Raw genomic sequence first — 1,145,714 nt, 5'->3', positions numbered from 1 at the left:
GTGGTATGCTAGACAAACGTCTGAGTCTGAGGGCGCACAGCGAAAATCGGAGTTTCGTTATATGTTTGCCTCTATCGTTTGAAGAGAGATAGAGAGGTATATAACGAAATTTTAAATTTCGATTTTTGTGGCAGCCCTTCATTCATGGTAGGTAGCGTACAATCGGTGCCCTAATAAGTACCTAAGATCCTCTTTTCTACCTACCTACCTGTGTATTACATTACTTACAGCTAGTATGGCGACGTGGGTACTTATGTTGGGGCACTTACTGTCCTAGACAAACGTTTGAGGGCCTGCCGCTATTAAAATCAAAATGTTCTCTTGCATATTCGAGCAATAGAGAGGCTGGTGAAAATGTCGAGTAGGTATTGATTTTCGCGGTAGACACTCTGACAGTTTTCGCATATCCAACAATACAATGGTAGTACAAAACAAAACAAGCAAAGAGGTTTGTTTGTCTTTGTAATATTATTATAATGATTCAAATTGGCTACTCTTTATTTAAACGTCAAAGGGTTGTATTCTGCCCACTATTTCATTATCTATATATACCTACTTATAGTCTGTATATTTAGGTATTTAAATAAAAGTAAACAAAATCTACCCTCAATTGGCTCCAAAGCACATAATAAATAATAGTAGGTACTGCCGTACAGAAAGGAAACTTGCTACAAAACCGAAGTTTGACAGCGGTTCAGGGTCGAATCATGCTATCCCTTTCTAATATATGGCACTATCCCTTTCGGCTATTTAGGGTTGTCAAAATTCAAGTGATTATCTTATCTGTGGTCGTGCACGCAAAAGGAAGTCAAGTGGTGCCAACCCTAATAATTGCTCGGAGCAATGCTGAGCCGAGCGGAGCCGAGTTTGGCCGAAGTCAGGAGTTTCGCACCCCTGGTTGAGGGTAGATGAATATATACATTACACGATCAAAATAATGTAGGTTAAAGTCAGGTCGTTCAGTGTCAGATCCAGGCGGTTTTGTATTTGGTTGGTTAACCAATAAAAGTTATAATATAACTACCCGAAAATTTACAAATTATTTGTTTATTTTTATTTAAATACCTAAAGATAGAGAGTATAGGTAGGTACCTATTAAAAAAAAAACTCTCTAGTCTACTTAGGGGCTGTCCATAAATTACGTCATTGATCTTTGACGATTTTTGACCCCCCCTCCCCCTAAAAACATCCAAAAATCATGCTTCGAATGACCCCGTTTCCTCTTTCGTCATGCTATGCCCCCCCCCCCCCTAATTTGAAGTGACGTAATTTATGAATAGCCCCTTATATGCACACTCGAAGAAACTAGAAAATGGAAATATAGCCGGTCAAACAATTTTGTCAGTAGAAAAAGGCGCGAAATTAAAATTTTCTATGGGACAATTTTATTACCTACTTCGTGCCTACATTTTTTAAATTAGCCGCTTTTTTTACTGACGGAAATGGCTTAACAACTTTATTTAGCAACAGCCAATTAAAGTCGGATAACGCTCCTTAACTAAAATGACCTAAGCTATAATAGATAGGCAGCTGACAAATGGAAATATCTTACTATCAAAATGGCAAGACCTTAGGACATGGTAATAATCTAATAATGCAAATTAACTTACATCCAATGACGATAATGCGTCGTGACCCTTCTAGCTGCGCTACGCCTGTTCTGTGTCGGTCAAATTCCTATACCACAGACATAGAGCGAATAAACTACGTAAATTGCATTAACCACGGAAATTTGAATCATTAAATTCATGACGTCGAACTCTAAATGAAATTCTTAAAATATCGTGGTCCGCTCAAAAATCTAAAGATTGAGTGTTGGTGAGTTCTACTATGCCCTGCAGTGGATGTTTGGCTGATATGACGATGATAAGAAGATAGGTAGGTAGCTTTTTAAAAAATTACGCAACGGCATTTTGTTCCGTTCCGACTCAATATTTTTTTTTGCAGTGCATCTCGTGCACTACTTTCCTTCTATAAAAAAGGAAGAGCGCACGGGTAAATACCGTAAATACTAAATGTTAGGTACTCTGCAAAAAATGTGACGTTCTCAATCAAAAGGTACTACTTTGTCGCTTACTATAAAGAAGAGATTTGCTTGTATCTTTATACAAATAACCTATCAGAGCGTCCTTATAGCAAGCGACAGTGACACCTTATTTTGATTGAGAACGTGACAAATGTTGCCTTACGGCTCGGCCACGACATTGCGTGACCGGCGACGGCGGCGATGGCAACCATAGGTTGAAGCGAAACACAGCGATCGGACCTTTCGTTCCCACCCAGAGTTGGGCAAAGATTAACTTGAATAAGAATAAGAATAAAAACAGAAATTTTATTCTTATTCAAATCAATTTGAATTAGAATAATTCTTGCACTAGTTATTTTGTGACGTTTAGCGTCGCATGAAGTAGGTAGATTGCAAAATGAGACGAAAGAAAACTAACCAGAGTAAATTTTACGAAATATAATTTTAAAAAAAAATAAAAAAAAACTAAAGGAAAGACAAGGTCGTGGATCTTTTCTGAGCTGGCAATTAACAGTGGTGAAACGAGTCCTTGATAGGGGTCACTTCCCTGCACTACGTCGCAGAACGTCGAACTTGGAGGCGGCCGTCTTCAAAAAAAAAGGGTTCCGAATCCAGCACGGGAACCTTCCGGAACGAAGCGGAGCATGCGAATTCAGGTTGGTAGGTTCCGACTCCAACCCCAGACTTGGTCCCTGGAATTCCGGTAAAAATTGCCATTTCAAGAAAAGTCCAATTTTGTACAAGTGACTGCGACATCCGGATTTTAGGCCAAATTAATGCGCTAATGAGAAAGTAGGCTGGTGTAGTGAACCCCAAAGAATTAAAAGGTGATCAATGATGTGGCAGTCACAAGTAGAATCATCATTTTAAATTTAAAACAAAGAAGAAAGTGAAGTTAAATTTACTAAATGTACTTCTACAACTAAAAGCTTTATTAATGCATGTCAACTACAATTTGGCATGTAATTTTATACATTTAAATTAGAATTAAGCCTAACTTTGATTATAATCTACAAGATTTTTATAAAGTGGGTAGACTCATATTTCCAGAAGGTTCGAGAAGCTTGTTATTTCCAGCGTTATTTTTATAGGAAAATTACAGTTAATAAGCAGATAGTGATAGCCAAATGTACCCAGAAAGAACTAAATGAAAATGTGATGGCAAGAAGAAAATGATTCCTTAATTTACTACTATGAAAGTTATCTTTCTCTTAAAACTACAAAATATTCAAAACACTCACCCTATTTGGGGAAATACTGGAACTTAACACATTTAATATTAGAATAAATTTTACACCATATTAAAAATTTGTCACATCATGACTGTAAAATTGTATCCTTGAATTTAGTCGATTTGACCTCTCGCTGTCAAAGCCGTGGTAGCAATGTCTCGGACGCGTATGTGTCTCATTAGCTGGCCGGTTCACATCGCTTATCGCGAGCCGGGTGACGTAGTCCTTTGTATTCGCATCTAGTTTTACCTAATAGCAAATGCAGTCGTCAATTCTGTTTGTTCGTAGATTTATTTTGTATATATTAGTTTTCAAGGTTTTTGTGTATATTTTTTTAGATAATAAGTATGAAATGTGTATTATAGTAGTTTATAGTTATATTTAGGTTTAAGTTTATTTCTTATTTTGTAGAATTTTAATTGGAAATAACGGTAAACCGTTACAATTTTAGAATAAAATTAAGGTGAATAAATCATGTGACTTTTATTTTAAATGCGGAATAAAAAACAGAATAATTATTCTAGAAGTGAGGCTATTCTAACTAAGGTTTTATTCAATTAAAATGTTATTTAGAATTAAGTTAATTTTTGTAGTACAATTGGTTAAATTTTAATTTGATTTTCACCCTTCTATTTAAAAGTCGGATTGATTTGATATTTGTTACTTTAGTTTAGGTATAGGTACACATTGAAGAGTTCCGCTATACGCTATTTAGTTCTATCATCCGATCAGGGTGCTTAGCCAACATGCCAAACGTTGACGCTCCGTAGAGTTGCGCATAGTCTCTCTCTATCACTCTTACATATTAGTGCGATACAGAGACAGATAGCGTTTCGTTGTCGTAGCACTCGTAGCGCAAACGATTGGGTGCCTAGCTAAGATGCCAATTTTTGTTTTTAATTTAATAACCAAATCTTTGGGTACAATTTAGCTGTTCAGGGGGCCAAGCCAATATGCCAATCGCTTGCGCTCCGCCAACGAAGCGCTTTCTGTCTCTATCACTCTTACATATTAGTGCGATAGAGAGACATATAGCGTTTTGTTGTCGTAGCGCAAACGATTGGCATACTGGCTACGAACCCAAAGTGCCTAGCCAAGATGACAATTTTTGTTTTTAATTTAATAACCACTACACACACTAAACGCTATCTCTGTCTCTCTATCGCACTAATATGTAGGAGTGATAGACAGAAAGCGCTTCGTTGTTGGAACGCAAGCGATTGGCATGTTGACTAGGCCCCCAGAACGGTTAAATTTACCTGATGATTTGATTATTAAATTAAAAACAAAAATTGGCATCTTGGCTAGGCACCTTGAGTGCGTAGCCAACATGCCAATGGGTTGCGCTACTTCAACGAAACGCTACCTCCGTCTCTCTATCGCACTAATATGTAAGAGTGATAGAGACAGAAAGCGCTTCGTTGTTGGAGCGCAAGCGACTGGCATGTTGGCTAGGTCTCCAGAACAGCTAAATTTACGTAATGATTTGGTTATTAAACTAGCAAAAAGCAGAGCTTTGTAAGGGCTCGCGGAGTTTTTCTACCTAAACGTACCGGACCGCGACTTTGATCCAGTCCGAGGCTTGTTCCATGTTCGATCGAGTGGGTACGTAACAAGTCCGTTAAGGACGCAGCTATAAGCGAGAGCAAGAAAGAAATATACTAACCGGACCCTCGGTCGCTGTCCGGTACGCCTGTCTGTTACAGCTTTTACTTTGCCCATTAAAAACGTGTCCAGACGACAAAATCAAATTGCCAATATCATCCACACGTAATATACAATTTCATAAGCGCTTATTACATCCTAAACGGTCGCCCAGTACTTTTTGTAAAGAAGCCAACTGGCTTTCCTACATAATATTGGGTCAGCGAGCCAATGTCCTTGAATTTATTTATGCGTCCACACCACACAATTGAGCGTAAAACTATCCCGTCTGGACACCTACTGGCGGTAATCATGCTGCTCCGCACATAAACTTACGTATAATTTGCTCTCTTAAGTGCTCATCAAGACGAGTGAGATGACCAAAACAGCGTGTGCCTATGTTGCAACAAACGTGAGTTCCGCTAAATAGGTACTGCCAGGGTTCAGCTACAGCATCTCCCAAGTGCTCAAAAAATCGAGTCGGATGACCAAAACAGCGTTTGCCTATGTTGCACCAAACCTGAGTTCCAATAGGTGCAGCCAGGGTTCAGCATCAGCTCTATCTTGGGTACTACTCTCCTAAGTGCTCATCAAGACGAGTCGGATGACCAAAACAGCGTGTGCCTATGTTGTATTAAGCCCGAGCTCCACTAGGTACTGCCAGGGTTCAGCATCAGCTATCTTGGGTACTGCTCTACCAAGTGATCATCATGACGAGTCGGATGTCTAACCCAGCGTGTGTCTATGTTGCACCAAACCTGTGTTCCGCTAGGTACAGCCAGGATTCAGTATCAGCTCTATCTTGGGTACTGCTCTCCCAAGTGCTCATCAAGACGTGTCGAACTACTAAAACAGCGTGTGCCTATGTTGCACCAAACCTGAGTTCCACTAGGTACTGCGAGGGTTCTGGGTCATTTTGTTGAACTGCACGCCGACGTTGCAATTGGAGTGCAGTCGGCGTGCAGTTTCCATACAAGTTGCAGTCGGGTTGTAGTCCGTTTGTATCGGCCCAAAGTCACTGAAGTTTGTATTACCTAATATGCTTATCTTTATTTATAATTTTGAAAATACCCGATTTATGTTTGCTAACACAACACGACTGATCAGTTCATCGGCGTCACAGAAAAGAACATACGCGTAAATTGACCTCCGCAGTGAATATACAGCAAGATTGAATGTTTCAGTATTCACAAAAACTTAATTGCTAAATTGGGAATCAAACCCAACGAAGCGCGATGGGTCTGAATCCAAAATTTTAACCCACTTTTGTATTCATCGTTGTTAGCACATAGTACATTAGCACGAAATTTAATTCATAATTTTTCTAACAGATGGCGCTAGTAGTAATACAAAGTGTTATTTCTTTATTTTATTTTTTTATGCTTATAAAATTATAATTATATGTTTGATAACACATCTAGACATGAATTTAAATTACTATGTTAAATTTCAAACCTAACAGTGCTATAGTTTTTCCGTAAAGTGTACCACAAGAATGCATAGTTTGTCGAATAGTGATAGGGCTCGCTTCGCTCGCCCTAATTAAAAACAAAAATTGTCATCTTGGCTAGGTTCCTTGGGTTCGTAGCCAATATGCAAATCGTTTGCGCTACGACAACAAAACTCTATCTCTGTCTCTCTATCGCACTAATATGTAAGAGTGATAGAAACAGAAAGCGCTTTGTTGTTGGAGCGCAAGCGATTGGCATATTGACTAGGCCCCCAGAACGGTTAAATTTACCTGATGATTTGATTATTAAATTAAAAACAAAAATTGGCATCTTGGCTAGGCACCTTGAGTGCGTAGCCAACATGCCAATGGGTTGCGCTACTTCAACGAAACGCTACCTCCGTCTCTCTATCGCACTAATATGTAAGAGTGATAGAGACAAAGCGCTTCGTTGTCGGAGCGCAAACGATTGGCATCTTGGCTAGGCCCCTAGACCAGTTAGTAAATTAAAAATAATACGGTTACTGAAACTATGCGTTATGCGACAGTCAAGAAGATTTTATTCCATAAAATAGGTATAAATTAGACAAGAGACTAACTACTATTACATCTACCTAACTATACGTAATTAGTACCTATACGGTACCCGAACTACATTTTTATTCGTGGAATATTATTTCAATTAAAAATCATGATTATATTTATTTGATTAAGAATAAGTTATTCTCATTCAATTTTTTCTCATACGAATTATTCCCGACCAAAATTATTTGAATATTTTTGACGGGAATAAAATCGAGATGGTTATTATTCCTACGAATTCTTATTCAAATAATGATTTTATTCTTGAATGCCCAACACTGGGAATCCCACCTATGGTTGCCGCCGCCGCCGCCGCCGCCGGTCGCTCAATGTCGTGGCGTAGCCGTTAGTTAGGGTTCGAACGTACGATTTTGGTTTGAAAGTCACACTGAAATTCTATTTAAAATTTAAACTTGTTGAATGCGTTGCAGCATCTATTATATTTTAAATCTATGTCTCGAACACACCTTTCATTATGAAGTCAGAGCTATTAGGTTCGGCATCGGTTTCCCCTTGCCTCCAATAGCTATAATGTAGTTGAACTATCTGAATTGATTAAGAATTCTATAAGAGGCTATGAGCTCAGAGAACGTGGTATGCATTAGCGTCGCGTGAACTTTATGCTAAGTAAGCTTACGCACTTCAACTTAATTGGTTCTGTCTTTACGGCATATTACATTCACTAGCATAAACATTCTTATTGGAAAGGAAAATAGCCTAAAATCCTTTGAAACTTTGATCATCAATTCTTGGTTTTATACTTTGTGCAATTTAAAACGTGTTATTACTTTAAGAAAGGGAGTGACAAAGGCGGATACGTGACCTTTGAGAAATAACACAGCTGTACAGATTGTAAAATCGGCTGTTAAACTATTCTGAAATCTTTTTTTCTAATTTTGATAGGTACAGGATATTTTATCTGTCGTTTGCCATACTCTGCATGATAAAGTGTCGGTCATACTGAACAAATTTCCCTACGGGAGCGACCCCGACCCCGATATAAGGTCACTGTGGGCAAGTCCGTCTACAAGGCAAGTCCGTCAACACGTTATAACTTTTGAATTTGAAGGCGTATGCCGCTTTGGGGTCCAGTCGATTAACCAGTTGTTCGCGCTAGTTCCGTCTCTGTATAACAGACGGGGCCGTGACAACCAACTTCAGAGCAATCCGCCTAAACAAGTCATTTTGTGTTTTGAACTCGAAGTCATAGTGCGACAGCCGTTCGAAAAAAAATTGTTAAAAATAGTTTTTGAAAAGATTGTGCATCAGAAAGTAACGTAGGTAGCATAAGAACCAGCTGTCTTTATTCTATGTTTAAAATATCAGAAATTGCCTTAGTTTTGTAATTATACGTTTCACCATTTATCACATTAAAATTTGACTAAGTTGGAAAGCCCGTCTATTATGTAAAAGGCAAGTCCGTCATATACCGGACTTTCGTTAAATCAGAGATTACCAACTGTTTTTGCGACTTTAATATTATAACGATTTGATAAGATATCAAAAAATCCTTCTGACTTTGCGCATGATGTTACTTTATTAAGTTTTGATTTGAGTAAATTAAAAAAAAAACGATTAAAATTCGTTTTAAAATTACTATTGATCTTTTATTTAGGAAATCAAAAAAATAATTACGTGTAATTATTTGCCAAAAAAGGTTTACCACCCCATTTTCGTAGTATATGACTTGCCTTTGTATTAGAAAAATGGTGTTTATTTCGAACCTAAACCCTATATCAACAAGTTTAAAGTACACTTTTCATTGTCTTGATTTGTTCTTTTTAGCAATTTGACTACGAACATATACGCACCCAAAGATTGGCTGATATCATAACTAGATGGACTTCCATTAAACTGCACGGGAAGTCCGTCTACTCGCCGAATTTTAAAAAATACTATTGTTTTTTGCTTAATTTGTGTTTGAAATGATCTGTCACTAAAGCTAAACTATTAATTATTAAATTCTTCATCGTATGCGATTACAAGCGGTAACGTAGGTGAATAATTAACGGAACTAGATCACTCCAAAGTTAAAAAAAAAACAGAATGCCGGTCTTCCCCACATTGACCTTATCGATAAAGAAATTGGCTGCCCATAGAAAACATCAACCGAAATGTATGAATAAATATGGGTAATAGCACGGAGTCACCAGAGTGAGATACCAACTACCTATTCTCTTTTCAACAATACACATTCCTAATTAATTTTGTCTTTTTAAATAATCAGCTTAATGTTGCCACATCATGCCTTAAGAACAGACCATTTTTTAATTCAATTACTTAGTCATAATCTGGATCAGCTACAAGTAGGCTATTAATCAGCTGAGTAAATCCGCCCACCACTTTTGCAGTCATTAGGTCATTACTGTATGTAAACAACTCCATATATGCCCCAATACTCTTAATGACCTAACCGTTGGCACATCACAATAACCACAACGCAATGCCTAACACTTTCGTTGTCATGCTATTTTCTTAAAACGCAATGCCGTCATAGTTCTGACTGTGGTCTGATGACGGCATAAAGACTACGAACAGCTACTATTCTAATAGCCATATGAACTATGCTTCATACATACCAATACAAAATGAGCTCATGATACATAGAAGCTATGTCTACCTGGAGATCTTGCTTATAATGGTTTCCCTGAGGGGCGCTCAGTAAGAGATGGTCCAACAGTCAAGTAGTGACGTATAACTGAGGTACGGAAAAACACGGAAACATAAAGTCACGATGAAATAGTCGACTTATGTCCTCATGACTTATTTACCTATTCGTATTTATAATATATAATATTTATAATATAATTTTCATACACATGCAGGAGTCATTGGCAAACTATTTTTGTCGGCACATCGTAGGTACTACGGTGACATAGTATCAGGCATCAGCAGTGATTGATGCAATCTTCTCATAATATTTTTTCTACATAGATATTATCCCTATCCCTTGCTGTAGCTGATACTCTGTATTTACGAGGTTTTTGTTTTGTTCTTAAAAGTTGGTAGACCTATATATGTCATCAACGCCAAGTCAAAAATTGCACGTAGACAACCCATATAACATATCATTATCAAGTCGTGGCATGTACTTAGGGCACGAAATTTACTGACTTTATGTCAAGACCATGGCGGCAAAAAGTAACCTTAAGAAAATATTAAAAAGAGACGTATCAGGGCCACTATAGACATTATTACTCGCCGAAACCCTGACAAGCGATACAGGATAGTTCAAAGTTGAAGGGAAACAGGTCTTCCCGTTTCAAACACTCTGAAAGAAGCAGAAATCCAAGCGAAACGGAAAAACCTTAATGCAGTATTACAAAAGATAATCAACGTGAGCTATGCAGCAAAAAAAGCCATCACCTATTAAGCAAATAAACACTAGAAGTAATCTTTATACTTACTGAAGAACGAAAGATCTCTTCCTGCCTCACACAGTTAAATTTTAAACATTCAAGAAAACTCACTTGCAACCCTTATATTGTTGCAGGTATCTAAGGGCGACGGTCATTGCTTACCATCAGGCGATGCGTCTGCTCGTTTGCCTCCTATAAATCAAAACCGGGTCTCTATTGTTTCCCATAAAGTTTTAAGTCATAATGTATTGTTTGTCCGCATTTTCGTTAGTCATAATTTGTTTTGTTCAGAAACGCGTAACTTTTCAGGATTGGCATAAAACAAACCTAACCTAACATATCTATAGGATAATCTTATGAAAATCCTGAAAAGTTTACGGTTTCAGAATTATGACTAATGATAATCTGACAATCGTTACATTATGACTTTCAATGACAATGTCAAACAAAGGGATCCGATCAAAAGCTCTTAATACCAAGTTCAATAGAAAAATTCCCTAGATCTAAATACATATGGATATAAATACATATGGCCTTCCTTCGATCAAGATGATTCTAACCTTCGTGTAAGCATTTTCATCATAAATGCTCACGATCTTACATCTTACTTTGGATGAAGTCATTATCAAATTATCAGGGATAAGTCGTGTAACCTTCAAATGAAGTTGATGATGGATTGACATATTATTCGGTTTGTTTTGGTAATTTATTCTTCATTTGAAGTTTTTATGGAAGTTAGTGAAGCGCAACGTTATTTGGAAGAAAGGTAAGACAAAGTGGGTTGTTCCCACTGGGGTCCCTTTGTTTGACATATAGTTTTAAGTCATAATGTATTGTTTGTCACATTATCATTAGTCCTAAAACTGAAATCGTTAACTTTTCAGGATTTTCGTAAGGTTATCATATAGATAGGTTAGGTTAGGTTTGTTTTATGGCAATCCTGAAAAGTTACACGTTTCTGAACTAAACAAATTATGACTAACGACAACGCGGACAAACAATACATTATGACTTAAAACTTTTTTGGGAAACTATAGAGACCCGTTCCCACTATATCACCAAGTTTTTACATTGAGGATTTTTTTCTCACCCGTCCCCAGTGGTAACAACTGAGAAAAATTATTTTCAGTTGTTCCAAGTCACTTTGCTATCCTTTGGTGGAAGCTAGTAAGAATAACCCGATAAAGCAAGAATTTACAGGTGAGGTGGTAGAGCTTACTGTAAAAGGAAGATTTACTTTAGCGAAACTATAAAGGTTATGCATCTTATGTTTTTCAAATTAAGTAAACGTTGCTTCCAAAGGTTTTCTCAAACACCACATTATCGAGTTATACCGTCTTTACTTAAAGCTGTGCTTTAGAATCTAGACTTGACCGTATCGATCGTTACAACTCGTCCCAACACTATTCCAATCGTAATAAACGAATCATCGAATCAATTACAAAGTGATTGCATCATCGAAGGATTGAGTCACGGTCACGACGTCCTGCTGTAGGAGGATCCTAATCCTTGCCAAAGGAAAAACGAACTAAGCGTGTATTAAGTACATAAGTTAATAGTCCATTTTCCAATGAAACTGAATCCTTTTAGTCATCACACGGTGATGTGAACTCACTGTAATCTGTGAATTTTAACATCCAGCTAAACTAATATGACTCTTAGTGTGGTTGATTTAAAGTTCTCATGAATCATCGTTGACCGTGAATCTGATCTAGGTATACCAATCAGTTTTATTACTTAAACTATAGGATATTGTCCAAGACATTGTTCGCAAAGAATTGCATAAGCTACATCTCTCTGAACTCAAAGATAACAAGCGCAGCTGCGAAACAAGTCTAGATTTTGAGGAACGAGGAATTCAGGGTGTTCAGCGTAGAAAACCAAACATACCTACCTACCTCTATCTGAATCCTCTTTCGGCTCGATTCGAACTTTAAGATACGTCAAATATTACGTCTAGAGATACGATATGGATTAGATATCGTCGGTGCGAATAAAAAATTCGCTAAGTGTTTTTTTACGATTTTTTTATTTTGGCATATTTTAATTCCTTTTTTCAATTTCTTGTCGACCTATATAAATATTTTTTTATATATCTTTATTCGTTTTGAAAATAAGTAACAAAATTTGTACAAAAAAATAGCTCTTATGTGATTTTTTTAGCACATAACGAAATTAAATGCCTTGTTTTCCGTCGAGGGTGATGGCGATAATGTTGCACATGGCGATTTATTGACCCTAAAATCAGCTATGTGTCATTTCTCGTACTACGTTACTTTGGCAACAAATCGCTATGTGTAAACTTTACACAATATGACGATTTTAAGTGAACCAAATTGAAGTCGCTATGTAGCAAAATTCTGGTTAAAATAATTAATAAGTATTGTAAGAATTTACGAAAAAAACTGTTTATTTTCTTCATAAGTATCATGTAAAAAAAAACCATTGATCTATCAGAAAAAAAATACAGGTGCAACAAATATATTACAAATAAGAAAATAAACAGTTTTTTTTTGTCTCCTGAAAAGTAGCTAAAAAATACATGGCGATCTTTTTATTCGCACCGACGATATGTCAGTTGTCAGAATTGACGTTTTTGTTTGAAGTAAGTTTGATTTTGTGAACCTTATAGAAAATTTAAAATTTTAAGTCGTTGGACAGTCAAATCATCTCAGAACGGCTTTTTGCCAATAAACGTGTGTTATTTGTTATCTACCTAGGGGCTATTCATAAATTACCTCATTTCAAATTAGGGGGGGGGGGTCTGGACATCGGATGATGGTAGCATGACGTAGGAGGAAACGGGGTCATTCGAAGCATGATTTTTGGATGATTTTAGGGGGGGGGGGGGGGGTCAAAAATCGTCAAAAATCGATGACGTAATTTATGGACAGCCCCCTAGATACTTTTAGGAACACTAGTTTAGCTGTCAGAGATTAACACAATGTTGAAACTTCGTGCCTATTTACCTATCAATTTAATAATTACGAAACACAAACACAGTATGCTAATAATAGTAATAAATAATACAATAACAGGTAAAATCAATCAGACTGACAACGAGCCTTGACTAAACCCATGACAAATTAACACATCTAAAATGACGAAGGCTCGATTCGAAATAAACAAACTAATCTCGGAGGAACACGTTATGAATTTGATATGCAAATACGAGGATATTTAATTACATAATTACTTCATTAATCATTTTGTCACAATTTATTTTAAAAAACATGTTTATACAAATGCCGGAATTGCATTTATAAAATAAATATAAGATGTACTTACGTAAATATTCATAGATTTATAATTGCGAGTATTGCGATATTGCTCATATTATCGCAGAAAAAAATTGAAAAATGGTTTCCTTTCAGAACTTTACCAGAAATCATATTTCTCACATCACGTCGAAAAGATTAATTAACAAAAAAAGGGTGTTTTTCTAATCTAGCCAACCTAAGTGATTCTGATATCTACCTACAGGAAAAGTAGGTAATTCTTAGTATTTAGATCCAACGCTGTTCTACAAAATACTTTTTATTATACCAAGCGTCTTAACACATGTAAATACCTATAAGATTAATTTATAAGGTTCGATAAAAATAATACAGTATAATGAGTAACATAAAAAGATTAAAAACTAAATTTAAAAACTAAAATTAAAAACTAAAATTAAAAACTACCTAAAATTAAAAACTAAACTAATCTAAACTAAAGTAAATCTAAAAAAGGCCCCCGCGGCATTGTGCCAAAGATGCTGGCAGCATTCCCTCGCTGAATGGCAATACTAATGCGTTGCGAGAGAAAGCTGCCAGCTCTCTGGTCACCGGTGGTATCGGCCAGCTTTTTCGACAGTTCTTTAAAAAGAACATGAGCGCTTGGACCCCACGGCCCCAGTGTCTCGACACCGAATGCCACAAAATGGTATTGGGGGCCGAGACCTTGATACGCTGTTCTTAGACACACAACATGAGTGAATGCTTTTTTACAGACATTACAAAAAGTCATTAGTATCTTTCACTTTCCTCCTTTGTCACAGTCATTAATAATTTGAACTTTGAACACTTTAAATGTATTCCCATTAACACGCACGTGGCACCATAACTAGGAGGAACTCCCATAAAACATAACTTGACGTAATGTTTGTCTTAAGTATATTATTTTCACACGTTTATACTTAAGTTCACTCCGTATATTTGATTCAAATTTTGTAACTTACATTTAAACCGCTACCTAATGTCTAACTGTATTCAAATTTGGTATGAAATTCATTAATAGGTACTTCCTTAATTGTGATGACAATTCAGTAATACTCTAACAAAGAGTTGATTTGATGATGATGATGCAAAAAAACTAAAAAAGGCACACATATGACACATATATTATCAAGTTTGGGCTTACTATAATGTTCATGGCAAAGAGTTGCATGACATGAATTGCATGAGGCAGGGCGTCCTATACCTACCTATTGAATTATAAAATAATATTTTGATAGTTAACTCAAAAAATCTAATAGAATTACAGTTTTGAAAATCACAACCTGCGAAGGTTACCTAACTCAGTTTAACGACGTTAAAAGTATAATATTAAGTTGTTTGTCTAGTATTTGTACTTATAAAAAAAAACATACATACCTAAACTAATCCAAATTTGATATTGTAGGTCCACGAAAACCACATTAATCACTAATGGTAAAACAGTCTTCTTGTAATTTCAAATGTACGGAATCAATTTCGCTCTCACCTATTGAGATTCCATCAAATAAAATCAAACTTCACACATAGTTTCTTTGTTAGACATGTAACAATTTTAATATTTTCTCATTAACAGTCCATATGGTGTTGTCATCCTTCAGAGATTCTCCCGATTATTAACGGAGACGCCAAACACCCCTGCCAGCTAGATTTACTACTGCGCACAGAACATCAATTCTCGAAGTGACATATGTGAACTATGGGACGGGTGTGTGGTGTTACTTTGTTTCGTGTGGTTAGAAAATAAAAGGAATATTTATGTACCTTGACATAGCAACTTTTACTAGTAAGTTGCGACAATGATAATAATTCAATTACGGGGTTTTTCAGGTGTTTGTACCTAGTTTAATCCATTGTTGAAAATTATGTACTTACCTACTGTACAATTGGATTACTTTGTTATACATACAGAACAAATAATATGAATTATCAATGCTTATTGTGAATTGTGTTTTTGTGAATTTTAACGTTTATGAATCAGACATGCGCTGAAAACAATAAGGTAGTAGGAAAGGAAAGCAGTAAATATGCAGTAAACAAATTGCTCGAGCAATGGAGCTATGGAAATCTACAAGGGGATCCCGGGAAAACTTTTTATCTGTTACTTAATAGTAGTGGCAAAGAGAATAGATAGTATAGAGGGGTCCTGTCATAGTACATTTTGTAGTCACAGTAAATTTACTGCCATCTATCGACACACGACTAAAACTCAAAATGAAAACGTATAAAACTATCGAAAAAATGTATATATATGGATAAATGATTTTATTATTTTCATATAATTTTGACCCATGTTCATTCATTGATACCTATGTGTTAAAATTGTTCAATATAGAACGGTGTCGTCAACGCCATCTAGCCGACCATAGGCCAAAGGTGTGTGCGCCATCTATCCGAGAATAACTTTTTCTTGATTTCCGAGGCACGTTTTTTTCTTAGACTTTATTCATCTTATACGGAGTTACATATGTCTCTGGTAGTGGTATTGCCTACTATGTACATAATTTCAAGTACCACCTGCATACCAATTTTCTTAAAGTTGTATATCACTACACCTTATAAAACAAAGTCCCCCGCCGCGTCTGTCTGTTTGTGTGTTTGTATGTTCGCGATAAACTCAAAAACGACTGAACGGATTTTCATTCGGTTTTCACCTATCAATAGAGTGATTCTTGAGGAAGGTTTGTGTATAATTTGTTAACCCGTGCGAAGCCGGGGCGGGTCGCTAGTAGTTAAATATATTTATTTTCTGTAAAGTTTAAACTTTAAACACGCTGAGTAGTCGAGTTAACTTAACATGGAAGCCAAAATATAGTGCTAATAGCATCCGGCCGTCTAGTCTTGACTAAGCGTCGACCGCTCTTCGGAAAGTGCTAATGTATGTATCATTATAATGCACAGGAAATAAGCAATCCACGCGAATTACTTTACAAATAAAGGAAACAATGTAACCTTGTAATTAGCAAAACAGATGGTATGTGTGTCTAAACCAAGGCAGGAAACTCGATTGAGCTTCATACAGACTTACGACCTTTTTCAATTGGACTGGTTGTATTGAATATGACTAAATAATAACAATTTCCTGGGATTGTTCTGAGGAAATCCAATGGCAAGTGCATAAGCTTAATCATCGGGAGCTATCGTTTACCTAAATAGCTAATAAGTGAGTGTTAGGGAAGATTCAACCGCAATTTTTTCCATCGGGCATTCCACAAAAAGGTCTAGTTTGGCATGGACGTGACACGTATGGCAGCCAGTGGCGTAGCTAGCATGGGTGGCACCCGGGGCGGAAATTGTGGGTGTCACCCCAAAATTCAATCAAAATTGTAAAATATGTTTAATATTTTACAATTATAAAATTACGTTTAATATTCCATAGCTCACAATTTACTCCATCGCTTTCATTTTAGATTCCATGAACTCTCAATAGTCCACACCCTGGCGGGTGTTGCCTCTGCGCGCCTTCTATGACACGGGCAAGGACAGCATCCGCTCGGTGTAACCCACATTTCATAAGTGTCATAAGGGCATCTACATGTTGGCTTGGGCTCCGCGCATGCCTCCCAAAGGTCCGAGTCATCATTGTCCCGTAAAAGATATACAAATAATTTACGTAAAAAAAAAAACTTTTTTTGCCAAGTGCGCGATTTGAAAGAGATTCTGTAAAATCCCATTTCACTATGAATTTCAAATAGTCCAGAGTCACCCAATTAGAAACAGTGACATAGCTTCTCAATTACAGAAATAATCACATAATAAAAAAAAACCTTTCTGAATAAAAAAACCTACGAGGCGCCAACATATTATTGTTACATACCAGGAACCCCGAGAGATTTTAACCATGCATTTCTGAGGCCAAAATAAGGAAAATATACTAAAAGAATTTACGTCAATTTCGCCAAAATAAAATTGTTTTTCGATTTTTTGTACATAAAATGTAAATGTATGTAAATTTGTAAAACTGTCACCCAAAAATAATTTTAACTTTTTTTTGTCAATTATTTCTAATGCTAAAAAAACGAACTATAGATAGTAACACGCATGAGCACAAAGATATAGTATAGGTATATAGGTAACTAAGAGATGGTTGCATTGAGGTTAAGATCAAAGTGTAGGTACCGGTAAGTAATTATGACTCCATTCTAGAAAGAAGTCCAGCAGTCGAATGTTTCAGGAAATATTTATGTGGCGATGGCGTGTGTTTTGTTTGCATTTACGTCAGATTCAAATAAACACCAGGGATTTTGACATTTTTCATGATACTCTTGGCACGAGAAAATTAAAGGCTCACTTTAGCATGAACACATTTTTAACGTTTTTGAGCTGTTTGTTTTTTCCGTTTGTGTTTTTTTCGTTTTTGCGAACCTCGCGATCCCTAATCTAAAACGGAAGGGCTATTTTTTTATCTGGTTTGCGAGCGAATGTCCAAAATATACTTAATAGACACCCAAGTAAAAATTTGTGGTACTATGTAGTCGATACAAGACCTAAGAAGGTTGTATAAAGCCGAAATGGCGCATCTTATGTGCCATTCAGTGATATAGTAGACCTGTAGCAGTGTCAGTCGTGACGTTTTAGGTCTATACAAGTGATGTAATGCATGACTTTTGTGCTAATTTGTTGTCAGTAACGCCATTATATGTTAATTTATACTATAGTAGCATTTGAGATTCCATTATAGTGCTTGTTTTATACTATGTACCTATTTGAAATTCTATTATAGTGCTTTTTTAAACTATAGTAGAATTCATAGTTCTTTTACTACGCAATTTGCTATCAACTTTTCCATCAACTGTTGTGAGTGGTTTTGTTGTGTGTTTACTTCACAAAAACGGTACTAAGTAAAATGGTGATAAATAAAGACTTTATATTAATATGCGTCATTTAGATGTCGAACAATTCGGTCCTTAGTGCAAAAAGTATATGGGACGGAAGTTTTACCGTTAGAATAGTATTAGGTTAATGAGGAATTTTAAATGCACCCTCTATTTATTTATGTTTTTAATAAAATAATTTAATAAAATATTATGATATTCACCATAGTTACTACTATACAGCCAAAAAGTAAATCCGACGCTTTTATAGGCTAACTATAGAACTTACGACCGCCATATTCACCGCCATCATGATTAAAATTAGGGTTCCAAAAGAATTTTGCTGTGACCCAGTTGCACATACAAACTCTTTAGAAAAACATAGGAATTTTTTAAATTTGGATGTAGTCATTACTGTTGTTTTCTTTTTCAGTGTGATTGGTAAAAAAATGTGCTAATAATGGATGTCGATAAATATCTAGACCATCACGATTATATGCTTGTATTAAATCATTGATGATAAATCTGAACTACAATCACTAATATCACTGGGGTCTTTTTTATCAATTCATTAATATAAAAATATTTTGTACGGAACCACATTATGTGGCTTAGGCCTAAACTTATATAAGCAAGATATAAGTAGCCACTACAGATCAAATTTATCATTTACAAGTAAGTAGTCGTTTTCTACCTTTATGTATCTAACTCGGTTTATAAAAGACATAAAAACTCAGCTATAACGCTGTTGTCTTTTAAAAGAAAAAACAAAACCACTATACAACAGTTTTGTAATATAAAAGAGTCATTGTGACGTTTACAGCTATGAGATATAATAGGGATTTAAAAACTACTAAAGCGCTTATTAAATCTATAAATATATGTCCCAAAAACGCTACTATAGAGCAAAACAGTTCTATAATAGTGTTCATATGACTACTAAAGTATTATGTACTGTAGCAGTGATCTCTAAAGCCACTATATCCTGAAATCGTTGTATAGTTGGGTTTTTGTCACTGTAAAATCACAAAACTATAGCGGCTTGCAGGGAACCTTAATAGCGCAAACTACTAAAGTATTATGTAGGTACTATAGCAGTGATCTCTAAAGGCACTATATCCTAAAGTCGTTGTATAGTTGGGTTTTTGTCACTGTTAAAACACAAAACTATAGCGGCTTGCAGGGAACCTTAATAGCGCAAACTACTAAAGTATTATGTACTACAACAGTGATCTCTAAAGCCACTATATCCTAAAATCGTTGTATTGTTGGGTTTTTGTCACTGTTAAAACACAAAACTATAGCGGCTTGCAGGGAACCTTAATAGCGCAAACTACTAAAGTATTATGTACTATAGCAGTGATCCTAAAGCCACTATATCCTAAAATCGTTGTATAGTTGGGTTTTTGTCACTGTTAAAACACAAAACTATAGCGGCTTGCAGGGAACCTTAATAGCGCAAACTACTAAAGTATTATGTACTATAGCAGTGATCTTTAAAGCCACTATATCCTAAAATCGTTGTATAGTTGGGTTTTTTGTCACTGTTAAAACACAAAACTATAGTGGCTTGCAGGGAACCTTAATAGCGCAAATTAGTTGCATAAAAGTGATTCCAAATACTATTATATACAGTAATATTGCTCTATGGTGGTTATATTTGAACCTGTTATAGTACACGCCTATAACGGCCCTATAAAATGATGAAGTAAGCCTTTACATCAATTGCTTATATAATATATTAGCTGTATAAGCCTATAGAGCAAAAAGGAGTTGCCAAACGCTTTTATACGACAGGTGGTCACCTCTGAAACCTTAATACGACGTCTATACAAGCTTTTAGCGATAAAAACTAAAATTATAGGACTAACTAAAATGTAACTTGGGCACCGTTTGTCTTAGATAAATACGCGTATGTTCACCCAGCTTCAAAGGTGCATCATACCCACTTTACACTTGTGGATATACACTTTTGCGACTCGCTGTGTACAATGTAGGTACTCCATTTTGTAATGGAGTAATATATATTTTTTAATTTATTTACGTAAACAAACAGTCACTACAAGAAAGGCTTAAATATAAAGTATTTTTAACATTATTAGACCAAGGACTCTTTTTGCAGAGTGCACCTAAACTGTAAACAGATAAAAACAACTCACGACGCGAACTTATGATTTGTTTTTGTGCGGCGAGCAAAATAAACCTATAATGACATCAAACTTAAATTTAGACCTCAACGTAAGCATGTTGATTACAGTTATCGAATGTAATAGTTAATAGGGGCTGATATAATAGTTTGATAACAATAATGCCTCCAATTTGATTGGTGCGGTTCTTGGGCGTTCCGTCATCGTTTCTTGTCTTATGTGTATGGGCGTCTTCTATTCCGTATTTTTTTGTTTTTTTTTTTCATAATGATAATGAAATAAAATGTATTTGCTGTTCGTCGTCTGTCGATCCGTCTGACTTGATAACAAGCCGTATCCAAACAACCATTTTGAGATAGATATAAATAGGTCAGGTTAGTTTAAAACACCATGGAGGATGGCCATAAGTGATCGATGGGTAGGATGACAGGTAAGTATCATCTCATCTCCATATAATTTATAAACTAAAAACGCCAAATCTCGCAAAATTGTACAAATTGAGAAATGACACCTGTCAAGGATGACACCCTGATGGTAGGAACCCATTAAGTTTGAAAAACACTACACAGAACACTCAGAACGCAAATCCGATTCGCATTTGACCGGTTTTCCTAACAATTTTAACATTATGCTGGATAGCCTCTAACACAAAAGATTAAAGGGGTTAGATTTAGAACATATCGTCTTATCTTCAACATTCTAACACTGTACCCATACGTCTCGATAGATAAATCTCCTACGCATAGTTTCTTTGTCCCGTCAATATGTCAAGCGCGTTTACGCGGGTGTCGACATAATGTCAAATTTATCCTCAACCCTAACTTCTACTTTGACAGTAAATTATTGTCTAGTGTCAGAAACGAATGGTTAACGGGGAACAAAGAAGAATTGAGTGGGGAGATTAGGGAACAAAAAGAACAAAGGGCGAGACTTTGATTGAAGTTTGTTTTGTAACTATGGCTATTGTTCGTAATAATTAACTTCTCAAATTAATTTTGAAGCGGTGATGTTAATAAAACTAACAACTAATATAACAATATTATGTACGCTCCGTGACTGTTACGCCATTTAGGGTTCTAGCTAAATTTAACAAATGAACATTCCATATAACGTAAGTATGGAACAACCAATTTAGCTAGGAGCATAAATGGCGTAATGATCGCGGACCGTGATGGTACCTATTGACGTAGGTACGATTTCAAAATATAGAAAACATCTAAAACTAGTAGTTCGCCCCGAACTGAGAACTCGCGGTTAACCAAAAATTATATAGAGCCATTGATTTTGTTCATTGTTGCACCTACTTATTAGTTATTTACTCTGAGCCTCGGTGGAGCCGCCATTAACAGGCGTTCCCCTCTGTCGAAAATAGGCGGCCAATGGTCAACCACATGTCAACCATATGTATGGACTGACGTTTATCTGACATGGCTATTTTGACGTTACGGATACATTTACATTTGATGTGCCCTCCCCCGCAAAAAACGGCAGACTATTTTGTACCGAAAATTTTAGACATGGCGTCTCCGTTGGTTATCCTCTAAGCTCTGAGCCTACTTAGGTACTCGTATAGTGCGACAACGAAATAGTAGAAAATAAATGAGGGCGCCACTTTCTACGTAACTGTCACATTTTTGACGTAAAATGTTTACACATGGCAATTACATGAATGACGTTGATAATTCTTAACCAGAAATATCAACGTCAATATCAGGGGGGGAGGGGCATAAATAGCGTCTAAGTATGTTGCGAACGTAAAAAACTTCGACTTTGAAAAAAGGCTTTAGGGTATTTATTAATACACGAAAACAGATTAGGTACTTTTAACTTGACTGTTGATGTAAATAAAGTAGGTACCTATCATACACGGCTGGAATAACACACAATTGACCACGAAACAAAATTACACGCAGCAGGTTGTGAATCTACCCGCCATGATTTTTTCTGAATTTTCTGGTAATAAAGTTCTCAGCAACTATTTAATTTTTTAATTTAATTATCATTTATTCAAAGACCAACTGAGATCATTTTTGTTAGTACTTACGACTATGACTTATAAAATATTGTTAGTTTTATGATCTATATTCTATACAATGTCAGAGAAAAATAAATTAATCGAAATTAAAAAGAAATGAAATTAAATCAAAATAAAATATAATAATAACGACTTGATTAAATGAAAATAAATATTAGAGCATTAAATTACAAATTAAAGTTAATAATGTTAATTAATAAAAAATGTCAAAATATTGATAAAATGTCACTTCGATTAATTTCAATTACTGCGCTTTCTTATTTGGTTCGCCTCACAAGTTATCAGGTATCAGTGTACGTATTTTACATTTTGGTTTAGGTGTATAGCACAGCCATTGTTGAGATATACACAGTCTACACGTTCCGAGAACTGTTGGTTTCAGAATACTGTTGGTACTGGCGCGGATCCGGCGCACCAGGGATGTACATCGCTTGCGCATACTCGCGTAGAAACAGTCAACCCGCGCCTCGGCAAACATCCCTGAAACACTACAGTATCGCGGCAGCCCCATCAGTACCCTGAAAGCGTTATTGAACTGTACTCGAAGAGCATTGTACCGTGTTGCTGTGTAGTTCGCCCATAGGCCGCTAGTATATAGAGAAGTACTGAGCCTCTACCATCAGTTTTAACATTGACATAACGCTCACGTCTACGTAAGTTACTTTCTGTACATCTCGCTTGCACTGTTGCTCGCATATGCGAGTACGAGCGAGATGCATAGAAAGTAAATTACGTAGACGTGAGCGTATATGTCAATGTCAAAACTGATGGTAGACGTACAGTACGCTCTGAAAAGAGTGACCTTGACCTGTTTATGATGGCGTATGAAAACTTTGTTTCATTTAACATTGTAAAACCGTAAGTATTTTTATTTATCTGAGTTATGTCGTAGTACAGACAATAAATACGGTGTTTTAATGTTTTGAGTTTTATTTGACTAAGTTGTTTTTTTGGGACAATCGCCTCCATGGCAACGATGGATATACTTGGTCAAGCAGATCTTGTCAGTAGAAAAAGGCGGCAAATTTGAAAAATGTAGGCGATAGCGTCTCATAGAAAATTTGAATTTCGCGCCTTTTTCTACTGATAAGATTTGCTTGACCAAATAATCTGTTCTATCAGATGTTTTTTTGTTTTCATTTCATGCCCTGGATACAAGACTTCTAAGACGTTTTGCGAAATAAAGTGAAGCCATATTAAAAAAAGTATAGCGTTAAGTAAATAAGTAATATAGATGGCGCTATTTCTTTCGAATAAAGGGCTTTATATACGACTGTCCCTCCCCTGGATTTAAGTCACCATAGAAATAAAAATAAACTGTATCTGTGGCTAAGCCGAAATATTTCCTGTCAAATGTCAAATACTTACCTATATTATGTTTATTTTATTTTATGTTTATCTTGCTAATTATTTCAAAATAGTAAATTTAAAAACGATATTATAAAAGTGTAAACCGAGAACTTTCATTTGATACTAAACTCGACCATGTTTTGGCAAATAAAATGACCAGAATAGCAAGACCTCTCACAAACAGTTTTTTGGCCTTCTAAGCTCTTCACTGATTCTCAACCCCTCCCGCTCAAATCCCCGTACACCGCACCGCATGCGCCGTTAAGTGGGTTAGGTTAGGTTTGAACTGCGATCCTCACAGAACCGAACAAAAGTGGGTTGGTTAGGTTAGAACTGCGACCCTTACAGAAACGAAATGCTACTAGAAAAGTGGGTGGTTTTTACCTCCTTTTCTACATAGTGTACCATCTACCATAATCTTTCATCGGGCTTCATAGAAGTCGGTTTTTTTTTCTTAAAAATTATCATCTAATAATCTCAAGAATCAGTGCATGATTCAAACTTTACCGGTCGCCGTGGTAAGACCTAGGATTTACCATATCCGTGTTGGTAAAAGCCCGAAGTAAACTAGTACCGATCGGCATCGGTAAAAACTAGGATTTACCGGTAAAACCTAGGTTTTGCCGTACTTCTGGCTTTTACAGTAACATATACACCATTCAGTTTTCATATATAAAAATAAAATGTGATCGAGGTTAGAATTTCAGTTTTGACCCTACTCACCCCATTTTACGGTACCTATTTTTAATGGATTGACTTATAGTTGAGTGTGCTCAGAGCATAAAAAGGTCAACCACGGCGTTGCATGAACAAGAGATTTCCTTTGGCAGGATTGGTCCTTAGGACCCAAGGATGGATTTAAGAAGTGGAGCCACCCAGATTTTTGATGCAGGTGGGGGGTGGGGGGGTTTTAAGCGTCGGCGACGTCTGATGTTCATAATTGTTTAAGTTTAGGTTCTATGTCAAGTTTAGTATCATTTCCAAGTAAATCAAAGATGTAGACATAGATTTCATCTAAATCGGTTCAGCCGTTATTAATTCCCCATACAATCTTACACCTTCCTTTTCACTTTTAAGAGATTTTTTTTTGAATAAAAACTATCCTATGTTCTTCCCCGGGACTCAAAATATCTCTATACCAAATTTTACCTAAATCGGTTCAGCTGTTATTGAATCCCTATACAAATTTCCACCTCCCTTTTCACATCCTTAAAGGATGATTTTTGAGATTTAAAGTAGGCTATGTGATTCCCTGAAACTCGAACTATCTCTGTACCAATTTTAACTAAATTGGTTTAGCGGTTTAAGCGTTAAGAGGAATTAAAAAAAAGTATTATTTTCATATTTTATGTGTTTTTACTTCGGAATGGTGTCATTATGATATCAGAAATGAATTCGGCATCCCCGATTTATACGAAAACGATACCAAACTTGGCCTAGTAGCTTGAATGATATAGATATCAAGATCAAGTTGAGAGCCCCCCCCCCCCCTAAAAATTTACATCAAAAATCTCGGTGGCTCCACTTCTTAAATCCATCCTTGGGTCCTAAGGACCAATCCTGCCAAAGGAAATCTCTTGTTCACGCAACGCCGTATTTTAGGCCCAGCACCATCCGCTATTAATGTCTAAATGTGAAAAAAGCTTCAACATGGAAAGGGTAAAATTATATCAAATTCATGTTGGTTGCTTGAAATTGGTATCTTATTTTATTACTATTTTTTTTAATGGTTGATGTTTTTTAATCATATAGGTACCTACATTATTTAAATGCTAAATTATTAATAAAATTAAATGCAACTATCTTATTTACTTCTCCTACAACTCAATACGCTCCTAGAAGGATAATTGCACATGAAATCCCTGCAGCTCCTCTTACGATTTAAGGATGACTCACGCTAGACCGGGCCGTGCCCGGGCCGAGGCGTCCGACATGTCATTTTCTATGTCGGTTGATCGAAGATCACTTGGTGCTTTCCATAGAAAACGAAGCTCTAGAAGCTCCGGCCCGGTCTAGCATGAGTCATCCTTTAATTACCTCAATTAGGTTAATATTATGAACGTCTAGTAAGTAGGTAAATCCTAACTGACTGGCAGCCTACGAGTTAATCACCGCGATAGCACTTAAGACCGTGATAAGAACCTGACATTTCCGACAACTGCGATCAACATACTTGGCTACTACAACTACACATGGCGTTTCCTTTCAAAAGTAGCAAATTGAGTACGCACCTAACTAAAAAATTGTAGATGAAAAACATTCAGGTACGCCGTTTTCACAATTTTTATTCATTTATTATTTAATAAAGTACAGCCGTATTCTTAAATATAAGTCATAGCCCCGCAAAACTCGACATTGAGTATGACTGTGGGGTCATCAGCAATGATCGTACATTTTCCAGCATTTTTGGTGCAGCAGAGTGGTGTTAACGGAATTGGTATATATGTCGGCGGCAGATCGTAAAATCGGGCATATCGAGATATTCCTAGGCATATCATGAAAAGCCGCCATTTCATGATCTGACTAACGACTACCAGCCATATCGTTTAAACCTCAACGTTTGACGATTTGCCTGGCAACATTTAGGCATATAAAAAGTAAGGGTGTGATATTCCAGTCCAGCTTAGAACGGTATCCCGCCAGCTTTCGCCGACGCCGATATATACTCCCAGATATTATTAATTTATTTATTTATATATATATATATATATATTTTGGGGATCTCAGAAACGGCTCTAACGATTTCGATGAAATTTGCTATATGGGGGTTTTCGGTGGCGAAAAATCGATATAGCTAGGTCTTATCACTGGTGAAACGCGCATTTTTGAGTTTTTAGATGTTTTTCGAGCAAATCTCGGTCTCCCAGATATTGATAAGTTCTGTGTGTCATGTTTTTATAGTAAAAGTGGTTTTTGAATTTTGAATGAAGTTCTTTACTAAATTTTGTACTATGTACTCCTGCTACATAGCAACATAGGTACTACCTCCAGATAAATAGGTAAATGGGATTTTTTTTCTTAATCAATATGATTTGAAGATTGAAGGGGTAAGAATATCCTGTCATGCGTCATGCGAAAAGATTAAAAATTCTACTAAATAAAAAAATATATAATTTTAACCTAAAAATGTAAAGCTACTTTGGCTGCCGCAGTCAAATAAACTTTCAAGCTGAATCTATAATAATATTATAACTGCCTAGTTCTGATAAACATTCAAAATCACTCACGAAAATAGTAAAAGACAACTGCTGCAGCGATATTTCATTTCAGCTCACTTCTCACAATTTTAGGAACTCCAACAACAATTTATTTAAAAAAGTAGAGACTAAAGTGTCTGATGGCGACATAAAGGGTGCCGCCCGCTTGCTGTTTTCTGACGATGCAGTAGCCCCATCTAACTCTGACACCCTCACAGCTCTACACAGCAAGCATCCATCTCCAGCTACAAACCTTTGCCTGCCTGATCCCCCACTACCTGGTGATCCAAACCTTATTGCTACCACACAGGATGTCCTTGGAGCCGTAATGTCTTTCCCCAATGGCTCTGCGGGAGGTCTGGATGGCCTGACGCCTCAGCACCTGAAGGATCTCCTGTGCAGCGGTTGTGGTGAAACTGGCGAAATTCTCTTAAAAGACCTGACGGGTCTTGTGAATATCATGCTGGCCGGTCAGGTCCCAGACGGCATCAGGGACGTCCTGTATGGAGCCAACCTTTGTGCTTTAACAAAAAAAGATGGGGGCATCCGTCCCATTGCAGTTGGCGCCACGCTCCGACGTCTTGCCGCCAAAATTGCCTGCCGCTCCATCCTTTCCAAGCTCACCCCAGAACTTCAGCCTATCCAACTGGGGTTTGGCTCAAAAAGTGGATGTGAAGCCGCCGTGCATGCTGTGCGAACATTTCTTGAGCATAATGCAGGAGAGGTCCTGCTGAAGGTGGATGTTTGCAATGCCTTCAATTCCGTAGACCGGGGCGCCTTGTTGACCCAAATAAAAGACCAAATTCCTTTGATATATAAATTCCTTTGGCAATGCTATAGTTCGCCTTCAAAATTATTATATAAAACTAACTTTCTAGCATCTTCTGTAGGCTGTCAACAAGGCGACCCGCTCGGCCCGGCAATTTTTAGCCTCGCTATACATCCCATTATTAAGAAACTAAATTCAAAATTGAACATATGGTATTTAGATGACGGGACCCTCGGCGGCGAAGCGATTTCCGTCCTCGAAGATTTAAAAAAAATCAACATAGACCTGAAAGAAATTGGCCTCTCGCTAAATTTTTCTAAGTGCGAACTTTTTATTACAGATTCCTGTCCGGACAAGGAAAATACAATCAACCTTTTTAGACAACTCGCCCCTGGTATCAAAATTATAAACAAAGAATCGCTTCACCTCCTTGGCTGTCCCGTCTTAGACCAATCCTTTGAAAATTTCGTTGACTCAAAAATTCAAAATTTTACAGCGACATCACACCGCCTGGCCAAAATTAATCTACATTCAGCCTATTCGATCGTTAAGCATTGTGTTTTCGTTCCAAAATTCACGTATATTCTTCGCGGAACCCATCTTTGGAATCACCCCAATTTGGTCTCAAAATTAGACACATTAGTAGTTGAAACACTCACATCCATCTTTAACATCTCTTTTGACGAAAGGTCTTGGACCCAGGCTAGCCTGCCCATTAGGTTTGGCGGCCTGGGCATCCGCAAAATTTCTTGTGTATCTTTACCTGCGTTCTTGTCCTCGGTGCATGGTGCTCAAAGCCTTATAGGGAAAATACTAGATCCTTCTATTGGATCTATGGAGGCCGCACACTGCTCCGAGGCCAAGAACGTCTGGTCTATAACCTGTCCCAACACAGACCTGCCTGAAAATCCCTGCTCGCAGAGGCAGTGGGACGAGCCGATCTGTCAACTAGTACGGAAAAACCTTTTAGATACGTCACCTAGTTCGACAGACCGAGCTCGTCTCCTTGCGACTGCAGAGTGGGAGTCAGGGCTGTGGCTGCAGGCGCTACCCTCTCCAAACATTGGGACTTTTCTAGACAACACTACCTTCCGCCTAGCAGCTAGCTTACGTGTAGGGGCATCAACCAATCAGCCTCATCGCTGTCAATGTGGCACCACGGTGGACATTCTTGGCCACCATGGCCTCTCATGTGTTCGAAGCGCTGGCAGGATCCCCCGCCATGCCAGTATAAATGATGTCATCCGTCGGGCTCTTGTTAGTGCCAAAGTACCTGCAGTCCTCGAGCCCAGCGGTCTGGCCAGGGATGATGGCAAGAGGCCCGACGGATTGACACTGGTGCCTTGGAGCATGGGTCGGCCGCTAGTTTGGGACGCTACTTGCGTTGATACCCTGGCACCGTCCCATGTTCCAAGCACCAAAGATTCTGCTGGCGCTGCGGCTTCCTCAGCCGAGAGCCTCAAGCGCCGCAAATATGCCGCTCTGGGAAGCAGCTACATATTTGCGGCGTTTGGTGTCGAAACATTGGGGCCGTGGGGGCCAAGTGCGCGTCGACTGTACAAAGACTTGTCGGCGCGCCTAATAGAGGCTTCTGGTGACCAGAGAGCTGGCCACTATTTCGCCCAGCGTATTAGTATCGCCATACAGCGGGGAAATACAGCCAGCCTTCTGGGCACCTTGCCCGTTGACGGCGATCTGGGCCAAATTTTTTATCTTTAGATTTTTAAGTTTTATTATGTTTGTTTATTTCTTTCTTTGTTTTTAACTGCCTTAAACTGACCATTTAGGGGTCATCCATTAATTACGTCACACGAATTTCTAGGTTTTTTTACCCCTCCCCCCCTCCTTGTCACACTTGGTCACATTTGGCAAACCCCTCCCCCCTGGTGTGACGTCACATTTCTTCAACGAAATCGGCAAATATTTATTTGATATTTTATCAAAATATTTTTGACAAAAGAAATATTAGTAATTTTATAACCCAAAACTGATTAAGAAAGAAAATTAAACGAATAAAAACGATTATCGTTTCAAAACCTTGTTATTTAAATGATAATTAGCGTATAAAATAATTTAAATACATTTTCGGTCACTGATGAAGTTAAAGTGACGTCACAAAGTTTGTGACTCCCCCCTCCCCTTGTCACAACATGTCACATTTTCTTGACCCCTCCCTCCCCCTAAACGTGTGATGTAATTAATGCATGACCCCTTACGTACCTTTTATAAGCCCTTGTAAAAAAATTCAGAATGAGTCGACTGTCGTAAATACATAATTTGTACTCAAATGTAGCTACTTCGATGAATTGACTCATTATGCACAAAAACTTTATTATTTACCTTGTATACTTGAGTGATGTGTATTAGGTAAAGTAAATAATGTAGTCGTTATTAAAGGTAAGGTATTCCAAGGCTACATAGGTGTTCTCAAATTCAATTCTCGATTCATTCTCGGCCCGATTCGAACTTTAAGATACGTCAATTAATAGATCTAGAAACGATATGGATTAAATATGTCAGTGTCAAATGTCACGTCTCTTCAAACAAAAACGTCACTATTGACCAGTGTCAATAATAGTGTGTGTGTATCGTTTCTAGATCTATTAATTTTATTGACATACCTTAAAGTTCGAATCGGGCAGTCTATCGAGTGGAGTTAAATAGGGTGGACACGAACAACCCGAAAGATTAAAAAGAAACGTTAGGTCAAAGGTCAAATTTCGATATTTTACTATTGTAATGTTTTGGAATAAAATAATTAAATTTCTTTTGGGACCTACCTAACTTTTTTTTTATTTGTCTAATAACACTGAAAATTATAGTTTGGGTTATTCGAGCCACCTTGTGTTTTTGTAGGATTAGAGCCTCTACCATCAGTTTTAACATTGACATAACGCTCACGTCTACGTAATTTACTTTCTGTACATCTCGCTTGCACTATTGCTCGCATATGCGAGTACGAGCGAGATGCATAGAAAGTAAGTTACGTAAACGTGAGCGTTATGTCAATGTCAAAACTGGTGGTAGCCGTATAGGCATCTTTTCTGTAAACAATACGAAAGTTAAAATAACGCCAGTACACATTACGTTACAATTTCAAAGAATATAATATTGATAATATCACTCACTGAGTAATATTAATTTGTTAGCGTAGCTTACCTACATATTTAACTCTTTATGGTTCCGTAGCCAGAATGGTAAAAACGGACCCTTTTTAGGGTTTCGTAGTCACCTAGAAACCCTTATAGTTTCGCCATATCTGTCTGTCTGTCCGAGGCTTTGCTCCGTGATCGTTAGTGCTAGAAAGCTGCAATTTGGCAATGCATGATTTATGTATAATCATGCATTGCGACGGTAAAATAAAAAGTACAAAAAAAATTTTTTTTAGGGGACCTCCCATACAAAAAGTTTTTTTTTTAATTTTTATTGCTTTGTTCCGAGAGTGTGGGGTATCGTTGGATAGGTCTTTCAAAACGAATACGGGTCTCCTAAAACCATTTTTGATATAGTTAATATTTTCGGAAATATGCGCTCCGAAAGAAAAAAATATGTTTTCCCCCCCCTCTAACTTTTGAACCACGAGTCCAAAAAATATGAAAAAAATCGTGAAACAAGAGCTTAATAAATACTTTCAATGAAAAATATAGCTAATATGATCCGTCTAGTCGTTTTTGAGTTATAGCAAAAAAAATTTTTTTTCTTAGTAAAAAGACGAAAACAGTACAAATCGCTGCAAAGGTACTCCCTTATAATACATACCAATAGCCCCCGTTTGACCTATTTTGACAGAATGGTAACTACAAAACTCTACACTGAGCATGGCCCGACATGCTCTTGGCCGATTATTTAAAGATTGTGTGATTTCTACATAGTAGTTAATACAACTTTCCTAAATGGCTAATAGGTATCGAAAGTAAACTAGTAGTACTAAATATTATTTTGTGGAGTTAGGAGCAATAGTTCACTTTTTTACTTTACAAATATTTATTTGTCCGTGGTTTAAAGCCCAATATAATCTACACATTTAGCCGCGACAATAGTAATAAATACTTGCGCACGAGTGGACCAAGTTATTAGCTACACATACACATTCATAAACGAGTTACTATTTAAATTCAACCAAATGCATAAGCAAATACGGTATATTATACCTTGTCAATAGAAGAAGGCATTTCATTAATCATATGAACGACCCCTGATTTCAATGTTCAAGCAAAGAATCAACTTTAAAGCATTGCTTTAAAACTCTACCATCCTTACCTAAATAAGTTTTTATTCATCTCTACATTTCCTCATTATAAATTAAACTCATTCATTACATTAGCACTATAAAACAATTAATTATGTAGCGCCAATAAAATTTGTTTACAAATTAGAAACGTGATGAAGAAACGTTTATTTGAGTGGGCGATTTCTATAATTACAATTAAATAATTGTTTTTCTGACTTTACACGTGCTGCGCTCTAATATGAACTTTAATATTTTAGACATAAAACAAGTTTCCCAAACAAAAAAGGACAGTTAAAAAATTAACGAATACTTGAGCCGACCGGATCTGGCCGCCGGCGCCACGATCATTTTGGTTCGAATTCGCGCCATTATTTTTCTTGCCCGTTTCAGAACGTGCAACGTTTTCAGACGCTCCCCCTTTCATTCATCAGCTTTACAATCAATGAATGTGTTATTTAATAAGTTAAAATGAATGTCTAGATCGTTCCGTCTCTATTGATATCAGTTTTATCAAAAACTTTGCGGTTAATCGCAAATTGGACCTGTATTGTGGTAGGTAATCCAAAACGGCGCCGCCGCCAATCGCAGACAGCTATGTCGCGATATTCGCGCGCACCGATTGGTTGAAAATAACGTGATAGTTATTTTGGTGCTTGGCGAGTACGCGCGCGCGGACCGCGCATGTGTGCGTTGGAAGCTTGTACGCGGAATGTGGGTGTGTGCGTGTGTTGTCGAGGCGCGCGTTGGTCTGTTTACCGAGCGAGGCAGAAGCCGGCGCGCGCACTGAGCACGGACTCACGTGCGAACAAGAGTTTCCAGCGCTGCTGAATAGTAATAGCTTTCCATGGTGTTTTCCTTTCAGTTTATCGGTGCTAATTCGTTCCGGGCGTAAACTAAACATTGTGTGTGCCGTTCGGAAACTCCGGGTTTGATTTTCGTGCGGCTAATAAAAATTATACGTGTTTTCGGGCGGATGCGATGAATAAATTTTGCAAATCGAGTCTGTGTGTCGAAAAGTTTCGTGAGAGCTATGCTTTGATCGGTCGACGAGTGGTAGTGGATGTTGTCGGTGTTCTGGTGATATCAGTGAGCTTGAGGCTGTGGAGGTTGTTGCTGTGGCCTCTGGGACTTGGAGACATCAGTGTTGGGATCATCACACACTTGTTACTGCGCGATACTGCCGGCGTCTGAGGTAAATAAATACAAAACCTTCTTTCGCTAAGTGTTTGCTTAAACTAACACCGCTTTTGGTATTTTCTTACTGCAATCGCTAATCATTCTTATCTTTATTACTTTTATCCTTAACAATCCGCTTAATTTCGTTTTTAGGTAAAACAACATGTACCTATGTAGGTACCTAAAGGCTTTGCATGTTTGTATTTTTCACAGCAGACATTTTACGAGAAAACTTCAGTAAACATCATGGTACTAAAATCAACATACTAACATAATTTCATGGTCACTCTCACTACATATGCATGCTCATACATACAATTACAATTTCAATTGTTTTATTTCGCTTTGTTTTGTTGCCAATCGCTAAAAAAAAAGTAGTAGTCTTGAGTAGATAGAGTCGTTAGATTTTAACCAAACAGTTTTCAGAAATATTTCAGATTTTTTCATGAAGTTCATTATATTTGGATAAATAAATCAGCTTTTATATTAACTTTCTTTTGTATTGCTTTCATTTTGCTTGCAGGTTTTGTTTTTACGACTAAACACAAATTAACTACATGTTACACATACTAGGCATATCTATTGGTTCTGGTGAAACAGGAATCAAAACTCACAATGTAATTGCACCTTATTTCGGTACTAGTACCTACTATTCACTAGGGCTCTGAAGTTGTGGTAGTAATTATAATGTATAATTAGTGAGTTTTGGCTATCACATGACGAAATAGAGTCCGTCTAAGTTAACTTACCGACAGAACAAAGTGTGTATAATGCCATTATAAACGTTATATTTTCATAGAAATTTTCATTACATTTCCACAGTCATTGAAAATGCCACGCAGAATTAGCTTGGTTTGACTCTACATTATCTACTATAGTTGCCTGCCGCTAATTAGTCTTTGAGTCCTGTCATTCCAATAAAATATATACCAAAAGCGTCGTTTTTAGGGTTCCGTACCCAAAGGGTAAAAACGGGACCCTATTACTAAGACTCCACTGTCCGTCTGTTACCAGGCTGTATCTCATGAACCGTGATAGCTAGACAGCTGAAATTTTCACAGATGATGTATTTCTGTTGCCGCTATAACAAGAAATATAATATATTTGTTGTATAACAACACATATAAAATATAATCATCACATATTATGTGATGATAATATTTTATTTTCTGATGTTGACATGTAATATTTTAAGAATATTATGAATAAATGAGTATGAGTAATACTAAAAAGTACGGAACTCTTGGTGGGCGAGTCCGACTCGCACTTGTCCGCTTTTTTTTCACAGATAATGCATTAAATTAAAGCTGTTATAGGTCTCAAAATAGACTTATACGCGATGAGCAACAGTAAACTTTTCACCACCATTTTTTATTTAATTTTAACCAATATTTAATAATGCGGTTGCTTCAATAAACTGTCTAGTTCCACGAGTATGATACCAGGGTATAGAACAAATTTATAAACAAGCCGAGTAAACTTGAACTGTTAAACCATTAATCAAATACAAAATAAGTATATTCCATTGTCCAGGCGTCAATGAAGAGACCATACATACGTGACACGAATGTTTTAACGCCAATATTACCACGCGGTTGTAATAAATAACCAAGTATGAATAAATTATTTGCAATGCTTTATGCATAATTTATGTCATAACCGAAAATTAAAGGTTGAATTTTAGTTTCGCTTCTTCTCGACATTAACTTCGACGAAGTTGAATCCTTTTCGTGAAATCAAGATTAAGATATTGATCCTCGATTTTGAAATACTCTTGCTAAAATGCATTCTCAAGTCCTAACAAATGCTTTTGAGGGAACAGATGAGCATACCGGTCAAAATCCCCTCCTTTTGCTTCGCCGTAGTCGGGTAAAAAATTACTTTTATAACTACGATAAGCGTCTGTAGACCTTCATTATAATTTCAAAGGTAACAATCGAATATCAATTTGTCATACAAAAATCAGGACTGTAATTGTAGTACGCGTTCAATAAATCGTTATAATATGCGTGAGGCACAATTCTTTGTTTTAAATATAAAATGAAACAAACGACAAGCAACTGGAAACCGTATAGTCGACAGTCGACACGCACGCCGGGCCGAAAGAACAATGACCAAGTAAATAAATAATATTTTACGACTAGAAAAACCAAGGGAATTATTGTTCGTGGTCGAAGCGAGACTGTTGGTGTAGGTAATACTAGACATGAATAATTCTTAGAATAGTTAAAGGATACGTAAGAATCGGCGAGGATAAAGGGTGAAAGGTACCTAATAATATAAACATTGTTTTTTAGGAGAAAGGCAAGGAGAGCCTGGTTTTTAAAAAGGCAGTTAGACAAGTACTATGGGCGTAGCCAAATTGATAGAAAACGCTAATCGTAACTTAAATAATGAATGGAACTATGGTCTGTATCTTTAGGTACATATTTAAAAAAAAGTAAACATAGAAGCCATTTGAGCCAAATAATATACCTAGGTCAAAGTCAGGTCGTTCAGTGACTTATCCAGGTGGTTTTGTATTTGGTTGGTTAATCAATAAATGTTATAACTACCCAAAATTTTACAAATTATTTGTATACTTTTATTTAAGTACCTAAAGATACAGAGTATAGTCAGGTGACTTTCCTTAGCATCTGTCATCTCGATACATTGTTTCTTTTCGTTTGGCGTTTGTCGATGTATGATTTCCATACAGGCTATAACCACGAAAATCGAAGTTCGTAAATTGCGGGCATCTTTCTCTGTCACTCTAATTACGCCTTCATTGGAGTAAAAAAGAAAGATCCCCGAAATTTGCGAATTTCGATTTTTACGGCAGGGCAGGCCCCTTGGAATTTAACATACCTATACCGATTTAAAAACAATTACTACTATAAATAGTAACTATATACCTCTATAATACACTTTTACTAATGATAAAGCCTCGAAGTACAATGCAGTAGACAAAACAATAGGTAAGTAAGATTCATAAGGGTTTAAGAATGCCAGCTTTTTTCTCCAACCAATAATTTGCGAACCATTACGATATGAACGGATCATTAAAAGCGAGATCTCGTTTAGTTTCAATACATTGCGGCATTTTGATAGATCGACGAAAATGTCTGTGGCAAAGTCGGCAATGTAGTAAACGAGTTCTGAAATTTTGTCTAAACCTTTTACTCGTAACCCCCAAAGTCCTTGGTCCATTTGGGCGTTTCTAGGAACCAAGAGGGGAAAACGAAGTTTGATCATTATTCTTTGCAGTCAAATGGAAATTAAGGATCTTTTGGGTTTACCCACTGACTGTGGCCTCATTTAATTAAGCTTTTCTGACAATTATAGTAATGTCGCTGAATAATTAAAAGACCTAAAAATAAAGTGGCAAGTGTCTAGGGTCAAGCTATATTTGGCCAATGGCCTCGTGTTCATTTTAAATTTGTACGCGTTTTTAGACCACTTAGTACAATTATACCTACCACTTATTTCGGAAATATTAATAGATAGGTACTCGTAGTCTGATAATTACAAAATATTTGAAAAGCTCTAAATTCATTAGCGGTACGCAATAAAACAGCTAGTCATTGGCACTAAAAACATCTTACATCTAGACCAGACTCTACTTTTATGAAAAATTCTGTATAACAATCTTTGCACCTTCGAATTCGATAACTAAAATGAAAACAATAACTCCAGACCAAATTCCTGTTCCAAATAAAATTTGCTTGCCATATTAGGTATACAATTACACAGCGAATATCGGTAATAAATATAGTAAATTTATATTTTATGCCCCTTTCGCAGCTGCCGTTATTCAAAATGACGCACATCTTCATGTGCTATAGGGACAGGTAGTTATGTCCAAAGTTTTCCCCTTCGTCCTTCGTGTTGTGGTATGTTATCCTGGCCGTATTGCGCATTTTCACCTGATTTTAATGTTTAGCGGTTTTCCTTTTGCTACTTTGTTCTATTAACTGAAGCAAATTGTTTACAATTTGCAATGAGATTATCAATAGCTTTTGATGAATGTGATAATCTAATCGAAACTGACTTGCAAAATTTTGACGGATTTATATTACTTAATATCAAAGAATAATCGAAGTTGCCATAAAATGTATATGAAATAGACTTAAATAACCTAAGTTCAAGTCCGCTAAAATACCTATATACTCGTGGTGACGTATATTTGTGTTATACAGATATTTATGTGGGTGCTTATTAAATCTTACCGTAAAACGAGGTGAGTAGGTTTCGCGGGGAGAGGTGGGTTATGAATGGGGAGAGAAGGTTTGAGAGGGGGGTGAGAAGGGATTTTAAGGCTACTGCTACAAAAATAATGTATTCCAATTTAAAATGGAGCTATAGTAATACGCATAATAAAAAAAAGCGATCCAACAATCTTTCAAAATCACCTTTGTATGAAAACCCCTCTCACCCCAAATACGAGGCACTACGGGGTGAGGTGGGATTTCCTCTTTATCGTCAAAGTTATGAAATGGAACTACCCAAAATAAAATAAAAACTAAAATACAAACGTCCGGAACACTTATTATATACACCATTCAGTTTTCATATGTAAAAATAAAATGTTATCGAGGTTTGAATTTCAGTTTTGACCCTACTCACCCCATTTTACGGTACTTGTTTTTAGTGTTCCTAATCTGAGTTAAGGACTTGTAACATTAAACCCACGGATTTGGTACTTACAAGCCAAATAAAATTAAATATCCACCTGCATATAAATAAAAGATTGTATGAAGTGTTTAACACTTATTATTACTATTGTCTCCGATTCTCCTTTTCACTTTTGCACAAGATGGCAATAAATAATGAATTAGGTACTAATTTTCAGAGTTTTGTCATATCTCCATTATTTATTCGGTTTGCACTGTTTGCAGTTAATTAGAATTATTTTCTTTGACCAGCTGTAGGGCTAAGATGGTCGGCTCTTTATCATTTGTCACCATGCCTGTCAGCCTGTCACGTTCTAACAAATCTGTAAGTGCGAAAGTGACGCATGGCATGACAGGTGATAAAAATGCGACCATGATACCGCTTCTGACTGACTGGCACACAGGAAGACAAATTGCATAATAATCGGCTTGTTTACCGACTTTCATTTTATAAATGTGCCAAAGTCCAATAACATAAACCCCAATATCATAATAAAACAATCCATTCAAAAGAAGAAATTCGTAATTTACGTCGAGAACGTGACATATGCAGCCGTTTCGCGGAGTTGGACACTTCATGAATGGTCCTGCTCCCACGCGGCTGTTTTTATAGCCCACGGCTCGAAAATAATTGTTTTAACAGTGCTGTCCTCGGCCCCAATAGAGGTCGAGCGTGCATAGTGCACGAAGACAGGATAAAAGGAATTTTATGAATTCGATATTTTTCTTACTATGGTCTCTGATGTGGTTGCGCCTATGGTCACGTTGATCAAATGATAGAGCCAAGACAAATCATTAGCTTTTTTTAGTACTTTTGTTGGTGGCGTTTCGGAAAGTTCTGTTAATGCTGAACACTGCCAGAATGTTTCATCCTTTTTAACAATAATAATGTAATTTGTATTTGTGACACGCCTTTTGATTTGTTAACTCGATAAAATGTCTCTATACTGCTTTCGTGAAACTAATTTTCTTGTCGCTGATAGGACGCACTAATCAAGGTCGAAAACTTGGCATTGTTCTTTTAATCAACTGGTTATTTTCTTAAGAAATACCACGTATAATATTAAAATATGTGCATCCTTTCACACCAAGCAAATTACAATTGAATGTATGCATAACATTGTAGTCGTAATGCAAATTTGGTCCATTTCTGCAGTTGCACATGTTTTATGTTATAAGTGCACGTTGATAAGCACTCACCGACAAGGCCTCGGCGAGAATGAATGAATGATAATTAGACATGTTTGTTTTTAACTTAACACACTCATACATACGCACACATTGAGCTAAGAAGTCTAAGAACACGGAACTCACATATTTGAATGCCTAAATATTCAATTTGTGAATGTTTTTGTGCAAATCAAAACGTATGACCATGATTATGTATATTCATTTTTACATTTTCACATGTCTTCTTGTTTACATAGCTAACATCTACACTATGTATATGTATCATATATTCACAGAAAAATAGGCGTTAAACATACACTAATAAGGCCAGTATTACCTTCACACATACTTTTCGGCTAGGCAATACAATCGTGAGAATTATTTGTACAAAGTTTTGTTATTTTTTATCGAAACCAACACTTAATCACTTCCTACAGCTCAAAGGGCGGAAGTCAGGCGTTTAAAAAAATAATAAATTAACGCATTTGGGTGTTTCAATTTGAAGCCTCTCGTGCCCTTGACAGAAGGTCAATTTGGCTGGGTTTGGATACACGGTTACAACACACGTTATTAAATGCTATGAACGTTTGTTTACATCTTAGTCGTTATGTGTTCGTTAATTCTCAAGTAGCTGTCGAACACTTCACATGTGCCGAAGGACGTTTAGCGCCTACGCAGAAACTGTCACCTATCTTATCATTATCCAATAGTTCATACATTGTCCGTTTATTAGCACCTATTGCTGTGAATTATAAATGACATTAAGTACACTGTAGTCAATTATCATTAATGGTTCAGTTGCTTCAGGAAAGATGATATATATTCGCGACATGATTCATTTTGGTCTTTGAGTAGTTCCGAGAAACAATTCTATTTATTTTAACACCATGAAACATGTTTTATATACACTAATGTATACCCACACATTACAGTTTCAGTATACAATAACCATATCAAATTAGACATCTTTCTCTGCAACGAAACTTCTCGCTTAGGTATATTATGACACCCGTGGCGAGACATGTTTAAAAGGGGCGGTGCATTCCGTCGTAGTCAATTGAAAATCATTCTTCAAATCTTTTATCGTTTTTATCTTGTTATTCGTTGCGATATTCTGTTAAGCCGTCTTTGAAACTAATTAAAGGATTTTACTAAACCTTTATAAACCTATATCATTAACAGACTATCTTTTAAGCATGTCTACCGTCTACCTACTAAAGAGACTGCTTTACAATATTTTTTCTAACTATTGTCTCTTGGCTGACTGCGTGAACAACAACAAAAAATATTTGTACGCATCTTACCTACACCAACGAAGGTATTTAATAGTCCATCACATTACCATAGCCTTTAACGTTATCTTAACATTTTCAGTCGAGTTTATGGGACGTTTTATCTCGGAAAATTTGCACTTGCAAATGGCCGTCCGTTGAGCTGACCTGGGGTATTATTGCCATCGTTTATTAATCTTAGACGACTCGAGCGCTCAGCATCACCAGTATATAAAGCTTCCCTGATTGTGAACATTTTCTAAAGCTCTGGAGGTAACAGTTACACTGGTCGTGTTAAAGATTCGACTGGCTAGCGCTTGGTAAGCAAAGAAAACGCACGACCTGCTTGCGAGATCTCAAATATTGGCTCTCCGAGCAAACAGCCTTATCCGTCCGTTTACTTCGTTTATATGGTCAGATACAATATATATATATAGTGCTTTATAGCTGTCAGGAATTAGCGCACGTGATTTTTGGCTCAAGTAACGTGATAGGTTTATAAAAATATATCTAGCCAGTTATTAAATTTAATTTGTCTCTCTCTCTACAAATCGGCATATGTCTGCAGTCTGCGCATAACCCAGTCTTCGCTACACATACATATTTAAAAAAAATCCTATAATTCAAGCCTCAATCGACACTTTTATTTTCAAAATTATTAGCACAACATCTGCTACCAACACCTACCATAAATGCTTGTCACTGTTGACCCTGCCCCGATAGTTGCCTACTTCATATTCATTTCCAAACTGTAGAGGCGAAAAGCAGGATGCCAACTACATCTTATAGTTGGGCTAAATCTGACATTTTATATTTTTCTTCTTGTTTTGATTTATATTTTCGAACAAAAACAATATTGAACTTGAAATTGCCCCAAATGAACGTCTCGTTAGAGTCTCAAGGCCTCAATTTCTTGCTGCCGCGGCGGAAGCATACGCCAGCTGTAGCCCAAAACGTTTAAATAATACAAAGACTCACTTCAGAATGCGAATGTTTTATTTTCAACCGTACCACTATATGTTCAAGGTTCAATATTTAATGAAAATTTACGAGAGCTATTAATTTGTGTCTTAACATTTTACTAAATGTGAAAAAGGCTTATATCAGGGCGAGATTATTCACAGCTATGTCCTTATTAAGGTGTACTGCACAAACAATCACTTTTTAATTCTTCATCTTGCGTAATCATGCTAATTCTTTTTTATTATTATCTGTGGATGTTTTTTACTCGACCCCTGGAAGGGTGATATTAGCTGTTTATAGTATGTTTGTGTCTTGTGTTCCACTGTAGCGTCAAAACTTTGGTGAATGAAGAGTCGACTCGAGTTCAATTCGTTTTTTATGAAGCGGGTATCGTAGTTTATTTATTTAAAAAGTTTAGCCTGTTTTTTTTACACACATCAGTTGACGTTTTAAATTACGTGATTTTAGTGTTTCATTTACAAAAACTAAGCATTATGATGCTTTTTATGGGAAGGAAAGTAAAAAAGTGAAGTTATTTAATTCTTTCTTAATTGTATACCTACTAGCTAGCAACAAAACGAGACAGTGATGCTGATGTCTCTAAATTTTGCCCAACATTGTATCGTACTGGTATCGTAACATGGTGTATACGAAAGTCATTCATTTACTGCCTTTTCATATGACAGTTTTCCGCGTAATTTCGTTTATTTTCGGGCAACCCACTTTTAGGACATTTATCAGATCGTGCCAGGAGTTGACGTATTATATGGCCGTTATTTAAGACCCTGTCGCGTTTAGCTTTACTTTTCAAGATCCGAGATCCAATGTAAACATCATCAGGTGACATTGTACCGCGGTGACATTGTATGTGAAGTAAAATTAGGGTAATTTTTATTTTGTTTTAAAGGTATTATTAAGTCGAATAGCTCGACAATCTCGACATGTTTCTATTCAATTTTCGACTAGAGCTCGAGCTATTCGACTTAATAATACGTGAGTGATCCGTTAAAAATAATTTTAATATGTTTGAGTCTCACGGGAGTTTGATAGTTAAAAATGCATCTAGGAATGCCGGAAAAATTAAACAAGTTACTAATTTGCATTTGAAATGCATTAAAATTATAGCTAGTTAAAATGGACATATATTACATATGTAAGATGTGCAAGTTGCAAAAAGTTTCCAGAAAGATGCAAAAGTGCTCGTAAAATTTCAGGACAATTTCACAGAAAACAAAAGAAAACTTTCATTTTGGAAATGAAATATTGCGATTCCCATAAAAAAAAAATCCATGTAGAAATTTCTGACGGCCGATGTGTAATGTGTATTGACACAATATGGAAAATTTCATGAAATAACTGCAACGTGGAAAACGTGGATTGTAATGTCACGTGCCGTTAAAAATAATAAATAAATGCCACTAATTGGCCTGAATACCGAGTCAAGACGACAACATGAGTCTCAATCAGAAAACGTGTGAAATTTCCTATGACTTGAGGTCGATACGTAACAAGACCAAGAACACAAAGAGGTAAAACTAAAACCATTTCACTTGGTTTTTACGCTATACAGTGTGGAAAGATAAGTCGGGCCCTGGAGGGAAACTACCTTAAATCCTCAAGCTGGCTCATTTTACTTAAAGGAGATATTCCTTTATTTTTAAGTAACAAAACTGCATTCAAAGATTTTCTAAAACTCGCTTGCCTCGCCCGGGACTCGAACCGACTAAAAATTCAAAAAAATAAAAACTCACAATTTTATTCTACTAGTCGATACAGTTAATGTTAATGATAACATTTCTCCAAGAAACATTAGGTCTTACACTCGTCTGTCGTACAAAATATCCATAAAATCTAATATTTAGTACTCAAGATTTTTTTAGACAAGCCAAATTGAAGAAAAAAAGCAAAATACTTTGAATGCAGTTTTGTTTCTTTTTAAAAATAAAGGAATGTCTCCTTTAAGTAAAATGAGCCAGCTTAACAGAAAACCTTTCTCATGGACGGTAGTTCGGTTTTATCCATTTTAATTTAACCTTACATATAGACATTACTCATAATTGAGTCGCTTAACTTCACACTCGGGTAAATCCATCTATCAGATTATGCGATTTTGGTATGAAGACAAGATAATAGGGTAGATATTTGCTGAGAGGGTTGAATGGATTTACCGACACAAGTTAAGCGACACAATTATAGTTTAAAGTGACTTATTTATGATATCTGTTCGGCAAAATGTCAACAGTCCACGTATTTTACTTATATGCTAGATGAAAAGCATAAATGCCACTTTGGATTAAGGCATATGCACAGACGAAATTTGAGAAATAGATCAACCAGTCAAGCACCATTAAATTATTCTATTTAACAGCCGAAATAAATATGAAATAAAAACACGTACACCCTGTATACGCCCGTTCGAGTTTCCAAAGGTACATTAGAAAAAGAGGTGGGCACCTGCAATCTTAATCAATAATTAGACGGGGCATTCCACAAAAAAGCCTACTCTGTCAGAGACGTATCGTGTATGGCAGCTACCTTAGTAGCCTGCATCAGTATTATACCGGGTGTGGCCTGTAACACGAGCAAAGAATTAAAACATAGATTGTACTCCTCAAACGGTGACACTTTTGTTCAACTACTTTTAAAAATTATGAAGTATTTAGACGCCCTATTTTTCATACAAAATAAATATTATCTTCAATGGACGCCATCACCACGCCATATTATTGTGATTGACGTTGCTTGTCACGCCTTAAACATAACAAAATTCGCAATACATTGCGTCTTTGAATAAACTTTCAAGTGTATTAAAAATCAAACCACAAGTTATTTTTAAAAGTCGCTGAACAAATGTTGGTCAGTATGAGGAGTACAGCCTACAGTTTAATTTTTTGCTCATGTTACAGGCCACACCCGGTATACCGGTGAATTTAAAGCTAAGTTATAAAATATCAGCTTCTTAGCTTTATTACAAGTGTTAAAAAATGGCGTCATGTACAGTTAGCTGCGAAATTGCATGGAGAAATTATGAATGATTTACGGCTGATGGTACATGATACTTTTCTGGAATGCTCCAGACCACAGATCGGGTTACGAATGCGAGCTACTAATTAAAGTCTTTTTGAATGCTGTAAAATGGCAATTTTATTAGTAAATCAGGAAAAAGAAGTACCGGTGTAGATTTTGAACATAGAGTCCTAATCTGGCCAGGTCCGACAAGGAATGCAACTTCTTATTAACTTTTCTGAATATAGTCTGCCGTAGAATGCCAATTATAATAATAAACCAAGTTGAAAATAGAGACACCATGGTAGAATTGGACCTGGAGTCTTAATCAAAGGGCCTAACACGAAAATTGAAAATTTGTTATCTGCCTCTCTATCGCCCTTCTGTATAGAAGAGAGGACGTGCGATAGAGAGGATATCGTAGTTTTTCGCGGTCGGCCCCCAGGCCGCAACCGCAAGTCTTTTTATTGCCGCCTCTGAAATAGTAGGGTGGTTCAAAGAACATTTTAGTTTTATTTTCCGACGGGGCACCCTCTTTTTCTATTACTTACACTTAATATGCTGATAAAATACATCAAGTTTCGTAACTTTATCTCAATTACAAGGGGTGCTCATAACCACATTGAAATGTTGTATGTTGTAGGAAACCCAAAAAAAAGTATTTATTACTTATTCAGAATTTTATTTAAGTATCTGTTTTCACACTATTTGCACATTTGATTTATAAGTTTTGAAGTAGATAAACATTTTTCATTCTACTTTTTATAATTTTACAAAAATATTTTTTTTTAATTTCACCTACCTACTTATAAAAATCATAAAAAATAGAAATAATAATGTTTTTTTACTTAATAACTTTTAAATCACACTTTCAAATAATGTGAAATCTACTACTTACCTACATAAAACATTTTTTTTAATTTAGTTTATACAACTATGAAAAATTTCAAACTGTTTGAGCACCCCCTTGTAGCTGAGAAAAAATTACAAAACTTGGCGTAATTTGTCAACATAACAAGTGTAACAAAATGAGGTGGTGCCGCTTCTTCTAGCTAGAGTTTGAATTTTTCCCATACAAACGTGAACCACCTTACTGAATAGTCTGCCGTAGATTGGCTATTTTGCTAGTAGTTATCTAAATGAGAAAAATGTAGACATGTCTGTGTAGGATTGAATCGCTACGCCGCCACTGACCCGGTGTCCTAATCAGGCCACGGGTCGGGCTCGGAATGCCACTTCTTATTGGCGCTTCTAATGTACAGTCAGCTTTTAGATATAAATGTTATTTATTAAAACAGAAATTAAACAAATGATCATAAGTCTAAACCTAAATTAGCCTGAGGCATTGTTCCCAGGACACTGGCCGCGTTCCCCCTCTGCACAGTGAGGCTAAGTTTTTGCGCAAAAAGTGCTCGTAGGTCGCCAAACACCCAGACTAGTTTGGTAGAAATTTCTTTTACTAGTTCTTTGGTGTCTGACGACCAAGGACCGAAAGTTTAAATCGCAAGTGCCGTAAATACAGAAATCGTTTTCAAAAATGCAAAGATACAAATAAATACATATCATAATATGTTATAAGTACAATAAACAAAAACACATCTGAATTATTCCTGATCAGCATAATATATCAACCCACGAAAAACACACATTTAGACTCTATTCAACAATTACCCAATAAAGAAATGTGAATTAACTTTCAATGTTCTAATTAGCAGATTTATAAGGTCAGCAATACGAAAGTTGCACCCCTGGAATCGCTCGTCTATATTACGTAACATCTGACTGATGTATTGTCGAAACGTTTTCAAAATTTCAAAAATTCCACATGGAAAACATTCGGAAATTTCTCATATTTTTGTACGGGAATCGAAAGACTCTATTTCCATAATAAAAGTTACCCGTGTTTTCTGTGAATTTTTTCTGACATTTCTTAGAACCAACTTTTTGGAAACATTAAACATCAACATTTATTCAGCAAATAGGCCACAAGCGCACTTACGTCAACATTGAATTTACATACAAGCAAAAATAATAACAATTAATACATCAACAATTTCATAAACTTCCCGCAACATACAGATCAGGATGCCTAGCCAAGATGCCAATCGTTTGCGTTGTTACGACAACGAAACGCTATCTGTCTCTTTATCGCACTAATATGTAAGAGTGATAGAGAGACAGAAATCGTTTCGTTGTGGTAGCACAAACGATTGGCATCTTGGCTAGGCCCTCTGTAGCCGTACCTACGCTTATTTGCAACCATCCAAGTCCCCGCGTACTTTGTACAAGTACAAATTAAATTCTAGTTATAAACTCTTATAGAAATAAAAGAAAGTTCCAAATTCAAAAGCGCAAAAATTGGCTTGGGTCTTACGAGGCTGTCGTAAAAAATAATTGAAACTCTCTGGACATATTCAAATGAATGAATAGCTCGTACTGTACTGACTGTACCGCAGCCTTGCAAGCCATTTAGCCGTTTTATTTGGGATTGTAAAACGTTTGCTCTCGTTAAATGGTTATTAGCTCGAATTACCGGCGGCCGTGATTCGATACGTGATAAATGCATATGTTGATCAACGCGTTACTTACCCTGTGGGAGTAAGGTGACATTGACATGTCTAGAACCAAATGTAAGTCAACATAATATTATGCGAGGATGTCCTACGAATATATTTAATGCATTCGCTAAAGTGATTTAGATGGAATTCGGTATGCAGGTAGTTTGAGACCCGTGGAAGGACAACGGTACCTCGTTTTGATCAATCATTAACATTGTTTCACGTAGACGAAGACTCAACTTGATAACTTTATGCCACCTAAATTTTATGCAATACACTTATCTGCCAAATAAATATTCGTTTAAAAGACTATTAAGGACATCAACAGTATGCCAAAATATGGTTCTGGATTATAAAACTCTGCGAAGTGATTGTATGATAAATGATACTATTCGAAAGGTAATTCTACCAAACGACATTTCTGCCAAGTAACATTATGCAATACAAAAATATGACAAAACTTTCTGCAACACATTAGTAAACCATTTTTCATAGATGCTACATACGACTCACAATTGTAAAATTAGAAGTTCATATCGGTTTTAAAAGGAATTAAAATGTCCTTGAATTTGTCACTTAATGTTGCATATATATATCTACATATATATATGTGCACTGTGAATCTCTCTGTATCTGACCTACAAGGTCAGATAATAACGATAATCAACATTCAATGTAGAGGAGCATTCAATTTGTCAACTTTATAGGATATAAAGGAAAGTAGCTGTTGGTTGTTCAAGCGGTAGCAGAAAGCGCTGGTGGCCTAGTGGTAAGAGTGTGCGACTTTCAATCCGGAGGTCGCGGATCCAAACCCCGGCTCGTACCAATGAGTTTTTCGGAACTTATGTACGAAACATCATTTGATATTTACCAGTCGCTATTCGGTGAAGGAAAACATCGTGAGGAAACCGAACTAATCCCAACAAGGCCTAGTTTCCCCTCTGGGTTGGAAGGTCAGATGGCAGTCGCTTTCGTAAAAACTAGTGTCTACGCCAACTCTCGGGATTAGTTGCCAAGCGGGCCCCAGGCTCCTATGAGCCGTCGCAAAAAGCCGGGATAACACGAGGAAGATGATGGTTGTCCAAGCAGTTCAATATTGTTTCGACTTGTGCTAGTACATAAGTCTGACACTTGTGAATTGACGCAAAGACTGAACAACCGAAGTGGGTCGATAGCACTCTTAATTGCGATAAAAACTACGCATTCGATCATAAATTGTGTAATTATCTCGCTAGGTTCAAACGCGCCGGCGTCGCGACGGTAAATATGTCTTGTCAACTAGAATAGGTTAAGTGCGACAATTGATGAGCAAAACTAGAGCCTAATTAAGTACTTTTATAGTCCATTTTTGCTTAGATGCGAAATGTGTAGTGGTTTGGTTAAAGCTCGGGAATTTGTAAAGTCAATCGACAGTGTCGGTAATGAGGCGAACGGTTTCAGGGAGATTAATGATTTAATGACTTGAACAGATCCTGGTTGTGACCTTGTTTATGTAACGTTGTTATTGCTGGAGTTTAAAAAATCATCGTAAAGTTAGATTCTATTAATATTATATGTTAGGGTATAAATAATAAGTAACGTACCAAATGCTACAGTAGTATCGATCGTCCGTTGTTTACTTCGTGTTGTTGTCTTTTTTTTGCTACTACTACTACTAGTTTGGCGCGATGACCAATAATGAGTCTTGGCCTAACACAAGAGCACACCATTTTACCCGGTCCTGCGCGGATTCACGCCAGTTTTCACTGAGTGTGAGTGTGTGTTAATGAGTGTGAGTGTGAATTATTTCCTGCTATTGATATTATTTGTATGGGTAAAATTAACAGATTTAACTCATAAATAAATTATTTTGTAAATATACTGTAGCTTATAAGAAACAATACGAACCTAACAGTTAAAAATGCAATGTCATTCGGCACATCAGTTCTTAGAATTAAATTATGGAACTAAGAATGGTCAAATAAATACGACTACTGGCAGTCCGATACCGTTTGCCTTCCGAGATGCAATGCACGCGACCTTACGACAATTTTCAGTGAGTAATCCCTTCTTTAGTTATTAGTGTAAATCACAGTACGGTTACCATCAGTTTGTCACTGACATAAACGCCGTCGAGAATGTAATTTACTTTCTATACATCTCGCTCGCACTCGCATATTAGTGCAAACGGGACGTAAGAAAGTAAATTACGTTCTCGACGGCGTTTATGTCAGTGACAAACTGATGGTAACCGCACAGGACCCCTTTTGACCATCCCCGGTTACAACTTACAAATTAATTTTAAACAATGAACGAAATGGTCTGCGGCATGAATTGAATTTATAAACACCAAACCACAATTGCTAGATCCAAAATTAGGTTTACCCAAACTAAAGCCCAGACTGTCAAGGTCGTTGCAATGAAACCCATTGTGTTAGATTCAAACACATCTGTTATTCATGCCACGAACTAAACATATAGGTATCTTCGTTAGTAAAATGTATATTATCTATTACCATAGAGCATAGAGTGCTCACTCCATAGGTACAACATTTTTATTACTAAAACGCTTATTATTTTCGTAGTCGACATCTAGGGTCAAGTAGCGGATTTATAAGTACTGCTACTCGACAATAGATGTCGCGACAATAAAAAGTCTAAATGCTCAATAATTTTCAGCTAATAATTATTATAACCGGATTAACCGGAACTCTATGTATTTTCAACTCCTTCTGCTTCTAATATTAGTTGAAAATACTTTTCTTGAGTCGCGACACACGTGACATCTATTGTCGAGTAGCAGTACTGATAAATCCGCTACTAGAAGCTATAGTTAGTTTTTTTTTTTAACATTACAAAAAAGGTAAGTAAACAATCTTTACGTGTCATTTTATTGAAAAACACTTTTGAAAAATAAGTCACAGCAAATGTGTAACAATTATGAATCATATACGATTATTTACATTATTTTGCTTTCATAAGTTTTTTTCAATTAAAAGACGCATCAAGGTCGCGTAGTCTTTTTCTAATGCTAAAAAAACGAACTATAGATGTCGACTACGAAAATAATAAGCATTTTGATAACAAAACTGTTAGGAGTGAGCACTCTATGCTTACTTATAGCTCCATGCTATTACTCGTACAATCAAATATGTTATGAGAAACCAACTATGTCTATCGAGCCTTGGTAGTTTACATACTACCTACTACATTTTAGATTTCAAGTTTCACATAACAATATTGTTATGACTATAAAGTCCATTCAATTAATCTAGTAAGTGAATTACAGCAACTAATTAAAGTACAGGCCAAGTTTTATTTCGCTGTCGTTTTTGTTTTGTTGTTTTTGTATACAATTTGGCTGAGCTCCTATCCTCGTGCCGCCCAATGTGCATTAGGATGTACACTCAGTTTCGATGGAATGTCAACCTTAATTAAAAACAAAGTAGGTAGCATTTCATTTGTCTCGTAAAATTTTCGAACAAATGAAATTCAACCTAATTGAAAATACAACAAGATTCTAACTTCCATGGCTGTAATTTTGTATGGTGGGCGGCACGAGGCTATATCTAGGCGGAATAAATACGAAAAAAAAACTTGCCCCGAAAAAAACGTAGGTACCTATGTAATTTTTCTTAACTCACAGGAAGTATTTTTAGGACAAACGGTGAGTTTGCGCTTATATTGTACAAACAGCAACACTCCTAACTGTACATCGGTGGACCTTATACAAAAAGTATAAGGTCCACCGATGTACAGTTAACAGTGGGGGCGATGGTACAAAATAGCTCTTTCTATCCAGATTTTATCAAAATCTAACGAAAAAACAGGACAATAAAATAATAACCAGGCCAAGTATGAAAACCTATGATTTAAGCTTTGCATGAATTGGAAACTTTCGTACCTACTCAGCGATAACGATAAGCAAAAGGTCGAAATGTCGAACATATCGACCGAACCGCCTCTATTATAATTTGTCGGCAATGGTCCAAACTCAGATCAATACTTACAACTAGATGGAACGTTAACCCCAAGTTGAAATGCAGGTGGATTTGTGGGGCCTAATTTTGACGATCTACAGATAGTTTTTCAAGATTGCGCTCCTAAGGTTATACTGTCCCTTATCAAAGCAGATGCTATTATCAACCACGTACTGAACTTCAAACATGTGTATAATTTTCAAGTAAGACTGACATTCGATTGTCACTTTGAAACTACCTACATATCAGCCCGGTGAGGGTTCATAACTACGCTGCGAATTGCAGGTCGGAAATTACAGTCAGTTCAGTTGGTCGGATGATCGGTTAAGTTGTAGTCCGTATCATAGGTCCTAAATCATCGCTTTTTATCTTTGGGACAATTTTTGTAGATTTTTACACATAACATATTTGTTTTGTCAATATAGAATACTTATCAAAATAATTGATAAACTTACCAGTTTCAACCTCAGATATTAACGTTATCTAGTTTTAGTATAATCAGGTATAATGAATCCCTAGTTTTCGAGGGAAGCTGTTTTCTATTTAGGATACCTATCTTCATTTATTTTGCTCTCTCGTTGTGGTGTGGACATGTGTGGCAGATCAATAATCAAATAAATACGTATGCTTCATCTAGTAGAAGCTATCATGAGTATAAGTTAACGGTGCGATAAGGTCTGGTACAAACATAACGCCTCGTAAACGCATGAGGCCAATAATTTGTTTATAATGTAGTTGCAATGACAAGTTTTATGAGCCCTATCATTGTTTGCATACTAGTGACATGATAAGTAATTTAGTTAAAATGTATTAAAAGTTTCATTATTAACTATTCGCTTTAGATTACTAATTAACTAAGGTAAGGTAGGATAAGACTATCACCGGGGTAAAACTATCTTCTTCTTCTTCTTCGTTACACGTTTGACAGAGTGGTCGTGACCATTATGTAATCTTTTGAGCGACTCCCTTAACGACACGTCGCGCGTCGCCATTCCTCCCGTAGAGCTGCTTTCCATGAGCATTCGCTTACTGTGGCCGTCACACTGGCTTTGATTTGGTCGGTCTGACGGTAAGACTATCATCACTTGTATGGAATCCTCATACTGTTTGACTTGCCCCGAAATAAACTATGTTACTCTTACCCCACTTTACCTTAATGAATAATTGGTCCAGTTTAAATTTATTGATATCATGCTACTTCATAAAAAAGGGTAAACTTACTTTTGATTTTGGAGTAACGTTCAATATATACTTTTTTACTTGTAAAACTTTTAAACCCGCGCTATATTCATAATTCTAAATTTTATTCATTATTTTTTATAATACATCGTTAACATATTATTATACTCTAAGCTCTAGGTTATTAAGCTCTTCATTTTTTGGCTGTTCAACAAATTATAGCTACTTTAAATACGTTTAAATTATTCCTCGGTGCAAACGGCGTATCCACGAGATTTTATCTAGAATTTACGCTTGCAGTATAATCATAAATAATTATATCATCAGTTCATGTGATTATCCCTCATATGAACATTACGTACTGATAGATCGCAAATAATGTTTGTTATTAAAAAAATATTGCCATTCTCACCTTGTGAACAGGTGTGGCCAACCTCTGGTCCATTCCATTCACATTATAAAAGTGTTTGTACTGTCATCTGTCTGTCAGATGAGCGTTTAGTTTCAGTCCTGTTCATTTTGTGTGAAGGTTGCTTCTAGCACGAGCTGTCTGGAATGTAATATGTTGACGCTAATAAGCTTTTGAATCGCAAATTCATCACGAACTAATAGGTTATACATGGTAATCGGAGGCGTGAAAATTTAATGATTTGTTTAACTTCACCAAGTTTTGTACCTTTTATTTTTTTTACTTTGAGGCAAATAAAATAAGGTTTGAAACCTTATTTCATTTGGAACATGTCCGTCAAAAGACGGTTGTCATAAACAACTTAAGATTTAATAACATACTTGACATAATTGTCAAGACAGAACATGAGAACATTTTATATTATGTTAAACCTATTAAAATTATCTGTCAATACCAAATACGTACATACTTAATAGTTGTTTTGATAAATGTATTTTTAACTCACCTACCTATGCTCGAAGCTAATCTGTTTTATGTTTATCATTTTAAATATGTATTTAATATTACTTAATACGAACAAAAAACATCATATTTCAATTAGTTATAGGATTAATATTGTCACTTTACTTTATTTAATAAACGAAACTCCGGTCGAGGCTAAGTACTTTTTTATGGCACATTAAAGTGATAGCCGATTTACATTCGTGGCGCGGCTCGTGGCTCGGCTCGCGGCTCGTCTCGTGTCTCGGCTCGAGCTCGTAAGCTCGTCGAGCTAAAATGATTACACTCTCCCCTCGTGGCTCATCTCGTGTCTCGGCCACAGCTCGTAAGCTCCTCGAGCTAATCGATTTTAAACACAAACGACACGGTATAAGGTTTGTAACCGAATAAGAGCCGAACGCGAATGTAAACAGCAAGTGCGCGTCCCCCGCGAGCCCCTTTGACTCGAGCCCAAAAAACCGCTCCTCCACGCGAGCCCGGCGAGCGCGAGCCGAGCCGCGAGACGAGCCACGAGCCCACCGATTACACTCGCGTCGTTTCGCACGCGAATGTAAATCAGCTATAAAAATCACTACCTTATTTTCAAGAATGTCTCAGATAATGTAGAAGACGCAGCTTAATATATTCTGATGGGCCTATAAACATAAATATGTTAATTTAATCGGATATTGATTAATTGTGTTTAGATACGAGCCTTGTGGAGGATTGTGGGTTCATCTCAAGTATGTCAGCCTAGAATACTCGTGGATATTTAAAGGCCACAAGAGCGGAAGATATGACTATAAATTAATTGGTGAACAATACCAATGATTGTACTTATACATAATAGTACCTATGAGGTCAGGGACAGACAACCTTTTAATTTAATTCTGTCGTAAAAAAATATGAATGTGGATAAAAAATAACAACGTAAATTTAGTGAAATGAGGCGTATTTTGCTAGTGAATTTATTTTAGACGGCGGCAAGCCCTATTCATTATCATTACCAATGCCCCAGGGTCGCTGCAATATTTTCGTACTAGTTTCACAAACACGCTATTGGCCTTATTAGGTAGGTACTTATTTTTGTGGTATTCTCTATCTGTATTTATAACTAAGTACCTACTTAAAAATTACGTAATTATTCATACTCTGTAGTATTTTCGACTCATTTATTATTTTTTGGTTGAGCTATAGTGCTAGAGGTGTTTATTATAGCCAATATGCTATAACAATGTTTAAAATAATATGCATCTATACAATTTAAAAACAAACCTATATGATGTAACTCATAAGATGTTATAAAATAATATACTCATTATAAAAATAAACTTCGCCGAATTTCGTATGTTGGTTCTTCTGAAGACAGAGATTTATTGTTCCGTAGCGATGGTAATCTCTTGACATTCTTAAGAGCTTTATACGTTATGCTGTCCGAATTTAATGTAAAAATAATAATAACAGAGAATTTATTTTAGTATTTAATTTATACTTACATATTCATAATTGGAGTGATTTATTTTAAATATTTTATTCCTAATATCTTCTCTAATTGTTCATTATAATTCCCCAATGTACAAATTGGTACACTAAATTGGCTTTTCTATGATGCCGTTTGACACCACAATCGCATAAAGCACGCGGGTGCGGCATCAGTCAACACAGCGTTTGAATTTTTATTGCTTCAAATTATATGTTCCGAAACGTTAACTCGCTCACTAATGTGGCAACCGTAATTATATCCTCTACTAAACACGGACACATCCATGTACCAGAACAAAACTTATTAAGAACGAAAAATATAAAGCTTCCCATTAAAAAAATGTTTACAATATCTGTCAAAACTCATCCGCTATCCCTCCCACCAAAATAAAATAGAAACTGAAAAATCAGCGTTCCTCAAATTCGAGAACAAATATATATGTCGAAATTAATGGCATCGGAAACATTATAAGTTATACAGCGAAAATAACGGACGGGCCTTGAGCTATTTATTATTTAATAGTTATCGGGTGTGAAACTGTTCACTTTTGCGGGACACGTGTATGAACAGATCAAAATAACATTGTTCCAGAAAACTTTAAAACTGTAGCTACAGTTTGTGCTTAGTTAATTAATAGTAATGACACCCATTTGTTATCTGTAGTAAATTGAAGACGACGCGAAATCAAGCTCCATTGACTGTGCACGAAATGAAGGATTATTAGTGACTGTCTTTTATCAGAAATGAAGTGTCAGGCGAAGGCGAGTCCATTTATCATTTTCCCTAGTTCACGGCCATGCAGTGCCGCTGCAAATCTAACTGGCCGTTGAGCTTAGAGCATTTAATAACCGGAGTCGCCTTTAAGAGCTTAGCCCTCTACCGAAAACCTTGTACAATTGTGCAAACTTTTTTATGGACTGACGTTTATCTGACATGGCTTTTTGTACATTACGTACAAATCATGTACAACTAGCCATACTTTTGACATGCATCTTCCCCACAAAAATCGGCAGACTGTTTTGTACAGAAAATGACAGCCAAGGCGTCTCCAGTTACTAAATGCTCTAAGCTGTAGAGCGCCGTTTGGCGAAAAGCCAATTGGAGATTGTTTTGTTTTCTAAAAAAGTTAAGCTTATTTTGTAATTTAATAGTACGCGCCATATTGTTATGTAAGTTTAGAACGATAACGTTTGCAAAAACGTTCTATAACGTTTTTTACAAAAAAATCGAGGTCGTCTTCAAAATAAATACAGCACGTGTAGTGTATGCATATTTATATTGCGTAGGTATTAACATTTGCCGCGCTATTTTTTATTATAAATGAGATAATATATTTTTAGTTTTTGTTTGATATTTTTCTATCGTGGTCTTAAAAGTTAACTAGGTTTGTTATTTGAATGCCAATTGCGCCTGTTTTTTAATATTTTTAATAGGTATTTTAATAAACTTATTTTACTTATTAATAAATGTGGTTGTGAACTCCTGTGATGTATATAATTAATCATTTTAACTCCGCAGATTTGCCATGTAGATTTTAAGAAATTCATTTCATCTTCTTGTAATCCATCATTGGTTCAGCCAGTGGTGTAAGGAATAGTCAGTTGGGTGGTCCCCCCAATTGGCACTGTTCCACAGGTAAAGGTGAGAGTAATTACAAATCGCCATTCATCTTTGTGTAATTTTCTTGACACTATGGGTGGCACTGACTACATTTGATGGTTTACGTGACGTTAACTTCTCTTATGTGTGTGGCGGTCTAGAACCTCGGTCGTGCCGATAAAAATATTTTCATGAAAAAAAAGCAATACGATGACTAAAACTTTGGTCAGGATCCTCATCAAGGTAGACAGACTACAGGGTAAATTACCATATTAGTGTTTGGGAGAAACTCGAAGGTTTTAATTAGTGTACCTATTAATGATCATAATATCATATATTATGTTTATGTACCATTGTACCTACTTACTATAGAGTCTAGAATGTCATGTAAAGTTTACTAGATTCGGCCTAGTTTCTGTTTCAGAAACAAAGCCATTTAATACTAAGGTACTATCACGCTCCGCGATTGTTATGCCATTTATGGTCCTAGTTAAATTGGTTGTTCAATACTTGCGCTAGGGAATGTCAAATTTAGCTAGAACCTTAAATGGCTTAACATTCCCGTGTGGTGCCTGTAGGTACATTAAGTGTCCCAACCTAACCCAATCTGGGCCATTATAGACATTAAAGTAAGATATTAGGGAAGCTAGCTGGAAAAGAAACATAAAAATACCTATGATTAGGGCACCGACTGTACCTACCAGCCATTTTTCCATCCTATTTTTTTAATTAATGATGATATTTAAAATGACGACTTTTTGTTACAGGTAAGATTCTACGTGTGACTACTACGATGACCACGTAAATACCTACACTGCAAACAGTGTGGCAAGTGTATGGGCCGTTGTACACACTGCAACTTTGTGCAGCGCATTTGACTGTTGCGCGATTGCATTGCTACTGTATCTAAACTGAGGGCCATCCGCGAACCACGTTTTACGTTTTGCCTCCCTGTCACACTTACGTACAAATGTACAAGTGCGACAGGCAGACAACACGTCGAACGTGGTTTGCGGTAAAACATGGTTGTCACTTTTATCACTGCACAAAGTCGCAGAGTGTAAATGCCTAAGGAAATTGAGATTGCGCATTGCTGGATTCAATCACGGTACAATTTTAGTGGTAGATATTTTTTCTATTTATTGCTAGATTGGGCTAAACTGGAAAAATTCAACGTCAAAGAGAGATGGATGTTCGAAAAAATATATTTAAACGGTCGAATATACTAAATAACTGAATGAAATGTTATTTTTAATTTGTCATGTTTAATTATTGAACAAACATAGTTACATGTAGCTATTTTGTATTAAAACAACATCGGAAAAGATAACCACTAATAAAACACGATAACGTGCAAATGCCTTGTTTTATAGCTTTTTAATATCCAATCAAGGAGCTATAGATAATTACAGTCACATTGACTGATGATAATGATTTATCAGAAGTATTCGTCCCGCGAAAACGGCGGGCGCGCTGCCAGGCGCTTTTAATGCTGTTATATACCCATCGTATCGTCTGAAATTGTCCGATATAAGTTGATCCCCAATTCCACATAGTTGTTACGAAATACGAGGTCACACTATATAGGTTAGGGTTGAGTTTGTTAAGCGATGGGAAGAAGATAGGAGGAACTGGGTCGACATTCGATATCGTAGTAGATAAATATTATTTGTATTGCTTTTTGGATCATTTTTCATATTCCGATAGTTGACAGGTATAGACGCGGCTCCTGTGTATGTTTGTGACATTGTATAATGTTGACTCTAATTCCAAGCCAAATTAGCAGTTCGGAGAAATAGGAATAGAGCTTATTTTTAAATGAATCTATTTTATGAATAGAGTTGTAAAAAGTAGCGAAATAATCGTACTGTTAATGTTTCGCTGTTTATAACATTTGAAATAGGTAACCTTCAGTAACATATAACATAACATATGTATAGTAGACAATTAGAGTGAACACATTTTATGCCACTAGAAATTGCCGGGCCGTAAATTCGAAATGCTACCGCTCGTCTGTAAGAGTATAAGTATACTGTTTATTACTTTTAGTTTTGACTTTCGCTGTCTAATCGAATTGGTACAAAAATAACTAAAGCCCTGCTTTATGTAATACATTAGCAGGGTTTCCCTGCCTCAATAAACGCGGGCGCTGTGCCAACTAAACCAAAAAATACAAATTATTGTAAAATATTGCTAATGTTGTGATTTTTATATCAAATTAGAATTTCTATTCCTCGTTATTTGTTAAGGAACGTGATAAAATTGCCATTGCGTGAACCTATTAATCATCGGATCATTTAAAAATTTAGTTAGTTATTTGTAAAACTCTTAAATATCGTGCGGGTCGATTCCTTAGTTAGACGTACCTAGAATGAGACTGGAAACTGATTTTGATAAAAATATGCCAAAGTGTCTATATGATCACTGTTATAATAGTCAGTGATAATGATAATGGTAAAGTTTAATTCTAAATTCGCTTGAAACGATTGTCGTCGGAGAGCTCGGGTCATAAGAATACTAAATTACTGAAAAAAACTACAATTTCATATGTTACTCCCAAAATACCTACTTACCAAATTTGTATCTGAAACCACAGAATAAATAATAGTACCTATACAGAAGACTCACTCTCTAAGGGCCACTTGCACCATCCCACTAAGACGGGGTTAACCGGTTAAACCTGGAGTTACCATGGTTACCAATATAATTTGACACTTGGTTAACGGTTTAAGCGGTTAACCCCGGGTTAGTGGGATGGTGCAAGTGGCCCTAACAAAACGCGTCTGTTACGATCAGGACAGATATGGCCGCTAGGTGGCGACAGCGCCACGCGCGGCTTATGGCTAGCCACCAAAATTGGTGTGGAACGAATGTACTTTTAGCTACCTGTTTGCAAAGCGACTAAATCGCGGAGTGAGCCACGCCTGCTGAAACCGAGAAAGGGGAATGCCCCGTCGAATCATGTAACACTATCATATTCCAGTCATCAACATTATAATCCCTACAACCTTTCAAACAAATTCCAGCTCTGTATCAAAGTAATTAGGTTTCATTTCAAACGGTTCCTACTGATACCGGCTGTATGGATTTCTATTAGTATCGGATTTCAAGTCATAACAATAGTGATTCACACGAACACGCCTAGGAATCTGCGGATCCTGCAGCTGCAGGTATTCAGTAAACAATAAACAGACGGGTCATGACCTTTCCTATACCTTCGTATTTATTTTACACGTAACATTATTAATTTGGTACTTTTGGTAGGTATACTTTAGTGCGCCCTGTAGCCTGGGCGTAAGAATACGGCTACGGTATCCCCTGCCTGTCGTAAAAGGCGACTAAAAGGGGTTCTCGGGGTCGAAGACGGTCGCAGCTAGGGACTGCGACTGAAAAAAGAGGGGACCCACAAAGGGGCATAACGCTAGGACGGCACTGGCGCGTTCATTGGAGATCCCAGAGCCGTCCGAAATGCGCCGAGGAGGACAACTGGGAGGTTTTTAGTCGGTGAAAGTACCGACATAACCTCCGCGTTGTCCTTGCGGTGCGGAGGTATCCACAACGGATTTTCCTCCCAATAAATGATATTTACAAGCTAGATATTTTTGTATTTCATTTGAATCACAAAGCATTGTCGTATATAATTGCTAAATCAAAGCGTTAGCCCGGCGTTTTGCCACGAATCATGGGAGCCTGGGGTCCGCTCGGCAACTACCAATAACGCCAAAGGCCTACAGGACAATTTGAACGTACCTACAGTACAAGCGAAATGCACGATAAATAAATCACATGATTCAAATATCATTCTCATGTCAGTGTACGTTCAAATTGGCCTGCTAGGCACTATTAGTTTTCTTAATCAATGAGTATAGGTGAGGTCCGTATTTTCCTATGTACAATTGGATACCTAATGTAATACGATAGAGAATAGAGTTTTGCGAAATGTAAAAAGTTTTTTGTAGGTATGTATCTATTCACATTAGAATATAATACCAAATGTACCACATAGTATACAAGAGATATCGCGATCTAATATTTGGAACATTCTTAATATTAATTCAATGTTTCTAACCGTCCGCACCTGCCACACCTGTAACCAAATTAGGCTCTCGAATTGTTTACACATGTTTAAAAACATCGGCGCATCGGCCAGAGTATTTGTTTTGAGAGATTATCTATTGAAACCCTTTGTGTAAGATGATTGTCTTATTGTCTACTCAAATATTTGCATTAGTCTGTTGTGCAAAGGGATAAGAATTGTTTATTTATCATTGTTAGTCACTGCAAGATAATAAATACCTGGAAAATATCTTACAAGATTAGACTTACCTATCAATGGGTCTTACCTAGAGATGCCACGAATATTCGGCAACTATTCGGTATTCGGCCTATTCGGCCACTTCGCCGAATAATCGGTATTCGGCCGAATGTTGCCTACTATTCGGCCGAATACCGAATATCACAAAAAATAACCAAAAACTAGGTATATTTAATATTTAAAATGTATTCTTGGAAAGGTTAAATACGAAGGCTCATTTTAGAGCATTTGTTGATTCCAAAAAAAAAAAAATTTTATCGTGGGTCTGATTTGATTGACTCTAACGACATTCATTAATTATGTTCAACATAAAAATATATCTTAGCAAACGTTGTGCTTTGTTGGCGAACAGTTTTCGTAATAATTGTGACTCAAGTTTTCGCATGTCATGCCGAATATTCGGTCGCCGAATATTCGGTATTCGGCCGAGAGGGGGGCCGAATATTCGGTATTCGGTATTCGGCCAAATTCATTATTCGGGGCATCTCTCTTACCTAGAAGAGACTTACTTAAGTTATTCTAATACCTAATAAAATCTAAAGATTTATGAGGTACTTACTTACTAGAATCACTTAGGTGCCAACTAAATGACGATTGTTGTCAACATTATTTTCACACGATCAGTTTCTAAAATATGATAATGTAGATAAAATGCATAAAGCCACCTTATTTGTTCTCAAAACAGAAAGTAACGATATTCGCCCACAGACTAACCAAAACAAATGATATTTAAGCGTAAGCACCTTTAGTGGTTAGCGTAAACAAATGTTGTCTTGGGTTGAAAATTGTTATTGAACCAACGCTTTACTTTATTCAAGAAGCTGTTTTTATAACGATGAACTTCGGTTAGCAACAGTACCGTAGAGTTTCGTATCTTCGCCTGGATTTTGACACTTTTCCCAAAAAATCTCTCAAATTTGAAAGCATTTTAATCCGTTCAGACGAAAAAATGTTTTTTAGTACTCCCAACTATCAGTATACACCACTAAAACTTAGAATTTCATTGGTTAATTTGGTCATAAATGGCCCCAAAGGCAATAGGCGATGTTTGGGTATTTTTCCCAATCTTCGCCTATGGCATGCCTTGCCGCTAATACTTACTTTTCTGTGACTTACACATGTTAAGTCATATCTCCTTGGAATATGCTAATATACTATGAACCTTAACTACACCAGACTAGGCATATTTTTAAAAAACGGGGTAGTAGGCGAAGTTTGGTAACAGTCTGAAGTTGTTTTCATACATTTTCTATAATGAAGCTAGGGCTGCCAAAAATTAACCAACATGCCAAATAAAGGGGAGTAATGGTTTATAAGTTAAATAAAAAAAAATATTTTTAACAAAATTGTATAATTGTTGCAAAATTGTTGTTATTATCGTAAGTGTAAGTAAGTGCCAGCAAATCAACCTTATTTACACAAAGTGAGACATAAAGATACCTATTTGGTACCTACTCAACATCGGTAAGAGTAGAAATAAACATTTGCATATAGCGTAAACTAAAATAACCAAACATAAGATAATATTTAAATTTGGAAACAAGTAATGTCATCCACCAATGAATGTGGTACAAAAAATTTGTCAACCCTAGGGGTAGGCGAAATTTGGCAACAAGATGGACGCAAAGTACCCTCACCAATGTTTTATCCAATTGTGACTTCTAAACGTAAGCTAGCCATTAAATAATAGTTTCATATGAAAAAGAAATAGTTATAGGATATAATCATGTAAAAAGTTTATCATTACCGGGTCCAAATCACCGTTTAAAACTGAAGTTAAAACACTGGTTCAAAAAAACGTGTAGTCGGTGTCACGAAAAAACCTCACTAAAAGTCAACTGTGTGAAGTTAGCCGCAGATTGTTCGAAGAATGTTGACACCCGTAAAAAATACTTTGTATTTAACAGTTTTATTTAAGGCTTACATTAGAAACATTTTGTTAATGGCAACTTATGTCAAACTAGGCGAAAATAGGTAGCGCAGGCAAAGATACGAAACTCTACGGAACGTTCTCCTGTATTGTTCATGACATAAGTTTAAAATTGGCATGTAAATAAGATGTATTTTAGACCTATGTTCGTGTACTTTTTTCTATCGAGCGATAGTAAAAAAAATAGGATTCGAATCAATGAAGTTACTAGAGAAAGGCCTTAAGATTCCTATTGCATTATATCTATATATGTGTATTGTGATCTAAAAAAAGCTCTACAATGTTTCAAAAACTTCGCTCTCTGAACCTTAGCACCAAGAGGATGAAGCCGTCCTTTACTATCCTCATAATATAAACGTTCTTATATACTGTGTTAAATAGCTCGGACTTAATCGAAATTAAACTTTCGTGAGACATATTTTAAAATGTTTAGACGACAACGGTGGCGCGCTCAGTGCACGAAGTGCAGCCGCCGCGAGCACTCGAGCCTGAGGAAGGACCCCCCAAGGGCCCGAAACATGTCGCCAATAGCGACTAAAAATTCAAGTGAGTCAAACCGTTGTCGTCTAAACTCGGGGTTAGTAGCCAATTGGAATAAGACCCCTTTTATTTGTGACTAAACCCATGGTATAATAATATACTCCGCCTGGTACTCCATTCCGAGATTCGCGTATGACCTAACTGACACGCGCCTACGTCATCATGCTGTTTACAGGTTCTCAAACTTTGAAATGTGGGAGAATTTTAACCAACGGTGAAAATTATTTTAACGGCATTAATTTTAAGTTATTCATGTAGAAACATAGTAAAATAAAACAAATCTAATGTATTAAATTAAACTTTATTTATCTATACAAGACAAACGTTTAAAAAACTAATTCACAGTTACACATTAATTACCAAGCTTACGACGTGAAATGTTTGGAAAACACTGCGACTGCTGACACTGAGCGAGAAGGAAATAACAATTAACACGCGTTCGACAAGGATGACGGTCAGGGCATGAAGTTATCTAGATCCGAATTGTCAAATGTGCACAGCGCTATCCTCTGTTGCCAGTAGTATAAACAGAATTACCCGAAAGTCTGAAATTTCTTTCGTGAATCGGAAGATATTGCTAACGAGTAATTAAAAATGACGTGTTATTGTAAAATTTAAGCTAAAATACATATAAATGAAAATTATAAAATTATAAAGAAATATTTTAACTTATTAACCATAGGTATAATGTAGGTACCTACAGTTTACTCATTCGTGGCTGGTGTTGTTTAAACAGCTTGATTGTGGAGTAAAAATCAGTTGAATCGTCCATTTATAATACCTATATTATAATGACAAGATTCGATCTGTCACTCTAATTACGCCTTCATTGGAGTAAAAGAGAAAGATCCCCGCAAATTGCGAATTTCGGTTTTCGCGGTAGCCCCTCTGAGTAGGTACTGCCTACGTTCTCATAAAAGCCTTTCAAGTCGAACGCACCGCGGGGGGCGCATTGGGACACGTAACATGTACGTAGGTACCTTATTTTTATAAGATTATATATTGTTTGTCACTTCGGAGCGACAAGATAAATTTTCAGTATCATGACAACTGGTTTTTATCAATAAAATAGCTGTAATTACATGCGAGTTTATCGCACTAGGCCAGGGGTCATCGTTGTCGGCAATAGTCAATACTATTTCGGCTCAATTAGTTTGATAAAATATGATATTACCTTAGTAAGTAAGTAAATAACCTTAATTATACTGAAATTCGTGGCATTAGAAGTAAGATTAGTTGTCATATTAATAAAGGATAGAAAATCATATTTGAAAAATAAGTAGGTTTTTATTTACGGACAAAAATAACGGCGATGTCGTATTTACGATGAAGAATTGTTTTTATTTTTGTTCAACCGTTTGTTGTCATAATATGAACTCTTTTATAAAAACACAAAGAGTGGCCGTGAAGTTATCATGACATGTGATTTTTCCACACCCGCCCATGTCATGTAAGTAGTTTTATCAGATGTTACTAATGTTAAATAGATGATGAAAAAACTGTGAGATAAATAGTGTGTAGGACGGTATATTTTAGTATGAAGAGCATGTTGTTACTCAGAAACCTTTGCTAAACGCTACCAAAAAAACCAGTTAAAAGGTGACCTCTGACAGTGCTTACTTGTTACGAATTACAGGCTCAATTTATAATAGATAATAAGTAAAAAAATGTTTATTAAATGGCTGTGCAGATGCGACGCGTGATCAAAGAGTCATAGCTTTTATTATAATGCCTCTGATATACGAGAACCGGCCGTTTTGTTAATGCTTTATTGGTGTCGCGTCTCTCTAATGGTTGCATGTTTGATTTTTATGACGATGGAATCTTAAGGACACTGCTGTAAAAATAAGCAATCACACAAACAGAAGCTAGCTTGCTTGCAACATAATCAAAGCTACTTGCGGCGCGATTCGGGAAATGAATTAAAGATTCACTAGATATGAAATAGTAAAGATATGTGACGTTCCACGGCAAAAGGTACCATTTCCTCGGCTGAATATTGGAGCGGCGTTAATCTAAATATATAAACGTGAAAGACCTGACTGACTGACTGACTGACTGACTGACTTAAATCAACGCACAGCCCAAACCGCTGGGACTAGAAAGTCCAAATTTGGCAACTAGATTCCTTATAAGGTCTAGGGGTTCACTAAGAAAGGATTTTTCAAAATTCATCCCCTAAAGGAGTGAAATGGGGGTCCAAAGTTTGTATGGGAAAACAAGATTAGTTAGACTATTTTATTCCAAATTTCACAGGAGTATTCCTAAAGATAAATGAGTAAACACGTGTTTCAGGTTTTTTGAAAATTGAACCCCTAAGAGGGGGAAAAGTCCCCAATAGGGTTGATATCTCAAAATATCAATATGGGTATCGTTTTCATAGTATTTTGAGACGCTAATAACAAAAATGGCATCAAAATTAAAATTAACGTAGCCGAAGTGAACAATCATCTCCCTGGTGGGGGTGCAATGGGGTTGAAATTTCAAAATATCAATATGGGTATCATTTCCATGGTTTTGTGGGACGCTAATTACAAAAATGGGATCAAAATTAAAATATAACGTAGCCGACGTGAACTATGGCCCCTGGTGGGGAATGCTAATTACGAAGATAGCATAGACGGTTGTAACATACACGCTGATTTACAGCCACACGTGATCCAGACTTTTGAGAATGCAATGCCTTAAAGTAAATTTTTTTAGCTATTAGCTCAGGGAAAATTTCACTAATACCTACAATGGCTGTTGAATTGTTGGATATTGATGGGACCATGTTGGCTCACACCGTAGTACCTATAATTGGAGATGGAGCCTGTCAGGCCGCGTAGCCAAGATGCCAATCGCTTACGCTCCGTAGCGATCGAAACGCAACTGTCACTGTCGCGCTAATATGGAAGAGTTATAGAGAGACATAATGCTTTTCGTTGTCGAAGCGATAGCGATTGTAACCTTGGCTAGGCCGGCTGTTTCGCGCCATCTCCTATCTTCTGTATGATACGCAGGTGATGGCCAGGGAGGTGTGCGAGCAAATCGTTAGTCGCGTGGTGGCCAACTGGGAGGAGTTTGTTATTATGTCTCATAACAGTAACGGTGATAATTACTCCAGCTCCGTTGAATACTGCCTTGAAATGTCGCACCCGTTTACTTACGGTAGTCTCTGCGAGTTGGTAGCGGTCTCTCAAGTTGCCGTTTAATGTCGTCCGAAAAACTGTCCTTATATTTTTCCCAGAGACTTAACGGGTCACTCGGGTCAGTAAGTTGACAAAAAACTAACATTATTATGAAAAGTTCACGCAGCTTGAAGGGAGAATCGCACAACGCAGCTTCCTCTAAAGTTGAGTCCCAATGTTTATCGTCCTCTAGCAATCCAAGGGAGAATCACTAATGTAGTGTATAAGGAGGTGCTATAGGTACAAAAGGCTACAACTACATAAATAAAAAATATAAATTAAAAGGTGTTAGGTACAAAACGTACATTCGATTATATTAAATAAGTCGAGCTCGATTAATCGATATATTTACAATTCAGGTGTCTTCAAGTCAACAGTGAATACTGTGAATAAGCTTTTACTGAAATAGTGAGCTACACCTTCGGCCTTGTCATCACTTTCCAGCAGGTGAGACTAAAGCCGCGTATCCATTAGAGGCAGCCTCGGGTCGAGCAGCCTCAACTTGAAGCAAACAGCCTCAGTTTGAGGCTGCTCGCTCTGAGGCAAAGGCTCGAGGCACGTTGTGATCAGCTCGAGACGAATCGCCTCAGCTTGATCCGCAACGCAAGTTTAAAGCCAAAACGCGTCGATCGTCTCCATCAAATGCACGGCTCGGACTGAGGCTCCTTTGAGCACGGTAAAAAAACCGACAAAATATGGCTCGGCTCGCGGCCACGAATTTGCTTCGTGTCGCGGCGAGCCTCAGGTTGAGCAAGCGTCTCCACTTGCGCGGCCTCGGGGCGAGGCAGCCGCTCGACCCGAGGCTGCCTCTAATGGATACGCGGCTTAAGGTCAGTCACTGTTCAGTCCGTAAAAAAAAATAACAAAATTAAAAAAACTCTCCTGCGCGTGCGAAGCCGCGGGCAAAAGCTAGTAAAAGCGTAAGCGCCAGCCCTTCCCATAAGGTACCTTTGCCGTGGAACGTCACATATGTTTACTATTTCATATCAAGTGAATCTCTAACGGCTCGATTCGGGAAATGAATTAGAGATCCCCGCCGTCTGTCATAAAACAATAAGTTAAGCACTTTGAAGGACTCATGTTACGTTTTAGGGTTAGAGTTTCAAACAGACGCGCTTTCAGCAATTTAGCAATCATACCACGTGCGAAGTGAAAATGCAACTGCCGCTTCAACCCACCAATCACGGATCTCCATTTCCACGAGGCCACGCCCACACGCTGCGCACTGACACCGCTCTGTGTAAACTTAATTTATAACACACTTAATTGCGTAATTGCATATTTTCTGTGCACCAATAACATAGAGGTCGTCACGACAGCTTCTTCACGTATTTGCAATTTACGATTTAAGAGACAATCGACCATTATCGCGAAACGTTAAAGTTGATGTTTGATCATTATTATTATTGATACATTTTGTAGAATAATGAGATATTGATGGATGTTAAATGAAATAAAGTAATGCTTAAGCGCATTTATTTATGACTACACCTCTCGCGTCGAATGACGGCCCATATGACAGTTAATTTTTAAATGGAGTAGCTAATTTAATAATGTATTTAAAATTGTTTAAATTGTGCACAATAAAGAATATTACTACTACTACTTTTGTCATGTAAAATATTGGGTTAACAGTTTTTGGAAGAAAAAAAAAATTACTACTCTCATGTTACAGATTTTTTGGGAACATCGGCATTTTCTCTTTATACTTATCTTATTCCATTATTTATTTATTCCATGATTTATTTATTCCATGATTTATTTATATTACCTATAGAGAGAATGTTTAACTTACCTAACCTACCTCACGTTTTTCACTGACCATAAAACAGAAAGTGAAGTATTTGGGTCGAACGGAAAATCATTTTCTTGACGCGAAGTTACAATAAATTTGTCTCTACAGGATGTAAATAAATGTAGAGCCGATGAAAATATTTTTGGAGCTAAACATTTAGGTCATATCAAACGTCTTTAGATTATAACTTATAACCTAAGACATCGGAATATAAAGCTACTTTATACTAGAATATTTAGTTTTAATTATCATTTTAATAATAAACACATAATACCGCTTTAGTTTCCAATAATATCGGTTTAATCCAGAATTAGAAAGAGTAAAATGACAGCAGTATGAAAAAAAAAATTTAGTTGCAGTGTAAAAGTAGTTAAGTGTGTAAAAGTATTTAAATAATAAAGTCAGAAATACCTATTGAGAATTATACGATAACGTGTTAATATCGTGAAATACACGCCCGTAACTCTCAGTTATCCTTTAGGATTCGTACGAGTACAATTTATAATTAATTTACATTCAATTCGTAGGTATATGAGTAGGCATAAAGTTAGTTTCTTTTTTTATACCACATCCGTGGCAAACAAGCATACGGCCAGCCTGATGGTAAGTAGTCACCAATCGTTGACTCGTATGGTGTCACGATTTATTTGTAAACTAGGAACACTCCATGATTAATAACGATTGATAACGAGTCATTATATTTTAAGTTTTTTCGGCGTCCACCTATTTCCCACCGTCTATAAAGGTGAGCAGGTTATTATTAAACATCACAGTTATTTATTAATAATCATTAATTATTACAGAAAAATAATCGTGACATATAAAATGTATTGGGAAGTAGTAAATAATCACGACTTGGCAAGGTCACCACACCCATATGTCATTGTGTCGAGATGAGATAAATAAATCTATGTGTTATTTTATTCGATAATGAAATGGTTTGCCATCTGTGTCGGCACGAAGTTTTGAATATCCGAAGGCTGTGTGTATAGTCTACTCTAGATCGATAAATTAGTCTGGCTAGAGCTCAAAAATGATCCCACGTATACCTATTGTGCCGCGAGCGACTCAACTGTTACCTGCATAAATATGTTACTCTTCGAAGGCCGCAAAAATATGTGACACGCTCTTATGGCTCTACAAATAAGATCGTGTCAGATATTTTTGCTGCCTTCGTTGTGTAACATATTATTGCAGGTGACTGTACGGAGCACAGCATGACAACTTGACAACGTGAAATTTTGTAATGCCGAGGTAGATGTTTGACATACCTATGGAATTTTATTTAAGCCAATCACAACTTTTACTTTAATAGCGGAAAATTGTGTACAGATGTATGTGCATAATTGTTTTCCATCGTATTTTCTCGGAAACGTTCGTATTTGTCATGCTACTTCAGTCAACCTCAGTACTTTTTGTACCGAGATTGACTGAAATAGCAAGACACGATCGTACGTTACCGTGAAAAAACGATGGAAAATAATTATGCACTACATCTGTATTGGATATTATTCAAAGCTGCGTGCGGAGTATATTTTATAGAGAATGGTCAACTGTCAGTGATACGCGTCAGATCTTGTACCTATCAGTCGGATCAGTACGGTTACCATCAGTTTGTCACTGACATAAACGCTGTCGAGAACGTGATTTACTTTCTATACATCCCGTTTGCACTAATATGCGAGTGCGAGCGAGATGTATAGAAAGTAAATTACGTTCTCGACGGCGTTTATGTCAGTGGCAAACTGATGGTAACCGTACAGGTGGACCGATTTTTAAAGTCGGAACTGTAGTAAGAGCGTCTTATACGGGGTGAAATTTTAACCACCGTTCATACTCTGCGTAGTGTCTTTATAGGTCATACTGAACAACTTTTGTCATGGCGCCAATGCCGATCTCGGAAACAAAATGGTTAAAATATCACCCTGTATAATTCGCCGCTGATGGTCTAGCTAGACCAGTCATTAGCAATATTTTAGTAACTACTGTGTACATCAGAACAATACTGCGGAAGTTCCGTCGCAGATAAAATGTGTCATGTTAAAATTGGCAGCTGAAGGCAATAATATCTACTTATTGTTTTAATCAAAGCTCCACTCGGAGTTATCCACGTGATAAAAGCAAACGTGACTTTTATAACCGCGTGATTAAAAAGACAGACATAGATCACACTGACATAATTTCCACGCTGACGAGTAGAAAAGTGACCTTAGTAACTTTTTTGGTATCCCTAATCTTATTGTTATTTACCAAAACGTATTATTATTCATTAATTCCATCCAGAGACAGACAGTTATTCCAATTAAAACAAAATACGTACTTTTTAATTACAAAAGATACATCACTTTTTTAGTACGCAAAAGCGAAGTGGCGCCACAAAGACACAACAAAGCCAACTTGAAACACTTAAGATTCCCAATGAGCAGCATGACCCAATTTCAATGTCGCTGTCGAACAATAGGCTCACGAAGACACATTAACAGTAAGAGCCCGCGCGACCTATTAACATGATTATTGGGAATAAACTACAGTTCCATTGAAAATTGTATTACTGGACACAATCTGTGGTTCTGTGAATCTGAATCTGTGTGTGGATGTGAATCTGTGGTTTTAGTATCGTGCACTTGAACTAGTTTTGTACCTACTATGTAATTTATAATTATAATGTCGTTATTGTATAGTAATTTTCCTTAAATAGCGTTTCAATTATTTAGCTACTATCGTCTTATTTATTGACATGAATTTTAAAAAGCACATGCTTTTCAAAATTAGCGAGCGTACAGTACGTCCATCTTGATTTTGATATCGTATTAGTACAATATTTTAGGGGCATTCCATCAAAAGGTCTACTTTGTCGGGGGCGTGATGCTTAAGGCAGCTACCTACCTGAATAACCTGCAGAAAACATTATATACTGTTGAGTTTAAAGCTAAGTTATCAAATGTTACCAAGCCAAATACCGGCGCCTTAGCTATATCAGAAGTGTTAAAAAATTGCGTCACGTACTCGATACCTTTCTTAAATGTCCCAATAGACAGTTTTCTTATACCTAAGCCTACAATAATGTTATACCTACTTCATTCTATCCTCAACCATTTACTTAGATTAGCAACGGTGACCTACCTCCTACCTGTCTGAAGAACTAGAACTAGACCATTAAGTATCCCTTGATTAATGATAAGTAATAATGATAACTAATCTTATCTACTTCAAGTCAGTTATATTGGAATGCAGAATAACTACTGGAACTATTGGATACAATGCCCACTGGTTATTACAAACTATAAACACATCCATCAAAGTTTAACAAAGCCGTTTAATAAATTATTGTCGTATCAGGGCGTTGGAAGCATTTTACTACCATTGCACGTTTACGTAATGTTATGGTGCTAATTGATTTCCGCAACAATTTTCAAGGTTTTTGCATTTTTCTTTTGTTTAGTATTCTTGATTTCTTATCGCAAATAATACTGTGACGTGACGTTGGTTCGTAAAAGCGTAAAAGTAATGGATGCCGGAAAGATTTGATATGGCTATTCGCTGCATTACCATAGTAAAATTAATAGAGTTAGACCAAGACAAGTCTGCAATGATTTTGATAGCACACGCTGTGCAAGTGTTATTTATACGTCATAATTTTATAGAAGGTTGACGTTTTAAATAACAATTGCTTTGCGTGTGCTATCAAAATCGTTGCAGACTTTTCTTGGTTTGACTATAAGTACATAGAGTGGGGCTCTCAACCATCTATACACCGTGAAATTTAAGTGGTTGTTTTCGACTTCCCATAGAAAATATGCAATCAGCTGATCAAGTCTAGTATGGGAAGTCGAAATTTTTTTTTCACATTTCGACCTATGTTCCTTGGGGAAAGTTGTTCAGTATCATGTTCAAAATCATCTCGCTGCGGGAAAACAACCACTAAAATTTCACGGTGTATATACTTACCTACTTAAAGTTAGAAGACTGCACGATCTAGAAATAAATTTCAAAATTACATGGATTTACTCTACACTTCGTCAATATGATTTACGTACAAACCTTAAGTAACCTAATAAGAAGATAAATTGAGGTATCGTAGCAACAAAGATATCGGTCGTAAAATCAATTTTGATTACAAACATTAATTTAAACGACAGTCTATTGTTCGTAATCTGGTTATGTTCGTATATTAAGTTGCTTTCAATGGTGTAATAAGCGAGAAATCTAATACTGCTCTTAAGTGTGCTATAAATTGTTATGGAGAGCGCGTGTAATGCCGGGCACGTTGGAGCCTACTGCATTAGGGGATATTCAGTGCGGCAGGGCAATTTAACTAGTTAATACGTATGGACATGGACTTATTTTACAAATGTTTCAAGACCAAGAATAAGAATATATTTTTCACCACACCAGCTCGGAAAGGCTTACTTTGCACTTCAAATCAGTAATTCACATGTGAGGCATAGTAATCAAATGCAAATTTTGAGTTGTTTTTTGACATTGGAAATGTCTTTTCGTTCGCTCCAGTATACGGTCCGATTTCACGAAAAAGTGCGATCCCCTTATATCTCGGAAAGTTGTGAAGATATGATATTAAAAAATAGGCTCAAAAGACGCATAATCACAAGAGCTGTAAGGTGCAAAAATAATTATTCGAGAAAGTCAAAAACAAAAAAAGTTATGGTCGAAATAGTGAAAATAAAATTCAATTTTTTCCGAATTTTTGATTTTGGTGCTCGATAATTTGGAAACGAAGAATGATATCAAAAATTTGAGAAAAACGGCTCTGGACAATTTAGTCAGCTACAATTTGAGCCTAAAACAAAGACGATCGGGTTAAGGGTTTGCCCTGTAGCCTAACCTTAAAATAGTCAAAAAGTCAGAACGACATTTTTCACAGGACATTTATGACTTCATGTTTCGCAGAGTTCGTTATCGGTGTTTTAGTAGAGAGGATATAGCCTTTGGGGTCAAAATAATTCCCACAAAGACGGGGTTTGATGTTTTTAGTTCTTTGTGTGTATCTTTATGACATACTAAAAATATATCAAAATATATTCATGCAAAACGCATTTATTGACATTTGAAATTTGAAAAATCAAAAATAATATTAAAAATCGTGTGTGGTATCAAATAACAGGAAATTACACGCTAAAAAAGATTGTGAGATTGATTTTACAAAATAAAAATAAAAAACAAAAGTAGTGGCTTAAAAACTGAATTTTTTTCAATGTTGAAAGTTATTTTCTACACTGAAAACAAAACTAAACTATTATAGTTTTACACATCAAAATACATTGTGTAAAAGAAAAGAATATTTAATTCATGAATACTTATTTTTAATTATATTATATAATATGAAAAATATAGGCTCACAGGCTCTATATTTATTTAAAAGTTTTATCAATAAACTGAACGCACTTCAAAGGAGGTGATTGGCAGAATATAAAAAACAAAAAACGATTGTAGACTAGTCATCCGAATTTGCTCGATCGAATTCTTGGCCGGAAGTGAGATATTTGATATTAAAGGACTCTTTTTTTAGTATGTTGTAAATAATTCTTTAGTATGTTCTAAAACGGTGGCGCATAGCAAAAATGTTCTTATACATAAGTAATCTGCATAAAATTACCCACAAGAAAGATTCAGTACAATTTTTCGCTAGGATCAATATTCAAAGAGATATTAACGCGGGAAAGTTAATTATAATCACTTCTAAGGTCCCTTTTTTTTAGTTTTTCGTAAATAACTCGTAAACGGTGGCCAATATAAAAAAATGTTGTTAAATGTTAATAATCTACACAAAATCCTCTATAAAAAAGATTCAGTACACTTTTCGCAGGGATAATTACTTAAAAAGATAATAAAGAGTAATAAATTCTAAGGTTCCTTGTTCATACTTTTTCGTTAATAATTTGAAAAGTATGACTCATAGCAAAAAATACTTATACATAAATAATAAACATAAAATTTCCTACAAGAAACATATGGAACACTTTTCGATAGGATCAATATTAAAAAAAAAAATAAAGCAGCGAGTAAGTTAATTATAATAAATTTAAAAGTCCCTTTTTAGTTTTTCGTAAATAACTTGTAAACTGTGGCCCATAGCAAAATAGGTCATACTTTACAAATTATTTACGAAAAACTAAAATAAAGTGACCTGTGAATTAATTGTTATGAACTTTCTTCCTTTAATATCGTTTCTAATATTGATCCTAGCGAAAAGTGTTCTACATGTTTCTTGTAGGAAATTTTATGTTTATTATTTATGTACAAGATTTTTTTTGCTACGAGTCATACTTTTCAAATTATTAACGAAAAAATAAAAACAAGGAACCTTAGAATTTATTATAATTAACTTTCCCTCTTTATTATCTTTTTAAATATTAATCCCGGCGAAAAGTGGACTGAATCTTATTTGTAGAGAATTTTGTGTAGATTATTAACATTTAACAACATTTTTTTATATTGGCCAATGTTTACGAGTTATTTACGTAAATCTAAAAAAAAGGGACCTTAGAAGTGATTATAATTAAATTTCCGGCGTTAATATCTCTTTGTATATTGATCCTAGCGAAAAATTGCACTGAATCTTTCTTGTAGGCAATTTTATGCAGATTACTTACGTATAAGAACATTTTTGCTATGCGCCACCGTTTAAGAGTTATTTACGACATGCTAAAAAAAGGAACCTTTAATATCAAATATCTCACTTCCGGTCAAGAATTCGATCGAGCAAATTCGGATTCAGCGGGATCTAATTAGGGTAAAAAACCCGGTTGCCAAAAAGTAATATAATTTGCCAGTCGAAATCGAGTTTTACAAAAATATGACCAGTTTACAATAGTTTTTGTTCCATATATTCTGCCAAGCACCTCCTTTGAGGTGCGTTCAGTTTATTGATAAAACTTTTTAAATTAATATAGAGCCTATATTTTTCATATTATATTAATATAATTAAAAATAGGTATTCATTCATTAAATATTCTTTTCTTTTACACAATGTATTTTGATGTGTAAAACTATGATAGTTTAGTTTAGTTTTCAATGTAGGAAATAATTCTCAACATTGAAAAAAAAAACAGTCTTTCAGCCACCACTTTGTTTTTTATTTTTATTTTGTAAAATCAACTTCACAACCTTTTTTAGCGTGTAATTTCCTGTCATTTGATACCACACACGATTTTTAATATATTTTTTGATTTTTCAAATTTGAAATGTCAATAAATGCGTTTTGCATGCATATATTTTGATATATTTTTAGTATGTCAAAAAGATACACACAAAGAACTAAAAAAATCAAACCCCGTCTTTGTGGGAATTATTTTGACCCTTACATACAAATTTTCATACGACTCCTCTACTATTTGTTGTGAATTATCGGGATTATGACGGCAGAATAACACTTGCACTGCGTGGGCTTTCAAAATCGCTGCAGATTTTTCTTGGTCTAACTCTATCTATCCTGTTTGAGACGGGCGTAGATAACGCACTATTCGACAATCTATGCATTCTTGTGGTGGTGGAAATAGAAAGAGATAGAGGCAGAGGTAGAGGTAGAGGTAGAGGGAGAGGGAGAGGGAGAGGGAGAGGGAGAGGGAGAGGGAGAGGGAGAGGGAGAGGGAGAGGGAGAGGGAGAGGGAGAGGGAGAGGGAGAGGGAGAGGGAGAGGGAGAGGGAGAGGGAGAGGGAGAGGGAGAGGGAGAGGGAGAGGGAGAGGGAGAGGGAGAGGGAGAGGGAGAGGGAGAGGGAGAGGGAGAGGGAGAGGGAGAGGGAGAGGGAGAGGGAGAGGGAGAGGGAGAGGGAGAGGGAGAGGGAGAGGGAGAGGGAGAGGGAGAGGGAGAGGGAGAGGGAGAGGGAGAGGGAGAGGGAGAGGGAGAGGGAGAGGGAGAGGGAGAGGGAGAGGGAGAGGGAGAGGGAGAGGGAGAGGGAGAGGGAGAGGGAGAGGGAGAGGGAGAGGGAGAGGGAGAGGGAGAGGGAGAGGGAGAGGGAGAGGGAGAGGGAGAGGGAGAGGGAGAGGGAGAGGGAGAGGGAGAGGGAGAGGGAGAGGGAGAGGGAGAGGGAGAGGGAGAGGGAGAGGGAGAGGGAGAGGGAGAGGGAGAGGGAGAGGGAGAGGGAGAGGGAGAGGGAGAGGGAGAGGGAGAGGGAGAGGGAGAGGGAGAGGAGGGAGAGGGAGAGGGAGAGGGAGAGGGAGAGGGAGAGGGAGAGGGAGAGGGAGAGGGAGAGGGAGAGGGAGAGGGAGAGGGAGAGGGAGAGGGAGAGGGAGAGGGAGAGGGAGAGGGAGAGGGAGAGGGAGAGGGAGAGGGAGAGGGACAAAATAAAAACTTATACAGAGAAACATAAAAAAGAAAAAGTGCCACGAAATGGTCTCACCTCAGCATGTTGCTGGCGGCTGCTAGCAGATAGCTGATGCTGAACCCTGGCAGTACCTAGTGGAGCTCGGGTTTAATACAACATAAACACACGCTGTTTTGGTCATCGAACTCGTCTCGATGAGCACTTAGGAGAGTAGTACCCAAGATAGAGCTGATGCTGAACCCTGGCTGTACCTAAAGGAACTCAGGTTTGTTGCAACATAGGCACACGCTGTTTTGGTCATCCGACTCGTCTTGATGAGCACTTAGGAGAGTAGTACCCAAGATAGAGCTGATGCTGAACCCTGGTTGTACCTAGCGGAACTCAGGTTTGGTGCACCATAGGCACACGCTGTTTTGGACACCCGATTCGTCATGATGAGCACATGGTAGAGCATTACCCAAGATAGCTGATGCTGAACCCTGGTAGTACCTATTGGAACTCAGGTTTGGTGCAACATAGACAAACGCTGTTATGGTCATCTCTCGTCGCGTCAAACTGCTGTCAAGAAAATTTCATATCTTGCAGCAAATGGGCCGCTGCCGGTCACCACTTCTCGAGTTGACTACGGATTTGCCGTGTAATAATTTTCTTGTACTTTGAACATTAATATATCCTGCTTATTAATCGAAAAATGAAATATGTACCTATACTTATGCGCCACGGCGACAATTATTCAAACTTGGATACACGTGTGGAAATTTTGCAATTTGTTTGTTCACATGCGTTGTGTCCAGGATACTTGTGTTAGTCTAAGAATAAAATAATTATCATTCAACGTTGTAGTTTTATTTTGTAACTTTTTCCTTATCCAGACTTTCTCGTCGCTCAGCTACAATATTTTTTCGAATTCCGTAGATTCATTTCCAATGTGCTCGATAGTCGTGTGAGGCACGAAATCTGTGAATTTTTATGTTTGCTGGTAGAATTGACTTTTAAATGATGATTTTGGATGATAAATATTTAATAACATTCATTTGAATTTGATGTGGTTTGATTTTGTTTACATTTAATATTTGCTTCGGGTTGGTGTGGTAAAATATATTTTTTTATTACGTATATTTTTAATACTTTATTTTAATACTAAAATATACGTAAACACTCGAATAATTAACACCTCCTGTTTTTCTGGCAGCAGCTAACCTGTAAAACAACAGTTTCAGTTTGGTTTCAGTACAGCTGTCTGCCAATTCTCACAGCGACACATTCGGCCCGATTCGAACTTTAAGATACCTACGTCAAATATAACGTGTAGATACGATATGGATTAGATATGTCAGTGTCAAAAGTGATGTTTTTGTTTGAAAAAACGTCACCTTTAACACTGACATATCGTATCTAGACGTTATATTTGACGTATCTTAACGTTCGAATCGGGCCGACGGATTTGATCTAGGTACCTACACGTTTTGTTAGCTGGACATTCGAGAACTTGCGTTGATAATTCGAATAATACATCACGTATGAAGAGACCAATCCGCTACTATATTTAACATTAAGTTTATTATAACCCTACAAAAAAGCTAGGATGTTTTTCGGCTCCCATAAAGGAATGGTGACAGATCAATCGATTTCGCACTGAGCATGGACTATGCCGATTATATCATGCGCGGGTGGCGAAACTCGCCAGAGTGTGACTGCGGAGCTGCAGAGCAGACTATCCACCACATAATAGTCGACTGCCCTAAGAGGAAGTTTATTGGCAACCATGAAGACTTCCTCGCTCCTAGATAGTGAAGACGCAGCCCTATGGCCCAAGAAATTGGATATAGGTAGTTCTTTAATTCTTTTTTACTTCCTAATATTTTAAGGGACTCGAATCTTGCATGATTAAATAAATAAAAGTTTGAAATAATAAATGCTATTTTTGTTATTATTTGCTAAAGCTTGGGCAGCCGAGACGCAAAATATTGATTATTATCTTCTCGGACGGCCCCAATGCAATTAACGTGCCTCGAGGTCGCGCCGCATTGTAAATATCCGCTAGTTTATTGTTAGCATTTTGGGGTTCCTCGGTACTACTTTAGTAGTTAGAAAATATTTGCCAAGGTGGTAGAGACTTTTCGTTTTACCAGAGTAAATTAAGGACGACTCACGCTAGACCGGGCCGGGGCCGGGCCGGAGCTTCCAGAGCTGAGCTAGCGATCAGCCGTCATAGAAAATGACATGTCGGACGCCTCGGTGCCTTCGGTCCGGGCCCGCCCCGGTCTAGCGTGAGTCATCCTTTAATCACCGGAAGAACCTCAAGTAAATAATACTTAGCTCGATGTTCTTAAAATTGGCCAAAAATACTGAATATATAAGTAAGTATAGTTCTAGTCTCGTCTCATCGGAATCTAGACAAGTACTTTAACAGTCACTACCAGCTGTAGCTAATTAGAAAAACCGGGCAAGTGCGAGTCGGACTCGCGCACGAAGGGTTCCGTACCATAATGCAAAAAAAAAAAGGCAAAAAAAAACGGTCACCCATCCAAATACTGACCACTCCCGACGTTGCTTAACTTTGGTCAAAAATCACGTTTGTTGTATGGGAGCCCCATTTAAATCTTTATTTTATTCTGTTTTTAGTATTTGTTGTTATAGCGGCAACAGAAATACATAATCTGTGAAAATTTTAACTGTCTAGCTATCACGGTTCGTGAGATACAGCATGGTGACAGACGGACGGACGGACGGACGGACGGACGGACGGACGGACGGACGGACAGCGAAGTCTTAGTAATAGGGTCCCGTTTTACCCTTTGGGTACGGAACCCTAAAAATGCTTAATAAAATATATAAGAACGAGTTAATAGAATGTATTCGTCTGTATAAGTATTAGAAGGTAATATTATGTTAAGTGTTAGAAATATGGAACCCCGTGGTTGTTGTTTTGTAAAGTGGTTAGATATTGCGACTTAATTTCCTCCCAAAATATATAAACCAATTATTTTAATGAATAAAAGTTGTTGTAATAATCATTCAGATTCACTGCCACGTCACCTCAACTGTTGCAGTTGGTGTTGAATCCCAGACTGTATCAATAAACTTTACCCATAATACAAATACCAAATGTAAGCGCGACTCATCGCATCGCAGCTGATAAAACAACGACGGAACCCCACGCAATCAGATCATACACTTGACCAATTTTAGGGTTCCGTACCCAAAGGGTAAAAACGGGACCCTATTACTAAGTCAGACGGATAGCGCCGTCTGTCTGTCACCAGGCTGTATCTCATGAACCGTAATAGACAGATGAAATTTTCACAGATGATGTATTTCTGTTACCGCTATAACAACAGAAACTAAAAACAGGTAACTAATGGTAGGGAACCCTTCGTGCGCAAGTCTGACTCGCAATTGGCCGGTTTTTTTACGTCAGGCGTGGGCAAGAGTAACTTAATATTGATCGTCTTGGACCATCAACGAATCAACGTGTCAACATAATGAATCGGGTTTCCGCAATTTGTGTTATCAGTACTGACATTTGAGGCATTTGGGTGTGGGTCGATTAGATTGGGCGGACCACTATTTAGGTCTGGACGTGACGGCTAAATATTGAGTTTTTTGTTGACCATTGAAATGGCTTATTTATAGTTACACTGCCTATAACTATAGTACCCACTTGTAATATAAAGTATTTTTGTTACGAATTTTTTGCTTAAATTTATCGTAAGTAATAACAAAATGTTATCTTGAGTATAGGTATAGAATAGAAGAAGTAGGTACTTACTTCTTGCTTTACCATTACCAACGCGTTGTAACTTGAATTAATAACTGTCAATATTTGAGGTTCGTCCACATTAAAGGTAAATAAGTTACGCCTGCCTAATAGTAAGTGGTCACCGTGTGGCATGAACAACAAATAGATATTAGGTGCTACTGTCAACAGTAATATCTTACTCAAAACGTTTTTACCTGTTGCTGTTGATTGGATGCTGTATACAGTTAGCAGCAGAAGTTGCTGAGCGGGCAAGGTGTTCAAAATAACCTTGACGCGCTCTTATTCTCTTAACAATAAAGTCGCGTCAAGATCATTTCGAACACTTCGCCCGCTTAGCAACTATTGCTGCTGACTGTACTCTGACTACTGCTGGGCGGGCACAAAGCTATACTGTCTACCTAGACTGGCTGACCAGCTACTGAATCTGTTTATACATTTTTATTAAACGTTTCATAAAATACATGATCGCCAAACATTGCATCGAAGCTGTTAATGCCTGGACAAACATTGCAACTCGAATCAATAAAGCGATAGCCGTGGCAATATTTATTTACATTACATCAACCCGAAATATCGCGCGATACCTCACGTTTTTATGCTCGAGTGTTTGTTTTCATATTCAGGATTACGAAAGAGGAAAATTATTTCCGAACCTCCTAAAATGCTATACATATTTATTTGTTGTTTTTTATTTATTTATAAACTTATCATTATTGCATTGCAATCGTTAAACCATGAAGAAAAATCTTAATCTAAGGCAAGCTGGCAGATTTAGAATTCAAACGTAGGTACCTAATTAGTTATGAATCTTTGTTTCAAGTACCTAAGTATAATTTTCGTACTTATACGAGTATTCCAATTTTCATAAAATAAACTTGTATTCGTTATAAAAAAATAAACGGATATGATGCTCTATCAAGCTTTAATCCTTTCTAAAATAAAATACTACTTAAGTATATTTAAAATACTACTTTATAGGTAGCTGTCATTCTGCACTGGAAACTCGTTTTTATAAGTCCCATACTGCCCTGGACCGACGTTCAGAATTTAAAAATCTTTTCTTAATATTGATATGTTATAGATATATTTATTTACGTCTCGTTCGTACCAGTATGAAAATGCGGAGAAGACCTCCTGTAGCGGTGCAAGCTATTATACCCATCTCTAACCAAATATTTAGCTAAAAGCGAACCATCACGACACCTTATAAAACAAAGTCCCCAGCCGCGTCTGTCTGTTTATGTGTAATGTAATTATGTATGTTCGCAATAAACTCAAAAACTACTGAACGGATTTTCTTGCGGTTTTTACCTATCAATAGAGTATTCTTGAGGAAGGTTTAGGTGTATAATTTGTTAAGGTTTTGTAACCCGTGCGAAGCTAGTTATTAATATGACCACATGACCCGTAACTAGTCTTAATATCAGAGAATTCAGAGACCACATACACTAGTTAAGCTGAACCGTGGGGTGCGGTAAGCGCTGTGAATGTGATGCGCCCGCGCAGGAACTGGTTCCACGCCCACGAAACTCCAAAACCCGCTGGCATTTGCAAAAGTTTAAAAGTCGGAAATATAGTAGGTATATGATGACTGTCGTGTTGAATGAAGTTGTTTTTGTGGCCTGCGAGATGTGGTTTCTTTAATCCTAAATACACACATACTATAAACATATATGTCTAATTTTATACGTTTTATACAACATATTGTCTCACACTTGCCTATAATCTCTATAAGTTAGTTGCAATTGCAATAAATATGATTCTTTGCTCTAAAAAAATGTTGCATAAAAAATTACACAACTGGTAAATATACATAGATCACATACTTTTAATTAATTAGGCATTAGTAGCTTTTCTCACAGGTTTCAGAATATCTATGTAGGTAATAAAGGCACCTGACACTTGTAAGTACCTACATTAAATAGGTTGTACAATAACCAGACAAGTGCGAGTCGGACTCGGCCACCGAGGGTTCCGTACTTTTTAGTATTTGTCGTTATAGCGGTAATAGAAATATATCATCTGTGAAAATTTCAACTGTCTATCACGGTTCGTGAGATACAGCCAGACAGACAGCGGAGTCTTAGTAATAGGGTCCCGTTTTTACCCTTTGGGTACGGAACCCTAAAAACTAAAAAAATCCTAGAAACAATCACGTGTACTAAATGAGGAATTATGGTGGAAATGTACCTATACCTATAATTACTCATAAACATTATGATACATGTGAGAATTTTAAACATAGTACTTAGACAAAATGATCTCATGTTGACCACATTGTCGATTGATATAAATAATGCTCCGCTCTCATAATTCTAGGAAGCATGTATTTAAATACTGCGTAAAATGAAAATAATGGAATATGAAAGAAAACAATGCATCCTCAAGGAAACTATTGACTCGATTTTCACAAACATTTTAAATGCCAAAACCTTGTATTTCAATACCTATACACCTATAAGTACAAGTCACAGCACTTTTTCAGATAAATTCTCACTCTTTTAGGAGTCTTGGGTGTTGAATTTCATAAAATCTCATAGCGTAATTTTCTGCTCGTAGGTAATAATTCCTCAACAATCTAATTCCATGGCTATACCTATTCGCAAATTCCCAGGAGATTCCGCTAAGCAATTTTGGTTGAAGATGGGACTTGGCATGGGTTACACAGTCCCCAAAAATGAGATGCTAATAAAGCGAAATCTCCTGGGATTTGCGAATAGGTATGGCCAGAGGAATGAGTTTTTTCAGGAATGACCCTTTTATCTTCAACGGCTTTAGGATAGACAGACAACACACGATGTCTAAGTATCAAAAGCAACGGCACTATTTTCAATATACAGAATATTAACACACGCTTTCTCACCTTAAGTAAAAATCAATATTACTTATGTAGAGGAATCATCTAGGTAAATGATAAACAGACGGAAATTATATTTTATGTAAAATATTAACTGGCAGCAAAATTGCATAGGTAGGTACTAAAACTTATTTAATGTAAAAAATGCCATATTTTATAACGTAGCTTATGTAAAGTTATGATGATGGGATGTTAAATTAGACAGTCTGAATAAACAATAATCATAAATGTACCTTAAGTGTTTCTACTGCGTGAACCATAAATAAAGTTTAGTGCTATGATTTATTTTATTGCTTAGGTATATTAAGAGTGCAACTTAAGGTTCAACAAAGGCTAAATATAAATTTATTTCGTAAAATTTTCAAAATTCACCGAATCCAACGAAATGTTATTTATAAGAAGTTTGTACCTATTTTATTACATGTTTGCCTTGCTTTAAAATATTGTTTTTATTTTTCTCATTTTTCTTGTGACATGGATAGATTGGATGGTTCAGGCCACTTTTTCTAGACCATTTATTATACAATGTATCTGGATGATTACCATTTGCGTATGTTAGCAGCACTGACAATGCATAGCAATTTGCCTTATCTTGTGCAATCTGGCTTTACTTGACAAATGGGCAGTACTCCTGTAATTAGTCTGGGCTTTGTGTGACTCCAGGTATTATCATTTTATTGGTTTCCTGTCGTAAACGGTTCGAGGTCAAAGCGTGCAGTGTGATTACTGTGATCAATAGGATGCTGCATAGGTATTCGATGTGTGGATGGAGTTCTTTTTAATATATGTCTACAGAGATATCTACTGAACAGCTCTTATAAAATTTCTTCATTTTTTCATTTTCATTTTTAAAAGGGGTTTCGGACATCGTGTAAATTGAATTAAAAGTAGCCAGGAAATATATCTTAGGCTTCAAAAGCAGTAAATGTATACAGGGTGTTTCTGTTTATTAAGACACCTGCAATAATTTACGGGCAATAAATAAACAACCTGTATAAGTTGGTAAAATATAAAACATACTCAAAACGAATATAAGATAAAAGTATATATGTATCTCACGTTAAATTTAATGGTGGAATCTTTTATTAAATAAAGTGCCTAAATTATTAATGAAGATTATGACTCGAAAAAGGTTTTAATTTATTAAATATTAGGATGTATTTTTTTTTTTTTTCACTCTGTACAAACTGTTCCTGTTCACTGTTCCCAGTGGTACAAAATGATTATGACGAAAAATAAAATACGATTGCGATCTTTAGTTTTTAATCGTACATACATTGTGTGGAATTATAAAAACATTACACGATTTAATCTCCAAGCAATAAAAGTTATGTTCGACTAATCTAATTATTTATTTTATACACGTGTATGGCAATGGCTACTTGAACATAGAATGTAAAATGTAAATAAACAAATAAAACATGATATTTTACTAAAAATACTATTCAAGCATACACATTAACATTCTAATCGGCAACATTAATCGTGACTACACATATAGAAGTGCATAAATAGTAATAACTAAAGACATAAAATCGGTGAAGGCTGTTTTAAACTTATCTAGTATCTTTAATGTAAAGTAGTAAACACATCTACGTTATAATGTAGATACCTATCATTCGACATAATGAGACAAACTACAACTTAAACATTTTTTCATTTTCATTTTTAAAAGGGGTTTCGGACATCGTGTAAATTGAATTAAAAGTAGCCAGGAAATATATCTTAGGCTTCAAAAGCAGTAAATGTATACAGGGTGTTTCTGTTTATTAAGACACCTGCAATAATTTACGGGCAATAAATAAACAACCTGTATAAGTTGGTAAAATATAAAACATACTCAAAACGAATATAAGATAAAAGTATATATGTATCTCACGTTAAATTTAATGGTGGAATCTTTTATTAAATAAAGTGCCTAAATTATTAATGAAGATTATGACTCGAAAAAGGTTTTAATTTATTAAATATTAGGATGTATTTTTTTTTTTTTCACTCTGTACAAACTGTTCCTGTTCACTGTTCCCAGTGGTACAAAATGATTATGACGAGAAATAAAATACGATTGCGATCTTTAGTTTTTAATCGTACATACATTGTGTGGAATTATAAAAACATTACACGATTTAATCTCCAAGCAATAAAAGTTATGTTCGACTAATCTAATTATTTATTTTATACACGTGTATGGCAATGGCTACTTGAACATAGAATGTAAAATGTAAATAAACAAATAAAACATGATATTTTACTAAAAATACTATTCAAGCATACACATTAACATTCTAATCGGCAACATTAATCGTGACTACACATATAGAAGTGCATAAATAGTAATAACTAAAGACATAAAATCGGTGAAGGCTGTTTTAAACTTATCTAGTATCTTTAATGTAAAGTAGTAAACACATCTACGTTATAATGTAGATACCTATCATTCGACATAATGAGACAAACTACAACTTAAACATAAAATGTAAGGTATATTTATTCTCCTGTGGTCGCCTTTGATTTTGTTGTAGTTTTTGTTCGTCTTTAGGTATATTGTGCTAAAGGCCCGACAACAAACTTGAAACTCAATAGAACATGCAATGTTGGGTTCTCAGTTTGAACCAACATCGACGCCTATTTATACCTTAAGGAGATTGCTATATTGTCGAAGGAATAAATACAAAGATAAGTCCTATACAAGATTTTTTTTCTTATAAAAACTGCAAGAAGTTTATTGGTATCTATACTACCTATAGCAAAGTAATCTGTTATCCACAATCACTAGTGTAGATTTATTTGTGTCATATTTACTTCAAAACTAGTTTATTAATAAATATATCCTCTGGTTAATATAGTTTGGCCGGACACATTAAGGAACGTGTCCAGATATCGCCGATATTATTCTTCGAGCGCGCTTATAAGCGCGTATAAAAACGTCGGACGTCTGTTACCAATCACATTTCCTAATCTCCGGATACAACACGACGCACGAATTATAAATGGGTGGACTTGGCCTATTAGTTTATGTGAGACGAGAATAATATTAATGAAACTTAAATTTAAACATACATTTTAACATGCGGTTGCTTCCAGAGAGTATAAATTGAAAATCTTTTAAACGTTTTTTACGCGATTACACAATTTGGTTTAAGTACCTATGTAAGTACCTAGTTTAAAATCCCAGAAAATGATATAAGTACTTTTTATCCGGTTTTCAAAAGTAAAATACCTACCAAGTTAAGAGCATTTATTGCATTTAAACAAACCTAACCAAAACCACGACTTGATATGAAGTTTTTGCGTGTGCAGGAATGTATTGACTTTACATCAAGTCAATGGCGGCGAAAAGGTTTACGGGGTTTGAATTCTTTAGAAAATAATCCTATTTATAAAGTAATAATATAAGTAGACGATTTCGTAAGTGCGTTGTTGTAAAGCAGAAATAAAACATCAATAAATGTACTAACGCTACATAAATCAAATTAAAGTATTATATAAAAGTAACACAAAATTAGACACAATCTAATAATACATCCTTATCTTTGTAATAACACCTGTTTAACTATGAATAAAACGAACAAGTACCTGGTACTGCCAATATTATTCTAAGACCACAATATCGTGGGTGTTAAGACCGACACTTGAATTGCAAATATATTTTTTTCGAAGTCAGACGAGAAAATCGAAGGAACAATACGTTGCCAAACATCCTTTGTTCCGTATATGAGAATACCTATAATATACGAGGAGGCGCCGAATTAAAGAGTATTATAATAATGTAGATGTGACACATTGTATTAACTATAAATAACTTGAATGGAAAAAGCGATCCCCAATAGTGCAGGCCGCGTAGCCAAGATGCCAATCGCTTACGCTCCGTAGCGATCGAAACGCAACTGTCACTGTCATACTAATATGGAAGAGTGATAGAGAGACATAATGCTTTTCGTTGTCGAAGCGATAGCGATTGTAACCTTGGCTAGGCCGGCTGGTCCTTGATATCAATCATTTTTAAAATAATAAACCTAATAGAGTAACCCACTTTCAAGCTCCTTACATTCAAAAATGATGATACTGAAAAATCTAGATTTTCGAAAAAATAATATCGAAGTAGCTCATTACAAACATACGTCATAATAATTATGTTATAGGTAAGTATTTGAAATTTTCATCAAGTGTTAATTAGGATAATTTCCTTTCTGAAGAGCTCTAGTTATATATGTACATACTTACCTCAAATTTATTTCTATCTATTTCAATAAAACGTAAAGGATTGAATTAATAAATATAATTAATACCTATGCATATAGCCATACATATAGCTTTTATATTTAGGTCAGTGCGTGCAAATACAAGTGCTCCATTAAAACGCGTTTGTGATATTTAGGTACTTTTTCTAGTAATGCTTCAAGATTATATACACTGGCAGGAATATCAATAAAAAATTAGTTTATTTAATACCAAAAAATGAAAACTTGACACCTCAACAGAGATGTAGTTTAATGAATAATTGTTGAATCTATTAGGTATCACATAAATATAATATTTTTCTTAGCCGTCTTAATAAAACAACGAACAAACAACAACACAACTTGTCGTTTATTCCTGTTACATTACCGGTTTTCAATTTTTCAGTAGTAGGATAATACAATTATTGACAATTGTCACATCTGAATACCGTCAAACTTAACTCGTCTCTCTACGGCACGTTGCTCTATGGCCGGCTTATGGCGAACACACCCACCGGCGTACCCACGAGCCGAATTACGGCCGTCGGCCGCGACTGCCGCGAGTTTTTGTCCGCGGCAGTGTCAAGGACGCCTCTGTTGCCACGTTCCGACTACTCGGTTATATTTAACGTCGGTTAGAGAAAGAAGCGATGCTTTTTTTGTACATCTGCTTTGAAATGGCTTCAGTTGGGCATTTGTTTTTTTGCTGCGGTCACGTTTGAGAGGCGAATTTTGGGTAAATTACTTGTGTTCAATCTGAACAGCGTCAAATACAAGTATGTACTTATAAAAGGCAAACAAAGCGAGGGAGGGAATTGCAAATAGGAATCTAATTGCCTTAAGGCAATCTGTATGTATATGGATCTCTCTAGATATACGTAAAGATTTCCCGCCCGTCTGAACCTGTCAAATGTTTTAGGCGGAGAAATCTGTCAATTTTGCTAAACAGTGAGCCATAGATCGAAATAAAAACAGACTAACGTATTACTCCTAATTGCATGCATTAGTTAGTATACTGAAATTGATGTTACGTTGTTAGATGTTGTGTTGTATACGAATGAAAAGTGATCAAGGCCTCCAGTGCTCATGCCCAGTGCTGGGCTCGAGCATTCGCGACAGAAGCGAAGCCTGGCTTCTAGTGGTTATTTACTGGGTCACCCGATCACCCCAATAATTATTAAAATTATCTTTTTTTTACCAAGTTGTGTATGCATGTTAAAAATAATATTAAATTTGTATTGGCACTAGCTCTAGTTTTGAGCAGTATTTCAGTATTCCGGATATTGCAAGTCTATCAGCCAGAGGCTAGAGTGATTATCCTCTAAAAAGTGTAATGGCATCATGTTTATGTTGTGTTCGGCCAAATTGCTGGTACGACTTGGCTCTGTTTCTGATTACGTTTTACGTTCTGCCTCAATATTTCAGTATAATGTCACAACTTTTTGAATTGAAAGTAGTAAGAGTTGGTTTTATATTTACTAGTATTTTTTAACTCTAGCCGCCCATTGGGCTATAAAAAGGTGTCCCATTGCATTCTAATTTCAAATTTAATGTTGACAAATTAAAATTGCATTTTTCTTGGCATGTTTTGTTGTCTTGGCGACTAATTTAAAATATCTGGTAAAAAGCAGGGCTGAATATATTAATCTAATATTCTTGAAAGTCTTTGCTCAGTATCCACACAAAATGGGATTAGTAAAGAACCACCAAAGGGTAATTGTAAACCATAACAAAAATAGCTTCTCCACTTCTTCTTGTATTCTATAAGTTTTATATTTCAAGTGTTCCAAATAAGTTATATCGTTAACATTTAAAAATGTAATTAATCTATGTAAACTGCTTTTAAGGTAATTTCAAATTCGGAACGGCTTCTTAATTACGCTTCTAATTCCAAAATCGATCGATAGTCGTTGATTGAATGTTTACGACCATAAATAAATCCAGGTGGTCGTTTGATTGGGTAGATCTTCTCGATTCGATTCGATATTATTTGCATTCCAACTCGATTAGGCGTATCGAATCGGTAAACGTAGCCTTTAGACATTCATAGCCTTTACATACTAACTTTCATTGTGATTTATAAGGACGTTTGGTATTTTTTATTAGAATTAAACAATCAGAAAAAAAAAACAATAAAACAAACAGTTATAGAATTAATCAGAAACGTGAATAACTCTAAAATTCTACACTAAGAATTGCCAAAGAAGAAGAAACAAGTAGGTAACTAAGTATTTAAAAGCAACAACTCTGTCATCGTCCGTTGATTCTGCTTTGACTACGACGCAGGTTTCATCAGACTTGCAAACTTTTAGAAGCCAGAGAAACTGTGAGGACGATTGATGATAAACTAATGTTACTCCTAAATTAACGTCAAGTACATATAGGTCATTCGATAGCAATAGCTTGGCGTTCATAAGTAATGGAATATCACGCTAAATAACGCACCATGTCCCTGCGTAACAATACGCTAGAGGCCGATTCAAACTTACTCGAATAAAAAGATTCTTTTTTTTTAACGAACCTATAAGGTGTCCCACTGCTGGGCAAAGGCCTCCTCCCTAGACTTCCAATCCTCATTAACTGCAGCATCCGTCCAGTTACTGAGAAAGTCCGTCCGTCCAGTTACATTGTGGTACCCACTCCGTGGGTAGTTTAGCCCACCTCTGTGGGTGCATACGTCGTACATGGCCTGCCCAGTCCCACTTTAGCCTGGCGGTTAAATAGGATAATATTTAAATTTAATGTTAGGGTGCAGTTCCTGAGGGCCTAGGTACCGTGATCACCGCAGTTCGCAAATTGCGGGCATCTTTTTGTCTGTCACTTTAATTACGCCTTAATTGGAGTAAAAGAGAATGATTCCGCAATTTGCGAACTTCGGTCTTCGCGGTAAACCCTCTACTGGTCAAGTTTCGGTATTAGTGCGTGATGCCTTTTGTCTCCTACTACATTTTTCTGCGTAAACAAACACAAAGTGTGGGTGATCTCTAAGTTAGTTAATCGAAGATTTAAGTACTTTGACAGATGCATTGTATGGAAGTCTCTCATCAACATCGTGCGTTGTTTGACAGTTATTAATCGTCAAGTGTTATTTACCATCAAATGCGTCAAAGCGTATATTATAATATAATCACTATTGTAACTAAACAATAGGCCCTTGTTTTGGTCTCCATTTTATTTCGCTTAATCGTATTGTTGGAGCTTATGTGTTTTGTTTTGGCTGTAAAACGGTTTTTGTTATGCTAATCTTATTGTAATATGATTCGTTACACGAGTTTAAATAGAATTTAATGAGGTGGTTTGAAGTATGGAATCTATGAGTTTTCCTTGAAAATGTATGAGTGTGCAGTTTCAATAGACTCTTCAAAGTACATAAAAAACCGAGATTAAAGACATATTTACATACATATAAATAAACGAGGGAATGCTTCACTCATTTTGCTCTACCGACATATTGTAAAGTGGAGTATGTGAACTACCGCAATAATTAAAACCGGACAAGTGCGAGTTGGACTCGCCCAACGAGGGTTCCGTATTTTTTAGTATTTGTTGTTATAGCGGCAACAGAAATATCTGTGAATCATCTGTGAATTTCAACTATCACGGTTCATGAGATACAGCTTGGTGACAGACAGACGGACAGACGGACAGACAGACAGAATAGTCTTAGTAATAGGGTCCCGTTTTTACGGAACCCTAAAAACGACGAAAGAGCTTGTAGATGGTCTACGCCATATTTACCTTACTTACCTTTTCATAAAATTCATGTCCTTAAAAAAATCCCTCGCAATGTGTCACTTTACCTACACCTATAAAATCTGTATCAAGTTTTATACTATGATAGGTACTATACTTTTACACCGACGTTATTTTATACGCAAAGGAAAATTGAAAGCTAGCTTTCATTATCTTCCTTTCCACGGTGTTGTGAGCCGTCAACAATATTTACATTTTAATTTCGTTGTGCTCATCTGTACGTGTCGGTGTTGACTCGGTGACCCAGTTCGAACCCCGCCCTAGCCCGTCTGATTAATGGGACTCTATTTAATTGCATTATTCCCGAACATACTTAGAGTTGAAGTTTTTGTAAATTAAATTTTGGATAGAATTAACATCATCATACCATAGCACTTTGACATTAAAATTTAAACTTGAAATGTGACCGCTTTTGATACATATCAAAGTAAAAAAAGAATGTTTAAGCCCCTATAAGATTTAATCTTAGCAATAAGCAATCAAATTTCTTGCTAAAAAATTAAATAATCGAATAATTAAATAAAGTTTCCTACGAGGCTACACGTGTAAGGATGAATCAAAGCACTATAAACTGAAGTAGTATTTTTTTAAATATTCATAACTCAAAACGTGAATTGTCATGATTCATTTACCTAAGTAAATTAAACTAGAGATTACCTATTACTGCCTCATCGTGCGAAATATAAAATTCCAGCTGAAATTAATGTAGAAATACTGTAGGTAGGTAAAAAGTAGGATTTAACTGAAGAGGTAAACCGCACACATACCAAAGCGATAAATCCTACAGCACAAACATTGTTTGTGTTCTATCATTCAAATACATAGTAATGGTTCATTTCAATAATTCTCTAGCTGTAGTCAATGGCACGATGAGCAACTACGGTTATTAGAATTGAATAACTCAATCCTGTTGTTTCATTGAAAAGCGAATTGTAAAAAATAGATGTTTATGTTTTACTAGTTTCTATTTTATTTGTAATTGTAACTAATTTAATATTTTCTATGACAAATTGCGTTTCTATTTTACTTTTGTAGATAATTCGGGAAACTCTGACTATATACGAGCTGTGTTCTATGAGTTTGTTGCGATGGAACTTTAAGGGGATCCCATGCCCCGATGACCTTCGATCTGAATCCCTTAGTTTTCTAATGTTTACAAAAATCGAGATACAAGTTTGAAGAAAGCCGTTTGTCTTCTATCTGTAGTGCAATAAGTAGGAGATACGATTCAAAACTTGTCAAAAATCGATGAAAACCTCGGGTAGCCCCTTAACTTTTAAACTAGGCACGGTCAGTCAAGAAAGTGGTCTACCACTTTTCGACTCTATCAATCAGATGATAGAGTCGAAAAGTGGTAGACCACTTTCTTAGCTGACTTTACTTATCTTTGACGAGTAGTGTAAAGGGATACACGTGCTAACCACATATGTATTACTAATTTAATACTACCATGGATCATAGGTACTTACGTACACACCTACGCAAGGTCATAAGACTAAATCACCATTTTATTATATGTTACTTTATTGTACATAATAAAAATAACTCAAAGCACCTGTCAATATTTTAATATCTTACATACGCATTAAAATAACCTGTCAAGCGACTCCAAGTGGATGTTACAAAAACCATCTCCATTTTTACTAATTGCCTACAAAGTTGGCAAGTAAATACTCGACTAAGCACTTACCGCTCGACCTCGCTAAAGGAAGCTCATAACCTCGTTCCGAGCTTTCTGTCCTTGGCACTTTATTGCGCTTTTAAAATACGTCGAAGTTCCGTAACACATGGGTGCTTGGAAGTCTTTTTCGGCTCGATTCGGAAAATGAATTAGATTTCTACTAGACTTCAACAAGTTACGATACCTACGGATAATTTTAAGATATTTGTAAGATAGATATGTCAAATTTGACGTTTCCGCGATTTTGGAGGTCCTCTTGAACGATTTCGACAAGTTATGAATCAGATATCCAAGTCACATCTAGTCGATATCTAATGTAGATCTAGTTGATCTCTAAATCGTCTCAAGATCTTGTGATTATCTCGAAATCTGAATAGGCCTGTTTCTACGTCTAACCTGCATACTTACTTATTTTTACCTTTGATTGTCGCAAAATAATCAGCTAGTCCTTCCTAGTCGACAATTATTACAGAAGAATTTCGACTCAATAAAAATATGTATCAACCAAGCATTTAACTCTCTTAATAGCTTTGTAAATCAAGTTCGGATAGACCCAAACATTGATATTTAACTCCTTTTCTGTGTACCTACGGATCCTGACCGAGATTTTAGATTATTAGTCATCTTTTTGAATTTTTTTCGTGAACGATTTCTTCTGCTCTAGGTATACAGCACAACCGACGTTTAGATCCACTATTTTTGATCACCACTCACATATGAAAGGTTAAAAATAAAATTTTGAGTAGGTATATGAATATGTCCCGTCCTGGAAACAAGTTAAAAACCGTTTGTTTTTTTGTAGCAACCCAGTTGTTAAGTAGCTACAATCGTTATTTAGTTCACCAGCAGTCACACACCACACACACACACACACACACTCAGCACTCGCAGTAGTCACAACACCTTAGGTGCACGATTCTCGAATCCTACGCACACCGGACGCATAATTTTTCATTTCCCATAATCGGTCGCGGACGTCCTACTAACATGTTTGCATCGTACCGGAGCCTACGCGATTGACTCCGAAAGTTTGAACACCTATGGACATGATAATTATACCTACGCTTGTATAAAAAAAATGTAGGTACCAACGTAAATGGAGGATTTGTGAGTGATTAAGGTGATTGAAGAGGCGTTTTCAATATTAATCTACGATCTACATATTATTAGCATTACAACTTACACGATTAATTCAGTTAGGTACCTAATGAATCGTCGCAAGTGCCTAACTACCGTACTTACTTATGTCGTACCTATATTTTAATCTATGCAAATGTGTGCATGAATCCAAACGATATTTCTTTGAAGAAAACCTAATAAGTATAATTGTTTATTTTTTGATTTTTCATAGAATAATAAATGCATTGTTAATAATAGCTACCTATTTCTAAATCTATACAACTTACGTTTTTGCGTTGTGTTGCCTTAATATGGTAGGTCTTACTGTGAAAAAAAAAAACAAATGTCCTACGCCTACGCTCCGTAACGATTTAAGTATGTATACCAAAATGGACAAATTAAACCTTCCCTAAATTAGTTGAAAAATGTACCTTTATTTCAAATAAATTGGTGGGCATTATAAGTGGCAATTTGTTAAAGCATTCTAAATACCGTGGGAATACGATAGCTACTCTAACAATTGACTGTTGTTCAATTGTTTTATTTTTAAGTAATTTGGAAGTTAGCTGCCTATGGCGTGTTAATTATGCCATTAGTTAATACCAACCAGCGTTTGTTGCGCAGTTCAGTGGAATTATATTTTTTGTCATGAATTCTATAGACTTGTTGTAGGTGTAAGTAAGTTAAAAGCTAATTTGTAATGCGATTAGATTAATCTCCCGATTAGAGGATAAGGGCTAGCTGATTGCGCACTTAAGAAAAAGAAGGTGAACGTGATGTAGGTACAATATTGTAGTCATGTGGCATACTTTCTGATAAGTGATGATGATGAATTTACGGCCGATCAATAAGGTCTATTCTATCTATAGTTTTTTAATATTTTCCAGTTGATCCGTGTCAATGTCACCTATCACATAGAACAAATTGTAAGAGCCCAAATTGACTCGAAAAAATGATCAAATACGTATCATTATCAAAATATAGGTTACTTTCAAACAATAACATTACCGAGGGAGCCTATAAATGACGCATTCATATAAAACTCTCCCCTTTTTCCTTTGTGTCTTTGTTACCGACGCACGAAACTTAACCTGAGAGGGCGAGGGGTGAAAACGCGTAGAAAACCTGAAAGTTACAGACTAAACACACATCGTATTATTAAGAGTTTTCGCAGAGCGGGAGTTCATCATAGTTTTTTTACTCGTAAATGCTACTCTGTTAGCAGCTTCTACAGCATTTTATACTGTGGCATGTTGATCTCTAAAACTATTTTTTTGTAGATATTTTCAATTTACATAAATGGTCGTAAACACAACTGAAAATATAAGTAAGTGGTCACGCTCCCTCAATGAGTGACAGTACGGGGAGCGCCTTTTTTTGGTGCTAGTTTCCCATGCTCCATTTGGTAGTAGATTTGATCAAAGCAGATTTGACGTTATCCTCCCAATAATGCGTTGTCTATTTGATGGTGCAATTTCTCCTCGTCCAACAATGTAGTGGGTAGGGCTTGCATTCCGGAATTCCGGAATTTCGAAATTCCGGAATTTCGGACAAATTTTCCGATATTACAATTCCGGAATTGAGACCACTGAATATCGAAAATTCCGGAATTGGTTTAAGTACTTTTATTAGATTTAAGTACGTTTACTATTGAAAATTGCCAAGAGACTACACTATGCTGGTGGTATTAGCCGTGGCTGACAAAAGTCTGATGTCTAGCAGCATGCATTAACATGCCTCATTAACTTAACCATCGATTTTTTACTTTTGATTCTTGCTAAAGCCAAGCCATACATTTACTTGCCCAGAATCCTACCTACGCGAATCCTTTGAATAAAAATTTATTTTTCCATTTTTTCGGATTTTATTATTTTACACGTACTTAATAAGAAAATGCGGAAAATTACTTGTTTTCTCACCAGGCTCTAATGAAGAGATGATGAAATAATTTAGCCCATTTGGTTTCTCAATAAGGCTTGCGTTTTGGACACTAGTCGGCAATGTATAAAGGTAAATAGATATAGCCGAATAGGTACATAAATTTAATATGCACATAAAAAACAACCTTAATCCAGGAACAAATAATCGTTATACCTTATAACACAATAAATGCCCTTATCGAGAGCGGAACCCCATCAGGACCTTCATCTTCGTAAATAGAGCCACTAGGTAGTGTATGCGAAGCCGTTATATTTAGACATTATATAAAATTAGGCATCAAATGGTTTGCCAGCTTTCGTAGTTTCCCCAAATAAATACGCCGTATCATTGAAGTAAATAAAAGTGACCATAGTAATACGGTGCTAAAATAAGAAGTGCAAAGACGGAACTACTCAATTTATTAACATTTTTCGATTAATAATACTGCAAATTAAATTCCACTAAAACAATACTATCTTTAATAACCGTAAGTATCAGAATTTCACATTTTTTGTTGTTTTTGATTACAAAATCGGATAGAAATATGATTAGCCCTAATTCCGGAACCAGTTCCGGAATTCCGGAATTGGGACCCAATATCGAAAATCAGTTCCGGAATTGGAAACCGTCCGATATTGCAAGCCCTAGTAGTGGGTTTATGATCAGTAAGCCGTTTTACGGCGTCGCAACTATGTTTGTATTCAATCCGGAGAGTGCATTTTCTATTTTCACTCACATTATTTACGTAGAAGATGAAGGTGAAACCGAGTTTATGAGTTAGTACAGGTACAATGTATATCCTAATTTATTAAAATATGTATTAAATTTCTACTATACTTACAGGTTATTAAAATATGTACTAAATTTCTACTATACTTACAGGTTATTAAAATATGTATTAAATTTCTACTATACTACTTACAGGTGTAAGTATAGTAGAAATTTAATACATATTTTAATATATTAGGATATACATTGTACCTATACCAACTCATAAACTCGGTTTCACCTTCATCTCATCATGAACAGGTGTTCATATGCATTAAAAACCTCGAGCGAAAAGTTAAACTGTATACTTACCTAAGCAAAGATACCGCGTCCTTTAAAAACTATGAGATTATTTTGTTTGAAGCTGTAAAATTGTCCATGTATCTACTTAATAGAATTATTTGAATTTTATACAAACATGTAGGCAGGTAAATATGTTTCGATGTGATTTTACGTACATTGTTTCGATGTGTTTTCCTGGTTTGTTTATTTTATGCATCGCACGATTCTGTAAATATACTTAGGTAGGTACCTACTTGAAATAAAATAGAAATTCGTATAACAATGTAATCGACTAGCTAGACTACAAACAAAGTAGCACGGTGGAATATCAAACGATCTTTTCTTTCTATTTTTATTCTAAGCTTTAGCGCCAATGGGTCGAATATTAAAATTGTTTTACATACGATTTATTTTCGAAATCATACGATAAAATAGGTAGGCCTTTTTAGCTCTGGCTAAGCTTTTAATCGCTTACCAAGCAAGTCAAATCGAATAACCAATAAGTGCCCTGTTTTGATCACAAGTAATTGCTAAGGATCTAGACTCTAGAGGTCTCGATACACTAGGTACCATCGGCCGTAAAAGTACATGGCGACTTTATCAATTAATTCACTCAGAATTTTTCTATGCAATTTCGCAGCTCACTGTACCTTCCAATCGCAAATTATGGATATATTCAGAGCGGTAGGTATCAACATTTAAACATTATGTTGATTTGACATTACTAGTAGGTACAGCGTTTCGTCACAAATCGAAATGCACTGTGAGTAATATAAAATGAACATCCAATTTTACAAAAAGAAAATGCTGTTTACGGTTATTTATTAGTAGTAAAATTAATGTTCGAGCTTTCCCCGTTGACCGAACTTTATGAACGTTTGCCCACGTTATGTTTGCTCAGTTGTGTTTCATTTACTCATCAAACAACTAGTCGCTACTCGATGATGTATGAGATTTAATATTGCGTAAAATGTCCTAGAGGCATCGAGTTTTTGCAACCGAAAGTTTTACAAGGTTTCATATAAAAGTTCAATTCAATTTCGTTGAACACATTTGATCGAGCAAGAACTTTATTTGCATATAACTTTTTATGCAATCAGTCCTGGGTACTTTGTTTTGTATGTCAACTCTAAAAATATTTTAAACATTGCAATGCATTGCTAGGTTGGACTATATGACTCAATAGAATGACAAATGAGTCTTGAGTCAAGACACTTGTACCAATACCATATGTTGACTTTCATTATTAATTTGATCTAAAGAAAATAATTACCTAAATATTACTGCCACATTACACCTGCCCGTTTCCCGAGTCCAATAGATTTCAAGTTAATTTGCATGATTTATTTTAACTTTTGCGCTGTATTTAAGGTACAAATATTTGATAGATATACTATTTTTTTATTAGGCTGTTCCATTTTACATACTACTACCCAAGCATAGTAAGTAATTATTTTAGGGATTTAGATAATAGGTAGAGTAGGTACCTATCTAAATCCTTATAATGTATAATGACAATAACATACAAGGAAAATATCAATAGGTGTACATACATATATGTAGGTACATTGGGAACAAAATGATACAAGGAAAATTCGATGGTGTCTACGTTAATTAAAACAATGATTTCCACTTCGCACTCTCGTATGTTTGCGGTTTTCCACCAAAAACAAATCATGAAGATTCCAAATGCATTCAATTACCTAAAGCATATATTTCTGCGACACATTATCCTCCGTCGCGCGCAGAATAAGCAAACTCGCCGCAACTAGGTTACAGTTCTTTATTGTGTTTACGTGTCTTTGATATGAGATATACAGATATGCAGCAGGTCAAGGCGCCAGACAGCTTTCAACGCACCTATATATGGAAACATTAGCTCCTGTTTTCGCTAAGGACTTTTCGGTCACGACTTTAGACCTAATTTCCACATAATGGCTAGACTCCTTAATCTATGCGTGTCCTCGCATCCGGATTACAACCTCGTGACAATGAGCGACGCGGAAGAGCCGAGCGCGTCGTAAAAACGCGCTTAATTTCAATTTTATGGCACACATTCAATTGTGGCCTGTAAAAAAGCGTTTTATTGGAGTCGCATCCTGGCCCCGAGGCCGCGATGCCCAGATAGCCCTAATTAAAACCCGACGCGTACTCTTGCGAAAGAACTTGCGAAACGAACTCTGTCCTCTGTTTTACCGAATTGTTGACATTTGATTTTTATGGCCAGAACAGTGGCCATGTGGATATTTCATTACAACCAACTACGGAATTACTGTATTTTTAAAGGTTCATTCAGTTATTGCCCAAGTAAATTTATTTTATTTTGACTCAAATATTTGTAATAACTATACGCCTAGATTTAATAAAGATTTGACTAAGCAAAACCTGCTAAATATTTTATTAAATTACCTTCATCAAAATTTTCCGTTTGTCAACTAGTTGGACGGGTGATTAACGCAAATTTTTCTTTCATTTCAGATAGACCCGCGGCGTGCAAAGAAGACTAAAGTGCCATTCAACCAGTTTACCACAGAGTGATATTTAGCCTTAAACTAGCGTTAGTGTCAGTGATATTAAAGTGTTAATCTAGTTTTATATACGAACGTTACCAAAAAATCAGCGAAACTGGCTCCTTACAAGGATATAATGAATCAGTCGAGCATGAGCGCGGTGCCGATGATAAAGTGTGAAGAGGTGGCGTCGCCGGTAGGTGGCGCTGCTGGGGCGGATGACCCAGGCGGCTCGTACAACCTGAGCGTGAACCTCAGCGCGTCCGTCATAGGCCTCCTGACTGCGGAGTCTGCGAATACAACGTTGCGGACGCCGGAGATTGTGAACGATCTCATCACCATGACGAATCCTCTGGACCAGTACAACTACAGTGAGAAGACGTCAGGATTCAAGGTAATATTAATAAGTTTAACATTCGTATTCGCGCTTAATTCGCAGTACCTATCGCAGGTTTTTAACACCTAAAGTAGGAAAATGAAGCAAATTAGTTGAGGCTGTTATAATTATTCAATTAGACCGTATCGACAACCAACAATTACATTAATTACCGATTAATGCGTTTTGCCGGAAACGGTCTTGTCGGTCATATTTATGTAGTGTTACGCCTGTGTAAAGGTATTTATTATGTATGTGCCATCCCATATGACATAATTTTTTATAATTTAATATGGTTTAATATTTTGCGACTGTCATACAGATAATATTATTATATAATCCGGCAACGAAACCAACAGAACCGTGACTCAGCACAGCACCCGTTCTCTATTATTAGCCCTTACATTGTGTTGAGCAATCAAAATGCAAAGAGGTCCCTTAGTGCCTAGGCTATCTAACGCATGCAGATGGACTGTTTAAATGCAAAATAAGTGTTACAAGTATCTTGAAACTCTGCCAAGTAACAATCACATAACGTAGGCCAAGCGTCATGGAGAAAAAGGTCCTAAATGACGGCAGTTTCCTAGGAAAATAGATCATATTTTATAAAACGTGGACGGTCACGTGACAGAAATCACCACCCCTTTATAAACATTGGATAACACCAAGAGATGCCAACACGCTATGAGTTCATGCACCTTTTTGTTGCATTCCGTAGTTTAATTTCACAAAGTCGCATTTGTATTGCAGTTGCATCAACATACGTCATTTCTGCAGCTGAGTGCAGCAACATACGTTAAGCAGACTCAATGGCGCCTCCGTATCAGTTTATCTATATTTAGTTATCGTATAAATACACATTATTTGTACAGATTATCTCATACATGGAAGTGTTGTGAATGAGTATAATTATGTATGGGACGGGATGGCGCATTCAGAGCGTGAAAGGACAAAGGGGGCATATTATTTAAAATGTCATTTTGGGTGCATTTGGAGTCGACGCGTGTTATCTGATGATGTTTATTATGATAATTAAAGAAGGGTTCATTTAAACACTGGATGCAATTAAATATCAATCCTGAAATGATCGTTGCGGTTGAAATATATTTGCAATATCATATAATAAATCTTGCTAACTATTTAGTACTTAGCCGTATTTTAATGAATTTTTATTTTGTTACAAACAAAAATATAAAATATCTACATAATATAAGTTGTTGTACCTACTACCGTAAAACGGGGTGAGTAGGTTTCGCGGGGAGAGGTGGGTTATGAATGGGGAGAGAAGGTTTGAGAGGGGGGTGAGAAGGGATTTTAAGGCTACTGCTATAAAAATAATGTATTCTAATTTAAAATGGAGCTATAGTAATAGGTACGCATAATAAAAAAAAATCGATCCAACAATCTTCCAAAATCACCTTTGTATGAAAACCCCTCTCACCCCAAATACGAGGCACTACGGGGTGAGGTGGGTTTTCCTCTTTATCGTCAAAGTTATGAAATGGAACTACCCAAAATAAAATAAAAACTAAAATACAAACGTCCGGAACACTTATTATATACACCATTAAGTTTTCATATGTAAAAATAAAATGTTATCGAAGTTTGAATTTCAGTTTTGACCCTACTCACCCCATTTTACGGTACCTACCTTTATGAAACGGATTTGAGTTCAATATGATATTCTAAAATGACTAATAATAGAAGATAATGTTAAAAACCTGTCACGTAAAGTGACCAACTGATCACTTGCTACCAAGTGACTATCGCTAGTACCTATGCAAAGTGATAAGAGAAAGCCACAGTGAACTCTGTTGCATACAATGTGAACCTTTTATAGGATGGTAGTCGTTAAAATCGTGTTTTCCGTAATCTAGTAAACAGTACCTACAGAACCCCTGCCATACAACACCATCCAAATCTACATTTCGCCAATAATGCGACGTGGGTCTTTGCCGTCCACGTAGTAGATTTTCTTCTTCTTTAAAAAAGTGACTTCCATCAAATTTATGATTTCACCAAATGTGTGCTCATAGGGCATGACGTTGTCCAGTAATTTCATTGAGTAAAGTGATAGCTGGATACTTTATTCTATGCATTACGATGTTCGGGAACCCAGGTAAATTATTCTTGTCGTGTTTGGTCACGCTGCTACACCGGAAGTCGTTCCATTAGCCTGGACACTGTGAGACGCGGACAAAAAGGCTGAAATCCGAAACCACTGTCGTCCTATCCCATCAATTCTTGTGAAGTCGTCGTTTCCAGAAGGCCCGGTTTAATCGAAAATTAGTAGTTCTATTAGAATGTATATTGTTTCCATAGTTGTAGGATACAAAAATTCATTCCAAATAAAATCTTGTTTAGAGTGAACTTATTTTCTTAAATCAGTGATCAGGTCATCTAAATCCTTTGCGTTTCTCTTGAACACCGAATCCTGTGGATAATGCTTGTTATATAAGATGCTACTTTATTAGTTGCAGATATTATAACAGATGATACTTTACTTTAAAACAATTAACTTTAAATAGAAATTAAGATTTTTTTTTTTTGTTTTAATTTACCGAACAAAAAATTAATTATAAGGAAAACTGCAAAAGGTTATTAGGATGAAGTGACCAGACAGTTAGATGTTAGGTAAAAGAGGTACTAGAATCTGTTCAATGAGTTCACATAATTAATAATTACATTAACAGGGTGTTTTTACGTAGCAAATTAGTTTTTCAGTTTTCTCCAAAAAACATCGTAAAAGCTATAATGTTTCATACTTAAATATACTCCAGGAACCGAGTACTATCAGCTGTATAAATATCTACAACTAATAAGGTAGCACCTTATATAATTAAGGTAGATAAGTAAAAGTCCCAACTAAAATCACCATCGGCTAAATTGAAGAACGTCTTGTGAACAGTGATTTGTGTTCCAGAGTGCGAGCGGGAACGACTCCAACTCCTCAATGTCCAACGGCTCATCGGCGACTTCGCCAGCCTCCGGTACTCCGCCCAGCATACAAAAGGTACCCTAACTACATTTTATTCTAATATTAAACCTTTCACTCTCTCTCTTTCTCTGGGTTCCACACCCGATTATTTATTATGTGTTTATCCCAAACATTTTAGTCTTAAGTTTTAGATTATTTAATATTATTATTTTATAGTTGTTCACAAGTAATTCGTGGAGACTTATCGCATTAATTAGATAGATACTAGCGTTTAACGTAACAAAGTTTTCACATCAAAATTTAATAGCACTCTCTTATATTAAGTCTGTTTCCAATTTGAATTCGAATTAGGTTAACATTGCAGATTAATCGTGTAAAATTAGGATTTTCTGTAGGCCCTGACATAGATTCTCGCCAGATGTGCCTAATGAGTATGGATGCTTGAACTTTCAGTGATTGTTGTAAAAAATATGTAAGTAGGTAGGTGAGTACTTATTTTTGAAAATTGTCATTAATAATGTCAATTTTGTTAGGAGCTTACAGTTGATAATGACTCATTATTTACTCACATTAAGTATGTGATAAGATGTTTCATAATATGAAATTACAATATATGTACTTATTAAACCTTCCTGATCCTTCAAGCATTTTAACAATACTAAATAGGTAAGTTTCCTGAAACCGCAGCATCATCAATATTCATTTTCGAGCACACCTACAAAGAAAATTATAATCGTATGAATTCTTCAAATGATTTGAAATACCTTAGTTTACGATGCGCTCAGTATACTGGCATTACTGGCCGCTAATTGCCACAGCTTCGCACAAGGCTATCTTGTCCGCGTACGTTTGATCTTCTTCATGCCGGCCGCTGGCTGCTGGCTATCGCGAGATAATTATATGCGTATTAAAGTTAATAGGTAATATTCATGTTTGAACTTTGAATAAACAAATCATAGAATGGGTCAGTAATAGGTATAGGTCACATAATAGGGTTAAGAGCTTTGATATATTCCCTTACGAAATGTAGTGCCTATTAGGTAAATTATATCACTGCCAGGCGTGGCTCACTCCGCGATTTCGTCGCTTTGCTACAGGTAGCTAAAATTACATCCGTTCCGCCCCAATTTTGGGGAAAGCCATAGGCCGCGCGTGGCGCTGTCGCCACCTAGCGGCCATCTCTGTGCTGATCGTAACAGACGCGTTTTGTTAGAGAGTGAGTCTTCTGTACCTAGTACTGATATTTATTCTGTGTCACTGCTTAAGTACAACTTGACTTGGTTTCAGTGGTTTTGTAGGTAGATGAAAAGAGAATACTTGGGTGTCCCAAGGCATCTGTAGGTACATAAACATGCATGTACTTATTTATATTTATGTGATATAATTAACCTAGGAAAACGTATTATGTAGCTCAAAACCCTCTCAGTAAGCATTTATTTGAGTTTAACTGAGACATGACGTTGGATTTTGAAAATTAGGATAGTTTAAGGAAACCGTTGTGGTCACAGGTAAACTCATTAAAGATCTTGCGTTTAAGTTAAATGTCGTGCGTTGAATACCTTTTAACACCAGCCTAGACAATGAGCGGACGTTTAAAATATGAGAAAACGAAACAATTCTTCTCCACACAATGGTCATACAGTTATTACAATTGTAATGTAATTGACATATTAAGATTATTATGGTTTTTCAATCAGAACCTTGAATTTATCCTATCAAGGCAGATCATGAATCATACATTGCAGATAAAAAAACTCACATTAATTCAATAGGTAATGGCAATGATTGATAGAGAATCTCACGCATAAAAAGTGCAAATACATACATGTTGAATACTTAAGTATTAAAATGGTAGATCTAACTAGGGTTACGGAGTAGACATCCTGAAAAATATCTGGAAAAAAAACCTGACATAGAAGATTCATGGTGACTAATCCTGACATAGAAGATATAAGACTCATGTGACTTAGGTATATCAATTGTTTTTTACGACTCCGCTCATTTTAGTTTATTACCTTACTAAAATACAGAAATATAAAAATGTAAGGTACATGTTTAGGTAGTTTCTACTAGGTACCTTTGCTCAAATCGGTTCATTCATTTGAAAGCTATGATGCTACAGACACAAATCGATACAAGTTTTAGGTACCTTATGAGTACATATAATATGCACAATTAACTACAAAATTAAATCTCGTGTTCTAAGAACCCTTCCTCAGAACGTATGATTTCCAACCCAATCAATTATTTACAGGCTAAAGAAATATACTGACGTCTGGTAACCCTAGTCCCAATTAACTTAAACTGCTTCGCTCTCACATCATTGAAAAATGAGCTTAATTCTAATAGGCCTAAGAACGATGGCCATTACAAGTTAAGCTACTAGACCAGCAAAGTGATTTTACGACTATGTTATTATTTGCATACTCAATGTCCGGGTCTCGATGTCCTTCCATTGTTGGCCGGATAATAATCAGCCATTTTCTTTTTGAGTTGAACACGCAATTGCTTAATCTTTTATCACGATTTGCCTATTAATTGAGCTGTAGGTAGGTACATAGATTGCATCACAGCTCTAAAGTATCTATGACTTTATGGCGAGACAAAAATAATTTGATAATGTAAATATATTCATGTTTTACATCTAATTTCAATACATTACGTGAGATCCATGATGCTATTTACCTACTAATCGTAAAAAAATATTTCAATATTAATTGAATTCTTTAGCGGCAAGCATAATATTCTTAAGATGCGCAACTAAGCGTAAAACGCCACAAAGTTAGCAAATGCTGAAAGTACGTTACGGTTATTATATGTTTAGAAGTATTTTTTATACATATTTTATACAATATAGTATGGTAGGTCCACGACAGTTTTTACCTATGTCCATCGTTATAAGCATTTAATATTGTCCCTATTGCACTTTTATAGATACTTGATAGTAAGCGCAGACATTAAATACAAATCCCATAATGATAATTATTTTCAAATCCCATACTTAATGACACCACCGACTATTTACAGACAATCCTATAATATAATACCTGTGTTTTTGCCTTACAGACTTGCTCGGAACTAATAAAGGCTGGTTTGAAGCTGTCCATCGAATCGAAACGCAAAATGTCCGGCAGCGACACGGACATGGGCGTCAAGAGGATGAAGAGGGAAGACAGCGATGAGGACTATGACAGCAGTCACACGCACACGACTAAGAGCGAAGGGGTAAGCATTTGAAACGCGGCCAGGCGTGGCTCACTCCGCGATTTCGTCGCTTTGCTACAGGTAGCTAAAAGTACATCCGTTCCACACATGAATCTAGTATTAAAACTGGATCTGGCATGAGGGTGGGGATAACTGACAGAACTTATGTATCTTTCAGTAGGAGTAGCAGCGAAAGCGCTATTATTGTTTGTCCTTGTCACAGTCTCACATATTTTTTGTTCCCCGCCGTTTTTTTAGTATGGATTATGGTAATGAATTCGACCAATCACAGTGTCGCATTTGTGTATGTTTTGTCCCTCACGGAGGCATCCGTACACCACTTCTATATGATCCTACCTTCTATGGTTCCACACCAATTTTGGTGGCTAGCCATAAGCCGCGCGTGGCGCTGTCGCCACCTTAGAGACCATAATTATCTGTCCTGATCGTAACATACGCGTTTTGTTAGAGAGTGAGTCTTCTGTACCTAGTACTATTATTTATTCTGTGACGCGGCTGACATTATCATTATAAGGGGCATTCCAGAAAAGTGTCGGGTACGTGACGCAGTAAGGTAGCACAAAGTTCCGACGAAGATTTAATAATCTCTGTAGCCAAAATATTACGCACAGCGCCATCTTTTATTACCTACCTACACTTGTCAAGGTCTATTCTAATAAATGATTTAGCATCATTATAATTTTATGGACATTTTAATTACCTACCAATTAATTTAATTATGTGTATTACAAAACCGGCTTGAAGAAGTCACCTTTAAAGAAATAAATCATAGTAGATTCAGCAGTTTGAAAGCTACTAACGAAGCCAGATCTAATAAGTAGTTAGAAGGTTAGGTACATCCCTGTGTGCAAACAACTTACATTAAGCGTTCGGTAGAAAAATCAAAGGAACTTTAATCGCTACCTATTGATTTGATACATTTTACCTTTTCGAATTTCGGCGCTACCGACGTACCCCTGACATAACAATGCGCAAAGTTTAAAATTCAATTTCATCCATTCTGATAAGATTTATTTTCGCGTGGTATATAAAGTAGCCGTGGCGATTAAGGCGTTAAATTGATCTAAGATTGTTACTGCCGATTAAATATCACCTCCTGATTATTCACTGAAACTACAAGGTGTTTACTTTGTATTATCTCACTTGAAATCAGTTAATATATAACTTACTGCACGCTTGACCTTAAGCAAAAGGCTGTAAAATGTTTTATGACTAACCTAGTCCACTACTCGGAATAGACAGAAACGAACGATTGCGAATATCTTAACTAGCTTTAATGGCTACGGCGGCTGCATTGTAATGCACGGTGCTATTGAAGTTTTATAGCATCGTGCAAAGAAGGCTTGATTATGAATGCACTAAATATTATTCTCATGGCTTGTTAGACTCATCGTCCCGTGAACCAGTATAAGCGTGGTCTATGATTAGGCTTGCAGTTGGTAGGGCATCTTTTTATAGAAATGCGTCCGTACTTGAGCATGATTGCTTCAGATCGCGCGCTTAGTTAGCAAGTAATGCAAGGCTTAATTAGCAAGTAATGTAAAGCTCACAATCTACAGCAAAAATCCTTGTGCACTCAAAGCGCATTCGCTAGACTTGGCTATACTCTGTATCTTTAGGTATTTAAATAAAAGTAAACAAAATCTACCCTCAAATGGCTCCTTAAGCCAGTTGAGGGTAGATGAAAACATTACATGATCAAATAATGTAGGTTAAAGTAAGGTCGTTTAGTGACAGATCCAGGCGGTTTTGTATCTGGTTGGTTAACCAATAAATGTTACAACTACCCAAAAATGTACAAATTGTTTGTTTACTTTTATTTAAATACCTAAAGATACAGACTATAGGCCTTTACATAGAAGATCGGCCTAGCCTAGATGGCAATCGTTATTCGAAATTCATTTTCGTAGTCAGTACCCACCTATTGGTTCATTAGAGGCAGTGCACTGGGCAAGCGATTTCAATAACCGCCGCTACGTGTGAATTCACTTCCTCGATAGTACGTGGTTGTAAAATTACTATGGCGTCGGAATAATTAATTTAGTGTACAAACAGCAACACTCCTAACTGTCCATCTGTGGACCTTATGCCTTTGTTATAAGGTTTACAGATGGACAGTTAACAGTGTGGGCGATGGTTACCTATCACATCCGTTATTTGCACATCAGTCGCATTTAGTATTCTTAATCTCTTATAGGATCTTTAAATTTCATAAAAAAAATAATCGAATCAAGAACATACAATTAATTTTTATGTACGGTGCAGCGGGGCAATTTTGACTGCGGGGTAATTTCAACTAAACGAAATATCTTCCATGTTTTACATTATTAACTAGAGTCACACACAACACATCTTTTTCGCTATATGGATATATGTATATGGCACTCTAGTTAATATTGTAAAACGATATTTCGATTAGTTGAAATTAACCCGCAGTCGAAATTATCCCGCTGCACCTTAAAAGATAGTATGGGCTCGCGCTCCGAGCAATTTTAGGGCCTCTTCACTGTTTGGCCCGCCTCCGCATATGCAGTTTATAATATCAGCTTAAACTGAAAATTTTGACAGAATAAGTATGTATTTCACTGTTCACACATATTTTCATAAATTTCATACTAAAGGGTGTTTCCTCCTCAGCTTACCCCCGAAGACGAGGAACGGCGGCGGCGACGAAGAGAGCGGAACAAAATCGCAGCCACCAAGTGCAGACTGAAGAAACGGGAGCGCACCGTCAACCTGGTCTCTGAGAGCGAGGTTCTTGAGAACCAGAACATCGACCTGAAGGCACAGTTGAAGGTATATATCACCATTTCAGTCAAAAGACGCTTATTTCTTAGATGGATATAGGCCTACCCCAAGTTTTATAGGGCACATAGGGTAGATAGGCAAAGATCGCCGCTTCAAGATGATACTTCCACTTGCTAAAACGCTTTTACATTTCATTTATCACATTTTCCCGTTAATTTAAAAGTTGCAAAGATATTTTTGCAGCTGATACTTTGCCCTCCTGGACAATGACTTAAAGTCACAGAAGGACACATGCCGTTTATCACCTCAAATGCCCAAACACGTTATGTTATGGCTCGGGTCGTTAAGATAAGGCGAGATTAGGCTGGACGTCAATAGGGAGATTATGCGGATATTTACTTGGCTTGTTCACTTACTTTAAAACACAAGTCTGGAGCCTAGATACCGTTTCTACACGGTTTGTGAGAAATCGTAGATCAATTTTAAACAACGAAAACCAAAACTAAGATGTACAACGTATCACCAACATATTATTTTATCCCAGGTCATTACAATGTTGAAATTAATAAACGATGTTTTTTTTTTGTAAGTTGGAATTTAACTGAACTTTTATCTCTTCAGGACCTGGAAGTGGAGAGGCGGCAGCTCTTGGAAATGCTCAACGTGCACAAAGCCTCGTGCGTCAAGAACGGAGCGCGGGCCTCGCCCACGAACCCCAGCTACAACCTCGTCCGCTACGACACCAACACATTCCCCGCCTTCGAGCAGAGCCCCTACATCCGCCCCGAGTCGGCCAACATCCTCGCCTCGGCCACCAGCTTCCCCGGGGAAATAGAACCCATCGCGTCCATCGAGCCCCTCTACATGTCCCAGATCATGGAGGGCGACTACACCCGGCCCGACAGCGTGCTCAGCCTACAAACCAACCCTGACGCCTTCGTCACGACGGACGGCTTCATATCCAAGACCACAAACCTCCTCGTCCCGATCGAGTCCGAACAAGAGTACTACGATGCGGAGGCCAACTACAACCTGAGCACGCAGCAGTGCCATACGTACCCCGCGACCGTCCCCGACTCGCAAACCAAACTCAACAACGGCCTCAACGACGGCTGCCTGGTCTAACTCACGAGTATACGTATGTTTAAGCATTGAGAAATTCGGAATAGAGCGTCATCACCGTTGCAACTTTTACTTCACTTTATTTCTGTGTCCAATGTGATAATTTTTCATAACTTTGTCTTTAAAAGTGAAGTAAAAGCTGCCCTTTGTTCGTATTATATAGAAATTTAAGCTAAAGCAGGGATGGGAGGTATATTTCGAAACGAAGTCGTATGTCTACTGTGTAGAACAACAGCGTAGATTAGTATGGTGCCTGTATCGCGTATGACGAGTGGAACTAAAGGGTATTGGCGAAGATTACTCCGTATAGGTAGGTATCAACATTTTCATTTCAAATATTTCGACATTGTGACCATTTATTTATGTTATGTTTATTTTATTCCGCGTTGTGAAATAATAAAATTATTGCTTAACACTTCAATAGAAACTGTGAAACAGTTGATAGGTAGGTACCCCCTATTTTATTTTTACCTAGATGTTTAACTCTTAACATATGATTAGGTACCACTCGGTTATTTTTTTAAGTTAAATAATTTTGCTTTGATCTGTTTAATAATAAGTTTACTGGTTGAGATCTGATTATGTGGTGCAATATGAGAAATGAGATTAAATCGATGAAAGTATCTCACGATGAAAAAAATCTGCACGTTATAAATTGTTTAGTTGATTGAAGTGTGTATGAAATATCTTGCATAAAACAAAGAAAAAAACCTAAAATATTATACATCACATTAAAATATTTTATCTTCCAATAGGTAAATAGAATAACAAATACCTCCCGTTGATATTCCGAAATTATATTGTATTGTTGCTAAAATATATTCACAGATTATTAACGAATAGATTTATAAAGATGAAAACTTACATGATTTATATAAGTAGATAAGTGTTGTAGCTATACAAAAAATAATATTAGCGTGTAAGGTGCTTTAATACAAAATACAAGTGATAGAATATAAAGATGGCGTTATAAGGGAATAGTTATTTGTACAACAAGAGATCAAAGTTTGATATTTCTTCGAGTGCTTATTTTGAGTCCCGTGCAAGCGAAAGATTCTATAATAGATTCACGAGCGTAGCGAGTGAATCTAATTTAGAATCTTGAGCGTAGTAAGGGATTCAAAAGCGCACGAGATGTAAATAACTTTGATCTCGTGTAGTACACAAAATTTTTCACCCTAAGCAGTGAGAACATACCTTAGAGGGACAGAGATAATAGAACCCAAGTATATCGAACTTGTATTAGACCCCGCATGTTGAAATGACATTTGACTATAAAGGTCACTTGAATGTCATTTTGTCTCACTCAGTGAGCAAAATCGCATTTTGCTCACTGAGTGAGACACACTAAGTGAGCAAAATGCGATTTTGCTCACTGAGTGAGACAAAATGATTCAGTGAGCAAAGTCGCATTTTGCTCACTGTTTTTAAGAAGCAAAGTACCCTTGTTCGAGCTGCTGAGGTGAAAACAAAATTTAATGGCTTTATAAGTAAGGCATCGAATAATAAGTATCATACTATACTTATAACTATATATATTTGAATGTATCTCCGATATGAAACATATATTTGAATTCAACTAAACTGTTTTCCCCGTTAACCTTTTCGACGCCGTGTCAAACACAAAAGCTGTCATGCGGACGCCACGTCACCGAAGTGTCAAAACTGAAATTGAACTTTATGCATATGCACGTAGGTCTATGTTGCTCTGTGGTCAGTGACCGATTAATCAGTCTTTGGCGTTGAACCTGCGGTGCGGATATATCGGTCATTGGCGTCCAAAAGGTTAATTGAAGCGACGATCAGGGCCAATTTCTTTTTCATTCTAGCTTGTTACGACTATGCAAGTGTGAAAGAGAACTTTTACGACCCCTGTTGCCACTTGGGTTTGCAGTGAGCTAGTTATCATAGCAAACCGTTTTCTAGTTAGGTAGGTACCTACAGATAGAAGAATAGGCACCTATAACTAAGTTTAGCTACACGAACTTCTAAAGTTGCTAATTACCTACTTAGTAATGAAAAGAAGATCGTAGTATGTTAAATTTAAATATTTTAGACTAAAAACGTAACAGCCAGTCCTTCTAAAAATCAGGACTTTACAACACGTTATTTATAAAGAAGGTACTTACTTATGAATTTTGATTTAAAATATTTTTGAAAATTCAAAGAGCCTAATTCACGTAACATGCAAGCTGGTTTTGTGTAGGTCTTGAAATACAGTGTAGCGAAGACATGAGCCTTAAATGTTTGTACAAACGTACATGTTATAATAGTTTATTATATGGTGCCTTTGATTTAACACAACCAGGAATGAGTATTACCGTTTTGTTGTGAAATATGAATGTTATATTTTTGTACGATTTTACCATATTAAGCGATAAATGCGATTGTATCTGAGCTACCATTTGTTAAACCTTTGAACGTCACACCTACCGTATGCTGCGCCATCGTGAACCGTGTCAAAATGTACGAAGGTTGATATTGAGTTGAAGCTGCGCGCGTCAGTTGACGTCTTTGGCGATCAGACATTATAAGAAAAGTTACTTTTCAACAAATAATGAGATAAAATATTCATTGTGTAACCGGTAACCGGATTTATTGCTTTTACTGAGAAATAGCATTTTACGAGTACATTTTAAGAAATAAGTCCGTTAATGTACCTCTTAAATTTTAATGACTAGACAAATTGTGTGTGTGTGTAAAACTCAACAATTTTTTAATGTATGGAAACTTATGTGTTAGACTGGCAAACATTGAACTTATTGTTATCCGCAAAGTATAGAATTTGTACCGTGGAAATTCTGTACTCTGTGAGTTTGCCTTTTGACTCAAAAGTTTTTCCCCTTAATCAAAAATATACCTAATGATTTCTTTGTTAGCAACACACACTAGGGCTTAGTTAGGTATATACGGTTTAAAAACCATCATAAAACCAACTCCGGATCACAATACCTACATACATACGAATATTATACTCATAATAAATATGGTTTTAACTGTTTGGACGCCAAGAACGCCTAAAGTCGTCAGTAGTAGTAGTCGTCACAATCACAACCCTAAAAATAAGTGACACTTCTATATCACCCATGATGTTGGCGTGTGTCGGTTTATGTAAATGGCGTTTAAATGGTCAAGTTTCGTTAATTTGCATACAAAGTTAATTTAAGTGAGATTTACGTGATAAAATAGTAATTGTCTATGTTTACTGTAGCTCAGATACATGGTATTGCAGACCAATACTTACAGCAGTGCCTTTCGCGTATGGAACCAGTGCCCCTAGTCTTTTGGCCGCCGAGCCAAGTCGCGCAAGCATTTATTTTTATATTGTTGGTAATACAAATACATTGTGATAAAAGTTAACTTAAGCGTAGGTACACGCAAAAATACCTATTTATTGACAGCACAATTTTTAAGGGAATGTTATGGAGTTATGATTTCTCTTGTTTAACAAGAATGTTAGAAATGCAATGAGCTTGAATTCAGTTTATAAATACATTATGTCTTACTCTTTTTTTGACAATATTTCTTCGATTTAATTAAGTGTGGCATTACATATACATCTCGTACAGTTTCTGATTTTTCGCTGTTGTCACATTTGAATTAAATAGGGTGACTGCTATAGTTATTAGCCACTCTTAACAATAAGGCTTCAATTGGCTTGTTTCTTTCTGATTTGTTAGGAGTGTGCCAATTACTATAGCAGTCACCCTAACTTGTGCAAGTGTAAATACAAATTATATGAGTAAAGCTCATTGCATCTTAGAAGTGTGAAGGTACCGTCACAGTAATCTTACAAGTAAGATTAACTTTAGAGGGTATAGTAGCGTATAAGAAAGCTTTCTGTCTAAGCAACGAGTTGGTTAAGTTTTCAACCTTATTCACATATAAATAAAGTTCAAAATGTTAACCGCTGTTGCTACTTGTACCGCGTCTTTTTCAGTTACTAAATTATCTGTCCGAATGGTCAATTTCAGGGTGCATAGCAAGATGGCAATCGTTTGCTCCGAAGGTAATCTCTCTCTATCATTCATCCATATTAGTGCGACAGAGACAGTTGCGTTTCGTTCGCTACGGCGCAAACGATTGGCATCTTGGCTAGGCAGCCAGAACAGATAAATTGGTATCTTTGCTTGATAAGTATAAAAGTTTCATGAATTTTGGTTGTTATATAACTGCTAGTATTACACCTATTTAAGAGTTATTGTTGTAATATAGATGTATCTATTTATATTCCTTATTATTAATTATAGTTCTTGCATTTTGAACGATGACTGGAAATATCGTATTGAAATGGAAGAACTATAAGTCCCATTAGTCCCATGCAGATGTAGCGCATAATTATTATGCAACAATTATGCACTACATCTGTACCATGTACAACTATTTAATACATCTTTTTATGTCTATTATTAAATCATTATTATGCTTCTCTGTGAGTCAGATGGAATGGAATAGTACTGTTTTTTAAGGATATGTATATTTTTATAAATATAATATCACATTAAGGATGCGTTTCCACCATAGATGTGCGAGGATGTGTAGCAAAAGTTGTATTTGTTATCAACCAATAGAATATCGTCCACCCTGAGCGCTGCGCTGAGGTAAAGGCAGTGATTCTATTGGTTCATAACAAACGTTCTTCGCTACGCATCCTCGCACATCTCTAGCGGAAACATAGCCTAACGTACACATTTGGTACTATTTGTCACAAAGTGATTCTCATTATAAATTCTGTAAGACACATTGTTGAGACATTTTAACGCAGTTGTGAAATGTATATAGGTTTTGTAAGTGTTGTAAACATCACTTGTACCTGCTTCTTTAAACAATAAGACAGACAAAGCAAAATTATTGTGCTTACAAATATTAAAAAATAAATCATATATTGCATAGTTTTATGTTTCATTACATTTCCCCTCTTTACTGTCTTTACGGTTACCACCAGTTTTGACATTGGCATATTAGCTCGCGTCTACGTAAATTACTTTCTATACATCTCGCTTGCACTAATATGCGAGTACGAGCGAGATGCATAGAACGTAAGTTACGTGAGTGAATATGTCAATGTCAAAACTGGTGGTAGTGGTACTTACTTGTGCACGTTTACACTTACGTAGTTGCGGCTCAATATTGTGTATTTATAATAGAAAGTTGACATCCAACTAAAGTCCCATCCAACGAAGAATATCGTACATTGGCCCCCCAACCCCCCACTTCCTATCTCAATATCGCGTGTAGCGTATAATTACATAGGTATATTGCTGTCCCGACGATGATGTCGGCGGTCAATGCCACTGTACTGGGCGAACGAGACAGCAACATAATCATGCGCGTGCGATAAAGATAGGAAATGGTGTGTCAATGTACGAAATTCAGCGCGCATGGCGTCCTTACTTTACATCAGATAATACGCCATAAAGGTAAGTCTAATGTCTTAAAATTCAAACAAAATTTTAAGAAGGACAAACAAAGATTTAAAAACAGACAAGTTGTACTAGACTGATATATTTTAATATCACAATTAAGGCTTAGAACAAATATCTAGTCTTACTGCTATATGTACAAGCGCTAATACAATCATCTTGACATACGATAAATTAAACAATTGATACGCTACTTGAGTCATGAGTCATGACATGACAGATAAAATTTTACTTCAATTTATCAAGATTGCTTACAATGGATTTATGAAATACTGTTTGAGCTACGTGCTCGATAGCTAATAAACCGGCAAATACATAATCGAAACAATAGTAAAGAATTATTGAATATAGAAAATATGTTGTCTAACCCCCTTATTCATAAAACTTTACGGGCCTGATTTAGTTAAATTATGTTTTATCCCTTTCTAACAAATACATAAGTCAAAAGGACAGATAAAGACAAACGATTATTAGCTAATTGAGGTTTGTAGCGCGTTTATGAATAAGGGGTAAGAAGAAAGTGTTCCTAGTTTGACAGCTGAAATAGATAGCGCTGTACTGCGTCATGTTTTGTGATAACTGAATTGTCGAACGAATTGAAAAGTCAAAACTTCCAACACACAGAGTTACCGCATAATGTACGTACCCTTACAGCGCCATCTAGATTGTCAAATTCGAAGCAACAAATTTGTCTCAAACTTACACATCTTATACAAACAATGATTTTTTGACAACAGTCCAAGGGCCTAAGAGTCATATTCTAACCTTATTGGTTATTTTAGTCTCTCAAAAGAAATAACACCAATTGATATTAACCTAAAAGAAATCAGAGTCAGTTTATTCACGATTTACAACATGACATAGGGGATTTCGACTCACACTATAATTAGCAACCCTATCCAGCAGTAACAATTTAGTAATGCATTTTTTTTATACAGAAATATATATACATATAGGTACTACAACTTGTTCAGATAGGTATATAAGGTGCTACCTTATTAGTTGCAGATATTTATACAGGTAATAATAATCAGTTCCTGGAGTATATTTAAGTATGAAACTTTTTTTTTTTAAGTTAATCTCTTATAGGATCTTTAAATTTCATAAAAAAAATAATCGAATCAAGAACATACAATTAATTTTTATGTACGGTGCAGCGGGGCAATTTTGACTGCGGGGTAATTTCAACTAAACGAAATATCTTCCATGTTTTACATTATTAACTAGAGTCACACACAACACATCTTTTTCGCTATATGGATATATGTATATGGCACTCTAGTTAATATTGTAAAACGATATTTCGATTAGTTGAAATTAACCCGCAGTCGAAATTATCCCGCTGCACCTTAAAAGATAGTATGGGCTCGCGCTCCGAGCAATTTTAGGGCCTCTTCACTGTTTGGCCCGCCTCCGCATATGCAGTTTAATATCAGCTTAAACTGAAAATTTTGACAGAATAAGTATGTATTTCACTGTTCACACATATTTTCATAAATTTCATACTAAAGGGTGTTAAATTTCCTCCTCAGCTTACCCCCGAAGACGAGGAACGGCGGCGGCGACGAAGAGAGCGGAACAAAATCGCAGCCACCAAGTGCAGACTGAAGAAACGGGAGCGCACCGTCAACCTGGTCTCTGAGAGCGAGGTTCTTGAGAACCAGAACATCGACCTGAAGGCACAGTTGAAGGTATATACCACCATTTCAGTCAAAAGACGCTTATTTCTTAGATGGATATAGGCCTACCCCAAGTTTTAAAGGGCATATAGGGTAGATAGGCAAAGATCGCCGCTTCAAGATGAGACTTCCACTTGCTAAAACGCTTTTACATTTCATTTATCACATTTTCCCGTTAATTTAAAAGTTGCAAAGATATTTTTGCAGCTGATACTTTGCCCTCCTGGACAATGACTTAAAGTCACAGAAGGACACATGCCATTTATCACCTCAAATGCCCAAACACGTTATGTTATGGCTCGGGTCGTTAAGATAAGGCGAGATTAGGCTGGACGTCAATAGGGAGATTATGCGGATATTTACTTGGCTTGTTCACTTACTTTAAAACACAAGTCTGGAGCCTAGATACCGTTTCTACACGGTTTGTGAGAAATCGTAGATCAATTTTAAACAACGAAAACCAAAACTAAGATGTACAACGTATCACCAACATATTATTTTATCCCAGGTCATTACAATGTTGAAATTAATAAACGATGTTTTTTTTTTGTAAGTTGGAATTTAACTGAACTTTTATCTCTTCAGGACCTGGAAGTGGAGAGGCGGCAGCTCTTGGAAATGCTCAACGTGCACAAAGCCTCGTGCGTCAAGAACGGAGCGCGGGCCTCGCCCACGAACCCCAGCTACAGCCTCGTCCGCTACGACACCAACACATTCCCCGCCTTCGAGCAGAGCCCCTACATCCGCCCCGAGTCGGCCAACATCCTCGCCTCGGCCACCAGCTTCCCCGGGGAAATAGAACCCATCGCGTCCATCGAGCCTCTCTACATGTCCCAGATCATGGAGGGCGACTACACCCGGCCCGACAGCGTGCTCAGCCTACAAACCAACCCTGACGCCTTCGTCACGACGGACGGCTTCATATCCAAGACCACAAACCTCCTCGTCCCGATCGAGTCCGAACAAGAGTACTACGATGCGGAAACCAACTACAACTTGAGCACGCAACAGTGCCATACGTACCCCGCGACCGTCCCCGACTCGCAAACCAAACTCAACAACGGCCTCAACGACGGCTGCCTGGTCTAACATCTCACGAGTATACGTATGTTTAAGCATTGAGAAATTCGGAATAGAGCGTCATCACCGTTGCAACTTTTACTTCACTTTATTTCTGTGTCCAATGTGATAATTTTTCATAACTTTGTCTTTAAAAGTGAAGTAAAAGCTGCCCTTTGTTCGTATTATATAGAAATTTAAGCTAAAGCAGGGATGGGAGGTATATTTCGAAACGAAGTCGTATGTCTACTGTGTAGAACAACAGCGTAGATTAGTATGGTGCCTGTATCGCGTATGACGAGTGGAACTAAAGGGTATTGGCGAAGATTACTCCGTATAGGTAGGTATCAACATTTTCATTTCAAATATTTCGACATTGTGACCATTTATTTATGTTATGTTTATTTTATTCCGCGTTGTGAAATAATAAAATTATTGCTTAACACTTCAATAGAAACTGTGAAACAGTTGATAGGTAGGTACCCCCTATTTTATTTTTACCTAGATGTTTAACTCTTAACATATGATTAGGTACCACTCGGTTATTTTTTTAAGTTAAATAATTTTGCTTTGATCTGTTTAATAATAAGTTTACTGGTTGAGATCTGATTATGTGGTGCAATATGAGAAATGAGATTAAATCGATGAAAGTATCTCACGATTAAAAAAATCTGCACGTTATAAATTGTTTAGTTGATTGAAGTGTGTATGAAATATCTTGCATAAAACAAAGAAAAAAACCTAAAATATTATACATCACATTAAAATATTTTATCTTCCAATAGGTACATAGAATAACAAATACCTCCCGTTGATATTCCGAAATTATATTGTATTGTTGCTAAAATATATTCACAGATTATTAACGAATAGATTTATAAAGATGAAAACTTACATGATTTATATAAGTAGATAAGTGTTGTAGCTATACAAAAAATAATATTAGCGTGTAAGGTGCTTTAATACAAAATACAAGTGATAGAATATAAAGATGGCGTAATAAGGGAAACAAAATTTAATGGCTTTATAAGTAAGGCATCGAATAATATGTATCATATTATACTTATATATATATATATTTGAATATATCTCCGATATGAAACATATATTTGAATTCAACTAAACTGTATTCTCCGTTAACCTTTTCGACGCCGTGTCAAACACAAAAGCTGTCACGCGGACGCCACGTCACCGAAGTGTCAAAACTGAAATTGAATTGAACTTTATGCATATGCACGTAGGTCTATGTTGCTCTGTGGTCTGTAACTGATTAATCAGTTTTTGGCGTTGACCTGCGGTGCGGATATATCGGTCATTGGCGTCCAAAAGGGTAATTGAAGCGACGATCAGGGCCAATTTCTTTTTCATTCTAGCTTGTTACGACTATGCAAGTGTGAAAGAGAACTTTTACGACCCCTGTTGCCACTTGGGTTTGCAGTGAGCTAGTTATCATAGCAAACCGTTTTCTAGTTAGGTAGGTACCTACAGATAGAAGAATAGGCACCTATAACTAAGTTTAGCTACACGAACTTCTAAAGTTGCTAATTACCTACTTAGTAATGAAAAGAAGATCGTAGTATGTTAAATTTAAATATTTTAGACTAAAAACGTAACAGCCAGTCCTTCTAAAAATCAGGACTTTACAACACGTTATTTATAAAGAAGGTACTTACTTATGAATTTTGATTTAAAATATTTTTGAAAATTCAAAGAGCCTAATTCACGTAACATGCAAGCTGGTTTTGTGTAGGTCTTGAAATACAGTGTAGCGAAGACATGAGCCTTAAATGTTTGTACAAACGTACATGTTATAATAGTTTATTATATGGTGCCTTTGATTTAACACAACCAGGAATGAGTATTACCGTTTTGTTGTGAAATATGAATGTTATATTTTTGTACGATTTTACCATATTAAGCGATAAATGCGATTGTATCTGAGCTACCATTTGTTAAACCTTTGAACGTCACACCTACCGTATGCTGCGCCATCGTGAACCGTGTCAAAATGTACGAAGGTTGATATTGAGTTGAAGCTGCGCGCGTCAGTTGACGTCTTTGGCGATCAGACATTATAAGAAAAGTTACTTTTCAACAAATAATGAGATAAAATATTCATTGTGTAACCGGTAACCGGATTTATTGCTTTTACTGAGAAATAGCATTTTACGAGTACATTTTAAGAAATAAGTCCGTTAATGTACCTCTTAAATTTTAATGACTAGACAAATTGTGTGTGTGTGTAAAACTCAACAATTTTTTAATGTATGGAAACTTATGTGTTAGACTGGCAAACATTGAACTTATTGTTATCCGCAAAGTATAGAATTTGTACCGTGGAAATTCTGTACTCTGTGAGTTTGCCTTTTGACTCAAAAGTTTTTCCCCTTAATCAAAAATATACCTAATGATTTCTTTGTTAGCAACACACACTAGGGCTTAGTTAGGTATATACGGTTTAAAAACCATCATAAAACCAACTCCGGATCACAATACCTACATACATACGAATATTATACTCATAATAAATATGGTTTTAACTGTTTGGACGCCAAGAACGCCTAAAGTCGTCAGTAGTAGTAGTCGTCACAATCACAACCCTAAAAATAAGTGACACTTCTATATCACCCATGATGTTGGCGTGTGTCGGTTTATGTAAATGGCGTTTAAATGGTCAAGTTTCGTTAATTTGCATACAAAGTTAATTTAAGTGAGATTTACGTGATAAAATAGTAATTGTCTATGTTTACTGTAGCTCAGATACATGGTATTGCAGACCAATACTTACAGCAGTGCCTTTCGCGTATGGAACCAGTGCCCCTAGTCTTTTGGCCGCCGAGCCAAGTCGCGCAAGCATTTATTTTTATATTGTTGGTAATACAAATACATTGTGATAAAAGTTAACTTAAGCGTAGGTACACGCAAAAATACCTATTTATTGACAGCACAATTTTTAAGGGAATGTTATGGAGTTATGATTTCTCTTGTTTAACAAGAATGTTAGAAATGCAATGAGCTTGAATTCAGTTTATAAATACATTATGTCTTACTCTTTTTTTGACAATATTTCTTCGATTTAATTAAGTGTGGCATTACATATACATCTCGTACAGTTTCTGATTTTTCGCTGTTGTCACATTTGAATTAAATAGGGTGACTGCTATAGTTATTAGCCACTCTTAACAATAAGGCTTCAATTGGCTTGTTTCTTTCTGATTTGTTAGGAGTGTGCCAATTACTATAGCAGTCACCCTAACTTGTGCAAGTGTAAATACAAATTATATGAGTAAAGCTCATTGCATCTTAGAAGTGTGAAGGTACCGTCACAGTAATCTTACAAGTAAGATTAACTTTAGAGGGTATAGTAGCGTATAAGAAAGCTTTCTGTCTAAGCAACGAGTTGGTTAAGTTTTCAACCTTATTCACATATAAATAAAGTTCAAAATGTTAACCGCTGTTGCTACTTGTACCGCGTCTTTTTCAGTTACTAAATTATCTGTCCGAATGGTCAATTTCAGGGTGCATAGCAAGATGGCAATCGTTTGCTCCGAAGGTAATCTCTCTCTATCATTCATCCATATTAGTGCGACAGAGACAGTTGCGTTTCGTTCGCTACGGCGCAAACGATTGGCATCTTGGCTAGGCAGCCAGAACAGATAAATTGGTATCTTTGCTTGATAAGTATAAAAGTTTCATGAATTTTGGTTGTTATATAACTGCTAGTATTACACCTATTTAAGAGTTATTGTTGTAATATAGATGTATCTATTTATATTCCTTATTATTAATTATAGTTCTTGCATTTTGAACGATGACTGGAAATATCGTATTGAAATGGAAGAACTATAAGTCCCATTAGTCCCATGCAGATGTAGCGCATAATTATTATGCAACAATTATGCACTACATCTGTACCATGTACAACTATTTAATACATCTTTTTATGTCTATTATTAAATCATTATTATGCTTCTCTGTGAGTCAGATGGAATGGAATAGTACTGTTTTTTAAGGATATGTATATTTTATAAATATAATATCACATTAAGGATGCGTTTCCACCATAGATGTGCGAGGATGTGTAGCAAAAGTTGTATTTGTTATCAACCAATAGAATATCGTCCACCCTGAGCGCTGCGCTGAGGTAAAGGCAGTGATTCTATTGGTTCATAACAAACGTTCTTCGCTACGCATCCTCGCACATCTCTAGCGGAAACATAGCCTAACGTACACATTTGGTACTATTTGTCACAAAGTGATTCTCATTATAAATTCTGTAAGACACATTGTTGAGACATTTTAACGCAGTTGTGAAATGTATATAGGTTTTGTAAGTGTTGTAAACATCACTTGTACCTGCTTCTTTAAACAATAAGACAGACAAAGCAAAATTATTGTGCTTACAAATATTAAAAAATAAATCATATATTGCATAGTTTTATGTTTCATTACATTTCCCCTCTTTACTGTCTTTACGGTTACCACCAGTTTTGACATTGGCATATTAGCTCGCGTCTACGTAAATTACTTTCTATACATCTCGCTTGCACTAATATGCGAGTACGAGCGAGATGCATAGAACGTAAGTTACGTGAGTGAATATGTCAATGTCAAAACTGGTGGTAGTGGTACTTACTTGTGCACGTTTACACTTACGTAGTTGCGGCTCAATATTGTGTATTTATAATAGAAAGTTGACATCCAACTAAAGTCCCATCCAACGAAGAATATCGTACATTGGCCCCCCAACCCCCCACTTCCTATCTCAATATCGCGTGTAGCGTATAATTACATAGGTATATTGCTGTCCCGACGATGATGTCGGCGGTCAATGCCACTGTACTGGGCGAACGAGACAGCAACATAATCATGCGCGTGCGATAAAGATAGGAAATGGTGTGTCAATGTACGAAATTCAGCGCGCATGGCGTCCTTACTTTACATCAGATAATACGCCATAAAGGTAAGTCTAATGTCTTAAAATTCAAACAAAATTTTAAGAAGGACAAACAAAGATTTAAAAACAGACAAGTTGTACTAGACTGATATATTTTAATATCACAATTAAGGCTTAGAACAAATATCTAGTCTTACTGCTATATGTACAAGCGCTAATACAATCATCTTGACATACGATAAATTAAACAATTGATACGCTACTTGAGTCATGAGTCATGACATGACAGATAAAATTTTACTTCAATTTATCAAGATTGCTTACAATGGATTTATGAAATACTGTTTGAGCTACGTGCTCGATAGCTAATAAACCGGCAAATACATAATCGAAACAATAGTAAAGAATTATTGAATATAGAAAATATGTTGTCTAACCCCCTTATTCATAAAACTTTACGGGCCTGATTTAGTTAAATTATGTTTTATCCCTTTCTAACAAATACATAAGTCAAAAGGACAGATAAAGACAAACGATTATTAGCTAATTGAGGTTTGTAGCGCGTTTATGAATAAGGGGTAAGAAGAAAGTGTTCCTAGTTTGACAGCTGAAATAGATAGCGCTGTACTGCGTCATGTTTTGTGATAACTGAATTGTCGAACGAATTGAAAAGTCAAAACTTCCAACACACAGAGTTACCGCATAATGTACGTACCCTTACAGCGCCATCTAGATTGTCAAATTCGAAGCAACAAATTTGTCTCAAACTTACACATCTTATACAAACAATGATTTTTTGACAACAGTCCAAGGGCCTAAGAGTCATATTCTAACCTTATTGGTTATTTTAGTCTCTCAAAAGAAATAACACCAATTGATATTAACCTAAAAGAAATCAGAGTCAGTTTATTCACGATTTACAACATGACATAGGGGATTTCGACTCACACTATAATTAGCAACCCTATCCAGCAGTAACAATTTAGTAATGCATTTTTTTTATACAGAAATATATATACATATAGGTACTACAACTTGTTCAGATAGGTATATAAGGTGCTACCTTATTAGTTGCAGATATTTATACAGCTAATAATAATCAGTTCCTGGAGTATATTTAAGTATGAAACTTTTTTATTTTATTTTTTTTTATTGAGAAAACCAAACAGTCATATAAACCTATCAAAAATACAATACAAAAGATGTACTGCAACAAAAGATACAATAAAAAAAAGACCTGGAGGTTCATAAATTATAAATTATGTTAACTGTGTAAGTACAAATATAACTACTGCATATTAATATCAGATAGAAAAAACTGCTATCATACACACACACACTAACATTATAGCTTTTACGATGTTTTTTTGGAGAAAACTGAAAAACAAATATGCTACGTAAAAACGTCTTAGTTTCTATTTAAAGTTAATTGTTTTAAAGTAAAGTATCATCTGTTAGAATATCTGCAACTAATAATGTAAGCACCTTATATAGTCTAGTACTAAAGTACAGTTGAGTTCACAAACTTACAGAGCCAACGTTCCAAAAATGTATTTGCACGCCTCTAGGGTGGTATTATACCGGCCCAATTTATTTGTAGCGAAGTTAGATTTTAGATATATGTTACTTGTAAGACATAGATACAATATTTACCTATTCTTCTATGAAGACTTTTGCTCCGAATTCGGCTACCTGTAATCATTTTATTTTATTATATCAGAGCCATGGTATTTTTTTTTTATGAGTATTATGATTTTTTTATTTCAGGTACATAAATACAAACTAATCTATACTTATATAAATTGTCAAGTTTAAAGGAGACAAATAAGTTTTGACGAAAGAAAGTCCTCCAAGTTGCTACAAGACTAAGAAGCAGTTGATTTGATTTTGGCACTGTAGTTACTCAATAAAAGTCATAATATACTGTGGAACATGTGCAAAAAATTGTACACGGGGTTTCAAGAGGTTAAAAAGGTAATCTATGGATCTATGCACTAGAACAAGCTCTAAATACTATTTCTGAAAGCCATAATAATGAAATGAGTTTACACACGTTCCGCATGTGTTTTTCCCAATGTAATATTTCGCCGAATCCATCTTTTCTCAGAATTGTTAACATACTAAAGACTTCGGGCCCGTGCACGCCGGATGCGTGCGTGTAGACGTGCACGTGCACCTTATATGAGACGACCCAACGCTTGCATGACGTGTGCGTGCACGACTCCCAACGGTTTACCGCACGCGCACGTGCACAACTATAGTATAAACAACATTATTTGCGGTATTTGACGTCTGTCACTCACAACAGCAATACTACGTAAAATGTCTTGCACATCGAAATCACAAAGGAAAACAACTGCACTGCGAACGTTTACGTTCTACGTCTTTTTTTTTAATTTTAGGGTTGGCCGGACACCACCGTTATGAATCGGTAGTCGTCTAAGTAAGTCGATGTGAACGTTTCATTTTTCTTTTAATAAAAATAAGGAAAAGGTGGATATTTAACTGTAAATATGGATATATTTATCGTCACTTAACAGACAACTAATTTGACACAGAAATATCATAAATAAACTTTAAAATAGATCCCCAGTTAGTTTCAATTTTGACAATGGGTGCGACCTACTCGGTCGGTGTATTAAATGCATTTAGCTTGCGGGAAAACCATATAATTCTAGCTTTATTTAAATCTCAAATAAAAAATCATTATACGTCACAATTCGATACCTCAGTCTACGTGCCATCCAATCGTAATCGCTTGCTGTGACAATCGATTTGCGTTAGTTACATCTCTATATACGTCAGTCATAATGTGTCAAATACCGCAAATAATGTTGTTTATACTATACGCATACACAGCCAGTGTGCTCTGGCCTTTATTTGTTATTTATTAAGCAAATGTAACCCTAGCCAAATCTCTGTAAAGTGCTAAAAAGATATCACGAATATTTGTTTGAATTGAAGATATGACAAAAGATGATTTCGGCGACTATAATCAGCGGTAAGATGCGTATGAAAGAAACCCAAGTGAATCATGATCGCTAGTATCTAAAACAGCAATGTCATGAATTAATAAATATAATGAAAAGCGATGATAGGTAAAAGCGTCTACTAGAACAAGTAGATGTACTAAGCATGATTATTTCTTAACTAAATTCGTTAAATAAATGTACAAGTAAATATTTACAATTTGTTTAGCAAGTGTAGTCTTTAACTATTCACAATAAATAGTAGTTTTAATACATACAGACAAATAAGATAAGGCTACAAATATAATGACCACCAAAAAATACTTTGGTACCCTAAATAAAAAAATCATGCTTACCAAAAAAAATTACTGAACACCAAAAAAATAAGGCCTAAAAATACAAAAGTACCACCATTTTAATTACGACTGCACTTCAAATTGTATTCAAATACCAAATATATTGAATGATCACCAAAAATCATTAATGATCACCAAATCTTGAAGACCAAATTAATGCGATATTTTCACCTAAATAAACCACTATGATTACCAAATAAAGCCCCTCCCGCTCAACCCCCCGTAGCCCGCACCGCATACCTAGTATACCTACCTAACCTAATCTACTTTTCTAGTAGCATTTCGTTATGCTACTAGAAAAGTAAGTAAACTGCTATCAGTTAAGTGGGTTAGGTTAGGTTAGCACTGCGACCCTTACAGATACGAAACGCTACTAGAAAAGTGGATTAGGTTAGGTTTGAACTGCGACCCTTACAGAAAAGAAATGCTAATAGAAAAGTGGGTTAGGTTAGGTTTGAACTGCGACCCATACAGAAACGAAATGCTACTAGAAAAGTGGGTTAGGTTAGGTTTGAACTGCGACCCTTGCAGAAAAGAAATGCTACTAGAAAAGTGGGTTAGGTTAGGTTTGAACTGCGACCCTTACAGAAACAAAATGCTACTAGAAAAGTTGGTTAGGTTAGGTTAGAACTGCGACTGTTACAGAAATAAAATGCTACTAGAAAAAGGTGACGAAGTGGATTAATTAATTTAATAGGATAACGATATATTAAATATTTCCACATTTTTAATTAAAATTTGGTTACAATTTTTGTGATCATTTACTATTTTTACGTTTACAATAATTATTTTGGAGTCATTTGCTTTAGTAGGATAGCAAGATTTAAAAATTTGGTTATCAATTTACATTAAAATGGAGTTCTAATTTTGGTGGTCATTTACTATTTTTGGGTTTACAATGATTATTTTGGTGTCATTTTCTTTAATAGGATAGCAAGATGTAAAAATTTGGTTATCATTTCACATTAAAATGGGGTTTGAAATTTGGTAATCATGAACTATTTTTGGGTTAATAATGATTAGTTTGGTGTCATTTCCTTTAAAAGGATAGTAAAATGTAATAAAATTGGTAATCATTTCACATTAAAATGGTGTTATAATTTTGGTGATCATTCATGATTTTAGGGTGGTAAAATAGATTTTTTTAGTATTAAATTTTACTAAATCTGGTGATCAGTTAAATAGCAGCCATAAGATAATATGTAAGTAAAAATGTTTTTACAACTTTTAAAATTCACAAAGATTTTAATAAATAAATAATAGAAATAAAGTTTATTGTTGCTAATCGCGTTAGGTACGGTAAAATTGTTTTCTGCTAAATATTATGTAGTTTATCATTTGTATTATCACTAATATAATAAATAAGGAAACAGGAAATAAAAAATAAGATAATATCGGCTTATATATCTACCTTCATAATGCCAATAACTAACTTTATTACAGATAGATAGATCAAAAGATGCACAAAATTTCTCTCAATTGTGAACTTTAAATAATTAACCTGAATGAATATGTTAGTGATTAGATACAAGTTGCAAAGAGTTACAGCATAATGCAATGATACATGATAGGATGGCAACAAGATAAATGATTCCATGAAATATGTAGGTAGGTTAAATACAAAATGAACAAAATGCGTACGTGTCGGAAGCCAGAGTAATATCTCGCAGCTCCTCAAACACTGGCGACAAAGAAAAACCAAGTTTACCCTCAGAAATAAAAATTCAAGAGGTCTTGATGGATCTAGTGTCGGCACCTTAGAGAAATACTACACGATCGTGGACGGTAGGCTAATTTTAAATTTAGAATTAAGGATAAACTGTAGTTTACATCGTAATATTGGTCGTATAGGGAATATTACTGCAATGTTCAATTGCCAGATTGCAGCACTAGCACAAACCGTAAACCATATAGTAACTTATACATACTATGCCGTAAACAGTTTTTTGACAAGTTTTCACAGATTATTTGTTACGGATAAATATGACATGGATGCATCAAGGCAATTTGTTTACTGTTTGTGCTAGTAGCTCCCCCTACGCAGAGTTTTCAGTACCTAATATTGCCTTTTGTATCAAAAATCACTTTAAATTCGAATCAGACGCAAATATCATTCAAGTGTTTATTATATTTGTTTGTATCATACATTATTTTTCAAAATATCACATTTATTATCATCACTATCACGGTCCACGATCGCGAGTATGTGAACGGATAATGTAATCTACGAAAAACACAACGGGAGGTCCAGATGTAATCAAGAATTTTGAAAATCTAACTGGTTTTCTAAGGATATCGCCTCAAAAGTCGCTGGGCGATTTCGCACATCGCAATCGACAACGTCTTGCTTGTACCTACAGTCGCCATTAGATACATCGGAGCGGCCAAGGTGTTCACAAATATCTGAACATAACCTCTATTGTCAAGATGCTAAAGTGCTTGTTCAGATATTTTTGAGTACCTTGGCCGCTCCGATATATCTGTTGGCGACTGTGCATTGGTTGTAAAATACAAAGCTTATGCTCTAATTTCCTAGGATAGCGGTGCCGTCATATAGCGACCGTCTCCATACAAATACTGCGACATCCATATTTAGCCGTATTATTTAGTATGGAGACGGCCGCTATATGACGGCACCGCTATCCTAGGAAAACCGATCTTTACTGATACTGTATCGACAAGCCGGGTACGGCCCTGAGTATTATCATTTATCATTTATATTAGGTACTAGAGTGTACAGTACAGCGCGCAGCGGCTTTCGAGACCGACCGTACGGACCGCTTCACCAAAGTTGACGGGAATGGAATGAACTAAACGAATGTAATCACTAATCAATCTGCCAGAGTGACTTTCCGTCTCATCAGTTTGTAAAGTCAGCAATATATATATATATATATAATTGTCTGAGTACCCACAACACAAGCTTTCTTAGGACGTGGGACTCAATTTGTGTAAGAATGTCCGTATAATATAAAAATTTTACCTTCCAATAAAATTGTTATTATGTTTCCTTCTACGTCAGAGGTCTTCATTGAGAGAGTAACGCCTCCGGTGTCCGATAGATGCCGCTAGCGTCTATGTAGTCGCTCCGCCCCACGCCGTGACGTAGTTCCGCTTCCCCTTCCTGCGAACTGTTGCTCGCTTTCCGCGACTCGCCGCCATGACACATTGTTGAGGAGAAGTACCGTCGGCATAAAAGTAGCCTAGTAGCCTGCCAGGAAGGCATTACTCAGACCTCTGACGTAGAAGGAAACATAATAACAATTTTATTGGAAGGTAAAATTTTTATATTATGTGTTCCGTATTCTACGTCAGAGGTCTTCATTGAGACCTGTTTATTATCTCCTGGTGGCGAGTCAGCGGGCGCGCAAGCGTTAGGGCTACACCTACTGTCATGGAATTCAGAGAAAGAATAAATATATACGCCTTATTGCAACCCATGAAATCACAGTGACTCGTTATAATGATACATTACAGGAAAAAGAGAATTTAAATTGTAATCCCAGGTTCCAATCTGACGTTAAACTGGTTTGAGAGATTTCTCATTCGAAATCGCATCCTATCCGCAGAATCTCGGCGATAGAATCGTCTAAAGAAAAAGTCATGTTTCCAATTAACTTAAGCTAATTGGATAGTTTTCCAGCCAATTTAGTGATTAAGTACATCGTGGATCGAAAGCAATCGTAATAGGAGAGGCCGGCTTGGATGAGACTGGCTGGAAGAAATAGGCGCAGTGTCCCCTAACATTTTGTGTAATTCTCACAAATTGACGTACCCAGACTACCTACTTACTGGGTCTATACTTTATTCCGGAGCTTCTAAGAGTCCAGTCGGTAAGACACGTTATCTGGTTTAGAGCCGAATTTCGGACGCAAAATAATAGCGCGAAAGTTATCTATGCAATTGCCCGGGCTACAAAGTAGTAGAGTAAGGTCATTGACCCTGCGGCCTGATGCTAACAGTAAAAGTGCGGCAGCTCTTCTATATAGGTACGTTGTAGGGCTATTCAAGTTAGGGCAAATAATTTTTATTCGATTTCTCGCGTCCCAAGTTGGTGGTTTGGGAGGCGCTGGTCTCGCTATTAATAGCCTTGGAAGAAGGCATAGTGTCCGATAGGCTTATGAACAAGTGTCGTTCTGAAAGCTAACATGGACAATAGAAATAGATGTCTGAGATAGCTCGTTACTTCACTGGATATTAGAGGTACCTGGCAATCAATCTTAATTTTGATGCACCATGAAGACCATTTCTACATTGTGGGCGTACAGGCGGCCTAGACAAGGGGACGATCTAAGGAGTGCTCCCGGTACTGGTTTTCTATATAAACACAGTACCGGAACCGGGAATACCCGGTTCTCGCCATACAAACGATCACTTGAGTTTCTTTCTGTCTCTTTATCACTCTTCCATATTAGTGAGACACTGACAGGTGCGTCTCGTTTGCTACGTAGCGTTAGCCCTTGGCATGTTGCATGCATGCGCCAGTCACGCCAGTAGGTACATCAAGCGGACGTCACTCCTGATCCCGCCAGCCCGGTGTTGACCTATCTGACAGGAGCTACGCCTCGATTCTTAAGGTCGTTGACTCGTTAGGAAGGGCGGTCTGACGTTGTGTTCACTAGGACCGCCAGTAAATTGCAAGCTTACCACAGCTGCGTGAAGGTTCTCCTCATCACGCCGTCACAGGAAACAGACTAGGCTGGGAGGTGGAGACATCCATGCCAAGTCGTATCACCGGCAGCTGCCAAACACGTCATGGTAGCAGTTCAAAGAGTCTGTTAAGAAATACCGTGGCACAGTGCGAGGTCTCTCGAAAGCGGAGGCTGGCTAACAGGGCGCCTACCAGGCGAAGATATTCTCGGCGGCTTCTGGGCGCAGCTGCCCCTCTGGCGCGCAGTGACTTCTTGATAAACCGTCGCCCTCGGGAGTTGTACCGACCTGGTAAGTAGCAAGAAACCAGCGCGACTTGTAGACAATCTGCTGGCATCAGCAGTTTTTGCGACAGCCGTAGTAACGGAAGGGATGTAGTGTCGCCGTCGTTTTATGTATACTGTAACGGTCCGGTTGTATGTTTGTAGTACACTACTGTCGTCAGCGCTGCGCCGCTGCAGATGCGGCCCGTTAACGATTACTCTCCACTGAAAGGGCCTTACCTCGTACATTGTCTACCATTATTGGAGATTGTAACGGACTGCAGGCATAATATGAGGAGGGAAGTGGCACGAGGTTTTCGGCAGCTGTCAGAAGTGTTGCTGGGGACTGCGAAGGTGTCACCTTCCTCCATGAACTAAAGTTTGTGAATTTTAGACTATTAAGCATTGAGTCTCATTTCTGCTAGAAACTCGGCAGCAAGGCAGGCCTGTATGTCACGAAAAGAAAACTTTCAATCGGGGTGCTGTGCCGCGTGTCCCACGTGATGTCTAGGAGCGTGATGGTCTAATTCGCTTTATCCGAAGAAACGCCTATATTGAGCTAGTATAGGGGTATGGTACTGCCTGCTTTTAAGGAAATCGAACTGATGAAATCAAGTCTAAAAATCGATTTTGGCGCTTTGCGTAACAAAACTGTTTCGATAAAGTCGAAGACAGACAGATGCAAACTGCTGGAGTCCTCTTGGCCCCTTTCTCTTAGCACCGGAAACTCAAGCTTGTTCAGGCGCAGCGGGTTTATTTGTCCCATTTTGTTTATTAGGGGCTTGGCGAACGAGTTCGTCTTTGTAAGACGGAACTTAAGCTGGAGAGCGCGGGCAGCAGAGAGATAATTATGTGAGGACTGCAGACCTTTTCGATGCCTTCAACCGGTTGTGAGCGGTCGCACAGGATCGTGTCGCAAAGCTGCTCTCCGGTTGGATCGCTCGCTGGCCTCGAGACGTCGTAGGACCCCCGAAGCGGCACGGCTCCTCGTCGATCAGCACCTTTATGAAGCCCAGGGACGCGACGTATTTTCCTCTGGGTATCGACATATCTTACCGCTTTCAACTCCGGCCAGTCGAGTCACGCTAGGACGAGGCTCCTAACTACCTTGTCTGCCGTCGCCATCCTTAACCGAAACCAAGAGTTTAGCGGTCTGTTCGTGCTGTGGCACCATAACTATAGGCGCCTGCGTACCTCAATGGGACCATGTGGACAGGACAAAACTGATACCGTGGCGCCAGCGTCAGCTTGGTAGGCAGCATCGGCGACGGGTAAGTTCGCGGTGGTATTCTTGCGAACAGAACATGGGCTCCATTGCAAGGGACGACATCGTCGTAGTTGCAGCATCGGTGGGCAGCATCGGCGTGATTGTCGGCGCCATCATGGCAACCGCCGCCGCTCGGGAGGCGCCGGTGCATAAGGTGAGAGGCGCCTCGTGGTGGCCGGCTCGAGAGGCGCCATCGTGGCGGCCGGCTCGGGAGGCACCGGTGCGCGAGGCGGGCGGCGCTATCATGGCGGCCGCCACTGGCTCAGGAGACGCTGGTGCGTGAGGCGAGGACCCATCATGGCGGCCCGCTCGAGAGGCGCTGTCGCGTGAGGCGGGTGGCACCACCGTGGCGGCCGCCGCCGCCGGCTAGGGAGGCGCCGGTGCGTGAGGCGAGAGGCGCCATCATGGCGGCCAGCTCGGGAAGCACCAGTGCGTGAGGCGGCCGCCGCCAGGCTCGGGAGGCGCTGTTGTGTGAGGCGAGAGGCGCCATAGTGGCGGCCAGCTCGAGAGGCGCCGGTGCGTTAGGCGGGCGGCTCCATCGTGGCGGGCGGCGCCAACGTGGTGGTCGTCACCGCCGGCTCGGGAGGCGCCATCGTAGCGGCCAGCTCGGGAGGCACCGGTACGTGAGGCGGCCGCCGCTAGGCTCAGGTGGCGCCATAGTAGCAGCTAGCTCGAAAGCCGTGAGGAGGGCGGCGCCATCGTGGCGACCGCCGCCGCCGGCTCGGGAGGCGCTGGTACGTGAGGCGAGAGGCGCCATCGTGGCGGCCAGCTCGACAGGCGCCGGTGCACATGACGGACGTTACCTGCACGGGAGGCGCCGATGCGTGTGGCGGGCAGCGCCATCGTAGCGTCCTCCGCTGGTTCGGGGGGGTGAAGTGTGCGCGTGGCGGCTGGCTCGTAGTTGTACGCATCATCACGGCGACACTGTTGCCCTCGGCGGCGTCATCGTAGTGGCCTCCACCGGCGCGTAGGTCACCAGCGACGCTATGACGGACGGCAACCGACGGGCGAACGGCACCGCCGCTGTACTGTAATGTTTCCACTGCTTCCACGTAACTTACCTTCCTTCCACTTCGAGCAGTCGGGACGCAGGAGCGGTCCGCCTTCACCTTTGCGCCAGGACGGGATCGAGAGGTGTAATCCACCCGCGCCGGACCGCAGCAACAGGAGCGGGCGTGTTCTCTCGGAGTCTCGGACTGGAAGCGCCCGCCCCGCGACACCTCGGGCCCCGGCCCGCAGCGTCGCGGCGTCTCGGAGTCACCTCGGACGACAGCAGAAGAAAGTCGGCGGCGCCGGCGCGGCGCGCGACACGGGCGGGGGGCGGGGCGCCGGTGCCACGGGCGGGGGCTTCCCTGTCGCGTCGCTTCTGAACGCCAAATAAAACTAGAATATCATTAAACTGGCTCACCGGATGGTTCGAGACAATCCAAACCTCCTTATCAGTCCTATTGAAGCGCGGCACCCAACAGCAGCGCGCGAAGGCCCTCCGCCTCCGCGCCGCCCCGGGCGCCGTCCCGGCCGCCGCAGGCACGATGACCGCACGTTCCCTCTCCGAACGCGGAGCGACTTAAGTTACCACTTGTTGATAAAAAAAAACTACTGACGCACTTCCTACTTCGATCTCGAAAATGCGCGACCTGCCTGAGAACCGTGCCTGTCAAAGTAGGCATTTACAATGCGCAACTAACAACACGAGGTACTCCCAGGCTTGTTAACGGTAACGATTTTAGCAGCATGGTATGTAAAAATTCATTTAGCCAGAAAAATAAAAATAAAAAGTGGGTAGAATCGAAAAACACTTTCGATTGCGGGATCGCCAAAAGACTAATAATAGCGATCTCTGCTATATCTTACTATTTAATAGAACAAGCTTTGGTTCGGAAATTTTAAAGCACCATGCTGCAAAAATGTACGCAAAAAAAAAAAAATTTGCGGACCATCGGACAAGACGGTCGACGAAACAATGTGTCATGGCGGCGAGTCGCGGAAAGCGAGCAACAGTTCGCAGGAAGGGGAAGCGGAACTACGTCACGGCGTGGGGCGGAGCGACTACATAGACGCTAGCGGCATCTATCGGACACCGGAGGCGTTACTCTCTCAATGAAGACCTCTGACGTAGAATACGGAACACATAATATTTATTTATAATTTATTTTAAAATTGAGAGTTAATACATTTGTTACATGCGTGTAGTGGCAAATGTATGGTATTTTTCACAAAAACGCCAACTTTGGTGAACCGGTATCTAAAAGCCGTAACAGACTACCGCACCACACCGCGATCTTGGTGCAGTCAAAATATTTCTTTCTCGCTCTAACTTATAGCAGCGTTTTTAACGCACGTACGGCGAGCACCTTACACACTATCGATGCGTGCGCCGCACCGTACCAAGCTCGCGGTGCGGTAGTCTGTTACGGCTATAAGAATCTAAGTATTCTAAGTATATAATTTAGCCAATAATTGGACGCACCGTCTATAAAAAAAATCTAAAATTTAGTGGTGCCTTTATATTCCATAACAAAATTAATAAATCATGTAAAACTTACCATTTGGCACGTTTCGACCAATCTTTAGGCGTCCAATGCAAGCATTTCGGGTCTATCTTCAACGTTCGTTTCTCCATACTCTTCTCGTGTTGCTGCATAAGTTCCTGGATAAGTCGAGAGATATCAAATCGGGAATGGAATGCGTACTGGCCATCAATAAAATCGGCATGACAGAAAACTATTTTGAAAACACGTGCAAAAAAAAACAAGCGGCTAAGAAAAGGCTAAGGGCCGGTACAGACGGACGAACCCGACTGCAACTTTTATGGCAACTGCACGCCGACGTTGCAGTTGGCGTGCAGTTCCCATACAAATTGCCGTCGGGTTGCAGTCCGTCTGTATCGGCTCTAAGAGTGACACGAAGCAAGCCGTCGCCATACAGTCTAAGTTTCCCTCTCATTTTATAACGACATGCTAAAATGATATCTTCTTAAGGCCCAAGGTCCTACCTATAGTACTTATTCGTTCGATGAAATTTAAACCATATTCAATCGGAACAGAGTTGCATTTAATTTGTTTCGTTAAATATTCAAAGAAATTAAAATCAACCCTATTTCCTGCACTATAGGTTCAAATTTCATTGGCAAATTTTGGGTTAGGCTGGGCCTTAGGAGGATATGAAACTTGTCGTTTTAAAATGAGAGCGTAACTTTAATTGTATGGGAGCGCCTTATGTGACATATACGAAAGAATACTGAGACGTGTAAAGTAGTGCAAAATTATGACGCCGCAAATGTGATAGCTGAAGTTAATGACGTTTTACGACGCCATGCGTTTTATGGTTACAGGCAGCCGATTTTTGAAATTCGACCGCTCGATTTCGTGTATACATTTCGGACAATAATATCTTCTCATTATAGTCATTTAAATTCTACTAATATAATTGAAAACGAGTGGTCAATACCACTAGATCCCCAATTTCTATCGCTGGTATTTCAAAAATGAGCATTTTGCCGTTTTCCACCGATTTTCGAGTGACGAAATCGAGGGGTCGAAATTCAAAAATGCCGATTTTTGAATTTCGACCCCTGGATTGTTAAATCAATGACTCCAAATGTAGCGAATGCGCAGAGGGTGCTCATATGTAAGTATTCGCTTTATCTGACCGTCTAGCATGAGTTAAGTTCTCGCGCGCGAGCCCATACTTGAAGTCGCGCTTGATATATGGAGTCGCGCGCGTGAACGCAACTCATGCTAGCAGATCTGAAGCAACCATGCGTGCGCACTTGAGGCACATTCGAGCTGTACAGTCACCTACAATAATATGTCACACAACGAATGCCGCAAAAATATCTGACACGATCTTATTTGTAGAGCCATAAGAGTGTGTCACATGTTTTTGCGGCCGTCGAAGAGTAACACATTATTACAGGTGACTGTACAGCATCATCTAAACTTTCCAATTGTCGGCTACAATATTTTGCACTACTTTATGTGTCTTTGTACTCATTCGTCTATGTTACTAATGAATTTAGCAAACTCAGGCACACCAAAAACGCCAACTTGTTATGAGATTGTTTAAAGATAAGCTTATGTATTTGTATAACCCATTTACGATAAGCCATTTTTACATTGCGCGCCCCTCCAAGGCACTTACAGATGTAGCTCATAATTATTTTCCATCGTTTTTCACGGAAACGTACGAACGTGTCTTGCTATTTCAGTCAGTATAGGTACAAAAAGTACTGAGGTTGACTGAAGTAGCATGACAAATACGAACGTTTCCGTGAAAATACGATGGAAAAAAATTATGCACTTCATCTGTACGCTCACATCTACAGGGTATAGTCTGTAGATTTGTAACTGGCCCCGAACTACTAATCATTTGTCTATTGTTAAGTAAAACCGCACGTAATACTTAACTGCAAAAAAGGGCTTAGCTTAATTATTCTAATTGGCACTTGAGCGCGTGTAGGTAGGTAGGTACAAAAAACCAGTGTAGGTGCGCTCTCCGATAACGCGCCTTTGTTACGCATCTGGATGAGACATTTTAGACTGGTTCGACTCGCCAGCACTCAGTAACCATAGAGAATTACACGACCCTTTTTTTACAGGTAGAGGCACGTGCGGTTTTACTTAACAAAAGACGAAGGATTTGCGGCTCGGGGCCAGTTACCAATCGAAAGATTGTATAGAGAGGAGGCAACCCACACAAACACAATAGGCAGTACCAGTAACGTAGGTACGTTTGCAGTGTATGTGTGTTAGTGTGAGTTGCGTCTATGAGATGGGAAGGGGTGCGCAGTTTAATAATCGTGTACTTCTATTTCATACTTAAGACATCGTGCAACGCCATCTATTTATTTATTCGAGACTACTCGTAAATGTACTAACGTATGTCTAACTTCAACAAAAAGTACAAGCTTTCATTACAGACTATCTTAAATTATCTCATAAGCAGTTACAATATGACATATTCTTGCGTAACGAGTGGTAATAATGCGACAGGTTTTAAAATAAAACCACTCAAAATAAAGCTCGATTTTACTGATGGCCCAGTATAATTCTAATGCCGCGACCGTTTAAGAGCCAATTGAAAATAAATAATACCTAATTATCTTAAGAATTTTGAATTTATAACGATTTGTGAAATAAATAACATTGGATTCATAAAAAATGTGAATATGAATTTACATCATTTTTACAAACTGAACAATTTCTGCTATAATTTTAAAACAGCATTCTACTAAAATGTATTAGTTGTCACTTTTCATACATTCATGCATAAACATAAAGGTCACAAAAGCGACGACAATTCACGACACTAGGTATGTAAGGATAATGAATAGGACATAAGTATTATTTTTCCGTTTTGAAGTAAAATGATAGATTCGTTGCGTGCCAAATTACATATTAAGGGCTGTCAACCGGCACGTTCACTTTGTAGGTTTACGCCAACGAACTAGAATAATAACTTTAATGTAATATAAGAGGGTAGAGACTGCAAGATCCCACAGTCAAACCGTGTAAACTGTTTTGTGGGACATTGTATTTGTGTAAGCTGTATACTTTTATGTTAATAAATAAAAAAAACTACAGAAGTATGACTAGAGCCAAAGAGAATTTGAAATAGAGGCGGATTGTCAAAGAAAATTATGTAGCCACAGTAAACTTAGTGCCATCTTTCGACAGAAGATTAAAACTGTTAGAACGCCATTTGACTTTGATCCTTATTCTTTCACTGATATGTGTTAACTCGTTAAATATTAATATTAACGCCATGTACTCGACACTAGGCCAAAGGTATGGTGCAATCTTTTCGAGCGATGGCGCCATAACCTTCAGCCTACTCTCGAGTAGATGGCGTTAATATTAAAGGACAAACTATATTATTCCGTCGCTGGATGCAACTCAATAATAAACCACAAGGTGAATGTGACCTAAGACAGCTATCTTGTATTTTGACAGTCCTGCTAACGTTATTTAGCTAGCTAAGCTAAAAAAAAACTATTCACCCGACTATATAATTTAACTTGAATTTCACTATTCGTTCTCAATTCTGGTAATGAACGTTGACAGGTTGGCAAAAAAGAGTAGAAATTAAAAAGTGGCAACACTGTAGTGTCGTCCCGTTTTCTTATAATATATTGGTTCGAAAGGGACTACACTACAGTGGCCCTCTTTTTAATTTCTACTCTTTTTTGCCAAGCTGTAGAAGTAGGATTCTACTATGAAGGACTCTTGAGCGGTCGCGGCAAGTAGGGTAAAGGCAACACACAGCTGACCTGATTGACCGAGATGATGTACTGGCCCTTGTAGTAGTTGATCAGGTTAAGGTTCTGGAGCGTGCTTATCACGTCCTCCTTCTTAATACTGGTCAGCTCGCAGATTTCACTGGAAAAACGTAAGTAAAATATGTAGTTTAGTAATTTTTATAGGGCAACAGCGCTTGTGCATTAGTGGATACATACATTTCCGAAACAATGCCCCACACTAGGATTTAGAATCTTATCTTATCTTATCGTTTTCGGGGGCATAGGGATCTTTTGTGCAATTACCCCCTAGGAAAGATCCGTCAACTACTCAAGACCTTTTCCCGCCAACTCCATGTGCCGGATGATGGAGCTCATGGATAGCGTTTTAAAGTCCTTTAGTTCCAGATATCCTGCTCCAAAGTCCTTCATTCTTTGTCTGGCGAGGGCGTGACATTTACACATTAGGTGTTTTACTGTCTCTTCCTCTTCAAGATTAAGAATACTTAATGGTATTTGTTGTACTTATACCTTAATTTATCGTTATTACTAGTTACTCACTCCGACACAGTAACTTATACTATACGAGAGAAAACCCAATTGTGAGAACGGTTTCTTAGGTGAATCTCTATTATACTATATAGGTGAATCGTATATTAGGAGTAATAGACGACAAAATTGAGGATTAACTACTCGTTGTTTTGATACCTTTGTAATGTTCTGGTTGAGATCGGTTTTCCTAGGATAGCGGTGCCGTCATATAGCGGCCGTCTCCATACAAAATATTACGACATCCATATTTAGCCGTATTATTTTGTATGGAGACGGCCGCTATATGACGGCACTGCTATCCTAGGAAACCAGAGCTTTAGACATACTATTTAATATAACCAACAAAGATAGTTTTGCATTACAATATTTACAGGTGTCATAAAAAGGCAGAAGTGAAAAGTCCCTAACAAACTTACTTTATAGTAATTATAGGTTTTTCATTGTCGCCAACTGGTTTGCTGTGCATCAGAATGTCCAGGATGGTCTGTGCCCAGTAGCTCCGATATGAGAGGAGTCCCAAGTCTGAGAGTGGTTTCTCAGGTGAACCCGTTTTGCCTTCGAACTTGGACAGTTCGTAACCTGTGGAAATATTAACACACAATTAATTTCAGGTGACAAATATACCAGTCTAAGTAATAAAAAATAAATAGACATGTGGTTAAGGTGCAGTGAGTTCAGGTCCTTTTCCGAACGCTGCTCGCTGAGCACTGAGCGGACGGCCGTGCATGCCCGGGATCGCGAAATCGCGAATATCATTGTATTTAAAAAAAAAAATCAAAATATATTTATTTCAGAAATTAATATGACAGGAGAGGCAGTACAGTGATCCCCACACTAGGCTGAGCCTGTGACGTGGGGATCTTAGCGAAGTACAGAGTACCGACATGTCGCGGCTATTATTTTACCAGAATTATTATTAAAGCTACTACGTTAATAAAGTTATTTTTAGTTAATTAGGTACTTTAACAAGAGTAAAATATGCAAAGAGGTTTTTAAAGTTTCTAATAACCTCGGACCGCGTGGAAAGAATGAAGCTAAGTTTAGTTCAGGCGCTACCCTTTTTGTCTTCCGATATGAGTCCTAATAGTATGTATAATTCATTCTTTCACACTTTTATGGATCATTATAATGCGATATTCACCTCAAAATCGGTCGTAGTTAGTGGTGCATCAGTTTTTAGTGAGTGGGCTACTGCGGACTTACATCAAAGAAGACGTGAACTGTATGCCTTATATGAGGAACGGCGGTTTAATCAGAGTGATGAATTTAAAGAACATGTGAAGGAGTATTCGAAGAAGTTTAAAGTAGATTGTCATATAGCTAAGCGAAATTATCTAAGTCAGAAAATAAAAAGTAGTTCCGACATTGTTAAAGCAACCTGGAAAGTTATAAATGTGGAGACTGGTCGCTCTAAACACACAATTAAAGAGCTTAAACTAAACATTGATAACAAAATTATAGATTCCAATTTAGAAGTAGCTACAGAATTTGAAAAATTTTTCACCGAGGTACCAGTATCCACAACTAAGGATTTAAATTCATCACCCTCATCTGCTGTTACATTATTAAAACATAACGCTCCAGAGTGTTGTGGAGACCTTCATTTTGAACATGTTTGTACCTCAGATGTAATAAAGGCGTTTAAATCAATTAATGTCAAAAAAACTAATGACCTCTGGGGAGTCTCTGTCCATGCTGTCAAATCCTTAGTAGAAATTGTAGCGCCTGACTTGGTAGTTATATTTAACAACAGTGTTGATTGCGGCGAGTTTCCTGATCTAATGAAATATAGTAAAGTAATTCCTTTATTTAAATCTGGTAGCAGCTCTGACCCCACTAACTTTAGACCGATATCTGTGCTACCAACATTTAGCAAGATTTTTGAAAAATTAGTTCTTTCTCAATTAGTACGACATTTTAACGTTAATAATTTGATGCATAATAAGCAGTTTGGTTTTACACGGGGTCGCTCAACAACCGATGCCGGTGTTGAGCTAATTAAGCATATTTTCGATGCCTGGGAGGAGTCACGAGATGCTTTAGGTGTCTTCTGTGATTTATCTAAGGCCTTCGACTGTGTTTGTCATGAAACATTAATCAGGAAACTTCATTATTACGGAGTTAGAGGATCGGCACTGAATTTACTTAAGTCCTACTTAAATGGTAGAATACAAAGGGTCGATGTGAATGGACAGCGATCACCTGGGTCATTGGTCTCTATGGGTGTACCACAGGGGTCAATATTGGGGCCTTTCCTGTTCCTTATCTACATAAATGACTTGCCATTCCTTGTTAAGACCCACCATGATATAGTATTGTTTGCAGACGACACCTCACTTATTTTCAAAGTCAAACGACAGCAACAAGCTTACAATGATGTAAACAATGCCATTTCAAAAGTAGTAAATTGGTTCAATGTTAATAATTTATTGTTAAATGAGAAAAAGACTAAATGTATTAAGTTTGTCACTAGTAGTAACGTAAGGCATGTGCAAACAAGTGTCATTGTGAAGGATGAGGAATTGGAATTAGTTGATAGTACAGTTTTTCTTGGTATAACTTTAGATTCTAAACTCCAGTGGGGTCCCCATATTGCTACTCTTTCGAATAGACTGAGCTCTGCAGCTTTTGCAGTGAGCAAAATCCGTCAGTTAACTGACGTGAAAACAGCTCGATTAGTATATTTTAGTTACTTCCATAGCATTATGGCATATGGTATTTTACTGTGGGGCGGTGCTTCAGAGATAAATACCATTTTTGTTCTGCAGAAGAGGGCTATTCGAGCAATATACAAAATGAACCATAGAGACTCACTTAGAGATAAATTTAAGGAAATTGACATAATGACAGTGCACTGTCAATACATTTATGAGAATATTCTGTATGTACATAAAAATATTGTAAATTTTAGGAAAAATTGTGAAATTCATAATATTAATACTAGAAATAAACATAAGCTCGCAGTGCCCTTCACTCGGCTCCATAAAATTAAAAAATCATTCATGGGTAATTGTGTAAGATTTTATAATAAACTTCCAAACCATATTACTGAATTATCTATTAATAAATTTAAGAATTATGTAAAGCGTAAACTTATTTCTAAAGCTTATTATACCACACAAGACTACATGAATGATATTACAACGTGGGATTAATTGTTATTCGAAATGATTATTTATTTATTAGGCATATTTGATTAATGATGAGGAAATGGATATTCCGATGTAATACTATCTACTTCTTTTGTTACTTATGCTTTTTTTTTGACATTTAGATTTTATTCTAGAAATTCTAGACTAGTATTTTTTTATACAATCTTTTTAATGTTTGACGATCCTTTTGTGAAATTTTTAGTGTTAAATTTGATATGTATAATAATCCAATTTTATTATGGAATAATATTAACATCAATAAATTGCTCTGATAATTAGATTAAGATTAATTACGATTCATAAGAGCTTGTTGCTAGGCCTACATGAATAAAGTATATTTTGATTTGATTTGATTTGATTTGATTTAATAAAGGTAATATGATTTCTGGCTTATGCCGTAGACCGCAAGAAATTGTAACGGGAGAGCTAAAAGTTAAAAATTAACTTCACAGTAGTATGTTAATATTTGTTCATATACTTACTAAATTCTATTAGAAGTTTTCCATATCCTTTTCTTTGGTATGGAGGTAGAGTCAGTATACACGCTACATTGTAGTCTTCTGTACTTTCTTTCTCTTTTGAAAAATATCCTACTATGTGAAAACCTGAAAACAAAATGGATAAGCATTTATGAATAAAACTATGAAAAATTACCGTAAGCCCCAAACTAGGCTGAGCCTGTATCTTGGGGCTTACAAAAGAGTAAAACATTATGGTCGTTTTTATGCCAGGAAATTTAGACCCTTGCACAATAGGACATTGTATTTGCAATGATTTTCCGTCATAAATTATCAATCATCATAATTTTAAAGGATCGGATCGAGTGAAGGCATATCTCCGGGAGCTCGGCGTCAGTCAAACTGGCGTGAATCCGCGCAGGACCGAGTAAAATGGCATCTGGCTCTTGTGTTGGAGGCCAAGACTCATTTTGGGTCATCGCGCCAAACTAGTAAGTATTTAAGTATAATTTTAAAATATTTCATAAATACCTCTAGAGTCAAACTCCGTCATAACATAGAACAGGAAGGGATCAGTGTCGTAGTACAAGGTCTTGTGGTCGAGGAACAACTTGGCCAGCAGGCAGAGATTCTGCGCGTAGCATTTATTCTTCCGTCCGTCGATCTCGAAAAACGAGATACTGCCTTTGCGGTAGATCTCGTTGCCGGGAGGGTGTTTTAGCTTGAATTTAATATATTTCACACATACCTCTAGAGTCAAACTCCGTCATAACATAGAACAGGAAGGGATCAGTGTCGTAGTACAAGGTCTTGTGGTCGAGGAACAACTTGGCCAGCAGGCAGAGATTCTGCGCGTAGCATTTATTCTTCCGTCCGTCGATCTCGAAAAACGAGATACTGCCTTTGCGGTAGATCTCGTTGCCGGGAGGTTTTTTTTAGCTTGAATTTAATATATTTCACACATACCTCTAGAGTCAAACTCCGTCATAACATAGAACAGGTAGGGATCAGTGTCGTAGTACAAGGTCTTGTGGTCGAGGAACAACTTGGCCAGCAGGCAGAGATTCTGCGCGTAGCATTTATTCTTCCGTCCGTCGATCTCGAAAAACGAGATACTGCCTTTGCGGTAGATCTCGTTGCCGGGAGGGTGTTTTAGCTTGAGTTTAATATATTTCACACATACCTCTAGAGTCAAATTCCGTCATAACATAGAACAGGAAGGGATCAGTGTCGTAGTATAAGGTCTTGTGGTGGAGGAACAACTTGGCCAGCAGGCAGAGATTCTGCGCGTAGCATTTATTCTTCCGTCCGTCGATCTCGAAAAACGAGATACTGCCTTTGCGGTAGATCTCGTTGCCGGGAGGGTGTTTTAGCTTGAATTAAATATATTTCACACATACCTCTAGAGTCAAATTCCGTCATAACATAGAACAGGAAGGGATCAGTGTCGTAGTATAAGGTCTTGTGGTCGAGGAACAACTTGGCCAGCAGGCAGAGATTCTGCGCGTAGCATTTATTCTTCCGTCCGCCGATCTCGAAAAACGAGATACTGCCTTTGCGGTAGATCTCGTTGCCGGGAGGGTGTTTTAGCTTGAATTTAATATATTTCACACATACCTCTAGAGTCAAATTCCGTCATAACATAGAACAGGAAGGGATCAGTGTCGTAGTATAAGGTCTTGTGGTCGAGGAACAACTTGGCCAGCAGGCAGAGATTCTGCGCGTAGCATTTATTCTTCCGTCCGTCGATCTCGAAAAACGAGATACTGCCTTTGCGGTAGATCTCGTTGGCGGGAGGGTGTTTTAGCTTGAATTTAATATATTTCACACATACCTCTAGAGTCAAATTCCGTCATAACATAGAACAGGAAGGGATCAGTGTCGTAGTATAAGGTCTTGTGGTCGAGGAACAACTTGGCCAGCAGGCAGAGATTCTGCGCGTAGCATTTATTCTTCCGTCCGTCGATCTCGAAAAACGAGATACTGCCTTTGCGGTAGATCTCGTTACCCGGAGGGTGTTTTAGCTTACATTTGATCTGTTGACAAATTATAAAGGTAAGTTAGGGTACTCCAAAAAACCGGGCAAGTGCGAGTCGGACTCGCGCACGAAGGGTTCCGTACCATAATGCAAAAAAAAAAAACAAAAAAAAGCAAAAAAAACGGTCACCCATCCAAGTACTGACCACTCCCGACGTTGCTTAACTTTGGTCAAAAATCACGTTTGTTGTATGGGAGCCCCATTTAAATCTTTATTTTATTCTGTTTTTAATACATCATCTGTGAAAATTTCAACTGTCTAGCTATCACGGTTCGTGAGATACAGCCTGGTGACAGACGGACGGACGGACGGACGGACGGACGGACGGACGGACGGACAGCGAAGTCTTAGTAATAGGGTCCCGTTTTACCCTTTGGGTACGGAACCCTAAAAAGAAGATAAATCATGTTGTCAAAACAAGTTTTTGGTGCTGTGATTAAGTGTAATGGCTTTAGGTAAAGTTTTTTTTTGCATTGTCCGAATCCAACATGTTTCGTTCCTATTTTTTTGAGAGAAGCCAACTTGTGCTTGTAGCTCAATATAATAATATATTAAGGGTACTTACCAAGTGCCTTTCCAAACATTTTCTACTTTTCCTATATTTTAAACAGAAGTCGCATATGTATATGCAGGGGAGATTCACCATTTCCTGAAAAATAAAAAGTATGAAATTTAATGTCATAGATAGAGTTAGACCAAGATAAGTCTGCAACGATTCTGATAGCACACGCAGTGCAAGTGTCATTCATACGTCATAATTTCATAGAAGTTTGACGTTTGAAATAACACTTCCACTGCGTATGGCATACGATTTTGATAGCATACGCCGCGTATGCTATCAAAATCGTTGCAGACTTGTTCGGTATGACTCTAGTAACTTTTGATATATCGTGACACCGTAGAATGACATAATATTCATTTCAAATAAAACCGTAAAATGTGTTACTGAGGTTGAAATTTTCAATAAACAAAGGGTCTAGCAGGCTAAGGAAGGAGAAGTGGCCCCTGTGACGAATATCGGATTTTTATAATGTCATTTGTTGGCTATCTTATAATATAGAAACACCTTAACTTTCAGCCCCCTATCTTGAACCGTCACCGAGATAATGTCAAAAACGTCATTTTATGGACACATTTTTCAAAGTCGTTTTTCTCCTGAACTATATAAGGTAGAGCAATCAAACCAAATCATAGCTACAAAGAATGAGTAGGAGTATAACTCAGATATTTTTAAATATTTAATTCCCTGAAAAAATAATGATTAAAATGTCAGATAATTTTTTGACAGCTCTTTTCAACATTTAATTGTAAAGGTACACCTATGGAAAACATCACATAAACTGCAAATAGTATTTATCTGACCCCCCCTCCCCTTAAAATCCTCCAAAAATCATGCTTCGAATGACCCCGTTTCCTCCTACGTCATGCTACCATCATCCGATGTCCAGACCCCCTCCCCCCCCCCCCCCCTCCTAATTTGAAATGACGTAATTTATGAATGGCCCCTAGGCAACGAAATTAAACCTCATTTAAACAGAAAATCTCCTTCAGAATGAAAGACGCCTTTGATAGCTAAACACTTTCGTTGACATTTTGTTTTTTTTTTTAAGTATGTTGCACCAATTATATTGAATTGATTTTTCGCATGGTAGTAGCTAATACTATTTGCAGTTTATGTGATTTTTTCCACACGTGTACCTTTACAATTACTTGTTGAAAAGAGCTGTCAAAAAAATCTCGGACATTTTAATCATTATTTTTTCAGGGAATTAAATATTAAAAAATATCTGAGTTATACTCCTACTCATTCTTTGTAGCTATGATTTGGTTTGATTGCTCTACCTTATAGTTCAGGAGAAAAACGACTTTGAAAAATGTGTCCATAAAATGACGTTTTTGACATTATCTCGGTGACGGTTCAAGATAGGGGGCTGAAAGTTAAGGTGTTTCTATACGAGTATTATAAGATAGCCAACAAATGACATTATAAAAATCCGATATTCGTCACAGGGGCCACTTCTCCTTCCTTAGCCTGCTAGACCCTTTAGTCGATAAATTTAGTTGCTTCAATCACACTTTCTAGCGTAAAACGTAGATTTTAGTAGACAGACTGAAGTAATCTCATCAGAGAGAAAGGACTCTAAACAAACCCTATTTGTAGGGCACGAATATTAGAGTGTTATACGGGAAGTATCGCATTGAAAGTGTACAATGCCCTATCTACATACCCCTTGCGCTACAGAGAGCCAGTACCTGTGGGTATCTCGATGTTCTCCATGTGTCTGTCACATGGCCATGCCCTACAAGAGAGCGGGGTTGTCGTGGCCGTGTGGTTGGTTAAATTGTCACAGTCAGTAACTAAACCATCTACCATATATGGATATGTATTACCTGTGGGTAGGGCGCGAAGTACCAGGGTCTGATCCGATGCTTGCCGAGCTCTATCATCTCGATGTTTTTCATGCGTGTCACCAAGTCATCATGACCGTGCGCTACGAGAGAGCCGGACTGTCGTGGTCTCGTGGTCGGTGTGGCAGCGCCTGATGCGCTAGCCTCGCCTTCTTCCCCAGCCTCTGACTGTGAATAGTGGAAAAGTATTGTTAATTTAACATTCTTCTTGTTGTATAATTATTTGCTAGAGAACAATGATTTAATCATAACTCGGAAACCTTTTGAGCAAGTCACATAAGTCAAGGAATTAGTGGACTCAAAAACCATTCAAATAAAAATAAAAACATAAATTGTTTCAACACTGCTGGTAGAAATGCCAGAAATTCTATTGTGATTGATAAGTAAGGGGTTAATTTGTCTGAAGATGACCGATATAATTGATATAATTACAATAGTCTGCTCGGCTCTGGACTTCTTTAGTATGAGGGCTACAGGACCCCGGCACTGGAGTTCGCCCAAAATGTAGGTTTAACTACGCTAAAACTGGCCTAAAAGATCAATAATGCCTCGCCTTACACGGGTAAAAAGAATCTCACCTCGTTGTCTATGGAGTTAGCTTTCCGTTTTCTGTTCATCTTCTTGTGCAGCGCGGCGGCCAGCACGGCCTGGCCGTTGACGAGCGGAGGCTCGGCCAGCAGCGTGGGGCTCGCGGGCCGCGACACCAGCGCCCGCGGCTCCGCCATTGGCGTGCCGGGGACTGACACACAATCACATCATAAAACCATAGAGACAAAAAAACCGGCCTAGTGCGAGTCGGACTGGCGTTCCAAGGGTTCCGTACATTACCCAATTTTTACAATGTATTTTTTATATGTAAAACGCGAGTGAATTGCCTTTAAAAAATCCGTAGGGGTCGGATCAAAAACTAAGTAATTAGTCCGACTCACGCTTGACTGCAAATTTCTAATACGTTTTCCTGTCATCTATAGGTAAAGAACTATTTTGTAAATAATTTTTCAAAATTTTAGACCTAGTAGTTTCGGAGATAAAGGGGGGGAATGGTCATTTTTTGCCTATTTTTTTAAATAATATCTAAACTATATATTTTAAAATTACAAAAAAAAATATTTGAGATTCTCAAACTATGCTCTTTCATTTGATATGTAACACGATATAGTTTAAAAAACTTTATTTTTTAATTTTCACATTTACCCCCAAAAGCGGCCTCCATGTTTAAAATTCATTTGTTTACGTAAGATGTCCGTCTTTGGGTCACGAATTTACGTATGTGTACCAAATTTCAACTTAATTGGTCCAGTACTTTTGGAGAAAATGGGGTGTGACAGACGGACAGACGCACGAGTGATCCTATAAGGGTTCCGTTTTTTCCTTTTGAGGTATAGGTGCATATGGGCATTTAGTTGGAGTTTTTCTAGGTGGATCCACGTTTTCTTGTCACTTTTTGTTGTTGCGAGTCCTTACCATGATGAGCCATCTACCAAGCATATCAGAAGAAACTCGTACATTTAATCTAACAAACTATGCTATTGTACTCTGGATGATGGCACAGAATAACAACTAAAAATACTTAGTTGATCCACCAATTGTATTTTCTTATGTGCAATAAATATTAAATAAATAAAGTCTACACATATATTTATAATATGATAAAAACTACTCGCTTTTCCTCTAAAGTATAATCTACTATGCATTTCATGCACTAAGTATTTACGACACATCTAATTGCTTGATACTCTTGCCTACTACTATTACTACATAATTATTAATTACCTATAAATCACACAAACTAAACTACTTCGGTTTAAAATATTAATTCCATTTTAGACCAGTAAATAAAGTTTAAAAACACATTACACTAAAAATATCTACACACTAACTACTACCAGGTTAAGGTAAAATAAAATAGCAGCGTTAAAATATTCCTTATAGAATTATGGACAACCAATATTAAACAACAACACATATTGAAAAGTTACAGATAATGTGCGGACATACCAGGTGCATTTTTGTGAACGGAACCATTGAGCGCTTCGCCAAAATGTGTTCTTTCTGGGGCTTTGTGCTGTAACGGTGTCACACTAGCTTGTAGCTCTCTATTGGTATCGCTACTAGATTTCGGTATGTCATTGCAGACTCTATCATCTGCCAACAAAATATCACATTTACAGCCATAATATGACTTGCAATTTGCAAATCATAAGACACACTTTTTAATAAATGCCAGACACATAAATTTGGAAAACAAAGCCACTTATTTTGCCTGGGCATGAAGCATACGTGTGTGACAATATAGTGACAATTTTAACAATTGGCTGTAAAGTAAATACAAGGAATCAATCACCAAATAGCTGCATGCATGAACTAAAAAAAAATCATGCCATAAAACCTATGGCACCACTATTCTTTGCTTCTAATTAAAGTATAAGCATTAAATCTGTTGACATGTATCATTAAATATCATTAAACAGCTTGCAAAAGTATTTTATGAATGCCACTGTTACATGTACAAACAGATCATTAACTAACAGTTAATGAGTGCAAATATAAAAATTAAGAATAAAAGCCTTTACATGCAATCTTGTAATAATGTTCCCACACAAACTACCACTGCCTATAATTTTTTGCGTAAAATAGGACATTTTGATACAAGTGTGAAAAGTAGCAAATTCGCAATGAGTGGTGATAAATTAAAACACGACCAAAGGGAGTTTTAAATCGACATGAGTTGCGTTGCGATTTACCCATTCGCACATATTTTATAAATGATTGACAGTACATTATACCCCTTAAAATTTTCAACACAGGCACGTAAAGTGCTAATTACCGCACTATTGCAGTAAAGTAGCACCATATGTACTGTAAAACACCCTACATGTTACTCCATGTACCTATGTGTACAAAGTTTCATTCAATTTCATTTAGCAGTATTTGCGTGAAAGAGTATCAAACATCTACTACAAAAACTTTGACTTATCAACAAGGTCTGAATGTGCACACTTTTTAGAATTTTAGGTCCACGAACTCATTTTTCAGGCCCAGCTATTGTTGATATGTTGAACTGTTGATACCAATAGCTCAGTTTTAAATTTCCTTCATTCATCATTCATCATTCTAGTTATTTAATAATATATGTAAACGGCATTCTTAAAATATTTTTCGCAAAAGCAGATACCAACTACAACTATTATTAACTTAACTGTGCAAAGAACCATGTACCGGTGACTTTGAAACTAAAAACAGCAAAACACATACTAATAACATGAGGCATAATGCCACCTCCTGAACCAATGTGTGTCTTCTTCGGAGTGGTGGTCCCGGCGGGGGCAGGGGCTCCATCTCTCCGGGGGAACTGCACCTTGCGAGTATCCAGCCAGGACTCGGACACCCATTCATCAAGGCGCTTGTTGACTGAAATTTCATAATTTGGTTAATAAATACTTGCTACACAAAGCTATGGAAAATGTTTTTTTTTCTAAAACTAAATGTAAAACAGACTCCTATTCATTCCTGGCTCTCAACAATCAAAGGACCTAAAAGACCTAACTAGTTTGTTTGACCGATTGACCGAGAGTGGAGCGCTCTCTGTCGTGAACAAGCAGGCATAAGCCTACATTCAAGAGCATGATCACAATTTCCACAATAATCAAATATGAATGAATTTTAAACAAAACACAAACGTAGTAATTAGGTGGATTAAAATGTGAACTTCAAGTAGAGATTTACAGAACTGTTTATGGAGGGAAGAGAAAATAACAATGATTTTGTTTGATATCAAAACATAATAAAGACAACTCACAGTCAACATAATGCACGTAGTAGCCTCGTTGTCCTCGAATCTCTTTAATACTAATAATTTCTGCTAGAGGCCAGTCATTGCCTCCCTGCATGCGAACAGGCAATCTACAGCCTTCTACCAATGCAGCCTGGAAACAATTTGAGAGTAGATTTTTTTTGTCACAAACAAAGATAAATTATATATCATTCGAAAGCTAACTTACTGCTGAATCACAAAATGTAGTAAGTTCCTCATCGTTTTCGTTCATTATGTTAAATATTTACAATTAAATCCAAAAAAACAGAAGCCTACTGTCTAAGCAACTGTCAACACTAAAACGTCAGTTGAAAAAAATACCACAGCCAACATATGTTCATCAATAATACCAGTAAAAAAAGAAGAAAATACACTGAATCTCCATAACATGGCGGAAAAAAAATTAAAAAACCTAAAAATGTGTGAATTTCTTGTTGCAATACTCTTTTTTGGATTTCTTTTCAGCTTTGGAATGTAATTTTAGTTCGATAAAACAAATATTTATATCCAAAATAGTAAAATTATTTTAGTGAAATATACGGTAACTAGAAGACGGGGCAACTTCACATTTTTTTAAATTAAAACTTTCGATATTGTTTCGAAGATTCGAGATCATTCAGCCAGCTCTGGAGCAAATAAAAAACGGAAGAATGTAATTCCTATTTAAAAAAAACCCTAATGAATTGCTGAAAAAATAAGGTTAATGTTGGGTTTATAGTTAAACTATAATATCAAAATAAATAGCTGTTGAAATAAAATATAAGCCATTTAATTAATCAAAAAAACCGAAAAAATACAAGTGCGTCTGTCAATCATCACGAGCGCTCTCGCGCAATCAATGTTCAGATTATTAAAAAAAACACTGTAACCTAAAATTTTCAACAAATTTTAGTGTTCTAATATTTTAGTAAATGAAATAGTTTCCTAATTAGAAGCTATTACAGCGTAGTAAACGCTGTACCTGTCTGTGTTTAAGTTCCTACCACGTACCATTCAGCATGGCAGCCGAAATTAGTGAAGCCGATCAAATCAAGACGGTAGAATAATTGATTTGTATAATGATATCTCAATAACAAGAAATTTTCGATCTAACAAATAATTTTCCGAAAGTATATAATATTATATAAGCATTTGTTTGTTATTGTTAATCTTCGACTAAGAAGAACATTTTTTCGAATATTACTTACCTATAGGATTATTTATAAAAAATTAAAACTTTCAAAAGTAATATAATGTAGTCATAGTCATCTTTTTTCATTCCAGTTCAAGGATTTCCTGGTGCAATACAATAAACTGTCAGAACTGTGTTTCAATGACTGCATTCATGATTTCACTTCAAGATCTCTGAAGTCCTCTGAGGTAAATATTGCTTAGTCTTACCCCGAAATAAACATAGCAGGTAATATGTATGCTGAAATGTTGCAGAAGTCATATTTTTGCTAATCAGGTCTTGCTTGTGTTACCTTTCGTGACTTATTATCTTTGACCTATTTTTGTATTTCTTCATAACCAGAATCATATCCCTTAACCTGTCGTCTAACCAGGCAGGCAGACCCCACACGCGCCGGAGACCCCGTATTTGTTATAACCGATTTTTTTTTGCATCCAAGATAATTGGCAGGTAAAAAGCAGCTTTAACTCCAGCCGGGGTAGATAGAGGGGTGCTTTTTTTTGACAGCTTGTAGACGATAGGTTAATTTGGCCATGCCCAAAATACTGGACAAAACTTTTTGTATTTTTTCTATAGAATCATTGCTAGAGTTTGTGTGGAAAGAGAAGTCATTTAATGTATGGGATCCAATACATTCTATGATTCTTCTCTTGCGCACAGACTACTATTGGGTGCCAAGGGGTTTGAACTCACCATCATCCATGTTCACTGTAGATTTACTATAAGGGAAACTCACTATTTTCACAGATTTGTGTCAAATCACAGTGTCAAATTAAGGTTGTAACTTTTATCGTCCGTTCATTACATGACATGCACCGTCAAACTAGCTCTGTCACATCCAAGTGACATCAGAAATGGATGGCTTTATACATTTGTGCATGCACAGACTGTCCCTCCGGAGGGACAGTTAAAGTGTTAAATTCAACCCGTGTCCTGTTTAAACTCAACATTTTGGTGCAGTTACTGATCTGGATATGAAAGTTGTAGCATACATTAGAAATATCAATATATAAACCTATACCTCTAGAAACTTTTTTTTTTTTTCAGGATAAATGTACTTCAAACTGCATGGAGAAATACCTGCGAATGAACCAGAGGGTCTCCCAAAGGTTCCATGAATTCCAAATGATAGCAAATGAGAATATGCTCGCAATGGCCCAAAAAGCTGGGAACCCTAGCTAATTCCTGCTGAACAGACTCATCTAAGTAGTGACTTCAGTCTTAATTATTATATTTTTTGTTAGAATTTATTGTCTTCAGTGAAGACTAATAAAATTGTTATGGGTTAGAAATTTTGCTTTATATTTAGCCATTTTGTTCAATCATCCTTTAGCTGACAGCCCCACTATACAGTAATATTGGTTTCTGAAATATATTCTGTGGTTAATACTGAGGCTTGATTTTATAAACGTGTAGATCTTTACAAGCCAACAATCCAAAATAGTTAGTTTTTGTTATTTATGATATAAGTGCGGAAAGTAGGAAATACGCAACAAGTGGGGATAAACACGTCACGACCAAATCGACACGAGTTGCGAATTACCTATTCGCACGTGTATCGTACAACGTTTTGCAGTACATTATGGCCCGTTAATTTCTTGACAAGCATGGAAATTGCTTATTCCCGCACTAGTGTGGGAAAATAGCACCAGTGTTTTTGGAATTTTGGCCTGTGAATATGAATTTGACTGTATACGATGTTTGAAGAAGTGAAATGAGCCCCCGCTTGCCCCCCATGCTCCCGCGGCTGGACAGCCTGAATATCTAAGGTATTAACCTTTAAACGAGCAATTCGTGTTTATTTATATACTTACCTATATATTTCGGGGATCTCGGAAACGGCTCTAACGATTTCGCTAACGAAAGCTCGGTCTCCCAGATATTATTTACTAGCTTTTGCCCGTGACTTTGTCTGCGTGGAATTAGTGACAGCAGCTAAAGTAGGTATAGCGCCTGGATAATGCTAATAGCAATCATTCAATTCGCGCATTGCTTACTTCAATTAGGTATTAGGCAATTCATTAACTCTCCACTCCCCTTTGCACTCTCTCTTCACCTTCCCCGGGACTCTATCTCTATACCAAATTTCAACAAAATCGGTTCAGCGGCTTAAGCGTGAAGAGGTAACAGACAGACACACTTTCGCCTTTATAATATTAGTATGGATTAAGTACCTACAGCAAATGAAACAATTCGATGCTCGATGTATTAGAAATCTAATGTAAACATTGTGTCTACAGTTACGAAAATTGTACCTAGTTACCTAAGTAGCTATTTTACTTTCGATTTTGTTGTAGTCTGCAGCACAATTATCAGCACTGGGATCACGTCTGGTGGTGACAGTCTTGGCATTGTAATCTGCAGCACAATTGTCAGCAGTGGCATCTCTTTTTGTAGTGCCAGTGTTAGACGCGTAATCTGACACACAACAATTGTCCACAATTGCGACACCACTTTTGTGGGTGGAGCTGGCAGCATGCTGCCTTGAATTTAGCACCTGACTTGCATCTGATTTGAATTTTGTAGGATCGCTTTGTTGGGATGTAGAGCCATTATCATCAGCATTATCTGGCACACCTGTGCCAGGCGGCCAGGAATTACCGCACTTTCCATACATGCATAAAATACTCCTCTTTGGGCAAGGTCTGGAGCACGACGGCGGCGGAGTGAAGTCTAAAATAAACGAAGTCTGCGAACTCGTATAATCATATTGATAATTGTTGAATTTCGCCTCGATGCTGAATTTCGTTGTCGAAGAAGTGTCGGCGTCCGCGTTCAGTACGTATTTAAGCGGATAGGGGCCGCAAGGCGAATTGTCGAGGTTGGAAGGCTTCGTGCATATTTTGTATTTGCCTGCGTGTCTTATGATTCTGATTAAAGGCATTCCAGATGGGCAAGTTGATCCAGAGCAAGGAGGCGACGGGAAGCAGGGTTTAACGCAAGGCCTGGAGCAGGGTCTTGGGCACGGTCTTGAGCAAGGCCGGGAGCAGATAGATCTGGATGGGCATCTAGATGAGCATAGTCTGTTTGAGCATCTCGACGGGCAGATGGCGCAGATTGAGCCGTTGTGGGCTTCGATTCGGCGGAGGACTGTGCAGGAAACGTGGCCGGGCCGCCAACCACATCTTTGCTGTGAATAAAAAGCAATGATATTAATACACCTAGTGTAAATTATAATATAGTAGTAAATTATTAATATTATTATAGTAGTAAATTGTAATATTTAATTCATTCATGACTTAACTCTGACATGCCAAACCATTTTACTTTAGCTTATTTTTTTTTTATGTGCCATTTATAAGTATTTCTATTTTTAATTTTATTTGTAATTAATTGACATTGTTTTATTAAGATTTTTGAAATTTTATGCATGTAGGTACCTGATGATGTACCCTACTAGTAGTAAATGTAATTTACAAACATTTTGCATGTTGGCTTTATGTCGACTGAATACTGAATCTAAAACTGTATTAAGACCTAATTGTAACGTATTCTGGCAAATAAACATTTCTATTCTATTCTATTCTATTCTATTCTATTCTATTCTAGTGGCGTAGCGTGAACTAATCTAGCCGTGGACAAAGTCGCATCTGCGAGGCTCTTTCTTCTTCCTTCCTTTCTTTCGATGTGCATTCCCAAGGTAATAAAAAGGGTTGGCGCCCTCGGGGCCCGCCCTTAACTAAGTGCGAGGCCGTGGGCGAGGGGCCGCTTTACCCACGCCTAGCAACATCACTGGACATAACGATCCATGTAGTCCATAGCCATGTGGTAAGAATTAAATTAAGGCAACATTAGACCAATTATTGTCGCGGTTCTAGGGTGAGATCAAAGTACCCAAGTACAGGGTATTATCTAGTTTCTAGTTGACCTTTCAACTGCTATAAATATGAATAAGATGATACTTTTAGTTTCTTACAACCTTACTAAGAGTTGTGAACATATAAGTCAGTAGTAATAATAACCAAAACTGTGAAATTGTGAACCATCAATTTTTGCTACACCCTTTCTAGGGTCCATGTATATAACATCTGTACTATGGTATGCAAATAAAGATCTCTTATCTTAACACCTGTGGTGAACGCTCCACTAGCCGAGGACATAATTCGAACTGGCGTGTTCTACTTTCGCTACCTACCTAACCTACCTTGCCTTGTAATTGTTCCCAGCTTGTTTATTGGATAAAGGTAAGCATTTGACCACAAGCTCATCTGATGGTAAGGCTGCGTTTCCACCAGAGCCGTGAGAGGATGCGTATAGCGAGGGATGTGTTTGTTTAGAACGAATAGAAAATTGCCGACTAGAGCTGCGCTGAGCGAGGAGCAGCTCGTTAAGTGCGAATGATGTGAGCATGAATCTAGTATGACTAGTATATAACTGGATGTGGCATGAGGGGTGGGGGGAACTGACCGAACGGGATAGTCTTATGTATCTTTCAGTAGGAGTAGCAGCGAACGCGTTTGTCTTTGTCACAGTCTCATGTTTTTTATTCCCCACCGTAAATTTAGTATGTATTATGGTGGGCAACAAATAAATTCGACTAATCATAGTGTCGCATTGCGTATGTTTTGTCTCTCACGGAGGCACGCGTATAGCACATCTATAGGATCCTACCATCTATGGATGTGAGTGTTTTACCTGAAACCGAGGTGAAGATTTAGCGCAGTACATCCATCCCATATGTTTGGGCACGGGTCCAGGCTTGACATCCTCCTTCTCCAGGCATCTGTGCTTCGGCAGGTCGCATCGGCCGAGGCAGCTGGATGAGATTTTGGCTGCAAACAATTACGGCGATAGTATCTAGGTTCAAGCAGGGAAAACACTCTATACCTACCTGTACCTGACTATATCATGCAGACATTACCTATACCTTCGTTTTTATTCTCCCGGAATTAATGTAAACAAACTACTGTCACTGTCTTCCTCAAAGTAAGGGCTCGCAGAAAACCTTAAAATAAATGTAAGAAATGAATTATCTCAGAAACTATTAATTAATGATCACACCATTACATATTATTTGTAACATTCAAGATGGACTTAATCAGCAAAATAGCTAGAGAAAAAATTCACAATTTACTGTTATATGTTAAACCTAAGTATTCCTAGTTACCTAGGTTTAAAAATAAAATCCTTTACTGTTATAGACTTGAGAAAATAATAATTTTCTAAATGGATCCAGAAATGACAGATTTCTGCGGTAGCAATGAAGATTACATAAAAAAAAAAACAAAAAAAAAGCAAAAAAAAAGCAAAAAAAAAAACGGTCACCCATCCAAATACTGACCACTCCCGACGTTGCTTAACTTTGGTCAAAAATCACGTTTGTTGTATGGGAGCCCCATTTAAATCTTTATTTTATTCTGTTTTTAGTATTTGTTGTTATAGCGGCAACAGAAATACATCATCTGTGAAAATTTCAACTGTCTAGCTATCACGGTTCGTGAGATACAGCCTGGTGACAGACGGACGGACGGACGGACGGACGGACAGCGAAGTCTTAGTAATAGGGTCCCGTTTTACCCTTTGGGTACGGAACCCTAAAAACGGTCAAATTGATAACCTCCTACTTTTTTGAAGTCAGTTTAAATTAAAGACATTAAAAGAGGTTACGGGAGCACTCAATCTCCAAAGCTAGTGCAAAATAATGTTTAGCGCCGGTGAATCTCCACAGCGATACCAGTGCAATAAATAAAGTACCCGACAAAAGCAACTTTTTTTTTCCATTAATACCTACACCAAAATGTTTTATGTTATAAATAATTTAGTTTTTTTTAACAAATTTATTATTTCTGTAGTAGAATAAAAAAATATTTCTAAAAAATATGGAAGATATCGACAGTTTAAATACCTTGAATGCTGGAAAAGTTTTTTGTCACCGGTCACACCCTTGTTTACATTAATTCCGTGAGAATAAAAACAAAGGTATAAATCTTAAATGCAATAGTGTTGGTACCTATAAATATTACGATAGATTATTAGCTATAGTCTGTATCTAGGTATTTAAATAAAAGTACTTACACAAACAATATGTACATTTTCGGGTAGTTATAACATTAAGCCCACTTGCAAAGTTCCACTATCCCGGGGTTAAGCGGTTAAACCGTTAACCCAGTGTCAAATTGTACTGGTAACCATGGCAATTCCAGGTTTAAGCGGTTAACCCCGGGTTGGTGGAATGGTGCAAGTGGCGCTTTGGTTAACCAACCAAATTCAAAACCGCCTGGATCAGTCACTGAACGACTGACTTTAACCTGCATTATTTGATCATGTAATGTTTTCATCTACCCTCAATAAATGGCTCCTTAAGCCAGTTGAGGTGGTTCAGGGTAGATTTTGTTTACTTTTATTTAAATACCTAAAGATATAGTACTTACGAGGGTCGCACTGAAAGATTCGGGAATGGGACACTTAGAAATAACATAATAGAAACAGGCATATAATTTATAAAAATGTAACTCTTTATAAAACTTTTAAGGTATATTCCATTTGGTTGTCATTTGTATTTAAGAATTACTGGCAATTTGAAAATTGTATGTCGAACATTATTTGAATTTTTGGCCAAGTGATTTTTCGGATCATATTTTTAAACGGTTTTCAATATGCCCTCAGCGAACAAATAAAAGTTACAATGGGCTTCTGTTATTTTTTTATGAACTAGAGTTCATCGTACGCTCGTTTGCAGTTAAAATTAAATATGAAAGTCACTTTCATTTTATCCCATGGGTGATCTTAAAGAAGCATGTCATTCCAAAGCGACGTCAAAAATTAAAATCGCATTTGTGCTGTTAATTAAAAAGACTGCCAAAAAAGTTGCATATCGGCAGATTTCGACATTCCTAAATATTCATATGACAACAGTAAAAAAATCTTTTATATATATATATATATATGTAAAAAAACTTCAATTCCGTTGGCTACTCCACGAATTTCATACAAAACCACTAAGGCCCCAAAATCGCCATACAAAAAGGACTTTGGGATTATGAGCCGTGTGCATTACAGAATGATTACTTTCAAAAGAAAATTTATATGCGTGGTCAGTTTGAGTTTAAGTATGCATTACAATAAAGATTGACTGTCTAGATGCGACAGTTTTCTCTATTCCCGACATTTTCAGTGCAACCCTCGTATACAGACCTACCTAATAACATTTTACGTCTATTGGTATTAAGAGTCCGTCTACGCTAATTTGCGCAGACTTGGTGGTGTCAAAGAATGGAAGCACCATAGGTATAGGTACGAGTAGCATGACGCACCACTTGGAGTGCTAGTGCTACTCTAGCTCATTAACAGTAGCTGCTTATTAGCAGTGATATAAAGATGTTAAATGACATGCAGCCTATTATCGCTTATTATTATCTACACGGTCGCCGGGCACTTTTTGTGGGCAGGCCGGTCAGCGGAAGCTACCACTCTAGGTAGGTACCTACTATATGAACCTACCCTGAGAGCAGTTTTCCTTTCCACTTAATATCGGGACACCGGTAGCTATATATACCTACTTTACTTACAACTAAAAATAAATCTACTTCCCCAATCGACATTTCTAGTTGAGTTTAATAGGTAGTAAAAATATAAGTTAATGAATAATTTTGGCAATTCAAGACATTAAAATACATTTCAAACATTTATTGTTAACGATGTTCTGATATTTCGTGAAAACCATGGTGAGTTAAATTTTATACACCGGCCCCCTTTCGAAAGTGACTAGAAAAAGTGTCGATGTAATAAGCGCTTACGAGTATTACGGTAGTGTTTAGCAACTAGGGGCTAATTTTTGTCGCAACAATATTAGGCACTAGCTAAAGTTACAGCATTCAAAATGTAGGTAATACTTACTTTTGCAGGATTGACAGCAACAAGCCATTTTTGCGATAGGATTTTATATGGTTCCTATTGGATTCAGGATTCTATTGGGTTTGGATGGGATGGTTGGTTGGTCGGGTGGTGGATGGTATTGTTAGAGTAGAAAAGTGTTAGTCATGTTATTTGTTAAAACATTGCCCAGTAAAAGTTGTTTGGTCCACGGTCATAGTGGCAATTTTATGTTTATGTACATTTTAAGGTAAAATCCAAAATTATTACTTGTGTGATGCCTACATTCTGTTTGAAGTGTTATGTTTGACATAAAAAGATTTGTCATTGGAATTTATTTATTTTTCTAGAAGTTTTCAATATTTTAAGATTAGTTGTTGTTGAAGGTTCATTACGGGTTCAAGATGATCCATGTAATTAATGTAATAGATTAATAAAGTATCTGAGTCATGAGTCCACAATCCCTTAAGTTGATTTCTGTAGTTAGTAAAATAAGTAATCATGATACCTAGGTCGGTCGCTAGTAAAAGAATAGACAAGTCACACGCTAAGTACAGAGTCGTTTCAGGTTATGGGCCCAGCCCAGCACCCATCCCTATGTGGAACTTCAAACAATAAAACTCTTGTTTCTATAAATTCATCTATGTTATATTTCGAGTAGGTACTTACATCACCATTGATCGTACCATTAATATTACCATTTTTGGAGATACCACCAGAGAGACAGCGAGAAACGAAAATCGAAAATTCGTGCATGTTATACGATAGAGAGACAGATATGAATTTCCGTTTTTTCGTTTCGTTTTAAGATGTTCATGCACCTACTTGCTAATTTAATGCCTGACTGAATTTTGTGAAAAACGTGTTGTCATTCACGCTTTGACTTCTTACTTGTCTTGTTGTCATTTACTTTGACATTTTTGACTCTTGGCTTCGATTTACATAAACCTAATAGCAAACTGAAAACTTTTGTTATAACATATAAGGAGATGACCAATACGCCTATAATATCTAAATAGAAATGTTGGTATAGAGGTGTGTCGGCTGCCGCAGCTCTAAATGTGAAGTTACGGTGCCGTGCTGCGTACTCGGTCCAGTAGATTGCTGTGTCTAGCGGACGCATTGGTCGATCATGCCACGCTTTCGAAATCTGCTTCACTCTTTCTCTGAACCTGAAAAAAGGTAATAAATATTAAAAGGTATGTTAGGGAATGGAACAGGAGAGAGGAATTAAAATGATAGCCGAGATTGGGCGCCATGAGTTGATCATTATAAATAAAATAAGCATAGGGAGACAAATGTAGAATCTTACTTGGGATCTAAAACTTTTCGGAATGCTGCCAGCAGATTTTCTTTATTTAAATCCCTTATTTGAACTTGTACGCCTAGTCCACTTTCTTCTATGGCGGCTCCATTTGCTGGCTGGTCGCCCAAAACTGGCATGGCAACCATTGGGACTCCGTAATGTATGGCTTCAGTAGTGCTACCCATCCCGGCATGGGAGAAAAAGGCCAACGTATTTGGATGACCTGTAAAGAAACATTAACAAGTCTTATTTTAAGTGCGTTAGGGTTTTGGGTGAAACTTTTTGGGAGGCCGTTACTAAAGTTTATTTATGTTGTTAAATCGTCTTCGTCGATAGCGATACATTCCCGGTCACAAATAATAAGATCCTTACGGATAATACGGATTACGGACTTGGGAGAAGTTTTAGTAGGAGTGGTTTATTTTTTGATAATCTCTGATTTAACTGCAATGCTTTCATTTTTAACAACTCTGAATATTACTAGCTAAACAAGATGTTTTACGTCTGCAATCAATAGCATTATCAAAAAGAATAGATAGTATAGAGGGGTCCTGTCATTGTAAATTTTGTACTCACTGTAAATTTACTGCCATCTATCGACACACGACTAAAACTCAAAATGAAAACGTATAAAGTTATCAAAAAATGTATATATATGGATAAATGATTTTATTATTTTTATATCATTTTGATCCATGTTCATTCACTGATATCTATGTGTTAAAATTGTTAAATATGAAACGGTGTCGTCACGCCATCTAGCCGAGGATAGGCTAAAGGTGTGTGCGGCATCTATTCGAGAATGACTTTTACTTGAATTCCGAGGCACGTTTTTTCCTTAGACTTTATTCGTCTTATACGAAGTTACATATGTCTTTGGCATTACTAAGTACAAAGAAGTGTCAAATCTACTATGCTTACCCAAAATATCAATCTGAGGCAGCCAATTGCCAGTGTAAAGTTTATCCTGAGCTACAGCTAAAGTCTTGTTACTCCATTTCCAGATAAACCTTTGCGGCAGTTGGGCCATCACCTCCAAAATGCCCTGCACGTTATCGGGAGACAGCGACGTTGGGTTCACCACGGATCCGAAGCTTATATAAACTACGCCATGTTTCGCTCCTTCAACGAATGTCTTCAAAGCCTGTGTAAAAACAACGAAGAAAGGCTAATAACTCAGGTAACTGTAGCTTTACCGTTAACTTTACGGAAGAGAGCAAAAACTGTCTGCAAATGAAACAAAAAAATTAATACTGCTAATAGGTAGAGTCTGGCCAGCGAATCGTGGCACAAAAAAAGGCGGGAATTTCAATAAAAACCGCACTTGGCAATAAAATTACTATGAAATTAAATGACAGCTTGAAACTGACAGATTATTTGATACGAAAAAATGTTGTCATATAAAGAATTAAAAAAAAAATAGCTTGTGACACGATTCGCTGTATTTGAAAAGTATTTGAATTTATAGTAGAGTCAAACGAGTGTACACTATTAGTCAAAAATATATGAACTACTTGAAAGGTAGGTATATGATGCATAGTGCACTATATACCTATGTTCCTAGAGTTAGACCAAGAAAAGTCTTCAGCGATTTTGATAGCTCACGCAGTGCAAGTGTTATTTATACGTCTTAATATCATAGAGGTTTGATGTTTAAAATAACACTTACACTGCGTCGTGGGCTATCAAAATGGTATCGTCTTGGGTAGTCCCATTCGTTTTTCGTCAAGTTCTTAAATTAGTCCTATTCTGCTTTCGTCACTCATTCTACATTCGACACAATCGTCGGTGGCTTTCAATGTAGAATGAGTGACGAAAGCAGAATAGGACTAATTTAAGCACTTGACGAAAAACGAATGGGACGACCCAAGACGATACCATCAAAATTGCTGCAGACTTTTCTTGGTCTGACCAAGAAAAGTCTGCAGCGATTTTGATAGCTCACGCAGTGCAAGTGTTATTTATACGTCATAATATCATAGAGGTTTGATGTTTAAAATAACACTTACACTGCGTCGTGGGCTATCAAAATGGTATCGTCTTGGGTCGTCCCATTCGTTTTTCGTCAAGTTCTTAAATTAGTCCTATTCTGCTTTCGTCACTCATTCTACATTCGTCACAATCGTCGGTGGCTTTCAATGTAGAATGAGTGACGAAAGCAGAATAGGACTAATTTTAGAACTTGACGAAAAACGAATGGGACCACCCAAGACGATACCATCAAAATCGCTGCAGACTTTTCTTGGTCTAACTCTAGTGGCTGGTGCGCACAGACCCTAAAATATTGACTGATTAATGATCATCTTCAGCCCGATTTTTACCCGTTTACAGCGAATAAAGTAAAAAAGAAGGCTTATGGTTTTAGTAGTTACGATGTAAATGGATAGATTGGTGTGTATTTGTGTCAGCGGTTTCAGTGTAGCGTCAAAACTTTTTAATCAGTTTTTTATTTTATTATGAAGGGTTGAGGACAGGGTGTCAGTCTTTCGTTTTTACGACCCGCCTTACCTAGGCTTTTCACTTGTGATAGTTCAGATACTTACGCCAGCTAAAGATTTTGCCCTTGCGACGTGGTAACCGCCGACTTCAATTACATTAGGCGGGAAAAGCCTGGATCCAGTTAGCACAAAGTTGTGGTACACAAGAAGGAACTTCATCTCTCTAGCCAAATCTTCCAAAGGCGGAATACCATCGTAGTACTGAGCGAGGGTGTTCTGGTCGCTTCTTTGCGTTACAAAATAGTAAAGAGTTCTGAAGTAAACATCGAATAATAGTCTTTCTATTCTTTGGTAAAGCGTAGGCTTAGAACCTCCTTCTAAGAAGTGAAAAGGCACGTAGGCGGTGTTATATGGGATGCCTAGTCTCCTATAATGCCATGGCATTAGTATATGAGACATCATGCCGACTACGGGAGCGTTCAGTTTGTATGCAATGCCGAATGCGCAGTCGCTGTTGAATTGTTCAATAATTACCACATCGAATTTAGCTTTAGAATCAACTAAATCACGCACTCTTTTGTTCTTGAGCATCACTTCACAGTTCTCCTTACCAGTGGATGTTAAGAACAGTCCTGTGTTGAAGATGGTTTTATATGATTTTTCTATCGGCATCTCATCTTTGAGTATTTCTAAGGTTCCCGCCAAGCTGATACTGTGATAATTAGGCGGCGGATTCTTTTCCGGAAAGTGCGATATAACGGTAACATTATGTCCTTTATTAACGAGTCCTAGAAGATACACGCGGAACACTAAGAAATGGCTAGTTCCATGATACGGAAATATACCTAGAATGTTGAGAGCATTAGCGGTATGCGCTAGTGCGATAAGTAAAGTGAATGCCAAGCTGATTGACTTCATTGCATTCAAGGTCAAGGATGTAACAAAACACTTCTGCTAAAAACCTTTGTATTTGTAACTATACCCATGTAGTCAATGTCACTAAATTATAAAGTCAAATTTCAATTGTCTCACTAATAACTTATTCGTTTGGAACTGTTAAACGATCTTTTTGGGAAGTATGTATAACTGGTCAACGCGTGAAACTATACGTCGTTCGTGTCTTAGACTCGAACCAGACTGGCCATGGAAATGAAGCTCTGAGCCCAACATAATGATCGTAACGGTAAACATGTCGAGGGAGTGCTTGGGGCTTGCTCGTTGGGTTCAATACTCTTTTTGGGCGTATGAGAGTTGCTGATAATATTAGTGATAATTACAAATCATTCAATAATAGTTAGACCATGGTTATCTAAACAAAACAAGGGTTTTTTTTAGTTACTTGTTAGAGTAGGGTACTGTGACGTAACGTTTGGTTTAAAAGAAAATGAAGTTTACCAAGTGTACCCTAGGGATCGACTCTGCCCACCTTCCCCTACATACCGTGGTTTGCAATAAAAAAATACTTACTTACCACTATCATTAATGAACGTGGAGTTAATGATGGTCATTAGAATAATTACGAAACATATTTAAAGAATAAAAAGCCATTCATATCGGTTTATTAGCAAAAACTCTGGCACCCACATAATTAAAAAAAAAAAAATTTACATGCACTTTTTTAAATGCAACGTTACCTAGGTACTACTATTATGTTAAGCAAGACGCATGATAGATAAGTCAGGATTATTTTAATAGACATGCTTGCTTGGTGAATGATTTATTTATCGGTCTAGACGATATTACCTACATTGATAACATAATAAAATATATTACGTTACTAATCGCATGTATTTGTTTAAATTATCCTTATTTTTGTAACTAATAAGCTATACAAAATCCAGCCAAATCATTCAAGCAATAAAACATATTCACAAGGTAATAAGTAATATATAATACATTTAAATTATAAACTTTCAAATATCTGATACATTTATCCAATAATTAACAAAACTGCCAACTTGTGGGACAGCACGGAAACATTACTATCAATTAATTATTATAGATTTACTTTACTATAAGTACGAAAGACTACTGCCAGATCTCAAAGCCAGCTTGATGATGATGCTCTCCTGACCGTTTTCGGCCACAGCAACTGTGTGCTCTTGAGTAGGCAATTTTTAACTCGTTGTATTAGAGTGCAGCTGATCCACTCTCTGGTGCGCCCTTAGATGGCTCACGTACCCTATCTTCTTGCTAAATACGATCGCATTTTGGGCACGTCAGCACGCCACCTATATAGTTGTAGGAAATTGAGGTTGGCGGCCGAGCCTTAAGCTCATCTCGTTCTTTGTCGAGTTCACTGCGGCGTTCAGTCTCAAAACCGCTAAATCGATCATGAATGAGGCAGCTTGATAGGGATAGATGATCGATAGCAATTACAGATTTAGTGAAAATCCCTTTCCCGTGGGCCAGGTAAAATAAGCCCTTGTCAATGTTAGAAAGAACCAGCCATAAGACTGTTAAAGAACTTTTCATTTCTCATGATTTGAAAGAGGGTCATTGTTTATTTATGAAGCGGGTTGTAAGTGACGTTTTGGCTCTAGGGAGCTTTACTTTCCAGGTACTTTTTTTACGATAAGGAATGAAAATTCAGTTCTCAATGGATTTGTTGTATAATTTCCATTCTGACCCTTTTACCTAAATTGTTAATTGAAACTACCTACCTTCAAGAAATAATAACAATAATAACAATAATAACAATATTTTTATTGACAGTAAAAGTTTAACAAGCACGTTACAGTGAACCCCGCACTAGGCATGGCCTGTATCGCGGGGGTCATGATCATCACGAGTTACCAGTGATAAAAAAATATAAATATATTAAACATAAGAATAGGAATTAGGAAACACAATACTAAACATTATCGTCCTAGTCGTTCATATTTTGTCAAATACCCCATGTAGGTATTTTACTTAACTCGTACCTATTCGAAATAAAAAATAGAATGTTTAACACGAGTGAAAGGCACCCATTCTAACTCCTTGATCCTCATGGGTGCCTTATTTCCCGTGGTTAACAATCTATTATTGTAATAAACATCCAACTACGACCTCAATCCTTCTTTGATTTCGTTCTCTTTTCAAACACAAAGTACTTAATAGCGAAAACAAATGCATACAGATTAATAAACAAAATAATAATAATAGCCAATAGGACATCCAATCCCAAAAGTTGGTAGTAAGGCTTGCCTACTGCGGGTATTCGAAGCGTGGAATTTGGATGGCGGACGGCGTACTCCGTCCAATAAATGGCGGTGTCCATCGGAGACATGGGTCGGTCGTGCCATTCCCTGGAGATTTCCTTTGCTTTTCTTCTGAACCTAAAATCATGAGGAAAGCGTACACATGTGAATGCTGATTTCTAAGATTGAAATCTTGATAGAGGTTTCGCCAGTCACTATGATATAGTACCTATCCTATATATCTTTGTCTACATATTAGAAAAATTCTCTATGTCACGATTATGTAGTATTTATTTGTTAAGAATGACTATCCAATTTAGTTACCTGATAATTAAACTAATTGAAATGAATATGCCGTCCGTCGATTTGTTTCCACAAAAATGACGTTAATAGACCGGAAATAGGAAATCTAATAATGTAAAAACTCTGTAAAAATGTCTACTCTCTGCTCATTGACTGCCACAATAACGCACAAATGCATCAATTTTATAATCCAAGAACATAAACTATTAAGAGTTTTTTGACCAAAAAATACTAACTCTGGATCCAAAACGGTCTTAAATTTTTCTAGCAGCGCGTCTTTGGTAAGTTCATGATAGGACATGCGAACGCCAAATCCCTTTCTTTCCAAAGCCAGAGCGTTTACCGGCTGTTCGGCGAATACTGAGGTGAGAACCACGGGAACGCCGTGGTGTATGGCCTCTGTCGAACCCAGGAGCCCGCCATGGGAGTAAAATGCAACGACATTGGGATGAGCTGAAAAAATGTTTTTGGTTCAAAATTGTATTGCCTACTATTTTCATTATAGAGTTATCAAATGTTCATTAGAGTGACGCTACACTAGCCGCTGCGTCTAGTCAACTCTAAGGCTGCTGCTCGACACAAGGTTAGCGCAACTGCGCAGTGACACCATTTTCTATACATAATGCTGACTAGATGCCGACCCTCAAAAGACGCTGGTATAGGGTCGTTCTTAAAACGGCTGAAACGTACGACGTACGCAATGCCGATGAGTTTGTTTTGACGTACCTAGAATATCATTTTGCGGTAACCACTTCGACACGTAAATGTTCTTCGGATTCCCAGGCAATTGTTCCGCTCCCCATTTAAAGACAACTCGTTGAGGTAGCTCCGACAGCGCTCCAACTATGGCCTCCAGTTTATGCTTCGGCAGGCTTGTTGACTGTATCATTGAACCAAAACTTACGTATATAACTCCGTGTTCCGATTGTTCTATAAACTCTTTTAATTTCTGGAATAGGATAAGAAAGTGGTTATGTCAATGCTTTCTCGTTTAGATATGAACAAATAAATTATATGATCAAGTCAGTCCCAGCCTGAAATATTTTATCCACAAGATAAAAAAGACACCATTAACCCATTCGCCTATAGCGGTGTTCCGTATAATATACATATTCTTCCATGAAAAAAAAAAAAAGATTTTTATTATTCCAGGCGTTAAAAGGTTACACAAAATACCGCGTTGCCAAGGCAGTCAAAGATAAGGCCTTCGACTACTTACTTCGAAATGTTAAGTTTAAAAATAAAAATAATCTTTTGTTTATAAAGCCTTAATAATGAATAGCAGTTTCAAAATGTAGAGCTAGAGAAAGAGAGTCTAGTTAGTCTACTGGGCTGGCTGAGATGCAGGATCAGTATCGCCGTTATACGCGCCACCAGCATGTGCATCCGAGGCACATACCACCTCTTTAAAGGTCTCTGCCCACTACACCGTATCATACTATGACCGTGCTATGAACGTGTCAGACAAAAAAATATTCTTTGTATTAAAAAGTATGAGACTAAGCCCACTAGCCCGTTCCGTCACCGACCATACCCGTCGCGTGCCATGCACGGACCGTCAAAAATAGTCGGCGAGGATATTTTGCTGGTGCCGAAACGCTCCGCGCATGGCACGCAACGTTGCCAGAACGGTGCGTGCAGGCGGCGAAACGGTGGGCATACGGATTATAACCGCGTATGGTGACCGTTCTAAGCTCGTTATAAACGCGTTGCTATATTTCTTGCTCGCTCTTACCAGTCTGATAACTATTCGCTCGCTCTTTCTGACGAGTCATGCTCTCGCGGATAAAACGCGGGTACTACGGGGATGAAACTCGGATGCTACGGGGATTATAGGCGGATTCTATGGGGATGATGCGCGGTTACTACGGGCACTAAACCCGTTATGTACGGATATGAAACAATGTGGACACGGTGTAGTGGGCATAGTAGTCCGTATCGCGTTACATTCCGTGCCTGATACGTTCACAGCACGGTCATGGTATGATACGGTGTAGTGGGCAGAGACCTTAAGTCCACTGCCAGGTGGCTTGGCCCTTGGGTTTGACGACGGTACCGCCCTTCCACACATCGATTGAAACCCCTTTTTCTACCCTTTATTTTTCAATGTATATTTGCCTATGTACAGTCAACTGTAAAAATATGGGTGCACAAATCATCTCAAAAATATGTCCCATAGCTAAAGCGTGTCAGCGAATTAAGAACTATGGGACATATTTTTGAATAAGTTGGCTACACCCATATTTTTACAGTTGACTGTATCATTATACTTATATTAAATGTTAGAGTCTAACAGTTGGGTACTCACCTCAGGCAGCGGTTTCGGTTTGGCGACATGGTATCCTCCGACTTCTTTTATATTTTCGGGCCAAGCTTGAGGACCGAACATGGAATTGTGAATGTACGCAAGAAGTAACCTGATATCCTGCCCTAATTCTTCGAGCGGTGGGATGTCGTCAAAATACTCTGCAAGAATCGCCTGTTCCGCATTTTGATAGTATCGATAATACCAATTAAATGGTGGTGAAAACACTGTTAATAAAAATCGTGTTAAGAAATCTGGATTTGGCCAAATCTGTAATAGTTGATGGGGTACGCCAAATCGATCGTAATGAGATGGAATTACAAAATGCGACGTTAAAGCTACCACTGGGGCTTCCAATTTGTAAGCTACTCCTAGGGCACAATCACTGATGAACGCCTCAACTAGCACTAGGTCATATTTCGTCCGGGATTTCACTAATTGCTTCACAGCCTGGTCTTCCACTAGTATCCTGCAGTTTTCCACAACACTCTCGAAAACAAATTTTGTCAGTTCAACCTTCGACCATATAGTCTGCTCCATATTTACAACACTTTCAAATATTTCCTTTTTACCAGCCAAACTGATATCGGTGTAGTTCTGTAAGGGTTGTTTTTGAGGGAAATGCGATATGACTGTAACATTGTGCCCTCTTTTCGCTAATTCTCGGAGGTACGGTTCAAAAACAAAGAAATGACTCTTTCCATGGTATTGAAAGATTCCAAGTATGTTCAAAGATTCCACTTCATTTAAATTAATTGTTACTAATGCTAAGAATAAAGCGGTGACGATTTTCATTTTTCTAATCGGTTCCTATCCAGCAACACAATGATTAATTAGAGTCTAAGCAGCAATTGTTATACTATTTCGTTTGCTTTATCATGCCGATAACTGGAGATAAAAACAATTGATATAAATTGTATGTTCATTTTAAATTATATAATTATTGAACACGTGTACCTATAAGTAATTGAACAATACTGTTGTGATGCACAATGGTATTTTTTGAAATAATAGATATACTACTGCTAGAAAAAAGGGGAGCGGGTGCAGGCAGACCTTTCTGGCAAATTGAATCAAGTGCAGTTTCAACAGAATGATGCTTGGTGTTGTAGTCAGAACATATCCCTGTTAGTATTTATAAACACTCATGGTTTACTCCATGGAGTAGACCAAGGTTGTGTCTTGGCGCCAACTTTATTTGCTCTGTAATTTGATGATAACTTGGTACCAATCACATCATCCTTTCTAGTACTTTTCCGGGATTATGTCATGGTTTACAAAGGAGTCTAAAGGTCCCTCGGTAAACAGATCCCAAGAATTGCCATACGAACTAAATTTTGCGTCAGAGACTACTATCTTTCAACCCATAGTAGAAATCGGGCCTAATTTTGATTAGTCTGGTTTCTTTACGATGTTTTCTTTCAACGAAAAGCATGTTTTAAGAGCAACTTATTCACATCATCTTCTTACATTTTTTTAACAAATATTTGTGCCTATTTCATTTTTTACTGTCCCTGCAGCTGATATAGTTTAAGACAGGTCATCATCATTAAGTTGTAATAATGTTTATTAAATAATGCAAAGCTCTCAATTCTCAACAGTCATACAATTTTCTTCAGTTTTCGTATAAGTAGTGGAGGTAACTTGTTTGTAGAACGTGTAACATGATAGAACGTAGAACGTGTAACAAAGAAATGTAACATCATTATGAGTATTATGACTATTCGTAGGTACCTATATAAAATATCAACGTAATCATGACTAGGTTATCTTTCAACAGAACATAAACCCTTATTAAATAAAAATTGTGAATCTTTCATACATAATCCTAAATTTGATAGAGTTGTTCATTATTGCTTTTAACCGTCTTACGACTAAAAAGGTGTAGTTTGAGGATAATTTGGTAGATAATATAAACGGTGAAAGGCCGGTAACGATTTTAGCCGCAAAAATGTAAAATTGTTAGATTTCGTCGGTGAAATTATACATTTTTTGTTAACCAATAGAAATAACAAGTACTGGTTTCAATTAGCACGTCTTCTTATCTTCCATTTTAATATTTTTTTTTTAAACAGACTCACTAAATTAGTAATTATTTTTTGTCCCGCCCATCCACCTTTCGGGTGACAGTAGAGCTCCGCCAGAAGCATTCGGGTACGTGGGGTCGCTATTCCTGAACAGCTCGCCACAACCTGCCCTGCATTGTACTGGTAAAACCAGCGGGCGATGGTGTCGTCACATCCCTACGCCTGGTTATTATTATTATTATAATGTTTTGTAAATGCTTCCCCTCAAATCATTTGTAACATACGAGCAGATACAAGTGACAACTCTAAGGGTAGAATTGTGCTGGGCAAAGTTGTAAATAGTGTAACCCAAATGTGTTTATAACATTGCCCACTGCCATAATCTCCGAAACTATATAATGGGTCTAAAATCTTGAACAAAAAATACACAAAATATTCCTCTACTTACTTATTATATAAGAGTAAATGTCAGGAATACCTATTAGAAATCTACAGTCAAACGCCCGTCGGACTTATGAAAAAAAAAAACTTTGTTAAAAATTGTGTGATGTACGGAACCCTTTTGGAACGCGAGTCCGACTCTCATCTCACTACTTCTATAAAAATATTTAAAGAAATTAAACCAGCCAAATTAATCAATTTTTATGTTTATTTCTCAACAATATTTTGAGTAAATTCTATACTAACTGAAATAATAATAGTAATTATTAAAGAATGGGTCTGTTGACAGTACTAATGAAGAGACGTTACATTTGAAATTTCAGGATCAGGCGAAATAAATATGTAAATGTAAGAGTAGGTAGGTACGCGGTTAATCTCGTAATGTCAAAACACGTTAATAATCTAAATATTTCACCTCAGCTCTTTTAAAACAGTCAAACATTTATGCTGCATTCACAAAAATAAATAAATACTACAACCACAAACAAAACATCCTCCAGACTGAGCATAGTCGCGCTACCCCCTCTGCCACGCATACGGTAATTTTACTCCATGTTCGAGTCGAAAGTGTCTTTGTGTGACGTCCGTGTCTTTGAACGGATCAATCACGGCACGGGACTTCGCTCACCTCGCGCGCCCCCGCATTTTTGGCATCATCGGTTGCATGAAATAATTGCTCTAAACTCGGTCTAGAGGATTCCTAGTCTACGACTACAACACGCACAATGAAAATTTCACAAAACTATGCCTTCTTAGATTTCTTACTCTGCTTATTCGATTGCGTTTTCCTTAAACTAAACACAGATCTAATAACATAAATCAGAGCGTAGATTATAAATGTAAATATAGCTAAAACATCTAAGTTAAAGTATTTGTAGAGAGGCAGATCAGCCGCGGGCGAGCGGAAGTTGAAATCTTTGTTTCTGACCGCGTATTCAATCCAGTAGATGGCAGTGTCCATTGCAGACATTGGGCGGTCGTGCCATGCCTTGGAAATTTGTTTTACTTTACGCCTGAATCTGAAATTAAAAAAGAAGTAATTAATAATCATGTCATGGCACAGTTCAAGTCAAATGTTAGCATAAAAATACTTATAGAATACAAAACACAACGGAAATTAATCCACCAATGTGATTTCTCATTATGTTTTCACTTCCCTCGCGTGCACAGGATTTGCATTATGTACGTACAATGCGTTTGGCCAGTTGCGTTGCATTACAAAGTTACACCATGCTTAGTCAGTGGCCTTGATTGCAGGTTAGAATAAAGTAGCGAAACTATGTACTAAAATGCGTAGTTTTATTTTCTGCTAGAGTTAGACCAAGCTAGTTGTCAGCGATTTTGATAGCTCAAACTGTGCAAGTGTTATTTAAACGTCATTATTTCATAGAAGTTTGGAGTTTAAAATAACACTTGCACAGGGCTATCAAAATCGCTGTTAACTTAGCTTGGTATAACTTTACCTTGTGTAGGGTTTTCTAGACAGATAACAATACACTTACCCTGGATCTAAAATTATTTTGAATTTGCTAAGCAATTCTTCCTTAGTCAGGGTCGTAATGTCGATCCGAACGCCAAGCCCGCTCTCTTCAACTGCTGCTGCGTTTGAGGGTTGATCCCCAAAGATTGGCATGCCCAATACGGGCACACCGTGGTGGATAGCTTCTGTTGTGCCCAATAGACCACAATGGGAGTAGAAAGCTATCACGTTTGGGTGGGCTGAAATGAGAAAAATAAAATATTAGAATGAAAACATTATTTAGCTACCTTAAGCATTGATTGATATGATGACGATGATGATGATGTCATTAAAAATATACGACCAAGAAATACGGTAATGCTAATTTATCCCGTTCGTCGTAGTTGCGCGCAAGCATTAAACTTAACGTTGGTAGGTATATCAAGTTACTTGAGAACGCCTTTACCTCTATATTTCTAACAATATCAGGATCGAGACAAGGGCCTTTACATATTTTGTTACTTTATAAACTGCGCCAGTTTGAGATACAATCCGCTTCTCGTAGCTATTTAAACGTGTCGGAAGCCGGTGTTGCTCGAAGATTTAAACTAATGATAATAGCACCAAACCGTTTTACTTATTTTCGGCCTAGGTACCCTATGTATAATATGGTAAAGAAGGCCACTGACGAGCCTTCCAAATGGATGCCATTACAATGGATTCATCCAAATGGACTACTTCTTCCTCGCGTTATCCCGGCATTTTTTGCCACGGCTCATGAGAACCTGGGGTCCGCTAAACAACTAATTCCATGATTTGACGTAGGCACTAGTTTTTACGAAAGCGACTGCCATCTGACCTTCCAACCCAGAGGGGAAACTAGGCCTTATTGGGATTAGTCCGGTTTCCTCACGATGTTTTCCTTCACCGAAAAGCGACTGGCAAATATCAAATGATATTTCGTACATAAGTTCCGAAAAACTCATTGGTACGAACCGGGGTTTGAACCCGCGACCTCCTTATTGAAGACTTTCAATAAGGAGGTCGCGGGGTCGCACGCTCTTACCGCTAGGCCACCAGCGCTTTTTTGACATTCACGGACCGATTTTGGATTGCAGCCACGCTATTTGGACTGTTGGAAGGCTCGTCAGTGGCCACCTAAATATTTTTTCTTTTACTTACCTAAAATGTCGTTCTGTGGAAGCCAGTTAGAGACGTAAATATTCTTCGGGTTTCCAGGGAGGTTCGGTTCTTCCCACTTGAACACGATCCTCTGGGGCAGCTCGGACACGGCACTGATGATGGCTTCCAGCTTATCACGAGGAGTGGAAGTCGCCCGCAGCATCGAGCCGAAGCTGATGTAGATCACTCCGTGCTCCGCCTCGTCGATGAACTTTTTGAGGTCCTGGAAGGTTTGTGTTTTGTTATTTTATGGTAGGGTCGGTGCTCCAACTTAAGTACCCACGTCGCCATACTTATTGTATACAAAAGTGGATACGTATGTTAAGGACCGGCTGTACTAGTACATATAATTTACTACGAAAGGATGTGAAGTATTGGCATGAACTTTGAGGATTTTTAGACCAAGTCCAAGAGTGGGGAAGGGCAAGAGAGCCTCTCCTGGAATTCCGTAAGATGGCAAGAATTTCGCCCATTGGAGATGTATGTCCCGTGTCCTATAGTGGAGTAGAATAATCCGAGTAATCTGTATAATCGGCGGCGTAGCCGCGCCGTGTTATTAAAACCGTGGCCGTGTACAAAACTCCATAGTAGCCCATACAACATTGGAGACCGTGTCTAGACGCGGTTTAAAAACCGCGGATTTTTACGACAAAAATACGTGTGTGTACAAGAGGTCTAACTAGGCTTATTTTAACCTTTTGCATAGAGAAAAAATACATAGAGTGCTCACTCCATACATCAGTTTTGGTACCAAAAAGACTATTATTTTCGCAGTCGACATCTAGCATCGAGTAGGGGAATTATCAGTACTGCTACTTGACAATAGATGTTGCAACGACCGAAAAGTCTAAAGCTCAACAATTTTCAGCTAATATTATAACCGGATTAACCGGAACTCTATTTTCATCTCCTTTTGCTTTATTAGTTGTAAATTATCAATACAATTTTCGTGAGTCGCGACACTGGAGATTTCTAGTATTAAGTAGCGATACTGATAATTCCGCTACTCGATGCTCGATGTCGACTGCGAAAATAATAGTCGTTTTGGTACCAAAACTATGGATTGAGCACTCTATTCTTACTATATTTCTCTATGCCTTTTGCGAATTAATTAAAATAGAGACAAAAGGATTCTTGAGGAATATGTTCCTTTAAAAGTACTTAGTTTCAAAATACGTCAAAAACCATTAAAAAAAATCACATGTCGGATTTTACAAGCGCAGCGACGATAATTAAGACAAGTTTACGTGCGCTCGCGGTTTAATAAGTGGGACCAGGCCCCAATTTCACCACGGCTACAATTGTCAGTGACATATGTCGAGCGACAATTGTCAAGCGACAGGTGACATATTACAATTTTATAAAATATTTTCTATAGAAATACTTACAAACATGACAGGCATTTTGCTACAATTGTATGTAGGTATTACAATTATGTTGTGAAACAAGAATTATTTTTTCTAGTCAACATATTTGTAGAATTGTCGGTGAATCTTGACAGGAAATGAGTTATATGACGGAATTTCGTGACAATTGTAGTGTTTCTTGTGACAATTGTCATAAACTTAGCAAGAGAAATATCTGTTTTTTCCGATATAATAAAGTTTTTTTTAATAATACAACGATGGTGGCAAACAGGAATACGGCCCGCCCGATGGTAAGCGGTAACCGTAGCCCATGGATGCCTGTGACGTCAGCAACAGTGATGTTTTACAATTGTCGCACCTGTCACCGTGGTGAAATTGGGGCCAGGGGGGCTACCGCGAAAACCGAAATTCGCAAATTGCGGGGATCTTTCTCTTTTACTCCCATTAAACTGTAATTAGTGACAGAGACAGATGCCCGCAATTTGCAAACTTCGATTTTCGCGGTTATAGCCCAGTATTATTATCACCGACCTTAATGTGTTCTAATGTTACCAGTTCAAGTGTGGGCTAACATATCATTTGCCGTCGTTTGAGCTGATCTACCTATCTAATTTAAAAATCGTTTACCATGGTTGAATTATGGCTAGCTTCAAGGTGTATCATCTATCTTGAAAGCGATTATTGCGAAAAAAAACACCAGAATGTATACCTTTTCTGTATAAAAATAAATCGGATACCAAGCGAAATACCTGTTTACTACCATGGAGGAAAAATATTTCTATAATATAAAATATAAATAAAATATATATAAACATAAATATTTTTACATTGTGTCACTGAATAATAAAATCATGTCATCGCTTAATACGTATCTTATATAGCAACTAGTCAATTCGCCCATACGTCATCATTCATAATATGGAGTGTAGAAGTAAATAATAATAATAATCTAAGGGTGTCTGATTTACAAGATTGACATAAGTAATTGTATCTAGTTCTACATTATATAACGTCCATGAATGTGATTATTATATTTTTTCAATAAAGCCAGATGCAACTCTTTGTTAGGCAGTTTTTGACAATTTTACCAGTTCAATCAATATTAGTATTATACTTATACTAGCGACCCGCCCCGCTTCGCACGGCTTGACAAATTATACACTTAAACCTTCCTCAAGAATCACTTTATCCATAGGTGGAAACCGCATGAAAATCCGTTCAGTAGTTTTTGAGTTTTTCGCGCACATACATACACACAAACAGACAGATGCGGCGGGGGCTTTTTATAAGGTGTGTGAGCGTGTGTGACATGCGAAAGTAACTCTTTATGTCTGTTGGTTTGTTTGTTCGTCTGTCTGTACTTCAACAGCTGAACCGATTCAGATAAAGTTTGGTATGGAGATATTTTGAGTCCCGGGGAAGGACATAGGATAGTTTTCATCCCGGAAATCATATCTTAAGCAGGTGAAAATGAGGGTGGAAGTATTATGGAAGTGTTATATGGATATAGGTATTAATATTAACTGTATGCAGACGAAGTCGCGGGCAGAAGCTTAGTACAACATAAATATTCATAAATGTGCTAAGTAGATACTTAATTTAGATAAATTAAATTGCAAAATCGTTGTAGAGGAAAAAAATAACACATTATCGGCGGATAATGCATGATGTTATTCGCATAGCGATGCGATTCTAGGACAAAGATTTAAGTATTAACTATAAGTACCTATATTCCCCCTATTGACTAACGCTTAACAAAATGAAAGGAAACCTGTAAATGTATTAAGTAGGTACATTATTATCCTCAGATGTCGTTTTTTGGACTTCAGTGATTGCCTTAAGTCAACGAAGATTTATTGTGTGAACTTTCAGATAATTGGCAAATTTATGTCGTCGCCACACATGGTAGCGAGAGCGACGCGTGTGGCGTACTTATACCATGATTTAAGTTGCTTCATAGATCTGATACCTAGTCAGTTTTATTTAATTTTGAGCCTTGTCTGCCTTCAACGCAGAGCCGTTTTTCGTATATATCTATTTACTTTAGACAGGATTTGATCCTATAGTTCTAATGCGAGTCACAAAGACTAATAAGATCAAGGCTATGCATTCGTAGTTCAATTCACTTGTGCTTTTAAGTACATTCTCTCGTAATTTATTAATGTAAAGATTCTTGAGGTGAGAGTAAATGTAAATACTTACGCCAGATAACGGTTTTGGTACCGCAACGTGATAACCTGCAACCTCTTTAACATTTTCAGGAATCAACGACGACCCAAATAAGATCGGGTTCTTGTACGTAAGGTAGAACTTCATTTGTCTTCCCAACTCTTCCAATGGAGGCACATCATCGAAATATTGCGACAAAGTTTTCTGATCGGTTCTTTGAGCGTACCAATTGTATAAAGTATTGAAGTAAGCATTGAAGAAGAAAGCCTCAATGCGTTGGTACAGAGTTGGTTTAGTTCCCCCTCCAAAGAATAAACATGGGACATACGATGGGTTGAGGGGCATGCCAAAGCGATCATAATGCCAGGTCATCGGAGTATGTGAAGTCAGACCGACCACAGGCGCCCCTAACTCATATGCTAATCCCAGGGCACAATCACTTTGGAACTGCTCAACTAATATTACGTCAAACTTTGTTTTCGATTTCCATAAGTTTTGCACTTCTTTATTTTGCAACAATACTCTGCAATTATCCGTACCGCTGGTAACCAAAAATATAGCCATAGCTAAAACAGAGGAGTACGACTTTTCAATAGGAAATACATCTTCCAAAATTTCCACTGAACCGGCTAGTGAGATGTCGGTAAAGTTTTTGACTGGTTGTTTCTGAGGAAAATACGATATGGAGGTGACATCGTGCCCCCTTTTCGCCAGGTCGAGCAGCAACGGTTGAAATACGAAATAATGACTCTTTCCTTGATACGGGTTCACTGCTAAAATTTTCAAAGAGTTCACATCACTAACTGTTAAACTACACACTGAAATAGCAAACAAAACATTCACTATTATTTTCATTTTATAGGCGGTCTGTACCGCGGCAGGAGACTGACTGAGCAGCGGAAAGCGCAAATTCTATTTAAGTGCAATACAATTGTTTGTGTAGACGATCTTTTGATAATGAGCTTATATGTATGTATGAATATACATTTCACGTTGAGCATAATATATCAGTTTACAATGTGTCCTAAGTTGTCCTTATTCAATGATATAAAAATTTAATGATATTAACCCAATAATCTAACTTTTAAGTGCTCTTAGAAAAATTGCATTGGCAATAGGCAATTACTTATTATTATAAGTAATTTATTGAAGTGAAAACTTCTTTAGCGGCGCTGTGCACTTTTTGAGGTGGGGAAAAAATGTTAAACTCGAGACAGCGTAAGACGTAAGACGTAACCCTCTCTTTCTACCGCGCGGCGAAAATGTATGCCTGAGCCTGCTGTTTCGTTTAGGCGGCGCAGGGCGCTTGCGTGACGTCACGTGTGACGGACAATGTCATTGTGTTTCATTTAAATGCCATCTAGTGAGTTTCCCTCAAACTGGTATTAATATAACTGTAGTACTCACAGTGATGTGCTTAGGGGTTTCAAGTAATGCGACGAAATAATGCTAGATGGCGTTAACCTCAATTATACATAGTGCTGCAGACATATATATTGCACTAGATGGCGCTGTTATTAATATTTTGAGTTACAATGTCGTTGAGTTTTCACTTCTGCCGGCACTCCCGGAGTGCAACCCGTTGTTTTTTTTTATTCACTTCATCACCAAGTACCAACATGAAATCTCATGATTTTCGAAGCTTTAATTAGAACTGTCTGGAAATTTTATAGTACCTATATATGGTGCTACTTTATTACCGCACTGGGGGCCGATTTTTGAATTTCGATCGCTCGATTTCGTCACTCGAAAATCGGTGGAAAACGGCGAAATGCTAATTTTTGAAATACGAGCGATCGAAATTTGGAATCTAGTGGTATTGACCACTCGATTTCAATTCTAGTAGTAGAATTTAAACGCCTAGTAGTGGAGATATCATTTAACGAAATACACGAAATCGAGTAATCGAATTTCAAAAATCGGCCCCCTGGTGCGATAATTAGCACATTATTTCATATTTATATTACGTGACTATGTCGAAAATGTAAAGGACCATAATGTACTGTAAAACGTACGAACTTGTACGATACATGTGCGAATAGGTAATTCGCAACACCTGTCCATCGTGTCGAATTTATTACAACTCGTTGCATATTTCCTATTTTTCGCATCTACATGTATCGTTATGTATATTACGTTAGTAAGTGGATATCGTAGCCTATAGACAAATTTAGGTATCCCATGCGTGTTGCCGACCATCTAAAAACTTATACACGCCCATGGTCTAATAAAACATGGTCTTCTATTCCCAGAGTGACACGGGCCTACGTCACAATAACATTGCCACTTTATTTCAACATAACATGTTACATGGGTACATTATACCTATGGTTAATAAGTTAAAATATTTCTTTATAATTTTATAATTTTCATTTATATGTATTTTATCTTAAATTTTACAATAACACGTCATTTTTAATTATTCGTTAGCAATATCTTCCGATTCACGACAGAAATTTCAGACGTTCGGGTAATTCTGTTTACACTACTGACAACACAGGATAGCTCTGTCACATTTGACAATTCGGATCTAGATAACTTCATGCCCTGACCGTCATCCTTGTCGAACGCGTGTTAATTGTTATTTCCTTCTCGCTCAGTGTCAGCAGTCGCAGTGTTTTCCAAACTTTTCACGCCGTAAGTTTGGTAATTAATGTGTAACTGTGAATTAGTTTTTCAAACGTTTGTCTTGTATAGATAAATAAAGTTTAATTTAATACATTAGATTTGTTTTATTTTACGTTTCTACATGAATAACTTAAAATTAATGCCGTTAAAATAATTTTCACCGTTGGTTAAAATTCTCCCACATTTTAAAGTTTGAGAACCTGTAAACAGCATGATGACGTAGGCCCGTGTCAGTTAGGTCATACGCGAATCTCGGAATAGAGTACCAGGCGGAGTATATTATTATACCATGTACACGCCCCTTTCAAAACCTCTTAAGAACCTCTCGGCATGCATTCGGCAGTCAAGCCGTTCGCTAAAAGGAATTTGAACTTTGCCGGACACGCTACCGCGTATCTATATTACTTACTTTTATAGAATTATGAAGACTAGGTAAACAACTGAGTCACGTACCTAAATGAAAGTAACTTTAGGTGATTAAAATGATAAGATTTATAAGATAACGCGGTATTATCATGAATCATACGCCCGCGACTGTCAGCTTACTCTTTCTAATTCTGGATACTAAGTTGTTGATGTGATGTTAGTTGAAATTAGAGCGATGCTGCTAAATAAATTGTCAGTGTCTTATTTTTAATAGCTGCTATTTCTACCGAGACATTTTGCCGTGTGTACCTAAAGTCAGGTCCCCACAGAAAACCAGCGCCACGGTTTGCCGCGGCATTATGCTGAGTGGGATCCTATTTTAGCGTCCAAATGTCTTTTATGTCTGCATGCCTTTCTTTTTTCATGTACATTATAATATGTTGTGGCGTTAAAATAAATGTATTTCTTCTTTCTTCTTCTTCTAATGAATAGGGCAAGGCAATATTCATATTTGACAAAGCAGCGAACTAATTTTGAAATCAGTCAAGATTATAAAGAGTATGCATTGTCATCCTTACTAATATTATTAAAGTGAAAGTAACTATCTGTTTGTCCATCTGTCTGCTACCTCTATGTAGATTATGTAGATGACATTTGACATGGAGATAGTTTAAGACATAAGGAAGGACATATTCAATCATCATCATTATTCCATATAAAAGAAGGCGCAGGCAGACGAATGGACAGTTATACTGCCGTGTTCGAACTTCAAGATATTCACAAGAGACGACACGTACTAGATCCATTCTAGATACGTTATAGTTTAGATATCAACTAGTTCTCTTTTCCAGCGCAATTCGGGCAACCAATGTCACTTTTACGTTAGATAGAGTAAGATATCTATTAGATGTGAATTGGATCTCTAAGTCATATCCTGTGGAAATCGTTCAACAGTATCTCCAGAATCGCGCAAATGTCAAATTTGACAGGTTAGATCTTAAACATATCGTTATCGTATCTTGGTGATGTCTAAACGATGTCTAATAGATGTCTATTTCAAAATCCGATTCGGGCCCCTAGTGTCCCACTGCTGGGCAAAGGCCTCTCCCCTTGATTTCTCCGTAGAGCGTTAATCAGTAAAATTTGTTTAATGTTAGTTAGTGTGGCTGACGAGAGTAAATTCGACTTGACCGATTATTGATATTTACTGACCAAAAGCAACTAGAGTTAGACCAAGATAAGTCTGCAACGATTTTGATAGCACACTCAGTTATTTTAAACGTCAAGTTTTATGAAATTATGACCTTTATGATGTATAAATAACACTTGCACTGCGTGTGCTACCAAAATCGCTGCAGACTTATCTTGATCTAACTCTATAAAGCTATTAACGATTAATTAAAAGGAAAAGTCATTGTAAGGAATTTCTCGCGTTTTGTACACATATTTAATTACACAATAATAATAACTCCGTTGACATTTGTTGGGACGTCAGTCTTTCCGTGACCACAGCTGGTGCAACTCAGCTGAAACGTCGGAATTAAAGGTAAAAACAATGAAATTATATTATATAGACCCGTTTGTGTAATTAAATATATTAAAATATAATACAACACGTTAAGTACATATATCCAAAAAATGGTAAATATACCTACTAAAAATGTTTAAAGGTTCTCCCTAGGTATAGTCAAAGACATATGTAACTCCGTATAAGATGAATAAAGTCTAAGAAAAAAACGTGCCTCGGAAATCAAGAAAAAGTCATTCTCGGATAGATGGCGCACACACCTTTGGCCTATGGTCGGCTAGATGGCGTTGACGACACCGTTTTATATTTAACAATTTTAACACATAGGTATCAGTGAATGAACATGGGTCAAAATGATATAAAGATAATAATAGTTATTTGTACAACAAGAGATCAAAGTTTGATATTTCTTCGAGTGCTTATTTTGAGTCCCGTGCAAGCGAAAGATTCTATAATAGATTCACGAGCGTAGCGAGTGAATCTAATTTAGAATCTTGAGCGTAGTAAGGGATTCAAAAGCGCACGAGATGTAAATAACTTTGATCTCGTGTAGTACACAAAATTTTTCACCCTAAGCAGTGAGAACATACCTAGAGGGACAGAGATAATAGAACCCAAGTATATCGAACTTGTATTAGACCCCGCATGTTGAAATGACCATAAAGGTCATTTGAATGTCATTTTGTCTCACTCAGTGAGCAAAATCGCATTTTGCTCACTGAGTGACCCACAATCAGTGAGCAAAATGCGATTTTGCTCACTGAATGAGACAAAATGACTCAGTGAGCAAAATCACATTTTGCTCACTGTTTTTAAGAAGCAAAGTACCCTTGTTCGAGCTGCTGAGGTGAAAAATCATTTATCCATATATATAAATTTTTTCGATAGTTTTATACGTTTTCATTTTGAGTTTTGAGTTCGTGTGTCGATAGATGGCAGTAAATTTACTGTGACTACAAAATTTACTATGACAGGACCCCTCTATACTATCTATTCTCTTTGGTATAGTGTAAAACAATGTGAAGACGCCCGTCGTTTTGAAAACATAATCCTATTCCGTACAACAGAGACTTCCTTATACCAAAGAGTATTGATTGAATCAGAGTTACCGCAAAATGTATGGAGATGTACAGCGCCATCTCGTTTACCTGTCAAATTCGAAGCACGAACTTGTCTTAGATTTTACGCATCTTACTCAATCAATGTATCTTTGCTTATACCAATGTCAACGATTATATGTAGGTATATGCTCCAATGACGTCCGTAGACTGTGTACAACAAACAAATATGTAGTTTCGACTCGTAAATGGGTCCTAAATTATAGTTATGTTTTCAAAATGACGGGCGTTTTTTCCTAACCTTAGTTCTAATCAAGGATAATTAGGTACATTGTTTATCTCGCTTGTGCTAGTAAACAGGTACCTACATATCGGATGACTTGCAATCTATCAGATAGGATAAATGGATGGAATACTTACGCCTGATAACGGCTTTGGAGTCGCGACGTGATAACCGTTAACTTCTTTGACATTTTCCGGAATCAACGAGGATCCAAATAAGATTGGGTTCTTGTACAAAAGTAAGAATTTCATATCTCTTGCCAAATCTTCCAGTGGAGGCACATCATCGAAATATTCAGCCAAAGTATTCTGATCAGTTCTTTGCATAAATTTGTATAAAGTATTGAAGTAAACGTTGAAAACGAAGACTTCTATACGTTGGTACAGAGACGGTTTGGTTCCCCCTTCGAAAAACATAAAGGGAACATATGATGGGTTGTAAGGCATGCCAAACCGGTTAAAATGCCAAGGCATCGGAGTGTGCGAAGTCAGACCAACCACAGGCGCTCCCAACACATATGCCAATCCCAGGGAGCAGTCACTTTGAAACTGTTCTACTAATATTACATCAAACTTTGTTTTTGATTTCCATAAATTCTGTACTTCTTCATTTTGCAACAATTCTCTGCAATTATCAGTACCACTGGTAGCCAAAAACATACCGATACTTATTACGGTTTTGTATGATCTTTCAATAGGGAAGACATCTTCCAAAATTTTCACTGAACCGGCTAGGGAGATGTCGGTAAAATTTTTGACTTTTTCTTTCAGAGGGAAATACGAAATAGAGGTGACATCGTGCCCCCTTTTCGCTAGTTCCTGCAGCAATGGTTTAAACACGAAATAATGACTTTTCCCTTGATACGGATTCACAGCTAAGATTTTCAAAGAGTTCACATCACTAATTGTTAAACTGTATACTAAAGTTACTAACAAAAAAAACACTTTTATTCTCATTTTATTAGCGGTCCGTATCGTGGCAGAAGACTGACTGACGGGCAACAAGCGTAATGATAATATATACCTACATAGATGATTTCATGATAAAGAGTTCAACCAATTTTGATATTACGTTATTATGCTAGTCAATTGTGAATGGCTATCAACTTACAATATAATATTCACTGTCCTACCTCATGTTATCTTTGTACAAGGTTTCTATCTACGATTTTATTGTTTACTGAAGCGTTATAGTAAATGCTTGAAATTTCGATCATTAATTGTCATTGTTGCGCTTAATCTTAGATAATTACTTGAGTAATTGGATTGGCAATTAAGTAATTATGTTTTTAGGTCATGACGTCATTGACGATTAAATAGTCGCTAGTAAATTAAATATACCTATTGATAAAAAATACGTTAAGTATCCAGAAAGCGATTAAATAATTTGAATAGTTTTTCAATATTTCATGACCTTATGCATTATTTTCGAAAACCTTATTAGACCACCGAAGTTTGAACCCACGATATTAGACTACCTTAAATGTCGAAAAGCGTCGGAAAATTATATTGGAATTATGGGTGTAATTCATCAGATTTATCCGACATACGAAATTATCCGAATACATTACGAAAGTTTAAGTGTCTTCAAAAGAATCTTACTTCAATTTCTACAAGGAATGAATGCACATTTATTTAAAATTCGCATATTATCAGACTTTTCCTTTATAAGACGTCGTTTCGTAGGAGCCTAGTGAGAAATACTTGTATAACAGTTTTGAATGATTTACGGTTAGTTTCACTAGACTTATATCGACCAGGATATGAACCGTGAAATACCATACCGTGTTGTGTGTGGGGTGCGTATGTGTGTTGTGTGTTTCATACCGTGTATGAAATATCGGGAGCTCAAAAACAATACAAAAGGTAATCACGGTTCATATCCCAGTCGATATAATTCTAGTGAATACTTGTATTATATAGTTAGTAGGATATACGAGTATCAATGAAGGTTAGAAAAAAAGGGGTTTGAAGGAAGTTGGCATTGATTTAATTACTAAGAAGTTTTTCCATAATTATTATGTCTTGCATGCTCTTCCGCTCTGTGGGTTTTCAAGTACCTACATATTGGTATAAGCGCCCCAACTAGCAAATCTATGTGCTATAAAAGTTGAGAGCACGTTTTTATTTTCGCTTTTTGGTGCTATAAAAGGTGTAAAAACAGTCGAATAAAAGTCCTGTAAGCGTTTACTCAACGCGAAAAGGCGCACTTATACAGACTAAAAGTGTTATAAAAATCGAGTAAGCGCTGTATAAGAAGCAAATCGATGCTGCAAGAGTTGAGTAAAAGTGGATAAAAGCGCTTCTAGTGTTTTAATAGCAACGATAGTGCTTTTATTCGACTATTTGTTCTATAAACATTAGCAATTTACTATTACTCAGTGAAAGTGTTCTATAAAAGCAGCCGCACTGCTTTTTCTCAGCAAAAATGTTTCGTAAAAGTAGCCGAATTGCTTTTACTCGGCATTTTAAATGTGTAAGAGTGCAGTAAATGCTTTTATTCAACTAATATGTGCTAAAAACGATCTCAGGTAAGCGATTATATTACAATTATTTTATTATGTTTGAGGCCTAATCGTCTTCACGTGTCTAATAAAACAAAAAGGTACTTAAGTATTTTTTTACTGCTGTCATCCATGACATTTATTTTTACCGTGATTGTGTACATAAGTTTTTACTGTCTGTAAGTACACGTAATACAGTAAAACCTAGCGCGAAAAATACTTTATTGATAAAACCAAAGGCACTGGTTCATATATATTCATGGGCCGTCTATTTTCTTAAATTTCAATAAAAAAATATTAATTAAAATAAGTAAAAATTTGCTTACACGATCTAGTTTCTCTTATATCTCATTAATTCGACTATAAGTCGAGTAACTGCGTTTACTGCTACACTTATAGCACATGATGTCGCCATGTTTATGGATTTATAGTCCGGTGGCCGACTGCATGAAACCCTACCTGATAAAAAAATAGAAAAATCCTACTCTGTAGGGGTAGCTGACTTTTAGCAGCTTCAACTGCTCTTGGACGGCCGTGGCTTAACTTGGCAAATTTTGCGCAAGTGGCAAAAAAGTGGTACAAATATTCATCAAAAAACAAAAGTGGTCAGCTACATCCTGTGTTGGCTGGTTCCTGTGTCCGACCGAATTTGTGGTACCAAGTGAGGTACAATTTACCTCATCGAAAAAAAGAATGTCACTTGTATGGTAGGATAGCTGCCATTGACATTTTTTTTAATGCGGACGGACTGCAAAAGCTGCCAGGCTAAGGTGAGACCGACCAAGACATACGTCAACAAATTTAATGTAGGTATTACAATCAGTTTTTTTCATTCTATTTTTCGATGAGGTAAATTGTAGCTGTCACGTTGTACCACAAATTCGGTAGGACACAGGAACCTGCCAACACAGGATGTAGCTGACCACTTTTGTTTTGCTGTCCTCAATTCTATTATACGATGGGGTTTTTTTTTGATGAATTTTTGTGCCACTATTTTGCCATTTGCGCAAAATTTGCCAAATTAAGCCGCGGCCGACCAAGAGCAGTTGATGCTACTATAGCAAGCTATGGCTACTGGTGCATCAGAAGGTTTGTAGTTGAAGTGAAACGCTTTGTAGTATGTACAAGAATGATGATTTATTTACAAAACTCACGGTATTTATACACAATTTGAGAAAAGCAAGAAAGAGACGTATTTACAATAGAGTGAGATGGAGATATACGGTGCGCGGGCGCGTGCCAGAGCGAGAGCGCGCGCGTGCCACTGCGCAGGCGCGGCGCGTGCCGCGCTGGAATAAAACTAAGTTGACCGCCGGCGACAGTCCTTTCGCTCGCCGGCTGCCGTGGAGTAAACATCGCGTCGTCGGATCGCCGTGCCTCACTTCGCTGCTACGCGCTCGCTGATTGGAAGACACGACGAGATCGACGAGGATGCTGCAGGCTCCGGATATTAAACTGTCCTTTTCAGGACAATATAAAACTGCTCTTCTCAGAGCACGCAAACTGCCCTTGTCAGGGCACGTCCTGTTTCTCTGTTTAATCGCAGAGTGTCAGTCGATCGCAACTGTTCTTATCAGAACAATTCTGTGTTTCTGTTAAAACACATGATGTCAATCGAGTGTTCCCACAGGGTTCCCCCTCAAGCGAAGCGTACCGGCAGGCGAATAGTGCGGCCTCGGCGTGTTGTGCTCGTGCTTGTAGGTACTTGCGTGGTCGTGGTTGTGTCTGGTTCATCTCTTCGTTTCAGGATGCCTTTTTTCTGTTGTTGGTTGTTGTTGTTTTGTTGTGATGTCGGTAAACTCGGTAGTACAGTCGGTTGCGAAGTTTTGTTCGATGTTGTAGCTGTAGGCATTTTCGTTGCGATCGTTGTACTCGTCGTTGTAGGTATGTTAGGCGTTTTCGTTGAACTCGTAGCTGTAGGTATATTTGTTGCGGTCGTTAAGGTTGTAGGTATGTCCGTTGTACTCGTAGGTGTTTCTTGCTCGGTGTCTGCGATGATGAATGCGGGTTTTAAGCGGTCGATCGAAATATTCATCTGGCGATTAGGTAGCTGCAGAGTGAATATTTTGTCGTTGCGTTTTAGTACTCGGTAGGGTCCGTCGTAAGGTGCTTGTAGCGGCTTCTTTACGGCGTCAACTCGTACGAATACTTGTTCGCAGGTTTGAAGGTCACGATGCACGAAGATAGGTTTCTTGTTGCCATGCGGGATCATTGCTGTCGGTGTTAGGCTGTGTATGGTCGCTCGTAGTTTTTCCACGAAGTCGGAGTCCATGGTGACGTCATCGCGCGTAGGTAGTAACAGTTCGTCGGGTAGTCGTACACTGCAGCCGTAAGTGAGTAGGGCTGGGCTTACACCGGTGTCTGTGCGTAGTGCGGCTCGTAGTCCAAGTAGAACGCTAGGTATTGTGTCGATCCATGACTTGTCGTTCTGTAGCCTGGCCTTGAGTGCGGCCTTGAGACTTCTGTGGAACCTTTCAATCATACCGTTCGCTTGGGCATGGTACGGCGTAGTTCGGGTTCTTTCGATGCCGAGTAAGCGGGTGAGTGACGCAAATACTCGACTCTCGAATTGCCGTCCTTGGTCGGTCGTGATGGTAGCGGGGCAGCCGAAGCGGGAGATCCAGCCTTCGTATAGAGCTTTAGCGACGTTTTCGGCGGTGATCTCGCATAATGGTGTCACTTCGGGCCATCTGGTTGCGCGGTCAATCATAGTGAGTAGGTATCTGTGTCCGCTGGCGGCAGTAGGTAGCGGTCCTACAAGGTCGACGTGTATATGCTCGAACCTTGTAGTTGGCGGGAAACTTGAAATAGGGCTTGCAGTGTGTCGCTGGATTTTCGCACGTTGGCAGTGAACGCAGACTTTTGCCCATTTGCCTATATCGGCATTTAGTCCGGGCCAAAAGTAGCGTTGAGCGACGAGTTTGCGTGACGTTCTAATTCCAGGATGACTTATGTTGTGTACTGCGTTGAAAGCGGCACGGCGATGCTCTTCGGGTACGTAAGGTCGTAAGTGCGGCGTCGATGTTTCGCAGTAGAGTTTGACTGTAGTTCCGGGAATTGTGACTTGTTTCATCGATAGGTTGTCTTGCTGTGCGAGTGATCGGATGGTGTCGCTATCTCGCTCTTGCGCTCTTGCTAGTTGTTCGTAGTCGATAGGAGATGGACATGCGATGGCTTCGATGCGAGATAGGGCGTCTGCAGCGGCGTTTTGCGTTCCGGGTATGTGTCGTATATCAGTAGTGAATTCACTGATATACAACAGCTGACGGGTGCGGCGCGGTGATTCGTTGTTATTGCTTGTTTTGGTGAATGCGTAGGTGAGCGGCTTGTGGTCGGTGAAAATTATAAGTTCACGTCCTTCGAACATCTTCCGGAAGTGCTTCGTACTGAGGTATATTGCTAGTAGTTCACGGTCGAATGTGCTGTAGCGGGTCTGGGCGTCGGAGAACTTTTTAGAAAAGTAGCCGAGTGGTTGCCAAGCTTCGTTCACGAATTGGTTTAGCGATGCTCCCGCGGCTCTGTCGCTCGCATCGCTAAATATTGCTAGCGGGGCGTGGTGGGAGGGGTGCGCGAGCAAAGCGGCGTTTTGGATGCTCGCTTTGCACGCGTCGAAAGCTTCGTCAGCTTCGCCGTCCCAGCTGATTTCGGTCTTGTCGCGCTTCTTCGCATTGTGTAGGTATTTGCAGAGAGGTGCTTGAATTTGCGCGGCATTTTTAATGTTTTCGCGGTAAAAATTCAGCATGCCGAGGAATCTTCGCAGCTCATCGATGTTTTTCGGCTTAGGGTAGTCGATGATTGCTTGCACTTTCTCGGTAGGTGGTCGTATGCCGTCTTTGCTGACTTCGTAGCCCAGGAACTTGACCGATGGCTGTCCGAATACGCATTTCGACGGGTTGATAGTTATACCGTAGTCTTCGAGTCTGCTTAGTACGGCGCGTAGGTGCTTCTCGTGCGTAGCTTTGTCGGCTGACGCGATAAGTAGGTCGTCAACGAACGGGAACACGAAGTCGAGGTCGCGCAGTACTTCATGTATGAAGCGTTGGAATGTCTGTCCGCAGTTTTTTAGGCCGGGGCACATTCTTGGAAACTCGAATAAGCCGAATGGAGTTATGATGGCGCTCTTCTCGACGTCTTGCTCTGCTATTGGTAGTTGTTGGTAGGCGCGGTTGAGGTCCAAGGTGGAGAATGTTTGTTTGCCGGCGAGTTGGTAGGTAAAATCACGTATGCGTGGGATTGGGTAGCGGTCGGGCTTAGTAATTGCGTTAAGCCGTCGGTAATCGCCACACACACGTAATTCGCCATTTTTCTTCGGTACGACGTGAAGAGGTGATGCCCAAGGGCTTTTGCTTGGTCTGCATAGGCCCTGTTCCATCATGTTGGCAAATTCTTTCTTCACGAGTTCGTAGCGGTGCGGTGCAATCGGACGTGGTCTGCAGTGAAGTGGTGGTCCGGTTGTTTCGATGAAATGCTCGACGTTGTGTTTCGGGCTGAGCTTCATGGAGGTGAGACGAGTTGTACCAGGGTAGTCGGCAAGTATGTTGTGGTACGACTGTTGCACGTCTATACTGCGCACGGTAGGTATGTTTGCGGTACAGAGTTGTGCGTTCGTATATAGTAGGGTTTTGCCGTCGATCAGTCGTCTCCTGGTGATGTCGACTATGATGTGGTGGTAGTCCAGGAAGTCTGCACCGATGATTGGCTTCGATACTGCAGCGATGATGAACTTCCACCGGAATGGTCTGCGTAGGTTGAGATCGAGCTCCAGCGTCTTCTCGCCGTAGGTGGGAATAACTGTATTATTGGCGGCGTACAGTTGAAAGGGTAGGGGTTGCGCCTTCGTGCCGGGTGTTCTTGGCAGGACGGAGATGTTGGCTCCCGTGTCAACCAAGAAAACGAGCTTGCTGGTTCGGTCACGTACGAAAAGGCGGTGAGATCTTGTTGTAACGCCGGTTTCCGCCGCATCCAGCGTTACGTCTAGTTTTCCGCTGTTGATGGTGTTGCCGGTATCGGTTTGAAGCTGCACGGCTGTGCGCATTTCTGAGCGTCCATCCCGAAACGGCGGTGGTAATGGCAATACGGCATCGGCGAGCTTCTGCGGCTGCGTGGGCTTCGGTCTTGCGATTGGTTTCGTGGGCGCGATGGGAAACGGCGGTGCGAGCGGCTGTAGCGTTGATTATAGTTTTCGCGCGGTCTCGAACGGAGCTCGGCGACTTCGAGCGATAGCCGTCTAATCTCGCCGATGAGGTACTGTGCGTCGAGAGCTGATGTAGACGGTGGAGGTGTTGGTAGCGAAGGTGGTAAGACTGCGGGAGTAGAAACTGCGGCGATTTGGTGCGACGCTGATGTTGGCGTGTGCTCCAACATTTTGTCGGCGAGCAGCGCGAGGTCCTCTAACGTCGTTTTAATTTTGAACGCTTCGCTGACGGTGAGCACGGAGCGTACGTGTGGCGGGAGATGATCAAGCCACATCATCTGTATCGTTGTCTCAGGAAACTTCTCCTTGTTCAGCGTCTTCATCCGTCGTAACAGCTGACTGGGTTTCTGCTCCCCGAGCTCGACTTGGGATAACAGCTTCTTGGTCTGCGCGCTGTTGCTCTCCTCGTACACCGAGATGAGTCTGTTTTTGATGGCGGTGTAGTAATTCTCTTCGGGCGGGGAGTAGATGAGGTCGCTGATATTTTGAATATCTTGTTTTTCTAGCTGCGCGATAACCATCTGAGTGAGCTGCGCCTGGCTTCTCTTCAGCTCTGCCGTTGCCGCCTCGAAACTGCAGAACCAGAGTATTGGCTGGTCTCGCCAGAACGGTGGGACGCGCAGGGAGAGTGATATCGCCGCCACATCGTGAGATAGAAGTGCTGCTGCCGGAGATGGGCTGGTGAGGCTGCTGGCTTCTTCCGGGGCATCGCTTTTTTTTTCATCGTCGGGAGGCATCTTCTTGATTGTGATTCTTCTTGTCCAGAGTCGGTGGTCACCACTATAGCAAGCTATGGCTACTGGTGCATCAGAAGGTTTGTAGTTGAAGTGAAACGCTTTGTAGTATGTACAAGAATGATGATTTATTTACAAAACTCACGGTATTTATACACAATTTGAGAAAAGCAAGAAAGAGACGTATTTACAATAGAGTGAGATGGAGATATACGGTGCGCGGGCGCGTGCCAGAGCGAGAGCGCGCGCGTGCCACTGCGCAGGCGCGGCGCGTGCCGCGCTGGAATAAAACTAAGTTGACCGCCGGCGACAGTCCTTTCGCTCGCCGGCTGCCGTGGAGTAAACATCGCGTCGTCGGATCGCCGTGCCTCACTTCGCTGCTACGCGCTCGCTGATTGGAAGACACGACGAGATCGACGAGGATGCTGCAGGCTCCGGATATTAAACTGTCCTTTTCAGGACAATATAAAACTGCTCTTCTCAGAGCACGCAAACTGCCCTTGTCAGGGCACGTCCTGTTTCTCTGTTTAATCGCAGAGTGTCAGTCGATCGCAACTGTTCTTATCAGAACAATTCTGTGTTTCTGTTAAAACACATGATGTCAATCGAGTGTTCCCACACTACTAAAAGTCAGCTACCCCTACAGAGTAGGATTTTTCTATTTTTTTATCAGGTAGGGTTTCATGCAGTTGGCCACCGGACTATATTGAAACGACAACATGGCTGACTTGTGCTGTTAATGTAGTTCAAAACTCTTTAAAAGTACTCTAAGCTGAATACATTTTGAATAAAACCTGTAAATACACTTCAGCTCCTATAACAGCGGTTTGAACCCCATTACCCGAATTATGATATAAGCGCGCTGTTACAGCAGCATTGTTGCCAAATGGTTATTGGATTGCTTTTAATAAGCTTTTATAGCAACAGAGAAGAGAATTGAGTAACAGTTGTATTAAAGCGCCTTATTCAGACAATTAGCTATTCTATAGCTGTTATATGATTTTAATAGAACAATTATGCTGAATAAAAGTGATTTAGTAGCGCTAACTCAGCATTTATTAAAAGGTGGAATAAAAGTGCTAAAAGATAGTGCTATAAACGTTTATACGACATGATTATAGCACTAATTAGCGAAAATTGCTAAATAGTCGAGTTAACCGCTATTATACGATATATTGGTGTTTCAACAACCGTAACTCGGCTGTTATACGATTACAGGCTGAGTAAATCAATTCTTATACGACTATTTTGCTAGTTGGGGCAAGTATGCATGTAAGTCCTGACGTAATACCAGAGTTAATTTATGTACCGAGATTAGTATGTCTTCAAATCCAAAACAGCTAGACAAGAAGGTAGAATCTGTTCGGAAAGAGAAGAGTCGTGGTATGTATTGGGCCCCATACATTCCACGATTCTTCTCTTTCCGCACAGACTCTACAGCTAGCCAAAAAACATATTGGAATAATACATTACATTGAGAATACATTTTTATGTAAAGGTGATGTTTGGTTTAGATAGTAGGTATAAATAAATTAACCAACGTGTGTAAAGTAATATTTATTTTATTTTATGTAAATTACAAAAAAATTAACAAAATAAATTACCTTATATTATTTATTTAACGAGACTGATAAATACATAGGTTTCTTATAAAAATTGACAGTTCTTAGAGAATACTGGGAAGCAGATCATAGCGAATTAATGCGTCCAAAATTACATTTACCCATGAAAGTCAAATAAAAAAATTGAGCATTTTCCGAAATAGACAGTAAATAGGTATAGTAAGTAACTTGCAGTAAAAAAATTCTTATATTTTTACACTACAATTAAGATCAAGGCATAAATAAAGTGCATAAGACAAAATATAATCTACTGGCGTGTGAGATACCAGTAACTACCTATTTTTTTAGTAACTACCTACTTATTAGTATAGTTATAAACTGCTTACAGTTAAGCCTCTTTATTCCTATACTCGTTACATGTTTCTCCGAATCCTAAGGAAGGCAAATGCCACAAATGCAGAAAGATTCACACACCTACATAGTTTACATGTGGCATTAGTCATCAGTATAAAATCATACAAGCATACAGTTAAATAAAAGTTCTGTAAAATACACGCAACAACTATCACTTTTTCCTTTATATTCTGTACCTACTAGAAAATCTTCTAGTAATCAGAAAAGGCTGATTTGAGTTTTTTGTCAAGTTCAAGCACATTACTTTTGAATCCTCCCACTTTTCTTCATTGCTTCATTCGAATTTAACACGTTTAGTTCTCCTTTCCTCCGTCTCATCGCTGATCGTCTCAGAATTAGAACAGCAGCAGCACAGCGCCCCGACAATTTTGCGCAAAACGTAGCTCATAACATACAGTACTAAAGCTATGAAAGCCAAGACGTCTAGCTGTAGTTGCTGGTACCAGGGTTTGTTCACAGATGTCGCTTGGAGGTTCGGCGCGCCGTTGTATCGAGCGACGTACTCTGTCCAGTATACTGCAGTTTCTAGAGGCGACATTGGACGGTCGTGCCATACTCTGGACAGGAACTTAGCGTGTTGTTGGGTACTGGAAAAACAAAAAGAAATAATTTATTAATACCTAGTTCTTGTTTTACAGGAAGGGACATTTGGAAACACCTGACATTATGTTTGATCGACTGACAACAATATGTCGCATTATTAAGATCTTTGCATGAAATTGTGTAGCTAAGTAGTAAAATAAATAGGTAAAAACAAAAATAGCAATATTGCCAACAAACATTCTTAATTATTAGGATTACCTATAATTTATTTATTTATTTATTGGAAAACCAACAGCACATGAAACATATTCACAATATGTATAACAATCGGAGGCCAATTATAGGTTCTCACAGATAGAAATTACATAGAAGACAGCTTCGCTAAGTAAGTATATATAGTTTACAATTCTGCGTAGACTAAGCAAGTACATACATGAATTAAAAATAAAAACTATTGAAGAAAAAAATCATACAGACAAGATAGAAAGGTCAAGCTCACTCAAAGAATTTAAGCGTTAAAATACGTCGTATAGACTGCGTATTTATATTAAACACATCAATATCGTGCTCTCTTGACAGACTGTTAAGTGTTCTACCCGCGCGAATAAGGAAACTGTTTCGTCTGTAATTCGAGGATGCAAAGGGAACAGAAATAGGGGGATAATACCTTTTGACTCTATTAGGAGTGTTGAACATAATACTACTAAGTAGATCAGGACAGTCTATGTTGCCATTCGATAATGATAATTGTTTACAATTTACTTAACTAATTTGTTTATTTTGTAATTTGTAACGATTTGAGCATATAGGCATGTGATGTAGATACATCAAATCAAGTACATGTACAGTATACCTACATTAGGTATTATCCATGTAATGTAACAAGACACCTTTCTAAGTAAACACCTTTAAAATAGAATAGGTATCAATTCTACAAAGTTCAACCTTGTCTGCCATTGAGGAAGGTTACAAATAGTTTCATTTGTTCTTCAATCTAAAACCATTACGAGAAATTCAATCCTGAAAGATTTAATTGCGAAGGCCGGCTAAATGTTAATTAGTAAATTTAATTAAGTCAATGAAGTTGGATAACTGATAATATGACCATTAAATGAATAGGCTAGTTTCCTATAGAATAAATACATTATTTATCAGCAATCTTTAAATCAAATTTACGTAAATACACTTAATAAATAAGGCAAAGAATGATTAATGCGCTTTTAAAAATTCTAAAATAGACAAACAGTAGCTGGATTCGTCAATATATGTGTCCAAAGTTAAAACGGCCGTTTTTGTTTTGAGTTCCTAGATCGACGAAACCAGCAACATAAAAACTAGTTTGATGTATTCAAAAGGTACTTAAATACACAATACAGTACGTAGCGGCCCCCTTTTTTCAATATTTTTCGTTAAATTTAAATAATCACGATTATTTAGCTGTGGCCCTAGTGTGCACGTTGATAGGCTCTTAATAAAAAAAGATGACTGCTTACTTCGGATCCGAGGCCTCATTGACAGCATTCAAGAGATAATCCTTCGTCAAATCCTGATAACAGACGATGGTAGCCACTCCAGCCTCCTGCAGAGCTGCCGCGTTACCATACTGGTCTCCGAAGAGAGGAACAGCCACTACTGGTATACTTACCAGCATCTAGTGTTTCTTCTGTGCCGAGGATGAAACCTAATAAAAAAGATGGGCGCTTACTTCGGATCCAAGACCTCATTGATAGTATTCAAGAGGTAATCCTTCGTCAAACCCTGGTAAGAGACGACTGTAGCCACTCCAGCGTCCTGGAGTGCTGCCGCGTTGCCATACTGGTCTCCGAAGAGAGGGACAGCCACCACTGGAAACACCAGCGTCTAGTGTTTCTTCTGTGCTGAGGATGAGAGCTAATAAAAAAGATGGGTGCTTACTTCGGATCCAAGACTTCATTGATAGCGTTCAAGAGGTAATAATCCTTCGTCAAATCCTGGTAAGAGAAGACGGTAGCCACCCCAGCGTTCTGGAGAGCTGCCGCGTTACCATACTGGTCTCTGACGAGAGGAACAGCTACCACTGGTATACCAGAATCTAGTGTTTCTTCTGTGCTGAGGTTGAGAGCTAATAAAAAAGATGGGTGCTTACTTCGGATCCAAGACCTCATTGATAGCGTTCAAGAGGTTATCCTTCGTCAAATCCTAGTAAGAGACGACGGTAGCCACCCCAGCGTCCTGGAGAGCTGCCGCGTTACCATACTGGTATCTAACGAGAGGAACAGCTACTACTCTTATACCAGAATCTAGTGTTTCTTCTGTGCTGAATATGAGAGCTAATAAAAAAGATGGGTGCTTTTACTTCGGATTCAAGACCTCATTGATAGCGTTCAAGAGGTAATCCTTCGTCAAATCCTGGTAAGAGACGACGGTAGCTACTCCAGCGTCCTGAAGTGCTGCTGCGTTACCATACTGGTCTCCGAAGAGAGGAACAGCCACCACTGGTATACCAGCATCTAGTGTTTCTTCTGTGCTGAGGATGAGAGCTAATAAAAAAGATGGGTGCTTACTTCGGATCCAAGACCTCATTGATAGCGTACAAGAGGTAATCCTTCGTCAAATCCTGGTAAGAGACGACGGTAGCCACCCCAGCGTCCTGGAGAGCTGCCGCGTTACCATACTGGTCTCTGACGAGAGGAACAGCTACCACTGGTATACCAGAATCTAGTGTTTCTTCTGTGCTGAGGATGAGGGCTAATAAAAAAGATGGGTGCTTACGTCGGATCCAAGACCTCATTGATAGCGTTCAAGAGGTAATCCTTCGTCAAATCCTGGTAAGAGACGACGGTAGCCACCCCAGCGTCCTGGAGAGCTGCCGCGTTGCCATACTGGTCTCCGAAGAGAGGGACAGCTACCACTGGTATACCGGCGTCTAGTGCTTCTACTGTGCTGAGGATGCCGGCGTGAGAAATGAACGCCTTGACGTTTTCATGTTCTGTAAAATAAAATAAAATATTTTTTTTTTTTTCTAGAAGGCAACAAAAATCTTAAGGGGCCCACTGATTAACAGTCCGCCGGACGGTATCGGCCTGTCAGTTAGAACAAAATTTTGACAGTTCCGAACAACTGGCAGGCCGATACCGTCCGGCGGACTGTTAATCAGTGGGTCCCTTGAGTTTGAACATGGAGGCCAATTATAACTAATATTTTGATATCAATATTATGTCCGTTTTGTATCGTTCACGCGTGTATTTTGCTCGTAGGTACAGTCAACGGTAAAAATATGGGTGTACAAATCATTTCAAAAATATGTCCCATAACTCTTATGTCAGTGAATTAAGAACTATGGGACATATTTTTGAGTAAGTTGTCTACACCCATATTTTTACCGTTGACTGTACATAAATAATAGGCGCGAGCGAGACGTATGGGCGAATTATAACAAAATTACATCATATTGACATAAAAACTTATCGAATTGTCCTCCTGTTAATCGCAACATTGACGATTGTGTGACATGATAAAAACATTTAAAAATATGACTGTTTTTGGAGCAAAACTATATACATATTATATGAAGGGTACACGGAAAGAACATGTCTAGTCCATTTTTTTGAAAAATGACATTTTAATCTCAAAATGTAGAGCTCTCAATGAACTATTAGTAACAACTTCGGTTACCTGTGTAATCATAAATATAACTCCTTTTTTTTCTTACTTTAAAAACACCTATACACGAAATTAATATGGTTAATTATGTACATCGTTCCTTTCAAACCGCGATAACTCAAAATGTTGTCAGAGTGACTATTAGACATGTTCTTTCCGTGTACCCTTCATGTAATCTGATAACCTTTATTGTAAAATGTAAATGGTATCTATTCAATCTTATTTCCAAATTTTTTAAAGTCTATAGTTTATCATTTGCGTAACATTAGAAATACCTATACCTACATTACGACGGTACATTTAGTTCCAAAGTTCCACAGACTAAGATATATGTATTAAACTATATTTGGTGTTTATATATCTACTTATTATATATATTACACCATAAACCAACTATTATATTCTCGACCATGCGTTCGAGAGACACTTCTCTTAAGGACGCTCTGGAAATTAGCATAACTTAATCTAATGAGGTGGATAGATAATAATTATAACATTATCAATAATAGTGAAAACGTCGTTTATCAGTTAAGTGTATAGGTGCATAATTAATAGTTTAAAAGTGTTTTTTTTTTTTTATAAATCTTAATATATTTATTAATATACCTTTCGTAAGCTAAGGTGACTTCGTCATCACCTTATCACCTTTTTATTCGAATCCATTATTATTTTTAAAAACTAAAAAATATTGGTGATTTCTAAAGTCTGAATTATTGAATTGAAAGTCAATTAAATATTTTAAAGAAATAATTAGTTGTGATAAACTATCCATATCCGTTTCGTTTTTGTAGATACATATTAAATTTTTATATGTAACTATTAGCCTGGTTAGAGTCCCACTGCTGGGCAAAGGCCTCCCCTCGCTTCCTGAGGGTGCCGTGTTCATTTTTTTGTGACGTCATATAGCCTATAACCAGCGGACGGTTAAGACGATCCGAATGACATATCGTTTGTCAAATTATAATGAGTACTTTAGACGTTAGGAGGGAACAGATGAACATACATACATACCCACATACATACCGGTCAAAATCATAACCCTCCTTTTGCGTTGCCGTAGTCGGGAATGGTAAAAAACAACAATATATCCCATCTCAAGATAAAAAAAAAATGTAACTATTAGTGGAATGGCACTAACTTTAAATAAATTCAAGTAGGTACGAAAATAAATACGAGTACGTGGAGGAACTTTCTGAGCGCAATAAAATTGCTTTCAACGAGTGTATGTTTTTCATCAATAACGTCATGTTCGCAAATACAAAGTTTATTTGGAGACCGCGTCTCGTGTTTGCTATTTGAGGTGGTTATTAACGTGGAACTAAAAAGTAAGATAAGTAATCAAGCAGTGCAGTGGAAAGTACTGTCAACATTTTTATCATTAAGGGCATTTAGAAATAATTATGTCGATCCGATCTGCAACGTCAATTAAATTACAATACATATTGCACAGTGCACACCTCACATAGGGGGTAATTATACTCGTACTCGTACTCGAATATCAGCAAGCGGTCAGCAAAATGGAGCCATTGACACCTAATAAACCATGTCAAATTAATAATTTACTATAAAATATGTTGGACACAGTGGGCTCTGATTAATAAAAAAATAAATTAAAAAAATATGTTAAGAAAGAAAGAGGGAAGCTGATGTTGTTTAATTGATTTTAACCCGATTATTTACTGTTGTCTTTAAAATTAATGAATTTATTTAGACTCGCATAAGTTTATAAAAGTCTGTTATGTTTTCCTAACTCTAAAAACTCGGTTATGTTTTCCTTACTCTATAATACCTACTTATTAAGTAAATAACTCACTTAAAACATCGTACTGCGGGAACCATCTCATAGTCATCACGTTTCTTGGCAAATTTTCAATACTGCCTCCATCCCATTTCCAAAGTACTCTTAAAGGCAATTTATTGAAGGTTGATAACAGTTCACTTAGTTTTTCTGCTGGCATCGTCGAGTCCTTGGTTGTGGAGCCCAAGTTTACGTATATAACGCCGTGCTCCGCTTCGTTTATGAATCTTTCAATTTCCTGGAAAGATAGGGACGTTTTTAATTTACGTCAACTGTGGCGTGTGTGAGATGTTTCCTATTAAGATATTGGATGAAGATTATGTTCTGTTATGTTACTGAACGAAGTAAGTAATATAAAATCATAATGAGATTGTTGCATATTAATAACCCGGCACAGATAAGTGATAACTATTTTTTTCCTTGTATGGAATACCCCTTTAATTAATCCAAAAAAATAGGAAAGTGGGAAAGCGTAAAAAAAAAAACAACAATATTTCCCATCACAAGATAAATAATCTTTTATTTCACAAGGGGGTAAAGTTGTTGTTTAGCTCCTTGTGCTAATATTGGTGGGGAAGCGCAAAATCCCAAAATGGAACTACTAGCGCAGCGAGTGGTTTAAAAATGGAATCATGAGCGTTGCGAAGGGTGAAACAAACTTTAAAGCACAAAACTTCACCACATCAACGCAAAATACAAACTGTAAAACATGAAAAATCAAATCCAAATGAATCCAAAAGAATATTATGCTTGGATTTACCTATCAGTTGCACTAATGTACAGGCATGCTAAAATTGACTTAGGGGCTATTCATAAATTACGTCATTTCAAATTAGGGGGGGGGGGGGTCTGGACATCGGATGACGGTAGCATGACGTAGGAGGAAACAGGGTCATTCGAAGCATGATTTTTGGATGATATTAGGGGGGGGGGGGTCAAAAATCGATGACGTAATTTTTGGACAGCCCCTTACGAGTAGTGATAAAAAAAATATTTAGGTACTTTATAAAATAAGAATACACTCATTGTATTTAAATTAATTAATGCAGAAGACAAAATAATTAGTGAGATATACTTACAGTTGGTAATGCTTTAGGCGGAGTCACATGAATGCCACCGATATCAATCACGTTATCAGGCCTGGCAACACCGCCAAACACTGACTGATGCGTGTTTACAAACACCAAACTGGCATTCGCCGCGATGCTCTCCAAACACGGCAAATCATCTCCCAAATACTTGTACAAATATACGTGATCTGTCACTTGCGATCCAACGTAGTACACCCAATTGGCAATGTGATATAGAACATAGCTCTTCAATCTATCAAAGTACCAAGGATCCTTTCCATACGGAAGGCTAGGTAAAGGTACGGATGCGGAATTGAAATTGATTCCAAGCCTGTTGTACTGCCACGCTTGGACGGGCTGAGGATTGAAAGCGATGTACGGAGCGCTCAGATTGGCGGCCAATGCTATGCCACAGTCGCTGTTATACGACTCCACTAAAACGACATCGAAGCGAGGTCGCGTCTTTATCATATGCAGTACTTGATTGTTATTCATTAGCTTCTTGCAGTCGTCGTTGCCCGTCTTAGTCGACACAAGTGTTTCGAATGGCACTCGCGACACTTCATTCACGATCACAGATTCATAAGATAGTCCTTTGTACACTTGTTGATCACTTAACAGCACTTCTTTATACGAGGCTGGTGGATTGGGGAGTTGGAAATGTGTAATCAGAGTCACTTCATGTTCGCGCGTAGCTAACTCTCTAAACAAACCACGGTAAGTCAGATAATTATTCCGGTCCAACGATGGGAATATGCCGAGAATTCTGTAACAGTCCGCAACGAATAGGGTCGCAAGGAAATAGGAGAGAGCGTATTTTCCCATTTTTGCGGACGCGTTCGTTTTGTGGCACCGAGAATTGGTTACTAGGGCGTGAATTGATGCCGGCTTGCGTAGTTATCTAATAATAGGTAGGTATGAGGTAATCGTTGATGACGTGGTCATTTCGTAACGGATAAAAATACTGGTGACGACGCTAATGGTTTGACCATGACCTCGATTGTCGTGGAAAATAGTGAAGGCGTGATGCCATGCCGACGGCGCGGCCGATACTGTTTGAATATAATGTAGAAAGTTATGCGTACGAGTGGCTAATGTGCTTATATACTTGCAGATGAATTTTGATAACGGTATCTGCAGAGTGCAATGCTTGGACTATGACACATTTCATTGTTTTCGAGCTGTTTATCTACCTAAGTACTGATTTATTTAATTAGCCTAATTAATGTCCAAACTTTATCTTGTTGAATTACTTTTATGTATTGATGTGCTGCCAGAAAATTCCAAAATTGTGAAATTGCCACATGGGGATATTTCGGAAAACTCTAGTATTTTTGTATGGGAATAGAATTTATACTTTCCATTTATATTTATATAGTGAAATTTTCCTGAAATTTCCGTTAACTTTTCTAATTTTAAAGTTTCCTCAACTTACACATCTGTACTTTTAGGGTTCCGTTTCCTGAAGGGATTTCACGTAGACACGTGCCACCATCATATCCGTATAGGACGGAAACATCCCGGCGAAACCGTGACGTCACTAGACAATGCCCACCAGCATTACCATTCTGATTAAGATTCATGACTAATTAATGTAGTAGCGGGGTCTTAATAGTCCTTTGTACGATGCAAGTTTTCGAGGTTTGGCGTATAAATTGTAACACACAAAATATTGTAAAATCACGACCCAAATGATGGTTATTTTTTCTAAATTTGCCTTTTACCAGTGGATTGCACTTGATTAGTTGATTACACACTAGACTCAGAAATGCTTTCTAGAATAGAATAGAAATAGAATATAAATACTTTATTTGGTGTATGGTGGTGTGGTTTTCAGGGCAACTAGGGAAAACACAATAAAAATAAAAATAAAATAGAACAAAACCAAGCTAAGCAAAAGCAAGCTTTCTCTCTCTCTACTTTTTATCCACTTGGCACGGACTTCGCTATGTAAGACGATAGCGTTAGACTCAGCACACCTAAGTAATGAATGTTAATGAATACGGGTTTATAGGTAACAAAACCCATCTTGTAGGATTTGATTTTAGAATTTAACGGAACGCCTGTTGAAGCGTTCATAGTGCTATTATTATAAGCGAAATTTGCTATGAACGTCCACATTGAAATTATTTTGTTAGAAACTTATAATATAATATTATGTTTTTCCCATTAATTGATTAAAATTAATATAGAGAAGTTCTTTATAGTGAATATCTTGTTATTTCGATTGTATTACACTTACTTAACTTTATATTTTTACCCATAGTAATTAATGCTGTAATAGTTATTTACGATACAAGTGCGGAAAAGTGGAAATCCGAAACGAGTGGCGATAAATTAAAACACGACCGCAGGGAGTGTTTTAAATCGACACGAGTTGCGAATTACCTTTTCGCACGTGTATCGTACAACGTTTTACACTACATATGGCCCTTTAAACTTTTGACATACGCATGAAAATGTTTGAATTTATCACCACTCGTTTCGTATTTTCTCTTATCCGCACTTGTATCGTAAATAACTATTTCCCTCATAACATTATGCCTATGTGGTTTTACACACAGGTTTGAGCCTTTGATACGTGGGCGTTTTTTCTTCTCTTTTTTTTAATAATAAAATATATGTAGGTATATTATAATATTTATAATTATCAACGAAATAAAATAAAATGAGAGGCAAGTGTACATTTCACCCTGTCGCGTGTCGTAACCACGACGAGACACCGTCATATGGCTTTGCAGTTAGGGTTGTCAACTGTAGGTAGATATTAGTTTTTTTATAAAGGTGATTGCAAACAACCACACGACCCGCATGAAGGTATGTGGATGCCGTACCTGTGAAATTTGAAGTTGTTTTAAAAATCTGATAGATTGTGTCAGTGTCAAATTCCTATGAAAATATGACGTTTATAGTGCTCTCCCACACTTTGTCACTTCAAAGTCTGTGCAGAGAGTTGGGCGGTCTCTTTTTCAACTTTATTTGAATTTGGTTTTGGAAATGTGCCAAAGACATAAACATAAAATTGTTAACAGCATACTACATACTTCAATAATTAAATTACATTAGGTATAGTAAATAAACAAGTAAACGAACTCTCGTTAATAAAAAACAATGGCTACAAATATAATGACCACCAAAAAATACTTTGGTACCCTAAATAAAAAAATAATGCTTACCAAAAAAAATTACTGAACACCAAAAAAATAAGACCTAAAAATACAAAAGTACCACCATTTTAATTACGGCTGCACTTCAAATTGTATTCAAATACCAAATATATTGAATGATCACCAAAAATCATTAATGATCACCAAATCTTGAAGACCAAATTAATGTGATATTTTCACCTAAATAAACCGCTATGATTACCAAAAAATTTATACATATTACCAAATAAAGTAAACTGATGCCAAAATTACTAGCCCCTCCCGCTCAACCCCCCGTACCCCGCACCGCATACCTACCTTACCTAATCTAGGTTTCTAGTAGCATTTCGTTATGGTACTAGAAAAGTAAGTCAAACTGCTATCAGTTAAGTGGGTTAGGTTAGCACTGCGACCCTTACAGAAACGAAATGGTACTAGAAAAGTAGGTCAGGTTAGGTTTGAACTGCGACCTTTACAGAAACGAAATGCTACTATAAAAGTGGGTTAGGTTAGGTTAGAACTGCGATCCGCACAGAACCGAAATGCTACTAAAAAAGTGGGCTAGGTTAAGTTTCAACTGCTACCCATACAGATACGAAATGCTACTAGAAAAGTGGGTTAGGTTAGGTTTGAACTGAGACCCATACAGAAACTAAATGCTACTAGAAAAGTGGGTTAGGTTTGCTATCCTATTAAAGCAAATGACTCCAAAATAATCATTCTTCTAGAAACGACATGCTACTAGAAAAGTGGATTAGGTTAGGTTGGAACTGCGCCCCATACAGAACCAAACTGCTATCAGAAAAGTGGGTTAGGTTAGGTTTGAACTGCGACCCTTACAGAAACCAAATGCTACTAGAAAAATGGGTTAGGTTAGGTTTGAACTGCGACCCTTACAGAAAAGAAATGCTACTAGAAAAGTGGGTTAGGTTAGGTTTGAACTGCGACCCTTACAGAAAAGAAATGCTACTAGAAAAGTGGGATAGGTTAGGTTTGAAATGCGACCCTTACAGAAAAGAAATGCTACTAGAAAAGTGGGTTAGGTTAGGTTTGAACTGCGACCCTTGCAGAAAAGAAATGCTACTAGAAAAGTGGGTTAGGTTAGGTTTGAACTGCGACCCTTACAGAAAAGAAATGCTACTAGAAAAGTGGGTTAGGTTAGGTTTGAACTGCGACCCTTACAGAAAAAAAATGCTACTAGAAAAGTGAGTTAGGTTAGGTTTGAATTGCGACCCTTGCAGAAAAGAAATGCTACTAGAAAAGTGGGTTAGGTTAGGTTAGGTTTGAACTGCGACCCTTACAGAAACGAAATGCTACTAGAAAAGTGGGTTAGGTTAGGTTAGGTTAGAACTGCGACTGTAACAGAAATAAAATGCTACTAGAAAAAGGTGACGAAGTAGATTAATTAATTTAATAGGATAACGATAATTATATTAAATATTTGCACATTTTTAATTAAAATGTGGTTACAATTTTGGTGGTCATTTACTATTTTTGGGTTTACAATGATTATTTTGGAGTCATTTGCTTTAATATGAGATCAAGATTTAAAAATTTGGTTATAATTTTACATTAAAATGGAGTTCTAATTTTGGTGGTCATTTACTATTTTTGGGTTTACAATGATTATTTTGGTGTCATTTTCTTTAATAGGATAGCAAGATGTAAAAATTTGGTTATCATTTTACATTAAAATGGGGTTTGAAATTTGGTAATCATTTAGTATTTTTGGGTTAATAATGATTAGTTTGGTGTCATTTCCTTTAAAAGGATAGTAAAGTGTAATAAAATTGGTAATCATTTCACATTAAAATGGTGTTATAATTTTGGTGATCATTCATTATTTTAGGGTGGTAAAATAGATTTTTTTGGTATTAAATTTTACTAAATCTGGTGATCAGTTAAATAGCAGCCAAAAACAATTGGGAAGAACTTGCATTACTAACAAGTACTATGTACTTTATACCTAGTACCTACAGATGTAGTGCATAATTGTTTTCCATCGTATTTCCTCGGAAACGTTCGTGTTTGTCATGCTACTTCAATCAACCTCAGTACTTTTTGTACTGAGACTGACTGAAATAGCAAGACACATTCGTACGTTTCCGTGAAAATACGATGGAAAAGAATTATATACTACATTTGTAGATATATAATGTATTTATGGTTTTGTGGTACGCGTGTGATGAAAGTGTCAACCCTATTAATTTGATGGGGTATTCCAGACTGTTGGATTACTCGGAATTATGGTCGTTGTTTACGTGTAAGTTTGCCTTTTGCCCTTTTCTAGCCTCCATTGTTCTTTCCATCTGTATTTAGAGCAATCTAATGGGAGTGTTATATTACAGCTATACAAGGTTGTTATGCTTGAGTAATTATGTCCCATTTCAAATGCCATGGCCCGATATGCTTGAGTCACTATACCCCATTCTAAATGCCTTAGCAAGATTCTACTTGAGGCCTTCATTAGGCGTAAATAATACGAGTAGTGACAACAAAAAATATCCAGCAAAACCTTTTTTTGAGGGTACAAAAATAAAAACAAAAGTGCCCGATTTTACTTCACTGTAGGTAATACCACCACATGCTGAATTTGAAGAGCAGCTTGTAAAGCAATTATTAAACAATAGACCAACATTATGGTTCTCTCTGTGCAGTTCCAAGTGGAATCGGGCCATGGCATTTGAAATGGGATATACCCAACTGGGACCCAGCTGGGCACTTTTACAGTTGTAAACATAAAAATTATTTAAGCTTTAATATGTTTATGATGGTCAAATATCGTGGGTTCAAAAATGCAATGAAAAAAATGTCTAAAAATTAGGGCAGGATCTTTCACAGACAAGAAGTTAATTATCTAAATGTAATATATAACTGAGAGTCATTTTAATAAGGTCTTTATATAATGATAAATATTGCAGAACCATGAGTTAAAACCTAACTAAAAACCCTTGCTGGTCACGTAAAACCTTTACTGAAAACCGCAATCAGCTGAGATATCATTTATTACATAAATGGGAACATAAGGTTATTTGTATTCACAAATACATAAAGGAACAATAAATAATAACATCTGAATAAAGAATCGCATCACATTACAAGATTTATTCTCAAACAACAAAACGACACGTCCAATAAAAAAATGTAAACATTTATACGAAGAAAGATCTTAACAGAGCCTGAATAAGATCTCAACCCAGCGGTCTATTATATTCGTATTTGTAAGGGGCATTAGCAACCCCGGGCCCTACAACATAAAAATGTAATTACAACCAAGTTCTCGGGGCACTTAAATATAGATTTACCCTTTGAAGAGCGATTTGATGGGCCAGGAGAGGTGTGAGATCCATCATATCTCGATTGTGCGAGTTCTCAATTATTCCCTTCTCGGGTTTGATAACTTCATTCATTTTTCAAGCGACTGACGGGTGCATTTTGTTCGCTTAGGGGAGGTGCGGCTAAGTTTGACGCAATTTAATTGGGATAATATGTACTTTTTATAATTTGCATAATATGTACTTTTTATAATTTGCATTATTAGGTACCTATACTCTAAGAAAGTTTAAGAACTTTTGATTGTTAGCTATTTTTCGGCGGAAATAGGAATTTTATGGTCGATTGATTTATTCTCCTGCTGAGAAGTTAAGGCAATATCTTAGATAGAGCACATAGGTAGAAGTATAGGAACTAGGGAACATATCAACTTATTTTTATTAAACATTTTGGTTTGTGTTATTAAGTAGGTAATCACACTACTACACTATATGTAAATCTTATACCTTTAAATGAACAACTTGTATATTTATAAATTTTTATATTTCGGGGATCTCGGAAACTGCTCTAACAATAATTTGCTATATGGGGGTTTTCGGGGGCGAAAAATCGATCTAGCTAGGTCTTATCTCAGGGAAAATGCGCATTTTTGAGTTTTTATATGTTTTCCGAGGAAAGCTCGGTCTCCCAGATACTTATAAACTGAAATATTCCTCGGCAACTGGAGGGGTTGGTCACTTTTACTTCAGTACATGACATTTATTAAAGTTTATGAAGTTTAGGTTAGTTAGTTTACGAACTTTGTTTGTAATATTGTAATCTATTTTTAGGCGCGGAAATAGAAATAGGTCGGTCTATTAATTCGGTTGAGAAGTGAGGCCAATATCTTAGAGCACAGAAGTTTAGATTATTTTCGAGATAATGAGGCTGGTTCTCTGGTGAAATACATCTCATATTAACCTAGATATAGTAGAACTAAAAAAAATAGTAGAATTAATATGAGGTAAACGTTCGAAATGTTTGGGTTTATAGGATGAAAAGAGCTCACGAGAAAGGTACATATATTCGACTATACAAAACTATTCAGCTCACGTAAGATAAGGTCTTATAAAAACAAGTAATATAAGTTTTATCTCTTCCTTTTATTGAACAGCACTTATTTACGAGATATTTATAAATACCTAATTAGTATTTGTAAATACGTAACACCTCAGTCTATCTGTGTTGATATCCAATCCAAGAACTCGGTTACTCGGACATAAGCGGACGGGTATGATAACGTACAAAACTCCGCTCCGAAAGACGTTATGCCAATCTGGAAACAGAAAAATTAGGTAATCATTATTTATAGCTACGAGTTAACATTTTAGAATTTAACGTTTACAACATCTCAATCGTTTAACTCTTTGACAGTCCGATTGCTATTTCATAGTCCTAAAATTATTCCTACGAAAAAAAAAGATTATGATAGGCTGGTAATTTTTGCCTTAGTTACGTATAAAACGGATTGCGCCTTATAAATTGCGATAATCCGTAAACGTACTGCCTCCCATCATGCGCCGAGTACGTGACAGTTCCAACAGTCTGCTTCAGCTCATTCCTGGAAATCCTGCTGGTACACTCTGGAGGCACTCTGGAGGAGTAGGAGGAGGTTTACAATTTAATGTACTTAAATAATGATTTTAATTTTAATGTAATTGTATTTCTTGTTGACATGTATTTTTAAGTTTATTTTTAACTTTAATATGATATAGGTAGGTCATGTGATTATGTATGGGTATTTTTGCCTGAAATAAAGAATTTGATTGTGGTGGTGGTGAAATTAAAATAAATGTTTTAAGCGAGCTTCAGCTTTACTTACGTAAGTATACCTAAGTAGCGCTGGCACTTACGGATTTACCAGCGTACAAACAGCAACACTGTTAACTGTCCATCGGTGGACCTTATGCTTTTTGTAATAAAGTTTACGAACTGTCAGTTAACAGCGTGGGCGATGGTACGCAAAGGCTATTGAATCATTCAATAACCTAATTATTTTTTCCAGAAGAACATTCCGCCACTATGTCAATGACGTGACGCAGCTACCATAATCATCTACAACCTAAATATGTGGAATATTTATACCGTCGAGTTTAACGCAAGTTATCAAATGTTATTAAAGTTATCATGGTCCGGGTTCTTAGCTCGAAGTACAACCCCGTCCGGTGGCATCATGAAATGCATGCAAGTAGCTCAGTAAAAGTAGGTAAAAAAATGGAAGTAGAAACAACTTGTCAACTCGTTGAAGGTTTAATAAGGGTTCCTTTTGTACCTTTTTGGTACGGAACCCTAAAAACGGTTGAAGTTACAATAAAAATGCCAGTAGGCAATATTTTCTTCATTAGTTTCTTTACAACAGTAGAGGATAGGGCTTATTCAACAGGGCTTATTTCTCTAAGGACACCATACAAAAATAATACCTTTTAAAAAGACACTCCTCAGTTGTTGTTTTTTAAGTATATTGCTAAGATTAGACTTATCGATTTCAAACGACGCGTTGCGAAAATTTCAGTGGAATGCCCCCTCACTCACCAAAACAGTCCTTGAGTCGATCTCTAATACCAACGGGCCCCCAGAGTCGCCACCGCATGTACCCTTGGCACCCACACCGCTCGTGCAGATGTGCTGGCTCATGATGAAACCTCCGTACACTGCTGCACATTCTGCGTTACTGATCACAGGAACTGTCACTGACCTGACAGTTTGGAGTAACTCTATGTCTTCGTCTGAAATGGAAAATACCTATGGCAACATTTAATTAAGTTTGATGTTACATTTCTGAATTTAGATATCACATTATATTAAAGACAAGTCCTTTTATAGAGAACGCGTCCCTATTACCTTGAAAATAAAAGTTAAATGGGATGCTGTGGTAACTTATTGATCGAATGTTAATATTCCCGATGCACATGTTTTATTTGTCTAAGAAATGTAGCTAAATTGCATATACGTTCTTTTTCTTACCACATTAAATCTTCATGGGTCATGACACCATAATTATATTTATCAAGCAGAAATAAAGATTAAACGACTTGGCTTAATTTATATTTTTGGTAGTACCTACAAAGAACCTACAAGGATTAGTTTTGTTGACCGTAAGTACATCGCTTAAAATAGTCTAGCAACATTATTTTTCTCAATTTTTCAGTTCACAATAGTTTATCTCTTGTACTGCAAATTGGTTAACAGCTGAACTTTATTAATATTTAATTGCCTCAGATGTCGAAGAGTTTCCGTAAAATAAATTACTAACCGTCGCTTGTCATCCCGTAGCCTGAGGCGAGCGCCTGGTAGCCAGTGAAATCCATATTTACTTCGCCCCAAGGAAGGGCCAGCGGTTGGATCTGCGCTGGAAATTTTAAAGTAACAGCAAACTTTTAGTATTCAGTTTAGTACTAAACATAATAATATTTTACTTAATTTAAGGAGACCTTTCTTGTATAACTTGACACTAGGAGTAATTACTTGTGCAAGATAAATAACGACAATTAGTTATGAATATTATTGCTGCAACAACTTTATCAGTATTCCAATAATAATATAGTCTCTCCGGGATCCCTTTGTTTCCCATAAACTTATTGTTTCGAATTTCGATAGTCAGAAATTGATATCCATATAATTTATGGACATAAACATCAATAGTCATAATTTTTGTTAAGTATAACGTTTCATAGTTCTAATGTTAAACATCTATAATAGTAAACGCTATAATCACAAAAGTTATAAAATTGTTGAGTATAACATTCAAAGGTATATCAATAATTATTAAGAAATATTTTAAGGCATATATTTTATCGGACTAATGGTCGTCAATCATATCGTTTTAATGTCGTCTCTTTGTTTCCCATAAACTTACTGTTTCGAATTTCGATAGTCATAAAATGATATCCTCTAATATTCTAATATTTAGGATATTAGAGGATATAATATTAAACATTATGACTTTCAATAATTATGTCAAACAAAGGGCCATTTTTAATGACATCCTTCATATAAAGAAAAATGAAATCTGTTTCCTCAGGTAGGTTCGTTAGTTACCTTGTGTCCCTCAGAGCGGAAATAGGAGCCCCGCTAAGCGGGGCTCCGTCGACTCGTTGGCGGGATGAAATGGCTTAATAAACTACATGAAAAATAAGAAATGGCGGGAAATCAGTAAACCAAACAATAAAACATCTGATTCCTCAGGTAGGTTCGTTAGTTACCTTGTGTCCCTCAGAGCGGAAATAGGAGCCCCGCGAAGCGGGGCTCCGTCGACTCGTTGGCGGGATGAAATGGCTTAATAAACTACATGAAAAATAAGAAATGGAGGGGAAATCAGTAAGCCAAATAAAAAAAATCCCCAGGTAGGTAGACAAGCATGCAATTTGTTTTGTTTAATTTTATAACTATTGACAATATGACTAATAAAAATTGTGATGGAAAACGATGTGGTCTAAAAAAAATCGGAACTTAAAATTTAGAGAATGCAATAGATCCCCTACTTATCATTATAACCTGCAATAAAAGACCTTACAACGATTATTGTAAGCAAGTTTATTGCCTTCAATATTATGTAGTGGTATACCTTCTGGACTTTGAATATTATGAGTAACAAATTTTATGACTAACAATAATAGTGACCTGCAAAAATCGGAACTGCAATTTATATTGTTAAAATTTATGACTATTGACAATATGACTAATAAAAATTATGATGGAAAACGTTATGGACTGAATAAATCGGAACAAAAAAATTATGGGAACCAATAGAGACCCACCCAACTAGCAAATCTATGTGCTATAAAAGTTGAGAGCACGTTTTTATTTTCGCTTTTTGGTGCTATAAAAGGTGTAAAAACAGTCGAATAAAAGTCCTGTAAGCGTTTACTCAACGCGAAAAGGCGCACTTATACAGACTAAAAGTGTTATAAAAATCGAGTAAGCGCTGTATAAGAAGCAAATCGATGCTGCAAGAGTTGAGTAAAAGTGGATAAAAGCGCTTCTGGTGTTTTAATAGCAACGATAGTGCTTTTATTCGACTATTTGTTCTATAAACATTAGCAATTTACTATTACTCAGTGAAAGTGTTCTATAAAAGCAGCCGCACTTCTTTTTCTCAGCAAAAATGTTTCGTAAAAGTAGCCGAATTGCTTTTACTCGGCATTTTAAATGTGTAAGAGTGCAGTAAATGCTTTTATTCAACTAATATGTGCTAAAAACGATCTCAGGTAAGCGATTATATTACAATTATTTTATTATGTTTGAGGCCTAATCGTCTTCACGTGTCTAATAAAACAAAAAGGTACTTAAGTATTTTTTTACTGCTGTCATCCATGACATTTATTTTTACCGTGATTGTGTACATAAGTTTTTACTGTCTGTAAGTACACGTAATACAGTAAAACCTAGCGCGAAAAATACTTTATTGATAAAACCAAAGGCACTGGTTCATATATATTCATGGGCCGTCTATTTTCTTAAATTTCAATAAAAAAATATTAATTAAAATAAGTAAAAATTTGCTTACACGATCTAGTTTCTCTTATATCTCATTAATTCGACTATAAGTCGAGTAACTGCGTTTACTGCTACACTTATAGCACATGATGTCGCCATGTTTATGGATTTATAGTCCGGTGGCCGACTGCATGAAACCCTACCTGATAAAAAAATAGAAAAATCCTACTCTGTAGGGGTAGCTGACTTTTAGCAGCTTCAACTGCTCTTGGACGGCCGTGGCTTAACTTGGCAAATTTTGCGCAAGTGGCAAAAAAGTGGTACAAATATTCATCAAAAAACAAAAGTGCTCAGCTACATCCTGTGTTGGCTGGTTCCTGTGTCCGACCGAATTTGTGGTACCAAGTGAGCTACAATTTACCTCATCGAAAAATAGAATGTCACTTGTATGGTAGGATAGCTGCCATTGACATTTTTTTTAATGCGGACGGACTGCAAAAGCTGCCAGGCTAAGGTGAGACCGACCAAGACATACGTCAACAAATTTAATGTAGGTATTACAATCAGTTTTTTTCATTCTATTTTTCGATGAGGTAAATTGTAGCTGTCACGTTGTACCACAAATTCGGTAGGACACAGGAACCTGCCAACACAGGATGTAGCTGACCACTTTTGTTTTGCTGTCCTCAATTCTATTATACGATGGGGTTTTTTTTTGATGAATTTTTGTGCCACTATTTTGCCACATGCGCAAAATTTGCCAAATTAAGCCGCGGCCGACCAAGAGCAGTTGATGCTACTAAAAGTCAGCTACCCCTACAGAGTAGGATTTTTCTATTTTTTTATCAGGTAGGGTTTCATGCAGTTGGGCACCGGACTATATTGAAACGACAACATGGCTGACTTGTGCTGTTAATGTAGTTCAAAACTCTTTAAAAGTACTCTAAGCTGAATACATTTTGAATAAAACCTGTAAATACACTTCAGCTCCTATAACAGCGGTTTGAACCCCATTACCCGAATTATGATATAAGCGCGCTGTTACAGCAGCATTGTTGCCAAATGGTTATTGGATTGCTTTTAATAAGCTTTTATAGCAACAGAGAAGAGAATTGAGTAACAGTTGTATTAAAGCGCCTTATTCAGACAATTAGCTATTCTATAGCTGTTATATGATTTTAATAGAACAATTATGCTGAATAAAAGTGATTTAGTAGCGCTAACTCAGCATTTATAAAAAGGTGGAATAAAAGTGCTAAAAGATAGTGCTATAAACGTTTATACGACATGATTATAGCACTAATTAGCGAAAATTGCTAAATAGTCGAGTTAACCGCTATTATACGATATATTGGTGTTTCAACAACCGTAACTCGGCTGTTATACGATTACAGGCTGAGTAAATCAATTCTTATACGACTATTTTGCTAGTTGGGCAGTCTCTCCACTAGAACTATAGGTGTGACTAAACTCGCATGTCGTGTAATTTTATGTGATTGAAATTTTAAATTTAGTTCTTTCAAACGTCTTCAAGTTTTATGTTTATAAATTCATAGTTTATTCAGTATTCTAATTAACTTTCAAGTGTAATAATATTTTCAGAAAACACAGACTTACAAGAAAATACGACACTTGGCACTCTTATAACGGCGATGTCATTTGCTGCTGTTACGGGATTGAATCCAGAATGCGCAACCACATCTACTGCATCTATCCTTGTGCCTCCAAAAAACAGTTGGTTGGAGCCCAGGACAACCAGTATGGCGTCAGCTGTTGATCTGCCGTCAGAATAGCAGTGGGCAGCTGTGAGGATTGTAGTGGCAGAAATTATGGAGCCCCCACAGATAGAAAGATTGTTGAGAACTGCGATCATGAGACCTGCCTGAAATAATTAATTATAGGTACACATTTTTAATCACATTATAAGGGACCTACTGTTCGTGCCCGTAGGTGTCCTGGGGATTTATTCACGGAAACTACGGACAAGTCCATACCAGGGTGTAAGAAAGAACTGATGTGCTGGGGAAGGATGGACATGATTATAGGTCTGATATTTTGGACCCCTGTTTATTAACATTGAGAGGCGTAAGTGCTACCGACCATAACCAACTTCGGGCTATAGGTACTAGTTTGTCTTAGCCTTAACTAGTATCTTCTAACGCGCCCGGGCATATTTTTTTTGGCCTAGGACAAACTAATTTGGGCTTCATTATGACACTTGTAATATTCACTAACCAGGAGTTAACCAGTTAAACCTGGAGTTACCATGGTCACCAGTACAATTTGACACTGGGTTAGCGGTTTAACCCGTTAACCCCGGGTTAGTGAGATGATGCAAGTGGCGCTTAGGGATATGGTGGAGTTTATTATACTTACCTGATAAGGCACTGCATCGATTTCGGTCACTAACCCACCAGTAATCCGCTGCATGCTGATTTCACTTTCATGCTTCTTTATATTTTCTGCCAGTGGTATGCCGATATTTCGATGATAATCATATACACCAACGTTTGACGGTAATGAGTTGTAATTTATCCCGAAAGCATTTGTTACCACGGACATTAACATGATAAGTGAAGTGAGTTTCATGTTGCTGAACATGTTCTTCAACTTTGTTTAAATGTGAAGTTACGTTTTGTTGATAAAATAAATCAGAGAACTATTTTATGTTACAGTATTTTAAATTATATTGAAGACGTCTCAATGTTAGTGATCTGGGAGAATAAGTATTTTATCATGATCACGGCTTATCTTCTTCAGAGATAAAACGTGTGAAATTTTTAGGATATCTAGAGCACTACTTAGCTATGAAGTAGTATGACTAAGCAAGTGCATACTATAAGGTGAGAAAAAGAGCATTCTAAAAGCCACAATTTATCAATAACATTTACTTGATACCCCGCATTGGGCCAGCGTGGGGACTATAGCCCAAGCCCTCTCGTGCATGATAGGAATAGGACGCCTGTGCTCAGCAGGCTAATTATTAAGGCTGAATTATTATTACTTATAATTGTTATGTCATGGTGTGTACAATATATTTCTGAATGATGCTGTCTAAATTTGAAGACTAGAATTAAAAAAAAAAGGACCTATTAAAACATATCAAAATTTTTTAGGCGTCTTTGTCGTATCTTAGTGACCCATATGTGGAGCGCGGACTTGTTTTTATATGCAGGGGTGCTACGTTAGTAGTTCAGTGAAGACTAAAATTATTAAGTAAAGACATTTTACATATTTTTCGTTTTAAAGAGTTTTATTCGATCATTTTACGAGTATATCATAGTAATGGTCGCTTGAAGGACAGAATTTCGAAACCACTGGGAACACGTTGCGTTCCATGACTAACAACCACGGTCACTAATGTGTTACTTCCTCTGAACCAGGAACTGATAACTTCTCTAGTGCCCCATAAAGGCACTCAAACCTGTAACCTCAGTGCACTTAGCGACATAACGTACACGTGAGCTTAATTGCCTAATATTCTAGCATCATTACACAAATGACACATTTTAACTGAAAATCACGGTCCTTACGACCTTCTGCGTTTGAAAAGCAATACTACTTTCTTTTCAAAACCTCTTATCTTAGTCGCCAGTTTTTGAAATAAACGGTTTTATGCTGGATGTCATAAGGATTATTTTTGTAAATGACGTAAAAGAAAATGCGCAGTAAGTAAAATAAGTGGTGGATATTGCACTAATGGGGAGTGAGAAGTGGAGCATTTGTAATTTTCATGTTTCTTTATTAGTTTCAAATGTATATGTAGGTACTTAGTTATAATTCATTATATACCTACTTAATTAATTATAATGCGCTTTGTAAGAATAAGTATGTTACAATTATTTAGGTAGTAAACAATGAGAAAGAGTTGCTGCACAAAATATTTTTTATGATAAACTGATTGTACGTTGACATGGCTGTAGGTACCTATGTAAATCGTCCATGGCATAACGGAACATATATATTTTTGCATTGCATAATTATTAGAGACAACATTCATAGAAATAGCTAAAATAAAAAAGCACAGTTTCCTTTATATTCATCAGATATTAAAGTTAATTGACGGAAGTAATCCAAGGCACATGGGACGTGACTCTCGCGTAGCCAGCAGGCAGACCGATTGCGCAACCTTGAGATGAGCCGAACGATGTCACACCGATCTGAAAAATACTTAGTTAATAAGAACTTAGACAAGTCATGTAAACAATTTTACATAGGGTAATTGTGACGTTCTACGCAAAAGGTACCTTATGGCGGCTGGCGCTTACGTCGCATAGCGCCGCAATAATATTGGAGCGGCGTTAATAATAGCGTAAGCGCCAACCGCCATAAGGTACCTTTACCCGTGCGACGTCACAATTCGCCAGTAATTGGCCACATTTAGTAACTTTTTTTTAATCGTATGGCATAGTATGATAAACAGAAAACAAACAGTTATAAATGCAGATTAAGTCCAATCAGCCACTAAGTGGCCTCGTCGCTAAGGACGATCAGGTCTTCAGGAGGTCCGTTGGCATAGCGCGTTATGGGGCAATCCTCTATAATGTGCTGAATTGTTTGTACAGTCTCGCCACAAATGCAAGCCGGGGATTCCACCCAACCACAGCGGTGTTTGTAGTAAGCACAACGACCATGGCCAGTGCGAAGTCTGTTAAGGTTGCACCAGAGCCGTCTTGGGAGGTCAGATCCTTTAATTATGGCACCTGGGGTGATTCCGGAGCCCAGCTTTCCCGCCATCAATGAGTTCCACGACTGTGACCACTCACGCGAGTCACGCTTCAGGTTGAAACAACTATCGACAAGGCCCTTAAAGATACTGTAAGAGGCATTCCTAGATTTTAAGCGACAGTTGGCTGGGTTCAGAAACTCCGTATGAATTGGTAGGGCTGGGTTCTTTTGGATCCTTGCCGCTTCTCGTATCAGGGCCTCTTTCCTTCTCAAGTCTGGCGGAGCGATCCGAGAAAGCACTGGCAGCCAGTGGGAAGGGGTTGAGAGTAGCGTACCGGAGATGAGTCTCATGGCCCTATTCAGCTCAACGTCTATACTCTGGTGGCGTGGGCACTCCCCAACCATGCCGGTGCGCAATATAACTGGGCGCCCTAAACTAAAAATGAATTCTATTCACCTATAAACAGAATTCATTTTAGTATAAGCTTTTAATAACTGGCCAGCTTTCAATAACTGGCCACCTTATACTAAAATAAATTGTATTTATAGGTGAATAGAATTCTTTTTTTGGTTAGGGCGGCCAGCGACTGGCGAATTACCCTATACATGTTTTTTTATTTATTTCTCGATTTCATGAATAAAGCCATTATTCTTTCTAGAAATAAATTGCATCATTAAAAATAACCTACATATTATATTATATCTATTTCAATTATTATGAATGGAAAAGGATATCAATATTGCGCTTTGAAACTTTTCAGCTTTTCAGCTTATTTTTTCGCGAAATCTTTCGTCAAAAAAGGAATAGGGTATTTTCCTACTAGTCAAATCAGTTACTTTTTTAGAACTGTCAAAACGATTTGCTAATATAGAATTTGTATGAAACATTACATCGTGACGTCACGGTCAACTCACCTACTTTTTATATTTCTATCCGATTTATTAAATAGAACTTGCGTTTAAAAATAACTCCTATCTGTGTTTTTCTAATAATTATCTGGTGCTTTATTTCATGCATGTGGTGTAAAATAGTTTATTTTAAATACAGTATACCCTATTTAGCGAATAATCACAATTTTAGCATTTAATAAGGGTAATGTTAAATTATTGAGAAAAGGGAGAGTTTTCCTGCGAGATTGAATTAGAGATAAAATATATAAAACCTAGAAAGTCGATACAACTCAGTACAGTGGGCTCATTTTGCTCGCACTGCCGATTTCCGCTCCAGCAAAAATAAACTACGTAATTGAGGATCCAATTTAGGAAGGTCGTTGTCAAGGTGGGTCATCAACTAGGAGTAGGTAGGTATATAGATTTGGCTCGAGTCATATTTTTATTGGCATCGATCCTGGGCAGTTTGAGTCACCTTTACCCATCTCATACCCAACAAAACAAACCCATCTGTATCACTACAGAACAGCGGCAAAATTATTCTAGAGGCACCTAATTTCGGCACCTTTCAGGCATCATCATATCAAAAATTCAACATGGAAATTGAAGCAAAATAAAGTAGGTATACCTGTGTAGGAACGCCATTAATGTTAACAGCCAGAGGACCACCAGAGTCACCACTGCAAGTGCCTTGGCCGCCGGCGCCGCTGGTGCAAATAATTTTATCGGTGATGAAGGGTCTGTAGACTTCATCACATACGCTGTTGGGGATCACGGTGAGAGTCACGGCACTTAGGCGTTGAAGGATGCTGATGCTTCCACCTACAAAATACAATGACGGTTTTCAATTGTCTTTGGTTGATGGTTTTCAGTAACAAAGGAATTTTATTAAAATTTAAATATTATTATACAATAGTTTCGTAGGTAGGTATGTTGATATACATGACGTACCTACCTACATATATGCCGATTTAAAGTAGACCATTAAGGCCTGAGCACACATGCTTGCGTGTGCGTGACGTGCTGAAATGTTGGACCCGCACACGCACACGTCACGCAAACGGTGTGCCGTCTCTCATAAGAATCTGTGTACTACAACATCGCACGCGCACGTGCACGTCACGCACACGCAGCCGGTGTGCACAGGCCTTTATTATCATGTTGTAACACATAAATGAAGTTGTGTGAAGGTAGTTTTCACAGAACATATTAAAGAGGTTAGAACGGCTATCGCGCGCAGTTAGTATCGGAACCGGTGTCGCAGCTCGTTCCTCTCCACATTTCTACATTTCTCGCGCAACGGTAGTAAAAACTTGTGTGCCTGGTGAATGGATACGCCTCCTTTAGACAGATTTGATGTCTGGCTTCTTAATCTGAACTTTATTGTGGCGCAAAAGGCATGTTTACGTTTTTCGGTCAGCGCGGGCGAGTACTAGCATGCGAGCGTTTGCTCATAACCGGCGGCGACACGTACCCTGCTCGCATCGCCATTCTAACCTCTTTAATATGTTCTGTGGTAGTTTTCATATGTAAAAGCTGTTGGAACACAATTACCCACAGTGGGGAGCAAAGTAGGCACATTTTGTGGTCCGACCATACTGAACTGAACATACTATGACTTTGTTATATTACTTTTGTGATTTTTTCAAAAATTTCACATTTTAAGATTTGATAATATTTTGGTTCTAAGATTAAGTTATTTTTATTTATTGTTTTTTGACTTGTTTTTGTACCATATATATGAATAAAATTTTGGTTCTTATTTTTTTTACATAGGAATACATACCGTCGGAAGTTAGGCCGTATCCAGAAGCGAGCGCGTCAGTTCCGACAAAAAGATTTGAACCATCATTGAAAGGCAGAGCGATTGTCTGGATTACATCTGTAATTGAAAATTTTCAAATATAAAATAACCCCTTTTTCATAAAAAAAATACAAGACTCAATTAGTTAATTTATGTTGGATCCCTTTCTAACAAATAATGATGAAACACAAACGATAAATAGCTAATTGAGGTTTGAAATGCTCATGTTTATAAATACACACGAAACGTTTACAAGAGTTAGGTAGACCTTAAACTTGTCACAACCTGTTAATTTCTGTCATGAAACTCATGAACTAAAATATTTCTTAATTATAACTATATGTTACTTAATAACTTATATTTTGCTCAAATCTCCTTTATTTTGATTATTCCGGCCTATTAAACGTTTCATTTCGTGTCATTATCCTACCACAAATTTTCTATAATAGCTAGGCTGAACTTAATCCAGAATAAAATAGGAGGTCAAAGGGCTTAAGAAAGTCTACTAGATGTAAATGTAGAGAAAGGCCTTTGCATTAGTGGTGCATAGAAGGGGAGAAATAGCTTAAATAAAATAACCGGCCAAGAGCCAGTCAGACTCACGCACGAAGGGTTCCGTACCATTACGCAGAAAACGGCAACGGCCGTTTGTTGTATGGGAGCCCCACGTTAATATTTATTTTTCTTTGTTTTTAATATTTATTGTTATAGCGGCAACAGAAATACATCATTTGTGAAAATTTCAACTGTCTAAGCTATCAGTTCTTGAGTTACAGCCCGGTGACAGACAGACGGACGGACGGACAGACGGATAGCAGAGTCTTAGTAATAGGGTCCGTTATTTCCCTTTGGGTACGGAACCCTAAAAATAATGTGACAATCGTCAATATTCAAGGGACGATTAGTTTTACAAAGAAAGCTTACTAGAAAGGGTGACTGCAGGTATGCGAAGGATAGCAATATCATTGGCAATCGTTTGGGGATCCCAGTTAGGGTGGACCTCAACATCTGTTGTGGTGAGCCGCACTCCTCCGGTGAACAGCAAGTTGGATCCGTGGACAGTTTGGAAGGAGTTGGCAGTGATGAACCCATCGTGGTAGCAGTGGGCAGCAGTAAGCACACGAGTAGTGGAGATGAGGCTGCCACCGCAGACTGATGTCAAAATCCAGAGGATTGTGATGACGAGACCAACCTACGAGAAATATTTGTTCTCTTACAAATCTGCAGTATAACAACTAGAAAGAAATACTGTTTTAATATCTTTCAAGCGGGTTTATACCGGATGTACACATCACACACATGTGTACAAGAAATAATTACCTACCTAGTTTATAAGTTAAAGAATGTTATAGCGTTATCGACCAACAACAAGTTTAAGTTCACCAGGTTAGGTATAGCACAACTCTTAAAGAGTCAACAAGTAATGTGAAATAACATTAAACACAGTAAAAATAATGTTTTCATAAAAATAAAAGTGGATGTAAAGAGTCCTTAAAATAAATAAAACTAAAAATGTAAACAGTGGATTTTCTTCCCTAGATCTACCTAATATCATAAAATGACATGGAACTGTAATACAATAGTAGTTACTGACTGTGCCAGACAAACCATGTGGTTGTCTAACCAGCAAGAGTGTCTACTCTTGCTAACCAAAACTCAATTAAATAAAAAAACCGGGCAAGTGCGAGTCGGACTCGCGCACGAAGGGTTCCGTACCATAATGCAAAAAAAAAACGAAAAAAAAGCAAAAAAAAAAACGGTCACCCATCCAAGTACTGACCACTCCCGACGTTGCTTAACTTTGGTCAAAAATCACGTTTGTTGTATGGGAGCCCCATTTAAATCTTTATTTTATTCTGTTTTTAGTATTTGTTGTTATAGCGGCAACAGAAATACATCATCTGTGAAAATTTCAACTGTCTAGCTATCACGGTTCGTAAGATACAGCCTGGTGACAGACGGACGGACGGACGGACGGACGGACGGACGGACGGACAGCGAAGTCTTAGTAATAGGGTCCCGTTTTACCCTTTGGGTACGGAACCCTAAAAAAATAAGTAAGTTATTGTGAAATACCTACAATAGCGCAAAACAGCAAAAAATAGGCTGTAATGATACTGACCAACATTTGTTTGAGACTTTTAAAAATATTGTGTTTTGATTTTTAATACACTTTAAAGTTCATTCTAAGACGCAATGTTTTGCGAATCAAAGCAACGTCCAACACAATGATAAGTAAATGATAATAACGTACCTACATTGAAGATAATGTTTAAATTGTATGAAAACTAAAAAGTCTAAAGACTTCATAATACAATTTTTATAAGTTATTGAACAAAAGTGTCACAGTTTGAGGAGTGCAATCCATGTTTTAATTATTTGCTCGTGTTTCAAGCCACAACCGGTATACTTGTGTATAGAAATACAAAATGTATTTATATGCTGTTTGTCAGTGACTCATTGAGTCATGGTACAGTAGATAATAATGCAAAACTTACTTGGTAGGGAACTTGACTGACGTCAGCAATAGAACCGCCCACAATCCTTTGACCATCCAAAGTTAACTGTCCTTGTTCTTCGGCCAATTTGATCTTCCTAGCCAAAGGAATACCAATCTTTCCATGGTAACCTGTAGCAGATACCTCTGTAGCAGAATCTTCTGCGTATGAGGCAGCAAGAGCCAAAGTCAACAATACAGTTAACACCTTCATTATATCGAATTGTGTTTGTCAATATCGAAATCATTTATTTTATATGGTACCTTTATCTAATCTTTCAGACGAGTTATTAATTAACTCGGATTAAGAAATTTCATGCTCCGATTTGATCGGTGTACTTATTGGATGTGATTACATATTATCAAAATACAGTTGCGTAATATTTTAGCTCTAATGTAAGGTAAACGTACTAGTGTTCGACATGCTAATGCCCAATAGATGACACCTTGCTGTCACCTCTATTGACAATGACTTAAGTTTCAAGATGACATGTACTGCGACCGCGTCGAGCACCAGTACGTTTACCTAATAATGTAAGTTACCTATTTTATTTCATTGAAGATTTTTAACTTCAATTGATATAAATACAATGAAAAAAAAGCATAAAATAATACGGCCCGCAATGTAAAGCAACACACAAGTTACAAGATACGAGCTTTTTAAAGTAACTGTCAAGGCACTGCTGGACAAAGGCCTCGCCTAAGGATCGCCACAACGAACGGTCATTCGCTGCCCTCAACCACCGGTTTCCCGCGACTTTAACCAGTTTGTCGGTCCATCTAGTCTGGAGCCTTTCCACGCTGCGTCATAATCAATGCGTGGTAAGTAAATCATAATCAATTAAAATCTAACAAAACAAAACTTTCATTATTACGAAACTTGTAAAGACAAGACGTTGGCGCCATCCCCTTCATCAAGTATCTCGCGACCCACTTCCAGGCTAGGATTTCCCAGCGCTTACCTAGCGGAGGTATTCACACTTACGTACTAGAGGGCCTACCGCAAACCACGTTCGACGTGTTGCCTCCCTGTCACACTTACGTACGAATTTACAAGTGTGATAGAAAGGCAACGCGTCGAACGTTGTTTGCCACCACCAGTATGAGTTGCTTCGAGGAATAATTACATTATACCCATGCTCCCGGCAGCATGTTACTCAAAATTCTACCGCAGATCGCCGGGCGTGATCGACAGCAATGAATGTAATTATGTATATTACGCCCCTACCGCTGCCCGTAAATTAGGGCCAGGTAAATAGATTGCCGTAGGTATTTGACATGTTGCATTTAGCTGAAGGTAGGCTAGGAACTAACTAACCTGATTTGCTGGTCCTTTGACCGCTATTTGAGGTAACCATGAACAGCGGCATGAGGCTGCCGCAGCGGTATGAGCAATAGAGCGCTTATATTTTAGCGCTGCTCACGTGAGGGAGTGTCATTAATGTTATTATAAACGTCATATTTTCATATTTATGACATTGACTTTGTCATTGTAAATGCCATGTAAAGTTAGCTTGGTCCGTCTCTATGTAACCGCATAAGATTATACTTACCGTGGTTCGGCTAAAGGAGATATTCAGATTACAAAAGCAGCAGTTTGTTACTGCTACAGCGTTAAACAGCGCTAAACTGCACGCTGCACAGGCGTGGCTCACTCCGCGATGTCGTCGCGTCGCTACAAGTACATGCGGCCACACCAGTTTTGTTGTCTAGCAGTAGTAGTTGCCGCTCACCGTTATGGAACGGACAACTGCTCTCGCTTGCGCCACCTTGCGATCATATCTGTCGTAATAGATGCGTTTTGTTAGAGAGTGAACCTTCTGTACCTAGTACTAATTATTCTGTGGCTGCACCAGCAAAGCTACAGCAGTAACGCTACTTCCGTCATCTGTAACGCGAGTTCTTTCTTGCGCTTGGAATACTTTTCTAGGCTAGTGCAGTTCGCACCACACATGCACAGAAGTGTCAAAGTACACATCCCTTCATCTGCGATGGAATCGGGACGTAACCCCGTTTTTACGGGTGCTGAGGGCTTACTGCCAACATCGAACAATTGAAAATCCTAATCTCTATCGCTCTTGCGTATTCAAGCGACAGAGAGGCAGATAACGTTTTTTTTGATTTTTTGATGTTGACGGTAGGCCCTGAAGTTTTGAAATAGGATTAGGAATCATTTACAACGATGTTAGGCCCTCAGGTATTGAGTTAGGAATCATTTACTTACAACAATGCTCAAAACGTTGTGGTACAAAATGTTTAGTTAACTCAAATTCTAATGCAAAAAAAGTTAGCGCTACAATACAAGAACATTTATAAACTTATAAAATATCTATGTGCCCCGTTCGGACTCCCACACATTCAAACATACCAAATATAGGCAATAATGTAAGCTCAGTTCGTTTTAATTAGTTTCTTAACCCTTAAATGCATGATTTTTTCTTTTTGCTCGGAATTAATATATGTGTTACATAATTGTTTGCTGATTCTAGGAAAAACAGTAAAAAAAATATAACATCGATTTTCACTGCAGAAGTTGTATTGGCTAAATTATATTTGTGTAAATATATAATTATTAGTAAGAGATATAGGACAAATCTTACTATTATCAGAAAGATACACTATCAGTAATATACCTCTCATAAAGTTTTGAAAAATAAAATAAATACAAACCCCGAAAAATCTGCCCAAAATCACATACTTACTAAAAATCATCAACTTCTGGGTTTGTCCAAGTTTTCCGACATTTTGTCTTAAAACAAATGTAATTTTTATAAATTAAATTACTGCGTAAATTTATGTGATAAATCGGAAAATGGATTCGTTTTATTATTGAAATAATATACAAGAATAAAGAGAATTTGTCTAATTACGCATATAATTGGATGTTTTGGTTATGTACGATGCATCTCACACCATGCATTTAAGGGTTAGGATCGAATCTCACAAGGTGAAATCTTAGTTTTTACCAATACTATCTCTGTAATGAACTACCAAAGCGGGTACAGAAAAAAATACATACAACCGAATTCATAACCTCCTTCTTTGAGATTTGGAAGTCGGTTAAAAACAATAAAGAGACTGAGATAGTACAGAGAGAATTTATAATGAATACATACTTACAATTAAAACTGCACGTATCTCGCAAACCAAATTTTAGATTAAACCATATCCAACTTTCACCGCGAGTTCGTTTGCAGTAATTATTATTGTAATGGAATTTTATACTAGGTAATCTGCAGTGAGTTGAAACTTTAATCCCGACTGTATTCATATCGTACCCGCAACTTCATCTAACCGCCACTCTAATGAACCCTTTGATTCCCATCTCTTTGTGTGCACTACCCATACAACCATTTCCAGTCGCCGTTACGACGCGGTGTTGACACATCTTGTGTCGACACCGTCTGTTTCGGTCACAATTCCAGTCGCAGAGTCGTCGCCGTGTCGACACAGTTACCAGAAATGGGGAAGGGTCGACACATGACACAAAGTGACATAAAGTGTGGTCGCCGTGTGCACACATTGTTTCGGGTTTGCGACTACTTTATGCCAAAATCATTCGTTCATTCGTTCATTTTGTTCCTGTCAAATGGAAACTGTCAGATGGAAAAATACTTAAATAAAAATAAGTGACATTAATACGCCATCTCTAAAACGGATTACAAGACGTAATTATATATTGTTTGCATTTATATTACAATAGGACTTAAATTATTATGGGGAATTAAACTGCTCGAGTGATTTGATAAACTAAGTGTAATATAATCAACGCGCCACCACATTGTTTTAGTTTAGCCGGAAATGAAATTGTTTACTTCTCAGTGCCTGTGTTCATAACTATATTATTTGAAGCATTTTTAGTACTTCGATGCGTATACTATACTTAAATAACAGAAATAACGCTTTACATACTACGAAACTTGTTAATTATGATGTATAAATATGGTTTAAGGCTGAGAAATATTGCAGTCACAAAGTAGTTGCAATGTTTCGACTTTGTGTCGACTCTGTGTTGACACATGACACGCGCTGTCAAAAGTAATAACAAAGTTACTGGTATGTTACTGGATTTGCAAAATGGCTCCTTGTGTTGATTTGTTTTCAGATATTCTCAAAGTGTAAAAATTCCGTGGTCAGAGATGGGCATTAATCGATTAACTGTTTATTCGACTAATTCATGGAATAAAAAAAGTTAATTCTCAAATTTTAATCGCGATTAGTTTAGTCGACCTAACATAGATTGAAATTGAATTAATCTGAATATTAATCGAATAAATTATCGATTAAATCTCGATTGAAAGTTGACAGGCCATTTTTGTACGTAAAAATAATAGAAATGTCTTGCATGCAGATGGTAGCAAAACACTTTGTCATAAAAGTCGAGATGGGTGTCGATATATAGGTTTTAGGGAGTGCCGATTTCGAAAATAATGACCATTTTGGAATCCAAAATGGCGGCCATGCACTGTGTCATAAAAGTCGTCATGGATGTCGTTTTATACGTTTTAGGGGGCCCCAATTTTGAAAATGATGACCATTTTGGAATCCAAAATGGCGGCCATGCACTATGCCATGAAAGTCGTCATGGGTGTCGTTTTATAGGTGTTAGGGGGCGCAGATTTCGAAAATGATGACCATTTTGGATTCCAAGATGGCGGCCATGCACTATGTCATAAAAGTCGTCATGGATGTCGTTTTATAGGTTTTAGGGGGCCCCGATTTAGAAAATGATGACCATTTTGAAATCCAAAATGGCGGCCATGCACTATGCCATAAAAGTCGTCATGGGTGTCGTTTTATAGGTTTTAGGGGGCGCAGATTTCGAAAATGATGACCATTTTGGATTTCAAGATGGCGGCCATGCACTATGTCATAAAAGTCGTCATGGATGTCGTTTTATAGGTTTTAGGGGGCGCAGATTTCGAAAATGATGACGATTTTGAAATCCAAAATGGCGGCCATGCACTATGTCATAAAAGTCGTCATGGGTGTCGTTTTATAGGTTTTGGGGGGCACAGATTTAGAAAATGATAACCATTTTGGATTCCACTTTTATGACAAAATACGTAGCCGCCATCCTGGATTATAAAATGATCATCGTTTTCGAATTCTGCACTCCCTAAAACCTATAAATCGACATCCGTGACGACGCAAGTTATCTTTATTTTCAGATCTAACAAATTGCTACAGAATACAAAGGACAAAAAAGAAGCGAGGAGGTAATGAAACAAGCAAAAATACAGATGATTCCTCGACGCAATTGGGTGATTCTTAAATTGTCCAGATTTTTTTTGTCATAAAAGTTTTTATTTTTCACATATTACTCTCACAAGTTCCGTGACATTTCGACCTTGTAATTTTTTAAGTAAATGTTTTTGTTTATCTATGAGGATCTCACTAGAATAGTATAATCAAGGTATGTTTATATTTTATGAATGAAATAGTAACACAAAAAAAAAGTATATTTGTGTCTTATATTCCTGCCGAAGACTTTTATTTTACCTTTTCCTTCTACACAAGTTTGGCCAAGTAATAAGAATTTAGGGCTCTCAATTTTATTTTGACTTCTACAACAGTAAAGCTACGAGGCCATGTTTGGTATCGTTTTCGTATAAATTCGCAGTACCAAATTTAGTTAAGGTATCACATTGACACCATTCCGAAGTAAAAACATATAAACTTATTAAAATACTTTCTTTTAAACTCCTCTGCACGCTTAAACTGCTGAACAGTTTTAATTTAAATTTGGTACACATATATTTTGAGTCCCGAGACAGGATATAATAAGTTATCTCAAAAATCATCCTTTAAAGGTGTGAAATGAGGTGTAGGGGGGAATTCAGAATTGACTTCTTGAAGTTAATACTGTTTAAGTTTAGGTTTGAAGTCATGTTTTTTCATCATTTTTAACTAAATCAAAGATGTAGACCATCCCAAATTTCATATAAATCGGTTCAGCGGTTATTGATTTCCCGTACAAATTTCCACGCCACTTTTCACACCTTCAAAAGATGATTTTGGTTATAAGATCTATCCTATGTCCTGTTCCGGGACGCAAACTATTTCTATACCAAATTTCAACGAAATCGGTTCAGCGGTTAAGCGTCAAGAAGAGTTTCAAAAAACCGGCCAAGTGCGAGTCGGACTCGCGTATTAAGGGTTCCGTACATTAAGTCCGACTCGCGCTTGACTGCACATTTCTAATAGGTTTTCCTGTCGTCTATAGGTAAAGAACTATTTTGTGTATTCAGACGGACATACATACAGACGCACGAGTGATCCTATAAGGGTTCCGTTTTTTCCTTTTGAGGTAGGGGAGACCTAGATGAGTTGTGACAGAGGAGAGTTGTAACATTGTCGATTTTTTGGAATCTATTAACTAGAAACTAAGTCGCAACAGTGTGCGTTTGTTAGCTCGTAACTAGAACTAACAAACGCGCGCTATTGCGACCTAGTTTCTAGTTAATAGATTCCAAAAAATCGACGTTGTCACAACTCTCCTCTGTCACAACTCACCTCGGTCTCCCCTACGGAACCCTAAAAAGATTTATTTTTATTTTGTGGAATGGTGTCAATGTGATATCTTAAATGGATTCAGCACCCCAGATTTATACGAAAACGATACCAAACACGGCCTAGCACCTTCACTGATATAGATATATCAAGATAAAATTGAGAGCCCTAAATAAACTTTCCAGAGCGGATATCTCAAAAACTATTCAACATATCGAAAAAATTGACTGAATAAACTTGTAACAAATTAAATTAACTTTCATTTTGTATAAGTGGCCATGTCGCTGAGATGCATAGTTTCCGAGATATAATCGAAAAACGGGAAAATGGGAACTTCAAAGCCCCCTCTCTCCCCCCCGCTCAAGGGCTACGGCCGGGGACTTTTGATATGTTCACCTCCTAACTTGTCAAACCGAGTTACGGAGTCAAAAATTGTGTTCCGAGCATTTCCCTCTACAACTTTTAGAGCATTCGTTGCCTGACCTAAGTAGCTTATTGAATTTCTTTAAAAACTTTTCTGTAAAAGGTTGACGGGTGTTGGGTGTTTATATGGTTTCGGTCGATTATTATCATTTGCATTGCCCATGATGACTTACTAGAATACACACGAGACACTAATAGTAGTTTGACAAACCTTGGTTTTCAAGAGGTATTTTATATTGACATTTGCTGTCACAAATTTGCTGTCAGATTTAGTCGCAAACCGCACGCAAAGTGCACACAAATGTGTCGACACCTTGTTACTGAAAAGTGTAGACACGGCGACGACACTTTGTTTCGAAACAATTCTAGACACATTGTGTGGACTCTGTTACGACACATCTGACATTTAGTTACCACTTTGTGATTCTGCGACTGGAATGGTTATATGGGTATTCACTAACTCACTTACAAGTTTAGCGCTAAAATAACAGTTTTTAACTTCTATATTGTTTCAGTTTTGTAGACTTTATTAGGACTGTGATGACCTTGAGTGGGTACTTGAGTAGTGACACTAATAGTGACCCGGCCTATGAAGCCGATGGTCCCGGGATATTTGTTCCTGAGTCATGGGTGTTTTCTATGTATTTAAGGATTTATTACCTATATATTTGGTTGTCTAAGACAAGCCTTTTTAAGCTTACGGTGGGATTTAGTTAATTTGTGTAATAAAATAATGTCTTAAATTTATTTATTTATTTATTATAAGTATCTACAATTAAAACTGAGTACATATATAATAGCGCTAGAATTGTGACATTCATTTTTGGCCAACTTTTATAGAAAACCTACCTATGAAAAATAAAACTAGATATAATAATATTTTATTAGTAAATATATTTTTAAAGTTATTCTCTTGTTAAAAACTACATCGCACCCTAAAGCTCATACTCGGAGCTCATATATTACGCTTCAAGAATATGATACCTATTATGTATATTAAAATTCCAAACATACATCCACGTTGCTCTTATAAAATTACAATATACCTACTTGCTAAAAACGAAACAAACGAAAAAACGGTACGAGAAAAAAAGAGCGTCATAGGTTACACTTACCCGTAAATGGTATTACAAAAATGTCCGCACAGAAGGGGAAAAATATGACAACGCTTTTTTATATTAATTGCGAATTCTTTCCGCATTATAAGCCGGGTGCAGGAGAGTGTAAAATTTGAAAACAGACGAACGAGTTTTCCCTTTGTTTTTTCAAAAGAAATAGGTGGAGATAATAAAATGGCACCGGGAGCTGTGTCGCATAAGCCATGCCGATGTGGGGGCTAGGACAGGACACCTTTGTGTAAACAGTATTGCAACTATTTAAACGTAGATAGATTTATATTATAGTACATTACGATACAAGTGCGAAAAGTAGGAACGTGCGAAAAGTTTACGCACGTGTATTGTACAACGTCTTACAGTATATTTAAATTTTTGACATTGGCACGTATTGCCCTAGGGCGGTAAAGTAGCACCATATGTACTGTAAAGAAATTAAACACAATTTGACCACATGTGCCACGATGTATTGGTAATTGTCTAGCATGGCAACGGCATATCGTCATATCATATTACCTAAATACAGATTGTCTAAGTCACTTTTCTGAATATTTATTCGTATCAGATTATTTTAGAGTCATTTTTCTTAGATTTTTTATTTACATCCACCACTATTGTTCTAAATTAGTAAATATTACATTACTTCATTGCTGTTTTATTATGTGTCTTATCAAATATCGTGGCACATTAACGGCCCGATTCGAACTTTAAGATACGTTAATTGGATTAGGTATGTCAGTGTCAGATGTGACGTTTTTTCAAACAAAAACGTCACTTTTGATACCGATACATTTAATCCATAATATCGTTTCTAGATCTATTAATTGACGTAAGTATCTTAAAGTTCGAATGGGGCCGGGTTCGGGGGTTCAGTCCTCATCTACATGATTGTGTCACTAATACTAATTTATTTACGCCGTATTTAGTTTAAAGTTAAACATACAATTAACATAATAAATTTACTAGTTAAAATAGTACTAAATAGGTAAAATTGAAACGATCTCTTCAATTATGAATTAGAACACCTTTTTAAGGTGGGCATCGTTGTACTGTTTGCTAACATGTAGTATGTGCCATGAGCACGGAGCGGACACGTCCATAGAGACGCGAGTGTAAACTCTACTTAACCGTTCGTTAATCCAGTAACATGCTGGTTAAGTAAACATCAAGTAGTAAACATACATATATGGCATTTCTAACTAGAATAGTCTCCAGTTATTTGGGAATCAAACATGTAATAATACCTTTCAATGTGAATTTTACATTTTTTATTTTTTTATACCATTTTTTTATCACATAAGCGTACGTCCCGCCCGCCTAATTGTAAGCAATTCCCGCAGCCTATGGACGCCTACACAACTCAAACTGTGCGCTTTGCAGATTTTTTAGAAATTAGGATATATTCATTTATTCATAAAATTACAAACTTTACATGTCAAAAGGGTTATTAATTAATATATATATATTAATATATATATTAGGGTTATATGTAAGTAGTACATGTGGCACTGGCTATACACATTGTATGACATGGTAGTATTTTGTAAAAGAAAAAGCTACTCCATGCCACCCATGTCTATACTAACAGGTCAAGTTTAAAAGAGGTTGCACTAAATTTTCGACTACAGCGACAAATCCACATCGAAATACTGGGGCACTATTGTGGGTATTGTTTTAACAAGGGTACACTGGCGTTGCAAAAACATCGCGGTGCAGTCTGCTTCGTACTTATATAAATTAAATTTCCTACGAGTATTTTATCGTATTGGGGGCTTAGCTAAAATAACAATCGTATATCGATAAACGGCAAACATCATCATCTTCCTCGCGTTGTCCCGGCATTTTGCCACGGCTCATGGAAGCCTGGGGTCCGCTTGGCAACTAATCCCAGGAAGGCGTGGGCACTATTACGAGCGACTGCCATCTGACCTTCCAACCCAGAGGGTAAAAAATGTACTTATCGGGGCCTAGGTACCGCTGGAGAGACGAAATGCAGAAAGACCTTAGCGAACTCGGCGTCGTCGACTGGACGGAAACGGGTTTGGACAGAGTAGCATGGCGGTCTTTGCTGTCGGAGGCCAAGATCCACTTCGGGTCGTTGCGCCACAGCAGTAAGTAAGTAGGTAAGTATCGGGGCGATAGATGCTGCGAAAAGTCACGTGACAATTTCCATACATTATAGTTTCTTTTGGCGTTTTCTATCAACGATTGTCATCATGGCTAACCCCCCTGATACACTGGGTAGTAACGGTTGATCGATATGATTACAATTTCAACAGTTTATGTTTTCACATTATCGTTGCCGAAAATTTACAGTCTGTCATCATAGTTTTGGTTTTTTGGTGCCGATCTGAATCCCTAGCGTGAAGAGCGTTCGCGTATGCGTTAGGTCTATTTTTGTATGGGATTTTGGACAGCGCGCCAAGCGGGACGTTTTGGAAACTCAAAATCCCATACAAAATGACACTTAACGCAAACGCGTACGTCACATCACGCTATCGAATGAAATTTACACTAGGGGGCCTACCGCGAACTACATTCGACGTGTTGCCTCTCTATCGCACTTGTAAATTCGTACGTAAGCGGGACAGGGAGGTCGAACGTGGTTCGTGGTAGGCCCTCTGATACCGAGCTGTTTGGTGTGCGACAACCTTTAGCAATTTAAAAAGCAGTGTTGCTCGTAAATAGTTTAAATTTCACTTTGACGGAAAGCTCTGAAAGTTTTCTTTTGACAACTTTGTGAAGTTTTTTAGTGATTCAAAAGTTTGGAGTGCGAGTTTGTTATTGGATTTCATATTTCTAAAGTGGTTACAAGCATTTTTAACGTTTTAGGGTTTTATAGTTGTGAAAAAAATGTGGATAAATGCTGCCGTTGCTTGTAGGTTTATGATATAAAATAAATAAATAGGTAAATATAACAGGCTTTTATTTTGAAATAATATAACATTACGTTGATTGTTAAATAATATCTACTTAAACCTTCCTTATAACCTTCAAATCGAGAGTGAACAGGCACCTTCTGGGCGAGCTCGCTCCATCGTAGGCCACGTCTACGCCTCGGCTAGTCTGTGGCCATGAGTAAGCCTATTCATAATCAAAATTAAAACTACTTACCTTGGTAGATATCTGTCCACGTACTCTCTACGATGACCAACGATAAAATCGCGATCATCGAAGTCCGCTAATAAAAATAGTACGATTACGAAGCGTGTAGTGATAGGTCAATTGAAAAGCTACTTACATTAGCTCTGGCTTGCCCAATAGAGATATGATGTTCCACGTCCCGCCAGCGAGGCCAAAGTTGTACCTATTTTTATTTATACATACCTACATTTTACATTCTTGTCAGTTACAAATTTCTGCCATCATAAAGCACAAGTGCCAAACCAGTAATAAATTCGAGGTATCTGTGAAAGAAATAAATTAATCCTGAACATAATGCACCGAAACTGATTTTAATTAAGATAACTCTCTCCCGCCGTGCAGTTTTAAATGCATTCAGAGATGAGAATAAATGACCATTCCGACATATATTTATATATCTCTAGTACAAAAAGATAGCGAAATGACAAAGCCATGTACTTACTTCATGCATTTAAGAACGTTGAGTACGGGTCACATAACACTTTGCATTCCTAGTGAAGATTTGCTTATGCATATAAGATAGTTAAAAAAAAAAGTTTTCAAGATACCTAAACGTGTGAATATATTTATGATAATCTCAATATTGTGTAAAAATTTCATAATTTTTCGTTGGTAAACTTCGGAGATAAAGGAGGCGGGGAATGGTATTTTTTTCACATTTTCCTTTATAAGTCAAGTTTTACACTATGAAATAAAAAATGTTTTGTAATGCTCAATTCTCGCTCTTTCAAATGATATCCCACTCGACCTAGTATAGTACACTTTCAAATTTTCCCCCTCTTTATATTGGGCATTTTCCATAATTAATAAAAACAAAATACAAAATTACACTTCCAATGTGTTTGGGTTAGCGTTTATCATAACTATTCCAAATTTCAAATCAAATCGATAGCTTCAGTAGGTAGTTCTCGAGATATTTAGATGTGACAACGGACTGACAGACGGACAGAGTCGCACCATAAGGGTTCCTTTTGTACCTTTTTGGTACCGGAACCCTAAAAACAGAGTAATATAACATTATTACATTGACAACTTCAAAAATGATACGTTTATCTGATCATTTCCTTTATGTCTGTCGCCCAAATATTTGCTTCGATCGCATTTATTTTATGACAAGGAACAAAGCAAGTTTTATGGGACGTAAAATAGTAATTTTATGCCCAAGCGGCATAATTTCCCCTCCAGTTATTTGTAGCTAAGAAGAAATTATTGCCTCATAAATTTATTTGCTAATCTTTCCTGCTTTATGCTTTAGCGAATTTTCAATTGATTTTACTACGAGCCTCAATGCATATGTTCTCGACCATTTTCTGAGGTTATCCTTACAAAAATAATGTTTATATAAAAAAAAACAATGTTTGAGATTAATACTTATACTTAGTTTAATTTTAGATGGAAATTTCCGCAAAAAGGATTTCCGCAATGACAAATTTTTAATACAATAAATGTCAATTCTACTAAGCGAAATAAAATCATGTTTTTTTTCAAATTTTATTTGGGTAGGAACTCAACAGATGTAGAAAGCTTATTAAGCCAGGGAAAGCAACACGGCTCTGCCAATGTACTGCCAATTTTGCATCGACACCATGCATGCCGAAGTGCAGTAAGAATTAGGAAAGGACAATATTATTTAGATAAGGTTTTTTAAAAGTAAATTTTGTCAACATTTAATCTCATGCAATTTTATCATGCATTCAAAATAAACTAGATCAAACTAAGTCGTTGGATCTACATGTGTACAAATAATTAAAATAAATAAAACCCTTGTTTTTTACTAAAAGATCTGCATCGAAGCTGGTCTGCAGCGTTTGCTAACATTATAATGTTTAACCTACTATGAAAACAGGGAAAGTCGCCGGTGTAGATAAACAAAGGACTTTTACTATGACTATTCAGAACCAAAGGAGTTCACATTAAGCTCTCTCATCTGGTAAATGGAAATGCTGTAACAAGTATTAAATTGTATTTAATTAATATGGAAACAAAGTAATGTGTGCATGGTGTAGTAGAAGAGTAGTAACTTACGGATGCGTAGTTTTATAATTATAATAAATTTAAATAAGACAAAATTAAAAAAATAAATAAAAGGGGTTTACAAACAACATGAAGTGTTACTCTGTTGATTCTAAAAATCTAAAAGATAACAAAAAAACCAGTAGGTAGCCAGTTAAGTGTTTAACGATGTTATAAAGGTTTAGTTTATGCTATGTTAGATAATTTAATTTTTTTTTTCAAAGTCTAATTGACTCGGCTACCTAATTGTCATCTATTTTCTGATTTTCAGCTATTTCTGTTCGTATATGTACGCCCGCTGAACGTGCACCTGTCAACTACTTTAATTACGTCAGCTACTCGCTTCGAGCAGGCGTTTCGGACGTTGAAGGATCGGACTCCGCACATTAACCGGTACGGTAAGGACGAAAACGTACCACAACAATAGCTCTTACACCTTCACAATAAGGACCATCCCGAAACAGTTAATGAGGAAATACGGAAGGGGACCGGAGTAATCACTCCCTATTTGCGGATTCCCTTCGTATTTGTATTTGTCTGTTTTGAAAGCGCGTTTTCGGAATTTGGGGATTTTTGAGTCTAAAATAAATACTCGTATTTTGCGTGTGAAATGTTTATGAGTATGAGCTGTGGAAGTCCATTTTCATGATGTTAGAGCTGTCAAGTCACGGTTATCAAACTATTTATTTACACATTTTGGAACCTCGATGACATTGGCGTTGTGATTCTACAGTAATTCCCACAAACCTTGTTTTAGGTATTCGACGACAATATGTAAATTAGACTGATATTTAGGCGCATAAAAACATCCATAACTCAAGATTAGATGACTCTGCTCATCATCAAATAAATGACCTTACCATGATTCGAAACCCAGGATCTCCAGTTCCGTAAGCAAAATCATTACGGACCAGCCTGCAAACTTTTTACTCTATTTTGACAAACGTAAACCCTTTCTGCCGATAAGTATAAATAATGTATGATTATATTCATGAAGCATCCTTAGGAGGTCACAAATTCTTGGATTATCGCCAGTGGCCTGACGTGGATTTGTTACAAGAGTAGAAAATTCAGTGTTCACCCGCCTTAAGTCTTTCTTCAGAGCAGTAGTTTCTATGGAGCCATTTTAAGAAAACAAATTTTGTACAAGAAATCATAATGATATTACTTTCATTTTATCTTTGTCAGAAATGTTCTCTGCTGAAGTAAATGTATATATGTAAGTTTATTTGCTTCCACTCGCGACTTTGGCTGGGTAGAAGAGTGTATGTCTCTCTTAAAATAAATCAATTGTAATGTGTAGGTGAGCAATTCTCAAAAAGTTTGTACATTTCGATCACATCTTGGATTTCTATAAAAAATGGTATGCTGGTAAAGTACATGAAGCTGAACAACTTCCATCATATTTCCCAAAATGTCCCAGAAAGTTTATAAGAAACATTCCTTTTTTGTTACCAAATTTCCTTACACATTTGGTTTTTGAGAATTGCTCAGGTAACTAGTTTTCACTTTGCTTCTAGGTATAACTAGCTTTCATTTTGTATATGGGTAGTTTAGCTCAATGTGATTTTGACAAAGAATAGTAGGTACATATTTTTCCTCAGTCCTTCCGTTGACTATAAACACTGGGTTTGAAATCTCAGGATGTTTTTTAAAAAAATGATTATACGTGATATAATCCGTTTGAATTGTTTTACTATTGTGGTATCCGAAAACAGTATTAACTTTACTTTACTTTTGACGATGTATGAAAAGTTTTAAAATTCTTATCGACAACCAGTTGTTATTTATAAGTTACTAATGACTAAGGATTGTAAGTAATAGTTATATTAATTTGCAAAATTCTCTACTTTAAATGCGTACTTCAATTGACGACCCTATAGAATAAAAGTGGCAACTCCACAGCCTTTCCTGTTCCTACTATTCGGCATAGACAGGGGTGTACATCGGGAAACTGTCGGATTACGCTGGCTGTGGCCTCAAACGGAAACTTTTATCCTTCACCGTTTTTATATTCGCAGCGACGTATACATACTTGAGGAATTAAGCATACGGGACTTTTCGTGGCAACCCGCGCATACATTTTCCAACATTGAATAAGATAAAGCTGGTGTATTTCCGGATTTTGTAGTTCAGACACGCGAGATAGTTTTATACTGGCGTAGAGTCATTGAGGAGTTGCGAGGTTACACAAAAGTTGCTCTATGTAAATTTGGTCTTGGTACACGTGAAAGGCTTGGGAAATGGTTTTAGTTCATAAGTTCAAGTTACTTGATATAATAAGGTAACGTCATTGCCAATTCAAGAATGCCACATTTCCCTGTAACTTCACAATTGAGTCCTCCGCATAACTCCGCTCCGCAATGTCACTGAATAATTAAAAAAATGAATGATTAAAAACATTAAAGCCGGTTACTTTGCCAAGCGTGGGCGTAAAAGAAAATATTTTCTCTTGCAAAAAGCGGTAAAAAGACTTTATAATACGTCAAGGGTCATTACACGGTTGTTGAATTCACGGCACACGTGCAAACAACCTCTAAACGAGTAGGTATATGCGCACTTAGCTTTATAGCGAAATTATTTTCTTTAATGTGACAGTCATTAGGATAAACAAAGCTTGAACGGCCATTTGGAAATAGAGAGTAATTTACTCGGGCTTGTTAGGGTATGCGCACACTGGCATTAATTTGGGTCCATTCAGGCGGCGGGGATTTTGCTGATCACGGAATGACTAATAGGTGGACGTATGCGCTTAGCGCCCGTATTCGGGAGAAATGCCTCACGATTATTGTTTGTACAATGTGGTGTTTGCATTTTCAACATTGTAGGTATGTATTAGCATCGGAAAATACTACCTTTCGCCTAACTGTGAAGCAGATGCACAATTTTATATTCAATAAACAATTAAAAACAGCGGCACAAACTAGTACATACTACACTACAGACGACAGCGCTAGTCTACTTGTCGTTTCGTTAATGCTATTGGTCATAAACAGACCTATTGGCTTATTAAGGCACCGGAAGAAAAAGCTATTATGAAATGTGTTACCTACAGTACTCAACAATTTCTCGAACTTATTATTTATACATTACGAGAAGTATATTTTCCTCATTCTACTTTACTCATAACAGGACAAAAAGTTCGGTAAGTAAATTGCTAAATAACATAATCCATCAACGTATCTATAAATAACTACAAAAATCTGCACAAATATGTACAAAAATCTCCCCCATTGGACAAGGGTTGTTTTTCTCTTACAGTAATCTTAAGGATTTCAGTAGAGCACCATAATTAGGAATGATTTGATCACCCAAAAACCCAGCACAAAAGCTGCATAAGGGCTTGTACCGTACCTCCCTCACTCAGAGAAGAGTTATAAAAGGCCTATACAAGTATAGCCTCTTAAATGAGCTCGTGTGCAGCTCGCGGTGGTTTATTTTGACAATTATTTAATCTCTTCTTTCTACCGTGGGTTGGGTATTACCAAAGACATATGTAACTTCGTATAAGATGAATAAAGTCTAAGGAAAAAACGTGCCTCGGAAATCAAGAAAAAGTCATTCTCGGATAGATGGCGCACACACCTTTGGCCTTAGCTCGGCTAGATGGCGTGACGACACCGTTTCATATTTAACAATTTTAACACATAGGTAGATATCAGTGAATGAACATGGGTCAAATTGATATAAAAATAATAAAATCATTTATCCATATATATATGTCGCAGTCGGATCGTATAATCCGCCGTATTACATTACGGCTAGCCGTTTTCAAAAACAGGGGCGTTTTGAAATGCGGCGGTTTAACGATTAGCCGGATTGAATGCGGCTGAATGAGAATCCGCCGGAATGTATTCGGAGCCATACGTTCTTCAACACGGCTAGCCGTAATGTAATACAGCGAGTCATTAGCCGCCGCTTTGACAGTTTTTAGTTCCCATTTTTAACACCCGTGGCGCTGCCTGACAAACGCTGGGGTGTCCATCAAATCTGGAGTTCGTCGGACTGTTTCTTTTCAAAAAACATTTCTTTCGCAACTTAACTAGACGGAGCCCCGCTTCGCGGGGCTCCTATTTCTGAGCGGTTTGCCCTTCGGGCATGTGAAGCTACCTAACGAACCTAACCTACCTACCTATTGATTTAGTGAGACGTCCGTGAAAACATTACACTTTGGGGAAAAAAGCGTAGGTAGGTAAGTAGGTTAGGTTCGTTAGGTAGCTTCAGATGCCCGAAGGGCAAACCGCCCAGAAATAGGAGCCCCGCTTGCGGGGCTCCGTCTATTTAAGTTGTGAAGGAAATGTTTTGGAAAAGAAACACATGTAGTGCGGTGGGACCATGGTAAAAATAAATTAAATTGCAAACATTGTCAAACTCCGGTTACGTAGGCGACCGAAAGAACTGGTCACTCTACAATCTAAAATAGTAGTACGATGCGGCTAAACGTTGGCCGCCTTATTGAAGAACGTATCGCAATGACAATCCGGCTAATCGTCGAACCGCCGCATTTCAAAACGCCCCTGTTTTTGATAACGGCTAGCCGTAATGTAATACGGCGGATTATACGATCTGACTACGACATATATACATTTTTTTGATAATTTTATACGTTTTCATTTTGAGTTTTAGTCGTGTGTCGATAGATGGCAGTAAATTTACTGTGACTACAAAATTTACTATGACAGGACCCCTCTTTACTGTCTATTCTCTTTGGTATTACATAGGTAGGTAAAGCGAAAGCGAGAGCGGTGCACTATAAATAATGTTTCACCCGCATTTTAATCTGTCAGTTAAAAGGCTGACAGGTCTATTGAAAGGATGTACCACACTCAAGTTTTTGGTCCTTAAATATTATCAGTTGCATAAAGTACTATTATATTATAGTATCGCAATTGTATTTATTTGGAAAGAGGTACTGCAGATGGAAGCTTATTACGTTCCTCTACTAAGCGCATTCCTGGCGGCTTAGCACGGTCGCTTTTTTATCCCTTGTCACCATGCCTGTCACGTTCTAACAAGTATGTAAGTGCGAAAGGGACGCGCATAGTGATAGTCGATAAAAATGGAACCGTGCTGAGCCCGCTGGTCGCTTCCAGGTCAGCATTTGAACAAGCACTAGTTTTTATAAAACCGACTGCCTTCTCACTTTTCAATTCAAATAGAAACTAGGCTGTATAGGTAATGGATATTTAACTAGTTTCCTCACAATATTTTCTGTCTCTGGTATTAGCAGCGCTGGTTAACAGCACATAATATTTCGTATAAAAGTTTCGAGAAACTTACCTAATGTTAAATTTGTATAAAGCCAGGATTCGTACCCACAATCTTTGGTTTAGATATCGCATGTCTAACCTCTCAACTATCGGTGTTAGTTAAATAAATTAACTAGACAAAGACTAACATTATCAGTCAGTCATAACACGGACTACTGTCCCACTTCTACACCCTAATAATTATGTTTGCTCGCACCGTCCTTGAAACGCAGCACGACTCCAAACATTCATGTTGTACTCCCATTTGTACGTTAACACGATAGCGTTGTATTTCGACAATAATGCTACATAAATCAGTGTTTTTTGTGTCCATTGCCTTGTCCAGCGGAATAACAAAAGGATAACACGAAATGTGATTACTCAGCCACTGGGTACTTGCGTTTGCATGCTACGTCCTCCTGAACTATGAAATACAGCAGGTTCGACGTGGTGCGTATTTTTTTAATTGAACTTTTAACCTTTACTTTGAAATTTCATACTCTTTATTCAGCATCGCCGGGTATTCAATCTGTGCTATTTGCTATGCGTTTAACGAAAAATTAAAATTAAAATGATAGTATATAGAAAATTAAGTAGGTACCTACACTAATGTGGATATTTTTTGATTAGGTCACACAGCTATGATGATGATGAAATAGATCCTCTGGAAATGTATTTCACTTTGTTTTTTCTTTGACGGGGTTGACCGGAGTTTATGGCATGGCCGTTGTTTTACATAAATTGGTTGATTATGAAGTTATTTAATCTCCACTTGCATTTCAAATATAAAAAATTTAGGCTAAATAGGTAAGCCATTTGTGGGCGCTATTTCAATAAATGTCATAAAAAAAGGGGAACACTGCTCCTGCTGTAATTTGTCCACTACCCCGCGGTATAGTGAATTACTGGACACGGTCGCAGTGTCCCGTTTTTCAGGTGTGTCCCAACAAAACTGGGCAAAAACCCAGTCCGGGCACGTTCCGACGAGCGATGCCGTTACCGTTCGGACCTTGTTAACACACCATAACATGTTAGCTACAGCAGCACATAGTCTTTTTGGGAATAAACTGTTTCGGCTGACAGGACGCGAAATATTTTGTAAACTGTTGGCCCGGATAGCCAGAGTGATGCGTGCGAGTCGTAATTTACACATGAAAAAATACAGATTGGCGCGGTGTTGCCAAATCAATAATAAAATTCTGTTCTGTCGCGAAAATTTGAGCGTCGTGTAAAATTATCAATTGAAATCATCTACAACGTTTAAGTTCACATATGTAGATGCTACTGTATACAGCGTTTCTAGATATTATTTGTGATGTATTCAAACTGATATAAATTCCTTATTACAATACAACAAAGATATATGTACTGCTTCTGTCGTTGAGTGTACATTGCTTTGTTTTCTTCAAACGCCTACTGAGTAAGTTCGAGTCAAATGATCGGACGAGCTAATATAAATTGTACTCTCTCTTTGAACGCAGATCTCGAGGTCATGTTACACTGTGATTTGCCCGAGAATTTTGTTCTCCCTCGAACACACGGCCAGTATATTCTTGCAGAGATACACACACAAGTTACCGCCTGGATAGGGGCAACCCTAAATTGCTGTGCCAACAAATCTTCGGCTCTGCGATAGCACGCTTTATTTGGGTCAGGTTCGCAGTAAAGTACGCCCTCCTCGATAAGTGTCACTTCTAGAGGTACGAGGAGCTTGTGTTTTAGCACTAACAATGATTTAGCCACTTTGTGAGATATCGGTAAATGTTTTCACAGGTTTAGCTGAAAAAAGAAACTTACATATCAAGAAACAACAATGTATTATTTTAACAAACCGTGAATTGAATATTTTTTGAATTGTCTCAATAAACATGGAAGTACTAGATGAATGTGCCTGTGAGGCGAGGGGAGTGGTATACGAGCCTTTAATTTTGACTAATGTTCATACTTCGGTCTTTAGCTACAGTTCAAAGCAGAACAAAACGGCCGAGAGTAGAAACATTTTTATTTCTTTTTGACGGTTTAACCCAGTTTATATTATGGGTACAGCTGAATGCGCTTAGTAGAGGAACATAATAAGCTTCCATCTGCAGTACCTATTTTCAAATAAATACAATGCGTTTACGAGAAACTAAACTGCAAAACGTAATTCAAGACCAAAAAAAGTAAGAAATTTTGCCACTGCAATAATTTGTTTGTAAAATAGTAAATTCCTTTTGATAAATAATCACGCTAAGATAATTTATTTATTAGTAATTTTACTCCTACGATTTAAAAAAAATACTTTTATTTACTTATTTTTACATAAATACAAGACGCGCTAGTAAAAAGTGGCAACATTGTCTTACTTTTTTTGGTCTTGAATTACGTTTTGCAGTATAGAAATTATTTAGGTACGTTAAATACGTTAGTCATAAAATTCATATCATAAGTTTTCAGTTAAAATATTTTATACGCTTGTAATAATTAATTTCAATAGCGTATATCATTTCTATCCTAAATTGATATCAGATAATCAATAATAATTAACAAGTGTGGTTGGATGTGTTTAAATTAACGGTACCGTAAATTAACATTTTATGGTTTCTTGACATAAGTAGTAAATAGTTTAATTGAACTCATTTAATATGAACATACTTTCCACTTTCAAAACTTATATTAAAATTTGTCCGTTTATTATATACAAAGACGACTGCAATTATTCCATGATCCGAATCTGCAGGAAAGCGGGAGATATGGCGGAGTTGAACTAAAAGTTAAGATTTAAATTGGGCTGTGGTCCCCGCGTGGGGGAGCTCCTCATTTTGAGGGTTGTAAACCACAGTACCTAATACGTTCCTAGTCAATTAAACTGGTTCTTGATAAACGTGTTTATTTTCATCGGACATTGAAGGATGTTAAGTAATGTCTGGTAAGTTTTGTTGATTTTATTTAAGATAGGGCAATTAATTAATTTATTTATTTAAACTTTATTGCACAAAACGTAAAAATAATGTACAAATCGCGGACTTGATGCCCAATTTATTTAAAAATAGCGATGTTTAAAAACAGCTTATGCAGCATCATGCTGTCCTTCTCAAATACATTTAACTTGATAGGTATACAGGGTGATTTCGGGGTCGTGATCCAGAACCACTTTTTCTGACTCTGTAAATGATCCACATTATCATATGGTAGTATTTGATTAAAAGATAATTACTTGAATTATTCTTATTTTTCAAGTAAAATAATGTTATACTAAGTAATTATGGTCACCCTATGACTTTTGACATACGCTGTATAAAAAACCGACAAGACGTCACGTGAGTAGGGTCACCAAATTGTATGCAAAAATGTTTTTTCCTACTTGTCATCTGGAAAATAATCATCATTATTGGTGATAAACAATAATTAACATCATTAGGCTTATCTTTGGATTCTGTATGATGTCTGGGTCTCTTGCTCCACGACCCCGAAATCACCCTGTATTTCTCCCCGTAGCTGAAAATGTCCGTGTCAATATATCAATAGCAAAGTGAGGCTGTGTAAACGTTAGTAAATTTAATATTTAATCACATATTGCTATCAAGCTTCATAAATATTTGTCACTCTGGGAATATTCAAATATTATTCCATGGTTTTACGGTACACTAGACAAAGAATACATCTCTAATTTTATTAATGTTAAAATAATCTTTAAAATTATTGATTTTCGCGAAAACCTACAGGCATTGAGCCCGCCATTTGTACAATTTATTATACTATCATAAATAAATAAAATTGTGATTTACTTTTAAATTCTTCTTCAAATAGGTAAGTACTTACGTTTAGTATTTGTTTATAAATCTGTTTGGAGTAAATCAACCATGAGAGTAAGTGATAATATCAAGTTCGGAAGGTGACCTCAGCTTGAATGTATACTATCGTCGGTCGCTTTTTTCTTTTATCTAGCTAGGACTTATTCTCAAATAGCGTTAACCAGAAGGCTTAAGTGAATCACAGGCGTAGGTTCTAAAGTAAAAGTATTGTCATTTATTAATAACATAAAGCGCGGAGACGGCAAGATTGCCCCAGTTTGCCGGCGCAGTACTCATCTTGCAATCGCTGTTGCATTTTATTACTTTTCCATTTCCACTGGGGTTTCAATTTCCTTTCTCATAATTAATAGCCTTTCCACAGTGTACTGGCATTTTCTATTCCCCGACCGTTTACGTGAAAAGGCTTATCTTGGTTAGGGGAAAAAGGCCTTTACGCCCTTATGTTAAGAGGGAGTGAGCTGCCGCAGAAACTTTGCCGTGCAATTTGCGTTCCATCCACCAACTTATTACCTTTGGTTTTGTTTTTCATGTGCAGCTTTAGTTTCGAAATCGATTAGGAATCAAGTAACACTATTTGTCATTACCTATTTAACTTGTTATTAAATTAGAATATTTCATATTGAATTCGTTATATTAAATTATTCTACATTATTATCGATACAATTTGACCTTTTTACGTTAGGTAGGTACTCTATCTCGACCGATAGAAAATTCGACCCTGCAGAGCCATTCTAATTTGAAAATAGTGTCCTTATTTATGTTCAAAAAAGTGTCCTGAGCGACCCTAGCTCACTAATACCACTAAGTATGTATACGATATGAAAGCAAGATCGTATTTTAAAATTTCGAGTGTTTTCTAGAGTTTTATTTGCGAATTTACAGTTTAACGTGACATAAGATACAACAGTTGAGTAGTATTTACCTATTTTTAAATAGTGCATGTTTCATAACTTTCATAAGGTTCTTATTCTAAAGCGTTTATAACTCTTATCTCCCAATAAAAAAACTTAATCCCATTTCGGGACGCGGCAGAACAAAGACAATGAAATTTCACAGAAGGTACACTTATTTGAAAATTTATGGCTCGTAAACATGTCGTCACTTTACGGCCGTGACGCAAAACACGGAATACTTTATACATTCTTTACGAGCGTGTTAGTCGTCATTGCAAATGCCTTATATAAGAAAATTATAATACGCACGTGTATGGTAAAAGGAGGTTTTCCTTTGTTAAGAGGAAATTATAGCAGGCAAAAAACGAATTATATTACTTCGTTTCATCTGTATTCTTGTGCAATTTTGTCTTTATAAGCGGTGGTAAATTTAAATATTTTGTAGAGTTCAGTAAATAAATTCAATAAATTAATGCAGCCAGTTATCACTGAAGTAAGATGTGAAAAAAGTAAAAATACATCATTTATTTTGGTTCAAATAGTTGCGAACCGGAACTTAGCCCATATATTCCTAAAATTTACTGGTTCTTGGCCTATAGTTATATGTAGTTAGTAGGTAATAGGCTCCTTTCCCAGCCCATTTTGATACTAATAGGAGTTTTTCGAAAACAACCCATTATCCACGATTGTAGATACCTACTAAATGATTTTTTCTTTCATAAGGATTACTTAATCTCCACATAGATTTTCCTCTTAAGTTGCACTTGTAAGTTCCGGTAAGCATACCTAATATAGACGGAGGAAGCCGTGGATATGACGATAGAAAGCCGGGGTGACGTGGAAACGTGTGGCGAAAGCTATTTCCTCCAGTGGGCATCCTGCCGCTGAAGTTGCAGTTCGATTATGACTGTAGAAGTGATGAATTTATGAATTATTATCTATCCTATAGGCCTCTTTTCGAGTCATCATTAGGTGATCCTTAATATTAACTCACCTTGAGTCCTTACTCCTTTTTGAAGGATGAAACGACGACTCAACTTTTATTGTTTTGTTGGGTTCATAGAATCAATTATTGTTTATTTTACAAGATACAAGATATTTACTGATAAAAGTCAATGTTTTATCAATAACAAAATACCCATATAACAAATTTCTGTAATTAGCTATTACATATATTAACTAAGGCAGCGGCCGGCAACCTTTTAGCAGCCAAGGGCCACATAGCAGTTAACGAAGTGGACGCGGGCCGCATTTTGTTAATATTTATGACTTTATCAGACATAGTCATTTGTCAATATTACATACAAAATAGCCAGGGAGGCTCGCGGGCCGCTGGTTGCCGACCGCTGAACTAAAGTTTCAACTAAGATCAATGCTGCTACATCCGTCGGCTACAAATTCCGCACACACGCGTAGATTAAAGCAGTCAAAAGCAGATGGTGCTCTTTAATTGACAATAAAAAAAAACGCGTATGTACGGAATTTCCCACAGACGGATTTGACAAAGATAGCCATGACGTCTTTTACGAAAAAGAACAGGTCCGCCATCTTGGAATCTAATACATATGATCATTCATAATTCGCGATCACAACTTGGACGCTGGACGCACATTAAATATTGTATTATTGTACATTTTCTCAATAATTTTTAATTAATTGTGTTATATTAAACTATAGATGGTCAAGCAAATCTTGTCAGTAGAAAAAGGCGCGAAATTCAAAATTTCTATGAGACGATATCCCTTCGCGCCTACATTTTTCAAATTTGGCGCCTTTTTCTACTGGCAAGATCTGCTTGAGCAACTGTATTTCATTTATAATTTCATAATAATGAGATTATATTATTTCTCAAGTAAAAATTTCCTTATCTTTTATATTTTACTAACTTCGTCCCTGACCCATTTCTCTAAAGATCGTCATTTCGCTATGCCGGTGCGCTCGCTAAGGAATGCGATCGCTTTTCATATCAACGCGCCGCCGTGGATGTTTTCACACGTCAGCGCCTCCGATAGACTGCCTCCAGGTATTTTAAGGTTCCGTTGGAATAATCGTAAATCCTTGTACATATTTCTGAAGAAAGTTTTTTTTATCCCAACATTTATGATGTGAGTAGTGAAACAAATCTGATTCACACCGCACACTTCGTCAATATACTTATACAAGCAAAAAGTCTCATGCACGACATACTTACTGGAGTTGCGCTGCGGCGATGTTAGGGATGAAGCATTACGAAGGTTGTCGCCCATTAAATGAGTCCATGATTTATGGACTTATAGTGGGTATAAGCCCGCAGCTTAGATTTGAATATTATACCCTGAGTTTCTCAATAACTTACGCAATAGCAATGCACTGCCCACGCCTTTAGCTCTTAAAGTGCATAGATAACTAGTCACAGATAAGCTTGTTCGACCTGGCCTCATCAACACTTTGCATAAGGGAATCCGGGCCACGCAACTTCATTCAATACGTACATACCTACTTATAACGCAGGTCAGTAAACAACCTTTGAGTCTAGATCAAGTCCAGTTTGTTTTGCATTAAATTTATACTAGCAAAGACATGTTTATCTAGTACTTATACTACTACTCCCTATACTTATACCAAAGACATATGTAACTTCGTATAAGACGAATAAAGTCTAAGGAAAAAACGTGCCTCGGAATTCAAGCAAAAGTCATTCTCGAATAGATGGCGCACACACCTTTAGCCTATCCTCGGCTAGATGGCGTGACGACACCGTTTCATATTTAACAATTTTAACACATAGATATCAGTGAATGAACATGGATCAAAATGATATAAAAATAATAAAATCATTTATCCGTATATATACATTTTTTGATAACTTTATACGTTTTCATTTTGAGTTTTAGTCTTGGTATAAGCAAAAAGAATAGATAGTACAGAGGGGTCCTGTCATTGTAAATTTTGTAGTCACTGTAAATTTACTGCCATCTATCGACACACGACTAAAACTCAAAATGAAAACGTATAAAGTTATCAAAAAATGTATATATATGGATAAATGATTTTATTATTTTTATATCATTTTGATCCATGTTCATTCACTGATATATATGTGTTAAAATTGTTAAATATGAAACGGTGTCGTCACGCCATCTAGCCGAGGATAGGCTAAAGGTGTGTGCGGCATCTATTCGAGAATGACTTTTACTTGAATTCCGAGGCACGTTTTTTCCTTAGACTTTATTCGTCTTATACGAAGTTACATATGTCTTTGCTTATACCAGAGATACATATAACTCCGTATAAGATAAATAAAGTCTAAGAAAAAAACGTGCCTCGGACGGCCAAGAAAAAGTCATTCTCGAATAGATGGCGCCATTACCTTTGGCCTATTCTCAGCTAGATGGCGTTAACGACACCGCTTGGTATTTAACAGTTTTAACACATATCAGTGAAGGAACATGGGTCAGTATGGAACAATAAAAATTAAGAATCATTTATCCGTAAACATATTTTGATTATTTTATACATTTTCAATTTTATTTTAAGTTTTAATCGTGTGTCGACAGATGGCAGTAAATGTACCGTGACTACAAAATTGACAATGACAGGACCCCTCTATACTATCTATTCTTTTTGCTTATACTAAAGACAAATGTCACAATGACAGATACCTAAGGACAAACGATTATCAAGGGCTTGATTTGATAGACTTGACAAGCGTTTGTGAATAAACTAATCTTTAAACAAATTGTCATAGTACCTATTAGCTTTCCTCGTTATGATTATAGATGACGTACATTCTGATTGTTGATCTGCGCAGTGAAAACTAACTTTTTTTTGATACTATTTATTCTTTAAAGCTTGCCTATGTCGTTATCATGCAAGCAAGATTATAATCAAGCAAGATTCATCCTGAGGGTCGTGAAGTTGGAATCTCGACACAGTGTGAATTTTAATTCTTTTGTGCTGAGCGTTCCGACTGAACATCTAGCGACCTTCACCAAGGAGGAGTTTTGGCCGAAGGGTGTCAAGTTCCGGCGGTTCCGCGGCCGGCTCCCTGACACTGCGGGGATGCGAACTGCATCGCAGCCATAATTGTGTGTTTTTAGTTTTAAGATATATTTTGTAATAATATGTAAGTATGCTAGTTTTAAGGTATTTATTTATCTATGGGCCAATAGTAGCCTGAAAATAAATATTTTCATTCATTCATTCATTCATAATCAGTTTCCGTTGTTCGCTTAAGTGCATATTGCTCATAGTCATAATTGTATTCCGCTTCTAAACATTCGTCACAATGCCGTGTTACACTTTAAATAACACACTGTCCTATCGACGTCACAAATCTGTATTTTAGACACTAGAGTGTACATTCTAAAAGCGAATGTCTACTTTGAAGTGACAACATCCCACATCCCACCGAACTTTAAACATTCGAATCCTACGTAAGTTATCAATAATGGCAACAACTTCGCTGAAAATTTAACGTCAACTTCTTAATGAGGCCAAGAAAATTCGTGCATGCGAGTGGTGGAACTTAAACCGTGTAAACTTGTTCGTCGTCATTAAAAGTTTGGAAGATTTGTGCCAGGGCTAATTAGCCAGACACTCACGTGAAAAATGTGTGTGGAGTTTCCGTTTGAGTTTCTTTGTGTCATCTGTGTTTTGTTTTAATAACTAGCGACCGGACCCGGCTTCGCACGGGTTAACAAATTATACACCTAAACCTTCCTCACGAATCACTCTATTGATAAGTGAAACCCGCATGAAAATCCATTCAGTAATAGTTTTTGAGTTTATCGCGAACAAACACACAGACAGACGCGGCGGGGGACTTTGTTTTATAAAATGTAAGATGATGTAACGACTTAAAACCTTTAATGTTGTGTTTCTGTGTGTGATGATGAATAATTGTGTGTGCAACCTCGAGAAATAAAGTTGTTTGTAGCTCGAGCCTTAGAAATACTTGGTAGGTATGCGCAAGATTCTAGATTAGAATAATCGTATGCCCCTAGGCAAAATGCAAAATTAGCAAAAACCGATTTTGTTCCATTACAGATGTCAACTAGGTAACTAACGTCTTTATTGTTGTAAAAAATACCTTTAACACTTTTAACGGATAGCGATAGTAAACAAATTTCCTCATTAAATTTACTCTAAATTAGTTACACGCTACAGCAGCGGCTCGAACTGCAAGTAATTGCGAAGTTACCGTTTTCAAAATCATTAAATTTATAAGTTCGGAGCACATCCAAACTTAGTCTAAGTGGACAGCATGTTTCGGTTCAGGAGGCCAATTTAACTTGGTTTATTTACATTTACCTAACGATATAGTCACAATATTATAAATAGATACCGAGAGTCGGGTTATGAATGGGGAGAGAACGATAGGGGGGTGTGATGGTTTTTAAAGGCTACTGCTACCTAAATAATGTATTCCTATTATAAATGGAGCTATATTCATAATAAAAAAACGATTCAACAACGTTTCAAAATCACCTTTTGTATGAAATCCCATCTCACCCCAACTACGAGGGACTTTGTGTTTATCGTTTAAGTTATGAAATGGAACTACCTAAAATCATAAAAAAAAAACGAATATAAAAACGGCCGGAACTTTTAGGTATTCATAAAATTAAGTTTGCATAAAATGTAAAAATAAAATGTTATCGAGGTTTGAATGTCAGTTTTGTCCCTACTCAACCTATTTTACGGTACTTTTCTGAATGGTTCGGTTAGGATTCACGGACTATTAATGATGGTCGGTACTATTTTGGCGGGTTATTTGAACATATGGAGTGCTTTATACCACTAATTTCGAACAAGGGTTATATTTATATAACGATTCAAGTTCACAAAATTCCAAACACAGTGGAACGTCGATTAGGTACTCGAACTGCTAAAAGGTGATAACCCCCTTTACATCCATTTACCTTAACTGCCCTTACCAAATACAATTTTAAAATATAACAACGTGTTAACAGCCTTAAAACAAACATTATACGATATGATTTTAATCTCCGTACCTGTGTAAATGACGCAACTTTTTCGTCAACTTTTCGCAAGCGCTCTGATGTACCCCATAAATTTGGACCTTTTGGGACAAGTAATAAAGATTATTTTATTAAAGTATCCTTATGAGCAGTGTGTCACGATTGGCTCATAATTCTAGGACGTGCTAGGGATGCACTGGTCTAGAATACGGGGGCAAAAAGTTTAATTGTACCCGGATGGCGTGAACGTGCGCTAGCATGCGGAATAGGTATAAATAATTTTTGCTCTGAAATGTTCCGTTTGTCATCTCTTAATGTATAGAGATATATCGTCTAAACGAGCTCTGTGACATCGTTTTAAATTTTGAAAAATTAAATTTTCTGAATTTTACTCTGCGTAGTTTTAATTTAATATAATCGTCGACAGTAACGTTTCCTGTTTGAAATGAGGAGCTAATTAATAATTGACCATTCAATAGTTCTATTTTAAAAATGAAGACTAGTCTTGAATGCCAAGGTAACCACATTAGAGCCATAAGCCTCATTTTCGTCACACTAAGATTCTCATGGACAAGGTAGGTACCTTATAGTGACGTAAGCCAATGGGAAACATCATACATGTATATTCGAGGGGTGCGCGGTCAAACTCGATAAGTCTAGACATTTTTTCATTCAAATTAGAACAATATGTGACGTGCGTGGATTTCTTATTTGAATAAAAGAATATCTCGACTTATCGGGTTTGACTGCTCACCCCTCGATATATAGGTACCTATTAATTTTCATGCAGAATCAGTTTTTCTTATTATATTAATAGTCAAGTACGAAAAACTAGTAGGTAAGAGAGCTATAAATATATAAACAACCCGGTTCAAACCATTCAGCTCGAACTAATTACCATATAGAGACATATTAACGTGTTTCTAACGACCAACTTGCAGACGTCCAAAATACCACAAGAAAACAATTTAGCCAGCGCCCGCCGTAATGGCGAGGGTAGGTGCAAAAACGCTGGGAATGCGGCAGCTGACCCTCAGGGCACAGGGCCGCAGTTGGTGGAATCCTGGACCGATATGTTTGTACCAAACCATTGATTGGGTGCCCTGCGGCTCTTTTTAACGTGTCCAATTTTGTGACACCTCGGTGATTTCCACGACTTTTTGGGGATTTAACAATTTTTGGTATTCGGTAAGGGATTTTTGTTACTTTTTTTTTTTTATCTACATATTTAAAAGGAGCCTTTATCAATGAGACATGTCGGTTCCGTTGGGCCTCTACATTACATGATTTTTGTTACGATATTAGATTATTTAACGTATCAACTACATACACAAGATTTCCATAGCACGGAAGAAACTGATCCAGGACTGCTGCGAAATCGAAAAAATGTCGCTGTCCTAATAATAATAGAGTCCTTTTTATTTTTTGTGTTTCTTAAAGATTTTGTTCAAAATTATAGTGTCAGCACTTTTACGTTTTTCTTTACCTAACATAATTTATCAAATTACGCGTAATAAATGTTCATAGCAAAGATTAAAAAAACATTTTACTTCTTGTGTCATTATAAGTTCTAATTTTATCACATACTTATTAAATACAAATCATTTACCACATGACTGGGATGAGTTCTCGGGTTTCTTGCTAGTGTTGAAAAGCAACACTGTTTTTACTCGCCCAATAGTCTTTTGTTTAAATTTTCCGCTTTTAAAATATTTCAATATGTTTTGTGCCAATTTGGCATAAAACATATGATTAAATGTAATTTCAGGAATCACTGTATAGTGCCTAAATACCGAAACTATTGGTAATATCGGGACCCAGACTCCGTCTCTGAAACAGTCGACGGGGATTAATGGCGGCAGCAATTAAAGTAGTAAACAGCAGGTGCAGTGAGACGCGCCGGCACCCTCTCGAACAAACAAAATAGTGTGGCGAACCCGCGAGGAGCGAACTCGTGCTATATGGCGGTAAGTGACATACAACCAATTGGAGAAAATTGGCAAAAAGCGAGACTGTGACGAGGGTGTACAGTAATACGAGGTACATATATCGTTAATGTAAAGAATAAAAAACAGTGGGCCTAAAATACTACCTTGTGGTAATATTTTCGCATTAATGTGGAATATCGTCCAATCTACCCTGGATTAGATTTTTAGATTCGAATTTATTTGTTTATTTTTTATTTAAATAATAAGCATGCTTGCTCTTATAGCACAGTATTCCGAGAATACTAGTGTATGATTGGTGCGTCAAAAGCCTGTGACAAATCAAACAAAGCTGTCTGCTACAGGAGCCATCTTATTGCATATATATTCGTCTGTAACTAATATGTGCTTCAATGGCAATTGCGACTATTACGTGGGCCATACTGAAAGTTTCTGGATTCAGATATATGAGACGACTTATTTTTTCTAAGTGGCCAGTCCAGGAATTTTCAGTATGACCTAAGTATATTCTTTAATAGCGACATATGTAACAAATCAAAATAGAGTTGTTATTGAAACAAATCAAAATTGATACGCTGGAAAATAAACAAAACAAAGGTGATGTTACTAGCAACCGCCTTGTTTTTCATTTTTGATGTCCGTGTACCACAAGTATAAGAAAGTAAATGAGTAAACGGAACTAGCGGGTAATTCCGCAGGGCTTCTGAGCGAACTCCAGTAATGCGATACTGTTGGCGAACGAAATAATCTGTTTACGAACAAACATACATGCACCGCAGCACTGCAGTGAGCAAACTATCGTGATGGCGGAAGATATACAAATAACTAAGGAAAGTATAAAGTATTCAGGAATAAGATTGCAGTTGCTGAATTATGCCTTAAATGTATTTATACGTTTGATATCTGTTGGTTTATACACAATGACAAAATTCACCTAGCATAAACCTACTACAGTCATGAACTTCAATTGATAATAGAAAAAATCTGGTCCCAAGGTACTGTGCTTGCGTAATTTCCGGGAATGCCAGATATCTTTTTTACCACACCAAAACTGGGTGTATTTTTTGAAGCTGACGTTCAACCTTTCATTTCATTTCATTTCATTTCATTTCATTTCATTTATTTTGTTAAACATAGGAGCGTAGGTTTAATAGTTGGAAAGGCAATAGAAGAAGACACTCGCTTAAATGAACAACCCCAAGCTGTAGTACTATATGCACACTGTGTGTGATTAGCAAAGTGTACCATTAATTCATATGTTTTACAAGAGTATAAATGCTTAAAGGTACATATACACATGATGTATTATGTATGACTAAGTTGGAAAACAAAGGGGGCCTGCGGGCATCACTAGAGGGTGCTAATTTCCGTGATCCGGTGTTCACCTGCGGCCGGATGTGTTGGACAGCACCCGTGAACGATCTTCGCTATCCCTTATCTTGTTTAATCTAGTATTGCCTTTTATCGACATTTGATTTTAAAAACATAAAAGCCTCATCGCAGATCAGGATTCAGAATCTCCAACAATGTTCGAATCGAAAAATTTGATTGAAATTGAATCATATTTTTAAAATAACAAAAATCTTAATTTTCCCTATGAGTTGGTCCGATCGTAGTTTCTTTCGTAAAATCTGTTAGGTACGTACCTATGCAAAATCTTGTGATATCTGTTTGATATAATTATCAGCAGGGGCCCATTTGATTTAAGACATACATAAATGAGTATGTCCATCTTAAAGACATACCTACATTATGTCAAGTTCTCTCATAAAACAGACGAGGCCCATGAAATAAATTGAGTAGGTATGCTTACGAATAAATAATGATAAAAGAAAATGATGTTGACCGTAATCTTGGAAAAGTATCTTACCTGCAAGGTAAACATTTTCTTCCTCTTTTCTCATTTAATTTTCAGATAAAATTAAATATTTTATTGATATTAATATCATATTCTTTATTGCAACCATGATATTCATACAGTTCTAAAAAAAAAGTATTCCATGGACCCTATCAAGTTTTTAGGTGCAAGCAAGGCTTGAAATCAAGATTTTTCCATAGTCTAATAAAACATGGTCTTCTCTTCCCAGAGTGACACAAGCCTACGTCACAATAACATTGCCACTTTATATAGCGCTATCGCATATTATCATATAGCGCTGTCGCATGATGACGTAGGCTTGTGTCAGTCACGTGACCACGAAAAGACGGGAAGAGAGTACCAGGCGGAGTATATTTTTATACCATGGATTTTTCCAAGAACTGGTATAAATTCAATTCTATTCTCGCAAGTCATTCAATCTCGCACATTCAAATACATGTAACATAATATTGTTTGCTGTGAAGGATAGTTCATGTATCGGTCACCGGAACGACTAGGGCGACAGCACATCCCATCACGGACAGGACATAAATTCACAGGCACGTGCCTTATCGCACGAAAAAAACACTTCCATGTGTCCTGTTTTTATTGAGCACAATAATGCAGTTTAAGAGTTTGTCCTGCCTTTATTGTGGTTACTTGGGCTTAGTTAAGTTTTTATCGTTTGAACCAAAGTGGCTGTTCACGGGATTGAAGAATAAAGCAGGATACACTGTTTAAATATTTTCAAGAAGTGCCCGCGGCTTTACGCGTAAATTTTATTAATTTGTAAATGATACAGAGTCTTCCTTAAGATATATTATTTATTTTATTTATTTATTTATTAACATAAAAGTATACAGCTTACACAAATACAATGTCCCACAAAACAGTTTACACGGTTTGACTGTCGGATCTTGCAGTCTCTACCCTCTTATATTACATTAAAGTTTACATCTGTCATTACTAATAATTACTAAACGCGATTTACGAGGTAACTACGCAGCGTTTTACCAAATTTTACTTTATTGGCTTCCTGTCTGATGTCAGATATCTATTGTATCGTATCTATCTATTGTATCGTATCTATTGTATCGTAATATATCTTATTAATTTAATGACATAAGTTCCAAAGTCCTTATCTTTCGAGTTTTGTATGTAGGTACAAAGGCTGAAAATGGAACCTTGACTGTTAGGTGGCCACTGACGAGCCTTCCAACAGTCCAAATAGCGTGGCTGCAATCCAAAATCGGTCCGTGAATGTCAAAAACGTACAATGTTTAATATTAGGATGCCGTCCATTTGGATGAATCCATTGTAACGGCATCCATTTGGAAGGCTCGTCAGTGGCCTGCTTTACATTGCTTAACGGCCCGATTCGGATTATGAAATAGACATCTATTAGACATCACCAAAATACGATAACGATATGTTTAAGATCTAACCTGTCAAATTTGACATTTGCGCGATTCTGGAGATACCTACTCTTGAACGATTTCCACAGGATATGACTTAGAGATCTAATTCACATCTAATAGATATCTTAGTCTATCTAACGTAAAAGTGACATTGATGGTTGCCCGAATTGCGCTGCAAAAGAGAACTAGTTGAAATCTAAACTATAACGTATCTAGAATGGATCTAGTACGTGTTGTCTCTTGTGAATATCTTGAAGTTCGAATACGGCAGTATGTCTCTTTCAGGAGTTTGCGCCAAAAAGAAAAGCATAGGTAGATATTCATTTACATAAAAAGAGTAATATTTGCGTAAGTATTTATTTTCTTTGAAAGAAGGCTTTTATGAGAAGAATGGGCGAGAAAATTAATTACCACCTCGATATATAATAAAAAAATGTTGTCACATCTTAGCGTGTTTTATTTATTGTTCTAGAGTGATTTTAATCAACACATATGATAATTCGCCAGTATCTGGCCACTGTTAGTAATTGGCCACCCTAAACTAAAAATGAATTACATTCACCTATAAACAGAATTCATTTTAGTATAAGGTTTCAATAACTGGCTAGCCTTCAATAACTACTAACTAGCCGCCTTATAATAAAATTAATTCTGTTTATAGAATTCATTTTTAGTTTAGGGTGGCCAATTACTAACAGTGGCCAGTTACTGGCGAATTACCCTATAAACAAACATAATTCGTAATGCTGACCAATTCTTTTGATTTACTTAAATCGATCTTGTTATTTTTTTTCTCAATATGAAAAGAAAATAAATTGACTGCGAATTCAACTACGACAACATGCCAATACGGATTGATCACTTTTTTCCTGTTGTGCAAAATTCGTACATAAAATGCTTGGAAACAGAACGTACAAAAACTTATAAGCTGTTAACAACGACCGAAGCTACTAAAATAATGAAAAAAAGTTTTGCAAACATTTATTCAACTTATTCTTATTCTACACAGAACCGTAAGAAAATCTAATTTATCCCTAACATACGTAGAGCAGTAACTCTTGCGGTATAGGTACCTACTAAGTTCCGCACTACAAGGTGTAACAGTATTAGTGACAATGACAGTAAACTATTTCAAACTGTTACGAATGGAGGTTAAGTCCTCGGACAGACGAACTGGTCGACTCTACTGTGTGGTATGTTTCAAATCCAGAGAAGTGCATATGCAACAAATGTTTTTGCCCGCGGCTAGAACTCAAGACAATTTTTAGGGTTCCGTACCCAAAAGGTAAAACGGGACCCTATTACTAAGCCTTCGCTGTCCGTCCGTCCGTCCGTCTGTCTGTCACCAGGCTGTATCTCACGAACCGTGATAGCTAGACAGTTGAAATTTTCACAGATGATGTATTTCTGTTGCCGCTATAACAACAAATACTAAAAACAGAGTAAAATAAAGATTTAAGTGGGGCTCCCATCAGTGGCGTAGCTAGCATGGGTGGCACCCGGGGCGGAAATTGTGGGTGTCACCCCAAAATTCAATCAAAATTGTAAAATATGTTTAATATTTTACAATTATAAAATTACGTTTAATATTCCATAGCTCACAATTTACTCCATCGCTTTCATTTTAGATTCCATGAACTCTCAATAGTCTACACCCTGGCGGGTGTTGCCTCTGCGCGCGTTCTATGACACGGGCAAGGACAGCATCCGCTCGGTGTAACCCACATTTCATAAGTGTCATAAGGGCATGTTGGCTTGGGCTCCGCGCACGCCTCCCAAAGGTCCGAGTCATCATTGTCCCGTGAAAGATATACAAATAATTTACGTTAATAAAAAAAAAAATGTTGACAAGTGCGCGATTTGAAAGAGATTCTGTAAAATCCCATTTCACAATGAATTTCAAATAGTCCAGAGTCACCCAATTAGAAACAGTGACATAGCTTCTCAATTACAGAAATAATCACATAATAAAAAAAAACCTTTCTGAATAATAAAACCTACGAGGCGCCAACATATATTATTATTGTTACATACCAGGAACCCCGAGATTTTAACCATGCATTTCTGAGGCCAAAATAAGGAAAATATACTATAAAAGAGTTTACGTCAATTTCGCCAAAATAAAATTGTTTTTCGATTTTTTGTACATAAAATGTAAATGTATGTAAATTTGTAAAACTGTCACCCAAAAACTATTTTAACTTTTTTTTATCAATTACAGAAATAATCACATAATTAAAAAAAAAACTTTCCAAGTTGCGAAACTTTCCACATGAGAATTTCTCGTTTTTCGATTTTTTGTACATAAAATGTAAATGCTATAATTTGTAAAACCGTCACCCAAAAATAATTTTCACTTTTTTTTGTCAATTACAGAAATAATCACATAATTAAAAAAAAAACTTTCCAAAGTTGCGAAACTTTCCACATGTGAATTTCTTGGTAACTTCTGAGAATGTTCTCGAGAACGAGAATTATTTATCGTAGTTTATACCATGAATATTCACGATAGTTTAGGTGTAGTATCCTTACCCCCAGAAAATTCCGACTTTTGGTCTACCGCTTCCGGTCAGAAAAATGTATGACGGCCAGGCCAAACGGTCAGACCTAGGTGGGGGGTGCTCGACCAAATGTCATAGAGGGACCCTGGCAGTTTTTGACGCCGCCATGTTTTTTTCAATATGGCCGACGTTTTTTTTTTATTTTTTCAAGTTTGTCCTAGCGCGCTGAAATTTTGGTCACGGAATCTCGGGGTCCCCTAAATACCCATGAAAAATTTTTTTTTGGAAAAATGCTACAATTGTGGGAAAACTGGCCACTATTATTTTGTATGGCAACTTTTAAACGGTGCGTGATAGGTGGGGGGTGCTCGACCAAATGTCATAGAGGGCCCCGAGACAAAACAAACTGCATAAAAAAAACGAAATGGCCGACATTTTTTTTAAATTTTTTTAAGTTGGTCCGAGCGCGCTGAGATTTGACATGGCGGGAGATAGAGGCCTCTAGATTCCTATGACAAAAAAAATATTTTGGAAAAAATCCAAGATGGCCGTACAATCATTTGCATGTTGCAGGAATGTTCTGAGAACATTCTCGAGAACGTTTCCGCTTTTTGGGAATGTTCTGCAATTTGCTGGTGGTACTGGACTATGAAACTAGGCGAATTCCAAAACAGTTTATAGGATATTTTAGTCTTTAAATATGATCAGGAATATTCTGTCAATATCTCTCGGGTTCCTCATCGGCATGTTGTATATTATTTCCTTAATGGCGGTTGTGCAATCTGCCACAGTTTTACGAATTTTTATAGATGTTATTGTTATGTTATTTTACTGATGTTCACGGTCGGGTGTCACCCCCCAAATGGGTGACACCCGGGGCGGGCCGCCCCCGCCGCCCCCCCTTAGCTACGCCACTGGCTCCCATACAACAAACGTGATTTTTGACCAAAGTTAAGCAACGTCGGGCGTGGTCAGTACTTGGATGGGTGACCGTTTTTATTTTTGCATTTTTTTCCGTTTTTTTTTTCATTATGGTACGGAACCCTTAAGGATACGGATGTAAAATGTATAATTATTGGTGCAATAAAGAATATTTACTTACTTACTTACTTACCCTTCGTGCGCGAGTTCGACTCGCACTTGCCCGGTTTTTTAACTATTTTTACAATTCTATATTACTTTTACTCCGACAACTACTTTATTCATAATTATAATAGGAGTCCGTAGGAGGAGTCCCTCAACACTAATACATTTATGTAACGTGTTTTTCGTTACTACAAATTACGGAAAAGGTAATGTCAGTACTATAAAACCAAGAATTTAAAAAACTACGGGTCTGTTTAGACCGGCCAATACTCATGTTTTTATTTACATATTTATTCAATTCAATTTCTTTATTCATAACGTAAGTTACATGTAATTTTTTTTACATATAAATAATAATATTGTTTTATAATATTGCAAAAATGGGTTACTGTAGATATACATTTTTACTCTGGTTTTACGTATATACAAGTGCCGCACTACAAGATATCGTGTGTCCAGTAAGGGGCATGCATTTCCCGCTCTCCCGAGGGACGCGGGCGGTTTTCCACTGGAATAGTAAAGTACCGGAGATGTTAGTGTTTAGATCTATAAAAAGATGAATTTATCGCTGCTTTTCTCTTCTTTAATATTAGATTGGCTTGCTTTTTATTCCGCCGGCATGTGGAGTTTACTTATAAGGTTATAAGTTTTTTAACGACGCAACAAAAGTTAGGTCTTTGTTTCTCCTGTTCTGTCGCATGTCCTAAAATGGTATTATGTTCATAGAATATTGATGTAGCTGTATGTCTCCCTGCGCACTATGCGGTAACTCTGGTTCTCAAAAGTTGACGTTTGACAATTCAGTGACCACAAAACATATGGCGCAGTATAGTCAACTGTTTCGGCTGCCAAACCAGCAGGCACGTTTATATCCTATAGACTTTACTTCCCTATTACAATCAATAACTCTTCGCTGCAATATCAACACGTAATAAAACACCAGAAAACTCAAACTGCATTAGACGCCATCGCCACTCGGTAACGTTTACCAGTCGTAACCCGGAGTCAAGTTGAGAGGCCGTAAACGCGTGGGCCGTAACCTGCATAACTGCCTAACTTCATTATGGGGCACTTTGGCGGGAACCGTTCTGTTCATAAATTGCTACATGGGTGCTGCTACAGTATAAGGGTACGAAAGCGGGAAGGTTGTTGTAGGGAATTCGGTACTCGCCGTACACATTTTTATCGCGAATTTATAATTCGGTAAAATTTTGATCGATATTAATGAAATATACATTAAGATGCTTTTGAGTCCATTTGTCGGAGCTGAAATTAGGCGTAATTAATATTTTTCTTAGTGATCGGTATCAGTCGAGTAAAAAGTTAAAAAAAAAAACAGTGAGGACGTATATAGCTGAATAAGCTTAGTAAAGTCCCTAATTTTAGCAGTAACCATTGTACCTACATTTATTTCATTTCTTATAAACAGTCACTTCTTTTTAGGGTTCCGTACCCAAAGGGTAAAAACAGGACCCTATTACTAAGACTCGGCTGTCCGTCTGTCTGTCACCAGGCTGTATCTCATGAACCGTGATAGCTAGACAGTTGAAATTTTCACAGATGATGTATTTATGTTGCCGCTGTAACAACAAATACTAAAAACAGAATAAAATAAATATTTAAGTTAAGGGGCTCCCATACAACAAACGTGATTTTTTTCCCGTTTTTTGCGTAATGGCCAATGGTACGCCATTACGCAAAAAACCGGGCAAGTGCGAGTCGGACTCGCGCACGAAGGGTTCCGTACCATAATAAAAAAAAACGGAAAAAAAATGCAAAAAAAAAAACGGTCACCAATCCAAGTACTGACCACGCCCGACGTTGCTTATCTTTGGTCAAAAATCACGTTTGTTGTATGGGAGCCCCATTTAATTTTATATATCTTTATTTTATTCTGTTTTTAGTATTTGTTGTTATAGCGGCAACAGAAATACATCATCTGTGAAAATTTCAACTGTCTATAGCTATCACGGTTCGTGAGATACAGCCTGGTGACAGACAGACGGACGGACGGACGGACGGACGGACGGACGGACCGAGAGCGAAGTCTTAGTAATAGGGTCCCGTTTTACCTTTTGGGTACGGAACCCTAAAAACGGGGAAAAACACGGCCTTCGTGCGCGAGTCCAACTCGCACTTGACCGGTTTTTTACCGTTCGTCGTGTAGTAGTCGTATTCGTGTCGTTATGTATAAATATCCATAAAGTCCAAGTATAAATGGAGCAGGCTAGTTTGAAAATAGGCAGGTAAAGTTTTGAGAGGCTACTAGTGTGTAGGCCAAATTGTGAAATTGTGTTTTAGGAACTATGTTATCGGGCTACTTTGAATGTAGGTAAGCTTTTGTATGAGCAATTTGAGCATAACTCACTCGCAGTAATTTGTGAAAATAATGTGAGTATGTGCATAGAATAGAATATTTTTTATTGTGTAACTGATAATAACCATATTATTATTAATGATTGAAATATAATATCGTGTTTGTTCCATTTCATTTGCAGTTTTCGTTTATTCCATTCCGTAACCGTCATACAAAGTCTAAAAAATGGTAAGGGAATGGAAATAAAAATCTTGGGACATTTTTAAGATTGAAAGAGCTTATGTTTCTGAGTATAAATAAGATTAAAATACAACTTTAAATAAAATGACCCGTCTAGCAAATCCAGTAAATATCCGTAGAAATAAATATTTATCATTTTGATGTCCATTGTACGTAAGAATTGGCCTCCTTCATAGGTTGGTCGCTAAGAAGCCAGATTTTCTATATTTAAGTCTTGTAAAAATATTGTTTTTAATACCTATAAGTAATTCTCTAAAAAATGGGCTTCGCTAATGTTACTGAAAGTAAAGCCCTTCAAGAAAATAATTTTGTAACTTATTTTAGGAAACATTATTCTTAAGACTCACTTCAATCATATAAAGTGCGAAACTTTTGTCGTTATACACTTTTTTCTTAACAACGCTTCGGAAAACTTTATCTTTCCTACTTTTATAATTTACAAACGGTTTTCCGTAAGGTTAATTTTTCATAAATTATAATAGTTACCTCTCATTTACGGTCTGCCTGTTCACCCCGGCCTGCACCGTCTATGGTGTTTCGTGGCGGGACGACTTGGACGCATTCTACCCCAAATGGTGGGAAAATGCCGAAGATAGGGTCGAGTGGAGAAACCGAGGGGAGGCCTTTGCCCAGCAGTGGGACACCAAAGTAGGCTAATAAAAAAAATAGTTGCATAGCAGTGTAAGAGATGAATAGAATTCTAAGAGCCAACGCGTACATGACACCCCTGTACGTCTACCATCGTTTTTGTCATTGACATATACGCTCACGTCTACGTAATTTACTTTCTGTACATCTCGCTTGCACTAATACGCGAGTACGAGCGAGATGCATAGAAAGTAAGTTACGTAGACGTGAGCGTGTATGTCAATGACAAAACGGATGGTAGACGTACTGGAATTGAAAGCGTTCATAGTCTCTAATTGTTTACTGTGTCGGGTAATTCTCAAAAAATATCTATGTTGGAATTATATGGTATTTTTATGGGTATTTACCACTGACCAACTTTTTGTAATTATTGTTTCCTGCATGCGCATGAGATGAGGCCTGTGCCCAGCAGTGGGACGTATATAGGCTGATTTATTTTCCTGATTGTAAACCCAAATTATAATAAAACGCATACCTAACAATATACTCTCTACACCATCTACATTATTCATTTATCGGCCAAGATTTCAATTTAAAGCACAAAAATCCAAGTCTCCAGTCTCGCCAATTGGTGTATGTTTGTCGTATTGGTGCAGAGAATCTGCACTCCGTGAGCTGCAGTCGAATGCATCGGAAGGAATGCACAATGCATACAAAGTGAACTTCACGAGCAGTGAGCCGTGATTTTTCCTTCGCTCAGATAGGTAGCATTCGGCGACAAAGACTGATTATTGCTACGAATCGAATGTACGTGTGCTCGATTTGCGATGTTATTTCTTAAATGAGTTTTTGATTGAATATACAATTCACATAAATTTGCTTTCAGTTCATTGGATTTATTTTTATTTATTTTGTAAAATAGATGTAACTGCACTTTATAAAAAATGAAATGAAATGTTCCTTCTTTTAGTAATTGCGATACTTTAAAAATGAAAAATGACCAGTCGGTAGGAAAATAGGTTCTAATTTATTTTATGGGTTTGAGTGCGTACCGTTGCCGTAGTGGTAGCTGACGGTCACAAAGCTTCATGATACTTACGTCTTCCTTAACCACTTTACGAATTATTACTTGGTTAGAAATGAATGGTGCATTATTTTGTATTTTGCCCAGGGTCTAACAAGAAGTATAGCCTATTTTGTTATTTTGAGTTTTTATCTAATTTACAGTTTTGTCAGTAAAATCTAGCTGTTATATTTTGATTTTACTAGACAATGAACCCACTGTAGGTGTGGACTATTATCGTATTCCGTAAACTCTATTTCTAGCGATCAAATGAAATACCGTACAATATTGTTAAAAACTTTTAATGAATGCGTCTGCTAGTGGAAGTAAATATCGTTTTTCCAATAACACGAATGAGACACAATAATGGTAATAAAAGTCTACAAAAGACATTTACAATCGTTAAAAGTAAATTCAGAGAAAAGTTATTAATTAAAGGTATTCTTTGTAAACCTCTTTGCTCAATTAAATGGGAACTTAAGGCTCCCTTTGTCAACGTTTCGTTCTTTAATTGACGCAGTAGAGTACGTAGGCAGGTATTTTAATTTTTCTTTCGGTCCATTTCTTTTGAACAACTAAGCTGTCGTATTGTTACCAGAAAGCCCGACGCTCCGATTAAAAGTGAATAGAAACAAATTTTATTTCGTATTATTTGTGCTGTCACTTAAGCTAAATAAAAATTTTGAAGAATTTTTAATGCTTTTAAAATATCATGTCTGCTTATTTAAAACATCATAAATTTTCGCTTCGATACCATATCGAAGCCAATTGTTTTTAGGATGGGTGGTAAAGTGGTTAATGTATACAAATTATACACTACCTATCACTTAAACCAGCAGAGGTTTATAGCTGTCATTTTAAATAATGAAATCATATGAAAATTGCAGATTGAAAAAAAATCCAAATACATTCAAAGGAGGGTAAAACAGGAAATTATAATATTTAATGATTTAAAAAAAAAGCCAATTTCCACTTTTTTGTAGATTTGAATAGTGAACTTGTCCATAATTCTGTACTTATTGAAGTACAATGAACCCACTTTTGACAGAAAACCTGTTACTGTGTCACCTGGGTGCGTAGACAAGATGCCAATCGTTAACGTTACGTTAACGAGACGCAACTGTCTCTGTCTCACTAAGTAATATAGAAGAGAGATAGAGAGAGATAACTACGCTACGCTACGGACCGTGAACGATTGGCATTTTGTCTACGCACCCTGATATAGTAAATATTTAGCTGAGATCGATGGTCAGATTATTTTACGATATAATGCATATTATTTTCCGTCATATTTTCACGGAAACGTATGAACGTGTCTTGCTATTTCAGTCAGCCTCGGTACAAAAAGTACTGAGGTTGACTGAAGTAGCGTAACAAATACAACGTTTCCGAAAAATACGATGGAAGACAATTATGCACTACATCTAGTCCGATCATAGCAGCTTCGACTCGGTTCAGGACACATTGGGGTTTCCTTTAGCCGCGTGACCTAGTTTCTGACTAACGTCTGAAGTCTGATGTCTAACTCTATTTCCTTTGAAGCAATACTGTAACTCATCTCAGATATTTCTTTGTTAAAATCTCTTTTGAAAAGGCTTAACGCTAGCGCAGCAACAGTTAGTATCCTCAGTAGGTTAAATTATTTGTAAAGAATACTACTGAAACATTTGTACATAATATTTGCACGTCCTATTTTGTACTTCACACTGATTACAAACACGCGTAGGTATAGTGAATATTATAATAACTTTACTTAGATTTTCAGCTCTTCTTACTAATTTAAAATCTCTTAACTCGAATCTCTAACATCGCGCGTTAGAAAGAGACCGATAATGTCATGTCAAAACTAGATTATTTTAAATGTAATAGTAAACTAACCAGCAGACGATCCATCTAGTCGGAAGCGATGATCGTCACATATTATGTGCAGTCAGAAAAACTATCTGGTTAGCCGACTGTACATAATCATCAAGTAATATCAAATGAGACCGTTGCCGTCGCTGGAGAACCTTGAATACTAGCTTTTTGAAAAACTTCATGTCACAAACCCCATGCGCAAAAACCTCACCTCAGAAGCATATTTGAAAAAATTTAATGCGCCGCCTCGAGACTGTCTTGCCTGCCTTAACAACATAAATCAACATAGTTTGTAGTTATCATTAGTTATAGCAAACGGTATTAGCGCAATCCCGTTCAATTTAAGAAAAATACATTTAAACGTCGCTCGTCGACACTTAACATTGACTTATTAGTTTACCTTCGTTTTACTTCGTCCTGATTTCACGGTACCTATTACGCTAGACGGCATTTAGATTCTGATTTCCGCTCATTACGGTAAGGCGAAGTTCTTCGAAGGTTCTGGAGCGTTTCTTCGCTTCAGCTCCGATTGATTCGCTAACTTGATTTTATTTACTTTTTAAACTCAGCAGAGCTCTTGACCCGGCGAGTGAGGGTTGCTTTTTAGGAAATAAATAAATTAGTTTGATACATAATTAGTTTCCAGAAAGTAGATCATCGCTATGGAGATGAACTATAAATTTAAATATATTTAGGTCTTTCTTTAAAATATTTAGTGGAGATTAAATCATGGATTACGACTATCGTTTGTCTTTAACGCAAAATAAATACTTATAAAATATATATTTAAACGCTAAAATAAATATTTAACTGCCATCTTGGCATCTTAAAAGTCATAAAGTAGGCAAAAAATATTAGGCACCTACTCTTTATTCTTTTAAAATACTCGAAAATATATGTCGATGAAAAATGTAGTAAACAGTTTATTTTGGGTTAGGGATAAAGGGGATAGGGTTTACAAAGAATATTATTTGACCAATTTTCATCTTCACTAAGATATTTTTGTCGATGTCGTAAAAGGGAGCTGTTGTAATTTCACCGATCGTTAAACACCTTGTGCGACCCAGACCACAGTACTCTGACAATACGAGTAGACAGTATACCCACCTTGCTATGTCTACTGTTCGGTACATTCAATAATGGAATACACATAACAACGAGCGATATGCTGATTTTAAAATTTGTTTGTTTTGATATTGTTATCGTAACTTTAATCGTATCGCCTAATGATGTAATGTGTATTGTTTGTTATTGTGGCTTGTGTCTTGTTTTCAGATATTTTAATGATAATCTATTTCATCGGGTGAACTGACCTAAATATAGTTGTATGGTTTTAAAATGTCGGGATCCACTTGAGAGACTACCTGACGATGAATTATCTTTTGTTAAACCAAACTGCTAATTTCCTGTGCAAAATGAAATGCAATAACATCAAAAGATTCTAAACAGATAACATCTTTACCGCTTGTAATAGAGTTAAATTACAATAGCTGGTACTCGGAAAACCATACGACTATACTATATTACATTCTCTCGTACGTATTCTAACGTCCCTGCTGCGTCGAAAATGCAGTCAACTCCAAAAATTTTTGCCAAAGAGGTATGTAGGTACTCCTAACATATGATATAACAAATGTGATTTCTCTTCTAAAATATTTTCCATTGCCACATTGTCGAGTTAGTCGTTATGGAGTGGCAACCGGTAATACAATTGTCAGTTAGTCTGACGTAAACTGTATTCTATCGCGTATACAAAATAATTTCCTACCTAGCAGGCATATGCAGCTCTGATAAATATTTGTTAGTCTAATAATTTGTTAAATTTGATAAAATATGTAGATAAAATTAAATTTAAATTTAAATAACACGTGGCTTCGATTGTACAGACGTCGACGCGCGTAAGTACAGTCAGCATCAATGTCATTTATCGTTATCATCAATATATCGTTTAATAGATAAAAAAGTCATTTATCGTCGCAAAGAAAACTTACAGCAACGAATCAAACAAAGAAAAAAAGACACAATAAGGTTTAAGTCCAATAGGGTTGTTGACTCTCTCTCTCTGGTCGTTCCCTCATTACTGAGGATCGTGGTCACTGGAACGCCTCAGATAAACAATCTGTCTCCATCGGTTGCGGTCCAAAGTAGCCCTCACTATTTAATTGCACAAACGGGTCTACCGCGATATAATTTCATTGTTTTTACCTTTAATTCCGACGTTTCAGCCGAGTTGCACCAGCTGTGGTCACGGAAAGACTGACGTCCCAACAAATGTCAACAGAGATATTAATAAAACACCACTAAACTACCCGAAATTAGTTTATAAAAATGTTTCGGGTAGTTTAGTGGTGTTTTACTAATATCTCTGTTGACATTTGTTGGGACGTCAATCTTTCCGTGACCACAGCTGGTGCAACTCAGCTGAAACGTCGGAATTAAAGGTAAAAACAATGAAATTATATCGCGGTAGACCCGTTTGTGCAATTAAATATGTGTACAAAACGCGAGAGTTTAAAGTGTTTATAGCCCTCACTACTTGATGTAGCTTGGAAGAGGCGGTGGCTTCCTTTATTTGGTCAGACCATCGTGTTGGCGATCGGCCTCGTGTTCTCTTGCCTTCGGTATTGCCAACAATTACCAATTTTTCCAGATTGCTATCCTCTCTTGGCATGATGTGACCGAAATATGACAGTATGCGTTGCAGACATATGGTGGACAGCCGAGTCTCGACGCGGGTTGTTGACAAAGAGATTTAATTATATCTCTCTATAAACAAACAAACTATAAGGATACACAATTTGCACAACTATTACGGGATGGCGAATACTTTTGGCACGTTATTTTTTATCCGCTACTATTGATGCTGGCTACTATGTGAGTGAATTGTAAAAAAATTGTACATAGTTAAGCACCTGTAATTAGTCTAAAGTAAATTGATTCCATTGTGTTACCACAGTTAAGCCATTTCTATTTATATTTATTTAAAGTGTGTTAGCGTATGCTATAGACTTATATGTGTACGAATTAAGTACCTACAATAAAACAATACAATATAATTTACATAAGTAGTTAATTTTCGTAACACAAATGAATCAATTAAGTTAAGACTAATCACAGCTTCTTAACTGCGCTTAATTACGTACAATTTTTTTGCAATTGACTCATTACATGTAGTCGTCTAGTCGTGTAGTCGTTTGTTTTTGCCACAGATGATGGTTATCAATATATTTAGAGCAAGGTAACAACTAGTTGCACATTTTCACCTCATAACTTTAAGTACCTAATTAGTTGTTTACCCAAATGTGTTTAACTGTAACTATAACCTAACAAGCAAAACGGTTAATTACTATGGTTTAATAGTCTCGGTATGTGGGTCGAAACAATCATCTTGATGCATTAATTTAACTAAGAAGTAACGCAATTATATTTAGGAGTGATGTGTTCTTATCATGCTTTTTCTCATTCTTTTGTGTTATATGTATGAGGTAAAGGAGCAGACAAATCGCCTGATGGTAAGCAATAACTGTCGCTCATGGATATCTGCGACACCAGAGGTGCTGTTGCATCTGCATTTTGGTCTGATTTATACCTAACTAGCGACCCGCCTCGGCTTCGCATGGGTTAACACATTATACACCTAAACGTTCCTCAAGAATAAGTCTATTGATAGGTGAAAACAGCATGAAAATCCATTCAGTCGTTATTGAGTTTATTCCGAATATACAAACACACAAACAGACAGACGCGGCGGGGGACTTTGTTTTATAAGGTGTAGTGATAATCTACTATACTTGTAATTACAATAGCTTGGGATTATTACCATACACGGCGGCGGATTAAGCAATGGCCGCTTTACAAATCGATCTGTTACCGTTAAAGCCAAAGAAGTTAGGCAGCAACAATCACATGTCGAAACGAACAATAACATCATTGCGTCATCGATTTTCTTATTGCTTTGCAAAACAATAACTGCTATTACGTTGCAAAACAGTGTAAACTTTTGTATTAGTTGGAGATTTAATCTAGATTAGTTTTGTCCTTAACCTATTGACCATTTTATTTGAAAATAAAGCAACGTAAAGGAGCGGTGCTTTTCTTAAACATACAATGACAAATTAAGAGCATCCATTTGATTTATACAGGATGGCTAAAAAATAACTGCATTCCCCATTTAATATACTGAGCAACTTTTACTATAGGACCAACCCCGAAATCGCGAAAAATTAATTTACCTTCGCATAGAAAATGGACCAGCCAAAATGTATGAAACAGCCAGTTTTTTTACGCGATCTCGGGGTTAATCCCATAGTAAAAGTTGCTCAGTATAATCCCAAAACCTCCCTGGCAACGGGAATGCAGTTATTTTTTAGCCTCCCTGTATATCTAACTTAGTAGAAATCTAAATACATTGTTAGCAAATTTATGAACTGATTTATGGAATGTTTTACTGTTGCGCTCTGTACATTTTGATAACCAGAGGTCAAAATAAATGGACACCCGTATCTCTGCAATCAGAGTTATTTTACCCGATCGACCTCCATTCCGGTAGCAGATTAAATTTATAATTACAATAGTTCGTTGTAAGTTTTATTGCCGGTACCACGTGACCCAATACTGGCAGGTAAATGGAAAGCTAGGTGGTCGGGACCGGTTCGTGAAATATCCTTGTGTTAAGTAAGGTGATCTAGTTGGCCCTGTGTTCGAACTTTAGGTACTGCGATAACGCGTGTCTCTCTTACGTACTATTGGAGAGAGAGAGATAGGAGCAAGTAATATAGCGGCTATAGTTGGAAAGCCTCGAATAGATCTGACGCGTGCTTGCGGCAATTTGTGGGAGCAATGCGGACGCGGTCGCACCCACGAGCCTTGGCTATCAGGAAGTGAACTTGTGCAATTATCAGTTAACATTTAAATGTGCAAGTGGACCAAATTTAATAACAATTTTGGGAGTTTAATTGCAATAAAGGTTGTTGAATTTGCTTTAATTTTATTTAGGATGCAACGCAACGCAGGGAAACTATATTCAACTTAAATCGTGTAATTTAAGGTAATAAACCTCATTGATAATTTGACTTCAGCTTTGAATTCTATTTTTAGGCAGAAAACTAAATGAGACAAAACATGTCTCAAGTTTGAGGTCAAACGTTGTTAGAATATTCATCTCCTTTGTTTATTTGTAAGTAAAATATTACGCAATTTTAGTTGAGGTTACTAAATCAAAATAAGGTCAATCATATTTTTATTATCTAAGTACCGTAAGGTCGGGGTACTTTAGCCTTTACAAGGTTACTTTGCCCACCCATGAAAACCCATTTAATTAAATAATAAATTCTTTAAAATGCCACTAAACGCTTACACTGAAACAGATTAATCACATAATGCAATTCGCAAGAATTTATCAATTCAATAAAATAGGTTTTCATGGGTGAACAAAGTAACCTTGGGGAGCTAAGGTACCCCGACCTTACATTTAGGGGAAGAAAAATCAGTTTTACTTAAGAAAATCTACGTTTATTTACATGTCCAGTACTGACGACGCTCTTTCCAATCAAACCCCTCTTCCACAAGTAACAACAACAATCAACATATTTATACCTGTCCATTAACACACAATATCACAGCAAACAACAATTAAGAAATGCTTTCGAAGCGGCCGAGTGCGGGCCCTTCGATGACTCGGCGATTTGCTAATTGATGCATGCTTTTTACGTGTCTCGGCCTTAACAAATCGCCTGAGCCTTTTATAGTTTAGATTTATACTTTGTGGAAAGAGTACGTGTAGCCGTCAGGCGCTCTGTTTAGGCTGAACTTTCCTGGAGGGAAGAAGCGGCTTGGCTGTTGCGTCGTTTGGTCGTAGTACTGTTGGGGAGCTTGTTGAGGCTGGGACTGATACTGTTGCGCAGGCTGGTAGGTCTGCGTGTTCAGGCCACTGTACTGAGCCTGCTGTACACCAGGGTAGATGTTGTTAGGTTGGTACTGCGGCTGAGGCTGAGCCTGGTACTCCGCCTGGTATTGGGGCTGAGGTTGCGCCTGGTATTGGGGCTGAGGTTGCGCCTGGTACTGAGGTTGAGGTGCTACGTAGTTTTCTTGTTCGTATAACTCCGGGTGGTACTGTCCATCGTCTTCATTCGGCTTGCCACCGTAGTTGCGCTGAGGAGCGGGAGCTGTGTACTGTTGCGGAGCACTGTACTGGGGCGCTTTGTAATCCGGAGGGTTGTACCTCGGGTCGGGCTGGTAGCCTGGCGTGGGGGCGACAGGCAGAGGCGCGGTAGGAATGTGGTCTCCGCTGGCTTGGAAACCGTTTTTCCCGGCGACGTAGTTTACTGTTTTCCTTTGACCGCTAGGGTCGATGTATGAGTAACTGCCTCTCCTGTTGCCATCAGCATCTGTTTCTTCTTTGAAGTCAATTCCATCTTCTTGCTGGTATGCGGCTCCGAATGCTCCATTGCCGCTGAGGTAGCGAGCTTCCTGGACGATGGCGGCGGTTTTCGGATCTCCCGCGTATTTGGGGACACGTCTGCCTTGTTGTTCCTGGCACGTCGCGATCGCGAGCACAAAGGCGAATATAACGAGCCTGTACATTTTGCGATCAAAATGTGCACTGCCCGCGTGAAAGTAACTTAATATGTCGTTGCGGGCGGGTGAACTCGTTTTATACGGACAGCGAAGGCCTTGACGCATATTGGAAGGGCCTACGGGCGCGACCGCGAAAATCTCGCGCGTTCATAGCTCCCGCCCGCATCCGATGCATGCGTGGACACATCAGGGAAGTGACATTAAGGCGAAGATCGCCAGTGTCGTCCTGGAGGAAAAAAACGACCTCCGTTAAATGTCAACTGGTTGATCTATTTTTCGAAGCGCATAATTATTTTAAATATAATACTGGTTAATTTATATGACAATTGTCGTCTCTATAGTATAAAGTCGTTTTGTTAATTGATTATTTTGATATGGTTTATAAAGATCGCTTTTAGATATAGGTTAACCTAATAATCGTGTTAATTATTCTTTTGTACCAACAGGCTTTTGTGAATTTATTGTAGAAATTAATGCAGGTTCCCACACGGCGTCTTATCAGGTTTGCGTAAAACTGCTTAGTACGTTGACGCTGATGTGTAATTATAAATAGCGCTTTGTTCTAGGTTAGCTAATCGCAAGTTACTGGAGCATGTAGAGAAGTTAATTATATTGCGTAATATCATAGTAGGTAAATATTTTAATTAAACAAAAAAAGTTTAAAACGGAACTTTTAAGGTCCAAATGTTGTATTTTTAACGAAGGCAACATGACTCAACGTTCATTCAATATTTTTTGCGTTTTCATTGAAATTGTAGTGATAAGATGGCTTTGAGTTTTAACCGACTTCAAAAAGAAACAGGTAATCAATTGGTAAATGGTAGCGAAATGCATGCGCGAATGGTATATAACTAATGGACATTATTTAGAAAATATATCATTTTAATATCAAGTGTTCGTTCGAATTAGCCTTCTGGTCGTTTTATCCTTTTGAGGGTATCTAACACAGATTAATATTCCTAAAACAAAGAAAAAATAGTGTACAGTTATTTTAAACCGTGTTACCTAACAGAACAAGGATCTATTGCTGTACAGGAAGCTGAATAGACATTTTGACCCCGCTGAGCAATGGCCGGGTTGGAATAAACTCCACAGTTAGCCGGGCGCGACTACGCATAACAAATTACTTTTTACTCGCTCGCTACTCACTTTTCTGCTGCAGTGAAGACCGTATTCGAACTGACAGAGCTGAAATGGAAATTCGAACTGCTGTGAAAATATTTTTTAGTTTTACACTACCTATCTCCTTATCTGTGTTTTAGTTTTTCTCGTGTTTTGTATAAAGGGGCCCACTGATTAACAAGTCTGCCGGACGGTATCGGCCTGTCAGTTGTTCGGAACTGTCAAAATTGTGTTCTAAAAGGGCCCACTGATTAACAGTCCGCCGGACGGTATCGGCCTGTCAGTTAGAACAAAATTTTGACAGTTCCGAACAACTGACAGGCCGATACCGTCCGGCGGACTGTTAATCAGTGGGCCCCTTAACTGACAGGCCGATACCGTCCGGCGGACTGTTAATCAGTGGGCCCCTTTAGGTAAGTGGTATTTAGAATATTCAGTGTCAGAGATACCATGGAATCATAATCAGTCTACAAAATTTTGTAAAAAATAAGTCTAAGTATCAGAATATTATAAGAAGTGGTTGTTGATATAAATCCAAGTTCCTCCCTGCTTTATACATATATAAAACGGGTAACTCACATATTTTATGTCGAAGATTCCTCAATATATTTCTGCATCGGGTCGCCAATACGTGCTCCATGTGAAGATTCTCGATATGGAGCGAAATATGTCGAGCAATCGTCAAATTAAAATAAGTGAGTGACTTGTGTTAATATATTTAAAATGCCTGTGTGTCTCACTGAAAACTTATTAATAAAATTACTTTCTAATGGTGATGTTTCCTAGCAATGGAGATAACTGATATAATTATGATGTCCGTAAACGTGATCCTTTTTCCGCGGTTACTCAAACTGCTTAGCAGTGTTGTTTAGCAGACTGAAACTGATGAGCAGTTTCAAGAAGAAAACATGTACCTAGGTATTAAAAAAAAAACTAGGGACAAGTTAACTAAGACTTGTCGGGATTAGAATAACAAGAAGTAAAATTAAATCATAAGACAATCGTACGTAAGTTTAGAAAACCTAATTGATAAAAACCTGGGTTTAAACACTTAACCTTCGGTTCAAAAATCGCACACCTTATGCCTCGGCTGCCATTAGGTACTCCGTTTGCCGTTCCCATGTACTGTTTTTAGTAAACGCGATTAAAATTAATGTTGTAACTGACACTTAAGCGAATTCCTAACAGTTAAGGTAACATTCCAATTGCAACAGCATTGTAGCGCAGCGTTGCTGCACACTGCATTGTTGCAAGAAATGTCAATTGTCCATGTCCAGGCCTTTGAGATTAAAATTGTCATTTTTTGCGGCAATGCTTCGCTACACCCTGCAGATCGAATTTCTGCAAGAAAATGTCATTTTATCAAGGAAACTAAATTGTCGTTTCCTGCAGCAATGAAGTGGGTAGCATTGCAGTGCTTTATTGCTGTCTAAATTGGATTGTATACTTTACAAGTGCGTAGATTTCAAAAGTTTTAAGCCCAAACAAACTTATGTGGGTTAATATTATTTATGACATGTATTCAATTGCCAATTGGCTTAACTAAACGTCACATTTTTTTGTGAATATACGTACCTAAGTGTAAATAATACACGATTCGGCGCTACACGTGCTGTTTCGTAGTTGCAACTTTCGTGCAATAATTATTTAGACCAGCCACCATGTGTATATTTTGTTACAATGTACATGCTAGTAAACATTTGATTTCTAAGCTATTTCGTACCTTTACATTCGAATTTCCCACATATTAGCGGCTTTTTTACATATTAATTATCTTGTTTATCATCACTTCACTATAGTTCGTTTTTTTAGCATTAGAAATAAGATAAACAATCTTGATGTGTCTTTTAATTGAAAAACACATTTTAAAAATAAGTTACGGCGACAAATATGTAACAATTATGAATCTAATATGATCATTTATAATCTTTTGCTTTCATAAGTAATAGTTACTGATTTTTAAAAAGCGTTTTTCAATTAAAAGACATGTCAAGATCGTTTACCTTCTTGCAAGTTCTTTCTAATGCTAAAAAAACGAACTATAATGGACATACTTACAAGCAAAATTCGCAGTAATTAACAGTAGGTAAATAATAAATTTATAAAGTAAAAAATACGACAGAATCACTTCAACACTAACTGTACATCGGTGGACATTATAAGAAAAGGATAAGGTCTACCGATGTACAGTTAACAGTGTGGGTGATGGTACAAGTATTTGCAATCAAACAAAATTATCAGATAAGAGCTTGCTAAAGTTAACTTTCTGTAGGTTCCTTAATTAAACTGGCAAAGGAAATACATTCAACAAACTCTTAGCACGTGGACGTTGACCTTGTATACTTCGGTTGGTACCAGTAATTATTTGTTGTTGGCGCCTAATGAATGCAGTATATAGCTTTAGCTACTCTTGCAATTTTTCTATTTAACTTTGCCATACATCAATGACATTATTTAGATAAGGTACCATTAATTCATACCACATAGCGGATTAAATGTTCAGCTGAAACTTGAAACAAGGTATTACTGGCTATTAGCTTATGTTTGCATATGGGTAAACTCAAAGCTTCACTATAATTATATTTAAAATATATCAATAATAAGTTTTTACTTATTTCCGATGCTTAAGTGTCAACGTAAATAACTATCATTATATTTCATATGTATATGTATAAGGGCTGTTTTATTACAAACGTCATATTTTCACAGAATTTGATGTCACTTCCACACTCTCGTATAAGCAAAGTCTGTAGAGAGTTACCTGCTTCTACTCTAGAGTTGTAGTACATTTAAAACTCTTTAAGTAGGTAAGTTTCCCTGTTACATTGCATGCCATAATTTTCTCGCACTTTGCTCCTACCTTGCCCAGATTACGTAAGTATTGCAAGAGCAGCAGAGTTGTATGACAAGTCTGGTTTTTAAACACATGGTACGGTATCCTGTTTCTAGGTCTATTGCAAATCTGTTTTTAGAAAAATGTTCATTAATAGCAGGAGGCAGGGATAAGGGAGGGTGAGAAATAGATATGGGTTAGTCAGATTTTAACATCTTACTTCAGATAACTCCCTCCCACTCTAGCAGAATACATTTATAATTGAAATGTATGCCTACTTGATCACAACGAAACATACTTACACATTTTTTAGAGGGGCATAAATATGCAGGTAATGATACCTACTTATATTTCTTGCCAAGCTAATGAACAGTGTTAAAACCTTTTAATTCCTGTGAATATACGCCATTTTAAAATTATAAGGCGAGGTAAAGGTCAGCAGTTGCCCGCGATCAAGGTCCCATGACGATTCATTTAAAATGTAGCAAGTACACTCAATGTATATGATTGTCATGGGTCGTTACTACTTTTTAATTGTGATAATGAATTGGTATGCGGCCAGTTCCAATTGTGTCGCCGTAATCTTTTATTATTCGGATGTGGTTTAAAGCAGTTTTTGTTTATGTTTTTGTAGTTAGTTATTTATGTAATTAATTGTATTTATTTCATTTTAAATAATTACCTATGTGTGCGCAAGAAATTGTACAAATTCCTCTTGTTGCACAGTGCACATATCAAGACGTAAAACATAAGATAATAAGTTATCGCTAATGAGCTGTCTTTTCCAGACATATTCTGGATAATTAAATAATACAATTTCCTTAAGATTCAGGCATAATTCTATAAATATAACGGGTATATTACGAGTAAATATGATCCCTAGGTAGCTAAGAAACCAAAAGAAAAATAATTTGAAGCTAAACAACAGCAGGTAAAAACTTTACTAAATAATAATAACATACAAACATTAAATAAGCTTTATTTATTTTTTATTTTTAGAGGACTTGCAATGCTCTTTAGGTTCAAAGGTAATCCGGACCCTGTCATAAAATAAAACTCTTTAGTATTTTTAGATTATTCTAATATTCCTGTATCAGGCAAAGAACTAGTATAATACGGATCTTATACCTTTAAACTCTGACTGCTTATCTCTTCTTCGTAGGTACATATTTAAGCATCCAATTACGCCTTGTCTGAGTATATGCTTCCTAAAATTGGACCGCTTATTTCTCGAACCACCTATCTTCTTCTGTAACTGGTTAAAACGATCCTTGGAACACACAAATTAAGGTTGTTTTTTAAATGAAATTGATGAATGTGAGTAATAGAAAATAATATTGTAAATTACCTGGTCTATTATTACCGTCTAGTCTAGACCATAATAGCAGAAAATTAGCAAGGTTTTCTGAAACCAACAGCGGGCCAACAGCCACATGAAAATATATATTTTCACCTCAGCAGCTCGAACAAGGGTACTTTGCTTCTTAAAAACAGTGAACAAAATGCGATTTTGCTCACTAAGTCACTTTGTCTCACTCAGTGAGCAAAATCGCATTTTGCTCACTGAGTGAGACAAAATGTCATTCAAGTGACCTTTATAGTCAAATGTCATTTCAACATGCGGGGTCTAATACAAGTTCGATATACTTGGGTTCTATTATCTCTGTCCCTCTAGGTATGTTCTCACTGCTTAATAGGGTGAAAATTGTTGTGTACTACACGAGATCAAAGTTATTTACATCTCGTGCGCTTTTGAATCCCTTACTACGCTCAAGATTCTAAATTAGATTCTCTCTCTCGCTAGACTCGCTACGCTCGTGAATCTATTATAGAATCTTTCGCTTGCACGGGACTCAAAATAAGCACTCGAAGAAATATCAAACTTTGATCTCTTGTTGTACAAATAACTATTAATTAGTTTTAGGATTTAAACACACTCACTTTTTAAACACACTCAATTTTATTTTTGATGTTTTTTTTTTTGTTGTGAGATTAAGAAGCAATAAAGGCACGAGTAAGTTGGTTTGTTCATATTTATTATTTGCTATTTCAATTGAACTTCACTTTAACTTTTTAATAATTATTTGTTTTACAAGGGCGCAACGTTGTTGTTTAATCGCTCGTGCTAATATTAATATCCGAGCAAGCGAAATATTCCAAAATTGAAACACGAGCAAAGATTTCAAGCGAGCTATATTTTTAATGCTTGGGGGTGTACTCTATACCTATTTGCCCACTGGCGAATTTAAGTGTTAGTAAAACCATAGCCACCACCATAAACTATAGGTACCATATAACCATAGGGTTTTACTAACACTTAGAAGACCTGATCTGTTGCTCAACAGTACCGCTAGTGTAAATTTCATTCGATAGCATGACGAGCGTTATCGTTTGCGTTATGTCTATTTTTGTATGGGATTTTGAACAGCGCGCCCAGCGGGATGTTTTGGAAACTCAAAATCCCAATACAAAATGACATTTAACGTACGTCACGTCACGCTGTCGAATGAAATTTAAACTAGAGGTACAGAACTCAAGTTTTCCTCACCCTAATAATTTCTAAATACTCCACAGGTAAATTGCAACCAACTGAAAATAAACAAACAACTTCCTGCTTAAGCGTTATGTGAACTAGCGGGTTAACGCACGAAACAGCAGGAAAAGTACCGCTAAAGTTGCCGCTCTTTGTTTTTTCTTTCAGCCAAAGGAAACTAGGAATGGAGATTAATTTATTACGTCTCGAGGAAAACATGGAAACCGGTGGAAAGTAGAAAGCTCTCTATTAAGTGGAGCGGGCGGGGAGCAGAACGATTAATTATGATTTCTTCTAATGCCCGCGGATGTGGCCAGCTCCGCGACATCCGATGCTATTACGTTACTTGATGGAGACTTATTGCTATGGCGGAGTTTACATAACTATTCACTCCTTTTGTCCTGGAATTTTTCAGTTGAATCGCTGGATGGCTAAGCCAATATACCCAAAATGTCGAGGTTCTTAACTTGATTGTGCTTTTGTAAACAGTTGGGTCATACATAAAACCATGTTCAAGTATTTCCTGTAGACGTACCCAAAAGTAAAAAAAAACCCCAAAAAAAAAGTTAAAAGTTAAAGTTAATTATGTGTTATCCGAACTGTAATGTTTTCTCTCATGTGCACAATAGTTATTTTATCATACTTAAGAGTTAAATAAGAAAATTTGCCTTTATAGCCCTTTACTTTTGTGTATGTCCACGGGAAATACCTGAACATAGTTTTGAGTTTGACCCAGTTATCTTAAACGATCGGCTCGATTCGGACTTTAAGATACGTCAATTAATATATCTAGAAACGATATGGATTAGATATGTCAGTGTCAAATGTGGCGTTTCTTCAAACAATGACGTCACTTTTGACACTGACACATCTAATCCATATCGTTTCTAGATCTATTAATTGACGTATCTTAAAGTTCGAATCGGGCAGTATGTCTTTTCATATTACTGAAACTATAATTTTACTGTTATTTTGTCGCGTATGTTACCTCAGTCAAGAGCTGTATAGTTAGTAGTAATTAGTAGTATAGTAGGTATTTACCTATCATAGTTTTTGCATTTAGCTTGTAGTTAATCACTAAGGAAGAGCGGTGTTCCTTAACACAGGTGTTTAAAAAGGGGCAGCAACCTGTATTTTGTTAAACATTGCTTGTTAGTGAATAAATAATTTTTCATTTTAATTTCATTTTTCACCTGCATGGTATTGAGTTTTTGCGATGAAACACGAGAAAACAATTCTTTCCTAGAAACAAATCCCGAAATAACGATAATTACGTACCTTTATACAATTTCTCGTTTTCGAGAATTTGTCTACAAAATAAATCTTGTTAAAATGTAGATGAATACAGGATATGTGAGGTACATAATATATCCTCTCGCATTCAATCTCTATGTCTTTACGTAACCAGACCCCATATTCCTGTAGTTCCATCGTCGTTGTCATTTCTTGTAATTACTTTTTCGTCTGCTCGCACAAGATTAATGTTAATTACCTATTAGTCTAATGTACCGGTAAGTTAGCTATTAATTAGGAGATGCTTTTAAAAATAGGTTTCACTAAAACGGGGTCAAGATGCTGGAAGTAGGTTGCGCTGCAAGTAGTTTCTAGAGCTCCAGTGCATTAGGAAAGAGTTTGTTTTTAAGAACTAAGCTTACGATCAAATTCTTGACCTGGTTTGCTTGTATTAGTATTATTGTTTCTTTTTATGTACTTTGTAAGGACGTAGTTTTTCTTATTTATCAACTTTTTACAACGCAATCAATAATAATAAACAGTTGAAATATACATTATTAATATTTAATCCAATATGGAGACTTTAATTTACCTCGAAGAAAAAAGCAATTGTTAGGACGTTTACAATTTACTTATAATCCAGTAACTTTTTTCGAATTTTGTAACCTGGCTCTTTTGCGTCAAATCCGGTAGTTCTGATTTTTTGCAGACTTGTTTATGATGTTGGCCCAATGAATAATCCAAGTTTGTGACTTCGAGCGCCGAACGCAACTTTGTCAACCCTATTTGGGGGGGGGGGGGGGGGGGGGGGCAGTACGATCTTGTGGCTACCGGGCCAAATCAGCTTTGATTGACCTTAGAAACAATTGTGCCAACCGGCATCGCCTGAGACAAAAGTGTATACACACTGCACTTACTTAGCCTACGAATACCAGTTCGAAAAAATTATACCTTTTGAAAGGCTTTATCTCGGAAAATATTAAAAACGCCCTAGGAAGTTACTATCAAAAACTAGTACTTTAGGGTTATAATCGTCCAAATCTAAAAAAAATTGCGGTTTATTCGATTTTTGACAAAGTTGCGTTCGGCGCTCGAGGTCACAAACTTGGATTATTCATTGGGCCAACATCATAAACAAGTCTGCAAAAAATCAGAACTACCGGATTTGACGCAAACGCAAAATGTATAATTTTACTTTATTAGATTATTTATGTTGGCAACTTGGTATGAAACAATAAGGTTAATAAGTTATATTTAGTTTAATATTTGCTCTTCATCTAGTTTTCCAGCTACGTAAAAAATCAAAAGTTGTTCTCGTAAGACTTTTTTCTGCTGCTGCCTACAAAAAAAGTAAAGAGTTATGATGAGATAGAAAAGATGCTCAAAAAGAATTGCTTGTGATTAAATGAAGACCAGGATACCAATAGTGCAAAATTAAAAATAAAAGCGATGAATGCCTAAGCAATCAATTCATGAGAGTACCTACGTATATCATCTAGTGATCCAAAAGACTCGAGCCTTTGGAGCTCTATTTTTTAGGGCTCGCCTCATCTCTTGACGCCTAAAAGGCTAAAAGCCTATTTAGCTCTTTAGCCCCCGAGCCTAGTTCTATTTAAGAGTCTAGACTCTTGGGGCTAATAACCTTATTAAGCGCCTAAAAAAAAAGCCTATTTAGCTCTTTAGCCCCAAGCCTTAATAAGGTTATTAGCCCCAAGAGTAAATAAATAGAACTAGGCTCGGGGGCTAAAGGGCTCAATAGGCTTTTAGCCTTTTACGCGTCAAGAAATGAGGCGAGCCCTAAAAAAAGAGCTAAAAGGCTCGAGTCCTTTGGATCACTAATATCATCGCTATCATCAGTTCTAACGCACGCCGCGTTAAAGACACCCAATAAAAACCATATTTCCCTACAATATCTACAGCACAAAGTCGAGACTGATGAGGGGCGTAGCGGGCCATTTATTAAATGAACTATCTTTTCTCAAGAATGCCGAGACGGAACGAGGTCACCACAATGTAGGAAACTCACTGAATATTAAGGCGGAACGTGTAAGTAATGACAAGAACTTAAGCACTCGGCTTCAGTATTAACTTATGCTTCAGTTTGCAGGTTAATTATTAAAATGGGAGCGATTATGATTATGTACATTTTACTTAGTTTATGTTATTTTCACACGTGTCTATTTTTAGGGTTCCGTACCTCAAAAGGAAAAAAACGGCACCCTTATAGGATCACTCGTGCGTCTGTCTGTCGGTCCGACCATCCTCCCCCCTTTATCTCCGAAACTACTGGGTCTAACATTTTGAAAAAATACACAACATAGTTCTTTACCTATTAGATGACAGGAGAACCTATTAGAATTGTGCAGTCAAGCGTGAGTCGGACTTAATTACTGGACTCCATTCACGTTCCACATAAAAAAATAAATTGTAAAAAATTGAGTAATGTACTCTTGGAACCCTTGGAACGCGAGTCCGACTCGCACTTGACCGGATTATTAACAACTTTTTTAACTGTCTGACTTAAAAATTTATAAACAGTATCCTGTATTTTTAATAATGCTTAATACGAAATTATAATTCTGCTAAATGTACCTATCATTTTACAAGAAAGAATAGGGGATATTACTGCAATGTTCTGCCGCCAGAGTGCAGCACTACCGACTCAGTAAATTCATAGACTAACTTATACATACTGTGCCTTAAACTGTTTTTTGACAAGTTTTCACAGACAATAAAATATGACATGGATGCATTAAGGCGGTTTGTTAACAAGTACCTACCGGTAAACGCGAAAATCGAAATTTAGTTATCTGCCTCTTTATTGCTCGAATATGCAAGAGTGATAGAGAGATTAGATAACGAAATTTCGATTTTCTTGTTTCGCGGTAGGCCATGTGATTGACGTGACGTGTGATGTGTCAATGTGGTTTGTTTACTGTATGTGCCACAAAGGTGCCACTAACGCAGAGCTTTGCCTAATATTCCCTATTGGAATAACAAAAAAATCTACATTACAGCTTTGCAAAAACAGTAGGTACCTAAGTAAGTATTTCTATTTTAGCTTTCGTTGTTTTTAACTTTTTTACGTGTTACTTATTTACTAATATACGTACATATTATATATCAGCATTAACCCGGCCTTAGCTTCATACGCAGCCATATGGCAGTTATAATCTTCAACCGTATTTATAGCTATTAAAGTTCAATTTTAAACAATTTTTTATGACATGAAGTAAGGCCTAAAATAAAAGCTTGTAAAAAGCGGCATAAATCCACCAAGGCCACTGTTATTTTTACTAAACATAACATAACACGCAGCCAGCCCATCATTGGTTCAATCAATTTGCATATGGAATAAAAACATTCACGTTAGCATATTTTTATAACGCATCAGCATGTATTTTCTGATACGTTTCGTGTAAATTGGTGATGGCACGCGATTCCGCCTTTAGGTGAAACAATTTGTTCTACTTAAAATAGTGTTACGTGCTTCATATGAAGCATAAATAATTGAGGGAGCTCTTGCGCTCGGGCGAAGTTAGAGATTGGCTTTTTAAACGGTTTTTTAAGGTAATTTTTAAAGTGGCACCTAATAAGTTTTGGATAATAAAACACGCGATTTTTGACATGACCAAATAGGAACGATAGGTGTGGTTGTAAAAGATAAACAAATAATTGTTTATCTCTAAAATGAATTGACTGATTTATTTGGAAATTATTGGCGGTTCGATGTTTTTATAATAGACTTTGATGAACGGCGTAACAGAGGACGCTGCTTTAATTCTTACCGAAGATATATAAACTTTAAAATGACAGGTAGATAGGGATAAATTCGTAAAAATAAGTTTCAAGAAAAGCTTAAATACTACTACGTAAATCAAAGTATTATGTATATACTCACTTTGCTATGATAGTTCTAACAGGCCCTCTACGTATGCCGTACAGTATTGTAGAAATACTGTACAGTTGATAGTAGAACGTACATGTGCACATTTTTCACAGTAGTGAATTAAATGTAAATTAAGTAGATAAATGCATTCATTATCATTATCATCATCATTCAGCCTATATACGTCTCACTGCTGGGCACAGGCCTCCTCTCACTCGCAAGAGGGCTTGGGCTATAGTCCCCACGCTGGCCCAATGCGGATTGGGGACTTCACATACAGCTTTGAATTTCTTCGCGGATGTATGCAGGTTTCCTCACGATGTTTTCCGTCACCGAAAAGCAAGTGGTAAATATCAAATGATATTTCGTACATAAGTTCCGAAAAACTCATTGGTGCGAGCCAGGATTTGAACCCGGTCACCACCGCATCGCATATCGATAAATGCATCAATACTTAATATTGATCGTGAAATAAGGCAACTGACAAAAGTTTGCTTGGCGTTTGTTAAGCGTTGGAAGCAAGAACATAATAATCCAAATAAAAATGATGCTTCTGTAGCTAATTACGCATTATATGTAAGCAAAATATTGCTAAACATTTACTTCCCTAAACCACACCTAAACTATTTCAATAAATTCAAAAACCCATAAATTGATATTTAAAAGCAATTCCTCACAAAGGTTTAGACAGCGGAATCGCAGGGCGCACACAGGTTAGAAATAAATGGAAACAACGAGGATCTGAGCGGAACATCTGTGACACTTTAATTTGTTTGTAGCCATTGTTATGCGAAATTAATATTCCAATTTATTCCATTTCTCTATCGAAGAGGAAAATCAATATTTGATGGGATCTTTATCGCGCAGTCTTAAGCGCTGCGCATATTTGCGAAGACAATTGAAACTTTTGTTTTTTAATTTTGTTTGATGCTGATAATACTTGTATTTGTTTCATAATGATAGGTCTACCGTTTAACTGAGGTGGTTGGTAAGAAGTTATGTACGTACTTGCTGAGATTCTAAACCAAGAAAGCCATAAAAGTCAACATATATTTACAAACTTACATTCCATTATCGAAATGATGTCATTTTGTTATCATTCGCACGTGCATTTCCCTCGCAGGTACATACGTGTTCGTAACTTTGTCCATGTAACAACATCACGTTAAAAATGATAAGAAAACGAATGACATAATTTTGACTTCGGAACGTAAGATGGAACTGGATATTGGCTTTAAGTTAGGATAATGTAGGTACACACCCAGAGAATAAAATCTTCATCTTCAGCATTCGCTATATCAGTTGTAAATAGTGTTAGTGTGCAGTACAAGTTGAGTAGTACTGTTTGACTGCAACCATGAGAAATGTGACTACTATTGTCTCTATGTAGAGTCGGACTACGCAAAATTTTCATACCAAGCGATACGTCCGTACGTTAAGTAACAAAACTCTTTATTAAATAATAAAGATTTAACGTTGATATTCGTAAAAAATATTGGAAGAAAAGCTTTAGGTACTTACATACGATCAAATATAAACTTGATTTAATCTAGTTATAATCTAACGAGTCTAAACATTCACAGATTAAAAACTTGTAACTCTTTATCTATTTATGAAAGTACTGCCACAATAGTAGTAATTTTTCGCCCCTCAACGAAAACGGAAGCTCGACACCCGCGTAATTACATTATCTCATTGCGGACGTGTAAGTAGAAATGTGTTTGCACATGCGAGCGTCGCGTGCTCCCGGATTACAAGTGCGTGTATACACGGCTTTATATCTAAAATGTATGAATTCTTTACAGACTTCATTAATTATTTTTTTAAAGGGATTTTGGCGTGATTTATTTCAAAGTGGCAATGAGGCTTGAATCGTAGTTTTTTTTATATGGTCCGTTAAAGGGTTATGTAATAGGTACTTTGTAATAGGTTTTCACCAGTTAAAATGAGTTTTAATAGCATTTTCTTTGAATACAGTTTAAAACTTTTTTTTGTTTTAATTCGTTTTTACCTACTTATTTAATTTAGTAACATTTCTTTAAATGTCACGCAAAAGCTTTTGATTTCAGCAGTAACAAATTTGAGTACCTATCATATAATTTCTTATCTTTATAATACTGCTGTTATTTGCCGTATAAAACTTATAGCGGTATAAAAAAGGTGCGTTCTATGTTTATTACTCGATGAATTAAGGTTAATACTGGTATTATGAAGCATCGTTTGGGGTTTCTAAATGTAAAGAGAAGACACCAGTGTATCAAGATATAGGTTTGTAGATACCCAGTCGCAGGGGTATACAGCTCATAATTTTGCGGTGAGGACATAATTCCTAGTTTACCTCGGGCTTACCGAGGATATTGAGATCATTGAGTTATGTTCGGCTCTAGTTATCTTGTAGGTATTTTATCACATGAGAGATGCCTCAATTTTGCTATAACAGTGCTAGCTTCCATTAAGTTATGAACGAGCTCTAAATCACTAACTAAAACTACACATCACAACGGCAAATCCTTTATTCTAATGAATAGTCCGCCAGTTCCGTACAGGCTGTGCCAGTTGGACTACTGCCTACATTACAATGGTAGTATTCTCACCCTCTACCTAGCCCAACGCTCAGGAATACCAGTTAAAAGCACAGTCTCTGATAATGCTCAATTGTTAAGGATCTCGAGGTCACGAGTTACACTGGTTTATTTGAGACTCCTACTTGATTGCGCGCGGTAAGCGTTTGGAACACACGGCCGGGCCTGGCTCAAGCCAAGATAATCTACTAAGCCGACACGCGTACTATTTTTCTTTCTTGGGCGTGATTCTTGCCAATTTGACTGAATTGAAGTGGATTTATATTAGCTTTTACGAAATTAGGGGAATTACCTGTGTTCGTAATATCTACGTATATTATAGTTGGTTAGTATAAAGTACGATTAGTAATCGTACTTAATGTAATCGTCGATTACATTATAATTATGATTTCGGTCTCTGTAAAATGCTGTTTTTTTGGTGCTTCTCGGCGTAGACTTCTGAAGTACCAATAATATTTTTTTTGTAAAATATGAATGTCAACTGTATACTAAGTCAAACAAAGGCAGTTTATGGTGGGCTAACGATAGATATAGAGAGCAACTGGCCTGACAAAAAATATTGAAAGCAAATCGTTCGAATTAAAATAAAAACACGCAAATAAAATGTCCCTCTATATTTTATTGCTATCCACTGTAAAATAAAATTCAATCACACGCCTTCTAAAATAACCAACTGGTCGCGGGACACATTTCGAAAGTCATTTACAGCTCGCGGTACGCCGGAGCGGAGCATTCTTTGAAATTATGACAGTGGATATTTTTGCCGGCACAATATTCACATGCGAGGCAAAAAATAAATGGATATGCCGGAATACCGGTATTCACGCGACGACGCCAGTGCATCCAATATCGCATTTTACTTGCAAATCACTTATCGTCGGTATTGAGGATGCTCTTTTATGCTTATACGTTAAATACCGCTAATTCTTTGCATGTTTAAGTTTTTAGGTTATTCTACTGTCAATGGAAAACATCACCTGCATGAAGACTAAACTATTTTAACACTCTTTGTTTACACACAGATACAGATCTATAGGTCATTTTGTTCTAATGTTTTTCATTATGTTGTACTTAATAAAATTATTGTTCAATGCGGGGAAACAATACTGATTTTGAATATGTAAGTTGTGAATTTAATTCATTTTGAAATTGGGAACCGATATCCTGAAGAAACTTTAGTATAAAAAGTACATTTAATTATTTTACACTAGCAGGCTTCACAGACGTTTTTGTGCCCGAACCCAACCCCATAATACTGTAGCACCACCGTTCTCTTTTCCATCGCTTTCAAAACTAAATCTCGGTAAAGAGACAAGAATTCTCGAGATTCATATTTGACTTTACCTGCACCGCTTAGCGACGCCGCGAGTCTCAAGTGTGAGTTGACTTTGTTAATAACCCGCTCCACTTTACCTACTTACCTACCCATTAAGTCCCAACTTACAAACTCCGTATTATCTCAAAGCGAACGAACGAGCACCCGTTTTTTGCCTCTGTAAAACCTTTCACGATACCTGTCTACGGTATTTCGATTTTTATCAATAGAAAAGGTTTTAAGTTTGAATTTCCTCGCTGTCAAGCAAGGGGCGGCGCAGCACAATCGAAAATTTCTTATTCAGTTATTTCTTGAGAAGTGTTTGGGATTTCCTTTTGGGTGGGAAGTTTTAAGCCAGCAGTAAATTATTCCATCGACAGGTGAGGCCGTAAAGGCAAGATTTACGCTCACGGGTACAGCGGGCGAGCCTCCCTTCTGATAAGATGTATTACCTACAGAATTACGTTGTCTATAAGTATTCATCGGGGAGGAATTGTTTGACCTTCCCCTGCAAACTTTAGCGCCTGCGATGCAACTTAACAAAATGCTCGTGCAATAAATAAAGAAGTTTAGATGGGTGCATTGCCGGAAAACAGGTACTTACCCGAAGAGGTTTGAAGCGTGTTATTTGCGATACAATATCCACTCGGGGAAACATTTCTTATTGCAAGGGTCGTTGGATAACTGCGAGAGTTTAGCTAACTCAAGTAGTGAGGATCTTTCGGAAAACTTCGTTATATGGAAATACGAAAATGGAGTTTGATAAGAATATATTTCTATGGCATACATATGAATGTATTGTTGGAACTGCCGGACTACTTTGCGGCTAACTTTTAATCAAATACATAGTTACGTATAATAAAAATAACATACGATTTTGGGTTCGTCATTTTTATGCATAACTATGAAAGGATACTAAGATATATCTAAATAAGCGCATTTAGATTCCATTTTAAAATACCTCCTATCAGGTAGAAACACATTTTAAAAATGCCATCCAACTAGAAACATTTTTGTAAGCTCACCTTACCGTGCTTAAATCAGGACACAGCATTAAACCCGTACATTTCACAACAATTTGTTCCAGAATTCATGCAAAAATGCAGTATTAATGCATAATTAGGCTTCACAAAGGCTTTTTATAAAAGTCAACGATGTAAAACTGTCGGGCTGACGCATTTTGCTTTATTTCGAGGTCTCACAAAGCGTTGCATCTCTTTATACGTAAAAGCTAGCACGCATTATTCACATGATATGTGGCTGGCTGGAGAAATGGGTCAAACATTTTCAATTTTTGTGTCTTACTTTTACAGGGAAAAACACTTATACAGTGTGTTTTTTCTATTTATTTGCTTATTTTCCTTTACGCTTGTAAAATATGGGATGGACAGTGACGTTAGGAGCTGAGGCATACATTTTTTCCCGACTGACGACATAAGATTGTTTTTTTTTGCAAGTGCAACTATTTTTTTCTTATACGCTAATGGCTAAACTTGTACTAATGTTAGTTTATTTATTTATTTATTTAGCATTTTAATTCAGGCAACAAGGCCCATATTACAAAAATACCTTACAGACTAACATACATATGTATTTTATAAACTTAAAACTAAACCCTATTTAGTCGACAAAACGGCGCGGCTCCGTTGCATCGGCTGCTCTTGTGTCGGATTCGGCAGTTTGCCCCGGAACCTCCGAAACACGACACCTTTCGGCCAGAAGTCGGCGCACTCGATGTTCCCCTGCAGCGGTCGCGGCACGCGCACCACAAAAGAGTTGAAGTGCACGTAGTGGCGCGATCGAAGCTGGAACACCCTCAGCGTGTAGCCGGTCTTCTGGTGTACATACTCCACCACTTCAGCAGCCGTGGCGGTATAATGCAGGCGCGATACGTACAGCTTAGTTAGGCTATCTAATATTAGGTACTAAAACCTCCTGCTTTAAGTGTTTATGTATGTATTTAATCGAGCTTGTAAGTATATTTCTTTGAACTTTTAACCTCTTATATTTATAAATAAATGCAAACACAATAACTAGTAAGCTAGGTTAGTATCTAAACCTATTATTTATCAGTTTTATCAGTCCAAATATATAAGCCAACGCATCTATATTCAAAATATAGTAAAGAAACTACTGTCTCTCGAGAAATTTAATAAGCGCTTCGTGTAAAATACGCCAAAACTCTCAACAGAAGCTATTACAAAGCGAACTACCTACATTCTGATTCGGCGAGCAATAACGCTAACAATGATTAAGATTTCGCTGGCACGCCTCCCCTACTGAGCGCTTTGAACCATCTCCAAGTTTTAAACGAATTTTATTGCGCAAAATAATAAAAACATACTGGCTGTCACACTCCCGCACCACTTGCGGCATCAACATCCGATAATGTCTCCCGTATTTTATTCAACGAACATTTTTCTGTCACAACGTTCGAAATTTATGATCGCGAATTCAAAGTAATCTATTAGCTTTGAATTGAAACAATGGAATACAAATTAGCATTTGCATTGCAAACCAACCAGCCCACTGAAGATTTCGTTCGTGGGTTACAAAACTTATGAAGTTTTAGCTTACGGAACTCAAATGGATCAAGTATTAAATGGCATAAAATTAACGACTCGTTTAATATTTGTCGAGTGAGGCTGAATATGTTGAAGTATCTTATGCGAAGCGTGTTTTAACAAATTAACAATGTTAGTTATAAATAAGCTAAGTTGAATCACCCTTATATCCATACATATTTGATATACATCTTATTACAAGGGCCGACAGCAACGCTTACAATTGGTGGTACATTAGCATAACGAGCGGCATCCCGGCCGGTCCTAATGAATGGCCTTGCAATTGAAACAATAGTGGATTAGCGCCAACTCCGTTATCTGCTTATGCAAATCAGACAGGCTTGCGGGCGAGTTCGAATCCACTGCTTCTTTCAAGACGCAACGAATTCCCGTAAACGCTGAGACATTTAGCTATTTAGAAGTTAATGTCGAGTTGAACATTAAAATTCAAACAGACAATTGTGAACTTTGAGCAGAGTGAAGGCTAACTAACTGAAAATGAGGTCCGAGGATGGGAAAAACTAACATCCACTCTGGGCAGGAAGCGTGAACAATTTCAGTTCGGCAGTGTACTTTGTCAAAAGCGTAGGTACGGAGCGAAAGTCATGGTAATGTGCGTCTCGGATGCTGCATTTATTACGGACAGAAAGTAAACATAATTATTATTCCAATGAATACCCGTTCTCGGACGCCTCCCGACTGGCCGGTGTCGTCGGGAGCAAACATAAAGTTAATCACGTCCTGCTAACCAAACATTTATTGCGTCGTCCCTTTTACCGTAAAGTTGGCGCTGAGCTTCAAAACACTAAGGCTTAGTGTCATTAAAACATAGAAGCGTCTTTCTCGTTTGTTTATGGTAATCGAGTTGACAAGTTGCGAGGCTTTGATTTTGTAGAAGCAGACCCACGTTTATTTTGGGCGGAAGCATTCACGAAATTGAGCTTCTATAGACACGTTAGCCGATAGTCTTCTCGGAACCATTAGGGGTAATTAGATGAATCTAATTTCTGATTTTGACAGCGTTTTGTGCTGAAGTGAGATCTCCAACCGTTCGTGTGGTTTGCTTTGACATCATGGTAATTGGTAACAGATGAATTAACCGCAACTGTTTAGGTGAAACGGTAACATGGTATAAATAGCGTCAGCGTTGCAGTTAGGAACAAATAATAAAAAATAATTGAACGGAGGTACATGGGAGGTACCTACTTACCTAGTTTTGATACTAAGTAAAATAAGATCATGCAATACAATTTATTTTTAAATGAAATAAAATGTAGGTACCGAAATATTACGCGCTTAAGACTTACAACAAACGTATTTTAAAAATTATTTTGATATAAACTGTGATCTGGGAACATAATTATAAGACAATTTTCACCAGAAGAATAAACACTCAACAGTAAAAAATATAGTTGTGCAAAGCATTATTTGAACTCTTTATACTCACCGAAATACGTCAGAATAACCTACAATAAGTATATTTAAGAAGGTCAAAACCGTACGAGTGCATATAAAATAAACAAATTCCTCTAGCATGGTGACCTAATAAAAAAAGTTATAGACATGACATGTTTATATCCCGCCCATCCTATTTATACCAAGTTTCTCCAAGTAGTTTAGTATGCACTTTAGTAACAGGAACTTATAGTGGCTTGCGTGAGGTAATGTTGAAAATTTAATCGTGTAGGAGGCGGCTTCGACCGCATTATTGGACGCGTCATATTGAGCTGACGCAGAGCGATTGGGGTCAGTCCCTGCTCGTATGGGAGAACTATATCGGGCTTGATACGTTATTGTTTCTGTTTTTGAGATGCGCTTGATGAATCTATTAGGGGTTGTTTTTGTTACCTTTGATTTAGACGTACGTCGTTTTATTTGAAAAATATATTAGAGATATTTAGTCCGAAGTTCCAATTGGCCTATCGATCGGTTCCGTGCTTGACAGTCACTGCGAATTGCGAATTGATTATGAGTACTTAAGTACATTTTCCTTTCAGTTGTTCGAAGGTTTTGAATATAGGAAAATAGATCAAACTTCCTGAGATCTGAGATCCTTCTGCATCATTTAAAAGTCAATATATTCGTATAATGATTTAAAAAAATCGCGCAGAATCGAGGCATGCATCTATATCCAATATACATAGATACATAGATATGTCCACAACATGATAATCATTGCCATTGAAGGGCTTTTGATCAGCATTAATGCTGGGCAAAAACCCTATGTCTTCACCGTTTTTTATGATAAGAAGGCAAACGAGCCGACGAACACCATTCAACTACTTATCTCTTAAACTTAATTTTCGCTTTAAGATGGTCTTAATTTTAATTATCGATGGAGTATCATTAAAACGTATATAAAATGCTTCAAATTATTTTCAATCAAAAAAATAAAACTTGTTTAAATACCATATAACGATATAAGTAGGTAACTTTTTTACCCGCTCCGACAAATCAAATATTATTAAAATAATTAATATTTCGCTTTGAAAAGTGTTGTTTTATATTGTAAACCGTCGTACTATATTGAAAACTCATTTGTTTTAACCCACCTCTCCCAGCCAATTCAAAAATATCCGCTGAGCTACTTTAAAAATCCAATTTTATTTTATGCGGGTAGCTGCAGCGGGCAGCGTTTGTGGCATTATATCGGTAGTCCGGACCGAGGAATCGGGTCAGGCTTACTCTGATGAAATGCCCTACCATTGAGCAGTGCATCGCATATAAACGTTTGACGTCAGGTTTGTTGCTTCTTGCAGTTTTGCCATTTTTATTAGCTTCACCCTCTTAGGTACAAGTTTGAGGTCCGATTCATGGATATTTATTACTAGCTTTTGCCCGCGACTTCGTCTGCGTGGAATTAGTGATAGCAGCTAAAACTAGGTATAGCGTCTGGATAATGCTAATAGCAATCATTCAATTCGCGCATTGCTTACTTCAATTATTAGGCAATCATATCATTAACTCTTTCAATTCCACACCTCTTCAGGGATGAGGACTAATCCTATGTCCTTTCCCGGGACTCAAACTATCTCTACACCAAATTTCAACTACTTAAATCGGTTCAGCGGCTTAAGCGTGAAGAGGTAACAGACAGACAGACAGGCACACTTTTGCCTTTATAATATTAGTAAGTATATGGATATTATTTGGATAGAATGATTTCTACACTTAACGGAGTTCTCTGTAATTAAAAACATTCCGAAATACTTAAAAATATGCATCAGAAAATATTTTTATATTTAGTTATTTATCACTTAGTACATATTGTATGATAAAATAATACATGATAGAATTGTAGAACTGCTGTTTGTATTAAATAGTTCATAAAGATTGGTTCACTCTAAACTAAAATAAAGTCATTCAAGTCCTCAAAACTGCGCCACGAACAAAGTTAGAGGCAAAATAACAGAGCGTACCTACCTAGCGGGGAGCCTCTCTTAGGAGCCCTCCAATGTTTGCAGAGCCCTGTCCTCTGAAACTTGCCCGTGTCTAGGTACTCGGCTTTTGTCACAATATTTGTCTTCACTAAACTCAGCATCGGGATTCAACGTTAAACACAAAACCGCCCGACCGTGTCATAATTCGCGTAAGCCCCAACTCGAGATCACATGTCGAACTTCTGAGAGCTTTATTAGATAAGAGTTAAATGTGGTATTGATTAGCTAACCCTTTATCGCTGACAAGATCCGTCTAACTTTCCCAATTCGGGGACCGACAAATCGAAATCGCTTTTAGCAAAACAAGTATTAATGTTGTATCGGCGTCCCGGCACGGTAGGCGGGCGTCGCGCAGTCTACGGGAGGCTTCAGGCGCCCCCGCCCCGGCCAGTTTCGCCCGCGCGCCCGACGCCGCGCCACGTCGCTCGCGCCGCCGCCCCTGAAGCCACACACCAACCCTCTCCTGACATAACCGCACTATAAAAACACAATCTAAGAATCGCTGTCCATTCCCGACGCGACATTCTCACCTGTGGCTGCGTACGTACGAACGCGCGTGTCCTGAACCCAACCGAGAAGTGACCTCCCAATATTTACGTTTGGATTGAGATGAATGAATGTAGGTAAATAATGGAATGAATTAGGTTAACGCCAATCGGAACGTCATGTGAAATGTCTCAGTGTTTGCTCTGCATTACGTCCGATATCTGACTGCCGAGTGGATTGTAATAATCGTGGGATTTGCCTGAAAGCCGTCTACATAATGCACACTTCCGTTCACGAAGGTAAGTTATTTATGAAGATATTAGATTAACTACTTGATAGAATTAAAATATAGCCGGATATGTCGGAAGGAAACGCAAATGTAGTTAAGTTTTACATGAAAAGCTGCTTGAAGGGGAGATGTAGATATACAACGTGACGAGTAAACCTACAGACTGATTTCGTCCAAAAACGACAAACAGCTAAAATCTCTGCTTTTTTAGTTAAAAAGCGAGTTTCCAACTTCACTCACAGGGGAGTATGAGTTTACAAACATAAACATTGCGGTGCTTCATGGCAGATACGTCCGTGTAGCTAGACCGCGAACTAGATTTTTGTGTGCTAAAAACGAGGGACGCAACGTGGTTTTGCATACAAATATTTGTCCTCCGCGAGAATCGAACGTCAAAACCACGTTATTCAGTTAGCTGTGGATTCGCGAATAACAGACAACAGTTTATTTAAAAATATTGCAGTGGCGGTACGGTCGTTTCATGTAGCCGAATTCTTGGGCCCTCTGCTTCGTGTTTGTTATAAGATGTTGTGTCCAAGAAGCTATTTTATTAGTACGTAAGTTAAAAATAAATATCTTGAGCTCGAACTATGCCGGCATTAATATGTTCCTTTGAATTAATTTAATAAATTTAAATTCCCTTTTCGGTCAAGAAAAACATCACGAGGAATCCGGGGTATCCTAAAAGGTAAGCTAATTATATCGTCCGCTGGGTTGGAAGGTCACATATTACTTTCGTAAAAGCTAGTGCCTGTTTACCTACTTAATGTTTTGGGGTTAAGTTGGCAAATCAGTTCCGGGTATATTTTGCATACAACTAGAAATTGTTAAGAAGAAGGAACATTCCAGGTGCACATTTTATCATGTTTTCAGTAAAATATATACTTTTATTATAAGTAATAAATTTATTTTTATGTAAACACACAAATAACTGCTCTTACCGACTTTTGAACCCGGGACCTCCACTTACAGTTATTTTATGATCACTACGAACTAGGCTAGTCGTTAGGAAGGATAGGTAATGTTAGCTTCAATGTACCATTACCTATTTCAATCGATTTATGCCTCAATAACTATTTATAAATAGATGCAATCTACAGCAAAAGAGTTTGTAGATAGTTTTAAAGTAAGGCGTTTGACTGGCCTAGACAATATCGTACTTCAGTACCTAGACCTAGAGCTGCTAAACTATTTATCATTGCCGCTCTAGAGCCGAAGGGGAAGTTTAGCTGCCGAAGCTCAGCTGTCACTTTGTTAAAGTAAAGCATTGGTTACCTCATCGAGTTTCGCGTCACTCGTTTAAATAAGTTTAAACTTTAGGAAATGGTATTTTACGTAGCACATACACATTGAACTAGCAATGTTATTAAAATACCAGGGTTAGAGCAAAGAATATAATACTCACTAGGAGAAGAACGATAACTCCATACAAAAAAAATGTCCCTTTCAAAAGTTAGTTTATACTACTAGCGCTCTGGTAGGATACCATTGTAATTAGAATTGACAACTCGTTTAGCCTAGCGGGTATTGGCAGTAATCCAGTTCAGGAAGCTAATGGTCCTGGGTTCGAATCCCGGAGAGGGAATTTCTTTTTGTATTTTTTTCTTTTTTGTTGGGGTCAGGTTTTTAAGAGCCCATCAACATGCACACTAGCGCCACTACTGAATACATTAAACTAGTTTTTATGTTACTGGATTCGTCAATCTACCCGTCCAAAGTTAAAACGGCCGTTTTTGTTTTGAGCTCATAGATCGACAAATCCAGCAACTTAAATACTAGTTTGATGTATTCAAAAGGTACTTAAATACACAATACAGTCCGTAGCGGCCCCTTTTTTAAATTTAAATAATCACGATTATTTAGCAGTGGCGCTAGTGTGCACGTTGTTGGGCTCTTAAATTAGCATATCACAAATAAATAAAAAAATACGTTAAAAGATAATGATTAGGTACTATATTTAGAAATTCGTCAAATATAAAAGGTAACAAAAAGTTACGTATTAAGATATAAATATTTTCATTCCTATTAGCATTACTGTATATATGTTAGGAGTAATACATATGAATACATACATTGATATGGCAAATGGTTACAAGTTGTTATTACATCTATCCGGTTATCGGACATTTTCTGCTTCACAGCTCCGCGCGGCGTTCTTGATCACCGGGAAACTAGTCTGGATATGCGGCAGATACGTGCCCTTTGAGCTTTTTCCAAGAAATCATATGACGGCCCAGGATTATAATATATTATTATCACACGCTCAAGCCATCAATTTGATTGATTCAATTTCTAAAACAAAATAGTCACAAATTAAACAATATAATCTAACTTCCTAATTACTAACGTCGCTAATTCCTAGGGTCTAAATTTACCAGCTCAAACAATGTGAAGTTTTACATCTATGATGAATTTTGATTATAATTTCGGACGCGATATAACGTCCGCGGGTTTACGGGGATAGTAAGATTAAATTATTATATTTGAATTTGGTAATTTAGTACGCTCATTTTTATTTAAATATTAATATATTTCTTACCTTGAAATTATCGCTGTTTCTGGTTTCCACACACACATTAGGGCTTTTCATAATCCGGATAAGAATTGTTGATAAAGTCGCCATTGCCGGATACAGCAAGGAAGGAAGAGAGACAACGGTTTAATTTTAACTAAGTCTGTGCGAAGACGCATTTAGATATGTTGCTCGTACATATGAATAGTTTTTATTTTAAAAATTAATAGGAACCTAAATAAATATATTTCAAGTGAATAAATCGTTTTATATGAAAACTGATATGATATTTTTGCGTTAAATTACTTTACTGACAGCATTGACATTACAGACTTTTGTAATGACCTATGTTCTTACCGGCCAGACCCAAATCAAGGCCTATCAAAGAGGCCTATTGACAAAGTTTTTTTTTTAATTTTATTAAGGAGGGTAGAGGCACGTCTACCCTTCGTAGATTTTATGAACATAGACAAAGACAAACTGAAATATAATAGATAACAATTTACATATATCAAAATATAAATAATAATTTACATATGACTACTTCATAAAATACAAATCAAAATATATTTGATGAAATAATTTCATTTGTTCCTAGAAATCGTATAGACAAAGCCAGTTCTAGCAATGTTGCTGTAGTAAAATATGTTTATGTTAATTACTGGCAATCTCGTCTGGGAACGGACAACACATATACAATTTTGAAGGGTCACATCGTTTCAAGGAAGTCAATAGGCCTTGGGTTAGAGGCTACTTAATTTTGTACTCTACAGGTTGCTACAGGTAATCAATAACTGTTATAAAATATGTAATGATATCCATAAAAATATCATGATTTCATGATTCATGAAACTGAAATAAATGGATACTGAACTGAAATTGCAATTAAACCTACCTAGGTATTACAGGTACCTGTGATGAATAATATAGCGATTCGTAATAGTTACCTACTGTTGTAATTGTAGTTATTACAAATCGCTGTATTATACTACGTCTGTAACAACCTATAACAACCGTCTAGTTGTTATCACAGCAACGTAACATTTAGTTATACCTAACTAAAGGCCCGATTCGAACTTTAAGATACGTCAGATAATAGATCTCGAGACGATATGGATTAGATATGTCAGTGTCAAATGTGACGTTTCTTCAAAAAAAAACGTCACTTTTGACACGGACAGTCGGACACATCTAATCCATATCGTTTCTAGATCTATTCATTGACGTATCTTAAAGTTCGAATCGGGCAGAATGTCGGCATATTATAAGCGGTATGCAATGCAAGCCGTAACCGTTAACAACAAGACAAAGTCGTTGCTATATCGAGAGCCGTAAGCGGTTTTGCCTGCGCAAATCTTTTTAAATCACAAAAGCCAGTCGTCAAGATCTCATGTCGAAGGAAAGGAAAATATCCTGTAGAACCGTAGCTGGCGTGGATTGGGCGCCAACTCCACCAGTTTTAAGAAAACGGACTAAGTGCAGTGGGACTACGTACAAGTTTACTCCGTTTTAAGTTAGGGCGAGTGAACTTGGGGCAAATCCGCTACGAAAACACCGATGTAGGCCACGTCTTCCCCGGCAAGATAAATTCAAAAAGGATTCGCTCCACACACATATTACCAACTCAATGGGGATTAAAACTTCATTTGGAGACGAAAGGCTTTAACTTTTCGGTAAACAAGGTTCATCCCTTTTTATTGCGTACCTTTAGTAGGTACGGTGTTTGAAGGGTACGTTTATAATTTGGTTAATTTTATGCATCATCTGCTTTAAGGGAGTAATTAATATTGTTAGGTTATTTTATATTTTGCAACTTTGTTGTTATTTTTGTTTCTACAATTTTGTAATAAAGCCGTTTAGTTACCTATCAATTAAATATATCTGTAAAAATTCAAAATAAAATAGGTTCTTTCGTTTCCGCTCCTTCATTTGTTTTTTATGATAGGTACGTAACATAGTCTATTATACTATATAGAACCTTGTTGGATGGCACAAAAGGTCCACAACAGGAGCAATAAACAAGATAATGCATAAATAAAAAAATACCTTAACACTTATATTAGTATTAAGTTCCTGAATCAGTAAATCTATTTATTCTTCTAAACACATTATTTTTGACATAATTATTTTAGTGGTATTCAAATTAGTAAATAAACATATTGAACTTGCTCATAAAATATCATTATTTAGCTGCAAACCAAACCATAATTTTGGTCAAGATGTAATATACCCTTCTGGGTTATGCTCTTAACCCTTATAAAATATTTGTGCGGACCTCCTCCGGGTAAGGCAAACCTGCAAAGCAACTTTGAGAGTGAGCATAACTGAGTAAGATTATGCCTTACCAGAGACGAATAAATAATGCAGACTTGAATCTCCGTGCGTTCTTGCATTAACACAGATGGTTAAATACATATCATTAGATAGGCATGCCAAATTAAAATACCTCTAAATATGAGCCATAGACTATTTTTTTTTGGTTCCTGATAGGTTGAACCATTTGTAATCTGTATGTTATTAGTGGTATTACCATTAAATTTGTAGTTGGCGTGATATTAGCGAGGTCTAAATTTCATTATTTTGTAAGACGTTTTGGCCTCTGGTTAGTATTGTTTTTTTACACAATAAATTGTAACGCCGCAGTTCCAGTTATTCATAAAACATATACAAAACTTAATGAACTAAGACTATGTTAACTGAAATAATAAAATTAGTCACGACTATTTAAAGAACTTGACAATCTTTTTAATGTTCTTGTCTTTGCTGATTCCCAAATCCGCTATTTACGGTACCCGCTTGAATATTCTACGCTACAGTTAGAAAAAAATGAGTGAAAGTTTGGAGTGTGCTTGTCTGACTGATTTTCAGCAAACTTTCTGCTTTGGCCACCCTTAAAGGGATAAGCACTCCCACTTAGGCAGTCCTCTATGGCTCCAAACTTAGATTTATGAATCACCAATAAAATAAACAAAATACACATTGCTTGCTTAAGCAGTTTGTGATTTCTCGATTAATTACCGGATAGCACGATATACGAATTTTGAATCGGTGACCGGTGGTGATTATTTTGAGGTTTATGTTAATGTCTACGATTTTTTTGATATTCTATTTTTTACTCTGGGGCATTCTACGAGGTTGTCGCGTATGTGACTACATCTTCTAATACTTCTGAAAATGCCGAGAATGCGGCATGGGTTCTGGTAATATTTCACGACTTGAGCTCAAGAATATACCTAACGCTAATTTTTTAGCTATAACAAAGCTTGCATCTTGAGCTTTATGGATTTGATTGAGTTACTGCCATACAAGGCAAATACGTTACGTAAGCGATAGTCACGTGGAATGGCCCTCTGAGAGACATTATATACGATAAACTATATTGATAATATGTGATTTATTTTAATATCTGATACATTGTATTAAATGATAATCTAACAAGCCTACATATAAAAATAAAACTCATTGAGCCAACAAGTCTTGAAAACCCGATTCGATTGCTTCTACTAATAAATTAATTAAAAATTAAAAAACACGACTGCGAAAAAGCGAACTGAAAAGACAAAAATAATTTTTAGTTGTGTTAGTTACTCAACTTAATTTTGGGCTTAAGGCTTTGGAACGCGTACAACGCGCCACGTATGTCGGGCTACGGCCGATGCTTTGAGTATGAGGGCGCCAAAGGCGCCCGGCTTTGGTAAGCGTATAGCGTGTCACGTACGTCGGGCTACGTCTGACCCTTTTAGTGTGGGGGCGTCTTTGGCGCCTGGCTTTGGACCGAGTGCATATACTTGGACAAGTTGCAGGAAGCGCACATCTTTCTTACGCTCTGAGCCGTAGGCCCTACGTGGAGCTCACCCTTCGGCCTTAAAAAAAATGTCATCATCATCATCATAAATGTTAAAATTAAATCAAACCATACGGTTATAATGATACTTTCACGATTTGTTCTGCCAAAGTCGGTGCAGAGTTAGCTTAGACGGACTCTGTATCGTATTGATTAATAAATAGAAGTTATATTTTAAACTTTTCGATTCCATAAGCGCAATTACGAACATGTTTTAAAAACTATGAGTAGTATGTATCTACCTAATATAATATAATTATATTTTTTTATGATCAGCGGTCAAACCCTTTCCATTTATTTTAATAAGTATCCCATTCAATAATAATATTTGGTTTTATGAGATTAGCTTCTCTTAACATATTTTGTCAATTCTTACTTTCTCAAAATGAAACTTAAACCCACATGTTGCATATATATTATCAATCGGCTTTCACAGCCCTTCATTTTGATACCCTACTCGATAGGTTTGCACGATATTTCTTTCTAAAGGTTGCGTAATATGGCGTATTAAGTCCGCCATATTGTTTTTATAATAACGTCACATAGCCTATGTTACCCGGGATGACGTAAGGATTCTAATGATGTATCATACGTCTAAATCGGTTAAGGCATTCAGAAGTTAAGGTGGAATAAAGAAACTCACATACATACAAACATGAACGCTGAAAACAATACACTCTTTTTGTTTGGGCAGTCGTGTAAAAAACCTAGAGGTTGTTTCATAATAATAAATTTAAGCTTTTTTACGATACTATAAAGGTGCTGTTGGGGGTTCAGGGTACATTTGATGTCTACAAAATTCTAAACATTACCAGTGACGTTGACGTTCATCAGTTTTTTACCACTTAACAAAATTAAATTATGTATATTTAACAAAAAATTAGTATTGAAGTGAATGAAGCTGAATAACGCCCCGTTGGGAAATTAATTCTGGTCGAGGAAGATCAAGTTATTATACCCCAAGGAGTGGGTTAGTCTGTAAATACCAATTAAAAGAGGTTTTTACACTTCCCTTGTTATACAGTATGTATCTACATTCCTTTATTAAGCTATAAAAACAACAAGTGTTGATATAGGTACTAAATGTTTATAGGTACCATATAAAGTACCTATTATTACGGTGTTTGGAACGCTAGTTTTTCTTTAGCTTCACATGCTGAAGTCAGGTACAAAACTAAGCAAATTTGAAAAGTCGTATTTTTTATCCCTTCTAAGCATTTTCTCGTTTGCAATATAAACGCCTAAACCCTGAAAATATCTATACTATATTTGTTAATATTACGAATTTTAAGTATCTCCGTGTAAGTAAGTACAGTCACCTGCAATAATATGTTACACAACGAAGTCCGCAACAATATCTGACACAATCTTATTTGTAGAGCCATACGAGCGTTTGAAATATTTTTGAGAGTAGGTAACATATGATGGCAGGTGACTGTACACATACCTTGTGCATCTAATGAGCTAATGCTTGCGTAAGCGTTTTGAAAAAGCGACTGTCGTTTTCTATTTTAACCCAGGATGCCTAGCGAAGGTGGCAAACGCTTGTGCTACGACAACGAAACGATTTGTGTCGCTCTATCACTTCGATATTAGTGCGAAAGTGACAGTTGCGTTTTGTTCGCTACGGAGCGTAAACGATTGGCATATTGACTACGCACCCAGATGAGAAACGACATTTATCTTATGCGGCTTACCAATGTGCCTTAAAATCATATCAACGAATAATGTTGCACTACTTACTTGCATACTGAAACTGAAATAAGCCTAGTTTGGAGCCCAAACTACCGGTATTTGAGCCGTATTTCCCCAGATCGAAATATTTACCGCATTTCACTTGGTGGTTTCCTCATCGTGACTGAAACTACTCATTTAGCCAGGAGCTCGACATTCAAGGCAAGCTGTTTTGAGATATTTCTAGTTCACGTTCGATTGAGTGAAATATATTTTGTACAAAGAATGAGACTTTGTATAGTTCGAGCAGCCTATTTTTCCATATAAGATCTATTGTAGACCAAAATAGACTCTTTAGCTGCAACTTTAGTCTGCTCAAAAGTGTTATTGGGTACTTTTGCCGTAACATAACTAACATAAATTTTTAGTGGGGAAATTTGTAAAAAAAGTCATGATTTTTCAAGTTTCTCATAATGATCCAGTAGGATATTTCGTAGTGAGAAACTTGAATTTAAAAACAGCATTTTGATACTAAATATTAATATATAAAAAACCAGTCGACCCTTACCTTATTGCAAGGCACCATCTGTTATTTGGAACTCTTTCAATGGGCTATAGTATAGTTAGTATTGTAGAAAGATCCCACTCCTGAGGCCCAGAAACAGTTGTTTTGTTTTTGAATTAGGAACTTTACGTTACTCTTTAAAAAGTTAAGCATAGATTGCTAAATATACACAAAAATTATACACGAGGTTTCAAGCGGTTAAATAATATATAGTTAATAATATAAAAGCTTGTCGTAGCAATAATTGGAAAAAAAGAGAAATATATACAGCGACAGTTTTGATTTAATTAAATTATCATCAATCAATCAAATAACACAAGCGAAACGTGTTCAATCTCAATAATTGAACATAATAAAGTTGTTTTTATTATTTGCCAAACCCAGTGTGAAACAGTTGACAATGTTTTTAGGGGTAGGTTTCAATATACCTACTTATCTATAAATTGTACGTGGATAAATGTGACTAATCGGAAGCAATACCTGTATACATATTTTAGGGATTCACATAGGATATTTAAAAATGAGAGCATTTTGTGGTTTTTTTTTCAGGTTTTTTTTTTGCAAAAAACGGATAGTCTGCGTCAACCTGCGAAGTAGATAATTAAAGTGCTCTGAAACACTTCCTTGCAAGTTAAAGTAAGAAGCTTTGAAATAATTAAACTTTTTCCTCTTTTCGTGGGAATTAGTTTTATCAACGAAAAAAAAGCTTTTTGACGGAATTGAAGTTGGATGAATAAAATTAAGAACTAATTTAAGTTCAGGCATCCCTTTGATGGGAGTTTGACACTTGGCACTTTATAATGTGGTTTTTGTTTTCATCGCTCTGCGGTTACGGTTGAAGATTTACAAGTTTTAGTTGGCATAAACTTTTGCTAGTCAAGCTCATTAGTGAGTCAACTTAAGAGCCTTCACCTTACTTATTGGACAGAGCCTAGTAAACGCTGGTTTCACAACGTTATCGAAAACTTCACTCGTCAGTCTGTCTGTATAACGTTGTTGTTGTTTGTGTAAGATAAAACATATCTTAATATTAAAATACGTGTTTAAGGTTTAAATTATGTTAATACTGGTTTTCAACAGGTTTCTTTTATTGGTAGTGGAGTGTTACTACAAAACAAGTGTGTTTATTCAACTCAAAACAAAGTAATTATTATTTTATTAGTTATTTTTGTTGTTAGCTGATATACTTACAAGGTGTAACAAAAATAGTTGGGATCCATTTAATATCGGACATATTCGGTATCGTGTACTGATTAGGAAAAAATTTAAGAAAAATGTTTTTGACGAGAGTATTTTTTTTTCTATATAACAGGTTGTCCAAGTCGGCCAACCCTCCATACAAAGGCAAAAAAAATTTGGCGTAAAAAAAATGTTTTCTTCTACTTTTTTCTGATCAGAACACGATACCGAATATGTTCTTAAGTGGATTCACACTATTTTTATTACAACTTGTAAGTATATCAGCTAACAACAAAAACAACTAAGTAATAAAATAATAATTATGCTGTTTTGACTTGAATAAACACACTTGTTTTGTAATAACACCCACTACCAATAACAGATACTTAAAATTTATTGAAATAATTCTAATATTAAGAAATGTTTTTCTTACTAAAGTTGTAACACAGGAAATTACAGGGTTGGGCATATTAAGTGTCCTAGTTTTGTACTGCCATTTTACTTAAATATAGCGCAACTTTTTTTAACTATATTATTTTTTATAAATCGAGAATTTATGCGTCTTTATGATTTCTAGATGTCAGCTTGATATCTATTGTTTTTATATTGTTATCAACATGGACGCGTAACGCCAGCTCGTTGTAAATTTATGCAAGCAAAAATTCCGACCGGCGTGCGAGATATTTAAGAAGCTAAACATTTAGAATATTAATGTAAGGTTCACATCTCGGACCATTAAGCGATTTAAAAAATCAGGATCTTCAAGAATCAGGCCCAAACCTGGTCGAAGACCATCTGTTTGTGTCAAAAATATAATTAAAAGTGTTCGTGAGCGTATTCGGCGAAATCCATCCCAAAGTGCTAGTAAACTCGTTAAATATATGAAAATATCCCGACGATCAATGAGGCGTATATTACGACATGATCTTGGATTGAAGGCCTTCAAAAAATAAAAAAATCGTGGATTAACAGAAGCCCAGTAAAAAGCTAGAGTGAAAAAATGCAAGGACTTGCTAGCTTGGCATGAGGGCGATGAAATTATTTTTTCCGACGAAAAGATGTTTCAATTGCAAGATAACCACAATCAACAAAATGATCGCGTTTACGGTGCTTCATTGAGGGATATTCCAGTAGACAAATTAGCCGTACAGCGGTTTCAAAGTGCGTCGGCTGTCATGGTATGGGGTGCCATATCACCTAGGGGCAAACTACCACTGCTGTTCATTGATCGGGGAGTAAAAATTAACCATTTATACCGTGACAAGAATGGCCTGCATCTTCACTAGACTTGAATCCGTTGGACTTTTCTATATGGGGATACATGCTCAGCAGGATTGGCAGCACACAGGGAATTAATTTAAATTCATTCAATTATCGGTTGATCAAGATATGGGACGATATAACAGATGAGGTAGTGCGTGCCGCGTGCAACTCATTCTATGGTAGAATGCGTAAAGTTATACAGGTTAAAGGAGAGCGATTTGAGCTAATGAATTAATTTTGTAAATATAGAGTATGCTTAAAATAAAAACAAGTTTAATATTCAGATTTGAAGCTTTGTTTTAATTTTATGGCTATTTTAAACTAGGACACTTAATCTGCCCAACCCTGTAAACAAGTTTGGATAGGGATGAAACGTTACATAAAAATAAAAAGTGCATTTATTAAAATCTCGCCGTAAAAGGTACACATTTTATCGGTTTGTGTATAACTAGAAACACCTAAACCCTTCCCGAATTCCTATTTCAATAAAGTAACATCACACTTTCAATCAAATCTTCGATTGGCTTGCGCTTCTATCGGAGTCTTAAAATGATGGCCGCCACGAGTGGCTCTTGAAACAAACGGCGTTATCAAATCAGTGCACCCAAGTTAAAGTGCCGGTGAAATAGCAGGGGGCACTTATTGCCCCGGCCTCCCCCCGGCGGGGGCAAGTGGGCCGACCCCCGAAACCTGCGCCGACTTAAAAAAATCGAATAGAGAATTTTCACGTTATTCTTACGCGTTCGCCTGATTGGGCCCGCGACGGAAAATCTACTTGTAAATAGGCGAATTAGGCTTTCGTCATGCTCGATCGCACTCGCTTTATGTTTATAAGAAACACGTGGATCGGAATAAACGATAAACAGAATTTTGATGTAAAAAGGTCTAGTTTCTTGACCTTTAAAACTGTGAAAAGAAGTCCAGGTGGACTTATATATTATAGGTATAACTTATGTATGTCAGCTTACTGACTTAAGTTACCGTACTGGGTACTTCTTGTGTCGTATCCGAGAAAGAGGGTAACTCATATTCATAGAGTCGCATATGAAACACACTATCGAATGTTTACCTAGCTGTGTGTAGTTATTATATGAAATTGTGTTTTCCACTTTATCGGATCGGTTTATTTTATACTTTAGCGCCACTTGCACCCCACTAACCCGGGGTTAACCGGTTAAACCTTTAACCCAGTGTCAAATTGTACTGGTAACCATGGTAACTCCAGGGTTAACCGGTTAACCCCGGGTTAGTGGGATAGTGCAAATGGCCCTAAGGGTGCATGGTGTAAAGTAAGTACTTAAGTACCTTCTGTCATAACACGACTGTAGGTATTTGAGAGTTAGTTCCTTCTATCACCTACCAATTCGAAATAGAAGATGCCTTTATGTTTGACCTAAAGTTTTGCTCTTATTAATGTAGTAGGTATTTCAGGAATATAATTTCGTAAATTACTTATACTCGTATAGGTACACTTTTACGACTGAAAAACTTTAATACTTAAATAGGTATATGCGCTCAGTACAACTTTAAAACCGACAACAAAACACCAGCTTTCCACAGTAAAAAAGCAATTTAAGTTGTTTTCAGTAGACCACTACTCGCTATTGTAACTCTAGGGAATTAAAGTATACGTGACTGTTCTGTGCTTGATTGTCTAATCAGATCCCGGCCAAGTTGTATAAGTGTGCCCACCTTTAAACTATTCCTTAATGTTGTTTGCGAAGTTTTATTGATGGTTACGTTTGTTGGAAACTTGGGTTTTGCACGAATTGAGTATAAAGATGAAAACGGTAAAACATAATTATGATATATTTTAATTTTTTTAGAATTTCTTATTTACGTGATATAATCTCGTGGGAACATTCCTATTTGTTAGTTTTTCCTAACAGCTTCGCTCAACTGCGTCGCAGGCAGACTTTTACTGGTTATTTTTCAATGATAAATTGTGCTATATTTTTTTTTACATTATACGTTATTTTTTGTAGTTACAAGATTTTTTTAAATCCCTTATGTAGTCCTTTCCTTTTTATTTTATTTAATACAACGTTTGAAACAATAAAACACTTAAATTAAAAACTTGTAAGTACATAAAACATTCGGCCTATAGTTTTTATTTAAAAAAGTAAGATCATTAATGCAAAATAGGATATAAGTACCTACTGCTAAATTTGGAGTTATATAAGTACCTGAGATAATATTATGATTTAATGATGACCATTCCTTTTGTGTAAATACAGCTAAAACTCCGTAACGGTCAGAGCCAATCTAAAGTTTAGTGCCCACGTGTCAGTAGTTTGTGAATAGAACCCGAAACGATCACGGATTTGCCGCCGCTGGCTATTCTTGGCTACCTATATTCATCATCATCATCATCTCAGCCATAAGACGTCCACTGCTGAACATAGGCCTCCCCCTTGGACCTCCATTCGCACCGGTTGGCAGCGACCCGCATCCAGCGTCCTCCGGCGACCTTAACAAGGTCGTCTGTCCATCTTGTGGGTGGACGCCCTACGCTGCGCTTGCTAGTCAGTGGTCTCCACTCGAGCACTTTTCGACCCCACCGGCCATCTTCTCTGCGTGCAATGTGGCCCGCCCATTGCCACTTCAGCTTGCTAATCCGGTGGGCTATGTCGGTGACTTTAGTTCGTCTACTCATTTCTGATTCGATCACGCAGAGAAACTCCGAGCATAGCCCTCTCCATAGCTCGTTGAGCGACTTTGAATTTTGAGGCCGATAGTGAAAGACCACGTTTCGGAGCCGTAAGTCATCACTGGTAACACACATTGATTAAAGACGTTCGTCTTGAGGCACTGAGGTATGTCGGACGAAAAGACATTACGTAGTTTCCCGAACGCTGCCCAACCGAGTTGGATTCGGCGGTTGACCTCTTTCTCGAAGTTGGACCTACCTAATTGGACTACTTGTCCTAGGTAGATGTACGAGTCAACAACTTCGAGTACCGAGTTCCCAACAGAGACTGGGATGGGTACAACATTGGCATTTGACGTAAGTTTCGTCTTGTCCATGTTCATTTTCAAGCCCACCCGTTGTGAAACTCGGTTGAGGTCATCGAGCATCATGCTGAGTTCCTCCATCGACTTTGCCATGACTACGATATCGTCGGCAAACCGAAGGTGAGTGATGTATTCGCCGTTGATATTGATGCCAAGTCCTTGCCATTCCAGGAGCTTGAAGGCGTCTTCCATTAGTAAACTGTTTCGGAGAGATAACGTCTCCCTACCTTACGCCTCTTCGCAATGGAATCGCCTTCGTGCTCTGCTCCTGTACTCGGACCGACATGGTGGCGTTACTATACAAACACTTCAACACTTCGATGTACCGATAGTCAATATGGCATCGCTGAAGAGACTCAAGCACCGCCCATGTTTCCACCGAATCGAAGGCTTTCTCATAGTCCACAAACGCTAAGCATAATGGCAAGTTATACTCTTCGGTCTTCTGTATAACTTGCCGCAGCGTATGGATGTGGTCTATGGTACTATAGCCTTTTCGGAAACCGGCTTGTTCGTGAGGCTGGAAGTCATCAAGTCTGTTTTCGAGACGGTTCGTGATGACCCTTGAAAACAGCTTATAGACATGGCTCAGAAGCGTGATGGGCCTGTAGTTCTTCAATAGGCTGTTATCACATTTTTCGAAAAATAGCACCAGCTCGCCTCTACTCCATGTTTCAGGCGTGCCCTCGGACAAGACGGAATTAAAGATCTTCTGGAGGACTTTAAGTACCGGTGTTCCACCCGCTCTCAGAAGCTCCGAAGTGATTCCGTCTTTGCCCGGCGCCTTATTGTTCTTAAGCTGCTTCAGGGCCATCCTAATCTCGTACAGACTGATGTCCGGGATATCTTCGGTATAATGTCGGGACAGCTTGGCTCTTGGATCTCCTACCAAACTGTCTCCGCTTTGCTCGACGCTATGCTGCCATCTTCCCGTTTCAGCTTTGTCAGGTGGCTTTGCCCAATAGACTTGTCCTTTGCGAACACTTTGGAGCCTTGGTTTCGTTCAATAGTCTCTTTAATACGGTTAGTATTAAAGAATACTAATAAAGAATAGTCTCTTTAATACGGTTAGTATTAAAGAGACGCAGATCATGTCGCAAGGACTTAGATATACGTCTATTGAGGTGCCTATATGACTTCGCGTCATCGGGAGACTGCAACTGTAGCGAGCGTCGTTCAGCCATGATGTTTAAGGTTTGCTCGGTCAATTTCTAAGGTGTATCTTTACGGGGGGTTCTAAAAAACTTAGACCCTACTGTGTGGACAGTCTCCACTAGCCCGTCGTTGATTTCGTCCACTGAAGCTAAGTTCTCTAGGCAAGCAAAGCGGTTAGAGAGCTCGAGTTGAAAGCTTTCGGGGTTTTGAACATGGGCTCGAGTAGGTCGGAGCGTAGACTTCATCAGGCTGGACCTTTCAAGTTTAATATTGATATTCAGTGAGCCTCTTACGATTCGGTGATCACTACCGGTCTTTACCCTGTTGATCACAGAGACATCACTGAATATCCTTTTCTTGTCGGTCATGATGAAGTCTATCTCGTTTCTCGTGGAGCCGTCAGGACTCATCCAGGTCAATTTCCTGTGAGGCGGCTTCTGGAAGAAAGAGTTCATCATGAAGAGTTCCTCTCTCTCCAGAAAGTCGGCCAGCCTCTGACCCCTAGGGTTCTGTTGCCCATACCCAAATTGCCCAACTCTCAACTCATCACCGCTTCTCTTGCCCAACTTTGCGTTGAAGTCCCCCATAACAACAGTAAAGTAAGTTTTAGAAGTATGTATGGCCCTACTTACGTCCTCATACATAGCCTCTACTTCATCATCGGAGTGTGACGAGGTCGGTGCGTATGTCTGAATGACCTTCAGCGAATATCTTTTGGATATTCTGAGTATTAGGTATACCACCCTGCTCGACACACTGTCAATGGTTATTATGTTGTTTACGAGGGACTTGTGAACGAGAAACCCGACACCACCTTGGGACTGTTGGTCGCCCTCCCGGTGGTAGAGCAAGTTACCAGACTTCAGGGTTGTCGTGTCCTCCCCCTCTCTACGGACTTCGCATAACCCTACAATGTCCCAGTGTATCCTGCTCAGTTCCTCTTCCAGCTCGCAGATCTTTTCGTCAGTCCTCATATGTGCGTATGTTGTATGTTACCAGGGCCAGTCGTCGTCGGAGCGGGTAGCCGGATCTTTGCCGGGGATTCTTAGCACCCCTGACCCCGCTAATGCCCTGACCGCTACCATAGCTAGAGCACCGGGGGTCGCCGGAACCTCGGGGCCGTGGTTTTATTGTGCTCTGCATGATGGGGGGTGAATGCCATAATCGCCACGCTTGGCAGGCGGGTTGGCGATCGCAGTCGAGTACACCGAATTTGAGGGACGCTGCTGCCCGTCCACCGGTGGTCTTGGACGTAGTTTAAGGACATACCCGGGTCCACCTATATTACTGAGTTGAAATATGCTAAAATATATTAACTAGGAATAATATATGGCCATAGAAATTTAAGATAATTAAGATAATAAATCGTTATATTGGGTGACTTCTTTAGGTGATACAAAATGTATGGATACGATTGTACTCATATCATCATATTATACCATACTATCCTGGCCGGCTTCGACCACATATCTATGATCAACTTTTACTATAGCAGCAACTCAAAAAGCACAAAAAAATCTGGTTGCTGTACAATTGTGTAAACTTGAACTTTAACTTTGGAACATCTGATTTTCTTTATGATTTCAGGGTTGGTCTCATATCAAAAGTTGCTTAAATTAATTCGTAGATTCGTGTATATGTATCTTGTATTATATAAAAAAACAGCCCCGTATAGAGTAGGTATTAGCCTCTTTGTGAATTAACATTGAACATATCTGTAGAAACGAACTCAAAGTCGAGCAAAAGGTTGTTCTTGACATCGGATACCTTCTATGTATCTGAAAGAATGTAGGTAAAGATGGAGCTTTGTGTCTCTTTTATATTCGCTATATGTATTTTCCGCTGTAGAATATAAAGCAAGACATCTTTTATCTAGACAATTTATATCAAGTAATTGGTAACACAATACCTGTATGGAGTAGGCACCTACATCATTTTCTTAAATGTCTAGTGTACTGTGGGTAGGCACAATAGTCATGACGTGATGAGTGTTTACAGTCAACAGGTCATGTGGCATTTAGAAATAGAAAATATATTTAATTAAAATGAACAATTATAATTACATTTACTTAAAGGTCACCTAAATGCCACTGACGCAGACCCATAGTATATAAGCCCGTTTTTCCTAAATAAAGGAGTTCAGTATTCAACAGTCTTTCTTTGTGTTCATTACTACCCGAACGCCTCACATTTCACTAGGTTTACATCCGAATCGTAAGATAAATTCGTGTTCGAGGACGAAATTTTTATGAGATTTTTGATAATTTATCCCAATAAAATAACTTAGGTAAAATGACATCTGTATGTGTTCTGCGAGATATTTGTATTTAATGGCCATCCAAAGGCTGAATAACGCGGAAAAGGCTTCAACGGTGTCGGGGAGTCTCGATAAACGTTGAATAAAATCCTTTAACAGTCAGCCGACCGAAATGCTTGGGCAAGATACTGGCAATTCTAGATCGACCAAGTCACGACCCTCAATAATGAGGGACCGACTTATTTGAGGGTATACTGCGTTCACTCGTTATAACCATTAAATGAGAGCCTATGGCGATATTAATTTAGGTTTACCAATTATAGAATGCCGAAGCGCGTGCACAGGCAATTTTATGTCTTAGCATGGAATTTAATTAGGAAAAAAATAGTGAACCCTTCCTAGTGCCTAATGTGTTATATTTATTGATAATAACTTAGTTATCGTTGGCATTAAGTCAAAAATAACATCTCATAAGTATAGTATAAGTTCAATTCGCAGCCAGCCTTATGGGAGCCTCTCCACTAGGGTGATCTAGCCTAATATATACATATTGGGCTAGGTCACCCATGTTATGATGTTATAAGTATATTATTTTTTAGGTTTTATAGGTAGTTTTTATTTTAGGTTACTTTTTATTGTAAGTTCAATTCTGTGTTCAAATTAAAAAGGATTCTTATTTTCTATCAAAATATTTAAGAAGTACCTAATATGTATAAGGCTGGCCACGCACTTGCAAGAACTCTGGTCATGCCTATCGGCTCGGCCACGACATTGAGAGACTCGAGTCGGCGGCGGTAGCGACACCCATAGGTGAGAACGAAAGGTCCGATCGCTGTGTCTTGCTCCAACCTATGGTTATCGCTGCCTCCGTCGCAAGTTCCTCAATGTCGTGGCCGAGCCGTATGGGCGACGGTAATCGCGTATCATTAGGCGATACGTCTGCCCGTTTGCTTCGTATATCATAAAAAAATATCATAGACTAAGTATACATACGCAATATACGTAATTCATTTTCCAATAATTATGATTTTGGTAATTATAACGTTTACATTACATTATTTCGCAAAATAAACAGCGTCCGCGGTCAACATTTTCGGTATTTTAATCAATTTCGATGTAGTAATTAGGCGTGCGGTTATTTTTGATGACATTAAATCATTGGCGTATTAAAATTATGCCCTCATAATTCCATATAATTAGTTTTTCATATAATATGATTAACAGAATTCTCGAAATAATTGAACAGATAAAGATATAGAATATAAATTACAACGCAACTAAAGCAATGTCAAGTACTACTAAAGCTTAAATCTAAGGTGGTGGTACTAGTGCTCGACATGCTAATGCCCAATGGATGACACCCTGCTGTCACCTCTATTGACAATGACTTAAGTTTCAAGATGACATGTACTGAGACCGCGTCGAGCACCAGTGCCACCACCTTAGTCAATTTGCGCTGAAATCTTTATGCCGATAAACGAAAGCATTCAAGTGACAGAAATTGAGTACGCACTCAATCAAAGCAAACTACACTATTTCCGTATGTAAATTTCATGAGGGGGTCGTTCAGCAAGAAATGCAGCCAAGTTGAGAAGGATAGCCCGGGCGCCTAACAATCACATCTGAGCAGAATTGGAAACAGTTGTCGCAGTGCGTACCTACTTAAGTAATGTCAGTAAGTAAAACACTGTTAAAATATACCAAGTTAAAATGTACTTATATGTATCTCTATTCTGTATTTAAAATCCTTTAATTCCTGCTTTGAGGAAGTAGTAGAGAGGCACCAGAGATAAAATCAGACAAAGTTAGTATCTGAGCTTGCGTAAGGTAACTATACATAATTGATTGATTCTAATATATGACACAAAGCTGATCTCCATTAACGCATTCGCTGCAAGCAACCCGCCAGGCGGGCAATCTGTGCGTAGTCGCTTTTCGCTACGTATGGGTAATGCGTATTTCGCATTTTATCGACTGCGCTCGTAGCGCGTAGCATGCGCTGGGAAATTAATTTGCACTGAGAAGCATTTATCTATAACCTTTGGCTTCAAACAAAGAGAATAGATAGTATAGAGGGGTCCTGTTATAGTAAATTTTGTAGTCACAGTAAATTTACTGCCATCTATCGACACACGATTAAAACACAAAATGAAAATGTATACAACTATAAAAAATATATATATATGCCTATGGATAAATGATTTTATTATTTTTATATCATTTCGACTCATGTTCTTTCACTGATACCTATGTGTTAAAATTGTTAAATATGAAACGGTGTCGTCAACGCCATCTAACCGAGCATACATAGGCCAAAGGTGTGTGGGCCATCTATCCGAGAATGACTTTTTCTTGATGTCCGAGGCACGTTTTTTCCTTAGACTTTATTCATCTTATACGGAGTTACATAATATGTCTTTGCTTCAAATATCAAAACAAAACTACATCGGAATCCTTTCCCAATCACCCGCACGCTCCGATTCTTCAGTATCATTAGCGAGCGTGAAAACGTGTGCATATTTCCTAACCTGCAAAGTACCCTCCGCACTAAATCATGCTATAAATTATCGGGCATGAAATATTCAAACGCCCCGACATACGGCGGGTGAAAACACTGGGTTTCTGCCTCACAATTTTCAGCCTCTCTTCACCGCATTTCCTAATATTGAACGATAATTAACTATTTTAATTTAAATACGGGCTCGTTGCTTATTTTATAGGGTACAAGGTTTAGACAGGGATTTAACTTTATATTTAGGGTTCCGTACCTTAAACAGAAAAGACGGAAACATTATAGGATCACTCGTGTGTCTGTTTGTCACAGCCAATTTACGCCGAAATTACTTGACAGATTGAACTGATTTTATTTCATAATTTTAGGGTAGATAAATTTGAAATTATTTTAGGAAATAGGCGAAAAATTACCATTATCTCGTAACTAGGAAAATCTGTAATACAATCAAGAGTGATTATGGTCTTGAGAAAAAAAATATTAGGCCGGGGAACAAACTTTGAATTGTTCGAGAACATCACATTATGTCCTACAGTATATTTGTGTTTGGAATATTATAGAACACTATTGTGTGAATGTATGTGTAAAGTTATCTCAAAAAAATATATTGAGATTTTTCGAAAAAAAAAATTTGAAAATTTAGTTTTTAATAAGATGTAAACATTAAATTGTACAGTAGTGATTTTTTATTCAAAGAGTAAAACTAAATATTTTACTCTGTAAGTAAAATATCCCCCACTTTTTTAGTGGTGCATACGTCACGAGCAATAAAAATGTTTAAAATAAATAATTACTATACAACATTAATTAAACACTAAGTGATTTTCCACTATATTGTTACGCCAATTATTCTACTCAATATAAAAAAAGAAAATCCAGGGGATATTGTTTTTACTATTTTTTAAACAATTATAACGAATTTTAGCCCACGCGCACTAATTCTACAGTATTTTTTTTTAATGCACCATAAAGCCTGTACTGAATGTTATCACAGCGTCAAAGTATCTCCTATTAATACACTGAGCGTTCGACACAATTGTAAAAATGGTTATCCTTAAATTATTTAAATGATCGGCGCGGGGCGGGAGGGGAGGGGAGGCAATGGCGATAACTCAAAACATGCGACCGCAGAGCAACGCGTCGACTCAGGATGTATGTATCTTAGGAGTTAGCAAACGCTAGTTATATACAGGTGGAGAAAAATATGGGCTCCGTTTATTTAGTAGAATTAGTATTGCATTTAACCTTTACCTACTCGATACTGCCGGTGCATTATGGATGGCTTTATCCATCTTTATTCAAGTGATAAAATATCTGTCACTTTTCACACACAAAGTGACGGTGTGAGCTTTATCACGCTGTAAGAACGACCATCTTTGACGATCTGGTTTCGACCGTAATGCAAGCTAGATAAACCTTTTTGTAAATATTGACTTAGAATCCAAGACCTTTAACAAAATGGCTGTCATGATAGTCGTTGTCTGGATGTTCTTGGGTGCAGATTTTTAAAACGAGAACTATTTAAAAAATATATCGGGTGCGGATTTCAAAACTTGTTTTCGAAATTGTCGGAGATGCATATTTCAAAAATAATGTCCGTTTTGGAATCCAAGATGGTGGTCTTGCAATTTTTCGTAAAAGTCGTTATGATATTCATTCCATACTTTTTAGTATTTGATGTTATAGCGGTAACAGAAATACATAATTTGTGAAAATTTCAACTGTCTAGCTATTACGGTTCATGAGATACAGCCTGGTGACAGATAGATGGACAGACGGACAGTTGAGTCTTAGTAATAGGGTCCCGTTTTTACCCTTTGAGTACGGAACCCTAAAAAAATGTTCGTTTTGGATCCAAGATGGCGGCCACGCACTTTTTTGTAAAAGTCGTCATGGTACTCATTTCCGAATTTTTTGGGGGTGCAACTTTCAAAAATAATGTCCGTTTTGGAATCCAAGATGGCGGTCATGCACTTTTTCATTTAAGTCGTGTTGATACTCTTTACAAATAAATATTTAGGGGATGCAGCTTTTAAAAACAATGTCCGTTTTGGAATCCAAGATACGCAATTTTTCGTAAAAAATCATCATGATCAGACAAAAGTTCTAGTGGCAAAAACGATTGTTTGAGTCTATATAAGAGTATGAGGTTTTTTAGTATTCCGTTATGTTCCTATTAATATTATCTAACATTTTATTACAAAACATTTCGCGTTGTTTTACAATATACCCGTTTTTTATTGGTTGTCCAAAAGACCAAAAGTTGGTTTTCCATAGTAGGACAGATTGTCCCCTTGCAACAGCGCACCATAAAACTTTGTATCATGAAAAAATACTGTTGCGGAATTGATATTAATACACATAATAATTTTTAGGGTTCCGTAGCCAAATGGCAAAAAACGGAACCCTTATATGTAGATTCGTCATGTCTGTCTGTCGGTCCGTCCCCTGTCACAGCCAGTTTTTTCCGAAACTATAAGAACTATACTGTTGAACCTTGGTACGTAGATGTATTCTGTGAACCGCATTAAGATTTTTCACACCAAAATAGAAAAAAACAATAATTTTTGGGGGTCCCCATACTTAGAACTGAAACTCAAGAAATTTTATTCGGCTTATTATTAACCGGGCAACTAAAATATTAAACAGGAACTTTCATTGGGCATATAATAATATAATTTGGCTGTGTATTAATATTTTAGCGCCAAAAAATATATATTAGCCTCAAATATAAGCATCATATTATTAAAATAACTGGCAGCAAAATCAAGCAACCCAAAAAAATTATAGGGAACTTTAAGTGATAGGTTGGCGACTAAAATAATAAATTGGCAACTAATATTGTAAAGCGATCATATAATTTAATTGTCATCTAGTTGTTCACACCTAAGTAATCAACTATAGTCATAACTGACCATGTCGTTTCAGCTAGGTAGTATTTTAACACGAAAGCGGCTAAATTTAATGAACTCTTTACACAAAACACCTCAAATTAATTTTCCAAAACGTAATGGTCAGTATACTTAATAGTTGAAATTTCTAATCATGACACGCCTACTGGCCATTATACCATTAGATCTTTAAATATTAAATTACTAATTTTAATAGTTACCACTGTGTTCTACTAGAGTCAACAGATAGGTGCGACGACGAGCAAAGCGAGGAGGAGCGTGTTAGGTTGACCGAGTAATGACCAACAAAATATTTTAAAAGAACTTCATTTTTGAATTAATAGATAGCCGTTTTCTTTTTAAAATATGCTTCATAAATGGTCTCCAATATCATAATTCAGTTGCCAAATAAATACTTGGTACCTGCCTAAAAATAATCAAAAGCTGTAACGGCATTAAAACACAACTCATATTGATATATTTTAAGGCTCCGTTTTTGTTGCCAAACTATTAATTTTAGTAAGCATTTCTATTTTTTCAAACTACCCAAATTCGATTAATTAGTTGACCCGTTAAATACGTGCCATTTTTTTCCATCAAACCCATACGTGTGGGGTATATATGGATAGGTCTTCAATAATGATATTGAGGTTTCTAATATATTTTTTTTCTAAACTTTTTCTAATATAAGTTTGCGCGACAGACACTTCCAAAGTGGTAAAATGTGTGCCCCCCCCCCCCTGTAACTTATAAAATAAGGGAATGATAAAACTAAAAAAAATATATGATGTACATTGCCATGCAAACTTCCACCGAAAATTGGTTTGAACGAGATCTAGTAAGTAGTTTTTTTTTAATACAACATATATCGTAACACGCAATTTTATTATGTTATTTGCTGCTACGGAACCCTTCATGGGCGAGTCCGACTCGCACTTAGCCGCTTTTTATGGATAAGTATCATCAATAAAACATACCGATTTGTTGTTTGCATGTAACGGTTTATGAATTTCTTGCGTTTATATTTTGTCCCTTGAATTATCTTCGCCATGCAGGCCACTGGACAACTATAAATTAGTTATAAAATCTAAATATAGATAACGTAGCAAGATACTTGACGACAAGTTCAAATTTCTGATAAGCAGATAGGCCTACCCATTTTGATAACACGAAACTCGCGGCGTCAGTCGGTCGAGTACTGTCGGAGAGTGATGGTGGCTTTATTATAAGTCCATTGAATCACTGGCACAAATACATAAATACTTAACATATTACAATAAATTGTATTGTACCAGATACTATTTTACATATATTTTACCGTAAGGGTGAAATAAACACAAAAAATCTTTAGTATTTATTATACGCCTCAAAGTCACAGATAAGTCCCTCAGACAACTAGTCACTTGGACAACGGAAGTGGTACTCCATAGCAGGGATGTTGCGAATATTCGCATCCGCATCCGCATCCGCGGAACATCCGAATTATTTCAACATCCGCGAAACATCCGCATCTGCATCCGCATCCGCATAAAATCGATGCGGAGCATCCGCATGATGCGGATGTCGGCCAAGTCGGTAACAGGAACGTATTAGCGGCGGCGCCGGCGGCGTAAGTGCTAGGTAATTTCGTCATTATATATAACAAAATCGTCTAGATCCCGAAAAGTCGGCCAAGTTACTGTTTATTAAATAAAACGCGCCTATTCTTGCTCAAATACTAAACGCTTCGTTTTTTTTAAATAAAAAATGCTAAAAATGTAATATTTGACGTTTTTAAGTACCAAATCTTGACATCCGCATCCGCATCCGCGGATGTGAGGCTTTAAATATCCGCATCCACATCCGCGGATGTGAGGCTTTAAATATCCGCATCCACATCCGCGGATGTCAAAAAATCTGCATCCGCAACATCCCTGCTCCATAGGACATTTTGGTTGTCCCTTGGACAAAAACGATGTGATAAGATTTTTTTATAGGGTCTGAAACAAATTCAATAAAGTATCAGAAAGCACTAACGTACCTATATTGTTAGTGCTTTCTGATATTTTATTAAATTTGTGTCATTTAGTACCCTCTAGTATTATTAATATTTTCATTGGACAACCAGATATGTCTATGGGACAACTTAGTTGCCCCTAAATTGAAAAACACATATGTTAATTTTTTTCGTTTTAAATTCGAGCGCAGTTCATATTTTTTGTAGATACAATAACACAATATAAAACAAAGTTTCAGGAGCAATTTTCTTTCATTACTGTAACTATTTCGCGTTTAGATAAAAAGTTCCGATTATGTAAAATAAGAGTTGTCCAGAGGACTATTTTTATAAAGATTATTATACTGCATTGTTTAATTAATGTAAGTAAAATAATTGATAAACAATAATTGATGTCTAATTTGACTAAAAATACTTTTGGATAGTCCAGGGGACAGGGCAGATTTGGGCTGGTGAATTTTTTTCGTCAATATCACTAAATTCTTAAAGAAACAGCTCTGCTTTATACATAATCATAAACAAGAGATAGATAAATATGGACAATAAGAAAAAAAATACATAATTTCATCATGTGGACATTTAAAAGTTGATTCACCCATAAATATGGACAATAACAAAAAAAAAAATCCATAATTTCATCATGTGGACATTTAAAAGTTGATTCACCCACCCGCAAAAATTCGAAAATGAGTACCATGACGACTTTTACGAAAATTGTATAGCCGCCATCTTGGTTCCAAAACGAACATTGTTTTTAAGTCTGCATCCCGAAAAAAATTGAAAACATATATTATCACGACTTGTATGAAAAAGTGCAGATGCGCCGTCTTGGTTCCAAAATGAACATTGTTTTTAAAATCTGCATCCTCAAATAATTTGGAAACAAGTATCATCACGACTTATATGAAAAAGTACAAGACCGCCATCTTAGATTCCTAAACGGACATTATTTTTGAAATCTGCATCCCCAACAATTTCGGAAATGAGATAAATGACTTTTACGAATAAGTGCATACGGCAGCGGCAGGTATAAAATTTGCAATAGGTAGATTGCGTAGCAGTGGATTGCGATTTCCAATATGGCAGATATTGGATTCCAAAATTGTCATCAATTTTGAAATCTGCACCCTCAAAATTTTCGTAAACGACATTACAGAAAAATCCATGAACCTATATATCGCAAATGTTTGTAATATACCGGGTGTTTCGTATACCAGGAGCAATATTGAAATTAAACTGTAGGCTTTACTCCTCAAACTGATTGACATTTGTTCAGGAACTTAAAAATAACTTATCTTTTGGTTTTTATCATCAGTTTATTCTCAGATGCAATATATTGCAAATTTTGTTACTTTTAAGGCATGACAAGCAATGTCAAACATTCTGATAGTGATGACAGCGTATATTGAATATATTATTTAATTTGTATAAAAAAAGAGAAAATCTAAAGTTTTCATAATTTTTAAAAGTAGTTAGTCAAAAGGTATATCGTTTAAGGAGTACAATATATGGTTTAATTATTTGCTCGTGTCGTGTTACAGGAAACACCCGGTACATTAAAATAAACGCATATTAATCGGCCGGTCAAGAATGTCATGATCATACAAACGGTATCCAAACAACGAAAATATACCCCTCCCATTTATTCACACACTCACAGCATCGTAACGCGTCGGAACGTGTGCCACTGCCGCGTCACGCACAAAGCCCGGGTTATATAGACTACCACATATAGACCTCGCATTGTTTACTTGCATAACATATACTCTTTCATGTGACATCCCATGTTGAGGAAGAAAGAGACGCATTTAGCACAACCTTACAAAAACCTCGAAGTGAATTGTCGAAATTAAATATGTATATTATGTATTAAGGTGACAGTCCATTTCCAACGACAGCTGCATTACTGTTCATTTTACTATGGAAATTGACAATAACAGCGACGCGTTCAGTACTAGTAGTGCAGCTGCAGTCAGAAATGGAATGTTACCATTAGCCTGCTAACCGCCCTATACTGTTGTGCCCTACATCAACCTATGTTTGCCCCATGATTTAGATTATTATTGATTTTTTCATTACTTAAATACAATAACCGAATTATGCAAGTGCGTAGTCAGGCGATATAGTTTAAGGAGTACCAATATATAATATGTATAAAACCTGAATCGCTTCATATATGCTCTATCTAACAGGTACGTTATCTGTTCTACGCATGTCCGCGCAAAAGTGGCGGCGTTTTTAAAATAGCAGTCTCTAATTTATTTGTTATTTATTTTAATTTCTCACAAAGCACTTGTTTTATTTACAATATTTTTTTGGTAAAGTGTGTTAAATAAACGGACGATTGTAGAAATATTTTGATCTGGAGTGTACGTTTAAGTAAACTAGTTTTTTACGCAACATAAAACAAAAAATACGTCATAATAAATAGATCTCATTGTATCCCGTTGGTGATAGTTTCCATATAAGTAAAGATTTATATTTTGACCAAATCATCGAATTTTCGAGTTGTGTAGGATTTTCTAAGTTACATTTATATCGATTGTTTAAAAAAAAACTATAGATTGAGCTTATTTTACACAGCTCACAGGAAATTCTCGGGATTTCTTTGTTCTTAATCATGAACTAACTAACGAAATGTAATTTATACATCCTCCCGACTGTACGACTTTGTCGGTATAGCGTTCTAGACATTGACCCTAGGGTCATTAATTTCCTGAAGGGCTCAATTAGGGCGCTCCGGATAATCGTACCGTGGGCATCTGTAAACCCTAAATATTGATTAGAAAAAGCTTTCAGAACTGTAGGAATTGATGCAAGGAAAAATTTTTCTTCCCCCGCCTATATAGGTATTGAGTTGAGTCCGATTTGCACTTCGGATCGGTTTTAAATTATTCACACAACACATATTCATATTTATTTAAGTGTTTTGACTTAAGAAATCTTACTATCAGCAAAAAGTTATCGATATTTGAAGAGGTTTCTAAGAGAAAAAATGGACCTCTAAGTTTGCAAGCCGAACTACTTAGATAGGTACTTATTTAAGATATATTATGTTATGATTATGAGGTAATTAACTGAATTGTCTAACGTCAACGTTTTAAAAGTTATCCAGAGTTACCGTATAGTAATAAACAAGCCTTATCGAGCTTACGGTGGGACTCAGTCGATCTGTGTAAAATTATTTTGTCATATTAAATTTATTAACGTACAAAGCTATACACCGCGTCTGTTTCAGCTGTCAATTTCGAAGCACGGACATTTCTTAGACTTGACACCTCTTCTACAATTAATAACACTTCGCTGTCAGCCATGTCAAAAACAAAATAATAGAATTATAGGGGCTATATTTATAAGGCATTAATTAAATTGAAACAATAGTAGATGTAGAACACAATGAAAGACTCGTCATTTTGACATTACCAAAAAAAACCGATGAAAATTAATTACATAACATTTTACGGTAAATCCAGGGTACATTTACTAAGCAGTCCTAACAGTAAGGTAAACGTACTAGTGCTCGACATGCTAATACCCAATAGATGACACCTTGCTGTCACCTCTATTGACAATGACTTAAGTTTCAAGATAACATGACTGTACTGCGTGGGACCGCGTCGAGCATAGTACGTACCTATACCTTATTTAAAATAAATTCAAGAATGTAGAGAAACAGCAATTAAGACTACCTTTCCACTCAGGGGGAGATGAGCGCAGCGGAGCGGAGCGGAGCGGAGCGGAGCGGAGAGCGGAGAAAGAACCGATACTATTGGTTGATTCCAGCACGTCTCTCTTCCTCTTTGTATCATTGATTCAAATCCCCTTTAGATCAGCCTAAGGATAATCGCACACCTCAGGTGTCTCGTCTCACGTCTAACAATGCACATTCAACATGCTCTCAATGGCCGGCGTCTATTATATAATTTATATTATCATCTATTATAGGTACCGAATGTGCACAGGATGTACCGTAAAATCACTAGTGTCCGACCGAAGATACGGTTTCAGTTTCGGCCAGTTTCGGCCGTAGTTTCGCTTTCGGCCAAAAAATGGCCGAACTTTTCGGCCGCGCCGAATCTTACGAAATGGTAATTAGTACTATGAGACTATGAAAATAAACTATATGACAAAGACCAAACGTTAGGGGAACAAGTAGGACAATAATATTAATATACTGATTTATGTATAAGTACAGAAATTAATTGGTTTATTTGAAAACACAATGTCCCCAATATGAGGACGCCACTGGACGGTCGACGCACCTAGACGGTCGGCCGAAACTAGAGCCAAAGCCGAACCTTCGGTTTCGGCAAAAAAACAGTCATGTTTTGGTCGGACACTAAAAATCACCCAACTATAGTGCAGTACTACAACGAAGAACAAATACAAATACAAAGTGAGGAAGTGTCGTTATAAATGTCATAATTTCATAGAAACCCCCCCTCCCCAGCCCCTGTATGTAATGCAGATTGCAATCGGCTGCATTACTGCAGCAGTGTTGCAGCGCGGTAGTACTGCCAACTCCATTGCTGCATTGTTGGATTTTTGACATTTGGGGCAGCAATGCAGTTGTTATTGTCACGTTGCAATAATGCTGGTAACAATAGGAACACGGTAATGCCCTACATCAAAGGCAAATCAGTATATCACACGGAGTAATCGAAACTGTTGCCGGTTTATTGACAATGGCAATATTGGCAACACAGACAAATTAACCTTGTTTTATTTGTTGGCTCTCCTATTTTCGTCTGATTTAGAGACAAATAATGAACATAGATGTTCGATCCAGTGGCCTTCCTTACGAATTTTAACTTTTTTGTTGGGTAATTGCGTGACGATGCCATTCTTAGGGCCACTTGCACCATACACTAACCCGGGGTTAACCGGTTAAACCTGGAGTTACCATTACCAGTAAAATTTGATACTGGGTTAACGGTTTAACTGGTAAACCCGGGTTAGTGGAATGGTGCAAGTGGCGCTTAGTTAGTACCTTCACTTGAAAGTTCGTCGCATCTATTCGACATTTCGTCTATCGACGGAAAGTTATTCATATCTTTAGCATAAAATATCTTAGAAATTATAAATAGCAAAAGTTATTAACGATGGTCCGCGGACCACTTGGTGGTCCTTGAGACTTCTGAAGTTGTCTGCAAAATAAACAGTTTTTTTTATATGTGGTTTTTTTCAATGTTTCTAACTTCAAATTAGTAATTCTAGGCAAAAAACTAATTTTGTCGTATCGTCGCTTATTTATACACGGTGTAACATGAGGAAACCGAATAATTTTAACATAACATAATTTTTCTTCCTGATCATATTTAGAGACAAAAATGTCCTATAATAAACTTTTATGAAATTCGCCTAGTTTCAGAGATAATATTAATAAAAAAAAAAACAAGTTTTTATTGTTACATAGTGTAAAGGCCTTTTTGATGGTGATGTTGCTGCTATGGGACGTAGTCTAAAATATCCTTATTGATAGATGTCAAAAAGTGACAAGTAACACTGCAAAAAGTAGGTTTTACAAAAAAAATGTAAAAATCAATTTTAAGTGACAAAGATTACCAATAACATTTATTTTTTATGTACATTTAAAAAATTGAAAATACAAAACAAAAAAATATTTTTTTTTTGGCGAAATTGACCTAAACTCATATTACATTTTTTCCTTCTTTTGACCTCAGAAATGCGTGGTTAAAATTATTCGGTTTCCTCATGTTACACCGTGTATTTATGTAGTTACCTACCTACAGTGTAAGTAGGCAGTGTATGTGTAGTTGAAATACTCAGCATCAAGATTTGGATTCCGTATACGATGCGATGGCCAGCCGGGCTAGCACAGGAGTGGCGCGAAAGTATCTCGCCTGCGAGATAGACTACCCGTCCCTCTTTAATTAATACACTTAGAAAAACGCGGGTAGTCTATCTCGCGGGTGAGATAATGTCGCGCCTCGCCCGTGCTAGCCCGGCTGGCCATCGCGTCGTATACGGAATCTAAATCTTGATGCTCCTACAGACTAAAGCCGGCCACTGACTAACAGGCCGCCGGACGATATCGGCCTGTCAGTTAGAACAAAAATTTGTCAGTTCCGAACAACTGACCTGCCGATATTGTGCGGCGGACTGTTAGTCAGTGGTCGGCTTAGGCCCACTTGCACCATCCCAATAACCCGGGGTTAATCGGTTAAACCGTCAACCCAGTGTCAAATTGTACTGGTAACCATGGTAACTCCAGGTTTAACCGGTTAACCCCAAGTTAGCGGAATGGTGCAAGTGGCCCTTAATGGCGTTATTCATAAACGCGTTACTGGCCTGAATTAACTGTGAATCGTTAGTCTTTATCTGTCATTTTGACTTATGTATTTGTAAGAAAGGGATAAAACATAATTTAACTAAATCAGGCCCGTAAAGTTTTATGAATAGTGGGGTAAGATTCCATTAAGTTAAAACAACTATGAATGGACTCCACGAGTCTTTTGTCATTTACTTGTCTTTGATCTTAACCGATAAACTTCCTTTACAACATAAGTTAGGGCTCGGCAAACAATCAAGTAAATAGGTCGTAAATTCCGCGAGGCCGAATCTCGAAACTGAGTTATGACTCCTCGAAGATTTACGTCCGAAAGATTGACTTTATTCGTTAGGCCGTTCGAGTAAGGGCGGCCATTAAAGAGGCAGTATTCACAAAACGGCGTTATCAGAGGGAGAGAGATAAAGTGTGCTGAAGAATGGGCCTCGGGGGCAGATTACGTGCGGCTCAGATATGTAATTTTTCATTAAAAAACGTTTCTTTACTCAGTTTAAATAGAGAAAATAATAACATCATTATTACATTAAGTAAAATCGATTGGCTCTTAAAAGTCAAAAATCGATAATACATACACTCATGTAAATTAAAATCATTTTCGTCGCCCAACGAGTTGTCGTCGTAGAAGGATATGATAAGTTATCATTGATAACCGTAAATAAATAGCGGCTTGATTCGGAAAATTAATTAGATTTCTACTAGACTTCAACAAGTTACGATATGGATACTTTAAAGATTTTTCGGGATTCTAGAGGTCCTCTTGAACGATTTCGACACGTTATGACTTAGATATCCAAGTCACATCTAGTCGATATCTAATGTAGATCTAGTTGATCGCTAAATTGTCTCAAGATCTTGTAATTATCTCGAAATCCGAATAGGCCTGTTGATCGATACGTACGGTGGCGGGTAAAGTGGCGTACCTATCTGCTATTGTTTTGTGTAATCTGTGAGTCGGCACTTATCGCGTCCTTCGCGTTTCGTTTTCGCTAAATGTCTCGACAAGCTAAACGACAATAGCATTAAGATATTGGTGTAATGTTTGAAATGAGAATTTAGATTGCTTTCGTCATTATGAATTTATGACGTTCACATTTTTTTATCAACCCTCGGGAGAGTTTCACTTGGAAAAAATACATTATTAATAGTCAAGTATATTCGATTAACCAAAAAAACTTGCTTATTATTTTGGAATTAGTACTTTTGACAACTCGGTTTACTATAACTATTTTCTTGGTATAACATTTTTAGCAACGAAAACTAGTGCCAGATATACATATATGTTACGTAAATGTACATGTCAAGTTTCATATAATTTAAGCATCCCCTGCTAGATATTATCATTAACTCTGGAGCACTTCTCCTTTCAAAAACAATTCATAAAATAAATTTGAAATGTCATCTTCAATAAAATAAATTTCAAACATTCAAATTCACCCAGTAGGCACAGAGAACAAAGCAATATCTACCTACTATGACACCATTCAAGATAAGAGACCCTAATATCAATTAAATCAATTTTAATATTAAAATGTCCTCAGAGACGATGAAGAATCAGGACTCTACCACTCCACTGTAATTTGAGGTTCATTGTTATTGAAATCGAAAATTAGAATTCAATTTCTCCGCTCTGCGGGTGAAGGAATGATCGATCCATAGTCACTCATCAGATACTGCGGAATGCCTGCGGAGTCCTGTCAATATTTCAATGAACTACGACGTTAAAATAGGTCATAATGGAACCTATGCTAAAGAAAATGCAACCTATGTTTAGTTCCACGACATATATTATGTATAATAATTTAGCTATTTAATTTATTATTTACGAATTACTATCAGTAATTAAGAGTTTATTTTTATTTCTTTAAATTTAAATAATATTTTTAAACTGATGTCATATCGATAAATAACGACGCATATCAGAAGACTATTTTACAGCTCTTTTTGTCACATCAGACAAAAACATATCAAATGTAAAACATGGACAAAGCCGTCTCTAACTGTAGGTAAGTCTGTTACACTGAAGAGTTTGGTGTCTTGTGTTACTAACTGTTGCTGTAAACTATTTGTTTCTATCTGCAACCGATATGACGTGTTGTGACCAACAAATTATTTTGACAGATTACCTTGCAAATTTCAGACAGACTTGCAAAGCGAGAGCGACTTGGTCTTTGTCGATGTCGCGGTCGCGTTTGCCCTGAATATCACTTTAGTCAAGACAGCTTATGTTGTGCCTAAGGGTAACATTCCATTTCGGACCGCGACTGTACTACTAGTACGAACGCGTCGGTGTTATTGTCAATTTACATAGTAAACTGAATGGCAGTGCTGCTGTCGTTGGAAATGGACTGTCACCTTAATTCAACCCGGCCACCACCCAGTTTGACACTTACATTCGCTAGCGTGTGTGCGTAACTTACTTTCTATGGATCTCGCTAGTACTCGCATATTAGTGCGAGCGAGATATAGAAAGTGAGTTATGCAGATTAGCGATTATGTGAGTTTGATACTGTTAAAGCAGTCGTAGTAATTTAAGGCTACAGGGGGAAGTGAACAACTCAAACAACAGCGCCGTGTTTGTTGTTTGAAATTTATTTTTAAACTGGATATACTCATAGAAGTAATTTAACAATCTTTGACTTTCATGAAAAAATATTACAGGTTAATACCCCCTATCGCTAACCCGCAGTATATAATCAAAATCAAAATTGGGTCAGTGGGCGACGAGCGAGGCGGCGCTTTCTTCCATTAGACGATAGTCAAATAATGCCTCATGCATACTATTTAGTTTCTTTGAATGATACTTATTAATACGTTTTTTCCTTATTTTAATTATGCGATATTTTCCTTAATTTTAGCTATAATTTTTATTTTAACTATTTTATAGCATTAGGTTAATTAATTTTGGGATGATAATTAGTACATTACGATACAAGTGCGAAAAGTAGGAAATTCGCAAATATGTACTGTAAAACGTTGTATTGTACAATGTTTTTCACTTCTCATGCTCAAAAAGTGCACCTTTATGTCGTGCGTAGACGACATAAAATCGCATTTTATGCTCTAGAGCATAAAGTAAAATCATCTATTACGACCCTTATTGACTTAGCAATAAAGTCCAAATTCTGCCATACAAACTGCCAGCCCTACCGGCGCGCCCCCGACCGGCGCTCTCCCGATCGGCGTGCCCCGCGCCTCCGACCGGCCCAAGAACAGTTTTCTTTAGTCTTGAATAAATACGTTAAAATAACCTAAAATATTTGATTTTTTGTATATCGTCACTTGTAATATGAATTAATGTAACCGCCAAAATTACGAAATTGAGTTAAGTATACAGTTCGACTGCAAATTTGATTATCTGTCGATTACTGCTATTAAAATTTCGATACCTTGAAAAAAAAGTCGATTACGTTAACCAAAATCAGACCATTTTTTTCATTTTAGCGACTTTGAATTAATGTAAGACACATTTTTTATAAATAACTTACTATAGGGTAACGTAACGACAAGCTTTTTTAGTTTCGCATTGACTAGTATGAGGTACTGTCCAAAGTTGAAAAATTTAATTAATGTAAAAGTCATCTGTTTATAGATATGACTCTTACGTTACCTACTCATTTTGTTGCACATTACATTGACTCTTACGCTAAATTGATTTACCTAGATCAGACAAGTTTCAAACTTTAAACTGAGATTACAAACACTTCTGTTATAAAAAAAAACCCAAGCTACAAGTGTACCTTACTAATGACAAAAGGCTACGGCGGAGAACATTTATATTTCAATGTAGCTTCTAGCAAGTTTTTGATTGAAACAAAAATGTGACATAGTCATAAACTAAAATTATAGTTTATCTTAACTTTAATTATTAATTTAAGAGACCAATGAGAATGAGAAAAAAAAACATGATACAAACGAGCTGAAATACATCGTAATATGTTATACAACGATAACTCGACAGTGATGGCTAGTTTCGATCTTCAGAAAGTTCTGAATACCCCACATGGCCAGAGTATGCTGCTATACTACAGCAGAAAGTATGCTGTCTACAATTTAACTGTGTTTGGATCCAATACACAGAATGGATTCAGTTGCGAAATTGGGACCTGTTTATATCAATATCTCCTTGACGTTGACAAAAAAGGAACAAAATATGTAATCCTTTATTGCGATTCTTGCTGGGGTCAAAATAAAAACCAAGTAATACTGACCATATTGAAATACTTTCTAGAGAACGCAAAAAATTTACAATCAGTGCAAGTAAACTATCTCCTACCGGGGCACACTTATATGCCGGTGGATTCGATGCATAGTGTTATAGAACGTGAGGTTCCAAAACTCAGTGTGTGGAGCCCAGTACAATGATGGCCTACTTTCATGCTTACAGCACGCAAGACACCACGGCCTTATGTTGTAAATACCTTGGACCACACAGACTTCATAAACTGGGAGATTATAGCCGATCAAATCCGAAAACGACTTCCAAATCCAAATTTTAGACTCAAAAACATCAGAATCGCAACAATAAAAAAAAAACTTTAATGAATTGCTAATTAAGTACACAATGAAGGACGACGGTGATACTTTCAAAATAACATTGGGTCTAGGGACAGCAAAAATAGGAAAAGGAAAAGGAAAGGGAAAGGGGAAGGGAAAAGGTCAATTCGATGCACGGGTCGTAACGACTAATGCATCGAGTGGTGCTCTGCAAAACCTTTATGAACAGGGATTGCCAATTTCCACAAGAAAATACAAGGACCTAAAAAAACTCTGTGACGACGAGGTCATACCGAAACTATGTGTACAAGATTATTTAGGTAAGTACAGCTGCCTTTATGTCGACAAAATTGATTATTTGGACGACATAATACAAGATGAAAATCCAACTAATGATGTTGAAAAGACAGACCAAAGGGGGGAAATTGATGCATGTGACGGAAAAAAAGACGAAGGGAAACAAAAAAGGGAAGGGATAAGAAAGCGAAGAAAGGGGAAGCTGAAGGTGCAGCAAAAGCTTCAGATGCTGTAAAAAAGGGGAAAAGAAAAGCAAAGCAAGGAAAAGGAGTAAAGAAAAGTAGAAAGTAAGTTTGTTTTAGGACAGAGGTTTCAATTATTAAAACTGTATCGTACTTAAAAACCAGTTTTATTCATGACTTACCAAACCGAAGAAATTATTATACTTTAGACCTTATGACTAGAGAATAAGTTTGAAAATGCTATAATTTGTTTATTGTAACGTAACTCCAAATTTTGAAAACTGTGTCACTTACGTTAATTATTCGTACCTTTCCGTGACATACCATAAACTATTCTTATTTTTTTTTACTAAACCCTAATGTAACTCCTATTAATAAAAAAATAAATAACGTAAACGCCATGCTATTTTCTAAACTATAGTAGCAGCCTTTTTAATACCTCATTTAGTCTAAAGATCTTATAATATCAAAATAATTGCTATAAACACGATTTCAATAACATTTGTACATAAAAAGTTACACCACTTTTTCTAATTTGCATATTAGTTTTTGGCTTCTACCGAAAAATCGTCATTTGGCGGTTACGTTAATTCATATTACAAGTGACGATATTTTCCTCGCAATCGAAGTGAAAAGCAGAGTGTACAATACAACAAGGGCATAAATGTCCATTTTTACCCTCGTCTACTATTTTGGTCTTCGCTTCGCTCAGACCAAAAAATTGCCTCGGGTGAAAATGGGTCACTTTATGCCCTTGTTGTACAATCTACTATTATAGTACATATGGCCCTTTAAAATTTTGATATAGGCACGTATTATCCTTAAACCCGCCCTAGGGCGGTAAAGTAGCACCATATGTACTGTAATAGCTGTTTACAGCCGTTCGCAACGATTTATATCTCTATGTAAAGAGAAAACACATAAACTTCGAAGATTTTGATTCATATTTTGTAGTTTAAAATTTGCTTTTGTGAAAAAATTGTATTGATATCAGTGGAACGACGTTGGTAAATACGACATAGTAAAATTACCGAGCTCCTGTCAGAAATATCTTGCACATAATAACGTGTCTAGTTTATTAACCCCATAATTCGTATTCAGATTCACGAAAATGAGCAACAAATATTCAGAATTATTCAAAAACCGTTACTCATGACATCCCTAACGTGCAATAGTCACCACTTTGTCATACTACAATGAATAATGTTACTGCTTACATTTTTAAGAAAATCTTTATAATTATTCGCAATTCGCGTTTTTTGAAGTATTCTCAAAGTCTCCCCGTCCACAAAAATACCCGCCATAAAATCAGGCGACCTGTGTTCGGAATCACGCTTAAACTCAGACCCAAATATTTAATGTTAGAGCTAAGTAGAGTCCCAACATGAACACTGCGAAAGTATATAACGTAAACTAGGTATATATATTGAGAGGCTTTGCTCAAGGCCTGTGAACTTTTGTATTCTAGCTTTCTTCCAAGTGCGTGACATCTATAAAGCTAAGACGGCAGGTGGCCCGTAACAAGTTGTGTTTGAACGCGGCTTTACAATTGGGCTGCTCATTTCCTGTCAAGTGCGGGGTCGCCCATTAGCTACACAAACAGGACACACGTTTCAGTGACACCTGCGCCTTAACATATCATGATATATGTTTTTCTATGACAGTCTAAGTATAATGTATTTGAGTTTCGTGGCACGTAATTATGTTGGTTGGTGGCTATGGTGCAGTCAACCCCGTAATTAAATGTAAAAACTTGATCTTTTTTTTGTTTGAATACATGTAATTGTGTTTTTTTTAAACTACCCAGTATCTAGTCAGTTTAAGTTTTAAAAGGAGTCGATAAAATATTGTTTAGGTGTTTCTGGTAAATTGTGTCAATACTATAAGTACCATTTTTTAATAAATAATACCTACGTAAAACATACGGATGAAAAAGATTTATGTTTCAATGAAATAAACATGATGTATGAATGTTTCAATGATTTATGTGTATTTAAAGACAGTTGTTAGCTTTACGATAAGTAGGTACATAAACTCTAGTACGTTTACTAGTCACATCAATCATATTGTAATACATGATCTATGTAGACAATTAAGGCATACACAAAGAGCTCGTTGCTACGCCTATTTAAACAAAACATATTTTTGAATTTGATACATATTTACTTATTGGTACTCTATTAAAGTAAATCAAACATCAAAGGACCAAAATAAATGGAAGATTTTGGAGGACGCCGTCAAAGAATCAAGTTGAAGTTGTCGATCAGAAAACTAATTAACATCATAAATACATTTAAATTTTACACTTCAATAATATAGACTATTTCATTATTTTATAAATCAAATTGCTTGTATACAATATAAATTAAAATTCGGCGAATCAATTCTCAATGGCCACTGTATTCACCGCGCCGCGCCGTCCATCCTTACACAAGCGTTCTTACGCCAAAGCAAATTGCGGCCATTGTTATTCAAACAGTATATTAAAGATTCATTCACGTCATTTTCAGCGTTTTGAATTATATCAGACTCCGCGGAACGCAATTAAGGATTTCGCAATTCAAAAGAATAATTGGGCAGTTAGTTATTGGATGTTTAATAAAATTAGTTGTTGTGTTAATTTTCTCGTAACGTTGTTAAAACAATTATCAATATAAACATGATACTCGTATATATGGATTTTATCAATGGGTCCATGTGGACAATAAATTAAATTATTATTGTTTTACAAAACATTAGCATAAAATAACTCTTACGTATTCACACACACAACTAATACGCACAGAAAACAATATACACGCAAAATTTTAGTATTCTCAAGGCTATCAGTTAATTAAATTCCGTTAAAACCGTTTTAAATGAAAGCGCATTTTCCCTAGTCGAAATCAGTTTTCTGAAACGCCTTGAACGCGTTTCACGGTACCAAATACCAGTGTTGGCCGAAAGTTAATCCAAATTGAAAATGTTGGCCATTAACCATTATAAATTGAATCGTAAACTGTAATCGTCCGTTACGGTTTAAGGTTCAATTTATAATGGTTAATGGCCAACATTTTCAATTTAGATTAACTTTCGGCCAACACTGCCAAATACATTACAAGTGTCATACCTGCTTACGAAGACGCTCGATCGATATTTTGCCTCACGTACAAGCAAATATTGCAAGGGCCCGAAATCCCTTCGAGGTCGCTGCCCTAATGACCTAACTTAACGTCTCTGCATATTATTCCACGACACGTATCCGGACGGGCGGCAATGTTGGCATTTCCTTACCAAATTTCCTTGGAGACTGGAGTCACGTTATTTCTATTTTATTTGACAACGCGTATCTCGACTAACCAAGAAGATATTTCTTGATCTTTTTTTAAGATAAAGACAGTTAGCAGTTAACAGTTAACATTACCTAAATAAATAGTGGCCAAAATTTTGAAATATATCGGAATACATCCTTAATTTATCTATTAGTCTATTAGTCTATGCGGAAAGAGAAGAGTCGTGGAATGTATGGGGCCCAATACATTCCATAACTCTTCTCTTTCCGTACAGACTCTAACAAAGGTGTGTTAAGGGGCTACGGGTTTTCATCGATTTTTGACACTACTTTTGCACTACACGTAAATTTATAAGTCAAACAGCTATAGGTTCTTCAACCTTTTATTTAAGCGACCCACCCCGGCTTCGCGCGGGTTAACAAATTATACACTTAAACCTTCCACAAGAATCACTATTGATAGGTGAAAACCACATGAAAATCCGTTTAGTAGTTTTTGAGTTTATCGCTAACATTCAGACAGACAGACGCGGAGGGGGACTGTTTTTAACTGTAACAAATCAGTCTGGGCATACTTTGCCTTAATTGTTAACCCTTAAATGCATTATGATGTAGATCTACATCGTATATTTTGATGGCCCGTGACTCAATAGAAATATACATACATACATTTAAGAGGGTCCATATTGGGTTGCATACAAGTTTAAGTCATATCTTTGAAGCGCATAACAACTTGTGTCATAATCATCATTGCGCATACAAATGAAAAGTCATATTATATTGTGTCATACATTTTTAGCCATAATATTTGATGACATACTCAGCAGTTGTCATATATTTTTTGTGCATATAGGTTTTTATTATAATGAATCAAATGTCATACCAGCTAAAAGCATATTTATCGATACTTATAATGTTTTTACGTATAACGTTTTGTAGCATAATAATGTTGTACCATAATGGTTTACATAAATAATTTAAGAAACTAATTTCAGCCTCTCAACAACTCCTTGAAAAAACGTTTTCCCTAATCTCCGTCCAAACACTTAATTCGACGGAGCCCCGCTCACGCGGGGCTCCTACTTCTGCGTGGTTTGCCCTTCGGGCATCTAAAGAAACCTAACGAACCTAACCTATCTACTATGATTAGTTTCTCTTATAAAACCGTTTCAGGAGAAACGGTCCTACGGGAGGCGGCTCCTCTTCTTCGATCTCCTCTTTTATACGGTCTTTGTGTGGTTATGATTATGACTAAAGTAATATTTGCTTCATAGGTTGCTCACAATCATACATATTTACTATTCATGCTTTGTAACATTTATGAAAAAAACATATTATGACCACTAAATATATGACTTAATTTTTATGTCAGTATATTATTACTATGCACTGCAATACTTCGAATGAAAAACAATTATGGATATCAAGCAGATGGCTTAAAATTTTATGCGAATTAAATTAATGACTATAAAAATTATGACATAACTCATTTATGACAAGACCCCAGTTATGCTCAGGAATAATTCTGACTAAAGATTTTTATGACTTACAATTTTATGCATAAAGTGTTATGACAATTAAAAATATGATAAATGTTGTTATGCGACCAGAGGGAGTCCCCATTTAAGAAAATATACAATACATATTTATTTATTTACATTGATCATGCCTTAAAGGGTTAATAATCAGTTACGTCAAAACGGTACTAATAACCATTAGATTATTACATTTCACCGTGGATTTACCTGTACAATAAAATTAGCATTAGACAAAAGAACACTGAACAAGGGATCAATACTAGCAAAACGGTCAGTTCAGAAATATTATAGGGGCCGAAACATTTTTCATCCATTCTCTCTCGGAATCCTTCCACTGGAACTTCATGAATATTTCAACCAGGATCAATTATTAAAATGATTTACTACTCCCCGGCCCGTTGTATAAACGTGCACTCGCCTAAGGTTTTATTTTTGCCCGAATACGTTCCGGGGATGAACGTGAGTTCAATTTCTTGCTGTGTGCGTAAAATGTTAATATTAAAAGTGCGGTAGGTATTAAAGGAACGGATGCTGGAAGGTTCAGGTGGAAACGGAACACGAGATTGCTTCAAGATGTTTGGTTGATACATGTATATTATTAAAACGGGTTACGCAAGTATTTTAAGAAGAAGATTGCTCGACATGTTTCGCTCCATGACGAGGAACTTCAAGGGGAGTACGCGTTGGGGGACCGATGCCGATCTTTACCGATCTTTGACTTAAAATATGAATTTCAATGTCCTTCTTTTTTTTAAAAATCCTTATGCTCTGCAGTTCAGCAATGTATACCTAGACAGACACAATATATATAGACAGACAATACTATATGTGTTTAGGCTGAGAGACAAAGATGATATTAATGAGTAACAAAATCGGCCCATTGAAATATTGCGCGTAGTTAGAAAGTAATTTCGAATTCTGAACTTCGCTTCGTTGTTCGGTGCAGCGGCTTCCATTGAGTGTCAAAACTTTATTGTCACAAAATAGGTAGTACTAAGGCACTGTGTTGACATATCTTTAGGCCTTGGCCTGTCAGATTTAGGCCTGCGTACAGCGTCACTTGTATAGGAAAATAATAATCTTTTTTTTATAGAACTCTACTTTGAGACTAACGTCTAAAGCTGTCAACATCAGTTCGCTCTATTTATGCGATCACTTGGTTAGTATGCATGTGTTATACTCAAAGGATCATGCCGAATTTGGCCTACAATTCGATAAGCATGCTATATATACGATAAAGTTCATCATATTTCTTACAATCGCATACATATATTAGATTCCAACGGACACTTCTTAGTAAAGAAAATAAGTTAAAGAGTAATTAAACCAAATCAACACATCCCACGCCATTAATGCCATTACATAGAATCAATGACATTTCATAAATGGACGTCCAGAGCCAAACAAAAAAGTATGGCAGCAAAATACTTTTCTACGATGTTCCTGTTGATGCTAATAACGCTCACTTCAAAGAAAAACATTCATACCACTAACGACATACTGTTTTAAGCACTAAGTATCAAAATTGCAAAAAGAACTGCGATACAGTAAAAACTTTTTATTCCAATGAATTTAATTGTAACATACCCAAATGACTTACGTCAAAAGTGAATAGCGAACGAATATGGAACGAATAGAGTCGCTATGGATATATGGTGTTTTCATATTTATTTGATATAAGTATTGTACGAAATCTAGAATAGCACCAATTTACAATTAGCTTTCATCGGCTTTCCCCACTGAAGTCGTTTTTTATTTCTTTAAAATTGATTAACTTTTTTAATAAAACCTTATTTGATATCAGGGTATGAATAACACGAAAATAGGTTAAAACTTAAAAATACATTAAAATAAAGGAAAAAATATCATATCTAACTTTTTTTTATAAATTACCTATATGATAAACCTACAAAATTGGAATTCTAACTTCCTTGAAATAAATTAAGTTTACTATTATGTACCTTTTAGGCAAACATTTGTTTTTGAAATATTTTCTTTTTTGGAATGAGTTCCTTATCGAATTCATTATAACAATCCTGTGATTGTTACTGTATTTCTTCTCTCTCTGGAATTGAAGTAAATATGTTTACTCAAGTGATTGGTTTTACATTTGATGCTATAACATTTTTTACTATAAAACAGCTCTATTTGTTATAGTCTATTCCGGTTCGCATGCTATGTCTTATTCATTTAAGGACGTCGTGTTAAATATATTATTTTATTTAAAAAAATGTATTAACCTAATACCAACTCATTCGATTTTTGTTCCTTGACAGCCTTTAAACGCCCAATATCATCGATATGTTTACACTATTTACGGAACCTTATTTCCTTGTAATAAGACATAATAATATTTAACATGGCCCGATACAAGGCAGAATTCCTAACCTCAAAATCGTAGAGAAATTCCGCTTTTATAATGTTCTGTGAAGTGTCCGTGAATTTCTGATAACTATCGGGACTTTCATTTCATGTTTGGAGCCTAACAATATACCACCCATGTTTAGCGAGTGTTGGGCCAAATTTATATGGGAGCGGAACATTATCCTTTATATCGTTAAATAATATTGGAGTGTTAATAAAATAAATATTTAGATTTTGGAACTTTTTTAATACCCGGACTCCACGTACTCAATATTTACGAATAATTTGAGTATTTCGGAATGTTTTTTTTTTCTATATTACAGGTACACCATACGTACACATGTACACCGTACGTGCATCATTCACGATCACAATTCATACGTGGAAATATTATAGACTTTCATATTCATACTTAAATGTAATTTATTTCAACGACTTGCTAGCACTGCGAACATTTACAGAATGCTCTGGCTTTTAATCTAAAGAATCTTACAATTAATACCTACACGTTTTATAGTATTTTACCTTACAATTTTCCTTTTCACGTCATTCCATTTATCTCCTCGTTTTAGCCATTTCCTCTTTTCTTTACACCGTGCGTAAATCCAATTTGGGTCTACATTTTGATCGGTATGATATTATAAGGTTTTGTTTTGGATAAAATTCATATTTCCTTTGCGTTGTTTATTTTTGGTTTCATCTCTAATCCCTAAGGAATTTCTATTTATTATTCAGTCTAAAGAAGACGTAGGGTGATAATTCTTTATTATTTGTTATGTTTTAATAATGTGATTTTGTCTATACCTATGACCACTGCCACCACTAATAAGATCGAAATGCCTTATGAGAACCGACCTGATTGCATTTTATCAGCACCAATCAGATTAGTAGTGCTCACGGTCAAAGTCATAATTATGAAAATAATATTAAAACCATAACAAATTATTAATACAAAACTAATTTAGAACAAAATTTTGACAGTTCCGAACAACTGACAGGCCGATACCGTCCGGCGGACTGTTAATCAGTGGACCCCTTAAGTTAATATCCGTCCTAATAGCACAAATACATGACCTAATCTGAATTCGAACGGTTTAAATCTTTGATGATCATAACAAAACTGTTTTTGTTTTTAATTAAGTAGGTACTTATTGTATGTGAGATCATATTTGCCACGATGCTTATCACGTCAATTGATAATAAAATAAAACATTATTTCCAGTAAAGCAACTACGAATATATAAAGCCCAGTAACTACAAATTGAAGTAACCGACTGGTACAGTCAGCAATGCAGCAGCAATGGTAACGTATGAAACATGTACGCACTAAAAGTATCTGTTACTCTAGGTTACTTTTCAGAATAGAAATATATATCTCGACAGGTTACGTACAAAACAATCTGGAATATTTTGATTGTTCTACATATACATTATAGAGAATATAATATATTCTCTATAATGTATATGATATATTATATAGTTTTGTTAAGCTACCTGAGAATAAAGAAGCGTATCAGCCTATGCTTTAAATGTATCTACACATTTAAAGCATAGTCTGATACGCTACTTTTGATGCTGACTGTGCTACGTTTAAATGTCGGTACTATTACGTTTCCCCTGAGGATTGTAAGAGGAATGCCTAGTTGAATTTTGTTCAGAGCGGTAGGTTAGTAACCTGTCGCTGCAGGGGTAATATAAGGTCAAGGGGGACTTTAGGGTCAAGAAATTGCCCGGCTGGTAACTGTCAAACATAAAAACAATACAATTTGGGATTTCTTATATCTTCAAAAGAATATCCTAATCTTTACTACCTAAATCAATTGTGAGAAAGTCTTGACTTGATTGATGAAGTTTTTGAGTACCTTGGTACTTGATGATAAACAAGTCTAAGTGAAAGGATTAGTATTCATTAGATACACTAAGTACTTTTCAAACAAGAGCTCAAGTACCTATTGAATGTCAATTGATATCTTACTAAAAGCTTTTTGGTGAAAGTAAACATTATGACGAAACTCGTTATCTACAAAAGTAATTCGAGATTTGTTTATTCTAAATCATATTCGGTTGGGAAAGTTCTCTTCTCTATAAAATCCAAATAAATAGCAGTAGTGAAACTGCGATAGACGCACGTTTTTGGTTTTCTTAAATACGATCAGTCTTTCAACAGGTTTATTGGCCTAAAAATCACACATGCTCACTCAATGCTGTATATAGTTACTGGCTTGATACTCCTATGAATCATATGTTGTGTATTACCACCCTGAGAAGTGTTCCGTGATGTCCTTTAGCCGTGCTCGTTGTCCCTTATCTGTGAACTACACGCTGGGTTCTGAATCCATAAAACGCGTTGACACTGTCAAAGACCTGGGTGTCATATTTGACCCAAACCTTAATTTTCATGGCCACATAAGAACCCTAGTTTCCGACTGCTATCGGAGATTGGGCTTCGTCATCCGCAATGCTCGTGAATTTGACAACCCCTTTGTGATTAAACTTGTTTACACCGCCCTAGTTAGGAGCAAACTCGAGGCAGCGTCTGAAGTGTGGAAGCCCCACGAAGTCACTTATACCCTGCTTGTAGAAAAAATCCAAAAGGCGTTTTTGCGATTCTTATACAAAAAAACCTATGGGTACTATCCCTTCCTTTACCCGAATACATTTCTGCTTGGCACCCTGGGCTTTAACTCCCTGGAAGTGAGGCGTAATTATGCTCTCGTGACCGGGGCGTGCCGAATAATACGTGGGGATTCAGACTGTCCACAGCTGGTCTCGCAACTGGTACGCCTTCTTGTGCCCCCTCTGTTTCAATCAAAGATTAATTTTAGGCCACGTAATCGCGACTTACTGGCAGTTCCCAAAGCGCGCACTGTGGCGTACAGGAACTCTCCATTAGTTCGCGCCTTACAATACCTAAACGTACTTCTCAAGTCAGCACCTGAATGCGATGTTTTTGCCAGTGGTTGGAAGACGTTATGTGACGAATGTAAGAGGTTATGTGAGGCGATGGATGATCACCCGTCTTCAGTTAGTATTTAAGATTATTGTTATTGTATAACACAACTTTATGTTAACGTTTTAGGATAATAATAATATTGTATATGTTTGAATAAATAAAATCAGGGGGGTACGATCTTGTGGCTACCGGGCCAAATTAGCTTTGATGGACCTTAGAAACAATTCTGCCAACCGGCATCGCCTGAGACAAAAGTGGCTTTATCTCGGAAAATATTAAATGTACAGAGACAATTCTAGTGTCTTATTGTAGGAAATTTAGTCTACTTTAAAAACGCCCTAGGAAGTTACTATCAAAAACTAGTACTTTAGGGTTATAATCGCCCAAATCTTAAAAAAATTGCGGTTTCTTCGATTTTTGACAAAGTTGCGTTCGGCGCTCGAGGTCACAAACTTGGATTATTCATTGGGCCAACATCATAAACAAGTCTGCAAAAAATCAGAACTACCAGATTTGACGCAAACGCGAAATGTATAATTTTACTGTATTAAGATGTTTGGCATTAAAGAGATAAGTTCGTCTTTGTACTGCCTATCCTGTGCCATCAATTTGTGTTTTGTGTTTTGTACAATAAATAGTTTATACATACATACAAGAATGCACTCTTGTACTGGGTTAGGGCACAAGTTAATGTCGTAAGACTCGAGTCACATTATAAAAATATAAATACTTAAACAGGTTAAAGTAGCGTAGGTAGGTAGTGCCTACATTACGCTTGCAAATTGTCCGCAGGTAGCGAATATCACGTTACGCTCGCTGCATCGGCATTAGCATATCGATGGGCTGCAAATATCTGCCGAGCGAAATAAAATGCGCTGTAAAACGGCGTTAACGATGAAATTTTATATGCATTCTGAATCGGATTGTGTTTGAAGCTGTCCCGTTTAAAAGGCAGATTTAAAGTTATAGCTTTGACGACGAGTTGATGTGTGGCAATTTGTGTTGCATTGCGGTTACTGTTATAAAGATTGGATTTCACGTACTGTCAACTACCTACGGTAAGTACCTATATAAAGGCAAATTCATATTATTATAAACAATATAATACATAATTGTGACAAACTGTCAAAATAAATATTAAGTATCTATGTTTATGTCATTCCCTCAATCGTTTTTGGTTTTGGACAATTCCTATATAATAAATACGAAGACCGATGATAACTGTGAATAGGCAATACAAAAAAAACTAACATGATTTAACTTAACGCAGCAAATTTATGCCAGGGCATTATAAACATACAGCACTTAGATAGCAAAGCACATTTACCTGGGGCATTCATGCCCTCAATTGTGTCGGCTCCCTCGACCGTGGCTCGCGATAAACTCTGAAAAGACCTACCGGACACTCCATTCATGTAGATCATTGAGGACGCATGAGAGGCAACTGTGCAGAAAACCGGCCAGACTTTGAGGAGATTTTATAAGCTTCAAAGTTTATATGAATTATTCAGCTTGGTTGATAATTTGTTGGTTGTATTAAAGCTAAAGGAGAATATTTTGAAGATAATACATTTTCTTCTGGTAAAGATTGTTTCTAACTTTTAATGTCATTGTAATACACATGTATGTAAGAAAAATATACATAAAGATGTTTTGTTAACATATTTTTGGGTCAGCTTGTACATTATTTGTACCTATATTATAAGGGAATTTGTCCGTTTGCTAAGCGGACAAACAAATATTGTTGAGAAACAGTACAACTAATAATTGGCAATGAAGAGGATTTTGTCTACGCCCGCGCCGTGAGCTACTAATACTAATAAAACATTAGCAATTTTTGCTACACTTGATAAATATTAGCTTTTCCAGCAAAAACAGAAATAGATTTAGGAATTAAGTAAAAAGCTTATCGCTTTTTTAAAATAAATAATAAATAAATAAATATTATGGGACATTTTTCTTTACACAAATTGACTAAGCCCCACGGTAAGCTCAAGAAGGCTTGTGTTGTTGGCACAGTCGCCATCAGATATATCGGAGCGGCCAAGGTGTCCACAATATCTGAACACGCACTCTAACGCCTTGACAATAGAGGCGTGTTCAGATATTTATGCGCACCTTGGCCGCTCCGATATATCTGATGGCGACTGTACTCAAACAACGATATATAATAATATAAATACTTAAATACATAGAAAAACAACCATGACTCAGGAACAAATATCTGTGTCATCACACAAATAAATGCCCTTGCCGGGATTCGAACCCGAGACCATCGGCTTCATAGGCAGGGTCACTACCCACTAAGCCAGACCGGTCGTCATTTCACTATACCTACATACATACATACAGTTTTTCATTGAAAATTTGGTCAGCAAAAACAAGATATCTCTTGTACCGTAGCAGTTTATCACAAGGACAAAATTTCAAAGACAAATGACTTTTGCTACGTCACATCAGTCACATTTTTCCACAATTTAACCCTGCAACTGTTTATTCAATTGTCCCTGTCCTCTGAGCCATGCAGTGATAAAAGATGAAATACCGTCGGGTACTGCGGTGATGCCTAAGTGGCCGAAGAAGGGTTGCTCTGTGCAAATCGTCACATCTACAACAGGGCGTATCTCCGAGGGTTTTCTATATGTGGTATTATCTATGAAAAGGGACCTTATTGTCGATGGCGCTTACGACACTAACATCGATGAGCACAAAACGTAGTAGTTTAAAATTGGGGATTCTGGCCCAGTTTAGTTATTTTGATTTCCAATTTAGCAATTAAGTTTCTTTGATTACTGGAACATTCAATGTTGCTGTCTATCCAATGCGGAGGTCAATTTATGTTATGTGACGCTGATGAACTTATCAGTCATCGGGTTTAAAGGTCCCTTTGTAGTTTTTTATAAACTACAATTGTTCGCTAGGATCAATATTCAAAGAGATATTAAGGCGGGAAAGTTAATTATAATCAATTTTTGAAGGTCTCTTTTTTTAGTTTTTCGTAAATAACTCGTAAACGGTGGCCAATATAAAAAAAATGTTAAACGTTAATAATCGACACAACATTTTCAATAAAAAAAGATTTAGTACATTTTTAGCAGGGATCAATATTTAAAAAGATAATAAAGAGGGAAAGTTAATTATAATAAATTCTAAGGTTCCTTGTTTTTATTTTTTCGTTAATAATTTGAAAAGTATGACTCATAGCAAAAACAAATTTTACACAAATAATAAACATAAAATTTCCTACAAGAAACATGTAGAACACTTTTCGCTAGGATCAATATTTAAAAAGACAAAGCATCCGGTAAGTCAATTATAATCAATTTTAAAGTCCCTTTTTAGTTTTTTGTAAATAACTCGTAAACGGTGTCCCATAGCACAATAGGTTTTTATGAATAAATAATCTCCATAAAATTTTCTGCAAAAAACATCTGAACACTTTTCTCTAGGATCCATATTTAAAACGATATTAAAGGAAGAAAGTTAATCACATTCAGTTCACAGGTCGCTTTTTTTTCGTAAATAACTCGTAAACGGTTGCAACGGGGGCAGTTGTAAAAAATATTATACGTAAATATTGAACATAAAATTGTCCACAAAAAAGGTTTTGTACACTTTTTCGCTACGATCAATATTTAATGAGGTATTAAAGGGGGTAAGTTAATTATAATCAATTTCCAGGTCCCTATTTTAAGTTTTTCGTAAATGACTCGTAAACGGTGGCCCATAGCAAAATAGGTTCTTAATGTTAACTAACCCCCCTTGGCTAAAAAGTGGCCTCCATGTTTAAAATTCATTTGTTTTCGTAAGATGTCCGTCTTTGGGTCACGAATTTACATGTGTGTACGAGGGGTGATCCAAAAGTAATGATAATCAGTATGAAAGACACATAAAATGTTAAATAAAATAATTTATCTACACACATATCATAAACTCTCTATGATGCCTTCAAAATCCGTAAATAATGGCCCACATTATGATAAACTGTTTTGTTACAGCAAATTTCTTATCTGTGAAAATGTGGTAATAGCTTCATTACTATATCAAAATCGATTTAGTAATGAAATTCAAATTTCGAACATCTCTGAAAAAAAAAGCAATTTGATTTTGACCCCTATTCTAATATCAGTCGAGATGACGTTTTATTCGAAATCAAATGTCAATTGCATACAATATTGACAAATCTCGCTTGTAAGTTGGTATCGGACGATATGGTAATCGACCCCGACTCTAGTTTGTCTCTGAATTAAAAAAAGAACTACGGATGCGTGACATGCGTGAAAAAAGTTTTCATTTGCCGCCATTTGACGTACAGTTTATCTTTTAATTAGTTTGTAGTAAACAATAATTTGTTTTGTTGTTTTTAAAGTAACTAAACAAAAGTTTCGTGTAAAATGTGCGATAAAGATATTTCGGAGACGCCATCTCATATCCGCGAGTTCCGCCAGAGAGGAAAGTGCCCCAATGTCGGTTGTAATATGAGGTTAGTAAATATATCTGTGGAGTGTAGACTGTAGCTTTTCGTGATGGGGGTTCGTTGGGAGAAGCGTAGAAACTCGCCGCTGGAACGCGCTGGCCGCTGTGCTGTCTCGAAGTCCGCTATACCTCCATTTACCGGTATATGTGTTGTGTGAAATGAAAACACATATATTTGATTTATTCACTTGGAGAGTGTTCAGGCTGGTATGAGTGAAGCTCTCTTGATGTCTCTGATATCTCTGAATAAGCCACGAAACGGCTCTGCCTTATATAGTAAAACACAAGGCCGTTTGGTACCTTCTTCAAACTAGTGGGTGTATCATGCAGAGTCAGTAATGTATATTTTTGCCAATCTCGTTAATTATAAGCACGTATGAAAGGAGCACGAATCCTAGACTTATAAATAGGTACAATATTAAGCACGTATGAAAGGAGCATGAATTTCTAGACTTATAACTAGATATAAAACATTCCACGCAATTCATTTGACATAATATACGAGCACAAAGTAAAACATGATATACAAAAGTAAAAATAGTAACCTAAACGTAGAGACTAATTAAACACATACATGAACCCTAATAGCTATTTACGACAGTCTCCCCCACGTGTGTCAACACCGTCTTCATGCGCGGAGTAAATGGGGATAAGTCTAGAAACTGGGCGGCGGACGTCACCTGCGCGTGTGCGAACAATGGCCACTCTCACATGACCATCTGGGCCAGGAAATAGCTGGGCGATTACGCCTCTGGGCCACGTTCCTCGTGGCATGGAGCTATCCGCAATGATGACTACGTCACCTTCATGCAGTTTTCTCACGTTTTGGTGAGCACCGGGCCTGGGGAGGAGGCTGGGTCGGTATTCCCGCTGCCAGCGCCTCCAAAATTGGTCGGCTAGCGTTTGCGCTGTTTTCCACGAAGAGAGCGACATAATTGCGTCTGTGAAGACACCCAGTGGCGACATGGCACTTGATCGACCGATTAGAAAGTGATTCGGCGTCAGGGCTTCGATGTCTAAATCTGGATTCACTGGTGTCAACGGTCTGGAATTGACTATGTGCTCTGATTCTAGCAGTAAAGTATGTAGAACTTCTTCGTGGGGTGCTCTTTCTTTCAACTCGTTGATGACGATCGCGTGGTTGCCGTGATTGTAGAGTGCATGAAAATGCTGTACTAATAACTTGACGAAATCTTCTTTCGCATGTAAAACAGGCATATGCGTGTTTTTATCGATTCTAGCATTTAGTACGATGATTCCGTTTTTGTCAAGTTGTACAGCGATTTTGTATAGCGGAGATTTCTTCAGGAGTGGCCGCCCAGTTTCCAGAAGCTTCATTTCCTCCGGAAATGCAGCATGTTGACTCCGTCGGATTAGCAATATCTCTGCTAAATCTAAATGCCCCTTATTTATCTCTATATCTGTTTTCTTAGCGAACAATGCGGCTTTGAAAACCTCGGCGGCAACCAGAATACTAGCGGTGGCGCGAACTAATCGTACGTTATTAATAATGAACGATCGCCACGCGGGTGCGAGTGAGACGGGTATAGGCGAGTCCCAATCGGTCCCTGTCCACCAAACGAAACGTAACGTATCGCGATCTTGCTCAATTATTTCGATCTGTAAAGACTCTAACAGGTCGGGGCCAGCCAACAGCGCGCTGTTAAACGAACGTCTGTAAGCTGTGGCTGCCGTGTCCCAAACTAATCGCTTTTTCCCGCTTTGCGGCTGAAAAGTTGGGAAGTGCGCCAGAGGCCACGTCCGGGGTGCCTCGGGGGGCGGCGGCGAGTCCATTTTCTCCGCGTAACCTTTGTCGAGCAAGTTGTTCATATGCTTTGCATATTCGGCTTTAAGTTTCGCATCGCGGTCTAGCTTTCGTTCTAGACTGTACAGCCGTTTCAATGCTTGCGCTCGGTTATCGGGGAGTTTCTCGTCATCTGACCGCCAAAGTAAGCCCGAGCGATACCTTTGCTCCCCCGGTATCTTCTCGCAGGTGGCTTCTAACAAATCTAGCGCACGTTGGCCGGGGTCGGCCCGAGGTACCTTCTGCGAAACGCCTAATGATTCTGTCTCAGAATGTCGTTTCGCAAGTTGTAAGGCCTCGTCTTCCGCGGTATTAGGCTTTGCATGCCCAACAAATTGTACCGCAGGTGCGATGCTGTCCGCAGTTTCGTGTATCGTCAAAGCCATTACCGCGCCTTCGTCAAATAGCGCGAGGGTTTGGACGGTACCTAACGGTTCCGACACCTCTTCAGGAATGACTTTGAGACACGTCTGCGGCAGCCTAACATTGAGTACTGCAGGTGCCGCCGGGACACTATTACCGTTCGCGGATGCGGCCGCGCTTAATCCGTGTAATAGTTTATTATGTCCGGCTTCGCACTGACTCATGCCACACGCGACATATTTACATTTAAAACGCGCACGGTGACTCGCGCCTAAACATCTATAGCACAATCTAGTACCCTTCACCAAGTCCCATCGCTCAGATATAGTCGCGGCTAGAAATTTCGAACACTCGCTAACTTTGTGTTCTTTGCCGTTCTTACATATGGCGCACGCATCGCGCGAGACAGAGACAGACGATATCTCCCGCTGGGGCTTAGCTCCGGTTGACGCTGGCTTTTTTAAATTACCATCGCGGCGCTTTACTTGAGCTATAGTTGATTTACTAGTACGCGATCTATTTCCCGTATCACGTGTGTATGACTCGCGGGAATCTGACTCCGAATCCGAACTATAGTCGCGAAGGGACGCGGGGGCGCGGGACCCAGCGAGAGCGTGGCTCGATCGACTGGGCTCGCGCACAGAGGAAACCGCGTTTCGTTCATTTCGCGATCTATCATACGTATCACGGTAGAACGCGGGGTCGCGAGACCTAGAGAGAGCTTGGCTCGATCTTCTGGGTTCGCGCGCAGAGGAAACCGCGCTCACTGCATTCCGTGACCCGTTAGACGTATCACGCGTGTACGTTTCGTGGCAATCTGCCTCCGAATCAGAACTAACGTCGCGAGAGTACGCGGGGGCGCCGGACCCAGCGAGAGCGTTGCTCAATCGACTGGGTTCGCGCACAGCGTTTACCGCGTTTCGCGATCTATTAGACGCATCACGCGTGTACGTTTCGTGGTAATCTGACTCCGAATCCGAACTAACGTCGCGAGAGTACGCGGGGGCGCCGGACCCAGCGAGAGCGTTGCTCGATCGACTGGGTTCGCGCACAACGTTTACCGCGTTTCGCGATCTATTAGACGTATCACGGTAGAACGCGGGGGGACGAGACCCAGAGAGAGCTTGGCTCGATCTTCTCGGTTCGTGCACAAAGGAAACCGCATTCACTGCATTCCGTGATCGGTTAGACGGCTTATGTCGGTTTACGCGCTTGGCCGCAGTGCTAATTTCGTTAAGAAACTCGGAAATTGCTACTAACCCGGGTGTTTCTACGTTAGACTGCCAGTATTTGGCCCATTCATAGCGCACTATCAGATTTAATTTATCCACGATTTTATTCACGAGCTCAGGCGCGTGCAAGTATTTCTCTTGACGCAAGGATCTAATGGTGGCGACGGCATTCGCTACATGCGCGGCGAATGAGGCTATATTCGAATTGTCTTCGGATAAACGCGGCATGCGTTTAATATTATGAATTTCCGTAAGAACAATCTCCTCAGGGTCGCCGAACTGCCGTTCCAGCGCTTCCATTATTTCGTACGGATCCTGAACCGTGTACATTATTGATTTTACGGCCGTCCGAGCTTCGCCCTTAAGTGCGCGCCTAATCCGACTGACGTTATTGACGGCACTAAACATGGGCGACGTATCTTCGAACTCTGCCCTAAATGATATCCACTCGGTGATATCTCCGCCGAATGCAGGTAATTCCGGCGGTTTATGGTACATTGGCGCGTAGGTACCGTGCGGTACCTCTAAAACGCGCGGGGGCGGTCTGCTAGCCCGGTCGGCGGCGGCACGCGGCGGCGGCTGCGCGGTCTTTTTCGGCGGCGGGAATTTAACGTTTTCTTTCGCGACCTCGTGCTGTAACCTAGCTTGTCGTTCTACCCAACTTCTAGTACGTTCTTCGACGGTCGCGTCACTGCTGCCGACAGACTGCGCCTTCAGTGGCGCAACCTGCGGCCGCAAATTTGCAGTGACGGACCCTTTCTTAGAAGCTTCGACGGTCGCGTCACTGCCGCCGCGAGACTGCGCCTTCAATTGCGCAATCTGCAGCCGTAAATTGGCAGTGTCGGACTCGGTCTTAGCAACGACTAGACGGGCTTTATGAACCTCGAGCTCGGCCATTAGCACGGACAATTCATTGTCGCGTTCCCTAACCGATTTGCGATTCTTTAATTCGCGATTAGACGGCGCCCGCGACGGCGGCGGCGGCGCATCGGCGTCTTTATTCACTAGCGTATTCGACCTACTACGATTTACTACGGTGGCGTCTAACATCTCCGAGTGTACCGACTCGGTTCCACCGGTAGCATTCGGGTTGCCACTGGTGCCATTGCTCCACGTATGAGTCTCGTTGGACGTAGTCTTACCAGACGAGGGGGTAGGGGTATCCATGTTCGGTGCGGGCGCAGGTGGGCCCTTGGTGCGTGGTCGTAGGCTCCTTGCTTCCTTTTCGGACATCTTTCTGGCTGGAACCACTTCACTTAACACACGCGGGGGGTCCCTAACTTGACCTGCCTATGCCTATGACTGACCGTTGCCGTGCGCAACGTCAGTGCCCTAAGCGTGGATCCCTCGTGGCACTGAATCTCCCGCAATGGCAAAGTGCAATGCCTAGAACGTTCGAAAGCAGTGTGTGGGCATCAACCATGTGACACATGCAACGAAAGTTGCCAGGACACGTGAGCGGAGATTAATCTACGACGCTGCACGGTCCGTCCGGCAAGCCGGTAAATGGGTTACGGAAAGGTATAGGGTTTGGGTCTAAACCGAAGCGAACTTCTAGGCTCAGCGCGTCCTTTATTCTTTCTTGCCGTCTGAGTCAAGCAACGTTCGCTTAAAACTCAGCGCGTACGTTTTTCTATCTTGATGTCTGAGTTAAGCTATGTCGCTTGAAACTCAGCGCGTACGTTTTTCTATCTTCATCCGGCTTCAAAAGGACCAAACTGTGGAGTGTAGACTGTAGCTTTTCGTGATGGGGGTTCGTTGGGAGAAGCGTAGAAACTCGCCGCTGGAACGCGCTGGCCGCTGTGCTGTCTCGAAGTCCGCTATACCTCCATTTACCGGTATATGTGTTGTGTGAAATGAAAACACATATATTTGATTTATTCACTTGGAGAGTGTTCAGGCTGGTATGAGTGAAGCTCTCTTGATGTCTCTGATATCTCTGAATAAGCCACGAAACGGCTCTGCCTTATATAGTAAAACACAAGGCCGTTTGGTACCTTCTTCAAACTAGTGGGTGTATCATGCAGAGTCAGTAATGTATATTTTTGCCAATCTCGTTAATTATAAGCACGTATGAAAGGAGCACGAATCCTAGACTTATAAATAGGTACAATATTAAGCACGTATGAAAGGAGCATGAATTTCTAGACTTATAACTAGATATAAAACATTCCACGCAATTCATTTGACATAATATACGAGCACAAAGTAAAACATGATATACAAAAGTAAAAATAGTAACCTAAACGTAGAGACTAATTAAACACATACATGAACCCTAATAGCTATTTACGACAATATCATAGAAAGTTTATAATATGTGTGTAGATAAAGCAGTGTATGTAACTGTACATAATTAGGCATTAAAACACTCGTGTGATACTATTATGAAACTCATTTCATTCGTTTCATAAACCCACACTCGTATTTTAATGCCTTTCATTATGTAGCAGTCACATAAACTACTATTATTTTTCTACGTAATCTCTTTCCAAGTCTACACACTTAGACCATCGTTTCTCCAGACCACGAATTCCATTAAAAAAAAATCTTTTTCTTGACCCTCCAAAAATGCCTCCACAGCGGCCATTACCTCGCCATCATTCAAAAATTTGTTGCCTCTAAGATCTTCCTTCAGCCGTGGAAAGAGATAAAAGTCGCTGGGGGCTAGGTCTGGCGAATATGGGGGGTGTTCCAGCAATTCGAACCCTGAATCACGGATGGCAGTCATCGCAACGCCGGCCTTGTGGGGTGGTGCGTTGTCCTGGTGGAACAGGATGCCAGCTCGAAGTTTACCCCGCCGCTTTTCTTTGATTGCCTCTCTCAATCTGCGTATTTGGTCAGCGTAGTAGGAGCCCGTAATAGTGGTTCCCTTTTCCAGGTATTCGATCATTATGACTCCCTCAGTATCCCAAAACACTGAAGCCATGACCTTACCAGCGGAGCTTGCTACCTTGAATTTCTTCGGTGTAGGGGAAGACGCTCGCTTCCAGGTCATGGATTGCTGTTTGGTCTCAGGATCGAAATGGTGGATCCAAGACTCGTCCATGGTTACAAACCGACGCAAAAATGTTTCGGGATCAGTTTGATATTTGTCAAGATTATACTTCGAAATCTCACATCGTATCTTCTTTTGTTCAGCCGTTAACATTCTAGGCACCCAACGAGCGGAGACTTTTTTCATGTGTAGTTCATCAGTTAAGATTCTTTGAATGCTGCCATACGAGATGCCTGTGATCTCAACTAGATGCCTAATAGTCATCCTTCTATCTGTTAAAACGAGATCATGAATTTTTTTGACGTTTTCTCCAGTAATGGCGACAGATGGACGGCCTTCGCGACGTTCATCTTGAGTGGATGTTCTTCCCAAGTTAAACTCCTTTAACCACCGTGCCACTGTGGAATACGGCGGAGCGGACTCGCCCAGTGTTCCCACTAATTCAGCGTATATATCTTTAGTACACATTTTTTTCAAACAGAAGTATTTAATAACCGCTCTCACCTCAGTTTTCTCCATTTTTGCGTTATTGTTCCGACTGCTCGTGAAAAAACAGCTGCAACTCTCTGACAGATACATATTTTTTAATTTTTAATTTTTTTATTTACTAAGGAGTCTTTATGGCCAGTAACGGCATACCTATTTATTTTTATCCGATTCAATAAGTATTCAGTTATCATTACTTTTGGATCACCCCTCGTACCAAATTTCAACTTAATTGGTCCAGTACTTTTGAAGAAAATGGGCTGTGACAGACGGACAGACAGACAGACAGTCGCACGAGTGATCCTATAAGGGTTCCGTTTTTTCCTTTTGAGGTACGGGACCCTAAAAACTAAAAAAAGTGACATGTGAATTGATTGTAATGAACTTTCTTCCTTTAATATCGTTTTAAATATTGATCCTAGAGAAAAGTGTTCAGATGTTTTTTGCAGGAAATTTTATGTAGATTATTTATTCATAAAACCTATTTTGCTATGGGACACCGTTTACGAGTTATTTACAAAAAACTAAAAAGGGACTTTAAAATGGATTGTAATTAACTTACCGGCTGCTTTGTCTTTTTAAATATTGATCCTAGCGAAAAGTGTTCTACATGTTTCTTGTAGGAAATTTTATGTTTATTATTTATGTGTGATCAACAGGGTAAAGACCGGTAGTGATCACCGAATCGTAAGAGGCACACTGAATATCAATATTAAACTTGAAAAGTCCAGCCTGATGAAGTCTACGCTCCGACCTACTCGAGCCCATGTTCAAAACCCCGAAAGCTTTCAACTCGAGCTCTCTAACCGCTTTGCTTGCCTAGAGAACTTGGCTTCAGTGGACGAAATCAACGACGGGCTAGTGGAAACTGTCCACACAGTAGGGTCTAAGTTTTTTAGACCCCGCCGTAAAGATAGACCTCAGAAATTGACCGAGCAAACCTTAAACCTCATGGCTGAACGACGCTCGCTACAGTTGCAGTCTCCCGATGACGCGGAGTCATATAGGCAGCTCAATAGACGTATATCTAAGTCCTTGCGACATGATCTGCGTCTCTTTAATACTGAGCGAAACCAAGGCTCCAAAGTGTTCGCAAAGGACAAAGCAACGCAAGCAAAGCAAGGGTCTATTGGGCAAAGCCAGCTGACAAAGCTGAAACGGGAAGATGGCAGCATAGCGTCGAGCAAAGCGGAGGTTTTAGGTGAGATCGAGAGGTTCTATGGACAGTTATACACTTCGATCGCAAAGTCCGTTGACAGCTTGGTAGGAGGTCCAAGAGCCAAGCTGTCCCGACATTATACCGAAGATATCCCGGACATCAGTCTGTACGAGATTAGGATGGCCCTGAAGCAGCTTAACAACAACAAGGCGCCGGGCAAAGACGAAATCACTTCAGAGCTTCTGAGAGCGGGTGGAACACCGGTACTTAAAGTCCTCCAGAAGCTCTTTAATTCCGCCTTGTCCGAGGGCATAACGCCTGAAACATGGAATAGAGGCGAGGTGGTGTTGTTCTTCAAAAAAGGTGATAACAACCTATTGAAGAACTACAGACCCATCACGCTTCTGAGCCATGTCTATAAGCTGTTTTCAAGGGTCATCACGAACCGTCTCGAACACAGACTTGATGACTTCCAGCCTCCCGAACAAGCCGGTTTCCGAAAAGGCTATAGTACCATAGACCACATCCATACGCTGCTGCAAGTTATACAGAAGACCGAAGAGTATAACTTGCCATTATGCTTAGCGTTTGTGGACTATGAGAAAGCCTTCGATTCGGTGGAAACATGGGCGGTGCTTGTCTCTTCAGCGATGCCATATTGACTATCGGTACATCGAAGTGTTGAAGTGTTTGTATAATAACGCCACCATGTCGGTCCGAGTACAGGAGCAGAGCACGAGGGCGATTCCATTGCAAAGAGGCGTAAGGCAGGGAGACGTTATCTCTCCGAAACTGTTTACTGCCGTAATGGAAGACGCCTTCAAGCTCAGGAGCTTGAAGGCGAATGGGAAGTACTTGGCATCAACATCAACGGCGAATACATCACTCACCTTCGGTTTGCCGACGATATCGTAGTCATGGCAAAGTCGATGGAGGAACTCAGCATGATGCTCGATGACCTCAACCGAGTTTCACAACGGGTGGGCTTGAAAATGAACATGGACAAGACGAAACTTATGTCAAATGCCAATGTTGTGCCCATCCCAGTCAATGTTGAGAACTCGGTACTCGAAGTTGTTGACTCGTACATCTACCTAGGACAAGTAGTCCAATTAGGTAGGTCCAACTTCGAGAAAGAGGTCAACCGCCGAATCCAACTCGGTTGGGCAGCGTTCGGGAAACTACGTAATGTCTTTTTGTCCGACATACCTCAGTGCCTCAAGACGAAAGTCTTTAATCAATGTGTGTTACTAGTGATGACTTACGGCTCCGAAACGTGGTCTTTCACTACCGGCCTCATCTCAAAACTCAAAGTCGCTCAACGAGCTATGGAGAGGGCCATGCTCGGAGTTTCTCTACGTGATCGAATCAGAAATTAAGAGATCCGTAGACGAACTAAAGTCACCGACATAGCCCACCGGATTAGCAAGCTGAAGTGGCAATGGGCAGGCCACATTGCACGCAGAGAAGATGGCCGATGGGGTCGAAATGTGCTCGAGTAGAGACCACGGACTAGCAAGCGCAGCGTAGGACGTCCACCCACAAGATGGACAGACGATCTTGTTAAGGTCGCCGGAAGACGCTGGATGCGGGTCGCTTCCAACCGGCACGTATGGAGGTCCAAGGGGGAGGCCTATGTTCAGCAGTGGACGTCTTATGGCTGAGATGATGATGATGATGATGATTTATGTGTAAGATTTGTTTTTGCTATGAGTCATACTTTTCAAATTATTAACGAAAAAATAAAAACAAGGAACCTTAGAATTTATTATAATTAACTTTCCCTCTTTATTATCTTTTTAAATATTGATCCCTGCTAAAAATGTACTGAATCTTTTTTATTGAAAATTTTGTGTAGATTATTAGTTCATTTTTTTTATATTGGCCACCGTTTACGAGTTATTTACAAAAAACTAAAAAAAGGGACCTTTAATATCACGTATCTCACTTCCAGTCAAGAATTCGATCAAGCAACCGGCAAATTCGGATTCAGCGGGGTCTAATTTTTACGGGGTTAATTTAAACGGGGTTAAGGCGCTCTTATACTCGAGTTATACGTTTTCAAGGGGGTGAAGCAGACGCGTGGTAGAACGGGCAGGCGGGCGCCCCGCGCGGCGCACCGCACCATTCCCGCGCAGCACGTCTACGTCCTTATTCTGACGACATCGGTATTCTGAATTTTCAGTTCCGGGATTTTTAGTTCGGCAATTAATATTGAATAAGATTTATTAGTAAATTCGAATTTTGATGAGTAGGTACTTAATGAAATTAAAAACCGGAGTCGGACTCGCCCACCGAGCCCACCGAGGGTTCCGTACTTTTTAGTATTTGTTGTTATAGCGGCAACAGAAATACATCATCTGTGAAAATTTCAACTGTCTAGCTATCACGGTTCGTGAGATACAGCCTGGTGACAGACGGACGGACGAACGGACGGACAGCGGAGTCTTACTAATAGGGTTCCGTTTTACCCTTTGGGTAGGGAACCCTAAAAATGGTAGGTAAGACGGTGAGTGTACCTAAATAATTATTAATTAGGTATATACAATATGAGTGTATACTTGACTGATCATGTTTTTGTAAAAATCGATTTCGACTGGCAAAACATATTATTGTTTGGCAACCGGGTTTTTTAACCTAATTAGACCCCGCTGAATCCGAATTTGCCGGTTGCTTGATCGAATTCTTGACTGGAAGTGAGATATTTGATATTAAAGGTCCCTTTTTTTAGTTTTCCGTAAATAACTCGTAAACGGTGGCCAATATAAAAAAAAATAGTTAAACGTTAATAATCAACACAACATTTTCAATACAAAAGATTTAGTACATTTTTAGCAGGGATCAATATTTAAAAAGATGATAAAGAGGGAAAGTTAATTATAATAAATTCTAAGGTTCCTTGTTTTTATTTTTTCGTTAATAATTTGAAAAGTATGACTCATAGCAAAAACATACACAAATAATAAACATAAAATTTCCTACAAGAAACATGTAGCACACTTTTCGCTAGGATCAATATTTAAAAAGACATATGTTGAATAATTTGATATCTAGACTAGCATAATCCAGAATTTGGGACTAACCTGGTGTGTGACGTGGATACCGCTACCCAGGGGCCCCTGTCCTTCGATGATGAATGTAGTAATCTCATAGGCTAGCGTCGCTAGACTTCTTCTATTTGTGCTGAACACTTTGATCTTTGATTTTGGTTTTTATATGGCTCAAGCTTACGGAGCGAGCAGTCAGCGGCGGCGTTTTCGATTTTGATATCGTTAGGAATGTGTATATGGCAACACTCGAGCTTCCAGTGTTGCGCGCTTTCAAAAAAGCGTTCCGTTGCAGGCGTATCCCGTTTTGGAATATGCTAGTCGATTAAAGTATTAACCGATTTAAAAATAATGAAAAGAAAATACGTAGTATTTGTGCGTACATATACAAAAGTACCGAACATGCCGCCGGCCATAAAATAATGCTTATTTTATTTAAGAACTATCATACAGAATGCTATTCTAACTTAGGACTAAAAACATGTAATGCTATACCTAAGAGATGCCTATTCAACAGGCAGTGGGCAGACCTTAACTACAGGTCGCTTTGTAAGAGTATTACCGATGCGTACAGTTACGACTCTGGTAATACCGTCGGCGCCGGGATGCAGTTGATGAACGCGCGCGAGACGCCATTGCAATGGTGGCAGTGTGTTATCTATCAACACTACTACAGAACCCTCCCGAAGGGGTATGTTAGTATTGTCGTGAAACCATTTACCTCTTGGTTGAAGCTGGTGTAAATATTCTACGCTCCAGCGTTTCCAAAAATGTTGAACAGCTTGTTGAATAACCTGCCATCTAGCGAGGCGGTTTGGATTGTCGTTAGACAAGTCGAATTCAGGTAAAGATGTTAATGGTTCCCCGATGAGGAAATGTCCAGGAGTAAGGGGTAATGGATCAGTCGGATCATTACTGAGTTGACAGAGGGGTCTTGAATTACAGACCGCTTCAATTTGACAGATTAAAGTATTAAATTCGTCCTGAGTTAGTTTTAGTGTACCTATGGCACGATGTAAGTGTCGTTTCAGACTACCTACGGCTCGTTCGACGAGACCGGCAAAATGCGAAGCATATGGAGGATTAAACTGCCAGGTGATTTGCATGTTTGTCAGCTGGCTGTTTATAGCAGTCTGATTTGATTCGTTTCGCAGAAACGTGAAAAGTTCGGAAAGATACCTGTCGCAACCTACAAAGTTCCGTCCGCAATCGGAACGGATTGTTTTGCAATACCCGCGTCGGGATATGAACCTACGTAATGCGTTCAGAAAAGATTCGGTTGAGAGATCGGGAACTAATTCCAGATGGATTGCTTTCGTTGATTGGCAAACGAACACGCATACATATGATTTATAAACTTTCGCGTTACGAAGTTTACTTGATTTAAGAAAGAAATGTCCCGCAAAATCAACGGAAGTATTTAAAAAGGGACGAAGTGATCGAACCCTAGTAGTAGGTAATTGAGCCATTGATGGCTGTGGTGCGACAGGTCGTGCACGAACACAAGATACGCAGCGTCGTGTACGCATACGCACAGCATCGCGAGCACACAGGATCCAGTAGGTCTGTGCGAGGGCAAACTGTAAAGTTTGAGGTCCCACATGTAAATGTGTTTTATGATAGGAATCTATCAGAAGATTCGTGAAATGATGTTTCTTGGGTAACAGAATTTGATGCTTGGCATCATACGGTACGTTGGCCCGATTTATTCTGCCGCCGACCCTGAGGAGTCCGGCCTCGTCCAAGAAAGGTTTCAGTTTCTGAAGACGTTTGGTACATCTGTCGTCGTCTTTGAGACGCGAGATGTCTTCAGAAAAGCATTCACTTTGGACAAGTGATATAATTCGACTGAAAGCTTGTTTCGTCTCAGGAACTGTGACATGTTTAGTCGTAGGACTATTGGCTTTACGACATTTGTTTATGAATCGTAACATATACGAAATGACGCGTAGCATCCTTGGAAGCGATGAGAATCGCTCAATGAACTCTAAGCTTTTAGGTTCATTGGTTTGTGTGAGAAGAACATGCTTGCGACGTTCTTCGTCGGTGTGGCATATGACATTAGCCTTAGGCCACTCAGACTCAGTTTTACTGAGCCAAGCAGGTCCCGTGAACCATAGTTGATGGTTCAACTGAGATGGGAGAACACCACGCGACGCTGGGTCTGCGGGGTTGTCTGCGGATTGAACGTGGTGCCACTGCGAGGCAGGCACGTTGCTTGTTGTCTCCGCTATGCGGTTAGACACGTATGTCCGCCACTTGTCTGGAGACGAACGTAACCAGGCAAGAGTTATAGTGGAATCGGACCAAGCGTAGACTTGGTCGAAAGATAATCTACTGCTGTAAGCAGTGAGGACCTTTTTTATCAATTTTGATAATAGATGAGCATCACATAGCTCCAATCTCGGGATAGTGAGCCGTTTCAAAGGCGCAACTTTTGTTTTGCCTATGAGAAGGTGGGTGCTGATGGCACCGTTCGAATCAACGACACGAATGTAGACATACGCCTGTAGGCGTACGCCTTTTCAGATGCGTCTGAAAAACCATGAAGTGACACTTGATGTGTGCTAGGAAGCACGTGACGAGGTAACGCAATATCTTGTAGCAACGGCAGTTCGTCGATGAACCGAAACCACAAGTCACAGATACCCTGTGGAGGGGCAGCATCCCAACCTGAGCCTGATACCCATAAAAGTTGGATTAAATGCTTCACGAATACAGTCACTGGACCTAGAAATCCGAGGGGATCGTAAATCTTAGCGATTTCTGACAACATTATACGCTTTGTACATTTGCGTGAGTTAGCTACTCCATCCGTTTGATAGGAAAAAACGTCAGATTTAGGGTTCCACTTGAGCCCCAAGACCTTGACGGACGTGTCAGTGTCAAGTGCTGACAGAATGAGTGCGTCATCGTGATCGGAAGCATCATCGTTTAAATGCGATAAAAACTCAGAATTATTACTGGTCCATTTGCGGAGTTCGAAGGTTCCTGCTTTGCAAATGGAAGTTAGCTGATGCTGAAGAGTGATAGCATCTTCAACTGTATCAACTCCAGTAACGACATCATCAACGAATACTTCGTTGAGAAGTACTTGCGAGGCAAGTGGAAAGTTAGCAGCTTCATCAATTGCTAATTGACGAAGTGTTCGCAAAGCGAGAAAAGGCGCGGAAGCGACGCCGAATGTGACAGAGCACATACGATATTCCTTTACGGGATCATGTGGAGAGAATCTCCAAAGAATCCGATGGAAGTCACGGTGTTCTTTACAAAGACCGATGTAGCGATACATCATTTTGAGATCAGCCGTAAAGACGATTTTATGAAGTCTGTACTTCAATAAAATTTCAGAAATGTCTTGATGCAATTTCTGACCCGTGAGAAGATTATCGTTAAGAGAACGACCTGACGTAGTCTTACATGAAGCGTCGTACACGATACGATACTTCGTAGTAACTGGAGTGGATGTGGAACTCTTCACCACAACGTGGTGTGGTAGGTAGTAGGGGGGAGTGCCAGGACTCGTTGAATCAGTTGAATCAGTCATATGTCCCAAGTCTAAATATTCTTGGATACATTTGTTATAGTTCTCCCGTAAGGCAGGGTCGAGAGACAGACGTGCCTCTAGTTTAGTTAAACGTGAGAGAGCTATACCACGAGAATTGCCCAAGGGCGGAGCATTTTCTTTGAAGGGTAGAGAAACTGTATATTTCCCATTTGCATCTCGTGTGTGAGTATCGACGAAGATCGACTCACAGCGTAATTCATCTTTTGTAAGATGTGGATGTTCTGGTATGGATTCCAATTCCCAGAACTTTTGAAGTTTCATGTCAAGTTGGCAAGTGCTCAAGTTGACACTTAGTCGTTTCATACTTTCATATGAAATTCTACCACCTATCAAATAACCAAAAATACTGTTGATGGCCACGGGTGTGCCCGGTGGACCCTTGATATTATCCAGTAGCAGTATGCTATCCAGATAATCAGATCCCAGTAGCAGTTCAACAGGCCGCGTTGAACGCAGTTCTGGGTCCGCTAGATCAAGCTTTTGAAGGTGTTGAAACTTCTGAATATTCCCAATCGATTTAGGAATGTAAGCTATGTAGCTTGTCAAGTCCGGTATGATATAAGCTTCGATGTGAAGCTTCGGTTCGGGTTTATTGTGGGGTGTGACCTCGCACAACACGTAACCACGTGGTCGGACTTCGCCACCAATACCGGAGAGAGTGGTACCCGGCTGCGCGGCGTACCGCGGCAGGCCGAGACGTTGGACGCACGACTCAGAAATGAGTGTGGTCTGCGAACCTTGATCCACAAGGGTTCGCACGGACCGCGGCGTGTAAGGCCCCTGGTTCAAGGGTCGTAGATTTACAAGCGCAGTCGTGAGTAAGACCGTACAGTTTTTACTAGAACGTTGCCCCGTATCTCCATGTAATGGAGTGGGCGTGGAGGTTTCCGCTACTGAGCGCAACTCAGGGGAAGAAGAAGACTCCGTAGTCAGTAAGACGTTTGGAGGAGGCGCATCTTCATGCAATGAAGAGTGGTGCCTTTGAGTGCAGACGCGGCAAGCATGGCGCGACTTGCAGTCTTTAGACTCGTGACCACTAAATAAACAATTGGTACAAAGTTTATTTTGTTCCACGAAATGTTTTCGTTCCTTTAAAGTGAGCGTATTAAACTTCTCACATTTATATAAGGGATGTGCATTCTCCTTACAATACGCGCATTTAATTTTATTTAAATAATCCACCGCAGTTGTAGCATGTATGCTCATAGCCCGCGAATTACGCGCAAAAGAAGAATTAGTATTGCGCGGTGCATTATATTGCACATCGGAGTGCGCGCGAGTAAGCGACATTGCACGTTTTCCCGCCATAGCATGGCGCGATGACGTCACCGCAGCTGACCGGGCCGAGCCGGCCGCTCCGCCAGCAGCAGCGAGCGCGGGCGCCGCGCGCTGCGCAGGCCCCGCGGAGGTACTTGCAGTACGCGCGGACGCGGTCATCACTTCAGATGCCGCTAATTCCTTATCGAGAAAATCGAGTAATTCGGTCACGTCAGGAATTTCACATGAAGTTTTCAATGATAATTCAAAACGCCTACGAATATTAGGTGTAATTTTGCGTAGCAAAATATTTAAAAGTACGAAACTCCAGTCATCAACTGGTAAACCTAAGGATTTTAAGGCAGTTATATTCTCGTGATAACTATTCATCAAGTTACGTAAACTTGATTCAACATTTTTCTCGTTAACTGACTCACAGTCAAAAATGTTGTCGAAATGTTTTGTTGAAATAATTCGCTTATTTTCATAACGCGAAATTAATACATGTAAGGCATTTTCGTAATTAGAATCCGTAACAGGAATAGACTTGATAAGATTATACGGTTCATCTTTTAAAAACAATAACAAATACCGGAAGCGTTCGACATTTGTCAAAGTGACATTGTCATGTACAAGTGATTTAAATAAATCATAGAAAGCATTCCATTCAGTTAGAACACCTGTGAACGTTTGAAGCGATAAGCGCGGTAAACGAATATGCGATTGATTTGATTGCTGAGCGCAGCAACTCGCATGTGACACCCCATTAAGTCCGCCGCAAGCAGACGTAAATGACGCAATGCTTTGTTTACGCTCCTCCTTAAATGTATCTAAGGCAACTTGCACCTTAAAATACAAGGAATCGAATTGATTTCTAACAGCTAAATTATCATCGCGGTTGAATGACTCATTCTTTGCCGATAACTTTTCAATTTTCGCTTGAACTTGGAAAAATGATTTTTTGATTGAGGCTAACTCTTTAACTCGAACTCGGAATTCGGCTGCATTATTCGAACAGTCTACAATTTTTTGAATATTGTTAATCGCTAAATCACGTTCGAATGTCAATTGTTCAATCTCCATAGCGGTCATTTTGTAAGAAATTGAGTTATTATACTGTGTAAAATAATAATGTTATCACGAGATAAGAGATGATTAAACTATGTATAGTATATACGTTATGTTAAGTTTTAAGATCTCTAAAATGGCTAGGTACTAGCAAAGTGTTAGTTAGTTAATAAAATAATAATACAATTTGTCACAAATTAAAAGTAAGTTGTATTTGAACATGCAATGTTAAAGACAAAGATAGTATTTCCTGTCGGTAGAACCCGAGCTAAAGAAATGTGAACTCTGTGCCGTACGCAATACGAGCGACAGTTTATTCGATACTGTAATTGTGACAGCAAACGATAACTTGGTTTTCCGGTACGTTATACCTGAACCTTAAAATTACACTTAAGTACGTAAATACTAAATGTAATGTAATGTACGTTGTACAAAATAACGAAATGCGTTGCGACAAATTATATTTAGACCTATTACAACTAGGCAAATGATCCCTCGCGCGCCGTTGTATGGAACTACCGCCCGGTTATCGGAAATAAAGACGTATGTAATTTCGCAAATAGTGCTCAAAACCATATGAAACTATATATACTTAGAATGATCTCGTTGAGATCTAACTGTACGTATCAGTATTTTTGAGAAATATCGCACGACGTTGTCGGAAACTCGATATTTATAATTGTAAGCGGAGGTAGGTTCTCGCAAGCTTACGAACAAAGACAAAGGAATTTACTTGAAATTACTATTGTACAGCACAAATATTAAGTATACAACGATACCAGATAGTAATATCCGGCTCGAACACAATTATGTTGAATAATTTGATATCTAGACTAGCATAATCCAGAATTTGGGACTAACCTGGTGTGTGACGTGGATACCGCTACCCAGGGGCCCCTGTCCTTCGATGATGAATGTAGTAATCTCATAGGCTAGCGTCGCTAGACTTCTTCTATTTGTGCTGAACACTTTGATCTTTGATTTTGGTTTTTATATGGCTCAAGCTTACGGAGCGAGCTGTCAGCGGCGGCGTTTTCGATTTTGATATCGTTAGGAATGTGTATATGGCAACACTCGAGCTTCCAGTGTTGCGCGCTTTCAAAAAAGCGTTCCGTTGCAGGCGTATCCCGTTTTGGAATATGCTAGTCGATTAAAGTATTAACCGATTTAAAAATAATGAAAAGAAAATACGTAGTATTTGTGCGTACATATACAAAAGTACCGAACAACATAGCAGCCGGTAAGTTAATTACAATCAATTTTAAAGTCCCTTTTTAGGTTTTGGAAATAACTCTTAAACGGTGTCCCATAGCAAAATAGGTTTTTATGAATAAATAATCTCCATAAATTTTCTGCAAAAAACATCTGAACACTTTTCTCTAGGATCAATATTTAAAACGATATTAAAGGAAGAAAGTTAATCACAATCAGTTCACAGGTCGCTTTTTTTTCGTAAACAACTCGTAAACGGTTCCCCCGTTGCAAAAAAAATTATACATAAATATTGAACATAAAATTGTCCACAAAAAAGGTTTTGTACACTTTTTCGCTACGATCAATATTTAATGAGGTATTAAAGGGGGTAAGTTAATTATAATCAATTTCCAGGTCCCTATTTTAAGTTTTTCGTAAATGACTCGTAAACGGTGGCCCATAGCAAAATAGGTTCTTAATGTTAATTAACCCCCCTTGGCTAAAAAGTGGCCTCCATGTTTAAAATTCATTTGTTTACGTAAGATGTCCGTCTTTGGGTCACGAATTTACATGTGTGTACCAAATTTCAACTTAATTGGTCCAGTACTTTTGAAGAAAATGGGCTGTGACAGACGGACAGACAGACAGACAGTCACATGAGTGATCCTATAAGGGTTCCGTTTTTTCCTTTTGAGGTACGGGACCCTAAAAACAAAAAAAAGTGACATGTGAATTGATTGTAATGAACTTTCTTCCTTTAATATCGTTTTAAATATTGATCCTAGAGAAAAGTGTTCAGATGTTTTTTGCAGAAAATTTTATGTAGATTATTTATTCGTAAAAACCTATTTTGCTATGGGACACCGTTTCCGAGTTATTTACAAAAAACTAAAAAGGGACTTTAAAATTGATTGTAATTAACTTACCGGCTGCTTTGTCTTTTTAAATATTGATCCTAGCGAAAAGTGTTCTACATGTTTCTTGTAGGAAATTTTATGTTTATTATTTATGTCTAAAATTTGTTTTTGCTATGAGTCATACTTTTCAAATTATTAACGAAAAAATAAAAACAAGGAACCTTAGAATTTATTATAATTAACTTTCCCTCTTTATTATCTTTTTAAATATTGATCCCTGCTAAAAATGTACTAAATCTTTTTTATTGAAAATTTTGTGTAGATTATTAATGTTTACAAATTTTTTTTATATTGGCCACCGTTTACGAGTTATTTACGAAAAACTAAAAAAAGGGACCTTTAATATCAAATATCTCACTTCCAGTCAAGAATTTGATCAAGCAACCGGCAAATTCGGATTCAGCGGGGTCTAATTAGGTTAAAAAACCCGGTTGCCAAAAAGTAATATGTTTTGCCAGTAGAAATCGATTTTTACAAAAATGTGACCAGTCTAAATTATTCAATTTGATTAATTTTATAGCCTTTTAAAATATGTTTACACAATTTATCAATCGTGACTGAATTCCGGATTGGTTAGATGGGTGTGTGCCTTTGCTGCCCAACTTGTTATAAAATGACAATATGACGGACGAATGTCTGAAATGTCACCGTATTTAAGAATTATTTTGCTTTTCTTCGTAAGTATGTTGAAAAACATTGTGTGTATAACATATTTGCATATTTATACTGTGATTACCCATTTTATGAAACGTCCGCTAAACTAGCACAGGTCCGACGCTGACAGTGGTCACGGGCGTACTGGCGTGAGGAATAGGCGCAAGGTATTGCCGCGTAGGGTGTAATTTAGTAGGCAAAATGTTGAATTCATCAAATGATGAATGAAAAAATTAACGTATCGATAAAAGGACAAGCAATAATGAAGATTTACTTAAAAGCTATCGACTGAAGTAAGTTTCATATACATTTTCGTCCTAGTACTTCTAACATAAGGAAATAAAGACAGTGTTAGGCATGTTTTCAACTTAAGATTCTATCGAGAAAATAATGAGCCGTCGTGTTTCTGACAAGCAATAACGTAGTTCAAGGACTTATACATACTAGAAAATAATGCATGAAATCCTTGTAAAAGTCTGTAAATATGGTGGTGGTAATCAAAGAAACTTAATTGCTAAATTGGAAATCAAAATAACTAAAATGGGCCAGAATCACCAATTTTAAACTACTACGTTTAGTGCTGATCGATGTTAGTGTCGTAAGCGCCATCGACAATAAGGTCCCTTTTCATAGATAATACCACATATGGCTATTATTGAATACACACACACACACACATATAAATTCGTTTTATATAAACGAATTCTGAATACACCTACCTACGTATGTAGTTATCTCCGTAGATAAAACCAGTCACTTTCTGACAAGTAGGTATCGAATAAATTTACATTGTAAAACTTATTCATACAGCATATATGTACAATGATTCATGTGTGATTTTAATATTCTGAATATTTTTTATGTAAATAACGAAATAAATATACCTAAATATCAGGGTATATCTTACGCTAGCGCTCAGCGTAAGATATACCTAGTACGTCTACCATCAGTTTTGACATTGACATATATACGCTCACGTCTACGTAACTTACTTTCTATGCATCTCGCTCGTACTCGCATATTAGTGCAACCGAGATGTACAGAAAGTAAATTACGTAAACGTGAGCGTTATGTCAATGTAAAAACTGGTGGTAGACGTACTGATATACACTACGATTTTTTGTCGTGCGATAATTTTGTCACAAACATGCGATGCGAATGCGAATTACATATATTATCGGCTCGATTCGGAAAATGAATTAGATTTCTACTAGACTTCAACAAGTTACGATACAGATAATTTAAAGATATTTGTAAGATAGATATGTCAAATTTGACGTTTCCGCGATTCTGGAGGTCCTCTTGAACGATTTCGACAAGTTATGACTTAGATATCCAAGTCACACCTAGTCGATATCTAATGTAGATCTAGTTGATCTCTAAATCGCCTCAAGATCTTGTGATTATCTCGAAATCCGAATAGGCCTGTTAGTCAGTGCGCGCATATACGACAAAAATATGTATTATTAATGATAAACCTACCGTACTATGAATGTTATTGAAGTTTAAAATCAAATTGGTTTTGATTTCTTGGATTAACAATATTGAGCATCTTTATAGTATATTACTCTAAAAGAACGTTTTATTAGCCTCAATAACAAGATATATAAAAGCCAAGTATCCGAAAGTCGAGACATACCGTTTCAGACACAATTGGATCCAATATCATTATAACTGCTATTTATCAGAAATGAAGGAATATTGTCGATATTTCAAGCAATCAGTCCTACACAAACAGAAATTTATATATTGACATTGTAAACGATTTCATTACAGCAGTCAAGGAAAGTAATATCGGCTGTCATAGATGTGATATTTACCGGATTGTCATTGAGGTGCTTCGGGGCAATTTCAAAAATTGTGTTCCAAAAAAAGTTATTTTGTAAAAATACTACCAGGAACTTACCTCCTTATTTATTCATAAGTAACCTCAATTTTTTTTGACAAATAGGGACGAACGATTGTCAACGGTTTGTTAGATTTGATAAGCGTTTATGAATAAATGAAATGATGAAATGAAAATCTTTATTTAAGGCAACTAGTGGCCCATACATAAATAAAGCCATGAAAGCTCTGGTTGTCAAAAGTTGAGGTTTGACAATTCAGTGAGCACAAACTTGTGGCGCCGTACAGCGGCCTGGTTTGGTTATTTAACTAGGGGACAAGTTTTTTTGTTAGTCCGCCTCTCTGTTATAATAATAAAAGGTTAACCTAATTTACCTCAGAGGATACGAAAAATGCTCCAATATCACCCCAAAGCACCTTAGGAACAAAAATGTTAAGCTATCGATCGAATTCCACGACGTGACATCGGAGCTTGGTGCTCTAATGGTATCCGTCTTTTATTGCGCGACGCAATACGAAGATAATGAGCCTTATGCCAACACAATAAGGGTTTTGTGGAAAGTAATTACCACAGTTTATTAATTATAGTGGACGCCTGCCGTCCATATTGGGGATTGTCAGAGTAGTAATTAGAAATGGGTGACTATATGAGTAGTGAAAAATAAATGTACCTACAAGGACAGTGGCGTGGTGCTATTTATCACGTTTATCACTATGAGGTGCGTAAGCTTCAGTGAACATTTAACACATTCATTGCCACTAAGTGCTACAAGTTACGCTCGTAGCGTCTTCGCCGAATGGAGCGCGTAGTCGCTACGAACAGCGTACCCGACAGTCGGGTTCTTGGCGCTGAATGTGTTAAAGGCATTTTTTTATTATTTTCGCATTCGCGTGAACGTAACTAATGTTAGTTATTTAATATTATACAACTGGTCCCCAGAATCTGCCCGAAAGAAACGTTAACGACTTTAAACGAAAAGATGTATTCAAATTAATTAATAAAAGAGTTGCATAAAATATGCAGTGATCACTGAGCAATTACGCTTGATAATATAAGAAAATTTTAATTAAATCTCATGCATTTATGTTGCCAATTACACACTTACACACTCTCAATAATAATATATTCTTAGTAATTAATAACCCTAGTATATCCGGTGGAACATAACGAAGGACTTTTACGCAAACGGATAATTCTTTAGGCTACATACTTTATTTTTTACTGATTAATCATGTTAATATTTCTAACCATTTTTGAGATACAGTTTGTTAAACTTTAGTGCGAAAATCTGTATGTTTCAACTCTAACAAGTAGATCCTACTGAATGACATAACATGTGTCAATTTAAAATGTAAGTAAATAACTTTGTAGGGTAGTCACTGATATAAAAATATTTCATTTTAATGATTTTGTTTTACTTTTTAATCCAGCTTTACGATTATAATAATTCGATTGTAGATCACCTAGATAACACTTTCCTTTCAGCTCGGTCTCTAGAAATGTTCCATCCTGTACCTATATTATTACAATATTGTCCTCTGCCGAATTTATCTAAGTTGCGACTGAGAGGCAGAAGGCTGAGTCCACATTACTATTATGACAACGTACATCACAGACAAGACGGGCTGAGCAAGCATAATCGTGCTCGATTTGAAATGCTGCATAGTTTGTATAGGATGATGAGACTCTGTGTTTGATATACACTTAGGTATGTAATCGTTTATTTGAGAAGGATTTGTGTTAAGATTGTGTTCAAATGTGTTTGGATATTGCCTGCATGTTTTGATAACGATATTGACTGCTTTGTACTCCGCAAATCGTTTCGTAGCGGTGGTCGTAGCACGTACTAGGTCTGTCTCGCTTTGGAGCAAAAACTCTGTTCAGATGATTTTTCGTAACAGTTAAGAGAAAGATTGTATTTTACCTCGACTAAAATGTCAAAATAAAAGTAAACTCAGTTACCTAGGTAGGTGGCGTTCGCAATGATTTATACATAGATTAACTGGCCTATTCGGATTTCTAGATAATCACAAGATTTTGAGACGATTTAGAGATCAACTAGATCTACATTAGATATCGACTAGATGTGACTTGGATATCTAAGTCATAACTTGTCGAAATCGTTCAAGAGGACCTCCAGAATCGCGTAGAAATCTAATTCATTTTCCGAATCGAGCCGTAAGTATTAGAATAACAAAAAAGATAGCTAGTTTAAAATTTGCCAATTTATTTTATATAATCATTTGTTGCTCATTACCAAATCTCACATAAATGCGTAAATAATTCTATACCATAATATGTTAAGGCCAGTAATATAATAAACCAACCCCAATTAATTCTGATAAAGAGACAAACCCCATATGCACGCATCTAAACAACAATTGCATGTTGTAATGTTAAATTAACGTTTTTTTAACACAAGCTATATCCTAAATAACCTATTATTTCACTAATCATGAAACTATCGTCGGGCGTTATAATTTCAACCCATCAGGCGTGCAAGATATACCTATTATAATTTTACTAATTTGTATTCAAATATCGTGTTATGCGAACTTGCGAACTCCATAAAACCAGTCTTTGCGTGATATACTTTTTAACCCCTTTATGGCGCGAATGCCTCCTTATCTCTTCTTCGCACCCTCATGTCATAAGAGGGTAAATAGTCGTAAAATTTTAAAGTCTTCGAGTTAAACGTTAGATACTCTACAGGACACTCTACTCGAGGTGGACTGGACATTTACTTCAAATAAAAATACGTTTTACTAGTCTATGGATTATTTAATATTTATAATAATAAGCTAAACAAAAAGCTGAATTTTATTAATAAATCATGGCATACATAATTTTACTTAATTTAAGGGAGATTAACCAAAAATTATATTTATTATTAAACAGAATCACACATTCTATAAAATAGGTAGGTACATTTTGTTAAAACTATGTTTAATTATTTGTATTAATAGTCATTCATTTTAATTCATAAGAGCTTGTTGCTAGGCCTACATGAATAAAGTAAATTTTGTTTGTTTGTTTGTTTGTTTAATTATCTATTCCTTACTATACAATGGTTGACTTAAAATAATTACTGACACAAAAAGTGTCTTACTTTTCCAAAAATTATAATGTTCCTTTTTTTTAAAATTGAACGTCTTGACGTAAAATAATAATGCTAATCGACGTCTACTTCAATAATAACGATAGTGCTAGCTAACAAAAGTTAAGCAATTAAAACACACAATCTCAAACCTATACATAATAATATATTAGCTCCAAGCAGGTCATTTAAATTAGTATAAATCAAGTGCAGTATTTCCTCGTATTAGGCCTACATGTATGTATGCTACTTCTCTCATAATGTTTACCATCACATGTTTAAAATTTTCGTAAAAGTAATTTAGCAAATTCGATAGGTACTCGCAAAGATATATGGAAAGCTGACGTAACTTGTAATGTCATTATCTCGGCGTTTGTTTGATTGCTTACAGATAAACGCGGAGCGGAATGAACCCGAGGCGTTTCTGGGGATTCTCAGGGGACCACAGGGGTTTCAATGTATTCACTTGCCGAGCGAGACCTACTTCATCCTTTAAGCAAACCAGTATAAGAGCGCTCTGTGAATACCGGCAGTTTTTACAAATCTGGAGGCACAATTTGTTTGGTTGCTTGAGAATTCGATTCACCACTAGGCGATAAGCAACGGGAACATACGAACAGATGTTAACGGGACTGTCGCCGGTATAACTGGCACACTTTCAGCTACAAAACGTTTTTTTTTTCTACATTTGGCGAGTTTTGTGGATTTTTGGTGAGATATTACTATTGAGCGTATTGGCAACGATTAAGTGAGAAGGAGGCTTATTTGTAGATTACCTACTAAAATATGTAATATTCTATTTGATACGGCGATGGTAAATTTACGAACGTACAATATGACTGCAGTTTCATTTAAATTTCAGGGCGTGTTTTAAATAGCCTGCAAGCGAAACCTATTAATATTAAAAACAAGTTGGTACAGTCAGCAGCAAAAGTTGCTAAGCGGGCGAGGTGTTCAACATTACCTTGACACGCCCTTATATATTCTCTTAAATAAAGTAGCCAAGATCATTTTGAACACCTGGCCCGCTTAGCAACTTCTGCTACTGACTGTATCATATTGGACGTTTCTAAATACGACTCTAGTTTCACTACACAACAGATACCTATGCTGTTTAGAATTTACCTATTTAAATAGGAACACATTGTCAAACAATAAGCCAGTTACAAACTAAACTGGGTTTCGGAACTCCGAAACAGAATTTACTTGGGAAATTTATATTACGAAACAATTTATACCTAACCGCCGCAGGAAAGCATAAATTGCAGCTCGCGATGCATTTGTCGTGCCGGGAATTTACACCCCACTTCTGCAATGGTGTCAAGCATCGGTTTATCTATCTATCATCCCATTCAAGCCGCATCGACCTACTGCTTCTGACTTCTGGGTCATGTTTTAGTAGCTTATAAACGTTATTTAACTATTGTTTGTATGGCGGTCAGCAAAATATAATCAGCGCGTGTCGATAACTTAGTATAGGTTGGAGCACGCGTTGAACCAGTTGAGATAATGTACGTATCGCCGCAGATTAGAGATGTGATGTCAAGATAACAATGATGTATAAAACGCTTAGTTATAATGGAATAAATTAGTCTAAGATTACCAGTCAACGGAGTCTTTTACTCACCCAACCCAGTTCCTCTAAAGTTTGTATTCGTTTCTTGGGTACTTATGCACACTGTGTTGTATCTAATAGTCAGCAGTTGCGGCGGATCTTGATTTCCTCTGGCTTGTCGCGATGTCCGAACAACTGAGCATCTTATCCTTTAAGCATCGAAGAACAGGTTAAGGATGGTTAAGGTCAATAAGTTGTGATACTTATCAGATTTCGTAAATTTAAATCAAATAATCAAGCGTCAATAAAAGTAATCAAGCGTTGGTAGCCTAACGGTAAGGCCGTGTGACTTTCAACCCGGAAGTCGCGGGTTCCTGGTTCATACTAATGAGTTTTTCGGAACTTAGTTAGGTATGTACGATAATAGATTTGATATTTATCAGTTACTAGTAGTTGGAGGCTTAGTGTCTTCTCTGGATTGGGAGGTCAGATGGCAGTTGTTTTCGTAAAAACTAGTGCCTACGCTAATTCTTGGGATTGCCAAGCAGACCCTAGGCTAAGCCGTGGCAAAAAGCCGGGAAAACGCCAGGAAGATGATGATCAGATTTAGTAAATTCGTTAACGTCTCCGCACATAGCCCAATCTCAAAAATTGGGTTCATAAAGTCATGATCGCTGGGCTAATGCGATGGCAGCGGTCGCGTGCTGGCTCCAATTTGTGTCGGCGCCTTATCGGCCCGGCTAATGTTCAGTGTAATGCCACTTCCGACATGAAAACTGTTCTGAACTCATTGTTCTGAACAACGCCTCTTTAAAATATTGTGTGTAACATGGCAGTCGATAGGAAGTCAGTCGTTTCCTTGTTTTGATGTGGGGTCCGCTAAGGTGTGAATATTTATCTAGGTGAAAAACACTAGCTCTTCATTTGGTCACCTGTTGTCTACCACAGTTTCATTTATTTGCTTAGTTTCTACGCACCGTTTCTTTTGTAATTGGCGTGCAATAATTAGTAGTTGTATTGTATTATATTATAAAGTTTGATGCGTGATTCATGTAAGGTCGTTTGAGGAATTAATTAAATTTAATAGATAATAAGGAAACATAAGGTTCTTTCATCAAAATATTGTTTTAGAAGATACAAATTCAATGTGTATAATTTTATTACGCTTTCCGAGACTGGCCTTTCTGAGTTTTTTTATTTAGTCTCAACAAATTCCCTGTAATAATGGTTAAAGTAAGACTACATATATGTGAACCTAAATAAACAATCAGTACTGAACAGTAGATTAAATTAACGGTTTTCTGTTTACATAGCGGCACGCCTTTGTAGCTCCGAAACGTACTCGATGTTTTCATCGATTTCCATCAGAGTGAGTAACGGTGCGACGTTACAATAGCGTAATACAGTCGAAATTGCAGGGTCGGAGTTTGATTTAGTGCCGGAATAGTACATTGTGTATTAAGGGCGGGAAATAAGAAATTACGAACGAGTGTCAATTTTAAGCCCGACGCGAAGCGAGGGCTTAAAATGTTCACGAGTTCGGAATTTCTTTACCGCCCGTGGCACACACAATGTTTTTCATCACACTTGTAAGGAAAAAAAGGAGAATTAATAAAAACAAACTTCTGTATAAAACACTTTTCCGCCCTAGGGCGAAAATTTCAATTTCCCGCCCGCAAGCCCTACGTGTAAATAAGTGTTTTTCATCACACTTGCTCGGAAAAGATTTTTTCCGCCCTAGGGCGAAAAATTCAATTTCCCGCCCGCAAGCCCTACGTGTAAATACATCTTTTCCGAGCAAGTGTGATGAAAAGATAAATTCACAACAAAATACCCGTATTCCCCGTCACGGCAAGCAGGTGCACGGATCAGCATTTGTCCCGTCAACAAACATAACAAAAGCTATTATTACGATCTCGCAAAGTTTTTCTACCTTCGAGAAGGATCGGGCAGCGCGTCCTGATATATCGCCTATGTGGGGCACGCAAGAAAACAGTTTTTCATTGATTCAGTGCCGCATCTGGCGACAAAACGCCTCAAGCTTTCCATTCTGATGACTTGACTTGACATTTTTATTGCGCGCCATATTTTCCCGGCCTCCAAGGCGTTCGCTTTCTTGAGGCGACGTGAAATATTGTTCAACTTGAAGGACACGTGACATGAAATAATCTGTTTAGAGTAAATAACACAGAGTTCAAACATAGTTGTAATTGGCAATAGGGGCATGGTTTCACAGTTCGTTTAACAAACAGTGCCTAACTTAATTTCAACTGTGCATGCTTTAATAGGCTGTTACTTAATTGCATCGCATTTATGGACAATTGGACATAGTTCTAAAATTGATGCACATAACATAGTTAGAGCTCATTACCTTTCCAATGATTACCTGTATATTTGATCGAGTACATGTTGCTAAAATGCAAATCATTCTAAGATGTTAAATAAATTACAGATTTATTTATATCCGTAAGTTATTTAATTTGTCGTTATCGACATCACTTTTTCTCCTGAATGAAGGACCATCTATTTTTAAACTTCTTCGTTTGTCTCCACAAAGCGAACTTTTAGAACACAACTGTCAGACAACATTACGGGCGCTCTTAAAACAAAACACAATTTGTCATGATTGATCAAAGAAGTTGGGCAAAACAAAAAGTGCCGAGTAACAAAGGCCGTCTTTTGTCAAAGAATTTTTGGTAAACATATTGACAGCTCTCAGAAAATGTGAGACTGCCTTTTAGTCGTGACGGAGGTATATTTGTTCTCGTATGTCAAAGTTATTGAATTTCCTCTAGGTGAGGTGATACCTACTACTCGGTTCGGACAAAAACTAGGAATCTAGACCAGCAATATGACAATTATTTCCATTTTATTACGAAAAATGATTTTAAAATTCTATGTCTTTTTCTCTCCACTGCACTGGCCCTTACAGTTTTGTTATTAGATATTTGCGTGTCACATTGGCAGCAATTTTGACCAATTGTGATTAGAATTAAATTGTTTATTTAATAATAACTTCTGTATTTAAAATTGAAACCTAATCTGTGTGTCAATTTGACTAACTAACGGTAAAATGTATATTGTGGTATACAATTGTAATATTTGCAATTTCCAGTATGAATGTTGAGAATTCTACCCGAGATTTCGAAAAAGACATAACTGAAGCCACGGTCCATTTATTTTATTAGTCCGTAAACAAACGGGTGCTCCTCGGAAGCTATTAATATTTTAGCTCGCCAAGTTAAAAAGCGAATCGAGTTAAGACATATTTTTTCGAACTCGGTCTGGGGCATAAACAGGGTTGTAAATATTCATGAAAAGAAAGCCCTCTTGTCATAGGGCCCGAGCCTGATGGATGGACTCCTGCTCTGCCGCTTGCTTTGCTTTCGCATGATGAATATAGTTCTTACATCGACTTACTGGACATAATATTGTGTTTTGTGGGCAAAGGGTTGACAGTAATCAAGGTACAAACATTTTTCAATTGGCCATGTAACTTTTAAAATAATTACAAATATCACTAACTTACAGTATAATAAGACAGAAGTCTTTAATAAAAATAGGCGATATAAAATAGAAGTTTTCGCAGTTTTTTGTAATATCCCTATCTCGTGCATTATTAATCTCTCCCCTAGTTTTTGTATAGTACATACATAGTTATTGTTACTCTGTGGCTGACATGTTGCTGTCATATTTTTAGTTATATCCCGGTTTATTTTATATATATTTATATATGTATGTCTATTTGTATTTCGTATATGTGTATGTTTATTCAATGTGATTGTGTGGTTGAACGTAGGCTCCATAATGTTTTTGCAACACCTACTTTTTCGATTATTTCTCTGTTTCCGCTACCTAAAGGTTGTCTGGAAAAGATCGCTCTTTAGCGATAAGACCGCCTGTTGTCTGCCTCTACATTTAATCAATTGTTCTTATCTTTTGTATCTTTTTACTGAGGTGTGCCAATAAAGAGTATTCTATCTATCTATCTATCTATCTCGTGAGAGGCGTGAGAGCTATGTCGAAAAGATGCATGGAACTTGGCGTCGCCTTATCGACTATTCCATCCTAATACGCCGCAAAACAGATAAACACAAAAAGTTCCTCAATGTTATCGGGTGCCGAGATTTCCGTCGCAGTACATACATTATCTATAAGCAGTAATCCAGTTGGATTACTGCTTGCGTAGTTACGAGAGTTTAGGATCAATTTAGCCTCGCAGATTTTATTCAGCTATTGGCAGTTGTTAGTAAGCATTTGTAAGCTATTGTATGATTAACGCCTGATAGACTGGGTTAACAAAGCCTGACAAAAAAAAAACAGATTTTGATTACCTTATGTTCTGGACGTGTATTCTTAGTCCATGCGTACCCTTTTAATCGCCATAGTCTGATACATATATAAGACATATAATAACCAGCGCATTTCGCCGCAGTCTGATAAATAAGACAAAACTTCGTATAACTTCGTACCGGCGGTGACACGAGCAATTCTATGGTCGTTAAATGGTTACGCAGCTGCGTCCCATTATGTTTAATCTAAATTAGTACAAAAAGAATGCATGCCCAGTTGACTTACTGTTTTAAGCTAACTGTGTCGGAGATTTCCGCAAAGATTTCCCGCCACCGGTGCGGAAGCCGCCCCGAGTCCTACTTTTGATACTGACGTATCGTGCACGTACATTCCTTGGCGAAATGCAAAATGGTTAACGTCAAATCGAATTCCGAATTTAAATTCTGAGAAAATCTCTACATATCCAAGAGTAAACTGCAGATAACAAATTTAAAAGGTCACACAGGGTAGGTATATGCATACTCGTATTAGTAAAATGCGGTTAATGTTAAATGGCTCGCGATTCGAATAGGGGTATTTACCCTGGCTGGCTTTATCTGCGTCTCCCTTAGTACCTAAAAGTTCATTATATCATTAGCAAAAAAAAAACAACAATATTTGATGGTATGCTCTGTGTGCAGATGAAAATGTGATTGAAAATACATATAAATTCTTCAGATATCAGCTGAAATCTGCGTACGAGCTTCAAGGATTTCTGATCTTGAATAGCAATGAAAGCTTTTTCCTCCTCCTTCTTTTTGTATGTTGGGGCCCACTGATTAACAGTCCGCCGGACGGTATCGGCCTGTCAGTTATTCGGAACTGTCAAAATTTTGTCCTAACTGACAGGCCGATACCGTCCGGCGGACTGTTAATCAGTGGGTTAACGGGTTATTTTTTTATTAGCTTACTTTCTTTTCACAAAAAAAGGTAATAACTTTACATTACAAATGTTTGTGTTATAACTAAGTACATCACACGAATTTACACAAAAACAAAAATTACAATGCTTAAATATTCACGACTTGAGTAAAATTAATATAAATTTTCTACAATATTTTATGCAAATCCCCAACACAGACATCCGCCTCATGCAGCAGCCAAAGGCTTACTGATTGATTTCTGCCGCAGCTGCGGTTCCCAAGACTTTTAAGCCTCATTTAAATATGCAAATCCTAAGGGCTGGCATTAATTTGCAGCTTGTCTTTACTGCAACTTTGATTGTGTACGATTACTTTGAAATTGGGTAACAAATTTCACAAATTTGTTAAGTGATTAGCAAAGCGTTCAGCTATTTGCATTTTTCATTAGGTTCCTGGGATCCAAAAGGAATTGTAATGATTTTGAATTTAGAACATTATAAAAATATTTTTTATTATTTTTTATTCACACTCATATCATAAACACTCTATGATGCATTAAAAACCGCAAATTCCGGCCAGCATTAAAGATAAACTGTTGTGTTAAAATAAAATTACAGTGCAATTTTGTTCTAGCGTAATAATTAATAACATCGAATACGATTTGGTTATGATATTCAAATGTCGAACATCTCTAAAAAACAAACGAGTGTGATTTATATTCCAATATCAGTCGAGTTTTATTCGAAATGAAATTACATTATGAAGTACATTTTCAAATGTAAATAGAAATAGAGTAAACTACTACTAACTTCTAAGTCATCTTGAATAACCTTTAGATAAACGGATAAGTATAAACGAGTCACACATGTAAATATATATAAGCTTCAATATTTAATAAAGCTAACACGCCGAGTAAAGAACGGGTACACCTCGAGGAGTGATCCATTGGGAAGATTTATGATAAAGGCCTAACTTACGAATGTCCCCACCCGCTGAGAGCCCGCTGTGCTTGTATAACTTTGCGTTTTTGTTTATAAATCAAACGTAGATTTAAGCGTTTTCTTGCTAATATCAGCGATATGCGAGAGTCGTTATTGAATTGACTTTAATTAATGGTTTAAGAAAAGTAGTGTAAGTATTTTAAAGGCATTTCGTTTTAAAAAGGTGTAAATTAATAAAAAAAATATTTAAATTTGTTACAGGTAAAAAATACAATCTATCTACTCAATGATACTTTCGGCAAAGAAAACTCAACACACAATTGGTGAGTTTTAAAATTTAATCATACCTACACAATGTGTCAATTGTCAGCAATTAATCTATAAAAAATAATTCTCTACTGTCCTCCTAGGAGTTTTTCCGGTTGCTTTCTAATGAAGCCCCTGGGTACGGCTTTTAGACTTAATATTTTTATCCGAATGGTGTTGGTTTGTACGTCCCTCTTAAGTACACTAATAAAGTAATAAATGAGTTCTTGCAGCAAAACTTGTTTTGTTAATGAAATCAGTGGTTTATGTATAAACCTTTATCAAAGTGACCGACAATATAGTCTCAAACGTGTCGCAATAACGCCGCTGTTTGCTCTGTTACGTCAATCGCGTACTGTAACCCATCTTTCAAAAAGCACATTTGGTTTAACCGTCACTCGCCGAACACGCGCTTCCTAAAATTCGATTTTCTGTTTGCCATGTAGACCAACGCGTGTTAACATAGGCTGGCACTACGAACAATACCGCCATGCGGGTCCAGATAAACTTTGAAATGGTCTCAGAACCATCAAAATTTAAAAGTAACCTTATTGTCCTAGTTTCAAAGTGCATTTTCGTATGATTGTGCGCCCGGGATGTAACTATGCCTGAATAATCATTCATGTAAATGGCATGACTCGGACCGACATTACATTTTACCCTCGATACTGAGTTGGGACGAATGGTTTAGCCGAATCCTGAATGGATAACGCGTTTTAAAATACATATTTCGGGTGCGGGCAGACTGATAAGTATTGTTTGAGGGAGCTTATCAAATTGCTTATTGAACCACAGAGACAAACAGATTTTTGATGTTTTCTATGTCACTGTTACTTCGATAAGGAAGTGAATTGCCTTTGTCTTTTACAGGCTGTAACGTTATATAAAATGGATACTGATGAATACTGAAATGGTACTGATAATTCCACTACATTACGTTAGATGTCGACTACGAAATAACGCGCGTTTTGGTAAGATAAAAGATAACTGATGTATGGAGTTACCACTCTTCTTTACTTATTACTCTATGCTAAAGCCGAATCCGTATCATTATGATAGTTATGATATCAAAGTCGAATGTATAAATTAACCTTTTATATGCTTTGTCCCGAATCTGCATCACACAATTTGGACTGTAAGTTACAATCCCAAGGTTATTAATATGGCATATTATGCCTTGTCCCGAATCCGGATCACACAATTTGGAATGTAAGTTACAATTTCAAAGTTATTAAAGGCATAGTATGCCTTGTCCCAAATCCGCATCACACAATTTGGACTGTAAGTTACAATCTCGAGGTTATTAATTCAGTAGCAAATTTTTGACAAAAACATACGTAGGGTTAATCGTGTTTTAATTTTACATCTATGTTAAATTTTATTTAGTAAGTATCCATCCTAATTCTATATTTGAACGTATGTATACATACGTAATATCACATTTAAAGTTCTTATTAATACTTTACGTTATATGTTAGTACTAAATGCGTCCCTTTGTTAGTACTTAAACATCAGTGCGATCGATTCCCTGCGGCTAAAAAGTACCTACTTACCTAATGAAAACAGGTTTAAAGTTAGGTAGGTACTGACGTGCCCGGAACCGCGGTATTCGTAACCTCATTACTTCATTAGATTATTTCAAAACCACTCTTTTGATTCTATAAAATTTAATTAAAAATTCTTCCGTGAACTTCCATTATGGAGATTAATTTGGATCACCTTTCCACATCCTCATTATTATGAGGAAACTCGTGAGCACTTTGGTATAAAATACATGCGGTGGATTTACCTATTAAAAAAAACGAATTAACAAATTAAGATTATTAACATTTGAATAAGGTTCAGAATTTCAGATTTAGATCTCTTAGTGAATCACATCTAAATCAGCAGTATCTCATTAATCTATCTTTCTAATTTCAAACTTGATGACGAGATATAAAAATAATTAGTCGACTTTACTGCATAGGTACCTAATGAGATACTAATTAAACGAAGGGAAAAATACTGTAATAAATAATCCTTTTTACTACCAAATAATTGTTTATGTCCTAACGACATCATTAACGAACATCATAAAAAACTATCAACACTATTATCTAATCAGTTTCCCTTCACTGCGTTCGACATTCAGCTTTCGAGGCCACAGTTTGTTTGTACATAAACATTCGGAGCTCGATCAGTCTGCAGTGCGGCGTCCCCGACGATGGACTTCAAGAATAAGGTCGTCGTGATTACTGGCGCGAGTTCCGGTATCGGCGCAGCTGCCGCCTTCCTGTTCGCCAAACAATCTGCCACCCTCGTCCTGGTCGCAAGAAACGAGCAACTACTCAACGACGTAGCGGCGAAATGTGAAGCCGAAAATGGAATCAAACCGTTGGTTGTTCGAGCGGAGTTAAGCAGCGATGACGATGTAAAGAGAATAGTGACGAAGACTATTGAAACGTTTGAGAAAATTGACGTGCTTGTGAATAATGCTGCAGTCGGAATGCGCGGCAGCATTCGTGATGGCGTTGAGCCTTATGATACCGTCATGGCTGTGAACGTGAGATCGGTATACATATTAACCAGTCTTGCTACACCTCATCTTGTGAAAACCAAGGGATGTATTGTGAACGTCTCGAGCGTTGCTGCTTTCAAGCCTATCAAAGATGCTGATTACTTGCCTTATTGCATTTCTAAAGCTGCGCTTGATCAGCTGACGAAGTGTGTGGCTTTGGAGCTTGCGCGTGACGGAGTTAGAGTATGTTCCGTCAATCCTGGAGGTACCAGGACTCCGTTCGCACAGAACGCCGGATTCAGCAAAGAAGAAGTGGAACAACTGTATGCGGCTCGTGATAAGAGCTATCCGCTGGGTAAAATGGCGGAACCAGGGGAGGTGGCTGACCTGATTGTGTATCTAGCCAGCGATCGTGCGCGCAGTATCACCGGCACAGTTTACGTAATAGATAATGGTGAAACACTTATGTGATAGCGCGTTACGTGATAATTTTTAATGTAATTTTGTTTTAAATTTGGGACATTAATTTAAACTATTTCATACAGGTAAAAATTTGGAATTGTTTTAGTTAAAAATCTGAGTAAAATAAATAGATCAAATTTAATTTTCCAAAAATGTATTGTTAATAAATGATAATCTTTTTACGTTGAAATATATTATAAAATGTTGATTTGTCAAATTATTATTTGCATCAAAGGTGACGTTTTATAAAAATTATTGATAAATATCCTATGACTCGACTCTTAAACTGCTGTTCTGTAAAAATAATAAAAATAAAGTATAAGCAAAATCCGAACAGAGCACAACAGTACAACTTGGAGTGCATTCATTATAATTATTATACACAACGCACACGTAGAGGTTTAGTGAATCAGCTCCCAACAAACTTAGGACACAACTTCAGACATAAATACTATTCTCTGCAAAAGCTAGACGGTAAGAACCTTACAAGAATGAACGCGTGTAAGGCAGGAAATAAAGCCCAACATAAATAGGCCAACAACTAACACTGCCTTTATAATTTAGTCCGTGTTGCTTGTGCCATTAGTTTTAATTTCGTGTGGCGGACAGAGCTGGTACGTAAAGCTAAACGTACGGTGTCGGTGGACGCAAATGAGGAGTAACACGGGGTACAAGAGCGAGCGGCGCGATAACTCGTGTTGTATCACGATGTATCACTTTAATAAAACACGTACCCACGTTTCAATTTCATGTTTTGGGCCACATTTTTGTTATCTAGTTTCTCGTATATTTCGTACACAAAGAAATAGTGGAACAGAGCATGTTTGTGTATTAAGTATATTCTTAAATGTACCTACTTACATGTTTGACGTAAGTAAGTAGACTTTTATTAAACAAAAAATGGTATTTACAAGTAAATGGCCATATCTTTAGGACGTGGCCATACATTTATGCAATTTGATCAATCTCAATGGTAAAGGATGCGTCGTGTAAGTAACAGTAGGTTTTTGGTTATTAAATGAAAATTATAATTATACCTCGTATCCTCTTTCAGGCTAAAAAGTTGGCCAAACGTACAGTAGCTAAACAGAGACAAGATGCTAAGGAAAACTTCTACAAAAGACTGGAAAGTGCTACAAATGATCGGGAAATCTTTAAGCTGGCAAAGCAGCGACACACAACCGGCTTAGATATTAAAATAAACAAATATATCAAAGATGATAAAGGACACCTACTAACCGATAATGAGAAGATCAATAACCGATGGCACCAATACTACCAACACCTGCTGAACGAAGAATTTCCGAGCCAACCTTTGCAAGCCACAGCAAGAGTAGCCGGACCACTAATGAGCATTGGAATTAAAGAGGTAACAACTGCACTCAAGAAAATGAAAAACCATAAGGCCGTGGGACCTGATAGCATACCGGCAGATCTGTGGAAGCTCCTGGGACCAATAGCGGTAGAGTGGCTCACAAAGCTATTTAACGCCATACTTGAGTCCGGAAAAATCCCCAGTGCTTGGCGCCACAGCTACCTGATACCCTTTTTTAAGAATAAGGGGGATGTAAGTAGTTGCACAAATTACAGAGGGGTCAAGCTTACATCCCATACGCTTAAAATTTGGGAACGCATACTCAATAATCGTCTGGCCGAACTGACAACCATATCTGAAAATCAATGCGGATTCTCGCCGGGAAAATCCACAACAGATGCAATACAAACATTAACAATACTTTTAGAAAAACACCGAACCAATAGAGAAGACCTACATCTTGTGTTTATCGATCTGGAAAAAGCGTTCGATAGAGTACCGCGAAAACTTGTCTGGCAGGCGATGAGAGCACAAAGAATACCGGAACACTATATCGAACTAGTGCAGGATATGTATGAAGGTATCAGCGCACAGGTGAAAAGCGCAGCAGGACTAAGTAAACCGTTCCAAGTTGGGGTTGGAGTGCATCAGGGATCGGCCCTCAGCCCGTACCTGTTTAACCTATCAATGGACTATCTCACAAAGGACATTCAATACCCAGTACCATGGTGCATGCTGTACGCGGATGATGTTGTTCTGGCAGATAAGTGTGCAAACAAACTACAGGCCACGCTCCAACAATGGAAGCAAGCACTCGAGAACAATGGGCTCCGGATCAGTCGCAGTAAGACCGAGTACATGAGATGCAGTTTCAGTAATCAGACCACACCCAATACCAACATATTCATAGATGGCCAGCCCTTGCCCAAAGTAAATCAATTTAAATATCTGGGATCAATACTGTCGGAAGACGCCAAAATAGACTCGGACGTAACCCATAGAGTCAATGCAGCATGGCTAAGATGGAGAACTCTGTCAGGAGTACTCTGCGACAACAGTATGCCAATCAAACTTAAGGGTAAAGTCTATAAAACAGCGGTTAGACCAGCCATGCTATATGGTTCCGAGTGTTGGGCTGCGAAAAAGACTCACGAAAATAAACTGCACGTGAACGAAATGAAAATGTTGCGATGGTCGGCCGGCGTAACAAGGCTCGATAGGATACGCAACGAATACGTCAGAGGCTCCTTCAAAGTAGCACCCATAGGGGATAAGCTGGTGGAGAGACGAATGCGTTGGTTTGGCCATGTTATGAGAAGGGAGGAAGAGTACCCAGTCAAAAAGGCCTTGGCTATCCCGGAAGAGAGAAGAGGAAGAGGGCGCCCGCTAGCTACGTGGTGGACAACCGTAGCCAAAGATCTGGAACGGGCACAGCTGAACACAGAGACAACCCAGGACAGGTGGTCCTGGCGCCTAAGGACGAGGAGAGCCGACCCCAAATGAAGGGATAAGGCAAGGAAGAAGAAGAAGAAGATCCTCTTTCAGGTAAGTAACTGCATTAATTTTGTTGAAAAATGGCAAGAAATCAGTATCACTAACGTACATAAATCCCACTGCCTGGCTATAGGCCTACTCTCATTGTACGAGTATATAGGTGTTTGGAGTTTGGGCTAAACGCTAGCCCGATGTGAGTTGAAATTTATATACAATTTTGAATTTTTTCGCCCGTATTCGGAGATTCATTCCCGATATTTTCCTGCTCCACAATGCAAACCTATCCTATACATATCAAATAAATTGAATGCCAGCTTATTTTGAATGACATTCAGAGAAACTCATGGGCCGAGATTTGAACCCACGGACTTTGTTTAGAAGCCAGCGTTTCAGTAGGTATTTATGCGAATAACAAACGGCAGTAATGTAAAGTCGTAATCATCAATAAAAAACAAATAATGATTGGTTACAAAGCCAAAAGCAACCTTTTTTTTAAAGATATGTTTATAATAAATAACCGTAATTATTTTATTAATTTTGTTATCACTCCAATTCGAATGTTTGCTACGTTTTCTAAGCCTCATTCTACAACTTAAGAAAAAATATCTAGGCCGACAATGATGTCGCGATAGGCAAATACCCCGATGACCTTATATAGGCAATTCATCACAGACAGACCTTCGACTCTCTGCCATCAATCTTGGATCAGCACTTGGCTAATTATTGTCGATTAGCTTGACGGCTTCCTTGTACGATTCCACTGTTTTTTGCATTTAGTTGACCTGATTTTTTATCGTCCTTGTGGTCTGTTTGGTTTCAGTGAAATATACGCTGAAAGAAAAGAAAGGAACTTCTTGTAGTGTTTATATACGATACAAACGAATTGTGTTGTATATTCCATTCGAATATAGTTTGAACGAGAAAAGTATATTTGAAGATTACTTAATCAATCTTATATATTTACTAGCGACCCCCCCCCCCCCCCCGGTTTTGCACGGGTTAACAAATTATACACATGAAGTCATGAAACCTTCCTCAAGAATCACTCTATTGATATATGAAAATCCGTTCAGTAGTTTATCGCAAACAAACATAAAAACACACAAACAGACAGACGCGGCGGGGGACTTTCTTTTATATGGTGTAGTGATTTATTTACAAAAATGTTTAGATATAACAAGTTAATTATGTTTTTTTTTTTAAACTAAATATTAAATACCTTCTCAACAAAATCATTTCTTATATATCCCTTCTATTTTAAATTAAGTACTTAAATTGATTTTCCTCGCTTTAGTTTTTCTAGTATTGGGCTAAGATATTCATAGTAAGAATAAGCACGTAATTTGAGTTTGTTTTATTTTGTTTGTTCTACAAATGTTAACGTTTAGGTACAACTAAATGTTTTAGGTATTTTTAATTTAAAAAACGAAGAAAAATTTAAGACAAGTTATAAAACGAAATAAAATATTAAAGTAAAGCCGAGACTCGAAACGAAAATATTAAACGAAATGTAAATACTTTTATGACCTAACGTATAAGTAACGTAACGTATAAGTGATGCAGAAAAATAATATTTCCCGGTGAGGAATGAAGAGCCATCCATACACACGAGTGCGGTAAAGGGCCATTAACTTTATTACATTTGCATCATGAGCAGTGAACTGAAATAAATGTTTATGAAATGACATTGTATTACGGAGGCGCCTTTTTACGGCGGCGAAAAATTAAGGTTGTTGAACTTTTGTTCGAATAAGGAAAACGTAGGAATAATCGTAATTCCGAGCAGTTAGGCAAGGATAGATATTGCTACATTATTCTATTCCTGTATTTCTGTTTTCGTCATGAGAATATAGACAGGGCTTTGTCCCTTGTAACTTACATATTTACGAGAATACATATAACATAGACCAGAAGGCATAATATGGACGCTGATATCGCGCTAATGACAAGATAAAGCGTCCGCCTATTAAGTACTATCGTGCGGAGCTAGAATGTGATGAATGCTGTACTATGCTTATCTTTGCAATAAAGGAAAATACCGTTATTTGATGTATGTAAGTAATACACACGACCTCGGACTCCTGATCATTCAACTGGAATAAACGCAAAAGTTCGAGACAGAGAAACAGAAAGAGTGAGACGTTCATGTCCCTGGCACTAACCTTTATTTAAAAAAATTAGGTGCCACAAACAATTTTAAGTTTAGATTAAATACTGAGTGTAAATTTACAATGTCAAGTAAAAAGTAAACATTTTGATACAAAAATATCGGCAGTAAAATTTTATCGAATACCAATTGCCATTTCCAATCATCTCGCTAATAAGCGGAGGCATAACGTGTTGCCAATAAACCCTCAAAGGGCGTCGTGCAATTTCGCCGTCACTTTGTCACTGAAATCGACTCGTATTCCCGCTAGCTTAAAGCTTAAATGAAAGGGTGAAAAAATAGTGCACATTCACTAGTCGCACCCAATAATATGGCGGGTTGGCACTTACAAGCGCAAATAAAAATTGAAAAATCTGCGCAAATCCCTGGGGGTCTGCCACGCTCACGTTCCTCACGCACAGACTGTCGCGTACAATGCCTTGAATAATGGACATTATGTACCTACATCATGTGGTATTATAATATTTTTTGTCTGTTTTCAAGGATGTTTCGTACGAAAGGGCTATCAACTGACGAGGACGCATCTTACTACATATAACTTTTATATAGGTAAATATAATTCTTCAAAACCTATTTCACGTTTATGACGAAACTACAATCTTATTAGTCAACGTATTACTTACGTACATAATAATTATACTTAGAGAGGGCCCCCACTATTGCGTGGCGTTGCGTTGCGACACGCTGTTTCGTCGCAAGCGTAGTCGCAGTATCAACGCTGCCAGACGTGGCTCACTTCGCAATTTCGTCGCGTCGCTACAAGTTACATGCGGCCCACATCAATTTTGGTGTCTAGCAGTGCTCGCGCTTGCGCCACCTTGCGCTCATATCTATCGCAATAGAAGCTTTTTAGAGAGTGAACCTTCTGTAGTAAATAGTACTGTTACTTAAATATTCTGTGACGCTGCGTCGTCGCAGCATCGAATACAATTATATTTTTTTATGACATATCACATTAAATGCGTTTCAACGACGCGATGCAACGCAGCGCAACTTATGAAACATTCACTTGGTGGACTAGTTCAAATAGTAGGTATCTTCTATATTCAACTACATTAGTTCGGACACTAAAACCCTGGAAGTCGTTCAGATAAACTAGACCTAAAGTAGATAAGTCCAGCATGGAATATACTCAAACATTTCCCTAAGTTAACTAACATATTCAAATTCCTTGAATCTACATGTGAGAATTGATCGAACTGAGAGCAATTTCGGTCGGTCCTGATTATGGAAACTGAGTCATAGAGTCCTATGTTTATGGTTCAAATCCGACCATTGCCGGGATGTGGAACACTTAGTTCAGTTATTATGCAAATCATGTGCTACGGAAGTGCCGCGACGTTGCCTAGTTCCCTTTACTTGAGAGGCAAATTGTGATAAATGAAATTTCGTAATATTCAAAATTCACGGCGACTAGAAGCGGATGACTCAAGTGGTCTTGTTAAGTGATTTTGGACTGAAATATTACACTTGATAATTTCACTTAGTTCCTATAAACTCACTCCATTTTCTCATTTTTGGATTTATACGTATATCCCAATTACGAGTATAATAGTTATTATTTAAACTAAATTGATGAAACCAACACCTCTTAATACGAAAGATCTTAATTTTTTTAAGTGTTCATTAAATTTTCCACTTTCTTTTTCATTTTTAATTTAGTTATTATTCCGACAAAACTATTTACTACTCGTACTTTAATATTATTAAGTATCAGCACCTACTATAAGCAATCTAGGCATATCTCTTTAGGTATTCAAGAGCCATCTATAGACAGTGACTAACATTACACTTCCCAATAGCGAGTGTTTGTGCACAAACGTTGTCCGAAATTTTGGCAGGCACCTACCCAGTGACACAGTTTGTATTTCATCAAGCCATGAAAGGCCAGTCTCACGTCTATTCAAGAGCGAGTGTGCAAACATCGCTCCAGATCACGTGTGTTTACAATCCTCTAATTTCATCCAATCACCGTCGAGATTTTCGAAACTGTTTCGGCAATGTGGTAAACATTGCCGAAACTAAGTTAGATAAAGAGTATCTCGGGGCTATACAGCTACGCCAATTTATTATGATGCAATCTTGTAATTCGGATACTCAAAGTACATCAAACTGTCACAAAGTTCCGTAATGTTTAAAGCTCCCCTCTTTGAATGCGGTTGTAGGTAAGTAGTAGGGTTGCCCCTTCTCGTAGGATAGTTCCCTCGAAAAACTTCGTCCTAGTAGCCTCATTCATTATCTTTCACCCGACAGATTTGCTAAAGCTACTCCATCAATCCAATTAGGTGGAATCAAGAAAAATCGACGAGTGGCGTTTTTTCTGAAACGACATCCCCTGACGCCTTTAACGAACATTAGGTTGATCTTACTTAAGTACTGTTTGGTTGCGAAGATTAATTTTCTTCTTGAAAGGGCTTGATATATTAAAATTTATTTATTTTTAAATCTACTTTAATTTGATTCATGATGAGGGATGGCGAGGGGTGACACAAGAATTGTGAGAAGACAATGTGTTAGATGAAATGAATATTTTCTGATTTACATTCCTCTTGAAATAAATTCGTACTTCACAATAATCATTTGGCGAGTGCTGCAGAATAATACCTACCTACTTGCATTTATTTAGAAGTTTTTTTTCTTTAAGTTGCAATGAATTTGAATAATTGATTTCACTTTGAAGATAAAAACGGCGAGGCAACGAGGGTCTTACGTTTGACTTGAAATAAGCCTGATTCACTACAGCATCTGCATCTTAGGTATAGCGTTTCACGAAAACTTACATAATAAATGAGGGTCTCGAGCCAAAAACGGAAATAATGGTGTGTACTCAAACCGACACGAAAATATACTCAAGAACATCATTAATTTTCATTTCTCGCTATGACCAAAGATTGCTGTCTGGAGTGAAAATAAGTGTGATAAGGAAAGAGGGATTTTCAGAAGTCTTTCGGAAGTACCGAATAGTTTTTATCCAAAGAGGCAGCTTTTTCGTTGAAGTGACTTTCATTTATGTGTACTTTTGCTATAAAGTGTAAGCTTTTTAGTTCTTAACGGTCACGAATGGGCCTTAAAGTTTTTGCGACGTTTACTTTCTTTTTGCGCTGGTACTCAAACTTCATCTCCCTGAGAGTTTACTTGTTTGCACTTAACATTAATGCAATTTGGGTTGTTAGGATTAGGTACCGTAACGTACACGCAATGGAAAAGATACTTCGCACATAATTGATATCGCCGTAGTTTACTTTGATGTTTGGGAGTAGCAAATATGATTATGTAGATATGTACATAATGCGTGTTATACGATTAATACATTCGTGAATATAGCATTGATACACTGGAATAATTAGGGAGTAGGCTGTTTGAACTGCTCGCTGGGATTGTAGTACAGAGAGCCTCGAGGGACCACCCTGTTTATATTATTATGTGAATCAGCTTACTGTAATTTGATTGCTGTTCGTCGATGGATTAATTAATCTGTTTCGTATAATAATTATATATTAGAGGGTTCCTACTAAGAGGGTAGGTATATCATTATAATATAAATGTAAAAATAAAGTTATTCAAGCTTTTTACTGTATTGTTTACTCGTAACTAGTCTTCTGAATTATAATTAAACTGAAATGACTCATTAAATTAATAATTTTTCACGCTTTGCTGAACATGCGCCATGCAAAGTACGTAAAGAGCGTTATGTTAATTATTTAATAACATTTTTTTTAATAAATAAATACTTATTTATTTAGCAAGGGCAGAGTCTGCACTTTAACTTTGTACCGCGATTCTCTGTTCCAACCCTGCTCGACTCTGCTTCATCGTTAGATTATTCACAAATTATGATAGGTATGTAGCGAACTTATTCATAAAATATGATAATTCGCAAACACCTTTTACAGGTTATCGTCGTACCGAAGTACGTAATATACCTAAATAAGTCAAACCCATTAAATGTTTCATAACGCAGCAGTTAGAACCCAACCATTGGAATAGAATCAACTCCACAAAGACTCCAGAATTATGGAGTACTTGATTATGATTACGGTCTACGGTTACATCAGTTCTCCATAAGTGCGCGCTAGTTTCGTAACTTGTATTTATAAAAACGTGAAATAAAAATTACAGCTCACACCAATCCAACGGAGCTCGTCACGAGAAACAGTCCATTCGAAGAGGCCTATTTATCAGTGAGTACCCTCGACAGAGGAAATCCTGGCAATCGCTCTTCGCAATTATCCTCGATTTTTTGGAGCCAACTAATTAGCCGAATGGACTGAGACGTTAAACGTAATTAACTTTAATGATAAATGATGGAATCGCGCTAAAGTGGAATGGATTTGGGACCATAAATGACTCGAATCATGAAGGTCCCAATTGAATATTATTCAACGTCCAGCGGTAATTCATTCTGGTGCTTTTTCTCTGTCGTTGTGGGATAGTTTGGTGAAATAGTAAATGAAGGTCACGCAACTATAATATACCTATACATTATATTTGGCATATAATTAAAGTAGCTTGCGCATCGGAAGGTTTGCCACCTTAGATTTAAATCTTAAATTTAAACCCGGCATATTCTATACACATCATGGCAATAAGCAGGTGCCTCCCCCTGCAGTTCACGCACGATCGTATTAGCGCTGGAGGCACTGCCATCTTGAATTGAAACCCAAATCTGAAACCTAGGCGTGAAATTAATACACGCCAATAACCCGAGGACACCAGACCTGTGCTGTCCTATATCGTTCAAGTACGCTCCCTATAAATGCATGACACATATACCGAGTGTGGCCTGTAACACATCAAGAAAAAATGTCTGGCCTATTACATAAAAATAAAATTTCATCATCTCGACTAGAAAGCGCAGCATATTTATGATTACCCATTGCACGGTGGGCTGGCCTTAGGCCATAACTCAAAAAAACGCATGTGGTATTTTTTGGTTTCCAATGACTGAATATTATTAGCTAATAAGTGTACTTTTATCAGGTATAAATAGATCCCGCATGGCTAATTACTTTCATTCTCTAATAATCCTTGAAGATAACGCAACTCCCGGTTGTACGCGTTCTCTTATCAAAGGCTCATTAAGTGAACGTCATTAGTAGTGAATTCCTGAGGCAATAGTAATTTTAGTGATTATTATTAATATGGAGCTTAAAGAATCAGGTATGTTGTTTCATTTCATATACAAAGTATAACTTTTTCATTAAAAGTATATTTATAATAATAGGTCTACGAGGTAACAAAAAGTCATACAAACAGGATTAGAATATTTTGTTTACTTAAACTTCTAGTTATGTTCCCAATGAATTCTAACATTGAAAGTAGTATTATTTTGAAGCTTGATATCTCTAAATTAACGGCCATAAAAGATTATATGCAGACGCCTGCGGGTTTGATAGTTAAGACTGCTACGCTTGGGTAAGCGAACGCGTAGCAGCTCTACGAAAATATTACGAATGACAATTCACCCTTTTTCTTTCTTTTTTCAGGTGATGTGTAGGTCGAATCTTTTACAAAGGGATTTTTATTTAACTTAGTAGTTCAGATACAGAAGGATGTTGTCAAGTGCTTAAAAAAAATTAGTAGGAATGTTGCCAGATGTAGAAAACGTAGGTACAAGTGATTTGGATAACATAATAAAGTACTTACATTGGTAGTAGACTTGTAGTTTATTGGAAACCATCTTTGCGAAATCAGTGTATAGTTCTTAAGAAACATTCGAACTGGTTAAGTGAGAAGCAAAGTGATAATTTTCCAATAAAAATAAGGTGACTGAAAAGACGTTAAATATTCAATTGGGACAACCGTCATCATCGGGCAATTCGGAACCCTCTACTTCAGCCGGATGGCCAAAAAAAGGACTTTTCGGCTTGTAGTAAGCGGTCAAAACGCAGAAGGTTAGCAGCACTAGCATCCTTGGATGCATCAGCAGTCAACAACCTGACGAATATTAGCTAATTTAGAGACCAATCAAATCCTTACGATGCATGTGCTATCTCTTCTCACAGAAGCTATACTAACAAAACACCAATATTTGTTACTACGTACTTTTATACATTTTCGAGTTTATCCTGTTTTACCTTCGTTTGGTAAAGTAATTGTGTGCGCGCACATAGACGAATACAAATATCTTAAATAATTTTCTAGTAAATTCGGACCCTATGATTACGGGCCGTAGGAAACTACCAAAAAACAAAAAATCAATAGTTGTCACAATGTGTACTTATTTAACTAGATGTTTCAAATACATTTTAGATGAATCTAAAATATAAGTTGATCTAGGTTAGTTTTTTAAGGTGACTGACACGTGACGTGAAATATTTTTCGTTGCATAATTTGTACGATATTAGCATCTCTGTAAATATATATTTTTTAATTTTAAATATATATTTTTACAGTATAATTGATAAAAACTATTTGTTTTATTATATTATTCAAGAATATGTTGTAATTTATTCTTTAATTCTATTTTTATAAGGCTTTAAAATTGTACGTATTTTGCATATTTTTTTGTTATCAGTTAGATTTTTTTTATGCTAAAATATACAAAGTAGAACTATTTATTACTACTTTTTTACTAGATATTTAAACAACTAACACGAACATATTTTTATTTTGAGAGTATCTTTGATACTTTCGGAGAAATTGATTTTTGACCCTCTCTCCATACAAGCCGAGCCACCGTGCATTGCTTTACTGTATACCTTATTATTAAGTAAGTATCTTGACATAAACGCCTACTAACGAGCATTTTAATTTAATGTTGAATATTACTTGTAACAGATGTATCGCTCGGTCGGTACCTAACTAAGTACATTAACAGTCTTTAGAAGTTTTTTTTTTTTTAATTCAATTAACATACAATTTAAGTTGTTTGTCTTGCGCATACCTGTTTACTCTTGTATTTTTAGGGATATATTAGATAAGTTAATTTTAACCTCAGATACTAATTAAGTATCTTCATGAAAATTTATAATTCTGAGAAATTGAAAATGAAGTACAACCTGAATGTTGTAAATCCGAAGCAATTTCACCAAAAAGCCTACTTACTCGTAGGTATCCACTTTTACGTCCGCTCAGATCTGGCTCATGCCCGCGCACTGCATTTTGAATGCTACCCCAATAAACAAAGAACATTATTGTGTCAAATATTTTTAGAGAATGAATTAACCTGATTGTGAGTGAAAACTCGAAAGAAGCATCTTATGGATAATCCTTCCTACATTCAAGATATAGTTTGAAAAACCGGCCAAGTGCGAGTCGGACTCGCACACTAGGGGTTCCGTGCCATTATCTATAAAAAACGGTCACCCATCCAAGTACTGACCCCGCCCGACGTTGCTTAACTTCGGTCAAAAATCACGTTTGTTGTATGGGAGCCCCACTTAAATCTTTATTTTATTCTGTTTTTAGTATTTGTTGTTATAGCGGCAACAGAAATATATCATCTGTGAAAATGTCAGCTGTCTAGCACACACACACATACACAGATCACGAGATACAGCCTGTGGCCTATCCCACAAAACTTACAATTACAATTTTACAAGTGTCAAGTTACAAGTTTGTAATAATACAAATGTGCGTACCACAAAATATACAAGTAACAAATTTGTAGTGGAAAATTCTGACAAATATGTAAATTGTATCAACAAGTCTACAATTTATTGTATCACAAAACTTTACATAATGCTACATATATTTTCCGGAAAATGTACAAATTTTTAGCTGACAATTGTTTTGTGCTACATTAAATTGTAGTAATAATTATACATATATGTAGAATTGTACCTACAAGTTAACAATTATCTAAACGTGTGTCGCACCCTCTTGCTACAGTTGCTACTATACGAATAATAGAATAATTCGACATTAAGAGACCATATACATCTCTAAGTAATTGTATTAACGTTAGTTTGAATTGGTAGTTGCATTGCAGTTAGTTGTATTTTATAAAGTTGTTGATGTATTGTTATTATTTTTGCTTGTATGTAAATTCAATGTGGACGTGTAAAAGTGCCCTTGTTGCTAAATAAATGTTGAATTTTTGAATTTTGAATTAATTGTAAGACGTCCTAGGCCTTATAGAGAACGTATAAATTTATCTTTGACCATAACTGATTTTACATTTAATCAGCGGTTCAGAGTGAGTAAATCTATCGTCGAATATTTACTACAGACTGTTGGTGGAAACCTTAGACATTCGACACGAAGAAATCATGCTCTTGATTCTAAACCACAGTTACTGACTGTTTTAAGATGGTTGGGGTCAGGATCCCAATATCACGTCACTGGCGATACTCATAGTGTTTCAAGTGGTTTAAAATGGTCAGTTTGGCTTGCAAATCCATTGTAATGTCAGTTGGTATGTAAATGCTCGTAGATAGATCAGTAAAGTGAAACTACCTTCAACATTAAAGAAGCAAAATAAATTGTTACTTATTTGTAGTTGTAACATTAGAATTGTATATTTACAAATCAACAATTCTACAATTATGTAGATGTCGTGACATACCTTTATTCTTTGTGATACGCGTTCACAAAAATGACATATTTGTATACTGCAGACTTGTAACGAATACATATTTGTAATTATTGTGGTACATTTTATTGTTTACAATTTAACAATTTTGTCGAATTGTACACTTGTAAAGTTTTGTGGGATAGGGCACTGGTGACAGACGGACGGACGGACGGACAGCGGAGTCTTAGTAATAGGGTTCCGTTTTACCCTTTGGGTACGGAACCCTAAAAATCAGAACAATTAAAAATATTTTTATTTGAAATTTATACAAATTTGAGTCTAAAGTAAACTTCAAAATGACTATAATTCAGCAAACGATGTGAATAATTACTACCCGTAAAAACATGCATTGTGCACTAGAGGTACCATTTATTATCGTACAATATACTGTACCAGGATAATTAGATCCAGAGACTTTTTATAACAACTTATACACAAATAGAAGTATAATATTTTAATTCACAATGTTGTTTATATACCTAAACTATCTCCCCAAAATTGGAGCAATGATAGTTTTTTTTTGTGCATACAAGGACTTCTTTGTTGATTAGTCTAAGTATTAACATTGCGACGGTGTTACAAAGTGAACCTCCTCATTTTTGCACCTGACAGCTAAAAGGGCGTAAATCTCAATATATATTTACCCTATTCTAGAACATACGGGTCCCAAAATTGGACACATAATGGCGTGCAGATTAACGTGTACTTGGGTCATTCTGTTTGTCACGTTCATTTTCTCAGCACGGACCAAGTTGTAGCTTAGTCCCCGATCTCGTTCGAGATAGTTCCATCAATCTAGCGACATTGTATCGGCGTCTACTTTGGAAATGAAACGAGAACAAGGACCTATTAAGCTATACGATGACGATTTAGCTGCAACATTCGGGGTTCATTAAACCGGCATAAAAATCTCCGTAAAGTCGGGTTACTTTAACCCAATAAAGAATAGATTTGTTGCATAAGAACTACATATACATTTACATAAATCGGTTTTATAAAAACAGCTAAACGCGGTTGGTCAGCTACACTCAACCAGATGATGATGCGCTATAATTTCAACGCAATAACATTGTAGGCAGGTCATAACCTGCACTGAGTTAATCATAGTGGCCAAAGTTGTCCTCCAGGGCCAAAGTAACCCGCCTTGATGGTGCATTAATATCCAGAATTTCATACTATTTATAATTTGATTTGTCACGTAAATACTGAAACGTTTTATCGAATTAAATAAGGGTAGGTACGTAGCTTAATTAAACACTTTATAAATCCTTAACGAACTGTAAATTTTGTTCCCTCGCTTCTATTTAGTGTGCTTTAGCTCAAAATGCCCATCACGCACGGTTCATTTTTTACGTGGTGTGTATATGTATTATATAACACAAACTGAAACCAATTTTTCTTTGATATTATAGTCAAATTTATTAAAGCTTCTATTTTCGGCTATAAATTGCCTTAAGGCTTAGATCCGACATTGTCCTAAAATTATTTTAGCTAGTTAATGTGACTTTGTTTAAGTTCAAATAAATAAATTATTCACTCGGTTTATTTATTTATCGTATGGCGGTTTCACACTGCTTAAAAAAAAATATATTACAGGATAAAAGGTCGGTAAAATAATTGTAATAATTTGGTTGAAGTAAATTCTGATATAAAAGTACTGTGTCAAACTGTATCAATTTATTCATTACAATAAAATAGAGTACTTATATGAATAGTTATTTAATAGTACCTATCACGTGTGTCACAATCATTTACATACCTTTAATTAATAATTATAGCCCAGTGCCCACCTTTGCTTGCCAAATACTTACGGACTCCACAAGCAACTCCAATTCAACATTTAACAGTTCACTGAGATTTCGATTATCCTCTCCGATAAGCCCCGAAAAGTTTTCGAGGCGTGTCACAGGCTTGTCAAAGGGCAGAAACATACAAACAAGCCTGCAACTCAATCCGGCCCGCACTCAATCCAGGGGCTCATCCGAGTGGATAGAAACGGGCGACTAAAAGCAAATAAGTTCCGCTAGTAACGAATGTATTGTTCCCGTATCTACAGAAATAAAGAACTGAAAGAGTGGCAATAGCTGCTCAGTTGAACGTTAGAAATGCTCTGATGAACGAGCAATGTGTTAATTAAAAATAGATGAGCAATTAAACACTGTATATAATATCTTGTTTGAAAATAAACTAAATATTTATTAAACACTTAGTTACTTTGTAATGCGATCATAATACCTTTAGGTACCTACTTACTACACTGCAAAGTTTTGGCTGCTAAGTTTTATACAAGATTTGATGATTGACTTGTTTTTTTTTTACAATATAAATATATTAATTTTTATATAGTGGTCACTAGAATGCTTCGCGTTTGTTCACGATTTATAAATCCGATCGTAGCCGAGCTGCAACGAATTCAATCACGATTTTTATTAACCTTCATTATTATTGATTGCCTCGGAGCTCAGTGTGGAAATACACCAAAACTGCAATTCGCCTTTTGCAGTGCAATTGTTTGAATAACAAACGATTTGGTTTGTGCGGTATTTTTCAAGTACTGTAAAATGGGCTGAAGTTACAAAAAAGTTTAAAAACAGCCATACTTTTGTGAAGTCTGCAGGAAATTTTCCATTCAAAAGTATTTCAGGTTTTTAGCATTGCAAACTAATTGCAAATTGTCTTTGTGATTTAATATTTGAACTACGGCGTATAATTGAGTGCCCTAGCCCCTAAGTGTATCTTTTTGTGGAGGGCGCCGGATGACTAGGATTGATCAAACCTGACAAAGTAATAATATGGAAAATGTACAGCTACCTAAATTCTAAATAAAAACCGGGCAAGTGCGAGTCGGACTCGCGCGCGAAGGGTTCCGTACCATAATGCAAAAAAAAAAAACAAAAAAAAAAGCAAAAAAAAAAACGGTCACCCATCCAAATACTGACCACTCCCGACGTTGCTTAACTTTGGTCAAAAATCACGTTTGTTGTATGGGAGCCCCATTTAAATCTTTATTTTATTCTGTTTTTAGTATTTGTTGTTATAGCGGCAACAGAAATACATCATCTGTGAAAATTTCAACTGTCTAGCTATCACGGTTCGTGAGATACAGCCTGGTGACAGACGGACGGACGGACGGACGGACGGAGTCTTAGTAATAGGGTCCCGTTTTACCCTTTGGATACGGAACCCTAAAAAGCTGACAAAACTTTAGTTTGTAAATTTATCTATCTACCGCTCATATCTATTCATAAATGAATAGTATTAGATTAAAATCGATATCTGTTGGTGGATGATGAAAAGTCACTTTTATCAAAGAAAATGTATATTTCCATAAAAAAAACCTAAACTTATTTACACAGAGCGATGTTAACTATGGGAGTTGTCGAGAAAGAAGAGAGTGAGTGCGTCGGTGAATGGATATACGAATAAAACCATTCGGTCAAATATGGTTGCGCTCAGAAACAATATATATCTATTGTCAGTGTTTGCTTGCTTGGTTGTAATGCTGTGAGAGACGAAATGGCTTCCTATTTGCAACCGTGCCAGCTGGGATTTGGTACCAAACTGGGTTGTGAGGCTGCCATTCACGCCGTTCGAGGCTTCGCGCTCGACCCAAATAACGCGGATTGCATCATAATTAAGCTTGACATTAAGAATGCTTTCAACTCTCTGGAACGCGACACTCTTCTTGCAGAGGTTCGGGAGAAAGCCCCAGCTCTTTACCCTTTCTTGTACCAGTCCTATTCGTCTCCTTCCAAACTCTTCTTTAACGGGTCCCTTATTCCATCCCAGGTCGGTGCTCAGCAGGGGGACCCGCTTGGACCCCTTATCTTCAGCCTGGCTATTCAAAAAGTCATATCTAGATCTCGATCCCCTTTGAACGTGTGGTACCTCGACGACGGCACTCTGGGGGGTAGGCCGGAGGAGGTCGAACAGGACCTGCTTGCGCTCCTTCCACTTTTTCGGGAGCTGGGGCTCGAAGTGAACTCTAGTAAATGTGAGTTTTTTCCTTGCAGTGCCAACTCACAACCTTCCTTCTCTTTGTTTTGTGCCCTACTCCCTGGCCTCAAGGAGTTATCTACCCAGAATTTTAACCTTTTGGGTTCCCCGATGTTCCCCGCAGCTATACCTGAAGCCTTCAAGGTGAGAGAGCAGCTTCTTAGGTCCGCTGGCGAGAGGCTGAAAAAGCTCTCGGCTCATGTGGCACTTACTTTGTTAAGGTCCTGTTTTGCCGTTCCCAAGGTGATGTACTTTCTGCGTACTGTACCTGCCTGGCTGCACCCCGGCCACATGGACTCGTTCGACCTGGTGGTGAAGGAATGTGCTGAGGGTGTGCTGAATGTCTCTCTGAATTCGAACCAGTGGGACTTGGCTTCGTTGCCTATACGGAGTGGCGGTATTGGCATACGGCGCGTGCGGGATGTGTGCCTTCCGGCTTTCCTGGCGTCGGCGGCGGGGGCCGTGGACCTTGTCACTAAGATTTTATCGTTAGATGGTGGCAAGGCAGAAATACCTTTCGCTTCCGATGCGTTGTCGGCCTGGGAGGCTCTCAACCCGGGTGCGTCAGTGCCTGAACAGCCGTTCCGTCAGCGCTTGTGGGACGAGGTCGGGATTAAGCGTCTGTTTGACTGTCTTTTAGGCAAAGCTTCTGGTGCGGATAGAGCCAGACTGAACGCGGCTTTGGCGCCAGAATCTGGGGCTTGGTTGCACGCCCTTCCCTCCCCGAACTTAGGCACCCTGCTCGACAATGACTCGTTGCGGGTGGCCGTTGCTCTTCGTCTGGGCTGCGATGTTTGTCAACCACATCTATGCATCTGCGGGTCCATGGTGGAGAGCAACGGGCACCACGCTTTGAGCTGTTGCCGATGCGCGGGGAGGTTTCCACGCCACCACGCGTTGAACGACATTGTTCGAAGGGCGCTGGTGTCAGCCAACGTCCCGTGTGTGCTGGAGCCGCCGGGCCTTAGTCGGTCAGATGGCAAAAGGCCGGACGGTTTGACTCTGGTGCCATGGGAGAAAGGAAAGTGCCTTTTGTGGGACGCCACCTGCGTCAGCACATTTGCCGCCACGCACCTTGGCCGCACTGTGCGGTCGGCAGGTGCAGCCGCTGAGCAGGCGGCGTCCCTAAAAAGGGACAAGTACTCGGGGCTAACGAACTACTTGTTCGTCCCCTTGGCTGTGGAGACATCTGGGTGTTGGTGCGCGGAGGCGAAAACTTTTCTCGGGGAGCTGGGGCGTCGCCTGCAGCAGAGGGGTCTCGACCCCCGCTCCGGATCGTTCCTAGCGCAGAGGTTGTCCATCGCGGTTCAACGCGGTAACGCAGCAAGTGTGATGGGCACCTTTGCGCCGGGGGCGATGCGGGGTGGGTTATTTGATTAGTTTTTATAGGTTAGTTTGGGTTTAGTTGTAATTTATAGTTTTAGAGTTTATTGATAGTTTATTTTTTAGTTCTTAAGTGAAATTGACATTAATGTAATTCTCGCTTATTAATTAAATGTAAAGTGTAGTCAGTGTTTAGGATCTACTTATTACCTTACCAATTTCCACTCAAACGCCGTATTAGTCCATGTAAATCAATACGGCAATGATCGTTTTGCCGGCCGTGGCCCACGCACACCGTAAACAGCTACCCGATAACCGCATTAGCGCCGCTACGTGTCGCAAACAGATTGAATGCGCTGTCCATTACCGGGTCCGTATTCTGAAACGATTTAATACCATTACCAATGGCTCTGTGAGCCGTAGACTTCGCGAACTACACACCAAACTAAAATGATTTGAGAAACTAAATCGATAGCACAATCGGATTAGGTCTAACCTCGAAATCTCTAGAAGAGTCCTGAAATTGTGTATGTATGTTAATGAAAGGTCTCTTTTTTATGTCCACACTATCTGATATATGGGGACCTCGAGGAATCGCAGCCATCTTGGAAAATGTGTACAATCCTGGAAAAATCTGCGTTTTACTCTAAATTTACGTTCTCTATGAAAATGATTTTTTTTTTGTGAAAGCGTTTAGAAATGCCACCGTAAAGGAGAACAGACGGACAGCTGGACAAGACAGCATTTTTGCTCAAGCTGAAATGGAGATGCGTCGTAGGTATTTGTTCGGTCATCTATTTAACAAAAAAATAACAAATAAATAGATATCAGGGGGCATCTTACACAAATCAACCTAGCCCTAAACTAAGCAAAGCTTGTACTATGGCTGCTAGGCGACGATACACATTACACTTATATAGATAAATACATACTTATATACATAGAAAATACCCATGACTTAGGAACCAAACGATAAATGCACAAGGAATACATAAAAAAAAAAATCAACCCCAACTCTTTTTTGGTATCATCAACCTACGTCAAAATGCCTCAAATGGACCTTCTAGAATAAGGACTCCGAGTGTCTGTTGCATGGAGAGTGATCGATCATCAACATTCGGATGACATTTTTGCGATTTCATCGAAGTGCCGACAGGGGGCTGATCGAAATTATCGAATCATTTATTAGGTATTACGTTCAGTAAAATTGCATGACGTGTGAGAGGTTATTTAATGGAGAAAATATTTTTATTTTTGCAAGAACAACATTTTTCGTACCTAGACTGACCCGCCTGTTGCTATCTCTATTGCACGCGCATAATTTAAAAAAATATACATATTTTAATAACAGAAAACTTTGTTATTTTCCCATTAAAAAGGAACTTCACTTGTCTCCGAAACATCAGTTTTCTTAAAACAGGTCCTATGCAAATTATCAATCCGTTTTTATAAAAAAATACCTTGTTATAATTATAAGTATTGAAATTAAATGACTATCTCAATTCAGAGAGAACAAGCCTCTACCCTTAAGATTAGTAACTGGCACTGTGGGTTTTTCAATGCTTGAGGTGTGCATTAAAGTTTTTATATTATTTGTTACTTTAAGATTCTTCTTACTTTCTACCCAAGTAACATTTTAGTCCTATAATTTTAGTTTTTATCGCTAAAAGCTTGTATAGACGTCGTATTAAGGTTTCAGAGATGACCACCTGTCGTATAAAAGCGCTTGGCAACACCTTTTTGCTCTATAGGCTTATACAGCTAATATATTCTATAAGCAATTGATGTAAAGGTTTACATCATCATTTTATAGAGCCGTTACAGGCGTGTACTATAACAGGTTCAAATATAATCACTATAGAGCAATATTACTGTATAATAGTATTTGGAATCACTTTTATGCAACTAATTTGCGCTATTAAGGTTCCCTGCCAAGCCGCTATAGTTTTGTGTTTTAATAGTGACAAAAACCCAACTATACAACGATTTTAGGATATAGTGGCTTTAGAGATGACTGCTATAGTACATAATACTTTAGTAGTTTGCGCTATTAAGGTTCCCTGCAAGCCGCTATAGTTTTGTGTTTTAACAGTGAGAAAAACCCAACTATACAACGATTTTAGGATATAGTGGCTTTAGAGATCACTGCTATAGTACATAATACTTTAGTAGTTTGCGCTATTAAGGTTCCCTGCAAGCCGCTATAGTTTTGTGTTTAAACAGTGACAAAAACCCAACTATACAACGATTATAGGATATAGTGGCTTTAGAGATCACTGCTATAGTACATAATACTTTAGTAGTCATATGAACACTATTATAGAACTGTTTTGCTCTATAGTAGCGTTTTTGGGACATAATTATTTATAGCGTTAAAAAGCGCTTTAGTAGTTTTAAAATCCCTATTATATCTCATCGCTGTAAACGTCACAATGACTCTTTTATATCACAAAACTGTTGTATAGTGGTTTTGTTTTTTCTTTTAAAAGACAACAGCGTTATAGCTGAGTTTTTATGTCTTTTATAAACCGAGTTAGATACATAAAGGTAGAAAACGACTACTTGTAAATGATCAATTTGATCTGTAATGGCTACTTATATCTTGCTTATATAAGTTCAGGCCTAAGCCACATAATGTGGTTCCGTACAAAATATTTTTATATTTTAATGAATTGATAAAAAAGACCCCAGTGATATTAGTGATTGTAGGTGAGATTTATCATCAATGATTTAATACAAGCATAAAATCGTGACGGTTTAGATATTTATCGACATCCATTATTAGCACATTTTTTTTACCAATCTCATTGAAAAAGGAAACAACAGTAATGACTACATCTAAATTAAAAAAAAATCCTATATCTTTCTAAAGAGTTTGTAGGTGCAACTGGGTCACAGCAAAATTCTTTTGGAACCCTAATTTTAATCATGATGGCGGTGAATATTTCGTCCTAAGTTCTATAGTTAGCCTATAAAAGCGTCGGATTTACTTCTTGGCTGTATAGTAGTAACTATGGTGAATATCATAATATTTTATTAAATTATTTTATTAAAAACATAAATAAATCTAGGGGGCATTTAAAATTCCTCATTAACCTAATACTATTCTAACGGTAAAACTTCCGTCCCATATACTTTTTGCACTAAAGACCGAATTATTCGACATCTAAATGGCGCATATTAATATAACGTCTTTATTTATCACCATTTTACTTAGTACCGTTTTTGTGAAGTAAACACACAACAAGTAGTAAAGGAACTATGAATTCTACAATAGTATAAAAAAGCACTATAATAGAATTTCAAATACTACTATAGTATAAAACAAGCACTATAATGGAATCTCAAATGCTACTATAGTATAAATTAACACTATAATGGCGTTTCTGACAACAAATTAGCACAAGAGTCATGCATTACATCACTTTTATAGACCTAAAACGTCACGGCTGACACTGCCACAGGTCTACTATATCACTGAATGGCACTAAAGATACGCCATTTCGGCTTTATACAACCTTCTTAGGTCTTTTATAGGACCTTAGGTGGTATTTAGGAAACGTTCTATTGACCACTATAGTACCACAAATTGTTACTTGGGTACTTAGATAGTTACTTTTCACTTAAATATTAGTTGAAATAGAGTATCAAAAAGTTCAGAATTTCTTACAAATGCACGCTCAACAATAGACATTTATCCACTTGAAGATAAAGCTACCTGTGTCAAGCGACGTGATAAATGTCGTCATTAGTGTTTGCTGCGTCTAATGTACCGACGCCGAGCTGAAGAACGGCAACAGGTTAACGTGGTTAGCTGTTTTGAAAATGTCGCATTACGTATATTTGCAGTCGGATCGTTCTTTTTTAAAACCGTAAACTCGGGTAACTTTACTCCACAACTTACAACTTTGGCCCTAATTCAAGTTCCAGTGAAATATGTATGAATATTAATATATCTTAGCTCCAAAATAAATGTAACGAGTACAAGTCAAAAGGCTTATTAATAATCAACGTTAAAAACTGGACCAAATTAGTTATATCATAGAAATAGTCCTACAACTATAGAGTTACGTGACTTTACAGAATTCGTGATGGAGGTGTGACGAATGAATGTCTACTCCGTCACGCTTTTATTGAAAAAACTAACAAATATTAATTCCATTTTTAGTTACAGACCGAGGAATATTGTAATGATTTGATATTTATTAAAAGGTATGCAAAGAATTAAATGTTCACATAAAATAATCATGCGGGGGAAAAACGTCTGTCTGTATAAAAGAAGAACGACCACAGTCCTATTTGGCATCCAGGTTGTTTATTTCTTAGGCTGTAAAACTTATAAACTTATAAAAAAATGCTTATAAACTTTTGTGTTTCAAGGAAGAAACTTAAAGTAAAGTTTTTAATAGTGTTACAAAATAGTAATTATAATTCAAGCAATGTAGTTCAGCTGATCGTCGCTGTTAGTGCAAATAGGCAGAATTTATAATAGATGCATAATAGATTTTTATCTTTGTTAATGTAAAGATGGAAAGATGCCATCTGTCTATAAACTACCAAATTTGTTCTAACAACAAAATCAACATACAGTCAGCAGTAGAAGTTGCTAAGCGGGCGAGGTGTTCAAAATTACCTTGACGCGCTCTTTCTCTTAACAATAAAGTCGCGTCAAGATCATTTTGAACACCTCGCCCGCTTAGCAACTATTGCTGCTGACTGTACGTGAAGATATGGAGAGGAAACCTTCGTTCAAAAGGTCTATTCTACAGCCATGGAAATACAATATTAAAACGTGTATTATTGTGAAGCATTAAAACTCAATTATTGTTATTACCCTTATGTTTATTACGAAGCCGCACTCATAATTTAAATACCACTTAAAGTATACCTTATTCGCATGCAATAAAGTCCATGTCTGAACTAGTATATATATGCACATACGGTGGCAGGGCAGAATTCCGAACGTCGCTAATTGGAGCATACCTATCCGTTTCAAATGTCGCACCTGCCGACTGTTTGTTTTAGAACCTAATTACACGATGGCCTTGAATTTTCACGCGCCACAGAGTCGAGCTGCCGTGACATACAGGCGAGTAGAATAAATAAATAAATATACTTATATCGTCTTTTCCCCGCAGCATTTATCATCCTATATCAGTTTTAATACTGCCAAAAATAAACGTAAGTAGGTATTCCTACCTGGAGGGGTTTCGTAAACTCGACCGAAATTAGTGAGATCATCCTTAAAGTTTGAAGTTAATTTTGGCTCAACCTTTAGGAAAATATCCGTGTTTTTACCGCATTAAATGTGTCTACACATTTTATTATATAAAAGTAAAAACGGTAATAGTGAAATAAGTTTTAAAATCCAATTTATAATTTTGAAAATTGTTATATTTTTGTCAAGTTCACACAGTCGTAATATTTTTAGAAATGTCTCATGCAGCATTGTTGTCAAAAGAAAAGTCACTCAGAATCTTTTTTACCATAATCACGAATCAATTAGTCATTTTAGTTGTCTAATAAAAACTAAAAAAGGAAGCTACCATTATTTAATCTCACCTTCTGGCTTCTGTATATTCCGACTTAGCAACAGAAACTTAATTAATGCGATCCCAGTGACAGCTCGTCCAATTATATTCGAATTGCGTAGAACCCAAAACCAATTAAAGTACACCTCGAAGATACTAAAAGGATGGATCAACAAATCTTTGAAGCAAGTTTATCAGAGAAATGCTTTGAAACCTTTCTTGGAATAATTTTCACAAACTCAGAATTAGATGAAGCGTCGGTAATCGTCTTTTTCCTTTTTATAAAATTAGCCTGGCCTCGAAAATAAAGTACCAGTCAGCCAGCCATTTAAGGTTTAGGCTAATTTAGTTTTTCAACAGTTTTACGCTTTAAATGTCCAATGTAAAGTCTAAATGATTCAACAAATTAGTTTCCGCCTGTTCTTTGAGAATTGCGAATACTATTTACTTTCAATTTTGTCGATTATTTTCAATTAAGTACGCTATGTTTTATCACGTTTCATTTTAGAATGCCGATGCCGTGTTAAAATGTAACAGAAATTATTTATTCACTAACATGTAAGTACTACTTTGACTAAAGTACCTACCTACGAGACATAATGTTACAAATCTTCAACAAGCTCAAATACTCTAAATATGTATAAAATCATTTAAGTACAAAACAAGTAGGTAAGGTAAGTCAGTAAGTTATTGAAATTTACTACAGAAAACTAGCTACAATAATACAAAGTAGTGTTTCAACATTCTACAAATACCTTCTATCGCCGGTTAGATAGAAAGTTCGACTGTTTGGATAACACCGTCCAATCTCTACCTACTTCACTCAGCTATACCTAAAGTTTCACATTTACGTAACACGTAGGATTTAACACACGAGCAGATCGAATTTGCGAAACTTCCTAAAATAATTAAACCTCAGGACAGCTCGGTTACATTGCCGTAATTTAATCAAGTTAAGCTGGTATCCAAGGATGACAAGCTCCACCTGTTTATAACGTTTAATTAAACTTTATCTAGTGCCTTTGAGCCTCAACTGCAGATACATGCAATTTACGTACCTTTTGCCTGCGACTTCGTCTGCCTGTAGTTAGTAATTTGGATAGCTTATTTTTTATCCAATCTGCTTTTTATCGATTCCCCATACAAACCTCCACCCCCCTTTTCATCCCCTTAAAGGGTGATTTCTGTGATAAAAACTAACCTATGTCTTTCCTCGGGACTCAAACTATCTCCTTACCAAATTTCAACTAAATCGGTTCAGCGGTTTAAGCGTGAAGAGTTAACAGATAGACAGACACACTTTCGCATTTATAATATTATATTATAGTATGGATATGGATTACTGACTGGAAATATAGTATATGTATTAGCTTTTATGATAAAACGTGATATTAACGCACTAGCAGCTTTTTTCCATGGAATAAGGATTGCGAATTGTTAGCTGGTTATGTCGGTGTTGGCATGTAGCGAGAATAAAAACGTACACATTATTTGCTTTTTATAATTTGATAACATGACGTCAATGATGTAAAAAGAAGTGTTATACCTATGCAATCAATAAATTAACCGATAGTAGGTACCTATGTGTATCTGTCATGCCTAGGCATACCTAATATCGGATGATTTGGCTTGAATTTGGTTTTATTTTAATCGAAAGACTTGTTTGTCAAAGCGGTCTTTGTAGATAGGTACTTATTAGGGAGGGGAGAAATAATTTGAACTGAATAGAACACGTTAGGTAGGTACGTTAACTGATGGATTATTGAATATAGTAGTGATTAAGGTATTTTAATTATTGTACTTTATGGACATGTTTAAGTTATGAATGTATTTAATTAAAATAAATATTGAATATAATTTATATCTAGTCGTTTATGTTGTGTTCCAGTGTGTGTATTAGGGCTTAACCTTTGCTAATAAACCTGGCAGTGCCCAAACTCGACTTGTACGCTTATCCAGTAATTAAATTTGCGCTCGCTTCAAAACTTTCCACTTGTTTTGTAGCTTAGCAGAATTTCAATCTGTTGTTGCAGATTTTACATTAGTTTATCGCGTGGTGGGAGATTCGTGTAATCGTTTTTGTTTTGGCAATTTACGTGTTTTGATGCAATTTATTGTGTTTTCAGCTCTGTTGTTTACAACCGTAGTTAATACAGTGTAATTATACATTATTTTGATTATCGTGCTTTGCTTGATCGGGACCGATATGGTATTCATTCAACTAACATGGTTTGGATAAGAATTTGATTGTACATTTTAATATTACGTTAGGTACTAAAACCTGTACTACCTAATATTGAAACTTATGATTACACATTTGTATATAGGTAAGTATATAAATGCTTAAATAAAATTTCATATTTGTTACAGGTAAATACATATCACACATGGAATGCACGTTACAGTAAGGTAACTTTTTATACGATATACTTAGTTACGGTACGTACACTGTACATACTATATATTTGCCGCTATTATTAAAGTTCAAAACAAAGTAACATTTACTATTATGTCATTGTACTCGTAATTGTATCAAGTTGATTTTGTAAAACCCTCCTTGAATTTTCCAGTTAAACTTTTAAATAAAGCAAATTTTACTATCGAGTGCTTCGAAAGGGTGGGGGTTTCAAAAGAAAATTCTAACCAGCGTTGTTCGCTGGGCGGTAATTAAAAGCAGATTTTTCTCCCGTTGTTCTACACGGTCGCCCGCCGTCTGGTATACCTACATACCTATACGAGCCTTAGTGAAGGGCCGTACGAACATATTGCAATTTGCAATGTTGCCCTATATGTAATTACTTATTACGCGATTTTTTACTCAATTTCTAACGTTTGCTCTAAAATATCATTGTTAAATACGTTCACTGTCCGAATACAAAATAATATGACAAAGTCACACGTCTCTTTGAAGTTGTGAACCTATATTGGAAGCAGGGACTCCTGAAAAAAGGCTTCACGACCCCACATTGGGGGCACCCGGACAGGGAAAGTGGCTTGGATTTTAGTTGCAGAAATGAACTGAAATGTACCTATACCTTTTTTCTATAGCCTATCTTGGGTACCACTGCTGAGCAAAGGCCTCCCCCTTTCTTCCGCCACTCATCATGGTTTGGTGCAAACTCCCGCCAGTCGCTGCGAAAAGCGTCGAGGTCATCCCGCCATCTCTTTTTTGCTTATACCTATACATATACCTATTCCATTTTTTTTAGATAATGTTCATGGTATGGTAAATATAGAAAGCTTTAGCGTATCCATTAATGTGACTTGAAAAATATCGCTATCGATACGCCTTTAAATTTCTTCAAAGACGTTACTGCATTTTTATCGTATATAAACTGAAGCTAGTCCTAAATTCATACATTCATGGTCAAGAATATTAGCAATGCAAAAATTATACCTGAGTATGAACGGCATCGATTTTAAAAAGGAAAACAAGAAACAATAAAAACATATGAATTGATTTGAAAAAAGTATGAATGCTAAAAATCGCGCGGTATTCCCTTTAGTCGGGAACATTCCTGAGAACAGCACCTCACTATACCCCACCCTTGTTAGAGGAAAGAATGAAGCAAGATTCTTCAGTACCCATATGTTCCAACTGCCTTTTTCGTTCCGACGGTGGCGCTGCATGGCTACAATGAATAATGTATAGACAGCCAAGCTAAGAGGAAAAAGTGAAGGATGGTCTGACAGCTTTTTTTGCTTAGACTGCTCATTGTAGATTTAGATATCTCTGTTTATAGGAAACGATGGACGTTGTAGAAAATAACAGTTACGCATTAGTTTATTCTGATAGGAATTTCAATATTTAATAGCGTTTAAAATCAATAACCTCTGTTATAAAAAGTAATTTAATAACTATGTTATTTAACGGCCACCCGTTGGGTCCCACAAATTGTAAGGCGTCACAGTAGCCCTCGTCGGATTTGGTGGGACGAGTACCTAATGACGCTTTTGTCAGACTGGTGGGAGACTTCCGAGGACTAAGAGACTTCGGCGGAGGACGAAAAACAGGGTGGCCTTTGTACAGCAGTGGGACAATATTGGCTCATAATAAATAATATAAATAACTATGTACTTAAGTGTTAAATAAGAAAACAATATGCAATATACAACGAACTAGAATAACGTTGCTGGTTTGTCAATAACATAATAAACTTCCATGGTGTAATGATAATTAGAATTTCTATATACATTACTTAATTTGAATTAAACTCATTACCATTTTTCAATTCGAATTTTCGGTAAATTGTTAGTAAGTTTCCAGTGGAGGTTATTGTTTTCTAAAAGAAAAATTAAATACTATCCGTATACGTATACATACCCCAGACAGATCCACTTGTCAACATCATCTTTTAGAAGCTAGAAGCGCATTCACAAACGTACGCAGAACCTTTTCTGCAAAGTTCTGTAAAGGTTCTCGAGAGCACACGGTCCGCCAGACAGTATGCGCGCGCGTCTCAGCACTCGTTCATGCTAGAGAAGATCTGCATTATTGTACAACTCGACTCAAGCGGATACGCGGAATTCCTCCACAGAATGTGTACACAACTAGCTTATCGTGAACGTATATGGAAGTAGCTTACAAGTTGAATAATTGGTGCATACACATTTTATAGTGTGCTTAACTCATTCAAGTCTTTCCAGTGGACATCTCTGAGTTAAGGGGATCTAAAGATAATTTTTACGCTGCAGCTTTACAGGCGGGATACATTTTTTCAGAACTTTAGACTCAAATAAGAAAAACGTGATATGTACCTGAGTTGTTAACTTTTATTGTATTGTCCACAAAAGTGACTTATTTAGAATGTGTTTAATTTCCTAGAAGTATAAGTAAAAGATTCTGAGAATAGAATCAGTTCAGGTTAGAAATATTTAAATAAAACGCACCAGTAACGGACCTTAACCGAACCCAACCTAACAAAATATAATCGTGCACTGTTTAACAGTCGTATTTTATCATTTCTTAACTTACAGTGTTAGATTTAGGTTTATCTTATTTAAGACTTAGGTTTCAGAGGAATTTCCTTGCGCAAAAGCTACGACTGTGACGTGAAATCTATACCAAGGTTTTGTCAAGATCTGGAAGGCAAGGAATGGAGTTTTCCAAAAAAGCCGGTTACAGTAACCGTGTACTATCAAGTAGGCTATACATATTATTCTTATGCTTGAACCGTGCTCGTACCATACAGCATTTTTATTCAGACAATAATTTTCAACACTTTGAACCACAGCCAAATTATGGATACGGCGCACAACAAGTGTCCATTCAAAACCAATTACACTTATCCATAATATGCCACTATTATACTGTTTATATAAATATAAATAAATGTAGATAGGGACTTATTTGATAGCGATAGGGATACTTGGGAGGAGCTCGCGTCAGATCGTGATGGATGGAGGGGTACCATTGCGAAAGGTCGCGAAATCCACGACAACGCATGGCACAATCTACCTGATGATGCCGACATGGCTCCCTGCTTCAGCTGCCATAAATGCGGTCGCAAATGCCGGTCCCGCATTGGCTTATACAGAAACGAGAGACGTTGTTCCTCGCTTACAGACGCTGCATAAATCATCTGTCAAGATATTAAAGACCTAATGATGATAAATACATATAAGTAAGTAGGTAAATATAAAATGGCGTCCTTATTTGAAGTTCTTTGGAACATAAAAATTGCTCTGGGAGGCAAAATCAGATTTTTAAAAATATGTTACCAGCTTAATATTACATACATCAATCTCAGGGTGTCCCTCCCACTAATATGAGTGCCTATATTGGAAGCGGCAGTGCTTTAAAATCTGTTATTGATTCTTATAGATTATGTTTTTACTCGCAGCGTATTTCATTCGAATCAATAATAATTATATTTTACAAGCAAGAACCAAGGGCGATCGAAGGCGAATAAATTGAGGTCAAATTGACATCCATTTTATAGTTCAAATCGGCCTCTATAAAAAATTAGAAATACATAGTCTCTGAAGCCGCCGAGTCTGCGTAAGGTTTCTCGTGGGCCTATTTAGGTAAATTCAGCAACAATGCAATGTTTTACACAATGCAATGTTTTGAACAAGTGCGAGTCGGACTCGCCCACCGAGGGTTCCGTACTTTTTAGTATTTGTTGTTATAGCGGCAACAGATATACATCACAAAAAAATATAAAATTTCACAGATCACGGTTCATGAGATACAGCCTGGTGACAGACAGACAAACGGACGGTGGAGTCTTAGTAATAGGGTCCCGTTTTCACTCTTTGGGTACGGAACCCTAAAAAGTAACGCAACTTCATTGAGGGGCTCATTAAAGTCGTCATGATAAGTAGTAAATAACAATCTATGAAGAAAAATGTATACACCTATTCGGCAATGCAAGTATCAAACCTTTTCGGTATAACCTTATTTTAAAATCTGAATAAGCCTCTCGTTTAGCTAGTGTTGGTAGGAACTCGAGTCCTTTGAGTCTGAATTTGAAGAACACGGCTCGTTTTTACGAGAATCGGCGCTTAAGAAACTTCCGAGTATTTTAAGTCCCCGAGTCGAGTTCCTTTTTGCACCTCAAAAAGACTCGAGCCTCCGAATAAAAACACCGTGAACATTTTTATAGGTTTTTCCTGAAAAACAGTAAAGAAATTAGGCATTATGGTATGATTTGTGTACCTACCTAATTCACAAATTAAATTATACATAAAGACAAAATGCATTTCGAAATTGTTTGTGTAAAAATCGAGTTCTCTGAAAAGGACTCAATTTAAGTCTCTAGAAAGGACTCGAGTCTTTATCAAGTTGAAAAGAACTCGAGTTTAGACTTAATTATAAGAGTCTGGAAAACTGAGTCGAGTCTTGAAGCAGAGGACTCAAAGGACTCGAGTCCTACACAACACTACGTTTAGCGGCACATGCCGTTTGTTTTTAGTTAACGAGTTTAGCCTGAAAGGCCGGCATTCAGCAAATAGTTAAGGACCTTGTTAACTCCGCGGATGTCTTAATACCCAGTTAAGGTATGAAAGCGAATACAGACTTTAATTTGAAAACGCCTCTGCGGTCCTTCGTATTGAAAGATCCTTTTGAAAAGTTCCTGCATGCGAATAATGTTGAGTTTATGAATTGGATCTATAATCAATTTTATCAAGAACACTCTTATCAAGAGTTTTTAACACTATAAATAATCGAATAAGTAGTGTTGGCAACACCAAGTCGACCCTACCCCGCATAGGGTATAAAAACCGGTGCAAACTGTTGCTCGGGACATTTTTCCTTCGGCCGCCGTCGTGTTCGTGTGAGCTATTTTGTTATCGTTCCATGCTGTTGTTTTATATTTCGTTAAGCGATATTCAATGTAAGATTCGTTCCTTTGTTCATATGAAATTTATTGCAAAGTTTAATAAAATAATTGTGATTAGTTATACTGATTGTTTTTGTTCTAAAATCCACCCTGAGACCTTAAAGTAGGTATAAAAACTTTTTGGTCTGTATTGTGGGTGCATGTATTAATGTTTTATGTACAGTCGAGGACATAATTATGTATACATTTTTTCACCTTATTTCAATGGGTTAAGGTGAAGAAATGTATACATATTTATGTCCTCGACTACATAGTTTAAACCTGAATAACATCTAAGCAAAAGTAACTAAGCGACTACTACTGTCCCGGTAGTACACTTCTATGCTAACCCCTTATTCATAAAACTTAGCAAACCTCTGTTAAGTTTTGTCCCTTTCTAACAAACAATAGTGAAAATCGAATGATAAACACAAATGATTTTCAAGTCTAGTGTTTGTTAGACTTGACTTGATAAGCGTTTCTGAATAACGCCATAAGTATGTAGGCGCCGCGCCGTTTAGGGCCGATACAGACGGACTGCAACCCGACTGCAACTAGTATGACACTGCACATCGACATTCTAACTTACACTGATATCCATATAGTGTAAAAATGCATACAATGATGAACAAAAACGTTTCAAAATGTGCAGATCCCCCTTCGGACAGTGCATTGAAACGGCCCTTGTATTATATTCCCGCCACTTACCAAACGCAGGCGAATCAAACAACTGACGAACCAATGTAAACTGTGAACTCAAGATCCTTAATAACGATAAGTATTCGAGAACGCACTTATGCTGGTCGACTAGAGTCCTCGACTTACTAGTGCCCGGTAGACGGTGGGAATAGCGACCCTTGTCTCAGTAATGGTCAGTCCTCCCTTGCGCTCATTAAATTTCCATCAAAAGGCTGCTATTCATTCGACCCGCCTAGCAAAACAACTCTTTAACTGAAATACGGGATAGTCGATACGTTTTACTTGGGGGGTAAGATAAACGGGCTATTAGGAAAGAATAAGGGTGCATCTTAAAAAAATGTTGTCAGTTTAGGCCTTAATTCGCCTACGTTTTACTTTTACAAGTAAATCGATTAGTACTCAAGGACCTATTAATTAATCATCGCCGTGATATAAATTTATATGTTCCTATACAAACATTACTGCTTTCAAAAAAAAAAGCGAAATGTAGCAACTTCTGATTTTTTTTAAATAGCAGTCGTTCTGCCTATTCAATACATCGAAAACACAAGCAAGTGCTTAAAAAGTTTCAAGTATTTTAGTTTGACTTCTGTACATGACTGAAGTTATTGTTGTTTACAAGATATTTCTACTATATTTCCCGCAACTTACCAAATAATATTAGAATAGCTCCGCAAGAAATCGTTTTCTGAATTCCGCTTCTACTTTTTGAATAGAACAAACATTCAGCCAGGAAATATTGAAAATAGTTTTCAATTGCGAAACGCAAGATACTTTCAACACATGAGTGAAACAAGTCATGCTGGTACGTCCACATCAGTGTGTTTTCATAATTTTGTCTACTTATTCCAATACTTAGTTTTTGCAACAAGGAAGAAGCCACGCATACGAAAAATGTCGTGTTGTCTTTTGCTTGTTGTGCATGTCATACTTTTTTACTAATATCCCCCTTTCAAGGCAGCCTATTGTGGCCGAACGGGTAATAACGGAACCCTACATTCAGCATAGCCCGACATGCTCTTGTCCGGTTTTTAACTTAGAATCAAAACGTAACAACTGTTTCTCAGTTGCAGCTTGTAACTACATGCCAATTCCATAGCAGAGGTGCACGAGAAATCCCTATACATTATTTCAAGTTAAAAAAAAATAGGTACCTATTTAAATCTTCAACCTTAAGACTAGCCTAAGTTTATTTTTACAGTTAGCGTGGTTTATGCATTACGCTCATAGATTGGAAATAACTAAGAATCTCTTCTCCATAAAAATATATGTTTACGTTGTGGGTGGACGTGTGTGGACGTAAGTGTAACTTTTAATCCGACGCCGACGTAAAATGTAAGTACCTATTCAAGAAACAGATACCCAACTTTTCAATAAGCTATCAAGCCTATTAAAGATTATTATACTAAAACGGTTCACTCATGTATTTTAAGTCGAAGATTGCTAATCATGTTTTGATTCCATTACGAGAAGCTACAACAGGAGCACGCATTGGCGAACCGACGCAGCTCTCCGCGACCGATTGCTCGGCTCGGAAATACGTGAGTGGCCGGTATTAATAATTTCGATATGTTTGTGTCTCATAGCAGTTTTATTGAAAATACTTTCAAGCCCTATATCGTGCCCTACGCCGGAGTACTTACTTACTCATTGAAATTATATGCCCTACAACGCTTAGTATCAGCTGTCATAAGTGAAATTTCTTCAACCAGAAACAATATTTTTGAATCACTATCACTAACTGAATAGACCTGCGGGCGCAGCACGGTTCCATTTTTATCGCCTATCACTATGCGCGTCCCTTTCGCACTAACATACTAGTTAGAACGACAGGCATGGTGACAAGCGATAAAAACGCGACCGTGCTACGCCGCCTGATCATGAAACCACAATATACGAGCATTGGCTACTAATCCCGAAAATAAATGAATTATTACGACATTAAATTATTGTAAGCTGAGGCTCAAAAGAACAGTCAGTTTTATGCTGACAAATGTTTGAACAATTTTTATGCGATTTCAGCTTAAATAAATATGTACCCCGATTTGGTACTTAGTAAATTAAATGATCCCGGCTTTATTGAATATACAATTCTTTGAAAAAGAGAGTAGGCAATGTTGAGAGATTTTTAAATATCTTTACGACTGTTAAAGCGCTTTATAGTTGAATCATCGAGAGCGTGGAATTGCATATGTAGTAGTATTGTTTGTTTACAGGCATTCTATATTTGAATTTTCTATTTTCTTGTACTATCAGCATACAACCACTACAAATGCAATTCCATCTTCTCGATAATTCAACTATAACAATTATTTGATTAGTATGCCTATACACTCTTTCTAGACCTTTTGTGTGCCTAAATTACATATAATTAATCTGGAGTTTATTACATAAACCCTATAAGCAGAGGTCGAAATTTTTATGGCAAAACATAAGCCTGTCGCAATCTAGCCAGTGTTAGAAAGATTTTATTATGGATACCACCAAATAATATATTATTTCATACAAAATCTTACGTGAGAAACTAATTTTTAATATGTAGATATCACTATCGCAAACCAAATAGTAAATAAATATCGTGTGCTGTTTGTACTGACGTGGACTTCGAAAAAGAAATTGCATCCGTGTCTATATAATTTCAGACAAACCTCACGTAAGATTTTGTATTAAATGTATTATTATTTGGAGGACCGTAACTTTCTTCTATTACACAACTACCGATATCGATATAAATGTTTCTAACACTAGCTAGATTGCGACAGTCTTATGTTTTGTCGTGAAAATTCCGATCTCAGCCGATAAGGTGATTAGGATAACATTTTTTTAAACGTATAGTAATTTCATGATAAATGCATAATATTTTGATACTTTTTAACCGACTTCAATTTCATAGAAGGAGGAGGTTCTGTATTCGGTTGTGGCTATCTTTTTTTTTTACTTGGCGTCACGGTATGTTCAGTAATAGAGATGGAGAATTACCTAGAAATGCTCTTGTAAATTTTATTTTTTTACAAAAAAGCTTGTATGTGTAACCAATAATCCGCGGACTGTTTTGCAAATATGTACTTACAATACAAAATATTATATTGAAGGAACTAGTATTTTTATTATATTTTATTTGTTTGGAAAACTTACAGCTAGCGTACCTAACAAGTTAGCTAATAACATAGAAATAGTGAGCCAAATTACATTTACAAACTTAAATTAAAGATATAATTATCTTTAATACTTACCTACTAGTTATTGCGTTCAAGTACATTTTGACTCTTAAACTGTGTAATTCTTAACAAAAAAAATAATATTTTATCAATCATTTAAAACTACCGGAAAATGACATATAAAAGTACTATGTTTGAAATACGAATATCCATCAAAACCTTAAAAATATTCCATTTTATATAAGTATTATGCAAGATGTATGTTGCGCATGCTTCGTCACGTGGCCACAGCATTTGAAAAAAAGAATCGCTAAGCTTTATCAAATCTTTATCAAACAAAGCTGAGGCAAACTTCCGAAGCTCTAGAATCCAAGTAACTTGCAATGCATCCCATTTATCACCCATTCCCAGCAAGTTAAATTGTATTAGCTCAACAGAGGTGCGAGAAACCGTTCTGTGCGTCATCTCATTAAGCAAACAGCTGTTGATTAAAGTGCTTCGGGTTGGAGGCGACATACGAGTACGAGTGTAGTATAAGCATTGAATAAGATATGTAGTATAAGCTTGTTAATTTTATTTGTTTGCAATTAATTATTAGGTCTGGTACATATTTACGTTACTAAGTATTGAATAGCAGAACTTTCGTAAGACACAGACATTAAATAGGTATTTATATTAAAACGGGTCACTCACGTATTTTGAGTCGAAAATCACTCGACATGTTTCACACCGTAACGAGTAGTATCTTCAGGAGCTCGCTTTGGCAGACCGGCGCAGATTCGAAAATAGAGGGAACGATTATCGACTTAAAAAAAGGTGAGTGACCTGTTTAAATATATACTTTAAAAGTATTGGATGATTTTTTTATATTCAAGTAGAATTGTAAGTAGTAGTTAGTAGGTAGGTAGTAAGATTTTTGCTAAAACGCGATCTATGCCAGATTTCAGTAGCAAGAAACTTAATAAGTAACTGACAAAAATGAACAAGTAATGCCGATATAAAATTAGGTTGAATACTGTTAATCAATACAAGCATCAAAAACTGTCTTCAGTGAGAGGTGGCTAATATAATATAATCTCAACCGACGACGCGATAGTTGCAATGTTTTAAGTGTTAGAGGTGCGATACCGGATAACCCTTCACTATCACGCATTACAGCCAACACATGCGGTGCCATTAGTGGACGCATCTGCATACAAGTTTATGTCTCAAGTAAAACATTGCTTCCACAGTTTATTTATCAGTACTTTGACTTAAACTATCATCAGTATATCAGTATAGTACTTTGGCTGTCGCCAAATGGAACAGATATACGATTTACTGTAGCTATTGCGCGTACCAATAATATTGGTATGGTTATGTTGATCATGGTTTGAGTAAATGAGTAGGGATAAATTAATTGATTTTAATGTTTAAAAAGTTCTATTGTTGTCTGGTGAATGTGAACATCTTTTGGTGGCATCAAACGAAAAGGATATAAAGTTTCAGTCCAATGTATTACATCCATAAATAGAAACTGATTTTTATGTCGAGTTTTAGTTTTATTTTGGCTAAACGGACACAAACTTTAAATATTTTAGGAGAATATACTGATAACTACACGCGCTGTTACTTCGCCTTCATAAAGTACGGCTCATATATGTTGCATGCAATATTACGACATTTTTATGCGTTGACGTTTCGCCGTATACGACCGGCACCTCGTAAACCCGGGTTCTCAGGCAAATATAAATACACTGCGTCTGATATTTAAACACGGTTATTCTGGAATCGTAAATTCGAAGTTTTATTACTAGTCATTTATATCACAAGTAGCTGAACACGGACGGAAAAATATTTAAAACTTTCAAGTGTCGGCTCATATATCAAACGAAATCGACTCTGACTATTAACAGATTTTGATTGGATACGAGTATTTAATACAACTTACGTGGCAAAGACTTAAGTTCTAGGTAAAAGATGGACTATCGTTTCTTTTATCGATTATCGTTTTTTGCGTGACTCTCGTAACCATGGCACCTGTTCCTTTAGATTTAGATTAAACTTTCCCAAGATGTCATCAAACAAATCCAATTAAAATTTTCGCAAACAACCTTAACGTATTCAAACTGTATGAATAGACGCTCTGCGTCACAAACATCGGCTTCAAAGACATTATTACAACGCTGTACAGAATATCGAAACTTTGGGCAAAGTTGACGGAAACAAAAGACATACTTAACATTTTAATCACCATAAAATATCCGGAACCGTCAAATATCTTTCTGCGACATTTAATAAGTTTGGCGAGGAGGGTAAAGTAAAAGTTTCAGGTTTTTTCTTTCTAGAGACACTCGGGTATATCGCGGCGCAGTAAGAACATATGTTGGTGTGTTTTAAATGGTGCATAGAGCCTTTTTCAATTTGAAAGAAGACGTGAACTCCAGTAACAGTGACCGGGTCAAAGGGCGCGGAATGTGGAAGTTTCAGTTCACCCCTCATCGCTTTTGGGATATGAGATACGTTTACGATGACAGAGGATTTATTATTTTTACTTAGTTAAGACAATTATTTTCAACTTTCGGAAGTAGGTCAGGATACAGTATGGCACATTTTTCTTCCTGGTAAAATGATGTATGGTACTTAGTACTTAGAACCGCCCAAAGGTCGTTAAAATAAGCGTGGATTAAAATACTATCCCAGTGGGTTGGCAATGTTATTAAATATTGTAATAATATTAGAATAATAACACATTCAAGGCCAGGAACCCGCCTGTCGGGTACACTGTTCGTAGCGACTACGCGCTCCATACGACGAAACCGTGGCTACGAGCTACGAGCTTAACCCGTAGCACTTAGTTGCAATGAATGTGTTAAATCTCGCTTTTTATTGACGACGGACATTAAATTGTACTTAATTTCAGATGGCAAAATAATAATTGAATTTAGGGACCGTATTTGTTTCTAAGGCTTAAATTAGAAAAAAAACAATAAATATAGGTTTTTTTAATTTCTACTTAACTCCCCAAAAGTGCCTCCCTTATATAAAATTAATTTATTTTACCTTACATGTCTGTCTTTTGGTAACATAAAAGTGCTGTTTGTTGTTGAAAAAATGTAACTTTTCACACTGACAGATTGTATGCAAAACAAATCCAGATCAAACTAGGACAGCTAGAAGAACTAACATCTCTATTTTGGAAGAACTCAGTATTACCACACGGCTCTCCAAAGCATGCCATGAACGAACCCTTAGATTTTTCGGACACATTATGAGATCACCAATGCATGATATAGAGAAGTGTATCATCTTGGGGCGAATGAATGGCAAACGCGCTCAAGGTGGGGCTTGTAAGAGATGGTCTGACGCCATGAAGAAGACGAGTGGCGGCAGCCTGCACCGTGCTATCCACTTGGATTATGACCGCAATCAATGGAGACATGTTGCATGTGGTCGCGATCCTCAGCCTTGAGGGAACGAGGAAGAAGAAGATGTTCCGAAACTAACTGTCGAGAGAAAAATCTTTATCCTCAGTAAAATCATTTATTAACTACATGTTAACTTCTAAAACTCCCAGTATAGACATATCCCAGATTAAATCTAATGACATAATATCTCTGAAACTTGACACCGGCACCGACTCGCCTCGAAGTTGAGGTTAGAGAAAAATTAAAACTTTTGCAATATGACGCCTCGCGCACTTGGTATTAACAGCTCCCAGGTAATGCAAGTTACGGAGGAAATAATACGTTATTAACTTATTACCGAGAATGTAATATAGAAACTCGTATGTCGCTGTTGGAAATGAACATTTTCATGGTTAAAACGAATGCTTTTAGCACAATCGAAATAGAACGATGGTCAAAATCTCTAGAACAGTCCTGAAATTTGATAATATGTTAATAAAAGATCCTGTTTTCATGTCCAGACCATCAGATATGACCTTTGGGGATCTCAAGAAACTACTGCCTCCTTGGAAAATGAAAAAAATCTCTTTGCCATTTAAAACCTATAAGTAATTCAACCAATTTTTAAACAAGCAGATACGTCTGAGAGCGATATTCCAAATTTTCTATTAAAGGAAAAAATGGAAAAATTTACGCTTCCGGCAGGACAAGTAATTCAGTTTATAACTGAAACGAAATGGTTTTTTAACACAAAAAAACCAACAAAACTGATATCACAGCACGGCACAATGATAAAAACAAAATGCAAACGATTCATTTTAGAGCTAATACTGTTTTCGTGCGCCAGCGAAAATTTAACTAACACGAAAATAAACATTTTCACCTTAACTTCATCAGCGCCGCTAAACGTGTTATCGGAAATAAGAGCGACCGTTGTTTTCCTATTCAATATCTATCGGATTTTACGAACAAAAGTTTAACAGTTTGCTTTAAAATTATTAAATTAAATTTTCGCTTCGCTTCCGGAACATTCAATTCTGTTTTATCAATTTGATATGATTTTGGTGAGATGTCTGATTAATACATCTCAAGGTCAAAATGAGATGAGACCCATTTCTAATTCTTAAAACAGAATACTTAAGCCTTCTGTTCTGTTGGGACTCTTATATTTTTTATGAAGGAATTTGATCTGATGGGAAATTCTTAGCACAGATTGAGTTGTGGTTACAAATGTACCTACCTAATATAAATTTCGAGGTATTGTAGGTTTAAATTTAACGTTTTGATTTATTTAACCCTTGATTTATTTTAAAATATTTCTCAGAAATAAAATAAAACGTCCGATTTGTTTATTGAATTTCTAAAATAGCAGTTATAATTTGAGGCGTAAATACATAGTTTATTATATTTTTATTGACCAATTATTATTTTTAACTAATTCATAATATAGCTGGTTTTAGGATACCGTATCTGTCTTACTACAAATAAGTTTACTAAAATCAATATAAAAAACAAAAGCCTAGCCATTCCATTCCATTACCATAGTCGGGAAATTTTGACCTTGGGGGGTAACTTTGGCCATTGCTGTTAACCACTTGCAGATTTGATTATTGCATTAAAATTATCGGGCTAGTTTTAACTGTTCACGTTTTTGTATTTTTATTAGACCCCTTTTACATGGGCCAAAGTAGCCCTCTATGATCCTACATGTGGTCATAACAATGCTACATTATACATTAGCATGTATACGTACGGTACATAGTCATGGCCTTCTACTATCCTCTTAAGAATATTAGCAGGAATTACTTCTGACTGCATTGCAGCATCTCGGCAGTACTCGTAATTACAAAAACGTTTTAGTGCCGTACTCTTATCGCGAGCCGGGGATGTTTGTGTCCCGTTTATTCTAATGAATTAATCGTTGAGTACCTACACGCGTGTAATCCTTAGCTTTGTATGGAAGAATGTTTGTGTGGTAAGCCGAACTAAAGTTATATTAAAATAAAATATAATATAATATGGCCTCTTTGTGACTTTTATGCATTTGAGTTGTTAAGGGTACCCTTAACAACTCAAATGGGTACTTACCCTTAACAAAATCATTAACAAAATTGTCATTAGTCAATGTTAACGATATTTTATTACATTTGAAGTGTTGTCATTTTATGTACCTATGTTCTATTTGAAATTCATGAGTATTGCCAGATAAATTAAGATCCCATTTAGTTAAAATACTTAAAATATGTATACTACTCTCCTTAAAATATTCGAAGCAGCCATTTGCACATCAAAGTACAAAAATCGAAATGAAAAAGTAAATGAGCTCAATTGCAATTAAAATGACACATTAAACGTTTCGAGTGTACTCCAGATAATCATTACAGTGTCAGCACCTTACGCTGTTCACGTGTACAAAACAATTAATTGCAATTAACTCAGAGTTTCGAGTACAAATTACAAAGCGGGCTTAATTTGTTGTAATGAACGTCCCGAATCAGGAATTAACACAAAGGAATCGATTGGCCGTCGAATCGCAGCTGTGCATATTATAGTTAATGCGCGTGTAGTGTAACTAGCAATACTAGCATATATTGGGTAAAGGCGCCGCAAGCGGGTTGGGTAGCCGAATCAAAATGTATCTAATGGATTAAGTTCTCTAGGGTAAACTGGTTATACCTACTGTGAAATCGGCACGATATTTCCGATATGGGTTTTATCGATGTATTCGATGACTATACTGACTGTACACAAATATTAGCGTTATGGCTACCTAAATAACTAAAAGTAACTTTATATATTAATAAGACACATTTTAAATCAACAAACGAAGTGTCAAGTTCATATTCATGAGCCTATTCACAAAACTTACTCTCCGTGACGATTTTTCTGATTCTGAGTACCTTTTAATTTCGTCAGTAAATAGTATTATACTTGTGCGAAATATTTTTTAAGCGTTATTTTTATGTATGTTTGTAAAGAACTGATAATAATTTACTAAAACTTTTATAACACATCCAACCCGATGATGAAGTGGGTACTTACCCACTTACCCAGTAACTATTAAAATAAATGTTTGACGTTTGACGGTACCTAGTAACTACTAATAATAAATGTTTGACGTTTGACGGTACCTAGTAACTACTAATAATAAATGTTTGACGTTTGACGGTACCTAGTAACTACTAATAATAAATGTTTGACGTTTGACGGTACCTAGTAACTACTAATAATAAATGTTTGACGTTTGACAAAATAAACAAAGTTTATATTGTTAGTGTTAGATTATAAAGAGCTTAAATATTAGGAAAACACCGTTATATGTTCTTTGAAATGTTAATAACCGCGGTGTACAGCCACTAAACAGCAGAGGCCGCGATATTTAAATATTCATCAGTGTAAATTATTTTCGCGGCAGAGCCTGCTCTTCGCGGTTATCTTACATGCGAAGTGAAACTAAAATGAATTTCTCACATTCATTCTGTAAATTGCGAAATTAAATTTTGTTTATCATTTCTGCTGTTTGCTTTTAATATAATATAAACTTTGTCGAAGGTCGAGTTAGTCAAGTATGAGAAGTTGTCGGATTGTGTTTGTTCTGGTAGAAAATTTAAACAAAACCCAGTTATTTTCAACTAAGGGTTAACCTGTCACGCAATTACATCACGAAATATTTCACGAAGTATGAATTATAATGACACACTTCCTCATCACTTCAGCTCAGCTTCAGTTCAGTTCAGTTCAGCTACTAAGTACTTCAAGTTAGCTTAAACGGAGTGTAATAAAATACAGTCTTTTTTTCTGTTTTAGATAAAAGTAGGGAAGCATATTCACTGTAATATTCACCGTGTTTACCAAGACGATGTAGGTCGTAGACGTTTTAATAAAAACGCCGTCAACTGTGTTCCACAATCCAATTCGCCAGACCTTTTCATTGTATGAATACACACACCAAATCAACGAAAATGGGTCGGGCAAACAAACAATATTTATATCGTCTCTCGTCCCATTATTACAATATATTTTAATGCCAACCTCAAATTGGCTTTTCAATTCCTGCGGGCATACATATGTACGAAAATTACCGGTAAATTTTAGGCATAAAATAAATAAGCAGTCATACACACCTTGCCAATTTGATTGTTGAATTATGCATGATGTCTCGCACGGTCTCACCTGAATGGAGAGGGTGGGAGGGAGAGAGGACTCTCCAAATCAACGGAGTATCGTTGCTTAGGGGAAGGGAATGAAATGGGCAACCGAGACACCGCCTCATTTAAGGGCCTAAATAAAAAAACAAGCTGCGCTTATTACGAATTGAATAGACCGAAATAGACGAGACTGGAAAGATCGTCGTGCTTAATTATGAATTGAACATATTAGGGGTTTGAAGGCAAATTAAGCTACATCTACAAATATCTAATTTTAAGCAGAGAAGATCTTTTTATTTGAATCAACCAAATACAACCTATTTCAATATACCTAAACGACTCAAGTCATCATAAACAATATTTTTATAACGTTAAACTATCAATGTCATTAACAATGTCAGTTGCCTGCACAATTGTTTACATCGCATCGAAAGTCAAAATTTCAAATGGCTAGAGTTGCAGCATTCCTGCCTTCTTCAAAGGAGTTCTTCGTGATCTTACAAGAACGTACGGACAAGGCAGAAGGCGACCGTTATAGGAGATTCATAGCTGTACTGTTTCTGCAGCGAATGGCACGAGGCTACTTGATTAGGAAGCATGTTGCGTGGTTGTCGAAGAACGCCACGATTATTCAGTGCGCATTCAGGGTCCATCAGGCCCGGAAGGCGTATAAGGTAGCCTTGCGTCGAGCTGTGAGGCAGAAACATGGGAGACACTACGACAGAGCTGCTACTAAAATACAGGTATTTACTAGTAGATATCCAACTCGCATTGAGCCAGCGTACTCATTATTAACATATTTAGCTAAGTTTACAGGCTGAAATATTTTTATTTATATACTAACTAACAAATCCTTACAACTTTCTGTAGATTGTAGCAATTCTTAATTTAAGGTACTAAAAATTTTATTCGTAAAGTTTATAAAATGATGAGTCAATTTAGTTACTTTACCTCGCTATATAAATAAAGTTCAAGGTTTGCTTTTAAAAAAGGGGATATCTACTTTTAATATTCTTAGAATAGTTTCAAGAGCTCTACGAAATACTAATAACTTGATGTCAGCTCGTTGATGTTTTATTTTTAATAATTTATTAAAACAATCTTCAGCTTTGGCAACTACATATAAGTTAAAGTTGCATGTTAAATATGTACATATTTGGTCATTCTCTAAGAATATGTCTGTGGTTGCGTTTAAATGCCACGACTACTCTTTTCATACATTTTGTATGGGTCGCGGCAATTAGACCGCAGACAATATTTTTAGAATGACCTATTTACATTCCATTGATTAGTCTCGTCATTCGCGACAGGCTTTATGGCGTGGTCACTATTCAAGACGCACCAAATTCTGCTACCGCCGCTACCGCCGCTGGCTGGCCACCGTGACTGAGAGAGGCGAGCATCGCGCTGCCGAGGCCTTGGAGTTTGGCCTCATCAGCAGAGCTGACAACCTCAGGATCCTTGAGGAGGAAGCAAGGAAATGGCTTGCCTTTGTCGTATTCAAACTGCATCACCTCCTTAGAACTTTCTGCCGCGCAGGGGTCTATTCTGACCCAGCTACTACAGAACTAATGCAATTTGAAAAACTTTTAAAATCAATTCGCTACAAGCAGTATATGAACAGATTGAAACGGAAATATGACGAATTTGTCAGAAAGCATCGTCCCAATTTCTCTAATAAGAGGCTTTTCCCTATTATTGGAGATGGAACCGATTACTGGTATTTATCTTTACCCGAAATGTATGAGTTGACCAGTCCAGCAGTGCCCAAGCTTCACAATAGCCGGCATTCGCAATTGCATCACGGGTCTATACATAAGGAACCTTTTTTGTGGAGGAAAGTGAGGCCTCCGACCGCCTTTTCTGATAGAGGGCCCTTTATGCCGAAGTCGCTGGCACGGTGCAAGATCCCAGTGGCACCAGCGCCAACTCCTGCAGAAGCTGGAGATGCTGAACCTCAAAAAGACCCTAGGTTCCACTTGTATGTTCAATATTATACTCCTCAACCGAAACTAATGGATTACGTAGATTTCCATGTAAACATTCTGACGAACCGAAAAAGTTCGATACAACAAGTGAACGACGAATAAGTGTTTTTTAACTGTTTCAACGCGCAAGATTTACCTATGACTCAAAAGTTTCACATTATATAATATATGCACTATTGCCAACTGTTAACTGTCCACCGGTAGACCTTATGCCTTTTGTAATAAGGCCCACCTATTTACAGTTAAGAGTGTTTTTGTTTGTACATAATTATAGTATTATAAAAAACTGCCTCACTAAATTCTTGTTTTTCTTTACCAACCCATTGGCAGTTATAAAACTCATTAAAAGGTATCTAAAAATCAAAGACTAATACGCTGGTAGCGTAGCGTAGGCTTACTTCTCTACTGGATACCGGCGGAAGTCTGAGTAAGCTTTTTCGCAAAATTTCGAAGTAAATAAAACAAGTTTTATTTACAAACACTTGGGTATACGTGGCGCGGTATTATTCTCTTATTTTCTTATTCGGAAATCCGTAATCAGGCTGCTAAGTTTGGAAGGGTCGTCCGGATGTTGGGCCGCGAGCCTTTTGTTGTTACGCTTTTGTTGTTGTGAATTTTACACTTGTAATTTATTTCAGGAAACGCCTTGGCGAGAAAGAAATTACGTTTAACTCTTCAAGGAAAATGTGTTTTATAAATTTGCATTTTGTTTCTGTAGGTTTTGGAGTGTTGATGTTATAAATGGATCTCTAGCGAAACTAGGCGAGGCGAAAAAACAAAATAGAGATTTTGAAAACTACATACTTATCGCGTTTATATGTTTTTCCTGCTTTATAGCATTTATTCAGACATGAAAATGGCCAATATTTTTCTAGTTCAAAGTCTATAATGTTTACGAAACATGCTCATTTTGCTTCTGATCTGATAAGATTAATTGCACCACAAAATTATTTTAACTATGTTTACGGCAATAATGTGATTGGACGTAATAGTTTAATGTTAAAGATACTTCGTAACTTTGCGGTCTTGTTTAGGTAGGAAGGTCAAGGTAATGAATTCTACGTTGCATACTACCTACTCTAATTATATGACTCTTCAAACACATTTGTCTGACAATGCCGGTTTGACTTGGCAAATTTATTAGGGTCAGAATAATACAGGTTCGGGTTTCCGAACCTCGTCCTTATTGCGCACAGTTATTATTCCCTACGTTTCTCAAATTCCAGCGTATCCTCGACTCCATTTAATCAGTATAATGCGATCTTGAGATCTTTAATAACTACAGGTCATCGGAGATCAATTCATACTGGTTAAGGAGAAAGTTAAAGCCATATCCAATGAAAACACCAAACCGTCTTCGAAAGCTTAACACCGCGAGCGCCCATTTGTTACACGTATAATGGTTGACCCGCTTTACTTATGTTCCACGAGCCCTCTGAAATTGGGTGCGATTTGTGCCTCACAAAGCCACTGTCAAATTATTCACACTACTGATAAAAGACCGTGCCGATGAGGCCTAAACTAATATTGCGACGTAAACTCACTAATTAAACATTCTTTGTCTCTTTTTGCTAACTTGACTGGAGCGTCACTGTAGCTGCCGGTCTTGCAGCGAGGGTGTTCGGCATATGAATAATGTATGGGGTAAATTTGCAAGTGTTTCAATTTACACCCGCCACTCGCGCCGCTGATACGCACCCGAGAGGTTGTTGAAGTGTGAAAAAGAAAACAACGAGTGGGGCTGGAGCGTACGAACCAGTTCGTAGCGCGGATTAGTTCTCATTTTCCCTAGTATAACTCAGCATGTTTGAATAGGCGGAACTTTATGCCTCCTCGTATATAGTCGCATAAAAAGTTATCACTCTGCTTTTGGCTAAGTCGGAGCTAACTGAAAAGGAGCACTAGTTTAATTTATTTTTTGCCGGTTGTCGGTACAATACATGAAAACGGTATTGGAAAGGTAATACGAAAGCCAATTGCGGTGTCGGCACCTCTGGGAGGGCAGCCTTCTTTTCACTAGCGTCCTGTGTACCCAGCCTTCTCTTCATTGCTTTGCCTGGAAAAATTCCAGCAGCTAGCATTTTATTTTTGTTTTTGCTAAGCTCCCTCGATTACGTAGAAAATCCGCGATAGAATTCAGTATGTAACGGTTTTTATCGTCACCGTTAGTCAGTTGCATTTAAATAGCAATTTGCTACAATTCAACAATGTTTTATTATTGTAATATCATGTAATACTTACTTTTTAATTAATTTTACATATTTGTATAGTAATTAAACAAATATTCACATTCGTTTATTTTTCATAAATATACCGTACGTTACGTAATATCGAACAACTTGATTCCTGACGCACTGTGAAACTTACGGCTCGATTCGGGAAATGAATTAGACACTCACTAGATATGAAATAGTAAAGATATGTGACGTTCCACTGCAAAAGGTACCTTATGGCGGCTGACGCTGCGATTCGGGAAATAAATTAGAGATTCACTAGATATGAAATAGTGAAGATATGTGACGTTCACGGAAAAAGGGACCTTATGGCGGCCGGCGCTTACGTCGCATAGCGCCGCAATAGTACTGGAGCGGCGTTAATAATAGCGTAACATTGACCACTTTGTCGGCATAATTGTTCCAGACATCTATGCCAAATTGCACCTTTCGGCCATTAATGATTACGATGCAAAGCATCAGACGGACAGATGAACGTCTGTCTAGACGGACATGGCGAAAATATAAGGGTTACTTAATGTTGACTAACGGAATCTTAAAAAAGTATAATCACAAATCAGTTGGTTCAATAAAATTGTACATATTACTGGAGCTACGGGACAGGTGCGATGTCCCATTGATTGCTGGCAATAAAATAAATCTTCTGATAAGGTGCAAGGGGGGCACTTTCGACTGCGGGATAATTTCAACTAATAGAAATATCTCCCATGTTTTACATTATTAACAAGAGTCACACACGACACGTCTATTTCGCTATCTGGACATAAATGGCACTCTAGTTAATAATGTAAAACACTGAAGATATTTCGATTAGTTGAAATTATCACGCAGTCGACATTGGCCCCCCTGCATCTTAATTATTTTCTCACGCGAGGAAAGCACATGCATGCATAGCAATAAAAATCAGTCATGTGCCTTTTTTCTCGAGCTTTCAGCACACTTTTTCTACGTTGACTTGCTTATACCTACTTATTTTCTTCATGTTATTATGTAGCTACGAGTATTGGCCTCTACTAATAGGTGCCGAGGTGAATTTCTCCGTGGACCGCGAGTAATTCCCACAAGTTCAATCAATAGCGTTGAGAGTGGTTCCGTGATCTGTATAAAGATGCGGGGCTTGGCAGTAATTAGTGCGAGGGGGACCGTGGGGTAGCGAACGTGCAAATTGAAGATGATCATTTATACCTCTTTCTCACACGTTTTATTTTTATTTACCTGTAACATTTTATTACTCCGTGAAAGCATTAGTGGACATCGTATTGAATTGTGGGAAATCGCACACACACTGCCAGTCTCATTAGAATCCTGATCTCTTTGCTATTTTTACCAGTATTGTCAGGACGCTTCATCATTCGTTTTACCATTGCCTTTGCTTTAGCTAATTTAGCATTAAGATATATACATGTTTGTAATGTACCTATTTGTAAATTGTGTGTTTTTGAAGCATCCAAATAAACGTTTTATCTATCTATCTATATTTTCGTTAGGTACATAAAAAAGATATTAAAACACTAAAGGGCCTAAAGAACATGGGATTTTCGGAACGATGTTTTCTTGATTTTTGTCAAAACGGAAATTTAACAAATGTTACGTTTTGATTAAATGTTAATATACCTACTCTAACGTTTCTCATTACTTGTCATTACTGAAAAAACCGGACAAGTGCGAGTCAGACTCGCTCACCAAGGGTTCTGTACTTTTTAGTATTTGGTGTTATAGTGGCAACAGAAATACTATCACGGTTCATGAGATACAGCCTGGTGACAGACAGACAGAAGGACAGACGGACAGTGGAGTCTCAGTAATAGGGTCCCGTTTTTACCCTTTGGGTACGGGACCGTAAAAAAAAAATTTCGCTTTCTGAATTATTCCAAAATACGTAGGTAGATTGAGACAAACCTTGTGACTTCAGGGAGGTTGAAAATGTACTATTTTTACCGTGTAAACATTGCATTTCGAAGAACTAAGTTAACTAATCGTTACAACAATAAATTAAATTAAAGACAACCAAAACTCGACAAAACTCAATCCAGCACAAAACCAATAAGTATAATTGCAAAACTTTATCTTTTCGGTACGTTGTATAAAGAAAATCGCCTGCTTTGAATATGAATAACCATTATTGCTACAGTTAAAATCGTCTGAAAAGTTTTCCATAAATCATTTAACATTTTTATCATAACAAATTTTTACCTGCGTCAATTCTAATTGAAATGCAGACCACGTCGGCATGGGTGCATAATTTGTGCGTATTTCGTGGCCAACAAATATGCAGCTACTTGTGTTGATTGCATAGGGAGGTCTATTCAGATAGATATTAGTATCTGAATAGACCCGATAATTAGCGAAAATAAAATACATTATGATACCTACACGAGTCTAGCCAATAATACATATATGTATATAGGTACAAGCCTACTCTTAGGTTCGGAATGTAAAAAAAAACATGACCGTAAAACTATTACCCTTTTGTTTTCAAAGAAAATATATGATGCTAATCACACAATATTAAAATAAATATATTATTTCTAAATGTATGCTTGCAAAGTTACATTATTATATAATAGGTACAGATGTAGTGCATAATTGTTTTCCATCGTATTTTCTCGGAAACGTTCGTATTTGTCATGCTGCTTCAGTCCACCTCAGTACTTTTTGTACCGAGACAGACTGAAATAGCAAGACACGTTCGTTCGTTACCGTGAAAATACGAAGGAAAATAATTATACACTACATATGTATGTTACTTTTACAGTTCGTTGGTTTCATACAGAATTGCGGTTGCTTTGAAACTTAGTTAAAACTGTGAGTTTAAATCCGTTTGATGTTTTATACCTACCTATTTCCTATTGAAGAATTTAAATGATTCGCTTTGATGTTCCATTATTTGCTGCTGTACGCAATTACAGAGTAAACTCATTCGGAAAACAGGATACCTCCCATTTGTCTATTGATTAAGTAAATCAATATTCTTTATTCAACCACAAGAGAAGAAATATAAAAGAATACTATATTTTGTTAGAAAAATACAACAGTTTGTGTCAAAACGCTAGGTTGAAGAAGAAGAAGACTATATTTTGTTAGAAAAATAATTCAACTAAGGCGCAATTTTAATAGCGGTGTAATTTTGAAAATGGCAAACATTTACTAAACTAGAGCACTTTCCACTGTAGCAATAGCAAGCAAGATGGCTTGGTAAGCGTTGCAGTAGTGTAAGTGTTGCCAAATTAGAAGTGCTTCTGGTGTTATAGATATTTGCCATTTTCAAAATTACCTCGCATTCGAAGTTACCCTAATGCACATTATACTTACAATATTTTTCCTTTTCTAATCCTTTGGTTTCCTTATCTAGTACTTATAACATAGGTACTTATCTATGGGCGCACAGTCATTTAACGAAACAAATGTAAATATATTACTATCAGTACATACATTTTTGGTTTGTTTCCGTATGAGCGATGGGACTTGGTAGAATATTTTTCAGGTCTTAATATGTAAAAATTATGAAGGCACGTTCAACAATTATTTGCACCTTCATATGTCATAACTTTTGTTTACATAGCAAGTTGAAATTAAGCACAACTGGCATCAAATGCTCATACATTGCATAAAAGCAATCGTAACATAACAACCCAATTCAAACCAAGGGTTTTCAATTAAGAGAAAATTTAGTTCGTTTCAAATGTTTTATCGGTGGAGAGTTCCTATTTTGAAAGCGTTCGATAAAACATTTTGCGGCGCGTCGGATTCTATTCAGCTTCCGTTTATGTAAAAACGCTAACGCTTCTGTGGCCTGCTCTCATGTTGTAGAATGTAGAGAGTAGTGTTGTGCTGTGCAAGGCTCGGAACCGGTTTTTTCTTCATACAAAAAATACCGGTATTATTGCGTTCATTTTCGTTCTTTGGTTTATTATTTAATTTTTAATGAGACAATCTAATAACACGAAGTTGTTACCTAAATACATGATTCAGTCCCACGTACAGACCATAAAATAATTAAAAATATTGGGCTAATTTGGGATTTAAAAAAAAAACCGGTTCCGAGCCTTGGTGCTGTGTTTGGGAAAATACGCCCGGAAATATTACTAATTCAAAAGAATGTTAATGTTAATTAACTTAATATTCCCTTAACCTATATATGCCACTCAAAACTCTGGATAACTCTCTCCTTTTAAATACAATTGAGTAGGAGGAAGAGCTTGTAACCTCAAAGAATTCAGATAAAAAGCAGGTTATTTATTTATTTAATCGCATGGCATGTTTTTAGAAAATAGGCATAGCACAAAATAGTAGGTTATTAATAATAAAAATAAATAATTTATTTCAGGGAGTACCCATATAAAAATTGCATTAACACTAATTTAAAAACTATAACTACTTACTTATTAATAAACATACATACGGTTGCAACACCAGACTTCATTAAACGTGGGCTATGATATAATTTCTGTTGTTTGCGGATATACATAACGTGTAATATGTTTTTATACAATAAAGCTCGGGACACACTTATCCCACGTACGCAACGTATGCAATGCATTATGACATCTGAACCATGAAATTTGTACGCTTAGAAACATACTTGTCATACGCAACGCAACGCATGACAAGTATGTTTCTAAGCATACAAATTTCAGGTTTTCAGATGTCATAATGCATTGCATAACGTTGCGTACGTGGGATAAGTGTGGTCCTGCCTTAAAGATTGAATGGGCCCGGAGGACCTCTACACCAATCTGACACCTGATTCGATCGATTGTCTGCGTAGCCTGGATGTAGACTTACAATTAGTTTACTAGTAGCATGATTATATTGCCTACAATATTAATACGCCATACGCTTAAATAAATAAAGATTGAATGAATGGATTAAAAATATACATACTTGAATAATGTCCTCCTTAATAATTAAAAAGAAAGGTAATACAAATGTTATATTATTATTGTATATTTTTGTTTTGCAAAAGTTCTTTTGGTACATCACTACTGTACGCTGTACGGATAGCTATCAAATTCTCCGGTCACTTCGTTCGACATTCGTTCCGCGTTTTGATGAAAATATCAATGCTAGAAAAGTGTGGTTAAATTGTACGACATTTTGTCTATATCGGTTTACACAGGAAAATTGTTCGTTATGTCAATATATTTTGACGAAATATATTTAAACATAAATATTTTAAATTGATGAAATTTATATTATAAACGTCAATTTTTTTTCTTCCGCGCTTTATTCTATCAAAGTCAATGCATAGTTAGCTCTGGACTAGCGTTGTCTGTCTATCTGTCACTGGCTAAAGAAGTTGCATTTAATTACAATCAATTTTTTTTTCGTATTTGTCTGTGTTATCCAAGATAACCCTCCACCAAATAACTTGCAACACCTTAAATCAGACAGTACATACAAAGTAGCATATTACACACCAAAGTCACAAAAGCCTCACTCAGATCGCGTCTAGTTAGCGCGCTTGGTAATTCTCTCGGCTGTTATTTCAATCGCATTCATAGTAAGATAACCAGTATACCTAAGGTCTTCAATTATGCATAGTTGTTCAGGATTTTGAGGTCTGTTTTGTAAGGTTTGGTGCCGGGAATATAAATAAATATTAGGGGACATCTTACACAGATCAAACCTAGCCCCAAACTAAGCAAAGCTTGTACTATGGGTACTAGGCGACGATATACATACTTGTATAGATAAATACATACTTATATACATAGAAAACAACCATGACTCAGGGACAAATATTAGTGTTCATCACACAAATAAATGCCCTTACTGGGATTCGAACCAAGGACCATCGGCTTAGCAGACAGGGTCACTATCCACTAGGCCAGACCGGTCGTCAAAAGGCTAGGGCTGTTCTTCCAACGCTTACTGAACGCAGGCGAGTTAAATACACAGACTAACTATACTAACCAATTGTCTAAATTCATATTTCTATCTCTTTCATGCTTGTTCCAACCCAGCACTATTGAAAGAAATGGTAATACATATATTATAACTTCAGTCGCCACTTGGCACTGCGACTACTAAAATACACGCTACCTACGCTAAAAGTTAAACCGCACTGCCATTCAGACAGCACGGCTTACAACCACATCAACATATTAAGGAGCCCACTGATTACCAGTTCGCCGGACGATATCAGCCTGTCAGTTAAACGCAAAATTAGATAGCTCCGACCACTTGACAGGCTGATATTGTCCGGCGAACTGGTAATCTGTGGGCCCCTTTAGTTGTAAATATCTTTAGTTAAATATTGCTTTATTTCCCGTTTACATGTGTATTGATTTAGAGGTTTTTAACTAGTGTTGTGAATAACGCTTATTTTTAGGCTTAAAGACTCGAGCCCTCAAGACTCGTAAGTCTTGTAGACTCGACTATATTTGAGAATTGTATTTATTTATTTTACGCGTATGGATGTAAGAAATCGTCTTTGCTGCCTTTGAGTCGTTAAGCCTCAAGAGTCTTAAGGGTTCGAGTCTTTAAGCCTCGAAACATTCATTGCCACTAAGTGCTACGGGTTACCCTCGTAGCGCGTAGCCACGGTTTCGCCGTATGGAGCGCGTAGTAGCTATGAACAGTTTACCCGACAGTCCGGTTCTTGGCCCTGAATATGTTAAAGTGGTCTATCTCTACATTGGTACGACTCAACGTTCGACTCGCATATAGCCGGCAAGTTGGAATATCATGTAGAGTACGTGTGAATACAACACCTTCTTGAAAGGCGGGTTGTTCAGAGGCGCTCGGAGAGGGGACTAAATGCATTTTTGTCGCTTTTTGATGACGGCTGCATTGTTGGCTATGCTTCAGCTATTTATCTTTCATTTTCATTCCGAAGAAAGTAGTCTATTATTTATTTTCGGTAAGTGTAAATAAAAAAGGCTACAAATATAATGACCACCAAAAAATACTTTGGTACCCTAAATAAAAAAATCATGCTTACCAAAAAAAATTACTGAACACCAAATAAATAAGGCCTAAAAATACAAAAGTACCACCACTTTAATTACGACTGCACTTCAAATTGTATTCAAATACCAAATATATTGAATGATCACCAAAAATCATTAATGATCACCAAATCTTGAAGACCAAATTAATGCGCTATTTTCACCTAAATAAACCACTATGATTACCAAAAAATGTATACATATTACCAAATAAAGTAAACTGATGCCAAAATTACTAGCCCCTCCCGCTCAACCCCCCGTAGCCCGCACCGCATACCTACCTAACCTAATCTACTTTTCTAGTAGCATTTCGTTATGCTACTAGAAAAGTAAGTTAAACTGCTATCAGTTAAGTGGGTTAGGTTAGGTTAGCACTGCGACCCTTACAGAAACGAAATGGTACTAGAAAAGTAGGTTAGGTTAAGTTTCAACTGCTACCCATACAGATACGAAACGCTACTAGAAAAGTGGGTTAGATTCGGTTTGAACTGCGACCCTTACAGAAAAGAAATGCTACTAGAAAAGTGGGTTAGGTTAGGTTTGAACTGCGACCCATACAGAAACGAAATGCTACTAGAAAAGTGGGTTAGGTTAGGTTTGAACTGCGACCCTTGCAGAAAAGAAATGCTACTAGAAAAGTGGGTTAGGTTAGGTTTGAACTGCGACCCTTACAGAAACAAAATGCTACTAGAAAAGTGGGTTAGGTTAGGTTAGAACTGCGACTGTTACAGAAATAAAATGCTATTAGAAAAAGGTGACGAAGTGGATTAATTAATTTAATAGGATAACGATATATTAAATGCTTGCACATTTTTAATTAAAATGTGGTTACAATTTTTGTGATCATTTACTATTTTTGCGTTTACAGTGATTATTTTGGAGCCATTTGCTTTAATAGGATAGCAAGATTTAGAAATTTGGTTATCATTTTACATTAAAATGGAGTTCTAATTTTGGTGGTCACTTACTATTTTTGGGTTTACAATGATTATTTTGGTGTCATTTTCTTTAATAGGATAGCAAGATGTAAAAATTTGGTTATCATTTCACATTAAAATGGGGTTTGAAATTTGGTAATCATTGACTGTTTTTGGGTTAATAATGATTAGTTTGGTGTCATTTCCTTTAAAAGGATAGTAAAATGTAATAAAATTGGTAATCATTTCACATTAAAATGGTGTTATAATTTTGGTGATCATTCATGATTTTAGGGTGGTAAAATAGGTTTTTTTGGTATTAAATTTTACTAAATCTGGTGATCAGTTAAATAGCAGCCAATAAAAAACGATACTTAAGGCAGCTAAAGGTAAAAAATTCAGTGTTTTATTAATTGAGTTGAGACTTACTGCCCGATTCGAACTTTAAGATACGTCAATTAATAGATCTAGAGTCGATATGTCTAGTGTCAAAAGTGACTTTTTTGTTTGAAGATATGTCACATTTGACACTGACACATCTAATCCATATCGTTTCTAGATCTATGAATTGACGTATCTTAAAGTTCAAATAGGGCCGCCTGTTTTTTGTCCCTATTAGTAGGAATTAACTTAAATCAATCAATAAAAGGTGAAAAGTGTATATTTGTTTATGTCCTCGACTATAAAAAAATCATTGAGACTACATAATATGTAGTTAATTCCTACTATTAGGGACAAAAAACAGGCGGCCCTATTTGTATAGGATTTACATTGCGTCATGAAGTGATTTGCTGCTTGTACATAAAATAATATTTTATGTACAAGCAGCAAATTATTATTTATTCGCAATGTAAATCCTATAATACGCTACAGACTTGTTCGTAGACATCTACGAGGATTTGTAGTACGACTACGTGAAGATGAAATATTGATTACGTATACTTGTACAATGTACATTATAGTAAGTTAAATTATTTACTAAGATATACTTATGCACATTAAAATATGGTTATGAATGACGCATATGACGAGGCTGATTTACGATACATACCTAACTATAATTGATTCAATTTTCTATCGAGGATATCTCTTAAGATGTATAGTCGTGTTATTATGTTGTTAGTTGAAGCGTAAAACTAGGTTATTACTACTTATTACTATTTCTCGTAAATTTAATGGGAACTGTCACAAATCGGCCAGGCTGCGTCACACCGTAACATACAACCGACTAATTATTTCCCACAAAATTCGATAAATCATCATCACACATAGGTTACAACCCTTAATTTATCGAGTTATGACGTCACGTCAAGACGGCTGACATCGAATTAATATCATGTCTCATCCGTCATCACCACGTTATTAACGATCACTGTAATTATCCTAACGAAGACGAGACCTGAGCTATTCCTACGATTTGCAAAGCATTCGCTTTAGTAGAACCAAAATAAACAGACCTTAGACAAATACAAATAGACTTACGCTTAGTAAAACAAAAATAAGAATATCTTACTTTACGCTCAGTTGATTTAAATCACGAGGGAGAGTAACTTAGTGTCTGTTGGATTTCGAAACAAAGTTTACTTGATTATAAAATAAACGAACTAAACCATACACATTACGGAAATTTAAAAAAATATCGAACGGATTAAATTATATACTCACTTACTTACTCCGTTGGCTCAGCGACCCAAAATGAGACTTGGCCTCCGACACAAGACAGCGCCAATTTTCTTGGTCCTGTGCGACCTGTCGCCAATTGTTGACTCGAAGTTCGCGCAGATCCGCCTCCACTACGTCGCACCAGCGATACCTAAAAAAAATAAAAATTGAAATTTTAAAATTTTCTTTTCGATAATTGTATTATGAATGGGCTCTAAAGCAGCAGCTAAGGATGTAAAGGGGATAGACATCATTATAAAATAAACATAATACTTGGCAATGAAACTAACATTTTTCTTATAATTATACCTATATATTTAAATTGACTGTTGTTAGAGGTGTGTTACTACTGCCGCGTGGTAGAAATATCCGGCTTTTTTTCAAATTTTGAACTTTATAATATTTAATTACAAAATAGTTACATGTAAAAAAAATATCTTGAATCTTGATCATAGAACCATTATACTGGTTGTTATTACGTGAACACGCCCCTGCGCTTAGTAAGCGATTATGAATACAACAACTATTTCTTATACGAAACGTCTTATAGTGCGAGGAAATCCGTGTCGCTTACGCCCTATGTTCTTGGATCGCAAAACAGCCATTATCTAAGACGGATGCGAGTATAAATACAACCCTTAAATGCATTTATCTCAATTAGAATGCTTGAGTAGAGTATGAAGTTGGTGCAAACTTATGCTATTATTCGTCGACGCCTCATACAGTGTGACTTCTTGAAGATTGAACGTATTACCTGACACCATTAGTGTTTTTGGCTCTGCTAATGATCAAACGATGAATTATGTAGACAATAGCCATCATTTTTAGAAATTTTATTAAATATCCACCTACCTAAAACCTTTTCCAAAAGGGTGCTCTGTATTTTCTCATCGGAACAAAATAATTATTTGCCAGTGCCTTGAACATGGAAGATAATACTACTCCAATCTAGAATTTCTGAACCCATTCTCACCCCGATCGACGAGACCTTGTAATATTTTCATACAGCCAATTATATGATAACAAGATCAACCAAAATCGGAAGATAAATCGTCGCATCTTTACGTTAAAGGAAACCTCAGACGCGAGAACAGGCTATAATCTTATTGACAAACCAAACCGCATGCCGACGTCCGATCGCCTATAAAATCACTTTGGAAAACTCCTGCAAATCCGAATATTAAGGCGGGAGATTAAGGTCGGCGCCATCAAAAGCGACACCCACTTTAAGTGTTGGTAAGCCTGTAATAGTCTGCCACTCGCAGGTCGAGTTTACACTCCCCGATCACGTACTTGCAATCTGCATACCAGTGGGGGACCTAAGAAAACATGCGGTGGAAAAACTGCTATAACAATATTTTGTCTTCGCTGGATTCTGTCTATTGAATTTAGGTGTTGTTTAGTTTTTCTGGGTCACGGAGCTAGTTATTTTTTCATGAGGAAAATGTTGTACGTAAATAGATAAAAGTTTTTAATAATTTGTAAAAACATGCGAAGTAAAATCTGGCATGGAAGAATCTGGATTAAGGGCAAGCGAAAGAAAATCTACTACTTAAGTACCTATACTAAAATTAAGTCTTTGTTGAATTTTGTCTGTGCGCGGCTCTTCTATTTCATGGGCTTTGTGTTTTTATCCGAAAATAGGACATAAGAATATGTTTTTAACTAAAACAGTTAGTAACGTACTCTGATTAGATTTTTATAATTATTTGTGAGTAAAAATTAAAAAAAAAATGTGTAGTGTCCAAAGGCATTTCCATAGTAACCGAACATTTAATTTGAGTTTTAACTGATTTATAACTATCGATTTTATACTGACCACTAAATGCCTATCTATATTGAACTACCATTGATGTCAAATTCAAAATCATCATAATTATCCTCTGATGGTACGCTTGGCGCAATAATGTCTCCACAGCTTAAATCAATTAGTATTATTGCGCCAAAAATTAGTAATGAATAGCGACTGACGCCGTTATTTACCAAGACATATAACAAAATTCTGTACCCAAGTCCTGTTAACTAAACTAAGCCTGTAAACCCGTCTAAATTGACGTGACACACGTGGTAATTACCATTCAGCGATCCATCTCGTGATATTAAAGCGCACGTAAATTTGACATGACTTAGAATTAATCACGAGACATGGCGCCAATATGGCCGACCCGATAAGAAGGATTACATAAGATTGTGCAAATACACCACTTCCATAAAAATCCAGCATATAATCATACAGAAATATAATATATATTTCTGTATGATTATAATATTTATAAAATTTAGCAAGCTTCCCTGGTTAAAAAATCGGGCAAGTGCGAGTCGGACTCGCGCACGAAGGGTTCCGTACCATATAAAAAAAAACAAAAAAAAAAGCAAAAAAAAAACGGTCACCCATCCAAGTACTGACCACTCCCGACGTTGCTTAACTTTGGTCAAAACTCACGTTTGTTGTATGGGAGCCCCATTTAAATCTTTATTTTATTCTGTTTTTAGTATTTGTTGTTATAGCGGCAACAGAAATACATCATCTGTGAAAATGTCAACTGTCTAGCTATCACGGTTCGTGAGATACAGCCTGGTGACAGACGGACGGACGGACGGACGGACGGACGGACGGACGGACGGACGGACGGACGGACGGACGGACGGACGGACGGACGGACGGACAGCGAAGTCTTAGTAATAGGGTCCCGTTTTACCCTTTGGGTACGGAACCCTAAAAAAGCAAATGTCAAGATGACGAAATAAGAACCCTAAGATTCTAAACTGTTAGTCTTTTACAAGCTTTTTATGAACTTGCAATATACCTATGTAAGTATGTAACTATGTTTGTACGGGTCAAATCTTGCAAGTTAAATTAGACCCACTTTCCGGTTATCGTGAAGCTGAAAATTTGCATACATTTATAAATCGGTTGACAATGCAATATTATGATACCATAGAGCTGATCTGATCATGGAGACAGGAGGTGGCCATAGGAACTCTGTGATAGAACTCGTACGGTCAAATAGCTATTACTTAACCTCCTTTTTTGTCGACAGTTCACTTGCTCACTAGCATTCTATAATGGACGATCGCGCGACAAATAATATTTCACAGTAGGTAAGCTTTTTTCTGTAATGGTATATCTACAGGATGATGTAATCTGTGCCAATACGCCTTTGGTGAATTTAATAAAGACCTATGATGCTGATCGCATAAGATTGATGGGGTAAGTAATTCTCAAGAAGGAAAGAAATTATAGGGATGTCAGTCGTGGGAAGAAGGCCTCTGTGTCCGTTTGCCCTGTAGATTAATATATATACGATTTATAACCACAACACAAGATTACTATACTTCATTTTTTTAGCATTAGAAAAAACTTCGAAGAAATAAGCTTGTGTTTCAAAGCAGGCACTTATATGCGGTAAAATTTTCAAGTAAATTATAAGTATTGACCATACTACATTAGATAATTCCATTATTATTAACAATTTTACTTAACAACCTGATAAAAACTGCAAGAATAATAGATTTATTGTTAAATGCTACTGAATTCCAGAAAGAACAGCATACGGAAAAATTGTTGACATCTCGCTTGATTTATACTGACCGTCACAGCTGAGTGACGGTGACTAATGACGTCACAAGGCGTTCACGGTCTGTATGCTTTACGTCACTCCCTTGGCCAGAAGCGGCACTCGAACTTTCAAAATGTTATTTTGATCTGATATTGACTTGACGTCGCGCTTCTCGTTCAAGTTCAAATAAGGAGTGTCTTTTCAAAAGGGCTTTTTTCTCTATGAAAACCGTAACAAAATTATCCCTTTTGAAAAATACTCTCCTCAAAGAGTCCTTGAAAGCACCCGTGGAACTTGAACTTGAGGTCCATAATGACGATGAATATTTTATTTTATTTTAAAGCTGTATTTCACAATCGTTGTATCGTTTGTAATGTGTCGTGGTTGTATCAGTAGGTAGTATGAGGTACAGTTGCTCATCGTGTAATTACTCACCATTTTCACCACTAGAGGAGAATCTGGTACCTTTATTTAAGGACTCGTCCATAGCCGATCTGGTCAGCCAAGTGGCTGGTCTTAATAATAAATGTAAGTTCAATCAATTACTTCGTTAAATGGTTAAGATTTATAAAAAGTTAGCGTACTAGTTCGAACCTGCGAACGACCAACTCGCCGCTTTAATACGACACCCCTGCATTCAGTGACGTCACGACATACCCTGACTTGTTTATGGCACGTATGCGTGAGTTATTGCACCGTCGCGCCCCGACGCTCTAAAGATGATACGAAAGTGCGGGAAGAAATATTTTGTTTGGGCAACGCCAGGTGACACGGGTGCATGACAGTTGCTTTGTTTAGGAGCAATAGATTAATGTTGACGTTTGGAAACAAGCGTGATTTATGGTCTGTTGTTACGAGGCGATTACGAGCTGTTTTTCTTTTTCTTTTTTCCTTTGCCGTGACACAAATACGGTAACTTTTCTTCAAAGAGCTTTAACTTTTCTTTTTGCGGTTTAACTTTTAATCCGTAGGTATTCTGGTTAGTTACCTTTAAACTTTTATATTTAATTATTGAGGATTTAAGTTCAGTCTTGGAGCATTTCCTAGTATAAGTAGGTAATGGTTATTTAAACAAGAATACTCAGAAATTTTAAAGCAATCTTTAACAGTAAGCTTTAGCAGTTTATGAATATGTTTCGCAAACGTGTGTTTGATGGGGACTGTGTTTGTGTATACACACAATGTATATGGACCGTATGAATAAAAATCTGGATCAATTTCGATTTTATAATTATTCACTCTAAATCGATTATCTCTAGCTCTCTCTTAGCTTACAATCGCTCGTGATAATTGTAGCGAGTGAGAGGCACTGCGAGTCATGTCAAACAAATATTATTTTAATCTTAAGTAAGATCAGATTTTTTTTAAAGTTATTTTTCTACCCGTAGCATTCCTGGTGTAGTTTTGGCCATACATTACCAAAGGCCATACAAACTAAGCCCACGCAAAGCGACGTATGCAATGCATTGCGTTGCGTTGCGTATGACAAGTACGAGTATGGGCCCGATTCCGATTTTGAAATAGACATCTTTTAGACATCACCAAGATACGATGACGATATGTTTAAGATCTAACCTGTCAAATTTGACATTTGCGCGATTCTGGACATACTGTTGAACGATTTCCACAGGATATGACTTAGAGATCCAATTCACATCTAATAGATATCTTACTCTATCTAACGTAAAAGTGACATTGGTTGCCCGAATTGCGCTGCAAACTAAGGCTGCAAAAGAGAACTAGTTGATATCTAAACTATAACGTATCCAGAATGGTTCTAGTACGTGTCGTCTCTTGTGAATATCTTGAAGTTCGAATACGGCAGTATGTTTCTAAGCATAAAAAATTCAGGATCTAGATTTCATTATGCATTGCATACATTGCGTTGCGTGGGCTCAGTTTGTCCTTTACCGTAATATTTTGGGCATTAATCCTCCCAATTTCAATGAAACTGAGGAACTCCACTAACTCATACCTAAATCTGATTATAACCCTCCGTGGAATCCATTTACTTACAGCAATTTTCTCGTCGAGTGTTCACTTTATCTGCATCATTTGCAGTCTTTCCCGTTTATGAGTCCCATTTAAACTCGGTCAAACAGTGCAGTGAAAAAGTAGCCAGCCAATTTTGTTCTGACACAAATTAATTGAAATCTATGACGCTCGGCGCAGTGGCGCCATCTGTTGAAAGCCTTAATTAAGGAGCCAAATGTACTGGCACCGCGGCTCTGAAAGGTGTGATTGATGATCATATCTATACACCGTGTCTATGTACAAGAATTGACGACAAATTATTATTTCATTTTGTTACTGTCAGGATTAAATTGAATGATACATTAGGTTAAATAAGTACAGGAAAGGTATAAATTGAAATAATTATGATATTGCTTAATCAAAATATTAAACTAGTGGATCTGTGACCTGTAGATCTCTCTCGCGAGCTTAACTTAAAACTGAATATGGCTTCGCCATTTTAAAAAACAATACAAAAACTTAATCGAGAAACAGATTACCTATATTTAATGATCCCACCTGCTCACAAAATTTCACGAGTACATAAATATGTACAACATTTTGACGTTAAAGTTTAAACTGGCCTCCCGTTATTAGAGTGAGACTCAACATAGTGCAAGTTCGAAAATAGCAGTCTCAATACCCCTACGTGATGGTTTTTGTAGAAAATGGAGAGAGAGAGAGAGAGAGAGAGAGAGAGAAAGGTGAGATAATCTTCTCAGTTCGGGCTCCAGATTCGAACGAGATGTCATTCCGCTGAGCTCACCAAGGGTCGGTTGCACCAAACCGTCTGTCACCGTTAAAGCGTTCGCTAAATTTATTTGTATGGGAAATTTCATACTTCACTGCTGTTTCATGTTAATCAGTCTGTTAAATGTGGTTGGTGCAACTGGGCCCAAGTATTCACAAATTAAGTGATTCTTTTGAACTTAGGTACGGTCGAAAGCATTAATTTATGACCCATTTCGTACCTTGTCACAGTGACAATCAATATGATAGTCGCTAGAGACCTCATACTATTTTCACTGTGACAAGGTAGGTACAAAGTGAGTCATAAGCCTTAAATTAAAACTTTCGACTGTACCTGCCTGTATTCATAAAAGTCGTTTACTATTTTATCGTTATTTATGTGTTCATAGTACTGAGGGAATGTTAAATTGAAATTGTGATTTTCTTTCTTTTTCGAAAGTCGTTTACAAAACAACCGATTGTTCCCTTTCGTTTTTTCAAGTGCACCCCCGGAGTAGGAATTATTCACAAACAATTTAACATCGCATACCTTGCATTAGCTAAAGCAGGCCAATATAAATATACCACTACAGGTTGCGCATAGTTATAGGTCTTTTTATACTGGTAACTACGGCGTACAGTCAAGGCAAAATGTTTTATGAACTGAAGTTGCCATGCAAATGCAAGCCAGAGTCATAACTCACAAGTCGGACGTTCGGAATGACGTGACTTATGACGTCATCAGGCCGCCGCACGACCTGGAATTGAGAGCTTTATGTTTCCGGTAGACATTGATGAAATACTGCCGATATTGTCATATTTTAATTGAATTTGAAATTTATTGGTACAAAAAATTTGAATAAAATGAAAAATATCTTCAATTTAATCATAATGAAATTAAATAAATTATAATTTTTTAAACTGGTTTTAATTGAATATATTTAAATAATAATTATGAAAATGTAAATGTTTTATTACGACGTTGATTACATAATTAGTATAAATCGTTGATATCTGCCTACACTTTAGAAAACAAGGCGTAATTAGTTATACGTAGGTACCATATAAATTATAACGCGGAATGCTCCTAGTTTGCTCAAATCCTTATTTTCTAACTATGTTATAAATTAATCTAAACTACTAACAAACTAAATATTAATCCTACCCTACATCGACTTTAATTTAATTGAATGTGTTCAGAAACTAATACCTTATACCAGTGGTTGGCAACAAGCGGCCCGCGAGCCTCCCTGGTTATTTTGTATATAATATTGACAAACGACAATGTCTGCTAAAGTCACAAATATTACCAAAGTGCGGCCCGCGTCAACTTCGTTAACTACAGTAGAGTCCGGTTATAACGACGCTCAAGGGACCGCTGATATTACGTCGTACTAACCGGACGTCGCACTAAACGAACTGCCAATTTAAATATATTTTTTAAACAAAATAATTACATCATTTTGTATTTATTAATACATATGCGATAATCAAAGAAAAAAAAAACATTTCAATTAAAATATTTATTTACCTACCTGTTGTCTTCAATGGAGAAACTTTTGTGTGTTTAGAAGAAGGTACTTTTGCAGGCAACGCGTAAGACTCATCATCCACAAATTACTCGAATCCCGTAAAATATAAAGTAGTAATTCTTGGAATCTAATCAAGATGACAATCGTACATCGACAATCAAAAAAGTCAAAAAATATTTCTTATTCACTCAAGCTTATCGCTGACTGTGTACTTTTTTTTCAACAAGCAACTTATACTCGATTGAGACAATTCTTACAATCCCAAACTCAATTAGGATGCGTTTTGTCACACAGTTCCTATGGCCATTGGCCACCTCCTGAGTCCATCATCAGATTAGCTCGTAGGTACTGAAATATTGCATTGTCACCCAACTTACATAATTGTGTATATGAAGTTTAAGCTCAATTGAATAATGGGAATTGGGTTTTAATTTGTTTGCAAGATTACGAAAAGTCGCATGGCTATTTCATCTTGCTGCGTATAGGCAAAGGGGGGAGAGGAGTTGAGTGCGCGGGACGGAGTAAGTTTCTTACCAACAATTTATTTGTAAAAACTACGTCGCTCGTCGTTGTAACCGGACTTGACGGACGGATTTTGTGTCAATTTCCGTCGTTAAAAGCGGTCGGTCGTTATAAGCGGAGTCGTTCTAAACGGTTGTACTTTCATAGTAGCTTGTACTAAAACCAAACAAGTGCCTATACTTACGTCGCAATAAGCGGTTGGTTGTTATATGCGGAGTCGTACTAACCGGACTCTACTGTACTATGACACGTGTTCAAACTGATAAATAGAAACTCCTACGCTATCAATAAACAGGACTTCATATTTCATAGTTTTAAATGTTTTAATCACATATGGATTATTATTTCTGGAATAAATAATTTCATTCATTCATTCATTCATATTTATGTTACTGAAATGTATCTTGAAGTCAAAATTTTACGTTGTTATAAAGTTATAACTTGTAATAGACGCCCACACTCAGTAAGACGCGTGGGAAGCGTAACCATTGCCATTAGCGGAATTGTACCTAGACATCAAAATTATCTATTTAGGACTCTGAATCAAGTAAGGTAAAGGTCCTGATACTCCTGATACTCAATCTGCTAAGTGACGAACACTTGAACATACTTACTAGTTATGTATTATCACAAACGTATAAAATTGTTACGAGCCTAACAATTTTTACTATCATTTTATTTTTACTATTATATTAAGCAATTTTTTGTATATGTATATCAAAAACACCATTATTAAGGCAACAATTAGGTACATTAAGGGATTGTTAAATTATATATTTAGAATAGAATAGAATAGAATAGAAATAATTTTATTCGTAAGCACAAACACAAAATAAAAACTTATACTAAACAGAGAAACATAAAAAAGAGAAAGTGCCACGAAATGGTCTCACCTCAGCATGTTGCTGGCGACTTCCAGCGCTGATCTTCCGATAAGACCATCCGGTGAAACAATCACGACAGGTAACATGAATAACAAGAGAATTAACAACAAAATTAATACATACAAAATACAAAGATAGTAATAAGAATACAAAAGACAAAGATAGCAATTAGTCAAGAATACATTACAATAAATTACTATGTATAGTATTTAAGTAATTATTTTAATTTTTGCCTTCGTAATATTTATTTCGGGTTAAAGTTTAAAACTATCAGTGTCTATTGAAATACTATTGATATAAATAATATATATATAGGTACACAATAAATATTTTCAGTGAATAAGTTTTTGGCAAAAAAAATATTTTTGGTACAAGCTTTTATCGCTGACTGTACTTTTCTTTCCACAGGCAACTAATACTCATCGAGACAATTCTAAAAACCCCAAATACAATTAGGTTTCGTTGTTTTATCACAGAGTTCCTATGGCCACCTCCGGTTTCCATCATCAGCTCAGATCAGCTCGATGACACCATAACATTGCATTGTCACCCGACTTACGTATGTATGCAAAATTTCAGCTCAATCGGGAAGTGGATCAAATTTAACTTGCAAGATTTGATTACAGACCGACAGACAACGGGACAGGTAAAACTAAATAAAAGCTTGTAAAATAATTTGTTCTTAGAGTACACTGGAATGATATAATTCGTCATTAAAATTATGTGTTTGAGATTTTACTTTTAATCGATACCTATCGGCTACTGTTAGGTACTGTCACTATCGGTTACGGTTACTGTCTGTTACTATGCATCACAGCCATAATGTGATTTGTAGTGTTTAGTTTTAAAATATATTTTTATAAAATGTTTGCTAGTTTTAAGGTATTTATGTATGGGCCACTAGTTGCCTGAAATAAAAAAATAATTTCATTCATCAATAGTCAAATGACTGTTCAAGTTTCCAAACCTAATAAAAACTAAATTTTGAAACCCCATCTTAAAGTCAGTCTACCTCGACCTCATAACAAATGAATCACCTGAACCAGAAAAAACCTGTCCACAGTTCCATTAAGAAGAAAGACGGTACTCTTGATGAAGTATGTAATCCTCAAGGAGTGCAGACCGTTTCGGTTAACGAAGACAAATTAAGCCCAACTAACTGTGCCAGTAGGGCCCGGATTACGGAAGGGATGTCTTCACTACGCTGGGTTTATATGGACTAAACTTACTGCCCGATTCGAACCTTAAGATACGTCATAATCATAATCAATTTATAAATAATAAAAATTACAAGTCATAGTTATTGCCTGTATCTAATAGGAAAATATAAAACATAATTAACACTATTACATAGTGCAGTACCTGGATTTAAACATTGGTACATAATTAATCGTCAATTAATAGATCTATAAACGATATGGATTAGATGTGTCAGTGTCAAAAGTGACGTTTTTGTTTGAAGAAACGTCAGATTGGACAGTGACATATCTAAACCATATCGTTTCTAGATCTATTAATTGACGTATCTTAAAGTTCGTATATTAACTAAAACCATTTACTCAACCCCGTTAATGTTTAGGTTATACTGACCAACTTTTATTATGGGACCAATCCCGAAATAACGAAAAAAAATTTGGCTGTTTCATACATTTTGGCTGGTCTGATGTTGAAATTTTCTATGGGAGAGTTATTTTTTTTAAGTACTAATTTTAAATCTAATACCTTTAAACGAGCAATTCTTGTATATTTATTTATTTATTTATATAGGTGTAAGTACCTATATTTCGGGGATCTCGGAAACGGCTCTAACGATTTCGATGAAATGTGGTACCTATATGGGGGTTTTCGGGGCCGAAAAATCGATTTAGCTAGGTCTTATCTCTGGGAAAACGCGCATTTTTGAGTTTTTATATGTTTTCCAAGCAAAGCTCCGTCTCCCAGATATTTATTATTAAGTCTAAACACTTAAGTGGCACTTGCACGTGTGCAATTTATACTAAGCCTAGAAATATGAGGGCACCAGTAAATACTAAAGAGGAATATTAAACTCGTGTAAACCTAGCATTACGGAGAGCTTATTCATAATATAAAGTTGTCCCACGCAAATCTCAGGTTAATAAATAAGTAGGTATGTTATTTGCTTATTATCCCGCTGAGAGTAAGTAATATTTTTTAATATTGTATGATAATGCTAGCGGTTATTGAAAACTAGATGAGAAGTTTACTTTTAGAGAATGGTGTTAATTAAGCGAAAAGATGTATAATCATTGACGTAGAACAAGATTTGATTTCAACACCGATATGTTGTCGGGGTCACACAAATACACAAGGGCAATCAAGGCGCAGCAGAATAAAAATAATAATTATTATACATTTATAACCAAGACCACCGGTGGACGGGCAGCAGCGTCCCTCAAATTCGGTGTACTCGACTGCGATCGCCAACCCGCCTGCCAAGCGTGGCGATTATGGCATACACCCCCCAAAGGGGGAGGCCTATGTTCAGCAGTGGACGTCTTATGGCTGACATGATGATGATGATGATGATACATTTATAAATACAGGTTTTGGATACCAGTCCTATGTGGGTAGGTAGGTAAGATAAAAGACATTTAACCAAAAAATCACTAACAAAGAAGAAAAATAAGATCGACCAGACAGAAGAATAACTTTGTTAAACCTTCACATATTATATAGATATGGTGTTAAATGTAAGCACACATGTTCTGACATCAAGTACCAGTGGCGGATTTGCAGTCTTGCCCGCCGTAGCCCCAGAGAGCCTACCGCGAACCACGTTTGACTTGTTGCCTCTCTTGTCGCACTTGTAAATTTGTACGTTTAGTGTGACAGGGAGGCAATACGTCGAACGTGGTTCGCGATAGGCCCTCAGGCCCTATAGTAAGTACTAGCCGCGCGCCCTTTCTTACTTTTTAGGGTTCCGTACCCAAAGGGTAAAACGGGACCCTATTACTAAGACTTCGCTGTCCGTCCGTCTGTCCGTCCGTCCGTCCGTCCGTCCGTCCGTCCGTCCGTCCGTCTGTCTCTCACCAGGCTGTATCTCACGAACCGTGATAGCTAGATAGTTGAAATTTTCACAGATGATGTATTTCTGTTGCCGCTATAACAACAAATACTAAAAACAGAATAAAATAAAGATTTAAATGGGGCAACAACAAACGTGATTTTTGACCAAAGTTAAGCAACGTCGGGAGTGGTCAGTACTTTGATGGGTGACCGTTTTTATTTTGCTTTTTTTTCGTTTATTTTTGCATTATGATACGGAACCCTTCGTGCGCGAGTCCGACTCGCACTTGCCCGGTTTTTCTGTATAGGTACTATTCTGTCAGTTGTAGTCCTATCAAATGAAATAAGTAGAGAATAACAGAAAGAAATTATTGAAACCAATAGCACGAATTAACCCTTTAACTTTAAATCGAACAGAACTATTAGTCACACGTCAGTTCTAAGCCAAGTTACATATTAACTTGCCATCATTTTGAAAAGGGCCTAATCTGGAACGGTACCGTGAGCAAGATTCAGTGAATATCCGTAGATATTTCCGATAACACGCGCACATTAGGATGAATAGCTTTACGCTTGTTAATAGATTATGATACGAGATACATTAGGCCCTGTCCCCGTCGTGATTGAATGAGTTAAGGTCCCTATTGAATTGCGAGGAAATCTAGATAGGCCTTTTGTGATTCATGCTCAATTTGTGATTGAATGTGAGCGTTAATGACAAAAGGTATTCATGATTGGTATAGCGACTTTGAACAGTCAAACAACTATTAGCAAACAATCATGTAGGTATTTATATTTTTTTACTTGAAACATCCACTACTAAGAGTGCCTACTAAAACGCACCCACCCACACTAATAAGAGGTTATTATGGATCATGACCTAAGTTTTTGTCAACTTTTTGCATTTTTCGAGAACAATATTTTTTTTCTCTATATACCTAGCACAACCGAGGTTTGAACCCACGATTTCGACCATCAAACGCATAATAAAAGGTTAATGCATATTATTATAATGTGTTTTCCTCTTATTAGTTATGCGGCTCTTCAAGAACGACTCATAGAAAACAGGCATAAATATGTTCATAACGTACTGTACGTATAGTGTAAAATAACACTTACACTTCCTTCATAATACATTTTATGTAAAAGTGCTGTAGGTATGATTGCAACAAACATGTTTTTAATGGAAACCAATATAATATCGAATATTGATTGATCTTTTGCAAACAAACGCGTGAAATGTCAATATTTATAAAATGCTATTTTGTATTTGTTAGTACAGTATGGCCAAAAAATACGTGGACATTGTTTTTAGGAATATTTTTCTTACTTACACAACATCAATAAATAAATGTCTTTTACAAAATATTATTAAAAGTTAAAACCATTATTATATTTCTAAAACGAATGTATAAAAACCCATAAAAATATCCTAGGCTTTGACGACGGGGCAGCCCTACCGTAGCCCTAGCCCTAACCAACCCCTACCATTAACCAACTCTCCTCATATATGTATTTTTTTCCTCGTTTCAGTTTAAATAAACTAGTTGTTGCTCATTCTGTTGGATGTAGCTAAATATTGTTTATCATAAAAATATTCTTCTGTAACTTTAATACATAAATGCAAATATTTGTTAAAATTAACAACAATATTCCGCAGTAAAAAAAATCGACGTATTTTTGTGCCACCCTGTGTTTTATTTACAAGCCTGTGATATGTGATAAAACATAGTTGCCTGACAATTTTTTCGGCAATTGTTTATTCCAATGTTTGTTCTACAAACAAGTAAGTATTTGGACAATTTTATTTATTAAAATACAATTCCGTTGTGTATTATTTGTTTGCGCGCAAATTGAATTCGGAGTAAGTTACCTATGTACAGAGAGGTCTCCTGGGTTAATTTTATTTAAAGCAAAAAGCAATTTAAGTTAGTAATAAACACTTTATTGTAAGAAAAAAGGATAGGTTACAGCAGATATATCATTGATAGTACAAAGGCAAACGTAGGATCTCGTCCAGCTAGACCCGATCTGATTTTACAATCTATTAAACAATCTATTACAAATTTAGTAAGTCACATAAAGTACTGCTACACATAGAATCATGAGGATTTGCGATGAACTGTTTAAATTCAGCGAACATAAAGGTATCCCGCCAGTTTTATTTCGTGTTTTCTTTTATAACTATAGCGTAACATACCTACACAAATTACCTATTTATAGAGATAACCTAAAAATCGAATACTCGCTAGTTTATGAGCAATTCCATTGATGGAAGAACAGACGCCGACACTTCAGTAAATGAGATTTTAGCTTTTTATCTGCGCTTCATCCTCGCTTTCAACACCCTAAAAAATGATTAAATAAATAAACTTGGCTCCCTTTTTACTGATCCTAGTGGTAATAAAAAAGCGGATTAAAAGAAGTTAAACATCCTTAGATGAATAATTCAAAAAGGAACCGTTTTACCGGGTACGTTGTTGATATAAGGAAAGACAAAAAGGAATGTAAATAAAGATTTAGTCAAATACTCCATAGATATTTATCTATCCGCACCCTGTTCACTTATCCTGTAAACTTTTATTAACTTTTGGGATTGACCGTTTGAATGTCAAGAACACTTAACAATTAACATCTTGGAATGACGTACCCGTGCCAAAAACGCTTACTTGTAAGTGTTATGGGGTGTGTAATGTTTTTAATAACAACTATTTTCGAATTTTCATTTTGCATAATTCGAATTGCATAATTTTGAAATGCAGAAATCATTATTTAGTATAAAAACAAAATGAATAAGAACAAATTGCATAATTTCAGAAATAATAAGAATTCAGTTGCATAGTAATGTATTTGCATAACAGGCAATCAGTATAATGATCACTTTGTATACTATTTAATGATCATAACGTTCTTTTTCCATAAAAATCACGCACGCCTTCCAAATGTCCGGACTCCCATGGTCCCGAGAATTTGTAAGAGACAGACAAAATAATAATAATAATTCAGCCTATACACGCCCCACTGCTGGGCACAGGCCTCCTCTCATGATCGAGTGGGTAATAAATTGTGTACTATTATAAAATAAGTCGGTTCTGGCGCTTCGCCGGCAGCTGCCGCGGCACGTTCGCTTCGCTCGCTCGGCTCGCGCGCTGTAGGGTCGCAGTTCTACCTAACAATCCTCCTCGCTTCGCTCGTCGTCGTACCTAACGGCGACCTGCCTTAAGGTAGAATATGTAAGTTGTTTTATAATTTATGTCATATTATTTATGTCACCCGATCATTCGTTAAAATATAACTCAATAATTTAATCATAATACTAACTGTATGTTATAACAAGTAAAATTATTCCCAATGATCGTTATAAACAAGATTTTTATGATTATAGAACATTCTGTAATTTAATTATTACAACGAATAATATTATGGATTTTGTTTCTATACATTATGTTTATTATGAGTTTTAAAAGTAGTTAAATGTAATTATGCTCAATGTTTGTATTAAAATTGAACGGCACCCGTGTTATGGCATCCGATGCCGAAGTATCCTTCAAGGCAAAATTAAAATTACTAGTTCAAATTTTTGTTGCCATATAGTGGTGAAAATTATAAACTGATATATAATTATGTCATATATCAAAGAAAAAAACACGAAGCCCACAAGTCATGTGCGAATACCGGATCAAAATATTCACACAAACATCAATCAAAATATATGGTAAAAATAATTTATTTGTTCCCAAAGTTGTGGTGCTGAAATTTCTAAAAATGTATTAAGGACTTGTTTTTAAGCTACTCTTTATTCATGAAATAAGTATAAATGTTGTATAAAAACTTATAAACTAAAATTATACTAAATTAATAAAAATACAAACCTAAACTACAATAAAAAATCGCCCCTCGGCAAGGTGCCGTAGACGCTGGCAGCATTACCTCGCTGAATTGCAAGGCTTATGCGCTGTGCGAGAAAGCTGCCAGCCCTACGGTCCCCAGTCACATCCTCCCACACCCACAGCCTCTTTGCTAACGCTCCGAAAAATTTTAGGGCACCGGGACCCCACGGGCCGAGTGTTTCCACACCAAAAAAACTATATTCTTGGCCGATACGGCTGCGCTTCGCTCAGCCGCATCTGCAGCTGCACTCGGTGAGACGGAGGTGCCATGAAGATGGGACGGGGCCAGTGTATCGACGCATGTAGCGTCCCACACCAAAACCCGCCCCATCTCCAAGCTACTTAGTTTGTTTCTCTTTCCTTCCTCTCATAATTATTATAGCACTTTTTCGCTTGCCCTAAAAAGCCGCGTTAATCAAGAATTGGCTTCATAATATACTGCACTGTTCAAAATCAGTTTATATTTTTGGCTTAAAAAGTCTTCAAGCTCATAAATGAAACGTTTTGTTGGAATCTTGCTGGCTCGTATACGATGTTTTCCAAAAAACACCTATATTACGAGATTCAATGAATTCATGCCGGGATTCAAATCCATGATCTGGATTGGAAGCCGCACGAATATTACTCAGTAATTGCCGTTTTTGGTCGTTTTACCTACCATCTATCCTAAATAAAATTAATCAGTCAATAAAATTCGCAAATACTTTTAAAAGAACCTCGATTGAATATTTAGAACCATTATTTTTTATTTATTTAAAGGAAAACAATTTCTTTTTGTTACAGGTATTTGCCTCAAGAGAATATGGTTTACTTACTTCTTCGACGTGGCTTTAACTGCTAACAATAAAAATAGGATTAACGCAGCTAAGTAAGTGAAACAATTAAGGTAAAGTAAGTTAAGTTGCAGGACGTACTTACAAAGTTTTACTAATAATTATAAGAAAAAAACCGGTCAAGTGGGAGTCGGACTTGCGTTCTGAGGGTTCCGTACATTACCCAATTTTTAACATTGTCGTTTTTTATGTGGAACGTGAATGAAATGTCTTTAAAAAGCCCGTAGGGGTCGGAACAAAACTAAGTAATTAAGTCCGACTCACGCTTGACTGCACATTTCTAATAGGTTTTCTTGTCACCTATAGGTAAAGAACTATTTCGTGTATTATTTTCATAATTTTAGACCCAGTAGTTTTGGAGATAAATGGGGGGGGGGGAATGGTCCGACAGACAGACAGACGCACGAGTGATCCTATAAGGGTTCCGTTTTTTCCTTTTGAGGTACGGAACCCTAAAAATGAAGTCCATCTTTTTCATAGTTTTATCACGTAGTTTAGTAATCAAAGATACTCCCAATGTCTTTAACTTTCGATAAAAATGAATAACTGACAGAGCACTTAACTGAGGTCAAAAAGACAGGCCTAAGAAATAAAAAACTTGTCCGTGAAAAATAATAAAATATTTCAACAGTTTTGTAACGGCGCCCTCGCAGAACGACATTCGGCACGAAAATAAATGTGACCTTTATGTTAAAATAAAAATTTCTTTAACAAAAGGGAAAAGTTCACGAAATGTTTTCAAGCGAGCGATGTGGAGCACGACAGCAAAAAGTGCAAATGTTGTGGACATCCGGCATAGATCGCCCTCTAGATCGAGCATCGCGCTTATATCACTTTTGTGCTTCCATAGGGGTAGATAGGCACCATTCATACACGGGGTAGCTGCATAGACTTCATGCAGGCACTGTCACAGAATAATAATATTAGAACAGCGTATTTATTACAGCTTTGCGTGTATAATGCCATTGGCGAGAGTCAGGTGTCCACAAAGTTAGCCGCCAGCGCAGCCGTCGCAAGCGACATGAGAGGAATGTGTTTTTGCACTTTTTACTTTTTGAATAGGGACCGGAATGTGAGCAGAATGTTAACTATAATAACAAATTGAGCAATCTATCATTAAAATTTGAAAAATCCCAATTTTTTGAAAAATCTAAATCTAAAAAGCGTCCGAATGGTGCCTATCTATCTTCCCCTATTCATTTTATAATATGAGAGAGCGTCGGTTTCGGTTTAGTTCCGTAGCTACACCACGTTTACGATCTACGCGCACTTTTATAAGTACTAGCGACCCGCCCCGGCTTCGCACGGGTTAACAAATTATACACCTAAACATTTCTCAAGAATCACTTTTTTGATAGGTGAAAACCGCCTGAAAATCCGTTTAGTAGTTTTTGAGTTTATCGTGAACAAAGATACAAACACACAAACACACAGACGCGGCGGGGGGCTTTGTTTTATAAGGTGTAGTGATGAACAAGTAACGTGGGCTGTATTTTGTAGTAATGTGGGATGCAACTAAGACTGACCACCTAGGAAACGTCGTCGTGTCTTCATAATGCTGAATCCATATGAGGTTGTCTTTGATATCCGGTCTCGTGAAACTGGGCCATCTTATTGCGTATTTCCGGTAGATGTAAAATATGTTTTTGTTGGCGAAATTTAACAACACCGCGGAACGTCCGGTGTAAAGGGTTCTTTGTCGTGTTTATGCTTAATTACGTGTACGGATAGTATTCGCGGGTCGTAGAAACTGTTGGCTCTTTTGTTATTTAACTACGTGTGTGGAGTTGTTTACATTCAAGTCCTAAGCATTGAATTATAAGGATATAAAAGGCAACACGTTATTGTTGCCGAAGTACACGGATTCCCATTATAGTCGCATTGGTATAACAAAAAAATGTTTTCCTAAACCTTTAGCTTTAGATTAACCCCCTTATTCATAAAACTTTACGGACCTGATTTAGTTAAATAGTTTTGTCCCTTTCTTACAAATACATAAGTCAAAATGACAGATAAAGACAAACGATTATTAGCTAATTGAGATTTGTAGCGCGTTTATGAATAAGGGGTCAGTATATAATTTAAAAAAATCTCGAATTTATAATATTGTACTTACCCGTAACTCATTTAATACGATAAGTATTATGTTTATTTCATACACACAAACAGAGTGAAGATAACACATTATTGTATTAAAAAGTTTTTCTCTCATCATTTTTGCGAGAATTCTGCAGAGCGTATGAAAACGTGTGTTAAATTGTAATTCAGAAATTATGTGATAATATCAACGTACTTCAAAACAACGCCCTCTATTATATTTACACGTACGAGTTCGAGGCTACTTAGAAGTTCACCTAGCAAACGTAGGATGGCGCTGTTAAAGGTTCATCTAAAGTGCGAGTGAGGCAAGCAATTCTTACTACCCTCCGCTAGGTGGCGCTAATCTCAAAATCGCGGAAAGGACGCGTTTCTGCATAGCGTCAATAATTATTTAAGAGAAGTTTTCATGTAGCAATACGTTTTATACGTTTACTCGGAATAACCATACTTTATTTTTATTTTTAGAAGTGCGCCTAAGATGTGTTTTTTGACATTACATGTGTTTGTTTATGTATAGTTAACCCGCTAAGGAATATGTACTCGGTATCGAGGTCTAAATATTTAGGGATTGATTCCTTTAGTTTTTTATTATTCATGCTAATTCAGTTGTTTATTTTATTTCCTCCTAAGGCCCAGCCATACAAGTTAATAATGCAAAATCTGCCACAGAAATTTGAATCTACAATGTAGGAAATAGAGTTGATTTCGCGTTGTTCAAAAACTAAACGAAACAAAGCAAAAGCAACTCTGTTCCAATCGAATATGATTTAAATTTCATTGAACTGAATAAGTACTATAGGTAGGACCTTGGGCCTTAGGAGGATATCACCTTTTGTTTTACCAGCTGTCATTACATGTTGGTAAAGAAGCAAGCTGGCTCTGTAAGATTTTAGTCATATACTTACTAATCAACTCTAGTAAAAAATTTGAATAATTGACTATTCCTTTTCATTACGATTGATGAGATCCCGGTGTCTTCTTGGGTATCAAATTTAATTTTTTGTAGAGGATGTTCAACATGTATTGGTGGAGGGTCTATATTAATTCGCATAACTTAATACTCCTAATTCAAATTGGCATAACATAGATTACGCATAACTTTTAAATCGCATAACATTATTTCGCATAACTGAGTACGCATAATGTTAATGCGCATAACGTATATTGTCATAACGATGACTTAGGATAAATGTAATAAGCATAACGTTACTTTGCATAATTATTAAATGGTATAAATATAAAAGGAAGAAAACAGATTGTTACGTCACCAAATAGCGGTATTTGGAAGAAATTGCAGCCAAATTAAATATGAATTTAGTTTGGATGTTTTTTTCCATCCTACCGATTTATAGGTAAAGGTTCTATTTAGCAGTTAGAGGTACTGACAAATGTAATTTTGATTGTATATATTATTTTATTTATTTAATAGATCTGAGGAGTTAATCAGGATGTGAATATATCTATTATCGGGCTGTTATAAAAACAAACCTAACATTGAAGGCTAAGGACTTCTGAACCTAACCTAACCGAGTTGGTTAAGTTGGTTTTGCCCTGATCCGTCTAATACGCTCGCTTTAGAAAATTATGCTAAATCATTTTATGGTTAATAATGTTATGCATATTTAAATTATGCGGAGTCATTATTATGCGCAATAAGTGTTATGCTTTTTTATTATTATGCCTGTTCAATGTTATGAACAATTATTTTATGCCAAATCTGTTATGCGAATTCAAATTATGACAGTTAATGTTAGGCGTATTAAGGGGCACCCATTGGTGGAATGTGTGAGGAACGAAGGTAATAGACAATTATTGATGAAGTCACTAAATCTTAATAGGTGACACTGACATGTAGGCACATTTCAAAGTATCTTGGCGGCACCAATCTCTGAAGAGGCAAAGGATAATATTTATTTGTGTAGGTATAATTATATTAGTCAGTATACTGTCAGGCCGTAGATGATTGTAATTTAGTTTAAGGTACGATGGGACTGGTGGCGTAATCTTAAGATTAGAAGTCCCTAAATAAATAAATGATAAAAAAAAATTAAGATTTCAGTATTTTGGTCTCACAGGTAGTTGTTCAGTTCATATTCAACTCTCGGAGTATTAATATCATTAAAGTATATCCTATATTCAGTATTTTCCCAAGGATTGTGTATTTTCACTGAATATCTCTTCTTCTCTGTCGTATCGCTCTTGACAGAGCGGTCGTGGTCACGTTGAGGCGTCCGCATCGGTAGTAGAGGCGGACACAGCTCTTCGCACGATCTCCCGCCATCTCTCCCTGTTGGCAGACTGTCTGGCACAGTCAGATACGCGGTTTCCCACTGCGGATTTTATTTGGTCAGCCCAGCGCATAGGTGATCTGCCGCGGGATCTGGTTCCCTCCACTCTTCCTTGTACGACCAGTCGCTCTATGGAGTCGTTATCTAGCCTAGAGACTGAATATCTAGTCCATGTATTTTACAAGTTTTGTAATGTCCATGGTAAAGACGCATAACGCTAACTAATACTAAAAAGTTTTTAATCCAAAATACACTTAACATGTATATACCTACTTAAAATAAAAAAGCTACAAATATAAACCATACTAATTTTTATACCACAAAACCAAATAGCATTTTATAAATTTTATGGGGTGGCAAGTCGTTAAAAATTAATGTAACCAAAAACGTTCCGTTTTTCCCTTTTGCTTCGTTACCCCACAAATATTTCAGTAAACACTACCGCAGGGAACTTTTTATTAGTTTTCAAATAGCGCCATATCCCGGTAATTTACTGTAAATGCCCCCCAATCACGTGGGCAGTTACACGTCTGACTATCCTTTAATAAATATTCAAGCCCAATTTTGTCACTTTGTACGGGTCTTTATCCAAGACATATAAATATTGAATTGTAACTTTTAACGTAGCATAGAAAAAGAATTATCATGCAACATCTTACCAGTTTCGTTGTCAAATGTTGAAAAATATAAAGTTTTACTAATTGGTGACTATTCTTCGTTCGTAATCTATGAAATCAGTTCTTGCGTACCAGAATTAAAATCATACATACAATACAAATACTCTTTATTGCAAACCTCATTACAGAAAACAATACAAAGATTACAGAAAAGAAGAGGTGCATACCTACTGAGTATTTTTTTGAATAAATTAATATTTAGATTTGTAGGTGCAGAATTACAAACTCCTCAAAGTATTACAAAAATACGTGATGTTATTATTATGTGAAACAGTGAAGTTATGTAAAACAGTCATTTACATTTTTAAAAAGTTAGGGGAGTCCTCTTAAGACTATTTTCGCGTAGCAGCACACCGACTTTGCGACTTTACTGAAAATTTGACACATCGCACTGGCTCCAATTTCACCACGGTGACAGGTGCGACAATTGTAAAACATCACTGTTGCTGACGTCACAGGCATCCATGGGCTACGGTTACCGCTTACCATCGGGCGGGCCGTATTCCTGTTTGCCACCATCATTGTTTTATTAAAAAAAAACTTTATTATATCGGAAAAAAACTGATATTTCTCTTGCTAAGTTTATGACAATTGTCACAAGAAACACTACAATTGTCACGAAATTCCGACATATAACTCATTACCTGTCAAGAATTACCTACAATTCTTCTAAATCTTGACAATTGTCAGAAACTTCGCAAAAGAAATATCTCTTTTTTTCCGATATAATAAAGTTTTTTTAAATAATACAATGATGGTGGCAAACAGGAATACGGTCCGCCCGATGGTAAGTGGTAACCGTAGCCCATGGATGCCTGTGACGTCAGCAACAGTGATTTTACAATTGTCGCACCTGTCACCGTGGTGAAATTGGGGCCTGGTCTGTGCACTGGACCCTCCTCACCTTAAATAATAGTGATTTCTTATATCATAGATCGAAACGGTTTTCTATGTGATATCCATTTCCTTTTCTCCGTTATCCATTTCCTTTTCTCCGTTATCCATTTCTTTTTATCCGTTATCCATTTCCTTTTCTCCGTTTACTCTTAATTATCTTATTCTAAATGTTTACAAAAAATGTTAAAAAGTTTTTGAGCAGTGAACTCTGGACTGGACTACGTAAGTAGTATAAAAACAGCAATTACTTAGATAACGTCAGTTCGGCAGGCTGTCGCAGCGGTACCAATAGCGTTGCAAGCTTTGCATGCATATCATAAGCCGGGACCCGATGTTCGAATTACGAGTATAGGTACTAATTTTTTTCCTAATATTATTTATTTAACTTGTTACATAACACAGAAATGATAAATAAATAAATAAAATAAATATTATAAGACATTATTACACAAATTGACTAAGCCCTACAGTAAGCTCAATAAAGCTTGTGTTGTGATGATGTGTTCAAGTTTCTAGAAATATTATAAAAGCGAAAGAAACTCTTCTGTCTGTGTAGAGCAGAGATAACAACCTATTTTTCTTAGACTGCTGAACTGATTTAGATAAAATATGATATGCCGATAGTTTGAGGCCTGGGATAGGACAAATAATGGTTTTTATCAATCGTCATTATCATCGTCATTCCACGCAGAGGAAGTCACGAGCACAAGCTAGTGCGTTAAATGTAAGCAGCAAGTAGCGCATGAGTCTAATTTATGACGGAGAGTCTTAATTAAGAGATATTTTTCATTAGAAAATCAACTTGCTCAGTCCATTTCTTAACTGGCCAGAACAAACTGACTGATTGTTATAGTTGCTCCTGAACATTCTGGAACCACGCAGGTCTTTTTCTATTGCAAAAGTATTTTTTATAATTACCGGAGTGTTATCGATGAAATTGGAAAGATTTTTATTTGCTCTTCCCTAATGTTAATGTACAATTATTCTGTTTTGTGTTACGGTGGTGCCAATACAATATACTACTCATCAAAAAACCATTCCATTTTACCCCAATGCACCTTAAATGAGTGTTCGTTAGTCCCATTTATAACATAAATCATGATGTTATGAATCCCAGCCCAGCTCTCGTGCCAAATGTTGTGAGTTTCCAGGAGGCCACGGCAAACTTTGGTGAGGCAACGCTGGAATTAAGCAATTACATGCAACTCCGGCAACTTATAATAGGAAAACAGAAAACGCCAAACAACGTTTTACTTCCTTACATTTGCAATTCAATGTCTAGGTAATTTAAATGTCTTGGTAGACGTAACAATGGTGAAGTGGGTTCGTAAGGAATTTTTGTGCATGTGCTTCGTTTCTTTGTTGAGGGAATTCGTGAAAAACAGGCACACAAAGCAATTCAAGCGTTTTTACTAAAGTTTCTACATATCCTCCCCATTTTCAAATCATTACGTCGTTTGACGTCGCATGAAAATTTTGTAGCAAATAAAAAAGGTTTATTTTATAACAATGTTACAATTGTGTTACATATTACAGTAATAAATAATATTTGACTTAGACCCCTTCATCAGGGCTATAACCGCGAAAATCGAAGTTCGCAAATTGCGGGCATTTTTCTCTGTCACTCTTATTACGCCTTCATTAGAGTAAAAGAGAAAGATCCCCGCAATTTGCGAATTTCGGTTTTCGCGGTAGCCCCTCAGTAACTGGCCGGAAAAAGCACTACAACGTGAGTTTTGGAAATCAATGGGAAAGGCCTTTGCCCAGCAGTGTGACACTATAACGAGCAAAAAAAACTATTTGAATACAGCAACCATTCGCTAATTCAAGTTTTTTTAATAAAAGGTAACAAAATTTTAAAAATAGCTTCCACAGTTCCTTAAAACAACAATAATCCATCTACAACACACCAAACCAAATGGTCCATTAATAACGGTTAAATGATTTTCTCCGGCATGAGCGAGCTATCAATTACATGCAAATTTATCACTAATTAATACTGGTAATAACTCTGACTCAGAATCTAATAGTCAAATATCCCATTTAGATACCTAGAACGTACGACCAGTATGTTCTGAGGAAGCAATTCTGTACCCGAGGATCAAAAAGTCAAGTGCATCGTTCAGGCGGCTTCGACATTATGACCTATTGGTTCTGAAGTTTAATTGTGCCTCTAATTGGTACTGGCCTAATGGGAGCATCGCGGCAGAATCAAATCTGTGATCGGATTGCAATTTAACCATGATTTAGAGAAAGGGGATTGTTTTTTTTACTTTTGGTTCGGCATTGTAGTTTTAGTTTTTAGGGTTCCGTACCCAAAGGGGACCCTATTACTAAGACTCCGCTGTCCGTCCGTCCGTCCGTCCGTCTGTCACCAGGCTGTATCTCATGAACCGTGATAGCTAGGTAGTTGAAATTTTCACAGATGATGTATTTCTGTTGCCGCTATAACAACAAATACTAAAAAGTACGGAACCCTCGGTGGGCGAGTCCGACTCGCACTTGTCCGGTTTTATGTTATTACCTCATTAACAGAACTATCGTCTGTATCTTTAGGCATTTAAATAAAAGTAAACAAAATCTTGAATCTTGAGGGTAGATCATAACCATAATCATAATCATTTTATTGGTAATAAATAAATTACATGTCAATCAAATACAATTGTAAATTTAGTTTTTTACTAGTTTAAGAATAGGAAACTAACTCTTATTGCTAAAGAATAATTCAAATCATAGATCAAATCATTACATGATCAAATAATGTAGGTTAAAGTCAGGTCGTTCAGTGACTGATCCAGGTGGTTTTGTATTTGGTTGTTTAACAAAAAAAAATGTTATAACTACCCGAAAATGTAGAAATTATTTTGTTTACTTTTATTTAAATACCTAAAAATACAGAGTATAGATGATGTGCACATTGGTCGAAAACATTATCAAAAATGTTAGATGGGTTGGTGCCAAATATAATTTAATGAACAAAATTATATATTTAAGGGTTATTTTGCATTATGAACTCCTAAAGACCTTCGTCTGTCAAAATGCCAGTATGGAAAGACACCAAACCAACACACCGCACACCTGACCCAACAGTGTAGCCTCGTTGTTTGGCTCCGGCGACATCGTCGGCTATTCCAACTCCCAGGATTGCGTCGCTTGATTCCCTGTGCATAGCTCCCGTCGGTCTTTACCTAGTGATGAGGCTAGAATGGATAATATTGAGTATTTTATTTTCTTACTTATGTGCTACTAAATAGCATAATATGCATGTGGTAACAAATACTGCCTAGTTTTTTGTAAACAGATAGGATTAATAAAGTTTACCATTTTAATATGCAAAATATCGTTAAATAATTTCTAAAATGTTTAAAAAGATATGCTAATCGAGGTGACCTCCACCTTTTATTTGTGGCTCACTATTTCATTAAGCCCATATCTAAATTTAGTTACACTTACCATTTGCTACAGGAATGTGCATTAAAAATTACATGAATATCTGGGGCGACTGGGCTCCATTTTGCATACTTGAGAACGGATATGCACGAATAAATTATACCACACTTAGGCATTTGAAAACATTATATTAGATATTACGCCTAATAAGGCATCAGATTACTACTAATCATATCCTGAAGATGACGCCACCTATTAATCTTTGCAACAGATCTAGTTGAGTGTTGATGACACCAAGAGAATAGATAGTAAGTTACATATGTCTTTGATGACACTAATTTGATTTTTAGCCTCTCTATCTCGTCGCGTCTCACGCCAGTGTCAAAGGGGGTGTTTCATCAAGGACATTGTGTGCAATTTCAATAGCATTGACACATTTCCCAGAATATCGGAGCCATCATCGCCGCAGCACTATTCCGCAATTAGATCTCGGTCATTGTTTCTCCAAGCACTTTCCACTGTTAGCAATTCCAGTTTCAATTCAAGGGAGTAGAGCATTCTCTTTGGTGTTTCCTTGGTATACTCGATTGCTGTATATTCCCACGGTACCCTAGGTAATAATTGTTCACGTTCATTGTCCAGCAGCTAAATGTAATATTTTTTATTATAACATTAACGATTAAAAAATAAATATCAACCACATCCAAGGTTGAATTACCAAATTCAGTTGTTAATTTCTACGTTTACAAACGCGTAAAATGTTTCCATTAATTAACACCTTATATGTACATGTAAAACATGAAAATTACTACTACTACTTATGGATTTTCTGTTTTGTATTTAGAAAACTAAAAAGAAAAGCACCGTTTTTTTTTAATTGATAAACTGGGTAGCTAGTTGTTTTTCCGTTGAAATAACAATAGTAAAATTTGCATTTATAAAATGCAATGTCAATGCAGTGAAACTGATGGACAATCAGAATCACAAACTCGATTCATGATTTGGATTTGCAGCCAACATCTGTTATTGCAAGCTACCGAAAATCCGAATCATTTTAGATTTCAAAACAACCTAAAATGTCGGGTTTGTCGAGCACAAACATCAAAAATCACTCTATTGAGCCAATTTTAGTGCTTTTCGTAATTTAGTGGGGTTGTGCCTTTTTCACGTGCTCTATTCTGGGTTTTGCTTAATTATATTATGCAGAGCCACCATTTGTTAACAGATTTTGGGGAAAATCGGTAAATGTTGGCTTCGTTTTATGCTAATCAGGTTAGTGTTTGTTATTTATTGTGCGCGCTTGATAGCCTTGTTCACGCAGTATAAATTGCATAAACACCAAATACCATAATGATTTACGTGTTCTAGTTCATTTGTTCACGATTCAATTGTTTTGAAGATAATCAAACAAGTAATTTGCGGCACGTAATTTATACTCTTATTATGAGCTTTTGGGAAACAAAAGAATGTATTATTATTTAGCATTCTTTACTGCTTTACACTTTCTCATATCACACATGTTTACATAGACTATGTATACTTTCTATATTAAAACTAATTTAGTGTGTCAATAAATAATATCTAAGTATAATTTCGCTGTTACTCGAGTTTAATTTACTTTGAAATGTCAACTAAATAACTAGTCGATATGGAAATATTTTTATGACAAATAAAATTAACGTTAATTCGAATAACGCATTGAATAACGTTTAACTAGGATTATAATGTCCCCAATTATTTACCAAAATTGCTTCCTATTACCACTGACATATTTCATTCAATTTGAACTTTACGTTTTATAGGTCGCCATCAGACAAATCGGAGCGGCTAAGGTGTTCCCTAATATCTGAACAAAGCCTCTATTATTAAGACGTTAGAGTGCATATTCAGATATTTTTGAGCATTTGTCAGCTCCGTTAGGGATGGCGCCTTTTCAGTGAATTAAATAGGGTTTGCAACGATCGAAATTGCGTGTTCGGTGCAACATAATTTGCCCAGTTTCATTACTGGCACGAGAGGGCGTCTCGACGCGTCGTCGCCGCAAAAAGTGAGCAATTTTCTGATACCATCGGACACGGGAATGGTTACGTTTGTCCCGTTTATATTTCCATTTGTCATGAAACGTCAGTGCCTTTGCGATACGCTTGCCGGTAAAAATCGTTATCGTAGAATCGTTTATCGTGATTAGAATAAAATCGGAATCGGTGTATGGGTAAAGGTAAGGGTATGAATAAACAGGTAAAAACGGCAAAAACCGGTAAAGAGCATTCCCCATATCGTCAGTGCGAATAAAAAAATCGCTATGTGTTTTTTTACGATTTTTATTATTTTGCCATATTTTCATTCCTTTTTCAATTTCCCGTCGACCTATATAAATATTTTTTTATATCATTTCTCGTACTACTTTACTTTGGCAACAAATCGCTATGTGTAAACTTTACACATGACGATTTTAAGTGAACCAAATTTAAGTCGCTATGTAGCAAAATTCTGGTTAAAATAATTAATATTGTAAAAATTTACGAAAAAAACTGATTATTTTCCACATAATTATCATGTAAAAACCATTGATCTACCAGAAAAAAAATACAGGTGCAAGAAATATATTACAAACAGGAAAATAAACAGTTTTTTTTGTCTCCTGAAAAGTAGCTAAAAAATACATGGCGATTATTTTATTCGCACCGACGATATTGGGTTCTGTGACTAAAATTATATTAGGTACAGGTACAGTTAGACCGAGCGACATATAAGTGAATCTTCAAGAAAAGAGCATACTCCTATCTTAAATGTCAGCTACGCACTTGCAACCTTTCTGGTGTTGCAGGTTTATGTACGTAAGTAACGCCTTACCAGTGATTCCTCGGCTCATTTGCCTCCTACATAACTAAAAAAAATGTTTTATAGTAGATAAACGGACCTGAGCACGACTCTACTTTTCGCAATAGTTTGTTCTTGGTTTTCCTCATATCATTTAACAAATATTTGCACTTTGGATACATGAACCACCCGAAATTCAATTTGATGACCTATCGACACTCTCATATTATCATGGTGGTGGATTTGTGTATTTTATTCACTTTCAGAGTAACTGGACTAAAACTGGGCTAAGCCGCGGAAACACCAACAGACAATATCTATATTTTAATACAACAGTACGATACAAGTGCGAAAAATAGGAAATTCGCAACGAGTGGCGATATATTAAAACACGACCGAAGAGAGTGTTTTAAGTCGACACGAGTTGCGAATTACCTATTCGCACATGTATCGTACCACGTTTTTCAGTACATATGGCCCTTTAAATTTTCTACATATGTAGTTGCGTAAATGTGCTAATTATCGCTCTAGTGCGGTAAAGTAGCACCATATGTACAGTCGACGTCAAAGATATGTTTAGTTTACATTTGCAAGCTTACCACGCCTTATTACAAATGCAAAAGGTAAGGTGCAAAAGTGTATACATATCTTTGACGTCAACTGTACTGTAAAAGAAGATTTATACATGAGATATTAAAACAAATGAGTTCCTATTATATACGTAGTTTATTTATCGTAAACATTCACTTAGGATTTATATCAATATTTATGTTTATATGGAAATATTGAGACATATTTATTATTCTATTACCTACATTACATTTCCAGTTACCCGTTGTGTGTGCACATGCGGGAAAAAGACATTTTATATTCCATGCAGCAAACAATTTGTTGAAACTATTAAAGCACACCACAGCAACCAGACAACGTAGTAACGCAGTAAACTAGTTTTGAATTTCCAAACATTTAACATAAATTAACATAAAAGTGAAACAGATTTTCTGTAAAAGCGCTTGCATAATTATAGATACTTGGCTCGTAGGAGTGTTTATAATGCAACTGGGTGTATGCTGCCTGATGCACAACAAGCAACAAAAGGTCGTATCTCCCTGTAATATGACATTTGAAACTAAACCTTACATCGTCGTAGCAAGGTCGGAAATTGCAACAATTTCAAAAGTAGTGCAGTTGTTACGAAGCATCATCCAGCTAAATAATTACGTATTAGTCGCAAATACTAGTGATTCCTACGGGGCTTTCATGTAAAGTGGTACACGCCATATGAAGTTAATTGATTTTATAATGTTTCATAATCATATTACTAGTATAATTAGTACTTACATGCATGCATTTCAACTATTTTGTTTATTAAGTTGCAGTAACTGTCGATTTATCTTATCTCTTAAGTAATTAAGTATTTGATCACATTTGTGTCAAATGATAGTCAATCACTTGCTGATTTTGATACAAATACTTTTTTTGATACATCGATCAAAAATAATGTATCATGTCTTTATCTAATTTCCTTGACTATCCCACCTTCATCTAATATAATATGTATGTATATGAGTAACTAAATCACAATTTTAATACTGGATAACACTTTCACAAATTAAGAAGGTATTTATTTGACGAAACCCTTACCATATCAATGCATAAATACCCAATTCAAAAACATTCCTAAAGTTTGTCGTGAACGTAAGTTACTTTCAAAAGGCTTACACGGGTCCCTTTTGCAGTAGAGACCAGTAAACCAATGGGGTGGAAATACTCCATCGATTTTATACCCCCAGCTTGCAGTTGTTAAACGTATATTGTTATTGGCTTTGAGTTCTTTTAAATTGGAGACATTCCTTTATCGTTGTTCAACTGATGTGGCTAACGTGCAATTGTTTTTCAATTTTTCTGCTCTTTGAGTTAGCTATTGATTTTCCTTCATAACTAGTTATTTGCAGCGTTTAAGGTTGCGTCAGTTGCTAAAATTAGTTCAAATTGGATGTTGAATGGTCATTTTACACCAAAAATAAATGATTCCGATGAACTGAGATCCCCTCATTTTTTTTAATTTAATTAATAACACTGAAATAGCAAATTTGCATGACTTTTAAAATTACGATAGCCATCATCATACGCCTCATAATTATGTATAGTATATAGTAGGTATACATAGTTCTAATGCATGCAAGTTTTCTAATAGCCATTGGATTTTTTCACTCAAATGCAAATGGCAAACAATAGATAATATTTCATTATGGGATTCACATCATAAACTATACTTACCTGCATAAGAAGTTAGAAGAAGCATTCTAGCGATAAAAATAAACTACACCCTATTATTTATCAGTTCCCAAAAATACAAAAGTCCCGTAATGATCAATTAAGTCAAAAGCAAAACAAAGTAATCATTAGACAATTCGCAGCGCTTTAAAATAGAAAGGGACGCAAGAAATGGTTTAAATATTATACTAAATTATAATGAAGACTCTCAATTACACAACCTCTTTGTCTTAATCCTGTATGAGAGTTATTTTTAAACCAGAATAAGACGCTTTACATAGACGTGAGAACGTGAGATTTCAAAATGTACCTACTTGTATTTCAGTTATAATGAGCACATTTTTCTTGTTACCTATTTGTTATAAAATGGTAATTAAATAAACATTACGCAAGTACATAATATTAGCACAAAATATTTTATTACACTAAAATACGTTTCAACTACCCAGCGAACAGCGAGATCCAACCTTCTAAAATCTATCTTGATTTAACATTTCTTGTAGTGGATCGAGAGGCACTCCACATAAAATAATGTAAGTCTAAATTGAAGATCTATATAGACTGCTGCTCGAGTATTTAGATATATTTTTAGACCCGCCCAGAGGTCTGTAAAAAGTCTTCCATTACATTCTAAAGAATTTGTAGGTATATTTATTGTGACGGATCAAAATTACATTTGTATTGGCGTATTCAACGTCTGGGCTACGAAAGGTTACACCAAACTGGCTGTCAACTGTACGGATGATATGTATTACGGTGGTATGAAGTAGATATTATCAATTTAACGTATTTTATATAGCTCAAATAAATGAAGCTATTCACAGACAATTATATCAAAATATTAATTTCAGAAAATGATCATAAAATCTGCTATTACTTTAAAGAACCCTTACAAACCAATTAAATAACAAACCCCTGCTCTCCATGTACCGCCCCGTACTAAATTACATTTTAACAACGTATTATATTACAACCGAATTTCAAGGTAACAGGTACGATATTGCTAAGTAAATCAATGGCATAAGCCGTGACGTCACACGCTTAATATTTCATTACTCCCCCCATAACTAATGAGATTGCATTTCCTGCATCTGACGTCACAGTTGGTTATTTCGCTAATTTGAACTGATATTAAATTCTTGGAAATGTAAGTGGGGCGTGGCGTGTTCGGGTTACTAACGAGTTGTAGAACTTCAGTAGGTGTGTCTTTGAATGCTCTTACACGGTCAAATTTTTGAGCAAACAGTAGCTATCAGTAATATCTATTAGCACTCATACCTAAATATACCTGCATTTCATATAGACAGAATATGTACCTAGCATGAAAAACTCAATAAAATAATAATTGGAATAATTTTAGTAAAAGCTAGTGACAGGGCCATCATATGGCCACTCTAGGATAATATTGTTTATTTTTTAACTGACCCAGGCTCCAATTTAAGCGAATGTGATTACTATCATACTATCTGAGCTTCCATTCTAGAGGGAAAACGTAACTGTGACATTTTACACATTGTTATTAAAATTATTTTTGAGAGATAATGGAGGGTTCCGTATCTTCATACAAGCAAAGAGGCGTAACTTTGCGGCACTTACGTCATTTTAATAAGTTCGAAATAACAATAAGTAGCGGCTAACAACATACACCTTTTTTGTTAGCCTAGTTTAGTGTCCCACTACTGGGCAAAGGCCTCTCCTCATTTCCTCCACTCAACCCTGTCGTTTGCACTTTCCCGCCAATCCGGATAAAATGCGTGCAAGTCGTCCCGCCATCTCCTTTTCGGTCTGCCTGAACCCCGGCCTGCGCGAAAATACACACATTTTATTTAAATAATATCTGATAATTTCCGAGTAAAATGCCTTAGACCTACGCGCTACTAACAGACGGACATGTCGAAACTATAGAGTCCCTTTTTTGTTATTTTGGCTACGGAACCCTAAAAACGTAGTCAACTTAAAATAGGATTGGTTTGAACAGACAAATTTATCGCTATGCTTCGCCAGAAACTTCATGAGTATCACACAAAGGCGTCTCAGGTGCATGATAACTACCTTCTTTGAGCACAGCTGTTTAAAACTTGCCGGTATCTGGACTGACAAAGTTCCGACGCAGGTATTTGTTAAATTATTTGAATTACTAAAGACGAGTCATTGGCACAGAGTTTTAGGCTGTATCAAAACTAAAATTTACAAGACAACACATGACTGTGTCAAAACGTGTCTCTAATTCCCATAAAGTTTTAAGTCATAATGTATTTTCCGATTTAGTTTCCCAGACATTAGTTTCCGACTAACAGAAGCAAGGGATAATGTATCAAGGGTCTCCCTGAAAACCAGCGTTGTAGTTAATACATTGCAACATTATGCTGAGGCAAGCTCCTATTTAACACTCATGAATATTTCTCCCTTAGATGTGCAACTCAATTTCTTAGTTTTTAAGTCTAAATTTAAGATTTATCTGTAAAAATGTGTTACACTATTTGTTAACTCTGTCATTGTTGAATAAAATTGTTCTATGTCTATGTCTATTGTTTGTCCGCATTTTCGTTAGTCATAATTTGTTTGGTTCAGAAACGCGTAACTTTTCAGGATTGCCATAAAATAAACCTCACCTAACCTAACCTATCTATAGCTACCTTACAAAAATCATGAAATGTTAACGGTTTCAGTTTTAGGACTAATGATAATATGACAAACAATACAATATGACTTAAAACTTTATGTCAAACAAAGGGACCCCTGTCAAAACTGATGCCACAAATATCGCTCGACCACTCTTGAATATCAAAACCACGCGATTTTATCTAAGTTAAAGTGACGTTTGGATGTCAACTCTTACTGTTACGGCGTCGGTGTTGCCGCCGCTGTATCTTTTTTCTTCAATTTCCTTGATAAAATAAGCGACGTTTGCCGCCGCATTACGCATTTCATTCCGTCACTCATTTTAGAGTCCGAGGAAAGAAAAGAGTCGTGGAATGTATGGGGCCCAATACATTCCACGACTCTTAATTATCTTTCCGCACAGACTCTATCAAGTAAATTGACAGATATAGCGGAGGTAACAACGACGTCGCAACAGTATGCAGCTGCTGATAACATCCGGACGTCACCTTTATTTTACTAAACAAACAACGGGAACGTCGTACGCTGCATATAGCGTCACATTGTATGGAACATGGGAATACAGCAATACTTTCAAAAAAAGGTGACGCAGTTTGTAGCATACACTTAATACGTCTATCGGATCCAGAGACCAAAACCTTATTTTGAACAAACTTACCCAAGAGTCTCAGAAATCGAAAAAGCTAAAAAATTTATAAAATACCAAACAAAAGAAAACGTTTAAAAGGACTATTGCACTATCTTGCAGTAACATAAATATTTTCTTAAAACCACAAGCGTAAAATGGAAGCTACAGGGAAAAAATAAATATTCTTAGTTTTTCTGTTTCACTTAACCGTTCATTGGTACGAATACATTTAATTTTCTCTTTGAGAAATCTAAGAACAAAGGTAGAAAAATACGTAAAATAAGATCTCTTGATATTTTATTTATTCGTTCCTGTAAGTATTATTTGAGACTCCACTTTTAATTTAATCACATTTTTGATATGATAATTATTCATCTAGGTATACGATAGGAGTCAAGAGGATAAAGACTTGTAACGGAAACTTTTAATTTACGAATAAAGAATAATTACTTGAAAATAATAATAACTGTAAGCTAGGGTTACCTACTAAGCGCCACTTACACCATTTCACCAACCTGGGGTTAACCGGTTAAACCGTTAATCCAGTATCAAATTGTACTGGTAACCATGGTAACTCCAGGTTTAACCGGTTAACCCCGAGTTAGTTGGATGGTTCAAGTGGCGCTAAGAGTCGAATAGGGTAAAATAATTTATTGTTCCAATGAGCTCTTTAAACTTTATCAGCTTTTCTTTAACAAGGAACACGACTTCCTTTCAATGTTGCGAACTTTTGGAAATAGATAGTAGACGTCTAAGCATAAATTCGACGCCAGTATTAATTAATACCGTCCATTAGCATCGCTTGCTCGTCTCGACTCTGCTCTAAACGCAATTAGTCGACAGCGAGGCACCGCGACACCGCCTGCTCTCAACCTAAATATAATTCGCGTTCTAATAAGATTATTCCACTGAGTGTTCATAAGAAAATATTGTTATACAGTGCGCCGTTTGAGGAGCTTGCGCGTACGGTGATAGTTTATGATCTAAGATATAATGCTGAACATCTGCACTAGACCGTAGACATACATGTCAGACATGATTTCTAGGTCGAAGAGACTTGCCGTATTTTTAACTTCATCGTAATCTTTTCACTTAATCGATCTTAAGAATCTTTGCTACATGAATTATTTACCTACATTTATGAAAAGTTTTAGTACTTATCAAATTTTTTCAAATAACTGTCTAAAATGTTCACCGGAGCAGCCGGAGCTGCAAAAGAAAATTCAGATTTTAGAATACTTAGGTTTACATTAAAAGTATAAGCGTAAAAGTATATTTTGACGACCGGTCTGGCCTAGTGGGTAGTGACCCTGCCTACGAAGCCGATGGTCCCGGGTTCGAATCCTGGTAAGGGCATTTATTTGTATGATGATACAGATATTTGTTCCTGAGTCATGGTTGTTTTCTATGTATTTAAGTATTTATATATTATATATATCGTTGTCTGAGTACCCACAACACAAGCCTTCTTGAGCTTACCGTGGGGCTTAGTCAATTTGTGTAAAAATGTCCTATAATATTAAAAAAAATTAAAAATTAAAAAACAATAAGCACATTTGTTTCTAATTTTCCAAAAGTTATTAGACAAAGAGGCAAAAGAACCCAAATTTTCTCTCATTCATTTTAAATTCGAATGAGATTTATAGTTAATAAGTACTTAATGCTTCAAACAAGATAATAAAATATTTTAGGTAAGTAAATACTCAAAAAATTCAGTTACAAAATAATTCAAACGTTAGTGACATTTGAATAATTTGGTAACCCAATTTTTCAAGTACTTACCTAAAATAAAATACTGAACTTAAATATTTTTAAGCTCATTTGTACAAACTTTATTCAAATAAAATAATACATTCGGATTATTTAGGGCACGCTAGAGTGCTTCAGATCTATGAATTCCTTTAATTTCGCGTCGTACAAAAGCGTTCATTTAGAGCGCTCGCTGTCGTGTCTAGGTGCAAATTCGCGAGAGTAAATGGCATTAGGCTTCTCTCCGGCTCAATGGTTCGTGGAGCGACCCGGGATGGGGTCTTGGTGTCGGTCTGCCAGTTGCCTACACTGCTGCCGAGATTCATTGCTCTGGGGATTCTTCGTGTTGCTTTGGGCCGCCGTGCCTAGCTCAATCACTTAGCTTAGCTTGTAAACCTTTACCTTACCTAACGATGTGTCTGTGTTGAGACGTAAAGCTTGTTAGTTTGCAAATTGACTTGGTTTGAAATGGAGATTGGTTATCATGGATAACTAATCATAATATTGTGTATCAGTACGGTTTATATGTATGTACATATGCCTCGGGATAGTCATAATCATTCAATTCAGTTTATTTTTTAGTTGGGCGTATATTGATTACCAGGTTGAGTACACTGCAACTGCGTTCTACTTTCGAACTACCTAAATAACATCGATATTTTTTACTTACTTACTTACTTACTTCGCTGGCTCAGCGACCCGAAGTGGATCTTGGCCTCCGACACTATATTTCGCCATTCGTTCCTATCCTGTGCGATCTGACGCCATTCAACCGCTTCGATATCGCATCGATATTTTTTAATGAATGAATTAGGCACTATGTAAGTAACTAGTCTAGTACGTCTACCATCAGTTTTGACATTGACATATACGCTCACGTCTACGTAACTTACTTTCTATGCATCTCGCTCGTACTCGCATATTAGTGCAAGCGAGATGTACAGAAAGTAAATTAGGTACGTAGACGTGAGCGTTATGTCAATGTCAAAACTGGTGGTAGACGTATAACATTGTAATTATTTTTCTCTCCCGATCGTTGTCTTTATAAAAAATAAGCATTTCCGTGTCCTGTCATGCAGATGTTTCTAGATGACTCATATCGGGATTCCCCGTGAGTTTTCCTAAATTAAACCCCTGAGTTTTTGGATACGCAGCGCTTCCTTACTTATACATAAATAGATATAACATTCAATTCCTACATCATTAATATGCCTTCATAGCTCTACCTTACCTTTATGTATTATAAATTTCATACTGAAAGGTTTTCTTTTTGAGTTATTTGATTTATCTATTATCGGAAAATTTAGTACCTAACTCCCTCTTTATTTGGTTTTTTAAGCTCTATTATTAATGCAACATTGCAGTGTACACCAGCAGTAACGCAAATTATTAGCGCAACTTTAACCCCCCTCCTCCCACCATTCTTTCGTGTCCAGCAACGCTTCGCGATCTCTCAATAGATTCATTAAGACTCTAACGAGATCTTTCGGAAGGGAATTACGAATGCTTTGTTTTGCCAAATGCGATTTATTTTCGTCTGTTACAATATTCTCCTCTAGGGATGCTAGTATACGACCTTTGCGGAGAAAAATGAATAAATTATAATGGAATTAAGCTTCTGTCTACTATCTAATAGGCGGAATAATATATATGGCAGAATGAGGAGCTTAGAGGCATTGTACGTACGGCTTGAACTCCAGTTATTTACACTTGAAAACACATCTAACGCTAGTTGCAAATGTATTTTCATACTTGGGAGTTAGCAGGTGTTGCTAATAATCTATTACTTAATTAAATACAGCAAAACTGTGACGCATCGTCTATTGAATATTTATTATATTAATATCATTATAACGTGTCTAGACACCTACGGGCCGATTCGAACTTTAAGATAAAATAAAAAAATAAATAATTCAGCCTATATACGTCCCACTGCTGGGCAAAGGCCTCCTCTCACTCGCAAGAGGGCTTGGGCAATAGTCCCCACGCTGGCCCAATGCGAATTGGGGACTTCACATACACCTTTGAATTTATTCGCGGATGTATGCAGGTTTCCTCACGATGTTTTCCTTCACCGAAAAGCAAGTGGTAAATATCAAATGATATTTCGTACATAAGTTCCGAAAAACTCATTGGTACGAGCCAGGATTTGAACCCGCGACCTCCGGATTGAAAGTCGGACGTCATATCCACTCGGCCACCACCGCTTTAAGATACATCAGTTAATAGATCTAGAAACGATATGGATTAGATATGTCAGTGTAAAATGTGACCTTTCATCAAACAAAAACATCACTTTTGACACTGACACATCTAATCGATATCGTTTTTAGATTTCATTGACGTATCTTAAAGTACGAATCGGGCAGCTACTCTTAAGAAAACTTTAAGTAAACTTACTTGGGAAATTGAACAATACACTCGGGAGCAAAAAAATCGACTCAAGTCGCATTTTTTAGTTTTTGTCGTGTTTTTCGAAAACGGTCAATATTAAATCGGTATTTATGGCTCTCAAAGGGGCTCAACTCGTGCGTAATCAAAGCAGGTAAAATTTCATTTTCTACAAAAATAACAATTACCTGAAAATTACCTAACCGATTTTATGGGTTATTAATATTTTTGATAGCTTAATAAATAAACAATAATATTGCAATCTCACTTTTACTAAAATATTGACCGTTTTCGAAAAACACGACAAAAACTAAAAAATGCGACTTGAGTCGATTTTTTTGCTCCCGAGTGTATAATATAAATATGTAAATTATGTAATTGCCTACCTCACAATCGGACTTTCAAAGTACCTAGAGGTAAAATATATAACTCAAACCGACACTTTTTCAACTAGAATTTTCCAAAAGCTACCGTTGCTGTGTCATTTATATGAATATTCTTAAGCGTGCTTCCTTTTTAACAACTGTTTGCCAAATTATGCCAGAAACGATAAAACTTTGTACAAAAACTCACCGTTTACAACCGTTGAATTTACGTCACGTTTACTTAACTAATTTGGTATGCAAATGTCGACATTAAACACCTTTATTGTGGCACTAAACGCAAATCGATCGGAAGCGCGGGCCCGCACAGCTCAGCGCTCAAATCACTGATTTCGACGAAAGGTATTTTTCAAGCCGACTGCAGCCACGCGATAAGCGACTGCGAAAATGTGACCGAATTTCAATCAAATTTATGAGTTATAATAATGATTATAGGCACTTTATCTGTCTGCCGCATAAAATTTGCAATTTGACTGAAAAGGTGAACTCTGCCGTAACAAATTTGCCGGCAATCGCAAGGCGTTGATAACGATTCGGAGAATTAATCTCGCGACAAAAAAACGTGTTGGAGGGGAGCTCAGGAAATGAAAAACGAAACATTCGTATTCATTACGCCTAGACATGGCGAATATAATTTACAGTAATTTTTCTTACAAATAAAATGGATGACAGTTGTCACACTTAAAAATTTACGACAACGTAGATTTTAATAACTTTAGTCGTGATTTTTAAAAAACTTGAGTCTTCTTTTAAACTTCCTTTTATGTTGATTAATTGTTTCGCTTTTTTATAATCATAAATTGTTATCAAAAGGCGTTGATTGGTTTTATAAAAGGATATTATTGTCACCTCGGTAAAGCAACATGACGTCTGCAGCCGACAATTTTTACTTAGCGTTTTGTGCAGGCTCTGATTACTTTTTCTGTAACTAATTCCGAGTTGCAGTCATTACGGCATCGACAAAAGTCACCGAGTGAAATCTTTGTTCCTCCACCCCACGCTGGACCGCTCGCAGCGATTGAAATTTAAAATATTGTACCCTTTGCCATTATGCAAGCTTATTCACCCTTGAAATATCCCTGGGGGGTGCCAGGTACAACGATTGGGGAAAATATTTTACACTTGTTACTAAGGATGTCGCTTTCAAGTCAGTTATTACTCGATCGTAATCTGAACAAGCTATCAGACTTATCTCCAAAGACATAGAGTTTAAAACTGAATATTCGACGTTGCAATTTCATCGGAATATTTATGAAAAGCACTTAATTAGTGTGTCGAGAATGAAAAATTGTTATTGAAACCGAGTTGATTGAACTGGCGATTCATAACTATGTCATTTTGATGCAGAGCTAATGAAAATGCGATTAATCACTCTCTCGCTCACTTTCGACGCTTTTAGTGAAATGGCACGCGCGATGCGTGATTTTGTCATTTATATGCTCGCCGACAATGCGTCGCTGTTGACACCAAATTAAATGCACATTCATTTGCCTGAAATCGTAAATTAATGTCGCTCAGTTTGATGTTTTTTTAATATTAATCCTAACAACCTAACATAGATCATTTGTTGCGAACGGAACGTATTTTCAGCTGAAAACGTGTTTATAGAAAAAGAGAATAACGAAAATAATTATATATTGTTTTACTAAAATTGTAATCATTGACAGTCTCCACGCACGATGTACATGATTGTCTCTAAAAAAATGCTAATTAGCAGTGTGTCATTTACTTTATAGGCTTTCATATCAAAATAACATATAAATCTTATAGTTTTAACAACATATATCTGTCAAATCAGAACAATTACAAAAAGATCGCTAAATAAACATAGTTTTGAAGTACCTAACTTACTCATAACAACAAATAATTGAGTTGAGAACCACAACCATTTAATGTTTTGATAAACCGAAACAAACATGTATTGCATTCATAATAATTCCGAGAGGCGAATAACCATTAGTGTAGCTTATCCGTTCAGGTATATTAAATTGGTAAAATTATAATTAAGACATTAATCAGACGAGCGCTTTGATCTCTTCCCTCCTCAATTATCAATAAAACCCCGGCAGAGCCAACGTAACGCAAAAATACGTCTAACTCCTCATTAGTCTGGCGCGTAGATGCATATTGCCAACGCATTACTGAGTTAGTCGCAGCTCACTGAACAGTTTACTTGATAAAATAAATTGAAACAAAACAAAAGCATGGCTACTGTAAAATGCACAGACTAAACGCAAAGGTTCTTAACGTTAGTGCATTCTTCTTTTGGATGACTGATCGCCAATATGAATCCCACCTCTGTGAAGTCCCGCTTAGCGGTGCGGAAGCGAGGCTAATATGTGGATACCTCGCGTTCCTGCAGATGAGCATTTATCGTTGGAATTAAATACATACCTATTGCTTCAAAGGTTTTCATAACGCCGTCTGTAGTGGATAGACTGGCTACTGAACAATTTTATTGCCCGCCTCCGAATTTTCGTTGGCGGAATGTAGCATCTGATCATTTATATGAACCACAGCTATGCACTTATGTTTGATTTTTTTCGAATTTTTAATTATTTTAAGAGTTGGGGGCATTTAAAAATTTGTATGATATCTGTTTTTCGCACCTAATTTTCACATTAATCAAAAAATCGATAAAAATCAAACGTAGGGGCATATCTGTGGTTGATATACTACAAATTGTATCAAAATATTTTCAATAATGTTAATATCCAGAGGAAAATGAGGACTACGTTTGTATGGAGAAGCGGCCGTCCCCTTTCCTCGCTACAAATACAAATGCCGCGACGTAAGAGCCAATCGTAACAAAATCCCTTTTTATACGAATCGAAATGACTTGTTGAAACAAGAGGTTCTACGTTCACGCGACGATATTTTAAGAAAAACATCGTAGAAACTAACGCCGTTGAGCGGCAATTGGGTCGTTTGGACTCGGCCAAAAACAAAACTGCCTCATCAGAAAACGCGATCTACTATCGGCACATTTAAATTCCTAACTAAATTTAATCCGAATTGAAGTGTCATGCGTAACGAGAGACTAGGGTGGCTTGGCTGTTCGTTAGTCTAACTCTTTTGGTAAAACGACCCTAGGATAAGCCGGCTGTTCTGTTAACATTCTTTTCAATAATGATGGGGAGGGGAAATGTAAGTGCCCTGTGTCTTGTTTATTGGATTTTTTGTTGCCATCTACATATGAATGGATATCGCAATCTGTTGGACGTGCGAGGGCATCGAGAAGCCATTGTTACGATAATCTCTATTGTATGTACGTTAATATTTGTTCTACTTATAATGAAAGTAAACATGTTATTTATGAATGGAGCTTCTAGGAAGTGTACTTAAGCTAATTGAGTAAAGGGTGACTCTGAAAGCGATATAGACACACCTTTAGTGATATGTAGGCGTTCATCACTCATGTTGTGTAGGTGGAATGTCAACGGAGCAGTATTCAATATTCTTGGAAATATTGTCCGGGTTTTTACAGGCATTAACGTTACGTCATTTCAGTATATTATCGTTAACTTCAGGCAAAATTGAATGAACGCGCGACTCCTAAGTTTTCCGTATCCACTCTAAAGTTTTACTTTAAAGTAACAACACGCGTGTCGGTCGCTTTAATAAGTCTGCGCGCATGATAAATAGGATCAAGTGAGGGAACGTACGATCTTGCATCTCTTTCCTGTATACTGGAAGAATGATGTTCTGTCTCCGTCATGTTATAGGGTTGTGAGTTTAGATCGTTTGTGGACTAGGAAACTTAATGAAACTGTGGCCGTGGCCCTAGCATCATTATTGACGGCTTTAAAGATAAAAAGCTTTCGCTGTGAAAACGTATGCCGCTTTCGGCTCAAACCAAGCGTGCTCGAGTGATTTCGCGCCGCAGCCGATCGGAGATTTTTATTTTTATTTAAAGTAAATCCTCTGCAATCTTTACTGTTTATTTATCGTTGTATATGCTTCAATTGTTTGTTTTTTCAGTGTATATTCAATTTAATGGAGAAGGGACTACAGGTTATAAATAAGAAATATAAATATTTAAAATTGCTTCTTATTAGTATTTGGTTTCTACTTTGACTACGCTTATGTATTTTTGTTTCCCAAATACGGCATAATTTTATGGGGCAAATACATTGCAGAATATCTGTACCGATTCAGTTACTATCTAAGTTTGACTAGTGTGCTAATAAATTACGATGGCAACCCCATTACCAGCCATACAAATGTTTTTCGCCAACAACACGCTATCGGACCGTGACGCACGTGGCGGACCCGCATTAGTTCCACACACATGCACCTGTTAGGGTCGCTGCGGCAGCCTGACACTGGGTTGAGGCCTTAATTTGAATTTTAAGTATCTATATGAAGTAGTTTTGCAGTTGACGTGCTTTATCTATAGATAGTGCGTGTTAGATGTACTTACTTGAATCAGAATGGGATAATAAATAAATATTATAGGACATTTTTACGCAAATTGACTAATCCCTACGGTAAGCTCAAGAAAGCTTGTGTTGTGGGTACTCAGACAACGATATATATAATATATTAAAATAAATAAAATAAGATAGCCTTTATTGCTGTTTCTTTCCTTACAATTAATATATGCCTACTTACTAATAAAACTAACTAAATTAATTTAATCCTAACTTATGTCAATGTTATCGGCAACTAGATGTTTGTGTAGAACAGCTTGTCTGTCGACAAAGGCCTCCTCTAAATATTTCCACGTATTCCTGTCGGTTCAGGCGGAGTATGTCACTCTCTTAGGACGTCACATTCTGAGGACGTCACATTCTGAGTTCGTCACTTTCTGAGTACGTCACTTTATGAGAACGCCACTTTCTGAGGACGTCACTTTCTGAGTTCGTCACTTTCTGAGTACGTCACTTTCTGAGTTCGTCACTTTCTGAGTACGTCACTTTCTGAGAACGCCACTTTCTGAGGACGTCACTTTCTGAGAGCGCCACTTTCTGAGGACGTCACTTTCTGTGTACGTCACGTTTTTTAGCATAGGTACGATATCATCATCATCATCATATTTCCAAGAAGATGAAGTCGCGGGTCGAAGCTAGCTCAACATATTATCTACAGTCCGTTAACTCTCAGAATGACCTTCGGATTTTAGAAAGATACATCGGGTATCGGCGGTAACACGCGAAGGTGATACTGCTGTTCTGCTTTCTTACTCACTCGCCAAAAGTTAGGGATACCTATTGTCTCAATGTAAAACAAACCCTAATTTAATGACGTTATGCTTAATATTTGGTTGATGACTATATTGCGATTTGACTTTTTGTCATAATCTAAATAAAATAGAATCAGAATTTGAAAGCAGAACGTCACACCGTCATTTACAACTTCTGGCTGAAATTATACAGAGTGGTAATAATAACAGTCACATATTTTTTTGTAGGTAAGTATAGTTTTTATAGTTTGTGTTTTTTATTTTATCTCTAGTTTTAATTAAAATTTACTTTAACATAAAAAAATAAATTAAAACTAAAATTTTAAATTTAATTTGTAAATAATTACACAGTACTTAAAAGTCACATATTTTAATATGAATTTAAATATTTACCTACTAGTTATGGTGGTATTAACTACTCTATACAGGGTGGTACAAACCTCGATGTCCAAAATTTTTAAGTGAAAACTTCTTTAGCGGCGCTGTCCACTTTTTGTGGACGTGTCACGTGACCGTAAGATTCGTAAGACGTAAGACGGACACGTGGCCTGATCGAAAAACTGTTACAATGTCATTGAGTTTTCACTTCTGCCGGCACTCCTGGAGTGCAACCCGTTGTTTTTTTTTTTAGATTCTTCACTACGTGGGCTATCAGATTACTAATTTGGGAACTTTCCACCTCGATTCCTTTGACCGGTGACTCTGTCAAATTATGACTATTGTCACTTTTTTTTAACCTTTAAAAAAAACTTAGGGACTAGCAGTTTCTAAAATAACCAAAAGTCGTTAAACTCGCTTGTTTGTGACTTTTTTTTTTCCAACTCGCAGCCAAGTGAGGATGCTGATTTTTTTTAGCAACTGCGTCGTTTGTAAAGGATTATGTTATAAAAAGAAACATTCAAAAAAGTTCAATAGTTTTTGTAAATAAATTAATTGGTTCGGCCCGGAATTTCTTAATAAAAGTTAAAAGTTCAAAAATTCATAACTCGTAAACTACGAAAAACCGGCTAACATACATATTCTATAATTGAATTGAGGAATCTAAAAAAAATTTTGGACGTCGTGGTATAGACCACCCTGTATAGTTTTGAGTGTTGGATTGCAAGTTGCAACTAAATCAGTACGACGCGAATACGTCCGATTTTACCCGAAAAACGAAGTTCATTCTGAGAGTTAACGGACCGTAAGTGGTCAAACAAATTTGTCATTAAATAAGAACAATAAAAACTACACTCATCCTTTTCTTTTGGGTGCTAGTACTAGTGTAAGACAAAGATAGTATGTTTATCTCTGTCTATGTTTGAAATGAGACAGTCCTTTGACAAACTTTATAACCTTTTTGTAGTTTCGGATTTTAAATAGAAAAAAATCAGCGATGTCAAATCGGCGACATGATAGATTTTTATTGTCAGGCTAAAAGTACAATGTAATATTAATTTAAAAATTCATCGTGTAACCTATATAGGAAGAAAACATACAAATAAATTACATTAAATATATGCAGAACATGAGAACTATGAGAGTATGGGAGTGATCCATACGCAGAAGTGATTGATGGCTGAACATATATTCTGAATATCGTCGTTGCGCTTTCCAAAGCTGATATGTGCTCGATTTTTGATTGACAAATAGTCACCTAGCAACAAAATACATAAGGTATTCATTCATTTGATTAAAATCTCGCACATATCAGATTTGATAAGCGCAACGACGATATGCCGTTGCCGATATGAAGAAAAAATCCTTTGACGCCTATTCTCCATAGGTGACACGAGAAGAAATATTGTCTGAACCAAAACTGCAAGAGCTGATTTTTATACGCAGATATCCAAAATTTACACCATCATCAGAAAAAAAGACGTGAGTTTATGGAGACATGACAGAAGACGCGGTATGTTGAAGAATATGTTGTCACGAAAGGAGCGGCAGTCCGTTTAAATGTAAATATGTGGGAATGACCTTCTACTGGTGTCAGCGAGCTTGCCGTGATACCTTCACCAGCTAATCACAGCGGCGAATGATAAAATCATGGTTCCTACTGTGCGAAACATTTATGTGTATTGAATCGAAGCTGTTGCCGGCCTAACTCCAATCTGTGGCTAAATGTTTTGGTGCTTGTAGTTTCTAAGTATTCTGAATTAAATAATGATTTAAACATAATTAGATTGTTTTTATATTATTTATTTCTCTATTTTCACTTTATTGCACGAAACATAGGACGTTTTGCCAAATGGAATTCTCTACCAGTCAGGCGTAAGGCAAACAGAGATTGGTATTGGTATGTAAGATATAAAAGCGACCGTATTGTCGAACAGCTAATCTGGTTGCTGGCAGTATACATTTTTCGTGCAGGTATATTATACTGTTAAATCGTACCTATGCTAAAAAACGCGACGTACTCAGAAAGTGACATCCTCAGAAAGTGGCGTTCTCAGAAAGTGACGTCCTCAGAAAGTGACGTACTCAGAAAGTGGCGTTCTCAGAAAGTGACGTACTCAGAAAGTGACGTACTCAGAAAGTGGCGTTCTCAGAAAGTGACGTACTCAGAAAGTGACGTACTCAGAAAGTGGCGTTCTCAGAAAGTGACGTCCTCAGAAAGTGGCGTTCTCAGAAAGTGACGTACTCAGAAAGTGACGAACTCAGAATGTGACGTCCTCAGAATGTGACGTCCTAAGAAAGTGACATACTCCGCCTGAACCTTCCTGTCTCTTGCTAAACGGGTCCATACCGGACCAGCGATTTTCTTAAAGTCTTCTTCCCGTCTTTTGGTTTGTCTGCCTCTATTTCTTTTGCTGTCTCTTGGATACCATTCTGTTACTAACTTAGTCCATTTCTCTTTACTTTCTCTTAGCATATGCCCCGTCCAACGCCATTTAAGCTGTCTGTAGACCGTGTGTGCATTTTTGAAATTTGTTTTCATTTTAATTTCTTGTAATTTCACTCTATCCCTTCTTTTTATACCTAAAATACTCCTTTTTATTGAATTTTGACAGACTTTTAATTTACTTTCTTGTCTTTCTGTTAACGCCCATGTCTGGCAACCGTATAGTAAGCATGGTATAATGTATGTTTCGTATACTTTCTTTTTTCCTTTCATGGGCATATCCTTATCTTTCATTATTTCCTTAAGAGACCAAAACCGTTTCCAAGTATTAGTTATTCTCCTTTCTATTTCTTTATTCATGCAGTCATCTGTAGATATAAGTTGGCCCAAATATACATATTCATTTACATACTCTATTTGTTCGTTATTTACTGTTATTTTGTAATATATAAATACTTAAATACATAGAAAACAACCAAAAATAATTTTTAAAAGTTTCAAATAACTTGGTTTTTATTTTATGTTTTCACGAATACTACACACAGTTGGTAGTGTGGAGTCAGCTAATTATTAAAACAACATGGTTTTCATAAATTTTCATGTATATTAATAATGTATTTAACAACGTTAAATGCAAGATAATGTTTACTCAAAAGCGAGATTTTTAACTGAAGTTGTGGTACTTTAAAATCATCGGTGTCGAAAACACAAATGTTGTTTTTTTTTGTCACAATTTTATCTTCCTTAGGAAAACTTTTTTAGGAAACTTCGTATGCTCGTCAAGCGTTTTACATAAAAAATTGAACATCGACCCTCTTAGTGTTAAAACATGAAGTAAAAATTGGAATGGAGATTTTAGTGGCGGTTCGTTCCAGTTTGTAGAATTTACGTCGTGTCATCCCTTTCTTCAAAATTCTGCCTAAAAGTTGTTGACAATAATGACGGGCGACGAAGCTCCTAACTCACCAGACCGACAAGGGGTTTCCTGATGGTAAAGCAGCACCCTAAGTTCTAAGTAAGTAACAGATCCTTTATAAATATTTCGTGGACGCTGTAGAAAATGTCTTATCATCTGCTATATTATTTACAAGCAGAGCTACATCTTGTACCGGAAGGGTGTTTATGGGTCGGATGTTTATCTCGAGATGACCACTGCGTTCATCTATCAAGCCCGTGGCGTTCGCAATTTCAGCAACGTAATAGCTACAGTCCGTGATTAAATAAATCTACCCTAAGGGTCCCGTCTACAAACCCACCTACAAACGTAACTAGGTGATTTATATACCGACCACAAAATTACACTTGAATCTCCATAGCATTAAGGCCGGCGAACCCTTTAAGTGTAATTCCTAGCGTGGTCGGTTGTTCTCAAACCGAATGCACCGAGAGCTGAACTTAGAATCACCTTAGTCATCAAGTGACTGAATTAAAGGAAAGGAGATCGTCGATTTTGGGCCCAGAGTAAACCATCACGTATATGGTACAGACTATTTACAGTAATTATATACGCATTTTATTACTGAAAAAGATATAATATTGGGTAAAAATGAAACGGGAATTAGAAATTTATAATTAAAAGACATTATATAATTCATTTCCGTAAATCAATGTATTATATATTAACAAAAGCCTTGCCGTCGTCAACATCTTTATTAGCATTGACATAACGCTCAAATTCACACAAACCGTGAGGTTTGAGGTTTTTTCACTAAGGAGTTATAAAATCTCATTGCATTAAACCATAAGTCATAGTTGACATAAGTGCGTTTCGATACTATTCAAAATATTATGAGTGTCATTCATTATTTATTTAATATATACCTACTTTTAAATTCTAAATCGACTGTAAAAATGCCTAAAATAAGTAGTTAAGAAATATAGTCATTTGACTTTTTATTTAGTTACATAGTTTGGAGATTTAAACAAATTCAGAATACGACGATATCATGCTACTTTTATTTAACTAAACGCAACCATTTTTAACAATCTGTAAAATATTTTCAAGTAACGCCAACCTTAAATAAACCTTACTTCATTGAAAGAAGATTTAAAATGAATCTGTTCACTCTCCGTAGAAGTAACAATGAACTTCCGAATAAGATCAAAATATAACTTTTTATTGAACGCGGATACGATTTCAGTTTCATTTACATGTCAGACTTTGTCTATTTTCTTTTAAAAAGTCAAAACACTTTTACAGAATAGTGTGAGTAGTATACGCTTTTGTATATAAAAGTTTTTCTTGTCATGTTCAAGTTTTTATTGCAGTATTTCTCAAAATTCCCGTTATATTTCGTGATTCTGTTTTTATCATCATGATCTAGCAATTACAACGATTAATTTCGTCTATATATTACATGTATACGTTCAATTTGCGAGTGGGCCCAAACGCCTAAGAAAATCGACGATCTCCTTTAGGTGCTAAATTTTAAAATTATGACCTCAGCTTTAGCACTAAATAGTCATTAGCATTGCTAATGTAAAAAAAAAACATAACAAAACATGATTGTTTGTTAGACTAATCTTGTTGGAAATAAAATAATTATCAAAGGAGAAAAAAAAACATATTGTACGAGAATTTCTAAGTATTTTGATAGCAGCTACTCTATCTTATTTATTTTTTACACTTATTTTTTTATTCGCTGTTCCAAGAACTGAATATGTATACGCAAACAATAATAAATCAGCAGAAACAGGCTCGCTCAAAAATAGGTACGGAGATTTTTTTTACAGCGGCATAATGTTGATAATTTTAACAAACGTTCACAATTTTGTGTATCAAAGCTAAAAGAAGAATATTTTGGATATAGGTAATATACGTTTTGATTAAGTTAAATATTACATAATCATTGTAAATCACGTGTACGTAAGTAATAAAAAGGTCCTTACAATTCATTGTCAACTTATTTTCAGCTTCAGCTAAATAATGTAACGTTATATTATGTAGCTGAAGCTTAACCACTTAATCGTCTGACTCATACACGATGACTTGAATAAACCCACGCTCAGCTCACAAACTAGATCCCACTCGCAGTCTCAGCAGAGCGACGTAGATAAAGCGAAGTCATCAATATAGCCAAGTTACTGTCTAAATGCCGCCAGAGGCCAAGAGAAACCACATTAATAGATTAATATATTGCCGGCCTCACTTATTGGAAGTCCTTCGATACACGCAACGCCTATTTGACTTGGCTCGCGCCGTTGGCTCCGGCTGATTCCGGCAGATTCGTGTTTAGATCGAAGGCGGTCAATTATGCGTGATGATTGTAGGTTGGAAGCCATTTTGTCAAAGCTATCAGAACTGTGTACACTATGATGTGATCCTATAAAATATACGGAATTAATTACTATCAAATTTAGCGTATTCTAACGTCGCATCGGCTAGATTATTTTAAACATAGAATATTTTATGAATGACTTAATTGTAGCTACACAATTTTTGTTCTTTGTTTATTGTATCAAACATTTTAATCAAATGTTATTTTATTAAAATTGTAACTTATATAATATAAAGCAAAATACTGCAAGCCAATATGTATGTTGTATGCAAACAAATTGCTTAACAACGCAAACTTAAAACAATACATTTAAACGCCAAAATATTTCCTCAATTTTATTTGAATATAGCTGTGAACACTCATTCGGTCCATGGAAGTTATTCATTCGAATAATTTAAAAGCAAACTGAATATGTACAGTTGCGACTACTAGTACATATATGAAATATGTATACAGTATTTCACTTTATTCCAATGACATAAGATATATTAGTGTATCGATATTTATGAATGAATCTGTACAATAGGGAAACAGATAATAAGGGTACGGTTCATTAAGTCTCACTGGTTTGTTTATTCGACCTGAATAACTCGCCGAGGCCGGTAAATTAACAATAATCATATTAATTAATGGACGTGATACTTACTTACCTCATATTTTTTTGTCGATTAATATAATATGCACATTGAAACTCTAGGTCCATGGGGTCCCAGCGCGCATAAGTTGTTCGCAGAAATCGCGAAGCGTCTGGTTGACGTAACTGGTGACCTGGCGAAGAGCTGGCGGCTACCTCGCACAACGTATCAGCATTGCGATACAGCGAGGAAATGCCGCCAGCATCCTTGGTACAATGCCTCAAGGGCCTATTTTAGATTTAAGCTAGTTATTAATTTAGTTTAGTAGTACCACTGTATATATATTGTATGTAAATAAATGATTAAAAAAAAAATATGCACATGGTATTGGTTATTGGTATTGTATTATTTCAACGAAGAAAGACATGTAATTAATTGTAACAAAGTAAAGAACCACCTAATTGTTTTCACGTTTATTAAAACGACAAAGTTGAAAGAAAATATTCGTAAAAATTCTAAAACAGATTAAGTAATGATTGTTCTGCCAACTTTGAGGAAATTATGTTATAGAATAAGATTGTGAGGCACTATGCCATTTAAACAATAAATATTACTGAAAGCTGATGTACTACTCAAATCTACATCAGAAAAATCTACTAATAGAAGCATGTACCTACCTGTAGTTAAATCGCAGAAATTTGAGATTAAGCGTTGAATTAAAGTAAGTATTAAAAATACTTATACAAGTTTTTTATGATATATATAGGAGGCAAATGAGCAGATGAATCGCCTGGTGGTAAGCGATTACTGATGCCCACGGACATTCGCAACACGAGAGGGGTTGTAAGTGCGTTGCCAATCTTAAGATAGGAGTATGATCTTTTTTTGAAGGTTTCATGAGTCCAATGAGTATCTTTGCTGCGATTCAGTCTTGGGGGGTTGCGGTTCAATGATGTTGAAAGCAGCTAATTTTACAAAGAGAGTCAAGTAGCCTAGTTTATATTTTCCTTTTTTTGATAAAGAAATCTAAATGAAAAATAGGATTTTCATTTCTGTAAGTACAGAGAGCCGAAATTTGCTTAAGGTGTGCAGATTTAATTAAAATTTAATTTAATTTACTTTGATGTTTTTAATAAAATATGTGCCTAATTTTCAAATTTTTTTTTATATATTCAATTAAAGTTTCACAAAAAACTTTAAATTAAAAACGTATATAAATGAACAGTTAATAAGGGCTACTATATAAAAAACTGAAAATAAAATGTCAGACCGAGACTTTTGGCTAGTCATTTAATTAATAAGCCAGGGCAACTAAAAAGAGAAATGAAAGCCAAGGGACCCACTAATTAATTTAACACCCTCTTACAGCGCTACCTCTATTTTTATATTTACCAGTTAAAATTAAATTGCATGGGTGTTCAAACGGAAAATTAAGACATAAAATGAAACGGCTATGACCCGAGTTGCCAAGTCGGCGAAGGGGCGCCTGAGTCTGTATCTACAATCAGTTGGCTAATTACTAATTAGACTAGAAGTTATACTATATATATATAATCAAAGCCAAGTCAAAGATCATTACAACCGTCAGGTACAGTAAGTAACAGTCAGGTAAATCCCAGTTACATAATATCAACTTAATTTGAGCGATGATAACGATTTAACATCTCTTGATGTGTCCAGTCAGTATCAACAATTTTTAGCTAACCTTTTGAGGAAATCAACTGGTTAACTCGCAGTATGATAGCGAGCTATTTAATTACTCGTATAATTAATTAAGTACGGTTACAGCCGTTGGTGGCGGAATTCTATTTGACCCTTTTGGTGAGGCCTTATTCGTCTATACGTTGTAAAGAAGGTCATAATAATATTTCAGTTTGCAAGGAGTTTTGACGGTTTCTTTTATTTATTTCAGGTAGGTCATCTGAATGACGTCACTACTAGTCAGTCTACCACGAGTATCTTCCCAACATGTGACCGTCTAATTCAACGGACTAAGGATTCAGGTAAGGTAATTAATTGGGCTGTATTAAATTAAGAGATTGTGAATTCCTCTCTAGCTATACCTTTTTTGAATAGTTGAAACTCAAATTTAATTCTCAAACCTTGAGTGGCGTATTTCTTTGACTAGTGTTTGAGGATATTAATAATATCTGATAACAACCAGGAAGCTCGTGGCTCGTGGGCTAAAAGGCTCGTGGAATATTTAAGAAATCCATTCCAGCAGGACTGGATAATCGAAGATGAAGAAGAAAAATAATTTGATATAGCTATTTTCACTCTGGAACACCTTAAACCACGGTATGGATTTAGGCTAAATGATAGTGTATCCGAGTCAAAATTTTATACAGTAAATTTTGTGCAATAGTGTAGAAGCTATTTAATGTTTTCACTAGTCGAAATACCTTCCAGTCAAATAACTAATTTGTTACAAGACTACAAGTATCGCAAGAACAAAAGTAGCCTCAAAACACACACATTATTATTTACTTGAATCATAATATAATAATATATAGTAAAGAAAAAATTAAGACTTGCAAAAAAAAAGATAGATGTAGGTGAAAAGAAGTTCGCTATATAAGATATTCTTCTGAAAATAAAGCAAATATTTAGATATTAAAAAGGTGGAAATATCAATTTACCTGCGGATAAGAAACTTTTGGACAACGAATCAGAAACAGAACCTTAAAGTTAAAATTGTTTACAGTACAAGATAACACAAAGTTGTTTCTTGGAGTTTAAAGATGTCAGGCAATCATTTATTAATTTAGACCGGACCCGTCGGCCAATTTACTTAAAGTGACTGTCCTAACTTCAACTTAATTACTTATCAGCCCGGGAAACTTGGACATTAACATTTGACCCCGTTTTTCGTAATTCCCTATGACTTGGCGCCTCCAGCGAATACGACATTATCGTCATACGTTTTTACCCTCGTAGAATTTTCAAAATTTTAAGGTTGATAATTTTATTAATTTAAGTTGTTTATAGAAATAAATATGGTAAGGTAGCTAAAATGCGTCGACCGATCTATGTGGGTAATGTCTAAAAACAATACCGGCTAGGCTAAGCTTAAGTATATTGAAACTCTTTATTTTGGAGACGAAATACTTACTTAACTATGTTGATTTTAGGGTTCCGTACCCAAAGGGTAAAAACGGGACCCTATTACTAAGACTCCACTATCCGTCTGTCCGCCTGTCTGACTGTCCGTCTGTCTGTCATCAGGCTGTATCTCATGAACCGTGATAGACATACAGTAGAAAATTTCACAGGTGATGTACAGTGAAACCTGGTTAAGTGGGACCTGGATAAGTAAGAAACCTCTATAGCTGGGACTCATGGTGCGGTCCCGGCACTTTAGCACTGAATTACCTCTGTTAGTGAGATAAAACTGACCTCTATAACTGGGATTAGTTGTTGTGATTTTATAGTCACATTTACCTCTATAATTGAGACAGAGAGTGTATTTTACCTCTTTTACTGAGACTATATTTATAAGATTACATTTTCCTAATTGTTTTTTTTTTTAATTCTATACGAATTACCTCTGTAACTGAGATAACGTCAATCTATGACCTCTCTAACTTGGAATTTGATCTATTTCCGTATTCTTACTAACTCTTAGTCTATCCACAAATTCCGCATTTGCTTAATTGTGTCTTTTAAACGACTTCAAGTTTCATATAGTTACTTTATGTAGTTAAAACTATCGAAACGAAAGCTGAAATCTTGATAAGTAACAAAAATAAACAAATTTTCATTTAATAAATTTCTAAGACGCAATGAAGTCCGTATCAAATTTAATTGAAAAAATCTATCCTTATGAAAATCATTCAAAATAAATTCAAAGAAATATTGACACAGACTTAAAAAATATTTAGGGATATGGATTATTTTACCTTAACATTTAAAGATAATTACAAAATACCTTATTAACCACCTCTATAACTGAGATATATCCTCTATTCTCACCTCTATTAATGGGACCCTCTGTAAATGAGACAGAAATGTATTTGTACCTGGCTAACTGAGAGCCTGGGTAAGTGGGATACCTCTTTAAGTGAGACAAATCTGCTCGTCCCTTGAAGTCTCACTTATCCAGGTTTCACTGTATTTATGTTGCCGCTATTAACAACAAATACTAATAAGTACGGAACCCTCGGTGGGCGAGTCCGACTCGCACTTGAAGGTTTAAAAAAAAATTCTGACATCAAAATTTAACTAATCAAATGTCAAAAATCTGTAAGTATACAAATATTTCAAAACATCTACCATAATTTTAGATGCACCCATAAAATGAAGCATCTCGCTTAACCGTTTCGCTTCCCTTTCAGCAGCCGCCAAAGTTACAGTACCATTTAATAATTAATATAATTAAATTTAAACGTATCGGACTTTGTACTTAAGCTTATTTAAAAATTTAGTGCAAGTGCTCCGCTGGAGTTGAGTTGGGCCCCTACGAGCTCGAGCCTTCACTCTTAATTATTACTTTGGGAAAATTAAGACCGTCGCTTAGTCCAGAGTGCCCGCGCGCTCGAGGTTGCGGCTCTCTTTCATTCGTCCCAATGTGCTTTATCTGCGAGGGGTGCTTTAGTCTGAGGCATGGAGACGATGTGTGGCTAAGATTTTTCAATAATGCTCTCTTTTAGTGATAATAATTCAAACTATGCGGTACTGTAGGTACAGTAATGACTGTAAAAATATTCCACACATCATAAGGTTATACATTAGGTAAGATAAAAATATTATTGTTAATTATGAGAATTAAAAAATAAATATAAATGGAAAACAACTTTTGGCGAAAAAACTTTCAATGCGAATAACATACCTATTAGCTAAATAACTCTATTAGCTGTAGACCTCGCAAGCATAACTTTAAACTTAATAAATATGTAATGGTTTGGTAAAAAACCAAATACTGAACCGTAAAAAATAATTAATCATCGAATCTACTCACAAAATTTTACGAGAATCGGTTACGAATTGCGACCTGTAAAGGACATATCTTCGCTAATACAGTAAAACAAGTTAATTGTGTACCCAACCATAGTCGTGCCCTGGGCACAAAACAGTTTTCATGCCTAAAAAATTAAAGTGGGTGATTTATTCAGATTATTGATCCGTTTGGCACTCTTATCCTTAATATTTATCAAAATAACATCAATAATTTAACAGAAGCTCCACGCCTTCTCTGTTCTTTCCACCGACGCCTCAGAGTAATGACGCATACTAGCACTACATCGCTAAGTACATTACGTATTGTAAGTGTTCTTTGAGTCTACATAGTGTCGAGGCATCTCTTACTCTAATTATGAGTATGTAGGTACTGTGCTTTATATTCTATTAGCTTTATTAGGAGGTGCGTGCAAAGGGCGTAAGATGAAAGATAATTTTCTCTTTTATTCCATTATGGAGAATTGTAGGTAAGGTTTATTAAAGAAGATATAATTTACTCATTAAAAACTTTGAATAATTAGGCAACGAAAAACGCAAAATAATCAAAGAAATTAGAGAAAGTTAGTTTCTTAGAATCATAATACAGATATTTTTTTATCGAAGACAAGCGTTTGAGTTTTAAAAATCTGTTATGACTAACAGCGGCCTAGGATGCAGGAGCGAATAATGTCAAAACGAGATGAAATTGATATTAACATATAACTTCGAATCGGTCTCCAATAAATGAGGTCTATTTATTTTTGTTTCGTTAGGAAAATGCCCATGTATTATTTCTGCGAGAAAGAAAAAAAACTTTCACCTTGAACGATTCGTAAAATATAATATTTTAAGTAGAAATCGATATTCTTATGTACTATTCAAAAAGTGCTGATCACTAAAGTTTTTATATTGATCATGTATAAAAGGTACCTACTATAGGCATTATATATAGTAGGTACCTAGCTTTTATATACAGACATCTGAAACACCTCGACATATATATAATCAAGAAAGAACAAGGTACATAGATAATAGGGCATTCATAAGTAATGAAATTGCGGGCGTCCGATACGTGGCGTGTAACCCGGCGAATACCTTCCAATTTAGATAAAAGCGTTCAAAACAAAGGGCACAATTTCAGTTTCTCCTGAAACCATCTGAGGAGGTCTCCTAATTGCTGCAAGTCAACGTAACTTGATTACGCTCATGTCACGTTCGTGCGCGTTATGGAAGCGGAATAAAGGTCGGCGAAACAAAAGACTTTGGGAACAAATAGGTTATATTTTTCCTTGAAAACGATGGGCCTTTTGTTAATTTATACGGCCCAGAAATAAATTGAGTATCTTTTACAAAATGTAATTGAATATTAAAACTATATTAATTTAACTGAAATAAAACGTATTATCTTCAAAATATTATCCTGGCTTTGATACACTAACGTAAACGTTTGATAAAATTATCAACAAATACGCACAGTAAATAATTTTTTTCAATGTAATTTTGGGCCAACGTAGGTACGATACAAATTACACCATCAATACACAAAATTACTTATACAGCCTGTGGCCTGTAATACGAGCAAAAACTTAAACTGTAGGCTGTACTCCTCATACTGACCAACATGTGTTCAGCAACTTTTAAAAATAACTTATGGTTTGATTTTTATTACACTTTAAAGTTTATTCTAAGACGCAATGTATTGCGAATTTTGTTATGTTTAAGGCGTGACAAGCAACGTCAATCACAATGATATGGCGTGGCGATGGCGTCCATTGAAGATAATATTATTTTTTTATGAAAAATAGGGACTCTAAATACTTCATATTTTTTAAAAGTTGTTGAACCTAAGTGTCAGCGTTTGAGGAGTACAATCTTTGTTTTAATTATTTGCTTGTGTTACAGGCCACACTCGGTATATCATTTGGGTCTTATTTTTTAATATTTAATCTCTGCGTTTCGTAGTTGACAGTAGTAGGTACTTTGTTTAAATGTTAAATAGTAAAGAAGTATCAGAAGTAATCTAAAAGAAAATTCCTTTTTATTTTTTTCATGCCGGCTTCAGTTATACTAGAATATTTTGATACTTACATTGATTCTGTTTTTAAATGAGCAGCGAAAATATGATAAGATTATGTAACGGGGCCCACTGATTAACAGTCCGCCGCACGGTATCGGTCTGTCAATTGTTCGGAACTGTCAAAATTTTGTTCTAACTGACAGGCCGATACCGTCCGGCGGACTAATCAGTGGGCCCCTTAGGAGGTAAATAATGTAGGTACATATTTGAGCATTTTCTTCTTAGAAAGCTTCTTAATAATATCAACTGTGTTCGAAATACTAATTAGGCAGATGTAGTACTGAAGCTTGATTAGTATTTAATTCAGTAAACAATTGAAAATCAAAACAAAAAATCACACCTCAGTGTTAATTAAGCATTGGATAATAATGTAATGTTTAAAATATTAATTAATGGTTAACCGATTCGGGGAGATTTCATTCGCAGCGTGCAAATTGTGGCGGCGTCATTTTCATTTATGTTGCGGCTGCGATTTGTGCAGTTCGTGCGTGGGTTAGATCTGCAACAGACGTTTCTACACGGTGGCTAAAAATAACTGCATTCCCGTTGCCAGGGAGGTTTTGAGTCTTTTTCGCGATTTCGGGGTTGGTCCCATAGTAAAAGTTGCTGAGTATAATCCCAAAACCTCCCTGGCAACGGGAATGCAGTTATTTTTTAGCCACCCCTGTATACGGCGCTATTCTACTTAACAAACACGCCGGCCTGCTCCCATTCACTACCACTACGTGGCTGCTGTCCTCACGTGCCCTCAAAATGTGCGCGGCGGTTCACCTCCAAGATCTGCTACGTCAGCCATCTTCGGGTGTACGAGCGGCGAGCAAACTAGGACTGTCCGATTCGAACTTTAATTTACGTCAATTAATAGATCTAGAAACCATATGAATTAGATGTGTCAGTGTCAAAAGTGACATTTTTGTTTGATGAAACGTCACATTTGACACTGACATATCTAATCCATATCGTTTCTAGATCTATTAATTGACGTATCTTAAAGTTCGAATCGGGCCTTTAGTTAGGTATAACTAAATGTTACGTTGCTGTGATAACAACCAGACGGTTGTTAAAGGTTGTTACAGACGTAGTATAATACAGCGATTTGTAATAACTACAATTACAACAGTAGGTACCTAACTATTAAAAATCGCTATATTATTCATCACAGGTACCTGTAATACCTAGGTAGGTGTTATTGCAATTTCAGTATCCATTTATTTCAGTTTCATGAAGGCCGGGAGTCGAAGTGGTCGCCATGGCCGAAATTGGTCGGAATAATCATCATCATCATTCTACTATTCGTAGGGTCAAATAAATTTTAGGAAAAATTTGCTTTTGTAGACAATACAATATAATTCAACAATTCTGTTACATAAATACCCTGTGTTTCTTATTTGAGTCTCAAGCAAACGTAACGCAAAATTTACAAATGTGTGTGTGCTACCGTAAAAAAACCTGTTTTAGTCTATATACAACTAGTGTTCCATGAGGTCTCGGCTTGGTTCTCGGTAAATACCAGTGTAGCCTTAACAAAAATTCAGTGGATAGTATAGATAGGAAGTTTTAGACTTGACGTGGAATTTACTTTATTTCGGCAAGTTCTGACCTTTCCAGACTTTTAAGTCCCTTCCAAGGAAACGCAACGCAATTTCAGAAATAACAAAAATATAAATTTACAGCCACAACTCTTAACAAAATTAAGAACCTTGGTCTTCTTAGATTTCAGTTGCAAATTATTCTTTTAAACCAAGTATCGTGAAACTGCAAATTTCCCGTGCGCCAAGAAAACATAAAATGTAAACAGAATGCTCTCTTGTTTGTTTTTCCCTACTTACATCATGTTAACACACGTTCTTATTTTAAGCTCCTTTTTGTTTTCCGTATGCATTCCAGTATGAAGCCGGAGTACAGATTACTTACTCTATGGATGGAGCACAACAACAGCTCATGTTTACCAAATATTGACCCCCTCAATATTTATTTACTCGTAAGTCGTCAGTTACAAGGGTAGCGCAAGGTATTTTTATAAATTTACTTTTAAGTTTAAGTAGATATATTTACATAGCCGGTCATTTACCACTAATATTTTCAAAGCGAGTGTGTTTTTGTGTCCTAGTCCTATCAAAATTTCATTGATAGACGAAGGCTATTGTAGAAGATATTGTCTGTGGTGCTGAATGCTACGAGTACGTGTAGCTCTGATTTCACAATGTAATTTATTACTTTACTGAGCGCGAAGTACATATTTTTCGCCGATTTCGCATCCTTGACCTAATGGTGGTGGGTAGTTGTCTAGTAGGTAGTGGTTATGGTAGTCCAAACAATTTGAAATACCATAAAATATTTACAAACTTCAAAATACTAACATCCAAAGAAATAAAATCAGCCGTCCTAAACGCTTTACCATTGACTCTGCCGCAATTCTTCATAAATTTTTGTTAACACGAAGTCTGAAGGAGATAATCTATGAGCCGGAGCCAGAGTTTCCACACGCTTTGACAGCAAGCTATTGTACTTAAACATAAAGCATATTTTCAGTACACTTATAAATATTTATGAAAGCCCAGTCCGAATTAAATCCATCCTCGACGTTTGCATTGTTCCTGTTTTGGGATTCCGTTTAACTTTCCAACAATTATGGGCTCGGTGACATTTGAAGTTAGATCAATGGCGACGAAAATCAATGAAAAGCATAATTAATAGGCAAACTTTTGACAATCTTAAGTAGCAGTTATTAGGGTTATTTGGTTTTGGAAATGAATTTCATTTTCAGAATTAGCCTTTGTAAAGGAATGCAATTGGAGCACGAGGGTTAGGGGGGGGGATGATAATAACGGGTCAGCAGCTAGACTGCATTGCACAAATGTCACGCATACTAATTTGACGGAATTTCAACATGCAACATGCATACATATATGCTTGCACGTATTAATTACGAATGTAGGTATATCCATTTTTTTATTTAGTTCGTTTTGCGAACCTTCAGAGACACCGACGTTGGTCCTATGTATATGACTTAGAAGCATATTTATTACCGATATCGATTAAAAACCATTCACTTCCTCTCCAACAATGTATAATGTTAACTTTTTCTCAATTACACACCGTTTTCACACTGCTTCCCCGTCATATGCCATTTATTTAATTCAATAAGATTATTTGTAAGACCTTTTATTCGAGACCACGACCTCTAGATTGAACGCCTAATCTAATCACTGAGTATAGCATTAGTTAATTACCTAGTCCCAATAAATTATGAAAATTTCAACTGTCGTAGAACAGACATGTTAATACGTCTGTGTTTTTTAGGGTTCCGTATCCAAAGGGTAAAAACGGGACCCTATTACTAAGACTCCGCTGTCCGTCTGTCTGTCACCAGGCTGTATCTCATGAACCGTGATAGCCAGGCAGCTAAAATTTTCACAGTTGATGTATTTCTGTTGCCGCTATAACAACAAATACTAAAAACAGAATATAATAAATATTTAAGTGGGACGCCCATACAACAAAAGTGATTTTCTTGCGTAATGGTACGGAACCCTTCGTGCGCGAGTCCGACTCGCACTTGGCCGGTTTTTAATTCCACGCATTAAAACGAATTCTTAGTTCCTGACATTAAACCATTAACCGATTACCAATTCGTCGGCAATAGCTCCGCTCCTGGCAATAAACACACGAACACTGTCAAATGATCCCCGAAATTGATTTTTGCATTTCGAACGCGCATTCCAACGGCTTCAGTCTGCCGTGTGCAGAGTAACACGTGGGTTATCTTTTGCAAATTCACCTGTTCCGAAACTATATTGTTTCAAACAGTTTCACTTAGCGGGCTACTAGCATTCGATTGGGTTTAGTTTCGTTGTTGACGGCAACGTGATCAAGTGTTTGCTTACGCTATTTGTGGGGTTTCTTTGAACTTAAATGTTTATAACTGTTATTTAAGACTAGTAAATAATATAAACTGTCAAAATCATTACAATAGCTTTCTTTTTGCTTATTGTATATTATGCCACCAATACCTTTTGGTGAAGTTTTGGACCAATATATTTGATTTAACCCTATGACATCATCTTATTACCATCTAATAAGTTATGTAAGCTTTTATATGCAACGGTCATAGAAAAAATATAATTTGTATGGCACTTATAAAATTATTTACGTATTATGCAACCAAGTGGTGTCAGGGAGCTGGCCGCTGAAACCCCGAAAACCCGAATACTGACAACCTTAGATCAAAACATCTCAGGAACACACCCCGCTGAAGAATTGTACCAATACGCACACTAATCTACAGTTTTTATTATTTATTTGTTTTTATGTTAGCCATGCGTCTGTACTGGTCACTCACGCTCCAAAGGGGAATCAATAATCCCATAACACACATCCTTCAAAATCCATTTATGATATATCACATAAACCAGTCCACAGGCTATTTTATTTATTCCTACCCAAAGACAGAAAGGGAGATCAAATAGCCTTTGTCCTCCCCTCTTTACTTATTCAAACAAAATTACATATGCCTGCTTCTGGATCGCCATTGCCCGAAATTTTACGCGTCGGAGATAGTGTCATGAATATAAATCTATCGTAAAGGACACCGCGGAGAGGCCAGCCCAGTTTACGGTATAGCTCACTTTGCATTCTTTGTACAGCGGCCCTTTATGGTCGCTTTATAGACTTGGGTCCTTTTGCATAAAGCCTCAGTGCTGTTGTTTTCGAAGCTTGCCTAGCCTTTACGTCACTCGAAGCTGAATATGTGGCTGCTTAAGATCCGTAGCCGTGACATTGTATGTTTTTTAATAAGGTTTACGAGCTGTCAGTTAACAGTGTGTGCGATGGTACTATTGTAGAGTGTAAGAAATGTGAAAATATGAACATATGTAAAGTAGCTATAGAATAAATATTTACCTAATCAAATACTTGCCATATTAATCATTACTTAAGTAAGTTAGTTCCTTTTACCATGACTTTACCTTGATTCAAAATACAACTAACTGTTTTAAAAATATTACATTCATTTTGGCATTTTGTACATCTGAACTTGTAAATGCTGAATTATATGGGAAATCTTATCTATTACAAAATATATCTTGAATAATGACGAAAAGAGAAACATATTTTTGACATTGATGCAAATGTATAGTGTAATTTTTTAATGAAATTATAAAATCTAAATCTAAATATGTTAGGCCTAAATATGTAAAGGTTTCTTCACAAATATACTAGTTCATCTAAAACGAGACCTAGGTAAGCAATGCGAATCGAGCTCAGTACTGGAAGTTTGCGAGTGTCTTGATGCCTCGCTTACGACGGACACCGGGCCGAATAAACAGGCTGAGTTTACCTTTACACCTTGTTTATTGAAGCTGGACAATGGTCACTGTAGATGTCTTGGTTTTAGCGTTTAAGTTTTGTCAAAGTTCAATGAGATACTTGTACCAGTATTAGAACATACATAGAACGTTTCATACACATATCATTTGATATTTATTTCCCTATTACTTCGTAAAAAAGAGGAACAACAAAAACCGGTAAAGAAGAACATGGTGAAGTAACTGGTATAGTCAAAGTTAAGTTATTTTTTTTTATTCTCCGTTTAAAAAATGTATAACGAATACCTTAGTACCCAATCTTACCATTTGGAAGGATAGATAGATAGATAAATACTTTGTTGCTAAATATAGGTATCATGACAAGAAAATAATGAACAAGATATAGGTACAGGTTGGCTAAAAAATTTGGCTGTTTCATTCATTTTTGCTAGTCCATTTTCTATGGGAGGGTAAATTTTTTATCGCGATCGGGGTTGAACCCATAGTAAAAGTTGCTCAGTATAATCCCAAAACCTCCCTGACAACGGAAATGCAGTTATTTTTTAGCCACCGTGTATAATTACATTATACTAAATATAAAAATTAGATTTAATATACTAAACTATGTATCTAATTATTAACTATTTACGATCTGTTTGTATTTCTGTTTTCTTTTGTATTGTTTTCTTTTATTGAGGTGTGCAATAAAGAGTATTTGTATTGTATTGTATTGTTTTTTTTTTCACTATATAAGTAGATAATTGAAAAACAGTGGCAGTCGTACAGACAGTGACGTCTTTTAGGAACATACGAAGTGCTAGTAATAGCAGGTGATTATGTGAAATTGTGCTCTGCTTGCAAATGGAAACATTTCTGTTCAATTTAGTTTCAAATTCAGATCTTTGCCAATTAAGCTTCTAAACGCTTGCTAAGTGAACCAGCTCAATTTACCAGGCGATAAATAGAGGAAAGTAACAAGGTGCTGCTCAAGCCCCGATGTTTAGCGCCTGAAGCGATCTCTGTTAACTATTAATCCTATTTTCTCTTCCCGGAGATAACGAAACTCATTTAAGATATCTCGCGATCGCTCCTTTCAGGCGTTTTGGGGTGCAGCCGTGAGAGCGCACAGCGGTGCCCGTGGAGCCGACATTATGCAAACGATCGATTATAATAATGTTAGATTTATACAGACGCGCGATTTAATGGGGGTGTTATTTAGTTGTCAAATGACTCTTGCTGCTGTGGCAAAGTTTTTTTGGTGTGTTTACTTTCATCGGAGTTGTACGTTTTATAGAAAATTTCTTAGACTTCGTGTTATTTATACAAGCTCCCGTGTTTTGTGCACCCGAAAAAATGTACCATGCAGATGAAAGTTTTATCTTTATGATTTTATGAAATCGCGGTAATGTCGCCGGTTATCTAATAAATAGTACCTAGGTAAATAATTGTATGTAATAAACTATATAATGACCAATTCGGAAACATTCAATTCAATAATAGCGATTATAAAAATATCTACCTACGTAAACTGCTCAGTTGAACTTCAAACACGTTAACTACTTTATGAAAATCAATTTATCCTCGGCGTACGTCGTAACTCGATTATTGAGAGAATTTAAAGAAACTTTACACGTCTCCATATCACCCCTGTGCTTTAATACGTATTCCGTCTTAAGAGACCAAAGGTTTCTCTTTATGTTTAATAAAGTTTTCTTCAAAGTATCCTTAATTGAAAATTCAAATTTATGCATAAGCTCTGATTGTAGCGGGATTGCCAGGCCAAGACAAGGCCGTTTAAGATATTCAAGCCTTCCCTCGAGCGCGTTTTGGACAAATTACGCTAATGTCTATAGGTTTTTAAATAGTATGCCGTTTTAAGCAAATTTCGCAAAGCTGCGGTGATAGGCTGTCGTTAGAAGGAAACCCCCGGGTTGCGTCGGCAAAATTTTAACGTTGCGGTTGTTATATTATGAATCAAAGTCATCACACAAAAATAACGTAGATATATAATAGAAAACACGAAATTACTAATTAGATTGAACGCAAATTCTGGTTTTCATCCTTTCTTGACAAAAATTGATTTTTTTTTAGATTGCAAATATCAAACTAAATATCAATAAAATAGCAACTATTATTAATAAAATACAGCTGCTGTGCAAAAGATTTTCGTAAATAAACATCTTTAAAAAAATATGGTAATTCGTTAAAATAATCCTGCCTTCATTGACAGTATCAACTCTGGTAAACTCAATTAACAGTTCTGTCAACTTGTCCGTTTGTAACTCCGACATTCTGTCCTTCGCTTTCAAAATAGTATAACTGCCTCGATTTTCCGTTAAAATACCACCTTCTTGGAAAATTGAGCACCTAATGAACCAATCAGTCAATATCATAACCCGTTTTAAGCAGTTTGAGTAATTATCCGTAATTATAGGCGATTAAGCAGCTTTGATTCACAGTGGATCAAAGTTCTTGAAAATGAAACGTCTAAGCCTATAAGAAGTTATTTAAGTTTCACGTGCTTGGAGCTATAATTTAGGTTAAAAGCCACATTAGATTAGTATTGGAAATTTCAAATTATGATTATTAGTATTATTACTTAGGTGTTTTAATACGGTATTTAAGAAACCTGTTTTCGAAACCGGCGGGAAAAATCTACAAATCCATTTTCACCAAAATTTTTACTTAGCTTATGAATTTGGTTTTATGTATAACAGGTTATAAGCTTCTCAATTTTTTTTTTGTATGAACTTTGGATAATTAAACAAGTCGCCAACTCAAAATTCAACTACGTAATATTGTATGGGTAGTCGTAAGTTTCACTCTGTTATTCTTTTGTGTTAAATATTTGTTATCAAAGTGAATGTGGTTTTTTTTCCTTCATCGGTAACAACTAAGAAACAAAAAAATAAATATTTTTTTATTCCGTAATAACTGAAGCTGAGCTGCATTGAGGTGTAAACGTAATTTGCGTAGGGTTGCCTTTTCTCCGCATACGGCGGTCGTAGCATGCTACGACGAGCTACGTCAAATTACGTTAAAGTGCTACGAATAGCGGTGCGATTCGAAGCACGGCGAAGCGATATCTTTTTTTAGGGTTCCGTACCCAAAGGGTAAAAAGGGTCCCTATTATTAACACTTCGCTGTCCGTCCGTCCGTTCGTCCGTCAGTCCGTCCGTCCGTCCGTCCGTCCGTCCGTCCGTCCGTCCGTCTGTCTGTCACCAGGCTGTATCTCACGAACCGTGATAGCTAGACAGTTGAAATTTTCACAGATGATGTATTTCTGTTGCCGCTATAACAATAAATACTAAAAACAGAATAAAATAAAGATTTAAATGGGGCTCCCATACAACAAACGTGATTTTTGACCAAAGTTAAGCAACGTCGGGAGTGGTCAGTACTTGGATGGGTGACCGTTTTTGTTTTGCTTTTTTTTTTCGTTTTTTTTTTGCATTATGGTACGGAACCTTTCGTGCGCGAGTACGACTCGCACTTGCCCGGTTTTTTATTTCTATTTATCGAAAAGATTATATTTGTAATATCTACCTATTTGAAATAAGGGTTCATGTCAATATAACATTACTTTTATTTTATTACGTACTATTTAGCTACCTATAAAAGTTATCAGGCGACTCGTCTTTAACATAATATTCATCTTTGCTTAAAAGGGTGTGTTAATAGTATTATTCGAGCAGCCTTTGACGCTTAATAATTAAATTTTAATAGTTTACAATGAAAACTTTATCTATAGATTGCTCGTTCTGATCTAGCTCGAACTTAGAGGATATAACCAAACGGAGTGGTCATTAACAGGCCTTCCCCACTGTCGAAAATAGGCGGCCAATGGTCAACCACATGTCAACCACATGTATGGACTAACGTTTATCTGACATGGCTATTTTGACGTTACGTATACATTTGATGTGCCCCTCCCCCGCAAAAAACGGCAGACTATTTTGTACCGAAAATTATAGACATGGCGTCTCCGTTTGGTTAGTTATATCCTCTAAGAGCTCGAAGGACGAGTGTTGGTGCCCAGCTCAAATTAAATTATAACGAAGCGTTTAAAACATGAGCAATAAGAAAGACATTTTATTGACAGAAAAAAGGTTTACCTTTTTTTTGTCAATAAAATGTCTGCATTTTTAATAAAATAATAATAAAATGTCTGTTGCATTTTTAATAAAATAATAATAAAGTTAAAATACAGAAGAGAGGCTAAAGAGGCTGTCGTCTACACTCATCTATAGACTTGATTACAAGTACTTACACAATTTTAAAGTACTTAAATCATCACAAACAAAATCATCAAAATATCCAATCACGCCTCAACTTTAACTAAGATTCAAAGCGGCAATAAAGTCTCTCTATAATTCATTTAATTTTAGAACGAGGCGCGTCCAATGGGGCATGAGTGAAACAAATCGCCGTTTAATGATAATTTAGCGGAGTTACAAAATATCTGGTGGGGCTGGGGGGTGGGGGGGTGTGACAATCGCTATCTCGCGATGTTCCCTCTTCCGCACATAAATAATCGGCCGACAGTTATTTCATAACGCCGGAACTTTGATAGGACGAGGCTACGTGTGTTTCCGGTGCGATAATACCTACCTACGATAGTCCGAGGAACGGCTGGTAATTAGAAATGCCATCGAGTTAACCCTTAAATGCATAGTGTTGCCAAATGTCTACAAACCATTAGACAGCTCACAGTTTTAAAATAAAAAGGCTTACGTTCTTGAACGCACCTTTATGCCAAACGTCAAGTAATAGGGTACTGATTGATTGATTGATTGGCATTCATTTTTTATACAGGTTTATTCATGGAAAATGGAAAGAGACTTACTTATATCGCTAAAGTTGACTAGGCCCGTGAGTCAACTTACAGGATGACATGCTAGACCGGGCCAGGGCCGGGCCGGAGCTTCCAGCGCTTTGTTTTCCATGGAAACGAAGCGCCGGCTGATAACCGATCAGCCGTCATAGAAAATGACATGTTGGACGCCTCGGCCCGGCACCGAGCACCAGCCCGGTCTAGCGTGAGTCATCCTTAAGCATAACCATGGAAATGAATTTCAAACTATCAGAAGAAGTTATTATTTTCTGTATTTATTCTGTTAGAAATTATGTCAATGGTAATTGTGTATTGTCATAATATCAAATGTTCTTCAAATTCAAAGTTTAATAAACAACACACCATCTTGCTGCCCCTGTTAGATTAAGATTGTTTAATGTAATATGAAGCAAACGAGCAGACAAGCAGCCTGGCGGTAAGCAGTCATCGCCGCCCATGGACATAAACAGGAGCCGCTTATGCGTTGCCAACCTTTGAGAACCCTAAATACCAGCTTCTTGAAGAACCCCATGTCATAGCGCAAGGGAAACACCTCAGAAGGTAGTTCATTCCACAATCAATATATTTTGTTATGTCCAACTTGATTAAGTATTGACATAAAACTCCGTCTCCTGCGGGCTCAGCACGGTTCCATTTTTATCGACTATCACTATGCGCGTCCCTTTCGCACTTACATACTTGTTAGAACGTGACAGGCATGGTGACAAGGGATAAAAACGCGACCGTGCTAAGCCGCCTGGACTACAAAGGTAGTTAAAACGTTAAACACTTTATCTTAAAGGCCCTTGTTAGCTAAATTGTTTTAATTAAAGTCGTAGTATTTTTACTTAAACTAAGAGACTAAAAGCGCTTTCAACGTGGCAGGTGTGGGGTAGACTTTGCAGCTTAATCCCTTTGGCCTTTGTCGTTAATTTTTCCGACATGTACAGACATGTCGTACAGCAGTTATAAAAGCTAAAATAATTTAATAAAGGCGTTATATCTTCCCCGGGTCACGTAAGTGGGCGCTTCGGAGGGAAAATTACATTTTGTTTGGCCACGTTCGCCGCCGCGACATGGGACAACTCAGTTAGTGTTCAGGATTCTTGTTGGTTCTTTCATACCTCGATCTCTTTATAGGTTTTGTTGAATCATGATGTTTTATTGGTCTCTCTTGTTTTATTACTTGTATTGGAAAATACATTTTTTGGTTTATTTATTTTATAATTGAGTCCCAAATCAGGCAGATACAAGTGGCAATTGTATATAATTCAAACTCAGGCTAAAATTAAAATCTGACAAACATCTCTTGGACACAATGGATTTCTTTCACTACATTACTTAAACTACATGTCTTGAGCACTGTTGTTTTCAAAAGCAGTTAGTTCTTTGTTATTCAAATCGGAAATGATATTATTAATGTAGAAGCAGTGAGGCACAGATCAATATAACTTAAAAGTATTGTTTATAATTATAACACATATGGATACACAAAATGTTTGTGTGTGTGTGTGTATGTGTTGTTGTTAAGCTGTTATGTGTAATTATGCTGTCATGTGTGTTCTTTGTTATTGATTTTATCTTCCCTGCTCTTAGCTTGAGTCAACTACACTTCAATCCTTTAATTGCCTTTTAAATCCAGCACAAACACTCGCCCCTCTTCCATTCTGTTTTGACACATGTTTAAAATTTCCCACGTACGCATTATTTCGACATTAACAAAGTTGCTTTCACAACTTTGCAACGGGTTCTGATATAAAACGAAACAAAATGCGGGAAATGTTAATTTTACCCGTGCTAATGACAAGCGACAGCGGACACGTGACAGGCCGTCTGTAAAATTTAGGTTTTACCCAAGGGAAAGATCGCCAGACCTTGGATAAGGGGTTTTAGGGAAATCTCTTACTTTGGATTTTATTTTGTAGTCGAAAGAGAAGCTAGTATGAGGATATAGTTAGATAAGATTAAAAATAAAATCATATAAATTATTAGGTGTCGTTTACGTTCCTAATTTATATGTTAAACAAAATACTATGTATTTATAGATAAAATCTAATATTACCTATTTTTTATTTATAATGTTTGACTTGAGATTGATGTTTTAATTTTGTTTTTCAATAAATATCTCTCTCAAATTAAATTTGTGTGAACTATGAACTTGATGAGGTTTAGTTCAAGCGGTATGTATAGTATATATGTATACCTATAATTGCATGAGTAATGATAGGTATGTGCGTGGCATTTGATTGTCCCGCTTGGCTGTGGCTTAGTAACTATAGCTGTAACTTAGTAACTGTAGTGAGAAATGCGATTTACATATCTGACATCGCACAAACAAATTGCAAGTACGGCTCTTTTAAATTCCCGGTAGTTACTTTGTATAAAATTATGAAGAAAATATAATAAAAATAACACAAATTTAATAAATTCTGCACAATCTTCAACCAGTTGTGAACATGCCTATCGGGCTTTTATTCTAACAATGCCGCCGTTATTCCAAATTTGATCAAAACCAGTGACCGCAAACAAGTAGGCGGTTGCGAAATGATGCGTAGCCTCGCAATAAATCCAAAGCGTAACTTTCTCAAGCTCATATCTTAACTAAAACACTCATTGAAAAACAATCCTTTTTTAATACGAGAAACGACTTACTTTTCATTGAAACTCAAAATCGAGAAGCTTCGAAATCTGATGTGGCCACGCAATGCGAGAAAATTTCCCTATTACGGGTTTAATTCGAGGAAACGCGTAAGTAATTTATATAATAATTATGTATCTATTTAGGCTCTGTGGTGTAATCCAGAGGTTTCCAAACATTTTCGATTAGTCCATAATACACAAAAAAAATGTGCCTTAATTATTATATTCGATGCCACCGTACCGAGGACCGTATGTATTTAGCTCAGACGAACGTCCAGAACGGCACAAATAAGTCTCCATAAGGAACCCCGCCGACGTCAAACAGTGAGATTAATATTAGAGTACAAGCATATACAGTACAGTACAATACAGTACCTTTTAACTACGCATATCGCTTGTCACTCAGACGTTTTAATTTATTGTCAGCGCTCCATCTTCATTTAGAAATGTATTCTCGTCATTAAACAGTATTACAACTAGTTCCAGAAGATACAAATTGTCCAAATCACTATCAATTTCCTGAATTGTAATACGTTGTAATTGCAGGTCACAAAACATTTAATAATCTGTGTAGGAAGTTTGGGAAAGCGTCACGTAGCGTCCCACGCTACGGGTAGTCGCCGATAAATGCTCGTAATAATTCCTAACCGTAAATAATAATTTGGTCAATTTTCCCTATAACAACAATTTCGGTTGCGTGCTCAAAGTTTTTATTAGAATTTTATTGTTATTTAGGCGTGTTTGTTCCTTGTTTCAGATTACATTGGAGGTTTTAAAGGAGCCGGGCGTTAATGTGAGTTGCTAAATTTCCCTTTAATTTATAATACGAAGTGTAATTGAATTCCTCCCTTTTTCTGCGTGCAGGAACAAACTTAAGAGAAACAATCTAATATATTGTACGCTTTGTGTTCACTTCGTACACAAATTTTCATTTGTGAGTACACAGATTACGTTTATTCGCTAACTTTATTTGTTAAGTACATGGATAAAAATGTACTAACCTCTTTATTACATTTCTTTTGTTAATTTAACAACGATGCTTTGTATTCTTTCGTATACATTACATTTTGCTATAGGTAAACCAGAACTTTGGGAGTATTGTCAAGAGGGCGCTCGTTTTGAATTTTATATAGCAACAATTTGTATAGTGGGGACAATGGAAATTGGCAGATGATTTTTGTTTTATTCCGACAACTTTAATAAGTGCGAAGTTTGATGTTTGGATATTTTTTCGGTTTTTACGCTATAAAATTCGTGAATTTTACGACGTATGACACATAAATCAAAATCATCCAAATCTATTTTCTTTTTTTGTTTTCTTTTTTTTAGGTTTGGTCGTTTAATTCCGCCCTTACGCCCTTCGCTAGCAATCCGTGATACCGATGCATGCGATACACCTAATACACAAATCAAATTATTACAAGACATCAACCAAATCGTGACGACCTGACTATAGTGACATTTGTCCATAAGTTTGAAACTTACCCGTCAATTCAGGTGGTAATTTTGTTATGTTTTCTAAAGGAAGAAATTTCTCTCCCGCACGTTTTTTTTTCAATAAATAACTATATACACTGTTTACAACTTTTTCTCTGTAAAATCTAAAACTTTCGGCATGATTATTGCAGTCTAATAATAATTCACACGAAACTAGACAAAGCAATGTTTACATTGTCAATATTGACAACTATCACAGAGGGTAGATGTTGTCTATTATTAAAGTTGTTGCCATTGCTAGAAATTAGTACCAACAAATTTCCGTAACATGGCGCACCCTCAATAGATCCTGGTTCACCTATACCTTATATTAATTTGACACGCATTTGTTTTTGTTTTGACGACATTGTTTATTTGGAAAACTCGTGTATTTTATTAGCAAATGATTTACCGAAACTTTGATAAGTAGGATTCAGTACCTACTAGCATAACACACTGATTAAATGTATGTTATGTTATGTTTATTATTGATCATCATGAGACTTTACAAGATTTCACTTTAAGTATAAATGGATTAACAACATAATTTTGAGAAAGCTCAAAGCTTCTACGAAATATCTCTTCACATAGGTAATTACATTAAGCCAATTTCTTAGTGAGTACTGTACCTATATGTGGGCATAAAATATTCAAGCTATTTGAATTACACCAGTCTATATAAATCCTTCATAACTGTAATTTAAAGTCATACCTCAATAACAAAGTTTCCCGCTGTGAACTGTCTCGTAATGACAAAATCCCAAAGCAGATAGGTACACGGCGTAATGGGAAACAAAGCTAGCGGCCACCGGAACTTTTTAGAGAGGGAAATTCGAGTCAACCGGAAGGTAGACCCAAACTATGAGCGTTAAGAAACTTTTATGAGCGGGCGGCCCATTTAACCGCGAGTCAAGAGCTAATCCGCACTAGCGGGCAGCGCTACAACGCACCTGAGACCTGGCTTTTTATTTCCCGTTCGCATTCCCACCTAATTTCGCGCACCGCAGAGGCTGCAGAGGTGGGCTGAACTTTGTCGGGCGTCATAAATTTATTTAACGGCCCGAAGGCAATAAGAGGCGGAGTGTAAAAAGAAAAATACGATACCAACGTGCCTAGCCGTTATTGCAATTAAACAGAGGAAGTAAATCTTTCAATACGAGCGGCGAACTCGCCTCCCGGTTTCCTGCTTTAATTTATCGCTTTGTTTTAGTCAGTGGATCGTCCCATTGACGGATTGCTATGTGTTTGATTAAAAAACGCAACTTAATCTTTGCCACCCCTTTCGGTCCGTGTCTGCAGACACGGTGTAGGCTGCATCGGGCGAATACGCTCCTTGTACCCGCCCCGTTGCTATTAAATAGGTACTCCGCATTCGTTAAACGAGATAAACGCTTATTTTCTGGATGCTTTTCTTGTTTATTTACGGACTCTGTAAGAGTAAAATCAGTTTAATTATCAACTACAAATACCGTGTTTTAAAAATCGTTTTGTGACAGAAAAAGTGTCTCACTTTTGGGTAATTTTTCAATATTTGCCTGAACCTCTCCAGCGATGTCAATGTCCTATAGCATACCAGCATATTATTTTTTCGTGTTGATTTATTCCACGTGGATGAGTCCGTTTCTCTTTGACGGAGACGCTCGGTACACGGTTTTTACCAACGAAATTACGAAATCAGCTAAAACGATTTCGTCCGTCGCTATGAAAATGTCATAGGTCCAAATTATTCGTTTGAAGAGTTTCTGGCAAATAATTTTGAAAGAACGTTTTCTTTGACTGAGTTCATGAATATTTAAGCAACACCTAATATTCTTAAAGGCCGGAGGCTCAGAGCGTAGATATTACTTATCCACTCTCAGATCTTTAAGTTTAGATCAAGTGACTATGTCAATTCGTAATAATAGTAAAAAATATATTAAGTAAGTAAGTACCTACATTTATAATAAAAGGAACATTCTCATATCGTTTTTCGTTTACGCAAGAATGATCATTTATGAACTCGCGAGTTTGCAACTTCATAAATGCATTCAAAACTTGTAGCTCGACACGATACGCCCAGCGCTGTTTACATCCCCCTCAGAGCCTCGTGAGTAATACGCAAAATTTCTGCGGTAATAGGAAAATGAAGGAACGAGTGTTAAATTCAAATTGCTTAATGGTTCGTAAGCAGGCATTTCATTTTCCATTCGAATTGTTGCGTAATTTACTACTGCGTGCGCGTACGGAGGGCCTTTTGTTTGCCAAAGCTGGAAAAATTCCATGGTTTTTATTAAAAGTTGGAAATGCCGGTCGTGTCATTTCCATGGGCAGGTCGTGATGTATTGCCGTGTTAACCCCGCAAATTGGGAAAATTAAAGGGTTCATGAATAAATATTTACGTATATGTAGGCAAGTACCTAAAAGTACAAAACACAACGAGCAATAATAAAAAGGCACTCAGCACTATAACTATTTTTAGACATCAAGTTTGCCCGACGATATAAAATCAATTATATTTATTTATTCAAAGCGATTTGAAGCATAAAAATAAAACAGCAATCAATCGAAACCAATCAAAACCGTCATCCGTAAAAATTATACAGATAACACACAATATTTCAATTAGGTAGGTACGCGACAATGGTACGGTGGACACAAAAATGGTTGAAATATTCATGACGCAGGTATCGATTCACTGCATGACTATCCTGCGGTCACGAAGCCCGTGAAAGATGGTATCGGAGACCGCGCCCGCTTACGTGATATGATGGAAATACCGTACGAGCCCTGCGAATAGATAATGTGGGGGGATCGTTTTAATAGTCGAATATTGAGATCTCAATCAGTTAGATTAGTTTTTGTGAGGCGTGTTCTGCAATTCAATGATTAATGGTTAAATCTATCAGAAATTGAGGACTAAACTGAAGTATAACTGGTCTTTTCCTGCAATTTACTTTAAATGACTTAACTCAACATCTTAACATTAGTTAGGATTATAACGCGAAACGTCAGGATATGGCTATTATTACACATTTCAATTACGCTATATAAACCATGTAAATATAAGACGAATAAAAACTTTTTACAAAAAAATGCAAACCGACTTCAAAAAGGATGAAATAAAATATTATCCTTTTTGAATTTTCTCGAGTCCGTCTGGGAAATTATAATTCCTGTCACTACACTAAATTCATCCTCCGCCCCGCCATTGACCCAATCCCTCAACGCCCCGATCACTCAACCTCACAGCGCATCAACCCCTGATCCAGGAACCCCTCGACCCTGAACCAGCAACCCTTCAACCGCCATTCCCCGACCCCTTAATCCCTGACCCCTTAACTCCTAACCCTAACCCCCGATCAGTAGCCTTGCCAGCTTACCATGAGTTTGACATTGATATATTCGCTAGCGTATGTGTGACTTACTTTCTTTGCATCTCGCTCGTACTGGCATATTAGTGCGAGCGAGATGCATAAAAAGTAAGTTACGAAGACGTTAGCGAATATGTCAATGTCAAACTCGTGGTAAGGCTACTGATCGGGGGTAGTGTCAAACTCATGGTAAGGCTATATACAGACGCACTACATCAAATTGGTGGTTTTCGGAAGCAAATGCTCGAGTTACTTTAGAAAACAACGAAATCACTTTACCTTTAAGAATTGAGTAGTTCCCTCAATTCCTCATGGATTCCATTATCAGACCAGAACCAAAAATAATACGGAAACACCTTGGAGGTAACTTCTTCCAAACAAAAAAAGAATTACTCAAATCGGATCACAGGTGCCGGAGTAAACGCTGAACAACTACATTTAAATAAATCATCATCATTATCATCATCAGGTCTACTTCATCAAATTGGTGGTTTTCGACAGAAAATGCTCGAGTTGCTCAAGAAAACACCCAAATCACCATGCATGTGCCTTTAAAAATTGAGGAATTCCCTCAATTCCTCATGGATCCCATCATCAGAACAGAACCAAATTAATATGGGACTAACTTGGAGGTAGCTCCTTTCAAACAAAAAAAGAATTACTCAAATCGGACTACGGATGTCGGAGTAATCGGTGAACGTACGTAGAAAAAAAAATAGCCACAACCGAATACAGAACCTCCTCCTTCTATGAAATTGAAGTCGGTTAAATTGATCGGGCACCTGCTACGGCGCAACCACTTCATCAGAAACATCATAGAAGGGAAATAAATGGAAGGAGAGGGAGGGGCAGACCAAGGAAAAAATATATGAGCCAAGTAAAGGAGCATGTAGGGGCCGTGTCGTACCAGGACACTAAAGGGCTGGCTTCGGACCGACCAAGGTGGAGACAACTTCATCACGCTGCACCGACAAGAGCCTAACTCTTAAATTGAATGATGATGAAACCGTATAAATAGATTTGTTTACAATAAATGGGTAGCGAATATTTTTACGATCAAGTGTCATGAATACTGAATGAATGGTAATGAATGTGTGGTGGATATACAAGAACAATGGAATCCATTTAACGGAAACGATCACCATAACTGGATGTGTCATAAATCCAATCAACACTATAATCGATAATTAATCGATAAGAATCTAATCGTGTCAGTTAGACAAACTTGACGCCTATCCAATTATGCTACAGGAATCGGCCATGTCCGATATGATAACATTACACCGTACATGAATCACTATAATGTAATGCCGATATCCGATTGGTTAGACTCAATTACGCCAACTCGAGCTATTACCGGCTGATATACGGGTACATTGTGTCCTGCTTTATAGGTACTTGGGCCCTATTGTTTCAGTTAATTGTCTGCTAAGTAGCAGTAATTGTGAAATTAAAGTTCCGTGAAATCTTCAACTGTATTTTGGTTATTTTGTCGGGACGCGGAGCGACTGCTAGTGCTCGATTAAGCATAGTCTACACACAGAGCGTTTAAAGTGGTTCAATTCAAGTTATACTATTTAAATTTAAGTGAATAAACTACATACACAAATATTCGGAGAGAACCTGAGTAAAACTGTGTACATATTTAATTACACAAACGGGTCTACCGCGATATAATTTCATTGTTTTTACCTTTAATTCCGTGACCACAGCTGGTGCAACTCAGCTGAAACGTCGGAATTAAAGGTAAAAACAATGAAATTATATCGCGGTAGACCCGTTTGTGTAATTAAATATGTGTACAAAACGCAAGAGTTTAAAGGGTTATAAAACCGTGTAAAACATGAACTCAGTTTTCTGGTCTTAATTTTACTTAGCGCAATTTCTGATTTAAAATACTAAGATTTAGCTTTGTTTTAAATAGTAAGACTAGATGAAAACTTAATTATAGACTAATTATTTATAATAAATTATCTCCAGTGAATTTAATAGTAATTATTTCCTTTCTTGTCAATTTAGCGAATAATTCACCACAATATCTCATTACACTGTACCAGCGTCATGTTTACACCAGTTTACGATGCAAACTTATTACTTAGTTATTCAATGACATTAGTAGGCATATAAAAGAATTTCTTTCTAGTTTCATTTCTGGTTTATTTTTAATTCTGTTTGTAAAAAAAACACAGATAAAATTAAAAAATATAACTGAAAACTACCACTAAATTAATAAAAATGCTAGGCTATTTCCATCAATCCGAGCCAATTTAAACCCCGAGATTTCAAAATTAAAAATTTTACAATGCCAATTTAAAATACATTTTGAGTATGAGTAGGTATATTCTAATATCCAATATCCTTCCTAGATTATTCAATTGAAATATTTTTTTTAAACTGTATGTTAAACATAAGTCATAATACACATTTTGTGTCTGAAATTATACATTTATCAAACTGTCGGTTTTCCAATGAGCAAGCAATGCGGTTCGATTGTGTTCAATAACCTGTTCATCACGAAACCCTGGGATGGGATTGTTCCGACCCAGCCACAGCATTAGTGGAATAGGTCCGACGGCAAACAACGCAGGTACGGATTCGACTGTGTACTTTAATAATGTCAATGTTGAAATCTGTTATGTCCATTTCTGGCAAGCGCATCAAGTAAACACATTACTCAATTAGTTGCAAATTGATGTCTGTTTAGGGGATGCCCCCAACGTTTTAGATCTGTCGAGATTGCAGGGAACTGTTGAATGAAAAAGCTCACGATCGGTCAATGTGGACAATCTTAGAAAAAGCTATTGTCCAGGCCGACGTTTCGGCCAATATACTGATTATTACTGTATCTACTTGTCCGCCATTTGGTAGATATCTGACCACGCACTGCTTGTTACAGACTATTAAATAACAAATATATGGCAACGAACTTTTATCGACGTGATGTGAACATGATACTTTGCATACCTACGCATGACGCCAGACCTACCTACTACTATTCGCTCAGTTGTTTTTCTCGACAATAATGTATAATTTTATACTTCAAAAACTTAATTGAAATCCCACAAGGTCTATAAATTAGTTATAAATCATCCCACGAAGTTCACCCGTTAGTCGATGAAATCGCAAAAACCGTCAATATCATTTAGCACTCCGAATCCCCCGCTGTCCTCGGCTCGGTAGCATTACAACTGATAAGGGAAGGGTGAACGCACTCGTGCGTCCAGGGCTGTTATTCCAGCCCTTACTGAGCTCAAGCGAGTCCAACGATGAGGCAAAATAAGTGCGCTCTCCTCAAACACAAAGTTGTTACAGATCGGCGTTAAAGTTACATCGGTCTACGATCCACCAGACTCACCTACGTTTAGTAGGCAAAGAGAAATACACCGCCAGGGCCCTTATTCATAATGCTTAACCAACTTCACCACAAGACAGACCAGCATAAAAGTGATAGGTGATTGCGCGTACTCATAACGAAATGGGAGAGCAAGTTATTCTAGGGACAGAGAAGAAAATGCTTCACGAATAAATAGGCAGGTACAGTGTAGGGACCCTACAGGCCGAGGGGGCACGAATCAAGAATACCAACGTGATTAATGGATGCCGAGTGGTACGATAATGATAATGACCCGTCTGCGACTGCATCATCAGAATCAATGCATGACGCAGCTTAGGTTTGCAGAATTTGTAGTGGGGCCCGACCGCTGATGCGCATAATTCACATGTCGTTCCTATGTACATTGTACATTTCGTACGTACATGGTGTTCATAGTGAATATTTCAAGAATTTAGGTACACGTGGCTATCACAATTACCTACGTTAGACAAGCTTGACATCGGTTCTTATTTTTCTTTAGGAGTTGTAAGTAGGTAAAGATGGTTAATTGTTCTAAAAAACTTCTTCTTTAGACCCCTCGCGTTGTGAACTTTCGTGATCAACAGATATTTGAAATAAAATTTAACTAAAAATTGGTAAACATTAATTGGTAGATGTTTTGCCTGAATATAATTTTTCTTGCAGATACAGCAAATTATATAAGTATGTAGATAAAAAGTAAACAAAACTCGAAAGCGTTTTTATTAATCTGTGTTTCCGCTGTCGTATCACAGCGCTGAGTGATTGGATGGGTTACCGCATCAGTATTTGCATAGTTCGCATGCGAATGCCTAATGAGAACGCAAAAATTGTCTATCACCAGGCAGCGGATTTCGCAATTAATGAGTTTGTATTGAGACAGGTGTTCGAGGACGAGGGGAAAATGTATGGCATAATCAGTGAACGCGAAAACCATTTTGTGTATGGAAGGGATGCCTTGTTAATGATGATTTTGGTAAAGCGATTGAATTTCTTCTCTCGGTGTTAAAGCTTGTTTCATTTTTCTTGAGGTCATCTTAATTAACTGTGATAGAATTTAGATTTTTTGATTTTTTAGTTATTGCTTATCAAAGTAATAATAATATAAACTTAAAACAATTCCTAATCCTTAAGGGGCCGGTATATGACGTTTACGATTTAGACCTCACTTTGTAACCATAATTTGTTCAATAAATGTTTGATAATTGCATTAAATTACACGTAAATTTATTCACGAAGAAACCGTGTACCGACTCTTTATGCCATTATATTTTTAATTTGCTGTTATTCTCTACAAATCGACACTAAAAGTATCAAAAAATCAAAATATGGAGTTCCGTTTGAGACAGAAGCAAAACAATTTTGTCTTTGACAGTAATTGAATTATTGTATGATTTTGGAAGCTAGATAATTCAGCTACCAATTTATTATCGATTTATATTTTTACTCACAAAGACAGCACAGAAATTCAATCTCAAATGTAAACTTTCGAACAATTTCCATACATTGACGACATCACTCAAAATTCTTCTTCAAGTCAGATGCCCGTTGGGGCTACACCGGAGCACACGTGTACTTCTTCAAATGAAAATGACAGCTTGATTTTCTTGCTTTTGACAATTATATTGACATTAAATCATATACGCACACGAGAAAGCATACCAGTAGATAAAATGTATTTCAAAAAATAGGGTACATAAATATCAGCTCGCGTCTCATTTAAATTTCATTTGCTGTTATTTACGGGTCATTATTGTTGAAAACCGCAGTAAACTATCTTAAAATAATACGATTACAGTCGAATTTAAGTATTATCTTCCTTCAAAACTCGCTTAAAATGAAAAAAGTTTAAAGACTCATCTTTACTGATTGGGATCAATTTTTATTATGCTGGTATCATTTTGCGTCATTTTAAAAACGTATTTGACTTCTGTATGTCAATGAATTTTGATGACAACTGTAATCTTGTATTATATTATAGAACTTTTATATTAAAATATTGCCTATTAACAGTCTTGTAACTAGATCTGTAATACCATGGATTGCGACGAATAAATTATTATGATTATGCCGTTCGTTCCGTCTATATGTATAATGCGTGTACGTGCTGTTCTCTGAAAATCTTCAAGAAAAAATAAAGGCTAGACCAGCACTAAGTACTAGCAAGTTTTTGCGGCTTTGGAGACCGAGATGAAGCTTACAGGCCAATAGCGTTGTGGCCTGGTTATTGTTATGTATACCTATGTATCGAATGTTTTATAAATTTACTATAAAAAGCAATGTTTTATTTCGATTAGGTCTACATTTTGTGCATATTGCATATCTGAAGTATTTTCGTACTAAACTTGAAACTTTCGTTGAAACTAAATAAAATAATTATTCCAAATGTACAGTCACCTGCAATTTATGTTACACAACGAAGGCCGCAAAAATATCTGACACGATCTTATTTGTAGAACCATAAGAGCATGTCACATATTTTTGCGACCTTCGAAGAGTAGGTACCGTCATTACTCATTATCATCAACTTTGCCCGCTTTTTTTTTAAACACGAATTTCTCAAAAAATATCACATCATATGACTTTTTTTTGCTCAGCACGTCCATTGTGATCAAACGCATCAGTTTATGTGAAGAAAACATTTTTTTATCGTGTCTTTACCCATTTTTTTGCGTTTTAGAGGGCGGGCAAATAAAAAAATATCCGGGGTTTTCGCCAACATTGCCCACGTCAATTTGGTATTCAAATACAGCTCGTATATATGATGATGATGTCTAAGGATCACTTAAAGGTTTTGGGCAATCCTACCATTCCCTGTTAATAACTTAGCGATAAGTGTAAATCTTTTAAATAAATTTGCTGGGCAATGTTGCCTACCCGTTTTTGCCCATTTCCAAATAAGGCTCGCCTAAGCATTTTACAAAGGCTAGGGTTGTCACTTTTGAGAAAATCTGTTACAATAGTTTAATGACCAAAAATATGATTTTTGTTGTGTTTTCATTCGTTAACGGGATAAAACATCTAAATAAAGGATAATAAGACAAATTAAATACAGTATATATTTATAAACTTATTTTAGTGTACAAACATAACCTTCTTTTACTTGCGAAGTTGGGTAAATTAGATGAAAGTGACAACCCTAATCCGTTTTTGGTGGTGGGCAATGTTGGTATGGATGCCAAATTACCGGATTACTTTGCCCACCGCTAAAACTTTTGTGTATTTAGGCCTTATTAGTTTAAATCTCAATAGACATAATCTATGCTTCATGTGTTATAACTGAAACCCGGAAATATCTGTCAAAGGGTTCTCAATTTTTTCTACTTGCATTCATTATTTATCAATTTTTTGCCCGCCGAAATATACCCTATATTAGACAACTCGCTCAAACTCAAAATTCCCAAGTCAAGTTATGCACAAGTTTGGCATATACTATGTCAGAAATATAACCAATTTTCTACTAAAAACAGCAGGGTGGCCATAACTATTATCAATTTTTCTACATTAACGAATTTGTTTAAAATTGTCGTTTTGGGCAAAGTTTCCCTGGAGGCAAAGTTGGCGCTAATGACGTAACATATTATTGCAGGTGACTGTACATAAATGTTTCGGTGATTTTCAGATTATTTTCCAGGTTAGTTTACTAACAATCAAGTTATGCAGATACCGATTTCGTGAACGTATAAGTAGTAAAGTACCGCTATTGTTTAGCGATACCGATTATTTTTGAAGGTAAAACTATACCGGTTGAAATATAAAGATATTAAAATTACAGCAGGGACAATCATTTTTTATAGGTGTACCTAAACCATCATTGGCCGAGCGTTAGCAAAGGTCTCCGTTTCAGCTTGGGCTAAAATGCTTTTGTATGTTCTCCTTTGCAGATCACATTTCTCAACTGATTCTCGTGAAAATTTGTAAGCAGGTTCGATAGAACTATTCTGTTTCGCTTTATCCGCCAAAATGGAATTGCCACCCTGCTGAAACTTTATTTATTTAAATTCCTATTGAATGGATTTTGCACCTTATGAAAAACCGTATAGAGTAGTAAATAACATTTTACATCTGACTTAATGACATCTTGTTTTATTCGCTTTAATTGTACAAAACGCGTATCTCGACAAAGCAATAGTAGGTAGTAAAACAGTCAACAATCAAATGAATTAAATAGGTACGTCACGTGTGACATGAACAGACAAGGAAAGCAAGATTAAATGCATTGTTTCTCTTTCATCTTTCAATGGAATGCTTTTACCCTCAAAGGAGGCTAGTGGTCAATACTAAACTAAAAGTCCAATCTTAAAAAAACATGATGGGTCACTGACCTGTCCCAGTAAAGTGAGGTAGTGTGCGTGAAGTGCGCTTGTGTGTGAAATGGGGTAAATTGACAGAATCTGATATTTTACCCACCGCTACCGTCGCCTTAATTTGTCGTCGCAACTCGCATGTAATAATATATAATAAATTATAAAACTCTGGATAATACACATGACAATAAGAACTATCATGAACGCTACATTCAAATCCTGCTCAAAATTTACAGACAATAGTTATCGTGTGTACTTACTTACAGTTGAGTTCCCCTACTGCAAACAGATCAAAACTTACATGTGATATTCAATATTACGAAATATATTCACCACCTGCATTAGCTTCATAAAAGCCACATGTCTACATGCATACAATGATTAATATTAGCGCATTCTGGTGAATTATCGCAGTTAAGGTTGAGTCAGCCCACTGCAAATATACCAAATCTTAAAGCACCGCAGTTTCCAACTGTTAAAAAATATAAATTATATTGTTGTGTATACTAACGAGCATTACACCTCATAAAAGTCACATTTCTTCATATAATATATTGACTTTCGAGTATCCTGCTACATTATCGGTGTTACAGTTGAGTTGGCCCCACTGCAAATAGACCAAATCTTAATGCATCGCATCAACCCGTATCCTTGCCGACGCGCACATTTGCGATTGCTCAAATCGCGATAACCATTAAACATACCTACTTGAATGCGAAATATTCCGCTTTGATAGTACGAGTTAACATAAATCAAGTGTAAAACGTAAATAAGTACAGGTATTCTATAGGTACCTATTTTGGGCCAAACTATAGGTAGTTTAAAAAGATGGTTACTATATTTTTTTAGAGTTTGTTTTATTTTGTTTATATTATCTATCATTAGCAGCCACCGCTGTGCAAAATAAATATACTTTAACACTTTTTTTTTCACTTACATTTAAGATCCATCTACAGAAGCACGAAGTGCCAGCTAATGATAAGCATGTTCTATATATTTTTGTAGTTTAAATTCGTGCAGAGCGTACGCCACATTGGGTCATCTCAGGCGCAAAATGTAGGCTATTGTCAAACATTTCCGTCCCAATTTTTCCCACTATATCCGACTGGACATAAATCTCCACGTTTCCACTGCAGCGCTCACGGCCGCGTTAAGTACACACAATATGAGCGGGCGCGCCATATTTAATCGTTATCAGGCCGGGCAGACCTGGCGGCGTATTCATCGCGCCGTGATTTACTTACGGTTTATCCTACGAGTGACTTATGGGGCATTGATGCCCGGACTTGCTTGTTATGAACTTGAACTTGCTGACTGTTCATGTGTTATGAATGTAGAACGAAGATAACACGCTTCATCGTCACAAGGGTGGGAATGTGTAGACTGGGGTCTAAATGTTGCAAAGCAGTTTATATGTCGTAATTAGAATAATAGGTACTATACGCACCAGTCGCAAAATTCCTTACAAATAACGCATTTCAAGTTCAAAGGTCAAAATAATATACCTAAATTGTGTTTTGCGAATTACTTTACGTTCGATGGATAAGTGTTAGCTCGGCAAAGTCAGATTTTGGGATATAAAAGAGATTAAAGAAGTTCAACCACCCTTCAAGTAGACTTAAATAAAATCCCTTTATCAGTTTAACCCTTCAAGAGTTTGTAACACGAATGTAATGTAAATTCTGCCTTGGAGCATACCCGATAAGACCTCATATAAAATAAACCGAATTTAATTTACTTTTCTTTTACCTAATATTTTCTGTCTATTCAGGTAGGTATAATGTAATTTAAGCCTAAAGATTCGAGTGATGTGTAAACCTGTCAAAGAAAGAGTATTTTAGTAAGATTACGACGTTATTTCAGTCTTAATTAATATTTTTTATAAATATACTTGAATGTGGTTATTACAATTTTATTAAGGTGATTCACCAACTCATAACATAGGCACGCCTTTTGTATACTTAACTATCTTTTTGGAGACTTTACGTAATCGTTAATCGTTTGAGCATTTATACTCAAGTACAAACACAAAAACCAAGCGAAATATAATAAATAATTGAGGTTAATCGTGGCAATTACGTCCCTTGGGGTAAAAGCGTTTTCTCTAAAATTACAAGGACGCAATTTTAACTATAAATGCAATACACACAACAAAGACACAAACAACAACACACACATACACACAACAACAACACAGACACAGAAACAGAAACAACAGAAACAGAGATAGTAATAAATTGCTGGTACCTAGTTTTACGAATTATTATGGCCAGAGATGTAGGAAATATTTAGTCCCTAAGATCTATAATGAATTACCGTCGGATTTAAAGACCACAAGGATGACAAAACAAACATTTAAAAAGAAATTAAGTAGTTTTCTATTGAGTAAATAAGATAAAAGATCAAGTGCAACCTATGTAAACCATACACTAATTGTTTTTATACTGTACGCTCAGATCATAGAGTTGACCCCTTACTTCATGCCATAAATAAAAAATATTTGTTTAAAAATGAACTTTAATAGCTATCAATAGTTTTTAAAATTATAAATGCCATATAGGACTACGCATGCGGTAAAGGGTTAAGTAGATAAGTTTAAGTTACATATATGTAAATAAACTACCTAATACTTACATAAACTAATAGGAGCCTCGTCTGCCAACAAACCGCTCTGTGGTTTGGCAGAAGAATGTAATGTATTTAGATGTAAGTAAGCTTGTGAATAAACGCTTTATTATTATTTATTTTTGTTTTTTTTAATTAGTCCACTTTTTTCATGGTAGGTACGCCATAGATACAACTGCAGTTTCTTGTAATCCAAAATAATCAACTTTAGAATTTTGTTTTATAGTAAATAACCAAACAAAAACTAAATAATACGTCTCAAAAATTGTACAATCAGCATCAAATATATTATAGCTGCGAAAGTGGTCAAATAGTTAATTACACCATATATTTAGTACGGTGTGACGAACTATTTGGCCACTTTGGCTACTAGAGTTAAGAGGAGACCAAGAAACGTCTGCAGCGATTTTGATAGCCCACGCAGTGCAAGTGTTATTTTGTATACGTCATAATTTCATAGAAGCTTGACGTTTAAAATGACAAATGCACTGCGTGAGCTATCAAAATCGCTGCAGACGTTTCTTGGTCTAACTCTACCATATATGTGACGCGGACTGTACAAGAAAAATACATTTCAAGTTGCGTACAAGTTTGAGTACGATCTTTTTTATAGTTACCAAAAACAATTTCGGCCCTAGACAAAACAAGCAAACCAAGCGTGTCGATAGAATTGCATGCAAACAGCCCATAAAGGCCGATATCGCCTTAATATGAAAACTTGCCCGTACCCTGTATTACCAGCCAGGATAATTATAGGAAAACAAACAAAAAACCATTGGTAAACTATAAGGCTTTCAAATCCCTAGTCCGCTAAAACTGTCAACGGCCGAACGAGTGGTTTAAAAGCATTTGGTTACGATTAAACTTTTTCATTGACAGGGTTTTGATTGTGGCTGACCCTCTTTATTTGGGGTATCGTGAGTTGATTGAACTGTCAGATTTGTATTACTTTTAGTGTTTCTAACGAAATATTAAACAGAAATCTTTTTTTCACTTATTACTTGAATTATTGCTACACAAAGGTCAAAACATAAAAAGAGAACATTGAAACTTTGACATTTTTCGCACGAGCAGAATTAGAACATCAGTTTTATGTGGCTAGTGGAGTTCTACTCAACCAAACAATCTTGACGGAATCTCGTGGTAAAAAATCTTGTTTGGGTTATCCACAGCCCCATACTCTCAGCTTGAGAGGAAACCTAACCTTGATACTGGCCGTAAGCATTATATGAACCGCTGATGACGTAATGATGATGTTTTTGGAAGCTATCACTGACGAGACAATACTCGCTACGAAACTTATGAAGACCACCCCATGAAAAAACATCCAATATGTACAAATAACTTAACCATTTTACGTTCATGAGGTATGGCAGATATAGGTACCTATATTTAAATAAAAAACCAGCTAAGTGCGAGTCGGACTCGCGCACGAAGGGTTCCGTACCATTAGCAAAAAACGGCAAAACAATCACGTTTGTCGTATGGGAGTCCCACTTAAATATTTATTTTATTTTGATTTTAGTATTTCTTGTTATAGCAGCAACAGAAATACATCATTTTTGAAAATTTTAACTGTCTATCTATCACGTTTCATGGGTTACAGCCTGGTAACAGACAGACAGACGGACCGACGGACGGGCAGCAGCGGAGTCTTAGGAATAGGGTCGGTACCCTTTGGGCACGGAACCCTAAAAAATACAGACGGACTTACCTTAGTAGACTTTAGTCAACAGACGTTTACTTAAAAAAACGCCAACCTCTTAATCCCATGTGCAGTAAACAGCAGATGTATCGTTCATTGTTCTACGTTCGCGTCATTACTCACAAGCTATTTAGCAGTTAGCGCCGCCAGCCGATTTATCAATGCGACATTTATATTCTGTTAATCGTGTTTGGATATCGAGCCGACACCGATAGGGGTGCATTGTACAATACGGGCGTTGTGGTCGAGAACGTGCATTGCTGATAGCAGAGAGGGTTTTTCAATCAGGAAAAACCCTGAGTTTGTACAAGTAAATTAATTACAAGGTGCAGCGGGCCAATTTCGACTGCGGGATAATTTCAACTAATCGAAATATCTTGCATGTTTCACATTATTAACTAGATTGTCATATATGTCCAGATAGAGAAAAAGATGTGCTGTGTTTGTTGTGTGTGACTCTAGTTACCTAATAATGTAAAACATGGAAGATATTTCGATTAGTTGAAATTATCCCGCAGTCGAAATGGCCCAGCTGCGCCTTACTAAACATTATGTTATTTATTTATTGTATGGCTTGCAGTTGTCTAATAAAATTTGTAACATATTCAATTTGAAGTACCTATGCATTGCATTGTATGCATCTGTCGATAGTGTCTTGAAATCCGCCATTTTCCCGCTAAACTTATTGAGAATTTATTATCATGCTCGTGGAAATAGGCTTCGAAACTTCGGGTTTTGCCAAAAATGCATTTTCATAGACAGCTCAGGCCGGCAATGTACGCCTGTATATCATAATTAGGTTTCAATGAGTGCTTCATAATATTTAAATAAAGTAATAAAAACACTTATAAATAAAAAAAATTACCTAAGTCATAGTCGCTCGGTAGGATGCCCAGAAGGCTGGCCGCATTGCCCCGCTGGATGGCAATGCTGATCCGTTGGGCAAAATATTGGCCAGCCCTCTGGTCACCAGAAACCTCTATGAGGCGCTTTGACAGCAATTGAACTTTAACGCTGACAAATCATATCCTCAAGATATTGTACTTGGTCGGAACAGAAATTTACTGTTTTCTAAGTCCATGAAAGGTACTCTAAGTTGGTCTAGTCTTTTCCTGGTAAAAATTGGTATACCAGTTTATCTTCTAATTCGACTGAATAAAGAGTTATCGGTGTCTCGTTATCCAAATAACTCGTTTGTTGGATACGTAATTGAATAATCCGGTTCTAGCCGCTAAAAACTTAAATCGTATTGTAGCAGCTATGTGATAAAACTAGTGATTGCAATTCAGTATTCCACAAATGCACAGAATATAACTGGTTACTCCCTTAATCCGAAATAAATCCACACAATCCAAACAAACGAGATTATATATTTTTTGTGTCACAAGCTCTTTATTTTTTCTGCTGCGTACTATTTCGTTCGCGTAGTGAAAATAAATAACAAACAATTTTTTGTGACTTAAATGTTTAAAGGTATTCTCAGTGACATCTTGCATCCCTTCATGAAATATTTTTAATTACGATTTCAATTGTTTTTATCACCTCATTTTGTCTATTAATCGTAAATTTAAATTACCAAAATGTGTTATTCCTACCCTCCCTCGTAAAACTTTTCACCACACAGTTTAAGTTACCTAAGTAACTGCGTTTCGTGAATGTAGCTCATAAAACTATAACAAGTAAATACGGGAGTAGGGTAGTTGTGGATATATTTCCATATCTGGTAATATTCAAAATTATTATAGAGTTCCCTTTCATTACCTTAATGCATCGGAGCTCGGATTTTTATCGGAAGAATTCACGCATGCAGTGTCTTTTTACGCGGAAATTTATTTATATTCAAAGATTCTGATATTTCTGATCATGACTACCAACATTATATATATGTTTACCAAGCGAAGGTTTTGAAGTAGATTTTTTTGGATTTTTATTATTTTTTTACTACGAAATATCTGGTATGTAAAAGTTTTAAAACGGTACGCTCTCACATAGTAAATACAACGAGCTGTGTGGCTACCACCAGTTTGGCACTGACATTTATAAAAGCTAGCGTGTAAATGTAACTTACTGTCTATGCATCTCGCTCGTACCTACTGACGTATTAGTGCGAGCGGGATGTATAGAAAGTAAATTAAGACAACGTGTCGTGATTAGTGCTGAATGAATTAAAGTGAATTTAATTGTTAAATTTTGCAAATCGTAGCAGAAATAGCTATCGGAAAAACTCAAAAAGACGGACTTGAAAAATATACTAACCTGCATAATTTATAAGGCACGAAGCGCATGTTCTAGTCACAGTTGGTGTCATTAATCTCATTAGGCCGTGTAGACACAGATGCTCGCCGTAATCCGGCTGCTCGGCAGATTTGCATAAAGAGTTCATGATTTGTGAACCCTTGCTTTTGCGGCTCGGAACATTGTGGTTTGGCTTCTTAAAAAGAACGGTAATCTGCTTTTGCGGATTGTTAATTTGTCGCTCTTTGAGTATTTTTAATGCTAGTTATTTAATAAGAAGAGTAATAAATTGTTTTTTTTCTTTAGGTATTCTGAGTGCTTGTTATTTTTATTCAGATCCTTGTAAGTAGTTTTAGCATATCTTTTATCCATGTGAACGAAGTTATCAAAACATTGTTTGCTCATTTAGATATGCAATATTAATCCGTTTGCCCGATGGGGAAAAAATATCAATACACAAATGGATTTTGGAATTAGAAACTGAACTAATCAAATCACCAGGCAGATCTAATTCCCAAGAGCCAGAACAAATACAGCTAACCAAAATTCTGTAGGAGGTCCGCAAACGGCCTGCACTCCCGATCCCGCCCTGAGCACACAATACACGCTGCCGATAAATTAAATTGCATCCACCGCAACCATAGGTACCTATAGATATTTGTTAATAGCTAAATAATCGAATACGCACCTAAAAGCCTTTGGGGGAACCTAATAGCTCTAATTTTGAGGGAGACACGTTAGTCAATTTCCAAAATGACAAACGCCGTTGATTGAATCTCGTCACATTTAAAATCAAATCAATCGAGTTTTCGCCCTGAGCTCGGAAAGTAAACTCGTATCGTAATAAGCCGACGAACAATGGTCCACGCTCACTTGTTATGTTAGAGATGGAATGAAGAAAAGAGCAAACCCCTTAAGTAAATCAGCGGGTAGAGCAAACATCGCGATTTGCGAATCGATTGCGCGGACTCGGGCCCTTATCTCCGCGGTGCGCACGTGTGAACCCCGTTCAATTTTAATTTCATGCTCAAACAATGACGCTATCGAGCAGGCTATTATTTTGTATCGTCGCCGAGGGTTGAGTTCATCTAAATCCGACAGATAAGCCCCTAGCTCTTTGTCGGCGCTGATCCTGATGGCTAATTCGAGCTCGTTCGGGACTCGGGACCTTCCGTGCGTCCCGACCACTTTTAATTTGTCATTAGAATATAGGATTGTTTAGGACGGTGTTGTTTTATCTCGTTCCCTCGTTTCGTTTATCTGTTGTTTTCGGCTTTCACTTATTTAATTAAATACCGATTGTTAGCTTAACAAGTTTCATAATTCTCATTTGAATGAGACGCCTTCAATTTACATTTAAAGCACTGATGCTATCGAAGATTCATTTACATTTCTAAATTATCGAATTTGGAAAATTCCTTTTTATGTTTTCAGTTTAAACTTAGCACGTAATTTACAAGACATTTTACGCGTTATTCAGTTGAACCCAGGCTAAATGTAATTTAAGTACATTCACTCCAATTCTATGAACATAGCATAAATCAAGTCTAATACATCTTTAATCCCTCAAACATCTTAATATTGAGCTAATTTAAAAGAAAATCTTCTGTTTCTTGCTCAACAGTGTTTTTTGGATTAAACTAATTGTAGACAGTTACATTACATGTGTTTAAAATTAATGCAATATTACAAGTACATATACCTAATGACATTTATGAATACTGAGTGGGGATATGTATCAAGCGAACCCTTCCCCGCTGTACTTATAGCTGTTTAGGTTAAATCAGTACGTGCTCGGAGCGACGATGATTTTCCGAATTCCGAACTGAATCGCATCATCGCTTAGCCCCCTTGTCTGTGTTTATCAAAACACTTAACGATTTAATATGCTCGCTGAACTGTGGCCTCCCCTTCCCGTGCATTATAAAACGTGTATAATGATCGTATCTATGTGCCAATATATATTACACTTGTTATCATCGATATGACATTTGAACACGGTTTGGGTAATAATTTATACGGTTATTCTTTCATTTTAGGAATCATTGCCGTGCCTAATCAAATTCATTAATTTATTGTCAATTATTCTATGTAGAACATTAATTATCTTTAATGTACCCAGCCTGTATACCTCTCTATTAATGATCATATATAAGTAACACAAGTATAAGAGGCCTTATTTTTTTTTAATTACACAAATACTCTTATTAGGTTGATGTACCTACTGTACCTAGTAATGAAATTGAAGTAAGTACTCGACTAAGTGAACGTAAAACGTAATGCGTTCCAAAAAGTACACTTGCAAAGAGTTAAAACCGTTAACCCTACCATAACTTTCCCAGTGAAATATGTAGGTTCGAATTTTCCATTTGATTTCTCATCGATCGGAATTAGGTGCATCTATACAAGTTGTAATAGGGTAACTTCTAATAAGAAAACTTCTAATAGACTGTTTGAAAGTCCAATCTTCGCAACGATATCAAGCTAATGAGCTAAAACGGACTGTACGATGATTGCGTTGCTGTCTGGGAGGGTGGCCTTCCTGTAATTATACTAACTTTCTGTTAGCAATATTTACTCAATGTGGGGCAATGATGCTGTAAGGTTTAATGTTTTCTTGTTCATACACGGATTCCCTACTTTTTAGCCTATACAAAAACAAAGTGAGGCAAACGTCTAATGCGATTTCTAGTACTTTTGAATCGATTTTATATACATTAAAATTTTAAGTTCTTTTATGAAATAACTACGTAGACATTTGTAGCAAACGAGGCTCTGGGCCCGATTCGGATTTTGAAATAGACATCTTTTAGACATCACCAAGATACGATAACGATATGTTTAAGATCTAACCTGTCAAATTTGACATTTGCGCGATTCTGGAGATACTGTTGAACGATTTCCACAGGATATGACTTAGAGATCCAATTCACATCTAATATATATCTTACTCTATCTAACGTAAAAGTGACATTGTTGCCCGAATTGCGCTGCAAAAGACAACTAGTTAATTTCTAAACTATAATGTATCTAGAATGGATCTAGTACGTGTCGTCTCTTGTGAATATCTTGAAGTTCGAATACGGCAGTCTATTAGGTTGCATGTCTGAAATCTAGTGAGGGCAGCAATTGATTATAAAAAATCATACGCAGTAACAAAGCTGAGAGCAACTCAACTGTTACGGGTTTGTAGTGTGTTCTTAGTGTTCTTACACAGCTCTAAGCTACCTACGTAGTAAGTAGTCTATAGTAGCGCAGTCTTTCCAATATGACGTTTTGACGATAATATATCGTGACTACATTTGAATTACGAGTGAATGTTCAGATCGACTCTAAAATTATATATTTAAAATAATTAAAACCAACTGATTAAATAAAACCAAACAAGTTCGGTCTAATTAGTTTATCAAAGTTTGATTCGATTCCTCATTCAACTTTGCACAAATCACTACGAAAAAATCAAGTTTAGGCAAATTACAGGATCATTAGCTGCTAATTAAAATACAACTCTCAAAAACCTTAAGCAAAGTGCTAGCGAAATTAAATGTTTCACATAAATAAGTAGTCATACAAACAAGACCAATGCAGCGCAGTTATTTGTTCCGCTCACTGATGGAAATTCTTTGTTTACATTATCTCAATTAAGTCTACGTTTTGTTTACAATTCCGGTCTGAACAAAGCAGCACTTGGAGAATTTTGTTTGCGCTCGACTGTAAACGCTTATCCGCATGGAAATCAAACTATTGCGTAACAACTTCTGTTGATACGTACGTCTGAATTAATACTCAATTTGAAAATAATTTTTAAGCTTCTGCCGTTTTGCTGTTCTTTTGTAATGGAAAAATTTAATGGGCATTCAAGGATTCAATGTCAGTATTCATCAATATCAGGTGGAAAGTACATCAAAGTGCTTAGCTTAAAACGCTTTATTTCCTTGTATGCAGTGAAAAGTCTTATGTTTTTTTTTTTTGTAAGTTTAATTATGTCTAAACCAAGTAAACCTCCTTAACTTCCTTTCCTCCTAAACTTCTAAATTTATAACTTCTAAACACACAAAGGCCACTCGGCGAGGGCTTGGTAGCTTTTTTTAGTATGACATCTACTTGAGTTTATAATTTATACATAGTAGTGTGACTACTTAAAAACACATATCAAAATATTTTATAAAAACAATTTGATTTGTGCCCTAGTTACTCCTATACTAACCTAGACTTCGTAGCCTTTAAATACTTTTTACTCATTTATAATAATAATAATCACAATTTCCCTTTCACAAAATGCAACTGTCACCTGGAAGAAAACCTTACTATTATTATCATTGAATTGGCAAAAACTTACGCAATCGAATGAAAGAAAAACCTAACCATATTTTCAATTAAGACAGCTCCGTATTATTCTAAAAATGTATCAAATTCATCATTCGTCTATCGATTTATACGAGGAAATTTAAGAATAACTCACTGGACACTGCAAAACGCAGTACTTACGTCGCTGTACCAGCCAGAACAGCCTAACTTTATTGGAGAATCGATGTCTCATAAGACTGTTATTCATCAGCCTGACAGTGTAGTGGCACGGCGGACAGCGTTAATTGAAATCAAACAGAGATTAGTCTACGATTGCGGGAGGATCAGAGCGCGCGGTAGAACCTATCTCGGCTGAAAATGAAACGCTACAGAGCAGACAAATGATCTTATGGTTTTATTGGTGCTGCGAATATCAATTATAAAAGATACCCTTTTGTGATTACAGCAGCGAATGGGGTGAGGTAGTTGGTGATTGGTCTAGGGCAAACCTGTAACATGAATATTCTTTACTGGATGCTATTATATGTAGTAGTATTAGTATGTATCATTAGTTCCATAGTATAGAAGTAGTAGTATAAAAAAGCGTTTTCGTAGAATTATTGTAAACCTATCATTGAATAAGACTCACAATATGTACCAAGGCTTTTTATTTAGCTGTAAACCTCAATGATAAGCCCAAAAATACAGAAAACGTAAAAATAAAAATATTTACTTCGTTAATTAACAGCTAAATAAAAATCATGTGAGTTTGTGATAGCATTCACAATGGCCTTATTTTAAGCGTTATTTTATTTACCCTCATGATGCTTAAGTTCTTTATGCCAATTTCAGCCATAAACATTTTGCTTACAAAATTTCATGAGAATTGGTTAAGAACTGCGACCTACATAGAGATCTGTCGGATATAGGTACGAAAGCATTTTAGCTCAAGCTGAAATGGATACCTTCGCCTTTGCTCGATCAATTACTGCCAAACACATATAGTACAATAATAGAGGAAATGTTTGCATTAATCTTTTTTCAACTCACGTATGAATTTATCGACGGGCGGCTAAATACGTTAAAGACACATACCTACATTACCTAAGACAAAAATAAAAGTTGAAAATGCTCTGTAATTGACCGGATCCTACATCAGGCAATAGGTAAAAGTTATGATACGAGTAACAGTTTCGGAAACTAGTTATAATGGTGTCAACCTGATAGAAACCTAAGACACCAGCATATCTACATCAACTCAGACAGCCAGGCTGCTCTGCTGGCACTAGAATCTCTTGAGTCAAACTCAAAACTAGTCCAGAACTGTAAATCAAACCTTAATGCACTGGCTTATTCCAACAAAGTCATACTTAGATGGGTACCAGGGCACTCCGACATTAACGGAAACGAAGAGGCGGATGAACTTGCTAGAAAGGGCGCAGACACACCCCTGGTCGGCCCAGAACCGTTTTGTGGAACCACAAAACGGGATGCATATTCTCTGCTCAACAACATAGAAAAAACGAGAGCAATCGATTGGTTCGTAAAAGGACAAGAACACTCGAAAGCTCTAATCAAAGGGTTCAACAGCAAAACTGCTAAGGAGCTTCTAGGGCTCAAAAGACACAAAACTTGTGCGGTGACTAGAATTTTGACTGGACACTGCAAGTTGAACAAACACATGTTTCAAATAGGGGAAAAAACAAGATGCGACATGCAGGTTCTGCCAAGAGTCAGAGGAGACTGCTATGCACATCCTCTGCTCCTGCGGACCACTAATGTCCAAAAGAAGTACCTACCTAGGGCGACATATACTGGAACCCTATGAGGTACAGAGCATTACGGCCCAATGAATCTGGAATTTCCTGGATTCAACGGGCATTAGTAATGAACTTTAAAGGGCCGTCACAATAGATCACAGCTTGGTCGAAGCGACAGTCAAAGGCCCACATAAAACATAATAATAATAATATAATGGTGTAGTTCTAGCTCGCAACGTGATCGAACGCTAAAACCTTTTCTGCAGTTGAATCCAGCGCGAGGTAAACGAGACCTTTATGAGTTTCAGGCCGTGTAGCCAAGATGCCAATCGCTTACGCTCCGTAGCGATCGAAACACAACTGTCACTGTCGCACTAATATGGAAGAGTGATAGAGAGACACAAAGCGTTTCGTTGTCGAAGCGATAGCGATTGTATCCTTGGCTAGGCCGGCAGGGCCGTTTCAGCATTCCACGCGTACCCGCGTATTTTGTTAGCGAGCTACTTCATCAACAAACGGAAAGCATTACTCGTTGTTATCTCTTTTTATTAGCTCCGACCCTCTGAATTTATTACGGGGCTGTAACTCAAATAAGTGAATTCACTCTTTTGTAGAGAAAAAACTTAGACAACTCTGGTGAAGTGCTTGAAACCGAACAATGGGCGTTCGGCGAGGCTGGTCACGTTTCGTCGCCTTAAAAATGCGACGGTTAAATCCATAAAGTAGTCGAAAGTATTACTATTCCTCCACAGTATTTCCTTTGAACCGTGTATACTATAATAGTATCGCCTAATAGAAAGGTTCAGACGCGGGATTAAACTCCTCGGCAAAAATGAACTTCGCTTTATTCAATATCTTGTTATACTTTTAAAAACTGTGAATAACTACGTTAAATATTTTTCTTGAATTTTTTGCTCAATTTAAAAAAAACCTTTCTTACGCCGAATTCTTTTACATATTTTACGCTTATTTAACAATGAAATAATATTTATTGAAAGTCTTCTTTGATGTGATTTTAAGTATTTAACCTTTTAAAATAATTTTAAGCTATGATACCTAGACATATAAAAGCCTTTACAAGTCAATTTCAAAAAGGATTACATTTTCTCTCCGTTATTTAATCGAAGATATCGAAATATTTTAATTTTTATTTATTTTTAATGTTATATTAGTAGAACTGAGATTTGATGGTGAGAATTAAGAGGAATAAACAAATATAGCTTCCACTTAATGCATAGTATTGGAGTTCTCACATATTAGGTGTCTATTTACCAAACAGAAAATAATATATATTATATACTTATGTAAGTATATTTTATACCTAAATATCATTAAGGTATATTATATTATATTTTAAATTTAATTTAATTTATTTTTAGTGGCGCCAGGCGGAGATGGCGGGATGACCTAGACAGCTTCCTTAACAACTGGTTAGAGGAAGCACTAAATCGGGAGTTTATGGAAATTAAAAGGAGAGGCCTTTCCCTAGCAGTGGGACATTCAAATGGAACAAAACAATAAACATGTTTTGGACTAAATGCTTAATTTAATTTATAATTTAACATACATCCCTGATTACAAGCTTTGATAGCGGTAAATAATTAACGTCCCAGCATATTTGATGCACAATATGAATAAATTATCAATCAAGCCAGTGCAAACATCATACAATCTTGAAACGCCAACAATCACCCGCACACAAACAATCGATAGAGGCCAGAGTTAGCATACCGATCGCCAGTCTGCATATTCCAATACCTAAAGAGGCGTATTCAGGTTAAAAATATTGTACTGATTTGATTGTCACCTTATATAAATTCCGCACCCAGGCAGTCCTTAAACTGGTGTGAGAGAGACATTAATATTATTGTAAGGTCATCATCTTTCTAACGTAACGTAAATTTAATTCCACTAGGTAACCTATTTCCAAGAATTATCTGGGCTGCCCCCTGACCTTTCACTGGAAAAACTAGGTCTTTTTGAGATTAGACCGATGTTTTCGTTGCGAAGAGGTAAGATAAGACATGATATTTTGTATATCACTTTCTTGACACTTATTGACAAGAACCGGGATTCTAACACTTCTAAACCGCGAACTGCAGCTTATAAACGACTCAGTTACGTGACTGATCAATTATGAAAAGAAAGCATGTGAATGTTGAGATGATGGGCAACAGAGAAATCGAAGAAAAATACATGCTGCCCCGACCCTAAAATAAATGGGACGAGGGCAAGCGAATGATGACCGCTCACCTGCGGACGCTATCAAATTTTAAATTCTAAATGCGCCTCTGGTGGTGATATTCGAATTATCCCGTCTCGCTATAGAAACTGAAACATAAAATCTGTGGAATTCAGATAATGGCCGCCCCACTCTGGCAACGTGTCGATGTATTGAATTTCGAAGATGATTAATGGGATAACTGGAATTCTTGGCCAGCTCCTATTATTCTATTCGTTCTGTGTTTTGAAGCACGAACGATGAAACAATAGGCTGTCTGTAGTGTCTCCTGATACTACTTATGAGTTATAGGAATACCCCGGTAACAATTTGTCAAACGTTGATTTGAGGTTGGAACCGTACGTAGTTGATTGGCTTTAATGGAATAATATTGAATTGAATATTACGCATTGACCTGTCAGAATCTTTTACCATATTAGTACAACAAACATCAATACGAAGAAAAAGAATTGGTCTTTTGTAGCCTGGCCGTACGGGCCTACTGCCTTTAAAAGCTCAAATAAGATATATGGGTTTCATACTTAACAGTATTAAGACCATAACATAGACGATTTTGACATAATATGATGGAACGTAAAAAATCACAAATAAGAAAAACACTTTTCAATGTTAGCTGAGATTTTTCTGTTTCACTTTCATAGCAACTCATGGTTAAATGTTCATTTATTTTATACAAGGAAAGACCTCACACTAACGTCGCGACAGCATTACGCTATGACTGATAGCACCCCTTGACGTATGTGATCATAATATTTTAAACAAAAACCTCATTTCACACAGGATGCACACAACTGTCTCGTGTCTACGAAAATAACAAAAATATGATTCGCCAGGGAAGTAAATTATGTTCTCTTTATACTGACAAGAGGCAAATTCGTTTGTTTTAAACATGGCTGGAAAGGTCGTGAAACCAAGCAATCGTTTATTTAATAAATGTGATTACCTAACCTAATGTTTTAATAGATGTACAAACCAGTTGCAATTATTGAATGTAATCTATAATCTATTCCTTAATATCTTTAGGTTATAATTGAAACGTGTTCTTTTATAATAAAGTCGCTTTTATATATAATGTTACACGTCAGTCAAGGAATTTTTAAACCGAAGTCACGTTCCACGCCACCCCTTTATGAAAATCCTCAAAAACTCTCACTTATCGCCTCAATAGCCTACCACGTGGATGCTATTCAAAGTTATTGCGAGCAGAAAAACGCAACAACGTAAACTGGTAAAGTTTTCAAATAGGCCGACTTTTCCCCGTTTCGGGGCCGGCGAAAAGTGTGAAAGCATGTAGTAAAAGTACGTAAATGTAAAGGGGGAATCTCGCGTATCCCGCGGGCGATGCTGTGACACCGGTCCTTACGCCGACAGGACAGAATTAGGGTATTATTACAAGGAAAAAATCGATGAGGTACACGAGTAATGATTTAGTTTTTTGCGTTACTGTCATTTTTTGAGTTTGGACGTACTTTTAGGGTTCCGTACCTCAAAAGGAAAAAACGGAACCCCTAAAGGATCACTCGTGCGTCTGTCTGTCTGTCCGACCATCTCCCCCCCCCCCCCCTTTATCTCTGAAATTTTGAAAAAAATACACAAAATAGTACTTTTTTTTGATGACAGGAAAACCTATTAGAATTTTGCAGTCAAGCGTGAGTCGGATTTATGTACGGAACCCTTGGAACGCGAGTCCGACTCGCACTTGACCGGTTTTTTATTGATATGGTCGGATTTGATCAACAGGAATATGATAATGATTTGAGGGTTATACGTCAAAGTTGCACTTATCTATTTAATTATGCCTATACCTAATAATGTAACATACACAGTGTTTTATTCTGTAGTCCATTTACATGTTCCATCAAGTAATTAATTATTCAGTAAATTGATTAACTTTCCACGGAACTCGAGGAACGCAGCACGCTCCATTAGACAAATACCGCATAGTTGTATATTCGCGTCCATGTAGACCATAGTTTTAGAATTCCCGTGCCATGCTGACCGTGCCGTGTCTCCAACTTCGTATTTCATAGTTGCAGGGGAATGTCCGGCACGCGATGGCTTCTACCTGAATATTGGTCAGGCTAGGTCTGCTTCATTATTATTTTACAGCATCGATACGTTGGCGGATTCCTAACTTTGCGTCGTAAGCAGACATAGGTATTAAAAGGGTATAATTTCAATCTCAATATCTATTCGTTTCGCTAGTGATATTGATATTATAGTGGTATTCAATTTTACGATGCTAAATGTGCCTCAAGGGGACGTACCCGTGTATTTGGTGTGCAATAGAAATGGGTCAGTAAGGGGAAATTTGAACCAAAGAGATGGAAAGTAACTTTAATCCTCTACACTACCGGATAACGAGCCCACTCATATAGCTATAAATTCCCCAAAAAATGGTTTGATAAAATTGCTAGGTACTTAATAAGTATTAATGTAACTAGAGAGCTGGCATTTAGAAACGTAATAAAATGCCTCATATTGCTATTATTAACTATGTATTATATTTGCTAATAAGACTTCGTAGCATCGTTTATGATATAATATATTATCTCTATGTATGCTCTGTGAATGTGGTTTACTTATCTCCAAAATGTACCTAACTATTAGTTACTATAAATGTACATATACCGTAAAACGGGGTGAGTAGGTTTCGCGGGGAGAGTTGGGTTATGAATGGGGAGAGAAGGGTTGAGAGGGGGGTGAGAAGGGATTTAAGGCTACTGCTGCAAAAATAATGTATTCCAATTTAAAATGAAGCTATAGTAATACGAATAATAAAAAAAATCGATCCAACAATCTTCCAAAATCACCGTTGTATGAAAACCCCTCTCACCCCAAATACGAGGCACTACGGAGTGAGGTGGGTTTTCCTCTTTATCGTCAAAGTTATGAAATGGAACTACCCGAAATAAAATAAAAACTAAAATACAAACGTCCGGAACACTTATTATATACACCATTCAGTTTTCATACCTATGTAAAAATAAAATGTTATCGAGGTTTGAATTTCAGTTTTGACCCTACTCACCCCATTTTACGGTACCTAAAAGTTTCAGTATTTCATAATATAAAGACCTATTTCGTATTACTAACCCTTAATGCGCAGTCCGTCTGCTTCAATTCCATATGTTTATGATCTCAATAAAAACATAGAGCACCAGATCCTTTTTAAGACGTGACACTGAATTCAAGACGAAATACTTCGAAAATAATCAAGGCTTCAGCCTTGAAACGTAACTCGACACGCACTCGACGCGGAATATTCACACACGCTGACATTCTATTGAGAAGGCCCTACATAAAAAGTGTGAAAAAAGTAACACACTGTTGTTCAGAGGTGCGAACCGAGTCTCACATTACCAATAGACAAAACGATCCGACAGCGGAAACTATTTCACACAGCTTGTGGCAACTCCACGACGCCTAGCAAACTGTTTTGAACTGTAATTACATATACTCAAGGCTCACTTTACAATAAACTCAAAGTAAGATGTGCTTTATTGCCGTCCAAACGAAAACTTATCCTCAGAGACCCAGAATAGACAAAAGTCACCCTGCCCGGCGGCGCATCCCATTCAATTTTGAACTTTACTTCAAGTGAACGAGGCTCAAATTATAAGAGGTTTGATTTTCGCTTCCATAGGAAAATGTCACCGCGACAAGGCTAAGCGTAAGCGAACGCGTCAAAGTGTAAAATGAGGGGTTTTGCGCCGTGTCAGTGAAAGTCATTAGGAATGGAATGGATGAAAATTGCGTGCATATTTACCTCTCCAACTTAATATGAACGACTTGATGAAATGAAAAATGTTCCAGAGTTTTTTGGACGTTTTTTTAGTTCGCGAATGATTTTATTGGAGATTTGATGCTCGATTGTTTTCCGATCGTGGAAATAATGAGATCGTGTTTCGAATGATAACGATCTTCTTTTATTTTGGTAATTTGTGCCGTCACGTGCTGTCGTCTTGCTCGTACGTATGTCAGTATATAATATGCACGTGTATGCAGCGCGGTGGCTAAATCAAAGAAAACAATGGCGTGCACGGATTGTCTGCCGCGGTGAGCACTTTGCGCCACTTTCGCTACTTTGTGGATTGTGGAGAGCCCGAGGAGACGGCTCGCGAAATTAGATCGTAACGTTGGAAAAAAAATGGTCCCGACTTTTTCTTGTTTTAGTTGCTATGGAAGTTTTCTCGTGAGAACAGTGAGCCTCTAATATGTTATTTAATACTTATTAGTTAGGGAATATTTTTCTTTTTGTTGATGTTGTTGTTGGTTCGCTAATAAAAACGTCAAAATCTTACAAAATTGACATTTAGGATAGTGACAGAAATGACAGGAAAAATGAAAAAGTCTAATATGAGATTAAACAGAAATAAAGTGAGCATAAAAAATAATATTATTAGTTTAATTTAGTTTAGTTTATTTTGTTTGAAATGAAAAGTTTGGTGAAAATATCTTTAAAAAAATATTAAAATTTACATAAAAGTGTCAACAATATACCTCCAAACAAAATCTTACATTAATCCTAATTATTATAATATTATATATCATAAGATAAGTAATTCATTCTTTTTTTCGCTTAGTACCTATGTATATAGGTACTAGGTCTATAAAGTTTGAAGGAAGTTAGTTTACAAATTAATAAAAATGTTTAATTTATTTTAACGTGCCAAGTTATAACGGTTTTCTTTCAGAAAAAACATAACTGCACTAAAGAATTTTCTCATTAATCATCATATTGCCAAAGAATTTCACGAATTTAATTATATACAGAGGTGATGTATACTGACTTTTTTGCCGTCGGTATGCGATGCGAGGCCATTAAAAGCTGGGGTGTGAAAATTCGCTGCTTATTTTCACGTAACTACAAGTAGACTGTACATGTCTAAATAGGCGAAGTATGAGTACTGCCGTTTATTGCGTCTGCACTAGAATTGTTGGCGAAAATTAAATTAAACAGATATAGCATTTTAATTAACTTCTCCGGAGGACTGGAGTGCTTTGAAAGCGCGTCTTTGCTAGTCGTGAAATTATACTATCTTATTAATTATTATATAAAAAGTTTATGATACTGCAAATTTACCTAAGCATATCTACCTTGACTTCCTTTGCAACAGTAAGTTACCTATGGATACAAGTTCGTAAAATTAAGCTAAGCTAAGTGATCTCAGTTTATAACCTTAAACACAAAATCTCGCAAAATTGTATTTAGATGACATCTGTCACCGTACCTAAGCGGTTTGAAAAATGCTACAGGATATGGGTCACGAACATTTTAGTTGGAAATCTACCACAAATAATAATAATATATATTTGTTTTAGGTAGGTGTTTGTCGAGCAAATGTATAATTAAAATTTGTAATAAATAGCCTTATATAACCTACTAAGTTATACAATAAACGTCTTTGTATTTATATTTTATAAGTCGTATACAGATAACTAAATGAAACAGAAACTGCGGGTCTAATCGCTCAAACCTGATGTCAACGTTTCTTTTCAATGAAAATGCGGCAACAGAAAACAATTGCAGAGTAGAAACAGAAGCAAATTAAAAGGCAAAAATATTTGAAAAGTGCACCGTCGGTCGGTCCGTCACTCTTGTTTTATCTGACGCGTCTATTATGGCGGGGGCTGGAATACGGGCTCGATTTACCTACCGTATATTTTGTTGAGAACACGGTTAATGACGCAGAGTTAATAGATAATATAGATGTCGAGTATTTTTTATATCACCATCCCATCTAACAAACATATAGATTACATGGTGGCTTTCCATGAAAGAAGAGTCCAGTTGCTTCATGTATACAATAAGAACCAAGCCACATATTATCCTTACACAGAAATATACGAAATGCCAGTAGCCATACCAATTCTGGTGGCAGCTCGAAATCACAGATACCTATTTAACAAACATGTTTAAAAATGAGTGCCACGATTGTTTACATTTTCCTAGCTTGTAAAGCGGAACGGTTAGGCTAAACGGCTCAAAGCCTCCACCTTTGTAGTCCGCGGCACCTGCACGTAAACGGCGCAGCGTATAGATTTCCTTTACGTAAGCGCCGTGCGGTGCCATTGTTGCTACAGTTTTCTTTGCCTTTTTGGCAAGTGACGGGCTTAAAGAGATTAATCTGCTAGAGTTTTTGGCGTAATTTAGTACGTTTAATCAAATGGTAATGGCGTTTTAATCAAGGTAAAAGTGGGTTTTGATAGCGCTAAAAACTGAAATAACAGTCATTCTAAAGGCCAATGTTGTATAAAGCACATTAAGCATCACACTCTAGTACCTAAGCATAATTACAACCTCATAGATTGATATCCTTTACGACAAGTATTACCTATGCATAGGTATGCAATTTCTTAGTTACTTATTTTTTTTGCGTTAAAATAACCTATTTAAAACACCGATGACACCAAACAGTTACATAATATAAATAGTAGCGGCGCAAAATTCGTCGCGCTCATGAGCATCATAAAATTTCCCTGTAACCATGTTTATTCCCCCCAACAACGTTATCAGCTCCTTGTTTCATTAACGTCCATTAAAAATCTCGAAACTCTTCAAGCTGTAGAACAATGTCGTCACTGGCTTCAGTAATATCCCACAATATTCTTCATAAAATGCATACAAACGAGACGCCATTAAAATAAGAAGCGGAGGACGGCCAGCATTGTCCCGGCTTATTCCCAGTCTATAATTTTGATAATAGCCTAGAAAATATTCCTTTGTCTCGAACAGGCTATCTGCTTGATAAACCGTCTTCCGATTATTCCTTGAGATGATCCTATTTACACATTACGATTGTTAGCTGTTGCATAAATATGAATATATGCTTCAACCCTTAAAGAAAATATGATAATATAGTTTTTACTAAAGAAACTAGGAAGAAGAAAGACTATAGCTATTTGTGCCCTAAGCTAGGATGGAACTAGCGTATCGTCCCTACCATTCGCAATTATAGCCCTAAACCACTGAAGTACACGCCGAAATAAAAGTACCTAACCCAAATGACAGACAATCTGTTAATTTGTAATCAATTGTTATTTTATTAATAGAATCGTGTCGTCACCGTGTCTTATAAAACCTCCTCACACCTCCGGCTATCGTCAGCCTCTCACTTTTATAGCGTCAATCAGTTGACAAAGGCACCAGAAGTCCTCGCACTTGACGGCAAACCGTTATTATCTACCAAATATATCCTTGCTTTGTTTACGCTGCTTAAATTAAGTAGAATTAGAATCTCTGGAGATCATTGCCGTCAGACTGTTTGAGTTGCGTCAATAAGAAGGGTTGCTGAACTTTCTCGAGGGACATTTAAGAATCCAGTATTAACAGAGTTAATTTGGATTTTCGTGAACATAAACCAAGATTCTCTGAATTGGTTACTTGTTTACAAAAATGAGCTGGTTCTGTAATTGTGTTCTTACATAAATAATGATAAGCGCTCCAGATGCAGCTAGTAAAAAAAATAGACAAGTGCATTAGTTTATAAAACACAGATCAATTGTATTGTCAAATTTTCTTATTGCTTAATGCAAATATTATTATGTATTTTCAGAATGCAATTAACCAGTCGTAGGCCACTATCATAAATAAAACATGAAAATAATAAATTGACAGAAGGATACTAAAAATGAGACGTACCGAAAATAAAATTATAATTGGATGAATGTATCCTTTAATTCGAAAATAGCGTCACGGGATGTGCGATGAAATTCCGCCACCTAAATATTTTACTAGCAATAGTTGATGACCATGACAATGCAATTAAATATGATTGTTTGGACTTTATTTAATATTGGACGTATATAATATGTAGTGTAATTACACGGTATATTGAATTAAGCACAATTAGCGAGCTCGTTCCCGCTTCCGCAGGTGCCGCTAAACTATCGCTAACGACCCGCCGAGGGCATAATTACAACACTTTTTAACCCGACCACGGCTATTCCACTAATTTTGTTTGCTATCAACGCCAACTGAAATAGAATATTATTTCTTTTCGTATTGGTCTTACTATCATGTTTCGGCCTTGAACAACTTTGTTAAATACGAGTACTATTAACAGGAACAATTTCCTCAATATTTTATTAGCTAAAACCAAACAGTTCCAGTGTTATGCCTAATTATAACATCCTATTAATAATCCTACAAACTTCCTAGAAACTATATCTTATTGACAAAACATATTCCAAATCAACATGATATTCAACTTGACTAGTGACTGACAACCCTGAGGCATTGCAAGAATTATGCACCTGTGCCATACGACTAAATAAATAATTTACTATCTAATTACTAACTAATGTAAGGAATAAGTGATCACAACATTCAATGCTGGAGTTTAAAATGTAAACCTCTTCATTTGCAATAATAGCCCTTGATTCCAAGCCATAAAATTTGTGTCAACCATAAAAAAATTAAAGCTTAAAACTTATTAACCAACAAAAAAGATATAACAGAGGCTCCTTGCTGGCTCAATTACTTTTTTAAGATAGCAGGGCTTTTATAACCCTTTTAAAGCGTTTTATTAAAAATTTCCATCAAAGGGACTCGAGCTTGTCTCATTATTACATGGGATTTGAGGAGGTGTGAGTAACACCGCGTACGTGCGGGTTGCCTGCGACGATTATTTTTATCTCGATTTTTGTACACTGTCGCTATGGATCATCGGCTTTGCAATACATTTTAAATTGAAAAGCGACAGTTCATTGTGTGAGGGTATTAGGGTTGACAGTTTACAAAAACATGAACACAAAAACACATGTATAATATACTTGGTCAAGCAGATCTTGTCAGTAGAAAAAGGCGGCAAATTTGAAAAATGTACGCGCGAAGGGATATCGTCTCATAGAAAATTTGAACTTCGCGCCTTTTTCTACTGACAAGATTTGCTTGACCGTCTATATTTAATAATACCTATGATTCTGTCATCCGACAGTGTATCAGTTATTCCTACATTTAAATAATACAGTAAACCCGACACAGTAAGTATACTTACCTACTATCCATTGCTCTGTAGCGTAAAACATCCATGAATTTAGATTTAAAATTTAACTTATAATTGAAAACGAAAAAAACAGAATTGATGACGCTATTCAAATTCGGTAACCATCCAAAATGTCTATTCAATAAAAGGCTAAAATTAAAATCTGTTGTAACCGATTTGAAAGAGAAGTTTCTAAATTTCAAAGGCGGTCTTTGCTTGCTTTAATTATAAAATTGCAAGCAATTTTCGCAGTCTGCGGTTTTTTGCTGTTAATTTTCAGATGGTTAGCCATGGTCGGGTTAGACCTTGGAGCGAGATCAGGCCGCATTAGCAGTGTTAATTTAGTACGAGAACCAAACTGAAGTATGCGGAGCTGCGGATACTTGTTACCAACTTCCATTTTAATTTGGTTTTTATATCTTCTTTCGCCGTGCCTCTTCCCATTTTATTTGGATTCAGCTCTCAGAATATTTTTTGCCTCTGTCAAAGTAGGTTGGTGGTATGTTTTGTGACTGTTTCTCCAATAGGTGGGTTTTAAGCGTTCTGATGGTCGTATTATTATTAGCAGTGTTAATTTATTAGGTACGAGAACCAAACTAAAGTATGCGAATACTTGTTACCAACTTCCATTTTAATTTGGTTTTCATCTCTTCTTCTTTCGCCGTGCCTCTTCCCATTTTATTTGGATTCAGCCTTCTGAATATTTTTTCGGCAATTGACTTTGTCAAAGTAGGTTGGTCATTATATTGTCGCATTACCTATATTAGCAGTGTTAATTACTGAAGTATGCGAATCCTTGTCACCAACTTACATTTTAATTTGGTATCCAACTATATCCAAACAGTGCGTACCTACTACTTCACATCGTTCTTTATACTTGCCAAAGCACCGATCAAATGCTAAAGTAAGCATTCGTTGTGTTATTCATCCATTAGTGAACAAAATAGTTAAGTACATAGAAATAAAAATATGACGTAGAATCATACACATTAAATAAAAATAGAAAACGAAAAATCTACATCCTTTTAATCTTGGCAATACCTAAAGAACTGCCATTAAAATTATTCATTCATTATGTTATATTGCAATTTGACAATTTTTATTTTCAAAATACTCAATTTGTACACGTACATATGTTTGCTTTGGATTAAGGCAAATATTGTAGGTACCTACATCTAGTTATTAACCCTGAACTAAAAGTACACTTACTTTACTCGAGTACCATAGCTATTTTTAAGTTAAATTTCATAACAAACATTCGCGGAGTATCAAAAATACCTAGTACCTGCTGATTTCCATCACTTGTAGTACTCTATATACTCGTACTTTTGTACAGGTATTCGTCGCTTCAAAGCATCACTGTAAAGGCCAAATAATTAGGAGACGGGCTCAGGGTGGCATCTTTGATGCCTTAATCAGGTGCCGACCACGCCCGCGCCTTAATTCAAGTCTCACGGCCCGATTCGAACTTTAAGATACGTCAGTTATTAGATCTAGAAACGATATGGATTAGATATGTCAAATGTGACGTTTTTTCGAACAAAAACGTCACTTTTGACACTGAAACATTTAATCCAGTTTCTAGATCTATTAATTGACGTATCTTAAAGTTCGAATCGGGCCGTCAATCTACACCCACCTTTACATGCGCAACTAAGCACCGAGGCTGAGCCGATAGGTGCAGACATCAGACCTCTAAACATCTTTAATTGAAAAGACCTAATTTGAAAGGCGTGGTTCAGGTTTTAATAAAATAAACTTGTGTTTTATTTTCAAGTCAACCAAACAATTTAATACATATAATACTAATATAATAGTAAGCATTATAAAATGACAAGTAAGTAGGGGTAATACTAGGGGACTAGCTATAATATTGGACTGGCCAGTTTAGAATTAGACGATTTTAGCAGTCACTACACCATAAGGAATTACCAAAAAAAAATCAGGAAGTGCCCCTGCAAACACACAGCGGCAATAAATTATATTAGTCTAAAAATAACTGCATACCTATGAAAATAATTCAGCAGCACATTAAGTACCGATAAGCAGTATAATCGCAATTCCCTTTATAAATCCACCGTAGCCAATAAATCCATGTCAACCAATCAACTATGTATGGATAATCGTTAGAGTCTATTAATACGTGTTGTGACTACGACGAAGTGGAAATAACACGATACGTCCGAAGGGCATTACTAATTCCGTTTCACACTAATTGCCTTGCGTTATATTGAGCCGTGACTTGATATTAAGTCCAGTTCCCAGCCTATAATCCTCCAACTTTTGTATTCATAAAACATTTTGCACTGGACTATGTATCATCAGTATTATGCCTTTGCTACGGAAAAGGTTGAAGACTATTAGTATGCGTAGAGAATTTATTTTAATGAAAAGTATAAACACCGTTATAGGCTGATGATACATTATGCGTTTCTTCTCCCTTAAAATTTTCAAAATTTTACTTTTCTTGTCGTATTAAACTACTGAATGCGTTAGGGTTGATCCTGGTCACGTCTCCTGAATCACCCTGTAGATATTAGTATCTATGTCTATCTATCCAAGAATTTTAAAAAGCAAATGCACGAGAAGCAACGCCATGCATGGCTTAAATATGGCATGTACCCAAATTTGCGTATACCTTTGCGAATACCCGACCTCTGTATAGCGCAGTACTAATGATGCACATTGCAATTACCTGCAGCTTACCCCAGCGTTCCAAACAACCATCTATTATTACTAGCCTTAAGGTACTACACGCATTTGCTTAATTTCCCTTGAATGTGTATTCACTTTAGTTGAATTTGCACGTTTGTCTGGGGATGTTTGAGGAAACTTCAAGCAATCTACATTGTCTTTGTATACATAAAATGTGCGAAGAAATATGTTGTTATGAAAATATACATTGCTATGCTAATATTAGTCACAGTAAATTATTCTACTGACAACTAAAAACAAATGCACAGCTATCAAATGGTTTAAATGTTCATAATTCCTGGACACAACGTTTCCAACGGTATTGGAATCCGCGATCAGCCGATCAACAGAGGAGTCGGTCTAGAACCATTTGACCTACCAAAGTTAACGTAGGCTACAGCAATTAAATCACGTTGCTAGCTAATGCCACATAAATATTCACACACACTGTCCTAAACATTATTTTTGTATTAAATGTTCATGTTATTTACTCTAAATAAAGAAAATATAAATTCCTATTCTGCAAAATTATCTGTCAAAAAAATACTACCTAATTTGGAAAAGATTATACGAAACTGAAATTACTTAAATAATCCGATAGAATTGAGAGACAATCTTAATCCACCTCAGAAACTTCCCAGCGAGAATAAACACGGAGAGGAATAAAAAGGAAAGCCTTTTTTTCTTTTGGCACGTTATCTTTCGAATTCTACAATATTCAGATGGAGGCGGATTTCAGAGTTTAACTTTTTCCAGTTATTATTCATACATGCAAAGGCGCTAGATATTTGAAGAACTCACTTTACCAAAGTTGAAGGATTGGATTTATAACGGAGATTGGCTCTTTTTGTCGGAAAACATTCAAAGGTCTTGCATTATTCTTTGACACTGCGACACTGTGTTATGTTATTATATCTTTAAAATAAATTAAAATTTTCTTTAATCTTGACATTTCTTTAACTCTTTTTAGGTAATATATTGTTATTACAATTTAAAGCTTTTTTTCACATCATGAACCGGAATTTATACATACATAGGTACCCAACCATTAAACAAGTATCTAATTTGTATGTTATTACAATTTAAAGCTTTTTTTTACATCATGAACCGGAATTGATATATACCTAACCATTAAACTAGTATCTAATTTGTGTAGATATTTGTAATCATATTATCGAAAGTTACTGCTGTAATTTCCGTGTAACATTCAATATTAAGAGAACGAAAATGAATTATTCTCAGCATCGCTTGTCCAGTCAGAAACCGTAACATTGTAACTTCATAAAACCGATCATAATTGTATATTGATTTTCAGATTAGATAGTACTACATTCACTGCGACTAATTTCAAAACAATATTAAATCAAAAACGAGGTTCAAAGTTGTAATGCCGCTGCTGATATTGTGTTGACATGAAACTATTTGCCTAGGATGTACACTGTTATTTATCTATGTTCTTGTACTAATATCATCTTTATTGTTTTTGCACTATAAGCACCTAACTTACACTACATTGACATGTACCTACGTCTACCATCAGTTTTGACATTGACATATACGCTCACGTCTACGTAACTTACTTTCTATGCATCTCGCTCGTACTCGCATATTAGTGCAAGCGAGATGTACAGAAAGTAAATTACGTAGACGTGAGCGTTATGTCAATGTAAAAACTGGTGGTAGACGTACTACTAACACGAAATACCTAAGATACAAGTATTAAGTTACTTAGTTTAGGTATTGATGTTAAATATGTTAGAGCCAGTTACAATTTTTGCTTACAAGATCTTTTAGGTATTTTATGTTTACTTTTCTAAACCATGATTGTACATTTATAATATTTAAGTAAATATTAAACGTATTATTATTGTTTTAATTTTTGGATATTTTTCAATGAAATAAATTTTATCTTATATTTATCTTATCTTATCTTATTTTCTAATAGGTTTATTTTATTGTTCCAGGTTTCTACAATGTGGAACACGTAGACTGACCCAGTATCATGATGGAAGCGTGTTTGCGAGCGCCCGGCGCTATGCTTTTAGTCTGGCTTTGCTCAGCACTGATGGCAGTGGACGCCGTCAAAATTGTCATAGAACCTCTTCCCAAAGGTAAGTGGATACTAACATTGCAACTTACTTACCAGTCGTATCTCCATACGAGTTTCACTACAACAAAGGGAGTTTTAATCTAGGTCGGCACTTCGGCAGTAACGAATCTGCATTCAATTTTTGACTCTTCGGCCTGTCATTGAAAGGTATAGTCAGGTGAAATTGGGTTAGAAAATGCTACCATTGCAAAGGCTAGAATAACAAAGGGAATTCAGCACTTGATATTTGATCTTCACTGCAAAATCCTAGCTAGTTTAACATGTGTGTAGTTTGCATCAAACTTAGAAGTTTGTAGACCAGCATAATATAAATTGTGTGCCTAAATTACATCTCTACACTCACCCATAGCCCTGAACGATACAGTTAAGCAATGTTTAACTTGGACTGAAAGAAACCTACTAAAGCGATGTTCGTACTACGTATATTAAATTTAGTCATATTATTAGTTTTTTTTTATTCTGTTACAAAGATAGGTACTATTGTTGAGTTATACCTATAATAAATAAATGATTTCCTCTCCGCGTCTATTTCGTAAGTTCCAATGAAACTTGATAAACAAAACGAAAAAAGCACGCTAGAAACAAAAGGGGCACTTTTTTAACCTGTCGCTCACAGGGCATAGTACAGAGTAAACAGAATCAGGCGTCCGGACTTAATTTAGTTTTTTTAAGTCTCGCTGAATGGGCTTCCTCCAAACTTCCTCCCCCAGATGTCGCACGACCGACTTCGCTTTAGTTTCGTTTAATTTCCTATCTCTCTTGCCGTGACGTTTATTGCAGCTTCGCTCACTCACACCGCTCTGCTTTTGTTCCTAGCCACTAATAACCATTTGGAATTAATTTTTATTCGCGGCTCTTCGCCTCGCTGCTCATCATCCATTTTCGGACTCCCTGACTCTTTATTGTTTTCGCATTAACGGGTAACGCTGATTTCTAAGAACTTTTTATCTGCAGTATTCTTTAGCTTTGAAAGTGAGACCCTATTAATATTAATTAAAAGTTTTATATAATTGAATGGATTTGGTATTGTTTTCGTTGTTCGGTTCCCGTGGAGAAGTCACCGCAGTGATAATTAAAAGTTCATAAAGTTGAATTCATTATTCAGTTTCTGTAAATGACGCGGCCATTTACCCTCGAGAGATTTGAAGTAATGATACACGATTTTTTGGTGAAATCTTCGAAAATTTATGGAAAGGTTTTCGATGCCCGATTCAGTTTACGGAATTCCGAAGACGACATACAGCAACATTTTTATTTTTAATCCTTATTTATTTATTTTTTTTGCATATTTAGTGCGTTGAATATGAATAATCTTCAAAGCAACATCTAAAAACGGTATTATTTTATGCATGTCACCGTAAAAAGTCAAGCTTGGAGTGAAAACGCGTTTTCACCAGTTAAAACTAGTTTTCCATAAGCCCCCCGGTAAAAACTAGTTTTACTTAACTACGATTTTTCAGTCAAAACTAGTTTTGCACATCCCCTTAGTGAAGAGTAATAAGCATGTCCTCAAAACCTAAAATAAAATATTTTTATCGTTTTGTTACACTAATTGAAAACATGCTTCATGTTTTGCGTTGTCGCTCTAAAGCTAGTCCTGTAGGTCTAAATAAAATATGCATTGTACGAATCATAATATTTTTTATCGAAAGTGCATTGGTTCCGGTTGCTCAGCCTAGAGCAGACAGATGTTTCGCTGTTCCACATTTAAATATGTCAACAAGATAGACTGCTGAGACTTGCCCTCATCAACCCGTCTGTCCCCGGTAGATGTACGGCTGCCAATTAAAACTATAGATGGCAGCGCCGCCGACGAATGGACGGCTCGTGGACTTGAACGGACGGGGACGGGTTATTATGCCGTGTGAATTCGAGATGTGCTTTGTGCGATTATTTCATCCTCCTCAGAGAACTCATTTTTTTTAATAAAAACTTTCAAAATAAATAACTTTTAAATAATATATGAGTTAGGTACACAACTGTCACCTCTTTTCTTTACTGTTGTTTATATAGAACGTAAAAATAACGAAATCTTTATTCGGAAGTTCGATACCATAGGGGGTTGCGATTTAAAAAGACTCGACTCGAGGCTTCAAAAAATCGGAAGATTCTTTAGCACTAAGTTTCATAAAAACGAGTCAAATTCTTCAAATTAAGACTCAAAAGACTCGAGTCCCTACCAACAGTACTACTAGCCACGAATATATCTTATCTCTGCGAGTTATGTAAAAAATATATAGGTACGTAACCAAAGCCCAAAAACATCAATGAAGATTATCGTTCAGTTGAATGATAAACACAGACTTTTAATAACATTTTTGTTTTATGGACAATTAGCTTGCCACAACATTTTCGCTACATTGTTCCAAGATTATATTAGGCATTTTTATAAAGGTGAGATTTACCTACGTAACTTCTATCTGTCTTTGAAGGAGCAACGGACTTTAGTTACTCGTAAATACAAAGTTGTAATTACTATCTAGCGCTGTTTATCTAACTTTGTTCTTACTTATAATGTACTTATAACTTTGTGATGATGTGAATACTAACCCTAGTGATGAAATTGATGAAATTAAGTGACTTAATAATTATAAAATCAAATACAGCATAGTTATGAGTTCAAAAACCATGGAGAATGAGAGAAAGTGCTAATCGCAGAAAAGAAATATTTTACTCGTTTAAACTTAGGATAATATTTTTTTATCCTACTCAAACTAACATTATACTTATCCTAGTAAGTTGATTAAAAAATAAGTATTACAGGTAAATTAGTTTTCAAATAGCAATGAGATACAAGCGAGGCTCGGCCCTTCTTTGCAAGCTTTCAGCTCTTAAATAAAGACATTTTGTCCCAAAGTTTAAGTAGGTACCGTAAATCTCTATCTCTACGTTTCTTTGAACCGCACCTTTATTTACACTGAAAGATGAAACAGATAGATTTTAAAAGCGGTTATTTGGAAGCACTCTGTCCGTTTGTCGAGGGAGCGATTTGTGATACTGAAACAAATGACGCGCACCCCACGCCCCATTGGCTGCTGCACGGTCAAATACGCTAAACAAGTAGAGAGCTGGCAACGATGGCTTACAATTTGGGACTTTGATGCACATAAAATCAATGCAGTGGAATAAATCAATTGAAAGAAAGAAAGAAAGAAAATACATTTATTTTCATCAAACCAAACCAATTAAATTACATACAAAACATAGATCAGATGGACGTTAAAAAGGAATTAACAATTAACATCAAAGAAAACGACACTTAGGTGTGCTATGTGCTCGATATATTTTTTCTTTTATTTTGTCTAATTAAATTCGATCCGGAATTGAGGTTAATGCGGAACGAAAATTAATAAATGGCTATTCAATTCTTAGAGATAACAAAATTACAGGAATAAATATGTAAATTGTATTAATATTATCAATTAAGTCGGAGGCGTACATGTTAACATACTTAACATTTTTTCGCGCTTCCCTTGAGATTCATGTTATACAGTAATAACATAATGCCTACATTGTAATAATTATAATGTTTACCCAGCCTCGGAAATGAAAACGCATGAAAAATGAAATGCATTAGTGTAACAAGTCTGCCGGCATTAGTAACATGATTTAATTCCGACCTATCTTTTGCATCTCTCATTTTTGCCGGCAATGTCATCATCTGATAATATTTACGTTTGCCAGTCTCGGAAACACGAATGTCCTCAAGGAAATGAAGGGAAAATCCAGAAAACTCTTCCCAGGAGACAGGCGCCGTTGATTAACGTCTTTTGCACGTTATCTGTTATTCTTTGTTGTACATAAATACATAGTTGTTTTTATTATCGCCCCTTTTATTAATTAATTTTGCTAATGGGAATGTGATTCTGACGTTGCCCTGTCATGTCACGTCCTGTCTGTGACTTTTCTTGTAATGCTGTGATATTACGATAATAACGATATAACAATATTATTAGACAGACATTTTACTAGCACGAACGAGGCAACGCTAGTGATTTCCTTCCGATATTTAGTTTATTGATACCTAATATCTTATGAGTTTCATATACAAAGGCCACATTTGGAAATAAATGAACAAGAATAAACTAAATAACGGAAGGAAGTCACTAGCATTGCGTTGTTCTTGCTAGAAAAATCTCTATGTCTAAATATTATACTTACATGTAGGTACTTACACTATAAAAAGTAATCGGTATGTAAACGTTTTTATTACGAGTACCTACCTAACTTACTACTTGAGGACTCTACTGTATAAATTTATATATTCAGAGAATAATAACAAACTTGTACTTATAAATTGGAAGCTTAGTTATTACTACTGTGATGTTCTATTTCCATCATCAATCTAGTTTACTCTTAGTAGAATTCTATTGTTTGTAGGTAAATAAAACAATTTATTATTCGGTCCATACTGTAGGTACGCCCGTAACACCCGGCCCCATGATGAGGGCTAGTGTTGCCAACGCATCTGCTTATTTATTCATGAACACCACAACTACCTACCACTTAAAAATATTTTTGGTTCCTTTGGCTGTTCCTCATATTATTCCAGCACGTTTTGTAAAAACATTCTGTTTTGGCAACAGAATACCTAGCTATTACCTCATAATTTCATCGCCAAAATCTGTCTGAAATTTCCTTCCAAACTTCAAACGTATAAGAACAAGAGGCCTCAAAAACAATATCAAAAGATCTCATTTCAGCCACGAATAAGTTCCCTATATTCAATAAAAAGGCTCAAACGGATTGCGTAAACCATGTAGATATTCGTGAAGGCAACCTTTAACATCTATATCAATATGCAAATTGGTTTTTGAGGGACCCAATGCGTTGGGAATAAAGCTCTTCCATTAAGCTATTTTGGATAATATTGATTTTGATTTCAAGTAAAACGACTTGAAAATACTTAACTAACAATTTAAACCATTTCTTAAGGTTTCTGGTCTCTCACGGACCAGTGTGCCATCAAAATGCCTGTTGACATGTCTCCCAGTGCATTTAAATCGCACCAATCAGCTTGCGCGATCGTCACGGTCGGTCGTATCAAAATAAAATCAAAACCTGCCGAATCTTTAAATCAGAATTGTCCTCCCTAACTAGACTAGATGAATGGACCAGGTTTTCATACTGTATACATTTTTTTTATATGCCAGTGAGAGACGTTCAATTATTAGGTACAGTCAGCAGAACAGTACAACAACAGCAGAAGTAGGTAAGGGGTCGTCCAGAAATCATGTGATCGTTTAGAGGGGGGGGTGGGGGTAAGAAAAATATCGCGAACGATCACGATGGGGGAGGGGGGGTCAGAGATGATATCACGTGTAATTTTTTTTTCAAAGCGGGAAAGACAAAAACAATAATATTACTCAAAGATAAATTCTCGCTCTATTTTATATGCGTAATAAAAAACATCATAATTATCACGTGATCTTGTGGCAGGGGGGGGTTGCGTTAAAACCACCAAATATCACCTAGGGGGAGGGGGGTTCAAAAATAGCCCAAATATGATCACATGATTTCTGGACGACTCCTAAGCGGGCCAGGTATTCAATATGAATTTAGCACAGCTTTAATACTGTTGAGACGCTAAGTGCAGGTCATTGTAAACACCTGGGCCGCTTAGTTACTTCTGCAGCCGACTGTACTAACCTATAACTGTAACTACCGTGAGTTGAGGTCCCTTTGATCAATTTGCAAATTAAAGAAATTTGAGGGTTATAAATGCAAATGTCAGTTTTGTTCATTCCAAACACTTCCGGAATAAAATTATTATTTTTTTGAGAGTTAAAAAAATGTCTCTCTATTACCTAACATGAATCATATTATATTCAAAGGCTCAAAGGCGACAGTGGCCCCCTTTTACGTTATTCCATTGCCGAAGCCAGTTTATTAATAAATATTTTCCAATTTGCACTCCTTAAAATAAATCTGCACTTAAAAAGACAAATAAACTCGTGGTTTTAATTTATTAAAATAAATTCGACTCAATTTTAATATTCAATTTCGTTGTCAAGTTGCTTCTTTTAGTTAAAAGGCTAATATTAAAATATTGCCGGCTAGCAGCTGTTAATAAAAAATGGCACAGGAGGCACAGGGCAAAATAAATTACAATAATAAATAGATAATTAAGAGTTTTTGCTTGACAGGTCGAAACAAGTGATTATTATGTTATGTTTATAACGACTTGAATTGAAGACCATGATCCTTTAAAAACCACACACATCCTACGGTACTGTCGCATAGTATTGCCACTTTGTACTACAACAGTCAAATGTAAAAATATGGGTGCACAAATCATCTCAGAAATATGTACCCATACCTCTTATGTCAGCGAATTAAGAACTATGGGACATATTTTTGAATAAGTTGGCTACAACCATAATTTTACAGTACCTATCAAATAAATAATAATAAGGAAAGCTTTTCTGCTATTAATATTCATGCAAAAAAATATATAAAAGCTATGAATGTCGCGAGTCTGATTTTCCAAAGCTTAAACTTAATAAAACATAATATTAAACTCACGATTTTACAACAATATCAAATGCCTATCTATGTATAATTCAATCATTAGGTCGTGCGTGTATTATTAATAATTGTATAATTTGGTCGCAAAAATATATCTGCTGGCAAATAATTATAGGCCGATATTTTTGTTAAATCCTAAGTTTGACCTCTACACTAATTGTAAATACCTCAGTTTCAGATATTCTAATCAGAATAACAATCATTTTAAATTAAAATGATACAAAAACAGAACTGAAATCTTACAGCAGCTAGAATAAATCAACACCGACATTGTTGTTTTCTTGTGAAATCCGATAACAGACTAAGTAAATTCGAAGCTAAGTATATCGAATGCGTAGAGCTTCTGTTTGTGCCAGTGTTTGATTACGGGCTAAGTAATTTATCATTAAAATGAACTTTAATGCTGGCCCGAATTTAAACATATCGAATTCCACCATAGAGATGATGGGTAGGTTTATAATTTCATAGAGGATTTTTTACATATTTACAAAAATACAGTTTAATATGAACCAGCTGGGCTAGTGCGTATAAAAAAAACAAATCAATTTCGAAAAGTAGTTCCAGAGATATTATAACCACACAGACAGAGAGACTCGTTCCATAAGAGTTCCTTTTTACCTTTTTGGTAAGGACCCTAATAAACTTCGTGAGAATCACGTTTTCCTTCACCTTGTGTCACTCTATGTTATGGATAATCAATTAATCATAAAGTTATTTCATTTCCGAAATAGAATCAACCATTTTATGTAACGAAATATAATGAACCTTTTTATTTAACGAAATAGAATCAACCTTTTCATTTCACTCTAAATGTGAAAGACAAAAACTCACGAAAGTTATAATTTCACAAACAATAAGACCTTTTAAACGCATTACCGTCAAAAAACACATCAAAGAAAGTTCTGTTTCTCGCATCATAAAAATGTTTTCCCATAAGACACTGACACTGACATCTCACTGTATGTGGCTTGCGAAAAGGGCTGTGTGTTGTTGTTTCCATCGCTAACTGAGCGCAGCCAAGCGTTCGCCTTTGCCCTACTCAGGGGCTCTAGCCAACTTGACAATCGTACATCGAAATACGCCGATAGAAAAGAAAAAATGTATCGTTATGACGGATGCAACGAAATGTTACGTGATCATTTTCATACATTAGAATATTTGAATATTTTTGATAGGCGATTTCTATCAACGATTATCACTTGGCAAGCCCCGCAGGAACGTTGCTAGCGAAGCATCTGTAATCAACTCGTAAAAGTAACTCATTCAAAAATCTTGAATAGATATTTGACAGTTGCTCTACGGGATTTCTAATGCCAGCGCAATATTTAACTGAAGTATAATTGAATTAGTCCATTTGGGGACCCTAGCTTTGCAGTCCTCTAAGTCAAATGTAAGGTAAGTACCCCTATTAACGAGCCCATTAAAATCGGCACTGATTACCGCGGTATGTACAAAAAGGCGTTTTATAAGAAAGTCTATTAACATTTTTAAAATTGAAGTACACACAAACAAAGCCTTCTCTATTGACTGTCGAATAAGTATAGCACTAGTAAAGAAACACAAAGTAAACAATTCGAAAAGCGTAAACTAACTCATCAGGGGCGCAGGATTTGAATGCTCCATACTAACGCGCAACACCTCAAGTAAGCAAACGCGTATTTTATTTAGTGATTTTCATAGTAATGATGAATATTATAGAAAGACTAAAATTTTATATCAATTCTTAATTATGATATTTATGGTTCCCAAATACTCAATTTGTAAATATTTGCTTGCCAATAGTAAAAAACAGGAAATTAAAAACCTCGGTGTTGGGTTCAATTTTTTGGTGTGGTTCCTAATTTCGAGGTATACCTCGGTAATAGCGGAAACGGTATTTTAAGTTCGAAGGGTTATATATTCATATGTAAATACATATTTCCTTAACTCTTGATGTTATTGAAATATTTAACCATCTATAAAGCTAAAGAGCTATTAACGTGGTATGAAATCTATTCAAGAACTCTTAATTTTGACTACAGTTTTAAGCACTTAACTGGAGGTTTCCTTAGAAACCATTATATGAGAATCTTGTTTAAATGTTGATATAAAAACAAAAGCATGGCTGTCAAGTCTGTTTTATAAAATGTTTCGTAATATTTAGTATCTTCCATTTTGATTGTATTCAAAATATACGCGATTTTTATATATTTTCATTACTCGTAAATGAGTTTTACAATAATGTGAATTAAACCGTTTAGCGATGGTTACAAAAGACATCACTCGGTAATAAGATGTACGGGCACCCAATACCGAACCACCTACAACTTTGGTAGGAAATAAATAGGTTCCTAATATAATTATTATAAAACCTATTGTATTATTTTAATTAGAACATATAATACACCAACATACAATCGTAATCCAACGCGGCAACGCAGCGAGCGTGACCTTTGCGTCGGGGGCAGCCCGGGACGGATTTCAGTAGGTTGTTTATTATATAATATACCTACATATTTAGTTTATATTTATATGTAAGTTTAGTTTTTAATTAATTTAAAATTATGTCTGGATTATGTGTTATTAATAAAAGATGCAGTACATCCAATATAAATTTCTTTTAATATTTGATTTCACATATCTTGTATCATTGGATCAATTTGATGTTGATGGGCATTTATTTGTGTGAGGAACACAGATATTTGTTCCTAAGTCATGGGTGTTTTCTACGTAGGTCATACAAGTATGCCCAGCACCAACGTATATAGGCTGAATTATTATTTTTATTTTATAAATTTGTATTTATCTATATAAGTATGTATATCGTCGCCTAATATCCATAGTAGAAGCTTTGCATAGATTGGGGCTATGTCGATCTGTGTAAGATGTCCCCTTATATTTATTTATTTTATGTTGTTTTATGTAGATACTTGTATACAGCATGTATGTTTGATACGACCACATAATATATTATTTATCTAAGTGTAGTTAGTAGGTGTAAGTAGACTCAAAGGAATTCACTTTCATAATTATGTTTTACTAAAAATCCTCTTATTTTCCTTATAGAAAAACCTAAAATAAATATTAATTGAATCTTATGATTGGAAATCTGATTAAATATAATACCTACTATTTATTTAATTACTATTGTCAAATAAATATAAGTAGGTATATAAAGAAGGAACTAAAAATGCGATGGGTTTATCTACCCTCGTAAAAAGGAACCTATATCCGCGGTATTTGGGTAGCAATGATCAATTACCACGGTAATAGGCGATTTCGACGTTTCAGGTTTAATAATTATTTTTTTCTATATAACTGGCCAAAACAAGTCCAAAAACGAATGAAATATAAATTTCGATGTACAAACTATCATAAAAAAATATGTCTTTGTTCATACAGAGCCTGAATATGCTTCATTTTTGGCTGTCTTTGTAAAAGTTGCTTAACCCCCTCGTTAATAGGGGTACTTACCTTATAGTAAAGAGTTTTTACTTGAACAGCATAAGTTATCTGTTCTCTTTATTTGAGCATCAAAGTCGGCATTAAATATAGGGCTGATTTAGACGGCGCGCGAACTCGCATGCGATTTTAGTTACATTGCGGACTGTTGGTTACGTCCAATTCAACCGACTGATCAAAAGCCGCAATGTAATGAAACTCGCATACGAGTTCTCGCATCGTCTAAATGAGCCCTAATTCTAATACTCGTCTCTTGTTAGTATTATACGCCAGGGGAAAGGCACGAATTATGATTATTAGAAGTTATATAAGTGAGCCTTTAAAACTTATTTAAAACTCCATTGACTCGAAGGCTAGTAGTAGCAGTAAGCAGTGGGAATATAGGACTAAGTATCGTCTCCGCTGCCAACAAAGCTCGAGCACTGGTGTACAGCCGCCATCAGATATATCGGAGCGGCCAAGGTGTTCACAAAATCTGAACTTGCACTCTAACGCCTTGACAATAGATGCGTGTTCAGATATTTGTGAGCACCTTGGCCGCTCCGATATATGTGATGGCGACTGTACTTGAAGAGGTAATGTTAGAACGTAAATATAATTCGAATTGAGAGGATTACGCCGCCATTATAAAAGAAGTATTGTTTGTTTGTGAAATCGTTATTCGCTGTTACTTTGCGACAATACTTACAGTTGATATATTTAACAGAAATATAAGGTACACAAAACAAACTTTTGTTTTGCTTAAAAGAGTCGAGATTATTACCATTTTTCATGTGTAATACCAATATAATGTATACTAGTAGTCATTTCTAGGAAAAGTATAAGAACACGAATATTTATGTTATTAGTGGCAATTTGTATTCTATGATGAAAATAAATAACAAGGTAACATAGTTAGTTTTTAAGTTGTTGGCCAAATCTTATAGCGGTTTATAAAAATACTACTTATAGGTAAATTTTAGTTTCTGAGTTTTGTATTATACTCTGTATCGTATATATAGGTACTTCAATAAAAGTTAACAAATAATTTGCACAATTTCGGGTAGTCAAAATATTTATTGATTTATTGTTTGTAATTGATTAACCAACCAAATATAAAACCACCCGGACCTGGCACTGAACGACCTGACTTTAACCTACATTATTAATTTTGATCATGTAATGTTTTATCTACCCTCAACTGGCTTAAAAAGCCATTCGAGGGTAAATTTTGTTTACTCTTTTTTAAATACCTTAAGATACTGACTATAGGTTATAGTGTTTTGTATTCATGTAACAGAACATATAAACAACAATACTTGTAAATGAAATTCGCCTCACGCAAGCAATCCAATTATTACTAGTAACATTAACACAAGTCATTACCTTCAGGCGAATAAGTCATAAAGCAACTTTTCCTGGAGGCCTGTTACGCCATCGCCATGCCGAATGTTGTCTCTTGCGCCTTAGTTCAGGCACAGATTAAAATAACTTGTACCAGATCTTTCACTCTTATATAGAAAACGGAAAACCCCTACTTGGCTTACTTACATAATTCGCATTTATTTTGTATTAAGCAGTAAAGTCTGCAAACGATACCACTAAACTTTCTGCCCGATTCGAATTTTACGATACGTCAATTAATAGATCTAGAAACGATATGGATTAGATGTGTCAGTGTCAAAAGTGACGTTTTTGATTGAAGAAACGTCACATTTGACACTGACATATCTAATCCATATCGTTTCTAGATCTATTAACTGACGTATCTTAAAGTTCGAATCGGGCCGTTTTAGAGATAAATAGAAATGGAATAAATCTCTGTCTCGGGCGAGTTCGAACTCGCGTCACTAGATCACTAGCCCATCGCTCTGCCCACTGAGCTACCGAGACTTCACTCGATGACAGCAAAAATGTCCACCATATCACTCATATGCTCATTAGGGAGGCGCCTAGTGACATCTACCATTATCATCATACTGAACTGAATCGCTCATTGTTAAAAATAGTTTTCCTTTTTTTTCACAATAGGCTAGTTTGATATTTTCAATTAAGCAACTCTCAAAAAATGTGTCGTTACAAAATTGTCGTGAAAATTTAACGATGGTTAATTTTTCTGGAATGTCTTTCTTAACTAAACTAATCAAAAAATGTACCTAGTTATACTTCTTGTACCTGCACAGTTTACAAAATAAATATTTCTGATTCTGATTCTGAACTATAAGTCTATATGTGACGTCCCACGGTCAAAGGTACCTTATGGCCGGTATGGAGTTATGCATACCCCAGTAATCTACAATAAATAAGCTATCGATAACACAAAAGATCAACCTTCTAGGTTGCGTAGTTACAGAGATATGATTTTTTGAAAATAATGTTGTGAAATGAGCAACTTTACGATAGAGAAGTTTTAAGTTTAGCCGCCTAAAAAACTATGTTCCTGAAGTAAGTTACATAGTTGACTACAAATAATAATACCTTATATATCTGAGATTAAAAAAATATTGCGACTTGTTCTATAATGCAAATAGAAACTTTTGATATCGACTGATTTATGTGTATACTAACCAATCTCTTGAAAATAAAGTTTTATTTCATTTTCACGATTGATTGCAATGAGCTCTCAAGATTTAAATTTTATCTATTAGAAAACGACACTGACAGACAGTTTAAGCAAAAAACAATACCGATTTAGAGGTGAAAATGTATTTTCTGACTTTTTCATATAAAATCACAAAATTGAATATTTTTACTTTTAATGTGACACACAATCAACTTTTCTGAGCACATATGAAAGAAATTCTGTCATTCAAATGAAATAAATCCTAAAACCCCAACTAAATACTATATTTAACCCCTTATGCCACTTTAAACTTACATAACAATAACAGTATTTGCTCCATACATTTACGAAAAGGTACCTTATGGAAATAAATCTAATAATACATCACTACAAAATATCAATCATATTACAGTTTATCTATTATGAATATAAAATATTAATTTACATTAAACTGCCCCAAATTTAATTAGTTCTTCGTCATAATAATCTTAAAAAAGACCAATAATTTGTATGTAATGAAAAGGTACCTTGTGATTAAGTTACATGATGAGGCATGATGATGATGGAACAGTTAGGATAAACTAATAATATTTTGGGGTTAAGATGGTATAAATCGTCTATTTCTTATCAATAATATATTTCGGTTGCTATTGAAGATAAGCGGCATTGAGGTTCAATGACCTCAGATATTCCATAAGGTAATGCGTCGGGTATTGGCATTTTTCAGCAAACCAATGGCTGATTTACTGCATGCGACCAAACCAAATGAAGATTATTCTAGTTAAGAAAGACTTGACGAGAGTAACTTTGGTATAATAGCAGGCTACTTGGATTTGTGATGTCGGTCGATGTACGGTTATAATATTTGCGAGGCGCCCCAACCAGAACTGAAATTATCAAATTAGTTTTGCAGAATGCTAATACAGTTCTCTACCAAACTTCTTTTCCCGTATTGACTAGTTTTTTTGGGAATTTTCAATCTTTTTTCCATAAGGTACCTTTTCTACTAGACTCTGAGACGACATTACTAGGCTTATAACTAACTTATAACAAAAATAAAAACAGGTAAACAAACGTTACGCATTAAGGTTACAGATCACACATTAAAAAAAAATTGAGCATTTTTTCACCTCTTTACAAAACATTTCATATCTCCGAAACTAGAAACCCTCATAAGGTACCTTTTCCCGTGGAACGTCACATATCTTTAGGTATTTAAATAAAAGTAAACAAAATCTACCTTCAAATGGCTCCTTAAGCCGGTTGAGGGTAGATGAAAACATTACACTATCAAATAATGTAGGTTAAATTCAGGTCGTTCAGTGACAGATCCAGGCGGTTTTGTATTTGGTTGGTTAACCAATAAATGTTATAACTACCCGAAAATGTACAAATTATTTGTTTACTTTTATTTAAATACCTAAAGATACAGAGTATAGATGGCATATCTGTATTTTACGAGATCTGTGTCCACGGTCTAGCTACACCGTTGGGGCCGTCTGCAAACACGACCCGACTTTAATCTGTGCCCCGCTTTATCTCCGAGCCAATGAGAAGAAAACTTTATTTTGTGCGTAAACACGGGTAATCGGCTCCTTTTTCCGCGCTTCGGATTCGACGTTTGATTGATGCCGGGACACCAAATTGCTTTGGTGCCGCATACATTAAAGAACTTATTATTTATTATTTGTTTTATTTTATTTATATGGGGCATCAACAGCAATACAAAAATACATAGCACAGCAATGAACAGAACACAAAGCCAATAACAGATGTCCACAAAAATACAGCTAACTTTCAATAACTTAGTGGAAACAATACAAATATGTATGTTTAAGAAAAAAGAAGGGAGGAAATATACATTTTATACAAAGTAGGTATGGGCTTGCGTAACGTGTGTGTGACTGTGTATGTTTACTTTGCGTGCTCGTGTGTATGTGTCTGTGATAGAGTGTATGGTGTGAGTGAGACGACTAAGATGTATGATTTACTTACCTAGTTAACTTAATCGTATTAACATTCATCTCCGAGCCAATGAGAAGAAAACTTTATTTTGTGCGTAAACACGGGTAATCGGCTCCTTTTTCCGCGCTGCGGATTTTAAACACACACACACACACACACACACACAAACATTTCACATAATTTTTAAGTTATCTAGATTTAATTTATCCAACTGTTACATACCTACTCTTTTTGTTAAGCCCCAAGACACAGGCTCAGCATAGTTAGGGGCTTACCAGACACCTCCTGTGCATGTAGGTGCTGTGTTCCCAATTATTATCAATAAATTATTCTTATTCTTACTTTTGTCTATTATGTGTACGAATGCGACTCACTATTATTATTTTACGTTTTAAAACATCATTTCTACGTTTTTGAACTTATTTAGCAATAAACCAAAGCCGTATATTTCAGCAACAAAAACGTGAATTATCACTTATCACGTACCACCCTGTCACTTCGGCTAAAAAAAGGGTAACGTGTCCGATATGACCCACGTAAGCATTTTACTAAGGTCACGTAAGACGTCGTATTAAAGATTAAATACATCGGCTGATTCTGTAGGCAGGCCGCGTGCAATTAGGGAGGGCCGCCCAAGGGACAGGGGATCATACCGCCCGTCTGACCACTGTTTAGTGTACGTTACATAGATAGCTTTGTTTTTATCTCGCAAATGATTAGGAACGTATGTTGTATGTTCATCATCATCATCATTTCAGCCTATATACGTCCCACTGCTGGGCACAGGCCTCCTTTCATGCGCGAGAGGGCTTGGGCTATAGTCCCCACGCTTGCCCAATGCGGATTGGGGACTTCACATACACCTTTGAATTTCTTCGCAGATGTATGCAGGTTTCCTCACGATGTTTTCCTTCACCGAAAAGCTAGTGGTAAATATCAAATGATATTTCGTATATAAGTTCTAAAAAACTCATTGGTACGAGCCAGGATTTGAACCCGCGACTGTTGTATGTTACTTTTGTATAAATCTCGGGAGTAACTTTTAAAGAATATCACAGGGAATACATTCAGATACAGAAAGTGACTTTATCCTTGCATAATTATGGTAACATTCCATTTCTAACCGCAGCTGCACTACCGGTAATGAACGCGTCGCTGTTATTGTCAATTTCCATAGTAAATTTTACAGTAATGCAGCTGCGGTTAGAAATAGAATGTTACCATAATTCACTTAAGCTACTTATTCAGTTGTCCTATATTTTATGTAAAACCCCTGTAAAAATAATAGCAGCAATTTTGTCGTGTTCAACCAAAGTACCCAGTTTACGAGGTTAAAATTACTGTTTTGTTTCAGCTCAATAATACAAATACTTAAACCAATAGCTGGGCTCTTCTAAAAAATAATATTGTATTATTTTGCTTGATCCTACTCACGAAACAGAGTCTTTTGTACAGTAGTACAGTTACGTACAATTAGGTGCAAAACGGACCCAATAGTAACATCTTAGTTCTTATTACAATGTAGAGAAATTCATTTCATACATAATAGAGTACACCTTGAAATTTGCTACACATCCGTCTAAAAATAATATACACCGTTTTTTAGTAATTTAGAATCAACAACTGGAAAAAAAAATATTTTTTATTTTTTTGCTACAGTTTTAGTTTCCTAACATTTGACGGCATACCAAGTATCTAAAAATGTATATCTCACCGTAATTCCCATCTTGGCAGAGCAGCCACCAGCAGGCGCCTAATCTTACATCTAGCCTATCAGGTTTCCGTCGACCTCCGTGTATGCTGCGATCTGTCCATGTCAAGTCTGCCAAGTTTAGCATATACGTCGTAACTACGTTTGAAAATTCATTCAATAGTGTGCCTTATTATAACAGAACAAGGTACACAATTGAGCCTCTTTTCAAATGTAGTTACGGTACGTGAGCTAAGTGCGGCAGAAGTAGCGTGTATCAGTTACCTCGTGCTGGGTGTTTAGCTTTATGATGTGTCTCTGTTTAGGTGAAACGTTTATTAGTCGAATGTGAGTCTCTGATACAATGAAAAATTTAAGAAATGCTCTTAAAATGAAATAGGTTAGTAGATACAACTTAGGGTAGACCGGGGGCAATAGTACCATTTTTTGGATAATGGTTCCTAGTTCAGAATGTATATGAGCTGAACCAAAACTGTACGTACATATGAAATAGTAGGTTATTGATTTACGTATTTTTGAGGGTAATTGTTAATAAACCGTAAGAGTATGGTAGAAAATCCCGTTTTTCGTCAATTATTCCTTGTGGTACAATTGACCCTTCGTGCGGGTCAATAGTAACATAAATAATTGGAACGTAAATAAAACCGAAAATAAATGTTTATTATATAAAGGGCCTGTATGTCGCGAGGTGGTTAATGAGACCCGATTTATTATTTTAGAGCTTAACTGTAATCAATATTTTCAGTTAAGAAGAAGAATATTCAAATACCAATCTACCTCTAGGATTATTTAGTTTTGAATAATATGACAAAATATTTCTCGTAAATACTTTGATCACTCGAAAACAAAAATGGTCTCTTAGCACCTCCGTTCCGCATCGTAGCGAGCGGCCGACTAGTGAGCGGGTCCAGACAAGTATTGGGCTTTATCGTGTATACCCACATATTCATATTTCGTTGTAATTGTGAAGATAATAACGATGGTACTATTGCCCCGTGGTACTATTGCCCCCGGTCTACCCTACTAGACAAAAGTCGGTGAGACAGTATCAGACACACTTTTAGCCCAAAAGAATAGGTACATTTTTACTTCAATATCGTATTCAGATTGACCACTTTACGAATTTGTATTATACTTATTCACAGCTGAAAACTTGTTGGTGAACCACTGTTTTCATTGCTACTCACTGCACTTAAAGATTTAGTTTTAAGTAGCACATCTGTGTGTTTGACGACCGGTCTGGCCTAGTGGGTAGTGACCCTGCCTATGAAGCCGATGGTCCCGGGTTCGAATCCTGGTAAGGGCATTTATTTGTATGATGATACAGATATTTGTTCCTGAGTCATGGTTGTTTCTATGTATTTAAGTATTTATATATTATATATATCGTTGTCTGAGTACCCACAACACAGGCTTTCTTGAGCTTACCGTGGGACTTAGTCAATTTGTGTAAGAATGTCCCTATAATATTTATTTATTTTTATTTTTATTTATTTATCTGTTGCTACGTATAATAACTACTAAATTTAAATGGCTATATGTTAGACTCTCATTTATCATTCAGATATATCAGATTACCTACATTAAATGGGCTAGGCAAATATAGGATAAATAGCTCGATAGGAAGAATTTTAAATCATTAAAATATTTTGGGGCAACGACTTCAAATTATTTTTGGAGTAGGTATAAAGTCAAATACAAAATGGTTCTTAGAATGAATAAGCAACGAGGCTATTTAACAGTCAATCGTTGAAGTGTAGAACAGTGGAGTTGAAGTAAATTGTGGCATCGGATTAACTACTCAGCGGGCTAAACTTCAACTGAACTGGGATCATTCCTCGACAATATTCAATTTAACTTTGACACTTCGCGTTCCTGCACAAATGACGGCTATTTGTTTCAAAATATTTCTATTCTTCGTGTTTTAATCATTTTAAGTAATTTTCTGAAGAATTCGTGGAGAGGTTATGAGGTGGTAAAAATTAAAATGTACTTAAATCTTTATTCTTCAATTCAGGCACGATACAATGCACATTTGCACTGCACACTGCACACATGGCAGGCAGGTTGTCACTATCCCAATTTTGCATAAAAGTAGATAATTAAACATCATTAGACTTATATCGACCGGGATAGGGACCGTGATTACCTTTCGTATTGTTTTCGAGCTACCGATATTTCGACGCAGTTACATACATCTTGTTCACGGGTAGCTGAAGATAGCGGAATCAAACATCATCGTTGTATCGTCAACAAAAACAGACACAAGTTTTGATAATTCTGAGACTAATGTTCTGAATATTGCCATATATGTAACAACATGTTCAACATGTTCGAAACATGATTACCTACAAATGAACGTATTCACAATCGATATCAACTTGCCTTTCAATTCAAAGGACTTATTTAGACTAAGTTACATCAGGAAATTGTTGCTAAGTTTCGAGAGTAGGTACCGCGCCATCTATAGCAGAAGTTCATGATTACTTGCGTCTTGGAAGACGGCATACGTATGATGGGTTTAAGTTTTAGAAGCTAATGACCTCTACACGTTATTCGTATGAAGGTTTGCCAATTGCGAGTATTCCATATTATTATACCTAATCCGAGGGTTCCAGATAATCGTGAAATCTTTATAACGTTTACTCGTATATTATACAAAAATATTAGTTTCTTGTATAGATTCATAGTTTAGTAGAATGTTTTGTCTAGTTGGACGGATATAAACTGCTACAATAAAACCAGCTAGCCCGAAATCGTAAATGAAATCTGACGGCAAGAATAATTCACACGTCTGGTTTAGGACAAACCTCAGAGGAATTTACGGTGTAAATGTGCGTGTATTTCACACTTTTTAATTTTTTTATCCATTGAGGTAAAGCTGTATTCCTTGTCGCTTGCTGAAAAAAGACGATTAACGAATTGACAAATGTTTTCATATTCACCCTTTTACGGACAGTTATTTTATTGCTTCTTTTAGGTGCGCATGGTTGCCATTGGCTTTAATTTTACATATGCATGTTTTTGGAGAATCTACTTCTTCCTGCCCTTATCCCAGGTTATGTGGGGTCGGCACAACATGTTTTTCTCTTTCATTCTCCTCTATCTTTCGTCACGTCAGCACTCACTCCTTTCTTTCTTTCTTTCTTTCGTATGTTTTTGGAGTATACTGTTGAATATCTACAATATTCGTAAGCCGTACGAATAGATGTAGTAGTACCTAATTTCAAAATTCTTGCATATTAGTTGGTATTCCCCTATGTAAGTAAGCCATGAAATTTTTAACTGTAGGTAATTTTGGTAACTCTCGGACGCCCTCACCCTTCTTTTAAATACAATTTTATTCTATTAGACATTGCGTAAGATTATAAATGCCTTTGTATTTTCAAAACTAAGCCATATTCTTATTTATAAAGCCTTTAAAGAAAAACCCTCTTTCTCATCATCAGACATAACGCACTCTAGAACGGATGTTTTTCTTTATCTTTCCGTTTTCAAAATACACATATATATATATATATATATATATATATATATATATATATATATAAAGGAAAATATTTACTCGGAGCAATAAAGAATATTCATATAAGCTTTGAATTTCACTTTTTTTGTTGTTTATTCTAGCCTTTTGAAGTATATGAAGTTAAATGTGCATGACTCACTTTTGCATTTTTTGTTAGAAACTAAAATAACGGTTTCTTTATTCTTTGACCACTGCAGCCACCAGTGCAGCTGACAGGCAATTTTCTACGGTATTCTTTGGTACTATAATAATATTTTTAAATACCTTTGACTTTTAAAATAAAATATAATTTAATAGCAGAAAAATCAACAAGTATATCTTAAAGCAAATGATGGTTATTTAGACTTTTCCATACTGCGGTCAAACATTTCATAAAATAAAAAGTAACAAAGATTAAATAAATAACTACTTATGTTTCAAGGGCCGTATAATATTTCATTCTCAAAATCAGCCAACAAAAATATATCGCAGTAATATTATTATTTTTATAATTTCATTTCCGAGAATGTATGTCAAAACCACGACATCTTTATACATAACGAATAAAATTAACTCTTAAAATGTATTAAGCAAAAGTAGATCTGAAACTTGTAAAGAAACATTTTAGGAGTTGATAAAGAAAGTGCTCAACGGTTCATTTCACTCGGTCACGTAGCATCGTCCAATTGTCCATGCAGTGTACGAATACTGTGGTGCAAAGTAACGGTCTTGTATTGGTCACGTACCTTTTCTGGGCTTGCACTGATCGCTGATCACATTCCCACCTACATTTCACGTGAATAAACATTGTCTTGAGAAGAAAAACAAATAGATACCTGAAATAAAAGTACCTACGTACTTATACCATAAGAACTGGTAAACTACTTGTTGAAGAAAATCACGTTGCTTTGGCTATAAAAAGCATAAATTCACCACACCAAAATGACAAGAAAACATTTGCATAGGTATATACAATAAGTGAATAAAAAAATATACTTATAAGAAAATGTGTAACAATGATTCTTAACATATTTAACATACAAATAAATGTAATAATTCAACGAAAAAGGCAATAAAATGACTCCACTTCAAAATCAGACATGCAGAGTGAGTACCTACACTGATATATAGTTACTAACAAAATACCGGACAGAAACATTTTCCGAAGGATCATTTTACGACCACATTACAGATAGCTCTTCTATGAAATTCTTAAGTTGTGGTCATATCGAGCGAAATAACTTTGCAACAACGTATCTTATTCGATGTTACTTGCAAAAGAAACTCAGCCCAATGTAATTTAAAGTCCAAAGTTCATAAAAAGGCGCGGGGCGGATCAGAGGTTGCGAAAGTGAGTAATCGATATCGAGCTGAATCCGACATGGGAGACAGTTTTGGTTTCGTGATTTCATTGCTATTAGGGCGGCCGACCGGGTCCACGTTTATTGTTCAAGATACGAGTGGATTTGTGGAAGCAATTTCCTTTATACATTTTGTTTTGTCCTTTTCCTGCAGTTTGATGGTCAACTTCGTGAGTTGTAGGTGGCTTCGATTTACCGAAGCTCCCTCAATCGATACGATACGCATCTCTGCCGTGGATACCCGGAGATAATGTAATTATATAATCCGGTCACGTATTTAGGAATGAACGAAAACTAATTTGCTGCAGAGTTCTTTTAGCAAGAATTGCTTAAATCCGTACCTTCTGTTCCTAAATACACTCTCGATTTTATTTTCTTAGAACGTATAGAAGGTGTAGAATAAATCGTGTTATAAAATATTTCGTCTGGATGTATTTTGCAAATAAAATATTTATAAAGCAGACATAAAATAAAAACTTCTCAATGTAAAACAGTTTACCTTGTCCATACCACGTTATCTTTTTTATACCAACGCTATTTTCAGTGACATACCCTTAGACCAAAGGTAAGAAAGTGAGCCTCTCTTTTTAAGCTAAATAAACATAATATCGTCATTCATGCGGGCACCTTAAGCGACCTCTGGTCCATCGTCACGACCTCCTTCATTCGGAGAGTTTTTGTCAGTCTTCCCCATCTTAACCCTCGCCTACATTTGTTGGGAATGTCGTTTCGTCCAAACACATTTACCTCGCATTGACACTGAAACGGTTTTAGGCATTAGAGTAATCGCGTTCACCCTTCTGTCGCTAAATGATGCTATGCTTCAGGGGTTTATAAAGTGGTGTAACGAAGGAGGCCGTATCACAGCCAGCAACAACGTATCGAAATAAAGCGGCTTCCGAAACGGTGCCATTTGAGGAATCAATCAAAGCCAAACGTTCGCACAATCAGCGTGCGTGGGTCGGACGAGCTAATCAAACTAATGGCCGCTGGAGGGCCAGGCGCGCGATTGGGCCGAGCTTGCCGCAACAAATCACAACAATAACACTGACGCCTGATTGATCGCAGCGAACCACCGACTTAATTCAATCCCCGTTACACCTGATCGATTCTTCATGAGAATCCGAAAACGCATGTAATACACAACACAATAGAACAGAACATTAAGGAAATCAAAAAGTGAACCTTCCCCAGACATTTATTAGCTTCACGATCAATTTAACTCAGTAGTTTCCTTGAGAATTTGTAGACTTTATAATTCAACATAACGTGAATTTTACTATACGGTAGGTAGTTTGTAATATCATGCAACGTTGAATATGATTTTGCCATTTAGCAATATTTTCATTTCATTTCATTTATTTCCTTGCTTTGTGTGTACAGTAGGTCTTATTAATAAATTATGTCTCAACACAACCCTGAGAGGGCACTGCAATTCACTTACAGATAAAATATATATAGATATGAATAATGATATAGTACAGTCGCCACCAATTTATCATGCATTAACAAAATATATATGTCACTTATTAACTAGTTGTTTCGTTACAATATTATAATTTTTATTATATGTCAATTTACACTACATCTACATCAGTTTAGCATTCGCCTTCTGTCCAATACGCCAAGACTTTTCTAATATTAACAGCTATATCCCGATCCGACTTGGTCTGCTAACTCAGTAAAACGTCAAGTGTAGCAAGTGAAGCAACTCGATCATTTTTAGCTCTGTGTGCAGCGCCGTCAGGCCCCCGTCGGGTTAGTGTCGGGGCTTGGCCTGCCCCGCCACTCGCCGTTTGGACATTTATTAAGTAGGAAATACGAAAGAGCCGACTAACCGCTCTGTAAAGTTCAACTTGTACCACAGCGTTTTGCGAGTGACGTTTGCTCCCGTAAATAGCTCTCAAATAAACAACTCCATTCGGCCCTAAAGACTGGCATGTGTTTATAAGTTTGTCGACATACAAAACTTTTTTTGAACTTGTTTAGTTATTGCGAAAACTATCTGAATAACAATGACATGTTTCTAGTAATTAACCACATAGTTCATCATGGGATTTCAATTCTGGAAATATGACTCATTGATTATTCCAGCGGTCTGCTGTGCAACAAAACTACCGAAGCAACAACAATGCGCGTAGATTTGCTTCCGCAACAATGCAATGTCTTTTAGTATTCACCTGTCGACCCAAAATACGTAATTCCATTCAGTTTTCATAGCGAGCGTGCATTTCGAGCGCCATGCAGTGGTCAGACTTTTGCAGATACCGCATAAAGCCATTCGCTTTTTGTTCACCAACGAAATCTAAATCAAAGGTTATCTGGACTCGCTTTTGTTATTGCTGCTAGAGTATTCCGCGCAGAGTCGCGCTTCCGCTCGTCGGCAACTTTTTGACAACGCAACTGACCATTGCAAAAAAACGATCAGAACTCCTCGGGTCTTTGCGATTTCCCCGCACAAGAAAAAGTTTCAAAGATATTCATAATTTTTTAAATGTTAACGAAATCCTTTTCTAAATCCCGGATGTTGTTTAATAAAATGCCAAGTAGTCTCATGCACAACGGACACAATAGTGGTGGACACAAAGCGTTAAGTTCCAACAAGAGACGACGTCGGCGTATTTCTCTCGGGCAGTCTTAAAGACAGGTAACGTTACGTCATCTGCCGCACGCTTTACTCAGCAGCTCGTACAAAATAAACCCAGAGCAGCTGCTTATTGTATCGCTGACAGCAAAGCCTTGGTACGCCATTGTCGGGCTCCTCCGAAGAAATATAATAGCGACTTACTTGATCCTAAGAAGCCACAATACGTCGTCATTATTTCGCGCTTATAGAGCTGACCCTCTTTTCACTTCATACACCTTGTATGGTGAGCTAAGTCAAAACAAATTATTGTTTAAGCTTAATAATTTATGACGAAATGTTTAATCTTTTGAGTGATTATGTTTTGTTAAGAGTAGAGAGAGTTGCAGTAAATCCATAGCTAATATAACTTCAAATAAATCCTCAACCTTATGTAGTAAAATCTGACACAGAACACGATTCCCTGGTATTTTGGAGGATCTCCTCGATGTTAGAATATCTGGTCTCTGAAAGTTAATGAAGTGTACCGCGAATACTTTACCCACGTCAAACTGTCAGAAACACATCATATTTCACGCATTTTGTGTTTTTTAAGCGTCCGCTATGTCGATTTCGTTTAGAATTTATGAAAATGGATAGCGCGCAGCGCGCGGTTGACTCGAACTGTTTTTGTTTTTCGAGAGCTGTCATTTCGCGTGAGGCTGAGGTATGAAAAGGGTAAAAATAAAGGGAAAACATGATGCTACACTAATTCGTGTGTTAGCTGGAAAGTTGTAGTGTGTTGTGATCCGGCGTCGCGTCGCATTAGCGTCAGGCCGCGCGTGGGCCGCAGGCTCCGGTTACGCAGAAGCGTCTCGCTTGACGCCATACTCGCGTTTGCCGCTGGTTGTTGGACTGGATAATGTTTTATATTGATTGGAAGATAAAGGTTTGGGAGTCTCATTGACAGCTTATCCTTGAACTGGCTGTTCGCCAGGATTAATTTATTCAGTGACCAAATTGCCGCAGTGCAGCCTTTCAATTGGATTCTTCAGGAAAAGAATAATTAATGAATAACTATGTAATCATTAATTACAGTAAAAATACATATTAATTAAGAGTTCTTAAGTTGTGTCTACGAAGTCTTAAATAAAAGCCAAGGAAGCAGTAGTAAATTAAGAATTCTGACTCTACATATGTACTTTTAATCCTTCGATTTGACTAACCTTACAAACATGATCCATTTTAGCAAAAATCAGCTTGCAAAAACTCTTACATGTAATAAAGCCATCATCGCAGACGAACGTGCTGCGCCGAACAAAGGACGTGAGTATGCAAAAAAACATGCGTCCAAAAATTCGTAGCGCTCGGCGTAGGCAGGACCTCGCACCGCTACCTGCTACTTTGTGACATCTTGATGTAGGGGTGCTACTCGTCTTATGTTTGTATAATATTGTATAATTCATTTTCCCGACTAGCTTAAATATTATAGCAAATCGGGAAAATGTATCCATCAAGTTGTAATATTGGTTATATTTTGATTAATTTTAAGGTTCACGATTCTAACACATTATTTAATTTATTAAAGTCGGAACAGACAGACAAGAACACCTAAATATGGCATCTAATTATTTTTTTATGTAAGAGGTATTATTTTTATCAACAACAAATTTATTAGCACAATATTCTTTTAGTGAGACGTCAGTCAAAAATCGATTTAATACCTGTATACTAAACCTTACCTTACCTACATTTATATCCCAGTCAGTAAAGTGCTATAGGGTTCCTTAGTTTATCCAATAAATCTATCATTTCAGTAAAAATACACATTAATTAAGAATTCTTAAGTTGTGTCTACGAAGTCTTAAAAAAAGGCAAGGAATCAATAGTAAATTAAGGATTCTGACTCTACATACTTAATACTCTACTTACTTTTCGATAAGTAAAGTTGTTCGCAACATTTGTTCGATGTAATTTTATTATCTGTTATTTAAAATAAAGAATAAATTAATAAAAATATACATAAATCAAATATTATGACAGGTTTAATAAACAGTGTAGGTATAAAATTTCTTACATTTCCTGCTATGAAATGGATATCATTACAATAGTTACTCATTTATGTTGTTACAAAACTGTAACTACAAAACACAAACGACCAAAAAAACAGGTTTCTTTGAAAAGTAAACAAACTGTAGCTAAAACACTAGCGAAAATAAATTAAATTTGTATATTAAATACAATTCCCGATTTTTAACTGAAGTAAGTATGTACATATTTAGCTAAAGATATTAAGACGAAAGTGGACGACATCGCCTTTCCATACCGTCGGGTGACAAGCAAAAGTCACTAAGTACCACCACAACTTCATAGCCATAGTGAACCATATTAGTACTAAAAGAAGGTCGATTTTTGTTTAGTAATTAGTGTTTTTTGCTTCTCACCTGACGATACAAACGTAGTTACTCATTTTCCTCTCTGGATATTAACATTATTATAAATTAAATATTTTGACACAATTGGATGCGTATCAACAACAGCCAATGCCCCTTCGTTAGTTAGATGTGTATTTATTATACTTAAGAGTTAGAAGCATTAAAAAAATTGTTTGGAAATTGTTTTTTGCTCCTTACTATTATAATAACCAAAAAAATTCAAACAATGGGCATAGCTACCGTTAATAAACATGAAATGATGTAAAAATATTTTGCATAACGTCAATATCTAGAGAGGAAAATGGGGACTACGTTTGTATGGAGTGTCTCTTAATCAACACTGCCGTTACTTACTCAACTTGGAGCCTAACTTATTTTGCATCAGGTGACAACCCTGAAAGCTTCATCTGCCACTTGAACGATCGAAAGGTACGACGACGGCGCGCCGGTATCAGTAAGGAATGTACTGTAGTGGGTGACTTTAACAGTTTCCGTCCCTTTCAAACGTAGCCGGTCTCTCGTAAGCTAAATACATGCGCGCTCTCCGTCGCACACTCTAACATTTCCAGTACTTACCTGAGTGAAGTAATATACATCTGTTGCGGTACTTGTTTCTCGCTTGCACTCGAGCTCCGAAACGAATTGTTTATATTCGCGTCCCGCTCTCGAGTCTCGTGCACAGGGGGTAGACGGTGTTGGCGTTTGTTTGTGTTGGTGTTCGTTTATTTAGTGAACTTGGAAGCTTGCTTTCGTGTTTGTGCATAGGGTATTGCTCACGTCTGTATGCGTGAATTGTAGAGGCGCGACATAGCTTTGCCGTCTCCGTGACTTAAAAGTTTTGTATGGAATGGGACCAACCAGTTAGTTGTGCGCCGGCCGGCACGCGCGATGGACGTGTGCGAGACCTCCGCGATAAACTTCTTCGTAATACTCCGACTGCAAAAACTTGTTTCATCTAACAATGTTGCATTCTAAGTTGTACATTGCAATTATTGTTAGTGACTCTATGTACTTATAAATAAAGTGCTTTGGTTTTCTGTGTGTTCTTTGTTTTTATGTGAAACTGCAACGTGTTTGGTTCAACGGATTACGGATGAGGTTGGTCGGCGCGTTTCCCGTGTTCTGGGCAGAGCTACAGTATTATTGTGTATTAAAATATGATATGATTCCGGCACATTTCGTTGTGTAAACAAAAACAGACTGCGCGACGTAAAAGCTAACATGTGAAGACAAATGTATAAGACTCAATTATTGCCCACGAATATTTTCGAAGGACGATTCATTATACATTTATCATGTATAACTGTAATTAAATTTTATATTTCGGTGATTGTGAATATCACAGTTATGATATATATGCAAAGAAATGCGGACTATATATTACAGAAGGTCAATATTTTAACACGTTGTGCTGACAGAAAAGTTTAAGATGACAAACAATACGCAAATGCTTTTAAGGCGAGAAATTATCTTCGCTGTCATTCATTAAAACTTACAATTCCTAAATAAAGCTTGTTACGAAAAGAAATGAGAAAAGTGACTAGCCAAACCTTTCTCTTCAAAGTATTAATGAATTTTACTACTCTAAATCAATATTATTATCCGGCACTGATTTTCTATAACCTCGTCCATCCGCAGCTCCGCGAGTTCATCAACCCAAAAGTATAAATAGACGTCGAATACAGATGCACATCATGCTGCATGCATAATACAGAAATTCTGCTGTAAACATGTACTTCCCTCTGAAAATCAGTTCCCTAACTCATTTAAGTTGACTAAAACACTAGGAACTAGGATCAAATAGACTGAATAACGTGCTTCGTCTGCTAGATTTTCTAATTTCAAAATCCAACTTAATTGTACAGGCGAAAACCCGTGTAGGTACAGCAACCACCTAAACTCTTGTAAATACCTATAAGATATACCTTGGAAAGTAGTTTTTCTTTGTAAAGATAACCTCTTACTAACTTTTAATTTAAAACGTAAAGGAAAATTAACTTATTATATCCAATTTTTAAAGCAGTATCGACTTATTTCAAATTACATTGGTATTTTTTAAACAATAAATAACCTAACGGTTAGTAGGTACCTGGAACCTGTTTGTCAGTTATCTACCCGATAAAGGTCAATAATAGATAAACTGCCAATCATTGAAAGTTTATTACTGTAAAAGTACCTTAGCCTATGTAGGTATCGGATTTAATTTTATAATATTTAATATGTTTATCATAACTTACAATATAAGTTTTAAAAGATATATGAAATCCGTCATTGGCTAAGTCACACGCTTCCCCTACGTCCACAATAATTCAAACATTCCCACCAAAGATACCTCCATTGTCAGAAATGTTATTGTCCAAAACAATTGATATCTCCATTTGTATCAATAATACAAGAGGCCGATATTTACGTGTGCCGCTACGTGGCCAGAATCCATTGAAGCGAATCCTCCCCAAATTCATAGGAAGCTTTGTAGGGGAAGCAGGTATCAAATATTTCTTGCGAGTAACTCACAATATGGGTGATTTGATCAAAATGATTCTATTTACAGATTAGTGGTAATCAAATGTCCAACTGTTTTTCCATACGTTCCTTTGGCGGAGTGTAGTTGTATACCTAGTGAATTATTATTATTATGTATTTAGTAACAATAAATCATTAGGATAGTATGTGTAACTGTGTAAATATGTCACCGCGTAATAATAAAGCTCATTCCAATCCTACTACCTGTAAGTACATAAAAGAAACTGTAACTTATCTTCAAAAAGATAATTATATGTATTACCGGATGCTTAAAGTATTTCTGACTTAAATATGTATTAATCATTGATTATATTAATTATAATTTTGAGTGACATCATCATAGGCTTTTTCCATCAATTGTATATCCTAATCTAAATCTATCAACTTATGAATAATCTATTGGGTCAAGTAAAACTCCTATTATAAGTATATAATTACTTACATGTAGAATCCCAGCCCAAACCTAACAATCGAACTGAAGTCCTAAAATACTTATAAAACTTAGTAAACTTATCTTTTATATAAAATATTAAAACACATAACAGTTGGTTGTGGTACTTACAACAAGTAATAACTAGAAAGGAATAAATTATGCAATGCTGAATGCCTACAGTAATACAAATCCTTGATATTGCGGCAAAGGGCAATTGTTGGTATACCGTTAGTAGTATTAAATTGATTTTGTACCTATTCCAGAAACTAATTAGACTTGAGGTTTATGTAACTGACTTGTATTAATAACTAACTTGCCGTGTGTTAGTCATAATACAATCTCAGCAATACGCCCTTGATATTGATTAAGGTAATAATTAATATTCCTGGCAGTGTTTGCATATGAGACAAAATCTACTTTGATTATCAACTATTCACAACCCTTCGATCCTAATCCCTTCGATAACCATGTACCTACCTTTGATAACTAGTTGTTAGGCCAGTAATTCTCATGCTTCAAACTAAATTGAAATGAACTGATTCTGATCAAGACGCACCATCACGAGTACAAAATTTACATACCTACTCGTAACATAGCACTACCCGCCAAAGTCTTCCAAACACTCCGAATCTAAGTAAGGCTTATTAAAGATTCCGCAATCCCTATGCGGCATAGTTTTAATCCCACTCTACTAAATATTTTAGTCCGCATAATAATTTATTATAAATCATTGGTTTCACTATCTTTCACTGATATTTATTCAGTTCCCTTGTTAAGAAGCTTACAATTCGCTGCCGTTACAGTATTGTATTAATTAATAATTCAGAGCCAATTTCCAGGGACCGAACCGTATCTCTTCTGGGCAGCCCATTTGTTCGCCTGGATTACCTACTTCTCATTTACGCAATTATTGATTACGATACACACCCTCCTGTGGACCAATTGATTTGTTTATTAAAGAAATATATTCCTAATCATAACGCAAACGGCATAATACGACATAATAAAGAATAATGAATGCTTACTTAGGTAACATTCTTTCAACAACGAAGGAGCAACAGATAATTAATAACTAATTTATTTCCTGAAAGCACTTTAAATCAAGACATCATTTTATTTTATTTTTATTTTCTTTATTGAAAAAAAAAACAGATACAGGGCAATAATATTTACAGGCAAAATTACAAAATCCTAAGACAATTCTCACTAGGAGGTACGACAATAGTTTTAGGATAGCAATGTGATCTGAACTAAACAAACAGACTTATACTATACTTACACTAAAACTTAACATAACGACATTTAACACGTTCCAAGTATAACTATGTGAATATGAACACACACATAGTTTTATCATAAACATAAATTACAGCTAGTAGGCACTTTAAGAGATACAAAAGAACAAATCATAGTGACAAATACCCGTAGAAAAATATCTTAAACAGTACATAAATAAAATTAGGTACCTAGTATCTGATATATTTTTTCTAAATGAACGTCTAACTGCCGAACAATAATTAAGTAATGACTTTTAAACTCATGAGTCATAAGGTATAATGATAAGTATTAAATGCAGGCAAGTGTTAATTTGCTTAATGAAGATGTGTTCCGTAGATATATTTATGCAGTTTAAGGGTATGATATGGATACGGGCTGTGGAGGAAACATCAAGTATTGTATTACGGGCTCAGTGGTCTTTATCGAGGCGAAATTTCATTATACTCGTTACCCCATTCCATCTACCATTGAATTGGAACACCTTCGTACAATTGGGAGGGCTGCCTCAATGGGTTGTCGGATGAAATTTCTTAACATTCTTCGCTCATAATGAGCGAAGCCTGTCATGAAATGGGCAGTAACGGTATAATTGTATTGCGAAATGAGATCGACTGATATTAAAACAGATTAGAATCTGCTTAATGAATCCTTGTCACACTAATTTTGGTGGAAGGGCGTTATAACTTTTAATTATTTGATTTTCACTAATTCCTGCACGTAGGCATTAGTACACTGAACTCAATAGTCTCAACTCAAAACTCAAAAAGAAAAAAAAGACATATTAAATAACAAAAAGCAAGTCATAAATGGTCGAACTCAACAAATAACAGATAATGCTAGTAATGCTACATAGTATTTAACCACCACATTATTATAAAGTACATATTAATCTTAAGTACTCACGTAGATTTTAAAGTAAAACAAGACAGCTGCAGAGTGTTAAAGTATACAAAAAATATTCACACAAGTTTGATAATAACATTAACCCCGCTAGCCAAGTAAAATAAGTGGACCCGCAGTGAATCACCGGTAATGAAGATGAAGACATCATTACAGAACCGGTTCGGATGACCGAGAGCGGCCCGCAATGCTCCAACAACTTTTTTCTTCGAAAACGTGGGGTCCGGTTATGGTATCTGAATAAGCCGTTGAGAATGTATAGCTGTTGAGAATGTTATATTTGAATCTTACTTGCCGGTTCATGCCGAAATAATGATGAGATTAGGTAATGTTATTACTACCTATAGGTATATAAAGAAAGGTGTAGGTAAGTAGGCATATTGGTTAAATTTAAATGAAGAAGTAATTTGCTTAAGCTTGAAGTCTGTTAAACATCGCATTAATGGCTTCTTCTTTGACTTGAATAGCAATAAATATGTAGGAAGCAGTCTAAAAATGAAATATACTCTTCAAATCCTGGCGTAAATCCTCAAGGAAACAGATGATGATCAATTATAAACCTCTAGTCAGACATTGACTCAAGATGAGTAATGATTTTTAATGTATTTTTCATTTCTTTTCCAAATCATATCTCCCAGCGCGCTTCCTTGATCCCAAAGGATACAAACAAAATACGAAACGAGTTTAATGTTGATACTCTTTAAGTATTATTTGAAACTGGGGGAGATCGGAAATGTTTACTCAGAAAGATCTACTGTCAATTGAACAAAATTCATTCATGTGCTAACCCGATATCATTAATCATTTCAACTAAAATTTAGAGGACCCTTCTCCGGGTGATAACCTGGCACCCGCATTTTTTGCGACTACGCTTGTATTATTCATGTGTGAAAACCTGAATATACAATTATTCGCATAGCATACACAAAATATGACCTAGCACTTTTTACCCATCTATAATGACACCAAAAATTTTAGTACTACCTAATTTTTTTGCGCGCTAAAAATCAATGAAAATTTTGGCTCTGTTTTCGACACTGACATTAGATACTGACTACTTCATCACCTGCTTTAGTTAAGTAGAGTAACTTTCAATACAGATGTATCCAAAGATAAGTTTATTTTATTAGTCATCAGGAAATCGGAGAAAGGTTTTTTGTCATTAATAGTGACTTTTTGCTAATAGTCTCCGCTATTTTCCTCTAGAAATATAATACGCAACACATTTTCCTTTTTGCAGGCGTCTATATGAAATGAGAAACGTTATCTGGTTTCGGGGGTTTATCACATAAAAACATCTTGAAGGGTAAACATCTCTATCCCTTTTAGGCCTCGTTTATTTAATTCATCGCTGGACTCTTTCACCAGGCGATCCCTGATAGCATTCAGTGGGATATCGGTCATGTGACGAGGGCCCGTACCATACTTTGAGTTAAATTTACTGGATGATATTTACTTATTCACTGATACCTAACCCGTGTAATCTCCGCTCTTACGAAGTTATTCATGAATTTTATAATCATTTGCTTGAAACGTTTAAGGGTAGAGTTAGGCGCCATGTATATTTAAACACGATACGTAATCACAAAATCAATATACATAAATAGAATTAACGAACTATCAGTGTATATTTAGACTAGATAGTCGAACTAAACGTTGACGAGCTAACTTCGGAAATCAGTTGCGATGGATAAATAGCTTACCAACTACGAAATAAACGGGACATGAATTGAATTTTATTGCCTAGATTTGTTAATCATTTTTAACTTACTACGTGAAAGAGGGTATTCTTGCAATACAGAGACATATTCATTAGTAACATAAAATTGGAAAAAATCCAAGGTTTAAGTGTGTGAGAATCACCAGTCTGAGATATGCTTTCGTTGCGTTTTATCTTGGACATAACGGTACCTTTCCTTTGTGCGGTCGAAGGTCTAACCCGTTACCTTTCGTAAAGGTTCCTAAAGCTAATTTTATTTGGACTTTATTCCGAATGTGACCATTAAATCCTGCAAATGTGTCCTATAATAGGTTGAAATAAAGGGCCGCTATGTAATGTCGCCATCCCCTGTTGCATATCCGTGCGGTTTCCATTACAGAGGTGTGCTTAGCCGGTGGGTCTTAATAGCCCATACACCCATTAAACAACCCCACAACCATAGACTTTTTTAATGTAAAATCAACAAGCAAAATTGTCATTCTTATTGTGAAAATGGCCATGTGGATGTTGCTGTTTTTTGGTGCCGTTATTGGATTTATTATTTAATGTCGGTGGCAAATGGCGTGTAGCTTGATTAATTATTCAGCGATATTTATAGTAATAGTTTAAAGTGGGAGTTATTCATACAATTTTTTTTACTATATCAGCTATTATGGTCAAAGCCAGCAGTAGCATTTTTAGAATATACTTCATATTTTGTAGTAGTAATTACATCTATGCTGATCATTGAACATATATGCTGCTGAATGCTTTTCAAGCTTACACTTTTTCTTAGCAACATAATGTAACTGTAACTATAAAATTCATGAATAAATCCTTCGAAGAGTATTGAGCGTTAACTTACAATTAGTAACCATGCTGTACATACTATAACACACGAAATCTAGAATTAGGTTCGACCGCGACTCGCGATGATTTAGGCCTACAAGCTGTGCTTACCCGGCGGCGTGATGAATAATGAACGTTATTTACAAACTCGCAAGATTCCCTTAATACGACAATTAAGGATTATGTTTGAAACATAATGTTTGATACCTGAATATGCAGTAGTACTTGATGTTTTAATATTAGGGGTTCTGGGCTTAAATTAATTAATTGTAACAATAAAGTATGTGCCTATTTATTATGTATTCATTACTAACTTTAGATTGTAGATTAGTTTGTTTAGGTATAGTAGATTTAGTAAAAAATCTCAAAATTGAATATTAGAAAGAAATCCTTTACATTCAGTAAGTATTGTACAACAAAATCTTATAAGGTTAGTAAAAAAAACGGGTGCATTACATTTTTTATAATTACTTTTCATATATTATAGTTTGATATATCGTTATTTTGAATAACGTAATAAATGGCATACTACCGCAATACCTAATTAACTGTATACATAATGTTATTATTGGTATAATGGTCAGAGGGTATATTTACACTTCGTCTAATATACACTGCCATAATTATAACATAATCTAAAGCATATTATTTGCCATAACAAGTGACATCTCATGATTATTTGTGTGGCATAATAGTTGCATGACATAAATGGGTTAGGTTAGGTTGGAACTGCGACTCCGCACAAACGAATAACTACCTGACAAAAGGAGGGTTAGGTTAGAACTTTGACCCTTGAAAACTACCTAGCAAACAAGTGAATTTGGTTAGGGTTGAACTGCGGCCCCCGCAGAATCGAAAACCGTGAAAAAATTGGTTAGGTTAGGTTAGAACTGCGACATCCCTAGAATAAAATAGCTAGCGAAAGAAGTAGGCCTGCGTATTATAATACTCTTTTCTTTGGCCTGCGTACTAGTTATAAAAAGTATGTAAAACTTTACGTTATCATTAAATATGACAAAAAAAATTATACCTACAATACATGTATTTATACTCGATAAAATTGTATGAAGTATTACGTTATACAAAATATAATATAACAAATGTCATGATAACACATATCTATATACTATTTAAAAATTATATTACAATAGGCATTATATCAATGACAGTTTAGATGAAATCACAATATAACAAAGGAAACGTATAATAAAACTTACATTATAACATAATTATAATAATATATCAAATGGCGTTATAACAAATGTATGATAGTTATTTTATAACTATATTAAGCATTACACACCCAAAAAAAACGTCATGTTTGGAAAAAACGCAAATCAATAAATCAACAAAACTTTTAGTGGTAAGCTTAAAATTAATTATAACAGGTTAGTTTAAAAGCAATTTATTTAAAAAGTAATCTGTTTTCGTTACACTTCAGTGTACCTATTGAAACGAATACAAATACCAAACTAATCACAGAAACGTTTAAGTACACAAATAAGCATTTTATATGTGACTTCTGACACACTACAATCCGACGTCTTAAGACGTTAATTCCACCTCTTTTACTTTTTGTCATTGTAGGTACAGTAAATATTTAACTAATAAAATTAAATTCATACCTTTATCGATAAACCATAAATAATTTTTCGGCCACCAGTATATCAGCAGCATAATTATATTAATATTCAGAGTTGCAGATAGTAGGTACAATATGGAGAAACTATGAGGAACACTATGTTAAACAGTAACACAAATATGCTATTCTAGCACACCTATCGTGTAGTTAATTAAATTAACCGTTTGGTCTCAAAAAGAAAGTCGCCTCGAACACTACAATTTCCCGTCTAATTAAAATAATACCCAGTCCTTGCCACCCTGTTCACGGCTCAACTTATCGTTCGCATCGAAAGGCGGAGCTGCTCCTTAATAATATATTATAGAAATGAAATAAAATAACGAAATGGGCCGGACGAATATCAGTGATTGATACAAATGTAGCTTCCAAAACAATTATTGTAATTATGCCCTAGCACGCATCGCCTTATCTACATTTATGTTTGTAGAAGTAACTATTAAAAAAATTTACATGGTTTTATAATTAACTTTAGTCGACTTTATTTATCATAATTTCTTGATCTCAGTATTATGTATTATTAAATGTTAACTAGCGCCGAGTTTTGCTTATGAAAATATATATCTTCTTAAATATTGCTCGTTGATAAAATCTCCAACCATCCATCATGAAAATTGTTACTACTTTATAATTTTTATTTCTACAATGCTAACAGCAGATAATTTGATAGCTTAGGCTTCTGAAGGTAAAATATTAATTTTGTTTTACAGAATACCAAACGTTGCTTAGCCCTCAGACATTTAAATAAACTTTGACTTTTAGTGTTAGTGCCAGTGATATTTAGTACTAAAATGTACACAAATGGACGGACTATGGGGGGCTTCGCTTCGGTGGTCCGGTGGCTGTTGTTCCTCCTGGTCGGAGTCGGGTGGCAGGTTCGATCCCAAGCAGTGCAACAATCTTCAGAAGTGGAAAGTTCATACAATTTCTACTACGAACAATCTTGCTGCACTCCAACGAATCCCAAAAGTAAATATCACGTCAGACACAGACGAGGTAAGTTCTTAAAACATATATTTTTACTTCGTTCGCTACGTCTTCTGACACAAGATTTGAATAACATGGATCTTTGTGAATTCTGCTAAGATGCATTTGTAAACCAGCGTGTTCACGTCAAGGTACACACACGGCCATGTAATCTAAACGCTACTATCACTAACACATTCATAAGTGAGACGCTTTCAAGGGTCCACGGTGTATAGCGAAAAGGAAATATTAATATCAGGGCGTGGAAGTGAGACGGAATTATTCTTTTGTTTCATTGCCCTCCCGACAATGATGCCGAGAGTGAGAATTTTAATACAGTTGTAGAACGAGTAGTTAATATTTCGCCCGTGCACACTACAAGTTCGGGAAGTAGGTACCTATAGGCGTACCCCTTTGAATTGTAGTGTATGTAGTTTACTACTCTCGCTGTTGTTTACTAATCTGGAAAATTATTCGTTACGCTTTTAATTTGCGAATATCTGTTATTTTAAAACAGAGATTGTATCTAGATTTTTGAGTAAATATTGATATTCATTACAGATTTAATTAAAACGTGGTCTATTGTATTTTAAATTTACATAAAATAATTGTGAATAATAATAAATCTTCACGTAAAATATTTATTGAATTTCAAGCTAATAACTAATAACTATTATTAGTTATTAGTTTGAAATTTAAAAACATAATCTTATTGAACTTTACCACAGTAGGGTAAATATAAATTCATTATTATCCATAAACCACCAATGTTGAAGCCATCTTTTTTTTTACCAAAAATTCATCGTATACGAGTAAGTTTACAACGACGTTCACTGAATTATTGGTACATTATCTCAGCACACAATAATTTAACGTAGTTGTGGCAATTACTAATTGTTATTACTGTTATAGGCTTTGCCGGCCTAGTGAGGAGACGCGGTTAGGATAGCGCAATATTAATGTGCAATTTACCATCCATTAAACATTGCGGGCTTAAACAGTTTGCTCAGGGCTAAATGAATGCGGCTAGTGATGTACCATAGCAATGTTCCCGAATATTATCTAATATTTAATAACATTTGGGTGACCAGGGAATATATATTTAAAGTTCAAGTATTCAAGTAGGCAAAACTTCCGTGAGACACTGACATATTAAAATATTAAACGTCAGTGACCCGGTTTAAAATATTCCAGTAGGTTCGAGTTTTTGAAAATACATATTACCCGCGTACTTTGCGTATGAAAACTGGAAAACATGGGCAAATGAATATGTTGAAAACGTAATTTATTTTATTACCCACATTAATTGTTCAAACAACGCATGTAAAAAAGGTAAATTAAACGCATTGCTTGAAAAAACTCTGTGAAATAGGGTTAGGTCAGGTTAGAACTTTGATCCATACAGAACCAAACTGCTTCCTTAAATTAAAAGTAGGTTGGGTTAGAACTGCGACTATAATAGAACCGAACAGTTCTGCATCCTTTATAGAAACTTATGAGGACAAATATAAATCGGAAAATTAGGAGTAAAAAACCATGTTTGTAGAGTTAGACCACGAAAAGTCTGCAACGATTTTGATAGCACGCGCAGTGCAAGTGTTATTTTAAACGTCAAACTTCTATGAAATTATGATGTATAATGTAAAAATAACGGGTCTCTATTGTTTCCCAAATAGTTTTAAGTCATAATGTATTGTTTGTCCGAATTTTCGTTAGTCATAATTGGTTTTTCTCAGAAACGCGTAACTTTTCAGGATTGCCATAAAACAAACCTAACCTAACCTATCTATAGAATAACCTTACGAAAATCCTGAAAAGTTAACGGTTTCAGTTTTATAACTAACGATAATATGACAAACAATACATTATGACTTAAAACTTTATGGGAAACAAAGGGACCCCAAAAATAACTATTTTGTAAAAATAGTTATTTGATCGAACATAACATTTCTAACAGATGTTTCAACATTCTAATCTTTTAAATATTAAATAAAACACTTAAATACTTGCGAATTGTGTTTTTGACAAATGTCTAAATATTTATAAAGTGATATATTTGTGGAATATAAAGATTGTAAAATAATTCTTTTATTTTATTATTTGTAAAACTACCATTTATTAATCGTTTTTAAGAAACATTAATTTCTATTATAAAGCTGAATAAATACCCGAATAGGTTCTGTTATAATAATACAAATATAATTTTTGGTTTAATAAGGATAGGCGTTCTACGTAAGATTGTATAAATAGTTGAAAAATTATGTGGTTTTATTTATGTTATGATTATAGAATTAAGCTTGATTGAAGCACTAAACCAAAATTGTAAAACTTTTGTTTATAGGTATTTTTCTTCATTTACTTAACAAAATATTTACGGATATTATTCCGTTTCAAGGTTTATTATAAATATTACCGACAACATTGAGCTTTCGAAGATACCTAATTTATCTTAGTACCTATGCATTTGTTTCGGTTCGTTAAAAAAACCTATAAATGTAAAAAAAATACAAGTCATCAATATATTCTCGGACATGTTACTAGAAATATTTCCGGTACCGCCACAACACTAAATGCGGCAACTTGTATCATTAAACATGACCACACTTAATGGATATCCGCAGCATGCACTTGTTTCGATTTGATTATCATTCGGTTGGTTGATTGTTTTGACTAAACAGTTACTAATCCTGTTTGTTGCGATATTCAATTGATATTTATCCACGTTCATATTTGTTTGCGAAATGCACATGGATCCTGCAAAATCAAGGATAAATTTGATGAGCCAACTGTTTCATTTTCATACTTCACTCAAAAATAATACTTCTCGATTACATAATTTTTTATAAGCATTCTGATGATAATATGTTTTCGACATTACTACCATTGATCAAACTTTTACAACTACAATTTTCGGGGCGACTAGATTTTACCTCCCGATTTAACATTCCCCTCCAAACACAAATCCCAGCTAACGCGGGACGTTTGGTTCAACTCAGACGTCATCAAAAGTGTCAATCACGGATGTTTTCGAATAGCAAAACCGATTATCGGGCGTATTAAGTCGGTTATTGTTATCGACAGGCGGCCATCGAAGCGTGAAGTAGATTAGGGACATCATAATATGCCATATTTTTGGCGTCAGCTGCACGGAGCGCTTGCACGCCCTGTAGTTGTGCTAAGGTTTTTTGTTGGAGTTCTTATTAAATTCGTATTTGCGTGGCCCTCTTTTTTTGGGCTCTCGAAAATATAATCGAGTTATAAATTTTAGGGATCGACATGTTACGGACATACGCACATGTTCTACCTTTCTATAATTTTATAATAAACTAAAACTTCTAATTTAATATCACATTCGGGCTTTGGATGTAACAAGTAACATTTTTTAAATAAATACTTGCAAAATACTGCTCAAACTAGTGTTTTAAAAACTCATTATGTTTATCACATTCAATTATAAATTTTATCCAGCCTTTTTATGACTGTATATTTGTGAAAAAAAATTGCATTAAAACTTTATTTATTCAGAAATTGACACAATAAAATGTTATTTTATAATCTACATTTAATACAGCACTAGTTCTTCTCATTAAGCTCCAAATGTAGCGTCCTACGATTGAACCGGCAACAAAACTAGTATGTTGCTAATTACAGAGGGTTAAGCAGGGCGGGTTGAAGGCCCGAATAAGTTTGGGATGATTCTTTAGCAGAGTAAACGAGGACGGACAAACGCCGCTGGCCCGGTCTGTCATTAGTAGGGCAGTGTTTTGCGAACTCCACGATATAGCCACGCTTAATGAAAGGGTTGGATGAACTACACGAATGTTCAATTTAAACGGTATGTTGTCTATACGTCGTGAAGCTTTGCATGTCGGTGTCACTGTCCCTAAATACGGGTTTTTCAAGAGAACATTTGAAAGTAAATATTTCTATTCTTAATATATTATGTGCGAAATTGGTAAAGTATTATTTCGTGCAGAATAAAGATAAGTAACATTATGGTACTGATAGACTTGAGCATTTACTTGTAATGAGCAAATATCACATATGTAGGTAATTATAATTACTAAATATGTAATTTATATTTGGTAGAAACAAGTGGATGTTGTCAAATATACATTTCTGAGGACCTACATCATAATCTTATACAATGAATGACGTATTTTTCTATTAACTACGACTAGATTTTTATGACTAATCAATCTAATCATGCAAAAATAACAAGGTTTCAATACAATACAACCTTTCTCATTCAGAAAGGATTCTCGCGAACAGAAGAATGTACTAGCGGACAATTTACCAAATCTGCTTAAAAACTGCGAATGCTAGATGTTTTGCTCGAGTGAATGCTCAAGTCTATCAGTACCTTTATTTTCCTTTTCATTATTTATTCACTTACGTACTAAACATAGGTACCTATTTCATATTCCTTATCCAGTTCGCAGAAACATAGCCTACAAAGCATTTTTCTAATTGAAACTCGTAACAAACTCTGCAAAACACAAACTAAAATTACCAACAACTAAAGCACGTTGAGAGCAGACGGGTTCAGACGCAAATGTCCAAACAAAATATACAGAGTTCAAAGAATAAGCACACTCGGGCGAGGGAAAAAGCGAAAACAGGCAAAAAATGCACACAATAAGTGAAGGAGGTCTGAGAACGGCTTCCGGTCTAGTCAAAACTTCCAACAGATCCTTTGACCGGCTGACCAGGCGGTTGAGATGGCCAGCTAACGGATATTAGTAGTTCTGGATCATATTGGCATCACTTCAGCCGTATTATTCATGTATTATAGCCTAGTGATGGGTTACGTACTTGTTCGAGTTGTAATAAGTATTACATCATAGAAAAAAGGTCACAAACAAAATAACCCTCCGTGAAACTGCGCAAGCCCGATTATAAATTCAGAAAATACGTAATATTACCTCTATATTATTTTTTATTATCTGTGTAATTCCATTAATTCATAATATTAATATTCGTATAGATTTGATTCGCAGAGTTTTATGATTTATGATAAAATCATATGCAAAATGTATACAGAGAATTTGGTATTAATAACATTTAGTAATTTTACGAGAATCTTTTTATAATTTTGAGATACGTATTTTATTTTTACTATAACTAAAAACACAAAAGGACCGTGCTAAACCTAGTTAAATTAAAGTATTATCCTTAGCTAATTTTGTTTTTGAAGTTGTGTTGTTATTCATCACAGCAAGGCTTAGATATAATAACCTTTTCATTAAAAATAATTCCAAGATTAATTATTACCATCTCTGCACTATCTAGTTAGAATTTTCCCCGCTTTCATCGACAGGTAATACCAACAGGTATTAATATCGAGCCCCTAACCCGCCTGAAGACGCTCCCAAAGGGAGATGACATTACTTATTTTAACCGTTAGGTAGAGCAAAACATTTCGCTCAAAATTTGGTCACGTAGACATGAGGCGAGGGTCCCATATCGCATCTCGGAGCCATTGCGACTGTCCATTGTATTCCTGCGAGACAAAGGGTTGAGGACCAGGACGTTACCTTCGTCAAACCACTTTTCAGGAACCGAACGCTTAGCTATTCGAGGTTGATCAGTGCGTTATCTCGTGTTGTCCTTCCGTTTGAATGAATTTGAGCGATCGTTGGGGCACTTTGTGTGGTAACATAATGAATAAAGTTCCAATAATACATTTTTCTCAAACATGCAATGAAATATTGATGTTATGTTCCTTATAATAGGCTGCGAAGTATGACGTTTCAGGTGCGGCTAGGACAAAAGGTCGTTAATGGAATTTCATACACATCTTGCAGGCCTAGGCCGGCAAAGTCCTCTTTTTTAATTTTCATTTCACAGATATTTGTAACACAGCATCGTGGCATTCATCCATAAAAAAAACTAGAGGCAGTATTTGCTTTATGGTTCGTAATGACACTCTGCCACTACGCCTATAAAAAAAAAAAAAACAAAAAACAATGTTTGCTATAATTTGCAGTTTTATTTGTATAAAATCAACATGAACTTAATAAATAATACATTCAATAATTTTATAATTTTAAATTATAAATTTAACTACACAAATAAAAACATTTAAAATATTTCATCTAAACGTTAGCGGTAAAAAGGTCTACTCAAACACACGTAGTTATATTTTTTAAATTGTTATGGAGGTAAAGTTGAAAAATATTCATTCTGTTTTATTGGATTTATGGTGCGTTGTTGATTATTTGACTTTAATATGAGTTCCGACGAAATAATGAAATTAATATTAATTGTAATCGTAGATGTTGGAATTGGCAGCGTAAGCAGAATTGATTTTAATAACTTACTGCCCTTGCCGCCAAGTCAAAGACGAAGTATGTATATGGTTGCTTATGGCAATTTTATTATTTGAGAAACTAAGAAAAATGGCTTACAGTTTATTAGAAACAGTTTTGTGGCATATTTTAAATGAATGTAACTACAAACTCGTCAACACTGTGGAAATTATACTTATTTACTCCATGCATAAAGCAACGATGTATGTGAAACATGATATCAACATGAAAGACTATGTAAACTTATGTGACGAAAACGACAGTCAGACGGATACAAGGCGAAAAAATCAAAGATACATGAAAATATACGGGTAGTAAAAATACACGACTCGTGTAAAACATACGCGTGATAATGATATAGGTACGTGTTGGTTATATTTTGGGTGTAGTTTACTTTTAGTTTTTTCTATAAATAAAACTTGGGTTTCGTGGATTTTTTATTTTATTTATTTCATTGCATGTTTGAGAAAAGCACTATACATACCTCGGCGGGAAATGGGGTTGCCCGCGCTCAGACCTATCCGGTCTCGCTTCGCTCGGCCGTCTATATATCTTCGGCCGGCAACCCCTTTCGTCCCGGCCTCTGTAGTAATGTACTATTAATTAAAATGCCAGATTGTATGGCTACTATAATTATTAATTTAATTAAAAGAGTTAAAGAGATCAATTCAGTAACCACAGGCAGGCAGTTGCCACTGTGTTGTTAATACATTAGTCTATACATACTTGCAAGTACCTGATACGGTCATCTACGTGATTTCTTATTTAAATAGCAAAAGTACGTTATGGAGTAGGTATGTGTCACGCGCCATTTATGTTTCCAGTATATTTAAAACTGTTTCATAGTTGCAAGCCTTAATTGACTTTAAACTTTAAGGCTTTGAGATAGTTAAAATAACAAAAACAAGAGAATAGCTTTAAGTAGAACAGATCTAAATTTTTCTTAAGTGTTGTTTTTAGCCAAAAGCCACGTACAATACCCTGCTGATTGCACAATGCAGGGTGCTCAAAGATAAAACGAGAGCCAAGCTCCTAAGCAGTTTTTAGTTGCTGGCCGTGTTCTTTTTTCCTTTCCATTTACTCGCATAATACTCGCATTCAAAGTAGAAGTGTATTCCTTTTACTTAAACACTGCAGTGGACTGGAGCGAAATGACCGCGGCTTTCATACGCCAATGCCAGTAAAAGGAATTCTTGTTCTATATGTATTTATTTGTTTTCCGCAGCACGGGTAATGGAATGTCAACGATAGAAAATATTTCACGGGCACCAGAATTCGGTGCCGCGATATTTCACTTTTGACTCTTTTATAGATTGTAAATATTAAAAAATATTGCAGATAATTTACAAAAATGCAATAGGTGCAGTTTTTCATATTTTGCTGAATGCCAACGGGCTGTTGGGAAATATTCGTTGATGGAAAGGTGGCGATAACGCGCCGGGCGGGGAAAATAATGCGTATTATGAAAGCTTAATGAATATTTAACAGTGCTGAGCTGACCAAAACTGACATAAGTAATGTCTGCGTGAAATTGTTGTAGAGCTGTTTTTATAATAAGCTCTTGTCTGCCAATTTGCATCTATAAAATGTGCACACTTTTAAAGCGGCAATTTAAAGCTTATACTTTTTAGACGGAGTATCCAAAGATTTTATTTTGGAACGTTATGTTTTACGGAATAAGTAGTGTCCGTTACCTTTTTCTTTTTTTTTTACTTTGTAACTACTTACTACATACCTGTATTCTAATATGATTAGCTTAATAATAATTTTATATGTAAGATAAGAAGACATTAACTTCAAAGTATTTATTTTAAATTTCATTGCATGTCATGTATTTTTTATTCATCTTAAAACAATGGCTGGTTTTAAGGCAGCGGGCACATTAAAAGGCTCTTCAGTGATCCTCGACAGTTACGAAAAGCATCAAAATTCTTGCCTTCCGGAATATCGTGCCTTTGTGGCCCGTTCGAACAATTGAAGCCGCACAAGTTACTTAATCTCTGTTCCAAGCGCCCGCTTTGTGCTATCATCAATACTTTTCCAAATTGCAGCTAAGTCTAGTTCTACACGAGTCAAGTAAATAGGCGAGTGAACTAATATGCTCTGGAAGATATGCCGTTAGGTAAATAATAGTTATTTGTTTTACAAGGGGGCAAAGTTATTGTTTAACCTATCGTGCTAATATTGATTCGAGCAAGCGAAAGATCCAAAAAAATTAAAGAGAGTCTTTACGAGGTCGTGTGTATACACTTATTGGTGCTTAATTCACTGTTTCATCATGATTATAGTTAGAAGTTTCCGTATTAGATACAGGTTACGAATAAGCTCTAGTGTTAGCTTTTTAAATAATGCTTTCGCTAAACAATATTGGAAATTAACAGAGGATTGAAAGCTCTCCGTATGAATCACATTTCAAATACGAAAAACTTTTCTACCTATTTCGATAATTGTAAATACAGTTTGACAAAATTTTCCAATAAAAATCCATTCTTCTCGCGCTGTAAATCTCGCGAACAAACCTGCCCTGTTTACTATATCAACATCATCATTATAAAACACCAGCTCCACTCTGGCAGGTGTTATTTCTTCTTTTTTGCGAACGCACTTAACTCGTGCAAACCGGGCTTTAGAGCTCGTCGTGTGATCATCGGAAATGACGAAAACGATGAGCAATCGACGCAGCGATTAACTTTTTGATCTGCGTTCTGGCTGAAAAGAATTCGAAATGCCAACGCTGCGTTATATAATGTTGCTGAAACCAATAATAATGCTTTAATGAAATTAACTTTACCAATTTATTTATTCTGTGATATGAAAAATACAGCATGAAAATAATTAACATTTTCTTTTCTATGTAACAGTTAAGTACTTTTAAATACCTATATTTTTTAACGGGATAAATAAATAATAAACCTGCTACTGCCCTTATGCGTAATATAAGTAACACGTAACCATCAAAGTATAATGTAATAACAACAAATCCTTCCGACATGGCGCCCGGCCGTCCTTAGAATTTCGTTAGCAGAAATAATGGAATAAGTTTAATTAGTTCCCGTTGTAGAGGTGCCCTAGACTTAATTAAGATTTGGTCTCAGGCATAATGTTCGTTGCTCTTTGCTGCGGGGACCAAGGGGCTCAATTCGACTTGTTTCAGTGACGGCTCAGAGACAGTACGGCCACTTTTAAAAATTAACGGTGTGAACTTTCCTATCTAAAATGCTTCAATGTGTATGAACTGATAGTGGACATATAAAATAACAAAACGAGATAGACGATATCTCTAAACCACAAATTCCGCTCCTAAAATAGGTATTTTCGAACCCAAAGCTTTGTTGTAACTCCTTTCCACGCTTGAATAAGTAAAATGTTATTGTTACATGATTTTATTTACCTAATACTTAAACTTTAAAATTACCTCTGATGTTTCGAAGACGACATTATCTTCGTCCCGGAGATAGCTTTTCGAACAATTAAATCCCTTTTAGTTAATAATGAGATGACCTCGACGCCTTTAACAGGAACTGGTGGGAGACGGGTCAAGACCGGGATACGTGGAAAGGGAGGAGGGAGGCCTTTGCCCAGCAGTGGGACACTCTAGGCTCATATAAATAAATAATAATGTGTGAAAATAATGGTGAAACTCGCGAAAGTTTAAATCGTGTTTAAATCAGTCGTTTGGTCGCTTTTATGTCTTAAGTGTGTGATTAATGATTATATAAGCAGGTGTTGTAAAATAAGATTTTGAAACATGACATGAATTCTTCTTAAATTTGTATACATTTTCATGTGTAATCTAAGCCATTTCCTTTGTGCTTACTCCAATTGTAATTAGGTATTTAATTAGCTGTATCTTGAACAATTGTTAAGCATTCGTGTTCACTTTGAAGTTTTACAAAGAAAATTATCGATAAAATGTTATTCGGAGCCGGTTTATGCCAGCTGGTCCCGCAAGTCTTGCACGCGACGGATTCCTGGAAATACGAATACGTTCTTTTTGAGATAAAAAAATATCATAACCCCAATTTTTTCTGCCGATATAAAATGGCTTCTCAGGTCTTGTCTAAGCTATCTGTCGAATATGCATACATGTGTATATTTTCCTTTAAAAATACTACGTCTTAATTATCACAGAATAAATCTGTAACATTTTTCGTGAGCACAGCTTGTTCAAACATTTTTATGAAATTGATTTCAGTAGTGCAATTATAACACTACCAGATGGTTCCATTGCACAACGCGTCAGCCACAGCAGACTAAGCACTTTTATGACTTAATCCCCTATACGTGAAAAACAAAATATATCAAGCATTTGTCAAATTCGCGCTCGAATAAAAAACTAACAAGCCAACGCCTGCACGATCAATACGCTCTTTTATACGAATGCAGTCTGCTTAAAGGTAATTTGATCCATATAGAGTTCTTTCCGTTTTATTTTCGCACTTAAGCACCGCGCCTCGTGTTTGGTCGGTAATTCTACACGCTGTTCACGCCACTATTGACACTTCCCATCAAAACACGGTGAATTAAAAAGTTTTGGAGTCCATGATCGGGATTTCGTGTTTGTTTTAATAATGCTCCGGTGATTTTAAAGGGTTTAACCCAGTTTCCTTATTTATTAAGGTTAGTTAAATAGAAAGGACTAAACTAAACCGATTATGGGGACTTAATCTATATTTTGGTTAAGGTTTACGATGAAAACTATGTATGTATACATGTATAGGTAACTCATTAAGTCTGTTATAGTGATTAATCAAGCTTAAACGTAACAATTACATTTTACGTTAACGTAACAAAGGACCTATTATTTTGTAAATAACCTACAAAAAAAGGTTTATGGGTAAATATGTTTTTTTTTTTAAGTAAACTGACTGATACTATACTATTGATTGAAGTTAATCAGTCCGTTAAATGTGTTGTGTTTTCTTTTATATTATGTATTGTATCGATTGTTTGTGCTTACGAATAAATCAATTCTAAATATTCTATTCTATTCTAAATGTGGTTGGTGCAACAGGCCCTTAGTCTCACCTGATGACAAGTCAAGGCCAAAAAGACTACAGGAGCAAACTTTATTTCTTAGTGTACCGATATACAAAAAGAATGTGCCACTGTGCAAAAAAGAGACATTTAAAATATGCCAATTAAGACTTATGCAATAATTATCGGTTTTCCAGAAAATGTATAGTTAAAATTAAACTCAAACCAGTCTGAATAATTTATGCAGGCCGGGTAATAGGCATACCCAGAGAAATTACTTTTTTAGGCTAGAGAACAAATTATGCAAAAAGAAGTTCTGTATAAAATATTAGCTACGAAAATGGACAGTACGCCCTTAAAATTTCATTCCACAGATTTTAAACAAATCACTTTCAATCAAACAACCTCAAGCAAAACAGAAACTTGATCATCAAACCGATCGTTTTCATTCAATTCGTATATTAAACATCGATCCGTGCATTAAACGTACGTTATACGACCGCCGATAAATTGGCCGATATCATGCCGTAAAACAAACCGCGGGATTACCGATTTAAATACATCGATAGCAGCCTTTATACATTAACGACTCCAATTTCCCTAATGACATTGTAAAGGTAAGGTTAAGGGAGTTTACTGTGGGAGATTAATCATGTGGGAAGACGGATTGGGCACTAAACGGGGCATATTTGAACCACAGTTAACTGGGCGGTTAGTGAAGCTGACAGGTTTACAATACACGGACACGGAATAATACAATATCTATCTCAGACGTGCCCGTTAAGAAACGCTTAAAGACGAACGAACGTAGGTATCTACTTTTAAAAAGTTGAAAGCAAGGACCAAGACATACCTACACCTTTCTTGTAACATTATTTAAAAAAATAACAGCTTTATAGCTATCGAAATTTAGGATACAAGTTCTATTGTCGCCTGGGTTTTTGGGTGTTTGTCAGAAAATTAATCAAAGGCTTTCATCAGCTACTTCGCCTCAGGTTGCGGTTTCCTACTGTATTGAAATATACGGGCATTTTCACATAACTGTGTACCATTAAGATAACATTCCATTTCTGACCGCAGCTGCACTACTGATCCGACACGTCGATGTTATTGTCAATTTCCATAGTAAAATGAATGACAAGACAATGAATGACAGTAACGTCGCAACAGTAGTGCAGCAGCTGTCGTTGGAAATGAACTGTCACCTTTAACGGCCGGTTAGCACTCGTCACAAAACTGACAGTCAATTTCGCGCTAAAGTACAAGTCAAAATAAAAATGCCCGTACATGGCATTCCTATAGATGAATCTCGTTATGAGAAACAGTTTTTATTAAGTTAATTACTAATGTCGTTCCCGTATCGAGTAACGATGGGAATCCTACTCCTTCATTAAATTACGCCCCCCGTACAAATAGGTAACGACGTCGGCCGCCGCTGGCCCTAAATTGTATTACTTTATTGTTATTCTTTTTTACTTTGTTCCCCCAAACTAACGTAAATTGGCTCGGGATCACGCTACTATAACGATAAACTGTACTATTGGACTGTTGTTATAAGGTTTAATAGCGATTTCGCGTCGGTGACCTTTTCTATTGATTTATCGGAAAAACGTTATTGCCTCTTATTGATAATGATTTTGACAACTCCAAATACAGGAAATGAAACGTTTGATTTATATTTTTATTATAGGTAACGTTTTATTTTTTAAACGCTGCTGGGGTTGCATGTTACTTAGTCATGAATTTATATTCATAGTTAAAGTACACCCAGAAAATCATAACGTTTTTTATGACAGAAACATACCTTGTTTTACTCAATTTCCTATGCTTTTTAAAAATATTTAACAAGATGTTAAATAGCTACCTACTGCAAGTCGATCGTCTGTATTACGTAGTAAATTTGACGACCTTAGGCAAAAGTATAGAACAGAAAAAAATATAAAAACGTTTATCGAACTAAGTATATTCGTCTTCAGACTTCTTGGCTAACAACATTTAGCATGCGGCAGGTGTGTTCAGCCCGTCCCACTTAAACTTAGCACCTGTCAAAGTGCGCGTTAGATATGTTCCACCCGATTTTTGAATGGGGATACACCATATTATTAACGACAAACACGTAAAAATAATTATTTTTTTACGAAAATTGGTTATTTATATTACCGTTCCGTTAATACTTGACATAATATATTTGCACATAACACTTATAATCCCGTAATGCAGCGTGAATTTCGCCGACACAATCGTGATAAAGAGCCCATTGTTTCGGGGATCATCGGCCATAATCGATATCAGTCGTGATTCCGATTCGGTTATGGAGTGCCTGAAGAGCACTTGAATGCGACCACGGTCGTATTCCGTACTGAGCTGTAATTCCAACCAGTTACCGACCGAAGGCGAGCTCTGCTGTCCTCTGCGGTCTCCAGATAGATATTTTCCCTTGTTAAGTATTAAGTACGATACCCACCGATCGGGCGGAGTCGGAGCGCATTTCACATTTGTACTTTGTACGGCCGCAAGCCGGTCGGCTCCTCGCAGACGCGGACAGCTCCCGACGGACTCAATCGCGTCTGCCATAGGTACATAATACAGGCTCACTGAAAATACGCTCCGGCGCGGCCCGACTCCTGCTGGTCGGTGGAAATCGTACAATAAGGTCTTCGGGCAGTTTTCGTGCACTTGGTACGCAATATGAATAACTAGATAGACAGTTAATTCTATCCATACTGATCGTTTTCCTGGCGCGAACCACTATAGAATGCTCTCCGACTATCATCAGTTATTATGGATCTCGAGGTCAGACTTATACTGGTTTAAAGATGAACGTTCATACAGTACTCGTAGTTGATCGAAATAACCGCTCGCGGCTCGAGCAGTCGAGCACACATCAACGGCCTTATCCTTGTGTCATGAACATGAAAATAGAAAACGTTTGAAATTGTTTTTCGTTTGGATATTCAACGGTGAGTTACTCGTATTTGATACTATTCCGATTGTGATCAACCAATAGACTTGAAAGACTTGTTATACATATATAAATGAAAGTACTTGTAAAGCTTGCACAAATCAGCGTACCCTAATTGTTCAAATCAGCACTAAGTAATACCTAAGGTAAATTTATTTTTTTAGGTATTAGTTTTAGTTTTGTAGGTAGTTTTAATTTTAGGTTATTTTTTATTGTAAGTTTGTTATTAATTATGTTTATGGTTTTAATAAACAATACATATCTACTTATAAAAAGGTAAAACAATAACTGGTTATGTAAAAGTTATCTCTATTGTTGTTTTATTGAAATAAGTTTTAACATTTGCCAATTGCATTCAATTCAATTTTTTTTTGCATGTCGTGGCATATTCATGTTAATGTTAATTTATATCATTACAATACGTAAAACGTTAAGAAATATTATATTTACCAATCTTTAACATAATATATGATAAAGGCAAACTTATTTTAATTTTAATACCTATTGTCGTACTTATTTATTTGTGTTTTTACGCCATTCGATTAAATAAATCCCAATTTTGATGCAATCTTAAAATAACTGTTCCTTTGTATGTAATGGGGTGATTGACGTAGGTAACGTCAGAATACGTACAAAGCCAGGTACGAACCACTTTCCCAACTTGCTACCTGCTGCGCCTGATTGGATAATTGTAAACCCCACTTCTAATCTCGCCGCGTATTTCCACTGCGTACAGTTAACTGCAGATATAGCTAAGCGTGCGAGGTGTTAAGATATCAACATCAAATTAAATGTGATTATAAAACAAATGTATGGCATAACAACTAATAGTTACGTTTATAATAAGTATATCTAGTGATACCATGATGATGGCAATAAACGATTATGATTATGACTATGATAGTCCGGAACACTACTTGACAGTTTTAAGTAAGTATTTATTAAATCTAAATCTTCATAAGGGCTCAAAAGTGACGGGCAAGCTATGTTACTTACTGCTTGAAATTACAAAAATATATATGAATCAATATTATGAAAAAATCCCTTTCCCTTCAAAAAATCTAACTCAAACAATAAAAAAAATTCACAGATTTCGTGCCTCACACGACTATCGAGCACATTGGAAATGAATCTACGGAATTCGAAAAAATATTGTCGCTGAGCGACGAGAAAGTCTGGATAAGGAAAAAGTTACAAAATAAAACTACAACGTTAAATGATAATTATTTTATTCTTAGATTAACACAAGTATCCTGGACATAACGCATGTGAACAAACAAATTGCAAAATTTCCACACGCGTATCGAAGTTTCAATAATTGTCGCCGTGGCGCATAAGTATAGGTACATATTTCATTTTTCGATTAATAAGCAGGATATATTAATGTTCAAAGTACAAGAAAATTATTACATGGCAAATCCGTAGTCAACTCGAGAAGTGGTAGCCACATCGCCGTTATCGTCACTCGAGTCTTGATCGGCAGCGGCCCATTTGCTGCAAGATATGAAATTTTCTTGACAGCAGTTTGACGCGACGAGAGATGACCATAACAACGCTTGTCTATGTTGCACCAAACCTGAGTTCCAATAGGTACTACCAGGGTTCAGCATCAGCTACCTTGGGTAATGCTCTACCATGTGATCATCATGACGAATCGGATGTCCAAAACAGCGCGTGCCTATGTTGCACCAAACCTGAGTTCCGCTAGGTACAACCAGGGTTCAGCATCAGCTCTATCTTGGGTACTACTCTCCTAAGTGCTCATCAAGACGAGTCGGATGACCAAAACAGCGTGTGCCTATGTTGCAACAAACCTGAGTTCCTTTAGGTACAGCCAGGGTTCAGCATCAGCTCTATCTTGGGTATTACTCTCCTAAGTGCTCATCGAGACGAGTCCGATGACCAAAACAGCGTGTGCTTATGTTGTATTAAACCCAAGCTCCACTAGGTACTGCCAGGGTTCATCATCAGCTATCTGCTAGCAGCCGCCAGCAACATGCTGAGGTGAGACCATTTCGTGGCACTTTTTCTTTTTTATGTTTCTCTGTATAAGTTTTTATTTTGTGTTAGTGCCCACGAATAAAATTATTTCTATTTCCATCTCTACCTCTACCTCTACCTCTACCTCTACCTCTACCTCTACCTCTACCTCTACCTCTACCTCTACCTCTACCTCTACCTCTACCTCTACCTCTACCTCTACCTCTACCTCTACCTCTACCTCTACCTCTACCTCTACCTCTACCTCTACCTCTACCTCTACCTCTACCTCTACCTCTACCTCTACCTCTACCTCTACCTCTACCTCTACCTCTACCTCTACCTCTACCTCTACCTCTACCTCTACCTCTACCTCTACCTCTACCTCTATCTCTATTTCTATTTCCACCACCACAAGAATGCATAGATTGTCGAATCGTGCGTTCTGACTTTTTGACTATTTTAAGGTTAGGCTACAGGGCAAACCCTTAACCCGATCGTCTTTGTTTTAGGCTCAAATTGTAGCTGACTAAATTGTCCAGAGCCTTTTTTCAAATTTTTGATATCATTCTTCATTTCCAAATTATCGAGATCCAAAATCAAAAATTCGGAAAAAAAATAATTTTATTTTCACAATTTCGACCATAACTTTTTTCGTTTTTGACTTTCTCGAATAATTATTTTTGCACCTTACAGCTCTCGTGATTATGCGTCTTTTGAGCCTATTTTTTAATATCATATCTTCACAACTTTCCGAGATATAAGGGGATCGCACTTTTTCGTGAAATCGGACCCTATACTGGAGCGAACGAAAAGACATTTCCAATGTCAAAACAGCATTTAATTCCAATTTCACAACAAACGTCTATAAACGCAATAACAGTTGCAAATGTCGTTTTCAAATATTCAGCGGACATGGCGGTTCATCAGTGGCGGTGTTCGGAATCAATGCGTCGATTGTTTAGATAACCGGCGTTAGGCCCGACGTGGAATTATTGCGCTGACATTCTAGTCGCTCAGACGCAAGCTAGTCTGAGTAACTGGAGGTCTATCTAACTAGGAAACAAATCCAATTATTATATAAAGTAATTTGATTTTATTAGACTCCCATGAGCCGTGGCAAAAGCCGGGACAACGCGAGGAAGATGAGAGCAGTTCATCAGCTGGGACTGGAAACGCTTGGATGCTTCATCACTAAATTTAGTCCCAATACGAAGCGGCCTTCTAGTAAAAAACCGCCTTAGTTTAGTGGTAGTTCTGTCTACAGTATGTAAGTGATTCGTGACAACTGATTCACATGATGACTATTTTTTGTTCATGATGTAATCAAGTGTATGCAGGAACAAAATTATTGAATGTCGTCATTCCTATTGGAGAACATTAGAAAACTCACTTCGTTTCATATTTGTTTGTCTGATGCAGTAAGCTAGGTAAGCGATGATATTAAGCTCACTGCGACTGCGAATGCGACCGACAGACGCGACGAATTTCGCATTAAATGCGCCTTGTGACCCAATCGTGTTAACAATTAGGCGCCTAACTTGTAGCCGAGTTGACGTGATTCGGTTGTCGCTACGAATAACATCTTAGTCAACGGGACTTGTAATTTAGACAGAAATTGTATAATAAACCATACATAATGGTATTATAAACGGTTTAACTGAGTACAAAAAACTTAATTTTTTAGACAAAACACTATGGAAAATTTAAACTAAAATAATTTAAATCTTTGATACCTTACTTTTTCTACCGATTGCTCTTTTCCTTACATACTCATTGTCATCATTTACTCTCTTCTTCTTCTTCTTCTCTGTGCTCTTGTTGGTGGAGCAATCTCCAACTCGTCCGGTCCTCTACAATTCCTTAACCTTCTGGCACAGTGTAAAAAGTAACAGTGGTCCGACGGCCTTTGATGTATGCAGCTCGGGTGAACGCGACCCCCCCCCCCCCCCCAACCCTTATCGAATGATTGTACAGGATGTGCTTCTGGTATAACACGACCTTAACCTTTTCTTTTATTTGGTTGAAATATTTTTTTCTCGGTCTCCCGTATCTCAACATCAATATCCCAACACTAAACAATGGACTAATTTCTGTTTGCAGACTTCCTGAAAGAGGCTCTTGACCCAATAACGTTAACTAATATTTACTCAAATAGTTTATAATTAAGTTGTTCAATACTTCGAGGAGAGTGGTCGTCATTTTTTCTACGGAAAATAATTTTGAATAGGTACTATAGGTACCTACTACGTTGTTATATTATGTTTAGTTAGCAATAAGTCAGAATCTAAGAATAACAACCCACTCTTTGCGACTCTATTTTAACCCACTTTCTGTGTTATCTTTGAACTCAAATATTTAAAGGTAAATATAATTTCTTCGTTCTAATCATTTAAGTCTAAAGAAAGAAAAACACAAAAGTATAACCGCGGTTAATTACGGAGCTTAAAAATATCGCTGGTGTTTTTTGCTGGTGTATTTAAAAAGAAGGGTTCTCAATCCTTTAAACCGCTGGAAACAACTTAAGACTCATCCGCATTAAACCTGCGAAATCAGTTCCAGCGAGCCGTATTTTTTACAAGCGGCTTGCCACTCCACTAACCCTGAATATTTTAGGCATTTTGTTAATATCCTAATCCTCGTTTTTTCCTCGACTCGAGCTCGAAGGGAAGTCAGCATTCACCGTTAACAGTTTCATGATTAATGACTGAAAACTCTTTGATGGCTTTTTAATTAGAGCTAAAATAGGGGTGTAACGTTGCGAAGTCGGCATGGCCGAGAAGGCTGTTGCGGCTACTGCAATATTTCATAGAGGGGAGCGGCGGCATCGAATTTGCAAGGCTAATAAATTGCGGAATACCTTATTGGCTCAGCATTTAATCGTTCGGCCCGCACTGGATTATTTCCCGCGGCGCCTCCCGCGCCTGGTTCTCGCGAACTGTCGCAATAGCGGGCCAAAATGCTAAACGTATTCTTTCTTACCTTTGTGCCGCACTCTCCGTAAAAGCGTTTACTTATCGGTAACACAGGAATGGAATTTCTAACTTTGCATTACAAATTTATTTCCTCCAGTATCTGGACTTGCCTTTCAGATTATTCCCATTCTTCGGTGAAAATGGCGATTAATATTCAATTTGAACAGCCTATTTGAGTGATTGTTTCTGGGCCGGCTATACAGATCGCGGTTAACTTTGAACAAATCATTATTATTAATTGAGAGAAATTGTAAGTAATATGCGACTTTCAACCTTACAAAGCAATTGTTTAATTTTCTGACTAACATACATAAGAACAAAGTTTATGCGAACCGTGCTCGCTTTAATACAAAGTTCAATTCAATAAAAAGTTGTTGAATACAGTGTTGTTTCTGTTTTTCTTTTGGTACAATAAGAAAATGTCCTTCCTAAGGTATTGCTAACCGGTGTCGTCTAACCAGTGTACCGGAATGGCAAATACGCTACTATATTTCTGGTTAGGTACCACTACAAATTTTGAAAGTCACGAATTTCTCGGGAGGGTCTTACCCGAAAATATTCCTATTACGGCAGAGCCACGTCGAAAACAATGACTTGTCGGAAAGTCAGCTTACCAGCCACTTGGAGCAATTAGGACAAACAAAACATTTTTATGGGCCGAGTTTTCGACTTTCAATACTCCTTGCCGAAGTTATTCTTGCAGCTTAGTCATCACGGTTATTTGCATAAAACAATACTTTGAGATCCTCAATTTAAGCACTCATTCTTTGAAATGTATATAAATTAGACATTTTTCTGGGCTCAGATGGTGAACGGTGTTTAATGAATGTTACAAAGTTTAAATTGCGTGGTAGTCTTTAAATTTTAAGTTAATTAGGTACCAACATGTCTTCAAAGCTAAAAAGAGACTGTTCTATTTCTTAAGAATAAACGCATAAAAACCTTTTGTCGCATAACTAATTATGAATAAGCAAATCTCCATAACATTTTTTTCTTAGGAGATAAGACGTTACCTTTCCCAATGTTGATCACTTTATATCTCCAAAATATCTCCTAGACTCTTTTTAATAACAAAACTTCCGTGAGACACAGACTTATTACATATATTTAAAACGGGTCACTCACGTATCACGTAATACGTGAGTGACCCGTTTTTAATATATTTAATATATCTCCTAGACTCTATGTTGGTCTGCTCTGAACTAATGGAGATCTTTACGACCTCACCTCTGCTTGATTACTTTGCAACTTCGCTACCCGAAAATACATCTTGAATTAGTTTCCGCGTGTTCTACAAATCTTTATTTGGTGATCCAGGGGCACAGAGTTACTGCAAGGCAGGGCCGTACGTCTCGGCGAGCGGTTCGCTTGCTTCACGCCTCATACTCGCAAATAAATCAGTTGCTACGTATAAAGACATGGGTCGTTCTATAAGATATTGTAGGAATGGGTCGTGTTTATGTAGTGGTGTGTTATGATATTACTGTACTGATAAGTCATTTATCAAAAACCATTGCAAATGTATCTGCTTAAATTACTTAGCGCCACTTGCACCATCATACTAACCCGGGGTTAACCGGTTAAACCGTTAACCCAGTGTCAAGTTGTACACCTAACCATGGCAACTCCAGGTTTTACCTGTTAACTCCGGGTTAGTGGGATGGTGCAAGTGGCCCTTAGCAAAGACATATCTAACTTCGTATAAGACGAATAAAGTCTAAGGAAAAAACGTGCCTCGGAATTGAAGCAAAAGTCATTCTCGAATAGATGGCGCACACACCTTTAGCCTATCCTCGGCTAGATGTCGTGACGACACCGTTTCATATTTAACAATTTTAACACATAGATATTAGTGAATGAACATGGATCAAAATGATATAAAAATAATAAAATCATTTATCCATATATATACATTTTTTGATAACTTTATACGTTTTCATTTTGAGTTTTAGTCGTGTGTCGATAGATGGCAGTAAATTTACAGTGACTACAAAATTTACAATGACAGGACCCCTCTATACTATCTATTCTTTTTGCCCTTAGTCAATTATTTTAACTGGAATATGAAATAAAACTTGATTTTAATACATATTTATACGACTAACTGATTCGGGTTACATTTTATTTCTCCGATTTTTTATAGAAACAAAATGCCGCGTTACTGACTGAGGTTCTCAAACTAATAGTTACTAAATACTTCATAATACTTACTTACAAATGCCTAAATCATTTTTAACAATAGCATATTAAATACATTATACATACATTTTTTTTTTTCAATACGATCTTGATTTTAAAAAGCTTTATTGCAGTATTTAAATAAACAAAAGTTCTAATGCGGTTTGCATAGTTAAATCTATGCACTTATCCCGGGCCATGCGAGCGACTAGTCGTAGTCCACCGCTCGCATACGATCTAGCCTCAACCCCAACTTCTTTGTAGGCGAGCTCCATTGTTTGTAGTTAAACTTCGTCGGATGCGAATGGACAGAGCACCGTCCGCGGAATTGTTTTGTGTGAGTTCCGTCAAGGAAAACATTATGCCAGCGGCTTATGCTGTACAAAGGTCCCGCACCAACTCGCCCCGTTTGATAATGTGAGTTTAATAGTTCCCGGACCAAGGTGTGCACTGATACATTTTTAAAGTCCCTGGGTTTGTTGCTTGTACGGGTTATGCGGATGTAGTGAGAAATAAAAGGACGTTGGATATGTTACCGTGAAAACTCGTTTTAATTTAAAACTCGTAATGATCCGTTTGAAGTAAAGGGTAGGTTTTTAAAATATTTACTTCTGTATTTGAAGGACGGAAGATCACTTTGTATAAAATTTTCATAGACATCAACCAACTTTCATAGTTCTCTGAGATATTGTGCTACTTGGTACTAGTTGCCACTTCGACTCAATTAATTCCTTTTATAAGTTATTAAGAATTGGTATTTTTAAGAGAGTCGTGCTTCAACAACATCGCTTTAGTATTTACAGCCCAAACTTTTACATTAATTATTTTCCGCTTAAATTTTTCTGTCTATCATCTATTTTGGTTTTCATCGATGATCAGCTGAAAGTGAAAGAAAAGAATATCATAATTAAATTGTTGAATTAATAAGGTCTCTAATCAGATACTTTAGGTAGAAGATAAACGGATAATGTTTAGTTTCAGAGAATTTGTTAATAAACCTGCTAAGCTCATAATTATAGGTATATGTATCAACAAAGGGACCCGTGAAACTATTCACAGATTATACACATTTTCAATGAAGAGCTCCTATTGAAGGTTGCATTTGAGGTGATTAGACGTACCTAAAGACGTACACCGAGGTGTGATGTTAATTGTGCAACTTTGAATGATCCTCACAAAGACGCGTCTCCCTAATGGCGGAGACCGGTCTCTTAATGGCGTATGTTAATTGTTACGCTCATTGCGCCCTCCATACACCTGTCGGGTTGGAATAAATCTACACCCCAGCATTAGAGCTGCCTCTTAAATTATCTGAGAGAGACGTTTCTGGACGAAATGCTCAAACTAAGTTCACGATTTATAGACACGAGGCTATTTAATTCGCTTACCTAACTCTTATCAGTTTGTTTGAAATTGTGCTGCATCACATATGCATTGGGATAGCTTTGAAAATAAACTAGATAATAGCATTTAACATGCCTTGTCTATAGCGTTTGGCAATCCTATAAATGATTGATAATTAAAATTTGTGATTTTAGTAGAGGTACTCATTGTGTGAAAGAACAAGTCATCTTAACAAGCGGGAAGCTCAAATAAATCTTCTCTTAACCAATTTAAGTCAAGAATGCGAGAGCTCGGCCAAACATCCTGCCGCCGATTGGCTATTCAAAAGCAGTTTGTCACAGAATTCAGTAACAGCAAACGCATTACGGCTGCGGTGCGGACGACTTGGCTTGCGGTGTCGTGCCTAAACCCACATCGCGCGGCTGTCATCGCCGCCTGGCGATTAGTCAAGCTGCTAAGTGCTACTTTCCGATTGTTTTTCTCTTTGCGACCGTCTGAAACTGTAATTTATGCGACTTTACGGTTCCAGTGGAAATTTGCAATCGACGAGGGTCCCGGCAAAACCGAAGGTTTATTTATGGGCTGGCGAGTTAACTTTTGAGCTGAAACTTGCGCGGTGCAGTGGCCGCCCACCTTTTTTTGTTTGTAGTTGTTGCTCACCAGAGGTATAAACTATTCGGCCTGCTCGTAAATATCTCCCCGCGTGTAATGTGTCTGTGCCTAACACGTGACAGTTTACCAACTGGCTGACAGTAGTGTAACGTATAATTTATAGCTTGCCTTAGACAATTTATTCAGTACTGACCTCAAAAACATATCTTGTAAAACAAAACAACTAAATTTTATTGTTTTTCAGATCGTAGAGACTGTAATTTTAAAACACTATGTAGGTATGTTTTCTTTGAAAAGCAAAGTAAAAACATTTTCTGCTTAGTGTTTAATCAGTGCAACCCAAAGAAGCTAATCAGCAGCAAACGTCGAGGATTAACCAAACATCCGCGGCCTTGGCGCAATCAAGATGCCGGCCCTGTGTACACTCTCTTACAAAACAAATTGCTTGTCAATACACAAAACAAACGAAACATAGACAACAAAGATGTACCCAATTTATTTGTCACTACTATTTTTCTAAAGTCCCTTTGGAGTGTCACCTTCTGTGACGGTGCTGTTGACTCTACGTGTTAAGTTAGTGTTGCTGAGAAAATAAGGATTTTGTTCGGAGAAAATACCATGTTACCTCTTCTTATTGGCACACTTATTGTTGTTGTATTCTGTTTAAACTTGAGATAAAAAATTGAATAAATTGATATGGAGTTGATTTTGAATAAAAAACAATTTTATGGAAGAATATAGCTACTTAACTCTATACTAACAGCGCAAAGATACACAAAAGGACAAAAAACGAACTTTTGAATTAGGTAATCGAATAGAATTCAATTTACTACGAGTAATATCACACAGCGTAATAGATAAACCTTTGTATGCAGAAGATAGTAAGTTTAACATACTGGAAACTATTTCAATACAGGCTTACGCTTTGCGGGCAGGCCAGACATGTTGATGCCGTGCCGTTGCGGTCGCGGTCGCCGTGTCGGCTAAAATATAATCAAGGGGATGAATCGCCACTCTAAACCATATCCTATCCACAGCTAACCTATATTTAACTAGCCTGTCGTATTAGCCAATAGGTAGGTAGCCTATTTATTTTATTTATTTAAAACCACATGCAAGTATACAGTGCTGCACCAAAACACTTACACATTAATTACATTTTTAACATTAAAACATTTAAAAATTTAATAATAATTAAAAAATAAAGAAACAAATATCATCAAATCAAGCTTATTCTTTATAAATGTCATATGATATATAAAGACAAAATAAAAGTCAACAAAAAAATAAAAAATAGTCAAATATAATACCTAATACCTATGTCTTATTTGGAATGAAATAGATTTTAAATTCTATTGTTTATTTAATAACATTTTTACAACATAATAAAAACACTAAAACTTATAAATAAAAAAATTGCCTTTAGTCGTACATAGTTAATAGATTTTTGGCTTTTGGAATCCTGGAAGAAAAATTAATGTTTTTTACTTTTAGAAATGTGGTATTTATACCAAAAGTACCTACTCTCATTGTAAATTGAATACCTCCACATTTTCTTAATATTCTTAATCAATTATGGTGATTTTCTATATACCTACGTAGGTATTCATTAAGTAGATATGTACCTACGTCTGCTTTATCTCCAAATATTTAAGTATCAAATATCGTACTTGCGTGTAAAATATTCTCAGAGACTTATTTTTTTTGGACTACTACAAACCTGATTGTATATAAATTTAATCCATTATGTTTTGTCTATATTTTTATTTTGTCCCTTTTATAACTAAGCTTTTAAGAGAGAGGGAAGTTTAAATTTATTTTAAATTATCTTTATAGAATGTCGCATTTTAGAATCGTGTAGTTTGTACTTGTATATTCTCCAAATTGCAGACCTAATTAGTTATAATTTGGGAATTCAACTTCATTAAAAATGTATCTTGTGTTGATCGAGGTCCCCAATTAAACAATTGAAATTCTGACTCCACTGTCACAAGATAATTGGTTCTCGAAAAAACACTTGCCTCTGATTCGCACAAATTAAGTGAGTAAAATCCCCTAAAACGTATACAGAATATATTTAGCCACATATTGTTGCCGAGGGCTGTATCCTTTTTTGCAGGGTTGTCTTGACCCGTTGTTTTTGCAAGCACCCTAATATTTTTATACCCGCTTGTTCTATTTTGTTACACGTCGTTTCGTTGTAATTACATTTCGACTGGAGTATGAAAATAATTGTAGCTATCAGTTGGGAAGTTATTCCACTAAAATAAACTGTTTTTATTCTGCTTTGTTGTATCAACTATTGATCGTTCAAATATTTATTGACCCGATAGTTGTGATTGAATTGTCATATTGCGTGGAGTTTCCGTCGAAATTTTTAGAGCTGCACTTAAAAGTTATACCGTATAAACTACTGGTAACGAATGGTTTGAAATGTGATTTGATTTGCCCATTGTTTCTATTATTAAATTTCTTTAAAAAACATACACACAGAATATAATTGACACATTCCGAAATACATTAAAACTTTTGTACTTTTGTAGGATGTAGGTACATTTAAGAAAAAAGCGTGTTTACTTATTTGTCACATTTTTCTTTTGTATGTAAATAGCAATGTATCAAACTGCGGGTTTTATGTTGGTTATGGATTGGATTGACACTTATTACAAATATGTATCTACAGCGAGATGGAATTCATTCATTAAGTGGGCTACGCACTTTTGCAGCTGTATGTAGTGTGTACCTATAATCATTTTGGCTTGACTTCACTAAAATTAAGACTACAACACCTAGGTTTTGTACCATTTTATTGAAAAAACATACCTAGGTATGTTTCTATAAAATGCATGCAACTAGGTAGTGTACTTTCAAAATGGCTGCCAGTTTTATGTAAAAATGTATGTTGTACATCGTAGTTACGCTTGAGATATAACAGACTTTGAGAGCTCTGATCCTCCCACCTCTCAGGGGCAACAATTAAAACAATAAGGGCTAGGGAGCGAAGGGAGTAACTACTAAGTGGAAGCGATGACGGTTCGCGCTCCGCCGCTTCACCTCATGACGGAAAATGCTTAGGAAAATTATGTGTACTCACGTACGTAAACACTGAATTTTTAATGACTCAATAAATACGACGCAAGTACCAATTTTGTTTGCATATATTTTTTACAAATTACAAAGAAAATATTACGAAGATTCCCCTGCCAAAGCGGATCAAACTTTCTAGAGTTCTTGGCCGCGATACGAGACGTGTCTTTGATGTCACAAGCGAATTTGAGTATCGAATCTGACATGGCGGATGAGTTTCATACAGGGGCGCGTCGAACAACAAAAGTTCCTCGCATATACGACGCGTTCCTAAAACAATGAATCCGATGTATGTAAAACGCAGGGGGAGTCACCGCGATAGTTCTCATGACGGCCCACCGATGCGGAAGGAAGCCGCACTCGAGTTTTTTCAAAATGGCGGCTTGTCAGACGTCAGTCTGACGCGTGAAACAATTAAAAACATGGCGGCCCCACGCAAAAGGGGTATAAAGCAGTTTTGGTTTAGTCATTCTAAAAGATAATTGGAACCGACTTGTGCTTTTTGTACTAACTATCTTTCTTTACTCAACCTTCGCCAATATTGAGCTAGTGACCTTCGGAACTTTGTTTAGTAGGTTAGTAGGTTACTACTTAACAATAAGAAATAGTACCCACAATGATCCCTAAAAGCCATATACTTTGATACTTTATTGCAGTAGGTACCAAACGCATAAATTGTCATTTCTAAAATTGAGTCGAACTTACAAACTTCTAACATCACGTACTTAACAAAAATCTGTGCTCCGATATTAAAGTCGTGGAAAAACACTTTAAAACTTTGTTACAAAAGACTAGATAAAAGTAAAATATCTTATCAACTTTTCTATCTCATTTAAAGCAACGCTTTCACTTTTCCATTTCTGTAGCATTGACGTTTGGCATTCTCCGTCCCTTTTCAAATCAACTTCTAAAGGGTTTTGCCGAGTGTAGCGTCAAAACGGCTTTTTCTCTTAAATCAAAGTAAAGCAGCTCTCAGGGCAGCAGGCCGGGCAATATAAAACAGGTCGAGGCGAGTGAGGCGCTCTCCAAAGGGCCCGGGCGTCTCAGATGTCGTTGAGAGAGCCCATTCGCGGGGCTGAGCCACACCCCCCACTCGACTCGCACATAAGCCTACGAGCCGCCCGCTTTAATTATTATGTACAGCCATTAACGCCACTGCCGTCATGGCGGCGAGTTTTTCAATTTTTAATTTCCCTCTTACACCGCGGCGGCACTTGACAAACACTCCCTGAATTGACACTTAAGTTCGTAACTCATCGCTCCTGCCGCTACTCACCTATGTACCCGCCGCTAATGGCAATCTTGTTTTATTAACTTCAGTTTAGTCTCTGACCATGACGTTTGCAATTTCTCGTGGCGCAAACTACAACATCAAGGAGAAGCTTGTTAAATTATCTATTTATCTTAGTAATCCCAATATCCTTGACATGATTTCGTAATTAGCGCTTTACCTTTTGATCCAGTAGATAAACCAAATATCAATGTAGACTTATTGTCTTTAGCCCCATCCTATTAATACGGCTTCATCCGTCTACCCGCTAAATACGCGCCCAAAAGTCTTTATAGGGCTTCTGAGGCCGCTGACAAAATGGCGGCCAGTTTTATATTCGGGGGAGGTTCTTAATAGTCATTTTTACCCGGTATCACCTAGAAGGTAGAGGCAAATATAAGGATTAGTTGAAAAAATAGATAACAAAGCACATATTATAGGACAGATTACTGGGATACCAAAAAAAGACAGCAAGAAATTTACGAATCAAAGTTACCTCCACTGAAGTGAAAAGTCGATTTATTTGCCGCAAGAGAGCCTTAAAATAAATTTAGACTTAGGTATCAACACATAAAGAGCCTACGAGTAATGCAAAATGGATGAAATATCTTACCAAAAATCTCTAACATTTTGAAAGCTTAATTCTGCGGCAAGTTTGAAAGTCTGTATGTAGATAACAGACAAGAGTTTGTCGTCCTCTCCCGAAATCACTCCTTACGAGAGTTCTTGAAAACACATCTCATTCGTAGGTAAACGCAAGTTTTCCCCAGCCCATTCGACTGCGTCTCCGATAGCTTTTGCTGGCGATCAAGTGGTCTAGCGGAGTTTTACTGCAACCTTACCTTCGTAAACTACGAGATCTCAAAGCAAACTGAACTTTAGTCAGTGCTAGGTGTTATTTAATCTTAAGCTCAATACTGGATGATAGCTCCTTGCTACTTCTTTTTTGTTTCATGGAACAACTCTGTATGTTTATTTTCATGTTTTATTTTTTACTTTGATAAAGGGAGAGAACTATTATAATTAGTGATCGGTCGCAAGCTGACATTTAAACTTTAATTTATGACCTAGATCTAGAACCTAAAACTCTGTACAGCCAAAGACAGGAAAACTAATCAATATACCTATAGTAGACGAACGTGTAGATTGTTTACTACCAACTTGCACTATCAAACATTATCGTAGGCGAGAACGCAAAAGACGGCGGCGCAGCGAGCCCGCGGCCGCTGTCTGCCGCAAACCCAACTATCCCCGACTGCCCATCGGCCCCAGACACAACTTTCAACTGCTGATTCCCCTTTATTTCATTAAATTTAATTCTTAACTCCAAGGGTGGCTTGCTGGGAATTCGGTCAGAGGCAAACGAGTTAAAGTTCCCGAGTACTCTGCAAATTAATCTTAAGGGAGTTTCGATGTTAGCCTGTGGCCTTCGAGTAGGTGCGCTAAGTCCGGCACGTTATAAATTAACAACCCCTCGCAGTAATTAAGTGAGAGGTGTGCTTCACATCAAGTTTAACGAACAAAAATTCAATTAACCCAAATTGTGTTAGAACAATTTTTCAACACGGCGGTATATTTACATATTATCTCGTAAATCTGTCACGGCCTGTCTGGCCGCTCTGCAACCTACAGCTCTTCTTTAAGGGCAAAATCTGATTACTGCTTTAAAATTTTGCTATTCTTCATTTTATTGTATAAATTTATGTCGTCAACTCCGTAATTTACTCTCTAAAGATTCTGTCAACTAAGAAAAAAATAATTTGTAAACTAGCGACTTGATTGTATAGTGCCTTGATTACCTGTGTACTAATACTTAAATATTTTTTCTTTACAGGTAAGTTGAGCAACGGACACATCGACTTTTCATATGGTTGGTAAGACTGACAAATGCATGCTATCCAAATACATCTATTAGTTTGTTTTTCGTACCGATTTTACAGAAAACCCTAGGACACACTAAGTATAGAAATTGATCGAGACAAAAGATATTCTTATCTAATATTGATGAGAACCCCAATCGGTAGGTATGTGTTAGTTAAATCTGTAGCTAAGCCGATGATCTCACGTGTTCGCGCGGAAAACCGGTGTTACGGGAAAACTCTTTAAACATGCATTTGTGTTAGCGACGTGAGCCTGGACGTTTCCGCCGAATTGAGTCAAGTTGAAACTTTATAATTAACACAGTTAAATATCCATTAAAATTCGTCAAATGAGTCGCCCCTCATTTGCATATTTTGCAACGACGGTCGAGTTTCGCACGGGCTAATACTGTAGGTTAATTTCCTAGGAGTCCCTCGGCGCTCGTACGTGCAACGCCTTTGCTCAGGTCGGCCGCGATATGGAATTAAATGTTGATTAATTTCGTGCATTTTAGGACCGCGGTGCGTCTGAACCCAGGGAAAGCCATTCAGGTGTTCAATTTAGAGCCACTTTGAAACTACAAACTAGTTAACATCGACCGGTCCCTCGCCGAGCCATATATTCATTACTTGGGATAGCTAACACTACTCCATGCAAAATTCTGCACTGATACTAATTGATTGTTCCTTTCTTTATGCATCTAAAAGCCGCAACCATCTAGAAAATATATTTTCAAAACCGGTTACTCTAAAATAGCCTCAATAATACCTTTTATTAAATTGTATTCACAGAGACATGCATGACGTTCTTATCTTCACTTATCCTTTGAAAATACATATATAAAATAAATTAAATTCTCTATGACCGAGCCTGTTTGGTTCGACAAAGAGATACAATTAAAGAGAAATATAAGAGTAAGCTTATTTAAACAGTATATTTTTCACTACATTGCTCTCGACGACCTTGCTTTTAAGCCAGCTGGAGTATTATTTTATCTACGCCGCCCTACGCTCATGTCAGATTCAATACAGTTTTAATTGCTCCTCTTGTTCAGTAATAAGATCAAATCTCACAACATGTTCGTGAATGACACATATCTGCAGACATTTGCCGGCAATGCGTTTTGGCCACTGGGGAGCGCTCCGCCGTCAATCACTCGCCCACCACTCCACAATAGATGGAATAAAATATTTACAAACCTAATTCTGAGTGGCCGCGAATCCATTACGTGCCTTTTATAAATGTTCTCCCTATCATATTGCCGGGGGTGAGGTTTAATAAGCCGCTCTTACCGCGTAATCGTTACGTATTTATGACAGTGTCGATCATGTTCAGTTTTCTTTTCAACTTTTCCCGTATTTGCGGTCACGAACGAATCAATTATTAGTGGATAGATGCACTTGCATGTGAGGTCGTTGAAGGGTTCTAGTTTACTTTCTAGTTACGTGGTTAGTCCTTCATTGTAATAGGGAGGTATATATTTATATGATTTGTTATTTCGCTCGAGCTCTACATGCAGTCAAGTATGTACTTACATTAAATTAACTAATTTGTAAATATGTAGTCGCAAATCAATTCTTATTATATTATCTCACCATTTAACTTAGATAAGTATCTAAGTAATTAAATATTCCACTTCATTTAATGTGCCTTTTAAATCTGTGGTCGCGATTTTCAAAAGATCTTACACCTAAATTAATGCGAATTAATATTGAGCGATGAGTCGATCGCTTTGTGCGCTCGTCCATTTCATCGTTGATCATTGTCAAAACGTAATTGATGTTTGACAAAGTGACGTCACCGCCTCAAGTAACTTGAGAAGCTTTTAAAGAATAAATTAATGTACCATCAACTCCAGGGGTAAATTTTAATTCTCCATCGATAATTTCGGAGTGATTTGAAAGTCGACTGCGGTGTCGGGCTGACGCCGGAAATATCACGCTTATTTGACTTTCAATATGTAAATATTTACTTGTCAATCGATAAGGAACTAATACTAAATAATTGTACTTGAAGTAATCAATATTAGATACATGGTAATATGGAGTGCCTATGATACCCGCAGTGCGCTTTATCATTTTCAAATCGCCACATTATTTGTGTACTTTTCATTATCAGATGGTGTAGGTATGTGTTAACTTAAGTTCAAATAGAAAAACAGTAAGTACAATGTATTTTGTTAATTTCATATTGTTGTTTAGTGTTATAATATCTTTGCAACCAATATTGCTGTGAAATAAAATAAAACAGATACCTAAGCACTTTTTAGTATATAAAATCGTACGATCACGAATTTTTAAAAAGAAAACTTTTCTCATTCTCGTTATCAAGATGTCATTTCGTTTGCTATCTTCAGTGACACTTTGATAAACCTTCCACAAACTGTCTCTTGGGGTAGGCTCTGTAGCAGGCCAGAAAAATATAACTTTTCCCATTTAACATTTATGCAAGTTTGTTTCGCCGACTCATTATCAAAGCGGACTCTGCTCTATTTACCTCTTACTTCGTTCACCTGTTTAATTTCAAATTCAATTTAAAAATATCTCTCCGTAAATTACAGTCCTAGTCAACGGACTTATCTGGAATGATCTCAGCGAGTAAACAGGGGAAATGGAAATAAACTTTAAAGGTCCATTTTCAATTTTGGTGTAAGTCCGCGAAAAGCCCCCTCCAGCCCGCAAATCCTTCACCCTAATCTTGAAGTTAGGCTCGAGCAAATGTCGCGCTATCAGCTCTCCTCAGAGTAAATAACGAGTTGAAAAATGACAGTAATAACTATCGGGTATAATGAGCGGGGCGGAAATGCCCTGAGGAATACATGGGGCAGCGAGCACCAAATGTTGCAGTGAGCTGTGCGCTGCACAGCCGCAAGGTAAACAAACCGCGAGCACTCACTTTTTGCCATGTTTTTATTGCATTTTAGTCGGGTATAGAATTTTAGATACTAGGTATTTTATTATTTGCTCTGAATAATTTAACCTTTTGTGTTTGGTTGTTTATTTTGATTTTATGAATGGAAAATATGTTGGCCCCTATACTGAATCTTATTATGGCTATTAAAAAAAGTTTTAAATATGAAAGTACATATTTATTAAAGATTTCGAACACTGGCATCTGATTTAGTATTACTTTTATAGATTAGCAGTTGCACCTACTGCTTACGTTACCCACATAGGGCCACTGCTGCTTAACAGAAAATTAATAATATTCACTCTCCCCGCACTTCCTCATTTGGTTAAGCAGAAGCGAGATTAAAAGCATTGTTACCGAAATCCTTCTCATTTAATATCAACTCGTTTTAGCCGTGTGAGAATAGGCCTTTATGTTTATTAAACAAATGTTATCAGTGAGCACAACTGGAAATATAGGAGCATTCGGCGTCGCGTCATCAGCAGCCACAAAGCACCCTTATCACACCGGCTCATTTCCACCCAATCCACCACGTGCCATCACACGCGCTTTAAAGTCGAGGGGAAACGACCAGGAATTTATCAAAAGTCGCCTTCTTTCCATTACCATCCCGTGTTAGCTTCTCGGATTGTTGGAGCGCTGGAGTAACGATGTAATATACGCGGGATTGCGTAATGATGCCTTTTGATGGTGCCTCTTGGATGTAATTACCAGTTGCTATGGCAACAGGAGGTGAGGCGATTAAGGTGATCTGTCGTCACGATTAAATTATGCGAAAAATTAAATTATTATATGGCAATTTTGAGAGCTACCTAATAAATGCTCGGAACAGATACCGAATATTATTACAATTTATATTTGACCTATGTAAATATAACTCTAAGCGCCACTTGTACCTACCATCCCACTAACCCGGGGTTAACCGGTTCAACCTGGAGTTACCATGGTTTCCAGTACACTTTAACCCCGGGTTAGTGGGATGGTGGAAGTGCCCTTAGAATACTTGAATGAAATGACCCAAACACGTTAGCTAAAAAACTTAAACATAAATGGATTAAAAATATCTAAATAAATTAGATACAGTGAATAGGCTACTGAAAAATATAAAAACTCATTTCATTTTCGTGGACAGTACAAAGTTTACACAGGCACGAAAAACCCAATTAAAATTGTTTGCGAATGGCCGGGTAAATCCTGACAAAAATTGCTACAACGCAAATAACGACTAGGTAAGCTCCTCCTCAATTTAGGTTCATAATAAGATATTCATAAAGATGTTCCAGCGGACGACAAAAGAAGTCGCTAGTCGGCGCGGAGACAAACTTCCAAGTAAAACGGTGAATTACAAGATTCGAGATCCAGAGGGACAATGGAGCACTCGGCGGTGCATCCATTGTCTAATAATGGTATGGCTACAACACTTCAATGCCGCAATCAAAGACATTTTATTGCATTATGACGGTAATAGCTGGTTTATGAATTTCTATTGAGATATTGCCGCTCCGTAGTTTTATAAATGTTAGGAACTTATGAATGGAGTGTTCTTAGGATGCAAATATTGTATTATTGTAAGATTTATACTTCGGTTTATTTGTTGTTTTATCCAATAAGTTAAAATAATTCAGTAGTAGTTGCTTACGAACAGAATGTTTACTTTCTGATAGACTCAAAGTTTGACAAAAATAAGACCGATTCATCTCTCTTCCCTTCGTTAGAAAATTCGTCTTACTAGAGGCTGTGTATGAAAATTCGCATTGAATTGGACTAAGTTAATTTAGCATGCCATTTTTAATGACAAAGTGTGGTGTTTTTTGATAATTATTCTATTCAAGTCGGTGCAAGAATAGCTTACACGGAATGAAACCAACTGTATCGTAATTTTCTTTTAAATAGGGTCATTGCGTCAATTTACCATCCAGTGCATGTTTCCGTCTACTTGGCGTAGTTGCTACAGAATTGCGTATAATTTGAATATATGCCTATATATTCAAGAAATGCGTCTAATTTGAATATATACCTGTATATTCAAATGATACGCAATTCTTTTTAGCAACTACGCCAAGTGGACGGAAGCAGGCACTGGACGGTGAACTGACGCAATGACCCTATGTATGTTTTAAATTTATTCTAAGGAAATCATGGCTTCAAACATATGTATTACCATTAAAGTAAGAAATTATAAAGTCGGTCTTATATTATTATTTTTAATCAAGAGGTATAATTTATTAATTTTATTAACTATTCATTAGTAGTAATTAATATTGGTGTACATACGACCTGTATGATGTAATTGATGTATTAAGGCATATTAAGTATACCTGTGCTTAATATTGTGGCTCTTATTCCCTAAGCAGTAAGGTTTACTTACGTCTGTCCGCTTGTCAACGTCAACGTTATTGTTATGTAATCGCACCGTCTAGGAGTACAAAAGGAGCCGCCATCCGACGACTTTTAAAAATTTCATGTAGCGCCTCATCGTATCATCCATGTTAAGGAAAAAATGTGAAACATTATGTGCTTAGAGGAATGAGCCCGCTTTCTGCCTTTTGAATTTCGCTTTCATTTATATTTCGTCCTAAACGAGTTCTTCCGCCTTCTCGTTTGATACAGCTTAAGAATTTGAAATGCACGCGATTTGTACTTTTTTTTGTAAACACGTTTCTTTGCCATTGTTACTAAGACGTGTTTCAGAAGTAAATACGATTCGTATTCAATCTTGATATCAGACATCATTAACACGGACGTGGACTTTAGTTGTACGTAAAATTTGACAGTATTCTTGACTACAATAAAATGCTCAACAGAAGGAAAGTAAAAAAATCAGTGCTAATATTTACTGAAACTGAGTAGATGGTTCATTAAGCGGGATTATATTACCATATTATTCAATGTTGATCGTGATACAGTCTCTGCTTTGAACGTTTTACTTTTCCGCAACAAACTTTTATAGTTTTAACAACTATTATAATTGTCTGAAACTCTCAATTAGTACTTATCAATATCAATTTCCTTGCGTTTTCAGTACGGATATGATGGTCGTTCTTGTCTACGTGATAGCGTGATAAAACGGTGTTCCGTCACTTTCAATCGCGCTCTGTTAAAAAGTGACGGATATTTTATCACGTGGATAAAGCCATCCATAATAGGCCTGCAGGTGACGTTATATATGTCGCAGTCGGATCGTATAATCCGCCGTATTACATTACGGCTAGCCGTTTTCAAAAACAGGGGCGTTTTGAAATGCGGCGGTTTAACGATTAGCCGGATTGAATGCGGCTGAATGAGAATCCGCCGGAATGTATTCGGCGCCATACGTTCTTCAACACGGCTAGCCGTAATGTAATACAGCGAGTCATTAGCCGCCGCTTTGACAGTTTTTAGTTCCCATTTTTAACACCCGTGGCGCTGCCTGACAAACGCTGGGGTGTCCATCAAATCTGGAGTTCGTCGGACTGTTTCTTTTCAAAAAACATTTCTTTCGCAACTTAACTAGACGGAGCCCCGCTTCGCGGGGCTCCTATTTCTGAGCGGTTTGCCCTTCGGGCATCTGAAGCTACCTAACGAACCTAACCTACCTACCTATTGATTTAGTGAGACGTCCGTGAAAACATTACACTTTGGGGAAAAAAGCGTAGGTAGGTAAGTAGGTTAGGTTCGTTAGGTAGCTTCAGATGCCCGAAGGGCAAACCGCCCAGAAATAGGAGCCCCGCTTGCGGGGCTCCGTCTATTTAAGTTGTGAAGGAAATGTTTTGGAAAAGAAACACATGTAGTGCGGTGGGACCATGGTAAAAATAAATTAAATTGCAAACATTGTCAAACTCCGGTTACGTAGGCGACCGAAAGAACTGGTCACTCTACAATCTAAAATAGTAGTACGATGCGGCTAAACGTTGGCCGCCTTATTGAAGAACGTATCGCAATGACAATCCGGCTAATCGTCGAACCGCCGCATTTCAAAACGCCCCTGTTTTTGATAACGGCTAGCCGTAATGTAATACGGCGGATTATACGATCTGACTACGACATATACATTTATATGACCTCATATACGCCGAATCCGATACGTTTAATACCGAAGACGTTTAACGTTGACCCTGAGCCGAAGACACGAAAATCTGCCAATTTGTCAGGTCTCCCTCTCCCTTGGATGAACATATCAAATATCATTTGAAATTAATCAGAGCAAGTCCGTATCGACGATTCGCGACGCCACCCTCGCGGTGGCGCAATTGTTTTCGTAGATGTTTGATGGTATTGAATGTAGGAACTATTATTCGGAGACAATGAGTGTAGGTACATATGTTATCAATATATATATATGCGTTTGAAGAAATTGTTTTTATAAAAAATGTACTATGGACATGTTTAGGCAAATGTGCAGTAGGTAACTCTAATATGAAATTATAATTTTACTTTTCGGCGAATAGACCCCCATGCATAGAAACTTGTTTGCTGGGGTTACAGTTGGAGTTGAATCCATGAATGTACTTTAGTATTTAAGTATACGTTGTATATTTACCATTGTATCAATGAAATTACCATATGTTTTAAATGAATTAATATCTTTCTTACAGTTATCTCTGTAGCTTACTGTATATCAGCATAGAGAAAAAGCGTGTAGTGCTCACTCCATACTTCAGTTTTAGTAACAAAAAGACCATTATTTTCGTAGTCGACATCTAGCATCGAGTAGCGGAATTATCAGTACTGCTACTGGACAATAGATGTAGCACCGACCGAAAAGTCTAATGCTCAACAATTTTCAGCTAATATTTATTATAACCGGATTATCCGGAACTCTATTTTCAACGACTTCTGCTTTTAATATTAGTTGTAAATTGTTGTTCAATGCAATTTTCGTGAGTTGCGACACTAGAGAATTCTAGTATCAAGTAGCGGTACTGATAATTCCGCCATTCGATGCTGCGAAAATAATAGTCGTTTTGGTACCAAAACTGATGTATGGAGTGAGCACTACATCATCTTACTATATTTCTCTATGATATCAGGGAATTCAAAGTGTGTTGTGAAGTCTCCATTCCTCATTGGACTCGCGTATTACAAGAGAAGTCTTGTATTCTCTGTATACCTATAACTCCAACAGCCGATGGCTAGTGATGACGATGACGGTAACACAGATATTTTCTGCCTGCCAATTTTTTTACCCTTCAGTGAAAAGTAGTTTTTTTTATAAGTAATAATAATACAATGCGCATATTATTATTGTTCCTAAATTAAATAATAAAAGTACAGGACTATTTGTAGGAAAATCGTACTTATGGATAAGTTATTGCACTTTAAGAAAACCATAACTGTTTAAAAATAAATATGCTCTATTATACATTGTTTTTATTAATATTAAGAATATACATAGAGGGATGTCACCGCGCGGCTGAAAATGATGTGTTAGGCTCAGTCACCTTTAGCCCGCCACTTAGACGGCTTACAGCGTCTACCCGGATGATTTTGTACTGAACCCCCCGACGTATTAATATAATCGCAAGGAAGCTTTATTTTATACTACCTACCCTACCCCCACAGGACAGCAGATATATGGCAGTTATAAGTCAGACGAAATAATCCCTATCACTTGACAATAAAATGAAAGACGTCTCGAGAGTTAATAGAAAGTTATTGTCTCGAAAAAAGAAGACTGTGATGAATTTTTTAAATCAAGCCGGGTCTATTTTGTTTTCCCGTCGCATTTTGCCTCAACGACTAGATTTATTTACGATCCGTTTGATAAATTACTTGGGTTTGGCTTTGATAGTTTCCTTTGCTGATCAATTAGGGTATTCGCATTGAACAAACGAACATTCCAATTACATAACAATGAATCTACTTGAGTGTTCACTACAAACCGCCTAATTCAGTTGAAATCTCATCAAGGGTAACATCAGTCAAATAATTTTCCGCTATTCCGCCTCCTTATTGCCCAAGGTACTGCGGACCACATTTCAAACAAATTGAAAATCAATTTAACGAAGGGGCCCTCTATGAAATAGACGGGCGACGTCGGGAAGAAACAGACCTGTTAGTAACTGAGAGGGTAGAAATAGGAAAATACATCACCTTAAAGCGAGTAGGGAAGATTCATATCAGACAGGAAATTCGACTCGCGTGCCGCCTCGGAGAGTGGATTTTTTAAGGAAACGAACCCACCTCCTTTCGCTTTCACATATGGACTTCTGATTCATGAGTTTTATCTACCATGAAATGTGTGTTCAAAAATTGAATGTTACCGGCTTGTCTGCGCCAGAATGAATGGTAACAAGTATCGATCACTAACGACAGCCGCCTTTGACTCTTCCGTGATTTCACTTCTTCTTAGCTCACCTTTATTTGAAAGGATGATTCAGTTGCGAAATATTCGAGTTTTAAAGGTATCTGTTAAAAATGTATTTAACTACGAAATGGAGATGGATAATGAACTCTGAATGCAGTCGGGTTGTAACTCAATTTTCCGTATAAAAATTGGCATTCTTTTGTATCATTCGTTGATTCTCGCACCCCATCACAACGATACAGCGATTATTATTACGTTCGAAAACCCATCAAAAGTTACAATTGAAAAGTTAAAGTATTCCGGGTGGGACGGTAAGCCTCCCCAGTATCTACAAATGAGATTGGTGTAGGAATATTCCATTGTGTACACACCCGATGTCGTGCACTTGGAGACTTAATTATGTCTGACTGATTTTTATTCTGAAGGGCGAATTTTTGCGCAGGTTCAAGTTTCGGGGCAGAATTTAATTTCAGAGCAGAATAGTCGAGACGGTCGAGTACTCAATTGCTGAATAATTGATTAGTTCATATTATTTTCTCGTTTGGGGATGTACGCTAGTTGATCTCCTCAAGATCAATACCTCTAGATCCATGCATCTAAAACTTATCTCGTTCCGGGATGCATTCCGTAACAAAATTAAACTTTCTCCCGCCCCTGCTAATGTTCGCAAGCGAGACTGCACCTTCCCCGAATTCTTTCCTTGGAGTTTTTTCTAAAAACAAATTTTCCTGCCCCCGTCAGCGCACCTTAAAACGAAAGCACCGCCCTGAATAATTAATACAATGGAAGGTTAAATTCGTCCAAGTGTCAACTTCCCCCAACTTCTTAAAATACAACACCATCAAAAGTGCGGTCTTAGTTGACGGCGTCTAGACCTGCCTTTTATCTTGGCGAGGGATGTTTATTTAATTTCGCCTTATTTTATTGGCATTGACAATGATTTAGAAAAAAGTTTGTCCGTGGAGTGTCGATGTGTATTTTCTCCAAGTCGGTAGTATGGGGAGAGCTGAGCTGTTTGAGGCTGATTGAAGAATTTATCCTGTCCAAGTAAATAAAATTTTCAACCAAAGTTTTCCTAAGATGTCACGAACGTTTTTGACAACGTGGGGTGAATCAAATTATTGAAAAACCCGTGAGTGCATAAGCTCATGATGTAGGGATGATCGAACAGGGGAAGTATGTAAACACCGACAATTTGCTGTAAAATTATTTTAAAAGCTTCGTCGCGTTTTCAATCAGTTACTTGGTTGATTTTTGTCTCTTTGATCTTAAGGTAAGGGGCTAAATATAAAAAAGACACGTTAAGATTTTGATGTCTATTTTAGATAAAGAACTCACACACAATAATTGGAATAAAAGTTCACCTGGGGGTCAATTGAACGTACATGTACATAAAGTATGTTATCATTCGCTCGTACTTGTCCGTACATGTATTGCGAGACGCACAGGCCAATAGGAACAAAATGACATCATTTTTATTTTTTATATAATTTAGATGTCATCGGAAGATCAGCGCTGGAAGCTGGAAGCCACCAGCAATATGCTGAGATAGGGCCATTTCGTGGCACTTTCATCTTATTTTGTGTTTTCTTTTATATTATGTACCTATTGTCTCGTTTGTTTGTGCTTACGAATAAATTCTATTCTATTTCTATTAAAATGTAACTTTAAATTAGCCTCCAGCTTGGGATACCTATAATATATTATAATATCAATTAAGCCGTCAGTCAGCCGTCGATGTCGCGAAGTCACGTGTTCGATACCCGATACGATCTATTACAAAATACAAAAGTTCGATTATAAGTGCAATGTTTTTTTATTTCACGGAAGCAGTGCCCTTTAAATCCCGACAATAATTTCCCTGGGGGCTGTGCTGGCTGGCCTTTGACAGGGGAGGTGGACAGCGAGGGTGCGGGCTAAGAACTTGCCAGGCAGGGGTAGCAGGGTCACTCTTAGTCGTTTATTGTTCCTTGACGTTTATGGTCACCGAAAGGGCGCGCGGTCAAGGCACGACCCGTCCCAAAGGTTCGTTTAAAATTTCACAAAACCCTTTCTTAAACATATATACCCCCTTATTCATAAACGCGCTGCAAACCTCAATTAGCTTATAATCGTTTGTCTATATCTGTCATTTTGACTTATGTATTTGTAAGAAAGGGATAAACCATAATTTAACTAAATCAGTCCTGTAAAGTTTATGAATAAGGGGATTCATGGCTAGCTAAATGCAGGTAATGTGTGAAAAAAGTAAAATACATATAAGCATCACTTAAACAAACGGTTTTGTTTATAAATTATTATCTATTCGGGGAGTTAATCCTAAATAGTAACAGATGTAAATAGACTTGGCATATGTAGGAGAAAGCTGAAACTACACCCTCAATATATCTATTTAAAGACGCGAAGGGTTGAACGAGATTTATGCCATTAAAGAATCTATCGCATCCTCTGGACGTACTCTAGATACACGACTGAGTATTAGCCGTTTGTGGGTGTGCTCAAAACTTATTTCACGTGGGAATACAATTGCACGGACCTTTTTTTAAAGGATCCGTTATGTACTCGTATCTAGCAGAAGTCTTTGTGGGAGGCAGACGAGCACGAAGCCAATGTTTCCCGCTTGTATGAAATGCAAATACAATTTATAAGTTTACATATTTCCTCAGTGAGAAAGCGAGCTCACGCCTACGGGACCAGCCGCTTAAAACCGGCCATAAATCGGGTTTGCATAGGAATTTTGTATTATTTCTGTAGAAGATAGAGCTGTTCTTGCCAGACAAAAAGCTATCTACCCTATATGTAGGTTGTTAAGCTACAATTAAAGGTTATACGAATGATTATTCCATTAACTGAAATCAGCAAAACTTTGTGGTTGGAATAATAGTTTCGTCCTATAATCCTAACTATTTAATGGAGAAAATGTATTCAAGAAATTCTTCTCAAACTTGAATGTCAAAGTCTTTTAATATCCCAGGCGTCTTTCATTGCCAACTTACTTTCTAACTAGCTACGGGGTGGTCAAATAACAAAATGGAAATGAATAGAACAATTAAATAACTTCAAACAAAATTTATTTGCCACCTTAATTTGAGACAGAATTAGAGAAAAAAATTGTCTCAGTAAAATCTTGGTAGGGTTAGCGCTTATAGTGTTAGTGTTATCCATTGTTATTAATATTCGTGTAACGTCAAAGAATGAGCGCGGGCAATGTAAAACAAACTTCCTGAGGACGAAGCATAAAATAAGGATTCATAATTCAAATCGAAAAAAGTTTGTCGGGGCTCGGTAATTTTTCCCATCTTACAGCAAGTTTCGCCCGAGGGTCGCCAGTCTTTGCTGAAGGAAATCTAAGAGAGGGTTTACATTTTTAGCCTTTCGCCTTGTCCTCTTCCACACTTTATATAGTATTTTGATTACTCTCTCAACAAGTTATGCATTTTGTAGGGTTTTCCGCACTTGCGTGTAGGGTTTTTTCCTTTTGCTAGCATCTGAACGTCGATATCTCATGGTTGCGACATGATGACTTCAAGAAGTTTGTAGTGTAGTGTCTACTAAAATCAGCAAAAGTTACTGACTAACTGTATTCTTTTGATTTGCTCTAGCAAGTTAAGTTTTTTTACCGTTCTAGAGGTTTCTCCGTCTTAAGTTTTCTTTTTCTAGCCTCTTGGCGTTAATAAGTATTTCAAGACATGATAACTCATTAATGTATATTATATTTTTTTGAATTTAAGAGTCCTACTAAAATCATCAATTATTATGTGATTTGCAAATGTTTCATTTAATAATAAATGTATGTGATTTAGACCTTAGCAATTTAAGTCCAAATTCTTTAAACCAGTGCTAACTGGCTACGCGCTGTTAATTCCCTGTAAGACCCCAAGAACCACCCTAATTGTTATCGGTCGGCCCTTAATGGCGCTTCTAATGCGGCTAATGTATTTTTGGACATTTTGCAGCTTGCTTGGGGCTATTTTTCTGTACGTATGACGGCAATCCCCCGCCTCCAGTGTCGGTAACTGCATTATCTGCAAATATGTTGCCAATTTCTATTGTCCACCGTAATGCATGTGAGTGGTGCAGCGCGGAACGAATGTAATGAACATAAATAAGAGATATAAGTTCAAGAGTCCGCCGAGTGTCTCGCTATACATCTTACTTTGCGAATCATAGCGGGGGATGAATGGGCCCTTATCTGCCGGGTAATATTTTGCGTGCGTATTTTGTATCTCGTTAGACGACTGCACGATGAGTTTGACAAGATTTTATTTAGCTTCTCTTGAAAGTATAAGAAATTTGGGAGATTAATGTTTACTTTGAATTCATCGTAATCGAATTTTATTTAAAATTAATAACAGGGACTGAATTAAGACTCAGCTCTCTAAACTTACTGACATAAAAGTTATACGCTCGCAATTTAAAATTACGTTAACATTAAAGTGTGGATTCAATCGAAGCTCTTGGTTTTAACAAATCGCACGGATTACAAACTTCAAGTACGTAAGGAACACATAAAGGGCGGGCAGGTATTGAAAGTGAACAATACTGAGTCGACAGCACTCGTAAAACATTTCCTATAAACGCAGTAAGGCGGTAAATTAGATTTTATTTTATTTCTTAAACAATTTGCGGCCGGACACAGACAAAGGGTCCAGGTTCGATACCGTAACGTGGTCAGCAATTCAAAGGTTTATGCGGGTACGTTTATTACTTACCTACGTTTGGTGCTGTACCAATTATAATTCCTTTATCGATGAAAAATATCGCATCTGAATTAAAACATCACTAATGCAGTTAAAAACATTTCCAAGTACGAAAACTATATACCGATAAGGATAAATTTCAATAAACTCGAATTAACCATGGCCATTGTCCAGTCAGGCTTCTTGTTAGTTTTGCACAAATGTTGTACTTTGGTAGGCCTAATAAACATTATACTAAGGAAATAAACTCGACATTAACGCGTACAAAAACAACGCCAAATAAAACGTGAAATAATGGTAGTAGAGTTAAATAATGAGTGCTCTAAAAATATCGATAGCGATAAATATCGAGCACAGTGCGCCCCTAGAGGGGTAACGGCAAGTTCGCACTGACCACGCTGCCCCAATCGCCGGCCATTGTCCAGTTCTGTTCTTGTTCACATTAAAACGCAGTTAACCGTTCTTTATTGTTTTATCCGCGCCCACTCCACGCCAATAAATGTCCGCGACTCCTGGGAAATGTTATGGCGCGATTTCGATTTTGAGACCCTAATTAAACTCGCCTTTATTGCCGAAATTTGTTTCGTTTATAGCCAAATGAGATTGCGATTGTTTTAATTCGCTAAAGAAGTTTTTACGGCGTTTTGCAGAGCTATAAATAGCTCCAACGCTAAATATAGGTACATAATCGGTGAGTATTGATCGGCAAATGTCAGAACACGCATAGACACGTTACGTGGAGTAAACAAAGCACGGATAATAAGACAACCGCAGGGCCATTAGACGCACCCCGATGTGGAGGAGTGATCTAATAAAACATTCACAGGCCAAAACGGGGAAAACACAAGATCAGATTGTCTCAAAATCACACGACCGTCGGCGTGGCCCGCGCATCTATAATTCAGAGCCCGCCTGAATCGCGTGAAACGGGAATAGGTACCCTCCGTATCCACGGCGAGCGCTAACTTAAGGCGATCTATTCTTGTTTGGCCTCCGACAGGTTTTTGTTTCGACGTTGCACTCAGACCCTGTTCCCTTTTAAACTTTAAGCCGTTTGACGTTTAACGACCCTCCGTCTCAGTCGCCGGATAGAGCTCGCTTTAAGCATTGACACTGGGAATGTTTTATGACTTTGCCCATTGTTGCATATGTGACTGTTTTTCTTTCCGAGCTTTAACGACTTGCCCAATGTCCAGCCACGCATAAATAAAAACCGGCCAGGTGCGAGTCGAACTCATGCCCCAAGGGTCCCGTACTTCTCCCTTTTTAACAAAGTTTTTTTTTCTTAAGTCCTACTAATTATACCTAGTTAGCACTACACACGTGTACCGAATTTCAACGTAATTAGTTCAGTAGTTTCGTTGCAACTAGGCAATGACAGACAGACTGACAGACGCACGAGTGATCCTATAAGGGTTTAATTTTTTCCCTTTGAGGTAAGGAACCCTAATAATACCTAATTCAAAGCTAAAGATACCTATTTCAAAGCTAAAAACAATAAGCGTATTCAAACGGTACCGGTGTCATTATATCGATTGTTTCTATTGTCTCTGAGTCAAACCTAGGTTGTGACTTGTGATTAAAGTAATTACGCCTTAGAATAGTATGATTGCGAACATAGGAAAAGCTGATAAATTGTTAAATTGAGCTTCGGCATACGGCCACGGTGGTTCGCCCGGCGAAATTGGCGTCGCCTTCACACTCGAGCAATTATCGTCGGGGAAGTTTTCCACCTCTGAATTAAGGTTTCCAGCTATTACCATCGGAAGGGCACGGCACGTTATGCCTGCATTGCTCGCCTTCTGTGGGCCGCATTTCAACTTCACTTGTTTAATTACAGGATATAGATCAGCAATTTTCAGCTTCAGTTAAAACGCTTATATTTTAGTGACATTTGTTAAACTGCAAGGATATCACGGTCGCATTTTTATCACCTGTCATATCATGCGTCACTTTCGCACTTTCATATTTGTTAGAACGTGACAGGCATGGTGACAGATGATAAAAAGGCGACCATCTTAGCCCTACAGATGAGATGAAACTGCTAAGGGTATATATGCGTCTGTCATTTTGCGCCAGTCTTGTTGAATAATATCAAATTCCTGGCCATTTTCGTTAGTACTGCGACTTTTTTATGTGGCTCCCGGTTGGCCGTTACTTAACACTACAAAAAAGTACAATTAGAAAGGACAATTTGAAAGACGAAGTCTTTTTCGAATAAAGTAAAGAGCAGTTGCGGTTAAGCGCGAGTTTCGAGCGTGCGGACTGTCGGCGACCAGCCAAAGCTGCGTTTAACGATCCTGCGGAACATCCCCTATGCTGAACCAAAACTTTTCCTAATTAATTGTAAGATTTTAATCATGCTTCTGGCGTTACAAAATTATTATGGCCCGTTTAATTTCCTAGCCCGCGCCCTTCGGCATCTAAGTTGTTTGGCCCTAATGCGCTATTCCGAAATTTTAATCAAGGGTGTGATGTTATTAAATTGTGCAGCCTGTCGTATGCACTCCACGATTATAAATCTCCTGTGTTTGTTTTACGTAATGCCGTAGTGGCCGTTATTGCACAAGAAAATGTTATTACGGTATGGTTATCCGGAGATATGCAAATTATATGATTATTTATAGCGGTGAGGAAGCTTATGGTTTAGCCGTCTGATGTAGCAAAACCTTTATGTTGCTTTTTGTAACCCCTTTTTAGACATTGTATTGCATTGTTATATCAGACGCCATGTTGACCCAAATCAACAGTCTCAAAGATTAATTATTTCAACACGTTATCGCACTTCAATCAAGTAATTTATTCAGCAAATAAATGGCAAATGAGTCTAATTGGATTAATTACTCTTGATACTAAAATAGAGCCAACCAAAAAGTGTTAAAAAACGCAGCTCCAGCTAGGCGGGTCGAGTTAATAAGCCCTAGTGAAAATGTTGCTACATTTAGCATAAGAACAGGACACTGTTTATTAAACTCGACTAAAAAACTCGGACAGAAAACTGTAGTTAGTAAACTGATTTTACGCGCTTATGCAGTTTCTTTGTGAATAAAGTTAACCCAAGCGCGGAGCGCGAGCAGAACTTGAAGCGAAGTAGAGAAGAGTACAAAAATAAAATCTAAGTCCCGATCTTAACGAATGAAACGCAGCGAATTGGGCTCGCAAGATCAAATAATTCCATGAAAATGAACCCCGGGCATATTTAATTAACCCGACCTCCCCCGATCTAAGTGCACAAGAATTCCCCGGTTAAACATTAGCTTTCGTCAGGAATTTAATTCGGCCGGAATGGAAAATATTTATTTACACTTTTTCGCATTAGTATTCCTCCTCTCACACATGACTCCGTTTGTTAACGAAAGGGAAGGTAATTATTTTTATTGGGTTTTATTTTCGCTAGAGAAGTTTTAATTACTGCAGAGCGGGAGGTGCGTGCCGCTCGCAGGAGCGCGCCCCGCGCCGCACCACGCCGCGCCGGTTGCAAATTGTTTGTTGCGGTCGTAATATTGCTCTCATTCGCTGCCGGACCTGTAAATTTGCTTGTTACGGCTACATTATTTATGGCAACGAATTTAATTCTTTTGTTTTCTTAACTCTATAATATTATCTATGCACGTACAGATCTACAGATATAGCGTTCGTGTATGTCTTTCGTCTAACGAGCTTTATCTAATTAAATTTGCTCACCGAAACAAACAACGGGATGCTCATACGGGTCAAAAGAAAACCGAATGCGTGCAGAAACTAAAGAGGTCGAATCTGAGCTTATCAAACATTAAGCCCCTACGTGTACCTGGAGCCCCACTAAATAAATAAGTCGAGCAAATGAAAAACATCCACGTTCCGCTCGGATCGAATGGTGAGAATTCGAAGGAGGCAATGATAAATATGCATGGCGCGTCTATGGCACATCCTGTGTGATTAGTGTAGGGGGCACGGGGCTTGATACGGATAGGTGAGTGATAGCAAGGGGGCACAGGAACTAAGAAACCCCCTAGCTAATAACGGAACGTGTCTCTCCATTGTATCGGCGGTGTTTCTTATATTGCCAATATACTTAGGGTGTTCACGTGTGCGTACTTTTGTTTTTGTCATTTCTCTTGTCACACGCGACTGGTAAGATAATGTGAGTTATTGATATTATCCTCCTTTTATTGGATTTGTGGTATACCTATCGATATTTATTATGGAAAAAGCTGGATTGGCATATTTAGTCATGCGTTGACTAATTCGCTATTTAGTTGATTTGCCATTTTAATTTATTAGCAGTAACATTTTCTATAATAAACACTTTCCCGCATGGAATAAAGAAAGTTTAGTTTGATTCTTTAAATGAAACCTACATAAGTGTATATGTTATCTCTGTGGCATACAGAGATTTACGGTAAATTTTAACGTCGCTATAATAAACCATGAGTACATTAGAGACACAGGTAACATTACTGCACTTTATATCCCGTAACCTTTGATACTGTACAAGTTATGGTCTCCTGTGGGATCGACAGAAGAATGGCTCCGGAGCACAGACGACGTCCCTGCTAGATAGTGCAACTAAGACGAGTCGGCGCTTAAGTACATATTATTATTATATTTAGGCGGTCACAGCTTGTTTTAGTTGTTAAATTCTGAATTACAATTATCAACACAAAAATAGTTCTAACAAGAAATGGCGGGGGTTTTACTTTACCACAAACGAAGTTCCTATCATCTTAACACAGACGATTATTTTTATCGCTGAAACAATCTCCAAGAGGATTTGTTTTATGTCTGGGAAAAGTTTGCAACGGATTACCATTTACTAGTTCATAGACACAGAGTAAGCAAGGTAGTCTACGCTCTCGAGTAAAGACAGAAGGGAGATGTGACTCATAATGCGTATTTACGAGAACACATCCCCACCCGAGCCGTGGCTCAGTATCCATAAAATTGGAATAGTGGCCAAGTTTATGGCATCGGCTCCCTGCACTCAATATCTTCAGTACTTGATCTATATAACTTGCGAGTTTAAGCTGAATAAAAATGTTTAGCCATACTTTGATGATAATATGTAGGTCATAGGTAACATCTTTCTCAACCACGAAATAGTAAAAAGAAACTTATTATGTTCGTGGCTCTTGACTGCTTTAGTCCTTTCAATGTAAAATATCGACATCTAATCACTCAATGTGATGAAATACATAACTATTTTTCAGAGAAGTCGGGGTTGGTCTATATTTGACTGAACTTTGCAGAATATGGCTTGACATAAAAGGCTCTAAAAATGAAGGGTCACGAACTGTACGAGTACGCTCATGACATCTGTATATTATTTTTATGAAAAGGCTATCAAATATTTCTATTAAATTCTACAAATCAAAAATGTATAAATATGTAATTGATTGACTACGACATCATAACTTTGAAAGTTCAATGGCTAGAAAACTTACATTACCACACATTATTTTATTACATTTTCTATTGAAAAAGAAAAAAGCATTCAATCAAGCATACAACGCATGACATAAATAAAGTTTTATATTTATTGTTAACACTAATAAAATATTTCAACATTATTCAAATACTACGTAAAAACAAACAAGTATTGACAGCTAGTTACTAACAAGTTCTCTTGAATAAAGATTGATTTGGCACAAAGAACCCTTTAAAACTATGAGGTTTTTCGAACATATTTTCCCACAAGCACTGACTGTAAAATTAAGCCCAGTGATTCACCTCAGGATTTACTGTTATTGCATCCCGATTGCGAGAACCGTCGCCAAAATCGAATTAGGAGGCGGCGCGGGCCTAAACAAATTTCAATTTTCAATTATGACCCTGGAGGAGTGGCAGCGGCTTCGAGTCCCGGGAGGAACGTAACTTATTGCACTGTATCGGCCCTGGCTGATGCCTCAATAACGTATTCTGAATAATTATTCGCAGCACAGACAGCCGGCCCGATTGAATTTGCCCTCTGGAGATAAACAATAAGTTTTGATTTATTCGATGAGTTGATCAGGGAGTTATTAAAGCCACTGCATTGATTACTGCTCATGCCTCGAGCGTTGCACGTTTGCATTCAGAATCAGGTTTAAATAAACGAAAAATATATTTTAAGCTATCACAGTGTCACAAATAGAAGCACAACGAGCACAATTAACATTTCTGTCTATCGTTTTTCAAATCAGTTACCGTTTTTAGTATTAACTCTTCGGAATAAATCAGACTTAATTCAACGTGCACGATATGTTGTGTACAGTCAGCTGCAGAGAGAAGTGATCCCCCCCCCCCCCTGTAAACAAATTTCTATGCTGGGAGGGGGGTCACTTCTCTCTGCAGATGAATGCACCTACACACCGAGTGTCCAGACACGGGTCATCATGATTCCAATAAAGGTTTTCGAACCCAAAAGATAAGTTGTCAGGATTGTCTCCAGGATTCTCTATATTATTATGCTCCTTACGCTCCTTGAACACTATCGCGTCACGCATCTTATTGATTCGCTGGCAATAAAAGAATCGACGCCGACCTTAGCCTCCCCATATACTTTTTCCAGTTCACCGAGCATGAACTGCAATAGGATTGTACGCGGTGGATAGCCCCGAATATTTCTTCCAAACCGCCGGTGTCACTATCTAGCGAGGAGAAAAGGTGCGGAGATTTACCTGGAAACCTTAGGGCGATTGGTTAGCATTAAAATATTTATTTTTCAATAAACTTTTAGTACGAGGGTGTGAAATGCGGAAGGTAACTTCGGTCACTGATTTTCTTTTACGGTCGAACGACTGTAATCCCAATAACGTTCGCTCATGGAAGAAAAAGTATCGATGTGCAATAATAGTCGAATTCAAGATTTATTTTGGTTTTTGTTTAGGGAATCAAGTGTGACCACTCCCACGCAATCGACTTTGATGGATCATCAATTATTTGTCGATCAATTGTACTAAATTTACCACATCAGGCGAACGACGTCGATCGATTGATCGCTTTGACAGTAAATAATAACAACCCGCCAATAGTTCAGATTTCGTTTTTTAGGGTTCCGTACCCAAAGGGTAAAACGGGACCCTATTACTAAGACTACGCTGTCCGTCCGTCCGTCCGTCCGTCCGTCCGTCCGTCCGTCCGTCCGTCCGTCCGTCTGTCACCAGGCTGTATCTCACGAACCGTGATAGCTAGACAGTTGAAATTTTCACAGATGATGTATTTCTGTTGCCGCTATAACAACAAATACTAAAAACAGAATAAAATAAAGATTTAAATGGGGCTCCCATACAACAAACGTGATTTTTGACCAAAGTTAAGCAACGTCGGGAGTGGTCAGTATTTGGATGGGTGACCGTTTTTTTTTGCTTTTTTTTTTGTTTTGTTTTTTGCATTATGGTACGGAACCCTTCGTGCGCGAGTCCGACTCGCACTTGTTTTACTAGGATCAGAGGATGAAACTTTACTAAAATATGTAGGAAGTATACATGCATAAAGATTTAATAGATGTGTCTGCCCTGACTTGAGGTGTTGTCATATTAGTCACAAATCTAAAAATGTCAAAGGCTAATTAATTATTTTGTTTTCAAGACTCATGGGTGTTCAGTCAGCATCAAAATTAGTGTATTACGCGTCAAAAGTATTGAGTATTCTTTGCTAGTTAAACAAATAGAGATATAGATCAATTAAATTGTTGCAGATATTTTCCAATGCAAACTCACGAGATATATGACTATTTGGAAAAGTGTTCGAGGGTGGAAGATACTTTTGGTGCGTTCTTTCATTTCATACGATGTTATCAACGTGAGTCATCCTTAATACTCAATACTTACTCAATATCTTTATTGCGAATTAAGGAATAGTCCATGCAGTAGTGGATACACAGTATCAAACCAATTAAAACAGAAAAAAAGTAATTTTAAAACATGTCAATAATATAGAAAATAAATAGCACATAATAAAATTGATAATGTCATTTCGATTAGAATAATAAAATAATAATGCTAATCATTTCACTTGTTACTCAGTCATATGGCACTTCCTCTTTGTCCGATTATTTGTATACCTAATTTATCTTCAACAGAAATTTCAGTAGCAAAAATACACGTATCAACATATTTAGATTTTATAAAAAAAATGTTTTTCTTTATCAAGTTGTTTCGAGGGTACATTCCGGAAACCCTATTAGCGAAGTTTGGGTATCCATTCGACCGCGGCTTTATTGCTACAAAATCACTGAACCAGTTAGGGTGACACGCAAAAAACTTCTTACAAACCAGTAAACTTGTAAACTTGTAAATTAACTTATTTATTTTTCTCTTCCCTATTGAAAAGTCAACAATCCTTCATTTCATTCGTCTGCTCGCTCGCCTTCAATATCATAAAAAAATTACTAATCAAAAGGAGAAATGAAGAGTTTCCATTTAGAATTATTATTCTACTTTTAAAAGTATATTAAGTAATATCTAGGTCATGTCATTTATAATAGTTACGGAAAACAGCGATATGAAATCTTTGCCAATTTACGATTAATCTGAATATATAAAAGAAACATCTGGAACAAAACATGAAAATCGGATATTATCATAACTACAAAAACAAAGCTATTCAAGTCGGCTTATTGAACCGGCACAAACGCCGACGCGGCATCAATAGTTATATCCGCGAACGCGAGGCAATAGGGAAAATAAAACAATATGACGATACCTTGGCCAATATGGCGGTTGTAAGACAAACAGGTATCAATATCGGGGTATCCATAGCCGGCACCGGCGCCGTCAATAAGCGTGGAGCGACCAACTGCTGGGATTGAGGCCGCGAAGGAAACAGGGCTGCCGTGCGACTGTATTACCTGAGTGAATTGCAAAAAATTTTTAAGTAAGTAAGCGCAGATAAGAAGCTGTGTTTTAATTGATTCATTGAGCAATTGTGTCTTAATTGATTAATTTGTGTTACTTAATTCGCACACATATAAGTCTATAGCATTACACACTTTCATGCATCTAACTTAAATAGGAATGGCTGTGGTAACACAAGGGAATCAATTAACTTTAGACTAATTACAAGTGCTTAACTATATACAATTTTTTTGCAATTCACTCACCTGCAATACTATACAAATGTTATTTATTGCCCCGTTGTTGCTGTTATTAAGTCACTATTGCTATAACTATGAAATGGTGTACAACTGATGGCCTTCAATCTAAAGAGCGATTTCTTGTCGATAACTTTTGAGAAGTGTGTAGTCCAAAATATTGTAAATTAATATTTATAGAAATAGGTAGGTAGTTCTGGAAGATTTTGTAACGAAGGCCTTATAATATTGCGGGATATAATGTAATGCGATTACTTTCTAAAGGTAGGCACGGTAAACATACATATTAAATGGAACTGAAAAATACAAGTATACCTACATAATTAAGAGCAGCTCAAACAAGTACATTTTTATCAAAATTCTATTCTCATATTTTCTAATCTCTTGACTGTACTTGTCCATTTTATCTGTAAGTTTCGTAAAATATAACTACCTACATAATTATTGATTACACTTTATTCATAAGCCTTGATTAATCGTCTAACCAATGACTGGCAACTTGCATGAATTATTCGGTTTATTTATTGCAAATCAGGAACCGCATCAATACACCCGCATAAAAAATATTTCGGCAACCCTAAGTCGTGCTTTCCGCGGATTTTCGTCCATTATCACCCAGATTGCTATCGGTGCAACTCACTTAATCACCGTGCCCAAACTGAGAGCTTCTCGATTCATTATGCTTACTAGGCGCGTGACTTTTTCAATGTGTGATTTTCAAACAAATACTACATCTAGCTGGAAAGTCACGATAGAATCTTGACATTGCGTTTGTGATCATGCAGTTATTAAGATAATCGCGTTTTGGTAATATGTACTTAAATACTTATTTTTATTAATTAAAGCTCAATAGATTTTCATAATTTTACTACCTACTTCTCATTATATCTTCACAAAAATTCGTAACAAATTTAGTTAAACTGCTTGTTAAAAAATATTTTACTGAGTTATATACATAATATTATATTCATTAGTAAAAATAGACTTAGTTCAAATTCATGTGATTTAAAAGGGGTCAAATCAGGAAAATCTTAGTTACAGTGGTTTTGAAATTGAATTATTTAGTAATCTGTGCCAATTGTGCTGACAATTCGAAAAAGTTTGGTAAATGTATTTTGGCTTGTGAGGACACATACCCATTTCTGGTACGTTGTTGTTGTTTGTTGTTGGTGGTGGTTTTTAATCATAATATTTTAGTAATTTTTATTTTTCTTAGTTTGGTCAGGTTTTGCTAAGGAAAATATGTAAAGTTTTTATTCTAAGAAATAAACTATAAACTGGCAACCCTGATACGTGCCGCGCGCAGATTGTCACCGATTACCGCCCAGATTGCTATCGGTGCAACTCACTTGTTCGACGTTCCCCGCGCCAAATTGTGACTTGTTCTCTGACGGGCGTAAGGGTGGTATTCCATCTTGTCCAATGTCATTGCGTCTCACTCTCTCATTAAGTAAAATGTGAGACAAAATACACATTGGACAGGTGGAATAATAAGCCCTAAGCTACGACACCGAGCTACTATGCCAGTGTATGTGTAGTTCGAATAAGCCAAAATACGGGTATTTGTTCATAAATGTCACCCGTTAACTTTTATAAGCACATGAGTTTCATCAAAATAATCGTCCATAACGTTGCCATGATATGCCTATTTTATGCAAATTTATGTAAACAGTTGAGGTAGTTATGGTGGCCAAACCTCGACCTGATGAACAAGACAAGACAGATCTTTTTGGAATCTTGATCTATTTATGTAGGAAATGTCCTATTTACTATATCCGCTAGTGTCATCAAAGCATTAAATACAAAGCTAGTGAGACAAATTTATAAATAGAATAGAAGTTAAACAAATTTAAATAATCGCATTGATATAAAATTATGAAATAAGGCATTCTTTCCTGCATCAAAGTTCATATTTTATGCATATTCCACTCGTCTGCTCTCACACCGATCACGATCAAACATATCATTGAAGCTGATAATATTCAATGATTTTACCTATTCAAATTGATGGAATATTATAAATAGCTCGCGCTAAAAGTGGTGCTCGAATAATAAATAAGAAGTTTAAATAATACGGAATAAAGCTGAGCCTCTCGATATAGTGTTTCAAAAATTCCATTTTCCGAGAACGGCCCATTAGCGGAGGGATCTGCAATCTCGAGAGATTGAAAATCAAACAATGCGAGCGTTTGTAACATAATACCATTCGTTATTAAGACGCGAATGTGGCATTAGAGGGAAATAAGGCACAGGCGAAAGAACGTCTCGGCCGAGGGGAGCGCGACACAGAAAATGTTTATAGAGAACAGGGTAAGGGGGTAACGTCCGTAATAAAATTTTATATACCTTAATATTTTGCCGAACGATGAGTCGAGGCGTATGTACGTACTTCAAGCACAGAATAAGTAATCGCACTACCGTACAGAAAGGACACTTCCTACAAAACCGAAGTTTGACAGCGATTCAGGGTCGAATTATGATATCCCTTTCTAACTTATGGCACTATCCTTTTCGGCTATTGAGTGTTGTCAAAATTCAAGTCATTATCTTATCTGTGGTCGCGCATGCAAAGGGACGTCAAGTTGTGTCAACCCTAATAATTGCTTGGAGCAATGCTGAGCCGAACGGATCCGAGTTTGCCCGAAGTCAGGAGTATCTCCCCACTGCTTCAAGATGCTGCAGAAATTCAACAGCGAACGCGCTTATTTCATCATCATCATCATATCAGCCAGAGGACGTCCACTGCTGGACATAGGCCTCCCCCAAAGAGTGCCACAATGACCGGTCTTGCGCTACCCGCATCCAGCGGACTCCTGCGACCTTAACCGGGTCGTCAGTCCACCTTGTGGGGGGTCTACCCACGTTGCGCCTTCCGGTACGTGGTCGCCACTCGAGAACCTTTCCGCCCCAACGGCCATCGGTTCTACGGGCAATGTGCCCCGCCCACTGCCACTTAAGTTTAGCGATTCGGAGGGCTACATCGGTTACTTTGGTTCTGCTGCGGATCGCCTCATTTGTTAACGCGCTTATTTATTTTTGTTTAATATAAAACAATAAGTTCACAAGTATTTAGGTACATAGTGTGAAGTAATTATTGAACCTTTTGTTTACAAATGGCGCCCGTAAATTATTCCCAATAGGCGATCACCGTAGTGTTGCGCAAACAAACAACCCTTTAAGGCTCTCTCGCCTCGAGTACACATCATTCCGCCGTGAGATAATTTATGTAAATAAAATTCACATTACCCGTCTCCTATTCAAAGCCTGCTCGCTCCGACATGTTTTTCGAGAATGTTTAGTGTTGTGTTTTGTCTTTATTATCTCATCTTTGAAGTCACTATTTGCTTGTGTCACCGAGGCGCAGTATTTCATAATTTTTTCCGCTCTCAGCGACGGATTCGCTAACATTTTATCACGCGCTAAAAGCTATTTGATATTTATGTACGTGCTCTTCCCCAAATACAAACAACGTTATTAAAACGTACTTCCACTTGGATACGTAACTCAGAGACGTTTTATATGAAGGAAACGCTGAGCGGCTCGGTCAATTTCAAAACCGTAGATATCAAAATATATTCGCTGGAGCCGGTTTAATGCATAAACTCAGACTTTGTTTCATCAGAGTTTCAGGAAAATACGTCCAACACTTGGATTTTCCACTATTACCATCGCAAAACTAATAAAGACTTGAAAGTTTTAAGAGCGCATTTGGTAAAAATACGGTGTCGCAAAACTTTTCTTTATTAGTTTCCCCTTTAATCCGGCCAGGCGTGTCCCAATGTCTTTATGGCGAATTTTCAATCTTGAGTCTGGGTGGAAACCAATAAGAAATCAACTATTTGTTCCTTGATTCCCGTGCATCGATTCGAGGGGAGACTCGCTTCTTTACGACTTCTTTTACGATTGGAGGTGCATTCAGAATTAGTCCGCGCTACCGAGAAAGCCTTTCCGTGTCTGCGAAGATGAATGGAAAAAAGGATTACAATGACTAACAGTGAGTTCTTCCCCAAAGCGCCCAATGCTGGCATATCAAACTTTTTATTGGTTAATCGAAATCTGGTCGCTAGGGTAACGGTAGGGTAACTGTTTACCTAGTAGCCGTGGCATAAGGCCATAAAATTATACGAACTATTGTTCCCCTAAAAAAACTTTTTTCTCTTAAACATAGCAAAACTTTGATTATTTGAACGGAAAATATAGTCGTAATATCGGTCTCCAATACCCGGAGCCTCAGTCGAGCGAATAATGTAGCTCATTTTTAAATCGCTGAAGTTTTCCGTAACAGCAGCAAGAATGTTTACGATATTGTTAGCTTTTTATCTTAGCATTTTTCCGTGTTTCTTGAGATCAATATTCGCGGAGTATTTGCTTAATTCGGGACGCGGTGTCTCGTTAATTCTGTGTAAATACGTAACACGGGAGTTATAAATTGCTAGCATGCATCTCCGAAATTGTGGTACAGAGCAGAGTGAGTTCATAAAGTGAAGTTAATAAGCAGTAAAGGGCGGTATTCAGGTAATCTGTCAGTCTCGAGAAGGCTCGCTTTATGGAACACCTCGTGCCGCGTGCCTTCCTATTAAACACTGCCAGATGTCTAACCGCCTAATTAATATTTACATTAATTTATTTTCACCTGCTGGCGTGAGTAATAATCTCCGTAAAAGCCAAGTTTATAAGATAAGATATAAAGCAAGTTACGACGCGATAAATTCTTTGCTTTTCATAGCACTACAAGTTAAAATGTACGTGTAAAATTTATGAAAAAGTAGGTAAGTTTAATTAAACAATCACGCGCACGCAAGGAAATATGCCTTCAATTTAAATAGTTCAGAATACAACAAAGTAAATGGAAAGCTACTACTTATCTGACACAAATAGTATTATTCGTAGAAAGGAACTTGTCAAAACGTATGCTAATCTTTTAATTGAATTTGACATTTATATTCGGTAAGGTATGCGGTATTACTATATAGTAGGTACTTACTAAATGATACTGTACAAATTATTGAGAAATAAAACTAAAAATTTGAACAAGTACTTAGTGATGAATATCTAATAGCTAGTTCAGGGACACTGATACTGATAAATACTTCAGAATCAGAACATTTATTGGTAAAAGCAATATTATTTTATATGTTCAAGATCTATACCTCTCATTCTATTACATTTCGTTGTCGCTTTCCGCAGCAGTGGCCGAGAACTGAGAATTTTGAGATGCTGCTAAAACGGGCTTTGACAAAGTACCTGTAGTAATTATTAGAAACTTACGGCCCGATTCAAACTTTAAGATACGTCAGTTCATATAGCGTTTCTTCAAACAAAAACGTCACTTTTGACACTGACACATCTAATCCATATCGTTTCTAGATCTATCAATTGACGTATCTTAAAGTTCGGATCGGGCATGGTCAGGTCATACTGTGTTATTTCAAAATACTGTCCTTTAAGCGCGAGCTGAAGGCGGGGTCTCGCGTTAATACTTTATTACGGTTCGTATGAGATTACTCGGTTTCCTTTTACGACACTGGTTTAATCGCTCCTAAGTTTCATCGACTCTGCTGAATTACCCGCCGCCTCGAGAGCTACTTTATGTTTTAACAACATTTTCTGTTACTTATTAGCTTTTCTTTAAGGTCATAAAAGCTGATTAAGCCCCGCGAGTCGACTTGTAAAAACTTTCTTAATTTATTATCGTAAATTGTTTAACGGACCGAATTATTGGGTACAACAAAAGTTTTAGGCAATATTGTAGAATATTTTTAAAGCTACTAAAATGTTTTTATTTGTCCTCCCGAGGCCAATAAGTAGACTAGGTAAAGAAACTACTTTCCGGTAATTTTAACATTAAGGTGTTGAGATTAACTTTGGTCACCCATTTATCAGTAGAAATACGGCGGTTATTTTAAATTTTAATAGATACAAATCAAAGTTTATATTATTATGTACATTCGATATTTATTTTGCTTCCACGAAACAGAGTATCTTGAAAATGGCTGTCAAGCTGTCATCAAAAGGAAATTTGAAGGAATTCTACCAGTATGTCATAACATTTATATTATACGCAACAAAATACGTAAAAATGTGCGTATACTGGATTTAACAAAGGCGTGATCAGCTTCCGCACTTAGAAATCTGCGATATTCATTGCTTACCGAACGTAAACTAGTCGGATGCTCAGACCCCTTAGCATGACTCGGGTTGTCGCGCGCGACTTCATATGTCAAGCGCGACTGCAAGCGTGGTGTCGACCACGACAACGACAACGCAAGTCATGCTAAGCTGTCAGATAAACTAGAGCAACTCTCAACATCCCTGTTTACTTTCAGTAGTTTGCCTGGGCATTCTATTCGCCAGCGTTCAGTAACTAATTGGAATAACCCCCCAGTACATTATCTCGACACGTGTACCGATTAACTAGCTAACTCACTTCGAGTTCGTTCGCGGTCGTGACTCAAATCTTATATCGCAGCTGCGTGAATACCTACGTGTGGCCGTCGGACAGGTTCAAGTTTCTGTTCAACGAGACGAAATGACTTTGACTAGCCTAGACTAGCGAGATACTGCCGCGGCGTACTCGTGCTAGGGGTACAGATTAACCGTGAGCGGTGGGGTTTCATTACATTTTCGGGCTAGATACTTTAAATCTTATAATGGAATAAATCAAATTTCGAAAAAGGACCACACACATATGGACTAATACAAAACACGAAGATTTAACGCTAAATATTTTGTAGACGGTGCATTACATTTGTAAAATATTAAAGTAGTAAGCAGGCATATAGTTACTATCTTTTAAAACGGTAACATTTTAATTCAAAACTTAAATAAAGTTAGTAGATACAACTGAACGTGTCCAAAATGTTGAAATGAAACAACACCAATAAATTATGCATTCTCATTTCTATCCACTCCCTTTATTCCCTTTGCCAAACCCGTATCATTTCGCACAGAGCACTTTAAACTTGTCCTTGGGTAGCATATTAGTACAGGTAAGCATACAAAATATTTAATTTGGTATCGTCCATGCTATTGATAAAGACAGAGGCGATAACAGAAATAGGAATGGCCGGCAGGCGACTTTAAATTAATCCGAGGTATATTTGCCACCGAAAACCTGGGCCATCATTACTGTGTCTCTCGGTGTCATCGTCTTTGGGTTAGCATAAACAAATGCGCATAAAATAACCTAATAACAAGTCAATATTTAATTTGGGAATTGACCCCTTGTTGCCGATTGAAAGCGATGATTATTGATAGCTATCGATGAATTCAGGTTGGTGCGGACTTGTGGAGTGTAGAACCCAATTTTGAATGCAATCTTGATCAATCGCGATTACACAGTTGTATAGTTTGTGGTTCAAAGTATTTTATTCAACAAGTATGTCCATTCAACTATTGCCTACTTATAAAAAGATACCTACACATTGAAAATTTAAATTTTGATAATTTGTTTTTCAGGCAATTAGTTGCATCTAGGGTTCAATGATAGGTCATGTCATGACTCAAAGTCATCGCGCCTGAAATTATTACATTTTATTTATTGTGCGTATGTAAATTATTACAATATAATAAACAACCCAATAGGTTTTCAACGGTTTTTATAAGCCTAGAGAGTAAAAAGCCCAATAGTGTATGTATATTTTATTGAAATTATCTCAATATATTCTATCTTTGTTTTTATTAACGGCAATATTCCGATTTAAAATCCACTTTAAAAGAAAATCATAAGGGATCGTAAATACTATCAATATTCAAAACGACAATTTTCTATTTGAAAAATATTTCAAAAAATTCACATCACCGAAAATATTTATTCAAAACAAATACCACCGCTCATTCCAAACCAGGCAACTCGGAGTAATTAACAATGGAGCCGCCATCAACAGGCGTTCCCCTCTGTCGAAAATAGGCGGCCAATGGTCAACCACATGTCAACCATATGTATGGACTGACGTTTATCTGACATGACGTACCTATACATTTGATGTGCCCCTCCCCCGCAAAAAACGGCAGACTATTTTGTACCGAAAATTTTAGACATGGCGTCTCCGTTGGTTATATCCTCTAAGCCAGGCAAGAACACCGCAAGCTAATGGGCCAAGTTTCCATGTAAGCCAATTGTGTGCCGTTAATCTAATCGGTGCCGTGTAGAACGATATTTTCATATCGGGCCCATTACCTACGGTTACAATTGCCAAATGAAAAATACGCGGATTTCCTGTCGGCGGTAATCGCCATGTAATCCATCAAGGGAAACGATGGCGCACGCTTTGCTTAGGAAACGCGCCGTTGCCGATGTCACGATATTTACGAGGATTGTGACTGATGTGTGAACGGCTGCCGATGCTCAGATTATCGTTATGAATTCAATTGTTTTTTTTTAATGATAATTCTTTCTGTTCTGTGGCTATTGTAAATAAGTGTGTTCTACGTAATGTTTAAATAACGTACCTACGATATTTATGACATGAAATATCGGGAACCCTTCCTGTCTACAAGAAGTGGCTACGTTATATATGAATTCTGAAGTAAAGTCTATTTCGTGTTTAATTTGAGTATAATAAATTATTAATAATACAGTATTCCTACGTTTATTTAAAATTCAACCTGTATGGAATTAATAAAGCTTTATTCATTCATTCATTCAATACAGTATTGGTTTTTTCAATAGAAGAACACAACACAGTCTGAAATATTAAGTTCTTTCTTGGTTCTAATGTTGTCTGATATTACACAGCTATAATTTTATTTGCTTTTCCAATATTTCAAAGAACTAGGTTCGTTTTATTTATTAAATGATTCACACTGTTCCTTTGAAGTTTCTGTTATAAATAACAGCTTGGCAACAGGCTTTTAGACAATTTGTTTTATTATTTGTACAGATAAGGTAGGAGTGATCCAAGTACAAAGCAACATTGTTTTATTATAACTGACAATAAAGCGTACTCCACAGAGACCGAGCGGTGTGACCCGCATAGGATATTCGAAGCAGTGGGGAACTCGGAAATTATTGTTATACCCTCGAAACAGAGAACGTTGTTTGCTTAAACTATCCTTGACCAAAATAATTTGGTGCGATACGATCTGTGGAGCGTGCTACGGTTTATTATAACTTTCTTCCTTTGAACTCCAGCTGTGCGCTCCGCGGTAGGTACCTACCGGCCGGTGTTGCCTCATGCGATAAAACAATTACCCCAATGAAGCCATGTTTCCTTCGTACATTCACGGTCCGAAAAATGGCAAAAGTTTTCACAGGCTTATGAATCAGATTAGTAAAGTCAAAGAAGGAATTTTGCCCTAATTTGAAACAAAATCGCTTTGTTGGTTTATTTGTTGTAGGCACGACAGGCAATCTTCATTTGGATAAATAATAGTGCGGTATTCATGGCAGTTAATTTTTATTTGGTCGGTAATCATGTAGCTTGTAGGTAAAGGTACATAAACATGTTTAATTTTATTCAAGATTAGTGGTTATTTGCGGGCAAAAGAAATATGTAGGTATCAAAGTATTTCATTAACGTAATTAATCAACTAATTATAGCGAGTTAATTATAAATGATAAATACCTTCTAGTAATGATACAATTACAGTATCACTACACCTTATAAAACAAAGTCCCCCGCCGCGTCAGTCCGCGTGTAGGTATTTTTTTTATACCACATCGGTGGCAAACAAGCATACGGCCCGCCTGATGGTATGTATGTTTGTGATAAACTCAAAAACGAATACTGAACGGATTTTCACGCGGTTTTCACCTATCAAGAGAGTGATTCTTGAGGAAGGTTTAGGTGGATATTTTGTTACGGTTTTGTTTAACCCGTGCGAAGCCGGGGCGGCTCGCTAGTTCGTAATATTATTGGTCGTACTATCCCCCACTTTAGACTAAAAAAATGTAAACAAAGCATTAGGTTACTCCTGTCAGGTCGGGTGGTTCCGTTGTCGTGTCGCGGCCTAAACTGTTCGCGTGTGTTCGGATCTTGATAGCGCGGCGAGTAATTATAGTTTTGCTTATTACTAGACCACTGCCTACTGATTAGCCGGCGATTGCGTTCGCTTTGAACTCACCGCGAAATGAGGCAGTGCGGTTGCGAAGTGTCTGTGTTGATTAGGTTTACAGGAACGTGTTGTTTTGGTGTGCATTATGACAGTGATGTGCCCATATGACTTGATTCCCACCAAACTGGTTATACTGGTTTGTTTACACAATTGAGAAGGTTATCCTACAGATCTTTTGCAGAAGAGTAAACCAAGCCATGCGGCATGCGTATAATCAATATAATCATAACACCTGCTGCGTATTTATTTAGCTGAGCTTTATTGAGTTAACCAAAATAACAGAACGCAAAGCCACTGCAAACTATCATGTCATATTTATCGTTTTATCAACAAAATCATTTAAAACATGATTTATCATATGAAATTTATCTCGCGAACCAAACCCAATAACCGCGCGCTGCGTTTGAACTCGTTTTATAGAACAGAAACTGCTACGAGCGCTACACGCTACGTAGCCTGCACCGTAGCCACGTACCTCGCCATTTCAAAGGCATATCATACAAAACAATTCTTACTTCATTGTCATCGTGCGGGATTGGATGATGAAAAATGCATCGTCACCGAATATGATTCTGACAGCCGCAGTGAAAGATAGCGCCGGCCGTGCTCAAATATGTACGCTTCATGCCGACGCCGAATGCTAGCGAATATACGTACAAGAATCCATTATGTGAATGTCAGTCGGCTAGGTATATTTTGATAGACAAATAATAGTCAATAATAGATTAAAGTACTTATTTTGATATAGTTTGGTTGCTATAAAATGAATGGGCAAAATTATATATTATTAAAAGTTTCATATTAAAGTGATTGCTTTTTCAATAAAATTACATGTTCATTAAAGTTTCGATTCCAGTCTATTCGATGTTTTTGTCATTGATATCACGTTTTTATTATCATAGCATCATGTTTTAATCTCTGGCTTTGAGTCATGGGCAAACTATTGGCTTTGCAGCATGTAACTTAAATAGAAATGGCTTAACTGTTGTAACACAATGGAACCAATTAACTTTAGACTAATTACAGGTGCTTAACTAAGTACAATTTTTTTGCAATTCACTCAAACAGCTTCTTCAGTTCTTTATTTGACGTTTTCCTATAATTATAGGACTACCTCCTAACATTTTAAATATTCCTCCATTCAACCGTACATTCAATCTGCTTGTTTAAATACTAACCTTTAATTAACTGAGATTAGTTCTATCCGGTGGATTTAAAAGGTTAGGTACAGACGCCATCAGATATATCGGAGCGGCCGTGGTGCTCAAAAATATCTGAACACGCACTCTAACGCCTTGACAATAGAGGCGTGTTCAGATATTTGTGAGCACTTTGGCCGCTTCGATATATCTGATGGCGACTGTACTGGCATCTGTTGACAGTGCGATGAAATGTACAGTCGACGTCAAAGATATATATACATTTTTCGCCTTATTACAAAGGAGTAAAGTGCAAAAGTGTGAACATATCTTTGACGTCGAATGTACTTATTTGTTCCAATGTTCCCGAAGCCTGCACTGCACTTGTATCGACACAAATATTTGAAGTCGACACGTAGATGTCTTTTTGAACCAAGGAGGATGTACACGTCACGTATTATTTCATCGTAAGGTGACAGCCCATTTCCAACGACAGCAGCACTACCATTCATTTTACTATGGAAATTGTCAATAACACCGACGCGTTTCGTACTAGTAGTGCAGCTGCGGTCAGAGTTGGAATGTTACCCTTAAGCTAACATTCCATATTTCGACCGCAGCTACACTACTGCTCCAACACGTCGATGTTATTGTCAATTTCCATAGTAAAATGAGTGACAAGACAATGAATGACAGTAACGTCGCAACAGTAGTGCAGCTGTCGTTGGAAATGGACTGTCACCTTTATTCACGTAGATCTGAAGAGGATGATTTTTTACATAGGCCTAGTTTATTAGTCTAATACTCGAACAATGTTCTTGATTACTAAATAACTAGTATTACTAGTAAAAACAAAATTAATTTAAAGAAAAATCGGTAAGGGCAAGCCAGAGTACATACCCGTATTTTTCTTTTATATTTATGTTAGGTTAGGTAAATAATGTAATCGAAAATAATGTTATTAAATTTCACACAAGTATAGTTCATATTTTTAGCATTAGAAAAAAGGTAAACAATCTTAATGTGTCTTTTAATTGAAAAACACGTTTTAAAAATAAGTCACAGAAAATATGTAACAATTATGAATCTAATACGATCATTTACTATATTCTTCTGTTTTCATAAGTAATAGTTACTGATATTTAAAAAGCGTTTCTCAATTAAAAGACATGTCAAGATCGCTTACCATCTTTCTAATGCCAAAAAAACGAACTATAGTAAGAAGTAAATATTGATGACCTCAATGTAATCATCATTCGCTTTGTCACGTAAACAACACATAACATATTGATGTCTCTAATGGATGCTGGTAGACTAATAACGCTGTCATATAATATAACGAGGTCGTAAAAGACAATGCATTTCGTATGTCTGTCTATCCGACTAATATAGTAATGTGTAGGTTCATTGCCTGAATTTTTATTAAGTCTATCGCAGATCACAGCAATTTCCACGTTATTAAGAAACGTGCTTGGGATCTTATTATGTTTATTTCTTTAGTGTCATATTGCACGTATTTAGTATTTCCATTCTTCCAATATTGTCTACATACGCTCCGAACTTAAATAAGTGTTCCGTGAACAAAGTTTTGTACGGAACACTAATAAAAACTTAGCACTATGAATGCTGTGTGTACCTACTTGCATTTCAAATTTGTAAAAGTGTAACAACGGAACTACGCGAGACTAAAGAGAAGTATCTCAAATGCTAAAAACGTAGCTAAAACGTAGCTAATCCATAAATCAACTTGAAGCGCTCCCCAAACTGAGCTTACTCCGTTTTCCAATCAACGTCTCCAGGCAAGTCTTGCGTTAGCATACGTACATACGGCCGCATACATCGCCGTCACTGTATGCAAATGCAACAACAAGCTTGCAGCCGACTCTGTCCCTACGGCGCGTCTGCGAGCAATACTGATTTCTGCATCCACACCTGACTATTCCCTGCTGCCGATGTAGCATTCCCTATTCAAACTCTATTCGGAGCAGCGAAATATTCCCTCGAAAACTTGTCTATATTAATTTGTAGAAAGTTTATGGATGCAACAGGAGTCGTAATCAATTTTGGCGGGCACTTATCCAACTTAGATTGCTTGGCACTTAAACTTTCTATGTCTAGACGCACTGCAATCAGAATTTTATATTTCATTCTATGATCAAAACTTAACCCTTTCTACGCTGCAGCCAAACCTATCTTAGTCTCTGAATAACATTTCTATTTTAATCTGATTCGGCCCTTGAAAAATACCAGCAGAACCCGGAATAACGTCGGCTTCTCGCTGAGAAGAAAGATACCCGAGGGACATCCGAAGTGGAAAACTAGTGAATTTATAAAGAGCACATATACTTTTGCGTCTCGTCAAGGTACAGTCGAAACTTGCATGGCTGAGCAGACGACGGCGCCGTGAAAAATGTATTCTATCAGGCGACAGCGCCGAGCGCGCAAATAGGAGAACAGTTTAGAAAGTCTGCCAAGAGGGAAACTGGTCGCGCTGCGCTCGATTGCAAATTGAATATAACTTAAAACGTCGCACAGTAGGCAACTGAAGATTTCCTTGTTATCAAATGTGAATAGTCTGACATATACACACAGTCGACCCATAAAAATGTTTTCAAAATTAGAATCTTAAAAATGATTTTGTTTATTTATCTAGTAGGTAATTTTTCACAATTAAATAATTATGGTTTCTCAGTATCCCATGATTGCGTGAGGTAAATTGCCCTTTTAAGTTGTTTAAGCGACATTATTAAACCTTTCGTAGAAAACAAGTTAAATATTTACATGTTTAATGTTTACTCACTGTAACATTATACGTATATACGTAATAGTAATTTTGTCAAGTCAATCTCAAGGAGTCACAACTCTTATCAATGAACTGTACGAGTAGTTATATTAGGTTTATCACAAAGTCTTAGATAACTTCTAAATAGTTCTAAGTCTGTTAAGTTCTTGTGGGTAATCTATTAGTTTCAAAGGTTCGAAATTAACGTGAGCCGTGTGTGATCGATTGATATACGGAGAGCAAACATTCGTTCTTACGTATCTCAACCTTGGTTAGCCTCGACCTTGTTCGACCTACAGACTTCAGAACAGGAGCTGGACGACCCCAGAACGTGACCTGTCTTCAGAACTGAACAATAGGTTATTTATAAAACACAGTCATGTCTCCACATTGCCTACACATAAGCTTAACATTTATTTTGAAAATTGTGCGCTGTCACTCACAGTACGCAGAAGGCTTAGTACCGTAAAATGGGGTGAGTAGGGATGAAATCGAAGTTCAAACCTCGATAAAAGATTATTTTTATATGTGGCACATTGATTTATATACAAAAAAAATGTCCCGGATGTATGAATTTTAGTTTGTCAATGATAATTTGTTGTTTCATTTCATAACTTTAGAGATAAACACGAAATAGTAGTAAATCCCAGCTCACCCCGTAGTTGGGGTGACGAGGGATTTCCTACTAAGGTGAGTTTTGAAAATTGTTGGATCGACACTTTGGGATTATGAACATTATAATAGCTTGATTTGTTATTAGAATATATAATATATAAATAAATATGTTTATTTGTTTATTTTATTGGTCGTGTTTTTTTGTTATTTTCATTATTGTATTGTTTAGAAACGAATTCTTATTGATTCAATCTGGATTGGTGATGACTTATTTTCATTAACAATAAATTAATATTTAATTCATATTCAACCTTCTAAAATTAGAAACATATCAATCTAATACAATTAGTGCCACTTGCACCATACCACTAACCCGGGGTTAACCGGTTAAACCATTAACCTAGTGTCAAATTGTACTGGTAACCATGGTTACTCTAGGTTGAATCAGTTAACCCCGGGTTAGTGAATGGTGCAAGTGGCCCTTAATGTCTCTGATTAAATATTAATCAAATGAATGATAAGTGTGTGTTCTGTTCTTAAGTGTTTGTCTTAGAATATGCACAAATAAAATCATGCAACTTGTAATGTATTCAGAAGCGGTATCATGGTCGCATTTTATCATTTGTCATGCCATGCGTCACTTTCACACTTACATATTTGTAAGAACGTGACAGGCATGATTACAAATGATAAAGAACCGACTATCTTAGCCCTACTGAAGTGTCAACATCACAAGACTTATTAAAACGACGTATTAAAACGACGTATAAAATATTTAACAATTTATTTCGTTTGTCCACAGATCATGTCCGGGAATTCACATGCGGCACTCTCTACTACAGAACATTCTTCATGGACACAAAAAGGGACACCCTATACGTTGGTGCTATGTAAGTTACAACTGCCTTAAATATTTATTTACAGTACATATGGTGCTACTTTACCGCACTAGTGCGATAATTAGCACATTACGTAACTATGTCGAAAAATTAAAGGGCCATATTTACTGTAAAGCGTTGTACGATACATGTGCGAATGGGTAATTCGCAACTCGTGTCGATTTAAAACACTCTCTTCGGTCGTGTTTTAATTTATACCCACTTGTTACGAATTTCCTATTTTTCGCACTTGTATCGTAATGTACCTACTATTGTTTATTTTATTGTGTAAAAATACTGTAAACAATTGAATGAATTTTCCGATGCTTGAAGTACAGCTGTGATGTTACCAATGCATTATGGGACAGCATTGCATTATATTCTTAACACATTCAACACCAAGAACCCGACTGTCGGGTACACTGTTCGTAGCGACTACGCGCTACATACGACGAAACCGTGGCTACGCGCTACGAGCGTAACCCGTAGCACTTAGTGGTATTGAATGTGTTAAGGGTTCTATGAGAGCTGTCACATGACATTTAAAATATGAAAATCTATAGATATATATCATATCATAAATATATTGCAAAAGTAAAATTACCCATCATTCGTCGTAATTTGTAAGCAAAATACAATTCTGATAAACTATTTTTGAACAACCTTCACGAAAGGTTAACACAAATTTGTATCACAAATGAATTTTGTAATAGAATTACCTGTCAACATCAAAGGAACGAATTATGGAAATAAAATTTAAAAAGTAATATTACGTTTCGTGTTAATAATACGCAAGTCTTTTATGTCTTGACTTCTTTTTACTATATAGATTATAGTAATTAAGTATTTGCTTTGATATCTTTAAAACTTGTTAGGAAATTGAATCTATGATGCCTGCAAGCGTAATTAAAGCCTCTTTAAGAAACCTTCACATTTTTAAGCATATTATCTTTACATATAATCATAATTTATTTATAAGTAAACGAAGTATTTCTGCTGCGAAATTTGTGATTGTGGTTTTGAGACACAAAAATTAAAATTTGATAAGAGCTTATAATAGGAGTCATGTTTAAAAACTTGGAAACTAAATCATAAATGATTAAAAAACTAAAAGATTTTATATACAGAACATATTACACTAAAAGCAACTTGAATCATTACAAAGTAATTGCATCTGTAAGTACCTGAGATTAAATTTACCTACCTTAAAATCCATTGAATCAAAGCAAACTCCTTTGATTTTAGAGTCAGACCGAGAAAGCTCTGCAGTGATTTTAATAGCCCACGCAGTGCAACTGTCATTTTAAACGTCAAACTTCTATGAAATTATGACGTGTAAATAACACTTGCACTGCGTGAGCTCTCATAATCGCTGCAGACTTTTCTTGGTCTAACTCTAATGAGATTCATCATTTTTACACCAAAACGATTTAACTTGTTAGCTGCCATGTATGTTGCTAACCAAACTACTCAGACCCCTGACATTTATAAATAGCCCATTCCTTTACCCAGAGTAAACAAGCGCCGCTGAAATTGGTAGGGTCAGATTACATTGGTAATGCAATAATAAAGGGTGATGTGGGTCAATCGTGTGTGTCACGAAGGTAATAAAGGCGTTTTTCTGTCGTAAACCGATCTTCTTTAAGCGTTCCATTATAGTTAAATGTTAGTTCGTAATCATGCCAGGACTGCGATTTGAACTTTACTAGCCCGTAATGTTGATGAGTCTCCGTAATTTTATTTTATTGGATTGTTTAAATAATTTGTTATGAAAGTTAAAATACCGACTGAAACAAGGTATATAATATTTTACGCCTATCAATGTAGTTTATGGAATGAGTAGGTAATATCGTATTCACTCTGAAAGTATAATAGTTATACATATAGAGTTCGTTCTTTTTTTAAAACGAAGCCTAAGTATTGCAAATTTTGTTGCTTTAAACTTGTTAAATAATTATTTTAGTATTGTATTAGTAACCGAGGAAACGAACTGCTGCGCTGCCTACGCCGTAGGCAATTAACAATAATGCTGCAATATTTTGAAACTTAATGTGCTTACTAACCATAACCATTAAATCGGGACTGTTGCGTTAAATTGGTGGTAATAATGACTATTATTAATAATTTTGTCTTTTCCAGGGACCGACTGTATCGTCTGAACATGAACAACATCAGCGCATCCCATTGCGAAGTGAGTATTAACTTAACAAAGAAGCATAAAGTGTCATTCTATGGAACTTGCTAACTATGTAAACAAAAGTCACTAGTAAATTCATCATTCAGAGACAATTACAATATGGCGGTTTGTTTACATAGTTAGCAAGTTCCATAGAATGACACTTTACAATCTCGTATTATACAGCCGTATTCGAACAATGCTTCCAAGAGATCACTGCGCTACGATAACGATCTGTCAGTATGAAAAGTGACAATTCTTCAACCAAAAACGTCACTTTTGACACTGACAGATCGGTATCGTACCGCAGTCTCTTAGAAGCATTGCTCGCATTGGCCCGTAAATTCTATTGTTGAAGCAATCATTATATGTTCATAAACTGAAATATCAATATCGCAATATCGCGCCGCAATATCGCAATATATTAATGCTGGTATATAGTCTGAATCCGAACGGTACTTTAAATTGCGTGGCTAAGTATTGTGTATAACTATAGATGGTCAAGCAAATCTTGTCAGTAGAAAAAGGCGCGAAATTCAAATTTTCTATGGGACGATATCCTTTCGCGCCGACATTTTGCAAATTTGCCGCCTTTTTCTACTGACGAGATCTGCTTGACCCAGTATATTTACATTAAATTAAAGGTGACGTTCGGATGGCAACTGCAACTGCATTACTATAGCCAACTATAGCGACATTACTGCTGTGACGTTGACGCGGGCGCTGTGTTGTCAATTTCTTTGAACGTTCGAATGAAGGAAGTTGACAGTTATAGCGACTGCTTCCACGCCGCAGCAGTACTGTCGCCACAGTGCAACTGTACTGCTGCAGTTGCCATCCGAATGTCAGCTTAAGGGTAACATTCCATTTCTGACCGCAGCTGCACTACTAGTACGAACGCGTCGGTGTTATTGTCAATTTCCATAGCAAAATGAATGGTAGTGCTGCTGTCGTTGGAAATGGACTGTCACCTAGCGACGACGCGACATCTTGATAAACAAGATCAAACGTGACAGTGACAGCGCGAGCTACATTGTCATAGTACAGTCGCCATCAGATATATCGGAGCGGCCGAGGTGCTCAAAAATATCGGAACACGCACTCTAGCGCCTTGACAATAGAGGCGTGTTCAGATATTTGTGAGCGCACTGGCCGCTCCATTTTATCTGATGGCCACTGTACAAGTCGATTTCTATAACAAAGGCTTTGTAAATGAGCCAGACAACCTCAAACTCAACCTATTACTCTTATAAGAGGTTTCTAAATAAAATTGCATGAATTAAAATGTCCTCACTATGTAAATGGAAATGGAAATAGCTTAAACTTCACTATTATTCCAATGAGAAGTCAAACTTTGAGAATATTTTAGCAGAAAATAGGTCTGGGACGATTAAGTAAGCCTGAATGCCTAATAGACTTGTCAAAACTTTAATCCTTAGACCGATGTTTTTAAACGTAAGTATAACTACGTTATACCTAAGAGTTGAAACTTTGGAAAATTTCGTGTCATACTTCATAAGCCTCTAGTTACATTATCTTGTAAAAGAAACAGTCGAGCGCAAAAAATATCTCTGAAACTTTTAGTTTATGAACCTAATTTGTCTTATCCTAATATCATCAATCAATTTCGTAAAAACTTTCTTGTATACAGACCAGCCGAACCTGTATCTACTTACCTCAATAATTTTTAATTATTGTTCGAGCCGATATGCAGGACACATAGTTTGTTGTCCAAATTTCATAAAAGATGGCGCTGTTACAAACACGAACTAAGTATAGTTGAATTATCGAGAAGATGGAATTGCATTTGTAGTGGTTGTATGCTGATAGTACAAGAAAATAGAAAATTCAAATATAGAATGCCTGTAAACAAACAATACTACTACATATGCAATTCCACGCTCTCGATGATACGACTATAACGCTAGTTCATCATAGAATCACTACACCTTATAAAACAAAGTCCCCCACCGCATCTGTCTGTTTGTGTGTTTGTATGTTTGTTCGCGATAAACTCAAAAACTACTTAACGGATTTTCATGCGGTTTTCACCTATCAATAGAGAGATTCTTAAGGAAGGTTTAGGTGTAAAATCTGTTAACCCGTGCAAAGCCGGGGCGGGGTCCCTAGTGTATATATAAAACTGTCAAATATGTGAACAAATGATTGGTAACATAGCAACTTATTTAAACAATTACTAAGAGAAATACTAATATGCCTTATTTTGTTTTCAGCGAGATTCTATAAACCTGGAACCGAGCAACGTGGCCCAATGCGTGTCTAAAGGGAAATCAGAGGTAAATATTGCATTTTATGATCGTTTTGTATCTTTGAATTAGGATTTTTATGAATCTGAATTTGGCAATGTTGTGTTCTGTGTTTCTTATTCAAAATAGGTACGATAAGTAAATATGTAGTAAGTAGGTATTAAATAAGTAGGTACTATCATAAATAAATTACTGTCTATAATTGCACTCAAAATCGAGGAGAACGAGAGAAACGTAAATCATTATTAGTAAGCTTTTTATACTACCTAATAAATAAATAAAATAAAAATATTTACATATTTAGGGATTAGGGAAAATAGTTTTTCTTTCTCATTACCAATATTAATTCTGATTGTGCGTACAAATAATAAATAAAATTTTTAAGCCTTCTAAAATAAAGTAAAATTCTTAATCATAAACTACAGTAATGTATCAATTAGAGGCTGCGTGGCGACGGCGTGGACTAGCACTATTTCCATCAAGGGTTAATCCCGTTTTTAACATTGAGCGGAGCATATTTCACGGCGGGAGCTTAGAGGCGGCCGCCCCGCTATATTAAGGCCGTTAATTTTGATTTACAATCGCTGCGCAAAAGCAATATTTGTTTTATTTCCTAGCGGTTAAACCGCGTCTGGAAGTGGAGGATCGGGCGAGCGATTATAGCGAGTTGCCTCGCTACACGATCGACTAATTCGATAATGCCCACTGTGCGAGCGATTCTAACGGTTGAGTGCGCAGCTGTATTTTCGTGAGCTCTTTCCATTTTTTCCGCGCTTTTTTTCGGATAATCACGTTAGGTATTCGATTGTTTGTGACATGTTTGTTTGGAGTTACAAAAGCCTTCATAAAGAAGGGTAAGAAAGCCATTTACGTTAAGGAACTTTATTAGTTACGGTTACCGTATATAAAATAACGACAGTTATATTGAACAACACAAGATGGCTATTTAAATTCTCTGTGAAACCTTATCGTGCTGAATGTAGACGAAGGCTGAACATTTGTTTGCAATGGTTACCTCCCCGTCGCAGTTATATCTAATAAGAAAGTCATAAAGCTCGCTACCAGAAATGGAACGTCTCATGCGAAATATACATAAAGTCTCCAAGTAAGCAGTAAAACCCCGTGCGGCTCTAAATGATTCCCTCGCAAAAAGCAAAAAGTGCCACAAGCAAATTCACAAGTTTACTGCGACAACTGAATGTCCCTTGATATAGAAACATACTGTGCTCCCAAATAAAAGGTCAAAACTTTTACAATAGGGGGAAAGAAAAGCTATAGACCACATGCTACCCATTCAAACTCTTCCTATGGCGAAAAAAGTAAATTTGTTTTATTAGTAGCAAAGAGGGCCATAAAAAAGAAATATCCCTGAGTCTATCACCTCGATCGTGGAAGGAACGGCCACTCGTGAAGGCTATAATCAAAGTTTCTCGGTGTCGGCGAGTTTTCCTTTCTCTAAACACGATGTTGTAACACGAAAAAGGCTGGAAAAATGCCGTCGGCAAAATTCCGTGAGACTGCCGGCCGCTCGCTTGTTGTTTTAACTCCTCTCTTCTTTGTGACGCTATTAAGGAAAATTCACTAGCTAGGTAAATCAGAGAACTTGCGATTTTCGTATAAAGAATTCATGGGACAAAATCTCGGCTCACTATGTTTTTTTACGGCGGGAACAGCCGCGGTTTTTACGTTACGCACTTTCCCGCCATTGACGCTCCCGGCGCGCCGTAATATGCAAATGTATTCGCTTGTCTTTGTCAATTACACTTACCGCGTGTCATAATACAAGGGCGGCTCTTGATCCTGTCACGTAACAAAGGAATCCATTACGTTTCCTGGTGATTAGTTTAATTGTGCAATTAAAGTAATCATATTCGACGCTTTTAAATACATATATAATATTGCGGGTGTTTACTGAAAAGTATACCTATACAATTATACATGTGGCTGTAGCATCAACTGTATGTTTAATTGCATAACGTGACAAGCATAATCAACGTGACACCACACGTCATTAGCTCTATTTAATAATTAACATTTGAAATACGTAGAAGCACTTCGTATTGATTGCGTCGCTATAAATATTGGCAATGCAAATCAACGTTAAATTCCTAACAAAAGCCATTATGGAAAAATAATTCGCTTTCGGATTGCGCCACTCGATTTTTCCTTAGTAAAAATCTTATAAGCGGAAAAAAGGCGAGAAAAGCAGGCCGTAAATCTACTTACGTAGGAAGTGGCGAATAATTAACGAAATGGACCAATCGAAGGCATTAGTTGGGAGTGAAGTTATGCGAGCGTTCCCGGCTAAGTGCCGTTAAAAGAAACTTAGACGTGGGCCTAATTGTTCTCTGCTTAATTCTGATTGTTTCCGAGCGCAAAACAGTTCTGTTCACGTCAGTACAACGACTCGCGTTCCAAGTATATTAATCCGATAATTACTTGAGAACAATCTTTCTGGAACTTGCTCTGCCAACTCTAGCGTACAAAGGAAAGTGTGGCCGAACTTTTTATGAAGAAACAAAGCCTCTCTATAAGTATTTATTATAACCACAGACGCACACATCTTGTGTATAAAACGTGTTTACTTTAAAGTTTCTGATTCAATTATTACACTGAAGATAAAAATATGACCCAGTTCTCTAAGACCGTATTATTTCCACGTCATAAGTCAAATAGGTACATGTTGTCGTTAATTTTTCCTGACTAATCGGTTCATAAATATTAATTAACTAAAAGAGCCGAGACATCTTTATAATTAACTGTTTTCTTTTATCACATATAAATGCCTGTGTTTGCATTATTGGATCTCTTATTTACTCCGACTGGAATCCAAGATAAGTAAGTAAGTACACGTGTTGAATACGCGTGGGTCGTCTTCTTAGGTTCACGGAATATACGTGCCCAGCAACACTACAGATTAATTAGGTACTTAATAAGGGCCGGGCAGGTATTTCATTATTAAATAGAATTTTCTAACTTACCACTTACATATTCATTTGGTTTGTTGCGAGCGAGAAGCTTAAAGAAAATAACCTTGTGACTAATAATTTGGCCAATTCGTTTGTAAAATACTGATTATAAATTAATAGTATTAAAACATATTCATTAGATTGAATCACTTTTTAAAGATGAAAACTCGGGCCCGATATTATAAAGAATAACGTGTCTATAATTGCTTTCTTACTTTTGAATGTATTTTAAGTCAATGTTTATTTGTATTAATTAGTTTGAAACTGATTCTTGGAAAAAAGCGTTTTAACGTGGATTATGTAGGTAGTATTTCTTTCAAATTCTTCTTCATTTATTCATTCTTGCCGTTATGCAACCGTTGTTTCTTTGCGCAAAGTTTCGGTAAAGGTCCGGATTAAAAATCCACCAACAAAACATTGTACCAAAACGTGTGACGACTTCGAGCGACGTGAACGATGTTTACGAAAATATGCACAAGCAAATTAAAGCGTATGTCGAAGCAAGCAACGCGAAAATCCAATCTTTCATCAATAAAAGGACTTCAAAAGGGCTTAAATCGAAATGTGGAAATTCATTTGCAGGTACCCCGAGACGTGTGTCAGAATATCAGCACGTGCTCTCCCGGTGACGTGGTGAAAATTAGTTCCGATTCCCTGGCCGCACCAATCTGGCGATATACCTATTCAGATATGAAAACTTCATACTAATATAAAACCGATTCGATTAGATGTCCAAAACGTTGGAATTCATTTTTACAAAAACTGCCTTAATACCTAAAAAGGTATACGTTAATAGCTAGAAAGCAAAAAAAAATGAATTAAGAAAAATTAAGTTATAAGGAAATAAATAAAACAAAATTAAATAACTTACCTAACTTTAAAAGTAAAAACTAAATTTAAAAATAAATAAAACTAAACTTAAAATAAATAACTATTAACTATTCCCCTGCGGCTTTGTGTCGCCATAGATGCTGGCAGTATTTCCTCGCTGTATCGCAATACTTATTCTTTGTCCGAGGAAGCTGCCAGCTCTACGCTCACCAGTTATAAGGTGTCGACATGTTAACGGTGATATATTAAAAACTCAGAATGATTTTAATGTCTAAGACCATTTCGTATATATTATTATTGTATCAAATAGAAATGTAATTATCTTTAGCGATTAAGTGATCTCGAAAAATAAACACATGTAAGACATTTTGTTTTCCTGTGAAAGATTTCGACGTTATGTGTTGAAATGCTTTTAGATTATAATTTATAGGCAGCTCGCTTCCAAAGCTACATGAACATGGCGTGATTTCGTCATGAATATGAGCAATCCAATATGTTTTCAACATTGGTACGTCAAAAGAATGTTTGAGAATAAGGCCCCCGGTTTTTAATAAACACGCGGTTTCACTTGGTAGGTAGGTACTCTAGAAACTGAAATTTCTATTTCATCGTCGTCTGAGCTAGGATTGACAGACTCAAATGGATTTGGGTATAGGATAGGTATGAACTATCGCTGTGCCTCTGAGAATATAAATTGGATTATTTAAAAGGATTTGAAAATAATAAACGTTAAAATTAAACTAGATTCGTGTTTTATTACTCTCAAGGTTTAAGAAAATAAGCTTAGCTCTTGTTTGTCTGTCATAATTATAATTTTTATTCAACTGATCAAAAGTTAACAAGCAGCGATCTAAATGTTAGAAGATAATGTTCGGCCTTGAACAGTTTGGTTTGTTTATTATTCTTTAAATTTTTCTGATTTAACCTGCTTTATTATTTGGTCATAGCGTTTAACTAATGTTAAAATGAATGATTTCTGTCTAGTACTTACTTGAATATTAGAAAATATAATATTCTTGTGTTAATAAAACTATGTTTTTAAATCCAACTATTTCAATCTACGTAAGAAATAAAATAATTCAATCATAAGAAATTAACAAAATGATGTACAGACAAAAAGTTATTTTTGGCTAAAAAATAAAACATAATTTTGTTGAATGATCTCATGAGTTCGAATTTCTACGAAATAACAATACCTACCAGGTACAAATAATTTAGTTTTGTTTGACACAACCCTGTTAAAAATGATAATGTTCGTAAATGCTCTTAATTCTTGTTTTCTACTTCAAAACAGTAACGTTTTTGGTTGTAGAAATGGCACTTTTGACACTGGCAGATCGTATCGCTGTGACATCTTATAAACACTGTTCGAATTGAGCCGATAAATTAAAACATCGTCATTTTCTCAAGTATACCAGCCTACACGGAAAATTACGACAATAATTTACAATATTACAGTAACAAAACTATTTTACAGTTAATATTTAACCAATGGCATTCTAATGTAAATGACAAGTCTAATTAATGACACATACACATTTACGAAACAATTATTTGCAGTAACCAGCAATAGTTCAGTGGAGCAGTGTTTATCCACTACAATGCATATTTCTGACGTTCGGAATATTAATGCCCCCTTTAATATTTATGTTGTGCACGAATTTACATAATCATGGGCTCTGTATACTCGTGCCACAGTAAATGTTTAAGCAGTACGAATACATAGGCTTCATTATTAAGCAGTCAGGATCGACAGGCAGACACCGCGTTGCTTCTCATATTATCTGACAGCAGCGTCGAGTAGAATAGGTTATGCGCGTATGAGATGGTTTAGATGCTGGTTTGAGTTAAAGTGATACTTACTTTAACAAACAAAAGGAAACCGGCGCGTAAAGTGGGAACTGAGAGTTTTGCACGTACTGTCAGCAGCAGAAGTTGCTAAGCGCGCGAAGTGTTCAAAATTACCTTGACGCGCTCTTATTCTCTTAACAATAAAGTCGCGTCAAGATCATTTTGAACACCTCGCCCGCTTAGCAACTATTGCTGCTGACTGTACGATACAAATAAATTGATGTATAAAGTCAAGGTACTGACTGATTATGTATTTCTTCTGTTCCCGCACACTTTCGCCAATGAACTATTATTCCAATGAATTTCGCTCGAGGTAATATTTCGATGACTTTTATTTCAGTGTGCTTTTTCAATATTGAATCAATTTGAATTTGCGGTTGTGTTGTTTTTGTTCGATTGTTTATAAATCGGCTTGTTTGTACAATTGGTGTTTATTTTTTCAATAATCTCGTTGGTTTCTATTTTAAATATAAGTGAACAGTTGTAATTTTATAAAATATTTTTTTAATTATTTCTTAACAACCTAATAAAACATATTTTCAGTACCATAATCTACTCTTTATAATCTTGGTAATAATGAAACTGAGTCCAAAATATAGTCGATACTCATTAAAGAATCTAGGGTACCGCGATTCACCTAACGCTAGACTAGACGATCACAAGGCCAAATTTTAGGGGCAAATCTAAAGTAGGGTTAAAATAGCGTACGATTAGTTTAATTAAGTGGGATCGGAACTGACAGAGTTTGGAAAATTCTTGAGAAATTTAAATATAGAACATACCTACCTAATTAAAGCCTGACCATTAATATACCTATGATCACGCGCCATGTTGCGGAATTTCACTAGAATTTTTTTTTTCTGTACTATACTGAACTTGCACCCTATGAGAATACCAGCGCCCTCTTGACAATGATCATATATTACTGGTCAGGCTTTACGATTAAAGGGTTAGGTACCTACATGTATGTATTACAAACAGGTTAAAGACGTGTATTGTTTCCAGCACTTCGACTGCCGTAACCACGTGCGCGTGATTCAGCCCATGGGCGACGGCTCCCGGCTCTACGTGTGTGGCACCAACGCCCACAGCCCTAAGGACTGGGTTTTATATGTGAGTACATTTACTATAAATTAAAATTAAAATCATTTATTGCTATTTGGGTCCATAGTTTATTCTTTTAGAGACTATCCTAGAGTCTGTGCGGAAATAGATGAGTCGTGGAATGTAAGGAAGCCCATACATTCTACTACTTTTCTCTTTCCGCACAGACTCTATACAGGACATATAACTTTTCGCTGCCATACAGGTGAGGTAAGATTAGTTTACTCAAACTGTAAATAATCGAGTGGTTGAGTGTTAATGAGATTGAGGATATTACATGCTTAATATTCAGATGATTACCACTATTTTACTCGTGATTTTAAAAGATCTAAGATACGTAGTTATTTTATTGCTGGTTCTCGTGAGGAATAAAGTAAGACTCTTCATGCGGCTTATCATCTAGTAGTGTTTACTGACTACTTAAATCAAAAGCAATTTGGGAAGCAAATAAAGCGGTCCTTGAAATATTGCTGAAAGAAAGATAACGAACTTTCACTTTAAATTTAATAATTAGTAACTTGAAGAGCAATGCGCAGTAGCTATTATCTAAAGAGCCGCAACTTGAACTGATCCCAACGAGCCTTGGACACACGCCAGCGACGCAACAGATCCCCAACAGGTTCCAACACACATCTGTCTTACAGATGTGTATCTAAATAGATGTACCAAGTGCCGTGCAAATATTAAATGAAAAGTGTTTAAGTAAAAAACTGTTATACGAGTATAGGTAGGTACTGATTTCTAAGCAAATGGAATATATCATTTGGCGACGGTATTTTAGTGATGAGTAGTTATAGATGTTTAGATAATTGTCTTTTTCAATTTAAAACATTTTAATACGAGAGACCGAGCAAAATATTGGTTATTAAATATTCTGTTCTTTTTTCCTGAATACAAAGAGGAACAAGGTTTTTTATTCATTTCACGGTTTTAAAAACACTTGGGGTGTAAGTGTATTCCAAAATATGCCATTACACATTTTGATCGTATGACTATCGGATTGTATATTGATGTATCAGATTATCAACAGGTGAGCAAGTAAAAAATTAATAAGCTGACCATATAACAACAAACCAGCTAGAAATAAAATATGTCACCCACTAGTTCCTTGTGCAAGAACTAGACCGCTCCCCGAGTGTAGATTCCGCGCGAGTGGTGCTAGATGCATCTGTGACTACGGAGAAACGAGAACCGCGACAAATTTCACGGGCAGTGATTCCAAACGATGCTATAAGACGAGCACGGATTTTTCTCCCACGTCAGAGCGGAAATTTCTACCCGAACGACTCCGTTAAAACCCCCGCTTCCAATGATCTTACGTGTGAACGTATTTTTCCTTCATAAACATTTTAAAAATGGAGTCTCTAAAGTCTCTGATGAATAGATATTACTCCCTGAATACGTGAGTGCTTTATCATCGCAGATAAGTAGACTTATTTCCATATTATTATTTTAAAAGTCATAAAACCTTTTTACAATAGGTATCGAAAGCATACCGCAATAAATTCTCGTGCCCTCACCTTCCCTGCACTTGACTTTCATATAATTTTATGATGTATCGGCGCCCGTTTTGACCCTTCACGCGCTTTATCGCTTTAAGACCTACAACAGTTTTATCTCATTGCAAATTTTCGGTTTAAATAGCCTTTATGTCCATGGGGTGATTTTATAGAGCATAAAACGTAGTAACGAAAGGGTTAAGTGTATCCGGTTTGACTTACTTCCTCCAGCCGGCTTTCCATTCGTGATAAGAATACACTCAAATGACGACATTTTCAACGGCTTCCGATATGATGCAATACACGACATGGACGAGTACTAAAGTGCAAATGCGATATCAAAAACGTGAGGCTACATTTGATGTCGCTTTTTAGGGTTCCGTACCCAAAGGGTAACAATGGGACCCGATAACTAAGACTCCGCTGTCCGTCTGTCTGTCTGTCTGTCACCAGGCTGTATCTCATGAACCGTGATAACTAGGCAGTTGAAGTTTTCACAGATGATGTATTTCTGTTGCCGCTATAACAATAAATACTAAAAACAGAATATATTAAATATTTAAGTGGAACTACCATACAACAAACGTGATTTTTTGCCGTTTTTTGCGTAATGGTACGGAACCCTTCGTGCGCGAGTCCGACTCGAACTTGGCCGGTTTTTTTAATTTGTTACATGGCCAAAATATGCGGGTTCTATTTGCCCAATTTTTACAAAATGTTACATATATTATGTCACGTAAGCTTTCTATGACTTCATGAATTTCGGAGAGCAAAATCTAAAAGGTTTTCAATGATAAGGACGCTTTTTTGGTCTTCTTCTTTCTTTAAAATGACGATAAACTTGTCAAATTGACCCTCGTATTTAATACCTAAATATTATGTAATACCTAAATCTAAATAAATTTCTTCTATTCAATTAAATTCTATTGATATATAGGTACGAACGTCAAGAAACAAAGAAACATATTCGATTTCATCCCCAACCCAATGAAATTAGCAGCAATAAAAGTGTAAATCTCGCTCGCCCATTTGTGGAACGCATTTGCGATAGATTTCACCACGATTTTCTTCCACTATGATATATACCGTGCCACATTTCAGCAATAGAGATAAATCCTATTATAAGTCAAAAATTGAAAATATATTACTCGACGTGGGGAGGGTTGTTCGTTTCGATACTTGCCGGGGCAGCCTTTGTACAGAGCAGCCTGTCAAAACAGAGATAGTCCCAATTCTGACGCGACGATGAAACCGTCTTGATTTTACCATAAATTGGTTTAGTTAATTCATAGTTATGTTAATTGACTGCTGTCATATCGTCGTTATATGGCGGAAAATCAATTGTACCTTCTGTTATGTTATTGCGGTTTATCAAAGTAACGCACATTCGTGACTGGTTTTTGATTAACGTGTGAGGTAACGTTGGAAACGTAATTAGAAATTAATGCTTTGAATATGAAATATATAGGTACCATCGCTCACACTGTTAACTGACAGTTCGTAAACCTTATTACAAAAGGCATAAGGTCCACCGATGGACAATTAAGAGTGTTGTGTTATAGTAGCGGTGCGACCATAGAACTAATCTCACCAGCTTGCCTAAAGGTGACAGTCCATTTCCAACCGCAGCTGCACTACTGTCAATTTTACTATGGAAATTGACAGTAACAGCGACGCGTTCAGTACTAGTAGCGCAGCTGCGGTCAGAAATGGAATGTTACCCTTACTCTCAGCCAGTTAAGATCCACAAGCTACCTACCTACAGCTCAAGGAGAAAAGGAAAGATGAATTAGCTCCAGCTTGCTTACGAATATTTATGACAAGCCGTCACTTGCGTATTCATATAACTAATTAATCTAATTACTTATTATTAGTAAACAAACACATTTGGTTACAATTACAATAGTATCGCCTAACTATTCTAATATTACAAAGTAATCGGTAAAAAATGTGTTTACCTATATTATGAAACATAGTAACATCACTCAAATTGCTATAAACAAACAAATGGCGTAAGCTTGAAACTCGACGTCTGTAATTTACATTTAAGTAAGTTTGTAAAGTCATGAAAGAGCAATCGTAGACAAAAGTTATTGGCTCATCCAATAAGTCTTTTAGCTCCGTAATAAAATAAAAACAGAGCTATTTCAAAGACTAAATCGTAAAACTTTATTACACTTCAATTCGCACAAATGCTACAAATGTAAAAATAATTCGCAACACTATTTGACTGAAATAATTGGGTGGTATAAAGTAAATAGAGTGTGCATAATCTGTGTTTTGAGTTATGCGTTCACTCCCTTTCGAGGAGGGCGCGTCAGTTTCAAAAATTGAGTGAATTCACATGTGGGTACGCGATTGGTACAAACGACATAGTCCAGCGTCTGACTGCATAACGATTAAGTTCGTACAATCATGTTTTATATTTATACGAAATAATTCTTGAAAAAAAGATAGATTTTTGCGTGCGGTATTTTTTTACTGTTGTTTAATTGGCTTTTAATTAGTAGATCTGTACGAGTGCCAGAAAAGCTTGCGCGATAAACTAAAGTCTAGACAAGGTTTATTTTTATTTTACGGTTTTCTATTTTTTGAGTAAATACCTAAGGATTTAATGATAAGAATTTATCCCATAAGATACATGTAGATTATAGTGATATAATAATACATGTTTGCAGATATGGATTAAAGCAATCTATCGATTCTTAACACGGTAGCACTATAATCCGTCCTATCGGCCTTCATCTACGCCAATTTTTAACTTATGACATATGCAATCACGCGGGCGGACCCTGAATCATAGCGGCGTAGACTACCCGCACCGCTGCAAAACCACCCGAGCGACTCATATTTGCAGTAACCACCAATATATCTGTTACAAATGGCTGTTTGCGATTGGACGGTTATTGGAAACAAATGACAGTATTCTGCGCGTTTCTGATATTACCTTTTTATATATTTTTTCCTCTCGGTGTAATGAATTTATTGTTTACCATTTGTAAAACAAGTGAGCGGAAGCGACAGGAAATTTCAATGTATTTTTAGTCAATAAATAACTGTTTCATAAGGAAACCGAGCCTCGGAAATCAGGAAGAAGGGCAAATAAAGGTTATAAAATTAGGTATAAATAGTCTCCAGGATAAGTATTTATTTCAAATCTAGTTATCGTCGGCTTAAGTCGCAAATTATAAAAATATTAGGTTTACGACTTTAAGTATTGTTGTCCAACGTAGCAATTACTAATTTCCTTGAAATGGAGTTATGAGGTTTGCGACTTAAGCCGACGTTATGTCTTAGTAAAGCAGTTCCAAAAATGTACATTATATTTTTCTTGGATAACATTAATTATTAATTAACTAAGAAGCGCTGGCTGGACGTCGTGATAGCGGACATGGAAGAGAACAATCTCACGCCTGAGGAAGCCGAAGACCGGGCAAAGTGGAGAACATTGAGCAGGAAAGCGGACCCGGGCGCTAGGCCGGGAAAACGCTAGGTTGAAGAAGAAGAACATTAATCAATTAAACCAAAAAGAATAATGATTATCTCTTTGCAATCTCCAAATGGTTGACGAACAAAGACCGAGCGCTAAAGATCGCACACTTCATCAGGCAGTGTTTTATTATTGTTTCAGTTCATTTGGTTCCGGGGAGAGGGACTGATCGAACCTTTCAATTTAAATGGAAACAATCAATAAGCTCGGCTTATCGCATTTTGTTCCAATAAGATAAATGCGCGAGTTTTAAATCTGCCGTAGGTACAAATCGTTGTATTGTTGGTAAAGAGGACATAAACAAATGAATGATGGGGTCTTTTCAGATTGTATGGGATTGTATTGCCTATTTATCTTCGCATGTTTTGCGTATTTTCCCCTTGTTTACTCATTCTGTTAATTTGAAGGTCAAAACAAAAATACTTTCACGGTTTATTCTATTTTAAAATCTGTTTTGGTATTTTTAGTTTTGTCTGCAAATCAATTTATAGGTACCTAAGTTTAAAGCATCTACGGTATGGATACTTACTCTTTCCGAACTTCAAATAGTTCTGTAAGTTTGGTACTGTACAAATTAATTACACTTTCGGTGTTTGCTAACCAAAATTTATTATTGCTGCACTCTCCATTTTAATGTACATACCTAGCTATGAAAGTTATATTTCTAACCGTAAAATCCCGAAGAGTGCAAAAAAATAATAGGTAAGTATAAAAAATCAAGCAGTAGTAATCTTATTACAATTTAAGAAATATTTAAAGTAACATAAATAATTACGTAATCCCACTCGAAAATAACGGCTGATAATAAACATGTAGGTACAACTATGTTTGACTCAGTTGAATATTATTAATTACTTTAGAATTCATGTCAATTGTTCGCATATTTCACAAACAATAAATTTCAATCCTATATTTCAAACTACTCTCTAGCATTGAAACATTGTATACGGTTATCTAAAATCCACAGTCGTATTTCACAGGCAATACTCGTACCGCTAGTCAGAGTCGCAGGTGCAATACCTATCCCACTCGGAATTAGGAGCCAATATCGCGCACGCTTTACGACTGTTGCTTTGTAGTTCCATTATAGTTTTATATCCCACAGTTTTAATGACAATTGGCGACTTCGTTAATCCTTTATACTTGCCTGGAATTGTTGTTTATACATAAACAACATTGTATCGTAAAGTTCGCTGAGACTTACAAAGTTTTCAAAGTTTTCCAGCTTCAGGGCTGTGCATACCTACGTAACTCGCGCTTTTCGATCACAAAAAAAACTTCAATAAAACAGAAACAACACAATAGTTCTGGAAGCTGTTTAAATATGTATGCCGCAGGTAAGCCAGGCCTGTACCCAACTTCCCGTCATACTCGTATCTGCCAGCTAACAAAACTCTGCTTATTTCTATTTTGGGAATGCAGAATGAGCCAGTGTGTGCAAGTGATACGGGCTGTCAAAACTTGGTGTACTCTAACTTTGAGGGAATTCTGATTATGCCGACTTGCGTCTCGTGGGATCTTGGTGCTTTAGAGGAATACTTAACTTTGTGATGTAATGTAAAGATTGATCTACCGCACAGATTTTTTAAGTCTTTTCTATAAATACTTATTCAGAGTAATCAATAAACTAAAGAACTGAAATATTAATGAAGTTGACGTACTAACAGATTTAAAATACAGGGACTAGAGATCGTTTAGTTGTTATTAAGAACGATGGAAGGTAGGGTATTCCCTTTAAATATTTAATATATTTTTATTAATAATGTCGCCCTGTCACCCTAGTATTCAGCATTATTAGAAATTCTCTTCTAAATTACGTAGTTACGTACCTAAATGTAAGTTCATCTTCCGTCATTATAATCGCACACATAAGATATCTTAGACAACAAAGCAAAGCATCGTTATGAATTCAGATCGCTCCCCTGTTATTACTTATTAGCTGATAGTGACAACGTTGTCAAAACTTTGTCGCTCGTAGCGATCTACAATTTGAGGTCCCTACTGTGTTTGAAAGTTTAATTCTGTACACGCAGTGACAGGCAGCTCCCTTAATACACTGTAACAATTATCTAACTCCAATATGACTTGTGCTTACAATAGGTATAGACTTTGACAAAATTAATCAGCCTTGTAATTCTCTTCGAAATTAGGTGTAGGTACCTCCTTATCCTGCTAATTTAATGTGTAGAAGATTACAACATTTGAATTCGTAATTATAGCACTATATCAAAACCACTTCCAGATGAATTTCCCAGTGGACTATTTCGGTTTTATTTCGCTGGTATTCCTAGGGCAGGCTTCTTTTCTTCGCGACACGCTGGTGCGACGGGCAATGAGGTCATCTTAAGAATTCAGACGGGTCTCTTGTGAAATGGGCTATTTTTGCAGTTAAAACTTTCAAAAAATAGTGAAGATTTAACGTGCTAGGTTACAAGTAATTACGTGCAAGGTTCACGTAGCCGTTAATTTAGCCTTCATTGCAGCTAATGCAATTTATGGCGAATCCTACTTTTAGTTCGAGGGCGTGTAATTACTTTCCTTGTTTTTTATTTATAAGGAATAGAAGAGAAGGATTTAATTAAATGCTGTGACATTTTTATTTTCCTTTATCAAAACAAAATACAATCTAATTTGTTTATTTGTACCTACATCACAGATAAAACAGTCCAAACCTATAGGTAGATTTGGCGTCGTGTCGCCAAAATAATTTTTAGCTTGTAAGATTTTACTATTGTATATATGTTAGTTTGTAAGGTATGTATCTATGGGCCATAGTTGCCTGATAATAAATGATATTTGATATTTGATATTTGATTTGATATATCCAAGTTTAGGAACTATCATTTAATCTTTATCCACTCTTCGTTTATAAAATTATTGTACTTACGATAATATTCGTACCGTACAATCAGCATCAATAAAAGGTAGCGAGTAAAATAACGTGACAAAAGTATACTGCCACCCTTTAATAGTTTTACAAATAAGTACATACCTATAAAATCATATCTCTTTAAATAAAGCTACATATTGGAGAATAGTACATTGTAGGAGAGGACGGAAAATCGCTAAAAGATGGACGAGTGCGTTTGAGGGCCGACACGTTAGTGGAGGCCCTCAAATAATACGAGTCCATCTTTAGCGTTTCCGGCCGAGGCATTACATAGTGCTTTTCACGACTACTGCGAGGAAATAAGAATACATTTGCATAACTATAAGTACTAGCCCGCGATTTCTCTGGTAGCAAATTACTAGCCACTGCCTGTGCTGTCTCTTGAATTTCGGTAGGCGTCAGCGTAAGAATATCATTTTCTTCACTAAACTCTAAATCATAATTAGATTCCAAAAAAAGTAAGACAATGTTGCCACTTTTTACTAGCGCGTCTTGTATTTATGTAAAAATAAGTAAGTAATAGTACTTTTTTAAATCATAGGAGTAAAATTACCAATAAATAAATTATCTTAGCGTGCTTATTTATAAATAGGAATTTACTATTTTACAAACAAATTAATTAAATTAATTAAGAGTGGCAACATTTTTTGGAATCTAATTATGATTTAGAGTATAGAAGAACTCATTTTTATAGCGAGCGTAGATACGTGTTTCTAGTATTTTTAGTCAAACACAATTTACACTATCCAATTCAGTAAGTATTTTCAGATCCCGCCTTTTTTACTTTTTTATCACTTTTAAGAGGCGTTTTTCTGTTATTTGCTTCAAACCCACTCTAAACTTAGAAGCGTTTTTGCTAAAAAAAACACAAACCGCTATAAAAGTAAAAAAACGCCTTAAGCGTGAACTGAATGGATAATTGTAAAAAAATGAACTGAATGGTTTTGACATTTCTTTTTTTTTTTAGTCAAGAAATTGGTCCTATAAATAATCTAATTTTATATTTGAAGGTAAAAGTTGCGCCAAAAAAGACCTTTTATTGATTTTTATGTTTTAAATGATACTCATTGCTATAGCGAACCGTCACCAATGACAGATGATGATAACAATGAAACATTGTAGTAGTGGTGGTTCAGGTGCTACAGCTATTGCCTACTTTCCAGCTTGGTTTTAGACCATCTATTGCCACATTTCCGAACAGTGGCGTGAAAAAATAGATAATTCTGACGCGCAGTCTCGTCCGCTACTATTATACTGTACTAGCATACATAAACAATGGCAACATTCAGTAAAAACAACAGCCATTCGTTGTAACAAGTCATCATTATCCCCGCTGTTCACACAAAAACTGAATGAAATTTCCGTTGTTCAGCTTGCGCAGCATTTACAGCGACTTTCTCCAAAGTTTCTTGCGCCTGATATACGTATTCACATTGTATCGGGAAGCCATTGTCGTATTTCATGGACGTATCTCCAGGTGCCAACTACGAGCATCTCATGTCCGCTGTTTTACATTGTAAAACTGCTCGTTTAAAATATATTTTGCACTTCATGTTTGCATAGTGGCATTTTTCACTATATACTTTTTTGTTAAAGATGGGTTTGAGCTGATATTTTTAAATGTTACCTATATAGTAGCCTATATTGTGTCCCACTGATGGGCAAAGGCCTCCCCTGTCTTTAGGTATGGCTATATACCTGAGTGGTTGCCCTCACGTTGTATTCATTATTACAGGCCAATTTAAACGGAAACTGACATCAGAATGATATTTGAATCATTATTTAGTTATCCTGCATTTCTCTCGTACTTGTCCGTACATGTATTGGCGCGGGCAAGACGCACGATAACTAAATAACATGTTCAAACATCATTCTGATGTCAGTATACGTTCGAATGCTCCTGTTAGTAAGAGTTAAGAGTTATACGCTAGACCATTCAACTACTTTATTTATATTGATGTGTTCTTTCTCTGTCACGTGTTTAACGGTTGTTTCTTTATTTTAAACTTTGTTGTTTTCCTCGCTCGGTTAATAGAAGTGCAAGTATTTTGTAAGCTAGGTAATCTAAAAGTTATCTTTCTTTTATGCGAAGTTGCGACTATGAAAGGAAACTAACGGAAAGAAGACAGACGACGGCCCGATTCGAACTTTAAGATACGTCAAATATTACGGCTAGATACGATATGGATTAGATATGTCAGTGTCAAAAGTGATGTTTTTGTTTGAAGAAACGTCACTTTTTGACACTGACATATCTAATCCATATCGTATCTAGCCGTAATATTTGACGTATCTTAAAGTTCGAATCGGGCAGAGAGGGCGTCGTGTCATTAGTTAGGTTCTTTTTTTTCTAATCTCCACTCCTGCGAATGAAGTACAGTCTGATATAAATATTCGTTATAGGAAGGTATTGATGTGACCGCAATAAAACCAGTAATGGAACGTTATTAAAATGCGAACCCAACAAAGATGTAAATCCGGCGACCGTCAACTTTTATTGAATGCTACGTCGTTACGTCATCGAACGCTCCGTTCCGTCACTGAAAAGCTTTCTAGATGCTAATTTCGTAAATAAACAAAAGCAAAAGGCCTAATGAGGGGCGCTCGCGGGTCCGGCGACAAACTTTCTTATTCTACAAGGGGAGGTCCTCCGACCGATCCATTTGCTTGTTTATCCTGGACTTAGGATGGCGCCCAAACGCAAGGGAAAATAATACAGCCCTAGTCAGTTTGAAAGTAAACGCCTGCTGTGGTTTTCAGCGGGGTTTACAGTTCGCACTCGAGTTTACAGTGTTTAGGAATACAAGCAGTGATGCGGTGTACTTAGTGCCTAGAATCGGACAATGTTTTCCAACAAACGGTGTTCTGAAAGTTAAAGCAAAGCAAACAAGGGTTTTGTCGTCGACCGTTATTTTACTACATCACTTTGTTAATCTGTTAGATTTTATTAATAATACTATTTAAGCACTCGTAAGAAAGAGTATAAAGCTTAATAAGCTTCAGACATTAAAGAAAAATGTAAGCATTTACATTGTCAAACATTGTAATATATGTAATTAGTTGTCTACAATTAATTTTGCAAATCTGTTACAAAATAAATTACCGCCTTGAGTGCCTTGTCATCCTTTTAAAATAATCAATACTTACAGCTAGTATTAATCTCTGCTAACACTTCGTCCTATAGCCGTTACAGGAACTTAATATAAGTGAGGGGGGTCCCATCGGTTTCAAGTGTAAGGAACAAGGAAGGCGGTTGTTTTCCCGAGAGGCGGCCGCGCGGCACGTCCTCGCATGCCTAATTTAATCCTCGGCTTATTGAAATAAAAACGACATAGGTTTTCGACAGGTGCCCCGCCGAGGGGCGCGGGGGCCGGGTCACAGGTGGCCCCGATGGTCGCAGCGTCGTTAAAATTTACATAAAGTCTCAATCCACGACGACGGCCGCCCTGCCCACCCCCACGTTTATGCTACATTTAGTAATTTTATGATAATTTCGAAAACCGTACCGCCACCCATCGCATTATACTAATAGAGGAATTCTCCGGAGGACCGAGCGATGCCGGAAAAATGTTCGAGCGCTTCAAAATAATAAGTTTCGGTTAATAAATCGTGTTGAAAGTGAAGCGGCCGTAAATTTTTTGAAAATTAATAGCAGATGTGTTGTTGAGTCGAGCAAACCGGGGGCCAGTTGGCTGCTACTGACTTTGAAACGCATAAATCCACTCGTTACGGTATGCTTTTTACAAGTGTTTTAGATTAATGGCGCATAAAATCGAAGTGCTCACGCTTAAAAATTCAAATATTTTTCCCGTTTCAGTGTCGCTTAGGGAAATTAGGTAGTCGAACTTACCTAGTTATATAAAATTCTTTTAGCAGAAGGGAGAGACTAAAATAACATAGGTATACAAAAATACCTAAACCATTTGCGAAAATATTGGGTTACTAAACGATCGCTAGAGACCTTCCGTTTTATCTTTTATCTCTCAATAGAGAAATCAAATCGCACACAACAAAGGTAACGTCTAGGACGTGATCACGTAATAGAAATAAAATTGTTTTTTTGTTGCAGTCCAACCTGACTCACCTGCCGCGGCACGCGCGGACCCCAGTGCCGGGCATCGGGATGGGAGTCGCTAAGTGCCCGTACGATCCGGCGGACAACTCCACGGCGCTGTGGGTCGAGAGAGGGAACCCGGGTGACCTGCCCGCGCTCTACTCCGGCACCAACGCGGAGTTCACTAAGGCCGATACAGTCATCTTCAGAACCGATCTGCATAATTTGACGACGGGACGACAAGAGTTTGCGTTCAAGAGGACACTCAAGTATGACTCCAAATGGCTCGACAGTAAGTGCATTTTAAAATTATTCGTAACGGTCATCTGCTATTTTGATCTGCATTTTGTGTTCACTGTAGTAAATGGTTGAAAAGATTGCTGCCATTTATTTTGTATAATATTACAATAACTTTGAAACATCTGGAACAAAGCTATTAAGGATGTTCGTCATTAATATTAAATCAGATTACGATATCTTTATAAAACAATGACATTTAGATTTAAGCGAGCGACTACATCATGTCATTATCCTTAATGGTATTAGTAAATAATCGAGTGAGGGTTAATTCGACTACAAAACAATAAATGCGTGACGTGGAGTAATCCCTAGCGACGACCCAAATTATCTATGCTCAGCATACGCCATGGATTCGGATATTGTATATCTAAAATCGAATAAGCGATGTAAAATAATCCCATTATGTATTGACCTATAACTGTGTGTTATGAATAATAAATTTCATTTCATTTTCATTTCATTTATGTAGTTATAGGAAATTGTACTGTACCGAACTAAAGTTAATAATATTTACCTAGTCACACTAATTAGATTTCATGTCAGTAAAATGACTGATGTTCAACACCCTATGTTAATCAGATTAACTAATTAGTATTTACAGTACATATGGTCCTATTTTCCCGCACTAGTGCGTAAAATAGCACTTTTCGTGCGTATGTCAAAAGTTTAAAGGGCCATGTGTACTGTAAAACGTTGTACGATACACGTGCGAATAGGTAATTCGCAACTCGTGTCGATTTAAAACTCTTTTCCGCACTTGTATCGTAAATAACTATTATGTGGTTTAGACCAGGATAGTTTTAGTTTAATTATGTATATTTTAAACTCTTCTTTAATAAAAAATACCTTCCATTTAATTACATATATAATGTTTTATTAGTGACGTTGTACTTACACTGCTAAGTGACCACGAAAAGATCTTATACTCAGACACAAAAGCACTCCATTATTTCGTAATATGACGCTTAATGATTACTTTATGAAGCCCAATAGTCAAAACCTCGTATTCTTGTAAAGCAATTTTATATTCGGATGATAGTAATTCGAGTATTTTTGGCCGCTTATTCTATCTACAGACAATTTTTACTAATACTGTATACTTACTAAAAGAATCCTTATATTTATTCTGATCTGGGGCGTCCAAGGTGATAGACTCGGACCTAGAAAAGTCTGCAGCGGATTTGATAGCCCACGCAGTGCAAGTGTCATTTATACGTCATAATTTCATAGAAGTTTGACGTTTAAAATAACACGAGCACTGCGTCTGCTATCAAATCCGCTGCAGACTTTTCATGGACTGACTCTAAGTGTTTGTCGACAAGCGCATATCGAAAAGTAAAAACGTATCGCGATGACATGCGTACGAAAAGCCACGTGATCATTTCCACAATGTCACTTGGCTAGGCCCCCTTATCAGAAAAAAATAAATTGCATTGGAAACAGATTCCAAACATTAATCAAACAGTAAAATTAGGTTCACTATCCACGAATTATAATCTTTACCCGCTTGGCATTCGTGCCACAATAAAAGCATAGAAATGACAACCCGACAAATTCGCTTAATTTCCATTAATGTCGGTTAATAACAGTTTGTTCATTACACCCGTTCCTTTATTGGCCGTATTTCAGGGATTACAGTAGCGTTTTCAATTAACAACGTTTCCGTCAGATTTGTATTCGTTCACATTTTCAACACTAACGGCCCGATTCGAATTTTAAGATTAGTCAAATATTACGTCTAGATACGATATAGATTAGATATGTCGGTGTCAAAACTGACGTTTTTGTTTGAAGAAACGTCACTCTTGCAACTGACATATCCGACCCATATCGTATCTAGACTAAATATTTGACGTATCTTAAAGTTCAAATCGGGCTGTAATTTCGATTTGGCTCTCCTTATTAATTATCACTCCTACACATCGGAATACTGCTTCCTTCCTTTAGGTACCTTATTTCACGGTGAATTACATTTTCGAATATAATACGAAACCTCCCAATTTATTAAATTAATTAAGGATTAAAGGCTTAAAACCACACACTGTTATACCTACACTCTCCCTTTATCTTGGGAAGTATAAAATTAAAATGTTGTTTCAAATTATTTTAACGAAATGCTTATAAAGTAACTCGTTGAAAGCATCAACTTTATGACTGTTATTACCATCTTTACTACATAATATACTTTGTTGGAACCCCTGCACCTGGTCATGTCTTATTTAAGGCGACGTGCTGTATTTAATATTGCGAGGGAAATTTGCCTTCAGGAATAATAACTTCTAACCTCAGAGTAATACGACCGTAATTACCCATTAATTCAACCTGCAGAATGGATTTATGTCTTTAATTCTGTTTATTATGTTAAGTAATAAGGCTCTAATATCTGTAAACAACATAATTTAGGGCACTTTTTACACCAGACACATGCTTAAACAAATTAGTTTTACGAACTGTTCCAACGATGATAAAACAATACCGAAAATCAAACTCCATTTGAATCAAGTTCACTGGACATTTTTAGTTCTAACAAACAATGCCTAATATTTGAACATGCTATGAAATAACAATGATTGCGCAATCATTGCTACATTCGAATAACAATATAGAATATTTTAGGCTTCAATTGTGGCGCCTACGTATAATGAAGCATAATAATGGTTGAACATGAACAGTGATTGTTAATAATCATCTGACTAACATTCTTGTTTATTATACGTCTAGACAAAATGTGTTGTCAAAATTGATACAAATGTGTTCCCCCGGCACGAATCCCACGATCTATTAGGACCCTTCACAAGAGTTGAATTTCTAAAAATCCGTCCTTTGCAAGAGAGCTTACTTACGTATGGGGACGTGATGCCCCTAAATATTGTAGTTGGCTGAGTTCAGTGGTTTGCGTTAATGAATGATCGAGGGCCATCCTTTTTACATTTTAACAAAATCGATATATCTACCTACATTTAACAAAAGAAGAAGGTACTTCTGAAGTCTGCTAAGTTTATACTTTAATATTTAAATAATATACCTACTGTGAAATAGATCACCACGTACAACATATTCATTAAACAATTTAATAGCTCGGGCTTTATCGAAACTATTAATTACGGTGAAGCCAAATTTATCGCCGTAATAATTTTAAAAGATTAGCAGACGCTCGCGGAATCCTTATTTAAAATTACATCCTTTGCAGTCAGCAAAGCATATTGTATAAGATTTAGTATCAGTGAACAATGGGAATATAGAGATATTGACTGGGAACGTGTGCTCGTAATCCAGGACGCGTGGCGATTTCATTACGGCGACTAATAAGCACTTATTAATGTCGCCCACCGCCCGCTTTCTATGACATAATCGACACCCGCCGTTTCATCTAATATTTATTGCACGTCACATCGAATAACAGCAATTTGATATTACAACATTAACATGGGAACGGCTGTCCCGAATACATGAAATCGGTTATTGTCTAAATTATATTGAGGTTATTATTGAAATTTATTTAGTGAATTTCTCTAATAATTATGGTATTAAATTTGTAGCTAATCCAACTAGCTATCGGAAATAGTGGCACAGTTGGTGCTAATAATTCGAATTATCTACAGTCTATTAAACCAATTATTGGATACCGTTTTCAGCGAGTACATATTATATATTTGCCAAACTCACAAATTACGAGCTAACAAAATATTGTCACGAATCTATACTACCAAAATTTTGCAAAATCATATCTTTCGGTATACAGTACTAATTTTGATACTAAGTAGTCTATACCTGATTAATTGATTATGTGGGTAATATATTCGAAAAAAGAGCGAACTGCTTTCACGTAAGAATATGACATTTATTATTTTGGTTAGATATTTTTTGTATATGGTACTTCCAGACTGTTTATTTGGGAACAACATACAACAATTAAATTACATTAAACAACATTAGAATTAAAAATTAAATAAATTAGTAACTACCTATAAATACAGTATAAAAAACCGTTTTGTGGTCTTGTTATTCACGCTTCTTTGGTTGCTTTTACTGCGTATTCCCTGTATAACAGTTCCCTACATAACAGCTAATAACTCTTCGTTTATTTCTAGAACCGAACTTCGTTGGCTCTTTCGACGTCGGCGAGTACGTGTTGTTCTTCTTCCGCGAGACGGCCGTGGAGTACATTAACTGCGGCAAGGCGGTCTACTCGCGCGTGGCACGCGTCTGCAAGCGCGACACCGGCGGCAAGAACATCCTCAGCCAGAACTGGGCGACGTATCTCAAGGCGCGACTCAACTGCAGCATCCCTGGGGAGTTCCCGTTCTACTTTAATGAAATACGTGAGTTATTAAATACTTTTGGGAACTTTCGTTACAGATGAGCACAATTAAATAAGTCTATTGAAAGTATTGAAACAAGCCTTAGTGTTGTGCAGGAGCCCAAAGGAGCTACTAGGAAGTAGTTAAGGTCGCAGGAGCCTGAGGGTATGCTGCCGCTGTGCTCATGGCAAGATTTCTTTATTTGTTTCTTTAACTACCACTACGCAAAATGACTAAAGTTATTATGTTAACACTTTTTGAAATCTCTTGTGCATACGACTCAAATACATAAAAACAATAATCAAAGTTAAACAAAAAATATTTTTAAAAGAATTCAGGGATTTCCTATTTAATCAACGTTAAAAATAGAAAGCTCGCTAAACAAAAGTAAGTGTATAGTACAGCCTTTTGTTTACAAACGTGTAGTTTAGTTTGCTAACAAAGCCGTGGATGTAAACACCCTCACCTAATCCCTACAGCGAGTGAATCTCAAGCAAACATTCAGTTCGGAACTCAAAAGTGTACGATTCTAACAGTCTAGCCGATTCGTTTGGCGCTCCGGTCTTCGCAGACCGTGTTCATCCAATATTAAAGGCGGCGGGAGCCGGCACGGTTTTTCACGCGCCCCGCTACATTCCCTGCATAACTCATGAGAATGTAATAGGAACACTCAAGTGCTCAGTATTTGCTATAGGTGTGTTATTTACATGTCCGTTCAAGCGCCATTAGCAGCGTTTACGCGAGCGTCGTGTAATCGTTCTTTTCGGCGTGGGGATGTTTGTGCCCCGCAGAGTTGGGTGCCTCTCTGAATCATGGCTACTCCACGGGGCCGCGACCGTTAGAAGCTGAACTGTCTGTGCTGTTTTCCTTTTGAAGTCTCAATTTGCTTTTTGAAGCTTCCATGCTTTGACTGTGTTCCGACTAGCACAAAATGCTGTTAGAATATTTTGGGTTTACAGGATCGAAATACCCGGAAGGAAATTGTGTTTTACTGGTAAATAATACCTTGAATACAAACTAGCTCAGCAGAATATGATATTATATCAATGTGATTCATATACACATCAATCATACATTAAATTATTAACCTCTAACCGTTCTTCGTTGTAAGTACCTACCTATAAGTTCTTTAGTAAGTAATTACAATAATTCTCACACATTATCGTGTCATTATTTTCTCTAGTCTTCAACCGTGAAAATAATCAGAACCGTGCAAGTATTCATCTAAATCGGCTTTCATGTTTAATGTACAGAACATTAATATTAACTAGGCACAATTAGCTAAACTACCTTCAAGCTAATTTTGCATTTAATATTTAATTCAGACAAATATACGTAAGACTAATTTGTCTTTGAAATTCCAGTCAAACATTTGTTAATAATCACTGTTGACATTTATAATTCTAGACGCAATTTAAATGGTCTCGGTAACTTTTAGTGACAGCGAAGTGTAAAGTTCGGGGCCACAATTACAGTAGTTTAGTACTCGCCACTGCTCCGACCCACTAACTAAACTATGAATAGATTATAGCTGGCTACATTTTGTTCCTTGTAGGACAGGTGCCATTTCAATTAAGCTATTATCATAATTTAAGGAACCTTATTAAGGCTTTTAATTATAGCAGGAAATATCACTAATTAAAGTTGTTGTACGCTATTGTATGCCGTATACTAATTTAGTATCTATCGAACACTTAAATTATTCATTCGCATTTTAACACGGCATTTATATGGCATAAATATTGTCGGTTTTGTATTCTGTTATCCATTATCCATAGGTACGTTGCTCCTTTTTCTTATATATCTTTGTGTTACGATTAAAACAATAATATGTTTACTTTGAACTTGTTAGAAAACTGTATGTGGACATATATCACCAGAAAACGCCACATAAAAAAATCAGGTACCTACTGCACACAATATTTTGTGGCGTGACGTAGCATCCAAATATCAATCTTACGGCCCGATATATAAGGCTGAAATTTTACAATAGTCTTAGGTATGTCATGAATCACTTCATATTCACACCTTTTGTTTTCTGTTTAACAGAGAGCATCTACAAGGTCCCCGGCGACGACAGCCGTTTCTACGGCGTGTTCACAACCGCCTCCACCGGGCTTATGGGCTCCGCCATTTGCACGTTCACCATCGGCGACATCCAGAAGGCCTTCGAGGGCAAGTTCAAGGAGCAGGCCACGTCCAGCTCGGCCTGGCTGCCGGTGATCAGCAGCCGAGTGCCCGAGCCGAGGCCGGGAACTTGTGTCAATGACACGTCCTCGCTGCCGGATACTGTGCTCAATTTTATTAGGTATGGTTTGCTTTATTATTCAGATATTCTTTGGCTCCAATTTATAATGTTAATATAAGATTTGCAGAAGGGTTTCGTGTTAAAAATTAATTTACAAAATAATCTGAGTGATGCCTAATTTAGTTTTTGACAGTGTTGGCATTTTTTTGATTCGACAAGGGGCTAAGTATTTTAAGCATGTAAAGATGGGAGTGACAACATTAAAATTTTCCTCTTTGATAAATGGCGAGATTTCATTCATTTCTAAATTCAATGAGGTCAGTTGACAATGTTGTTGCCATCTATTTGCATAAATATTCTTACGAACACGTCAATACGTGAAGGAAAAGCTAAATCAATTTATCGCGACATATTTACATGTATGAAGTATCGGAAAACTTCGTTACATGTTTACTTCGTACATAATTGTTTACAAAGCCCTTGTTCAACAAGTACACACGCACACTTAGAATGTTTAGTTTCTACGGATGGCAAACTTTACAACGACCATTAATTAATTTGCAAAAATGTCGGGCGCCGGCGAGCGGGAAAAAACAAAAGCCACGGTTATTGTAACCGAGAGTCGGACGTAAACAAAGTTGAAAATCGTCACTTAAAAACGTGGAACACGAGTGCCGCCGGTCTCCGCGATCCCAGAATTCCACGCTCATTGAAATCTACAGACACTTTTATCTGACGACACGTCCTGTTAATTATCCGACGCTCTCACCCCGAGAGCGTTCAATTATTTTTTTTCCCACTTTTTCACGATCCTCATGTGGAAACGTCGAGATTTTAACACTCCACCTGAACCAGTCTGGCGTAAAATAATTTATAAATTTTTTATTCATGCGAGTGAGAGTTTTAATTAAATGAATGAGTATTTTTGTTGTTAACGGTGGAGTAAAGGCTTTTATCTGATGACATTTGCGTCGTGCGACACTGTGATTGTCTGGCGGCGCGGCGGGGGTCGATTCTGATACAATGTTTATCGAGGTTGTTTCCGCTCGCTCGCGAGTCGGCTTTGATACCACCTGACTCCTGTTGTGAAATTATCATGGGGAGTCTATATTATATACAATGTTGCGAAACACTTCTCGACACCCTCAATTCAATGCAAATAGATATTGCAGTTTCTAGTGGCGGCTGATTTCAAAGGTTTCGATCTCTATACAATGCGCTTGTCTTGGCACGATCAATACCATAAACAAAGGTAGAAGATTGCAAGATGCATGTTGTATTTTGTTATCTTAGGACTTCTTCTTACCGGACAGTAAATTCACATCGACTTTATTTATGAATTAATTAATTGCTTGAATAAATGGATATCAATTCTAATTTATATTGTCATCGTATCAAAATATGCTTACTTTCAAGACTTATTATCAAGTCAACATACCTCCATATTTACTTACATTTACTTGATATTTTATCCGGCCCCTGGATTCGAAATAAATAAATAAATGAATGTGCCAGTGCCTATCACTGCCACATCCGTTGTCACCTACAATCTTTAAGTAATTACTGAAATTAAGAAGTCGGTTTTTAAAAAAAATACCGTAATTACTTCCCCACTAAAGCTAATAGTTAGCAGAAACTAATAAAGAAAAGTGTAGAAATTTCAGTTAACAGCATTCTTTATTTCAATAGATCACACCCACTCATGGACACAGCGGTATCGCACGAGAACGAAAAGCCGATCTACTACAAGAGGGACCTGTTCTTCACGCGCCTGGTGGTGGACCGCGTCAAGGTCGACATGATGGGCCACCAGCTCGACTACACCGTGTACTATGCTGGCACAAGTAAGATCCCCAATAACTATTAAACACTAGATTGCCATGCTTCGTCTGCGAAGAAGTCGTTAAAATAAGTGGGAATCGAACATAAGAGTAAGTACAGGAAATTACTTACTTACTGCTGTGGCGCAACGACCCGAAGTGGATCTTGGCCTCCGACACCAAAGACCGCCATGCTACTCTGTCCAAAGCTGTTTCTGTCCAGTCATCGGTGCCGAGTTCGCTAAGGTCTAAAGGTTCTAAAGTTCAAATGCCACGCCTGCCCGCCTGCCGCCTGTGTTCTTTATGCCACGAATAAACTATTTCTATTTCAAATTGAAATATTGAAATCTGATCATTTATACAGTTTTGAGGACATAAAATCTATTCTTGTACAGTCACCTGCAATAATATGTTACACAACGAAGGCGGCAATAATATCTGACACGATCTTATTTGTAGAGCCATAAGAGCGTGTCACATATTTTTGCGGCCTTCGATGAGTAACATATTATTGCAGGTGACTGTACCTCTTGTAGCGATCGTTGCACTTATGTGTGTAAGGTTCGAGAACATACTTTTATATTGCGCATATTTCAATTCAATTCAATATATTTATTTCAGACTGCATAGGTCCATAAAATTGTTAGTATTACAAGTACCTACATTTAAGAGTTAGTGCCTACATACTAAACATACATTAAAATAATTAATAAATATTATAAAATCCACGACACAAAACTAAATTAACATGTAATAAAAATATATCTAAATCAAAATTAAACAATTAAATATTTATTCCAATGTTGCCACTAAGTATTTGCACAGCCTCCAATAAGCGATAATCGATTGTTTTACGATCTAAGTATGGTTTATTTACTTTCCTTGTAGTTACCACTTAAGGTGCACACTCAGTTTTGAACTAGAACACTAAGCCAGTCACGTTACATTGTGCAGCCGCTCTCCTATTATTTCCCTAACTCTATTCTAGTCCCCCTTTACCTCAGCACTCCGCTTGAAACACACTATAATACTCGTTTGACGTCTACTATCTGAGCATTACTATCCTTAAATATGGCAACCGCCCTACATTATAAAATATAAATACATATGTCTCATTAATACATATGCGGTTTCAGACTTCACAATAATGTTGCTACTCATTAAGGCTGTATTGAATGTAAACACACCTTTTCAACCGGTGCAAACAAAGAGCGTCAGCCAATGACTGCATAAATCTATCCACAGTAGCATAGCTGGAATGAAACCAATTATACTTTCGCGCAATTACCCCGCGCGTATGTGTATGGCAAACGTCACGGAACGAGCTCTCCAGCCAATCCCGTGCACGGCACAATCACATTCCAAAAGGAGTAGCCACGAACAATAAGTCCGCATTCACTGCCACGGATACGGTAGCACATAAAATTTCATAAAAGCATACGAATTAAAAAACGGCAACGCAGAGGGAAATTAAAAAGTGGAGGCGAAAGTGACTCAAAGGCCATAATTCGTCTAGCACGTGACGGCTGGACGTTTGGATTCTCGTCTGGATGCCATTCGGTTGCGCGCACACGGCTATGAAGCAGGGGATTTAGTTGAAAACGTGAAAAACCGATTAAAACATTATTGTTTGTAGCAAAATACCGGACGTTTTCTAAATTTTTGACAGCTTTGCGATTTATTGACTAAAAGCATGAACGTTAGCTTTTTTGTGCATTCGAGATAAGCTTGGAATCGGTACAGCGCTTTTGTACATAGAAGACAACAACTAGGATTTCGTTAATTAAGTTGAAAAATAATATTTTAAGAAGAAGAAAGACATTTATTCCATAAAACACACATACACAGGACAATAAGATGAAAGAAATAAGATAATTAGAACAACAAAACAAAGAAATTATGTACACATTCAAAAAAATAAAACAGATAAAATAATACACACTTGGGTCCAGCAATGTGTGCCGTAGGGAAAAGGCCCTGTCTCAGCATATTGTTGCAATTTGCAAACGAGGCAAATTACAACGCTGTTATTCTGCCAAGGCCTTAGGGAGTGACATTAAATATTAGTAAAATATAAATATATATATAGAAAAAAAACATAATAATAAAGTAAGTGAAAAACAAATTAATAGTTATTTCGAGTTTAAAAGCAGCATAAAAGAAAAAAATGGCATAAAGATAAAACGAAAGCGTTAAAATAAAATAATTTAAATTTTTGTGATTTATTTAACGATATTTTGATAAGAAATATATAATAAAAATAAAAATAACTAATGTGCAGCGGGTCCAGATTCAATTTGAATGTTAATAAGTATTTCACGCAGTTTCCGTTTGAAACCGAATTTGGAACCACAGTTTCTAATAGGAGGTGGCAAGTCATTCCAGCACTTGGTAGCTTGGAACCGGAAGCTGCCACGAAATGCAGCACATTTATATTTCGGGGCAATGAGCGGCTTCAGGTTAGCTGTATTACGTTCGGTCCGCCTTTGTTGTCGCCAAAGTAATTTTTCCGAAAGATAGGTGGGCTTGCCGCATTTAATTACACCAAACAGAAGAGAAGCTAAGTGAAGGTGTCGCCTATGTTCCATCTTAAGCAGCCTTGCACTCGATAGGTAAGGTGAAACCGATGTTCGAGGAGGTATGTTGAAACAATAACGGGCACAGGCATTTTGAACCCTTTGGATCAGCTTTTGAGTTTTCTTGTACAAACACGGGCCGATAACTGTGTCACAGTAATTAAATTTGGACAGTACCAGAGCTTCACAAAGTTTTATTCTCAGGTCTACAGAAATGAATTGACGCATCCCGTAAAGCACTTTCAGCCTATAGAAACAGTTGCGGACCGTGTTCATAACATGCTCCTCGAAACTAAGGTGACAATCCATTAAAATACCAAGATTACGAGCTTTATATACTCGCTCAATTGGAATACCAGCAATTTGAATATTATCGACACACTGCATAAAACTAGAAATTTGTTTTTTACTTCCAAGAACGAGGAATTTGGATTTAGCTGGGTTCAAGGCTAGGGAATTTTTCGCAGACCATTCAGTAATCCTCGAGAGGTCTTCATTCATACGATGAATTGCGTTCCCGACGTCGTGTTTATGAATAGGGACCATCAACTGCAAATCATCAGCGTATAAATGAAATTTACTGTTTTTGATGTTTTTAACAATGTCCGCCGAGTATAATATGAACAACAATGGGCCAAAAATGGATCCTTGGGGCACGCCTCTTCTAACAGGCTGGGCGTCGGAATGCACGACCAACCCATTGGACTTCCTAATCTCTACAAGTTGCTGGCGATTGGAAAGATAACTATTAAAGAACTTTAAAGCCGAATTATCAAAACCGTAATAGGCTAGCTTTGACAGTAAGAGTGTAATATTAATGGAGTCAAAAGCACGAAAAAATCAAGCAGCGTCAAAATCGTCCCACAGCCTTCGTCTTGAGACGAAAGGATATTATTCACGACATCCAGAAGAGCCGTGCTTGTGCTATGCTGCTTCCTGAAGCCCGATTGCATTACTGGCAGTAGAGAAAAGAGTTCGCAGTATAGAAGTACCTGATCGTACACAGCCTTCTCCAGGACTTTAGACAACAAAGGTAACACAAGGACTGATCGGTCGTAAGTCGCGAACATTGGAGGGAACATTGCAGTTTTCCAGATATCAGGGAAAGTTGATGTCAAAATAGCTCTGTTAATGATTGCTGTGATAGCGGGCAACGTTTCTGGCAAAGTAAGGATTATCATATCCAATGATATGCGATCAATATCCATAGCATTTGATTTAAAACCCATAATAATTTTGGATATTACAGACTCATTGACCGTGCTCAACCTGAAAACTGCAGTGCTGTGCCTATGAAATTCGAAAAAGGCAATAGTGAAATGTCTTGGCTGTTTGAACCCGGGATGTCAAGAAAATGATTGTTTATTTGTTCCGGATCATTGAAATGATCAGGGAGGTCCACTGTATCTTTCTTACTAGGGAGCACAAAGCTCTTGAGATTCGACCAGAGACTTTTAGAATCTTTTAAATGTCTATTTACATGTTGTTCATATTCATTTACTCAGACATGTCAGTTCAGAACTTCCTGTCGTATAACAGTAGGTATACATTCAACGTAAATGTTTGATTATTATGAAACAACGGTAATTGTTGTAGCGTTAATACAGAAAGCTAGCTCGTAACGCGATTGTACAAGCTCACTCCTATAATGCGATGTAAACTGGGCATAAACTGAGTGGAAACATTATGCCCTGCACTCGCGCCGGCAACGGCTCGCCGGACTCGCGGCCGCACTGAGGCCCAGTTACCACAGATTACCTACCTATTAGAAGGAGGATATTAGGTATAAGACGCCTCACGTTCACCACGCTTTAACGCTCTTTCTATGTATACTTTGAAAAATAAAGTCCCTCATTTCAGTTGTGTGCACGTTTGTGACCTTTAGGTTCTCATGTAATTACATAAATTAAAATCTAGCGCTAAATAGGAGCTGTTGAAAGGTGTTGGATGTTATTGAGCGGCAAGGCTCCCGGTTTATAGCTTTACAAGCATAAGAACGACTATGTTTGCTGACCGCAGCTCTTCGTAGAAAATTCATATTAATGTGGAATCCACAGGAGGCGGTCATTACTCGTCACACTGCACAAGCCGCATAAATTCCACGCGCCACTCCAAACAACGCCTCCAAGTGGTAATTTTCGCCCATGTTGTTGCAATTTTCACCAATTTTCCCAGCAAAATCGTTTCAACCCGACCGCCTTCCCGTAACACTGCAGAGTGGATTAAACTCACGTAGATATCTAACGAAGGGGGGGGGGGGGGGGGGGGTCGTTTACGGAACAACTTTTCCAAAAGGAGAGCTACGTTTGAGTTGGCGTTTGAAATGCTTGTGTGTAGAATATTAAATTGTTTAAACGTTCCCTTTGACGTTCCCTCCCGAGCTATATCCACGTACCGTAATAATTACTTTAACTTATCTACACAATGTTACGATACAGCATCGCTACCTCGTTCCGAACGCCCCCCTCATTACTCTGGCTCCGACAATAGTGTTTAATGCATTAGCCACCGGCGCATTGCAATAAATACTCCCGCCGTGTACTTAAACCGCAAAGAGAAAGAAAAAGTAAATCCCCAAAAACTCGATGTTCTCGTACTTTACGCCGCTATTATTTACACTGGAGCGCAAAATAAGTTGCACGAAATTCCGGCCGTCACAAAGAGCTCCAGGCGTCCCGTGAAAAAGGACAGTTTACTCTTTCAATAAAGAATATGCTCGTGCACTAGCGTCTGCGAGTATATTGCCTCCCCGCTTAGCCCATTTTGAGTGCTTACCGCGTTATAATATGCATTAAACTGCACCGGCAGAGGCGGAAAGTTGCCGCGGCGCTCGAGGTGCTACCAGACAATGAGAAACGACCGCGTGATGCTCCTGCATTGCGGCCTGCGTCGCGGCGCGCGGGCGGGCGACGCGCCTTTACCCTTTCATTTCATTTGTTTTATCACGCCTAAATCACTGTTGCTACAACTTTGAAACGTCCTCGTCTCCCCGCTCGATAAAAGTTCGACAGCGTCTGTCTTGTGCACACCCAGTCACGTGTTTGCCAGTGAAAGGGAACCGAGGTATCAAAGACGTTAAGAGTATTTAGAAGTTAAGGAAGTTAATTAAATTCCCCGAGTTAGACGTCAACGCCGAGACTCTTTAGTATCAAGGGCGCCTTTGTAAACAAATGAAGAACATATTAATGTTTGCATATCGGGCGAACACAGGCCCTACAACAAAGTGTGTTGTGTTTATGCGCACCTATCAACATTTAAATAGGAACTCGAAATGTAACTATGTGGCGCCTTCGCAAAATGTATGTCACGGCACAGATTCGCGATAACATCCATTAAGAAGCTCCTGAATATTAAATACTTATTTGGTTAGTACATTATCAACTTCTCACACATGAGAATTTGAAATAGCTTTTATGTTTCCTCCGGTTGGAAGCGATACAATTTACGGCGTACGACGGGTGGAGTAAACTTTTCAAATGGCGAAACAATTTCCCAAATCGGTCGCGCAGTTTCCTGAATTACCTCGCATAAACAAACGAACTCCCAAACTATTCGACTTGTACGTAATCCTCTTAGACACCGGAACTTATAATATGGGAAGATTTGTTACTTAATAACTGTTCCAGGGACGATATTATGAGAAAGCCGTCATTGATTTATAATTGAATGTTGCGAGATACCTCAATGTATTGCTATTTATTAAGTAGGTAATTTAAACTTAGGGCTTTTAATAAAACTGAGAATTATGATTGCCACCAACCCGATCGATCGACAGTCGAGCTTCACGACACCAAATTATCGACCCGATATACGACGCATGGTGAATCAAAAAGTTCTTAGAAGTAGAGTCATAAACAAAGGATTTTTTTTATCTTTACTTTTACACATACTTTCCTTTTTTGATTAAGTCTGCAATTTTGGAAATAGGTGGAAATTCTCTCTTCTTAGTCGGTTCCTCAAGGCTGAGGGTCGTGACCATCAGGAGTGCAGTTCTTCACCACCGCTCTCCAAACCCCCCTGTCTTGGGCCAGCTGTATTGACCCCTGGATGTTGACGCCCGTAGCGTCGCGTATGGCATCAGACCACCGAGTTGGAGCCCTGCCTCTACTCCTTCTCCCTTCGACGCACCCAACCAGAACGAGCTTTTCAGGTGGAAATTACTCGTAGTTAAAGTCTAGCGAGTAGGGATAGCAGGTAAAGTGTGTTTGTTAATCTTGTTTAACATTCGTAGAACCCATTTTTCTATTGCTATTTTAAATCCCAATACATCTGCCAAGATTGACTGCACAGTATCAAATGAAATCTTTAGATACCCGGTAGATATTTAACACTAATTTGTTTGTCTTCTAAAACTTTTTTCAACTTAGGTATTCACCGTTTTGTTAGTTGGGGGGTGTCTTTACAGCTAAGTCAGTCTTTTTTTTTAATTCAGCAACCCAGTAAACTCTCCTGAATATCAAAAATGTTTGTTAGACTTTTCTTTTAGACTCGTACCTACTCATTTATTCCATAATTGAACTTATTAACTGACTTGCGGCACAAAATAATTAACAACAGTTTAAATCGCTGGGTATTCCACACAATAGCAATTACAGCCAGCAGCGTAGCTTACGAATCAATCAGCGTTGTCGCATATTCAACATGTACCTAAAAACAACGACGAGCCAAGCTCAGCAATTAGCCGCAAGAAATCAAATTGCAGACACGCGCTACGCTTTGATATGTGCCTGCTGCCCGGCGGTACTATTAAAAACGATTTAAAATTCACAGTCGGCTTAACGGCCCAGTCCGCACAGTTGGAAAATTCATAGCTATTTGATGACATAATTATGGAAGCTCAGAGTCGCCAAACGCTGTGTCCTTTGATGTTTTGAAATGTAGTTACCAGCGTTTGGAAGCGGCGGGCGGTCTGTGTGCTGCTCACGTAAACCTGCTCCTGATTTTGTTATAATATGGCCAACAAATATTTGCAATAAACCCGTGTATGGCCGGTATTTGATGTAAATGTAGTGCTTGCTCGATAACGCTCAAATTATGGACAATGCGCTGACCTGATTTTAAAGTACCTGGTTACCGCATCGACTATAAAATTAGGTGTTACCTGCGCCATATTGGATACATAGTTGATATTTAAATAAGTACGCTACTTTGTAACATGTTCCACGGTCCATAATATTTATTTACGAGAAAAGTGCTCGCCACAAAGTTAGCGCACGCAATATTTCTGCTCTGCAGCCTAAGCGCTTAAAGTTCGAAATATTTATACCGCCATTGAAGTAATGTAGGCGATAACTCACAAAATAAGTTCCCATGCATAGATCATAGCGATACAGTTAGGATACTGGCGCTTACAAGTATCGGAAACCCATTTGGCTAAGTGCATGAAGTCCAAGTTTTGCCATAAACATGAAATGCGGACCGCGCAAAATGATATGCTAAGGTATGGTTGAGGTATCGTACCATCTGAAATACGTACAGAGGCTTACTCGGCAATCGATGGGATCGCTCACAGTTTGTGCATAACTTGTGCGAAGAGCGCGAACTTTTCGGGAGAAAATTTAGTCCGGCCACGTCGAGCCAGCCTCTAATGGAAACGACTACAGCTCTTTATTTAAGCGCTGTGGCCAACGAATATCTTTATCTGAGATTCTTTTCTATCATGGACTTATACATTGATAGGGCTGCTACGTTGTATCTAGTGCAATTGTTTAAAACAATACGCATTGCGACTATCTATACCTATATGCATATTTCCATACAAAATAGTCCATGGTGTTCTTGATTATACATATTACTTAGGTATTCTTTGTGGCACCCTGAGGTGGTCTAAATTGTCAAGACCTGGGCGTCTCAAAGCCCAGCTACATTGACGTGCATGCCGCCGCAGGACCAAACTGAACAATATTTATCGCCGCGATACGATGCTCCGGAACGGAATTTCCAAGTAATTTATAGTTTGTAACACCTTTAGCTTGCCTCGAGTTGCCTCTATCGCTCCTGCACATAAAGGATATGATGTAGCAAGCACCTGGGCCCGTGTTAAAAACTTTGATAACTCATGTAGCATCATTATTTTCACAACAGTGCCGACATTATTATTGATAGCTATATTTTAGGTCAGTAATTGTATCCATACCCTTTTAACCCCCTCAGGATTTAAATTTCCAGGCTTCATTAAGGCCAGCACACTAAAATATCATATTATTAGGTTTACCGGTTTAACCCCAGGGATCGCGTTTCAGTGTAGCGGTTACTCCTCGTATCGTGCCAAGATTTTAACGATCTGTTTACATTACCGAAACAATTATGGTTCGCAAACAATTGTCATAATAAGTTTCAATTGCTGGAAAATGAAATCCCGTTTTGGCACATGATTCGAGGCCGATTTGCAAAACGATCGCGCCTTCACACAAACACAAGCAATTAGTTATGCCCGTAATTAGCATTCGAATCGCGTCCAACGAAAATAAACATTGATTTTTTATTCCCCCAAAACTGGAGGGAGGCCGCGGTCCCGGGCGGGTTTAAGAATACTAATGTGTTCAGTTTGGAACGCTTATTCGCGCCCCGCTAACGGCACCCAACGTTTTTTGCATAAAACATCTCATCAAAGGATTGCTTAGGACCCACAGTATATTGAATATCAAAAGGTGCGCCGAGAAAGTTTCGAGGAGGGCGCGGCCGCGGCATCCCTAATGCTGGCCACCGAGAAAGCCTGCTTTAAAAATACACCTTTGGAACGTGTTTGGAATAACGACCTTCCATCGCAAATATAACATTTATGGGATAAATAACCGGTGAGTCATTTGTTTTGATATTTCGCCAAAATACAATGTAGAAACGTTTGTTTTTCCACATTGTATGAGAAAATTAGAAGCTCATAAAAGTAATGATACCAAATGACGTTGTTATACATACTTAGAAGAAATTTAGTTTTCGGTCAATTAGTTAAGAAACTTAAGAACGGCGCTTAAAAATTGCCATTTTTTTAATAATCGTCATTATAAAGTATGTTATTGCATCTATCTGTGGTACTCTGCTTTGAACCTTTTGAATGCTTATCGATATGATGATACCTCTAACTAAACAATTGAAGAAAACGTTCATCGCGTCTTTAAGTAACTGCTATCCAAACCTTACCACTGCGTTATGACAGTAACAGACAATTATTCATATCGATTGGAGACATACATTTTCAAACGGGTCAGGGAGCAGCGGGCCTATCCATTTGATAGTCACATAAAATTTCGAGCGACGAATCTCGTAAAAGTGGGCCGAATGTTCGTAACATAGACTGCCTCCTTTGGACTCCATATTATGGAGTGTTTACGAAAACACTCGGACATAATACCAAAGCGCTCTTATACTCGTAGAATTCGCTGCGAGCTTCACCACTCAGGGTATTTCTACACTATTTTATTAGGGCGAGCGAAGCGAGCCCTATCACTAATCGACGAACTATGCATTCTTGTGGTACACTTTACGGAAAAACTACTGCACTGTTAGGTTTGAAATTTAACATAGTAATTTAAATTCATGCCTAGATGTGTTATCAAACATAAAAATATCATTTTATAAACCTAAAAAATAAAATAAAGTAATAACACTTTGTATTACTACTAGCGACATCTGTTGGCAAAATGATGAATTAACATTCGTGCTAATGTTAATTATTTCTTTCTCTAACAGATGGCGTTAGTAATAAATAAATAAATAAATATTGGACATTCTTATACAAATTGACTACTTAAGAAGGCTTGTGTTGTGGGTATTCAGACAATACGATACCTATGTGGTGTTTTCAAGTTCAATAATGTCGATGGCGCTTACGCCATTAACAACGATGAATACCAAAGTGGGTACAATTTTGGATTCAACCCACCTCGCTTGGTTTGATTCCCATTTTAGCACTTAAGTTTTTGTGAAAACCTACTAGAACAATCAATCTTGCTGTATATTTACTGCGGAGGTCAATTTACTCGTATGTTTTGTGACGCTGACGATGTGATGATCAGTCATGGTGTGTTAGCAAACTTAAATCGGGTATTTTCAGTTCGAGATACAGTTTTGGCGCCATTCATTTATTACGTAAGACGATTTTGGGGTGGAGGGGGGTCGAACATATCTTATTTTTTCTTACAAGGGTTGGGAGGGGGTTTTCATAGTTCTTAAGTAAGATCACAAAGATGCGATATTTTTTTTAATTTCTATGAAATTATGACGTTTAAAATAATACTTCCACACTCTATGCTATCAAACACGGTGCAGAGTTAGCTTAAACGAGCTCAAGTACCTTTGTACAGGTCCAAATAAACATTCATAAAAATATATTTTTGAAAATAAATTATATTGGTGGCTGGACGGGGTCAGCCTATTCTTATTATTTCTTACATAGGGGTTGGAGGAGGTCAAAAGCTGGCAAAAATTGTCTTACGTAATTAATGAATGGCGCCTTTAGTGTTACTATTGCTTGGAACTGCTAAAATTATAAATAAAGATAAGCATAATTAATACAAACTTCAGTGACTTAGGGCCGATACAGACGGACTACAAGCCGACTGCAACTTGTATGGGAACTGCACGCCAATCGAAACGTCGGCGTGCAGTTCAGCAAAATGACCCAGTACCCTGGCAGTACCTAGTGGAACTCAGGTTTGGTGTAACAAAGGCACATTATGGTTTGGTCATCCGACTCATCTTGATGAGCACTTAGGAGAGTTGTACCCAAGATAGAGCCGATGCCGAACCCTGGCAGTACCTAGTGGAGCTCGGGTTTGATGCAACATACATAGACACACGCTGTTTTGGATATCCGACTCGTCATGATGATCACTGGGTAGATCAGTACTTTCAGTACCCAAGATAGCTGATGCTGAACCCGGACAGTGCCTAATGGAGCTCGGGTTTTATACAACATAGGCACACGCTGTTTTGGTCATGCAACTCGTCTTGATGAGAACTTAGGAAAGTAGTACCCAATATAGAGCTGATGCTGAACCCTGGCTGAACCTAGTGGAACTCGATCAGGTTTGATGCAACATAGACACACGCTATTTTGGACATCCGACTCGTCATGATGAGCACTTGGGAGAACAGTACCCAAGATAGAACTCATGCTGAACCCTGGCAGTACCTAGTGGAACTCAGGTTTGTTGCAACATAGGCACACGCTGTTTTGGCCATCCGACTCGTCTTGATGAGCACTTAGGAGATTAGTACCCAAGATAGAGCTGATGCTAAACCCTGGCTGTACCTAGTGGAACTCAGGTTTGGTGCAACATAGGCACACGCTGTTTTGGTCATCTGACACGTCTTAATGAGAATTTGGAAGAGCAGTACCCAAGATAGAGCTGATGCTGGACCCTGGCTGTACCTAGTGGAACTGTGTGTGTTAGTTTATGTGCGGAGCAGCGTGATTACCGCCAGTAGGTGTCCAGACGGGATAGTTTTTCGATCAATTGTGTGGAGTGGACGCAAAAATAAATTTAAGAACATTGGCTCGCTGACCCAACATTATGTAGGAAAGCCAGTTGGGTTCCTTACAAAAAGTACTGGGCGACCGTGTAGGATGTAAAGCCCCCTCCAGACTATGCGCGTGAATCGCGGGCGAAGCCGCGAACGCGAGTGTGGAGTCTAGTTCGCTGATATGCGAAATCGACTCCAGACTCGCGTTCGCGGCTTCGCGCCGCGATTCGCGCACGAGTGTGGAGCGGGCTTAATGCACTTATGAAATTGTATATTACGTGTGGATGATATTGGCAATTTGATTTTGTCGTCTGGACACGTTTTTAAAGGACAAAGTAAAAGCTGTAACAGACAGGCGTACCTACCGGACAGCAACCGGTTCGGTACGTTAAGGTAGAAAACCTCCGCGAGCCCTTACAAAGATCTGCTTTTTGCTAGTACATATATTATTCTTAAACATTATTTGTTTATATTATATGTATTATTCACATGGACATTAAAATAGCAGTCACGCTCTCACACTAAATGAATATTGTAGCGACATTGACTACGTGAGTCGTCTTATACGCTCCATTAATCGTGACAGTGATCTGTGGTCCGTAGGCAAACGTTAAAAAGCCGCGCTTCTCGATTTACGGCGTCTATAAAATACATATTGCGAATCGCGATAAAACGGCCCTGCCGAATTCGTTCCAACTGCTAATCGCGGAATTTATCCAGCCCCACTTACAAAAACGAATAAATTTCTAACGATCTTCATTTTGCCCGCACGATTTTCTATTACGTTTGATATGTTCGAGTTATGAGAATACTGAAGATAAGGGGAAATCCGTGAGAACCTATCAAGTTTCGGGTGCGTCGTTAAATTGAAAAACTACGCATTTAACGGTGCGGGTTAAGTCAGCGAAACTTACGAGGGAAACGATAATTTTAATAATGTTGTTATTCTAAACCTAATGTTAGGATATTTAGTTTAAATCAGACAATGTTAAACTAAGCTCGTAGTACTGCCTCGTAGCAAGCTTCGCGTCAAGAATCGTGTACAGTGCTGTAAATATATACAGTAACATAATATGAGTCGTGCCCAACAGGCATATTATAAATTTAAAAATATTTTAAATAATGAGTTGATCTCAGCCGGATCGATATTAATCTGTGCATTCGAAATAAACAAAAAACATAGATGTAATACCTAGGTACTTTTAAACCTTGACAGTGTCTCTATTGTTATAAATCACGTCTTGTATATAGGCTTTAAAAAAAAAACAAATGAACATCTAAATCTCTGATTTATTCAGGTCTGAATTTATAAATACAAACAACATAAAATAACATTTTATACATATTTCATGAGATCTACAATATTGTAACGTTGGTGAAAAAGGTGATTTACCTTTACTCGTGTCGGAAAGCCAACAACCCGCACAAAGTCATAGCCATCGGTAACAGGTAAATCTATACGTTAAACTCGGCCCTTGTATGAAAAGCAATAAAGAGGTTACAGCTACTTTGTGTTTGGAATTTATACCACTTGGAGGAATAAAACTTATATTGTTCGGGGATCGCAAAAAAGTTTTCACTTAGGCCTGTCGAAGCGAAATCTTTATTGGATTGCGGGATTATTTCTTTTGAGACGGCTTTCTGGGGCCCTGTGCCCGTTTGCGTGGAAAATATGAAAAGATAATTAAAGAATTTTGTTTACGCCTTCGCGTATTTGTTCGATATTCATCCGTTCTTAATTCGATTTAATTCACTTCTTAAGACGGATTTTTCTTTATGAAGATGAAGCGCCGCGAGGATCTTTCGGCTAATTTGAAAAGATAAAAATATTTCAGGTATTATTTATAGCAGTGAAATAATTAATTATTTAAGAAGCATCAAATGAACATATGAACCTATTTATGTTTCTAAGTACGTATTATTAGTTATGTATGTAATTATGTACTTATGTCATTGCTTAGTTAGTGCCTTCAAGGCTTACTTAATCTGTGTACCACCAATAGTGGCGTCAGTGGCGGCGCTAGGAGTCGGCGACTTTTGAAATTATTAAAAAAAAAGTTTTACTTCCTAAACGGAATATTAATGTCGCTGTGCCCATATTTCGCTTAGCATCGCCACTGAACTTCAAATATTTATTTATATACATTACGAGTATATGGTTTCCTTATCAAATTGATTAGGCTGGCAACCCCAGTGTGGGATTGTTTAATTATTTCGCTCGGGCCGGGGCGTGATCGGGAAATTAATGACCACGGCGAAATCTCCGCGACGGTTTAGAGATCGTATGTTCGTGTCACTGTTTCAATGTTAGTAATTAGACATGCCACAGATTTAATATACCTACTGTAGTAGATACAGCAAGGCAAGCAAAAACGCAAATGTTGAATCTAATCTATTGTAAGTAGGTAGGTACCCATATAAATATTTTTATACCGGTAGAAATTAAACTATTGCTCTTCTTCTTCTTCAATTCAAGAGGTATCCTCTTGCCGGTGTATTAGTATTTTCCATTTCTCCCTCTCATAAGCCATAGCCTTGACCTCTTGATACGACACGACACCAGCTTTTTTGTTGTTTTTTTACATAAAATTAAAGATAAATCATTTAATCTAATAAGTAAATGATTTACCGTTAATTTGTTGTACGATCAAAAATCAAAATTATGAAATTATTTAGCAGCAAATTAGCAATTAATTGCTCACATTTAAGATGTCACTTTCCTATAGGTAATTTAAAATTAAATTAAGCTCAAAGTGCGCTGGTTTGCATACCAGTGGCCATCAGAAGTACATCATCATACCTTGTTTTTTCTATCTCTCTTTAATTACCTACCAAATCATTTGACGTTAGTAGTAAAGAATAGCAAGATTAATCCGCTGGGTTCTACGACTAGACTACAGCTGTGGGAGGTAACCGAGCACTAAAGAAAGAAGACGCATAATACAGGAACGTGTTTTCTTAAATGTCGTGTTACATATCTCATATACATAGAGTAATAAGTATTTAATCTATGACGCTGTCAGGACGCGACCTGATTAGCCGGCGAACAGAGACGGAACCAATCTATCATTCAATACCCCTGGAATATTGATAAGGTAAACGTCAACTATTGATTTCGTCAAGTAAATTGTACTAATTGGGGCACTTCCGCGTACCATAAGGGTCAGAAACATCAGAAATGGGTACAATACACATTACACAAGTTAACGATTTGGGTACAGTTTTCTAATTCGTTCATCATACAGTTTTTAAGAAGTAGAAAGTTTCAACATGCCTAACATAAGGGTCTAGCAAAAAAATTAGGCTTCAAAGTCCATTTCTGATGTGCACATAAAAGACGCATAAAACTAACTCTCTCTCAATAACAATTAAACACAAAATAAATAAATATAACCCTTAAATTATACAATTAGAATTGAACGATACAAATAAAGGGTAAATCGAATTAAATTTCGTTACCTATTTATAATAAGGTTTAATAATAGCTTTACCTAATAGCACGCTTAATCACATCCACGTATCCTGCACCTGTGCTATTCGATAAATGCCCATTAAATTAATACCAGCCCTAATATTAGTAGTAACCCATTACACTCGGCGTCTCAAGGCTTTAAACATGTAGGGGCATAGTGATGTGGTTAACATTCTCGTGCGATCGTGCAATATGCGATCCAAAGCAATATTCAGAAATTTATTTGTTATGGATATTGGATGGAGGCTCATTCTCATTGTAACAACATGTTATGAATTTGATCTGGTTTTGTTTTTTATATGTTCTATCAACTGTCAAAAATGTCATTGGTTGAAGAAGTTTAGTGAAGGGTTTCCCGTGTCTCCGTGTTCCCATGTTTTTGCGGTCGAATCAAATTAAGTACCTACTTTCAAATGCACTAGCGCATTTTGTTGTTCTATTAACACGATTGGTAGATCACCATTTTATGGAAAGGACTTTGTATGAGATACCTGCTTAAAATACTCCATGTCCCTGAATCGGGAACATTCCCGTATCCCACCACTACCTTTACCCTTAAACAGATTTCCCTTGCCCCCGGCGCGGGCCGCTTGCAGACAAGTTTGGTGAATGCTTTCCCGTGTTCGCTATTATCGCATCAACCAAATACTTGTGTCAATGCGTGAAAGCACTCGGTAAACTTGTCTAATATACGCCGACGTGGCCCGCTACGTTCAGAGATACGCATGAGGTTGGTTATGATGTAAAAAATTGTTTTGGTGGCCCCAATTCGCGGAATTAACAAATTCAGTACTTCCGAATGCTCTAGGGGTCAGCATCATTCCGAAAAAAGGTCTCATTGCGGATAATATATTAGTTTGATCATGATTAGGATAAAATAAAAAATAAATACTTTAATACTTTTATTTGAATTCGACACACTATCCGTATACGTGTATCTAGATCACGAGGGATACCTAACACACTGCGCAACTACTTCTTTGTTTTATAAATCAGTAAATAGGCGTAACTTTACTTTGCTAAAAGCCAAAACTTGACAGCATCATTTAGACGAACGAATACATTCAGAAACGTACAATATGATACTAATTTGATCTCAATATTGTTACACCGCGCATTAAAATTGGTGAAAGTGAAGCACTGATGTTAAAACCAAATTGCTAGCGTGTTCTACGTTTCTGAATTCGCCTGAAGGTGCGTATGATATGCAAACGTAGTGCCAGCCCCTTCCGCTCGCACCCCACCCGGGACGAAATTTACCGCCACCTACTTGTCTGTGTCAATCAAAGCCTCCGTGTGATAGCTAATGGACTCCGGCACCTCGCTCGTCAAACATACCACTCGCACTGTATTATGTCACTTAGTTTTGCAATAAATTATGGATTTTAATGGAACGCACGTCAATTACGTTATTTAATCCATGTTCATGCTGATTAACATTTCCATAACTATAATAATCAATAAGTCTCTTTCGAGTTAGCAGTAAGCCCTAAAATACATCTTTCCGTATTAACCAAGTAGGTATCTATTTTTCCGACGTTTCTCCTCGCTAATAATCAAATAGTGCTAGTCCATTTTAGATAAGACACTTGGAAACAAAGCGAGAATCATGTCGTTAAAGATAAGCGTCTCACTGACAAAACCTTTTGCGCCAATAATACAAATAAAGGCAACTCAGCGTTCTTGTTAGGCACGATCAGCATCGGTACGCATTACCATTCATATGGAACAACGGGCTTAATACAATTACTGGTGTATAGCAGGGCAACTATAACTTAACAAACACAATAACAATGCGAGGCTTTGCCGCCGTTCCGTCTGAGGCCGGGCGCCGGGTACGCACACGTATAGCTACTATTGTGCGTAACCGGGTTAGGTAATTTCGGTACATGCCTGTAATCCAATTAGCTATTAAGATTCGTGGGCCGAATATTAATTCGCTCGTGATTCGGCCTCTCTGAAAGGAGACTGCGGATCGAACCGTGACCTTACGGAGTTACAAATGTTACAATGAAAGCGATCCTTCGTCGATACATTGTGTGGTCACGTGCCCGATGTCGATTGTGTTTCTTGGCGGACTTATGTTATTTTCTTGAGAATCAAGGCTGGAAACAATGGTCCTAGTCTTGAACGGACCATAAACTTTTCTTTGAATAAACCTACATTTCTATTCCGGTTGTGATTGATGTGAATTCTTCATTGAAGCTCGTGACCATTACAGGCCATTTAAAACGTGAAGCAATTGAAATGTTTATGTAAATACTTTTTTCATACGAGCAAAACAGGTGACCTAAGGTTGCTAACAATGGTTTCGTGACTATTGTTGGAACAACTAACGAGTCAATTTAATTGGCGCCTTTATTTTGACGTACCCTTATAATTTACCCGGTAGTTAGGGAAGTGGAGAAATGAATACTATTCGGATTCGTGACTGGTCGTGTTTGTGCCGACCCTTACGCTAAAGGTCGTCAAACTACGCCGAAAGTTGATTAAACCGTGAAAGTGAAGTTTTAAATGGAGGTAGGGATACGGGACCTTAAATTTAGTACTTTGTTGAGTGACTCATTGTTCTGAATTATATTAAAGTTGACGTTTTACGTGTTTCATAGAACGAAGCAACTTTACCGCTCTTAATTTGTAGCATTAAATGATTTGTCTTCTGATGTACCTAACATATGTAGAAGAAGGAAAAGAAGGGTTTATTTTAACAAAACCGTACTTTCATTGCGTACACTTTTAACTTGTTAAAGACGGGGAATATAAGTAGAAAGATATATACCTACCTGAATATGAATGCCTACCAAAACCAAGAAATAAAAGCATAACAAATTATGTACTAAATTATTGAATATTTCTCTCCAGACGAAAGTAACTACATTTTTTCATATTCCCTTTCGACCTACTCATAAAAGGAGGTATTTATTTAAGCTGTTCCTAATGTAATAGAGCTAGACATTTTCTCTGAAAACGAAATATGGTAACACAATATATGCTTTTCAGTCACAAGATCAAAGAAGTCTATACCTAACCGTAACCTTACACGTCGGTAGTAGGTACTATGCTTGAATAATCAAAGTATATATGATAATAATATTAGTACATTACAATTTAAAACGTTTGACTAACGTTAAAACGTATTAAAACATCGTTTTGAATGACATCTGGTAAAGTTTTTTATCACTTTGTAAATGTAGTGACAATAAGTTTATTACATTTAAAAATTGCCGAAAGATCAAAGTTTCATCAATCTAAAACTAATAAGGATTTAATTTTAACATCAAACGCATTATTAAGACGCATCGAATTTGAGTGATAGAACTTCTAGGTTGGGAGAATTTAAATGATTTTATCAATTCAATGGGGACATTTCTATTTTCATAAAAGTGACCATAGATAAGATACCTAGTTATAAACACTAATACATTAATAATTAAATCGAATATAGCTTAACGTTTAAATGAAGCTAAATGAAAATATTTAAAAACATAATATATGTAACCTGTGTATATCCAAACATATCTGAAGTCTAGACGTAACTACATCATCAGTTTTGTACAACAATACTACATAAAAGTACCATTCCATAAGTTTTTTTACCTATTCCGCTCTTTATTCAGCTGTGTGTATTTTTATGAAAACTCGTAACGAGACATAAACCGAGGTTTTTACGGTACTTTCCTTTCTCTTTTTCTTATACCTAAGCTGGTAAATACACTAACACAATATTACCTTTGTTATAGATGAAGGGAAAATTCACAAGATAGTTCAATGGACCCGAAACGGCGATAGCCAATCTGCTCTGCTGGATATTTTCGACGTAACGCCTGGAGAACCCATTCAGGTAACTAATACCATAACAATTTTTTAGCTTAGTATCTTTTGGGGATTTATGAGTACTATTATGCTGACCCGTGTGTATGGTGTATTGATATAGTTATGGATAGGTACTAGTTTTATAGGAGTACTATAATGGAAACATTTTGTTGGCTCTTTGGGTCGTATAGATCGAGTCTATTAAGTTTTATAGGACAGTAACATAGCAGTAATCTAGTATTGATATTGGTAACGTAACCCATTTCTCTCGGAGTAAGTAGTCGTTCTCGAGTCATGAATATAAACGCAAATAGATACAAGCATGTATTTGCGGTTTATGAGGTTGTGTGATTTTGTAAATGTGGTTATGGAAGAGCTCTCGTCTGGTTAATTGTTATATATTAAAATCTAGTAGTACATTAGTATTTTATATATGACGTATAAATAAGTAGGTATGTACGTACAAAACTACCTCATTCTTACATATTAATAAAGGTATTTTCTTCAAGATGTTTAGCTTAGTGTTTAGTGACCGATAGGTACCACCCGGTACCCACTGAACCTGCTCAAACGTTTTCAGGAAATCGGAGAGTTATTTCAAATTTTATTTACACTGACGATAAGAGTTTAAGTAGATACTTACTACAAATACATAGAACCTAGGTTGTATGTATTATATTGATAGTCTCAGAAATTTTAAAAAATGTTCTTGTTGTAGGCAATGGGCATATCCCGCGTGCACGGATCGCTGTACGCCGCATCGGACCGGCGCGTTCTGCAGCTGCGATTGGCTCTGTGCGCGCGCCGCTACGACGCATGCGTGCGCTGCGCACGCGACCCTTACTGCGGCTGGGACCGCGAGGCTTCCGTGTGCAGGGAATACGCGCCAGGGTATGTATAGGTCACTTACGCACGGCACGTACGCCGCAAGTGTAATATTAATAAGTAAATCTATGTCATGATCACAAGCATGTCTTCCGGTCGGCCCTAATATCACTTTGCAAAAATATCTTATGTCTTCCCCTGGTCCAACAACGTAGACAAAAAGGTACATGTTTGTATTACATTTTACAATTTAGGGTCACAAGGAGGGTAACTGGAAGAGATCCCTCAAAGGGATAAGTTCGCCTTTGTATATATGTCTTTATGTACAATAAAAAGTTTACTACTACTACTACTACAAGGGGGATCCCTAATGAAATAATAGACCTATGTCCAGCAAAACTTTAATGCAGAATAGTACCTTCCCTTTTTGTAGGTATCATTGTTTTCAATTTTATTACACAGATTGATTCAAGACGTGGCCAATGAAACGGCGGACATTTGCGACTCCTCCATAGCCCGCAAGAGCGTGTCGGCGACTTGGGGCCAGAGCCTGCACCTCGGCAGCTTCATCAAGATGCCCGAGGTCCTGCAACCGCGAGCTATCACCTGGTACCACTACTCCAGGGAGAAGGGACGGCACCCAATTACGTTCAAGTGAGTTCGAGTGAAGCGCTCAGTCAAACCATTTGGTTGAGCATACGACTGGTTAACACTAGATTAAGAAAATGCAACGATAAAATATCTCTCACATAGAAACTGGATTTTTTTTAACGTTATAAGTTATAATATATATCTATATAACAGTATTTTACTAGTTTTTTAAAACAAGTCAAATATAGTAGTCATAACCGTGAAAATTTAAAGCAGCAGGTAAACAAAATATTCATGTTTATTTTATGTGTTTGAACACGAATACAACAAACCCCAAAATACGACGTAGCAGTGCAGTTTACGTATCAAAATTTCCACGCCACCGACGCACCGTCAAAACAAATCGTTAAATAAACTGTGCTTTAATTAAATGCAACCCTAATTCTCCGCTATCTTCCTTTGCTTACGAACAGAAAATTATTCAGAAAACACTTGAACTGAACACGCGTCTAACAACATTAATTAAAGTGTTTCCAAATCTGCTGCTATCGCACTTCCGCCGCGGTAATTACGATGCAAAGGGAACGCTGTGGCTCGTGCAATTGATATTGGGGCTATTATATTGAATGGACTCAGAAATCGGTGGTTTGCTCGGTTTGATTTATTAACGAGAAAAATAATGACCATCGGTCATTACCTACTGAGTTCATTTCGTTTATTTGCGTAACGGGTATTGAAGCATCACCATTAAGGATGTTGGTGGGCAAAAAATAACCAAATAAATTCGAAGCGCTTCGTAGGACTTTATTTGACTGTCTTGTCGTAGAGTAAACGGGTTTTAATGTGTAGCCTACATAATTACATCTTTTCCCTATCTGGATTGTTTTCGTTTGTTTACTCAATCGCTATACAAAAACATATATTTACATGTTATGTCGGCGAGTATTTTGTCATTCCTATTCAAAACCTTTTTAAGCCACGTTAACGGAAAATTGTGACCGATAGTCCACGAGGGGATTACATGCTAATTAGACACGTGTAAAATAGAATCAATATAAGGCCCTGGTTACACATTGATCAGTATTTAGTGCGAGTTGATATATTAGCTACTTGCGTTTAGTGGCGCATGTGTGAACTGGCACAAAACACTGTTAATTTTTATTTTATGTATTTTTTTTACTTATCAATGTGTATATAGATAGGTCTTTAATGTAAGCGTCGCATTTCCAGTAAACCGGAGAAGTACATTGAGACCTCTGAGCACGGGCTGCTGATCATCTCCGTCAGTGAGAGTGACGCTGGACGCTACGACTGCTGGCTCGGTGGTTCTCTGCTCTGCTCCTACAACATCACCGTCGACATCCACAGGTAAGAAACAACCTCTTAAAAATTAGTTATAGGGTACCTAATTTTGACCTCAACCTATTTTACGATTCGTATTGTAAAGAACTGGCATACTAGGTACCAATGTTACTCTTTGTATTAGTACCTAGTATGCCAGCGATGCAGAAAGATAAATCCCAGTTTTTGTACGGGCAATGTAAAAAAATTGAATTGTCAGTTCTGATACATTTTGACATCTTATTTTCAATCGATCAATTTATCCTAGGGGTTGTACCCAAGTCAAACAGAAACGTAAGAAGTAGTGCAAATATTTCATCGTCAAACAACCTAGCATTAAGGATTTGACTTTCAATAAAAAGTTTGTCGACATCAAGAGTAAATATGAGTTTGTAAAAATGTGTCTTTTTTTCAGATGCTCTCCCCCGGAGAAGAGTAACGAATATCAAAAGATATATTCTAATTGGTGCCATGAATTTGAGAAGTATAAAACTGCCATGAAGACATGGGAGAGGAAACAGGAGGTGAGATGCATATCATAAACAATAGATTATAAAGTTTAGCAAATATGTTCACACATAGAATTTTACAATCTTCTGTTTCGCTCTATATGTGACTCGGCGAGAGTATTGCAGTCTATTTGTACTCGAAAACTAAAAGTAACTTTTGTTATTCCAGCAATGCGCGAGACTGAACGACTCGAATCAGAACACACACCCGAATGAGATCGTGTGATAGCTTCTAAACATCGCCTATCTCATGTTTCAATCAGTGAACTACTACGCGGGCGCCATCCCGGTGCCCTACGTCTCCGCCGGCCTCGGCTACTTCATCCTGTCTTGAGTGCCATGCCAGTACTGCGCTGGTACCATGCTAGTACCCGTAGTGACCACTAGTGACCCAAACAAGTGACTCCCTCTAGCTTTTGTAAAGACATATTGAAATTAACGTTAAGGACAGTGCCCGCTCCCGAACCGGGAACATGAGAAGGTGATTAGGACACTCGAAATTTATATGGATATTTATCATTATTAAATTAAATCGAACGGTAAATACGCGCGTCGCGCTATGCTTGTTGGAAATGGATTGTAAAAAGATTTAGAGAGCGAAATTCTCATTATTATAAGTATGCTTTGTTCGTTGGATAAGAGAATAGGGGCTATTCATAAATTACGTCATTTCAAATTAGGGGGGGGGGGGGGGTCTGGACATCGGATGACGGTAGCATGAAGTAGGAGGAAATGGGGTCATTTGATGCATGATTTTTGGATGATTATAGGGGGGGGGGGGTCCAAAATCGTCAAAAATCGATGACGTAATTTATGGACAGCCCCATAGGAAAATTGTTACACTACGAAAATGGAATTAATTTTTATAATTGCCTACTCGTATTAAGTATTATGCAATTATATTTATTGACTGCTGCCGTTCATTGTCGTAGTGGATATTGAGAGTATTTATTATTATTTGTGTCCCTAGATCCATGTAGGTACCTAGTTTATTCAAAGCTTATTTAATACTAGATTATTTGAAGTGTTGACGTGTATGGTCTGGCTCTGTATTTTATTTTGCGGGTTTATGGCAAACTGTGCATTGCAATTTCCACACGAAGCAAAGTTTAATTGGCAGCTATAAAAAACGAGTAAAATACGAGCTTGTAAATTGTATCATCGATCGATGCTTAGAACGGCTTGTTACAAGCCGCCCGTAACCGTAAATAAAAAATGTCACTGACAGACGCCAATGCAACACAAAATGCTATTTGCTCTATTTTATTACATTCTATTTTAACCAACCTGCATCAAACATTGAAAAGCATGGCCGTAACGCCTGTGTAAAGTGTGGTATCGGAATAATGTAGTCCACTCGTTTATGCAACGACTGCTATTTTATAAATCTATATTTGTACGGACTGGAGTTAACAAAAACTAAATTTATCAGCCGAAACGCGATGTAACAACTCTAGCAGTGTTGCATACTCGATGGACGGTGCCCATTGAATTGCAGTGTAATCGAAATGAGTACAGGTGCAGTATTACGCTGCCAATTTAAAAAGTACATTAACATTGCGGTTCGAGTATAACGTTCGTCCTTTTTAAATGGCAGGGTAACCGCACGGGACCGACGCGCTATAGCTTCAAATCTCTGAGGGTTGTGGGAGGGTTCGCCTCATTATTTTTCCCCTATTTTGTGTAAATAGTTACCTAATTTGGTTCTGTATTAATATAAGTGTACGTACGTATAGTATGCACGTCCCTAAATGTAATGAGTATAATTTAAGCCTGTGATATATAAGAAACATGTTTAGAGAATAATTTTAAATGGTCGAGAAGTGGAGTAAATCGCTGTTGTCGTATAATTTTCTCATCGTCATAAATATGTTTCAGGGTAATTGTTTTATTAATATAACGTTTTGATGTGACTATTTTACGTATTTGTACCTATTTCCTTTATATATCAAAATTGTTTAAATACAGGTTAGCCAACTTAAAGTAACAATATTAGTGTAATTTATTCCACAGTATAGCTTATTTAATCATATTATATTATATCGAACTCTAGCAGCAATAATTCAGATACTAAATGTCAACAAAGTTCTTTCTGATATTTATGGATCAAAGATTAATATTAGAGATAATTTAATATGATGTAGACGGTGTTTTAAGAATTTATCTCTGCATATTTTTGTACAAAACTCGATCCTAATGTCAGTGACGAGTGGGTAAATGTTAAACGTTGGAAAGAGTGAAAGAGCAATAAGTTAAAGAACACCTAGGCGTCTGGAGGTATTTCATTTATTTGGTGACAGTTCGTGATTTTGACGAATATAATCACTATCATTAATCGTCACTTTTATATTGGTAATCTCGCCGAAAAACTTCAAACTTGAAGCGCAAAAATGGCCATTTACTTAGCAAAATCTTTGCAATGTCACGAGTTGTCAATAAATAAGGTTGAATACGGTACTTAAAACTGTTTCAAAGTCATCGCAAGACATGATGCCCACTCCGGTTACGGCCCGATTCCAACTTTTAGATACGTCATTTAATAGATCTAGATACGATATGGATTAGATATGTCAGTGCCAAATGTGACGTTTCTTCAAACAAAAACACCACTTTTGACACTGACACATCTAATCCATATTGTTTCTAAATTTATTAATTGACGTATCTTAAAGTTCGAATCGGGCAGATGGCCACACGCCAGCTATCATCCTCACTAGTACTGGGACTTCAGTCACCATATCAAACATTTACTGTACCTACCTAAGAGCTTGTATATATTAAACGATCATCTAATCATTGTTTAACATAGGTAGCGGTGGATTACAAATTTACAAACGAATTGCATTTTATAAAATTTTATCATACATATTTTTTCTAGAGATATATTGATGGAATGCCATTATTAAGGTTTTTTCAGCTGCCACAATGCCATAGCAAGTAGAATACTAGTACCACTGCCATTCGCTTCTAGTTTCACATGACTCTCATGCCCATTCCTGTCGAGATCTTTGCGTTGACATGACATGAAATAGTAGGTAGAGAAGAGTAGCCGTAGTAGAAACAAATTCTAAATAGTAGACATAGATATGTTGAATAGCGAACTCATGTTGATTTCGCATTTATCTTAGGGCGTACTGTTACAACCACATTTGATGGAACAATTGCAGTTAAAATTGCATTTATAATATTTAATAATTAAAATGTTAATTGTCAGCATTGCATGATCCGAATAAACAACTCAATTGTTTTGTCCAGATTTTTTTAAACACGTAGATAAAGTAGGCATTTCAGCTGTTTGAATTTTTGAAACAGTCCGCCCTTCACAATTTTAAACCAAAAGTATTATGTTATAATTCATAATTTATTATGCTACAATGTTTGCCAGCTAAGGCTATTCGATTTTTAAGCTTTTCAAAGCAGAAATCAGTAACCGTTGTAGACTTAGACTCATTAGGTGCTTCGACATTTAAGGATTAGTTTTGCAAATACTTTATGATATATTTCGGACTTTTCTCATATCATGTACATACATAAATCGAAATAGATATAAAGAATCTTAAAAATATCTGAGCTTCGTCGTTTATTATATTAGCTAAGATTCGGTACTTAAGTATTTTAGTGGTTACTCAAACTACGACGCCCCTGCGGGATGTCTTGCGCAATAATTATAACTAATTACTATTATCTGTACTAATCGAGTAGGTAGCTCTGTAAATTTCACATGTTACTATACTGTATTAAGTTAAAATTCAAATGTAGTGTTAAGATTTTATATAATAAATCTATGAAATGTATCTCTCAGGTTTGAAGTTTTATTTGCCGACTTGATTGATGTTGTGTGCCGACAGGAGTGTGTAAACGTCGCCGGCTATCATAATAAAAGCTAGAGAAATTGTTTAAAATAGTGTCAATTCATCACGTGACATACGGGGGTGACGTTTTCGTCATAACAGGAGGGGCGGCCCCTCGCTGCTCGCCGCGGCTCGCTACCGCTCGTCGCTCGGTGACGGCCGGAGGGCCCGTAAAAAGTAAGGGCGCATAATTATATAGTGCCACTAAACTAATTTCACGATACATTGCCAACAAAATCTGTGCTTGGCACCGCCTCGCCTGCCGAAACGTGATTTTTCATAACGAATCTGTTGATTACTACTGTTAGTGTGTTATTTCCTTTCGTACGAATTGCTAATCACACCCTTCGCTCGACGTTCAAAATTGCTTTCGATATTGATGAATAACTGATGAAGGAAATGAAGTTGGTGTGACCTTAAACTTATTTTGAGGTTTACTCGCGTGCCCGTAATTATTGCCGTCGGTTCCTTAAAACAAAGTGACGTCAACACGTCGCTTGTTGGGAAATGAGTTATGGAAAAATAATAAAGTTCAATTTGGACGTTGTTCTTACCTATAAAAGACAGGCTACTGTGAGGTACGAATTGTTCAGTTCTATAAAACCCAGTGTCTTTACACTGACAGTATGTAGGTACTAAAGTGTACACAGAAAAGTCTCTGTACACTTGACTCTGATTCAATAGGTATAGGTTGTGTAAGTGTCACATTGCTCTTATAGACACAACAACGAGATAACGTAACCGATAGCAGGGGTGCGAAACTCATGACTTCGGTCAAACTCGGCTCCGCTCGGCTCAGCATTGCTCCGAGCAATTTAGGGTTGGCACCACTTGACTTCCTTTTGCGTGCACGACCACAGATAAGATAATCACTTGATTTTTGACAACCCTAAATAGCCGAAAGGGATAGTGCCATATATTAGAAAGGGACAGCATGATTCGACCCTGAACCGCTGTCAAACTTCGTTTTTGTAGGAAGTTTCCTTTCTGTACGGTAGTACTATTAATTATTCTGTGCCGATAGATAGAACGACAGTGACAGCTAACTTTTACTTCAGTACTTAGATCAAAAGCCTACGCGTAACTGCAATATTGCACTGTACACTTTGCACAGCTATTTTCAAGGCTGCCGTAACTATAATAATAATTGTAGCCGCCGTGCAGGTCAGGATCTCGACGACTCAAATAAAAAGCTTCGATTTGAAGTAAACTATTATAATTTCAATAGGTACTGGTTTTACAAGGGTTCCTTGACTAAACGGTTAAATGTAAAAGTGGTGTGGTAATCGTATGGAGGCTGATGAAAGAGTGATTTGCATAATTTGAATGTCCGAAAATAGTGGTTAAGATTTGGGTGCCTCTAATTGGCCGCGATACATAATATGTGGAGCGCTCCTATTGGTGCTTTAGAAAAAGCTTCCAAATACTAGCCGAGCCCGACGGCTGCGTTTAGTTACTGTATTATACAAATAAAGGTTGCGTTCGCAACATACTCCCGGGCGTTGAGAGACTCAACAAAAAAAAGACAATAAAAAAAAATGGAAGTTGTAGAATTAACTAAGTAATAGGGAGGGGGCACAAGTTGTTATACGCCCTACGGATGACTCCTTTCTTCGTGCGTATGTCGGCGACTCTGGTGACGTTGTCCGTGCCCGGGTACAGCTTCGTGACGCGTCCCAGCAGCCACAGGAGAGGAGGAAGTGCGCGGTCCTTGACTAAGACCATAGTCCCAACTTGCAGCTGGTCCGTTGAGGTGTGCCACTTCGTCTTCTGCTGGAGGAGAGTAACATACTCATTAGAAAAGCGGCTCCAAAAATGCTGCTTGAGTTTTTCAACTCTCTGGAACCGTTCAAGCCGCGAGATGTTTTCTTCAGTCAGAGGTTCTTGTGGGACTGACAGAAGAGAACGTCCAATAAGGAAATGAGAGGGCGATAGGTAGGTCAGATCAGATGGATCAGAAGATAAGGGGGTTAGGGGCCTAGAATTTAAAATAGCTTCTATCTGAATCAGGCAACAATTTAATTCTTCATACGTTAAGTGTGTAAGAGATAGAATGCGTTTGAGGTGATATTTTGTTGATTTTACTGCGGCTTCCCAAAGTCCGCCGAAGTGAGGTGAGTAAGCCGGGCTAAATTTAAAGTTAATAAGATTTTCTGCCATACCTGACTGCAACTTATCGTGATTATTTTTTAAGAAATTACTGAGCTCGTTTGATGCCCCGACAAACGAAGTCCCATTGTCGCAATACAGAGTTTGAGGCTTTCCCCGACGACTCATGAAGCGGCGGAGAGCAGCAAGGAACGACTCTGTTGTTAGACTTGTGACAAGTTCCAAGTGAAGAGCCTTGACTGAAAGACAGACAAAAACTAAAATATATGATTTAATTGTTTTGCTACCCCTACCCTTTCGATCAGCTATCAGCACTGGTCCGGCAAAATCCATTCCCGTATGTAAAAAGGGATATTCTAATTGTGTTCTATCGGTAGGTAAGTTGCCCATAGACATTTGAAGAGGCCTAGCCTTGAACCTGATGCAGCGAACGCATTTATGGACTAAGTGGCGCGCCAGGTTTCTTCCGCCGAGCGGATAATATGTTTGCCGAATGCTTGCTAGTAAGAGCTGAGGCGGGGCGTGCAATAATGCCATATGTTGCATATCAAAGAGCAGTTTGGTAAGGTGATGCCTGCTGCACAATAAGATTGGGTGCTTGACGTCGTAACTATAGTAAGCATTATTAAGACGACCACCGACCCGTATTAATTTCTGATCGTCTAAGAAGGGCGTTAACGAAAGTAGCCTACTTTTCGGCTGCAAGGGCTTGCCCAAAGATAAGAGTTTGTACTCTTCAGGAAATGATTCTTGCTGTGCCAGTTGTAGAAGTTTAGTTTTACTTGATTTTATTTCTGTGTATGTTAAATTTGATGTAAGTTTATTATTTTTATTTTTGCAATTATGTATAAATCTGTAAATATATGCTACGATATGTATTAGTTTTGTAAGTTTTGAATTGTTAGTGATAAGTTTAGTTATAAGATTGTTATTTTCGTTTATGTTTGTTTGTATGTTTATATGAAGTGACACTTCTGGTAGGTTATCTGTTTTTGTATTAGGCGTTGTAGGAAATTGAATGACGGAGTGATGTAAAAAGTCTGGACCGGTCCACCATAAGGTGGACATGCTGAGGTCATCAGCCTTCATTCCTCGTGACACTAGATCTGCCGGCTCAGCTTTGAGGGTACATAGTTCCATGCTTGTTCGCGTGTACTCTCTTGAATTTCATTCACACGGTTGCGAACGAACGGTTTAAGTCTATTAGATGGCCCTGCGAGCCAGCCCAGCACGATCATAGAGTCAGACCAAAAGTAACTGTGATCAACCTTCACGGTCAGTGATGAAATGACCTTTGTCCAGAGTCTTGCGCCAAGCAACGCGCCGCAAAGCTCCAGCCTTGGGATTGTGGAGGGCTTAAGCGGGGAGACCTTATTTTTTGACGCTATAAGACGAACGCAAACTGCTCCGCTACCGTCCACAGTCCTGACATAGACAGAGGTGCCGTATGCACGCTCTGACGCATCTGTGAATATATGTACTTGAACTTCTATAGGTGAGTCACTGAATACCCAGCGGTCAATTTTAAGTTTATTTAAATTTGTAAGTGACGATGCAAAAGATAGAAATTCATTTTTTATGTCTAATGGGAGCTCAGAGTCCCATTCGCACTTTAACAGCCAAAGACGCTGCAATATGATTTTGGCTTCCACTATACACGGCCCGACGAGACCTAGTGGGTCAAACACTTGACTTATGACAGACAAGATGTTTCTTTTTGTGATTTTATTAGGAATTTTGATGTCGATAGAAAATAGAAGTTTGTCTGTTCCTGTTTGCCAGTACAGACCTAAGGTTTTACAAGGCGACGTGCTATCAAGGTTGAGAGCTTTGCTGTTATCCTCTTTATGTTCAAGAATTGATTTTAAAAGGTCAGGACAATTTGATTGCCATTTACGCAAGTTAAACTTCGCAGCTTGTAACGTTGTGACTACACCCTTACTAATCTCAACCAATGATTCTACGGAGTCACTGCCACTGAGAAAATCGTCTACGTAAAAGTCGTGCTGTATCGCGCGTTTAACTCGGGCGTCCTGGCAGTCATCGGCAAGAGAAACAAGACATTTAGTTGCAAGGTAAGGTGCGCACGCAGTCCCGTAAGTGACGGTGTTCAACTTGTAGGTTTTTAAGGGATCAGAAGGATCGAACCTAAAGATGATCTGTTGTAGCGAGCGTTGAGAAGGCTGTACTAATATGGCTCGATACATTTTTTCTACGTCACTTGAGACAACATACTTATGTTGCCTGAAGCGTAATAAGATTGACAGAAGGTCATCCTGAACAGTCGGGCCAACCATTTGGATGTCATTGAAGGATTTGCCGCTAGTCGTGGAAGCCGAACCGTCATAGACGACTCTTAAACGTGTAGTTGTGCTAGAGCGCAAAATTCCATGATGTGGAAAGAAAAATGCTTTTTCTGATGGCGCAGATGATGATGATGATGATTGATTTTCGCTCATATGACCTAAGTCGATGTACTCGCGAATAAAATCAAAATATAAGGTTTTGAAGGCAGCGTCGCGTGCGAGCCGTTTCTCCAATACCAAGAAACGGCGCTTGGCCATTTGATATGAGTCGCCAAGTACTTCCGGTGACTCTTTTAAAGGTAATGTCACAACGAAGCGGCCATCTTGATCGCGAATGGTATTTTCTAAAAAACATTTTTCGCACGCTTGCTCTTCATAAGACATGCAATGTGTAGAAGACACCGAGTCTAATTCCCAAAAACGAGTGAGATTAGTGTCATCATTATGTGTGATGAACGAACAAAAATAAGATTCGTTTGTGTTTTTGTTGTAGGCAGGTATGGAGCCACACACGAGCCAACCTAAAGATGATTCGCGTAATTGAGGTTTATTTTTACCTAACTTAATACGCGCGGTACCTAAGACGTCCCAAAATATTTCCGCCCCGACTAAAATATCGATAGCGGAAGGCTCATAAAATGATGGGTCTGCCAATGTGATGTCGGCAGGAATAGGTATGTTGGTAAGATCTATGCGACAAGGCGGCATAGATGTATTTATTACGTTGGCAACGTAGCAGTTTACGGTCGTCGTATAGTTACTATGAAGTGAATGAATTGTAATGTCACAAGACTCCGGACAATGTGAAAGTTGCTCATTGATACCTGTGATCGTGGCTCCCACGCTGCGTGTCGCTAGCCCAAGCTGCCCGCACAGATCCTGCGTCACGAAGTTGGTGGCAGACCCGTTGTCCAGGAGTAGACGCGCCTCACGAAGCACTCCATTCGCGTCACTCACGTGCACCAACGCTGTGGACAGTAGTCCGGAAGTCTTAGTAGGGCTAAACACTTTAGTTTGAATGTTGCCGCTAAAATGAACATCTGGCACCGGAACGTCACTGCTAGAAGACTCTTTGTCAACATGTTTATGTAAAAGAGTGTTATGTTTAAGTTTGCAGTATTTGCAATGAGATAACACACATTGCTTTTCTAAGTGTCCCGGCCTAAGACAATTCTTACATACTGAGTAACCGTTTACATTTTTTATCCTATTATCAATGTCTAATTTACGAAAAGATTCACAATTAAATAAGAAATGATCTTGTTTACAATAAGGGCAAACAATAGGTTTGCGATAAGCATTGTTTTTTGTAGCTGTAAGATAATTATGTGTTTTTTGTGGCTCGTTATGTGAATGCAATTTATGTTTCGATGTCTTGTAACCGCTATTATTGACGTTATTATTACCAAGAGATTCGAGTAAGTCAGCCCTGTTATTTAGAAATGTAATATATTGCTGCAACGTCGGCGAGCCTGTTAAAAGGTTTCTGTGCTCTTCCCACTCACGCTTAGTTACTAGATCTAACTTCTTAGACATTATATAGATAACTAAGGTGTCCCAATGGTCGGTGGGCTCCCCTAAGGTGCCAAGCGCACGCAAATTTTTATTAGTTACGTCCACCATGTTACGTAATAAAGAGCTCGATTCGTGTTGCATCGGTTCAAGGTTAAACAGGGCCTGGATATGATTGTTAATTAAAAGGCGCGGGTTATCATACCGCTCAGAAACTAACTGCCACGCTTTATGATAGTTATCACTGCTAAAATCAAGACTTTGAATCACAAGGGCGGCACTGCTTTTTAAAGATGCACGAAGATAGTGAAATTTGCTTATGTCATTGATAGCGGGATTATTATGAATAAGTGAAATATACGTATCTCTAAAGCCGAGCCAATGCTGATAGTTCCCATCGAAGTGAGGCAGATCAATCTTGGGCAGACGAACGAAGTCCTGCCGGCCGGCGCCGCACGACGTGGAAGCCGCGGACCCGGGCCCGGGCCGACCGCCGCTCGACTGCACCGTAGGAGTCAAAAGAAGTCGAGCAGTCGAAACCAACACAAAGAACTGGCTTTCAAACTGCTCCCGCTCCGCATATGCTTCGTCGGGTTTCTCAGTTAACGCTTCAATCTCCATCTGTAAAGCGTCAAACTCTGGGTATACCGATTCTATTTTATCTAAACGACACTGCAACTCCGTTATTTGTAACTCACTTAATTGTTCACACGTTTTAGCCACATTAATGTATGTGTTAAACAAAGTTAATTTAGCTTTCAAACTGCCACGTTTCCTAACTAACTCCTTTAACGTGTCAGCCATATTGATTAAGACGTAAATTTGAAAATGCAATTACCTAATATGTGTGATCACTAACGAGTTAAAATGCAACTGACGAGAACAAAAGAAGCGGAGTAGATAAGCAGCTGCGCGCGGAATGTGATGATTTAGCAATTTTATGTTACTGAGGCGATTGATAATAAGCGATGGAGACGGCTTTTTAATATGTAATAAGATTTTAACTGCGAAGTTATATGAAGCTAAGCTATTTTATCGGTATGAATTATGGTTTTAAATGTATTTAGCAATTGATTTGTATGAAAATGAATTATTTGTGCCTGATACGTATAGAGCTATTCTTAATTCCAAGAAAGATAGGTATAGAAGGGAAATGGAAGGAAATTGGAACGAACTCACTCTGTCTAGTCCTACGTATTCAGGTGATGCGATGTACTGGAACTGAAGTCCTCGATGTGGTGGATGTCCAACGAACGCCTCCCTTATGCCGGTAGACGCTGGGACCCCTTGCTTTCGATGTCCGTTGCGTGTTCTTCCTAAGCCGAAGAAACTGAAGACAACGAAGACGATTTCGAAGTATGGTCAAAGTCCACTTCCACGAAGAACCCGTTGTTGGTCAAATCTTCCCTTGTCTTGAAGGCTTCGAAGGACCATATGTAGCCGCCGTGCAGGTCAGGATCTCGACGACTCAAATAAAAAGCTTCGATTTGAAGTAAACTATTATAATTTCAATAGGTACTGGTTTTACAAGGGTTCCTTGACTAAACGGTTAAATGTAAAAGTGGTGTGGTAATCGTATGGAGGCTGATGAAAGAGTGATTTGCATAATTTGAATGTCCGAAAATAGTGGTTAAGATTTGGGTGCCTCTAATTGGCCGCGATACATAATATGTGGAGCGCTCCTATTGGTGCTTTAGAAAAAGCTTCCAAATACTAGCCGAGCCCGACGGCTGCGTTTAGTTACTGTATTATACAAATAAAGGTTGCGTTCGCAACAATAATAAATAATAATTTCAGCCTATATACGCCCCACTGCTGGGCACATGCCTCCTCTCATGCGCGAGAGGGCTTGGGCTATAGTCCCCACGCTAGCCCAATGCGGATTGGGGACTTCACATACACCTTTGAATTTCTTCGCAGACCTTAACTATGCTTTTTATATTTTTAGATGGTAAGAAAGGATTTAACAAAAAAACACATCTATTTTATACGAGTAATCGTGGTCTAATGCAACTAATATATATTGTGAAGGGGTCAAAAGTAGCTCGAAATGATTCGTGTAATATTCGCGTAGCTATAGCAAATACGTACAGGGGCCTTACCGTGATGTCCTTATTGACTGAGTTTAGGTCCTAAACAGAATCGCAATAAGTACATCATGGTAAGGCCCCTGGTTGGCCCAAAAAACGTTGACAATTTTTTTTAATGTGTATGTAGTTGATACTTTTAACAAACGTTTGCGTGGACAGCGGATTTTTGGGCCATCCTGTAGTTACAGTAATTAGCAAATTCCGTAGTATTAGTTCCTATATGCTATTATAACTACCCACATAACACAGCAGCACCGAATTTACGAAGCAATTGCATTGTAAGCGAGAACTACCGCTTGACAAGTTAGGAGCAGTTTGTCTCGGAAAGCGGTCCGAAGATTACATTCCAGATTGCATCATAAACCGGTAGGAGGATTTGTCAAACGCCGGCCCAGATATGTAGCTAAATAGATATCGTATGTGGCACATGTTCTATGAAGATTATAGATATAATTCACAAATAAGCTTAGCTTAGTTAATAATAATATAATATTCTACATGAAATTAAAGCTCTCCAAGGGGCATCTTTGTTCCCCAATTCCAACCCAAGCCTATCAAAAGACCGGGATTTATAGGCCCGTGATATCCAAGGAGATACAAATGACTAGTTAATAACACAAATAATATTTAATAAAATTTGTTTCGTAGTTGTAATGAGATAGATGTAAAAGACAAAATGATAGATTTTTCACTTACTTGGCTCAACGCTCGCCCTGTAGTGTTTTTACATAAATGTGCCTATCATTTTAATTTACTTAGTTAACTCTGAAGTAGTTAGTGAGTAAGAGTGTAGTTAGCCGTTTTTCCCCTGACACGTGTGACATAATGTCATATCACTAGGAAAGAATACATAAAAAGCCCTATGCTATGCTACGCTCGTAGCGCTACGGCTCGTAGCGTAGCCAATAGCATAGTTTTTTCCGCCACGTAGCGTAAAAGTGACATAACGTTCAATCCGTCACTTATTTTGTTAAGAGCCCATCAACGTGCACATTAGCGCCACTGCTAAATAATCGTGATTATTTCAATTTAACGAAAGATATTTAAAAAAGGGGGCCGCTACGTCCTGTATTTAAGTATCTTTTGAATACATCAGACTAGTTTTTATGTTGCTGGATTCGTCGATCAATGAAGTCAAAACAATAACGGCCGTTCTAACTTTGGACACATAGATTGTCGAATCCAGCAACATAAAAACTAGTTTGATGTATTCAATACAAAATACAGTACGCGGCCCCCTTTTTTAAATATCTTTCGTTAAATTTAAATGATCACGATTATTTGGCAGTGGCACTAGTGTGCACGTTGATGGGCTCTTAAGGAAATTGACAGTGATATGGCCGGCGTCAATGCCACTGGTCAGACATAATAAAATCATCCTGTATATTCTATGTAATTAGGTACCAGATCATTATATGTGATCTAACTCGACATAGGTCTGTGCGCCAGCCTAACTCAACAGTAAGACTGAACAATATTGCAGTGTATGCACTGAATTCATTATTGAACGTGTTTATGTACTCATGTAACTTTAGATACAATTTAGAACGAGCATGCAAATTATACAAGTCCTAATCTAATTTCAGTACATCTGCAGCGCATTGTTATTTTTTGATAAATTTTCTAATGAAAATAGTAAAGCGAGTTACCGCGCCTTTCAATTCACTTATGTTTATGTATATGCGCGCTTTGTAGGTGGAGTCTAGAAGACTAAAACAATTTCAGTAAAAAAGAGCAAAATATATTTTTTGGCATGCATGTGTTATGCTCGTTATGTTAGGCAATATTGTTGGAGTGCTGGTAAAAAAAATATTTTGATTTTGGCACTTTTTTTATAAAATTGTTCCAGTGTCCCATCTTGGCAAATCTTCCGGCCTGCCCCTACCGTACCTACATTTGCGATGAGGGCCACAAAAGCAACTGGAAAAGTTCTTGAAAAAGTATCTTAAATAAGGTAGGGTATCTAAAACCGGACACACTGTAAAACCTAGTAAAAGTAAAAAGAACCCTAAACCTACTAGATCTACCTAAAAGACCTATTAAATAAGTATATCTTTCCAAGTACTTACCTTAAAACACTATTTAATTTCAAACATTCAGTTGCTGATCTTCTAATGGACTGAAATTTAACTGTAATAAAACGCCTTTCTGGAAAAATACTAAATCCACAACCAAATGAACTTATTTCAACTAATTTCACGCATCTTAAACTCCCTCTCGCTAAATTGATAACCCGCAAAGAATATTACTTAGTAAGTCAACCAAGATTTCATAACACATAATTCATTATTAATGACAAAGGGGGACACTAAAGAATAGCGCGAAATTCCTAGTGTTGAAATACTGTGGAGCATGTAATGGCCATTTCACGCCGCCCGCCGCGAGCGGACTTCGTCTCCATTTAATAATTACGGCTAGGGAAGAACTATTACCGCAGTGCTTATGAAAGAAACAGTACCTATTGTTACATAAATCTTACTAAAATCGAAAGAGTGCTTTCAATAAGTTCGCTAATTAGGTATTAGTGCGCTACCGCTACACTACGATATCACGAGTAAAGGGGCCCACAGATTACCAGTTCGCCGGACAATATCAGCCTGTCAGTTAAACGCAAAAGGTGATAGGTCCGAACAACTGGCAGACTGGTAATCTGTGGGACCCTTAAGGCATGTCCGATTTTAAGGGGCCCACAGATTTACCAGTTCGCCGGACGATATCAGCCTGTCAGTTAATCATAAAAGGTGACAGTTCCGAACAACTGACAAGCGAACTGGTAATCTGTGGGCCCCTATAGGTACGGCTTTTTTTATAAAAGACAGTTCAGAGCCGATGCTCCTGCTGCTGCGACGGGTATGAATGGTAGATACTAATTTTTGTCCATTTTGTCAAATTGTTTATTGATTTTGCTTTTAAGTATAATTTTGTGTAAGTACCTAATTGATAATCGTTAGTAGCATTAAAGATGATACACAAAATTAAAATGTATTATACAGATTAAGATAAAATCGAACATTAAAAGAATTGGCGTATAATTTTCATACAAGCTACAGTCTGTTTCAGAAAATGTAAGCTTTAGGCATTTATCGAGTACTCTTGCAAAGCCTACTGAACATACCACGTGTACTATGACTCAACCGTGCTAAAAGTACCGTGATTAGCTACTGGAATATAAGCCTTACTGAAAGGACTTAAGGTCTTTGCAATCGCCCTTCATTTTACAACTCTACGGGCTAGACAGGGGGTAGCGTACCTACTGTAATTATAGTTTCTGCAAAGCTTACGCTGTCGACGTAGTATATCAGTAATTACCCGTAGATGTAACAACTATATGCAATACGCAAGGTAACGTTAAAAATGCAGGAACGTGAGGAGGTAGTCATGGACAGAAGCGTGGATATTTTATGAACGATAGGCTCTTTTGAGAGTACCTCGAGGTTTCACTGGTACAACTTGTGTATGCATAAAATATGATGCTAATTTTATTTCAAGAAAAACGCGCCGTTCTCACACAAGCACATATATTACTTATGGCCACTTGCACCATTCACTAACCCAGGGTTAACCGGTTAAACGTAGAGCTATCATGGTTACCAGTACAATTTGACACTGGGTTAACGGTTTAATGAATTAACCCCGAGTTAGTGGGAAGGTGCAAGTGGCCCTTATTGTAATAGAAATAGAAATCAAGATATAAAAGTATCCTCTTCACGAAAAAAAAAACAGCGTTTGGACGAAGTTACGAGTACTTAGGGCATATTGGAAATTCCTGGACTGGCCACTTATAAAAAATAAGTCGTCTGATATATCAGAATCCAGAAACTTTTAGTATGGCCCACGTAATGCGAATGAAATAATTACTAAGTAATGTAATTTAGAAAAATAAATACATTTATATATTTTTTCAATAAAATGTTTCCAATACGATTAATAGTGAAGTAAAAGTTTCATCTATTCCTTCACATAACCGCCAAGTTTTGTCAAAGCAAACCAGGTCCCCTAGTTGCCGGGGAGTTGGTCTACAAAGTTTGTTATCAAACAAAAGTGCATACAAAACAACTGCATTGATAGCCGAATGCTCCTATTCCAACTTTCCGGTAAAAGGTAAAAGGGCACAAGATATGATTCGAGCTTTAAAAATCCCAGCTTAGTTTGATATACATACGTAAGTGTTATACGTAACATGTTTTATACATATTAATCATAATTATACTTAGGTCTACGAATTATCTCAGGTGATAGGTAAAAAATAATTGAGAATAAAACTAGCTTTACATTTTTACTTAATAAATATTTTAACCAGTTCCTAGCTGATTGATTTTCGATGAGATGTTAAATCTAAGAAAATCGTGCCTGATGACTAGTTTTTTTTTATTATATGTATAATAAAATATACTTACATAATATACCTATATACAAAGTCGTACAATATCAGCTGTCAAATCGAAACACTAATAATACTTTTTCTACCGGTGGAAACTTGTAATCTGCTCACTATTTCGATGTTATTTCCTAGCTTATTACCTACTCTTGCTGTAAGTTTTGCAAACAAATAAAAAATATACTATCAATAAATATTTTATTGCATTTTTCACTTAAGGTGGTGGTACTGGTGCTCGACGCGCTCCCAGTACATGTCATCTTGAAACTCAAGTCATTGTCAATAGAGTGACAGCAGGGTGTCATCTATTGGGCATTAGCATCTCGAGCACTAGTACCACCACCTTACAATACTTTGCATTATTCTTCACTTTATGTCACAAACCAATATCATATCAAGTTTCAAATGCGACTTGTGCACAGCGTCAGCAGTTCGCACGACGCTCACCGCAAACCGTGCCGGGGATTAGGAATTTTCCACGGTGCGCGATCCAATTAATTTAAAAATCGCCATAACATCGAACCCTCGGCTTTATTGTTATGTAAATTTGCGCAAACTTCGCCGGCAGACGCAGGCATGACTAATTGTTAATTCGGGTAATGCGCTTACGAGTGGGACACCGCTCATCCCGCGCGGTAATAAAGGATTACGCCCGACCTGACCGCTCCGACAATGCTGTTTACTTGAGGGCGCGATTGTGTGTGACGTCACAGATATCTGAGAACTGGGTTAGAAGGTTGAGAGGCACGGAGGAAAGATGTCTTAAATGTTGTTTTAGATGTTTTATGTATACTTGTAAAGTACCTCAGCACATATTTAGTAAAAATCATGTATTTGGTATTCAGTCATAAAGTGGATATACTTTTGCAGCTCGAGGTACACAGCAGTACAGGTACAATATTCAATAAGTTTATTATTATTATTATTGGGAGTGTTGTGGGCCTTTGAGTGACACTTGAACCAAGCTGTTATCTATTGTGACAGCCCTTTAAAGTTCACTACTAATGCCCGTTGAATCCAGGAAATTCCAGATTCTTTGGGCCGTAATGCTCTGTACCTCATCTCATAGGGTTCCAGTATATGTCGCCCTAGGAAGGTACTTCTTTTGGACATTAGTGGTCCGCAGGAGCAGAGAATGTGCATAGCAGTCTCCTCTGACTCCTGGCAGAACCTGCATGTCGCATCTTGTTTTTTCCCTATTTGGAACATGTGTTTGTTCAACTTGCAGTGTCCAGTCAAAATTGTAGTCGACGCACAAGTTTTGTGTCTTTTGAGCCCTAGAAGCTCCTTAGCAGTTTTGCTGTTGAACCCTTTGATTAGAGCTTTCGAGTGTTCTTGTCCTTTGACGAACTTCCACCAATCGATTGCTCTCGTTTTTTCTATGTCGTTGAGCAGAGAATATGCGTCCCGTTTTGTGATTCCACAAAACATTCAATAAGTTAGTCCACTTCCACTTCCAGAAAATACTTTTAATTTCCGAGAGTGTAAGGTTTATAGCTTAGTAACCGTTAATATAAAGCTGTAATTTTACATTATCAATCACGCCGATACACTCTTGCTAGCCCAATACACTCTTGGCCAGAATTTTCGAATGCAAAAGCTTTAAAGTGCAGTTTGAATCTTTTTTTGCTTAAGGTTCCACAGCACGGTTTTAGCGACCTCATGAAGGTGGCATCTCTCATAATGCTAGGTAATGGATGCAAAAAGCAGTCCAGCATAGCGCCCGCGGCTTGAAGTAGTATTCCAATCGCTAGTTTACCATGGGCGAGGAGTTAAGTACCTAGGTTCAGGACACAGGTGAACCAGTATAGGTACCGTGCGTATTGGACTGGCTGCCACCTGGTGACTTAATTGAAAACTTTAACTTCACAATATGTATCACTTCGCGCTAATAAGCAGATGCTGCCCCCTACAGTTCACGCGCGTATGGTCTGTTATCTAGTGGCTCAAATAGAAAACTTCACAATCTTTCCCGAGTGGTGGTTGTCAGACACATTATTTCAAACCACCACTGAAATATAAGTAATATTTCAAATCACAAATTTCCTTCCTTTCTATTCGCTAGGTTCTATAGGTACTTTGATATATTAATTTATTTTTTGAGAAATGGATAGTTTCACGACGCGAAAGTACTTTTTATAACGATTAGTTACGTATCTCTCGTAACTTTTACACTGGTTTGCTCGTGAACTCCAGTCGTCCGCACTTGCGCAACTAATCATAATACTCAGACCGGAATTAGACGTAGTTTTACGTTAGTGGCTGGTATTAGTGTCCTCGTAAATCGAGCCAACTTTCACGAGCGTAAAACAGCAACGCTATAAATTTAAAGGATGAAGCAGAAGATGGTTTTTACAATCTTTTCTTTGTTTGCGAGTTCAAATTACAGCTATCTACGTCTGACTGGATTAAACTAGTTTATGTAGCAAGGATAACTTGAACAGGGTATATGTGGAGAAGAAACTGGAGGCTTTGGATTTGTCTCCTTAGCATAGAAAATTTGACACACTGCCCTGCACAGACTTTAGTGTGTCTTATTATATTACTTCGTCTCCGTGGAATGTTGATGAGGATTGATAAAAACCGGTTCAACGGTTTAAGCGTGAAGAAATAACAGACAGACAGACAGAGTTACTTTCGCATTTATAATATTAGTAGAGATACTTTTTGCTTTGGAGGCAAAGGGAAATGTGTGGATATCTAATAATTTTAAGGGTTCCGTAGTAATCTAGAAACCCTTATAGTTTCACCATATTCCGCCTGTTTGTCTGTCTGTCCGTTCGCGGCTTCGTGCATATTTACATGTTAATTCATGTATTTAAAAAAATAGTAAAAGCAAGTAGGCTGGCCATGTAAACACAATATCAACAGAAATGTAGATCGCTGACAATTGGGTGACACTATCATTTAATGGAGCCTACATTAAGGTAAGTACCTATACCTATATTATTGACCGAAGCGAAGCGAAGGTCTTTGACCGAAGCGAAGCGAAGGTCTACGTTTTGACTCGGGCATTTTGCTTTCGTATGTCCGGATGTTCTCCTCTACAGGTCGCAATTCTTAACCGATTCTCGTGAAATTTTGTGACCGAATTTTATGACTAAATAAAATTTTTTTGTCAATCCGGTTTTTGGAAATTTTTTAAAATGGCGGAGTCGTGATACCTGGCGCCTAAACAAATAGTCGTATCGATATCATAAGACTTTTTTCTTTTTGAAACATGTTTACAGAGTTAATAGCAAAAAATGCAGAAAAAAATTATCGCTGGTTTAGGCGGTATTTAGATATTTAATTTTAACTAATTTTAATTTGAGAAGGAGTAGCTACATTTCGTCAACCCATCTAAGAACTATTTGGCTCAGTTTGTAAACGTTCGCTTTTTCTGTTTGCACAGAGGGTCCGGGGTTCGATCCCCAGTAATTGTATGCTGGGATATTATAACTTTTTGTATTTTTTTACACATAAATTTCGTATTGTTTTTCTTTAATTTACTATACACCGTGTTTTTATTGAATTCGGTTAACTTCGGGGTATAGTTAAGTACGTTTATAAGAACTAAATGGCATAGTTAATTTTCAAAAAAAAAATTTTTTTTTGTTTTCTTTTTTGATTTTTTTTGTTTAAAAAGTAATTAAATGTAGCATATAGCGTTGTTGTAACACGGGCATTACATTTAACTCAACCAAACAATTGAAATCTGTGACATATCAATGTCATTTCGTACATCAATCGACCGAGATCGTACTTAAGTTTAGTAGCAAATGTATGAACTCATTCTAAACACTAATCAATATGTAAGCCGGCCCTAAGGCAAGTGTACACGCTTGTAGAGGCCTTATAGTAAAAAAATAAATTATGGATTATCTCCGAAATGGACTTAATTAGAACATCGGTGTCTTTGAGAAAGTTACTTGATTTAAGCTCAGGAATGCACCCTTGAAATTAACGGAAATCAAAAAAAACACGGTGTATTTAAAGCTCTTAGCACCATGTTATTTCAAGCTCTGCTCGCGAGGTCTACAGCTCACAGAGCCACTAGTGTAGGTACTTACCTTGATTATGTGAAGTCTAAAAAGATAAACACTATAAAAAAATCCCGATAGACACGACAAGAACACGACTGCACAGAACGAATGCATGTTCCGAGGCAACGTTCATTGATGCAACTCGTTCGGTGAATTAGTGAAGCTGCGAGCGATATAATGGCCGGCGATAAAAGAGCGACTAAATCGGAAGCGAACCAAGAACAAAGGACAGTTCAAATTGTAGCATTGTGCGCCAACGGCCGGGAAAGCGACGCGTCCGCGAAGAATAGAGTCATTTGCCTTTAACAACATTAGCAGCCCTGACCCTCATGCCATCAGTTTTTGTTTGTTAATCTACAGAAAAGGGCGTAACTCATTTTGTCAACTCGTAATTTAATTTCGCTTGAACCCCAACAGCACGCGTCCGCTCGCCCGCTTGTCCATTTGTATTCTTGTTTACACGCAGATTTTCATAATAATAGGCACCGAAATTAATTGACGACGGCGTTTAATTGTACGTGAATATAATTGTTACTTCAAATAATGCCGAATCTTTGCTGACCTCATGATAAATTAGGTCATAAATTTGAAATCGCAGAACGCGCCGCCGTCCCATCGTTACCCGAAACTTTAATATCCCCCTTGCAATATAAAACCCACCAGCCTCCCGGGCAAAGGTGACGGCACGCTTTTAGAAATGCTTAAAATGCAATTTTACAAGAGTACTTTTATTTATGGCCCCCAAAAATGTAAAATGCAAACGTTTTATTGCGGGGCTCTGCAAAAATACGAAGAACAAACAATGTCCCTGTTATCCCAAGACGGGGGATGTCAGAACATATTTGCCCGTTTACCGGCCGCGTGGGGCGGAACACGTCTTAAGTAGGCACCGAGGGCAGGTAAGGGCCCGCAGCCGCCAGGCTGCCTTCCTATTTCTTACCAAGCACAGGTGAATAGATCGCTTAGCCAAACCATGAAACAGTGATCTCGAGATAGAAAAAAAATACTTGTAATCAGAGAGTCAGCTTATACCGGATGGCTTGGAAGTTCTAACTCGCACGGTGTCTGAAAACGACTGAAATAACACCCGAAAGCCGAGACTTATTCGCATAAGGATTTAAAAAAACTTCATTAGCCTAATCGCATCAAACCGAATGTACCTAAACAGACTTAATCTTAGTCCCTTTTAAACAAATGAAGATCCAAATCAACGATAAACTTGATTAGTTGGCACAACAAAAAGATTTCATTTTGATAATCAACGCATATTGTTGCAGATTTATTACATTTGCATCGGGACCCGTCGTCGACCTCTCGTTCAATGAAGCGACGGGCGATGGGAGAAAGTCTAGTGTTAAATGATTTAGCCAATCTCGGAATAATTTGAATCGAGTTAATTCGGCTAGTTCTCAAACAAAGCAATTGTTCTGTCACTCAATTACTAATAAAATCATTGTCTGAGTGCTTCACTTAACCAACTAGATTACTAGACAATAGAAATTATGACAAACTTGTAGAATAAAACTAAAAAGACTTGAAAAAACGGGTACATCGGTTCGATTCTAGCCACTATCACTAAACTAATTAAAAACCAAACATCTCTACCATTTTTTTTCCGTTATTATAGCCCATTCGTGTTTTGAACAAGTTATTTAGTTTATTTACCGTCTACAGTACACAATACACGATAATCCTAAAAAATATTTCTTGAAGCTCAAACAAACGCTAAGTATATCCTGGCGTATTATTTATTTACGAAGATGTTCCAAGGGCGGATTGTTCTTGACGCGGCGACTTTGTGCGGGTAGCACGTAGCACACATTACCCTGCTCAGGCTCGCCCGACTCTTGAAGGTTGCCAATGTATTCCCATCGCAAATAAGTCCGTTTAAAGAAACCAGTGTTGTGCGCTCTCTGATTTCGCAAAGGTGTCATGGACTTTGAGATCACAGTCACACTGGTACCCTTGAGAGTTCAGTTCATCTACGCCCGGTAAGAATTGAGAATACTTGATGCGAAATTTTTATAATAAGCTTCGCTGAGATTACACCTTGTACCCATCTATTTTTAACGCGACGGGCGGAGGTGGGACATTTTTATTGCCCCTGAGCTCTAGATTAGTTTTGTTCCGTGAATTTGATGCATATAAAATGAGCTCGATTATTCAACGCCCTGCGCAACTTGCATCCTATTGTACTATGAATATAAAATGATGCCATATGACGACTTACGTTTTAACATTTGTATGCAGCACCCTCGTGCGTGAATGAGCGGGACTCTTTGGTGATTACATCTTTATTAGTTAGTAACTTTAAAGCGATTAAATAATAAATTATGTTTATTACGAGAAGTTTTAGGAGAGTTCGTGACTAAGGGTCGTGCACTGATAAATAAAATATTTTTCTACTCTTAAAAATAAACAAAGAAAGAAGAAGAAATCATATTAACATGAAAAGTACAATAAAAAGCTGGCTGATTTCATATATTTTTAATATGACATAAAACATATTTTGTCTTATAGTATTAGAACATTCTGTAGGTAACATTATCTCATGAATAATATTTTTTAGGTAAAGTCCCAGTGTATTTTTGATACAGCACTCACGAGCCTAGCAGTTTATCGGATTTTGCAAGCTAAACCAAAGCCACCAAATATACGAACATTTGCTAGCAAAAACAACAATGCGTCCGCAATTTGTATAACAATCGCCCAATATAATGGCCACACATAAAAATACCAATCGCATAATAGAGTTCAATAGAGCCATTTAATTTTCCTGCAAAAAACGATTTCAAAATTCTGAGAAGAGTACATCGAAATTACGCCAGCTAGTGACATTCTGTATCGAATGGCGGACAAAAGAGAGAATATGAACATGTGCAAAAAATATCTGGCGTATGCATTTGGGAATTTCGCGTGACAGAAAATTTAATACGAGGGGAGTCTAATATTAAACCTCGGGGAACCATCACTTTTAATATTTGGCCGGCTCCTAGAGGGCTCCTAAATTATTTACCAAATGGAAAGGTAATGGCCGAGGACGAGTGCGAATGAACGTATGCAAATATTATAACCTTGTATTGCTGCCATAAAGCGTGTCGTGTCGGGCCGCACTAAATCGGTATAATGAAGAATTTGCGGTTGCCCGACGCACACATTCAAGCTGGAATGGAAATATTTACGGCTGTTAAAGTGAATTTGTTTGTTCCCTGAGTAATGCGTAAATTATGAGTTTTCATACGAAACACCTACAAGTGGAATAACTTGTAGTCTGCTAATAGCTTCCGCTACTAATTTTGCGCATATATTTTTCAATCTTATGGCAGCGACATTATTTGATGGAGCGAATACTCCATCAAATAATAACACAACTCATTTTCGTCTGTATACATATTTAAAAAAAAACATTGTACTTTTCAACTGTGGCAACTTATTTAAAACTAAGCTAAAACCTGACGAAAAAGTTTGTAAATGTTGTACTCTGTTGAGCAACAAGTACTCTAAGTATTTATTTTACAGCTCAAACTCCAAACTTTTTGTTTCATACATTCGAATCATATCAAAAAGAACTTTCCGTTAAACACCAAAGGTAAACATTTTTTAATCACTCCGCCGATTCCCAGGCCGACCGTAATCCAAATTGCTTGGAAAAACTCGATTGAATCGTATATTCGAGTGAAATTGAATTGTATATCAATTGGATGTTTTGTCTCCGTCGGAGAAGTGATTTATCGGGAAAAATCGGGATTAATTCGTACACGTGTCCGCGTTTAGAGCAGGGTAGGGGTGAAGGGGTGAAGTCACGGGCTATAAAGAGTCACGCATCGCGGCGCGGCTGGCTAATGGCGGAGCGCTGCAGTCGGGCCCCGTACGTTACAGACGCCACCTCTTTGTTACTTAATTAACTAGCAACACTCTCAAAAGCTTCTTAAATTGTTAGCTGGGGTTGAATAAAGAGTAATACCGGCTGTAAAATAAAGATGAATAGTTACGTATATTTTTTAATCTTTGATAAAGGTAACGTCTATGTTAGAAATAGTGAAGCTCCTTTTTTTCTTCAATAGGCTATAATCTTTTGCTGACTAACAGTAGTAACTACTGTTAGTTTTTAAAATTTGAAGCACTTTTACTACTATATACATTTTAAAAATTGTTACATTTACTTGTACCAATGAGCCGTAAACGACGTCAAACCACCGGGAGCCGCGAGCGACGGTGCAATTTTCTGGTACTATATTTCCAACACTTACCGAGCACGAGCACCTTACGATTGCGGCTAGCCACATAAATGTGGTCTCTAGATCCATAACCACACTTCGAAATCGTATTTCACTGTTATGTTGGTTTATATCAGGCGCAAGAATACTTGGCGTGTAAGCTAAAGAAATTCAGATACCTACTGTATCTCTACCATCATAACTTATGCATAATTTACCTTGCAGAAAACAAGAACGTGCGCGTTGCAATTGGGTTATTAGTTGCGGAAGTAAAGGTGCATGAATGAAACTAGGTCAGGATAATGAGGCAATTAATCACAGAATAGTTTATTAGTAGGTATGTAGAAGAGCTTATGTACGTACACAGTAATAAATTTGATAAAATATGTTGTTAAAAATCACAGGTTATGTTGGATTTCTGGAGTATCTTTTTCCTGGAAACAACCGTGTAGCAGTTCCAAAAAACCCAATTCATATTTCAAAGTGTTCACAACAGATTTTCGATAATTTAATTTATTTTAAATTTCACACAGAATCCAATACAAACACGGACGTGCTGGCATTAAACCTACAGCAAAATAAAGTATGCAAACAGAAAATATTGTGCATTTCTTCCACCACAAAGCTCGTAAAACTTCCGAGCACGTAATGGCAACAATGAATACAAATTCAAAACATTATTGATTCATAAATTATAGAAATCAAATTAAGAGACGGGATGTGGTTTTGTCACGGTACCTACTCATATGCGTTTCTGTTTTGTTTTGGTGATTACGCATTGTTATAATCCTTCTTCCTTGTGTCTACAAATGGGGTACCTAATCTTTGGACACTTAAATAATTGGTCATATCATATAGTGGTGTATGCACACAAAACAGATAGGTAAATAAGGACTTAAAAACAACGGTTTGAAAACTGTGCTATTTATTCTAATTTTTAATTTAATTATTTCATAAAAAATACTTATGTCTAGGTATATAAAAGTTTAGCCAAACTATACATATATCCGTATTTTTATTACCTATTTATCAACAGTTTCTGGTACAGGTCCGACTTCTTTTATTTTGCCAATCAGTGGCGTAGCTAGGCGTAGGCGAAGTGGGCCGTCGCCCACGGGTCGCGCCCCAAAGGGGGCCTCGCACGAGGCCCCTTCGGGCACAGTGAAAGAAAAGGGCCCCGCAGATGCGACTTCGCCCACGGCTAGATTAGTTCACGCTACGCCACTGTTGCCAATATTGTATGACTATTATCATAGGTACTGTAATAAGTACCTACCATTTCACAAAAAAAAATTTGTTACTTAATTACTTTTATCAACTTCTCTAGCGCGCTTACGACTTATACGACTAGACTTTCTGAGTATCTCGTTGCTATAATCACAGAAACGCATTACTAAAGCTAGACTATAATTAGAGTACAATTAAGGAGTTGTATAAAGTTAAATGAGTATTTCTCTAGACAAACTGCAACGAGCTGGGGTCACGGTGGCTGGCTCCCCTCGACACGATCGTTGCCCATCGCTAAACATTAAATCTAAGCCGAGATTGAAAACAATATACCTAATATATAAAACTAGCTGGGATTATATTTGTGATGGTTTTTGTGGCGAGTTCATAAATTTATTTCAAAAAACATAAAAAAATTGATCCAAATAACAATTTTAATACGAAGTTGTAATATCACCAAGTACAATATGAGGTAGTGTTGTGACCTGTTCGAGAAATTAAATATGATGTACCTACACACCTACACATAATAGTATAATACAGCTAATGTGAACTACAATAAAACATTTTTAATGATATTGAGTGTGCTTCTGTACCTAAAAATAATTTGCGCTTAGATACCATACAATTGAATAAATATAGGACTTTTCTTTATAGCTAAAAGCTTTTCTTTTTAACGCGCACAAGCCCCGTGTTAGTACCATATCGTGCGGTTGCATCCTGCGTTACCGAGCCCCGCGCTGAATTTAAACAAGATCGGCATTGCCAGTTTATGTGTTCCCGGTACCTTGCTTTATTTGCCTACGTACATTCTTTTTATGACTGACGTAGACTGGCTTTCATTTGAATAAGACGTAAAAGGAATGGACCTGGCGTTGGCGAAATCTTTGTTTTGGGAGATGTTAACCTTATGATTCGACATAAACGTGTGTTCGTCGACGTTTATTGATCTTGCGGATTTTATTGGCGTTACAGGTAGGATACTTTGTGGGAACACAAGTTTCCAATTCCAAAGGTACCTACCTCCAACTACCTCTCAGAGAAATGGAAATAGTTCGAATTAAGACGTCTGGTCTTTTTTTTTTATATAACATGTCGGCGTTATTGATATTAGCGCCATCTTTAATTGATTTATTTTATTGTTTTTCTGCGCCATCTAGTGGCGGTCGGTGAAACGAATGGTAGATGATTTACTTTGACAAGCGGCTTAACTGATTACTGGTGTTTGCGCGCCATCTGTTGGCGACTTTATTAACCATTCCGTGAATCAGGTGGCCGTTGGCAGACCGGTTGGCTTGTTTTTGAACGGAGGCGAACTTCACTTTCGCTCGAGCCGCCGGCCTGTCTACGCGTCCTAAGGGTGAGCTGTATCACACCTGAATCACTTTGTTTATTGTTCTGATTATGTGTTTATGTGTTCGATTAAATAAGTGTATGGTTTCCTTATAAATAAATAAACCGTATTAGTAAATTGTTGTGAAATTAATTCGGCTACAACATGGAGGGCCAGGGCGAGCCGGACGATGACGGCTCGCTTTCCCCTATAATATTTACTTCTAAATCCGACATCGGAAGTGGAAAAAGATTGCTTTACGCGTCCGCGACTCCGCGAAACCCTGACATAAACAATAGTGACTTGCCAATTTCTACCGCAATAATCAACGAGCGCCTGATACTTTCAACGAGCAATAACAACGTCTTGACACCTGCTGAAACAATTCAAAATAACGTGCCGATTTCTTCCACGATAATGCAAAATAATGTGCAATTTCCTATCGGGTCAAATAATAATAATGTGACAAATCCAGGCGCTATAAATGAGAATATTCTGTCGTCTTTTGCCATGAATAATAACCATGAAACATTTTCGACCGTGATAAACAATAACGACGGGCAAACTTCTACAGCGACCAACGCTTCCAACAATGAATCCGGTCGAATATTATCATCGTTAGCGGATATATTAAATAGGTTAACAAACCAACAACAAGCAAATATGAATACAAGTAATCAACTGTTAGCTGGATTATTGTCAAAAGCTGTCGCTACATCACAACGCCCAAGGCTAAGCGATATTTATATCGCGCCTTTCAATCCGGATGGTGAAGTTCCAGTGAGAGACTGGTGCGAGCACGTAGATAGGGCTAAACAGCATTGGAATCTAACGGATTACGAGATCTGTACTAAAATTGCGGGCTTATTACAAGGTCGAGCGAAGACCCTCGGAGATACGTGGCTTGTAAAATCTCCACTTTGGAGTGACATGCGAAATGCTTTAGTGCAGACGTTTGAACCTGAAGCACGATACTCAAACGATATAGTGAAATTACGTAACTTCAAATTCGATGCGTCAAATCCATCAGAATCTATTACACGAGCGTGGACTATTTGGAAGAGAATTATGAGCGGTAATAGGGAAACAGATGCTGTTGAGGCAATTATAGGTTGTATTGATAATGAATACTTGCGATTACGACTGATATCTAGTAAATGCACAACCGTACCTGAATTAATCTCTGTTGTGTCTACTACAAAACCCCGCGAATCCAAGAGTGTTGAACCACCAGCAAAACGACCTAGGCTTCGCAGCAGTCGAGACGAATCGCTTCTGTCTTGTTTCAAATGTGGCAAGGTTGGTCACGTGCAATCAAATTGTCTCAGTAGTAAAGATACAGAACCTATTAAGCCTCTGTTAACCATTGATGACTCAAAAGTGACCACAAAACCGTTAGAAAGGCAACCATCAAAGTGTAATTATTGTGGGAAATTGGGTCACACCGAAACGGTCTGCTTCAAAAAACTCAAAGACGATGGTGACAAAATAGTTTAGGTTACATTCAAATCTAACGTATCCATTCCAATACAAATTAAAGTTAATAAGCGTCTTATACTATTTGAAAGCGGAGCAGATTGGTCCTTACAGAACCTCACAAAACACCATGCGAGCTTATAATTGGATCAGATCTGGTGAAATGGACCGGTTTATAGGTCAAGTGAAAGTGTTACTACGTCAATGGGAACTTCTTAAGTACTACTAGTGACACTAACACCGATTTGACTAACGTAAATGAATTTAGCAATTAAAAACGATCTTTGAAAGAATTAGGATTATTTACCCAAAATATTCAACTAAGATCCCAAGACAGTATTATCCCGATGATTATATTGCATATAAACTATTGAGTGACAAGAAATCAGATAGATAGATCAGATCGGCTGATGCCTCTTGTTTTATTTATCAAGAGTGAATCCGAAAAATAGCTTATATTATCCCAGACGATCTATATGAGTATATTTGATGTAATTTGGGTGTGCACAAGCGGTGTTCATTTTCGCAATTACATACTAATTTACACGAATTATGTCCTTATAAAATGTCAAACTTCTAAAAAGGAACTTCAAATATTGGAACAAGGGCTAGCTGGTTTTCATGAGGCTGCTTTCTGTGACAGTCCTAATATATGCTTATTTTTCAATAACAGTGTAAACTACCTATTTGGATAGCATCATTTCAAAACCTGGCTATTTTAGTTAAGACGGTTTGTCCCATCTTACTTAGAATGCATGAACCCTTTATGTAGTTTGACAAAAACGGTGCAAGGTGAAGGTGCCAAGGGATTGTTGAATCTGAGAGTGTAAGACTCGCTGTGACTAAACGACTGACTTGAGTCTCTGTGAATCGAATCGTTTCGTCATTCTCGTTACTCGAATATCGTCAATGAAGCACACAGGCTTCTTCAGTCGCGAGTTTATTAATTGTTGAGTATCGTAGAGCTGAGACGTAACCCTGACTTAGCCGCAATAACAGAGAAGTCAGAACACGGTAAAGAAGTGAACAAATACAGCTAATAAGAAGGAAGACGCTAGAAAAATTATGTGAGGTTGACTGGTTTGCCGCGATGTTCAATATGGTTGAGGAGCTTGTGGATTACTGTGTCGTCTGGAAAACAAGGATCTTTATGAGCAAAACACGTACAAATGTATCTAAATCAACGCCAATCCAAACAATCCGTTGTGGCATCTAATTATTCGCGCATACAAGAAATTCACGTCAATTACGAATATAACAACAGCGAGAGTAAGAATATTCAACAGTCAAGTAGAGCAAATGATAGCAGTTTCGAAATGGCAACACGTAATTAATAATTCCGAGTCTAATGATTGGATGGAAGGCCTTGATGCTCTTTGATTAGCCGTAAACTGCACTAAAAATAAGACTACTTTACTTCTTTAAAAACCCTAACTGATAGGCCATGTGCTGATTGTGTTGTACCTGCTTAACCCGTTGATCGCAAGTTACCGAATAAAGCAATTCAAGATCGTTGTTTTAAGGACAAACACAGATTTGGCAAAGGAAAACACGAAAATAGTAACGGCTGTCAGGAACCCATGTCGGCGATAAGTATAACAAAAGAATCTTACCTTAAAAAAAAAACAATAGTACTTCTGAAAATAACTCTTTTGAATTGAATTCAACGTTAAGTGGATGTTTAATCATTAATACCTTATTCAACGTTAAGTGAATGTGTAATCATTAACAAGTTCTTTCAAGTGAATGTGTAATCATTGATAATTATTCAACATTAAGTTAATGTCTAATCATTAATAATGACAATAATTTGTGACTAAATAAAAGTTAATCGTTAATTCTTAATGCATGGCAATAAGTATAATGTACAAATCACTATTTTATGTACGCTAAGTTAATGTACTTAAAATCACATGTAAACAAGTTGTTGCTTGTATTTCTCGAGTTGCTGTACCTAGCAAGACTTCTTTTTGATGAAACAGTTTATTCTAACATGTTCACTGGAATCTCAAGTAACTGTTTAACTGATACTGCGTTACCGTTATTAAGTTGTTACATAGTTGTCGAGGACAGGGGCCTCCATCTATGAGCTCGAATGCTTGAAGTTGTAGAGGACAGGGGCCTCCATCTTTAAGATTTGATGGTATTGCATAGTCGTTGAGGACAGGGGCCTCCTTCTATGAGATGTTTGATGATGCATAGTTGTCGAGGACAGGGGCCTCCTTCTATGAGATCTTTTGTTGTTGCATAGTCGTTGAGGACAGGGGCCTCCTTCTATGAGATGTTTGATGATGCATAGTTGTCGAGGACAGGGGCCTCCTTCTATGAGATCACTTGTTGTTGCATAGTTGTTGAGGACAGGGGCCTCCTTCTATGAACATTATAACTTGCAGTGTCGAATTGGCCGAGTGGCTGATAATTGGTTTTGTGAGATGGTTACTGTATAGCATGTCGAGCGCGACCTGCAGCAGGATGGTCGTGTCGGCGTTATTGATATTAGCGCCATCTTTAATTGATTTATTTTATTGTTTTTCTGCGCCATCTAGTGGCGGTCGGTGAAACGAATGGTAGATGATTTACTTTGACAAGCGGCTTAACTGATTACTGGTGTTTGCGCGCCATCTGTTGGCGACTTTATTAACCATTCCGTGAATCAGGTGGCCGTTGGCAGACCGGTTGGCTTGTTTTTGAACGGAGGCGAACTTCACTTTCGCTCGAGCCGCCGGCCTGTCTACGCGTCCTAAGGGTGAGCTGTATCACACCTGAATCACTTTGTTTATTGTTCTGATTATGTGTTTATGTGTTCGATTAAATAAGTGTATGGTTTCCTTATAAATAAATAAACCGTATTAGTAAATTGTTGTGAAATTAATTCGGCTACAACATGGAGGGCCAGGGCGAGCCGGACGATGACGGCTCGCTTTCCCCTATAATATTTACTTCTAAATCCGACAAACATACTTTCGTGAAAAAAAAACTCAATAGTCATATACCTAATGTCATTAATCCTAAAATACATACATATATGTATGTATTAAAATGTCCGAATCGTTAAACATTCTTCACGTCTGAGAAATTATTTAAATAATAGGATTGGAAGAGGATTTTAGGATAATTATAATTGTTTTTTTAATGGTAGAAACTTCATGAGAAAATAAGAAATCAGTATTGTGTATTGCAAGACGAGAAACTCAGAAAGAATCGTCGAAAATATTTGTTCAATTTAATTTTCCGAAAACAACCCGAGTTTCCTGCATCCCCAACATGATGTTACGTTAAAGCTATTATGTGTAACCGCACTATAATCCCACCAACGCTAACCTTCGCAATGCAATTACCATACCTGAATTATTCGAAGCTCATCTATATTAACCATTAGGCAATACGCAGTGATTAAACACATCGAGCACATAAGGAATGCCCGTGGGCTGTCCACAGTCGGATTGTGCCCAACGCCGCGTGGGTAGATTATGGTCAAGACAAGATGTACCTAATACAGTACATAGTGTTCAGTATTGCAACTATTTTTAAAGACAATGAAATATAGTGCAGATATACAGAGAGTGAACTACTGCCTAACTCCTGAACTGAACTGAATAAAAAACACACCCATAAAACACACAAAATGGTGGTGGCATTGCTATGATTGCAGACGAGAACTTAGAAGGATTTTCTTTTTAATTTTTCTAGTCAACATTGCCAGCAAATTTGTTTAAGAAAATATAAAGTCATGTTAACCGCTACTTTATCACCCTTTTGGTACCAATCTCTCTTGACCTTGCTTCTTTATGTCATATCCCTTTCATATAGCCAAATCCACCTTAAAGTAACGCATCAAAAAAATATGAGAATGTCACTCAATTCTCATCAACTTATCGATTAGGTACCGATCCGCCGCAAGATTCACATAATTTATTTTTTATACTATAGGTATTTTGATTACAAATGCTACTTAAATGTGGTCTATTAAAGTAGTGACCTCCTCGAACGACACCTAGCCCGAACTCGTAAGATCAAGTGCTCCTAGTGGCTTGTCAGAACTAATCTGACGTGTCGTATATCGCAGTTGCGAAGTTCTAAGCTCGGATGTGCAAGTTGCGTCCAGCGGCGGACTTCGGTCTCCAGACAACAACACGCCGGAGGGAAATCGGGTTGGGATCTTGTACTACATCGTGTAAATGGTTCTTAGAATCTATTATATTCTTTTGTACAATATTATAAAAGTGAAAATAACCTATCTTTTATTTTATATTAAACTGTTGAACAGTTTTATATAAAGAAAGGAATATACCAGTCAAGTCAGTCAAGTTGTAAGCTTGAGTCCAAGACAAGTAAATAAATTTAGTCGATTAAAAGCTAGTAGATAAATACACAATATTATTGTGTAACTATATTATTTTTCAAATTCATTTAACAAAGCTAAACATTAAACTAAATTATTTGTAGATATGTGACTGTAGCAACACACAAATACTACAATGCAGTTTCTACTGTGACTGCGTACCGAGACAGCACATTTTTTTACTACGCTTGAACCACAAACAAATCACAATACAACCAAGACAATACATAATTAAATTGTTTATCGAACGAGTGAGCGAAGCGAACGAAGTTAGGCCTGCGCAAACCGGCGGAGCGCAGCGCAGATCACTTTAAAATTATCAATGTATTTTCTTCCCTATTTCAATATACCTTCAGGTATAAATTTAAATGCTTTGAGACCGACCTCGGAGCATCACGGAGGATTGTTACTCCACGGCATCGAGGAGCACGCTAGAGGATACCGCGGCGGTAGGCGCCGGCATGCCGCGGCATCCCCCGGCATGCGCCGAGGCCTCCCGAGTGCGCCGGAGTAGCGCCGGGACGACGGGGGAGAACTCGTGCACACTAGTTACTTCCCTTGTGATGGAGTACACGCAGCGGCATGCCGCGGCATCCCCCGGCCTGCGCCGAAGTGCTCCCTGGTGCGCCGGCCGCCAGCGCCGGGCTGGCGGGCGCTCGCTGTATCGCGGGGGATTTTACCTCGCCGGTGTGCGCTGCGCGGAGTAAATCCTCCTCGGTGATCTGCGCTGCGCTCCGCCGGTTTGCGCTGGCCTGTTCTTCGAACGAGTGAGCGAAGCGAACGAAGTTCTTACATTCGACTTGGGACACGCGGCTGGCTAGGAGCACGTCCCGGCATTTCGATGTTTTTAAGCTGAACTATTAGAGGATAGTTTGATACTCAAGAACTTAAGTAAATTTGTTCTAATTGAAATGAAATTGGGTAAACGTGTAGATGAGGGCATTATATTTTAGTCATTAAATTATGAGCAGGCTCGATCAAGGGGTTATTGAGCTAGAAGAGCTTAAAAGGCTAAAAAGCTATTTGTGAGGGGTCTTGCTATTCTGGTCATTTTTTGGAAGAAAGTATGGTCGAGTTTGGTATCAAATGAAAGTGCTCGGCTCGCACTTTTATTATATCTTTTTTAAATTTACCATTTTGAAATAATTAGCAAGATAAAAATAAACTTAATATAGGTATTTGACATTTGACAGGAAATATTTCGGCTTACCACAGATACAGTATCAGTTAAGGGCTCCACAGACCTTGTAATATGTATATCCACGCGTTTTTGATCCACGCGTTTTTGCCGCCTATAGTGGGACATAAAATAGTAGAAATTAAATAAAATGGAAACACTAATATTTCCATACCATAGTCGGTCAAACAAGTTTGTCAGTAGAAAAAGGCGCGATATTCAAATTTTCTATGGGACGATAACCCTTCGCGCCTACATTTTTTAGCCGCTTGCTTTTACTGACGGAAAGGGCTTGACAGACTATAAATTGTTTCCATGTGTAAGCATTTTACTCAACGAAGCATAGTTCACGTTTGGCGATTTGTCCTCTTCGATATGTTTGCTAAGCAAGTTAAGTTTTTAAGCCACATTTTTGTCAAGCTCTAGTTCTGATGATGGGATCCACGAGGAATCGAGGGAACTCCTCAAATCTTAAAGGCATGCGTATAGAGATTTTTGTAGTTTCATCAGAAAATCAAGCGTTTCATTAAAAACTGTCACATTTGATGAAGTGGAACTGCTGATGATGATCAGAACAGAACTCTTCAATGACTACACGTTTAGCCATTTCGAATTTCGATTTTGACGGAGCTGGCCCTGGAGCCAGACCTGACCCGGATCCGGGCTCTTATCTGGACCTGAATCCGGACCTGGACCCGGAGTTGGACCTGGACCAAGACCTAGACCTGGACCTCGACCTGGACCTGGTCCTGGACCCGGAACTGGACCCGGACCCGGACCCGGACTCGGACCCGGACTCGGACCTTGACCCGGAAAACCACTGATACCTAAGCTAAATAAACCACTATGATTACCTACCATAAAATGTAGGTATAAAGTATAATGAACTTACTAGCCCCTCCCGCTCAAACCCCCGTACACCACACCGCACGCGCCGTTGGGTTAGGTTAGGTTTGAACTGCGATCCTCACAGAACCGAAAAAAAGTGGTTTTGGTTAGGTTCGAACTGCAATCCTCACAGAACCGAACTGCTATCAGAGAGTTCGTGAGTTCGTGAGGCTAAAACTGCGACCCTTACAGAAACGAAATGCTACCTATTAGAAAAGTGGGTGGTTTTACCTCCTTTTCTACATAGTGCACCATCTATGTACAATAATCTTTTACCAGCCCCCATAGAAGTCGGTTTTTCTTTCTTGAAAATATATTTTCTACTATTTTATGTTGAACTATACGAGTAAGTAGGTGCAACAAAGTCAATCGCTCTATATAATTTTGGCAAACCGCGAGTTCTCAGTTCGGGGCGAACTACTAGTGTAAGTAATTTGACAAGTACCTACTAGAACGAATCTTCAAAAAATAGTTTGCTACGTGTATTAAGTTATGATACTGACAATAATCTCCACTGCGTTTCCAGACGCCGAGCCAGCACAGCCATCTGCGGCCGGACCAGTGTACCACACTCGAACACCTACACGGACATAACCGCATATGTATCTGTACACGCAGATTAGATAACCATTAAACTAAGTTATAATACGGTCTTAACTCACGCTAACCCAATGCATAACAATATCCTACAAAATAGATGCTGTTAATAAGTATTGCGGGGATAACCATTATTCTTAATCTTGTCTTGCGTTATCAGCAGGATAGGAACGTCAAGTCTTAAGTAGTGTGTGACAGTATCTTCCGCCTCATTCGCATATACATATAAGAAAGAGTGGTGTGAAGTAGGTACCTATCTATCTATTGCCCACAGCTTGAGTTGCTATTTAAGAGATTATTCAATTTAAAGATATAGACTGAGCAATGGAATAGAAGCCGACCAGTATTAACCGAAGCCAACATAGGGTTTTGGTTTAATGTTATATGAATGTTTATTTGACGATATTATGTAGTTTAATTATGGCAACAGACTTGTCGATCGCATTCGATCGTAGGTAAGTAACAAATTGTTTTTTTCTACTCGTCGACTGTAATGGTTGAATTAAGATTTCGTATACTAAACTGTAACTGGGCAATTTTCATGTATGAGCTCCCAACTCAACTAATTCATTATAATTCGAGTACAAGAGTTGCTCGTAGGTATTAAGTTTAATCTCTACCCACAAACCAAAACCTGCGAAGACAAAGCTATTTCGATTTGCCTAAAAAGATTAAATGACAAGCCTTTAAAAATATATACATAAATTGCTAACAATGAGCCTTACACCCTCAGAACACATCACAGCTAGGTACATACGTGTAAGCAAGCATCTACATCTACAAGTAAACTCTTGTCCCATAGCCACAACACGCACGTCTAGAATAGCATTCCGATAATACATGTCGCTGGTGGTTCGCCAGACGGCTGCGGTCGCTGAGCGATGCGTCGCCGAGCGTTGCGCCCAAGCTGACCAACAACTGATTGAGTTGCTAACCGTGGTTGCATTTAGACGTAAAATGAGATTTTAATTGGTAACATACACACAACATACAGTTAATATAACTATGAAAATACATGTAGGTACAGATGTACTTAGTGCGTAATTGTTTTCCTTCGTATTTTCTCGGAAACGTTCGTATTTGTCATGCTACTTCAGTCAACCTCAGTACTTTTTGTACTTAGACTGACTGAAATAGCAAGACACGTTCGTACTTTTCCGTGAAAATGCGAAGGAAAACAATTATGCACTACATCTGTATGTAGGTTATCAAGTTGGTTGTCAAACGATTTTCGTCGATCCGATACTGAAACTAGTTAAACCATACAATATTTTTTGCTTGCAGTCTTGGATATATTAAAGCGTAATAACTATATTTAAATACCTATCTGCTTGTAGCAAAACTAGCCTTTATTTTCCACTACAAAGTGCGGGCGGCATTAAAAGTATTCCGAAATGTTTGCTAATTCCCGGTAGAAAAGAACAATCGCGGCACATGAGTGCTATGTGTTGTGCATTAAGGCGGGTGCGGGCTCAAGCCATGAACGTCGAGCGATAAGCATTAGTTCATTTAGGCATAGAACATGTAAAGTGACGCAATGCAGCGCGCTGTAGCCCTGTGCACCGTGACAAAACGGGATCTAAACTTTCTATGGCTATGGCAGAGTTTGTTAAACTATATATTTATATGATGATAAACTTATCATCATAGTACCTATACTTATGTGTTCAACTAAAATCTCTTCTATTACATATGATATACATCTCTATGGCTTCTAAGAAGAAACAATGTAATTTGTCACAAGACTTGAAAACGCGCTTGAGTTATATAATATATAGTAGGTAGTTTAATTTTAACACATATAAGTTATATGTGTTAAAATGCGTATGCGTTTATGCATGCATATGTTATATGATATAACATATGCATGCATAAACGCATACGCTTCTTTCGATGTAACAGCTGTCAGATAAGTAAGGTAACCGTGTGATGATATTCAATCAAAGAAAAACAATGTCAGATTTTAAAATTTGTTTTTCTATTGTTTGTCTGTTTACCTACAGGCAACCAAAAAGGTGGATGATATAAAATAAAAAATGAGGTCGAAAAGAGTTATGAATGAAGAGCAAGCGAGATGGATGAATGTGAATGATAGGAAAAGAAAAGGGGCGCTAACACTTAATATTCATTAAGTTTAAATATAATCCTGAATGCAATTTAAGAAATATTCTACTAAATCGCGTTCTCTTGTGCGTCGAACCACAGCCTAAAGCAGTAGAGTAGAGCAGTAGTAATCCAACATGAGCCGAGCTTTCCACCTCAGCTTTGTACATTAACTTCCTTTATACACCTGCATTTAAAGACAACGTATTGTTTTATTTCAATTCTTTCTCCGCGCATATTGTAGTCTCGACTCTAAGTCGCGTTCGACACAAGTGCAGTATAACTTGTATCTAATGTTAATTCTAGCGTTCTTTTTATCTTTGAAACGAGTGAGTAAAAAAGATTGTTAGTCTTCGTATCATGTTATGGGCCTTTTAAGTACTTAAATATTTGTATATAAACTTGTCGATATTTATGTAGATAAGTTTAACGTTAGGAATTAGCAAATAATGGATGACGCACGCTTCGTTTTCTATGGAAAGCACCGCATGATCACCGATCAGCTGTCATAGAAAATGACATGTCGGAAGCCTCGGCCCTGGCATGGCCCGGTCTAGCGTGAGTCATCCTTAAGTATTACAACACTGATCATCACTAAGTGTTTATTACTTATTATAAACTGATGAACGAAATGGGTACAAAGAGCGTAAACAGAAAAGAATAGCAAAAATTTAAAAAGGGCATCAGAGATTGAAAATGGCCAAGAAGTAGAGAAGTATTCACCAATATTGCCTGCACCGGCATGGGCTAAGGAGGCCGAGTTAAGGATAGGGAGTTTTTATTATTTTCTCATCTCTGCCTTCTTAAAGGGGTTTTATTACTTTTATTAATTCCGATGCCTTTGTTTGTCCGTCTGAAGAATTTTACTGCTCAGACAGACGAGCCGTCAACTACCTCTATTTTCCTTTTAATTTGTCTGAAGCTTGTTTAATGGCAATGGATTATTGGCATTTTATAGGTTTAGTTTCCAAGCTTTTATCACTTTTGTTTGTGTTTTATTTTGCCTATATTTCTAGATTTTTTTATTCTGTAATTGGTATTTGTTTTCTTACTTATTTATGTATGTCTATTGAATGTACTAAATGAGAAACTTAAACTTAACCGTTTCGGTGCGGATGGCACGACAGGCGCACAGGCGTGTCATCAATATTTTTAACGTGTGGCGTATGACACGATAGGCATGCCATCATATTCTATGGCGTAAAACACGCCTGTGGTGTCAAGAAATAATTGTTCGCCGCCACAGCCAAAAGTTTTCGACAATGGAAGACGCAACAAACCGGTTAATGCATGGCGATGATTCATAGAGTAGAAAGGAAATTATTTATTTGGTTTAGGTGCAATACAAAAATTAAATATGTACATTTAATAAAATAATGTATGGAAATTATCACGTGACATTTTGTCACATTTGTCATTCTGGGAGCTGATTTTTTAATTTCTGTGTAAAACGGCGAAATGCTATTTTTGAAACACGAGCAATAGAAATTGTGAATCTAGTCTAGTGGTATTTACCACTCGTTTTCAATTCTATTAGAAGAATTCGAATGCCTATTAGTGAAGATATATTGAAGGGAACCACACGAAATCGAGCGCCCGAAATTCAAAAATGGCCCCCCTGATACTTTTTTAAACGAATTCAATTTCAAGAAGGTGTTTAATGTCATAATGTGTAACTGTATTGGGCCCCGATTCGAACTATAAGATACGGCGGTTAATAGATCTCGAAACGATATGGATTAGATATGTCAGTGTCAAATGTGACGTTTCTTCAAACAAAAACGTCACTTTTGACACTGACACATCTAATTCATATCGTTTCTAGATCTATTAAATGACGTATCTTAAAGTTCAAATCGGGCAGTTGGGATTGGGCAATTTTTCATTTTTTTTCGATTGCAGTTTGTTGATAATCGATTGTCATCTTTACATGTCTTTACTACGGCCCCTCGTTCGTTGACGCTGGCACGAGACCAGTTTGTCTCTCTTCTCTATTGATAATGACGGTGCATCTTTTAATAATGAAAGTGTATAGATATCCCTGGCCCCGTTCCTTCCCGTCAAGTTAATAACGTTTGAGCACAACAACGTTCCGAGTAGAAACTATTCCCCGATTCTGGCCCCACCTCTCAGTGGTCGCCGATCCTGACCCCAGGGCCGATCCACCGCCCCCGCTGAACCTAAAAAAAAAAAAAAAAAAAAAAAAAAAAAACAAATAGCCCCCCATTTGAATTGATTGCGCTAGGTCTCAGCAGTGCCCGGCGCCTCCTTCAGGTACTTACGAAATACGCTAATTAAACAATACACCTTGCTCACCACGGTAACAATAGGCTTATCGACCCTTTTCTATTGTTCGATCTCGACTCGGGCGCGTTATTGTGTTACCGAGTATACTACCTGGATGGACCCTTCACCCACCGACGTCTTCATTCATGCCTTCTTTATGTGTGTATTATACTGTAGGTGTTTGTGATAGGTATTAGCGATAGGTATTTGCAATAGGTATTACCGATAGGTATTTGCAAAAGGTACTTATTTGCGATTCATTATCTTATTATCTTACAACCTCTTGGAGCTATTTCGATTTATAAGGAATACAGTTCTAACCTAACCTAACCTAATTAGAATTTACACAAGTAATCCGTCGGTAGCCTAAACTAACCTAAACCTTCTTTTACCAAACCTAACTTGACCAAACCTAACTAAAATCAACCTAACTTCTCATTTCAAACTAACCTGCTTTCACCTAGTCTTCGTTCAAGTTATGTTTTAACCTAAATACCTAAACTTCTTACCTATCCAAACTAAAGCATCCTACATATCGTATACATACTTACCTATATTGTGCATATTGTATTGTGTTATTTTATTTAGTTTTACCTATTTCTAACTCATTATTTTTGTCTGCGATAAATGCAATTCTACCTAATGTAGCCTTTTTTATTCTTAAACTTAGTATGTAAGTATGTCTCATTATCTAATACTATATGTTTATTTTCACATACATTTTTATGTTCTTTGTAACACGATAGAAAGTAAACTCGTAGCTACTTGTTTCTTTGTATTATTAAAATAATAACTAGGCGTGTGAGGCATTTCTTGTGCACTTGTTTTCATTGTTATAACAGCTTAATTGCTTTATTGATAGACGTCTATTATATTTTATGCTGACAATGGATTATTATGTGGATATAATTTGGGTTTGAGTACAGGGAGCGTCTGTTTAGATGAACTTGTTGAGACATGTTACTTTGTATGATTTTAAAAAAATAACGAGACGTGTCAACTGGTTTCAACATGATTTAGTCTAATACGTCGGCATTTCTTGTGTGTTGGTATTCATTGTTATAACAGCATAATTGCTTTATTGGTAGACATCTATTATATTTTATACTGACAATGGATTTATTGTTTCCTATTATGCTTTTGAATTTGGGTTTTAGTAAAGAGAGCGTCTGTATTAGATGAACCTGTTGAGACATGATTTGAACGATACTGTATCCTGCTCACTATCACAGTATAAAAGCCGAAGAGAAATGGCTTTGAGTAAGTATTACTGTCGTGGCAGTCCTCTGTATCAGAGCTCCTTGTATCTACTGCAGTATATAGAAATATAGTGTTAATTCAACAGTGAAGTGTTTAAGTGTTTATAGAAAGACCCAACAATGGATGTAAGTATGTCTTTTATTACCGTAACTTACTTTGTTTTGTTTTCACTTGTGTTCTTTGTGTTTTAATTATCAAGATTGTAGACAGTGTGTAAATTATTGTTTTATATTGTTTCAGTTCACTGAAAATACTTTCAAGAACTATTACTACCCGGATGATAATAAAGACGAATCAAGCGATGAAGAGGGTACGCTTGGTCTCAAAGTTAAACAAGCCATCGCAAAGAAACGTTCAGGAAACAATATCGATAGCTTCTTTGAACGACCTAAAAAGCAGTCTAAAGTTGTGAAACGGTCTTCAAATGTGAGCAAAAGTTCACCAGACGGTGTTGCAAACTTGTCATCCGGACAAGACGACGGGGCCTATGCATCACATTTGATTAAAATCGAGATATATGATATGCATAAAATCAAAAACGTCCCACCCATGGAACACTGGAAGCATGCGGACTTCAGATTGAAATATTTTGCGTTGGAAGACGATTTGGAGCTACAAAATACGCGAAATATTATTTATAACATAACAAAGCAATTAGCTTCTAAGGACAGTAGTGTGAAATATTTTATAGATAATAAGAAACAGTGATAGTTATAATTATTAATGATAGTAGTAGCTTAATGATTGTGTTAACGTATTTCTCATTTTTTACCTCTCCTTAAGTACATTTTCCATGTAACAGATTTTTTTGAGTCGTCTCGTTTTTTAAGTAACAAAGAATGTTAAGAAATATTTTGTAAATAATAAAATTAAAAAAAAAATGTGTGGTTTAAAAGGTCTTTGTATTATATGAAAAAATAAAAAATCTTATTCAAGTACACGTATTATTTTATTTCACAAAAAATGTTTTAAACATATTCCTTAATATAAGGTCATTACATACAGAATTATCAGAAAACAAACTTAGCATATCTGTCATAGTTTTTCCATGATATTTAAAATACAAATAAACTAGACAATATTCACCACAAACTGAAGTAAAATGGTTTTGAAGAGGTTTATTGTTATAAAACCACTGTCTGGTGTTTCTTTTTAAAAATAAGTTATGGTAACCTGAAGGTTTCCGTCCGAAGGAATCAAAATATTCTCCTATACCAGTAACATCAATGTGTATGGCAACCCAGTGAGAGCCTGGTTTCGTGTCAGGGTCCAAATTACTAACAATAAAGACAGGTAGATCGACCCAAATAGGTATTTTGTTAGCAGCAAAAACATTTGATTCAAAAAGTGGGTTTAATTTCTTCATACAAAATTGAATCTCATTAGTATCCATAATTACTTAATTAATAACAATTTATGTCTTGATGATGCTGCAAACAATGACTACAACAAAATAAAGTAAACGAAAGAAAACATTGTATTTATATAATTATGTTATTCAACTATTATAATCTACAGATACATCACGGTTTTTGTTTATTTCAATAATGTTGTCAAATTCTGCATACACGATACAATTAATGGTGCTAGTTAGAGCCGAATCAAAGCGTACTTCTATCCGAACACTTCCATGTCTAACAAGATTCCAGTGTGAAGTTGAACTAGCAGATAAATCAGGGGTTAAATCAAAACATAACAAACAATATCCTCCACCATAATCTGTTCTACTTATTCCATTACCTTCGTTGTGAAAATGAATACCAGTTCCAGAAAATAAGGTGTGATATGCCGCCGCTATTAAACCAGAACTAAATGACGGTTGTAATGTTTTAGAAGGAATTTCATGACCATCTACAAACAAACTAAATGAATTCATATTATAATTTTGAAAATTAAATGGATTCAAAGCTAAATTTCCATTAAAACCTGAATTTGATACAAATCCAATAATACAGCGTTTAGGAATTTGCCCGAGAAATATATTATCCAATGTTTTACCCTGGACCCCTGTTGGTATTGTGAGAACCTTAACTTCTGCTCTCGTAATGGGGTACTTCGCAGTCGTTGTTGCCAATACTTTTTGATGGGCTAACAAAACGCTAGGATTGATTTTTGTTCTTCTAACAATGAGACTAGCATCTGTTATTTGTACTTTAAGTTTTTTATCTTGATGACAAATTAAATTAAATGATTCTTTTGATCGGACTAACTTAATACGCAATTCAACACCATTTATCAAGAATTTCTCTTGGTTAAATATATCGCCATGCAAATGTCCAATCATTTCCACTTCCTTACTCTCTTTGATAAATTCTAGTCTTTTCTGAAATCCTTTGTTGTTGGCGTCAACGGTATCCATAAAACCTGGGGTATCCTCATACCATAACCCACAAGTAAGATGGGTCTTTTTGGCTGCCGGTCCATAGTTGAGAAGATTTTCCATATAAGCACGGTAAGCATATGTATTGTTTGGGGGTGATATGAGTTTTTGATTTAAATATACATCAAGTTGGTTGAAAAGGGAATGTAGCCAGTTATTGGTGGGTCCAACTCCGGCATCTGCTTTTAATTTTGTCCCATCTTGATTCAATACTTTAGCAGTAATATGTAACATTGTGTGTGATAGATCAATGTAGTCATCTCCTGATCCAGGTACTTGAAATTCAATGGGGCCATCATCACTTAAAGATGAAATTGGTTTGTAATGAATCCAATGTCCGCTTTCAATACTTGTTTGAGTTGATGGAAGGGCAAATATATCTAATTCAGATTTTGCACATTCACATGAATGACTGTGTAGAAATGACATTATTTAACTTGAAAATATATCGTTATTTTTATTATTATTTCTACTTCCTCTTCGTCGCGATGCTTTTCGAGTAATGAGTGGTTCTCTTCTTTTATTCGACATTTTATACCCAGATCCTGACATGAGAGAATCAATTTTTTCATCAGCCTTTCTTTTTAGGTTAGCGCTCGCTTCCTTAAATCGTGATCGAATGGAACTATCCATAGGACGAGAATTTACCATATCAGTTAACAAACCAACCCCTGCCCCTAAGGTTTCTTTTCCAATGGTTTTTAAACCGCTAGATAACAAAGGGAGCACTGATCTAAATAGTCCACCCAAAAAACTGCCTATACCATGTCCTCGTTGATATGGAACTCCCTTATAGACAATACCTATCCCAGAGCCGGCTTGGTGTGAATAATAATGTTCGTAAGGACAAGAGACTGACGATCTGTTGTAAATCATTTTACTCGTTGAAAGTGTAGCTTCACGCAAGAAGATCCAAATTGAAATGGTACTCTGACACCAGTCGTTGTTCTTATATCTATTTCAATGGTATCGAACTCTCTTCGTAAAACTGGTACATAATGAGCGGGTGAGAAGATGTGAGTTTTATAAGCTCCATAAATGAACTTAGTTGGATCTAAAGGTATTATTCTGAGTAATGAAGTAATAACATCTCCGACTACTTGTGGGTGTATTATATCAGTATAAACAAATATTTGAGATGGTAAACCTAAATATAAATTTGCAGGGCTTTTTCCTAATGTATTTTGTTTTAAATTTGTTTTCGGTTTAAAACCCAATTGCAGACTTAGTATCGGAGTTGTAATGATAGATGTTATTTCTTTATTTGTTGTTGCTATTCCAACCAGTTTTGTTAATCCATCATATCGAAATTTCACGTTATTTTTTAACTGTGGGTTTTCATTAAACGCTTGAAGAAAATGATCTATATTATCATATGTAGTGGCTGGTATATGAGTTTTTATATCTACTATTTTTGTAGTTTTGTCGGTGGGTGATAACACCTTTTTCTTTAAATAAATGATGTTTTCGTGCTCTTGAACATTATACATGGAACAAGGATATTGAAATTCCACCAACCCAACTACCCATTCTCCATCCAATTTAATGGTCTTTGGTAATTTAGTTAAGAAATGTGCAGTCGTGTTATCCGTGTAGTAATCTGATGAACTATTACTTAACAAAGTTAGATAAAAACTATTTTCACTCATATTTTCTTTAAGTTTGATTCAGGTATCCAAGAATTAAATTTATTAGGATAACCTTGCCACTTAACTAGTATTTCCTTTCTGCCAGCAACTCGACGCGAGCGTATTATTTTATCAATTTTATACTCGTTGGAGGGGAGGTAAGTTACCTTTTGTAATTCTTTAGAATAAAATGTACCAATGATGGGTTCACCTTCTAAATCCTTTATTGTATAAACAACTCGTGGCGATCTGTTAATAATCGAATCAATAATAAATATTTCATCACTCCAATTACTTTCATAACCTTTTTGAAACACATGCTTATATTTAGTGATTCTAACATGATCACCTACATTTAGTTTTTTAGTTTCTAATGAAATTTGCCTATCTTTTTTGCGATCATATAAATTACACCAAACAGTCATAATATTATTAGAGCTAACATCAACTGGGCGCATTTTAATGCTAGAATGATAGCTATGGTTGTAAGAATGTAGAAGATCTTGTAATATATTTGTGTAGTTATATGTATTCTTATGAGTGAAGTAACGCCACATTTTCATTTTAAGTGTTCTTTGAAACCTTTCTACTATACTTGCTTTAATGTCGGGGTTATTAGTGGTATAATAATTAATATTTTTGCTCTTAAAGTAATCTCTAACCGCCTTTGAAACAAATTCTGTACCTTTATCAGATTGGATGTGACGGGGAACAGAGCTGGCTTCAGTAAATATGCTTTCAAAACATTGTTTAACAGTTGCTGAATCCTTCTTCTTCATGGCTCTTGCAAAAGCATATTTACTGAACACATCAATAACACAAAGAATATATTTATACCCATCATTATATTGACTATAAGTACTCATATCACTTAAATCAGCTTGCCAAAGTTCATTAAAGTTCGAGAGAATGTATTTATTTCTAGTAAATCGTCTATGAATAGGTTTATGCAGCGTGTGCGTATCTTGAGATTGTAACCATTTTTTCACTTCCTCTTTGTTCATTTGACCTTTCATTTCCTTTGATAAATTATTTAAACTGCTATAGCCAGCTGGATTAGAGACATCATAATAGATTCTGTTAATATCTAATAAGGAGTCCATCTTTCCCACTCTATTTTCTTTCCGGATCGCTTTTGCTCCCGTGTAGCAAGAGGCGTAGAAGTATTATTATCTTTATCTGTTGAGGCTCTCGTCTTCACAGATGTGGAGGGGGTAAAGGGTTCAATCAAAGGAGTACCATTAATAAATGCTAAATTTGTAGGATTACCTATGCATGACCTAGGAACTTCGATATCTTTTAAAAGTAAAGCAAACACTTCCCATCCAATTGGCTTAGGACGTTTAAGACATCTAACGGTGTCGCTTACCAAATCAGTAATATTACTATTTTGAATGGTTTGGTTATTTATAACAACTTCACCAGTCTGTTTCCACCAAATTTTCGGTTTACTTGAAACAATGTAATCTAACAACGTTCGAGCTTTTTTTTCATAAGATTTAGGTAATATGTTTATAATTTTTGACGGACTAATTGGCATTAGTTCTTGATTTATTTCGCCAGGTGGTGTATTAAACGATGACGGTGTGGCTGCTTCAGTTACATTATCTGTAACTGACTCATTATTTTCAATCTCCTCCTTTTTGTTCACTTTTGTTTTTATAATATCATTACTTTCGTTGATGACTTGATCTACCCCCTCCATCACGATGGGTATTCTAAACGGTTTTCGATCTGTTTCAATAAAATGTAGAAATCTTTGTAATGCTTGAGAATATAACGTCCACTTTTCGCGATCATTCATTTTACTTTTAAGGATTTTTTGCATCTCTCCATCTAGCCGAGATGAGGAATTTTCGGGTGGACTCTCATTCCTTTTCAGCCTTTCAATAAAATCTGATTCAACTAATAACATTTTTTTTGTGTTTTCCATTTTGTTTATGATAAAGAGTTCACTAAAGCACTTAAAACTGCACCTAAAATAATAGGTAGAAATGCACCTCCTTTTTGAACTATAACAGTTTTTCTTATTTTATGTTTCCCTTTCGAAACTAATTTTCTTAAAATATCTTTATATTTTTTTAGTTTCGTCTTTTCTTTTTTTTCTAATGGAATTTTCCCATTTAGGACGTTATAAATGCACTCACAAATAATGTTGATCTCTTCATCGTCACAAGATTTAAGTAATGCAGTACGATATTTGGGTTTAAGCAACTGCAATGCTTCAAGTAAATGTTTATATGTGTTTACTCTTGCATGCATCATGTAGAACTGACTAAAATATGGTGATTTTTATCATATTTAAACCCCTTTTTAGGTACATACACTGTGCAATGCCCATCAAACGGAAATATTTTTGTTTTAAAACGGCATATGTCATTTGTATTTTGTTTCAGGTCAATCATGAGGTAACCATGAGCCTCCTTTGTAGCATCTTTGTAGGCTTCGTCCACAAACTTTGAGTTTTCTGGGTAAACTTGTCGTGACAGGTAGCGTATTTGAGTTTTATCCCTGGGATTTTTAAAAAATACAATGTAGCTTGTATTCAATGAAATATCACGTTGACCTCTACCTTGATGAAATACGTTTTGTGTAATATAAAAAACACTTAAGTTTCTATGATGACTACCTTTCGTAAAAATGTCAACGATTCGTCCATCTGATTCTCTCATCAAATCATCTATAATAAGAAGTTTAGGTTTCTTCCCATCAAACATTGAAAAATCTGGTATTCCTTGACTATAATTTACATTTTCCAGATTGTAGAGAGGTTGCATTTCATCATAACACCAAATAATTTCATCAAATTCAACATTACATATCTCTTTGGAGTTATTCAAAAAGTTTGTAACAAATTGCGTTTTACCACACCCACTAGGACCTGCGACAATGGTGGTGAAAGGATGATAAAAGTGAATCATTATTAAATATCGTAATCTATGTGTATGTGTGTATGTGTGTGGGTGAGTGTTGATATGTTAACGGATGGACTTTAAATGGTAATATTCAGAAAGATGATTACTATTTAAACAACTCAGATATAGTAGACAAAAAAACAAAACAAAATGATTACGTAAATTTTTTTTTATTATTTATGATCACACTTTTAACATTATTTTTTTTGTTACATATTTACAAAAATACCTTAAAAGATACAATAAAATAAAATTCATACATTTTTTTACATGTTTACAAGTAATTAACTTTAAAAAATATACAATGTACAAACAATAATTTGGAATTCGAATGTTCTGTGTGATTATATTACAACTTTGAAACTTTTTCATTATTGCGGTATTTTATAATGACCCCACGCTAGAGTGTCAGAAGAGTTTTCTAATAAGTACCGTTTTGTATCTTCATGCGATAATGATATTTTATTTATTTTTTGAGTGAATATTATATGTTTTATAGACTTAAATCTTAGCATTTGAGCGCGTTGCAAATTTTTATTAAATAAACACGTTTTGTAATTGTCAAGAGTAAATTTTTTTGTAACACATTTATTGACTCCTTTGGCTTTTGATAAAACACCGTATTTTTCGGTTTTCTCATCATTCTCGTCATATTTTTCAACATCTAAGGTATACATTTTAGATCTCAGACCTACAAACTCTTTTAAAATTCTACCATTATTTTCATCTTTGAAAAACCCTAATCGCTTTTTATTTATTAACGGCAAATCATATTTATTGTTAGGAGGATAGTCAGATGTATCAAAATATAAATTAAGATCTGATTTTATATCTGCGTAATAATTTTCCGTGAAAATTTGATATACTAAGCTATCAGTATCTGTATAAAGAAGCTTAAGATTGTCTGGATATTTGGTTTTCATGTAGCTGTAGTGAAAGTCATACATCAAAGTTTTCGATATATCTAATACGCAAAATCCCAGATAAATCGGTTTATTATAAAATATTTTAGTTTTATTCAATTGAACGGCCACTAAATTCTCAGAGAATATGGATAAACTATGGAACTCAGGTTTCGCTATCAAAGATTGAACCCCCTGCGTTTTTCCTCGATTTTCCCAGTGATTTAATAATTTGACATTTACGCGTTTTGCAACATTTTCCATGGTTTTACCGAACACTGAATTATTCATTAGTTTAAAGAAATCTTTTTCAAAATCGGATGATGCCTGTGATCGCATGTGGGTGTTCAAATCTATGTAACTTTTTAACCACATAGACTGCTGAAATTTAAGAATGCGATGGATTTTACTCAATTTCAAACCATTCTTCAAACACTGTTTTAGATTTCTATAATGAATGACATAATTCGTTTTTTTATTTAAATTAGGAATTAATTTTTTTTCTTTGGAATTACCCAAACAAACGTTTTCAGGACAAAATGGTAAATCTGAATGAGAGTCATGCAACTCGTTAGGGTATTCGAGATCAACTTCTAAAATTAAACCATGATCAGCGTCATCAGATATATTAAAGTCAGTATCTGTATTTACCCATTCAAATTTACCGGTAGGAAGACATTGAGACATAGCCCACCCGTAAAGGTTATTTGCATCAAAGTACATAAGAAATGACGATGGGATATTTTGATTATAATCTTCCAAAAAAATATTATTAGCCTTCGCGTATCTATTACTACATTGTGATATGCCACCTCGAATATTTTTTGATATAAAAGCTATTTTATCGATATCAGTTAGGAGTTCTAGTTTTATTTTTGTAGTTCTTAACATTGCATCCCAACTTAATCCCGGAGCAGTATAATAATGAGCGGGGTCTAATCCATACGTCTTAAGACAAAGGTTTCTAAAATTTTCAAATATATCAGTTAGTAATAGAACATCAGTTTTTAAATATAAATCAGAATAATCACCCATATTTTTGCATTGAAAATGAGACCAAACATCTTTTGCGTGATCATAATCCTCTTCTGAGATGTGACTATCAGACAAGGAACTAAAGAAATCATCTTTAGAGGGAAGAGCTGTTAAGTTTAAAGAATCGTATGATGACATGTGTTCATAGGGATAGACACCCTTTCGTAATAAGCGTTTAAAATCCTCCTCGCATGAAAAATTCAATTTTAATTCATGAAATTGTTCAGGCAACAAGTTTTTTGCCAATTTGTCAAGACTACTGGACATAAATTTAAGTGAATCGACAAATCTCAATTTAATTGTGCGATTATTTATTTGTAAGCTCTTAGAAAATGAAATGTATTTCTCTTTGTTCTCTGGAATCAGTTCAATGTCGCCTTCCGCCAAACCAAGCCCATGCACTATAAAATGACTATCATAGTTACACAAATTATGGAAAAATACAGGTACAAAATTAGGTGCCCTGTATTTTTCAGAACAAAATGTATGTGCCACTCCTTCATAAAGACCAGTATGGTAATTATAGGAAATGACTGAATCCTCGTTTAAATTTTTATCACAAATATAACATGTACTACTCTGAGCAATATGCACATTATTTGCATTAGATAAAGGCAATGGAGTTTTTACAAAAGTATTTCTCCTACAAATGGCCTTTAAGTCTTGTTCCATATACTTCATAAATTCCTGGGTGCAATTTTTGCCTTTATATGTTCTGTACACTGACAATTTATCATTATAAGAACATTTAATGTAGTATCCAAAACTATATACCTCATGTTTTTGTACATTTGTTGTTGAGGATGTAGTAGGATTAATTGTACCTGTTTGAATCGGGTTTAGAAAGGCCTCGAAATCAGCATAAATAACAAAAGGTACCCTTAATTTACGTTCATAATTATCGAAAGTAAGTATATTGGAGGAAACGTTTTCATTGAACCAGTTTTTCTTTTTATCCTGTTCTGAAGGTAAATGTGTACAAACATGGAAACAATCGTTTCTTTGATGATTCATTAAATTGTTGCGAGTTGTAAAGTTCGACAAACAACCATCACAAATATGTGCAGCATGCTGTGTATTTGATAATTGTTTAGATACTAACCTAGATAAATTTTTGATATAGCAATAATGCCCCTTACTGTCTTTGGATATGTACAATAAATTCAAGTGGGTAGCTTTTTTGCACTTTGTTAAGTGTAATGGGCCTACTACGTCATGTTTTTTACTTTTCGAATTGTATTCAAGACCAAAAACGTTTATACTTATATCATTCATTTTTTCAAATTTTTGAATATCTCCAACCTTAAGTGGGAAAGTTAAATTTCTAAAATTTAATTTATTTTTATGCGCTATATACGATTTCGCAGTGTTTGAACGATGACTTGTAGGTGGATACAAGCCTGACAATACAGCCCATCTAAAACATTCATGATCATTATTTTTTACATTAATAACTGCTTTTCTGTTCTGAATATCACGTGGTAATTCGATATAGGAAGAACCACGCAATGGATTAAATTTGTTTACATTGACATCTAGATAGTTAAATTTTACTAAACTCCATCCACTGTCTTTTCTCTCAAAGTTAAATAATTTTGTTAATATATCTTTAACAACTGACTCGAAAATATCATCTTTGTCGCTGCTAACATCAACTACATTGTTACATAATTGGAAATCAAATGTATTATTTACTTGTTTGCTCTCTTGAGTAAAATCCGCATTCAAAATAAAGTTTACTTTTAAAGCATGGTGATCAGTGAGGGAACGATCCAATAATGCAAAGATTTTCTCTTTATTTCCTAGTAAAATGGATTCGGGAGTAAATGGTTGGTGAACATTTTCATTTAATAGTATTCTGTAAGTGGCCACCCTATTCTTAAAAGCATTTTCAATTAACTGAACATTAACCCATTCAATGTCAGCCCTTAAAACATTATTTTTGTGAAGATTACTATTTAAATGATTTTTAAAATATCTTTTAGAAACAAACTTATTACACACAGAACATTCAATTTCATGATTATTATTTGTACTCACAATGACATCGGGAACTGGTTCGGATGATGTTGATGCTACAGGTTCAGCAGCTGCTGAACGGTTTTTCTTCACCAAGAATTCTTCGGTCTCCAAAACTGCAGCTGTCCTTTTTACTCCCCGTCCTATTTGAGAAGATCTATAACAATACATAATAAACATAAATATCTTAATGTCAGATAAAATAAAAATAATTACTAAAACGGTTGGTTGTATATACTAACGTAAGTCTTTTCGACACTGCTGGCAATAGGCCCGCATCATCAAAACTCCATCAATCACATCTGATGACTGAGTATTCCCCTTGGAATTTTTGATATGCCCATCACATGGTGTATAATACGGTATAATATCAGAATCTTCCAGTAACGAGTGAGGTAATTTGTTTGATATATACCACATTCTTATATTTCTATGAAAATATGCTAAAATAAATTCTTTACTTAATTCCTCAATCTTATTACGAGGCAAAGTGAGACCAATATGATAGTAAGTAAACACCATTATGGAAAAGGATATCACAGTACAAGCACGGCACCAAAACACTGAATGATATGAACTCGAGATACCCCTCTTATATAACCAGCACTCTCCCACCCCACGTTTATCCTAACAATAAGTTCTGGTCACAACAAGTTAGGAGGAACCCATCCTTTGTTAAACAGGTACTGGTTAAGAGTTATAAACATGTATGAACAGGAATACTTTTACTTACGCCTCTCGATGTAGTTGGCTCACAAGACGGGCAGCCTCGCATAGATCTTCATTTTCTTCTATTTCTTCACAGAGTCTGATAAGTTCAAGATCGTAGACATCACAACTCAAAGAGTCCATTATGAAATGAGAAATCATACAGTGCTTTCTTTCATTTAAATAGTTGACTACAGGTATAAGATTTCTAAGAGTGGGGACTGTAATCTTTACAAATGAGAAGTATTAAATTAAAACTTGTTGTAATGTGATACAATAAAAATAATCTGTTACATGGAAAATGTACTTAAGGAGAGGTAAAAAATGAGAAATACGTTAACACAATCATTAAGCTACTACTATCATTAATAATTATAACTATCACTGTTTCTTATTATCTATAAAATATTTCACACTACTGTCCTTAGAAGCTAATTGCTTTGTTATGTTATAAATAATATTTCGCGTATTTTGTAGCTCCAAATCGTCTTCCAACGCAAAATATTTCAATCTGAAGTCCGCATGCTTCCAGTGTTCCATGGGTGGGACGTTTTTGATTTTATGCATATCATATATCTCGATTTTAATCAAATGTGATGCATAGGCCCCGTCGTCTTGTCCGGATGACAAGTTTGCAACACCGTCTGGTGAACTTTTGCTCACATTTGAAGACCGTTTCACAACTTTAGACTGCTTTTTAGGTCGTTCAAAGAAGCTATCGATATTGTTTCCTGAACGTTTCTTTGCGATGGCTTGTTTAACTTTGAGACCAAGCGTACCCTCTTCATCGCTTGATTCGTCTTTATTATCATCCGGGTAGTAATAGTTCTTGAAAGTATTTTCAGTGAACTGAAACAATATAAAACAATAATTTACACACTGTCTACAATCTTGATAATTAAAACACAAAGAACACAAGTGAAAACAAAACAAAGTAAGTTACGGTAATAAAAGACATACTTACATCCATTGTTGGGTCTTTCTATAAACACTTAAACACTTCACTGTTGAATTAACACTATATTTCTATATACTGCAGTAGATACAAGGAGCTCTGATACAGAGGACTGCCACGACAGTAATACTTACTCAAAGCCATTTCTCTTCGGCTTTTATACTGTGATAGTGAGCAGGATACAGTATCGTTCAAATCATGTCTCAACAGGTTCATCTAATACAGACGCTCTCTTTACTAAAACCCAAATTCAAAAGCATAATAGGAAACAATAAATCCATTGTCAGTATAAAATATAATAGATGTCTACCAATAAAGCAATTATGCTGTTATAACAATGAATACCAACACACAAGAAATGCCGACGTATTAGACTAAATCATGTTGAAACCAGTTGACACGTCTCGTTATTTTTTTAAAATCATACAAAGTAACATGTCTCAACAAGTTCATCTAAACAGACGCTCCCTGTACTCAAACCCAAATTATATCCACATAATAATCCATTGTCAGCATAAAATATAATAGACGTCTATCAATAAAGCAATTAAGCTGTTATAACAATGAAAACAAGTGCACAAGAAATGCCTCACACGCCTAGTTATTATTTTAATAATACAAAGAAACAAGTAGCTACGAGTTTACTTTCTATCGTGTTACAAAGAACATAAAAATGTATGTGAAAATAAACATATAGTATTAGATAATGAGACATACTTACATACTAAGTTTAAGAATAAAAAAGGCTACATTAGGTAGAATTGCATTTATCGCAGACAAAAATAATGAGTTAGAAATAGGTAAAACTAAATAAAATAACACAATACAATATGCACAATATAGGTAAGTATGTATACGATATGTAGGATGCTTTAGTTTGGATAGGTAAGAAGTTTAGGTATTTAGGTTAAAACATAACTTGAACGAAGACTAGGTGAAAGCAGGTTAGTTTGAAATGAGAAGTTAGGTTGATTTTAGTTAGGTTTGGTCAAGTTAGGTTTGGTAAAAGAAGGTTTAGGTTAGTTTAGGCTACCGACGGATTACTTGTGTAAATTCTAATTAGGTTAGGTTAGGTTAGAACTGTATTCCTTATAAATCGAAATAGCTCCAAGAGGTTGTAAGATAATAAGATAATGAATCGCAAATAAGTACCTTTTGCAAATACCTATCGGTAATACCTATTGCAAATACCTATCGCTAATACCTATCACAAACACCTACAGTATAATACACACATAAAGAAGGCATGAATGAAGACGTCGGTGGGTGAAGGGTCCATCCAGGTAGTATACTCGGTAACACAATAACGCGCCCGAGTCGAGATCGAACAATAGAAAAGGGTCGATAAGCCTATTGTTACCGTGGTGAGCAAGGTGTATTGTTTAATTAGCGTATTTCGTAAGTACCTGAAGGAGGCGCCGGGCACTGCTGAGACCTAGCGCAATCAATTCAAATGGGGGGCTATTTGTTTTTTTTTTTTTTTTTTTTTTTTTTTTAGGTTCAGCGGGGGCGGTGGATCGGCCCTGGGGTCAGGATCGGCGACCACTGAGAGGTGGGGCCAGAATCGGGGAATAGTTTCTACTGTTCCGCCGGACATTACTCTCCTTTCCATTTGCGTCTGATGACTAGTGCTATCTCTGGCCCCTTGTAATCCAATCAACGAAGCATATTTCAAAAGATTTGTTTTACGTAAACGAAAAACCACCTATGCGATGGACTGATCAAATTAAATCTGCCATGGAAAGACCCCTGAACGCATTTGCCAGAATAACCTCCAACCGCGGAAAATGGGAGAAAGCGTACGGCAAGCAACATCTATGCCTGATGTCAGCAGTTGACCACGACACTCTGCAAAGAGTATAACGACTAAGAAGAAGACGAAACGAAAAATGTTAAGGTAAATATAAGTTAAAGAATTCCTAGACATTAAAATAGTAATAAAACTGAGTAAATGTTTAACTTTTAAATTATTTTAGATTTAAATCATAATTAGCGCATACATATTCGAAATGCATCGAGGGTATGGCCCAGGATAGTTCGAAAACACAATCAAACTTATGTTACTTATGGTTTACCACTAAAATTGCTATTGGATATTGACTAAGCACCACTTGTGTAAAATAACAACACCCTTGAATATATTTATCCATTTATTTTCTTGTCTTATTCCAATTCACAATAATCTCATCTTATGACAACCGTTTGCTAGCACAACTCAACAACCAACTGAGCCCCGTCGGCCGAGTGTAGTTTCTTTTTATACCCAACCAAAAACAGTCTTCAATTTCAAACTACCCTTAACTTTAAAAACGAATTAAGTAGGTATGGTAAATACCAAAAACCCTACACTCGTCCATCCTGACTCCGTGTATGTCCTCATACACGTGCCAGGTGGAAACCCTACACTTGGCCGACAGACTACGTATACTTAACAGTGGATACACTAATCGCAAACCGATCAATTTCTTGCGATCAGAGTTAATGTGTAGGATACGAACCAGTTCTATTCTCGCACCTACTACTTAATTGTGTCAGCACACGAACCGATCATTTCTCGTGACTTAAAACAGTTTCAATCAGTCATCAGCACGTCAAAATCTCAAAAACATCGTGTAAATAACCTTTCGTATGCCTGGTCCCGTATACGTACCACACAATTTGGACTATAATTTACAGTTTCAAGGTTATTAATTCAGTAGTAAATTTTGACTAAGGCATACGAAGGGTTAAAATTGTTACTCTTCTGCCGGAGACATCCACTCGACATCGACCAGAGGCCGACACCGATGTCATCAGAATGGACGACCGTCGAGCGGTGAGAAGGGCCCTGGCTCTGGCGGTCAGCGCGTGCGGGCTGCGGCGCGGCCGGGGCACGGGAGTGCGGAGCGACGGTCGCCGTGCTCTAGACGCGCACCGGACTCTGGCGGCGCGAGGCGGACTCCTGCTGGAGACGGCTCGCACCGGACTCTGGCGGCGCGAGACGGGCTCCTGCTGGAGACGGCTCGCACCGGACTCTGGCGGCGCGAGACGGGCTCCTGCTGGAGACGGCTCGCACCGGACTCTGGCGGCGCGAGGCGGACTCCTGCTGGAGACGGCTTGCACCGGACTCTGGCGGCGCGAGGCGGACTCCTGCTGGAGACGGCTCGCACCGGACTCTGGCGGCGCGAGGCGGGCTCCTGCTGGAGACGGCTCGCACCGGACTCTGGTGGCGCGAGGCGGGCTCCTGGTGGAGACGGCTCGCACCGGACTCTGGCGGCGCGAGGCGGGCTCCTGCTGGAGGCAGCTCAGTCATCGCCTCGCCTGTTGACTGTACTTGCTTCTGGCTCCTGGTCTCAGTGTCACGCGAAGCGGAGGACGCCGGTACAGGTGCGGCGCTCAACTTGCTAAAAATATCCAACATTGACTAAGTAATTCAGGGTAACAGATCAATAATTGCCATTTATTATTCGATTTTCATAAGTATTGATCATCTCTATCTGCAGGTAGACAGTACACGAACCAATTCAATTCTCGTGACTGAAACATCTCTTCAAATATCATGTCAAGAAATCAACAATTATAAACCTCACTCTTGAGACAGGATTCATTTTTCCTGAGAACCTTTCAATAACTTTAACCCTGACTATAATTTATAAAATATTACTATGATGAATAACAGCGATAATTAACTTCACATATTCATATGCAAAACATGTGTAAAACTGGGACCTTATTGTGTACAACTTGACCTATTATGTTTCCATTATCAATGCATCAATCAATCATCAAATTGGTAACTAAAAACCTGTAATCCCAATGTTTTCAGAGAAGGTCGTATATTCTAGATTGTTAGGATTTATCCAAGCTGACAAAGTACTTAGTTCATCAATTGCAAGACGCGTTGGGATTTCAAGACCATTAATTTTATTTTTATAATATGCATATTGTTTTATGAAAGACTTGAACAGTATATTAATAATACACTAAACGTTGTTGTTAAATAGCTGAAGTCTATAAACCTAAATTTCAACATTACAGAATACCAAATCGCACAGTTCGGGAATAAACATAGCACCTAGGTCTGTTTCCGTAGAAAAAGGATCAGTAATATTATTACACGTCGGTAATGTTTCATTTCAGGAATTAAAATAAATTATACGTTTTAAATATTACATGGCATGGCAGACATAAACGATAGAACTGCAAAAACCTGTTATGCTTTACCTATCCGTACCATCTGACTTGTTCTAAAAATGCCCTCATTGGTAATCTACTATTATTTGATAACGTACAAAGTTATACAAAAAATAATTATAAACTAACCTATTTTATTCAAGTTTGAGTGAAAACATATTACTATAATCAATAAGAGGCTATCAATCCTCCTTGATCTCGGTTTAATTGTGGTGTTCTGTTCTAGTAGCTTACGAACCAAATCAAGTTCTCGTAAGTACAAACAGGTTCAACCATGCAGTCTTCATTATCGCTTTCATTTCAATGTATTGTTGTAACATTAACTGCAGTAACCTATTAATTCAATAATTCAGTGATTCAATAATTCAGTGATTCAATAATTCAGTGATTCAACAATTCAATAACTCAGTGATTCAACAATTCAATAATTCAGTGACTCAACAATTCAATAATTCAGCGATTCAACAATTCAATAATTCAGTGATTCAACAATTCAATAATTCAGTGATTCAACAATTCAATAATTCAGTGATTCAACAATTTAGTGATTCAACAATTCAATAACTCAATAACTCAATAATTCAATAACTCAATAATTCAATAATTCAATAACTCAATAATTCAATAACTCAATAATTCAATAACTCAATAATTCAATAACTCAATAATTCAATAACTCAATAATTCAATAACTCAATAATTCAATAACTCAATAATTCAATAACTCAATAATTCAATAACTCAATAATTCAATAACTCAATAATTCAATAACTCAATAATTCAATAACTCAATAATTCAATTACTCAATAATTCAATTACTCAATAATTCAATAACTAAATAATTCAATAACTCAATAATTCAATAACTCAATAATTCAATAACTCAATAATTCAATAACTCAATAATTCAATAACTCAATAATTCAATAACTCAATAATTCAATAACTCAATAATTCAATAACTCAATAATTCAATAACTCAATAATTCAATAACTCAATAACTCAATAACTCAATAATTCAATAACTCAATAATTCAATAACTCAATAATTCAATAACTCAATAATTCAATAACTCAATAATTCAATAACTCAATAATTCAATAACTCAATAATTCAATAACTCAATAATTCAATAACTCAATAATTCAATAACTCAATAATTCAATAACTCAATAATTCAATAACTCAATAATTCAATAACTCAATAATTCAATAACTCAATAATTCAATGACTCAATAATGCAATAACTCAATAATTCAATAACTCAATAATTCAATAACTCAATAATTCAATAACTCAATAATTCAATAACTCAATAATTCAATAACTCAATAATTCAATAACTCAATAATTCATTAACTCAATAATTCATTAATTCAATAATTCAATAACTCAATAATTCAATGACTCAATAATGCAATAACTCAATAATTCAATAATTCAATAAGTCAATAATTCAGTAACTCAATAATGCAATAACTCAATAAATCAATAATTCAATAACTCAACAATTCAATAACTCAATAATTCAATGACTCAATAATTCAATGACTCAATAATTCAATGACTCAATAATTCAATGACTCAATAATTCAATGACTCAATAATTCAATGACTCAATAATTCAATGACTCAATAATTCAATGACTCAATAATTCAATGACTCAATAATTCAATGACTCAATAATTCAATGACTCAATAATTCAATGACTCAATAATTCAATGACTCAATAATTCAATGACTCAATAATTCAATGACTCAATAATAATTCAATGACTCAATAATTCAATGACTCAATAATTCAATGACTCAATAATTCAATGACTCAATAATTCAATGACTCAATAATTCAATAACTCAATAATTAAATAACTCAATAATGCAATAACTCAATAATGCAATAACTCAATAATTCGATAACTCAATAATTCAATAACTCAACAATTCAATAACTCAACAATTCAATGACTCAATAATTCAATGACTCAATAATTCAATAAGTCAATAATTCAGTGACTCAATAATGCAATAAGTCAATAAATCAACAATTCAATATCTCAACAATTCAATGACTCAATAATTCAATGACTCAATAATTCAATGACTCAATAATTCAATGACTCAATAATTCAATGACTCAATAATTCAATGACTCAATAATTCAATGACTCAATAATTCAATAACTCAATAATTAAATAACTCAATAATGCAATAACTCAATAATGCAATAACTCAATAATTCGATAACTCAATAATTCAATAACTCAACAATTCAATAACTCAACAATTCAATGACTCAATAATTCAATGACTCAATAATTCAATAAGTCAATAATTCAGTGACTCAATAATGCAATAAGTCAATAAATCAACAATTCAATATCTCAACAATTCAATGACTCAATAATTCAATGACTCAATAATTCAATGACTCAATAATTCAATGACTCAATAATTCAATGACTCAATAATTCAATGACTCAATAATTCAATGACTCAATAATTCAATGACTCAATAATTCAATGACTCAATAATTCAATGACTCAATAATTCAATGACTCAATAATTCAATGACTCAATAATTCAATGACTCAATAATTCAATGACTCAATAATTCAATGACTCAATAACTCAATCATTCAAAACCTCAATAATTCTTCAATAACTAAATAATTAAATAACTCAATAATTCAAACCTCAATAATTCTTCAATGACTAAATAATTCAATAACTCAATGATTCAGTAAATCAACAACTCAATAATTCAGTAACCCAATAATTCAGTAACTCGATAATTCATTAAGTCATTAATTCGTAAATTCAATAATCCGTTAATTCGTTAATTCAATAATTCGTTAATTCAAATAATCCGTTAATTCAAATAATCCGTTAATTCAAATAATCCGTTAATTCAAATAATCCGTTAATTCAAATAATCCGTTAATTCAAATAATCCGTTAATTCAAATAATCCGTTAATTCAAATAATCCGTTAATTCAAATAATCCGTTAATTCAAATAATCCGTTAATTCAAATAATCCGTTTATTCAAATAATCCGTTTATTCAAATAATCCGTTAATTCAAATAATCCGTTAATTCAAATAATCCGTTAATTCAAATAATCCGTTAATTCAAATAATCCGTTAATTCAAATAATCCGTTAATTCAAATAATCCGTTAATTCAAATAATCCGTTAATTCAAATAATCCGTTAATTCAAATAATCCGTTAATTCAAATAATCCGTTAATTCAAATAATCCGTTAATTAAAATAGTCCGTTAATTAAAATAGTCCGTTTATTAAAATAATCCGTAACTCATTAATCCGTAACTCATTAATCCGTAACTCATTAATCCGTAACTCATTAATCCGTAACTCATTAATCCGTAACTCATTAATCCGTAACTCATTAATCCGTAACTCATTAATCCGTAACTCATTAATCCGTAACTCATTAATCCGTAACTCATTAATCCGTAACTCATTAATCCGTAACTCATTAATCCGTAACTCATTAATCCGTAACTCATTAATCCGTAACTCATTAATCCGTAACTCATTAATCCGTAACTCATTAATCCGTAACTCATTAATCCGTAACTCATTAATCCGTAACTCATTAATCCGTAACTCATTAATCCGTAACTCATTAATCCGTAACTCATTAATCCGTAACTCATTAATCCGTAACTCATTAATCCGTAACTCATTAATCCGTAACTCATTAATCCGTAACTCATTAATACGTAACTCATTAATACGTAACTCATTAATCCGTAACTCATTAATCCGTAACTCATTAATCCGTAACCCATTAACACGTAACCCATTAACACGTAACCCATTAACACGTAACCCATTAACACGTAACTCATTAACACGTAACTCATAAACCGTAACTCATTAACACGTAACTCATTAACACGTAAATCATGAATACGTAACTCATTAAAACTCAATCCAATAACTCAATCCAATAACTCAATCCATTAATAACTCAATCCAATAACTCATTAATCCAATAACTCAATAATTAAAATAATCCAGCAATTTTATAATTCGATAATTCAATTACTCAATTCAATAATCCAACAGCTCGATAATTCAATAATTCCATCTCTTTGATTGATAACTTCGATACGCGATACGCGATACACGATACACGATACACGATACTCGATACTCGATACTCGATACTCGATATTTGATCAATAAATAATTCAGTTTATAATTAGATGACATTATAAATGTGGAGCTTCCTTGCAGTTTAAATAGAAATCAAAAAAGTCGGTCAAATGGTTAGGATGAGAACCACTCATCGACCGTATCTATTATTTCGTAAGATATATACATATTAAATTGATATATTTTGGCAAAATTTTCTCATAATTGGTACACAAGTAATAGTTTTCTATCGGTTCATCAAATTTATTTTTCTCTCAACTTATCTTTTGGCAAAATATTCTTATACTTATGTTATATGTGCTAGATTCGATGAATGAGATGAAGTCTCAGCTTTTAAATCAATTGACAGTATCTAACACATATTACAATATCAAATCATTCATAATATAGTAAAAGTAGGTGTACATGACCTGATGTCCAGTGGCGCGTGCCCCTCACTAAGGCTGTCGAGGCGGGGTTACTCCCGACTTTCACAACAGGACTCTGCTTCGCTCTGGATTCCTTTTTCACTGCCATACGTTTGCAAGCGCCGTTGATCATCATGAGTCATCGTCAGCCATATTCTCCAACAACTCGGCATGAAACGTAAAAGTATCCGGTGTTACATATAGGTACCTATATACTATATCATAATACCTTATAAACTTTAAAAGAATTACATGCATAAAATTATGTTTAATGGTAGTTCAAATTATGAACATTAATTTTATCTCAAAAACGGTGCGTCGTAGCGAAAAATGAATAAAAATTCAAGCCCCCTTTAATGCCCCGTTTGCATAGTAGCCATCTATTTATATTACCACAAATTTTAACATTAAGGATCAAAATCAAAACTCAAAATCATCAATTAATTTGCGAGACCTGGTTGTAAATCATAAATATCAATTCATCTCGGAAACTGTGCGCCGTTGTGAAAAAATAATGAAAATGAAGGCACCCTTTAACACTCCATAACCAACACATATCAAGACCCACGTGTTGACATATTCTGCCTAATTTCCACATGTGTGTGGGTAGGTAAGTAGCAAAAGAAGTAATTACCGTCACGTCCGTCACGTATTTATTAGGAAAAAGGTGTACCTACTTGATTTTGTTACTTTGAATTCTCGACCAACTGACGCATATATTCTTATGATTATGTCCATTTAAGGGTCATTTATGGGTCAAACTAACCTAAGTTTAACTGACATGCAATTAGATAGCCTATAATCATAATCATCATAATATTATTAATAAATTATGTAGGTACTTATTTAAATTAAATAAAAAATGTTACCAGTACCATATTTCTTACGTAATCCATTATAATTTTGTATATTTAATTATCTTAAAGCTCAGAATAAGGGTCATGTTATTATCAGTTATCTCACTAAATCAATAAGTAATAACAGTAGGCGTGTACTTACGTTCTGCACACTTCTGAAGTGTAAAATAACAACACCCTTGAATATATTTATCCATTTATTTTCTTGTCTTATTCCAATTCACAATAATCTCATCTTATGACAACCGTTTGCTAGCACAACTCAACAACCAACTGAGCCCCGTCGGCCGAGTGTAGTTTCTTTTTATACCCAACCAAAAACAGTCTTCAATTTCAAACTACCCTTAACTTTAAAAACGAATTAAGTAGGTATGGTAAATACCAAAAACCCTACACTTGCACCATTCCAACCCGGGGTTAACCGGGTAAACCAGGAGTTACCATATTACCAGTACAATTTGTCACTGGGTTAACGGTTTAACCGCTTACCCCCGGGTTAGTGCAAGTGGCTTTTAAGTAATGTTTGTTCTGAACAATTAATTTCGCCCCTCGTTGATCAGTCTCGACAGCCCCTACTATCGGACGGGCATCATCGCCCAATGTTTACAGTGGCAGATAAGCGTGGTCAATCTCGGGAAGCCCCTAACAGGAAGTACCACGGGGCAGCAGTATAGTCGGAGATGACTTCGGTGTGTCTCAATGAAACTATAGGGTTGAGTCGGCAAATTTATAGTTGGAAGAAAGAACAATCAGCAACATTGCAAATAAAAAATTGGAGATTTCCACATAGGTAACTTCCATTTCTTTTCAATAGTGCTTATAATCTGGCACACACAACTTGTCAGTCACTAAGGATCAGGAAAATTATACTCATCCCTTAGTGCTAGTTAGTACTAGCGTAAGACAAAGACTGATCCTAGTGATCCTGACTGACGTAAAGATTCTCTCTGTCTATGTCTGGCCCAAACTATACACGGTGCACAGACGTAGATTTGACGGATTTAGGCGGCCAAAAGTCGATTTTGCAAAAATCAACCCATTGATAAAAAAATATCACGTGGGGGTAGCCTATAGACCCAGGTATATTGTGGTACCCTCCCCGCTCCTTATCGTCAAACCTGAGCCGCACAACAGGCAGTCGAACTTTGACTATCGCTCAGAGCGCACGTTTCTGTTCTCGACGCTCTTAAAAGTTACTTGTTTTCCAAAGTGTATATATTTTTTTTCTGGTATTTTCATAAAGTTTTATTGATGGAATCCAGTTACTCAGGGAAGAATTTATATATTTAAATCATTTGATATTATATTTTTGACGTTTATCATATATTTTCAGCCAGTTAAATATGACCTTTCACAAAATGTTGTTTTTTTCATAGATTTGGTTTTTCAAACGTCTTTTTGTTGTACTTCAGGGTGCGTCCCTGTAGTGTATTGTATATATTTGAATAGAATGCTTATTCCTCTTTATGTTGTTTACAAAATTAGCCGCAACTAGCCGCAACTTCCGGACTTAGACGGTTTCAAAGAAAATTCCTTTTCGTTTAAATTGATTAAAAAAATATATTATTTTTACAGGTTGGAAACCTAGTGCTTCGGGGAGAAAAGTTCTCACTCGAAAATATATTTTAGAGTAAATACAAGAGCAAAATTTACCTGTTTTTAATTTTTTTTAATTTTTTTTTAATTGATAAAGTATAATTGTCTTTAATATAAAATCACGTTTTATAATGTTTTATCCCATTTTGAACTAATATAAACCCTAAAATAATATTGGCCGCATAAATCGGTCAAATCTACGTCTGTGCGGTGTTTTTGAAATGAACAACGATCAAGATTAAACGTGTTTAATATGAGTTTACTAAAGTTTATACGTACGCCTGTTTACTTACGTTAAATATTGTCAACCATAATTAAAAGTTTACATTTCATTTGTTTTGCTTATTCAACTGATGATAAATACATTTATTAAAAATTGATCATCAACAAAATTGGCTTAACAGTTTACATTACGCGTAAACATTAATCTTCGTCGAAATAACGCGACGGTGATTTAAAATCATATAAATTCCTACAATCAGCTTAATGAGCTGATTCGAAAATTATACAATAAGTACGTTACACATTGCTGCAGAGATACCTGGGAAAAGGGTCCGTCAGAAGTAATTATCGTTAACCCACTTCTAAACTTCTATGTCAGATAAACGAGGCGCATATTATCTAAGTGACACATGGTAAACAAAACAATCATTGTTATCGCAAATTTCAAACTATCCAGAAATTAAAACAGAAAAATTAAAAAAAAAAACAGGAATGGCATTCCGGTGCCGGACACCAGAACATCAACATCTCCATGGTGCTTCGTAGAGAGGCGAAACACGTGTCGAGTTTTGTACCTACTTTTGGAGGTGGTTTGTTATACTTATTTGCGTAGGTATTTATTTTCGCGGTGGGAGGTTGGAAACATTAACTGCATGCAAAAATACGCAAGTAAGTAGGGGTTTAACGGGTTAGCATTGATTGATTAGCACGTTATTATTTCGCGGATTAGCAATAAAATATTTATATTTTATAGCATTAGGTTTGGATTTCCGCAAAGTAGCGTCTGATTATTAACTATCCAGAAATCACTGTTGCACATATGCAACATCCGATTGCTTAACAAAAGCTAGAAAGACACAACAAAGGCATCTCCATATAACCACCCTGCCTGGTGGCAACGGAAACGATCCTCCTCGCAGTAATGGTTGACCCAGGTCGGTTCCTCGCCACCATTACTCATTGGAATTATACCGCCTAAGTGGTGTTTCGGGTCGCGCGGCCATGCGTGCCCATACGAGATTTACTGTTGCCCAATTGCATTTCGTTGTAAAGATTTATTGTTGAGTTTTAAGAAATTTGAATTATGGACTTTTAAGCTCCGTTCCTGAAAAAAAATCAATTGGATACTGTATTTTGTTTTGTTTTCCCGTTATCTTCTTTTGTTATGGGGATATTTGATCATGATTACGTAGTTATATGTACATTACGATACAAGTGCGAAAAGTTAGTAAATTCGCAACAAGTAGCGATAAATTGAAACACGACCGAAGGGAGTGTATTAAATCGACACGAGTTGCGAATTACCTTTTCGCACGTGTATTGTACAAGGTTTTACAGTACAGTCACCTGCAATACTATGTTACATCACGAAGGCCGCCAAAAAATCTGACACGATTTTATTTGTAGAGCCATAAGAGCGCGTCACATATTTTTGCGGCCTTCGAAGAGTAACATATTATTGCAGGTGACTGTACATATGGCCCTTTAAATTTTTGACATAGGCACGTATTGTCCTTAATCCCGCGATAGGGCAGTAAAGTAGCACCATATGTTAAGGTAGAGTCGGCAATAGGTTCCATTTAGTTTTTTTGCTTGTGACTGTGTATGGGGTAGGTATTTGGCAAGGTTTGAACAAAATTTTTACCGTTTCTAATCTTTAAAAATCTTAGACATAGACATAGACTTTTATTTATAATATTTTAAATATTACATGTCAGGCATTATTTTAAAGATGTATAGTGGACAGTAATGTGTTACTTCTCCAAATAGAAACAAACGTTATACTCGTATTCACTGAGACAATTCCCTTCGATGGAGCTCTATATTGGACCATTCTAACTTGACCTCAAGATCCGTAATAACCTAGAAAATGCACTTAAACTGGTCCCGTAAGCCTTTAAACTAGCCCATGCTTGGTAAGCTAATAAAACAGCAACTCCGGGCTTCAGCCTTGTCCACCATTTGCACTTGTCCCGAATACTTAATTCCTTCCTGCGACTGAATAATAGTCTCCCAGTGAACCTACTAGATCTGGTGGAGACTATATAAGTCGTTCTATCACCTCTCTTTCACTCGGTACGTACTAGATTGAAAGGGATGGGTAGTATTCGAACAAGAAATCTCAGTAGCTAATGGATCCACTTCAGAAATAGGTCGCCGTAAACAATTGCAGGCGATAGTACGCTTGGAACAGTTAAATGGACGAATTAAAGGAACTTGATTGATTATTTCGTCAAGTACGAGTAGAATACTTGTGGGACATCAATAAGTAGGTATTTCGTTGATTTTAACTGTTATGAGGTGCACATTGATTAGCCACAAATGATTGTAATGTATTATTTTATATATTACATGTATATGGATAACACTTTTAGAAAAATAAATCATGAGCGTGCAAAAAAAAATATATTATGAAAACTATGTGTACCTACTACATACACACTATCATGTAGGTGCTTATATGACGTTGTTATCACAAAGTATTGATGGCTAAAGTGCATAGTTTCTGATTACTAATCAGGCAAATCAGAAAAACCTACAAAAGCCACCATTTTACTAACACTACTCTTCAATGGAGTTCAAAACCTAGAATTTTAGTTGACTACAAAAAGTTATGTGCGGAGCATATTTAGGTACTCACACCTCCTTAGAATTTAACGCATTACAAATAAATTATTCAACAAATATTACAAAATCGATTTCTAGTAATTACTGTGTGATAACTGATTGTAGATACCTTAACTATGCCAACTGTATCTAGATAAATCACCAAGTCAGTATAGTTCTAGGCAGCAATCTACTATCATTAGCAGTAGTAAAGAACACGTAGTTTGGATCCGTTCCCGAGGGACCCCTAAATATCTTGTGGTTCCGTCTTCGGTGTCCGAACCATTAGCAAAGTTAACTTGAGGCTTTGACGCAGAGCGCAAGATACAAGTATGTGTAGTCGTATTTATACAGCAGTACAATTTAGTGCTTAAAATGTCTTTTAAAGTTTTCTAAAATAATGTAGACATCGGTTTCTATATCAAAATTATACTAACAACAATTGTCTTAACTTATTACGAATTGTTAGAACAATGATACTGGTGGTAGGTAGGTACTCCTACCTATATTTCTGTAAAAGGAAAATGTTTAAAAAACCATTATGTATTTTTTTTATACCTATAGTAGTACTGAAGTGATGTGGCTCTCAAACTTAGTAAAGTACTTACATACATATTTGGAAGAAAAGTTAGCAACAGAAGTTATATACACAATAATATCTTTAAGAACAAGATTCGGAACACACTTCGCCTATTGACGGCGAATTTTTCATTTCTAGGAAACTTCAACAATCACCCAAATCTGTAGGATTTTTTTTAGAAACCAGTATATATTAAGTCAATGGACTCAACTTACTTGAAATAGTAAAGCTTTACCGATCTTCACAGTGACGTCGCACATACCCGTATCGCACATACCCATAGCAAACCCATTCGACCACCGCCCTGTACTGATAACACACCCGTCATAAACCTCGGAATGTTATTATTCACTACTATTATTAAGCACGTCGCTCGAAGCAGGCGAGTGATATACAAGGTGCCCACGAGGATTGTGGCCAAGTCCACGTAAATTGGTAAGTAAGTATACTCAAGGTTTATGAGAATCTAAGCTTTGCATTTAGTAACCTGTCAATAAAAGTTTAGTCCGTGCAGGTACTTACATAAAAAAAATTAAAATAACTCCAAAGTTTTTTTTGCTGACAGGACTAGAGTTTAACAACTCTAAAACAAATTTTAAAGACACCCAAAGTATGAAACTCAAATATTTTATGATAAATACTGTTAAATAAATACAAACAAACAGCTTCTCACCCTAAATTCATATTCATACACCACCATTTCCTTTAATGAGTGTAAAATTGTCGACTCTAATCAAAAATTACACTGAAGTCCAATTTTGTACAAAATCAATACTTTCTCGTGAGATAACACTTTAAACTCTCGCGTTTTGTACACATAATTAATTTCATTAACGGGTCTAACACGGTTAAATTTCATTATTTTACCTTTTTTCCAAACGTTTCAGCCAAGTTGCACTAGCTGAGGTCACGGAAGACTGACGTCCCAGCAAAAAGTGAATAGAATAGTAAACGTCGAAAAAAACGTAAAATAATGAATCGTGTTAGACCCGTTAATGACTAATTATTTCTCGTTATTGTGTAGCGACTCCAAAAAATCCAGACTAACAATAGTTCCGAGACGAAATTACTCTTTGAGCCAAAATGTTTCGCGAATGTAGCTAACCATGTATGGGTAAAGTTCACGTCATCACTTTTACCGGCCGATAACGTTCCATCCCTTGAACTTAAACCCTTTGCTAATCTGGCCGCAAGAGACCGCACGTGGGAGGGTAATGAATGATGATAAATTGTACTGTCAGGAGTATTAGGAACGTTCGGAGTGGATATTTGGGGTAGGATCGCCGAGTGCTGAGGTTTTGGTGAGCTTAGTTGTCATCGTTTTGATAATATTAAATTGGTAATCGTCATTTCCAGGATGGTCCAACTACATATTATGTTGACAAAAAAAAATTTAGAATTTTTTTCTTACTTATAAAATTTTATTACTTTAAAAATGGCCGATTAGCAATCCCGTTAGACTGATAGATATCCGTTGCACGTCCTTGTTACTGCCAAGGTTGGGAGGCTCCCTGGCACTTCGCTGCAGGAAATTAATACTTTATTACGATTCAATCAAAGTGTAGTGGGGTTCACGAGATTTTAATGCACCGGCTAATCGGTTCTTTGAAAGGCTGAGACAATTATCTTATATTATATCTATGGCAATTACTTGAAGCACAAGGCAGTCTCAGATACACTTATTATTATTTACCCGGTAAATACCCGATATTTACCTACCCGCGGGTAAATTTGATGTGTTTAATGGTGTATGTGAGTATAAATAAGATAAATTTAAGTATTTTTTTATAAAGTTACATAAAATGTATGTTCAAACTAATTACGAAAAGGGTGCTATGAGGTGAAGTTCGATTTTAACATATCAGTCCAATTATGAATATCGTGTAAAAACATTCCCTGGCTTTCGGAAATGTTTTAAAATGCTTTTAATATACATTAGAAAGATGAAAATAAAGACTACTTATGAATTATAATAAAAAAAATTGTGCAGTATCACAACTTGGGAAGCTCATAAGTCAAATATACATAGTTAGTTTTAGGACAAAAATGTATATAACCTTTTTTGTAGGAAGTTATGCCTACTTTAGTTTGTACATACACCACTTTTCGATATTAAGACAGATTCCAAGAAATATGAAAAAGTTCACTTACAAATACTCTTATGACGGCCTTTTTTTAATATTTATCAAAATTGTACTAAAAATTCCTTAGTTACAACTGCAGGTTTCACTAAACCATTTCATTTTAAATGACACACAATAATTACAACCATTAACTTGGTTTATATCTCCACTTTAAGACAAATCGACGTGTGCAACAAGAAATGAATCTACCCGTCCATTTGGGTAGATACGGGTAAATACCGGGTAGATGGGTATTTACCGGGTATTTACCTGGGTGGGTAAATTGGGTAAATACCCGCGACACACCTCTAGTCAGGACGCTCGGGGTTAATACCAGTCCACGCACTTTACTAACTTTGTGACACATGCCGCAATACTTCCCTTTTATATCTCATTTCTTACAACATAAAACAATACAAACATCGTGTCCTTTTCAAACATTTGTACCTGAATGAGACGGGTATACTTTCTTTTGAAGACGTCAATCGGTTTAGCACAGCGGACCGACTCTCAAATTGTTCACAATGAAAAAGTTAACTCGTTCTAAGCAAAGTTTAAAAAGCTTTTCTGTACCTTTATCTAATGGAAAAGAGTTATTTAAACAACTCGAAAACAATATACTGTCAAGGGCTTCGAATTGTTGAGGTACAGTTGCATAATTAGTGTCGTAAAAAGGTAAATTAAATTTACATTTACGAATTTGGAAGCAGCCCCAAATAAAAGAGGGTCAGAAGAAACAAATTTGCTGAGCTTCAAAGTAAACCTAAGTATTATAGAAGAAACTTGGGACTTGTTTTGTCCATTTAAATCCCTTAATACACGTGGCTTTGTCATATTCATGTACTTACATAGGTAATTTATATTCTTTGAAGTATTGTAGTCGATGCCGACTATTTTCCCTCGATACACGTGCCCAACCTTTAAAACGGCTGTATACAATTAACTTGTAATAAGTCACTTTAAAAGAATTTCTAAAATAGCAGACAACGGCAAGTACGACAAGAAGTTTAAAAATAATCTAGAAAGAGACCGAAAGAAAAAGTTTACTTTTAGGTTTACGATTAAGTATTTTCTTATACATATTTTTGTAGTCATCTATTAAATTCATTTTGTGGGGTAGCAAAATGATTTTGGTCGGTTATGAATCGGTTTAGAGAAAATTGTTTTGTGAAAATGTGTGCATGTATTACGTGCTTTTCATCATAATCGGTTAATTAATACAAACGGGTCTACCGCGATATAATTTCATTGTTTTTACCTTAAATTCCGACGTTTCAGCTGAGTTGCACCAGCGGTGGTCACGGAAAGACTGACGTCCCAGCAAATGTCAACATAGATATAAATAAAACACCACTAAACTACCCGAAATTCTTTTATAACAATGTTCGGGGTAGATAAAAAATTTAAATAATTATGTGTGCAAAACGCGAGAGTTGTGTTATAATCAATACAAGTCCAACACAACCTAGGTAGTATATACCTAAGTATTTAGTTTCACCGCAATCCGGCAAAAATATACTTTACCATGCGTACCTACATTTTCAGCAAGGGACGATCAGAATATCTTATTTTTCTGTCCGAGTATGCGAGCAAGAGCCATTGTTCTGATGAAAATCATCGCTGCCCACTTATTAATCAATTATTTATTTTGGCATGTAAAACAATTCCCATTCCGTAACCGCGACAGTTAATGAGCAACATTTATTGCAAATAATACTTAAAGTTTGCCGAAAACGTTACAATCAACGTTATTTGTAGCTTGCTGTACAAGCAATGGTTTGTTCCAATAAAAGGGTTGGGATTTAATGCACAAATTGATTGGCTCATTCATCCTCCGACGTTTAATTTTTTGTTGAGGCTTTCTGTTGTAAATAAGCGACAATAAAATGAATGTGCACTTAAAAAGAATAGCAGATGAACCAGCATGTAGCAGTCAGCAAAAGTTAGTTATTAAACATGGAAGAAAAATAACTAATGATTATAATGACTATCGCCTAGCAACGGTCAAACACGGTCCGGAAGATTTTACCGAGATATTTTTATTTTTATATCAATTTTTCATAATACCCTGATTAACCAAAGCTACATAGCAGAAGGAAACGAACATCAAAACCTCCGTGCTGACACCAGTGAGCCCGCAGCCCGAGCACTCATGATACGGCCTTGCGAAATTTAACTGCTATGTCTGTGACATATGATTGTCAAGCATGAAAATATATTTTTACACACAGTATCAGTACATTATAACAGTATCTACTAGATGGTGGTGATTTCGTGAAGTTATAGTTCTAGTGCGTTGTGTAAATCTAAACTATACCTGCCGTCTCACAAAACAACTAAGAGTACATCTGTACACGAGGCCGGGCAGGCCCTGCCTCAAAGAATCCCGCAGCAAGCAAACAAACGATAAGTACCACACCGCGAAAGCCTTCCGGTGGCCAGGAGCAGAGCGTCGTATTAATTTACTTATTACTAGATTTTTTATATCTCTTATATTATTGTAAGTTTTACATTAAGTTTACTTAAAATCCTGTATATGTAAAATTCTACATTTGTTGTTATATATGCCTACTTTAAGTCAACCGGCCGTTTCGACAAATTTCCAGTGCCATTTATGTCTCAAATCATTTCAAAGTTCCCGCGGTCTCAATATCCATTTTTCCAAAACGCACAGAAACTGTTTATCACAAAATGCTGCTACAGCTTCGATTTTTTCGACCCCGCCGCTCTCTAATGACGCCCCGTCCCCGTCTCGTCCGAATCTGCATCTCTACCTTAGTTACCTCAAAAATAGCTTTCCAGTTGCAAAAAGAATTCCTCGCGGTGCTAGGATATGCGTTGCCACACGCCTGTCCTATTTAATTGACCAATGCGTGACGGTTAACGACATGGATACATGGAGCAATCTCCTTACCTTTGTGTACAACACTCTGCATGTCACCTCTGAGGACAAACAGCTATCCCTAACTCAAAAAATCAAAAATAACTGTGTTAAGCCTTTAGAATTGCCATTCGACAAAACAGCACGAGTAGGTTGCAAGCTTTCTGCCTTCAACCTAGCAAAAACAGTAGAAAATAAGATTACGGACGGAGACTTGAAAGGCGCCGCTCGTATTTTGTTTTCTAGTGACGTTTTATCACCAGATTCTACCGAAACCCTGTCAGCCTTGCGGTCAAAGCATCCCTCAGCCTCTACTGCTCCGTTTTTCTTGGATCCACCAACTGCGATCGAAGAATGCCTCCAAATCGAAGATAAGGATATAGTAGACGCAATTTTCAATTTCAAAACCGGCTCAGCAGGAGGTCTCGACGGAATCTCACCACAACACCTTAAAGATCTTATAGCGCACTGTGTTGGCGATGCCGGCAGAAAACTCATTACATCTTTAACCAACATGATAAATCTTATGTTGAGTGGCCGTGTACATGCAGATATTGTCCCCATTCTCTACGGAGCCAATTTAATTGCTCTAACGAAAAAGGACGGTGGCGTGAGACCAATCGCAGTTGGATCGACGTTTAGACGTTTGGCATCTAAAATCTCTGTTCGACACATTATTTCAAAATTACAGCATAGGTTTGAACCAGTCCAACTTGGTTGTGGTACAAAAGGTGGTTGCGAGGCGGCTGTTCACGCGCTTCGCACATACCTCAGCAACGACCAATGCCAAGTTGTATTAAAGATTGACATAAAAAACGCATTTAACTCTGTGAATAGAGACACCCTGCTGTCGGAAATCAGGAATAACACCCCAGAGCTTTATAATTACCTTCTTCATTGCTACGCTGATCCTTCCAAATTAATGTACCGCAGTCATGAAATTTCTTCAGAGGTTGGATGCCAGCAGGGGGATCCCTTGGGGCCAGCTATTTTTTGTTTAGCAATCAACCCCATCATTCAAAATTTATCTTCTGATTTTAATGTCTGGTACTTGGACGATGGAACTTTAGGAGGCAAGTTGGAAACAGTCCTTTCGGATCTCTCCGTCCTCAAGTCCAAGTTCGAGTCCATAGGTCTAGATCTGAACTGTAATAAATGTGAACTTTACATTCACGATGCGTCTCTAAACCATTCGGACGTAACAGAGAAATTCAATGCTTTAACACCTAATGTTACCACTGTCACGAGAGATTCCCTTAGCCTACTGGGGACTCCAATTTTTGACAATTATTTTTCAACTTTTATCAGTAACTCCGTTTCTAAATTTCAAAATTATGCCGACCGTCTTCTAGAAATAAGCCCCCATTCAGCCCTCACCATTCTTAAATTTTGCCTTTTTGTTCCAAAGTTAATGTATGTGCTTCGCTGCAGTCCTTTCTGGAAACATCAAAATTTGCTCCTACCTATAGACATCATGGTCCAGACTACCTTAGAGCGTATTCTCAATTTAAAGCTATCCGATCAATCGTGGTTACAAGCATCGCTACCTGTTCGATACGGCGGGCTGGGGTTGCGCAGAATTTCTAGCGTATCACTGCCGGCATTTCTATCGTCTGTCCACAGCTCTGCTGATCTTGTAGGAAAAATCCTAAGGGTTTTACCCACAAACTATGAGGTCACAGGCTTGGACGATGCTAGAAATGCCTGGCTGTCTGCCTGCCCGGGACAAGACCCTCCATATAATCTAAAATCACAGAGGAGCTGGGATGACGCCTTATCGAAATTAACTTATACCACATGTTTAGATAACAGCGAAGGAGCTGAACGCGCCCGTTTGATCGCAGTTGGGTGTAGGGAGGCTGGCCACTGGCTCAACGCATATCCCTCGCCCAATACTGGCACTCATTTAGATGGAAACACCCTCCGTGTGGCAGTTGGGCTGCGCCTGGGGGTTCCAATCTGTGCACCGCATAAATGCCACTGTGGGAGTGATGTGGACCAGCTGGGGCGTCATGGTCTGTCTTGCCAGCGAAGCGCGGGGCGATTGTCACGTCACGCCGCGCTCAATGACATTATCCGTCGGTCTCTTGTCACCGTCAACGTGCCAGCGATACTCGAGCCGACCGGTATGGCCCGGGACGATGGCAAGAGACCGGATGGTATGTCGCTGATTCCGTGGAGGATGGGACGAGTGTTAGTGTGGGACGCGACCTGTGTGGACACACTGGCACCGTCTCACCTTCACGGTACCACAAAGAAAGCGGGTGCCGCTGCCGAAGCTGCCGAGTCCCTCAAAAGGCGTAAATACGGGGGTCTCGACGATAATTACAAATTTATCCCCTTCGGTGTCGAGACCCTCGGTCCGTGGGACCCGGGAGCTCAGAGTCTTTTTACAGATTTGTCGAAACGGCTTGTTGAGGTCTCTGGGGACAAAAGAGCTGGCAGCTTCCTCGCTCAACGCATAAGCGTTGCGATCCAGCGAGGAAATGCTGCCAGCATTCTTGGCACTATGCCCCAGGGGCCCTCTCTAGATATAGATTTTTAGGTTTTTTTTTTTAGGTTTAGTTTTAGTTTTGTAGGTAGTTCTATATTTTTTTTTAGGTATTAGTTTTAGTTTTGTAGGTAGTTTTAATTTTAGGTTACTTAACGTTATATTATGATTGTATTTTTATTATGTAGTTTATTCAGGAGAAATAAACTAATGATTAAATATTATTGACATAGGTATTGATATAAGTTTGGAATCGCATTGATTCGCGGACAATGGCCCTCGATAATACAAAACAAAAAAAACCTCAAAATTTACGTAATCTGAAATTAAATATCGTAGACTCCTACGACCACTAAGTAGTGCTCATTCTAGGACCATTAAAATTTGTTGAGTGTGAAATAAAATGAAGTGTAAGTGCCTCCAATTCTTAGAACCTTTTCCACTTTAGCAACGATCTTTGACATTCATAATTGTCTATACCGAACCAGCTATACCAAATCTCGCCCCCTATTTCGACTGCATAGATACTCGTAACCATTGCAGCGACACGTCGCAATAATAAATCGCAGCGGACACCATCGAGCGATGTCCGTAAAGTGTTTGGTTTGATTGATGCTTTAAACTCTGTCGCGTGATGCTGCTAAATCCGGGTGAAAACTTTAAAACGCTGTACATTTATACTGGCCGAAGTAGTGATGTGCTGATGTAGGGAACATTCGCGGCTCGGGAAAGAAAATGTCGGGGATGTTTTTTTAATACATACTTACTTAGTGTATCAAGTTAAAAATGAGAGTATTATTCAGCCAGAGACACAAAATGCAGACTATGAATCATTTTAGAACCATAAAACTTTTTCGAACGTAAATCGGTACCTAGTTAATACTAAAGTGCCTACATCTATCGTGTTATTTCAAATAAATAATACATGATTTGCAATAATTATTAGAATATTATTTCATATTTTACATAGGTATTCTAAAAATATGAACTGCTGAGCAAAGGCCTCCCTCTTGATTTTGGATGTCTTGGTTCTTCTGGACAATCTCTGGCTAGCCCTGGACTTATTTCAACGATTGTTCTATTTTTGTGTATGTGTGCATATTCAGCAAATCTTAATTTATGTGACGTGACGTGACTTTACGCCATCGATTTCAAAATCAAGAAGATAAACAAAAAATATAGAAATAATACAAAACCCTCATTCAGGTCGAAGCCTCTGAATTTTTCTATAGAGTCTGTTCGGAAAGAGAAGAGTCGTGAAATGTATTGGGCCTCACACATTCCACGACTCTTCTCTTTCCGCACAAACTATATGCACTCGTACTAAAGGAAGGACTGGCTGCCCGATTCGAACTTTAAGATACGTCAAATATTACGGCTAGATACGATATGGATTAGATATGTCAGTGTCAAAAGTGACGTTTTTGTTTGAAGAAACGTCACTTTTGACACTGACATATCTAATCCATATCGTATCTAGCCGTAATATTTGACGTATCTTAAAGTTCGCATCGGGCCGTGGGAATATTTTTAGGAAAAAAAATCCCGCCAATATTCCCTTGGCCATCCCTAGGCCGGCCGGCCGTAATTGCAGTAACAAGGGTGCTCTAACATTATTTAGTCCCGCGGCATTAACGTCCCGCCGCTGTCACGTTCGCGACACTCCTTGCATTTAATTATATTTATTTTTCAATCTACGCTTTTGTTCTGTTTTTGAATTTCGCATTTGTTTTTAACTCGATCAGCGAACCTTTTGGATACGTTAATTTGTCACGTATTCAAATTTTTGGGTTGTGATTTATTTGAGAGCAAAACGGGGATTGGGGTTACGGCGTGAAAGCAAGTTGTCATGTACGATTGAACTTTATCACTCCTATATGGAACACGCGCGAAGTTACTTTGTTTATATGTACGAATATATTATCAGAAATTTTATTTGTTTTTGTACAACGCTGAAACACGATGCTTATATAGCGGGTGCCTCCGATCATTAGGGGTTTTGTTTTACTGACCTTCAAGATTACGATCAATTTTAGTCCTTGAACTTTTAGCTTGTGAGTTTTTGATTACAGTTTTCACTATTTAGATTTTATTGCATTATTGTTAATTAAAACGTGGTTGAGTCGCGTGTTAATAAATAAAGTTTTCATAAAGTCTAGTATTCGTTAAAATCTACATAAAATGTTAGTTCCCAATAACGTCTACCTTTAATTTCTCCTTAGGCTCGTAGTATTTATTTTTATTATGTCCCCACCTAATACATGCTAGCTAATATATTCAATGGTATGTATTAGAACCGCAACACTGGAAATGCTAGTCAACATTAGGGCGTCGCGTCGACGAATGTTGACAAATAGCGCGGGAGGCGTAATGCATATCAGCCGATTCATTACCGGCGACGCGAGGAATCGATTGCGGCGTGCAACAGCACAGCACCAACATCAAATATATTTACCAGCGGGGGGCGTGCGTGGAACTTGATGCCCACCGGCTTGCCCAATATATAGAGTTAGAGTGAATCTAGACTCAAGAAGGAAGTATAGACTGACAAAAGTACCTTTTTTCATACAAAATGCATTTCGGGAGAAAACTTTTTCCACTAACTAAATCTTAACATGTCGATCGCTTCAGCATAATAATATTTTTTAGGTATATTACAAATTTTGAAAAAAATGAAAAAATATAAACCTAGTTTTTCATTGTGTCAATCACATAGGTACTAAAAAATCATGGAGAATGAAAAATATTTAGAAGTGGAAAAACGTTATCCACTTCTAAATATTTCGCACTTAAATCATAAATCATTTATTTTTTCGTGATAAACTTAAGTTGGTCGTTCATTTTTATATTGGTTGTACTTTAATTTAGCTTAAACACAGGTGTAGGTTAGGATAGGTTAGATTATCTCGACGTGATTTACTCGACTTGGGAAAAAGAAAGAGTTATGTTTTAAATGTGTATTTTCCTTCAACTTTATTTGTTCAAATAACAGTCATTTGCCTATTTAGCGTTGATATCAACACGAGCTGTCTTTAAACAAATTAATTGAGCCTCTATAACTATATACGTCCCAAAGCTGGGCACAGGCCTCCTCTCATGCGCCAGAGGGCTTGGGCTATAATCCCCACGCTAGCCCAATGCGGATTGTTTATATAGGCTGAATTATTATTATTTCTATAATTATATCGCATTGAATTAACACAAACATACGTTTTGATCGTATTTTGATACAACCTTGAAGATCACTGACGTTCGCGCGGATTTTGCATGAAAATGAATTAAAAGCCATGCGTGAGATGCGCGCCGATCACCAAGACGATCGTTAAGGTCATATCAAAACCAGTTCAATACCATTATAAATTGTCAAATTTGAATTGACCTCCCGTGGTAGAATGTGTCTCTTATCATCTTTTTCGCCACATCAAGGCCACATCATAACATTCCTAATGTCCATAATACAGCTTGATGGAGTAGGTCTGTTAAAAAACAAATCAAAACACCTCTACTTAAATTACTCACTTATAGTTGAACAAGCGAGATAATACATACATACCCGGAGTTAGGTTGGACGTATCATCCCATTAGATTATCCCAAAATGTAAATCCAAATCAATCGAATAAGGCCGGCAGTTCGCCGCGGCACAACAGGGGTTCCATTCCGATCGCTTGCCGAGTACGGGCAAGTTGATCACTTATGTAAGGCGCTATATTACGCTATTCAGCTAAAATCGTTCCCTGTTACACTTAAGAACTCGACCACCCAGTGCCCTACGCTTTCTGGAGGTAGGGATCGACAAAGCACGTAGTGGGAAATTATCCTGAATCCTGAGTAATGTACAACGCTCTCTTCTCCTCCTAGCCGTTTTCATCCAAAGCGACTGCGTTCCACCGCTGAGAGCGTCGCTGGTGCGCTCTGAGGTGAGTACAGTACACTGTCACCGAGTTTGTACAGAGTTACTATTATGAGGTTGCCCGGCAACAGACATTGTTTGCATGCAGCATACGACCCAGTGTGATTGTGCCATCACAGTGACTTATCTTAGTGACATTTAGTTTGTAGCAGTATGAAAGCAACTAGGAACCTCATATTATTATCATATCACCGTGACAAAGTGCAAAATCAGTTTCCTTGACCGTACGTTTTCGTCGAGAAATGGCGGCTGAGTGTCCGTGTTACACTAGTTTATATTAGAAATGGCCTTCTCCGAGCTTGCTCAAGCAATGATAATACCCAACCAGCCGGCTGAGTCTGCCAATCACGCCAGATCGATGGCGTTTTGTGTAAACTACAGTAAGCCCGACTCACTGCGATAATCTTCGTCGCGACAACGCTGGCACGCACGCACACTTGTAGCGAAATTAATTTAAATGTTAATTGCTATTATTAACCGTTCCCGACGATATTAAGTCTTTAAGTCGATTAGCGTTGATCCCGCCATACTTGAACTTTGACCTTCTTAATCTAGCGCTTTCCGAATTGTACCTACAACGGCGCCCGAGATGATCGACTGCATACCTAGACAGTAGATGTATGAAAATTAATGTTTCACAAAATATCTACTATGTATTGTATTGTATTGTACAATACAATACAATAATACAATACAATAAGTGGAAATTTTAATATATATGGATTTGGAAATATTAATTCTAGTAAACTATGCAGATGAATTCGCGGGCAGCAGCTAGTTGTTATTGTTGTTGTTATTGTCTGGAAGAGATCGCTTTTTAGGGATTAGACCGCCTGTTGTTTACCTCTGCTTGTATTTCTGTTTTCTTTTGTATTGAGGTGTGCAATAAAGAGTATTTGTATTGTATTGTATTGTACAATACAATACAAATACTCTTTATTGCACACCTCAATACAAAAGAAAACAGAAATACAAGCAGAGGTAAACAACAGGCGGTCTAATCCCTAAAAAGCGATCTCTTCCAGACAATAACAACAACAATAACAACTAGCTGCTGCCCGCGAATTCATCTGCATAGTTTACTAGAATTAATATTTCCAAATCCATATATATTAAAATTTCCACTTCTGTAGTAAATTCCACCCCCAGTTTTCATTTTCTTGGATAAAAACTACCTTTCGTCCTTCCTTGGGACTCAATCTATCGCCATACCAAATATTGGTTCAGTGATTGAAGTGTGAAGAGGTATAGACCGACAGACAGACAGAGTTATTTTCGCATCTATAATATTACGGTATGGATATCGTGTAAATTAGTGGAGCTTCTTACGTTTCATAAAGATATCTCAGTAAAATAAAAAAGTATAGAGCTTTCAACATGACAATTTTCTTATCAATAAAAAATGCAGTCCAACTGAATCACTCGTACACATTTTCAAGTGCGAACTAAACGGGGATTTAGATATTTCAAATTGGCAAGAGCCGTTCGAGTTTCGATTAGTCGCAGTCAACTCGAATCGGAGCGAGTGGCTGCGGGCTCAAACATTAATCGAATTTGGTAGTCGAGTCTGGCGGGCGATCAAGTATGCGTTAGTTCACATTACCCCCCTCTCGAGCTAAACTCGATACTCGATACTTGTCTACGCCGTACGGAGTCGAACTCGAGATCTCTGCCAAGAGTGATATCGGGATGTCGAGGGTCGGAACAGAGGACGGGATCACCGAATGCAACGCGGTTGATGCACTCACTTCATTTTGCACAGATATGTACAGCAAGCGACACGTGTCGTGTATCTGTTGGTAAGCCGCACTTAAAGCTGTAGGCGTAAAGGTGTTCTTATTGTTTTAGGCTGTGAAATATTAGTTGCGCACTGTACATCAGGACCGACTCGTGTTAAGAGGACGTAGGATTCAACTATTCGATCATGCGTCGTGTGTCCTAGATTGTTATTCAAAACGTACAACCACATCGCTTCAGGTGAACCTGTATTAGTAGAACCTCGGAATGTGCATAGTTTTCAGGGACATTGCGGCAGCGTTATACTAGACGAGCTTACAATCGAGACAAAATGTTTTGTGGATGAGGTATCTGGCTTCTACCGATATCAATCCTGTGTTTATCTAGCATGGCAGCTGTGAATGGGCTCGAGGGTCGGCCACTGGAGAGTACCTACGCCGGTCCAGTCTAAAATGACGTGAATGCATTTAGAATTGAGATTTTAGGTATACGATAGCTGCAAAACATACCATGTATTTTTATAGATAGGTACATCGGGTATCTTTTTTTAAAGTTGTGCATCCAAAAGTGCAATTATATTTCGTTATGTATTTAATTTTGTAGTAAGAAATTGATTACATAAGACAGGTACAATGAAATACATAGTAGGCATGTGAAAACACTGCCATTGTAAAATCCTAACAATCTATGTAGGTGCAAAATGCATTCACACGAGAAAGTAATTATCATAAAATAGTTAGGTAGCATTAAATACAAATTAAAATAGTGGTAAAATAACGGGCTAGAATTTAAATTCCCTGGCGACCCCGCGGCCGCTATAGCCGCAACCGCCGCGCAGGGAATCACCAAATAACAAAATTCAAAAACCCGTTCATTGTCTCTTTTACTCCATATCTCTTCAACTGGCGAGTAAAGGGACCGGAAAACGTTTCAATTTTCAAAACAGACCCCCGGGGCTCTGCGCGGGACGACAGAGTAAGCCGCATTTTGCATTAACGCCGCTCTCGGCCTCACCACCGCTTTAGACGAATTTAAAAACCTATTAATGCGTTAAAAGGATGTCCATTAGGAGGTTAAATTCTTTTACCTCGCCTATTACTCGACCTGTCTGCGATGTGAAACGCTGGGGCCAAATAGTCTCTCACGCGGGCATTAACTTTGATTAAGTAGTTGATAATCGCTTATGACTTGATTTCTTTAAAGCCGTTAATATTTGGATACAATTTTCCGAGCGGAGAGGAGAGCGACCCCGATCTCAATTTGAGAGCAATGTTAAAGTTGTTTTTTTTTTATATCAATATCCGCATCGTTTACCTAGCCGTTAATTAACGTTAGCTTGTCATTTGATGGTGATTATGATTAGTAACTAACTGAACGCTTTAGTACTTTAGTAAGCAACCCTTTTTAATCTTTAATTGTAGACCATACCAGTCGTTAAGCCGATTTAAATACCCCCAGGCATCCTAAAACAGTAGGTAAACCTACTTAGTTACCCACAAACTTGGCTAAGCTTAATCGTAAATATTAGGCATAGTCGAATCTCGGGAACAGACATACGAGAGGTATTCATGCCCAATATTAGTTACTTAATTAATTATTTTTCAATGTTTGTTTATTTTAACTAGGTTTCACTATTTTTTGGCTATTTGGCATGATCGTGTTAATTCCCTAGGGGCAAAAGACTGTGCTGTAAAATTCAGCACAGTCGGTGTGCTGTAACTTCAGATTTGAATGGCGGATGGATGCTGCTCGGCGCGCCGTGGTCCGGGCTGGCGCACCTCACGGGCCGACGCGGCCGAACACCGGGTCCAATTAGAAGCCGTGACGAGCCATCGCGCAACACCTAACTCCATTAAAAATGTTCCCACTCGGCTTACGACCATAGACCTTGGAACGGCGATATAGTTCTGCAAACATTTATTTGCCGTAATTTTTACATTGGCTCAGTGAAATGTTATCTTGCTCAAATCTAAAGCAGCCCAACTGTATTGCAACAATACTTCACTACTTCGGAACTTTAACCAAGTAACCAAGAATGTTTTACTCGTTTACGTAAAGCTCGATCGATAGAAAATCGAATCGGAAGGTTGACAGAAGGTTAAATACAGCCTGAGCCCCCTAAATTCCTATAGTTGTTGTGTAAGTGCGAGGCCGATGTGAAAAATCAACAAGTAAATTTAAAACTTGGCAGTGTGACACATACAGAACAATTATTAAAATCTTGTATCGTTTATTCTTTTCAGGATAAAGAAGCATATTATACTTATTACAAATTTCAAACAACTCTCGGAGCAGTAGTTCACATTCATAGTCATATTCAGGTGCTTCATTCCCATTGAATATTTTAAAACACTGATAGTGCAACAAGTCTCACACTATTTTCTCTGGTCTTGAAATATGATAATAGTATACTCACTACTTTGCTCTCAAGAGGGATTTTCTTTGGGTTGATTCTCGAATGAGTATTTGATGTATCAAGATGATATCGGAATCATATTTATATCAAACTTGTATGCTTGCCTGTCGGGTATATCCGGGTCCAGATAGATACAGCAGCTAATACAAACAAATGCGGTTACATCTACCGTCACTCGCCGGATGCATCACCACATTAAGTACCTACGCTGAATGACGCGTATTACGAGTATGATGCGCACATATAACAAATTCTAGAGAAACGACAGAGAACGCGTTAAATCTAGGTACAGAAGGTATTTTGTCACCAAGGTTTATGTTCTAACTAAATTGTGTCATTTTCCCATCTTTCTTGAAACTTCATAAAATAATCATATTTTCAACTCATTTTGATTCACTAGCAACGCATTTGTTAACCCTTTATTACGCAATCTAAGTTAGAAACAGCGTAATGCATGCATGCATGCATTTTTTCTAAACCAGAATCCTTAAAGGGCAATTGAGCGACAAAGAGGCTCGAATTCAATCATATTTTGGCTATTTTTTGCACTTTAATTTGAACTTGAAAATCTTGAAATGCCTCTTGCCCGAACGCACATTCTTGCACGTTGAATTAGTATTGGATTTTGTTTTCCGAATACGGAGGTACCGAATGTTAATATCGCGGTAAACGGATTAACATACGATATGCGCACGTACCCTTTAGGGAATTAAATTATTTACATACGTAAAGAATTATGCTGAGTGCTTTAGTTTTCGGGACCTGTGTCTATTTATGAAAGACACACAGGGACTTTTTGATTTCAATTCTTCTTTACTATTGCCACGGTAGATTTTTCTATTACATTATATGTAGATTTAAAAGTCAGGTACTTTCAGAAATAAGAATAAGAATAATTTATTGAGAAAATATCTTTTGGATATTCAATAATATTAATTCACTTCTGTGGTTCGATAACTTGTTTATGCAAACTTGTGAGGTGAATTATGCATACGTAGTCAGGACATACTGAGAAACTTATACTATGCCAAACTCAACATCGCGTAAAAATTTTGACACTCCCATAGAAAACATCGACATGTGATCAGCCAAAATGTATGAAACTGACAATATTTTTTCCCGCTTGGGGTTGGGTTGGGCTTAAAGTAAAAGTTAGTCAGTATAAGCTATCGCAGAGAAGATGGCCGATGGGGTCGAAAAGTGCTCGAGTGGAGACCACGGACTAGCAAGCGCAGCGTAGGACGTCCACCCACAAGATGGACAGAGGACCTTGTTAATGTCGCCGGAAGACGCTGGATGCGGGTCGCTTCCAACCGGTACGTATGGAGGTCCAAGGGGGAGGCCTATGTTCAGCAGTTGACGTCTTATGGCTGAGATGATGATGATGATGATAAGCTATACTCGTATATACAGTATATTCACATCGCTAAGCGCCACTTGCACCATCCCACTAACCCGGGGTTAAGCGGTTAAACCGTTAACCCAGTGCCAAATTGTACTGGTAACCATGGTAACTCCAGGTTTAACCTATTATTCCCGGGTTAGTGGGATGGTGCAAGTGGCACTAAGGGTTTAAACAATATTCCCTAATCAGTTCTACGCGTTCGTCCTCCACCGTCGTTCTGGTCTAGCGGAGAGGGCGCGTTATCGAATAAATTAGTCATAAGGCGGGTAAATTTAATTAAAGAGCGATAATTGCCGTATCGCTAATGCCGCTGCCCTTGTTTTCATGAAAAACCCCTGTTTTCACCTAAACCCTTCACTCAATTACCACGATAAAACCGGTTAAAGATTAGTTGTTGGAAATGTTGCTTGATAATGAAAGAAATAAATGTGTTTGCATTTTTGTTGCGTGAGAAAGTAAAAATGTTAGAGTTAGGCCAAAAAAAGTCTGCAGCGATTTTGATAGCCCACGCAGTGCAAATGTTATTTTAAACGTCATAATATCATAGAAGTTTGACGTTTAAAATAACACTTGCACTGCGTGAGCTATCAAAATCGCGGCAGACTTTTCTTGGTCTAACTCTACCATATTTGAAGTGTCGGCAATTGCGTGCGAGTTTTGGTCTGGGTAGACATTTATTTACATAACAGCATATGTAATTTAAACATATAAAAAATTAAATGATGTGGTGTGCCGTTTTGATCCCAAGCATAAATGAATATAACTATTAATATATACTTAATTAAAAAGTTCCCGTGTTCCGCGCTGTCCCGAGCATAAAATACCTACATCTCAGGGAGCTAATATTATTGGCGGCACGTCAAAACGTATGCTCGTGACTAGACTAGGGCTGCCAGTCGTATATTTATAATTTATTTGACATTGAACATAACCTAAAAAATTCGTAAAATTTTGAGTTAGGTGGACATAATAATATTAGGATGATATCCCTACTAATATTATATATAAATGTGAAAGAAATTTGGCATGGAGATATTTGAGATAGTGTCAGGCAGGACATAGGATAGTTTTTATCAATCATCATCATACACGCAGACGAAGGCGCGGGCATTGTGGCGGCTCTGTTTCCAGGGTTCATGTTTTATTCGTAGCGCTACGCCGTAGCTTGAAGCGCGTTAAATCATACCATCTAGACAAAGTTTGTTTTATAGCTATCTTTATCTAGACACATTCTCGAATACAATCCAATAACTCTCATTTTGAACTAGATAAACACTGATAGATGGACAATATGATATTGATGTGATGATTATAATTTTTGTAAATACGGCCCAAAGTTATTAAAAGGAGTAGGGCATTCTGTTTGCCAAATCTTTTTAAAGCCCTCTGAATGCAACGTATCACTGACGAAATCCACATATTTAGTTTTAATTAGCGATCTCGGGGCAGCCCTGGGTAGACACGAGTGCCTACACTCGCGCCCGTGAACTCGCCTCCACTTGTGGCAACCTCATACTTGATACTTAAGTGTAGCTGTGCTGTTTAAATGTATATCACCGGTAGTTCCCCCTGAACTGAGACCTCGTGATTTGTAAATACCTTGTACAGTATATTGTGGTAAGTATTTGATACTAAAAAAATAAAGTTTGTAAATTATCTGAGATTGAGTTTTGTGGTTTGTTTTCCCGGGGTGTCGATGATCGACAGATTCAGCACGCCAAGAAAAAATAAATTTTAAGTACCTACTTACATTTGTGTCAGCATCTGACTCCGTTTCAGAGACCGAATCCGACTCTAAATAGAAACCTAAACTGAATAAAATTAGAAACTAACTAAACTAATACCGAAAGAAACGGAAACCAAAATAGTATGTGTTTTAAATTCCACAAAATACCTGTAACTTCATTTTTAGCAGCCTCACCAATCTCTCCATGCGACTGTCACGAACAGAAATATCCCAGATTTATTTTCATGCTTGCTTTAATTGGTAACGACATATTTCTCATTTGATTTCATAATCGGCGTAAACCAAGGTTTTAAATCACACCTTCAAAAGAACACGTCTTGAGCAAGTATCAAGACATGCCGATCCGCGTTTTCAAAAACGTATCACCGTTAACTCTATAATCCTCGGCAAGTTTATTAAACGTCAGCGGCACGCGGCACGACTGAGATGAAACAATGTGCCGCCCGCGAGAGCGACTGAAACGCACGCGATTAAAAGCCTTTGAGGAAGTCCCGAAACAGCCATTTTACGAATAACGCGACATTAGTGTCCCGATTTTGAGTTTAAATATTTGTAGCAAGTAGAACATCCTACGTGCTTCAATTCCCTTAGAGCATAAGAACAATAACAGAAGATTGGGCAGCGTGAAAAGTGTTCGTCAACGTACAGCGACTTTAATCACGCACGGCTTTTAGCTGTGCAATGAGGCTTTTAGAGCATATAATTCTAAGGCAATTTAATGGCGTTCAAAAGTGCATGGATAGATGTTGACCGTAATGCCCTAATATTACGGTTGAAACATCTCCATGCACTTTTGAACGCCAGTGTACATAGACTTTGTACCTACCTAACATCGGGTTTAACCTTTTATCGTAAAAATGGCATCCCCTATAAGCCCTCGTCTTAGGTACCTACGTACCTATATAACTATAAGTTCAAAAATAATAATGAGGCTTCATGGGTAAGTTACTTTTTCACAAGCCATAAAATCGCATGTTAGAGTTTTTGAGTAAAATACCTGTGAAATACCTACCTGTATATGCAAACGGATAAGGCTAAGGGTTGAAAAATAGTTATTTACGATACAAGTGCGGAAAAGAGGAAATTCGAAACGAGTGGCGATAAATTAAAACACGACCGAAGGGAGTGTTTTATATCGACACGACATACGCACGAAAAGTGCTATTTTACGCACTAGTGCGGGAAAATAGGACCATATGTACTGTAAATTTAAATTATCAATGTTCCTACACGCAGGACAATCACCTACAACCTACGTAGCTTGACATTTCTTAAAGACAAAAGGGTGTCTTATTCTTAAGTCTCGTTGAGATTAATTTTTGGCAGCCAAATGTTACGTTAAATAAATGTGCCAATGAACTCGAGATAACAAGAATCGTACTTGGATAAATGCCTTAAGCTCCTAAGCCGAGTAATCTCCTAATTTATAAAGTTTTAAATTGAATCTTGTTCAAAAGTCGTTTAATAATGCACCTGCTTTTTCGCACCTCCGCTACTAATTTCCAGTTTTTGACACAAAGCTCCTCAGGCTTGTATTTATCTCATAAATTTCTTTGTCAGTTGCTATAATTCTCGGACGCCTCGCTAAGAGAGCTCTTTTGGGATTTATATCCGATAACTGAGGAAGAGCTGGCACACACGGAAAAAGTCCTGCTTTTTGCCAAAAAAAATGCTATAGCGAACTCAGGCATCGAGATTTGCGTTTTTAATTTGTTTACGTTTTATGGGCTTCTTATCTTTAGAAACTAGATTCAAAATAATATTATTGTAAGTATTTTTTTTTGGATCCTCGGGGTAATATTGTAGGTACCTATATACGACATACGTAATAATTAGGCAAAGTAATCCGTGATTATGATGATTATACATAATTATAATATTATTTATCTTCTATCGTGTCATGCGTCATTCTCGCACTTACGAGTAGTAGGTACATTAGGTTTTTTTTTTTTTTTTTTTTACTATTATTATAGTTGTAGGTCCTCGCTTTCAATACGGGCGGCCTATAACTATTATTACTTCGTTTCATTAGTTTTTAGGTACATTAGGTATGTACCTATATAGGTACCTATATACGACATATACGTGTGAGATGGTGATGAAACAAGAAAAAAAGTTTGTACGTGCACATCCCAGAAATCTAGGTATCTTATCTACACAAAAAGCTTAATCAAATTTAGAATATTTTTATTTGACGAAAAAATTATACGGCAGTCAATTATGCGGCAATCCTTTTGTACTCATTATGCTTTTACGTTGAATGCGTAATAAAATAAAACAAAACTGCATTTGAAAGCTGTGCATAGTTATATCGACGACCAACGAAATCTGTTTAAAAAATCATTGGTACACGGGATTGCACTTTCCTACTTCGGACCCTTGTGAGCGAAGGGTTCTGTGGCTTTTTTTATGTTTTTGTTGCCACGAATAAGTTAATTTTATCGTTCCTTTTTCGCTAGGCGGGATAAATTATGAAACAAAAATGTTCCCACGATATTTTATTTTCCTACAAAGAAGTCATTTAAAATTTAAATGAGTTGAGAGGAATCATTTTTGTACTTATATTTATTTCCACAACAAGCATGCTTGCATAAGTACCTAAACTACACTCTAACTAGGTACACTAGGTACCCGATCCCCTCATATTCTACAGTAGGTACTTACGACTGGAACTAGAACTCGCTTGAGTGGAAATTTAACCCGCTACTACAAAAATGTATACCCGCATGTTTAGTAGGATGAATGTCAAATTTGTAATATTATTATTTTAAGAAAATATTTAATAGAGCTTGTTTTTCAGTACTTATTTGAGAATACTACCTCGGGTGCATCAGAAAATACGAACCATACTTCCTCGCTGCATTTAATTGGCTTCTGGTAGAACAACGATGCATGGTTCGACGTTGCCCCTATATTTCCTGTGAGCGTCTAGCGCGTCGAACTATCTTAACGCATTTTGCAATATACACCTTATTAATAAAAGGGTAGAGTCGATTATGCTTTTTTGTTTTTGAGTAAGATGAGAGTTTGTGATGGCATATTGCTTAGAATTTCGGGTGGGTCATGTTTGGTTAGTCAACCGGTAACAAGCGAACGAGACGCAGCTTGTCCTAGCCCGGAGACAGCCAATCAAATCTCTTTGTTTCCAGCCGATTCAGCATGCACTGTTAAATATTCAACGATTTATCAATCAAGTCGTCAACGGTAAAGCAACAGAAACGGTTTAACCACGGCTTGATACCGAAGCAAGCCATTCAAATAAATACCTAATAAAACGGTCGTTAAAGTCAAGTTTTGCTAAAACGTGTGACTCGTCTCATCCAAACTCCCTCCACACATTAATGTGTATACCACTTGGAATGCATAAACATAAATTATCCTTTTATTATAGCTTTGTACGTTAGCCATAAACTTATCAGTTATTTTGACACTCACTTCAAACATAGTTAATGTTAGACCAAGAAAAGTCTGCAGCGATTTTGATAGCATACGCAGTGCAAGTGTTATTCAATATGTCATATGTTCATAAAAGTTTGACGTTTAAAATAACACTTGCACTGCGTTTGCTATCAAAATCGTCTCAGACGTTTCTTGATCTAACTCTAAATTGATTTTATTTTCATTTGTACTGATACATTCATCTGAATAGACTACTGACTTATAAATTCATAATAAATCTGCTCATTACACTAGAAAACGTCTACCCAAAAGTGACGGGCAAACTAACAGAGTAGCATGCGAATTGAATCTGAATACATTGTCGGCATAACTAAAGAGGTTGTCAGTATTTGCTGCAGGCCGTAGGCCCAGACTCCATTTTATCCTGAACCCCCTAGCACGGCAAATTGGTACGATACGACGCTCGTGAGGGGTCAGAACGGTGCATGCGGGGGTCCGTTGAAATTTGCTATCTAATAGCATTGGGTTGTTCCAGGCGACTGCTTGACTGACAGTCCCCTGTGCGGATGTCGGTTGATACATTGCCATGGCACAACAAACAACAAAAGCAATATCTATTTAGCCAATTTACTGCGAAGGGTTTGGACTCTTAGTCTGACATTTTATTACAATGAATTAAGGGATCAAAGAATATTTTTAAACATCTTCATAATCATAAAATTTAATTCGTATAAATTAGCTAAACTAGGTACATTGTTTTAAAGTTTTCCTTTATTTTCAATTATAGAATAAAATTGAACTCTCATTTATTTTCTGTCAGAACTGAAATCTGATGATGGAATCTATACTTACCATAAGATTAAGGGTCGGTGTCGGTTGCACCAAACCGTCTGTCACTGTTAAAGTGTTCGCTAAATTTTATGTTCAAGTGATCCGATACGTGTCTTACTTACTGTATGTAATATACTATTGCTTACGATACGACCAATGATAAAGAGCGTGTCATGGTCATATCAAAGACTGATACAGGTACTTTTGGCCTACACCTGAAAGTCTAATCGACTGACTGATTAGAGACAGAAGGTACGATACTTCTGATTAGTGACAAATTAAATACTAAGAGCCTTAATTGGTAAGCAAAAGTTGGGAACAATGGGAACTAATGGGTTAAGTAAAGAAGTGGAACTTAATTAGTAGGTATATTTCTGTCACATGCAAAATAAACGAGTAGATTATCACATTCTTTACAGGTGTGTGTTGATGAAGTCGGTAAATGACGTCACCCTGGCGAAAGCTGAAGGGAAAATCAGCTCGCAGCCGAATGCGATGCCGAAAGAGGTAAGTCCAATCTAGAGAAAAAAAAGCACTTAAAGAATAATGTTAAACTGCACAAAATCTACATTACGACAAAAAAATACTATCCATCACTAAACCTAGGAGTTTACGTCAGTTCCTGCCGTATATTTATGTGGTGTTCCTCTAAATAGAGTTTCACGGTTCAAGTACCTCGGGCACTGGGTCACCGAGGACCTCCAGGATGATGCGGACATAGAAAGGGAGCGCAGGGCATTGTCAGTAAGGTGCAACATGCTGTCACGTAGGTTTGCACGGTGTGACAGGGATGTCAAAAAGACCCTTTTTAATGCTTTTTGCTAGTCCTTTTATGCGTGCAGCCTATGGACAAATTACACAAAAAAGACCCTCAATGCCCTGCGTGTCCAATACAATGGTTTCCGCATGCTGATGGGACTGCCACGTTACTGTAGCGCCTCGGGGATGTTTGCGGAGGCTAGAGTGGACTCGTTAATTGCGATAAGCCGTAAACGCACTGCCTCCCTCATGCGCCGAGTACGTGACAGTTCCAACAGTCTGCTTCAGCACATTCCTGGAGATCCTGCTGGTACACTCTGGAGGCACTGGAATGACCTACATATGGGATCCAGAGGTATAGTTTATAATTTAATGTAAATATATATGTAGATTTAATTTAATTTTAATGTAATCTTTGTTTATTGTAATTTTTGTTGACATGTTTTTTAAGTTTATTTTTAATTTTAATTTTTATATGATAATATTTTAATTTTAATAATTTTAATTTTAATATTTTGTATGGGTATATTTTTTGCCTGAAATAAATTGGATTGATTGATTGATTGAAATAAAAATTCTGAAACAAACTGTAAACCTACTTACATTTTAAATTAAACCATGTTACAGAAGGCAGGAACACATCAAGGCCTAAACAATTATATTTGACCTAGCTTTATCTTTATCTAACATCAAAACACAATCTGTATGAGAACAAAAAACTCTGTCAAGTTTCGGTTATGATTTTCAATTTGCCATCATTGCCTAGGGCCTTCTGTACTTATAAAACGAATCGCCTATGTTTATCCCTCCCCGTCCCTACCTAACTACCTATTCAAAACTGATATGTCTTGGAAGGGAAAAGTTCACAGCATATACTGCGACTTCAACTCACCAAAACAGGTCTTCCGTCTCTGTACACTGCCAAAGGTCCACCAGAGTCACCGCTGCAGGTGCCTACACCGCCGAACCCGCTAGTGCAGATATTGGACTCTTGGATTACTGAGGGAAAGCCGATCGAACAGGCGCTATTGGTGATCACGTTAAGCGTAACGTGACTCAGAAACTGGTTGGTTGTCAGGGAACCGCCTGCAAAGCAAATTGTGTTATTAAGGTTGACTCACGTCACGCTAGACCGAGCCGTGCCCGGACCGAGGCGTCCGACATGTCATTTTCTATGACGGCTGATCGGTGATCACGTGGTGCTTTCCATAGAAAACGAAGCTTTGGAAGCTCCGGCCTTGGCCACGGCCCGGTCTAACGTGAGTCATCCTTGACTCTTCGCTTATATCACTATTCACAAACAAAAAATATATCAAAAAGATAAGCAGATAGATAAGTATCATTGACATCAGCTGTTGTTTTTATGCATTAACTTAGCTTACCATCAGAGGTCAGACCAAAACCAGAAGCAATGGCAGTTTCGCCAGCGAAGTTTTCGTTGAGCTGGGCTCCAGATGGCAGGGCGATAGGGGCAATAGTTGCTGAAAACAAAAGTAGGTACTGTTTTTACGACAAGACATTGACTATGAGTAGGTAAGAGGTAGCTACCCTGTTAGGTAACACCCGGTCATATGGTGCTAAAAGCTGTATATAATCTACATAATGAACGATCTAGCGAAATCAACATAATAAAGAATTAATGATGGCTTTGATGATCGACGCCAAGAGAATCAATGGCCCACCTTGTTATGGAATAGGTAAGGCCTCGCCGTATTTTGATGACAATGACAGGCACTTACCTGACGTAGCAACCGCCGTAGGCAAGTAAATAACAGCAATGTCGTTGCGAATGAGCAATGGGAACCATTGAGGATGGGTTGCCACAGCGCTTGTCGTCACCCTGGTGCCGCCAGTAAACAGCTGCACGGTGCCGAGCACCACGGTGAAGCGCCAGGCCTGGTTCTGCCCATCGAACCAGCAGTGGGCAGCCGTCAACAGGCGTTGGTTGTTGACGAGGACGGCCCCGCAGACCGCTTGGCCGGTAAAGCCGATGAGGTCGATTAGAAGGCCAGCCTATGTGCAGAAATAGACTCCAATCACTCACAAAGCATTAATTACTATTATGTACTTACTGGGTAGTCTGTGCGGAAAGAGAAGAGTCGTGGAATGTATGAGGCCCAATACATTCCACGATTCTATTATACCTATAGGTTCTGACCTTTACTATATTTAAATGTTACTTTTGTTAATAGGTATATCCTTTGTGAGTAAATATATATAGGTATTATTTTTACAACAATTTCGATGAGTTTTTACAGATTTGTTGCTTTGATATCATTAAAATCCCCGGCAACATCTACCTATCTTATCTATCTACTTAACACCAATTTAATTTAATAAAGGTCTTATCTTATCTTATCTTATCTTATCTTAAGAACCTAGGTATCCCAACCCAATACCTACGTTTTCCGAAAATCCCATTCCAATCGGTTCATTTGTTTGGGACATAACCCCTCTTTATGAGTGTAAAATCGTGTAGGTAGGTACTCTTTGGCCCTAGTTAACTAACTTACTTGGTAAGGGAACTGTCCGGGCGATGAGGCAGCACCACCCACAATCTTAGATTCCGGGCTATTGTTATAGGCCTCCTCAGCCGCCTTGATTGCTTCCAAGCGAGGCACACCGTACCTAGTCAAGTACCCGAAAGCGGTAAGAGTACTTGAAACGTCCTCGGTGTACTCCGCATAAGCGGACGCTACCAGCAGAGTCACCAGTAATACCTTCATAATGTCAACTGCAAAACGTTTGGAATGGGTAAAGTTCTTTTATTACGAAGTATGTGATCAGGGTTATAGATTATGTCAAGATATTGTTTGATTAATCGGTTGAAAAGTCAGTGACTGCAGTTAATCTGTTGTTAATTAGGTAAGTTTATCTATACCTGGGTATATAATCATTAATTGACTAGTTTCTGCTCGCGATTTCGTCTGAGTGGAATTAATACTTTCATAGTAAATTCCACTCCCCACAGTGGCGTAACCCGCGTAACGTGAACTAATCTAGCCGTGGGCGAAATCGCATCTACGAGGCCCTTTTCTTTCCATGTGCCCGAAGGGGCCTCGCGCGAGGCCCCCGTTGGGGCGCGAGGCAGTGGGCGACGGCCCATTTAACCCACGCCTAGCTACTACGCTACTAGCTACGCCACTGCCACTCCCCTTTTCACCTCCTGAAGGGATGGTATCCGTAATAAGAATTAATAACTACGAGTATTATGATCGATCTGATTTAATCCGCATTTGTAATTTTGTCGATTTCGTGATTAACTGTAGGATTAAGTACCTAAGTACCTTCTTATCGCATTACATGTAAAGTGTACTGTATTAGACATACTTAATAGGCCGACTACGTTATTAGGTAAATACTTTGGGTTGGTTATCATTATAATGAAGATATCAGATTTAAAATAATCCTATAGATTCGTGCAATAATGTTGAGCAAGTCTATTTCGATAGATCTTATTTAAATTTTCACGAGACTCTGCCCCCTTGTAAAAGAAATTTAAAACTAGGTATTTATTATTGTTTCGTATCGTTTGATTCATTGCACTAACTCATTTAGTAAACCGAAAAGTAATCTTGGAATCAGAGGGCCTATCGCCAACGGTGCCAACATCGAGAAATCGAACCTACGTTCGTTCGTTGTCTGCCTCTCTATATCGCTCTTGCAAAATCGATTGATAGAGAGATAACTTTTTCAATTTCTCGATATTATAGCGCCTGATTTTGGCCTTATGCTTCATATTTATCACTAGCGACCCGCCTTGGTTTCGCACGGGTTAACAAATTATACCCTTATAAACCTTCCTTAAGAATCACTATCTTGATAGGTGAAAACCGCATGAAAATCAGTTCAGGTTCAGGAGTATTGAGTTTATCGCGAACATACAAACACAGAAACATATACAGACGCGGCGGGGGACTTTGTTTTATATATGGTGTAGTGATTAAAAATTAAATCAAAGATTGCGATCATATTATTTTCAGCCTCCTATTTATGGTATGGTGCGACATAAAATAGCAGAAATTAAATCTTAGTCAGTAGAAAAAGCCGGCAAATTTGAAAAATGTAGGCGCGAAGGGATATCGTCTCATAAAAAATTTGAATTTTGCGCCTTTTTCTACTGACAAGATTTGCTTGACCATCTATAAAATGAAACTAAAAAAATCATACTAAATTGTTTTGTTGTTTTAACTTCAAAAATGTGACAGTTACGTAGGAAGTGGCGCCCTCAATAATTTTCTACAGTTTCTTGTCGGGCTATAATAGGGAATATTAGGCAAAGCTCTGCGTAGGTGGCACCTTTGTGGCACATACAGTAAACAAACCACATTGACACATCACACGTCACGTCAATCACATGGCCTACCGCGAAACAAGAAAATCGAAATTTCGTTATCTAATCTCTCTATCACTCTTGCATATTCGAGCGATAAAGAGGCAGATAACTAAATTTCGATTTTCGCGTTTACCCGTAAGCCCTTGTTAACAAACCGCCTTGATGCATCAATGTCATATTTTAATGTCTGTGAAAACTTGTCAAAAACAGTTTAAGGCACAGTATGTATAAGTTAGTCTATGAATTTACTGAGTCGGTAGTGCTGCACTCTGGCGGCAGAACATTGCAGTAATATCCCCTATTAAGGAGATTATCAGAAAATTTGCCCAATAATTAAATGTTATCTATATTTTAATGTGAAATGATAAAACTAAGAAAATACTAATCATAAAACACATGCAAATACTTCCTATTACCTAAGATTTCGAAATTTGCTGCACAAATCTGCGAGAAATGAAATAGCCATGACAATGCGTTAGTTGTTTGACGTATAGGTTGATTTGACAATTCACGATTGAAATTTGCTGGCAGTGTTTTTGTATTATCACCATTTCTGATAAATTGTTAATTAAAAGCCAGAAATATGGAAGAAATTGGTATTATACTACCTGAGAAGGTAAATGAGCTTAATTAAAATATAAATTTTCTGTAGTATCAACATTCTTTGTGCATTTATCCAAATGTTTGCCTTTATAGGATGACATTGCTACCGATGCCAAAGGAGCTTTTGCAGGACCACAAACCTTCGAAGAAGTAGAATCAGAAGATTTATACACTAAATATAAGGTAAATATTATGTTTTTGACTTGAAATATGCGTATCATGCTAAGTACCTAGTAAATGTAGGTTAACTTTTACCTACTGAATACGCTTGACATACAACTACAACCGTACATAACACTAAATGTTTAAATAGCATAAACATCAACCCAGGACCCTTGGAACTAGCCTGTTTATCAACATTATGTTGTGTTTTGTTCCAAATATCTTTTATTCAAAATTATATATATAATATAACTGCTTAAAGATTAAAGTTCAAAAGGATTTTTTGCTAACTGTCTGTTGTTTCCTCTAGCAGAATCAATTTTCTTCAGTTTATGTCTCCGTTTCTTTATGTTAACTGTGCGAGATGATGATAAAGCATTCTTGCAATTTATTATTTTATTGCAGAAACTCCAGCGTATGTTGGAATTCCTCGAAGTGCAGGAAGACTACATTAAAGATGAACAGAGGAACCTCAAGAAGGAGTATCTCCATGCTCAGGAGGAGGTGAAGCGCATCCAGTCTGTCCCGCTGGTCATCGGGCAGTTCCTTGAGGCTGTGGATCAGAATACTGGCATAGGTACCATCACCCACACTGTTTACTGTACATCGGTGGATACGGTGGACCTTATGCCTTTTGTAATAAGGTCCACCAATGTACAGTTACACTGTTTGTATTTTTTCTTCCTAGTCCTAGTTGTATCCTCATGGCTGAGGGACGTGACGAATGTTGTATTTATAGGCCACTAATTCATATCCTATTCGTTTGTGGGTGTTTTGGCAGGCACATTTAGGTATAAGAAAATACTAAAGCTTTGCCATAAAACATCATTGGAAACACTTACTTAGCCTCTATTTCGTTAGTACACCTTTAAAAATCTTTAAATATAAATATATTTTGTGAGTTGGGGGTCATCCATTAATTACGTCACACGTTTAGGGGGAGGGAGGGGGTCAAGAAAATGTGACATATTGTGACATGGGGGAGGGGGGAGACACAAACTTTGTGACGTCACTTTAACTTCATCAGTAACCGATTTTTTTTTTTAAATTATTTTATTTGCTGTACATTTAAATAACAAGTTTTTAAAACGATGATCGTTTTTATTCTTTTAATTTTCTTTCCTAAGCAGTTTTGGGTTATAAAATTACTAATATTTATAACGTCAAAAATATTTTGATAAAATATTAATAATACTTAGGTACTTACTTAATTCGATTTGGCGATTTCGTAGAAAAAATGTGATGTCACACTAGGGGGGAGGGGTTTGCCAAATGTGACCAAATGTGGGGGGGGGGGGAGGGGTCAAAAAACCTAGAAATTCGTGTGACGTAATTAATGGATGACCCCTTGGTAACACAACATAGGTGGCATAAAGACAAGATAAAATTACTAAAAACAAAGTGTCTTTGTCTGGAAGTGGATGATCCAGAGAATAGTTATGGACAGAAAGTATCTCATAAACATTTTTAGGAAGTTGCAAGTGATTTCCTGGCACTTAATTTTCACTTTGAAAATAATTTAATGCTGGAAGCTCATTATAATTTTATTTTACTTATAATCTTACAGTGGGCAGCACAACAGGATCAAACTACTATGTCCGGATCCTGTCCACCATCGACCGGGAGCTCCTGAAGCCTTCAGCATCTGTTGCCCTGCACAAGCACTCCAATGCTCTGGTTGATGTGTTGCCTCCGGAAGCTGACAGCTCCATCTCAATGTTGCAAGCTGGTATGTTCATTTAGACAATATATTATCTATGTGTGGTGACTGTGGTGTGTCATTTATAGGGCAGTAGACACTTTTACTGCTGTTCTTAAAACAAAACAAAGCCAAATAAGCACCATTTTTTTTGTTTTCTTTGTATGCTCCAATCAGATCAACAGACATGAATAAGTGGACTGTATTCCCTATGTATATTTGATGACTACAATATAAGATTCTTTAAAAAAAATTACAGAATTTTAAATTACCTCCAAGAATAGTCTATGGTAACTGCTTACTTCTAGACAGACTGTGTATTTGTTTATTATATTTGCTGTGTTTAGTTCTGTTCTGTTAGTTAGTCTATGTACAGTTTTACATGCATACAGTAACTAAAATTTAAAGAAAGAGCTTTATGTAAGTATAGAAATTTGCTATTGAGATTTTCAAAAGTTGAATATTAAAATTTTCTTATTTTTTTTCAGACGAAAAACCCGACGTCCAATACTCCGACATCGGAGGCATGGACACACAGAAGCAAGAAATCCGCGAGGCAGTAGAGCTCCCGCTGACGCATGTGGAGTTGTACCGGCAGATCGGCATCGAACCTCCACGAGGCGTGCTCATGTACGGCCCGCCCGGCTGTGGCAAGACCATGCTGGCCAAGGCGGTGGCGCACCACACTACTGGTGAGTACAGCTTTAGCTTACGAAGAGGGTTACTAGGGAATGTGAACCGGTTATTAATTGAATGAAATTTCGGTTAATAACCGGTTATTCACCGAAATTTCATACAATTAAAAACCGGTTTACATTCCCTAGGAACTACTCTACTAGGGATACAGCTATTCCTTGGGATTAAAATACTTATACTGAAAATGAATTTTGATATATTTGTAAGTTTTGATTGTTTAATATTATTTAAATTAGGTGTAAAATCAGTCTTCCTAAAGAGACACAAGGTTAATGACATTAAAACGGTTAGCAATAACTGATACTGACATTATGAAGTAAGCTACCAGTCTGATGCTAAAAATGAGCACTGGAACCTGATCCCAGTTTTTTGTGAGTTCTTTGAATCTCTAGTATTTGACTAGGTACTAGTCAAATCAGTTTCTTTTTTCGAACTGTCAAAACGAGTTACTACTATGGAATTTATATGAAATACTAGCATGTGACGTCACAATCAAATTACCTACTCTTCATAGCTTTATATTGGTTTTACAATAGAAATTGTGTCTAAAAATAACTTCTGTCTATGTTTCTCTATTAATCTTCTGGTGCTTTATTTCTTGCATGGTGTAAAATAATTTATTTTAAATACAGTCAAATACCGTATTCTATTTTTGTCTATACTTCTGTGTAGTTACATTGAAAAATTCAAGTCACTCAAAAAATTGGGAGGAAGGCAAAATCATTCCTGAACTGGGCATGCAGTAATTAAATTGCTAATTATATCTCACTCCCTGCTGGTCCTCGTGTCTATCACGTGTCTTTATGCGTCATGTGGTTTGGTGACATTTATTGCTCTCTACATGGTGACATTAGTCATCTGCATGAAACAAACCTCATCAAAAAATAGAATATACCTACCCTGTAGACTCTTTTATCGTATGAAACTTGTATAGTACGATAGCTGCCTTTGAGGACAGTAAAAAAAAGTGGTCGGCCAAATCCTGTGTTGGCAGGTTCCTGTGTCCGACCAATTTTGTGGTACCACGTGAGAGCTACAATTTACCTCATCGAAAAATAGAATGAAACAAACGGATTATAATAGCTAAAATAAGCCTGTTGACGTATGTCTTGGTCGGCCTCACCTTAGCCAGGCAGTTTTTGCAATCCGACCACATTTGTAAAGAATAATAATTTCTATATTGAAAATATGGTTTCTTCGCAGCTTTAACTTAACTTAAGAATGCTAAATGAAAAAAGTCATAAGTAAATGAGTCCATGGAGGTCTTAGAGGGCTTTAAAAAAAAGAAAACATTCAGTTCAAATTTTATTCATAAATCTATCTAATATCTAAATAACGTTTTCTAACTGCCGACGTGGTTTCAGAGTAACACTTACGTTGAGATGATGTCTCACAGATGTCAAAAATAAAAAGGTTTTCATCGATTTTTGACAAGTTTTGAATCGTATATCCTACTTTTCCACTACAGATAGAATGAGGAGGCATAACTGACATTTTATCACGCCAGGTGGCGCCTCCATAGTGGAGTTGCTGTCACTGTCAAATCACATACATTGTTTCCAATAAATTGTAAACATTCTCCTTTTTTAACCGACTTCCAAATCCCAAAGGAGGAGGTTATCAATTCGGTTGTATGTATTTTTTTTCTCCACAATACTGCAATAGTTTGCGACAAATTGTGGCAATATACCTATAGGATCTCCCTTTTGTCCCAAGGACCCGATATGCATAAATCGGTGAGAAAAAGCTTCGAGTACCAAAAACTAAGGCAAATGACAAAGACCGTTTGTGTAGGCTGCATTTTAAGGAAGATAAATATTTTGGAAAGAGTAAATACACAGGTAAGCTAAGTTTTAACGAAATAGTACATAATTTAGGGCATAATGGCTTGGCCACACATGCTGTATTCCATACGCATCATGACTTTGTGTACCTGTCTGATGGGCGGGCGTATATAAAACGCCTTCTTGTACATGCAGGTGATCCAGGTATACACCAAAGCTTAGTTTTCAATCGAACACTTGTAATATAAGAGGAAAAACTGCACGTGAGCCTTCCAAAATTTTAATAAACGGTAAAATACACAAGATAACCTCACATATATTAAGTGATTATCTTTGCATCAAATCAGCCTTTTTTCCATCAACTGTAGCATTTCTCCTTCGAAGCTCGGTTTGTAGAAAAGAAATTCCCACCTTTTACCAGTGGTAACTACTGGGAATAAAAATTCCCAGTAGGTACCACCAAACCGAGTTGGTGGTAACTACTAGGATTTTTTTTTCCCAGTAGTTACCAGTGGTAAAAGGTGGGAAAATAATTCCCAGTAGTTACCACTGACAAGAACTTGGTGGTAACTAGTGGGAATAACCCTTTTATTGTTAATAATTACTATTAATCATAATCATCTTCGGAGTCGAAGTCAGACGAACTTTCCCCAGACTCCGACTTATCTATTGTTATTTCTTCGACTCGCAAAGGCGTTATGTGTCCTTCAAACCATTTGATCTTATACATTTCATCTCTTAATGCCCAGCCACAATGTGTTGCATCAAATTTGATGCAAGTGGATTCTGCCGCACACTGCCACATTGAATTTATTAAAGCCGTCCGTAACAAGCCATACGTCAACAGGTTTATTTTAGCTATTATAATCCGTTTTTTTTTCATCCTATTTTCGATGAGGTAAATTGTAGCTGTCACGTGGTACCACAAATTTGGTCGGACTGCAAAAACTGCCAGGCTACGGTGAGGCCGACCAAGCCATACGTCAACAGGTTTATTTTAGGTATTATAATCCGTTTGTTTCATTCTATTTTTCGATGAGGTAAATTGTAGCTCTCACGTGGTACCACAAAATTGGTCGGACACAGGAACCTGCCAGCACAGGATTTGGCCGACCTCTTTTTTTTTACTGTCCTCAAAGGCAGCTATCGTACCATACAAGTTTCATACGATTTTTCGATAAAAATTTTTTTGATGATTTTTTTATAAATTTGGTCGGACTGCAAAAACTGCCAGGTTAAGGTGAGGCCGACCAAGACATACGTCAACAGGCTTATTTTAACTATTATGATCCGTTTGTTTCATTCTATTTTTCGATGAGGTAAATTGTAGCTCTCACATGGTACCACAAAATTGGTCGGACACAGGAACCTGCCAACACAGGATTTGGCCGACCACTCTTTTTTTACTGTCCTCAAAGGCAGCTATCGTACCATACGAGTTTCATACGATTTTTCGATAAAAAATTTTTTGATGATTTTTTTATAAATTTGGTCGGACTGCAAAAACTGCCAGGTTAAGGTGAGGCCGACCAAGACATACGTCAACAGGCTTATTTTAGCTATTATAATCCGTTTGTTTCATTCTATTTTTCGATGAGGTAAATTGTAGCTCTCACGTGGTACCACAAAATTGGTCGGACACAGGAACCTGCCAACACAGGATTTGGCCAACCACTTTTTTTTTTTACTGTCCTCAAAGGCAGCTATCGTACCATACAAGTTTCATACGATTTTTCGATAAAAAAAATTTGATGTTTTTTTTATAAATTTGGTCGGACTGCAAAAACTGCCAGGTTAAGGTGAGTCCGACCAAGACATACGTCAACAGGCTTATTTTAGCTATTATAATCCGTTTGTTTCATTCTATTTTTCGATGAGGTAAAATTGTAGCTCTCACGTGGTACCACAAAATTGGTCGGACACAGGAACCTGCCAACACAGGATTTGGCCGACCACTTTTTTTTTACTGTCCTCAAAGGCAGCTATCGTACTATACAAGTTTCATACGATTTTTCTATAAAATTTTTTTGATGATTTTTTTATAAATTTGGTCGGACTGCAAAAACTGCCAGGTTAAGGTGAGGCCGACCAAGACATACGTCAACAGGCTTATTTTAGCTATTATAATCCGTTTGTTTCATTCTATTTTTCGATGAGGTAAATTGTAGCTCTCACGTGACCCAATAAATCTGGTCGGACTGCAAAAACTGCCAGGCTAAGGTGAGGCCGACCACTTTTTTTTTTACTGTCCTCAAGGTCAGGTATCCTACCATACAAGTTTCAGTCTATTTTTAGATGAGGTTTTTTTTGATGAATTTTTGTCTAACGTTTTTGCCATTTGTACAAAATCTGCCAGGTTAAGCCTAGGCCGACCAAGTGCGTTGGAAGCTACTAAATGTCAGGTACCTCTACAGGGTAGGTATATTCTATTTTTTGATGAGGTTTGTTTCGTGCAGCCGGCCACCGGACTACATGGTGTCATACAAATATTTGTATCAGTTTTTTTTTTATTTATCATAAATATATGTATGTTCCAGCCGCGTTCATCCGCGTAGTAGGGTCGGAGTTCGTGCAGAAGTACCTGGGCGAGGGCCCGCGCATGGTGCGCGACGTGTTCCGCCTCGCCAAGGAGAACAGCCCGGCCATCATCTTCATCGACGAGATTGACGCCATCGCCACCAAGAGGTAACAAAAAAATAAAATCGGACCACGGTCTCGAAGTAATCGGTGAACGTACGTAAAAAAAATAGTCACAACCGAATACAGACTCCTCCTTCTGGGTAAAGAAGTCGGTTAAAAATACAACTAAGTAGAAGCGATAAAAACTTGAATAGACGAGCTTCAGTTCGAGATAGCACCCCAAGCATCAAATGTACATAAACTAATATAAACGGCACTTTTAGAGCTAATTTCAATCTCCCATTTCAATTCCTTTACCAAAATGATGTACAGATGTAGTGCTAAGTTATTTTCCATCGTGTTTTCACGGAAACGTACGAAACGTATTTTGCTATTTCAGTCAGCCTCGGTACAAAAAGTACTGACGTTGACTAAAGTAGCATGACAAATACGAACGTTTCCGAGAAAATACGATGGAAAACAATTATGCACTAAATCTGTATGTAGGTACCTATGACACTTTGTAAAATGAATAGTCATTATTTTGGCATGGCAATTGCCATTTAATTAACAGCTAATCTAGAGATTCTAGAGAATAAAAATGTAAAAAAAATTGAATAAATATAGTTACTGACATGTTCTAATTGTTCCAGATTTGATGCACAAACTGGTGCTGACAGAGAAGTTCAGAGAATCCTACTGGAACTTCTCAATCAAATGGATGGTTTCGACCAGACCACTAATGTCAAGGTACTTCAAAAATATCGTTAATTTTTATATCCCTTAGCGCCACTTGCACCATTCCACTAACCCAGGGGTAACCGGTTAAACCTGGAGTTACCATGGTTACCAGCACAATTTGACACTCCGGGTTAGTGGGATGGTGCAAGTGGGCCTCAAGAATTTCTATATTTTTTTACTTGTTGTAATTTATTTTTGTTTATAAATAAATGCGTTTTTCAGGTTATAATGGCCACGAATCGTGCCGATACGCTGGATCCTGCTCTGCTTAGGCCTGGACGTCTGGACAGAAAAATTGAGTTCCCTCTTCCTGATAGGTAAGGTTTTAACCTTTTGAACACCAGACGGCGAAGGAATATGCCGTGCCCCGGACGCCAGGCGATCGCGATTATTTAAGCGAAATTGAACTTTACGGAGTCCCGCGTAAGTGCCTATTACATTGGCGAAGCTGACGGCTGTGGTCGTCGTTGGCGCCCGTGGCAAGACTTTCCGATGACGGCCACTGTGGCGGTCAAACCATTCCAGTTCCCTTTAGCTGTTAGCGAAATGGAGGGTGAGAATGATGAATCTAAATAATTAGTATGAATAGGAATCAATTTTTAGCAGTCATTGTAGTCACTTTGGTTGTCAACTTGTCACCATTTTTGATGCAGATTGTAACTGCAAATAAGCAATATTTTGCTCTTATCTTCTAATAGTTTCAGATGTGGGCACTTAGTGATGATAATATGATGTTCCAGGCGTCAGAAGCGCCTGATCTTCTCGACGATCACGACGAAGATGAACCTGTCGGAGGAGGTGGACCTGGAGGAGTTCGTGGCGCGGCCGGACCGCGTGTCGGGCGCCGACATCAACGCCATCTGCCAGGAGGCCGGCATGCACGCCGTGCGCGAGAACAGGTGCGTCTTCCCGAGCAAATGTGTCTGTATATCACAGATAAATCACCATTTGATTGACTAATTTACTAACCAGTCAAATGGGGGCAATACCACAATAAATAATAGTACTACCGTACAGAAAGGAAACTTCCTACAAAACCGAAGTTTGACAGCGGTTCAGGGTCGAATCATGTTGTCCCTTTCTTATATATGGCGCTTTCGGCTATTTAGGGTTGTCAAAATTCAGGTCATTATCTTATCTGTGATCGTGCACGCAAAGGGACGTCAAGTTGTGTCAACCCTAATAATTGCTCGGAGCAATGCTGAGCCGAGCGGAGCCGAGTTTGCCGGAAGGGAGGAGTTTCGCACCCCTGGCAATACCGGCTCACAATAGGGGATATTACTGCAATGTTCTGCCGCCAGAGTGCAGCACTAACGGCTCAGTAAATTCATAGACTAACTTATACATACTGTGCCTTAAACTGTTTGACAAGTTTTTACAGACAATAAAATATGACATTTATGCATCAAGGCGGTTTGTTATCAAGGGCCTAAAGTAAACGCGAAAATCGAAATTTAGTTATCTGCCTCTTTATCGAAGAGTGAGTGGCTTGCGTTTAAGGCTGGCTCCAAATATTATCCTGACGTACCACACCTAAAACTATGCGGGACTCCTCTAAATAAAGTCGTCAAATTTAAGTATCTGGGTCACTGGGTCACGGAAGATCTGAGTGATACCATGGATATGGAACGTGAGCGTAGAGCGTTGTCAGTCAGATGCAACATGTTGGCGCGTAGGTTTGCACGGTGTACGAAACAAGTCAAGGCGACGCTGTTCACAGCATATTGCCAATCTTTTTACACCTGCAGCCTATGGGCCAACTACACGCAGAAGGCCTACAACGCTCTACGCGTACAATATAACAATGCTTTCAGGGTTCTGATGGGGTTGCCTCGTTACTGTAGCGCCTCGGGGATGTTTGCCAATGCCGGAATAGATGGATTCCATGCCATCATGCGAAAGAGGTGTGCTTCAACCCTGAGCAGAATACGGGACAGCCCCAATAGAATCCTGGGCATTGTCTCAGAAACGTGGGACAGCCCCCTAATGAGGCACTGGCTCGGTCTGCATGCGCCAGTTCCGTATGTACCGGGTCATAGGTTAAGTTAGTTATGTTTTATTTTTAAATTTTAATGTATTCTTTAGTTTTATATGATGTTAACCCTAATTTTAAGTTTAGCAATAATGATACTAACCCCAATGGACCTAAAGTCTGAAATAAATTATTTTTATTTATTTTTATTTTATTTATTTATCGCTCGAATATGCAAGAGTGATAGAGAGATTAGATAACGAAATTTCGATTTACTTGTTTCGCGGTAGGCCATGTGTCAATGTGGTTTGTTTACTGTATGTGCCACAAAGGTGCCACCTACGCAGAGCTTTGCCTAATATTCCCTATTGTCAAACAGTATGAAGATGTCGTCTTATGAAAGTTCACAATTTTCCCGCGTCATCGCTTTTACTTACCCTACCCCGTATTCTACATAGTCAGTAAAGTAATCTGTCCGTTAAATAGAAAGAAAAATGAGGGGCAGCACGGATACGAGCGAAAAATCCGATAAAACTACTACCTCTCAAAGACATCGTTATTATAGCCAGTAGTTCGTGTCGGTACCAGAACGATTAGCAACACACTAGTCTTTGCTTGCTCTCCAAATGCTGAAAACTAACCACAATTTTTTTATTCAGGTATATCGTCCTGCCTAAAGACTTCGAAAAGGGATACAAGAACAATATCAAGAAGGATGAGAGTGAATACGAATTCTACAAATAGATATTAATTGTAGTCGCGTTATTGTCTTAAAATAATTAACTCCAAGTAAATATAATTGATTATGTCACTAAACCAAGTTGTATTTTTTACCGAAATCCTATTTAATTTGTATACAGGCTTTTATCGCAATATTGCGTTCCCGTCGAACAGTAATCAATCTATTACTCATCGAGGCAATTCTAAAGAGCCCAAACTCAATGAGGTTGCAATTTTTCATTTCTTTTAAGGTTTATAAAGCAACAATAAAACATTATTTTTCTCAAAATCTATATTTCATAACAATCTTATAACAATGTGATATCATAATTTTACAAAATATTTGGCATATACCTTACATAAATTTGAAATTGATACAAATAAATTATGACATTCTGATGAATAACATCATGTCGCAAGAAGACAATGAAAATGATTTGTGATGAAGATCTACTTTAACATGTTGTATAAATACGAGAAAATATTGTAAATAACATACGGTGCATTCAACGTGCTTTCAACAATCTAGGCTGTGTTAAGGCACTAAGTCTAGGTAAGGCTCTAGTCTATTTTAATAACATCTAGCTGCCTACGTTTTCGATTTAAACATGTATCGTTTAGTCACAACTCAAGCTTACTAATTCACAAACAATAGGTAATGTTACTCACTAAACATTAAGGCCAAAATCGTGTGGTTTGTTCGTACATACATACAAAATTCACTCAAACGACTATAGTCTGTGGAAAGAGAAGAGTCGTAGAATGTATTGGATCGAATCCCATACATTTCACGACTCCTCTTTCCGCACAGACTCTAACATTATAAATCCGAACTGCAAGCATCGAGAGGCTGTGGCGATCGCTTTCCAGTTTAAAGTTTAACAATTTAGTCGTTCAAATGAGTTTTATTTGTACAAGACTATACAAGTCCTCTAAAATCTGGCAAGTAAGAATGTAATCTTTCGTATATCTGGCAGGCAAAACTTTGTTAAGTTAAAATATAATCAGGTTCAAAGACATCACAGTTTTAAGGCCAAATCGATTTTTAGTTATCCTAACTTCTTTAAAATACCTATGGAGCGGAAAGAAAGGATATTTGTGACTATTTATTCTTATTGCTAATAAAACTTCGTTAATACGCTCGAATGCAAAAATTTATGATTTACTAAGATATGTAGATATCGATTGCTCAAATGCAAGAAACAACGATCTGTTGGGACAAGAGCTCCCATAAGGCAACTGCGTCTATTCATTTTACAAGTATGACGTAAGGGTTTAAGATTTTCCATCTTTACCCGAGGTCGCGCTTCCCCCGACTAAAGTTTATTGAATGTTTTTTGTTTATTTAGCTGCCACTGAATTTGATGGGCCTGGACACTGGTTCCATGAAGAAACTTGATTTGTTTCATACGAAGCCCTATAGACAGAATATTTGAGATTTTGGGCGTCTTAAGTCTAAACATCGGCTGATATGACCGTTATGTAAATTTCATTTAATATCATTACATATGTATAAAGTTGAATATAAAAATAAGAAAATAGTAATTTAAAATAGTCATTCCGGAATGTAGAAGATTAATCGACGTTTTTAACTTACGATTACGAATAATATCCACTAATATCGATTTATAATTTAGTAAGTTAAGTACAATAGCAGCCGTCTTGCTACTCAATAATACTGATTAATTTTTGTCATCTTTTAAGATACTAATTTTAAAACACACTGTATAACAAGACACGATTCGGTAAGAACCTAAATAAGTGTAAAAGGCTTGTTTTAAGTCAAAGTATGATTATAATATTAGTGCAAGAAAACAGTATAACACTCCATTTGGACGGGAGTTATAGAAACGTGATAATATTACTTAACCCTTAAAGGCATACACTAATGCATAAATCTACAACAAATATGTATCCAACAATTTTATGGCATAAAAACACGATAAATATATTTTCAACGATATATCGATTACATGTTCAAGAGAATAAAGAAATACAAGGAATGTTTTCCATATAGCATATGGATCGGCAATGGAATGACTTCACTGGAAGATAAGACGCGGAAATTACGTATTTAAATTGTAAATACGTTGTCAAGTATATTATACTGTTATTTGAAGGCTGCTAAATTTAGGCTACGAGTGGATTTCAGATAAAAAAGATGCAGAGAAATTTATTCCACGCAAAAGCGAAGTAGAAGAGAATATAGGTATATATGTATCAAATACTAATAGTATGTAAACCTGTATTATTTCCGTTACCCATTCATAAGTTCAAAACTAACTTGATTGAGCAGTTGAATCGGAGCGTTTTAATAGCACGATTCATTATACAATCATTTAGTATTGAGCAGATTTCGCACATGTCAGCACCGTTCTTAACCGAAAATCCACTGTTACAAAGGTACCGGCTCCACCAACCACAATCAACGGATTGTTACTTAATTCAAATGACTTTTCATACAATACAATTTTAGGGTACGTACGTAATTACGATAACAAATATTTTAGTAGTGGTTTAGTTGTTTATATTTAGTTGCATTGTAAGTAAATATTTGCGGCTTTCTGTTTCAAAAACCTACCTTATACAGTTGTCATAAGGTATCTATTGATATGGAAAGTCCCATTTTATTTATGGTTAGAATCTTAAAGTTATACTTAGTAAAACATAATATAGGATACCAACATTTCAGGTCTATACGTAATTCCCGCTTACGATAGCTAAAATGCGTGACATAACGATTATTTTGTACAAAAAACTAAAATTACACTTTACAAGTTGCTTCGTAACAACTTTGGTTTGTCATGAATCATGATCGTTGTGGGAATGCTAAATGCAAGGAAGCTGCAAGCTCTACGTCACTTCGATAAAATAAATACGTCTTTTTCGTGTCGAACTGGTGGGCATCTGGTAAGTCGTTAAGAATATCTTAATTACCTGAAAAAGAAAATAAGAATCAGTTTTGTCATACGTTTGCGCTTACTGTCCATTAGCCGTTAACCTAAGTTCCTTTGAAATCTACCTTAGTTTCATACAGACAATCTTGCTTAATTTTAGTAATTTTCTTTCTGTAGTTTCACGGAATTTAATAACATTTACGGGGGGACAGGTGGATCCATACAGACGAGCCGCCTCACGAGGAAGTTGCCCCGCAAAGCTGCTCGGTCTTTGTAGCCGTGTCTCGGGCGAAGCAACTCGCGGCCACAATGCCTCGGGCGAGGCACGTCTCCACAGACCGAACTGTTTCGCGCGGCAATTTCCTCGCCAAGGGGTCGTTCTGTGTGGACCCGCCCAGCGTTCGAGCTTTAGCATATTTTTTACATGGCGTGTGGTTACTGATGGGATGTGGAGTGGCGACCATGGGGGGAAGAGCGTCCCCAAAGTAGACCCCAGATGCGTTGGGACGACGACATCCAAAAGGACTGCGGGGAAGAAGTTGCTCCAAGTCGCACAGAACCGTGACGAGTGGCGCAAACGAAAGGTGGTAAAGGGCTAAAGAGAGAGAGAGAATATCGAAAGCTGTATGTGTAATGTTTCTCCGACTAGTATGTGGTGTATACTCACAGGTGGCGGGGGCGGGGCGGGGCGGCGGCGGCATGAGCGGCACGAGCAGCGCGGGCGGGCCGGCGCGGCGCAGGAAGGGGTGCTGCAGCAGCGCGGGTGTATGCTTGTGTCGTGTATACTCACAGGTGGCGGGGGCGGGGCGGGGCGGCGGCGGCATGAGCGGCACGAGCAGCGCGGGCGGGCCGGCGCGGCGCAGGAAGGGGTGCTGCAGCAGCGCGGGTGTATGCTTGTGTCGTGTATACTCACAGGTGGCGGGGGCGGGGCGGGGCGGCGGCGGCATGAGCGGCACGAGCAGCGCGGGCGGGCCGGCGCGGCGCAGGAAGGGGTGCTGCAGCAGCGCGGGTGTATGCTTGTGTCGTGTATACTCACAGGTGGCGGGGGCGGGGCGGGGCGGCGGCGGCATGAGCGGCACGAGCAGCGCGGGCGGGCCGGCGCGGCGCAGGAAGGGGTGCTGCAGCAGCGCGGGTGTATGCTTGTGTCGTGTATACTCACAGGTGGCGGGGGCGGGGCGGGGCGGCGGCGGCATGAGCGGCACGAGCAGCGCGGGCGGGCCGGCGCGGCGCAGGAAGGGGTGCTGCAGCAGCGCGGGTGTATGCTTGTGTCGTGTATACTCACAGGTGGCGGGGGCGGGGCGGGGCGGCGGCGGCATGAGCGGCACGAGCAGCGCGGGCGGGCCGGCGCGGCGCAGGAAGGGGTGCTGCAGCAGCGCGGGTGTATGCTTGTGTCGTGTATACTCACAGGTGGCGGGGGCGGGGCGGGGCGGCGGCGGCATGAGCGGCACGAGCAGCGCGGGCGGGCCGGCGCGGCGCAGGAAGGGGTGCTGCAGCAGCGCGGGTGTATGCTTGTGTCGTGTATACTCACAGGTGGCGGGGGCGGGGCGGGGCGGCGGCGGCATGAGCGGCACGAGCAGCGCGGGCGGGCCGGCGCGGCGCAGGAAGGGGTGCTGCAGCAGCGCGGGTGTATGCTTGTGTCGTGTATACTCACAGGTGGCGGGGGCGGGGCGGGGCGGGGCGGCGGCGGCATGAGCGGCACGAGCAGCGCGGGCGGGCCGGCGCGGCGCAGGAAGGGGTGCTGCAGCAGCGCGGGTGTATGCTTGTGTCGTGTATACTCACAGGTGGCGGGGGCGGGGCGGGGCGGCGGCGGCATGAGCGGCACGAGCAGCGCGGGCGGGCCGGCGCGGCGCAGGAAGGGGTGCTGCAGCAGCGCGGGTGTATGCTTGTGTCGTGTATACTCACAGGTGGCGGGGGCGGGGCGGGGCGGCGGCGGCATGAGCGGCACGAGCAGCGCGGGCGGGCCGGCGCGGCGCAGGAAGGGGTGCTGCAGCAGCGCGGGTGTATGCTTGTGTCGTGTATACTCACAGGTGGCGGGGGCGGGGCGGGGCGGGGCGGCGGCGGCATGAGCGGCACGAGCAGCGCGGGCGGGCCGGCGCGGCGCAGGAAGGGGTGCTGCAGCAGCGCGGGTGTATGCTTGTGTCGTGTATACTCACAGGTGGCGGGGGCGGGGCGGGGCGGCGGCGGCATGAGCGGCACGAGCAGCGCGGGCGGGCCGGCGCGGCGCAGGAAGGGGTGCTGCAGCAGCGCGGGTGTATGCTTGTGTCGTGTATACTCACAGGTGGCGGGGGCGGGGCGGGGCGGCGGCGGCATGAGCGGCACGAGCAGCGCGGGCGGGCCGGCGCGGCGCAGGAAGGGGTGCTGCAGCAGCGCGGGTGTATGCTTGTGTCGTGTATACTCACAGGTGGCGGGGGCGGGGCGGGGCGGCGGCGGCATGAGCGGCACGAGCAGCGCGGGCGGGCCGGCGCGGCGCAGGAAGGGGTGCTGCAGCAGCGCGGGTGTATGCTTGTGTCGTGTATACTCACAGGTGGCGGGGGCGGGGCGGGGCGGCGGCGGCATGAGCGGCACGAGCAGCGCGGGCGGGCCGGCGCGGCGCAGGAAGGGGTGCTGCAGCAGCGCGGGTGTATGCTTGTGTCGTGTATACTCACAGGTGGCGGGGGCGGGGCGGGGCGGCGGCGGCATGAGCGGCACGAGCAGCGCGGGCGGGCCGGCGCGGCGCAGGAAGGGGTGCTGCAGCAGCAGGCGCGGGTGTATGCTTGTGTCGTGTATACTCACAGGTGGCGGGGGCGGGGCGGGGCGGCGGCGGCATGAGCGGCACGAGCAGCGCGGGCGGGCCGGCGCGGCGCAGGAAGGGGTGCTGCAGCAGCGCGGGTGTATGCTTGTGTCGTGTATACTCACAGGTGGCGGGGGCGGGGCGGGGCGGCGGCGGCATGAGCGGCACGAGCAGCGCGGGCGGGCCGGCGCGGCGCAGGAAGGGGTGCTGCAGCAGCGCGGGTGTATGCTTGTGTCGTGTATACTCACAGGTGGCGGGGGCGGGGCGGGGCGGCGGCGGCATGAGCGGCACGAGCAGCGCGGGCGGGCCGGCGCGGCGCAGGAAGGGGTGCTGCAGCAGCGCGGGTGTATGCTTGTGTCGTGTATACTCACAGGTGGCGGGGGCGGGGCGGGGCGGCGGCGGCATGAGCGGCACGAGCAGCGCGGGCGGGCCGGCGCGGCGCAGGAAGGGGTGCTGCAGCAGCGCGGGTGTATGCTTGTGTCGTGTATACTCACAGGTGGCGGGGGCGGGGCGGGGCGGCGGCGGCATGAGCGGCACGAGCAGCGCGGGCGGGCCGGCGCGGCGCAGGAAGGGGTGCTGCAGCAGGCGCGCGGCCGCGAGGCGCTGCGCCGGGTCGCGCACGAGCGCGCTCTCGATGAAGCCCAGCAGGTCCGCGGGGCAGCGCGCGGCGCCGCGCGGCCGCGGAGGTGGCATGTCGCGGATGCGACGCATCGCCTGCAGGACAAACAATACTTCAATAGACTAATCCACACAGACTAGGAGCGTTTTCATATTGTCCGATCCGATATCGGATGTCGGGAGACTTTTGGAAACAACTGCTACTGGAGAATGCCCTATAATAATAATTAGCCCCCAGCACGGTGGGCTGGATGGCTCGAAAAGAGGACATTCGCACTTTTTTCAGAAAATCATTTTTTGAAAAATGCTATCCGACAGAGAATTATATAAGGAACAATAAATGTGGTATACATTTTTTCGAAATAAGGCATATTGACAGCAGAAAAAAAAGGAGCAACATCGGTGTGAACGTCTCAGGGGTGTCGAGAAAAAACAGACTTTATTTTTTTCTGGTGTCAATATGCCTTATTTCGAAAAAATGTATACCACATTTATTGTTCCTTATATAATTCTCTATCGGATAGCATTTTTCAAAAAATGATTTTCTGTAAAAAGTGCGAATGTCCTCTTTTCGAGCCATCCAGCCCACCGTGCGCAGGGCAGCTTGTGACGAGCTGTTGGGGAGTAACGACCCCACAGACCCGAGTGCTCCCGAGAGTCGGTCAGGGTCTCCGTCTCCGGCGTATCTCCATCGGTCGGAGTGGACCGCAAGGGAACCCGCAGGACTTTCAGCTCTGGCTTGCCTTCATTGATCGTCCAGCGAGGAGTCGCTAGAGCTATATGCTCCAGGGGTGGCAGTGAAAGATGCATAAAACGCGAGTCGGCACAGTGGCTGGTAACAGCCACTGAGTAGAAAGCGGCGCACACCTCTCGACACCCCTGAGCCGTTCACACCGATGTTGCTCCTGGTCGTCTTCACGACGCGACGGCAGTTTCAGGGGCCCATCTAGTCAGCGGCAAGTCACCACTTGCCTCGATAACGTGTGTTAGCATTGTTATGGCAGGTGCCCGGACTTCTTTACAATAGCCCAGTCTCATTGTCCACCCAAACTTCAATCCACAGACGGTATACTATTCACTTTTTCTACAATAGTCCCAATGCCTGCTGCGACCGGTTCATGTGTGTTTATTGTTGCGCCTGTGAACGGGTTCCAGCAGGCGTTCTACATGACATTAAAGCTCTCCAAGGGGCATCTACGTGTTGGGTCTATATCCCCACGCAAGCCTATCAAAAAGCCGGAATTATTAGGCCCGTGAAATCCTAAATGGAGTTACAAATAATACTAATAAAGCCTTTTATTTGTCCATGCAAAAAAAAGAAACAAGTGCGAGTCGGACTCGCGTTCCAAGGGTTCCGTATATTACACAATTTTTAACAATCAGTGCCGGATTAAGATATGTTGATGCCCTAAGGATTTCTAGGTGCCCCCTCTCCCTCGGGTCATCAAGATTACATTGATTTTTTGGTAAATTGAGAGAAGTTCATTGCCGCGTTACAGCTGAGAATGGAAATCAGTCACATCATTTTATTACGAAAATTGACAGTGCCGCAGCAGTAATGTTGCAACAGAGTACCTAATGCTGTTGCAGTCGCCACCCGAATGTCACCTTTATCATAGCTTAGAAAGTAATAGAAACGCTAGCGAAGCGAGCGCGGAAATTTTTCGATATAAAAACGCAATATGATAGACAGTTGTAAATTTTTACTTTTAGTATGGAAATCAGTCACATCATTTTATCACGGAAGTTGACAGTACTGCAGCAGTAACGTTGCAACAGAGTAATGTTGCTGCAGTCGCCACCCGAATGTCACCTTTATCATACCTTATAAAGTTATTGAAAACGCGAGCGAAGCGAACGCGAAAATTTTTCGATATACAAACGCAATTTTACTTTTAGTCCCAACCAGGCGCGAATCCAGGATTTCATACAGAGAAGGGATGGGACAGTTTTCTATCAGCCTAGCTTCGCATAGGGCTCGATATTTCTTAGGCTTCGATATTCGAGGTTGTTTTCATGCATAAAATATGCAAGAAAGCAGAGCTTGGAATTGAATTGGCGAAGTGTGAGAAAGGCAGTAGGCCTAGCTGCGAAAGAGGAAAGCTTGGATTTGGATCCACGCCCAAGTGTAATTAAGGCAGAAGGCCTCGCATAAGACCTAACGCCGAACCGCAAAAGAGTGGGTTGAAATCGAATCTATGCATGTAATCACGACTCTTCTACTGCTACCGATTGTTTCCCAAAGAATTACGCGCCATTATTTTTGCAAATTAGCTTTTGGACAGCTAAAAAAAATCGTGTGGTAAAAACGATGTGTCTGTCCCTAATTTTAAAATTTGTTCACCTTTTTCAACCTGGCATTTTGGTGCCCCTCCTGAACGTGGTGCCCTAAGCACGTGCTTGTTTTGCTTATTGGTTACAAAGTCTTTATTAATTCAACCATTAAAGTCGACGAGTACAAAAAACTTTAAGCTAGCTCTCAATTTAACATTTTTTTTAAACATTATTTTTAATTTGACCTTACAATTACTCGTAAGTAGGTAAGACCGTTAAATATTTAAAATGATTATCTTATCAGAAAATTATCACCAATTACTCTAAGAAAACTACTACTCTAAGTAATCCGGCACTGTTAACAATGTATTTTTTATGTGAAACGTGAGTGAAATCTCTTTAAAAAATCCGTAGCGGTCGGATTAAAAACTGTAATTAAGTCCGACTCACGCTTGACTGTACATTTCTAATAGGTTTTCCTGTCATCTATAGGTATAGACCTATTTTATGTATTTTTTTCAAAATTTTAGACCTAGTAGTTTCGGAGATAAGGGGGGGGGGGTGGTAATTTTTTGCCTATTTTCTTGAATAACTTCTAAACTGTGGATTCGAAAATTATAAAAAAAAAATATTTGAAATCCTTACAATAAGCTCTTTCATTTGATATGTAACATGATATAGTTTGAAAAAAATTTTTTTTTTCATTTTTTCATTTACCCCCAAAAGTGGCCCCCATGTTTAAAATTCATTTGTTTACGTTACATGTCCGTATTCGGGTCACAAACTTACATATGTGTACCAAATTTCAACTTGATTGGTCCAGTAGTTCCGGAGAAAATCGGCTGTGACAGACGGACAGACAGACAGACAGACAGACGCACGAGTGATCCTATAAGGGTTCCGTTTTTTCCTTTTGAGGTACGGAACCCTAAAAAGTACATTATTACAATATGATATAGATAATTACGTAGCATTCAATTTAACTTAATTTTATATTTATAATTATTGAGTGTATATGTACATTTATGTACTAAATCAGGGGTCTCCAAACCCCGGCCCGCGGGCCAAATCCGTCCCGCGACGCGTTCCAATCCGGCCCGCCGACACCCAAAGCGAGTGCCCACTGTCCGGCCCGCGGGAGCCAGGCTCCAGGGGTTCAGCATTCATTAAGAGTGGAACTGTTCCTAACAGCAGCAATCAGACACCCTTCTCCGGCGCTAAAACCGACGGTGGCCCGCGCGAAAGTTTCTGAGGGGCAATATGGCCCTCAGGTAAAAAAGTTTGGAGACCCCTGTACTAAATAGTTAATTTAACATATTAATTGGAATTAATGAATTTTACAAAATAAACTGGAATAAATGTCATCTTCTTCTTTCAATTTAAGAGCTAGGCTCTTGTCGGTGCAGCGTGATGAAGTTGTCTCCACCTTGGTCGGTCCAAAGCCAGCCCCTTAGTGTCCTGGTACGACACGGCCCCTACATGCTCCTTTACTTGGCTCATATAACTCTTCCTTGGTCTCAATGTCATATACTCAGAAAAAGTGACCAAGGCCTCCAGTGCCCCAGGCTGGAATCGAACCAGCGTCCTCTGCTATCGCGGCAGGTGCCTGTGTCATTCGGCCACTGGGCCACAGCGACATAGGTAGAATTTTTCCAAGTATATGCACTTCTTACTGAAGGCTCATGGCGCCCCCTGGCCATCCCTAAGGTAGAACAGTATGGTTCGGACCTTCTAACTGGATCATCTCAGGTGATACCGAGTTAGCGAGGGAGATGGATTCTTAGTATATGACATTTATTTCAGTTTATAATTTATATAGTAGTGTTTCTACTTGATAAAAACAAATTAATATATTTACTGAAAATAATTTAATTTGTTCTAATAGTTTCCACAAAATAATTAGAATTAATTGGAATTAAAATTAGAAACTAGATTTCGTTTTTTGAAATTATTTTGAATAGACCCCCTTCGGGTAAAAGCTTCCTCCAAGGTATCCACCTCCACCAAGGAAAATGCATGTCCATTTATTTTTGCATTTTAAACGCTTTCTTTTGAACAAACAATAATTAAATTTACAAAAAAAATTGAAGGAAAATACAGCCGATATACGAGCAAACAACCTGATGTCAAGATATGCTCGAAAACGCCTCGATCGCTTGCCGCAAACAAATTTGAACGCAAAAATATTTTATTCCGTGACCCTTCAGCCTCAACCCTTTTTTCTAAGAGTTCTAAATTCATACATTTGTCTTATCAAAAGCATTTTTTTTCTCTTTATTTATTTTATTACCTATCAAACACTACATTTATTTTAACACATTCACAATAAAGTCCAAATATAATGTGGCTTTCCATTAGATAAGTGTCTTATAACTTTTATAAGGACCTTTCATCAGAATTTCTCTTGGAATTTCAGATAAAAAGGACCTTATTGCACTTAAAGCATCCCATCTGTGATGGAAAGCCATAAATAAATACGCAACATGATAAACGATAAACGTCAAAAACTATTTTCCCGCCTGAATATATTTTTAAAAGGATAAATAACAAAAGTTAAAACTATTTCAGGCAATTTTTAAAACGCGCTGTTTTTGCTATCCTGTAAACCTTAAAAAAAGTTGTAGGCTTTGGTCATATTTGCACGATCTTACAAAATGATCCTGCAAGAACGAGACATATAGGTCATTGTCTCCCTATCTCACTCTATTCTATAGCATAAAATGATATCTGTACCGGGCCGTGTGGATGCAGCTTTAATAATTGGCTGTTAGCATTGTTTCTTCTTCGTCGTACCATGTTTTTAAAGGGTAAAAAACAATACAGTATTTACAGTAATGTAATGAACTTCCCGTCCGCTAAAATAGTACGGTCGAAACTTTTAATTTATGACCCATTTTGTACCTTGTCACAGTGACAATAGTATGAGGTCTCTAGCGACTTTCATATTAGATTGTCTGTGTGAAAAGGTACGAAATGGGTTATAAATTAAGAATTTCGACTTTACGATGATTTAGATTTTTTTTTTTCATTGATAACATCTTGATTTTAATAACATCTTGGAGGAAACACTATTTCCCTTATCTATAGTCCTTATTCTTACCTGCAAGGGTGGCTCGTTGAAGAACGGCGGTTCACCGTCGACCATCTCCACCATCATGATGCCGAGCGACCACACGTCCACCTCGGGCCCGTACGGCAACCGGGATATCACTTCGGGCGACATCCAATATGGCGTGCCTACTAGGGATTTACGTTTTGGAAGCTCCTGGAAAGAACAAATGGAATTTGTTATCACCAAAAATAGAGACAGAATAATACCTTAGGGGTCATCCATTAATTACGTCACACGTTTAGGGGGAGGGAGGGGGTCAAGAAAATGTGACATATTGTGACATGGGGGAGGGGGGAGACACAAACTTTGTGACGTCACTTTAACTTCATCAGTAACCGAAATTTTTTTTTAATTATTTTATTCGCTGTACATTTAAATAACAAGTTTTTAAAACGATAATCGTTTTTATTCTTTTAATTTTCTTTCCTAAGCAGTTTTGGGTTATAAAATTACTAATATTTATATCGTCAAAAATATTTTGATAAAATATTAATAATACTTAGGTACTTACTTAATTCGATTTGGCGATTTCGTAGAAAAAATGTGACGTCACACTAGGGGGGAGGGGTTTGCCAAATGTGACCAAATGTGACAAGGGGGGGGAGGGGTCAAAAAACCTAGAAATTCGTGTGACGTAATTAATGGATGACCCCTTCCTAGCATTTTTAAGAGCTTTTGTTGATTTGGAAATTTATAAGACGTTCTAGTAATATTACTAAGAAAAAAAAACTAAGACACGTAATGTGTTGAAGACGCAATATTGACCACTGGGATAGATGGCGCTAAACAGCCTATACACTATAAACTAGCTTGGTTGTGAGGTGATAATGTTTGCTTGGATTGTCGAGTCAGCGCATGCCACTGTAGCGCGCCATCTACTTAACCGTTCAAAGTTGCGACTAAAATAATTTACACGCTTAGGGCCACTTGCACCATTCACTAACCCGGGGTTAACCAGTTAAACCTGGAGATACCATGGTTACCCATGCATATGACACTGGGTGGCTGGCTGGGTGGGTGGGATGGGCATGGCAATTTGACACTGGGTTAACGGTTTAACCGGTTAACCCCGAGTTAGTGGGATGGTGCAAGTGGCGCTTAGTCATTCATTGTCTATGGTGATAGTTAAAACTTTACCTGAGAGACTTGAGCACAGAAACCAAAGTCCGATAGTTTGACCCTGCCGTCCGCTGTCAGAAGTATTGAGTCGGACTTGATGTCTCGGTGTATCACGCCTTGCCCGTGGAGGAACGCTAGAGCCTAGAAAAAAAAAATATGTTAATAGTAAATTATAACCCATCATTTTGGCTTCGTTATAGTCAGGTAAAAATCACATTTAACCCGTCCCGCGGACGCGAAATCCCGTACGGCACGGGCAGAGTACTCGCGCACGCGATTTCATACAGAATGTATGAAAAGTCAGAAAGCCAAATAGAGGTTTAGAGGTTTTTAACATATGATAAAGACATTAGTCAAGAGATGGCTGGGACTTGAGGGGATAAAAGGCGTTTCGTAAAAAAGCCTATCAGATAATCGCATTTGAATATTTCTTCGAAAACTTGAAGTCTAAATTGAAATAAGAGAGATTGTACCTTGAGACACTGCTTGGTGACCGTAGCAATCTGTTCCGGGTCCATTCTCGCACGAGTGACCACGTCGGTGAGAGCCCCGCCGGCCATGTACTCCATGACTACCCACAGCTCGTCGCCGACCAAGTAGGACGCGTGCATCTCCACGATGTGAGGGTGAGGATAGTCCCGCATTATAACCTGAGAAAAATTAAAATATAACTTAGTACATTCGAAAAAATAATTACGGGGCCCACAGATTACCAGTTCGCCGGACAATATCAACCTGTCAGTTGTTCGGGGCTGTCAAATTTTGCGTTTAACTGACAGTCTGACATCGTCTGGCGAACTGGGGCCTATTTCTCGTACGTTATTAGACTGATAATATTGGTCCATGAGCTAATACTTTTTACAAGTTTACAAGTTTGCGTTTCTCGAAGCTACACTTGTAAATTATTAGATACTAGTCACCAACTAATAAATATTAGCTAATAATAACAAGAGTAAATACTGTTTGGTTTCACAAAAGAGTACGCTAATAATTACACTTGTAAATTACATGCGTAAAGCTATTAAGCTCAAAAGGCTTGTAAAAACTATTAGCTATATTTATTAGTAACCAATTTGTGAAAATGTGGTCAGATTCAGACAGTTCAGACGACGAAATAATAGTTATTCGTCGCCGAAGAGTTTTCCTTCCGAGGAATAACGACGAAATACTTCAAGGGGCCTTTGCATTTAATGAGTTCCGGCTCAGAAATTCCGGCTCAATGAAAGAAATCAAGCTTTGTCGTCGAAGTTAATGATTCTTGTTACTTTACATTGGATGGGCACTGAAGCCCAATACCACGCAGTGGCCGATATGCACGGTATTTCGAAAAATAGTGTATGTCGTGCTGTAAATTCAGTGGTGAATTCTATTGTGCAGGAAATGTTTCCAGATTTGGTTAAATGGCCAGAAAATATGGATCATTTCTTAATACCGTCAATTTTAGGTCCATTTTTATTATAATGTTATGTTTCTCTGAGTTACCCCGCTATTAGCGCAAAAGTGCACGTCAAACGACAGCAACAATACGCGGGAAGTTTTTTTTTTTAATTGGCCAAATGGCAAGGGTGGTGGTGCATTAAGCCAAACTACACCAATAATATTATTAGTCCGCTACTATTAGTGACTAGTCTAGTAAAATTATTTGAGAAACATAAAATATGAATACTTGTAATTTTTCATCATATCATCATCTCCTAGCCGTTTTCGGCTACAGCGACTGTTTTGCTACAGCTGAGAGCGTCGCTGGTGCGCTCTCAGGTGACTGACGTAGCCAATCTTTGCAGCAAATGTGCGGCCACATTCGCTGCATGTCAGCACCCCTCCGACGTAATTATACGTGATGGCCACAGGTGGTCTGGCCTTTAGCTCGTCACGCTTAACGTCGAGCTCTGTGCGTCGCCTGGCTTCAAATTCACGCCTGGCTTCAAATTGTAATTGTAAATTGTAATTTTTACACTAGTAACTAATAACTAATAAACTCATAAATAGTAGAGATGATATAGCCTTTGGGGTCAAAATAATTCCCACAAAGACGGGGTTTGATGTTTTTAGTTCTTTGGGTGCATCTTTTTGACATACTAAAAATATATCAAAATATATGCATGCAAAACGCATTTATTGACATTTCAAATTTGAAAAATCAAAAAAAATATTAAAAATCGTGTGTGGTATCAAATGACAGGAAATTACACGCTAAAAAAGGTCGTGAGGTTAACTTTACAATATAAAAATAAAAATAAATCGGGCAAGTGCGAGTCGGACTCGCGCACGAAGGGTTCCGTACCATATAAAAAAAAAAAGCAAAAAAAAACGGTCACCCATCCAAGTACTGACCACTCCCGACGTTGCTTAACTTTGGTCAAAAATCACGTTTGTTGTATGGGAGCCCCATTTAAATCTTTATTTTATTCTGTTTTTAGTATTTGTTGTTATAATAGCGGCAACAGAAATACATCATCTGTGAAAATTTCAACTGTCTAGCTATCACGGTTCGTGAGATACAGCCTGGTGACAGACGGACGGACGGACGGACGGACGGACAGCGAAGTCTTAGTAATAGGGTCCCGTTTTACCTTTTGGGTACGGAACCCTAAAAACAAAGTGGTGGCTGAAAAACTGTTTTTATTTCAATGTTGAAAATTATTTCCTACATTGAAAACTAAACTAAACGATTATAGTTTTACACATCAAAATACATTGTGTAAAAGAAAAGAATATTTAATGAATGAATACCTATTTTTAATTATATTAATATAATATGAAAAATATAGGCTCTATATTAATTTAAAAAGTTTTATCAATAAACTGAACGAACGAATATATAAAAAAAAACTATTGTAAACTGGTCATATTTTTGTAAAACTCGATTTCGACTGGCAAATTATATAACTTTTTGGCAACCGGGTTTTTTACCCTAATTAGACCCCGCTGAATCCGAATTTGCTCGATCGAATTCTTGACCGGAAGTGCGATATTACATATTAAACACACTAATATTTGTTCCTGAGTCATGGTTGTTTTCTATGTATATAAGTATGTATTTATCTATACAAGTATGTATATCGTCGCCTAGTACCCATAGTACAAGCTTTGCTTAGTTTGGGGCTAGGTTTGATCTGTGTAAGATGTCCCCTAATATATTTTATATATTTATTTTAAAGGTTCCTTTTTTTTAGTGTGTCGTAAATAACTCTTAAACAGTGGCGCATAGCAAAAATGTTCTTATGCGTAAGTAATCTGCATAAAATTTCCTACAAGAAAGATTTCGTACAATTTTTCGCTAGGATCAATATTCAAAGAGATATTAACGCGGGAAAGTTTATTATAATCACTTCCAAGGTCGCTTTTTTTTTAGTTTTACGTAAATAACTCGCAAACGGTGGCCAATATATTAAAATGTTGTTAAATGTTAATAATCTACACAAAATTTTCTACAAAAAAGATTCAGTACACTTTTCGCAGGGAATCATATTTAAAAAGATAATACAGAGGGAAAGTTAATTATAATAAATTCTAAGGTTCCTTGTTTTTATTTTTCGTTCATAATTTGAAGTATGACACAGCAAAAAATATCTTATACATAAATAATAAAAATGAAATTTCATACAAGAAACATATAGAACACTTTTCTCTAGGATCAATATTAAAAAAAAAACAAAGAAGCGGGTAAGTATATATTATTAGTATTATAATAAATTTTAAAGTCCCTTTTTAGTTTTTCGTACATAACTCGTAAACGGTGTTCCATTGTAAAATAGGTTTTTATGAATAAATAATCTACATAAAATTTTTGTCCAAAAACATCTTAAACACTTTTCTCTGGGATCAATATTTGAAACGATATTAAAGGAAGAAAGTTCATTACAATCAATTCACATGTCACTTTTTTTATAGTTTTTCGTAAATAATTTGTAAAGTATAACCTATTTTGCTATGGGCCACCGTTTACAAGTTATTTACGAAAAACTAAAAAGGGACTTTAAAATTGGACTCAGGCCTCTTTGCCAATCCTTCATGGCGGCCTGGGCATCCGGCTAGTTGTCAGCATCGCCCTCCCAGATTTTTTGTCCTCTTTCCACAGCACGCAAGATTTCGCCAGTAAAATTTTTTGCCCTCCCGCCGACAATATCTGCATCCAAATACAGATCGAGGCCAAAAATGCTTGGACGCAAGCCTGCCCGGAAAATCCAATCCCAGCCTTCGTTCATTCTCAAAAACTTTGGGATGAGCCCCTCTGCAGAGCCACCTTAAAAGCTCTTATTGATAATGCTCAAAGCCCTGCAGAGCGCGCTCGTCTCTTAGCTGTATCGGAGCCAGAGTCGGGGCTCTCGCTCCATGCATTGCCATCCCCCAACATAGGCACTCTCCTAGAGAGAAAGGCCCTCGCACTCGCTACCAGTCTGCGATTGGGGGTCAAAACCAATGAGCCCCACCGCTGCCGCTGTGGCTCCAATGTTGACGAGCTGGGCCACCACGGCTTGCCCTGCCAGAGAAGCGCAGGCCGCATCTCTCGCCACACCTCCCTGAATGATGTCATCCGGAGGGCGCTTGCTTCCTTTAGCGTGCCGGCCATCCTAGAGCCGAACGGTATCGCACGCGACGACGGCAAGCGGCCCGACGGAACTTCACTTATTCCGTGAAGGCTGGGGAGGACGCTTGTGTGGGACGCCACCTGCGTTGACACGCTCGCGCCGTCCCACCTACAGGCGACCTCCGTCAAGGCGGGACCGGCGGCTACAACCGCTGAACAGAACAAGCGGCGCAAATATGCTGTCCTCGGCGAGGGCTACATATTTGCGCCGTTTGCCGTAGAGACTCTGGGACCGTGGGACCCTAGCACAAAAAGCTTATTTAAGGAATGTCCCAGCGCCTCATGGACATCTCAGGTGACCGGAGGGCTGGCAGCTACCTCGGCCAGAGGATAAGCCTGGCCATCCAAAAAGGTAACGCTGCCAGCCTTCTGGGCACCATAACTCATGAAGGTGACCTGGGGAGCATTTTTTACTTATAAGTTTAGTTTAAGATTTGTTATATTTAAGTTTTAATTTTAACGTTTAGTTTTTTTTTTCACTTTGTTATTAATAAATAATATCTTTAAAATTTATTATAATGAACTTACTCGCTGCTTTGTTTTTTCAAATTATTAACGAAAAAATAAAAACAAGGAACCTTAGAATTTATTATAATTAACTTTCCCTCTGTATTATCTTTTTAAATATTAATCCCTGCGAAAAGTGTACTGAATCTTTTTTGTAGAGAATTTTGTGTAGATTATTAACATTTAACAACATTTTAATATATTGGCCACCGTTTACGAGTTATTTACGAAAAACTAAAAAAAAAACCGACCTTAGAAGTGATTATAATTAACTTTCCCGCGTTAATATCTCTTTGAATATTGATCCTAGCGAAAAATTGTACGAAATCTTTCTTGTAGGAAATTTTATGCAGATTACTTACGTATAAGAACATTTTTGCTATGCGCCACCGTTTAAGAGTTATTTACGACATGCTAAAAAAAGGAACCTTTAATATCAAATATCTCACTTCCGGTCAAGAATTCGATCGAGCAAATTCGGATTCAGCGGGATCTAATTAGGGTAAAAAACCCGGTTGCCAAAAAGTAATATTATTTGCCAGTCGAAATCGAGTTTTACAAAAATATGACCAGTTTACAATAGTTTTTGTTCCATATATTCTGCCAAGCACCTCCTTTGAGGTGCGTTCAGTTTATTGATAAAACTTTTTAAATTAATATAGAGCCTATATTTTTCATATTATATTAATATAATTAAAAATAGGTATTCATTAATTAAATATTCTTTTCTTTTACACAATGTATTTTGATGTGTAAAACTATGATAGTTTAGTTTAGTTTTCAATGTAGGAAATAATTCTCAACATTGAAAAAAAAAACAGTCTTTCAGCCACCACTTTGTTTTTTATTTTTATTTTGTAAAATCAACTTCACAACCTTTTTTAGCGTGCAATTTCCTGTCATTTGATACCACACACGATTTTTAATATTTTTTTTGATTTTTCAAATTTGAAATGTCAAGAAATGCGTTTTGCATGCATATATTTTGATATATTTTTAGTATGTCAAAAAGATACACACAAAGAACTAAAAAAATCAAACCCCGTCTTTGTGGGAATTATTTTGACCCTTACATACAAATTTTCATACGACTCCTCTACTAAAACTATAGTTACGAGAAATAGGCCCCTGGTAATCACTAATCAGTGGGCCCCTTTACGGGTCAGGCAGCCGCATATTGTAGAGGACTTCCTGATATGTAGATTATACGTCGACACATCGTTAGCGCGATGTAGGAATTGCGCCACGCGGTACAGCGACATCTAGCGGACGATTGAGCCAACTCACCACTTCGTTGAACAGCAGCTCTCGCCGCTGCTGCTTGCGCAGGTTCATCATCTTGACGGCGACGCGGCGGCGCGTGCGGGAGTCGGTGGCGGCGCACACGACGCCGGTGGAGCCCTCGCCGATCTTGCTGAAGCCGGAGAGGGTGGAGCGCGGGTCGCCCTCGCTGACTACCAGGCGGAGCGCTGCGCGGAACTAGACAACAAACTTTTTATGACAACATATTCCTGATACATCCCTGATCCTTAGTAGCACCGCCCACAATCTCTCTGCTTTGCCTTAAGGATGACTGGTAGAGAATGCTTTTTGGCATTTAGTCCGCCTTTTGTACGATAAGTTTTCTTTTATTCAATAAAGTTTAAATAAATAATAAATAAATACAATGGTCTGATGGAAATATTGGATCGACAAAACCATTAAGATGTAAGTTTGTTCCCTTCCTCGCAACTAAGTAAGTATAACAAGTTTTTAATATTTGGGTTTTTATATAAAATATTCTCTTTGTACCTACATAGTTTGGCAAGTCTGCTATAACATGTCTAGAATTAGATTTCACCAAAAATATAGCAATTATCAAGATATATCTGTTGAATACCCACTGTACCTAAAATCGGCTTATGTCATGCATGTTTTTATTTATTAGGTATTTGAAATAACTATCTGGCCAGTTTTTAATTACACTTATGGATACCTAAATTATGTGTCTAAATTATACGCATTCACGATTACAAATTACAAACATTTGATTGCACGCATACTTATAAACATCGCATTACACCTGCAACAAAGTAATACGACACAAGTGTCGATGTTGAAATGGATATATGCCACAACCTACACATTAGCGCAATGCGTTGAATTTAACTAGGAATTATCCAATTTCCTGTACTTAACCACTATTGAGTTGGAAGCACCTTGCGAACCTGTTTTAATGATGTACTATCAGCCACACCTTAAATGACAATTGATAGACCTTACATTTTGGCGAAAAGAATGAATTGTTATTTAACAGTGTGGTAATTGTTATTGGTGTAATTGAGGATTTTCTTTTAATGAAAACTGTAACAGGTCGAGTAATAGAATGATAAAAAGGTTGTATATACAGGGTGGCCAAAAAATAAGTGCATTCCCGTTGCCAGGGATGTTTTGGGATTATACTGAGCAACTATGGGACCAACCCCGAAATCGCGAAAGTTGCTCAGTATAATCCGAAACCTCCCTGGCAACGGGAACGCACTAATTTTTTGGCCACCCTGTATAAACGGCTGATAAACGAGGGTTATTATGATTCAAGGAAAGTAGGATTACGGACTTATATTATCAAAAAACAATATATGATTCAAGCAAATTTTGCTGTACAATACTACACAATTAAACTCTCTCTACGAATATTTTTGCGCGTTTCGTTGAGCAAGATTGCAGATGACAACATCACGAACCGTAATTATGAGTAAAATAGGAGATCCATAAATACCTGTTCATGGGTCAACCTCAGCTCGTGCTTGGAGGCTGCGAGCGGCAGGTGCGCCGCGCCCGGCGCGTGCGCGGGCCGCGCGCCGTATGGTTCACCTGTTCGACAAATACATACATATGGTTGTAATTAAAATACCTATACTATGTCCAGTTGGGAGACTAATCAATTTATTGAAAAAGTGCCAATATATAAATATTAATTTTATCAGCACTCAAAATCACCCAAGGACACATGCATAAAATATATATTTTTTATATTGGCACCTTTGGGGGAGTCCACAGTCCACCCTACTTAATATTTATATGGTTTGTAGTTTTTAGGGTTCCGTACCCAAAGGGTAAAAATGGGACCCTATTACTAAGACTCCGCTGTCCGTCTATCTGTCTGTATGTCCGTCTCTGTCTGTCTCCAGGCTGTATCTCATGAACCGTGATAGCTAAGCAGTTGAAATTTTCACAGATGATGTATTTCTGTTGCCACTATAACAATGAATACTAAAAACATAATATAATATGTGGGGCTCCCATACAACAAACGTGTTTTTACCCTTCATGCGCGAGACCGACTCGCACTTGGCCGGATCACATTTAATCACAGATAAGTAGTGTTAGATAAATGTGATACTTTATCTGATCTTATGTTGTTATGCCCAACCCACAGACTGGTTAAGGTTATTGACATGTAGCTACAATAGAAACAAGTATACATTAAAATATTATACTAGTTATCATGTTGTTTCAACTATGAGAAATAGTATAATTCATTCATAATTCAGTTCAGCCTACAATACAATACAAGCACTCAATACTGTAATATAATATGTACTCAATTTTGTTACCCCCATTATTACAACTAATAATACATACGTCCTTTCCAAGGAAACTTCCAGCCTTTTAATTATTAAAGCCGCTATCACTAAATAATTTAATTAATAAATAATATTCCTTACCCATATTGGCATTGTTTCCATTGAGCCCTCGGTGCATGATACTATGAGACATCTGCTTCGGTGGGTGGTTGTGTTGATAAGGCACATTGGCATTCTGTACATTCTGGTAGGTCATGGTAGCGTGGTGGTTATCATTCAGCTCCGACACAGGCCTGATTGTAGCCTCGTGAGTGTGCTGAGCCCATTCCGTAGGTGACTCGGCTATTGGCTTATTTAAAGTGTAATTGCTGTGTTCTCTTCGTAAACTGGGATACTGCGTTGGGGCAGGTGGTACAGGTGGGGACTCTTCCGGAACTGCAGGTGGAACATTTGGCTGATTCCGGAAATCTCTTCTTATTCTAGGGGGACTACTACTTCTCAATGAATTTGATCTTGCAACATTTGATGTTTTAGGCAATATAACACCATTTTGCACAGGTTGTACTGGAAGGTTCGGTAGCACTTGCGATGGAGTGGAAATTAGAGAGGATACGGAGGCAGTGCGGTGGTCACCTCTTACTATGGTTTTTAAGTCTAGGATTTCCGTGGGGGTAATTTCTGAAGGATCTACCATTGGCAGTGGTCTGTTTGTTGATTTCAGTATCTGCAAAACATAAAGTTTGATTAATTATGATCTGTATGCAATGTATAATAGTTGTATGGTGTTTTAGCTGACATAAGTTAGTTTATAGGTATTTATACTATGTTATTTAAGTTAAGTTATGGGCATGTTTAAAAATATATTCAACTTTTACCTGATTATTTCCAACAAGAGATGCCCACTGCAGTGGTAGACCAACAAATTTGCCCTCTCGTCTATCAAAGCCAGTATGTACTCTGTGTTCAAAATTACTGGGCGGCGAAATAAGAGGCTTCTTCTTTTTCTTAGAAAACATACTGCTCATTTATATTGCTGCAATAAAGTTCCTTTATTAGACCAAACACGTCAATCGAAAGCTCTCCCAGCGTGTTTGCTTTTCATTAGACTCGGTAATAGCAGTAAGCACCGGAAACACTTTATGTAACGACAAAAAGAAAGCTGGAAAACAGCGTAGCAATACTTTCTAGATCAGATGCGTAAACAATCGATTACTATTCATTTACAACTGGATGCGCTATTGTACGGGAACAATGACCACAAGTGTATGTCAATACGAACCTCCGATATCCTAAATACTTGTACACTTTGTTACTTGGTGAACACAAACTGAATACCAAATAGTCTACTCCATGGAAACCATGACATTCTTAGCGGCCATGTCGTTGCGTATCAAACAAATTGAATTAACGGGCTATAGACGGTCTTGTTTATATTAATGTTCCACTGTCGAAATGCTTGATTTACATAAAAACATTACTCTTGTGATAAATATTAAAATTCACGTCGTTCTATCACCCAACCAAAACTGTCACGCAAAACCTCACAAAACGCAAAAAAGCGCATTCCGGGCTAGGGTTGTACTTACTCATCTTGAACTGAACCGGTTTTTTCTGCTTTTATGGATTCTTCAATGAACTCTTGAATGCATTGTACGATAGGTACGAGAATTCTCCACTGTATAGCCCCCTCCAGACTATGCGCGTGAATCACGGGCGAAGCCGCGAACGCAAGTGTGGAGTCGATTTTCGCAGACAGCGAAATCGACTCCACACTTGCGTTCGCGGCTTCGCCCGCGATTCACGCGCATAGTCTGGAGGGGGCTTATGGAAAAGTCTATACATAGAATGAAAGTCGTAATGAGAGCGAAAAAGAGATATCACTTTCTTGGATGCGGCGCACCAAGGTCGCGGTGCGGTGCGGTAGTCTGTTACGGCTTTAAAAGTACTAACACACTATCGCACCGCACCGCGACCTTGTGCGTCGCACCCATAAGTGAGAGCGAGAAAGAGATATCTGTTTCTCGCTCTCACTTATGGGTGCGACGCACCATGTTTCTCGCTCTCACTTATGGGTGCGACGCACCAAGGTCGCGGTGCGGTGCCATAGTGTGTACGGCTCCTCTACACGTTGGGCCAACGCTGGCCAATCCAAGGGACGCAGCCATGCGGTAGAGGGAGCAAGTGATATTGCTATCTCATTCTACCGCATGGCTGCGTCCTTTGGATTGGCCGGAGTTGGCCCAACGTGTAGAGGAGCCGTTACGGCCTTTACAATGGCAATGACAGTGACAGTTGGTGACAGTGTACCAAAGAGTATAATAATATATATATATAGTAGTATATATAGTGTACTCATTGATACACCGTCATTACGTCTTACTAAAAAACATGTTTTAAATTTTATTTAAATTATATATTAAAAGTTGGCTAGCAATATTTGTGTTCGAAAATGAAAGAAAAACGGAAGAAGGATAAGCACAAAAAGAAAAGTAAACATAAGGATAAGCAAGAGCGAAAGCGTCATAGCGTAAGTAATGTGATACAATTTTTAAGAATTGAACTTACTAAATCAAAAGAATAGTTTTCTTTATACATTTAACCTCTAATTTTATTACAGTCCACTAGTTCCAGCAGCTCTAGTGAGGATGAGTGGGTGGAAAAACAGCCTGCACCTAAGCAAAGTACTGCTGAACGAGAAGATTGGATGGCCATGACAGGTATGATGAAAACATACACTAAGGATGATATAAGGAAGCCAAAACAAGAGGAGAAAAAACACATTGATTCGTACAACCCAGCAACTAGCAGTAGAGAACTCAACCCCTACTGGAAAGGTGGTGGTGGAGGCTTGCCTCAAACTCCTGAGAGTTTCAGGAAATCTAGACAATTTCTCAAACCTGAATCAACTGGAGATCTGTATCGATCTTCTAGTTCAAAAGAATCCTACACAGATGCAGATTACAAAAGAAAAAGTAGCAGTTATAGTAGCTCTTATAGCCACAGACCTGGTGGCTGGAGGAAAGAATCCAAAAGGGATGAACATAGGGAGTCTAAAGAGGAAAATAGGAATAGCTCAAGAGATGACAGTAGAAGAGATTCTAAAGATGATTACAGGAGGGACTCACAAGATAACTACAGAAGGGACTCAAGAGATGACTACAGAAAAGAGTCAAGGGATGCCCATAGAAAGGATCCAATGGATAGAAAAGATGACAATGGGAGGGATGAAAGGGAGAACAAGAACAGAGATTTTAGAGATCAATCCCCTGAAGACAGAATCATAGAATCAAAACCGAGCACAGCAACAAATGCTGTAGAATTACAGCAAGATTCCAAAAAGCATGAACTCTATTTAAGTGATGAAAAACTGAACAAATTAGCTGCAAAGATTGTAAAAGCAGAAATTATGGGAAGCACAACTTTAGTTTCTGAACTTAAAGCTAAACTTGAAGCTGCAAGAGAATACAGGAAACAAAATCCAGATGCAGGCAAAGAGGAGGAGGATGATAGAGTAATGTTGATGTCTACTAACAGCATGGGTAATAGTAGACCTTTGACCAAAGGGTCAGGCGGGGACCCTAGGAGTAAAGGGGGGAAGAGAAAGGCTGAAACACATGCTTCTGGAGAAAGGACTAAGTACTTTGGCAATGATGACAAGTATAATCTTAAGCAAATGGTGAGTGTCAAAATGCATATTCTCTTTGTAGGTACATGTACAGTCTGCTATAACATATTTAGAATTATATTTCAGCAAAAATATAGCAATTGTCAAGATATATCTGCTGAATACCAACTGTACCTAAAATAGGCTTATGTCATGCATGTTTTTATTTATTATTTCAGTTCGAAGAAGAGAAATATGGGGACAATTATAAGGAAGATGCAGAACTCACTAAAATTGCAGCCAAACACAAGAATCCAAATGATGATCTGGAAGACATATTCACCGATGAGATATCCAAAAACAGGAGTGAGGCGAAAGACAGTGAGAGAGAGAAACAGAGAGCTATTCAAATGCATAGCAAGATGGAGAGATCTCTGGAAGGATGTGAATATTGTTTGGATTCTAAGAACATGTTGAAACATCTAATGGTTAGCTGCGGGAATAAGGTGTACTTGGCATTGCCTGCGAAGAAGTCACTGGTGAAAGGGCAGTGCATTATCACTACAATACAGCATTCTACATGTGTTACTGCTATTGATGAAGATGTTTGGGAGGAAATCATGGTGAGATTTAATTATAAAATGATAAGTCAATTTATTACTGTTTTTAATTTATTGCCAGTTAACCCTTGATGTACACACCTTTTATTATTTCTTTTTTTTATTCAGAATTACAGACAAGCTCTCACCAAATTCTTCAACTCACAAGACAAAGATGTTGTATTCTTTGAAACAGCAACAAGATTACATAAATTCCCACATTTGGTCATAAATTGCATACCATTGCCAAGAGACATAGGAGACATGGCATCAATCTACTTCAAGAAAGCACTTCTGGAATGTGAAGCAGAATGGTCCGTCAATAAGAAAGTTGTTGAATTAAAAGGGAAAAATATAAGGAAAGGTGTTCCTAAAGGGCTACCATATTTTTGGGTTGATTTTGCCATGGATCCTGGCTTTGCCCATGTAATAGAAGATCAGCAGCTGTTTCCTAAAAATTTTGCAGAGGTAATTTTGTTTATTTAAATATTTATTTATGACTTCAAAGAAATAAATTGTTTTTCACGCCACTGTTCGGAAATGTGGCAATAGATGGTCTAAAACCAAGCTGGAAAGTAGGCAATAGCTGTAGCACCTGAACCACCACTACTACAATGTTGCATTGTTATCATCATCTGTCATTGGTGACGGTTCGCTACAGCAATGAGTATCATTTAAAACATAAAAATCAATAAAAGGTCATTTTTGGCGCAACTTTTTCCTTCTAAAATAAAATAAGGTTATTTATAGGACCAATTTCTTGTTTAAAAAAAAAAGAAATGTCAAAACCATTCAGTTCATTTTTTTAACAATTATCCATTCACTTCACGCTTAAGGCGCTTTTCACTTTTGTAGCTGTTTGTGGTTTTTTTAGCAAAAACGCTTCTAAGTTTAGAGTCTTTTGAAGCAAATAACAGAAAAACGCCTCTTAAAAGTGATAAAAAAAGGAAAAAAGGCGGGATCTGAAAATACTTACTGAATTGGATAGTGTAAATTGTGTTTGACAAAAAAATACAAGAAACACATATCTACGTTCGCTATAAAAATGAGTTCTTCTAGTGAAGAACATGATATTCTTACGCTGACGCCTATCGAAATTCAAGAGACAGCACAGGCAGTGGCTAGTAATTTGCTACCAGAGAAATCGCGGGCTAGTACTTATAGTTATGCAATTGTTTTCTTATTTCCTCGCAGTAGTCGTGACAAGCACTATGTAATGCCTCGGCCGGAAACGCTAAAGATGGACTCGTATTATTTGAAGGCCTCCACTAACGTGTCGGCCCTCAAACGACTCGTCCATCTTTTAGCGATTTTCCGTCCTCTCCTACAATGTACTAAAGCAATGTTGTGTAATATTGCGCGACTTGTACATTATTTTTTTAAATCTTTCATTTTATAAGGGGTTTTGTCACGCAGTGACGATGTCACCCCCGTAATGAGATCAGGCGGCTTAGCACGGTCGCGTTTTTATCCCTTGTCACCATGCCTGTCACGTTCTAACAAGTATGTAAGTGCGAAAGGGACGCGCATAGTGATAGTCGATAAAAATGGAACCGTGCTGAGCCCGCTAATAGTAATAATAATGATGTAGTAGTGAAGTATTACCTACACCACTACATCACATTTAAGTATAGTAACTTGTACAACATACATAAATGTGTAAATTTATTATAATACTTCTTTGTTTTGCAGGAAATAATTGGGGGTATTCTAGACCTGGACCACTACTTGTGGAAAAATCCTAAAAGGGAACAAAGCAATGAACAAAGGCAAAAAGTTCTAGAATTCTCAAGAGAATGGAAACCATTTGATATAGTTAGTAAGAATAAAGTGTAACAGAGTATTTGAATCAATTTATTTATGAATTTTGTTTTTTAAATCCCTTATTATTATGAGAATTTATCCAGTCTATAATATTCACATATCAATCATACTCAAAGAAATATATAGCAACAATGGTGTGTAATTTGGTTCATTGATGTTTTACCCTACATCAAAACATGTATACTTTGTGTTAAAAAGTCATCTTCATCTTCCTCGCGTTGTCCCGGCATTTTGCCTCGACTCATGGGAGCCTTGGGGTCCGCTTGACAACTAACCCAAGAATTGGCGTAGGCACTAGTTTTTACGAAAGCGACTGCCATCTGACCTTCCAACCCACAGGGTAAACTAGGCCATAAATATTGGGATTAGTTCGGTTTCCTCACAATGTTTTCCTTCACCAAAAAGCGACTGGTAAATATCAAAAGTGTGTTAAAAAGTATCAAACAAAGGTTTTGCCAAATAATTTATTAAGTTTGTCATGACTCTTCTTTCTTCATTTCTTCTATGAGCCTCTGCCTCTCTGCTGCCTGCCTCATCTTAGTCATCACTAGTGACTCATAGTCCCTGTCTGAAACCAGTGAGGGCCCTGGAGCTTCCCGCTTTGTGGTTAGTACAGGTTTCTCATTTAGCCACTTTAATGTGAGAGGGTTTTCTGGTAAACCTGGAATGAAAAATAAAATATTAGTATAAACAAACTTTTAACACCTTTATGAATACAATTGGGTATTACTGCAGACATCATAAGGTCTATGATACAGAGTATGTTAAATAAATTATCTTTTTAAAATTTATAAGATCATTAAGGCTATTCATGAATATGCAAGTCATTTTAAATTTGATTTGAACACAATACGGATTTTTTTATAATAACTTTTTGGGTTCTAAAGTTATGAACATAAAAAAATTACCTTTTTCAAATTCAATGGCCATTTCTGAAGCTTCTTTATTATCAAACTCCACTAACGCACTCCCCTTCTTCTTAGGTGATACAATTAAAGCTACAATATCCCCATACTTTTTCAAACACTTTCTCAATATTGCCTCATCATAACCACCATTGCTTTCATCTGTTTTATCTGCTTTCCATTTAATCTTGATTCTGTTTAAACTAGAATCCCACACAGGGTCACTAAGACGGCTGAGGCTTCTCTGTATTTCTTCTTTAACCCTCCTTTGTTCCTCCTGCAGAAGTCTACTACCCTCCTTCTGCAATCTTTGTATTTCAGCAGCCAGTTTTTGCTCATCTGTAAGATTGATTCCTGATCCAGACATAGCCTCTCTTTCTCTCCTTTCCAGGTCTTCTTTGAGTTTCTGCCTCTTACTGTCGAGTTCTTTATGCCTGAGTTTTGCAGCTTCTTTAGCGCGCAATACTTTGTCATAGGCGGATCGGGCGGCGGCATCGGTAAGGATCTCCAAAGCCCTTGAGAGCTCGTGAAATGCTTCTGCTGCTTTTGGGTCATCTGGATTTTTGTCTGGATGGCATTGTAGTGCTTTCTTGCGGTATGCTTTCTTGATCTGAAATTTAATACAGTGATCAATATATAGAACTCAATTAGGTAAAGACAATGATTTCACATTAAATCATAACATCACCATACGAGTACTTACCTCGGTTTCTGTGGCGCTGATAGTAAGATCAAGGATAGCATATAAATCGACATCCTCAATTTTAGTTTTTGCCATTTTAATTTAATCGTTAATTTAAATAAATACAATGCTAAAAAACTAAAAATAGGACGCGGACCTAAAATCTCAGGTTTGGTATTTGACTGAATGACTTGACAGTGACATTGGTAGTGATGTGCCACGAAATCGTAATACTGTGGTAAAAGTGATAACACACTATCGCACCGCAGCTTTGGTGCGTCGCCCCCATAAGTGAGAGCGAGAAACAGATACCTCTTTCTGTATCCAGACTAGTCAATTTTTCGCTAATCTGATTAAATTGCCCGATCGAATCAGGACGCGAATGCCAATTTGGCTCGCCGAAGTCAACCGCCGATAATGACCTATATTACCGATAAAATGAGGTGCGGACGCAGGAATACCAATTTGTGACGCCATTATTTTTGTTCTCGGGCATTTTTTCAATTTATAGGGCTCTAATATCACCACAAATCGAAAATCGGAGATTGATGCCAATTCGATTTGATCATCCCGTCTGGATACCGCTTTTACTGAGATATATAATAAAAGCTATTTAAGACCATTTTAAAACTACCTCGATTTTTTCATCATTTATTCAAGATGGTTCAAGTTATTTAGTATTTATTTAGCTTATCTGTAACTGTCATATGTTTCTAACCTAAATATTATTTTCTGTGTCTTAATATATAAGTGCTTGTGGTATGTAAAATAATTCCAAATATACTTTACAATTGCAAATTATTATTTGCCTTTCATCCTTGTTAAAAATCCAAAATGCTGCCACGCACTTTACGTAAGTACTATAAAAAAGGTTTTGTACGATTTGGTTGCTAGTATACTTGAATTCGTCAATACTGTAGTAAAATATTACTTTTATTTATAGGACAACCTGTAAAAATTGGATTTGCATCATTAAGAAACAGTTCCACAGCAACGCAGGCGGCTACAGCTCCGCAAAATGTGTCTGAAGGTATGTAACATACACTGTTCTATGAACTACTTCAGAAAATTTCAATGTAATGTTTATGAATCTGCTGTTGAATACTGGTACTGCTATTCAAGTTAAAATGTATCCAACTAACATCAACCTGTTTTCTCACTACTGAAGCAATCCTAAATTAATTAGAATCCCATTATTTTTGTTGTAGAAGCTAACACTCAAAGAAAAAATCCTCTGGATAGTCCTGACTTCTTCCAAGTGCACAATCTATTCACAGTGAAGGATTTGTTTGATGCCAGAGTGCACTATGGTCACAAGGAGGGCTCCCTCAATGATTACATGCGGCCATACTTGTACGGTTCTAGACTTGGCCACTTGATATTTGACCTGGATGTTACTGCAGAACATCTCCGTAAAGCTCTCAACTTCACAGCTCATGTTGCCTACAGAGGTGGTATAATCTGCTTCTTTAACAGAAATGCACTAAATGCACATCTTGTTGAAAAAACTGCAAAAGAATGCGGAGAATATGCTCATACTAGATTCTGGCGCGGAGGTATTTTCACAAATGCTAACCATCAGTTTGGTGCTGTCACAAGATTGCCAGATCTTTGCATATTCTTCAACACACAGAATAACATTTTAAGTCAACATACAGCAGTAAGAGATAGCGCAAAGATGCTCATACCTACCATTGGCATTGTAGACACAAATTGCAATCCTAATCTAATCACTTACCCAGTACCAGGGAATGATGACACTCCAGCAGCCATTGAACTATATTGCAAACTATTCAAAGGTGCCATACAAAGAGGCAAGGAAGCAAGAATGAAATTCCTACAAGAAACTGAGTAAAAACAAACTTTCAATAACATTCATTTTATTATTTAGAGTAATAAGGAAATAAATGATATGTAGTTACTTAGTTAAAACAATTCGTTAAACAAAATATACAGTATAACATAGTGTACCTATACAAACTTGGACACAAAAATATGCAATAAAATGTTAAAATAATAATCTTGATTTTGCTTCAAGCTCATGCACCTGAACCAAACTGACCTCTTATTTTGAAATCACAGATTTATGGAAGGGTAAATCTTTTTTATATGCTGCATTTTGTAGCTCTGATCTTCTTTATCCAATCCATTCTTTAAACTTACCTTCTCTTAAGGTTAAATACATGTAAATTTTAGTATCATTTAAAATTTACATAATCACAATCATCAGGTGTAAACAAATATTACCTAAAGTTCACCAATCTCATACACTTCTCCAATCTCATTTAAAATATATTTTGATATGCCTATTCTTTCTAATCGGTATCACAAATTATTTTACTTGCAAGCTCTTCCATTCTCACCTGCAGTATGCAAGCCAGAGATTCAAAGTCTCGCAAAGTTCTTATAGTCATAAAGTTTGGAGACCCCTGGTCTATTCTAAGATTTCTAAGGCCTCATACTAACGAGCGCTTTTTAACGCTCAAGTCGAAAATCCAACAACGCTTGATAAAAAGCGCTATCCCCATCGTGTGAATAAATACACATGTATCCATTTGTGTCATACAAACGCATTTTTAACGCGCGTTGTAAAAACGCTCGTGCGTATGAGGCCTAAAGCTCTTCCAACAGTATTGCCGTAGTTCATGATCATTTTGAGTCTTATCCCAGGAGAACCTTTCGCATCATATGAGGATGTGGGTTGCTATCAGTTTCCCTGCTCTCCCAGCTTCCGGTGATGCATTTGGAGCTGCACAAGTACTGCAGAAGCGGGATCCGGTATTTGCCGCAGAAGTCGACGAATTTGATGTGCTCTACGCGGTTGTCGAAGAAGACGCCTGAAATAATATGCAAGGTAAGAACTTTTTTACGTACAGTATATATTATATGGTGCTAATTTACCGCTCTAGTGCGGTAACTAGCACTATACGACATACGTGCGTATGTCGAAAATTTAAAGGGCCACATGTACTGTAAAACGTACAATACACGTGCGAAACGGTACTATTACAAACGGGTAGGGGGTTGTGCACAAATCACGCGAGGTGTTTTCGGCTACTTTTTGACCCCCCTCCCCCTTGGTGATATTTGGTGAGGTTTTTGGCTACCCCCCCTCCCCCCAAACAACCTCACGTGTATTTTTTAGAAATTTTTCATTCGACCTAATATTATAATAAATAGTATTGTGTATAGAAAATCTTGTTTATTTTTCTATTTTCGTTAGCAAGACTCGCTATTTTGAAGTGCAGAGTGAAGATTTATGTTTAACGAAACCGAGGAAAAGTATCTACTCATGTGATAGGTTTTTTTTTCTTAGTTTCGTTCACTGTAGAAAAATACACGTGAGGTTTCCTTATACCCCCCTCCCCCAACGTGATTTATCGTGATTTTTTCGTGACCCCCCTCCCCCTATCGAACCTCGCGTGATTTGTGCACAAGCCCTAGGCATAAAAAAGAACAGTTGTCCAAAACTCAGTGTAAACATTAAATAGCTTCTTTTAACCACCGATCCGTAGGTAGCAATCGTACTTATTCAGTTCAATTAAATTTAAATCATATTCAGTTGGAATAGAGTTGCATTTATTTGGTTTCATGAAATTTTCGAACTAAACAAAAAATGGTCGGGTCGATATCCTCGAGTTTATAGCCATAAGAAGGCCATAAGGTTCATGGTGCTCATTTTCTAAATATGTAATTCTAAAGCCCCCTTCAGACTATGGGCGTGAATCGCGGCGCGACGTCGCGGAGCGAACATATCGCGAAGTTGACGTATGACTCCACACTCGCACACTTCACGGCGATTTCGCAGTTTGGTTTGCGGCAAGATGACGGAAAAGCATCAGCTGATCGAGTTTAACTGTTAGTTATCTATGGCATCATACGTGATTTAGCTGTTTTTCCATTTTGTTTTCTTGTGAAACCGTAAAATATAGCTGCTTAATATAATATAATCATACTATAATTAATATTTATCTTGCCACAGAAGAGCCAAAATAGTGTGTAATGTGGAGTCTTGCAAGTTCGCGCTTCGCGTCTCCTTTGACGCGGGCCGATATACCGACAAAAAACTGAGAACAAGGCGCGAAGGCGTGAACAATCTGCGAAATCGACGCCACACTCGCGTTCGCGGCTTCGCCCGCGATTCACGCGCATAGTCTGGAGGGGGCTTAAAACTAGCGTTAAGCCCCCTCCAGACTATGCGCGTGAATCGCGGCGCGACTTCGCGGTGCGAACATATCGCGACGTTGACGTATGACTCCACACTCGCACACTTCACGGTGATTTCGCAATTTCGTTCGCGCCAAGATGGCTGAAAAGCATCAGCTGATCGAGTTCAACTGTTACTCCAGTAAAGATACGGTTACGTTAAACATTAATTAGTAATAGGCAATTTTTTTTTTATTCCTGTTCTTTAGATCATTTTAAGATACTTTATTTTCGAATCCAACAAACTTTCTGTCCGGAAGTAGGTAAAAAAAATAGTTAAAAAAAAGAGCCGTTCTTGTTTGTTAAAAATAGTAATAGTATTTTTAGTTCGTAAACGTGACGAAAATAATATTTATAATGAGTCGACAATGGAATCAGTCAAAATATTAACACGGAAAATAACTAATTCAATAAATGGCGGGGCCTCACGGATATACGTCGTAACTTGATATAAAAAAAAAGTAATAATTAGGTCTTTGATTGAATTACCATAAAACTACCTCATTAAGCTATTTATCCGAGAATCCGACATCAATATTATTTGTATCACTTGTATATATATTTAGAAGCTAGAAAAAATGGTTATAGATATAATTTCTTGCAGACTTTGTTCTGATAACGTTCAAAGTGATATTCAATAGAGATGCGCATAATCGTTCACTGAGTTGAAAAGAGTGATTCATATCTTTCGCTCGCGGTGATATATATCACTCATTTAGCTCATTTAGCTCATTTCGCTCAGTAGATCTGTAGATTAAATAGTGAGTAGAGAGAGATGTCAATCAATCAGATTGATTGAATTGTTTGGTTTGATTTGTATTACCTACGCACTTGATCGTTAAAAAATATGCATTATTAGTGTTATATAAGCTATACTATACATACATTTACTACAATATACATATTAAGCAGATTTTCCTTCATACTTGGACAGGCTTAGGACTGTCAATCTAGATTTTTTAGGTTAATAATAAAACGAGGGAAAAACAAAGTTTCTCCTAAACGTACCTCATATTAAACATAAACCCCTCTAATCTAGATTGGCAATTATGATGAAAATCTGATACTATATAGTGTACATTTCATAAAAATATTAGACTATCATTACATTAATTACACTACCTAAGCCCGTCAATTAAATCTTAAACTAAAATTGGTCAACAAACGACAGCCGTAGTCTGCTCTCTCGACATCCAACAGTACTCTGTACATAAAAGTGCGTAAATGGGATGGTTATATATATATAATACGCACAGCCATAAGTGCGACGAAGAAAGCAAATCACACGGTACGGATCCCGCCATGTTTTCCCGGCACCCTCCGAATTCATCCGAAACGCTCCGAAACCGTCACTCCGCATCGTCTCACTCGTTTGGCTGGGCCCGCTCATTCGATCATGAGTGGGAAAGAGCGAGCAAGTAACACCGATATAAAAGAGTTACTGAGCGAAATGAGCTAGTCAAATCTGTACTGAGTTGAAGAGTGAGCTAGTTCAATCAAAAGATACAGTTCATTTGAATCACTCGCTCGCGAACGACACATGTCTAATATTCAATACATAATCACACAAAAATATGGTCAATGTAATAAATATGTACATTTTAACAAATTCGCTAAATGAAACTACCAAATTTGAACTCTTTGCGCTAATGCTAAGGATTACATTTCCTTGCGGCGCGCGGGGACAGTTTCAATGCGGGCGGTGGCGGGAGTTCGTGCCAAGGACGCGTGGATGGTATGTAGGTAAGTATGTAGTACTTACCTACAAGTTGCTACAAGTGACAGGCCAATTCGAACGTGCGCGGGCGTCTCGCTCGCACCAAATATTTGTGCGGCCAAGTTTGAGCAAAATGAACGCGCGCGTGAATGATAGCTGATTAAAAATAACTGATATCATTTCCAATATTATTGGTTGATGTTCAAATTATATTCGTAATTATATACGTCAATTATGACCCACTACAAAAATAAAAATTGCGCATGACTATCTATCGTTCTTATTTAATTTCAGAATGGCATAGTGTGGAGTGGCATTATAAAAGGAATACTTATTATCGTAGTCATTTGACAGTTTTGGTGACACTTTCACATTCTGTCACAGCGAAGTGTGTAGGCCCACTCTTTAATTTGATATTAACGTCTATCCAACAACTTTGTCAGTAGAAAAAGGCGCGAAATTCAAATTTTCTATGAGACAATAACCCTTCGCGCCTAAGCGTCTGTAGACTTTTTTTTCAACAAACGTATTATATTGACTATTTCGTGCTCCTTCAATTCATAGTTTACGTTCCATAATAAGTATAACATAGTAAGTTCCATAATAAGTATAACATAGTATAATAAGAGTCGACGTGAAATATATGTTTACACTTTTGCACCTTACTCCTTTGCAATAAGGCGAAAAGTACGGCTTTAAAATGACAGCGTTTTACACAAAAATAAAACGCTAATTAAATAACTTACCACATTCGGAACCTAAGAATAAATAATATTGAGAGTGGCAACACTGTCGTAGGGGGCTACTCATAAATTTAAGTCATTTCAAATTTGGGGGGGGGGGGTCTGGACATCGGATGATGGTAGCATGACGCAGGAGGAAACGGTGTCATTCGAAGCATGATTTTTTTGATGATTTTAAGGGGGGCGACAAAAATCGTCAAAAATAGATGACGTCATGTATGGACAGCCCCTAGGTCGTATTGTCTTTTTCTAGCATATACCTCCCTCTCTCCCCCACACTCCTACCACACAGGCAGGTTGCTTTGTCAGTTATACAAGACAAATTTTCAAGTCATTGTCTCAAAATTATACATATTTGCACCATGCAGGATTAAAACTTTAGGTTCCGAATAGAGATGCACCGGATATTCGGTTACTATCCGGTATCCTATCTCGCCCTTATTTTAATATCCGGACGGATACCGGATACTAAAATAAGGGTACTAAATAACTATGCTTGATATCGGAATATAATCGTACTCGATTATTATTTTAAAACAATTTAAACGTTCCATTCACTAGCTCGCGCACTAATTTCGTACCTAGTGATAGACCTATATACCGCGCGAAAGTTCATTACGAAACAGGCCAAAACTTCCACAATGCGCACCTGAAAAACCTGAATATTTCCGCCGGCCGAATATTCGGCGGCTGAATACCGAATATTCGGCCTATGGTCAGGCCGTACATCCGGTATCCTGTATGCGGCCAAACAACTATCCGTTGCATCTGTAGTTCCGAATATGATAAGTTATTTAATTAGCGTTTTATTTTTGTGTAAATGCTGTCATTAAACAGCTGTACCGATATTCGGAACCTAAGAATAATATTGAAACATGTTTGTTATCGCCTGGTGGTGGGAAGACGCCAAACCAATGTGATTATACATATCCTATGATATACTTATTATGTGTATGTAATATAATTATATTATGAGTGTTTAATTAATTATGTAGTACGTACACCCTTTATTGTAACACCTGTGAGGAGAGAGATATTTAATACAATTTGATAGGTACATTTTGTAAAATTAACATTTATTGTATTTATTTATTTATTTCAAATAACAAATTGCACCTTACAGCTAATGCCAAAGCGGCACAATTTGGAACACATTAACAACATAAAGCATTTTTAACATTATTTATAACAATACAATATACAGCTAAGACACATGTATTCATTATGGTATGCTACTCTTAGGCATCTCTCTTTCTAATATCCTCTTGCACTTTCACATCACTATTCCGGATCGTTTTTATTTGCTAGATAATTTAACGGACAACTATAGTACATTGTAGGAGAGGACGGAAAACCGCTAAAAGATGGACGAGTGAGTTTGAGAGCCGACACGTTGGTGGAGGCCCTCGAATAATACGACTCCATCTTTAGCGTTTCCGGCCGAGGCATTACATAGTGCTTTTCACGACTACTGCGAGGAAATAAGGAAACATTTGGATAACTATAAGTACTAGCCCGCGATTTCTCTGGTAGCAAATTACTAGCCACTGCCTGTGCTGTCTCTTGAATTTCGGTAGGCGTCGGCGTAAGAATATCATTTTCTTCACTAGAAGAACTCATTTTTATAGCGAGCGTAGATACTTGTTTCTTATATTTTATAGTACTATCCAATTCAGTGAGAATTTTCCGATCCCGCCTTTTTTCTTTTTTATTACATTTAAGAGGCGTTTTTATGTTGTTTGCTTCAAACCGACTCTAAACTTAGAAGCGTTTTTGCTAAAAAACCACAAACAGCTACAAAAGTAAAAAACGCCTTAAGCGTGAATCGAATGAACTGACTGAATGAATGAATAGACATTTCGTGTTTTTTTTAAACAAGAAATTGGTCCTATAAATAACCTAAATTTATTTTTGAAGGAAAAAGTTGCGCCAAAAAAGACCTTTTATTGATTTTTATGTTTTAAATTATACTCATTGCTGTAGCGAACTGTCACCAATGACAGATGATGATAATAATGAAACATTGTAGTAGTGGTGGTTCAGGTGCTACAGCTATTGCCTACTTTCCAGCTTGGTTTTAGACCATCTATTGCCACATTTCCGAACAGTGGCGTGAAAAATTTAATTATTTATTTCACACCAGCTCGGAAAGGCTTACTTTGCACTTCAAAAACTGAGAGCAAAGTTTCATTTTATTTACAAATGAGGCAAAGGAATCAAATGCAAATTTTGAGTTGTTTTCTTATGTTTGCTGGTAGAATTGACTTTTAAATCATAAATATTTAATAAAATTCATTTGTATTTGATTTTGTATGATATTTTTACATTTAATATTTGCTTTGGGTTGGTGTGGTAAAACATTTTGAGTTTCACTTGGGGCAAATTTTGTTTAACCCTCGTGCTTTGAAACCCTCGCAACGCTCAAGATTCCATGTTTCGAATGTTTTACTTGCTCAAGTATCAATATTAGCACGAGCGGTTAAACAACAACTTTGCCCCCTTGTAAAATAAATAACTATTTCAATATAGTCAGCTAAACTAAGGTACAAATTCAAAAACTCACCAGCAGTTTAGCTTCACGACCTTCCAGATGGAAAAACAGCAAGCCAATGACTTGAAAATTTGCCTTGTATAACTGACAAAGCAACCTGCCTGTGTGGTGGGAGTAGATATGAGCGCCGATAGGCATTTAGCCGGCGGCGGCGCGCCGGTCAATATCGGTCGGCGGCGGCGGCGAATCGGCGGCGTGGCCTTGAAACACCTTTGATTAATGAAAAAAGAATTCAAACCAAAATTTTACCGAATTTACACGTTTTTGCTGTAAGAAAGTTATAAAATAAGTGCATTTTTCAATTGCAAGCAAAATTTATTGAATAAAGGTACGAAAAAAGTTTTATATAGTATAAACGGTATCGAGCGGCATCAGAGGCGGTCTTAATCTTGGCGAGGCCCTGGCCGGAAGATCTTTGCGAGGCCCTTATTTATTGTGCTAAGTAAAAAGTAGCGGATTGACTGTATCAGGGAAACATCTGGTCGACTGTCCAAAGAGCCGAAGTGAGGAAAATCAAGCTCCGTTATTAACCAATATCGACCCAACAAACCAGTTTATGTCAAAAAGTGAGGCCCAAGGCCGAGCTCCACCTAACACCGAAGACCAGATTCCGACGCCTTCCCATCCGAGGCCAGAGGCTGAGCTGCAGGTAAGCATACAGCTTAGAATCGAACGCCAAGTGTGAGCTTGGCTGACGGCCGAATGCGCGGAGTGCCGATTACGGCGCGCTTCTGTGCGAGGCCGAAGGCCAAGCTGCAAGAGGGCAGAGCTTGGAATTGGTCCAGTGTAAGCAAGACCGAAGGCCGATAAAGACCGTGGCCATAGTGTTAAAGACCTCTGGGGCTCTCCTGTAGGTGCATTCGTGCGAGGCCAAAGGCCGTGCTGCAGTGGAGCTAAGATTGGAGAAGAACCAAGCATTTTAAAAGCGAGGCCAAAAGTTACGCTCCAAACAGGGCCGAAAACTTGGAGGTTCAGATAGCGGCTTACTTCTATGCGCTGCGAGGCCAAAGATTGGTCTGCGAGAGAGCAAAGCTTGAAATTTGAACAATGGCCAAGCTTAAAATGAGACCTGATTCCGTTTCCGATGCCTTCCGTGCAAAGCCAACGGCCGGACCTTTGGGCGTGAAAACGCTTAATATCTGAAATTAACCCCCTTTTACACCTTTTTAAGACATTTAAACCATGCTTGCAATAATTGAATTCGCGGTGAATGACGGATGAGCTAGCCAGCTGGCAAAATTAGTCATTTCGTTGCTCTAACACTAGTAGCGCGGTTACCAAACAGAAAAGTTTGAATTTACCATCGATGTTTTAGAATTATATGGACCTAAAATACCTTTTGAATGTCTATAAGCTATTCAGACTGGCGCCGTTAAAGATCTAAACTAGATAAAATATATATTATCTGATTCTGAACGTAGTAGTATCTAACAAGGTCACGCCGATGCCACGCCGATAGCGCAGCGTCGGCGGCGGCGGCGCGTAAATTTTGTCGGCGGCGGCGGCGCGCCGGCGCGGCGCTCATATCTAGGTGGGAGTGTAGGAGCGAGGGACGTATATGCTAGAAAAGGGCAATACGACCTACGATAGTGTTGCCACTCTCAATTAGAAATGCAATGGATAGTTGTTTGGTCGGATACCGGATATTCGGCCTGACCGTCGGCCAAATATTCGGTATCCGACCGCCGAATCTTCGGCCGGCGGAACAATAAAAAAAATAAAAAATCATTTATTTCAGACCTTGGTTCATACACTTACACCAAAAAACTAATTAACTACAAACTAAATTTAACAATACCTACATTTCGGTTTTTAGGTGCGCATTGTGCAGGTTTTAACCTGTTTCGTGGTGAACGTTGGCGCGGATTCATTTCTATGTTCGAAATGAGTAGGTACCTACGCGTGCAAGTGAGTGGATGTTTAAATTGTTTTGAAATAATAAACGAGTAATGTACAATATGACCGTGACTGTTTCTTAAATCCAATTTGTTTACTCTGAAATCAAGCAAAGTTACTATCCGGTATCCGGCCGGGTATATTATTCTGAGGTTCCAAATATGGGTACAGTTCTATGAAGTATTTGAACAAATTAAATTATTTTTCAGAAAATATTTTAATTTGTTTTTATCAAGTAGAAACACTACTATAAATTATAAACTGAAATAAATGTCATATACTAAGAAAAAGTGACCAAGGCCTCCAGTGCCCCAGGCTGGAATCGAACCAGCGTCCTCTGCTATCGCGGCAGGTGCCTGAACCACTCGGCCACCGGGCCACAGCGACATTAGTCAAATTTTCCAAGTATATGCACTTCCTACTGAAGGCTTGTGGCGCCCCCTAGCCATCTCTAAGGTAGAACAGTATGGTTCGAACCTTCTATCTGGATCATTCTCATGATGATACCGAGCTAGCGAGAGAGATGGCGCTGCCAATCAATACTATGAAGTATTTGAACAAATTAAATTATTTTTCAGAAAATATTTTAATTTGTTTTTATCAAGTAGAAACACTACTATAAATTATAAACTGAAATAAATGTCATATACTAAGAAAAAGTGACCAAGGCCTCCAGTGCCCCAGGCTGGAATCGAACCAGCGTCCTCTGCTATCGCGGCAGGTGCCTGAACCACTCGGCCACCGGGCCACAGCGACATTAGTCAAATTTTCCAAGTATATGCACTTCCTACTGAAGGCTTGTGGCGCCCCCTAGCCATCTCTAAGGTAGAACAGTATGGTTCGAACCTTCTATCTGGATCATTCTCATGATGATACCGAGCTAGCGAGAGAGATGGCGCTGCCAATCAATACTATGAAGTATTTGAACAAAATAAATTATTTATTAGGCACTGGAGGCCTTGGTCACTTTTTCTTAGTATATGACATTTATTTCAGTTTATGGGTACAGTTGTTTAATTGTTGCTTAATTTGGAGATTGACCCCAATTTCATTTCTGATAAAATCGGTCGATTTGATCATCCCGTCTGGACTTCACTTAACAGCCGTAACACATTACCGCGCCGTTCAGGGTCACGGTGCGCCAAACCATAGCCTGATGTCATGTAGGTATGTATAATGTACTTAGTCCAAAATTATGTTATTTACTAATTATGTTATTTATATGCATTAAACGTTAAATCTGAACCAATTCGATTACTATTCTATAGTGAAACACATTCAGCTTGACTAGAAAAAGCGCGGCAAATTTAAAACATGTATAAGTAAAAAGCATTTAAGGTTTCAATAGCGCTCAGAGACCTGACTTTTATCTCGATATCGTAATTTTCTAGCGACAAATCCATTATCTATACAAAACTGTCGCAAAAATGTTATCGCTTCTATATCGTGGTACAGGATAGGATGGAGCCATATACTTTACTACTTGCTTGCAAGTATCGTAATTAAACAGTGCTAAGTAGTTAAATACGCGCAATGTATTTTTATGTCATAAATAATGTATTTATTTAATGTTAATTTAGTATTAATTATAGTATGTATATTGTTTTATCCACAAATATGAATAATTGTAGTTAATTTACCAATAAAACATAATTTATACGGCCACAAATAAAATATTAAATGCTTCTAAAGTCTGTTTGGTTATTTCTACATGGAAACGAAGTCATTTCAAATTATAAAAACATTAACTGAACACCTTATTGCCGCCTGCAGTCACCGCTCGCCGCTCAGCTATCCGCTGTCGTTAATACCACGGCCTTACGTTTTATGACACTGAGTCGCGTCAGGGGAGCGACACGGTTCGGTGCGCTTGCGTTCAGTCGAGTTTTGGAATATTACTGCAAATTTTTGTTGTTTGTTAATTTGTTGGTTATTGTTGTTTGTTAATTTGTTGGTTATGGTGTCGACTTTTATTGCCCTAGTCGCCAAATGATGTTACTAGTGAAATTTTAACCGACACCACACGGTAAAAATAAGTTTAACAATAATTACTTAATTAAAAATCGAATAAAAACGGTATTTCTAATACATAACTTATATTTTTTGCTATTCAATTAAAGAGTACTAACAAAATCCTAACTCAATTAATTAGTGCAAATATTTTAAGGTTTGCGATTCCTGCTCGGCCTTGCGTCGCAAGGTGCCCGGTACCACTGTATTGCAGCAATAACTAGAAATGCTTACTTTGGGGAACATTAGCAACTGTCGTTTTTGATAATTACATTTTAGTGGTGAGGGGTGGTACTTAAATGACCGCTATTGAAACCTTAAATGGTTTAAACTTATAGGCGCGAAGATTTGATTTCCCTAAGAAAATTTTAATTTCGCGTCTTTTTCTGCTATCAAATTGGGTGTGTGTCAGTATAATAGCCCTATATAATTGGCCTATTATTGTATTAAATTTAACGCGCACGCAAAGACGGAAAGCCTGCAATTACGTAAAATTTACTTTCTTATTTACAGCACTCTTGCCCAGATTAAAGCTGATAATTAGTTCGAATCTAGTCTCCCATATTTTTTACGTTCACTGGTACATATGTTTTGACCGAGTAAATAGTAAATATACTAAATACTTTTTTAAATATTCGCGCTCGGGGCGATGGAAGTTTCATCGTTCCGTCGCCCCGCTCCATGCAACGACCAATCGCGTTAGCTCGCTGGCTCGTGCGCGGCAACTTTAAAGCAACGATAACGTTTTTGATGGTTTTTTGTGTTATGAATCATATTTCAAGCCGATTTTTACAGTATTCGACGAAAGAGAACTCATAATAAAAATCCCATATGATATTGATCTATTACCATTTTTAACCAGGCAATTAATGCACAACCCCATAAAACTTACCATACGGTATTATTTAGTGTACTATTAAATTGCAACGCTTGTACTTATTGTAATTTGGAAATAATGAGAGAAAAAATAGCCTATTACCATTTTTGAGGACGGAAATATACTGAATTTAATAATAACCGTAGGTTACTTACTTTAAATGTAGGATACAGAATTATTTTTTGTGTGATTCATGCTTAATGTCATAAAGCAAATATTTCTCTATGAGTATAAATTTAAAAAATGTTATTAATATTTTTTACAAACTTTCTGTGATTTTTTATATATTTACATTTTTTTTTAAATACCTAAATGTAATATATTTATTTGGATTATGTGTCGACGTAATCACTAGATTTATTATCTGTCCCATACACCGAAAATTTCAGCTATTACTAATTATTTCCATTCCGCCATACTAGCCGAGCGTACCTTTCTTGGCCTATGTCATTTATCTACGGCATCATACTTGGTGTGGCTATTTTTCCATTTTGTTTTGATGTAAAACCGTATATTATAACCGCTTTATATAATATAATTAATATTTATCTTGCAACTGATGAGCCAAAATAGTGTGTAATGTGGAGTCTTGCTAGTTCGCGCATCGCGCCTCCTTTAAATTAAAACGTTTTTAATTTTAACCCTTTCGCTGATAATGTTCATCAGGATGAACATTCTTAGATTTTGTTAACGTCTTGAATTTTTGTGCGTGCGCGGACTGGCAACTTATCTTAGATAATAAGCGATAATAATAATGAGTGTTTACTTCCAAACAGGGGTCGAAAACCGGTATTTGATCCATACAAAAAAAAACCGGTATTATTAAGTTTTTTTTCGTTCATTATTTCATTTTTAATGGAACAACCTAATAATACAAAGTTGTTACCTAAATACATGATTCAGTCCTACGTAAAGAGCATAAAATATGGGCTATTTCGGGGTTTTTAAAAAGTACCGGTTCCGAGCCCTGTTTCCAAAAATAAAAGTAGTACAAGTAAAAATATTCTGTCATATAGACGGTCAAGCAAATCTTGTCAGTAAAAAAAGGCGCGAAATTCAAATTTTCTATGGGACGATATCCCTTCGTGCCTACATTATTCAAATTTGCCGCCTTTTTCTACTGACAAGATCTGCTTGACCAAGTATATGTCAAAAATCTCCGCACTAGACTTCGCCTGTAGGTACCTATTGCGAATTGGCAAAATGGTAGGCAAACTTATTAAATCACCCTTGGCCCTGAGGTTTTTACAGGCATTTGTCGCAATTACAATTTGGGAAGCGTTTAAATATAGGTACATCAGACAATAGACATCGGTATTGATTCAGGTAATGTACCTATTGGTTTTTATGTACAGTAGAAAAGGTTACCTTTGCACTTTGGATTAACGCAGCACTGCGCTGCGCCTAAATAGTTAATCAGGTCCCTTGGCACCTCCCCTGGAAATGTTGGGATCTCATGTAGTTTGATGGTCCGGCCAGCGAGTTCTAGTAGCGAGGGGGGCTGCAATGTCATGTCCCGAACGAACCTCACCACTAGAGGGTTGTCTCGGAGACTTAACTATAACAAAAATAATGATATAGGTCATTGTGGTGATTCATTCAATAAGTACTTATCATCATCATCATCATCATATATATAAAATTGAAAAACCAGAACGGGATAAAAAACGAGCGAAGAAGAGAGATGGCGCCTTACAAATTTCTAAAAAAGTTTTTGACACGTATCTCGAATACAACGCACGTATGCTAAGAAAAAACTGTTTAAATCTATTATCTACATATGAGAATAAAACTAGAACATAAAAACTATCGCTTTCGATGCGTATTTAATTTACAATAAGGAATATACATTTTCATAACAATTTTCATTTTACGACTTCGACCATTTCTCGGGAACTCTCGGTAGGTTTCGTTTCGAACTTCAAATAACCAAAATTATGTTTGTTATGTTGGTATGCAGTGATTTCGACCTTTTTTACTCGAAGTAAAATAAAAAGTGCTGTCAACCTCAACCTTTTACCTTAGTTTATGCCCATACGAGTGACATGCCATATAATGACTGATAATGACTTATCAATATCAATAGTAATTAGTATTTTGTTGTTTTAAATTTCTTTTTGAGTTATGTTATTCAGATTTACTTTCACAGCTTCGGCAAACAAATTCGTCCGGGGACCGGGCTGCCGAGATGGGCCAAAAATACAATTAAAGTTGATAGCAAGTTATAATGTAGGTAGATACAATTTAAGTGCATGTTCAGATATTTTTAAGCGAAACGACCTGGTGAAAATAAGCAAACGTACAGTCAGCAGTCGGCCAAATATCGTAATATAACTCTGTTGCCATAGAAATAAGGAGGTGTTCCGATATACTGGCGGAATACTGAGAGACAAAAGTGGCTAAGCTTACATTGGCTCGGACATTTAGAGAGAATGGGAGAGGATCGTGCCGTGACGAGAGCGTACTTGGGACAACGAAATGGGAGACGCCCAATTGGACGTCATAGGTACCTACCGCTGGAACGACGTAGTTGCTCGAGATCTGCTTATCCTCTGCCATGGGGACTGGCGAGAGCTATCGCAAGACCGAGAAACATGGTGTGTTTTGTTTTGTCTTTTCTCGGAGGCCAGGATTCACATAACCGTAATAGTAAGTAATGTTAGTATTCAGAAAGGGAAATGGGGAGTACGTACGTTTGTACCAAAAGGCGATTTATGGGCGGTGGTCGTCCATATTCGTCTTAAGGCGGAAATTAATCTAATGAACGTTTTTGCAATTAGGCTTATAAAAATAAATAATAATTTTATCTTGAAACGAGTTTTAAATAAATAACTACGTAGATGAAAAAGTATAATTTTGCCTTTTATCAAATCACATAATTTTTTTCTGATATTTTGCGTAATAAGTTATCCAAATAACGGGTACAAATAAGAAATCCCTATCACCGTTATGAACCCTGGCAGGGTTGACACACTCTTTATTTCATTTACGCGAGCGGAGCTGCGGGCCCGTCTAGTAGCTTATAATAACACTAAGGACATACAATGAAATCATCGCATATTATGTTATAAATAGTTATAATAATGGAAATGATAATTAAATAGCTTATTGTCTTTGTCACATAACAAAAACAATAATGAATAGAATTGTAGAAAGGTGAATAACGTGGACTCTTCGAAGGCTTTCTGATTTTTTGTATCCACTTGGATTATATGTACGGAACTACTTATGACTGTTGTTATTTAGGCAGTCAGGTTAATTATGTAATTTACTATCAAGAGCGACTAATTTCTGAAACCAATACCATAAGAATATTTTTTTTTGTAGGCCGAAATACGGCTTTTATCTCGATACAATTAAGTTGTTATTATAAATACGTCAAAAATGTTATGCAATAACTGAAAAACATCACCTCCTATAGGCACCTACATTAGTATGTAGATAACTAGATAGGTACATATTATGTATTAATTAATAAGTTATATGGGTATATGGTAGGGTACCAATGACCAGTGCACAATAGAAATTTGAAATACGTTTTCAGCCTTTTACGATTAATGTAGAAACATTGTTGCAGTCTAGCCAGTGACATCGCACGTGCAAGATAACGGGAGCAATATAACGCGCAATTTATTATGTTGCAGATAGTAAATTATTTACTAAGTAGTTCACACAATTTCTTTACTAGTTTCCTTAAAATTTTCATATTACGCAGTTACTGTTAATAAAGCCAGTGACAGCTGGAACTTCGCGTTTGTCTAGTCTAGACAAACAAGCCAATGTATTATCCCTCGACAATAATAATAATGCTTCTGTATAAAATATTATCAGACTGGAATAAAAACCAATAATAATTAGCAGCACAGTCACAATGCTTATGATACAATTTAGTGATGGCAAAATGGGGTACTAGCTAGAGTAGCTAGACCATTGATTCATAACCGGTATAGTCCGGACCACTGGTGGTTCCTGAGAGCACCTGAAGTGGTCGGCGAATTTATAAACAGAACAACCTTTGTTGACTTTATTCGACATAGAGCAGTGATCTCTGGCAAAAAAATTTTTCGAGTTAATTGTTCCTTATCACTGAAACGCCTTTTAGCGATGTTAGTGTTAATGGCGATGGTATCGGAAATAGAAATATATCGTTTACTTTACCTCTGTTAGACATTTTAACTTGATGATCTGAGTAGGCAGTGTCTTAAGTTTGTTTCTGTGGATGAGCAGCGACCGCAGCTGGTTCAGGTTGGCTATGCTATTCGGGAGCTGTTCTATAAGGTTGTCACTCAAAACCAGGGCCTGCAGACCCGTCAGTCTTCCCACCGCATCGGGGACTTCGATGATTTGGTTGCCTCCTAGTGAGAGAATCTGTAAACTACAAATACATTGTCCATTAGATAGTACCTACATAGAGGTAGGATCCTACCATCTATCATGATCTATCAGATAGGTACTCTACTCGTAGTGCTTATTACAGTTGATATTGCCAGTGAAAAAAATAGAGCTATGACTATGTACTATGGCAAATTATCTAAGTTGAGGGCAGATATAGATAGGTTAATAACTAAGTTTTTGCAAGAAATTGCTTCTAGTATCTAGTTCCAGTGTAGTTAGCTATTAATATATATCCAAGTTTTTAGTTCCACTGTATTAATAAGTCGGCTTCTTATTGGCAAAATATTTTTCTCGTCACCCGTGTGTAAATAAATATCAACCTACCTATATAGCAAAGACAGCTAAACATGGCCAACTTCCTCGTCTACAAATAACAGCGTTTTCTTATAAACTTAATGATTCTTATGAATACGTATTATATCCTTTAAAAGTACGTCTGTCCCAGATAACGTAATATCCTGAGGTGCTATCATCGTGTGACATATATGACTGTGCGTCTGGCGAGATAAGAACCCGCTAATAATTTTATAGCCTGATCCAGTTTCGCAAGTCATTTATGTTATGTTAACTGTTGTTTACAATATTGGTCTTTGGAGTTAGTGTTTACGAAAGTATAGGTACCTACTTTAAGAACTGGGATAAATCGATTCATACTATCAGGTAGGTACTACGTAGTATGTAGATATATAATGATATTGAATTATTGAGAGTACCATATTATGTTTTCGCGCCATAGAAGGTAGCATCCTATAGAAGTGGTATACGCGTGCCTCCGTGAGGGACAAAACATACGCAATGCGACAATATTAAAACACGTTATAACATTCCTGACAACATACCAAAAACAATCTACGTAATTCGGTCGGGTTATTTGTTGCCCACCATAAACCATACAAAATGTATGGTGGGGAACAAAAAAAAAGTGAGACCGTGATAAGGACAAGCAAAAATATCGCTTTCTCTGCTACTCCTACTGAAAGTTCCATAAGTGCATCTCGTTCGGTCGTTAGGCCCCTCCCCCGTCTCTATATTATTGTACCTCTATGTTTCGCGCGTTTTCTTAGAATTGACAGAATTCACAAACATACTAAATATGAGTAAGTATTAGGAATTTTATTGGCAATGTTATATTATTTTTCTTAGAATTGACAGAATTCACAAACATACTAAATATGAGTAAGTATTAGGAATTTTATTGGCAATGTTATATTATTAAGCCAATGTGCATTGTTTTATCTTTCACGCATTTGATACATGTTTCTTTCGTGATAAGTAGGTATTATCTACCTATCAATACTTTGCACCAGACTTATCTGGGGATGGTGAGCAGATATATAGGTATTAGATAACGGTTTTTGTTTAATTCATTGTTATAGCTAGGCAGGTGAATTTACCAACTCTAATATTACCTATAAGGGTTTATGCATATTCTGAGTTTTATAGAATTTACACCACTTGTTGCCTTGTTGGTTATACCTAATCAGTCTAATCACCCTAAAATTACACCCGCGACTGACTGTTACCCTACCTAAGGTTATCTCGACTCGAAATAATCGCGTTTTAGCTATGAGATTTTAGCTTTTACGGCCGCTTATTGTTTGTCTACCTCAAACAGAACTTTAGTCGTATGTTCTCTGTGGGTCGGGCAGAGTTTTAGTACTAGGTAATAGCGCACTAGCGGTTGGCCGCTTAGGCGGTTCGTTTAATGCCGGCTACATACGTAACGATAAATCGTAGCGATTAAACTGTGCAGTCCGAACTGCGCAGTTTTATCTACCGTGTGTATGACAAATCGTTGTCGATTATCGTAACGATGTAACCTAGCGATAGCGGTACACCCTGAAATTCGGGAATCAGCTGCAAATGGTGTTAAAGGTATGAAAATCGGCACGATTAATCTTTAGGCCATTACGATTAATCTTTACGTATTTAATTTTTAATAATTATTAATTTATCTATATCTACATGCTAAATAATATTGTAGTGGATGGATACGTCGGCTACTAACACATCGGCGGCTCGCCGCACCCTGAACCGCCAGTGCGTAACATAGACTTGGAGACAAGTTGGCGGCCAGCCGCGAAGCGGGCCGCAGCTCTTCATTCAACCGCCGCGGTTGAAATTTTGTGGCGGTTAAGTGCGTACGGTCACAAGCGGTTGCATATTAAATTGGAAAAGCGGCTGGCCGCGTGGCCAGCTGCCCCCGCGGTTAACCGCTAGTGCATAAGGGCCCTTATAGATTTATGCAACTTATGAACAGCTAGGTTGAAGCACACAGATAGATATAGTTTGCATTTTCGTCACGTCACGACGCTCCAGGAGATTACCTTAATATCAAGCTGGCGGGAATCGAGTTCCATTGGACACCTCGCAATAGGTACCTGGTGTATGTGAAAGCCGTAGCGTCGGTTCTCATCATTGACCGGAACGTAGCGAAGGTCTACGTTTCGACTGGAGCATTTTGCTTTTGCATGTCCGGATGTTCTCCTCTACAGGTCGCAATTCTTAACCGAATCTCGTGAAATTTTGTGACTGGATTCTATGTAAAATAATTTTTTTTTGTCCGTCCGGTTTTTTGAATTTTTTTAAAATGGCGTAGTCATGATAGCTCGCGCCTAAACAAATTCAGAAAATTTATTTCGCTGGTTTCGGAGGTATTGAGATATTTAATTTTAACTAATTTTAATTATTATTTGTATGTCTTTCCCATCACGGAACAATGGTGTTCCGGACCTTTGGGAGGCGTGCGCGGAGCCGAAGCCAACACGTAGAGGCCCTTTTGACACTTTAATGAAATGTAAGGGGTACACCGAGCGGAGGCTGCCCTTGCCCGTGTCATGGGACGCACGCAGAGGCAGCACCCGCCAGGGTGTAAGGACTATTGGGAGTTGATGGAATCTAAAATGAACTAGGTTATTGGGTGAAAGCGATGGACTAAGAACTGAGCTATGGGGTAAAAAACCGGTAAATTATTATTATTATTATTATTATTTTTTTTTTTATCTTGTCAAAAAAGTGCAGGCGGTTTTTCGAGACATGCGTCGCTTAATGACATAGTCCGTCGGTCTCTTGCCACCATCAATGTGCCTGCTCTTCTTGAGCCGACTGGCATTATCAGAGATGATGGCAAGAGGCCCGATGGAGTGTCCTTAGTTCCTTGGAGCTTGGGACGGATGTTGGTGTGGGATGCTACCTGCGTAGACACACTGGCACCGTCCCACCTCCAACGGACTACTGTAAAAGCGGGCGGAGCGGCGGAAAGCGCCGAAATTCTAAAACGTAACAAATATAAGAGCCTCGGTAGAGAGTACCATTTTGTACCATTTGGCGTTGAAACTCTAGGTCCATGGGGTCCCAGCGCGCATAAGTTGTTCGCAGAAATCGCGAAGCGTCTGGTTGACGTAACTGGTGACCGAAGAGCTGGCGGCTACCTCGCACAACGTATCAGCATTGCGATACAGCGAGGAAATGCCGCCAGCATCCTTGGTACAATGCCTCAAGGGCCTATTTTAGATTTAAGCTAGTTATTAATTTCGTTTAGTAGTACCACTGTATATATATTGTATGTAAATAAATGTTTTATAGTATTTTAATTTGAGAAGGAGTAGCTAAATTTCGTCAACCCATCTAAGAACTATTTGGCTCAGTTTGTAAACGTTCGCTTTTTCTGTTTGCACAGAGGGTCTGGGTTCGATCCCCAGTAATTGTATGCTGGGATATTATAACTTTTTGTATTTTTTTACACATAAATTTCGTATCGTTTTTTTTTTAATTTATCGAACGAGCGAGCGAAGCGAAGTGAAGTTCTTACATTCGACTTTGAACACACGGCTGGCTAGGGGCACGTCCCGGCATTTCGATGTTTTTAAGCTGAACTATCAGAGGATAGTTTGATACTCGATAACTTAAGTAAAATTGTTCTAATTTAAATGAAATTGGGTGAACGTATAGTTGAGGGCATTATATTTTAGTCATTAAATTTTGAGCTGGCTCGAACAAGAGGTTATTGAGCTGAAAGTGCTATAAAGCTATTTGTGAGGGGTCTTGCTATTCTGGTAATTTTAATTGCAAGAAAGTATGGTCGAGTTTGGTATCAAATGAAAGTGCTCGGTTTACACATTTATTATTTTAGGTTGTATTGTAGGAACAATTGCGTCATAAGTCAGAAACGCGCATGTGACACCCTTAATATATAAACATCCATAGACTACGAAAACCGCTTAGCGTTACTTGTTAGTCTCCATAGGCTACGGTGGCTAAAATCGAGAAAAAAACTGTTTAAAAATCGAATTTAGCAAGGAGCAAGTACCAGGGCCTCATGAGTTACGAGAAGGTGTCGTTGACCAACCCGCCGTGGGGCGCGGGGCGCGGCGGCCGGGGCGCGTACCAGTATGAAGGTATATATACTCGCGTATCTGCTGTATACTTTTGGTTTGGTTTGTTTGTATGATTCTACTAGTTTAAAGACTTTAAAGTATTATTTTTGTTGACTTGTAGAAAAAGTATTGTATCCAATAGTGATAAGCTTTTCAGTCTCGTGACTACTTGGGCAACTCAGCAAGCTTCGTTGCCTGAACACGGTGCTCGACTGAAGAGCTCTCTATTGTATCGCGATTGTATGAACTATTTTTTTTTTGAAGATTTTTTTTTAAATGAGGAAAATTTTGGATTCCAAAATGGCGGCCATGCTGTATGTCATAAAATTCGTCATGCTTATCGTTTTGTAGGTCATCGTCATCGTTTTCGAAATCTGCACACCTGTTTCAAATAAGGTATAGAGATGCATCCTAGTAAGTCAACAACATCTATATCTACTATCGAAATGTACTTTTGTTAGTAGTAGTACGAAATGTAATCTGAAAGGAATCAAGTAATGCATTCCTGTAATGAGGAATCGACATTGATTCCAATTACTAGTAATTGTAATATTTGAAAAATTTATTCCTGATTCCTCAAATGGAATTGTACTTAGTAATTCGGTATTGTTAGATTACAAAGTAATCTGGGAATCGGTAATCAGATTGCAAAGTAATTTCAAGTAATCGTGGAATTAGGAATCAATTACGAAATGCCCATCTCTAAGACTAAGTAGCACTGCATTCAATTGATCTTTTTGGCGAACCGCGAGTTCTCGGTTCGGGGCGAACTACTAGTTTTAATTTACTATATTTAAAGCTCTTAGCACCATGTTATTTAAAGCTCTGCTCGCGAGGTCTACAGCTCACAGAGCCACTAGTACCTAGTATGACGTAAGAAGTTAATACAGTATGTAAAGTATAAACATTATTGTTTAAATTAACATGTCCACCGCTGTACCAGTCACGATGGTTTTGTGAACCCAACTCATGGGTACGTTTTAGAATAACATTCGCTGTAACAAAGAGCTTCGGTTCTCGAAAATGTAAACATTATCGTAGCTTAATAGCCTGTGAAGGTAAGTATCTATACTATCTATCTTCTATTATGTCAGTCTCAGCCAGTGGTTACTATATTGTCGCTTACGAATTAGAAATGCTTTCTCTAAAAATGGCTCGTTTAAGCAATTCAATTTTAATTCAATCCTAACTCTTTATTTGGCAACACTTGAGTAAGTAGGTAGGTAGTAGCATAAAGTAATATATAAATAATAAGTAAAGAAAGAGTGGTAAACTTCATACATCAGTTTTCTTACCAAAACACGAGTTATTTCGTAGTCGACATCTAGCGTCAAGTAGCGGAATGTATCAGTACTGCTAGTCGACAATAGATGCCGCAATGAATGAAAACTCTAATGCTCGACAATATTCGGCTAATATTATAGATTTACCGGATGAACTCCTTCTGCTTATAATATTAGTTGTAAATTGTTTTAGCAGTACATTTTTCGTCAACACAAGTAGCGGTACCTACTGATAATTCCACTACTTGACGTTAGATGTGGACTACGAAATAACTCGCGTTTTGGCAAGAAAACTCATGTAATGTATGGAGACTATGGAGTAACCCACTCTTTCTTTACTTACCTATATTATTCCTCTATGGTAGTAGTAGGTACAGTAGAGTCCGGTTAGTACGACTTCGCATATAACAACCAACCGCTTATAGCGACGTAAGTATAGGCACTTGTTTGGTTTTAGTACAAGCTACTATGAAAGCTCAACCGTTTATTACGACTCCGCTTATAACGACCGATCGCTTTTAACGACGGAAATTGACTCAAAATCCGTCCGTCAAGTCCGGTTACAACGACGAGCGACGTAGTTTTTACAAATTAATTGTTGGTAAGAAGCTTACTCCGTCCCGCACATCCAACTCCCTCCCCCTTTTGCCTATGCGGAGCAAGATGAAATAGTCATGTGAGTTTTCGTAATCTTGCAAACTAAATAAAACAATTCCCATTATTCAGTTGAGCTTAAAAAACTTCACATACATAATTAGGTATGTAAGTTGGGTGACAATGCAATATATTGGTAGGTACCTTCGAGCTGATCTGATGATGGACACAGGAGGTGGCCATAGGAACTGTGTGATAAAACAACGTCATCTTGACGATTAGATCCCCAAGAATTACGACTTTTTATTTTACGGGATTCAAGTAATTTGCGGATGACGAGTGAGTACGCGTACCTTGAAAAGTGGCTTCTTCTAAACACACAAGTCTGTCCATTTAAGACATTACAAGCTGTCGTAATACTAACGTAAATAAATATTTTAAAATAAATGTTTTATTTTTCTTTGATTGTCGCATAAGTTTTAATAAATACAAAATGATGTAATTATTTTGATTAAAAAATATATTAAAATTGTCAGTTCGTTTTGTACGACGTCCGGTTAGTACGACGTAATATCAGCGGTCCCTTGTGCGTCGTTATAACCGGACTCTACTGTAGTAGGTACTAAGTAGTAGTCAATCAATTTGATTCCTAGGCCACTATAGAACCATGTCATAATGAACCAATTTGTTTGTCTTCTACGACAAGTGCTTATTGAGATGTTTGTTATGTGTCTAGTAGTTACAGCGACAAGGTTCTATAGTGGCCTAGGATTCCTAGGAATTTAAGGAAATTGTTTTATTACACTAAGTACGTTAAAAAAATGCAAAAAACCTGCCTGTGTTTAGGCATATCCCTACTTATATGTATTATAATTTATAAATGTGAACGTAACTGTCTGGCAGTAACCTCTTTACGTTTAAGGGTGGAGTTCATCACCAAAAATTTCACCATACAAAAAAATATTTTTTTTGAATGTTTAATTTAACACGATTCTAGCTGGGTAAAGTAATAGGGGGCTGTATATTGAGGATATTTATGGTATTTATACAATCATTTGTGGCTTATATTTGAAGTTATCGCTTTCGGAAAATAAAAACGCAAGATGGTGATGACAATCATGGTATGGTAATGACTCTTTTATAGACGGTAATGACACTGCATGTACGGTAATGACGATTTGGGAACTAATTTATATATGTATTAAAAACGTATTAAAAAAACAAAAACTTTTTTTAATTGTAAGGCTTTAGAACTTTAATAAACATTACAAATAACATGTTTTTGAACATAAGACTAGCTACATAAATTATTTTTAGTAAATTATAAAAAATACATTTTATTCATATAAATAAATATATAACAAGTATTTTTATTGTATAATTTTAAATAATTTATATTCCGAAATAGGCAATTTATGTATTCATTTATTTTTTTGGGTTTTTTCAATGTTAAATCATATTAACAATATTGTACTCTTATTATCAGTTTAAACCCGCATCTTCTTTTATCTACTGCATAACTTGGTATTTATATCATATTATAAAATTGCTGGCTTACCAGTGAGCTTAATTTTTATGATATATTACTTTTTTTTTTGATAATTTGATTCATTGCATAAGTTTGTATTTTTGTTGTTTTATAAATTAACTTTAAAAATAGCTATAATGATTTAAATCCATATATATATTGTTTAATAGCTAAACATTAATATATAATCAGTGTTTTATAAGTTGCAAGACCCCTACTTGTGATGCATGTCATAAGTTACAAAATGTTAGGTATTGGGTCCGGTGACTACCCAATGGTATAATTATTAATTGCTGTAATTATATACATCAATTAATATAATATTATCAAAAAACATAAGGCCATTACGATAGTGAGCCAGTACCGTAGCCTATGGACGCTTAAAACTTAATATATGTTGCATGTTTAAATACTTTGTTTTAACACGACTAACATGCAATTACAGACTCTAAGTTGCACGATTTACATTATTAGATAATAAAAAATAAACATTTGTATGTTCTAAGTTCTAAGTGACCTAAATTTTGCCTACGTCAGTCAAAATGTTATTTAAAACTAACCATCCTCTAGTGTGAAAAAAATAGTCTTATCTTCTTCTACATTTATAAGGTAGACATTATATAGTGTTAGAAGACATAGAGAACGTTTTTCAAACATACAGCTTAATTTCATAATGAATTATAGCAAAATAACTAGAAAAGTTTCTGAGAACCGTCATCACCATACACATGAAATCATCACCGGTCGTCATTTTTTCCCGGTGATGATGGGTATGGTGTTGACGATTTGAGAGTTTCTTGTTTTTATTTCTAGAATACGAATAATAGTAGTTAATGTCTATGCTACACAATAAACTTCATGTAGTTTGCCATTCATTTCAATAATTATTTCTAATATATCATTTATAACTTTTTTAAACCAAAGCATAACGGTGATGATGCTCTGTTGTGACAAACTACGTTTTACAAATTTGTTCGTAATATTTCTCACGATTCAATGATGTGACTTTATAGTGAAATCATTTTTGGCATTCTATATTAAAGTGAAAAATAGGGCAAGGACCTTTAGCGGTATTTCGTTGTTCATACACGGAGATAAGCTCACATTGACATTACCATGACGGTGTTGACGAATATTCGTGACAAAATTTTAAATATTTTTAAATGTACTTTCTCGGTGAAGGAATTATTGTATATTTTCCCATGTGTTAAACAACAACATGGAAAAGATATAAGTAAAAGAAAAATCGCAATCGTACGATAGGTATGCTATAATTTTCACTGCAAACAATAAGGTTCAGATTTTTCCGGTAGACGGTGATGATTTTAGACACATAAAACATTTTATATAAAAAAAACTATTAAGTTATTGGAGATGGTAATTGAAGGAACATGAAGATAATAGTTCTTAAAAACATATAAAAAAGTTGCAACTCGCACAACCTACTAGTTTTTTTTATAAAGACCGAACCATAAGTTTTCGCAGGATTTTGAAATCCACCCTTAAACCGATGAACCGATTTAGATGACTTTTTGTATAAAGGGAAGGACATGGATAGTTTTTTCACGGAAATCATTATTCTATGCAGAGTTGCAGACAAAGTCGCGGGCAGAAGTTAGTACCTTATATGAGTTATATCTATATCACAACATTTTATGAACAATAATATGTTCAGTGTGATGAACACTATCATCTGAAGAGTTAAATTAGACCTGACATTTCAGTTATCTATGTCGGGTGACACCCCTGACCTATGATATGACAGTTAGGTACTGTAATAATTTCGCATGCCTTTCAAATTTGCGATAGCGTCATTAGATAATTGTAAACATCTATAATCCTTCTCCAAACGTCACCAACAATCGCATCCGATTTGCGATACATTGCGGCATTTGGTCGATCGAATTCATTGCTCCTTATTGGCTATAGCTAGTTTGTTAGTGCGCGACACCTTGCACTTTGTGACTATGCGCTGAAACTTGGCACAGTTGATTCTTAGCTGGTCGTGAGCAGATACAGACCGGGAGACCTCGAGAGCCACGTCTCATTTAGTGGGGGGGAGGGGGGGAAGTTCGACGCCGCCGCGCTTCACTTGGAGCAACATTTCTCTAAAACTGTACCTATTAGGGCATGTGATATATCATTTTCGGATAAATTAAGGATGAGGAATTTTTTTTTGGAACCAAAACAATGCACTTTCTAACAAAAAAAAACATAAAGTAGAAAAGACAAAAAAACGTATCTTGGATTTTTTCATAATTACCAATTTTTTTTTAAAGTGTAGTAGGAATCTGAAAACAAAAAATATAGTTGTAAAGCTACACTTATTACGTTTAAGAAAATATATAGTTTATTATACAAAACTGTTGTTACATGGGAGATAAAAAATAATATTAAGCGTGGGCCAGAGTGATCTCAATACAAAATATTATTAATGTGGGAAAGTTACTTATAATTTGTTCTACATCGTTTATTTTTTTAGTTTTTCGTAAATAGCTCGTAAACGGTAGCCCACAGCAATAAATATCTTGTACGTAAATAATCTTTTTCAGTATTCTTATAAAATAAGTGCTACTTTTTGCCGCTAAGATCAATATTAAAAAAAAATATTGAAGGGAGAAAATAAATACTAAGGTCCCCTTTTTTAGTCATTCGTAAATAACTCATAAAGGATGGCCAATAGCAAAAAATATTTTAACACATGAATAATTGGCATAAAATTTCCTACAAAAAAGGTTATTCAAACTTTTTCGCTAGGATCAATATTAAAAAGGGGACCTTAGAATTTATTTTCTCTCTTTAATATCGTTTTTAATATTGATCCTAGCGAAAAAGTTTGAATGACCTTTTTTGTGGGAAATTTTATGTAAATTATTCATGTACTAAAAAATTTTTTGCTATTGGCCATCGTTTACGAGTTATTTACGAATGATTAAAAAAGGGGACCTAAGTATTTATTTTCTCCCTTCAATATTTTTTTTAATATTGATGGTAGCGAAAAACAGTAGTACTTATTTTATAAGAAATCTGAAACAGATTATTTACGTAAAAGATAATTTTTTGCTGTGGGCTACCGTTTACGAGTTATTTACGAAAAACAAGAAAAATAAACGATTGTAGAACAAATTATAAGTAACTTTCCCACATTCATAATATTTTGTATTGAGATCACTCTGACCCACGCTTAATATTATTTTTTATCTCCCATTTATCCACAGTTTTGTATATTAAACTATATATTTTCTTAAACGTAATAAGTGTAGCTTTACGACTGTATTTTTTGTTTTCAGATTCCTGCTACACTTTAAAAAAAAATTGGTAATTATGAATAAATCAAAAATACGTTTTTTAGTCTTTTCTACTTTATGCTTTTTTTTTGTTAGAAAGTGCATTGTTTTTGTTCCAAAACTAGATTCCTCATCCTTAATTTATCCGAAAATGATACACTACATGCCCTAATAGGTATAGTTTTAGAGAAATGTTGCTCCAAGTGAAGCGCGGCAGCGTCGAACTTTCCCCCCCCCCCCCCCCCCCCCCCCCCCACTAAATGAGAGGTGGCTCTCGACGGCTCCCGGTCTGTATCTGCTCAAGACCAGCTAACAATCAACTGTGCCAAGTTTCAGCGCATAGTCTCAAAGTGCAAGGTCCCCATACAACGGTGTGCAGTAACAAACCAGCTACTACCAATCATCTAAAATCGCATGCCATTTGTTGCAACTTCTATAGAAGCCTTAATAAAATCAATTATTTAACATTAACTACGCAGCCTTCCACGAGATTTACAATGTAGACCGATCCAATGTCTCAATAAAACTCGTTGTATTGCGATGAATAAACTGACCGCAAACCTCGTTGCGAAAACTCTTCTGCTGACCTGTTTTAACCCTTTGTTTGGCCAGCTGTAGCAATTTTTTTTTTTAACAAAATGGTCACCCGATTATGTATACTGAAACACACCCAACTTGTCAGTAGAAAAAAAGCACGAAATTCTCTCTTGCCTATTTTTTTTTAAATTGGCGCGTTTTTCTACTCACAAGGTGGCTGTGCCAGACTATACTTGGTCAAGCAGATCTTCTCAGTAGAAAAAGGCGGCAAATTTGAAAAAAGTAGGCGCGAAGGGATGTCGTCTCATAGAAAATTTGAATTTCGCGCCTTTTTCTACTGACAAGATTTGCTTGACCATCTATACCTACGTATATCAAGAGACCTAAACTTTTTTCATTATTTACTTAATCGATTAACATCGGATTGTTAGGTAGATTTACGCCTATTTAAAATAATTTAAATGCCAAACAATCTTAATTACTTGTATGTGGGGGTGCTAAATAGATCTCTATATTTGGCATAAGTACAAACACAGGCCCCTTATCAGTGTAATGATAAGAGCTCAGCTTATAGTACCTATAGTATTTTAGTATTGAATTTGGGAACAGTGCTGCAAATTCTGCAGTAAAATTTGTTTTATTAGTTGCATTAGTTGGTAAGTCTCTGATTTTGACTTTTTACCAATGAAATAACTTACCTGTTGAGTTTCCATATATCCTTTGGTATATTGACTATATTGTTTCCGCCCATATAGAGATAACGCAGTGATGTTAACTCCATTACTTGTTCTGGGAAAGAACTGAGCTGGTTCCCACTAAAATTGAGTTCCTTTAAAGTGTTTTTCGCGGAGAAGAAGCATTTTGGCAGCGATTCGTTGGTGAGCAAGTTATGTTTGGCTATGAGGGATGTCAGCGGGCAGTATTTCAGCAGGTCAGGGAGAGTTTTGAGCCTGTTGTGGCTGACGTCCAGTATCTTCAAGTTGCAAAACCTGTTTATAGTGTCGGGCAATGCACTTATTCTGTTGCTGTATAAGAGAACGATCTCGTAATTTTCCGCGCAGTCCTTCTCATCGACGATCTCTTTTAGTTCCAGCGCCAGACCGTTCGTGTCTAGCAACTGGTTGGACAGGTCCAGAGTCTTTTGTTCCCTACTGTCGCTATCACAACTGTCGGATGTGTAGCACTCCATTTTGTTCGATGTTGACAATAAATTATCTACGTTGTGCACTGAAGTGTTAAATCACATTATAGTTACGAGCTACGGGTGTATCCGCGCGCCTTAGCTCGAGGCGCGCGCGCAACTGCCTGTGCCTCCGCGGACCGCGGACGCCTCGCGCCCCTCGCGGTGCGCGCAGACAGATCAAGCCGACTTGCTTTGATTACCTAATTGAAGTTTGTTGGTTGGTGGCCCTCTAGACGTGTGACCATGCGAAGAGCTAAATTACGTTGTATCTTGAAGGTCATGTGCATCGCTATTCATATGGATGTCATTTTTTGCGTAACATTGTCCACGCATTAGGTACATAGAATTGAATTATATAGGAGGGTACTTGCTTACAAGGTTTTTGTACGACCACTCTTGATTTGTAAACTATTTGTAAACTTTACCTGCCAACCTCTTACAGGGATTTCTTACTAACAGATAACAGGTTTTTGACGCTGGCCAAATACCTATATGTAATTTTAAACTTAACGTTAAACAGTATAACCAAAATTTGCGCGCAAAGAGCATAAATAATCACTGTGCGTTTTGGCGTTTTTGACACATTATTTAGGCTTAGTTCCCACAAGCATTTATGGTATAAAAATATATCGGTTTTCGTGCATACTGGACTTTACATTTACGAAAATAACGTGTATAATTGCCTTAAAATACCATAAACAATAGACGTACTGCTTTATCATAGGAGTAAATTTAGCGGAATACTGATGCTAGATGGCGCTGCAAGTCTCTAGCTTTCATGTGACGTCATCTTCGTTCAATGATCGAACGTCCGAGTGAACGCCGAAACTAGCCGAACTAGTACAAGACTGAAGAAATCAAGAAACTAAAAATCTGTCGTTCACCTTAGTGATGTAAATTTTGAAAATTCAACAAAATGATAATGTAAAAGCTTAATAAGACAATCTTGTTTTGATTTTAATTGTATCTTAGTGATATTGTTTTGACTGTAACACCCATAACTCTGTATTTCGTCGGCAAAGTGAGAGAGTTCAGTGCGAGTGCAAGGGTGGTAACGAGAAATGTGAAGTATCTATGAAGTTCAGGATTCTAAAGCCTTTTATTTTATACCTATAATAATGAGCGGACGCCCTAGGACCACGTCATTCGCCGAGGGCAGCAAATCCGTTCGAAAGACATTCGATAATCAGCCACCAAAACCACTAGGAGGGGTAAAAATCAGCAGTAAGTATCCTCTACCTAACCATTCTTTTGTCGGCCATCGTGATTTCCTACGCCTGTGACGTATCAGAATACTGACAATTTCAAATATGGCTGCAAACTGCCACAATTCATCCTAAAATTAAGGTTGTGTCTTACTGTAATTAGAAATAATCAATATCTGGAGCGTTTTATGTCCGAAGCATATCAAAAATGGCCACAGCCTGTGGTTCGATTCTGCCACATATGCCTCGGCGTGACAGTTAGCACGTCAAAATAACTTAGTTAAAAAGTGCGTAGTATTTTATAACATCTCTGGAATATGGGAAGATATATTTCTGTCGCCGCCTCAATGCCTTAGGTGGCGGCTCTCGAGTCCATTTTGTGCAGTTGCTAAGTAATTTCTGGTTAATTACTAGTAATTTTACTATCTCTTTGAGGTTACTTCATGACGTAATTTAAATAGTAGTAAGTATCATTTATATACTTTGTAATGAAGTAAGAGTACAACAGTAACTAGGCGCATACTATATAGGTATTTGACAGCTGGAGGGCTCTGATATATCTGCATAGGCTAGGTATTATATACCATGGGTTATGAGCTAACCCAACCTAGCTCATTAAATTTTCAAATCAGACGCTAATTTATGGATAGACATTTACATGATCAGTTTCAAAGTGGGATATCAGAATAGTTATATTTAATATGCCAAAATTTCATGTAACCTCCACTTAAGGAAACAATTTTAGTGATTTTCATGAATATTACCCTATTAGCTCTCTAAAACAATTTTATCTCTTACAACATAGAATGATAATTATATTGAGTTTCATAAAAAAATGTTTGTTACATTTGTTACACAAGATTGAACTGAATGCATGATCATTTAGTCTCGCTGTGATACAACCCTGAGTTCACAGATATAATTCTGTAGAATTATTCAGCTTTCTGGGCTAAAATCTATAATAAAAACATAATAAACAAGAGACAAATTACTAAAAAAACAAAATTCTTTAGAGATGTAAAAAATCTCTAAGTTTCAGAGCTAAAAAATAAAATCTATAGAGATGTATAGAGTCTCCAAGACTTGAATCCTTATATAATTAAAAAAAAAGACAACAAGAACCAAATAAAGTGACTCAGAAAGTTAACGTCACTCAAAAATGAAGTTACATAACATTAAGCTTAAACAGACCGGTCTCCACAAACAGCACCCATTCACAAGTATGATGCGTATCTCAGCCATCGCCTCCCTCAACCTTCATTCGGGAAAGTGGTGACCCGATCAACAACGCCACCGTAAGCTAAGGGCCACTTGCACCATCCCACTAACTCGTGGTTAAGTGGTTAAACGATTAACCTAGTGTCAAATTGTACTGGTAACCATGGTAACTCCAGGTTTAACCGGTTCACCCCGGGTTGATGGAATGGTGCAAGTGGGCCTAAGTCTTTTAAGCGAGCGTGACATATTCAAGCTGCCGGGCTGTACAAATTTAAAAACTAATAACATTTAGTTCAGTGATACACAACATTTTGTGCTTCTATGTTACATTAAAGATGTCATAGCTTCATGTAAACACGACAAAAAATTACTTGCAAGGAATATATAAGAGAAGTATGTAATACAAATACGAGTTTTTGCCCTATGATGGTCTCCCCTAACAAAAATTTTATACCGGGTGTGGCCTGTAATATGAGCAAAACATTAAACAGTATGCTGTACTCCTCATACTGACCAACATTTGTTCAGCGACTTTTAAAAATAACTTGGGGTTTGATTTTTAATACACTTTAAAGTTTATTCTCCAATTCTTTTCCAATTGGAAAAGAATAGCACAAGACCGTGAAAAATGGATATCTTTGGAAGAGGCCTTCACCTAACGGGTTCCTACAAATTAAATCAACAAAAATATATTAACAAACTTATGTATAACAAAAGGAAATAAAAGGCTTTTTATTTTATTTTTATTTATTTAAAGTTTATTCTAAGACGCAATGTATTGCAAGTTTAAGGCGTGACAAGCAACGTCAATCACAATGATATGGCGTGGCGATGGCGTCCATTGAAGATAATATTTATTTTGTATGAAAACTAGGGAGTCTCAATACTTCATAATTTTAAAAAGTTGTTGAACAAAAGTGTCACCATTTGAGGAGTACAATCTATTTTAATTATTTGCTCATGTTACAGGCCACACCCGGTATACAATATAGGTCTTCTCCATTTTGCCTCACTTTTTCATGTAATCAAGTGTTTATAGCCTTGTCCTGTCCAATGTTTAAAGGATATATTCCAGTTTTAGCAAGTTATGAATAAAAAGCCTGGATAGGTTGAGATTACACTGAAAATTCTTTTTTTTTTACTTAAATTGTGAACCAAAAGAAAATCTACTCTATTTCCCAAATGATTTGGTTTAAATTTCAATGGCTTAAACTGAGTATAGTGGGCAAGACGAGGATAGATGCATGACCACTGAATTTGTATGTCACAAATCGGGAATTCCTAGTTCCGGGACATTTTGTATAGGAAACCAGTACCAAATTATAGGTAAATATTGTTAATGGGACTAAAATTTTATGAATCATAAACATTTTTCTTAGAGGAAAATGGACTGAGAATTGTAAATTTTAATTTTAGATTAAATGATTTGTAATCAGTACTTATTTTTAGTTAATCACTAAGCAGAAATTTAATTAAATCTTGATAAGAAATCTGAACGAATTAAACAAGCATTAATCGATCATAAAGATTATTCAATACTTAGAAATTACAGCAGGAAATAAAAAAAAGAACTAATTAATTTTGTATCAAGCAGAAATGTCTGCAAACAACCCATAAAAGCCCATATGGTAGAAATATTTGCTGGCAATAGATGAGGTCTTGGTAGCTCTGACGGCAGAGCACTGGGCTACGGATCCAGTGATTGCGAGTTCAAGTCTCACTCAAGACAGTACAATTATCCAGTTTTAAATATAACTTAGCACAAGTAATCATTCTTAAAATAATTATAAAGGTGACCAACAATATGTGCAGGATCGTAATAATAAGCACTTTTTTGAGAGCTACGATCCTTCAGACAACAGACAGACATTTGCTTTAAAAAAAATTAAAACCCCTCTTTTTGCGTCAGGGGTTAAAAAAATTGGAACCTACTCAAAGTACCCCTCTGCACTCTGCAGACAGGGGTCGTCCATTAATTAAATCACACAAAATTTAGATTTTTAGTCCCCGTCCCTCTTGTCACACTTTTTCATAGGAAAAAGATATGTCTTTAATACATACTGTCACACTTGGCAGGCCCCCCTCACCCCCTGTTGCTGTGACGTAATATGTGGATGAACTGAGCAATTGGCAGATTTAAACATAAGTACAGTCAGCAGCAGAAGTTGCTAAGCGGGCCAAGTGTTCAAAATGATCTTGACACGACTTTATTGTTAAGAGAATAAGAGCGTGTCAAGGTAGTTATGAACACCTTGCCCGCTTAGGAACTTCCGCTGCTGACTGTACCCCTACACAGATATTAAGATACACAACTGTTGACAAACTACGTAATGTAGTTAAAAACTCAATATTCCATTAACACAATTTGATCTACTGATGCTTTTAAGAATAATTGGGTTACATAACATTAAGGATTCATTCCAACGCGCCCACGGCACCAAACCTTCACACATGCAACACGCAACTAATCAACGCCGATTGTGCGTGGCTTTACGAATGAATAAGTACATAAGTGACGGAACACTGCTGGATTTATTAGTTAAATTTCCTATTGGTGGGCTAGAAAGCCGGCTAATTACTGTGTAGCAATTAACTTATTTTTTTATCTACAATAAATTTAAATATCTATTTTGCACGAAAATTTTTCTATAAATCGTGTGATTCAATATGACTACTAATTTGGAGCGAGAAGTTATTGAAATTCCTACCTACCGAGTAACTAGCCGTTTTTTAAAAATGTGTCGTTAACTAACGTCTTGTAGGAGACTGATTATGCCGTCAATTGCGTTCGTCCCCGAAGAATAACATTGCCTAATAATAAACTAAATAAACAGTCTCTAGCGTAATAGACCCTCCAAGAAATATTTTATGTTTGCTTTGGGTTATTTTGGAGTGGCGTGTTATAATAAACTTTAGGCTTTGTTGACGGCAGGCTGTGTAAAAACTTACTAAGAAAAACACTATCATTAAAGTAATTTATCTACTTACTCAGATAAACTACATAAAAACGGTCGCAGTAGTTAAATACTTAGTAGAGCTTATAATATCAGGTGAAGGTTTTCGGCTTGGACTGGCAGAAATAAGTTCACTTGATAATATTAACTCAACTATAGTCAAGAATATCAGTTACATGCAACTAAAACTTGCCTGATTTCATGTAGATATTTTTGAGTTCTTGGTCCGTTCAAATATTCCGCTGAACGCATTGTCTGCCGCTGCTCTTGCATCAATTTCACGCATTTCAACTAGACTGACGTAAAAGCGCATGTGCCAATATTTTTTCATAGTCTTCCTAAACTGACAATGGTGATTGACGTCAAAGACATCAAGAGACAGATAGGCGGGATTATGTCACGTTACATTTTAATAATAAGTAATAATAGGTATCTGCTAAGAGTGCTAAGCATCTACATTAGGTAGTTAAACATTTCTTTTCTCTTTTAGTACAGCAAGATTTACTCTAAAATATACCGTATACCTAATTACCTACACAGAATTTGCGTAACCATTTAATTTAAAGTGACAAGTACCTACGTGGGGTTCAAAAGGATAGCAGAAGGCAAATAGTAAAGTGGTTTTTGATAGAGACACATATTTTTCATGCAATAAATCCGGCTGGGCGCAATAAACATCTTGTTTACCATCTCCATGGAAGGTAATAAGAAAATTACCAGATTTATGCGAAAATTGATATGTTTACGTGAATCTTCCACGGGCCACCAGTCAATGTGCTTGTAGGTAGTAGGTAAGGTACCTACACATCTAGTGCGTAGGTACCTACGTAACGGTATTTCATTGTTTTGTTTGTATTAAACAAAACATCAAAACCTTTCGGTCTTGGTACATTCTTTGCCACGCTGTTTGTTACGCTCCAATTTCTAAAAGATCGTAAAGAATAGACAAAATAAAAAACTCTTTTTTTATTTTAACATTGGAACCTAAGTTTTGGATGAATATTATCCAAATAATATCACTATTGACGTTGTTCTGGCTTATACTAAATTACTGTAGCTGCAGACAATTGCGATATAATTTACACCGGAACCTCAAACATGGGACGTCAATACACCACCTCACTTCATGCAAGAGGCCCCCTTTTTGAGCTATAGTTTCTTAAATTTGCATGACCTAGTTCTGAATTTGTGTCAGGAGTCTCGCTGACTGTCTACCGATGCACACTGTAGCATTGCGGACGGGAGCGCGTAAAAAATTCATCGAGCGTACGTTTCACGGTTAAACACCTCGACGGACGCGCGTTTGCATTTTTAATGCCTCAGCAACGAAGTGTGGCCATATCAACATTTAGAAAATCCTGAATATTATGACGATGACGGTGGAAAAATTATTTTCGTAATCATAATCATATCTTTATGATTATCTTTCGAAAAATTTTCTGTCTTACAGATTTTAATTAGATTATTTTAATAAGGTAATTATTTATTTGAATAGGTAATTGAATATGATTGATTATGATAAATCATCTCCTCTGTGGCGAGGTCCGGATCGGGCAACTGTCGTTAAGCAATTTTAAAATTCAATTATTTAAATTTCAAGATCACTATTTAAATACCTAGCACATTTTTGACAAGCCAAAGAGGAAAGCATAATGTAATAATTTTGTAAAAATCGGGCAAAGATCAGAACTTACAAAGACATTATAATTAGGGCTTATGTAGATGATGCGAGAACTCGCATGCGAGTTTCATTACATTGCTGTTTTTGATCGGTCGGTTGAATTGGACGTAACCAACAGTCCGCAATGTAACTAAAATCGCGCCGTCTAAATCAGCTCTTAGGCTTATACTTTTGATAATCAGATAAATTAAAAAAGGCATCCGGTACTTATTGTATTAATTAAAACAGACTATGCCAAAGAAGAAAATCCCAATATTCTGTAGACTTGTTGTAGATTTGTGTATTTATATGGTAATCTGTAGGTTTACAGATTTTTCAATTAGGTCTGGCAACGCTGAATGCAACCTTGGCTTGCATTGAAGATTGTTACACTTTTGCAAGCGTTCGACTATGTTAATTTTAATGAAGGTTTATTAATGAAAAGTATTACGAAATGGAATGGTGCAGCATTCATTAATACCTACTCGTTTGTATAATGAACGACTTAATGAGTTAACTTTAGTAATGAAGTTTGCCAGAGTGGCTTGTTAATTAGTGGTTAACTAAGTTAAATCCCCTGGGAAAAAAATTATAACTGAATAAATAACCTATTTAGCCAGTTCGCATTTTCTTCCAAGTTTTCCAGTTTCCTTCAAGACGTTTACAATAAATAAGGAAAATCCTAATCTATTTATTCAGCGTTTTTACTATCTTGGTAGAATTTTAAAGCTTGCGGCATATTTATCTTGTGAATTAATCGCAATCTTCATAGTCACTAAAGCATTTCATAATCCTATTATAGTTAGTTGAAAGAGGCGGTTAGGAAAAAGTAAATTTTATTACCTCGTAACACTAGTCGTATAACTTAAATTATTTAAATTAACTTGACTTCCGCGCTATGCAAAATGCTATTTGCAGTCAAGAATGTGGATTGTGGTGGGGTTTTTAGTAATTTACTTGTAGTTAGCAGCAGTGTTGAATGAGCGGCGTTCAGTTGTTTCGCGGAGTAGGTACGAGTGGGTGCTATCGCGCCGTTATCAGTGGCGTTGACGATCTCGCTATCTCGTAGCCGGCGTGACCGCGCCATCCGCCATTCGCGGAAGAATCGCGCTAAAGCACTCTCGGTTTTCGAGTCGCCTTTCGCTAAACACCGGTCACAGTCGAGCGACGTGGTCGCAGGCGGTGCATGTTGCAAAATTGCCGATTGGTTCATTAACCCACTTCCTCGGTTATTCGCCGCCTGTATCCGGTGCACGTTTTGAAAACAATCCGTCGCGTCAGTGCTCTCGGTCTGCCATGATGTGATGCTGTGTTGTGTGTACCGTAAAATTATACTGTGATGTGGAAAAGTGAATTTGGAAAATTATCAGAGCTAAAGCTCTTAGTGTTGTGTGTCCCTTGCATCTTGTTTAGATACAATGTTGCGACGCCGCGGCATATACACTGTGAATGCTGATCCAGATGATCGGCCTAAGTCCTCTTTACCGCTACTAGTTAAAAGATATGGTACGTTTATTCTTGGCCTGTGATTAAGTTACTTGTTATGCCTATCATAGTTAGTTTTTCTCACAACGTAACAGCCTCCATCTTTGAATCAGCTGAGTGGTTACGTAGCCCATGTGGCATGTGATAGGCTTATTATGCGCTATAGACTCACATGTTATAATTATATGTCAGCAGTTAGCCTCTATAAAAGTCATGTAGCCTTTTAATACGCATGTTGACTGTTTTTACATTGAGTGCGTTTTATTCCAATTGATACATCTATAATAAGCACAGTCTGGTAAACGGTCGACAAACTGTCGGGTTTGTATTTAAGGATGGATGTAAAACGTTGATAATAATTCGTATTTCGTAATTTAAATTTCTAACAGCATACCAACAAGACAAATGACACTTCCTTATCAGTATGTAATAAATTGATAGCATTCGTTTGAATAACATACAATAAATACGTCAGTTCATGTAATAAAAGTCATAACTGTTATTACTAAACTACCTATTTACTTACGTATTTCTACTGCAGAATTTAATACCGGCAATAAGAAACTATGTTACTAATCTTTGACAGGTATTGATAAGATATAGAACATACCAACGAGCCTACAGTTGATTTAACTAAGTACAGCTAAGAAAATGTTTCTAGTTATATCGATTGGAAGTCCGCGAGTTTATTAAAAATGCACTCCTCCGCGACAGAGTGGAGAACGTCGACAAAATCATTTAAAACCTCTTTATTTACATCGCCTGAGTTTATCAACGAAAAGGCGATGCTTGACCTACTTTCAGTTTTTTTTTATTGGAATGCTAATGTCGCAGTTTGTGACGGATGTCGATTTCTTGTTGTTGTTATCTGTTTCTCCATCTATACGTCGAAATCGATACACCAAAGCTGACACAAATGGAATGATCTCAACGGATGACATATCTATCATTGTATGAGTAATGTCTTAATACAGAAATTTGATAAACACCTTCACTTATACGTATATAGGTACTTTCATTCATTCATTATTTCCTTTAATTCAAGGGTTTTCAAAGACATTGGATATGCCTATGAAAATGTTTTTCTTTACCGTCCCATCTTCCACATCGCATCGCCCTTCAAAACTGTACCCAAAATAACTGGTTCCACCTACAAATTTTGTAGGGTTATATTTAATTCATCAACAACGGTCCACGTATCCTATAGGCTCGCGTAGCTACACTGGTGACATTGGTCTGTTAACGTACCGGCCAGTATAAGTTTAGCCGCCAAGGGCAATTTTGTATCGAATCTTGAGGTCATCTTATACTGATCGAGATAAATAACACGCCAATAGATGAGGCTGAATTGTCACGCTTTTGCTCCTGTTGCGTGGACACCTCTCGGGAGTAAACACACTACTTACGTCACGCGGCCTCCTTTGGAAATTCGCCCAGTGTTTTCACACAAATATCCCAGTATACGTTAATCATATTCGTGTGTTATAATTAAAAAAGTCATTGCCACCGCTGCGTAAAGCCAGCGGCCTTTAAGTATATTAGAATTTGTTTTGAATGGAATTTGCTTTGTTTTAACTGAAAAATGCGATTACTGTTAAAACAAAGGAAAGTATAGTTGTTCCAACGAGGTGAGGCTTGGAACGTCAAACCAATAATAAAACCTGTAGACTTCCTTTGTTATTACAGAAAAAGTCTTGACCCGAAAATAAGATACTCGTTTCGTTATCAATGTTATCATGGTTTTCATCTTAACTATTAAGATAGCTTCACTGTATTGCCTATTTGTTTTCCGGTAAGCAACTCATCCTACTGTATTGACAATTAGGTTAGATTAGCTCCCTGTATAGTTACGGCTTCCACGAACCAATTAACTCATTGAATGCCTGCTACCTTGATTGTCTAGATAAGCTTTATCAAGCGGGAATATTATATTAATTGGAAAGGGAACTAAACTGTACCTAATATCGGGTGGAACAGAACGAAAGACTTAAGCAAACGGGGAATTGTTCAGGCTACGTACTTTATTTTTCACTTATTAATCACGTTAATATTTCTAACCGTTTTTGAGATACAGTTTGTAAAACATTAGTGCAAAAATCTGCAAGCCTATAGCAAGTACAAATGGCATGACATGTGTCAATTTAAAATGTTAATAACTTTGTAGGGTTGTCACTGATATAAAAATATTTCATTTTAATGATTTTGTTTTACTTTTTAATCCAGCTTTACGATTATAATAACTCGATTGTAGATCACTTAGATAACACTATCCTTTCAGCTCAGTCTCTCGAAATGTTCCACCCTGTATACATTGACACACATTTCTTCTCGATAATAAACCTTTATTTACAGATAAAGTAATGAATTGGGATAAATGTGGAAAGTATAACGCAGGTGGTGTTGCAATAGTTAAAAAAATAGGTCTTAATGTTTGATAGGCCAAAATCAAATAACATAAAGCACAGAGTAGAGATTTGTTTGGTTCCATGACAAACGATTAGGTATGTGTAACTTGTGGGTTGCTGTTTGCTAACCTATTAGAAATATTAGAATACTTTTTAAAGGGAAATATGTTAGGGTCATTTTATCGTTAACCGAATACTGACAAGCGTATATTTAAAAAGAAAATTATAGGGGGAGGAACAGAAGCAACTTTTAAGTCGCAATAAGATGCTGCTCTGATGTAAGCAGTCGGCAGCCACAGTGCTCAAAGATATCTGTACATGTACCCTGACTGTCCCTGACGCCTCGCTTCAAACACTTCAACTTACCGCGTGTGGGCCGCCTGACAGTGAAGAGAGCTAATGCGAAGCATTTTCCGTGTATTCCCATTGCTTGCTGTATCGATTGCTAAGACCTGCCAGTGTAACTATGACCTCGAGATTAGTATTGCGTAATAGAACAGCCCATTAATCCTGGTTCATCGACCGCACGGCTATGCAAGCGATTGTAACCGCACACGAGGTGCGATGCGTCATAGCGAGCTGGCGCGACCGGTTCGTCCTATTATCTGCAGTTAGTCTCTCGCGACAGCAGGGTTATGGTGGAATGTATAACCTATAGCGGGAAAGGTTGGAAGTTTTAGTAACGGAATCATTCCATGAGTAGAACGATAATAAATGTCTTTTCTGTTGTTTTAGCTTGATTTTCCTCTTTATAGCCTTCAATCCTTAGTCGATGTTAATTGTTAATTATGTAAAGTAAAGCGTCATGTCACGTTAGTCACTCGTCATAAATTTTCTTCTATTCTCTAATTATTCTTATCAGGGTAGTATTATATTACCCTGATAATAATATTGATAAGAATTATAATATTATCACTATAATACCTACTCTTTAACGTTCTTAACTTTTCCTCATTAGCCATTTTCACTGTTCAAGTTAAAATAAGTTGTTAATGTCAACATCGTCCGCTCCACACTTATCTCTTACGTCAGAGCCTCAGAGAGGACATACCGCGAACACCGAAGTTCGTCAATTGCAGGCATCTTTCTCTCGGAGGGCGCCGTGGTGGAATGTCATCACTCCCAGTGCGCCCTCACGAACAGCAAAGAGGCTGAAACGCCGGAGTGGGTTTAGTGGGTAGGCCCAAATTGTCCCCCTCTCTTGCCAGGAAAGGGGAAAGGAGCGGCGAGTAACACACACCGTGCGTAAACGCATTCCCACTCCGTCAAAAAATAAAAGGCATCTTTCTCTGTCACTCTAATTATACCATAATTGGAGTAAAATAAAAAGATGCCCGCAATTTGCGAACCTCGGTGTTCGCGGTAGGCCCTCCGTAGGTACTTTAATATCACACCCCCAACTTGCGTGTAGGCAATTAGGTACTGAGTAAGGATATTATTACTGACCATGACCATTGGTAGACCTTAATCACCCGCTTACATCTTTTTACAATAAAGTCTGCGATAGGTCTGTTAACAGTGTGGATGAGGGCATATTGCTTGTTCCACTTGGTTGTGGTCTGACTGATACTAAGAACTGCCACTTGGCGGCAGCCTGCACCATCCGTCCACATGGCTCATGACCGCACTCAATATGAGTATGTAAATGTAATGTAGGCCACCTACATACTCCTACTACAATTTTACTGTGGTCTCGAACTTCGAACGTCAGAATTTGTTATTTTTCCATCTATGTAGATTTTCTTATCGTCCGCTTCACTCTCATGTATTACAACAAATCACTCCCAACTGTTTGCCGCGGGACAAAACGCGGTGTCGTCTTTCAAGAACAATGGTGTTGCCAGGGATTAGCGAGAAAATGCATTGTGCCTATTGTTTCTATGTAAACCTACTACATTACATATTCATATTTACCCTTGCAGCCTGTACAGTCGCCATCAGATATATCGGAGCGGCCAAGGTGTTCACAATATCTGAACACACGCGCTAACGCCTTGACAATAGAGTCGTGTTTTGGTAGCTCCGATATATCTTATGGCGACTGTATACATGATTCGCACCGGGTGCGTTGTTTGACGCCTTTAGATTGAATTAGATGTAAATTTGCTAAATTTACTTAGCAGCCAGTATATTTAGCGTGTCTCCCTACAGTTGTCCTCCCACGCGTGATATGACAAACATTGGGGAAACGTTCGTTAGGAAACGTTGATAGCAGTCATCTTCATTTTGCCTTAGTTGCTCCACTTGCCTAGTATATTTCTATCGTTTTATTTTGACTTTCAGAGACTAAAAATTCTGCAAAATGTTATCAGTGCAATTTGCAGAGCATTTTACGAGTATTTTACGAATCAGTAACTTACTCGTACGAGTTTCCAATTTAACGGAAAATCTAGTTTGATTCAAGCTGGATTTCAACCGGCAAATCCAAACTGCTATCGTTGACAACGCGCTTGTTCCACTAAGCTATTTGGGTCATATTCTGGACTATTTAATCGCTTCATTTACGCGCTCCTGACAATAGTATAAAATAAACAAACAAATCAAACAATATTCCATCCACTCCTTCGATTCTTACGTGCAAATTTATGTTTACCGATGCGTTCTCTCCGATTTCGCTTTATTAATCATTCGCGTGTTTAGGAACCCAACCAACTCCGCCGTAACTTTTAATCCAATTGTCCACCATATGACAGACATAATTCTATTAAGACATTATTAGCCATGGCTGCGTGATTACCCCAGGTGGATTTATAAGAGTTGCTTATCGATATCGATAAAAAGATACACAAAAAACCTAGTACGCAATAGGAAAAAGTAATAAAAATCAAGTAAACAAAAAGTACGGCGCGGCGTTACGTTAACACGTACAATCGCCTGCGCTCGCGGTTTTCCAGTTAAGAAAAGTTTGCCTTAATCCTTGCTACCTGCAAGGGCTTGTGCACAAATCACGCGAGGTTCGATAGGGGGTGGGGCGGTCACGAAAAAATCACGATAGATCACGTTGGGGGAGGGGGGTATAAGGAAACCTCACGTGTATTTTTCTACAGTGAACGAAACTATGAAAAAAACACCTACCACATGAGTAGATACGTTTTCTCGGTTTCGTTAAACATAAATCTTCACTCTGCACTTCAAAATAGCGAGTCTATTTAACGAAAATAGAAAAATAAACAAGATTTTCTATATACAATAAACTTTTTCTTAAAATTAGGTCGAATGAAAAAAATTCAATAAAATACACGTGAGGTTGTGTGGGGGGAGGGAGGTAGCGAAAAACCTCACACCAGGGGCGAGGGGGGGGCTCAAAAAGTAGCCGAAAACACCTCGCGTGATTTGTGCACAACCCCAAGGCGTTCAAACGAGTTTCGCCCTAAGGGTGAAACACCGCGAGCGCAGGCGATTGTACTATGCTATAAAAATACAAAACCGCAATTTGCAATATCTAGTTTTATTATGGTCGCCTTGTGTACAAATTCTTTTATCGTTTAGTAGTGACGTCACGTTTCATTATCACTAGTTTTATAAGAAGCTTTACACGTTCTAGACGACGTGATAGGATTCTGCACTAGTAGACAAGTAGGTACCTATTATAAATTATTGCTGTGTTTATGTTACATACTTAAAAAAACACAATCTTTTTAAATTTTGTATATTTGACTTACGTATTTGCTGTTTAGTGTAAATTTTGACCAATGTTCGGTTTTTAATTGGCTTGAATTTTAACATAATAATGTAAATTGAATAACAATACATATTATGGTGTCATTGAGCTCGGTACATCATCATTACAATACAAACCCGTCGAGATTAGTTCCGTGTCGCATCCGTGAGGTAAGTCTTCAAACTACGGCCTGCGGGCCGGTTTTCCGGCCCGTGAGTCTGCGAATTTCGTCCGCGAAAATGTATCCGTAATAAAGTTTGTCCCAGACTTCCGAAACTCGACGTTAAGGTGGCCATCATCCATCATAGGTGCTGCGTGACTGACCTGTAATACGGTCAATTACGAGCTGTGACACTGTAAAGTTTAAGTAGGTACGTAACTAATTTAAACCTAACATGCAGTTTTTAATTAAGCTTTATGTCCGAATGGGACCAGACTGGAAGCTCCGGTGGATTATGTTTATCAATACAATACATTGTTTAAAATTAATATTCGGTCCATTATAATTGCGTGATGACGTGAATTTACATGGTTTATGTCATCCTTGATCGTAATATCTATACATATAATAAAGCTGAAGAGGGTCGAAAGTCTGTACATGGAAGATATTTGAAAAAATGTTGGCTGGGGATACTTAGAATTGATAACAGAACACGTTCCAACAGTTTTTAGAATTTTTTGATGAAAACTTTACTAATCTGTCGAGAAAATCCCCGGTCAGGTTATAGGCTATAAAAATTCAACCCCTAAAAGGGGGGGTAGCCACAACATTCGATTGACTTAAGTTTGCCCCTGAATCGTATGGCGCTACTTAGGAAGGAGGGGCAAACTTTTTTCAAATATGTGCTAACACTATAGAGTACCCTGGTAAACTAACAGATGGCGCTGCATTTAATACGATGTGACATAAAATATAAGCCACTGAGGAAGGATTTTGCCAAATTAACTCTAAGTTAAGAAGACCCCTCTTCTAAAATTTCAATCAATCGTACGGATATCAACAAATTTAATTGAATAATTGTGTTGATTTAATAATACAACAAAATTAAACGACAGTAAATTAATTGCCCCTCATTCCACAGTGCCATCTTTTGGGGAGCTGAGTAAACATTAAGTAACCAAGAAAACTAAAAATGAGTTTACATAGCTACGTAGTGGTAAAATAAACACACATCAACACGCGTATAATTGCATAAAATTATTTAAAATTATTTATTTTCTCCGTCATGAATTATACCTAAGATCGTAATTATATCGCATCCATATCAAATCCATATTCATACGTATCGCCTCTTTAAGCACTTAATAATGGCCACGAAGGTGGGTACTTTGAAAGAAAAACATTGACCTCTGTCATTTGCAGTGCCGGATTAACCCTTTTAAGCAAAATAAGCACTTGCTTAGGGCACCATGTCTAGGGGGCACCAAAAATTATCGAAAAATGTACGCGTTCGCTTCGCTCGCGTTTTCAATAACTTTCTAAGATATGATAAATGTGACATTCGGTTGGCGACTGCAGCAGCATTACTCTGCTGCAACGTTACTGCTGCAGCACTGACAATTTTCGTGATAAAACGATGTGACTGATTTCCACACTAAAAGTAAAAATGTACAACTGTACTATCTATCAAATTGCGTTTTTTTATATCGAAAAATTGTCGCGCTCGCTTCGCTCGCGTCTTCAATGACTTTCTAAGATATGATAAAGGTGACATTCGGGTGGCGACTGCAGCAGCATTAGGTACTCTGTTGCAACGTTACTGCTGCGGCACTGTCAATTTTCGTGATAAAATGATGTGACTGATTTCCATACTAAAAGTAAAAATGTACAACTATCTATCAAAATACGTTTTTTATATCGAAACATTTTCGCGCTCGCTTCGCTCGCGTTTTCAATAACTTTCTAACATATTATAAAGGTGACATTCAATTTTCGTGATATAATGATGTGACTGATTTCCATACTAAAATTAAAAATGTACAACTGTCTATCGAATTGCGTTTTTTTATATCGAAAAATTGTCGCGCTCGCTTCGCTCGCGTTTTCAATAACTTTCTAGGTTATGCTAAAGGTGACATTCGGGTGGCGACTGCAGCAGCATTAGGTACTCTGTTGCAACGTTACTACTGCGGCACTGTCAATTTTCGTGATAAAATGATGTGACTGATTTCCGTACTAAAAGTAAAAATGTACAACTGTCTATCAAATTGCGTTTTTTTATATCGAAAAATTTTCGCGCTCGCTTCGCTCGCGTTTTCAATAACTTTCTAAGACATGATAAAGATGACATTCGGGTGGGGACTGCAGCAGCATTACTCTGTTGCAACGTTACTGCTGCAGCACTGTCAATTTTCGTGATAAAATGATGTGACTGATTTCCATACTAAAAGTAAACATCTACAACTGTCTATCAAATTGCGTTTTTATATCGAAAAATTTTCGCGCTCGCTTCGCTCGCGTTTTCAATAACGTTCTAAGCTGTTTATGATAAAGGTGACATTTGGGTGGCGACTGCAGCAGCATTAGGTACTCTGTTGCAACGTTGCTGCTGCGGCACTGTAAATTTTCGTGATAAAATAATGTGACTGATTTCCATTCTCAGCTGAAATGAAGCAATGAACGTCACTCAATTTACCAAAAAAATTCAATGTAATCTTGATGACCCTAGGGAGAGGGGGCACCATGGTCTAGAAATACTTAGGGCATCAAAATATCTTAATCCGGCATTGGTCGTTTGCGGAGTCAAACGATTTGGGACTCGCATTTTATACGCATTACCATGCCTTCCCGAAAAAATCTAATCATTCGCGAAAGTTTCGCAACGCATTGAGGTTACAAGGGGCACGTGGTCTTCCTCAGGAGTCTGAAGAAGTAAAATTTGAACAATGGCGAATAAAACTATTGATTTTGGAGTGTAGTTTTATTTAGTGGTACCTAATTGTAAAATATTTTATCTGGACTTCAGTCCTCTAGCATATCCATATGTCAACTTTACTTCAAGTTCCGCCTCCAGGGGAGAGGGAGAGAAATTAGGATTAGAAATTAGCCGCTTACTGACACAGACCGAATTACACGCGGGCGGAGCCGCGGGCACAGCTAGTATGCAATACTTTCGAATACATATTTATTAAATAGAATCGTGCCTCTATTTATTTGTGTTATTGACGGTATTTTTATCTCATCATTACCTTACTTGGAGGCTAAGACTATAATCTCACTAATGCAGCAATGCTCGTAAATCGATATCATTATGATAACAATTGCAATAAAATTAGTGAGATTGACTTATAAAAGTTATAATTGTTATAAATTTCGTGAGACAAAATATCTTGCGTCATACAATTTTAACTCTTTTCTGTGTCTCTGCAGCATTTTCACGGGTAAACTACGAGGTTTTAAAGGAGATTGTCATGAAAAATCTTCAGACAGAGATGGATATACAAATTTAAAAAAAAATCCCTATTACTTAGTTTAAGGAAAGGATGTTACACAGAGCCGCGGGCATTGCTAGAAGCATAAGACTGTTTACATTATCATCGTTGTCGTAAGGTCGTAACTGACTATATTGATAAACTTTTTTTGCATTAGTAAACTGTTCTACCAGTAGTAAATAAGTACACGCGAAGTCATGCAATCGTGTAAAATATAAATAACTTGTTAAATCTACATAGAGCTTGTATGCTAATACGGGTGTGTACGATCCTATTTCCACGTATGTTGGCAATTTGCATTATACCTTTTAGTACTTACATACGTCAAATCTATTGTTGAAGTTCTTAATCTAGCTTATACTTACGTAATTAGTCATGTTTGTTATCCAGAATATTGCAAAAAAACATGTCTTAATTGACCTATGTATAAGTGCTATGTATCTTCGTTAGACATTGTATAGGGCGTATTAATTAACTAAATTGTCCGATCGTGTTTTGTTTCTTTCAGGAAAACATTCCTGTGCATCATGACACATGTTTTCATGAAAGTTATTGTATAGAGAGGTGTGGAGTCGCGTTGTTTGAATTAGCTCCACAAACATGCTCTTAGCGTGTAAATGTAATATGTATCTCGGTGTTCATCGAATTACATACCGCGTCGCCTCAATCGATCCAGTGTAATCTTGATCTGCGGTTACGAATAATAGTTATGGGTGTCAGAATCAAGTAATACTAGGACCAAGCTCACAACCGAGACAAGTCAGTAGTAAATTAGGTAGTCGGCCTTAGAGGCGGGGCGTCGCGAACGCGGCGCCTCGATCGGCCGGCAGTCTAGCACGTCGCGCGCTCGCGTGCTAACCTTTCAAGCTGGAGCGATCAGGCCCGGTATGCGTGGACAGCCTGGCGGTCTCCGATGGGCCCGGTGCACCGCTCCGCCCCGTCGGCGAGGTGGCCGCTCGCTCCGAACCCTCCCTACTGCGCCTACTTGACAATGACAAAACCCAAATCAGCCGCGCTTGTGATCGTCTCTCGTCTTTCTGTAAGAAACTCCGACGTACCATCAGTGAGTGTCCGACATCTTCATAAAGCCAGTGTCATGTATATCTAGTGTAATATCACCGGCATTTCCCTGTTGTATCATACATGTATGTCCATTTCAATGTTCTAATGCTGCTTTTGTGTTTTGCTGCGGCGCGCAGGCGACGTGGAAACTCCTAAAAAGGCCGAGCTGGCTACGGAAAAGAAGGGCGCTGCGTCGCGTAAGTGCTAGATGTGCCGCACTTCATTAGTCCAATCAACTTAGGATTTGACCCCGGCAATTGTTCTCCTGTTCGTGGAATCTTTGATTGGGTCATTGCAACCATTGGACGAAGCTCCTACTCTAGAAATACCCGCTGCTTACATTTCTAGAACAGATGCATTCAACTTTTAATTGCAATTGCTCCGACTGACACAATGTGTAAAGTCATCTTAAAATTGAAATCCAACACTGATAACCCGAACTGTGTACGGGTTAGGGAATGTAAATTAACATACATAAGTCGAGAAGCTCCTACTTCCTGACCTATATCTTTTTATTAGACTACCATATATCTGGAGAATTATTGCCCATGTACAAAACACTCCTAGTTGATTGGTATAGCTTTAGTTTAGCTCGGTTGTAGTGTCGCCGTTTCCTCACAAGTCTCACAACCTTCACCATTTTGTTTGTTCGTGCAGCACCGGCAATGCGGCAATCCTTAACTTTAACTCATGGAATCTTAATATGTGAAGTTTTTTTGCAGGAGACGCCATTTTCTTGTTTTTGGTAGTCAATACAACGAAAGTGATGCGTTTTGGCGTAGACAACATATAGATTCCAAATTTTTGCAAAGAGTCGGAGTGCTAGAGTTAGACCAAGCTTAAGTTGGCAGCGATAGGCCAGACGGTGCAAGTGTTATTCGAAACGTGTAACTTCTATGAAATTATGACGTTTAAATAACACTTGCACAGTCTGGGCTAGCAAAATCGCTGTCAACTTAGCTTGATCTAACTATAATTGGATCATCGCAATATGCTGGATCAATCAATTTCATCTCTTATAGTTTTTTTTGGTTAATGTGTGTTGTGTCTTCTGGATTTTCTGATTAATCGATGTATATTAGATAATTGATTTGTTATTTTTGTAATGCATCTATGTACTTAGCAAATTAGATTCAATAAGGCAATCGTGTAAGTAGTTCTATTCCATTAGCAAATGCGTTTTGCATATGTATATACCGGCGTGGTCGACATCGAGTCCCATTTTATATAGGCAAATAAGATAATTATGAATGCATACCGGCTTGTCACCGAGAGGATGGATAGGTACAATAATTATGTAGATATATGGTTATAGCCGTTATAGGGTATAACTAAAATTTTCAATGTACCTACGTAGCCCTAAATAAGACCTGCCTGGGAAAGTAAGCAATATTTTAATTAAACACTTGAAGGTTTTTTAGTTATTTTGAAGTTGTCCCCTTAGTTGTTATGTTATCTTTTTAGTTTCTAACTGTGGATATATGAAATGTATAGGTTTATAGTCATAATATAGCTACTTAAAACGTTTTTCAGTTCCCGTTTGGCTACACAAAGATAAGTTCCGTGTCATATTGAACGTTCTATTTTGTTATTTTTTTTAGACGCAACGTTCCTTACGTGAATAAGTTTCTAAGAATAGGAACATGTATTTAAGTATTATACTTTGGTAAATGGTAAACGGTGTGTTTAAAGATGCTTGTCCTTTCAATTATCACTTTGTTTCCATTAAGTAAACATAAAAATAGGTACACAATCAAGCATTAGATTACACACGATCACGAGATCTCGATTAATATTTTCGAGATCTCGAACGAGATTGAAAGATTGATCCATGTGAATTTCATTGTTTTGAGTAATCTTTTTGACCTTAGATTCATGTTGTTCAGGCGGTGATTGTGTGCGGCCGGCTTTAGCTGACGATAAAAGCACTGTTCAGCGCTCTGAGGGGCTACCGTGAAAACCGAAATTCGCAAATTGTGGGGATCTTACTCTTTTACTCCAATGAAGGCGTAATTAGAGTGACAGAGAAAAATGCCCGCAATTGACGATTTTCGGTATTGGCGGTAGCCCTACTGTGCGGAAAAATCGGACGAACTTATCGTATCTAGTCACAATTATTTATGATTTTTGCTCACTTACCCTACATTTTTTGTAAGTTGCTGAGTGCTTGTCACAAATATCAACTGAGCATGTTACTCTGCTTACATTTTTGTATAATTAAAAATAATTATTACCACTTATTCATAATTAGATGCAAATTCGAGCTAAGTACGTATATATTTTTTCTTTTTTTTTTTAAGTATTTTTCTTATTAAATTTTGATTAATTTGTTGTTTTTATCTTCAAAATAAAACATGACGTACTCGAAATAAGTAGTATATACGGAATTCTTAGAAATATTTGCTCAAAATAACACATTTTTAATTACTTTGTCAAATCTCGATCTCGTCGAGATTAATCTCGATCTCGAAAGTGTGACCGCCGAGATCTCGAAATACCCTATCTCGATTCAAATTTTTCGTGCGAGATCTCGAATCGCCAATCTTGGTGCGAGATTGCATTCCCTAATTATAGCTGTAGACTGTGATGCGCAGTATTGCTCGGCCAATATGCCATATCAAAGTTATACACATACACATACCTCCCCTTTCAACAGTTGTGTATAAATTACAAAGCCTTTTTGTTGATTGTGCCAAACAAATCCTCCGATTACTTCAGTTGAAAACCGATCGTTCATATGAAAATGCGACGTGATTATGTCAACATTGTATTGAAGGATCGTAGTCATGTGAATAGTCAATCATGTAATTGTACCGGAGGTTAGAGTGCGAAGTTATTTCTGTTCTCGGAAAATGGCACTTCGACTGTTGTTGTTGATGCTGAGCCTACTTACTGGATATAAAGGTGCAATGAGGAATCGTCCTTGTTGCTTGAGACAAAGAGATTTATTTTGCTTGAGCTCGTCTCTTAGTTATTGAGTTATATCAGATAGAGGGAGTCACTTGAACTATCGAGTACGCCGGGCTCATGGGATCCTGTCTGCGCAAATTCGGATTATGTACACGCATTTAGGACCAAATGAAGGTATTAAAACGATTTCCAGCTTGCTAGGAATTAATTCTTCGAAAAAATCTAATTTGATAGGCCTAGTACTAGTAGGTATACCATACTTATTTCCCTAGCTTCCTGCTGGCCACTACGAAGTGCAATGTACCGAAACTTCGTCTTCACTTTCCAACTATTACTAACACGTGGTCTCGATACACGCTAACCGATGTGCAGTTGCATTTAATTCACGATATTCATTTTATCAACAAAAGCGTTACAATTAACATTAATAGATTAGTGTCGTGTAATTTAGATACTTTATTTTAAGAAAAAAAATAAAACAACGGGTTGCACTCCGGGAGTGCCGACAGAAGTGAAAACTCAATGACTAGTCCAAAATGTCTGCAGCACTATGTATAATTGACCCATCCTCCTTTCTATTGAAAAACTTTAGTTCCGAAATTGTTGGCCAGTGAGCTTAAATTTGTAGCGTTAATTGTTTAAAATTCGAATAGAAATTGTAAAGTTACCTTGCAGACCTCGCATCTAAATATATTTGGTCATGATATTTTGAGTTTTATTCACCAGTACTAGAGTTCACTTTTATTAGCGATTTCATCAAGATGTAGCTTTATTGAATTATATTGGAGTGATATAAAGTTATGTAACTGTGAGATCCTCGTATTTCAGCCCGTACAAGATTAGAACATTGAGCTTTATTGTTTAATATAAAAGTCCAGTTTTAAATAATACCTGATTATGATACGTTATGACTAAAGTTCTTTGGTGAATAACATTGTCCGTCACACATGACGTCAGCGCGTTACGCGTTACGCTGTCTCGAGTTTATCATTTTTTTCCCCACCTCAAAAAGTGCTCAGCGACGCTAAAGAAGTTTTCACTTCAAAAAATCTATTTTAAAAATAAGCTTTGAAAACTATGTAATATTAATTTTTTGATATATTTAATTAAAATAGAAACCTTTTCATTATTCACCTTGCCAATTTCGTACCTATCTTAAATATTTTTAATTGCATAAATACGATTGAAATACAATTAAATTTACCGACTATTGAGATAACCGCGTTATTAAGTAAATTAACGAGCGTGTCTATATAAAACTCACTCACTTTAGTGAATGAATGCTATGATAAACAAGGGAGTGTAGTGTATCGCTTGGTCTTGCGTCAATAAGGGTTGCTAAGGTTGTGGTGTGGCTTGAAGTGTTTCAGGGCGGGTATGATAGATTCCCGCTCATATAAAAAATATTATCTAGTGACATTTTTACAAGTTTTCACTTACCAGCAAGATTTGTGCTTGTTCCCGATATCGTCCCGATATCCCGATAGAATAAAACAACGCAGTTTGATCATTTATCAACGAGAACGAATCGTCTCGATGGGTATAGATAATAGAAGGTGATTGTTTGAGAAAGACAGTTGGCAATAAAACCTTTTATCGAACTTGACATTACTCTTATCGGTTATCTATCTCATTTATGTACCTATATGGCGATAAAGACGCGGACGTGACCAACGTGACGCTGGTTCCAAACACATGCATTATTCAACTATTTTTCTAGTGTATTTTTCTTACCAAAGTTTACCTCTAAATTCAATGTCGAAGACTCCATCCTTCAATCGATTAGTCTGCAAGGTAACTTCGGAGTTTATTGGTCGATCGTAATTTATTTAGAGGTGTTACCCTGGGCGCACCCCGCTCCTGAGTTAACTTCTACGCTGTACTGTACATATAACATTTTATGGGGCCTTTACTTACCTACCTACTCACAAAGTGAGTACTTCGAAAAGTCTTGGCAGAATTCTACTAGTTTTCTGAATGCGAATTACCTGCTTAGGAATACTTGATTCAACGTATGTTGTAAACGTAAATCTTGCCGATCTGTTATTTAAATGTCTGCATTCTATAAAATACGAGGATACAACAGAGCAAATAATTCTAATCAATCAATCAACATTTACGAGACATATTGGAACGAAAAAGCCATGACATGATATGATTGATTCAACTTCTTTGTGAAAGTAATACAAAACAATTTCCTAATAGGTCTGTCATTTTTATGTATTAATAAACTCCGTACGAACAGAATACAATTCTCTAAATAGTCTGAGTAGCCTCACTCTTCAAAATACATTTCAGTCCCCCGATAATACTACATAGTACCTACTTGAATATAATTTGGGTAAAAATAGATTGCCGTGATATGATATCATCATGCATGATCAATTGATCATCCGGGCAGTCAATATCATTAGGTGTGATATAAAATACGCGATATCTGCTCTGCAGTAAAATAACACTTATCACGCATCTACTACCTAACAAAACAAATAGCTCACTGAAGAAGTTCGAGCGATAAAAATATTCAAAATGCAAACTTTTGATTACTGTGTCCATATGAAATATTAGGTTAATATGCCCTATGCCCACCTATGCCTATTGCAATTGTACCTAGACAATGTTACAAATAAGTTACAATACATGTTTATGATCAGAACAGCGGATGCAGTTCTCAACAGGCGTAATATTACGCTTAACACGTGATAAACGATAAATAAAGCTTGCTACATAAATAAATGTAGCATTCCGCAAACAATTACGGAGGTGACTTACATTTTATCTTGTACTAGTGACCCGCCCCGGCTTCGCTCCTACACAATTTATACACCTTAACAAATTATACACCTAAACCTTCCTTAAGAATCACTCTATTGATAGGTGAAAACCGCATAAAAATCCATTCGGTCGTTTTTTAGTTTATTGCGAATATACTGACACAGACGCGGCGGGCTTTCCCTCCTTTCTTTCTTTCCGTGGGATGGATTTCCTCAGGGTATGTTTGCCTATTATCAGGGCTTAAGCAGTGAAAAGACAAGACATCGGCCAAATACTTATGTTACTTTCTAAATATAATTGTAGTTAATTAATACGAAATTGTCACGCGTAAAGCGCAAGCATCATTAAATAATGAAATAATAATTCATTAATGTGCTAATCGTTACGATGCAGTCTTTTTGACGTTTTGTAAATACTCATTTTGTATACTTAGTCTATTCTACCATCTATATAAAGCAAAATATTGTCGGGAAAAGTTACCTGTAACTGCTACGTAAAGATTTTTTGAGAAAGGGATTTTTCTCGGGTAAATGAAAATGAAAACAGTCCTCTCGGGACTGGAGAAAAAACTAATTCCGTTTAAACGAAGTTACTGGAAATATAATCGCTAGTAAAGACTCCTCCCTACCCAACAATCCTCGTGGTTACCCAACCACTAAAATAAGCAGATATTGGTATTATTATTTCAGGAATTTGTTGTCTTTGTGTTAAAAAAAAAACATTTATTTCAGACTTACAAGTCCATTGAGGTTAGTATCATTACTACTAAACTTAAAATTAGGGTTAATATCATATAAAACTAAATAATATATTAAAATTTAAAAATAAAATAAAACAAAACTAACTTAACCTATGACCCGGTACATACGGAACTGGCGCATGCAGACCGAGCCAGTGCCTCATTAGGGGGCTGTCCCACGTTTCAGAAACAATGCCCAGGATTCTATTAAAACTAACCCAAACTTTTCAATTTTTCCGTCCAACTTGTCTGGGTTCAAACAGCCCAAGGCTGCGTTTCGAGAGTTCCGAGATTTTGTTTTCATTCCAACAATTAATTGGGAGAGGCTATCTAAAATTCGGCTTACCATTGCCATTCATGTTAAAAATCGCACCAACAGGAGATAATATAAACGAAAGACGACGAATGAGAAATGAATATTGTGGGTCCGCGGTAAAATTAGCCTCCAGATTTTCAGGAAATAAAAGTTTTATTTTCGATTTGTATATGACTATAGCGGCAAAAATGTTATACTTAACTGACATTCTTGATGTCTCGTTAAAATAACGGTGTCATATTCATGTCGTTGGTTTTGTATTCCTTTCAGAAATTGTTATTTTCATTAGCTGTTCATATCTTGTAAGTTGTAGACTCTATTTGATTTTTTTTGGCTAGGTACTCGTCTTGCCACGTTTCGTAATCTTTATAACTTGTAATGATTATGCAATGTGCAATAGTGCAATATAATATTATTATGCTCGTCTGTTACGCGCTGAGTTAAACATTTCAAAAAATGGTCAGAGACATTTCACGTTACCATGTTATTTTGTATAAATGACAAGTCTTTGTATTACAAATTCAAAGGAATGAACAATACTAAACTCAGTTTTGTGCATACTTATGAGCGGTCATTCATTTTTGATCGCCTGTCTTTGAATTCTTATTATGTTAACAGTTCTGTGTGACGTCCGTGTTAGATATTAATTTTACTACCTTCATTATGTTTGTTGACGATTGCAAAAATATTTTTATTATTTATTAAGCTTTCATTTAGTTTTACTTAACTAGGTTTTTTTAATGAATAACACGACTGATTATAGTATTTGCATCAGGCAGATTAGGTCATATGTGTGACCTGTGATATTTATAAACGTGTCTAAGTAATCAGTAAAAAGCTAACACAACTTGCAAATTTATTTCCTGGACTGGAGGTTTACAAAATGTCAATATCATAACGAAACACTAAATTAATCTTCGAACGCTTGTTCGTTTACCTTTACCATTTCATTTTATTACCAGTCCAATTTTAGGTCAGGTCAGGATACGGTAAGGAAACAACAAAATTTACTGCTTTCGCACAGGTGCACAAGGAAATACCTAAATTTTTTACACTTCCCGCAAGTTTCCTGTTTATAAAATAACTGAGCACAATGATATTGTTATGGTTTGGAGGCCGAGTATATATAAATACGAGAATGTAACGCATTTGCAAACAATATAGGCGTTTAGTAATGTAGTGAGTGAGTATGTAGTAGTGTAGGAAGTGAGTTTGCGGAATTGTCAAAGCTATCTAGACTCGTAGATTCGTAGTAGAACAATTGCGTGCGCAGAACATCTTTGCGTAACTATGATGCGTCGATTACACTCCGGGTTGCTGTTCATAAGACTTTCAGACCACACGACTGGCGGACCACAATAAAACCTGACTTCCGGTTACAAGTTTGGCCTGGCCAGCCACATGAGCTCATAAGAGGAAAAACCTTTGGTCGCCGTCATCGAAATCGATGTGGAGGACTATATATATTTATGAATGTCGAAGTTACACCATAACAAAATGTTTTGTAAATAGACTGGCTGCTGCGGTTAATGGTCTGAGGGCCTACCGCGAATCACGTTCGACGTGTTGCCTCTGTGTCACACTTATAAATTCGTATGTAAGTGTGACAGGGAGGCAACACGTCGAACGTGGTTCGCGGTAATCGCGGTAGGTCCTCTGTATTCGTCACGTGCCTTCTTATGCAATATTGCTTGCTATCCGTCACTTCTTCGCTTAGTTTTTAAACTGTTCATAATTTCTTAAGCGCACTTCACCAATACAGCTTTAATTACTGGGGATAACATCAATCTATATGCGACGCAACAACAGAGCGTCAGTTGCAAGGGGATATATTATTTTGTGTCGTTTTCTATTGATGTGGTTCATGTAGTTGTAAATCACACCGTAAATTTTACCACGTAAGTGCCATACAGAGACAATTTAATAATACAAACACTATATCGAATAGATACACAAAGATAAGGCCTGTTTCTGTAACTGATCTGACAATTCTACAAAATAAAAACCTTTAGGTATAAACCTGACTTAAATTACCATTACGTTGTTTTGCTCGAAGTATAAAAATAATGTCTGTCATTTACGTCTTTTATTTCTTACTATAAGGCCTGTTTCTGTAACTGATCTGACAATTTTACAAAATAAAAACCTTTAGGTATAAACCTGACTTAAATTACCATTAGGTACCTACGTTGTTTTGCTCGAAGTATTAAAATAATGTCTGTCATTTACTTCTTTTATTTCTTACTGTATTGTTGAAAGTGTTAAATTGATAATGTTGTACAGTCAGCAGCAGAAGTTGCTAGGCGAGCGAGGTGTTCTAAATGATCTGGCTGCGACTTTATTGTTAAGAGAATAAGAGCGTGTCAAGGTAATTTTGAACACCTCGCCCGCATAGCAACTTCTGTTGCTGCTGTAGGACTTTCATGTATGAAAATTCATATTTTTCATGTTGTTTACAATTCAGCTTGTTTACAAGTCGCGTTAGTTATAAACTTATAAGTCGTGTTGACATGTTTTTAACGGACCATCAAAAATGACATTTACTCTCGATGGTTACATTTTCTAAACACATTTATATTTTACATATTTTTGTATAAAAATCTAAAATCGGGGTTATTGACAACCACGTGTAAAAATAAAAATGATGTATAATACATGGATGCGAGCGATGCCTATAAATTATTCTGGTATAATGGAATCAATTGGTGAGTTTTTTAAAGTATAACTAGTAACATTTAGTTATAATGGTATACTTATAATAAATGTAAACGATTAAAATTACATACATGTCTTGATAATCGTTTTGTTTCGTAATTATTAATTTTACATAATAGAAACGCTATTTATACCTGAAGTTAAAAGAAACTAACACATACCTTTAAATACAAAGAACGGCTGACTTTCCGCCCATACTAATAACTTTGCTCCTCCAAGATTGTGTCTTATAAAATATATTTTTTAACGTAGAATATTGACGAGGTATAGGACGTATAGGTATTTATGTATAAACGACGGACGGATATGGAACTGTAAACAATTTGATTAATCAATTATAGCAAAACGAATCAGCATATCACATTACTATTTTTCAAACGAAATGGTAGGGAAAGAACACCGACTCAAATTCTCTTTTACTAAGGTGGTTTGTAAGTTGTCAAGCCCCAGGTACGCATTACAGTGAAATGGATTCATTTGCGTCACACACTAAATTGCATTAGAGAGGCCATTCAATCGTTGCGTAAGCAATTCCGTTGTAAATACAAGATTAAAACTAAGTCCTCGGATGCGCTTTTGACGTTTCGAGATTGGACAGAAACTTTCTGATTGTGAGATTTACAAGTACAGTAAGCTGCAGTGTTAAGTTTACCCCCTGCAAATAAATTTCTATGCAGGGGGGTTCACTTGACTATGTAACTTAATGTACCAGTTCTAGCTAAAAGTGTGTCAGCACAAAGGAAACGTCCAGAAATCATGTGATCGTTTAGAGAGGGGTGGGGGGGGGGGGGTAAGGAAAATATCAGCTTAGCGTCTAAGAGTACCCGCATCATAATTATCACGTGATCTTGTGGCAGGGAGGGAGGGGGTCGCGTTAAAATCACCAAGGGGGAGGGGGGTCCAAAATAGGCCAAATATGATCACATGATTTCTGGACGACCCCATTAAGCGCTGATAAACACATTTTCAATTATTTATGAGGGCCCTTGTATTTGCCTTTCTAGTGAACCGAACTTTCCTCATCCCTTATGTATCTGTATTCGTAATCGTTTGTTTTATCTCCGTTCGTAACGTCGCAAAATAAGCGTGTTTTTATTTTTGAGCTGCATTTGTGCCGTATTTCTTGTTTAATTTGAATCTTGTTGGTACACACAATTTGTAGTTTTCCAATAACAGACAAATGACATTTGACCTAATCCATTATAGGTTTAACGCAAGCTCTAGGTAACTATGAACATGTACGCGATCAATTTAATTCGACTAGCATTCATAAAAGGGTGATCGGGTCATGTGGTAACCTAGATTTGCGCACGTACCACAAATCGCTATTTACCATATAAGACAACCGGTGTTTGCCAATTCATATACTTAAGTGATTGCTAAGTACTAACCGCGAGTAGCGCCGTTGAGTTGCATCCCACACTAAGATACCATGCCATGTTTATCCCTGGAATCCAATGAATACTAGTCTACTATTTTTTATACGCAATCCTCTAATTCAATATCTTGACAATTGTTCTCTGTCTATGACAATAAATCGTACATTTATGGGTTGACATCATGGTACAGCGAATTGGCATTGTCAGAAGACAATTTTATTATCAAGTATGTGGAATAGAAGATAGGAGCGAGGTCATAATCGTGGACGCATCTGATGCTGCGTGCGGCGTAGTATCTACATAAGTATGTACGATCGTTCAAATGATATGTGATGAGAGCTTTACTAGCGTTCTCAAATTAAACGCCCGCTAATGATTGCTAGTCTTTAGCGTCTTTTTCAGTGGGAATGTTTCATAATGAGCGGTGTAGTGGGACGTAATAAATGACATACTAAACGGCTCTATATTTTTTCCAGGCAAGGACGGCTCAAAGGTGACGACTGTGGTGGCGACGCCGGGGCAAGGCCCCGACCGGCCGCAGGAAGTGAGCTATGCCGACATGAAGCTCATCGGTAACGGCAGCTTCGGCGTCGTCTACCAGGCCAAACTATGTGACACCGGCGAGCTCATTGCCATCAAAAAAGTGCTTCAGGACAAAAGGTTTAAGGTAATGGACATTCACGTGTTACTTGGCTTGACTTGAAGAAGGAATGATAAATGATGGAACGAACATACAGATTATATTTTAGACATACCGAATAAGGTGTTAGATTTTTGACATGTGGCAATAAATCGCGCAGGGTATATACTTAGTTGCCAAGAACCAGAAAAGACTGTCCACGGATCGCAATGTTTTTAGGAGTGGCGTTAGTATCTCTATCAGTAGACAACATTTAAATCTTAACTGAAATAAATGTCATATACTAAGAAAAAGTGACCAAGGCCTCCAGTGCCCTAGGCTGGAATCGAACCAGCATCCTCTGCTATCGCGGCAGGTGCCTGTGCCATTCGGCCACCGGACCACAGCGGCATAGGTCGAATTTTTTCAAGTATATGCACTTCTTACTGAAGTATATGCACTTATTATGGCACCCCCTAAAAAAATTAAAATAATTTAATTTCTTCTAATAGTAACATTTAAGTCTGGCCTATTTTACAATACCAATCAAAAAACATTACACGAATGGGTTCATCGCACTGGTAATGTTTCTTAGGTCAAAATTAATAACTATATCTACTCGTAACCAAATATGTCTTTAGCAATTATAAGCCCATTCTTTCATATTATGACCTACAAACAAAATACTTTCATTGGTTTTACGGGGCAGAATAACAGCAATAAAAAAGTTGCTCGACCCACTTATTGCCACGTCTGTCTCGACCTGTGGCGTAGCTAATTGCATTGGCCGGGCTATTGCCGCCTGTTCGTGAAATTGTTTAGTTACGCGACATAACGTAAGCCTTGTACGATCATTCGGTCAATACTTTATACTTTAAGGGTAGATCAAAAGTTGGTATTCTCGGGACCAAATACCATCGAGATAATTCTATGTAATCTTGTAACCTTTTAGTATTATAGTCAGTTGAAGTTCCGAAACTGAGAAATTAGTAAATGACACGACCACATAAAATTCGTTCGCTAGAATTCGTTCCCGAAAACACCGTTAATTGGTTGATCATAATTCGTCTTAATCAACTTTCAGCCATATGAAAACAAAATAACAATATAAATTGGTATGATCAGATGAAACAAAGCATACTTTTATTACGCAGTAATATGTATAGATAGGGGAAAAGGAACCTATTTTGCTTCGAGATATATTATATTTTATATCGTGCCGTATCGTCTACTAATTTAATTTTTACGGAATCTCTAATATCGATCAAAGCATCGTCTAAACTCTAAAGGAGCATTCCACGGGCTGTCCCGCACAAACGCATTATATTTCCTGTGTTGCGACTTTTTTTCGGCATTTAAAGCAGGCGATTATTTTTCTGTGCATATTTTAACCATTTCTCATAGAAAAGGAAACTCTTATACCTGCAAATCTTCAGAAAATTCGCGTTTGTACGGGACAAACGGTAGACATTTTCATGGAATGCTCCTAAATAACCTTTTCCACCGACTGGTCTGGGTAGAATTCAAGTACATGAGCCAAACGTAAAAAGTTTCCTGCAAAAGATTTTTTGTTTCGATCAATATAATTGTATCATTGTTGTGATCAGTTAACTGGTCGCCTTGAACCGTTTTTATACCTGCGGTAGTCTTGTCTATTTTTTCCTATTGTAATAGGCATTATCATTTAAACTACTTCTTTATAGCACAAGTTGAACTCTATTGAATAGATAATGTACGTAAATTGTATAGATGAAATGGTATTTTATTCTTTACAGAATCGAGAACTTCAAATTATGCGACGGCTGGAGCACTGTAATATTGTCAAATTGAAATACTTCTTTTACTCTAGTGGAGAAAAGGTGAGTGATCATTTTTTGTAGATAATAGTAATAGTTGAAATATTTACTATGTGATTATTACGAATGATATTAACATTATGTGTATATAATAAGTCAGAGATATAAGAGTTAATATAGTAAAAACTGCAAACTTCTTCTTTAACTCTTTTATTTCTGCTAAGATTGTGAATATTTAGGGGTTCCGTATCTAGAAAAAGAATATCTATTGTAGCTTATGAATTTACAAGACTCGTTTAGCGATACATTCAGAAACAACAGTAACAAATGCTTATGTACTTTCATCAACTCGTAACCGCTTTTAATGTCTCTGAATCAAGTAAAAGTTATGTTAATCCTAGTTTGTATGCAGTCATACATATTTATTAAGCAAACAAGTATGTAGAGTAATTTCAATAATATCGCAATTGAATCAGTCAGTGAACATATTTTCCCGACAGCCACGCAACCGCGTCCAGGCTAAACTCTATGTATGTATTCTGTATGCTGTAATATAGGCAACTAGCATGATCGAAGGTATGCACGGATATGATGATCGCCTTTTTGTCGTTTATCGCTGCGGTTAAAACATCCGTCACCTTCACAATTAAACGATGGTTTACTCACAGTGATAACTGATTAAAACGCGACTTTATAGGCCCGGCGACGAACGATGGTACGGAACCCTCGGTGCGCGTGGCACTAGATCTACTGTACTTTAAAATGACCGGTTTCTAAGCTTGTGTTATTTGTGTGTTTTATTTGGGGGAAGGCGGCAGTGCCCGCAGCAGTCAGTACGTTGTTAAGCGCAATGCAGTCTATTGAAGTCACAGTATGTCTCTAAACCAATCAGATTGTTGCGCTAGTGTGCTAACGCACAATTAGCTCCAGACTTTTGGCAATGGTTATCGAGAAATAAACACGTATTCTAATTAGTACTAATCTCTACACCGTGATCTGGGGAGGTACTGCGCAGATTTAACTACCTATCGATCACAATTTTGTGGTTATTTTTAGTAATGTACAATTCCTAACTTCAGTCCTTGTTAACAGCTTTGTTGTACAAAACATTAGGTCCGTGCTCACGTCCTGTAATACCACTTGGAAAATTTAATTTTATCGGACAGATAGTTAATAATGTTGATATTACCATTATCATCAATACTTTAAATAAACATGGCAAAAAAGCTTTGATGTGCTATAATTTATTTTAATTATGCCCTTGGGTCAAATCGAAACACGTTGCCAAAATTTGCAAGGTACCTCTCAACCATGGTGTTATACCTGATTTCCAGTCTACAATAGTAAAACATTGCTCGGTAACCAAGCACGCCAGTCGATTTTTACGCAGACAAAATCCTGCCATAAACCATTTTCAAACAGCTTTACATTTGGAACGGATGAAGCTACACGGATCTACATCATTTCATGACCGACAATGCATTTGGACTATAATATCAATCATCTTTCCCGTGCTTGCTTTGTTTTTTTTTTGTTTCCTGTGACTGCTTTGAAAGTCATCGTCATTTTAAATACTGAATAACTACACGGTAGCTCAATGTAAACTATCATTATTTATCTCGGTAAAAGCTAGAGCCAAAAACCTTTGGAAGACATCCAAATCTTTGTCTTCTCAAGGATGCGTTTCTCACGATGTCCTAAATATGTATATACTTGTTCAAATGAATCATGTAAGACAAAGAAGTCCACCTAGAATGCTATTCACTAATCATACGGTCACGCGACTAACAATAAGGGTTGTTTTATTATATTTTTGTGATTTTGTATGAGTTTTCATGCGCCTAACATTACTTCTCTATCCGTGAATTGGTAATATGTATCTAAAAGGAATCTGGCTAACTAAAGCTGAACTCCATATACTCTGACTTAAGATTGGAATTTGATCCATTTTTATTTCGAAATCTTATATAGTCGTATAAAAAAAATAACCGATTAGTTTTACCTTTTTAGTAATTTTACAATCTTACATTCTTCGAGGTTGATATGTTATTAATATGGGTTCAACCATAATTATGAATAAAACCTGTGATAGTAAGTAGTAGTTTTTTTATGTAATCGATTTGGAAATCAGAGTATAGACTACGCTGTTACACTGTGCGTCATATATTGACCAATGGAGTTATCGCGTTGCCGGTTCAACTTTTGTTAGCTAGACTCAAACAATAAATGTTGGTAAAATTAAAATGGTCGAGGCTCAAAACAGATCTTAAAAGTATGTACATTACATAGAATGATAAAGCTTAGAAACTATAGGTGCTGGCAACCGTTGTGAAACCAATTTTACTATATGGTTTTAACACATCACTCAATTAAGGTAAAAGCAAAAGATACAGAGGTAGCCGTATTCTGGCTCCACTTTTTAACATTTTTATAAATTTTTCTAGGCTTTAATATTCTTAGGTACATGGTACATTAGTTATTTAAGAGTTTGAAAGACACCATTTAACATTATTTTTGCGTTTGCAGAAGGACGAAGTGTACCTGAACCTGGTGCTGGAGTATATCCCCGAAACTGTGTATAAAGTGGCACGTCATTACTCCAAAGATGAACAAACCATACCCATTAGTTTTATAAAGGTAAGGCCTTAAAATATTAAATGGGAACATAGTCCAAAGCCCGTATGTCGTAAGAAACTGCCGTATAAGATAGAATAGACGCATACTTATCACTAGAGCGTTCTAATGCGCGTTGCTCACTTTAAAAAGCCTCTGAAAAGCTGTGTGATATGAATCGTTGGCCAATTACGAAACCTTTAAAATAGGTAATTTATTTATAGACTGTATGTAGACCCTGCAGTGGTATTTTTAGGAAGATCGATACGTTTACCGGACTGCGCGACACCTATAATGGGGTGATATCTTTCTCTTTTCTCTACTATAACATGAGATTTTTGAGTTAAGAGTTAGTTAGTCTAAGACTCTTGAACTTGGTAAGAGTTTGCAAATTAGGTCAAGAAAGGTGTGTTCTTGGCTTGTTTAGTTGATGGTAGAATTTAAAATAGATAAAGTGTATTAGGTGGCATGGTAAATGAATATCTTTATAATGAAGTGCTCATTAGTTCTAAGCAGTTGTCATGAAAATTTCGAAATCGATTCTTTTATTGAATAATCGTTTCTTCGACTTTACTTAATGTAAAAAAAATTAGAACTCTGGTAATAACCTTTTGCTAATCCGACAACTACCATTTTCTTATTTTTTAACCCTAGTATATAAAGTTGTCGTTTTGCCGTTTATATAAATTCAATTCATAACCATTTGATTCTTAAGGGCTCATAAGGACTAAAGTATGTACTGATGTCTCGCCGAAAAGTTTCCTAAACTGCGAAATTTCCATATGGAGAAATTTTGGAAACTTCTCATATTCTTGTATGAGGATGAAAATGTTCCATATTAAAAATGCATGGAAGTTTTCATTATTTCCTGTGAATTTTCCTGCAACGTTTCCAACTTTTTGCAAACTTTCCGCAACTTGCACATATATGTAGAGTAGAGAAACAAGAATAATTTAATTATATTTTAACAGCATTTGATCGATAATTCTTGACGTCATATGAGAGACGGCTTCGTTTGACGTGGTATACATGACGTCATTTAACCTTCGTTGGTTTACTTAAAGAAATAGAAAAACAAGAATACTTTCGTAAATAATAATATAATATTAGATCGAATAACACCGATAAGGAAATGCATACAACCGAACGTCCACCATCGTACAGTCACCTGCAATAATATATTACGCAACGAACTATCTTATTCGTAGCGCAATAAAAGCGTGTCACATATTTTTACGGGCTTCGTTGTATAACATATTATTGCAGGTGACTACTACCAGCGCCAGGATACCATTTTTTGAACTAAACATATAAACTACAGTGACAGTGACAGCTGTTACATTCAGCCAATGTCAAATTTGTATATTCAATAGGTTTTGTTTAGCAGTACCACTGTATATATCTTGTATCTAAATAAATGTTTTTTTTTTCATCATAAATGCTAACAACACTGTTTTAATATTTTCCAGCTGTACATGTACCAGTTGTTCAGAAGTCTGGCGTACATCCACTCGCTGGGCATCTGCCACCGGGACATCAAGCCACAAAACTTACTCCTGGACCCCAAGACGGGCGTCCTCAAGCTGTGCGACTTCGGCTCGGCGAAGCACCTCGTGCGCGGCGAGCCTAACGTCTCATATATCTGCTCGCGTTACTACCGCGCGCCGGAACTTATTTTCGGCGCTATAGATTATACCACTAAAATCGGTGAGTGTTACATTTGGTAACTTTCTTCATGGAGTCTTTCGGCCTTGTTAGGCCATAAACTTGACTGAAACCGGGCGTGCTCAAGCTATGTAACGTCGACACATACGCAAGCGCTTCACGGTTTGTCAAAAATTCAAAATTAACTCTAAAAACCCTTCACTGTGAGTTTGTACCAAGAACACGTACATTACATACACTGTCAAAGTAACCTTCATGCTTTTTCAAGTACCTAGGGTTTGCAAGCTTTCATTTCAATACAACGCCCATTAAAAAAACGTTACAAACTGAACTTGGACACCGTTGAACTCTTAGAAAACTTAGATATTATTAAAAAAAAATACTTAATAATAATTACGCATACGAACACCATAAATGGACAGTTAATTGCCATGTTTGAACCTTATTACAACGAGATTAGGTTCATCAATGGTCAAGTTTAGTGTGTTACTGTTGACACACTACCGGAACAAAGAGCGATTATCGCAGCTCAAGTGTTGCGGTCGTAGAATCGTTGGGATACAGGGGTGTCAGTGTCATATTATTATGGCTTGGGCAATATAAGCACATAGTTGACAAAATTCTTGTAAAGTTACGTCATTCGTTTTACAGGGGTGTTTTATTTATTCAAGAGTACTTATGAGTCTGATCGCTTAGTTGTATTATGATTAGTGTGCAAAATATACCCAAAAATACGAACCGCTTACCTGCGTTCGTTGGGTTTTCCTTTTCGTTAAGACTCCTACACTTTTGGTGGTCAAACCCATAAAGTAGCTCGGTATTTTTTTTACAGAATATGGCTAATATTATAATAAAATAATGATTCAAAATAGTATAAATTTACTACGTAATAAAACAAATTGGTTATTGCTCTGTCGTAAGATAAAAGTATAACTCCGTGTTATTATAACTTTTCACCTTTTAATCACTATTCTATACAATGTCGTATAAAAAACAGCATGTAGGTTACAAATTAATAAAGATAAAGTTAAAAAACGGATGAAGTAGAACATTGCAAAGAAAAATCCATTGTATAAAATGTAATTCGATTTTCATGTTCCAATTTTTTTTTCTAGCGTCGCGTGGCCCGCTCTAAATAGTCTAGAATTCACTTAGGTTTACAGATGAGACATTGTTTTTTTTTAATTTATGGTTGATTATTTTAACCGCGTATGATATCGCTAAATTAATTTATAAGTTGATAAAAGTATTAGCTAGTAGAGATTTGAGTAGACTATATTTAAAAACACTTTATTAAATAATTTAGATTTTTATTAATGATATATTTGTCTGTGGCTCATTCCAGATGTGTGGAGCGCGGGTTGCGTAGTAGCAGAGCTGTTACTCGGACAACCCATCTTTCCGGGAGACTCCGGCGTAGACCAACTCGTGGAAATCATCAAGGTAACTGACTACTTCACTCAGCGCCACTTGCACCATCACACTAACCCGGAGTTAACCGGTTAAACCAGGAGTTACCATGGTTACCAGTACAATTTGACACTCGGTTAACGGTTTAACGGGTTAACCCCGGGTTAGTGGGATGGTGCAAGTGGCCCTTAGGCAGCTTTTCGAACTCTTTCCTCGCAAGAAACGTTCGTGTAGGTAGATAAAGATCCGTTTGGATAAAAAAGAAGCATATATTTATCGATTGCCGCTGATATTTCACATTGCCGGCCGCGGAGAATACCCGTCTTCGTATTAAGAAAAAAAAACTATTTAGCGCCACATGATATAAAGATATTATAAACGCTACATAGAGTACCTGCATATAACATGAACCAACCGCCGAATAAGCACAAACATCAAACATCAACATTTATTCAGCAAATAGGCCACAAGGGCACTTTTTCACGTCATCATTGAATTTACATACAAGCAAAAATAATAACATCAACAATTTTATAAAATAAAACTAACAATTCAATCTAACGTATTACAATTACTAAGAGATGTATATGGTCTCTTAATGTCGAATTACATAAAAAATACAGATACAAAACACAAAAAAAAACTATAATATTTAGAGGTGTAAATGTCTCTAGGTGTCAGAACTATAAGATTATATAGTTTATCAAGTTATCCTAGAGATGTATAGGGTCTCCAAGAGTCAATATCCTGTATAATTAATACATTCATTAAGAGAAAAGAAACATACGAGAGCAGAATGAGGCGTCTCACTGTAATTAATTAATAAAAATAAAGTTACACATGCACATTATGGGGAAACGCGACATGGGGCGGTGCAGACTCTGTATGGAGGCAGAGGAGACGCCCTTGCACATCCTCACAGAGTGCCCTTGCTTAATGCGCACTCGTGACTTAATCCTGGGCAGACACATATTGAGCCCGGAGGAGTTGGTCTCTCGACATCAAAAAGATCCTGCAGCTGTTCGAAGTTACAGGTTTGGATCGAGAGTTGTAGTAGGTGGCGATCACAATAGATCAGGGATGGTCGCAGTGATATATAGGCTATGGAGCCTTATATAGCCCCTAGCAAGAAGAAGAAGAACATGAAGCAAATCCATCCGATCATAATAAAGTGTTAGCTAATAATTTCCCTCTTTTTACTCCTCTATTAGTTTTTTATTGTACAATAATATTTTTTTACAGGTCTTAGGCACTCCCACGCGGGAACAGATCAGAGAAATGAACCCGAACTACACAGAATTCAAATTCCCTCAGATCAAGAGTCATCCATGGGCGAAGGTGAGTTTCCATACTAGTATTATTTTAAGGTTTTAATAGTTTCAAACTACATTATGGTACAGCGAGACTATAAAGTTTAATCACATGTTTTATGTGTAGACTAGTTAGACTCATTAATTTATAATGGATTGACGTAAGTAGATGCACGATATTGATAAAATGTCCGGGCGTTTTGTTGGCTATTTGGTGAGAAGACGAGCACTCTGTAATAAAACGTTCTTATTTTTAAATTAACAATAATTTTGTTGGGTTTATTTAGGGGAGAAGTGGCATGATGGAGTCAATTTTTTAAATAGGCACTTGCATTATTTCGACAGTTTTACGTGAAATCAGTGTTGTCAATTAAAAAAAAAAAACCTCGTGTAAAACCTGTTCCAAAAATACCAAAGCGCGAGACGCTCTTTCAAAACCTGCCCCCTTTTCACTTCCCTTCTAAGTTCTAAACCAAAATCAAACAAAAACTTTCTAAAAAGTGTAATGAGATAAATACGAGGACTCTGAAAATGCGCCAATAGTAGATGCTCGACGTATTGATCAGCTGTGCAACTTGCATTGACCTAAGCGCGATGTTTCAAACATAAATAGGTAGTCTACAAAACGTACGGACATACCGTAATGTAGTCACAGTATATTATATTTATGTATATGATATTGCGCCGTCATTGCAGTATATGTTGGAGCGAATGACCATGCCCAAGAATCTCACTGACCACCAGCGGCTTCGAGTAAGACACTGCTCGTTGCTAAGTGCCATCATTCGATACATTACTAAAGCGCCTTGGCAATGAAACGTCATCCAGGGCTCGGAACCGGTTTTTTTGAAAAACCCGAAATAGCCCATTATTTTTAATTATTTTATACTATTTACGTAGGACTGTATTATGTATTTAGGTAACAACTTCGTATTATTAGATTTTCCCATTAAAAATGAAAAAAATAACCAAAGAACGAAAAAGAACGTAATAATACCGGTATTTTTTGTATGAAGAAAAAACCGGTTCCGAGCCTTGACGTCATCCCTTTAAAACAGAAAACCGTGCTCAAATTTTTTTTTTATACGGAAATTGCTGTATGATTAAATACGTTTGAGTCACTTTAGTGATAATGTAGATATGGTTTTTAATTCGTTTACCATCGACAAGCCCAGAAATATTATGTGAAATTATGGAACCCAAGTTTTAAATTAGACTGCGTTATTTCTGTTTTGTCCTTGGTTTTACAAAGTACACTCAACTCAAGTAAAACACAAAGCAACTGAATTACTAAAACGACTTGACCTTGTACGATTTTTAAAATCGTGACATCTGAGATAAAATGCCAAAGAGCGAACAAGAGGGATAAAGAACAAGTGACGAATACAGAATTATACGAAACAAAGGAAAAACGAGTGAGACGAGCTATGATGATATCGATTTGTCAACTGGATGGTTAACGTTTTAAAAACAGACTACGTTTAATTTCATTAGTACTTATGTTGTAATTAATATTCAGCCTTATATAACAGTTGATATTTATGATTATTAAGGGAGCGTGAACATTGCCAATTTGCTTAATTAATACACATTTGAAACGGCCATTTTATCGTAGAAATAAAATAAATAATCGTATTGAAATTTCCTTACCTACTTCATTATCATTGTATGCAAATGAAGGCATTTAGTGTCGGTTGCTACATGACCTTTGGCATGAATTGGAGACCTATAGTCGTTCTAATGTTTTGAAGCTGTCTACTGAAATGGGGATGGCAATGCTGATTCATTGAATGTGCCTAATTAATTGAATCCTACTTGTACATATTATCCGTGGCTATAAGGGTGTTTTTGTCAGAGAGACTAATAAATGTCACTGAAGTATGAAATTTTTCAAACAATAAAATTTACCGGACGTTTTAAGTTTTTAACAGTAACTGAATGTTTGGTGCACCGGACCCTAATACTACAAGGAAACATCTCGAAATTTGCATCAGATTACTTTGCCTAAAATGCATCTTTCTCATCAGTTTTTAAACAATCAAGAGAGCATTTACTAGAACTACAACTCGTCCGTTGAGCAAGTGCTACAAGTTAAAAAAAAACTAAGTTCCTAAACGGACAGTAAATTTATTTATTTTATTTAACATTTTAAATCAGGCAACAAGGTCCATATTACAAATACCTTACAGACTAACATATATATGCATTTTATATAAACTTAAAAAAACTAAACACTATTTTTGCGACAAAACGGCGTGGCTCCGTTGAATCGTCTGGTCTTGTGTCGGTTTCGGCAGTGAAGCTATGCTAGTAGTAGTGGGCTATGAAGTTCGTTTTAATCTTGGGAAAATATCCATGCTACGAGTAGAATGTCGTTTAAAATACTTGGGGGAGGTGACATTTCACTATGTTTCCAAACAGAAACTGCAAACCGAATGATGTTTTATGCAAGAGCATAAGTCAGTGACATTTATAAGTATCGATTGTAAGTAATTACATAATAGCTGGCTTGCCCAGTAAGTCTTTAAACCACATCGTTATTAATAATGTGTGCACAATTATCCACGTCTTTCTGTATAGTCAGCGTCAAAAGTAAATAATAATTTTCAAACAGTTATAATTATAACCTTTTATAACGTTAAGTTAACACCAGTAGTTCCTATATGGCATAGTACCTACTCATAGTATTTTTTGACGTTGACTGTACACTATAGTTCGTTTTTTTAGCATTAGAAATAAGGTAAACAATCTTGATGCGTCTTTTAATTGAAAAACACATTTTAAAAATAAGTTACGGCAAATATGTAACAATTATGAATCTAATACGATCATTTATATTATTCTGCTTTCATAAGTAATAGTTATTAATTTTTAAAAAGCGTTTTTCAATTAAATGACATGTCAAGATCGCTTACCTTCTTTCAAGTTCTTTCTAATGCTAAAAAAACGAACTATAGTCCAACGTTCTTATGGCGTGTCACGCTATAAGCACGGCACATTCTTGTCGTCTTTTCACTTGTTGGTCTAATAGTAGTGTAAATAGTCCAGCAGTTGCCATCCCTATGAAATGTTTGTTGGTGTTCAGTGTGCCGTTACGCTGAGTGTAATATTGTAAATTATTGGTTTTCTTTCTTGTTATAACTATACTTCGCGAAAATGGGAGCAAATTACGGGTATTTCATTGAGTACAAGGAGCAAAACATCTTTTTATTTATTTATTTAACCTCTATTGCACAATACAAGAAAATACAAATGGCGGATTTAATGCCTTAAGGCAGCGGTCGGCAACAGGCGGCCCGCGAGCCTCCCTGGCTATTTTTTATGTAATATTGACAAACAACAATGTCTGATAAAGTCATACCCCCTTATTCATAAACGTTTACTAAAGTTGACAAGCCGATAATAATCGTTTGTCCCTTTCCGACGTATTGGTATGATGGAAAGGGACAAACGATTATTATCGGCTTGTCAACTTTAGTAAACGTTTATGAATAAGGGGGATAAATATTAACAAAGTGCGGCCCGCGTCAACTTCGTTAACTACTATGTGGCCCTTGGCTGCTAAAAGGTTGCCGACCGCTGCCTTAAGGCATTTCATACCGCTAATCACCTAATATAGAATACCAAGTACTTACCTACAACTGGTTTTGCACATTGTACTCGATGATATGCGCGCAATTCGCTTCCATTTTTGTGACTTATGATTATAACTTAATACTTACACAAAATTGCAACATTTGCTCCTATCACGTCTAAAATGGTTTCGCAATGTCATTTCATCAAATTCAAATTAGCTAACCGACAATTAACGTTAACATAATAGTCTTCCAATCGTTTCTCATTCCGTGAGTGTTAACATTGTTTTAATGAGTGGTTTTATTAAACAAGATTTGAACCGTGATTAAATTTAATTAAAAAGTCATTATAACATGATTTTAATATAAAGAACTTTGATGTTTATTTTCTAGTCATTACGTTTATATTGGTAACTAGACGGGCCCGCAGCTCCGCTCGCGTAAATAAAATAAAGAGTTTGTCTTATGTTTAGTTAAATACCGACATTATTATGTATTCAACCCTGCCAGGGTTTATAACTGTGATAAGGATTTCTTATTTGTCAAGTAGGTAGCCGTTATTTGGATAACTTAATTCGAAAATTTCTTATAACGTACGTAGGTATTTATTTAAAACTTGTTTTAACATAAAATTATTACTTATTGTCGTAAGCCTAGTTGCAAAAACGTTCATTAGATTACTTATTTTCCGCTTTAAGCCACGAATATGGACGACCACCACCCATAAATCACCTTTTCATACAAACGTAGGTAGTCCCTATTTCCCTTTCTGGATCTTAACATTACTACGGCTAAGGTGACGCAACGATCCAAAGGACTCACCTGGCCTCCGATACCAGATCACGCCATGTTTCTTGCGATCTTGCGATAGCTCTCGCCATCGGGCGTCTCCCATTTTGTTGTCCCAAGTACGCTCGTCTCCCATTCTATAACTTTGTATTTTTGGCTTATCTCGGCAGCCCTTTCCCTGGACGAATGACAATGTTTGCCGAAGCCATGAAAATCAATCTGAATAATAATAACTCATAAAGAAATTTAAAACAATAAAATACAAATTATTAACACGATAATCATACGATAATATTAATTTGATTGATATGTCATAAATGGCATAATTCACTCGTATGGGCTATGGACTAAGGTTGAGGTTGGCAGCACTTTTTATTTTACTTCGTGTAAAAAAACTCAGAAATACCTGTATACCAACATGACAAACATAATTTAGGTTACTTTAACTTACGGATTATTTGGTCTAATCTGTAGCACCGCCAAACGAAAGCAACCGAGAGTTGCCGAGAAATGGTCGAAGTCGTAAAATCAAGATTGATATGAAAATTTATTTTCCTTATTGTAAATTAAATACGCATCGAAAGCGATAGTTTTTATGTTTTAGTTTTATTCTCATATGTAGATAATAGATTTAAACAGTTTTTTCTTATCATACGTGCGTTGTATTCGAGATACGTGTCAAAAACTTTTTTAGAAATTTGTAAGGCGCCATCTCTCTTCTTCGCTCGTTTTTTATCCCGTTCTGGTTTTTCAATTTTATATATATGATATGCAAAGTGCGTGGTGAGGGCTCTACAAGCAATGTATACAGAGCCGCTCAAACCTTGGCACAGTAACGCACACGGCCAGCCAATGAAATTAGATTGCGGTGCGCCTTACTACTTTCAAAAAATGTTTCTTATGCACTCATACTACATAATATAGCTATTTATATGTTTTTATAGGGAGATAATTTATCTTTAGAATAGAATTAGTTTCGCTCTTATTATGTCCGGTTTTTATGGATTATGGACTGTGTTAACGGAACTCAGGTACGCTGTAGAACTGAGACTGAGATTGTGAGTGACTGAGATGATGGCAGGTATGTCGGAATTCTATACAATAGGCACAGAGTACAATTTAGGACAACGGTTTCGTACAGTTGTATTTTTTATTATGTATTGACAGCATCAACTTACGTATGTGATAACTTGATAAGACTTAGATGGGCACGAAACGCATGACCACGAAAAATCGCTCCGAGCGAAATCGTTCGATACTGGCACTCGGTCCAGCGAATTCGTTCGGAGCGTTTTTGGAGGCACAAATTAGGCCGTATAGAGCTTCGAATAATTTTACGATTTAGACTCACTTGTTTTTAGTCACTCGCGCGACATGTTTCGGAGAGCCTAGGTCTAGTATGTCTCACAATAGTTTAAATTCCGTATAGAGCTGCTCCTCGGTTCGAACTCTGTGAAGTAGGTTTAAAACATAGCCGTGAATAATGGTGTACGTGTGTGTGCAGGTGTTCCGCGCGTGCACGCCGCCGGACGCCATCTCGCTGGTGTCGCGGCTGCTGGAGTACACGCCCGGGGCGCGGCTGTCGCCGCTGCAGGCGTGCGCGCACAGCTTCTTCGACGAGCTGCGCGAGCCCGCCGCGCGCCTGCCCAACGGCCGCGCGCTGCCGCCGCTGTTCAACTTCACGGAGTACGAGCTCAACATCCAGCCCAGCCTCAACGACTTCCTCAAGCCGCGCGCCAGCCCCGCCGCCGACACGCCCTGTGCCAGCCACCAGCCCGAGCTGGACCAGGACTCCGCGTGTGAGTGCGACTCCACCCCCCACCTCCCCCCACCTCCCCTGCGACATGTCACTGAAGGCTCATGCGGACGGTGCGAGAACGACCATGCGAGTTTCATTACGTTGCGGTATTTGTACGGTCGGTTGAATTGGACGTAACCGACAGTCCCCGCAATGTAACTAAATTCGCATGCGAGTTCGCGCGCCGTCTAAGTCGGCCCTAACGCTTACAACGCCCTGCGTTACGTTTCTTGCGGTTTCGGAACCGCAAAAAATGTAACGTCCGGCGTGCTTCATAAGCCCACGCCCTTCCAAGTCTGAAACCGCAAGAAATTAATCGCAGTGCGAAATTAAGCGCAATGTAACCCGAGTTTCACTGAGTGTACGCTTCGAGCGTTCTGCGTGCATGCCTGACGATGACGCCGACCGCCATACTTGTGCTTTTTTTTTGACCGATGTCGGCTTTAGCATCAAGCGTACGTTCCGTAGCTGAGACTTTATACCTACTTTTACTATTCTCGTTATCAGTTCGGACCTTGTGTTTCGAGAGGATTATTAAAACTCAATAATACACCCATACGGTATCTTAACCGAGCCTTATGGCCCGAATTCACTCTCAAAATATTGTTATAACATAAATTGCCCTTGATCTTATGTTGCCGGTGTTGAGAGCGTTTTAAATAAAGTCAAATCTGTGTTTTACAAAATATATCACAGGCGGCCTTCGCACTTACGCAGCAATGGCATATAGATACACATGAGTGTGATGACCGCGTTGTTACGCCTGAAAAATTCACCGCCATGACAAATGCACCTGGAAACGAGACGGTGGATATTCTGGGAGCACCATTTTATATTCCCGATGCTTTTATAAGTCATCCATCATAAGAGCGTACGAGTAATGTTACATTTGTATTGCAGGCGATAATGCGACAGCGAGCGGGCCGAGCGGCGGGTCGCCGAGCGCGTCGTAGACGGCTTGTTGTCCCGCTCCCACGCCGGCTGGTGGTCCCGCTCGCACGCCGGCGCCGGCGAGCTCCCGCGGACGGGACAGTGATATCGTCGCCCGGTGGTGGACGACAACTGGTATCATTGGCCGCGAGCCGAGCGAACCTCTCCGATACGGATTTTAGATTGAGAGTCATTCGTATGCTAACTAGAGATAGTCCTTTTTATTGGCCGTCGGGGATAAATTTTATGCATAATAGGTGTTTTCGGCGAGTTATCGTGTGATACTGTAGTGTGATTGTCGATAAAGCTTGAGCTGTCGTAGTCGGTGAGAAGGGTAAATCCGCTGTAGATTCTAAACCGTCGCGATGTGATTACTTTGTACTTTTGTAAGCTCAAATTGTCTCTTTGTGTACATACCTTAAATGTTGAGTTGGAGAGTAATATTTACCGGGTAAACGACAGATGATCACCTGGAGCGGTTGTTTCCTTTTGTTTCTTGTACTACCGTCACGGGATCAGTGGCCGCCGCCGGTCTGACAGCGATACTTTATTGCGAGCGTAAACTTGCTTGGCCGTGTAATCAGTAGGGCAGACATATTCTGTAGTGCATTAGTGTATTTATTGTTGGAACGTATCACTAACTCATAAAACTTACGAAGCGTATGCCTAGTGTTATTTCAACGATGAAACTTAGCAGATGGTACATTTTTCGCATTCATAGGGAGCATACTTGTAAATTTTTATAACTAGCGTAAACTGATCTCTCGAGATAATTTATAATGTTTAATAATAACTCGGAATATTGTATTTGTATAAACAATTCAGAGAATATAATTTTTTTAGATTTACTACATTATAGATTTTTTTTCGGGCAACTTCTATATGTAATAACATTTTTTTTATTGCGGTGTACCTTATTGTCTTATCCAAAGCTGGATAAATGTAATCTATTTGATAGCACTGTCGATGTCCTAATGTAACGACATAGTTTTTCGATAATATTGTATTCTATATTCAATAAATGATATTTCTATTATATAAAAAAATTGTCATTGAAAACACTATGGTTATTAGTAGTCATTTATGAAACGGTGTATAAATAAAGCTATTTTCATTGTCATAGTTTTTAAGTACGTATGCGAACTAATTTCGTTTTGCACTTCAATTGGGCATAAAAACAAATTAGGCAAAGGTAGTAAACCTTTAACGTAGAGTAACGGAATCATTATGCGTGGAATACGTAGTCTCAGCGCGCGACCATCCGCTTACTTAGACGCGAATGCGCGCCGACTTACGAATAGAACATTTGGAACTTATGCAAGGTAGGTTAAAAATTATAGCGTTCTTTATCGGAATACTTTCCCTTCTCTACTAAGATATTGCTTCGTGAGAAAGGTTGTCTCTTTAATTTTCCATTTTCTTTAAATATGGATATGTCTTTAACGATATAATTGTTGTATTTGTGTATTCGGGTGATGTGATGGTAGCTCGAACACCTAAACAGCCTACGTAATGTTATAACCTATCCGTTAGTAGCACGGTCACGATTCACGTCCTAATAATGATTACAGTTGATCGAAAGTTTTAAAAGCTTAACAAGTGAATGTTCGTCGCAATTTCGACGTTATAAATAGTCAAAATTTTGTGAAAGTAACGTATCGTTACATTTACATAAACATACGCGATGATTTTATCTTTTACATGTAATGAAATGTATATGCTAGTTTTCTTTTTCTTTGTAGCATGCACTGCCTAGTATTTCCAAAATCCTCGTTTTACCTTTGAACCCTGAAACGCAATGACTTTTAATTAGCTGTAAAATTATTGTATCTTAAGGGATGTATCATCGCCATTCGGTGAGCGCGCGGCGCAACGATTTGAAATCACACCTAGTGGAGCTTAGTTGTCGTCAATAAGGCTATTGATTTGCTGACACCTTTATATGTCTTGTAAATATATTATAATTATCTTTGTGGTATGACTCTGAGTGCCGTTTATCGGTTACCGGGTGGGCGTAGGCTAGGAGGGTGAAGCCGGCGTCAGGTACTGGGCGCTGCGGTCCGGTACCGGTCGCTTGCCGCCCCGTACCGGGCGCCCGCAGCCTGCGACTGCCGGCACCGCTGCGGGCTCGGGGAAGTAGTTTAGATACGCATATTTTTATTAAGTCTATCTAATATGGATTTTGTAATCGACGTTGCTTCTAAAGACCCTCTGTGTAAAAAGATTAAGACATACTAGTGACCTGAATGTATGAAAATGATGTTTATTGAACTTTATCCCACTGAATTCTCACTCACGTTTTGCGTGCACATTTACTACCTTTACGAGAATTTCCGTATATAAAACACATAGTTCGAAATGGGGTTATGACTTATAAATTATTTAAAGTAAAAGGACTTTTTATTATTACTATTACTGTAATATTAAATTTAATAGTGAGTGAAATTTGTATTTTGTTTTAAAATTGTTTAACTGAAATTGAATACATCATAACACCCATATCGTTGTTAGTTATGAATGAAAATAACATAATTATAAAAGTAAATATTAAATGAATAGTAAATATGTTTTTTTATTTTAGCATTAATTATCCCTTAGGCACACCCCTTTCATTAATTTGTTATTATATTATATTTAAGTTTCATAAAAAACTCACGCTTGGCTGCATATTTCTAATAGGTTTTCTTGACATCTATAGATAAAGAACTATTTTGTATTATTTTTTTTCAAAATTTTAGACCCAGTAGTTTCGGAGATGAAGGGGGAGAAATCATCATTTTTTGGCTATTTTCTTGAATAACTTCTAAATTAATTATTTTAAAATTACAAAAAAAAAATACTTGAGATTCTCAAAATGAGCTCTTTCATTGTATGTAATACGATATAGTTTAACCTTTTGAACGCCAAACGGCGCATCCATTGGCCGTGCCACTGACGCCACGGGGGTAAAATTTAGTTTTGTGAATAAATAATGCCAACCTAAAAGTGGGGTATTTTTCAGTAGATTTTCATCAAAAAACGATCGACGTCAAATGCCGTCGTCACGATTTTGCGTTGACGTCAATTGCCGTCTGTGGCGTTCAAAAGGTTAAAAAACTTTTTTTTTTTTAATTTTCTCGTTTACCCCCCAAAAGTGGCCTCCATGTTTAAAATTCATTTATTTAAGTAAGAGGTCCGTCTTTGGGTCACGATTTTACATATGTGTATGTACTAAATTTCAACTTAATTGGTCTAGTACTTTTGGATAAAATGTGCTGTGACAGACAGACGCAAGAGTGATCCTATAAGGGTTCCGTTTTTTCCTTTTGAGATACGGAACCATAAAAAGAGTTGCAATAGGGTGGAATCACATCTGTCAGCATCGAGCCGCATTTTAAATATGAGAAATTGCTCGTTAGCATGCTTTCAGCTTTTGGATGCGTACGCATCTTCATACTAACGAGCAATTTCTCATATATAAAATGCGGCTCGATGCTGACAGATGTGATTCCACCCATACGCGCAACCTAATAATTGAATCTAGAAGTGAGAATATAGAAGCGACATAAACAAGCATTCATTGTTGAGTTAGGACGTAGCATCTTAGTAGTTTGTGTTTGGGATGAAGTTCCTGTACCTCCTGACCTTATTTATTTTCACGATAAGGGTCACGGAACCATTTAGCCGTTTTTATTTTGCGCGCGTTTCCGGGCTGTTCAAAAACCATAGACAAACCTAAGGCAGCATTTCCGCCATAGATTTAATATATAGAGATCCCGTCTCAGCGAGCTGTCACTGTTGCCACTTTTGTTTAGTGTACGATTCACAATGAGGCCCACCTTGCTGTAGCCATGTCGATAAAGTCATATCGATAAACTATCGATAATTCTTGCAATTTTAATTTTACTTCAAAGGTTTAACGATACCTAAAATGAACAAAAACGCTTTTATTCTTTATTGTGGTTATCAGATCACAATTTTATCGTCACGCCCCAGCAGGGAACCAAAGGAAAGTTCAGATATTGAATTAAAATACATAAATACCTACTAAAATATGTGTTCCGCAATAATTTAATTATTTTATTACATTATAATATATTCATTATCCATTAGCATTTTAATTATGTTCATGTTTAACGAAGATATTGAAGCTTCAATTCGTCGCTATTTCGTTCCGCTGTGTAGCGTTTATCGATATATAACATGATTAAAATCGACTTTTCACATCCCTAAAAGAGCACACATATACGCTTTTAGGCACACATACACAGCCTGGGCGCATCAAAAAAGGCAACACTTGATTTGAAGTCCATCTTGTCAACAGTATGGTTGTCCTTTTTTGACAAACGGCATTTTTAAAAGAGCGAGGAGAGAGAAATGATACTAGTTGCTGCGCCGTGAAAGAGAACAGAAAGCGTTGGGCCCTTGATTTCCGCTCTATGCATGCATCCGTCTTATTCTGCCAAGGATTCATTCATGCAAGATTCATGCAGTTCTGCGATCCATTTTTGTCAGTAGAAAAGAGCGGCAAATTTTAAAAATTTAGGTGCTGCCAAGCTGCTAAGGGTTACCGTCCAATAGAAAATTTGAATTTCGCGCCTTTTTCTACTGACAAAGTTGTTTGACCGGCTATATATAGGCATACACGAAAAATTTTAATGCGGCCTTAAAATTTGAAGGCGTAACAGACTACCGCACCGCACCCCGACCTTAAGGTGGTAGACACTATCGCACCGCACCAAGGTCATTGTGCGACGCACCGATAAGTAAGAGCGAGAAACAGATATAGCTTTCTCGCTCTTACTTATCGGTGCGTCACACAATAACCTTGGTGCGGTGCGATAGTGTTACCACTATTATGGGTGCGGGGCACTAAAGCTGCTAGCACACTATCGCACCGCACCAAGGTCATTGTGCGACGCACCGATAAGTAAGAGCGAGAAAGAGATATCGCTTTCTCGCGTCTCTTACTTATGGGTGCGTCTCACAATGACCTTGGTGCGGTGCGATAGTGTGTTATCACTATAAGTGAGAGCAAGAATTTATGACACGAAACATTAGATAGTGCATAGACTTATAATATATAGAGACGGTGTCTCAGCGAGCTGTCACTGTTGCCACTTTTGTTTAGTGTACGATTAACAATGAGGCCCACGTTGCTGTAGCCATGTCGATAAAGTCATATCGATAAACTATCGACATTTCTTGCAATTTTAATTTTACTTCAAAGGCTTAACGATACCTAAAATTACCAAAAACGCTTTTATTCTTTATTGTGGTTATCAGATCACAATTTTATAGTCACGCCCCAGCAGGGAACCAAGGGAAAGTTCAGATATTTAATTAAAATACATGAATACGTCCTAAAATAGGTGTTCCGCAATAATTGAATTATATTATTATATATTCATTATCCATTAGCATTTCAATTATGTTTATGTTTAACGAAGATATTGAAGCTTCAATTAAACGCTATTTCGTTCCGCTGTGTAGCGTTTATCGATATATAACATGATTAAAATCGACTTTTCATATCCCTAAAAGAGCACACATATACGCTTTTACGCACACATACACAGCCTGGGCGCATCAAGAAAGGCAACACTTGATTTGAAGTCCACCTTGTCAACAGTATGGTTGTCCTTTTTTGACAAACGGCATTTTTAAAAGAGCGAGGAGAGAGAAATGATACTAGTTGCTGCGACGTGAAAGAGAACAGAAAACATTGCGCCCTTGAGATAGTGTATACATGATACAAAATAAAATGTTGGTCATATTGAAAATACATCTGTCCGACAGTGTAAAGGCCATTTAAACACGCGTTTATTTTGTCCGTCAAAATTGTGTCAAATGAAATGACTCAAAATGTCAAATGCACTGAAATATGAAACCTATGGAAGTGAAACGTCAACGAATAATGCGTGCCACTGTGACGTCATCTTAGAACTAAACATGGCGGTTTTAGTGCTGCCCAGAAGATTTTTACTGTTACTAGGTTTTATCGATACATCGATAACTTTTTAACATTCTCGGCTCATTTTATTTAAAATACTAAGTATGTATTATTTGTGGAGTTTATGTTTTAATAGGAAGTAAGTAAATAAATAAAAATTCTTTATTAGTATATTGTTATGTGAAAAGATACTTTGATTGAGTAAGATGTGTGGAGTCTAGGACAATTTCGTGCTTCAAATTTGACAGGTAAACGAGATGATGCTGTACTACGCAATACATATTGCGATTTTTGCGGTAACTCTGATTTTCAAAAGTTGACGTTTGACAACTTAGTGACCGCAAAACACATGGCGCAGTACAGCGCCATCTGTTTTGGATGTCAGAATAAGTGTACGTGTTTTTCTTGGACTTTACCTCTCCATTACAATCAATTTTGTTGTGTTGCTAACCCTAGTCTGTAACACACTACCGCACTGCACCTCGACCTTGGTGCGCCGTATCTATAAGTGAGAGCGATACAAAATTCAAGCTTATTAAGCGACGGGTGAAAAAAAAAAAACACCTTCAGAACATTTTTTTTATTACAAAAATAAGGAATGACTTCCGCTCTTCAACTTCTTCAACATTTATTCAGCAAATAGGCCACAAGGGCATTTTTATACGTCAACATTGAATTTACATACAATACAAGCAAAAATAATAACAATACATTAACCATTTTATAAATTACAACTATATGTAAGTATATGGTCTCTTAATGTCGAATTATATAAAAAAAATATAATAATGATATAAAAAAGCCCGCAGGGCAGCTTGTGGAGTAACGACCCCACGGCCCCGAGTTACCCTAGTGCTCCCGAGAGTCGGTCAGGATCTCCATCTCCAGACACTTTCTTTTTATGTTCATTTCTTGGTAACCTATAAAAAATGATTTAATTATTAAATTAAGATAATTTAGTTGGTTTGAAGCGGGGTAGCATGATAAAATAAGAAAATATAAATAGGCAATCATAATATATCGATATCAAAGTCGATAAATAAAGTACAACCCTAGCTGAAATGTTTACATTATTTAAGCGTAAAAATATAGTTAAATAAATCCAATCACTTCATGATCTATAACTGCACAGAAGAACCTTGCTATTTATAATGTGAAACATCCTTACATTTCCCAGGAACATTAACAATAACCAATATTTTTCATGTAAATGATAGCGTACCTGTGTAAGGTTAAAGATGGCTGATTTGGTGGTTTTCTTATGCCGCACCCTAATACACTATACACTGGCATATTCGCGACGTAATTATTCACATTTGGCTTCAATTATTTTCAATCACAAGCAAAATATTGAAAGATAATTAATAATTTTAATTTTCACCACGACTTTTTGACAGGACAAGTACCGGCTGAACTGACAGACAATGACATTTGGGTGACTAAACATGGCGAATTTTCGGCCGCATTAGGTATTTACGTATTTTCATGGAACACTTTATGTACGTACTGAAATACTGTCATCTTTTTTTGCTATGGGTTACAGTGCTGAGTAAAAACGAGACAGATATATATTTATGTGTGTGCCGTCAAAATGGGTGCTATTTCTATAAGCAATTGTACGTATAGAACAATATGTCTTGTCCCTATTATATAGGTCCATGGTCAAATGCCAAGTAAAAACAACAATACAGAAATGTTAATAAATAATATTATTTAGTTTAGTATTTAATAGCAAATATATTACATGCTAATTTACTTGTATTCATAGTGCTCCTTAGTCATATTATACTCTGACATGATATGAAATAATCCTATCGATGTGATAAAGTTTTGGAGGCGTATCGTGTCAGCAATAATTATTATTTTCGTGTCATTTCTTATAAAATACAAAAATGCACGAGGCTTATGAAGTGTCCCACCTTCTTAATCTTACGGTCCAAATAGAAGCTATTGCAGCATATGGTAAGAAAATCTCCAACTTAATACACCAATACGTATTGAATATTTTCTAAATTTTTGAGAGTATATAATAACAACAATATTTAGTTCCTGTATACCCTGCAGTGATAAACAGTAATCAGGATTTAAAACGTACCTGTAGTAGCAATCCGAAGTTATATCATTGATTAGATTGTTAACAAGTTGTCTTGTAATGGCAACTTGCTCTTTTGAGTCCCTTTTGGACTATTTTTACTTAATTACATGTATTTTGTAGATGATCACCTGATACTGGGGACCAGGCAAGGCCACCTGATGATGTATTCACTGTCAACCACCAACGGGAATCAGAAATATGAGCTACAACTCTTACAGTACTGTAAGAATTTTAGCAAGAAACCTATTCAGCAGATTGAAGTGATCCCAGGTGAGAAAAAAGAAAAAGAGAATTTATTTTGTATTAGAGATTGTGTATTACATAGTAATTTTACTCATTTTATAACATAGTGATGGATTCAGGATTTAAGTTTGTATATGACTTGAACCAATGTTTATATTTAGAGTCCCTAAATAGGCTTGTGCCTGCTCGGTCACTACAGAGAGCGCTCCGCTCTCGGTCAATCGGTCAAACGAACTAGTTCGGTCTTTTAGTTCCTTTAGTTCAGTTCGGTCTTTGAGAGCTGGGAATGTATGAATCGATTTTACAGTAGTTTTTTCCTAAATCTTTGGCAACTGAATTACGATTCAAGTTGTACGATACTATATGACGATTAAACATCAAAAAGCTAGACATAATAAAATAATATAAAAAATACAGAAAAAATATTTGATTTTTCTTCATACTTTTCAGGTTTAGGACTGTTTGTCACTCTTTTATCTCGTTCGCACTCGTGCCAGCGTCATTGTGAACCATTTCGTTCAGTCTATTTTCTGTTTCACTCATGTCAAGCGCTCACCAATCCCACTGAACTAAAGGACCTAAAGACCGATTAAGAGCGTACAAAAAGATTTAGTTCCTTTCGGTCCTTGATGGGATTTCATTCTTAACAGTTCTTAGTTCATGACCGACACAAGCCTATCCCTAAAGTTTTTTATGAAGGAACTATGTTGCATTTGCCGTGAGCCTCTTAGCCCTCCCCCTCCTAAATCCTGGTGCGCTGGTGTGCAACAACTACCAAGAATCAAAAGTAGTACATAACCATCATGTGTGATCTTTTTCTTGTGTAAGAAAAAAGTTCAATGATACAGTTAGACCAGTGTTATTTATATGTCATAATTTCATAGAAGTTTGACGTTTAAAATAACACTTGCACTGCGTGGGCTATCAAAATCTCTGCAGACTTTTCTTGGTCTAACTCTAGTCACTGTACTTTTTTAATTATTTTTTCTGCTTTCAGGAGATAATCTTCTTTTGTGTCTCACCGATAACATACTAACGACACATGATATTAAAGGTGTGAATTTCCCACTTCTGAAAACATTTTCACAAACAAAAGGGGCATCCCTATTTGCTATTGACAACAAGGTAAAGTTGCAAGAAATCATAATAAGCTTTTTATTGTACATTATCACTTTAACCTTTTGAACGCCAAACGGCGCATCCATTTGCCGTGCCACTGACGCCACGGGGGTAAAATTTAATTTTGTGAATAAATAATGCCAACCTAAGAGTGGGGTGTTTTTCAGTAGATTTTCATCAATAAACGATCGACGTCAAATGCCGTCTTTGGCGTCGTTATCACGATTTTGCGTTGACGTCAATTGCTGTCTGTGGCGTTCAAAAGGTTAATACTATAAATATGTACCGGTAAAACTATTAAACTTACAAACATAATATTTTTTTATTTCTAGTCTCAAACCTCCATGACCGGTGAATCAAATTCCGTGGTCCGTCTCTGCGTCGCCGTGCGAAGGAAGCTGCAACTGTTTTACGGAAAGAATGGAGAATTCAAACAGCATTTGTTTGATTTCAATATTCCTGATGTCCCCAAGGTTTTGGCGTGGGGCCAACAATACTTATGTGTTGGTTTCAAATCGGAATATACATTGTATGATGTAAGTATTTACTATTTATTTACCCCCTTTTTCATAAAAAAATACATGCCTGATGTAGTCAAATTATGTTTTATCCCTTTCTTACAAATACATAAGTCAAAATGACAGATAAGGACAAACGATTATTAGCTAATAGTGTGTGGAGAATACTGTCTATCAGGTAATTCCGTCTACATACTCTTTCGTTGCTTGTAACTATTGCGTTTGTATACATACTCACAGAAGGTTGGTAGAGCAGAAGGAGTGAAGATTTTTATTTTCTGAATGTGTCTGAGTGGTATTTCACCTGTCCAATGTGTATTTTGTCTCACATTTTGCTTAATGGGAGAGTGAGACGCAATGACATGGGACAAAGATATTGGATAGATGGAATACCACCACAACGTAGGTACGTATACAAATACAAGAGTGCTTGCCCCATGACTGTCTTCCCAACCAAAAATTTTATATTTCGGTCTTCTCCTACTAATGTCAGGCGTGGCTCACTCCGCGATTTCGTCGCTTTGCAACAGGTAGCTACAAGTACATCCGTCCCACACCAATTCTGGCCAGCCATAAGCCGCGCGTGGCGCTGTCGCCACCTAGCGGTCATATCTGTCCTAATCCTAACAGACGCGTTTTGTTAGAGAGTGAATCTTCTGTACCTAGAACTATTATTTATTCTGTGCTAATGTCGACTTTATAATGTTTGTGATAAGTTAGTAAATCTATAGAGTATAGATTATCCTATCTGCCATTAGAAACTAAAAGTAATTTGTATTCATCAATAAGGTTCAGCTTGAATTAATTTACAGCTCTCATCAGGGAACCCCAAAGAACTCTTCCCGACCAGCAGCTCTCGGTCCCTAGAACCCACCATAGCAAAGTACTCGGAAACTTGCTTCCTGTTGGGTCGAGACCTTACCTCAGTTTTAGTTGAAGAAGCGAAAGAGATAGAAATAAGGAACACTGTTAAGTGGCAGTCAGCGCCTATTGCCCTTGGTAAGCACACTATAAATACTGAATTATCGAATTAAAAAAAAAATTGGTGTATCTTTGGTGACAATCCAGTGTTAGGGCTGATTTAGAAGCGAAGTCGCATACGATTTTAGTTACATTGCGGACTGTTAGTTACGTCCAATTCAACCGACCGATCAAAAACCACAATGTAATGATACTCGCATGCGAGTTCTCGCATCGTCTAAATGAGCCCTTATGGTACCATCAAGAATAATGCAATCCCAATCCCGTCAAGCTCGTTTGAAGTTTTCATGAGTAGTTGACTGCAATTAAAAGAACAGTAAAAAATCTAAGCTAGTATCAAAAATAGTTTTCACTTCTCATGCTCAAAAAGTGCACCTTTATGTCGTGCGTAGACGACATAAAATCGCATTTTATGCTCTAGAGCATAAAGTAAAATCATCTATTACGACCCTTATTGACTTAGCAATAAAGTCCAAATTCTGCCATACAAACTGCCAGCCCTGCCGGCGCGCCCCCGACCGGCGCTCTCCCGATCGGCGTGCCCCGCGCCTCCGACCGGCCCAAGAACAGTTTTCTTTAGTCTTGAATAAATACGTTAAAATAACCTAAAATATTTGATTTTTTGTATATTTTCCTCGCAATCGAAGTGAAAAGCAGAGTGTACAACAAGGGCATAAATGTCCATTTTTACCCTCGTCTACTATTTTGGTCTTCGCTTCGCTCAGACCAAAAAATTGCCTCGGGTAAAACTGGGTCACTTTATGCCCTTGTTGTACAATCTACTATTATTTATAGAAAATTATGTACAATCAAAGTCTAAAATATATTATTACACCACCTTATTGCCCTTTATTGGATATTTTAGATGGTGACTACATTTATTTTTTGTTTATTACATACATATCAACACGCGAGATAGACTAATAGGCTATCCAGTATCCTTCTCTCTCTAATTAATACAGTTAGAAAAAACCCGAGTCTATCTCGCGGCGCTGTCGAGCTAACGGCTCGGCCACGACATTAAGCGACTTGCGACGGCGGTAGCGACAACCATAGGTGAGAAGGAAAGGTCCGATCGCTGTGTCTCGCTCCAACCTATGGTTAAGACGAAACAGGAGCTGAGTTTTAAATATTTTAGGTAAATATACCCGTCTCGCTAACGGAAGCGGCACCTAAAAGTAGTGCGATAAGGACAAGGCGAAAAATCCTGCGTAAAAATCTCAAAAATCGAGGTTTCTTACTCCTCTGTTTCCTCCTCCAAAACTTAACCAATCGTAAACAAATTTGGAAATCTAAATGATTATGAAATTATCTGTGTCGGACCGTTTTGCTTTTTTGGCTAATTGATATCAGTTTTGAATGCCACGCCTCTCATTGCGGCATAGTCAATTAGGCCATTTTTGAAGGGCTCTAGCGCCTTAAAAAACAAAAATATCAAAAATAGCAAAACGGTCCGACACAGATATTGACAATATTAATCTGTGTTGAAAAAATCATTGCTCTAGCTTCAAAAACCACGGAGGAAAACGAGGAGTACGTTTGTATGGAGAAATGACCACTCCCGTTGGCTCTTAAAGCTGCCGCCGTCGCAAGTCGCTTGATGTCGTGGCCGCGCTGTAAGAGCTAAGCCTACTTAAATCGGACTATAGTATATCTATTTATCTGTTTAGTGTGGGATGAGCCGTACCTACTCGGGCTGATGCAGGACGACAACGTGGTGGTGCAGACGGTGGAGCCCGCCTTGTTCGTGCAAACACTCCCAGAACTTAATAAAGCAAGACTGATGTACAGGTGAATTTTAAACAGTTCTTTAATATGCACACACTAACAAAACTTACCGATTCGTAAGTGCCGTATTCATTAAGGGCGGGTTGCACCAACCACACTTGACAGACTGATCAACATCACTCAGCAGAGAACTATGAAAATTCTCATACAATAAAATTTAGCGAACACTTTAGGGGCATTCCACGAGACTGTCGCTTACATAACGCAATTCTTCTAATACTTCTGGGAATGCTGAGTACGCGATATTGGGTCAGGTAATATTTCATGACTTGGCTAACAAATTGGCAGTATATTCTCGAGATTCACGTATTTTATTGAGGTAGCTGCCATACAAGGCAAAAGCGTTATGTAAGCGAGTCTCGTGGAATGCCCCTTTAACGGTGATAGACGGTTTGGTGGTGATTTGGAGGGTAGTTTACCCTCTGGGTTGGAAGGTCAGATGGCAGTAGCTTTCGTAAAAACTAGTGCCTACGCCAATTCTCGGGATTAGTCGTCAAGCGGACCCCAGGCTCCCATGAGCCGTGACAAAATGTCGGGATAACGCGAGGAAGAAAGGAAAGACGGTTTGGTGCAACCGACCCTAAGTCTATTATGCTGCGGTGGCTACTTAATCATTTGATCGCCGAAGACGTCTACTGACGTGCGCGGCTACAGCGCAATATCAACCTTCGTGCATTCCAAAACAAAGTAACGTAACAAACAAACAAACACGATGACGCGCCCCGCATGATAAGCGTGGCCCTGTTAAGGCCTGGCCAAACAGCCGGCGCAGCGCAGCGCCGCGTGATGCCTGTTCAAACAGGGCGCGCGCGGATCGCGCTGGCCTCACGCTCTCAACACGCCCTCATCGCGCGCGCGAACGCGGCGCGGCCGCGCGGGAACGCGGCGCACCGCTCGCTGCCTAACGTCCGATCCGACTGATGTGACCTTGCGCGACGCGGCGGGCCGTCGCGTCCGCGCCGCGTGGACGCAAGGGGCCGCGCGGCGCGGGGCGCGACAGAAGCGGGGCGTGATACCGGCGGGACGCAGTCTGTTTGACGTCGGTAACCTGTTAGCATGTGCCGCGGTCGCGCGGCGCGGACGCGGCGCTGCGTCGCGCCGGCTGTTTGGCCAGGCCTTTAAGGTGAACCTCAGACGGGCCGCACGCTTGTTTTATTTGTGGTATAAAAAAACAACGGGTTGCACTCCGGAAGTGCCGGCAGAAGTGAAAACTCAATGACATTATAACAGTTTTTCGATCAGATCACGTGTCCGTCTTACGTCTTACGAATCTTACGGTCACGTGACCTGTCGCGAGTTTAACATTTTTTCCCCATCACAAAAAGTGCACAGCGCCGCTAAAGAAGTTTTCACTTCAAAAAAACATTTGTGTTTTTTTGGCATTAGGTACTTGAAAAAATTAAATATTTTGTTTTTACGACGGGACTAAGAATCCTCGTATGCTATTAATTCCAGATGTAACCGTGGGCTGGTGTTTGCTGCCTCGGTAGGGCAAGTGTGGTGTCTAAGCTCCGTGGACATCAACAAGCAAATACAGCAGCTCCTCAAGGACAAACAGTTCCAAATTGCCATCAATTTGACGGTGAGTAGAGAGAATAAGTACCGTCTAAGCTGTGGTCGAAAACTAACTCGAACATCTTCGATCAGGTGTGAATATTATAGGGATGTCGCAGTTCTAAGGCCAAACATTGACATAATATATCTATGAGTGCATTCGTCAGGTTAACTCGAAGAGATCCCATACAGGGATAAGTTCGCCTTTGTTGTATTTAATTCACTCTGTAACTGTGTTTCTCGTGCTTTTGTTTCTATGTACAATAAATACATTTATACATATATCTAAGAACTGGCCTTACGGGAAATAAGAATGGGGTCAGTACAGCGGTGTCACGCACACGAATTCGAGCCAATTGTGCAATCTAACGCCACAACGTGATTGGTTGATGAGTTCGCATCTCGCTCGCGATTGGTCGCAAGTAGTTGCGTTAGACTGCACGATTGGCACAAATTCGTGAGTGACACCGCTGAACTAGCACCATTCTTTGTGCCCGTAAGTCCCGTCCTTAGACAACAAACAAACATTTAACACAAGGAAGAAAAAAAACTCGATTGTCTTGTACAGTTTTTGGGTCTTTGGGATGGAACCTCACTGGTTGAAATTCGACAAAACGCTTTTTCTTACCGAGCGAAGCAAGGTCTTACGGCTCGGCCACGACTTTGCGCGACCGGCCACGGCGGCAGCGGCAACCATAGGTTGGAGCGAGCCACAGCGATCGGACCTTTCGTTCCCACCGTCCGTCGCCGGTCGCGCAAAGTCGTGGCCGAGCCGTTAGGGAGGACCTTCGTGATTGTATGTTCCGATGTTTGTTAGACTATCACATTTTCACGAAGTTGAACAGGAACTTATTGCAGTATTATTATTTATTTTATTATAGAAAAGCAAACAACGAAAATTCACTTTTTATGGTAGGTGCAGGTTAAAATAAACTTTCATGCATTCCAATAAGGTTTACTATTGCCCGTTAAACAATCGTTCGTTCCAAAGGTACAAAAGCAAAGTTTGTTGTATATACTGCAGCCATAACTGAAATACTAATCTACACTCATTTAAGTTTATATAATACAATAACTAGATGAACATTTTTCCTTGTATATTATATTATTCTTTAAATATCTTTCCTGGTGTGATACACCGCCATGCTAGTGGTGTATTTTATCCTTTTCACAGTTTTAGCTATCACAGTTTCCTTTGATTAACGTACACAAGTGTACATGTTCGTTTACAGTCATGAAAATAATGTAATTTTTGTTTATACCTGAAATTCCAAATACTTATCAGGTTTTAAATGTTATAATTTGGTTTAGTCATGTTAAATATTGTGATCATAGTGTTTACAGAGTTATAATTTTTTGATATCTCTGCAACAAAATTACCAAGAAAAATGATGCACAAATTAAAAACTGCTCGTGCTATCCGGAACAGAAAGGGGACACTTGAATTGTTGATTCGTGTAAGTAAAATAGCAGTTTGTATGTAGTTTCAAGCGTCTTTGTACAAAGTATGCAATTAAAAATTGCATTGGAGGCCAAAAATGTAAGGCAACGAAAGAGCACAGACAAGACATCCTCCAGACTGAGCATAGTAGCCTCTACCCCCTCTGCCACAAATACGATAGTTTTACTCCATTTTCGAGTCGAAAGTGTCTGTGTGACGTCCGTGTCTTTGAACGGACCAATCACGGCACGGGACCTCGCTCACCTCGTCCCCCGCACCCCCGTATTTTTGGCAGCATCGATTTAATGAAATAATTGCTCTAAACTCTGTCTAGAGGATTCCTAGTCTATGCGAAAGAGGCAAAAAAATGCGACTTGTTTCTATAATTTTCCACATTTCATGTATTATAGGTACCACCATACTTAATAAAACTACATATATATGAACACAGAAAGCTTAATAATGTCTACCAGAAACCACTATATCTTACAGCAAATATTAAAACTTCTGTACATCAAAGAAAAACCATCTCACTTCAGCCCTTAATTCAAGAATTCTTCATCTCTTACAGAGTTTGAACGACTGCCCAGAGGAAGATAAGCGTCAAAAGATACATTCCATTCAAATGCTCTACGCCCTAGAGCTTTTCGACAACAAGAAATACGCTCAGGCTATGAACGAATTCGGTAAACTGAACACCGATCCCGCCGACGTCATAAAGTTATTCCCAGAATTAGACAACAAACCGGGCTCTAGCGGGAAAAATGGGAAACTAAAAGGGGAAGATTTAGAAAATGCATTGAACGCTTTAGTAAAGTACTTGTTGGAGTTGAGGTCGAGAAAGAGTAGTGCGAGCGAGGCGAGTGGTTCACAGGACGAGGCGGGAAAGAGGAATGTGCAGCAGCAGCTGGAACTGATTGATATAACGTTGCTGAAGTGTTATTTGCAGGTTAGTTTTAAAGTAGCAAATGCTATCGGGTATATACTGAACTGTTTGGTGTAATTTCACCTTTTTAGGGTTCCGTACCCAAAGGGTAAAACGGGACCCTATTACTAAGACTCCGCCGTCCGTCCGTCCGTCCGTCCGGCCGTCCGTCCGTCTGTCACCAGGCTGTATCTCACGAACCGTGATAGATTGAAATTTTCACAGATGATGTATTTCTGTTGCCGCTATAACAGCAAATACTAAAAACAGAATAAAATAAAGATTTAAGTGGGGCTCCCATACAACAAACGTGATTTTTGACCGAAGTTAAGCAACGTCGGGCGGAGTCAGTACCTACTTGGATGGGTGACCGTTTTTTTTTGCCGTTTTTGCATTATGGTACGGAACCCTTCGTGCGCGAGTCCGACTCGCACTTGCCAGGTTTTTTGATTTCAGAAAAAATCCTGCTAGGTATCCATAACCACTTGACCGTCCGGCCCGCGAGACTGTTTTCCTCTCTACCGTCCGGGTTTTTTTATTTTTACGCACGCCCCGCGCTGCGCATCCAAACTTTCTACAAAAACTATAACTATCGGGATAGTAAGGTTCCCGCGGACGGTTAAGAGCATATTGGTTTCCGATACTATGCTATCGTCGGACGGTCAAGTGGTTAAAGAAAATCTAAATCTTTTTAGACAAATTTATCATTTTGAATCTGTTACAACATGTAATTCTTTGACCGCCTAAAACGTCAACAGACGCGCGCGGCTGTAGCCCAATATATTAAACTTCGTGCATTCATACAATGTTTATTAACTTTTAAGTTAACCTTTTTTATTTAAAAGAAGATAAAATAAAAATATACATTCGCTTCACGTAGTTATGGAACACCGACCCATTACTCTAACAAATTTCAGCTAATATTTCCATCATATTATTCACTAGAATATCTTAACCGCTGATCATAGCAGCGTAAGTGTAAGGCCTGAGTGGACGCTCGAGTTGGGCGTGCAGCGGGGCGGGGCGTGCGGGCGTGCATGTTAAACAAATGCAAACGTATAGGAGCGGCTTTAGTGCACGCTGCTCAAATCACTTGTGAGCCCGACGCCACGCTGCACGCACCGCCGAACACTCCGCTTCGAGCGTCCACTCAGGCCTTACACTAATGGTTCCCTCACAGATGTAGCAAAAGGCTTTATGGCTGCGCAATAAGAGCGAAAAAGTCATCGTTCTGCTCGGCTCGCATCGGCCGGCGCCTGCCGACGCGTCGACGGCCTTTTCGCTCTTATTGCGCGGACATAAAGCTTTTTCCTATCGGCTTTTGCCGAATGCGCGTCGATATATCTGGGGAGACCGTAAGGATATAGCGCTAACTCACTCTTCTATACTGCCTCTCAGTATAACAAATCTACTAATTACAACTGTTCTCATCAGATCAACGACGCCCTAATCGCGCCACTCCTACGCCTAAACAACTGCCGACTAGACGAAGCCGAAAAGATCCTGTCAGCGCACGGGAAATACACGGATCTCGTGATCTTGTACCAAACTAAAGGGCAGCACTTGAAAGCTCTACAGTTATTGAAGGAGCAGGCTAAGCAACCGGACTCTAATCTTAAGGGGTACAATATGACTAAGAAGTGCTTGCAGCAATTAGGTAATATTTTAACACCATTTATTTAACTATTTCAACTAGAAAATATCTAAGGATCTCGTGATCTTGTACCAAACTAAAGGGCAGCATCTGAAGGCTCTGCAGTTATTGAAGGAACAGGCTAAGCAGCCTGACTCTAATTTAAAGGGATATAATATGACGAAGAAGTATTTACAGCAGCTAGATTTAGGTAATATTTTATACCAGTTATTTAACTACTTAAATCCGAAAATACACGTATCTCGTGATCATGTACCAAACAAAAGGCCAACATTTGAAGGCTTTGCAGTTATTGAAGGCGCAGGCTACAAATGTAGTGCGTAATCCTTTGCCGTCGTATTTTATTTCAACCAGGGTAATTTCTTATGTTTTGAGCCATACTATGTTTTGTTGAAGGTGCCGAACACATTAATCTAATCTTCGAATTCTCCGACTGGATCATACGGGACCACCCAGAAGAAGGCTTAAAAATATTCATCGAAGACAAAATAGAAGTTGAAAACCTGCCTAGACCGAAAGTTCTAGATTTCTTACTACGGGAACACAAATCTCTAGTCGTTCCTTATTTAGAACATGTGATACACACATGGAACGATACGAATAATCTATTCCACGATGCTTTGATTAATATGTATAGAGAAAAAATTACGGATAAAAAGGCTAATATTACTGAAGAGGAGCTCCAGCATACGAAGTCTAAATTGTTGGCTTTCCTGGAGAAATCTTCACATTACACGCCGGAAAGAGTAATATTGCATTTCCCGTCCGACAGTTTGTTCGAGGAGAGGGCTATTATTTTGGAGAAGCTGGGCAGGCATGAACAGGCGCTTGCTATTTATGTACAGATTTTAGGTAAGTTTTTTTTTATAGATTTTTTTGTGTGGAATTAAAATTTGATAGCTTTCTCGTTGGATTTTTAAGTAATAAATAAAACTGCTAGAAAATACAAAATATTACGTCACTCTTTTCGTCACGATCACTAATGAGTCTCATTCTAGCAATTTATTTCAACTGATTCGCGTAAATAGAACTATCTTTTTTGTTTTCGTATATCATAGAAAGATTCAACAAGAATATTTGGCCAAATTGACCGAAGTGAAATTACAATTTAAATGTGAATGACGAATCAATTGTACACACAAAAAAAAACAAGAGTTCTAGGGAGTATTACTGCAATGTTCTGCCGCCAGAGTGCAGCACTAATTTGTTTAGTAAACCATAGAGTAACTTATACATACTAGGCCTTAAACAGTTTTTCGACAAGTTTTCACTATGACATTGATGCACCAAGGCGGTTTGTTTACAGGTGGCCTACCGCGAAACGCGAAAATCGGGATTTCTTTATCTGCCTCTCTATCGATCGAATAAGCAAGAGTGATAGAGAGGCAGAAACCGAACTTTCGATTGTCGTGTTTCACGGTAGGCCATGTGATTGACGTGACGTGTGATGTGTCATTGATGATGTCAATGAGGTTTGTTTACTGTATGTGCTAAATCTTTCCGGTGCATGCGACACTAAACTCAAAATACACTAATTATCAAATACTACCAATATTGAAAAAAACTATTCCCATAACGAATGAAACGCAAATGAACTTGTTGCCAAAATGACCCGTTCTCGATTTGTACTTTCCCCAATATGGGCCAATTCCAAATGGACTGAAGCTCATAAAAACCGATACACAGAAGGCTCTTTTCCCAAAATACCCTAAATTTGAAATGCGGGAAAGTATCAGAACACCTAATTTCCATAATGATTGATTCACAAAACGGCCTGTTCCCAAAATACACCAAACGCTCGATTGTCATACTGTATACACGGTACGTTGCTTTTTAGGATTCCGTACAAAATATGTATCTTATACCTTTAAACGAGCAATTCTTGTATATTTATCTTATACTTTTAAATTAAACGAGCAATTCTTGTATATTTATTTATTTATATATATATTTCGGGGATCTCGGAAACGGCTCTGACGATTTCGATGAAATTTGCTATATGGGGGTTTTCGGGGGCGAAAAATCGATCTAGCTAGGTCTTATCTCTGGGTAAACGCACATTTTCGAGTTTTTATATGTTTTCCGAGCAAAGCTCAGTCACCCAAATATTACAAACTATACCTTTTATTATTATTATTAAAGCCTTTCTTATACGAACTGTTAACATTTCATTTAACAATTATAATTTTATGTATGTATATTTCTATATGCATGTTCGTAAGGTCTTTTTGACCTAGGCCTCTTCCGAATCGCCTTTTTCTAATATATTTAAGTATTTGTCCAACATTTTCTTCCATTCTTGTCTATCTATTGCCATTTCTTTCCAGTCTTTTCCTATTGTTTCTATTAGGTCTTTTTCCCATCTTGTTTTTGGTTTGCCCTTTTTTCTTTTACCAATTTTTGGATTCCAATTTGTTGCTATTTTTGTCCATCTGTTGTTTTTCATCCTGGCTATGTGCCCGGCCCAATTGTATTTTTGTTTCAATATATGTATTGCTGCATCTATAAATCTTGTTCTTCTTCTTATCTCTGTGTTTCTAACTCTGTTTGATAACTTTATGTTAAGGACACTTCTTTCTATTGACCGTTGACATACTTGAATTCGTTTGATGATATCTCCTGTGAGTGACCATGTTTGACTACCATATGTAAGACAGGGCAGAATGCATGAGTCGAAGGCTAGTTTTTTTAGTTTTATTGGTAGTTTCTTCTTAAATATATCCTTCATGGCCCAGTACTTCTTCCATGTCTGTCCGATTCTTCTTGTTATTTCTTTGTTTGTGCAGTCTGTGAATGATACCTGTTTTCCAAGGTATATATACTCGTCAACATATTCCAGTGATGTATTCTCTATTTGTATAGTCACTTTTTTTGAGTTGGTCATGACTTTTGTTTTTTCTTCATTCATTTCTAGACCTACTTTTTGACTTTGTGCATTTAGTTCTTGCAGTAATATACTGAGCTCAGTTGCACTGTATGCTAATATTACCAGGTCATCTGCGAATCGAAGATTTGATAAATATTTGTTGTTTATCTTGATGCCCTTTTGTCTTTCTTCCCAGTTTAGATTTTTGAATATTTCTTCTAAGACCGCTATGAACAGCTTTGGTGACATTGGGTCTCCCTGTCTTACCCCTCTGTTGATCTGGATCTGTCTTCCTAATTTGTCTGTTTTTACTCTGGCTGTACTTTTTTCATAGATCTTTTTTATGACATGTATGTAGACTTCTGGTATGTCCTGATTCTCTAGTGCCTGCCATATCGATGTATGAGTAATTGAGTCAAAAGCTTTTTTAAAGTCGACAAATCCTATATAAAGTGGTTTCTCAATTATTTGGCATAGGGTCTGAAGGTGGTCTGTTGTGGAGAAACCCTTCATAAATCCAGCTTGTTCTGTTGGCTGTTTATTATCTAAAATAGGTGTGATGCGTTGTAGTAGTGTCATTGAAAAAATCTTGTAAATATTAGACATTAGACTAATTGGTCGGTAGTTTGATATGTCATGTGGGTCTCCTTTCTTGTATAATAGGGATATATGTGCCTCTGTCCATTGAGTGGGTATTTGTTCATTTTCTTCTAAAATTTTATTAAATAGTTTTGTTAGTGGAACTGCTATTACTGGTTTCATCATATGTATACTTTCATTTTTGATGTTATCCGGTCCTGGACTTTTATCTTTTTTAAGTTTATGTATTGATTTTTGTACTTCTTCAACTGTGAATGGATCTACATTTTTATTTCTCTCTTCATTTTGTTTTCTATTTTAACGAGTATAACTCCTCATAAAAAATTGTGGCAATTTCGTTGATATCCTTCCTGTTGGTTTTTTCCTCTCCTTTTCTATTTTTCAGTTTTGGCATAATGGGTTTTCCTTTGTTTAGAATTTTTTGTGCCTTTTTTATTGTTCCTGATTTTTCTAAATTTTCTCTGATGACATTTAATTTGTAGGTTTTGATATCTTCTTTTATTTTATTTTTGGTAATCTTGTAAAGGTTTGACAGTTCTTCTCTTTGCGATTTCGTCTTGCATTTTGTATTTCTTAAAAGTTGGCGTTTTTCTATTAGTGTTAGTGTATCTTTTGACAAAATATTTCTATCCATTCGTCCTGTATTGGATTTTCCCGCTAAATTTTCTTTTAAAATATCCTCAAATTTGTTGTAAAGTTCTTGCACGGGGTAGGGGCTTTGTCCCGTAAATATGGTGTCCAGTTTTTGGTGTATTTTTTCCCTGAGTTCTGCCAGATTTTCAGGCGGTGTTGTTATTAGAGTTCTGTTAAAGTTTTTCCTTGATTTACGAAGTGTATCTATGCATAAAGTGGCTCTTAGCATTCTGTGATCGCTGTTATGTTGTAGGTTGGATATGACTTCACAGTTTTTGAAGTTTTGTTGGAAATTTGTTGTGATGTAGTCGATCTCGTTTCTTGTGCAAAATAACAAATAACAAACTATACCTACTTATGCAAAATAGTATCGATACTACGAAATTTGAGCAAATTAAAAAAAAAAACGTTACCGGACTCTTTACGGCTCGGCCACGACACTGAGCGATTTGAGAGACTTGCGACGGCGGCAGCGATAATAACCATAGGTTGGAGCGAGACACAGCGATAGGACCTTTCGTTATCACCTATGGTTATCGCTGCCGCCGTCGCAAGTCGCTCAATGTCGTGGCCGAGCCGTTAGTTCATTATAGGTACTATCATAGAGAAAAAAATACAGAGAGTGCTCACTCCATACATCAGTTTTAGTACCAAAACGACTATTATTTTCGTAGTCGACATCTAGCATCAAGTAGCAATAGATGTTCCGAAGACCGAAAAGTCTAATGCTCAACAATTTTAACTTAATATTATAACCGGATTAACAGGAACTCTATTTTCAACTCTTTCTGCTTTTAATATTAGTTGTAAATTGTTGTTCAATACAATTTTCGTGAGTCGCGACACTAGAGAATTCTAGTATCAAGTAGCGATACTGATAATTCCGCTACTCGATGCTAGATGTCGACTGCGAAAATAATAGGCGTTTTGGTATCAAAACTGATGTATGGAGTGAGCACTCTATTCTTACTATATTTCTCTATGGTACTATTGACCACTGAGCTAGCCCGAGGACAGACAGACAGACGGACATGGTGAAACTAAAAGGGTTCTTAGTTTACTACGGAACCTTAAGTAATGAAGTACTAATAATATAGCTAAAACGATATGTACGAACAAATAAAAAAACATTTATTTTTAAATCTTAATCGTTTATTTTTGTCGTTTCCTCAGTTTGATAACGTTTTCTAAAAAAATTTTTGCGGATATTAATCCCAGACTGAGGTCCGATAATTGCTGTTGATACTTGCGATCAAAAACAATGTCACATCGTTGCATCTTCGCATCACTGAACAACGGATTTTTTATACGAGTGTCTTGGAACTTGGCTTCTCGCCTTAGTTTATATAGGAAGCGCACTAAGGTTGGCTTGTGCGGCATGCGAATATTAAGCCGTCGATGCCAGCCCTCGACCGGATTATTGGTGCGGTGTTTTTCTTGAGAGCAACTCAATCTGTGGGCTCCTAATTTTAACCAGCTAGGTGTCTTCCATGTAACTCTTGAAAAGCAGGAATTCATTTCTTACTGGAGACTCGCTAAGTAGTGTCACCCAAAAATCGTATATCTCCGACTTCGGCAACAGCGGTATAACAGCACACAATTGAGTAAATTTGCGGCCCTCGCGGGTAGTATCCATTTTTAATGATGCTGCTTTCTTAAAAACCGCACGATTGTAATGAAAATAGCATCCCGTCAACTCACAGTTCGGGTACACTGATTCACATGCATTGATTTGCGCTAGTTCATAGTCGTATTTTAACTTATAATTACTCCCATTTCATCTCGCAGCAACGTGAACAATCTTGTATAAGTGCTTTGTCTTTTATTCGGGAGCAGCGCGAACAGTACAGGTACAACAGTGGTTGTAGTGTTGCTAGCGCCTATGTTACCGTGTATAGAGTACAACTGACAAAATGGTTTTGGCTTCATTTTATAGGTCCCATCACCTAAGTATTGTATTGGTTTTTCCGCTGATTTTCTCATATATTCGATGCAAGTCTTCGTCGAAAAAATTAAAATTTTCTCCGTGTCTCCATCTTCCACTGTCAAAAATTCGTGGGCTAATAAATCAGGTACTTTGACATTTTCTAACCGATTAAACTCCGTATTCTTTTGGTTCAGAAACTTCTGCCTGGCTCTATATAAAGAACTTCTTACTTCATCAAAAGAGCACATACTAAAGCTGGAATCGGCTTCATGCAAATTTGTCACAATTTTTTCAAAAACTTTCTTTACCGGTGTCATCTTTCTGCATACTTCTTTCTTACAAGAATCTATGGCAATATTGCGTATGTTCTCATTGTAGTGCCTCTTGCAGACATGGTCACTTACCTTCAGTACCGTGTCTTTATTTTTATTTAATGTTGCGGATGCGAAGCACCCTGTAGTGCGATTCGCACATTTCCAATTATTAGATTTTTTGTTATTATGACTGAAATTGTATCTGTGCCCGTCATAAAGGAGAACGGAGCGCCCTTTTTGGTTTTCTATAAAAATAATTTCTCTGCTAGAACTCTCGGCCATTGCGAATCACAAGAAACAAGAAATGATGACATCGATTCCTTTTACGTCTAATATTGACAATTCATTTTTAAGTGGCCAATGTTAAGACAGCATCTGTAGTGGCAGTTTACACGAGGTTTTATTCTATTAAAACATGACAATCAAGAATTTAGTGTATTTTGGGAAAAGGCCGTTTTGTGAATCAATCATTATGGAAATCGGGTGTTCTGCGATTAAAATTTAGGGTATTTTGGGAAAAGAGCCTTCTGTGTATCGGTTTTAATGAGCTTCAGTCCATTTGGAATTGGCCCATATTGGGGAAAGTGCAAATCGAGAACGGTTCATTTTGGCATTAAGTTCATTTGCGTTTCATTCGTTATGGCAATAGTTTTTTTTAATATTGGTAGTATTTGAGGATTGGTGTATTTTGAGTTTAGTGTCGCATGCACCGGAAAGTGCTAAATGTGCCACCTACGCAGAGCTTTGCCTAATATTCCCTATTGCGTTGTCACAATTAAAAATTTGAAGATTATCAGTATCACCCTGAGTCATTCAGTTCATAACAGTTAACACAAGTCGATTTATAATATAATACAATTTTTTTCAGGTGACGTCGTCCGAGCTATACAGTACTGCGAGAAAACCTGCGATAGCTCCAACGAGAAAAGCCGCGACATATACATCATGCTGCTTCGAATACTAATGAACCCTCAACAGAGCAGCGCGCTCACCGGCCCTCTGGCCAACATACCCAGACACCCGAAAACATCAGAACCGGACCTGGAGACAGCTCTTAGTATACTGGAGAAACACGCGGACAAAATATCTCCTGTCAAGGTTAGTTGGTACTGTTATATTGCGATAGCTCTTTGAAAAGAGCCGCGACATTATGGTTCTTAAAATCCTGATGAATCCTCAACAGAGCAGCGCGCTCACAGGTCCACTAGCCAACATACCCAGACACCCGAAAACATCAGAAGCGGACCCAGAGGCGGCAAGATATCTCCTATCAAGGTCAGTTGGTACTGTTATATGTAGTGGGAAAGCTCTGACGGAAAACTACTAGACTAACCTTATTGCAAAGTTACAAGGTCCATGAATGGTAAGTTAAGAGCATTTCTATTTTACATTATGCTACTAAAAATTACAATTTGCTACTGATGAATCTTGTAAACTCTTGATAGAGCTGTGCACTTGCATGCGCACAGGACAATATACCCTGACACCCAACATTGCAAGTATTGCAACCCGATCTGGAGGAAGCTTTTAGAGGCTAAGTTACCACTGACGTGGCACTCTTGGCTGTGAGATATTAAAACCTCACTTTATAACGCGAAAAATTTAGCTGGAAACTTATTCTTAATTGCTGCCAAATAGTATGAAAATTTGAAACTAAAAAAACATCACTTTTTTAGGTAAGGTGTTCTTAGTCGAGTGCTATCATGGCTTTTAGTTCTTCATCTACCATATTCAGATATAGCCAATAACATTCCTTGAAATTCGTGTTTTAAGGTTATTTTAATTTTGTTCTACCCAGGCTCTGTCCGTGCTTCCCGACTCGGTGCCGCTGGCCAGGTTGAAGCACTTCCTAGAGAGCGCTCTGGACAACCAGCTTACTCTCAAGCGGAGGACGCAAGTGCTCAAGGGATTGCTGTATGCGGAACATTTACAGGTATTTGTTCTTTTTTTTTTTAATTTCTAGATAACACGAACACATTGCGATTCATGAAATTTTACAAAGAAATTGAATCGATACCTTTGAATCATTTCTGTATACCCAGCCGCTTCATGTAAACAGTTTACGTTGCGCCGATGTTTCTTTAAAACAATAATATTCGCTTATATGCTATTGAATAGCAGAGCTCATTACCTCAGCTTGGCAACTTTGTCAGAATATTGAGGTAGGTATAACGTCATGATCTAGATAAGATCGAATCAAAGTTTAGATCGAAAATACATATATGTATAGTAATTATTTTATCGCGTTTGCGAAAACTAAATACTTACTGTTTAATTTTTTTCAGGTACTTGAGTTGAAACAGTACCACGAGTCAAAAAGCGTAGTAATCAACGACTACAACGTGTGCCCCGTGTGCAAGAAGCGCTTCGGCAACCAGAGCGCCTTCGTGCGCTACCCTAACGGTGACATCGTGCACTATTCTTGTAGGCTAGACAAGTGAATTCATCTAACTGCGGTATATGCCATTATCATTAGACTATGGTTTACATGCTGGATATGGGTCACCTAGGATCTCCAAATCTTTATCAACGACTACAACGTGTGCCCCGTGTGCAAGAAGCAAGAAGCGCTTCGGCAACCAGAGCGCCTTCGTGCGCTACCCTAACGGTGACATCATGCACTATTCTTGTAGGCTAGACAAGTGAATTCATCTAACTGCGGTATATGCCATTATCATTAGACTATGGTTTACATGCTGGATATGGGTCCCCTAGGATCTCCAGATCTTTATCAACGAGTGCAACGTGTGTTCCGTGTGCAAGAAGCGCTTCGGCAACCAGAGCGCCTTCGTGCGCTACCCTAACGATGACATCGTGCACTATTCATGTAGGCTAGACAAGTGAATCCATCGACGGTATATGTCATTCTCATTAGCTTGTGTCTAGATCTAGATACTGCTGAATTTAGATTCCCCTAAGGATGTTCATAACCACCGCTCGTTCCAGATGCAACGGTAAAAGTAGTATGTATCCAACTTGACAAACGTACGAGTCGACAAATGCCAAACGAAAAGAAATGTATCGAGATGGAGATGACAGATGCTACGAAATTAAAGGCACGTGATTGTTTCCATTCGTTATGTATTTAAGTTATAGGGAGCGTGCGCGAACTGTAGAGCGTAACATAGGAACGCCTTGTTTATTAGCGAGAAGTGTCAAATTTAAGTTTCCGAATTAGGTCACAAGGTGGCACTGTCAGATTCTACAACGCACACGTTCCATATTGTACACTGCTCATGTAGATTAGAGAATGGATAGTCGAAATGCTTCAGCATGGTTATCGAATTGTAAAAATGTATAGAACGTTTCTTCATAGGCAAGGCAACCTATAAATTTCTACCCACGCATCGAATAAAAAAATATTTTATGATTTTTTTTATTTAAATGGCGTATGATTTAAATGTTAAACAGGAAAAACGTTATTTATTTATGACTTTTTTTGCAAATATCTCTCAGCTTATATACTTTTGATAAAAGCAATGTTTTGCTATCTTATAATTATTTCACATATCATACACACGCCAATGTATCCAAAACCGTGGTGGGAACGGGAACCCATAACATTAGGGCTACAGGCAACATGTCGAAGACTTATTATTTCTTACAATTTAACTGATGAATGAAACGGATTTAGTTACAATTTAAACATGAGTTATTGAAAAAAAAAAAACTATTTATCTACATAAACACGTTTCCTCATATACGTAATGTCCTTGTAGTGTCCTGTATGTTGCATTATTTTGTATAGACTGCTTTAGTAGAATTACATCCATTGCATGAAGTAGATACGAGAAGTATTTAGTGCCTGTATATTTATCTTAATGGGAACCCTTTACCAGGCTCACATTTCAAAAATGATATGACAGTCGTATGTCAGTCTTACTCATCGAAAATAGAACACATGTTTGAAGTGCCGTATGTGGGAAATATATATCTCTTAGCCTGGTCAAGGGTTAAGATATATTTTCGCAAATACTGCGATGAATAAATAATCAAATTAGCAGTGTTTGCGAATTGCAACTTTTAGTCATGTACCTAGAAATTAATTGCTTTAAGTGTAAAGACGGCTGTATATTTATGAATTTTATATTTCGTGATAATATGTTAATATTTATAACTGTATAAATGATATATTATAGACTATAGTAAAATTTATATCGGGATTATTTGGTTTTTATTCACCTGCTACTATAGAAAAAAAATAATTAATAAGTTATTAATTGTGTGTTATTAATAATAACACATTAAAGTGGTTTCCACATAGCTCTGTCATATTTTTGTAGGGTACGCCTCACTCCATAACTATAAACTGCTTTGTACTCTACAAGAATTGTATGATGTATCTAAGCCAAGTGGTTAGGATTTTGCTGATTTAAACTACCTATAACTAATTATCACAGCAAGCTTCTCTATAGGGGTCTATGCTTTATCACCACACCAACTGGTAAAGGTCCTCTTGATTGTTCAAAAACGAATAAGAAAATTGCATTTTATCCACATGTTGAATTTTGAGTTGTTTCCTTAGGTTAGCTGGTAGAATAACCTTTTAAATGATGATTTTGAATGATAATTTCTTTATTACGTTCATTCGGATTTGATTTGGTTTGATTATTTTGATATTTCATTGTTAGTATTTTCCTTGCGTTGGTGTAGTGATAAATTTTTGTTTCACTCGGGGGCAAAGTTTGTTTAACCTTCGTGCCTTGAAACCCCCGCAACGCTCAAAACGCTTGTAAAACAATAGTTATTTGTTTTACAAGGAGGCAAAGTTGTTGTTTAACCGCTCGTGCTAATATTGATACCCGAGCAAGCAAAAGATTCCAAAATTGAACCACGAGCGTAGCGAGTGGTTCGAAAAATGTAATCTTGACGTTGCGTTGTTGGGTTTCTTAGTAGAAAGATAGCAAAAATAAATCCAAGTGCGAGGGGCTACAACGAATCCGACTAAATAACGTAGGTTGTTTTTGCTATGTAGGCACACGTAATAAGCAACTCTATGGTTAATATGTACCTACTTGCTTTTAGGATATATCCCGTCATCGGACCCAAAAGTCGGCACGTCTTTCGGCTCGATTCGGAAAATGAATTAGATTTCTACTAGACTTCAACAAGTTACGATACGGATAATTTAAAGATATTTGTAAGATAGATATGTCAAATTTGACGTTTCCGCGATTCTGGAGGTCCTCTTGAACGATTTCGACAAGTTATGACTTAGATATCCAAGTCACATCTAGTCGATATCTAATGTAGATCTAGTTGATCTCTAAATCGTCTCAAGATCTTGTGATTATCTCGAAATCCGAATAGGCCTGTACATCGCGGTACAAAAGCTCTACCTATGTCGCGCGCGCGATAAAGTACTCCAGTAAGCTGCAGAGTTAATGACCCCGCTGCAAACACATTTCTATGCAAGGGGTCACTTGACTTTGTAGCTTACTGTACATGGCTAACATGGCACTATTTTGGGCCTGGACGAGCCGAACTTAGTTACAATAAGGCGCGATTCGGGAAATGGATTAGAGATTCACTAGATATGTAATAGTAACGATATGTAACGTTCCACGGCAAAAGGTACCTTATGGCGGTTGGCGCTTACGCTATCATTAACGCCGCTCCAATATTATTGCGGCCATAAGGTACCTTTTGCCGTGGAACGTCACATATCTTTGCTATTTCATACTTTTCTAGTGAATCTCTAATTCATTTCCCGAATCGCGCCGATAGTAACATCGTTAGCAAGATTCTATTATGCACGGTCCCGGGTATGCAATGCACTGCCGTCCGCTCAGTGCTCAGCGAGCTGCGTTCGGAGAAGGACCTGAACTCACTGCACCGTAAAGCCGTTAAATTAACATCACCTATAAGATTTTTTTTACAAAATATAGAAATGGCGAATTAAATGTCTAATGGCACTCTACCAGTCATCCAGTAAATAAATAAGTTAGGCGTAGGTATTTTTATAAGTTTCGTTGTAGATTCAGATTAGGATAAGTTCTAGATTTGCGAAACTTAGCACTTGACAATTTAGTTAAAATATCAAAAATACGCCAACACTATTTCGCACTACCTAAGCGTTCGTTTTAAGTATTACTGTTTTGTATATGATGCGATTTCTATAACGGCGATCCACTATTTGCTTGAATGAATGTCGATCAGCCGCCTACTAATCTAAGAAACCACATTAGTGAACACATGGGCCGGTTTACGCCAAGCTACGTATGGGACTAGATTGAGGTCAACATTCTATTAAAAGCCACAACTTCTAATGCGCATTGACACCTCGCGTGAATATCAACCATTTATAATTAAAGCAATCAAATTCTTCGTTTTTTACAAAATATTTGGCGCGCTTGAAAAATGTGAATCTAAATTCGTCGCTACCTTTCCGCCCAAATTAGCGGTTCCCATAATAGCGTGCAACGTCCGTCTGTCTGTCTTTCCCGAAATATGGGAACAGACAATTCTCGCCCGAAATTGGTATTCATAGATAATTACATTAATTACAACATAATTAATACGAGCATTGAACGAGAAACAACTATATAAATACAGGTCCTATGTTTAATTCATAGCCATACTTAAATGTGGCGGCATTAAAATATGGTGATACCATAGGTTAGTGACCTCGTGTTTAGTTCGGTAGGTAACGCACCGCTATCAGTACATATCAAGGTTACGTACATTGTAGCGTATGTTATTAAATCATGAATTTTGCTCCTTGAATTTTCTATCTACCTCCGCTTCGACCAAATACACCAAGTTAGCTTTTGAATATAAAAGAAACGTCTGTATAAAAAACTTCAGTTCCAAATTTGACATTTGGACGTAAATTTCATAGGTATCAGCTTTGTTACATGTCCATGGGGGGTACCGGTGTTTTTTGTTAGTACCGAGAGTGAGTCTCACACCGTCACTCACGAGTGCTTCCGCAAGTGAAGCCGAACGTTAAGTACCGTATGTAATTATCGGTTAGGTATTAATTGGTGTGAGCGCGGGCGTCATGACGTGCGCGGTGACGCGACCGCTCGAACCAGAGGCGTCTCTCGCGCCGCTCCGCCGTCCGCCTCTGTGGCCCAATGGATAAGGCATCGGCCTCCTAAGCCGAGGATTGTGGGTTCGAGTCCCACCAGAGGTAAAAACATGATTTTTTGTTGAATTTGTTTAGAGGAATCTGGATTGATTTGGAGCTCTAGTTGGCACGGAAGGAGATAATATGGGATAAAAGGAATGTTCTTATTAGATTCTCTTCTAATAAGAGTTAATTTTTTCTTAGCTTAATGGATACAGTATGGGCCTTCTTGGCTCATTATTTATTAACACATAAGAAAATGTGCGTACGAAATAAGGCCCATGCATCTTATTGGATTGATATCCCATTGATCTTATTGAGATTGTTACAGTTTTTTCCAGATTAAAATAAAATACTTAACGTATTCTAAGGTACATTAAAGCACAAATAATATCGTTGATTTTTTTTTATCCAAGCTAAAAGATGAAGTTATTATTACGAGCAGAATTAGAATAGTTTCAGTAAGTATTAAATATAGAAGATAACCCAAGTTAAACGATTCAATTGTTATTGTATTCCAGTAACTTTTAATGTCCTCATATTTCAATAAAAAAAAACTCACCTAGCAACCGAATAACACGTACTTCCTAAAATAAATTTTCTGGAAAATTAAATATTTCAATATTTTCGATCTACTAATCTTGTAATACAGTAAAAGTACAATTTTATTCATCGACATCGTTCTGCCGTTATTATTTTCTCTATGGAGACCGCGCAGGCCGCAGGTAGAACGTAGTGATTATATGCTCTTTGGCCGCAGGCCGAGCCAAGAAGGAGCGCTGTTCCACGGCCGGCTGACATGACAAGATGTCAATGAAAATATCAACAGACATGTTTATGTGAAATTCTTTCAATCTTTTTAAAATGTTGGACACAGATGCTTTTTTCGTAACTGATGAGTGCCCGGTTTGGAGTAACCAGAGCCGGACGCCGATATATGCGATATAAGTAATAATTCGAGTGTTGTTCTTCCTGACGCCGCAGTTCAAAGTACTTGGGATCTAGTCTCTGTGCTCGCGTGTGCTCTTATAGTTATTTTATATCTTTTTTACTTTATTTGTATTAATTAAGTAGTTTTAGAGTAATTATTGAATGTCCCTATCCGCATCCAATGTTGTCGTCCCTACTACGTCGTTGGATATAGATATACGGTGCCCACAATGTCCCCAACCCCGTTATTTCAAAGGCTCAAAAGGCTTGAATATCCACATCACCAAAAAACATAAACCCCAGGTCTCATGTTCGGCTCCCGTAATATCGGTTCCCCCATCAACACCAGTTTTACAGCCACGATCCCCACCTTCCGACCCACCTTTTTGGCAAACTCTTAGTAACCTCAAAAATACCCTCCCTATTGTTAAACGCATACCCAGAGGCGCTCGCGTCGCAGTTTTGAAACGCCTCGCTGAAACGGTAAAAAATACAGTGAGCGAAAATTCAAAACATGCCTGGGAAGAACTTTTGACGTTTTCATTCAAAGTTCTTCACGTTAATGCCAATAATCAGGCGCATATGTCCCTTACCACAAAAATTAAAGCAAACTGCCTTCATGATTCTCCTATGCATCACATTAACAACATACATCAACAATATACTAACAGTCAAAACATGTCTAAAATAATAGAGAGCAAGGTAGCCGATGGTGACATTAGGGGAGCCGCTCGCATCATATTCTCCAACGACGTAATAGCACCTAACAGTACAGACACGCTTTCAGCACTATCTAATAAGCATCCATCTCCAGCAGCCAGCTCCGTCCTGCCCGACGCTCCCCAATTAAGTGACATTCCGCTTAAGGCTACAGCAGAAGACGTCCTAGGAGCCGTCATGTCGTTCCCGAATGGATCGGCTGGCGGCCTAGATGGTCTCACACCGCAACACCTAAAGGATGTTTTAAGTAGTGAATGCAATGGAACGCGTGACGAGCTCCTTGTACAGTTAACGTCACTCGTTAACCTTATGCTTACAGGAAAAGTACCCGAGGACGTTATCGACATCCTGTACGGCGCAAACCTATGCGCCCTTGAAAAAAAAGACGGCGGTATCCGACCAATCGCTGTTGGATGCACTTTTCGCCGCCTCACTGCGAAAATAGCCTGCCGTGCCATTCTCGAAAAATTAGGCCGAGAATTTAGCTCTTTTCAACTCGGTTTTGGATCCAAAAGCGGTTGTGAAGCCGCCATCCACGCCGTGCGTACTTACGTAGAGCGTCGGGCCGGCGAGGTGCTGCTGAAGGTGGATGTAACTAACGCTTTCAACTCCGTGGACCGAGGCGCTCTGCTGACCCAAATCAAAGAAAAAATCCCGGAAACCTACAATTTCCTATGGCAATGTTACAGCTCACCTACGAAACTTTTATATAAATCAAACCTTTTGGCCTCCTCCGTTGGTTGTCAGCAGGGTGATCCTTTAGGCCCAGCCATTTTCAGTCTCGCCATCCATTCTATCATAAAAAATCTAAATTCTAAATTAAATATTTGGTACCTGGACGACGGAACCCTTGGAGGTGAAGCCGATACTGTTTTAGACAATTTAAAAAAACTAACATCAGAGTTAAAATCAATCGGCCTAACTCTGAACTTTTCGAAATGCGAACTTTTTATTTTGAACCCTTCCTCCGATTGCAAAATTATAGAGGACAGCTTTGCTATGATAGCCCCCGGAATCAAAATTATTAGTGACAATCAGCTTCACCTTCTTGGTTGCCCTATTTTAGATCAATCTTTCGACGAATATGTCAATGCCAAAATCCAAAATTTTAATTCTGTTTCGGAACGCCTACTAAAAATTAATATGCATACCGCCTTTTCCATCATTCGATATTGCCTGTCTGTACCCAAATTTACTTATGTTCTCCGCTGTAGTTACCTTTGGAAGCATCCCACCCTACTTTTAAAACTTGACTCCTTAATTCAGGATACTCTGTCATCTGTTCTCAACATACGTTTTGAAGAAAGGTCCTGGACCCAGGCCTCTCTGCCTATTCGGCACGGTGGCCTGGGTATCCGCAAAATTTCCAGTGTGTCGCTGCCTGCCTTCTTGTCCTCGGTGCATAGTGCTCAAAACCTGATTGGAGGCATTTTATCTCGCTCTCTCGGGGCCATAGAGGCAGCACATTGCACCGAGGCCAAGAATGTTTGGTCACTAACCTGCAGCAACACGGACCCGCCTGCCAATCCATGCTCGCAGAGGCAATGGGACGAGCCGCTCTGCCGTCTAGTACGGAATAATCTCGTTGATACGTCAACTAGTACGGCAGACCGAGCTCGTCTTCTTGCCACTGCGGAGTGGGAGTCGGGTCTGTGGCTACAAGCCCTACCCTCTCCATCCATAGGGACCCTATTGGACAACACCACCTTCAGACTGGCGACTTGTTTGCGCATAGGGACTGTAACAAACGTCCCCCATCACTGCCGTTGTGGTGCCATGGTGGACAAATTTGGACATCATGGGCTTTCCTGCGGCAGAAGCGCCGGACGCATACCCAGACACGCCAGCATCAACGACGTCATCTGAAGGGCCTTTGTCAGCGTCAAAGTCCCGGCCATACTCGAGCCCGTCGGTTTGGCTAGGGACGATGGCAAGAGGCCCGACGGTATGACGTTGGTGCCTTGGAAGATGGGACGGCCTCTAGTCTGGGATGCCACATGTGTTGACACCCTCGCGCCGTCCCACCTTCCGGGCACCAGCAGAGATGCTGGTCATGCCGCGTCCATGGCAGAAGACCTCAAACGCCGCAAATATGCCAACCTTGGCAGTAGTTATATTTTTGAGGCGTTTGGGGTCGAAACGCTGGGGCCGTGGGGGCCAAGCGCGCGCCGTATATACAGGGCCTTAGCGGAGCGCCTTATAGATGCCGCAGGGGACCAGAGGGCTGGCCTGTATTTTGCTCAACGCGTTAGTATTGCCATACAACGTGGCAATGCGGCCAGCCTTCTGGGCACACTGCCCATCGGCAGTGACTTGGGGGACGTTTTTTATTTATAGGCGTTTTATTTTAAGTTTATTTAGTTTAGAGATAGTTTGTATTATTATTTTTAAGCTAATTTAATGTTTTATATTTTTTTAATAGTGTTGTAATAAATCTTTTCTTTTACCAATTATGCTTCATTGCTTAACCTATATAAGAATTAATGGCATAGGTTCTAGTGTTTATTTGTTTTTTGACATTTATGATTACCTACCTAGACTATCGCTTTTATACAACGTTTAGGATGCTTTTCTACCAGAGCTACGTTTTCATATAAATTGGCCAAGTTAGCTCCAAAACTATAAAATGGAAACGTAGATGTTAAAAATCTCTATCTCTGATGGAAAACCAGCGATATCACGCGTCGGACGAGCTACGCGACCCAGGAGGTATAGGTCTTAATATAAAGTTATTCTGAATATCGTATTTACTGAAAAAACTACTTGGAATAAATATCATACATAATTATTTCATTTTTTTAGCTAGCTATTTTCCAAGTTGAAAGTAGTAGTTTTGCTATTCATAACCTACATAGTTATGTACAAGTTTTCTTTGCGTTTACTTAACGAGTTTTATCCAAAATTAGTAACGTTAAGTGGTCGGTTAGTACAAACCTCGGGGTCAGATCAAACTATACAAGTGAGTACCTACCTTATATTATTATTATCTATAGGTACCTACACTATACATCAGGGTTTTCCGTTCAGTCCGCGCTTAGCTACACGGCTATCATTTCTGTCACACTGTTAAACCTTTATCACAAGATCGTTGGGATCTCGCGATAAATGTTTTGCACCTGTCATTCCCGGATTTCATAACATCACGCCGTGGCACATCTGAACCGATAAAGCTATCTGTGCAATATTGGCTGCTCGTCGCGTCGTTTATAAAACGTATCGGGGAAAGCTGCTAGATATGATAACGATACAATATTATTGATAAGGGCACAGGCATCGATCAGTCGATCCGATCCCCTGCAGTCCCGCTTAGGCGCGCGGCAGACTTGCCACCATTTTAATAATTTCGTACATTAAAATAAACATAGTTAAAGTTAAGAAGTAAAGGTGTAAGTTTGGAGTGCGGTGCGTAATGAGAATGATGGGTGAGGACATGGGCTACGGGGAATACTACAATTATGACAGCAACTGGGCGCCGCCGGAGTACTATGACCCTAACTACCAGATGCGGCAGCCGCAGGAGGAGGACTATCGGTACAACTCTTATGCGTAAGTAAAGCATATTTAATTGGGGAATAAACCGGGAGGGATTTGTATGAAAATGCATTAAAACAGTCAAAATAACATAAGTTTATGCTAAAAACTGTGAAAACGTCCTGTCACTTACCCATTTAATAAACGGCCGTATCTTTTTTTTTACGTTAACTTAGAACTTTGATTTATTCACAGCTTCAAGGGACTGTAGACTTGAGCATATGGTTTTAATTTCAACTCGATACCTCCACGCGTCCCCGAGATAAAGGGTCGTGACAGACAGACAGACGAACGGACGGACAAAGTGATCCTATAAGGGTTCCATTTTTCCTTTTGAGGTACGGAATCGTAAAAATAACAAAAAAAAAACTAGAGGTTAGGTACTCACCTAAGAAAAATAGGTAATCAAATTATCCTTAAGAGATAAAAACTCGATCACCCAAAGAAATCTGTCTAAAAATCGACTAGAGTATAGTAGCAAGAAAGACCTAAAATGATATGAAGAAGGATTTTTGAAAGATAAGCAAAACATTAACCTTTTGTACTGGTGTTTCTACTTTCTAACAACACAAATTACTTATTCCAAATTTCATGATAGGTAATAAATGACTTAGGTAGGTATAGGAACGATATATCCTCGTGAAATATATTTATAGAGGTCCCTAGACAGTAAACTTCCATTTGTTACATTTTACAAAAAAGATACTTAATGCTAAATTTTATTGATGTTCACTTCGTGCAGTGCCCATAAAGAAGGGTTATTTACAAAATAGAAGTAGAAAAGTTAGGGTTTTATGCACGCGAACTTAACAATGTAGGAACGCCGCTGCCAAGTGCATCCTCGCTGCAGCTCTATAGCAAACTTCTATTTCAATGATCCTATCTTCTTTTATTGAAATGCTTGCCGTCTACATGTGAATGTCTACTATGTATATATTTTTCGGAACTTTAGAAATACTTTTTAGTTACTCGTATTAGGTACACATACCTACTCGTAAATATAATGGAAATGTGTTTATTTAAGCTTTGAGTCGAGCACCTGTCTAGACACATATTTTAAATACTAAGGATTTAAGTATACAAACCATTGGTTAGGAATGACTAATGATACCGTAGGTATATAAACTACGGGTAAGTACCTAGGTACATATTTTTAACGCCAAAACAGCATTTAGATAGATTAGCGCAATAACGCTACTGAACAACTGCTACCACGTTGTGTAGGTCATCTCATCGAAAAGTTTTCCGTAGTTTCCGCTACTACCGCTGTACTTCATGTAGGTACTTAAACTACCTATCATTATAATTCAGACAAGCAGACAATATGTAGACAAATTAAGTGTGTAGGTAGGTGCCTGTATTGCAACACAGTTGATTCCAGTAAGAACATAGGCCTATCAGAAGAGTCTGTTGAGGTGACAAGCGGAATGCAAAATCCACTTTGACCCCAAAAGACCAACTACACCGGAGCTTTAGTGCGTAATTGGTACCTAAATAATGCAAACGCAGCCTTGGTGACAAACAAATTGCTTTTTTACTTAACTTACGGCCTATTAAAACAAGCAAATTATACGTTTCCGATTATAAACAAAAATTAAAGAAATACTTGATAGTGTGTTCGTCATGGTCTTGCGTGTGAACAGGTATTCGGCTGCGGCGGTTGCGTGTCCGCACTCGTGGCGGTGAAGCGGTGCAGTGAGCACCATCGAGCTCGTAATCCACCAGCTGTGCCCTCTCCCAGGCGCCCTAGCCCTTAATTGGTTCTGAAACCCTCTTCGCGAGCTAGCGTGCCACCACCCATTTAGACCCGTGCGCCTAACCAGATTGCCATAACGAAATTTCCAACGAGATCGCAAAGTCGGCAAAGTCACCAAATTAAAGGGAATCCATGACTCCGTTGGCCATAAATTCGTCTTAAGTACCGTAGGTGTCGGGTCGATGACGTGTGTACGGTTGTTGTTTGTTTTTCGTATCTAATCTGGGTCAGGAAGACGAAAGGACAACGTGCGGTTCCTACTGCTAAGCTATTCGAACACCTATTCGAAGCACGAAGCCATTAGGTTCCTTGATACAAAGTTGTTTTCAAATTAGGCATATTATGCATAGTTTAGCTGCGGTACGCTACAGGTAATGGCTTCAAGCTTCAAGTTAGTTTGGTCATAGGGTAGTTTTTCTGGCGATTGCCGGCGCGTGGTACGAATGGCGCGGCGGTATATATTCAACTTTCACACAAATTACTTTCCTATCGTGCCCGCTATCAGCCCCCATTATTTTATCATTAGCCATTGCAAATACGAAATGATCATCTTTTTAAATTCGGCGCATAATGACACGTTTGCTCGATATAAATTAAACGGCAATAAAAGCCCTTGCTTTATTTGAACCAGCAAAATTAGGTGTTGTTTCATATTGAAAGGTCGTAACATATTCACTCTTAAAATGATGTAGAGTAAGGGTTATACGTACCTTATACTAACTACTGCAGATAATTAATTGGCGTGTATTTTATCAAGTAGCTTATTGAGACCTAAAAGTGACACTCATAAACATTTATCTCCTATCTTCGAAACTCGGGTTTTTAAAAATGTGCATCTAAACTAAACCAAATTGCACCTACTCTTAACATTATTATAGGTAATAATACCAATACCAAATATACAATATTATTGTACTTATACAAGAATTTCTACTTATATTAAAGAGGCCTGGCCCTCATACCTGGCTCTCCCTTACTCCGGGCTTCAGCCGGCGCATTTGGTCGAACATTGTGTGCCTGTTGAGGGGTTCGGAGTTCTAATCCCGGTTGGACAGGTGTGCTTTGGTAATCCATTAACAGTTTTGATTACAAAATATCGTAATTGGGAGTTATGATTAATGTTAACAGTGTCTCAGTAGGTATAACTAGTTAGTGCCCCATAACTGAACAATATATTTTTTGTACAATTTTTAATATTTGAAATAATATCGGCCCGATTTTCGGTTCCTAAAATTAAGACTCTACCTAAAAAACTTTCTGTGTTATTCTAATAAAGTACCTTTTTTTAGCATTCTTAACAAGTTTTTATAAAGCGGGTACATACCTACATATTATAAGTACACATATTTCCTGTATTATAATATAATAAATAATTTTAAATACTATGGTAAGATATTTAATAAAATAATAATTATTTAGATAGAGAACTTATTTATGTACACAAATAAACTTTTTTGCGATTGGAGAATTGATTTAGCTCTATTCGGTCTTTTTTTATGCTTCCACACTAGTTAAGATCCATCGTAAAGAGCGCATAATCGGAATAATCAGATAGCGGGAGTGCCAACAATGCCAGCATATGCCTAGTGAGGCGCAGCGGAGGGCGCGCGCACCTGCCCGGGCCCGCCATCCCTCAAATCTGGCCCTCTACTCACCGTACCTCACAGTATATACGCAGCTCACATTAAACGCGTTTAATATCGACTGGTTTTTTTTATTGATGTAATGAAAAGTAACTGTATCTATAAAAGTACTTATACGATTTGTAGACTAGACATGGAAATGAATAATCTGACTTTGCGGACCTTAATATTATGACATACAATATTAAGTCGGATCATTTTTTGCTATTAATAAAGACCTTTAACATAACGTAGACCTAATATCTATGTCAAGTAGATCTACATCTAAAATTATAAAGTTGTAACTCCGCAATACAATCCTTTTTCTTAAAATCACTGTATCGTTCACCGTTTACAATTGATTTATTAAAAACAATTCAGAAACCTCTTTTCGGTAAACAATAAAGTAAGACAACGGCTCAAGTCTGCACGTGCAACATCGAGATTAAGACAATGCGAAGGCATAGAAGGGATTAAGAAAAACAATAGTTTTATGGCACTTAGGGTATAGGCGCCTCAAAGCGGGTGCAGCTGTGCAATTCATTAAGTACCTGGATTTTGGAGTTATCTTTTGAATCCGCGGAATCCTTAACAGACTGCTAAATCAGATTAGAACACCTGCATGGGCATCTCGATGTGTTATTTTTTTTAATGAGTCGAGTAGAGATTCCGGATGTTGTGTCACGTACACAAATGAGAAAAACGAGCATGCTCTTATAATTTTAGGCGGCAGTTCTACATTCTTGCCAGTTTTTAAATTAAAATAGGCGATTAACGAGCGTACTTTTTTTATCTGCATTTGATGCAAAATGAATAGCGTACACCGTTGTGACCGCTAATCATTTCTAACGATAGCGGGGAACGGGGATAAAAGATTGACCTAATATGTATAGGTGGTTACGTATTTTTTTTATATTGAAGTTTTTTATTTAGTATTGCACCTACTTATTTATGCCGATAAATGAAACAACGATGACTAACTGTTTATTATCTTTTATGACTCATCGGGTGAAATCATCTAAAATAACTTCTTTCGCCGGCGGCAAACAAATTATATTAAATACCTAAGAAAATGATTAGATACTTTATTAACAAAAAAAAGCATACCATCAGATCCACAGCGCAGGCTTTGTCACATTACATTAAGCCTATCCACCTTTTAGGTTTAGTTAAAACAGAATGTTCGTCAGAATACCACGCATCAGCAACACGCATCGTCAAAAATAGTCAAAATATCTACATAAGTAAGTAGATAGAGCCTGATAGAGCACCTTAGTAAAAGGGAAACTTAAAATGTGATCACGTAGAGCATATGTATGTAAGGATAGAGTATTAGATATATAGGTATGTAGAGTATTGATATATTCTAGCAATTCGTAATAATTATAATTTCGTTATTTTACATTTTAATACAAATAAAACTGTAAGCTAAATAAAAGTTGTCCGAAATTCTGAGAAAACCCCGTTTTTTGGTTTATCTATGTTTTATAGTTTTATTATGCGTATACTGTAAATAAAAGCGATGAGCACGCAACGATGGCTGCGATAGATATTTTAAAAACTCATTCACAATAAGTCAATTAAAGCCGTGGGCGCACGCCACTTACGATCGTTCCCAATATAAATAATTGCCCTTTGTTTAGCCCCTTTACCTTACTAAGTGCGCTTTATGGGTTTAAACTTCGTTGCTCATCAGTTTTGATATTACATTGTTTATGGACATAAAATATATATCTAGTTGGCTATCTATTATTGTAACATTCCTATATTAGTATTAGGTCTCCGAGCGAACCTCAGGCTCCCCAAATGTGTGGTGGTAAAATGCCGGGGACAACGCGGAGGATGAACTAAGAAATATGTAACTACAATAAATTTTTAATATAGGGTCAATTTCAACTACCTATTACATAGCTAGTTTGTCAGTGCACGACACCTTGCACTTTGTGACTATGCGCTGAAACTTGGCACAGTTGATTCTTAGCTGGTCATGAGCAGATACAGACCGGGAGACCTCGAGAGCCACGTCTCATTTAGTGGGGGGGAGGGGGGGAAGTTCGACGCCGCCGCGCTTCACTTGGAGCAACATTTCTCTAAAACTGTACCTATTAGGGCATGTGATATATCATTTTCGGATAAATTAAGGATGAGCTTTTTTTTTTTGGAACCAAAACAATGCACTTTCTAACAAAATAAAAACATAAAGTAGTAAAGACAAAAAAACGTATCTTGGATTTTTTCATAATTACCAATTTTTTTTTAAAGTGTTGTAGGAATCTGAAAACAAAAAATATAGTTGTAAAGCTACACTTATTACGTTTAAGAAAATATATAGTCTATTATACAAAACTGTTGTTACATGGGAGATAAAAAATAATATTAAGCGTGGGCCAGAGTGATCTCAATACAAAATATTATTAATGTGGGAAAGTTACTTATAATTTGTTCTTCAGATTTCTGCTACACTTTAAAAAAAAATTGGTAATTATGAAAAAATCAAAAATACGTTTTTTAGTCTTTTCTACTTTATGTTTTTTTTTTTGTTAGAAAGTGCATTGTTTTTGTTCCAAAACTAGATTCCTCATCCTTAATTTATCCGAAAATGATATATTACATGCCCTAATAGGTATAGTTTTAGAGAAATGATGCTCCAAGTGAAGCGCGGCAGCGTCGAACTTTCCCCCTCCCCCCACTAAATGAGAGGTGGCTCTCGACGGCTCCCGGTCTGTATCTGCTCAAGACCAGCTAAGAATCAACTGTGCCAAGTTTCAGCGCATAGTCTCAAAGTGCAAGGTCCCCATACAACGGTGTGCAGTAACAAGCCAGCTATACATTAAGTTCTTAAATTATTTTATTTTGTATTTTATATTGTATTTAGGTAATCATTACGAGTAATATCATATTGTTGCAATAAAGCTTTTTATATTCCAGATACTAACAGAGAGTTCGATCAATGTTATCCTGTTTTTACTAAAATGAAAATACAATTTTGTCGGACTAACTGGTACCTACCTGCATCTTCATAAATTGTATTTTTTCTTATTTACTCGTAATAACTTGCATTATAAGATTTATAAGATGTAATATTTTGAAAAAATGTGTCCCGCCGAGTTTGTTGCCGGTCCCATATTGGGATACCCTCCTCCAATTGAGAGGGGACTTAAATCTTCTCGAGCCAGAGGTGTAGGGTTGGAGCCGGTATAGCTTTATTTGACGTTCATAAGCGCATTGTAATATGCCTACTGCCTACCAGTGGCGGCGCGTCTAGATTGTTCGTAGGCAAGCAGTAGCTGAGTTGCCCTTCCTTTTCTTCATAAGTTTAAAGAAAATGGCCCAAGAGCCTGAATATCAGACAAGCCGATGGGAATCGAGTTCTATGGACGCTCCGCCACTGATGCCTACTTGAATAATAAATATCTTTATCTTTATACCTAATAGGTATCACTGCAAAAATAATTGAGGTATCAATAGAAAATACAATGTCATCGTTTGAACTCAGCAATGCACTGCACTAGAGAAATTTCTATAGAAAGAGGTTAGGTTCGACCGGGTTCTTCTGTAGGTGTGTTGTGCATTGTACATTACCGGTAGATAGAGATTTTTTCACTGATTTGTAAAATAGACCTATGAAGTCAGTATCGACCCATGTTATAATGCTTATTAACATCATAAATCAACAATAGAAATTAGTGAGCAAGTATTACAATCAGAACTTGCATGGATAGGGTAAGATAGTCATTACTTCTAAGTAGGGATTTCTCTTATGCATGGATGCTTATGTGTGCCATCAGATTGTGGTAACATTTTTATACCTACCCAAAAAAGTTTTCATGGATTGGAATAAACCTACTTAAAATCCTTAATTGCCTTCCAATTCCGTTAAGTTCAAGAGATCTTAAAACAATGCGAACACGTGCAAGTCATAAAATGATAAATAGTGATACTTCTCTCATTCCTACCTGCTGCGACCGCCGTCGGCGCTGCCGCCATTGTCTTTCGCTAAGTTCTTGCACATGTGCGAGATTCCAAATGTTTCTATACAATTTCTCAAGTTGAACACAAATGTAAAGTGTCCATTACTACGAAGTGGGATTTTTGACAGATGTTTCCAAAACTAATGACGGGCTTTCAAAGTTTATTGTGTTGAACAAAATGTTTTAACTGAAATTGTTTAAATACGTTTGTGTACTTTTAGTAACATACGTACCTAAATTATTTTGGACTTCAGTCAAAAAAATACTCATCAATAATCACTATTGGCATTTTGGTATGTAAGTACCTATAGGAATATTATGTCACAGGGTTGGGGGCCTACTTCAAAGATGGGCATTAACTACCAAGTTACCAAATTTAATTTAGTGTCAATATCTGTGCGAATTTTACATATTATTCTCATGTAAATATGCACAAGTAGGTACCTGTCCAATACTTTCTTATTATCATTTGATACAATTCTGAATAAGATCTTGAACAATGCGAAGCTTTAAGATGATATTAGGATATTACAATCATTGAATATAATGTTCGTTAGTTATAAGAATGGACCTATTAATAGTAATACAAATGTGTAGTAGCTAATAATAGGTAGTAAATATACGTGTTAGGATATGAATGCGTACATTTTGTATAAGTAGATACAACAATAGCCTGCAAATCATTAACAACGAAATTGTGATGTTACGCAAAAAACTCCCAAAACATGGGCTTACACGGGCTTAATAAAAACACTCTAAATGAAAATCGTTATTCGGGCATTTGGAGCGGCGTCCATAACGAACCGGCCTCAACAATGGGCTTAACGCGCGCACTCATTACAAAAAGCGACATAACATAACGCTGCGTCGAAAGCTCTTTTCACAAAGTATACTCCAGGTTTTTTTTGTTGGGAAGGCTTTAGTAATTCGCCGCGATTGGTCGGGACTCGCCCCGCCCAGGCGGGCGCGCGCGCCGATTGGCGGGGGTCAGTAGAGCACCCTCGACGCTGAGTAGGCTGTCGAGGCACGAGGGCGGCGCGGGGTGTTCTTCACCCCGAGGGCCACTCGAGGGTTGTTCAGTGCGAGCGCGGCGTCGAAGGGCGCAGCACGTGTCACGCGAGTGTTCTGTGAAGGCTTCACCATTATCCCGAAGGCGAGCTCTCCCGGTCGGGAGATGAAGTGCGAGGAAGGCGAGCGGTCGCCGCCGCTACTGCCGCCGGCGTCGCTGCTGGCGTGGAGCCCCATCCTGCTGCCGCCGTGGGCGCCGGCCTTCCTGCCGGCGCTCTACCCGGCGGCCTTCCGGTCTGCGTTCCCAGGGTGAGCCTCACCTCATCTTTGTGGCCGAAGTTTTCCCAAGTGTTTATTGTGATCGACGCTTTGTTTTTGTTGCTCTGCATTCTTTTGGAAAACAGACGGACGGTAATTTTATTTAGAAGTAGCAATAGCGCACAGGCGTAAGCGGCGAGCCCTCATAAGTGCTAAGTTTATTCGAGCTTTCTTTTTTTACTTTGTGAGCACCTAAAACGCAAGCAGTTAAAAATACCTACCTAAACTTTTCTGAATGGAATTCAAGTTACTATTTCATATCATAAGTTTAGCTGTGCAAATGGTAGAATTTAATTCAAATACCTACCTATGCATATTTTTCGGCAACATTAAACTACTTAGTTAAATCAGTACCTAAGACGTAAAGATCAGAAAATAGTTTGGTTCGGCGTATATTATTCCTAACATGTGTAAGCTCTCAAAGCGTGCGACAGTTTGCACCTCGGCTGGACTTGTTTACAACCTGCTAAATGCTCCCGAGAGCCCATTCATCAGGTCACGTCCTCACGTACAATTCACATCACAAGTTCCCGTGTTTGGAGTTGACACATACCGCCGTTTATTGATACGTGAGATAAATTAGTACCTATGCTTGGTTGTAATATGTGTAAAAGATTTAAATTAAATGTGAACAAAAAAACACAAAGCTTATCCTAGCTGGACTGGAAAAAGTGGGGGGAGGCCTTTGCCCAGCAGTGGGACATTATAGGCTCCCAATAATAATAATAATAATTATCCTAGCTGCAAATTTAAGTAATGAAACCTGTCAACAAAGCCAACCATGAATTTTAAAGCAAATCCATCGGACATATACAGGCTGGAACATTTCTAGGGACTGAGCTGAAATTATAGTGTTATCTAAGTGATCTCCAATCAAGTTATTATAATCGTAAAGCTGGATTAAAAGTAAAAAAAAAACATTAATACAATGAAATATTTTTATATCAGTGACAACCCAACAAAATTATTTACATTTTAAATTGATACATGTCATGTAATTAACAGGATCTTGCACTAATATTTAACAAACTGTATCTTTAAAACGGTTAGAAATATTAACGTGATTATATAATAAGTGTAAAATAAAGTACGTAGCCTGAACAATTCCCTCGTTCTGTTCGACCCGATATATGTAGTAGGATTAGTAGGTATTCAGTGCGGTGGTGATTCTGATTCTAAAGTTGTAATTTTTATTAATTTTGTCAGTAGTAGCTTCAACTCTAATTAAAATTATTCGTTAGTTAAATACAGTATGTATCAGAACGAAAGGCCAAGAAAGAGACCCATTAATATTTAGGTCATACTGAGCAACTTTTACTATGGGACCAACCCCGAAAACGCGGAAAAAAAATTGGATGTTTCATACATTTTGCTGGTCTGATGTTGAAATTTCCTATGGGAGAGTCAATTTATATTATAGTTACCTATGTGCATATTGTATGTAGGATATTTTGATACCTACTGACATTTTGCAGATTAGATCAATTGTAACTGACGCACAATTTTCTTAGAAATCCCTATTGTATGACTAAGTATTTATTCAAACAACCAGCCGTAAATAAGTAGTAAATCCATCTTTCTCTGAGTCGGCACGATGCTTGTAATAACCATGGACTTGTTTCATTCTTAAGGTCACGTTCTCGAGAGGTTTATAAAAACATTTTCGATTGTCGGAATGTCGTACTCATGTTTTCTTTCAATCTACGCCCTCACAATGAATGTAGAGCTTGAGTAGGACATCGTTTTTGAGTCCTTTCATTCATAACCCAAGTAGCACAGATTAGCTGTATAGCAGCCGCATAATGAAGTACGAATACGCTTGAAGCTGGAATATAAAAGCTGCATAAGAGCTGTATAAGCGTCTTTTCAGCTTTTATAACTCTTAAATGGGCACAAATTAGGCAGCCTTAAGTTCACATAGCTACTTAAGAGCGTTGTAGCAGCAATTTAACGGAATTATAAGGGGTAACAGGAGTTATAAGAGGTGTATATTAACTGGGTAAGAGACCACCAGTTACCCTTTATTCAGCTAATATGTCACATGTGCGCCCTAATACCGGGAAAGATTGACGTTGGGCTGAATAAAAGATAATTAATAACATACTTTTACACCTCTGCCTTAAAAATCAGCTATTATATTTAGTATAGTGACGATGAACGCAGAGGTGAACATATTTATATTGAAGCAAAAACGTTAAGCGCAAAGACACCATAAGTCATTTTGTTAAAGTGTTTTGTTAAATGTTTGTACATGATCTTTTATATATTAATGCGAGAAAGATCTTTGGGAATGCAAGTTTATTGACATTATATATATACATTATCTAAGAAAATTTCAGTGCGCCACGAAAATAATCAGTATTTATTTAAATGAATGATATAAATAAGCTATGTGAAAAAACTATTTCAGTGGTTTGGACATAATTATGAGCTAAAAAGTTAATAATACGTTATAGGAAGTACTAAACTAATTTAGGTTAAGAACTCAGGCACAACACCTTATTGTTACCCTTAAAAGTTGGAAAAGCAATTTCAATTTTGTAGGTTATATACAATAAAATGGCGGTCAATGTTAAAAAGCAACGTGAACCGTTAAAATTCTTATATGCAGCATACGACTGTTATATATGTGATAAAGATACTTAAGTGAACCACTATAAAGTCCAAGTCGTTATTTCGATACACTAGTGAACCTCTAACCAGTTATAAGGCATCTTGTGAACGTTTTAACAGCCGCTATGCAGACAGTCCCAATGGTAGTATAATAGGCTGCTTAGCGGTAAACATGTTCAGCGCTAAGCCATATTATGCGCCACATGTCTTCGATTATACGTCTATTGGTTTCATAATAGTTCACTCGTTCTCCCTTATAATAAGTCAGCGAAATAAAAGCTGCTTTAGCGGTAAACATGTTCAGCGATAAGCTGTATTTTGCGCCCCATGTGTTCCATTATACCTCTATTGGCTTCATAATAGTTCATTCGTGCTTCCTCAAAAAGTCAGAATAATAAAAGCTGCTTAGCGGTAAACATGTTCAGCTATAAGCTGTATTATGCGCCCCATGTGTTCCATTTATACGTCTATTGGCTTCATATTAGTTCACTTGTGCTCCCTTAAAAGTCAGCGTAATAAAAGCTGCTTAGCGGTAAACATGTTCAGCGATAAGCTGTATTATGCAATTTATGCACCACGTGTGTTCCATTATACGTCTATTGGCTTCATAATAGTTCATTTGTGCTTCCTTAAAAAGTCAGCGTAATAAAAGCTGCTTAGCGGTAAACACGTTCAGCGATAAGCTGTATTATGCGCCACATGTGTTCCATTATACCTTTATTGGCTTCATATTAGTTCACTCGTGCTCCCTTAAAAGTCAGTGTAATAAAAGCTTCTTAGCGGTAAACATGTTAAGCGACAAGCTATATTATGTGCCACATGTGTTCCATTATACGTCTATTAGCTTCATAATAGTTCACTTGTGCTCCCTTAATAAGTCAACGTAATAAAAGTCCACAATTACCTCCTTATACAGCACATGGCGTAATTTTATCCACTAAACAGACCTTATAACGGTTAAAGCATTTGATAACCCTTAAAGCTGTATAGGGTCGTAGCAAATATACCTTTATATTACTCTTTGCGTATTAATGGTAGTTTTCAGAGACGTAATGCAGCTTTTAATCAGCCCTAAGCTATATAAATATCACTGAGATCTATTATACACCTGTAGGCCCACGAGTGTGCTCTTATAAGTGTCTTAATACGCACAGAGCGTTAGATAGAACTAAAAGTGAGTAGTTATAGAGCTATCTGTGCTACTTGGGAAGTAGACTGTTGAGAGGACAAGCGTGTAAAGTGGCTTTTACGGGTTGCTCTTTGATTTGAGAGACTGTTCTGAGTGAACTACGAGTGCGGTAACATTGCGCGTTTAAATCTTTTAAAGGGCATTTTAAACTTTGCGTTTCAAAAAATCGCTATGCAATGATTTTTAGGTATTTTTGTCCTGTTAATAAAATATTCCTGTTATTGAATAAAGTCGAATTCAGGTCAACGTTAAGTCTCATTCAGTACTTAAGTACCCATATCAAGTACAATACAAACCAAAATTTAGCAGATGATACAATAGACGCAGAGCAGGACACAAAAGTTGCTGCTTATTTTATTTATTATATTATCTTCTTGTAGCTAATTAAGTAATAGGTTCTCATTTAATTAAGATACCTACCTATTAAAGAACTACCTACACTAGATTATTTTCAGCTCCACAAATTAAGTAGCTGCTGTAGTTAGTAGGTATAAATAAATAAGTATTAGAAATGGCATCCCTTACTTGAGCTTCGGCACTCACAATTAGGCACCAATCCTAAACATCATTTTTTCTTTGTCCTCAGCCTCCTGGACAGCATGAAGATGCCCGGCCAGCGGCCTGGGTTCCAGATCTCAGACATCCTGGGTCTGAACGAGGGCAAGTTGGAGCCCCCGCAGGGCGCCTGTCCAGTGGAACTGCCCCCGTACCCGCCCCACCACTACCCCCCGGAGCTGCTGCGGCACCACCAGCCCTGGTTGTCGTTGGATCACCATGACCATACTGGTAAGTGTTGGTTTTTTTAATTACTTGGTTAAATATTATATAAATAGGTAGGCCATGTTAGCAGTTTGCATCCCCTGTGAAAGTGGCAGAATTTAGTAAGATTTATTCATTTCTCTCGCAAAAAAGTGCATTTCAAGATTTCGTTTTGTATATGTGGTAGATACATGAATTACAATCGGTATAGATACGAAAAAAAAAACTCTAAATGTGACGATCTATAGTCATTTGATAAGTATGTGCGAACAAGTGCGAATAAGAAAATTTCGTAATAAAAATATTACAGTAGTTGTACTTACTTATTTGTGTTCTAACATACAACTTATAAAACGCAAAAATATCAGTAGGTAGATAGTATTTGGCAATTTATCAATAGTTAAATATTTTTATACAAACATATTATCAGGTATATAGTCCATGGGCCAGCTGGTCAAATTTTTGAAAATGGTATAAATTGGGGGTACCAAGTTTCCTTTTCACAGCAGTTAGATAGGCTTATTATGATGTTAAAAAACCATGATTGCCATCTCAAAATGGTAGCTAACAAAAATGGCCGCCAATCCAAGATGGCGGATATTGAGTTTAAAAAATCAGCCGTAACTCGAGAAGTATTCGTCCGATTTCATTGCAATTTTTTTTAAACAAAAGCTCTATATGTGAGCTTAAAATTATGTTTACATATTATATCGATAAAGTCGACCGTGAATTAGTAATTAAAGAAATATTGTAAATTTTCTTATTTTTTTGTGATACTTTTTTTTTAATTCAGTTTTTACGAAGTATCTCGTACATTACAAAAAAGTTTTAAATGAGACAAAATAGTGTGTTAAATTAGCTTTAATTTGACGTATTATTTGTATGGAACTGAAGACTGAAAACACATGGAAACATGAATTAAATTTACTTCTGTTGAAATTCATCGTTGACTAAATAACTGCGTACAGAACAAAAAGCTTCAGATAGAAGTTGTAGAGTACAAAAAACATGTTTTTAGTATAGTTTAATAATAATAGTAAAATGATAGTAATAATGGTTTTATTTTTTACAAGTAAAAACTACTTTAAACTCTCGCGTTTTGTATACTTAATTAAATTCATTAATGTTACTAACGGGTCAAACGGGATTAAATTTAATTATTCGCTGAAACGTCGGAAAAAAGGTAAAATAATGAAATTATATCGCGTTAGACCCGTTATTGACATTAATTAGGTAATAACTAGTATTCGATTGAAATAGTAATTTCTTCAGTGAACTGCGTACAGAACAAAAAGCGTCAGATAGAAGTTGTAGAGTACAAAAATGATATTTATAGTATAATTTAATAATTTATAATAATAGTAGCAGGGCCCGGAAACCGTTTTATTTTTCAAACCGGTTTCGTTCATAAACCCGGGAACGAAAAGGATTTCGTTTCGGTTACCAGTTAAAGAACTGTTCTATTGAGATACCGTTGAGATGCGTTCGCCTTTCGTTTTTGTGGAACTAAATTAACCGATTAAATTGAAAATGTCGAATTGATCCAAGTAAAAACTGGTATTCGGTATAAATAGAAATGTCTTCAGTGAAAATGTGTTCGGCTACAAATAAAGTGAACTATATATGTGTATAATATGTGGCGAGATAGGCCCTAAAAGACGGACAATCGTGGGCATTGTTATTTAATGCAGCATTAATAAGGAGTTTTGAGGCTATTAGTAACCGACGTGACATACCGGATGAATTTTTAGGTATATAGGTACTGTGAAATATCACTGCCAATATAGAGTCCATTTCACCAATATCACGTCTTTAATAAAATTACAGACAAAAAGACTCCCTACGCTCGTGGTTCGAAAAATGGAATCTTGAGCGTAGCGAGGTTTTCACTACACCAACACGAGGAAAATACTAACTGTAAAATATCAAACAAAATCAAAGCGAATCGATTCAAAATGAATGTTATTAAATGTTAATATTCAAAATCATCATTTAAAAGCCAATTCTACCAGCAAACATAAGAAAACAACTCAAAATTTGCATTTGATTACTTTGCCTCACATGTGAATAAAATGCAACTATCTTATCAGCTTGGAACAATCAAGAGAGCCTTTATCCGCTGGTGTGGTGAAATGATATTGTAACTGCAGAAGCATGTTATCATAAACCCAAGAGTAAAATCTCAAAATTCTCTATTTACTTGCGAAACTTATTTCTTACTTAGACGACCGGTCTGGCCTAGTGGATAGTGACCCTGTCTGCTAAGCCGATGGTCCTGGGTTCGAATCCCAGTAAGGGCATTTATTTGTGTGATGAACACTAATATTTGTTCCTGAGTCATGGTTGTTTTCTATGTATATAAGTATGTATTTATCTATACAAGTATGTATATCGTCGCCTAGTACCCATAGTACAAGCTTTGCTTAGTTTGGGGCTAGGTTTGATCTGTGTAAGATGTCCCCTAATATTTATATTTATTTACTTAATAGAGGATGTCGTCAGCGTAACAGATTCTTCAAATAATTTTTCTTAAATATAACTTAAGTAAAGAGTTTTTATCCGGTACCTATGTCACGTCGTTTAGTAATAGACTCTAGTGGACTCTAGACTGGTATACAATGGCGTCCAAGCTCTGAACCAGCTTGGAAGGCAAAACAGAGTGCAACTGGTATGTATCCCAGGGCACGAGGGATTCATAGGCAATGAAAATGCAGATGAACTTGCCAGAGCTGGATCTTTAGGTAACCTTATAGGTCCGGAACGATTCGTGGGGCTCTCACAGGGAACCATCATAACGGCTATTAAAGACCATACTAAGATCAAACATCAGGAAGAATGGGACAGTCTGACGGGTCTAAAGCACGCAAAGCTCTTTATGCAAGGAGTAGACTCCGGTTGGAGCAAAAAGCTTTGGAAACTTAGCAAAAGACAACTCCAAATCATAACAAGGTGTTTACTGGACATTACGGGGTCAAAGGAATTCTGGCCAAGATGGGACACTCTGACAACACCGATTGTCGTATGTGTGGCGAAGAGAGACAGTAAAACACCTAATTTGTGAATGTCACGCCCTCGCCAGAAAAATAATTAAGGACTTTGGAGCAGGATATCTTGAACCAAAGGACTTTAAAACGCTAACCATGAGCTCTATCATCCGGCACAGGGATATATGGTGGGAAAAGCTCTTGAGTAGTTGACGGATCTTTTCTAGGGGGTAATTGCGCAAAAGATCCCTATGGATCGAAGTGTATCCAAGCAAGGGCCCCCGAAAACAATAAGATAAGAATAGACTCAAAATTCCTTATTAATGCTGCATTAAAATTGAATAATACTGCCTACTGTCCATCTTTTGGGGGGGTACTTTACAAAATGGTCTTATTTCGCTACATATTATACAAATATCTAGTTCACTTTGCATCATCTTGATTTGTAGCCGAAAAGATTTTCACTGAATAACTAGTTTTTAGCTAATTAATGTTACTAACGGGTCAAACGCGATTAAATTTCATTTTTAACCTTTTTTCCGACGTTTCAATGAATAATGAAATTTAATCGCGTTAGATCTGTTAGTAACATTAATTATGTATACAAAACGCAAGATTTTAAAGTAGTTTTTACTTGTAACAAATAAAACTAATAATACTATCGTTCTAATATTATTATGATCAATTTCTAAAGTTATTAAAATATACTAAAAACATGATTTTTGTACTCTACAACATCTATCCGAAGCTTTTTGTTCTGTATGCAGTGATTTAGTCAACAGTGAATTTCAACGGAAGTAAAACCAAATTCATGTTTCCATGTGTTTTCAGTCATCAGTCCCATACAAATTGTACGTCAAATTAAAGTTAATTTAATACACCATATTGCCTCATTTAAAACTTTTTTGTAATGTACGAGATATTTTGTAAAAACTTAATTTAGAAAAAAGTATCACAAAAAAATGAGAAGATTTTCAATATTTCTTTAATTACTAATTAATGGTTGACTTTATCGATATAATATATAAACATAATTTTAAGCTCACTTATAGAGCTTTGGTTAAAAAAAAACAGCAACGAAATCGGACGTATATTTCTCGAATTTCTTAAAACTCAATATCCGCCATCTTGGATTGGCGGCCATTTTTGTTAGCTACCATTTTGAGATGGCAATCATGGTTTTTTAACATCATAATAAGCATATCTAACTGCTGTGAAAAGGAAACTTGGTACCCCCAAATTATACCGAAATCTTGCCTGGCCCATGGACTAATACGTTGACCCAAGTTTCATGTTTGATTAATTTCGGATGAAAGCGTAACATAATTATTTGAAGTATTTACTTGTTAAACATAAAACACTATGCATATTTGATCAAATATATCTTCAAATTTGACATTCACGAGTACATAATCGAATTATCGACAATGTGTGTATGGCCCACTCGAAAATAGTATTCGGTAGTGAGTTTCGAGAGGCAGAGATTATTTTTTGAAATGCTCCTCCAGTGGAGTGCCTTCACACTAATCTGCTGTTGTCATTAATTATTTTTATCGCTATCAGACACTTTTGGCGTCCGATTGCTTGTTTATTTTAACGGAACTTCCTTTGTTGTTTGTTGGACTAAGTTGGTTCAAAAATATTTAAAAAACTATTTTGTGGGTTTTACAAAACGAATACATTCTGTTTCTTTTTTTAATTGTAAATGTGAAAAAGCAGGTTTAATACGATAAGGCACCTTCTCACAAAATACAATAAAATTCAATATAAACTAAATAAATCGTATCTTTTCTTTGTTTTAATAACATTACAACTGTTTTCTGTGGAGCCGTTAACAGACATTATTGAGAGATTATTCTGTTGTCAAATTGCATCCACAAATAGCAGCTCTCATGATGATATTATAAAGTTTTTTTTATAAATGGTCGATGCTTAATGAACACTTTCCTATTGTTTCCGAATGGAGCATATAGCATAAAATTAAACTCAAATAAAAATACCGTGTCACTAAATGCGAATTACGCCAAGGGTAGCATGTTCACGCCCCACAGGCTAGGGGTCGGGGTGAATTTGTCACCAATAGCCATAGACGGCAGCTGGCGATCAATTACAAATGTTTGCGGCTGTTAGGGACGCTATTTGTTCTTTATTCAATGACAGTTATAGATTTCATTTTGCCGTCATTGTCTGTTGTTCGGGCGGGAATGTCCCGTCGGCTGCGACGCTTCGAGATTTGTTTGTAGTAAGGTCTAACTTTCATTCATGTCCATGAGTTTTTCTTTTTAATAACCAAGAATTGATTAGTGGTCCCGCTCGTTATGGTAAACACACATATGAGTATTTAAAAATGCCAGTTAATAGGCACTTTTATCTAGATACCTATTAAGATGCGTAGGTAATTTCAGGTTAATACTTTTTCGAATATTAGTTAGAATTTCTTCAGTTTGATGATCGTCTATATTGAAAACGTAAAGATTGCAAAGTATCGAGATGTCTATTCAAGTTACGGTGAAGATTAGATAACAGTTTTTATCTAAACAGCATTTCAGCTCTACATGTGTACAGGGCATGAAATTATGTGCCTACTCACGCGGGATACACATTGCACTGAAATGATAGCTCAATTACCTATGATTAAGGCAGTTATAAAGGCGCGGTTATTCAAGCACTAGATAAAAATACCTAGGTTACCTGTCAAAACAGTTTGCGCTTAATTATCTTGCGTCTTTTGTTTTCCCTTTATCATTGGAATACTAATACGGTAGAGCCATTAAAATTAGTACATATGTAGTTCAAACCGAAAATTATCTTAGAACATATCAGCCTATAATCGCTGTGCTGTCCTCTGAATAGAGCATAGACATGCATTACCATGATTAAATTCCAAGATGTCCTCATGAGGATACAAAGTACCATCTGCCGGGCCGGGGGTGGGAGTGGCTCCCCCCTCGGCCCGCGCCACGCCCAGCGCGTGTGAACCGTTTACCGAGGGCGACAACTACAATGTTGCCCCATTTTACCCTCTCACATCTCGTTTGTATGCGAACTTAGTTGGAGTTAAATGGAGCGTAACCCTGAGGATTAAGTCGAGATTTGTATGTCAACTGTAGTGGTGTTATAATTCCGTATTGTTATGAATTTATTTATGAACTCCAGTTAAGAGCAAATATGGCGCGAGGGATTTTAGTTAATACGTGGGATAATTAGGATATTAGTATTACTTGTGTACGATATGGTCGAGATAGAGAAACACAATTTGTTCATGTTTCAAATTTAAGTGTAATTTTGATCAAGAGAGAAATAAATCTTTATTAATTAAACCTACTTACTCGTAAGCATGAATGCGTAGTAGGTACGAACCTACTCATATATTTTGCATCGTATCTTTTAGCCTATATTACGCGACCCTGTGAGTTTAAATGTAACATTTTTGATTTATGGAAATATAATTATTTTTCAATTGTTTTTATCCAAGACTTTTCTTTGCCTACAGGCATCCTCGGCCAACAAGCCAGCCCTGACAGCACGTCCCGCGCCTCAGAGCTCTCATACGTGGGCCCGTCGGCCTCCTCGCCGCCCGTGCCGGACCCGCGCGACGACGACGACGAACACGATGTCGAGCCCGACGACGACGACCACGAGCACGACTCCATCAACAACAACAACGACCCCAGCATGGTGCACAAAAAACGCAAACGACGCGTACTCTTCTCTAAAGCGCAGACCTACGAGCTAGAAAGGCGGTTCCGCCAGCAGCGGTACTTATCAGCCCCCGAGCGCGAGCATCTCGCTAGCCTGATCCGCCTGACCCCCACGCAGGTTAAGATCTGGTTCCAAAATCACAGGTACAAGACGAAACGCGCGGTGCAAGAAAAAGGAGCGCACGAACTGAATGTTGGAGGCTTGAGCTCACCGCGGCGAGTCGCCGTTCCGGTGCTAGTGAAGGATGGAAGGCCTTGCTTGAGCAAGCCGGAGCTGCCGCCGCTGGGCATGGGGCTGCCCCCGTACCAGCCGCTGCACCACCAGCCGCCCGTGTCCGCGCACGGCCCGCAGCCCGCGCCCTGCTGGTGGTAACCCACCGAACCCCTCTACAGTGTCTACTAGTCCTCACGTCGCCGTTTGCAACAAGCAAACTTAGTCGACGTAGTTTCTAACAAAATTAGGAGTTTGGAACTTGTTAAATTAACAATTAAACTCGAATAGTAAATTAAATTAAAGTAAGACCTACTATTTAATAATCGGCATATAAGGTATCTGGAGTTCCTACTTATTTATATTTAGATATTCTGAAGTCTTCAGTAGGTAATCTAAAATTCTGTATCAAGTAAATTATTATTGGCAGACGTCGAATAGCTGTTTGGAGTAGGCCTTAGCTAGTGATTGAGAACATTCCATCTTTAGAAGTGTGTATATTTATGTATAAAGCCTTTGACAAGTATTAGATTAATATTATGAGAAATGACCAGATTTTATCAGAATGCAATATTTAGTTCTAAGGTTCAGTATTATTATAGTCGTGTATAGTGAATAATTATTTATATTCCAAATAAACTACTGTTATTTTACGTAACTACATACATTTTTATGTAGTTTAGAAGTTGTAAGTTGTACATATATTGTATATAACAGAAAATGTATCCAGTTACGCAAATAAATACCAAGTTACCAACAGATCCCTATCAGTCAGTCTGCATCATTGCTTCCCTATCTTATCTCGCTAGCTACATTACATAGCGAGGTAAACCTGTGTCCATATTTGTCCCATACATCGCGCAGTGTTGCACACTGCTCCATTCCCAGTTCTGTGTGAATTTAAAATAAGCTAATGGAAATGTGTTACATGATAAATAAATTATTATCAAAAAATAAATAAATGATTGAAAATACACTTTCTCTTTTTCTTGCTACCAAATGCTTACACAAATCAAATGTTTGCAAGTCTATAACAAAATAATTAAATAAGCGATACCTTATAACTACTATTTATATCAAAAGGAGACAAAACCGTCAATTAAAGAAGTAGGTAGGTACAAAATGTTGGTAGTTTCAATCTAGCGTACCTACAGTACGGCTGTATTAATATTGTATGAAATCCTTTGTAATTGAATATAAATTCCGATTTTAATTTGTAACGTTTTTCTACCACCCACTGTTAACTAGCAGTCTGCGTTACTTAAGCCCAATATGTTGGTCGTTAGGTACTTATAGGTACGACCAAAAACCAAAAACAGCATCGGACCGCTCTTGGGCTACATAAGTTACAGTCAGAAAGTATAAGTTACACTTCCAAACCTTACAGTATCCTTAACTTTCTGGAAGAAAAGACAAACCTCTTTTCACCATTCAAAGCGTTAGTTAATCGATGAGGAAATTGAGGCGGCTTAATTCTTAAATTACACAATCCGGTGGAAAATGTAATTATAATAATTAATTCTGGGAAGAAATTCAAAGGTGTATGTGAAGTCCCCAATCGGCATTGGGCTAGCGTGGGACTATAGCCCAAGCCCTTTCGCGCATGAGAGGAGGCCTGTGCCCAGCAGTGGGACGTTTATAGGCTGAATTATTATTAATTAATTATTTGGATACCGCGCCACTTTAATAGTAGGTAGGTACTATACCTCTGACCATCCCATCTAGGATAACTTTTATCGAACAGTTACTGATGTCAGTACTAGTATTGTTTACCGGTTAAACATTTGCCTCGGCTTATCTAATCGAGCTGCCGATAGCTTGCGACCCGATTACTGTGCCTATACGTGATAACTTCTCTCCTCACCTGTTCTATTTAACACCAAGACTTATCTATTGGCGCGCAGGTTACCTAGAACTATGTAATGATTCATTCTCGGCTGAAAGAAATCATAAACTATCATTAATTTGATACTATAAAATTTATTTTCTGTAGGCTAAGTAAAATTGCAATTTAAAATAGTCCGTGATGAAATTAATAACTGATATTAGGTAAAATAAACCCGCTCTAGCTTTCTTCGCCGACGGGATAGTTGAGTAAACTTTTCTAAAGAGTTCTCTTTACTTAAATGTCAAAAAATATATATAATGTAGCCTATATAATACGTCCCACTGCTGGGCACAGGCCTCCTCTCATGCGCGAGAGGGCTTTAAACTTAAATTGTACAAAAATAAATTAAATTGACCCAAGTAAATCAAATGGGTTATTCTAAATACAAAATTATAACAAAAATAAAATTGGTTAGTTCTTAACCATTAAAGTCCTAAGCCGAAAAACACATTTAGTTTCTGTTTGTAGTGAATTGAATAAATAAGTACCTGTTTTTACAGATAGGTACGGTAACTAATACGATTTTAGATACAAAATAAATATAGACTTTTAAAATCAAGATAATTTCACCGATTTTTGTAATGACATATGTAACAAAAGAAATAAGGTTCCGACGTATTCGTGCTTTTTAATTTAAGTTATCAAAACTCTTATCACATGTTTTCTAGTAGGCAAGTACCTAAATCCAGTGGCACTTCCAAAGAAATAATCATTCTAAGAACCTATTCAAAAATGATTACTATTGGTAGTTGTTTCAGATTAGTCATCATAATTCACACATTCTGTAAGTTTTATCATGTTTTCACTGTTTAAATGTGACAAAATACAGAAATAAGTTCATTATATTTTTAGTGCGCAAACATTATTATATTATGCTCTTTAATTTTAACAAAAAATGGAAACACTGAATTTTGATGATTTGATGATATTTTTTTAATTACATAATTTATATATCAACAAGATGCTACATAATATTATTAAAATTGAGTGCCGCTCCAGCCAGGGTACAAGGTCCAGATAGGGTAGTCTATCTCTATCTCTATACTCTATAAAATGATAAGAAAATCAACAGGCAGCGGACTCATTAAAAGATTGGCGATTTTCGTAAGACAAGAGGGATCACATTTTGAGCATTTCATTAATTAATTTACAAAAAAATACCCACTTAATTGACTACGGCAGTTTCATGTATGTTTTTAATTTGATTAAAATGATTAATTTCACGTTGTTCCTTTCTTTTAAAATACAATGTTACTTAAGCAGAGTTATTATTTTTTAGCTATTCTTTCGATTGGCATCATAAAAGTAGGGTGATTTTTTTTTTGACATTTGAGTCGGTTCGATTCCCAGACGAAGCAAGTAATTTTTAGAAAATCTATGAATGCAGAATTACTAACTTTTAAAAATAACATAAAGTCTTCTTTGAGCAAAATACACTATCTACGATATTTAAGGTACTTCCCCTTCATGTCCCACTGTATATAAGAAAGTTCTTTTAAAAACATACTTACAGAATAAACAGAACTATGTATTAATTCTGAGTAGTATCTTATAAAAAAACTACAAATTGTTGAAAAAGGTCACTTTTAAAAATGCTTTACAACAACTACACTTCACGTGCACTTTTAATAGAAAAATAAAGTGTTTACATACATACGTATTTATATAAATACAAAAACTTCTAGTTTCGCCAGCATTTGTTTGCCGTCGGAACAGTAAGCCGGGTGACGGCACCGGCAAATGTCTCACAAAGAGCTAATCTAACGCCTCCGCCCGAAACGGCCGCGACAATGCGATGTCGTCGTTATTAAATAAATAATAACACCAGCACAAAGGGCTCGAGTCGCCGGTAGTCACAATGGGCAAACAAACTGAAATAATTTCGATAAATTCTCCCAACGCCTTCGATTGTGCGGTGTAAATGGCCCAATCGGCCCAATAGAGAGAATTGAGGGTTAAGCCGATTAGCGTACACAAATACAGCCTTTCGGGTGCTGACGTTGACGGTGACACACGTGGGACGTTTGTTTGTTCCTTCAATCCTTCAATCCTCGTCTACATGACTATTCAAGTGAATACTACTTAGGGGTATAATTGAAATTTCTTATAACTGAGCGCTGGCAAGAAACTATTGAGTTCTCTTAATAACACATAGCTGTCACGCTTGTCGAAATCAAAGTTTCACTAGTTTTCCTAAGCAGTCGACTTGCATATGTTTGGCAATTGGAATACGCGCAAGCTTTTGGAAGGCCCTTTTCTTTAGTATATGACATCTACATATTTCAGTTTGAATACCTTAATTGGTTACATAGGTGTCATCATTTTTTTTAAATTATTGCACAAGCATTCACTTAGATTAATAACGATTTTGACGTTCGTTGCAAGCAATAATTCACTATTATTTGTATTCATTCCAACTTTTCATATAATAGTCATGTCATCAAGTACAAGATTCTGCTTATCTCTATCGGGCCAGTAATGGTGCGCATGTCTCTATTAATAAGTGGCTATGACGTAGCCCTTTATAGCCGCAACCTGGACATAAAGTATCATTAGCAAAACCTATACATACACACAGAAGCATCAAATAAACTTCAACCCTTTGCGAATGTCATATAGTTTACATTCCTTTAGACGAAGTTATTGGAAAGGAATTTGATAGTTTGTTCGAAGTCAGAGTTCTGATTGTGGGGTGTATTGATTTTCGTAGCAGTAGCCGCGCGACTTCCAACTGTATTCCTTTTTGATTAGGGTGGGTTTAAGTTGGGGTATGGATCAGTAGCGAACATATGAAACACAATATTGTTGATGTAAGCGTAATATCTGTATGATGGACGGCCGCGTATCGTGCCGGGGCGGTCAGCGCGCCCAGTCGACTCGAAACGCGATAACAGCGGAAGAATGGTACTTTTGCCACCTGAAATGCTTATCGGTTATTAAGGTCAAAAGTCTCAACATAAATAATATTCGGTGTACCAAGATATACGTATACTTAGTCCCAAATACGTTATAAACACTGACAATTTACATTTTAGATACCTACTCATCATATTGAGCCTTAATGCTTTAAAAATAACGACATTAAATGAGGCTCCTTGCATAAGCGCACTAAGTATTTAGGCTTATGACCGTTTCATTAAATACCGTAAAACGGGGTGAAAAGACACGATTTTCAACTTCATGGACGATTTTCGCCAATAAATCATATGATAAAAGCAAAAATTTTGATATCATTTTTTGAGTCTTGGTTAGTTCTTCAATTTTGCATTTGTGAAATCAATTTTTACCCGCCCAATTCAGAGAAAATCAAAGAAAACTACATATTTTCGCCATATGCTTAAAACGGGGTCGATAGACACAAAAAAGGGGTGAATAGAAAAATTCAGTTTTAGTAGTCATAGGCATCGAATTTGGTCATTATTATGTTGATACTTTATTGGCGAATAGTAAATATATCTGTTAAACAGTTATTTGATACAAAATTGTTTTTTCGTGTCTTTTAACCCCCAAGGCGTGTTTTTTCACCCCTTTGTGGTATCTAATCACCCCCTATGGCGTAACTAATCACCCCATATGCGTGTCCACTGACCCCTTTATCATGTAAAATTGCTTGTTGATAGTTTTTTGTAAGAAAATACTTCATTATAGAGAAAATTGGTGATATTATTTATTATTTAGGTACTACAGATACTATATTACTAGGTTAGCTAATTATTACTTTGTTAATGTCACTACATTTACCGCTAGACCAAAGTTCAGAAAGGCTTCATTTCTTACCTCGGCGAAGCCTTACTTTAGACAAAAAAAAATCTAACTTTTAGGCAGTTTGATTAAGTTCTTTTGGTATCAAAGTAGAGAATAAATAGTCTACTATATACGTATTCCAAATACTCTGAGTTTAGAGTTGTACGTACTTAAATATAACAACTTGAAAGAAAACGTTCAAAATTTCTCTATTCACCCCGCGATTTCTGTTGACCCCGTTTTACGGTAATAGTTAATTTCGGCCAGTTAAGGTTAAAAGTAGGTAACACCTTACCTTCTTGTTACCTAGAGATCATTGAAACCACAATTCACAAATAGCATGGCCACTCCTACTGAACAAAACTCCGAATAAGCCTATACTGAAGAGGCTAACACTAATCAATTCAGCTAGGTTGCGGAGTAAGTAATTTACAACTACGCATTCCCAACAACTGGCTTGGCTAAATGTTCAAAAGACCACACATCCGCCAACTAATCCACTAACTAAATCAAAGTCATCAAATAATTTACTAGGATCTGAAGCCGATCGTTAGAGCTCAGCCGACACGCGTCAGCCATTCTGCGGCTCCGTGCCCTCTGCGATTTATGCACTGCTAATAAACACGTTGTGCTAAACCATATCGATATTAACTTGGTTATAACCCTTAAATTATTTGCAAAAAGGTCCATTATCCTTTAATTCAAGCGCATCGTTTTCATGGTTTCCGTGCACCAAACGAATATTAATAACAGTTCCCGCAATCTAACGTTTTCATTTGCGTTGTCGGCTGTCGTCGCGTCGTTTAGGACTTTAAGGATTAGTCTACGTTTGAATAAATTTTCCGCCCCTCATAGAGCCTAAAATTATGACGTCTAAGAAATTTATCAGAATTTGAAATGTTTTAATAAAAAAATTGTAATGGAAACTAGCGTTTAAATACACCTAAATATTTACTACCGATTTACTCTCTGAATGACAATAAAGGTCAGAAGACCTAAGGATGCGAATAGGAATGAATTGTTATTGTTACTAAGTAGATAAGTTCATTCTCGGTCGGTACGATAAAAATTCAAAGCGGGCATACAATACCTTAAACGTATTTCAGCATTTTCATTGTCCTGAAACATTTTATTCAGTAACAAAATAAATATTTCAGTTAGTTGTAGGTAAATATACTTAGTTTCCCTATACATCGCGGATTCCCGCGCTAAGCGTTCGCGATCGTTTAGTTTTTCTATTTGTATCGCTCGCCCATTTTTCACGTGCCAGCGACAACGCACAGACATAAAGGTTTACGACAGGCCGTCATATTTATGGCGTGGGTATTGTGATATATTTTTTGTTGTGCGCATTAGGTTTTATCTTGCTTTCCGCTAAATCAAGTAGCTACTGGCCGGTGTCAGGAAATGCCCTCGCGTATATCATCGCGCGGATGCGACCGTTTTGGGGTTAGGTCGCGACTCAGTTGGGCCGACCTTTCTTTCTTTAGTTTAGTGGTATGGCAATTTCGATTTTGTTAAACACAATTATAATCTGAGGCATTTGAGCTTAGTTAATGTTATAGAAACTAACCCTACATACAAATAACGTAGACATTTTTTATTTAAAGTTCTCAAAAAAATCCAATTGTAAATTGTAAGCACGTATTTGTGGCGCCATATTTATTTAAAAACGTAAAATGTTTAAATGCTCCGATTTTTTCTACATTTAAAAACGTAGGCTGAATTTTAAGAGCATTCTGTCTATGCTAAAAAATATATCATAAATTAGGATTGCACTTTTTATAATTAAACAGTTTTCGTCCAAGACCGAGCAACCAAACAATGTATCTAAATAAATCTACGAGACAAGCAACTAAGGCCAAAGTTAGTAAAACACCCCTGACAATCTCCCGCGGTGACGACGGTTATCCTAGCCCCTGTCTAAATTAACACACACACACCACAGCATTGCGAAAAATGCCAACTAAAAATATACGATATAAGCAGAGTGAAAACAGTTTACTATTAATGTCGACTATCTGTGGCACTCCGGATGGTCGAGTGTGTTAGTTTGGACAGTCAGTTCGATTAAGACGTCTCGCGCCCTTTTTTTCGTAAAAAAGGGAAAATGAATAGTGCAGGGCGGAAATATTACCTAGTAACGGCATTTCCGCACGATAAATCGCCGTCCAATCTGAGGAAACTGTACCGGTCTTTTGTATTAATGCTACACTTTATTTTATTAAGCTTTTTATCGGCTGCATTGTTGTTATTATATTTATTGGAGACGACCCTATATTGAGATATTTCGGAAAGAGGTTGACATTTTATTAATGTTTGCTTTTTTGCAAGTGGATTCCGTTTGTCTATTTGAATATTATATATGCACCTGACCTTTCACATAAAAATAACAGACAGAGGACTATTTATTAATACTTGGCTATTTTATGCTGCAAACTATGGGTAACTGTATTTATTTAATGAATAGTTTTACTTGTAAAGTAAATCCGTTTAGTTTTTTAATTTGCTATGACAATAAACTAAGTGTGCCACTATGTAGGCAGCAACAGCAATATGGCTACAACTTTGCGTTGATTGATCGGATGTTAATGCGACAAAGAAACAGTCATAGTTTGTTGAAAAATAATTAGAAAAATAAAGTGTTTTTTGTCCGGTATTCAGTCTTAGTGACTCCCAATCCCTTGTAGTTAACGGTGTGAGCTGTTCGTATAATTTGAATCGGAAAGACGCACCGCGGGTACCTGTCACCGTTATCTGCAGGGGGAGCTAAATCAGTTAATCGATACACGCGCTCGCTGCCCGCTCGATTTAAACTTACGTGGCGTGGTCACTTTGGAAGTTTCATGATTGAAATGGGTTTGCATGGTTGGGGCAGGTAATACGTGTATGTAAAATTACTTAATGACTTGTCACAATTACCCGCTCGATAAGTCCTAAGGTAAGACATTATTAAAGATTCCAATTACCAACTATTATTAAAGAAACTTTAGGGGCCGTGCCGTGACAAAACTCACGATCAATGTGAAAACTGATGCTCTTGGATTAACTAAATACTAAAGCGCTGTAACATGAATATGTACATTGTAATGTACATTTAGACTCAGGAGGATAAAGATAAAGTAGGTAAATAGGTAATATAGGTAGGTAGGTATTGATCCTAAATACTTGCTTTTTTTACAAATTAATACTTACGTAAAATCGAAATCACCGACAAACCGAAAATCCGGTTTTGCTGTTTAACAAACACCGAAATACCGGTTTTCTAAAATACGCACGGTTTTGTGACCCCTAAGGAGCAAATTCACTGTAAGGGCCCGATTCGGATTTTGAAATAGACATCTATTAGACATCTTTTAGACATCACCAAGATACCTACGTTTTTAAGATCTAACTTGTCAAACTAACGCGACAACCTGTTTGACATTTGCGGGATCCTGGAGATACTGTTGAACGATTTCCACAGGATATGACTTAGAGATCCAATTGACATCTAATAGATATATTATCTTACTCTATCTAACGTAAAAGTGACATTGGTTGGCCGAATTGCGCTGCAAAAGAGAACTAGTTGATATCTAAACTATAACGTATCTAGAATGGATCTAGTACGTGTCGTCTCTTGTGAATGTCATGAAGTTCGAATACGGCAGTAAGGCTACGGTCATAGCGCTCCGAGGTAGGTGCATGATAACATGAGTTTTTCGGTAGTATGTAGCGAAATTGCATCGGCATCGCGGCATCGCGGCATCGCAGAGACACAACAATGTGTAATACATAATTATTACTGAATGGGTTATCAAGACTAGCAACATACTTTAAAATTATGAATTGGTTACTTAGACAAGTAAGGCAGTATTTTCAGGTTTCTGATGTAAACACTTATTGAACTAAGTATTATTTTAGCAAATGAAGATGATAATTAAAGTTTTCTTGAACTATTGATTTGAGTTTTGTATTTTAATACCTATGTAATCCACGCGGTATGATAATAATTGGCAGCTGACATCATTATTACATTTAGGGCCAGATTTATTTCTCCATTATAGTAACTGAAAGATGTATGCCATCAATTCCTACATTCATTTGCTGTTACAATATTTCTTCGCAGTATCACCCACCGGAAGTGGCAAATTGATTGGCCCGAAATAATGGCTATATGGAGCCAATTCCGGTTCTTGGCACAGTGGCGCCCCGCTGCTTGTTGTGAAACTCGTGAAAGAGACGTCACACCCGTGGATTAATGACTGACGGCTCAATTACGACCACCAGCTTGAGCACTATTGTGGTTTATGCCACCAGCATAGCTACGATTTATTGCGATTAATGAAAATTACTGTACTACACTTGAACACGTGGCTATAGAAAAAGCAAACAGTCGACAGCTGCAGGATCTCGTCTCTTTATAGTGCGCAGGAAACTGCAGAGGTTTCACGAGCAATGTTGGGAATATAGCACCAGCTCGTGAACTTACATAATAACTTACAAAACATGTAATTTGCTAACAAACGCCATGCCAAATCATTGTTTTGTCAGTTCGTCCCAGAGTTTATGCGCGGAAAATGATCGTTGAGAAATTAATTTAGGAAAAGCTTTCTCGATGACGAAATCATTGTTCATCAGCAATGATAGTAATAGAGTCAATAATAGTTACAGCTGACTTTGACAAAATAATTTGAATATTATATCGTCGGATTTAGATGCTTTCCAATAAAAAGATAGTATGATAAATATTTGGGCACAAGAATAGAAAAATTAATTTTATTTACATTTACCTATATGTAAATGAAATTATCGCAAAATCTATTATAAAACAAGATTTCCTTTTTTAATAACATAACGCCCAACTCTCCCAACAACGCCCAACATTGGGCTTTCCTTTCATTTTTTTTTTTCCAAGTTTGATTCTTTTAAATTTATGTCTTAAGTCAGAACTCAGAATGTTATAGGTTTAATCATGAACCGCTTCAAATTGACTTTAGAACTAATCGGAGTGCGCCATTTAGGCTAATAGTCCATTGAAACATAGCTTCCTGGCCACCGCGGCGCGTGACTCAGCATCGCCTAATGGTCATCGCCGTGGCAATGATTAATGACCCTTATCGCTGATGGCTCTATGATGAGCGCACCCAGATTTAATACAGGTAGTGGACTTAGGCGTTGAAGGGTTAGCGATGAAAGAATAGCGAGTGAATGGTAGCACTTGCGTATAAAGTAGGAGAGTAGATGGAGTTTTCTCCACAGCGAAATACAATAAAGTTTTGCAAACATCATCCTCACGTAGTGGACTTGGCGTTGGAGGGTTATACGTTATACATATATGTTAGCGATTATAGAAAAGCGAATAAATGTTACTTGGGTACTAACTAGTAGAGTTGGTGGAGTTTTCTCCACAGTGATAAATTATACAATTGCGAACATTTTAATAGCATGAAGTTTTACAGTAAAACGTTTCCCGTGTTTGATTGTTTGTACAGTATATATGTAATTTGCATGTAAGATTAAATAGTTATGTTACTTAAATGTTATTTTACATACTGCTCACTTAGCAATAATTAAAAAATGATATTAGTTTTCGCGGTTTAGAGTAGAGAAATGCCACGACTATTCGGCAACTATTCGGTATTCGGCCTATTAGGCCACTTTTTCGGTCGTCTTTTTCGTCGAATACCGAATATCTGTTGCACCTAACTAAAAAGAAAAATACACATTCAAAATAACCAAAAACTAGGTATATTTCATATTTAAAATGTATTCTAGGAAAGTTAACTTTCCAAGAATACATTTAATTTTTAAATACGAAGACCCTTTTTTGAGCATTTGTTTCTTACCTACAAAATATTTTATTCTTATCATGACTCTGATTTGATTGACTCTAACTACATTCATTAATTCGGCCAAAACCACTATGGGGGCATCTCTAGAAAATAGTTTCTCGTTACCGAGTTACCAGCGATTAAGCACCTAACATTGAATGATTGAGTTCGTGTGAACAGGCAATGGCACCACCGAGACTAGACATTATTTTATTAAACTCCGCTCAGTTGCTCAAAGCTCATTAATCTCATACCATCAGCATCACTCTACGTGTATTCACTCAAATCATTTAATCAATTCGGAGTTGAATAGGACTGTTTCGACAGCACTAGGGCGCTAATGACTTTCTATAGAATTTAATTTGTATATCAAACTGGTCATCAAATTTCTTTGAGGTATCTAATATCTATGGTGCTGCTACCGTATTTTCAAAAAGAGAGCTCTTCTACCAAAAGAAAAAAGCTTTTTAAACATTTTAGCAAGTAAATTTGTTTAGAAATTATATTGATCTCTTATTACACACTGATAAAGTTATGTATTGTATTTAGTGTAGTAGTAAAAGTAATAGGTTATTAGGAGAACAGAACATGGCAGACAGAAAGAAAAAGTTTTAGTGAGGGAGAATTAAATGACAGCGGGGCGCGATGCCGGACTTCAATTTACCAAAAAAAGTTTGATTGTTTGCAAAAAAACAAATCTATTTCTTCTTTTCACTAAAACGAAATTTATCTCGTTATAAATCATCGTCACGGGTGTCCGTTCTGTTCTCTAATAATTTCAATGAATAAACTATATTAAGTTAATCCTATATTATATCCTTGGCGTTTCTTTGAAACTCGGAAGCCGAAGTGGAGGGACTTTTAGAAGACAGCGACGCGTAATTCTTATAATTACTTGTCTTTGTAGCCACCGGAAAGGACCCACGTCAAGGCGTCGCTACTAAAGGCATTAGTAGTAGCAAAAATTAAGCGTGAATGTATGTGGCTGAATGGGCTACCATTCGGGGCAGACAGAGTGTCGCCGGCTCTATGGATGCATAGACGCGCTTAACTTTTTTTTGCAATCGTTGGAGGTCCGATTTTTTTTAAAACGATGAGTATGTTTATGTTGGCACTTGTTTTTATGATTCTGTTTATTGTATCAGTGTGGTAGTTATTATAATACTAGATTAAAAAAAAAACTGGTCATATTAGGCATCATAATTATGAATTGTAATATGGTATTAAGTACGATGTTATTATTTAATCATACCTATGATTAGAAGGTACATACCTACCCAATAAGAAACCTTCACACGTAGACAAGTGCCTAGGTATTGTTTTGATAAGAAATACTGATAGAATCTATATTATTGTTGAGTACTTTTACAATATTTAAAGATAATAAGCAATACAGATAGCAATGATTTAATGTATCTATATGTATTATTTGATAACGTTTATCAGTTTATTATAAGTAACAAGTAATACTTACCTCGATTAAAACTCTTGCTACCTAGTAAAATTCAATACCTACCTAAAACAATAGGTACCTAGTCTTAATTTAATTACATACAGGTATATACATTAGCGGTAGTACTATTATTCTGTGACATTAGGCAAAACATTTAAGAAAAAACAACGGGTTGCGCTCCGGGAGTGCCGGCAGAAGTGAAAACTCAATGACTAGTGCAAAATGTCTGCAGCACTATGTATAATTGAGGTTAACGCCATCTAGCGTTATTTCGTCGCATTACTTGAAACCCCTAAGCACATCACAGTACTTGAGTTATATTAGTACCAGTTAGAGGGAAACTCACTAGATGGCATTTAAATCAATAAAGAAAAACTTAATGACATTGTAACAGTTTTTCGATCAGGTCACGTGTCCGTCTTACGTCTTACCAGAGATCTATATAACTCCGTATAAGATAAATAAAGTCTAAGAAAAAAACGTGCCTCGGACGGCCAAGGAAAAGTCATTCTCGAATAGATGGCGCCATTACCTTTGGCCTATTCTCGGATAGATGGCGTTAACGACACCGTTTGGTATTTAACAATTTTAACACATATCAATGAAAGAACATGGGTCAGTATGGAACAATAAAAATTAAGAATCATTTATCCGTAAACATATTTTGATTATTTTATACATTTTCAATTTTATTTTAAGTTTTAATCGTGTGTCGATAGATGGCAGTAAATGTACCGTGACTACAAAATTGACAATGACAGGACCCCTCTATACTATCTATTCTTTTTGGTCTTACGAATCTTACCTCTCGCGAGTTTAACATTTTTCCCCATCACAAAAAGTACACAGCGCCGCTAAAGAAGTTTTCACTTCAAACATTTTAGGTAGTTAAATATTGTATTGCACAGTAGAGTCAAAAGGCAAAATTTTCTAAATATTTTTTGCACAAGCCATTTTGTTTGAAAGTAAGAAAATGGCATGCAGTTTCTTTATTTATTGTTAGTTTGTAGGTGGAACAAGTACCATTCAGATATTTAAGATCAAAGGATACTCAAAGAGCCATGCATAAGTACTAGGGAGGTATTAATACATAAAAAATCATTTATTTACATACAATATATATACAGTGGTACTACTATACGAAATTATTAACTAGCTTAAATCCAATAAATTAGGCCCCCGAGGCATTGTACCAAGGATGCTGGCGGCATTTCCTCGCTGTATCGCAATGCTGATACGTTGTGCGAGGTAGCCGCCAGCTCTTCGGTTACCAGTTACCAGTTACGTCAACCAGACTATTAATTGTAAAAATCGTGCTGGTATGGTTAAACTTCTACTGCAGTTATTTGTTGGTGATAAAGATTAAATAATAATAGCAGAAGCTTTACCAAAAGCTCGTGTTCTGGTAAAATCTCCCCTAAAATAGCAGTTCATTGAGTAAATAGACTCAATCGAACCCATGTTTCCATTCATTCATTCAAGCAAGGCGTTCACTCATATGATTTGTTATTCCTAGCAAATCGCGAGGGAATTGAAAGAAATCCGCGTATGAAATCTCGCAAAATTATAAAAATCACGACGAAGACCATAAGTCGATGTTTTAAATGCTATTTTTGCACGATTTTCATTTCATGTAACTTTTATCGCGGTATAAAGCCTGATTACACGGTATTTGTGTTCAGAATTCAAATGCAGTTTTATTTTATGCAACGGCGTAGATGCGTGAAATTGGACCGCGACCACGCCATTGAGCAGGCGGAAGAGTATCCCTGGACACCTCCATTCATAAACGGTGTCCATTCATAGAGATTACTACGTGTGAGCGTACGCGCAGGTAGGCGAAATTTATGAATGAATCCCAATTTTACTCACTCTTTTCCGTCAATTATCTGTGATGACTTTTATGCAAAAAATATTTTGTTGTATCATTCTGTTCTTACGCGAAATTATCTGCGGCTGGCTAGGTTAGGTTAAATGACTTATTTTTCCAAAAGTTAGCTCGTTAGTTAATCGGGTCGACAATGTTAGCTAGGACAGCTTTCGGTCAATTCATTTCTTCATGTCATTATCATTTCGTGACGTTTTGTAACGATTTTTTACAAAAAAAATGCCAGTAAGTAGTTAGGTTCCTAAAACTGGGTAGCTTTATAGCCTGAGCCTGTAAATCTACTCCAGATGACTCAAATTGTCAAGCGAATTGACATAAAAACTCGCCAGGGTGCTGATGAGTAATTCCTCAAACGTGCACTCTTAGCCTATTGAGTGAAAAGGCGGGCACTCCAAACACACTCATTTCAATGGACACCCATTTGGAGTAAGGAGTGTTTTACAACGCAAAAAACTTAGTCAAAGTCAGGTACCGATCCGGATGCGAATCAGAGATCTGCGCCGTTCCCACGATGGACAGACAGTTAGTTTATTAAGTGTCGACTTCACTTGTTTATTCTTCTTTTTGTTTGTTAGAATTCAATTGTTTGTCAAGAACAAAGCGCCACATGGTAAGGATGAGGTAATTTGGCCAACAGATGTTGAGGTTTGGGCCCATTGCTTGTTCTCTAACACGTTAGTTATTGGTATTACAAATACAAATAGATTCCCAACTCTGTTGAAGTTTGTTGCAGAGTAGGTAGGTAGGTACATAAAAACGCGTTGTTGATCGGGTTATAAGTGATAGTTGAATGGTTTCGTGAGGTAGGTAATCCAGAACGTTTGTGCTGTCCAAACAAATGTCGGATCGTGTTTTTATTAGGAACAAGAACATATATTTCTCGCAAACTTACCGTTTTTTGATGTTAATACATAGTTAATAGTTTTGCTATACTTGCTTATATATTGATGGGTTATTCTGCTATGCTGTGTAAGCTTTAGTTTTTAGGGTTCCGTATCCAAAGGGTAAAAACGGGACCTTATTACTAAGACTCCGCTGTCCGTCCGTCCATCCGTCCGTCCGTCCGTCCGTCCGTCCGTTTGTCACCAGGCTGTATCTCATGAACCGTGATAGCTAGGCAGTTGAAATTTTCACAGATGATGTATTTCTGTCGCCGCTATAACAACAAATACTAAAAAATACGGAACCCTCGGTGGGCGAGTCCGACTCGCACTTGTCCGGTTTTTTAATGTTTGTTTTTTTTTTCAGCTCTTCAAGTTTCAGTGAAAATATCGTACAGGTTAGACACATAGGGTTATATTAAAACGAATCATTTTTAAACTACTTCTAATTGTAATGTGTTTAATGCCATTGAATGTGCGGCCACATCCGTTCGGAAGTGTCCGGCAAGGCTGTGTACACACTGTACACACAATGTTGTGGCCACCCAGAGAGACTGCGGTAGCTATAGCGGTGTACGGCAGCCAAAAAGTACGGGTGATTACTGAATCGTTATTGATTTCCCTTCTTAATAAAGAAATATTTTATCTTAGGGTTTACCATGACGAATCTTAAAGGAGACATGTTTTACAAGTGCAGCCGGTTTTAATAAATATATAAAATAATTTCGAGGCGAGTAGGTATATACAGTGTCGAATAAAAAAAAATAAGGCCATGAATCATGATAAAAAGTCAATATAATCTAGATTATAGATTAGAATAGCCAATCGAATTGCATATTAATATATACTAGTAATTTTATATAAGCTATATAAACGATAACACATTAAGTAACTTAGGTAGTAGGTAGTTAGTAGGTAACTTTTCTACCGACGCGATATCGCGACGGTTGGAGTTGACGGGCTTACCTCTCAGTGTTGGGCATTCAAGAATAAAATCATTATTTGAATAAGAATTCGTAGGAATAAACTCATCTCGATTTTATTCCCGTCAAAAATATTCAAATAATTTTGGTCGGGAATAATTCGTATGAGAAAAAATTGAATGAGAATAACTTATTCTTAATCAAATAAATATAATCATGATTTTTAATGGAAATAATATTCCACGAATAAAAATGTAGTCCGGGTGTATAGGTACTAATTACGTATAGTTAGGTAGATGTAATAGTAGTTAGTCTCTTGTCTAATTTATACCTATTTTATGGAATAAAATCTTACAAATTGACAGTCGCATAACGCATAGTTTCAGTAACCGTATTATTTTTAATTTACTAACCAAATCATTAGGTTCAATTTAGCTGGTCTAGGGGCCTAGCCAAGATGCCAATCGTTTCCGCTCCGACAACGAAGCGCTTTGTCTCTATCACTCTTACATATTAGTGCGATAGAGAGACAGAGATAGCGTTTCGTTGTCGTAGCGCAAATGATTGGCATGTTGGCTACGCTCCCAATGTGCCTAGCCAAGTTGCCAATTTTTTTTTATATTTTAATAATCAAATCATTAGGTAAATTTAGCTGTTCTGGGGGCTAGCCAACATGCCAATCGCTTGCGCTCCAACAACGAAGCGCTCTCTGTCTCTATCACTCTTACATATTAGTGCGATAGAGAGACAGAGATAGCGTTTCGTTGTCGTACCGCAAACGATTGGCATGTTGGCTATGCACCCAAGGTGCCTAGCCAAGATGACAATTTTTGTTTTTAATTTAATAACCAAATCTTTGGGTACAATTTAGCTATTATAGGGGCCTAGACATTATGCCAATCGTTTGCGCTCCGACAACGAAGCGCTCTCTGTCTCTCTATCGCACTAATATGTAAGAGTGATAGAGACAGAAAGCGCTTCGTTGTTGGAGCGCAAGCGATTGGCATGTTGGCTAGGCCCCCAGAACAGCTAAATTTACCTAATGATTTGGTTATTAAATTAAAAACAAAAATTGGCATCTTGGCTAGGCACCTTGGAAGCGTAGCGAACATGCCAAACGTTTGCGCCACGACAACAAAACGCTATTTCTGTCTCTATCGCACTAATATGTAAGAGTGATAGAGACAGAAAGCGCTTCGTTGTCGGAGCGCAAGCGATTGGCATATTGGCTAGGCTCCCTGAACACCTAAATTGTACACAAAGATTTGATGGTTATTAAATTAAAAACAAAAATTGACATCTTGGCTAGGCACCTTGGGTGCGTAGCCAATATGCCAATCGTTTGCGCTACGAGAACGAAACGGCATCTCTGTCTCTCTATCGCACTAATATGTAAGAGTGATAGAGACAGAAAGTGCTTCGTTGTCGGAGTACAAGCGATTGGCATCTTGGCTAGGCCCCCAGAACAGCTAAATTTACTTAATGATTTGGTTATTAAATTAAAAACAAAAATTGTCATCTTGCCTAGGCACCATGGGTGCGTAGCCAACATGCCAATCGTTTGCGTTACGACAACGAAACGCTATCTCTGTCTCTCTATCGCACTAATATGTAAGAGTGATAGAGACAGAAAGCGCTAAAAACAGCTAAATTGATTTGGTTATTAAATTAAAAACAAAAATTGGCATCTTAGCTAGGCACCCAATCGTTTGCGGCACGAGTGCTACGACAACGAAACGCTATCTGTCTCTCTATCGCACTAATATGTAAGAGTGATAGAGAGAGACTATGCGCAACTCTACGGAGCGTCAACGTTTGGCATGTTGGCTAAGCACCCTGATCGGATGATAGAACTAGATAGTGTATAGCGGAATTCTTCAATGTGTACTATACCTAAACTAAAGTAACAAATATCAAATCAATCCGAGTTTTAAATAGAAGGGTGAAAATCAACTTACAAAATATAGGTAACCAATTGTACTACAAAAATTAACTTAATTCTAAATAACATTTTAATTGAATAAAACCTTAGTTAGAATAGCCCCACTTCTAGAATAATTATTCTGTTTTTTATTCCGCATTTAAAATAAAAGTCACATGAATTATTCACCTTCATTTTATTCTAAAATAACTAGTGCAAGAATTATTCTAATTCAAATCGATTTGAATAAGAATAAAATTTCTGTTTTTATTCTTATTCTTATTCCAGTTAAATTTTGCCCAACTCTGGTAGGTACTTCTATTGTGTCTAGACGTCAAAAAGGACTTTCTGTATCAACGCTTAGCTTACTACTTCTCTTTTCTACATCTATGTAGGTGGAATATGAAGATATCTAGCAGTAGTGTAAGTTATGTTCGAGGTACGAGCGATAACGAGTATATTGGCACCTTGACAAAAATATTCAGATTGATTGTTTCAATGACAGCAACTTCAATAAGTTACCCGTTCCTGTATTCGGTGCCGGCGTACCGTGCCAACATTTCTTCCTGAGATAATAAACACTGTTCTCGTTTTTTGACGGTCAAATAAATTATTTTTAATCTTCAGTGCTAACGGGTATTACGTAGTAACATTTTAATGGCGGACAAAAATTCGCAATCTCAATAACAAGAGTTGGCAACGATATCAAATTGTGTTGAATTAAATGAAGGTAAATAGAGCGAACAGAGCGGTAATATGGGTGGATGCGGTATGTTGTGAAAATTCATCTAATAGGTAGGTATATTATGCTAGTTTCGTCACGCTTGTCACTTTGCCCTAAACTTGTTCTTCTTTCTTGTTAACAAATCTTAGTAGGTAAGTATACTAAGAAAGAATTCAACACTAAGAACGAAGTACCCTTAACTTTCCTCAAAGACGTATGTATACAAATTGTCATTATTACTTACCAAATGTAGCCAGTACTTTCTTCTGCCCACCCAGCACCCATTAGACCGCGTTCCATTTATCACACCACCTTTAATTCCAGCCTTTGTGGACAGGCGTTATTCTGTAAACGCGTCTCATTATGAAACCACACACTTTGTATAAAAATATGCGCTCGAGTATAAAGGTAAACATTGATTTTTTCTAACGACAAGAGAGAATACATGTTTGGGCCGCCAGTGACAGACGGACAAAGGGACAATGAGGGATCATCTTGAATGGACCACACTCCGCTTCGCTGTACAAGTACGCTAATAAATTATTGCAATGACCGTGCTTTTAGTAAGTAGTATAACGACAAATTGTACTTCTTGAAGTCATCGTGATACGAAAGTGAATTTTGAATGTTGTAACGCCTTGATTACGTTCTTACAGTCTTAATCCCTTTCAGTATTTATGTTTAACGATATATTTGTCTTTTTGGAGGTCATTTCGTGTGTAAAATTATATTAATTCATTGTAAGTACCGGATTAACAATTGGCTATCAAACAAAGTCTCTGCTGTTATCTGTATATATGTATACTTACACAATAGAGTGTGACGGTAAAATCCCTTGCGAAAAGACATATGTTTGTAGATAATATTGTCTCTGCTATGTGTATGTATGTAGTTTAAACTAAGATATAGTTTCTAATTATTTATTTGCTACAAATTAGGTTGTAGAACATATTCTGTAGAATATATATTATATAGCAAAGAATATGTCTCAAGCATGAGCCCTACAAGCCCATCGTATAAGTATTAGGCACCCTAGGTTTATCAAAGGTAATAACCAGACTCATTGTGGTCAAGAAACCAAGGAATCTACAATCCATCTAATGAATTAAACGTGTAGGTACTAGAAATCTGAGAAAGTAAGCAGAAAAATCTACGAAAATTCTTTAGGTTTACAATGAAGGTAAATAAGTATTCAGTCCCTAAGTAAATAAAACTCCTTGCGTTCGTTGTTCGTATGTGGCAGTACCTATGGTAAAGTATCTTCATAATATTAAAGATGATGATACAGGTTAAATATTGCAGTTTGCAGTGCCTTCTCTTATGTTCTTGTTAATAAAAAAATGGCTTCTCTAGAGAACATAGCGGCATAGACATAGCGGCGCGACATTTGAGTCCAGCGATGCGTTGGAATTCACGCTCTATCTGGATGCATGTTGCGCGTGTCTCAGCAATATTCTGAAAAAAGTATGAGGCCTCGGTAACATTAATCATATCAGTTTTGCACAATGATGTTGTTTTTACAGATTATTATTTAATTTAAATTTTTTTAATTTCACTTTTGTCTCCCTGTAAACCAGTGCATTTATTTATAGCATCTTTTGTCAGCTGATTGATCGGGTCACTGGTTTGATTGGAAGGTAGTCATAGGCACTAAGCAGGCTGTACCCTAATAATGTAATAAACAACGCAGTCCGTAGAGTTTGTATGCTTTTGATGATGATGGTCGTAAAAAATACAATGTAAAGCATTGCAATGCCTCAAGTGCCTATTTTAAATTTAAGCTAGGTATTTTCTTTAAGTAATACCACTGTATATACACTGTATATACACTGTATATGTATCTTGTTTGTAAATAAATAATTTTATACCGTAAAAAAATAAAGCATGTATGAAACCACAACATTGTTTTTACCAAAATCTTTTAACATGTTTTTATTAATGCTTAGGAGTCACATTAAGGATGACTCACGTTAGACCGGGCTGACCGGGCCGTGTCCGGACTTACTTTTCTATGATAGAGATGACGTGATGCTTTCTATAGAAAACGAAGCTCCGAAAGCTCCGGCCCGGACACGGCCCGGTCTAACGTAAGTCATCCTTTATTCTTTATACTCGTGTCTACTTTATCATGCGCGCATTAGAAAATGACGCATCTTGAATTAGATACAATTATTACTATCTTTATCGCAAATTTGTTCCTAATCAGACATGCGTTTGTAATCGGTAAAATATTTAATAGGCATCAACCCTAGTAGCATTTTCGTTGGGGCCCACGGTGCCAACGGTAGGGAAAACGTTGGGATGAGGTTCGTTCCGTAGCCAACATTAAAATTTGTATTGGCCCACCATCGCATTTACCAACATTCGCTGTGGCACAGATGCCCAACAATGGGCCTTTGCGTATTTTGGTACCGTTGGCTAAACAACGATAATATTCGTTGGCCCAATGATGACGTATATCGCATTTACCAACACTGGCAGTGGCAGTGATGCCCAATAATGGGCCTTTGTGTATTTTGCTACCGTTCGCTAAACAACAATAACATTCGTTGGCCCAATGGTGACAAATACCGCATTTACCAACATTGGCTGTGGCACGGATGCCCAACAATGGGCCTTTGTGTATTTTGGTAACGTTGGCTAATCAACGATATCATCCGATGGCCCAATGATGTCAAATATCGCATTTACCAACATTGGCTGTGGCACTGATGCCCAACAACGGGCCTTTGTTTATTTAGGTAACGTTGGCTAATCAAGGATATCATCCGATGGCCCAATGACGACAAATATCGCATTTACCAACATTGGCTGTAGCTGTAGCTGGGATACTTAATCGACTCGGGACTTACATGGTCCCCGCACATTGATCAGTTGTGCAATTCGCTTTCGTCGGCATGTTTTGCCTTGTCTAGGCTCGCGCCCACCCTATCGGCAGATAACCTAAGAAAGGCCTATTATGGATACTTCCACTCGATTGCAATCCGCGGTGTTGACCTTTGGGGCCTGGCTGCGAGTCGGGACAGTGTATTCAAAGTACAAAAGCGGGCGCTGGGGATAATATCTAAGAAACCTTACGACCACCCAGCTAAGGAACTATTTACACACAACAAAGTGTTAACGCTACCATCGGTCTACATATTAGCAGCGTGTCAGTACGTCAGGTCAAACCTCGCTAGGTATAAAACTAATTGTAGCCGCGCTGGGAATAACCGCAGACAGCCAATGCTGGTTGCCCCCGTAAAGAGACTAGCCAAACTCAGGAACTCACTCAGTGTCATTGGGGCAAAAATCTACAACTCAGTTCCGCCCGATATAAAATCAGCGAAAAGTGACATTGAGTTTACCGGGAAACATTGGCTGCAGCATTGATGCCCAACAATGGGCCTTTGTGTATTTTGGTAACGTTGGCTAATCAACGATATCATCCGATGGTCCAATGATGACAAATATCGCTTTTACCAACATTGGCTGTGGCACTGATGCCCAACAATGGGCCTTTGTTTATTTTGGTAACGTTGGCTAATCAACGATATCATCCGATGGCCTAATGACGACAAATATCGCATTTACCAACATTGGCTGTAGCATTGATGCCCAACAATGGGCCTTTATGTATTTTGGTAACGTTGGCTAATCAACGATATCATCCGATGGCCCAGTGATGACAAATATCGCATTTACCAACATTGGCTGTGGCAGTGACGCCCAACAATGGGCCTTTGTGTATTTTGCTACCGTTCGTTAAACAACGATAACATTTGTTGGCCCAGTGGGGACAAATATCGCATTTACCAACATTGGCTGTGGGACTGACGCCCAACAATGGGCATTAGAAACAATTATTATTATCTTTATCGCAAATTTGTTCCTAATCAGACATGCGTTTGTAATCGGTAAAATATTTAATAGGCATCAAATCAATAAAAAATATGGATACCTAATATTACCTATTAGGAAAGAATCGGATATCCTAAAATTTATTTTAATATGATAGAATGTTATCTTTGAATGTCTTTGATTGATTAACGGCTCGATTCGGAAAATGAATTAGATTTCTACTAGACTTCAACAAGTTACGATACGGATAATTTAAAGATATTTGTAAGATAGATATGTCAAATTTGACGTTTCCGCGATTCTGGAGGTCCTCTTGGACGATTTCGACAAGTTATGACTTAGATATCCAAGTCACATCTAGTCGATATCTAATGTAGATCTAGTTGATCTCTAAATCGTCTCAAGATCTTGTGATTATCACGAAATCCGAATAGGCCTGTGAAGCGATTTATAAAATGTTTGTCTTAGTTATTTACATAACATAACCTTGCGTAATACCTAGGTAGGTGCATTAGGTACAAGCCCTGGTGACGTAGGCACCCAGTTAGCTTTATTTATGTACCTTCCTAACCAGTATAGTCGCCATTGGATATATCAAGGCGGCCAAAAGCTAAGATGTTCACAAATATCTGAACAAAGCCTCTATTCTCAAGGCATCAAAGTGCATGTTCAGATATTTTTGAGAGTAGGTACTTTGGCCGCTCCGATATAACTGATGGCGACTGTATACCTAGTCAACTACATATTGTAACTACGTGATTAGTTAAAAATACTATAGTTCGTTTTTTTAGTATTAGAAAGAAGGTCTTGACATGTCTTTTAACTGAAAAACGCTTTTTAAAAATCAGTAACTATTACTTATGAAAGCAGAATAATATAAATGATCGTATATTATTCATAATTGTTACATATTTGCCGTGACTTATTTTTAAAACGTGTTTTTCAATTAAAAGACACATCAAGATTATTTACCTTTTTTCTAATGCTAAAAAAACAAACTATAGGTACCTAGGCAAGAATCTATGTGTACCTATTGTGAACATGTTAATAAACAAAACAAATTAATAGGAAATTTTAAGTGCTTAAAGATAATGAAAATACTCAAAAATGATAACCGAGTACTTGAACTGAACGTGACTAGATAGAATTGTAATCTAATTCTTCAGTCCCTATTAATGATTAGCATAAAAGTAGATAGTTTTATAAGTAATAAACAAGTTTTTCAACTAAGTATCGCGGCGCGTCGTATTTTAATTTTAATAAACTAAGCGTAAGCAACGAGGACAAATGAGCAAATAATATATTACCTAACACAGTTATGGTATGGCACAGCAATCGAATAGGACGTAACAGACCGGTAAGCTTCTATGAACTGCCTTTTCAGTTAAAAAAAGTTCAATTTCATATTATCTCACAGGTTCCAATAATGGGCAATTCGCCTTCAAATTAGCAGTTTCTAACCCCGTCAAACTGTTCAATGTTCATTCCATTCCATCTTCCATCAAACTGAACCGATTCGAATTACATTCTTGGATTAGGTACCCGTGAGCCAACTAATTTATGAGAAATGTCTCTACGCATGTAACAACTCTCGTTACCACATCATGTTCTATTTAGCTAAGAGTACACAAGGATATTTTGCATGCTTGGCCGCCATGCTTCTATGTCCAAAGCAGTTTCTAGAAATCACTCTCAAATTTCACTGCCAAGTAGGTTTAAACTCTGATAGGATAGTTGATAACTCTTGTTAATAAAAAATATAGTATCATAGGAATGAGCGAGCGTTAACCGTCCTTCCATTCATTGAATTGCATAAGGGTGCATCAGAAGAACAATTTGTCATTCGTCGCGCACATTGTGCCTTTGATGTGCGCAACCGCTGCTCACACCCACTCCTGAGTGATGGCTTCCCCGCCTTCGACTTGGCTCTTCAATGAAATGCTCTCGTGAATAACGTAGCTTATTAAAGACAGCTGAGAGCTATAGTCGCACGTAGAAGGCGACCGCTAATACAGGGCGTGACAACGTCGGGCTGCGGTTTATAGCTTTATACTACAATACATCTGGACAAACAAGCAATTTTGTGACGGAACACGGAACCCGTCTGTAATCGACGTAAGATTTGTTCGCGTTATCCTAGGATTAGGTGTGGAAATTAGGGCGGAAAATCAAAACCTTTAGGTTCTGTTGTACCTACGTACCGCTACCTTACCTCATTTTTGCTAATGATCTATCTTACTTGAAGAGCTAACTATATAAAAACCTTTTTCAGTGCTCTCTTTCACATTAATTTAAGAATAATAAAGAAGAATAAGATTAGTAATGATTTAGATAATGTTATGAATACCACAAACAGAATACCGTTTCTTCGACAAATCCCAAATGTAAGGAATATTTTCAGCGAACGCTTCACTGAAGCAGTAGACGCACGTCGGAAACGCCGCCATTGCGTGCGAGCGAGACGGCCTGCGCACTCACCATCTAACAAGAACAAAAGGCTGTCGTCGCTATTACCTAAGGTATCAGGGGACGTAGTATATGCGGGATAGTCACATGAGACCCCTTGCTGAAGGTTTTCGGATATTTGGATAACAATCGACAACGAAGTCAGACTGCAGGACATGGATCTTGAAAGCTTCGATTATTAAAAGGTGTAATAAGATAAGAATTTCAACTATGTCAAAATACTCTTGACGACAAGAAGAGATGTAACAATTGCAGCTCGTAGTTTGGGTAGAATTGTTCACCTTTCTAGTTCGGATCGAAAAATTTACCGATCTGACGCAAGATGGCTGATCTGAAGCCTATGTCGAGCAGCAGTACATATGTCAGTGTAAACCGTTTTGTCGATACAGATATAGTACCTACATATTTTTTTCTTCGTACCTATTTTCACGGAAACATACGAACGTGCATTGTCTTGCTATTTCAGTCAGTCTCGGTACAAAAAGTACTGAAGAAGACTGAAGTAGCATGAAAAATACGAAAGTTTCCGAGAAAATATGAAGGAAAACAACTATGCACTACATCTGTACGAGATTTTCCGAGGCTTATGATACATATGACGCTAGAAACAATTTACATAGGTAATGAAAAATAATGTTTAAATAGGTTACCAGGTATGTATACTAGGTACTAAGAATTTTTTCCTAGTAAGCTAATAGTCATTCCCAACCCAACTGAGAAAACCTTATAAGAAGGTACTCTTAACACAGTAATAACTAGTGTCTGTTTAATATCCATATTATACAGGGCTTTGTTAATGTTAAGTAGCCACTTTTCTAACCGAATGCTTTAAATTGTTTCAAAACATCGTCTTCCTTTGCATATACTTCTCTAAGCGATCTTATGAAGGCCTGAAAATCCGTCTCGAGTAAATTGAAACTAGACAGAGACGGCGAGCGCTGAAGGCTCCATTGCTCGTCATTAGATCGAGCAGGATAGAAGACACGGGAGTGAGAGCTCAATAACGAGGCGTCCAAGGGTTGGCTGTTTCTCTTACGGCAGCAGGCAATATTGACTTATTATTTTCAGAAACTCGCAACTCCTCGTGCGCAATTTTTAAAGTTGAACCTTATAGACACAGTCATAAAGTTCTTTTTGAATTGTATTTTAGGAACAAATAAGAGATTTTGAATATAGATAGACAATATGTGAAGATTTATGTGTGCGTGTATGTACCAGGCATACTTACGAGGAAGTCTTACGAGGCAGCTTTATTTCCATTGTTGGAGAATTTATGTGCATTGTTTACGTAAGATCGATGTTATAAGGCAATCTCGTCGCTGCTGCAGACAACACACCAAGAAACAGGAAATAGTCGTGTATACATTGTAATAATTACCATGTTATAACGTAAGGGATAATACATATATCAAGGGTCTGCCTGAAAACCAGCGTTGCAGTAAATACACTGCAACATTATGCTCCTATTTAATTATGATCCTATTTAACTCTCATGAATATTTCTCCCATCAGATGTGAATGTCTTAGTTTTTAAGTCTTAAGGTTTATCTGTAATAAATGAGTTACACTATCTGTTAACTCTGCCATTTCATGTGATGTTGAATAAAACATTTCTATGTCTTTGTCTAATTTGTTAATGATGTCTATACAGGTTTGTATGATCGGTATTTGACTCTATAAAATGTAGAATGACAGGGTTTTAAAATAAGAAATAAGAATTGTATTTGGTAGAAATAAGTATCTCCAAAAGCCAAAACTTTTTAAAGCTTTTTATACTTGGTAAGTACGCTGAAGTTAAGTAATCCAGATTTCAGGCCAAAGTAGTGGTGACCACTAAGTGGTCAAAACTAAGTCGAGTTTCCCGGAGGCGTCAGAAGAACTTATTATTAGGTTATACCCAGCAGGGAGATTTACTTAATGAACAGACCAGGGAAAAGAGGCAATTAGCCAATTAGTGGTACATTCATATGCATAAAAAGGCTAATTTTAATTTCTTCCCCAATTTTATAATTCAAGAGTATCTACGTACCTATCTACGATGGTAATGGAGACCTAGGAAACCAATGGATACCCATATATAATAGTCTGGAAAACCAATTCTGACAACAGAAAAAGCAAATCAAATGTTCTCTGATTAACCTTTGCGCCTACATTTTTCAAACTTACCGCCTTTTTCTGCTGACGACAAACGCTTGCCAGAGTATACTTAGTAAACTTAATTTACGATCTGTAAATTCTGATGGTGTACCTTGTATATAAATCAGTCGGAACAAGAGTTACCTACCTGAACCTGAAGACTTAATGATGCCGGTTCAGTATCGACGGTCGCTTTATCACGCCCCAGGAGCCCGCTGTCAGGCTACCAACCCCTACCAAGCTACTTCCCCTATTCAACACGATTTTACTTCTGAATAAAATACTTTTTGCTAGATCAATATTTTTCAGGCAAGCGCCAAGGTATACCGGCAAAGTATGAGGATAAAGTAAATTATGTAATACAATACATAGGTATTTTGGGACTGAGTAATAGTAGTAGTAGTCGTAGACTAGTCTGAGTACTGTGTAGAGTGCTACACAGACCAACCTAGTCCCAAACTAAGCATAGCCTGTACATATTACTAAGCGACAATATTACATAGGTACATATTTGAATGATAAATAAAGTCAAACAAATGAAATAAAAAATCATATCTCTTACCAACAAAGTATCATAGGCAGGTACTTACATTGTTACCTAGGGGCTGTTCATAAATTACGTCATCTATTTTTGACGAGTTTTGACCCCCCACCCCTAAAATCATCCAAAAATCATGCTTCGAATGACCCCGTTTCCTTCTACGTCATGCTACCATCATCCGATGTCCAGACCCCCCCCCCCCCCCCATTTGAAATGACGTAATTTATGAATAGCCCCCTATGGGCATTTCCATTCTAAATTGTACAAGTCCGATATTTCAGTAACGTCTAACCGTTATATTCCTGACAAAATGTATGGGATTTGACATTGACCCTATGTAACCGTCTGTTTTCCCTTCGCACGACAATATTTCCCGACCAAGCGCCCTCATAGTAAGAGCTGATGGGATTATTGCCTCGCAATATCCTGCGCCATCCATCCTCATTAGCCGACGTCATTGTAGCCTACAATAGCAGACAGCGGGACGTCACGGCATCCTGTGTTACCGTTTATACTAGATTATCAGACATAGAATACTTAGGCAGGTACTATAATACTTACCTATGTAATTTTCCTGCTACCAATCTAATGTCTGTAATTTTCCCTTCACGACAATATTATTTCCTCGGCTCAAGCGCCCTCATAGTAAGAGCTGATGGGATTATTGCCTCGCAATATCCTGCGCCATCCATCCTCATTAGCCGACGTCATTGTAGCCTACAATAGCAGACAGCGGGACGTCACGGCATCCTGAGTTACCGTTTATACTAGATTATCAGACATAGAATACTTAGGCAGGTACTATAATACTTACCTATGTAATTTTCCTGCTACCAATCTAATGTCTGTAATTTTCCCTTCACGACAATATTATTTCCTCGGCCCAAGCGCCCTCATAGTAAGAGCTGATGGGATTATGGCCTCGCAATATCCTGCGCCATCCATCCTCATTAGCCGACGTCATTGTAGCCTACAATAGCAGACAGCGGGACGTCACGGCTCCCTGGATTACCGTTTATACTAGATTACGGTTGCCATCAGATCTAACCGTGCGGCCAAGGTGCTCAAAAATATCTGAACGTGCACTTTAACGGGCTGCAACTTTAGAGACAAATGAAATTATTTTATTAAATATTTAGATTTGTTTTTTTTTAACGACGTGACGGGGTAGTCTAGAGGTCCAGGGTGTCAGCCGCGTTAGTTGATGACGTCGGTTCGAATCTGTGTTCCGCCACTAACTTTGTATATGACATCTACCTATTTCAGTTTATAATAGAGACTTTGTTCAGATATTTGTGAACATCTTAACCGCTTCGATATATTTGATGACGACTGTACAGTCAGCAGGAAGTAGCTAAGCGAATGAGGTGTTCAAAATGAACTGCACACGCTCTGTCTAACAACAAAGTTGTGTCCATCGTTTTGAATATCTCGCCCTCTTAGTTACTTCTGCGGTTGACTGTATCACCTTAAGTAGTAGGAACTTAACTGGCGATGTGGCGATGAACCCGTTTTACGACAAGGATAATTGACTCTTTTTAGGGTTCCGTACCCAAAGAGTAAAAACAGGACCCTATTACTAAGACTCCACTGTCCGTCTGTCCGTCTGTCTATCGCCAGGCTGTATCTCATGAACCGTGATAGCTAGACAGTTGGAATTTTCACAGAGAATGTATTTCTGTTGCCGCTATAACAACAAATACTAAAAAGTACGAAACCCTCGGTGGGCGAGTCCGACTCGCACTTGTCCGGTTTTTACATTCAATCTAGGTGCAATCCAAACTACCTTACACGTAAGTACATTATCTAAAGATATACAACGCGATAATACCGTGACAGTATTCTAATCTAATCAAACCATTATTCTCAAATCCAATTGGTTCCAGAAACATATTCGATTCCACCCTCGAGGCCAATAAGACCCTCCCACTTAATCTCAGAGTATCGTTAACAAATTTAATATTTACTCTCACGACTTATCCTTATAAATTGTCGACAATATTAAAACCGCCAGTACATTTTGATTGTTGTGCCGGATAAATCGCCCCTGTTGTTGTGTTTGTGACAAGTGAGAAGAGAGAAGCGATTCCCCTAAATCTGTGTTTTCAAGAACGTACATGTCTAATATAGTTTGAATTACTTCTAGATAGGACAGACTAGATGATTTCAAAGGCATTTGATACTAACTATTTCATTGTTTTCCGGCGATAGTAGGTATAGTCTTCATTCAATTTAAATCATCTATTTAATTACGTTTATGTAGTAGGAGTCGCCTGCAAATTTACAATCAACGACATCTACTGAAAATGGTTTCTAGAATAAAAGCTGTTGTTCTTATCATGGTAAAGAATGCCTTCTGGCATTAAGTTCTCCTTATGTACATCTTTTACTGTGCAATAAAGTTTAAATAAATATATAAACCGATTTTTTACCAAAAAATATGGTCAAATAAAGGGTGACTCACATTAGACCGGGCCGTGTCCGGGCCAGAGCTTCCGGAGCTTACTTTTCTATGACATGACAGGCGATCACGTGATGCTTTTCATAGAAAACGATGCGCCGGAAGCTCCGGCCCGGTCTAACGTGAGTCATCCTTTAGATGTTTAACTTGGCTGTGAGTTGAGAAGTTGTAATGTGGTTGGGTCATAGAAACTAAAAGTATGTCCCTTGGACCCCGTTGCACGCACCCTCGTAGTATGCTAACCCACGCGCGGCTTTGCTGGTAATCCCGGGCCATATCTGCGCCTCTCGCCGTTTCGGTACAAGACTTTATTAAAATATCGTACGTTACATCACTTTATATAAATCACCATAGGTGCCATGATGATATTATTGCTACTACATACTAGTAAAACAATACCAAAATATTATTACTTATTATATTATTAGTTGTATGAGTTGTGTAAAAGTACCAGTGGCGGCATGTCCATAAAAGCCGATTCCCACCGGCTTGCCTGTTTTTGGACGTTTGAGCAGAGTTCTAAAGGAAATATGTAAGCCAAACTAGCCCCGGCTTGCCTATGGATATGTTTGACGCGGCACCACTGAAAAGTACCTACTTTGTTTTTAATCACATGTTGTTGCACCTCCTTAATACTTAATACTTAATGCTACAAGGCATTCTCTACCAGTCAACCTTCGGGCAAAGCAGATAACTTGTACAAGTTGTCCGCCCTTTGTACATTTGTGCAATAAAGATTAAATAATAAAATAAAATACATTATTTGATTTTTATTCAGGGATCATTTTACAGAATTACAGCTAGCGCCAATGCGCTGTAAAATTAAATATGATACACTAAAGATATAGTAATAATTATACTAGTGGCTCTGTGAGCTGTAGACCTCGCGAGCAGAGCTTTAAATTTTAAGTGTAAAAAAATAAAAAAGTTATATCCCAGCATACAAATACTGGGGATCAAACCCAGACTCTCTGTGCAAACAAAAAAAGCGAACGTTTACAAACTGAGCCAAATAGTTCTTAGATAAGCTGACGAAATTTAGCTACTCATTCTCAAGTTAAAACTAGTTAAAATTAAATATCTCAATACCTCCGAAACCAGCGAAATAAATTTTCTGAATTTTTGGCCATTTAATCTATAAACATATCTCAAAAAGAAAAAAATCTTATGATATCGATACGACTATTTGTTTAGGCTGGAGGTATCACGACTCCGCCATTTTTAAAAATTTCCAAAAACTGGATTGACATAAAAAAAATTATTTAATCATAGAATCTGATCACAAAATTTCACGAGAATCGGTTGAGAATTGTGACCTGTAGAGGAGAACATCCGGACGGACATACGAAAGCAAAATGCCCGAGTCAAAACGTAGACCTTCGCTACGCTTCGGTCAATGAGGAAAATGACAATAATTAACCTATAGGGATGATGACTATGTTGATTCACAAAAACGTAAAAAATCTTTATAAAGTTTATGATGATTGTCGGCAAACAAGTCGCAGTCAGGTGCAAAAACTAAGAAATTGTTGAAAAGTGTCCGGAAGCGGACGATTGAAGAGTAGGTACTGGTGTGCTGTTGTGTGAGAGGTTTCATTCGCTAAATAGCTAGGAGGCGACGGCTACGACCACGTAAGTAGTTGTCGGGAACAAATAAGGCAGTCGTTATATCAGACTATCTATTATTGACTGTAGAATATTTTAAAGTCTAAGGGCCACTTGCACCATCCCACTAACCAGGGGTTAAGGGGTTAAACCGTTAACCCAGTGTTAAATTGTACTGGTAACCATGGTAATTCCAGGTTTAACCGATTAACGCCGCCGGGTTAGTGAATGGTGCAAGTGGCCCTAAGAAAATATGATACGTGATGACATATGCGATGTGTTACCAACAGTAGTCTTATGTTTCGCTACGCTACTTTTTAAACAGATTGTAGCGAAACAAAAACACAGTACGCTAAGTTAACCCTCAAACGCGACAATGCCAGCGTAATTAACCGAATAAAGGGTGACACCGCAAAGCTGGCGTGATGGATCCGTTTAATATGGCCGCCTAGGTGCCCTGATTTAAATTAAATCTTAAATATATTAAAAATCTTTTCAAAGTGATCTGTCTTCATTAGGCGGTGTTGGAACAGTAATTGGTTTATGAAGAAAACAGGTGGTTTATAAATTCTAGGTATGTTATTTTTTCTCAGACTGAGACTTGACATGACCCATGAACCAGTTGCTGAAAATATCTACCCTGAAACTACGATGAGACGCTAACAAATTGTATACCTACCTAGGTATAAGTACAATTTGTTTTGAGACACCTGTCTGTACCCGATTTTATTTTAATTTCGATAGACTCTAACCACACACTAACTTTGAACTAATTAGCTACATGTTTGACGTAGCATTGGCATGAAAACTTAGCGTTGTTCGACTCTAGAGAAATAAGGTACTCAATTTTTGCAGAGAATTCCATCAATCCTACGTTTAGCGGTGATTAAGAATCGTAAATGACTTTTAAATAGTTACATGTGCAGCATTTCTTTGAATTTGGTTACCTAAGGATCTTCCTATAGTTCGCTTTTTTAGCATTAGAAAAAAGGTAAACAATCTTGACGTCTCTTTTAATTGAAAAACACGTTTTAAAGATAAATCACGGCAAATATGTAACAATTATGAATAATATACGATCATTTATATTATTGCTTTCATAAGTAATAGTTACTGATTTTAAAAAAGCGTTTTTCAGTTAAAAGACATGTCAAGATCGCTTACCTTCTTTCTAATGCTAAAAAAAACGAACTATAGACGCATTTAAATGTATTGGGCACAAATTGCCTCTATAACATGCATTTATTCATACGCGATCGCTTACCATCACCAAAAGCCAGAGGTCCCACAGCGCATTAAATAAGACGTAACAGAGGGCTGGCGAGGGCTCAGGATATTGCCTAATCATGGCGCACCCCTGCCAGTTGTTTTACACCCGCCGGCTAACGCGATCAATTAACACGGATTTGTATGGCTTTTTGGGGCTATTGGATACTGTTTATAGTGCGAAAGCTAAAGTTTGGAACTGAATATAAAATAGGTAGAGTAGGTATTGGCTACAAAGTTAGTATGTACCTACAAAATTATTGTATTGATTTTACATTATAGACTGATAAGCGAGTCTCACATCACTTGGTAGAATGTGAACGTAGCTTAGGTATATAGCATATACTGATTCAGTAGCAACCTATAGTATTTAAGTATACCTAGATCGTATCTATCGCAGAATACAGACGATGGGAGCGAATTCCATTCCTTAGTTTCCATTTAAGTAGTTGTTTCAAATTGGTGTATAGTTGTAGGTAAGGTAAGTTATAGGTTAGTAGACTCACTTAAGCATTTTAAAATTTTAACAAGTGCATAAAGCTTTGAATTTTCGTTTGTCTATTTTGTTTTCGATCCATAACCGTAACGGTAAACACAAACCGACCCCATTCTCCTTATCTGAGTAATTGAATTGCCAGCTTAATAATGCGTAAAACAATCGTAGAATCGGAAAAGTAACATTGCTCAGAGCAGTTTACGGGTTATTAATCCTGACAAAGCACAGAGGAAGGGTTAAAGGCGGTCGCTGAAATATTGTGACGTTGCCGGCCGGCGTGTAATTTAAATTTTTTTGTTATTCAATTTTTTATGTGACCTACAGACCCGGATAAAGTGTACAGAGGTAGAAAAAGGAATTTTAATAATTTAATTATGTTTGGTGTGTATACATAAATGAAAAAATACTGTCCATTAAAAGTCACAATAAAATCAAGATTGTTTTTTATTCTAATCAACTAACACCGACTCTGGGCTACTTTATGTACTGCTAATTGTTCCGTAGGGCGTAATTAATAGTATATTATTTACAGTCTGACAAAAAAGATTAGAAATTAAAAAATGGCAATACTGTAGTGTCGTCCCTTTCAAATCAATCTAAGAAGACGGGACGATTTAATTTGTACTCTTTTTTGTCAGACTATACTTATGTCCTGAAGAGATCTAGATCGAACGTATTTGTCAAGTCGTTATAGTGACAAATACAATATAGATCTCTTTGTTGTTTCATAAAACATCAATCAATTAAATCGGTCTTCGTTTGGACGAAGCACAAATTTGTAATACCAACGCAAAGATTAATGTGACCGTCGATCAAGCAGATCTCCTCATTGTTGTTAATCGTGTAATTTTAACTTTTATGCCCGCCTGCAATAGATAGTCCCTTAATGTTCAGTAAATATCACATTGTACAACGTTACATTACAAGCCAAATGAGATCGGAAGGAACGGGATACAGAATAGACCCCCGACCATTCATCATTCGCTCAATGAGGCTACAACAATCGGACAACAAGCCATAGAGCGTCCGAGTCATTGTGTGACGTAATTTTATCAAAAATATCGGGCGCGACAATGGCTCGTTGCGCCGACAAAAGTCGGAACCGGATGCGATTCGCGTCGTCCCGCCGACAAACGCAAGAGATGTTTTTTACGCAATCTTCGATACAGATAACGTGACAGACATTTGCTGATGGTAATGCTTTAATAATATTGTTAGAGAGTTTAATTTTGCCTAGCTTGTGTGGAAGATTCACTAGCTATAATTATACAATGCGCGATTGTTAGGATATGTTTCCACCCACAACTCGCCGGCCCATCGCTCATCGCCACCGACAATCGGAAATGACTTACGAACTTCGGAACTCTTAGTGCCACTTGTACTTTTGATATTGTAAAAGTGATCATTGCATTGTTGCCCTCGATTGTATAAAAATACGTGTACATGCAGGTGTGCCCATTATCAATGTTCCATTGCTCTGATGACTACTTCGATGGTCTTAGAGTCTGATTAATAAAAGTTGTAGCCACTACATACGTATCATATGCAGATACAGTTAGGCTACGTTTGATTGGCGTTTTTAAGCAAAAATATCTATTTTCGAAAACTATGCCATGCCATTTGACCTTCCAAAACAAAAGAAAAACTAGGCCTCGTTGGTAGATATTAGGTCGGTTTTCCCACGAACTCGCGGTTTTCGAAAACCTAATAAAAATATTTTCCGTACTTAAAAAATAAGTTCAAAGATACACGTTGATGTTCTTCAGTGTTGCTGTGTATTAGAATCTAGTAAGTAGGTTCCTCCTTCTTAAACAGACCTTATAATGACTGTGTGCGCTACGAGTCATATAAGAACCCTTTTCAATAAACGGATAAATTGACCCTATTGGTACAATTTATAGGTGCACAGACCAATTAATAGGTCGAGTCATTAACGGAGTGCGACAAAGTTGACACAAACGGCGTCGTGGCTGCCATTATTGGAGTTTTACTGTTATCGCATATCGTAACGCTCATCGTGCACCATGTAATTAGTCCACAATGGTAACAGCGCCCGCCACTTCGGTATCTTACCCCTACAAAAGCTGCGAATTCAACAGTTATCACAAAAACCACCTCCGTTTATGTTCCACGCAGAGGAAGTGATTTAGGGCAGGCCGAGCAATGGAATAGTGATAAGAATTAATAGCAAATCACCTAACCAGCCTACATGGTCACGCTCACCCCTATAGGCAGCACCGAAAACATTCGTTGTCGCATATAACATTGACGTTTGAAGTTGATGCGAGGAAGGTAGGTTTGACCAAACCGCGCAATGGAGAGTTTAATAGATTTAATACTCTGGCCGGTCACACTCACTCTTAGAACCGCATGTGACCATATCCATTGTCACAACCACCATTGCCTTTTACGTTTCACGTGGATGATGTGCCTTAGAACAAACCGAGCAATGAATAGGTAGCTAATTTTAATAGTCGTGTCCACCCCTAATTGCATTTGCCATCAGTGTGACAGATATAAAAGCATCAGTTAGTCATCGCAACAATACGATGGGCATGTAGGCACAATTGATTTTTCGCTTCGCCATTCAAGTCAATGTCATGGGGGCCGTGTCCGCTTTTTGGTACGATACAATAAAAGTTTTTCCTGTTATTAGGGTAGTTTTCATTCGGCAATAACGTGCGATTAGTGGTGAAAATTTCGTATTAAATGGTTTTTGGGTACTTACCTAATACCTACATAGTTTACTCTGTTTGGTATAAATTAATAAAAAAAATTAATTGACAATGCATTTCTTTTTCAAATCAACATTATTTTAGCATAAGTACCTACTTACTGTAAAAAAACGAAAAAAATGTTTCTATATAAAGATGGAATTTTAAATGACACATAGTTTACAAGATTTTATTAATGTTACCGTTATGCGCTACCGGTAACCCTCACATTCATGTTTCAAAAATGTATCTATCCACCAAAAACTCGAAAAAACCGTAACCCCAATCAATTTAAAAGTCGACTTACATTGTAGATGGACCCTTAAAGGCACCCGCCCGGCTGAATGCATTCTCCTACAGAAAGTTAATAGCCAAAGGAAGGAAGTAAATAGTCTTTATTCGATTAACAGAGGCAGCGGCGACGTTCAAAGAGACTGCTACCATTGCACAAGGGAAAAAACTTCTGGATACTCTTCATTCAAATGGTAATACAGAGCAGGAAGCATGACTTGCAATTTGGACTTTGAAATGGAGTTGAACTTTTGCAGTTGTTAAGTTTTAAGTACATAGTTACCTACAATACATTTAGTTTCGTCGTTCCCTGAGGCTGGTGAAGTTTAAAAAAATCACCTGATGTTAGCTAGACTATATACTCGTATATAGCAATTATATTTCAGATAAAGGGGATTATAGTAATCTTTATAACGGCATTTGAGAAGGGAGCTTATTAGCGACTAGACCGCCAGTTGGTTGAAGTATATAATATAATATTTAGGTAGGTAAGTTGTACTTTAAACGACTGGCTGTCTATGTTAATGATGTTGTATATGTCGGCGGCAGATCGTAAAATCGGGCATATCGAGATATTCCTAGGCATATCATGAAACGCCACCATTTCATGATCTGACTAATGACTACCAGCCATATCGTTCAAACCTCAACGTTTGACGATTTGCCTGGCGACGTTTAGGCATATCAAATAAGTAGGGAGAGATATTCCTGGGCAGATCATGAAACGCCGGCAATTCATGATCTGCCTAGCGAACACCAGCCATATCGTACAAACCTCAAGGGGTGATATTCCTAGGCAGGTCATGAAACGCCGGCATTTCATGATCTGCCTAGCGACCACCAGCCACATCGTGCAAACCTCAACATTAAATTTAGGCATATCGAATAAGTGGGGTGTCCTATATTTTAGCAAATGAAAACCATTGAAATGGCTTGACAGACTACGTATAGTAGTTATAGTACGTTTTTGGGCAGCGTTCGATTTTTACTAAAATAAAAATATTTTAATACCTACCTACCTATCTACCTTACCTACGCATGCTGCTCAAAACGCCACATCGAGTGCAGCGCCTCCAGTAGCAATAAATGCAATTATTTTACGATACGCCCGGTATGAAGCTAGGAATATCAACGAATGCATTGCTCTGATCGATCTGCCGCCTCTTTTATAAGGCAAATCGTGATATGCCTGGGCAAATCTTAGTCAGATCATGAAATAGCGGCGTTTCATGATATGCCTAGGAATATCTCGATATGACCGGTTTTACGATCTGCCGCCGACATATACAACACCAGAAATATCTTATCAGAAGTATCTAGTTAGGATTATCATAAAATCTTTTTGAGCAGGTTTATTACCAAAATTGATATAAGAGTATATTATATACATGCTTTAATAAAAATGCCAGAAATCTATTTTTAGGTATTGTCTATTAAATTGAAGAAGTTTTAATTACGTAATTTACGTACAACAATTATTTTGTTCATATTTGGAATAATTATTATTTCCACTCAAGCAAGTGTATGCATAATGCATGTTGTACATGTATTGTGATAGCGCGAACTAGGCGGGACAGGAGTAATTGTTTGTAAGTAACACGCTAAGTAGGCTGCCGTCGGCTCCGGCGGGCGGGAAGTAATAGACCTTTACCAGTTAATTACAGCTGGCATTGCAAAAGCCTAGGCGAGTCGAACGCTCTAAGAAAACCAAGATTGCTATTTTGTTTTCTTCTGCTAAGGATCGCGTCATGCCGTGTAGTGCCATCAGCCGTCTTTTTCTCTATGACATAGCATCACGCCTTGTACCCAACCCTGTGTGACTAAAAGAACCAGTATTAGAAGAAGGGATGGGTAGTGCTCTACGCGTATTTTCAGAGCCTAGGGAAACATTAGCGATATTAAAATAAACATCAATTTTTAAAATTTTCCTAACTTAGTTATAATTTACTCACATACCTGTAGATTTTTAGTTCAAAGTTTTTTTAGTCATAAAATAAAAGTGAAATAGTTTGTTCTTATAGCTAACCGGAATTAAGAGCCAACGGGAGTGGTCATTTCTCCATACAAACGTACTCCTCGTTTTCCTCCGTGGTTTTTGAAGCTAGAGCAATGATTTTTTCAACACAGATTAATATTGTCAATATCTGTGTCGGACCGTTTTGCTTTTTTTGATATTTTTGTTTTTTAAGGCGCTAGAGCCCTTCAAAAATGGCCAAAATGGCCTAATTGACTATGCCGCAATGAGAGGCGTAGCATTCAAAACTGATATCAATTAGCCAAAAAAGCAAAACGGTCCGACACAGATAATTTCATAATCATTTAGATTTCCAAATTTGGTTACGATTGGTTAAGTTTTGGAGGAGGAAACAGAGGAGTACGAAACCTCGATTTTTGAGATTTTTCGCCTTGTCCTTATCGCACTACTTTTAGGTGCCGCTTCCGTTAGCGAGACGGGTATATTTACCTAAAATATTTAAAAATCAGCTCCTTTCGCCTTAAACTGAAATCTACCCAACTTTGGTGACAACGGTTTTAGTACTATCAAGCTCGCCTCATGAATACTGAAGACTGAAGATGACCTTTAACTTTGAATTGAGTTTTGTTTTGAGTAAGAATGTCGTAGCCTAAAAACTTTGGACTCGCCTGATTTTAATAATAAGCAATAGGAATTCATTGCCTGATTGAAAAAGAAGGTTAAACGGAGAAACGTCAAACACAATTATGTTTACTGTGCGTTGTTGTGGTTGGCTGAGAAATTATGATTGAAGTTATATGGTAGCGTTTTGAGCCGCTCATCCATAAGAAAGCGGTTATGTTATTTATGTATTTAAATTTTACAAAGATATCGACTTCGGGTAGCCTACCTAATCCTGCAGGCTAAATGTAGCTTTAGATTTAGAGTGAATTCTTTTCAATAAATACTGTTACATTTTACAGTTATGGCCTGGATGTGAGTCATTCAAGCCAATAATACTGTATTTTTTTCAGCAGGCTTGTTCCTGCTTGAATGTTTCGACAGATCATGCCTATCTAACACTTTAAACACTCCCGTATTGTGTCTAGTTATCTAAACAAAATTCAGATCAAATTTATAACCGGTTATTGCAATCGGAATAAGCCTTCTGATGCCTTGGCTATTCAATGCCGTGCCACTAAAAATGTGCACTTAGAATTAATATTAAACACGACTTTTTCTAATTCTGAATATCATCAATATCATCATTAATATTTTAAGCGGAATCTGTAGTACCAAACTCTAGTCAGCAGGATATATCAATAAATGCGACCTTTGTATCAAAGGGATGCATGAAATATTTTTGAGTTTTTATTGCCATTGTGGTGTTCAAAAATAAATCCGTACTCTAAAAAACACAATGATAATTTGTCATCGAAGAATGACTCGGAGGCACCTGGCCTCCACGCGACCCCTAACCGTACTGTGGTGCCTTTAGCAATTCGCAACGCGTCGACTTTTGTCAATATGGTTGTTTAATTTATATTATGTGATCTTCAAATTTTATTTAAGTAGTTCTTCAAATATGTGTAGATGCGGCGGGGGGCGGGGACGGCTGGCAGATGCGAGCAAGCCCTACTTTTGGTTTATGTATTTTAATGATTTTGCACAATAGACAGCGTGTGAGGCATTTATCATAGTCGTTTAATGGTACCGCTATGAAATAAAAACCAGTTTACCACAAGTCTGATTATACGAATACAAATACTGGCACTTTCATTTTAAGAGTTTGAACAAAGAGGTCGTTGAAAAAAAGAAAAGCTTATTTTCAAATATGGCAACCCGCCGGTGGCGCCGGCGAAATTCGCGGTCGGCGAATCGACTTCCTGCGCACTGTTTCCCGCCAAAATGGATCTTTTCCGGTGCGTATTTGTCATTTTTGTATCGCAACTCCATGGAATAGCTATTGTTCAGTGTTTTTAACTCACTGAAGAAGTTGCAAAGGATTGATCGTGATGTGGATGATGGATAACTTGCTTTATTTTTTAATAATTATTAATTTTGTAACAGATAGGTACTATATACTATATGTAACCTATATGTAACGCAATGTATACTAGACATTGTATCTTATTTTATTGAAATACGTAATTTTGATCAATCATTTATTATTTACGGATAATCGGTTAAACGAAGGCGGCGCAGGGGTGAAAACGAATTAGGTATTAAAAATCAATAAAACCTAATTTAAACGATTTTAAGAATTCTCTTCTAAAGAAAACAAACTTCTTCATGTGCAGACAACTTTCATATCACTTTTCTCAATGAATGACCGAGTAGATATATATAAGTAAGTAGTGATTCACCGTTTAAATTTAGCTCCACCGGTTACATACTCTACTATTTTTGGCAGCGACTGTTTCCACGGTTTTCCCGCTGGCATCATATTCGCAATCCGTTTACTAACGAACTCGTTACCGGTCGGATCCGAAGATTAATATCATGCGGTGCGGGCACCCTTATCGCATGGAGAGAGCACTTTCAGGTCGCGGTTAATGAACGTTGACTATGCAAATATAAATAAATATCACTTGTTTTTGTATCATAACATTTTCTTGACCTAGTTAAAGAAATATAAAATATTTGCTAATTTAATTTGAAAATACAAACGGTACTCAAAAACTCGATTATCAGAAAAATGAAAATGAAAAATGAAAAAAAAATGAAAAAATATTTATTTAAGATAAGTAGGTACAATAAACTTAAGTAAACTATATTTACAAACTTATTCACAAATTTATTATGTAAGGAACTTATCTTAACGTGCGATGCAATTTCGGTATCGGTGGTCTCCGCACTAGGCAAGCCTGTATCGCGGAGGCCAATACTTGGTGTGGTACAGATAAAGGTAAGGTCGGTTGACACAACAGTCAATTGAAAAAAACGAGTATTTGGAAAATATGTAGAATAAAAACAAAATTATAATACAGAGAGAAATAATTAAATGTGAGCTGCGAAATAACAATACTGCAATATACCTACTACAGGAAAATTTAAGTATGTAGATAATTAATAACGTAACAAGGTTAGTGAACGCGTGTTTACTCCAATATAGTGAGTTTACTTTAGTAACTCCTCCGTTTCATCGTACGACAGGCCGGTCAGCCAGTTTTTCAAAAGCCGTTTCACCTCATAAACTGAGCTGTCCTTAATTTGACACTTTTTCACAACTCTGTTGTAGATAAAACTTGAGATATATGGGTCAAAACGACTAGCAAAAACACTCTGAACTTCTGGCGTTTGTGTGCGATACACTCTTTTTTGTAGCATAAGTACATGGTCATTAGAAGTCAATACAGATTTGTGTTTACGTAGTAATATTTTAAAAATAAAAAGTTGACGCACTGTGAGTACTTCAACTTCGTTGTATAAACATGCTGTTGGGTATCTGAATGGTTTCTTCAACATTGTTTTGAGCACTGCGCGTTGTGCTCTTTCGACCTCGATAAGCACAGTCTTTGCAGCACTACCCCAGCATGTGTTGCAGTATGTTAAGAGGGACTGACATAGCGCGTAATAAACAGTTTTAAGTGTGAGTATATTAGCTGCATTTCTGAGGAGTCGCATAATGTAACAGATTTTCCTTACTCGCCCAGATAAAGCGGAGATGTGATTTTTAAAGTTAAGGTTATTGTCGATAAGCACTCCTAAGTATTTCAAGCAGGCTGTTCTAGATATGGTAGCACAGGAGCAATTAACACGATGATTTCTGCAGGTGTGGACTTTTATGTCTTGTTCGGTGGGTGGTGAGGAAGAAAGGGTTTTGTAGAAGCAAAGGTATTTCGTTTTGTCAGTGTTGAGCGTTAGGAGGTTTTTTTGCATCCAGTCGGCGACCTGCGCCATTCCCAATTCCGCGTTCGCGAAGGCATCTGTCCAGGTAGGTCCACGGAAAATAATTGCAGTGTCGTCAGCGTAACACAAAACTTCCGCGTTTGTCAGGGGAAGCTTATGCAGATCATTCATATACAGTATGAAAAGGGTGGGCCCAAGGATACTACCTTGTGGGACACCAAAGCGTACATCTTGGTAACTGCTCGATTCTTGGCCTATCTGTATTCTCTGTTTTCTACCTGTCAAGTAGCTCTTGAACCACTCTAGTGGTAAGCCTCTGATACCGTGCTTGAATAGCTTGTTGAGTAGTAATGGTACGGACACAGTGTCGAAGGCCTTTGCCAGGTCTAGAAATACTCCAACGCAACCCTCTTTTTTATCTAGACATTTCGCTACGGACATGGTGAGCAACCTGACAGCATCTTCAGTTGATTTTCCCTTTCTAAACCCCAACTGACGGGGAGAAAGAAGATTGTGAGATTCAAGATAGGTGACTAAGCGCTTGTTGACAATTTTCTCGAGTATTTTTGAGAATGCACAAAGGAGCGAGATAGGACGGTAGTTCTCGGGATTATCTCTCTTGCCACATTTAAATATAGGGCACACTGACGCTATCTTCCACTCCTCAGGAAATTGTCCTGTCGATAAACTTAAATTGCAAATTGCCGTGAAAGGCTCGATTATGGTATCCTTTATGGTTTTAATTAATTTATTGTTTAAACCATCTATTCCGGGTGCTTTATCGTTGTCAAGTTGCATTATTAAGGACTCGACTTCACTGGGATCGGTTGGGGTCATGAAAAAGGACTGAGGTTTTGGCGTGAGCGACGGGTTATTTTCAGTTGCAAGAGTTTCTTCAGATATGTTCATTTTCGTTAGGATGTTATCAGCTAGTCTTTGACCTACATTTGAAAAGTATAAATTACACGTTTCTAAGGATTCTTTGTGACTAGCAGTACCAGGTATTGATAGCAGTTCGGTCGGGTGTTAAATATTTACAAAGTACTTGCCTAATAAGAAAAAAAAAGTATTTTTAATATAATAGGTATAGGTCGGTATATTAAAAATACTGGTTTATCAACGAATAACGAAAAATACGAAAAGTATTTTTTTTTTAAATATATTATGAGATTTATGAGTGATAAAGAAACCAAATAAACATTACCTACGATTTTTTACTTCAACATGAAATGGTAAATGTAATATTATCGCACATTACCTACCTTTATTTAACTTTGGTGAATCTAAGATAGCGCGATAACCATTCGGAAGGGTAGCAGTGTCCCAACTAATTGTGAGAACTGATTGCATAATTAGCGCTAAAAGTCACAGAGGGCGCGGGAAGCGACACCCTCGGTTTTTATTTATTTTGTACTTAATTGTTGTCCTACAAAATAGGTAGCTTTGTGTAAGCGATGACTCCAGATGAATTAAGGCTTACTATTGTACATAGACCTTGTCTAGTAAGGACGCAATGGCGAATTGTGCCTAAGACATATTTATGAGGTTAAACTCCAATGAGTATCCCATAGCTGTGAGAATTGATTCCGTAATTAGCGCGTCCAGCGGCAGCAGAGGGCGCGGGAACAGGGAAAACCCGCCCTTCGTTTGTTTTTTACCGCACCCGTGGGACTGTTTAATTACTAATGTTTGCGTTGGTATCAATTTAGTGTTTGTCGACACGCTTTTATGATTGCTGACTTGACTTAATAAGCGGGAACTTCAATAACGGTCTCGATCGGTACCTCTACATTTAATGTTTTTTAAACATTAAATTATTATGTGACCATCACCATGCGTTTTCCTAGATGGCAATTTCAGGATTTTCAATAACTACTTTGATGAATTGTATGTAATATTTTGGTATACTTGGACTTGGACCAGTATCAGTTAAAAATAACTTCAAATATTAAATTAACTTACACGTTTTTCTTCCTATTTGGATTTTCCACTTATATATTTTTGTTTTTCTCGTATCCCGCACCAACAAACATTACCTCTTAATAAAATTTAAATATACTACGACGCAATAGTGAATAAAAGTTACGATCCCAGCAGCACTTAATGCTCATTCAGCGATGATCCGTAAAACTTATTGAAAGGCGAAACAATGCGAAAGCATCAATTTATTTCAATTTACACGATGTGCATTGTTTTGTTAGGGCGGCGTTCCCGCGCTTCCGCTCTTCCGACACGTGCCGCGCCATCTTTGAATTGCACCCTACAATACCGGTGTTGCCAGTATAACATAAATAAACATTTATTCGAAAAAAAAAGCTACGTAATTTTCGACCATAGACAATTACACTAAAGTTCATTATTGTAAATTTAAAAAAATGTTAGTTACGTTAACGTTTAAAAAGTAGATTGTTTTATCTGTGGCACTAATGTTGTTTGGTAATTATTTGAAACGTGTTGCCGGTACGTGTATAGTATTACCGGTCGTGTGCCGTTTTTTGGAAAGCTGTTATTTTTGGTGAAAGTCAATTTAAAGTAATCAACGGCTACTGTTTATAAAAAAATACTATGTAATAAGAATCTTCCTTGTTGGTAGGTACCTACTTACATTACCCAAGTAGGTAATAGTCCTGAAACGTATTACTTACACCCGTAAGCTTCGTTTTAACTTTAACTATATACTTAAAATAATAGAATTCGTTAGCTATTCTACAAGGATTTTCGCTTGTTTACGATTGTAAATCAATCACCTTATGTAATAGACAATAATCTAACCCAGTCGAAAATGTCTACTAATCTAAAATGTATGGCTCGTGGTTAGATAACTAGTCGATAAAATATAGGGACACGCGAAAGATACAGATTTTTTAAGGAAATTCCAAAATTCAGTACACTTTTAATATGTATATAACTCTAATTTATTTTAAATTAATTACTCCAAGACTATTTATTTGGAAGAATGACAAGAGACTAATATTGTGTAAAATAAACATGCGAAGAACGAAAGCATTATTTATTAACGTGATCCAACGTCATCGCCCCACAAGCAAACTAAAAATACATGAACCTTCCTCAAGATCATGATGCAATGGACTTTTTTTTATTGAATAAATGCCAAAAGTCAATGTTACCTGAAAGGTAATGACAATGTATAGTGTCACGTATCGCTCGATCTACCGTGCGCGGCGGGCGCGGCTCCGCAAATGTTTGCGGGTGTACGCCTCTCTTGGCCCCGGTCTTGATTGACAATGCACTGTGAATACAGTAATTACAGTAGGTAGGGTTGAATTATGACAAATGAATGAATTGAATGAAATGTAATTGTGAAATGTATGAATTATGTAAAAAATAGGTAAGGCTCACAGTTTGACAATTAGGATAGGCCTACCCCGCGATTTATATTCCCCGTTGCATTCATTGTCGTTATTATTTAGCTTTTTTTTAAGTTTTTGTCTTTTGATATGAATGTAGCATGTTGGTTTTATCAACGTTATTCTTACTTGTGAAACAGCGGCGCAAGACGCAACACCATCAACAATTTCAACGCTATAACCGGTCAATTCTTTAGCTCTTACTTTATTCCTTAGGTTATACTCTGTATCTTTAGGTATTTAAATAAAAGTAAACAAATAACTTGTACATGTTCGGGTAGTTATAACATTTATTGGTTAACCAACCAAATACAAAACCGCCTGGATCTGTCACTGAACGACCTGACTTTAACCTACATTATTTGATCATGTAATGTTTTCATCTACCCTCAACTGGCTTAAGGAGCATTTGAGGGTAGATTTTGTTTACTTTTATTTAAATACCTAAAGATACAGACTATAGTAAATACAGGCGTCATTAGTCGGAAAAACTGGTAATTATGAGTGTTGTACGTCGACAACGTAACAACCAAGTTAATAAAAATATGAAATGCAGGTAGTTTGTTGTTTCAAAAAAATGCGATGTTAGAAAGATGTTACAGTCTGTATAGCCTTTCTCCGGGACCATGAAGTGTAATGTCGCGATCGAAGCGTCGGAGGTTATTTTCAAATTTATATCCGTTCAAGAATCATTTTCAAAAATCGTTAAAGTTCGTCACTATATAATGCTTTCATTTCATAGCCTGCTGTACGCACTGTCACATTACAACACAAATCGATGCAGCAAGGGTGATGTGATGCGGTGCATCGATGTTTGTTCTATTTGTTACTATAATGGCGGCAGTAATTGCTCGCCGTCAGGTTAACTGCTGTTTGACTAGGACGCCTGATTTGCTGTGTCGATGTTGTTTGTAGTTATCTCATGGGCATGGGCTTGGCTTGCAATGCCGTTCAGTTATTTCTCTAATATTGCTTATATGGCGGAACGGTAAACTTAGCAATATACCTAATTTAGACGGAAAAAAAACATTAGAATTATTATTACCGTTAGCGATTGTTTACAATATGAACCACAGATCGGGTCACAGATTGTGGTACGTTTCTCTGAACATTTTATGGACAATTTTGCCAGTAAAATTACTTAATTGAGTAAATGTAATGTGCATAGCGCACTTAAAACTTCCTTAAGATTCAATAAAACGGATAGTTTGAAACAACTTTTACAGACTTCGTTGAAACGTGTTGTTTATTAAACTTGTCTCTCTTTTGCAGAAAGTCTGCACATACTCTTCGAGTATTACTTCGAAAAAGTTTGTTCTAACAATGTGTAATGTTGCCATTTGTATGCCGGGCCCCGGCGGAAGTACCCAGAGGGATTGCGCAACTTGCCATTGTGGCGCCATCTACAACTGTCCGGCTACTGACGTGTTTCCGGCTCCTTCAAGTCGTCTCGAGCTGTCACGTCTGAGGGGATGTCTGCTAGTTTCCTTGAGGGTCTTTTTATTCAATGTTTGAGATTTATTTGTTTACGAAGTCTGTGAGAGTAGATAAAGGTATTTTGATGATAATAAAGTGTCTTAAATTATTCCGGTTCTAATAAAATGAGTTTTCTTTGATTATTTTTAATCTTGTTGGCCAGTTTTTCTTCTACGAAAGCAAACCTTTGAGTGAATCAATTGGATTTAGTCAGACATTCACGTTTTGATCTTCGATATCGTGACGGACGTACACGTCTGCGTTCAGTCTCATTTTTTATGGGATTGTGAACAGCGCGTCAAGCGGGACGTTTTGGAAACTCAAAATCCCGTACAAAATGAGACTTAACGCAAACGCGTACGTCACGTCACGTTATCGCATGAAATTTACACCAGGGGTAGGTACTGAATTAGGTAGGTCCTCTTGTCAACTGGCTAGGTGATTCAGGTGAAATAATTGTAAATACGTAACTTTTACTGCTTATTTGCCGTATCATAATTACAAATTCCACCTTGACTTGTATAGCATAAAGATAACTTTTCAATGAATTTACGATGAATAATACGAGTTCATGAAAGTATTTGTAGTTTCGCAATGTGCTTCAATTTAGCGTGACTATTTATGCGACGTGAAATATTTCTAGACCTAATACTGAAGCATGCTCGAAAATTCCACTAGAAAATTGTAGTAAAATTTAACCAGTGAAAATAAATTGTGTATTAAAATGTCTCTGGTTGATCTCGAAAGGTTTAAAGGTTTACAGTTAAATTTTATTATTTTCGTAGCACTTGCTACGGGCTACGAGATCCTTAACTTAGTACCTACAAAATTTTCTCAAAGTAAGTAAAAAATATACTATAATTACTTCTATTTTATCATATAATGGTCATAGATAAACTCCTTAAACTGATATCAAATTGTAAACATTTTTACTTTTTTTTATAAATTCTTAGGAATAAGAGGCATAACAATATTTGAATGTTTTAAATACAATCATCGAAATCGAGAAGTCTCGAGATATGGACATTGAAAGTGTCCAATTAACGCGTTTAAGGCATTACATGATGAAAACAAAATGTGACAAACGTGTCAGAAAAACTGTTCGTTGTATCGCCCTGTATAAACGACCGTCATGGCTTGCTGAAAGAATAAATACCATTGCAAAAAACTTTATTACCCGTAGACTAGATTAAACATTAGTGCGTAAAAGTGACTTATGGCGCCTCCGATTTACATTATAAAATTGAATAAAAACTGTCTGTTTATCCGGTAAAGAATGACGCGTGTCGATATACGTGGGTGCTCCCAACATTGGTGATCTCTCTGTTTCGCGAGTTTAGTCAACCTTTCGATTCCAGAAAGTCGAAATTACCATTGATATCCATAGGATTATAGTTCTTTTTTTAAATCAGTAAGGTAAGTAGAGTGAAATAGATGAGGCGGGGAAAGGCATCGGATCGCGAAGGTCTGAGCTGGCTGGTTGAAAGCTAGTTAACTAGTAGCGTGAGGGCGAATTCGCACGAGATGAACCAGTATAAAACTTGATTGCCTACGTAGTATAAGTTGTTACGGATCTCGAGGTATAGTTATACTGGTCGAACCGAGTCAAACATTCGATGGGACCGGGAATGGGCCTGTAACACAATATCGCCGACCTTGCCACGAATAGCGCACGCCCACGCACCGCCTCAATGTTAGTTACTCTTCTTTATCTTTGCGAGCTTATTAAAACCTACGCTAGGGTTTTTGTAAGCATGAAATAACACTGGATTATGTAATGGGTTTTGGGCACACTTCTTTTTGCACCGCTGGAACAGAGCGGAAGATCCGACGGAAGAGCCAAGCCAAGCCAGGGCCTTATAATGTAGTGGCACCAGTAACCGATAGGAACCAGGATAAGGGCAGGTACATAGTGTTGCCGTATTGGGAGATTGGTTTCCTACCCTTATTTTCTTGGATAAAAAATAGAAGTGTGAGTTATTGGTTCCTGTCGGTCACTGGTTCCACTACGTTACAAGCCTGCTCGCGAAGAACGTCGGAGAAGCCGAAGGCATGTTCGTGGGAAAAGCTTGGGGCTTCTGGATTAAGGATAAGATGCCACATAGAAATAAAATGACCAAGGTAAAGATCGAACCTATGTCTTTAGCATTCGCGGCTGGTGCCATAACCCCTAGGCCATCCGGATCGCGGCGGTACCCGTCAGTCCAGTGTAGTTCGACCCAAATATGAACAGATGCTTATTTGTCACCATTGTACTGCAAAAATATCTCTCAGATGTATTATGGTGAAACGCAGCAGAAACTAAATATAGGAAATATAACTATAAGGTAAACGTACTGGTGCTCGACGCGGTCCTAGTACATGTCATCTTGAAACTTAAGTCATTGACAATAGAGGTGACAGCAAGGTGTCATCTATTGGGCATTAGCATGTCGAGCACTAGTACGTTTACCTTATGTGGCTTTGTTACTTCTTATTTTTGCAATTGGTTAAATAGCTCGCGAGAGTGATCGAAATGTTTCACAAGCATTCAATAAATAAAACTACAACTCCATATAACTTTACTCGATATAACGATTCACTCCCTATAACGTTGACAATTGTTGACCGTAGTTGCTTTACTTTCATATTAATTTCGAGAGCCATATAACGAAAAATCTCTATAGCGTCAAAAAACATCCGGTCCCTTGAGTGTCGCTTTATAGGGTTTACACGTTGTATGTTTATAAAAATAAATATTAATCATGATGTGTGTAGTGTAGATCATGTGAAAATTTGTTTCTGGCACAAACAAAATGCTAAATATAACCCGTTCGCGCTAATAAAACAAAATCCATCATTTGCCATGAACGAGAGCTTCGCCATGAAATGACGATGACACGTTTCGTCATCGCTATTCTCAAATATCTAAAACGTGACCAACGCCGTGCCAAAACCAGACAAATGCAAAGTATACAAACATCCTTAGCGCGGCGTTCCATTGATGCGGTCTCTGTGATGACGATTGTTTTTATGTTTGTAAACAATACTTGAATGTGGTGAGGTTTATTTGTGGAGATTATGGAATTTAGACGCTAGAGCGATGGAAGAAATCAGTTCCTATTAACATCGCCTGTCCAGTAAATAAAACAATAGACAAACGAAACAAATTCATGTTGTTCCCATGGGCCATGGAAATATGGAATATATTTTTATTGATGTTCTTTTTGTATCTAGGGACAGTTTTTTCTAAATTAAATTAGATAATCTACATTATTGCAATTTCAAGGTGGTTAGTACACTTAGGTACGGAGGTTATTGTTAGGAATTTCATTATAAATAAATATATACATATTTACCAGAACGACCAAAGTATACTAATATACTTACCCAAGTTTACAGTACTGAAAGATTCTGTGCGGGAACTCTGGAACAGAAGAGTCGTGAAATGTATGGGATCCAATACATTCTACGACTCTTCTCTTTCCGAACAGACTCTACAAGGTTTTTCGTGTTAGGGGTTCTAAAGAGATTGAGGCTTTTAAGAGTAAAAGCTTTATGAGCTTGTGAATTGGCAATCTTTATATGTTTTTTTTTCGGTGGGATATATTAAGTACATGTTATTATATCTGTGAGATGTCTAGACTGTGCGTCCACATTGCTGTTCTACAGGCGTTCAACATACATTTATTGGCAATAAATTCTCAAATGCACTCAGTCTGCTTGTATATTCTTGGACGGATATATACTAAATAGCTTCTTTGTCTCTTCTGTATTAAAAAAATACTTAAAATGATTTTACATTGGTTGACAGAGTGCCTACTGACAGGTTAGTGATGCAACAATGTGTTTGCAAAAGATGAAAAAGAAAATAAATAATTTAATCATTTTGTATGTATACAAGATAGTCGTGATTTTGTGACTCACAATAACTATGTATTCTAAATGATTAGTAGTCTGCCTAGCCTAAAATGTAGAATCTGTAAATATATATGTCGATAGTTATTATATATGGGCCCAATGGGAAACAGACTCTACCTACGTATATCTAAAGCAGTTTGACATTTAAATTAAAAGCGGTTTTGATTATCACAGTTACAGGAAGAAAATTTACACCGGTTGTTCTGAAAATGTATAACAATGACTAAATTTGATGCGTAATGTATGATTTCAATATTAAGCTTTGTGTAAGGAAGGACAGAGAATTAAATAAAAGCCATTGCTTTTGCAAAGGACTTTAGTTGATTATGCGTACCTATTTAACACATTCAACACCAAGAACCCGACTGTCGGGTACACTGTTCGTAGCGACTACGCGCTACATACGACGAAACCGTGGCTACGCGCTACGAGCGTAACCCGTAGCACTTAGTGGTATTGAATGTGTTAAGCAACGACAGAATATAAGTATATAGGTACAGGAAGCTCTCAGTACATTTTTGACTTCGGAAAACTTATCTGACATATGTAGTTTTTATTGGCTAAAATATAATTACCTATATACGTCAATTTGACGTCAATAAAGCTCTTGTAATGCCACTTAAAATATTTGACGTTGTCAAACTGCGCACTGTGCAGTTGAGTCGCTCTCGGCACAATACACTTGGGGTCAATTTTGAGTTCTAGCCAGACTTCTATGTACCTATAGGTGTTGCAGAATGGAGTTTTTATCCCAACATTAAAAAGTTTGAGTGTCAACAATCTTTGCCAAACTATCCTCTGTATGAATGATGTCATCTACATAGGTAGAGTTTAGTATTGCAGAACTGGCTAGAGGATATTGCCTCTCGAATTTCGTAGCCAGCTCGTTCAAGCATCTTGTTGAAAGATAACTTGATGACTTCATTCCATAGCAAACTGTGTTTAGCTGAATACATTTTATTGACTCATTAGGAGTGTCTCGCCAGAGAATATTTTGCAAAGATCGCTGATCTTTCTGTACTAATATATTTCGGAACATACGCCTGATATCACAAGCAATGAAATATTTGTGCACTCTAAATGACAACAGTATGTCGAACAGTTCCTGTTGAACAGTTGGTCCATTCATTAAAATATTATTCAATGAAATCTTATTACTCGTTAACATAGATCCATCAAAGACTACCCGGAGCTTGGTACTTACTGCATCCGGCCTTAAAACAGCTGAATGTCCCATAAAGTACACAGGATCTTTAGTAAGATCATATGAGGAAATGTCAACATATGATCCATGACCTAAATCGAGATATTCATGTATGAAATCCTTATAACCTTCATACAACTTCTGATCCTTCTGAAATCTCTTCTCGAGATTATAAAATCTCTTGAGAGCTAACCCAAATGAATCCCCCAATGTATTGTTCACATCATAGATAGGTATTTTTAATGGCAATGAAACTGTAAATTGATTGTCTTCAAGTTTGACAGTTTCAGTGAACAATTTTTCGCACTGTTGTTGTTCAGATGTATGTTCCGCATATATTTCAGGTACTTTTTCTGTTTGCCAAAAATTAGACATAGTATCGCGTACATCAGTTTGACATTCTTGACAGAAAAGAGAAACAGCAGGTCGTTTAAGAATAGAAGATGGAACATCACCTCCTACTATGTAACCAAACTGTGTGTGAACAATACATTGGGGGATTCATTTGGGTTAGCTCTCAAGAGATTTTATAATCTCGAGAAGAGATTTCAGAAGGATCAGAAGTTGTATGAAGGTTATAAGGATTTCATACATGAATATCTCGATTTAGGTCATGGATCATATGTTGACATTTCCTCATATGATCTTACTAAAGATCCTGTGTACTTTATGGGACATTCAGCTGTTTAACGTTTTGTTTCAAATCTGTTTGACATTTGTTCTTTTCCAGATATTTTAGTGTTTGTGGTGGAAAAGTGTTTCTATCTTGTAATAAGCTTGTAAAGTTAATTGGTTTTTGCCGGTTTTTATGTGCGTCTACGAAATCGTTTTTGTGTTTTCCACATGCAAAGCATTGTGCGTAATTTAACATGGAAAAGACAGAAGAAGAACGACGTCAATTAGTTGCGCGCAGAGGCACAAAGAAAGGTACTCTAACTAGATTGAAAAACAAAATGGAAGAATCGTATATAAACGATATAGAAATGCTAAAACTGATGGTTGAGAGGGCCCAGACGGCATTCCACGATTATGAAGATCTGTGCGAGAAAATAGGCGATGAAGAGGATCCCATTGCTGTCGAAACGACTTATTATGAATGCGTCGCAGCAATGCGTCGACGAATTGCGGATTTATCTGCACCTGGACCCACCCCTGCCGTTTTGCTGGCAGCGACGCCTCAAGTGTCGTCGAAAGTGAAGTTACCGAATGTACAAATACCATCATTCAATGGCAAGTATACAGAATACAGACCTTTCATAGAAATGTTTACTGCCCTTGTGCACAACAATGAAGGGTTCGACAATATACAAAAGTTTTTTTACCTGAGAAGCTTCTTAAAAGCTGAAGCATTTGATTTAATCAAAAACTTACCTGTCATTGGTCAAAGTTATTCGGAAGCTCTCAAAATTTTAGCTGATAGGTACGATAATAAATATAAAATCATCAATGAGCACATAAATGCTTTGTTTGAGTTGCCAATGCTAACTAAGTCAAGTCCTAGTGCTTTACGCTCTTTGATTTCAATAACAAAACAGCATTTAGCTGCATTAAAAAACCTTGATGAGGCCATTGAAAAATGGGACAGCGTTCTCATTTGCCTATTAAACAAAAAACTAGACCCGGTAACTAACCGAGAGTGTCATTTGCATAGGGATTCCTCAAAACAACCAACCTTTAATGATTTTTTGAAATTTGTAGAAGGTCGGGCCCTTGCCCTAGAGAACAGTGAGGGACGGGGTGATACAGCAAGCTGTGCTGCTGGCAAGGTAGCTCCAGTGAAGATGGCATCATCATCATTTGTCACTACCAAAGCATCCCAAGGCTGTCTGTACTGTGGTAAGGAACACAAATTATATGCATGCCCTAAATTTGCTCTAGCTTCCATATCGGAACGACTAGATTTTGTTAAGGAAACAAAGCTTTGCAAGATTTGTCTTAACATTCACCCAGGAAAGTGCAAGTTTCATTTTAAATGTAAGGAGTGCAAAGAATCCCACAACTCGCTACTTCATGTGAATGAAGAGAAATCCTCATTGGTGTCATTGACTAACATTAATAATCAGACACTGGTGTTGTTGCCAACGGTTAAAGTTAAGGTAGTTTCTAAATGTGGCAAGGAGATCATAGTTAAAGCAATGCTTGACTGTGCATCTCAGAATTCCTTTATTAGAGCAAAGCTTGCAAAGGAACTAGGTTACCCACTCTTGCCATGTTCTACTACAATAACTGGTGTAACTCTAGAAGATAAATCTGTCAAACATAGTTTGCGACTGGATATTTTCTCGTGTGTTTATCCATATAAAACACAAGTAAATCTGTTAGTGGTAGATAAATTTAGTAACGAAATGTTGCCACAAACTGAAATTGATATTTCAAAAATTGACATCCCTGAAAATATAACATTAGCCGATGACTCCTTCCATATTCCAAGTGAGATAGATATTTTATTGGCTGCAAATATCTTTTTTCAGTGCCTGTTGTCGCAGCCTGAGGAGCTGCGCGATCCTGATGCCGCACCCAGCTTGGTTCACACACAGTTTGGTTACATAGTAGGAGGTGATGTTCCATCTTCTATTCTTAAACGACCTGCTGTTTCTCTTTTCTGTCAAGAATGTCAAACTGATGTACGCGATACTATGTCTAATTTTTGGCAAACAGAAAAGGTGCCTGAAATATATGCGGAACATACATCTGAACAACAACAGTGCGAAAAATTGTTCACTGAAACTGTCAAACTTGAAGACAATCAATTTACAGTTTCATTGCCATTAAAAATACCTATCTATGATGTGAACAATACATTGGGGGATTCATTTGGGTTAGCTCTCAAGAGATTTTATAATCTCGAGAAGAGATTTCAGAAGGATCAGAAGTTGTATGAAGGTTATAAGGATTTCATACATGAATATCTCGACTTAGGTCATGGATCATATGTTGACATTTCCTCATATGATCTTACTAAAGATCCTGTGTACTTTATGGGACATTCAGCTGTTTTAAGGCCGGATGCAGTAAGTACCAAGCTCCGGGTAGTCTTTGATGGATCTATGTTAACGAGTAATAAGATTTCATTGAATAATATTTTAATGAATGGACCAACTGTTCAACAGGAACTGTTCGACATACTGTTGTCATTTAGAGTGCACAAATATTTCATTGCTTGTGATGTCAGGCGTATGTTCCGAAATATATTAGTACAGAAAGATCAGCGATCTTTGCAAAATATTCTCTGGCGAGACACTCCTAATGAGTCAATGAAATGTATTCAGCTAAACACAGTTTGCTATGGAATGAAGTCATCAAGTTATCTTTCAACAAGATGCTTGAACGAGCTGGCTACGAAATTCGAGAGGCAATATCCTCTAGCCAGTTCTGCAATACTAAACTCTACCTATGTAGATGACATCATTCATACAGAGGATAGTTTGGCAAAGATTGTTGACACTCAAACTCAATTGATAGAATTACTTGCTAAGGGTAGTTTTAAACTACATAAATGGGCAGCTAATGACTCTTCAATTTTGACAAATATTCCAGCAGAGCAGCAGGTTGTTGGAGAACTGGAACTGAATAAGGACATCAAAACTTTAGGTTTAAAGTTAGATATTGACTCTGATTCGTTTAAACTTTCATGTCCATTGTCAAAAAATGTCCCTAAGACAAAAAGACAGATTTTAAGTTACATAAGCCAATTCTATGACCCTTTAGGTCTAGCGGGACCCGTTTTTGTCCAAGCTAAAATCATTATGCAAAAATTGGCTCAGGCTTGTACCGACTGGGACTCAGTGCCCTCGCCTATTTTACTAAAAGAATGGCTTGAATTTTACAATGATTTGCAGACAATGAAAGAAATTAAAATAAAACGAAATGTTACTGTTGACAACATTCAGTCTGCTCAGCTAGTAGCATTTGGTGATGCCTCAATTTCTGCATATGGAGCAGCCATTTATTTAAGAGTCACTGACAAGCATGGCAAAGTATCGATGTCGCTTCTTTGTTCTAAGAGTCGCATTGCATCTAAAGACAAGAAATTGACTGTGCCACGATTAGAATTAAATGCATCTCTTTTGATGGCAAAATTATGCTTTAGAGCATACAATACTTTAAGTAAAAAGATATCTATTAAAAGTGTGCATCTTTTCAGTGATTCTCAGGTTGTTTTGGCATGGCAAAAAACGGATCCAACAAAACTAAATGCTTATGTTGCTAATAGAGTCAAATTAATAAACGAATATACAAAGGGTTTTCAATGGTTGTATATAAAAACAGACCTCAATCCTTCTGACTGTTTGAGTCGAGGTGTAAAACCTAGTGAACTACAAAGTAACCAACTGTGGTGGTGCGGACCGACTAGCATGTCTGATCCGGAGTATAAATTCACTGATGATAGTAACAATGTACCTGACAACCTACCGGAGATCAAGCATGCTGATGGTTCCAAGCCGGTGTGTATGGCATCATATCAATCGGTTTCTCTTGCAAATGATTTGTTAGATAAGTTTTCTAACATTAATAAGGCAGTTAATGTGCTTGCCTACATACAAAGATTCTGTAAGAATGTAAGGCCAGGTTCACAAAAGATAAAACTTAATTTTATTACTTTTAGCGAGGCAACCCAGGCATTGCATATGTTTATAAAGAATGAGCAGGAAAGGTTCTTTGATAAAGAGCTGGCCTCTTTGCGGGCAGGTAGGCAAGTTTCGTCGTATTTACTATCTGTCAACCCCTTCATTGATGCTAACGGTATTCTCAGAGTAGGTGGACGTTTGCAGCACTCCTCCTTACCTTATAGCCATAAGCATCAGATAATCTTACCAAAAGAATCTAAGGTCACTTACCTTATTATTGAAAATGAACATTTAAAGCTTTTACACGCCAGTCAGAAAGAAGTACTTAGCAATTTAAGTCAACGCTATTATATAGTTAACGGTTTGAGATTGGTAAAAAAGTTTGTGAATAAATGTCTCACATGTTTTAGACTGAAAGGTGTAACAGCAAAACAGCTGATGGGTTCATTACCCGCTGGTAGAGTCAGCATAGATCGAGTGTTTGCTAAGGTTGGTATAGACTTTGCGGGACCAATCCTGATAAAGCAGTCAAGAGTGAGAAGTGTTGTCACTACTAAAGGTTATATTGCTGTGTATGTGTGCTTTGTTACCAAAGCCATACATTTAGAGTTAGTGTCAGATCTCACCACTGATACATTCTTGGCTAGCTTCAAACGATTTATTGCTAGACGTAATGTTCCAACAGAGGTCTATTGTGATAATGCCGCTACTTTTAAGTCGGCTAGTACTCAGTTGTCTGAGTTATATAAATTGAATAATAATAAATGTCATCAAATTCAAGTTCAAAATGTAACTGCAAAATTGGGAACAACATTCCATTTCATACCGAGTTACTCTCCGGTTTTTGGTGGTCTATGGGAGGCCGCAGTAAAAAGTGTTAAATATCATTTGAAAAGAATGTTGGGCTCACATGTTTTAACATATGAATTGTTGTACACGGCACTTGTTCAAATTGAAAGCATTTTGAACTCGAGGCCTATAACGCCAATGTCATCAGACATTGAGGACCTCTCCTATTTAACGCCAGGGCACTTCTTAACTGGTGCGCCCTTAACTTGCTATCCTGAGCAGGATATCACGAACTTACCTGATAATAGATTGAAGTTTTGGAGGAAATGTACTGCTCTGCAGCAGCATTTTTGGCGATATTGGTCTAAACAATACCTTAATGTCTTACAAAACCGTCCTAAATGGAAGGCCGCCTTGCCTAATATTAAAGTAGGTACTCTAGTTATCTTGCGTGAAATAGATACTCCGCCTATGACTTGGCCAATGGCTAGAGTTACCAAGGTTTTTCCAGGTCAGGATGGAAAGATAAGAGCCTTAGAAGTAAAAAAGGCTAATGGTAAAGTTCATACAACTTCTATTACTAAAGTGTGTATACTACCTTTAGATGAATAGGTAGTGTTTCAAAATGTTATTATATGGTATTTTAATATTTTGGTTAAGTATTATGGCTAATATCCTACTGAATTGTACTGATACTTAATTTATAACTGTAAGTAGGTAGTCATGTACTATGTGTTGATGCTGGTTGCATCTAATGTATAAGATGTTTATTTAGTTACATAAAATGTGTCTTATCTTATATTTGTTACTTACTGTTTCATATCTACTTTCATAGCAATCTTGTAAACTTATTAAGTTATTAGTAAGAGTTATATTAATTTCAATTTCACAAACCTTAAAAGATTACAGTCCGCTCTAGATATTGAAGTATACAAGGGAGCTAATGTGAAATGTAGTTTAATATTTAATAAGGTATTAATTTGTACCTAGTTATGTTATTTTATGTTGGCGGAATATGTTGCAGAATGGAGTTTTTATCCCAACATTAAAAAGTTTATGTCAATATTGTCAACTGTCTTCTTGGAAAATATATCTTTCGTTTCGTACGTACATTCTGTATTTTAATTCTATTAATTTACTTATTTGGACCCCAAGGCCCAAGTTTAGCCTTTAACAATAGGTAGTTTTCTTCTTACTTTTCAATGATGACTTTGTGAGTGAGGGATCGATCACAATTACAAACCATACGGAATCTAGTAGGTATTTGACGTCTTCTTGAATCTTCGATTTTGAGAGTAATAAAACGATATACTAATCTTAAAAGCGGTAGCTATTCTCATATTGACACTAAATCATTCGTAACCATTAACTCCCGGTTCCGGGAAGCGCCAAATGCAATGAATCTGCACGAGTCGTACTTAGACAAATGGACAACATGGAAGCTGCATTCATTATAGACACATAAATAGGTAGTATTATAAATGTTCAATCACAAAAGGTCTTAGATATTTATATATACGCGTTGTTTGTAAAAATACCTACCGTTATTATTCATATTTAGTGTCAGTTAAAAAGCTGTTATATTTAGTGTGCGATTTTCAAACGCGATGATTATTACTATCATTATCATCATAATTTAAGAGCATGGCTCTTGTCGGTGGAGTATGCGCCAGTTTTACTATGGGGACAGTTAAACTAGCAAAAAGCAGAGCTTTGTAAGGGCTCGCGGAGGTCCGGTTGCTGTCCGGTACGCCTGTCTGTTACAGCTTTTACTTTGTCCTTTAAAAACGTGTCCAGACGACAAAATCAAATTGCCAATATCATCCACACGTAATATACAATTTCATAAGTGCTTATTACATCCTACACGGCCGCCCAGTACTTTTTGTAAGGAACCCAACTGGCTTTCCTATATAATGTTGGGTCAGCGAGCCAATGTTCTTGAATTTATTTTTGCGTCCACTCTACACAATTGATCGAAAAACTATCCCGTCTGGACACCTACTGGCGGTAATCACGCTGCTCCGCACATAAACTAACACACACAGTTCCACTAGATACAGCCAGGGTCCAGCATTAGCTCTATCTTGGGTACTGCTCTTCCAAGTTCTCATTAAGACGTGTCAGATGACCAAAACAGCGTGAGCCTATGTTGCACCAAACCTGAGTTCCACTAGGTACAGCCAGGGTTTAGCATCAGCTCTATCTTGGGTACTAATCTCCTAAGTGCTCATCAAAACGAGTCGGATGGCCAAAACAGCGTGTGCCTATGTTGCAACAAACCCGAGCTCCACTAGGTACTGCCAGGGTTCGGCATCGGCTCTATCTTGGGTACTACTCTCCTAAGTGCTCATCAAGATGAGTCGGATGACCAAACCATAATGTGCCTTTGTTACACCAAACCTGAGTTCCACAAGGTAGGGGCTGTCCATAAATTACGTCATCGATTTTTGACGATTTTTGACCCCCCCCCCCCCTAAAATCATCCAAACATCATGCCTCGAATGACCCCGTTTCCTCCTTCGTCATGCTACCATCATCCGATGTCCAGACCCCCCCCCCCCCTAATTTGAAATGACGTAATTTATGAATAGCCCCGTACTGCCAGGGTACTGGGTCATTTTGGTGAACTGCACGCCGACATTTCGATTGGCGTGCAGTTCCCATATTCGTACAAGTTGCAGTCGGGTTGTAGTCCGTCTGTAACGGCCCTAAGTCACTGAAGTTTGTATTAATTATGCTTATCTTTATTTATAATTTTAGCAGTTCCAAACAATAGTAACACTAAAGGCGCCATTCATTAATTACGTAAGACAATTTTTGCCAGCTTTTGACTCCCTCCCTCCCCTATGTAAGAAATAATAAGAATAGGCTGACCCCGTCCCCCTCCCACCAATATAATTTATTTTCAAAAAAATATTTTTATGAATGTTTATTTGTACCTGTACAAAGGTACTTGAACTCGTTTAAGCTAACTCTGCACCGTGTTTGATAGCATAGAGTGTGGAAGTATTATTTTAAACGTCATAATTTCATAGAAATTAAAAAAAATATTGCATCTTTGTGATCTTACTTAAGAACTATGAAAACCCCCTCCCACCCCTTGTAAAAAAAAATAAGATATGTTCGACCCCCCTCCACCCCAAAATCGTCTTACGTAATAAATTAATGGCGCCAAAACTGTATCTCGAACTGAAAATACCCGATTTAAGTTTGCTAACACAACATGACTGATCATCACATCGTCAGCGTCACAAAACATACGAGTAAATTGAAACTTAATTGCTAAAATGGGAATCAAACCAAGTGAAGCGAGGTGGGTTGAATCCAGAATTGTACCCACTTTGGTATTCATCGTTGTTAATGGCGTAAGCGCCATCGACATTATTGAACTTGAAAACACCACATAGGTATCGTATTGTCTGAATACCCACAACACTAGCCTTCTTACTTAGTCAATTTGTATAAGAATGTCCAATATTTATTTATTTATTTATTTATTACTAACGCCATCTGTTAGAGAAGAAATAATTAACATTAGCACGAATGTTAATTCATCATTTTGCCAACAGATGGCGCTAGTAGTAATACAAAGTGTTATTACTTTATTTAATTTTTTTAGGTTTATAAAATGATATTTTTATGTTTGATAACACATCTAGACATGAATTTAAATTACTATGTTAAATTTCAAACCTAACAGTGCAGTAGTTTTTCCGTAAAGTGTACCACAAGAATGCATAGTTCGTCGATTAGTGATAGGGCTCGCTTCGCTCGCCCTAATAAGTGATTGTCTTTACGTTCGTATCTTGATCTTCATCCACGTATCCGAATGATTAATATTGGCCTCGGGTGCTAGTGTATGTCCGCCGTCGCAAGCTCATCAAGGAACTCACGAAGAAAAACTTCAGCAGCAGAAATGAGTTAAATAAGCAGCGGCAGTGCGTCGCGAGATTAAGAGATCAAGTACGAGTAAAAGTTGCAACAATCGCGCGTGCTTACATATTTATTTTCGGAACCTGATATTCCACGCCTCATTTACTTTATGTTACAACTTTAAGAACGTAGTTTTTTATTTAAAGAAAATAAAAAAGTTTCCACATTGGAATTGGCATACTTGCTGTTTACTAATACCGACAAAAGATTCCGTTATATGTAGGAAATTTTGCAAATATGGAAAATTTCTCATTGCACATCAGTTAATAAAGGCTTATTATTAACTACCTTTACTTTGATTAAAGCTTTTCAGTAAGTATTTAAACAATAGTCGCACACGCACCTGGCAGAGCACGAGAAGGCCTAGCCAAGACCAGTAATGGATGACTCTAATAAACAGTAACAAATACGTCCATCAAAATAATATACATAATAAATTGCATTCGACATTGGGACGGCCCTACGTATTAATTATTTGGGACAATAATGAATTGCCAGATAGTTTTAATAATAATACAACAATTCGTGGCGTACATAATTAATTGAGAATCGCGATCACAACCCCGATTGAAGCCATATCGTGGTTACTTTATTTAAGGCAATGCCACCATAGGATTGGTTTCGCTACGTTATTTATTGACAATCGCTTCTAAATATTTCGTTTTTGTCTACCCTCCATTGAAGAAGAAGAATAAAATTCAAGGACGTCGGTTCGATCGAATTAGCATCCATCGTACCTACCTAGTCTACCTACCCCAATCAGGATTGTTAATAAGGTTTATAACGTAACCTATACGTATCTGGGGGCCTCTTAGATTCTGCAACACGATATTAAAATTTGAATGTGAAGTCTCTCTATACGACTCTATCTAATAGTAATAAGTAATACAATACAGTTAGAACATCAGTCTAAGTCTGATATATGTACATATTTACATTTGAAAAAATAAGTAGTTTTCTTTAATTTTGCAATCATTCGAGACGCTTCACTCTCGACAAAACCCGAGACTCTATTATTAATGAACGGATAATATTTACAACTTGCTACGGATGATTCCAATCTAAATATATCTCTCGTGTTTTGGCTAGCACATCCCCGCGTCATAGAAGGCATAATGTATGGCGTACAATTAAAGCGAATGGCAGCAACATAACACGATCCACGTTGCTATCTAATTCTTAAGACATTTTATCTTGAATTGAGCTCGTCTACAGTAAAACGAGACCTCGAAATCCCTAACAACTATGCGTATCTAGAGATCTCACTTATACTGGGTTGGTTATACGAAGCGCATAATAAAAGTTTTTAATAACAGCCCTGGCTGAAGCCAATATGACGTCATAGTTTTCACTTCCAGTATCTGGTCATGTTTACATTTAGATTCCGATTCAAGACGTCACAGGAAACACAAGAGTGTTGCCTTTTTAGGCTATGGTCGATAAAATTATCAATATATGTATATCTACGACTGTCGACAACCGTTTGACTCGAGAGTAGTAAATAGTTTTCAAAATATTTAGATTGGGTAATGTGCCTAAAAACTGTTCTGATATGATTCTACGTCTCACTCGCTATCACTTGTCGCAAATTGATAAATGTTCGATCAAAAGTATAATTATAATTCAGACTACAGTATATTAGGTTAAGGTTGTATAATAAAGATTAAGGAATAAAAATAACTGCCTCCATTCTTTTGAATTGATATAGGTTGCCTAGTTAATTGTGACCCAATAAAAAAGTGACATAAAAATTAGATTCTCTGAACATAGTGACCCAGACCTACTTAAGTAGGAAATATGTAATTTCGTTGGCGTCAAAAACAAATTCATCAAACGTATTTTTTTAACAAGTTTGAATTTGTTTAATACGACAGAGGAAATTACATTCGTTTCAGGGGATTTCGCTAATATCAAAGTCTGCTCTTGAGATTTAAAACACTATTTTTATGTATTTTGGTCCTGAGCCAAAATTCGATAAAACGTAGTTTTTCGTGGTATTATTATCGTTATACTTTCCTAGTGGCCGAACGGCCCATATACCTAAATACGTAATAACTATGTACATTGTAAACGTAAATAAATAAGTGTGCTTCGAGTTTTTCATTGGATAATATTTTATGTAATGGGTATAGGTACCTAATATTGAAATGTATAATCGAATTCCGTTAGGTCGTAGTTCCAGCCCAAAACTTGAACCCATTATCCCCAGTCCCCAGGTATTCCGGTCACGTAGATAGGTAAAAATGTATACTTACTGTGGCAATTCTTTCTTAGCGAATCAAAATGTCAAAAAAATGAAAAGGTTTTCCACTCTCGGTTCCTTTATCAGGTTAGGATAGGTACAGTCACCTGCAATAATATGTTACTCTTCGAAGGCCGCAATAATATGTGACTCGCTCTTATGGCTCTACAAATAAGATCGTGTCAGATATTTTTCAATGCTTACACTACACTTTACCTTATCAATGCTTACACTACACTTAATTATTCTAATACAAAGTCATTTTAGAGGACCGACCCGAATCGGGCTCTATCCAAAAGTTCCCATTACACTAGCAGCGTTTCACGTCAACGAAATATCCTGCACCAAATACCTACGACCCGGAGCGTGGATTGCTGCCCCTATTTCTAAGCCGTCGACTAAGTTCCTTTATATTATGTATAATTAATAAATTATGTCATTACATTACTTAGTTTCATTATATAAACTTAGATCTGGATTTTGTAAAAACATCGCCCTCGCGTAATATTATAGATATTATTATATAAAATAGGTTATAAATAAGATATGACGGTATAAAATAGGTTATTAATAATATAAGGTTGACAATGACATTATTAAGGTTAATCGATGATTCTGACCTTGCTGGCGCCTTTACGAAAATAAAATGTATCTCAAAAGAAATATATTCTCGTCATAAATTAAAATAAAAACCACATCCGGTGCTATATCAAAACCTATGACGGGCCTTGCAATTTATTATACATGATTTTAGATTTAAATTGTTTTATAATATTTAGCGCAGATAGAACGTCAAACTATATCATTTTAGTTGCAAAGACGGGAAAAAATCTGTTCTTCGTTTTATTTAGCGTTCGAAAGACTGTGTTGAAGTATATTCACGAGGTCCTGAATCAGGCACATACACAGGTAAAAAATTTAATTAAAAACGATTAATATCTTGCTAGAGTTGATTATATATTATTATACCATTTAAGTATATAGGTAGGTACTGAATAAAATGTCCGATAAGAAGCCTCGTACCTACTTATATTACTGCTGAGAATTTTCTAATGCAAAACATCTCAAATTGCAGCTTTCTAGCACTAACTATCACGGAGCAAATCCTCGGACAGACAGACGGGCATGGAGAAACTAAAAAAAGAAACCGTGTAGTGTAGGTATTAGTCCACCCATAGCAGAAACGCCTCGCTCCTTCTCTGTTGATACGTACTACATGTGTTTGTGTATATGTAAATTTTAAGCGGATAAATAAAATGCCGACTGCACCTACTTAGGCTACATATAGGTATTACGTGCTCACTTCTAAACGCACCTATGTTCAGAAATGCTCCACACATTTGATCTTTTGGTGCCATTCTCTTTGTGTTGTAAACGACCTCCTGGTATATTCCAGTTGAAACCAAGACAGCCATATCACGACCTCGGAATGTTTGTGAGTCACGCGTGAACTTGGGTCCATTTTCATGACTTTCAGATGAAACATGGCTATTCTGGGCTGTCATCATGAGTGGGAGGCCGCGGTCATAGCGGTTGCACTTAAAAGTTACGCACACACCTCTCATTACCTTGTTATTTTGTCGTGGTAAAAATATGCTCTAGCTCTCATCAAACATCAAACATCAACATTTATTCAGCAAATAGGCCACAAGGGCACTTTTACACGTCATCATTGAATTTACATACATGCAAAAATAATAACATCAACAATTTTATAAAATAAAACTAAGAATTCAATCTAACGTATTACAATTACTAAGAGATGTATATGGTCTCTTAATGTCGAATTACATAAAAAATACAGATACAAAATACAAAAAAAAAACTATAATATTTAGAGGTGTAAATGTCTCTAGGTGTCAGAACTATAAGATTATATAGTTTATCAAGTTATCCTTAGAGATGTATAGGGTCTCCAAGAGTCAATATCCTGTATAATTAATACATTCATTAAGAGAAAAGAAACATACGAGAGCAGAATGAGGCGTCTCACTGTAATTAATTAATAAAAATAAAGTTACTAAGTATAATAGCTTGTGTTAGCTTAAACAGACCAGTCTCCACAAACAGCACCCGTTCACGAGTATGACGCGTATCTCAGCCATCGCCTCCCTCAACCTTCATTCGGGAAAGTGGCGACCCGATCAACGACGCCACCGTAAGCAAAGACTTTTAAGCGAGCATGACATGTTCAAGCTACCGGCCTATAATAATATTAAAATAGTAATAACATGTACGAGTAGCTGTAAGACACGGCATTTTGTGCTCGTATGTTACATAAAAAGACAGTATAGCTTCACATAATTACTAGCCTAAGTTGACTTAGAGATGTAAAGGTCTCTAAGTGTCAGAAACATTAAAAATATAGGTATGTACAATCAAAAATAAAATATATAAATAAATACTTAGAGATGTATAAGGTCTCCAAGTGTCCAAAACTAAAATTAAATTAAACAATTTAATCAAGCGAGAACATCATTGTCTCATGTGTCAATTCTACTGGACACTAGCATATTTAATTCACAATGTAAAAAAAAAAAACAATATTTATTTAGCTCTTATTATACTAATGAAATCAAGCTACCTGCTTAAAGGCATCTCTATCGTTTATAAAATCATTTACAGTGTAGTACGCCTTACTTAACAAGGAGCGCTTAATGTGCGACTTAAATTTGTGAAGTGGTAAATTCACTACATCAGTGGGGACTTTGTTATAAAAACGTGTACAGTTCCCGACGAAAGACGTACTAACCTTACGGAGGCGGTGGGCGGGCACGGCAAGCTTATGTTTGTTTCTAGTGTTATAGTTATGGATATCACTGTTAACCTTGAATTCGTGGATGTTTTTCCGAACATACATAATATTCTCTAGTATGTATTGAGATGCAACGGTAAGAATGTTAACTTCTTTGAATTTCTCTCTTAGGGATACTCGAGCGCCCAGTCCATAGATGGAACGTACAGCTCGTTTTTGCAGCACAAATATTGTCTGAATATCTGCCGCTACTGCGATGCCGCTACTCTGATGCAAATGAGATGGATTAAAAGTACCTAATAATAATATAATAAAGTCATTTATATTCTTTATTTATTTAAGAATTCAAATAAATAAAGAATATAATAAAGTCATTTATTCCGAACAATATAAATTACAATTGAATATTTTAAATTAAAATATACCCCTTAGTTCGGTGGGCCGTAAGGCATAGGCCTCCTCCAACTGTCTCCATTGGGCTCTGTTTGCAGCAACCCTCATCCAGTATGGCCCCAGAGTCAGACTAAAAATACCTACCTACGTACATACCTCGTTAAACATAGACAAAATTGCATTGTAGTCGAATTAAGGCTCGATTGAGACTTACTCTATGTCAACAATAAAGAAGCATGAGGCTATTTCATATTAATTTGTAGTCATAACTTATAACTAATAATAGGAATTGATGGTATTAGATTATTGTTATTGTTGTAGGTAATTCAGAATACAAATTTAGAATTGTAGTTATAGCAATGTGAGAATAAATTGTGAAAGAATTGATACGTTTTAAAATTAGTCAAGACACAACGTTTATTTAAAGTTAAAAAATGAATGTGACTTTCACTTAAATATAGCTCAAAGACAGCAAAAGGACACTAATAAATCCCTACAACGACGTCATGTTTACACTTATAAAGTGTCTTGTTTGTTATTAAATAAGCAATGACGGTTTCAGAACGAGTGCAAAATAGACAGTTATTTTCTTTCAGCACACATACAAGTCGCTTTTCTTAAGATTATACTTTAACAGTATGAATCAAGGTCTGTTATAGGATGGTGGTGTAAAACAGATACGTGATTTGGATAGCAACGTGTAAAGTCTCGGTATATCGCATCCGGGAGCGCCTCGTGCGTAAGCGCTGAGGAAAAACGTGACATGACGTCACGTCACTATTTGCTTATTGAAATACTGCCGTATTCGAACTTCAAGATATTCACAAGAGACGACACGTATACTAGATCCATTCTAGATACGTTATAGTTCAGATATCAACTAGTTCTCTTTTGCAGCGCAATTCGGGCAACCAATGACACTTTTACGTTAGATAGAGTAAGATATCTATTAGATGTGAATTGGATCTCTAAGTCATATCCTGTGGAAATCGTTCAACAGTATCTCCAGAATCGCGCAAATGTCAAATTTGACAGGTTAGATCTTAAACATATCGTTATCGTATCTTGGTGATGTCTAATAGATGTCTATTTCAAAATCCGAATCGGGCCCATATTCTGTAGTACAGAAACTGTACCTAGTGTTTGAAAACTTTTATCCAAACTACCGTTTCTGTCAAAGCCGTAACGTAAAAGGTACTAAGTACGTAAACGTAAAACAATAAACATATACCGCCATCATAAAATTAAGCAATTGACACCTCATTCGTTAACATTGAATTAATTCTAGTAGTCGGATGAAAACGGCATATATTAAGGAACAAAAACGAAATGTAAAACTACCCAACTACTCGATAAACTTCCACTATCGAAAACTAACTCGTATATTATGTTTGTTCAGATGTAAATATTATTAGAATACATAGAAGGTAGGATCCTATAGAAGTGGTATACGCGTGCCTCCGTGAGGAACAAAACATGTGCAATGCGACAGTATGATTGGTAGAATTTATTTGTTGTCCACCATAATTCATACTAAATTTACGGTGGGGAACAATTAAAACGTGAGATTGTGACAAGGACAAACAATAATAGCTCTTTCGCTGCTACTCCTGCTGAAAGATACATAAGACTATCCTGTTTGGTCACTTCCCCCCACCTTTCATGCCTGATCCAGTTATATACTAGTTTCATGTTAGAATATCGCAGTGTGATTGCAATCAACAAAGTACCCAGGCAACACTAAAAAGAAGATTGGTATTGATTTGCGTGTTCAACTTGTGGACAATAATTTTAGTACTGGAGTAAGTATAACGGGGTTTTTATTTAATCGTATGGCATACTAAAATAAACAGAAAAATAACGGGGTGGACTTACGGAAGGCATATTTGTAATAAAGCAAAAATTAAAAACTAAACTTTATTTAATTATTAATAACAACCTCTTATTCCCATGGCAGGAATATGTTGTGCATATCAATCTGAAATTTTCTTCAGCGAGACTATTTATCTTATTTCAGCTGCTGATTGTTGTTGTTAATAAGTAGATACTGATAATTTACAAGCAGAAGAGATTGAATCAGACATTACACATTTATAATGACTAATTTATTGATAAAACTTTATTGTCGTTATTTTTTCTAGCGACGTTGACATACGAATCCGAAATCTTTTTTAATATCGATTAATGTATGACTTTCCATAGGGTTTTTGTCGAGGCGTGTTCTCTGTTTATATTTAACATTTTAAATGTATGAGTAAAAGTAGTGCACGCCTGTACACAAGAATAGGAGTCAAGGTTGACAGTCTGCCTGTCTAATTTTATTCCTATTTCTAGGACAAGTCTAATTTCCGCAAGCCAGCCGCAAGGCCGAGGAAGGTCGCGCGACTCGATTAGTGTTTTTTTTTGTTCCAAAATCAAATATTAAAAAAGATATATGTTAGGTTTTTGTAAGATGTTCGAGTCATATTGCTATTAATGTATAGATGCCAAATGCATAGTGGTCAGTTTTACTTTTGTTTTCAACGTAAGGCTGTGGTTAGAAGTGCAGCGGGTTTTATAACGTTTAATTATTTCATATTCATACTGGACCATACAATAGATGAGCGTGGCACATTTACCCTATCTATCTGTTTCCATAAGATACACAGATGATTAAATTAAAAGTTTAGCAAATATTTTCGAAGCGCGTATTATGTGGCTCTCTATCAGAATTTCACAGAATGCCACATATGTGAATCTAATCGATACTTTCAATGGAGTTTGTGATTGACGTACATGGTTATGATAATACCTACTCATAAAGTATCCGTTTCCAAAATCATAGTGGAGTGATTTACAATAGCGTCTTAATTTTGTTTATGTTTGTTAAGATAGAAAATTAAACGTATGAAAACAATCAGTCCATCACAAACTAGAAGTATTGTACTAATAACCGTTTTCCTCGGAGTGGCGACGTTCTAAATACACACATGACACACATCAAAGTTTGCGTATAAAATGTATATTCCGGAACTCGGAAGCAAAACACGAGATGTTATCAATTGTGACGGTCAAGCGTCCAATCGCTGACGGCGGGGCTCAGCCTTGGGCGCTGGGCGGGCGGCGTGGGGGCGGGCGGAGCGGGCGCCGGCCAGGGCGGCCGCCGGCCAGTGCGCGCCTGCCCCGGTCCGACACTCGACGTCGGCTCGTCCACGAATACACACTATAAACGACCAGTTATCTATCGGTAAGGGAGTGTTACCTAAGCTAAAGTGTTGCAAGTAAGTCTTATTGTAAAGTGAATCGGGACCTGTGGACGTGACCCCATTTTAGAGCGTCATTCGAAAAATGTGCCGTATTCTAAACGGAACTGGATTGCTCGAGCCGAATTGTTTTCGTCCGATTTTGTGTATGAAAAACGGTTGTAGTGTGTAGTACAATTTTAGTCAATAATTACATTTATAAATCAAAATAAATACAATTATATCTAAGATTTAATCTTCTTGATCAAATAACACGAAGGAGTCTGAAGCATCAAGAAAAAATCGCGTTAAATCGCTCATCTCAATCTGGTCTGTGAACGTACCGGATTCTCTAGCGTTTTAAACGCTACATTATGTACTGCTCCACCATGGTGGTGTATGTTTAGTTTGTTCAACTGAAATGTTCGAGTATTTTTGCTGCTATCATGTCAGTTTGAACATTCTTATCAAGACGGTGTAGTTTTTTCCTATACTTAAATTCCAATGAAGCGTTTGAAACGCTTAAAAAACGCCGGACATGACATGTTTCAGTTACCTGGCTCGTGATTACAGATTCCCGAATGTTTGGTATAGGTCGGACGTCTCGATATCGATGCACCTGTCACGCGAGAACACGATACGATCTATTTCGAGGCGCGGCGCGCGCGCGCCAAATTTGCGATCCCGCCAAATAGACGCCCTGTGTATTTTTGTAACCGTTTCACAACCGCACTTTTAAGTACAGTAAATTGGATTTGAACGATTGAAACAAACGCACACTCCAATACGACGATTATTGACACAGTTTTATGCTTAATTTATCGTTTATCAAAGATTGTTCGTTCTTCTATTCGTAATTTTGTAAAGGAAATCAAAACAAATGAAAGTATAACTATTTTTTTAGGTATGTGTTGCTTCCTGACTTTTTATGGCCACACAATTGACATTGGCCTTCATTCTTGACCGAAAATAAGATAAAGTATCAGTTAGTGAGTCATTTGACACATTTAAAAAAGGAAGTGATGACCGATGATGTAGCTAAGTGGGTCTAGACATATTGTTTGTGTCAACAACTTTCTTTTAATGTAAAGCTAATTTTATTTAGGTACTTTTTTTGATAATTAACGATACACGATAATAATAATTGCCACACATTAAATTAATTATTTCTTAGACATGATTAACTCGAATTTGTTTAAATATTTAATGAACCTACAATAATTTATTATTGTTCAATACGTATTATATCATAATTTTTTTTTTAATTACGTAGTAAAAATATCCCTAGAGCCTTCTTGCATGTCGCGTAGAACCCTAATTTCGTAGAAGCGTAGCACTTCCGTAGTCTGCTACGACGAACTCTTTTTCATTAATTTTCATTACACAGACACTCGTATTAAGTAGATAATTTTATGCGTTGGAAAATGTTAAAGTAATATCAACGTTTTCGTAGAAATTTTACATATTTCTATGAAAATTATTTTCAATCTAGGTACACTCACTTTCACTCGATGTCGACGTTACGGATTACATCAGACAGTCTTGGCATCTTACAAACTATTTTGGAGCGAGCTTCATATATCCAATAAATTATTGGTAATAATTCTAATATTTAATATGAGATTGATTGTAAAAGCTTCCAGACACACAGTTTACATTAGGTAGCTGCATGCTTCAATAGCACACGGGATGCTTCCAGACCCGGCAGTACCTATCCATTGCACAGTATCGACTCGAGACTGATGAATGGCTCTGCCGTTCTAAATTAGAACCAATGACGTTGGTTCCGTGTAATAATCCTGCGAATCCATGGTTATGGTTAGCATTACCCGACGTGAGCCAGAAATACTGGCATTACTGGCCGTTTAGTTAAAGTTTACGGATATTTCCGTAAGTCTAAACACTTTTATGGCTCAATGAATACGATCAGTGCATACGGACTTGACGTGAGGCATAAACAAATGAGAATTGATTATGTTTATGAACGCAGAGTATAATTAAACATCAAGTGCTCGTTTTATTTAGCAAAGTTTTGAAGAATGTGTCAATGCGATGTATCTGTGTAACATCCTGATATCTGCTGCAAGTAATTGATAACAATCTTAACTTGAGAATCCAAATGACAATCCCAATCCATCTCGCTCAATCCTGAAATAAAATCTGAACGTTTTAGCGAGACCTCTCTATAAGTTTGTCATCGCGCTAAAACCGGAGTTTACGTAATCGAAATTGCGGCAGGCCGCTGACTTACCCGCTGAGAAACTCCCTGCAAGGTCGCCACAATATCGAAAATAGCCGAGCGATGAGCAGACATTCGTAAAAACGAATTTTCAAGTTTCTCCTCGACACGGGGAGTTGGCGGCGGCCCAAGTACACGGGCTCAGCGGCTATTTGCGGCCCCGCGACCACTCCACGTCATTGCTCTATTTACGAGGAACGAGCACACTATTGTACTCAATTATGTCACCTGAACACAGACGCATACCCGAACCGCCACACAAGGTTAACGACTCAAAGTAACCCATTAATCGACATTAAACAAAACTTCAAACTACATGAAATGCTTTCTGTTTGTTGCAGACCACGAGCACGACATAAACCATCAAAATGTTTAAAAATCATTTAGAAATGATTGGCAGAAATGAGACGGCATCGAAGAAAGCCAGATTTTGGCAATCGTTTGTCCGATCTCTTAAAGGTAAGTTCTTGTAATTATTTGGACTAATAACTATTTCGTTGTTTACCTTTAATATCATTACAATATAACTATTATAGCAATAATATAATCAATCATCGCTAAACAATCATACAGGCTAAATTGGTCTGTAGGAATGCTTCAAGCAAACGCCTGATTAATAAGTAGTAATGTAATACCTTTGCAAATTACATCACAATTATCATACCTTATTCAAGTAGGCAGCCTAACAACGATCACTTTCGAATCAATCATACAGGCTAAATTGGTCTGTAGGAATGCTTCAAGCAAACGCCTGATTAATAAGTAGTAATGTAATGCTACCCACGTGACGTGAGGATGTGACAGTTCCATTCATAAATTTTATAATTCATACTCGTACAAAGGTACATATAAGTATAATAGTATTATTTATGTTGTTAAGAATCTAGACTCCTTCACTAAGAATTCTGATGTCCATAACTATAATACTAGAAATAAAAACAAGCTTGCTATCAGAAAGTTTCGTGTTCGTAAAGTACAGAAGTCATTCGTTGGGCAATGCATTCATTTTTATAACAAGTTACCTGAGGATGCTTTAAGATTACCCTTTCCAGCTCTTAAGAATTACTTAAAAAAGTCATTGATGTTGAAGGCTTATTGCTAACATGCATGGTCCAAACCAGAAACTGTAATAACGACCAGTAGCAATTAAAAGCATTGTATTATGTGTAGAGTTAAAGGTGACTCAGCTCAAGTAAGAAAGCACATCAAATTGTATGAAAGCATCTCATAACAATCAGTCAGATTCATATAATATGTATTCTCATTTCTTTTATTGGTTTTATTTTCTTTTCCTTTTGTAAGAATTTGATATGTTTTCTGAAAGAGCTATGTATTTGTATAAAGTTATGTACTCACTGAGTATAATTGCATGAATTCTATAGTAATTTAAATTGTATTTTTCTTAATTACTCGTAATGCATGTTAATTATAAGATGTAATAATGTTTTGAAAAGATGTGTCCCGCCGAGTTTGTTGCCGGTCCCATATTGGAATACCCTCCTCCAATTGAGGGGGGATTTAAATCTTCTCGGGGCAGAGGTGTACGGTTGGAGCCGGTAAAGGTTTATTTGGCGTTCATAAGCGCATTGTAATATGCCTACTTGTATAAACTATTTTTTATCTTTTATCTTTATCTAAGGTTCATACCTTTGCAAATTACATCACAATTATCATACCTTATTCAAGTAGGCAGCCTAACAACGATCACTTTCGAATCATCAACAAACATCTTAAACGAATTATCAGAGCAATTTATTGATGCCATATATTGTGTCAGGATCGGAAGACATCAGAGCTGAGGAGAGGTACAGGCCCACACGGCGCAGCATTTTCCCCGAGCTGACTTACCCGTACAGCACCCATTACAAGTCCATGTACGACGACCCCGTCGCCGCCGCCGCACGCATCAACGTGCCTGGCTACCGCTACCTACCGGTCCACCGCGAGACGTACGGCTACTCTCCCCGCGCCATCTACGCGCACAACTACCCTCGCTCCCTCGACTATTACAGGCCAGGTTAGTAGCTTTATTGGGCACACATCGGTAGGTGAAGGTGAAGATGCTTGTTGGTGTCTCTGTAGTAGTTTTTTCGGCAGTCGTGCACTACGGCGATAAGCTTGCTAGGAAAACGTTACTCATTTGAAATAATAAGTGATGCCAACAGGAATCTTTAACTGAAACCAGTCTACCTAAATGTAGATAAAACATGGTGACACATAACACGAGGCTTGGCAATCATTTATCGCGCTTTCATTGTGTGGTGTTTAAGGTAAAGGGCCCCTATTTCGGCAGGTTAAGGCTCTTGAGAGTTTGTATATTTTTATTAAATATTACTAAGCATATCAATACCTTGAAAGCTTTTGAGTAAGTTATATTAGTTCTTTGTTAATAATTTAATGTATAAACTATAGGGTTTTAGTTGAAACTTTTTTTATATGAATTTTTTCGTGAACATCTTATGTGGCTCCCATTTCGTGATACAAATTTAGCTCAGCTCCTAAGTTCGTGAATTCGTGTCCCCTGTTTCGGAATTAATTTTCTTAGAGTAATTGGTGATAATTTGCTGATAATCATTTTAAATATTTAACGGTCTTACCTACTTACGGAGTAATTGTAAGGTCAAATTAAAAATAATATTAAAAATAATGTTAAATTGAGAGCTAGCTTAAAGTTTTTTGTACTCGTCGACTTTAATGGTTGAATTAAGACTTTGTAAACCATATGGGTACTTTAATACTTGATTAAAAGCCGAACTATATAAATAAAATAAAAATATATATATAAAATATTTACAAAAAAAATGTACGTAACTATCTTATACGTTAAATATAAACATACACAAAAATAAATCAAATAAATCCCTTAAAGGGATAAGTTCGCCTTTGTACTGCCTATCCTGTGCCATAAATTTGTGTTTTGTGTTTTGTACAATAAAGAGTTTATACATACATACATAAATTGAATTATAAATAAAATTGTGCTAGTAGTTAATATGAGAATATACGTAGAATATACCTTAAAAATTTTAACTCGGGTCACATTCAAACTCGTTTTATGAGAATTCTAGTGAAAAAAACATATACCGAATTTCGCTCATACGAAACTTCATGAAATACATTAATTGTTTTCTAATTTGATTTTTTTAATTATATTCGTTGTTATATTTAAAAATAAGCACTCAAAATGTATCTAGAAAATCCTTGATTCGTTAGTGGCACGAAATAGGAGACACACGTAAAATAAAGTGACCGCTATTTCGTGAGTCAATTTATTGCAATTTTAAGGTATTTCTATGCATATATTCAATATTTTTTTTATCAGATCAATTACTAAGGAACCCACAGAAACACTCCCAAAAACTTTTATTCGAATGGGTTTAGCTTTTCCTTCCTATAAGCTTAACAAGTGAGAGCGCGCACCTTACGCCTAAAAAAAGTGCACGCATACAACACAGCTGTTCGCGGCCGTCTGACAGTTTCGACCGTCGTATTACTCTCAGTTTAATCACTAAAATATTGGTTATTATTTTATTGAAGAGATTAAATAATACAGATTTTTTTCATATGTATAATTTGAATAAAAAATATTTACATTCCTTATTATTTGCGCCAGAAACAAAACTAACGAAATAACGTACTAACACGAACTTGGGGCCCGTTACCTTACCTACCTACGTTTCTGAGACGTTTAAAAGAGCAAAATTCTATTCCGTAGTTACAACACTTCGATCACTGACACTGGTAAAGTCTTACAGGAAATATACCTTTTTACTTATATGTACGGTGGAAATTAGATTCATAACTATCATGAAATCAGTATTAAATAAAGCGTTTGAAAGAGGATCAACTATCGATTTCCTCATTAAATAGCCCGTTGTCAACGATGCGTTACTATCGTCTCGAAACAAAAGGTCAGACTGTATGTAAACACGTCCAACACGAAAATAGAGCTTGGTATTGAAGTGATGAAAGATAACCCATTTTCAATACAGGAAGCACGTAATTGATTGGCAAGTGCATCTTAACAACAATATACATTCGGTATTTGGCAATCGACACAGTCATTAACACTATTTATCTTCTGAAATTTCCGATCACATTGATGGGAGGTTATGCTAATCGTAGATAAACAGACATTCTAACAAACAATTTTTAACTGTACAAAGCTTTTGATTGTAAGCTTGCTTTCTGAGCACTTGTATTAACCGGCCTAGGTACACACACCACTATTATACTCCGTCCTTGTCCGAGACGGATTTACAAGTAGTAACGCTGTCGTACAGCGCCTAAGTCACAATTTCAAAGCTTAAAAAAAAAAAAAACAAAACACCTTCGTTTTGACAGATCTGTGGTAAGTCATTACGTTCTTGTGCATGCGCCGGTCATTGTGTTTTTCATAAAAACTTCGCGATTTATCAATTATTTGTGTGCTATGTTCTGTGTTTTCGATAAATATTATTTTTCTTATGATAAATTGGTGTTGTTTCTCATATTTTTGTATGTGTTAAAGTGATATTCAAGATTGGTTATTCAAGGTTTGTTTTCTTGGTAAAAACGACTAGGAGACAATAAAGGTATGTAAGAAAAGCTTATAATTGGATTATAACCAAGGAGTGTACTTCGCGGTAAAGAATTTTACGTATTTTTGGTTGTACACAAGTTCATTTATATGAAGAACAAGTTCCTAGTATCTATTGTTTGTGTTTAGACACAGATAAGTAAAATCACCGGTCAGAAACTAACCTCTAGTGACGTTACTTACGTTTTATGCTGTTCTCCAGTATTTCCGTTATGTGTATACATCGTTCTTTTTCTTCTCACTTCGGCCGCCAATCTATCGTCTTTGACGACATTCAATTCGTGTTTAATCTATTCTTGCGAAAACTTTGACTGTGTTTGTGTTATTACTCAAAATGCCGAAACGAAGTACCGACGAAAGTGAAGAAGATTATTTAAAACGCATGATTAAGACGTATAAGAAGAAATTGGAGGAGCTCTCTAGGAAAGATGTCGTTGATAAACAACCATATGTTGCTGAAAAAGAAATAGTTGCAAGTATACAAGTGTAAATTCCCTCATCATACTTTGAACGTTTGGGTTATGGTGTGGCTCACATAAGCTCCTAAATGCCACATAGCCAGCTTACACTGCAAGTTAGCGCTGCCACATAGCGGGTAGACCTTGCAAAAAATTTTAATACTGGTATTATTTATATAGCGCTATCACTTAGCGGATAGACCAACAGAAGTATATTTATTATATGAAGACATAAAATGCCAGATAACCAGCTTACACTGCAAGTTTGCGCTACCACATAGCGGGTAGACCTTGCCAAAATTTCTCATATTTGTATTATTTATATAGTGCTATCAAATTAGCAGATAGACCAACAGAAGCATACTAATTTGGTATATTAAGACATAAAATGCCAGACAGCTGGTTTACACTGCAAGTTAGCGCTCCCACATTGTGGGGAGACTTTGCAGAAATGTTTAATGTTAGTATTATTTATATAGCACTATCACCTAGTGGATAGACCAACAGAAGTATTTTTACTTGGTATATTAAGAATTAAAATGCCAGGCAGGTAACTTACACTGCAAGTTAGCGCTCCAAAATTCAGGTAGAATTTGAAAAAATGTTTAACAATTGTATTATTTATATAGCACTATCACTTAGCGGATAGACCAACCGGAGTATATTTATTATATGAAGTACTATCATTAGACGGATAAATTCATACCTCAACAATATTAATTATATGCTATCACTCAACAGATAGACAAACTTGTTAGATAAAATTTAATGAATAATTGACTGGAAAAAGAGGCTCAAGAAGCCATTTTCAAAAAATCCCCAACTCCATCGAATTTTGATAATGCAGAAGCCCTGAAGATTATCCCAGAAATTTTGGTATTTCTTTCTGAGATTGGGTGCAGTCAAAAGAGATAAAAGAATAGTACATTGGCAGGTTTTGACTACAAAAGTAATGTATGCTTTAGGCAAAACCCTTACAAGCGTTCTTAAGGGGGATATCAAATCTAAGATCATTATAGAGCAGGAGCCGACCAAACTATCGAAGATGCTGTTCGTGACTCTAAACTGGATAAATTCCTTTTTTGGAATGAATTGTGCAGAGAGCATTACAGCTGCACAACCTATTGATAAAGGCTGCCGATACCACAGCACATCATAGTGCTACAATTACAAAACCTCCAAATCAACAGCCTACTAGCAAAGATCAGGGCAACTGGCGGGTCCCGCCACAGCAATACCACCAACGGGTATCGCCCACCTGCAACACGGAAGTACCATCAATACCAGTGGAATCCAAGGAGGGGTCATCGGTCTCGTCACGCCTATCGCCGTTAGAACAACAAGTACATGCGGGTAGGCTGGAACAATTTTTTAAATATTTGGCATGACCTCACCAAAGACCAAGTAAACATCAGCACTAGGGTTAAGAAATCCCGTTTAGCCACACACCACCGCAATTCCAGTCGGTCCAGCGAGTTTGGTCTAAAAAGAGATTTTGTTAATAAATAAAAAATTATAAACTTAAAGCTCTTGGTGCTATTTCAGTATGCTCTTACCTATAATGAGAATCAATTTACATCTCCAATAAATTTAGTTCCAAAAAGTAATGGTACATACAGATTTATTTTAAATTCAGAATATGACTACAGAAAGGATTGTCACATGTAAAACTTAGATCTGCAAGAAGCATATGTTTCGGTACCTATCTCAGAAAAAGTTAAGAAATTTTGAGATTTCAATTTAATGGACAATTGTACCAATTTAATGCATTGCCAAGTCTCTGTAGCGGCCCATATGTCTTCACCAAGTTACTGAGACCCTTAAGTAGTTACCTCAGTGTAATACTAACCTGTTACTTAGATAACATTCTAGTTTTTGGTGAATCAGAAACAATATGTAAAAACAATGTTTCACTCACTTGTGTATTACTACAAGATTTGGGGTTTGTGATCAACCTTAAAAAGAGCATACTATCACCACACAAAGTGTGTGTGTCTGTGTGTGTGGTGTGCAAGAACTTAAGTTTTCAATAAAATTCAACAAATATGTCAATTGCAGTGCCTGAGCAGAAACAGCTTTCAATGTTAGAAAAGTTTGGGCCACTTAACTTTATTGCTCCAACAATACCGTCCGGCTGGGTTTACACCAAGTTATTGGAAAGGGAAAAATATCTAGAGCTACTCAAAAACAATGAAGTTTATGATACAGTTAGGGTAATTCCTAAGAACACAAATTCCCAGAAATCAAATTGGTGGTGCAGAAATATTAACAACTCTGACTTAATTAAACAACACATTTTTAGTCTAGAGATGCATACAGCTGCCTAGACTACGAGCTGGTGTGCTAGTGCATTTAGGCGACAGGCTCCTGGTTACATTTAGAAAAAGAAAACCATATATTTTTATATCTTATTTTTTTGAGTTAAGAGCAACCTTATTAGGTCTTAAATGTTTTACAAAGAATAAAACTAACTGTGAAATAATGTAAAAAAATTACAATACTACAGTTGCAGATTATATTAACTAATTTGGAGGCATTCAAATTCCACATCTTAACAGTACAACCAAATAAATATGTCAATCCTGTGAAGAGAAAAATCTGGGTCTATACATATTACATCAATACCGAAGATAATTTTGAAGCAGATAATGAATCTAGAAGAATTAGTATAGAATGGGAAGTTTCTGATACAGCATATTCCAATATCATAAACGAATTTGGTAAAACAGAGATTGATCTCTTCACATATTAAATTACACAACGGGTATACCGCGATATAATTTCATTGTTTTTTACCTTAATCTCTCCGCCTCTAAAATCAACTCTTAAGTGTGAAAAGTTTATATCATGGAAATGTGACCCGAAGGCATTCACAGTAAAGGCTTTTACCCTTAATTGGAGAAAATACTTCTTCTACACCTTTTTCACTTGTGTTCGCGTACGCGAGACGCACTCCGATTAATGTTAAACTCTTTGTCAGCTAATACAATTAGACAATATGATTCACAGCTAAAACTCTGGTGGACTTACAATACTAAATATAATCTAGACAGTAATAATGCATCCATTCCAATACATCCTTAAATTTGTGAGTGAATGTTCTGACACAGGAGCGCCTTATGAAACCTTCAACTTCACCTAAATTGGCCCTACCCTAAACTATGGGACCAAAAATTGGAATAAATCATAGGATAGAAAGATTTATGAAAGGTGTGTTTCTAGCAAAACATACTAAGTAAGTCTAAATATACTTAATGTAACTTAATTGGCACCCTAAAATAGTGTCAAATTGGCTTACTAGTTTACTTACATCAGATTTTTCTTTAGAAAAACTTACTAAAAAATTTGTTACACTTTTAGCTTTTATCTTGGGTAAAAACCCTAGCATTAATCTTGTTAGATAACTAGTAATTATTTATTTTATGGTTTTACTGTTTATTATGAAACAAACGGTTGTATATATTTACAGCTAAACAGAGATATATGATAATATAAAGTTAAACCTACAGTTTCCTTAATTAAAGATACGATAGCTAATTACATTTAACAATACTTCAATCAAAAAGATCTGAGCTGCAATATAAAATTCTGTAATAATTCATTAAATAATTCATAAAACCACTACAATAGGTGGCACAATCATTGTTACAATTAAGAGCATATGAGAATAAATATATAAAGTTTGCTCCGTTAGAGCTTTAAGGACATATTTGATGCAACAAAAGCTATAGGGAATATTTATAATCAACAGATACTTACTTTTAAAAGACCGCACCATCCGGTGTCTACACAAAGCTCAAGTCGTTGGATAAAAAATACTTTACATAAACATGATATTGACGTGAACATATTTACAGCTCACTCTACAAGACATGCTTCGACTTCTGCTGTTCTTAGATCAGGCATATCCGTTGATCAAATCCAAAAAACTGCAGGATGGTCTGTAAGTTCAGAGACTCTTGCAAGACACTATAATAGACCAACCACGTTAGCGTCTTTTAGTCATGCAGTTTTGAACACCTACTTATTGTAGATGTCCTCGTTCTTATTTTACAATAGTATTAGAAATACTATTGTGCCATGTTATTTACTAAGTTATAATAGCAAGATAATAGAAACAGACTCATTAATAATATGAAGGAGTTAATTTTTTCTTAAGTTTATTGTTGTTGTACTAATTATACATCAAGGAGAATAAATGTTTATATATGTTACCTACTCGATTTAATACCGTTTATTCATTCACAACCAAACTTTAAACATCTACTTGTAAATCCGTCTCGGACAAGGACGGAGTATAATTACATGATCAAACGAACTTACCTTAAGTGAAGTTCGATCATGATTATACGAAGCTCCTTGTCCGAGACGGCAGTCCCGTACCCTCCCATAAGCCTAGCGACTTTATTCCCACATAGAATTGGTTGTTCATGAATAGCTTTAAACTAAATGACTTACCACAGATCTGTCAAAACGAAGGTGTTTTGTTTTTTTTTTTTTTAAGCTTTGAAATTGTGACTTAGGCGCTGTACGACAGCGTTACTACTTGTAAATCCGTCTCGGACAAGGAGCTTCGTATAATCATGATCGAACTTCACTTAAGGTAAGTTCGTTTGATCATGTAATTAACCAAGTCTAATATAGTCAATTTTTTTAGCATTAGAAAGAAGGTAAGCGATCTTGACATGTATTTTAATTGTAAACGCTTTTTAAAAATCAGTAACTGTTACTTATGAAAGCAGAAGAATATAATTGATCGTATTAGATTCATAATTGTTACATATTTGCCGTGAATAATTTTTAAAACGTGTTTTTCAATTAAAAGACACATCAAGATTGTTTACGTTTTTTCTAATGCTAAAAAAACGAACTATAGTACACATTAGCATTTGACTTTAATTGTTTCAGCATAAAACATCTACGGCCAGTAATATTGTAATTTGGAACATCATTTACGGACGTCGCATCACTTTGTTGTCATTTTTGTGACTTCATTGAATTGGAATCAACTTGTTATTTGATATAATTAACATTCATTTACTTCACGTCAAATAGGCGGCTGTTATGTTACAACGCAAGACAATTATAATATGAGGTAGTCCTCTATAACATTGCGGATTATGCTGCAGTTAATATTTTAATTTGTAATAATAATTTATAAATAAATATTTGGAAATTTTATATTGAAGCGAAACCTGCCGAAGGCTCGAAGAGACAATAATACAAAGGATCGATTAACACTACATGGAAACAACATCACAAACATATAAAACTAAATACGCCTTTAAAATATTGGATCAACTGCAATGTTTCATGTACATACGTTCATACGTTTTTCTACTTTGGTAAATGTCAAGAGTCATATTGTCGAACAAGTTGTCCGTTTCATTCGCTGATGGCATCGCTTCGCCGGTTCTACGTGATAATGCATATATGTTGGCATTAGATGTTTGCTTGCCGTTGCAACTTACATATATTTATGCTATCATGGCTAATAATCGCATGTGTCATATATTAGAAATCACCTCTTAATACATAACAAAACTTCACACTTAATCCATGTACGTTATATCGACCTCATTGTTTATATCTACCGATCTTCTAGCATTTGTCAGGCGGCGCATTTTGTCTATCAATTTATCCCGCTATTTATGTAAATATATTATTAATGCCCTCCATTATTATCGTAACATGTACTTCCATGGATGTTGAAGAGGTGAGTTCTACGTTGCTGTATATATTTAACGTACAGAATTTCATTATCATTTATTCTAACGACGCTTATGCTGTGAAAGCCTCACTAACTTTCTATATTTTATTTTTGCACATCTCCATATAAAAATGGTACATACAATCTATCTCAAATCTAAAACATTTAAAAGTGACTTTTTTACCAACTTGCAGCACCAAAAAAATTTAAGCGTAACTTCAAAGTCCTACTCAAAGGACGTCCTACTAAGTGTGTTTTGATAGAACCTTCTTCTTTGTTTACGTTTTGTTAAATTTCCGTTTGAATAATAAATTAATTTGTGTCCAGTGTACCATGTGCCGAGGCGCATCCGACGAGGCGTCGATCCCTTCGACGCGCACAAGGCGTGGCAGGACCATCTTGACCGCCTGGCCGCCATCGACCGCCTGGTCCCCTCCCGCTACGGTCTCTACCTCAAGGACCGGGCATACCCCATCACCGACCTGAGCGCCCCCATCATCGACCCCCTGTCGCCCAAGAGCCTGAAAGGAATCGAATATGAACCCGACAACAAGCCTCACTGGGGATCAGGTAAATATTACTAAACAACTATATGCACGACACGCCCTAGGATAAGGCCTAGCTGCACGCGTTAGCCTCGACGACGATCGACCTGGGACGGCCGCTGGTCTCAACACTTCTTATTATTTGAACGAATATTAGACATTCCAGCTTATGTTGCGCGGCCGTCCTGCGGAGTCTTTGCGGGTAATGTGTAAAGCTGACATTAGAGTAAGTCCCGCCGCAGTTAGACTGTTCGTTATTACAAGAAAAATCCATGCCAAGTCTTTCTTGGTGTCTCGGAAAGACTGATTACATTGTTGAATTACAAACAGACTAACTGTGGTTCAGGTTCTGTTCCACATTATGAGCTGTGGTACGACACCAGATGCTCGTATCTAGTTAGATGATTTACGAAGATTGTATTCAACTCTGCATGTAAGTACAATGTACCTACACTTGTAAGTACAGTCGCATCGCAGTGAATCATGTGGAAACAGCATATCGTTAATACTAAAATAGCGACACCGTTCACCTGTTCGGTTCGATCATCATTGAATCTAATTTGAGTTGAATTATAAAGTCCGCATTAATTTAAGATAATTATATTTACAACAGAATTAAAAAATTATGAATGTAAATTATAAAAGGACATGAACAGGAATATAGAATTACAACAGTGTTATGATCGTATCTGAATATTTTTTATATTTATATCCCCATCAATAAAATATTTGTAAAATAGAAAACTCAACATTATTTTTGTATTTATCATTGTAAACTAGTTCATCATTTTGTCAGTAAGTTTTTAAACAACTTGAAAATGCAGCTTGTTAATGTACATACCTCAACACATCATACAATACATTTATTCTATAGTACAAAACTTTATTACGTTAACTAACCCGAAACGAATTTGTATTAAAACATAAAAGACCAACCCGTGTTTTGATTTAGTAGTTTAGTACCTTCCAAATTACATTAATGTAAACACTAGCACACAGTCAAAAGAACAGATGTCTACCAAAGAGAAAAGTCTTTCAATCAAAAGATTTAACTTAACGTAATTAGGTATTTGCCTACATACTGTTAATATCAAGCACATGCATGGACGCTGCATTGTAAAAAGCTATTTGCATCTAAATTTTAATTTCAAATTTACGAAGAACAACTACACTCAGAAAATATTTAATGATTGACATTTAAATACCTACATTAGAAACCTTTGGTATACTGCATTTTTGGCACAGTTCCCAACTCCTCAAGATCCTTTGTAATGGGAAACATAAAATTCCAGCTATTCTTGCTCTCGTGCCTTGTCTCTGAGCCAGTGATTTTCTGATCGGTACTGATTGTAAGACTTGCCATGAAGGAGCGAGCCCGGAGCGGATATCGGACGCGTTCAAAAGGGATCCCTTTTTCGCTGAAGGCGAAAAATGGGCGGATTTTGATCGCTCGCTCCGAGGGATGTCACCCACACCCGTGAAGCCGAGGATCAGCCCCCCGAGGGACTGCGAAGTCGCTTACGACGCCGACGGTAAGGGCCGCAGGCACCCGAGCACTCTGTACCTCGTCAGCTCCCCTACTTATCTGAATGCTCCTAGTTGATAAACTTTACAAAACAACTAAAGATTAAGCCCTGTTGAGTACATAGTTGGTTTCGCAAACTATATCCGTATACATGCTTCCATTTCAGTAGTTAGATATAAATCCTTTTCTCGAGTAATCTTAGTGAATGAGACCCCAAGACATCTTTATTCACGTTACTTATTCTTCTGTAACGTTGTATGTTACCTATGTCATTTTATCCTTCGAGTGTATGTGTTCTTTCAAAGGAAAATGTTTCCGATCAGCATTTTAACTTCAAGCATGATGCATGCATACTCATCATAGGTGTAAGATCACCATCAGCATGCGAGTCCACAAACGGGACATCATTACGCATATTTATAAATATCTTTTTCAATGTTCCATATTCACTTCAGCCATGTTGGTTTCAGCTTAACGATGGCATGTATTCGTCAATGTAGGTAAATGTAAGGCTTATTGGCTTGTAACACTTGTGGGCTATGACGAAGTACAAAGTGTGTGTCTGTGCCTTTACTGACGTGTTGTGCCGCGGCGTGTAGGTTTCCCGCTGTACACCGCCGGTGGAATGCGCCGCCGGCCGTGGGCGGACATTTTCAACCCGAGCCCGTCCCTGCCGATCCAGGCGATCACGAGGGACCCCTTCTGGTACGACTGGCCGGAGCTGAAGCCCCTCGCGCGGTGGAACCGCAGCCCTTCCTACGTCCGGGACTCGTATCTGTCGCCAGTGAAACGCACCTTCCTCTGGGACAAGCACCCCATCAGGCCGCTAGGTTAGTGGCCCGCTGTATATACGCAAAATCACGCAGCTTGCCAAGAAGCTGTAAAAAGGCCGCTAATGCCAAATCGTTCATTATTAATCAATTATTGTGCGTTACTGTGTTGCGAAGTTGAATTTTAAAGATAATACTTTATTATATTATGGCAGATTTAATGGTCGCTGACGCACTCACCGTGGGTGACCTAAGCAGCACTATGCCCTTCATGCGTAGTCTATAAAGTACAATCAGGTATCTGGCGATGAGATTATGGAGTCTTGCAACAGTATTTCTTTAGAAGTAGTACCTTTCTAAGAGCAATATACTATCTATACATGCCCTTATTAGATAGATCTTCTGTTCCTATATTCCTGCACGCACCTGAAAATCCTTAATGAACAAAAGGTGTCCATTTTGAATGAGTAGAAGTCAACTTGTACTTAGTTTCATTGATAAATATACACACAACTTTATCAGTCGCCAGTACCTACCTACCTAAATACCTACCTATATTCCTAGTTTCTGTTTTTTTTTTTAATTAATGGAACATGTTTTTCATTGAAATCATTACATATTAATGCAGTTAAAACAGTTAGGTATTCAATTACCCGAACACTATATTCACATCTCCATTTAACATAAAATAATTTACGTTAACTTTACATTGTAAATACCTACTGCAACGAAACATGTTTGGGTTGATTAAATCCTATAATAATCAGTCACTTATCATGATCAAACAATAAGTACAGGGATTTTATTAGATAAATTCTTTAAGCTCGTCCACCATTTTCATCTGTAGGTGTAAAGGACACAGTTTAGCACAAGAGTCAACCTATAAAAAAATTATATAATATAAAAATTACTCCAAGTTTAGAGATAGGAATACATATTACTTAGACAGCAAAAGAAGACAAATTTTTATATCTTTCTTTATGTAAGGTCATGTATTCGGGGTAACTAATTCTTTCCTCCTTGAATGTTGGGGAATTCCGAAAATTGACTCTAATAATAATGGCATTTTTGGTGATTTATGGAATCACCCGATATTGTAACATATTCGAAATTACCCGAATATGCCTACTAAATGCAAATTGGGAAATAACTTAATCAGTAGGTACCTAACGTTTAGAACATTTCAGAGCGAAGATCGATAATTATTAATTCTCATTTGTCTCCAATACGGACTGAGACATTTAGTAATGTTCATTGAATGATTTGTGTTGCTGAAAAAATCATATGTAAGAAATAAAATAAGGTATGTACTATGTACTATGCACGAAGCAGAGGATAAAGCAAAAATCATTGGCCGGGAGTTTGGATTTAGAGACTTTACAAAAATGCTTAAAAGAATGATTTTTATAAACCAACATAAACACCACTGGTGAAAACGGTGGACTCCACAACGACACACCAAAATCAGGAATAACATTATGATTATATGTTTTTTTTTCAGCTGCTGCTTACTAAGGAGCTAACCATCGAACCTTCTACTTTAAGAATATACCTATGAGTACATTATACAATTTTTATAATAACTATCTACAAAATAATCGATGTTTCATGCGTTGACTATGTTATCGAAAATATGACAACATAATTAAGTAGTATTCATGGTCGCATTGCAATACTAAAGCTTTAGTATTGATAACTAAATATTTACTTAATTAAAGATCTCAAAGACTGCTATAACATAGTCACTGCCGCGGAAATAAAAATATTTGTTACACAAATCTTGTTTTTATTATAAATTATATTTTTATGTATTTCAAAACAACAAAAAAAAAGCGAAATAAACACTAAAATACAATAAATGATTTACTTCCTCCCATTCCTTATTCCCCCAAAATCTGTTATTGATATCTATCAATAAACTAAGTGCGTATTATGTATTATGTTAATACTTGCAGTCGCGGCGCATCCTATGTACAGTCAAATGTAAAAATATGGGTGCACAAATCATCTGAAACATATGTGACATATGTCCCATAGCTCTTATAATGTCAGCGAATTAAGAACTAGGTATGGGATATATTTTTGAGTAAGTTGTCTACACTCATATTTTTAGACTTGACTTATAAGTACGAGCGAGATACGAGGTATACGGGCGAGTTCAGTCCAGATGAGATCAAATTGACTTACTTATCAGTCGTTAGTCTGAAGTGGCTTTTAACGTAGGGTTAAGATGGTCGCCTATTTAGCGTCCGCAACCATGCCTGTCACGTTCTAACAAGTGTGTAAGTACGAAAGTGACGCATGACACGACAGGCGATAAAACCGCAACCATGCTATCAGGGCTGTAATGCCTGTCATTTAGAACCCATTCGAGCTTTACCGACGAGTCAGGATCAGGACCAAAGGGCCTTCCGCGAACCACGTACGACATGTTGCCTCTCTGTCGCACTTGTGAATTCGTAAGTAATTGTGACAGGGAGGCAACACGTCGAACGTGGTTCGCGGTAGGTCCTCAAAAAATATATAGGGTAATAGGTACTCACTAGGTAGTCATAGGTAAATGCTCTATTACAGAACAAAAACCGAAACCGAAACGAAACAAAAAGTGTTATTACGTATTTTATCTACACACTTTTCATAACCCTATGATGCGTTCAAAAACCGCAAATTACGGCCAGCGTAGCATAAAGGTCGGCATAGAGAAAAAAATCTTATCTGTGAAAATGTTAGGTATTATTTCGTAATAATAAAGTCGACGTCGATCTAATATTGACATTAAAATTTCGAACATCTCTGAAAAATATTAAGTTTTCCGTAAGTTTGTCTATCTAATTTGAATTCTCCCCTCATCTACTCGAAGGTTATAGCTGGAAGAGATCCCTTATAGGGATAAGTTCGCCTTTTTAGCTTTATTTCTGTAGGTAAATATTATGTAAACCTGTGTTGTGTACAATAAAGTGATTACTACTACTACTAAAACCAAAGGAATTCGCTTTGACCTCATTTCTAGTATCAGTCGAGATGACGTTTTATTCGTAATGAAATGTCAATTGGAAACAGTGTGATCAAATGCCGCAATGGCCGTCGTAACTTGCGGTTGCGGTGACCACATCATCTCTTCTTCCTCGCGTTGTCCCGGCATTTTGCCACGGCTCATGGGAGCCTGGGGTCCGCTTGGCAACTAATCCCAAGAATTGGCGTAGGCACTAGTTTTTACGAAAGCGATTGCCATCTGACCTTCCAACCCAGAGGGTAAACTAGGCCTGATTGGGATTAGTCCGGTTTCCTCACGATATTTTTTGTATGCAGTTTATAAATTGTATGGTGATAACATCTATCATCGTACCCTTCCAGTTTGAAAAATATTATAGATTAAGGGCGAGCAATCCGGCTCGAAGGACCAAAATTGGTATGCATCGGAGTGACTGAGTTTGATTTTAAACTAAAATATGTATATGAAGCTAGACTAGACAAAAACAGTATTAATCTAACCAGGCCAAAGCCTGTAATAACCGCCAGTGGCGTAGTGTGAACAAATCTAGCCGTGGGCGAAATCGCATCTGCAAGGCCCTTTTCTTTCACCGAAGGGGTCTCCCGCGAGGCCCCCCTTGGGGCGCGATGCCGTCGGTGACGGCCCACTTCGCCCACGCCTAGCTACGCTACGCCACTGATAACCGCACCACATCATCATGGCGACATTGGCGACATGCAGTAGAGGACAGTAGAAGTACCTTAGCGACTAGGTAAGGTACCTATGTGATGAGTGGTGGCGTCAAAAATATGCTCAGGCAAGACGAAGCTAATTTGGTTTTTCTATTCTTTATGAGCTGTTGAAAAATGCTTAACACTCTGGAAATTAGGAAAGCCGATGGATATCGAATTCTATATGGACACCTGCTATACTGTTATTTAATTATTTATCTATGAAAACCCAGGACCTTAGTAAGTGACACTATTTTATTGAGAATTATGGACGATTTCTTCCTGAAGTTTAAGTATGCGAAGCTTAGTGAAAAATGTAGTTTTTATTTTAATCTTTACTAGCTAGTCTCTGGCAACCTACAGTTTTATCATCAAATACCTACAATCCCTACAACTCCTAATCAGCATGCATGTCATGTTACCTTGCAATTGAGCTATTTGAACTTTATTTATTTCCGATCCTTGTCGGCATTGTGTGGGTAGAGATACCTATACCTACAGAAATAATTGAGTTAGAGCAAGGGTTGCGTTGACATACTTCACAAAAGAGACAACCACAGGGAAAATTAACAGTTTTAGAAATATTCAAGTTCTGTTGGAGTTGTCTTGAAGAGCCGCATAGGTCCAACGAAACGAGACCCACAGCATGCGGCTGGAGAGCCGGGGATGTAATGTAGCCGAGAATTAAGATGACAATTGTTGATTGCTGACTTTGAAAGAGCTATAAGAGGTCTCTAGCCTCTAAGGGCCTACTGTGAAACACGAAATTTCGTTATCTGCCTCTTCATCACCCTTACGTATTCGAGTGATAGAGAAGCAGACAACGAAATTTCGATTTTTGTGTTTAGCGGTAGGTCCTCTAGTGCGAGCCTCGGATTGAAGAAGCTGGTGAAACCTTTACTACTAGCGCCATCTTGTTTCAGTTTAGGGCAACTTTATGAGGAGAAGGAAGCGGCATGTACAGTCTGACAAAAAAAAGAGTAAAAATTAAAAAGTGGCAACACTGTAGTGTCGTCCCGTTTTCTTATATAATGGTAGTAAAGGCCCTAACACACTATCGCACCGCACCAAGGTCATTGTGCGACGCACCCATAAGTAAGAGCGAGAAAGCGATATCTCTTTCTCGCTCTTACTTATCGGTGCGTCGCACAATGACCTTAGTGCGGTGCGATAGTGTGTTACGGCCTTAAATTGGTTTGAAAGGGACGACACTACAGTTTTGCCACTTTTTAATTTCTACTCTTTTTTTGTCAGACTGTAGCGAAAATTTTTGGAACTAAGTATTTAAATGGACGAGGACGACGTTTAGGCGTGTGTAATGACACACGATCTTAAAAGACGAAGCAAAATGTGAGACGCGATACACATTGAGCCCCTGAGCCCCCTCCACACTCGCGTTCGCGGCTTCGCGCCGCGAATCGCGTACGAGTGTGGAGGGGGATTTACAAAAAACCGGTCAAGTGCGAGTCAAACTCGCATCCCAAGGGTTCCGTACTGCACACATTTTCGAACGAGCAAGCAAAGCGAAGTTCATAAGTACATTCAACTCTTCATTCAATTTTTCCACACACGGCTGGCTATTTTTAATTTTGTTCTTAGTTCGCAAATTGCTGGCATCTCACTCTGTCACTCTAATTACGGTTTCATTAGAGTAAAAGAGAAATCCCTGCAATTTGCGAACTTCGGTGTTCGCGGTAGACCCTCTGATATACGGCAGTTCAGCCTTCTCATTTAGCCACTCGTACTTAAACCAATTATTTGTTCTGTTTGAGCACTAACCTCCTAAAGCTCATCCTTCGACCTTGCGTGGAGGCGCACCTCTCTTGGATGCTTCAGGCCTTCGGCCCAACGCAGAGCTCGGCCTTCGACCTTCGCACTAGCTGTCCACACCACGTTTCACGTAAATCAATTGCGGTTGTGGCCCTGATAGAGCTTATCCGCAATTCTTATTCTTAAGTCCGGCTCACACTTAATTGCAGACTTCTTATACGTTTTTCCAGTAATCTATAGGTATCGGGCCCAATCGCTTAACAAAAGATAGAACAAAATCGACGATCTCCTTTGCAGGAAGCATGCACATGTCGGAGGCTCCGGGCCTTCGTCCTTCGTATTCAGACACTTGTACTATAATTGTTCTGTGTTTGAACACTAACCTCCTTCGGCCGTGCGTTTCAAAAAGCTACTGGGGGATGCTTCGGGCCTTCGGCCTTCGCAAAAGCTGTCCACACCGAGTTTCACGTAAACCATTACGGCTGTGTCCCTAAAACAGCCCAACCGCGTTTTTTTTTCTTAAGTCCGACTCACGCTTGACTCTAGATTTCTAATAGGTTTTCCTGTCATCTAGAGGCAAAGAACTATTATGTGTATTTTTTTCAAAAATTTTGACCCAGTAGTATCGGAGTTAAGGGGGGGGTAATTTTTTGCCTATTTTTTTAAATAACTTCTAACCTATTTCATATAAAATTATAAAAAAAATATATTTGAGATCCTCACAATAAGCCCTTTCATTTAATATGTAACACGATATGGTTTGCAAAACTTTGTTTTTTTATTTTCTCATATTCCCCCTAAAAGAGCCCCCTATGCTTAAAATTCATTTGTTTTTATTACATGTCCGTCTTTGGGTCACAGACTTCCATATGTGTACCAAATTTCAACTTAATTGGTCCAGTAGTTTTGGAGCAAATAGGCTATATCCTATACGGGTTCCGTTTTTTCGTTTTGAGTTACTGAACCCTAAAAAGTAGAGAATGAATAAGTTTGTGGCAAAAATTTCATTTTTGGTACAAGCTTTTATCGCTGACTGTACTTTTCTTTCCACAGGCAACTAATGCTCATCGAGACAATTCTAAAACCCCAAACACAATTAGGTTTCGTTGTTTTATCACATAGTTCCTATGGCCACCTCCGGTCTCCATCATCAGATCAGCTCGATGACACCATAATATTGCATTGTCACCCGACTTACGTATGTATGCAAAATTTCAGCTCAATCGGAAACCGGGAAGTGGATCAAATTTAACTTGCAAGATTTGATTACAGACAACGGTCAGGTGAAACTAAATAAAAGCTTGTAAATAAAAAAGAAGATCTTTCTATAGCCCCCTCTACACTCGTGCGTGAAGTGTGGAGCGGGCTTATGGCGCGAAATATTTTATATAAAGACCCCTCCAGACTATGCGCGTGAATCGCGGGCGAAGCCGCGAACGCGAGTATGGAGTCGATTTCGCTGTCTACGAAAATCGACGCGACACTTGCGTTCGCGGCTTCGCCCGCGATTCACGCGCATAGTCTGGAGGGGGCTTTAGATCCACTTCAATTATACTTGGTCAAGCAGATCTTGTCAGTAGAAAAAGGCGGCAAATTTGAAAAATGTAGGCGCGAAGGGATATCGTCCCATAGAAAATTTGAATTTCGCGCCTTTTTTTACTGACAAGATTTGCTTGACCGTCTATATATCCAAAGCAAACCTTATTCTAACCAAATAGGATTTAAATTTGTGTATTATTCATAGTCTCAGAGGGCAACATCGAAATTCAAAATGTCACACGACGCGCTCTTCTGTCAAAAATGTTCGTTGATAGATGTTTTAAATCAAACCAAACAACCTAAATAACTCGATTCAAACAGACTTACTGATATTTATGTTGTGCGAAATTATAAAAATGGAAGAACACGTTAACGAATCAATGAACAAATCCGATGTAACGTTTGATAATCTTATAATTCTAAAGGAATTCAGTAATATTGTAAATCATGTGAGGTGAGTTGGACAAAAAGCCTTCTTTATTAAACTGTGAATCAGAATTTGGTAAACAAGCTGTTGGGATGTCGTCATATATTATATGCTTTATCTTTCCAGCGATGAGGAGTTTCTTGAAACGGTGCCTAAAGCAAAAATGAAGCGAGTAAAATGGGTGCCAATGTTCAACTGCTTGAAACAAGGAATTCTGGATGAAATGATACAGGAAATGAATGCTATGTGGGCCTCAGAAAACTTACCACAAAAGTTGGAAATCTTACAGAAACAGCAAGCGAAATATAGTCACATAGATTCAAACACAACATTATGGTAAGATTTATATACAATGTAGGTATGGTTTTAATAATGTAGTCATATAGCTCACTATAACTTTGCCAAGATGTAGCATGAAGGTAATATGTAATGTGAAATGATATCATTCTATCTAATAGACAACCTAAAGCTATTTAACTATGCTGAAATATGTATTGTTCTAATTATTTAGTCACTACTGTCACTAGCTTCTGTCCGGGACTTAGTCTGCATACAATGATGGCATTATGACTTCCATGAGCAAAAATTGTCCTATTTCCTACCCTTACTTAACCTCTTGTGTGCCGTGATTATTTTTTTCTAATATTTTCCTCGTACGCGGATCCGCACTCTTTCATATGAGGGCTTAAATTAGTTCAGCAGTTTAAGCTTGAAGGGTAACATACAAATGGACAGAATTACTTTCATATTTTAATAATAGTAGGGATACTTACATAAAACTGGTTCCCAATTTAACATCACTCATGTGCTCCTCTTAATTTAACACTTTCGGTGCCGGGCGCCCCATTTCCAGTACAAAATGAACACACAATACATACATGTTCTTGGCAGTGAATGTGTTAATTTAAATTGACTGAATAGACCTAACTTCTTTCACATTTTAGCTCTCCAGTGATCTGTATATTTTACCTTAATATTACAGGAGGCCTCAACTGGGTGATGTCAGAAGCCAATTGAAAGCTCATGATGTTACAAACTTACAAAAACAAAAGAAAGTGCTGGAAGGCCTAGCAAAAGAGTATGAAGCCAGAGTCAGCAGACTAAAAAAGATTCTTTCTGCCAAGCGAGGATACATCAAAGCATTGAAAATGGATGTTGCCAAATATCAGAAGAAGAATGAAAGCACTGTTTCTAAAATCAGTGAAAGACTTGAGAGCCATGAGCAGCAAATTAAGATAATTATACCTACCAAGCCAGATCTTGAGATAAACTGGGCAGATGTGGACCATGATGAGGAAATTGAAAATGCATGACCATTTTATTGGAATAAAATTTATATTTCAGAAAATTGTACACATCTGAGAAAAAGTACAGTGAATTTTAATAATAAGTGTATTTATTTAACTCAATTACTTCAGAATCTATGTAATACTTGTACTAAGATGTAGATGAAAAATATAGATAATAAAATTTTAAATTTATAATATCACACTGATTAGTTACACAGGTGTAATCTTGGAGTGAATGTTTATCTGCTAACTACTTAGAGAATACACAAAATGAGGACTAAGCTTACTTGAATTTTATAGTAACATTAAATTGATAAAGAAAAGCTTCCAGTGAATGATAATGATTGAGAAAAATATACTTTGAAAGAAGAGTACATAAAAACTTCATACACCATTCATTAAACTACAATGTTACAAAATGAAAAAAATATCTTAAATGCAAACCTAACTGAAAATAAAACAAAATAAACTTATTATTTTTAATAGCAATATTTATTCATGAAAATTATTTGATATTGTTAACATAGCTAAAAAATATAATTGTACAATGCAAACTTTGCATATAATTTTATGTTATAATATAGCAATTGCACTATTGTTGCGAGGACTACACTGCTCTATCACCTCAACTGATATTGGTTTATCTAGACATACTGTAAGCTGTGAAGGGAAAAGCCTCAATTAGGAGATCAATGCCAATTTGTACAACAAAACAAATTGTGACGTTCCACGGGAAAAGGTACCTTATGAGGGTTTCTAGTTTCGGAGATATTAAATGTTTTGTAAAGAGGTGAAAAAATGCTCAATTTTTTTTTATTGTGTGATCTGAAACCTTAATGCCTAACGTTTATTTACCTGTTTTTATTTTTGTTATAAGTTAGTTATAAGCCTAGTAATGTCGTCTCAGAGTTTAGTAGAAAAGGTACCTTATGGAAAAAAGATTGAAAATTCCCAAAAAAACTAGTCAATACGGGAAAAGAAGTTTGGTAGAGAACTGTATTAGCATTCTGCAAAACTAATTTGATAATTTCAGTTCTGGTTGGGGCGCCTCGCAAATATTATAACCGTACATAGACCGACATCACAAATCCAAGTAGACTGCTATTATACCAAAGTTACTCTCGTCAAGTCTTTCTTAACTAGAATAATCTTCATTTGGTTTGGTCGCATGCAGTAAATCAGCCATTGGTTTGCTGAAAAATGCCAATACCCGACGCATTACCTTAAGGAATATCTGAGGTCATTGAACCTCAATGCCGCTTATCTTCAATAGCAACCGAAATATATTATTGATAAGAAATAGACGATTTATACCATCTTAACCCCAAAATATTATTAGTTTATCCTAACTGTTCCATCATCATCATGCCTCATCATGTAACTTGACCACAAGGTACCTTTTCATTACATACAAATTATTGGTCTTTTTTAAGATTATTATGACGAAGAACTAATTAAATTGGGGGCAGTTTAATGTAAATTAATATTTTCTATTCATAAAAGATAAACTATAATATGATTGATATTTTGTAGTGATGTATTATTAGATTTATTTCCATAAGGTACCTTTTCGTAAATGTATGGAGCAAATACTGTTATTGTTATGTAAGTTTAAACTGGCATAAGGGGTTAAATATAGTATTTAGTTGGGGTTTTAGGATTTATTTCATTTGAATGACAGAATTTCTTTCATATGTGCTCAGAAAAATTGATTGTGTGTCACATTAAAAGTAAAAATATTCAATTTTGTGATTTTATATGAAAAAGTCAGAAAATACATTTTCACCTCTAAATCGGTATTGTTTTTTGCTTAAACTGTCTGTCAGTGTCGTTTTCTAATAGATAAAATTTAAATCTTGAGAGCTCATTGCAATCAATCGTGAAAATGAAATAAAACTTTATTTTCAAGAGATTGGTTAGTATACACATAAATCAGTCGATATCAAAAGTTTCTATTTGCATTACAGAACAAGTCGCAATATTTTTTTAATCTCAGATATATAAGGCATTATTATTTGTAGTCAACTATGTAACTTACTTCAGGAACATAGTTTTTTAGGCGGCTAAACTTAAAACTTCTCTATCGTAAAGTTGCTCATTTCACAACATTATTTTCAAAAAATCATATCTCTGTAACTACGCAACCTAGAAGGTTGATCTTTTGTGTTATCGATAGCTTATTTATTGTAGATTACTGGGGTATGCATAACTCCATACCCGCCATAAGGTACCTTTGACCGTGGGACGTCACAATTTTAGATTATCTACTTATTTTGTAAGAGTAATACTGAGTGCAAAATATCATTAATTTCACTGGGACTACTCTCCCCGCCATAGTGATAGCAATGAGCCAGCATTCCTTTCCCGACTGGCTTTCTAAGCAACGAAATGTATGCTCCAAGTCAAACCAGAAATATAATATAATCTAAGGGTGACCTTTTTTAAATATAAACAAATTTAAATAATATCTTTTCGAAACAACTATTATCGTCACTTATACGAGACCTATAATAATATACTTTACATTTATAGGCACATTAGTTACAGAATAAACAAAGCGAATGTGCTTTCGATCCACTACAACTCAATAAACATGACTGTAACGTGAAAATGTAACTACGATTTTCTTGTCCAATGCCCGCATCTTTAGAATTACTTGCCACTTCAAACTCTTCAAAATCAACAAAACAATTTAACTAGGACACCAACATGTCAAACACAATAAGGGGCAATCCGATCTTAAAACTTGTGTCAAAATGGGGATCGAAAAAGCAGAAGTCACGAGGCATCGCCGAATAGATCATGCTTGCTCTTCCACGAAATCTCTGTAGAACTAAATTCATAAATTAATATCACTCACATTAATAATAAAAATTAAAAATAAGAAGGCACAAGCAAATTGATAAATAATTTTAACAATCCATGACATACTCGGCTCTGTCCAGTGACCGCACTAAACAATAATTATAATACATGATATAATCAGTTATTTTGTAGCATTCGTCTCACTGTGCAGCACACTGGATCCCAAACGTCAGTTATTTCTTTTTGGGCGGCGACCGCTGTGGCGTGGCGGGCCTTCCACTGTTGATACCATTGTATTGATATTTCGCCTTTTTCTCAGATGGTTTCAATATCTATGAAGGGATTTTCATCATTAGTCGCTTGGTTGGAAAAAAAGTCAGCAATTGAATATAAGCAATCCACTTTAATCCGACTTCTCATACATTTTCGAATTTACGAAGAGATGTTCAATGTTAGTTTCTTGTTAGTAAAAAAAACATCAATTGAAAGTTAGTGTTCCTTTTTTATAGTCTTCTTCTCAGACGGTTTCAATATCTATGAAGGGATTGTTGGGGTTAGTTACTTAAAAAAGCAAAAATAAATAATCCACAATGTTATGTCTGGTAGGGTAAGTTTCTCCTAGACAAGTGTCACTACCTTTATAAATACGGACAGATAAATAAAACTAAGTAGAGGTAATAAAGACCTTTATACCAGTACCAAGGGAAGAGACACCTGGCGGAGAGCACTTGCCACACCAGACAGCAAGAATACCAACCTGGAACGAGCACATGAGCGTCTCGTCAACGGACATCATGCCACCGGCATTGTCAAACTCGCCACAGTAATTGGGGGCGGAAAATAGCGTGACAAGTTGCCTTTTCGCAAAGAATTCGTAGCCATCTTCTACTACCTGAAAACCGTGACTACGTATTAGGAAAAAAGTTGGGTTTTGAGCCACAATAAACACCTAATGGAGTTAACTACCAACTGCTTGCTACAGAGGGCGCTGATAGGTCCAATAGTGTTTGCGGTTCCTTGTTATAGGGGGAACGCTACACTACTTTGATTTTGTATTCTATGATTGGACCTAATATGGCGCCCTCTGCAATGAGCGTTTGGTTTTTAAACTCATAGAATGAAGAATAATGTGGTTATCACACTGATCCGGTTACGTACGCCGCTCCGGTGTGTAAGCGAGACATCATTATATAGCGATGTCTAGCTCGCACACAGCGGCGTGCGGATCCGTATTCAATGTGAGGATCGGCTTACCTGATGGGCTCGACAAATGAGATCCAAGTCATGTCTATTGAGAAATTTGCTGACAACATCAGGGCCGAATGTGAATGAGACACCGCGATCATTTTCACCCCATCCTTGCACGTCCTTGTCTGGATCTGACCACAGCAAATCGCAAAGCAGACCTGTTGAAAAAAATAGGTCAACCGTCGACTCGCGCAACGAGCAAATTCAACATCAAAATTATTCACTGTATCCTCTCATAATATTTGCGCCGCATGAAGCGTGCATCCGATCCGAACCTGTGAAAATATGGTCCGTAGTAGCCGTAGAACTATTTCTATGGTAAGTTACGCACTAGATCCGACCTCCGTCATCCGATTTCTTTCCGTCATTCAACGTGTGCGGTGCGTAACTTACCATAGAAATAGTTCTACGGCTACTACGGACCTTATTTTCACGGGTTCGGATAGGATTCGGATCGGACGTAGTGCGAAACCACTCTTAGGGTACTGCACAGGAGCTCCTGTTTATTAGGGTGAAGTTAAACCATTAAACTTTTTGATACTAGATGCTAGATGGTAGACTCTACAACGCGCAAGGGAACGTGCACGAACTGTAGGGAGCAGCACCTGCCTATAAACGTTAAGGTTAACCTTTTCGACGCCGTGTCAAACACAAACGTTGTCACTCGTACGCCACGTCACCGAAGTGTCAAAACTGAAATTGAACTTTATGCATATGCACGTAGGCCTGCGTTGCTCTGTGGTCTGTGACGGATTAATCGGTTTTTGGCGTCCAAAAGGCTAAAGCCGGCCACTGACTAACAGTCCGCCGGACGATATCGACCGGTCAGTTGTTCGGAACTGTCAAATTTTTGTTCTAACTGACAGGCCGATATCGTCCGGCGGCCTGTTAGTCAGTGGTCGGCTTTATCCCTTTGACCACTTATCGTGTGCGACGCGTCATCGTGAACCTTGGCGGAGTGACATCTTTGGCGGTCAAATGGTTAAAGATTGCGATTTACGCCATAAGGTGGCAGTGACAAAAGACGCCAAAAAAATAGCCAGGTTATTGATGTTCAGTAACAACTTTCAATAAAAACAAAATGGTTAACAACTACCACAGTCCACCTCAAGTACCTACTAGACGGAGCTCATAAGTCGATCGAGGTCACCACACATGCTCTCCCGTACTTTAGTATGTGCAGAGCGACCGCTTATTTCAATTGCGCCCACAATCAGAACCACTACTCGAGTATTTTAAAAATATTTATAATTATTAAGCTTTAGGGGTGTTCTTGGGTTATTATAACATAGCGTAGAAATCGTAGAATACAACTCTATTGTGCTGCTGGATTCGTAGCATTTTACAAGTAAAATTGTACATATGTGTGGTGACCTCGTGCTCTTTGTAAACGCTTCGTAATACGGTGTCTGTGTATACTGAAAATCGTAATTCAAGACCAAAAAAAGTAAGACAATGTTGCCACTTTTGCCACTGCCACAAAAATAAGTAAATAAAAGTACTTTTTTTAAATCGTAGGAGTAAAATTACTAATAAATACATTATAATAGCGTGTTTATTTATAAAAAAGAATTTACTATTTTACAAACAAATTATTGCAGTGGCAACATTGTCTTACTTTTTTTGGTCTTGAATTACGGTTTTCAGTTTAGTCTGTGCCACCTACTTACCTGTATCAGGCACATCAGTAGGTCTCATTATCCTCCTGATCTGCTCCATGCCCTGCAGATCCGGCGACAGCCCCCCGTGACAACAGAATATCTTCTCGTCGATAATGGCCGCGATGGGCAGGCAGTTGAAGCAGTCGGTGAACGTCTTCCATAGCTTTATGTTGTACCGACGTTTGCACTCGTCGTAGAAACCTGTGGGGGAGCAATACAATGATGATAAAATAGTTTTTTACGATACAAGTGCGGAAAAGAGGAAAGTCGAAACGAATGGCGATAAATTAAAACTCGACCGAAGGGAGTAGGGCCATATGTACTGTATAGTTTTGTTTCTGCCTCTTTATCGCTCGAATATGCAAGACTTATAGAGAGGAAGATAAAGATTTTAAATTTTTCGATGTTGGCGGTAGGCCCTCTGTCCAGTGGTAGGTATATCACTCAATTTATCGACGTAGATACTCCATCGATCGGCTCACTGGTTTTAAACAGTATAAGACAGTCTAACGAACGAGAAAGAAAACCTGGTATAATGTTTTATGTTATGGAGGGACAACATTCGCCGCTGTTTAACATTTCCTTTTTTTTCACATCTTCTAGTCTAATAGTATCGTTTTAGTGCTCTTAGTTCACTTTGTGAACGAAGTCTGAGGAATCGTGAGGGGCGCGGAGCATGTACCCTCTACTTGCTTCGTAGCTCGAAATTCCGCCGAATTCGTGCATGAACTGTATGTCAGAGTCATTTTCATGACGTCTGGTTTGACGTTCAATGTTCGGACGCAACTACCTACTCAAGAGGCAGTTATTTGCTAGAGTGAGAAAGTATAGTTACATAAATTTAATATATAATCTCACACTAGCAGCTAGGTGTATTATGTATTCGGAAAACTCTTCTTTTAATGTACGTAAATCTTGAATGGCTGGAAAGTGGTGAGCGTTGTGCAAAATTTTCGGAATCACCCGAATACACTATACTAAATCCTGGCTGGCGTAGCACTGACCTTGTCGCGTGTACCTCTGTTTGAAGATAAAATACACTATACTTGTATAAGTCTACTTCGGTTGAAGCCATAAAAGGTACTTTGAACTTCAATTGACATTGTCTGCCTTTGGGTATTGAATATTTATCTTTTCTATTAAATGCTATACCTATCATGTTCCTTAGGTTGGTATTTTACCTGTCCAATTGTCCTTGGATTGAATTGAATTGAATTGGTCCAATGTGTATTTGCATCTCACATTTTGTTTAATGAGAGATTGAGACGGAATGACATTGGACCAAGAAATTGGACAGGTGGAATACCATCCTTATGCAAACATATCGTGATTTCACTCACCACTACCGACGTGAATGTAAGTATGTAAAAAGTTTCTACTTTGGAACTTTACCAAAAGGTATTTTGACATTTTAATTTTTGTTCTTTTTTTAAAGTTTCCGTAATATCAGTGTGAGTGCAAGTTTACCTCGCGCACCGAGGGTTCCGTTGTTAGATTTTAACTAGGTTTGTGACCTCTGCTCCCTCTTGTCCCAACACGTCATACCCACCAATTCACACTTTGTAGCCCAACCATGCTACGTGAATTATGAATGCCTTCGGAGCACAACTAATACCACAGAATAAATAATAGTACTAGGTACAGAAGATTCACTCTCTAACAAAACGCTTCTGTTACGATTAGGACAGATACGACCGCTAGGTGGCGACAGCGCCACGCGCGGCTTATGGCTAGCCACCAAAATTGGTGTGGGACGGATGTACTTGTAGCTACCTGTAGCAAAGCGACGAAATCGCGGAGTGAGCCACGCCTGCTAATACGTAAGTATAAACAGAGTAACACTTACCGTAAATGCGGTTTATACTAGCGCACTCATGGTTGCCTCGCAAAAGGAAGAAATTCTCTGGATATTTGATCTTGTACGCGAGCAGGAGGCATATGGTTTCCAGCGACTGCTTGCCGCGGTCCACGTAGTCGCCGAGGAAGAGATAGTTTGCCTCGGGCGGGAAGCCCCCGTATTCGAACAGGCGTAGTAAATCTGTGTACTGGCCATGGATATCACCTGAAAAACAGTTAAAATAGTTAGAATATGGTTCTTTCCTATAGAAAAATAATTTCAAGTTGGTCATGAAATCAACAAAAATACACAGATAATAAGCATAAAGTTTTAATGCTTACAATTATTTTAAAATCTACAAAAGCTTTAAAAAGGAGATGGACTCTGTTAAGTAGCTGTCTTCGTTTCTGATACTAACAAATCGTTTCAAGTTTCATTAAGAGTATGTAGCTGATTTGACTGGTTACCTAGTTCATCTACCTTCTAGAACTCTAGAATAAACTATCATTTCCACACCTACCTATAGCTAAACAACACATTTCTACAGTACCCGGCGATAAATATTGCACATACTGATGTGCTGTGTAAAGACTGCTTTAGAAAGAGACAATTGGAGACGATTCCGACATGCAATATTTATCGCCGGGTACGGTACTTGCCTTCTTATGCTTATACCTATAACTTAGCACTTACATTGTTATTATACAATTACGCATGGTATAATAATATACTCCGCCTGGTACTCTATTCCGAGATTCGCGTATGACCTAACTGACACGGGCCTACGTCATCATGCTGTTTACAGGTTCTCAAACTTTAAAATGTTGGAGAATTTTAACCAACGGTGAAAATTATTTTAACGGCATTAATTTTAAGTTCTTCATGTAGAAACATAGTAAAATAAAACAAATCTAATGTATTAAACTAAACTTTATTTATCTATACAAGACAAACGTTTGAAAAACTAATTCACAGTTACACATTAATTACCAAGCTTACGACGTGAAAAGTTTGGAAAACACTGCGACTGCTGACACTGAGCGAGAAGGAAATAACAATTAACACGCGTTCGACAAGGATGACGGTCAGGGCATGAAGTTATCTAGATCCGAATTGTCAAATGTGACAGCGCTATCCTGTGTTGCCAGTAATGTAAACAGAATTACCCGAACGTCTGAAATTTCTTTCGTGAATCGGAAGATATTGCTAACGAATAATTAAAAATGACGTGTTATTGTAAAATTTAAGATAAAATACATATAAATGAAAATTATAAAGAAATATTTTAACTTATTAACCATAGGTATAATGTACCCATGTAACATGTTATGTTGAAATAAAGTGGCAATGTTATTGTGACGTAGGCCCGTGTCACTCTGGGAATAGAAGACCATGTTTTATTAGACCATGCAATTACGTATTTGGCACTATTTGGCTATGTGAGTGTCAGGGGAATGAAAGGCGATGACAGCAGGCGTAATGACAAAAATTTTAAATATCGCAGGCACGTATTTACTATTGTCATATGTTAATTGTTTGTGGGTTGGATAACTAATTTGGCCAGTAGCCACCAGTCGCGAAGATGTGGACGTACACATAGCCAATAAAGAACCAGAGGAAAAAAACCCCATGCAATTTAATAATGAAATACAAGAAAAGTATATATCTACGTGTGTTCTTTCTTGACGGAATTACAGTTCAATAGGACTTTATCTGAAGATGTATTTGTGTTTTAATTCAAAATAGTCTGTGTCTTTAGGTACTCAAATAAAAGTAAACAAAATCTACCCTCAAATGGCTCCTTAAGCCAGTTGAGGGTAGATGAAAACATTACACGATCAAATAATGAAGGTTAAAGTCAGGTTGTTCAGTAACAGATCGAGGCGTTTTTGTATTTGGTTGGTTAACCAATAAATGTTATAACTACCCGAAAGTGTACTAATTATTTGTTTACTATTATTTAAATACCTAAAGATACAGAGTATAGTGACAAAATTAACACACAGTACCACTTTAAGAACTGCAACTAGGTACCCTCGTTAGTCTGGTAACGACGCATACTTTATCATTGTGTTATATTCCGCGCTAAATAACTTTTTAAGTGCCACAGTCATCAGTTGAGTCATTACGTATGACTGAATCAAGAATCAGTGATAATGAAGTGTCAAGTTTACCACCTTTGTCATTTAATAATACTACCTACTCAATCAAACACTACCTATGAAGTGTTCACAGACATGTACTGTACTTTAATAGATGCCGCATAACCGTTATTTGTATCAAAACCAAAACATTGCTAGCTCACGAAGCAGGTGGGTTTGCGTGGTCTGTTTAGATATATCTGTATTGTCGATCCAGAGGCCGTGAGTTCAAGTCTCACCCAAGACAGTAATTCTTTCACTTTTAAATTTATTCTAAGCCTAATAGCATCGTTCGAAGACATTTCTGTTTGTTAAAAATTAATATTAGATATATCTGTCTATAGAAGTCTGCGTAAAATGATTGAATGCTAAAGTGTGCTAAAAGTAGCTAGTAATAATCTAGTCAAATAGCTTTGTTTACTCTACTAGCCTTCAAGAGTCAGACTGGCATGCATCTATTTATAAACAAAGTCTTAATTTATGTTCTATAAAGTTGTTTTAAGAAAGGTGCAGGCCAGATGCAAACTATTAGAGAACAGGTGTAAAATATATTTTGGCTGACTTCAATGTAATCCAGAATGGATAAGATGATTAAGGTGTCAGTATCAGACTATCCAGCAGAGGTTCTTATGTCCTGCATATAGTAGGTATTCGTGCGGAACATTATCCTAACGTTATACGTGTTCGTGTAGCCAGCGCAAGTTGCGTGTATACCCAATACACGCAACTGATTCTACAGTTCACTTACAAGGTCCAAGGAAACGTTATGAACCCCCGCTTCCACAGCCCATGGACCTCGTGCGTTAGGGCCACCCCACATCTAGCGTCTTTCGAGCGTCGGCGTCTCGTCGGCGTCTACAACTCTATGGCCCTGCTCGACGCAACGTCGACGCGACGTCGACGCAACTGCGCAGCGACGTCATTTTCCATAGCGCTGACCGACGCCGACGCTCGAAAGACGCCAGATGTGGGGTGGCCCTTATCTATACGTATGCAGTCATGCGTTTTCATTCTAGTATGCAAGACACCTGGGACTATTTTATGACGACTTGACAATATGACCTCTAAGACCAGCTTGGTTTATATTTAAAGTGCTTCAAAAATTCCTAATTAATATAAATCAACTTTGACTAAGTCTCTTCTTTTAGCCATAGCTCGAATACATACATTGGAATCTTGGCAATAAAAAATTATACTACAAATTGCAAATCCTTACCACAAATTTTTAGCGGTGCCTCCAATTCCAGTAGTATTGGCTGTTGCAGAAATATTTCCCGAGACTTGGTGCACAGCCCACGCACCTCGGACTCTGACATCTGCACCGTCTTCCCAGGCCTGCATCCTCGAACTGTGCCAACATTACACAACAGGTGTTAACAGGATTACTAAGAAGCCTGCCTCAACGGCTGGCATTTAATTGGCTACACATACAACTTGTGTAATTTGTTAGTCCCACAATTAATGCTTCAATGCACTTGAAATGATTCATTGTGAACTTGAGAAATTAGATTATGATCAACCTATTTTGATACATGTATGATTGACTAATGGTCAATAAGATGAAGCAATGAATGATATGACAGATAAGAGTTTCAAGATATCAATGATAGACTCAACAATATTCAAGATTACTTTACAATACAGGCAGAATTACCATATGTGATGTTTTAAACCAAAAGGTACCATGTTGTAGGTTGTCGATAAGATTGATTTCAAATTGAAGCCATATGGAAATAGCGCCTTATTGACAAACGACAATAAATACCCTTTTGGTTGAGAATGGCACATATATATACATATTATAGTGTAGCCAGAAGACAATTTTACAACAATAGGCATTTACAGGCAAGACCTTCAACTATTCATACACAAATACTTAATATTCATAGTTACAATGCATGCTATTATCAGCACTCTAGGTATAGAATGCTTATTTGAAAAATACTTAACGGACATACACTTGGGTTTCATCAAAGCATTACACATTACCACTGTTGTAAGCACATGCTAGAGTAATTTAAATTATAAAGAAAAATCATAATTTGTATGCTTTTAGCAATTCATTACTTATGTTACCGGTTCAGTTTGGTACATAGATACTCGTACCAACAGCGTCAAGGACATAATTGGCACAAAACTTGTTGCCAAGAACAAGAAAACATTGAGAAGAGTCTATGGCAGTACACAGTTACAACCCACGTGAAACATACAGTTATTATTTGGTTCATAGAATGGGTTATTTTTAGCTCGATTGGAATTTAGATCAAATTGCAAAGGAAAGAACTGAAACATAAAATGTCTTTGTATGGGAACAAGCCACTTGTCAGGTCATACAAACGCAAGAATAAAATCAATCAAACGTATCTAGCGCAATACTGTGGCCAAGAACTATGCAGATAACCATACATTCTGATGAAAAGATGTCTTTGAATTTCCCTTTCCGCCTTGCTGTTTCCTGTTGCACTCTGAATACTGTTGTAACCCATCAAAAAGCAGCATAATAAAGTGAAATAAACATGTTTAAATCAAGTAAAGTAACATACAATGCGAACAAAGCATAACAATAAGCCCTAGGAAGTGTTCCATATAATTTGACATCAGCAATAATCAAAAGTACCAGTGATACTGGATTATTGGATTGTTATTCTATGAGAACATCCCTTTACGGCAATGAAAGAAGCCGTCAGCATCTCTGGCAAACGATCATCAAAAGTGGAATCAGATAAGAATTGAGGATAATCGATTTATTTATGAGTTTGACGTTTCTGTACCTACATACTTGTGATAATTACGCAACAAACAGCGCGAGAACATTGATATGTTATTTTGAATTGTAATGTTTTAGTCTTATTACTAAAATGTACACTATTATAAGCAATAAAATGAATCTTTACCTTCTAAAAGCCTGTGAATTAGACTGTCAACATTGAGTTCGTCAGCCATATTTACTACACGAATAATTTACGTCAAAATCTTTCGACAACCACCGCCGCGAGCAAACTTGTGATTTTTACACTCATCAAATTAGAATGGGCCAAGGTATAGCACATCAAGCCTTGCTTAGTGGATTGTACTTAATATTTATATCAAAAATGAATTCAGAATAATAGACTATTATTAGTGGGAAATATCGTGTTAAACATATATTATTTCTATTTTTATCAAACAAAACTGTTTGCCTGTTCGAATTTTACTTAAGCATCTGTGATACAACAAAAACAAAATGCTTAGTCTATGGTCTGTAGGTGTTGCCATGTATAAAATCCATAAACAAATGTACTATCTTTTAAAAATCTCTACGAACACGAGCAAAATGTCGCTGTACTTGGCTGTCAAGCTATTTTCTCATCGTAATGTGCCGTTCTGGCGCATAGTATGTATGAAACATTACGATTTGGCGTGTGCGTTGTATTTTATTTTAGATGAGATTTGACGACCGCTCAAAATATCTTCATGGCTTTTTATTCGACTTTTCTGTGTACCGTTGTTTTCGGTATTTCGTAAACATTGGCAAAACAACGCGATAATTCAATGAAGTGTGCGGAAAATAGTCGTTATCGCGAGTGAGAAAGGTATTTAGTGCACAACGGAAGCAGACGGTGGTCGTTTAGTCGGTTTCCGATGGAGGAGAAGATGGAGAGTGAACAGAGTTATAGTGGCGAGAGTAGCAGCTCCTCGGAAAGTTGCAGTGGGACCGGGAGCGGCAGCTCGGAGCCCGACGAGGAGCTCACGGAGCCCGTGCGCCTGCTGGGCCAGAGCCTCGAGCTGCCGCAGGAGCTATGTGAGAACTATGGACTCTTCAAAGAGTTCTTCTCCTATAAGACTTGGGAAGCCTTAGAAGATACACATAAGGAGCAGCTCATGAAATATTTGCCTAAATTTGTACAAAATGAAGAAGAGGAAAGAGAAAAGACGATAAAGATGCTGTTTGATCATGAACCATTTCATTTCACATCACCACTAGAAGTGTTTTACAGCAACTTGAAACAGGGAAACTACCGGCCAGACATAGCGAAGATGAGAAAGTTTTTGCAAAAAGCAAGGGCTAAGCAACAGAAGCACAAGGTAAACAAATACACCACAATAATATAACAGTATCACACAAATGGTCATAATAAGTAGTGTTGAGACATGAATTAAATTCATTAAAAAAAACTAAGTAGATATTATTGCACCCTTCATTTTAAGGTTGCAATTTACTTTTAACTGTGGCACCCAGGGCCTGTCAAGTAAGGTCAATACTAGTGTCTCATTTTATTTTTCAGATAAAAAGCTACTATGCTAAACTGATGCCGGAGGTGTTAATATCTCGGGAACGGTTGCTTGCAGCAGCCAAGGCTGCCCCACCTGGCCCCACCCCCCGCCTCCCGCTTCTGCCACAAAAACATTCCTCCAAAAACTCCTACAAACCCCTGTACTTGCGAGCAAGGCAGAGATATTTTGAGGAATTGGCAGCTATCCGGAGTGAAGTGGGCGGTGATGAATCTGATGATGATAACTATCCCGAGGGACCTCCAGAGCCGTCCAATAAAAAACGCAAACACATGCATGCTAGCCAGGTATACAAGTATTGAACAATATTAAAATGAATTTGCCAAAAAAAATTGTTGCCACATGTTTAGATTAGATTGTGTACCTCGCTCAGTATGAAGATCAATAATTTGTTAGTACTATTTTAGCTATCAAAAACTTAAATAAAATCAAAAATCTAATTTTGTAAATATCAAAAACAAAATTGTCTTTCCCCAGAATTCTTATACAGTCTACCTAATTTAAATTTGTAAGATGTGCAATTGTCCAGGCTGATAAAAACTATCTTATACAATAGGCTAGATGACAGATTTTCATTTACAATTTCAATATCAATCGATCAGGTTTGTTAGGATCAAATGTCTATATGGGACCCATTGCAATAAAGCAATACAAAAGTCAGAAATGATAGTCAAAGTATGACAATTGTACTTGACTCGCGAAACGCCACTAACAAAACGATAAGTGACCGTGACGTCAAGGTTACTGAGAGTCCATCTTGAAGTATGGACTGTATGGAAAAAACAAGATAATTGCGTTTTTGTCGGTGAAATATTGCGTTTATGTACATAGTTGCCATACAATCTTTTTTTGGGTAAAATTTAAGGAATCGAATGGTATCCTTACTTATTTCCTTCTAGGAAGTTAAAAAAAAACTTAATTTTTGGATGTTTCAGGTCCTGTATTTTTGTATTATTTCCATATATTTGAATATCCACATTATTGTGATAAATTGTTCATTTACTAGGTTTTGTTATAAAATTCAACATGTGTGTCATCATCCCTATTGTCCACAGTTTTTAAATTTTGTGCATGATTAGCAATTTTTCAGCAATAGTATCCCTAATTATATATTACCAGAGAATTCTTTCATTGTTTTTTTTTTACTATGCTATAAACTATGAAGCAAAGAAAAAAGAAAATAGTAACTTGTTTAACATATAGTTTTGTAAGGCTAATGATTGTTTTCTTGTCAGAATCAGGACAGCAATGTTTCTGGTACTCTTGGAGGCACAGAATCTTCACACCCCACATCTCTGGATTGTCTAAAGAATGTCTTAGCAGCTCATAGAGCTCGAAGACAATATAGAGAGGTAACTATTATCATTATGCTATATGTCTTTCCCATCACGGAACAATGGTGTTCCGGACCTTTGGGAGGCGTGCGCGGAGCCGAAGCCAACATGTAGAGGCCTTTTTGACACTTTAATGAAATGTAAGGGGTACACCGAGCGGATGCTGCCCTTACCCGTGTCATGGGACGCACGCAGAGGCAGCACCCGCCAGGGTGTAAGGGCTATTGAGAGTTGATGGAATCTAAAATGAACTAGGTTATTGGGTGAAAGCGATGGACTAAGTACTGAGCTATGGGGTAAAAACCGGACGCCTGCCTAATAAAACGGTATGCAATTTTATTTCCGTCATTATGCTATATTCTTATTAAAATAGTAATAAAAATTACAGACAAACAAACATACAGATGTAGTACATATTTTTTTTATGTCATATTTTCACAGAAACGTACGAACATATCTTGCTATTTCAGTCAGTCTCGGTACAAAAAGTACTGATGTTGACTGAAGTAGCATGATAAATAGGAACGTTTCCGAAAAATACGATGCAAAACAATTATACACTCATCTTTCTCTGTGTGGTGTTGCTTGCTTTTTAGCAGAAAGATCAGATCTGTTTTTTCCTCTGCTTAAATTGCTGAATTATTTGTATTAATTTGTTATTCTATGTATTAAATCCTATGTTTCAGAACCATCCAGAACTAAATACAACTGGTTTAACATTAGAAGACATAAAGCAGAGAGTAGCACTTGTAAATGGTACAAAAAAACTCATGTTTGGCGGTCAAAAATCAGAAACATCCACACAGAAAGTGAAAAGGGGACCTAAGAAAGAGCCAAGTCAGAGACAAGTGAAATCTGATGCCAAAGCCAGTAAGAGAAAGGAAGAGGATGTTGAACATAAACCTTTGTTACCAAATATTAAAATAAAGTGTGAGCAAGAGGAGTCAGACTCGGAGAGTTCCTTCGCAGAGCCGAAGGGTGCCAAACATTCTAAAAAGTTAGGTGATAATGTTGAAATTAAGCAAGAAATTGTGGATCCTAAATACTCTGATGCAACAAAGTAAGTTTTGTTTTAAAAATATCGAATATATTGTATAATAATGTGCCTATTTTGCCCCAGATTTAGTTCCAAAATTTGAAATTTTAATTTGTGGTAGGTAACACTTAAATGAAGTTGAGCTATAGTTTTTAACCTTTTGAACGCCGCGCGTATCTTGCGCGCCGCGTCTGCGGGAACCTTGCTGGAATGCACGAAGCTTGATATTGGGCTGTAGCCGCGCGCGTTGACGTCTTCGGCGGTCAAAAGGTTAATGTATAAAAACTGTTGGAGCACAATTACCCAGTGGGGAGCAAAGTAGGCACATTTTAAGGAAGTATTAAATGCTTACCATAAGCGTTGTGTCAAGATCAAGACCTGGGGCCGATTGCATAACAAACTACAACTAATATTACAAGCGGAACTCCTTTTCTAATTTCACTTATTAAATAAGGAGTTCCGCTTGTAATATTAGTTGTAGTTTGTTATGCAATCGGCCCCTGGTTTAAAAAGTCTTATTATAACACATTTATATTTTTTCAGTATAAATTACAATGATCCAAAACTGGAAAGTGTCATCAAGCAAGAGCCTTTAGACCCCACACTTGCACTACAGACTGCTGGTAGAATAATTCAACCAGTTCCCATCAAATTGGAAGATCTCGATGGAATTGGTAAGTTTAAAAAGCTCATTAGTATAGTTTTATCATGTAGATTGTTTAAGTAAATTGAGAATCTTTAATCTAGAGCTAGACTATCAACTATTAACACTGTTAACTCACATTTATAGACGGGCTAACTGGTTAGCCGCGACCACGACCAGTGAAACCTGTGTTGAAACTTCGGTAAAGGTAATAAAATAAATTCGCGATAGACCCGTCTATAAAAGTAAGTTAATATGTGTTCAAAACGCGAATGTTTTAAATATTATATTAACACTCAACTGTGCCTGTGCTTTAACTAAATAGAACAAAGTCATGTGTAAATATTCTATGTCTTAGAAAAAGTGAGCGTATTGACGGTTATCAATAACACACCACTGCCATAAAAAGTCAGTCTAGATTCAGAAACGAGAGAACAATGGAAATGTCAATAATATTTTACACACAGTGATTAAGTCCCGCTTAGATAAAGTAATGCATGAAAATCATAAGAGTTAATAATTAATTGCATCGTCTGTAGTTAGTGCCTGCACTTTCATAACCGCATCTACACTAACATTCCTGTAGAAGTAGAACTAAAACCACATATAATTTCTATCTGCCGCAGCATCTCTAAACGATATATCTATAACAGACATGATGGCGTTGCCCGTCGAGTTAGCGGACGACGATCCCCCGTCGAATACGGAGGAAGCGGTGGATACAGACTCGGCGTTGACGGAAACGACGCACGCGAACTTCCTGTCGCTGGTGCGCGCGCTGTTCCCGGCGCGGGCGGCGCACCGCGCGAGCAAGCAGCAGCTGCACGCGCGCTGCGCGGCCGTCATGAGCTCGCCCATAGCGCCGCTCAACACCTGGTACAGCTGTGAGTTATTATTATATCAATAGAATAATTAACATTTTTACGTTTCGACATTATCACTTTTTTTTTATATGAGCCTAGAGTGTCCCACTGCTGGGCAAAGGCCTCCCTCCTCCCTTTCCACGTATCCCGGTTTTGACCCGTCTCCCACCAGTTCCTATCAAAGGCGTCAAGGTCATCTCGCCAACGCCGTCGAGGTTTTCCGCGACCCCGGGTTTGATGTGGGACCCAATTGGTTGTTGTTTTAGCCCACAAGTCATCCGGCATACGGCAAACGTGTCCCGCCCAGTCCTACTTCAGCTTGGCGGCTGTTTCAGCCACGTCGTAGAGCGTAGTACAGTGTTTTTGATGCGATCGGTCAACTTCACGCCGAGAATACTACGCTCCATGGCGCGCTGACAAACATTATCACGTTACGTTCATAAATATCAATGTTAGTTAAATACTAACTACCTACAAGTTTTTGTTTGACCCAATGGTTGACTGATAGAGAATGCCTTAAGGCATTAAGTCTGCCATTTGTACAATTTTATATCGTGCAATATTTTTTTAATAAATAAATCAAAATGAAACATAAATATGACGGAGGCGCAGCATGGGTGTGTACACAGGATGGCGGGTGGGCGTAGTATCTCGATGTATTACTTCACAGCTAACTCAGTATGCTACCAGTGCATGAAATAAACTTTCGGAGTTGTTAACCATACTAGTGCCTACTAAAATATCTAGTCGCTACTGGGATGTATTTAGATTGCACTCAAATAAAAGGATCGCATAAAATCGTTCAAGTCTTTATTCAAATCAAGCTAGGCCGGCTCCAACCGTACACCTCTTACCCGAGAAGATTTAAATCCTTCTCAATTGGAGAAGGGTATCCCAATATGGGACCGGCAACAAACTCGGCGGGACACATCTTTTCAAAACAACACTTCTTCTCTTTATTTTACAAAGGTAAGCTTCTGATCACACGTAAGAAATCAAAATAACACTTGGAATAAAAAACTTAGCTAAATGGTAAAAGAACGTTGGATTCTATAAGCTTTCAGAATAATCCTTCAGGTGTAAGCCTTCAGGAACGTGGCGAATTAGGCACGAGGTTGGCTAACGTCCGATCTCTAGCGCGGCTCGATCAATTCTGCTGGCGGAGCCTCACCGCTCCCGCCTCGAAGTCAAGCTGGCAAACCTGTTCGACCGGTCTACCAACATAACGACAAAACTACCAACTCGTGCCTACGTTCACCCAAGAGAAACCTCTTGACGTTCCAAAGCCTTCTACCTGTCATCTTAGTTCAACAATACGCCAATAGAGGGCGTTACGAGTATTCTTTACAGAACTTTATGAATTTCGTTACAACCAAGTAATACGTAGCTCAACATTGCTAATCGATTTTATACAGGCGTCAAACTATGAAACTGTAACGCTGCAATACGTCCTTATGGAGTCACGCTCCGACAAATATATCAATGCGGGTTACGTACTTCACATATTTCGCTTCACTTCACAATGTTTTTCTTCATCGAAAAGCTAGTGATAATTATCAAAACTAAATGATAATATCATATTCCGTACATAAGTTCCGAAAAACTCACTGGTACGTGCCAGTATTTAAACCTGCGACCTCCGGATTGAAAGTATTTCATTCTTCCTAAAAATTTCGGTTTAAAAAACTTTATTGTCTAAGAAATTACAGAAATTTCACTTACAAGACAACTTATTTCATGTGAGTAAATATGTAACTTTTTTAAATGTTAGGTTTTGGTCCTCAGTGTCAGAAGATTGGTGCGCCGAGTTGGATTCCGCGCTGGATTTCCTGGCCGGCGAGAGAGGCCCGCACCCTGACGACTTCGTGCCATACCTACAATATATTCCGGAGACGCAGGTAAACAACACATAGTTGATAATTGTACTACGTGTAATTCTCAATATAACGTCACGAACCATGTTGTCCTTTCACGCGCCACACGTTCACATTCTCACTTACATTACACAATTACTGCTCGGAGCGGTAGTGATATTACAGTTATGCCTGGGAGTTGAGAGGTAAGCCCGTCAACTCCAACCGTCGCGATATCGCGTCGGTAGAAAAGTTACGTTTTGTCTTGTTTTGTGGGAGACATGCTATTTCATAGAATATGAAAACTAAAAAAAACCTGGGAGTTAATTCCCGGCCACGACACGCATGCTCTGAGTGTGCAAGCTCGACGCTGACGCATACGTTGCTTAAGAGGAAAGGGAACGGCCGAGAGAGGAAAATAAGGACTATGTTTGTATGAAAAGGCGCTTCCTCCGCTTAAATCCTCCACTTTAAATGTAAGCCAATCGGCTTCCGAGTCGAGCGTGCACGCTCGAAGCGTCCGATCCGTGGCCCTCGGGTTAGAGGTTTAAGACATTTCAAAAGTACTATATGAGTTGAGGAGTCTAAAGTTAATGGAAATTATCGTTTGTGTTCAGATGTACCAGTGGATAGGCGCGGGTCGGGACTGCGACGCGATTTTGGGCCGGCTGTGCGAACGCTGGTTCCGCGCCGCGTCGCCCGCGCCGCCCGCCAACGAACCACCACCACCCAGGTTTGCTTCTTTAATTAAATACACAGGTTGTTTTTTAGGGTTCCGTACCTCAAAAAGAAAAAACTGAACCCTTACCGGAATGGCCAGACAGACAGACACCTTTATTTCCGAAACTTCCGAGTCTAATTTTTTGAATAAAAATACATAAATAGTTCTTTACCTATAGATGAGAGGAAAACCTATTAGAAATGTGCAATCAAGCGTGAGTCGGACTTAATTACTTAGACTTAATTGCGACTACTTTTTGACTGGAATATTTCTCAGCCTTAAACCATATTTTTACATCATAATTAACAAGTTTAGTAGTATGTAAAGCGTTATTTCTGTTATTTAAGTATAGTATACGCATCGAAGTACTAAAAATGCATCAAATAATATAGTTATGAACACAGGCACTGAGAAGTAAACAATTTCATTGCCGGCTAAACTAAAACAATGTGGTGGCGCGTTGATTATATTACACTTAGTTTATCAAATCACTCGATCAGTTTAATTCCCCATAATAATTTAAGTCCTATTGTAATATAAATGCAAACAATAAATAATTACGTCTTTTAATCCGTTTTAGAGATGGCGTATTAACGTCACTTATTTTTATTTAACAATTTTTCCATCTGACAGTTTCCATTTGACAGGGACAAAATGAACGAATGAACGAATGATTTTGGGATAAAGTAGTCGCAAACTGGTAACAATGTGTGCACACGGCGACGACACTTTGTGTGTAAATATGTATGTGTCGACCCTTCCCCATTTCTGGTAACTGTGTCGACACGGCGACGACTCTGCGACTGGAATTGTGACCGAAACAGACGGTGTCGACACAAGATGTGTCTACACCGTGTCGTAACGGCGACTGAAAATGGTTGTATGGGTTGATCCGACCTCTACGGGTTTTAAAAAGACATTTCATTCACGTTCCACATAAAAAAATACATTGTTAAAAATTTAGTAATGTGCGGAACCCTTGGAACGCGAGTCCGACTTGACCGGTATTTTTTTCAGTGGGACACAGAGGAAATTTGAAACTATCAGTTACGTTTTAGACAGACAATTTGATTGGCCAATTAACTACTCACTCTGCTTTGTACCAATTTTCTATTACAATGTCAGATCAGGCGGATAAATTTGGGCAGTTGAACTGTCATTTTAGTATCTGGGATATAACGACAACAAGAATTAGAAGATAAAGGGTCTTAGAAATATTTATTTCTTATTTTTAATTTTTAACAAGCAGAAACGTCTGCGAACGATGCTATTAAGCTTACAATAAATTGAAAAGTGGAAAAATTACTGTCTGTGTGTTATCGATACTCCAGCGCTCGATCCAGAGGCCGTGCGTTCAAATCACCCAAGACAGTAATTTTTCCACTCTTCAATTTAATTATCTCTTTTTTGACAGCAATTGTGGTGTGGTGTTAGTTGGGGTGGCGGGATAGTGTGTTGAGTTGTGGTGTAGTTGTTGGTGTGGTAGACTTGTAAAAGCATTCAAATCGTGAGATGTCTGAACTTTGGTCTTTACACAGGTATCCTACGTCATGGGTTGTGCGTCCTCTTACTAGCGCGGAAATAGCGGATTTCCGAGCCCAAGAGAGAAAGAGATATGCAGCTTCGGCAAAACCTTTCACTTACGTCCAACACGGGTATGTTGAGTTGTAACATAATCATTAAGAATTCGCTTGTGATTTTGAAGACACAGGTAAAATTCGTGTGTATCATTTCCAGAGTAATCACACCGCTAATCATGTTGTTGAGGCTATTGAGGTCTTCAGCAAAATAAGGAAAAGCGTAATGAATACAATAGCATTTAGATGAAATAGAATTTAAATATTTTAAATCATCAAATAAAAAAATGTGAATTATTTATTTATTGAAACTTTATTGCACAAAAGAACAACTTAATGTATAAAAGGCGAACTTAATCCCATGAGGCATATAAAACGGAATTATTATTGAAGTCGAGCTGCTGATATTTTTGTGTGCTGACCGTTTTCTTTTGTTATGTCTGTTTTGGCGAATCCAGGTACCGAGCGGTAGTAGGCCCTTGCGCTCGATGCGGCGCCGGCGGTGGCGCGGCCAGCGCGCTGCTGGCCGCCTCGCGGCCGCGTCACGCCTCCTTCCTGGCGCTCGTGCGCGACGCCGTGGCGCGCCTGCCCAACGGCGAGGGCACCCGCCACGACGTGCTCACCCTGCTCAAGTGAGTGACACTATACAGAATTTCCTGGCTGCCTCAACCGGCAAAAATATTATCAAGCTTCGGATTTTTCATAGCACGGTAAGACTAAAGTGAGCTATGGAGTCGATATTCCCCAATTGCATACACTCCTATCCGATTATCGACTGGGCAGAATATCTTTACTCATTATCTTTCAGCTGCTAGTGTATAAAACAATATAATATAATATAATCTTTCAAAATTGTGTTAACCGTTACTTTTATCGCAGGATGTCTCAATGGATCTCAGCGTGCAGTGACCAGGCGCTCCTGAGCGCGCTATCCACGGCTTTAGACAGGCTATTGTCTGCCAAGCGGGACCCCGTTGTAAAATACGACCAGAGGGCGGCCATTTGGACATATTTGCACAGAAACAGGTATCATAATACTTCCTCTGGGTAGGTATTTTTATAATGTTTTAACAGCATTTATTTCCTGCTGATATTGCTTGATGAATTTATAGATTTTTCAAGCATTTTAGATTATTTGTCAGGGGTCAATAGTACATTGTGCAACATGGGGCGTAAGTTGAATATTGCAAACGAGAGTAAGTTAAATCGCGACGGCTTGCCGGAGCGATTTATAGACTCGAGTTTGCAATATAATTACGCCCCGAGTTACACACAATGTTTTTCATCACACTTGCGATACAAAAATTAAGTATAAAGACAAAAAACTGTTAATTATGGCACTAGAAACTTCATAACTCCCTAGGGAGGACGCTTTTTCTATAACTCCCGCTAAACCTTCGTACAATTCCACATTTACTGAGCGAGTGTGATGAAGAAAGCTTTACGAAATGAGCAGGAATGACGTTAAGTAAATAAAATAAACGCCCTCTCTGAGTTTGGACTAGTCAGAATCATACTCTACGAGTCTTTGTCAGATAAATATAAATAAAGTACAGTGGGAGGTAAAAGCTTGTATTTTTTTACAAAAACTTATTTGTCGCATCGTTGATAAAAACAAATAAGTTAGCAATATCATAGAGAAAAAAATACATAGATTGATAATGATAATGTTGTTGAGCATTAGACTTTCCGGTCGGTGCTATATCTATTGTCAAGTAGCAATACTGATAATTCCGCTACTCGATGCTAGATGTCGACTATGAAAATAATAGTCTTTATTGTACCAAAACTGATGTATGGAGTGAGCACTCTTGTCCTACTATATTTCTCTATGGCAATATTGTGTGCAGGACGGAAGAAGATTGGTTGAAGTCAACAGCGCGAGGGCGTCGCGCGGCGGAGAAACGGGAGCCCGAACCAGTGACGCCACCACCTGCGGTAACTATAAGTTTATTGTATTGTTCTTAAGGCGATTTTGAGACGAAATATTCTGCTGTTCCTATCCCTAGGCACTGGTATTCTGTAAATGTATTTTTTTATTGTTTTCTGTTTAGTAAAAACACTTTTTGGCGTGATTAGATTGTGCTCACTGCAGTGCAATTTGCTATTCAACAGACAGGTCGACGCCGAACAAGTTGCCTCGCGAGGAAATTGCCGCGTGAAGGATATGCATATAAACACGCACGGCCACGGCGAGGCACGTTTTCATCAGTGAACAAATTTCATAGACCGAGCGGCTCGAGCAAGGCAAATTCCTCGCGAGGCTGCTCGTTTTGGACGAATCCGTTTATCTAGTAATTTTTCATAGTCATCTTTCAATGAGATGTACAAGATCCGTACGACTACTTATTACAAGAATTGGTACACAGTGCAATTAATACTTAATGGTCGGAAAGGTATCGCCGATTTTACAGCTGCCTTTCGATACCGTTCACATTGACATGACACTTTCTTTCAGGTGGAGTTAGAAGTGGGCACGGAGGCGTCAGTATCGGACAGCGACGTGGACGTGGACGTGGAGGGCGGCTTGGGTCCCGGCTCGGCGCAGCTGCTGCTGGCCGCCGCCGCCACCCCCTTGCCCGCGTCCACGCCCGCCCGCGGCCCCGCGGCCGCGTCCACGCCCGCCCCCGCCCGCCCCGCCCCGCGCGGTCCCGCCCGCGCCCGCGCCCGGGAGCGGCCCAAGAGCAAGCCCACCAAGCCGGATCCGCAGGTACTGTAGTGGTGTCTGTGATGAACAGCGGACAATAGACAAAGGATTAGCCGTTCGGGGCCAGCTACAAATCGAACGACTATACTTGAGGGTACTAAGCCTAAAAAAATGGTTTAAGTAAGTATTTTATATTCTTCTTCCTCGATTCCTCGTGACTGAGTCGCGACCACATGAGGTCGCTATTTTGTGCACCAAGGCTCTCTATTCTGCACGATTTTCCGCCTTCTTAATAATAGGTGCCTTTGTAGATCCCTGGCAGGCCTTCTTTACAGTGTCCACCCAGCGGGTTGGTATTTTATATTATTAGTTTCAAATAAGCAAATCTAACCTAATTGATATATGTATTATATTATGTCGTACTTGTAGTAAAAGTTTTAATTCTTACAGGCGCGGCCGACCCCTACCCAAGCGAAACCTACAGTAGCCCCACCCAAGCCGTCCCCACAACAAAAATCCACACCAAAGGCGGCTCTCATGGCCCAGTCGGCCAAACAGGCCAGCCTGGTCGCCCAGGCTGTGAAAAGCAACCTCATAGCTCAAGCGGCCAAACAGGCCAATCTAAGTCAGCACGCGAAGCCCGCTCCAGCCAAACCAGTCAACGTGGTTAAGGTATAACATAACTCGTTCATGGTCAAACAAGCCAGCCTGGTCACCCAGGCCGTGAAGAGCAAGCTCAAGCGGCCAAACAAGCCAATCTAAGTCAGCACGCGAAGCTTGTTCCTGCTAAACCTGCCAACGTGGTTAAGGTATAACATCACATTGCAACCCCATCTGGGTACACTGGTACAGTCAACTGTAAAAATATGGGTGTAGCCAGCTTATTCAAAAATATGTCCCCTAGTTCTTAACTCGCTGCCATAAGAGCTATGGGACATATTTTTGAGATGATTTGTGCACCCATATTTTTACAGTTGACTGTACATAAATAAGCCAGCTTAGTTTCTCCAATCGCGGGGAGCTCCTTATTTGCTATAAGCTTTATGAGGTAGTTAAAATGGTTCCGAATGATGGGATTTATACATTGTTAGATTTGAACGAAATGGGGACGACTACAGCGGTGGAGAGTTTGCCACCTGGTGCCCTAAATCGAAAAGTTTATCTTGACTTTGATACTTCACGCCGATACTACCCCCTATCCCCATACAATACAAGCAAAACACGAAAACTTAAATTTGACACTTTTCGTCATTACACAGGAGTTTCCTGTACTCGTACATCTATATTAATTTTCACGCCACTGTTCGGAAATGTGGCAATAGATGGTCTAAAACCAAGCTGGAAAGTAGGCAATAGCTGTAGCACCTGAACCACCACTACTACAATGTTTCATTGTTATCATCATCTGTCATTGGTGACGATTCGCTACAGCAATGAGTATCATTTAAAACATAAAAATCAATAAAAGGTCTTTTTTGGCGCAACTTTTTCCTAAATAAAATTAGATTATTTATAGGACCAATTTCTCGTTAAAAAAAAAAGAAATGTCAAAACCATTCATTCATTCAGTCAGTTCATTCGATTCACGCTTAAGGCGTTTTTTACTTTTGTAGCTGTTTGTGGTTTTCTAGCAAAAACGCTTCTAAGTTTAGAGTCGGTTTGAAGCTTCGAGCAACACCGGCTTCCGACACATCGGAAGGGAGTGGCCCAAGCGATATCTCACCGTACAAATCTTTCTGCCATTTTTCGCGGGGGGAAAGGTGCACACAGTCGCACTTCTCACACACTTACATACAAAATCCAATCTGTAATGACGACACAAATACATAGAAAATGACACACGTCAAAGACAAATCTTGCAAACCTCGATCTCTTTTTGTGTACGGACGAGTGACAGGTGTCACAACACGCACACTAACACATTTTCGTTGAAGTATGTTATTGTATTCTGAGAGATGAGAAGTCGGATTTGTCGCTCGACCGATCCGCAATTTGTACTGAGCGAGCAAAATCGATAAATCCAACAATTACATGAGACTAAAATATAATAATTGTGATTGAATGTAATTAAACGTATGATATGTAAAAAAAAATATTACATGTGAAATGTAACACTTTCTTTTTGTAAATTTGATGTCCCCGACCTCTTTTTATAACAAAAAACCGAGCAAACAGGCATTTTTGTGCAGCAGTGTTCACGCGCGCGTCTGGACTCGGTCTAGTGAAAAATCCAAGTGCAACTAGTTTTATTACCCGCGCTAGATTAGATTGACGCGCTAATCTTGTACCTCGGCAGAGGGGAAATAGTGCGAATGCCGCCTCCCTTCCGTGTTGCTCGAAGGTTTGAAGCAAACAACAGAAAAACGCCTCTTAAAAGTGATAAAAAAAGTAAAAAAGGCGGGATCGGAAAATACTCACTGAATTGGATAGTGTAAATTGTGTTTGACTACATAAATACAAGAAACACGTATCTACGCTCGCTATAAAAATGAGTTCTTCTAGTGAAGAAAATGATATTTTTACGCTGACGCTTACCGAAATTCAAGAGACAGCACAGGCAGTGGCTAGTAATTTGCTACCAGAGAAATCGCGGCCTACTTATAGTTATGCAAATGTTTTCTTATTTCCTCGCAGTAGTCGTGAAAAGCACTATGTAATGCCTCGGCCGGAAACGCTTAAGATGGACTCGTATTATTTGAGGGCCTCCACTGACGTGTCGGCCCTCAAACTCACTCGTCCATCTTTTAGCGGTTTTCCGTCCTCTCTTACAATGTACTATATCTAACAGGTCCAGAAACCAGCTCAACCAGTGAGCCAACCGGCCAAGCCGGCTGCGAAGCCGCTTCCATCGCCCAAGCAAGCCGCGCCCAAGCCGGCGCCCGTGGCCAAGCCGTCTCCGGCCAAGCCGCCGCCGGCCGCGCTGCCCAAGTCCTCGCCGACCCCGGTGCAGCAGGCGCCGCTCAGGCAGAGGACCCTGCTGGTCGAGGCTCCACAACAGAGTGTTAGTTGACTTTTTTGCTGTCGTTGTCAGGATTCTTCACTTGGTACCAATTTCTCTTCCGGCTCGCAGCGAATCATTCGACATTATCGTTGGTAAGCATTGTCAAACGATTGTAAAAAGAGAAAATAAATAAAACAGACAGGAAAAAATGCATAACAAACATACATCCAAACGAAAAATTTAAATCGTTTACAAACCGTGAGTTTTTGATAAGATTATTGAATAGGCATTATGCCTATTCAATAATCAGTCATCAGTCAAAGGAATTAGGCATTCGAATATGTTTACTATCATACATGACGTTTTCCGATAACAGGCAGGTACTTACCATTTTATATTCATTGTCAATTCGAATTGTGTGTTGAACCCAGGGTCTTATAGAATGCAAAGGGAGGGAGAGTAAGTTAATAAACGGACAGGCAGAGGAGTTATACTGTTATTTTGCCTTCCAGATAACCGCTCCGGTAGTAACGAGTCAACCCACTGCGCCTGTTGTTTCCATCGTACAACCTGTATCCACCATAACGTTACATCCGGCACCGAACAAGGTAATTAATTACAACAAAATATTTTTAAATACTTTAAACATAAATACAACAACACTTAAAATAAAACATATTGTTAAATATTTACCATATCATGCACGACCACATTTTTTGTTGTCCATACTTTACTTGGCTGAAACTGGTTTCCATATAAAAAAAAAGCGAATTGAACAGGTTAATGTATGTATGTAATTCACAATTAATTCACCAGCAGGTAACACAAGGCACGAGATCGCTGCTCATAAGGCCGCCTGCTGTACAGACAACTGTCACTGCAGTTGTCTCTACGCCTATTTCACAGGTTAGTAGTTTTGTTTATTAATATTTATACGACGACAAGGGGAAATAGCTTAAAAGTTATGTTAATTCTTATCATCATTGGCAACATCATCTGTTGTAGATGCTTGTTACGGCGCTTGTGAGTTTATGGGGTCTCTGGTCATCTTCGCAGTTAATTTACATTCTGTGGGTACAATCTATACGTAGTTGCCCGGTGCCGATCGTTCGTGGCCATTGGCCTTCTGATTTAAACATCAAATGTAAAGTTAAGCAAATATAAAGTGAGCCAATCTTGTTCAAACTTGTTGGAGAGATCGGCTCACTTTATATTTCGCCAACCTTAACTACTGTGCAGATGGTTGAAATGCCTTTGACTTTAAGAGCGCTATTACATTTCGGCGTTGAGCGAGTTTAGGTATTTTACGCGCTGCGGCAGGCCGTGCGAGCTCAGTATGCCGATCCCTTCTACCACACTCGCACTACAATGATGGATTAAACATTCTTGATCCTTCGCGAAGCATATTGAAATCAACCATAACAACACTAACTGTACTTAACTTTTAAAGTTCTAAAACTGTTATTTGGTAAGTACGAAAATACTAAATGCAGTGCAAATGTACATAGGGGCTGTTCATAAATTACGTCATCTATTTTTGACGATTTTTGACCCCCCCCCCCCCACCCCTCAAATCATCCAAAAATCAAGCTTCGGATGAATCTGTTTCCTCCTACGTCATGTTACCATCATCCGATGTCCAGACCCCCCCCCCCCCTCTCCTCCCATTTGAAACGACGTAATTTATGAATAGCCCCATACTCGTACTTATGAAGGTATATTACTCGAAAGAAATTATAGGTACCTACTCGCTTATTTACATGTTTCGTCATTGCATTTGGTACCTATAGGTTGTAAAGTTTGTATCAACGAGGGTTTAAAAATGAACTGGTACTGAGGATCTGATGATGATTAAGGTGGTCACGGATACCAATCAACCATGTAGTAACATGATTAGGCTCGTTTGATTCGTCTCAACAAGATCTTTGACACTGAAGATACACAGGGTCTGATGATGGAGCTGGAAGGTGGCCACGGGTACCAGTCTATCATGTAACTAAACAACTTCGTGTTTGGGCTCGTTTGATTCATCTCAACAAGATCTTTGACACAAGACAGTACTCAGGGTCTGATGATGGAGCTGGAAGGTACCATTACCAATCAACCATGCAACTATGCAACTAAACCACATCGTGTTTAGGATCGTTTGATTCGTCTCAACAAGACCTTTGACACTAGGTGATACTCAGAGTCTGATGATGGAGCTGGAAGGTGGTCACCGGTACCAATCAAGCATGCAACTAAACCACTTCGTATTTAGGCTCGTTTTATTCGTTTCAACAAGATCTTTGACACAAGATAGTACTCAGGGTCTGATGTTGGAGCCGGAAGGTGGTCACCGGTACCAATCAACCATTCAACTAAACCACTTCGTGTTTAGGCACGTTTTATTCATCTCAACAAGATCTTTGACACAAGGTAGTACTCAGGGTCTGATGATGGAGCGCGAAGGTGGCGACGGGTACCTGTCTATCATCATCAGCTCCATCATCAGATCCTGAGTAGTATCTTATGTCAAACATCTTATTGCGACGAATCAAACGAGCCCAAACACGAAGTGGTTCAGTTACATGGTAGACTGGTACCCGTGGCCACAGTCCAGCTCCATCATCAGACCCTGAGTACTAACTTGTGTCAAAGATCTTGTTGCGACGAATCGAACGAAGCCAAACACGAAGTGGTTTAATTGCATGGTTGATTGGTACCGGTGACCACCTTCCGGATCCATCATCAGACCCTCAGTACTACCTTGTGTCAAAGATCTTGTTGCGACAAATCAAACGAGCCCAAACACGAAGTGGTTCAGTTACATGGTAGACTGGTACCCGTGGCCACAGTCCAGCTCCATCATCAGACCCTGAGTACTAACTTGTGTCAAAGATCTTGTTGCGACGAATCGAACGAAGCCAAACACGAAGTGGTTTAGTTGCATGGTTGATTGGTACCGGTCACCACCTTCCGGATCCATCATCAGACCCTCAGTACTACCTTGTGTCAAAGATCTTGTTGCGACAAACCAAACGAGCCCAAACACGAAGTGGTTCAGTTACATGGTAGACTGGTACCCGTGGCCACCTTCCAGCTCCATCATCAGATCCTGAGTACTATCTTGTGTCCAAGGTCTTGTTGAGACGAATCAAACGAGCCTAAACACGAAGTGGTTTAGTGGCATGGTTGATTGGTACCGGTGACCACCTGCCGGCTCCATCATCAGACCCTGAGTACTATCTTGTGTCAAAGATCTTATAGAAACGAATAAAACGAGCCTAAACACGAAGTGGTTTAGTGGCATGGTTGATTGGTACCGGTGACCACCTGCCGGCTCCATCATCAGACCCTGAGTACTATCTTGTGTCAAAGATCTTGTTGAGACGAATCAAACGAGCCTAAACACGAAGTGGTTTAGTTGCATGGTTGATTGGTACCGGTGACCACCTTCCGGCTCCATCATCAGACCCTGAGTATTATCTTGTGCCAAAGATCTTCTTGAGACGAATCAAACGAGCCCAAACACGAAGTGGTTTAGTTGCATGGTTGATTGGTACCGGTGACCACCTTCCGGCTCGATCATCAGACCCTGAGTACTATCTTGTGTCAAAGATCTTGTTGAGATGAATCAAACGAGCCTAAACACGAAGTGGTTTAGTTGCATGGTTGATTGGTACCGGTGACCACCTTCCGGCTCCATCATCAGACCCTGAGTATTATCTTGTGCCAAAGATCTTGTTGAGACGAATCAAACGAGCCCAAACACGAAGTGGTTTAGTTGCATGGTTGATTGGTACCGGTGACCACCTTCCGGCTCGATCATCAGACCCTGAGTACTATCTTGTGTCAAAGATCTTGTTGAGATGAATCAAACGAGCCTAAACACGAAGTGGTTTAGTTGCATGGTTGATTGGTACCGGTGACCACCTTCCGGCTCCATCATCAGACCCTGAGTATTATCTTGTGCCAAAGATCTTGTTGAGACGAATCAAACGAGCCCAAACACGAAGTGGTTTAGTTGCATGGTTGATTGGTACCGGTGACCACCTTCCGGCTCGATCATCAGACCCTGAGTACTATCTTGTGTCAAAGATCTTGTTGAGACGAATCAAACGAGCCTAAACACGAAGTGGTTTAGTTGCATGGTTGATTGGTACCGGTGACCACCTTCCGGCTCCATCATCAGACCCTGAGTATTATCTTGTGCCAAAGATCTTGTTGAGACGAATCAAACGAGCCCAAACACGAAGTGGTTTAGTTGCATGGTTGATTGGTACCGTTGACCACCTTCCGGCTCCATCATCAGACCCTGAGTACTATCTTAAGTCAAAGATCTTGTTGAGACGAATAAAACGAGCCTAAACACGAAGTGGTTTAGTTGCATTGTTGATTGGTACTGGTGACCACCTTCCGGCTCCATCATCAGACCCTGAGTACTATCTTAAGTCAAAGATCTTGTTGAGCCGAATCAAACGAGCCCAAACACGAAGTGGTTTAGTTGCATGGTTGATTGGTACCGGTGACCACCTTCCGGCTCCATCATCAGACCCTGAGTACTATCTTGTGTCAAAGATCTTGTTGAGATGAATAAAACGAGCCTAAACACGAAGTGGTTTAGTTGCATGGTTGATTGGTACCGGTGACCACCTTCCGGCTCCATCATCAGACCCTGAGTACTATCTTGTGTCAAAGATCTTGTTGAGACGAATAAAACGAGCCTAAACACGAAGTGGTTTAGTTGCATGGTTGATTGGTAATTTGGTACTGGTGACCACCTTCCGGCTCCATCATCAGACCCTGAGTACTATCTTAAGTCAAAGATCTTGTTGAGCCGAATCAAACGAGCCCAAACACGAAGTGGTTTAGTTGCATGGTTGATTGGTACCGGTGACCACCTTCCGGCTCCATCATCAAACCCTGAGTACTATCTTGTGTCAAAGATCTTGTTGAGATGAATAAAACGAGCCTAAACACGAAGTGGTTTAGTTACATGGTTGATTGTTACCGGTGACCACCTTCCGGCTCCATCATCAGACCCTGAGTACTATCTTGAGTCAAATAAATACATATAGAATGTCAGGTCGTTTCAAATATTTTTAATCATGTGCGGTAGTTTATTAAACTGTAAGTACCATTATAAATTATAATACTATAAAAACAGTGCTAGGATCAAAGTCTCTCGTTGCGGTTTACACGCACACAGTATAGCGTTTTACACGGCGCCCGCCGCACACAATGATAAAAAACCTCGTCGTCGCCGTTGAAAATGTGCGGAGCCGACCGACACACGTCCTGCCTCTACAAACTCTGCCGCGGCACTGAGCTGGCGCAGCGCGCGTCATCGGTAATATAGAGTAGTTTTCAAAAAATTGCCAAAAAATTATAGTAGAATTTCATAAACACTAATGTATACCAACAGTATAAGCAAACGTTGCAGATTGCTTGAGTATGAAAATGACTTCGATATTAAGTAGATTTTCGTAGGAATTGACACTTGTTTCGGAGAGAAAATCGAGTTCGTTTTACTTTGATTTTCTCTTTCTCAAAGGTATGTAGGAAAAATATAGTTTGATATGCCTAAAGTACAGGGTATTAGTAATACAAAATAGCCAGGTTTAGCAGAGTAAAATTCTCAACATTTCCAAATAAGAGCTCGCCATTCAGTGCTTCACGGGGTTTTTCGGAAACGACCATCAGAAAAAAAATCATTACTAATTTAATAAGTCCTTTTTCTAATATTTACAACGATATTTATAAAGATAAGAAGACGCTTTTACTGGAACAAGCACTCATTGTTTCTAATAATGAGCGCAAAGTCCTGAATTTCGTCGACTAGTATCATCAATTTTGCATTATTTCGACTTTTCTTGTAAGAGCGCTCTTAATAAGCCGCGCTGTTTGATATAACCTAATGTTCCAATGTGTTCCATACAGCCGGCCGGCAGCCGGCGCGGCGTGGTGCGCGTGCTGAGCCCGGCGGCCGGCGCCAGCAAGTCGCTCATCTCCCCGCGCGCCCTGCTGCACCAAGGTGGGCCTATCGTCTACAGTCGACTTCATAAATATGTATGTAACTCTTTACCTTAATCCATTGCAATAAGGTGAAAAAATGTGTACATATTTATGAACTCGAATGTACATAAGTTATACGATTAGCTACGTTTGCTGCTAAAGTAATCAGTCGCAATCTAGTTTCGGATCTATGCGTTTTCGAAGTGTGTCCGTCTCCTTACTTATCGTCTACAAATTTCTTGGTTGTCTGGAAGAGATCGCTTTTAAGCGATAAGACCGCCTGTTGTTATTTATTGTAAGTTACGAGTATGTGAGGTGTGCAATAAAGAGTTTTGTATTGTATTACTCATTGTTACTTACAGCCACCCCGACGACGTCGAAGAAACGGACTTCTGTGCCAAATACCAGCTCCATTACGACTATCGCGCAGGTAACCCCGTAAAATATTGTTTACTCATTTCATTTCATATTTTATAAAAAATGCTAAGAATTTTTTTGCAGTAAAGTTATCATTTCATTTTTCAAAAGTTAAATATTTGACAATTGAGTAATTAGTTATTTTTAGGGTTCCGTACTCAAAGGGTAAAAACGGGACCAATTACTAAGACTCCACTGTCCGTCTATCCGTCTGTCTGTCACCAGGCTGTATCGTGCATGAACCGTGATAGCTAGACAGTTGAAATTTTCACAGATGATGTATTTCTGTTGCCGCTATAACAACGAATACTAATAAGTACGACACCCTCCGACTCGCACTTGTCCTGTTTTTTTGAATACTTACTAACAATGTATCCCCCTTACAGAGTTCCCCCATGACGACCGTAGCCCTCAGCTCCACCAGCGCGGCCACCGCCGGCACGCGCACCGTCCACCTCGCCGGCGGCCGCACTCTGCAACTAGCGGCCAACCAAACCGTGCACCTGCCCGGCGGGCAGCCCGTGCAGCTGGCAACTAGGACGCTGCAGCTGACCAGCCTGTTGCCAGCTCGCGCGCCTAAGCCCGTGCCGGCTTCCACCGTGCAGCTGACGGGGCAGACCGTGCACCTGGCCGGCCAGAGCGTGCAGCTCGCGCAACACGCCGTTAAGAGCGTTCAGGTATGATTCAATGAAAAACTTAGAATGAAGCCTCAAACCGTCCACCTCACCGGCGGGCAGCCCGTGCAGCTGGCAACTAGGACTGCAGCTGACCAGCCTGTTGCCAGCTCGCGCGCCTAAGCCCGTGCCGGCCTCCACCGTGCAGCTGACGGGGCAGACCGTTCACCTGGCCGGCCAGAGCGTGCAGCTCGCGCAACATGCCGTTAAGAGTGTTCAAGTATGTTTCTTCCGTAAAAAACTTAGAAAAATGCTTCAGTTTATATTCCTTTCATACTAGAGAAGCTGCTGTTGAAGTGCAACTTTACTCGAAAACCGTTTACTGGTTCTTTATCTCTTGGATCCTGCTAGTGAAATATGCTTTTAAGCATGCTCAGACACCGCTATCAAACCCCCTCTGATTATCATCGGCGTGGTGCTACTTATATTAAAACATCTAGTTAGCCTTTGTCACTTATGTACCATATCTGTCAAAGTGTCCTTGAGGGACTGTATTTGAATTTAAACTTGGAATTAACGCTGTTGTCTTATTCAGATTCTGAATCAACACAATGACCGACCGTGCACTCACACATGTAACATAGCATTAGAATAGTGTGTGGCCCTATATTGATATTTTATAGAAGTTTATTATAAGTATTATAACACAATTAATTAAACATAAAACATTAAATAAACTTAAAAATAATAATACAAACTATCTATAAATAAACTTAAAATAAAAGGCCTATAAATAAAAAAACGTCCTCCAAGTCACTGCCGATGGGCAGTGTGACCAGAAGGCTGGCCGCATTGCCACGTTGAATGGCAATGCTAATGCGTTGAGCAAAATACTGGCCAGCCCTCTTTGTATCTAAGTTTATTTGTATTGCTTGCACGTGAAATGCTTTGTTGCAGGTGGCCGCCCCGGGAGTTCTCCCAACGCAAACGGTGCAACTACCAAGCGGTCAAACGGTCCAACTCGCCGGCAGAAACCTTCAGACTGTACAACTGGCCGGTCAGAACGTACTCACCAGCCAGAGCTTACAACTAGGTAACTTATTATAATTTTTGACAGTCTGTTTTGACACTAGTAACCTCTAAATCTTAATTCACTTTTACTGCCTTAAAGTGGTATTCCATCTGTCCAATATCTTTGTCTAATGAGTATTGAGAGAGTGAGACGTAATTGCACATTGGACCAAGAAATTGGACAGGTGGAATACCAGCCTTAGGCACAATTTCACTGTTAGATAAATAATTGATCGAACGAGTGATCGACCGTAAACAGACACAAGACATTGATATTTATTCCAATGTAATTAACATAATGGACATTTTAATAGGGAATGTTAGGTAAAGCTCCGTGTAGGTGGCACAACTAGCACATACAGTAAACAAACATCAATGACACATCATGCGTCACTACGTCAATCACATGGCCTACCGTGAAACACGACAATCGAAAGTTCGGTTTCTGCCTCTCTATCACTCTTGCATATTCGAGCGATAAAGAGGCAGATAACTAAATTTCGATTTTCGTGTTTAGCAGTAGATCCTTGTTAACAAACCGCCTTGATGCATCAATGTCATATTTTGTTGTCTGTGAAAACTTGTCAAAAAACAGTTTAAGGCACAGTATGTATAAGTTAGTCTATGAATTTACTAGAGTCGTCACTCTGGCGGCAGAACATTGCAGTAATATCCCCTATTCTGTTTTCTTAGGTTCCCAGACAGTGCAATTAGCTGGCCAGACGCTCCAACTACCGAGCGGTCAGACTGTTCAGCTTTCCGGTCAAACGCTTCAGCTACCCAGTGGTCAGACGGTGCAGCTTTCCGGCCAGACACTGCAGCTGGCTAGCGGTCAGACGGTGCAGTTGGCGAGTCAGACGCCGAAGTCCATGGCGCAGGTAATTCAGACCTTTTAACCACTAAGCGATTAGATAGTTCAGCTTTTTGGTCAAATGCTCCAGTTTTTCAACGGTCCTAATGGTCAGACCGCAAATCAGACGTCCAAGCGTGTAAATTGACGCTGTAATTATATTTTAGAGTTTAGATCTGTTTTTTTACTTTTTTTTCTATTTCTTTTTTAGGTTGTGCGTGGTCAGGCGGCCGGCGACAAGTCCGCGCAACCAATTAGAGCCAAACTACTTACTAATGCTCAGGTACAGTTAATTATTTGTAAATTTAATTTAAAAAGTTTACGAGAGGTTATTAGCTATTATCGTCCTTTTTTATTCCCTAATATAATTAAATTAATGGTTTTATTTTATTGACCGAAGCGAAGCGAAGGTCTACGTTTTGACTCGGGCATTTTGCTTTCGTATGTCCGGATGTTCTCCTCTACAGGTCGCAATTCTTAACCGATTCTCATGAAATTTTGTGACCAGATTCTATGACTAAATAAAATTTTTTTGTCAATCCGGTTTTTGGAAATTTAAAAAAATGGCGGAGTCGTGATACCTGTCGCCTAAACAAATAGTCGTATCGATATCATAAGAGTTTTTTCTTTTTGATATATGTTTATAGATTAAATGGCCAAAAATTCAGAAAATTTGTATCTCTGGTTTCGGCGGTATTTAGATATTTAGTTTTTACTTGAGAATGAGTAGCTAAATTTCGTCAGCTTTAGTAAGAACTATCATGGCGCATTTTGCAAACGTTCGCTTTTTTGTTTGCATAGGGAGGTCCCTGGTTCCATCCCCAGTAATTGTATGCTGCTACATAACTTTTTGTATTTTTTTATACTTAAATTTCGTATCAATTGTTGTTTTTTATTTTATTTTTTTATTTTGAAAAAAATAAAAAAATCGTATTTTTTATTTATCAAGCGCGGGCTAAGCGCATTCGTTTATTTTTTGCAAGAGATGATGGCTTTTTGCGCTTTAAAGAAAATTTGATTCTTGAATATACGGCGCCATACCTTTGGCCTATGCTCGTCTAGATGGCGACACCATTTTATAATAACAATTTTTACTCATATCAGTAAAAGAACATGGGTCAAAATCATATGGCGTTCTAAAAATAAAAATATCATTTATCCATACATATATACATTTATTGATTTTTTTTTCATTTTCATTTTAATCCTGTATCGAAAGATGGCAGTAAATTTACTGTGACTACAAAATTTAGTATGACAATAACACTCTACTACATATAGGGACCGTGCGCGTTGGAGGGTCTGCCATCTTGTGGCCTGAATCGGAAACATGTACATTGCCAAAACAAGTTCTACCATCTACCGTTCTTGTAGGTACGTTTCCTTATGCATAGTAGGTTCTGTCATCTTGTGGACTACATCGGAAGCATAAACGTCACATTTACGCCTCACGCCAAAAATCTGACGGCTCCTATGCTACCCCCTATAGTTCACGCGCGCCCACTATAGGGACCGTGCGCGTTGGAGGGCCTGCCATCTTGTGGCCTGAATCGAAAACATATGTGCACATGTACATTGCCAAAGCAAGTGCTACCATCTACCGTTCTCGTAAGTACGTTTCCTTGTGCATAGTAGGTTCTGCCATCTCGTGGGCTACATCGGAATCATAAACTACATATCTACGCTTCGCGCCAAACTGATCTGACGGCTCCTGTGCTGCCACCTATACATTTTATTCTCTTTAGATTAGATATTTAAATTCTTACTCGAGAATAAGTAACCAAATTTCGTCAGCTCATCTAAATGCTATCATAGCGCAGTTGGAAAGACGCTTACAAGCAAGGATATGGGATAGGTGCCCGGTTCGATCCCCAGTAAATGCAAATTTTTTTATTTATGTTTTGCACTTAATCATCATATTGCTGATTGATCAAGCGAGCGCGAAGCGCGAGGTAAGCGTATTCGTTTGAGTTTTTGTTTGAAATTTTTTTTAGCGATTTTAGTTCAAGGGCATGGCTGTTCCAGGAGTCAATTTCCACTTACGTTTATAGCATGGGCGGTCACCATCCATAAATCGCAGGGGTTAACATTGCCTAGGGTAGTGGTCGACCTTGGGCTCAGGGAACTAGCTGTAGGTTGCTCGTACGTTGCGCTTTCCCGGGCTCAAAGTCTAACTAACAATAATGTTAGTTAGACTTTGAGCCTTTTAATTTGGATCGCCTCGCTAAAATGGCCCATAATTTCCGCAAATCATTTTTTCTTCGAGGCAATTACTCCGTTTTCATTTTTTCCCAGTGGAATTTCTTCGCTTTATTTAATTTTTCGTGTACATTTTTTCATAAACTAAATTTTCCTTTTCTCAATTTATTCCCTTTTCTTTTTAATCCCAGTAGTTAAAATAACCAGTAGGTTTTTTTTTCACTAACTAAATATTCTCTATCTCCATATTTTCTCTTTTTTTTAATGCTAGTGGTAAAAATAACCAGGTTTTTTTCAAATAGGTAGGTTAGGCTTATTTTTTTTGATGACCCTAAAAACGAAACTGCTCCCAGAGATAGGTAGGTTAGGGTTATTTTTTTTTTGATGACCCTAACAACGAAACTGCTCCCAGAGATAGGTAGGTTAGGGTTATTTTTTTTTGATGACCCTAAAAACGAATCTGCTCCCAGAGATAGGTAGGTTAGAGTTATTGGCTGACAGCGTTTGGTTTTTTACTTGTAGTTTTGTAGATTATGTTTTAATTTTAGTGTTTTTGATATTTATTGTATGTGAAATACCTACAAGTAACAAATATAATTACTACACTATTAACATACAGTAACAAGAAAATATTATCCTAGATATTTAAAAGAACGAAACCTATAAGGAAAAGATTAATTTAAAAATATTAAAAATAGGCGATTGCGGAAGAAAACCATTGGGAAAATATGGGAACGGAGTAATTGCTACCGAGAATGAATGATTTCGGGAAATTATGGGCAACGCAAAATATGAGAACGGAGTAATTGCCTCGAAGAAAAAATGATTTTCGGAAATTATGGGCCACACTCGCGCACGAAGCTTCTTAGTTGCAGTTTACAGGTTAATTCAAAGGTAATGTTGGTTTCCTAACATAAGTAGAGTTAGACCAAGAAAAGTCTGCAGAGATTTTGACACTGGCACAAATAACATTGGAACTGCGTGTGCTGTCAAAATCTCTGCAGACTTTTCTTGGTCTAACTCTATCCACTTTTCTATACAATTAGTATGGCGACGTGTATACTTAAGGGGCATCGACCGTACACTGACATCGGGATGATATTTTTATCATGTTATTTAGTAGTCATCGAGCGTCTCGCTTGCGCCAATACATGTACGGACAAGAACGAGTGAAATGCACGATAACTAAATGACATCAGTTAGATAGATGTCTTTCTGATATCAGTGTAATTTGAATTGGCCTGTTAGCCAAAAATTGTTTCGTATGTCCATATGTTCTACTCTACAGGTCGCATATCTAAACCAATTCCCGAATTTTGTAAGCAATTGATAGTTAAGTTTTTATGGTCAAATTAGATTCTCTAAATTCTTCAAAACAACGGAACCATACATTTATTCAGTTTTAAACTCTGCTCGCGAGGTCTACAGCTCACAGAGCCACTAGTGTCTATTAGGAGTCACATATGCCGTAGTTCAAAATATTTATGTCGTTATAGTGATTTTGAATTTTCTCCAGCACAACCACTACACCTTATAAAACAAAGTCTCCCGCTGCCTCTGTCTGTGTGTTTGTTCGCGATAAACTCAAAAACTACTGAACGGATTTTCATGCGGTTTTCATCTATCAATAGAGTGATTCTCGAGGAAGGTTTAGGTATATAATTAGTTAACCCGTGCTACGCCGGGCGGGTCGCTAGTGTAAATATAAAAGCGTTGTACATTTGCAGGGGCAGATGATCTCGCTGGAGAGCATGGTGGGCGCGCGCATGGTGCAGGCCCGCGCGCGCGCCGCCGTGCGCGTGCTGGCGCCCGCGCCCGCGCCGGCGCCTGCGCATGCGCCTGCCCCTGCTGCTGCCAGCCCCACCCCCCGCCTAGCGCGCCCGCTGCTGCTCACCGCCGCCAAGCCGCTCCACAACATCATCCTGCAGGTATATACTTATATACCTAATGCTGCCGTGCGGGCTGTCGTGCGCGTGCTGGCGCCCGCGCCCGCGCCTGCCCCTGCTGCCGCCACCCCCGCCCCCACCCCCCGCCTAGCGCGCCCGCTGCTGCTCACCGCCGCCAAGCCGCTCCACAACATCATCCTGCAGGTATATACTTATATACCTAATGCTGCCGTGCGGGCTGTCGTGCGCGTGCTGGCGCCCGCGCCCGCGCCTGCCCCTGCTGCTGCCAGCCCCACCCCCCGCCTAGCGCGCCCGCTGCTGCTCACCGCCGCCAAGCCGCTCCACAACATCATCCTGCAGGTATATACTTATATACCTAATGCTGCCGTGCGGGCTGTCGTGCGCGTGCTGGCGCCCGCGCCCGCGCCTGCCCCTGCTGCTGCCAGCCCCACCCCCCGCCTAGCGCGCCCGCTGCTGCTCACCGCCGCCAAGCCGCTCCACAACATCATCCTGCAGGTATATACTTATATACCTAATGCTGCCGTGCGGGCTGTCGTGCGCGTGCTGGCGCCCGCGCCCGCGCCTGCCCCTGCTGCCGCCACCCCCGCCCCCACCCCCCGCCTAGCGCGCCCGCTGCTGCTCACCGCCGCCAAGCCGCTCCACAACATCATCCTGCAGGTATATACTTATATACCTAATGCTGCCGTGCGGGCTGTCGTGCGCGTGCTGGCGCCCGCGCCCGCGCCTGCCCCTGCTGCCGCCACCCCCGCCCCCACCCCCCGCCTAGCGCGCCCGCTGCTGCTCACCGCCGCCAAGCCGCTCCACAACATCATCCTGCAGGTATATACTTATATACCTAATGCTGCCGTGCGGGCTGTCGTGCGCGTGCTGGCGCCCGCGCCCGCGCCTGCCCCTGCTGCCGCCACCCCCGCCCCCACCCCCCGCCTAGCGCGCCCGCTGCTGCTCACCGCCGCCAAGCCGCTCCACAACATCATCCTGCAGGTATATACTTATATACCTAATGCTGCCGTGCGGGCTGTCGTGCGCGTGCTGGCGCCCGCGCCCGCGCCTGCCCCTGCTGCCGCCACCCCCGCCCCCACCCCCCGCCTAGCGCGCCCGCTGCTGCTCACCGCCGCCAAGCCGCTCCACAACATCATCCTGCAGGTATATACTTATATACCTAATGCTGCCGTGCGGGCTGTCGTGCGCGTGCTGGCGCCCGCGCCCGCGCCTGCCCCTGCTGCCGCCACCCCCGCCCCCACCCCCCGCCTAGCGCGCCCGCTGCTGCTCACCGCCGCCAAGCCGCTCCACAACATCATCCTGCAGGTATATACTTATATACCTAATGCTGCCGTGCGGGCTGTCGTGCGCGTGCTGGCGCCCGCGCCCGCGCCTGCCCCTGCTGCCGCCACCCCCGCCCCCACCCCCCGCCTAGCGCGCCCGCTGCTGCTCACCGCCGCCAAGCCGCTCCACAACATCATCCTGCAGGTATATACTTATATACCTAATGCTGCCGTGCGGGCTGTCGTGCGCGTGCTGGCGCCCGCGCCCGCGCCTGCCCCTGCTGCCGCCACCCCCGCCCCCACCCCCCGCCTAGCGCGCCCGCTGCTGCTCACCGCCGCCAAGCCGCTCCACAACATCATCCTGCAGGTATATACTTATATACCTAATGCTGCCGCGCGGGCTGTCGTGCTGCGACACCCTCCCGAATCTACCAGGTGTTGTACCGTTGCGGTAAAAAATACCTACAATTTACAAACGATCGTTCCGGCCCGGCCCCGACCTCGCGCGGCGGTGACGGCGACGAACGGTAGCCGTATGCTAAAAACGGCAATTATTTTTACGCTAGTCGTGTTCAGTTCTATTAGCGTCTTAATTTTTTTCACTTCTCGTGCGCAAAAAGTGCACCTTTATGTCGTGCGTAGACGACATAAAATCGCATTTTATGCTCTAGAGCATAAAGTAAAATCATCTATTACGACCCTTATTGGCTTAGCAATAAAGTCCAAATTCTGCCATACAAACTGCCAGCCCTGCCGGCGCGCCCCCGACCGGCGCTCTCCCGAGTCTTGAATAAATACGTTAAAGTAACCTAAAAGTATTTGATTTTTTGTATATTTTCCTCGCAATCAGCAGAGTGTACAACAAGGGCATAAATGTCCATTTTTACCCTCGTCTACTATATAAAAAATTGCCTCGGGTGAAAATGAGTCACTTTATACCCTTGTTGTACAATCTACTATTTATAACACGATTTACATATACTTAACGTTATTCGGTTTCCGACAGCAAAGCGACGGCAGCACTATACGAGTGACGTCGAGCGGCGCCGCGGGTTCCTCACAAACTATAGTATTAAGTAATATTGGTGAGTCTTACAAACGATAGGTAATTTTCTAAATACTTACTCCATTGGCTCGGCGACCCAAAATGAGACGGCCTCCGACACAAGACAGCACCACTTTTCTCGGTTATTTTTCTCTAAATACAATATAAAAAAATACACAAATAACTACTTTAGTTGTGTACTAAAAACTCTCGCAATGAACGACTTAAAAGGATATAATAACATATTATGATGGTAATAAATCATTTCAGGCTCGCAATCAGTTACAACGTCCACTGCTTCGGCGCCGTTGTTAAAATTGCAACAGGTATGTACTACAAATTTACTTGTATGTTGTTATATGTTGTATTTTATTTGTACGGACTGCAACAGTTAAACGCAAAAATTGACATCTCCGAACAACTGACAGGCTGATATCGTCCGGCGAATTGGTAATCAGTGGGCCCCTTAAGAACCCCCATCGTGTGTAATGATTTACAATAATATAAAATCTGTTTTAATTGTATGTACTGTGTGGACCCCTTTAGTCAATCAATCATATAATTATGGGTGCAAACTGAATTAACGCTCGTGTGACGACGATCAGCGGGGCGTCGAGCGCGGCGACCATGTTAAACAAGTGCAAACATATGTGTGTGGAGTGCACGTGGCTCAAATTCCGTGGCAGCTTGACGGCCCGGCCACGAAAGCGCGGCGGCGGCAGCGGCGAGCGGCGGCCATAGGTGGGAACGAAAGATCGGATCGCTGCGTCTCACTCCATCCTCGTGGCCGGGCCGTAACGCAACGCTGCACCCCCGCCGAACACTCCGCTGGTCGCTCGCCTCAGGATCGGTTGCACCAAACCGTCTGTCACCGTTATAGCGTTCGCTAAATTGATTTGTATGGGACGACCGGTCTGGTCTAGTGGATAGTGACCCTGTCTGCTAAGCCGATGGTCCTGGGTTCGAATCCCAGTAAGGGCATTTATTTGTGTGATGAACACTAATATTTGTTCCTGAGTCATGGTTGTTTTCTATGTATATAAGTATGTATTTATCTATACAAGTATGTATATCGTCGCCTAGTACCCATAGTACAAGCTTTGCTTAGTTTGGGGCTAGGTTTGATCTGTGTAAGATGTCCCCTAAAAACAAAAAAAAAAACAAAAAAAAAAAACATGTCATACTTCACTGCTGTTTGACGTTAATCAGTCTGTTAAATGTGGTTGTTGCAACTGGGCCTAAGGCCGTACACTATGATGCAACGTCAGTTATAGAATTTTCGTCACAAAAGTCCAAACCATGGTATAATCTTTCATATGCCGGAATACGGATCCAACTTAATAAGTATTCAGTTCTAATTCATTAGAATTCAATACTTACTGCACGGATCCACGTTCCGGTATACGAGATGTAAAGAAAATTCAGCGAGAAGAGTTGTAGTCCGCCGGGGTTCAGACAATATATTAAGACAATTTATATGAAATTTTGTAAAACATAATGCAGACAAATTATAATAGCTCTAAAATTACATTCTAGGTCAATCCAATACAACAAGTTAAATTTCCCCAAGGAATTAAAATTCAGCAGGTGAATTTTGACTCTAAGCATGTTTGAATGATTTTCTTATGCAAGAATATATAGCATGCATAGAGTTTATGTTAATTTGAATTTAGGGCGAAATGGTTGTAACCAATAGTACCGATTTTTACTTTTATAACAAAGGATAAAACGGTTTATATACGTAACAAACTAAAAAGTAATGAAGCATACATCTGAATTCAGAATCTCTCTTTTTGAGAGCTGTTAAACATACACCGTGTTTTTTTTATTTCCGTTAATTTCAAGGGTGCATTCCTGAGCTTAAATCAAGTAACTTTCTCAAAGACACCGATATTCTAATTAACTCCATTTCGAAGATAACCAATAATTTATTTTTTTCCTATAAGGCCTCTACAAGCGTGTACACTTGCCTTAGGGCCGGTTTACATATTGATTAGTGTTTAGAATGAGTTCATACATTTGCTACTAAACTTAAGTACAATCTCGGTCGATCGATGTTCGAAATGACATTGATATTTCACAGATTCCAATTGTTTGGTTGAGTTAAGAGCGCTATTACATTTCGGCGTTGAGCGAGTTTAGGTATTTTACGCGCTGCGGCAGGCCGTGCGAGCTCAGTACGCCGATCCCTTCTACCACACTCGCACTACAATGATGGATTAAACATTCTTGATCCTTCGCGAAGCATATTGAAATCAACCATAACAACACTAACTGTACTTAACTTTTAAAGTTCTAAAACTGTTATTTGGTAAGTACGAAAATACTAAATGCAGTGCAAATGTACATAGGGGCTGTTCATAAATTACGTCATCTATTTTTGACGATTTTTGACCCCCCCCCCACCCCTCAAATCATCCAAAAATCAAGCTTCGGATGAATCTGTTTCCTCCTACGTCATGTTACCATCATCCGATGTCCAGACCCCCCCCCCCCCCCTCCTCCCATTTGAAACGACGTAATTTATGAATAGCCCCATACTTGTACTTATGAAGGTATATTACTCGAAAGAAATTATAGGTACCTACTCGCTCATTTACATGTTTCGTCATTGCATTTGGTACCTATAGGTTGTAAAGTTTGTATCAACGAGGGTTTAAAAACGAACTGGTACTGAGGATCTGATGATGATTAAGGTGGTCACGGATACCAATCAACCATGTAGTAACATGATTAGGCTCGTTTGATTCGTCTCAACAAGATCTTTGACACTGAAGATACACAGGGTCTGATGATGGAGCTGGAAGGTGGCCACGGGTACCAGTCTATCATGTAACTAAACAACTTCGTGTTTGGGCTCGTTTGATTCGTCTTAACAAGATCTTTGACACAAGACAGTACTCAGGGTCTGATGATGGAGCTGGAAGGTACCATTACCAATCAACCATGCAACTAAACCACATCGTGTTTAGGATCGTTTGATTCGTCTCAACAAGATCTTTGACACTAGGTGATACTCAGAGTCTGATGATGGAGCTGGAAGGTGGTCACCGGTACCAATCAACCATGCAACTAAACCACTTCGTGTTTAGGCTCGTTTTATTCGTTTCAACAAGATCTTTGACACAAGATAGTACTCAGGGTCTGATGTTGGAGCCGGAAGGTGGTCACCGGTACCAATCAACCATGCAACTAAACCATTTCGTGTTTAGGCACGTTTTATTCATCTCAACAAGATCTTTGACACAAGGTAGTACTCAGGGTCTGATGATGGAGCGCGAAGGTGGCGACGGGTACCTGTCTATCATCATCAGCTCCATCATCAGACCCTGAGTAGTATCTTGTGTCAAACATCTTATTGCGACGAATCAAATGAGCCCAAACACGAAGTGGTTCAGTTACATGGTAGACTGGTACCCGTGGCCACAGTCCAGCTCCATCATCAGACCCTGAGTACTAACTTGTGTCAAAGATCTTGTTGCGACAAATCAAACGAGCCCAAACACGAAGTGGTTCAGTTACATGGTAGACTGGTACCCGTGGCCACCTTCCAGCTCCATCATCAGATCCTGAGTACTATCTTGTGTCCAAGGTCTTGTTGAGACGAATCAAACGAGCCTAAACACGAAGTGGTTTAGTTGCATGGTTGATTGGTACCGGTGACCACCTTCCGGCTCCAACATCAGACCCTGAGTACTATCTTGTGTCAAAGATCTTATAGAAACGAATAAAACGAGCCTAAACACGAAGTGGTTTAGTGGCATGGTTGATTGGTACCGGTGACCACCTGCCGGCTCCATCATCAGACCCTGAGTACTATCTTGTGTCAAAGATCTTGTTGAGACGAATCAAACGAGCCTAAACACGAAGTGGTTTAGTTGCATGGTTGATTGGTACCGGTGACCACCTTCCGGCTCCATCATCAGACCCTGAGTATTATCTTGTGCCAAAGATCTTGTTGAGACGAATCAAACGAGCCCAAACACGAAGTGGTTTAGTTGCATGGTTGATTGGTACCGGTGACCACCTTCCGGCTCCATCATCAGACCCTGAGTACTATCTTAAGTCAAAGATCTTGTTGAGACGAATAAAACGAGCCTAAACACGAAGTGGTTTAGTTGCATTGTTGATTGGTACTGGTGACCACCTTCCGGCTCCATCATCAGACCCTGAGTACTATCTTAAGTCAAAGATCTTGTTGAGCCGAATCAAACGAGCCCAAACACGAAGTGGTTTAGTTGCATGGTTGATTGGTACCGGTGACCACCTTCCGGCTCCATCATCAGACCCTGAGTACTATCTTGTGTCAAAGATCTTGTTGAGATGAATAAAACGAGCCTAAACACAAAGTGGTTTAGTGGCATGGTTGATTGGTACCGGTGCCCACCTTCCGGCTCCATCATCAGACCCTGAGTACTATCTTGAGTCAAATAAATACATATAGAATGTCAGGTCGTTTCAAATATTTTTAATCCTGTCCGGTAGTTTATTAAACTGTACCATTATAAATGATAATACTATAAAAACGGTGCTAGGATCAAAGTCTCTCGTTGCGGTTTACACGCACACAGTATAGCGTTTTACACGGCGCCCGCCGCACACAATGATAAAAAACCTCGTCGTCGCCGTTGAAAATGTGCGGAGCCGACCGACACACGTCCTGCCTCTACAAGCTCTGCCGCGGCACTGAGCTGGCGCAGCGCGCGTCATCGGTAATATAGAGTAGTTTTCAAAAAATTGCCAAAAAATTATAGTAGAATTTCATAAACACTAATGTATACCAACAGTATAAGCAAACGTTGCAGATTGCTTGAGTATGAAAATGACTTCGATATTAAGTAGATTTTCGTAGGAATTGACACTTGTTTCTGAGAGAAAATCGAGTTCGTTTTACTTTGATTTTCTCTTTCTCAAAGGTATGTAGGAAAAATATAGTTTGATATGCCTAAAGTACAGGGTATTAGTAATACAAAATAGCCAGGTTTAGCAGAGTAAAATTCTCAACATTTCCAAATAAGAGCTCGCCATTCAGTGCTTCACGGGGTTTTTCGGAAACGACCATCAGAAAAAAAATCATTACTAATTTAATAAGTCCTTTTTCTAATATTTACAACGACATTTATAAAGATAAGAAGACGCTTTTACTGGAACAAGTACTCATTGTTTCTAATAATGAGCGCAAAGTCCTGAATTTCGTCGACTAGTATCATCAATTTTGCATTATTTCGACTTTTCTTGTAAGAGCGCTCTTAAATGTAATTCCCGTGTTACAACAACGCTATATGCTACATTTAATTAATTTTTAAACTTATTTTTATTTTCAAAAAAAAAAGCAAAAAAAATTTTTTTTTTAATTAACTATGCCATTTAGTTCTCTTAAACGTACTTAAACCATACCCCGAAGTTAACGGAATTCAATAAAAACACGGTGTATAATAACATTTTGGTGATGGGTATTTTTATTCCTTTTACAGCCAACGCTAAAAGTAGTATGTTGGTTGATAATGATTTTGTTTTTTTTTTAGACTTTATCGACTGATTTTATATTGTTCTGCTTAAGATTCTACATCAGAATCCCTGTAATGCTCGCTGTAATTCTTATTTTCCTTTCAAAATATTAACAGATTGCCATAGTTTTCCTATTATTTTTGCACGGGGACAAATCTTTCTAGGTTGTTTATTTCTTAGTAGTTTTCTAGAGCTTTATGCATTTCAGTTTCTATTTTAATGTTATCCTTTATCGAGTAAATGCATTTTAGCGGATGTTTCAATAGTTTTAGGGTTTGGTGTGGTGCTAGTTTATAAAAAATATACACATTTGATTGACTTTTACAAAACTTTAACTTGGCATTACTGTGATTTAAACAGTATACATTTGTAAAATAAACATTCCCCAATCAAGAGAATAATTCACTTCACTGAATGAAATTATTTAAAACGGTTCAACTACAGCAAATTATTTGATGGCAGGCGGGAGCGAACGCCACGGTGGCGACATCTAGCGCCGTCAACGCGGTGCGGAGCGTCCTCATGGACGGCCAGCAACTCAAACTCGTCGGCGGCAGGCACGTGCTCGCGCGCCTGTTACGGCCGGCGCACCCGCCACAGTGAAGTGAGCTTTAACGATATTGGTATAAGGTTCAAACTAGCTAGCATTAAGCTAGACGCGATGCGGAGCATTTTCATGGACGGCCAGCAACGTAAACTCGTCGGCTGCAGACATGTACTGGAGTAAGCGCTACGGCCAGCGCACCCGCTACAGTGAAGTGAGCTCTAACGCTAGTGGTGTAAAGTTCAAAATAGCTAGCATGAGCGTTCTAGCGGCGTTAACGCGGTACGAAGGTTGCTCATGAAAGGACAACCATGCGATGTGTTGACAGTATGTATACCAAGATTCTTATCCTCCTAAGGCCCAGCCATACGATTGAAAAATTCAGAATTTGCCACTGAAATTTGAACCTTCAGTTTAGAATACAGTTTATTTTGGTTTTGTTTGAAAACTTAACGAAACAAAACAAATGCGACTCTGTTCCAATTGAATATGATTTAAATTTCATCGAACTGAATAAGTACTATAGGTAGGACCTTGGGCCTTAGGAGGATATAATATACATGGACTGAGGACACGACTAGTATACCACGTGCAGCCGCCACATCGAAGTAATCTCTTAACAGGAGTATAAAGCCTTACATAGACTGAAATAAGAGCCACGTGCTAGATTGCCTATTCATTGTGCATAAATGTTTTCTATGTTGTTAAGTGGGCAAGATTGGGCCGTGGCCGTAAACCGAGTCTTACCCTATTATTTCATCTTAAAGCTTCATTCTTAATTCTAAATATCTGAACCCAGTGTCAAACCAAAATGTCGCGACAATGCTGAAGTGGTATTGGTATTAACCACCATCTTTCAAACTTAACACTAATGGCATAGTTTTTACTATAACTATACGATTGTATGGAAGAGGTAACTACAAGAAATAACTCTTATTTAAAATAGAGCAGCATTATTGGTAGATTTCCGCCATTGTAATTAAATCTTTAGTCGTAGCATAATGCTTGAGTGTAAATAAATACATAATTTTGACTAAATTCAAAAGAGCTTACTTACGTTTTTAAATGACAAGAAGGATGCGGAGTGAACATTTCGTTCGTTATGATTGTTTACTTATACATAGTTAATATTGTCTATGTTTTAGTGAGTTTGATTATCTATGAAAATCTGCTGCTACAAAAAAAAGATAGCGGAAGAAAAATACAGCAGTTTTTGAAGACATGCTAGTTTGATTAACTTTACAGATTATTGAATGAGATTGCTAAAATTCGGTAAACAAACTATTTGTTGGAATACGAGTATTCACTCATAATTGTAGAAGTAAATAATCTCAGTTTATGAATTATTTGATTCTGATTGTAAGTCGAACTAAATGAGCACTTGAAGAGTAAAACTAACAGTAAAGTTGTTGTAAATTCAGATTATTTTCATATGTTAATATAATATTTACTTTATTGCAAAGCGGTCTATCTAAAAGGATAATATTAAGTTTCCATAGAAGATATGTTAGTAAATTGGCTCGAATCGAGGTTCTTAATGAGTTAAGTGTGAGTGTAAAGGGATAGTTTCCCCAAAGAAATGGGTTATCTTATTCATATCATAGAAGGATAGCTATGTATGTTATATATAATACAATATTGAATGTACAAAGCCAGTATTTTGCATTGTAAATTGGTCGTAAGGTTGCAATTTGTTTGTATAAACGCTTAATGAGAAGTGTTACTTAGTTGTAAAGATTTTTAAAGTTTAACTCAATATTAACAACTCTCAATTTTTTGTATATATCAGTGTCAGTCTTGGGCGAGATAGTATTATAATATTTATGTTATTATTTATTTTAAAGTGCCAAATCAGTCGATCTATCTATGTAGATAGTTGAAAGTGTACCTCAAAAGGCCTTTTTTTCCCGTCAAGTTCTTTTTCCAGTGTATCATGTACCTAGTATTATTTTTTATTTTAACTTTAATGCACAAAATGAAAAGGTACTCAACTGTAGAGTCAAGCAGACACCCATACAAATGGTGTAGACAGAGTTTTGAAGAGCACAGCCGATCGGTCGATTGCTTTGGCAACGTCTTATCTCGGGCAGAAAGCCACGCAGAGATCTGTCCCTGTCCGCGGAATCATAGAGGAAAATAAGTAAGTTTACAATGCTCCCTCCATCCCTTCGGCCGCGTACGCAACCGGAGCTTCGTAACCAGTTGCGATCGAATACTTTTTCGGTCTTGTACGAAACCGATTGCGATCAAAAACTATTTTCTTCTCATACGTAACCAGTTACGATCGAACATTTTTTGTTTTTGTACGAAACCTCTCGACCGTTCGTAAAACCAGCAAAGACTTTCTTATTATAAATTTTAATGTACTAATAATGCACACGTTATACAGGTAATTAAGCCCGTTTAAGCTAACTCTGCACCGTGTTTGACGATGTTTCACATAAACTAACCTTTATACTAGATTAATTTTAGACATATGTAACTTTTTATATTTACATAACCAATTATGTTTACATTTACCTAGACCAAAAATCGGTAATAGTACGTTATTGTTGGGCGAGGCTCGGAAGTAGCTACTTGAGCGCCATTCATTTATTACGTAAGACGATTTAGGGGGGAAGGGGGTCGAAAAATCGCATTTTTTCTTACAAGGGGGAGGGAGGGGGTTTTCATAGTTCTTACGTAAGATAATAAAGATGCGATTTTTTTAATTTCTATGCAATGATGACGTTTAAAATAATACTTCCATAATATATGCTATCAAACACGGTGCAGAGTTAGCTTAAACGGGCTTAATTACCTGTATAACGTGTGCATTATTAGTACATTAAAGTTTATAATAAGAAAGTCTTTGCTGGTTTCATGAACGGTCGAGAGGTTTCGTACAAAAACAAAAAATGTTCGATCGTTACTGGTTACGTATGAGAAGAAAATAGTTTTTGATCGCAACCGGTTCCGTACAAGACCGAAAAAGTTTTCGATCGCAACTGGTTACGAAGCTCCAGTTGCGTACGCGGCCGAAGGGCCCTCCATACATAGATAAAAACTCATGGAGTATAGAGTGAGTATTTTAAGTTGACTTATTTCTCTATGGCGGAATGCAATACTATACGTCACAACAGAATAATTATTTATTTCGTTGTTTTCATATTATACCTGTTTCGACGTGAAATTCAATTACGAATGCAATATATTAAGTCAATTTAATGTTGGTGTTATTTTCTTGCGCTTTTCTGAAGAGATAGGGATGCTTCCATTTACTATAATGCAGATTGAACTATGAGAATCATAAGGTTTAAGTTTGTATCGTGTTGCTTATGTCCATGGGCGACGGTGACCGCTTCCCATCAGGCGGCTCGTCTGTTCGTTTGCTGACTACCACAAAAAAAATATCACGATATTGCGATGGTATAAAACAATCAGACTCGAAACTTATTAAACATACAGCTCCTAATAAAACCCACAGGTTCCAAATAGACCCTCTCATTGCAGTACCTCTCACTTTAAAATAACACTCCTCATTTTAGAGTACTCTTTATATAATGGTCTATGAAGGTAGGCCTGTCCGGTAAAAAGCAAAGTGTTTGGCCTGCTTAGTGCCACTTGCACCATTCCACTAAACCGGGGTTAACCGGTTAAACCTCGAGTTAACCATGGTTACCAGTACAATTTGACACTGGGTTAACGGTTTAACCGCTTAACCCCGGGTTAGTGGGATGGTGCAAGTGGCGCTTAGGGGCTATTCATAAATTACGTCATTTCAAATTAGGGGGGGGGGTCTGGACATCGGATGACGGTAGCATGAAGTAGGAGGAAATGGGGTCATTTGAAGCATGATTTTTGGATGATTATAGGGGGGAGGGGGGAGGGGGGGTCAAAAATCGTCAAAAATCGATGACGTAATTTATGGACAGCCCCTTAGGCGATTCACACATTGACACTGCGGAGTGATATCAACCATCCCACTTGCATCTGATACCAGGTGTCTTAACCTTTTGAACGCTTTACAGTTTACATCATACCTAAACAAAAACGTCACTTACTCGCCCAGGTCTCGGGCGCAAGCGAGCTAATGTAAACCTTACTTCAAAGCAAAGAAAATTTGAAATAGAGAGTTACTGTCATGGTAAATTATGAAGCTACAGTACATTTACTGCCATCTTTCAACAGAATATTAAAACTGTTAGAACGCCATTTGACTTTGATCATTATTCTTTCACTGATATGTGTTAACTTGTTAAATATTAATATTAACGCCATCTACTCGAGAGTAGGCCAACGGTATGGTGCAATCTTTTCGAGCGATGGCGCCATAACCTTTGGCCTACAGTCGAGTAGATGGCGTTAATTTTAATATTTAACAAATTGACACATATCAGTGAAAGAATAAGGATCAAATTCAAATGGCATTCTAACAGTTTTAATCTTCTGTCGAAAGATGGCAGTAAATTTACAGTGGCTACATAATTTACTTTGACAATCCGCCTCTATACACTTTATTCTCTTTGCCTCAACTTTGACAGCGTACGCCATAACACCTATAGTTGTCCATGGCGCTGTGGGCACGACTAGTCACGCGTCTTTAGGTGTTCTTGGCGTTCAAAAGGTTAATTATTGCTTCAATTCGAGTTGGCTATGTATGAATCGCCTTAATGCACATCCATGGGGCCGATTTTTGAATTTCGAGCGCTGGTCGGCAGATCCTCAAATTTTACGGATATATTAAAACCAGTTTTGAGGTGGGAAAACACAGTTTATTTCATTACTTATGTACATGGTGGGTGTAAAAACAACGGCGTATATAAAAGTTACGCGCATGGCATCACAGAACACAATGTCGTCACAAAAGCTAATTTAACTTAACAACTATTGATACATTTGTGTGCGATCATTTGCAAGATATAATGTTTGCTAGCATGATTGATATAGTGATCCATGGCATTACATTGAATTCAGAATGTTACACAACTTAAGGCTAGGTACTTTAGGGCCAGACGATGGCCCCATTCAAGACGGTTGGAGTTAACTGGTGACATTGCGGAGTGTGTAAATATGCTACTCGGATCTTAATGACAATGATATCTGGTTGTCGCAATATAACGCGTTACGTTTAAAGTTTTGAATGGGGTCTTTTGTCTTGACCGATGGACTGTTCTGTCTACAGGGGAATCACATTGTCTCCGATACTACACAGGTATCACATTTGAATATCTAACTATTTAGTCCTACACAATCCCACTCGTCTCCCCTCGATCATACACTCATATTCTAACATTGAAGTACAATACATATAAATAGATTTACATTAAATAGCACACGAAAAACGCATTGCTGAAAAACTTATTGAAACAAAATAGTGCCGTTATAAAAAATATTTTTCAACGAATCGCTACTACCTAGGTATCTAATAACATCGAAATAATGTAAACGCAATCCTATATCAGTCTTATGTCTATATTAAAAATAATTTTATTGAAGAATAATAAAATTAAAATAATATAAATATAATAAAGTTGACGTTTAAACGGTACAATATTATTAGGTACACCAAGATTGATATTTTCGCCTTATCCTATCATCCGACTACTAATAAAATAAATAGGGGAACACTCAAAAAATCCGAAAAGTTTTTTCTCCAAAAGTACTACCTATTCTTCTCTGATTCTAGAAACACGGAGGGAAATATTGCCATGGATAATTTAGCAGAAAATATAGGAAGGAAAACATTATTTTATAAAACACGGTTTTCTCAATTATGCTTTCAGAAAAAAATCTTTACGGACTTTTTATGTAGTGTACCCAATAAAAAAGTATTGCATGTTTAGCGTCAAGGTAATACCACAGGGTTGTTTTAATACTGACGAGTCATTCAATCGAACCTTCAGAGATATGATATACATAGTACATACTATGTGAATTGCATTTTTCATATATGCTTTTGAATACTTAATAGGTACTGTTGAATTAGGTGCTGATGATGAGTTTACCTATAAATAATTGTAGGTACTAAGAGTGGAAACCTTTTTATATAAAGTGATTGGGTGTAGTTTTGTTCCTTTATTGTATTACATAGTTAAATATTAAGTAGTAGGCAGCATCCATTATTATAATTTATCTCAATCAAAAGTTAATCCATGATGATAAATAGAAAATATAGCAAACCTCCTAGCCATTTAATAATTATTGAGAATTATCTAACTTCTAAGATAGGTCCTATAAACATTAGCATAGGGGTACGAAAGAAGCTACTAAGAAGATATCTTAAAAGAAATCAAACAAATTGTGATAAGCCCCGTACAGTAAAGTTACTAGCAAGCTCATCAGTATTCTACTATAATATATCTAGTAATAATACTTTTTAATAGGATGGCAAATGACGTTCAATAAATATTTATAGATTATATTTTGTAACAAAAATAAATTAGCGACTTTGGCATTTGACGCATACCTAATTTACAGTCCAATATCTAATGTGAATACAAAATATACTTACATATTATATCGTATCTCTGAATATGAAGTCCTTGGCCGGCACGGAGACCTCCAAACGTAGGTACATTTTATATACAAACAATAGGCACTGAAAGTTTAAATATGACCGTTATGTACGTCAGAGGATACACCTCCGAGAATCTATGGCAGCTAAATCATTACAAGGTGCGTGAATGCCTCTTGTACAATCGAGGACAGCCTACGTTCCTATTTCATTAACTATGGCTGTGTTGTGTTAACATAGAAGAGGCGGGTGTTTAAATAATGTTTCAGCCTTTCTGCGTCCGATTACCAACCGTGATTACTTCTTAACAATCTCTCCCTCACAGTTCCAATTCCGAAACATTGCTTGCAAGCTGCGCCGTGCCACAGATGATATTACACTACCTAGATAACACTATATGTGCGTCTGTTGTATGGATAAAGTCACAGATACTGCACTCAGCAATAGTATAGGTATGTCACATACAATTTAGCTTTACAGCACAAGGTCTTTGACATATTTTGTATGATGTGGTTTCTCCTTGTCCCTACGCAAAAATCTTGAAATTGAGTGCAGATACTCTGGGTTATAACCGCGAACCATTTCGTTCGTTCAACTATTTGCCTCTATCGCTCGAATAAGCTAGAGGCAAAAAGACGATTTTCAAATTTCCATTTTTGTGGTACCCACGGGTACCACTTTATGTACAGAACGAACAGAACGCTTACCCACGATATATACAGAAGCATTCTAGGATGGATCGAAGAAGCTTGAAGCGCGGTGACTCGGAGCTCACTCCTCGACGTCCTCTGGGTTTTCAGCCGTGAGCAGATTCGTGTTGTCGTCTGCCTGCAGGTCCGAGGTCAGCTGTGAACAAGTAAAACATATTTCTAAAGGCTCTATTATACTGGACTGGCTATCACGGCTGCCGCAAGAACAAGGGAAGTGTACAGTAGAATACTTTTTTTATAAGAGCTGTACCTAGTTGCGTCATTTCCACTTTAAATTGTATAAAGTTTCCTTATCTTATCTTCCTATCTATTTAATTCTAAACTTAGCTATAGCAACGCTTTCTCACTGGTCACTGTGTAGGTACTTATGTAATATGTAAGTACCCAAATTTCATGCATAACCTCCTAATGAAAGATCCCGTTTATTCGAGGAATCATCTCGCAATAGTAGGTACCTAGTACCTACCTATGATGTTGGTAGCTATTTGTTATTCTGGTCGAACAATACGAATCAACATAATAAGCAAGTTTACGATCCGTTGTCAGGTTCTTATCCCAGAGGATGTAAGAAAGGATTCTACCATCCGTTTTAGCCGGCGGGCTTTTATATTAAGGTAAATTATTAATTTAGTTGCCTAGGATATTTCAAGTAGGTATAATAAAACTAAGTAGGTGTGAGAGACTGTTCTCCAATCCTCTGTGGAGTTTCTGAAATCAACCCTCAGGATATTTTCTTTTATACAATTTTTTACTTATATGCTTCACTCTGTAGGTAGGTTTTTGTTTATTTGATTTAAATATTGTAACCTAAATTTGAACCACTTGCCGGTGTTTGATTGAGCTGAAAAATAGACTTCTGTAATTTTGACCTTCATATATAAATAAATTATTTTTTACTTATTCAAGTATTTCTCATTTAATAGTCTATGAATATACTTTAGTTATATAACATCGGTTTCTCACGTTATTCCGTATCTTACGTATGTTATGTAAGTTATGTTTCTATAACACCTAACAACGTTCACGTTTGACTTGCCACGTGGGCGTGGGTGGCTGCTAACAATGAAGGCCAAAGAGCAACGGCTTGACCTAAGATGGCAACATTTCATAGGTACGCTTAAGATGTTATGACAACACTGCTTGAAATAGCTTCGAGGGTTCCAGTGTAGTAGTACTTATAGTGACAATTACAGTAGCATCATCTTCATCTCCAAACATTCAGAAATTCACATTAGACCACAGTTCCAATGTAAGTACGAAATTGCCTGTGAAATGTCAAAAGTGCGACCAAAATCAGAAGATGTCAAGTATCATTGAAATTAAAAGTAATTATGTGACTGAGTATACCTACATAGTATTTGCTGTTGTAACAGTATATTCCAAGATATAATTCCCCACCAATCAGCCACGGTATCTCCTGCATGCAGCTTTTCGTATTTTCCAGTCCTCTAACGTTACGTTTTGGTATAGCATGTCCGATTTATAAGATCAAGTTCGCCATACATTTACTATGGCGTACTTGATCCTATATTCAAGCGGCCGCTATGAAGCTCAAAAGTGGTCACATTTTTTCATTTGTAGACTGCTTCTTTCACACTCATGAAATGTTCATATACCTACGTGGTGGCTTTCCTTTTGCAACCTTCAATTATCTTTAAGATTAAGCGTCATTGTAGATCTGGGTGCCTAGCCAACGTGGCAATCGTTTACGCTCCGTGGCGTAGCGTAGTCATTTAGAGAGAGCTCTATCACTCTTCTATATTAGTGCGACTGCCACAGCGTTTCGTTCGCTACGGAGCGTAAACGATTGGCACGTTGGCCACGCACCCAGATCTACAATTTCGCTTAATCTTAAAGATAATTGAAGGTTGCAAAAGGGAAGCCATCACGTAGGTAGGTAGCGCCTGCTCGTCTGCCTCGTCTCTAGATACTAATCGGTTAGTCCAGTCTATCTGATCTGTGCCGTTGTAGCGTTTATCGTGACTTGGCCCGCCCTTGTTCTTTTATTATTTTAGATAATTCTTTAAAGAATTACTCAGGAAGCCGGTTCAGACTTAACAAGGTGTTGAGGTTTTGATACGACCTTAACGATCGTCTCTTGGTGATTGGTCGTATCGAAATATGTAAGATCAAAATCATAACAAGTGAAATCTGGCTCCTTGTTTAATTGTGTGATGATTGATGAACTTTGTAACTTATTATTTTAACGCTTTACGTGTCGTTTATCTGTGCCTGCTTATTAATGGTCAATAGGTGCGACGAAACACAAGGTTCAGTTAGCAATAGGCATATACGAGTAGGTAGTGGATAAAAAAAGCCTACACACCTGTCGACTGTCTTGAATTAGGTACAGTCAGCAGCAAAAGTCGCTATACACTCCAGGGGCCTCTCGGTCAAGTTACTGCAAACTATTTCTTAGCAGAATCGTCAAAACGAATGACACATAGCGAAAGCTAACTGAAGCCGAATTTAGAGCCAATTGTCAAGGCACGTTGTGGTCTCAGTAACAGGCGTTTGCTTTTCAAAGCAGAGACCGCGGGTTCAAATCTCAGTCGCACGCACCTAGAGATTACAACTTTTTTTTTTTGGGTTTCATTTCTATTATTAATATGTGTCTTCTGGTTTTATGTTAATTTCGCATTAGTTTATATAATTTTTGATGATATGTCACATGTAGCGTATGTACGACTTTCTAACAGGACGTTGTAAGTTTGAACCCGCAGTGGGCGTTCCTTAGATTACTCCTGTGCGGAATGCCATTTGATGTTTACTGCTAGGTTATATAACTAAAAATGGCACATTTAGATCGGTCAGTATGGGAAAATCTAAAACTATAAGACATACATACTATATATTTTAAGAACAATATTAAAAATTCACCCTACCGTTAAATACAATCAGGGCGTAAATTCCAGAAGAAGGACATTAAGAGTAAAACCAGTACCATTATGTAAGTCTGCATTCGCAAAAAGGCAATATGAATCACAATCTGCCAGACTTTACAATGCTATAAATAATTATGTATCTATCTATAACCTGACATCAAACAAATGTAAAATTACAGTTACAGAAAAACTGAAATCCTTAACCTATGAAGAAATAGAATCCCTTATTTCTTTTGCAGTATAGATGTATTAATAGTAGAATCATACTCCCACACACACACACACACACACACACACACACACACACACACACACGCACACACTTAATAATAATAAAAATGTATATTTTAGCTTAAGTTAGTGTAAGGTAGTTTTTAGATTAGATTACACTAAACTAAATCAAATTTTAAATGTATAACGAATAAATTGTTAGAACAAAAATGTTAGCTGGGAAGAGCGGGGTCTCCTGTCACAGGTATAATTATGCTTACTAGGAGACTCCATTAACTGTATTGTTAAAACGAAACCTTTACCTAAATATATAATTTTTCATTTTTCATTTTCATTTTCATACACCGATCTCTTCTTACGAACCATGTCATCGATTTTAGTAACAAGAAAAACTGCATTTATACATTAAATTTTTTTTTATGTAAAATGTATTGAAAAAAATGATGGTCTTTTCGAAAACTTACTAAAATAAATTAAAGGATATGAAAACAATGCATTTTATTCATTTCAGACATCATGTTTCATAGTAACATTTACTGCATAAGACCTACACAATCGATATCTAAATATAAATAGTCTTAGATTTATTTTTCAAAACGTTCGGGGTTCGATTCCCGAGCTGAGTACACATTTTTTTAAATGTATGAATGCAGTTTTTCTTGTTACTAAAATCGACGACATGGTTCCTAAGAAGAGTTCGGTGTATATCTTATAGTTTCAGATTTTCCCATACTGACCGATCTAAATGGGCCACTCTGTATAGTATATTTTATTACAATAAGCGGGCTAAATAAATATATTAACATATATTTGCTCTACGGTTTGGAAGAACGGCCGCCTATGACAGTTAAAATAAAAAACCGATCATTCTCGTAGAACCTACTTATTTATTGTCTAAGTTTGACACTTGACGATAAAATACTTCTTTAAGAAAGGAGGTGTCAATTCGTAGCTGCTACAGTATTTTTTTAAAGTTAAACAGATAAAATGTTGATGCTTAGTTACCATTGAAATAACAACTGCTTAGCGACTGGTGGCACCCTGGCTGCTGACGTACGTGATTGGCAGTGCGTGTAGGTATTAATGACAGCAGCTTGAATTTGATTGCTTAGCCACCACTGACTTTCTAACCGTTATTGTCATTGTGATTAAATAAGGGTGTATGTGTTAAAGAAAATCTCAGAAGTTAAGATATATGTGACGAACTGAAAGCCTACGTGAAAATGACAACTTAGATGTCCTTATTTTTGTGACGATTGAAGTGTATATGTTTTCTTGGACACCTTGCCCGCTCAGGTATATCTGCTGCTGACTGTACATAAAGACATTTTTGCGTTGTCTGATCATCATATCACTTTGTTAACTAACTATATAATCACCTAAGACCCTAAGTCATAATAGTATCTAAGTAGGTACCTTTTGTACCTAATTTGAACCTTATACGTATGGGGTCGTCCAGTTAAAATCACTAAATCACTAAGGGGGAGGGGGGTCAAAAATAGGCCAAATATGTTCACATGATTTCTGAACGACCCCTATCATAAACTATTTTTTTTTGCAACCGGTGTGTGTTTAGAGCTTAAAAAGTTCTTTTGGTTTAAGTAGGATAATGCGTATCAGCCAGCTTTAACACAGATTACACCCGAACGTTCACTATTTCAGTCGAACCCGAAAGACGACATGAGTACCTTAATACCTACCAAGGTATTAGGTACTTACGTCTATCATCGGACACTTAATTGCTACTACCTTTCTCTCTATCTCTCAGCAGAAAGTAGATAGGTATAATATAATAACCTCTTATGTTTACTAATAAGAGTTAATTACCTAAGTAAGTACAGCTTGACCAGTAATGATCATTGTCAAGAGGGCGCTGTTAGAGTTAGACCAAGAAAAGCCTGCAGCGATTTTGATAGCCCCCGCCGTGCCAATAACCGTGTAATTTAAACATCAAACTTCTATTAAATTATGACGTATACTTAAATATTATAAATAACACTTGCACTGCGTGGGCTATCAAAATCGCTGCAGACTTTTCTTGGTCTAACTCTATTCTCATGTATTGTGACAGTTCAGTATAGTATGAAAAAAATATAGTTCCAGTGAAATTCCGCAACATGGCGCGTGATCATATATTCCTGGCGGCTTAGCACGGTCGCGTTTTTATCCCTTGTCACCATGCCTGTCACGTTCTAACAAGTATGTAAGTGCGAAAGGGACGCGCATAGTGATAGTCGATAAAAATGGAACCGTGCTGAGCCCGCTGGTCAGATTTTATATACATAGTAGTTTAGAGACATACCCCAATCGCTGAGGCGGTTTGGCTCCGCTTCCTCTTGCGCACGGCGAGCGCCAGCAGCAAGACAAGCGCGATTGACGAGAGCGCCGCGACCAGGAGCGGCAGCAGCAGGTTGTCGCCGGGGGAGTAGCCCTGCAACAAATCGACCTTGCTTATTGGGGCACACAATAAATAACTACAGTACAGAATAAAAAAACAGAGAGGTAGAGAAGACCGAGACGAGCGTATTTGGACCAGGCCAAAGAGAAAATCTACGTAGTGACGTATCAGGCCGCGTAGCCAACCTGCCAATCGCTAATGCTCCGTAGTGATCGAAACGCAACTGTCACTGTCGCACTTATAAGGAAGAGTGATAGAGAGACACAAAGCGTTTCGTTATCAAAGCGATAGTGATTGTCACCTTGGCTAGGCCGGCAGGAGCTCAAAACAGTGGCAGAGAGAACGGAATGGCGGTTACTCCACCGACAAGAGCCAGGCTATTTAGAATAATGGTGATGATGACCGGGCGGACAGAAATGCGATTCAGGGTCGAATCATGCTTTCCCTTTCTAATGTATGGCACTATCCCTTTCGGCTATTTAGGGTTGTCAAAATTCAAGTCATTATCTTATAATATCTGTGGCTGTGTACGCAAAGGGACGTCAAGTTGTGCCAACCCTAATAATTGTTCGAAGCAATGCTGAGCCGAACGGAGCCGAGAATACCCGAATCTAAATTGGTAGGTACCTACATAGCTCCTACCTGTAAACTACGTAAATAAAGTGAATTCGAGAAAATCGTACAAGAAAACTCTTAAAACAAACTTTTGGGTCCCCCTTTAGGGTTACCTTTAATACCCTCGCGGACACATGAACACAAAACCTTTAAAACTACGAAGTTAAAGCTAAAGTTTGTTCGATTCAGAGAACAGGACCCGATTCAGATTCACCATCTTGTTGTGGTTTTGATACGACTTTAACTTAATTTCGCATGTAAGTACCATACAGCGAGAGCAATCTTCAAGGTCGTATCAAAATAACATCAAATGTTATATCTGAATTGGGCTCCAGCTAAATAAAATCTATATCCACAAATCAGACTAGTCTGAATAGCGACATTCCAATATTGGCTATGGGCGCGTATAAAATCAGGAGTTGAATTTATGTTTTATGTAAGTTGGCCGATGAGTGCTCGAGATAGGAGCTGTTCGGGTAGTAGATTTGATTTGAGATTATTTTAATTGGGTCATGTTTACGATATGGTCACGATGTCACGCTCCGCTGTGTAGGTACGAGCTTTTGTTTTGTCATCCCTCCCTCATTCAAATTTCGAGAGACTCTTAACTTGAGATGAAAAGACATGAAGTGTTTAGAATTTCAGGATAAGTAAAGTTCAGTGAAAGAATAGGACAAAAGGGAAGGTGAGAGAAAAGTAATTGTTGGTAAGAAATATTAACGGTCCTTTACTAAGTAAATATAGCATTGGCACTTTGTAATTAGGTAGAGCTTCGGGTGTTCTTTCGCAGTTAGTTGTTTTCTCTCTCTCCAATAGGTAATAAAAAATAGGTACGAATAGAAGATGTAGTATGTATTTACATATACAATCACCATAAGATATAATATACTAAGTACCTGTCATAAAATTAAGCGAACAAGTTGCTTTTAGATATCTAAAGAACACACATAAACGATAATAGGTACCTAAATACCTAGCGATAAAAAAGTATATCTTTTAGTTTAATATTCAAGTTACATTTCTTATGAAAGTTATGAATTACCTTTATACTCACCTAAGGCAGGAATAAGCGAAATAATTAGCAAATGCTCGTTTTGTAACCATAAGTTCACGTGTGATTGGACAACCCTTTACATTTTTAGTTATTTCGGGGCATTAACATTTTCTGGGAATACGGCTTCTTAATTTCGTTATAAATCATACCGATATCAATCTTAATTACAAGTAGCGAAGCACGGATTCTAAAATGAATTTCGGCTTTAAATTGATTATGATATTGTTTCAATACGGCTGACAAATAGTAAATAAATTTGCTACTTATACATAAGTACATATTATGCAGCAGATCTACGCCTAGAGGTTGCCCAAGCTTGCTTTATTGTAAACACTGAAACGCAATAGGGCACTCTAGTTTGTAGCAAACCCAAATTGCCGGACATTTCATGAATAAATCATTATTCTACGTCCTGAACGTCATGAAAGTACCTACCTACAAATAATCCAGGTACTTAGGTAAGTATACTTTGAAAACAAAACACAGATGAGTAGATAATGTAGACTTATATTTGTGGCGGTTTAACACTCTTTAGGCTCGTTGTAACGTGCGAGAACAAAATACCAAGGCTGAAGAGTTGCCCGGGGAAACCTAGCTCTTGCAAAACAGTACCTATTCAAAAAGGGGCCATTGTGAGCTTTTTGACATCTCGCGCGTTTCCACGTTTGCAACACGCGTATAATAATATACACGAACAGATATTACGTGTCGGGCAACATTTCACACTCACGTTGCGTTGTAATGACACGGCTAAATGTGTTCTGAGGTTTTAAACTCTCAAATTAACTTGGAGTGGAGAGCAATATGCCGCTCCGTAGACGAGGCGCCTAATTTATGAGCTTCTTGGGAGAAAATGAGCGGAGCCTCATTTCAGGCTTGCTATACCTACCGAGATGTTTTCCTTGGGAAAGGTAACTTAAAGCGAAATTAACCCGGCAGGTAGGTACTCAAGTTTACATAGTTAAGCTATGTATCTTAGTGTTCTCAGAGAGTAGGTATAATATTATTCCGTAGGTACTTATTTACCTACCTATTCAAAGAGTATGAAATTCCTTTTAAATCATTCGGATGCCTAGTTTTTGTCTGCCATAAGTATAGTATGAAAATAGGGTAATCGAATATTATAAAGTTATCTAATCTTTTTTTTTCTCAATACTCTAAGAAAAATAAAACTAGAGCAGATTCAATGCTGGAAGAGAACCGGGAAAATTGTTTCTCGGGAGTATCTAGTTATATGTATTAAAACTTTCTCTGCAAAGTGATCGTGTTATGTAATTTGTGTCCTCGTCAGGGACTGACTGTCCTCAATTCCTTGCAACGAGTATCGTGTGTTCGTGTGTTGATACAACATTTTATTTATGATATCATATTTGTCTCCCAATAAGTATGTGAAGTTTGTTACAAGTTGCCTTAATGTGGTCATTTGCAATGTTGCGTCACCACAAAATTCACAACCCAACCGCGATTACGGTACCAGAACTCTATTAACTTGTAGCAGCGGTTTTCATGTCCGCTTTCGCAATATTTTACATCTAACTACTTAATCTGAAATGTACCCAATTGTAGGTATGGATACATGCTTGGTGCACGCTTCGATCAGACATGAGACGTTTCTTACGTAAGAAAGGAAATATTGCAATCGTACTCACCGTCCATTGAAAGTATGATGACGTGTCCACGAAAGGCCACCGTGCCCCGTACCACGTACCGTCACCCGCCTTGGACACCGTAACTTCGTCACTGTCGGCCGCGGTGTTCGGCTTCAACGGCGGAAGGGAGAACACCTCATCCACTTCCAGTGACTTTAAACCCTCGTCATCATCAACCGATAGAAGAGTATCCTTCCATTCTTCACTCATTCTAAAGCTGTCATTGGTGGTCATGATCTCGGTCGTCACAGGGGCACGCGTCGTAGTACCCTTCGTAGTAATTAGCACATCCTCAAACACCTTTGGAGGATCAGTTGGTATTTTAACTGACGGAACGAATGACCGAGAGTAGTATCTATACATATTCCGGACTGTTGGTTCAGGTGTTACAGTAGGTTTTAGTGGTATTACATTATTACTATTTGTTACCCATGGTTTATTCGACATGTACTGATCGAGCCGTCGAATGCTACCAGAGGGAGTGCCTATAAGGGGAATCTCCTCAATGTCTTCAGTCGGAATAGGAGGAATAGTTGTAGAAGATGTCGAGCTTTTCCACGACCTTAGAGCGGGCATAGTCCATGGAGGCGTCGTTGCTCTTTCACTAACTACAGTTGTGGCAACTGTCGTGGATGGAGTGGCGGGAGATGCAGTAGTTGACGTTGTTTCAAGTTTTGATATTAGTGTTGAAAGCAGTTCTGGCGATATCTCCTTTAGGTCCTTTTTGCGCGACTTCACTATATCCCTTCCACCTGGCGTATGAGGCGAAGACGTAATCACGTCTTGCTGGCTCCTGCGAGCGTACAGGGCTCCGTTCATAACATAGAGTGGAATAGATGCCAACGCCAACGCTACTATTATACCGAATATCACAAGCAGAATATATTTCACTGACGATCTTTTCCGAGAGTGTCGAACATGGATCGAGGGGCTATAATCACGGCCTTTGCCTTTAAGGCCGCTGTTGTTGAGCACCTCCTCAGTTTGCGGCAGGATGGTGTACTGCAGGCTGTTCTCGCCATGCCGCACCGTCTTGTACATGTTAGCGGAAGTTAAGTATTGTGAAAAGAAACACTACAGTTACGTTGTCACATGCACTGCTATCACATATTTTGTCTCGGCTGAGGTGGCAGCAGTCGCGGTCGCTAGCGTGGCGAGGGCTCGACGCCTGGCATCGCGGTGCCGTCGCTTTGTGCGCCGTGGGGGCTGGTGCGGGGCCGACGCATGCGCGACAACATTGAGCGGCGCGCGCCCTCCGCCACACCGGACACCCCCAGCTTTGAGGTTATGATTGAAGCCGGTTGCTAGATCACACGGCACGACCATAACAATAACAATACCGTACTCGTTAACTGTGCAGTATCTGCACCGACACTATTGCCCTAGCAAACCTTGGTAATACAGACAATAACTCGCAACATTGTTAGGTCTGTTAATAAGTGGATTTGACCGTAATTTCGATAGGTTTTTTTGATATTTTACCCGGGTGTCAAATGAAATGGAAAATGTAGTTTGGGTTCCCATAACGACATTATTGGGTAGCGAAATGGGTCAAACAATCTTGGGTATAGGGTATATTTTGCTGCTGTCTTTATGATTTTGGCATTTTTATTTTTATTTTTATGGAGCTTGTGCATTCCTTCACTAATGTCAAACTGGTTCTTAAATCATTTCAAAATACCTATTTACATTCGTCTTTCAAACTGTAGGCCAAAGGTCAGCGCGACTTTAAAAACGACTGACTGATTCGTTATTTTCTTATGAGTTTATGAGTATAATTTGGCGTACGTACCTATTAATGAACATACTTACTTACATACTTTTGTATAGTTCAGACTGGAGGATAATAACCCTTGAATGATTCATTCACCCGCGTCGTAATACGGCTTCAGGAGTTTGCACTCACAACTTGATCGGTACCTACACACTATGTACCTACGTAGGTAGGTACCTATTTAATATTTACCTACAGGTATGAGTCGGATTTCCCGTAATCTCTGAAGTGAAGTCTCCTAAATCTTAAAATCACTGCGACCTAAGTATTTAATTGTTCATTATTTTGTCTAAAATGTAACGTATGGGGTACGGTAAAGGGTAAGGCAGGTATTGAACATTTTCTTATTAAGTTAGTTTGAAATGGACAAATGTTATATTGAAAATATTTGCATCAATTGTTAGGAGGTGGCCTAATACATACCTGTACCTTGCATTTATTAGCTAAACACTTATATCTAATAAAGGCAAAGTAGGCAGGTAGGTAATAAGAACTTGCGTTGGGTTTTATTGTAAGAATTATATGGGCGGGTATCAACTGCTCTATATAATTTAAGGCTAAATATAAGACTGCTCGTTTTCCGTGTTGGTCTCCAACTAAATCGAAAACACATTGTGATGATCACGATTACGACCAATTGCACCCGAAAAACGAAGATCATTCTTAAAGCTCACGGATTTTACACGCCTCACTCAATTTTCTACCCCTGCCAAACTGACTATCCCGCTTAATGAAAAAACACTAAAGGAAAAAAATGAAGTCGCAGTTTTAACAATGGGTCGTTCTCTCATTTCGTGCAAATCGGTGATGTTCTCTCGATTTGTAAATTTTCTTTTATATGGTAAATTTTTGGGTTTTCATGCATTGTGGATTCATTTATTGACACTTTTATGCTAAAGGCACCTTCGTAACCTTATTCCTTTTCATTTAATAAGACTGGTGGTAATGAACTACGCGCTGGTAATGAAATGGGCATGGATGGTAATTTTATCAGTGGAGGGTAATGAAACAAACTTATGAAATCGCAATAAAAAAACTTTAGTTAACGAAAATTAACACCATTAATATAATGAACAACATTAAAATCACGTGTCTTAAGCGCTGTGCAGACGATCAAGCCGACTTAACAAATACTCCGGCTTGACAATCGCGACTTATGATTTACCACCTAGCTTGTAGCGATTGTCAAGCACAATTTACGTGATTGAAGACGTATTTCGTATTGTTTATTTATTTAATGATTACACAGCACTACATCAGTCTTGTCACCAACACACTGAGAAACAACATACTTTAATTTAAAATTAACATCCAAATACACTCGACTGCCAATCCATCCACCGTAGCTCCATAAACTCGCAAAATCTCAAGCACTCATGAGTCAACAGGAGATGCACCAGGAGAAGCCTAAGGATTATATTTCTAATGTCCGGTACAAAAGGTCTTACAAGCCTCTCTACTAGTTCAAGCCAGCCAGAGTCTCCACGAAAAGCCCAACAAGCTAAAAGTAGTAGGCTTAAGTTGTGCCTCACCTCCAAAGAAATGAAGCCCAGGGTTCCTAAAATAAATATTTTTTTGGTAATACATCCTAAGGAAATTCTTTTGGACCTTTTCCAATAGTAGAATGAACGTTGACTCGTAAGGGATCCAGGCTAATGCTGACGCCTCCGACTTGCTTCTGACCAGAACATTGTAAAAAACTTTTATGGGGCAAGGGTCATGGAATTCTCTGACGTTGCGAGTGACCAAGCCTGATCTACTGAAGCTACAGTACCAAGTGCTTTGATATGGTCGTGAAATGTTAGCCGCGTATCGAATATGACCGCAAGATCCTTTACTGAGACGACTCTTGTTATTACAAGAGTCTATTGATCTAAGAGTCTATTGGCTCAGGTCCAAGAAAAAAATGAGCATGTGTAGAAAATAGGGCTTGATTAAAACTACACACTTGACACTTAGCCGCATTGAAAGTCAGTTTGTTATCCCGACCCCATTGGGACAGAGATGAAACATCCTCCTGCAGAAACTTACAATCCTACTCCTTCTCAACTCAATATACCAATTTAAGATCGTCGGCGTAGAGTAGACAACGAGCATTATGGATAACCGAGGGCAGGTCATTGACCATTATTCCAAATAGGAAAGGCCCCAAGATTGAATCTTGGCTGTCACCAGAACGAGTATGGTACGGATCTGGTACGAAGTGGCCATGCTGGTCGTTGCGTACTGCGGTTGATCACGCAGATAACTGGCAAAAATGTTAAGCAAATGTGGATTGAACCCAATAGCGTCTAGTTTGTGTAGGAATACATCGTTACCCACACGATTGAAGGCTTTTCGGAAATCATAATACAGGACGTCTATCAGGATACCCATATCCAGATGCTCTGAGATGGTGTCAACCAAGGTCAGGTTAGTTTTCACAGACCGTTTCGCTCTGAAACCATGCTGAGTGTTGCACAGGAATAATGGTTTCACTTGTTTCGACAACGTGCCATGGAGTATGGACTCAAACAGCTTTGCTAAAGCTGAAAGAAAAGAATACCTTGACTTTGGGATCGGTCTTACCCGTGAAATCTTCCAATGGTGAGGATGATGTACTTGTGGAGAGTAAGTACCAGATTAAGCATGGAGTGTATTGGGCCATTCAAATGCTCTAAACACCCCTTTAAGATATATGCAGGTACCTAAGTAGTCTGGACCAACAGCATAGAAGCCCGAAAAACTTACTTTGGTGTTAAGACCCCTTACATTTTGGTAAATTAGATCCAGTGAAGGTTTCAAATCAGGATTCCGAACTAAGTATTACTGGTTGGTTTTTGTCTGACTCCCATTGACGTTGGATTTACGAAATGACCACGATTATCGGGCTACATAGTTAGAAATAAACAGGATTCATACATTGTCGAGGGTATTCCTATTTTGAAAGTCTTGGAGTCCGCTTTGAGCTTAAGTTCATCGACAGTGCACCATGAATAACAGCAGATATGCCCGTATGTCCTCCGATCCTCAAGCTATATTCCACAGATGGATGAACTTGCGATGCTTCACCGCCCTGCGAGGGATTTTACACCGCTTTTTA

General features: G+C 37.4%; 29 protein-coding genes, 3 long non-coding RNA genes and 2 other non-coding genes across 55 annotated transcripts; 18 read left to right on the top strand and 16 right to left on the bottom strand.

Annotated features, from left to right (window-relative positions):
* Positions 1-32,875: 32,875 nt before the first annotated feature.
* On the top strand, positions 32,876-109,327 carry LOC134796746 (activating transcription factor 3-like). Its single transcript, XM_063768944.1, has 6 exons — positions 32,876-33,282; positions 98,869-99,294; positions 102,200-102,289; positions 105,281-105,439; positions 108,077-108,235; positions 108,809-109,327. Exons 2-6 carry the CDS (start codon positions 99,037-99,039, stop codon positions 109,310-109,312), a joined length of 1,170 nt encoding a protein of 389 aa, XP_063625014.1. The 5' UTR covers positions 32,876-33,282; positions 98,869-99,036; the 3' UTR covers positions 109,313-109,327.
* A 5,257-nt stretch (positions 109,328-114,584) lies between these two features.
* On the top strand, positions 114,585-118,126 carry LOC134796999 (protein c-Fos-like). The gene is made up of 3 exons (XM_063769193.1): positions 114,585-114,641; positions 116,244-116,423; positions 116,997-118,126. Exons 1-3 carry the CDS (start codon positions 114,585-114,587, stop codon positions 117,498-117,500), a joined length of 741 nt encoding a protein of 246 aa, XP_063625263.1. The 3' UTR covers positions 117,501-118,126.
* Positions 118,127-122,502: 4,376 nt separating this feature from the next.
* On the bottom strand, positions 122,503-150,837 carry LOC134796799 (histone acetyltransferase Tip60). Its single transcript, XM_063769022.1, has 14 exons — positions 150,721-150,837; positions 150,519-150,645; positions 149,975-150,130; positions 148,718-148,864; positions 147,298-147,458; positions 146,702-146,887; positions 144,876-144,959; positions 144,107-144,308; positions 142,297-142,419; positions 139,079-139,241; positions 138,144-138,252; positions 134,419-134,522; positions 127,334-127,373; positions 122,503-124,059 (listed from the first exon to the last, which is right to left on the bottom strand). Exons 1-13 carry the CDS (start codon positions 150,763-150,765, stop codon positions 127,367-127,369), a joined length of 1,614 nt encoding a protein of 537 aa, XP_063625092.1. The 5' UTR covers positions 150,766-150,837; the 3' UTR covers positions 122,503-124,059; positions 127,334-127,366.
* A 533-nt stretch (positions 150,838-151,370) lies between these two features.
* LOC134796910 (mitochondrial import inner membrane translocase subunit Tim9) lies at positions 151,371-152,996 on the top strand. The gene is made up of 3 exons (XM_063769110.1): positions 151,371-151,570; positions 151,797-151,892; positions 152,752-152,996. Exons 1-3 carry the CDS (start codon positions 151,532-151,534, stop codon positions 152,884-152,886), a joined length of 270 nt encoding a protein of 89 aa, XP_063625180.1. The 5' UTR covers positions 151,371-151,531; the 3' UTR covers positions 152,887-152,996.
* Positions 152,997-153,903: 907 nt separating this feature from the next.
* LOC134796752 (uncharacterized) lies at positions 153,904-159,814 on the bottom strand. Its single transcript, XM_063768955.1, has 3 exons — positions 159,541-159,814; positions 156,340-156,476; positions 153,904-154,834 (listed from the first exon to the last, which is right to left on the bottom strand). Exons 1-3 carry the CDS (start codon positions 159,566-159,568, stop codon positions 153,968-153,970), a joined length of 1,032 nt encoding a protein of 343 aa, XP_063625025.1. The 5' UTR covers positions 159,569-159,814; the 3' UTR covers positions 153,904-153,967.
* A 545-nt stretch (positions 159,815-160,359) lies between these two features.
* Positions 160,360-169,864, bottom strand: LOC134796998 (uncharacterized). Its single transcript, XM_063769192.1, has 8 exons — positions 169,054-169,864; positions 167,472-167,694; positions 166,982-167,198; positions 166,316-166,580; positions 163,366-164,214; positions 161,744-161,966; positions 160,829-161,045; positions 160,360-160,688 (listed from the first exon to the last, which is right to left on the bottom strand). The coding sequence occupies exons 1-8, from the start codon at positions 169,843-169,845 to the stop codon at positions 160,385-160,387; spliced, it is 3,090 nt and encodes a 1,029-aa protein (XP_063625262.1). The 5' UTR covers positions 169,846-169,864; the 3' UTR covers positions 160,360-160,384.
* A 2,032-nt stretch (positions 169,865-171,896) lies between these two features.
* LOC134796656 (UDP-glycosyltransferase UGT5-like) lies at positions 171,897-184,557 on the bottom strand. 2 transcript variants are annotated; one of them, XM_063768805.1, is made up of 4 exons: positions 183,696-184,557; positions 174,160-174,382; positions 173,021-173,237; positions 171,897-172,537 (listed from the first exon to the last, which is right to left on the bottom strand). In XM_063768805.1, exons 1-4 carry the CDS (start codon positions 184,512-184,514, stop codon positions 172,261-172,263), a joined length of 1,536 nt encoding a protein of 511 aa, XP_063624875.1. In that variant the 5' UTR covers positions 184,515-184,557; the 3' UTR covers positions 171,897-172,260. The 2 variants fall into 2 exon arrangements, with proteins under 2 accessions (XP_063624875.1, XP_063624874.1); XM_063768804.1 differs by lacking the exon at positions 183,696-184,557 and adding an exon at positions 177,729-178,598.
* A 9,076-nt stretch (positions 184,558-193,633) lies between these two features.
* Positions 193,634-202,201, bottom strand: LOC134796800 (UDP-glucosyltransferase 2-like). The gene is made up of 4 exons (XM_063769023.1): positions 201,028-202,201; positions 199,964-200,186; positions 197,260-197,476; positions 193,634-194,552 (listed from the first exon to the last, which is right to left on the bottom strand). Exons 1-4 carry the CDS (start codon positions 201,841-201,843, stop codon positions 194,240-194,242), a joined length of 1,569 nt encoding a protein of 522 aa, XP_063625093.1. The 5' UTR covers positions 201,844-202,201; the 3' UTR covers positions 193,634-194,239.
* A 7,783-nt stretch (positions 202,202-209,984) lies between these two features.
* Positions 209,985-222,986, bottom strand: LOC134796997 (uncharacterized). The gene is made up of 9 exons (XM_063769190.1): positions 222,774-222,986; positions 221,200-221,467; positions 220,258-220,353; positions 219,100-219,293; positions 216,969-217,072; positions 215,289-215,505; positions 214,530-214,794; positions 210,730-210,825; positions 209,985-210,202 (listed from the first exon to the last, which is right to left on the bottom strand). The coding sequence occupies exons 1-9, from the start codon at positions 222,984-222,986 to the stop codon at positions 209,985-209,987; spliced, it is 1,671 nt and encodes a 556-aa protein (XP_063625260.1).
* A 49,256-nt stretch (positions 222,987-272,242) lies between these two features.
* LOC134796655 (cuticle protein 2) lies at positions 272,243-273,380 on the bottom strand. Its single transcript, XM_063768803.1, has one exon. It carries the CDS (start codon positions 273,333-273,335, stop codon positions 272,508-272,510), a length of 828 nt encoding a protein of 275 aa, XP_063624873.1. The 5' UTR covers positions 273,336-273,380; the 3' UTR covers positions 272,243-272,507.
* An 11,102-nt stretch (positions 273,381-284,482) lies between these two features.
* On the bottom strand, positions 284,483-804,315 carry LOC134796759 (brachyurin-like). Of its 2 annotated transcripts, none has more exons than XM_063768973.1 (5): positions 804,097-804,315; positions 803,323-803,596; positions 802,966-803,064; positions 802,460-802,669; positions 284,483-284,496 (listed from the first exon to the last, which is right to left on the bottom strand). In XM_063768973.1, the coding sequence occupies exons 1-4, from the start codon at positions 804,307-804,309 to the stop codon at positions 802,467-802,469; spliced, it is 789 nt and encodes a 262-aa protein (XP_063625043.1). In that variant the 5' UTR covers positions 804,310-804,315; the 3' UTR covers positions 284,483-284,496; positions 802,460-802,466. The 2 variants fall into 2 exon arrangements, with proteins under 2 accessions (XP_063625043.1, XP_063625042.1); XM_063768972.1 differs by lacking the exon at positions 284,483-284,496 and adding an exon at positions 801,238-801,342 and having other exon boundaries at positions 802,476-802,669.
* LOC134796701 (semaphorin-2A) lies at positions 294,816-710,168 on the top strand. Of its 3 annotated transcripts, XM_063768875.1 has the most exons (17): positions 294,816-295,625; positions 510,447-510,482; positions 550,677-550,823; positions 655,059-655,146; positions 657,274-657,325; positions 659,545-659,607; positions 666,234-666,341; positions 678,281-678,557; positions 682,657-682,887; positions 684,916-685,174; positions 686,804-686,958; positions 706,188-706,288; positions 706,979-707,151; positions 707,548-707,739; positions 708,907-709,044; positions 709,433-709,541; positions 709,696-710,168. In XM_063768875.1, exons 3-17 carry the CDS (start codon positions 550,715-550,717, stop codon positions 709,750-709,752), a joined length of 2,112 nt encoding a protein of 703 aa, XP_063624945.1. In that variant the 5' UTR covers positions 294,816-295,625; positions 510,447-510,482; positions 550,677-550,714; the 3' UTR covers positions 709,753-710,168. The 3 variants fall into 3 exon arrangements, with proteins under 3 accessions (XP_063624945.1, XP_063624944.1, XP_063624943.1); XM_063768874.1 differs by lacking the exons at positions 294,816-295,625; positions 510,447-510,482; positions 550,677-550,823 and adding exons at positions 577,541-577,971; positions 586,905-587,163; XM_063768873.1 differs by lacking the exons at positions 294,816-295,625; positions 510,447-510,482; positions 550,677-550,823 and adding exons at positions 577,542-577,971; positions 586,905-587,190.
* Positions 352,260-353,279, bottom strand: LOC134796996 (histone-lysine N-methyltransferase SETMAR-like). Its single transcript, XM_063769189.1, has one exon. The coding sequence runs from the start codon at positions 353,277-353,279 to the stop codon at positions 352,260-352,262; it is 1,020 nt and encodes a 339-aa protein (XP_063625259.1).
* On the bottom strand, positions 359,899-362,457 carry LOC134796995 (uncharacterized). The gene is made up of 2 exons (XM_063769188.1): positions 362,360-362,457; positions 359,899-362,056 (listed from the first exon to the last, which is right to left on the bottom strand). The coding sequence occupies exons 1-2, from the start codon at positions 362,455-362,457 to the stop codon at positions 359,899-359,901; spliced, it is 2,256 nt and encodes a 751-aa protein (XP_063625258.1).
* LOC134796909 (meso-2,3-butanediol dehydrogenase-like) lies at positions 381,205-382,061 on the top strand. Its single transcript, XM_063769108.1, has one exon. It carries the CDS (start codon positions 381,254-381,256, stop codon positions 382,016-382,018), a length of 765 nt encoding a protein of 254 aa, XP_063625178.1. The 5' UTR covers positions 381,205-381,253; the 3' UTR covers positions 382,019-382,061.
* LOC134796908 (uncharacterized) lies at positions 425,486-427,853 on the top strand. The gene is made up of 2 exons (XM_063769107.1): positions 425,486-425,812; positions 426,380-427,853. Exons 1-2 carry the CDS (start codon positions 425,516-425,518, stop codon positions 427,157-427,159), a joined length of 1,077 nt encoding a protein of 358 aa, XP_063625177.1. The 5' UTR covers positions 425,486-425,515; the 3' UTR covers positions 427,160-427,853.
* Positions 562,593-562,663, bottom strand: Trnat-agu (transfer RNA threonine (anticodon AGU)). The gene has a single exon. It is a non-coding gene; the product is annotated as a tRNA-Thr (tRNA).
* On the top strand, positions 784,255-785,137 carry LOC134796907 (uncharacterized). The gene is made up of 2 exons (XR_010145022.1): positions 784,255-785,050; positions 785,086-785,137. It is a non-coding gene; the product is annotated as an uncharacterized LOC134796907 (long non-coding RNA).
* Positions 804,316-806,390: 2,075 nt separating the features above from the next.
* On the top strand, positions 806,391-817,011 carry LOC134796741 (26S proteasome regulatory subunit 6B). Its single transcript, XM_063768938.1, has 10 exons — positions 806,391-806,535; positions 806,616-806,705; positions 807,090-807,261; positions 808,252-808,413; positions 808,872-809,075; positions 813,401-813,548; positions 814,136-814,232; positions 814,446-814,540; positions 814,964-815,122; positions 816,855-817,011. The coding sequence occupies exons 1-10, from the start codon at positions 806,503-806,505 to the stop codon at positions 816,937-816,939; spliced, it is 1,245 nt and encodes a 414-aa protein (XP_063625008.1). The 5' UTR covers positions 806,391-806,502; the 3' UTR covers positions 816,940-817,011.
* Positions 817,012-817,189: 178 nt separating this feature from the next.
* LOC134796817 (uncharacterized) lies at positions 817,190-820,570 on the bottom strand. The gene is made up of 2 exons (XR_010145001.1): positions 820,480-820,570; positions 817,190-819,852 (listed from the first exon to the last, which is right to left on the bottom strand). It is a non-coding gene; the product is annotated as an uncharacterized LOC134796817 (long non-coding RNA).
* A 20,177-nt stretch (positions 820,571-840,747) lies between these two features.
* Positions 840,748-844,415, top strand: LOC134796703 (CWF19-like protein 2 homolog). Its single transcript, XM_063768877.1, has 5 exons — positions 840,748-840,896; positions 840,987-842,045; positions 842,213-842,596; positions 842,702-843,040; positions 844,265-844,415. Exons 1-5 carry the CDS (start codon positions 840,819-840,821, stop codon positions 844,406-844,408), a joined length of 2,004 nt encoding a protein of 667 aa, XP_063624947.1. The 5' UTR covers positions 840,748-840,818; the 3' UTR covers positions 844,409-844,415.
* A 431-nt stretch (positions 844,416-844,846) lies between these two features.
* LOC134796761 (dnaJ homolog subfamily C member 17) lies at positions 844,847-846,156 on the bottom strand. The gene is made up of 3 exons (XM_063768976.1): positions 846,005-846,156; positions 845,305-845,911; positions 844,847-845,057 (listed from the first exon to the last, which is right to left on the bottom strand). The coding sequence occupies exons 1-3, from the start codon at positions 846,077-846,079 to the stop codon at positions 844,873-844,875; spliced, it is 867 nt and encodes a 288-aa protein (XP_063625046.1). The 5' UTR covers positions 846,080-846,156; the 3' UTR covers positions 844,847-844,872.
* A 539-nt stretch (positions 846,157-846,695) lies between these two features.
* On the top strand, positions 846,696-847,904 carry LOC134796766 (small ribosomal subunit protein uS2m). Its single transcript, XM_063768982.1, has 3 exons — positions 846,696-846,836; positions 846,927-847,013; positions 847,192-847,904. Exons 1-3 carry the CDS (start codon positions 846,818-846,820, stop codon positions 847,836-847,838), a joined length of 753 nt encoding a protein of 250 aa, XP_063625052.1. The 5' UTR covers positions 846,696-846,817; the 3' UTR covers positions 847,839-847,904.
* Positions 847,847-877,311, bottom strand: LOC134796749 (leucine-rich repeat-containing protein 58). The gene is made up of 4 exons (XM_063768948.1): positions 876,682-877,311; positions 864,142-864,358; positions 861,352-861,541; positions 847,847-848,820 (listed from the first exon to the last, which is right to left on the bottom strand). Exons 1-4 carry the CDS (start codon positions 877,170-877,172, stop codon positions 848,645-848,647), a joined length of 1,074 nt encoding a protein of 357 aa, XP_063625018.1. The 5' UTR covers positions 877,173-877,311; the 3' UTR covers positions 847,847-848,644.
* A 663-nt stretch (positions 877,312-877,974) lies between these two features.
* On the top strand, positions 877,975-926,148 carry LOC134796654 (glycogen synthase kinase-3 beta). Of its 9 annotated transcripts, XM_063768794.1 has the most exons (11): positions 877,977-878,390; positions 896,386-896,445; positions 907,559-907,749; positions 909,477-909,560; positions 910,309-910,368; positions 912,024-912,134; positions 913,580-913,817; positions 915,121-915,218; positions 916,428-916,523; positions 922,364-922,658; positions 923,558-926,148. In XM_063768794.1, exons 1-11 carry the CDS (start codon positions 878,285-878,287, stop codon positions 923,608-923,610), a joined length of 1,392 nt encoding a protein of 463 aa, XP_063624864.1. In that variant the 5' UTR covers positions 877,977-878,284; the 3' UTR covers positions 923,611-926,148. The 9 variants fall into 9 exon arrangements, with proteins under 9 accessions (XP_063624870.1, XP_063624864.1, XP_063624866.1 ...); XM_063768800.1 differs by lacking the exons at positions 922,364-922,658; positions 923,558-926,148 and adding an exon at positions 917,192-917,321 and having other exon boundaries at positions 877,975-878,390; XM_063768796.1 differs by lacking the exon at positions 896,386-896,445 and having other exon boundaries at positions 877,978-878,390.
* Positions 926,149-931,186: 5,038 nt separating this feature from the next.
* Positions 931,187-950,992, top strand: LOC134796699 (vam6/Vps39-like protein). The gene is made up of 13 exons (XM_063768869.1): positions 931,187-931,481; positions 931,735-931,884; positions 932,855-932,982; positions 933,309-933,512; positions 934,307-934,493; positions 936,146-936,266; positions 937,719-937,845; positions 939,830-940,207; positions 941,618-941,840; positions 942,234-942,689; positions 949,046-949,275; positions 949,976-950,110; positions 950,463-950,992. Exons 1-13 carry the CDS (start codon positions 931,412-931,414, stop codon positions 950,616-950,618), a joined length of 2,565 nt encoding a protein of 854 aa, XP_063624939.1. The 5' UTR covers positions 931,187-931,411; the 3' UTR covers positions 950,619-950,992.
* Positions 950,993-955,242: 4,250 nt separating this feature from the next.
* Trnar-ccu (transfer RNA arginine (anticodon CCU)) lies at positions 955,243-955,315 on the top strand. The gene has a single exon. It is a non-coding gene; the product is annotated as a tRNA-Arg (tRNA).
* A 4,726-nt stretch (positions 955,316-960,041) lies between these two features.
* LOC134796757 (homeobox protein XENK-2-like) lies at positions 960,042-981,534 on the top strand. Of its 2 annotated transcripts, none has more exons than XM_063768970.1 (3): positions 960,042-960,445; positions 973,494-973,693; positions 980,144-981,534. In XM_063768970.1, exons 1-3 carry the CDS (start codon positions 960,309-960,311, stop codon positions 980,722-980,724), a joined length of 918 nt encoding a protein of 305 aa, XP_063625040.1. In that variant the 5' UTR covers positions 960,042-960,308; the 3' UTR covers positions 980,725-981,534. The 2 variants fall into 2 exon arrangements, with proteins under 2 accessions (XP_063625040.1, XP_063625039.1); XM_063768969.1 differs by lacking the exon at positions 960,042-960,445 and adding an exon at positions 968,396-969,096.
* Positions 981,535-1,034,128: 52,594 nt separating this feature from the next.
* On the top strand, positions 1,034,129-1,039,837 carry LOC134796653 (uncharacterized). Its single transcript, XR_010144983.1, has 2 exons — positions 1,034,129-1,035,206; positions 1,035,842-1,039,837. It is a non-coding gene; the product is annotated as an uncharacterized LOC134796653 (long non-coding RNA).
* An 11,283-nt stretch (positions 1,039,838-1,051,120) lies between these two features.
* LOC134796750 (uncharacterized) lies at positions 1,051,121-1,068,878 on the top strand. 6 transcript variants are annotated; one of them, XM_063768949.1, is made up of 8 exons: positions 1,051,121-1,051,279; positions 1,053,855-1,053,972; positions 1,055,291-1,055,530; positions 1,064,588-1,064,830; positions 1,066,173-1,066,337; positions 1,066,930-1,067,160; positions 1,067,316-1,067,397; positions 1,068,602-1,068,878. In XM_063768949.1, exons 2-7 carry the CDS (start codon positions 1,053,882-1,053,884, stop codon positions 1,067,384-1,067,386), a joined length of 1,041 nt encoding a protein of 346 aa, XP_063625019.1. In that variant the 5' UTR covers positions 1,051,121-1,051,279; positions 1,053,855-1,053,881; the 3' UTR covers positions 1,067,387-1,067,397; positions 1,068,602-1,068,878. The 6 variants fall into 6 exon arrangements, with proteins under 6 accessions (XP_063625019.1, XP_063625022.1, XP_063625021.1 ...); XM_063768950.1 differs by lacking the exon at positions 1,051,121-1,051,279 and adding an exon at positions 1,051,291-1,051,313; XM_063768952.1 differs by lacking the exon at positions 1,066,173-1,066,337.
* Positions 1,068,879-1,074,410: 5,532 nt separating this feature from the next.
* LOC134796652 (uncharacterized) lies at positions 1,074,411-1,075,928 on the top strand. The gene is made up of 3 exons (XM_063768793.1): positions 1,074,411-1,074,565; positions 1,074,665-1,074,874; positions 1,075,521-1,075,928. Exons 1-3 carry the CDS (start codon positions 1,074,447-1,074,449, stop codon positions 1,075,849-1,075,851), a joined length of 660 nt encoding a protein of 219 aa, XP_063624863.1. The 5' UTR covers positions 1,074,411-1,074,446; the 3' UTR covers positions 1,075,852-1,075,928.
* A 2,368-nt stretch (positions 1,075,929-1,078,296) lies between these two features.
* LOC134796651 (serine/threonine-protein phosphatase PP1-beta catalytic subunit) lies at positions 1,078,297-1,088,568 on the bottom strand. 3 transcript variants are annotated; one of them, XM_063768789.1, is made up of 7 exons: positions 1,088,414-1,088,568; positions 1,086,736-1,086,867; positions 1,083,388-1,083,603; positions 1,081,551-1,081,742; positions 1,079,887-1,080,038; positions 1,079,390-1,079,524; positions 1,078,297-1,078,964 (listed from the first exon to the last, which is right to left on the bottom strand). In XM_063768789.1, the coding sequence occupies exons 1-7, from the start codon at positions 1,088,460-1,088,462 to the stop codon at positions 1,078,866-1,078,868; spliced, it is 975 nt and encodes a 324-aa protein (XP_063624859.1). In that variant the 5' UTR covers positions 1,088,463-1,088,568; the 3' UTR covers positions 1,078,297-1,078,865. The 3 variants fall into 3 exon arrangements, with proteins under 3 accessions (XP_063624859.1, XP_063624862.1, XP_063624861.1); XM_063768792.1 differs by lacking the exon at positions 1,088,414-1,088,568 and adding an exon at positions 1,087,926-1,088,064; XM_063768791.1 differs by lacking the exon at positions 1,078,297-1,078,964 and adding an exon at positions 1,079,016-1,079,166.
* A 198-nt stretch (positions 1,088,569-1,088,766) lies between these two features.
* On the top strand, positions 1,088,767-1,128,027 carry LOC134796650 (nuclear factor related to kappa-B-binding protein). Its single transcript, XM_063768788.1, has 29 exons — positions 1,088,767-1,089,584; positions 1,089,785-1,090,078; positions 1,091,027-1,091,143; positions 1,091,812-1,092,185; positions 1,092,705-1,092,835; positions 1,093,458-1,093,688; positions 1,095,453-1,095,565; positions 1,096,138-1,096,253; positions 1,097,780-1,097,896; positions 1,098,277-1,098,450; positions 1,098,698-1,098,844; positions 1,099,669-1,099,756; positions 1,100,277-1,100,528; positions 1,100,916-1,101,137; positions 1,103,254-1,103,466; positions 1,103,919-1,104,014; positions 1,104,223-1,104,312; positions 1,109,329-1,109,422; positions 1,109,766-1,109,833; positions 1,110,207-1,110,497; positions 1,111,392-1,111,527; positions 1,112,199-1,112,383; positions 1,112,567-1,112,638; positions 1,116,282-1,116,361; positions 1,116,413-1,116,482; positions 1,118,730-1,118,808; positions 1,119,039-1,119,094; positions 1,120,305-1,120,355; positions 1,124,739-1,128,027. Exons 1-29 carry the CDS (start codon positions 1,089,141-1,089,143, stop codon positions 1,124,877-1,124,879), a joined length of 4,542 nt encoding a protein of 1,513 aa, XP_063624858.1. The 5' UTR covers positions 1,088,767-1,089,140; the 3' UTR covers positions 1,124,880-1,128,027.
* A 1,525-nt stretch (positions 1,128,028-1,129,552) lies between these two features.
* LOC134796742 (uncharacterized) lies at positions 1,129,553-1,142,069 on the bottom strand. 2 transcript variants are annotated; one of them, XR_010144989.1, is made up of 4 exons: positions 1,140,859-1,142,069; positions 1,137,445-1,137,573; positions 1,132,024-1,132,162; positions 1,129,553-1,131,993 (listed from the first exon to the last, which is right to left on the bottom strand). XR_010144989.1 is itself a non-coding variant. In XM_063768939.1 (3 exons), exons 1-3 carry the CDS (start codon positions 1,141,897-1,141,899, stop codon positions 1,132,088-1,132,090), a joined length of 1,245 nt encoding a protein of 414 aa, XP_063625009.1. In that variant the 5' UTR covers positions 1,141,900-1,142,069; the 3' UTR covers positions 1,132,000-1,132,087. The 2 variants fall into 2 exon arrangements, 1 of the variants encoding a protein (XP_063625009.1); XM_063768939.1 differs by lacking the exon at positions 1,129,553-1,131,993 and having other exon boundaries at positions 1,132,000-1,132,162.
* Positions 1,142,070-1,145,714: the final 3,645 nt, after the last annotated feature.

The sequence above is a fragment of the Cydia splendana genome, chromosome 14 (assembly GCF_910591565.1).
Source record: "Cydia splendana chromosome 14, ilCydSple1.2, whole genome shotgun sequence".
Classification (NCBI taxonomy): domain Eukaryota; kingdom Metazoa; phylum Arthropoda; class Insecta; order Lepidoptera; family Tortricidae; genus Cydia; species Cydia splendana.
This window is presented reverse-complemented; position numbering and strand designations above follow the sequence as displayed.

Coding starts and splice junctions, on each gene's coding strand:
- LOC134796746 (XM_063768944.1), top strand. CDS start 99,037: ATGAATCAGTCGAGCATGAGCGCGGTGCCGATGATAAAGTGTGAAGAG. Junction 102,290..105,280: donor CTCCGCCCAGCATACAAAAG/GTACCCTAACTA, acceptor TTTGCCTTACAG/ACTTGCTCGGAACTAATAAA. Junction 108,236..108,808: donor ACCTGAAGGCACAGTTGAAG/GTATATATCACC, acceptor TTATCTCTTCAG/GACCTGGAAGTGGAGAGGCG.
- LOC134796999 (XM_063769193.1), top strand. CDS start 114,585: ATGTCGGCGGTCAATGCCACTGTACTGGGCGAACGAGACAGCAACATA. Junction 114,642..116,243: donor ACAGCAACATAATCATGCGC/GTGCGATAAAGA, acceptor TTCATACTAAAG/GGTGTTAAATTTCCTCCTCA. Junction 116,424..116,996: donor ACCTGAAGGCACAGTTGAAG/GTATATACCACC, acceptor TTATCTCTTCAG/GACCTGGAAGTGGAGAGGCG.
- LOC134796799 (XM_063769022.1), bottom strand. CDS start 150,765: ATGAACGAAAACGATGAGGAACTTACTACATTTTGTGATTCAGCA. Junction 144,309..144,875: donor AATGTTTGGAAAGGCACTTG/GTAAGTACCCTT, acceptor ATTTGTCAACAG/ATCAAATGTAAGCTAAAACA. Junction 139,242..142,296: donor AAAACTTCTAATAGAATTTA/GTAAGTATATGA, acceptor ATATTTCCACAG/GTTACGAACTGTCCAAGTTC.
- LOC134796910 (XM_063769110.1), top strand. CDS start 151,532: ATGGCAGCCGAAATTAGTGAAGCCGATCAAATCAAGACG. Junction 151,571..151,796: donor AAGCCGATCAAATCAAGACG/GTAGAATAATTG, acceptor TTTTCATTCCAG/TTCAAGGATTTCCTGGTGCA. Junction 151,893..152,751: donor GATCTCTGAAGTCCTCTGAG/GTAAATATTGCT, acceptor TTTTTTTTTCAG/GATAAATGTACTTCAAACTG.
- LOC134796752 (XM_063768955.1), bottom strand. CDS start 159,568: ATGGCTTGTTGCTGTCAATCCTGCAAAA. Junction 156,477..159,540: donor TTGCTGTCAATCCTGCAAAA/GTAAGTATTACC, acceptor AATTGTTTGCAG/CCAAAATCTCATCCAGCTGC. Junction 154,835..156,339: donor AATCTTCACCTCGGTTTCAG/GTAAAACACTCA, acceptor TTTTATTCACAG/CAAAGATGTGGTTGGCGGCC.
- LOC134796998 (XM_063769192.1), bottom strand. CDS start 169,845: ATGAAAATCGTCACCGCTTTATTCTTAGCATTAGTAACAATTAATTTA. Junction 167,199..167,471: donor ACCGCAAAATGATATTCTAG/GTACGTCAAAAC, acceptor ACATTTTTTCAG/CTCATCCCAATGTCGTTGCA. Junction 160,689..160,828: donor CGAAAAGTTTTAGATCCCAA/GTAAGATTCTAC, acceptor ACCTTTTTTCAG/GTTCAGAGAAAGAGTGAAGC.
- LOC134796656 (XM_063768804.1), bottom strand. CDS start 178,550: ATGAAAATAATAGTGAATGTTTTGTTTGCTATTTCAGTGTGTAGTTTA. Junction 173,238..174,159: donor TCCACAGAACGACATTTTAG/GTAAGTAAAAGA, acceptor TTCTCATTTCAG/CCCACCCAAACGTGATAGCT. Junction 172,538..173,020: donor AAAATAATTTTAGATCCAGG/GTAAGTGTATTG, acceptor TTTTAATTTCAG/ATTCAGGCGTAAAGTAAAAC.
- LOC134796800 (XM_063769023.1), bottom strand. CDS start 201,843: ATGGGAAAATACGCTCTCTCCTATTTCCTTGCGACCCTATTCGTTGCG. Junction 197,477..199,963: donor CCCGCAGTACGATGTTTTAA/GTGAGTTATTTA, acceptor TTTATTTTACAG/AACATGAAAACGTCAAGGCG. Junction 194,553..197,259: donor AATGAGGTCTTGGATCCGAC/GTAAGCACCCAT, acceptor TTGTTTTTCCAG/TACCCAACAACACGCTAAGT.
- LOC134796997 (XM_063769190.1), bottom strand. CDS start 222,986: ATGAAGGTGTTAACTGTATTGTTGACTTTGGCTCTTGCTGCCTCATAC. Junction 219,294..220,257: donor ATACGGCCTAACTTCCGACG/GTATGTATTCCT, acceptor TGTATTTTGTAG/GTGGAAGCATCAGCATCCTT. Junction 214,795..215,288: donor TCGATGCAGTGCCTTATCAG/GTAAGTATAATA, acceptor TAATTATTTCAG/GCAGGTCTCATGATCGCAGT.
- LOC134796655 (XM_063768803.1), bottom strand. CDS start 273,335: ATGTACAGGCTCGTTATATTCGCCTTTGTGCTCGCGATCGCGACGTGC.
- LOC134796996 (XM_063769189.1), bottom strand. CDS start 353,279: ATGGAGAAAACTGAGGTGAGAGCGGTTATTAAATACTTCTGTTTGAAA.
- LOC134796995 (XM_063769188.1), bottom strand. CDS start 362,457: ATGACCGCGTCCGCGCGTACTGCAAGTACCTCCGCGGGGCCTGCGCAG. Junction 362,057..362,359: donor GGAGCGGCCGGCTCGGCCCG/GTCAGCTGCGGT, acceptor TTGTTTATTTAG/TGGTCACGAGTCTAAAGACT.
- LOC134796909 (XM_063769108.1), top strand. CDS start 381,254: ATGGACTTCAAGAATAAGGTCGTCGTGATTACTGGCGCGAGTTCCGGT.
- LOC134796908 (XM_063769107.1), top strand. CDS start 425,516: ATGGCTAGAGTTGCAGCATTCCTGCCTTCTTCAAAGGAGTTCTTCGTG. Junction 425,813..426,379: donor GAGCTGCTACTAAAATACAG/GTATTTACTAGT, acceptor CATTCGCGACAG/GCTTTATGGCGTGGTCACTA.
- LOC134796701 (XM_063768873.1), top strand. CDS start 586,986: ATGTACACAAATGGACGGACTATGGGGGGCTTCGCTTCGGTGGTCCGG. Junction 678,558..682,656: donor TGACTCCAAATGGCTCGACA/GTAAGTGCATTT, acceptor GTTTATTTCTAG/AACCGAACTTCGTTGGCTCT. Junction 682,888..684,915: donor GTTCTACTTTAATGAAATAC/GTGAGTTATTAA, acceptor TCTGTTTAACAG/AGAGCATCTACAAGGTCCCC.
- LOC134796759 (XM_063768972.1), bottom strand. CDS start 804,309: ATGAAGGTATTACTGGTGACTCTGCTGGTAGCGTCCGCTTATGCGGAG. Junction 802,670..802,965: donor TTTTGGTCTGACCTCTGATG/GTAAGCTAAGTT, acceptor TTTGCTTTGCAG/GCGGTTCCCTGACAACCAAC. Junction 801,343..802,475: donor GAGACGGAAGACCTGTTTTG/GTGAGTTGAAGT, acceptor TTTTTTCTCTAG/ATTGGACTTACCTCTTTCGG.
- LOC134796741 (XM_063768938.1), top strand. CDS start 806,503: ATGGAAGAAATTGGTATTATACTACCTGAGAAG. Junction 806,706..807,089: donor ATTTATACACTAAATATAAG/GTAAATATTATG, acceptor ATTTTATTGCAG/AAACTCCAGCGTATGTTGGA. Junction 815,123..816,854: donor CACGCCGTGCGCGAGAACAG/GTGCGTCTTCCC, acceptor TTTTTTATTCAG/GTATATCGTCCTGCCTAAAG.
- LOC134796703 (XM_063768877.1), top strand. CDS start 840,819: ATGAAAGAAAAACGGAAGAAGGATAAGCACAAAAAGAAAAGTAAACAT. Junction 842,597..842,701: donor ATGTTTGGGAGGAAATCATG/GTGAGATTTAAT, acceptor TTTTTTATTCAG/AATTACAGACAAGCTCTCAC. Junction 843,041..844,264: donor TTCCTAAAAATTTTGCAGAG/GTAATTTTGTTT, acceptor TTTGTTTTGCAG/GAAATAATTGGGGGTATTCT.
- LOC134796761 (XM_063768976.1), bottom strand. CDS start 846,079: ATGGCAAAAACTAAAATTGAGGATGTCGATTTATATGCTATCCTTGAT. Junction 845,912..846,004: donor TCAGCGCCACAGAAACCGAG/GTAAGTACTCGT, acceptor ATTAAATTTCAG/ATCAAGAAAGCATACCGCAA. Junction 845,058..845,304: donor GGCCATTGAATTTGAAAAAG/GTAATTTTTTTA, acceptor TTTTCATTCCAG/GTTTACCAGAAAACCCTCTC.
- LOC134796766 (XM_063768982.1), top strand. Junction 847,014..847,191: donor TCCGCAAAATGTGTCTGAAG/GTATGTAACATA, acceptor TTTTTGTTGTAG/AAGCTAACACTCAAAGAAAA.
- LOC134796749 (XM_063768948.1), bottom strand. CDS start 877,172: ATGGAGTGCTACACATCCGACAGTTGTGATAGCGACAGTAGGGAACAA. Junction 864,359..876,681: donor GATATATGGAAACTCAACAG/GTAAGTTATTTC, acceptor ATGTATTTGTAG/TTTACAGATTCTCTCACTAG. Junction 861,542..864,141: donor AGTTAAAATGTCTAACAGAG/GTAAAGTAAACG, acceptor TTTTTGTTATAG/TTAAGTCTCCGAGACAACCC.
- LOC134796654 (XM_063768794.1), top strand. CDS start 878,285: ATGAGCGGACGCCCTAGGACCACGTCATTCGCCGAGGGCAGCAAATCC. Junction 913,818..915,120: donor AGATTATACCACTAAAATCG/GTGAGTGTTACA, acceptor GGCTCATTCCAG/ATGTGTGGAGCGCGGGTTGC. Junction 922,659..923,557: donor GCTGGACCAGGACTCCGCGT/GTGAGTGCGACT, acceptor TTTGTATTGCAG/GCGATAATGCGACAGCGAGC.
- LOC134796699 (XM_063768869.1), top strand. CDS start 931,412: ATGCACGAGGCTTATGAAGTGTCCCACCTTCTTAATCTTACGGTCCAA. Junction 932,983..933,308: donor TATTTGCTATTGACAACAAG/GTAAAGTTGCAA, acceptor TTTTATTTCTAG/TCTCAAACCTCCATGACCGG. Junction 941,841..942,233: donor GAAGTGCTTGCAGCAATTAG/GTAATATTTTAA, acceptor GTTTTGTTGAAG/GTGCCGAACACATTAATCTA.
- LOC134796757 (XM_063768969.1), top strand. CDS start 968,954: ATGAAGTGCGAGGAAGGCGAGCGGTCGCCGCCGCTACTGCCGCCGGCG. Junction 969,097..973,493: donor TTCCGGTCTGCGTTCCCAGG/GTGAGCCTCACC, acceptor CTTTGTCCTCAG/CCTCCTGGACAGCATGAAGA. Junction 973,694..980,143: donor GGATCACCATGACCATACTG/GTAAGTGTTGGT, acceptor CTTTGCCTACAG/GCATCCTCGGCCAACAAGCC.
- LOC134796750 (XM_063768949.1), top strand. CDS start 1,053,882: ATGTTTAAAAATCATTTAGAAATGATTGGCAGAAATGAGACGGCATCG. Junction 1,055,531..1,064,587: donor CCTCGACTATTACAGGCCAG/GTTAGTAGCTTT, acceptor ATTTGTGTCCAG/TGTACCATGTGCCGAGGCGC. Junction 1,064,831..1,066,172: donor CAAGCCTCACTGGGGATCAG/GTAAATATTACT, acceptor CTTGCCATGAAG/GAGCGAGCCCGGAGCGGATA.
- LOC134796652 (XM_063768793.1), top strand. CDS start 1,074,447: ATGTTGTGCGAAATTATAAAAATGGAAGAACACGTTAACGAATCAATG. Junction 1,074,566..1,074,664: donor AATATTGTAAATCATGTGAG/GTGAGTTGGACA, acceptor TTATCTTTCCAG/CGATGAGGAGTTTCTTGAAA. Junction 1,074,875..1,075,520: donor GATTCAAACACAACATTATG/GTAAGATTTATA, acceptor TTAATATTACAG/GAGGCCTCAACTGGGTGATG.
- LOC134796651 (XM_063768789.1), bottom strand. CDS start 1,088,462: ATGGCTGACGAACTCAATGTTGACAGTCTAATTCACAGGCTTTTAGAA. Junction 1,086,868..1,088,413: donor AATTCACAGGCTTTTAGAAG/GTAAAGATTCAT, acceptor ATGTTGGCACAG/TTCGAGGATGCAGGCCTGGG. Junction 1,079,525..1,079,886: donor TCATTTGTCGAGCCCATCAG/GTAAGCCGATCC, acceptor CACGGTTTTCAG/GTAGTAGAAGATGGCTACGA.
- LOC134796650 (XM_063768788.1), top strand. CDS start 1,089,141: ATGGAGGAGAAGATGGAGAGTGAACAGAGTTATAGTGGCGAGAGTAGC. Junction 1,092,186..1,092,704: donor AAATACTCTGATGCAACAAA/GTAAGTTTTGTT, acceptor ATATTTTTTCAG/TATAAATTACAATGATCCAA. Junction 1,119,095..1,120,304: donor CGTTGTTAAAATTGCAACAG/GTATGTACTACA, acceptor ATTACATTCTAG/GTCAATCCAATACAACAAGT.
- LOC134796742 (XM_063768939.1), bottom strand. CDS start 1,141,899: ATGTACAAGACGGTGCGGCATGGCGAGAACAGCCTGCAGTACACCATC. Junction 1,137,574..1,140,858: donor CATCATACTTTCAATGGACG/GTGAGTACGATT, acceptor GATTTGTTGCAG/GGCTACTCCCCCGGCGACAA. Junction 1,132,163..1,137,444: donor AAACCGCCTCAGCGATTGGG/GTATGTCTCTAA, acceptor ACTTGTTCACAG/CTGACCTCGGACCTGCAGGC.